Source organism: Ovis canadensis, chromosome 16 (genome assembly GCF_042477335.2).
Source record: "Ovis canadensis isolate MfBH-ARS-UI-01 breed Bighorn chromosome 16, ARS-UI_OviCan_v2, whole genome shotgun sequence".
NCBI classification, from domain to species: domain Eukaryota; kingdom Metazoa; phylum Chordata; class Mammalia; order Artiodactyla; family Bovidae; genus Ovis; species Ovis canadensis.
This window is the reverse complement of record NC_091260.1, coordinates 15,125,281-16,217,378: the sequence shown is the minus strand read 5'-3', so window position 1 is coordinate 16,217,378 and position 1,092,098 is coordinate 15,125,281. Positions and strand designations below refer to the sequence as shown.

Here is a 1,092,098-nt window from a genome sequence, read left to right as displayed (position 1 = left end):
ACATTTCAGGCCAAATTCAAGTCCTTTCCTTGCTTAATGGACACAACATACAAGTAGAGGAAACTTTTGAATGAATAAACAATCCTCAGAACACAACAGCCTGGGGCCGCGTCAATCCGGGTGCATATTGGCCTCTTACTGATCTCTCCAAAAACACTTTAGCTCTCTGTTTTACTCCCTGGGAATCCTTGTGTTTGCTCAGCTTGCTTTTCGGGTCCAGGACATCTGAGTTCCACCTTTGGGGTGAACACCTGAGGCTGACGTAATGAGACACCCCAGGCTCCATGGGGGGGCCTCGCCTCCCACCCAAACAACTCTGAGAGAGGCAGATTCAGGTGGAAACTTGTGACCAGGCAGGAGCAGCTGGTTTCCCTTCCTTGTGGTGCGCACGGATGGCTCCCTGAAGAAACCCGTTTCCCGAACGACAGCAGAGGGCACCAGAGTCTGCCACAAGGCCGAGTCAGACTGTCTCACCATCCTCACATCTGAAGGTCAGAAATCTAGTTTAAAAAAATTTTGTTTTAATTTTTAAGAGATTTTTGTTCCCAAACATTTTGTCTGTGAAAACTGGTGCTATGAGGGAGCCTGGCTGGGGGACAGCTCCCTGCATTCTGATCAGTGTGAAGGGAACTTGGGTTTCCTGACACATTTGTGTACGTGGGTACACATGTATCCTTTTTTAATCAAAACTAGAAGGAAAAATTATTACATAACAGCAATCTCAATTCTACTGAGGTCCCTATCCCCTGATCCTAAGTGGCTTTGTAAACATCTGCTCAGCATCAGTTTCCCACCAAGAAATAACTCTTACGCTCATTCAAAAGACAGGTAAACTAACAGTCAGACTGCCAAGACAACTTACTCCAGATGACAAAAGCAATCTCCATCAGTGAAATAATAAAGCAAGGGAGCACACTTAGAAAAGGCTTTCAGAATCCGACAAGCATTCATTTGTTATTCTGAACAGCATTTAAGGGTAACAAAGGCCAAAAACCGTGGTTAAAAGGCTGCTTCTTTCCTGAAGCACCTGGAAGCTTCCAGGCCATTAACCGTGCTCAGTGGCAGCTCCAGTTCATTCCGAAAGCATTTGTTACAGAGGAAGACATGGGAGGTGAGTCAGATCCCTTCCTGGTCCATCAAAATGTGGGAGATGGATCTCGTCGTGTCCCAAGCATGAAACCTCTATCCTTATCAAAAGGGTCATGCCAGGGCTCCCGGCGGTCTGTCCTGGGGCTCCTCTTACGGAAGGGTCTTGAAAGAATTAACTTTTGGATAAGGTTCTTGACTGCTTTCTTCATTTGTCCCTCCTCTGCATTCCACTGAGGGGCTCGGAGTATGGACATTTTGCTAACTCAGGTTTCAAAGTGAAAGTGAAGTCGCTCAGTTGTGTCTGATTCTTTGCAACCCCATGGACTGTAGCCCACCAGCCTTGTCTGTCCGTGGGATTCTCCAGGCAAGAATACCAGAGTGGGTTGCCATTTCCTTCTCCAGAGGATCTTCCCGACCCAAGGATCGAACCCGGGTCTCCTGCGTTGCAGGCAGACACTACCCTCTGAGCCACCAGGGAAGCCCAACTCAGGTTTATAAGATGTATAACTGTTTCTTTATAAGGCAACTCCGTTTCTTTGGTAAGCAACCCTTTGCCATAAGGCAGAAAGTCCATCTCAGTCAAGTCCAGGTTTCTGTGGGTGGTCTCAATTTGGGGATGCTATGGAGCATCAAGGCAAGGAGGACGCTTGTCCTCAGCCACTGTCCATGCATGCTGGCACCTGCATGATGGCCCTCGCTTGACTTTGGTCCTGGGTCCATGAAGGATGCCACCACAGCATCATTCTCAACCCCAGGCCCCTCGGGATAGCTCTCTGAGCTCTGCCAGACGCGCCCCCTCCTGCCGTGTACGGGAGTCATCGGACATGACTCCTGTGCCCTCTGGGGGCAGCACACTCTGGGAGGTGGTCTCCGGCCCATCTACCTACTACACGGCTGCTGCCGCCACAGGGCTTGCAGTTTCTCTACCCTTTGAACGGGCGGCAGGGCACAAGTTTCCCTGGAAGTTTTCGCCAGCCCTCTGGCTTTTCTGCTGTCCCCGTACTGTTAGTGGCCTCTGGCTCCCTTCTTCTCCAGCCTGAGAACCTTCAGCCAGCTTTGCTCTGTGTGACTGCTCATTGCCTCTCCCAGATCACTATTCAGGCCCACTGTCCCTCGGAGTCTGGGCTCTGAAACTCGGAAACGTCTCTTCATCCCTCTGCTGTGACCTCCCTCCTCTGAGGCGAGGATGCCACCTGGTCCTGTTGACCGAATGAATGAGAGAGTGGGCGGAAGACAGGGCACAAAGAAATCCAGGGGGGAAAGAAAAACCTCAGCTGAAAATTCAAAGTATTCAATATTATCTTAGCTCATGTACCATAGAATCATTAAAATATGAATAGAGAATAAAGGACAGAGAAAATGTAATGGATATAGAAAGTCAAGTCCGGAGGAAAGAAAGAATCTAGCCTGCAGCTCACATGGATAATATACCGTTGAGCTTAGAATTTGTCTCTGAGCTTCCTGGCAGGGGAAGGGGATAAAAAGAAGACATAGTCACTTTATATATTCTTATTTTCAAAACAGGAACAATATGCCAATTCATCAAGAAAATAAAGAGGTTTTCTGGGACTTCCCTGGTAGTCCAGCAGTTAAGAATCCACCTTCCAACACAGGGGACGTGGGTTCGATCTCTGATGGAGGAATTATTCATAAGATCCAGTTGCCAAGGGGCAGCCGAGGCCACACGCTGCCAACCACTGACCTGCTTGGTCTGGAGCCTGCACTCTGCAGCCGGAGGAGCCTGAATGCGCAGTAAAGGGGTCCACGCTCTGCAAGGAAAACTCAGCGTGGCCGAGGCTTTTTAAAAATACATAAGATAATTTTTAAAATTTTTTTTAAAGAAAAGAGGTTTTCTTTTGCTTCGGATTTTAGAAGAATTGTTACTTGGGACCTTGCAATGGTAGCCTGAGGAAAAAGATGAGGAAGCTGACATCTGGGCAATCCAGAGACCAGCTGCAGACTTCTCTGCAGTCCTGGTTGCTCCAGATCTGAAGCTGAAATCAGAGCAGAAGGGCTGCGTGACTGGGTTGGCACAGCGTCAGCTAGCTTGTTCTTCCCTTCCTCGCTCCCTCCCCCCTTTTGTTTGTTTCTTTCTCTTTCTTCTTTTCTTTCTCTCTACTTATTCCCTTTTAAAGAAATATTTTAAAGTATTAAATGTTTGGAATTGACTTTAAAATATATATATACAGGGGAAGAAGAAAAAGTCAAACACCAAAAGAGTGCAGCGGTGAGCAACTGTCGCTCCCCCCATCCTCATCTCGGTTCAGCTCAGTCGCTCAGCGTCTGACTCTTTGCAACCCCATGGACTGCAGCATGCCCGGCCTCCCTGTCCATCACCAACCATCATCCTTGTCTCCCAGCCTCCACCTCCCCTCCCAGCCTCCACCTCCCCTCCCAGCCTCCACCTCCCCTCCCTACAGCAGTCTTGAAGTCAGTTCTTCAGTCCCCCCTTCCAGAGTTGATCTGTGCATAAGTTAAGAGTATTTAGCCCATCTCATTTTTAACAAATTTTATAGAAATGTACCTTGTTTTTCACTTTGCAATCCCTCTGAAGATTGTTACCGATCAGTCTATTTTCACTATTCCATGACATAGTTATTCTCTGCATTATTGAAGGTCCCCTATTGATACTCACTTGGGTTATTTAGAATTGGTTGTTTTAAGTGGTACTGAAATGAACTACCTTGATGGCAACAGCAGATCATTAAGCCAAGGGCAGGGCTCTTTCGAATGTGGGACCCTGTGTCCCACATGTCACACACCCACAAACCTGATCCTACATGTGGACAGAACAGAGCGATGGAGTGTAGGTGATCATTGAAAAGTGACGAGCCTGAGACACCCATCAGGACAGGAAAGCTTACATGAAAAATAAAATGTCCAGCTGTTCCTGCATGTTGCCTGCAGCTTCAGACATGGATATGCTTGAGTTTACATGTAGAGACCAGAGATATGCTGTTTTGGCATCTTAGGAAATAGAGCCGAGGCACCAAGAATTACTAGTTAAACCATATGAACTTGCTCTGGTTATAGATGGAAATTTCATAGGGTTCTGTGTAGCTAAGCCCACCTTGTTCTTTTCAGGTTTCTCCAAACAGCAGACACTGAGACAAGGATTTGGGCAGAATTGGTTATTTGGCAGTGATCCCAGGAGGCAATGGCTTGAGGGTAGGTGAGGGAGACAGGAAGAGAAAGCAGCCAATAAAAGGTGTGTTTCCAAGCTAGTTCCCACTGTGGGCAGCTGGAGTTCATCGTTTAGATGTGAGAACACACCTCCCCACCCAGGACCCGGAGTTGAGTACTGATCCGCCGGCTCCCTGCCGATCATGAGTTGAGGGCAATGAGCAATTCCTCTCTGCTTGGAGGGCAGGGGAAAGCCCATGGGCTGGGAGGAACAGGTGTGGACCACAGAGAAGCCTGCAGTAGCGCCGGTACCCACACCATGTCCAGTCTCCTGGGTACTCACCACCCTGTGCCCACGACCACAGCCACCTGGAAGGATGGGCCACCGTGGGTACAGACCATCTCACACGGGTGACAGCTTCCTCGTCAGCACTAACGCAAGGATCAGAAGCTATCATGCATTGTTAAGCAACTCCGCTTCAATACAAAAGAAAAAGTTCAGTTACAAAAATGAAGAAGCGCAGTGTCGTAAGGCATCAGAGTAAGCATCCTAGACCTCTCTGGCTACAACTACTGAGCCCACGTGCCCTAGAGGCCGTGCTCCAAAACCAGAGAGGCACGCTTGCCGCAACTAGAGAAAGCCCAGTGCAGCAGCGAAGACCCAACACAGCCAAAGAGAAATAAATAAGGAAAAAACTGAAAAAGGAAAGAAACTTACAGAATAAGCATCCTTTGGGTTGACTGCTCCCGAAGCTACGTTTACGGCAAACACAGCTGGCCCTGCTTTATGAAAGGAACACTCAGCATGTGCCTGCTGCTGGCTGAGGCAGTGGAACCCGTGCTGGATGTGACTGTAGACAGGACCAAGGACGGCAGGAGCGTCTTGGGGACCGGGGGCTCTGGGCATCTTCGCCAGATTTCTTGCTGGGTATTTTGCAAGTAGGCCAACACACAACTTGGTAGGTGCAGACAGGAAGGTTTCCCCCTTTCTAAGTGTTAAGTTAAAACAAGGTGCCTTAGTCTCTCACTCAGAGCCCCTGTTTCTCGGAGTGTTAGTCAGCTGACCTCCCAGTGAGTATTCTGCCCATAATAGTGGACTCTCCCACGGTGCCTGCAGGCTCACCCCGGGGTAGTGTATCAGCCCTCCACAAGCCCCCACAACACCCCACTTCTGGCAGAAAGCAAGAAATTCTTTGGCTTTTTTCCTCAAAGGAAGTATTGGATGCTGGAATTTTTCTTTTAATTGGGAAAAAATCTTTCTAAGAACCTTTGAGCATTGAGCTGTGTTTTAAATAAATCAAATGGAGACACATCTTTAAGGTGTCAGCAAGGCTGCTTAAAAAAAATTTTTTTTTAAAGTTTGGATCCGCGTTAGCCCTGTTTGTTCTTGGGAGCTGAGAACTTGCTATATTTCAAGAATGGGCGCCCTTTTCCTGAGTTATCCACTGGCCCCCTGCGCAGTGGCGACCTGCTCCGGGTGTCCTGTGGCCTCTCTGGAGTCAGCTGGCAGTATCCAAGCCAAGCCAGCACGGAGGAGGCCAGAGGGAGGCAGACAAGGGAACAGCGGGGGCAGGCGGGCACACACATCTGTGGTCCTGGGTGTTCCTGCCAGGACCCACACTCTGCCACCTTTTTTTTTTTTTCTTCCTTGACAAGAGTCTGCTTGGAAATGAATGCACCCGCACGGGTCTGTGGCTGTCTTCTCCTTGTTTAAAGGCGTCCTCATTCGGGGGGCTCAGGGATGAACCCCCAGGGCCCCCGCCCACATCAGCTCTTGTGCCCAGGGGTGGGCTCCTCTCGAGAGGACACTTGTGGATGGCCCACTCCACCCCCAGCTAATAGTCAGCCCCGCCATAACAGAGCAGCTAGGATGTGGTGCGCAGATAAACGAGTGAGCCAGGTGCCATTGTGTCCAAACTGCAGGGAAGGGGTCTGTCTCGGAAAGGTTGATAACTGACCCAAGGTCACAGGGCTGCCAGCAGGCACACGGGGACTTGAGCGGGCCAGGTCTCATTCTCCCCTCTGCCCCCCGTCGGGGTTACCTGGCCACTCTGGGTGGCACGGCGGCCTCTTCGGCCCTCCGGTCTCTGTCACCCAGGCCCGCTGCCCCTCCCTTTTCCCTGCCTTTGGAGGAGTTTCCTAGAGCCCAGGCCCAGCCTCTCCCCACCCTTCTGGGAGCCCCCCTTTTATGCCTTGAGTCTTTTCGTGCTTTCTGTTCCACGCCGGGACCCTCTTCCTTCTTGGCCGCCGGAGGCCTCCTGAAAATTCAGCGTCACCCCCACCACCAGCTCGTGTGAAGTCTCTCAGCGCCGGGCCTCATCACAGCATGGCAGCTGAGCTCCTAGACGAGGACTGAGCCCTCAGGAAGCGGGCCCTCCTGCACGTGGCTGCTCTGCCATCTGCTGAGCCTCTCACGCGCTGTGCTCCTGCCCCGCGCCGTGCCTCTCCCCACGCTCCACGACCGCCCCTCCCAGCCCTGACCCAGCCCCGTCCACAGTCAGTACAGGCTCCCGGCCCCCAGTGCCCGGGCCCTGCCCCTGCCTCCATGCTAGTAGGTGCCCAAACCGCTCTGTGAGCTCCTCCAGGACGGGCGGCCTTTTACTGCGGTGCCCACAGCGCCAGCCCTAGAGCAGGGCCCATGGTAGGTGGCGAGCACAAGTATGCTGAACCCAAAGGTGAGTGAACTGACTCAGGCTTGTAAGAAGGTCACCCCACCTGGAAGCATTCCAATGACCCCTCTCCCCCGGGCAGGAAAGGTTTCGATAGCCGGTTTTCATCAAGGAAAGAAGCATCCGGGAGACGGTGAAACACTGAGAGGGCATTGGGGCTGGAAGAAAAGACAAAACGCAACAGACCCTAAACGGCACCAAGGACGTCCAGACGTCCAGACCGCCTCCCCACGCCGACCTCTGTGACTGGCTCACCTGTTTGTCTGGGGTCCACCTCGGGGCCAAGCAGGGGCTTTCGTCCAGGTAACCCCCAGGCTCCTGTCCTTCCTGATCTTGCGTCTCCTCCAGTGAGAAAGCCCTGTGTCTCCCACCAGGCCCAGTCACCCCACCCGCACACTCTGCGCTGCAACCTGTCCGGGGGTGGGGTGGGGGGGCGGTAAATACAGCCTGTACTTAAGGTGTATCTAAATTCACGCATTGCTGGAAAAGCTATCAGGATGGACATGTCAGGACATCCATTTTAATTATGGAAAGGGACCTCCTTATCAATTATTTAGAACCCACAGAAAATAATCCACTGAAAATGAGAGAAATTAGCTCTGTCTTCCACCTTGAAAATTTGACACAGAGCCTGTCACAGAACATGCACACTCACACACACACACTCACACACACACACACACACACACTCACAAACACTCAGGGCCACTCATCACTTTGGTTCCATCCTCCCAGTTCTAAGAATGCTCCCTTTTGAAAAGGGATGCAACATCAGGAATTTAAATGTTGGCTGTGATTGAGAAAAACTAACATACAACAAATAAAAATCTCATGGGTTGACATTATGAATTTGAAAGAATATTTAGTTGAAGTAACTGATACCCCTCCTGAACTCAAACCAGTCTGCAGAGCTAGTCAAAACAAAGTGAAAGATTGAGATAATTTCCAGATCATTCAGGCTAAAAATACCTTCCAAAGCATCTCAATAATTGAGATCAAAACGTTTCCCTGAGCATTGGCCCTCCAGAGTCGCTTAGCCAGAAAGGGCCCTGATAGTGTGCACATAAACAGCCATTTTGTCTTGCAAACGTATTAGGTTCAGTGTTTCCACACTGGATACTGAAAACTATAGGAAAATGCAGTAAGTTTTATAATCTGTAAGAAAGTAGGGGTGAAACAGTGTGTGTGCTAAGTTGTTTCACTCCTGCGACCCCGCAGACTGCAGCCTGCCAGGCTCCTCTGTCCATGGGATTCTGCAGGCACGAATACTGGAGTGGGGTGCCATGCCCTCCTCCAGATCTTCCCAACCCAGGGACTGAACTCGCACTTCCTGCATGGGCAGGGAGGCTCTTTATCACTAGCACCAGCTGGGAAACTCTGAAACTTAGTGAACTCCTGTCACTTCCAAGGTATGGTGCTCGGCATCAGAAGAAACAGAAGGCCATCCAAGCAAGGACCCGCTTAGTCTAAAGCATAATCTTTTGATGTCCCTCGGAGTATTTTAGTGTTGTTTCCTTTTAATCTTGCTGTCCCATGTGTTTAAAAATTTTTTTTGAGCCATTCAAACTAAATTGGTGATAGGACTGTGGATCACTACCACTCCCTACCACATCTTAAATGTTATTGTAACTTTTGACTTAATTCAAAACACATTCATTTATTTTCAAAAGATCTTTAATTTTTGCAAATGACCATGTGGCATGGTAAAAAGTGAAAGCCTCCATCCACTCCAGCACTCTCCTCAGTGGTAACCTGAGTAAGCCATTTGGTTGGTGTCTGCTGTTTCCATTCCTTGTCCTATGCCAATACAAGGCACACCTGTGAGTGTGTGTTTAAATGGGATATAATAAATATATATTATTGTGCAAGTAAATTATTTTACTCACTAATGCATCAAGGACATCTTTCCATGTCATTATCTATCAGCTTCCCCCTTTCTTTTTTTTTTCCATACCATGAAGGCAATGGCACCCCACTCCAGTGCTCTTGCCTGGAGAATCCCATGGACAGAGGTGCCTGGTAGGCTGCAGTCCATGGGGTTGCTAAGAGTCTGACGCGACTTCACTTTCACGCATTGGAGAAAGCAATGGCACCTTCCCCCTTTCTTTTTTTTTTCCATACCATGAAGGCAATGGCACCCCACTCCAGTGCTCTTGCCTGGAAAATCCCATAGATGGAGGAGCCTGGTGGGCTGCAGTCCATGGGGTCGCTAAGAGTTGGACATGACTGAGTGACTTCACTTTCACTTTTCACTTTCATGCATTGGAGAAGGAAATGGCAACCCACTCCAGTGTTCTTGCCTGGAGAATCCCAGGGACGGGGGAACCTGGTGGGCTGCTGTCTATGGGGTCGCACAGGGTCGGACACGACTGAAGCAACTTAGCATCAGCAGCAGCAGCAGCTTGCAGAATCTCAGTTCCCCAACCAGGGGTTGAACCTGGGATTCAGCAGTAAAAGTGCTGAGCCGTGCCACTGGACTTCCAGGGAATCCCACCTCCATTCTTTCTATTCCTTTTCACTGGAGTGTAATTGCCTCACAGCATTGTGTTAGTCTCTGCTGTGCAGCAAAGTGAGCCGGCTGCACGTACACTAACCCCTCCCTATTGAGCCTCCCCGGCACTCAGCCCCATCCCACCCCCCAGGTCATCACAGAACACTGAGCTGAGTTCCGTGTGCTACACAGCAACTTCCCACCTTTCTTTTTGATGGTCACCCTTCATTCCATTGTATGAACGGTTTTATTTTATGCGATCAATCTCTAAATGTTGTTTAGATAATTATTTCCAATTTCTCCTTCTTACACCTACTGCTGTGATGAACACCTAGGCATATGTAGGTTTGGACACTTACGCTTGTATTCCTAAAATGCCTTTAAAAAAATTGAGGTGAAATTCACATAACATGTAATTAACTAGCTGTTTGTTTTAATGTGTACACCTCAGCGACATTCAGTGCGTTCATGATGTACAGCCACCAGATCTCTCTAGTTTCAGAACTTTTCCATCACCCGAGAAAAGCATCCCCTACTTATTAACTGATCCCTCCAGATTCCTCCTTTCCCTTTTTCCTTGGGACCATTGATCTCTCTTGGGTCTCTATCGATCTACCTTTCCTGGATGTTTCATATAAATGGAATCAAAACACTATGTGGCCTTTTGGCCTGGCTTCTTTCACTTAGCATAATGTTTCTGAGGCTCATCCAAGTTGTGTATAGGTATGGGTACTTCCTTTTTACGGCTGAGTAATATTCCATGGTATGTATAGACCACAATTTGTTTATCCATTCATCCACTGAAGAACTAAAATTCTTTTGCAGAGGGCATCATAGTCAGGAAGAGCAAGGTTTTCAGGGAGCCTCAAAGGTGACCCTGGTTTCAGGCACTACTTTTCGTTTTCAAGAAGCATCCTTGCCATTTTGTCATATCCTGGAGAACTTTGGTCCATGAACTTTTGTTAGTTTTATTTTCTTTCTTTTATCTTTTAATCAAGGGTAGGATAAAAGAGTCATCAGCCCTCAAGTGCCTCATGATATGGAGTTTCTCAAATTGGAGAGAAATTGAGGAAGTAACTGGCTTGGTCAGTTTTTATTACACATGCCAGAAGAGAATCAACTCATGTTAGGAAGGATTCCTGCTGCTCCTAAGACCTGGCCCTTGGGGGCTAGAGAAGATGGCAACAATAATAACCCTTATACTTCAGCCAGGGTTGCGTAGGCTCGGTGGTGGGGAGGGAGATGACTTCCCACAAACAAAATATACCCACCGAGGGTCAGTATTTCTTGCACACTCTGCAAATGTAAGCTGTATTTGTCTTTCCTTTTCACTTCCTTTTTCCCTGGCTCTTTAAGTCTTTTCGAAAGGGCCTACTATTTGTCAAGTGGGCTTCCCTGGTGGCTCAGGGGTGAAGAATCTGCCTGCAGATGTGATTTGATCTCTGGTCTGGGAAGATTCCTTGGAAAAGGAAATGGCAACCCACTCCAGTGTTCTTGCCTAGAGAATCCCAAGGACAGGGGAGCCTGGCAGACTATAGTCCATGGGATCGCAAAGAGTTAGACATGACTTAGCGACAGGCCACCACCAACAATGTGCCAAGCACATTATTACACTATTATCATTATTATTACACTATTTCTAAAGAAACAGTCCCTGCTCTTGTGAGCTCATGTCACAGAGGAGAAATGGACACATAAAGAGAGAACACTGCCCCTTTGGGGCAAGCAGGACAGGGGGAAGGCACCAACCCATCCAGATGAGAATGGAAGCACCCAAAGGCTTGTCTGGAGGCCTCGTTGGCTGACATCATGGACAAGGGTGCAAGTCAATAACAGGGTTGCTGGCTTTCTCCTCAAAGCGGATGCCACTTTGCAGGAGACAATGCTCTGAGGTTTCCACAGACCTGGGTTCAAATTCTGCTCCTTTCACGAGCTGCATAACCTCAGGGGAGGGCTTCACGCTCCCAAGGGCTTCACTTCCCCACCTGCAAAATGAAGATAGTGCTAGCTCTCAGCTGTGCAAATTAAAATAAGCATGCATAAGCAAAGGGCTTCCCTGGTGGTTCAGTGGTAAAGAATTCGCCTGCTAATGCAGGAGACTCAGGTTCTATCCCTGGGTTGGGAAGTTCCCCTGGAGAGGGAAATGGCAACCTACTCCAGTATTCTTGCCCGGAAAGTTCCATGGATAGAGTAGGCTGGAGGTCTATAGTCCATGGGGTCACAAAGAGTTGGACCTGACTTAGTGACCGAGCACGCACACATGTGTAAGCAAATGGCACATAATAAATGCTCAGTGAATATGCATTCTTTTCCCAGCTCCCTGTCAATTCACTGTCCCCATAGCTTCTGAGCTTATAGCAGTGGAGACTCTCGAAAGTCTTGTTCTCGGCTGGGGCCGAAGACTAGCGTTGCCTCTAGAAACATCTTGAGAAAGAGGGGGCCCGTGTTCCTCTCCTACTTTGCAGAAAACTTGGTATCTTTCGAGTTAGATCTGGCATTCTATATCCATGTTCCAAATTCCTCTTCCCTGTTGTGAACGCTCTATTCCCAAACTTCTAGAGGCGGAGCCTCTGACCTCCAGCCTGTGCTCCTCGAGCCCCAGCAGCTCCTGAGAATCACCTCACTCTGGCCTCCCACAAAAGGCGCAGCCACGGACGTCCTCTCCTAAAAAACCGAGCCTGAAGCTGTTAAGATCTCTTCTGTTAGAACTTTTTAACGGTGTCATAAATCTTTTATTAACATTCAGTATTATACTAATTAAAACTGTTCTCTGTATGTATTATTAATTTCCCTAGCACTTCTTGCTGGGGTGACGTTTTTAGCCAGCTAAGCAGAATGTAGCACAGTAAAAAAGAAGAAACTCATTTCCAGACAATTAGCCTTGCAGAAAAATAAGTTGGCTAATGGAAGGCATGATGATTACAAATTTTACCTAAATAAACAGGGTATCTTAATGGTAACTCTTCAAGCTAAGTAAACAGATTGGGGTGATAATGTCCTAAGCAATACTTAAATGTAACTGTTTAATAAATTGGTAAATTACTCATTTCATCTTAGAACAAAATGGTAATACTGTAGTAATAACCTAGTATATATTCCGTAAATATGAAGCATTATCACTTTAGCTCTGTAGAAATCACCACAGTGATATGTCAGCATTGATCTAAAACTGCAGCATTTTATCTCAAGTTTATTACCCATTTTTGAGAATCGCTGAGATTTTCAGAGCATAATGGCAATAAAAGAAGAATTTAAAAAGCGCTTTAATGTGCATAAGTTAATCAGAGGTATCCTCCGGGGAAAAAGGAAATTTGGTAAAACATGAATTATAAGCATCATTTAAACTTACTTTGGACACTAGAGATAATAAATGGCACCATAATTTAGAAATAGCTTTTAACATCAATGACGGTAAGTACCACTTTACTGTTCATAAGAATTGCAGAGCACTGGTGCTGAGGCCAATTTTATTAGCCATTTTTTTCTTTATAAAAGCAATCCAGCCCTTTCCACAACTGAGGAGACAGGAACAAGAGTTACGTGCTAATATGCAAAATGCATTTAAGTTTTTGAAATAGAGAATAATAAATTGTGCCAAAAGATAGAGTCTGGAGACAAATGAATGATCATTTAAAAAGAATAAGGCGCTCTCAGACTTTACATATTTGGGGAAACTTGATAAAAAAAAAAAAAGGAGCCAACAAATCGTTCATACATCTTCTCATTTGCCAGAGCACGCGGGTGTGCTTTCAGATCCGAGAGAGGAAGCCATAAATCCCTGCGATTGGAAGATGCCGCAACAGAAATACATTTTTGTAAATTGTCGCCATTGACAAATCATTTATAAACTATACAGAGCGCAGGTTCAATCTGCTCTTCAGGGTGTCCAAGCAACCTGCCTACAGAGAAGCCTCAGACTCTGACCTCTACTCACCGAGCACAGCCCGACAGGCTGGGCGGCTGGCAGCTGCCCTGCTCAAGCGGAGCAGCCCGAGCTGTAGGTAGGACCATCGCCAGGACTCACTGAGCCACCTACTAAGCACCCAGCGGGCTGAGCATCACGGGCCCCCGCGGAAGGTTGTCTGGTGCCGCGCATGGCCAGGCTGGCAAAACCTGGCTTCCGTGGAGGAAACAAACCCAAGACGTCATCCCCCACTCTGCCCTTCAGATGCAGTAACTCCAGGTTCAAGGTCTTTTGCTTTTCATCTGATGGATTTGAGGCCAAACCAGACGATCTACCTTACTTCATCTTAATGTCTTAGATGCAGCTGAGTAACACAGAGGTCCACCCTCTTTTATTTTTGAACGTGAATGTATCATAGGCGTAAGGTCTTCATCAAAAGCACTGCCTCTGCTGGTGGGTGGGGACAGACTCACCCAGCCCAGAGGGAGGCAAGGGGAGAAGATGTCTCCTGGGCTCTCCAGAGGAGGAAGGCGAGGCTTCTTCCCGTGTGCTTGCCGGCAGGCCTTCGTACTATCTCAACCCTGGTTTTCTCGTTGTGTTCATCTTACCTCCAGTCCCTAAGTATCACTGATATTCCCTGCCTCAGAGAGACCAGGAGCGATCAATGTTGCCTGGCCTACTTGTGGGCAGGTCACATTCTGTGTGAGAACTCACCTCCCGTAACCTGAATGTCCCACCACCATAGAGCAGGCCCCCAGCCCCACCCTGGCTGAAGAGCTCAGCCCTGGAGACAGATGGGAGCACCCGGGGGCCGGGCAGATTGAGAACTGTTGCCTTCAGGCAGCTATGCCATGTTTGGCGAATGCGCTTTAAAGTGGCCAAGGCTTAGTGTTTTCATCTGTAAAATGGGTTTCAAAACTGTTTTCTAAGGTGGAGAGGACTGAGTGAGAAAGTATACATAGTGTCTCAAGTACAGTGTTCAGCTCCTATCAGGTTTTCCCCTCTCTGGAGTCAGAAACCCAGATTCCAATTCATCCTGTGTTGCTATGCTATTTAACATCCCGAAACCTCAAATTTCTCATTGTCAAAATGAGATCTACTTCCTAGGATTGTTTTAAGGGTTAAATGCAATCACTTGAGTAAAATGCCTGGTCCACGGTCACTGTCTAGCCCACAGCACCTGTTCTAGGAACACTACTTACTATTATTTTTATTTAATAAACAGATACTTAGCAGTTGCAGTGTGCAACCAAGGTAAATGGAAGCCCTAGAAGGCAGCAGAGCATCTGGCTCCTTTGACTTAGAAAAATCTAGGTTTTCCACAACCAGTCAACAACCAGTTCTAGAAGATTCTGTACTGGGGAGACTTTGCAGATTGAGGTAAGTGAGGACTCTAAACTCTGACATAACTGCGTTTGAATTTCTGCTCCACCATTTAATGTCGGACCATGAGCAACTTACTCATATTCTCTGGGTCTGCCTCCTACTCTCTCTGAGGAGAACAAGAACACTCTATCTTGTGAAAATTAATCTACCACTAATAACAGCAGTGCACGTATCACGTGCTTATCTTGCGTCAGGCTCCTGGTGAAGTGCCCGGTGAGTTCTGTCGTTAAATCCTTCAACAATCCTGTAGGAAGATCTATCCCTACTGAGCACAAAAGGGGACACAAAGGCTCAGAGAGGCAAAGTGGCTTTTCCAAGGCTACATAGGTGGTGGGTGGTGCAGCTGGATTTTAACCCAGGCCTCTTTACACTCCATGCATGCTGTGGGCATTTTGGCAAGGAGGCAAGCAGCATTTAGGTACTTTTTTCCTTCCCTGAGCTGAAAATACTCAGGGTCCAGGGGCTGAGGGCTACACTATGGCTCATCAGTATCCACAGGGGTTCACTAACCTACTCGTTAGCTTGGGCTGGGAGAGAGGGCAGTAGAAGACCCCTAAATCCACTAGATATAAGAACACAAGACCGAGTGCCTTCCGATCGCCTTCAGGAGGCTCAGAAGAGAGGTAACAGGGGATGGCAGCGGCAGCAGCTGAGAGCAATGCCGCGGTAAATACAACCCAGGCTGTTCTGGTTCGTGGGTGAGGAGGTTAGAGAATGACGACCTCCAGAGTATTCAGCAAGCATGCAAAGACATTGACTTTAATAATAAGGCAGCTCGAGGAGCCGCAGTGGGTAAAAATCCACGAGGAAGTCAGTGCCCTTGGGTTGATGTCCTGGTCTTTCAAGTTGGATGGCCTTCGGGACGTTGTGTCACTGCTCAGAGCCTCAGTTTCCTCATCTGTAAGATGGGGGGAATGCAATGGTACCTGTCCCGGAGCTGTTGGGAGGGTTACGTAGACTGTGCAGATGCTCTCAACACCCGGTGGCCAGAGCTGTGCTCCAGACCCCCTAGGAGCTGGGGGCTGGGGGTCCAGCCCCATCCCTGCTCATGAGGCTCCTCCAGCAAACGAACTGGAAACTGTAGGTGCTAATAAGCAGGACACCCTCCCAGGGCCTCTCCCTCTGGCTTCCCGGGGTTGGGTTCCCCTCCGCTCCCCTCGCTCCCCTCCTCCACGGTCCCACTACTTCTGAAGAACAAAAGTGTCCCAGCTGTGGCGGCCCAGACAGCAGATGCGCGCGCGCTGTTCAGCTTGCAGGCTATTCACCGGCGCCCCTCTGCGCCCAGCACCACCTTCTCTAGCCCCAGGGTCTCGGTGGGCCTCGCCCACTGGTGCCCCAGAGGGCAGGCCTTCCTGAGAGAGCCAGTCTTTTCCTCCAGCACCGCTCAGCACCTCCTCCAGGAGGCTAAGTTTCCCCGGGGCAGTCTATGCAAGCGGGAGGGAGTGGACTCTTCCTGGATGAGGGATGAAGCAGGCAAAGGGTGTGCTGCCAAGCCAGGTTGCAGGCCTTAGAGTGTTTCAGCACATCCCAGATAAATCCATCCGTCAATAGGGCTTGATAGCAAAGCCAGGACATTCCAGGTAGCCGACCAGCACAGGAGCTGTGAAGGGCCTGCAGGCTTTTAAAGCCAATTTAAGACTCTGCTCCATTTAAAGATTTGGTTTCTTTGAAACTGGGTGAGTCTGGGTCAGCACAAATCTCTCTAATGACCCCGAGGTCGGTGGAGCTTTTCTAGTCTGCACTCTGTGGTCAGGTGGGGACACAGCCCGGCTTGGACCTGACAGCCGCCCGAGCCAGCAGACCAGGAATTTGAGTCGAGCCCTTTTACGGCACGGTTTGAACCTCAGCAGGTCAGCTGCCTTTTCTGCTCCTCAACTTTGTCATTTAGAATGGGAACATGAGATTGTTCCGAGGATTCAGTGGGACGGGGGACCGTGTGAAAGCCTCTGGACAAATACTCAGTTTGAATATGGGTTTTCTCTCCCCTGCCCCTTATCTCCTCTCCACACCAGCTGGGAGCGTATTAAAAGGGTTTGAAAAGCAACTCATTAATTGGCAACCAGTCTGACGCTTCTAAGAACGACTTTGTCCAATCATTTCAACCACGGATCTCAGGGCGACGCCAATATACTGCAGCCTCCGACCAGATCAAGCCAGACCCAGTTTACCAGATGACTTCTCCAGGGTCTCTCCACCTCCGTGAGAGCAGAACTGACCTTAGTGGGGGACACTGCCCCGTTCCTGCCCTTTCCTCCCAAAGAGCAACACCTCTGACTGAGCCTCTATGCAATTAGGCATTTAATTAGATTTCTCGTCCATAAGTACATTTTTAAATGCTTCTATTCTCACAATAAATTAAAGATCAGCTGTACCCTAAGCCGTAATTTATTTTTCACTTTCCCTGGAAGACTCCTTAATGACTATGTAGCCCTAATTGTATAGATGCAGAAACCAAAGCCGCTCTCGCAGGGCCACACAGCAACGGAGTGACAAAACTGAGCAGAGAACTCCCTGCCACCGCAGGCGGGTGGCACGAGGGAAGGCACGGACCACCGTGGCGATTCCGGGAGGATTTTGCGAGCGTCTGAACCACGAAAGTGCGCGACCGGTCTAGGCTTCGCTGAGACGAGACGCTCACAACCTAGCAGGTGCTTGGAAGCCTAGGGAGTCTCGCCGCCGCCGCAAGCCCGGAGATTCCATAAAACGGAGATCGCCTTCGGGGCTGAGAAACCCTCACACCCCAGAAAGCGGGCGCATGCACCACGCCGGCCTTTCCCTGGCCTTGTTCAGTTTGCTTTCCAGTTGCGCTGAGGCTGAGACTGGGTTTTGGCGAAGGTCCCCTTTAGCGCTCTGGAAACCTAGGCTGGGCCCGTGGCTCCTTACCCCGGAGGTCTCGACGCACAGTCCGAGGACACGCTCCTCACCTGGGGCGCCCAGCCTGACGGCGAACAGGAGCGCATCGCTTGCCGCAGCCCGGGCCCGGCCGCTGACACGGCCCAGATGGTGGCCGGATCTTCCTGGGCCAGGCCGCGCGGCCTTGGGCCTCGAGTCCGACAGAAGGGCCGCAAGGCCCCAACTGCTGGACGAACTGCTGAGGCGGGCGGGCTCGGCTGCCCCGCCCAAGGGTGCAGTGTGGCCTCCGAATGAGCTGGAGCGGCGGCTCCTCTTTCCGCTCCCGCACCGATGGCAAACGCGGGGAAACTCTCAAGCCTGAGAAGCGATAGGCGTTGGCGATCTTGGAACCCAGATCCAAGATGGATCTTGGGTGGGCCCGAGTCCACCACCCAAGCTGGAGCAGGAAGGCCCTTCCGCCTCACTCTGACCACCAGCCTGGTGTCAGATGGCTGCAGGTGTCCTCTAGCCTGCTCCCTAGCCTCCCCTAGACAAAGTCCCCCTTTTCTCCCAAGCATTAGAGCGCTTTGCTGGGGCGGTGGGGTGGTGGTGTTAAAGCTGGTCCACTGGTGATGCGCGATTCAGAATTAATTTCTGAATTTTCAACTGCAAAATGAGGAGGGGCATTCAAACCTTGCAGAGACTTGGCGCGAGTCATCGTAAACCGCACGCTGCGTGCAAAGCTCGCGTTCCACGGCCGGTTTGTATGGGAACTGCTAAAGAGGAATCGTTCAAGAGAGCGGCCGGTCCCCTCTCCCCCCGCCCCGAAGTTTGTCTCTCTCTCTCTGGCTCTGATCCTCCTGGGTGCCCCCTGCATCGCCCAACCCCGGACTCCCTGGCCGCGGAGCCTCCCAGAAAGAGCTGAGCTTCGGCCTAACTGCGAGGCCCTGGGCGGGGCGCCTTGCCCCTCTCAGGGTAGCCGGGCGCCCAACCTCCACCGGCGGAGCCCAGAAACCAGCGCTCAGGGAGAGCTCCCCTGACCAGTCCGCCTGGGTCACGAAGCTGCCTCTTGCCTCATTGTCCTGCATCTGTAAAATGGGCGCGGCTTCAGAGAATCTCCAAACGAGATTAGGGAAGGCCGCGCGGAAGGGCGAGGAGGCGAAATGTTCAGCCCTTGCCCAGAGGCCGGCTGCTTCTTGTTCTCAACTCTATCTGGAGACTCGGCCTGCTGAGCGTCCACACTCACCTGCCTGCCTCTAGAGCCTCGGCCGTTTCCTAGGGCCGAGGAGGGGCCTGATGGGAGACGATCCAGAGAGAGGAGCCCAGGCCACTGGAGATTCTCTTTCTCCTAAATTCAGCTTCAGGGGCGCCCGCCTGATCCGGAAATCTCCACGCCCGAGCTCTGCCTCACGGCCCTCCTGGGGTGGGGACTGAGAGTGTGTTCCTTAACCCGGTGCTCTCGGCTCGGCTCTCATCCGGCGCAGCCACCGGACAGGGCGGCAGCCTCCAGGCTTTGCACAGCGGGAGGAGGGCGTCAGGCTCTGAACGCCCAGCCGCGGCTCAGCGATCCCCGCCGCCCGCCGAGGGCGCCCACACTGCCTTGGGTGAGCGAGGCTCCGAGAGAGTCGCCACCCGGCCCCACACAAGTGGTTTCAGACCCCCTAACTTGAAGAGACTTCTAGCAGATTGGTCCCTGGCTAGACAAGGTTTGACTGGGACAAAGCGCTTAGAGAGAGCAAACACCACGGAGTCACTGGTGGGGGGAAAACTGTCCTCTTTCCCCCACCAGTGACTCCGTGGGGTTTGCTCTCTCTAAGCGCTTCTCCCCACCGAGGGTCGCAGCGTGACTAGGCCCCTGTCCCTGGGCCTGCCTAAAAGCCTACCCTGGTGGGCTTCTTCTTCAGAGACCTTTTGCACAAACTGAAACACCAGAAGGGGAAAAAGATGTGTATGCGTCCCTCCAAAAGCCCCAAGAATAGAGGGTCACCCTAACAAAACAACAAAAATCATTTAGAAGAAACAAAAACCATTTAGCCTTGTTATGGAGGAATAGAATAAAAGAGAGAAAATAGAAAGCGACCCCAGTGCCGGAGGGAGGGGCTGCTGGGTCAGCGAAGGCAAAGAGAGTCACTCTGGTTTTTAGATATTCAGGTTCCCAACCGAAGAGCCAGCATTTCCTATCCCGATGAGGACATTCTCTCTGCTTTTGTAGCGGAGAAAATAGAAGCATTTCAGGAAAACACCCAAGGAAGAGACCCAAAGCTCTGAGTCACCCTAGTTCTTCTCTGGGGTGTCTTTAAATCCCCAGGGCTTGGAGGTGGGGGTGAGGGCACAAATGCTGTGAGCTCCAGGTCTTTCTTAGACTCCCTCCCCTTCCTAGAGGTCTGCCGGTGCAGCCAATTCCGCATCCCGCCTACAACGAAGGCACCCGAATACAAGCGCTCGCAGGGTGGCTGGCGGCAGGCGGGGCTGCTACAGGGGCTCTGGGACCGCGCCCAGAAGGGTTAGCCTTAAGGAGCTCTTGGGAGCCCACTTGGAGGAGGGAAGGAGAGAGACAGAGATCGAGATGGAGAGAGATGGAGGCTACGAGAAGACAAGAAAGGGAAAACAATAAGGACAAAACCGGAAGAGGAAAGTAGGAGAGAGGGCGGCCTGGAGAGAGGAGTCGGAAATGGGAGGAGGAGAGAATACTACAAAGGTAAGCGCAACAGAGAACGAAGTACAGAGAGAAGCCCAACGGCACAGGAAGGGATAAAAGGCATATACAGCTGCAGGCAGAGTCTCTACCATCTGAGCTACCTGGGAAGCCCCGAAGACAGAGACCCCGAGTTGCCAATAGAGGAAGAAACAACATTGTATTAGAAAGAAATGGAGAGTTTGGAAAACAAGGTTTTAAAAGACTGAAAAGGAGAATGGATTCAAGGGGGAAAAAATCAACCATCCAGACGAAATGTTCACCGACTCTGCGAGTGTGTGCGTGTCGTTATCCTAAGGGGACACTCACTCCAGAGCTCGTGGTCCCGAAACCTCCAGCTTCTGAGCCGAGGTGCAGCCGGGGGGCTGGGCCACGCCGCTTCCACACCTGGTCTTGGGGTCCGGGGCCTTCCGGGCGCCCCGCCCCCTCCTGCCTGGTGACGACACCTGGGCCGCGGTGAAGTCACGTGACATCACGCTCCATCCGCGGCCCCACGCGACGCGGCAGGGCGAGGGTGTCCCGGGGCTGCGCGCTACACTCGCGCCCCAGACGCCGAGAGTCTGGAGAACCGGGCAGCGCGCGGGCTCTGCGCTCACAGCCCGCGCACACTGCGCACAGACCTCCCGGAGCGAGTTGGCGCGGCCCGCCCGGCCTCTCTGGGGCCTCGCTGGAGGAAGACAGAGGCCTGTGGCTGTGGGCGGAGGTTGAGGGGAGCGAGTTTCGCGGCCCGGGAAGTTCGAGGTCACGGTGCCGCCCGCCCCTGGGTGGCTTAGACTAGGGACAGCCTAAGCGCCCTCCCAGGCGGGCCCTTCCACGCCCCCCCCTCCCCTGCCTGGCGCTGCTCTGCGACCTCTGAGCCTAGGGTGCCCTTCCCGCGTCCACCCATCCCGCCGGCACCCGGGCTGCGGGCGCGCACTGACCTGCACCGCGGATCCTCCGCGGGGCCCCCGGCCAGGCTTCGAGCTGAGGCGAGTGCCGACGAGGCTCGGAGAAGTGCGCGCGCGCCCGCACGCCGCCGCTCGGCCTCTACTGCCGCAGGGGTGGGGCGCAGGGTCGGGGGTCGCCGAGCGTTATTGGAAACGAAAACGAAATAAAAGCGGCGTTAAGTGAAATAGCTAACTTTTTATTAAATAAAACGACTTAAATAAACGGAACGGAAAAGGAGAAGGGTGGACCCAGCCTCCGCTCAGGGTGCCCCAGCCCCTGGCGCTTCCCCCAGCCGCCTGGTCGGCCGCCCCTCCTCCAGTGGCCCCCGCGGGGGAAGCAGGTGGCCGGCTTCTAAAGAAAAAAGCCAAAACTTTTATTATGTACACGTTTGGGCAAAAGTACAAAGTATAATACAGGCGCCCGGCCCGGGGGAGGGGGGGCTGCGGGCGAGGGGCGGAGAAACGTAAGGCGCTTTCTTTGTCAGGCCCCGGCCTGGGGCGGGACTGGGCGCGGGGCGGGGGCTCGGATTGTCCAGCCGCGCGGAGCCCGGGCCCAGCCCCCTCCGCAGACGGCGGGGAGGCGGCCGCGCCCCAGGGCCTGCTTGAGCCTGGCGGGCCCTTCCCCTCTCGGCCACGACTCCCCCCAACCCCCAGCCCGGCTGGGGGCCCGCGGCGCCCCGCCGGGTCGGGGCGGAGATGCTCGGCGACGGTGCGCGCTGGTGGTTCACACCAGAGAGGTGACTGCGGGGACCTTGGAGCTATCCTCCTCCCAGGGCTGCAGATTCTGCAGAGCAAAGAGCGACGAGTTGTGCAGACAGAGCGGGTCGGGCTGGATAGAGTCGTTGAGGCTCTTTTGGAAGGCGTCGTGTTGCAGCTGCAGCATGAGCCGGCTCGCCTGCTGCCGCTCCGCCTCCCGCTCCTCCGCCGTCTGCCGCCTGCACCGGGGGAGGGAGAGGGACAGCACCGTCAGGCGCCCGGCACCGCGGGGCCGCCGGCGGGGCCCTAACCCGCCCTGGAGCCGAGGCCAGCCGAGAGCCTCGAGGCGCGGAGTCAGTCCGCCTCCTGGCCGGCGCTGTGCGCCAGGCACCTGCGGGTTCGCGGAGTGGGTTGGGATCGCTTGTTTTTGTTATGCGCCGGGAGATCGCCGGGAGGGGACTCCGCCGGCCTCCCACTTGCACACCCGGGTATTGTGGCTTCGCCAACAACAAAGATTGTTCTTTGCGGGGTAACAAGGAAAGGGCGTGTATGGAACTGACTAGGCCCTGCAGGCAGCCAGGTCACTGGGGTCCGCGGGTGGGCAGGCTGGCTCTGCACCTCGCGGGGTCCCCCAGGCCGGGTCAGCCTCATCCACTTCTCCCAAATTGTCTCAAACCCTTCTTGCAGGAGGCGATCGCTTCGCAGTTCGCGGGTTAGATGGAAACAGGGATCGGATTAAGACAGGGCTGAAGTCGGGATGGGGAACTAGAGGCGAAACCTGGAGCTCTGCTCGGATTGTTGGGAATCCGAGAGAACAGGGGGCAAGCCAGACGGTTTAGGGGAGCGCGACAGACCCGTGTAGCGTGGGGTGTTGGCGGGGCGGGGGTGGGCAGGTGAAAGGGAACCAAGCAGTGCAGGAGATGGAATAAAACAACGAGAGAGTGGAGAGGCTCAGGAAAGCGACACAGGGATGGAAACGAGAAGTCCAGGAGGCGCGGGAGAGTGAGGACAGGCGGACGCGAGGGCGAGCTGGGAGATAAAACCTGGGAAGAAGGGAGAGGTGCAGCCCTAGGAGAGCGGTAGTGGGTTGCACAGGGTGGGGGGGGACGCGAGGCTGCGGCACGAGGCGGGCAAAGGGCCGGTGCAAGGTGGGCCGGGCCGGGCCTCTCTCACCGCCACTTGGTCCTCCGGTTTTGGAACCAGGTCTTGACCTGCGCGTCCGTCATTTTGAGGGACTTAGCGAGCGCCGCCCTCTCGGCCGAAGCCAGGTACTTCTGGCGGTGGAAGCGCTTTTCCAGCTCGCAAATCTGCACCCGAGAAAAGGACGTGCGCGGCTTCTTACGCTTGGGCGGCGTCCTGTTCTGGTAAGGGTGGCCGATGCGCCGGGTCACGGTGAAGGGCGTGAGCGCCGCCGCCGCTGCGGAGACACACGAGGCCCCCTGAAGCCCAGCCCAGCTTGACTGCCTTTCAGGCCCCATGCGGACCCCGTGCCGCCCGGTGGGGCGCAGAATACTGTGCTATTTTCGTTGGTTCCGCGCGTCCCCAGCAGCACTAAGCCGTTTGGAGGATGCCCCCCTCTTCCCCCGGGCACAGGCTTATTTTCCCCAAACTCCCTGATTTTCCTCCCATCTGTGGTTGCCCGGGGCCCTGGGTACTGAGGCCTCCGCCGCACTTGGGCCTCCGAAATCTTTTCCCGGAGTGGAGCACGCAGGGCGCGGCGCCTCTGGCCCCGAGAGGGCCGAGGCCCGCCGCCTGTTTGGACACCCTGCTCACCTGTGAAACGGTCTTTTACGAAGCGGCGGCTGCTCTCCATCCAGGGGAAATTGAGGCCGCCCAGGCTGGAGACCGTGGGCACGGAGGGCATGGCAGGCAGCGCGCTAGGCAGAGGCGGCGGCACAGCCCCGGGCAGCGGCCTGTGCGCTGGCACCCGGATCACGCCGGCGGGCGCCAGGCTCAGGTTGACACCGTAAGATCCCGCGTCCTCGAAGGGCGCGCCGAGGCCGGCAAAGGAGGTGGGCAGAGACGGGTATGTGGCGCCCGGGCGGCCCCCGGGGGGCCCTCCTAGGTAGCTGGCGCCGTCGGGGCCCCGCGGGGCCGGTGCGCTGTCCTGGTCCGGGCTGTTGAGAATCTGGTCGATGCCGAAGCTGATGGGCTCGTGCGGGTGCGGGGTCTGCGCGCTGGCGGACGCCTCCATCCTGGGCGGGCGGAAGGGCTGGGCTGGGCTGGGCGGGGAGGCGGCTGGGTCCCCGTTACGGCGCGGCCATGGAGCGCCCGGCGCCTCTCGTCGCACTGAAACTTTGCCAAGAGTGCGCGGGCCCGACAGGCTCTGTGTCATCTTTCTTGAACCGAACCTGGAGTTTCCGCTGCTAATTCCTCTCCCGCCGCAGCCATTGGCTGCGATCAACAAGCCTCTCTCCTCCCATTGGTTCCTGGCTTTCAATAAAGGCCTAATTCATGGAAATAGGAGCTTAGGGACTGTTCCAAGGTGACATCATTTTAACAAACGAACAATAGGTCAAATTTATTAGCCGGGATAATGGGCGGTGGATATTAGCGCCCGAACCGCAGCCTCCCAAACCCGAAATCTAACGAAGCTGCAATTAGCAGGCGTTCCCCTCTCCTCTCGGCCGGGGCTGCTTCCCTGCAGCCGACCCGGGCTGTGAGGGCGCGCTGCTGGAGAAACTGTCGTTTGCCGAGGGGGGGGGGGGGGGTTCGTTTTCTTCCAAATTTTCTTCATCTGAACAAAACCCAAACCATGTGAACCCTTTCTATTACAATGGAGTTGCAACCGCGGAACGAACCTGCGGGATCCTGGACACCCCACCGCCGCGGGAGCAACGAAAGGGGTGCACAGCGGGGCGCAAGCTCTGCGCTACCTGCGCACGGGTTGAGGACAGCACCGGAGCGGACCCCGTGCTCCCAAGAACCCCGACCCGCGTGGGGAGAATCCCCCCCCGCCTGGGCTTCGGCCGCGGCGTCGCGGCCACTTTGGAGACACTCCCTGACACCGGCCAGAAGGACCGAGGCGCGTCTCTCAGGTGCCCACGCGTGCCGGGCCGAGCTGAACGGGACCCGAGGTTGCCCGGTGAGGAGCGAGATCCGGTCCCTCGAAATTCGTTGCAGGATGGACTGGACTGTGGACCCGCGGGGGAACCTGCCCGTGGCGCGGCAGGTGTTGGGATCCTTGCGTTCCCGAGGGCCAAGGGGCGAGGGGCGAGGGCAGAGGGCGGGGGGGGGTGCGGGTAGGGGGCGCAGATTCCTATTTAGAGCAAAGGGTAACGCTGGGCGCTGAGGTCACTGCCTGTTCTGCCTGCGCCCTCGTAGGTTGTGTAGGCGGGCCGAGGGACACCGACGACAGGACCACTCGAAGGATGGCCGGCGCCCCTCAAGCCTGCCAGCCGCAGCTGTTTCCCCAGGGGATGCTTACAGATCGCTTTCACCTGCTGATTCTAAAATCGTTAGGTGCGAACTGACTGCTGCCCCCTTGGCTGGGCCTTTTCCTGGGCTCCCGTCTTGCCAGCGCGGTCGGAGCTGGGATGCTCCATTGGTCTGAGGGTGTTTCTGTTTGGGCCGGGTTACATCCTAGCTGGGTGACCTTGAGCAAGGGACTTGGATTTTCAGGCGTTGGTTTCCTCATTTGTAAAGCGGAAGGTGTGAATTGCCGGACGGTTGTGCGCCGTGAGTGACAGGTAGAGAGGGCACAGTGTCAGGGCCTGGTGTGTTGTAGGCAAGGAGAAGCCTTGGCTGCCTCCCACACCTACTCCCCAGCCTGACAGCTGATGTATTATTCTTACGATTCCTGTTTATTTGTTTGCTGTTTTATTTGTAGAGGTTCAGTATCTTGGAGGGAAAGTGTATTTGTCTACTATAGGGTCAGTCCCAGAGGGCCAGGAAGGGCAGGGGCTGGTAAGTAGGAGATTCTTTCTGGGAGTCTGCCCCCCCAAAATGAGAGGCCTCAGGACTTACAGTCTTAAGGCCTGGGTCCCTGGGTTAACACCTGCTCTGTGACCTTGGGCAAGTCTCTTGCCCTGGCAGAATCCCAGTGTTGGCGGGGAGAATGAGGTAGGCAGACAGGGGTGAAGGGAGCAGGATGCCTGGGCCCTGGGCAAGCCCTCCTCCACCACTCTCTGCAGACCAGAACCTTCAGATGGCATATTGCCATTGCTCTGGGCCTGGGGCCTCCTGCTTCTAATTCAGGCTCTGCCATTGGGAGGAGGGGGCTGGGGGTGATAGGGTCTCTCATTGCCTCTCCTGGAACCTCATTTTCCTTATTTGTAGAACAGAAAGGGTAATAGCTACCCTCAGGGTGGCTGTGAGAAGTAAATGAGAGAAGGTCTGTGGAATTGCCTATGAGAAACTCTGGTGGTTATATAATAATAACTTTTAACTGCAACAGTGGAGCAACTGTGAGTTGAGAACTTGGTGTGTGCCAGGCAAGGGTGGGGGCATTTATTTATTCCTCATGACAAGGCTCTGCGGAAAGAGACTCACACGACTCAGAGGCTGGCGAAGGCTCTTACACCAGCAGCTCCACTTCCTTCCTGGTTTCCGGAGCCCTGGATCCAGGCCTGTCTCGCTACTACCTGGCTCTGTTCCACTGAGTAGCAAGGTCCACTCTGCACAGATGTGTGGGCATGGAGTTAGGGAGGTGTGGGTGATGTGGTCAACATTGTTCCCAGGCCATGGCGAGTGGCCTGGTGCCTAAGAATCGGATTCCCACCTCTGTTTATCAGCTGTGGACTCATGGAGCCCTCTTTGTGCCTCAGTTTCCTCATCTGTTCAAGCACCCTTACCAATCTTGTGTGATCGAATGAGGTCGTCTGGGTAAGCATTCAGCACAGTGCCCCACTGCTTAGGGCCCCAGACTTCTCAGGCAGCAGGTGCTTTGGGCCACTGAGCACAAACTCCTTGTCATTCTCAACCCAGACAGAACAGAGCTGTTAGGCAGTTCAAGAAGTGGAGTAAATGGAGTGGGTGGTAGTCCCTGGGACAGCGTTCTCCAAGTCTGTTTCCCCCGACCTGCTGCAGCATCAGCATCACCTGGGAATTTATTAGGAATGTGTATTCTTTGACCCTAGTGCAGACCTGCTGAATTCAAAACCCTGGGGTTGGGTTCAGCATTCTGTGTTTAAGAAGCCGTCCAGGTGATTCAGATGCCAGCTCAAATTCGGAAGCCAGTGTCTGGAGTATTGCCCATCTCATCCAAGTTTTCAAATTCCCTGTTATATTAATGACATTATGGGAAGATTCTCTCCTGTTTTGAAGCTCTCATGTTGGATCTGTGTTAACATCCTCTGCGTTTAGTTCTCAGTGTTACTCAGCTGTGACTTTTTATCATGTTTGCCATGGGTTTGTCTGAAAGAAAAGCCTTTTATTTCACTATCCTTTTTAAAAATGTCATCTCCTTCAGGAATGGTTTGTTTTATTTTTATTAATTCATTTCTGCTTTGATTGTTGAGGTGAAATTTTAGTTCACTTTAGTCAATCTTCCCTGTCTTTTATTAAATACATCTAAGGCCAGACATTTTCCTCTGGGCACTGTTTTGGGGCAAATATTGTTTGATGTGTATTTTGTGTTCCTGAAATTGTAATTTTTTTTTACTGTCCATTCTTACCTGTTATCAATTGAACAGTGACAGATGGACACACACACACACACACACACACGAATCTCTAAGAACTGGGAGCTGGTGACCTGGACTCATGAGGCCAGAAAGACTTCCAGGAAGCAGTATATTTTCTCCTTGTCCTGATGGAGAAGTTGGGAGAAGGCATAGAGCTGCTGGGCCTTGCTGGGTATTATGTAGGAGAGAGAGGGGCTTCAGGGATGAGAGGCAGGATGCTGGCATTTCTAGGGGCCCTTCTATTTCTCATGATGGAAAGCTCTAGACACCTGCCCAAACTTATTCTCATTCATTCATTTATTCAAGTATTTACTGAGCACCTATTCAAATTTTCTGGACCACATCCCGACTTTGGGCTTCCGTTTCCCCAGCTGATAGTGGCAGTAATGCAGTTTGAGCTCTTCATCACCGCCTTCCCCCCAACCCCCACCCTGACCCCCTCCTGCCACCAGTGGGGAGGACTAGGGGAAGAACCGTCCTCAGGAGGCCTGAAAGACCTCTGCCAGCAGGAGGAAGGCAAAAGCCACCTGGTGCTGCTCAGGAACCGTTGAACACCCCCTTGCTTCGGCGTCCCGGGACTTATAAAACATTTGGCTAGGCTATGACATCCCTTGCCCAGGGGCATGTGGGGGGAAGGGCTGGAGCTGGGGTCTGAACCCAGGAGTCTCTTGACTACAAAGCCCATGCTTGTCCCTTTGCTGTATGCCCTGCGTTTCCTCTGGGAGCAGGTAGTCAAGATTCTAAGCCACAGGACAGGAGTGGGCAGTCCAGGGAAGGTCCCAGGAGCAGGGTGAGAGCTGCTGTGGCGGGCTCACTTCTGTCTCTCCCACTGGCCCGGGAGTGCTTCCACAGCAGAATGGTGTTGGCGTTCAAGTTCATGTTGCAGGCCTGGCCCAGGGCCCACTGGAGGGTCATGACGAGTTTGTGGTATTAAACCGAACAGCACACTGCAAGGTCAGATGAGGGGTAAGGACGAAGGGGTCAGAGTGTGTCCAGGAGCTCGCATGGCCTCAGTTCCGCCCCCCTCTCTCCCAGCCCCACCCACGACCTGCCCACCCTTGAGGACCCGGGTCCCCCACTGCCTCTCTGCGCATCCCTAGAGCAGCTCCCTCCCCCAGCCATGGTTTACCCGTGCTTATTCTCACCATTGCCTCCTTGTCTTTGGAGCTGATCTTACCCACCCTGCCTGCTCCCCAGCCTCATTCGCTGCTTTACCTGGGGAAGGTGAACGAGTGAGTGAACCAATGCTCCGGGAGCCTTGCGCTGAGTCAGACCGAGAGCCTGGCCGGGAGCCTGGCAGCGGCGTGAGGCGCAGGGTTAGGAGAGCGGGGGTAAGGCCGAGCCGGGGAGGGGAGGGGAGGGGAGCGTCCCTCCCGCTGCGGGTCGGGGCAGGGTGTGCGGCTGGAGGTGAGGGCAAGCCGAGGCGGGAGCCTTCAGAGGCGCCTCCACACCTGATCTCCTGCCCTTGTTTCCTCCCGGTCCCCTGTCAGCCATTTTTCCCATTTTGTGTTTTACAACTTTCCTTTCTTCCTGACAGATTTCTCTACTAAATTTGACTTCGTTTCAACACTTTTGTTGGGCAAATTACATTAAGATGGATGTTGCAGGTACCCTTTATGGTTTATTTATCGTGATACTGTTTGTATCTCACGCTTATAAATAACTTATGTTATAGCTTTTGTTTGTGGAAATGTAACTTACATATTTTATTACGCTTTCTGTAAACCTCAAAGAGAATCTTGTCAAGGAAGCGCTCTTATCAGCAATCCAAACTATGGGACGTAAGAACCGGCACTAGCATTATTTTTTAATATGCCAAGGAGGCAGGTTACTCTCGCTGTAGTTTGAGAGGTTTGCTGTCATCGTAAACTTACACCTCAATAAAACATTAAAAAGTCTCAAGAATGATTTTATAAAGGAGGGAGGAGGGTGAATTGGTGGCAGAACCCATAGACACAGCACATAGGAGGCCCAGGTATTGGACTGGGCTTTCTTGGGGAGTGACCAGCCCCATCTGGGGGTCCCAGTGGGTCAATATTCACCTCCCCACCCAGCTGTCTCCAAAGCCTGGTGGTGAAGTACCTAGCTTAAGACATTAGTGGAAAGGAGACATGAGCTTTGGAGCAGGCTGACCTGGCTTTGATCCTGGCTCGCCAACTTTATGTGGCTCAGGTTAGTCTTTCAGGCCCAGTTTTGTCACCTCTAAAATGGGAATGATGCTTACTTGACTTTCTTACCGGTAGGCATTACCTTTAAATGAGATCTTGATTTGCAGTGCTTAGTGGCTGCTCATTACATGACAGTGGTTCCCGTTATTTAATGTCCATCTTGAGACCCTTACTCTCTCCCTCTCCACTGTGCCGCTCTGCTCTTCGGCGCTCTTTCCCTCCTCACCCTAAGGTGCCGGGCTCTCTCCAGTGCTGCCGCCTCCACGCTGCTGGACTGCTGTCTTTCGCTTTGCCCAGTGTCTCTCACGGCACCACGCCGCTCTTTGTCCTCACGCTCGGCTCTCCAGTTCACTCAGCCCGAGCGCAGCTTGCAGCTGTGCCAGCTCAGCTGCTCGGATGCTGTTGAAAGGGGCTCCCAGCACCATAACGCAAAGGCACGGCTAGGCTGCAGGGCCAGTGGAATGGGGCCTGAGGAGCAGCCAAGGGGGCTTTTCCGGCTGCTCCCGGCACCGGACAGCGCAGCACCCGCATCCCCTGTTCTAGAGAAGCCTGGTGGGGAAGGACGGAAAAGACAGGAGCACCTAGAACACAAGCGGGACGCAGCTCTCAGGGGCAGGTTCTCAAGGCAGTGCAGAACGCGAAAGCCTTGCAGTCACGATAGTGTCCAACTGGTTCCTGCTTGGCTGTCAGCTGAAGCTGCTGGCTTGACCTAGCACCCCACACTGCACGCACAGGACATATCAGCCCCCTAGGAGCTCATCAGAAGGGTGAGGTGTGCCGCAGTGGCCCATGTCTTCCTCGCCTCCTCTCTGGGTGAGGCTGGTTCCGTGGCAGACCCCGAGGACCTGCTGGATCATGTTTTTTTTCCTGTTGCTGAGTGTGAGTTAGGTACATCTGTGACCTGATTAGAGCAGGTAACATATCCAACTATAATAGTTCTCTTTTGTGTGGGCTCTGCAAGATGGGGTGTGCCCTTGAGTGCTGGCTTCATCCTTGGGGTGGGATGACCCTGGAGGACTCCCACATGGAATTCCAAGTGTCCTCAAGAATCCTCCCTATGATCCCTGACCGAGGCCGACTCTAGCAAGGCTTGGGGAGGGGGAGGGTGGGTGCCGTTCCTGGGGGAGTGTGTAGAAACATCTGGAAACATCCCAGCTTCCCCACTCTCCTTTCCTCCCTCAGAAAGGCAGAGAATGGAACTTAGCCTTCCTAAGAAGATCAGGATTCTGTTCCAGATTTCTGGGGAGAAGCCTTTAGCCAAACTCTACCTTTCCAGTGAAGGCCAGGTAAGAGTTGAGGCTGGAAGATCCCTGCCCATGTATAACTCCTCCCCTTGGGTATGGTCTGGTCCTGGTGACTGGACTTCAGTGAAGAGAATACAGAGGTGACTGGCGCCCCTCTGCGGTTAGGTTATGAGAGGCTGTGGCTTCTGTGGTGCTACGGTCTTCCTTGCTCTCGTAGAGCAAGGTGCCGTGCTGTGAGCCACCCTATGGAGAGGCCATTTGGCTAGGAGCTGAGGCTCAGTCCACCAACCCATGAGGGCAGACTCCTGCCCACAGCTACGAGGGTGTGTGGAGGCAGGCCCTTCCCACGAGCCTCGCGGTGAACAGGGCCTATGAAACCCACCGCAGCCCGGGAGGCCCAGAGGCAGGGCGTGCGCAGCAACTGAGATAAGTGGTGCTGTTCAAGCCACTGTGAAAGCATCAGTTGCTCAGCTGTGTCTGACTCTTTGCCACGGTATGGACTGTCGTCCACCAGGCTCCTCTTTCCATGCAATTCTCCAGGCAGGAGTACTGGAGTGGGTTGCCATTCCCTTCTCCAGGGGCTCTTCCCTACCCAGGGATCGAATGTGGGTCTTCTGCATTGCAGGCAGTTTCTTTACCATTTGAGCCACTGGAGAAGCCACTATGTTTGGGGGTAATTTGTTATCTGGCAATAGAGTTCTGAAAAACACATGGAAATTGATGTAAACATTAACTGGTTTCAACTTACCACTCTCAAATATTGGTCTTGGAAGAGACCTCAAGAACGCCTGTGGGGTGACACAGACCTGGGATCAAATATTGCCTGTGTACGCTGGTACCACCTCTGAGCCTGTTTCCTCATGTGACACGGGGGCTGAGGTGAGGGCTGAGGGCGCGGTCCCCTAGCTGAGTGTGCCTGCCCGGCACAGGTGCTCTGCACAGCCAGCGCTGTGAGCAGGCCCTGCTGCGGTGAGGTGGGCGGGCCTGACAAGTCCTCCTCCCCAGCAGGCCTCCAAGGCTGCCACGGAGCCACAGGCTGCTGAGAAGCCACCAGGCGGCCTCTGGGGGCGTGGTCAAGAAAAGCAAGCGCACACGGTGATTCTCTTGTGAGCGTTTCAATGCAAATAACATGGTGCTTCTAGGTCTTGGAGTATTTTATTATTTATTTACTTAGGCCATACCCCACAGCTTGTGGGATCACAGCTCCCTGACCAGGGACTGAACCAGGGAACTCCCAGGTCTTGAACCTTAAAAAAAAAAAAAGTGCCAGAATGGGATAGGCTTTCTATGCAGGATTTTTTTGGGGATGGGTAGCATGTAGTAATTAGCCCCCGAGAAAGAGAAAATTCTCAAATCAGATTTCTCTAAAAAGTTGAAGTTTTATTAAGTTCAGAATTTGCCTTCTCATGGAAAATTATTATCCTACTGATAATTAAACATAGTGTAAAGCGGAGGCTTACTTCTCCATTAGATACCAGAAATAACTCTACTTAGAACACACTTTCCCCTGACTTCCTGAGTTCACATATGGAAGACAAATCTTTAGATAAACTTGGGTGACTTTGGTTTTATGTGACAAGCCTGTTATAAAACTCAACTATCAAGAAAAATTTCAAGAAATAACTAGTCTGAGAAATGAGATTATAAAAGGAGCCTGTGGACTTACTTCTTCAACAGTAAGGCCAACCTTTCATGTCTTATCAGAAAGAAAGGGGATAATATTTATTATAAGCCTGAACCATGAAGACAGAGCAGTGAGATACCAAAGCCATCTGACAGTGACAATCTCAGATTAACAGCCTGTTACCACCCACCACTAACTGTGAAGGCCTTCGCCTTGTCCTGGGTTTGCGCTGAGTTGCAGTCCCCACAGTAAAAAGAGTTTTTGTGGCAAGATGAAAACCAGCTGATCCTCATCCTCTGAAAATCTATAGCATCTAGAACCATTTTGGGTGGCTCTAGAAGGCAAGTGGCTTTGAATCGACATTTTAACTGGATACCTCTGCTTCTCTTAAAAATTAAATGGAGGCAGGACTGGGTGCTAGCAGTGCCCGGAACTGCTTGCTGGGGCTACCTACTCCTTCTGAAGGAATAGCTCTGCAGGCAGTAATTGCACAGCTTAATTCTTCTAGACTAAACCACTTCCGATTTATGCCAGTGAAAAGCAAACGTTGTTTGTAAGTCATTTAATTGTGTCACTGTCTCTCAACTTTATCAGACGCTGCTGAGGCAGAGAGGGCTGTGTGCAGTCCTGTGGGATGCTTTACAGAGCTCCCAGGCTTGTTTGAAATGCCCACAGCTCAGAGCTCCAACACTGCTTTTCCAGACAAGACTAATAAAAAACTACTAATTTAACAGGTTCAAATGGTATTTGTCTCAATCCGGGATCCACATTGAAGGCTGCATCTCCCACAGATTCACCACCTTGATCGCAGAGCCATTAACAAGAAAACACTGAGCCGCAAACCTGGTTTATTATGTTCTTTGGTTAAATATTGTTTCTACACCCTTTCAGAGCATTAAGAACAAAGATAATAATATTATATAGAAACACTGAAAACACATCTTTTGCTTTTTTTCAGTGAAAAGACTGAATTTACATTGTTTGTGTGCTATTATAAATTCTTATAATTAGGCCAGACTTATAAAAAGGTAGGGTTTTTGTTGTTTGTTTTGAAAAATAGATTCTCCTGGGCTAGCCAACATCACTGTCCTGGGATCCAGACCCACGAGTCTCTGGATGAAGGCCTCTCGGCACACGGGCAGAAGTCCAGTCAGCTCATCATGTCCAGCGGCTCGGGGCTGCCATCACTACGCAGGGCCTCGGCCATGTCTCTTCTGAAGACGGAGAGGTTCTGGGTGAACCTGTGGGAAAAGGAAGAAAGGCTTGAGGGCAGTGGCAAAGCTGAAGCTGTGTGAACCTCTGGTGGCGGAGTTCAGGACCCTGGAGGGGGGCCTGGCTGAGCTCCCTCCTCCCATTTCACGGCCACTATAGCTCCTCCCCGTCCCCTCCCAGAAAATAAGGGTTATCAGCAAAGACACTAATCATTCTGAGGGGTGTGTTCTGTGGTTATACCATTTAAGAATTATTTTTAAAAGTTGAATTACACATAGATAGTAATGAATATAAAGAAAAGAACCAAAACTTGTGTTGTGTTTACATATAAATTCATTTAATCATCACAAGACTTCCCCAGAGCAGGTGGTTAGCATTGTCATTTGCAGATGAGAAAACCAAACTCAGTGCTGCCAAAAGAGGGGGCCCTGGGTAAGACTGCCTGGGTTCAGATCCCGACTCTGCTACTTCTTAACTGGGTGATCTCAGACGGACACTTAACCTCGGTCTCGGTCCCCCACGTGATAGTTACTTTATGGGACTGTGAGAAGTAAGAATTTACTGAGTTAAGAGAGACAGTGCCTGTAAGCGCTCAGCATCCTGCCTGGCATGTGGAGAACAGCCCGTCCTTGCTGGCTAGTAGTCTCACTAAGCAAGGGACTCAGAGAGCCACTCAGGAGGTGGTACTCAAACTCCCAAGCCTCGGGGGAAGCAATTTCCCCCTTGGGGCACCTAGCAAGGCACCTCCCCTTCCTTCACTAAGTCTCTCCTCCTAGCCTGGAGGCTGCCCTATGTGCCTGACAGAGGATCTTGGCGATGGAACAAGCGGTGAAGGGAACATGCCCACAGAGTCCATCTGACTTGGCCTTGTATTATCAAAGCCCAGGTTTTGGCCTGTGGCTATGGGGCAATTAGTAATTAGCATTTCAATGGCATACTATTTGAATGCTACCATGTTTTATAAAAGGATGGGGCAAGTAGTTTTTTTTTTCCCCTGAAAACATTTTTCTCTCTTCATCATTCATTATGTCTGTCTCTGCCACTAGAAGCTCCATGAGGGCAAAAAAACCTGGAACAGTTAGTTCCCCACTGGTATCCCCAATGCCTGGCACATAGCTGATTTTCAACAACATTTTGTGAACTAAATGAATGAAAGTGAATTCAAGCAAAGGTGACAAATTTGTGTTCCTCATCAGGGTCTCACTGGCAGCTCACCTGTCTCTGTTCTTACGAAACCAACCACATTTAAAGGTCAGACAGAGGAAGGAACTACTTACTTACTGTTTAGTCTATGTCCTAGGCACCATGTTGACTATATTCTGTCATTTAAATGTCACAACCAATTATCACCATCTTTCTATTACTGGTGAGAAAACTGAGGATCAGAGAAGTTGACTGCCTTACTCACTGCCACACAGCTTATAAAGGAATAAAATTTAAATTGGAATCTGTCTGACATCAAAGTCCACGTTTGTTCAAATGTCAGGAAGCCTTTCTTTGTCCTTCATAGCAGCTGTAACTTTTTCTTTCTTCTAACCTCTCAATAAGTTGTTTTTCTGTGGGATTATAAAGTGCTTAAGGGCAAAAGTTGCGCTTCATTCCCCAGTGGCTCAGTGGTGAAGAAGCTGCCTGCAGTGCAAGAGACACAGGTGATGCGGTTCAGTCCCTGGGTCGGGAGGATCCCCTGGAGGAGGGCATGGCAACCCACTCCAGTATTCTTGCCTGGAGAGTCCCATGGGCAGAGGAGCCTGGCGGGCTACAGTCCATGGGGTCGCAGAGAGTCGGACACGACTGAAGCAACTCAGCACGGACGCGTGCATGCGCCCTTTACGGTGCCTAGCATGCTGCTCGGAGGAAAGCAAACACCCAGACGGGACGGAACTAAACTGAGCCGCGGATTACAAGGTGGGACAGAAAAGCCACCTCCGTGCCTGAGCTGTGTTAAGTGCAATCCTGGAACATCCGTCTCTGAGACGCTGACTGCTGGGCGCCACTCACCTGTCTCTGTTCTTGACAGACAGGTTCTGCTCCACTCCTTCCATCAGGTTCCGGAAGCACTGGGCAAGGACCTCCTGCTTGGGGAGAGGCTGGCTGTTTATCAGACCTGCCCTCAGTTCCCCGAAATACTGTTGGGAGACAGAACAAGTGTCAGAGGCTTGGCTCCAAACTGGGCCTGAAGAAAGCTGTGGGGGCGGGGCCAGACCAGCTCTGAAGGGCTCAGGGCTCCTAACTCTCAACCGGGCTTTGGTCTGGGTCCACTGTGAACATTAAGGCTCTAGAGGAAACCAGAGCAACAGAGACGTTCCTGAGTATAAACTGTATTATCCCCTCATAAAATCTCTTGCTGTAATTGTTTTACTGTCACAGAACAATTTAGGCTGATAGAGTCCTCCCCTCCTGGGTGGGGGATCAGGCACAGAAAGGCCTTGCTCTCCTCAACACTCAGAAAGGCTCAAAGAGGGGCGGCCTCTTAGGGTGAGGGAAGAACTTAGCCAGGGAGCACCTGGGCAGCGGAGGCCAGGCCGGGCCGCCTCCTGCTTCTCCGCCCCCGGGGCTTTAGGGAGCTGCCTCTCAAACCGCCCCAGGCTCTGCGCACCTGAGCCCCTGTACTCCTGGGTCAGGGCGGGTCTGTTCGGCTGAGGAAGGGCACCTCAGGCGCTCGCTTAGTTCTGGGAGAGCTGTCTGCCACCAAGAAAAACCCCTGTCACGCCTGGTCACAAAGAACCGCACAGCCCTTTTCTCTCTGTTGACGACTGTGGGCTTTTACACACACTTACGCTAACAGCAGCCCCTAATCATCGGAAACAGCCTAATTTCAGCACAAAGACGACATTTTGCTAGTCATGTGTTTATCCTTCCAGGCCCAAACAGCATGGTATTTAATTTTTATCATACATTAAAACAGCTCACATCAAAAACACACATAATTAATATGTAGTCAGCCTAATACTTAAATACTATATATCAGAAGCATTATACTTAAACCACAATGTCTTCCTGAACAAGACTGGGAATGCACAAAACTACTTATTTTTCCCTTTTATAATGATGCAGTGACTCACACCAAATAGAAAATTATTAGTTTTTCATCCCAAACCATGAAATATTGCCTCCATCAGTAAAGTATAATATTGTGATGTCATAAGCTTTTTCTAAACACTGAATTTGCCCTTATTCCCTCTCAATCATTTTAAAAGAACTGCTCTCTTTTATAGAGCTTGGATTTAAATCACAATAACACCGGGGGAAGATGAATGACAGTGCTATTGAATGTGGCTAAAATTGGATACTTCAGCACAGGTGAATGATGAGACAGCTCTTCTCTTTTTGATATATTTTCTTCTTCTATTAGTTTCCTTCCAAGGCTGGGATTTCAGTTTGAATTTTAATGTATGCGGCTGTCTCTAATCTCACTGTCTTTTCCCCAGTACTCTCTTATTGTATAGACAATTCATTCTCCTGAGCAGTAATGCACTGTTCCTACTGACTGCTGGGGAGATAGGGGTGGGTTCCAGGGGAAGCTGGGGAACCTGGGAGGCAGCCCAGAGTGGTGCGTGCACTTGAGGGCTGGAGGCGCGTGTCCTGGATAAAGGGTGCTGCCTCTGTATTCGGGGGACTGCTGCCATTGAGGGCAATGGGCATCCCACATCAGGAAGGAGGCCCAGGAAAGGGCAAACAGGATTGTTGCCCAGCATCTCCTGGAGCAGGGAGGGGAGTGAGGGTGAGCTGGAAGCACTGCTGAGCTAACTACCTGCCCAGTGTGGGGGCTCTGGGCTCTAGAAAAGCTAGCTTGAGGTGTCCACTTAGCTGAAGGAGACGTGAGGCCCCTGGGGAAGGGCCTTCTGCGGGTATACGGCCTTGTCCCGGGCGCTCAAGGTGCCCGCTCACACTCAGCTGGCCCCCGTCTCTCTCACAGCCTGGCCTGGTGTCTGGCTGTGCCCTCCTCCTGCGGTTGCCTCCTGGGGACCTCCCTGCAGCCACACTCACCTTCTCATTGAGCAGGACGAGCCCCAGGAGAGGCCTGGATACTGACCACTGGTTCCGACAGTCTTCAAAGACAATGGTGTTCATGAGGACGGACGTCATCTAGAAGACAGGGTCACAGGATGACACTGGCGCCCAGCTCGAGGTCGCCCCAACCCCAGGCCTGCTATGTGCCCCCCTGCTGCCCACCACATCCGGCCACCAGCCGTGAGGGCACTGGCTGGACAGACAGCTTCGACTCTGGAAGCCTATTCTGCTGCCTATGGGAACACTTGGCAACTCTCAGCTCCCTGAGGAAGAGCTGCCCCTACTGAAACGTGTGGTGAGAACCTTCTGGGTGGGAGAAGTCAGAGGCCACAGGCCCAAGGGGATCAGTTCCTACTTCTCAACCCAGATGTGCTTTCCTCTCTACTGGGTCACCAGGCAAAAAGCTCAGCTCACTGTTGAGGCTCTCATTTCACCAAAGACACGGTCAAGTTATAGAGGGGCCACATCTCTCCATGACCCCCTCAGGCAGGTGGAGAAAGGGAACCCTGCCCATGTCACATTGGAAGTCACGGTTCCTGCTGGCTCAGGCTGTTAAAGTCTTTTCTTTCGTTCCTCATACACTAAACTTTTCCATCTACTCACTTCACTCCTACATTGCTTATTTTTAAAAAATCTTTATTGAATTTGCTACAATATTATTTGTTTCCTGTTTTGGTTTTTAGGCCACGAGGCATGAGGGATTTAGCTCCCCGGCCAGGGACTGAACCTACACCCTCTGTATTGGAAGGTGAAGTCTTAACCACTGAACCAGCAAGAAAGTCCTACTCCTGTATGTCATACTCATCCATTTTCTTAAATTCCAAGTCTGCAAGATGCCTGGGAGGAGGTAAGAGAACACAGACATCTACAACAACCTTTGTCCTTGAGGAGCTAAAAGCTTCCTGGGACAGACTACTTAGCAGAGGTAACAGGAACCAGGGCTGGGCAAAGATGCTGTGGGTAAGCGGCGGGAAGACGGATACTTCTGGGTCCTTGAGAATCAGGGAAGACACCACAGAGAAGGCCACAGTTATGGAGTTCATCATAAATGTGTTCTAAGCAGAGGCAGCAGCAAAAAGGGAGACTGGGCAAGAACACAGAGGGTTTTGCAATGGTAAGGAATGCAGTGTGTAGAGAGAGGAGAGGTGGGCCAGAAGCAAGACCCCAGCGTGGGGTGGGAGACCTCGATGGAGAATCTGGCCATTCGCACCTAGAGAGACATGCTCAGCTCTGTGCTTAGGAAGCTCCCTCTGGGACACATGGACTGTGCAGGGGACAGTACAGGAGGGAGGCCAGAGACGAGGCTGCTGCAACAGTCCTGGCAGAGAGTGACGAAGGAAGCTGTGGTCGCCCACGTGAAGCAGATGCTACGGGTCCTGCTGTTTGGACACTACACCCCTCGTCTGCAGTCCTTCCTGTTTCCCTGCTTCAGAGCTCCTTTCCCTGAAGGAAGGCGGGGGAAACAGCAATTATGTGGCAGTCTACTACACACACCGCCCCTGACTAGGCTGTGGTGACATCTGGCTTTGTCCTCTGGCCTTTTTGCAACCCAGTTTACCCTGTGATCTCGGGCAAGGCACGGAACCTCTCTCTCTGTGTCTTAGTTTCATTGCCCATAAAGAGGGAAATGATAATCCAGTATAAGGAAGCTCAGGGACTCAAATGAGAATCAAATGAGATAGTAGATATGAAAAGTGCTGCAAAGAGTGAAGAGTGTTATAAACATTTAAGAGGGGTGTGTGTGTGTGTGTGTGTGTGTGTGTGTGAGTGAGTGTGTGTGCTTAGTCGCTCAGTCATGTCTGACTCTTTGTGACTCCATGGACTGTAGCCCGCCAGGTTCCTCTGTCCGTGGGGATTCTCCAGGCAAGAATACTGGAGTGGGTTGCCATGCCCTCCTCCAGGGGATCTTCTCAACCCAGGGCTCGAACCCAAGTCTCCCGCATTGCAGGAGGATTCTTTACCGTCTGAGCCACCAGGGAAGCCCACTTAAGGTATATATATATAAACGACACTGATGAGCTCTAAGCAGCTGCCGTTCCACACGTCATCACCATCATCCTCACAGGCCGACTGCAAATGAAAGCTGCCAGTACACATTTACTGTATGTCCAGTGTCTCTGGGGAGAGGCTGCGTCTTATGCTGGCATGTTGACCTTCATTTGCAGACCATGTGTTTCTGTATACAATCTAACAAGCCACCCAAAGTCATAGAGCCACAAATGAAATTGACAAGCAAAACTAACAGATCTGCGGAGACAGCCTAAAATATTATGGGTTTCACAATCTGAAGGCGGAATAGATATTTTAATAGAAAAGATTAAAGTTAGAGGTACCAAAGTCCTCCAGTAACTGACAAAGCATGCTGAAGTGATGTGCCAATTACTTTATACGGTTCTCCCGTGGATTCATTTGTCTGAATGCATGTATTTATGTCTGTAATAAGTAAGGGGATGTTTGAATAAAATACTTTTCTAAAAATAAAGTTGGCTAAAACAGATGACTTTTTTTTTTTTCTTTTTTACTCTTCCGGAAAATGGAAATTAGTGAGCAAATCCACTCAAAGGGTATTGACATGGCAACTCATCTCCACAGTTCTTTTTTTCTAATAATCTGAGAGGATATGGGGAAACAATTCAATCAGTGTAGCAAATCCCTTTGGAGAAAGGTCCCCCACCCCCATATGGAAGAGTGCTGGGTGAAATGCTTAAGCACCTGCTCCAGGTACTGTGGAATCTCTGGCGGTTATGGACGGGACAAGTCAAGACTGAAAGAAAGAGCTCTTGCCTGCTCTGCCGCAGCCCACTCCAGCCTGCGCTGAGTCACAAGGCGCCATCAGCGCTGAGTACATGGAAGGCCGCGGGAGCGGGACCTCCACTCTGCCAGCCTCTGCTCACCGCCTACAGGCATGGCTGGAATGGCCATCTCAAACTGGCCCAGCCCAGGCTGCATTTTCCAGAGCCTGTGTCCGAAAAGCATACACATTATCCATGTATCATCCTAAGCAGCTAGTCTGCCTGACCAGGGAGTGGGCCACTTGGGAAAAGCAGGCAGCACACTGTCTCAGGTGCTGCTCCCTTGTTCCCCTTCTTCCTTCCCAAGAGGCTTGGGCTAAGTCTGTAGAAAATTTCTATCAATGAAGCAAAACCAACATTGGTTTGGTAGGGACAGACTTTGGAGCCAGTCAGAACTAAGGCCAAATCTGGGCCTGCCACTTACGTAACCTGGGATGCTGGGCAAGCTGTTTGTCTTTTCTGAGGCTCTATTTCTTTACATATAAAATGAGAGATTATAGCAACTACTTTGCAGGGCCACGGTGAGGACTGGCTTCTTTCACAGGTTCCCAGTCATTGCTGGTGCTCCTCTGCCCCCACCGCGGCTGCCCACCTGGCCTGACCCAGCGGACTCTCATGGTTCAGGGAAGCACCCAATTTCATGTCTTGATTATGGACAGATAACCCAGATTATATTCTCCTCACAGTTGTCTGACCTCACTGGGAGTTGCAATAAAAGTAAAAACAATACCCTCTGCCTCCTGCAACCAAAAAAAGGCTAAAATAGAAAACAGTGCAGAAATCAGTTCTGTTTGGTCTGGCACATGTATTAGTATGGATTTTGAGTGATAGTGTTTCTGAAAACTTGTAACCTTCTAAATAAAACATGAAGCTACTTGACAAATATCTGATCTGGAAAAATAAAACAAAGCAGTGCTGTGTTCCATGGACCTCTGTTCACTCCTCAGCTCTTATTCTATGTTTCTGCCCTAGAATGGGAAGTATAGCACAAACCCAACGCACAGTGGACTCTTGCCTGTTCAAACGTGCGGGCCCACTCTTCCTCTCCAGCAGGCTCTCACTGCAGACGCTGACGTAGATGTCAGCATGGATGTGGCTTGTGCTGGATGTACTCTTTCTAAGGACACTGGAGGTTCAATGGGTCTAGAAGATGGCAGGAGAAGGATGGCTGAGAGGTGTGGCTTGAGTGGGTACTGGGTGCTGACTGCAATGGGGCGTTAGGGAGATTGGCCTACAGCCTCCTGCCACTCTGGGGCCATGGGGGACATTTCTCTGTGTCCCTCCTGCCTTGTGTGGCCCCAGAAGCTCAAGAAATAGCTACTGGGTGACAGAATAAATGCACAGATGAATAAATTAAAGAATGGGAAAGGATGAGTGAAATATCAACTGAAGTATAAAGAGCTAAAGAGCTGAAAGGGAACTGTACAGAAAACAGAGAAGTTCTGGCCTCAGCCCATGGCTAAAACCTGAAATTGGTAAATATCTACATCAACACACTGCTCATTTCCAAGGATCTTGCTTTTGTGTGCAGAGCCCGAGAATGCTTCTAAGTCACTGTTGCCTCTCTAGCCAGCGGCTGCCTGGAAGAGATCTCTAGGGCCTTTTAGGTCACCAAGGCTAAAGGCTGAGGCACCATGTTTTTTACTGACAGCCATTTCCACCTAAGAGTAAGCTGTGCCTGATGAGTTTCTCTCTGCCCGACAGGAACAGATATGTTTGCAGAAAGCCCCTGGGTGCTCAGCACTCTGTAAGGCACAGGTACACACTGTCTGCAACCCCCAGCTAACCCTGAGGGAGACATTATCCCCATTTCATAGTCTAAGGAGCTGAAGTCCTGAGCAAGTCAGGGACTTGCTCCAGGCATCACAGCTGTCAACTGCCATGTGTGACGTGGAACCAGGGCCTGTGCACAGGTCTGCCCAAATCCGGAGGCTGGTGCCTGACACCCCGGGGATTCCCGTGGGCAGGGCCAGGCCTGCGGCAGTGGTGGTGGCAGTGAGTGGCCAGGGCTCTTTCGCCTGCCCTCAGAGGGCCTCCCAGACGCGCTGCCCACGTGCGTGTCCTGTTTGGCCACTCGACCACTTGCTCAGGAGTCAGGCAGCTACTGAAGTCCCTGTGATTAGAATCCAGGGAAGAGGTTCCTGGTGAGTCGGCAGGAGACCTTCTTGCCTCCCACCTAGAGTTTCTATAAGTCTGGTTACCATATCTTCAGCCTCTGACAATGAACAGCAGTAGACATAATTAATAGATTGTCTCTGGAAAATGGTCCATTGAACCATTGGTTTCACTCTCACCCAGGTATATAGCAATTTAAATAAACATAGGAGAAATGATTAGAAAATTAAACAAATTTTCTTCAATTTAAAATACTCTACAGATTGAACATTTTTCATTGTTAATATTCTTTGGGTATATTGATAAAACTAAAAAATATTCCACAAAATCTAAGGAACAGGTGAAACAAATCCAAACTCCTCTCTCTTGCTCTCCATCCACTTGAGAAAGACAGCACTGAACGTTCCGTGATGATAGGAACTCTGACCGACAGGGGTCACATCCTTAACGTATTCAGGGAGCCTCCGCTTCCCCCCCTCTCCTGGCCTCTTGGTTCAGGGCTGCATGACATTTCAGTTACCCTGCAACTTTGCTGCCTGTTGATCAGGGAAATGGGAACGGGACAAGAGTAATTTGTCTTCTCCAAAAGGTGGTGGAGGGAGGGCCTGAGAAGGCAGCTTTGCCTTAGACAAAAGAAAGTGAAAGTGTTAGTTGCTCAGTCGTGTCTGAGTCTTTGCAACCCCATGGACTGGGAGCCTCCAGGCTCTCTGTCCATGGGGATTTTCCAGGCAAGAATGCTGAAGTGGGTTGCCCTTCCCTTCCCCAAGGAGTCTTCCCTACCCAGGGATGGAACCCGAGTCCCGCACTGCAGGCGGATTCTTTCCCATCTGAGCCACCAGGAAAGGCTAAAGACGAAAGGAGGACAGGCCAAAGGAGAGATGAGAGGGCGAGACGGAGCGCCTCTGCACTCAGACCAGGCAGGGCCAGAGAGAGGAGGGCAAGGCCAGGCTGAGCAGGCTGTGCCCAGGAGGCTGTGTCTCTAGAACAGGGTGCCTTAATCTGCTGGGTGGGGGCAATAAGAAGAAGAGGGGGGTAGGATATAAAATTATGTGTACTACAGGCCAAGCTAGGTTACCTTTGATTTTGAAGTACAAATTGCTGACATTTTGAGGAACAACTGCTAAATGCAGCGAACACTTGAGGGAAGCTCCTGACTCTCAGGAATCCTCTGGCACCTGTAACTGGCCTTCGGGAAGGCCAGGTGGGGAAGGAGGAGGAAGGCTGGCCATAGCAACAGCAATAACCACAGCATAACCACAGAACTAAAACGACAGTGCAGGAGAACCTGAAAAAGCAGAGAAGCCTTCTGCCCCTCTCCCACAGCCCCATGCCCTGGCTGAAGATCCAGGATCTGGAAGAATCTGAATGTTCTGAAGGAGGAAACGCTTCCCGGTTTTCAGGGCTTGTGGAAGTAAGGGAGTTGCCGTCATTACCGAGTGCTGTTCTTGAGGCCATGTGCACAGCAAATATTGAAATGTGATCCTCCTCAAATTAGATACTAGTCATCTTTAGGGGAAAGGAATCAATTGTTTCTTCATTTGCTGTCTACCAATGTGACATTAGTGGAATGTTATGAAAAATGAAAGTAATGGACAAACAAGCAAATGTTCTTCTGCCTGGATTAACGAAGCCCAACCACCCAAGTTACTTTAAATCTTTTAGTATGTGTACACATTAAGCACGTTCCTAAGTTCTCTTAGGGTCTTTGCAGCCTCATAATAAAAACAACTGTTGAGCACTTTAAATGAAAAAAAAAAAAATCAAATGAAATGTATGAGCTGAGCCTCTTTTTCAAAGAAACAAGATTGCAATCAATTACATAGGTGACCTATTCTCCTCTGAAAAATCATTTGGGAGTTCTGCCTCTTGGCCTTTGTACAATGCTAGCTTGCCTTTTTTTTTTTTATAAAAAGGCAAAAGCACTTCTTACTAATAAAGGTACTGCAGGGCTGGTGAGCCCAGCTGGCTTTGGTCACATTAGCACTGCATGGTTCTGAATCCAAATGCAAAGCAACCCCTCCTCCAACCCCTCCTTACACAAAGTTCAGGGATGCATTTTCTCCAAGTGATAAATTGCCTAGAATATTTAAAAACCCCTTCCATCCACAGTAAAATCTAAGGACATACACAACCTAGTTTTGCTGTTGTTTCCATTTTCTCCATTACCAACATCACCCTTGGTTCTCAAAACATTCATTTTAATCATAGTTTATTGGGGAAAGAATTACCTGCCAGTCTCCTAGCTTATAAGAAAGAAGATAAAGTTGGAATCAAACTTCAGGATGAATTAATTGAGAGTACTGCCTGCGATGTGTCTATTCTGAATGTTACAGTGCACATCACAATGAAAACAGTTTTATTTTCCATGGTTGAAATAAATTACAATAAATAATTCAGTTCAATGGCAGAGATGTACTGGAGAGCAAGAGCAACAAAATTGACTACACTACACTGTGAGTCTCATTCTTGAATCTTCATTATCCATTTGAAACTTTTTACTGGTAGTAAATCATATTTCAAGTAGCTGCAGATCTCATAAAGCAGCTTGCTGCATTAAAATAAAGCCAGAAAACCTGGGGCACTGGGAGGCTGCAGGGATTGCCACTCAGCACTATTTGGGAAACTCTTTCTCACTCTTCTCTTGCCAACATCAAACAGAAAATTTTTTGATTTGATGTAAAAATTAAGCATCATTTGTCAAAAACATCCTCTAGGTAGGAATGCTTGGAAAATCTGTATGGAGAGGAACGGTTTTCAACTCCAAAGCCATTTTCCTCTAGTTTTTTTCAAGTGACACTGTCATTTCTAGTTCATGGTATACTGTTTGAATGACTGCCCTACAATCATAGAACCTCAAATGTCCTACACAAGCCTCTGGGGGGTCTCCAAATGAGTGAACATGTGTAAGCTCAGAAGAGACTAGCAAAGGCATATGTGCTCTGTTTTCTGTCTAAAAAGATGAGCCTATCTTCACTGGAGAGCTAATTATTTAACTGGAATCTTAAAAGATACATATAGCATCACTGGGAAAGAAGGATACCTCAGGAAGAGAAAATAAAACAAGAGGCAGAGGAGACAGGGCTTGGTATATCTGAGGAATAGTCAGGCTCTGTAAGGCAGGCTTTTGAGAGAGACCTTCTTTCGAGCGGAAAGGAACAGAACTGAGGGTGAGGAGAAGACTGAGCTGAGCCTAGGCTGCGAAAGGCCTTCTGCGTCATGCTGCATGAAGAAATGAGTTTGGGCCAGTACGAACAGGGTAGCCTTCAAAGGACTTCTGAATAATGCTTAAGTCTGTGATTTAGAACAAAACTGATGGGAACCTGCGGGACAGCAATGATGGGGAGCTGCTGGAGGCAGGGCAACCTGTTTAGACACTACTGCGCAAGCCCAGAGGATAAAAGAGGAGGGCCTCGGAGATGGGGAGAAGCGGTCAGAATCCTTGACTGCTCATCCCATTTTCTGCCCAGCTAAAGAAATCTTTCCAAGAAATACAACCTGATACTGAAGCCACAGGTTGATTCAGAGCTTTGAGAACATGGCCTCGGATCCAGACTGCCCGTGGGAGAAGGGGCTGCACACTAGAGTGCCCCAGCAGGGCTGTGTGCGGTGCAGGGCGGCAGACCCACGGTCCCACAGGGAGCTCGTGGGGTCAGGAGCGGTGACACGAACTCCACCCAGTGCACACACACCACACGGCAGAGGTGACGACAAGCACGTTTATATTAAATATTCAGTGGTAAAGTAAACTGTAACTGAGGCCATGCAAAATCAAAAAAAGGGAGTGGGAAACAGCATGCTGCTTTATTGAACAGTCATCATAACATTTCCCAATGAATATCATATTTCACAACAGAACAGCATAAGGCATAATGGCATGAGGGCATCTCATGCAGTCCTCCAAGCGGAGTGCAGTGAATATTGTGTTTCATAATAAACATATTATCCTTACAGGAGGAGGTTCAAAGTTTCATTGCCTTTCATCTGTCACTATACCCTCCCTGACTTCCTGAAGGGATCTGGTTAGATGGGCCTGAACATCTTCATAACCAACTGGGGAGGGTTATTTTACTTAACATGTTCAAATGGTTTTGTGTGAGGAGAAAAAAGTCTTTTTTGGGAAAATTCCCTTGGCCCGCAGAAGCATTTTCCATTAAAGATTAGAGTTTAGTGTTTAAACCATAGAGGATGGCATGCTGCCTTTCAGATTTGAAGTTTTTACTTATAGCTGTTGAACTGGCATAGGCACTGCTGGCCAAGCGTTTGGAGAGATGATTTAGAGACGTTACTGAAAGTTGGAAGCTCTTTCACCCTAATAATTACACAGGGAGGCTAAAGGACGACAGTGACTGAGTGCTGGGAAGAGAACTTTGTTCCTTGACGTAGTCAGACTTCGCTGCCAGCGGCTCCATGCTGGGCTCTGTCAGACCCTGAGGACATACAGGTGAGCGAGGCACAGTCCTAGCCTCCAAAGGCCCGGGGGGGGGGGGGCAGGCAACACGCTGTTTGTGAGAGTGCGGTACAGCAACTGCCACAGACAGACGCCTGCACAGGAGGCTCTCAGAGGCCAGAAGCGGGGGCGAACCCTGCCGAGGCAGGGAAGGCTTCCCCAACGACATTTCAACCTGCTGTAGAGAATAGGCAGTCAAGCGGGAAGAAGGGCGAGCAGGTGCAAAGGCTTGCAGAAGTGTCTGGGGAATGACGAGCAGCTCTGTGGGAGGGTCACTGAGAGGGTGCGTGCGGAGTGGTGGCGGCAGAGGAGGCTGGTAAGGTAGGCAGGGGTCTGATGTTGTCAAGGGCCTGGTCCTGTGTGCTGGAGAATGTGGGCTTTAGCTTGCAGGAAATGGGGTACTCTTTAAGTTGAATGACCCTTCCACGCACCCATGTGGAAGGGAAAATGGCTGGTACACCTATTCTCCACGTGGTCCGGCCCTTCAGGAGGCTGAGCCACCTGAGTCGTCCCAAGAAGATGCAGTTCTTCCCTCTTCTAGGATCGGGAGGCCACAGACACAGAAGGCTGCCTGCTTGGCCCCAGTCAGGACACCTCTCGGCCCCAGTCCTGTTGGCTCTGCGGCCAGGATTCTGCGAAATGGCACTGCCATTACTTCCCTTGGCCCACAGCACGTAACTTAATAGTGTCCCCTGTCAGGAATGGTTCTCTTTGTCAGGAAGCTTTTTATTGATGTTCAACCTTCATTTTCTCTTTCTTAATATTATCCCATTATGCCAATACTCCGTTGTGCCATGCTAAGTAATTCCCTTTCCTCTTTGGCATTCACATCTTCCGAGTATTTATAGACTTATCAAATGCCCCATTTCGTTGTCACTTAGGCAGGCTATACATATTTAGCTTCTTTAATCTGGCCCCATAAGCCAGCCTTTCCATTCTCCTAAATCACTTGAGTTACTTTCCTTCAGGTTTCTGTCAATTTGCTTCCAGCCTCTTGGGAATGCAGGGGGCTCGGGAGGAAGACGGGGTTTGGGAGGGAGGGCTTGCTCCCTTGGTGGGGTAAGAAGAGTTCCCCATCTGCTGAGGGTGGAACTTCTCCCTTAAAGTATAAACTCCAAAACAAGCCAGGCCTCTAGAGAAGCTCTGAATGCCCCTTGTTATCTACTTGTTTCACCTGCATACATTTCAAGTCAGGAACATTCTATTATTGACACTTACGTGCTAGGTGCCCACAGGCAACAATCTGTGAGGGGTCTTATTATGTGTCAGGCACTGTGCTGGAGGCCTCTCCTTCCTTCTTGTTTCCCTTCCTCTTCATTTCTTAGACTTGCTCATTGCTCAAAGAATCACTGAACTCCTGCTGTGCGTCAGGCACTGTGGCACAGAGCTGAATGAAATGCGGTCCCTGTGGCTGCAGAGAGCTCCTGCAGCCTAAGCGTTTATTCCTCTCGTACTGCCCGCCCCTCAGGCTGTTTCCTTCCCATCTTAAGGGTCACAGAGAAACCACCCCTCAGTGCACTTAGCTCTCACTGGCGCTCTTGGTTGCCTGAGAGGAGCCCCCTTGTCTCGTCTGAGCGAGCTGCCACACTAAGCACAGGTGTCAACACGGAGCTCCTGCTTAGTGTTCTTCTGCGCTGGGTCTCTCTGGGGCCTAAGAGATTCCTCTTCAGGCCTGGTGCTTCTACCGCTCCTCCTTCTTGGCATTCGATTTTCACGTGACCGCAACTAAATATGTGCTTGAATGTTTTGCTTTTCCTTTCCATGATACCGGTGTTCCAGGTTATGGAGTAACAGGTGGCTGAAGGAGCGATGCAGTGGGACACATCTGAGTCCTGGCTCGTCTGGGGAGTCTGGGCATGAGGCCACAGCAAGGAGCACTTCAGCCACTTGATCCCAGGGGCTACTCCACACAAGGAAGAGAATCCCCCTGGCTGCGGTGCTGCTATCCTCAAAGAGGTGAGGTAGCTATTCCAAGGACACAGTTAGGAAGCAGCAAAACTGATATTCAAAACCAGGTCTATTGACTACAAAATCTTTCTGCTCTGATTGTTGTGAAGTAGAAAGTCCTCAACAAATACAGAATTTACAATTAAACAGCTCTGGAAGGAGGATGGAATTTCATCAGTCTGAAAGCAGTTACATCTGTATTCTCCTAAGCATGGCAAGGGACACAGAATTAACATGCAAGAGTTCTTCTGGGTTGCAAAGCACACAAAGCCACATTAACTCACGAAGGGCCAGAGAAGCAGGTAACCTTTACCTTGTTCTTCAAGTCAACCAAATAAGTCTTCCTTGACATACCATATGAACTCACTGCCGCTCAAATGGCCACTGCTAGTTAAAAGTTTCCAAGAGTTAAAGACAAATGAAGACGAAGGTTGAAGTCACCACTCCAGCACATTAATATACTTTGAGAAAATTTCACATAATTAACCCTGCAAGTGCTATGTGAAAAATCGGCAATAACTGTAAAATGAATAAATTATGCCATCATTAAACCATCTCACATTATACTGTGCCGTTCTTTCAAGAAATTCAAGAGAGTTTCTCATACCATGCACAATGCCACTAAGAGAAATGAAGGTAGGGGAAACTCTGCCACCCTGGAATAAGGCTGAAGGAATAACAAGAAATGCCAGGAATGAGAGGCAGGTTAAGGCCCTGGGAAGCTCTCATGTGGTGAAAGCTGTAAAACCTAGAGACAAAAAAGCCTTAGTTAAGTCCCGTGTGTGCGTGAGTGCTATGTGGCTTTAGTCATGGCCAACCCTTGAGACCCTGTGGACTGTAGCCCTCCAGGCTCCTCTATCCATGGGGATTCTCCAGGCAAGAATACTGGAGTGGGTTGCCATGCCCTCCTTCAGGGGGTCTTCCTGACCCAGGGATCGAACCTGTGTCTCTTACACCCCCTGTATTGGTAGTCGGGTTCTTTACCACTAGAGCCAGTGGGAAGCCCCAAGTCATATTCCAAGCACTGTTATTTAGTGGCTCTGTCTTCTGGCAAGTTATTTTGTTCCTCTGGTTTGTTTTGTTCGTGCTTTTTGTCCACATCCCGTGGCATGCGGGATGTTAGTTCCCTGACTAGGGACCAAACCCGTACTCCCCTGCATTGAAAGGTAGAGTCTTAACCACTAGACTGATGGGGACGTCTCTGTTTCAGCTCTCTGAACCAATGCGTACTTTATCCACACAGGTCCTGTGGGATTGAATTTGTTGATGTATCTATCCCTCTCAAATTAAAAGGTATTCATATTGGCCCTATCTACCCATTAGTCCATCCTAAAGGAAATCAGTCCTGAATATTCACTGGAAGGACTGATGCTGAAGCTGAAACTTTAATACTTTGGCCTCCTGATGCGAAGAGCTGACTCACTGGAAAAGACCCTGATGCTGGGAAAGACTGAAGGCGGGAGAAGAAGGGGACGACAGAGGATGAGATGGTTGGACGGCATCATCGAAGCAATGGACATGAGTTTGAGCAAACTCCGGGAGTTGGTGATGGACAGGGAAGCCTGGCATGCTGCTGTCCATGGTGTTGCAAAGAGCTGGACACAACTGAGTGACTGAACTGAACTGAACCCATTAGGGTTGTTGTGAGAATCAGGAGAGACGTTAGGTATGAAGACAATATAAAAATGGAAAGAGTTATGGAGTTTCTTTTCATTCTTGTCACTGCAAGGTAAGGCTTGGAGATTACAGAAAGAGTAAGTGAGAAACAGTCAGATTGGACCCAGGAGTAAAATCCACATCACACCATGCCCCCATCCAGTCCAGTGAGTCTGTGATATGCAGAACGCTCGTTCACAGAAAGAACCCTGACAAAAGCAGAACACACAGATGGGACTAAGAAGATGCAGGTACTCTGGCTTACTCATGGCCTTAAAATCAAATCATCTTGTGAAATGAAGTCTTGGGCTTGGGATTTCTTGGAAAGGATACTTTTCACATTTATAATTATGAACAGCAGGGAAAAGGACAAGGATGGGAACATTAAAAAGTAGTACCTCTGTATTATTTTTCAAAATGAAGCCACTTTTACACATTTATTGAGTATTCTCTGTGCTAGGTGAGTCTGTACTCATGGGTTCATTCTGCCCTCACAACTTCCGAGTCAAGGATCCTTTCACTATGAAGATAGTGACTATCGCAGATAAAAGGGGTGACTTCCGGACCCTACACTAGGCAGTGCAGGCAGGCCTCTCGAGGGCTTGGGACCGGGACAAGCACTCTGGTGGGTTCTCTCTCAGTCTCTCTGTGGGCCTGCCTGGCTTCTGCAGACCCTTCCGTCATGTTGGCGGCCCTTTTCTCTTGCTGCAGACTGGCTACTTCCCTGAGCACACGGCAGGGAATGGCTGCCCTGTGGCTCTTGAATTTTCAAGTTTTCAATTCAGCTGAGGCTGACCATTATCTTTTAAATGCCAGTTTCTAAATCCAGGGAAGATGAGCCAGTTTGGGTCAAGTGTTCCCCTTCTGTCCAATCAGTATTCAAAGAAAGGAGCCCTTGGCTCAGTTAAGAATTTATGAATGAACGGATGCGTCTGCCTCCCCTGCTTTTCCTACGTGCCTCCCAGGCCTGTTTCTGGACCCTTTAAAGGTACACGGTATAGCGGTTAAGGGCGGAGGTTCTGTCACTTATTTGCTGTGTAGTATTGGGCGAGCTACTAGGGCTGCAATTACAGCATTTCAAACATAAAGTGGAGATGGAAATACACGCCTCACGAGCAATGAGACAAACAGACACACACACACACTCAGGAATGCAGATGTGTATACATACGTGTGTGAGTACATATGTGTGTGTGTATGTACAAATAGATAGATAAAGCATTTAACATAAAAACCGAGCATATAATAATTATTTCTACTTCTTTTTCATCATAATCATTCATCATTGAAATTCTCTTTGAATCTGAGGTTGCCCTTCTATGGCGACCTCTCTGGCTCTAGCAAGCCTGCAGTAAATAAGACTTCTGTTACATGATGGAGGAGAAGTCTAAATCTGTAAGGAGGGGGTGTGAAGACTCTTCTACTTTGGAGTGGAAGGATGTGGAAATAACCCTCACCTGATCTTTTCTGGGCAAGGGAGCCTGCTCCTCTGTGATGCCATGCAAGTTGAGGAGCCTTCTGGTGAGCCCTGGGTTGGCCTGGATGTGACACAGGAAGACGACCTCAGGGGTCACCTTCACATGTCACAGAAACACAGCTCAGAGCAGAAGACTGACCTTGTGTCAAAACTTGGGAGTTGCAAATGAATGCCAAATCCCTTCCATTTGTGAACTATGGGTAAGTGATACTACCTGCGCTGCAGTCGCATAAGAAAGACATGTCATCTGCTACACTTTCTTTTCCTGAGAAGTCTTCAAAATACAAAACAAAACAAAAAATCACTGAGATTTAGAAGAAAAAAAATCATCCTTTTAGAAATAGACTGTTAAACGCTTTTCCAGAGTCGGTGTCAGTATCTAATCTATGAGTTAAGAAATTTTCCTTGGAGAGGCTTTAGAAAAGAATGCATTTCAGTGAACTCTTTTTAGCATTAATTTACAATGAGAGATAATTGTGCCAAGCACTATTAATGATGGGGCTAAAAAACTATCTTGTTTGCCATTTGCCATACCGAGTGAGAGATATTATAAAGCATATCTAATCATCACTGGGCTAAACCTGTGTAAACCTGCTTTTTTTCCTCATGAAATGCTATCTGCTTTACATGGGTGTGAAGGAAAAGGTATGGTGGTTGTTCATTTTTTACTACATTTCTGCTATTCTGAGAACATTTGCTGCAGAATAACAGTAACACTGTGCTAAACAGTAGATAAAAGAACAATGACAGATTGCAGTCACTTTAATTCATAAAGAAAACACTTGGAGCCCCTGGGAATGCCAAATCAAGCCACTGGCACCCAATGACTCAATGCTAAGTCACAAAGTACATCATATTTTTTTTCAGTTTAAACACAAAGGCTAATGGACGTGTAACTTATTTCAAATTCTTCTTTATGAAGCTGGCTCTTCTTTTCTTAGCTCCTTGGAAAACACTGTAATTCCCCTATTCTATAAACACACAAATATAATTGTAAAATGACATCGTTCTGTTTTCATTTAATTACCCCTGAAAATGCTTTCTATTTAATATTCATTACTCAAAAGCTAATTTAAAAGAGAAAGAGATGCGACTTATTCAAAAAGATGTACTGTCATTCACAGCAATAGTTATCTAATATACAGAAGTTAATAAAGCAGATTAATCTGCAAGTCCCCTTAAGCCATTCTTGAGTTTTGGGCAACTGCCTCCTTGACCTTTCACCTTCCCGCTGCGCACCAGCAGCAGGTGCCAGCTGTGCAGCAATCGTGGCCGGCACTGAACGCAAAGTCTTCCCTTACTTTGCTTCTGACCAGCAGCTGACCCTGCAGGAGTGATTGTTTCTGGTGCCGGCCTAAAGGCTACATAAACCAGTAGCAGATAAACAAAAGACTACATATACCAGCTGCCTCGCCTGAGGGTACCATCCTAGGCTGACACCTCCACTCCTTCTCCAGCGTACCAAATTGCTCCTTGTTTGTTTCCATACATGCATTTCACCCTTGTTATTTTGTGCAAGAGGCAGGCATAGGGGAAAACCCCCCAAAACAACAACGACAAAAAAACCCCATCCCTTCCCTCGAACTTGACTTTTGAGTATTCCATGTCAAACTGTGCCATTATGATGCTAATCCAGGCCTGATTTAGCAACTTTAATAAGAGGCTAAACCCTCTTGTAATTAGATAATAAAATTTTATTATGTATTTTAATATTAAAAGTCTTAAAATCAAACTCTTCAAATCATACACTGGTACGGAACTAAGGTACTTAAATATCACAGCCCCAGAAAATGGGAGCTTGAGAAAGCACATTGTGGCTAATTTTTCATTCTCAGAAATGTAAACATGGAATTCCTATGTGGTAGCAGTGAAGCTCCAACACTCTTAATTACGTGCAGGGAAGAATGAATCTATTCAAGTATGAAGCACACTGTACCATTTCCAGCAACAGCATGAGATGGTTTTGACAGTTATTTCTTGGATACAAATTACACAAGTATAAAAACAATCCCCATAATGATTAAATGCGGCCATGTACATAGGAGAATACCAGTGCAAATGGTAACACATTTAAATGGTTTTCCTTCATTAAAAAAATTATCTATGATATTGAGCCATCAACCACTGCTGAAGCACTGGAGTTTAGACGCACTGCCACTGGTTGGAATAAATGGCCTGGAGACAGAATTCTGGCTCACTCAATACGGTGTCTTTGCTGTTGCTTAGTCACCCAGCTCTCTGCTGGTTTGGGCTACATCTGGTGGATTCTATCCTTTTCAATTAATAAGGCAAGTTACGCTATCTATGGATTACATCTCTGAACTGTGCTTAGAGGTAGAAAAACACATGTCCTAGGAAAAAACAAACAAACAAACAAACAAACAAACCCACAAATGCTCTCTGTTCTGTCAGCCATTTAGAACAATACTTGAAGTACCTTTTTTTTTAAACCCATGTTTAAAATTTTCCTATGTAATTTCAGCAGCTATTATATAGTATACAATGATATACTCTTAGCATTACTATTTATTTTGTTAAGTAGTAGTCTACAACCATGTTAGATTTGATGTCTAAAGTCACTGTAGACTGCACTTCTAAAAATATTTTTTTGGGTTTGCTGTGCAGACATTCACTGACCATCACAAGGCTTCAGGCTCTGCCAGGTGCAAGGCCAAGTATCAGGATGGAGGTGATTTGGGGAAAAAAGGTACTGTGTAAAGGCAACAGGATTACAATACTAATTTGATGATTTATCAGAACAGGTTTCTATTTTAAAATACCATTTTTTGTTACAGGTGAAATAGTCATTCAACAAATATTTCTATAACAAAGATGGAACAAAAAAGGCAAAGATATGGCATATAACAAAGGATTTGGACCAGAATTATCCTTTTAAAGATGAACAGAGAAATGAGTTCATAGTATCAAAGATAAAAGCCATTTTAATTAAAAATTAGTGTTCTGTTTTTAAAATCATGAACTTCAACTTTCTAAACTGATCTTTAGGAATAGTGATCACAAATTCATCATTCTTAGAGAGTTTTAGTGCCTTTTGGACTTTTGCTACCTGGCTATTAACTATATACTTCTGTGCAGCCCTGTTCCTCTTTCAGTTCAGTTCAGTTGCTCAGTTATGTCCAGCTCTTTGCAAGCCCATGGACTATAGCACAGCAGGCTTCCCTGACCATCACCAACCCCCAGAGCTTGCTCAAACTCACATCCATCGAGTCGGTGATGCCATCCAACCATCTGATCCTCTGTCGTCCCCTTCTCCTCCTGCCTTCACTCTTTCCCAACATCAGGGTCTTTTCCAAGGAGTCAGTTCTTCATATCAGGCAGTTAAAGTATTGGAGTTTCAGTTTCAGCATTAGTCCTTCCAATGAATATTCAGAACTGATTTCTTTTAGGATGGACTGGCTGGATTTCCCTGCAGTCCAAGGGACTCTCAAGAGTCTTCTCCAACACCACACAGTTCAAAAGCATCAATTCTTCGGCACTCATCTTTATTTATGGTTCAACTCTCACATCCATACACGACTACTGGAAAAATCATAGCTTTGTCTAGATGGACCTTTGTTGGCAAAGTAATATCTCTGTTTTTTAATATACTGTCTAGGTTGGTCATCATTTTTCTTCCAAGGAGCAAGCACCTTTTAATTTCATGGCTGCAGTCACCATCTGCAGTGATTTTGGAGCCCCCCAAAATAGTCTCTTACTGTTTCCATTGTTTCCCCATCTATTTGCCTTGAAGTGATGGGACCAGATGCCATCATCTGTTTTCTGAATGTTGAGTTTTAAGTCAGCTTTTAAACTCTCCTCTTTCACATTCATTGAGAGGCTCTTTAGTTCCTCTTTGCTTTCTGCCATAAGGGTAGCATCAGCCACATATCTGAGGTTACTGATAATTTCCCCTGGCAATCTGGATTTCAGCTTGTGTGTCATCCATCCCAGCGTTTCTCATGATGTACTCTGCACAGAAGTTAAACAAACAGGGTGTCAATATACAGCCTTGACGTACTCCTTCCCCAATTTGAACCAGTCTGTTGTTCCATGTCCAGTTCTAACTGTTGCTTCCTGACCTGCATACAGGTTTCTCAAGAGGCAGGTCAGGTGGTCTGGTATTCTCATCTCTGTAAGAATTTTCCACAGTTTGTTTTGATCCACACAGTCAAAGGATTTAGTATAGTCAATTAAGAAGAAGTAGATGTTTTTCTGGAACACTCTTGCTTTTTCTGTGATCCAATGGATGTTGGCAATTTGATCTCTAGTTCTTCTGCCTTTTCTAAATCCAGCTTGAACATCTGGAAGTTCATGGTTCATGTACTGTTGAAGCCTGGCTCGGAGAATTTCAAGCATTACTTTGCTAGCATGTGAGATGAGCGCAATTGTGCGATAGTTTGAGCATTGCTTGGCATTGCCTTTCTTTGGGATTGAAATGAAAACTGACCTTTTCCAGTCTTGTGGCCACTGCTGAGATTTCCAAATTTGCTGGCACGTTGAATGCAGCACTTTCACAGCATCATCTTTTAGGATTTGAAATAGCTCAACCAGAATTCCATCACCTCCACTAGCTTTGTTTGTAGTGATGCTTCCTAAGGCCCACTTGACTTCACATTCCTGGATGTCTGGCTCTAGGTAAGTGATCATACCATTGTGGTTATCTGGGTCGTGAAGATATTTCTGTACAGTTTTTCTGTGTATTCTTGCCACCTCCTCTTAATGTTCTGCTTCTGTTAGGCCCATACCTTTTCTCTTCTCTATTGAGCCCATCTTTGCATGAACTGTTGCCTTGGTATCTCTCATTTTCTTGAAGAGATCTCTGGTCTTTCCCATTTTATTGTTTTCCTCTATTTCTTTGATCACTGAGGAAGGCTTTCTTATCTCTCCTTGCTATTCTTTGGAACTCTGCATTCAGATGGATATATCTTTCCTTTTCTCCTTTGCCTTTCACTTCTCTTCTTTTCTTAGCTATTTGTAAGGCCTCCTCAGACAACCATTTTGCCTTTTTGCATTTCTTTTTCTTGGTGATGTCTTGATCACCACCTCCTGTACAATGTCATGAACCTCCATCCATAGTTCTTCAGGCATTCTCTCAGATCTAATCTCTTGAATCTATTTGTCACTTCTACCGTATAATCAAAAGGGATTTGATTCAGGTAATACCTGAATGGTCTAGTGTAGTTTTCCCTACTTTCTTCAATTTAAGTCTGAATTTTGCAATAAGGAGTTCATGATCTGAGCTACAGTCAGCTCCCAGTCTGTTCCTCTTAGATACTTTGATTTGATCCTGAGTAATTAGATCACTCACACACACACACACACACACACACACACTTGACCAAAGTTAACTTTATTTTTGCCTCGAACAATCTTGCTATTTTGAAAATTTAAAAAATATATATATATTTTGGGGATGTTAGATGAGTTTAATTGCCCCTTATTGAATGCTTTCTACATGCAAAGATACAACTCAAATGTGATAAAATGTCCTCTTTAAGTTTCAGTAAAGACCTAAGTATAGAGTCATATATAAAAGCAAAATAATGGCGTCTTTTTGAAACAACAAATTTTAAAAGTATGCTTTAAGAATTATTAAAACATCAGAGAGAAACAAAAATGTCACTGTTGCAAGGCTACATAAGAGGGCTGGGAGAAATGTAAGGGGTCATGCATTAAGAAATCTTAGTTCTGAAATTCTCAGATTACAGAATACAGAAGTGAAAAAGTAGAAACCAAACATATAGTGTTGGCCTGCGGAGTAATATTATTTTTCAATCAGTGACCAACATTTTTAAAACTAGATTTCTGGCTTTTCGTTGGGAGGGAATCTCAATACATCTGGCAACACTGGGTCTTACCACCTGACAGGGCAACAATTAGCTAGAAGCTGTTTGGAGACTGCCCCCTTTAAACAGGGATGTACACCCAACATAGCTTTCATTGCTGTCTACCTCCATCAAGTTTCCTACTTGGCTCTATAGACACCTTAGTCTACGGTACCTTATCTTAACACAATGAAAAGTAGGAGAGGGATGCTCAAAAGGGTCAGTTTCAGACGTGCCAGTGTGAGACTTTCAGCAGACCTATCGGTACTCAGTAGAGCCTCCTTTAGAGAACAGAGGCTTCTTACAATCAGAAAGAGGTGAAAAATGACATTTAATACTGATAAAGCTTCTGCACAACAAAGGAAACTATAAGCAAGGTGAAAAGACAGCCTTCTCAATGGGAGAAAACAATAGCAAATGAAGCAACTGACAAACAACTAATCTCAAAAATATACAGGCAACTTATGCAGCTCAAGTCCAGAAAAATAAATGACCCAATCAAAAAATGGGCCAAAGAATTAAATAGACATTTCTCCAAAGAAGACATACGGATGGCTAACAAACACATGAAAAGATGCTCAACATCACTCATTATCAGAGAAATGCAAATCAAGACCACAATGAGGTACCATTTCACACCAGTCAGAATGGCAGCGATCCAAAAGTCTACAAGCAATAAATGCTGGAGAGGATGTGGAGAAAAGGGAACCCTCTTACACTGTTGGTGGGAATGCAAACTAGTACAGCCACTATGGAGAACAGTGTGGAGATTCCTTAAAAAATTGCAAATAGAGCTGCCTTATGACCCAGCAATCCCACTGCTGGGCATACACACCAAGGAAATCAGAATTGAAAGAGACACCTGTACTCCAATGTTCATCGCAGCACTGTTTATAATAGCCAGGACATGGAAACAACCTAGATGTCCATCAGCAGACGAATGGATAAGAAAGCTGTGGTACATATACACAATGGAGTATTACTCAGCCATTAAAAAGAATACATTTGAATCAGTTCTAATGAGGTGGATGAAACTGGAGCCGATTATACAGAGTGAAGTAAGCCAGAAAGAAAAACACCAATACAGTATACTAACACATATATATGGAATTTAGAAAGATGGTAATGATGACCCTGTATGCGAGACAGCAAAAGAGACACAGATGTATAGAACAGACTTTTAGACTCTGTGGGAGAGGGAGAGGGTGGGATGATTTGGGAGAATGGCATTGAAACATGTATACTATCAGGTAAGAAATGAATCACTAGTCTATGTTCGATACAGGATACAGGATGCTTGGGGCTGGTGCACTGGGATGACCCAGAGAGATGATATGGGGAGGGAGGTGGGAGGGGGGTTCAGGACTGGGAACTCATGTACACCCGTGGCTGATTCATGTCAATGTAGGGCAAAACCAATACAGTATTGTAAAGCAAAACAAAACAAAACAAAACAAAAACAACCAGAACTGATGAATCAGTGGTGAGAGTCAGGATAAAGCCCAGAGATGTGCAGGCGATGGGGGTGGATGCGAAGCACTTGCTGCTTCCCAGCTTCATCTCACAGCGGCCATGCTGACTCTACCCTAGAGAAAGCAGGGTGGAGTAAACCTCAAGAGCTGCCCCAGAGGCATTAAAGGAAGTAGCAACGGAACATCACGAGACAGTTATGCTGTTAGACTCTGGCCTTCTCAGGATACACATCCTACTAACTTGTATGCCTCTGCGTCTGGCTGCAGAATTAGTGACTGGGTACGGGCACAGAGTGAAAGATGAAGCTCTGCCAGCCCTGCCTCAATGCAGGTGAAGCGACAGGACTTCTCTACACCAGCTGGCAAAGCAACTTCCCTCTGTCTTGCCCACTGTCTCTTTGAGTCACTGCCCATCTGTTTCATTTCAGCTGCAGCGCAAAGTTGGGGTATAACATGACTGCTCTGAATCACTCTACCTTAAGGAAGGTCCCTGGGACTTACTGGAAGCTTAACTTGCCTCATTGTAAATGCTTAAAACACACATATTACTTCAAGTTAGCAGTCACCAACAAACTATAGCTTTGTGGTTAAGTTATATGTGAACTGTGAATGAAACACAGCAAGGTAAAATTTTAGTTTTTCCATTTGACTACATGATCTTATTGACTGCTAGTAACTTAGGAAACTACTTAATCTTTTTATGCCTTCAGTTCAGTTCAGTCGCTCAGTCGTGTCCAACTCTTTGCGACCCCATGAATCGCAGCACGCCAGGCCTCCCTGTCCATCACCAACTCCTGGAGTTCACTCAGACTTGCATCCATCGAGTCCGTGATGCCATCCAGCCATCTCATCCTCTGTTGTCCCCTTCTCCTCCTGCCCCCAATCCCTCCCAGCATCAGAGTCTTTTCCAATGAGTCAACTCTTCGCATGAGGTGGCCAAAGTACTGGAGTTTCAGCTTTAGCATCATTCCCACCAAAGAAATCCCAGGGCTGATCTCCTTCAGAATGGACTGGTTGGATCTCCTTGCAGTCCAAGGGACTCTCAAGAGTCTTCTCCAACACCACAGTTCAAAACCATCAATTCTTAGGCCCTCAACTTTCTTCACAGTCCAACTCTCACATCCATACAAGACCACTGGAAAAACCATAGCCTTGACTAGACGGACCTTTGTTGGCAAAGTAAGGTCTCTGCTTTTCAATATGCTATCTAGGTTGGTCATAACTTTCCTTCCAAGGAGTAAGTGTCTTAATTTCATGGCTGCAGTCATCATCTGCAGTGATTTTGGAGCCCCCAAAAATAAAGTCTGACACTGTTTCCACTGTTTGCCCATCTATTTCCCATGAAGTGATGGGACCAGATGCCATGATCTTCGTTTTCTGAATGTTGAGCTTTAAGCCAACATTTTCACTCTCCACTTTCACTTTCATCAAGAGGCTTTTTAGCTCCTCTTCACTTTCTGCCATAAGGGTGGTTTCATCTGCGTATCTGAGGTTATTGATATTTCTCCTGGCAATCTGGATTCCAGCTTGTGCTTCTTCCAGCCCAGCGTTTCTCATGATGTACCCTGCATAGAAGTTAAATAAGCAGGGTGACAATATACAGCCTTGATGTACTCCTTTTCCTATTGGGACCAGTCTGTTGTTCCATGTCCAGCTCTAACTGTTGCTTTTATGCCTTAGTTATCTATAAAATGGTGCTCATAATATGACAGCTTCACAGATACTGTGGTGATGAAATCAGACTAACTGCTTATATGTAAAAAGCTTAAGCTTATCTGCAATATTTGCCAGTATTATTATTTTCCTTGAAATAGATACAAAGTACATACATATATTGCTGTGAAGAAGACCATGATTGCAACAGCATGTGCAAAAAACAATTTTATTATTCTGATTTTTTTAACTTGTCAAGCCTAATGACCTATCCCTGGCTTTTCTTTAAATCCATGTTATCCTCTGATCCAGTTGTAAATATTCTTTCTGCATGTTTTTTTGACATCAATCCGCCATTATATTTTTGACAATAGCTGCAAATTAACCAGACTGAGCTAGTGGGCCATGAACATACTTTCTAATTAGGATTCACTACAAATGTCTATAATAACATTAGAAAATTTGGTTAATTTTTTAAGAGCATAAGAGACATGAATATATTTCATCTGCTAAAGTACTTCCCACTGTGAGAGTCTTGCTGAGGTTCTATAGGCCAAAATCTCAACATCAGTTAAATATGTGACTGCACTTTCTCCTACTTAGTATTATGGAATGTAATCTTAAGTATGAAAGATGTCTTGTATAGTATGTCAAAATGTTGAGCAATATTGTTTCAATCTAAACACAGAAATGAAAAAAGAGCAGATGATTTCCCTTTTGCTATAATTCACTTTGGGATGTATGTCACGAAGAGCACTATACAAAAGCAATTTTCATTGATTGACTGACTGACTGAGGAAAAGGGTGACTGTTCTCTTCAGCTTACGTCCCTACTGAAGTATCTGAAGCATGATTCTTATAACTCCTGACAGCTCTTCACAATTTGTAGTTAAATGCTAGGTTAGCACAAAGGGGGAGGAAGGGTGAGGAAGAAAAGATTATAATTAGAACTTTTTCTGGTTTTTAGTACAGCTCACTTGAGTCAGATAGTTAAACAGAAGAGGTTAAGATAAATTCAAACCTAAATGTTCTAATTACTCCATTCAGCATATTTAAATTTTAGAGAACACAATTGCTAAAAATATACTGTTAATAAGTTAATGGTATAATCGAATCAGTAATACTGACCATTATATAATTCTTGTTCTATTTCTACGTAAGTTGCTACTCTTTCTAGAATATTTAGTTTTAATAGAAGTTCTGATTTAGAGAAGCATTCAACATCAGTGTCCTATTCTTATAATCTGAAAGAGAATGAGTCACATCTTTGAAATGCCTCTCTAATTTGTACAAAACATGCTCTTTCATTTACCTAATTTGGATAGATCTTTCTTTCACTTTGTGATATAACTAAATGAACACTGACCTCTGAGTTATATACGCAAATACTTAACATGACCAGGGATAAAACTGAAAACACTTCACACAGAAATCTTACATTCCAAATTATTGTAATAGATCCATGTGTAATCCCTGTTACTACTGACCTTTCTTCAAATTTCAGTTTATCTTTCTAATGACATAAAAGTATGGGGGAACTTTTTTTGCTAATATACATAAACTAGGTTTTTCTCAGTTGTTAAGTTAAAACAATGCTGGTTAGACAATAATTCTTACTTGAAATAGATTCACTTAATTATAATAGATCTTTATTCTAATAATGGACTAAATTTAATGCTTGAAAATTTAGATTTGCTTGCAAAATATGGAAGACGGCTTATTTGGAGAATGTTTTTTGAAAACACTGATGATCTAAAGCCATGTAGAAGGTTATAATAAACACATTTTCAGGTGAGAGGCACTTAAAATGTCTTTCCCAAGCAGCTGCATACAAATGGAAAGGCCTATAAGAATGTCAGAAAATCCTTTATGTAGGTTCATGCTTCACTTGCTGTGGACGCTTGAGGAGATAACTTTTGTAATTTAGAATTGACATTGTTCAAGCAATTATGCTTCTAGCAATATAGGTCCAGGTTGAGGGGGAGGGGAAACAGTTCAAACTAGTAAATAATTGCAGTATCATTGCATCAGTTTAGTTTAAAGAGCTGACAAACTCTCTCTAAACTCTAAGCACAATTAGTCATTAGGGTCTAGTTTTTCAGCACTGTTAAGCAATTTGTAACCCATTCCTTTTAATAGGGTTAGGCATTACTTAACCGACACAGATGCCTTGAAAACCGAAACCTTGAGTTATGAAGCAGCAACCTTGTTCATTACCTTCTCTGATAGGCAAAGCATCTACAAAAACAGCATTTAATGGGCAACCAATGAATAATCAATGGCTCACTTTTCATCTGAGTGTGAAAACGAGAATAATCTAATATAAATTCCCTCTGGTAAGAGGCTGAATCTTGGATTCTGCTGCTCTTCAGGGTTGATTTATAAGGTCTTGGAAAGCTGATGTAAACAGATGATCAATGGGACCCATCCTTGCTCATAATAACCCCCAACTGGCCCACTCCCTCTTTTCCAAGTCTATCCCTTCAGGCTATTAGCTCTGTCCAGCTAATTCTTCCCACTACTTCTGCCTGCTGCTCTTACTCTGGCCATCCGTTCAGTCCAGCCGACTCAGAAGTAATTTTATACGCAGCAGAGAGCGGGTGGAATTGATTTTTCACTCAGTGCTCAGTTCCCATCTGAATAATTATCAATTTTACTGCCTCATAAAGGGAAGAGTCAAAATTTCAAATCAATTCAAAAGAGCTTTTGAGACGACAGAAACTGTGCATAAGAATAGAGGTCAAAGTTGTCAGTGACCTAAGGAGATGATGTCAGATACTACTATACCCAATAGTTGACATCAGAGGCACTCAAGATGATATAACCTAGTGCTAATGCAAATCATATTTATGCTGACTCCCAGAAACCAGTCATTAATATTTAACATGCTATCTGAGAGCCTACATTCCAAATAAATAGAATGCATTCCACTGTTAATAAAGATGTATCACTACTTAGTCAAATGCTATAAAGTAAAGGATTACCAAGTATTATTAACACATAGAAATTACTTAAACCAACAAACACAGGATAATTCAGAGTAAAGACAAACATGATTGTCCTTTGCACAACAACATTACTTGTTCTGCACAGTCTGATGGCATTTGTCCAGGACCATGGCCTATTGATTTTTGCTAAAATCTTCTACTCACTTAAAAGTTCCTGCCAAAGTTTCTGGGCCAATATTACGATCATGGTTGAATACTGGCAGGTGGTAGACTTGTCACTTGCCATGGTGGAGTTGGGGGTGGGCTTGATTTCTGGCCAATCCATGGGTATTTATTTTCTCCCTGGCTGGCTACATGCTTTAATCTGCGGTTCTCAGCCTTCTCATAAAACACCTGAGTGCTATGACACACTCCCAGAAGCAATGGCTACTGCAGACGGATGGATGAGGAGAGGTGTATCTAAATCTTGATAGAATGTATATTTTGAAGAAGCATTCTGGCTGAATCTGAGATCTTATCCCTACCAATTAGTGCCCTGAGAATAAATGGTGTAAGGAAGTTTAAGGATTTCGGTTTTTGAGCCAAACAGACCTTGGCTCACATGCCACTTTCCAGTTGGTCTCTCTGTGCTTCAGTTTATTCAGCTGTAAAATGGGGATGATTATGCCCACATCCCATGGTTGCTGTGGAGGTCTAAAGGAGGAGCCGGCCCTGAAAGCACTCTCCTATTGCTGTCACTAAGCTAATCCAATTAGTGTATAATGAGGTACTGGTCTCCTTCCCACCCGGCAGGAAAAACTTGAGAAATTAATGTCTTTTGGATCTTAACAGCTCTTGCACCTTGTACATAGGAGGTCCTCAATAAATGAGTTACCTTCCTCCTGTTTAATCACCAACATGTTTTGTAACAATTTCAGGATCATACCAAATAGTTGCAGCCCTTTGCTTATTTACATAAAATCTTCATCCACACCTTCTTGCCAGGAAATTAACTGGTTAACTGAAACATCACCACAAATGAAGGTTACATAATTTCATTTAAGTATTAGCAAAAAATGACAGCTAGGAAGAAAACGTCTTCTTTGTCTTTCTTATTCATTTTCATCATTTATTTACTCAGACTGACATTTTCTGCTGATTGCAGGCGACTTATTTGCTGGCTAATGACCATGTTAAAGTATTTACATTTGCAAACCACAGACTATTATGGAGATAGTTTGGCAAAATAAGACAACTGGAAGCAGTATAAAGATATCATTTCCCAAATTTAGTAGAATGGGAATATATCAAAGTGATGCTATCTCCATAGCAAAATGATATTACTCTCTTCGAAATGTTTCTGGCATATATATTATGTTTATCTTTATGCATGCTGTTACTGTGATTTGTAGAAGTGACTTTTTAAAGAACATTAAACTTAGACCTAATTCATATCAGCTAGTCAGAAAACATTTGGAAATTAACAAATCATGGCTTTATCACTTATTATTTAAATGGTTTTGGGGATATGACCCATCTGAACCTTGATTTCTCATCTAAAAATGGGGAAAATGACCCAGCAGGTCACCTGGCACAGACTAGGAGCCCAGCAAATGGTAGTTTCTCAGCACACCAGAGTATTCACAAGGCAAACCTAAGATGATGTTATTAGAGGCTCCAGGGAACGAATCAGAGGTTGACTGTTTCTAGTTCCAGCTCTGACTTTTATTCAGTATTTCTCTTGTCTCTGAAAGTGCTATCCTCTTTCTGAATACTAGCTTCACTGCGTGAGATGCATGAATTAGAGATTTGCTGAGGGCAGGTAATCCTGAGGCCAACTATCCTACTTATAGGGAAAATACTCCTAGAGGAGAACCAGGAAAGAGTCTTGGCAAGACCAGTTGCTCTAAGGTATTCAGAGACCACACTGGCTTCGGGAAAACTCTTATCTCTTAAGGTAGGTGAACAACCACTATTTACCTGCTGCAGGACCTCTGGATTTTGCTGCATAAAATGCAATAGTCTCTGACCAGCCTGGGTGGCCTCTCGGCATCGAAGTGATTTCTTGCCCTCTTTTGCTATGTGCTTGAAGAGGTAGGTGACGATGTAGTCTAAGCTGGTACAGCAGCTGGAGGAGACGACTGTATCTGTGTGAACAGCAAATTAGAGTTCACTTGATGACTAAGGTGTTTGCTTCATCTCACTCTAATGCCTAAATTAAAAAAAACAAAAACAATTTCTGGTTTCAAAGCACTTTTAGCAAACTGTAAACTCTTTGAGGATTTTGCTTTGCTTATCTTTAAACCCAATGTCAACTACAGGACTTCACATAGAGACACATTAGTAAGTAAATGATTCCTGGATTGTATTGGACAGAATTTTCCATATGTGACCTTAATGACCTTCTGTTCAGTTTAAGTGTCTTTATTAAATATCTACATGGTGCAAAGTGCTCTGCTTCAGGGGAAACCGTGAACTTGGCACAAAGTACTTTGCTTCAGGGAAACCCTCGCCCTTGTGTCAAAGAGACCATGATTTAGACATAAGCCACTGGAGCACAGTGCTGTGTAGAAATTACAATCACACTGCTGTGAAAATTTTGAGAGAGATATTGCGTTTGGGTGAGGATCAAGGAGGGTTTGGTGGAGGTAGCACCTGAGATGGGCTGGGAAAAGTTATTTTCAGTTGAACAAAAGGAAGGACATTTTTCAGATGGAGGGATTAGCACAGTATACATAATATGGTGAGAAGGTATGGATTTTGAAGACAGAATTTCAACCTAGTTTCAAATTCCATCTTTTCCAGCTACTTGCTGTGTGTTATTGCGAAGGAGCCAATTAAACTTTCTCATCATTTGTAAAATATGTTGCAGAGCTGAATGAGGAGAAAAATAACTGGAAATTCTCACAGTAAAAATAACTGATATTTATTGAGAGTTTACTATGTTTAATTAACAACACGAGCACCTAGAGGGTATTATGCTAAGTGAAATAAGTCAGATAGAGAAAGCGAAATACCATGCGTTCACTTATATGTGAAACCAAAGGGAAAGAAACCCAGTGAACAAAAGTGACGAAAGAGAAACAGTCCCAGATACAGAGAGCCAACAGGCGGCTGCCAGAGAGGGTGTGGGAGGAACGAGAGAAACAGGTGAGGGAGATCAACAGGCACAAACTTTCAGTAACAGAATGAGGCACGGGTATAAACTGTACAGTGTGGAGAACAAAGCCAATAATACCTTAGTAGATTGACAGATGGTAACTAGACTCCATAGTATTTTACCACCACGTAATGTTTAGAAGTATTGAATGACTATGTTGGGCACCAGACGCTAACATGGTGCTGTAGGGCAGTTATACTTTAAAACAAAAACAAACTCACAGAAGAAGAAATCATATCAGTGGTTATCAGAGGTAGCTGGTTAGCAGGAGGGGGAACTGGATGAAGGTGGTCAAGTGGTATAAATAACACTGCTGTATATTATATATAAAACTTAGAGTATATCCTATGAATACCCATCACAAGGATGAGTATCCTTATATTTTTAACTATATGTGATGATAAATGTGATAAATGATAGAAGATAAATACCAGACTTATGGTGGTGATCATTTGGGGATGTATACAAGTCAGATCATTATGTTATACACCTTAAATGTGTACACTGTCAACTATAACTCAAAAAACCTGGAAGGAGAAACATATGGTAGTTCTTACTAATTTCCCTCATGGCTTGTTTAGGGAGCAGGACCTACGGTTTGAGTAAAAGAATGTGTAGAAGAATCGTAAGAGAGTAGGCCGGCAAAATAGCTTGGGATCTTCCTTGAGGGCATCCAGCAGTGAGCCACACATTCACACACAATCCGAAAGGCAACAGAGGTGTTAGTGAAGGTTTATATTTCTTTGGCAAGTAAGTGTCACTATTTAACTTACATGCAGAGTACATCATGAGAAACACTGGGCTGGAGGAAGCACAAGCTGGAATCAAGATTGCCGGGAGAAATATCAAGAACCTCAGATATGCAGATGACACCACCCTAATGGCAGAAAGTGAAGAGGAACTCAAAAGCCTCTTGATGAAAGTGAAAGAGAAGAGTCAAAAAGTTGGCTTACAGCTCAACATTCAGAAACTAAGATCATGGCATCTGGTCCCATCACTTCATGGGAAATAGATGGGCAAACAGTGGAAACAGTGTCAGACTTTATTTTCGGGGCTCCAAAATCACTGTAGACGGTGACTGCAGCCATGAAATTAAAAGATGCTTGCTCCTTGGAAGGAAAGTTATGACCAACCTAGACAACATATTCAAAAGCAGAGACATTACTTTGCTAACAAAGGTCCGTCTAGTCAAGGCTATAGTTTTTCCAGTGGTCACGTATGGATGTGAGAATTGGACTGTGTAGAAAGCAGAGTGCCGAAGAATTGATGCATTTGAACTGTGGTGTTGGAGAAGGCTCTTGAGAGTCCCTTGGACTGCAAGGAGGTCCAACCTAAAGGAGATCAGTCCTGGGTGTTCATTGGAACGACTGATGCTAAAGCTGAAACTCCAATACTTTGGCCACCTCATGCGAAGAGTTGACTCATTGGAAAAGACTTTGATGCTGGGAGGGATTGGGGGCAGAAGGAGAAGGGGACAACAGAGGATGAGATGGCTGGATGGCATCACCAACTCAATGGACGTGGGTTTGGGTGAACTCCAGGAGTTGGTGATAGACAGGGAGGCCTGGCATGCTGTGATTCATGGGGTTGCAAAGAGTCGGACACGACTGAGCGACTGAACTGAACCGAAGTGTCACTAAATAACACCAAATAACATGTACACCAAATAACATTTCATATACCTCTAACAACCACCTCTGTATATATATATATACATTTTTGGCAAGTGACGCTAAATAACACTAAATAACATGTACACTAAATAACGTTTCATATACCTCTAACAACCACTTCTGTATATAGTAGGTACTCTTATTTACATTTTTCTAATGAGAAAAATGAAGCTCAGAGATAGCTTATCCAAAGGTCATGGTTTTGATTTAGAGCAAGACACTGCCCAGATTGTATGGACACAACTCTGGGGAGTTTATGATTAGTAACAAAAACAGCAAAGACAAACAATTAAAAACATGATGGGCCTCAAAAAAACGGTAAGTATAGTAGATTCAGAATAGAAATAGATTGGGACAGTAGGGCTGGAAGTAGCAGATTATAAACTCCTAAGGCATTAGTTACTTTCTTTTTTTAAATTTATTTTTATTTATTTATTTATTTATCTTTCAGTTACTTTCTTATTCATTTTACTCACCTCTAAAATTCTGAGACACATGTGTGCTTGTCACAGATGAGAGGTGAAACATCAGTTGATTTAACTAAAAAATGGGTAGCAGTAGTACTTAGTCATGTCCGACTCTTTGCAGCTCGCTCCTCAGATCCTAGCCCACCAGGCTCCTCTGTCCATGGAATTCTCCAGGCAAGAATACTGGAGTGGGTTGCTATGCCCTTCTCCAAAGAATGGGTAGACAAAGCTACTCTGAGAAAGCATTTTTTTTTAGGTCTTGAGTTCTGTTCAGTAACAATACTAGAATCAATGGAACACTACAGTGTAAAAATTCTTTCACATACATTGTTTTAAGTGAAATGACAGTAAATAGAGGTAAGTTTGGGGGCAAGTTCTGAAATATAGACAGAAGTACACGTTTCAAATTGAGGACAGTGGTAGCTGATACAGAATCATGAGGGGTTGAATGAAAGTCTAAAAGATGGGCATGGACTACAGTTTTGGGAAGCTGTAGAGCTATAGGCTTTTAAGAAAGGAGCTTTTATTTCCTCCTATAGTTATGGCATTTGATTGATTGTTTTTCTCTCCCCACTAACTGGGTTACTTTGCAGAAAAGGAAGTTTGGTTTTATTAATATAACCCTGAGAAGTAGTACATAATGTAGTAGAAAATTTTTAGGCCTAAAAGTCAGGCACAGACTTGTTGAACCTGTTTGCTTTTCTCTTTTCCTTCATATTTCTGCCTTTGAAGTCCCAATCGTGAACGTAAATGGATTAAGTAACTTAACATCTACAAAAGGAAGCAAGCAGGAAATAGATATGCTTCCCCTCACCAGTGAAGAGCGATAGGCTATCAATCAGACAAAAATTATCAAGACTTCACATAGATTCAGTGACCACATGCCAAGCAGGTTGCATTAAAAGGTTCCAGTCTCCTGAGTCAGCTATGGAAAAGCCAGGTAAACACTTCAGACATGAAGGCTGGAGTACACATCCACGCAATAAAAGCAAGGAGAAGAGCGTCCATTATGGCTGATTTATTGTTGTGGGCTTTGAAAAGGATAAATGATTTCAGGGTAGATTGAAAAGTGTGGAATCATAAAGATCATGGACCATTTTATCAAAGAAAGAATGAATAGTGCTGAGGATTATGTATTATTATTGGTCTCCTTTATTTGCAGCTGAAGCTGCTGTGTGAGATTCAAATAATGAAACTCTTGTGAAATACAAGAATGGGCAGAAGTCATGAGTTTTCATATTCTGTCCTAGCTCTTGGTATTCATAATCCATGATTTAGGCAATTTAGGACAGAATTTTTAAGCCCAACAGGCACTTGGTCCTCTCCAGCAAGCTGCTGTCTAGTGCTGAAACCACCACAGGCCCTTTCTCTGTTGCAACTGGCCGCCACAGGGAGCACAGGCATCAGCAGCAGCCCTCCTGTTCACCAAGGCCTACCGCAGGAAGCTGCTCTGAAAGTTAACTAACTCTACAGGAAAGAGTTGCTTAACTGAGAGTTGGAAGAATGATAATGGGGTTGAACTGAAGTTTGGCTTTGACTCAAAATTTCTCATCATAGCAGAGTGGGGTATGAAGTGAAGTGAAGTGAAGTCACTCAGTAGTCTCTGACTCTTTGCAACCCTGTGGACTGTAGCCCACCAGGCTCCTCCATCCATGGGATTTTCCAGGCAAGAGTACTGGAGTGGGTTGCCATTTCCTTCTCCAGGGGATCTTCCCGACCCAGGGATTGAACCTGGGTCTCCCGCGTTGTAGGCAGATGCCTTACCATCTGAGCCACCAGGGAAAATATGGTGAGAGAGGCAGATTCAGAAACAAAAGGTCTGTTTCGGCGATGTAGCGGTTTAGAGTGGACTCTCTTCTAGACTGACTACTGAAGATTCAGTTTGACTATACGAAGATTCAATTTCACCTCTGTAAAATGTGCTTACTATCACCTACTTCGTTTTGAGAAATTAAAGATTAGAGAGAGAAAGTGTGTAAAGTTTGTAACATAGTACCCAACTCTAGTAGGTTTCTCCCTTTTCACTCCTCACTTATTTTCCTGGCTATTTCAACTCCTGAAACACCAAGCCTGTCATTCGGTTTAGCTAATCCATATCTTTCTTCTCTTTTTAGCATGTTTTTGGTGAGAGAGACTAAAGAACAAGGCCTCTAAGTTTCTAAACATTCCCGGAATGTTTTACTTCTTCATTACATATATAACATTAACTCCAATTCAAGAACATGCTCGTAACAACATGTATTCTTTATTAATAATGAAAATTTTAATAATAATGAACTTGATTAGGGTAATTTCCGATGGTTTCTAGTTGGTTTTCGCTTGCCCCCACCTTTTCCTGTTTTGCCTTCTGTGCCATCTTTTTCTTTCTTGGAATGCAGCTTCATCCCTGTCATGGCTCATCTTCAGAGGCTTTCCCTGATCACTTCTAAATAAGCCATAGAATCTTTCCCTATTCACTATTTTAATTCTTGTTTAGCACTTACAATGATTTGATATTTTATGTGTGTGTGTTTACTGTTCTCTCTTATCCCTAGAATATAAACTTCACGTTAGCAGAGACCTTGCCTATCTTATTCTTTTCAGTACCATCAAGATCTAGGATGGAGCCTGGCACATCGCAGGTGCACAGCTGATATTTATTAAATGAACGAGTTGAGAGCCGTTAGTAAGAGCGGATTTTTGTAAGCCCTGGCCTGGCCTCCGTATGTAAGAGCACGGAGGTAGGTGATAGTGGTGGCTTCCTCCACAGTCAGGCTCTCCCATCAGGAAGCTTCCATAAGCCTCCTATTCTTCTCCATCAGAGGGCAGACAGAATGAAAACCACAGTCACAGGAAACTAACCAAACTGATCACACAGTCCACAGCCCTGTCTAACTCAATGAAACTATGAGCCATGCTGTGTGTAGGGCCACCCAAGACGGACGGGTCATGGTGGAGAGGTCTGACAGAAAGTGGTCCACTGGAGAAGGGAATGGCAAACCACTTCAGTATTCTTGCCTTGAGAACCTAATGAACAGTATGAAAAGGCAAAAAGACAAGACACTGAAAGATGAACCCAGGTTTATAGGTGCCCAAATATGCTACTGGAGAAGAATAGAGAAATAACTCCAGAAAGAATGAAGAGACGGAGCCAAAGAGAGAACAAGACCTAGCTGTGGATGTGACTGATGACGGAAGTAAAGTCTGATGCTGTAAAGAACAATATGGCATAGGAACCTGGAATGTTAGGTCCATGAATCAAGGAAGTGGTCAAACAGGAGATGGCAAGAGTGAACATCGACATTTTAGGAATCAGTGAACTAAAATGGGCTGGAATGGGTGAATTTAACTCATGACCATTATATCTACTACGGTGGGCAAGAATCCCTTAGAAGAAATGGAGTAGCCCTCATAGTCAACAAAAGAGTCTGAAAAGAGTCAACAAAAGAGTACTTGGATGCAATCTCAAAAATGACAGAATGATCTCTGTTCATTCCCAAGGCAAAACATTCAATATCACATTAATCCAAGCCTATGCCCCAAGAATTGATGCTGAAGAAGTTGAAGATGAATGGTTCTATGAAGGCCAACACCAAAATAAGATGTCCTTTTCATCATTAGGGACTGGAATGCGAAAGTAATAAGTCAAGAAATACCTGGAGTAACAGGAGAGTTTGGCCTCGGAGTACAAAATGAAGCAGGGCAAAAGCTAACAGAGTTTTGCCAAGAGAACACCCTGGTCATAGCAAACACCCTCTTTCAACAACACAAGAGACAACTCTACATAAGGACATCACCAGAAGGTCAATACCAAAATCAGACTGATTATATTCTTTGCAGCCAAAGATGGAGAAACTCTATATGGTCAGGAAAAACAAGACTGGGAGCTGATGGTGGCTCAGATCATGAACTCCTTATTGCAAAATTCAGACTTAAATTGAAGAAAGTAGGGAAAAACCACACTAGACCATTCAGGTATTACCTAAATCAAATCCCTTATGATTATACAGTAGAAGTGACAGATAGATTCAAGGGATTAGATCTGATAGAGTGACTAAAGAACTATGGATGGAGGTTTGTGACATTGTACAGGAGGTGGTGATCAAGACATTTCCAAGAAAAAGAAATGCAAAAAGGCAAAATAGTTGTCTGAGGAGGCCTTACAAACAGCTGGAAAAAGAAGAGATGTGAAAGGCAAAAGAGAAAAGGAAAGATATACCCATCTGAATGGAGAGTTCCAAACAATAGCAAGGAAAGATAAGAAAGCCTTCCTAAGTGATTAATGCAAAGAAATAGAGGAAAACAATAAAATGGGAAAGACTAGAGATTTCTTCATGAAAATGAGAGATACCAAGGGTTTCATGCAAAGATGGGCACAATGAAGGACCAAAACGGTATGGACCTAACAGAAGCAGAACATTAAGAGGAGGTGGCAAGAATACACAGAAGAGCTATAGAAAAAAGATCTTCATGATCCAGATAATCATGATGGTATGATCACTCACCTAGAGCCAGACATCCAGGAATGTGAAGTCAAGTGGGCCTTAGGAAGCTCCACTACAAACAAAGCTAATGGAGAGGATGGAATTCCAGTTGAGCTATTTCAAATTCTAATGATGTTGTTAAAGTGTTGCACTCAACATGCCAGCAAATTTGGAAAACTCAGCAGTGGCCACAGGACTGGAAAAGGTCAGTTTTCATTCCAATCCCAAAGAAATGCAATGCTAAAGAATGTTCAAACTACCACTACCAATTACACTCAAGTTACACGACAGCAAAGTAATGCTGAAACTTCTCCAAGTGAGGCTTCAACAATACGTGAACTGTGAACTTCCAGATGTTCAAGCTGGATTTAGAAAAGGCAGAGGAACAAGAGATCAAATTGCCAACATCCCCTGGATCACAGAAAAAGCAAGAGAGTTCTAAAAAAACATCTACTTCTGCTTTATTGACTATACTAAATCCTTTGACTGTGTGGATCACAACAAACTGGAAAATTCAAGAGACAGGAATACCAGAGCACCTTACCTGCTTCCTGAGAAATCTGTATGCAGGTCAAGAAGCAACAGTTAGAACTGGACATGGAACAACAGATTGGTTCCAAATTGGAAAAGGAGTACGTCAAAGCAATATACTGACACCCTGCTTATTTAACTTATATGCAGAGCACATCATGTGAAATGCTGCGCTGGATGAAGCACAAGCTGGAATCAAGACTGCCGGGAGAAATATCAAGAACCTCAGATATGTAGATGACACCACCCTTATGGCAGAAAGCAAAGAGGAACTAAAGAGCCTTTAGATGAAAGTGAAAAAGGAGAGTGAAAACATTGGCTTAAAACTCAACATTCAAAAAACTAAGATCATGGCATCTGGTCCCATCACTTCAAGGCAAATAGATGGGGAAGCAATGGAAACAGTGAGACTTTTTTTTCTTCGGCTCCAAAATCACTGCAGATGGTGACTGCAGCCATGAAATTAAAAGGTGCTTGCTCCTTGGAAGAAAAGCTATGACCAACCTAGACAGCATATTAAAAAGCAGAGACATTACTTTGCCAATGAAGGTCCATCTAGTCAAAGCTATGGTTTCTCCAATAGTCATGTATGAATGTGAGAGTTGGATAATAAATAAAGCTGAGTGCTGAAGAATTGATGCTTCTGAACTATGGTGTTGGAGAAGACTCTTGAGGGTCCCTTGGGCAGCAGGGAGATCCAACCAGTCCATCCTAAAAGAAATCAGTTCTGAATATTCATTGGAAGGACTGATGCTGAAACAGAAATTCCAGTACTTTGGCCATCTGATACAAAGAACTGACTCATTGGAAAAGACCTTGATGCTGGGAAAGATTGAAGGCAGGAGGAGAAGGGGACGACAGAGGAGGAGATGGTTGGATGGCATCACCGACTCAATGGACATGAGTTTGAGTAAGCTCCGGAAGTTGGTGATAAACAGGGAAGCCTGGCGTGCTACAGTCTATGGGGTTGCAAAAAGTCAGACATGACTGAGCAACTGAACTGAACTGAACTGAACTGAATAGGGGTGGTGGATGGGCAATTTAAAACAGGAAAAATATAATCACTTTTGTCATTTATCTTTCTCTCTTCCCATATGATAGCTCGCCTGAAACTAAGAATGCTAGTGAATGATTAAGAAAAGAATTTAATATCATGTCAAGCACATTAGGCAAGTCACAATTCTATCACTGGTTCAACTATTTTGTGCCTCCCTCTCATTTTTCTCACTGAGGCTACAGTGGAACTGAAGTTTGCTTACAACTCAAATAATACCTATAAATGCCTTTTTGAACATTTTTCACCATTGGAAAAGAAGAAACCCAAGTAATTACTTTCAGCAGTCTAATCCTCTTTCTTGCAGACAGAGGGCACAATTCACCTGCCAAACTGTGACCTATATCAGGTGGATCCAGCAGGGTAGTAAGGTGAAGAGGAATGGGTTTTAAAGACTGCTAGAGCAGGCAGTTATTAGTTGTATGACCTTAGGCAAGTTGTTTTACCTCTCTGAGCAGCAGCTTCCTCATCTGTGTAGTGAAAATAATATCACCTAATTAATTCATTCAATATATACTTATTGAGCACTTACTATATGTTAGCAACTGGGAAAAAAGCAGTGATCAACCCAGTCAAGAAGGAAGCTTACAAGTAGGAACTAAGGACAAACAATACTATTAACATCTTTGATCTAGTTTTAGCATGCAGAGTGCTTCTGAGAATGAAATGAATGAAGAACACGTATGAAAATACTTATGACCACATCATGAACAGAGTCCACGTCTATGGTCAATACGTTCGTAAGTGGCGGCACTGGAACTTAAATTCAAGTTCAGTATTCCCTCCATTATGCCACTTTGTCAAGATTCCTTTGAGAGACTTGTTAAAATGCAGATTCCAGGCTAAAGATCACAGTTTGTGAGTACAACATAGCCATCTGCAACTAATTCAAAAGCTTCAAGTACCGCTATGATATGAGACAAAAGAATGTTAAGACAAACTGTAATAAAAAAAGACAAGACTTCAGTTTCTGTCCATGAAGGATTAACTGCTATGAGAATGTTTTCCTTCTGCCATAAACAACTAGAAAACAGGACAAAATATATGAAACAACATTTTTCAATTCCTGCACAAGAAGCAGTACAGGACTATCAAACCAGAGAGGAGGAAAACAGATGAGGTAATACCTACACAACAGCTCAAGCTTATTGCCCAAAGCAGCTTCCAGGCTGCTGGCCAGGAAAGGGGAACCCAGACAAAGCCAACTGGTCTCAGTGAGGTGAATCTGGGGAGGCGGAGGCAGCTGGAACTTCTGGTAAGTATCAGAAGTGGGAACTATGTGAGAAGAGAGCTCTGAAAATCTGTAGAGGAGTTCTCTCCAGTCTTTGAACAATGTAACAGAGACACAGAACACGTGTAATTGGAGTTCCAGAAGGAAGAGAGACAGAGAGAGGTAGACTGTAATTATTTGAATGCAAACTGATTACATCATTTGATGGTATAGATTATAAACCTTAGAGTACCACTAAGAATTAAGAAGTATGGCTAATAAGCTCATAGGGGATATAGAATGGAGCCATAAAAAACATTTAATCCAAACTAAAAGAAGGGAGGAAAAAGAGACAAAGCAAGAAAAAACAAATAGCAATATTGTAGATTTAAACTCAAATATACTGGTAGTTATCTTACATGTTAATGGCTGAAACACTTTATTAATAGAAAGCAGAGATAGTCAGATTTCATATAAAAATATGACCCAACTATATGCTATATTAGGCAAATATGTCCATATCCTAACCCCTAGAACTTGTGAATGTGTTAGGTTACACTGCAGAGAATAAAGTTGCAGATGGGTTAAGGTTGCTAGTCAGTTGAACTAAAAATAGGGGGATTAACCCTGATTATATGAGTGGGCCCAAGGTAATTCCAAGGGTCCTTGAAAGTGAAAGAGAGGCAGAAGACATCAGAATCAACTGGAGATGCACCTGTGGGAGAATGCTCAGCTATTCAGTGCCGCTGGCTTTGCAGACAGAGGACAGGAGCCAGGACAAAGCATGCAAGTGGTCTCTAGAGGCTGAAGAAGGCAGGAGACAGCTCTGCTGACACTGTGATTTTAGTCTGGTGAGACCCACGCCAGATTTATGAAGTAAAGAACTACAGGACAGCAAATTTATGTTGTTTTAAGTCATCAAGTTTGTAAAAAGGTGTTATAACAGCAACAGAAAATACCTGATGTCGATAAGAAACCAACTTTAAATACGGAGACACACAGAAAGATCAAAAGTGAAATGATGGAAAATGAGGCTAACTCTAATCAAAAGAATGCTGGAGAGGCTAGTAATACCAGACAAAGTAGATTTCTGAGGAAAGAATATTGCCAGAAATAAACTGTGTCATTTCATAAGGATAAAGGGGTAAATTAATCAAGGGGACATAACAATCCTAAATATACATACACGCACTTGGTAACAGAGCTTCAAAATACTTCATACAAAAACTGATAGTACTAAAAGGAGAAATGGACAAGTTTATAATTATGGTTAGAGGCTTTAGCACTTATCCGTTGGTAATTCAAAGGACAAGTAGAAAACAGACAAACAGACAAAAAAATAACCAGTAAAAATACAGAAAATGTGAACATTATCAAGCAATTAGATCTGACGCTTAGAGAACATTCTTTCCAACAACAATGGAATACACACTCATTTCAAGTGCTCATGAAACACTCACTGTACTTTGGACTATAAAAAGATCCAATAAGAACAACTGAGTATATTCTATGACTAAAATAAAATTAAACTAGAATTAATAACAGAACTATCAGAAATTAAACAATGTGCTTCTAAGTAATACCTCATTGGTAAAAGAAGAAATCACTAGGGTAATTAGAAAATACTTTTAACTGAATAGAAAAAGTCCCCAAATAAATAAAAATTTTATGAGTTATAGCCACAGCAGTGCTTAAAGCACTAGATTTGTATATGAGAAAAGAAAAAAGGTCTAAGATCAGCGATGTAAGCTTCTACTTGAAAAAACTAGAAAAGGAAAAGCAAAGAAAATGAAGAAAGGAAATTATAAAGATCATACATGAAGTCAATGAAATAAAAAATAGAACAATAGAGAAATCAGTGAAAAATGAAAGCTGGTTCTCTGCACAAAATTAATAAACCTGGAGCCAGTATCCCCAAGAAAAAAACACACAAAAGGGATTACAGAGCGAACATTACTAGAGATCCTACAGAAATCAAACTGTGTAACAAGAGGATGGTGGTGGTAGTTTAGTCACTAGGTCATGTCCTACTCTTGCAACCCCAAGGACTGTAGCCTGACAGACTCCTCTGTCCATGGGATTTCCCAGGCAAGACTACTGGATCGGGTTGCCATTTCCTTCTCTAGGGGGTCTTTCCCACCCAGGGACTGATGCGTCTCCTGCATTGCAGGTGGATTCTTTACCACTGAGCCACCGCGGAAGCCAAAGCAAGAGGGTGACATGAACAATGTTATGTCAATAATGTCAGATAAACTTTAGATGAAATGAATAATTTTCTTTAAAGATACAGCTATCAAATGCTACTCAAGATATAATAGGAGACTGGAATAGTCCTATATCCATTAAAGAAATTTAATTTATAGTTAAAAACCTTCTAACAAAGAAAAATCTAGGCCTAGTCGTTTCACTAGGGAATTCTATTAAACATTTAAGGAAGAACTGCTAACAATTCCACACAAACTCTTTAAGAAAATGAGAGGAGGGAACATTTCTCAATTCATTTATGAGAGCCCTATATCAACACTAAAGCAAGGCAAAGATACGAGAAGAACAGAAAGCTATTAAAGAAGAACTACAGGAGAAGCCATCACAGCTGTCATGAACACAGATGGAAAAACATGTATCTAATTTTAGAAAGTTTTACCTATTAATTTATGAGCAGGACAATACATCGTAACCAAGCATGGAATGCAAGGTTGCTTTAACATTCAAATATCCATCAATATGATGATTAATACCATGCAATGTATTAACAGACAAACAATGAAAACCCTAAGATTATCTTAGTATATGCAGGAAAAAAATGTGATAAAATTCAACACCCATTCATGATAATACTCTCAGAAAACTACAAAAGAAAGAAATTTTCTTAACAAGATAAAGAAGATCTACAATAAAACCTAGTGAATGAAGTGAAAGTCACTCAGTCGTGTCTGACTCTTTGTGACCCCATGGACTGTATACTCCATGGAATTCTCCAGGCCAGAATGCTGGAATGGGTGGCCGTTCTCTTCTCCAGAGGATCTTCCCAACTCAGGAATCGAACCCAGGTCTCCCACACTGCAAGTGAATTCTTTACCAGCTTAGCCACAAGGGAAGCCCAAGAATACTGGAGTGGGTAGCCTATCCCTTCTCCAGCAGATCTGCCTGTCCCAGGAATCAAACCGAGAGCTAGCTAATCTTATACTGAATGGTGAAATAATACCTTTCTCCATAACACTGAAGACAAGGGAAGAATGTTTGCTACCATCATTTCCATTCAACATTTTACTGTAGGCTCTAGCTAGTGTAATAAGGTATGAAAAAAAAAAGCCATACAGATTCGAAGAGGTAAAACTGTCTTTATTTGCAGACATATCTATGTAGAAAGACACATCTATCATGAAGAAATCTATAAAAAGCTACCAGAATTAATAAGTCAGTTTAGCAAGGTTACAGAGTACATGGTCAACACATAAAAGAAATCAATTGCAATTCTACATGGTAGCAAAAACAACATATATTGAAATCAATACCATTTACAAGAGCATAAAAACATAAAGTACTTAGTTGGATAAGACTTAATATTCAAAACTTCAAAAATGCTGTTGAGAAAAGGTAAAGAAGATCTAAATAAATGGAAAGATATGCCATTTTTCAGGAAATGAACACTCAATATTGCTAAGATGTCAGTTCTCCCCAAATTGGGCTATAGATTCAATGTAATCAATAAAAATTCTCCTGCTCATTTTTTAATCTAACAAGAGAAATTGACAAGTTGACTCTAATATTTTTTTAAAAAAAAAAGAGAGGAAAAGGCCAGAATAGTCAAGACAATTTATAATGAAAAAAACAAAATTAGAAGGCCATACTATCTGATTTTAAGACTTACTATAAAATTAGGATAGTACAGAAATGGCACAAAGTAGTCTAACAGATAAAGAATGTTCTTCAACAATGTGCTAGAACAATTGAATATCCATGTTAAAAAAAAAGAATTCTAGGTTTTATCTCATAATAGTGAGTGAAAGTTGCTCAGTCGTGTCCAATTCTTTGTGACCCCAAGAATTAACAGAGTCCATGGAATTCTCCAGGCCAGAATACTGGAGAGGGTAGCCTTTCCCTTCTCCAGGGGATCTTCCCAATCCAGGGATTGAACCCAGGTCTCCCACATTGCAGGTGGATTCTTTATCAGCTGAGCCACAAGGGAAGCCTCTTAAAATACGATGTACAAAAATAAATTGAAAGAAACATAGACCTAAACATAAGAGCTAAAACTATAAAACTTTTAGAAGAAAACACAGGAAAAAAACCTTTATGGCCTCGGGTTAATAAGCAAAGATTTCTTAGGATAGGACACAAAAGACATGATCTCTAACAGAAAAAAATAATTGGACTTCCTCAAAATTGAAAGCTTTTACTCTTCAGAAGATACTGTTAAGAAAATAAAAAAGACAAGACAAAGTTGAAACAATATTTGCAAAACATATATTTGAGAAAAGGTTTGTATCCACAATATATAATGGACACTTTCAAGATAAAATAACTCAGAAAAACTGGGTAGAGGATTGGAACAACCACTTCACCAAGAAGACAGATAAATGGCAAATAAGCATGAAAAGATGCTCAAATTAACATCCATTAGTGAGATGCAAAATTAAAACACAAGGAGAGTCCACTTCATGCCCATTAAAAGGATTAAGATTAAAAAGACTGATAATCAGGACTTCCTTGGCAGTCCACTGGTTAAGAATCTGCCTTGCAATGCAGATTCAACCCCTGCATTCCCTGGGTTCAGTCCCTGGTTGGGGAACTAAGTTCCTACAGGCCATGGAGCAGCTAAGCCCGAGCGCCTCAACTACTTGAGACTGAGCAGGGAAACTACAATTAAAGACCTTGCATGACACAAAAATGATACTTCCTGCATGCCACGTCTAAGATCCAAAGCAGCCTCTGTCTCCTACCCCCCAAAAGACTGAAAACAGCAAGTGTTAGGGAAGATAGAGGGCAACTGGAGCCCTTACACACTGCTGCAGGGAGCAAAACGGTGCCGTCACTTTGGAGTAGTTTGGTAGATTTTAACAATGTTGAATATGCATCCAGCATACAACCCAGAAATTTCACTATGGTATTTACTCAAGAGAAATATTTGTCCATAGAAAGACTTGTACATGAATGTTCATAGTAGCATTATTCAAAACAACCAAATAATGGAAACAACCCAAATGTTATCAGTTGGTGAAAATATATTAACAAATAAACAAATGTGGTAACGTATACAATGGAATAATACTGAGCAACAGAAAGATAAAAACTGATTCACAGAAAAAGGCATTATGCTAAACGGAAGAAGCCAGACGCAAAGGACTGTATGTTACATGATTCCACTTATATGAAATTCTGATAAAGGCAAACTACGGTGAAAGAAAGTAGACAGTAGTCCCTTGGGGCTGGAACTAGGGGAGGGATTGATTAGAAGGGGTCATGAAGGAGCTTTTGTGGTGATGAAAATGTTCCGTATCTTGGCTGTGGTGGTTCATGACTATGTTTATACATTTGTCAAGATGCACTGAACTGTTCACTTGAAATCAATAATTTTTACAGTGTGTAAATTATACTTTAATAAAGCTGATTAAAAATAAACTGTACATCAAAATATGAAAAAGGGTATTTTCTGTCTTTTAAGTAATAGTTACAATCTTCCACTTTGGTTAAACAATCTTTTCCGTTTTGTAGGATGATCATCTCAAAAGCACCTACTCTAAGAGACCACAACCAAGTTCTTCCTCTCAAAACAATGCTCTCTCTGATACTCACCAAGAGCAGTGAGTCCCTCTGAGATGGATGTGAGGACATACAGGAGTACAGGAGGATCTAAGCTGGTGATGAAGCTCATGTGGTCCTGGGTGAGACATTCCAAGAGTGGATAATACGACTGGCTCAGTTTCCGATATTGCTATAATAGAAATACTAGATGTCAAGCCACAGGAAAGCGAAAGACATGCTACAGTTCAGCGAGAGTTGCCATGCATAAGGCTGGAAATTGTGATCTTATTTACACAGAAACATATAAACAAACATAAACACATAAAGATATATAAAATAATTAGGTTGGTGCAAACATAATTGCAATTTCAGACTGCGAATTTTAAATAATTATGAAAATGAAAGTGTGAAGGTGTTAGTCGCCCAATCGTGTCCGACTCTTTGTAACCCCGTTGACTGTAGTCCACCAGGCTCCTCTGTCCATGGGATTCTCGAGGCAAGAATGCTGGAGTGGGTTGACATGCCCTTCTCCAGGGCATCTTCCGGACCCAGGGATCGAACCCAGGTCTCCAGCATTGGTGGTAGATTCTTTACTATTTGAGCTAGCCAGGAAGCCTGGGTATAAATCATTTTAACTAGGCTCAAATGCATCTTTTTAAATCAAAATAGGAACCATTATAATCAACACATTTTTGCCAATGAGAAATAAATTTGTTTATTCCTGTAGCATAAAAATCCACGCTTTGGGATTCAATGAACTCATGAAAAGCATTTTCTGGTTCCTGCCGGTTGTGGAAGCATTTTCCCTGAAAACAGATATGCCTGCAGACGTGGTGGCCGGCTGGCGAGAGGTCAGGTGAGTATGGCAGACGAGGCAAAACTTCACAGGCCAGTTCATTCAGTGCTTGAAGCATCGGTCATGCGAGGTGCAGTCGGGCGTTGTTGTAGAGAAGAACTGGGCCTTTTCTGTTGATCAGTGCCGGCTGCAGGCACCGCAGTTTTTGGAGCATCTCTTCAATTTGCTGAGCATAATTCTCAGATGTAACGGTTTCACCAGGATTCAAAAAGCTGGAGTAAGATCAGACCGGCAGCGGACCATCAAACAGTGGCCATGACCTTTTTTTTTTTGGTTCAAGCTTGGCTTTGGGAAGTGCTTTAGAGCTGCTTCTTGGTCCAACCAGTGAGCTAGCCATCTCCAGTTGTATAAAATCCACTTTTCATCACAAGTCACAATGGGATTGAGAAATGGCTCGTTGTTGTTGCGGAGAATAAGAGAAGACGCCACTTCAAAGCGACAGTGTTTGAAATGTTCAGTCAGCTTACGAAGCACGTATTTATCAACTTTCTCCACCTTTCCAATTCGCTTCAAATGCCGAGTGACTAGAATGGTCGACACTGAGTTCTTCAGCAACTGCTTGTGCAGCTGTAAAAGGACCAGTTTCAATGACGGCTCTCAGTTGGTCGTTGTCAGCTTCCAATGGCCGGCTACTGTGCTCATTTTCAAGGTTCTCATCGTCTCCGCTGCAAAACTTCTTGAACCACTACTGCACTGTACTGTATGCTGTGCCTAGTCACTCAGCTGTGTCTGACTCTGTGCAACTCCATGGATTGTAGCCCATCAGGCTCCTCTGTCCATGGGGATTCTCTAGGCCAGAATACTGGAGTGGGTTGCCATGCCCTCCTCCAGAGGATCTTCCCAATCCAGGGGTTGAACCCAGGTGTCCCACACTGCAGGTGGATTCTTTACTGCCTGAGCCACCAGGGAAGCCTGACTGCAATGTTCATTAGCAGTTTCTGGGCCAAATGTGTTGCTGATGTTATGAGCTGTCTCTGCCGCTTTACAACACATTTAGAACTCAAATAAGAAAACTACTCGAATTTGCTTTTTAATATAATTTCCCTAGTCTAAAATAAATATAAAATAAACAGCAAGTAATAAGTCACTAGCAAAAAATATAAAGTGATAAATGTGTATTAAAATGTTGTATAACATAACCACATTTATTTAAGAATGTATGGCAAATTCAAAGTGCAAATGACAAAGTTCAACAGTGCAAAACCACAATTTCTTTTGCACCAACCTAACATGGAACAAATGATGTAATGATTCTCAATTCAGTATTTAAAGGAATTCTAACAAAAATATCTTGATCTCTAGAAGTCCTGATTTGAAGCTATAGTATAGCACAGCATGTAACAGTTAAGCACAAGCAACACTGTTGTAGTGTGGAATTTAGAAGGCTGAATTATTTTTCTGGGCTGGAATAATATGACACACAACAGTGCTTAACAGGGGCTAGGGAACCTTTTTTTTTTTTAACACAAAGAAATCTGCTGTTATAACAGGATTTGGTATCATCATCTGCTGTATTCACACAATGTCAACCCATCTAACTAAATCGTAACTGGGTAAATGGCCTAATATTTACCATACACAACAGGCAAAAGATAAGTGCATGAGAAATACACCTGGAAAACCTCAAATGAGACTCAAACCAGTATCAAAGAAACACAACACTCATAAGAGAAATAAACCATAGCAATATTTATTACAGTGAGATTAAGACTACCTCCATAAAAATCACATGGGGGTGCTTGTTAAAAACGCAGTTTTCTGATCCCCAGTTCAGACTTAACAGAATGAAAACCTCTGAAATGAGGTCTTGAAAAGGGCATTTAAAAAGTATATTCTAAGGGAGTCCTCTGCATCCTCAATTTTGAGATTACTGAGGTAAAGCTTTGCTTGTCTACTAGAAAAAAAGATCAGAGAAAATCCTGGAGCCATATCAGGTTTCTTTTTTTTTTTTTTTTTGGTGGGCTTCAACTGCTAAATGAAGAGTTCCCTCAAATGAGGAGGCTGTAGCATATGGCTGATCTGACTTAAGTTTCTACTCCACAATTTCCGTCGCACAGGCAGCCTTCAACGAGCATTCCATTCTACTACAAAGAGGCTGGACACCTTTGGCTCGAGACGCATTTTTTTGTTTGGTTTTTGGGTTTTTGGGGCCATACTGCATTGCTTACAGCATCTTAGTTCCTTGACTAGGGACTGAACCTGGGTCCTTGGCAGTGAAACTGCAGAGTCTTAACCACTGAACTGCTAGGGAATTCCGAAGATGTGGTTTTATGAAGACTATCTTAGAAAGGTGGAAGAGGGTACCGCTAGTCCACTAGAATGTCAAGAAGCATTTCTCCTACAGGATGACTAATGCAGGCCCCCGGATCTTACTTGTAGTCTTGGGCAGGTGGGAAAGCCTGAGCATAAGTTTAGCTGTGTTACTGAAGCAATTACTGCAACCAAGCTGGGCATATATTAGCATTTGTGTAATCAAGCAGAGATACTTAAAAAAAAAAAGTCTGATAATGACACAGCTCAGTGGAGGAGCCTGGAAATTTGAATTCCAGCAAGCACCCCAGGTGATTCTGATGGGCTTCAAAGTTTGAAAACTACTGACATAAATCACTAAAACTAGACAGTAGGGTAGAAAAGGGACCTAGAGATCACTTTGTTTAATTTACTCATTTTAGAGGTGAGGAAATTGAAGCCTGGAGAAATAGAGAAGGTGATTTATTCAAGGCAAATGACCAGTGAGTGGCAGAGTTGAGACTATATACCAGGTTGCTCAACTTCTAGTTTAGCACTCTGTCCACCGTATCAGAATGTTAAGGGAAAGGAAAGCCAAACAGCATGGAAGTAGACAGTAGAAGGGAAGGAAGGAGAAGATCCTGTAGTCATCCGGCATTTCTGCCCCAGGAAACACAGACCCTTTCTGAACTGTGAGCACAGCTGTAAGCAGTTAGTTGAAATTGCTAATTACACTTTCTGTAGACACAGAACTCGGAACACTCTAGATGACCAATCTGTCAGAAGATGCAGTTTTCAAAACTACACATTTAATTATATAAAGACAGCCACTAAAGTTGTTCTAACTCTTTAAGCTAAATCAAATGCTGCCCTAAAACATAAAATGATCTAGTGCTGTTCTAACTTCTCGGGCTTCACTGCAACAATTCTATGCCTGTGGTGGTGTGGCTTCACATTTCATACAGAGACTCCCATGATACAGGATTGCTTACTAGCAAGTCACTGTGGGACACTGACAGCAGCATTTTGACAAAGGCTTGGAGTACATTGTCAAAGTGGTTGTCCCCATACAACTTGAAGACGCCAAAGCTGACATAATTTCCACACAAGGCAGATTTGAGAGCTGAATAGCAGATGGAGATGCCCTTGAGTTTCATTGGATAAATCTGATCTTTTGAGAGGCTCCCAAGGGACAGGATCTGATTACCTGTTTCAGGGTGAAAGCAGAACGAGAAAGTGACATAAGTAGATGTCATTCAAAGCAGTTACGAGGCACATATTCAACACTCTCACTCTACCGCTATTGTTCACGCTCCCCGACCGTTGTTCCAAGAGTCACACTGTCCATATGATGAGAAATATAAATACATAAGGCAGTTTATATGGGAAGTACAAACGGCCCAGTGAAAATCAATCAAAGGTACTGGAGAAGTTTGATATTTTGGTCTGGATGGCGATTACATGAATCTATATGTAGATACATAAAAATTCATTGAGTTATGCTAAAGATTAGTTTATACACTTGAATATTTACATTATCTCTTCTTCAATAAGAAGTGGAAAAAGTAGGAATAAATAACCAACTAAGTCAGGAAAAGATAACTTAGAGATGTAAGTTACTCTAAATTCTGGGGTGAGTTTTCAAATTTTCAGCTTTTTCACATGAACTTGATATTGAGCTACTTCACCTTTAGGAGGATCAGGTTTGGGACATGAAGTAAATGAAATAAGACACATAAATTCTTGGCATAGTACACAGTAAATGCTACTTCCCTTTTCTCCTTAGATCCTTTTTCAGAAGACCTAAAGAGATGATCATTTAAAAACTGTACTTAAATTCTATGTTTGACCATCAAAAACAAAGTAATGTTTATATAATTATGTTACAGTTTTTCTGGTTAGCATTTACAACCAACAATTTCTCTTTCTGAAATGTGTGCTAGTAAGGCATATTACTAGACAATATCCAAGAATGCTTTGTGAAAAATTATAAAGTCATATATGTTTCTTAGCTCTGCTTTTTCCTGTTCAAGTAAGTAACACTTCTAAAATTGAAACTAAATTCAATTTACAAAATTTAGAGGCTTACTGTTGTGGTTCTGTACTGTGTCTACTGGGCTAAATAAGAATTAAGTTTCCCAGAACTCATTTCCCTGTACAGTTGTGGGCTAGAATTGAGCAAAAGAGAAATCTATATGAGATTTGGAAGATGAAAGTGAAGTAGCAGCTAGGACTTTCTGAAGGTTGTTGTGATTAGAGGCTGTGAGAAAACGATGTAGAAATACCTTTGGGTTTTAGTTTGTCCTTGCTTTCCCCTGCTCTGTGTGAAGAACTGCAAGCCCTGCTGACCGATGACCCCAAGCCTACCTCCAAGTGCTTGGCAGCAAACGTGCAGAGCGGCAGCTATACAGAGGCAACAGCCTTCCACTGAGTCCAAACCACTACACCGGTCCCCCTCACTCCAGTCTTTCAGGGTCTCACCCTAGCAGCTGGGTGTCTCCAGCTTTTAGATGTCCTTGCCAGCTCCAACTTGTCCACCATGTCATTATTTCAGGAGGCCTGATTAGTGATTTTTCTCCTGGACTTCCAATGCCCCCCTTGGAGGTCCATCTTGCCATCTCTGCCCAAGACAGTACAACGTCTAATTCCTAAAATAAACCTCCTGTCTCATCAGGGTCACAGAGTCTGCTTACCCTGTTTGAATCTCGACTGCCACGAATACTATGAAAACCATATGCTCACTAGGAGGTTAAGGAGGACCACTCATTCTAGCAGAGTAAGAAGCAGGACCAGGCCAAGGTGACGGTTTCCTGCCCTTACCTGCCTTTCTGAAACAGTTTCATACACGTTTTGGTTTTTTTTCTTTCTGTGAATCCTTAGAAGCCCAGTGGCTTTGCCTATATAATTTATACATCTGAATGACACCACCACCGTGTTGGCTGAGGCATATCTTGGAATTTACTCCATACCACATTCTGTACCGTCTCTCATGATCTCATCCTAACTTCTCTTAGAAAGATATGGCAAGTTTCAACTCAATATGATAGTATTTCCTTAATAGCTACTGGTGGGAGAACAGATTTGTAAACAAGTAATTCCATACAATGTGACAAACACTATCAGAGACGTATGTCAAGATTTTATGGGGATAGAAGAGACTGGCTTTGCTTGGGCAGGACAGCAGGGTAGGAAAGGCTTCACAGAACAGGTTGCTTCTCAGTGATCAATCACAACCTCTCAGATGGACTTGAAGGGAGAGAAGAGTATTCCAGAGATTATATGCTCAGGCATGGAGGCCTGAAAGAGCAGGGAGCTGCAGGAGAGGCCAGTTCTCAACCACTGCTTTACCACCTTCGCCTCCCATCTAAATCAAGATACATGTTCCCTGTCCCCTTCCCTTTCCCGGGAAAGAAAAGCACTGCCTGCATGTGATGGAAAAAGCTGGATAATTTGGTGGTAGTGGTGGTGGTTTACACATTTTGAGTTAAGGAGGCTAGGGTCAAACAGAAAAGTAGGTCATCTTCTGGGGACTTCCTATGCTGAGGTCCTTATGGGGAAAGTGAAAGTGAAAGTGAAGTCGCTCAGTCGTGTCCGACTCTTTGCGACCCCATGGACTGTAGCCTACCAGGCTCTTCTGTCCATGGGATTTTCCAGGCAGTAGTACTAGAGTGGATTGCCATTTCCTTCTCTAGGGGATCTTCCCAACCCAGGGATGGAACCTGGGTCTCCTGCATTGTAGACAGATGCTTTACTGTCTGAGCCACCAGGGAAGTCGGGCTTCACTGTAACAATTCTATGCCTGTGGTGGTGTGACTTCACATTTCATACAGAGACTCCCATGATACGGGATTGATAGTCACTGTGGCACACTGACAGCAGCATTTTGACAAAGGCTTGGAGTACCTTGTCAAAGTGGTTGTCCCCATACAACTTGAAGATGCCAAAGCTGACATAATTTCCACACAAGGCAGATTTGAGAGCTGAATAGCAGATGGAGATCCTATATTCTTCAGCACAAGATGTAATAGGTAGACTAAGAACTGTGTTGGGAGAAAATGTTTGATTCTAAAAGACTAGACAACCTATAGTAAAGAAGGATTAATTATTTAGAATCACAACTTTTATCTCGTATTGAAGTTGCAATCTGGCCTACATGTCTTTTGGACTATTTCAGACACACCTGTGTTAATTAAACCAGTAATTAGCATACCATTATGACCTTGAAAAAGTGGAATGAGTAAGACTTTTGAAAGAGGAAACTATATTTCATCATGCTCCAGTGGTTTTGCATTCCATGGTGGCTATAAATGACTACAGAAGAGAAGGCATGTCCACATCATTTATTCACCCCGTCAGCGTTATTCAATTTATGTTATTCAACAATCCTTACTGAAATCGGAGTCCCTGCCCTCAAAAAGCTTAAAATCTAGCAGTTAGACTCACATGGCTCTAAACAAAAGTGATCAAGTTCAGATTTTGTTTTAATGTTCCTCTTTGCCTTCCCTATCCACTCCACTGTATAAAGTCCCATTTCCTTCCTTCCTAAGAGGGAGATCTTTATTACACTGATGGACTGCTGGGTGACAAAGGCAGCCACTGAAGCCAGTAACAGTTGCCACTTGTAAAAAAGAAATGATACACTTTCTGTAATGAAATTAGAGAGTTCCAAAGTTTAGAATCAAAAGGGAAATCTGTCATAACTGGGAGCAATCACAGTAACAGCACTTCTAACTCACGAGGCTCTTATGTGGCGTGAAGGAGACAGCGTATGTAAAATGTGCACCCCAGTAACCGGCACCGCGTTCACGTAAACTACAGCCATACACGGTGGTAAGGGCTCTTTCCTCTCTGCAGTCTATTAGCCAGTTAGGTCAGACATGGGGAGCTATGGCCTGAAAAAGAGGAGGCGGTAAAGCTGAGTGTGTCTGGTGTAGAATAATGTCACTTTCTTCTAATACATAATTCAAAGTAAGTATTTATTTGACCACGTTCCCTCTATTCCTTCAAAAGAGAACTGGCTGTAGAGCTTCACAGTGTGGATCTTTGGCCCACACTCTATCATTTCTCTGTGCCCTCAGAAGAACACTTTGTAAAACACTATTTATTCATTTGGCTGCATCAGGTCTTGGCTGTGGGACACGCACGGCAGCTCTTCATTGTGTCATCACGCTTCTCTCTAGTTAACGGCTTGCAGGAGTCGCGGCGGGGGCTCAGGAGTCGCGGCATGGGCTCAGGAGTTGTGGTGCGTGCTCTCTAGTTGTAGTGCGGGCTCAAGAGTTGCGGTGCTGGCTCGGTAGTAGTGGCACGGGCTCAGGAGTTGCGGTGCGGGCTCAGGAGTTGTGGTGCGGGCTCGGTAGTAGTGGAGCATGGCTCTAGTTGTGGTGTGGGCTCAGGAGTTGCGGTGGGGGCTCAGGAGTTGTGGTGTGGGCTCAGGAGTTGCGGTGCGGGCTCAGGAGTTGTGGCGTGGGCTCAGGAGTAGTGGCACGGGCTCAGGAGTTGCGGTGTGGGCTCGGTAGTAGTGGAGCATGGCTCTAGTTGTGGTGCGGGCTCTCTAGTTGTGGTGTGGGCTCTCTAGTTGTGGTGCGGGCTCTCTAGTTGTGGTGCGGGCTCTGTAGTCGCCTTGCGGGCTCAGTAGTTGCGTTGCGGGCTCAGGAGTTGAGTTGTGGACTCAGTGGTAGTGGCATATGGGCTTAGTTGCCCTGTGGCACATGGGATCTTAGTTCCCCAATCAGAGATCCAATCTGCATCCCCTGTGTTGGAAGGCAGATTCTTAACCCGTGGACTACTAGGGAAGTCCCAATAATAGTTTTTAAAAAAGGTGCAAGGGCTAAGATATATGGTGGTTGTCTCTTATACCAGGAAGAATTAACAGTATGAACAATGTTACTTCCTGGTTTATAAAGCAATCTATTACACTGATTTACTTTTTATTTTTCCCTTTTAATCTCTAAAATTTTAAAGTTAATTTGATATTTAGCTGACAGCTCTATAGGTTGAATGTCTTCATTTAGCATCAGAACAGTTATGGGAGCAAGCTTGCTGACATTATTTCAGGTCACTCAACCTACTCTGTCTCTGCAAACCAGCCAAACCCCCTGGATGTAAGTGGTTTGAGACAGAAACGAAACTGTGGATATGGAAAAGAATATAGTATTTCCCTTTCAGGTTGAAAAAGATTAAAACAATGCAGCATTGATAAGCATGTGGGAAATTAAGAAAATTGTTGGGAATGTGAATTACTATAACCATTCTAGAGGGCAATTTGGTTAAATTTATTAAAACTGTGTAAATCCACTTTTGGGAATACATTCCAAAACCAATGTTCACTACCATCTCTCACCATCTCCTAGCATTTGCACTTAGGCACAGTCTCTGTGAAAGCCAGCCTCTCAATCTGTTGAACTAGCTCCCCTCTCCTTTTATGTGCTTCAGAACAAAGCACAGCAATTCCCCCTTTCTCTCCTACGCAGTCTTTCTCTGTTGAAACAAAACCTTCTCTTGGCCCCACTCCCCTTTGTAACGAAACTCCTTAAAAGAATTGTTATCTTCTTAAAAGAACTGTGTCTTCAGTTTTCCTGATTCTCTTTTACACCTACTCCGCTAAAAGTGCTCTTTTCAAGGTTCCTAATAACCTTCTTTTCCCTAAATGTAACAGTCAACTCTTAGTCCTCACCTTCTTCGATTCACTGGCAGCTTTTGACACAGCTGACTAGACACACTCTCTCTTGATTATTCTCTTACTTCAGTGTTTGCTCATTCTCTCCTTTGCTGGTTCCTCCTCTTCTCCCTTCCCTCCTAACACAGAATACTCTAAAACTTAAACCTAAATCTTTTATATTTAAATCCACACCCCATACCCTGGCGGCCCTCTCTTGTTTTGTAGCTTTAAATATCACCTAAAGAGTTAATGACCCATATTTGTTTTTCTAGACCAGACCTTTTCTGATCCTCAGACTTGTATATCCGACTCTGTATTCAACACTTCCACCTGAATGTCTACAATCAACACTTCAAGCTCAATGAAGTCAAAAGGGAACTTCTGATTTCCCCCTCATACGCAGTTTCAGCCTTTACCCTCTCAGTTAATGGTAACTTCATTTTTCCAGTTGTTTATGACAAAATCCCTGATACATATATCCTATCCATCAAGAAACTGGGTTTTACTTTCAGATGTATGCAGAAGCCAACCACTTTTCACTACCCCCACTGCCATCACTGTGGTCAAAGCTGACATAAAATCATGTCAGCCCTCTGCTCAAACCATTCTAAAGTCCTCTTTTCCTTGGATTTAAAGTCCTGATAATGTATACAGGATATGACATTACATGACGTTGCTTTTGTTATTACTGTCTCTTGTTCACTCTGCTCCAGCTACCGATATTCCTACGGTTATTCCGACATGCCAGATACACTTCTGCCTCAGGACCCTAAAACTTGGTGTTCCTTCAGCCTAGGACACTCTTCCTTGAGATATCTGCATAATTAACCCCTCCACTGACTGCAAGTCTTGGCTCAAATGTCATTTTTTCAAATGATGCCTATTTTGATCACTGTACTTCATACTGCAACATGTTTCCCAATCCCTGGCACTTCTAACACTTTCTTTGCTTTCTTCTTCTTCTTTTTTTTTTTTTTTTCCATAGCACTTACTACTTTCTGACATACTAAATACCTTTTTTTTAAGTTTTACTCACTGATATATCCAGAGTCTGGAACCATATCTGCTACTCTCAATATATATACTTACTGAATAAGTCATGCTCACGAAGCTGAAGGTACACAGTTGCTTGCTGAAACAGTGCATGACAGTGAAAGATTGCATGTTTATAAGAATTACATTTACCAAAAGGTGAGTAGTTACATAAATTATAGTATGACCATAAAATGGAATACTCTGCAGCTATTTTAAAAGATAAGGCAGAAAAAATAATGAAAAACCAAAGGAAAAAAGAGATATGGTAGATTTATATACAAGTTAGTATGAAGTAATGGCCATGATATAGGTAAAAAATAGCAAATTACAGATTAGCAAGCATACTATAATAGCACTTCTGGAATAATACATGTTTGTGCACACATAAAAAATATCAAAGAATGCACACTCAACTGTTAAAAGATTTTGAGTGATGAGATAATCAGGAATTTTCACTTTCTACTTCATACAGCAATTCTGAGATCCTTCAGTTTAGTAACAGACTATTTTAATATTTTATATTTATATGCTTTTATAAAAGCTATCACCTGCTTGAAATGCTCTCCTCAAACTTCTGTGCCCTACTCTTATTTCCTTGTCTGGCCCCTCAGTTTGAGTTAGAAACTTTTGGGCTCCCATAGCACTCAGTATGCTTCTTAAGCATGAAAGTGAGCATAGTACGTTATAATCCTTTATGGACTTGACTGAATCCACTGTTGGACTCAACTAAGAGAAGAATCAGTAAGATTCTTTTTTGGGTATTTCTCTTCCTCTCTAATTCTCACAGTATCAAACATACAGTAAACGCTTGATAAACAGTAGCAGCATGGCTGAAAGATCTATTGAACTCCAAGCACTTGTTTGGAGAGCACCCTTACTTATTTAACAACTTGCTTATCATTTTTTGCTTGTGTGCTGCTGCTGCTGCTGCTAAGTCGCTTCAGTCGTGTCCGACTCTGTGCCACCCCAGAGACGGCAGCCCACCAGGCTCCACCGTCCCTGGGATTCTCCAGGCAAGAACACTGGAGTGGGTTGCCATTTCCTTCTCCAATGCAGGAAAGTGAAAAGTGAAAGTGAAGTTGCTCAGTCATGTTCGACTCCTAGCGACTCCATGGACTGCAGCCTACCAGGCTCCTCCACCCATGGGATTTGCCAGGCAAGAGTACTGGAGTGGGGTGCCATTGCCTTCTCCTTGCTTGTGTGCAGAAGTGGCCAAGTCCAACACACGTGGGTTCACTGTGAAATGTACTCCTCAATGCCTGGAACCCTCACGGTACTGATCATTCCATCTCCTTCATAAAACTTTGGTGAGCTTATTACTCTATTACTCTGTTGTTCTATGTCCTTGACCATGATTCCGAGAGAATATAAGGTTATATCCATGGTTCCTGAATGATCTGTTTTTCAGAACTGTTATCTCCTGGTAACATTTTATCAAGCCTCTAATTATTTCAAGGCCAATACCTCCTTCAGCTAAATTTTTATAATCATTTAAACATAAATATAAGTCATAATCCTTCTAGTAGTACATACCGGTAATTTTCAAGCTCTTTTTATCAAAAAGTGTCTTTAAGCAGGTGACCCCTATTGCAAATAAATCTAGCGTAACAATAAATAGCTGCAGTCCTGGTTGAAGTGGCAGTAGAGTCCTCTCCTCCTCCACCTCTGCAGGGTCTCTGTGGTATTATCACGGATCTCTAGGGCTCCGAAGAACCCAGCTGGAAAACCACCGGTCTGTTTTCTAGGTCACAGCAAATAACAGTGGCTTGTATATCACTTTACAAATTCAATTTAAGCATAGTATTAAGCCATACCTTAAATGTACCTGCAACATATATTGCTCAAAGAACCCTGATGTAAATTCTTATGTATAGCGAACAATTATAGCTGTTCTATCCATTTTTTAAGTTTAGATTTTTTACACCTTGAGGTTTCTTAAATTAGGCATCTAAGGAAGAAATAAAAGCAGTTCCATTCTTGCCAGTCTTATAAAGACAATCACTATTTTTCCCTTCTGTGCACTCTTCAACCAATAGATGTCACTAAAGATACCATTACCCAGAGGCAAAGGGAAGAAAAGATCAGACAAATGGAAATTGAGCATAAAAAACATCCAGTTCTTAAAACTGAGGAGTAGGCTTCCAAAGTAATAACATTTATTACACTGCATGCAACATTTTAACCAAAAATTTAAGAAAGAAATTTCTTTTATTAAGTTGCTCGGGCTGAATGGATCATAGCACTAAATTTTGAAATACATGTTCTTGAAGCAATTTAAAACTCATTAGAAATAATAGGCTTGGGCTAGTAGAAAATGTGGTAAAATCTAATCCTCATCCAAATGTTACCTGGGCTGCACAAACAGGAAATTGTTTTGTGCTACTGTGGCTAACCTCACTGCTGACCCTGAGCTGTAACGGCAAGAGCAGCTGAGAGCTGAAGCAAAATTAAAAACTTACATCAAAGTATATCATGACAGAATGTAGATAAATAAAACAGCATATCGAAAGTATTATTTTTCTGCCAGTCTCACTGAGCAGCGAGGTAGAGGTATTCTACAAAATATGTACCAAATCAGGCGCGTTTGGAAATGAGTCCTTCCCCCACTGCACTGCCTCAATCAACAGCACAAACACTGCCCACGCAGGCGAGCAGAGAAGAAGCCCAGTGAGGATGGAACAGAGGGGATCCCAGTGTTCTGGCCTCTTTCCCACATAGGTTTTCCCCTCCCTCACCTTGGCTTACCCAGAAAATAAGTAATGCTGGCTCTACTGTACCCTTCTAGCCATTTTATTTCCCCTCACCTTCCAGACTCCTGGATGGCAGCCATAGGATCTCTCTTCAATGAGCATATCAGAATCTCCAGAGGTAAAAGCGTGAGTAATAAAACATTACACAAGATAAAGACAGACAAAATCAGCTTGGCTGATCGGGGTCAGCATGTGGGATTAGTGAAAGCTGAAAAAGATTTTTCTGCTACTCTGTGTAATAAAGTGCCTGGGTCAAAGTCACTGGTAACAAAGTTGAAGGTCATTTTTCTATTGAGCCTTCTCTTACTTTAAGTTTTAGGATAAAAATCACCATACTTTAAAGAACAGTGCTTCATCAAAAATACCCTAGGTACAATCTTCATGTGGCAACTCCCAAGTGGCAGAAAGAAATATGGAAAGACTACTGTCTGAAGTTACACAGACTTTGAATGAAATTCCCATCTGACTATTTGCTAACTATGTATTATTTGGCAAATCTTTAACTTCTATGAGCTTCAATTTCCTCATAACGGTAAACACAGTAGTTAACTTATCTAAGGCCTTTCCGTGCACTATGTAACTGAATCCTCATAAGCACCTTCTAGACTTCCCTGGTGGAGCAGACAGTGAAGAATCCACCTGCAACGCAGGAGACCAGCATTTGATCCCTGGAACGGGAAGATCTCCTGGAGAAGGGAATGGGCAACCCAGTCCAGTATTCTTGCCTGGAGAATTCAGTGCACCGAGGAGCCTAGCAAGCCACAGTCCACAGGGTCACAAAGAGTCGAACATGACTGACTAGCACAGCAATCCTAACTAGACAGAGAGGACAGCAGGTATTCATTATTTCTAATTTTATATATGAGAACACTAGGACAAGGAGTGTCTTAGCTGTAGTGTCTTAGCTGAAGGTCATGGAATTGATATGTGTTGGTACTAGAACTGGTACTCAGATCTTTTAATCTCCCCAAACTGTGTTTTTCCTAAGATATCATGCTTTTGGAAAAAGGTCCAGGCACACATCTTTGTATGATAAGACACTAAAAGGAATTAGATATACCCTGAAAACACAACAGAAGCTTTACAAAATTCTGTAGAATCTGTTTCTAGGTATTCAAACAGAAGTATGAGAATCACAGGCAACTTCTGAGGCCAAACATAGAGTTGGCTGTTGATTTGGGAAAGGAAGAACAGACAGGCAAAAAAGAAGAGGACAAAGAAAAGGAGGATCCCGGGAAACATCTCTCAGGGAGAAGAATCCTGCAAGGAGTCTAGCCTGCAATCAGTATTCAGTCAGTGTGTGGAACACCAACTGAAGATTCTTATCTATTGTGCCATTCCCTGGCTACATAAAGTCTCAGAGAGCTGAGAATTCCATTGATGAAGCTGTCAGAGTTGGCAAGCAGAAAAAAAAATTACCAATTTTTTTTTTACTATAATTGAATAGGACAATCATTTCTGTAGAACACTGATTCTAAGGGTATGGTGCCCTCAAATTCCCGATAATAAGACATTTACTACTCTTTACCAGGATGAGATGGCTGGAGGGCATCACTGACTGGATGGACGTGAGTCTGAGTGAACTCCAGGAGTTGGTGATGGACAGGGAGGCCTGGCATGCTGCAATTCATGGGGTCGCAAACAGTCGGACACGACTGAGCGACTGGACTGAACCAGGATATCTCCCCCAGATTCAGTGTCAGTGACACATTGGTTTAAGCATGCTTTGACCCAATACACTAAACTCCCTAATTTAAATTTTAGCAGTTTTCAATATGCTGTAACTTTTCAATATCCTATTTCAATATTGTATCTATAGTGCATTCCCTTTGCTCCTGACACAAAAGTTTTAGCTAAAAGAAAATTCATCAGGTTTGTCAGGCAAGATCTGTAGTCAAAGGCATATTATTTATTTTTCCTGATGTCAGTATGATAGCTACCCAGCTTTCTGCACCCCTGTTATCTACTTCGCAAATTCATACAGATATGAAGTTTCAAAAGAACAAAATAACTAACATCTTTCTTTCCTCCAAAGAGATAAAAGTTATATTGCAGAGACAAATATGGAAAAGGATACTCACCATAAGTGCAAATCATTTTACTAGCTTCTCTGAAGAGAAGAATTCCATTAGGAGATGATACATCAAAATTCAAACGCTGGGATCTGAGAAATACAGCAAAAATTTAGACTGTATGTACAGATAAAGAAACAAAATATAGGATTAAAATACCCAGAATTCTCATTTATTACAAGTAGCAACAGTACAATTATCCTTTTTAAAAAGTATCATTCTATTTAACAAGTGGTGACAAAATGTATGTGCTAATTTTTTACTAAAGATACTAGGACAATACAATTATTTTCATTTATTTGCTCATTCAAATAATTCATCTTTTATCTGTCAAAACGATATCCTGACGTCCTACATTACAGACCTCTTAGCCCCCTTTCCTTTCATGCAAACGTCTGATAGATAATAATAAAAAACCAAGCATGTCAGTTTATATAGATACTTGTATAGAAATTTACACTTGAGATCTCCTGTAGTACCTAATATACATCTTTAAAACAAATGAGAATATAACAGGAAATCTAAGTACCTTTAATACTGCTCATATGCATAATGGATCATCTGATACTTCAAGCATATTTCAAACACATTAAATTACATACGAGGCTACAGTTTCCACTGCACATAGCTCAAGTAAAGAGAAACAAATCCCAGAAGTTCTAAACGAGAACAATTTTATTTCCCTAGTTTCTGATAGGTGGGGGGACAGTCTGAAAAGGGCAAAGGACTGACATGCCATCCTGGCATAATATCTGCTTTTTAAACATCACTTTGACTTTAGTTGGCTCTAATCTGCCTTGCTGCTCTCTGCTTTCAACAAATAACCATATATTTCTAAAAGGATCAGTAAAAATATGAACACATTATAGCAAAGAAACACCAGGAAGCAAAGATACTTTGCTAAGGAATAGAATACATTGCTAGTTCTCTCTGTGTTTTCAAAATGCTTTAGAATTAAGTGCAGTTATAACTTATTAGAAGTGCTATTAGAAACACTTGATGGCTGACATACAATTCCAATTAAAGAAATGTATGTACACAATTCACATTAGGTTTCAGAGAAATATAAACAAGATAACATCTGATATTATAGATTTTTGCCAAGTAGTTCTGAGAACAATTGTGCTAGATATGAATTATCCATCTATGGCAGATATAAAATATACAATGTAATTATTTTTTTCCTTTAGTATTAATGTTTTATCAGTAATTTACTATTAATTATCTTGCTGAAAAATAGTAATTTAATAAAAACTAAATTTCTAATATAAAATATATAGCTACCCTTCCTTTAGTCTTTAAGGCACCTAGAGAACAGTTTTTAAAAAAACCTAACAGCTTTCAAAAGAATAATACTCACATTTATTTATTTGCCAGGTCTTTTTCCACCTCTGGTTGTAAAATTTTTAAATTATTGCTGTGAAACACTCAGCACCAGAGATTAAATTAGAGATGCAATCCATACTCCTTCCCTGTCTGGATATCTCCCTTCCGACACGCAGTTTACAAAGAGGAACTGATGAAACAGGATTGCTACGTGACAGGTAGTCTGGTGCTAAGCCATATTCATAACGACACATTTTAAAGTGCTAAAACCAATTAGCTGATTGCCGTGTTTCTCTTTTAGCTACACCTTTGTTGATATTTATATGCAGAGAACCCGAATCTCTGCTTCTCTGTGCAAATCACAAGGTTAACCAGGCAATTTCTGAGAAGTGTTGTAGTTGCTATTTAAATAAAAACTGTGAGTGTATAAATCAACCACATATATGCATTTTGGCACAAGAAGGATACCTTAAAAGTCAAAGCAGGGACAATCCCCAGGGCTTTTTGAGACAAACTGTATGTCCATGAAATGCCCTTGGTGCCTCATCCACAAAATAAAGCATCTCAACTCAGAGACCTCTCAGCTCCTTTTCTCCTCTACAGAAAGCAGTGAAACAGTTAAAATCACCTTTCCTGCATTTCATGCTTTTGAATCTTTTAAATAATGATGGCTGTGGTCTTCCAACTTTTCCCCCAGTTGCCAGAGTCCCCATATACACCTAATTCTTTCTCCCCAAAGCTTTCAACCTTGTATCTCTAATTCTATTGACCTCGCCGATCATCTTTGGTTCCTGGGTTCTTGCTAAGCCTTAAATATACACACACTAAGCAGGAAAGTCTGGTCTCCGAAGCACGCTACCAAATAGTGATTACTTTTCCACTTGCCTATCACACCTCGTACCTGTTTTGCATCAGTTCTGCCATAAGTTTTAAGATGGGAGTTGTACATGCTGGCTCTCCATACCACTGCTCAATAGCCCTCTGAAGAATAGGAAGATATGTTGGGTACCTGTTATGAAGCTTGTTAAAGAATCTAAGGGTCAAAAGAAGTATTGGTCCTGAAAACTGGTGCCACTGAAAAAGAAAAAAAATAAGGAATCCACACTTCTTCTATGTGTAGCATACTTATGAAGTACCATGTAAGCAACATATGATATTTACAGCAGTATACTTAATATTTGTAGGAAAGGAAAATAAATTTAGTTCATGAAGGTAAAACATCTGAATTGCTATTATCCGAGTTTCTTGCACTTCAAATCACTGAAGAAAAAAATTAGTGTTTATTATATAACTTTTATCAATAAAATACATAAAATTAGAAAGTGAAAGTGTTAGTAGCTCATTCATTCGTTAGTAGCTCATACGACTTTTTGTGACCCCAAGGACTGTAGTCGGCCAGGCTCCTCTGTCCATGGAATTCTCCAGGCAACAATACTGGAGTGGGTTGTCATTCCCTGCTCCAGGGATCTTCCCAACCCAGGGATGGAACCTGGGTCTCCCACATTGCAGGCAGATTCTTTACCACTGTGCCAGAAGGTAAACCCCATGTATTTATCTCTCGGCTTAGAAATTATCTACATACATTCTTTTCCTTTAAAAAAAATTGTTTACTATTTAGTAAACCCCATGTATTTATCTCTTGGCTTAGAAATTATCTACATACATTCTTTTCCTTTAAAAAAAATTGTTAACTTAATCAGCTGTTTAGTTTCACTGTAGCTCCAAGGAACATTCAGGATAATAGCTTGAAGAAAAGCTTTCAGTTCAGTTCAGTCATTCAATCATGTCCAACTCTTTGTGATCCCATGGACTATAGCACGCCAGGCCTCCCTGTCCATCACCAACTCCTGGAGCCTACTCAAACTCATGTCCATTGAGTTGGTGATGCCATCCAACCATCTCATCCTCTGTCAGCCACTTCTCCTCCCGCCTTCAATTTTTCCCAGCATCAGGTTCTTTTCAAATGAGTCATTTCTTTGCATCAGGCGGCCAAAGTATTGGAGTTTCAGCTTCAGCATCAGTCCTTCCAATGAATACTCAGGACTGATTTCCTTTCGGATAGACTGGTTGGATCTCCTTGCAGTCCAAGCGACTCTCAAGAGTCTTCTCCAACACCAGAGTTCAAAAGCATCAATTCTTGGGTGCTCAGCTTTCTTTATAGTCCAACTCTCATATCCATACATAACTATTGGCAAAACCATAGCTTTGACTAGACGTACCTTTGTTGGTAAAGTAATGTCTCTGCTTTTTAATATACTGTCTAGGTTAGTCATAATTTTTCTTTCAAGGAGCAAGCGTCTTTTAATTTCATGGCTGCAGTCACCATCTGCAGTGATTTTGAAGATTAAAAAATAAAGTCTGTCACTGTTTTCATTGTTTTTCCATCTATTTGCCATGAAGTAATGGGACCAGATGCAGCGATATTAAGTTTTCTGAATGTTGAGTTTTAAGTGAACTTTTTCACTCTCCTCTTTCACTTTCATCAAGAGGCTCTTTAGTTCTTCGTTTTCTGCCGTAAGGGTGGTATCATCTGCGTATCTGAGGTTATTGCTATTTCTCCTGGCAATCTTGATTCCAGCTTGTGCTTCATCCAGCCCACCATTTTCTCATGATGTACTCTCCATATAAGTTAAATAAGCAGGGTGACAATATACAGCCTTGATGTACTCCTTTCCCTATTTGAAACCAGTCTGTTGTTCCATGTCCAGTTCTAACTGTTGCTTCTTGACCTTCATACAGATTTCTCAGGAGGCAGGTCAGGTGGTCTGGTATTCCCATCTCTTTAGGAATTTTCCAAAGTTTGTTGTTGGCATAGTCAATAAAGCAGAAGTAGATGTTTTCCCGGAGCTCTCTTGCTTTTTCGATGATCCAGTGGATGTTGGCAATTTGATCTCTGGTTCCTCTGCCTTTTCTAAATTCAGCTTGAACATCTGGAAGTTCTTGGTTCACGTACTGTTGGAAGAAAAGCTTTGGGTAGCTTTAATCTACTCAAGGTCAGTTTGCTAAAAGCAGGCCCATGTATACTAAAGGAGAAATTGTCAAACATCCTCATCAATAGTGAGTGCATGCCTTGCATGCCTCTGATAAGTTCATGGCTGAGACCACCAGATCCTGGAAAACTCTGACTCAGCTCCACTGGTCCTTTACCTACAACTGGCCTCCTCTTTACCAAATGCACACAGGATATAAAATTAAGCCCTAAAACTTCAGCAGAAAATACCCTTCCTATGCTACTACCTTCATTTCTTTTTTCTTTTCCTACTTGATAGCATGTTGAAGAGCAGAGACATTACTTTGCCAACAAAGGTCCATCTAGTCAAGGCTATGGTTTTTCCAGTGGTCATATACAGATGTGAGAGCTGGACTGTAAAGAGAGCTGAACGCCAAAGAATTGATGCTTTTGAACTGTGGTGTTGGAGAAGACTCTTGAGAGTCCCTTGGACTGCAAGGAGATCCAACCAGTCCATTCTGAAGGAGATCAACCCTGGGATTTCTTTGGAAGGACTGATGCTAAAGCTGAAACTCCAGTACTTTGGCCACCTCATGCGAAGAGTTGACTCACTGGAAAAGACTCTGATGCTGGGAGGGATTGGGGGCAGGAGGAGAAGGGGATGACAGAGGATGAGATGGCTGGATGGGATCACAGACTCAATGGACGTGAGTCTGAGTGAACTCCGGGAGTTGGTGATGGACAGGGAGGCCTGGCGTGCTGCGATTCATGGGGTCGCAGAGTCGGACACAACCGAGCGACTGAACTAACTGACTGACTTACTGACTCTGTCTCTTTCCGATGTTTTCTAATATACTTGTCTTTGTTTCAGATGAAAGTGCTGAACTGAATCACTTCATATTGTTCCTTTCCTGTGTGTTACGGGTAGTGACCTCCATGGTGAGGAAGATCATGATTTTCTTCCCTGCTCTTGGAATAAATTTCAAGTTACTTGGCATGGCAAACAAGGTCCTTATCTGGTCCCTGCCTACCTGTGGTCTCATCTCTTAGTGCTCCTGCCCTTATCTATGGTTCAGCCATTCTTAATTCTCAGCAAATCCACTGATGCAGACTCTCCCTTGCCTCCATTCCTCTATAGGCTGTTTTTTTCTGCCTAATACATTCCAAACTGTATTTCAGTATCTAGCTCAAGTTTTACTTCCCCTGGAATGGTGAAATTTTCTTTTTCTTTTTGTCAAAGGGCATCAGTCTCTTCCTCATCTAAGTTCACTTGACCACTTTGACCACCACTCTTATAACAAACTGTATTATGGTTGACTGCTTGTATTACCCATCTGTTCCATTAGACAGTGAGTTTCTAAAGAGCAAAGACCTGTGTCTGCCCAGTATGTTCCTGCTGATTCCTATCTGTCCCTCATATTTCATCAGAGATGCCAATTATTCCAAGAAGCCTCCATGACACCACCCCTAATCCCTCCCACCTAAGAGTGTCTCCTGTGCATGGTGCTGGTGCCCTAGTGCCCTTTGTGCCAGTACTATCACAGCGCCTCATCTCTCCTACCATATGCTTTCTGAGAGCAGTGCATAGGCAGTTACTGCATGCATGGACCTGGCACAAAATCGATTTCAAAAAATATCTGTTGCAGTAAACGTGAGGTATAGCGTACTTGATAAGACCTACCTATTTGATTCTTTTAAGCTGTGCATTTCACTTTGAAGCTTCAGGAAATACTTCACAAAACATTCAATGAAAATAAGCCCTCAAATACCTTAAGAGTGTCATGCGCCCTAAAAATGCAAAAAGCAATACTTTTGACCCCCCTAGATATACCATATTAAGGCTGTATTTGAATATATAGAAACAATTTACTTACGTATTTATTGAAGGCCTAGTCTATAAATGTCTTATGACTGTTAGACTCTCTAGAGACATCAATGAACCAAACATTAAAACAATCCCTGCCCTCATGGAATTTATATTCTAATAAGATAGAAAATTAAACATATATATGACATATTAAAAAGTACTATAAAGAAAATAAGGCAGAGATAAGAGGTAAGAAGTGTGTGTGTGTGTGTGAGATTTCAGTTGGATGAAAATGAAAAATACAAAATCAATAAACTTGACTATTAACTGTATTTTGGCTACTGTCAGATAACTTAAAGTTTTATTTTTTCTATGGATTAGAAATCTGTTGCTTTTTTTTTTAACAGATGGTAAATGCTATGTGCTGTGTACTGTGCGAGGGGCCAGGGATCCAGAGATAAGTGATACATGGCTTTTGTTCCTGGGGATCCACGCTTCAGTGTGGGCGATACACACATGACAGGAACGCTCTGAGGACCGAGATTCTGAAGCAACGCTGGAGGAGTACAAATGAGAAAATACTCCGCCAAGAGAACTGAGCAAAAGCTCAGGGCTCATGAGTGGGAAGGACCTGGAGCCTCATCAGGAGACTGAAAAGACTCAAATCTCAGAACCTAAGAATATCATAAGCACCAGAAGTCCCTTTGCAAAGCATTCTTAAGACATTAGGGCCATCATATTTTTCAGAGCACACTGTATTCACTATGGGATCAGACCTGGGGATATGAGAGGATGTTCCCTTTTCTGTGTGGAATGAGAGTGGGGCCAATTCTAATATGCTTCTGACAGAGGTGACTGCCACAGAGAAAATGAGTGATTACTGGGAGGCGGAGTCGAGGTCTACCAAGCAGGGAGGTTAAAGGGCTTCAGAGCGAGGGTCCCAAACTCAGATTACAGGGTGAGAATCAGAACCCACTTGAGGAGATTAATTTTCCAGTGGCCTTGTGAGAACCACATATATATGGATAGGAGGAAGACAGTGGGGAGCCCTTTGGTAGAAGTGGCACTGATCTAATTGCTTTCACCCAGAAAGATCTGTTCAATGAATTCTGAAGGTCAACACCAGATAAACAAAAAAGATTAATGATTTGTTATTGCCTTATAAGATGTTAAACATGAAAAGCTGGAAAGCATGAGGTTTGCTTATTGACGACACCCATCCATCCATCATCCATCCAACCATTTGATAGTTACTTACTATGTGCTGGACCCCAAGAAAGTAAAAGTTAGTAAGAATGTAATTCTTTTTCTCTGAGATTTCACAGTAGAGAAAGCATTCTAGAATACTAGAAGGCAACAAAAGAGCTTTTGTTAAAACTTTTAGGAGGTAAGAGTGTGAGGATGTGGTTCCAGAACAGAAATAGGCTGCCAGTTCAGAGCCTTTTGTTAAAGTATTCCCTGAATGTGAACCATCTATATCTTTGTTCATGGAGGCAAGTGCTGCTGGGAAGCCTTCTGGCAGATGCCTATCTATCCTTCAACACCTAGCTCAACTTTTTCCTCCCTGGGGAACCTACTTCTTGCCCCAAACACCAACCTCTTCTTCTTCAAAGTTCATATGGTCCTTGGCATGTGTCTGTTACAATACATTGATGGTTTATTAGTTATTTATTACAGCCACTGGATTATGAGCTTCTAGTGAGCAATCAACTTTACTCACTCTTATAAAAAGCAAACATTTTATTAATTTCTCATGCTTAGCACAATGTACTAAAAAAAAAAAACTGCAGAATAGCATATTTTCAGGATTACTTTCTTCCCTATTTCAGTTTGTCCAACACACTGCTAACTATTTTCTTCTTGAAATACAATTCTGATTCTGTTAGTCAATCAAAACTATTAATTACTTTATACTATCAGTGGAGTAAGTTTTTCAGTTCCTTAGCCTGATAGTCAAGGGTCCCAGACAACCTGTGTCCAACCATAAAATAAGTGGTATCTTTGACTAAATATTTTTTCTACTACTCTCCTTCCTAAGTCTGTACTTAGACCAACAAAAACCCTCTTGCTTCACAATTCCAATAGTCCAATCCTACTTATTTGCTAAGATTCAGAGAAATGTCTTCACCTTTACAGAGCCCACTTTATTTATATTTTTTATGGCACTTACCATCTTCTATATTTTATTACAGTCATTTAGGTAGTTACCTAACTGACTACTAAACCATAAGCTCATTTTGGGGTAGGATCTAAGAAAAATCTACATCCCTCATGAATTTTAGCATAGTTAGAGAAATATGCTGGATAGGTGAGCAAATCGGATTCCTCTGTCTCATTCCGTATTAGGGAAAGGAACTCACAACAGTGGTGGAGTGTACTGACTTTGTGCCAGACACTGTACTAAGCCTATATACGCACATATATATATGCATACATATCTGTGTGTGTGTGTGTACATATATTAGTTCACTCACTTCTTATACCTGAGAGATAAATATCATTAGCCCTGTTTTATGGAGCAGGAAACTGTGATTCTGAGACATTAAGTAATTTACCCCAAACCCCACAGGTTGTTAAGTGGTAAAATCAGGCCTGGAACTGTTCTATTTCAAAGTTGTCCCCGCCCCGGCCCCCGCCCCCTTACAAATCTCAAGGTCTTGACTTATCTTTGTATAATACGTTTGTGCATATTAATCAACAGCACTGATTGCATGACTGAAAACAGTGGACTCACAGATCAGAATTATGACAACTTAAAGAATAAGTGTGAGGAAACAGCATCGTACACATTCCTTCTTTTAAATTTTTTTTTCAATTTCCTGCTGGATTTTTGATACTTAGGTCTATGTATGATCTGGGAAAAGCTTAAACAAGGCGACTAAGTTCACTGCAAGGTAAGATGCTTTTCACTGTTACACTCTCAGTATCAGGATAAAGAAGTAGCAATGATTCGTCTTCAGTTCTCTAGTAGTGGCACAATTTATCAACATGGTTGCTGTGTAGTTCCAGGCAATCTAGGCTTGGAAGGACAGAGTGATAAGCAATGTAGTTTGTGTACCAGTTAATGCAGTCAGTGTTTATAGAAATGCTTTTAAATTAAACAGCTAACCACTAAAATAGCATTTTATCAAATAATCACCATAAATAAAATGCATTTTGACTTTAAGATGACATGTGCTCTTATGGGATGTTTCTTCTGCATGCTAAGGACTATACAGAAAATTAAAGAACACACATTTTTTTTGTGGATAAAAGGCAAATAAACTTTCCCCAGCAGTAATGTGAGAACCATCACTGACGGTTTGACATATCAATATTTCAGGAAGAATAAATGACTTTCATATCTATGTTTTTTTTAAATCATATACTTACTCATTTTTATATTACTAGAATACTTTGGAAAGAATCTGTACTTTATCACCTGAAACTGCTTAAAGTATTTCAGAATATTTTAATAAAGCTCTTTGAATTATCAAATAATGTAACTTTTAAACAAATTTTACTATTATTATAAATATTTGCTCTTCATCCCTTGCCCAAAGGAAAACTATAAATCTTGCCTCAACTGAAAGAACACCATTTATCATATTCATTTTGTTGTCAATACAATTATGAAAAGCCTTTGGCCTTTTCCCAAGGAAGCTGATTTGCTACTGAAACTCAATTATTATAAGCAAGGCTGGTACCAAGCCACCTCGTGTGGCAATCTAACATAACTTCCTGCATAACTGACACTTCGCCCTCCGCCCCTGACCCTAATAACATCGATGTCTATGGGCAAAAGGAGGAGACAGTGGTTTCTAGTCCAAAACAAAACAGTAAGTCTCAAGGTTTTCCGGTTTGCTATTTTCTGCCATCTGCTGGACAAAAGTTTCATTTCTGATAGGTGCCCAAAAGAAGGAGCTAAGTGAGGAAATGAAAAGGGCTTAATTAAAAGTTAAATTATAGTATGTTCTATAAATTTTAGGCAGTACCAATTACGACAGATAGTTCTATTATTTGATGGTGAGGGGAACGTTCTTATCTTAACGCTTGGTTAAGATTGTTGATGAGGAAAATGTGAAGCATTACTCGCTGGACATCCTAGAACTGTACTTGGTTTCAAGATAACCATCAATTTCAAAGTGCCAAAATGAAGCTTTAGTAATTTTTAAAATGAACTAGAGGTTTTGCTTTGTGCGCTTCTGTTTGTGTTTAGAGAAATGACAGAGTCATGTGTGATTCGTTTGTTCTCCACAAAAGAGCTATTTGGCTCTCCCTGTGACTCTCCACGTGAGAGTCTACAGTCGGCACGTGTGCTCTGTGTGCTGGAGCAAAGACACGCACGGTTTCTCAACGGGCGGAAAGTCTTATCTCTAACCCTTCTGCGGACACGCAAATCTGATGAGGTAGGTTTTAATAGTGAGTAAAAATATAAGTCACTATTCAAAGTAATGTCCAACAATTTCTTAAACATGTGGAGATCTCCCTAAAATGTACCCCGATCCTGTTATGTTTTTGCCATAAATGTGCCATCAGTTGAAGACTATCTTTAACAAGCTTCTTTTGCAATTTATGAGGGAGGTTTGATAAAAAGGGTTTGAAAAGAGCAACTGAGAAATAATGTAACTTAAAAAGGAAGTTGTTTAAGGTTACAGAATTTCTCTTATGCACTGATGGTTTCCTGTATTGAACACAAAGGCATGAAAACATTACGTTACTTATATAACTTGCCTAAACTATCACTTTCTGTTAAGATCAAACAGGATTCACATAATACTGTTAAAACAATATTAATAGTAACATCTATGCTTACCTGTTATGTTCCAGACATTATATTAATACAAAGTACACTGCCTATTTCTATGGTTACAATAAGCCATGATACTGGATGTCTCTTTTTTTAGATGAGGAAATTCAGAGAGGTGAAAAAAATTGCCAAAGTTCACACAGCAAAAGGAGATCTAGGAATTCAAGCCAGGTCTGCCTAACACCAAATCCATGCTCTTTTTACTCATAATGATGAGGCATTTCTGTGCGGGGATTTTGTTTCCTTAATTTTTCTGCTGTCTGTACTAAGCCTTGGCAGTGGTGAATTTAAATTTTATTTCACATGAAAAATCCTAACCATTTAATTTCCCCTTTTCTTGTCCGTTAATGTTTTCATGATGATGAAACACTATAGCATGATGAATTAATCAGCCTCAAAGAGAAAAAGTGAAATCAGCTCTGCTATTTGAGATAGAGTAAAAATCCAAATCCCTTAGAAAATGCCAAATGGTAGGCTTCATTGATCTTGATTTAAAGATGCTAGCCTAAGAACCCCGCAACCCCCGCATAAACAATCATTTGGGGATGTGATTTTTAAGTTGTCAATATTTAATGGCACCAAAAAAGTGACCTCTCGGAGCTGGGTATCCAAGTGCTGTGCTCAGTTATCTGCACTGCTGCCCCTGTGCTGTAATTTTTAGCTGATTACACATTAGTTCATTTAGCTTTGTTTCCTCTTCCCTACTGTGCCATACTATTAAACGAAAGCCAGGGGCCTGGCATCCCTCTGTGCACAGAGCTGGTATTGTCACAGTGTAATAAGGATACATCCAGTCAAACAGCATGGTGTAGCTGGTCTTTGTGTTCAGTGCGAAGGCAATCCCTCGAAGATCTCTTGCCAGCCCGATCAACATACGCTGTCAGTGGGAAAGAGACACAGTAATTGATTTTCACGTTAGCACAGAGCAGATGGAGTAATAATCAGGCAATAATGACCACATATCTGATTTTGATTCATTAGCTAAAATGTCTCGCTCAGATCTCTTTCTATAGAAAGCCATAGACTTTTTAAGCAAACAGACCATCAGATCTGCTGACCAACTCTGCTTCTTATAAATTGAGCTAAGTCATAATTCCGGTGGCATAGAAACATTTAGATTAACATTTTTTTTCTGAATAATGCCAAATTAGAAAAAAAAGAGGACCGATAATTCCACAAAACAGAAATGTACAGGGTCTAGACATTATAAAAACAAATCCTAACCACATTGGCTTGTAAGGAATCAGTCCCACTAGGCAATACAGAGTCTCACCTGAAAGCGCAGTGGCATTTAAAGATCCCTAAGGAATATTCTCAGCAACTCAGGACAACATAAAGCTAGCCAGATGGCCTACTGGTACTGTGACACACCCAGAATGGCACTCACATTCCCCAAGCAAGGAAAAGAGTTCTTCAATATCAGAAGACTTGCATTTAAACCCAGCTTTACTTCTTAACTGTAAGACTTTAAAGCAAGGCAATTTATCAGTCTCAGTTTTCTCATCTCTAAAAGGGGCTAATAATGTCTTTCTTACAGAAGTAGAGTCAGGAATAAATTTATGTAAAAATGCCTAACAAGAGACTGATACACACATATGTGTTCCATAAATATTTAGCCTTAGAGAAAACAAAACAAAAATTTGACTCTTAAATAAAAGAGATTTGATTTTACTCTGGACTCTTACTTAATTAAGCTGTCCTTAGGATGATGTTTGGGAAGAGAGAAAGAAAACCCATGAATAGATGCTAGAATGTCAGAACAAAGAGTACAAATAAACATAATTGCAAAACAAGGGGGTGTGATAATTAAGATATGCAACTGTGACTTCTGAAGATACTGTTTTCAGTGGAAATACTCTGCTAGAAAATGGTCTCTGAACTTTTTTGTTTAGTCAGATTTTCTTCTCCCTCATACTTTGGTAATAAATGAAAATCTCTACAGGAGGGCATTTAAATTAGCATTAAGGATCTTGGAAGTGAATCCTGACCATCATTTAATGGCTAAAAAATTTCAAAATCGGAAATAGTTTATCTGTCACAAAGATCAGGAATTTTTGATTCCCTGCCCTCCCATGCCCCGTACCTAAAAGGTGACTCAATATAACTGGAAGTATTTTTTTATAGGAATATTAGTTTTTATACTGCATAACAGCTTATAGAATGATGGCAATCTGAATTTCTGAATCTGTACACCCTGAACGTTTGTTTCTGCTTCTTTAAATAACTTATTCCTTTTCCTTTCATAAGCTTACCAGTACTTATTTTTCTATAATTGGCTAGTCTCTCTGTAGTCGTCTCATATGATTGCTACTTTTTTAAAAAAACCAACACATTTTGCCTCTTATGGAACCCATTTTCATCACCTGGAACCTTTCTCCTCTTTCTCAGGAGAGCTTTCCATGTTTCTTGCAGCTTCCAGAACAAAATATGTCTTCTAAGAAGTCTGCTTTGAACAACTCTATTCTAATCCTCTTTGCAGTCTTCCTATCAAAGCGGCCTTTTCCGGCTCTATTTTTATTATGCACACTTACAGGTTACATGCTACTCTTCAAATAACCTTAAGTTTTCACATATACATAAGGTACTCACCATTCAACTCTAAACTGGCCAATAGGAAAAATGAGTTTCAGTTTGTGTCTAGTGTAAAAGGCTCTAAAAATATTTTAGACTATCCTTATTACACAAAAAGGTTAATGTTTATCACAAATTTTTCTTTCTTAAAAGATGCCAAGTTAATAGAAGGGCTAAATTTATGAAATTATATCAATGTTTAATATTAGAAAACGTTACTACAAAGCAAAGAAAGCATATGACAATATAGTAACTATGTTTTCATTAGATTCAATTGAGCAGGAAAATGCAGTGTTAATGTGAGGAACAGATTTATTATGCTCAATTTTTTTTATCTCAAAGCAGCAACAGTACTGAAGTAATCTATACAGATGCTCAAACAACACTAAAGAAGTACTTTCTTGATAGTCAGAACACACCCAGTTTTGGTATGAGACAAGGAAAGCTGCTAATTAGTTCAACCAGGCTACCAAACAGTCTCAGAAAGCAAAGGGTGATGTGACTGAAGTTTAGGGGAGGAAGAGGCACGGTTCACCATCTCACTTAAAACAGTGGGGAGAGGCTTATTTCAAAAGTCGCCTTTCTCCTATAGCTAGCCATACATGACTAGTCTGAAAAATGAGAGGTCCTTATAAAGTGAGGCTGCTTTGGGGAGTGGGCAGGTCTGGGGTGCCTAATCCTCAGGATCCTTTCTGGGATAGTTCAAGGAGAAACTGCTTGGCGTTTCAGCCTTCTGCATGGTGAACGGTTGTCTGTGTGCCAAGTGTGAGATGGATGGGCTGGGAAACAGCTGAAATGCGACTCCTTCCACCCTGACCCCCAAAACAGGGTTTCTAATGGAAAGTCTGACAGACCCTTTACTGTAGTGGCACTACTGGGGGCAGCTATAATATTATCCTCATAATTCTACTATATAATAACAACAAAGAAAAAGAAGGTGAAGGGTCATTGTGCTTTGTCTTTAGAATTAAGATGGCTGTCTTCATCCTTACAGCATACTCTTAATTCTGGAGACACATCTTAATAACCTCTAAATAGTTCCAACAAAAGAGCCGTGTCAGAGGAATGAGCAGGCCCCAAGGTGTTTCAACTGGAGTGTTTTCATCTGCCTTTATTGCTCTATCCCTCTCCAGAATTAAGGCAATAACCTGTGATAAATTATTCAGGAACTGCTACAGGGATCAAAGCAAAATCATTCTGTTAAAGTGCTGTTTGCAACATTTGGCACTTAGTGCGAAAACTTTTAATGTGCGCATGCTGAAAATCTAGGATTTTAAATAATTTAACATTGTGGAGTTTTTACGAAGGGACTAAAGATAGCAGGTTCCTATTTAACTGCTCCTTTTCCTCCTAGAAGTTTTCATTCATTTTCCTAAAACCGATGACGTCATGGCCAAATCAAAAATGATGCATGGGTAGTCAGGGTATCGGACTGCATTTTACTAAGGGCACAATTATAGGGGGAAACATTTACTTGAATGAACTAATGCTTTAGAGCCAGGGTTTGTCATGGCAGTTTCTTCCTTTTCCCCTTTACTCGGAAAAGAAAAACCCAAGACAAAAATTCAAGGTTCTCTTCAATTTTATTAGGACTAAGTAAGAAAACAAAGCTATAAATTTAGGAGTTTTACAGCATTTCCTCCTCTCACAACCATATTTCAATTTGGCAACGTAGGTCCTTAATGTTTGTGCTCATCCTGAAATCTGCATTTGAAAAATATCTATAAACAGGGAGTTACAAAATCCTGGTAAGGGTTGCAAATTAAATGAATTTGGCAGTCCTGCGGCATTTTCATAGAGATATTTTAACAGCATCACCTCCTGTGGATTGGAATACTAAATACTTTATTGAAGAACAAAACAGTACTGTTTTTATCTTTAGTACTTGCAAAATGAAGTACCTGAAAGCACTTTTGCATGTATTATTTATTCATCATGATAGAAAAATAGCCTTAACCTAATAAATTACATTTAAAAGCATTTAGTGCAAAAGTTTTGTTTATGATAAAGCAACAGATTTAGTTCTTTATCGGTAGCTTAAAGCACCAAGTTTTCTTTATACAAATTAGACAGATGGTGCTTACAGTAGAATTTACTAAAGGTCTGTCACAACAAATGCAGCCAAGCTGCATATTTAATCACTGCAGAATCTTGTCTACCTGCAGCTGCCAACTGCTAATCCAATTTCCCTGATAAATGTGGCAAGAGACACGATCAGCAATAAAGAGCGTCTAACTCCATTTTCCTGCAGGGCGTCTTTTGATGAACATTTAGGGCGGAAGCGCGGAGTGCACTGTGTGGCCTTGGTCCGTGGCAGCTGCATGCATTCTGAGGCACAGTGCTCAGGTTACTCACTTAATTCTGCCACTATCATTACGTTGCTATTGATCTCAGTAGCTGTTGCCTACACAGCATTACTCTAGATGAAGCTGAATCAGGCAGTTATCATGCATCAAACTTGCTCAAAAGCCTGGAGATTTCCCCTTAATTACTTGTGATTTTATTTGCAAATACCGTTAAAGTGTAATCAAGCAGTCACTTTCCAGGGTCGTTAAGAACTTGCTGGTTTAGGGATATATCACTGGAACTCCATTAAAAATGACTCTAGGAAGATGGTTTCTATCAAACTAGATGGGATTACATCAAAATGGGCTTGGAGTATAATGAAATCTTCAAATGAGACAAATGTAATTTTTAAAAAGATACTCTTTTTCAATCTTACTGCTTCTTTTCTGATATAAAGGGCAGAGATGGCCACCTTAAAGTTGCAAAGATTTATTTTTGGTCATTAAAAATATTTGGAAGACAACTGAAAAATAAAGCTAACCTGAGTAGAAACTCTGGTGAAGAATTTCAGCAACATTACAAACACACAGAAAATCACTAAGATCTTTTTTTACTTTTAAAATTCTATGACAATTGCATATTGATAAACATTCATTTCAAAAACTCTACTTCAAAATAAAAGGTACAGTGTTTAGTTGATTATTTTTTAGTAGAAGAACTACACTAAACAATCACCAAAGGCCACCATTCTTCTATTTGGCTTCTTAGTGCTAACATTTCCTTTTGGTAGAGAGAAGAGCTGTGCAAAATGATGGTCAGTATTTTCACTGTAGCTCAAATAACAGTAAACATGATTCAGGTATCAGCAGCAAAGGTGCCTACATTATCGGTATATATTCATTAGTCTTTTAAGAATACTAGCCAGTGTCAGTCTATTTAATATAGCCCTGATGCATGAGAATTTTAGAAGACGTTACTCCTATTTAGCAGATCTCGTGTTCCCCATCCCCCATATTAAAACATGGGGCTGTGTTGTCACAAACAGCTTGCTACACACTTAAGGATTTTACTAATAAAACATAATGTTGTCTTAGATATTATGACTGTTGCCACAGCTGAACTGACTTGTCAAATCAATCCTAATATGGCTCCCACAGGCACATAAAAACCTTATTTAGCTATCAGTTATCCTAATCACTTTGTTCAGTTTAAGAACGCAATACTTCAAGACCAGCTCCTATTTATACATATATGCCTAGCCATTTAATAAAGTCTTGATTTATATAAATTCTTGTTCTAAAACTATTTAGAGAGGTGGTGTTTTAGCACGTGTACATTTGCGCATTCCCCCATATAAATATGCTGAACACACAGTGCGGGGTGCATGAGGGAGCAGGGACATCTAGAGTGGCGTACTCACGAGAGATGTGCTTTGAAAAGATGCTGCCATGGGGGACAAATACGTCATCTAATCATAAGCTGACTATCTGCAACCATTTGACAACCTCAAAGTCCATTTGTATAAGAAACTAGAAAAGCACGTATATGAAAAGTACACCTCGAAGACTCGTGTACGTGGTAAATTAAGACCGATGGGGCACGAAGCACACACAAACATGCAGACCTTTTTCAGAATTTAGGCCTGGATTTTGTCCTAGAACGAGCAAAATCACCTTTTCCCATGTTTGGAAACAAACCCACCTTTACATCTTCTTGTTTAAAGTTGTTGTTGAATATCTGTAATACTGTTTCGAAAGAGACTGTAAGAGGCAGCATGAAATTTTCAAATTCATCCTCATCTTCGCCTATCAGAAAAACAAAAGGGTCATCACGGTTTGAAATGCATGCTATTGTCCATTAGCCTTCACACTGAGTGCTTTATTCAGGCTCAGAAATGCTCTCGAGAAGGGGTCAGCCTGCATTCACATCCGTATCACAGTCTGTGCTTTGGCTCATTGAATATTCTGGTGTTTTGCCTTCTCTTTTGCACCAAATGAAATAGCAAAATTACTTACCAGCCATTTTTTTCTCTGGCTCTTTATTGGATCAAACAGACTCATGCCCCAGGCACCTCAGCCTTTCAGCTTTTAGGGCCCCCAGAGCTTCCCTAATGCCTCAAGGAAAGCCCCTGTCAAAGCCTCAGAGAACAAGGTCTGTTTTCCTTTTCTCTTTAGGTGCCAAGGCCCTAAAGGACTCACAGACTCAGGTGCCCAGACAGTGCTAAGTTATTATTCGCTTTTATTTATGTTCTTTTTTATTAATTTGTTAAATAGATGTCAGGGAAACAGGATGGGGTCCTGCCAAAACAGGATGAGGTTCCTCATGGGTCATTATGATTTTAAGTACATTCTCCGTGAGTACACTTCTTTTTGCAATAAGCTTCTTTTTCTTTTTATAAAAGCGGGAAGAGACATTTTCTACTGTTTTTCACTATGAAAGTAGAATCTTCACTTAACATATGGATATGCACAACTGACAATTTGCATTCTATCCTTCACAAGAGTGGGTTCCTTCAAATGAGAAAGTTTACTCATTCATCCTATGCCACAGGGAATTGTGAGCCCCACTTTACAGATGAAGAAACAGAGAAATGTTAAGTGACTTGCTTAACGTAGTATACTTAGCTGGAGGTGGAATTATACTGTCTAGATCTTGTGATTTCTGTGCTATCATTTTTTAAATAGATAGAGAGGAAACAAGATCTCAGAGAAGAACCCAGTGGATCTCAAAGTTTGGTTCCTGCCCTAGCAGCATCAGCATCACCTGGGAATTTGTTAGATATAAAATTTCAGGTTCCGTCCCAGATCCAGCAATTTTTGTTTTAAGCAGCCCTCCAGGTAATTTCCGTTCAGTTCAGTTCAGTCGCTCAGTAGTGTCTGACTCTTTGCAACCCCATGAACCAGAGCACGCCAGACTTCCCTGTCCATCACCAACTCCAGGAGTCCACCCAAACCCATGTCCATCAAGTCGGTGATGCCATCCAACCATCTCATCCACTGTCATCCCCCTCTCCTCCTGCCCTCAATCTTGCCCAGCATCAGGGTCTTTTCAAATGAGTCAGCTCTTTGCACCAGGTGGCCAAAGTATTGGAGTTTCAGCTTCAAAATCAGTCCTACCAACGAACACCCAGGACTGATCTCCTTTAGGATGGGCTGGTTGGATCTCCTTGCAGGTAATTTAGATGCATGCAAATGTTTGAGAAACACTGGCCTACATGTTATTCTACAGATAAGGAGGGTGGACATGAGTTTGAGCAAGCTCCGGGAGACAGTGAAGGACAGGGAAGGCTGGCATGCTTCCTGGCAGTCTACGGAGTTAGAGAGAGCTGGACATGACCGAGTGACGGAACAACAGCAGCAGGAGGGTGTGGTCCAAGGCGACACACACAGAAAATCAGCGGCAGGATCAGGACCTTTTGACTCTTCAGGAGTGGCTGATCCGGCTTGACCCTGACCTTTGGTGACTCCTCTTTCCCCTTTAAATGTATACACTTTGTTTCTGGAGTCCCACAGATTCAGGGACTTTGCTTTGCTGACAAAGAGATGTCAAAAGGCCGATGACTCTTTCCTAGTGTGCTGTTTAACACAAGGATAAGGGTACTAGGTGAAGGGAAACCAAATTATAGTGACCTCGAGGTACAATGGCAGTGCGTCTGACTCCAGATTAAAATCTCCGCTCTGCAAAGTTGACTCTGCAACCAAGTTACTCCTCTTAGACACACCCTCTGTCAACTGGTGCTAACATTAGAGATCTTTACAGGAGCTAGTTTGATTTGTCAAAGCCTAGGGTAAATGATAGCTTTCCCAATGTCTGAATCAAACGCCCCTTCACACACTCTCTAAGATTCTACTGCCAGCTTTCCCACCTTCCTCCGGGTTCCCACAGCATTTTGTTTGATTCTTTATCGGCATCTGTCAGTCTGATGGGAATGGCAGATATTTTGGCAGATAGCTAACCCTAACACTAAAAATACCACCTACAGCATTCCACCACTACCACCATTAGATGAGGATACTGTGGGGGTTAAATGAGAAAAAATTTATAATGTGTATATGCAAATGATCAGATCTATCAGCCCATAAGGACAGTATCTCTGGCTTTGCTCCTGGAGAGCTGAAACTGCATCTTTTTGCTTCTGTGTGAAGGAGCACGATGTAGGTAAGACACGTGATAAACAGACCCAGAGCCTGGCTCCACTACGTACTTTCCAAGTATGGATATTTGCACTTTGGGTCTCAGTTTTCTCATCTATAAAATAAGAAAGAATAGCTATCTTTGCAGATCACTGTGTTTACTGAATGTTTTCGCACACACACAACAGACGATGCACCTGGAACAGAGCCTGGTGTGTATTAGGGAAGTCGTGCATGTGAATGAAGAGAAGCTGCTCAACTAAAGGTCAGTTTTAGAAGCATCTTATTTTCTTAACACCAAAGACAGAAAAAATACTGACCGGAGTAAACATCAATTCCTTACATATATAATACATTATATTTAAACTATGTAATCTCACCCTTCTAAAGATGGGATTAATGAGATCAGTGATAATGATCACTGCAGGCAGATAGGGTGCTAAAAAGAATGGATGCTTTGAAAGTTCTATGCTTGAATCCTGGTTCTGTCAGTATTAGCTGTCTGGTTTTGGATAAATTCTCTTCACTCATCTGTAATTAGAGACATAACATTTACTTCTTAAAGGTAGCTGTGAGGATTAAATGACAAAACACCTGTATGCCCTGTTGCTTAGTGTCTGGCACTCAAAAACGATAGCCAGGGACATTTTTGTTGTTTTGAGCGTAACATGAACTTAAGAGAGGTGATTATGGTGGTCAAATAAAGTGTGACAATGAGGTTGCCAGCCCAATATCCTTCCTCTGGGAGCAAGGTAAGGATGTTTACTCAGAACAAAGATAAACTCAGAACTTGGAACATTTAAACCCTTCATGTAGTATACTGAGTTGCAGATTAAAAAAATTCCTGACTATCTCTTTCCTCATCAAAGTCTGAGGCAGGCAAGGACGTTAGGAGCATAAGAGAAAGCCATGAAGATGTGAAGGGAAAAGTCAAGATGCAAATACTAAAGAAAGCAATGTGAGCAGCAAGTCTACTTACTGTCACTTCCTCAGAAAGGATTTCCCAGACTGCTCTACCCAAACAGCACACAGTGGGTGTCCTCCACCCCCACCCACCTGCCAACCTCCTAAACTACTCCACTTTTCTTGAGAGACTTACTATCACTGGCTATTAATTTGCTTATTTATTCACTGTCTTTCCTACTAGAATGTAAGCTCCTTGGGGAAGGAACCCAGTCTGTTTTCATCATAACTGTATTCCCAGTGCCTAGAAAAGGGTCAAGAATTTGTGTAGTGACTGGATAACAATAGCTATTTCTTGAGTACGTACAATTGCAGCCAATGAATCTGGTACTTAATCTACTTAACAAACACCTATGTAGCCTTTACTATCTTCAAAGCACGGTTACGTCAATAATGGTCACAACAATCCTATAAAGTGGTATGATTATTTCCTTCAATTTAATGTGAACTGAGAGGTTGAAGGAGTTAAGCAGTTTGTCCAACATCTTCTGGCTGGTAAATGTCAGTGAACCATGGTCTCCAATTAGTTCTGCTTTACTCCCCAACTCTACTTCATGTTCTTCCCCTCTATGTCTCCGACAGGGTGGAAGGGGTCGGAGGTAGGGACTGAAGTCAGGATCACAAAATCTTGACTTTGCAGTTGCATGAAATTAGAAGAGGGTGAAGAACAATTAATTTGGTTCTGATGAGAAAAAGGGACTCCTCCACAATCACTTGAGCTTAAGGTGGGCAAATGAGAAACATTGGTGCATTATTCCCACAGAAACATTTATGTGTCAATTAGCACTGTTCCTATTATTGCAATGCTATGTTGCATCATCTCAGCTGGAAAACTGGTCATTTTTGTTTACTCATGTGAAACACTTTATACATCTATTAAAGATTTTTCCCCACTGTGTCACTGACGAAGGTTTCATTTACTGTCTTGCAACTTCAGATTCAAGTATGCAGTCACAGATTCAGTATGCCAAATCGACATGTGAACATTTTATGAATAATAATGGAAGCTGCCAGTTTCTTTTTTCTAACAAGACAAGGGCTCAGACACCAGCATAATCTGCGAGGTTGCCGTGTCAATTTCTAGGCTACTATTTCCACTGGCATCCGGAGAAGTAAATATTAACACAGCACTCTACGTTCTCAGTCATGCATAGATCAAAACACTATTCCTCAGGTTTTAGGGGGACACCTAAAGCTAAATTCCCTCTACTGGATTTCCAACGAACTGATTCAGCAGAAAGTCACTCGTTTTTGAATTTCAATTTTTTTTCCTTCAGCGAAGTCACATTAAAATACAAATAGTAACTATTTTAGTATGTTGGCTCTTAGATATTTTATTTATAGGATACTTCATTTGTTATTTTGTATAATTTAAAATCTAGATTGGTGGGAATGTAAAATGGTGAAGTAAATATAATATGATTTAGTGACTATGGAAACCAGTTTGGTAAGTACTCAAAAAGTTAAAAACAGAGTTGTTATATGACCCAGCAATTTTATTCCTAGGCATATGCCCTATAGAACTGAAAGCATATGTCCATACCAAAACTTAACATACGAATGTTCAGAGCAGCATTATCAAAATAGGCAAAAGGTGGAAACAACCTTACTGCTTATCAACTGATAAATGGATAAACAAAATGTGGTATATCCACACAATGGAATATTAGCCAAAAAAGGAATAAAGTGCTATAGATGCTAAACATAGATGAGCCTCAAAAACATCATGGTGCATGAAAGAAGCCAGATCCAGAGGTCACATATGTGACTCCTCTCATACTAAACGTCTAGGACAGGCAAATCCATAGAGACAGACAGTAGATGAGTGCCTCCCAGGAGCCAGGGATCAGGAGGAGACACTATTATAGGTGCAGGGTTTCTTTCTAGGGTGAGGAACATATTCTGGAATCAGATAATGGTAACAGCTGCACACTAAGTGAGCATTCTAAATACTACTGAACTATGTACTTTCACAGGACGCATTTTGTGGTATGAGAATCTTAACATGCACCACCCCCCAAAAAAACTACCAACACCAAATATCTGGGTCCCTCCTTATGTGTAAACAGTGAAACTTCTCATTTCCTCAAATTCAAATAGCAGATAGATTACTGGGGAGTTGGGGGAGTGACCAAGGAGAAGCAAGTAATATGAATACTTACGGTAATAATAAACGATGGTAGCCAACAGTTACTACCTGTTGTACTACCTGAGGATTTATTCTATAATATGTATTGTGTGAAATACTTTGGTATTAGAGATAAGTAGGAATGGTAGGCTGAATAATGGCCCTCCAGAGATGTCTACATCCTAATCCTTGGAATCTGTGAGTATATGACAAAAGAGAATTAAAAGACTGCTAACCAACTGACTAAAATAGGAGATTATCCTGGGTTATCCAGGCGGGTCTCATGTAGTTGCAAAGGTCCATGAGCGTGTTGGAAGCAGAAGGGGGAAAACCAGAGAGATGGCAGAATGAGAAGAATTTGATGGACCTTGGAAAAGGAGATCATGGACCAAGGAAAGCAGGTAGCCTCTAAGTTGAAAAAGGCAAGGGAACAAAATCTTCCTCAGAGCCCACAGAGAGGGACATTGCCCTGCTAACACTGATGGTAGCCCACTGAGACCCATATTGGACTTCTGATCTTCAGAATTATAAAATAAATTTTTAAAATATTTAAGCCATTAAATTTGTGGTAATTTGTTAAAATAGCCCAGTAGGCTCCTTTTTTCATGGAATTCTCCAGGCCTGAATACTTGAATAGGTAGCCATTCCCTTCTCCAGGGGATCTTCCCAACCCAGGGATTGAACTTGGGTCTCCTGCATTGCAGATGGATTCTTTACCATCTGAGCCACCAGGGAAGCCCCAAAACAGTAACAGGAAACTAACATATCAGTAAAGATCAGGTCTAATGCCATGAAGCTCTTAATAAGGATTAAGAGGAGAGGCACAGAATGAGACACAAAGGCAGTGAGTGAAGAAGAAAACAGCTGAACCTCCACATCCGTAAGTTCCACATCCTCGGATTCAATCTACCAGAGATTAGGAATATTCAGGAAAAAAAAAATTCTATAACGGTCCAAAAAGTAAAACTTGAATCTGCCATGGCTGCCAACTATTTATATATCATTTAGATCATATTAGGTATTACAAGTAATCTAGAGATGACAAAGTATACAGGAGGATGTGTACACATTAATTGCAAAACTATGACAATTTATTTTAGGGACTTTAGCAAATGCAGACTTTGGTACTGGCTGGGGATGGTGGTCCTGGAACCAAGGCCCTGTGTCTACTGAGGGATAACTGCAATCTGTTTAAAACCAAGGACCAGCTTCCCTGGTGGTCCACTGGTTAAGAATCCGCCTTGAAATGTAGGGTACCCCCAGTTGGATCCCTGGCCGGGGAAGATCACACATGCCGTGGGGCAACCAAGTCCGCGTGCTACAGCAGCTGAAGTCAGCGTGCCCAGAGCGGTGCTCCGCAGCAGCAGAAGCCATGCGATGAGCAGCCCCAGTGCAGCAGCCACGATGCATGCGTGTGTGCGCGGTCACGTTTGACTCTCTGCAACCCCATGGACTGCAGCTTAACAAGCTCCTCTGTCCACGGAGAGCGGGTGGCTATTTACTTCTCCAGGGGATCTTCCCAACCCAGGCATCGAACCCACATCTCCTGCATTGGCAGGTGGATTCTTTACCACTGAGCCACCTGGGAAGCCTGGCAATGGAGACCCAGTGCAGCCAAAAAATAAAAAATAAAAAAAATTCAAAACCCCAAGTACCAAGGGTAATATCATAAAAGAGCCAGTGACTTCTACAGATCTAGGTCCACATTATCTGCTGTTCCCCACTACTTTATGAGGATAGCACTTCTAAAGTTACTAGGAAAAGGCTTGAGAGATGTGCATAGCTAGATTTAACTTGGGCCCAAATTTGGTTTGTCAGTTTCCCTCTAAACTACCAAGGAATTTTAGTTGGCTTTAAAATGACTTATGGGTTTGGGCAGGATGTTTTAGTATCAGTCAGGAGAAGTCATCAGCTGCACTGATGTAGAGCAGCTGCATTAAGGGTATTGGATTTGCCTCATTTTGAGGTCCCAGTGTCTGTCAGTGAATGCCCCTAACAGTGCATTCAATAAAATATTTGTCATAATTAATTAATATATACTGAGTGCTTGTTTTGTGAAAGGAATTGTTCCAGGCCCTTTCACACATGCTTAGCTTATTTAAACCACGTGCCAGTTCTCCAAAGTAGGTATCTCCATTTAATAGATGAGAAAATTGAGGCACGCCTTAATTCTTTTCCCTAGGGAACTAGAATGTTTATTTTAGTTCCCAGGAGAAAAATACATTGTCTACAGAAGACTACTTATTTCTTTTCTAAGAAACCTATCCTAAAAATTTCTCCCCTAAAGCATCTCATTTCCTGGGGTGCTCTGGACTCTACCCTCAAAAGCAGGTAAGTTATTAAAACTGGATCTGAATTTAATGGGCTGCTTTCTGCCTACAGGGCCAGCTAATTAGTCTTAATTATCTCATTATAGATTCGAAGTATTTCCAGCTGCTTTTTTACCCATTACTGCCCACTCCCTCCTCAACCCCAACAAATGTCTATTTCCCAGATAGTCTCTGCCAAGTCATGGACACAAGTGATAGACGTTGAGGTATCCTTCCTATCTATCAGAACACTGACAATTTCTGACCAAGCTTCTCACTTACTAAATCCTCCTGGGATATCTATCTACTTCTGTGTCCTTTTCTCCATGAGAAGAAATATGCTTTAGCCAATTATTAGACATATGAAAAAATTTCAAAAACTACATTTGACTTTCACTGACCACAGAACTGTACTATACCAATATAGGACAAATAATAAACATGAATCTTATCTGTTTAGATAGAAGTTTGGAAAGTAATCCCTTCTTCCCTCCAGCCTCAAATCAATCATTTGTCCAAGTAGTTAAAAAAAATGAAGAAGAAAAAGTTACATTCCCTAACTGATTTGAGAAAGTGACAGGCAAAGGAACAGCAAAAGTAAATATATGGTTAGAGGGCTACAAATTATATGACTGACCTTGGGCAAGTCATTTAATGTCTTTGTATCTCATTTTCCTAACAGATAAACAATGCAATGATACCTATTTCATGTAGGCTGTGGTATCACATAGGAAAATGTATGTCAAATGCATAGCAAACTATAAATTTGTAAACAAATGTTAGTTATTATTAATAAAGAAAAGGAGTTTCCTCTGTATTTTCACTTCTTTCTTTAGCAGCTATTTCTAGAATACGCTTCCGATTCCAAAGAAAGGCAATGCCAAAGAATGCTCAAACTACCACACAATTGCACTCAACTCACATGCTCAAAATTCTCCAAGCCAGGCTTCAGCAATACATGAACCGTAAACTTCCTGATGTTCAAGCTGGTTTTAGAAAAGGCAGAGGAACCAGAGATCAAATTGCCAACATCCTCTGGATCATCGAAAAAGCAAGAGAGTTCCAGAAACACATCTATTTCTGCTTTACTGACTATGCCAAAGCCTTTGACTGTGTCGATCACAATGAACTGTGGAAAATTCTGAAAGAGATGGGAATACCAGACCACCTAACCTGCCTCTTGAGAAACCTATATGCAACAGGAAGCAACAGTTAGAACTGGACATGGAACAGACTGGTTCCAAATAGGAAAAGGAGTACGTCAAGGCTGTATATTGTCACCCTGCTTATTTAACTTATATGCAGAGTACCTCATGAGAAATGCTGGGCTGGAAGAAGCACAGCTGGAATCAAGATTGCTGGGAGAAATATCAATCACCTCAGATACGCAGATGACACCACCCTTATGGCAGAAAGTGAAGAGGAACTAAAAAGCCTCTTGATGAAAGTGAAAGTGGAAAGTGAAAAAGTTGGCTTAAAGCTCAACATTCAGAAAACGAAGATCATGGCATCCGGTCCCATCACTTCATGGCAAATAAATGGGGAAACAGTAGGAACAGTGTCAGACTTTATTTTTTGGGGCTCTAAACTCACTGTAGATGGTGATTGCAGCCATGAAATTAAAAGACACTTACTCCTTGGAAGGAGTTATGACCAACCTAGATAGCATATTCAAAAGCAGAGACATTACTTTGCCGACAAAGGTCCGTCTAGTCAAGGCTATGGTTTTTCCAGTGGTCATGTATGGATGTGAGAGTTGGACTGTGAAGAAAGCTGAATGCTGAAGAATTGATGCTTTTGAACTGTGGTGTTGGAGAAGACTCTTGAGAGTCCCTTGGACTGCAAGGAGATCCAACCGGTCCATTCTGAAGGAGATCAGTCCTGGGTGTTCTTTGGAAGGAGTGATGCTAAAGCTGAAACTCCAGTACTTTGGCCACCTCATGCGAAGAGTTGACTCATTTGAAGACTCTGATGCTGGGAGGGATTGGCGGCAGGACGAGAAGGGGATGACAGAGGATGAGATGGCTGGATGGTATCACCAACTCAATGGACATGAGTTTGAGCTAATTCCGGGAGTTGGTGATGGACAGGGAGGCCTGGCGTGCTGCAGTTCATGGGGTCACAAAGAGTCGGACATGATTGAGCGACTGAACGGAACTGAACTTCCCTTTTTATTCAAGTCGTTTACTTGCTATTTCAAATTTTTCAAATTTAAGCTAGAGATATCTTCAGGTGCCAATTACCTATTAGAAGCCACAAAGGTACATGGATATTATGCTACCTTCATCCCTAAAGAGAAAACCCTGTCTTAAAGTCCATAAACACCATTTTAATATTAGTACCCCTGTGATAATGAAAAGTATGACTGCTTGTTAAGAGTCTGAGTATCTGAGGAAAGCACTGCTCACTCAGATCCAATCAACATGCTTCTCATCTGAGTAGTTCAAGACAAAGTACAATCATAAAGTATCCAAGGAAAATCAACTATGACACTGAGCAATTCTAAATTTGTGGTTGGTAAAAAACTTAATCTGCAACTAACAATATTTAGTTCTCTGCAAAACAAAAAAAAAGGTGTATTGTAGCTTGCTCCCACACTTCCCCTCTTTAATATTTGTCAACTGAATTCACCTCCACTCAAATTAAACAAAATAGAAGGTTTTTATTTATTCAAGTATTTTACACTGAACAGCTCCCTTGAGGTTCTCCATTTACTGGCTTGGGTAATATTATCTTTCCTTTAGTTTATTAGATTGACAAAGTTAATTTAAAAATAACCTTGGGAACTTTAAGTGATTCTTGGAAGGGCTAACACGCATGCACATATGGTTGGCGACTATTCTCTTCTGTATGTATGTTACCTCATGAAGGGTTTTTCTTACATTAGTTTTTATAATTTCTTAAAATAAAAAAATATGTTGCCAACATAAAAATGATGAAATGCTTTCAATTCTATTCTTCATACAAGTGAACATTTTGTCTAGTTTAGCCAAAGAGCAATTTGATAAAGTGGTACAACTGTTTATTGTCAACACCCCCACCCCCATCATTTTAATCTGAAATACAACCTGGGGCACATAGCATCTAATTAAATTCATACAAAGTACAAATTACTGAATAGAAACCAAAATGCATTTCAAAGTAAATACCAATTAATGTGACACCCAATTTCTTCCCCCTTTTAAATCACTCCAGTGTGCATGGCTTATACACAAAGAATATTCAATTTCTTTGTAAAATTCAATTAGAATATGCTTTATATTTCAGTCCAAGAATCATGTCCAATGCTCTGCAAGCAGGTTGGCTAGGCATTTTTTCTATGTGATTTTTTTAAAAAATCACTGATATAAAATGTTCCTCTTCAATTTTTTTGTTTAATTTGAGAAGAATTCTCATTATCTAATATTTCCCTCATTCAATACATGGATCTTTGAATTTGACAACATCACTATTTCTTTTTTCCTTGTTTTCATGAAAGTGAGCACCCAACAGAAAACTATAAAGCCATATATATAGGGATTCTGATAGCAACATCTAGTCAATCTAGCTTGTGAGACAGGCTTCAAATAATAAAACTGTGTTTAACAACACTCAACAAATGCTTGTCTATAAAGTAATAACTTGAACAGAGAGCAACAAGTGACTCATCAAACACAAAAGTGGCCAAGTGTAGATAAACACTTGCAAAAGCAATCAGCCACTTGATTTGTTTTGTCTCCGAGAGCCCGATTATCAAACTACTGCCAGAGAGAGATCATGGCAGGCAGAGCTGAGCTCAGGAGCCAGGACAACGGCACGGTGCGTCCCTCACTCACCAAACACTAACTGGGCACCTGCAATGCGCAGACACTGAAACTGGTACTAGGAAAGGTGGAGAAGGCAGAATCTATGCCCTAAAGAAGGCCAACGCATTTGGGGAAGAAAGGGAACTCTGGTTTGTAACAAGGGAAGGAAGCTCTGGCAATATTTACCACAAATCATCACTTGATGCTCATAATATATGTTTATTTTTAAAAGTGAAAAACCACTAGTAAATAAAAAATGTCTTTTCAAGCAATGCACAAGTTCCCAGAGCACAGCTGATATTGTTTTCATCTACTCTCAGATTTAGTTTACTTACACTGAGTATCTGTTTAACTTTGGTCTCCCTGCCTCTTTCAGTCTGTTTGACAGGGCATTAAGAGCATTTTTAAGGCTTAGGAAACAAATTAAGTCTAGACAAGGGTTTCACTATCTCCTTTAATGCTTGGACAATTGTGAAGGCAAGGAGGCTAGCTCTGTGAGGGCAGGGGCCAGTAAGTCTCACTGGTCCTTGTCTTGTCCTCAGAGCTCAGCACAGGGTGCTCTCTAAATGATTATGGAGGACCATGACAAAGAGTCTGGACTGCTCTTCTGCTCTCCAAGGCAGCCGCTGAGAGGTAACACAGGCCAGTGTGCAGTGTGTGAAGCTGTCGCTCAGATCTCCCATTTGCCTAAGGTAGCAGATGATTGGGTTTTGCATGCCTGGTTTACACTCTTCAAATATTTATAGACAGTTTTCTTTGCCTCAAGCCCTACTTGTCACTTAGCCAAGTTATACATACATGGTTCTTTTAATCTTTCTTTAGAAATCAATCCCACTAAGCTCCTTAATCATTCCAGTTGCATTTTCCTCAACTTTTGGCTGTTTGTCTTTCTGGTAATATATTCTGTTGAAATGCATGAAAATAACATAGATGCGGAGCAAAGAAGGATTTAGTTATCTTTGTGTTACAAGGGTCAATGTCTTTTATGTGTAAAATGAAATTATTTATCCCTTTTCTTTACATATGATCATGTTTTAAAAAATTCATATTTAAATAGATGGATCAATCAATACATTGCAAGAGAATGGAAGAAAAAGTATCATCAGTATTCTTTTCTCTAAGGGTGATACTGTCATTGATTTAACTCTCTCATGTGTCTAAAAACTGATTAATTTAACCTGAAGTATCCAAACATGGGGGAAAATGGGATTCCAGATGACATGGTCAACACAGAGAGGCTTAAGTACCCATTCTAAGGTAGCTATCTACTTGTGGATACTTCTAACTTGCAGCTTTTCAAAGCTAATAAACAAAAATAAGTTAATTTTTCCCATTAGGAAAATAATATAGTAAGGAAAATTTCAAATTACCAGAAAAGAGGAAGTCATCTATAGTACCTTACTCAAAGACAATATTTAACATTTTTGAAGAATTTCATTTTAAGACTTTTTTTTTGGATGAATGTTTCTTTTCCCTCCCAATAAGCATGCTCAACATCATTTGCACAGCTTAATACCTTACTTTTTTGCTTATTATAACAAAATTTCACATATTACTTTGTCTTCGAATCAAAATTTCTAATGACTACAACTATTCCATCAAGTAAGTAGATCTGGCTAACTTTATAATTCCCTGTTGTTGGACATTTACATCATTGCCACATTTCTCTAGATTAAATGCCATTACAAAGAAAATCTTTTTGTTGAGCTTTTCTGTATTTAAGATTACATTTTGATTTGTATAGCAGTAAAATTAATGGATCAAAGCGAAAGTCTTAGTCACTCAGTCATGTCTGACTCTGTGTGATCCCATGGACTGTGGCCTGCCATGGTTCCTCTGTCCATGGAATTGTCCAGGCAAGAAAACTGGAGTGGATCGCCATTCCCTTCTCTAGGGGATCTTCTCAACCCAAGGAGAGAATCCAGGTCTCCTGCATTGCAGGCAGATTCTTTACCGTCTGAGCTACTAGCGAAGTCCCAAAGGATCAAAGGATACTCAGAAAATAAATTCTGAAGTAAAGAATTAACACAAGTATTAAGTGAAGTGAAAAATACCACCTTCTATACAAAAATTTGTCTTTTGGTTCTGAAGTTAATGAGTCAATGCTCAAATATTAGAAAGCTGTAGAAAAACTGTCAAAGATGGCAAATTCCAATTAGTTAAATATGGTACCCACAAGTATGACGCTCCTTCATTCACACAAATATACTGTCGATCCCTTATTAATTAAGCTTAAATTCTTAACCTTACCTAGATCTACCATCAGAAGACGAGTGAGGGCTGTGTAGAAGGCTGTTCGGCATCTGAAGTCACTGAGACTGTAACTGCCACTGATGCCAAGAAAGGGGAAGTGTTCACTCTAATGAAAGCAAAAGAGCATCCAAAGTTACTAATGCTTGGCCTAAACTACCCAGAAAACTCTAGTCATTAATTCAAGGAAATAAGACTCACCGTGTGATTTTTTAGCATGAATTTCACGGCATCTATCTTCACAAGTTTTTTTAAAAGGATATAGGTAATAGACGTTAAGGAATCTGGGGAAATATGATTGTCTTTTCAATAAGTAACAGATCACAAAATAACACTGAACTCTAATGGCATCAATTTCTATTTATGATGAATAAATATTATTTCTAAAGAGTTTTATTCCTATAGAAATGCCTTCCACTCTGTTAAGAAGGATAATCCATTATTAACCAGTGCAATTACTTTTCCTATCTTATACATATTCTAGTTATGGAAAGAAAGAATGAATTTTATAATTAAGACAAAAACTTTTTTACTATTAGAGCCTTGATAGTGGAAAATTAAAATTGACCCTTTTTACATTTTGGGTATAACTTGAGAACTTCTTTTCACTTAATATTATTTCATAAAAAATAATTATGAAAGACCCATAATAGGCTATCAAGAAAGAGAAAATTATTCAATTCTAAGAAACATGAGCTTAGTTAGTAGAAACCTAAGGAAATTCTGCTTTAGATGAAGAAAATTGGAATACAATTAGGAGGATGTAGCGACCACAACTGTAGGTCCTTAAATGTTGAAGTACAGGTTTAAAGGACCTAAAATTTCTTATATGCCTACTAGGTGCAAGGCATTATGTATCTGTTAACCCACCAAATTTTCATAATTACATTGTTAAATATTATTTATTATGTTTAGTCTGTAGATAAGAAAACAGAAGCTCTGAGAAATTAAGTTACTTTTCCAAGATTACGTCTCTATGGACTGAGACTGCTGACATTTGACCCGAGGTTTGACTATAAAGGCCACGTACTTTCTACTGTACCACATTATCACCTGAACAGCTCAACTCAGAATGAGAACAGAGTTGAAAAACATCACAAACATGATCCCAAAGCCTAAATAACTTCTGGTTAGTGCCATCATCAAAGAAAGGCTGAAGTGGGTTCTAAGAACACCAATTCAGCACACAAATACCCTCTGCTCTTACTTAGGGTTCATCCTAGTCCTGTGTTTTCTGCTCTAGCTAGGGCACCTGTGGGGCATTCCTTACATACTTACACATACCTTTCTTTAAACCATAATGATCTTATATGCTTCCAAAAAAATATAATAATCATCTTACATGGTTCCATTTATGTCCCAGTGAAAACACTGGCTCTTTTCCTTCACATCATCTCCAAATGCAGATGTCTATTAACTCTATACACTGGCACTGATGAGCCTAATTTTAAATGTTAGTCACTCAAGTGTAGGTGTAAGAATAGAAGACCAAAGTTAGGAAACCTGGGCTTTCAGTTTGACTACACCATTCAATCAGCTGGATGAGCCTGAGTATTACACTCTGCTCTCTTAGCCTTAGTTTTCCTCTTCACCAAATGAGGATACAGCCAAGCTATCCTGGGTTGTGAGGATCAGATGATGCACCTGTCTTTGCCAATCACAAATCATGGAGATGACACAAAGAGGCAGAGCATGAACATTTATAGAATGCTTACTACTTTCAAGGTTAATTCTCTCAATCCCATGAGATAGATTCTCAAATGAGGAAACAAAGTATAAAAACGAAGTTAAACTTTCCAAAAGACAGGCAATTAGTATGATTTAGATTCAAGCTCCTCTGACTCAAGGCAACCCATTGAGGTGCAGGTTAAGCAACTGCGTATTTTGCTTGTCTCCAAACTAGACTGCACACTTTTTAAGGGTAGTGGCCGCATGTACGTGTTTTCCTCAGTGCACTGCTCTCAGTGGGTGCTCGATGCACTGTGGGTTTCCAGCAGGATGAAACGAGATCAAGGTTGATGGGCAGCAAGGCTCTCCTTGCTTACAAAGAGGCACACTTGATTTTTTCCAGTGTAAGTCACTGAGCAGAAGAACTGCCACTCAAACCCCACTCAGTTAAACAGGGGTAGGGATCAATAAGCTAAGAAATATCTTAAGTAATTACCAAATACAATTCTCTTAGAATTGCAAAGTTAAAAGTGACAGGGTCTATGGGTAATAAGAATGCTGCCATTAATAGGAATCTTCCTGTCAGTGCGGCTAATAAACAGCAAGTCATGTTTTGACAATAGAATATTTATGGTAGCAATAAACAGAACATTCACAGGAAGAATCTCATCTGCCAAAGACACATTTTCTGCAGAATTGCATCTGTGCACTTTGTACCCAGGCCAGATTCACTGCCTTTTAATTACATTCTAAAGAAGAGGATTAAGAATGATTTTTAGAAACTTTTTTCATTAAAGAAAAAATGAAAGTTCATCTGAATACTTATATTTCCCTTTAGGAATTCAATTCAAAGCTAGCCATGGCCCTTACAAAAATATATAATTTTTTAAAAAAGATAAATAGATACACCATCTTCATAATTTTCATTCTTCCCTAAGAAACTACAATTCTTGTAAGCTGCACCATTTTGGTTGGGTGGTAGTACCAGATTAGATTTCAGAGGCCTATTGACATCAGTTCATAACAGTACATGTGGTTAATGGTGGTTAACAGTAACAGTAGTAGAAGTCTAGAAGAGTAAGAGAATTTAATAAAAGTCACACATGGAACATATAAATGGCAGAACTTTTGGATTCAAATCCAAACTTCAAAGGTCTGTGTGACTTGAAAGTATAAGCTCTTTTCACTAGGCTAAATCATATCCATTCAATTTGAAATATGCCAAATGATTCTACAGAGATCACTAGCTTTTTGAGGTACAAGTGAAACTGGAACTAGGCCCCAGAAGGTACAGGGAAACTCCTTTTTTAGGAGGCATCAATTCATTAATGAGCCTTTATGACATTCAGGACTGAGCAAACTCCACAGACTGGCTGATATTAACTTACAAACAAAATGCTCAGGAAATCTGTCTGTTTCCATGTGGTTACGAAAACGCTGATGGCAGTGAAGATGGTCTCACTGATAGTTAGCTGGGGCAAGAAAAAGTTGAAAGAATGGTGTATCTTAGAGATGGTCAAAAATTTGAAAAAAATCTGTATCTTCAGAAGAGAAGAATCATCTAACTGAGAATGCCCTGGTTTTTTAAGTTACAGGTACCACACACTTTAGCAGCTAGTGGGCAAAGTAGCACCAAATATTACTTCAATTCATGGCAGCAAGTATTTACTGAGTAATATTGTATTTCATTAATCCTAAAACATCATTGATTATAAAGAATATCATTATTATATGCACTACTAAGAATGTTTTAAGATATAAAATTATAAAACATTTTATTTTCCTAAGTGTTAAAATGTGATGAAATTTCTATTTCAAAATCAAAGTACTGTATTAGATGCATGATATTCACTAAGCACAAGAGGGTGGATAATGGTACTGATCGAGGCAATTATGTAAAAGCCATACATGTTCACAAACATTATAGATAGAATTAGATCCTGATGATAGAAGAGAGTTCACTGATAAAAAATTACCTGATGGAAATTACTGCAGGTATGATAGGTATATAGTATAATCACTGAAATATTAGTGATTTCAAAAGTAGAATTATGCTCATGAACTGTACTCGACTAAAAAAAATCCAAACAGGTATAACCAAAATGAAGCATCTTAAGGGACACTAATAACCGCGTGTGAGGAGTAAGAGCTCAGTCACTTACGGTTTAGTCACAACAGGAGAGGCAACAATATGGTCTAATGTCTGCTATGTGATGAAGTTTTGAAACTATAGAGAAAGGAAACAAAACAGTCCTAATAGCTAATAACTTACAGTTTAATAGGAGAGAGGACTAGCCAATACTAGGCTATATTATATTTATCCCTAGAAATACAGACAAGGACTAGGTGTCTAAGAACACTAAGAAAAAGAAAAGGAACAAAAATGAAGCATTTAGTAGCATCTACCATGTGACTGGGTCAGTAAGACCAGGTACTTTATTACTGTTAGATAACATAGATAAATTATTACATATTTATTATATTATATGAAAGTGAAAGTCGCTCAGTTGTGTCCGACTCTTTGAGACCCCATGTACTATACAGTCCCTGGAATTTTCCAGGCCAGAATACTGGAGTGGGTAGCCTTTCCCTTCTCCAGGGGATCTTCCCAACCCAGGAATCAAACCTGTATTACAGGCGGATTCTTTACCAACTGAGCCACCAGGGAAGCCCTATTATTTAATCTTTACAAAATCTTAAGAGATAGATAACATTCCCTTTCTACAAATGAAGAAACTGAGCCGTAGAGAAATTAAATGACTCCTTCGATTTCTTTCAGTTAACACAGTGACTAAGGATTATAATTAATAATTACTTCAAGATGGCCCTACCAAGTTTTTAGTGAAACCTGAAAATTTAAGAGACCTAAGTGAGTTGTAATGGGTCAAATGAAGAGAATAGCATATGTGGTGATTCAGTGAAAGGATAATGAAGGGTATCAAAAAAGTGAAAATCGCTCTGTTGTGTCCAGACTCTCTGTGGCGCCATGGATCATAGGCTGCCAGGTTCCTCGGTTCATGGGATTTTCCAGGCAAGAATACTGAAGTGGGTAGCCACTTCCCTCTCCAGGGGATCTTCCCAACCCAAGGATCGAACCCATGTCTCCTGCATTACAGGAAGACTCTTTATTGTCTGAGCCACCAGGGAAGCCTCAAGGGTATCTAGGGGAAGGCAAAATAAATTTCTTTGGCCCAAGTATAAAGTACAAATTGGGGTTGAGTTGTGGATCAGGAAATTAGTTTTGGGAACTCAATACGTTCAGTTCAGTTCAGTTCAGTCGCTCAGTCATGTCCGACTCTTTGTGACCCCATGAATCGCAGCACGCCAGGCCTATTAAAGAACTCAAGTTTAAACCAATAATTTTACTTTGACCCAAGAAGCATGTGATTCTGGGCTTTTGGGAAGTGAAATGATCAGATCAAAATAATATTCAAAGAAGGTAACCTTGTAAAGCATGAATCTATAAAGAACTGAGAGAAGGCCTGCATAAGTGGGCTACAGAGGAGGAATAGAAGATTCTCACCGTTGATGCTAGTATAAAAACAAATAGAGCAGATTAATTATGGGATGACTTTTCCAAAGATGATGGAGACAGCAAACAAAGAAATACATCAACATTTCTTTTGATGGGAAATGTTAATAGAAGTATGCCTGAGGGATGTAGCTGAAACTAGTTTTATTTAACATTCTGAAAACCATCTGGAGATGGTGATATTCACAGAAATAAAATGATACATTTTAATACTGTTTCTACAAAAGCAGAATTACGACTGTTTATTACTAAATATTTCCTGTAACAGACATATCCAGTTTTACTTCCATCCTTTCCCCTTACTTGATACTAGACTCTTGTTTCATCTTTCATCTTCTACTCTTTCCCTTTGCCGCACCTTCTACTCTTTCCCTTTGCCGCACCTCATTCAGGATTCACCAGATCCTGGTGTACAGGAACTATGGGAGATAGTCTTAGACAGTTAGTCTGCAGCCAAATGGAAGGAATTCTTTTTGCAGCAGATAACTTGAGCCAGCTTCATGGTTTCTGAGTTTAACAGACTATGCACTTGCACAGAGTCCTGTGGTTATAAAGGCCTCTGCTTGGTTCAGTGTTCTGCTGCTGAGGACTTTAAATTCTTAATCATTTATGGACAATGCACACCACATTTTCATTTTGTACTGGGCCCTGTGGATGAGGTATGTGGTCTTGCAATAACATGAAGAAGTTCTTAATTCTAAGAATTGTTGAAGTTCACATCATCAGTAGGGTAAAGTGAGTTTGGATAAATTCATGAATTAATGTAGAATTCTTAATGAGGTCTGTTTTTAAGAAGCTAAAGACTATCTTTTGGGTTTTCTCAAACCTTTGAGGATGATGTAATAGGGGCAGCTACCAACAGAGGGCCTAACAGAAAATGAAATTTCCTTTCTCATTATTATCTATCTGAAACTCAGAGACATGCATGCAACTGCTATAAATCTGAGTAAACAATGAATTTCAATAGAAATGTTGATCAATTATTTTTCAAAGGAAGAAAAACTTGAAATAATGATTAAAAACAAAACAGAATTATGAATGAAATGTGACTCTTCCCTCTCTCTCAGCATTTAAAAAAAGTAAGTTTATTTGATGGCTCTCTATGACCCTTATTCTCACTCCAGTTTTCCAGGCAGCTTCCTTGTCCTAATCACTTAAACAATCTTACGTCTTTCCCAATTAGACAGAAACCAGAATTTATGACTGGAAAACATATCAAAGCAAGAAAAGGATACCCAAGTATTAAACCTAACTGTGAAGGGTTGCCCCCGGACAGAGTCATTTCAATCCTGTGTCTGTTAGAAAAAGCTATTTAGAACCTGGAATTATTGAAATTTAACCTTAGAAAATTAAAAAGTACATTAAAAAGTTACTAGATACGTTTGCTAGATTTGCCGTATATGCCACATATAATGAATCTGCTGGGAGAACAAACTTTCTCTCAAAAAGGCCAATGGATTTTAAAGTTACAACAGACTTGCTAATTTAGAAAGCTTCAAATTTACCAACAGAAACCTTGGAATAAATGCAACAAGGGCTTTCCAGTTAAAATCTGGGGACTTAACACAATGGTAGCCTCCTCACACACATTATTATTTAGAAAACTAGACTATTTCTAAAAATGTCAAATCTGCCTTTTCTAAGTGAAGACAAATTTCTTCAGAGAAGATTCTGTAGGAGAAATATTCAGATTTTCTGTTGAGGACATTCAGTTCTATTTTCTAATTAACTTAAGGCAGAAGTCTTCAAAATATGGTCCATGAGCCACCAGCATCAGCTGAGAACTAATGAAAATGCAAATTCTTAGGCCTCGGTCTAACACCTGTTAAAACAGAAGCTCTGGGGGTAGTGGGGCCCAGTAATTTGTATTTCAACAAGAACTTCAGAAATTGTGACTATCACTAAAGTTTGAGATGACTGCCTTAGGTAAATAAACATGAGGCTTTTTAGTACTTCCTAAAAATGAGAACCTTTGTGATTTTAATTCCTAAACAAGCAGTCAGATAGAAGAACACCAAAATTCAGAGACTGGCTTTGAGGACCCAAATAATGAGTAAGATTCACCTTGAAGAAGATAAAAATACAAAAAACAAAACAATAATTATTTGAAAACATGCATTATAAAAGTAATAAGGGACATTAAAAAATTTTACAGTAAGATGCTTTTCATTTCTTTGTTACTAGCATTTTCAATACAAATATTTTGAATATTAATATATAAACAGATTTCCATTTATAAAGGTCAGCTGGTGAAGATTTTTATCTTGCATAACTGCTTCTATCGCTGAGCCATCTTATTTTTAACACAGAAATAACATATTGCTTTAAAATCAGGATTTAAAAACACATTACAATAAAGAAATCGATTAGAAACAACAAAACATGCATTAGGTAACCAGCAACTGCACTGAAATAGATACACCACTCACATATTCCATTATGTAAATGAATTCAAAGATGTTTCATGACTGATCAGCTAGAAGGGACATAATGATTTATAATTCAAATAACTGAGCACTGAAATCAAATTGAGTTAATATATATTTCTAAATATGCAAACCTGAAATAATTGTTAAAAAATATAAATCAATGTACCCAAGTTGAAATTATGCCCATCCCTTGGTTTAAAATGTTACAGCTTTTAAACTTTTATCTAATAAGCTTTTAGAAAATATGATTTTTTATTAACTTCAAAAAAGAGTGCTCAAAAGCAATAAGTGACTTGTAAAATAAAAGATTATAGTCAGGATTAAAGAAGATATAAAAGATGTAAATGGCAGGAAAGGATTTTAAATAGCAGATACAAATAAATTAGGCTTTATGTAAATTGAACAAAAAAATACAAATCAAATTAATTTTATATTAGATTTCAATTTCAACCTAAAAAATAGGGTAAATCTAAACACAGATATGTGCTATAAAATAACACAGGCTTCTTTCCAGATAATATGTTCTCAAAGTAATACATTGTGAAAAGGCCAGAGTTTGCAATACTAGGAAGTACTTATAAACCACTTCATATGTTAGAAATAAAGAGTATTTCAGCATTATTATTAAAAAAATACAGGTTGAGTTTTTTTTTTAATAAGAAAAAATACATATCTTAAAAAGCCAAAATGACCACTGGAATTGGGTTGTACATCACTTTCCAGTAAAAAGGAAAAACAGCCTGGACAGGTGTAATTTATCATTTTTCTGATTTAATATCAAAGAAATATATTAAAATAATAAAAAGAATCCTGAAATCCTCAAAATTTGTAGTGATAAATAGCCCTCCCTGTCTTTATTGCATTATACCTACTAACAGAAATATTGCATGGTGGATTTTGCCAGACAAGGACGATTATTTTCCAATAAAAAGTTGCATATTAAATTCCAGCACAAAAGTGGGTGTCTAATACTTTGGAAATCTTTTATGGTTTGCCAAGGAACACAATTTTAAACTTAACTAATACAAACATATTCCTGGAGTGAACCCACGTTAAAGATTTCTATCCAATGCCACCCATTTTCAGAATGCTGTCTTTGTATTAAAATATCAGCTAATCTTAGTGGTTAACTAAACTAACACTTATTTTCCACAACTCCTATATATTTGATAGCTAACATATAAAAGATAATCAACATGCTTCTCTCTCATTGGTAGAAACATTACAATGCTATCAACTATGGTCTAATAAGAAAGGATGATTCTGGTTATAGATTTTAAAAATCTGGTAAAGAGAGACCCAACCATTTAATGTGTAATGGGAAATCTTATTTTAGAGTAAACAAGATGTTGATTTGGTAGAGGAAATAATCAAGGAAGTGGTCAAAAGCCTTATAATTCCCTTTCTGTTACTCCTTTGTGCCTATTAACTAGAGAAAATAATATTCATTTCAACTGAAATGAACACTGAAGAAATACTGACTCTTAGGAATTCAGTTTTTATAAAATAACAGCTTTTAGAATATACTGACCTTCTTAAGATTAGTTATATGTGTTCTTTTAAAACAACACTATCCTGACAGTTATGAAAAATCATGGATTGAAACATAGGTGGTTGCCCACTTTCTTATGTATCCATTTATAAACCTGGGTGGGTATAAACGTAACTTTTGCTAGTTAGAAATCTATATATCCATATAAATTCAATTGTGACTCTGAATAAAATGTTTCATATTATGTAGCTAATATAAATCTTTCAAAATTATGCATTTATAGATAAAGCTAAATGAAATGCTTTTTACTTAAGAAAAACACTTGAAAAATTATAAACAAGGAAAATACCTGGCCAACAGAATGCACTTGTTAGGTTTGTTTATGCACATTATCAGATATAGTAAAAAGGATATCCAACAGAAAGGTCATTTAGGAACTGAAGCGTCCTTGAAATTACAGGCTCACATCTTCCCCAGTATTTAAGGTTTGTAACACTAAATATGAAAAAAAAAAGTTTTAAATTATAATTAAGGTATTTGCTTGTGTAGGGAGAACATGGAAATACACATTATTCATGTAAGTTGACCTACATCACAGATACCTCACGAAGTAAGTTTAAATACCAATGGAACATGTTCTCCTCTTTTTATTTCATGTTCAAAATTATACACAATCGATGAACAAGCAACACTGTTCTCCAAATGGTCTATTATTCTATCATATTTTTGTAAATTAAACTTGCCTAAATGTTTCACAAAAGAAACATTAACTTTGTATCCAAAACAAACACAGTAGGGAGTGACAATAGGAATTTCAAAGGAAGTCAAGTAGAGACTTACACTTACTGCCAAGAAAGGAACCATCAAATCTGGGGTTCCAAAACTTACTTCTTGTGATCATGTCTGTTCATCTTGCTTTGTTCTCTGCAAGTAAGACAGTGCTACCTATCTGTTACGCAGAGGAAGTGAGGAGTCAGGTGGAGGCACAGAACCTTAGGCTAAGTGTACAACATTGTCTCCTGACCAGAAACTAGTTAATTCTACTAATATTACAAGGCTAATTAAGGACAGGTTCCAAGAACATGTCTCTGATAGCCATAGGTTTCTACTGGAATCAATGAATGCCCTGTTTGAAGGCAACCAAATCTCTCTCAATGATTCCAATTTGTAATAATCTCTTGAGTTGGTCCTTAAAATTGAATACTTTGTTTTTAATTTAAAAAAGGCTGCCCATCGAACTGAAGTTCAACAAAGTCTGTAAACTTCTCAAAACTATGTTTTGATACTGCATACCGCAGCTGTATGGATACCCTGACAAATAACAATGCCCGCTGGATGGTGAATTTTAAATTTGTGAAATTAAATTTCAGATAAGAACAATGTTACCATTCTAAAAGCAAAGCATAATTTTAAAAGTCTATTATTAAAAATTAATATTTATGAAGATATTTAAGCACAGTAAAAAGATCAAAGCAATACAACAAAAGAAAAAAATCAAAGAACCAAAGCAGGGACTCACATTTTCGTCATGAATGTTTCTAGAACATGGTTGTCATCTGTTATTCCTAAGACTTCTGACATACGGGCATACACCTGCATGAAGACATTTAATTGTCAAAAACGTTATCATTAATGTATATTTTCTACAGACTATTCAAACTGAATAAATGTAAAGATTTAATACACTGTTGTATCCACAATGATGCAGGGAACAAGTCGGGAGAACAGAGTAAGAAGTTTTAAAAATTTTTTCTAACTCCTCTTTTTCTTCCAGGAAGCACTGCCCTTAGTTGAAATATATACACACCCACAAAAACCCACATTCACCTACTAATTTTAGTCCCAGCATACCACAGGATTTCTTTTTTTTCAAAGTGGTAACAAACTCATCTCAAAGATGGGCTGGAAAGTAGAGTGCCTCAATAAAAGATTCCAACATTTAAAAAATTTCCGTCTATTCCAGGTTTTGGCAAGCCATCAAATAATTCAGGATTATGTTAGGCACTTATAAAAATAAGGATTACAAAAATAAGAGGAAGTTAAAGAATTTATAGAAATTCTCCTCAAATCTCTCTCAACAAGTTTCCCCAAATATAGAGATAGGTCTTACTTTCCATGCTGAGACTGAAATCCCAGACTCAGGGATTCTCTGCTGAATACACCGGGGCCTGAGAATCCACTAAGCTTTCCATTAGGGTGTGCTGGTTGCAGAGTTTGGGGTGTAACATTTCAGTCCCAACCCCAGCCACCCTGAGCTTATAAATACATATCCCACTACAAGTGGGAAAATGCCACTGGCAGCCAATGGAATATTCCCTAATAGCCTGGCAAAGCTGAGAGGTGGGTTGACACCTTCACACTCCCTGATGCTCTGGTGTGATTCCAGGTTATCTCTGCCAGACACCAGCTGTATGGGATTTCTCATCTCTGATTGGATCCCCTGTGATTCTGTTCTCTTACTTTCTCCTGATCTGCCTGTTTCCTATGGTATGGCAACTAAGCTTTCACTTATGCTGCCTTCTGTTTTTCCTATGTGAACACTACCTTGATATAATGTCATTGGTTGTGAAGGTGAGATGGAAATCACAGGATACCACACATCATCCAGAGTTACATGGTAATACAGGGGAGGAAAGCGGTCCAATTGCAGAGATCTCATGTTTGGCTTTTAAATATTATTAAACGAGAAGGTTGTGTTCCAAGCTTTTGACTTAAGTCCTATGACCAGAAGCTCCTCAGGCCAGTAGAGTGAATCAGGGGGAGAAAAAGGGGGAAAGGAGGGGAGCAGGTGAAAGAGGGGGCAGAAAGGTGGAGAGGAGAAGCTGGGGGAGACAGAAAGAAAGGAAGATGAAGTTTCAAACTCCTGTTAACTTCTGCTAACTTCTGAGCCCTAATTAAAAAGCGTTTCAATTATACTATCTGTGACTTTGCTCATGAGAATAGGCCTTCATCTCTTGTACGATCAAAGCTATCACTGTTTTGAAAGATGTCTGCTGGAAAGAGGGAGCTAGGGAGAAAGAACCTACAGAAGTTAGTTCTCATCAAATCCTCAATCATCAGAAAACTTTCAGCACATAGAAGGCTCCAAGGAAGAATGGTTGTAAAAAGGGAAGTGTCCCTTATCTCAATGTGATCTAAAATCTCTCGTGAATGGGAATAAATTGGGTCCCTTGGAAAACCTGATATCGATATGATTATGGTACACAGGGTCCTTCACAACTTGGCCCCAACCTACTTCAACTTCTATCATTTCCGTCAACTTAAAGTCACAATGCAATGCTTATGAAATCCTGAGGCTTGTCATGCAATTACAGAGCTCTATATGTTCACAAGCTGTTTATTTTTTCTGAACCATCCTTCTTTCTCTTCCTCTGAGTCTCACTCAGAAGTCATCTCTGAATCCTCCTTCCATTTCCAGGTTGCACTCCCCTTTATGTTCTTACAGTTTCCGGTCCATTTCTCTAGCATGGTGCTTTTCACACTGTAATTATTTGGGTGTCCGTATCTCCTACTACCCTCTATTTTTGTAAAATAAAATTTTACATTTTCAAGATTTTATAAATGCTATTTTTTACGGCAAAGATCAAATTAATTTGATTTTGCCCCATGCTACACTAAATAATAAAAACAACAAAAATGTGATTTAAAACATTTAAACATATTAAAAATATTTTTAAATTGATAGTTCCTATAAGGAAGTTTTGTTGTGTCTCTGGCATTCAAAAAAGAAAGAATCTAAGCAGGCATGTCTACTGTGCTCTGTTGTCAAAACAGCTTCTCAAAGCATCAGATATGACCCAATAAGATGCTAAAAAAACAGTCAACATTGACACATGGCAGTGCTTTAATCCACAATTATCCTTGTAACTTGCACCATTCCTTTTATCATCCATTAGCTTTGATTCCCATTATCCCATCTAGAACTGTGTCAACGCTTTTGTCCCTAGGGATTTCTCTCCACTACTAGGATCTGACAGTCAAGCTTGAGTACTAAACAGGATCATTACCTCTTAAATCCACTTATCTGATCTACTGAATAGTAAATTGAAAAGCTCATTAAGAGCAACAATCTGATTTGTTTTCACGTGTGACAGGGTCATTTAAAATCAATGTATGATTACTGCATTTCTGTTAAAAGACCATCTCACATTTTCCAGGGTACCTTATCATGAATTCAGAGAGCATGCAGATAATATGAAAATGTCTTTAAACATTTGAAATGCAGTTATACCATTCAGTTCAGTTCAGTTCAGTTCAGTTCAGTCGCTCAGTCGTGTCCGACTCTTTGCGACCCCATGAATCACAGCACGCCAGGCCTCCCTGTCCATCACCAAATCCCGGAGTTCACTCAGACTCACGTCCATTGAGTCAGTGATGCCATCCATACATACACATAATTTGGGAGTGAAGACTAATTTGTCCAGTGAGCAAATATCTATAAAATTGTTTATCATAAAGCACAATTCAGTGAAAGCTTTCTACTGAAAAAGTTCTAACACAGTGTGTGGGGATTTTCAACATTTTCTAAAACTTCTATCACTTCACCCCAAATAATTTTTATAACAGCAAGAAGAAACTATATCACAACACATACTCATTTTAAGGAAAAATACAGGAATTGGCATAGGAATGAAAGAAAAGGAAAAAAGCTCACTTTCAGTTCATAGAGTCCTAATCTTTTCTTTCATAATCAATTAAGATAATTTGATCATAGTGAAAACTAAGCAAATATCTAAGAAATAAAAGACTAATAAGCCCACTTGTGTTGCTCCTCTTTCTCTGAGGGACACAGCGAAGCTGCATAAACCGTTGCGCCTTTGGCTGCACGTTGCGCACAGTCAGAGGTGCACACACTGTCATCTGGTTTTGTCCGTCCATCTGGGCCTTCCTTCCTCGCTTCTTTAATGATGCAAGTTTTCTATTAGACTACAAACTCCCTGAGGACAGAGATGATACTCTTTCATCTTGCATCCCTATTATTCAATACTGTTGATATAACAAAAATGCAAATTTTGGCTGATTCCATTTCATTCATAATTATTTTAACAAAAGGAAAAAACAACCAAAAAAAGTGTCTTTTTATACAAAGAACTTTTTTTCTGTAAAAATAACATATTCCAAATTCTACTCACTCAGGTGACCACTTGCAAAATTTTATTATTTAAAAAGATGTAATTTTTAAAGATTATTATCATTTTTCAATTATTGTCACCCTTCAATCAAGGTATACTTGATTTACAATGCTGTGTTAGTTTCAGGTATACAGCAAAGTGATCCAGTTATACATAGAGATATATATTCTTTTTCAGATTCTTTTATAGATAATTATAAGATATTGAACATGGTTCCCTATGCTATATAGTAGGTCCTTGTTGTTTACTATAGAAAGAAGTAATTTCAATGTCTTAATAACACTTCAGGAAGAAGCTCTCCTTGTAGATTCACTAAGAAGAGCTCTCTTTCTTCCTCTGGATACTCAGAGCATCCATTGTTGCAGGCCGGTTAGTGGCACTTCTCACATAACAAAATATCATCTTGCTGTACTAATAATTTTCCATGTTAATATGTATTTCCTCCATTACTTCATGCTGCCTGAGGCCAAGGAAAATGTCTGTTTCTTTTTACATCTCCAGAAGTACTTAGGTACACTGTCTGGATAAACTTAGCAACACAGAAAAGCATAGGTTTTGGTCCCAAAGATAACTGGATTTGAGTTCTGCCACTAATTAGGTGTTAAAGTCTCTGAACCTTGGTTTCCTATTTGAAAAAACAAGAATGATAATAAGACCTACCTTATGGGCTTTGGGGAAGATTAAATGATGGTACCTAACAGAGCCTGGCATTTAGTACTATCCAACAAATGCTGCTTCCCTCCCCAACCCCTTTCAGGGACCCCTTCTAATGTAGACATGTGCTCAATCGTGTCCGACTCTGTGCAACCCCATGGACTGTAGCCCACCAGGCTCCTCTGTCCATGGAATTTTCCAGGCAAGAATACTGGAGTGGGTGGCCATTTCCTTCTCCAACCCTTTCTAGTATATGCTAGTATTGCCAGCTACTACCTTTCCAAGAGAAAAGCGATTACATAAAAAGTAGCAGAATGGTTAAGTGCTTACCTTGAAGACTTTCACACAGAAAAAAAGTGAAAACAAACAAAAAAACCCCGTAAAATTTGTGTTAACTTTGAAATCTTCCTGTATGTTCAGTCAACTAACACACCCTTGTTTCCCTGTTTGTTTATCTGGCCGCTTCGGGTCTTAGCTGCAGCACAGGGGATCTCTGTTGCGGTACACGGGCTTAGTTGCTTCGCAGCATGCGTAATCTTAGTTCCCAGATCAGGGACTGAACCTGGGTCCTCTGCATTGGAAGGCAGATTATTAACCACTGGACCACCAGGGAAGTCCCAATTAACACATTCTAATCATGGTTAGAAATGGCATTTGTTAAGAGCATAAAGCTTCAAATTTTCATGATACAAAACCAAATTATTTCTACTTCTAGATAGTCATTGTCTTAGAAGCTAGGAATATTACACATTTTAACCAGTCATCCATTTCTCTGGTTCTTGAAATACAGGGAGTCATTAGAAATGTAAGAAATTACCATTATTACAGACATAAAAAGGCATGCTCCTAAAACACTGTCTTAATATGTTTTCTTATCTCTATTCATTTTACTGTAGAGCTTCTTTTAAACTCCAGAAAAAAGCATTTGGATACATGTATAATGCTTCAGTGACCCAATACGTTCTTTAATTTCTAAACTAACCAAGTGACAAATATTGCCTGAGCATATGCAGGTACTTGGAATGATCTTAATCTGGTTTTTAAAAAAGAAGCCAGACAAGATAAGAAAACCAGACAAGGGAATACACACACAAACAGCAATAAGATTTTGAGCTATAAATTTAATAAAGAACAAAAGCATGCGCTGTGATAATTTTTCAAATTGCCTTTTTTTCCAATCCTAATCCTTGGTCTTGGGTATCTGCAGTGTTGTCTCTAACATTCTGGTTATAACTTTGAAGAAACTAATTATGTCAATCCTTAAATTTGAAGTAGATTACAGGACTGGGAAACCCAGAATATTAGTTCCTAAAGGTTGTATGGATATATAATGACAGTCACAGAAATTCAATAACAGCCCTCTATGAAATGTACTCAAAAGCACCACATGAAACAAATTAAACAGAACAATGAATCTCTCATTCTGCACAAATAAGAAAATAAGAGAAAACACTGGTTCTATAGGTTTTCATAAGAGTTGTTATAATGAATTAAGATTCTGGATAATGAATCTTCAGAAAATTACAATAAGTTAATACCCTTGGGCCTTCTATAAATGTTTAAGATGCTATAACTTCGCAAAGAGCTTTTATAAGCAGGCTCAGTGTAGAAAATTAGTAGTGCTGTGGAAATCAACAAAATATTTTGCCACCAGATGATATATTTCCTGAACCAATTCAGTATAAAAGAATTCACATCCAATAATACAAAATTGATACCATAAAATTTTAAAAACTCAACAATTATCAATTTTAAAGTATTGTTTTAATCTACTGAAATGACTTATAAATCAAGATTTTTAACTGAATCTAATTTGGTAAAACAAAATCTGTCACTGGAGAGGATTCAATATAATAAAAACATTAACGTTCCTTAGAAAATAATTTTGGAACTGAGTATGAACTCACTTCTTATGAGTAAGAAACCAATTTCCACATTTTTTCTCAGGCTTCAAAGTGCCCTTGAGGATAATGCAGTGCTCTCTATATGAGACCCATTAAACAGAAGGGGAAGGGAGGGAATAAAAGGAAAGGTATAAGAGGAAACTAATAAGAGTATTTAATGACTTGGATCTTAGCAGTTTGGAACTAAAGATATTGAGCTCTCTTGTTAATGTCTGAAGCAGAATAAAACATAATCATCACAAGTAACTTGTGACCAAGAGAATTAATGGTACAAGAATCATTGCTGTATATTAAATATATACACTTAGTGATACTGAATAGAGCCACGTTAACCTTGGCTAATTTCTCCATATCATTTAAAGCAACAGCACAAAATAAGGACCAACATTAGGTAAAACAATCTTTTGCCAAAAGTTGATTTTAAAACCATAATTTATATTGGAAACCAAGCAGTAAAAGATTAGGAATCTGCTTGCCTCATTCAGTTTGAATACAGAATGACATCTGATAAACAAAAGCTGGTTATGGAAAAATAAAATAAATATGAATGTTAAGAATTTACTTCAGTTAGAATATCTGAACCTACCATCTGTGGTGGCCATCTTGCTAAGGGGACATGTACCTAACAAATCTCTTAAGAGGCGTTCCCAATCTGCTTGAATAAGCTATTGTATAAGAAAACTTGGAGCCATCACTTTGGCCTCACATTTCCTTCGCTCCACATCCTGTAGCACAAAGCATGAACTCAGCAGGCTGGGGTGCAGGGCTGCCTGCTGCCTTGTGATAATCCCCTCTCCCAGTAGGGGCCTCCACTGATGCATGGCTAAGAACATGCTTCCTCTTTTGCTTGCACCCCAGTGGGGTTTCCATTCCTAACTTGGGCCCAAATCCAGACAGCTAAGGAAGGGCTCCAGATGCTGCCAGAGAGAATTTTGGATTAGTTTCTAAACAATCATTTATTATAAGGAAGGGTACAGGTACAGTGCGAAAGCCAGTTAATACTGGTAATTTTGGAGAAATTCTTTTCTTCCCACCCATGACCAGATCTAAGGTCTAACTACCACCTGTTCAACAGAAGCTGGCTGTTTGCCTCACTTTCCTTCAGGGAGCCACTGACTAAGGATCTCCACCAGCATGAACCTAATGTCTCCCGACAGGCCTTCACTAGCCAAGAGGGAGCTGGGTCGAGAGCACCAGCTATTGGTCACAGGACACACAGTCCACAGAAAGACTCCTGTGGTGCAACCAGCTGAAAGCCAACTAGAGAAGATGGGGAGTGTACATTTGTCCTGACACAGCTTTGCTCCTGCTGGCTGCCAACTCACTCCATATCTGGGGCCAAGCTTCTGTTAAACTAGTCTTCTGTGGCTAAAGCCATGGTAAAGTCTAGGGTAAATATATTATCTTTCCAAGTTCATACAATAAGAGGCTAACCATGCCTATGGCACAAGGCTATGAGAAGAAAGCTTGATTAATTTAGGTAGAAAGTTTTGAGATCATAGTTTAAAGGGGGCATTTCAGGTTATTTCATTTATAATTCTTGGCAATAGCAAAATTATAAGATGACATGATTACATTCTGGAGCAAAGAACTGATGCTAGATAAAGTCTGTTAGAAGGTGGGGAATTGGGAAGTAAATGATTTTGTTTAATCCTTTATACCTTTCAAAGGTGGTATTCAGAAACATATTCTGGTACAACAGATACATGTGCTCTAGATACCATTCAATTAAGAGATGCTATTCAGCATAAAGTAATACAACTTTCTCCTTTCAGGTATGAATAGAAAGTGTGTATTAGTTGCTTAGTCGTGTCCGGCTCTCGTGACCCCATGGACTGCAGCTGACCAGGCTCCTCTGTCCATGGATAGCTGGCTAGAATTGGCCACTTCAGAAGTGTCATAATCAAGAAACCTAGGCTGTCTTCACACTATACAATCACACCCACAGAGGTGTCACAGTTAACACTGCTTATCACCTGACTACTGAACGTTTACTTGGTTATAAAACATGCACACTGTAGGATTACACAGTGCCAAAAAAAAAAAAAAAAGGAACCAAGACAGTGTGCCCCTACACTTATCGCTGTGAATGTGCCTATTTTAGTAATAAGAATCTAGGGCTGTGGTGAGATAAGCATAAAGACTGGTGATCCACCACAATAACGAGCAGCTCAACTCACCTTAACTACTTTCCAAGCCTTCTCTGGAACTCTGGACACATCACTCCTCAGGCGCACAACCTAAAAAGCACAGAGTTTAGGGACCTGCCACCTGATTTCAGGGATAAGGGAAGAGCAGAAGGCCTTCCCAACTTTAGATACAAGGAGAGTGTGGCTCAGGATCTTTGTGGCTGTCACTTACAATATTCATGGGACTTTGATTTTATTCTGGAGGCTATGAGCAGAGGCATAGTGAAGTGCTGTTCAAAGCCTGGATGTGGTTATATGGATTGCAATGGATTTGCTTCTATGAAATAATTCAAGAAACCAATTATTAAAGGATAGCCCTAAAGAAGAACAAATTATAAATAATAACTGACAGAACTATTTTTAAGGATCTCTTAGTACTGTTGTTTCCCACAAGGCACTCTCATTATGCAAGTGTGGCAATGGGGCTAATGATGTAAGGAGGCCAAGTCACCTTCTGATGGGTAAGAGTACATGTTTAATAAATAAAACTCATTTCAGTAGTCATTTAAATCATACTGAGTTTTCCACCACTTAATCCAGCTCTTGCACATAGACACTGCTTCCATATTGCCTCTCTGAAACATGTCCCATTTCCTACATTCAAAACAACTTCTGTGCTTTCCTCCCACTCAGCTCTCTATCCCTCTAGGAAGGGCAACTGACACAAAGAGTAACGGAATAACAGCGCAAAGAATAAACAAGGCTACCAATGATTGTATTTTTTATTACTCTTTCAAATCAGCTAGTTTCATCTTTTTATTACATTCTCAAACTTTACTCAAAAACGTTGATCCTATAGTCCTTTGTATCTTTTCCTTTCTGTCTCTCTCACTAGCCTAGGTAGTGAAAACTTTAGCTAAATGCAATGGATCAGAGTTGCCCTTCTGATGGACTTCTGATGTCTTCAAACACTAATATTGGGGTTTCTCTGAAGAGGCAGTACCTGCAGCAACAGGCTAACTACTGCTTCCATCCTAGCCTTCCTACTGAACACTTTCATGTTGAAAATTAGCTACAATGTATGCCGAAGTCTAACTGGTGAACCAAGAACCAACCAACCACGCAGCTGCCCAGGAAGAATATTATCCTCTCAGTAAGAAGCCAGAAATGAACAGGCTAACCCAGCGCATACTTTAGGCAACCTCAACCAGGAGGAGACACGGCATGTATCTGCAGCGCGAGGCATGTGGGATTCTGCCTGAGACTGCCCCTTCCGAGTCTAGCACAGTGCTGGGCAGGGAAAGGCATTCAATACATATTTTGATTTAATGAATCAAGTCTATGATTCTAGTAAAATTAGTTAGTCTCTAAGAGTCTGTTTCTTTATCTATAAATGGAAAGAATATCACAACGAAAATATCACAAATTAGAAAGCAGTCCAATAAAGTGGTTAAAGAGCGATTCTGAAGGCCAAGACTAGTTGGAGTCTACCAATTACTGAATGATTTAAAACAAGTTGCTTACCCTCTACACCTCAGTTTCCTCAAATATAAAAAAAGGATGATACAGTAGGACCTAATTTACAGAATTTTTGAGAGGGTTACAGTAATTAACATATGTAAAGCACTTACAACAGTCTGGGCACATGGTAAAATTCCCATAAAGAAGTGGCTATTATCACTGTCGTCACCAAATGCTACATCATATATAGCACTGGCAGCACACTGGCAGGAGTGCTTGGAAGTTTTAGCACACAGTATGCACCAAATAAACATTAGCTACTAGCCATTGGACTAGGTGGTCAGTAAACGGCCGCCACTATTAAATAAGATACAGTCAGACGTTAGTCTAACATTAAGATTATGAGCCATACACCAAGTGACGGTCCCTTTTATTTGCGCTTTATCTAGACTAGCTGCTGGAAAATGGATATTTGCTCTAAACTAGTACGTGAGCAGCTTTAGCAGTGTATAAAGAAGAGTGATTAGAGGGAAGGGAGTCCCGGTGGAAGACAGCCTAACTCCTACTCCTGGGTCTTCTACCTGTAGCGTCTGCTTTACGGAGAAGGAAAGGGAGGTGCGATGAGAAAGGAGACAGGAGGAAGCAGAATGCTCTGGGGGAGAGGTGATGCTTTGCCCCAGGGGTCCATCTGGGCAACTTAGGCTCCTGATTTTAAAGCCCCTGTCTTCCTTTTCTGAATCATTACAAGTTCCTGTTTTCAGTCTCCAGGGCAAGTTCCCATCTATCGGGCTAAGTGATGATTTACATCCCTGTGCCCAATAAATTATCAAAGTCTTCCCAATTCAGGTAAACAAACTCATCCAATTCTCTGAGTTTTCTTTGTTAAATTAAATGCACACAGAAAAGGGGTTCCAGAACATCATCACTGGTTTTAAATTACCAAAAAATTTTGTGTGATAGGCCCAGTAAGAACAGAAAGCATCTGCCATTCATATATGAATATAATATTGACCTCTCATACTAGACCATGGATTGAATTGCTGATGGACGGCTAGTCAGAACTAGAGGTACAATCTGTGGTTGTCGAGATGAGATTTTTCCTTGGGAAGTAAAACAGCAAATATGGGGATGAAACTTCTGATAATGGTCTCATCAATCATTACCCTTGAATCTGATCATGCCTAGTACATGCATGCTAAGTCACTTCACTCGTGTCTGACTCTCTGCGACCCTATGGACTGTAGCCCACCAGGCTCCTCTGTCCATGGGATTCTCCAGACAAGAATACTGGAGTGGGTTGCTATGCCCTCCTCCAGGGGATCTTCCTAATCCAGGGATCGAACCTGTGTCTCTTACATCTCCTGCACTGGCAGGTGAGCCCTTTACCACTAGTGCCACCTCATGCCTAAAGGCAGGTAATGGGATGTACTAGAAAGCAAACTTAAGTTTAGAGTATGATTTGCTTGAAAACTCAGGATCTGACACTGAACAAGTTTTTAACCTTTCTGAAACCTTTTTTAAATTCTGTAAAATGAAGATAATCCTACCTATTAAAGGGAATTTTGCTGAGAAGACTAAAGGAGAAAATGTAACAAATAATGCTACATAGTGGAGTTAAGCAGAAAGCAGAAACTCAATAAAGGTTAGATTAAGGTTGGAGATAAACATATCTCAAATGCTATTTCCTAGGTATTTCTCAGTCTACTTTACCTGAAAAATACAGAATGTATCACTTACAGCATGGATAATGTTTTAATACCCAGTGTCATGAACTTTAGGAACCTCAGGAATGTAAAGGTTAGAGGGTATTGCGTAAGGATGCAGCTGTATCTGCTGGAGACTGTGGTATTAGAGTGTCTTGTCTGTGTCTCAGAAATGCAAACAACCAGGAAAAAATAGACGGCAGGGAACTGTGACCATCAGGCATGAAAACATTTCTAATGAATCATGAAAGTGGGCTAAGTGGTAGCATGGAAGGAAGCGGTCATGTGGAGACAGGAGAGGACAATAAGTGGTTGAAGGTTTAAAAAAAAAAAGGATTAAAACAAAAATTGAGGATTGTAACTTCTCAGTAAAGACACCAGGCACTACAGTGTTTTTGTTCATTTCAGCACTGTCTACCCTTCTGCAGTTCTTATCAGAAGGTGTGGGAGATTGTCCATAGAAATGCATTTCCAATGTTGTGAAGGGAGTCAGTCAAAAAAATGTAATTCACATTGGAGAAAGTTGTTTCAAAACCAACTTTGCTTAAATGAATCTATTCAGCAAAGCAAGGGATACTGGCACTTGGGAGATACACAGGCCTAAGGGAAAACAAAATCCCAATAAGTAGCCAAATGTGCTTCTGTTACTTCAAGACTCCTTCAACAGAAACATTATGGGAAGATAAAAATTAGGAAAACACTGAGCTGAACTAATTCAAAATGTTAAAAAAATATTTTGCATTTACGTTTTATAACCAAGTGCTTTTCCCACATTTGTCCCAAGGCAGCAGATGAAGCGCTATATTCACCATTTCTAATACTAGCAATTGGAACATGCTCTTTGGCAAGGCAGAAATAAGATAATTGTTCAACACAGGCTGGCTTTTCAGAAATACTGGAAGCATTGCCTGTAATTATAGACATCTGTCACTGCTAGCCACTCAGTACTAACCCTGACATCAATATACAACCATAGCACTAAACTGCCTGCAGGCACAGCAATGCAGACCAGATACGCTAGGCAGGCAATCATCTGCTTCATCCAAACTATCTGTCAAAGGTTCCCAACCACAAATAGCTCTCACATTTTGTATCCTTAGGATAATATGTTGATTTATTCTAGAGTCTCTAACATTCACAGCCTAGGCCACCTACTAAAATAAAGAAACAAGGCTTATGGCTAACGGAGGCAGTTACTGTTCGCAGTCATCATAAAAGGCCATAGCTCAGCCCTCAAATGCTGAGAACTGATGGCAGCTCTGACCACGCGCTGTCATACAGATGTTTCCTTTTGTAGAGGCAATTATTTTCAATAGCAATTCAAAATGGTAACTACAATCTTTCATCAGCAAGTATGTTGCCGCATTGATCTAATAGAAATGCTCATATTTTAAAACCTTTTTTGAGAAGTAAAGTAAGTTTTAGTGATGAGTACTGAAGAATCCAGACTGTCGGTTTGGGTTTAGCTGTACATTTAATACCGTATCTGAAAACACTTGTTTCTACATACACAAATGATGTAATGTCTAAAAACTAGGAAATGATATTGAAGGATAAAATACTTGGTTAATGAATGAGTCGACTGACATATAATTTTGCTGAGAGTAAAGCTTATTGAAACATACATGCATACCTACATTCATATTTTAAAAGCCCAAAGACACACTGTAGCTTTAAAAGTCACTCTCTTTTTTTAAGCAGCCAGAGAGACACAAGCTGAAAATTATTAGACATTTAGACTAATTAGGAATAAACACAATTATCATAATGTATTACTAAAAACTCAGATATTTCTTGGTTTGATCACAACAGCCTATGCTGAAGAAAAACTATTAATTACTGACAGACAGTGAGCTTACAAGTGAGCTGCATCTTAAAAACCTCTTTTAAAATACAATTGCTAAATGCCTTACAGTGCTGTAATGTGAGACAGGTTCAAATCTTATTACTTCACTGAAATTAAAACCTAAGTTTTAATACTGTTCAAGTCGAACAATGATTCCACACTTTATTGCTTTTGAAATCCCTTGATGATCATAGGAAAAAATGCCCCCGAGAAAAAAAGACTGTTTTCGATAAACAGAAAATACAGTTTGCACTCTTAGCCTCTTTGTCATCACAAAAAAAGGATTTAATGCCAATTCTTTAAAAAAAGACTTTTTTTTCCCCACAAAATGTGCACCTTGTGTGCCATTTGTAAAATCAGTTCACTTTCTTTTATTTATTACTGCAGCGCGGCAAGGCAATAAAGAAGCTACCGATAGCTAATAAATTACGTGCCTTTTAAAACAATTCTCTTGCTACAAAAACATGTAACTACAAAGGTTTACATTTACATGGTACATCACATGAAATGTCTATATTTGTGTCCTATTAACCATTTTGGCAAATTGTGGACTTTTACCAAATAGCTGATAGGAAAAAATAGTGATTCACAAATGCTGACTCGATGTAAAATGAAAGCCTATCGGGTAAGCTATTCTTTTGCTATTTATACTTTCTAAAAATCCTCCAAATTTTATTTTAAAATGTTTTGATACACTATTTTATGCATCAAAAAGGTATTCAAAGATGTTCTAATTAAGGTTAACTAAAATCTTACTGACTATGAATAGAGAGACCTATTTAAAGTACCCTCCCCCCACCCCACGAATCTATGTACCCAGTGATAATGCAGTTTTAAAAATCATAGCTCCTACGAGTTACTTAGGACAAGTTATAAAAAGCAAGATCAAGATCACTGGATATAAGGCAAAAATGCCCCCAATCTGTTTGTTTCTTAATATATTTTCTTAACAAAAGATACAGAAACTTGGTTATTTAAGAAATATTCACATCAATCAGGTCTTGCTAAGTAATAATTTTAAATAGAATATTATCTTCGTATACCTACAAGAACTGCCTAAAAACCCTACTTTATGAAAGTAAGCTGTTTTTCTGGTTGGTACAAATGAATTTTGAACTATCTGTACTCTAATTCCAGGATTAAATTGTTAAATTAATCAGGGTATTAGCTTAATGCTCTCATCCTCTAAATCTCATGATGCGCATGTATTTATGAAGTAGTGTACTGTCTTTTATTATTAATTTCCTCCATTTCCTGTAATAGCTATCATAGCTGTGGCTTTTTTTTTTCTGGTTTGTTTCATACCTACAAAATTTCAACTTTGTTTAATTATGTATGATGAACACTGTTTCAATTTTCAAAGCACAAACAACTTTGATCCATTTCATATATACTTCAAGATGATGCTCTACTATACAAATGAAGTAAAATTCTATATTTTCTAGCACTCATTTCTCCATTCAAATCTACTTTTTCTCCCTTTCTTTTGAAATTAGCTTGATAATGATGATTAACAATTACGAATCCATGGAAGATACCTTTTCTGAAAGGTTCAATGAGATAACTGTATCTCATTTCATAGGCTTTATAGAGGGGAATCATTATCACTATAAATAACAGTATTCTCTAAACCATATTATCTTTACAGGGAGAGAACCTAGGTATAACATGGGTATGGACAGAAATGGTATGGACCTAACAGAAACAAAGATATTAAGAAGAGGTGGCAAGAATACACAGAAGAACTATACAAAACAGATCTTCACTACCCAAATAATCATGATGGTGTGATCACTTACCTAGAGCCAGACATCCTGGAATGCAAAGTCAAGTGGGGCTTAGGAAGCAAAACTACGAACAAAGCTAGTGGAGATGATGGAATTCCAGTTGAGCTATTTCAAATCCTGAAAGATGATGCTGTCAAAGTGCTGCACTCAATATGCCAGCAAATTTGGAAAACTCAGCAGTGGCCACAGGACTGGAAAAGGTCAGTTTTCATTCCAATCCCAAAGAAAGGCAATGCTAAAGAATGCTCAAACGATCGCACAATTGCACTCATCTCACACGCTAGTAAAGTAATGCTCAAAATTCTCCAAGCCAGGCTTCAACAACACATGAACCATGAACTTCCAGATGTTCAAGCTGGATTTAGAAAAGGCAGAGGAACCAGAGAGCAAATTGCCAACATCTGTTGGAACATTGAAAAAGCAAGAGAGTTCCAGAAAAACACCTACTTCTACTTTATTGACTACGTCAAAGCCTTTGTGTGGATCACAACAAACTATGGAAAATGCTTAAAGAGATGGGAATACCAGACCTCTTTACCTGCCTCCTGAGAAATCTGTATGCAGGTCAAGAAGCAACAGTTAGAACTGGACTTGGAACAATAGACTGGTTCCAAATCAGGCAAAGAGTACATCAAGGCTGTATGTTATCACCTGCTTATTTAACTTATATGCAGAGTGCTGCTGCTGCTGCTGCTAAGTCGCTTCAGTCGTGTCCGACTCTGTGCGACCCCATAGACGGCAGCCCACCAGGCTCCCCCATCCCTGGGATTCTCCAGGCAAGAACACTGGAGTGGGTTGCCATTTCCTTCTCCAATGCATGAAAGTGAAAAGTGAAAGTGAAGTCGCTCAGTCGCGTCCGACTCTTCCCAACCCCATGGACTCCAGCCCACCAGGCTCCCCCGCCCGTGGGATTTTCCAGGCAAGAGTACTGGATTCATGAGAAATGCTGGGCTGGATGAAGCACAAGCTGGAATCAAGATTGCTGGGAGAAACATCAATAACCTTAGATATGCAGATGGATACCACACTTATGGCAGAAAGTGAAGAACTAAAGAGCCTCTTGATGAAAGTGAAAGAGAAGAGTGAAAAAGTTGGCTTAAAGCTCAACATTCAGAAAACGAAGATCATGGCATCTGGTCCCATCACTTCATGGCAAATAGATGGGGAAACAGTGGAAATAGTGGCAGACTTCATTTTTGGGGGGCTCCAAAATCACTGCAGATGGTGACTGCAGCCATGAAATTAACAGACGCTTACTCCTTGGAAGAAAAGTTATGACCAACCTAGACAGCATATTAAAAAGCAGAGATATTTTTTGCCAACAAAGGTCTGTCTAGTCAAAGCTACGGTTTTTCTACTAGCCATGTATGGATGTGAGAGTTGGACTATAAAGAAAGCTGAGCACTGAGGAAGTGATGCTTTTGAACTGCGGTGTTGGAGAAGACTCTTGAGAGTCCCTTGGACTGCAAGGAGATCCAACGAGTCCATCCTATACAAAATCAGTCCTGAACAGTCATTGGAAGGACTGATGCTGAAGCTGAAACTCCAATATTTTGGCCACCTGATGCAAAGAACTGACTTGCTGGAAAAGACCCTGATGTTGGGAAAGATTGAAGGTGGGAGGAGAAGGGGCCGACAGATGATGAGACGGTTGGAAGGCATCACCGACTCAATGGACATGAGTTTGATTAAACTCCGGGAGGTGGTGATGGACAGGGAGGCCTGGTGTGTTGCAGTCCATGGAGTCGCAAAGAGTTGGACTTGACTGAGTGACTGAACTGAACTGAACCTAGGTATAGTCCCTAATTTATCTTTTGCTTCTTTTTAGTAGTAGTATTCACATTTACTGAAATCATGAGCTTTCTCCACACTGTAGCTGACTTAAAATGATAAAATCCTTAATTAGCAACCAATAAAAATAGCTGACAAAATTGAACTTTATTTCTCTACGGCCCTATTCTCTCTTTCCTATATTTCACTGACAGTATTTTATTTTTAATCTTTAGTTACTTGAATTGTTTCCCTTAGATCACTAAACTTGTGCATTCTAAGCAGGTAGAGCAGGTGTATCATGAATTCCATTTCTTTTAGATGGGGTTTAGAAGACCGCTCAAGATTACGCAGCGAAATGGTTTACCAATCACAGTTTTCACTATTTGACAACACTGCTTCCTAGCCACTAGGAAAAAAGTACATATTCACAGACATTTATTATAGAATATCCAAATTAAGCTTTCTCTTAGGTGCTATTTTATTCAATGCATGGAAAATACCCTTGCCTTATATCTGGCACCTATCTGACAAGCGTAGGGGTGGTCAGTGTTGAATGGTGCCAACTGAGAGGGGTAGAGGAATTCATTTGTCTTACTAGCTACCATCTTATAAAGGATGGAACATTCACAGTGCCACCAATTTGCTAAACAAACTGCAGTGTACTGATACTTAGATTTCTTGGTTTTGTTACGCAGTCTTGAACAGGAAAGTGGGAAATACAAAGTTGGACACTTCCGGCCTCTTTTTGTACCAGGATTTTGAAGCTGAAACTCCAATACTTTGGCCATTTGATGTGAAGAGTTGACGCATTTGAAAAGACCCTGATGCCAGGAAAGATTTGAGGGCAGGAGGAGAAGGGGACGAAGAGGATGAGATGGTTTAATAGCATCACCGCCTCAATGGATATGAGTTTGGGTGAACTCCAGGAGTTGGTGATAGACAGGGAGGCCTGGCGTGCTGCAGTTCACAGGGCCGCAAAGAGTTGGACATGACTGAGCAACTGGACTGGACTGAACTGATGCAACTCCTGGGTCTAGTTTACTGACCTGCTTATGTAATACACAGTACTGAAGGACACTGAAGAAAATCCCAAGTACCCTAAGCCCCCGCCTCAGGAATGCTTCCTGGACTTCCCCAAGACTACATTCGGTGTCTTCCTATATGTTCCCACTGCTGTTCTGCATACCAAACATGGCTTTATCACATCAAACAACGATGTGTGTTTGCCTTCTCTGTGTTATCTGCCTGAGTATGATGGCAGGACTATCTTTCTTTTAGTCAATATAATGTCCCATTGTTTAGCACATAGTAGGCAACTACATGTGTTTCTAATGTCTACATGTTTTTCTCCAATACCACCAAACAGTTTTCAGCTCAGTTCAGTTCAGTTGCTCAGTCGTGTCCGACTCTTGATGACCTCATGGACTGCAGCATGACAGGACTTCCCTGTCCATCACCAACTCCCGGAGTTTACTCAAACTCATGTCCATCCAGTCGATGATGCCAGCCAACCATCTTATCCTCTGTCAGCCCCTTCTCCTGCCTTCCATCTTTCCCAGCATCAGGGTCTTTTTCAATGAGTCAGTTCTTCGCATCAAATAGACAAAGTACTGGAGCTTCAGCTTCAGCATCAGTCCTTCCAATGACTATTCAGGACTGATCTCATTTAGGATGGACTGGTTGGATCTCCTTGTAGTCCAGGGGACTCTCAAGAGTCTTCTCCAACAGTTCAAAGCATCAACTCTTCGGCGCTCAGCTTTCTTTATGGTCCGGCTCTCACATCCATACATGACTACTGGAAAAACTACAGCTTTGACTATACGGCCCTTTGTCGGCAAAGTAATGGCTCTGTTATTTTCTCACGGAACACTAACTGGATGTCTCACATCCAATTAAGGGCCTAGTCACTAAAGACTGCCCCCAATTTCAAACACCAATTGAAAGACCCCCTCAAAAAGCAAGTCAGGGCTGTCACCTGTGCTTCTACCAACCAGCTATAGACGGAAGGTTCCAGTGGCCTTTCTGTTTGGGTTTAATTTGCTAGAGTGGCTCACAGAACCCAGAGAAACATTTTACTTACTAGATTACTGGTATAGTTTAAAGGAAGTAACTCAGGAAAATCCATATGGAAAGTGATGCTTAGAGCAAGGCATGTGGGTAGGGGTGCAGATCCTTTTCTAATTCACAGTCTTTAAAAAGTGGCCATTAGCTAGTTACAGCGCACTATCTCTTAAGAAAACCCTCTCTAATGAGCAATTCTACCTGAAAAAAAATGACTAGAATTAGAATAGAATTGCTCTGTTTTTTTCACCATGAAATCAGACCATCTCACTCTACCTGGCCCGTATTCAATCAATAGCGACAGAGAGATAGTGACTCTGTCCTAAAGAATCTCTAACTTTGTTAAGAAAATAAGTGGACAGAGCAGAACACTTAGGATCAAGACCAGGAATTAAAGTTAGCATTTAGAGAATTTAGACAGATTTAAAGGTCAAATCTTGCACAAGTCACTTCCTACCACTGTGTTCTTAGCCAAGTTACTTCATGGCAGAACAGGTTAAGAACACCTGTATTTTAAGTATTAAGACTATATTGTAAACGCATATTATCATAGTGCATGGCATAAAATAAACAATAAATGAGTGTTAGAACTGCCATTATCCTTATTATTTAACTAGGTTTTAATGAATATGATCCAGGTATTAAGAACTGTAAGAGTGCAAACTGGAATAGAATACTGCAGGATGGAGAGTGCTACTCCCCCTAGGGATAGGGGTGGAGGGGGGACCAGCAGAGGAAACAGAGAACAGCGCAACCTAAGATAAAGGTGGAGAGAGACCGCTTGATAGAGGGGGTCTGTGGAGACTAAAATTGGCTAGTAGGTGGAGCTAGAGCCTAGGGGACCCGAGAAGCTGAGGACTGTGGCTGGATGAAGGCGACAGAGAGGTCCCTGAATGGGCAGGGCCCTATGAAGAAAGGGGTATTGAAGATCCGCCTGACTGCAGTGTGTGTGATGGACCGCAGCCAGGGAAGTCAAGCTTTTACTCTTCTTTAACTTTTTTGTTGTGTTCCCTCTTCTTGATATTTTTACCTTCATGGGCACAGTATTCTTGGGTTTCTCAGTTTTTCAATTCTTTATTCTCAGTCAGAAATTTTTATTTCCAACATCTTTGAGCTGACAGTACCCTTCATCCTTATACAACTAGTTCCTTGGGGGAGGTCCATATGCTTATAAGATTTTAATTAAACATGTATCCCTCAAAACTCTAAATCCATAGTTCCAAAAGTATAGCTATATTACTAAAAAATGTAGCCAGGGTTGGGAATTGAAAAGAAATGCCAAGATGGCAAAATTGTGACAGTTTAGGCTCCATATCCTTGAACAAGATGAAAGTCTGAGGTAGGCCAGAAAGGAGATTACTGCCTTTGTTAATTATATAAGAATACAACATGTCAGCTGAAGGCTCATTTGGTTCCCTATTGATTATGACTCCAATGATCTACCCTCCAACCTTGACCATTAACCTCAAATGGTTAGAGATGTAGCTCAGATATTTCTATCTTTCCTTAAGTAGTTGAGAACCTTTCATTCATGGACTTATCAGTTTATCTGTACTCTCATTCTGTGGCACTCCTTAGAAAAATAAGGCCCGTAAGTTTCATTATCCACCAAAGAAAGCAGAATTTGTTCTTATTTTCCCTGAACTTAATGTGAGGATAAAGGTGCTCCTGAACTTAAATATTTAAGACATTTTCAAGCTCTACCAATATCCTCATTTAAAAACCCTAAAATATGATCTTTTCTCTTAAGTGTTTAACTTTCTTGGCTGAAGAGGCCAAATACTCATACTGATGATTTCTACTGTGTAGATCTGAGCTGTGCTCTAAAAAAATTGAAACATAAATAGAGATTATATCTATTAACTGTGCTTTTAAATCATTTGAACTATTGCATCTTTGGGGTCCGTTATACATAGACCACATTTTTGGGTAGTGACAAAGGCCGAAAAACATGTAAAGACATAGCCATTCAGTTCTGACTGCCTTCTTGAAAGGCTACTAGACGACTTAGTGTTGACAGGCAGAAAGCTCAAGGAAAAAACAAATGAGCTATTGTAAATTTTTAGGAACAGGCTATGCTTGTTCCTTTTCTAAGTAAAAATATTTTTCATTCCAATCCCAAAGAAAGGCAATGCCAAAGAATGCTCAAACTACCTCACAGTTGCACTCATCTCACATGCTAGTAAAGTAATGCTCAAAATTCTCCAAGCCAGGCTTCAGCAATATGTGAACCGTGAACTTCCAGATGTTCAAGCTGGTTTTAGAAAAGGCAGAGGAACCAGAGATCAAATTGCCAACATCCACTGGATCATGGAAAAAGCAAGAGAGTTCCAGAAAAACATCTATTTCTGCTTTATTGACTATGCCAAAGCCTTTGACTGTGTGGATATCAACAAACTGTGGAAAATTCTGAAAGAGATGGGAATACCAGACCACCTGACCTGCCTCTTGAGAAATCTGTATGCAGGTCAGGAAGCAACAGTTAGAACTGGACATGGCACAACAGACTGGTTCCAAATAGAAAAAGGAGTACGTCAAGGCTGTGTATTGTCACCCTGCTTATTTAACTTATACGCAGAGTACATCATGAGAAACGGTGGGCTGGAAGAAGCACAAGCTGGAATCAAGATTGCCAGGAGAAATATCAATAACCTCAGATATGCAGATGGCACCACCCTTATGGCAGAAAGTGAAGAGGAACTAAAGAGCCTCTTGATGAAAGTGAAAGACGAGAGTGAAAAACTTGGCTTAAAGTTCAACATTCAGAAAACGAAGATCATGGCATCTGGTCCCATCACTTCATGGCAAATAGATGGGGAAACAGTGGAAACAGTAGCAGACTTCATTTCTTTGGGCTCCAAAAATCACTGCAGATGGTGATTGCAGTCATGAAATTAAAAGATGCTTGCTCCTTGGAAGAAAAATTATGACCAACCTAGACAGCATGTTAAAAGGCAGAGACATTACTTTACCAACAAAGATACGTCTAGTCAAAGCTATGGTTTTTCCAATAGTTATGTATAGATGTGAGAGTTGGACTATAAAGAAAGCTGAGAGCCAAAGAATTGATGCTTTTGAACTGTGGTGTTGGAGAAGACTCCTGAGAGTCCCTTGGACAGCAAGGAGATCCAACCAGTCCATCCTAAAGGAGATCAGTCCTGAGTATTCATTGGAGGGACTATGTTGAAGCTGAAACTCCAATATTTTGTCTACCTGATGCGAAGAACTGACTCATTGGAAAAGACCCTGATGCTGGGAAAGATTGAGGGCAGGAGGAGAAGGGGTCGACAGAGGATCAGATGGTTGGATGGCATCACTGACTCAACGGACATGAGTTTGAGTAAACTCCGGGAGTTGGTGATGGACAGAGAGGCCTCCTGTGCTGCAGTCCATGGGGTCACAAAGAGTCAGACACAAATGAGGGACTGAACTACCTTGAAAAGCATTTTTAAATGATGTTAAAAAAAGAAAACCAGAAGTGCAGGACCAAGTGCCAACAGTATTTCTTAATAACTAGAGAACAAAATAAAATCCCTACAGACTATCAGAGGCTGGAAGGAGCTTCTAAACTTCACAAACCAAATGCAGCATGCTCACCTGAGGCTAAACAAAACGTACCACCTATGATTCCCTACGCAGAGACCCTGTCACACACTGTGTCGCCTCTCCAACAGGAGAGCATTTTTGAAAAACACTGCAGAAGAGCAGAGAAACTAGAGCTCAAACCCTCAGTCTCAAGTATGACCCTAAAGAATTTTCTCAGCTTCTCTAAGAATCAATTTCTTCATTCACAAAATGAAGGTAATAATATTTATCTTGTAAGGTTGTAGAGAGGATTAGCACTAATTTGAACAAAATGCCTAGGACAGTATCTGGTGCACAATAGGTACTCTATAAGTCCTATTTCTAGTGAGAACATTAGTTGCATATTTGAAAACAGCTAATCTTATAAAGACTTAAGAATTTTCATTAAATTGTATAATACTTTTTTTTAATGAGAAAGGCCAAGTAAGAATCATTTACATTCAGTTACTACGTATCTGTTGTTGATATGATGGTCAACTATCTGTCTACAGCAATTTGAATTCTGATGTCTGAGAATAAGTAATTGGGAAGGGAGAATAACATTTTAATTAGATAACATGATAACACACGTGTACCTAAATTAAAAAGCAACTACTGTCTTCAGAATTAAATAGAAATATCCTAAAAGCACAAGTTTTTAAAAGAGTGGTATGGATTCCCAGCTTGCTGTGAAAAATTCCCAATTACTTTTAAAGCTTTTTAAAAAACTCCAAAATGCCCGACAGTAAGTAAACAGAATATAAAAGCAGATGGTTCGGCTAGTCTGAATACAAGAAAGCAGCCGCTGAGCAAAACAGAGGTGCTTGCCTGTTTGGCAGCACTGCTGGCTCCCGCTCCCACATCCCGCTCGCATTCCTCCCCACATCTGCTCACTGCGATACATTCTATTGACTAAGAGGATAAAGAGCAGCAACTTGTGCATCAAGAGACTACTGAGATCTGTCACATGAAAATGGAATTTCCTTTCCTTTGTAGGCAGGTTCTCTATTTTAAACTTAGGTGGAAAATTTATCTTTCTTCAAATCAAAGACACATAGATTTAGGAAAATTCTTTTAACAGCAGCACAATAAAGAGGTAGTAAAACCTATCTTATGGAGCACATTAATATAGATATATGCAATTTAACTCAAATCTTAAACCATGTTTGCAGACCATACTTTCTGCTGCCCAAGTACACTAAGAGAAGAAACTGCCATAAATTAGCTTCTACAAACAGAAAGAAAGCAATCACAATGTCTCTTTATCACATGCAGACCCAAACTACACATTATTTTTCAGAAAATATCACTTTGTGCTTTGCTTCTAAGCAAACTAGAAACTTCAAAGAAGAATATAATTTAGAAGAAGGCTAAAAACACAGTAAGTTAAAAGAATACAGTCCTTTCCTTTCAGATTTCCTTAATGGTGTGATGTGGGGTTTGGGATTAAAAAAAAAACCTCAAATTAATACTTTGTAACTATCTGGCAGTTTAATAGATACTTGTGAAAAATATTACAATATAAAAAGGAGTAGTGTAAAGGTCCAGAGTATCTCCAAAAGCGGCTAGGGATGCTGAGAACGGAGGTTGGCAAGAATCAGACTAGGAAGGAGACCTCGTTGAGTGGTGAGGGAAATTGAGGGTAATTTTATGGAACTGTTAAAGATAGCATGTCAAGTTAGACGGCTTGTACAGGCTAGTTACGGAAGCCACGGTCACGTTTGCTTTGCTAACAGCCTCCTAGTTGGTCACTCTACTTTTTACCTCACCACTGGTAGGTACTAAAGTTCCAGGGAGAGGGTTAATGTCAGTGATGATGAAGACAGTATGAGCAGCTATCGCTTACTGAGTGCTTATCATTTGTTAGGGACTATGTCAAGTACTTTATATGCTTTATCTCATTTAATCAATAATGATAACTCAGTGAAGCTGGTAGTATTAATATCATAATTTCACCACCAAAGAAACTGAGGCTCAAAGAAGTTAGGTGATATGTCTATTGAGTCACAGTTTGTTTATGACAGGGGTGGGATTTGAATCCAAGTAAGAATCATACCAAGGAGGATACTCTTAACCAGTTACTTTTTATACATGATCATGAAATGTGCTAAAAATAGTTACATCAATACCAAATACTAAACTATAAAACTTTTTACACAGAACACATCAGAGCCTCCTACATGTCTTCATATTCACTTATGTTATCACAAAATCACGTTCTTTACATGGTTTTATCCATATATTACTGAATTTATGGTTGTTAATTGGATAAGATAGTTTATTACCTGATATTAATTTTTTACTTTTCTTTAGCTGCTCAGAAAGGTGAATGGATCATAATTTCACTTGTTCTTCCAAGTTTTTCTTAGATGTTAACACAAAATAAGGGCAAATATTAGTATTTATTGGAATGTATACGTCAGTCACTGTGCTTACCAGGGTTTCTCAGCCTCAGCACTACTGGCATTTTTGTTGTAGGGACTGGCTTGTGCAGGGTAAAATGCTCAGCAGCATCTCTGGCCTCTATTTACTAGGTGCCAGTAGCACCTCTCCCGCAAATCGTGACAACCAAAAATGTCTTTAACACTGCCAAACATCCTCTGGGAGATTTTCTAGAAGAATCGCTGTGCTAACAAGCACTTAATATATTACTTAGTAATTTAATTCTCCCACTTACCGTGAAGTAGGTATACTTGTACTAAATATTCCAGTTTTTCAACGTGAAATTGAGAAATGATAGAGTTAGTTTAAGTTTAAGCAATGTGACTCCAGAACCTGTACTCTTACCCAGTGCACTATACTACTTCTCTAGCAAAATAGGTTTCTCAGCCCTGAAGAACTGTGAAGCTTTTTTCCCTCTGGTTTAACTTACTACTATCACCTGGGAAAATGTTTAAATGGGGAATATATATAAAACAAGGCTCAAACAGCTCCAATTTCCTCAACCTGCTCTTTAAGGTGGCATAATTTAGAATAAGTTCTCAACTTGGCAGGAGGGTTATGAATTCCTTTAGGAATCTGTTAAAGATACTGACCATCTCCCAGGAAAATGTACCTGTACAACATTTTACATACTTTATAGTGTTAGAGGGCTTTACATATGGAACCTGAGTTTAATCCCTGTCCCAAACTTACTAGCTATATGATCTGAATGAAGCTATTTAACCATGCTGCTCCCCAGGTTTCCTTCTGTAAAATGAGGAAAAGATCACTTACCCTACGTGATTGTTGTGAGGCTTAAGCTGACTGTGTGTTTGAAGCAGCTAGCAGAGTACTGTCCCCTAGAAGCTATACAATAAATGGCGTTCCTCCTCTTGATAATTCTCGTTTCTTGTCCTGCTCTATCAAAGAAAGCCTCATCCCTTTTCAATACGCTCTAGATTCTGAGGTCCATATTGCTCATCATCTATGTCTTCCTTCAATTATTTTATATACATCATTCAAATCTAGTCTTTAGTTTTACTTGTTCTGACTACTTTTTCACCTTACCCCAATGCCCAAGATAAAAGGGCTGTGTGTGTGTGTGTTAGTCACTCAGTTGTGTCTGACTCTGTGTGACCCATGGATTGTACCCTGCCAGGCTCCTCCATCCATGGGGTTTTCCAGGCAAGAATACTGGAGTGCATTGCCATTTTCTTCTCCAGGGGATCTTCCCAACCCAGGGATTAAACCTTGATCTCCAGCATTGCAGGCAGACTCTTTACCATCTGAGCCACCAGGGAACAAGGCAAGAAACAGAAGGAAATCTCCTTGGATGCATTTCCTTACCGATGTCAGAGGCAGAATCTCATAAGATTGTTGCAAGAAATAAAGACAATCTTTGTGAAATGTTTGGCACTACACACATGTAGGAACACTACAGGTGACTGATAAATTCTTCCATGTGGGGCCTATTAGACACTATATGAAGGCTCCTCTGAAATGTCCTTTGAGTACCTAAAAATCCACCTTGGTAATTAGAATAATGCTTTCCCCTGCCTTTTTGGTGTTAGTTAGTTTCCGTCTAGAAACACTGTTTCTAGGGAATGAAGTAGAGAGTCCGCCATGTGGCTTTCAGAAGAATAAATATGAAAGGCACTTTGGGCCCATCCCATTTACAACTGCATTACTATCACGGGCTTCGCTGTTGGCTCAGACAGTAAAGAATCTGCCTGCAATGCAGCAGACCCTGGTATTTAATGTCCAGCCATCAAAGTACATGCTAAAGCACTTCTTGATAAAACAACAGCCCCTCTGCATTAATACTATGCAAGCACAACAAATATCATTTAATAGTGTATTTAGTCACAAAAAAGTCAAGTGAAACATGAAATTTCTCCCAACAGGCTGCTTCTCCATCTAAGCCTGGAGCCAAAATCCATCACAAGTGAGAATACTCAAGAGAAGTAACAATATAAAAATCATGTGTGCTTCTCATTCTCAGTCCCTATGAACCAACACAGCACTCCATGGTCTGTGACATCCAAAAAAGAAAATGACAAAGAAAGCTACAAACTATCCTGTCTCACAGTAAGTCATAATATCATTTCGAGGTGAAGCAAAAACATAAAAAGTGATTTCACAGAGAGTCAAACACTTAGAAAAGGTCTTCCAAATCTGATCTGTGCTGTGTTGTGGCAGACAGATACGCTAAAGGATAAAACACCTTTAACAAAACATATAATGAACCCTTGTTGTCACTGGGGAAGGCCAGGGGCACCATTTGCAGACACCAGCAAGTTGAAAGCGTCTGAGAGCTGAAAGCTAACACATAGTTTGTATCTGTTTCTCTAAAGAATTGAGAAACAGCCGCCAGAACAACTGCTTTGAAAAACATAAACGATCAATCACTCCTATTACCTAATTAAAAGTTTTCAATGGGATGTCCTGGTGGCACAGCGGTAAAGAATCCACTTGCCAAAGCAGGAGCTACGGGTTTGACCCCTGATGTGGGAAGATTCCACATGTTGTGGAACAACTAAGCCCCTGCACCATAACCACTGAGCCCACGGGCCCTGGAGCCTAGGAGCCACAACTACCAAGCGCCTGAGTCCACGTGCCCTAGAACCCGTGCGCTGCCACAAAAAGAAACCACCACAGTGAGAAGCCCGTGCACGGCAACAAACAGCGGCCTCTACTCGCCGCAACTGGAAGAGAGCGCACATAGCAACGAAGATCCAGTACAGCCAAAAACAAACAGGTGAATAAAATCATAAAAAGTCTTCAATGGCACCCTTTCCTACAAGCAAAACCTTTCTTTTCTTAACTTGCTGTGGGGCACTCTTCCTCATCTGGCCCTTCCCAGCTACAGTAATAACCCTTCCCCTTACTTCAACTACAGGGCTTCCCTGGGGGCTGAGTGGTAAAGAGCCTGCCTACCAATGCAGGAGATGTGGGTTTGATTCCTGAGTCAGGAAGATTCCCTGGAGAAGGAAATGGCAACCTACTCCAGTATTCATGCAAAGATGGCCACAATCTAGGACAGAAACAGCAAGGACCTAATAGAAACAGAAGAGATTAAGAAGAGGTGGCAAGAAATCACAGAAGAACTATACAAAAAGGGTCTTCATGACCCAGATGGTGTGGTCAATCTCCTACAGCCAGTCAAGTGGCTTAGGAAGCATCACTATGAACAAAGCTAGTGAAGGTGATGGAATTCCAGTTAAGCTATTTAAAATTCTAAAAGATGATGCTTTTAAAGTTCTGCACTCAATATCAGCAAACTTGGAAAACTCGACAGTGGCCACAGTACTGGAAAAGGACCATTTTCACTTCAATCCCAAACTGTGGTGCTGGAGAAGACTCTTGAAGAGTCCCTTGGACAGCAAGGAGATCAAACCAGTCAATTCTAAAGGAAATCAATCCTGAATATTCATTGTAAGGACTGATGCTGTAGCTCCAATACTTTGGCCACCTGATGGGCAGAGTTGACTCACTGGAAAAGACCTTGATGCTGGGCAAGATTGAAGGCAAAAGGAGAAGAGGGCGGCAGAGGATGAGTTGGTTACATAGCATCAAAGACTCAATGAACATGAATTTGAGGACAGAGGAGCCTGGTATTCTGCAGTCCATTTGATCACAAAGAACTGGACATGACTTAGAGGCTGAACAACAACAACAACAACTGGTATTCTTGCCTAGGAAATCCCGTGGACAGAAGAGCCTGGTGATCTTCAATCCATGGGATCGCAAAGTGAAAGTAAAGTGAAGTCGCTCAGTCGTGTCCGACTCATTGCGATCCCATGGACTGTAGCCCACCAGGATCCTCAGTCCATGGAATTTTCCAGGCAAGAGTACTGGAGTGGGTTGCCATTTCCTTCTCCAGGGGATCTTCCCGACCCAGGGACTGAACCTGGGTCTCCTGCACTGCAGGCAGCCGCTTTACCGTCTGAGCCACCAGGGGACTGCAAAAGAGTCAGACATAACTTAGTGACTAAAAACAACAAAAACAGCAAAACAACTTCTACTGTGTAGCACAGTCTTACCCCACCAAGCCTCATGAAGTGAGCTGAGCATGCCATGCTTTTGTACCTCTGTGGCTTTGTATACACTGTTGCCTCCGTGAGGAACAGTCATCTTTCCCTTTTTCAACCTGGCAAAATTGTCTCCACCTTGAAGACCCAGTTCGAATGTAATTTCTCATGGGATGCTTCTCTTGACTTCTTTCATAAACTTCTTTTGCCATACTGTGCTGTCAATTATTTGTCTATCTCTTTCCCCCCCTGTTCTGTGAGTTCTAAGGATAGTGACTGGAATACAGAAGATGTTCAATAAATGATTACTGAAGGAATGAATAAACTAGTCTAGCAAGCAAGGGAGATTACCTTGGAAAGACAATTTGCACCTCTGGGCCTTAAATCGCCATCTGTAAAATTAGGAAATGGCAAAAAAAAAAAAAAAAAAGATTTAAAGACGTGAAATAAGAGTCTACCTGGAAGACTAACATGAGAGACAGATTAAAGCAGAGTACTGTTTCATGGATGGGGAAGATGACTTGCCAAGCTTCCCCTCCCCTTGCTAGAAGAGAAACCACAGAGCGAGCTGGAAAACTTATGGACTATACATTTTACATTTTCTTCCAGTTTTAATATGCTATAATTCGATGATGTTATTCAGTATTTCAAAGCACTGTATACAAAGATTATTAAGTGGAAAAATTTCATTGTTCTACTCTCCTTTAGCAACAAAGCTCAAAATTTGGAACCATATTTTCCCATAGTGAACTATTTTGTAGGTGTATCAAATCTGGACTCACTAGCTGTGCTAAAAAATTGCATTGATTATGGACTCATTTACTTTACTTGGAGAAATAAATGGCAACCAACTCCAGTATTCTTGCCTGGAGAATCCCATGGACAGAAGAGTCTGGTGAACCCCCGACCATGGGGTGCAACGAGTAAGACATGGCTGAGCAACTAACACTTTACTTCACTTACTCTATTAGCTTATCAGCCAGGACATGGAAACAACCTAGATGTCCATCAGCAGATGAATGGATAAGAAAGCTGTGGTACATATACACAATGGAGTATTACTCAGCCGTTAAAAAGAATACATTTGAATCAGTTCTGTTGAGATGGATGAAACTGGAGCCGATTATACAGAGTGAAGTAAGCCAGAAAGAAAAACATCAATACAGTATACTAACACATATATATGGAATTTACAAAGATGGCAATGATGACCCTGTATGCAAGACAGCAAAAAAGACACAGATGTGTATAGCGGACTTTGGGACTCAGAGGGAGAGGGAGAGGGTGGGATGATTTGGGAGAATGGCATTGAAACATATATACTATCATGTAAGAATCGAATCACCAGTCTATGTCCGATGCAGGATACAGCATGCTTGGGGCTGGTGCATGGGGATGACCCAGAGAGATGTTGTGGGGAGGGAGGTGGGAGGGGGGTTCATGTTTGGGATCGCATGTACACCCGTGGTGGATTCATGTCAATGTATGGCAAAACCAACACAGTATTGTAAAGTAAAATAAAGTAAAAATTAAAAAAAAAATCACATTACTTGTGACAATCATCCATTTTAACCCAAAATGTTGTAACTGATCAAACAGACTTTAAAAATAAACTGTATAATAACAACTGGACATGGAACAACAGCCTGGTTCCAAATAGGAAAAGGAGTACGTCAAGGCTGTATACTGTCACCCTGCTTATTTAACTTATATGCAGAGTACATCATGAGAAACGCTGGGCTAGATGAAGCACAAGCTGGAATCAAGATTGCTGGGAGAAATATCAATAATTTCAGATATGCAGATGACACCACCCTTATGGCAGAAAGTGAAGAAGAACTACGGTAGAAGTGAAAGAGGAGAGTGGAAAAGTTGGCTTAAAGCTCAACATTCAGAAAACTAAGATCATGGCATCAGGTCCCATCACTTCATGGCAAATAGATGGGGAAACAGCGGAAACAGTGGCTGACTTTATTTTTCTGGGCTCCAAAATCACTGCAGATGGTGATTGCAGCCATGAAATGAAAAGATGCTTGTTCCTTGGAAGGAAAGTTATGACCAACCTAGACAGCTATTAGAAAGCAGAGGCATTACTTTGCCGACAAAGGTCCATCTAGTCAAGGCTATGGTTTTTCCAATAGTCATGTATGGATGTGAGAGTTGGACTATAAAGAAAGCTGAGTGCTGAAGAATTGATGCTTCTGAACTGTGGTGTTGGAGAAGACTCTTGAGAGTCCCTCGGACTGCAAGGAGATCCAACCAGTCCATCCTAAAGGAAATCAGTCCTGAATATTCATTGGAAGGACTGATGCTGAAGCTGAAACTCCAATACTTTGGCCACTTGATGCAAAGAACTGACTCACTAGAAAAGACCCTGATGCTGGGAAAGACTGAAGGTGGGAGAAGGGACCAACAGAGGATGAGATGATTGGATGGCATCACCAACTCAATGGACATGAGCTTGAGTAAACTCTGAGAGGTGGTAATCGATAGGGAGGCCTGGCGACTGAACTGAACTGAATAACCTTTTAAGAAACCAGGCCTTTATTACTTTGGCATGGAAAGAAAAGGTAAACACCTTTGAAAATTTCAGTCATGGCCCTATTTGTAGTTAAGAGCATTATGCCTGAAACACTGCTGTATGATTCATTAGCTATCAGTCATTTATTCTGAGCCTTAATTTTCTCATCTCTAAAACTGGTACAATACTTGTTTCACCTACTTGTTAGAAGGGCCAAAGTAAATAAAGTATCTAGCACACTGACTGGCACATGGCAGGCCTCTAAAAGCAGTCTATATTTCATTCCTTAATGAATTCTAATAAACTGAAAAAAAGACAAGCTTTTCTAGAGCATTACTAAGAAAAAAAGTCACTTATTTGGTCACACACAGAACCACCCATCTTGTCACTGGCAATTTATTAATATGAAAAGATTATAACTGAATATACCCAAAATTTGCATTATAACTGTAAAAGCAAATTCAAAATAATTCCATATCCATGGTGAGCATAAAACTTTATCCTTTTCTATAAAGGACAGATAGAATATTTGGTTCTGATTCCACCAACAGCAATCATGATTTGGGCTCCAAGCCCTCATCACGTAATAGAAGCATATATTTGCTAGACATTCAGTTAGTGAATGTATGGCTGACCTCTAACGATATTTTTTCTCAATTACAGTTTGAACAATGGAAACTACTTTTTAACAAAGAATTATATGAAAAAAGAGATCAGTCTCAATTTCAAGAATCACCTATTACCTTAAAAGAGAGTCTCTACAAACATTCTAATAGAGATAGAACACAGAAACCCCAAATGGAACTTCTATTATCATTAAAAACCAGAAACAAACTAACGGCCATATCAGGGAGGAATTCATCAACTCTATTTCCAATATCAGTATGTAAGAAAGACTCTGTACTAATAGTAAGACCTTGCATATTTCAAACAATTTATATGCTTTTGATATTTCACTAATAAATTAGAAACTTTTAGTCTTGATTTTACTTCAAAGCAAAATATATTATACATTTTTACACAATGAATACTAGACTGAAAAGAAACTAAAGAATTAGCAAAAAAATGGCAGTATACACATTTGGTTGGCCAAAAAGTTAGTTCAGGTTTTTCTGTAAGATGTAACTTTCGGACCAACCCAATAAAATATGATGAATACACCAACTATTTATGACCAGGTATTATTCAGCATTAGGTCTTCATTCATAGCTAAAACAAATTCTTGAATAAGCAATCTTTAAAAAATTGGGTAACTGGATTCAAGGGTGGCAGTTGCAAAAGTTGAAATAGATATTCCTTGCAAATCAGTTCTGCAAAATAATCATTTTGAGTTTAGTATTCTCTAAATTAATTAAACCAAATCCAAGGTTAGACTTTTTACTAGATCAAAAGCTGTATCTCTGCACTTTTTGCCTTTATCCTTGATAAATCACCTTTAAACACAATCTTTCTTAGTTGAACTGTTTCTGAATATCTCTTTTCACTGGGAAGGGATCTTGTCTTGGCCTTCACTAAGGAAAACATCAATAAAAGGGCCTCTCTGATATGCTCATTTTCAGTAAATAGCTGTTCCAATAGAGAAAATAGGAGGGAAAGAAAAAAAACACCTTTGGGAAACTCTGCAAATATTTCTTACATGAATGATAGAATGAAGAATCAAGTCGAGATGAGCAAAGACAGTCTGTCATGGGAACAGAATGGCATCAGAGCTGCCCTAATACAACCAAGTGAAAGTGAAGTCGCTCAGTTGTGTCCGACTCTTTGCGACCCCGTGAACTATAGCCTACCAGGCTCCTCGGAGTGAGTTGCCATTTCCTTCTCCAGGGGATCTTCCTGACCCAGGGATCGAACCCAGATCTCCTGCATTGCAGGCAGATGCCAAGTAGCCAACAGTAATTTCTGCCTTTCATTCATTCATTCAGTTTTATCAAACTAGACTGGGATAGAAGGCAGGGGGAAGACACAGGCAGTGAGGAACATTCTGGACTTGGGTTTTTGTGTCTTTGTGACACATGAATGCAACTTCCACAGTAAGGTAAAGATATGATGAAGAGGTTCTTTTGTACAGAGCAGATACTTTCCTCAAAACATTCAGGAATTTTTTTCAATGGTGTATAATTTACACACAATAAAATATGTCCTTTTCAAAAACAGAGTTTTATGAGTTTTGACAAATGCAACAAACAGTTGCATAACTGCTATCTCAATTGATATCTGTGTGTGTGTGTATACATACACATATATATCAGTATATCTATGTCAATCATTTCCATCACTCCAAAAAATTCATCTGACCCTCACTGTAATCAACCTCCCTCTAACACCTCTGCTGAGGGAATGTTGAGTCCAATAGGACTTGTATCCAACAGAGGAACAGAGGACTGATCATCAGATGGGATTTGGATTAGAGTTTCTTAACTGAGGACATATGAATCTGCTCTTTATAGCCCACACTCTGCTCACAAAAGAAATAAGTAATATAAAGTTGGGCACATGTATTCAGCTACAGTTCCAGTTCCATTACTTAGCATAGCATACATAGCTTATTCTTTATTCATTTAATAAATGTTCAACTAAATTTGGCAAATATGAGCTTGGTAAATATTCTAGCATGTGTCAGGCACTGTGCTAGATGCTGGCATAAACAAAATCAAACACCCCCATCCTCACTGAGGTTACAGTTCTACTGAAAGAGTCACACAATAATCAAATAATCTTACATGTAAACCTTATTACAAAATGTGAGAGCTGCTTCAATGGAAGTGTAAGATGTTCTGTCAGTATGTAAAAAGGTTAAAGACCTGGTCTCGGAGACAAGGGAGGATTTACATGATGAAGTGATATTTAAGGTGAGAGCCAACGAGTAAGCAAGCATTAACTGGGTGAAAATGAGGTTGGAAGGAACAGAGAAGTGTTTCAGAGAAAAGAAGTGGCGTGTGCAAAGGCCTGGAGCTATATGAGAGTACAGAACTTCTGAGGGTCTAAAGAAGGCCATTAGGCTGTCTAGGAAAGTAGGGATTACATGAAGTTAAAAAGGTAGGGTGAACTTCCATGTTGGCTCAGATGGTAAAGAATCTGTCTGCAATGTGGGAAACCTGGGCTTGATCCCTGGATTGGGAAGATCCTCTGGAGGAGGGCATGGCAATCCACTCCAGTATTCTTGCCTGGAGAATCCCCATGGACAGAGGAGCCTGGCAGACTGCAGTCCATGGGGTCACAGAGTCAGGCATGACTTAGCAACTAAGCACAAGCAAAGGTAGGCTGGGGCTAGACTAATAAAAGCTTGTAGCAATGTGAAGTTGGTTTTTATCCTAAAAACAATGTGTGTGTGCCCTAAGTCGTGTCAGTCATGTCCAACTCTTTGAGACCCTATGGACTATAGCCTGCCAGGCTCCTCCATCCATGGGATTCTCCAGCCAAGAATACTGGAGTGGGCTGCCAAGCCCTTCCTCAGGAGATCGTCCTGACCCAGGGATTGAACCCACGTCTGTTATGTCTCCTGCACTGGCAGGCAGGTTCTTTACCACTAGCACCCAGTATGAAGCTATTTGAATAGATGGAAAGATAGAATTAATTTTTTGGAAAAGATTACTCTGGCTACAATGCATAAAAAGGGCTGAAAGCACTGGGTGGGAGAACAAGAACAGAGTGATGATTCAAGTTAGGAGGGTAACGTAAGAGCCCAAGTAAACAGATAGATAGCAACTTGGACGAAGGCTGCAGGAGACAGAAATGGATGGATTGGCGAGAGATTTGTGAGGTTAAAAAATTCAGAATTTGGTGAGAGGGAGTGAGAAAGAAATGAAATAAAAACAATTCCTAACTTTCTGACTTATGGCAGAATGGTGCCAATCACCAAAAGAAGTCTAACAGTGGAAGAAATCAGGTTTATTTCCATAAATATTATTGGATGTCTACCAGAGACGAAGATTCCAATTCAAGATAAGCATGCAAATCAATCTCATAAAATGGGATGAAACACCACGACATGGGTAAGCACAGACAGAAAGCATGCCCAAGTCAACAGTGGGAAGGGTAGGGAAGAGATGACGGGAGACTTTCTATAGTCAGCAACTACACAAGATTCTTTTAATAATAATTTTATCTTTCATGCTTTAGCGCCCTAGTATTGCAGCGTTTTGGGCTTCCCTGGCAACCCAGCTAGTAAAGAATCTGCCTGCAATGCAGGAGACCCCAGTTTGATCTTGGGGTCGGGACGTTGCCATGGAGAAGGGGTAGGCAACTCACTCCAGTATTCTTGGGCTTCCCTGGTGGCTCAGATGGTAAAGAATCAGCCTGCAATGCAGGAGACCTGGGTTTGATCCCTGGGTTGGGAAGATCCTCTGGAGGAGGGCATGGCAATCCACCCCAGTATTCTTGCCTGGACAGGGGAGACTGATGGGCTGCAAACCATGGGGAAGCAAAGAGATGGACACGACTTGAGTGACTAAGCACTGCAAACTGCAGTTTTTCATATAGTTGAGTTTTAAGACTTCTTTATATATTTTAGATATAAATCATTAGAAATGTAATTTGCAAATTTCTTCCCAATCTGTTACCTGTCTTTGATTTCATTTTGAGTTAATTTTTTGTTTAACTCAAAATTTTTGAGTTAAACATAATTTTTGTTTAAGGTGTGAGGTATGGAGAAAAATTCACATTTGACCTAGAACTGTTTGTTGAAAAAGACAAATCTCTTTCTCCAGTGATCTTCCTTTACATCTTTGTAAAAATCAGTGACATACATGATGTAATATGTGTGGTTCTCTTTCTGATTTTCCATTATGTTCCACTGATCTACAGAAGTCTATATTTTCGCCTGATCATTGCAGTTTTACGGTAAGTCTTGAAATCGGGTGTTCACATCCTCCAATTCTGTTCTTTCCCCAAACTGTTTTCACCATTCTTCCTGAGCATTCCCAGATCTTTAGAGTCACTTTGCTGATATTTACAACAAATTCTGATAGGTTACTGACTGGGAATGTAATAAATCTACAGATTAATCTGGGAGAGAATTAACATCTTAATAATACTGAATCTTATCATGAATGCTGTGTGTTTCCCTTATCAATGCTTCATAGTTTTACCATACAGATCCTACATATATGTTGTTAGTTTTTTGGGGGGTATCTTTTTTACAACACTTTTAAAAAATCAAATTTCAATTGTTCACTGCTAGGATATAAAAATGCAATTGAGTTTTGTACACTAACTTAGCTAAACTCATTTTTCAGTTTCAGGACCTTTTTCATAGATTTCTGGGCATTTTCTCCATAACCATGTCATCTGGGAATAGAAACAGTTGTACTTCTTCCTTTCCAATATACACATTTAAAATTTCCCTGTCTCACTGAACTGGACAATATCTCTGGTATGATTTTGATAAGGAGCAGTGAGAAGGACATCCTTGCTTGTTACTGATCTTAGAGGGAAAGCATTTAGTCTTTCGTTGTTTAGTTACTAAGTCATGTCCGACTCTTTCTGACCCCATGGATTGCAGCATGTCAGACTCCTCTGTCCTCCACTGTCTCCTGGAGCTTGCTCAAACTCATGTCTATTGAGTCGGTGATGCTTTCTAACCATCTCATTCTTTGCCATCTTCTTCTCCTTTTGCCTTCTATCTTTCCCAGCATCAGGGTTTTTTCTGTCAGCTCTTCACATCAGGAGGCCAAAGTATTGGAGCGTCAGCTTCAGCATCAGTCCTTCCAATGAAAATTCAGGATTGATTTCCTTTAGGATTAACTGATTTGATCTTTTTGCAGTCCAAGGGACACTCAAGGTTTTCTCTAGCACCACAGTTTGAAGGTATCAATTCTTGGGCGCTCAGCCCTCTTTATGTTACAGCTCTCACATCTGTACGTGACTACTGGAAAAATTCAGTCTCTCAGTATTGAGCATGATACTGGTTTTTCATAGGCTGCCTTGATCAGATTAAGAAAGGTCTCTTCTATTCCTGGATTACTGAATTTTCACTAAGAATGAGTGTTAAAAACTTCTTCTGCATCTGCTGAGATGATCATATGGTCAATTACCTTGACTGATTTTTAAATATTGAACCAGCAGTGAACTTCTGGGATGATGCCATTTAGATGTGCTGTATTAACTTTTTAATATACTTTATATGTATTATATATACACGTTATATATTGATTTACAAATATTTTGTTGAAATTTTTTGCATTTATGATCATGAAGAATATTGTTTTCTTTTTTTATAATACCATACTTAGTTTGATTTTGGAATTGGGCCTCATAAAATATGTTGGTAAGTACTTCTTTCTCTTCTGTTTTCTGGAAGAGATGCTGTAGAACTAGGATTATTTTTTTCCTTACATGTTTAGGTAGAATTCTCCAGTAAAACAATCTGTGTTTGGAGTGTTCTTTATTAGAAGGTTTTAAGCAATTAGTTTAGTTTAATAGATATAAAACTATTCTGGTTACCTATTTCTCCTTGAATAAATTTCAGTAGCTTACGTGTTTTATAGAAATGATCCATTTAATATAAGTTGTCAAACTGTTTTACTTCATTACTCTTTAAATATCTGTGGAATCTGCATTGATATGCATGCTTTAATTTTTTATTTTTTGCCATGCCTTTCACCTGTGGGATCTCAGTTCCCCAACCAGGGACTGAACCTGGGCCACAGCAGGTAAAGTGTCAAGTCCTGACCGCTGGCCTTCAGGGCATTCCCTTGTGCTTTCATTCTTGATGCTACTTTGTCTTTTTTGCCATCCCCTAAGCCAGCCAGTTTAGACAGATATTTATTAATCTTACCTTTTCAACTAGATTTTGGTTTCAGTGACTTTTCTCTATTGTTCTCAATTTAACTGATTCAGGCTCTTTATTATTTTCTTTCTTCTCCTTCCTTTGAATTTAATTTCCTCATTTTCTAAATCAGGTATGTAATCTATGGTCCAAGGGCCAAATCTAGCCTGTGATCTTTTTTTCTTAATGACCCTCAAACTAAGAATGGCTTTCATATTTTTAAAAAATTGTAAGAACAAAAAAGAACATGTGTCAGAGATCCTATATCAAAGCCTAAAATATTTATGATCTGGATTTCACAGAAACTGTGCTAACCCTTATTCTAGATTACTGAACCCTTTCTCCTCTTTTTAATGTGATCTTTTAGTGCTATGAATTTCAGTCTAAGTACTTTTTCAGCAGTACTGTACAAGTTATGGTATTTTGGACTATATTTTCATTTTCATTCAGTTCAAAGTATTTTTTACACTGAGAGTTCCTCTTTGACCTATGGACTACTTACAAGTGGCTATTTTATTTCTAAACATTTGGTAATCCTCCAGATGCCTTTCTGTTATCAACTTCAAGTTTAGTTTTGTTTTATGGTCTGAAAACATACTTTGAGGATTCCAGTGGTCATGTATGGATGTGAAAGTTGGACTGTGAAGAAAGCTGAACGCCGAAGAATTGATGCTTAGAAGACTCTTGGGAGTCCCTAGGACTGCAAGGAGATCCAACCAGTCCATTCTGAAGGAGATCAGTCCTGGGTGTTCTTTGGAAGGACTGATGCTAAAACTGAAACTCCCAACACTTTGGCCACCTCATGTGAAGAGTTGATTCATTGGAAAAGACTCTGATGCTGGGAAAGATTGAAGGCAGGAGGAGAAGGGGACAACAGAGGATGAGATGGCTGGATGGCATCACCGACTTGATGGACATGAGTTTGGGTGAACTCTGGGATTTGGTGATGGACAGGGAGGCCTGGCACGCTGCAATTCTTGGGGTTGCAAAGAGTCAGACACGACTGAGTGACTGAACTGAACTGAATCCTTTAAAGGTGTTAACATTTGTTTAATGGCCCAAAATACAATCTATCTTGGCAAATGTATCATGTGTAAGTGAAGAGAATGTATAATCAACTGCCATTAGATGAAGTGTTTTATAAATAGCAATTAGGTCAGGTTGGTTGACAGTATTTTTTTTTAATTTATTTAATTGGAGGCTAATTACTTTACAATTTTGTATTGGTTCTGCCACACATCAACATGAATCCACCAAGGGTGTACACGTGTTCCCCATCCTGAACCCCCCTCCCACCTCCCTCCTCATACCATCCCTCTGGGTGATCCCAGTGCACCAGCCCCAAGCATCCTGTATCATGCATCGAGCCTGGAGGGGCGATTCGTTTCACATATGGTATTATACATGTTTCAATGCCATTCTCCCAAATCATCCCACCCTCGCCCTCTCCCATAGAGTCCAAAAGACTGTTCTATACATCTGTGTCTCTTCTGCTGTCTCACATACGGGGTTATTGTTACCATCTTTCTAAATTCCATATATATGTGTTAGTATACTGTATTGGTGTTTTTCTTTCTGGCTTACTTCACTCTGTATAATAGGCTCCAGTTTCATCCACCTCATTAGAACTCATTCAAATGTATTCTTTTTAATGGCTGAGTAATACTCCATTGTGTATATGTAACACAGCTTTCTTATCCATTCATCTGCTGATAGACATTTAGGTCACTTCCATGTCCTGGCTATTATAAACAGTGCTGTGATGAACACTGGGGCACACATGTCTCTTTCAATTCTGATTTCCTTGGTGTGTATGCCCAGCAGTGGGATTGCTGGGTCATAAGGCAGTTCTATCTCCAGTTTTTTAAGGAATCTCCACACTGTTCTCCATAGTGGCTGTACTAGTTTGCATTCCCACCAACAGTGGAAGAGGGTTCCCTTTTCTCCACACCCTCTCCAGCATTTATTGCTTGTAGACTTTTGGATAGCAGCCATTCTGACCGGCGTGAAATGGCACCTCATTGTGGTTTTGATTTGCATTTCTCTGATAATGAGTGATGTTGAGCATCTTTTCATGTGTTTGTTAGCCATCTGTATGTCTTCTTTGGAGAAATGTCTGTTTAGTTCTTTGGCCCATTTTTTGACTGGGTCATTTATTTTTCTGGAATTGAGCTGCAGGAGTTGCTTGTATATTTTTGAAATTAATTCTTTGTCAGTTGCTTCATTTGCTATTATTTTCTCCCATTCTGAAGACTGTCTTTTCACCTTTCTTATAGTTTCCTTTGTTGTGCAGAAGCTTTTAATTTTAATTAGGTCCCATTTGTTTATTTTTGCTTTTATTTCCAATATTCTGGGAGGTAGGTCATAGAGGATCCTGCTGTGATTTATGTTGGAGAGTGTTTTGCCTATGTTCTCCTCTAGGAGTTTTACAGTTTCTGGTCTTATGTTTAGTTATTATTCATGAAAAAAAATTTTAAAACACCCATTCAAAAGCTATGACTTATTATTTTAATTTTTTCCCATTCTTTTTTTCTATTTGTGTTTCAGTTTGGGTAATGTCTCTTGACCAGTCTTCAAGTTCACTGATTCTTTCCTCCATTGTGTCAAGTATGTTGATGAGGCCTTTGAAGACATTCTTTATCTCTGTTAAAGATTTTTTTCCATTTTTAGCATGTATATTTTTAATTCTTTCTTAAAAATTTTGAGCAAACAGAATCATACTCTAATGCTAAATTTTAAAAGAAACTTCTCTTATGTGGTTTCATACAGGAACCACTGAGAAATGTGATCCTTCGTTTCAACAGCACCCCTAAAGCAAATACAGTTATCAACTTTTATACAAATGCTGAAGTTAGACCATAGCTAGCTGCATTCAGTCTTCAAATCTAAATGTTTCTCTTTTTCAGTGAAAGACGAGGCTTGTGGGATCTTAGTTCCCCAATAAGGGATCAAACCCCTGCTGCTGGTAATGAAAGCATGCATGGAGTCTTAACCACTGGACTACTGGGAAATTCACTAAACCTATTTTTACTCTACTATGGAGCTAATTCTATAGGAATTCACTAGCAGAGTGTTATTATACAAACTATTAATGATCACCAGTGACTTAGTTAACATCAAAATAGGTATGTCCTGGGTTACAAAATTCTTTCAAATTAGAAGGGTCCTTGTTACCTTGTCCCATTCTCATTTTAGATATAAAATAGGTCATGATAAATACTTTCTCATAAAAAATCTCAAGTATAGACAAGTTAAATTCCTACTGAGTTTAAAAAGAAGTTTCAGTACTGTTGTATGGCAGAAATCAACACAACATTGTAGAGCAATCATCTTCCAATTAAATTTTTTTGTTTTAAAAAAGTTTTAAGAAACCCCAATAAGCTGACAAGGTTTTTCTCTTTAGGATACTATTGATATAAAAAAGGAAACTTTATAAATATTTAAAAACAGTTCCTAGGAACTGTTCATTGGACACTCTCCGCCAACTGTTCACTCACCGCCAAGAGTTCATTGGACTGAAAAAGAATTGAAATCTAGACAGAAAGACTGGGAGAAACCATAAGGGAAAAAACTGAAGAGTCATATCAGGAATAAGATTTCCTACAACTGCTCAAACGATATAACTTCACAGATTCAAGTTTCAAGTCTATTTTACATTTCTGTTTTATATACATCAAAAGGAAAAGTAATAATTTCTCAATTTCTGATGAGTCACTGAACATACAGTAAGTAGAAAAGACCCAAGGTGGGAAGTGATACTAACATATATCTATTAATATATGCACCAAGCTTTAAAGTGACTCCAATTAAATGTGACTGTAACTTCTAAAATGATACTCTGAGTATCACTTTAAGAAGAGTCCTGACAGCCTCTAAATAAAACACAAGATTGGTTTTGGATACTGTTCAAAATGCGTTTGCTGAAAGTGCTGGGAAGACCACCTCGTTAATACAATCTTACCTAAAACGGATCCTACATTATGGACCCAGGGGATAGAATTAAAGAGAGACTCCAGCTCTTTCTCTCTCTCTTTAAAAAAGAAAAGAAAAGGGTACAGAGATTTGAGCAAAATGAAAATTCTATATAAATAATATATAGATATGTTACATACAGATATCTATTATGAACACTTAACTAATATTCTTAGGCATCTTGATGAGAAGAATATAATTTCACTTCCCATTTGGCATTAGTTAACTCATGTTTGAAAAAAGTAAACATTTATTAATACTCCTCAGGAGAAAATATTTACACAAATTAAACAAAAAGAATGTTATTTTGATCTATAATCCTGTGGCCTTTCAGTTGGAATGCAAGTTGATCTTAATGAGAGAAATTATTTGATGCAAGAGTCAACTAAATAGAAATTAAAATGAACACAAATGCGCAAGAACAAAATTAACTGTTTACGGCAAATGCATGCCTCATAGCACCTGTCCTCACATGTAGAAAAGAACATCAGCCTTTGAGTGATTATTTCTTTTTGACATGATTTATCACCCGGTATTCTTTAAACTTGATAAAGCAAATTAATCTTTGATTGCAGGCGGCACTGGAGGTTGCCATTAGTCATGTAGTTTGGTGAGGTTCCTTGTGTTTCATTTACCAGGCACACAGAAAGAGAGCCCAGAAGCAATTGCCTCAGCTTTGACTCCTTTCCCTATCCACCCAGGAGAAATGATCAAAGAATTCAATATACGGTATTTTAAATTACTTCTATAGAACTGACCAACAAGGGGAGGAAAGCAGTTTTCTCTTTACCCGATTTTTATAATTATTTTTTAACCAAGGACAAAGAAACAGTTACAACTTATGATTTTAACATTAACAACTCAAACAGACTTTTTTGTTGTTTGTCATGGGGACATGGGGTGGGGGTAGGGAGTGATTAAGAATTACAATTTTAAAAACCAGAATTTTAAAGAAAGGACAAACATCAGGGATACAGAAAGAGCAAATAGATATTCAATTTGTATTAGTGAACTGAATATATTCAATTCAATAAAAAGATTCTTATATCAAAACGATTATGCTTTTACTGAAAAAGAAATATATTCTAAATTAGCAAATGATCCACCATAAATATTATTCAATTTATGCTTTAAAAAAAAATAAGTACAAAGTGATGGGAAACCTATCAGGACTTTTAAAGCTCATTCTCCTTGGGCTTATTATTTTATAATTCAACATTTAAATAATATTTCATTGGCCTAATATACTTACCATTATTCATCCTAACACTTCAGTGTGCAGAAGAAAAAAAGATTTATCTGATGAAATAGCTACTAGGGAACATCATCTGAGTTGGAAAGAATTTTGGACTTTTTACTTTTGGTCCTTTACTTAAATGACAATGTCTATCAGAGACATTTTCCACAACTTCAAAAACACAGATTCCTCTATTATATGAACATTAACAAACCATCTAGCGTTGTTCTTAGTATCTTCTGCTTCTGTTAGGTACATACCATTCCTGTCTTTTATTGTGCCCATCTTTGCATGAAATGTTCCCTTGGTATCTCTAATTTTCTTGAAGAGATCTCTAGTCTTTCCCATTCTACTGTTTTCCTCTATTTCTTTGCACTGATCATTTAGGAAGGCTTTCCTATCTCTCCTTGCTATTCTTTGGAACTCTGCATTCAGATAACTTTATCTTTCCTTTCCTCCTTTGCCTTTTGCTTCATAAAATCAAAAATTTGATCTTTAAAGGTGACCATCTCTATTAGGCTAAATATTAAATCTTCTAAAATTGAGGGAAAACCAATATGAATAGATGACTAGAGAATTTAATAAATGCCCAATATTTATGATAGCCTCAATTTCCAATTAGTCTTCACAGAAGCCATTTCTATACCTGAAGGGGAGGAAAGGTTCACTGTTTAGCCAAAATCTACCTTTTAAAAATCATTTATTCTTTTAAAAAGGAATCCAAAGAATACATTACTAATCATTAAAGATATCAAACTCCATTGAAGAATTATGCAATGTCTTTATTTTCAAAAAATAATATTCTATTAAAATTAACTCACTGAAGGAGGCTTAACATCAGTGTTTTAGGAATTTAATTTTAGATGATACCATTTGTTCATAAAATGAAATTCTGCAGATGATCTAAACGTGTAGGCATTAAGTGTATGGATGCTTAAAAGACCTTTTTCTTAAGTGAATTACAAGAATGTTGTTAAAGCACTTCAGGGCATGAGAACACGCTGAAAGCTCAAGAACAACAACGCTCTTTTTTTAAAAAAAGAACTGTTAATGTTCTTTTCCAATGTATGATAAATCACAGTCCAATCAGACTGTGGTCATACATGGAAGCACACACTTGCATATAATAACTAGGTCTCCTCCCATCGGTGTATGAACTGAAGAGTAGGGGCAGCGTGTGCACACAGATATTCGCAGATTAAGCAATTCTACGACGTTTTAAAGCGTTTATGAAAATAGCACCACAAAATATAATCTCCTAAAAACAAATTCTCTTAGCACATTTGAAAGTTTGTTGGAACTATGATTTTGTAAATGAGTTGTAAAGAGTTAGGAATAATTTTTGCAAGTTATTATATTAAAATGCATGAATCTGGCATATACTGTCTCTAATTACAAACAAAATATCAGTTGGCTTGGTATTATCTATAGAAACTTTAAAAAGCTAGTAGGATTAATAACTTATGATAATCAGTGTTATGAACACTATACAGCTCCTTACAGTAAATACTGTCAGATATAAACAATTAATATATAACTGCATATTATCTTTCAAAATATATATGTAACTCCACATTATAGCTTAAATTTATTAAAAGGCAAAATCTGATTAATCCCCTGAGTTATTTAATGAACAATTTAGTTGAGCCATTTTCTTCTAAAATCATTATGGATAATTAGAGTTTAGACAATCACAGTATGACAGAAGAGTTGAAAAACTGTCAGAATTGTGTGATTTAAAGAACTTCCTATATATTACATTAAAACAAACTTCAGTCTTGCCCCTGCATATATCACAAACAAAGGAAAAGTTAGAAACAACTTGCTTTGTAACAAAGATTTAAGCCTGTTTTCTTCCCTCTTCTTTTTTTTGGAATAAAGAAAGAATTTCAGTAAAAGTAAACTCAGTATGACAGTGAAGCTATCTTTTCCTTTTCTAGTTGTATCTTGCATGCTGATTTAAAGCAAGTTCACATGTAACAATTTACTATTTATATATGAATATACACTTACTGCTTGGCTCCACTGAGAAACTATAAATTTCATCTATTGAACATTAGCAAAAAATTACATGTGTTTATCATCTGGGTTATTCTCAGATTAATAGAGATAAATGACAAAACATAATCAGTAGCAGCTCTGCAACTTAATCATTGCATCTGAGCTATAGGAAGCACTTAATTACTCTCATTTACCAGGTTCAATCTAATGAGAAAGCATTAGCCAAATGAAAAGAATGCAGTACAAACAAACAAAATAGTTACACCATCATTAAAAAGAAACTCTGACAGTGCAGGTGACAGCATAGGCAGGATAAATTACCATAATGTTCTAAATGCTGAGCTGTCAGCATGCTAATGCCATGATCAGATACCCTGGGAATCTCAGCACTATAGTTGTCAGAAACAGGTATCATAAATCACCTCTCTCTACTGTACTGCTCATTATCACAGCTATAGTATACATGCTTTTCAGCATACTTCGGTATAAATTTGAAGGCAACACTTACAGGTCTGTTTACTCTTGCAGACACTGTAGACAATTCTTGCCTAATAAATGGATAGTTTATTTTGCAATAATTAGAGAATCTGAGAACATAATAGACCTCTGTTCCTGATTCATAAACCATCTGAATGAACAGACTGCAAAACCAGCACATTTTCCCAAGGTGTACATGTACAATATATTTAATAGTAGCAATGAGCTAGATAAATTAACATCATTCCACTTAAAGGAGTATTGTTTGAAAGCCATTCCTGGATCTAAAACACAAAAGCACGAGAGACAAATTAGAATCACTTCAAATGCCTAGCAACATTTAAGGAAGCCATCTACAAAATGCAAAGGCAACATACAGAATGGGAGAAAATATTTCCAAATCATATATCTGATGAGGGGTTAATACCCAATATACATAAAGAACTTACACAAATCAGTAGAAAATAAAAACAAAAATGAAAAATGGCAGAGGATCCAAATAGACATTTTTCCTAAGAAGACATAAAAGTGCCCAACAGATACAAGAAAAGGTACTCAACATCACTAAACAACAAGCAAGTGCAAATTAAAACTACACTGAGGTATCGCTTCATACTTGTTAGAATTACTATTATCAATAAGACAAGAGACAACAAGCCTTGGTGAGGATGCGGGACAAAGTTGCACTGCCGTGTTTGCTGTGCACTATGTGGGAATGTAAGCTGGTGCAGCCACCATGGAAAACAGTACAGAGGTTCCTCAAAAAATTAGAAACAGCACCACCACATGACCCAGCAATTCAGCTATCTCTGAAGGGAAAAAACTACTATATATGTGTGTACACACACACACACACACACACACACACACACACACCCACACCCACACACACACCCCAATGTTCACTGTAGCATTATTTACAATAGCTAAGACATGGAATGAGGAAGGCAATGGCACCCCACTCCAGTACTCTTGCCTAGAAAATCCCGTGGACGGAGGAGCCTGGTAGGCTGCAGTCTATGGGGTCACTAACAGTCACACAGGATTGAGCAACTTCACTTTCACGCATTGGAGAAGGAAATGGCAACCCACTCCAGTGTTCTTGCCTGGAGAATCCCAGGGACGGGGGAGCCTGGTGGGCTGCCATCTATGGGTTCACACAGAGTCGGACACAACTCAAGCGACTCAGCTGCAGTAGCAGCAGCATTCTAACTTCAGAGCCAAGAAAGCTGAAGGAGGGTCTAAGAGTGTAAGAAATTTGCCAAAGACCACTAAATGGTAGAGCCCAAGACTATGTAGCTGAAAACTGCATGCCTTTATAACCAGAAAAGGAAGAGAAACCACAGATCAAAACTGTCAATGTTCGTTGGATCATACAAAGAGCAAGGGAAGTAGAAAAAATCATATGCTTCATTTACTGTGATAAAGCCTTTGACTGTGGAAAATTCTTCAGCAGATGGGAATACCAGACCACCTTACCTGTCTTCAGAGAAACCTCTATGCAGGACAAGAAGCAACAGTTAGAACCGGACATGGAAAATCAGACTGGTTCAAAATTGAGAAAGGAGTACGTCAAGGCTGTATACTGTCACTCTGCTTATTTAACTTATATACAGAGTCACACTTTCACACTTGGGGAGTGCGAAAGGTTGGACTGGATGAATCACAAACTGAAATCAAGATTGCTGGGAGAAATATCAATAACCTCAGATATACAAATGATACCACCCTACTGACAGAAAGCAGAGAAGAACTGACAAGCTTCTTGAGGGTGAAAGAAGAGAGTGAAAAAGCTTGCTTAAAACTCAACATTCAAAAAACTAAGATCATGGCATCCAGTCCCATCACTTCATGGCAGATAGATGGGAAAAAGTGGAAACAGTGACAGATTTTATTTTCTTGGGCTCCAAGATCACTGTGGATGGTGACTGTAGCCATGAAATTAAAAGACTGCACTCCTTGGAAGAAAAGCTATGACAAACCTGTGCTGTGCTGTGTGCTTAGTCACTAAGTGTACTAAAAAGCAGATATATCACTTTGCTGACAAAGGTTCATATAGTCAAAGCTATGGCTTTTCTGGTAGTCATGCATGAATGTGAGTTGGACCATAAAGAAGGCTGAGTGCCAAAGAATTGATGCTTTCAAACTGTGGTGCTGGAGAAGACTCTTGAGAGTCCACTGGACAGCAAGGTCAAACCAGTCAATCCTAAAGGAAATGAACCCTGAATATTCATTGGAAGGACTGATGCTGAAGCTGAAGCTCCAATACTTTGGCCACCTGATGCGAAGAGCTGACTCACTGGAAAAGACCCTGATGCTGGGAAAGACTGAGGGCAGGAGGAGAAGGGGATGACAGAGGGTGAGACGGTTGGACGGCATCACCGACTCAATGGACGTGAGTTTGAGCAAGCTCCAGGAGATAGCAGAAGACAGAGGAGCCTGGCGTGCTGCAGTGCGTGGAGTCACAAAGAATTGGACATGACTTAGTGACGGAACAATAACTAGTAGAGTTAGCAAAAATATTTTTGAGATAAAAGTCTAAAAACATACGAAACATTATAGATTTCTCAAAAAAGTTGTATGCATAAAGATATGTATACTATATCGCCAGTGTAAATAAAATGGTTGTTGCTGTTGCTGTTTAGTTGCTAAGCCATGTCTGAGTCTTTGCAACCCCATAGCTTGCCAGGCTCCTTCTGTCCATGGGATTTTCCAGGCAAGAATACTAGAGTGGGTTGTCATTTCCTTCCCCAGGGATTCCCAACTCAGGGATGACACCTGCATCTCCTGTACTGGCAGGTGGATTCTTTGCTCCCGAGCCTTATCAAGTTGCAAATTTCCATTCATCAAAAGAAATGACTAGTAGGGAAACTAGGTTTTCAACTTCACAACATCATTGTAATAAAACTGTGTCAAGGTACCAGTTGCTTATGTTAATGTATCTGTACTCCCCAACTGGGAATACACAAGATATGTTTAAGTATAAATAAAATGTTTTTTTTTAATTAAAAAAAAAACAACAAAAAACAGCACTTTAAAGTATTTTGATTGAGCATAAAAATGCAAGGAAAGCAAAAAAAAATTATGGTATATTCAGGAAGAAAAGCACAATTTCTGAAGAAAATGAAAAAGATGAATGACATTTTCCTATAATCTGTTCGCAGGTTCTCTTGTATTTATTCCAAAAAGGGAATGATGTTTCTTATTGGCTTCTTGTGTTTTGGTAAAAGACAGATCAGGAAGGAGTGGAGTATTACAAGAACTGTTGGTTTAATGCTCTTGTGCAAAGGGCAATTTAATTACATATTGAAGCCTCAGTCAGTTTTATTTTGATGAGAATATAGTTCCACTATGTTGTAACCAGAATACTTATTAAGTGATTTGATGATTTAAATACACATCATACACTTTTCCTGATTTAAATATACACCATAACCTGTGATTCTTTTAAAATTAGAACCCTGACACAAAAGACATTTGCTTAATGTTCATTTTCTTTCCTTATGTTGCATAGTTTATTTTTGTAGAGTTTGATCTTTCTTTGTGTCTAAATCTAATTCCATTCATATGATTCTGAAACATATTAATATGACTCATTTTTAGGGACCTACTATATGCCAACCACTTTACACATTCTAATGGAAAAAAGCTCACAAGACCAGATGGTGGATCTGAACTCAAAGTCAGTTTGGAATAAAGCTTGTGTGATACTATTCATGGTATAATACTGTCTTCTGCCATGCGTGTAAACTTTTTTCTTAGATTGCCATGGGGAGAAAATTCTATCAATCTCATCTATTTCAGAGACAATTTTACAGAATTTCTAACCGGAAATGGGGAGAAGACTTCTGAAAGTGCTAAAGCTGTAAGTTTCGGGGAATGCTTCCCGGATGGCTCAGTGGTAAAGCATCTGCCTGCCAATGCAGGAAACGCAGGTTCAATCCCTGGGTCAGGAAGATCCCCTGGTAAAGGAAATGGCAATCCACTCCAGTATTCCTGCCTGGGAAATCCCATAGACAGAGGAGCCTGGGGCAGGCAATAGTCCATGGGGTCGCCAAAGAGGACATAGTGACCAGTGCACAGAAACGCTGCTCTCCATCACCTCCCCTGAGCCCTAGATGGCGCTACGGGTCAACAGCAGTGCCAGGCTGAAGTGACTGGTGGAGACAGGTTTGGGGCAAGAGGAGGTTGAAGTAGAAGGGAGAGAAACTCTCCTTGAGGTTAAAAGTCCAATTATAATCCAGCTATATAACCCAGGCACAAGCAGAGCTATATCTCATTTTTGCCAGAAATGTGTGGCAAGAGAATTATGAATTGATTTCTACTGACTGATAATGTCATTTCAGAGATGAGATAGATTAAACTCCATTTTCACTTTATTTTTCAGAAACAAGGACTGCTAGGCTTGTAGCTTTATGTTTCTCTACCAATTCCACCCTCTTCCCCCTTTCCATCACCATGTGATTAAAAAAACACACACCTCAATAACGCAGGATAGGCTCTGTGCTAGACAGGAGCGATAGAGAGATAGACATATCTGCTTTTGAGACTTCATTCACTTGCGTAAGAATCTAATCTCTTCAAACTAAGTCACTGAAAGCAGGGCCAGGGCTAATTAATACAAAGATCCAATAAATATATGTTAAGAGGCTAAGTCAGCAAATATATTCCCCATTACATTTATGAGTTCAGAATGCAGAGTTCTCATTATTACAGTTCACTTTCAACATTTTTCTTGAAATTCATAGGTTAATGTTTAATGTTATCTTATCAAAACAATACACCCTGAATGATAACTGCCAGGGTTCAGATGGTGTCCTATGTTAGCTGGATATTTTATATCTCAAAAGATGTTTGCTAGTCTTAGCTCTCATTTTACTGGATTTTGTACCTGCGAAAAATAGGAAAGGACTCTACAGGGGCTGGTCCTTTCACGCTTGTCCCCAAATACAGAAAAAAGTCTTCACACACCTGTCGCTGGGCACTAGGAAAGGATCCCATCAGGGCTGACCCATGAGTGCCTGGTGGCCAAATGCTAGGGAAGACCCTTGTTGCGGCTGGTCCATGTGCCTGCCACCAGGCCAAAAAGAAAGGCCATGGCCATGGCTGACCTTTTCTTGAGGGTGGCCAGGAGCTATGAGAAGCTCCCACCAAGGCTGGATCTCTCTCACTCATGGCCACTTATCTGCAGACCTCATCAGCTGACTTCAGTGGATCTACTCTGGTGGCCTGGTGAAAGCAATGTCAAGGAGATAGCAGGGCCAATTGCTGACCTACTCACAGTTGAGGTGGGGCCAAGAGCAGTACCGACATCAGCATAATCTGAAAATTACGCTGATGTGCACCTTTCACTTGCCCAACAGGTGAAAGGTGACACAACGGAGCACATCCACAGGTGCACAGCTCCAAAGAAGGAACACCAGTAGCTTCCCTCCAGCGGGAGTGCCCCAACCCTACCTGCCTCGAATCACAGATCAAGAACACAGCTAAGAAGCAGATCTGGGGGCCCTTAATCCAACAAGATTGGAGAAGGAAATGACAACACACTCCAGTATTCTTGCCTGGAAAATTCCATGGACAGAGGAGCCTGGTTGGCTACAGTCTATGGGGTTGCAAAGAGTTGGACTAATTTAGCAACTGAACAACAAATCCAACAACTAGGGAGCAGACCCTGGCCCTGACAGGGCAGTGACTACCGCAGAGCAAAGGAGAGGCCCCGGTGACTATCCAGGGCAGGCTCTAGTCACTACAATACCAAACACCCGTCACAAGTCTGGTTTTAGCAGCTGTGGGCTCTGTGGGGATGTACACGCAGGGGCAGGGCCAGACCAGAGTTCAAGCTGCCTACATAGTTCCCACAGAGGGTGCAAGTGGACAATCACTGCACTCCTGGGACCTAAGCTCAGTGCACTGGGACTGGTGACCAGATGATAACAATACCTGAGAGTCACCAAGGCCAACTGCTGGCATCTTCACAGTCAAGGCAGAACTGAGAACAGTTCCAACAGCGGTATACATTATGAGCCTACACAATGGGCAAAAGGGGACACAATGGAACACAATCACAGGTGAATAGCCCCAACGGAGGCAAACTCAGTGGCTGGTCTCCAAGTGGGAGTGCTCCAATCTCACTACCTCACAGAACAGACCAGAATCTCAGCTAAGTAACAGATCTGGGGGCCTCAACTGCAACAACTAGGGAGCAGATCCTGCCCCTGACCAGGTAGCAACCAGCAGAGAGCAAAGGTGAGGCCCCACTCAACAGCCAGGGTAAGCTCTGATCAACACAACACAAATCACTGCCTATCAAGGGGGTGACAGCACAAGCCTCTGGACTAGCCTCACCCACCAGTGGGCAGACCCTATAGGCAAGAGGAACTCAGATCTTGCAGCCGGTGGAAAGAAGGCCACAAACTCAAAACCTCTGACAAAACGAGATGACAAAGAAATACGTTTCAGACAAAGGAACAAGACAAAAACCTATAAGAACACCTAAATGAAGAGGAGATAAGCGATCTATCTGAAAAAGAATTCAAAGTAATGATAGAAAAGATGACCTAAGATTTCCAAAACAGAATAAAGGCATGCATTGAGAAGATACAAGAAAAAGTTAGCAAAGACCTAAAAGAACTAAAGAACAAACAGAAAAGAACAACAACTAAAATGAACAAATATACTATAAGGAATCAATAGTAGAATAACTGAGGCAGAAGAATGGATAAATGACCTGGAGGACAGAACGGTGGAAACCTCTGCTGCAGAACAGAATACAGCAAAAAGAATGAAAAGAAGTGAGAATAGTTTCAGAGACACCTGGGACAACATCAAACATGCTAACATTCAAATTACAGGGGTTCCAGAAAAAAGGAAAAAGGAAAGGGACTGAAAAATATTTGAAGAGATCATAGTTGAGAACTTCCCTAACATGGGAAAGGAAATAGCCACCAAGGTCCAGGAAGTGCACAGAGTCCCATAGAGGATAAACCCAAGGAGAAATACACAAAGATACATATTAGTCAAACTAACAAAAATTAAATACAAAGAAAAAATATTAAAAACAACAAGGGGAAAGCAACAAATAACATACAAGGGAAACCTCGTAAAGTTATCTGCTGATTTTTCAGCATAAACTCTGCAGGCCAGAAGGAAGTGGCAGGAAAGTGATTGAAAGGGAAAAATCTACAACCAAGAACACTCTACTCAGCAAGGGTCTCATTCAGATTTGGCAGAGAAATCAAAAGTTTTATAGGTAAGAAAAGCTAAGAGAATTTAGCACAAACCAGCTTTCAGCAATTGCTAAAGGAACTTCTCTAGGCACAAAACACAAGAAAAGAGAACAAAAGACAAAGGGAAGGAAACGAAACAAAACAATACATACAGAAACAAACCTTCCAAAATTAAGAAAATGCCAACAGGAACATATATCGATAATTATCTTAGATGTAAATGGATTGAATGTTCCAACCAGAAGATACAGACTGACTGAATGGATACAAAAACAAGACCTGTATATATATGCTGTCTACAAGAGACCATCTTCAGACCTAAGGATACATACAGATTGCAAGTGAGGGGATGGAAAAATATTCCATGCAAACAGAAATCCAAAGAAAGCTAGAGCAGCTATACTCTTTTCAGACTTTCAAGAGTAGCTATACGCTTTTTATTTTTGTTTTGTTTTTTATTTTATTTTTTAAATTATGAAAGTATGATAACACATTTACAAGAGACTTAGAAAATACAGAACAAGGTTATATATAGTTTCATGATATATTTATAACAGTTATTTTTACAGTAGATAAATTAAGATTTTTATATGAAGTCTCAATATCAAACTCTCAAGAATTAATAGAATGAATATACAGAGAAGCAGACGATCTAGCAGGCCTGAAAACCACTGTGAACCGATTCAATGTAATTAAGATTCATACAATTTTCATTCAGCAGTAGGATACAAATTCTATTCAAGTTCCCACAGACTGTAAACTAGGAGACACTGGAATATATCCAGAGACATAAAACAAGGTGAAAACACTGTATTGTCTAAAAGTATTAAAATCATACAGAGTCTGTTTTATCACTGCAGAATTATGTTAGAAATCAATATCAAAAGATTTCTGAAAACCATCTACATATTTTCAAGTGTAATGTGACATTTACCAAGAGAGATCTTTGATCTGGCCATCAACAGTCTCAGCAAAGTTAGACTAAAAAACAGAGGCTGACTGCAGAGAGGAGAGAATTCAAATGAGAAATTAGTATATCAAAATGAGAAACTGATATTAAAGACATTTTAAAACAAAATTCCATGTATTTGGAAATTAAATGTCCATTTTTAAATGATGAATGTATCTAAGAAGCCATAACAAAGAAAATTTAAAAAGATTTGTAATAGAATAAATATGAAAAGAGAATTTATGAGAATTTGTTGCATGTAGCTCAAGTTGGTCAATGTAAGTAAACAGAATGTGGAGTCTTGAATAAGTTATGAAAACAAATAATGGATGCTAGCATAAAATTTTGTTAAATTTGAACAAAATTTGTACTTTAGTTAATCATACTATATCACTTGTTAATTTCCTTTTTTTAATAACATGGTATTTCTAATTTATATTCACTCAAAACTTTGATATAGTTTCATGTATTTTGGCATCTAGTATTACTGATAAAAATCTAGAAAATTTATTATCTTAGTGATTTTTTAAAAATCTGAATGAGGCTTGAAACTTCTAATCCAATTCTGAGAATATAAATACAAAACAGACTTTAAAATAAAGACTACTAAAAGAGACAGGAAGAACACTACATCAAGGGACCAATCCAAGAAGATTTAACAATTGTAAATATTTATGCACCCAGCATAGGAGTACCTCAATACACAAAGCACATGCTAACAGCCATAAAAGGGAAAATCAAAAGTAACACAGTAATAGTGGGGGATTTAACATCCTACTTATACCAATGGCTAGATTATCAAGACAGAAAACAATAAGGAAATATAAGCTTTAAATGAAACATCAGACCAGACAGACTTAACTGATTTTTATAGGACATTCCCCCTGAAAGCAGCAGAATGGTCTCTAGAATAGATCACATTCTGGGTCACAAATCAAGCCTCAGTAAATTTAAGAAAACTGAAATCATATTAAGCATCTTTCCTTCCACAATGCTATGAGATTTGAAATCAATTACCAGGAAAAACTGTTAAAAACACAAACACATGGAGGCTAAACAATATGCTACTAAATAACCAATGGATCACTGAAAAAATCAAAGAGGAAATCAAAAATACCTAGACACAAATGGCAATGAAACCATGGTGAACCAAACCTAGGGGATGCAGCAAAAACATTTCTAAGAGGGAAATTTATAGCAATACAACCTTACCTCATGAAACAAGAAAAATCCCAAATAAAATCCCCCAAACAATCCCAATTCTAACTTTAGACCTACAGCAACTAGAGAAAGAACAAACAAAACCCAAAGTTAGTAGAAAAAGAGAAATCATAAAAATCATAAGAGCAGAAATAAATGAATACAAACAAAATAACAAAAAAGATCAATGAAATTAAAAGCTGATTCTTTGAGAAGATAAAAAAACTTGATAAACTTTTATCCAGACTCATAAACAAAAAAAGGGAGAGGACTCATTAATAAAATTAGAAATGAAAAAGGAGAAGTTACAACTGACATCACAGAAATAAAAAAGGATCATAAGAGACTACTACAAGCCAACAGTATGCCAATAAAATGGACAACTTGGAAGAAACTGACAAATTCTTAGAAAGGTACAGCCTATCAAGACTGAACCAGGATGAGACAGAAAACATGAACAAACCAATCACAAGTCATGAAATTGAAACTGTGATTAAAAATTTTCCAGAAAATAAAAGTCCAGGACCAAATTGCTTCACAGACAAATTTTATGAAGCATTTAGAGAAGAGCTAACATCTACCCTTCTCAAACTCTTCCAAAATACTGCAAAGAGAGGAAAACGCCTAAGCTATTCTGCGAGGCCACCACCACCTTGACACCAAAACTAGGCAAAGATGTCATAAAAAAAGAAAATTACAAGTTGATAGAAGCAAAAATCCTCAACAAAATAATGGCAAATAGAATCCAACAATACATCAAAAGAATCATACATCATGATCAAGCGGGGTTTACCCCAGGAATGCAAAGATTCTTCAATGCACGCAAATCAATCAATGTGATACACCATATTAACAAACTAAAGAATAAAAACCATATGACCATCTCTATAGATGCAGAAAAAGTTTCTGACAAAATTAAACACTTATTTATGAAAAAAACTTTCCGGAAAGTAGGCCTAGACAGAATGAACCTACCTCAACCTAATAAAGATCACCTGTGACAAACCCACAGCAAACATCATTCTCAGTGGTGAAGAACCAAAACATTTCCCCTAAGATCAGGAACAAAAAAAGGATGTCCTCTCTTATCACTATTATTCAACATAATTTTGGAAGTCCTAGCCATGACAATCATAGAAGAGAAAGAAATAAAAAGAATACAAATTGGAAAAATAAAATTGTCATTGCTTGCAGATGACATGATACAAAAAAACTGAAAGAGGCCACCAGAAAACTACTGGTGCTCATCAGTGAATCTGGTGAAGCTGCAGGATAAAAAATTAATGCATAGGGAAAAAAAATTAATGTGCATAAATCTCTTGCATTCATATACACTAACAACAGCGGAGCAGAAAGAGAAATTAAGGAAACAATCTCATCTACCAGTGCAACAAAAAAATAAAGTACCTGGGAATAAACCTACTTTAAGGAGGCAAAAGATCTGGACTCAGAAAACTATAGGATACTGATGAAAGAAATCAATGGCAATACACACAGATGGAGATACCTATCAAGTTCTTGGACTAGAAGAATCAATATTGTGAAAATTACTATACTACCCAAAGCAATCTACAGATTCAATATAATCCCTATCAAATTACCAATGCATTTTTCACAGAATTGGAATAAAAATTTTTAGTTTGTATGGAAGCACAAAGGACTGAATAGCCAAAGCAATCCGGAGAAAGAAAAACGGAGCTGGAGGAACCAGGTTCCCTGACTCCAGGCTATACTGCAAAGCTACAGGAATCAAGGCAGTACGGTGCTGGCACAAAAACATGAATACAGATCAACAGAATACGAGAGAAAGCCCAGAGATGAACCCAGTCATCTAGGGTAACCTAATCTATGACAAAGGAGGCAAGAATATACAATGGAGAAAAGACAATCTTTTCAATAAGGACTGAGAAAACTGGACAGCTACTTGCAGAAGAATGAAATTAGGACACTTCCTAACAACATAAACAAAATAAACTCAAAATGGATTAAAGACCTAAATGTAAGGCCAGATACTATAAAACTCTTTAGAGGAAAACACAGGCAGAACACACTCTGACATAAATTACAGTAAGATCTTTTTTGACCTCCTAGAGTAATGAAAACGAAAACAGACAAATGGTACCTAAGTAAACTTAAAAGTTTGCCCAACAAACGCATGAAAATATGCTCAACATCACTAATTATTAGAGAAATGCAAATCAAAACTAAAATGAATTAACACCTCACACTGACCAGAATGGCCATCATCAAAAAAATCGACAATAAAAATGCTGGAGAGGATGCAGACAAAAGGGATCTCTCCAACATTGTTGGTGGGAATGTAAACTGATACAGCTACTATGGAGAACACCATGGAGAATCCTTAAAATACTAAGAATAAAATTACCATATGACCCAGCAGTCCCACTACTGGATCTATACCCTGAAAAACCATAAATGAAAAAGACACATGCATCCCATATTCACCACTGTAAATAACAGCCAGGATGAGGAAGCAATTGAAGTGTTGATCAACGGAGGAATGGATAAAGAAGATATGCTACACATGTACAACGGAATATTATTCAGTCATAAAGAGGAATGAAATGGCGCCATTTGTAGAGATGTGGATGGACCTAGAGACTGTCATACAGAGTCAAGGAAGTCAGAAAAAGAAAAACAAATTTTTCATAATATGGCTTATATGTGGAATCTAGAAAAATGGTACAGATGAACATATATGCAAAGCAGAAATTGAGACAGATAAAGAGAACAAACTATGGATACCAAGGAGGGAAGAGGGGGTAGGATGAAATGGGATTGACACATACCTATATGCACTACTATATGTATGTATATATACATAGTAGTAAAGGAGTACATCTAGGCTGTATATTGTCACCCTGCTTATTTAACTTATATGCAGAGCACATCATGAGAAATGCTGGGCTGGACGAAGCACAAGCTGGAATCAAGCTTGCTGGGAGAAATATCAATAACCTCAGATATGCAGATGACACCACCCTTTTGGTAGAATGCAAAGAAGAACTAAAGAGCCTCTTGATGAAAGTAAAAGAGAAGGGTGAAAAGGCTGGCTTAAAACTCAACACTCAGAAAATTAAGATCATGGCATCTGGTCTATCACTTCATGGGAAATAGATGGGGAAACAGTGGCAGACTTTATATTTTGGGGCTCCAAAATCACTGCAGATGGTGACTGCAGCCATGAAATTAAAAGACGCTTGCTCCTTGGAAGAAAAGTTATGACCAACCTAGGCAGCATATTAAAAAGCAGAGATATTACTTTGCCAACAAATGTCTGTCTAGTCAAAGCTATGGTTTTTCCATTAGTCATGTATGGATGTGAGAGTTGGACTATAAAGAAAGCTGAGCGCCAAAGAATTGATGCTTTTGAACTCTGGTTGGAGAAGACTTTTGAGAATCCCTTGGACTGCAAGGAGATTCAACCTATTAATTCTAAAGGAAATCAGTGCTGAATATTCATTGGAAGGACTGATGCTGAAGCTGAAACTCCAATACTTTGGCCACCTGATGCAAAGAACTGACTCATTGGAAAAGACCCTGATGCTGGGAAAGATTGAGGGTGGGAGGAGAAGGGGTTGACAGAGGATGAGATGTTTGGATGGCATCACCAAAGCAATGGACATGAGTTTGGGCAAGCTCTGTGAGTTGGTGATGGACAGGGAAGTCTGGCGTGCTGCAGTCCATGGGGTCGCAAAGAGTTGGACACGACTGAGCAACTGAACTGACTGATGTGTGTACATATATATATATATGCACACATATGTACGTATGTATATACTCTAGAGAGTCCATTGGGCAGTAAGGTGATCAAAGCAGTCAATCTTAAAGGAAATCAACCCTGAATACTCATTGGAAGCACTGATGCTGAAGCTGAAGCTCCAATACTTTGGCTACCTCATGCAAAGAGCCAACTCATTGGAAAAGGCCCTGATGCTGGGAAAGATTGATGACAGAAGGAAAAGAGGACAACAGAGGATGAGATGGTTGGGCTGCATCACCGACTTGATGGACATGAACGTGGGCAAACTCTGGCGAACGGTGAGGGACAGGGAGGCCTGGCATGCTTCAGTTTATGGGGTCGCAAAGAGTTGGACACAACTTGGCAACTGAACAACAACAATGTATAAAACAGAAAACTAAGGAGAACCTAGCGTATAGCACAGGAAACTCGACTCAGTGGTCTGTGGTAATCTGAATGGGAAGGAAATCTAAGAGGAAATATGTGTATGAGTAACTGATTCACTTTGCTGTACAGCAGAAATTAACACAACACTGTGAAGCAACTATATTCTAACAAAAATTAAAAATAAACTTTGTAATTAAAACATTCAGCAATTATAAAAAAGAAAGATATTTGCCTTTTGTGGTTGTATCCACCACCTTCCAGAGGTGGTGACATATTAGCTGCAATATCAGTCATACATTAAAATGAAATGGTTAACATTAAAACACAATCTATTTAATGTAATTATTCTATGTATTTCATACAAGTTAACCCTGTAAATCTGATTCAAATATATCAGAATCATGATATCTTGTTATCTTGTTCTGAAGCTGTTTGAGAAGGCAAACAGGGTCAAAGAATAACAAAAGGTCAAAGAAATATTACTGCTAGCAATGTTGACACCTTGTAAGAAAGCATTATTCTTTAAAAAGTTTCTTTCATTCTTTGATTTCTGGATGTGCTGGGCCTCTGTTGCTCTGTGGGCTTTTCTCTAGCTGTCGAGAGTGGGGGCTACTGTCTATCCTGGTGTGAGGGCTGCTCACTGCAGGGCTCCTCTGGGTGTGGAGCATGGGCACCAGGGCGTGTGGGCTCAGGGGCTGCAGCACGAGGGCTCAGCAGCCGCGGCTCTGGGCTCCAGAGCACAGGCTCAGTAGCTGTGGCGTGTGGGCTTAGTTGCTCCATGGCATGGGAGAACTTCCTGGATCAGGGATCGAACCCATGTACACTGCCCTGGCAGGCAGACTCTTTTCCACTAAGCTACCAGAGAAGTCCCTATTCTTTCTTTTAAATAAATATTTAAAAAAATTTAAATTATGAAGTATGATAACACATTTACAGGAGGGGGCCAGGTGCCATGATGGGGTCACACAGCGGTGGGCACCTGGCACCTCCCATGGGCCCCCGGCGAGGGGTGGTGGGCCAGCCCCTGGTGTGCCCAATGCCCAGCAGGGAGTAGAAGATACAGAACATAGTTGCATATAGTTCTACTATATATTACAATTTTTAAGTAGGTAAATTAAGATTTTTAGTTGGAGTTGCAATATCAAACTCTCAAAAACTGATAGAAGGAGTACACAGAAAAGTCGAAGGATACAGTAGGTCTGAAAGCACTGCGAATGAATTTAACAGTTAAGATTCATACAATTTCCCACAGCAGCAGGGTACAAATTCTATTCAAGTTCCCATAAACTAAGAAATTATTGCTCTTGACCAGAATTGTAGGATTCTCTGAAATTGGAAGATCAACTTAAACAGCTCAAAATATACATTAAAAAGAAGGTCCTGAAAAATGGGGATAACAGGGTAGGATAATAGTTCTCAAACTTTTTTTATAGAAACAACTTCTCAAACATATTAGCATCATGTAACTTTAATAGAAAATTGTTTTAAAAATTATACGATACTGACAACATACAACGCTTGTCTGGTGGCTCAGTGATAAAGAATCTGCCTGCCTATGCAGGAGACAGGTTCTACACCTGATCCTGGAAGACCGCACAAGCCGTGGAGCAACGAAGACCATGGGCCACAACTACTGAGGCTGTGCTCTAGAGGCTGGGAACCGTGACCGCCAAAGCCCGCGTTCCCTAGAGCCCATGCTCCTCAACCAGAGAAGCCGCTGCAGAGCAGTGCTCACGCCGCAACTAGAGAATAGCACCTGCTCTCCACAAGTAGAGAAAAATCCGCACAGCAACAATGACTCAGCACAGCCAAAAACACACACAGAAATAAACGTTTTAAAAGATAAAGCAAAGAAAATATTTTTAAAAAGATAACAACAGAAATGTATCTAAAAAGCAAACAGCTTTTTAATATGAGCAGTTATCTTTAATATGTAATAGAGAATTTGAAAAACATTAAAATAGTAATATTCCCTTGATTTGGATTGGCAAATATTATTTTCAGTTTTATTTGATTAACGAATATTCTGTTTAGTTTTTCCAAAATAAGTGAAACTCTGTCTTTCTGATAATATTATTTGACTTGAGTGAAATATTGAAAAAGTATAAGACATAAAATACTTAACATGATTGCACCTGAAATTTTAATCTTTTAAACTTATGTTAAAGTATGATGATAAGCTACCTGAGTATTTTCTATTACAATTTGACATATCATGTAATTTTAAAAGTCCCCCTCAGCAGTTACACAGTTTATACTTAAGAAACTGAAAACAGTACTGAAAATTGAGACCAAAACACAAATCAAAACCAAGAAAATCCAAACTGTTACTAATATAATTGCTTATTTGGCATAGCATCTGGCTTATAAAAATTCCTCTCTCCAAAATTCAAAAAATGGAATACTCTGTCATGTAAATTTTATTTTTTTGTCAAACAATGGAAAATTGGTAGATTATAATATCCATCACCAGTAAGCCTTCTTTGAGTAAGTATCAATTGACTCTGACCATAATTGATAACCTAAGCCAATAGTACATTCTGTTACAATTCCAGGTTCAAAAGGTTAATTATAGCCTGGCCACAGGCTCATCTGGAAATTTGAAACTGATTGCTATATGTCTTCCTAATGAAGATGTACTGCATATATTATAGCAGTATACTGACAAGTGACTAGAACCTCCAACATCAATGTTGCAAGCAAGCATTAACCTTCATGTCAATTTAGCTACCATTCTCACAGTTTATATCCTGCCAGGTCCTTTTATTCTCTGAGAAAGAAAGTGTCTGATAACTGTATTTCCCTTGCAAAGGCAAGATTTCTCTTTTCATTCTAATGAATACAGTAATCAATAGTGGTAAGTCAATTCAAACTATGTTATGAATTAACAATACCCAGGAAAGTTAAGAAGAGATTAGAGTGATGATGAGAGTTATCATTTGTCACCAAAATCTTTAATTTGCATATAGATTTACTGCCCCAGCACATGGGGCATTAGACAAATATCAGCATCTCTTCTTTGCAAGAGGTACTTACACTGTCCTTGTATTTGCAGGCAAAGAAAATGGCAGGCTGAATTATGAGCACCTGCTCACAAATAAAACCAATTCAGCAACCTCCATTGCTTGCATCCAATATTCACTGCCAGTCTAAGAAGAACTAGTTCTAGTTCTAAAACAGAGTTGAGGGGCTAAGATCTCTCTCTACAGCATAGGTTCTGAACAGATCATATGACAGCTTCTGAGCAAGGGAATCATTCCTTTGATGGGTGATGTAGAAGCAGAGGGCTATAATAAAACAAGCTCTAGAGTATCTGAGGCTGACAATGCAGCTGCTGTATTCTTTACTATCTATGTGGCCTTTTAACAAAACGTTTAGCTTTTCTGGGTCTCCTTTTCTCTTCCTGTAAAATAAGAACAATAATTCCTGCTTAGTTTATCTCATAAAGCAGAGGTTTTCAACCACAGCTATATACTAGAATCATATTGAACTTAAAAAAAACAAAAGAATAAAAGAATGGCATTTGCAGTATCAGGGATGAACTTAAGAGACTTACCATATTAAGGAAGTCAGAGAAAAGCAAACATGGTATCACTTAAAAGTGGAATTAAAAAGAAACAGTACAAATGAACTTACAAAACAGAAACAGACTCATAGACATAGAAAACAAACTTATGCTTACCAAAGGGGAAGGTAGAGAGAGGGATAAATTACGAGTGTGGGATTAACAGACTACACCACCATACATAAAATAGATAAATACGAAGGACTTAATGCATAGCACACAGAACTATATTCAATACTGTGTAATAAATCTATAACAAAAGAATAAAAAGGACATAGATATATAATATATATGCATAACTGAAGCACTTTGCTAAACCTGAAAGTAACACAACATTGTAAATCAACTATATTTCAATTAAAAAAGATATCTTAGTCCTATCCCAATTAATTCTTATTTAATTAGTTTAGGGAGGGGCCCAGGCATGAGTATTTTCTAGTAGTAGTTGTGAGAAAAGCTTCTTCTAAATTCGCTTTTAAAGCCTTTTAGTATGGAAATATTCAAACCAACATAATGAGTACTTTAATGAACCCCAGGTACCCATCACCAAGCTTTAATGATGATCAGTACTTTGCTAGTCTTGTATAATCTATTTTCCCATCCCCCAACATTAAAAAAATTTCTGTTGGAATCTTCTACAACAAATCTATGAGCTATGTGCTAGGTTGCTTCTGTCGTGTCTGACTCTGCAACGCTATGGACTGTAGCCCACCAAGCTCCTCTGTCTATGGGATTCTCCAGGCAAGAATACTGGAGTGAGTTGACATGCCCTCCTCCAGGGGATCTTCCTGACCCAGGGATCACACCATGTCTCTTATATCACCTCCATTGGCAGGTGGGTTCTTTACCATTAGCGCCACCTTGGAAGTCCACAACAAATCTACAAAATTCCACATGTGATTATATTGTACAGCCAGTATTGAGAATCACATGAAAATTCTGAAAATACTTTCCATAATATAAAAGAGTGAACCCCCCTCCCACCTCCCTCCCCATAACATCTTTCTGGGTCATCCCCATGCACCAGCCCCAAGCATGCTGCATCCTGCATCAGACATAGTTTGGGAATGCATGTAAGAATTAAAGATTTTAAAATTTAAAAAAAAAAAAAAAGGAAAAAAAAAATAAAAGAGTGACAATAAAAACAAATCCATGCCCGAATGGATTATATTAGGCTCAAGAATTTTTTACTGAGACTGACTAACTCAACAGTTAGTGAATACCATTTTAATCATTTCCTCTTTTGAACTGACTAGTTCTTTCATAAAACAAACCCTCCAAAGCCACAGTAGAAACATCTCATTTGTCCCTTCATGCCCTATATTTTCATCTTTATTCCACCATGTAATAGTTCCCCAAATGGAAAATTTACCCTCTCCTGGCCTCTCAGCACCTTCTTACCCAGTCACCTCCCATTTGGCCTCAAAGCCCAAATATAACCACCATGAAGTCTTCCAGCTCCTCTCTCCTGTGTCCTGCCCTCCTCAAGCCCAAGAAAGGTGTCCCTCCAGCCCTGTCTTTACCTCAGTCACAGGTTTATCTCCACATACCATTTCTTACCAGTCTCATCACTAAACACGTGATTCTTAAGGGTTATGATGATTTCTTAACAGATCTAGTCCTCGGCAGGAATTCAGTATGTGAATGCTCTAGTATTCAAACTGCTGGTCAGTCATTTTCTTTCTGAGCCCAATCAGATACGCTCAACAGTTCGCTCCCCAGCTACTAATGCACCTCAATCGACTGCCTAGAGGGCAACAAGCAGGGTGACCACTTAGTGGTCAAAATACTGGAAACATAAGAACTTGTGATGAATCCTAATTACATTTTTCCCACAATACCTCCAACCTTGGAATGGCTTGCTGCAGAGAACCTAGTTTCTGAATCATGCTATCATTTAGAGAGAATGACTCTAAAAAGTACATACAAGTTTTTTGCTATTCTAAGATGTAAAACAGAGGGATGTTTTCAAATAAAGAAAATCGTTCTTTCCTCTCTAAATGTTCTAGTTTAAAGATATTCACAACATGCTAAGAAGCAAAGCTTACTAACCTATAAAGCAGAATACCTGGCCACCATTTATATAAACATATATTATTTCCCAATGATTTTTCTTTGACTTAGTAGACCACTAAAAGTGACTAAAAAATAATTGTATTCAACAGTGAAAATAAGAACAGTTGTAAAAATTGTAGCAATAACGACACCAACAATAGAAACATCTAATTGTTAACAAATACTTTCTATGTGTCAGCTATCATGCTAAGAATATTATCTCAATCCTCACATCAACTCTATAAAGTAGGTATTATTATCCACATTTTATGACAAAACTCAAGCTCAGGGAGCTCAGAAACTTGCCTAAAGAAAAAGCGCTAGGAAGTAGTGGTGTAGGAACTTAGTTTCTTAGTAAGTTTGAGAGGAAAGAAATAGAAACTTAAAAAGGAGGTAACATGATTCAGTAGCAACTTGAAGAAGAGGGTAATGAACTCTTTTATAAAACATCAGTTTACAAAATAAGATATGAGGTCAAGAATCATAATCACAATTAATGTTTCAAAAACTTATCCAAAACCATCATAATACCCTTTGTACAGTACTAGGGTATGAACTTCAAAAAGTTCAACCACATATTAGAATTTTTAGTAGCTCTCAGAAATTATTTCTTTTCTCTCTCCTCCATGAGTAACTTTTTTTTGTTGGTAAATTAGCCTTTTAAGATAGACACTGGCCTTCAAAAATTTATTAAGAACTTAGCCTCTTTCTTATAGATCCAGGTCCTATCTTGGTTACATTATTATTTTCCTAAAATTACTCTTTCCCTGTAAGTCGAAACATTTTCTCTAAGCACTCAAGGTGAAATTAATTTATAATTTCTCATCTAATCTATACCTCTTCTTTTTAAGATCTTACCATTTTACAGAAAACATCTCTCCAGATACATAGAATATTACTTCTCTTTTAAAAATCACTCCTACCTGCCAACAATAACAATTCAATTTATATATTTTACTCTATCTCTGAGGATGTGCTTCCTAAATATTTATTGCCTCTGCAGCAAACTAAGTCAACAAATTTATAAAACATTTCCCTCCTCAGATTTCCTTTCACTTCATTCCTCATGCCAATAATAGTATCTTCAATTCAATGACTTCATTAGTGACCTCTGTTTCAAATCCTTTTTGGAAGAAGAGAGGCAAAAACAAGCTAATAAATATATCAACACTTAGTCTATTTCCTCAAAGTATTAAAGGCACTAACACTGTATAGTCATATAGAGTTTACACTTATCATGGATGACCAAACCCTTTCACATGCATTTCATATTAGTTCATCTGATCTTTACACAATGTGCTGAAACAGAAAGGACAGTTAACATGTCCATTTTGGACTGGAGAAAACTAAGGCTTAGAAAGCTTATGACTAGTCAAAAGTAACTGGACTACCAAAACCCTTCTATATTTCTATGTATTTCTTTATAACTGGACTACCAAAACCTGTCTCAATTTCTATGTATTTCTTTATCAGCATCAACAATGCATTTCCTTTGATGGACTATAAACATACTTGATGAAAAAGACTGTACATTTTATTTATAGCTAGCAATGTCTTAAGTAAACTCAGCTGCAAGATGATGAAACAGAAAAGGCTCACACAAGCATATATAATAAGGCCAGCTCCAATCACAATCCTCTCTTTTCCATGAACCATTCTAAACATCATTAAGGTCATCACAACAAGCACATTAAGAGGATATAAAGAACACAAGATGGAGTAAATAACAAACCTCCACAGCATTATAAACTTAGTGAGACTTGGAATTCACACAACTGATATTAATAGGTGTTAATGAATTTTGAAAAAATAAAGGAACATGAAATTAAATGAAATTATTATGAGGAAAGTAGAGGCAGAATACAAAAAAAATCACTAATATGAATAAAATAGAATTGATAATCACATAAAGATTGCACAAACTAAATGTATTTCTCTTTGGTAGATCACAGACAGTACTATATACCAACATCAGCCAGATAGTAAACTTCCATAATTCGTCTACAATCAAGACAGTATAGTTCTGAAAGATCAGAAGAATCACTGTTGGAACACAGGCTTAGGAAGAATGGTATAAAGTTAAGAGTCTACAAAATCTGAAGTATTTTTACTCTCCGATACCTAGACTAATTAAAGGATTAGTTTCTAAGAAAGAGACTGATTAATTAAAGGATTAATTTCTAAGAAAGAGAAATATTGGGAGGATCCACAAAGGTACGAGTCACTTTAAACATATAGATCATTACATAAAGATGACGATGACGTCAACAGCAATGTCTGTGATAATGAGAAAAACGTGGTCATCTTACAGAAAAATTTACACAGTGTCAGACACCTGGACCACTTATAGTTTAGATGTAGTCACTAATCCTCATCGTAACTTTGCAGCATAGTCATTTGGCCTTAGTTTCACTAGAGAAGATTTAGCAGAAGCCGAATTCAAAAGCAAGACCGGGAGCTGACAGTGGCTCAGATCATGAACTCCTTATTGCCAAATTCAGACTTGAATTGAAGAAAGTAGGGAAAACCACTAGACCATTCAGGTATGACCTAGAAGTGACAAACAGATTCAAAGGACTAGATCTCATAGAGTGTCTGAAGGACTATGGATGGCGGTTCCTGACATTGTACTGGAGGCAGTGATCAAGACCATTCTGAAGAAAAAGAAATGAAAAAAGGAAAAATGGTTCTCTGAGGAGGCCTTACAAATACCTGTGAAAAGAAGAGAAGCAAAAGGCAAAGGAGAAAAGGAAAGATATACCCATGTAAATGCAGAGTTACAAAGAAGAGCAAGGAGAGATAAGAAAGCCTTCCTCAGTGATCAGTGCAAAGAAACAGAGGAAAACAATAAAACAGAAAGGACTAGAGAGCTCTGTAAGAAAATTAGAGATACCTAGGGAACATTTCATGCAAAGATGGACACAATAAAGGGCAGAAATGGTATGGACCCAACAGCAGCAAAAGATATTAAGAAGTGGCAAGAATCCACAGAAGAACTATACAAAAAAGATCTTCATGACCCAGATAATCACGATGGTGTGATCACTCACCTAGAGCCAGAATGAGAAGTCAAGTTGGCCGTAGGAAGCATCACTAGGAACAAAGCTAGTGGAGGTGATAGAATTCCAGTTGAGTTGTTTCAAATCCTAAAAGATGATGCTGTGAAAGTGCTGCACTCAATATGCCAGCAAATTTGGAAAACTCAGCAGTGGCCACAGGACTGGAAAAGGCCAGTTTTCATTCCAATCCCAAAGAAAGGCAATGCAAAAGAATGCTCAAACTACCGCACAATTGCACTCATCTCACATGCTAGCAAAGTAATGCTCAAAATTCTCCAAGCCAGGCTTCAACAGTATGTGAACCGTGAACTTCCTGATGTTCAAGATGGATTTAGAAAAGGCAGAGGAACCAGAGATCAAAGTGCCAACATCCGTTGGATCACTGAAAAAGCAAGAGAGTTCCAGAAAAACATTTACTTCTGCTTTATTGACTATGCCAAAGCCTTTGACTGTGTGGATCACAACAAACTGGAAAATTCTTCAAGAGATGAGAATTCTTAAAGAGATGACCACCTGACCTACCTCCTGAGAAATCTGTATGCAGGTCAAGAAGCAACAGTTAGAACCAGACATGGAACAACAGACTGGTTCCAAATAGGAAAAGAAGTACATCAAGGCTGCATACAGTCACCCTGGTTATTTACTTACATGCAGAGTACATCATGAGAAATGCTGGGATGGATGAAGCACAAGCTAGAATCAAGGTTGCTGGGAGAAATATCAATAACCTCAGATATGCAGATGACACCACCCTTATGGCAGAAAGCAAAGAAGAACTAAAGAGCCTCTTGATGAAAGTGAAAGAGGAGGGTGAAAAAGTTGGGTTAAAACTCAAGATTCAGAAAACTAAGATCATGGCATCTGGTCTCATCACTTCTTGGCAAATAGATGGGGAAACAGTGAAAACAGTGACAGACTATAATTTTCGGCTCCCAAATCACTGCAGATGGTGACTGCAGCCATTAAGTTAAAAGATGCTTGCTCCTTGGAAGACAAGTTATGACCAACCTTGACTGCATATTAAAAAGCAGAGATATTACTTTGCCAGCAAAGGTCCGTCTAGTCAAAGCTATGGTTTTTCCAGTGGTCATGTATGGATGTATGAGTTGGACGGTGAAGAAAGCTGAGCACTGAAGAATTGATGCTTTTGAACTGTGGTGTTGGAGAAGACTCTTAAGAGTCCCTTGGACAGCAAGGAGATCCAACCAGTTCATCCTAAAGGAAATCAGTCCTGAATATTCATTGGAAGGACTGATGTTGAAGCTGAAACGCCAATACTCTGGCTACTTGATGCAAAGATCTGACTCACTGGAAAAGACCCTGGTGTTGGGAAACTTTTAACGCAGAAGGACAAGGGGATGACAGAGGAAGAATGGCTGGATGGCATCAACAACTCAATGGACAGGAGTTTGAGCAAACTCCAAGAGTTGGTGATGGACAAGGAGGCCTGGCGTGCTGTAGTCCATAGGGTCAGAAAGAGTCGGACACGACTGAGCTACTGAACTAAACTGAATTCATCTAGTACTCAGTGACTCACCTAAGGCAGAATCTCTCATCACCTAACACGCACAATTAAAAGCTACATACATACTGGTTGCTACCATCTAGATTGGCAACTGTTGATTCTCATCTCCCACTTAATAAAAAAGCATAAGGCCTTGCAATAAAGTTGGTCTCTTTCAGAACCTGCTATGGAACGAACGTATGTCGAGATACGTTGCATCCTGTACTGTGCTTAGTCGCTCAGTGTGACTCTCTGACCACATGACTACAGTCTGTCAGGTTCCTCTGTCCATGGGGAGTCTCCAGGCAAACACTGGAGTAAGTTGCCATGACCTCCGCCAGGGGATCTTGCCAACCTAAGGACTGAACCCAGGCCTCCCACATTGCAAGTAGATTCTTTACCGATTGAGTCTCCAGGGAAACCCAAGAATACTGGAGTGGGCAGCCTGTCCCTTCTCCACGGGATCTTCCTTACCCAGAAATCCAACCAGGGTCTCCTGCTTGCAGGCAGACTCTTCACCAGCAGAGACACCAGGGAAGCCCCGAGATGCATTACAGGCTAGTAATCTGTGCTTTGAAGGCAGTGAACTTCACATCTTTAAAATCGTTTTCACACCTAATGACTATTTTTAACAATATACTTTTTAAACTAAAATAACATTAGCTATCATTTATGGAGCAACTTATTATGATCCAGTACCATGTTTAGTGTTTTATGCATGTTATACCTCAATTAGGGGAGATTCAGGTCTATATAATTTCAAACCGGGAATCATCTTGGCTCAAGCCCAGCTTTGATTTAGTCTGCATTACTTCATTGCCCAAAGCACTAAATTAGACTGATGCAGATAGGTGATTATTGCTACAAGTGAAAAAGAGCATGACACACACACTTAATCTTATTACATTGCTAGACTGGATAAAAACTAAACTGAAAGTAACAAAATAATTTCTATAGTCATATAAAAAATGTAGAACTGTTTAGGCTTCATGAAAAGTATAGCAGCAATTATGATTATAACTGTCGTTTATCCCTGAAATAACATAACAGACAATGACAATCAGCAGATACTTTTCCAGTTCCCCTCTTACACAAGCTATCACACAAAACTGAGTTCTTGGTGTTCCTTTTTGTTGAGAGGGGTCATTACAAAGGCCATGAATTTTTTTCTTCAGTAATAATTCTGAAAATTGTGCATAATTCTGTAATTATGTACAATCATCAAATTAGTAAACATAATTGACCAGTATGTGCTAAATAGTAATAAACTCTAGAAGGAGATAAAAAAATTAATAAAGTAGAGCTTCTGACCTCAAGTAGCTTAATAGTCCTTCATGGACAAGGCCATATATAAATACATACTGACTGTTTATGACATTATTAAAAATGTGTTTACATCACTTATAACAAATTCTGGAGACTAAACCTCAGTGGCAAGGACATGGTGCTTGCAACTAGGGATGGTAGGACGCTGACATTACAATACATTTGCTTTCCCACTAACTTAAAGACAGAAGTTCAGATATTACATATATATGAGTTGCTATTGTTCAGTTGCTCAGTCGTGTCCGACACTTTGCGACCCCAGGGACTGCAGCACACCAGGCTCCTCTGTCCTTCACCATCACCTGGAGCTTGCTCAAACTCATGTCCATTAAGTTGGTGATACCATCCAACCATCTCATCCTTTGTCATCCCCTTCTCCTCCTGCCTTCAATCTTTCCCAGCATCAGAGTCTTTTCTAATGAGTCAGCTCTTCTTCAGCTTTAGTATCATTGTCCTTCCAATGACTAGTCAGGATTGATTTCCTTTAGGATTGACTGGCTGGATCTCCTTGCAGTCCAAGCAACTCTCAAGAGTCTTCTCCAACACCACAGTTCAAAAGTATCAATTCTTCAATGCTCAGCCTTCTTTCTGGTTCAACTCTCACATCCATACAGGACTACTGGAAAAACTGTAGCTTTGACTAAATGGGCCTTTGTTGGCAAAGTAATCTCTCTGCTTTTTAGATGAGTACTTTCCATTATATGGAACCAAACTAAACTAAGCATCAGTAGGCATTCACTGAGTTTAAGGACTGAGATTAAAAGTGAATAATAGTTTTTCTCAGGATCTAAGAAGCATCTGGTAGTACACAGTTCAGGTTCCTCAAGTACTCCTACTGAGAATAAGCTCGGCTTCCTAGGTTTTTTGGGAAGCTGGATGAGTTTCAGAATAATCGTGTCACTATTTTGGTAAAAAATCTCCTAGCAAAAATAAATGTAGGTGACTGTTAATACTGTTAAGCAGCTATGGTTTAGAATTTCTTCAGCTAGTCAGACTTTAGCAATAAACCAGTATAAGCTGTTGTTTTATAAATAAACCTTAACAGGAGAAGGTCACATAGCTAAGAAAAGTAAAACCTTATACATGGTTTATTTTAATGGTTGGGAGAAATTTTTTAAATTTTATTATGGCGACACTAACATGAAAGGTGACTATTTATTTTGGAAGTAAATATGACATCACTCATATTTACCATCAGTCACAAATTTGAAACGTTTTTGCTTTAAGAATCATGGTAACATAACTTTGTTTATGCAGTCAGAGATCAATCTGGATAAGTATTTTTGGATCTTTAACAAAATGTGAAGTATCATTCAATATATTATTATTGGGAGTTCACTAAATATCCAACACACAGATTAATGACTAGAAATCAAATATAAATAAGATTTCACAAGGTAAGAAACTCCTGATGGTGTTTAGGTCAGACATATAAATATGTAATTGTTGCAATAAAAGAATGTACAACGAATCATGAAAAGAGAGAAAAAGTGATACTAATTCTGGGAATAATATCTTTTGTTTTGATGACAGAAATTTATGATTGTTATTAAGTCATTTAATAAAGGCATGAAAACTATTTTTACATAACTTAAGACTGAAATATTAGAAAAGAGGAAACATATATGTTCTTTAAAAGGAACAAATGTATGTAGGCAGGACCAACATAAATGTAATTATGGTTGACCAGTACTAAATATTAAGTAAGACTTTGGAGCAAAAAAATTGGTTTTGCTTTACTTTTTTAGGTATCAAATTATACCTTCCCCACTGACTTCAATAAATTGAAAGCATGTTCTCTTCTTCGGAAAATTTCTGGTCCCCAAAACAAATGTTAAAAAAAATGACCTCATCAAAACAAAATATTTAAACATAAAAGCCTATAGTAACCAACGCAAACTATAAATGACTTTAATAAGACTTTAATGAGTAAATGACTTTAATGAGACTATTAAAAGTTCGAAGACAAACAAGAAAAGGAACTCGATAAACAGAACACCCTATACTGAAAAGCCCTCTCTTCATTTGTTTACTCTGTAATCCTTATCATATTAAGGAAGTTTTAGGCTTTTAAAAAATGGACATGTTTACTTGATAACAGCGGCAAAGATAAAAACCGTCAGACAGTAAAGGAAAAAATAAACTCAGCAGTATTTTTTTTTTTTCTTTTAGAAGTTACATCTATCTGGTCATGCCCCCAAAATTGAAGTATAAGAATTTGAGGTTATATATCAAACCCAGGTAATAAGAACTTGTATTAGCAAGAACTTAAAATAAATGACTGTCCAATAAAGCAGCAACTATTAGGAGTTTAAATGCTCCTGTATATGTTAATTCAAATAATTCCCACATTAATCCTGTGTAGTAGGTCCTTTTATCCCCATTTTGCAGACAAGAAAACTGGAAACTGCAGAATTTATGTGACCAAAAAATTGGGGATAAGAGTCAGACTAAAATGAAGGGTTCCTGATTTCTATTAACAATCTTTTTTGAGATCCCAAGTCAGTGTCAACTTGAGCAAAGGGATACACAACCAAACGTTGATTCTGAGACGTATTTGTTTCATACAGCCTTTTCAATACTGAGACTGCCTGAGAATCATCCTTTCATCACTAATTCCTACAAGCTCAGCAGTCAGTTACCCAATTAATTTGATCTACCAAACACAGAATTAATCACCATGTACCCGAAAACTTTAGGCTCCCAGAGAACACAAGAAAATAGTTGATCAGTTATTTCTTGATTAGCACCTTTAGAATGCCTGGAATAACAACATTTTATGTTTTTTTCATACGAGAAATAAAAGTTTTAAGTCACTCGGCTTGAGGTAAGCACAAGCCAGGTGAGTAACACAGTATACCAATTCAGAGAAGATCACTGGGTATTAGAAAAAGCTCAGTTTCTAAGGGGTGAGAGGTGGAACATTTTAGGATCGTTAAAATCATATATTACTTAAAAATATGTGACAGAATAAAAACTTCAAATCTGTATTTAAACCTAAGGAGTTACAGAACTTTAGAGTTAGATGGATCCTTGAAATTTTTAGTTTATTTCAGCTTCTAAATGAGGAAATGTAAGAGACTGCTGCTCAGAAGTCTAGTGAAAGAGTAGAGAATACGCGCTTCAGATGGCAGTGTTTGCATTTACTATATCTAACACGCAGTACAGTAAACTGGTAAAGAGCTATCTCACCTTTTCTTTTTAAAATTCCAATTAACTAAAGTAGTGTGTCTTTAAGTCTAAATTCAGATCAAATCAGGGAATTTTACGTGAAAATTTTTATTTACCGATATATATTTCATGATGGCTAAGTATTAAAAAACTGAGTTGATATTCTTAGTCTGCATTAGAAAGAATATTTTCAAATTATAAAATAAATACCTTACTCTCTTGAATACCTGGAAAGTTTCCCATGTTTTAAAATATTTAGAATAAAAATATTTAAAAAGTGAAATTCATAATTCTATACCTTAAAACAAAGGCTACTGCATAACACGTTTGGTTTATATTTGAACACTTGCATTGGATTCTGTTCATTGTGAATATACTGCTAAATGCTACATCAATCTAATATCTTATAAATCATTCATGAAAAACAAATCTACAGAGTATATTGGGAAGCAGTTCTCAACCCATATCTCTTTATTCAATGACCATCGTGTAGCTCTTATCCTCTTATTAAATGATGTGGAGATCTGTCACCTATGCCAGTTTTACTGACTGAGGGAAAAGATGAAAGAAAGAAATAAGAGATACCACTGCTAAAGAAACAGAGTCAAAGGTGAGAACACCTACTGAGTGCCTATCCTCAAGATGCACTTCAAAGAGTGGTAAAAGCATAAGCTTCAAACGCTACGGGCCAGGGCTGTCAATACCAGCTATAACACCAGTTAGATGGCCTTAGGCAGAACCTCTGGACCTCAATTTCATCATCTATAAAATGGAATCATATCATCTACCTTAGTACATCACACAGTTAATGCCCAGTAGAATGAAGGCGCTCAATAAGTAAAAACTGTTATTATTGTGTTGAGGAAAAAGTTTGGAGTATAAATTACACATAAGACAAAAACCAAAGCAGTGAGAAATGGCCCTCTTTTTTATACAAAAATGCCCCCAAAGGCTCTATATCACCATGGGCAGTCATATACAATTTCTCCCTTATAATAATGATGAAGAGTATGCTATGCAGGATGTTCTATTTGTAGCAGTGATTCATTGTGGACGTGGAAAAAATTGCTGACATGTTGAGAAGATATTTTCCCGTAAAAGGTTGAAGTCCTTAAGCAGCAAAAAACACCAACGTCTATCATCTTTAAACCCTATTGATTTCTGGTGAAGATTTAAAAGGCTGTTTACTTATTTCCCATCATTTCTGTCAGAGCTGTAACAGTTCTCTTCCCACTGAATAAACCTCTCATGATCCTCCTGGTGATTAAGGTCAGACAAAATGTCAAACTCCTAATGCTAAGTGCTTTTACATTAAAAATTCATGTCAAATCACCAAGTAAAATTCAAACAAGAAGTCAGACATGTAAACAGTTTAAAAAAGGGTTTGCAGTGACCGTTGCAGAATATAGGTGCAATGCAGACAGGGAAAAAAGATCTGGCAACAGGGCAGAATACTCCCTCTTCCTCGTGGCATATTCACTGTCATTTCCTATTTGAGAATTGCGGGCAAGCTGGACATAGCTGTGTGTGTGCGAGCATGTGTGTGTGAGTGTGTGTGAGAGAGACACACAGACACACACAACAGAGACAGAGAAGGTGGGAGGGAGGGAGAAGGGATAGGAAGGAGGGGGAAGAAGGTGGGAGAATGAAGAGAGCAGAAGCGAAATGGGGAGAAGAGAGAGGTGAAGGGTGAGAGAGAGAGAGAGAGGGAAGGGGAGGGAGACGGAAAGAGAGAGAAAGAAAGATTATCAATATCGGATCACTTCAAATCATTAGGAACTAATTGGTTCTACAACTTCAGCACAGTTGGATTCTTGGATTCAGGGGTTAAAAGAGACAGGGTCAGAATCTGGTCTCTCTCCATCTCTCAGTGTTTTTCACTCCTTTCATTCACTCTCAAACTGGTTTTTTGAACACAGCAGCTCTTAACAGCTTAAGACTTACATTTTCCTAGCTATAAATTCAGTGGAAAGTGAATTTCTCTTTCCAAATAGTTTCAAAAGTTCTCAGAAATTAAACCTCATTGATTTTGGATGGGGCTTGATTCAATACGCTCATATTAAACCAATAATTGTGGCCGGGGGAATAGGGTGATCTGACTGGCCAGGACTATGTCAAGTCTGCATTCCTGAGGCCAGGAAATCAGATCAGCTCCCCATGGACTAACAGCAGCAGAGACAGCATGGAATTTACTTGATAAAAGAAGCCAGTGTATAACCTTAAAGTTTCTGATGGCAGCAACAGGAGGCTTTAGTTATCATCCAGCAGTTACTTTGGCAAGATATTTTACTTCTTGGAGCCTCAAGATTCTTCAACTTTAAAGCAGGGGTAAGAGGACCTACTTTCAGAGATTTAAATACTGTCAACTACAAGTTGGCACTTACCAAGTGGAGTACGTCAAGGCTGTATATTGTCACCCTGCTTATTTAACTTATATGCAGAGTACATCATGAGAGACGCTGGGCTGGATGAAGCACAACCTGGAATCAAGACTGTTGGGAGAAATATCAATAACCACAGATCCAACTGGGAGATCCAGCCAGTCCATCCTAAAGGAGATCAGTCCTGAATATTCAGTGGAAGGACTCATGCTGAAGCTGAAACTCCAATATTTTGGCCACCTGATGCGAAGAAGTGACTCATTGGAAAAGACCCTGATGCTGGGAAAGATTGAAGGCAGGAAGAGAAGGGGATGGCAGAGGATGAGATGGTTGGATGGCATCAACGACTCGATGGACATGAGTTTGAGTAAGCTCCAGGAGTTGGTGATGGACAGGGAAGCCTGGCGTGCTGCAGTCCATGGGGTTGGAAAGAGTCAGACACGACTGAGCAACTGAACTGAACTGAACTGAAGAGCACTGTCAAAGACTGAACAACAAAGGCGTTTGCCATCTGCCTCTATGGAGACTGAACTCCACGCTGCTATAGCTGCTATGACTTCAACAACCCCCGAGGGAGTGCAGGGTGGAGTGAGGCAAACAGAAAGTCAGCAGAGGTGAGCGCTGGACTGCACTGTTACAAAATAACCAACCGCACCGTTTCAGAAAGATGTATATGTACTGATATTCACATATAACACATTGTGAAGACAAATTTTACCATCACAGCATAAAAAATGATGGTATATCAAATAACCCCCTTTTGTAGGGTAGGTCTTTGAAGGAAAAGTTCATTTAGAGAGATGAAATTCCCAGATTTCTTTGGTATGTGTTCCACCAACCAAAACTGTTTTCTTACTCAACGGATAGGTTGCCATAAATTTCCCTTAAACAACTATCCTTTTGGGTTAAACAACATTTTACTTTAAAATATAAACATCATCAAGGAAAGAGGATATATTGTTTTAAAAAACCACCATAAACAAAGTCAAGACACAAACTAAGAAAAACTGTAACATACGACAAAGAGCTCTTATAAATCAGTATGAAAAAGAACAAAAATCAGATAAAAAATGGGCAAAGGATACAAACGAGGTAATTTACATAATTTACACACAAAGACAACTACATGGAAAATAAGGATATGAAAGAATATTCACAATTACAGAAGTACAATTAAGTTATCTGTGACGTAATATTTTTCACCTGCTTAAGACTGGCAAGATAAACATGACCTGATATTTGCAAGTTGTTTGGGAACAAAAACTGTTGGTGATCTTCAATAACTGTTACATAAAGAAACTAAACAGATGAAAGTCTCTAGAATCACATATGAAAAACAGTCCTTAAGCGCTATATTAGGGATAGAAAGGCCAATGTTGGTGAGATTTAATACAATATTTTGGAGAGCAATCTGGCAATTTCTATCAAAATTTTAATTGTTCACGCTGTTTGATATAGCAATTCCTCTTAAGTAACAGTTATCTTACAGCATGTATGTAATGAGCAGATAGCATAAATATATAAATATAAAGGTGTTCATGCAGAAATATTTGTAAGCAAAAAGAAATAAAGAAACAACTTGATTATCTATTACCCATTAATTAAATGGATAATTAAATATAACTGGTTAAACAGTTTATCTGTACAATGGGAAATAAGTATAGCATGTATATACTATTTGACAATTAAGCCAGAATTTGATGGCTGAGAGGCACAGGGAAAAGGGAAGTTACTTGCCACCTGAAAACACTATAATAACATATTTAAAATATAGATGCAAACTTTTATTCTGTACTATATGTTAATCAAATCCTCACTCTTCCACCCTTGCCTTGACACCAGAGGGCTCAAGGTAATATGTAGGTTCCCTGAAGGAAAAAAAAGTGGGAGGAAAAACTCAGATATGCTAGAGTGATAGAGGTGGGAAAGAAAAACTACAAACTTGCCCCTTGTATAATTTTGTTTAATGCTAATATGACTTATAATTAAATTTAATCATTTAACAAATACATATTCATTGCCTACTTGGAAATGACAGTATTCTGGGAAATAAACTCTTAGCACACACACACAAAAACACAAAAAAAACCCTGCTCTCCATTGGTTTGCAAGCTTTTAGGGACACAGATGGATGAAAAAGGCAATTCTTAGTCAAAATGATAAGTGCCCAATCCATAGCAAAAGGTTCAAAGAAGGCACATTAAAGGAAAGCTGAACCAACCCGGGCACAGAAAGGAGTAGTCAAGGCAGGTTTAACGTAAAATGTCACAGGCCACTGAAAACCTACTTTGGTCAAAAGCAGAATGGAAAGCAACACTCTGTGATCCTGCATTAGAGGCATATTAGACAAGGAACTCACATACACAACCGGCCTTCATATGCCCATTATGGCATTTAAATCTCTGCCTTTTAAGAGAAACCTGATCATGTAATAACGACATATACACCTCAGAAGTGTCAGACCTGTTTATCAAGTAGTTATATCAACAGATTAATCAATAAACTGCCATCTAAAGCATCCTGGAGAAGGAAACGGCAACCCAGTCCAGTATACTTGCCTAGAGAATTCCATGGACAGAGCAGCCTGGTGGGCTATAGTCCAGGGGGTCACAGATACGACTGAGAGGCTAACACTGTCACTCTCAACTAAGGCATGACGGGTGACACAGGAAGAGCAGGGAGAGGGGGAGTGAATTCACGGCTCGAGCATTTGTGCTCAACTGCTTACTCCTTATTTTGGTTTACTCTTAGCCATATTTCATTTAAGTTGCAATTTCAAAATATGTGGAAAACAGACATGAACTGTTTTTTTTTTTTTTAATCAAAGGAGGGTCATGGATTTTAAAAGGCTAAGAATACTAGTATATAATCCCTTCTCTCCCAGGTTCCCCTGGTAAACTAGGCTTTGAAGATGCAAATTATTTGTTAAAGCTTTCCCCACCAGTCTAGCAGCACTTCCTGAACTCTCGGTATTGAAGTGTTAGAAATTCAATGCCTTGGGTTAGGCCTCACAGACTTTTAAAATAAAATACTACCTAAAGGCTCTTCTCAGATAATACTGTAACCTTTTATGGATTTTCTCTTCCTCACTAGACTGTGAGGTCTGGAGGTTCAGCACTGTGTAACTAAGCCACTATGTAACTACATAGTGTGTAGGTAGTACATGCTGAGTGAATGAACCCTAAATCACAGCAAAGGCTTCATAGTCATGAAGCAGAAAATCATCCACAGGTGAGCTTTATGGACCACATGGGTAATGTTGCTTAGATATATCTCATCAGCCATATTTTCACAGAGACAGCATCACTATCAGTAGGATTACTTTCAAGGAAAGAAGATTGCTACTTACAAAAATAATAAAAATATAATTTTTATACAATTACTACAATTTACAAAACATGAAATGTTATGCTGGATAGTAAAAGACACAGAGTCTCCTGAGGTACACAGCAATAATAATTATTCTAATATTTTCTTACATTATTATTCAGACACTCAGCTCTAAAATAGGCTTGAGTGTTTCCATTAGTGCGATGTTACCTCAGCTGGGTCCTTAGAGCAACCTGCAATTTATTTTTTAATCCACTGCAAAGTTGTAAATATAGTAGAATTCCTAGATATCCTTCACCCAGCTTCAAATGGTAGCATCCGATATAAGCAAGATACATTTGTCAAAATTAAAAACTTATCACTGTTACAGTAACACTATCAACTAAACTACAGACTTGATTTCATGAGTGTTCCCACTAATGAAACAAATAATCTGCTACAGGTACCGGTCCACAGCCCCACTTGTACCGAACTGTCACATTTCCTGGCTCTCTCCAGTGTGTGGCAGTTTCTCAGACTTTGTCGACACTTTTGAAGAGCACTAGTCAGGTATTTTGAATTTCCTTCATTTTGGGTTTATCTGATGTTTTCTTACGATTAGACCGGGGTTATGGACTTTGAAACCAATACCATGAATGTACTATGACTTGACTTATCACTGTTGATTTCAACCTTGATCATCTGAGTAAGGTAGAGTTGACCCAGTTTCTTCACTGTAAATAAAGTTCACTACAAAGTATCCATTCTATTCTGGGATCCTCTGACACCTTGGTTGATGTTTTAAATTTATATCAGTTAAAGTTCAGTGACTTTTAACAAATGCATTGGCACATAACCAACATCTTTAGTACCACGTACAACAGTTTCATCACTTGAAAAATTCCTCTGTGTATCCCTTTTGTAGTCAACCATCCCTCCTTTTCCTTGCCTCTTGGTATTCCTCTGATCTATTTTATATCTTATTAGCTTTACCTTTTTCAGAATGTCATATAAATGGAATTATATTACCCAGTCTCTAAGTTCTGGCTTTGTTCTCAGCGAAATGCATGTAATATTCATCCATGTTGCTGCAAGAATAAGCAGTTCATTCCATTTTATTATTGAGTAAAAAGCAGAGACACTACTTTGCCATCTAGTCAAGCCTGTGGTTTTTCCAGTGGTCATGTATGATTGTGAAAGTTGGACTGTGAAGAAAGCTGAACGCCGAAGAATTGATGCTTTTGAACTGTGGTGTTGGAGAAGACTCTTGAGAGTCCCTTGGACTGCAAGGAGATCCAACCAGTCCATTCTGAAGGAGATCAATCCTGGGTGTTCTCTGGAAGGACTGATGCTAAAGCGGAAACTCCAATACTTTGGCCACCTCATGCGAAGAGTTGACTCACTGGAAAAGACTCTGATGATGGGAGGGGTTGAGGGCAGGAGGAGAAGGGGACAACAGAGGATGAGATGGCTGGATGGCATCACCTGCTCGATGGACATTAAGTTTGGGTGAACTCCGGGAGTTGGTGATGGACAGGGAGGCCTGGCATGCTGCAATTTACGGGGTCACAAAGAGTCAGACACGACTGAGTGACTGAACTGAACTGAAAGTTGAGTACCATTCCATTGTGGGCTTTCCAGGTGGCACTAGTCTAGGTAAAGAAGTGAAAAGTGAAAGTTGCTCAGACGTGTCCGACTCTTTGCGACCCCATGGACTAGTCCGTGGAATTCTCCAAGGCAGAATACTGGAATGGGTAGCCTTTCCCTTTTCCAGGGGATCTTCCCAACCCAGGGGTCGAACCCAGGTCTCCTGCATTGCAGAGGGATTCTTTACCAGTTGAGCCAAAAGGGAAGCCCAGTGGTAAAGAACCTGCCTGCCAATGCAGGAGACATAAGAGACAGGAGTTTAATCCCTGGGTCAGGAAGGTTTCCTGGAGGAGGGCATGGCAACCCACTCTAGTATTCTCGCCTGGAGAATCCCATGGATAGAGGAGCCTGGTGGGCTACAGTCCATGGTGTTGCAGAGTCAGACACCCTGAAGTGACTTGACACGTATGCACGCACCATTCCATCATAAGACATACCACGTACTTGTTTATTCATTCACCTAATGCAGGATGTCTTGGTCATTCTCAGTTTATAGTGATTATGAAAAAAGCTGCTATAAACATAAGCATACTGGTTTCTATACGAACATAAGTTTTCAATCTACTTGGATAAAAACCTGGGAGTGATAAATAAGAAATTGTTGAACTATCTTCCAAAGTGGCTATACCATTTTGCATTTCCACTGGCAATGAATGAGAGTTTCTTTTGCTCCAGATCCTTGCCATTTAGTATTATCTTTGTATTTAGTATTATCAATTTTTGTTTATTTTTAATAATTCTAATAAGTTTGTAGTAGTATCTTATTATGGTTTCAGTCTGCATTCTCTAATGATAAATGATGTTGAGTATCTTTTCATATCCTAATTTGCCATCCATATATCTTCTTTGGTGAATTACCTATTCAGATCTATTGCCCCCTTTTTTTTTTTCTTTAAAAAATTTTATTTAATTTTAAACTGATTTTTTAAAACTGTATTCGTTTTCTACTATTGTATCAAAATATCCACACTTGATGGCTTAAATTTCTGTTAGAAGTCTAATACAGGTCTCACTGGGCTAAAGCCAAGGAATCACGAGTCCTACATTCCTTTCTGGAGATTGCAGAGAAAAAGTGATTTCCTTGCCTTCTGTATATTCTAAGGACTACACGCAGTCCTTGGCTCAAAGGCCTCATCTCTCATTTTCAAAAGCAGCACCAATGAACTGAGTCCTTTATACATCACATCACTATTTCTTCTGCATAATCATTTCACTTTAAAGAACCCAAGGACCCTTATGATCACATTGGGCCCACACAGATAATCTAGGGTCTTCTCCCTATCTTGCAGGAGATGATCAAACTTATTCCCATCTGTAATCTTAACTCTCTGTCATATGAAATAATATATTCAAAGGTTTCAGGGATTAGGAATGTAGACCATAGTGAGCAGTGGCCATTATTCTGTCTCCTACACTTATGGCTGAATTTTTAGAGCTCTATATTCTGCATACAAGTCCTCTGTCTGATGTGCAATTTCCAAATATTTTCTGTCTTGTGGCTCTCTTTGTATCCTTATAACAGTGTCTTTCACAGAGCAAACATTTTAACGTACAATTTATTGACTTTCTCTTCGTCTATGGACTGTGTTTTTGGTGTCAATTTTAAGCATTCATCACCTAATTCAATGTTACAGAAATTTTCTCTGATGTTTTCTTCTAGAAGTTTTATAGTTTAACATTTTACATTTAGGTCCATGATCGATTCTGAATTAATTATTGTGTAAGGTGTGAGGCACGTGTCAAGGTTCTTTTTGCATATGGACGTCCAACTGTTCCAGCACGGTTTATTGAAAAGACCATCCTTCTGCTATTAAGTTTCTTTTTAAACTGACGAAAAATCAGCTGGGAATATTTATGTGGGTCAATCTCTGGATGCTCTGTTCTATCCCACTGAACTATTTGTCCTTTAGCCAAGATAAGCTGGCTTGCCATCTGCAGCTTTACATTAAGTCTTAAAACTGGGTAGCATAAACTCTCAACTTTTTCTCTTTAAAATTTTTTTGAAACTGAAAAGGTTCATTTGCCTTTCCACAAAATTTTAGAAATCAGTTTGTCAATAACTACAAAAAACCCTGGGACGATTTTGACCATGACGGCACTGAATCTAAATGTCACACTGAGGTGTTTGACATATACTGAATTTCAGTGCATTAATAATTAATAAAATATTTAAAAATCAAATATTTTCAATCACTAGATTTGCAAAGATTACAAAGAAGTATAAAAATAGTAGCATTATAGAAAAACAGTCACTGTTTATTTTTTTTGGTGAGGTACAAACTGGTTATATCTTTTTGGAAAGCAAACTGTAGTCCATACAGATTTTTTCATGCTTATTCTTTCATTCAGCAATTTAACATCTAGAAATTGTTAAAGAAATACTTATAGAACAGATAGGCACAAGATTGTTCACTGCAGCACTGAATGCAATATTTAAAAATTTACCTGTCTATATTAGAGACAGTTGTATGATGCATCCATAAACTAGAATACAACATATCCATTAAAAAGGCAGAAGTACATGTATTAATAAGAGTGAAAATCAAGTTTTACTTAGGATGGTGATATTCTGAAAAAGTAACTAACTCTCTAAATAGGTACAATAGTATTTGTATATTCAATTTGTGGGGGGAGATGGGAGACAAAAAGGAAAGAAACTACTACTTCATTAATTTATTACAATTTGAAGAATTTAACTGTGAAAGTGAAGGAAAATCACTCAGTCATGTCCAACTCTCTGTGATCCAATGGACTATACAGTCCATGGAATTCTCCAAGTCAGAATGCTAGAGTAGCCTTTCCATTCTCCAGGGGATCTTCCCAACCCAGGGATCAAACCCAGGTCTCCCATACTGCAGGCAGATTCTTTACAAGCTGAGCCACAAGGGAAGCCCAGGAATATTGGAGTGGGTAGCCTATCCCTCTCTGGTGAATCTTCCTGACCCAGGAATCAAACCGGGGTCTCTAGCATTGCAGGTGGATTCTTTCCCCATTGAGCTATGAGAGAAGCTGATCACTTAACTGTTAGGGGTAATAAATGAGTAGAACATGTGAATTTTATCTGCTACTGGCCACTTCGGGATCTTCAAATAAAATCACCCTCTGTTTCTGAATCTTGGGTTTCTCCATCTACGTTAGGAATCACACATCTAAGTCCAAGGGCAATGAACGGGGCACAAGGGATGAATTTTATCCAATCTTCAAAATGATTTTTGCTTCTCAAAAGTTTAAGAATAGCTGATCTCTATAACTTTTCCCACCTTTAACATTTATTCAGACTACAGATAAAAACAAGCAGTAGAGGTAATCCCAAAGAAGAGACTATATTTGGCCTTAATAGGCTTCTTTTGAAATATCCAAGAGAGAGGGATGGTGAGTACATTGAAAAAAGAGCAAAACTGGCAATCAGATTGGTTTTAATTAATCTTATTGGATCTTGGTTTATCCACCTGCAGAATAAGACTGAACTAGCCAAATTTCATTTAAAGTCATCTACAAATATGAACATTCTATAATAATCTATCTTATTGAAATTTGGTTTTCTAATTAATAGAATTTGCCTGCTTTGGCAAGGGCTAAGAAGGGCTGAGTTTTTTGTTTTTGTAAAGACAAAAAGAAGAAATACCAATATGCTTTAGCTTTTCAAGTGATCTTTTAGAAATTTTACCAAGTTGTAAGATTTTTCCTCTCTTTTATTTAATATCCCTGACAAAAATATTGTCACATCTCTTATAAGGAGGCGCAGATACAAGTTCAGCAGGCCTTTTTTGAAAGCTTAAGCTTCAAGAGCATCATAGTAAATCTGCCTAGTCTTATCTCTAGTCTCTAATCACTGCCTAGTCTCTAATCACTCTATCACCATGATACTTTTTCAAAATTACTTTATATTTGGCTTTATTTCCATTTTCTTCTGTGGCTTTTCAGAATTTAATCCACAAATCCAAATTTCTACAATTTCTATTTTTTAAATTAACGGAACCTCAGTATTTATATAGCCTTCTCCTGATTTCTCTTCATTTTTTTATCCATGCTTTCTTTTAGTTCTTTGAACATATTTAAGACAGTTAATTTAAGTCTTTATCAAATAAGCCCTAAGAATGGGCTTCCCTCAGGGAATGTTTCTGTCAGAGAGAAAGGGTCAGATTTTTCTGTAACATCTTATGGAAAAACCTGAATGAACTTCTTACCCAACCCAATATTTTAAAAATAGGGGGGGGAAAAAAGCTGTCAACCAAGAATTCTATATCCAGCAAAACTGTCTTCCAAAAATTCAGGAAGAATTAAAACATTCCCAGATTAAAATAAAAATTAAAGCTAAGAGGGTCCATCACTAGCAGATCTGCCCTACAATAAAGACTAAAGGAATTCCTCCAGGCTTAAATGAAAGGATACTAGACCACAATTTAAAGAGATTTAAAGAAATAGAGATCTCTGGTAAAGATAATCACACAGGTGTAAATAAAAGCTAGTATTACTTTCTTTTTAGTTTGCAACTCTTCCTTTTGTTGCCGATATAATGGACAAAATCTGAAAAATAATTATACATCTACATGAATGGGCATATTCTATACAGACTTTGTGTGTTTTATGACAATAACAACAAAAAAGGCTGGAAATGATGAACAAGAGAAGAGTTCATGTCCTAAACTGAAGTTAAAACTTGGTATCAGTTCATACTACATTGTTATAAATTCAGGATGTTAACTATAATCCTCATGGCATTCACTAAGAAAATAAAAAACTTACAGAAAAATAATTGAAGAGAAAGTAAAAATTGACAGTAGAAAAAAATCAGTCAAATGTACAAGAAGGCAGTGTGTAAGGACCTGACGAACAACAAGAAAAAATATTTAAGACATGCGGAAAATAAACAGCGAAGTGCCAAACTAACTCTTTCATTATTAGTTATGAAGACCTACAAGACCTGTTAGAACTAACACCCAGAAAAGATGTCCATTTCATTATAGGGGACTGGAATGCAAAAGTAGGAAGTCAAGAAACACCTGGAGTAACAGGCAAATTTGGCCTTGGAATGCGGAATGAAGCAGGGCAAAGACTAATAGAGTTTTGCCAAGAAAATGCACTGGTCAAATACCCTCTTCCAACAACATAAGAGAAGACTCTACATATGGACATCACCAGATGGTCAACACTGAAATCAGACTGATTATATTCTTTGCAGCCAAAGATGGAGAAGCACTATACAGTCAACAAAAACCAGACCAGGAGTTGACTGTGGCTCAGATCATGAACTCCTTATTGCCAAATTCAGACTCAAATTGAAGAAAGTAGGGAAAACTGCTAGACCATTCAGGTATGACCTAAATCAAATCCCTTAGGATTATACAGTGGAAGTGATAAATAGATTTAAGGGCCTAGATCTGATAGACAGAGTGCCTGATGAACTATGGAATGAGGTTTGTGACATTGTACAGGAAACAGGGATCAAGACCATCCCCATGGAAAAGAAATGCAAAAAAGTAAAATGGCTCTCTGGGGAGGCCTTACAAATAGCTGTGAAAAGAAGAGAAGCGAAAAACAAAGGAGAAAAGGAAAGATATAAGCATCTGAATGCAGACTTCCAAAGAATAGCAAGAAGAGATAAAAGCCTTCTTCAGCAATCAATGCAAAGAAATAGAGGAAAACAACAGAATGGGAAAGATTAGAGATCTCTTCAAGAAAATTAGAGACACCAAGGGAACATTTCATGCAAAGATGGGCTCGATAAAGGACAGAAATGGCCTGGACCTAACAGAAGCAGAAGATATTAAGAAGAGGTGGCAAGAATACACAGAAGAACTGTACAAAAAAGATCTTCATGACCCAGATAATCATGATGCTGTGATCACTAACCTAGAGCCAGTCAAGTGGGCCTTAGAAAGCATCACTATGAACAAAGCTAGTGGAGGTGATGGCATTCCAGTTGAGCTATTTCAAATCCTGAAAGATGATGCTGTGAAAGTGCTGCACTCAATATGCCAACAAATTTGGAAAATTCAGCAGTGGCCACAGGACTGGAAAAGGTCAGTTTTCATTCCAATCCCAAAGAAAGGCAATGCCAAAGAACGCTCAAACTACCACACAATTGCACTCATCTCACATGCTAGTAAAGTAATGCTCAAAATTCTCCAAGCCAGGCTTCAGCAATACGTGAACCATGAACTCCCTGACTTTCAAGCTGGTTTTAGAAAAGGCAGAGGAACCAGAGATCAAACCACCAACATCTGCTGGATCATGGAAAAAGCAGGAGAGTTCCAGAAAAACATCTATTTCTGCTTTATTGACTATGCCAAAGCCTTTGACTGTGTGGATCACAATAAACTGTGGAAAATTCTCAAAGAGATGGGAATACCAGACCACCTAACCCGCCTCTTGAGAAATCTGTATGCAGGTCAGGAAGCAACAGTTAGAACTGCAAACGGAACAACAGACTGGTTCCAAATAGGAAAAGGAGTACGTCAAGGCTGTATATTGTCAGCCTGCTTATTTAACTTCTATGCAGAGTACAGCATGAGAAACGCTGGACTGGAAGAAACACAGGCTGGAATCAAGATTTTCAGGAGAAATATCAATAACCTCAGATATGCAGATGACACAACCCTTATGGCAGATAGTGAAGAGAAGCTAAAAAGCCTCTTGATGAAAGTAAAAGAGGAGAGTGAAAAAGTTGGCTTAAAGCTCATCATTCAGAAAATGAAGATCATGGCATCTGGTCCCATCACTTCATGGGAAATAGATGTGGAAACAGTGTCAGACTTTATTTTTGGGGGCTCCAAAATCACTGCAGATGGTGACTGCAGCCGTGAAATTAAAAGATGCTTACTCCTTGGAAGAAAAGTTATGACCAACCTAGATAGTATATTCAAAAGCAGAGACATTAATTTGCCGACTAAGGTCCGTCTAGTCAAGGCTATGGTTTTTCCAGTGGTCATGTATGGATGTGAGAGTTGGACTGTGAAGAAGGCTGAGCGCCAAAGAATTGATGCTTTTGAACTGTGGTGTTGGAGAAGACTCTTAAGAGTCCCTTGGACTACAAGGAGATCCAACCAGTCCATTCTGAAGATCAACCCTGGGATTTCTTTGGAAGGAATGATGCTAAAGCTGAAACTCCAGTCCTTTGGCCACCTCATGCGAAGAGTTGACTCATTGGAAAAGACCCTGATGCTGGGAGGGATTGGAGGCAGGAGGAGAAGGGGACGACCGAGGATGAGATGGCTGGATGGCATCACGGACTCGATGGACGTGAGTCTGATGAACTCCGGGAGTTGGTGATGCAGAGGGAGGCCTGGCGTGCTGCAATTCATGGGGTCGCAAAGAGTCAGACACGACTGAGCGACTAAACTGAACAACTTTAAATGTCAACAGATTAAACTCACCTAAAAGACAGAGACTGCCAGAAGCAGTTTTAAAAACTGATACAACTCCATCCTGCTTACAGGTGATTCACTTCAGACACAAAGACACAAAGTGAAAGTGAAAGTGCAAGGGTGGGAAAAGATATTCCATACCAAGTAACCAAGAGAACACTGGAGTGGCTACACCAATATCCAATCACACAGAGTTTAAATCAAAACACTGTGACAAGAGACAGAGAGCTATTATATACTGATTAAAGAGGTCAAATCAACAGAAAGATATAAAAACCATAAACACATATGTAGCATAACAACAGCTTCAAAATATATAAAGCAAACACTGACAGAATCAAAGGGGAAAATAGGTAACATACTCAATGGTAAAAGGCTAAAAGCTTTTCCCCTAAGATCAGGAAAGACTGAAGGATCACAGTTTTACCACTGCTATTGACCACTATACTAAAAGGTCTACCTAGAGAAATTAGGTGAGAGAAAAAAATATAAAATATACAAATTGCAAAGGAAAAAAATAAAACTATCTGTATAGATGACAGGATTCTGTACAGAGGATATATCAAAAAGTCCAGAAAACATGCAGTAGCTATTAAACAAATTCAGCAACATTGTGGGGTACAGAATCAACACACAAAAATCAGTTAAGTTTCTATACACCAAGAATGAACAATGCAAGGAGGAAATAAAGATAATGAGCCCATTTACAAAACAATACAATGTCTCGGAATAAATTTAACCAAGGAAGTGAAAGATGTGGACACTGAAAATTAGAAGATAATGCTGAAAGAAATTAGGTACTTAATCAAGCATTACCAACTCAATGGACATGAGTCTGGGTGAACTCTGGGAGTTGGTGATGGACAGGGAGGCTTGGCGTGCTGCAGTTCATGGGGTCGCAAAGAGTTGGAGACGACTGAGCGACTGAACTGAACTGAACTGAATTCAATGGAAAGACACTCCATACTAATGGATTAAAAGACTTAATACTATTATGAAGGCAATACTTCCCCAAATGATCTACAGATTCAATAGTTTTCAGTAGCTTTCTTTTGGAGAAATAGAAGATAACTTTTAAATTCACATGATATTGCAAAGGACTCTGAATAGCCAAAACAATATTGAAAAACAAATTTGGAGGACTCACACTTCCTGATTTAAAATTTACCCCAAAGCTACAGTAATCAAAACAATATAGTACTGCCATAGAGACTTATAGACTGTCAAAGCCTGTTTGGGCTTTCACCACAGGTTGGGTAGCTTATAATCAACCGAAATTTATTTTCCACAGTTCTGGAGGCTTCCAGGTAGGACCCTAAGATCAGTGTGAAAGAAAGGGTTGGTGAGGCTTCTCTCCCAGATCCTCATTTAGCAGAAGGGACAAAGGGTCTCTGTGGAGGTTGTTTTAGAATCCCATTCATGATGGCTCTGCTTTCATAACCTCAGTACTTTGCAAAAGTCCCATCCACCAAAACTATCACCTTTGGAGATAAGGATTTCAATATACGAAATTGGGAGAGACAAATATTTGGATCATAGCATAGAGCAATGGAATAGAATTTGGCGTCAGGAATATACCCCTAATTCTAAGGATAGATGATTTTTTGACATGGGTGCTAAGATCATTCAAAGGAGAAAAAATAATATCTGCTCAAATAGTCCTGGGATAAACGATTAACCAACTGCGATTGGATCTCCTACTTCACACCATTAAGTCAAAATGGAGCAACAAGCTAAATGTAAGAGCTAAAACTATAAAATTATTAGAAGAAAATATGGAAATAAATATTCATGACCTCAGAATCTGGCAATGAATTGTTTGATTTCACACAAAAGAAACAGCAACAAAAGAACAAATAAACTGAACATCAACAAAACTAAGAACTTGTGCTTCAAAGGACATCATGAAAAATGGAAGACAATCTACATAAAGAGAAAATATCTGCAAATCATATATTTGATAAGAGTTCAGTATCTAGATTAAAGAATTTTCACAACTCAACAAGAAAAAGATGAATTAAAAAAATAGGCAAAGGCTTGAATATTCTTTTCCAAAGAAAGTATACAAGCACATTATATCCAATGTGATTTGTCACTAAGAAACTGAAAATCAAAACCACAATGAGATGTCACTTCACACACACTAGGATGGCTATAATTGCACACACATATATATCTGTGTGTATATATATATATATATATATGTAATCCAAATATGCATGTCTACAAAAAAAAACCCCAGGAAGTTAAAAGTGTTAATAAGGATAAGTATATGGAGAAATAGAAACTCTTGTACATTGCTATTGGAAATACAAAATGGTGCAGCCATTGCGCAATATGTTTGGTGGTAAATCAACGCTAAACATAAAATTACCATATGACTTAGCAACTCCACACACATATTTATTTTATATTATATATATATATTTACACTTTATTTCTCTGAGATAATCACAAAAATTTGTACATTTTGCTTATACTAGTGCTATTCAGAAGCATCAAAAGGAGGACACAATGCAAATGCTTGTCAACTAATAAAAGATATATAAAACACAGTACATATATGTGTGTGTGTGTATATACATATATATATATACACACACATATCTCTCCACAAAATGGAATATTATTTAGCCATAAAAAGAAACAAAATACTGATACTTCCTACAGCTTGGAAGAACTTTGAAAACATTAAGTGAAAGAAGCCAGCTATAAAAGGTCACATAGTGCATGGTTCTTTTCATATGAAATAATCAGAATAGTCAAATCCAGAGACGGAAACCAGATTAGAGCTATCCCCACAGGACGGGAGAGGCGGGACTGCAGAACGATTACTTAAAGGCTACACAGTATTCTTCCAAAGGAATGAAAAATACCTGAAATTACACAAAGTTGCTATCTGCACAACATGGCTCAGTTGGTAAAACTCTGCCCGCAAAGCAGGAGACCTGGGGTCAGTCCCTGGGTTGGGAAGATCCCATGGAAAGGGGAATGGCAACCCACTCCAGTGTTCTTGCCTGGAGAACTGCATGGACAGAGGAGCCCGGTGGGTTACAATCCATAAAGTTGCAAAGAGTTGGATATGAATGAGCAACTAACACCTTCGACACTTGAGTGCACTAAATGTCACTGAACTGCACACGTTAAAATGCTCAATTCTGAGTCATGTGAATTTTACCTCAGTGAAAAAAACAAAGAAAAAAACAAAATAACAGTTGACAACTTGTCAAATTTGGCAAATAACACAGACCTACAGATTCACAAAGAATAAACATAGACACCCATGCCTATACATTATAACCAAACTGCAAAAACTGAAGGCAAAGAACAAAATCTTGAAAGCAATCAAAGAAAAACAGCACCACAAAATGATGGAAAATGGCAATTTAAATAACTGGAATTTTCCTCAGAAACCATGCAGTCTGATGAAAGTGAAACATTTTTGAAATGCTAAAACCGTCAACCTAGAATTCTATGTCCAGAAAAAAAAGGTCCTTCACGAATAAAGGTGAAAATGATAGAAAACTAAGAGAATTTATTGTCAGTAGGACTACTCTGTGAGAAAAAGCTAATGTAAGTTCCTCAGATTAAAGGGAAATGATATGAAAGAAACGTGGAGCATCAAGGGCGAAAGAAGAGAAACAGAGTAAGTATCTGGGTGACTGTGATTTTCCTCTTCTATTCTACAAAATATATATGATGGTTCAAAGAAAAATTGTACATTTCCTGAGGAGCTTTTCATGTATATAGATGTAATACATAGTGTAACTACAACATAAACAGTGGAGGATAAAAGAATCTATGTTCAACTTTAAACAGTAAAATATTAATTCTAAATAGACTGTGAAGTTAAATATGCATATATTGCAATCCCTAGAGTAATCATGAAAAAATTTGAAAAGATATAGTAGAAAACTCATTTTTAGTAAATGTAGTAAAAAAACTGTTTTCATAACAAAAAAATAAAAGGGAATACTATAAATATTTAAATAATCTGAAAGGAGGTAGGAAAGAAGAAAGAAAGTAAAAGTAGAGGTGTAGACCTAAGTCCAAATATCAATCATAATTAAATGTACATGGTTTAAATATACCTATTTGCCGGGGGCCAGCGTGAGGAATTCCGCCCATGGCAAAGGTCATGAGGAACGAGGCTTGGCATATGCAAAGGCGTGATCAAGCCTCAGGAAACCCTCTGTTCCCGAGCATCTAACCCCAAAGCCAGAGTCTGTTTTATGCTCTCACCTACACCTCTGACTTTACGGGGGGCTCTCCCCCATAACCGTTTCTCTTGGAGAAGGAGTAAACGTGCAGCTCCAAGGCAATAAAAATTCCTGGGTGTGACAAGAGTGTTTCAGCTTACGGACTCCTCTGAAGGTTATCTAGCCCACCTGTATAGGTTCGTCCGGCCACATGTGATTGTTTACAGCCTCCCAACCTGAGAGGCACGAGATGTTTTAGACTTACTAAAGGCAAAATCTTTTGGGGAGTTGGAAATTATTAGTATGATGGGTTGGTTAGGAATTATATTGGTGAAGGGTTCTTCATTTGTTGTGTCAATAATTGCTGCTAATTCCCTGCTCTGGGTGGGACAAGGATGTTTCAGGTCAAACCTCTCTGCTGACAGACTAGCTTGTGTGACAGGATTATCCATACTGCTGCCACTAGGCACATGATTGTTTACTACCTCTCAACCATAAATAGCACAGAGAGTTTTGGAGTATTTTGAGAGTCTTAATTAGCATAGGACTTTTTCTTCTTGTTGAGTCAATGATTGCCACCAGGCCTCTATATCCTTAGGCACCTGGGAATATATTAATCAATGTATTTGGAATATAGCAAAAGAAATATAGTAGTTTCTGATGTTAGCAATACTAGACTTTTTGAGTTAATGGATTTTCTCTTTTGTAATAGATCACTGTACTTTGTTATAAATCACTGTGTCCTTGCTATGTAAGAATGTAACTTTATCACATCTTAAGACTAAATAGATCTTAAGGGGAGCATTGGTGAAAGGATTTTCATTTGTTAGGCTGATGTTTGCTGCTAAATCTCCATGTTCCCTACACTTATAATGAATATAACTAGCATATAGGAAGAAATAAGTATTAACCTTTAAGCATATAGGAGAAATAAGTATTAACCTTTAAGATTAATCATGTTAACCTTGGGTTAAATAAATTCCTTTCTTGATTGTAACTCACTACACCCTCACCCTATAGGAATGTAACTTTATTTGGAGGGTGGTGCCTGGTTTAAGAAAAAACACCCTTGGAAGAAATAAGTGTTTTGGTTATCAGAAAGAAAGGATCATAAAATGTCAGCAGGTCTCATTCATGGCCAGAAGATGATGTAATATTCCTAAGACCTTTTTTTATACATTTATGTGAAGCACCTGATTTTGACAAAGGTCAGGACCGCTGACTCCCGCGAGACTCTGTATTCATCCCTATGTGTAACGAAAGAATATAGAATAAAATAAAGAAATCGGATCAGTTTCCGGAAAGACTGATTCCCCCATGTCGCTTCTTTCTTGCTCCCGTTTTTCTGGCTGAATTCCCATCTGGAGCATGGATGCTATTCCACGTAATCCAAGTTATTCAGCCTCTTTTTCTCCACTGATCTTCCTACCACACTATCCATTTCTAATCTCTCTATATCTGTGATTAAATATGTATTTTTCCAAAGACGCCGACTCCGTCCCCACCTTCGAATCACCCTGGATCCACCGGGGCTGGACCCCGGCACCTATTAGAAGACAGAGCTTCAGAGAATGTGCCAAAAAAAAATCAAGATTCAAAGATGCTATCTACCAGAAACCCATATTAAGGTAAAATATATTTACATATCGGGTAAAGTAAAAGGATGGAAAAAAGATATCCCCAAAGACATACAAAGCTATACAACTTCTGGGAGACTATCTTCATGTCCTGGGATTAGGCAAAGAATTCTTACACAAAGCTTACTTGGCGACGCATGACACCAAAAGCATAATCAGTAAGAAAATGGTAATTTAGATTTCACCAAAATTTAAAATGTTTGCTCTTTAATGGACAGTTAAAAATATGAAAAACAAGCTATATACTAAGACAGAACATTTGTTAATCACATATCCAACAAACGACATGTATCCATAATTTATAAAGTCCCCTCAAAATTTAATAGTATGAAAACAAATAACCCATTTGTTGTAAATGGGCAGAGAGCCTGGACAGACATTTTTCCAAAAGGACATATGGAAGACAATAAAGTACAAGAAGTGATGTTCAGCATCATTACCGACTAAGGAAACACGAACCGAAACTACAAGGAGGCGCCTCCATGATCCTATTAAAGTGGCGAACAGACCCTAAAAACACCACAACCCCAGACAAAAACTACCAAACAAAAACATTTTGCTTTTTAAAATTAGGATCTGACTGGATCAAATACAGGTTAAATTGGATACAACTGACATTTAAACAACATTGAGTTCACATGCACTAATATTTAATGAAATACAATTTAAAATAGATATTATTAATTACAAGACTGGCAAACATTAAAAAGAAAGATAATGACAGAGCAAAATATAAGCATGTACAAATTGGTTCAACATTTTTGGGAAGGCAAATTGTGTTTATTCTTTTACCCAGAAATTTTATATCTAGGAATTATTGGAAGATACTACCACACAATTGCACTCATCTCACATGATAGTAAAGTAATGCTCAAAATTCTCCAAGCCAGGCTTCAGCAATACGTGAACCATGAACTTCCTGATGTTCAAGCTGGTTTTAGAAAAGGCAGAGGAACCAGAGATCAAATTGCCAACATCCGCTGGATCATGGAAAAGGCAAGAGAGTTCTAGAAACACATCTATTTCTGCTTTATTGACTATGCCAAAACCTTTGACTGTGTGGATCACAATACACTGTGGAAAATTCTGAAAGAGATGGGAATACCAGACCACCTAACCTGCCTCTTGAGAAATCTGTATGCAGGTCAGGAAGCAACAGTGAGAACTGGACATGGCACAACAGACTGGTTCCAAATAGGAAAAGGAGTGCGTCAAGGCTGTATATTGTCAGCCTGCTTATTTAACGTCTATGCAGAGTACATCATGAGAAACGCTGGACTGGAAGAAACACAGGCTGGAATCAAGATTGCCGGGAGAAATATCAATCACCTCAGATATGCAGATGACACCACCCTTATGGCAGAAAGTGAAGAGGAATTAAAAAGCCTCTTGATGAAAGTATAAGAGGAGAGTGAAAAAGCCGGCTTAAAGCTCAACATTCAGAAAATGAAGATCATGGCATCTGGTCCCATCACTTCATGGGAAATAGATGGAGAAACAGTGGAAACAGTGTCAGACTTTATTTTTGGGGGCTCCAAAATCACTGCAGATGGTGATTGCAGCCATGAAATTAAAAGACACTTACTCCTTGGAAGAAAAGTTATGACCAACCTAGACAGCATATTCAAAAGCAGAGAGATTACTTTGCCGACTAAGGTCCGTCTAGTCAAGGCTATGGTTTTTCCTGTGGTCATGTATGGATGTGAGAGTTGGACTGTGAAGAAGGCTGAGTGCAGAAGAATTGATGCTTTTGAATTGTGGTGTTGGAGAAGACTCTTGAGAGTCCCTTGGACTGCAAGGAGGTCCAACCAGTCCATTCTGAAGGAGATCAGCCCTGGGATTTCTTTGGAAGGAATGATGCTGAAGCTGAAACTCCAGTACTTTGGCCACCTCATGTGAAGAGCTGACTCATTGGAAAAGACTTTTGATGCTGGGAGGGATGGAGGGCAGAAGAAGGGGACGACCGAGGATAAGATGGCTGGATGGCATCATGGACTCAATGGACGTGAGTCTGAGTGAACTCCGGGAGTTGGTGATGGACAGGGAGGCCTGGCGTGCTGTGATTCATGGGGTCGCAAAGAGTCGGACATGACTGAGCGACTGAACTGAACTGAACACATGCAGAAAAAACAATGCACAGAAATGCTTACTGCAGCTTTGAATATTTTTTAAAATCTATGCATTTATGCTGGAGACAGGTTAAACAAAATATAATGAATCCATAAAATGACAATGCAGACATTAAAAAGACAACTATATATGCATGAATAAGGGCAAAAATCAAGTTCTAGTTATGATGGGGACGTTCTGAAGAAAAAACCAAGCTTCCATATTATAGATAAATCATTTACATTAACTTGACAAACTGATATTAATATTTCTAATTTGGGCAGGGGCAGAAAGGAAGCAAACTATTGATATTACAGAAACATGAATGAATCTCAAAGGCATTACGTTAAGTGAAAGAAACCAGTTTTAAAAGATCAAACACTCTCTCATTTCATTTATATGATATTCTGGGCTTCCCTGATTGCTCAGATGGTATAGAAGCCACCTTCAATGCAGGAGACTGGGGTTCAATCCCTGAGTCATGGAAAGACCCCCTGGAGAAGGGAATGGCTAGGCATTCCAGTAGTCTTGCCTGGAGAATTCCATGGACAGAGGAGCTTGACAGACTACAGTCCATGGCGTCGCAAAGAGTCAGACATGACTGAGCAACTAAACACACACATATGACATTCTGGAAAAAGGTGAAACTAATAGTGAGTGAAAACTTACCAGGAGATGTCAGGGGTCAGGGATGGAGGAGGATGCATCAGCATGAAGAAGGTTTTTCTTAGGTGATGGAACTAAATCTATGTCATGATTAAGACTAAACTGAATGCTACATTTTTCACTACTAAAATCTGTTTAAAAATTCTGACTCACTTCTGATTCAAAAGCAATTAGAATTAGCTTGCTAAGTGGAAATGATTAAGTATATTGTTTTTTTGAAAACAAACTTATGGTCACCAAGGAAAAGGTAGGGGCAGGGATAAATTAGGAATTTGGGACTAACAGACACACTGCTGCTGCTGCTGCTGCTAAGTCGCTTCAGTCGTGTCCGACTCTGTGCAACCCCATAGATGGCAGCCCATAGGCTCTGCCGCCGCTGGGATTCTCCAGGCAAGAACACTGGAGTGGGTTGCCATTTCCTTCTCCAATGCATGAAAATGAAAAGTGAAAGTGAAGTCATTGAGTCGTGTCCAACTCTCAGCGACCCCACGGACTGCAGCCCACCAGGCTCCTCCGTCAATGGGATTTTCCAGGCAAGAGCACTGGAGTGGGGGCCATTGCCTTCTCCAGACAGACACACTACTATATGTAAAATAGATATGATCACAAGGACTTATGCATAGCACAGGGGACTCAACTCAATATTCCACAACTTATATGGGAAAAGAATCTGAAAACAGTGGGTATGTATGACCAAATCATCCTGCTGCACACCTGAAACTAACACAGCATTGTAAATCAATACACTCCAACATAAAATTAAATTAGAAAGCATATTGTCTTTAACATCCGTAATGAGTTATTAGTATAAATCTTTCTGAGAATGTGGATAGAGTTCTTCTATGGTAAGACCACGAAGAACATGCTTTTACTTTATAAAACAATAATCAATCAAATCTCTTATTCTATATCATATCTTCAAGTGCCAAACTAATACCATCTTAAGATAAACTGAGTCACTGGTTTCACTGGTTTTATCTTCTCCTGAATGAAATATGCTACTCTTCTCATACATACAATGATGTCAATCCCTATATTGGACATTGAGGGGTTTTTATTCTCTATTTACACACAAACTGCCATTCTTCAGGTCTACATTCGTGATAAACCTTTATCATCATGTAAACTAGAAATAATGTTTTCTCTTACACAAGAGAAGAGAACATTATAAGCATTACAAAACTGTTCAAATTGTTAAGTTATACATTATAATTAGTTTGGCAGAGCTAATACAAATCACATTTACAGACTAACAATAATAAAATTGAAGTACCAGTTAAATATCCAAAATAATTAAAGGAATCATTTTTAGCCTGGTATAATTAGCTAATTCACTTTACAAGCATTTATTAAAATGAATTCACATGTTATTATTCCATAGGTAGTTACACAATAGTGTTTATACAGGAAAAAATAATGAACCAAACTCTTTGTATCCAGCCCTCCACAATTAAAATGAAGACTCCCCAAGTAATATCAATCTAGGATAGACTAATTAAGTTTGGTTTGATAACCATTCATTTCTTCTATTGCCTCTGAGCAAATTGTTTATTAGAGAAAGTTATTTTACACAAATCAAATCAAACTGGGTAAACCATTATATTTGAAGGAAACTTTAGCCATCAGTCAATTAATCCATCATTTTCTCCAGACACTATTGTTTAACGAGCAGATCATATTATCAACAATTTAGATATCATATGATTCAATTATAACAGTAAATTTATTGACAGTTTCTCTAATACTTTTATTATGAGTAAATTTGGATTTCTCTCTACCTTTGTGAGCAAAGTAAAACCAATTTGGATATTATAGTCAACTATGAAATATAAGAGTCTCTACAAATTTTATGGTTTGGAAATATATTATTATTGCAAGGAAAAGTAAGACTTAATGAATTAAAACTTCTAGTAAAGTAAAATAAAATTTCAACATAAAAATCACTATAATATTTCTTTAGTATGCTGAAATATCTCTATATGATCTTGTAAGAAAAATACATTTTAAGAATGGACTTAAGAAAATACTAATTTGTACTCACAATTAGGAAAAATTTGTCACTCTAATCTTGATGTTCAAGTCAGATGCCAATCGAATTTATATAAGCTACTAACGCTATAGTTTGGACTATACCAGAACTTCCCTGGTGGCTCAGACTGTAAAGTATCTGCCTACCACACAGGAGACCCAGGTTCAATCCCTGGGCCGAGAAGATCTCCTAGAGAAAGAAAGGGCAACCCACAGACAGAGGAGCCTGGGAGGCTACAGTCCATGGGGTCTCAAAGAGACACAACTGAGCAACTTCACTTTCACTTTTGGCTCATTAAAGTCTAAGAATGTGGGTTTCACAAGAGGCATTAAAGTGTCATAATATTCATAGACAGTAATGGAAAAAATAACACCTTTTACACCTGCTTGGAAGAACATATTTAAGATCATAATAGAGAAACAACATTGATTTCTTAGTAGGCAATTTCTAAGTGTATAATTTGCTAGTTTACCTAAATTATATGAAATCTGAATCAAGCAGAACTTTTTTAATCTAAGAATTTTAAAATAGACCTTTTCTATACACATTTGTCTCTATAGTTTTGGCTTTTAAAATCCAAAACAATTTATTAACACTTTGTTAACAGATGTCACTAATTATTTGGATGGCATCACCAGCTCCATGGACATGAGTTTGAGCAAACTCTGGGAGACAGTGAAGGACAGGGAGGCCTGGTGTGCTGCAGTCCATGGGGTCACAAACAGTTGAACATGACTTAGCGACTTAGCAACTGAACAATAACAACAATCATTTTATGTCGCATAGTTTTCTCTCACCAATCTAAGTTTAAACCCCTCAGAGTTGTGGTCTATGGCTAAGATGTATTCCGTACCTCATGTAAGGGGAGCTCTAGACTCTCTATCAAATGATAGAAGGGTAGATGCTTGAAAGGAGCTTCTGATCTGTCCTAATCCAGTTCTCTCTCACTACATACATATGAAGAAACTGAGAATCAGAAATGTCTGATCCCATAGGTCATACCTAATTATTAGTACTAATTAAGACAAACCTGCTAACGATAACTTGTTTATGCAAAATACATATTTCTGTTGAACAACTACAGCTGCTAGTTGCTAGCCTATGTATTCTACTAGGTGACACTGAGGTAGAGTCATTCAGTAACCACAGGGATAACACATGGCCTATGAATTACAAAGTCCTACATATGTCTATAGTTCTCAAAATGTACTCCTTAGAGGCTCAGAATGTCAGAGAGAGTCTTCAGGGTCACCACAGAGAGAGTAAGAACTGAGCCACTGGAACATCTGGCTCCCTGCAGTCACCGTGTTCTCATTTCAGTCAGAGCCATTTGCTTCTATGTAAGATTTAAACAACAGTTGATTATAATGCAGTTTGAAACCATTATCTTATCCTATGTATATTCCTGAAATCTTCAGAATAAAATGTTTTAAGTAAGAAAAGAGCGATTTTAGGATTTCTTTTTTAAGGAAGAGTATTCTTTTTATATATTTGATTCAAAAAGATTTACTTATTCCAAAATAATTAAAGGAATACCTGCATGGAAACACTGCAGTCACTCATGACAGAGGTCAATATCTGCGCGGTACCAACCGGTTAGTGTTGAGTACAGGAAAGTAGCCATCAGCCAAAGCATAGCATCATCTATCTCTCTCTTTTGCAGTCACCCCATATTCATCCACTTGTGTGTCCATTAAGTACTGTCTTATTATTAGTTTACTTTAAGCAAAGTACTATATCCTCTTTTTAAATACTGCAGAAAAGACTTTATGTAACCATTTCTCCAAATAGCTTAATATATACTCCCTTCAAAGCACAAATTTAAGAGTAGGAATCTTTCTGTGACTTTGGTTTCCCTGACAAAATATGATGCCTCCCTCTAGAGTGGATTATTACAATCATTAAATGGTTCTTAGAAAACATTTAGCTCTCTATAATTTTATGTTTGTGATTTATAGTTATAATTAAGAAAAAGCAATGCAAAAAAGGCACTAGTTAGAATCTTTTAATCCAAAGATGACTCAAATGTGAGTGCTACTGAAGTAAAACCATTCTTAATGTTTCTGTTCATCCTCAAAGTATCAGCAATGGGAGAACTCCTTGATCCAAACAACTCACCAGCATTAATTAGTCATCTCTTTTACCATAGATATATCAATAATACTGAAAACAACAAATATTTTTAAGTATAACATCTGTCTATAATGATGTACTTCAAAAATGATTTCAACTGGGATATACAGGACTTCCTTCAACAATTAAAAATATATTCTCATATTTTATCATAATTTTAATTATAAAGGGGAGGTGGTAGTTTGGCCTGTTTTGGGGAAATGCCATACAAAAATATTAATGGTATTAAATTTATTATTAAAAATCTTAAAATTAATAAGATATTATTTTTAATTTCTCAAGATTTGTTCCTTACTTTTCTAAGCCACACTGGCCTTGCTGTTCTGTAAACATAGCAAACACACTTCTATCTTAGAATTTCTGTGCTCACTGTCTTGGAGCATTTTATCACATATACCATTATGGCTAGTTCTGTACTTTCTTGAGATTTTGGCCAAAATGTCACTTCATTAGAAAGAAAGAAAAGAAAGAAAGTGAAGTCACTCATTCACGTCTGACTCTTTGTGACCCCATGGACTGTAGCTTGCCAGGCTCCTCCATTCATGGGACTTCCAGGCAAGAATACTGGAGTGGGTTGCCTTTTCCTTCTCCAGGGGATCTACCTGACACAGGGATCGAACCTGCATCTCCTGCGCTTCAGGCAGACTCTTTACCATCTACCGTCTTATCAGGGAAAGGCGGCCTTCTATAAATATTCCATTTTATTAAAACAATCCCATCTAGCACCCCTATCCTCCATATCTCACTTTTGCTTAACACTTATTGCTTATTTTTATTGTTTATTATTATTTTTGTAATCTTTAATTAGTATCTCACCAACTAGACAACAACAAAAATTTATTTTATTCATGTTCCCCCATATTCCCCAAAATATTCTGAAGCAGGTAACAATTTTAATACAACTTCAAACCTTGTTTGAAATTATATTAAGTGTAAAACGAGTCATGGGTAGATGAGTTTAAAGATTTGAAATACATCTAACATCTCTAAACTTTACCTCTATTATTTCTGGAGTTTTGCTTTTTTTTTGTATTGCTTCTTCTCTTTGTTTTTAACATGGAAAGTGCTCCCAAGAAGTGAAAACATGAATCAATAGAAAGGCACAAAAATATTTATGTAGTTCAAAGTGGCTATGTAATCTGGCAAGCATGGAATAAAGTTGGTTAGTTAGGAGACTTTACAATTTCATACATTTTAAGAATATAGCAGAGTTTAGGTGAGGCATAGATTAGGTGAATGACTCCTTAGCCAATTCTGAACTTTCATGCAGCATCTCTCATTTTGTTAAGACATACTTTTAAGTGGTCTGGTTTTCTACCACTGCAACCACTGTATGTGTCTTAAATAAAAACTATGATTTATGAAGAGGTAGCAATTACAGCATTATAGGCATAAGAGCAGTGTGCCTCAATGGCTAGTGAGAATATTATAACCTGAGTGCAGTTAGCTCTCTTCAAAGAATATGTTTTTATTTCTAACTCTGCAGGTAGTTGTTATTGCTTCAGTTAAGACTTTATATATAGCCCTTTATAATCATGAATATATTTATACCAGCTTCTTTTTTTGTTTTATATTATAATTTGCTATTTAAATTGTCACACTGCCAAATCACAATGAAGCTGAGATCAGAAAGCCACTCTGCATTGAGCAGAGCTTTCAATCCAAGCAATGATCTTAGCTCAAAAGTCAATGCACTGGGCTTTTTATTGTTCTAAATAATGCTCTCAGTGTTATAACTCATAAACAAGATTCAACAGAGAGAGGATGAACATATGCACAATTTAACTAACAAGTTTTAGTGTCGTGGGATTTTTTTCCTTTAATACAGAGGCAATATATTTCTTCCATTTCCCTCTTTGAGACATCAAAAGTCTTTTACAATCAGGCCCCAGGCAATTGTTCCATATTTTACCTCTCTTCATGGCTTAGAATATTGTTGCATTCATACATTTATTATTTCAACTGAAGAGCCAGAAGACTGCTGACCTATTCACACTGTTAATATATAGAGTACTGAAAAATAGCCTGAAGTTTAAAGGTATTACCCACCCACAAAAACGTCAAGCTTAGCAGCAGTAAAGTGCCTAATCACACAAGTGGCAAAATACAGATTCCAAATTCAGCCCTGAGCACTGAAAGTGCATTAGACCACAGACTTCAAAAGGATACATTTGGAAAAAAAAAACTTTACAAAATATTTAGCAACTATGATTCATGTAGCATATAAACAATAACATGAGCATAACAAATATATTTGACCTTTAAAGTAATAAAAAATGCAAAAAGAGTCTCCAGTTTTCTATTACTGCTAAGTTTATTTTCCTCATAAGTTTCATCCATTTATTGTACAATAAGCCCTCATTACTATAGCACAATAATGCATAGTGTATATCCACCTATAGTTGTCTTGTGTCTATTTAGTTTTATAGCAAGCAAGCAATTTGAGAATATGGTAATAAAGCCTCAATCACAGTAATGATGTATGATGGGCTGTAATTTCTCTGTGCTAATGGGTTACAAACAATATTACAGTGATGACGGGAATCTCATTGATTCATTATATGACTGCAATAATATCAAAATGACTTAATATAGATCACTATTAAGTCATGCACATGCTACTAACAACCTCTATATTTCACTGTATAGATATATAGGGAAATAAAATTAATACTAGTCTTTCTATATAAAAGTTCACACAGCACAAAACATTTTGTGTTACATACCCTAAATCAACGTTTAAAGTTGGAATTACTGCATTGAACTGGTTCTTTGAAAAGAAAACCATTGATTTTAATCTGCTTGAAGCAATCAATTACTCCCTGTCCTCTTTATTCCAAACTGTAATGAAAACTAAACTGCGTTGTCTTGAAAACTAAATGTGAAGATGATCATAAACAGAATTTAAACTCCATGGATTATTCATATCTACCCATTTAGATTTGCCATTTCCATTATGAGTACATTTGCCATGAGCATTTAATGGACATCTAAAAGGGAATTCATTAAAGCAGGAGCTGTTGGCAGCACTTATGGGCTTCAGACTGCTTTATGCTTGCCTTTAATAGCTCACTATTATAAAAGTGATATATTGTGTTCATCCCATTAGTAGTTTGCAGAAAGGTCTGCAAGAGATAACAAACCCTTCTGAATATTTTCAGAACTAAAAGTAAATCATAGTTTGTGTTGTTTGAAGTATCATATTTTAACAATATACAAATTTAGAGTCTACTAAATTTAGCTGTTTCAAGCCAAATACGAATTTAGCAACCACTGACACATTTTATGAAGCAGGCACCACCTATCTGAAATATTCTCTGGTTATTATTATGAGATACTAGCAGCTGACAAGCAATCCAATCAATTACTTGAAGGTACAGTAGAAATAATAGTACAATATATATTTCTATGAGTTAATAGCAAGATATCACCAAAAGAAAAGCCAGGTAGAACATTTGTATATATTGCATGCTGCCACTCTTAGGAGGCATGAAAGGACTGTTTTTGGCATCTTGGATGTAGTAAAAGGGTTTCTTAGAAGAAAGACATTCATTGGCTTTGCTTATTTTATTTGTTTTTGTTTTTTGGTCCTACAGGGGACACAGAAAATAGAAACAAAGAAACACAAAACATAATTTTAACATAAAATTTGAGTAATGCAATCAAATCTTGACTGGGAAGGGAGAATAAGGAAAAGAATCCTGATTTCAGTATGTAATCTCTATAATTCCTAGGTCTAAGATATTTTTATTTCAAATTTAACATACTTTACTTAAAAGATAACTTGAAGCTTATGGTGGAGTCTGGCGTGCCTTTTTCTCAGAAACGGCAGAACAATCCTATCAATAATGCATGGAAGAGTTCAAAAGTCACATATATGGTTTTGGAATTCATCAATTATTTTTCATAGCAAGTCTGCCTTTCTGATTTTGTCTTGCTTATAAATGGGAAACTGGCTAACATGTGCCTTATTACACATACCAGGTGTTCCTGAAATACGTTAACTGGTGTAGATACTGGAAACACTATCATAGGTAATCTAAATATATACACTTAATTCTTTAAATCTCTGTGTAGATAATTAAGAGTTGATCCTATTATGATATTTTGAGGACTAAAAAACCTAATCTTTTAAATCTCTAAATTTCAGATCATTTGTTTACTAAAACATGTTATAATGATTTCACTGTTATAAAAATGAAAATGTCTAAAATTTACATATGTATCAACATAAAAAACTACTGGTGACAGAAGTAAGAGAGTATCAGAAGGATAAACATAGGAGATTACTCAAGTTTGCTTCATTCACAGTTTGCTTATTTCTTCAAAATTATAATCCCGTAACAACACAGTTCATTACCCCAGCCCAAGAGCATGATGAGAAATCTGTGCTACTTCCTAAGCCTTTGAAATATGGCCACTGAATTCATTACAATGCAGACTCTAATATTTAATAAATATTTTAATGTACATGACATTCCTGGGTAAGCAATGTAATTCAGACTTCTAAACAGGTAAGTTACTTTACAGATTTGTATCTGTACAGATTTATATGCTCGGGTAAGGATATGTTCACAGACTCATATAGTGTGCATATAGGAACCTAATCATATTAAAATAGTTATGATCTAGTGGGAAATAACTTCCTATTATAATCTGAAGCAGAGTTAAATAAATATCTTTCCTATTCAAGAGAAAGTATCTTTGAAATATTTTTTAGTACTGAATGAACATTTTCAGTTCTTCTACATATGTTACACTAAACATAAGGGAATTAAAAAACAGGATCTATATTCAACAAATTCTGTGTCTAAGTCCATACTAATTTAATTGCACTGATATAGAATCAAGCGAGATGGCTGGACGGCATCACTGACTCGATGGACGTGAATCTGAGTGAACTCCGGGAGTTGGTTTTGGACAGGGAGGCCTGACGTGCTGCGATTCATGGGGCTGCAAAGAGTCGGACATGACTGAGTGACTGAACTGAACTGAAACAACTACTTTATTTTGGTTCTAGTGGTAAAATATCAGGTGATTTCAAATAATAAACACTTGAAAAAGTTGCTTTCCAAGCCAAAACAAGTTCTCTTGCTCAGAACTAATACTGACATTTTTGAATAATAAACACCATAAAAAAATGCATCTCTAAAAGCCAGTACTAAAGTGTAAAATACAACCTTAGCTCCATAGTTGGCAAATTTTCAGAGAGAAAGACAACTGCTTTTTCCCATAAGTAGGAGTCATTCTTTACTACAGCAAACTGAAGTATATTAATTTGACTGAAGTATATTAATTTTAGTCCATAACTTATGAGTCATCTGGAGAATTAGCCAATGGAAGGAAATAAAAGCCCAATTTATTCCTATCTATGTGTTGGCAAATGGCAGAGACAAAGTATATTGGAGCAGAACTACTTTTGTTTTCCTCACAATTAAATGCATACACTGTCATTATCAAGATGAAACAAATTAAAGTTTTATAAGACTGAAAACTAATTTATTATGGTATATAAAGGATCACCTATAAAAAAATTACATGTAATGTACAACTGCATCTTAAAGGATAGATTATCAATGTCAGAATATAGGTAAGATTTTTCTCCAGTTGAAACAAGCTTTCGAAAAATAAGTTATCTTGAAAATAGTCCCATAGCCACAGACCTAATTCACCTAACTTAAAAGGATAGCATCAAGGTATAAAGTGAAAGTGAAGTCGCTCAGTCGTGTCCGACTCTTTGCGACCCCATGGACTGTAGCCTACCAGGCTCCTCCCTCCATGGGATTCTGAAGGCAAGAGTACTGGAGTGGGTTGCCATTTCCTTCTCCAGGGGATCTTCCCGACCCAGGGATCGAACCCAGGTCTCCTGCATTCCAGGCAGATGCTTTAACCTCTGAGCCAAAAGCCAGACTTCAAATAGCTAAGATGACTTGCTTGAGAAGCAATCATAAATTTCCTCTTATAACTAGCTTATGGAAATTGGGTACAGAACAATTTTGTTGTCTAATCTTGTCTAATCATTGTGACATCAGATGAGATCCAGAGCATTCAGAGTGGTATGGCCATAGACTCACTGTGACATTAAATGAATGAATCCATGGCAAACCAACAAGGACCTTCATGATGACCATGCATGTAAATATTATTAGCTCTAATATTCTGAATCCACCTTTGATTTCAAGACATCTACAAACACAGTTAAAACCTATTAAAACTATAAGGAGTATAAGATTATATCTGCTTGATTGATTTTAAGTTGCTCTAAACTCTTACAGGTGCTTTTCTGGTGGCTCAGACGGTAAAGAACCTGCCTGCAATGTGGGAGACCTGGGTTCCATCCGTGGGTTAGGAAGACCTGCTGGACAAGGAAATGGCAACCCACTCCAGTATTCTTATTTGGAAAATTTCATGGACAGAAGAGCCTGGTGGGTGTCCATGAGGTCACAAAGAGTCAGACACAACTGAGCAACTGAACACTTTTACTTTCAAACTCTTACAAGTTTAACAAAAATAAAAACAAGTATCAGTACTAAAATTGTAACTAGAAATACCTATCTATCTGTTTCAATGTCTTTCTCTCTTACCATAGACACGTGCTCCTTTCAAGATTTCTAGATTTAAAATGAATACATATGCTGGAATGATTACATTATTCAGCAAAGAGAATTTTTAAATGATGTGATCAATCATTAATAGTGTATGTGGGTCCTAGAACTAGTGGGTAGAGGAACTGCATCTATCTCTGGGGACTATGAAGCTTTAGAAAATGACGGCTAACTGATGCCGCGTGAGGTCATGCCTGAGTGTGACTTACCTGGGCAGAAAAGAAACTGGCTTAACATTGAGACTGACTTGCCCTCACCGGGGCCCTTAGAGTGAGATCCCTGGTTCAGATGATGACGGATCAGATCGTTCTCAAGGAGGAAGAAACCCGAGTTGGATAGGTTTGCCACAAGCCCTTCACAGGAAGATGTCAGTCTTCTGTGCAAGACAAAAAAGAAAAGAAAAAAAAGGTACAGTGGCAGTGGATGAATTCTCCTTTCTTAGGAGAGGAAAAAAAAGGCAGGTATGCACATCCTCTATTTAGCTACCTCTTTTCTGTAACAAGGCAAAGAAAGTCTCTGCAGAAGCTGGGAGAGACAAATGTATCAAAAGTCTAAATTTTTGGAATGGCTATTAGAGTAAAAGATGCTAGTTACAACTGATCATTTTCATGGTCATGCTGAGTTTGATTTTGGGAAGATTAATGATCAAAAGTTTGTTCTCGTGGGCAAAGTACTTAGTCCTAGAATATTTCTTTTTAAAAATGCTTTTTGTTGTTTGGTTGCTAAGTTGTGTCCAACTCTTTTGTGACCCCATGGGCTGCAGCCACCCAGGCCCCTCTGTCCGTGGACTTCCCAGGCGAGAGTATTGGAATGGGTTACATTTCCTTCTCCAGGGGATCTTCCTGACCCAGGGACTAAACCCACATTTTCTGCGTTGGCAGGTGGGTTCTTAACCACTGAGCCACAAAGGAAGTCCCTAAAAATGCTTAAGACCAGATAAGAAAGATGTCAACAATGCAGTGTTAATCCAAATGATTAAATTACCTTTACATATTATATTATAATGGTGATTTAAAATAAAATAGCTTTCTAGAGTTCAAATTATCTGGCATTCCAAAGACCAGGATCTGATATGTCTCTAACATGTTCCAATTAGGTTTTCCATAGGTATAAAAACCTTTATTGAAGTTTTCAAAAAAGAATTCTAAAAATACTGTTTTTTTCCTCCAAAACTAATGATATACTTCTTTTAAGAATCTACAGTTAGAAATATCATGTTAGTCTTTTTTATAGATATAAAAAATTTTTATTTTAGATAATTAGCAAACTCAGGATTTTACATCTATTTTACCCTACTAAACACAGTAAATTTTTATTTTTTATTTACAAAAGTTTAGTTTTTTTCCATATATGTCTATAATATATGTACCATATATGTATGTACCATATACATAATATATGTACCATATATGTCTAATAATAATTTAACTATCTTTCTTCATGGGCAACTCTAGAATTTCAATGTTCTCCATGTATGGATATCACTTAAAATCAATAAGTAAAACATTTCATTTCACATGAAGGAAATGATATGGTAAGATGATACAGAAGCTAATTAATGCTACCTTAATAAAGTACTCAGAATAAGACTGTTCGTAAAGTTCAATAGCTACTATAAAAATCTAATAGATTAACTAATTACTAGCTGATAAATTTATATGAAATAAAAATCCCTTTCTCAATTCTAGTTCTCACCTCCCATTCTATAAAACAAACAGGAATTACTTACTAGGTCTAGTAGTCTATACTTCTGTATAGTTCAAAAGGTTGATATCTGTAATGAAAATCACTATATGAAGCTACAAAGTTTAGGATTTAAACTTAAGTGTGAAAAGAAATTATTATGAAGCAAGGCTTGATGACCAAAACATTATTATTATTAGTTATAATATGATCTTACTGGGATTAGTCCAAATACTTTAGATTCATTTTTATTTCAGATTCCAAGGGGTTTTTTTGCTGTCTTTTTATTTATTTAAAAAATAGTTTATTGAAGTACAGTTGATTTATAAAGTCATGTCAGTTTCAGGTGTACAGCAGTGATTCAGCTATATATATATATATTTTTAGATTCTTTTCCCTTATAGGTTATTATAAAATATTGAGTATATTTCCCTGTGTAATATAGTAGGTCCTTGTTGGTTATCTATTTAATGAATAATAGTGGTGTATGTACTAATCCCAACCTACTAATTTATCCCTCCCTCCCTTTCCCCTTTGGTAACCATAAATTTGTTTTCTATGTCTGTGGGTCTATTTCTGTTTTGTAAATATGCTGTTTGTATATTGTTTCTTAGATCCAATAAATAACTGATATAATGTGATTTTTGTTTTTCTCTGTTACAGACTCATACTAAATGTACAAATAGATGAGTCTTTTTTATAAAGGGAATTTTTAAAACATAGAAAATTCCAGAAAAGAGGTACAGTATTTTACCCCATGCTTGCTAATCTAAGAAGTACCTATATTTTCACAATCATCATGCAAATATTAACTAATAATGAATATATGAGCTAGTATATATAGATACTAACTTTAATCTCTTAGGAGTAAAAGGGAAAAATTAGTTGGAGGCCTGTGATAAAGTTAGAAACTGCAGTTTTCCCAGTAATAGTCTGGAGAGTACAACACAAAGTGTAAGAATGTAACAGCCTCTAGAGAAAGATTAATTGGGTTTGAATCATGGCTCTTCCACCTACTCCCTTTAAGTGAAGTAGCCCTTATGAGCCTCAGTTTCCCCACATACAATTAGGAGAAGGCTAAAGACATTGTAGGGTTGCTGTGAGGGTTAAAGTAAGACTGTACATGTAGCATAGTGAGTAGCAAGCACATGGAAGCACATTGCTCAATAAACGGTAACTATTATCATTATTATTTACTAAATTTTTCTCAAGGAATTTAATAGCCTCTCAAAGAGAAATTATAAATTTCAGGGGGTTTGTGATAACTGAAATATACTATATACTCATTTATTATTTCATTTCATTCCACAAACACTGACTGTCAGAAAATATGCCTGGTGCTGGGGACACAATGGTGAACAAGACAGATACATAATTACATTAACTATATTGATAGTTGTGAATAATCACAGTGTGATAAGTGCTTTGAAGAGTAAAGACTAAACAATATGACTTCATACAACTGGAAGCCCTAAGATAGGAAGCAAGGCCATCCTCCAAAAACAGTATAGGAATTAGTGAGGCAAAAAAAAGAGGAAGATCATTCCATGTAGAAGAAACAATACTTGCAGAGACCCTGGCAAAGTATTTGAAGAATTTAGGAACTGACATTATACCTAAAGAAAAGAAAAAAAAAGAAAAGGTACAGGATAGGGCTGGAGAGGGAGACAAAAGAGTTTCTTCAGCAGATGCTATACCATGGAAAAGACATGGTCTTTGTCCAGACAACAATGGGAATCACTCATCTTCACTGTAAAACAATCACTTTAGCTGTGATCTGTGATGAACAATTTTGAGAGGGGCAAGAATGGATATGGGCAGACTTCTGGGCCAATTACTCAGCTTTGTCACTGTTGTCCAAAAGGAGCTACAGACAACACATAAAGGAATAGATGTGGCTGTTTCCCAATAAAGCTTTATTTACAAAACATGCAGTGGCCTTCAGACCATACTGTGACAATTCTTTTATCAGTCAAGTCTCACATCAAATATTGATTACCTGAACAAGGCCTTTCATGTCCTTTCAATTTAGACTCTTCTTTTCATCTCTCTATCATACCAGCCTGCATTACTATTTCCACAGCACTTATCCTAAATTACCTTTTGGATTTGCTTAGTTGTTTATTTCTCTCTGCTTCCTCTGGATTGTAAGTTTCATGAAAACAGAGATCAAGACTGTATAGTTCATGTTTTAAAATCTCTAGTATTCAAAGCAGAGATGTTCCCAATAATTCAATGAACATTTATTTTTTTATTTTCTTGGTCTTTCACCTATGATGGATGCACTAACACAAACCCCGCTCGCCTTTCTACCTTAAGCAACAAGAGAACTGGATACAATAGAGTAAGCAACGGTTTTGAGAAAATGGAAAACAGGCAATGCAGGACTGAGAGTCCTGTAAGAAGGAAACAAACAAGGTGAATGTTCTGGACTGTAAAGAAGGCGGGTGCATCCCAAGTATAGAATAGCACTCTCTCTGAGTTTAGGAGGCATACAAGAGTTCAGAATCTGAGGTAACCTGAACTTTCAAGGCAGACTTCCAGAAAGAGTTTCAGAATGTTTACAGACTTTATGTCAGAGACCACAAAAGCCAGAAGACAATGAAACATATCTTTAAAATAATGTCAAACCAGAATTCTATACCCAGTAAAAATATCTTTCAAAGGCAAAAGCGAAAAAGAAGAATCTTTCAGCCGAAAGAGAAGAAGCTGAGAGAATTAGTTTCCACCAGACTGGAGCTATAAGAAATGCTAACCAAAAAAAAAAAAAAAAAAAAAAAGTTTTCACATGGAAAATAAAGAAGATACCATAAAGAAATCTATAACTATACACAAAAAATGAAGTATCAAACAGCATATGTAGGTACACATAAAAACTTTCCCCTTCATTCTTCAATTTCTCTAAAAGACAACTGACAACTAAAAACCAGTAACAATGTATTGAGAGGTTTATAAAATGTAGAAGTTAAATCTATGAAAACAAGGTTTTCAAAAAGAATAAAGATTCAAAATGTAAGAACATTGTTATAAAGTTCTTATATAACACATGAAGGATTATAATATCATTTCAGAGTAGATAAGTTGGAGATGCATTTTATAAACCACAGGAAAAACTGTTAACAAATAAAGAAGTTTAGCTAATACACCAATAGTAAAGATAAAATAGAATAATTAAAAATAATTTAAAACTGTTGGGAAAGGGGGAGAAACAAATAACAGAAGGGACAAACAGAAAACAAACAGCAAGATGGCTGCAATATCAATAAATATATTAAAAAGAAATGGTCTAAACTAGGGTCAGTGATCTATAGACCAGAGGCCAAATCCAGCTTGCCATCTGTTTTTTTATGTGAGCTAGGAATGGCATTTACACTTATAAGTGACTGAAAAATATTTGTATTAATAGTACTTCATGACACATGACACTTTTTTAAAATACAAATTTCAATATTCAGAAACATAGCTTTACTGGAACACAACCATGTCAAATATTTATACACTGCCTATGGCTGCTTTTGCACTAAATAACATAGTGGAGTAGTTGTGACACAAATTCCCTTCAAGGCCTTAAATATTTACTGTCTGGTGCCTTACAGAAAAGATATCTAGTCTAAATGTATCAATTATAATGCAATGATTGTGTGATAGGATACTGTCTGTGAGAAAATCACTTTAAATATAAAGAAATAAGTAGATTAAAAGAAAAAAAAAGCCGAAAAAATAAAACCCAGGGCTTCTGCCAAAACAAAGTCATAGGGATTATATTTACCTTCCTACCTGAAATACCTAAAAATCCAGACAATTCAAACATATGGAACAACAATTTTCAAGATATTAGAGTCAGGCAACAGAAAGCAGGGATCTCTGGGACTGGCCCAGGGAGGTGGAAACTTGGTGAAACCCAGGAGACTCCTCAATTTGGAGGAGAAGATCATAGTCCAGAGCTGAGAGCAGCTATAGTTTGCAGCAAAGAGTACTGAATAAGGGAAAATTATAAAGAGAGAGAATTTCAGAGATATACAGAGGACTGAATCTTCGGCTGAGTGCTTATCACTCCTTACATGCATTTGAGGAAACTATCTAATGTAAAAAGAAAAAAAAAAACACTAAAAGGACGAGAGAGAACAGTACTTTGGGTTCACAGAGGGCCACCAAGTATTTCCTGTACTCAACAGCCAGGGTTGAAAACTTTATAATTCATGGCACATTGAGCAGAATACTCAGAAAGCTTTTGTTTTAGCACTGAGGCAAAATTTGTCCTCGATAACCTTCTTTTCTGACTCCACAGAGCAAAGCTTAAAAGCAATATCTGAAGGAATCACACTGTTTCCAAGAACTTTAATTGCTTCCCAGAACACAACGCAAGAGTATTCATTGAAATACAACAACAACAACAAAAATTGGCCATGCAATTAAAAATTATTAGGAATGCAAACAAGAAAATTCTATAAATGACAGAATCAGCAAAGACAAAAATGTGTTATGATAACATGAACTCCGTATGTTCAAAAAGATAAAGATGTTAAGTAGAGACAAAGAAAATACACAAAGGGCCCAACCCAGACAGAGAAGACGACTGAAATGTCTAAGCTGAAAAATACACTGGCTGTGATTAATAACAGATCAGACATTGTGGAAGGAAATATTAGTAAACTTGAAGACAGTAACAGAAATTATTCAAAATAAAATAGAGGGAAAAAAGATATCACTCAAAGCTGCTGGACAACTCTAAGTTCCCAAAAGAGAGAAAGGAGAGAGACAGAAAAACATACCTGAAGAAATAAAAGCCGAAAGTTTTCCCAATTCTAAGAAATTAAAACTTCACAAGTTTAAGATGCTCAATAAATTCCAAAACACATGAAGAAACAACAGCAAGGCACATGATAATCAAACCAGTGATAAAGATAAAATCTTAAAAGAAGGGAGAGAAAAAGGGCATTGCACACACCAAATAGAGAAAAGGATCACAGATTATTTCTTCTTACAAACACAATTGAGATGGCAGCGGTATAACTTCAATGTATTAAAAATAAAAAACTATCAACCCAGAATGATACCTCCAGTGGAAATATCTTTCAAAACAGAAAACAAATAAATGCTTTTCCAGAAATACAAAGGGCTGAAAGAATTTGTAATCATGATTTCTGTGCTACATAAACTTTTATGAGAAATCTTTCAAACAAAAAGAAAACGATGTTACATGGAAATCTGGATTAACACAAAGAAATCAAAAGCACTGAAAATGGCAACTACATGGAAAAATACAGAAGACTTTTTTCTTATTATTTAAATCTCTTTAAAAGATTAGTGATTGGTTAAAGCAAAGATAATATCAAGGTATTGTGGGGCTTGTAATATAAGCAGAGGTAAAATGTATGACAGGGTTTTCCTGGTGGCTCAGTGGTAAAGAATCGCCTGCTAATGCAGGAAACAGGTTCGATCCCTGGGTTGGAAAGATCCCTGCAGAAGGAAATGGCAACCAACTCCAGTATTCTTGTCTGGGAAATTTCCTGGACAGAGGATCCTGGAGGGCTACAGTCCACAGGGTTGCAGAAGAGTTGAATTGACTTAGCAAGTAAACAACACCAAAACTCTATGACAAACAGCACAAGGCCAAAAGAGGGAAAATGGAAGTACACTGTTGTATGACTTGAAAGGGAACTACAATGAACTAAAGGTGTATACTATGTGTACTATAAAACCCCAATGAGTTACTACTATCAATAAACAGAAGTTATAGCTAACAAGTCAAAAAAGGAGATAACATGGAATAATAAAAAATTACTCAATCCAAAAGAAGGCCAAAAAGGTAAAACCAAGAAAAAACAAAAAGGATGAAAAAAATGAGTTGAAGCAAACAGGAAAAACAGCAAGATAACTCAATAAATTCAAACACATCAACAGTTATATTAAATGCAAATGGTCTTACTATCTGGGATTTAAAAAAAAATTGAACCATATGCTCCCTACAATCCTATTTATATATAAATAAAGACATCATTGTTGTTCTTCAGTTGCTAAGTTGTGTCCCACTCTTTGTGACCCCATGAACTGCAGCATGCCAGGCTTCCCTGTCCTTCACTATCTCCTGGAGTTTGCTCAAACTCATGCCCACTGAGTCAGTGATGGCATTCAACTATCTCATCCTCTGTTGCCCTCTTCTGTTGCCCTCAGTCTTTATCAGCATCAAGGTCTTTCCCACTGACCCGGCTCTTTGCATCAGGTGGCCAAAGTATTGGTAGCTTCAGCTTCAGCATCACTTCTTTCAATGAATATTTAAGCTTAAAGTTCCTCTAGGATTGACTGGTTTGATCTCCTTGCTGTCCAAGGGACTCTCAAGAGTCTTCCCTAACACTACAGTTGGAAGCATCAATTCTTCAGCACTCAGCTTTCTTTATAGTCCAACTTTCACATCCATACATGAACACTGGAAAAACCATAGCTTTGACTATATGGACGTTTGCTGGCAAAGTAATGTCTCTGCTCTTTAATGTTCTTTAGGTTTTTCCCTAGCTTTTCTTCCAAGAAGCAAACGTTTTTTAATTTTGTGGCTGCAGTCACCATCCAGTGATTTTGGAGGCCAAGAAAATAAAATCTGTCACTGTTTCCACTTTTCCCCCATCAATTTGGCATGAGGTGATGGGACTGGATGCCATGATCTTAGTTTTTTTGAATGTTGAATTTCAAGCCAGCTTTTTCACTCTCTTCTTTCAGCTTCATCAAGAGGCTCTTTGGTTCCTCTTCACTTTCTGCCATAAGGGGTGGTGTCATCTGCATTTCTGAGGTTGTTGATTTTTCTCCCAACAATCTTGATTCCAGCTTGTGTTTCATCAAGGCTGGCATTTCACCTAATAGTCTCTGTATGTAAGTTAAATAAGCAGGTTGACATATTCCTTTCCCAATTTTGAACCAATCCTTTATTCCATGTCCAGTTCTAACTGTTGCTTCTTGTCCTGCTACAGATTTCTCAGGAGGCAGGTAAGGTGGTCTCATATTCCCATCTCTTTAAGAATTTTCCACAGTTTGTTGTGATCCATACAGTCAAAGGCATTAGCATAGTCAATGAAGCAAAAGTGGATGCTTTTTCTGGAATTACCTTGCTTTTTCTATGGTCCAGCAGATGTTGGCAATTTGATCTCTGGTTCCTTTGGCTCTTCTAAATCCAGCTTGTACATTGGGAAGTTCTCAGTTCACGTACTACTGAAGCCTAGCTTGAAAGAGCATGAGCCTAATCTTGCTAGCATGTGAAATGAGTATAACTGTATGTTAGTCTGAACATTCTTTGGTATTGCCTTTCTTTCTTCTATTCAAATAAAGACATAGTGAGGTTAAAAGTAAAAGAACAGTATTAGTAATCAAAAGAAAGTGAAAGTAACCATATTAATATCAAACTAATTAGATTTCAAAACAAAGAATATTGCAATGAACAAAGAGGTCAATAATGAAAAAGGGGTAGTCAATTCATTAATACAACATAACAATTCTAAAAGTTTACAGACTAAATAATAGAATTTCAACATACATGAAGCCAAAACAGATAGAACTGTAAGAGGAAACAGATATTATCAGAGATTTCAATACTTCTTTCTCAATAACCAATAAAACCAACGAACCAGGAAACCAGGAAGAATATAGAAAATCTTAATATTATTAAAATGTTAGTTCCCTTTGAAAAGATCTATACATGTTATGCAACTGTAATAGTCTAGTATTTTTTATAGTGATAGATAAGCTGATTGTAAAATTTGTAAAGAGAGACAAAAACCAGAATAGCCAAGTAATTTTTAAAAAAGAGTATCAAATTTAGAGTACTTACACTATGTGATTTTAAGACAATAAAAATAACACTAATCAAAACACTATAATAATGGCATATAATAGCCTTACAGATCACCACAGGACAGAATAGAGATTTCAGAAATAGCTGTTACACATATTTTTAGTTTTCTAAAGGGGACAAGAAAATTAGTTTTTCTACTAAGGGAACAAGATTATTCAATGGAAGAAAAGGACAGTCTTTTCAGCAACTGGTGCTGAAATGATCTAATGTCCACATGGGGGAAACAAATGAACCACTATCTCATATCACAGAAAAACTTAACTTAAAATGGATCAGAGATACAAATGCAAAAAACTAAAAATATAGTACTTCTAAAAGAAGACACAGGAGAAAAGAGCTGTGACCTTGCAAAGGTAAAGATTTCTTAGGACACAAAAAGAAACAAAAAATAAAAAAAAAGAAAGATAAGCTGAACTTCAACAGAGTTGAAAAATTTTATTCTTCAAAGAACACCATTAAGAAAATAAATAGTAAATCACAAACACAAATCACAAATAGGAAGAAAATGCAATAAATACATCCGACAAAGGACTGGAATATAGAATTTATACCAGCTATCAGGGAAGCCACACAGAATTTATAAAGAACCCTGTGAACTTCCAGATGTTCAAGCTGGTTTTAGAAAAGGCAGAGGAACCAGAGATCAAATTGCCGACATCTGCTGGATCATGGAAAAAGCAAGAGAGTTCCAGAAAAACATCTATTTCTGCTTTATTGACTATGCCAAAGCCTTTGACTGTGTGGATCACAATAAACTGTGGAAAATTCTGAAAGAATTGGGAATACCAGATGACCTGACCTGCCTCTTGAGAAATCTGTATGCAGGTCAGGAAGCAACAGTTAGAACTGGACATGGAACAACAGACTGGTTCCAAATAGGAAAAGAAGTACATCAAGGCTGTATACTGTCACCCTGCTTGTTTAACTTTTATGCAGAGTACATCATAAGAAACGCTGGGCTGGGCTGGAGGAAGCACAAGCTGGAATCAAGATTGTCGGGAGAAATATCAATAACCTCAGATATGCAGATGACACTATCCTCATGGCAGAAAGTGAAGAACTCAAGAGTGTCTTGATGAAAGTGAAAGAGGAGAGTGAAAAAGTTGGCTTAAGGCTCAACATTCAGAAAACTAAGATCATGGCATCCGGTCCCATCACTTCATGGCAGCTAGATGGTGAAACAGTAGAAACAGTGACATACTTTATTTTGGGGGGCTCCAAAATCACTGCAGATGGTGACTGCAGCCATGAAATCAGAAGATGCTTACTCCTTGGAAGAAAAGCTATGACCAACCTAGATAGCATATTGAAAAGCAGAGACATTACTTTGCCAACAGAGGTCTGTCTAGTCAAGGCTATGGTTTTTCCTGTGGTCATGTATGGATATGAGAGTTGGACTATAAAGAAAGCTGAGTGCCGAAGAATTGATGCTTTTGAACTGTGGTGTTGGAGAAGACTCTTGAGAGTCCCTTGGACTGCAAGGAGATCCAACCACCTAAAGGAGATCAGTCATGGGTGTTCACTGGAAGGACTGATATTGAAGCTCAAACTCCAGTACTTTGGTCACCTGATGCAAACAGCTGACTCACTGGAAAAGACCCTGATGCAGGAAAGATTGAGGGCAGGAGGAGAAGGGGACGACAGAAGATGAGATGGTTGGATGGCATCACTGACTCGATGGACATGGGTTTGGGTGGACTCCGGGAGTTGGTGATGGACAGGGAGGCCTGGCGTGCTGTGGTTCATGGGGTCGCAGTCAGACACAATTGAGCGACTGAACTGAACTGATAATAAAAAATAAATATCTCAAATAGATATATGCAAAAGAGGTAAACAAATACAAAGTGAGATACATGAAAGGCCAACAAGTCCAAGAAAAGATGCTCCAAATCATTAGTCATTCAGTTCAGTCAGTTCAGCCGCTCAGTCGTGTCCGACTCTTTGTTACCCCATGAATCGCAGCATGCCAGGCCTCCCTGTCCATCACCAACTCCTGGAGTTCACTCAGACTCACATCCATCGAGTCAGTGATGCCATCCAGCCACCTCATCCTCTGTCGTCCCCTTCTCCTCCTGCCCCAATCCCTCCCAGCATCAGAGTCTTTTCCAATGAGTCAACTCTTCGCATTAGTCATTAGGAAAATACAAATTAGTACCATAGTAAAATCTCACCATACATTACAAAGACTAAAATTTAAAAGGTTGACAATACCAGATTGACTATGTTGGCAAAGATGTGGAGTAACTGGGATATTTATAAGGTAAGTGAAGGTAGGCCAAAACACTCTAATGAACAATTGGTATCTGCAGAAAAATCTTGCAAACTTTGCTGTTTCTATCATTTTATCTATTTGCTCCACAATTCACTGTTGGTCTAACATGCTCTTTTTGTAAATATTCTACTAAGAACTATATTTCTTCAGCTATGTAATATTCTTGGCAATATTATTTAAACAAATCTAATACTAAGACAATAACAAGAAATATACAAACTAAAGGACTTTCTAAAAAACAGCTGGCTTGAAGTTCTCAAAAATGTCAATATCATGAAAAAAGGTGGTAGAACGATTTTATGTTAAAAAAAATAAGTAAATTCAATATATGATCATCATTTCTAGCGTTAAAAATTTATTAATATACAGGAAATTATGGGGACAACTGGAAAAACCTAAATATGGACCATATATTAAATAATGTTCTTGTGATATTCAAATATATTTTGACTGTTATAATGATATTTTTATATATAAGAACATTTCTGTTCTTAGGAGATACCCGAAAAGTATTCTTAAGGGTTAATCATCATGATGTGTGTAATATTCAAACGGTTCAGCGAAACATCTGTATGTAATACATACGTGTAAATGTATTATACGGAAAGAATGAGAGATGAAACAAATGTGACAAAGTGTACGGTATAAAGGTACCTGTTACAGTATCCTTAAAACTTTTTTGTAGATTTGAAATTTTTTTTAATGTGCAATTAAAAAATAATTTTCCATAATTATCATGAAAAAAATCTGTTGAAATTAAATTCCTTTTTGATGAATAATATAAAAAGAAAGAGGAGTCTAACTGCCTATTAGAACAGTAGTAAGGGAGACAACAGAGGCCATAATCAGTACTAAGTAGCTATCCTAATTTAACACCCTGGTCATTTCTGATTACAAACTAGATAATAATATCAACCGTTATTCACATTCCTTTGTAGTGGCAAATGAAAGAAACAAACTTAGGCAGTATATCATCTACTATTTGAATTAACTTTAAACTGATTAAACTCTTTTCTTTCAGGTATAGTAATTGGCATAAAGTTTGAAATTACTGGGGGTCTTATATCCATATTCATGATGCATGTTGGCTGTAGGTCTTCTTTTTCTGAAATTTCCTTGTTGGATTTTGAAATTAGGATTCACAGAAGAAATGGGGAATTTATTCTCCTTCTCTCTTTCCTGAAAGTTTTTTTATTTCCTTCCCCAATGTTTGGCAGAGCTCACCATCTGTGCCTGAAATTTCCTTTGTGAATAGATTTTTAACCATAAATTTAATTTTCTTTATTAGATATTAAGCTATTTAAATTCTACATGTCTTTTGTTAGTCTTCTCTCAGCTGTCAGTTTTATTGGTGTAAACTTACTTGTGAGGTTTCCTAATTTTCCTTTTTTAAAAAAAACTAGAGTACAATGCTTTACAAGGTTGTTTTAGTTTTTGCTGTAAAACAGTTCATCTGCTGTGAATCAGTTATATACGTATCCCCTCCCTCCTGACCCTCCCTTCCACTCACCCCTCATTAGCTCCTCTCTGGGTCATCAGAGAGTACCTATTTGTCCTTTTAATGTGTGTAGGTTCTGTGATGATGCTTCTTTTTTCATTTCTGATATTAATATTTTACAGGATGTTTCTCTTTTTTATACCCATCTGTCTTGCATAATTTAATTTACTAATCTTTTCAAATAACCATGTTGTCATGTGAGACTCACACTGATTGTTTTATATTTCAATGATTTCTACTCACATTTTAATAATTTTACTTCTTCTACTTACTTTGGGTATAATTTGCTAACCTATAGGTAAACAAAAATTACTATCTCTGACAACAAAGGTCTTGAGTAAAAAATTTTTTTCAGAAAGAATTTCCCTAACTCTGGCCACACTGAGGTTGAGTGTGTAGCATATAATCAAAATTTTATCACTAGGAAATAATTTGGAACTCACCTACTTTAATATTTATCCTTTTGGGAGATTCATAAACCACTTTAATAACCTGATGAACACTATGAATGTTTTCACAAGAGTATACAAAATGAAAATATTAGCATATTATTTCAAGGATCTTATATCTCAGGACTCATTTCTCTTAATCTAGTTCAAATCCTTTCATTTTACATGGGCTAAGTTTTAGATATAGACTGTAAATAACTTACCCAACTACACCAACATTAATAGGCATGATTTAGGGAACACCTCTGATGGCTCAGTGGTAAAGAATCCACCTGTCAATGGAGGAGATGCAGGTTTGATCCCTGGGTCGGGAAGATTTCCCTGGAAGAGGAAATGGCAACCCACTCCAGTTGATTAGGAAATCTCACGGAGACAGAAGAGCCAGGCAGGCTACAGTCCATGGGGTCACAAAAGAGTAGGACATGACTAGCAACTTAAACAACAAATTCTGTGTGAATCTCTATTCATTATCTCTAACCTTCAAAACAACATCTGTAGAATGCTTTCCAGAGTTTAATTTAGGAAAACTGGTATCCAAAGAAGTTAGTGAATTGCTTAAAGGCCACAGACCTACTAAATGATTAAGACAGGAACAGAAACCAAATTAATCACATTTTAAAACTATTTTTTACCACAAAGTGTGCCATTAATGGTAGAAACAAAACTAGACAGCAAGTCTCTCGACTGTCTTCCACACTGTATGACACGACACGAGACTGACACGAGAACTTAGTAGGGCCGAATGAATTAAGTGATGCTATACTGTGACATAATAATTATGCAGTCGTAAAGGTACATTGTAGGGAATTGTGAAGCATCTATACGTAACAGCTGTCAAAACACTTTTCTATTAATAAATGTGTTGACAGTAAAGAAAAGTGGTACTTATTATTGTAAATACAAGTCCAGGCAGATTTCAACAGTAAACATAAATATTCAAGTTTAAAAGCAATTTTGCAATGATAAGCCCCCAAAGCACTTCTGAGTTAAAAAGCTTGATTATATAAACATTTCAGTTTTACTATGAATAGACTATATAAATTTTTATAAAAGACTTCAATTAAAAAAAAAAAAAACTAATGCTGGCAAAGATATGGAGAAACTGAAGCCCTCGTGCACTGGTGCTAGGACTGTAGAATGGCTAAGTCAGTCTATAGCCATACCACCCTGAATGCACCCAATCTCGTAGAAAATGGTAGAGTCACTGTGAAAAACAGAAGGGCAGTTCCTTCAAAAATTAAAAATAGAATTACCATCTGATCCAGCCATTGGACTTCTGAGTATACACTCAAAAGAATTGAAAGCAGGGTCTAGAAGAGGTATTTGTATACCCATGTGCATAGCAGCAATCTTCAAATAGCTAAAATGTAAAACCAATCCAAGTGTCCATTGATAGATGAATATATAAGGAAAATATGATATATAATAATGCTCAAATGTCATATTCAGTTCAGTTCAGTCGCTCAGTCGTGTCCGACTCTGCAACCCCATGAATCGCACCACGCCAGGCCTCCCTGTCCATCATTGACTCCCAGAGTTCACTCAGACTCATGTCCATCGAGTCCGTGATGCCATCCAGCCATCTCATCCTCGGTTGTCCCCTTCTCCTCCTGACCCCAATCCCTCCCAGCATCAGAGTCTTTTCCAATGAGTCAACTCTGCGCATGAGGTGGCCAAAGTACTGGAGTTTCAGCTTTAGCATCAGTCCTTCCAAAGAAATCCCAGGGCTGATCTCCTTCAGAATGGACTGGTTGGATCTCCTTGCAGTCCAAGGGACTCTCAAGAGTCTTCTCCAACACCACAGTTCAAAAGCATCAATTCTTTGGCACTCAGCCTTCTTCACAGTCCAACTCTCACATCCATACATGACCACAGGAAAAACCATAGCCTATTATTCAGCCTTAAAAAGGAAGGAAATTCTGACACATGCTGTAACATTGATGAACACTGAGGACATTAAGTAAAAATACAGAGGATGAGATGGTTGGATGGCATCACCGAATCAAAGGACATGAATCTGAGCAAACTCCAGGAGATAGTGAAGGACAGAGAAGCCTGGTGTGCTGCAGTCAATGGGGTCACAAAGAATCGAACATGACTTAGCAACTGAAGAACAAGAAGAAGTAAAAACAAGCCAGGTACCAAAAAAAAAAAAAAAAGTGCTGTATGCCTACACTTATTTGAATAATTAGAATAGCTAAAATCAGATGGACAGAAAGTGGAAAAGCTGTTGCCAGGGGTAGGGGTAGAGGATAATGAAAAGTTACTGTTTAATGGGTAGAGAATTTCAGTTTTGCAAGCTGAGAAAAGATCTGGAGATAGACTGTGGTGATGTTTGCACAATAATATAAATGTATTTAATATCACTGTACACTTAAAATGGTTAAAATAGTAATTTTATGTTATGTATATTTACTACAAAACAAAAACTTGGGAAAAAGATGATGTCAGTAAAAAAAATATTTTCAGGTTACTATATTAAAATTCACCTATCTAAAGTCACATATTTCAATCATCTTTAACAATACCCATATTTTCCTAAACACACAAGAAACCAATCAAGCTGAATATATGGTATTCATTTTTATGTTTACAAAAGATGGTATCAATTCTGAATCATTTAAATATTAGTTTACAAATATTGCTTATAGCTTAATAGCATTGTGTAGATGCAGCTTCAGAGATATTGGCTCTAGACAGTAATTATATACTCAGCCTAATGTTTCAGTTAATGGATGTGCATTTCAGCAATAATTGCAATGCCTGAACGTAATGTGCCTTTACTAGCAGCATAAAATAAAGCCAGTTTATTCAACTGAAAAAAATAGGCTATTTATTTTTGTAATTGCTTATTTTTTTATTGAAAAATATTATCAAATGGTAAAAAGTAAACCTACAACAAATACTGCCATTTTATTTACAATTACAGAAGTGTATTTAAAAACTTAATTACAGCGAACAATGACATAAGCTAAAGTCATGAAAATGTACCGCGAGGCTAGTTGTGAGAACTTGGGTAAGTCATGCACTCTCACAGGGCCTCACTATTAAAACAGGGTAAAAAAATTTCACCGCTTCAAGATGACGCTTCAGATGATCCATCAAGAGCCCTTTCAGTTCTAAACTGTACAGTGCTGTTACAGTGCACAGATGTAAAACAAAAACCTCAAAGTGAAGTATTTTAGAACACTGCATTCTATCCAGGTGCATAAACATTTCTATATTTGAAAAAATACAAATGATGAATTTAAAAAAAACCTGGAATGTCCAATCCTAAATAAAAAATATTTTACACAAATTAAAAACCACAGCCCAAAGACCTGTGCCCATCTGACACTATCTTTTCATTGAAACTGTAATAGATGATTTAATTTCCCATCAGCAAAAGTATCTGGAAGGACATCCAAGACACAAGTAAAAGCACAATAAAACAGACCAGTCAGTAGGTCCATTTTTAATTAGCAGCGGGTAAAATGCCTCAAGGACTCAACAAGACTATTAAACTGTTGAACGAGAAGGGCTTAACACTAAATTAATAATGCTATCACATGCCTGAACTACTTTTAGTACTGATGCTATTTTTATGTGAATACACACTTTTTACATTATATGAACACACATACAACATTTAAATACCATGACAATGTAAAGACCAATCGTAATCATTTTGGTAATTTTACAAAGATATGCCTAACATAAAAAGGCAAAAAGCTCATGGTTTATACATGGGCTCCACCCCAAAATGGTCTGAGAGTTCCTAATTATTTGAAATGGCAATTTCTCCAACCTGACAAAGCCTTCGCACCACACCCAGAGAGTAGCCCCCATTCACCATGACTAAAGAAAGACTGCACGCAGCAGTGAAAACCCGGCACAGCCAAAAATAAATAAATTAATTAATTTAAAAAAAAACACTTAAAAAAATCATGCACGGTAGAAACATGTCTGTGAGAAGTAAGCAAGCTAGAAATACTTGTGTGTGAAGAGTCATTCCTCACTCTTTGGTATTATATCCAGTATACGGGCTAGGAGGTAGACCTTTCGGATGAGAGTTGTTTAAAGTGTAGTTCAGGATCACCAACATCAAGATTAGCAGGAGTACTTATTAAAATAGAGATTTCTGGATTCTGCCCCAAGTCTATTGTATCAGAATCCATAAAAGGCACAGGAATCTGCATTTAACAAACTCCTGCAATAGGATTCTTATGTACAGCAGAGTCTGAGGAATCATCTTTCCAGAAACATGTTGAGGATTTGGAATCATCATAAAGCTTTCTGGACTCAAATGAAATTTTTTTTCTTATGCTTAGCAATTCACTTTTCAATATTTTATACACCATTGCATTCCAAATAGGAATGCAGAGAAATCTCACTCTGTTTAGAGAAGGTAGCAAAAGATAAATTCTCCCTTTTCAAGCAGAAAAGTAGTAATAAAGGCAAAGTAATTTGAGATATATCTTTTAGTTCCACAATCAGTATGTTTAGGTGGGAATTAAGACTCCTAAATATGATGCTTTTATAGAGAAAGTAATCTGAAGTGATACCAATCTAGGTCTGAATTCTGTTTCACCACTTTCTATTTGTGAAAATCTCTGACATGTCATAATTATGACATCAAAATCCTCTAGAAATTTTTCTTCATATTCACTTAGTACAGTGATTGAAAGCTGTTTAGCAGAGCATCAATGAAATAAATTCCTGATTTCAAATGGCCAAAATAACCAATGTCATGAAAATCACTGTTTCCTTTTCTGAAGTCAAGTTCAGGTATTATTACAATCACTCCATCAATTCACATTTCCATAAACAATTTTTCCACTTCTCTTTCTTTCATTGTCATCACATCTGCCAGTGATATTCTTTCATTCACTGCCTTGCTTTATAGGAGAAAATAGCTTCAACTAATCAGAAACTCCAATACTTTGGCCACCTCAAGTGAAGAGTTGACTCACTGGAAAAGATCCTGATGCTGGCAGGGACTGGGGGCAGAAGGAGAAGGGGACGACAGAGGATGAGATGGCTGGATGGCGTCACCGACTTGATGGACATGAGTCTGAGTGAACTCCGGGAGTTGGTGATGGACAGGGAGGTCTGGTGTGCTGTGATTCATGGGGTCGCAAAGAATCGGACACGACTGAGCAACTGAACTAAACTGAACAATTAAATTCAGTAAGAATAAGAAAGAGGGTCCTTCAAGCATCCTATCTTTCCAACTTTTAGAGTTCCAGCCATTTGAGATGGAAAGATTATCCTTTTTTAAAAATTTCTTTATTTTAATTGGAGGCTAATTACTTTACAATATTGTGGTGGTTTTGGCCATAGATTGACATGAATCAGCCATGGGTGCACATGTGTCCCCCCATCCCAAACCCCCCTCGCACCTCCCTCCCCACCCCATCCCTCTGGGTTGTCCCAGTGCACCGGCTCTCAGTGCCCTGTTTCATGCATCTCACTTGGACTGGTCATCTATTTCACATATGGGAATACATACAAGATTATCCTTTATCCGTAAGTTTTTAAAAATTACTTGAGGGGCTTTGGAAGGTAATTGAAAATATAAGATAGATCCAGAGATAAGCAATGTTCATTATCATTCTAATGTATCTTTTTTATACTTTTGGATGAATTTTAAAAATATTTCCAATTTGTTGTCTTTTAAAAATGTAACATTTTATCTAAAGCATCATACTATGTCAATAAAATTTTTCAGAAAAGAAAAAAGGACAGAATGATATGCAGCAGCTATGCCTAGGGAGTACAACAGTCTACAAAAACTTTTTACTGTCAGCCTAAATAATTCCATAGTCTGCCCAATAATTTCATCAAATGCCATATCATAACTTATTTAATTAATCTTCAGCTCTTTTAAACATTACTTAGATGAACATCTTGTACACAAAATTCTCCCAGCATTTCAAATATTTCCTCAATTTCTGCAACTCCTTAGTGTAACGACTACTAGAGAGTATTTAAAGGGAAAGAACAAATAAACCAGTAACATTCTTCTCAAACAGACATAATTTTAAGACGTATGTGGGACATGAAATGAGGTTTATGTGCCTTTCTTGTCATAGAATCTGGTCTATTTTTAATCATCTTTCTGCCAATATAGAAAGATAACACTTAGAATCTGAAGATTCTTACAAATCTGTAAATTTTCATGGCTGGAAATCCTAAATCTATCAATACATGACTTAGCAATGATAACCTACCTCATATCTATAAATCAAAATGCCCAGGAGTATGAGAATCTATATTTTAACAACTATCCTGAATTCCCTTAAAATCAGAGACAAATAGAATTATGTCCCATTCTTCTTGCCTTGCCATCCTACATAACAGAATCATCTCCAATTTTCTATTCAAAATATGTTCCTTTCTACATCAAAATCTGGTTAGGGAAACAAGTGAAAACGACTAGAAAGAGCTTTGGATTCCAAACTCAATCTATAGCTGTGTGACCTTAGGTAAGTCACTAATTCCTACGAAATGGGGTTGAGGAGATGCTTCTTTGTAAATGATCTAGAAAGCATTTCCCAGATCGTATTTTGTAAAACCTAACTAAGTATTCTCCATAGAAAAGGGTTCTATGTTTTAGTAACTCTGATAAATGCCGAGGATTATTTAAGACAAGGCCTTTATAAAACTATTAATATGCTAACATGCATTATAAATTTCTAGGAGAGAAATATATAGTACATGAGTTTTTCCAAATTTCTAAATTTATACGGCAAAAATCCTTTGAAGTGCTATTAACTTGTTAAGTTCTATTACCAAGAGCCTTGTGATCTGCAGAAAACATCTTAGATAGTACTCCTTTAAATTTTACCTGTAATCTCTTTCAGTTAACATTTTGTAACTCTAAAAAAGCTGTGTGCTGTCTCAATTGAAGTAGAAAATGAGAGTCATACTGTTGTTATAGTTGTCATCATCACAGCAGTTACTATTTACTGGGCACTGTGTATTAGGCACCATGCACTTTCATTTAATCTCAAAACTTTCCTAAGAGGTAAGTACTACTATCATTTTCTAGATGAAGAAAGAATGACTTAAAATTTATGTATTCAACAAAAATCACAAGAATATTATGAGACAGGACTGGGAATTAAATCCAAACTATGTGATTCTAGAAGCAGAAAAGAGTGTGACTTCTGACCTAATCTTGCTACAGTATCTGAAGAACATTTCTTAAAATTAATGAGCCCATAGATCACCAACAATATAATACATATAAAATGCCAAGAAGAGGGAAGAGTCACGACATTTGAAAGAACTATGTTCAAGCCATTAATTCAGACTGTAGTTTTCTTCTTTTAAAAAAAATAAGTATATTAAGAGAAATTTTATTTAAAAATAACTTCATCTTTAAAAATATATCCTTTAAGAAAAACGTTCATTTTAGCATTAATTATAATATTAAAAGAAAGGCTGAAAATAGGAATAAGATTAGGAATACTCATAGTTTATTACATATGTACCTTGTATAAAAAGTATACACTTTAGTTCTTAGGAGAGGAGAAAGCAGGTCCTATTGACTTACACACTTCCCTAGATTATTTTAGCACAATGTGTAACAGATAATGGACTAGCGGTCATTTTCCCCTTACCCTTCTTTAGAGCTTGGGTTAAAATAAAAGCAAGAAAAGAGTACATATTTAGGATGAAAGGGGCTGGGATGGGGATGAGTCACATAAGGACCTAGATAGGTCCTTATGAAGATAAAAAAAATTAGCATCTGTCTTCAAGCAAAGAAGTCTGAGCGGTTCTCAAACTTCAGTGAATGTCAGAATCACCCGAAGAAACTTTAACAACAAAGATTGCTGGAGTCCACCCCCAGAGCGCCACATTCAGTAGGTCAGGCACAGAAAGACCCCCAAATCTGCATTTCCAACAGGTTTTCAGGTAGACTATTGCTCTTGATTTGTGCTTAATTCCCTATTTTTAACCTCTAAAATCCTTTCCTCTCCTGATGAACATAAAAACCTTACCTCCTTTCTTCCATTCTGACATTCTTTCTCACTCTCTTAAACCCTGCATGAAAACAAAGCCATCTATTTTCCTTCTCATCACAATCACACTTGAATTTTTGTGTGTGTGTGTTAGTTTGAAAGCAGGTAAGCAGGCGAAAAGGAGCCTGCTGGACTCCAATCCATGGGGTTGCAAACAGTCAGACACAACTGAGCAAGTGGAAGGTAGTACTGTCATTTTTCATGCAATATGGTGGTATATACAATGCTTCACAGTTTACAACTTACTTTCACATATAGTCATTTAGTGACCGTTCATAATTCTAACATATAGGCTGACAGTTCTTAGGTTTTAAGGTGGTACTAGAATCCATATCTTGATCAACTGTAAAATGCTCCTCTTGCTCTTTTCTGTTCTGGTGATCCATTCTTTTATTCCTGTTTGAATTATTTCTCTGATTTTTTTTAACAAAAGAGACAACATAATTGATATTGGCATAACATACTGATATAATTCATTACTCAAAAAACCAATGAATAGTAATTTTTCATTTTACTTACAATGAAAACAAAATTGGAATTTAGCATCACAGACCTAGTTAATGGTCAGTATACTGAATGACTACGACCCAAGAAGAGGAAACGCAAAAGAGGGAGGAGGAAACACAAATCCAACACAAGTATCAAAAGCAAGAAGATAGAAAGAAGAGATTTTTGAACAAATTATAGATTTGATTTAGGCCAGAAGTCACTTTTGTCTCCTTCTAGAGGGTTTCAGAATCAGACTGCTTAGTTTTAGTTCCCAGTTCTGCCCAGCATTAGGAAAAAAACATGAACTTAGATTATCTGCCAATATTATAATGACTATAACAATCTGCCCCAAAGCCAAACTATTTCCAAATTCTCCACACATACAAAACCAATCTGTGATAAATCAGTCGAATTCCAAAAAAAGATCAGAAATTATATATTCTAAAGGCTTGATTACATTTAATTCTTTCAAGGAGAATTTTCCCATTATATAGATTTATAGAGATAATTCTTTAAAAATTTAGCCCTATCTTCTTATATATAACAATAGACATTTTTTCTTTCAAGTATCTGCACTGTATTAAATTCTATCCAAATTCTTCTCACGTATCTTACTTCATCCTCGTGATTAGGTGAGGAAACTGATAGGTAGAAAAGTTAATGTGTTTTTCAAGGGTAGTATGAGGGGCACAGATCAGGCTCAAGGTCTATTTGACTAAAGGTCTAAGCTGCTTCCTACTACAGCACTGCATCTGTATTCTAAATAGAGAAATCCGTTCTCAACTGGATTGTTTGATGGCTACCTACCTTGGGTAAGAAAACAAATCATAGGCCAAGTTTCTAAAATACATTTAGCTCTATTTCTCTAACACTGACTACCAGAAATACTGACTACCTTATAATTTCTAATTGAGTTGCTCTTTAAAAATTCAAAATAAATAATCATCTTTATCTTATTACAACATGTGACAGAGGACGTATATAGTTCTCATTATGATGCTTTCTTAAACTCTAACTGCTAAACTTAAATGAGAGGCATTTGGTACAATGTGAAAAATATTCAGTTCAATTAAAAGTAATTGATGCATAGTGAAATAATTCTTCCCAAAGCTGCTGTAAAATCTTCAAAAAAATAAAGCTACTTAATAATTTTCATCTCCTACAGGCTAGAGAGAAGCATTATTGCATATTAAAAATTGGAGTGTAGTTTTCCCAGCGGTAAAAGAAAGTTATTAAAACAACCTATTTATTGTTGATATAACTATCCATTTGTGCCACACAAAAAGTAACAAATTTCAGTACATTAAAAGAAAAGCTAATTAAGGTATAATTAGTATTTTCTGTATTTTGATAATTAGGGGTTAGTTGGCTATTCCTTTTCAAATTTCTATTTGATGCAGCCCGACAATGCCTTTAATGAGCAACTAACGCTATTGAATCCCTCATGGCAGAGGAGTTTAGTGACCACTACTACATTACTTTCATTTATCACTGCCTCTTTACCTATAAATTAATCTAGCCCTGTAGCTATGTTGATCTACTTTATATCAATTTCTTCATCCATATCAGCTGAATATGTATGGCATTAACCTCATTTGCTAGTTGAGAAAAGCAGAATTAAAATGAGATCTAATTTCTTGTGCACAGCACAATTTCAAAACTGCCTGCTAATTTCCACCACCTGTCAGTGTGAAGAGCCTTTACTTTCTTGTAATTAAATAAAACAGTATATTTTTTAGCAGCTCTGAAAAATGCTAATCTTTCAAAAGTGTTCAGTGATCATTAATCATGAGGACAGTAAAGGAGCCTTATTCAGAGTGCTCATTTATCCTTTGTTTAAGCTAAAAAAAATTTTTTTGGCCTTTCCACAGAAAGAAAAAATAAATGTACCAGATGAAATATAAACATTAACTCTTATAATCCATGCTTCTGACATTTCTATTTATCTGTTTTACTGCCACCTAGTAGTAAGAGGCTTAACATTACATAACTTGGAGATAGCTAGTTTGACAGAATTAAGCAGGAATATAAGCACACATATTCTCTAAAATTAGTAGGAATCTAGTAAATGCACACTCCATCCATCTATATGTAGTAGAAACTAAATTTATATGACTTAGAATATATAGAGAGAATAATTTTTGACAACACATTTAAACAAATTCATCCAATAAATTGCCTATAATGCTCTGCATTAAATTGTTGCCTAAAACTATCATTTGAAAAAAGACAGTGTCATTCAGACATAGACAAGCATATTTAAGCATGTTCAACTGAACTTTACAAGATTACCCAAATATATATAATACAGCCAGTAGGAAAAATCTGAAACTATTAAAAAAAAACTTCCTGTTATTTAAATATTAACAGATAGCCATTTTATTATATTTCTTCTATCTTTTCTAATATTTATTTTTCATTGTTTTATATCATTTTAATCACAATATACATGTATAAATTAATAAACAGCCTGCAATTCTGGCTTATCATTCATGTATGTTTTTCCATAAGCCTTCCTTCTAAATTTTCCATCCTGTTTATCATATAAGAACATGAATTAGCAGAAAACAATGTATTTGAGGAAGAAAAATATAAACCACATGTGAATATATTATTAAAAGGCTTAACCACTTAATATTAGGCTCATACTCAGGCTAAACATACCTATTCTTCAAATACTAACATGTCTTCAAAATACCTTCTCAGATTTATGCTACCAAAAAAACATAACATGTCAGTAAATAAATGATTATGATTAAGAAGTTACTATAAAGAACTTAAAAAAAATTATTAAATGATCAAAAATAATTCACAGTATTCCTCATTTAAATTTGTAGAAAACATCTGACAATATAGAATCACCGTCTTAAAGCCTAAGACTCTTTTGGAAATATTTTAAGCCATATTTATTTAGAAACTTGTAGCTAAGATGAGTTTTTTTTATCATTCCAGTTATCAAGTCATTATATAAAAGGTGCTAAGCAAGATGTGGGATGGATGATTTACAAATATTACACAGCTTCAGGATTTATGCATCAGGAATAGGATGGATCCCCTGTCATTCGAATTCCTTTTAAGCAAGCTGCTGCTGCTGCTAAGTCAATTCAGTCATGTCCGACTCTGTGCGACCCTATAGACGGCAGCCCACCAGGCTCCCCCATCCCTGGGACTCTCCAGGCAAGAACACTGGAGTGGGTTGCCATTTCCTTCTCCAATGCATGAAAGTGAAAAGTGAAAGTGAAGTCGCTCAGTCATGTCTGACTCTTCGCGACCCCATGGACTGTAGCCCACCAGGCTCCTCCATCCATGGGATTTTCCAGGCAAGAGTACTGGAGTGGGTTGCCATTGTCTTCTCCATTTAAGCAAGCTACCTGAAGCAATTATCAACAAAAGAAAAGAAGATACTTTCTGGAATGAAGAGAAGACTCCCATTGATAAAGAACATAACCAGCTTCGGCAGTATCATCACAGGCGAACACCTCTCTGATGTGACTGCGGTAGACTGGCACGCCTCACCTTCTGATATGTAGGGAAGATCATCTCATGTATGATTTCCACAAGACCCAATGCCTACTTAGACAAACTGCAGACCAACTGGGGAGACGAGGAGCTTTTGAGTTGCAAAATTTAAAAACTAAAATGTCTTTAAACCGAGTGTTCTTTAGTGCTGAAAACTCTTCAAAGATACATCTTAATCACATCCACATATTTCATTTGTTATTTTTATCACAACAATTTCTTAGAATCACTAGAAGAATTTCAAACATCAAAAGATGAGAGGATGAATGTATCTGAGGCAGAAAAATCAACACCAAAAGAAAGGATTACCTTCTGCCTTACTTGTAAAAAATTAATGAGAACAGCCACAATAATCCAATTCATAATGCAAATGCACATGGAATCGCACTTTGTGCATTTTGTCCACAAATGTTAAATTCTATAAATGCTTCAGAATTTATAACCATTTAAAATAAATGGAAAAAGTAAAGATTTAAGATACTCTGTGTGTAACCACATACTTTTAATACGTTTTTACAAATAATCATTACTTTGTATTACAGGATGTTGCATAATATCCAGCATAAGGAAGACAATAAAGATTTATGGAATGTATGTATAAAGAATTACATGATTACATATGTCAAATAACAGTATATTTGATCAGGTATGAAAAATAATACATGGCGTGCTAAGTTGCTTCAGTCATGTCTGACTCTTTGCGACCCCATGGACTGTAGCCCGCCAGGCGCCTCTGTCCATGGGATTCTCCAGGCAAGAATACTGGAGTGGGTTGCCATTTCCTCCTCCAGGGGATCTTCCTGACCCACCGACTGAACCCACGTCTCTTAAATCTACTGCACTGGCAGGTGGGTTTTTTACCACTAGCACCACCTGGGAAGCCTTAAAATAACACATAGGAGTCAGTATAAAAATAATAAACCAAGCCCATTATTTTTCCAACTTAAATCCTATACTTCTCCAAATTACATCATAATTTCAATTATTAACAGCTGCTAAGATTTTCACTTCAGATTTTCGTGCTGCAAACTTCCTTGTCTAGTACTTAATGCTCTTGAATCAACACTTAAATGCACTTAGGGAGGAGAGTGCCAAGTATAATTTGGCAAACCCATTTATAAAGCAAAAACATTAAAAAAATTATTAGGACGTAGGCTACTTTGCTCAACTTTCTGTTAAGCAGAGACACAGGACGTGTTTTTCAATAGTTAATAAATATTATCATGTAAGTTGAATTAAGTAGGAATGGATGTAGAGAAACCGTATTTTTTTTTAAAAAGTATCCATCTGAATTCTGATATATATGTATTAGATGTACATGACAATCGAAAGAACAAATCCGTGAGCAATAAAACAATCCAGTGGTATAGGCATTAACTATGACTGTAAGTACTAACCATTATCCAAGAAGGAAAATGTAGCTAGCTCTAATAACACTCTATCACAAGGACAAATTATGATATATTTATACAGGAAATGTGAAAGTAGCTCAAAATGAAAGTTCAAAAACTTTCTTAAAAGTCTTTTAAAACACTTAACAGAAAAAAAAGTCCCTTAAGTCAGTGATCATTATTCTCTAACATTCAAACTTCAAAAGACAATCTTAACTTTTGAAGGTACTTTCTCTCCCCTGTAACCTGCATGATGATATACCTGTTACACTAGAGAAACTTTTTAATGTTAAATGCCTACTGTCTAAATGTTTTAAAGCTGCTTCTTATTTTTCCCCAAAGTGAAAATTCTATATACAAAACAGTTTTCTGTGATGTCTTAAATACCTTTCCTTAAAACTGTGTTGTTAAATATAAACACAAACACTGTTTTACAAAAAACTGAAAAATATATCCAAGTTACCAGGAAAAGCAGCAAGTACATTATTTCAACACTGGATTACACTTACAGTAGTCAACTTAAGTTACTATCACGATGTGTTTTTCTGTTTCATTATTCAAGTGCTTTCCTACTCAATTTACCCTTAGCTGTTAGTAACATTCGACACAGAAGGATCTAACAATTGTAGAGAGAGAATGCCATCTGCTGCTTCATGTGGTACTCAACAGGAAAAAAGCTTGATAACAGGTAGAGCAATTACAAAAAATAACTTCAAAATCCGAAAAGAAAGATAATACCTGAAAGTTGAAACGCTCTTACTTCTATTTCAGACACCTTGGAAACGCCTCGATAGGCGCTTACTGCCTCAGTGCAAATTCCAAGTCAGTCCACAGGATTGCAAGGGGGCAGCGTGCGCGTACATCACAGTGGCTATGAAGAAGGCTCTTACTCAGGTATGGAGAGGGGAGGGTCGAAGGAAGAGGGCCACTTGCCTGGCCTTAATGGAGTTATTTCCCATTTAGGAATTACTACAATATCTTTTCTATGAACATATGGCTTATAAACAAAGTGATCACATAAATTATCTAAACAGGGACCCTTTGGGGAATGAAAGGTGGATCAATTAACTATCAGTTATGCCAGTGCAACAAGTGTGAGCGTTTCTCAGATGGCGACAGTGGTAAAGAATCTGCTTGCTAATGTAGTGAGACATAAGAGAGGGGTTCAATACCTGGGTTGGGAAGATCCCCTCGAGAAGGGCATGGCAACTCACTCCAGTATTCTTGCCTGGAGAATTCCACGGACAGAGGAGCCTGGCAGGCCACACTCCATAGGGTCGCAAAGAGTCAGACACAACTAAAGCAACTTAGCACACACACACAAAGTGTGAACTGGGACAATCCTAGGCAAACCCAAATGTATGGTCACCTATTGATAAATTACTATGCTGCCCCCATTCCCTTTAGCTTCGTAACAATGCCCTGAGAACCTTCCTGAAAGCAATTTGAATTTTTTTAGTAAACAGCTAATTCAGGAGGATGAAGGCAAAAAAGGGAGATGGAGGTAGAAATAACAAGAAAGTGTATTCCAGACCATATAATGCCTCAGTCTAAGTAACTACCTCAAACAGCCTGATTTTTCACTTATTTCACTTTGTTATACTACTAGAAATTCTTTAGTACTAATAAATATCTTCTTTAGAAACGGCAAATCCTTTCAAGGATAATTCACCCATACAATTAATTGAGATTCTTCCCTCTTGACACCTAGCAGATGCCAAATATCTGGGGAAAAAGCAAATTTGTGAGGCGTGTGCTTGTTTGTTCCTGTGTGCGGGTATGTTACTGCGTGTAGTGTGGTGATGGAGAAGAGACACAGATCATTTTAGAGAAGAAAATCCCTCTGGTGGTGACTGACTGCATAGGATGTCAAAACTGGGAATAAAAGAAGGGAAAAAAAACCTCTTTAAGTTTAACTTGCCAATTTGAACATTTAAATCCAAAGAGGGAAAGGGAACTTGCTCCCTCCTCAATTTCTGGTGTCTTAGTTTAGCAGGCCAGAATTCAGGAACTTTCTATTAAAAATAGAGCTTATCAGTGTCATTGGTTAAATAATAATTCTTTGTAGATCTATTTTTAAAGGAAAATGCATTTCAAGATTAAATGACCACATTTTAACTAACATTCTGAATTCAACTTTCGGTGCAATTTTGTAACCAACAAAAGTAAAATTGATGTTTATGGGTAGGGATGGCTTGAATAAACTGTTGTTCAGTCACTAAGTCATGTTTGACTCTCTGCAACCTCATGAACCTCAGCATGCCAGGCTTCCCTGCCCTTCATTATCTCATGGAGTTTGCTCAAACTCGTATCTATTGAATCAGTGATGCCATACAACCGTCTCATCCTCTGTCGTCCCCTTCTCTTCCTGCCCTCAATCTTTCCCAGCATCAGGGTCTTTTCCAGTGAGTCGGCTCTTTGCATCACGTGGCCAAAATATTGGAGCTTCAGCCTCACCATCAGTCCCTCCAATGAATATTCAGGGTTCATTTCCTTTAGGATTGACTGCTTTCATCTCCTTGCTGTCTACAGGGCTCTCAAGAGTCTTGTCCAGCACCACAGTTTGAGAGCATCAATTCTTCGGCACTTAGCCTTCTTTATGGTCCAACTCTCAATCCATACAAGATTACTGGAAAAACAACAGCTTTGACTATATGGACCGTTGTCAGCAAAGTGATGTCTTCTCTTTTTAAAACACTGTCTAGGTTTGTCATGGTTTTCTTCCAAGGAGCGTCTCTTACTTTCGTGGATACAATCACTGTCCATAGTGATTCTGGAGCCCAAGAAAATAAAAGACTGCTTCCACGTCTTCTCCCCTCTATTTGCCGTGAAGTGATGGGACCAGATGCCATGATCATAGTTTTCTGAATGTTGAGTTTTAAGCCAGTTTTTTCATTCTCTCATTCACCCTTATCAAGAGGCTCTCTAGTTACTCTTCACTATCTGCACATCTGAGGATGCTGATATTTCTGCTGGCAATCTTGACTCCAGCTTGTGCTTCATCCAGCCCAGCATTTCGCATAATGTACTGTGCATATAAGTTAAACAAGCAGGGTGAGAGTATACAGCCTTGTCATACTTCTTTCCCAATTTGGAAACAGTCCGCTGTTCCACATCTGGTTTTAACTGATGGTTCTTGATCGCATACCGATTTCTCAGGAGGCAGGTACGGAGGTCTGGTATTCCCATCTCTTTTAAGAACTTTCCACAGTTTGTTGTGATCCACACAGTCAAAGGCTTTAACGTAGACAATGAAGCAGAAGTGGGTGTTTTTTTGAACTGCCTTGCAACCCACTCCAGTACTCTTGCCTGGAGAATCCCATGGAGGGAGGAGCCTGGTAGGCTACAGTCCATGGGGTCACAAAGAGTCGCACACGACTGAGCGACTTGACTTGAATTCACTTCACTTCTATGATCCGATGGATTTTGGCAGTTTGATCTTTGGTTCCTCTGCCTATTCTAAACCCAGTTTGTACATGTGGAAGTTCTCGGTTCATGTACTGCTGAAACCTAGCTTGAAAGATTTTGAGCATAATCTTACTAGTATGCAAAATGAGCACAATGTACGGTAGTTTGAACATTCTTTGGCACTGTTCTTCTTTGGGATAGGAATGAAAACTGACATTTTCCAGCCCTGTGGCCACTGCTGAGTTTTCCAAATTTGCTGACATATTGAGTATGGCTCTTTAACAGCATCAGCTTTTAGGACTTTAAATAAATAGCTCAAATGGAATTCCATCATCTCAACTAGCTTTGTTTGCAGTAATGCCTCCTAAGGTCCCCTTGACTTCACACTCTAGAATGTCTGATCTAGTTGAGTGACCACACCAGTCATTAAGACCTCGTTTCTATAGTTCTGTGTATTCTTGCCATAGCTTCTTAATTTTTTCTGTTTCCATTAGGTCTTTACCATTTCTGTCCCTTATTGTGTCCATCCTTGCATGAAATGTTCCCTTGATATCTCCAGTTTTCTTGAAGAGATCTTTTGTCTTTCCCATTTTTTAATTTTCCTCTACTTCTTTGCATTGCTCATTTAAAAAGGCCTTCTTTCTCCTTATTATTCTCTGGAACTCTGCACTCAGTTATTAATATTCATTGGATAATTAAAATACACAAGTGGAAAATATTCAGCAGCACATATGCATCATGCATAGAGGAGAATGCAGTATCAAAAGAAAAAGCTGCAAAGGTAACTGAAGTTAGACCATAGAAGAAATTTATTTTGTAAATAATGGAAAATCGTTCATTCTAAGCAGAGAAATGGCACATGAAGAAATGTATTTTGTAATGACTGGCAAAATTTAAAGACTGACAAGAGCAAGTACTATGACAATATAGAGCAACACACACCTCCTCTGCTGGGGGGGGGGGGGCGGGGGGAACAAACTGCTATGACACCCAGGAGGGCAGCCTGACATCACCTTGTGAAGCTGAAGATAATGGGCATTCCACAACCTAGCAGCTCCACCCCTAGTATCTTTACCTTCGAGAAACTTACATATATGTGTGAGGAAACAGGTATTAACAGTACATACTGCAATTTTTTGGTAAACATTAAAACTGGAAACACCTAACATATAATAACAGAAAAAATGAATATATAATGGCATAGTAATATATTACAGTGCTATATTTAATTATTACAGTAATATATCACAGTACTATATTTATTAATTAAAATAATTAAAACTGTATGTATCATCATAGGTAAATTTCAAAAACAATGTTGAACAAAAAAGGCAAGTTATTACCTAATAATCTTCTATGAAGTTAATAGTATGTTTTATTAACAAATATATAGAAATATGGGTGAGAACGAAATCATGCATGAAAGTAACACTAAGTTTAGGGTAGTGGTTATTTCTGAGCAAGAAGTGAGAAGAACAGAATCAGACCAATATGTTTTAATGTTTAATTTTGAAATATATGGATCTGAAGCAAATGTGACAAAGCATTCATATTTGACAAAACTGGAAGATTCACTACACTATTCTGTCTTTCTACCAAAGAAAAGATTACTCTGGTGGTAGTACAGAAAATGGATTGGAAGGAGGCAAAAAGGAAACTCAGAGTAAAACCAAAAGGCTTCTGAAATCTAGTGAAAAATGACAAGCAGTAATAACAAGGATAAAAAATAAGGGGCTTGAGAAAGGAGTAGAACTGAGAGATATCCAGAAAATAAAATCAATAAGATTAGGAGACAGGACAAACATAGGAAGTAAGAGTAAAGTAGACACTTACAAGTTCAAAGTCATTTTTCCTCAAAATAGAAAAGCAGGTAGAGAGCATTTTAGAAGACAGTTGTTTAGTCGCTAAGTTGTGCCTGACTCTTACGCGACCCCATGGACTGTAGCCCAGCAGGCTCCTCTGTTCATGAGATTCTCCGGGAAAGAGTACTGAGGTGGGCTGCCATTTCCTTCTCCAAGGGATCTACTGGACTCAGGGACTGAACCAGTGTCCCTGCTTGGCAGGCAGATTCTTTCCTACTGAATTACCTAGGACGCCCCACAGTTTAAATAAGTGTAGTTTATTCCAATTATAAACCAGTAAAGCTGTTACGATATAAAATGGTTCTACATAAAAATCTAGATCTCCCATTTCTTTGGGAAAATCAATCAACTGTATATCAACACAGCCATCTCCCACTTTTCATGTCTTGCTAAGGTCAATCCTGCCACAGTAGCAGCAAGCACTGCAGAGCAATCAAGACCATGCCTACCTGAACACTGGCTGGGTCACAGACTCATCCGAGACTACAGAGCATCTCTCTTCTCTGCCCTGGGCTTCCCGGCTGTACAGCGATGGCCACAAAGTCAGCAGCCCAGGGAGGCACGGGAACCCAGGAAGCTTTCCGATTGTTTGTTTCGACACTGACCTTGGTCACAGGAGTAAAGACCAAGGTCACAGGACCTTGGTCTGGAGGTCCTGAGAATCCCTGTATGCCTTTACCCCATAGAGCTAGTCACATGAAATCTGTGTATGCCTTACAGAATCCAGTGAACCAGTGAAGTTGCTCAGTCGTGTCTGACTCTTTGCCATCCCATGGACTGTAGCCATGGAATTTTCCAGACAAGAGTACTGGAGTGGGTTGTCATTTCCTTCTCCAGGGGATCTTTCCCGACCCAGGGATCGAACCCAGGTCTCCTGCACTGCAGGCAGATGCTTTACCATCTGAGCCACCAGGGAAGCCCCACAATAATTTGAAGGCTTTTCCACTCTATATTACACTGTTTTGATTTAAAACCCAGACTAAATGGATATTAGATAAGTAATATTTCCAGTGTATTCACTCCTGCAAAAGCAAAATACAAACTCTCTGGGTACATTTAAAACCGAATAATTTATCATAATTCCATGTGTATAAATTTAATATCATGTAATTTTTGTCTGATTCTCTTTTGTCTTATTAGATATAACCTTTGTTTTAGATATAACCTAAAACAGTTATATCTAGCTACTCATTTTTCTCCCTAGCGGTCTCATTCAGTATTAGCTTAATTCTAAGATAATTTTATTAACATTAATCCTGAATGAAAAAAAATCCTGAAACAGCAATAAAATATCACAGTATATTTGACAAAGAAAGTATCAAGCTACATCACTTTTTTGAAAAACAAAGAAAACTTTACCTGAACTAAAAGGATGATCTTAACAAAATCAAATAATTTTCAAACTACTATACAACTACTATTAAGAGAAAACCATAAATGAACTGAAGGTTTAGCTAAATTTTCCAAGGACAAAAAAGCTCAGTCCAATATAAAAAGCTGCTTCTAGAACTTAATCTCTCTACATTACTAATATAAACTACAAATACAAAGGAGGTAAGCATACTCTTAGGACTTACTACAGAGAAGGATTTGGGGAAGAGAAAGAAAACCCCATGAATCCTACTCAAGTGTCACAGTACTACTAAATATCTGGTTAGCTTCACATAAACGCCTTCAATAACACCTTACTGCCTTAAGATCAATTTATCCAAACATCAAGCTAAAACTTTCAACTAGCAGAGTACAAGTGTTCCCTCCACTAAGGTAGGTTAGTTGTGGCCTCTCAAAGGCTTCTTACTCTTCTTGTCCTCATCATTTATCATGTACAAAGGCTGAGGAATGAGTGGAAAATATGCTAGAAATCACGTAAATAAATATCAAAACAAATACCTCTCAGAACTACTAAAAGAGTAAATCTTATGTTTTAAACCTTGAAATACAATACAATAAGGCAAAATTCAGTATGGTGTTTTAACCTTAACTATTTGATGACTAACTACATAAAAAATATTTACTAACTGCCAATCAATCTTCAAAGACAACGGTAAATCTAAGCATAAGACAAGCAATCTCACATTGCCTTTAATAACAATTAATCGTCTTCAATTGATCAATTAATTTTTTATGTCAAAACTGCTCAAATATATCATTGAGCTTAAAGGTGTTACATGTAAATATCTTTTCTTCAACAATACTAGTTTTAATCTCTAGTAAAAACCTACCTTTGAGGTTCTTTGAAGTTGATCACCAACATATGTTTTACGAAACTGATCCAAGAACCACAGAATTGCAAGTTCTATTTTCTCATTAGAACACTGAGGCAATCCGGTATCCATTAAAGATATAAGCTGAAAAACTCTTTTCATGAAGGAAAAAAAAGGCTTCAGTAAAAATTCTTAGAGAAATAATATTAAAACATTTATCAATTTTATATAATATAAAAATTAAAAAAATACAAATGCTTATAAGGAAAATATTTCAAAAATCATCTGAAATCCTACACTAAGAGATACCACAATCTGGTCAAATTCCTTCTATCCTTTTTTCCTAACACATACATATACATGCCTAGAAACCTACATGGACATAACAATCATTAATTTACTAAATTTTATATATAAATATATGTGATATACACATAAATATATAACATCTATATGGTAAATACCTAGCATTATATATCATATAAACATAGATGTCAACTTAAATATGTATAAAAACATATATATTTATAAAACATTTTAGTAAAAGAGAGTGATATTGAATGTGTAATTTTGTATTTTTTCACTACAACATTTTCATCAAACCATATATTTTGAGTCACATGGTTCAAAGTACCAAAAAAATAAAATAAAATAAAGAGGTACACCCATCAAGCTATATCACTTTCTTAATGAGTAATAAAAATTTTATCTGAAATAAATTACAAGATGATCTTAACAAAATCAAATGTTTTTAATATAAGTATGCAATTATATCAAAAGTCATAAATGAACTAAAGGCTAAGTTAAATTTCCTAAAGAAAAACTTACTAGAATAAAAACCTTAGCCTAGGATTTTCCCCCACCCTTCCCCCTCAAAAAAAAAAAAAAAAAACAACCCTTCTATTATCTATTTTCATTAAAATTTTCCAAAGAACAGCTGCCAAATGGCTGGTGCTAACAAAATCAGCATACCATAATAAAATTTTTAAGAGACAGAAATAGAAGTTCAGGAGGAAATAGTACCTACTTTTTTTCTCACTGTACAAAGGCAAGTGGATCCAGCCCTAACCCGTCCACTTCCATCCATGTGTGCACACAAGAACATACACATCCACACTGTCAACAGTCTGTGTCATTTCAGAGACTTTAAATGTATGTACAGGCAGACATGACTAACTATTCTCCTTCCAACTCTTTACACACATGAAGCATACTATACGTTACACTGCTACACCTAGCTTTCTTCATTGACCTTACAGACTTCTCATGTCAGATATAAAGACCTTCCTTGTTCTCTTGTTACAGCTGTTTAACATTCCATTATATGCCCACGTGTGCTCAGTCACTAAGTCGTGTCTGACTCTTTAGTGACCCCACAGGTTGTAGCCTGCCAGGCTCCTCTGTCCATGGGATTTTCCAGGCAAGAATACTGGAGTGTGCTGCAACTAACCATATTATTTTCAACGTTCCCCTACTGATGGACACTAAGGCTGCTTATGATATTTTGCTGTTACAAAAATGCTGCAATTCACAATCTTTAACACATCATTCCACACATTTACAGTTATAATATAAACCTTATAGTAAAAGTCAACTTATTGGCTTAAAGAGTATGATTTATAATTCTGATAGCTATTCCACTGAAGTTGCCTTCCAATGAAACTGAAATAACTTATACTCCCATCACCAGTAAAAGAGAGTGTCTTTACACATAGATAATTCAGAGTGATACTAAACTTTAGAACTTACTGGAATCTGAAAAAATGGTATCTCTAATATTTATTATATTTTAATCTCATAACAACTAATGTTCTGCATACCAGGAGACCTCCTTGTGTCCATCATCTGTGGTCCTCCTTCAATCCCTTATATTCCTTAAGGTTTCACTAAGGTGTCTTTTGTTAATAATTCATTATAATTTTTAATTACTAAAAGATTACATGCACAAAACTTCTAAAACTCTAGCCATCAACCACCTTGTTTCCTTTCAACTAATAAATGAACAACCTACTGTTCAGACAACTCTTACGGATTTTGCATAAGAACAACGTCTTACCCAAATCTGAGGTCTTTTCATATTTCATCTTTTTATATATACTGCTATGATACACCAATAACCTCAGATATGCAGATGACACCACCCTTATGGCAGAAAGTGAAGAGGAACTAAAAAGCCTCTTGATGAAAGTGAAAAAGGAGAGTGAAAAGTTGGCTTAAAGCTTAACATTCAAAAACGAAGATCATGGCATCTGGTCCCATCACTTCATGGGAAATAGATGGGGAAACAGTGGAAACAGTGTCAGACTTTATTTTTGGGGGCTCCAAAATCAGATGGTGACTGCAGCCATGAAATTAAAAGACCCTTACTCCTTGGAAGAAAAGTTATGACCAACCTAGATAGTATATTCAAAAGCAGAGACGTTACTTTGCCGACTAAGGTCCATCTAGTCAAGGCTATGGTTTTTCCTGTGGTCATGTATGGATGTGAGAGTTGGACTGTGAAGAAGGCTGAGTGCCAAAGAATTGATGCTTTTGAACTGTGGTGTTGGAGAAGACTCTTGAGAGTCCCTTGGACTGCAAGGAGATCCAACCAGTCCATTCTGAAGGAGATCAGCCCTGGGATTTCTTTGGAAGGAATGATGCTAAAGCTGAAACTCCAGTACTTTGGCCCCCTCATGTGAAGAGTTGACTCATTGGAAAAGACTCTGATGCTGGGAGGGATTGGGGGCAGGAGGAGAAGGGGACGACCGAGGATGAGATGGCTGGATGGCGTCACTGACTTGATGGACGTGAATCTGAGTGAACTCTGGGAGTCGGTGATGGACAGGGAGGCCTGGCGTGCTGCGATTCATGGGGTTGCAAAGAGTCAGACACGACTGAGTGACTGAACTGAACTGAACTGAACTGATGATACAGTGGAACTTAATCTTGAACACCTCTTGTGAGATACGGCTCAACATTTTTTGCAGACGACTACCCAGCTGCTCCAACACCCATTCGTTTCTCATATAGTTTATTTTTGCCCACCATTTTGAATTACCCCTTATCATATACATTAGGTCCATTTGTGAATTTGTATTACTTTCTGGATATTTTATTTTATTCCACTGATCTGTCTCACTAAACGTCTTGCCCAATTATTTTTTTCATATTATTAATTTTCTAAAACACAGTATATAATTAAGGCTATGTCAAGTTTTAATAATCTCATTTTGAATATAAACTTATATTTCATTGAAATACAACTACTGTGCTTTTTCCTATCAGCGAAGAGTTCGTGGAAGAAAATATCTTGTTTACATCAAATGAACTTCTTTATAAATCTTGGTATTTGCTGCCAAAGTGTTATGAAATAACATTTTGGCAACCATTTTTATAGTTAAATAGCTAAATTAAGCTACTTATTTAAAATTACCTTCACTCACTATCTTTAATGCTATTAAAATTTATGAAGGAAAGCTTAACAAAGATCAAATTTAAGAATCATATTATCAACCAGGTTTGTTTTTCTAAAGAGTATTTATTCTTTGATTCTGAAAGGAGGAACAAAGCTAGGTTTTGAAGTCTACGTATTGGTCAACGCATAGACTGCTGAAGTAGTTTTAGTTAAATAAATACAGACACCAAGCCTCGTCTCTGGATTCAGGTGATTTTAAGTAACACATATCCTGCTTTTAAATTCTTTATGAGTAGGACCTCCCTTTTCCTACTCTAGTTCTTTGCTGATTCTATGCAATTGCTTGTTTACTTTTATTTCCTTTAAATAGCATACATTCCAAAAATCTGAGGAAGACATGAAACCAAAAGACAAGTTTGCTGGGGGTGCCTTTACAACTCATATTAAGCTGGCGATTTGTATTTGCTTAAGAGGCAACGCTATCCCAAGCAGGAGAGTAGGAAAAAGTTCTCAGGGGGGCACATGATCCTTTTGTCAAATAAGCTTTGATAGTTCATTAATGCAGGAAGTTCAGCTGCAAGTAACTGAAATCCAAAATAACAATTGCTTAAACAATATAGATGTTTATTTCTCTCTCAAGCAAAAGTCCAAGGCAATGCTCTAGGACCACCTGGTGCGCCACGGTGTATCTAGATGCAGGTTCCCTCCGTCTTGTTGTTATGCTTGCCTTCACTCACCCAGTAACTTCATGGTTTAGGATGGATTCTTCAGATAAACCCATGTGCATATATGTTACACACACCACATTTACTTACATTCAACTGCCCAGAATATAATCACTTAACCATACCCAGATGTAAGAGATTATAGGAAATCTAGTCTTTATTCAGGTGGCCAATGCCCAGCAAAACACTTCAGGTATTCTATTACTGCAGAAGAAGGAAAGAAGAGATACAAGACAACCAGCAGTCTCTGCCATAGTACTCTCCAAAGATTTGCGGCCACCCCTAAACAAATGCTTAACACCAAAGTTTGTATTGTATATAGGTTAGGTTAGGTTATTGAATATTCACTTGCAGTTTAAATTTAGTGGCCTACATTTATTTTTACCTTTATCTTAAATTATCTTTGGAGCATGAAGGGAATACAAATACAAAATACATCAAATAACTTTGATTCAAATATATGCACACCATTCCAAGTATAAAGAAATGAATTTTTGGATAATAAACTCTTTTATCTCTTTTACATTCTCCTTACATCCAATTACATAAGTAGTTGTTCAGTCAATAAATACTTCAAGGCCTACTATAATGGCAGGTATATGTTAGGAGTTCAGAAAATAACACTGAGCAAAACATATATATTCCTAGTCCTCCAGAAATCTATAATCTATGCTGGGAAAGACAATAAAACAAATAATTAGAATAAGGAATGACAAGTGCTATAATAAACACTATGAAGAAATTAGCAAGAACTCCTGACATTCTTGGATGGAACAGAGCAAAGAGAGCGTTGAGAGAAAATGGCAAGTGTGTGTAGTTATCTAGACAGCGAAAAACAAAAAAGTGTGACTCATTGAAGAGCTGAAAAAAAGTCCGATATGGCTATAAAGCAGTTAGTGGCAGGAGATAAGGCTAATGAGACAGGTAGGACCCTGATTATGAAGAGCCTGACAAGCCACATTAATTTTAATCCCAATAGCAATGAAAGTCATTGCAGAGTTTAAGCAAAGCATGGATACAATCAGATCTTTGTTTTTGAAAGCCAGAAAGGAAACAGTGTCCATTTCAAACTACAGCATGTCTCTAGGTAAATGATGACAGGAGTTAAAACAGCAGGGCGACAGAAGCAATTGAAACTAGCTAGGATAACTAGAAGGTAGAAGTTGCTAGAATTTGATGACCATATGGACACTGGTGAGAGAAAGAAGAAAAAGTTAAGGAGAACTCCCAGGATTTAAGCCTGGGCAATTGAGTGGACAGTGATGAGACCATGGGGAAAGTCAGGGTTGGGAGCAGATGGAAGAGATGGGTTTAATTTTGGTCACTGAATTAGAGGCACATGTGGGATAAAACTTGCAAGAGAACCAGTTCGGTAAGTGTTTGGTGATCAGAGATACGAATTACTACAGCAACACAGAATCACTGAGCCACGCGGGGGGCTCAGTTAAGGTTAAAAAAAAAAAAGTGTATCTTAGGAAGCTAATACACTCCATGGGGTCACAAAGAGTCAGACATGACTGAGCAACTGAGCACACGCGCACACACACACACACACACACACACACAGCGGTACCTATCTACAGAAGAGTGTAATATTTTTTATACTACTCAAGAGATTAAGAGAAAACTCTGAATTCAGGTTCTGCCACACAGAGGAGATAAAAATACAGGGGCAAACAAAGCAGATAAAGCTTATTCCTCCCCTATTCTACTGAAATAAACAACTAAACATTAAGAGATAGTAAGTACTAAGAAGAAAAACCAGAGTAGGATAAGGATGTTACTTTGGAAAGGGAGGTCAAAGAAGTAGAGACATCTGGATACAGACCTGACCGAAGTGACAAGAGTACTGTATAAAACCTGGGAGAAAGCATTCCGAGCAGAAGGGAAGCACAAAGCCCCTAAAGCGAAAGCATGCTAGCAACACTCAAAGAATACCAAGGAAGCCAGTGTACGTAGTTGAGCTGAATGACAAAGTGCAGGAAGTAAGGTCAGAGAACTAGCACTGCACGCTCTGGGCCATGGCCAAGATTTTGGCATTTCTCTCATGTGGGACAGAAAAAGCCACTGGAAGTTTCTGAGTAGAGAAGAGGAAGCAACACGACCGAATGGGAACTTAGCTATACCACAGCCAAGTTTGGGACAAAGAGCAAAACACAGCTAGTTGCAAAAGTCTTCAGTGAAAAATGAGGAATGAGTGGGAGGCGAATAGGTGAGAACAGCATGGAGAGGGCACAGGGTAAGCCGAATCCTTAGGAAATCTCTCAAAATGTTTACATTCTGTTCACGATGGGTGAAACTGAAATAACTATTAAATTATCTTTATTTAATTAGAATTGTGTGGCATGAGCACAAATATTCTTATTTGCTAAGTCAAATTAGCATATTTTGAAATTTTAAACATGTCTTAAATGTCATTATCATGATATTAAAAGTTTTTATGAATATCAACCTTTTCCTGATAAAATAACATAAACTTTGACAAGAACTTCTAAACTTCTAATTTTGTAGTGTTTTCTCAGGAGTTACAATGGTTATCACCTAACAATAATACACAGAAGGCAAATAGTATTACAGTTCTAGTTAACTTGGAATTTCTTCATATGAAATTGGTATTTTAAATTTTTATATAAAACATAGTTCTTAATTTAAAATCTCAGTATGTTAGAACACATATTTATGTTTTTTTAATAGACAAAATATGTTAGTCCTGGTACATACCCCACCTTGAATCTGCTTGGCTTAAATACCCACCATCCCCCCCACCACCTCATCTCATCCCTGGGCTCAACCACTTGCCCTGTAGCCCCAGGAAAGATTCATACAGTTCCTGAAGTTATAAATCCTCACTCAGGGGAGAGGAAAGGCCTACCATAGCTCTAGCCAGCCCCCACCTCCAACCAATAGAACCAACAGAAGCTCTAGCAGGCCCAGCATCTCCTCAAAGGGGCCAAGGAACAAACCTAAGAAGCATAGAAAAGTTAAACACTCCAGGAGCAGATTTCAGCCACTAAAGAGTGGGCCACAGAAGTAAGTAATGAGAGAAACTGCTTGCCCTTAGTCCCCATCGCCCTGCCACCACCAAGACGGACTGTTTTGAAACATAGCTGTTCCATGTGGTCCCTGGGGAAAACTGTAAAAGTGAGCAACCAGGTGTGGAATGCACCACCTTTTATAATTGATTCTCATTATTTATGGCAGTTATATGCTATAAAATTGCTGTTAAAAACTGAATTAGCAAATATTAAACCACTGCTCCTAGAGGTAATAAAGGAATAGGTTGCTGAGGAACTCTGGTCACAATATTTTCATCAGCTACTCTACACATAAGCTGTTTTATGTGTTTTTGTTTAAAGACACCTTATTTAATATATGTTTTTGATTCATTAACTTTGAGCTCACAGCTAACAGCACTAAAATTTGCTCCTGAAGAAAGTTTGTCTAGCAAATGTACTTTCTCTGTAAGGCACATTACAGCCTTCTTGTGCTTACGGACACTGAGAGCACCTCAGCACTATGCTGGAGGGACGTCTTAAACAGCGAGACCACTGACAGAAAGGACAAGGCGTGAAAAATACGGCACTAAATCCGAAGGCAAAAAGGACATGTTTATGGTATGAGCGCTGAAACAAGAAGACACACCATCTGTTCAACCTCCGCTGTGAAAATGTACACCGGGCAACTCAGATTTTTAGCCACTATGCACAGAACCAGGAGCGACTACAACCTGTTGTTGTTCAGTCATGCTCCTTGCAACCCCATGGACTACAGCACACCAGGCTTCCGCATCCTTCACTGTCTCTTGGGGTTTGCTCAAAATTATGTCCATTGAGTCAGTGATGCCATCCAACAATTTTATCATCTGTCACCCTCTTTTCCTCCTGCCCACACTTTCCCTCTGATGTAAAAACTGTGGGTAGAACACAAAATGCTGTTCCTGTCATTATCAAGCTCAAAGACCTTCACCTATTTCCACATCAAAAGCAGTACCCACTAAAGCCCAAGGTTAAGGAAGGGTTAAAACCCATCATGGAAAATTTAAAGGAACAAGGGCTATTAATTCCCTATAATAATCCTATATAATCCATGAACACTCCTATTTTGGGTATAAAGTCAAATGATAAATGGAGACTTGTTCAAGATATATGAAGAATAAGTGCCTTATCTTTATACTTTACTGTCTGAAATTCCTGAATGAGCCAAATATTTTTCAGTCATTGATTTGAAGGTTGCTTTCTAGAGTTAAACCTATATTAAATCATCCTCTATCTATGGCTTTAAAACAATTGAGAAGACTCTTGGGCATAACAGGCTGTTGCCGTATTTGGATTCCGGGTTATGGGGAACTTGCCCAGTCTTTATATAAACTTATAACTGAGAATCAGCAGGCCCAAACTAACAAGCTGGTTTGGTCCCCACAGACTCAAAAGGCTTTTGAAGGCTCTCCAAGCTGCTCTTCTGCAGGCTCCAACTTTGAGCTTGCCCACAGGATCAGAGTCCTTACTGAAAAAAAGGCTAAGGCCACATGCCTTAAGGGTAACTGCTACTATCGTTTCGCTAATGGCCTAAACCTCATAAGTTTACTAATGGGCAAAATCTTACTGTACAGACTTCTCAACACGTAAGTGGGATCTTAAACTCTAAAGTTCAGAGTGATAATGGCTCCTTCTTTAAAGCTGCTGTAACTCAAGGGGTGTCGAAAGATCTAGGAACAGAATATCACTTACACTGTTCCTGGAGACCCTAATCTTCAGAAAAGGTAGAAAAGGCGAGGCGAATGACATTATTAAGGCACATCTGTGTAAGCTAATTCAGGAAATAAAGACAGCTGGTTTAAAGTTTAACCCATACATTTATGAGGACTCAAACTGCCCCTCCAAAAATGGGATTATCTCCAGTTTCATCTACCTCATTAGAACTGATTCAAATGTATTTGCAGGATGCTTGGGGCTGGTGCACTGGGATGACCTGAGGGATGGTGTGGGGTGGGGGAGGTGGGAGGGGTGTTCGGGATTGGGAACACGTGTACACCCGTGGCGGATTAATGTTGATATGTGGCAAAACCAATACAATATTGCAAAGTAAAAAAATAATAATAATAACCAAAAAAAAGGGATTATCTCAATGACAGACAGTTTTTGTGCAGAGATATCATCACAGATCTTGAAGCCTTAGAACTAACTATGTGACTTAGCTCTCAGCTTTTCAACTTCCTCATCAATTGAAGGCATAACATGGTGGGTTTCTCCACTTCAAGGAAAGAACTTTCTTCAACTTTGCGAATGCCTTGACCAACAACAATTCTATGTGACGTCTCTTCTTTATCTGATGATATCTAACTATCCTAAGATGGACTGATGTAACTATGGACATAATGTAACTTTTAATTTTGATTATGATTTAACTTGGTTTGGGATTGGAATGAAAACTGACCTTTTCCAGTCCTGTGGCCGCTGCTGAGTTTTCTAAATGTGCCTGGCATATTGAGTGCAGCACTCCAACTTCATAATTTTTCAGGATTTGAAATAGCTCAACTGGAATGCCATCACCTCCACTAGCTTTGTTCGTAGTGCTTTCTAAGGCCCACTTGACTTCTTCACATTCCAGGATGTCTGGCTCTAGGTGAGTGATCACATCATCGTGATTATCTGGGTCATGAAGATCTTTTGTACAGTTCTTCTGTGTATTCTTGCCATCTCTTCTTAAAATCTTCCGCTTCTGTTAGGTCCACACCATTTCTGTCCTTTATCGAGCCCATCTTTGCATGAAATATTCCCTTGGTATCTCTAATTTTCTTGAACAGATCTCTAGTCTTTCCCGTTCTGTTCTTTTCCTCTATTTCTTTGCACTGATCTCAGAGGAAGGCTTTCTGATTTCTTGCTATTCTTTGGAACTCTGCATTCAGATGCTTATATCTTTCCTTTTCTCCTTTGCTTTTCACTTCTCTTTTTTTCACAGCTATTTGTAAGGCCTCCCCAGACAGCCATTTTGCTTTTTTGCATTTCTTGTCCATGGAATGGGCTTGATCCCTGTCTCCTGTACAATGTTACGAACCTCAGTCCATAGTTCATCAGGCACTCTATCTATCAGATCTAGGCCCTTAAATCTATTTCTCACTTCCACTGTATAATCATAAGGGATTTGATTTAGGTCATACCTGAATGGTCTAGGCGTTTTACCTACTTTCTTCAATTTAAGTCTGAATTTGGCAATAAGGAGCTCATGATCTGAGCCACAGTCAGCTCCTGGTCTTGTTTTTGTTGACTGTATAGAGCTTCTCTATCTTTGGCTGCAAAGAATATAACCAATCTGATTTCGGTGTTGACCATCTGGTGATGTCCATGTGTAGACTCTTCTCTTGTATTGTTGGAAGAGGTGTTTGCTATGACCAGTGCATTTTCTTGGCAAAACTCTATTAGTCTCTGCCCTGCTTCATTCCATATTCCAAGGCCAAATTTGCCCGTTACTCCAAGTGTTTCTTGACTTCCTACTTTTGCATTCCAGTCCCCTATAATGAAAAGGACATCTTTTTTGAGTGTTAGTTCTAAAAGATCTTGTAGGTCTTCATAAAACCGTTCAACTTCAGCTTCTTCAGCATTACTGGTTGGGGCATAGACTTGGATTACTGTGATATTGAAAGGTTTGCCTTGGAAACAAACAGAGATCATTCCGTCGTTTTTGAGATTACATCCAAGTACTACATTTCAGACTCTCTTGTTGACCATGATGGCTACTCCATTTCTTCTAAGGGATTCCTGCCCACAATAGTAGATATAATGGTCATCTGAGTTAAATTTACCCATTCCAGTCCATTTTAGTTCGCTGATTGCTAGCATGTCAACGTTCACTCTTGCCATCTCTTGTTCGACCCCTTCCAATTTGCCTTGATTCATGGACCTGACATTCCAGGTTCCTATGCAATATTGCTCTTTACAGCATCTGACCTTGCTTTTATCACCAGTCACATCCACAACTGGGTATTGTTTTTGCTTTGGCTCCATCCCTTCATTCTTTCTGGAGTTATTTCTCCACTGATCTCCAGTAGAATATTGGGCACCTACTGACCTGGGGAGTTCATCTTTCGTATCCTACCATTTTGCCTTTTCATACTGTTCATGGGGTTCCCAAGGCAAGAATACTGAAGTGGTTTGCCATTCCCTTCTCCAGTGGACCATATTCTGTCAGACCTCTCCACCATGACCCGCCTGTCTTGGGGTACCCTCTGTTCATTTCCAAGGCAAACCATTCAATATCACAGTAATCCAAGTCTATGCTCCAACTAGTAACACTGAAGAAGCTGAAGTTGAATGGTTCTATGAAGACCTACAAGACCTTTTAGAACTAACACCCAAAAAAGATGTCCTTTTCATTATAGGGGACTGGAATGCAGAAGTAGGAAGTCAAGAAACACCTGGAGTAACGGGCAAATTTGGCCTTGGAATGAGGAATGAAGGAGGGCAAAGACTAATAAAGTTTTGCAAAGGAAATGCACTGGTCATAGCAAACACCCTCATCCAACAACATAAGAGAAGACTCTACACATGGATATCACCAGATGGTCAACACCGAAATCAGACTGATTATATTCTTTGCAGCCAAAGATGGAGAAGCTCTATACAGTCAACAAAAACAAGACCGGGAGCTGACTGTGGCTCAGATCATGAGCTCCTTATTACCAAATTGAGACTCAAATTGAAGAAAGTAGGGAAAACAGCTAGACCATTCAGGTATGACCTAAATCAAATCCCTTATGATTATACAGTGGAAGTGAGAAATAGATTTAAGGGCCTAGATCTGATAGATAGAGTGCCTGATGAACTATGGACTGAGGTTTGTGACATTGTATAGAAGACTGGGATCAAGACCATCCCCATGGACAAGAAATGCAAAAAAGCAAAATGGCTGTCTGGGGAGGCCTTACAAATAGCTGTGAAAAAAAGAGAAGCGAAAAGCAAAGGAGAAAAGGAAAGATATAAGCATCTGAATGCAGACTTCCAAAGAATAGCAAGAAGAGATAAAAAAGCCTTCTTCAGCAATCAATGCAAAGAAATAGAGGTAAACAACAGAATGGGAAAGACTAGAGATCTGTTCAAGAAAATTAGAGATACCAAGGGGACATTTCATGCAAAGATGGGCTCAATAAAGGACAGAAATGGTATGGACCTAACAGAAGCAGAAGATATTAAGAAGAGATGGCAAGAATACACAGAAGAACTGTACAAAAAAGATCTTCATGACCTAGATAATCACGATGGTGTGATCACTCTTCTAGAGCCAGACATCCTGGAATGTGAAGTGAAGCAGGCCTTAGAAAGCATCACTATGAACAAAGCTAGTGGAGGTGATGGCATTCCAGTTGAGCTATTTCAAATCCTGAAAGATGATGCTGTGAAAGTGCTGCACTCAATATGCCAGCAAATTTGGAAAACTCAGCAGGGGCCACAGGACTGGAAAAGGTCAGTTTTCATTCCAATCCCAAAGAAAGGCAATGCCAAATAATGCTCAAACTACCACACAATTGCACTCATCTGACATGCTAGTAAAGTAATGCTCAAAATTCTCCAAGCCAGGCTTCAGCAATACGTGAACCATGAACTTCCAGATGTTCAAGCTGGATTTAGAAAAGGTAGAGGAACCAGAGATCAAATTGCCAACATCCACTGGATCATGGAAAAAGCAAGAGAGTCCCAGAAAAACATCTATTTCTGCTTTATTGACTAAGCCAAAGCCTTTGACTGTGTGGATCACAATAAACTATGGAAAATTCTGACAGAGATGGGAATACCAGACCACCTGACCTGCTTCTTGAGAAACCTATATGCAGGTCAGGAAGCAACAGTTAGAACTGGACATGGAACAACAGACTGGTTCCAAATAGGAAAAGGAGTACATCAAGGCTGTATATTGTCACCCTGCTTATTTAACTTCTATGCAGAGTACATCATGACAGACGCTGGGCTGCAAGAAACACAAGCTGGAATCAAGATTGCCAGGAGAAATATCAATAACCTCAGATATGCAGATGACACCACCCTTATGGCAGAAAGTGAAGAGGAACTAAAAAGCCTCTTGATGAAAGTGAAAGTGGAGAGTGAAAAAGTTGGCTTAAAGCTGAACATTCAGAAACAAAGATCATGGCATCTGGTCCCATCACTTCATGGGAAATAGATGGGGAAACAGTGGAAACAATGTCAGACTTTATTTTTGGGGGCTCCAGAATCACAGCAGATCATGACTGCAGCCATGAAATTAAAAGACGTTTACTCCTTGGAAGAAAAGTTATGATCAACCTAGATAGCATATTCAAAAGCAGAGACATTACTTTGCCAACAAAGGTCCATCTAGTCAAGGCTATGGTTTTTCCAGTGGTCATGTATGGATGTGAGAGTTGGACTGTGAAGAAGGCCCAGTGCTGAAGAATTGATGCTTTTGAACTGTGGTGTTGGAGAAGACTCTTGAGAGTCCCTTGTACTGCAAGGAGATCCAACCAGTCCATTCTGAAGGAGATCAGCCCTGGGTGTTCTTTGGAAGGAATGATGCTAAAGCCGAAGCTCCAGTACTTTGGCCACCTCATGCAAAGAGTTGACTCATCAGAAAATACTCTGATGCTGGGAGGGATTGGGGGCAGGAGGAGAAGGGAACGACCAAGGATGAGATGGCTGGGTGGCATCACGGACTCAATGGACATGAGTCTGAGTGAACTCCGGGAGTTGGTGATGGACAGGGAGGCCTGGCGTGCTGTGATTCATGGGGTCTCAAAGAGTCAGACACGACTGAGCAACTGAACTGAACTGAACTGAATAACCAAATGAAAAAGTATATAGCTCCCTTGCTTAGACTAGCGAGGGAGATAGTCCATGTCCCCCTTCTGATGTCTATGTCAGAAGTTTCCCTTGTCCCTTATCATACTTTAATAAAACCCTGCTACACAAAAGCTCTTGAGTGACCAAGCCTGGTCCCTGGTCCCAAAGCTAAATCTTCTTCTTTGGAGATCACAAATCTGACACCGTTAACTGTAAGCTATTATCAGCATCAGGGTCTTTTCCAATGAGAAAAGTTGGTTCTTTGCATCAGTTGGCCAAAGTACTGGAGTCCTTTCAATGAATATCCAGAGCTGATTTCCTTTAGGATGGACTGGTTTGATGTTCTTGCTGCCCAAGAGACTCTCAAGAGACTTCTCCAGCACCACAATTTGAAAGTATCAATTTTTCGGTGTTTATCCTTCTTTATGGTCCAAGTCTCATATCCACACATGACTACTAGAAAAACCACAGCTTTGACTATATGGATCTTTGTCAGCAAACTGACGTCTCTGCCTTTTAATATGCTGTCCAGGTTTGTCATAGCTTTCCTTCTAAGGAGCAAGTGTCTTAATTTCATGACTGCAGTCACTGGCATGAGTATTGATTTGGTAGTTAACAAACAAATTTTAGCAAGTGTACAAATGTGCAAAAATGGAATCTCTGAAAAATGAGTATTAATTCTATTTGTTTTCTCTCATTTTCTCACTCACTTTTCCTTCCTTACGTCTTCCCTGAAAATGTAGCCTTTTCCCCATTCCCTCCAAAACATTAGCTGATAAACTTCACCTTAGGCTTTGTTTTCTAGAGAATACATGCTAAACACAAAACAACTCTTATTTAAAGCTAAATAAATATGTTTGCTGTCTAAAGAAAAAAATTAAAATTTTCTACTTGACAAATACACACTTTTGTTTATTTCCTGTTATATATATATATATATATATATATATTTAGGGAAATAGTGCCACTGGGTAACTTTCTGTTTGATGATGAAAACTTTAAAAAATAATCAAAATAATTATACCAAAATTATACTTAATTCCCACTTTACTAAATATGTCATGTTAAAAAAATAAATAAATAAATGTCATGTTATAATAAAATATGGTACAGAAGCAAATTATTCACTTGGTTTAAAATTAAATCATTTTGAGAATGTCTCTATTCATATTTTAAAGTAGTTTCATATTAGAAATAATGAATCTTAGGAAAAACTAAAATATTTACTTTCTATTCAGATTCAAATTGAGATAGTTTCAAATGAGACAGCTTAAAGGTTATAAATGGTATGAAATGAGAAATTTCTATTCAAAATGGCAACAAATGTATTAAACACTTAAGAATATATAAAAAAATAATAATTAGGGAGAATATCACACTAAAGACTTCAGTAGGGTAATAATGATATACTAAGAGACTTTTAAGATCAGTGGAAAAGAATGAAACACACAGAAACAGACATAAGAATTCTGAGTAACATTTAAACTTATGCAGCTCAATTCCAGAAAAATAAATGACCCAATCAAAAAATGGGCCAAAGAACTAAATAGACATTTCTCCAAAGAAGACATACGGATGGCTAACAAACACATGAAAAGATGCTCAACATCACTCATTATTAGAGAAATGCAAATCAAAACCACAATGAGGTACCACTTCACACCAGTCAGAATGTCTGCGATCCAAAAATCTGCAAGCAATAAATGCTGGAGAGGGTGTGGAGAAAAGGGAACCCTCTTACACTGTTGGTGGGAATGCAAACTAGTACAGCCACTTTGGAGAACAGTGTGGAGAGTCCTTAAAAAATTGCAAAGAGAACTACCTTATGACCCAGCAATCCCACTGCTGGGCATACACACCGAGGAAACCAGAATGGAAAGAGACACATGTACCCCAATGTTCATCGCAGCACTGTTTATAATAGCCAGGACACGGAAACAACCTAGATGTCTATCAGCAGATGAATGGATAAGAAAGCTGTGGTACGTATACACAATGGAGTATTAATCAGCTGTTAAAAAGAATGCATTTGAATCAGTTCTGATGAGATGGATGAAACTGGAGCCGATTATACAGAGTGAAGTAAGTCAGAAAGAAAAACACCAATACAGTATACTAACACATATATATGGAATTTAGAAAGATGGCAACGACGACCCTGTATGCAAGACAGCAAAAAAGACACAGATGTGTATAACGGACTTTTGGACTCAGAGGGAGAGGGAGAGGGTGGGATGATTTGGGAGAATGGCATTCTAACATGTATACTATCAGGTAAGAATCGAATTGCCAGTCTATGTCTGACGCAGCATACAGCATGCTTGGGGCTGGTGCATGGGGATGACCCAGAGAGATGTTATGGGGAGGGAGTGGGAGGGGGGTTCATGTTTGGGAACACATGTAAGAATTAAAGATTTTAAAATTAAAAAAAAATTATAAAGAATTCTGAGTAACATTTAAATGGCATTTTAAGTTGGTAGAGAGTGGACTTGACACTGACTGGCTAATACCTTGGAAACATTCAAAAAAGCATATAAAACAAAATATATGTTGAATATATTAAAAATTAAATATAAAAAGGTGAAATTGTATAGGAACCAGGAAAAAATATAGGTGAATATTTTTATTATCCAGGCATGGAACAACCTTCCTCAATATGAGCATTAAACCTATATGATAGGGACTTCCTTAGTGGCCCAGTGGCTAAGATTCCATGCTTCCAGTACAGGGTCTGGATTTGGTCCATGGTCAGGGAACTTGACCCCACATGCTACAACTAAGAGTTCGCATGATGCAACTGAAAGTCCTTCATGCCACAACTAAGACCTGACACAGCCAAATTAATGAATTAATGTTTTAAAAATATGAAAGAAAAAAATTCAGATTTGAATATAAATATTTTGTGTGCTTAGCCTCTCAGTCGTGTCCAGCTCTTTGCAATCCGATGGACTGTACCCCGCCAGGCTCTCTCTCCTCTGTCCATGGAATTCTCTAGGTAAGAATACTGGAGTAGGTAGCCACTGCCTTCTCCAGGAATAAAAACATTTTAAAGCCAGTAAAAAATAAATTTCTAAAACATTAAAATATATACAGAAGAGATATTCAAAATGAATAGCAAAATATTATAATCTTTGATATATACTGATATATATTGAGTAATTATAAATAAATTAGGAAAGATAATCTAAAAGAAAACCAAATGAATGGTACAATCTATAATTAAAAAGCACAAAGAAAAATAGAAATGGCAAGAAAAGCAATGGAAAAGAATGTTTGATACCACTTCTAAACAAGGAAATACAAAAAAAATGAGAACTTAGTTGGAAAAGATAATAATCCTACTACCTAGTGTTCAACTGCAGAAAAAAATCATAACCTCTCATAGCCTTTGGGTTCAGAGGAGAGACTGGTACTTTTCCAGAAGGCAATGTGGTGATGTGTACCGAGCCTTTAAAGTGCTATATATATACTATTCAACCAGCTACTCAGCTTTTAGGATATAACTCTAATAAAATTATCTTGATCTACATAAAGATACAGCTAAAAGAATATTCACCTTTGTTATGAGGAAAAACTGAGAAACAAGCTAAAATTCCCAAAGCAAGGGTATTTACAGTATAGCTTAGAATATTGAGCAACTAACAATTTCTACTTCATTTTTTACTTAATGTCCAGGTAAAATGTTCATAATATAATGTTTGATTTTTAAAAAATTGTTCTAGAGTTTCTTTTGGTAACACAGTGCTTACTATTTCCCAGGTACTGTCCTAAGCACTTTAAAATTATTAACTCATTTAACCCTTCCAATGGCCCAAAATGAATTAGATACTATCATTAGTACTCAGTTCAGTTCAGTGTCTGACTCTTTGCTACCCCATAGACTGTAGCACACCAGGCTTTCCTGTCCATCACCAACTCCCAAAGTTTGCTCAAATTCATGTCCATCGAGTCAGTGATGCCATCCAACCATCTCATCCTCTCTCGTCGTCTTCTCCTCCTGCCTTCAATCTTTGAGCGTTACTTTGCTAGCATGTGAGATGAGTGCAATTGTGCAGTAGTTTGAGCATTCGTTGGCATTGTCTTTCTTCGGGAATGGAATGAAAACTGACTTTTGCCAGTCCTGTGGCCACTGCTGTGTTTTCCAGATTTGCTGGCATATTGAGTGCAGCACTTTCACAGCATCATCTTTTAGGATTTGAAATAGCTCAGCTGGAATTCCATTACCTCCACTAGCTTTGTTCCTAGTGATGGTTCCTAAGGCCCAGTTGACTTCACAATCCAGGATATCTGGCTCAAGGTGAGCGATCACACCATCATGGTTATCTGGGTCATGAAGATCATTTTTGTATACTTCTGTGTATTCTTGCCACCTCTTCTTAATATCTTCTGCTTCTGTTAGGTGCATACCATTTCTGTCCTTTATTGTGCCCATCTGTGCATGAAATGTTGCCTTGGTATCTCTTGAAGAGATACCACTTTCTTGAAGAGATCTCTAGTCTTTCCCATTCTATTGTTTTCCTCTATTTCTTTGCATTGATCACTGAGGAAGGCTTTCTTATCTCTCCTTGCTATTCCTCCCAACTCGGCATTCAAATGGGTATATCTTTCCTTTTCTCCTTTGCCTTTAGCTTCTCTTCTTTTCTCAGCTGTTTGTAAGGCCTCCTCAGACAACCATTTTGCCTTTTTGCATTTCTTTTTCTTGGGGATGGTCTTGATCCCTGTCTTCTGTACAATGTCATGAACCTCCATCCATACTTCATCAGACACTCTGTCTATCAGATCTAGTCCCATAAATCTATTTCTCACTTCCACTGTATAGTCATAAGGGATTTGATTTAGGTCATACCTGAATGGTCTAGTGGTTTTCCCCATTTTCTTCAATTTAAGTCTGAATTTGACAATAAGGAGTTCATGATCTGAGCCACAGTCAGCTCCTGGTCTTGTTTTTGCTAACTGTATAGAGCTTCTTTGGCTACAAAGAATATAATCAATCTGATTTCAGTATTGACCATCTGGTGATGTCCATGTGTAGAGTCTTCTCTTGTGTTGTTGGAAGAGGGTGTTTGCTATGACGAGTGCGTTCTCTTGGCAAAACTCATTAGCCTTTGCCCTGCTTAATTTAGTACTCCTAGGCCAAATCTGCCTGTTACTCCAGGTATCTCTTGACTTCCTACTTTTGCACTCCAGTCCTCTATGATAAATAGAATATCTTCTTTGGTTGTTAATTCTAGAAGGTCTCGCAGATTTTCATAGAACCATTTAATTTCAGCTTCTTTAGGATTACTGGTAGGAGCATAGACTTGGGATTACTCTGATACTGAATGGTCTGCCTTGGAAACAAACAGAGATCATTCTGTCATTTCTGAGATTGCACCCAAGTACTGCATTTCGGAGTCTCTTGACTGTGAGGGCTACTCCATTTCTTCTAAGGGATTCTAGCCCACAGTAGTAGATATAATGATCAACTGAATTAAATTCACCCATTCCAGTCCCTTTTAGTTCACTGATTTCCTAAAATGTTGATGTTTACTCTTGCTGTCTCCTGTTTGACCACTTCCAATTTACCTTGATTCATGGACCTAACATTCCAGGTTCCTATGCAGTATTGCTCTTTACAGTATTGGAGTATCAGAGTTTACTTGCATCACCAGTCACATCCACAACTGGGCACTGTTTTCACTTTTGCTCTGTCTGTTCATTTTTTCTGGAATTACTTCTCCACTCAACATCCAGTAGCATATTGGGTACCTACCAACCTGGAGAGTTCACCTTTCAGTGTCATGTCTTTTTGCCTTTTCATGTTGTTCATGGGGTTCTCAAGGCAAGAATACTGAAGTGGTTTCCCATTCCCTTGTCTAGTGGACCACACTGCATCAGAACTCTCCACCATGACCCGTCTGTCCTGGGTGGTCCTATACGGCATGGCTCATAGTTTCACTGAGCGAGACAAGGCTGTGGTCCTTGTGATCAATTTGATTCGTTTCCTGTGACTGTGGTTTTAGAGTGCCTGAAGAACTATGGATGGAGGTTCGTGTGATTATGTGCCCTCTGATGGATAATGCTACTGCTGCTAAGTCGCTTCAGTAGTGTCCAAGTCTATGCAACCCCATGGATGGCAGCCTACCAGGCTCCTCTGTCCATGGGATTTTCCAGGCAAGAGTACTGGAGTGGGTTGCCATTGCCTTCTCCTGTCTGATATATAATGGTAAGAGGCTTATGGAAGCTTCCTGATGGGAGAGATTGACTGAGGGGGAAACTGGGTCTTGTTCTAATGGACGGGGCCATGCTCAGTAAATCTTTAATCCAAATTTCTCTTGATGGGTGGGGCTCTGTTCCCTCCCTTTTCTTTGACCTGAGACCACACTATGGTGGAGGTAATGAAGTCCCTTGAACTGCAAGGAGATCAAACTAGTCCATCCTAAAGGAAATCAGTCCTAAATATTCATTGGAAGGACTGATGCTGAAGCTGAAACTCTAATACTTTGGCCACCTGATGCAAAGAACTGAGTCGCTGGAAAGACCTTGATGCTGGGAAAAGATTGCAGGAAGGAGGAGAAGGGGACGACAGAGGATGAGATGGTTGGATGGCATCACCGACTCGATGGACATGAGTTTGAGCAAGCTCCGGGAGCTAGTGAAGGATAGGGAAGCCTGGTGTCCTACAGTCCATGGGGTCTGCAGAGCTGAACCCAGCTAAGCAACTGAACTGAACTGACCTGAACTGAATGAAGGTAACAGTGACCTCCTTCAAAATGTCCCGTGCACATACTGCAGCACTCAGTGCCCCCACCGCTAGAGCGGGCCACCGCCAACCCACGCCTCTGCCGCAGACTCCCAGACACTCACAGCAGCCTGGCTCAGTCTCTGGTGGGGTCACTACTCCTTTCTCCTGGGTTATTATCAATTATCAGTACTAGTATCCCCATTTTAGTTTACAATATTTAAGTGTAATACAATTTTTGTTAAAAAAAGTTGAAAAATACACATGTAATATATATAACTTTCAAATATCAATTAAAAAGACTCAAAGATCTTTACCAAATGACAGTAGTTATCTTCAAATTAATATGTAACTTTTTATTTGAAACTTTATAAAGCATTCAGAAAAATATGTATTATTTTGTTATACAGAAAGATATTGGGGCTTCCCTGTGGCTCAGTGGTAAAGAATCTGCTTGCCAATGCAGGAGACACAGGTTCAATCCCTGATCCAGGAAGATCCTACATGATGCAGAGCAACAAAGTCTGTGTGCCACAACTACTGAGCCTGCGCTCTAGAGCCAGGGAGCTGCAATTGGCCACGTGCCACAACTACTGAAGCATGTGCCCCCTAGAGCCTGTGCTGTGCAGGGAGAGGGGCCACCACCATGAGAACCCACCCAACACAACTAAAGAGCACCCCCCTTCGCTGCAACTAGAAACAAGTCCATGCAGCGACGAGCCAAAAACACACAAGTACATCAATTCTAAAAGAAATATACTATTAAAGATGAAGTATAATATATGGAAAACCAGCTCACTCATATTCATGTATTCATATAAATTCACTCATATTCATATATTCATATATCTGACTGTACTATTTATCATTGATATGACTCCTGTAAATCACTTAAGCTCTAAGCCCTGGTCTTCTCATCAATAGAAAGGAAAATAATACCTTCCCTAAAAGGCCTAGTCCAAAATGCTTGAGCTCATAGTACTAGCTCAAAAACTAAATTTCTAAGTACTTAGGAAACTTCTGTAAATTATATGGCTACTACTTACCGACAGGATAATTCTCCATCCATAGCATCATGTTCATCTGTACTGGTATATGTTAATCTTCCTCCAACAACTGTTCCAACTAAGTATACCAGCCAGGCAAGACGTCCTAATACATAAAAAGAAGAGTTTAGAAAGAAACAAAGTTTAGATAGAAACAAAGCTTATTTTTCAGAATATTCTAAAATAAGCAAAATTTCTTCCAACCTAGTGATAAACTGTGAACTTAGTTCCTACCTAACACAGAGTGAAGACCTGGTTTTCATAAAGTTCATCAAGGCAGTAGAAGAGTTTACATCATATTTAAGAACCTGAAACAACTATGAACCCCAGCTCTACCAATATGCTATGTGATTTTACATAAGCTACTTACCTCTTTAGGATTTTCATTTGCAAACTGGAGAAAATAATATCTACCATGAAGACTTGATGAACATAAATTTGATAACAAAACACCAAATGTAATGTCAACATTAAGGGCTGTTAGTAAGTATGATACAATGACCAGTGTTTTTTTGAACAGTCCATGTCATGATAGTACCAGTCTCGTCACTTTTAATACTACCCAGGCTTGGAAGATAACAGATGGTAATAAATTTACTCCCTTTGTATTTTAAAAATACAAAACTTTTACTATGCAAATTACATTGTTTGATGACCAAATTAACTTCATGGGGAGTAGCAGCGAAGGGCTAAATGACTTTACAAGAGCGGCGCAAAGGGCAACACCTACAGTTCCCACAGATCTTTGGGGCCGCCAAAACTGACTTTAGAAATGAAGGGAGTTATTGAGTAATTCTTGTTTAGACACATTACATCTTTAGAGTCACTCATCTATGTCTCAAATTCTCCAAGATTTTTGAGATCTTTATGAGCAATTAACAACAAATCAATTATTTTTCAAAAAAGAAATTTAAAAAAAAATCTTACCTGGTAAGCATCCACATCCCCTTAATCTATCACAAAACCATGAATAAATCTTGACTAAGTATGCAGCCTTTATATTAGCAACGTAAAAACAGAACTCTACCCTGATCAAGTAATTTATAAAACAACCTCAAGCTTCAAGAAACGTAAAACTAGTGGGCAAAAAAAGTTAACAGAGAAAAGGCCCATGGAGGAAACTGATAACAAGTTACCAATATGCAGTTGAGATGTGTTTTATGATCAATATTAAAGCCTATTAACAACAGAATGCTCTCCTTTGATGACCTCACTTCTGTGGCAGGTGATTTTTTTTGCACCTCTTGGGCCTCAAACCCAGCTGTTCAGTTGATGTTCCTCGCTTTTACTTCCAGAACATTCTCCCTCTCTACTGTAAAAGCACTCCGCTTTACATCTGACGTCCTCATAGCACCAAATTACCTCTCATATTGCAACTGTCACTCTACTTCGAGTTCCTTCTTATCGTTTGAATATGTTGGCTGCTGGTCCACTGTCACTCTTTCCAGCGTTATTTTTATCATAACTGGTAACAACTTTAATTGTCTACAAAGATGAATCTTCCAACTCCCAACAATCCTTTGTTCTATTAGGAAACTACAATCACTTGAACACCTAAACAACTTCACTGAAATGTAATTCACATACCACTTAAAGCATGTGACTCAATGGTTTTGAAAGAATTCACAGGGTCATACAATCACCACCACATTCTAGCTTTAGAACTTACCCATCCCTCTTGAAATTTATTCTGCACCACTCCGCACCCCCACAGCCCTAAGGAACCAGGCAACCACTAATCTACTTTATGTCTCCTTAGATTTTTCCCATTCTATTTCATATGGATGAACTCACACAGGGTGATCTGTGTGACTATCTTCTTTCACTTAGTGTAACATGTAAGGGTGAACCATGTTATAGCTTCTTGCATTGGGATTTCAATCATTTTTATGTTCAAATAACATTCCATTTTTGGGGTATATCACATTTTGTTTACCCATTCAAAAGTTGATAGACACTTGGGCTGTTTTCACATTTTGGCTTTGTAAATAATGCTTCTATGAACATTTGCATAGAGTTTTTAATGTAGATATGTTTTCATGTCTCTTCATATCAAGAGTTGGGTTTCATATCAAGAATTGGAATTGGTGGGTCTTATGAAACCTGTATTTTAACATTCTGAGGAAAAAAAAAAAACATTCTGAGGAACTACCAAACTACTTTCCAAAGCAGCTGTATCATTTTACCTTCCCACCAGCAAAGTATGAAAGCCCAACTTCTCCAAATCCTTGCCAATACTTGGTATTACCTATCTTTTTATTGTATCTCTCCTAGTGGATATAAAGTGGTATCTTGTAATTCTGACGTGCCTTCCCCTAATGACCAACAATGCTGAGCCTTTTCCATGTGCTTACTGGTCTTTTTTTATGTCTTCTTTGAAGAAATGTCTATTTAAATTCTTTGCTCATTTTAAAATTGGTCTATTTATCTTTTTATTTATTGAGCTGCAAGAGTTCTTTATATATTCTTGATACAAGTTCCTTGTCAGATATGTGATTAGCAAACATGTTCTCCCATTCTGTGGGTTGTTTTCATTTTCTTGATGGCATCCTTTGAAGCACAGAAATGTTTAATTTTCATGTGGTACAAAACTGCTAGTTTTTCTTTTGATATTTCAGCTTTTGATATCAAATCTAACGAACCACTGCCCAATCCAAAGTCATAAAGATTTAGTTCTACATTTTCTTCTAAGAGTTTCATAGCTTTAACTCTTACATTTAGGTCTGTGATTCATTTGATTTGTGTACTGTGGGACATCGGGGTCCAACTTCATTCTTTTGCGTGTGGACATTCAGCTGTCCCTGCATCATTTGTTGAAACGACAATCCGTTTTTCATTGAATTGTCTTCTCATCCCAATCAAAAGTCACCTGATTACAAACTGGAGCATTTATTACCTGAACTCTCAATTATATATCCTTGATTGAGTGTCTACCTTTACACCAATACCACGCTATCTTGATTACTGCTGCTCTGTAGTAAATTTTGAAATAAGTAAGTATGAGTCTTTCAACTTCATTTATTTTTTTCCAAAATTATTTTGGATATACTGGGTCTCCTGGATTTCCACATCAATTTAAGGATCAGCTTGTCAATTCCTACAAAGAAGCCAGCTGGGATTTTGACAGAGATTACACTGACTCTAGGTCAATTTGAGGAATCGTTCTAAACAGCATCGTCCTCTGAACCATGACCATGGATGTCTTCCAACTTATTTAGATCTTTGATTTATTTTAAAAACATTTTACAGTGTATAAGATTTAACACTTTTGCAAAGTTTTTACCTAAGTATTTTATTCTTTTTAGTGGTATTGTAAGTAGGCTTCACTTAATTTTGATTGTTCACTGTTAATAGATAAACCCACTGTTGATTTTTACTTACTGATCTTGTATTCTGCAACTTTGCTACTCTTGTATTAGTTGTAATAGTCTTTTGGGATTTGTTTTTTTTTTTTTTCACTTTCTTATACCCTTCACGTCTTCTCTAACCTGCTTACCTATATTCAGTTCTGTTGTCAGTCATTATAATCTGTCCTGCATAGGTCAATTTCTCTCTTCCTCTACATTCTCATCTTCAGTTCAGTTCAGTTCAGTCGCTCAGTCGTGTCTGACTCTTTGAGACCCCATGAATCGAGGCACGCCAGGCCTCCCTGTCCATCACCATCTTCCGGAGTTCACTCAGACTCACGTCCATCGAGTCCGTGATGCCATCCAGCCATCTCATCCTCGGTCATCCCCTTCTCCTCCTGCCCCCAATCCCTCCCAGCATCAGAGTCTTTTCCAATGAGTCAACTCTTCGCATGAGGTGGCCAAAGTACTGGAGTTTCAGCTTTAGCATCATTCCTTCCAAAGAAATCCCAGGGCTGATCTCCTTCAGAATGGACTGGTTGGATCTCCTTGCAGTACAAGGGACTCTCAAGAGTCTTCTCCAACACCACAGTTTAAAAGTATCAATTCTTCAGCACTCAGCCTTCTTCACAGTCCAACTCTCACATCCATACATGACCACAGGAAAAACCATAGCCTTGACTAGATGGACCTTAGTCGGCAAAGTAACGTCTCTGCTTTGGAATATACTATCTAGGTTGGTCATAACTTTTCTTCCAAGGAGTAAGCGTCTTTTAATTTCATGGCTGCATTCTCATCTTACAAAACCGTAATTGTCTAAATCCAATTCCCTACCTACTCTTTGTCTATCTGCATACAGTTTAATATAACTGGAAAAAGACACAACCATGTTGACTAGTCTAACTTTGGATTCACCTTTTCAGTCAGGCCTTACACAGCGATCCTATCAATTTTCAATACCTAGAGTATGATAGCATGCCTTCAAGATGTTGCTAGTGCTGCTTAGTTGCTCAGTCATGTCCAAATCTTATGTGACCACATCGATTGTAGCCCACCAGGCTCCTCTTCCCATGGGATTTCCCAAGCAAGAATGCTGAAGTGGGTTGCCATTTCCTCCAGGGGATCTTCCAGACCCAGGGATAGAATCCAGGTCTCCTGCTTGGCAGGCAGATTCTTTACTACTGCACTACCTGGGAAGCCCAAGACTTCAAGATACCCATCATCAGTTCCTTCCCTCCATGTATACAATTGCCATTAAGAAGTGGATATATTTTTCCAATCCTTTGTAAGTCTGGGCTAGACTTTAACTAAAAGAATATTGCATAAGTGACACTTATTCCAGTATTAGGCTTAATCTTTAGAGAATTGGCAGCTTCCTCCAGGCTCTCAGGGAATTTTCCCTGAGAGGAAGCCATTTACCATGTAAGAAGACCATATACCCTGAGACTGTCATACTATTAAAAGGCTAGCGATGTAGAGAGACTTCATGGAGACAGAAATGCCCAACTATAGCTCATTCATCAAACATCCCAGCAAAGACAGAAGGCTTTAGAATAAAGAGTCATTTAGGTGAGGCCGGCCATTGCTGTCACCCAGTTACAGAACATAATCTACTGACATTTCATATTCCCCTTTCCTGATTTAATATTTTTTAAAATTTTAGCACTTATCACTTTCTAACAAAATATATTTTATTATTTATTTTGCTTTGTTATCTGTCTATTCCAATAGAACATAAATTGCATGGCAGCCATTACTGTTTCTGTTGGGTTGTCTACTGCATATCCAGGGCCTAAAACAGTACCTGGCATATATAACTTATTAAATAGATATGGGTTATTGAATTAAGACATGACTGAGCATGCATACATGTTGAATTAAGAAATCATTACCTAGAAACTATAGCATGAAACAGGCAAAAAAAAGTTAACAGCTTATTTATCAATTTAAATAAACATTAAAATGTAGAGTCATTATTAAAAATGAATGTTAATGGTAGTTCCATTTCTATTGCTTAGATAAAAGCAACTTTCAACACACATTCAATACAAGGTACGATACATGATCTAGTCTATCATGTTATTTGCAACTTCGTCTTCTTGATAAAATTTACACATTTGTAATTACCCAAATTAATACTTGTGGATCATTCATGGCCAAATGCAGAACAGCAAATAATTTGAGTTGCCCAATGAGCACATTCCAAGATTAGATAAAACAAAGCAACAATCTGCTTTCTTGTTTCATTCCTTCATTTTGAGTATCTGCTATATGTCATGTTCTGCCCACTGGGATATAAATATGAAGCAGGGTGAAAAGGGACAGAGAGACCCTATATCCAGCAGACTGAATTTAGTAAGAGGGAAAAACACAAAAAACTGATTTTTTCAATGCAGTGTGATAAGTGTTGTTGTTGTTCAGTCGCTCAGTCATTTCTGACTCTTCGAGACCCCATGGACTGCAGCATGCCAGGCTTCTCTGTCCTTCATTATCTCCTGGAGTCTGTTCAATCTCATGTCCATTGAACCGGTGGTGCCATCCAACCATCTCATCCTCTATCATTCCCTTCTCCTCATGTGATATTCATGCGATGAGTATTACTGTCTAACAATAAATGCTAAATATAGGACATGAATTTCTCAAATTTAAACTTTTTACTCTTTAATTCATTTATTCTCTGACCTTGAAATTAAGACTTGATATCAAAGAATGGTATGCAAAGATAGCATATGATCAACTGAACACTCTTTTCTAAAATTATGGTAAATTTTGAAAGGAAGTTTGTACAGAGAAAAGTAGAATGTACAGTTATTCTTTCCATGTTTTAGCAGTGATTTTTTATTGTACAAGACAGAAAAGCAGATATTTTTAACCCTAAAAATAGACAACTACTAATCAACTAGCATCAGTGTTAGACATGAACAATGAAATATAAAGGTACTTTTATTAATCTATCAAATAAAATTTTCATGAGGAATGATATTTCTCATACACATTAATCCTTCCCTAAAAGTCTAGAATTTTTAGAGGGATGGTCTTTAAATAGATGTTAAAAATTTACACTGGTTATGTAATTATATCCAGAAAGTTTAAAGAATCAAGTAAAACTATAAATCTAAACTGTATTTAGAAATTTAAATATCCTATATATAAGTTTCATATCCATAATTTTTTTTTGAAAATCTGATCTGAGATTATATTTCCATTATAGCTTTCCATTTTTGTATTTACTCTGAAATGTTCAGGGCACTTGTTTCCACAGCTGTTCAAGAACAGAACATTTTTTCCTCTAACAAAATAATTATTGCTGTAATAATCTGTAATTATGGTTTATAACCTCAATAATCCCAAAGAAATCAGTCATTACCATAGATCACAAGTAATCGTTAACTACTGTTAATGACCTATTTCTCAGGGATTATTGTTTTTCGAAACCATGACCATATCACCACAAATATGGAGGAGCAAGACAATATTATACAAATGAGATCATAATACAATAATAAACTTATTTTGTAACATTAAAAGCCATTAAGCATCCAAATTAAAGCACACATAACAAGAGCATATAATTTTCTTTGTTCAACACTAACTGAAGTCTTTAGTCTATACAAAAGAAATTGAACACTACTACATATAGCAGTACAAACTAGAACTGCATTACACACTTTTCATAATATAAAACGATTATTTTCGAGCAGACTACAGACATTTTTAAAGAGCAGACTTCTCACTAACCTTTCAAATAGAAGGAAAATATAAATACTAAACATCTTCTATGTAACAGGCAGTATATTAGAAACTTTGAAATAATGTTTTAATACTGTAAAAACTCTGAATTATATTTATCAAGAATCACATCTGACTTATGTTACTCAAAAGACATCTATTTAATACCAATAAACTATTACATTTCAGTTAATTTTATTAATGTATCTTAGAACAGCTATACTTTCATTCAATATCCTTTAGTAGGAAAACAAGTCTTTGATTTTACAAATGAATCGTTTTACATTGTAACGTAGTATGATACTTATAAAAGAATATATATAATGTGTACGAAGTACAGTCTTCTCTCTCAGTATCCAAAAGGGATTATTTCTAGAACTCCCCTGGATAACAAAATGTACAGATCCTCAAGTGAAAGTGAAAGAAAGTGAAGTCGCTCAGTCGTGTCTGACTCTTTGTGGCCCCATGGACTGTAGCCTACCAGGCTTCTTTGTCCATCAGGTTTTTCAGGCAAGGGTACTGGAGTGGGCTGCCATTTCCTTCTCCAGGAAATCTCCCTGATCCAGGGATTGAACCCGGGTCTCCCACATTGTAGGCAGACGCTTTACCGTCTGAGCCACCAGGGAAGTCACAGATGCTCAATACCCTTATATAAAATAGCACACACAGTGTTTGCATATAACCTATAACCCCCATAGGCTTTAAATCATCTCCAGATTACTTATAAACCTAATATAATGTAAAGCCTAGGTAAACAGTTGTGAATACAATATAAATGCTAGGTGAATAGTTGTTGCTGCTGCTGCTAAGTCGCTTCAGTCGTGTCCAACTCTGTGCGACCACATAGAAGGCAGCCCACCAGGCACATGGCTAATTCAAATCTGGCTTTTTGGAACGTTTTCGAAGTCTTTTAGAGCAGGGAGGGTATTTTCTGTGGTTGGTTGAATTACTAAGTGTGGTAACCTCAGATATAGGTGGATGACTATAGAATAAAACAAATCCAGTGAACTCCCTGTCCAATTTAACCACAGCTTTACCAATACTGTCCTATCTATCACCACACCCCTCCCCTAGCTTGTCCCTTTACCTTGTACCCTAGCTCCTCTGTCCATGGGATTTTCCAGGCAAGAGGACTGGAGTGGGGTGCCAGTTCCTTCTCCAGGAGAGCTTCCCAACCCAGGGATTGAACCTGCAGGGTCTCCTGCATTGTAGGCAGACGCTTTACCATCTGAGCCAGCAGGGAAGCAATATGTATTTGGTGCTTAATATTTTCTTGACATTTTTTATCACTATTACATATATTCCTACCAATATATTTTTAGCCTGACTTGTTTCAGGGTTAAGTGTTTCACACTATATATATGTGCGTGCTCAGATGCATCTGACTCTTTGCACCCCCACAGACTGTAGCCACCAGACTCCTCTGTCCATGGAATATTTCCAGGCAAGATTACTAGATCAGGTTGCCATTTCTTAATCCAGGGGAAGACCTCATACTATTAATATAAACAAATTTCTGAAACTGCTTATTTTTTCACCAAATATATCTGAAATTAATTTTTAGGTATACTTGAAGTACATTCATTTTTTACTATAATATTCTACTGTATTATGTATTATGCATATTATGATCTGTTTATCCATTTTCATGTTGATGGGCATTTGAACTTTTAACATTTTTTGCCTTAATAACATTTAGGCTACAAACATTCTCAAACATGTCCTCTTGTTTAGAAGAGATTTTCTAAAAGACATACCTAAGAGTAGAAGCTCCAGGTCAGCCGGAATTCAAATGTTTACTTTCCAATCACCAAACTGATTTCCATTCTGTTTTCAACTGACTATACTTCATACTCCTACCAGTAGTATATAAGACTTTCTTTTGATCGACATTCTCCTGTAAGATTTATTTTTGCCAACCTACTGGAAGTAAAATGGTGTCTCGCGTGCCTTAATTCCCATTTCTCTTACAAGCAGTAGCATGCTTGTTTCTGGTTTTCATTTCCCTGAAGAACTGCTTGCTTTACTTCTAGGAAAATTTTCCAGACTCTTCTCAATGATGAACCTTGCCTGGGTTAGTGTGTGTATGAAGTGAAGTCGCTCAGTCACGTCCGACTCTTTGCGACCTCATGGACTGTAGCCTATCAGGCTCCTCCATCCATGGGATTTTCCAGGCAAGAGTGCTGGAGTGGATTGCCATTTCCGTCTCCAGAGGGTCTTCCCGACCCAGGAATCGAACCTGGGTCTCCAGCGCTGCAGGCAGACGCTTTACCATCTGAGCCACGAGGGAAGCGGAAGTGTGTGGATACGTGTTGCAAATATCTTCTCCCACTACTGGTGTATTTTTTTTTGTTTAATCTTGAGTTAACTTTAGGCTATTTTTCTAGGAATTCATTCATCTCAAGTTTTCTAACTTGTTGACCTTAAAAAAAAATACTATGTATAATTTTATCTTTTAAAACTTTGTTATATCTGTATTTCCCTTCTTGATCCTAATGTTATTTGTGAATTCACTTTCCTTCTTATCTCATGAGAGGTCTGTCAATTTTATTAGTATTTTTAGAGAATTAACTTCTCATATTTTTATTTCACTGAATCTTTATCTTTTAGTTAATTTTTGTTGTTTCCTTCTTTCTCCTTTCTCTGGGTTTGATCTGTTGCTTCCTTCTAACATTTAACTTGGAGGCTTAAGTTACATTATGGCCTTTCTTCTTTTTGTGAAATAAATCTTCAACTGAGTTCGAAACATGTTATATTTCTATTTTTCTCTCTCTTTTTAAAAGTTCCCCAAGACGACTTATTTTACTCCATAGTTACTTAGAAGTATGTTTATAAAATTACGAACTACACGTAATTTATATTTTTTGCAGTTCAGTTCAGTCACTCAGTTGTGTCCTACTCTTTGCGACCCCACAAATCGCAGCATGCCAAGCCTCCCTGTCCATAACCAACTCCTAGAGTTTACCCAAACTCATGTACATCAAGTTGGTGATGCCATCTCATCCTCTGTCGTCCCCTTCTCCTCCTGCCCTCAATCCCTCCCAGCATCAGGGTCTTTTCCAATGAGTCAACTCTTCGCATGAGGTGGCCAAAGTACTGGAGTTTCAGCTTCATTATCAGTCCTTCCAAGGAATATCCAGGACTGATCTCCTTCAGAATGGACTGGTTGGATCTCCTTGCAGTCCAAGGGACTCTCGAGAGTCTTCTCCAACACCACAGTTCAAAAGCGGGTTAGTTTAAATTGCAAATTGGAAAGAAAATGTGGGCTCAATGATTACTGAATTTAGTTGAGACTTGTTTTATGAATTTGGTAAATTTTAAAAACTGAGATATAATTGAACTAACATATATATTAGTTTCAGGTGTACAATACAATGATTTGGTATTTGTATACACTGTGAAATGATCACCATAGTAAGTCTAGCTAACACTCAACACCAGAGAGTCACAAATTTTATTTTCCTGTGGTGAGAATTTTTAAACTCTACTCTCTCAGAACTTCTCAAATATGCAATACAGTATTATTAACTATAGCTGGTGTGCTGTATATTACATCTCCATGATTTATTTTATAACTGGAAGTTTATACTTTTTGACTGTCTCTACTCATTTCAACCATTCCCCAAGCCCCACCTCTAACAACTACCAATCTCTGCTCTGTATCTAAGAGTTAGGCTTGTTATCAAGATTTCACATATAATGAGATCATATAGTATTTGTCTTTCTCTGAGTTCATTTAAAATGCCCTAAAGGTCAATACATATTGCTACAAATGGCAAGATGTCATTCTTTACAAATGGTCAAAAAATATTCCTTTTATATATATAAAATGCATAATTTTACATACATATGTGAATACACACACATCACATTTTCCTTATTCACTCCTCTCCACCAAAGGTTGCTTCAATGTCTTGAGTACCACAAACAAGGCTTCAATGAACATGTGGGTGTAGACATTCTTTCAAATTAGTGTTTTTGTTTTCTTCAAATAAAAACTCAGAAATGGAACTGCTAGGTCATATGGTATTGTTACGTTTTTAACTTTTTGAGGATCCTCCATACTGTTGTTGTTCAGTCTCTCAGCCATGTAGGATTCTTCATGAACTCACAGACTACATCACACCAGTGTTTCCTGTCCTTCACTATCTCCTGGAGTTTGCTCAAAGTTATGTCTATTGAGTCAGTGATGCCATCCAACCAGCTCATCCTCTGTCCCCTTTCTCCTGTACTCAATCTTTCCCAGCATCAGGGTCTTTTCCAATGAGTTGGCTCTTCACATCAGGTGGTCAAAGTATTGGAGCTTCAGTTTTAACATCAGTCCTTCCAATGAATAGTCTGGGTTCATTTCCTTTAGGATTAAATGATTTGTCTCTTCGCTGTCCAAGGCACTCTTCAGGCACTTCTCTAGGACCACAGTTTGAGAGCATCAGTTCTTTGGTGCTCAGCCTTCTTTATGTTCCAACTCTGACATCTGTACATGACTCTGGAAAAAACATGGCTTGGACTATATGTTGGAAAAGTGATGTCACTTCATTTGAGTAGAAATAGGTTTGCTGCTGCTTTTCTTCCAAGGAGCAAGCATCTTTTAATTTCATGGTTGCAGTCATCATCCACAGTGATTTAGGAGTCCAAGAAAGAAAACATGTCATTGCTTTCAATTTTTCCCTTTCTATTTTGCCATGAAGTAATAGAACTGGATACTGTGATTTTTGTTTTTTGAATGTTGAGTTTTAAGCCAGCTTTTTCACTCTCCTCTTTTACTTTCTTCAAGAGGCTCTTTAGTTCTTCTTCACTTTCTGCCATAAGGGTGGTGTCATCTGCATATCTGAGGTTATTGATGTTTCTCCTGGCAATCTTGATTCCAGCTTGTGCTTTGGCAATCTTGATTCCAGCTTGTGCTTCTTCCAGTCCAGCGTTTCTCATGATGGACTCTGCATATAAGTTAAATAAGCAGGTGACAGTATACAACCTTGATGTGCTCCTTTCCCGATTTTCAATCAGTCCCTTCTTTCATGACTGGTTCTAACTGCTGCTTCTGCACACAGGTTTCTCAGGAGGGAGGTAAGGTGGTCTGGTATTCCCATCTCTTTAAATGTTTTCAACAGTGTGTCATGATCCACACAGTTTTCCACATAGGCTACAACAATTTACATCCCCACATTTTTGCAAACAAGAATACCTTGTCTTTAAGATAACAGCCATTCTAACAGGTGTGAGGTGATAGCTCATTGTGATTTTCATTTGCATTTTCCTGACAATCAGTGACAGTGAGCACCTTTTCTCCTACCTAATATCCATCAGTATGTCTTCTTTTGAAATATCTATTCAAATCCTCTGCTCGTTTTTAAACTAGGTGTTTTGGTTTTTTTTGCTAATTAGCTCTATGAGTTCTTTACGTATTTTAGATACTAGCTCCTTATCAGACTTGTTTATAAATACCTTCTCCCATTCAGTATGCTGTCTTTTTATTTTGTTGATGGTTTCCTATGCTGTGCAGAAACTTTTTAGTTTGACTCAGTCCCACTTGTTTATTTTTGCTTTTGTTGCCTTTTCCTCTGGTGTCAATCCAAAAATTCACAGCCAAGATCAACGTCAAGGAGCTTATTACCTCTGTTTTCCTCTAGATGTTTTATGGCTTCAGGTCTTATATTCAAGTCTTTAATTTATTTTGAGTCACTTTTTGTGTATTGTGAAAGATAGGGGTCCAGTTTCAGTCTTTTGCATGTGACTATACAATTTTGTCAACACCACTTATTGAAGAGACTGTCCTTTCCCCACTGTATATTCTTAGCCTGACATCATATATTAAATGATTGTGTGAACATGCATTTACTTCCAGCCTTTATATACTATTCCACTGATCTATGTATCTGTTTCTATGCTAAGGCCATACTGCTTTGATCACTATAGCTCTATAATACAGCTCAGGAGCAAGAAGCATGATGCCTCTAGCTTTGTTCTCCTTGGCCAATTTTTTTTAAAACCATGAAATGTGTCTTATTATACTGGAGTAGGTAGTTAGCTGTTCCCTTCTCCAGGGGATCTTCCCAATCCAGGGATCAAACTCAGGTCTCCTGCATTGCAGGTAGATTTTTAAATTTTTGAGTCACCAGGGAAGCCCTAAGTCCTTGCTGCTACTGGTACTGCTGCCAAGTTGCATCAGTCGTGTCAGACTCTGTGCGACCCCACAGACGACAGCCCACCAGGCTCCCCCGTCCCTGGGATTCTCCAGGCAAGAATACTGGAGTGGGTTGCCATTTCCTTCTCCAATCATGAAACTAAAAAGTTAAACTTCGTGACCCCATGGACTGCAGCCTACCAGGCTCCACTGTCTATGGGATTTTCCAGGCAAGAGTACTGCAGTGGGGTGCCATTGCCTTTCCACTAAGTTCTTGAGGAGATCTAAATCAAATAAACAACTCATTGTTTTTGTTAGTAATCAGTCAAGTTACCTTGTTTTCTTATTTGTCTGCTCATTGCTTTTAAAATCATGAACAGTTCTTTGCTCTTAATCTGCAGTATTCTCAAGGCCCTAAATTATGCTATTCTTTAGAGAAATTTTTAATTTACTTTTCAGCTGGAAGCCAAAGGGATCTACCAGTTTCAGAGTACTATATCACTATTCAAGGTTCCAACTTAATATAAGAATCCCAAGTTCAGTACACTGACTTTGTTACTAGCCTAAAGCTTTGTCACCAATTTAACCACTGATTATTTGCTACCCACTAGTTCATTCTGCTTAACGTTCATCTTCTGAGATGGGATAATCAGAGAAGGAGGAACAGAGACATGAAGTGTAGAAGACTGAAGGAGAAAGAAACGCAGATTTTTCCCGAACTTATATCAAGCCAAACAATGCAGGATTTGACTGCAGTTCAAAACAAAGCCCTTTCAGAGCATGCAGTTTACCAAACTGAAGTGAAAGTTACTATCAGTTCTTTACTTTGAAAGAACTAAACACTAATTGTGATATAAAACCAAAACCAAAAATGTGATTTCATACACAGGTGGATAAACATGAACCAAATTATAACATAATCTGAATTAATGTAAAAAACCAAATCTGAAACAATATAAGGCTGCCACTATGACCAGGCCAAAAAAAAAAAAAAAAAAACACAACCACTGTAATACAGGATTACAGGGCAACCATATATCTAAAAAAAGATACCTACCTGAAGGGACAAGCAGGGTCTGAAATCCAACCTGTACTCTATTCACCATATAGGCTGCTAGAGAAGGGAACGGCAAACCACTCAAGTACTCTTGCCTTGAGAATCCCATGAACAGTATGAAAGTCGAAAAGATACGCCACTGAAAGATGAACTCCCCAAGTAGGTAGCTGTACAATATGCTACCAGAGAAGAATAAAAAAATAACTCCAGAAAGAATGAAGAGACGGAGCCAAAGTGAAAACATCTCCCAGTTGTGACTGTGACTGGTGATGGAAGTAAAGCCTGATGCCATAAGACCAATATTTATTGCATGGGAACCTGGAATGTTTGGTTCATGAATAAAGGTAAATTCAAAGTGCTCAAACAGTAGATGGCAAGAATGACCATCAACATTTTAGGAATCAGTGAACTAAAATGGACTGGAACGGGCAAATTTAATTCAGATAACCATTATACCTACTACTGTGGGCAAGAATCCCTTAAAAGAAATGGAGTAGCCCTCATAGTCAATAAAAGAGTCCAAAATGCGGTACATGGGTGCAGTCTCAAAAATGACAGAATGATCTCTGTTTGTTTCCAAGGCAAAGCATTCAGTATCACAGTAATCCAAGTCTATGCCCCAACCACTAATGTCGAAGAAGTTGAAGTTGAATGGTTCTATGATGACCTACAAGACATTCCAGAATACCCAAAAAAGATATTCTTTTCATCATGGGGGACTGGAATCCAAAAGTAGGAAGTGCAGAGATACCTGGAGTAATAGGCAAGCTTGGTCTTTCAGTACAAAACGAAGCACGGCAAAGGTTAACAGAGTTTTACCAAGAAAATGCATTGGTCATAGCAGGCACACTCTTTGAACAATACAAGAGATGACTCTACACATGGACATCACCAGATGGTCAATACCAAAATCAGATTGAGTATATTCTTTGTAGCCAAAGATGAAGAAGCTCTATACAGTCAGTAAAAACAAAACCAGGAGCTGACTGTGGCTCAGATTATGAACTCCTTATTGCCAAATTCAGACGTAAATTGAAGAAAATAGGGAAAACCACTAGACTATTCAGGTATGACCTAAATCAAATCCCTTAAGATTCTACAGTGGAAGTGACAATAGAGTCAAGGGATTAAGTGATATCTATTAAGACAGATAGAGTGCCTGAAGAACCATGAACAGAGGCTTGTGACATTGCACAGGAGCAGTGATCCAAGACCATTACCAAGAAAAAGAAAGGCAAAAAGGCAAAATGGTTGTCGGAGGAGGCCTTACAAATAGTTGAGAAAAGAAGAGAAGCAAAAGGCAAAGGAGAAATTTAACCATCTGAATTCAGAGTTCCAAACTAGCAAGGAAAGATAAGAAAGCCTTCCTTGGTGATCAGTGCAAAGAAACAGAAAACAATAGAATGGGAAAGATTAGAGATCTTTTCAAGAAAATTAGAGGGACGGTCCTAAGATGGTAGAGGAACAGGACACGCAGACCACTTTCTCCCCCACAAATTCATCGAAAGAACATTTGAACGCTGAGCAAATTCCACAAAACAACTTCTGAATGCTGGCAGAGGACATCAGGCACCCAGAAAGACAGCCCACTGTCTTCGAAAGGAGGTAGGACAAAATATAAACGATAAAAAGAGACAAAAGAGGTAGGGACAGAGATCCGTCCTGGGAAGGGAGTCTTTAAAAAGGAAAAAGTTTCCAAACGCTAGGAAACACTCTCACTGGTAGGTCTGTGGCAAGTCTTGGAATCCCAGAGGGCAACATAACCAGAAAAATAAATAAATAAATAATTGAAACCCACAGATTACGTGCCTAAAGGCAACTCCCAGCAGAGAAGCAGCCCAGAGGCTCGCATCCACCACTAGCAAGCTGGGGGGGGGGGGTGCGGGGGAGGGGGGGGGAGATGGGGCTGGACAGGGAGGGGCAGGCTGCATTGCTTAGGGTAAGAACAGGGCCTGAATGTCCTGAGGGCTACCTGAGGGAACTAATGTGAGATACCAACCCAGACTGTGGGATCGCCAGAGAGAGAGAGAGAGAAAAGAAAGAGAGAACTATCCAGCGAAAAGCCCTAACCTAAGACACTGCGAGGCCCGCTCACAGAACGAAGGACTGAGCAGAGTTAGCAGCTGTAGACCAGCCCATCCCCAACTGGAGACAGGCAGGCAGGGGCAGCCAGAGCCCGAAAGGGGCAATCGCGGCCCCAGAGAGGCATCTTCTACCGAACTGCAGGCACGCGTCGTTGCTAACCAACACTTCTTGGGATTCTAGATGGTTGACATCCGCCAGGAGTGTCACAGCCAGGAATCAGGCCCCCAGGAGAGACACACGGCACACCTGAGAAGGCACACCCGATGTACACCCAGAAAACCAAGCGGCTGGGACTGGGGAGGCAATAAGACACACCCCCCGACCTGGGGGTGCCTGCACTCGCCAACCATCTGGTCACCCGAGCTGCTCGGACCTGGGAAGGGCACAAAACGCAGGCCCAACTGAGTCTGCGCCTTTGTGGAGTACCCAAGAACCTGAACCTGAGCGACCTAGACCTGGGAAGTGCATACAGCTCAGGGTCTGCCTCAGACAGTTTCCGGCAGAGCAACCTAGAGACTGAGAAGTGTAGCCCATGAAAGCACACGTCATGAGGGGGGCAAACCCAGTGCGGCTGAAACACTGTGGGCACTCCCCACACACGCCAGTGATACATGTTTGCAGTGTTCTTCCCTCCCCACAGAAGACTGAACAAGTGAGCCCAGAAAAGTGACCACCACCGCCCCCTTGTGTCAGGGCGGAAATTAGACACTGAAGAGGCCAGCAAACAGAAGAAGCTAAAATAAACAGAGGGAACCACTTTGGAAATGACAGATGCAACAATTAAAACTCTGTAGTTAGCACCGACTACATAGGAAGGGGCCTACAGACCCTGAGAAGAAGCGTAAGTCTGATCAAGGAACTATCTGAAAATGAACTGACCCCACACTGTCGGCAGCGGCTCCAGAGAAACTCCGAGATATATTTTTACTATTATCATTTCTCAAATTTTGAAAAATTTTTAAGTCCTCTATTACTCCTCTAATTTTCATTTTTATAACCTACTATTACCCTACAAAAACAAATTCCCTATTTTTAAAGCAAACTTTATATATATTTTTCATAATTTTTGTGACTTTGTTCCTTTTTTTAATATTGTATTTTTGAGAATCTAACATTTACTCTAGATTTTTAATCTTTGCTTTTTGGTATTTGTTATCAATTTTGTACCTTTAAGAACCCAATCTTCAGTACTCATTTTCACTTGGGAGTGAGATTACTGGCCTGACTGCTCTCTCCCCCTGCTCTCTCCTCCTTTTTCTCCACCAGGTCGCCTCTATCTCCTCCCTCCCTCTTCTCTTCTCTACCCAACTCTGTGAATCTCTCTGTGTATTCTGGATGGATGGTGGAGAACACTTAGGGAACTGATTTACTGACTGGATCTGTCTCTCTCCTTTTGATTCCCCCCGTTATCCTAGCCACCTCTGTCTCCTTCCTCCCTCTTCTCTGTATAACTCGGAGAACATCTCTGAGTGGCCCAGACTGTGGAGCGCACATAGGGAAGTGATTACTGGCTACCTTGCTCTCTCCTCTTTTGATTCCCCCTCTTTTCCTCCTGGTCACCTCTATCTCCCTCCTCCCTCTTCTCTTCTCCATTTAACTCTGTGAACCTCTCTGGCTTCCCTCACTGTGGAGAAACTTTTCATCATTAACCTAGATGTTTTATCATGGGTGCTGTATAGATGGAGAAGTCTTGAGGCTACTGTAAGAATAAGACTGAAAACCAGAGGCAGGAGGCTTAAGTCTAAAACCTGAGAACACCAGAGAACTCCTGACTCCAGGGAACATTCATTGATAAGAGCTCATCAAAAGCCTCCATACCTACACTGAAACCAAGCACCACCCAAGAGCCAACAAGTTCCAGAGCAAGACATACCATGCAAATTCTCCAGCAAAGCAGGAACATAGCCCTGAGCTTCAATATACAGGCTGCTCAAAGTCACACCAAACCCACTGACATCTCAATACTCACTACTGGACACTTCATTGCACTCCAGAGAGAAGAAATCCAGCTCCACCCACCAGAACACCAACACAAGCTTCCCTAACCAGGAAACCTTCATAAGCCACCCATCCAACTCCACCCACAGAGAGGAACCTCCACAATAAAGAGGAACCACAAACTGCCAGAATATGGAAAGGCCACCCCAAACACAGCAATACAAACAAGATGAAAAGGCAGAGAAATAATCAGCAGATAAAGGAACAGGATAAATGCCCACCAAACCAAACAAAAGAGGAAGAGATAAAGAATTCAGAATAATGATAGTGAAAATGATCCAAAATCTTGAAAACAAACTGGAGTTACAGATAAATAGCCTGGAGACAAGGATTGAGAAGATGTAAGAAATGTTTAACAAGGACTTAGAAGAATTAAAAAAGAGTCGATATATAATGAATAATGTAATAAATGAGATCAAAAACACTCTGGAGGGAACCAACAATAGAATAACGGAGGCAGAAGATAGGATAAGTGAGGTAGAAGACAGAAGGTTAGAAATAAATGAAGCAGAGAGGAAAAAAAGAAAAAAGAATTAAAAGAAATGAGGACAACCTCAGAGACCTCTGGGACAATGTTAAGTGCCCCAACATTTGAATCATAGGAGTCCCAGAAGAAGAAGACAAAAAGAAAGGCCATGAGAAAATACTTGAGGAGATAATAGGGAAGGAAATAGTCACCCAAGTCCAAGAAACCCAGAGTTCCAAACAGGATAAACCCAAGGCGAAACATGCCAAGATACATATTAATCAAATTAACAAAGATCAAACACAAAGAACAAACATTAAAAGCAGCAAGGGAAAAACAACAAATAACACACAAGGGATTCCCATAACGAACAGCTATCTTTCAATAGAAACTCTTCAGGCCAGAAGAGAATGGCAGGACATACTTAAAGTGATGCAATGGAAAAAGCTACAGCCCAGATTACTGTACCCAGTAAGGATCTCATTCAAATATGAAGGAGAAATCAAAAGCTTTACAGACAAGCAAAAGCTGAGAGAATTCAGCAACACCAAACCAGCTCTCCAACTAATGCTAAAGGATCTTCTCTAGACAGGAAACACAGAAAGGATGTATAAACTTGAACCCAAAACAACAAAGGAATGGCAACAGGATCATCAGTCCGTCATTTCAGTCGCTCAGTCATGTCCGATTCTGCGACCCCATGAATCGCAGCATGCCAGGCCTCCCTGGTCATCACCAACTCCCGGAGTTCACTTAAACTCATGTGCATCAAGTCAGTGATGCCATCCAGCCATCTCATCCTCTGTCGTCCCCTTCTCCTCCTGCCCCCAATCGCTCCCAGCATCAGGGTCTTTTCCAATGAGTCAACTCTTTGCATGAGGTGGCCAAAGTACTGGAGTTTCAGCCTCAGCATCAGTCCTTCCAATGAACATCCAGGACTGATCTCCTTTAGGATGCACTGGTTGGATCTAATAGCAGTCCAAGGGACTTATCAATAATTACCTTAAATGTAAACGGGTTGAATGCCCCAACCAAAAGACAAAGACTGGCTGAATGGACACAAAAACAAGACCCTTATCTATATTATCTACAAGAGACCCACCTCAAAACAAGGGGCACACAGAAACCGAAAGTGACGGGCTGGAGAAAGATGCTCCACACAAAGAGACTAAAGGAAAGAAGGAGTAGCAACACGCATATCAGCTAACATAGACTTTAAATAAAGGCTGTGAAGAGAGACAAAGAAAGACACTACATAATGATCACAGGATAAATCCAAGAAGCAGATATAACAATTATAAATATATATGCACCCAACATAGAAGCTCCGCAATATGTGACGTAAATGCTAACAAGTATGAAAGGGGAAATTAACAATAACACAATAATAGTGGGAGACTTTAATATCCCACTCACACCTATGGATAGACAAAGTAAACAGAAATTTAACAAGGAAACACAAACTTTAAATGATACAATAGACCAGTTAGACCTAATTGATATCTATAGGACATTTCAACCCAAAACAATGAATTTCACCTTTTTCTCAAGTGCACATGGAACCTTCTCCAGGACAGATCACATCCAGGGCCATAAAACTAGCCTCGGTAAATTCAAAGAAAGCTGAAATAATTCCAAGCATCTTTCTGACCACAGTGCAGTAAGATTAGATGTCTACAGGAGAAAATTCCAGATGTTCAAGCTGGTTTTAGAAAAGGCAGAGGAACCAGAGATCAAATTGCCAACAGCTGCTGGAACATCAAAAAAGCAAGAGAGTTCCAGAGAAATATCTATTTCTACTTTATTGACTCTGCCAAAGCCTTTGACTTTGACTGTGTGGATCACAATAAACTATGGCAAACTCTGAAAGAGATGGGAATACCAGACTACCTGACTTGCCTCTTGAGAAACCTATATGGAGGTCAGGAAGCAACAGTTAGAATTGGACATGGAACAACTGGTTCCAAACTGGAAAACAACAACTCAAAACCTATGGGACACTGTAAAAGCAGTGCTAAGGGGGAAGGTTCATAGCAATACAGGCTAACCTCAAGAAACAAGAAAAAAGTCAAATAAATAACCTAACTCTACACCTGAAACAACTAGGAAAAGAAGAAATGAAGAACCCCAGGGTTAGTAGAAGGAAAGAAATCTTAAAAATTAGGGCAGATATAAATGCAAAAGAAACAAAAGAGACACAGCAAAAATCAACAAAGCAAAAAGCTGATTCTTTGTGAAGATAAATAAAATTGACAAACCGTTAGCCAGACTCATCAAGAAACAAAGGGAGAAGAATCAAATCAACAAAATTAGAAATGAAGTGGAGAAATCACAACAGACAACACAGAAATACAAAGGCTCATAAGAGACTACTATCAGCAACTTTATACCAATGAAATGGACAACTTGGAAGAAATGGACAAATTCTTAGAAAAGTACAACTTTCCAAAACTGAACCAGGAAGAAATAGAAAATCTTAACAGACCCATCACAAGCACAGGAATTGATACTGTAATCAGAAATCTTCCAACAAACAAAAGCCCAGGACCAGATGGCTTCACAGCTGAATTCTACCAAAAATTTAGAGAAGAGCTAACACCTATTCTACTCAAACTCCTCCAGAAAACTGCAGAGGAAGGTAAACTTCCAGACTCATTCTATGAGGCCACCATCACCCTAATACCAACACCTGACAAAGATGCCACAATAAAAGAAAACTACAGGCCAATATCACTGATGAACATAGATGCAAAAATCCTTAACAAAATTCTAGCAAACAGAATCCAACAACATATTAAAAAGATCATACATCATGTCCAAGTGGGCTTTATCCTAGGGATGCAAGGATTCTTCAATATTTGCAAATCAATCAACATAATACACCACATTAACAAATCGAAAGATAAAAAAAAATATGATTATCTCAACAGATGCAGAGAAAGCCTTTGACAAAATCCAACATCCACTTATGATAAAAACCTCCAGAAAGTAGGAATAGAAGGAACATACCTCAACATAATAAAAGCTATATATGACAACCCCACAACACACATTATCCTCAATGGTGAAAATTTGAAAGCATTTCCCCTAAGTCAGGAACAAGACAAGAGTGCCCACTCTCACCACTACTATTCAACATAGTTTTGGAAGTTTTGGCCACAGCAATCAGAGCAGAAAAAGAAAGAAAAGAATCCAGATTGGAAAAGAAGAAGTAAAACTCTCACTGTTTGCAGATGACATGATCCTCTACACAGAAAATCCTAAATATTCCACCAGAAAATTATTAGAGCTAATCAATGAATATAGTCAAGTTGCAGGATATAAAATTAACACACAGAAATCTCTTGCATTCCTATACACTAACTGAGAAAACTGAAAGAGAAATTAAGGAAACAATTCTATTCACCATTGCAATGAAAAGAATAAAATACTTAGGAATATATCTACCTAAAGAAACAAAAGACCTATATATAGAAAACTATAAAACACTGATGAAAGAAATCAGAGGACACAAATAGATAGAGAAATATACCATGTTCATGTATTGGAAGAATCAATATAGTGAAAATGAGGATACTACCCAAAGCAATCTATACATTCAATGCAATCCCTATCAGGCTACCAGTGGTATTTTTCACAGAACTAGAACAAATAATTTCACAATTTTTCTGGAAATACAAAAAACCTTGAATGGTCAAAGCAATCTTGAGAAAGAAGAATGGAACTGGAGGAATCAACCTGCCTGACCTCAGGCTCTACTACAAAGCTACAGTCATCAAGACAGTATGGTACTGGCACAAAGATAGAAGTATAGATCAATGGAACAAAGCAGAAAGCCCAGAAATAAATCCACACACACCTATGGACACCTTATCTTTGACAAAGGAGGCAAGAATAGACAATGGAGAAAAGACAATCTCTTTTACAATTGGTGCTGGGAAAACTGGTCACTCATAAAAGAATGAAACTAGAACACTTTCTAACACCATATACAAAAACAAACTCAAAATGGATTAAAGATCTAAATGTAAGATCAGATACTATAAAACTCGTAAAGGAAAGCATAGGCAAAACACTCTCCGACATAAATCACAGCAGGATCCTCTATGACCCACCTCCCAGAGTAACGGAAATAAAAGCAAAAATAAACAAATGGGCCCTAATTAAACTTAAAAGCTTTTGCACAACAAAGGAAACTATAAGCAAGGTGAAAAGACAGCCTCAAGAATGGGAGAAAATAATAGCAAATGAAGCAACTGACAAAGAATTAATCTCAAAAATATACAAGCAACTCCTGCAGCTCAATCCCAGAAAAATAAATGACCCAATCAAAAAATGGGCCAAAGAACTAAATAGATATTTCTCCAAGGAAGACATATAGGTGGCTAACAAAAACATGAAAAGAAAAGATGTTCAACGTCACTCATTATCAGAGAAATGCAAATCAAAACCACAATGAGGTCCCATTTCACACCAGTCAGAATGGCTGCTATCCAAAAGTCTACAAGCAATAAATGCTGAAGAGGGTGTGGAGAAAAGGGAACCCTCTTACAAGGAATGCAAACTAGTACAGCCACTATGGAGAACAGTGTGGAGATTCCTTAAAAAAACTGGAAATAGAACTGCCATATGACCCAGCAATCCCACTGCTGGGCATACACACCGAGGAAACCAGAATTGAAAGAGACACGTGTACCACAATGTTCATCGCAGCACTGTTTATAATAGCCAGGACATGGAAGCTACCCAGATGTCCATCAGCAGACGAATGGAGAAAGCTGTGGTACATACACACAATGGAGTATTAAAGAATACATTTGAATCAGTTCTAATGAGGTGGATGAAACTGGAGTCTATTATACAGAGTGAAGTAAGCCAGAAAGAAAAACACCAATACAGTATACTAACGCATATATATGGAATTTAGAAATGTGGTAACGATAGCCCTACATGCAAGACAGCAAGAGAGACACAGATGTACAGAACAGTCTTTTGGACTCTGTGGGAGAGGGCAAGGATGGAATAATTTGGGAGAATGGCACTGAAACATGTACATTATCATATGTGAAAGAGATCGCCAGTCCAGGTTCGATTCATGAGACAGGGTGCTCGGAATGATTTGGGAGAATGGCACTGAAACATGTACATTATCATATGGAAAGAGATCGCCAGTCCAGGTTCGATTCATGAGACAGGGTGCTCAGGGCTGGTGCACTGGGATGACCCATCCCGGAGGGATGGGATGGGGGAGGGAGAAGGGAGGGGGGTTCAGGATGGGGAACACATGTACACCCATGGCTGATTTATGTCAATGTATGGCAAAATCCACTATAATATTATAAAGGAATTAGCTTCTAATTAAAATAAATAAATTTATATTAAAAAAATAAAGCATTATCACGAAGGAGGACATTTTAAAAAAAAGAAAAGAAAATTAGAGATACCAAGGGAACATTTCATGCAAACATAGGCACAATAAAGGACAGAAATGGTATGGACCTAACAGAAGCAGAAGATATTAAGAAGAGGTGGCAATAAGACACAGAAGAGGGTGTGTTCATGTGGTCACTCACCTAGAGCCAGACATCCTGGAGTGTGAAGTCAAGTGGTCCTTAGAAAGCATCACTACAAACAAAGCTAGTGGAGGTGATGGATTCCAGCTGAGCTATTTCAAATCCTAAAAGATGATGCTGTTAAAGTGCTGCACTCAATATGCCAGCAAATTAGGAAAACTCAGCAGTGGCCAGGACTGGAAAAAGTTAGTATTCATTCCAATTCCAAAGAAAGGGAATGCCAAAGAATGCTCAAACTACTACACAACTGCACTCATCTCACATGCTAGTAAAGTAATGCTCAAAATTCTCCAAACCAGGTTTTAATAGTTCGTGAACTGAGAACTTACAGATATTTAAGCTGGATTTAGAAAGGCAGAGGAACCAGAGATCAAATTGCCAACATCTGTAGGATCATAGAAAAACCAAGATAGTTACAGAAATGCTTCTGCTCCTGCTTTACTGAATACCGCAACGTCTTTGACTGTGTGGATCACAACAGCTGTGGAAAATGCTTAAAAAGATGGGAATACCAGACCACCTTACTTGCCTCCTGAGAAATCTGTATGTAGGTTAAGAAGCAACAGTTAGAACCAGACATGGAACAATGGACTGGTTCCAAATTGAGAAAGAGTACATCAAGGCTGCATATTGTCACACTGCTTATTCAACATCAAGCAAAGTGCAGGGCCAGATGAAGCACAAACTGGAATCAAGACTTCAGGGAGAAATATCAATAACCTCAGATATGCAGATGACACCACCCTTATGGCAGAAAGCAAAGAGGAACTAAACAGCCTCTTGATGAAAGTGAAAGAGTTGAGTGAAAAATGTGGCTTAAAACTCAACACTCAGAAAACTATGATCATGGCACCCAGTCATGCCTTGATACCATCACTTGATCCCTTGATCCATCTGGTCCCATCACTTCATGGCAAAGAGATGGGGAAACAATGGAAACAATGACAGACTTCATTTTCTTGGGCTCCAAAATTACTGGAGCTGGTGAGTGACTGCTGGCATGAAATTAAAAGATGCTTGCTCCTTGAAGAAATGCTGTGACCAACCAAGATAGCATATTAAACAGCAGAAACATTCGTTTGTTGACAAAGGTCCGTCTAGTCAAAGCTATGGTTTTTCCAGGAGTCATGTATGGATGCGAGAGTTGGACCATAAAGAATGCTGAGCTCCAAAGAACTGGTCCTTTTGAACTGTGGTGTTGGAGAAGACTCTTGAGAGTCCCCAGGACTGCAAGGAATTCCAACCAGTCCATTCTAAAGGAGATCAGCCCTCAATATTCATTGGAAGGACTGATGCTGATGCAGAAACTCCAATACTTTGGCCACCTGATGCAAAGAACTGACTCACTAGAAAAGACCCTGATGCTGGGAAAGATTGAAGCCAGGAGGAGTAGAGGACAACAAAGGATGAGCTGGTTGGGTGGCATCACCAACTCAATGGACATGAGTTTGAGCAAGTTCCAGCAGTACGAACAGGGAAGCCTGGCTACATGCAGTCCATGGGGTCGCAAGAGTCAGACATGACTCTGTGACTGAACTCAACTAAACTGAGGGTCCTACACTTGCATAGAAGAAAAGCTGTTTTTTTTCTACTTTGCACAAAGGCACCAAATATATTACTGAATTGGTAAGAGAGAAACATAAATCCACAAAGGTCAAAAAAGACATCTAGGCCAAAACTGAAAGACATTCAGACTGACAACTACAGAACCTGAGCTTATTTGAAGGACCATGCCTATGATATGCCCAATATGAGGACTCCAGTAAGAAACTCTTAAACTCTTAGAGATAAAGGGAACTGGAGGGGTTAAAAAAAAAAAAAACCCTCCTCTAGAAAAAGAAAGACAAAACAGGAAGTTGTCTAACTTGACTTCCACATTAGTCACAGGATAGGGGGAAAACCCTCAAGTCAGACCTCCCATGGTTTGTGGCCTAAATACAGACTACCAGTGTGGTATGAAAAACTTTATTCTAAAGAAGCAGTTTAAATGGTACTGAGGTGACAGTCCTCTTCCACTTCATTCTGTAAATGAACTAAACATTCAAATCAAAAGACAGAGATTGTCAGAAGTGATTCTTTTTTTTTTAAGGGAATAACTATACTGTAATGGCAGAAAGCAAAGAGGAACTAAAGAGCCTCTTGATGAAGGTGAAACAGGAGAGTGAAAAAGCTGGCTTAAAACTCAACATTCAAAAAACTAAGATCATGGTATCTGGTTCTACCACTTCATGGCAAATAGATGGAATCTGGTTCTACCACTTCATGGCAAAAAAATGGAAATGGTGACAGAATTTATTTACTTGGGCTCCAAAATCACTGGAGATGGTGAGTGACTGCAGCCATGAAATTACAAGATGCTTGCTCCTTGGAAGAAAAGCTATGACAAACCTAGACAGCATATTAAAAAGCAGAGACATCATTTTGCCAACAAAGGTCCGTCTGGTCAAGGCTATGGTTTTTCCTATGGTCACGTATGGATGTGAGAGTTGGACTGTGAAGAAAGCTGAGTGCCAAAGAATTGATGCTTTTGAACTGTGGTATTGGAGAAGACTCTTGAGAGTCCCTTGGACTGCAAGGAGATCCAACCAGTCCATTCTGAAGGAGATCAGCCCTGGGATTTCTTTGGAGGGAATGATGCTGAAGCTGAAACTCCAGTACTTTGGCCAGCTCATACGAAGAGTTGACTCACTGGAAAAGACTCTGATGCTGGGAGGGATTGGGGGCAGGAGGAGAAGGGGTCGACAGAGGATGAGGTGGTTGGATGGCACCATTGACTCAATGGACATGAGTTTGAACAAAGTCTGGGAGACAGTGAAGGACCAGGAAGCCTGCAGTCCATGGGGTCACAGTCAGACATGGCTGACCAACTGAACAAAGAACAACAAATACACCATCTACAAGAGACGCGCTCTAAAAATAAAGACACAGACAGACTGAAAGTAAATGGATGGTGAAGGATAGCCCATGTAAACAGAAACCATGAGACAGTACTGGATAAAAGGATCAATTAGTAAAGAAGATAATAAAAGTCTAAATGAAGCAAAAATTGAAAGTTAAAAGTAATATGGACTATTCCTGGAGAAAGAAATAGCAACCCACTTCAGTATTCCTGCCTGGGAAATCTCATGGACAGAGGAGCCTGCCAGGCTATATTTCCTGGCACAAAGAGTCAGACATGACTTAGTGATTGAAAACAATTGACTATTCCACAATTGTATTTGGAGATTTAGTACTTCTTTCTCTGTAAATAAAAGACATAGACAAAAAGAAAAATGAAAACAAAGAATACCTGCATAATACTATTAATCATCTTGACTTAATTTCTATTTACTGCTACTGTACCCATTTATGGTAAAGTGTATATGCTTTTCAAGTGTACATGGTATGTTTGCCATGATAGACCATATGCTTTGTCATAAAACAAGTCTTAATAAACAATATCTGAAATCATACAAAATTATTTTGCCCAAGATAGAATTAAATTTGAAATCAGGAACAGTAAGATAACTAGGAAAACCCAAATATTTTATTTAGAATATAAAAGCATACTTCTAATAATCCATAAAGTAACAAAGAAATAAGAGACTAGAAAATATCTTAACTAAATGATAATGAAAATAAAAGATCAAAATTCATGATATACAGCTAAAGCAATGCTTAAGCCAGAATTTATAGCTTTAAATGTTTTTAATTAGAAAACCACAAAAAGTCTAAAAATTAAAGATGTGACACTTCCATCCAAAATTTGAAAAGATGAAGTAAAATCAAAAGTATAGGGTAGAAAATAAGAAATCTTCCTCCCATAAAACTCAAGAAATAAAAAATAAACAAAATTTTTTTAATCAGTGAAACTAACAGCTGATTTCTGGAAATAATTAAGAAAATTGATAAATGTCCAGTCAGTCTATCAGGGAAAAAGAGAAAAAGCAAAAATTATCACATGGATGAAGTTGGGGAAAAGGTACAAACTTTCAGTTATAAAAATAAATGTCATGAGGACGTAATGTATATCATGGTAACACTGTATTGCATATTCAAAAGCTGCTGAAACAGTAGATCTTGCCAAAAGTTCTCATCACATACAAAAAAATGTGTAATCATGTACAGTGAGGCATGTTAACTAGACTTTTTCTGGTGATTATTTCCCAATATATACAAACACCGAACGTATACAGATGTACATGGAACATCTGAAACTAGTATGTGGCAAGTGTACCTCAATTTTTAAAATAAGAAGAATGGAAGAAAGTACATCACTTCAGATCCCATGGACATCAAAATAATAATAATGGAGTATTAGAAGTAACTTTATTCCAGTAAATTTAAAACTAGAGTCATCCTTGAAAGACATAAAGAATTAAATTTGATCCCAAGTGCAAGAGGAAATAGGAACAGTTCCATATCAATTAACAAAATCTCATTCATAATTATAAATCTTCACTGATGAATTCTATCAAACTCTAAAGAAATAATACCAATATTACACAGATTCTTCCAGAAAATAAAGGAGGCAAAAACACTTCTTGACTCATTTTCTATTTTATGAGGCCAGTATTACCCTATTACCAAAACCAAAGTCATCATAAAAAAAAAAAAAGAAAACTAAAGACAAATATCCTTCATGAACATCAACATAAAATAAAATTTTTGCAAATTGAATCTAACATTATATAAGAGAACAATATCATAACCAAGTAGGATTTATCCTAGGAATGTAAAGCCTGTTTAACAGGAAAATCAATTAATGTACTAATTACATTAGTAAAATGAAAAAGAAAACAAAGGTCATTTGAGTAGGTTCAAAAAAAGCATTCAAAGAAATTTATGCCCCATTCATTATAAATAATCTAAGAAACAGAAGGGAACTTCACGAAATTTATTATCAATGTTAAAGGATTAATGCTGTCTTTATGTACAAACAGAAACAAGGCCAGAATATCCATTCTTACCACTTTTGTTCAATACTCTACTAAAGGTCCTACCAGTGGAATAAGGAAAGAAACAGAAATAAATGGCATGAAGATAAGACATAAAACTGTCTTTACCTTAAGTGACATTATCATATAAAATAATCCTAACAAGTCTACCAAAAACAGCTATTTAAACTATTAAGTAAATTTAGCAGTCACAGGATACAAAGACAAAAATCAATTCTGGACTTATATAGAATAGTAAAGAATTATCAAAATTTATAATAGCATCAAAAATATACAGGAATAAATTCAGTAAAAGATTTTTAATAGTTGTGAACTGAATACAGTAAAACAAAAATTTAAAATACCTACATAAGTGTAGCAAGATTCCATGTCCATGAACTGGATATTAAGATGGCCCAAACTGATACACAGATTGAGGCAACCTCAATCAAACTGATGAGTTTTTTAAAGAAATTGATAAGTTGATGCTAAAATTAAGACAATAGCAAAAAATGTAGAACACAAAACTATTCTGAGAAAGAAGAATAAGACTGAGACTTAAATTACCTGATTTGAGGACTTGTAAAGTTATAGTAAGCAAGATAGCATGATATTGGCATAAGGATAGACATTTAGTCCTAAGGTACCGAATAGTCCAGTAACAGACCCTAGACTTCTGTGGTCAACTGATTTTTGACAAAGGTACGGAACAATACAAAAGGAAAAAAAGTCTTATCAGCAAATGTTGCTAGAATTTGATAGCTATATGAGTTGGGGAGGAGGCCTGTCTTCTTACCTCACATCATTCACAGAAATTAATTCAGTGGATCACAGACCTGAACGTATTAGCTAAAATTATTAAACTTTTAGAAGAAAAATATAAAACCTATTTGTAACTTCAGTTACACAGATTTCTTCAATACAAAAACCATAAAGCCATAAATAAAAAACTGAAAATGCAGATTATCAAAATTCACAACTTCTGCTCTCTGAAAGAGTTAAAAAGTTTTAACAGTTAAAACGTAACTCATTGAAAGTTTAACTCTTAAGAGTTAAAAAGACAAATGATAGATAGGAAGAAAATATTTGTAAACATGTATGTGAAAAATAGACTGTATACAGAATATAAAAACACTTAGAATTTCAATAAGACTACGTACAAAAGAACAAACAACCCAATATAAAAAGGGGAAAAAATGTGAACAGACATTTCACAAAGGAAGATATAAGAATGGCCTAAAAAAGCACAACTTCATTAATTATCAAGGAAATTCAAAATACAACCACAGTGAGATACTATTACTATATACCCAGTAGAATAGCGAAAGTAAGAAGACAATATCAAATGATGACAAAGATGTGAAGCACTCTTAATGGAACTGAAAAATGGTACACTTCATAAAATAGCATAGCAGCATTTCTCACATGACCCCACAATTTGTCTCAGGTATTTACCCAAGAGAAAGGAAAATTTAGGTACAAAGACTTGTCTGCAAGTGGTCATAGCACCATTATTCATTAGTCAAAGAAACTGGAAGTGCAACTTCTTAAGTAAACAGCTAAACAAAGTAAAAAGAAAACCATACTATACAATACTACACAGCAACAGAAAGGAACAAAATATTTACATATACAATATATTTGAACCTCAAAAGCATTATCCTAAGGAAACAAAGTCAAACACAAAAGACCTCCTACCGCATAATTTCATTTATATAGAAATCTAAAAGAAATGGACCATAGTGACAAAAACCAGTGGTTATCTGGACCAAGCATTACGGAATGGAATTGAGGGGCATATGAAAATTATTTACAGAGTGAAAGAAGTGTTTTCTATCTTGAATGTGGTGTTAGTTACATGCCTATGTATCTGCTAAATTCATCAAACTGTACACTCAAGAAAAAAAAAGGAAAAAGATATTAAAAACTCTTAATACAGACAAGCCAGGGGTTCATTTTTCTAAAATATAAAGAGCTATGAAAAATCAATTTAAAAAAACAACCTAACAAAACAAATGAGCCAAAAAATGAGTAATTCTTTTTACAGAAAAAGACCAAACAGTTCTTAAACAATGTTTAACATCACTAATATGAAAATGCTAAATTAGACTGAGAAATCATTTTTCACCTATAAGACCACCAGAAATTCAAAAGTTTGTAATAACGGTCCTGTGAAGACAATAAAATGGAACTCTCATAGACTGTTGGTGGACAAGTAAGTTGGTATAGTCCTTACAGAGAATAATTTGGAAATATTTATAAAAATTACAAATAGATTATTCCTATCTCCCAGAAGTAGTTTTGCTTTTGGAAATTATCCTACAGACACACTTGCATAAATATAAACTGACAAGTACAAAGTTAATCTGTATAGCATTAGTTTTAATAGCAGAAGATGGCAAACAATTCAAATGAGTCTCAGCAGTGGAGAGAACAGTTAATTAAATTATGATACATTAAAAAAATAAAGTATTATTCATCTTTTTATTCTCCATTTGAGAGTAACTATAAAATACATTGTTAAATGAGAAAAAGCAAGCAGTAGAACATGAGTGTGGTATGCCACATTCTATGTAAGTAAGACTGGATAAGAACTCACATATTCATTAACTGTATATGCAAACAGAAAAGTTTGAAAGATGCAAAACTAGCAAGAATCATAATTTGTTACAGTAAAGAATAGGAAGACAGATTACAAGACTGGAACAGAACACATTTTAATTTCTTTTTTTCTGGACAATGTAAATATAACATCTCTTCAAAAGATTAGGTGAGTTAATCAAAATTTGATATGAAAACTAAGAGAACAGACACATTAGTCATATGTAAAGACAGGTTACAAACTTGAGGCAATACTCACAATTTAAACAACTAAAAGATTCGTGTTAAAACATTGTAAAATGCTCCATCAGCAAGAGAAAGACCAATAAACCAAATGACGAGGAGAATGAAAAGTCATGAACATATATATCACTGATGACGACAGCAAACAGTCAATAAACATAAAACACCAAACATCGTTAATAATCATAGGAGTGAAAAGTAAAATATGTGTGAAGTATACTATCTCAACTAGCCTGACAAGAAGTTTAACATTATGAGCTGTTGGTGAGGAACCGGATCAAAATGGATGGGATATACAGTAGTATAATCACTGTTTATAAAATATAGTTTGGCATGATCTACTGAAGCTATATAATGATTACATATAACAAGATTTACAGCAGCATTCATTATATTAGCAGAAAGCAGGGAAAACACAAATACCCATTGACAAGAAGTGCAGCAATAAACTGCAGTACTGCAGCAGTGCAAACGAAGGAACTGCATCTGCAGCACCCATATACACTCTCACGCAACACAGGGAAACGAAGCAAGCTGCAAAAGAATGGTGCATTCTGATTCTGTCCATATGAAGTTCAAAAATATGCACAACTATGCATTATTTTCAGACTATATATGCGTGTGTGTGTGTGTGTGTGTGTGTGACTTAGCAGCAGCAGGAGCAGAAAAACTATGAAGAAAAGGAATCAACTGATAAACAAACAGCAAGCATTTTCTGCTGGCAGAAAAAAGGCAACAGCACAGGTTGGTACTGACCTGCTCCTTAAGTTATGTGAAGGTGTTGTTACTGCTACTATATATCAATACTTAGATGTATTTGATATTTAATAATTTTCAAAACTCTTACTAAAAAAAGAAATCAGTCATGAAGACGAAATGCTATGAGACAACATGCCAGTTCTCCCTCGTTTAATTCATAACAAGAGGCATGGAAGAGAACATTTAAAGAAGGTTAACTATTTCTCTATCCAGACCCTCAGCAGTACTGGATGATTTGAAAAGCAAAACAGAAAATGAACAAAAGGCATTTTAAGAAGACATCTTGTAAACATATAGGATAATTTTCAAAGAATTTTTTAAAAGAGTTTAGATGGAAAATCACTGAAAGTTTGATTATCATCACTTACCACTCATTTTCCAAACAAGATAAAATCAACAAACATGAAAGAAAAAGAAAAACATCCTGGAACTATGATTAAACTGCCTTCTATTAGAAATATATACAGCCAGTTCCATCCTCATAAGCCATCTCATCTAAAAATCTGAAAAGTGTGTTTAATTTCCTATCTTCCAGAAAGGATTTAAGGAAATACACAGAAATAAAAACTTTCTTCAGTAAAGAATGAAAAATAAAGAGGAAATTGTGAAACTAAAATATAATAATAAAATAAAGCCATGATGAAGGCTAATAAACAAATATAAAACCATGATGTGGTCTCATGTAACTTTTAACTGGCTAACATTGGGCTCAAAATTTTTAGTCAGCTATAGCTAAGAAGGAAACATAATTACTTAAAAGACAGTTATAAGTTAATAAACTCTACTCAGAGATCATCATCAGCTTTTTTAAATACTAATTCCAGAGAGAAATATTCCCTGCAAATCTTATAAGAATTAAAATCATCAAGCCACCAAAATACCCAGAAGGTTAATAAAATTGATTGATTACTAGAACAGAAATTGGGGAAATAAATAAAAATAAATTACAATAAAATTATTAAATAAATTGATTAATGAAGCTACTTAAAATTCAACATAATATGCTACAATAGTCATATAAAATGTACTGACCTTCCTGAATTGCCATGTCCACAGTTATTCTGGAAGCTGAATGCAGAAGTTTTTGGTAATTCTGTGCATTTTGATCAAACAGTTGTACAAGAAGAGTGCATGTCTTTTCATATTCGCATCTGCTAACTGTGCACAACTGCTCCAACTGCTGAAACACAGTGGTGGTATCCTCCAGTGGATCATCTAAATTATCTCTGTAAATATATAAGAATAGGGTGACAGACATGAGAATGAGACATACTTTTACTCACCACAAATAAACTCTATTTAAGTTAAATCAAAATTCTATCATGGATCAAGAAATAAAAGACACTGAAGGTAAGATGTAAAATGTCTATAATTGAAAAGTTGATTATGTCTATAAAAGTACCTAAGAAACTATATGAAAGCTACTCGTATTAACAGGTGAGTTTACAAAGTTGCTAGCATACAGATCAATATATAGAATTCATTACTATATACTAACATAAACTACAAATGTAAATCTGAAAAATATTACCTTCAAAAGGCATCAGAAAACATAAAATACTAATTAAATCTTAATTAAATATATGTAAAGATTTAAAGACTGAATACTATAAAATCCTGACGAAAGAAAGAAGAGCTAAATAAAAGATAAACACACTCATTGCCTGAAAGACTCAATATTGCTGAGATGTCAATTCTTCCACTAAATTAATAAATTCATATACAAATCCAGTGAAATCATAGTTAAAATTCCAGAAGGACATTTTTGCAGATACTGACAAGATGATCCTAAAATTTAAACAAAAGAAGAGCCAAAGTAATTTTTAAAAGGGAAAAGCAAGGTGGAAGACTCACACTACCTGATCTCAAAGCTTATTATAAGGCTACAGTACTCAAGGCAGGGTATTAGCAGGAGAAACACATAGATTAAAGAATAGAGTCCAGACATAGAACCATACATATGTGGTCAATTAATTTTTGGAAACAACGTAAAGACCATTCAGTGGAGAAAGGAGAGTCTTTTCCACAAATGGTGTTAGGGATAACCAGTTTTCAATATACATAAAGGAAAAAAAAAGAACATGGAGACTTATCATATACAAAAATTAACTCAAAATGGATTATGGACCTGAATTTAAATTCTAAAACTATAAAACTTCTAGAAGAAAAAAATTAAGGATAATCTGGACTTCATGAAACTTTAAAACTCCTGCTCCTCGAAAGGCTCTCTCTGTTAAGGAAATGAAGAGGCAAGCAATGTACTGGAAAAAATATTTGCAAAACACGTATGATAAAAAAAATTGTGACCTAAGTGTACCAACCTCTCACATCTCAATATAAGAAAATAAACTACCCAATCAAAAAATGGGCAACAGATTTGACAGGTATTTTACCAAAGAGTATATAGAAATGGTAAATAAGCACAAAAAGATGCTCAGCATTGCGGGCAGACACTTTACCATCTGAGCCACCAGGGAAGCTCTATCAGTCATTAAGGGAATGCAATTTAAACCAACAACGAGGCATCACATCTGTTAAAATCACTAAAAGTTTTCAAAACTGACAATATCAAGTGCTGATAAGGATGCAAAGCAATTGGATCTTTCATAAACTGCTGGCAGGAATGCAGAACGAGATGGGCACTTTGGAAAATGGTTTGGCAATTTCTTTTAAAGTGAAATACACATTTACCTAGCAACCCAGATCTCACACCTAGGTATTTACCCAGGAGAAATAAAAACTTACATTCATACAAAAATCTGTATAGGAACACTTACACAGAAAGAATTCAAATGGTGAATGGATTAATAAGCTATGATATATTCATAAAATGAAATACTATTCAGAATAAAAAGTAAAGAACTACAAACATAAAATGGAAAAATTTCAAATGCATTATGCCAAGGGACAGAAGCCAGACTAAAGGGCTACACACTATATGATTTCATTTACGCAGCATTCAAAAGGGGCAAAAATTTTAGGAAAACAAAACAGATTAATAATTGCTAGAGTCTAAGGATCGGGAAAGGTCTGACTACAAAGGAACCTAAAAAAACTTTCTGGGGTGATGGAACTGTTTTATATTTTGATTGTACTGTTAGTTAAACTCAAATGTATACATTTGTCAGAACTCATAAAACTGAAAAAGGTCAAATTTTACCACAAGTAAATTATACTTCCATTTAAAAAAAATTCCAAGATGCAGAAGATGAAAATTCAACAAAAACACTTAGCTTTCAATACCTCACAACTACGGCAACAGATTCCAAGCGAGAAGTGATAAAGGCCTTCGTGATTTCTGGTGCGTAAGTGTCTAATAAGTGGGGTTCAGTTGATTTCACAAAAGGAACTGACGCTACCATCCTTTGCCACAGAGTTAATAAATAATGAACACTGTTGGGAGCAAATTCCCAATGCTACAAAAAAATAAAGCAAATGTTATTTAAACTGATATCATATCTTCCTAGAATAAGAACTGCAGAGGCAAAATAACTAAACATACATTTAAAACTAAACTTATTCTAACATTAATGAACATTTACCATAGCAAACTTTAAATCTCTGTGAACATCCTTCTAATCTTCTTTCCATGAATATTTTTTAACAGAGCTGATATCATGTGGAAAATATGGTTTTAAAACTTCTCCCCAAACTTATAAAAAGAATTTTTCCAAAAACTAATCTGTAAAACTTTATTTCTCCACATAGATTTTGCCACAGTTCTCAATTCACTCTTTAATTATTAGATTAGATGGCCTCTAAATTATTATTATAAAATTTGTTACAAAGAACTTTTTCCTAAAATCTTGCAATGAATACTTTTAGCAAAGCACTTTAATCGATGTTTTTTTTAAAATCTCTACCAAATCTTATCAAGAAAGTATTCTCTCAATTCTGGTTTCCTCAGTGTATATGCCCAGCAGTGGGATTGCTGGGTCATATGGCAGTTCCATTTTCGATTGTTCACTGCAGCACTGTTTATAATAGCCAGGACATGGAAACAACCTAGATGTCCATCAGCAGATGAATGGATAAGAAAGCTGTGGTACATATACACAATGGAGTATTACTCAGCCATTAAAAAGAATACATTTGAATCAGTTCTAATGAGATGGATGAAACTGGAGCCGATTATACAGGGTGAAGTAAGCCAGAAAGAAAAACACCAATACAGTATACTAACACATATATATGGAATTTAGAAAGATGGTCATGATAACCCTGTATGTGAGACAGCAAAAGAGACATAGATGTATAGAACGGACTTTTGGACTCTGAGGGAGAGGGAGAGGGTAGGATGATTTGGGAGAATGGCACTGAAACATGTCTATGTTCGATGCAGGATACAGGATGCTTGGGGCTGGTGCACAGGGATGATCCAGAGAGATGGGGTGGGAGGTGGGAGGGGGGTTCAGGATTGGGAACTCATGTACACCCGTGGCGGATTCATGTCAATGTATGGCAAAACCAATACAGTATTGTAAAGTAAAATAAAGTAAAAATAAAAATTAAAAAAAAAAGAAAGTATTCTATTTACAGTTTAGCATCAACTATGTATTTTTACTCACCTGTAGACTAGTAATGGTAAAATTGGCAATCAATCTGATAACTTCAGGATATTCTTTCACCATAACTAGTTCTCCCAGCTGATAATTTGTCTTTAAACGAGCCAAAAATCGACAAAATTCATGATAATTACCTGGATCAGACAAACCCTAAATTATGAGATAAAAAGAAAGGCTATTTAAAAAATTTTAAAATAAACCAAACTAATCACCATCAATAAAAGTCCAAAAGTATTTTACTAAGTCTCAGTGTTTTCATGGGTACTTACTGCACTTTGCATCAACTGGGTAGGTATCAATTTTAAAAAAATGATTCCCACTGGGCTTAATGTTGTCATAAATAATTAATAATAAGGAATTCATAGTAGAGGCTTCGGATGATGACTAAGTCATAATGTTTGGTAACCATTATATTACCCAAAATATTTGCATGAGAGAGAAGTGAGAGACCGAGAGAGAAAGTGTGTATGTATGTATTGTGGGTTAAACAGAAGTCAGTACAAGAACTGAAAAATATGTAAGATGGAAAATAAGAATGGCTCTTGAAATCCTAACAAAGAGCAATACCACTACACTTAGATTGAATGTGTACACACAAATAACAGAAATACATTTTAATTCAACAAGTATTTCTTGAGTATCCACAGGTATGATGTCCTCAAGCAACTCCCTGTCCCTAAATCATTCATATAAACTGCTGCAATGTACAGCAGAAAGTTTAACAAAAGTACTGTAATATATAGAAGTAACTCTGGGAGAAGGACAGATTAAAACGAAAGGCCAAGAAAGGTGTCCCCAGGGAGCCCCTTGAAGACAGGATGTGTATTACTATCTTTATAGTTTGAGAAGTTTGTCTCTCTCAAAAGTTATTAACAGCCAAAACACTTAGATAAACCGCCTTAAATCATCATTTAATCTTTTAATTTCTATACTTTCACTACAGATATTTTAAACCAAAAGCTAAAGTGAAACAAATTTTATCCAGACAGCCAAAATCACTAATTAATAATGGCTTTGCAATTCTCTGAAATGAATATTGCCATTGAAGATTTGCAGTTAACATAGAGAGTAGATTTAAAAATCTACAAACTCTTACTGCCCACAAGAGGACAAAAAGATATTATTTCATAATTTAAAGCCACTTATTTCAATATTAACATCCAGATTTATACTGCCTTCTAGTTTAGAATACAGATATAACTCTAATCACTTCAGTAATTTAAGAAGCACAAGCAAAACACAATGGTAAAAAGCAGAAGCATAATAAAATATGCAACTTCTATTCCTATGGGAAAAATAAAAACAACACAGACATCAGTCAGGAAAACATGCTCTTTTAAAAAACGCCCATTTATACTACAGGTGAGAGCTAAGAAAGAAGACTATGATATGCATCTTCTTCCAGAATCATAACCATGTCTTAAGTTTATTATGCACCTTTCAGCAGAAAATCTGTATTTATATATGCTGTTAATTAAATTATTTCATAAATACCTGAGGGTTTTCAAGTATCCTTTTTACTCCCTTAATTAAATTACCAAGGTACTTGGCACGTTCAGGACTGCTAAATAAGGACCTTCTTGTAGAAGCAAATTGAACTAAACAGGAAAGTGCCTAAAAAAAGGAGCAACAATTCATCTCAACTTTAAAAGTAACTATGGCCACACGAAAGGAACACTAGTTTTTACATTAAAATTTTAAAAATTTTAATGATGAAAAAGCATTATAGAATCCCCAAAACAATGTAAACTAAATATCATCAATCATTACCACCATCCATAAATCTTCAATCCCACCACTAGAATTTCTATTTGTATATAAAATTCCTCTAATATTTTTGTATATATTAGATACACCAGAGCAGAGCCAGGATCTAAATACAGTCAAAAGGCTCCCAATGCTGTTGCTGCCTAAACCTTTGTAAACTGATGAACCAGGTGCTTCACCAAAATGAAAAAATGAAAACATCATGTTGTTACAGAATATGTTTAGGAAATACTACACAAAATGCTCTGCAGTATCCTGTAAGTAGGAAAAAATCTGGAACTTTATTTAATCTAGCATGTCCCAAATATATCTGGTGACAGACCATCTTGCCCACACCATTTATTAATATCTTGAGAACAATTTGGAACATGTTCCTGAGAGAGTTAGATAGCCTATAAAAATTCCCACAGACTATCTACCAGTGGCCTAGTTATCTTCTTTAAGTTAATACTTTATCAGACAATTTCACTACTCAGGTTCTTAATTCTCCTACTGGAATTCACTGAAGCCTTTCATTTATTAATTGAGCGGCCCCAAACTGGCCCACATATGTTTTGTTTTGGTCCACATATGTATATCTGCCAACTTATTAAAAAAACCAGAATTATCTGTCAACATTTAAATATTTCAGCTAGGCGATTTCACATAAAATGTCTGGCTCTCAAGGCAAGGATGAGAATAGGGACAAAAAAATCAGTTTAGATGTTGCTCAGTTTGTCACAGTCCTTAATGTTAAAAACAAAAAACACAAGCAAACAGACATCCCAAAAAACAAAACTTCTTTCTGATACTAACACAATTAAAAATACGTAGAGGTTTAGGGCCAAAACCACGGAGTTTGAACCTCAGCTCTAAAATTTAGTTCACTCTCCTTAAGAAAGTCATTATGCCATTCTGGGTCTGTTGACTGTTTACATAATGAAGATAACAATACCCACCTTGCAGGGCCACTGTGAGAATGAAGCGAGATAAGAATCATATGATAGGGCATGCACAATAAGTGTTAGCAACATTCTCTTAAAGCAGTTTTCCATTCTACTTTTTAGGCACCAACAGCTTGTTTGTTTTATCCCTAAACATAACTGTAAGCATAACATGGAACCATAGTTTTTTTAAACAACTACAGAAGGCTGAAGCTCTGTGGTACCATATAGAAACATGAGTGTCCTGTGAAAACCAGTTTAAAAAACCACTCCCTTAATAAAACCCTCGTTTTGAGAGCAAGCATGTTTTTAAGAAGGAGAGGGGGCAGTGTTTTTGCCAACCTATTCCTCCCTTCCAGGCAATGACATATCTAAACAAACATACTGCTCATATGTACTTTAAATCCAACCTTTTTTTTTTTTTTTTAGGAAATGACAATATAAGAATCCTCCAATTTTACTTCTACAAGCTTAGATATTAAAGTGACAACTTTTTCTTTTTTTTTTTTCAATTTTGCCTGGTCTCTATTTTAGATTCCACAAAGATGGAATCCAGAATCTCAAATTTCTGTGTAACCAAAGAGTCTGATTTTTTTAGCACACAATAGAACTTGATTCAAAAAAGAAAATGAACAACTGGAGTGATGAACATAAAACCAAGTGAGCAGATCCCCCTGGTTTCTCATTTGGAGACATCTGATGGGGCTGCATGGCAAGCCTGACATGAAGTCATGCAGTGAAGAAAGAGCTGGAAAGAAGTTAAGAGAAGGGAAAGTACCAGGTGGTGTGGCAAACTGCTGGACTGAGTACCAGAAGAAGAGCTGGGGACTGAGTAGGAAAAAAGATCTTTAGAGGTTGATAGGTTGTCTTGGCTATGGGCACGAACTACATCAACAGTTACGGGTTTTGGGCTCACCAGTGAAATGGCAGGAACTATAGACTATAAGTAGAAATTGACAAATAGGTTAAGCAATACAAATCCCAGATAGGTGATGTTAAGAATTTCTTATGAGAGGTAAACTCAATCAAGAATATAAATAAAGTAAATATGTACCACCCTGAGATAAATATCACAGGTACTTTTAAATGAAATAATGAATGAGTTTTACTTACTAACTGAGATAGGAGTGGTGGAAGTGAATGATACAAATTAAAGAAAAGATCCAATGTTTCTGGTTCCAGGAAAACTGAAAAAAAAAATCTAACACCATTACTTTTCATTCAGTGATATTTAGCACAGTAAGACATTATCATACAAACCAAGACCTCTAAGACCTCAGCATGTGGCCAATCTTTATTTCTAGTTAGGCTAATTCCTTTTAAATTCCTAGCTATTTCTCTTTGAAAGATGGAAATAATACAAAGATAGAATTAGATCAGATGCTCCTTATTTCTATGTAGCATTTACAGTTCTCACTGAGAGAACCATCTCACTATTTTCATTTATATTAAAATAACATAAATATTTAAAAATTCAAACATCAAAAAGTACACAGTACTAAAAAGCATACAATAAAAAACAGCTGTCCCCTACTCCATTCTACCTTTCAACTCTTAGCCATATTTAACTACGTTTCCAAAGGCCATGCTATGTGTACTATGTTTTAATTTGACTGTTTTTAGATATCAACTGAGCTTGTCACAGTGTATGTCCAATCACTCACCCCTCTACTCCCACCACTCCTCCTACAAACCATCCTCTCTCAAAAATGCATCTACTATTATAACAATTTGAGATTAAATCGATTCTACATGTTTGTTATGACTACGTAAATAATTCTAACAGCTGAGCCAAGTAAACTATGATTCTATCACATTTCTAACACTCCCTGGATTTAGTCATACCATCTTTTCTGTACTTAGTTGTACAGACAGACACCTGTCACGAATTCTTTCCAAACACTCTGACAGAAGGGTAAAATGTTCTTCATGCTATTTTCCACATGGTCAATAACAGTGAAACACTTCCGTTTCCATTTTCCCACCCTTCCTCCCAGAGCCTTCTTCAGCTTAGACTGACTGTTCCCAAATGTGTTACATAATTATCTTATGTCTGCTGCCTGTTATCTTGTATTAAAGCTTTCCAAAACCCCATAGCCTCTATTTTCTTGGCTTGTGTATCAAGTAGATTCCTAAGAGCAAGCACATAAGGGATAAATTTCAGAACAATTTACATGTCTGAAAATATTTTTAAAAATTCTCTTATACTTGATAATTTCAGTCTAGTTTGAAAATTATTTTCCCTCAGAAATCTGGGGATATTACTCCATTGCCCTCTAGCTTCCAGTGCTACTGTTGAGAAGTCTAATACTATTCTTGATCCCAGTCCTTTATAGGTGACTTTGTTTCTGGTAGATTGTAGGATCTTCTTTATCACTTTTATTCTGAAATGTCATGATTATGGAGTTTAGTATATTTTTTTCCATTCATTATGGCGGGTACTTATTGGCTCTTTCAATCTGAATATTTATGTGTCTCAGTGCTGGGAAATTTTGGTATTGTTTGCAAATTTCCTTCTGCTTTTTCCTTGTCCTTTCCTGAACTCCTAATAGATGCCAAGCCTCCTAGTTTCATACTGTAGTATTCTTATATTTTTTTCCTCCTATAAATCTCTTCCTGCTTTTTTTCATTCTGTTTTCTAGGATATTTCCTTAACTTTATCTTCCAACTCTTCTACTGAATGTTTTATTTTGGCAACTTTTACATTTGGAACAGTCTCTGAACTTCTGTTTTTGAAACAATATTCTGTTCCATGTTTCAGGAATGCATTACCTTTTCTTAATCTCTCTGAGGATATTAATTAACCCTCTTGGAAATTTATTTCTACTCTTCACTTTGTTTCTATTAACTCTCCCCTTTAAAAATGTTTCTTGAGATAATCAGATTCATATGCAATTACAAGAAATAATACAAAGAGATCTTATGTTTTATTCACCCAGTTTCCCCAAATGGTAAGTTGCTACAAAACTAAAGCACAATATTACAATCAAGAAAGCACATTGATCAAATCCACCAGTCTTATTTGGCTTTCCCAATATTACACGTATTTGTGTGGGTGTTTGTGTGTGTTGGTGTGTGTGTATTTAGTCTGCGCAATTTTTACAACATATGTTGGTCCATGCATTTATCACCACTATCAAGATACTAAGTTCCTTTTAATTGTCTTAGTCTCTAATTTCCGTATTAGAAGTTTTTACCAAATGTATGGTCCTTCTCTACTGTATCTGATACCCTGGAATATGAAACCTCTCCAGTTTAATTTCTCAAGGAAAAAGGCTCTGGTCTTGGGAACTGAGAGGGAAGTGTACTTAGAGAAGGGAAAAGGGCAGTCACAGAGCAGCACAGATGGCAGAGAAGGTCCCAGGGGCTGTCTGTCCAGAACACAGACTCTTCACCAGGCCCTATCAGCCCCATTCCCCACCTCCGACTTCAACAGGAAGACCCTACTGTCATCATCTTTCTGGGATGAGTAAGAGCATATGCATTTGCTCTTTTTTGGTATCTCTCTCTGTAAAAAAGTAAATTGCAATTCTGCTTTGCTAAGTTAGCTACTCTAATTCACTCTCTTCATAACTTTGAAAAATATGATGATATCTCTTGCCAAGTGTTATACCCTCTCCTACTCTGTTTATCTGCAAATTTGAAAACAGAACTCTTCATTTCCCTACCTAAACTTATTTTCCTCCAACAATAGAGCTGCATTTTTTCCAAAATCAAAATATGAGGTTACTATGAATTAAACTGAGGAAAACAGATTTCAACACTGGTATCAGCAGCTACTTTGGGTTACAATTTTTTAAACTTTTTGATTGCCAAGTAAAAAACAGATAACTGCACATAAGGCAACAATATTGCTTAATCCTATGTCTTTTATGTTGACCATTCCTTACACTAAACTTTCTTCTTACTTGCTCTCCAAGTTGTTGGAATCTGTACTGTGCAAAGATCATCTGCAGATTCATCTGCTGAACTGCCAATGAAGTCAAAGTTAAGGCAGTTGAGAACCAGTTTCAAGACTTGCATTACTAGATTTTGTTGATCCTGATCCTGAAGGTTTAAAGGCTTGGCCAATATCTGAAAAAAATTCAAAGTCAAATAAAATATTATGAAATATATCAATTAATAATTTTTACTCAACCTAATTTAAATAACTTCAAATTAAAATTAGTTTAAAAAAAAGAAAGAAAGAAAAAAGAAAAGAAATTGCAAAGGGATGTTGCGGTAATAGACTATTCTCAAACTTACTATTGTAAAATGGGGACAACCACCTTTCATATTTTAATGCAAAATGGAGGTCACCTTTTACAGTTGTGAGAAGCAACTTTAGGACAAATACTTTACACAGCACAAATGTATAAATGTACAGGATTCATTAGCTCAAAGGAGCAATTGGAAGAAACTGAAAATACAATATTCTTCAAGAAAAAGTAGGGGGACTTCATGAATAAACGATACACGTTCAGCTAACAAAGGTTCTCAGAGGCTGTTTGAATGTGGGGGGACAGTCGTAAGTTTCTGGAGAACAATCCCGACCCCTCTCAAAAGTCTCAATTAGTTTCTGCAATAATGTACAGTAAGAAAACAAAGAAACTACTATCCAAAGACAAGTTACCAAACTACCTTTGGATCCTACTTTATTATATCTCTATTAAATAAAAGTGAATTTTTTGGAACTGTTTAGGTTCGTGCATGCCTACTGTTCTTCATGGGGTTGCAGAGTCAGACACAACCTAGCAACTGAACAGCAACTGTACTTAAAAGTACCCACAATAACTCCTCAAAAGGCAGAGTGGGGTACTGGGGCATTCATCTGAAACTCTTCTGAAACAGGATGCTCCATTATTAACTTACCTCTTTTAGAAGAGAGCATGCCAGCACTAAAATGTCTTTGAGAGAAGTATCACGAAATGAGGTAGCTATTTTCCTGTGTTTTGCTGAAGGTCTAGAATAATCAACCTAAAAAGTTCAAGATGAATGTATTTAACCAGACTTACCAAACAGCAAAGAAAAAATTCACTATGTAAGAAAAAGAATGAAATTAATGATCAAATAATCATAAAGTATAGGGCTAAAAGAGCTTTCAAAAATCTGCAAGGGTACGTTATTTGTTCCAGGTTACTCAAAGAGCTTGAGTTAGGAGAAGGCAATGACAACCCACTCCAGTAGTCTGGTCTGGAAAATCCCATGGACGGAGGAGCCTGGTAGGCTGCAGTCCATGGGGTCGCGAAGAGTCAGACATGACTGAGTGACTTCACTTTCACTCAAAGAGCTAATAATGGCAGAGCTGCAATTAGCACCCCATGTTTCTGGAGTGTTTTAATTCAGTGCTTTTTCTGCAAACTCTACAGATCCTAAAATTAAAAACAAGAATAAATCATATTTCAGAGGCATTATAAACACACATTATAAAATAATAGATACTATCAACTCCTGAGACATCCATATTTTGCACTGGGCAAGAAACAACCTCCCTGATCCTCAGACTTCATCTATAAGAAGAAAAATCTCTAAGATAATCTTAAAATTCTTATTTTCTGTGAATCAGTAAACTGAATCAGCTACAGAAAATTCTTGCATATGAAAGTGATATTTCTATATATACCAGATGCGTATGTCACTGATTCATATATTTTGATATTCTTTAAAAAAAATCCCAAGGCAGAAATTATAAATAGTCAGAAATTTGATTTATTACATAAGCCACAGTATATTCCTTCTGAATATTTTACTAGTTAATAATAAGTAATTTTTAAGAATAAGTTTACCAAGAATAGCTGTTGAGCCTCTAATCTAAAATATAATATGGCAAAAAGTATGATATTAATACCATTAATAGTGAGACACGACTGAGCGACTGAACTGAACTGAACTGAATATTTTCATTTATCACCAGGAAACAGCAAACAAAACTGAAGTCTGATACTTTAATGATTTGTTAATACCACAGGCAACAGTTGCTATAGCGTTCCTTTTGCTACCTGAAAAATGAAAATAAACCATTTTCCTTACTGACGTTTATATCTGAAAAAAGCAGTGGGATCAGAATTGATTATCTGATACTTCCTAAGCTCCATCACACTATACTTAGATGCCACACTTACTCACAGGAACGTGAAACATAACAGAAGTTCAAAGTGATTACAGAAAGCAGTTACTGGGTTCTCTATCCACTATGCAATACTCAAATTAGCATTTGCAGCATTTTTCCCTTTTTTAAAATCAAACGTCCATCTATCTTTTAATAGGTATGTTTCTTCAGTTTCCCTCAATATATAAAAACATTTCTCAATACAAATTAGTAATAACATATACCATTATTTGGAGAAGACAATGGCACCCCACTCCAGTACTCTTGCCTGGAAAATACCATAGACGGAGGAGGCTGGTAGGCTGCAGTCCATGGGGTTGCGAAGAGTCAGACACGACTGCGCAACTTCACTTTCACTTTTTACTTTCATGCACTGGAGAAGGCAATGGTACCCCACTCCGGTACTCTTGCCTGGAGAATCCCAGGGACGGGGGAGCCTGGTGGGCTGCCGTCTAGGGTCGCACAGAGTCGGACACACTGAGTGACTTCACTTTCACTTTTCGCTTTCATGCACTGGAGAAGGCAATGGCACCCCACTCCAGTACTCTTGCCTGGAGAATCCCAGGGATGGGGGAGCCTGGTGGGCTGCCGTCTAGGGTCGCACAAAGTCGGACACAACTGAGTGACTTCACTTTTACTTTTCACTTTCATGCATTGGAGAAGGCAATGGCACCCCACTCCAGTACTCTTGCCTGGAGAATCCCAGGGACGGGAGAGGCTGGTGGGCTGCTGTCTAGGGTCGCACAGAGTCAGACATGACTGAAGCAACTTAGCAGCAGCAGCAGCATACCATTCATTATACAATCTCAATTTATGTACCCTTCACATATCATTTCACTAAATCCTCAAAACTAACCTATATTCACATATGAGAAAACTAAAGTTCACAGCACACCATATCTGTAAATGGGCTTTTCGGTGGCCCAGTGGTCAAGAATACACCTTGCAACGCAGGAGACGCAGGAGACCCAGGTTCAATCCCTGGGTTGGGAAGAGCCCCACTCCAGTATTCTTGCCTGGAGAGTCCCATGGACAGAGGAGCCTGAAGGACCACAGTCAATAAGTCGCAAAGAGTCAGGCATCACTTGAAGCGACTTAGCGCAGCATGCACATCTATAATGCAGAGGGAAGAACCCTGGGTTTACTGAGCACCTGTACATACTAGGACTTGTGCTAGTAATTTACCTGACTAATCATAGTGAGACCTTCAGAGAGTGTCATTCTCACTTTACAGATAGTGATACGTAAGTTTAAACACACTGAACAAAGTAGTAGGCAATAAAGCTAAACTACAAATCCAGGTCTTATTTCAGAGTTACCTTCTAGGCACATGACTTAGCAACTACAACAACTATAGCAACAACAACAAATACATTCTACTTGAGTTACTCATTTAGATGTCCAATGTTTTTGAGAAGAGGGATTATGTATCCATTTTCTACTGTAATACTATGCCTTAAGAATACTGGAGTGGGTTGCCACGCCCTCCTCCAGGGGCTCTTCCCAACCCAGGGATCAAACCTGGGTCTCCTGCGTCTCCTGCATTGCAGGCAGATTCTTTACCACTGAGCCACCGGGAAGCCCATTTAGAGATATGGTGTGCCTAAAAACTTTAATTTTCTCATATGTGAATATAGGTTAGTTTTGAGAATTTAGTGAAATAAGCAGTCTCAGCTGTTACAAAAGCAAGACAACATATAATTCTAAATTTTTTGGAAGTCTCAAGTTTAGATCTTTTTCTTAAAAGACACATCCTGTTACTGATCCTGCATGAATTTACGTGGCTCACATTTGACAACTATAATATTTTATTTTCATTATGGATTGTAGATTTCCCTATTGCCTGGTTCAGCAGTACTTAAGAAATGATAGTTGAAATTGTTAATGCTCTAAAATTAGGCTGAGCAAAATGTCTCTGCAGAAGCCATGTATTTTTTATCATAAAGCCATAGAAGCTTCAGAACTTGAAGCTTTTTCTGAAAAGGTATGTACTTGGTTCTACACAAGATAAGCCTGGAACACCCTGCAACAGGAAGTAAGGAAATGTCCAAAGGATGGTGCTGCTGCTGCTGCTGCTGCTGCTAAGTCATTTCAGTTGTGTCTGACTCTGTGTGACCTCATAGACGGCAGCCCACCAGGCTCCCCCGTCCCTGGGATTCTCCAGGCAAGAACACTGGAGTGGGTTGCATTTCCTTCTCCAATGCGCGAAAGTGAAAAGTGCAAGCGAAGTCGCTCAGTTGTGTCCAACTCTTAGTGACCCCCATGGACTGCAGCCCACCAGGCTCCTCTGTCCATGGGATTTTCCAGACAAGAGTACTGGGGTGGGGTGCCACTGCCTTCTCCTAAAGGATGGTGAGTAAATGTCAAATGAACAGAAATGTCAGTTTGAAAGGGTTTCTAATGGCCAAATTTGGGAAAATTTGAGCATCAAAATATAATGTTATTAACAAACTATAACATATTAAATAAAGTTGGAAACCAGGAATCTGTGCTGATAGAAACAACAAATGAAAAAGTTAAAAATTTAATGAGGTATTAATAAGGTATTTTCACAGTTTAAAGTATCTCCCCACATAATATTTATTACTTACAAAGGAGAAAAGAATAAATTTACAATTGAAGAAGCCTGGTAGAGGCCACCTTGTCAAGTGACCAAATGTAAATCAGATCATGTGCTCCCTGAGAGGAAACAATGAGAAAACCACAGTATCAGCACATCGGCCTACCTACAGCATTCACAGGCAGCCCTCTCAGCCAGCTGGGTCAGGACCAGCCCCCAAAGCCAGCACCCCCGCAGCAATCCCGGCTCAGCCACAACAGGAGGGCACATGTAGCCCACAAAGGGGAGATAGAGCGCCCAGAGCAACTGACTCCAGTGACCAGGGAGACTGAGCCAGAGGGCCCCACAAAACACCTTTTATCTAAGACCACTGTCTCAAGACCAGGAGATGTAGCTGATACACCTACTACATAGAAACAAACACAGTTAGACAGAATGAAGAGATGAGGGGTTACCTTCCAAATGAAAGAATCAGACAAAACCCCAGAAAAGGAACTAAACAAAATGGAGACAAGCACTTACCAGATAAAGAGTTCAAAGTAACAATCAAAAAGATGCTCACCAAAATTGGGAGACAAATGGATGAACTCAGTGAGAACTTCAACAAAGAAATAGAAAATATAAAAAAAGAACCAATCAGAACTGAAGAATACCATATCTGAAAAGAAAAATACACTAGAGTGAATCAACAGCAGATTAGAGGAAGCAAAAGAATGGATGAGCAATCTGGAAGCCAGAGGAGTGGAAACAACCCAACTGGGACAGGTAAAAGAAAAAAGAATTTTTAAAAGATGAGATAGTTTAAGGGACTTCTAAGATAACCACAAGTGTATTAACATCTGCATTATTATAGGGGCCCCAGATGGAGAAGAGAGAAAGAAAAGAGCACATAACATACTTAAAGCCATAACTGCTAAAAACGTCCCTACCTTCAGTACCAAAAACAATCTGAATAAAAAACAGGGCTAGTACATGAAAAGATATTTTTCCAAGGAAGACATACAGATAGACAACAGACATACAAGAAGATGTTCAGCATCACTAATCTTCAGGGAAATGCAAGTCAAAACCAGAATGAGATATCACTTCACATTTCTCAGAATGGCTATTATAAAATAGACAACAGATAACAAGCATTGGCAAGGACGTGAAAAAAGGGGAACCCTTGTGCTATTGGTGGGAATGTTAACTAATACACCCATTATGGAAAACAATATGGAGGGTCCTCAAAAAATTAAAAATGGAACTACCATATGATCCAGCAATTCCACTTCTGGGTATTTAGCCAAAGAAAACATGAGTTACAATAGCCAAGATACGGAAGTGTTTATCAACAGATCAATGAATAAAGAGTATGTGGCATACATACACACAATGGAATATTACTCAGCCATTTAAAAAGAATGAAATCATGCTGTGTGCAGTAACATGGGTAGACCTAGAGGGTATCATGCTGAGCGAAATAAGTCAGACAGAGAAAGACAAATATTGTATGATTTCACTTACATGTGGAATTTAAAAAACAAAGCAGAAAGACTCACAGACACAGAGAACAAACTGGTGGTTGCCAGAGACGGGGTATGGGAGTTGGATAAATAGGTGAAGAGGATTAAGAGGTACAAACTTCGAGTAATTAATAAGTCTCAGGGATATAATGTACAGCATGAGGAATAGTCAAAAATATTTTAATAGCTTTGTATGGCAACCGATGCTTACTAGACTTAAGTGGTGATCATCAATTCATATATATATATATACACACACACACACACACACACATCAAATCACTGTATTTTACACCTGAAACTAACATAATATTGTATGCCAGCTGTACTTCTTAAATATAAACACTACATTTTCCTCTATTATAACATTATTCCATATAAAACAACTCCTCCTTTTGTTCTGTTTGGAACCATGTTAAAAACAAAAGCAGGTGAGGATGTGCTCAACTGCTGAGTTCATAAAGGCACTGGTCGGGGGAAGTGTAACTTCTGCAAATTCTGCTTTTACAGGGTGAAAACTCAAGCTAGCAAGTGAAAGCCAAGTAGCTTGTTTTTTGATGAGTCCTGCTGTGTATTCCGGAGAAGGCAATGGCACCCCACTCCAGTACTCTTGCCTGGAAAATCCCATGGACGGAGGAGTCTGGTAGGCTGCAGTCCATGGCGTCACAAAGAGTCGGACATGACTGAGCGACTTCACTTTCACTTTTCACTTTCATGATTGGAGAAGGAAATGGCAACCCACTCCAGTGTTCTTGCCTGGAGAATCCCAGGGACAGGGGAGCCTGGTGGGTGCCGTCTATGGAGGCACACAGAGTTGGACACAACTGAAATGCCTTAGCAGCAGCAGCTATGTATCGATTATTGAGAAATCAATTCACCAAAAAGCTTGTCTTTTATTTGTGAGGGAATAAAGGCTTGTTTCACTTTTGCATATAATTTATTTGTATGAATAGTATATTACTATATACATGGAATATAAAAGAACAATTATTCAACTGCCATAGAGGACCATGTCTAATTTCCTGTTCTTTGTAGTACTTTACTTGTTGTTACTATTTTCTGTAACAGTAAAAGTGTTCCAACACTTAATTATCCCAACAATAAAATACACCCCCCCAAAAAAAAGACTTGCTTATTCAGAGTTTTATACAATACAAAGTTTTACATCAAAGAAACAGCATTACTTAGCAAACTTCATGTCACCATTAGATGGAAAGGCTTACCAGGTTCATTTCCTGAGTCAATTCTGAAAGGATTATTACTCCTATTATGCAGTGTTCCATAGCACCCTTTGGAAAAAATAACAAGTTTAGCCTAAATGGAGACACATGATTGGTTCTTAATGCATAAACCAGTTAATATTTACAAATAATTAAATTATGAAACATCACATTTTCTTAAAATATTTATTAAAATATATAGAAAAATCAATATGAAGTCCACAAATAAAAATAGTTTCATGTTCATTTTTTGAAGGATACACGTAGATATATAACTGAGTGGGAAAAAACTTAGAATTGCATACACTCTATAAAATATCTTCAGCATGCGTGACTTACAATAAACTAAACCTCAAAATATCAATACGAGAGTTTCATTTTCATAAGACTACAAATAAGGAACAAAAAACAATTTTTAGCTCTATAAATCTGCTTGAAAGTTACTGAGATAGATGCATTCAATAGATAATTAATAAATAGCTTAGAAATGAATTTAAATCCCTTGACCTAATATCAGGTAAGGTCACTTAGGCCCTTTTAATTTTGTTTAATAGTGTACCTGCATTCATTTACCTATGGGTCTATAATGAAGGCACGTGAACTGTCCAGTGCACTGGGTAAACAAATACATGACTATCAATATAGTATGACGTTTTAATATAATCAGCTTCCAAGTTAATCTCAATAACTTCCTTCAAATCAAAATTCAGATTTTATATGCATATTATTAACAAATTACCCAACTGCAAAATCATACTAGAGTATGAAAATAGAAATGTAACATCCAATTACTGTGTAATAATTTTAAAAAGCAATACAGATCCTTTTCAAGTCTTAATTTTATAGCTGGTCATTCCTTCTAACTATTACAGAATTTCACTAACACTGGGTAGGTGTAATTAAATTCAAATTATCTCAGAATAAAAAAATAAAGGAAACACCCTTAATTTTTGCATTAATTCTTCATGGCCCTTTAGGACAATCTGAACTCTATGAACTAAACTACAGATCTCATTACTGAAGCATCCATCTCCTGTGTAAACCAGGCCACTGCTCCTTACAGTGTCATTCCCTAACCAACTGTTGGCCCATGAATCTGCTGGTAGTCTGCAAACTAGATTCTGATCTGAGAATGGCTTGATACTGGCTCATGACAAAAGAGTTTGCACCAGAATATAAAACAGATAGTCACTAAGTACACTCTTTAGTTCAGCTGGCACTTTTTTCAAAGCAAGTCTCTCTCAATGAGGTAAGGACCATGTTGATTTACTGACATATTTATTTTGACATAAACTCCTTATCTCGTTGTGAACCAGCAATCTGAATAGCACTGTCCTAGGTGACAGTATTATCTCCTGGATATGTATGTAGAAAGGAGGGACATAAGTGTTAAAAGTATGGCAGCAAGAAGGTTACAATAACAGAGAAAAAAGACATACAAAATTTCAGGTCATTAAAAATTTCAGAAACCTAAAATAATTTTTAGTACAAAACTCAAAGAAGCTGTTAATACCCAAAGGAACCATGGGGTATCATTCTGGAGTACTAAAACATTAAGTCAATTGTCTTTTTCATGACTCCAGGTTAAGTTAGGTCATAATACCCAGAAAGCAAGTGTATTTTTTGTGATACTGTAATAAACTTTGAAGATAAAACATTTTCTGCTTCTTCTGGCCTTCCAAAACTGATAAAAGCAGACTAAAGCCCAATTCAATAAGCTCAACTTACCAGCCACTGAAAAGGGAGCTTAAAAACTGCTAGCCAACAAGAATGATTTAATTTCATTCAGTTCATTCTTTATTTTAAAAGAAATGTAAAGTCTATTCTTGTTTACACTAACGATTGCTGAAGAACGGTGTACAATCTTAGTAAATGACAAGAGAGGGGTGCTACTGCATTAGTCAAAATTATATGTACAACTATAAAGTGAGAAACACATGTGTTACGGAATAAACTATTGCTCTGTCCTAGAGCAGATCTCCTCAGGGCTAAAAATACACTTACTCCGCTGATGTTTTAGATAATCAGATCTTTGTTAACCAGGATTTCAACAACATGAATAAAAGAGAAGCAGTATAGTCCAGAGTTTCATATTCTGGGGTGCCTAGCACTGCAATGTATGATGGAACTACATCTTACACAGTGATTAAATTCGACAGTTACTGTGTAGGCAACAACGTCTCACAAAGTCCACATTGCCTCTAATTGCCAATAAGCCAACACCAAACATCTCCCAATTAATCCAAACTGCCAGTTTTTCCTTGAGATTTGTAACAGACCACTTCTTTAGTAGCACCAGCTAAAGTACTTTTTCTTGTATCAGGGATAAAATTTACATGAAAAAGTGTGTGTGTCTCTTTGCAACCTTACAGACTGCAGCACACCAGGTACCTCTGTCCATGGGATTCTCCAGGCAAGAACACTGGAGTGGGTCACTATGCCCTTTTCCAGGCAATTTTACTGACCCAGGGATCAAACCCATGTCTCCTGAACTGGCAGGCAGAATCTTTACCACTAGTGCCACCTAGGAAACCCACACATTTAAAAGTACATTATCTTTAAATCACAACAAACACCGGGAAATTCTTAAAGAGATGGGAATACCAGACCACCTGACCTGCCTCTTGAGAAATCTGTATGCAGGTCAGGAAGCAACAGTTAGAAATGGACATGGAATAACACACTGGTTCCAAATAGGAAAAGGAGTACATCACGGCTGTATATTGTCACCCTGCTTATTTAACTTCTATGCAAAGTACATCATGAGAAACGCTGGACTGGAAGAAACACAAGCTGGAATAAAGATTGCCGGGAGAAATACCAATAACCTCAGATATGCAGATGATACCACCCTTATGGCAGAAAGTGAAGAGGAGCTAAAAAGCCTCTTGATGAAAGTGAAAGTGGAGAGAAAAAAAGTTGGCTTAAAGCTCAACATTCAGAAAACAAAGAGCTCCGGTCGCATCACTTCATGGGAAATAGATGGGGAAACAGTAGAAACAGTGTCAGACTTTATTTTGGGGGGCTCCAAAATCACTGCAGATGGTGACTGCAGCCATGAAATTAAAAGACGTTTACTCCTTGGAAGAAAAGTTATGACCAACCTAGATAGCATATTGAAAAGCAGAGACATTACTTTGCCAACAAAGGTCCATCTAGTCAAGGCTATGGTTTTTCCTGTGGTCATGTATGGATGTGAGAGTTGGACTGTGAAGAAGGCTGAGTGCCGAAGAATTGATGCTTTTGAACTATGGTGTTGGAGAAGACTCTTGAGAGTCCCTAGGACTGCAAGGAGATCCAACCAATCCATAATGAAGGAGATCAGCCCTGGGATTTCTTTGGAGGGAATGATACTAAAGCTGAAGCTCCAGTACTCTGGCCACCTCACGTGAAGAGTTGACTCATTGGAAAAGACTCTGATGCTGGGAGGGATTGGGGGTAGGAGGAGAAGGGGACAACCGAGGATGAGATGGCTGGATGGCATCATGGACTCGATGGACATGAGTCTGAGTGAACTCCGGGAGTCGGTGATGGACAGGGAGGCCTGGAGTGCTGCGATTCATGGGGTCGCAAAGAGTCAGACACGACTGAGTAATTGAACTGAACTGAACTGAAGAGCACATCATGAGAAATGCTGGGCTGGATGAAGCACAAGCTGGAATCAAGATTGCCGGGAGAAATCCCAATAACCTCAGATATGCAGATGACACCACCCTCATGGCAGAAAGCAAAGAACTAAAGAGCCCCTTGACGAAAGTCAAAGAGGACAGTGAAGGAGGTGGCTTAAAACTCAACATTCAGAAAACTAAGATCATGGCATCTGGTCCCATCACTTCATGGCAAATAGATGGGGAAACAATGGAAACAGTGGCAGACTTTATTTTCTTGGGCTCCAAAATCACTGCAGATGGTGATTGCAGCCATGAAATTAAAAGATGCTTACTCCTTGGAAGAAAAGTTATGACCAACCTAGACAGCATATTCAAAAGCAGAGACATTACTTTGCCAACAAAGGTCTGTCTAGTCAAGGCTATGGTTTTTCCAGTGGTCATGTATGGATGTGAGAGTGGGACTATAAAGAAAGCTGAGCACTGTAGAATTGATGCTTTTGAACTGTGGTGTTGGAGAAGACTCTTGAGAGTCCCTTGGACAGCAAGGAAATCAAACCAGTCAATCCTAAAGGAAATCAGTCCTGAATATTCATTGGAAGGACTGATGTTGAAGCTGAAACTCCAATACTTTGGCCACCTGATGCAAAGAATTGACTCATTAGAAAAGGCCCTGATGCCAGCAAAGATTGAAGGCGAGAGGAGAAGGGGACAACAGAGGATGATATGGTTGGATGGCATTACCTACTCAAAGGACATGAGTTTGAGTAAACTCTGAGACTGATGATGGACAGGGAGGCCTGGTGTGCTGCAGTCCATGTGGTTGCAGAGTCGGACTGAGCAACTGGATTGAACTAAACAATCTAAGTATCTGAATCATACCGAGCAGGGCTTGACGGTCATCCTAATAGGCACAGAGGAACACAAAAGAGCAGATTTAAGTTCCCCATATCAAACCCTGGAACATACTGTGTGGAATGGCAAGTGGAATCACTGGAACAATTTAAATTAGTGTTCCCTAGCTTTTATTTGGGTTTCCCTGATAGCTCAGCTGGTAAAGAATCCACCTGCAATGCAGGAAACCCTGGTTCAATTCCTGGGTCGGGAAGATCCTCTGCAGAAGGGATAGGGTACCCACTCCAGTATTCTTGCCTGGAGAATCCCCGTGGACAGAGGAGCCTAGTGGGCTACAGTCCACAGGGTCGAAATCAGACACGACTGAGCCGCTAAGTACAAAACAGCACAGCTTTTCTTTCCTTCTTTTTCCAGCCCAAATACCTGAACTTGTGTATAAGTTTAATCATTTAGGTTAAAAACATTCTTGAGAACCTAGTATGACTCAACATGGTATAAGGTAAAAAAATTTTTAATATGTGTCTTAAGTTAGAAAACCTGCTGCAGTACTATCACCATGCTTTACAAGGTCACTAGGCAACCCTATACAAATTAACTAACTTTTCTAAGCCTCAGTTTCTCATTTATAAAATGTAATTCCCTTCAAAGAGATGTAATAAGCATTGAATTAGATAAAATACATGAAAATATACATGTTTCCATATATGTAATACACAGACACACACAGTTAGAAATGACAAAATGTATTTTTGAAACTACAAAACATTATAATTTGCATTCTTCAGGTTTGGAAATTAATACAACATGATCCTCTTTTCCTGGCAATAAAAAATACAGGCTCCAGAGGATAAATAATTAATCATAATTAATATCATTCTAGTAGCCACTAAACAAACTATACAGCTTTAAGAAAAGCAGTTTTCCAAACAAACAAACAAAAATTACTTATGTTCTTATAATGTAATAAGGCCTTCTTACCTGAAGAAACGTCTTCACATCAGCAATAATTTCTCTGAAGACAAACCGGTCTTTCTGAACTTCAAACCACCCTGATTTAGTGATTTTAGCTATGACTTGAATTAAAGCTTGGATAACAAAGGGAGCCAGCTTGGGTTGTGATGCCACATAATTAAGAATGTAGTTTCCTGTAAAATATATATATATATATATTCTATCATAATTTGGACTTTTCAGTAACATACTATGAATCATCTAAAAACAGGCAGTGATGACCCATTCTTTGAAAAAAAGTTAATCCCTTCCTCCAAGATACGTACTTACTCACATAGTCAGTTTTCCTGTAAGGCTTATCTGTATAAAGCAAGTTTGTTCCAATTCAACTGACATATTAGGGGACAGTATGAGTGTAATGCAGATGTCACTTTTGTTTTTGCACAATTTCATTTAGGAAAAAAAAACCACACCAGGTGAATATAGAAGATTGCAACTAAGTCAAATAGACCAAGCCACACTCAAAACGCATGCACCTACTAGCTATCTCAGTTCATCTCCGTGTTACCAGACTCACTCATCCCTCTCGGTTTTATAATTTTCCATCCTATTTTCCATCCTATTTCAGATCACCTTCCTTCTACCACTTTGTAATAACTCACAAATTGCAACCCTTTGGAAGCGCACTTCCACAAACTTCAGTCTTCTTCAAGATAAAACCCCATCTTTAGTGCACTATTTAGTATTTCTCAGTCATTTAACATGTGTAAGCTCTACTATGCCTTTTGACTTCTACCCTTTTTTATGTGTCACTGACCAAATGTTTCAATTTTATTTCTATAACCCCATTTCTCTAATAAGCTCAGTGGTTTTTACTATGTAACACTGCACCGCAGTCACTTTTAGGAATTCATATGTCATGTTATAGCAAAACTGACTACACACTATCTGGCTGTTTAAGGGGCAGAAAAAGTACAAATAAAACAATGCAATAAAATAAGTATATAAGTTAAAGAATGTATGAACAGAATAAAGCCTAGAATAAAGTTTATACACCAAAATAATTAACAGTGGGTAGCAAATTCCAGCTACGATGGAGGAGTAACTTAGGCAAAAATAGGCCATAAAGTCTAACACAAAAACAGAAGAAAAAAATGTTATAAAAGGAAAGGATTCCACTTCTTCTTTGGCCTCAAAGGCCAGCATACAATTTGGGAAAAGAGTGAAGAAAAAGTAAATACTTCACTATTTAACTAAAAATAGCTTTAATGGAAACAACTCCAAAATTCAAGAACACTTTCAACAGCTGTTCTTGACAATTATGATGAGAATCGTGACATAAAAAAGAAAAGTTCTCACAACTGGCACATTTCAACCTTAATTTTTATTAACATTAAAATTACACACTTACACAAATTAGATTAAAAGATTTTCCTAGCATTAAGCGGTTTCTCCTATGGATTAAAATAATATGGTTCTTTTAAACTTCATTATATATTATTTTTTATTTCCACGATGAAACTTGAGAAAATGATACTGTCACCTGAATATAAAAGAAAATCAATTTATTTACTTATATTATTTTTATTTTTAATATCCTGAAAAATTTTTAACCTAGAAGGGACATAAGGAATCCATATGTTAGTAGCAGTAACCACTGGGAAGGTAATTTCAAAAATAAAAACAACCAAATGGGAGACAAAGCAAGTTTCACATTTAAGGTAGATATCAACAAGCACCACTCCCAAACACCTTGAGAAAAGATACTAGCTAATACGTTTACCATCTAAGGCAAAAAAAAAAAGAAAAATTTTAATAGACTCTATTTCTGTTATGTTAGTTGAATGTTTCACATATTCTCATGTTATGCTTATTATTGGGTCGGCCAGAAGTGTGTTTGATTTTAAGTAAAAATAAAAGATACATTTTTCATTATCACCAAGAACTATATTGAATAACTAACTGAATGAACTTTTTGGCCAACCCAATACATGATTTATAATAGTATTCCAGTTTCATAAGCAAGTGCCAGTGATGACAATCAAGCAAAACAACAGCAATCTCATCAGCAGCAGCCGAAGATAATAAGGAAAAGTCATACCAAGAAGAAAATGAAATGTTCAGAAATACACATGGGAGAACAAAATAAACAGCTGGAAAAATTCCCAGACAAAAGTTAATAGAAAGTTGGAAAGCTATGCACTAGAGGCTCTTTGCATGTCAAATGCCCATATGATAATAACAACAGTACTTAGCATTTATGAAACAAGTTAGAAATTAAAAGTGCTGAAAAAAGCTTTATGTAGCTCTCATAACAACATGAAAATATTGCTATTATTATTGTTTCTTAGCAAAAAATATGAAAGTCAAAGAGGTGAAAACTTGTCACAGAGGCCAGTTTGTTTTGGTTTGAGTGTCTGTTTCTTGTTTTCAAATACCAGCCAAATCATATACACATGTACACCCGTGGCTGGTTCACATCAATGTATGGCAAAACCACCACAAAACTGTAAAGTAATTAGACTCCAATTAAAATAAATAAATAATTTTTTTTAAAAAACCTCTACTAAGTCCAAACTTGTAGTCCACACTTTATGATCATTCGGCTGATACTTTCAGTATTACACATTACAGAAACTTAATATGAAATATTTTTTGACTGATTAAATGAAGTCAAGTAAAAAATATGCCACAAAGTCTATTAGAAGACACACAAAAAGACTATAAAAGAAAAGGGGAAAGACTCAATCTCTTGATACTTTGGACTTGAGACTCAGAATCTCTTTGGACTTTGGTCCAAAAGGCTAGCATGTTATTTAAGGGAAAAGGTGAGGTATAAATACCTCAATATTAACTCCAAATGCCTTAAGAGAAACAATTCCAGATGCTATGAACACAAAAATTTGAGCTCAAGAGCTAGCTTAAGAAATATTCTGAGAGAGAATACATACAGAAAGAAACTACCAAGAGAGGATCAAGATAAGATTTAGGAGGTGAAGATGTGGGAAACCCGCACTCTTCACACACTGCTGGTAAAAACACAAAATGGAACAGGTACTTTGAAACACAGTAGTGCAGTTTCTTTAAATGTTAAGAATAAACTTACCTATGACCCAGCAATTTCACTCCCAGGTATCTATTCAAGAGAAATGAAAACATATGTCCACACAAAAACTTGTGTGTCAATGTTCATAGTAGCATTACTCACTGGGGTAGAAAAAGCAAAAACTACCCAAATGTCTGTCAAATGGCGAAATGATAACAAGACATCACATACCTATACAAGGGAATATTATTCTATAATTAAAAAAGAAATATCAACACATGCTACAACATGGATGAAACTCAAAAACATTTTGTTAAGTGAAAGAAGTCAGATATAAAAAAACTACACATGGTAAGATTTTATTTACATGAAATATCCACAAAAGGTGAACGTTATACAGGCAGAAACAGCTTAGAGGTTGGTGGTATGAGAGCAGGACTAACTGTCAATGAGCATGGGCATTTTGGGGGTACGGTGGAAATGTTTACACAAATCTGTAAATTTACCAAAAATAAAAAATTGTACACTTAAAACAAGTCAACTTTATGATACGTAAATTATGCTTCAACAAAGCTGTCTGAAGGGAAGTTAGCAAGGAAGAGAAGAGGGAGGGAGGGATTGAATGAAGGAGGAAGAAAGAGAAGGAGAGTGGACTGATTTATACAGGCAATTAAACTAAGCTGCACTTTTATTTAAGGGTCGCACTGGTGGCTCAGATGGTAAAGAACATGTCTGCCAGGCAGGAGACCCAGATTCTATCCCCAGGTTGGGAAGATCCTCTGGAGAAGGGAATGGTCACCCACTCCAGTATTACTGCCTGGAGAAATCCACTGACAGAGACATCTATGGGGTTGCAAAGAGTCAGACACGAATGAGCAACTAACACTTTTGGGGGAGGCTTCCCTGGTGGCTTAGATGGTAAAGAATCTGCCTGCAATGCACGAAACCTGAGTTCAATCCCTGGGTCAGGAAGATCCCCTGAGGAAGCAATCGCAAAGAGTCAGACATGACTGAAGGACTAATACTTTTATTCGAATAGAAGATTAAAAGGATAACATTCCAGGCTAGAGAAAACGTAAGAAAGGGCACCAAGGCAGAAATAACATGGTTCAGGAAAAATACCTCTGGTACAACTAACAGGCTAATAACAATGAAGATACAAGACCATGAGGATGGTCTAACAGTGTCAAGCTCATGAAAGGACTTTGTTGCCAAGCTGAGTGGGAACAGTACCTTAATTGATGAGCAATAGAAAGACATTGTAAATTATACTAATAAAGGCAGAAAATAGCGTCTTGAACACAGAGAACAGGCAACAGAGTTAAACAATGAAATATGTCGTCTGGGACCATATCATGAAATACTGAAAATTTTGGAGCTGATGTAAGAAAGGCAACATGGCTCTGAGGCAACCTTCACATTTTCCATTTTAACTGACATGCCAATTATTCTACTATACATGTCAGACAGCTCATAACATTCTAATCTACTTGAGGAAGCAGGAGTAGTTAAGTCAAACTTAACCCAAGAAACTCATAAAGGAAACACATCATTTGTTGCTTGAAACTGTGTTATAGGTTTCTACTTTTCTCTTTTTTCCAAATTTCTTTTAAGTACATTCATTCTTAATGAGTACACTTTTAAGTATCCACTTAAAAAATATAAGTGAAAGAAACAATTTGAATAGGCCCATATCTATTAAATTGAGTCAGTAATTAATAACCTTCCAAAACAGAAAACACCAGGCCTGGATGGGTTCACTGATGAATTCTACCAAATATTTAAGAAAGAAATTCTACTAATTCTCTACAATCTCTTCCAGGAAAAAAAGAAGCAGAGGGAATTCCTCCTAACTCATTCTATAAGGCCAACATTACCTTAATACAAAAGCAGACAAAAACAAGACAAGAAAACTTATAGTTGAGCAAAATATCTCTTATCAATATAGAAACAAAAATCCTCAACAAATTACTGGCAGAGCAATTCAACAATGTATAAAAAGACTTTTATATAACATCCACGTGGCATGTATCCTAGGTATGCAAGCATTGTTCAACATCTGAAAATCAATTAATGTAATGTAATCCATCACATCAATGGGCTAAAGAAGAAAAATCACATGATCATAATAGATATAAAAAAAGATTTTAAAAAAATCCAACAGCCATTCATGATAAAAAAAAATTTTTTTTAAGCAAACAGGGAAAACAGGCGGGGAACCTTCTCAACTCCATAAAGAACATCTATGAAAAAAAAACACAGCTGATGAATAAAATCAAAGAACTACATAAATGAAGAGATATCCCACGTTCATGAACAGGAAGACTCGATGCTGTCAAGATGTCAGTTCTTCCCAAACTGATTTATAGATTCAATTGCAATTCCAATAAAAATCCAACCAATCTGGATACTGACAAATTGATTCTAACATTTATATAGAGAGGCAAAAGATCCAGAAGACCCAACACAATACTAAAGGAGAAAAACAAAGTTGGAGGTCTGACACTATCTAACTTTAAGACTTATTTTTATAAAGCTACAGTAATCAAGACTGTGTGGTACTTGTGAAAGAACAGACAAACAGATCAATAGAGCAGAAGAGAGAACCCAGAAATAGAGCCACATAAATACATTCAACTGATCTTTGACAAAGGAGCAAAGGTGATAAAATGGAGTAAAGAGATTCTTTCCAACAAATGGTGGCAGAAATGGACCTCCACATGCAAAATAAAAGAAATCTAAACACAGAATGTTCCCTTTTCACAAAAACTAATTAAAAATGGATCACAACTCTAAACATAAAATGCAAAACTATGAAAACCCCTAAAAGATAAAAGGAATAAAATATAGGTGACCTTAGGTTTAGTGATGACATTTTACAAATAACATTAAAAAATAATTGATAATGTGGACTTCATTAAAATTAAAAGCTTCTGACCAAAGGAATGAGAAGACAACCCACAAACTGGGGGGAAATTTTTGCAAAAGACCTGATAAAGGACTATTTACAAAAATATACAAGGAACTCTTAAAACTCAACAATAAGAAAGCAACCTGACTTAAAAATAGGCAAAAGATTTAGACACCTCACCAAAGAAAATATACAGATGACAAATAAGCATATGAAAAGACATTCAACATGACATGTATTAGGAAGCCATATAAGAACGGTCAAAATCCACAACACTGAACACACCAGATGTTGGCAAGTCTGTGGGAGGATGGGATTCTCACTGCTAATAAGAATGTAAAACTGGTGCAGCCCCTTTGGAAGGCAGTTTGGTGATTCCTTATAAATCTAAACGTACTCTTTTCATACATACATACAGCACTCTCCTTAGTATTTACCCAAACGAGGTGAGAACTTATATACACACAGAAGCCTGCTTTATAACAGCTTTATTCATAATTGCCAAAACTTGGAAGAAATCACGGTGTGCTTCAACAGGTGAAATGATAAACTGTAGTAGGTGAACAGATAAACCAGGGTGCATTCAGACAATGACAGGCCAGTCAGTGTTAAAAAGAAACGATCTACTAAGCCATGAGAAAACATGGAGAACCTTAAATGCATGTTACTAAGTAAAAGAAGCCAATCTGAAAAGGTTACACACATAATCTCAACTATATGACATTCTAAAAAGGCAAAACTACGGAAAGAATAAAAAGATCAGTGGTTGCCAGGAGTCAGAGGGAAGGGAGAGATGAACAGTTGGAACACAGGTGTTTTAGAGCAGTAAAGTACTGTATATAATACAGTAAAGGAGGATATGTGTCATTTACACATTTATCCAACCTCACAGACTATACAACACCAACAACACCAACACTGAACTCTAACGTAAACTACGGAGTTTGGGCGATAATGATGTATCAATGCAGGCTAATCAGCTGTAACAAAGGTACCCACTCTGGTGCAGGATGCTGATAATGGTGGATGCTAATACTGAGGGAGGCTATACATGTACAGGACCAGAGGGGTATACAAAAATTCTTTGTGTTTTTTGCTCAATTTTTCTGTGAAGCTAAAAGTGCTCCAAAAAAAAGAGTCTGCCTAAAATATGTTTGTGTATAAAGTTAAACAAAATCACATTATGACAGGTTTATAACATTTGACCTATTTTTTAAACTGCAGATTTCTCTTTTGCTTTCTTAAGCACACAAGTCCATGAGAGAATGGATAAATTCTCCTCTAGACAGTCTTCAGCCCATAGGTTTTTTGGTAGATGTTCTTTATCAAGTTGAAGAAGTTTCCCTCTGTTCTTAGGTACTTAAAGAGAAATATCAAACATACAAGACAAATGATGAATCATTGTGGGATTTGATCATTCAAAAACTGAGCTTAAAAGAACCATCATATGTAATATTATACTTTAATTTTTCTGTTACACAAACATGAACCATGTGAACCTTGAGGCTAGAGAGTAGAATGAGTCAACAGTCTACTTCCAATAAAAAAAGATAACCAAAAAAAGCCCCCATACCTCAACTATTAGAGCTTGGTCCATACGAAAAACACACACACACTTAAAATCTTATTAATATCTTACCTTTGAAAAACATATTGGTGTATCACAGAAACAATTTTCCAACTACACTGTTTCAAGCACTGTTCATCCCTAAACACATTATTTTCCTAGTAAGAAGGAAATGTCTTTCAATTTTATATGCATTCCACATAATTATGTTACAGCATTCTGAGAATAGAGAGTAGACTTTTCCCATCATCTAGTTGTATATGAAGTTAAGACAATCGCTAGGAGCGTGGACTCCACACAAACTGTGTAAGTTTGAATCAGCTCTATTTCTTCTAGCTGTGTGACCTTGGGTACATTATAGAGCCTATCAAATGAAATTTCCTCATTTATAAAATGAGGGTAACAATAGTGCCCATCTCAGAAGTCTGGGAAATAAAATGAGATAGTGCAAATACTAGTATATGGTATTGACGACTGGTCCCCACCTTTCGTCACCAGGGACCAGTTTCATGGAAGACAATTTTCCCATGGTGTGTTGGTGGTGAGAGGGATGGTTCAGGCAGTAATTCAAGTGGGGAGCAGCAGATGAATCTTTCCTTGCTTGTCTGCCATTCACCTCCTGCTGTGTGACTGGGTTCCTAACAGGTTGAGAATCTGCAGTCCAGGGATTTGGGGACCCTGGTATAGACAATAAAATGCTAGTTCTTATTATTTATTATCAAACTAAACAGATGCTTTTTTGATGACACATTTTTGTATTACACATCATCATTCATCACCACATGTGTAAAGGAGACTTGACTACTCATCTTTAAAAATGACAGAATAACTTGCAAGTCTGTTAACAGTTGAGTATATTTAAAAGAAAAGTTATTTTTAAAGTGCAATATGATTTAAAAAAGCATAATAAACCACTTACTGATATCTATTCTCTGTTCAACTGGCAAAGGACTGACTCGGCTAACAAGTTTTGAAAGACAAGTTGCTGCAAGGAGTTGAGCATAGGATGTCTGTAAAGAAATATATTTTATTTATTATTATCATATTCTATGATAGAAACTTTTCCTATGCAATATTGGTTATTTTTCTGGTTTTCCAAATTGGCAGATCTACAAGGGATAAAATATACACAGACAAACATACACATACGAACAGAAAAATCCCTCATAAGGGCGCATGAGGAAGCCTCTGCAAACAGCAAGCAGTTTAGAGGGAAAAAAATGATAATGAGCAAGTTCAAACAAAATACACTTATCATGTCTACACAGTACTGCATGATCTGGCCTCTGATTATCTCTTCATATTCATCTGGTTCTTCTCTTCACTATCCTCCATCCAGAACAGCCCTCTTACCGTTCCTTTCAATGTCTTTCCTACCCTGACCTCTCCTCTCCTTCAGATCCATACTGGCTGTATTCACTCTGGCCACTAACTGTCTTAATGAAGCGTGCTCAAGCCTTCAAAATCCTGTTCAGTTATTCACTATATCCCCAGCAATCTCTTGTAAAGACAGTGCTTTCTTTTTTATTCTTTAGACCAGAGGTCAGCAAACTAAGACCTGTGGATCAAATCCTGTCTGTTCTTGCAAGGCCCATGAGCTATGAATGGTTTTTACCATTTTAAACAGTTGGCAAAAAATATAATAATAATATTAGTACTATTTCATGATATGTTAAAATTACATGAAATTTAAATTTCAATCCACAAACAAAATTCAATAGAACATAGGCACACTCACTCATTTACACACTGTCTATGTCTGCATTCAGACTACGCCAACAGAGGCAAACAGTTAGAACCGTATACGGCACTCGGTGCCTCCTGTTGCTGCTCAATGCACTATAAACTTCTAGATGTACTTACTAACTCTCACAGCATATAAAGTACCATGAGTGTCGCCATGACATGACATGTACCTTTTATTATTACCAGCACATATCTGTCATGTCAAAACAAGAAAAGATAGGAGTAGACTTCAAATGTCTAACTTTTAAGGCACAGTGAAATGTGGATTATTTTGTTATTGAATTAGAGAGCAAAGCAATGTGCTTTTTATGCAATGGCACTATAGCTGTCCTAAAAGAATACAATATATGCTGACAATATCAGACTAGGTACTCCTGCCAATATGCCTAACTCACAGGGAATCAAGTCAGAAAAAGAAGAAAAATTTAAACAGAATATATGTAACACGGAAATTTCTCTACAAAATAATAAAGACTACAACCAAAGTTAGGTTTTGAAATGGCTTACTTGTTAGCCAAGTGAGAAAGGCCACTTACCAACAAAGAGTTAATTAAATCACCATTATTTTCAGTAGCCAAAGTAACACATGCAGAAAAAATGAATTTCAGACTACTTGCCTTTCAATGAGAATAAGGCCAGGACAGTTGAAAACAACAGAGCAACATCAAAATTCAATTTCAAACCAGGTGAAAGATTTGGAGACTCTCCTTAGTTCTTTATGAGTTGACAGATGTTATCAACACGTACAGCTCATACTGTTACCAATATGATATGCTTATTCGAGAACCCAATGCTAAATTTGAAGCAACTAAAGAATTAATCTTCATGAAGAGTCTGCATGAAACTACTGGGCAGAATATTTTCAAAGAAGCTGAGAAAATACTAATTTGTACAACCTAAAGTGGTTGCTAAAACGTGTCACAAGCAATGGTAAAAATATATGGAACAGAAAAGGCTTAGCTGGACAAATTTACAAAGCTTGTGAAGAAAGCTTACAAACGTAAGAGTCTAGAGTCTGGTTATTCATCTTATTATTCATCAGTAGTCACTTTGTAGTAAATATTTGAATCTATCATGTGTTAATGAATCAATGGTATTAACGGTGGATTTTAATTCACTTTCATGAACTCATCTTCAGTTCTGACAATTTCTATCGGAAACAGAAGCTTAGCCTGGCAGTGGTAAAGTCTTACCGTAATTTTCTTTTTTTTTTGGCTCAGGACTAAGACTGAAAATTTTCTGAATGAGAAGAACCATCTTAATCCACTATTGTTAAACATTAAATGGCTTTTGAAATTAGTTTTCGCTGCACACTTGATAAAAGTCTCTTAATGAATTCAACCTAACGTTACAAAATTGTATAAAAGGCAAACAGTGCTTAGTACTAATATGAAACTTAAAAATGTAATAAAGTCATTCCAATAACAACTAACACTGATTAAATCACAAATAATATCAAGCTGTTTTATACACTTTCCACACTGTCAAATGTTAAAACAAGTAGCCAAATCTCTATTCCTGAGTATATTTTTGGAGTTCAAACTATGTTTGAAACAGCACATTTTCTAGGCCTTGATGTAAGTGCAAAGGAAATTTCAAAATCCATTTAACTGAGCAATTCAGGCACCTTCACCTAACCTTCAACTGGAAGTGATTAATCTACAATATAATCACATCCTAAAAGGCAAATATCAAGAGAAATTTTAATGTAGTTTTATACATGCCATCTAAGTGATGAATATGCTTAATTAAAATCATATGCTCATAAACTGATATCAATACTTGGCAGTACCCATCTGTTGAAAAGACATTTTTAAAGATGAAATTTGTAAAATCTCTTTACAAATAAGTATTAACATATGGACATTTGCAATCAATGCTAATGACAGGAAATACCAACTCTGAACCTTAATTAAGCAAAATGTTATCCCTAAAAGAATAATTCAATTCTTTTCATCAGTAGACTTACACTACAGAAAACTGTACTCAATTATAATTATTTTAAATTTCATCAATAAAACTTCATGGAAATTTTTTTCTCTCTTCTGATAGGCATATTTACAAAATTCCTTGATTTTTCATCTTGGTCCACAAAGACTAAAATATTTACAATCTGGCCCTTTACAGAAAAAGGCTGCTTTTTTCCAACCTCTGCTCTACAACCTCTGACTGCAGTGCCTACCACATCGTTCCACAGCTCTTTATTTAAACGTCTACGCCTTCTCAGATAAACCATGAGTTACTTTAATGCATGTAGATAAAGCAAGTAGGTAGTACAGTGCCTGCTTTTACAATAAAATATCTGCTAAGTGATGCTGAATGAATGGCTATGAAACTCGATAAGACAGGAAGGCAAGAAGTAATCAGCATTCCTCTGAATCATTCCTTTACATTTCAGAGTTAATTACAATCTGCTTCTTCCACCTAGACTTTTTTAATTCCAACTTTTTAAAATATAACTTTTACCACTGATAGAAGGGGACCAAGAGGAATCAAGAAAGTATTTTGATTCATGCTATTTCTACCTCCTGGGATCTTTCCTAAATATTCTTTCTAGGCATTCCAATTCTTTGCAGTCAAATAAACCACAGTAAAAAGACACGTGGTAATACGTATCAGTTAACCGACACTGCTAACCTACAGGCATTGATTAACACTGACACAACTGAGCGACTGAACTGAACTGATACCTACCGATCTTTCATTGTTAATTGCTATTATCAAATACTTACTGTTCCTTGTTCTAATAAAAGTTGACACTTGCTGAGACATTCTGGGCTGTCAATAAGTTCCAGGAGTGCTTTCTCAGCCTCTATTCTTTGCGTAAGATCAGTCCCTATGTAGAGATGAGTACACAATGCTTCCAATTCAGCCAAACTCTTGAGAAGAAAAAAAATTAGCATTTTACTTAGTGGAAAAAAAAAAAGATAAATATGTTAATCACAGGAAATAAGAGATGCAAATATCATGCATGTACTCATCAAGTCAATAAATGCTTATTGAGTTACTTCCACTTACTAGGGGTTAGCATTGAACAAAAAAAAGCTCTCAATTATTTAAATTTAAATTGATAGTTCTGTGATGGAAAAGAAGTACAGAAAGAGGGGGACTTGCCTAATTAAAGGAGTTTAAAAAGGCATGCCTAAAGTGGTAACATCTACAGTGACCAGAAAGGACCAGTCATGTGAAACAGAAAACAGTCCAGACAAAGAACAGGATTTCCTGGGGTCCAGAATAGAGCACAATCATCTCAAGGCACTAAACGATCAGTATGACTGGTAAACGGACAGCAAGGAGGAGATGCCAAATGAAGGTAAAGAGATGAGTGAGGGGAACTACCAGGTGCAAGTTGCAGGCATTATGTCAATTTACATTCTTTTTCAGACTAACAATTTCAACAGCTCCATCTATATAAAAAGATACAAATAAACCCTGGTGTAGGTCTTCTGAACTAGTGACTCATTGTGCTGCAGGTGAACTCTGGCATGATTCTCAGGAACTACGACTTAACCCCATGTTACTTATAGCCAGCGATCATACTGCAGATTCTATGTTATAGATACAAGGAATAATTCATTGCGCTTAGCATTAGAAAGAACACAAATAACAAATACTGGCAAAAACGTGGAGAAAAGGGAGCCCTCATACATTGTTGGTGGGAATGTAAAGTAGTGTAGCCACTTTGGTCACAGTAGGGAGGTTCCTCAAAAAACTAAAATAGAACCATACGACCCAGCAAAAACCAGGATATATATCCAAAAAACCTAAAAACACTAAATTGAAAAGCTACATGAACCACAACGTTCACAGCACGATTTACAACTGCCAAGATATGGAATAAACCCAAGTGTTCAAGAGCAGATGAATGAATCAAGAAGATGCGGTACACACACAAACACACCATCAGCTCAGTCACTCACTCACGCCTGACGCCTTGCGACCCCATGGACTGCAGCGCTTCACGATTCCCTGTCCATCACCAAATCCTGGAGCTTGCTCAAACTCATGTCCATTGAGTTGGTAATGCCACGCAACCATCTCATCCTCTGTCATCCCCTTCTCCTCCCGCCTTCAACCTTTCCCAGCATCAGGGTCTTTTCCAATGAGTCAGTTCTTTGCATGAGGTGGCCAAAGTATTGGAGTTTCAGCTTCAACAGCAGTCCTTCCAATGAATATTCAGGATTGATTTCCTTTAGGATGGACTGATTGGATTTCCTTGAAGTTCAAGGAACTCTCAAGAGTCTTCTCCAACACCACAGTTCAAAAGCATCAATTCTTCAGCACTCAGCTTTCTTTATAGTCCAACTCTTACATCCATACATGACCACTGGAAGAGCCATAGCTTTGACTAGATGGACCTTTGTTGGCAAAGTAATGTCTCTGCTTTTCAATGTGCTGTCTAGGTTGGTCATAACTTTCCTTCCAAGGAGTAAGTGTCTTTTAATTTCACAGCTGAAGTTACCATCTGCAGTGATTTTGGAGCCCCAAAATAAACACTGTCACTGTTTCCACTGTTTCCCCATCTATTTGCCATAAAGTGATGAGACTGGAAGCCATAATCTTAGTTGTCTGAATGCTGAGTTTTAAGTCAGATTTCTCACTCTCCTTTTTCACCTTCATCAAGAGGCTCTTTAGTTCTTCTTCGCTTTCTGCCATAAGGGTGGTGTCATCTGCATATCTGAGGTTACTGATACTTCTCCTGGCAAACTGATTCCAGCTTGTGCTTCATCCAGCCCAGCATTCTGCATGATGCACTCTGCATAGAAGTTAAATAAGCAGGGTGACAGTACAGCCTTGACGTATCCTTTCCTGATTTGGAACCAGTCTGTTGTTCCATGTCCAGTTCTGTTGCTTCTTGACCTGCATACAGATTTCTCAGGAGGCAGGTCAGGTGGTCTGGTGTTCCCATCTCTTTAAGAATTTTCCAGTTTGTTGTGATCCACAGAGTCAAAGGCGTTGGCGCAGTCAATAAAGCAGATGTTTTTTTGGAACTCTTACTTTTTTGATGATCCAAAGTACATTGGCAATTTGATCTATGGTTCCTCTGCCTTTTCTAAATCCAGTTTGAACATCTGGAAGTTTACGGTTCACGTACTGCTGGAGCCTGGCTTGGAGAATTTTGAGCATTACTTTCCTAGCGTGTGAGATGAGTGCAATGATGCGGTAGTTTGAGCATTCTTTGGCATTACCTTTCTTTGAGATTGGAATGAAAACTGACCTTTTCCAGTCCTGGCCACTGCTGAGTTTTCCAAATTTGCTGGCAAATTGAGGGCAGCATTTTCACAGCATCATCTTTTAGGATTTGAAATAGCTCAGCTGGAATTCCATCACCTACACTAGTTTTGATCATAGTGATGCTTCCTAAGGCCCACTTGACTTCACATTCCAAAATGTCTGGCTCCTGATGAGTGAACACACCATTGTAATTATCTGGGTCATAAAGATCTTTTTAATATAGTTCTTCTATGTATTCTTGCCACCTCTTTACTATCTTCTGCTTCTGTTAGGTCCATACCGTTTTGGTCCTTTATTGTACATATCTTTCCATGAAATATTCCCTTGGTATCTCTAATTTTCTTGAAGAGACCTCTACTCTTTCCCATTCTATTGTTTTCCTCTACTTCTTTGCACTGATCACCAAAGAAGGCTTTCTTATCTCTCCTTGCTAATCTCTGGAACTCTGCTTTCAAATGGATATATCGTTCCTTTTCTCCTTTGCCTTTAGCTTCTCTTTCTTTCTCAGCTATTTGTAAGGCCTCCTCAGACAACCAGTTTGCCTTTTTGCATTTCTTTTTCTTGGGGATGGTCTTGATCACTGCCTCCTGTACAATGTCACGAACCTCTGTCCATAGTTCTTCAGGCACTCTATCAGATCTAATCCCTGGAATTTTTCACTTCCACTGTATAATCGTATGGGATTTGATTTAGATCATACCTGAATGGTCTAGTGGTTTTCCCTACTTTCTTCAATTCAAGTCTGAATTTTGCAATAAGGAGTTCATGATCTGAGCCACAGTCAGCTCCTGGTCTTGTTTTTGCTGACTGTATAGAGCTTCTCCATCTTTGGCTACAAAGAATATAATCAGTCTGATTTTGGTACTGACCATCTGGTGATGTCCATGTGTAGAGTCTTGGTGTTGGTGGAAGAGGGTGTTTGCTATGACCAGTGCATTCTCTTGGCAAAACTCTATTAGCCTTTGCCCTGCTTCACTTTGTATTCCAAAGCCAAACTTGCCTGTTATTCCAGGTATCTGTATCTTTTGCATTCCAGTCCCCTATAACTAAGAAGACAACCTTTTTGGGTGTGTTAGTTCTAGGTCTTGTAAGTCTTCATAGAACCATTCAACTTCAGCTTCTTCAGCATTACTGATTGGGGTACAGACTTGGATTACTGTGATACTGAATGGGTTGCCTTGGAAACAAACAGCTCATTCTGTCATTTTTGAGACTGCATCCAAGTACTGCATTTTGGACTCTTTTGTTGACTATGAGGGCTACTCCATTTCTCCTAAGGGACTCTTGCCCACAGTAGCAGATATAAAGATCATCTGAGATAAATTTGCCCATACCAGTCCACTTTAGTTCACTCATTCCTAAAATGTCGATGTTTACTCTCGCCATCATCTTCTGTTTGACTTCCAATTAACCATGATTCATGGACCTAACATTCCAGGTTCCTATGCAATACTGCTCTTTACAGCATCAGACTTTACTTCCGTCACCAGTCACATCCACAACTGGGTGCTGCTTTTGCTTTGGCTCCATCTCTCCATTCTTTCTGGAATTATTTTTCCACTCTTCTCCAGGAGCATACTGGGCACCTGCTGACCTGGGGACCATCTTTCAGTGGTATATCTTTTTGCCTTTTCATACTGTTCATGGGATTCTCAAGGCAAGAATACTGAAGTGGTTTGCCACACCAACAGAATATCTCAACCATAAAAAATAATGAAATTTTGCCATTTACAGCAACATGGATGGACTTGGGAGGCATTGAAAGTCACTCAGTTGTGTTCGACTCTTGGCGACCCCATGGACTATACAGTCCCTGGAATTCCCAGGCCAGAATACTGGAGTGGGTAGCCTTTCCCTTCTCCATGGGATCTTTCTAACCCAGGTATCGAACCCAAGTCTCCCATATTGCAGGCAGATTCTTTACCAGCTAAGCTACAAGGGAAGCCCAAGAACACTGGAGTCAGTAGCCTATTCCCTCTCCAGCAGATCTTCCTGACCCAGAAATCAAACTGGGTCTCCTGCATTACAGGATTCTTTTACCAAATTGGGGGGCATCATGCTAAGTGAAATTAGTCAGAGGAGAGGAAGAAAAATAGTGAATGATATCACTTATATATGCAGAATCTAAAAAACACAACAAACTAGTTAATATAACAAAAAAGAAACAGATTCACAGATACAGAAAACAAACTTGTGGTTACCTGTGGAGGGAAGGTAGAAAGAGGCACTACAGGGCTTGGGGAGTGGGAGGTACAAACTACTGGGTGTAAGACAGGCTACGATCTACTATAAAACAATATACTGTAATAACAAAGTTATTTTGTAATAACTTTAACATTTAAAAATTGTATAAAAATATAGATGAGGATAAACAAGTAAATTTTAAAAATAAAAAAGAACAATTCATTCTGTAATCATTCATTCATTTATAAATATAATCTCATCAGAAGATACAGGATATATGGATAAAATCTGAAAGAAAATTTTTTAAATGAGTTCAGTATTCCTCTCAGCTTTAGAGAATTTTTGCTAAAGGCATCTTACTAAAACTACTTCAGTTTGAACTTAGAGAATTATTCTTTGAAGGTCAAAAAAATTTGGCACAGATTTAAATATCAGGTAGGCATATGAAAGTAATGGGATAGTCAAAAGTAATGCCATTTTTTTATCCTTTCTGGCTTGAATTTTTATGTAGCAGTCTTACAGCTACACTAGTCTAAGCATTCCCTCAGATGCATATCCCTTTGCCAAATAAGAACAGAAGAGGGCTACAGAGGATGAGAAAGTGGAATAGCGTCACCAACTCAGTGAACATGAGTTTGAGCAAATTCCAAGAGATGGTGAAGGCTAGAGAAGCCTGGCGCACTGCAGTCCGTGGGGTCACGGAGTCAGACACAACTTAGTGACTAAACAACAACAAATAGGAATACGTAAGAAACACTGAAATGGAACCTCCTCTAACTCCCTTTATTCTTTATAGTTCTCGCTCCTTGTTTCTTTACAGAATTTTCCACTTCTTTATCCAGGCTAGAGCGCAACATCCCAGACTAGATAATTTTTTGCTATAGTGAAAATAAAAGCACAAAAGAAAGGTTTCCAAAGGATAATTAAGATAAAGGACCTCAAATGAACCACATTTTAAACATTTCCTCTACCTGGATTGTCCCAACAAGCCCTAATAGTGCTACTACATACTGTTTATAACATTAAAATGTATAGAAAACGTATGGTTCATGAATACATATGAATTCTCATGTTTCCTCCAAGGGTAAGAAACATAAAATGAAAAGATCTACCATTTTCCCTCTTGTGACTCATGATCAACCTCAGAAGTATTTTCCTTCATCTAATAAATTTAAAGGGCTGAATTTTTGAGCTGATAATACCCAGAATAATTTAATTATAAACTGATCCTGCTATCATACATTCAACTATATATCAATAGGTCTAGACTCTGAAGTAGACTCTGAGTGTAAAAAAAAATGAAGCCAGAAATAGTGACAAAATCTAACTACTGAAAAACAAAAGCCAGCAATTACTGAGACTAATAACAGCATATACCTCATAGGTTTGCTGGGAGGATTAAATGAGCTAGGGCCACGTAACTTCTAGCACACTTTACACCCTATAAAGATTAATTGTTTATTACTAGTATTACCTAATAATAGTATTCCAATGGATGGAACTGTATCCTCCTAAAAGATATATCCAAGTCCTAACCCCCAATACTTTTGAAATATTTGTAAATGAAGTCTTTGTAAATCCTTAAATTAAGGATGGAGGGATGAGATCAAACCGAGGGATTTAGGGCAGGCTCTAAATCCAGTCATTCATAAAAGAGAGAGGGACATTTCAGGTGCAGAGACACAAGTAAATAGGCCTTAGGAAAGATGTGGCAACGACTGGGATGATATAGCTACAAACCAAGGACCACCAAGAACCGCAAGCAGCTATCAGAACTTAGGGGCAAAGTATGGCACAGTTTCTCCCTCAAGGGCTCCAAGAGGAGACCAATCCTGTCAACACATTAATTTTCGATTTCTGGCTTCCATACCTATAAAAGAATGAATTTTCATTTTTTTAACTCACCCAGTTTGTGGTAATTTGTCACAACAGCCCCAGGAAGCACAAACATTAATATTAATCAATTCAAGGATATCTAAGTAATATAGAAAAGTTCTGGAATTTTGTCCTTTTTGCTATATTGATTTAGAGAACTCCAACACAGACTTGTTTACATCAACAATGTTATCAATGACCCTTTTTTCCCCAAATGTCTTTCAAATTATTAACCATTGAAGGGCACTGTAAGATAAAAAGGTAAAGATTTGAACTTTCTCCTAAGACTGAAACAAAGGGAAAAAAAAAACCAAGTTATTCTTTCTCTGTAATGATAACAATTAAATAAATGCCTGGCATATGAAATCATTTTTAGAGAAAGGGATGTTGCTGCTGCTGCTAACTTGCTTCAGTCGTGTCCAACTCTGTGCGACCCCATAGACGGCAGCCCACCAGGCTCCCCTGTCCCTAGGATTCTCCAGGCAAGAACACTGGAGTGGGTTGCCATTTCCTTCTCCAATGCAGGAAAGTGAAAAGTGAACATACACAAAAATCCTTACCCTGTTGGAAAAGCATTATGTGAACATTTCATAGAGTTAAACTCATAATGTGATGATTGCTGAGCAACTAACCAATCTTCTGAATAGCATTTGATTTCACAGGGATTCTGTCTATAAAGAGAGACTTGACTTCTCACGGTGAACTGATAAACTGCATCTCAGTTTTACAGTGATGTCTGAGAATAGGGTTAACATAAGCATGCCTCAGAGAAATGGATCGCTTCTCAATGTGTTGACAAACTGGGTTTGAGTTATTAAATTTTCTTCTGGGCTTCTTATCAACATTAGAAGCCCATATAAATAAATAACAAGTAGCACTGGACATCACCTAACTCCCATAGATTTATTTACTATCAAACATTCAAGGACAGTACCCAATTTCCATAGCCTAGGAGACAATATAATCCTGCCTACAGTCTAAACAAGGATCTTCCAAGTTATTCTGGACTCATTTCTGCCCTTTGTACCTGACATACTTCTTTCTATACAGTAACTCTCATCGTGTATCTATCAATAGGTAAAAAAAGCAAGACCAAAAAAAGAGTATATATTACACGATTCTATAATAAAAGAAAGCAGATCAGTGGTTTCAGGCTGGGGATGGAGGAGAGAATGGGAAGATAGGGAAGGATAGGGAAGCAGCAAGGGAGGATTAAGCAAGGGGGGATTAAGCAAGGGGGCATAAGGAAACTTGGGGGGTGATAGATATGTTCATTATCTTAATTTCAGTGATGGTTTCACAGTTATACACTATGTCAAAATTCATCCAATATGTGTGGTTTATTATTTGTCAATTAAACTTCAGGAAGGAGAAGGAAACGGTACTCTTGCCTGGGAAATCCCATGGACAGAGAAGCCTATGAGTTACAGTCCACGGAGTCACAAAAGAGCTGGACACAGCTTAGCCACTAAACAATAACAAGAGAACCTCAAGAGAGCTGAAAAAAATGAAGGGTTTTTTCTTTTGTTCTAGAGAAAAATGTTCCCTCATAATAAAACAATAAATTGATGAACTACAAAAATCCCACCTCAATTAAATTTAAATTCTTTTCAATTACTTCCCTGTATCTTTCCTGCCTTCTGGAATTAAACCTCTTAACTGCCATTAATAAAGTGCCTTTATCTCACAATTACTCATTTCCCACAAACTCTTTGTTTTTCCCTCCCTTTATTAACTTTTCCTGAGCACCCAAAGGCTTATTTCTGGGCCTCTTAGAACTTCTCCTTCTAAATGAATTGGATCATATTTGTTTTAGTGATTTATAGTTTACAGAAGTATTTCCATCTTCTACTTTCTAGAAGTAGAAAAGTAGACTCCTGTAAATTACATATTTTAGCATATCCATTTTACAGACCAAAAAAAAGAACTCTGAGGCTGAGCAATCAAATACATATGTGTGTGTGTGTGTGTGTGTTTGCATGTGTGTATATACACACACATAGCTCAAATAGAGCAAATGGTCAATTCTGAGTCACATACAAATCTATAGACCCCAACCACATGTTGTCTCAACACCCTGCCACCTTACCACCTTTTACAGTTCGGTTTAGTTGTTTAGTCGTGTCCAACTCTTCACAACCCCATGGACCACAAGATTCCAGCCCTCCCTGTCCATCACCAACTCCCGGAGTTTACCCAAACTCACGTCTATTGAGTCAGTGATGCCATCCAACCATCTCATCCTCTGTCATCCCCTTCTCCTCCTGCCTTCAATCTTTCCCAGCATCAGGGTCTTTTCAAAGGAGTCTGCTCTTCGCATCAGGTGGCCAAAGTATTGGAGTTTCAGCTTCAACAGCAGTCCTTCCAATGAACACTCAGGACTGATCTCCTTTAGGCTGGACTGGCTGGATCTCCTTGCAGTCCAAGGGACTCTCAAGAGTCTTCTCCAATACCACAGTTCAAAAGCATCAGTTCTTCGGCACTCAGCTTTCTTTATAGTCCAACTCTCATATCCATACATGACCACTGGAAAAACCATAGCCTTGATGAGATGAACCTTTGTTGGCAAAGTAATGTCTCTGCTTTTTAATATGCTGTCTAGGTTGGTCATAACTTTCCTTCCAAGGAGTAAGCGTCTTTTAATTTCACGGCTGCAGCCACCATCTGCAGTGGCCACAGGACTGGAAAAGGTCAATTTTCATTCCAATCCCAAAGAAAGGCAATGCCAAAGAATGCTCAAACTACCCCACAATTGCACTCATCTCACACGCTAGTAAAGTAATGCTCAAAATTCTCCAAGCCAGGCTTCAGCAATACGTGAACCGTGAACTTCCAGATGTTCAAGCTGGTTTCAGAAAAGGCAGAGGAACCAGAGATCAAATTGCCAACATCTGCTGGATCATCGAAAAAGTAAAAACAGAAAAACATCTACTTCTGCTTTACTGACTGTGCCAAAGCCTTTGTCTGTGTCAATCACAACAAACTGTGGAAAATTCTGAAAGAGATGGGAATACCAGACCACCTGACCTGCCTCTTGAGAAATCTGTATGCAAGTCAGGAAGCAACAGTTAGAACTGGACATGGAATAACAGACTGGTTCCAAATAGGAAAAGGAGTACCTCAAGGCTGTATATTGTCACCCTGCTTATTTAACTTATATGCAGAGTACATCATGAGAAACGCTGAGCTGGAATCAAGATTGCTGGAAGAAATCCCAATAACCTCAGATATGCAGATGACACCACCCTTATGGCAGCAAGTGAAGAAGAACTAAAGAGCCTCTTGATGACAGTGAAAGAGGAAAGTGAAAAAGTTGGCTTAAAGCTCAACATTCAGAAAACTAAGATCATGGCATCTGGTCCCATACTTCATGGCAAATAGATGGGGAAACAGTGGCTGACCTTTTACCTTAGTCATCATCAACCTGCAGATGATATCCTAGTCCATACTTGCAACCTTGTCTGTTCACCATCTTTATATTTACCTATAAATTTCTTCTTCTTGGAAATCCAGGAAGATGTTGAAAACAGCCCCAACATGTCAGAAACTGAATTGAACATATTTCCCACAGATTTTCACATTAAGAGTCCCTTTGTTTCAGAGGTGTAGAACAGAATTTAGATTTACAATTTTAATGTTATCTTTTGCTTTTCCTTCTCCTTAGTCCCTCCTATATAGTTAAGAGTTTGGTCTTGCCCAGAGAAAAGTCTTGCCTTTGCCCTCAGATTCTGGGAGGTAATCTATGTTTAGGATAGGAATGTTTTTGTTAAGACTGGGGGGCGGGGGCAGTAGGCCACACCCCACAGTCTTAAATTGGCGACTTACCACACCAAAAATACCAAAAGTGTTTTAGGGTGGGGACTTTTTTTCCCTTTTTATTTATCTTTGGCTATGCTGTGTTTTCATTGATGTGTGGGCTTCCTCTAGCTGCAGAGAGCAGGGGTTACTTTGTTGCAGCATGCAGGCTTCTCACTGCAGCGGCTTCTCTTGTTGCAAACACAGGCTCTAGGAGGAGGCAGCTTCAGTAGGTATAGCGCCTGGCCTTCAGCAGTTGTGGCACATGGCCTTAGTAGTTGCAGTTCCCGGGCTCTTGTGTACCAGCTCAATAGCTGTGGCACACTGGCTTAGCTGATCCATCACTTAGCAGGGATCCAACCTGCATCTCCTGCACTGGCAGGCAGGTTCTTTACCACTCAGCCACCAGCCCCAGGCTGGGGACTTTAGATAGCATGGTCCCATTTGACCTAAACGCTCAGGTCAATCATGTGGCACCCAACCAATCACAACTACAAAAAGAAGCCCCAACAAAAATTCCAGAACTCAAAGCTCAGGCCATGCTTCCCTGGTCTGCAATACTCGGTGCTTACTGCCACACCTATATGATGGGAGAGTAACATGCCCTGAGGACCAAACAGCTTTGCTTCAGAATGCTCCCAGATTCTGCCCTATGCACCTCTCTTCCAATCAATTTAGTACGTGTACTTTCCCAATAATAAACTTGGGTATGATAGCTTTCAGTGAATGATGTGAGTCCTTCTGTTAAACCTGAGAATGGCACTGACTCCCAAACACGCGAGTGGCGTCAGTAGTGAGGGTAGTCTTGCAAACTGTGCCCTCAAACATTGCAGTTTAGCTAATGCCAAGTGTATAACAACTCATCATAAAGTCCTACCAATTCCTTTAAAATAAAGACTCATACTCAACACCTCTGCATAATATTCACAGACAGTAGACCAACAGAGCAGTATTTTACAACTGTGGCCTACAGTGCCCTGGATTTCTTTAGGGGTTTCTTCTGGAATCATTGTGGAAGCCTGGAATTTGTCCAACTATTTAAAAAGTCACTATTATTAAAGTGACCTCAAGCAAATTATCTAGCCTTTCTAAACCTCACTTTTGAAACTGCAGGTTTCAAAACCACCTTTCAAAACAATTGTGAAGATTAAGAGAGAAAGGACAAGAGAAAGCTTGATCTAGCTCCTGGCAAATAGCAGGTCAACACAAACTGTAAATAGTTTCTTCAGTTAACTATAAAACACCACACTGGTCTTTTGTCTCTAGTTTCACCCATTCAACTCCACAACCCCAGGACCATCTTTGCCAAACCCCTTTCTCCTCATGATTCTAACTGTTAATAATCATATCTAGATCAAATCAGGTACAGTATCCTGGCTGGGTATTAAGAAGCATGACTATAGTCCCAGGTTCTGGGAAGCTAAAAAGATCAACTAACTGCATCTCCTAAAGTTTTCCTAATGTTACCTCTTAATTCTTTCCAAGATTCCTCTGTGAAATCTAAAGTGCCGACCTCTTCCTTGATCCCAGAAACCTCTTTCCTCTCTTCCTTGCCCACTAACCTGGACTGTCTCCTCTAAGACAATCCAGATTCATTTCTTCCTTTGGGACAGAGTATCCTAACTCACAACTTCCTAATCAGAATGCACATGCCTTGAATAGATTATAGGAATGTCTAAGATATTGATCCCCTTGCCCTTCAGGCAGCCAGGCTTTTAGTTATGAGTAGTTTATGTCAATGGACCACCCAATTACCATTCTTTATGTATGCCATAATTTGAAAAAGATTGTGAAGTAGTAACCTAATCTCACCTTACACAAATCCACTTGCGCCAAAATGGCATGTTTTACCAACTACCTGTTTGTGTAGATGACTGCAAGATATTGGCATGAAAGAATATGGAATTATTAATTACTAGTGTTACTCTAGTTCTGTAGCCTTGGGCAAGTCACAATTGTTCTAAGACTCAGTGTCTTCAGGAATAAAATGTACGCATGCACATACAGTAGGGGGACTGGTTCCAGGCCACCCTGCAGATAACCAACCCCAAAGATGCTCATTCCTTATATAAAATGGCACAGTATTTGCATATAACCTCTGTCAATTTAAATCATCTCATAATACATTTAATACCAGACAGACATTTAATACCTAATACACACAGACATGTGTGTGTGCTCAGCTGCTCAGTCACGTCCCACTCTTTCCAACCCTACAGACTATAGCCCGCCAGGCACCTCTATCCATGGGATTTTCTTTTTTTTTTTTTTTTTGAATTTTGAATTTTTATTTTTACTTTATTTTGCTTTACAATACTGTATTGGTTTTGCCATACACTGACATGAATCCACCACGGGTCATGAGTTCCCAATCCTGAACCCGCTTCCCACCTCCTACCCCGTATCATCTCTCTGGATCATCCCCATGCACCAGCCCCAAGCATCCTGTATCCTGTATCGAACATAGACTGGCGATTCATTTCTTACATGGTAGTACACATGTTTCAATGCCATTCTCCCAAATCATCCCACCCTCTCCCTCTCCCACAGAGTATCCATGGGATTTTCCAAGAACGACTACTAGAGTAGGTTGCCATTTCCTCCTCCATGGTACCTTCCCCACCAAGGGACTGAACCCAGTGTCTCCTGCAGCTCCTGGGTTGGCAGGCAGATTCTTTACCACTGCGCCACCTGGGAGCCCATACCTAATACAATATAAATGCTATATAAATAGCTGTAAATTCAATATAAATGATATGTAAATAGTTGCCAGGGTGTAGCAAATTCAAGTTTTTTTAAACTTTCTGGAATTTTTTCTTTAATATGTTTAATCCACAGTTGGCTGAATCCACTGATGCAAAACTCACAGATACAACAAGCCAACTGTATACATACACCTCTCAAGCTAGTACGATTCAAAATCTAGAAGCGTGGAAAAATTCCAAATGCTAGGTACCAGTTATCATTAGTAATAAATGTTCCTTGAGTTAACTGGGTAACAATATGATCCACAGACTGAAAACAATTCAAACTGAAAAGGTTCAGAGCTTTTTTCAGGCCCCTCAGACCATCAGGTCTTTCATTTGTCCAACTTCACTTTTAAGCTGCCCAGAGCTGCTGTGAGATAGAGTCCAAAGAAACCAATTTGGGTAGTTCTGGCATTAGGAGCTCATTTTCCCACCACTCCCCAAAGTATGAAGAAATCTTCCAGACTGGGTGATTTACTATTATGCATATCTTTCCAATTCTGAAACTGTTCCAAACTTCCACCGTAGTTTTTAATTGCCCTCAAGATTTACACCTGAACTATGAACAACTGTTTATCTATTTACAATCCCAAAGCCCTCCCTGTGAGATTCTGCCAGTGAAGATTTCCCGAAGGGCATTTTTACTAAAGTGCTAATAAATAACATTATTTTGACCTGGAGACCCTTAGCAATGGCGAGGAATCAAAACAATGCGTCAGGCTTACTATCTCCTGAGCTGTCAATTACCTGATAGGAGAGTGGATGGTGAAAAGAAAGGACCCTTTGGAAGAATCAATAATTAGGTAATGAATCATTGTAGTCTCAGGGGGCCCAAAGAAGTCTACAAAGGGTTGGGACACTTAGATACACTTATCACCATGTTATGAAATTGCCTATCTCTCCAAGGTCATCTCCTGCCTCCACAGCCTCCCCTCCTCCCTTCCCTTTCATATGAACCTAAGCTCCAGTCCACTGAACTATCCCAGTGTGCCATGTTCTTCCACAATTCTTTGACTTGACTCACATTGTCCTTTTGCCTCTATCCTTCCCTTTCTCTTTGCTCGGCGAAACTCCTACAGTTCTTTCAAGATCCACTAGACTGCAAGTTCCCTGACTATACAAATCATAAAGTTTTGAGAGAGTTTTATCTTAAGTACCTAGCAAAGTAGGAATTCAATTAATAAGTGGATGAACGGAAGCTCAAAAAAGCTTGCCCGACAAGCACAGCACCTCTGCCTCACTGCTTCCCGACACACAGAGTTGACTGCCCCTTTCAATATTCCCATGATATCCTGTGATTAATTCTATCAAATCATTTTTCACATTTACTGTAATTATCTGTGAATTTCATGAGGGCAAGGATGCTAATAAGATGATGTAATTCTTTATCCCAGAACTCTACACAGTGCTTGAGACCCGGGGGCAGGGGGGGAGACGGGGTGGATGCCGAGGAGGCTCTACAATGTTTGTTGAATAAATGACTGGATACATACGCCAAACCGCCCGAGAAGATCTGAATATTTGAGCCTTCCTCCAGCCCGCATCCCATCCTGACCGTTTCTGCGCTCCCAGTGCGCGTCCTGCCCCGGTTTCCTCCTCCAATGAGGCTGCTGCAGAGCCCTCCTTCGCCACTCCCCACAAACAGAGCCCCTGCCGGCTCTGGCCAATTCAAGTCCAACTGCAGAGCCGCTCCTGCGGCGGACGCAGGCCCCTCTCGAGCTCCCTCCGAACTGTGTGGAGGCTGACGATGGAGCCGCGGCCGGAGACGCGGCGGGAAAGCTGGCCCGGTACTGCCGGGCTCCCACCTGCTCTGGCGCCGCCGAACCTCGGTGCGCCCGGGCGGCGGCACCCGGGAGGGCGGGCACCCGGGAGGGCGGGCTCCCGCGCGGCCGGTCCTCAGCATCCGCACTTCTCTCGAGGGGCGACCTCCAGCCTAGCCCCTGCCCCTCCAGCCTCCATCCCCGAGCTCGGGCCGCCCCTTCCTCGGGCCCGGGCCTGGGGTGGGCAGCCCAGACCAGCGCCTGATCCCTGGCCAGGAACCGGGACTAGGGCTCCGACGCACCGGCCGGCGGCTCCGCGGCCTCCGTCGCCGGACTCGGCCCTCAGTCTCCAGACCCCAGCGTCCCGCCGGCTTCCCGGGGCGGCGGGGCGGGGATCCACGGCGCAGAGCGCACTGACCTGGAAGTGCAGCGCCATCTTCCCGGGAGGCGGCGCCGGTCAGCGCCCCGAGCGCCCGAGGGCGGGGAGCGTAGGCGGGCGCCACCGGAGCCCCAGCCGGCCGCGGGGTCCCTGCGCCGCTCGCTCGTCGCTTCAGCCTCGCGAGTGCGGCGCTCGAAGCTCCGGACGGGGCGGGGCCGGCGGGGCGGGGCGGGGCGAGCGCGGGCGGGCGGGCCCGACGGGGCGGGGACCGGGGGCCCGGAATCTAAACGCCCCCTCCCCCACCGCGCTCACGTTCCAACGGCCGCTGCCTCAGGTGGGTGGTGATGTCAGACCTCTGCCTCTGGACGCAGCGCCCCCCAGCGCAACTGCCGGCCGAGGGTCCCGACTACATCTCCCACAGACTCTCTTTGAGCCGTATCTCCTGGAGCGCATCTATTACCTACGGCTTCGGACTCCCCCATTTCCACAAGCTGTAGAAAGACAAGACATTTTCTTGTCTCCTAACACTCACTTATTAATTGACTCCTACAGGTCAACTGCTGTCCTTGGTTCCTGACTCCCAGAACCCAGGTTTCAGGGTTTTTTAACTTTTGGTTAAAATTAAACTGACAGTATCTATATGTTGTCAAGTTGTAAAATTCTAGTTCACTCACTTGTGGTCTATATTTCGTTTAACATGAACTTGCATTTTACACTAAATGCTGCTGCCGCTAAGTCGCTTCAGTCGTGTCCGACTCTGTGCGACCCCACAGACGGCAGCCCACCAGGCTCCCCTGTCCCTGGGATTCTCCAGGCAAGAACACTGGAGTGGGCTGCCATTTCCTTCTCCAATGCATGAAAGTGAAAAGTGAAAGTGAAGTCGCTCAGTTGTGGCCGACTCTTAGTGACCCCATGGACTGCAGCCCACCAGGCTCCTCCGTCCATGGGATTTCCAGGCAAGAGCACTGGAGTGGGTGCCATTGCCTTCTCCAATTATTTACACTAAATAATTCCACTTAAATGAAAATTTATTTGAAAAGTAGGTCAAAGTCACTCGTTTCCAGTGCTTTTCATTTCCTCTTGAAGTTTGATACTTCCAGTTAGGGCCATTGTACTTTAGAGTGAAAAATTCCTATAATCCCTTATATAGTTCAGGTTTACTAGTGGCAAATTCTCTCAGCTTTTATTAACATGAAAATGTCTTTATTTCACATACAGTTTTTTAAAGGATAGTTTTGCTAGGTATAGAATTCTATTTTGACATTAGAATTTTTTCCTGTACTTATAAAATGCCTTTCTCTTGATTATTGATTACCATTATTTCTATTCAGAAATTAGCTGTCAGTCTGATTTTTGCTTCTTTGAAGGTAATATGTCTCCTCCCACCCCTGGCTGCTTTAAAATTTTTCCTCTTTCTTTTTGGTCTTCAGCATTTTGAGTGTGATGTAACTGTGAGTGTGGGGTGTGTTGTGTGTGTGTGTGTGTGTGTGTGTTCCTGCGTGGGACTCATAAAGCTTCTTAAATATGATATCTGATTTTTTCTAATTTCTTAAAATTCTTGGTCAGCATGTCTTCAAATAACTGCTTCTGTCCCATTCTTCTCTTTCTGGCACTCCAATTACATGTATGTTAAACCTTTTAGCTTCCCTGGTGGCTCAGACAGTAAAGCATCTGCCTGCAATGCAGGAGACCTGGGTTCGATCCCTGGGTCAGGAAGATCCCCTGGAGAAGGAAATGGCAATCCACTCCAGCACTCTTGCCTGGAAAATCCCATAGATGGGAGAGCCTGATAGGCTACAGTCCATGTGGTCGCAAAGAGTCGGACACAACCGAGCGACTTCACTTTCACTTCAAACCTTCTATAGAGTTTTCCATGTCTCTTACACTCCTTTTTGTATTTTTGTCTTCTTTTATTGTCATGGTTTCATCTGCATATTTTTTACTGACCTTTCACCCAAGTCAATAGAAACTCTATTCTGCTGTGTCTGAGCTGGTATACAAGCACTCTATTGAATTCTTAATTTTAGTTATAATATTTTCAGTTCCAGAATTTTCATTAGACACTTCCCCTTCCATTCTTTGAATAGATTCAAAGGTTCTGGTGAAATATATCATTCCTTTATTTTCTTGAACATTTTAATGATATTATTTAAAGCCCTTATCTGATATCTACAGTATCTGAGTCAATATGTGGGTCCTTCTGTCTTCTATAATTTGGTCCTATTTTTTCAAGCTTGTCTCATGATTTCTTATTGAATGTTAGTGTGGAAGAAAAACTGTAGAAGTTCTGGACGATATGAACTTTCTCCATAGAAGGTTTTTTATTTTTATTGTAGTAGGTAGATGGCACCCCACTCCAGTACTCTTGCCTGGAAAATCCCATGGACGCTGGAGCCTGGGAGGCTGCAGTCCATGGGGTCGCAAAGAGTCAGACACGACTGAGCAACTTTACTTTGACGTTTCACTTTCATGCATTGGAGAAGGAAATGGCAACCTACTCCAGTGTTCTTGCCTGGAGAATCCCAGGGACGGGGGAGCCTGGTGGGCTGCCATCTATGGGGTCACACAGAGTCGGACACGACTGAAGCAACTTAGCAGCAGCAGCGGCAGGCAGATAAAATACCAGAGGATCACTTCAATCCTATTGAGACTTGGCTTTAGGCTTTTAAATTCAGATTTATTTCAGTTTTACCCTTATTCCTAGGTCATGGTACTCAATTGATCTTATAGCTAAAATCCTGGGATATTTACTAAGACACTTTCATCCTATGGGCTTGAACTCCTAATTCCTGTCTCCCCAGTTCTGTGCAACTGCTAAAATCTGTCTTCAACTCTTTAGATGCTGCTGTTCTGCTAAGCTTCTTAAAGTCTCTCCCAACAGGTATACATCTTAAGAACTGACTGATGATTTGAGGGAAATCTGTACACAGGTTTTGGGGCTCACATCTCTGTACTTTGCTCCTCTCTAGAAATTTGTCCCTCAAATCTCAGCCCCTTTTGTTCTCAGACTCCCATGTCTGCTCCTAACCTGCTGAGATTGCTGCTGTCCATTTAGCTCTGTTAATCCTTGTGCATTTTGAGTGTGATGTAACTGAAAAATTGTTTGGAGGGGGAGGAAGGGATGAAAAGAGCTGAGTTAAATCTGGATCTTGTCCTTAGTACTTTAATGCTCTCAAAGATTGAACCAAGTCCTGCCTTTGCTGGTTGTTCTCTAGTATCTTCAAACTATATATTGGTGTATAGTTGTTAGTATATGTCAAATTATTGTTCAGTTCAGTCATTCAGTCGTGTCTGACTCTTTGCGACCCCATGAATCGCAGCACACCAGGCCTCCCTGTTCATCACCATCTCCCGGAGTTATTGTTAAATATTGTTAAATAACTTAAATATATATTTGTATCTTTATAGTTGTTGTATATATAATATGAGTGTTTAATATATATGTATATTTCTGTATATTTGTCCTATTTTTTAAATTGTTTTCTATGGGAGGTCTAATCCAGCACAAGCTAATTCATTATGACTAGGCTATTTGCATCTCCCATACTTCACACTTGATTTTCATAGCTCATCCAGAACCCACACATCCTCATCCCCACAGCTCAACTCATAAATGTTAAAATCTTTGATACCTTCACCATGCCATTTTGTGCTAATTCCTAAAGGTTTTGATTCCTATATTTTAACTTTTACTTCCATGTCCCAAGACTTTTGACATCAAATCATATCTGTGATTCTCACATTTCAACATTTCGGACTGTCACAACCCAAGCACCAATGATGATTTCTGACCTTCCTGTTGCACATGCCACACAATAAATACCCCATTATTTTAACTGCTTATAGCCTTTGCCTAACTTCTAGATCTCAACCACACTTTAAAGCTATTTTTTAAAGTAACAGTTCTGTTACTTCAATTTTCAGCTCATTAAGAGAGGGAAAATTAGATTTGATCATTTGTCTTTTTTCTCACTCCAAAATATCCTTGGCACAAGTATAAGGTTGTGGTAAAAACAGCACCTGACTGTTCTGTGGATTCACCAGGTAATTCTGGAAATAAGAAATCAATTATTTTTTTTCCTTTTAAATTTGAGTGACCACAGAAGATTTCTGGTTAATTATTACTCTCTTCCATGATTTTCTATCAACAAAATATGCACACAACTCCATATCTTTTCATCAATTAACAAAATTTAAGATAGGATTGTGTCACTACAGCTATTAAAATTAGCACAGAAGATGCTCTAGGATGTCAAATAATTCATTTCTATCACAAAACTCAATTAAAGGAGGGACATTTAGAGCCCTTAGGAATTACAAAATTATCTTCCTTTATGGCAACTAGCCTTCTAAAAAAGACAGATCTTTAATCTTTGTATCTTTTTAGAGGATTCAATTAGCATACATAATTCTGGTGCTTTAGGAAATTCACCTAACTCGTAGTTTTGACTTCTTATTTCTAAGGTCAGGATAACAATAAGTCTATAATTCAAAAATTTTGCAGAAAGTAATATTGAGATGAGACAGTCAAACACAGTGTTTAGGAAAACAACACGGAGCCAAACAGCTCGGATTAGGACACCAGCTCCACCACTTACTAGTTGGTAAGCTTGTAGAAGTTACTTAACCTCTCTAGATCTTCATTTCCTCAACTATAAAATGGAGACTACTAGTACATATCTCATAGGTTACTGTGATGATTCATGAGTTTATATATATTAAGTGCTACCTTTTCAGGCTTCCTTGGTGGCTCAGCAGTAATGAATCCAGTTGCCAATGCAAGAAAATGCGAGATGTGGGTTTGATCCCATGATCAGGAAGAACTCCTGGAGGAAGAAATGGCAACCCACGCCATTGTTCTTGCCTGGAAAATCCCATGGAGAGAGGAGCCCAGCAAGCTGCAGCCCATAGGGACACAACTAAGCACGCACACACAAATACTAATTTTATTATCAAGTGAATCCATATTCTTTGAGTATCATATTTAAGTCAGTATTTTAATGGAATGGTATTATGAATTTAATCAGACTTAATTATCCTATCCTTTTTTACTTTGTAAATTTACTATCCAATTGGATATTACCTCATTGTCCCTCCTACCCCACCCACCTTCTCAATCCTGAAAATTTTTGAAAGGCTGTGACATTACCTACATTAACATTTCTTTTTCTCATGTTTTCATATGTGGTAGGACTGAAACTTCAAAATGATTCAACTAAAATTCTCACTTTATGAATACTTAAAGTGTAAAACCTATAATCAATCATTTACTTTAGTAACACACATAAGTAAAATATAGAAAGAATTAGTACACATTTCCCTTAAATGTATTCTGCAAATATAATTTTATTAAATACACTTAGTAATATTGCTTAATACATCAGTAAGATTGGGGAATCCAGCAGAGGGCAGGCAGGTAAGAGAAATAGAAGGAGAATACATCCAATAAATTCAAATTTACATAAAATCCCTCCAAAACACAAAAGTCCTGTGAAATATTGACCTGTGAGAATTGCATGTTAGTTGATTTCAACTATATTTTTGTTTTGTCAAGTCATTAAACTCCATTTATTTAAATATCTAGTGTGAAACCAGAGTAAAAAAATATTTTTTTTCACTAATGATATGGGCTTCACCCATGGCTCAGCAGTAGAGAATCCACCTACAATACAGGAGATGGAGACATGAGTTTGATCCCTGCATCAGGTAAATCTAGAGAAAGGAAATAGCAACTCACTCCAGTATTCTTGCCTGGAAAATCCCAATCCATGGGTTGCAGAAGAGTCAGACATGACTGGGTGATTAAACAACAACAAAATGATATGGATATGGATAAGAATTATTTCACAATCTTGATTAGTGCATATATACTAAAAACTATATATACTTTTTCTTTGAATGACTTATTTTAACTCAGTGGTAATAATAAGGGTATACTGCTATGTATTAATAATGCCATTTTGACAAATAAAAATTAATATTTATCATTCTGTACATTGATTTCTGTACTGACAAACCTAGACAGCATTCTGGACATTGCTTTATATTACTTGCATATCACAAGCTGGAATCAAGATTGCTGGGAGAAATATCAATAACCTTAGATATGTAGATGATACCACTCTATCAGCAGAAAGTGAAGAGAAACTAAAGAGCCTTTTGATGAGGGTGAAAGATGAGAGTGAAAAAGCTGGCTTGAAACTCAACACTAAAAAAAACTTAAGATCATGGCACCCAGTCCCATTGCTTCATGGCGAATAGAAGGGGGAAAAGTGGAAGCAGTGACAGATTTTATTTTCTTGGGCTCCAGAATCACTACAGATGGTGACTGCAGCCCTGAAATTAAAAGACGCTTGCTCATGGGAAGGAAAGCTATGACAAACCTAGACAGCATATTAAAAACCAGAGGCATCACTTTGCCAACAAAGGTCTATTTAGTCAAAGCTATGGTTTTTCCAGTAGTCATGTAACGGATGTGAGAGTTGGATCATATAGAAGGCTGAGAGCCAAAGAATTGATACTTTTGAATTGTGGTGCTAGAAAAGGCTCTTGAGAGTCCCTTGGACAGCAAGGGGATCAAACCAGTCAATTTTAGAGGAAATCAACCCTGAATATACATTGGAAGGACTAATGCTGAAGCTGAAACTCTAATATTTGGCCACGTGAGGCAAAGATTCTTTGGAAAAGACCCTGATGCTGGGAAAGATTGAAGGCAGGAGGAGAAGGGGACAACAGAGGACCAGATGGATGGACGGCATCACTGACTCAATGGACATGATTTGAGCAAACTCCAGATGTTGGAGGACAGAGGAGCCTAATATGCTGCAGTCCATGCGGTGGCAAAAAGTCGAACATGACTTAGTAATAGCAACTTGCATATTAGTTCCACCACGTAATAAGAGTTTAAGGCACTGATTACATAAACATTATGTCAATATGCATCTTAAATTACTGCTAAGAAAGGTCATGATAATATGTGACCTGATATACAGTGCTATTCTGAAAAGCTATTTTGCAATTTATACAAAGAAGCTTAAAAACGTTCATCATCTTCACCCAACTTCTAGAAAGTGATTCTAACAAAATAGCCTAATTTTTAAAAAGTTTTATATGCAAAGATATTTATTACAGCATGATTTGCAATTGGAATAAGCAGAAGTGCTTAAGTAAATTATGGTACAACATATGGCAGAATCCTCTATAGTCATTAAGAATTATATTTATGAAGAGTTTTATAAAAAATATGGAAATGTTGTGTTATAAGGTTAAGTGTAAAAGGAAAAATGGAACAATATATCATTTCAATCAAATGAAAAAAGCATAGAAAACATGAGTGGAACAGAATACAAACAAATATTAACAAGGCTGTCTTATGAATGGTGGAATCAAGATTTTTTTTCTCTTCATTATGTTTCTGTGTTTTCAAGATTTTCTAAAATATACATTATTCACTTTTATGAGAGAAAAACTTGTAGCAAAAAGTGATCCTGAAATAGATTACCATTAATCTTATTAATGTACTTAATATTAACAAAGTGCTAATGGCAGGTGTATATATTTGAGGGAAAGACCAATTAGAAAAACTGAACTTGACCATTCAGGCACTACTGCCACAAATCTCTTGGAACAAAGCAAAATGTGGATATGATGTGTGTGTATGTAAAATTTTTCAACAATATAATCTTAAACTGAAACAGAAAATATAAAATGCATAAACTCCAGGGGAACAGGGCAGAAGAGATCTATTGATAGTTATATCCCATTTTATGCACAGAGCTACTTACCAGAAATAGGCATGTCCCCATTTCAATTGCTTTCTTTTAAAAGATTTCTATAAAATACATTTAAAGCCTTATCAATGATAGCAATACTGTTTAACTGTTTTTAGAGTAAAATTAATTTGAACTAAAATATAAAATTAGGTCCTTCACATACTAATATTGCTTTGCACAGGCAAAATCTATACTATTTCTTAGAACCCTGGAGAAGGAAATGGCAGCCCACTCCAGTACTCTTGCCTGGAAAATCCCATGGACAGAGAAGCCTGGTAGGCTACTGTCCATGGGGTCGCAAAGAGTCAGACATGATTGAGCGACTTCGCTTTCACTTTCTTAGAACCCAAGTCCCTTCCTTAGAGGTCAACATTTTCTTTTTGCTAAGAGTTATGTTTTAAATTTACTATGAGGATACCCAGCTAACTAAGCAACTCTCTTACTATAAGGAAAAATGAGAGCATCTAAGAATATCTTAAGGAAAACCAAGTTTGAACTCTCTTCTATCTCTTTTCGTTTCCTGTCTCCCATCTCCCCTGCCCCAACACACATTAACACCATTCCCACAATTAGGTTACATCGTACTCAGGAGCTTAGGAGAGATGATACCCACATTGCTGCTGCTGCTGCTGCTAAGTCACTTCAGTCGTGTCCGACTCTGTGCAACCCCATAGACGGCAGCCCACCAGGCTCCCCCGTCCCTGGGATTCTCCAGGCAAGAATACTGGAGTAGGTTGCCATTTCCTTCTCCAATGCATGAAAGCGAAGAGTGAAAGTGAAGTCGCTCAGTCATGTCTGACTCTTAGCGACCCCATGGACTGCAGCCCACCAGGCTCCTGTGTCCATGGGATTTTCCAGGCAAGAGTACTGGAGTGGGGTGCCATTGCCTTCTCCGGATACCCACATTAAATCCATTCAAATTGCAGCAATTTATTTTAAAAGAGTATTTCTATCACTTTCTCCTGATTATAGAAGAAATTCATAATTTTTATATAAAATTGCATGATACAGAATTGTATAAAATCAAAAGTAAAAATTACCAAGAATGGCAGCCTCTCAAAAATAACCTATTTTAATATAGCAGCATGTCTTGCCATTCCTCTGTCTCTGCACATACATATTCTGGCAAAAAATATTTTTTGATAGGAATGAGATAATTCTATAAAACTGTTTTGTACCTTGATTTTTCTGTTTAACAGAATATGCATTTTAGATGTATTTCAATGTCAGAATTATAAATCTACCTCATTTCTTTTTTAGTAACTCCATATTCCTCCATGTGTGTATACTATGATTTATTTAATCAATCCTGTACTGTGAGAAATTTACTTCTTTTTACTTCATAACTAAAGCTTACAGTAGCAATGTTCAGTGAACTAACATATTCTCTATAACTAGGAGAGGCAGACAAGACAAAATTTTGCCCCAGGGCATCTACAAACACTGCTCCAAAAAAGCATTCCCAAGTTAACTGGTACATAAGTTGACTATACATATACTCTTATGTTGTATGTTGACTTATACATACAGTTTATTGTTCTCCAAGAACAATTCATTTTGTATGTTGTCACCCTGTATATTTAAATTATATCCAGAGCACATCATGACAAACACTGGGCTGGATGAGGCACAAGCTGGAATCAAGATTGTTGGGAGAAATATCAATAACCTCAGAAATGCAGATGACACCAACCTTATGGCAGAACAAGAAGAAGAACTAAAGAGTCTCTTGATGAAAGTGAAAGTAGAGAGTGAAAAAGTTGGCTTAAAGCTCAACATTCAGAAAACAAAGATCATAGCATCTGGTCCCATCACTTCATGGCAAATAGATGGGGAAACAGTGGCAGACATTTTTTTTTTTTGGACTCCAAAATCACTGCAGATGGTGACTGCAGCCATGAAATTAAAAGACGCTTATTCCTTGGAAGGAAAGTTATGACCAACTTAAACAGCATATTAAAAAGCAGAGACATTACTTTGCCAACAAAGGTCTGTCTTGTCAAAGCTATGATTTTTCTGGTGGTCATGTATGGATATGAGAGTTGGACTATGAAGAAAGCTGAGCACCAAAGAATCGATGCTTTTGAACTGTGGTGTTGGAGAAGACTCTTGAGAGTCCCTTGGACTGCAAGGAGATCCAACCAGTCCATCCTAAAGGAGCTCAGTCCTGGGTATTCATTGGAAGGACTGATGTTGAAGCTGAAACTCCAATACTTTGTCCACCTGATGCAAAGGTTCTTTGGAAAAGACCTTGATGCTTGGAAAGATCGAAGGTGGGAGGAGAAGGGGACAACAGAGGATGAGATGGTTGGATGGCATCACTGACTCAATGGACATGAGTTTGAGTAAGCTCCGGGAGCTGGTGATAGATAGGGAAGCCTGGCGTGCTGCAGTCCATGGGGTTGCAAAGAGTCGGACACGACTGAGCGACTGAACTGAACTGAAGAACACTCCTGAGAATTGAGGGGGGAGATATTAATGCATACTCTGGACTAATCATGAAGCCATCCTGTAGGGTGGAGCTAGGGTTTATACCAGCTGTGAGAAAAGAAGTTGGGGGAATCACTGTGGGCAAGCATGGTGAAGGGGACCTCTGTGTAGAGGGCTGGTTGGCAAGCCTGTCAGATTCTAAATGGGGTAAGGAGAACATTCCATCATGAGAGTGGTCCTTGGAGGGTCAGAAACTAGCAGAGGAGGAGAGTATCCACACCAGAGTTTTGGCCAATTGTGGGATTTTGGAGCCCAGGTGATATGAAGAGAGTATGTGTGCATTGAGGGCATGTTGGGGGCACAGTACAGGATTTTGATGTTCAATAGGCCTGATAAATGCATCTGTGCAGGTGTGTGGTAGTGGCTAGCTAGGCATGGGGAATCAGAGGAGCCTGGGAAGGGTGAGGAGAGTGTTTATGTGGAGTGGTGTCCTATAAGAGGTGTCAAAGCCTAAGCAGAGGAAGAAGATATCAATGCAGGGGAGAAATTGACAATGGAGTTGGAAAACTGATTGGGAAATTGGTGAAATAAATGCGTAGCAATAATGGAAGTCAGATTTTTCACTGTGGGGAAAGGAAATTACAAATATGGCAAGGGGGAAAACTAGGATCAACCTTGTGATGTTGGATTTGGATTAGAAATTTCAGTGAAAATTCATGGTTTTCAATATGTAGAGATAAATATAGAAATAAATTTAGGTGCATATATATACCTACATGTATGCCTACTGAGAGTTCCTGAGGTCAGCAATACACCAACACTACTGAGCACACCTAACATCCAGAACTTGGCCTCTAAAAATTATTTTCTACTTACAGGAACCAGTCCCATGGAGAAATAGCAGATTCTAAGTTGGGGCACGTAAGTACAAAATGTGTTTAAAATGTTTTTTGGATGTCAAAAACTAAGGAAATCTTCAAAGAATGAAGGGGGCCTATCAAAAGTCCATAAGAGCCAGCTTAAAGGGGCTCCCACCGGCCAAATCTAGGAAAAAACAGGCATCAAAATAAATTATAGTGTTAGATTATAACATTTGATGAAGAATGGATTATTTACATACTCTCATTGCAGTTCCTCACAAAATACATACTAAAGAAAGCAGAAAAGGGTAACTTTTCAGTGCAGAAATCTCATTCACCACCTTAATTGAGTGATTAACGTAGATCATATTAGTAATGGGACAAATGTAAGTCATGTGCCTCTTGACAGGATGCAGTAATAACACAGCATTATCTCTGAGATAGTCTCACAAAAGATGAATGTTCTGAACCTAATCTTGAAACACTGTGATTAACATCAAGCTCAAATTGAGAGATATTCTACAAAATAACTGGCCTATAATCTTCACAAATTCCAGGGTAATGAGCATCAGTGAAAAGCTGATCCACTGAGAAAACTAAAAGAGAAACAATTTAAATGCAATGCAGGACTTCCCTGGCAGTCCAGTGGTTAAAACTCCATGCTTGCAATGCAGGGGGCACAGGTTTGATCTTTGGCCAGGGAACTAAGATTCCACATGCCTCAACATGGTCAAAGATTTTTTTTTTAATGCAATGCATGATTTGAACTGGATAATTTTATACTAAAGGACACACTGAGAATACTTAGCAAACTTGAGTGAGATCTAAGAATTAGAAGGCAATAATGTATCAGTGTTAATTTCCTGATTTCATGATTGTATTGCAGTTATGTAAAAGAATGTCCTAGTTTACAGAAAATAAACACTGACATATTAGGGGACAAGATAATTGTACTTCTTAAAATTGGTATGTATCTTAGGTTTGAAGAAATTCAGTCAATGACAATTTTTATTATCCTTTTGAAACAACATCACTTAAATAGTTGGGTGTTCTGTCCATACAGACAATAATCTAAAATATTCCGAGATCCCTAGGACTGTTTCTTTGTAATGGCAGAATTCATTTTAAGAAAATAAGTCCTCTGAGAGATGGTCTTTACCTAGAAGGCCTAAAGCAGAGACCAACATGTCTGCTTTAGGAATATACTTGGATTACTGTTTTACAAAGGAAAAAATGAAGATACATTCCAGGTACAGGCAAGTAACACTTGCCATTAATTCACTGATAAGATCTCATTGGGTGATAATCTGAGAAGTCAAAATGTTGGCCTCAGGAGTCCAGGGGAACCTGTCTGAATGATGAATGTACAACCAAATTTTAGAGTGTTAAAAGGAGACAATGGTTGGGTAAAGCATCTGTCACCCTGCCTAAGAAGAGAGGCCATGTAATCATATTGCTTAAAGCAACACTGAGCCACTTTCAGAGTGACACTAAAAACCATCTCTGGAGACACTCACTTACAGAATGACCACAGTATATGTTTGATTGGTGGTTTCTCTTTCAAGATGATTTTCAAGAATTAGCATACTTGAAAATGGAAAATAGTATATGGCATTTCCAAAGGCCCAACTTGAAACCAGATCATTTGAACATGGGTTGTACCAGAGACACTTCACTAAAGGACTGCCACAGGCTTAGCACCTTCAGCAACGGCCTAGCATTGGCCATTTGTAAACAAGCCCTTCGTGTGTTCCTAGTGTTGGACATTTCATACACAGACCTCACCTGCAGATAGCCTGGTGATGACCATTTTCAAGAGACTCCAGAATTTTGACCGGAGGAGAGTTTGGGAGGGACTGAATATATATATACGTATGTATGTATGTCTGAGTCCCTTTGCTTGAAACTATCACAACATCATTAATGGGCTATACTCCAATATAAAATAAAAAGTTTTTTTTCTAAAAAAGACACCAGAATTTTAAGAATGGACCAAGCCAAGGTATTTCTTAAATGAGCTATCCTAATCAAGCTTTCTTCCTCCATCTTTCTACTGCTCTACGTTCATCCTCAAACATACACTTGGACAATCTGTTTAAAACTGGGATGATGTATGTCATTTTATAACTGTGTCTACTGCAATGCGATTGTAGATGGATCAGCCTTAGTCATTTCTCAAGCTGGTTCACCAACTCCAGACTTTTTGCTTATCTGTATGGCAAATAACAGATTGCCTGGATGATTACCTATCAGCAATTTTTTTGCAAGTAGTATCCAGTTGCACCTGCAATGTGAGAGACCTGGGTTCGATCCCTGGGTTGGGAAGATCAGTGAGAGGAGGGCATGGCAATCCACTCCAGTATTCTTACCTGAGAATCCCCATGGACAGAGGAGCAGGGAGGGCTACAGTCCACGGGGTAACACAGAGTTGGACATGACTGAGCTACAAAACACAGCGCAATATCCAATTGCAAATGATTTTATTGATTCTTAGAATACATAAGGAATGTTACGCTAAGTTACCTCTTTGTGAAATAGAAGGTTACATTCATTTAAAACATTAATCTTCTTCATTCAGCCTTTTTCACTTCCTCCATGATGCCTATCAAAAAATTTAGCGCAGAGAAACTCTTACTTTATCATTGGACTATTCTTTCTTATCAACTGAGATGACATTTTGGTCATCGTATGAATAAAATAGGCTCTTAAATGAGGAGAATACTGTCTTAAAGAACTAGATCCTAACTTGCCTAGTTTTTGAAAATTTGGAAAGAGTGATTCGTTCTATCTTAAATTTTTACAGAAAATTTGACTTTCAAAAATGCACTGTTATTATATAAGTGAATATAGGTGGCATTTTATGTGGAATGTCTATTTTCTCATACAAATGTGTTTCCTTTCTCATAGTCACTGGCTTCATATTTTTTCTCTTCTTCAGTGAAGTCTCCATAATTTGTATTTTTCTTTGTGATTTGGTTCCTTGCAGGAATTTGATATGTAAGTGAAGAATCTATACAGACAACAAATTAGAGATTATATAAGTGAAAAATTCACTATATTTAAATAACTGTTGGCCAGAGAGTAGACCTTTCCAGAGCTGTAGTTACCCACACCCACCGTATCTCTTTACCTCTTGTTATAGACTGAGTGTTTGGGTTCCACCAAAATTGATACACTGAAACACTAATCTCCAACATAACTAGGTTTGGAACAGGGCCTGTGAGGAGGTGATAAAGGTTAAATGAAGTCATAAGGGTAGGGCCCTAATGTAATAGGGCAAGTATCCTCCTGAGAAAAGGACCAGACCCCATAACTCTCTCTCTTCTCAACCATGTGAGGACACAGTGAGAAAAGGGCCATTTGCAAACCAGAAAGAGAGTGCTAATTCAGAAACTGTACCCTGCCAGACCTTCATCTTGGACTTTCCAGCCTCCAGAGCTGTGAGAAAGCAAATTTCTGTTACTTAAGCCACATTATCTGTGGTGTTTTGTTATGGCAGCCCCAGCAAACTTAGACTCCCCAGTTCTTCCTCCCAGTGCACGCACCTCTCTCCATACGTACTGGTACTCAGCTAGCCCCAGAATTCAACTGTGTGCATATTTGGATTACTTTATTTTATTACCGTATCTCACAGAGTATTTGAATTGAATATGCACCACACATAGTCATGTTATTTATTTTTATTTGATGTACTAAGAACTGTGTTCTTAAGTGGCCAAGTTCTACTCTGCCTTTTCGGCTTTAGAATCTATTAAGGGCACTATTCATCTTGCAGCTCTGAAAGCTTGTATCCTTTTACCAGCTGCTTCCTATTTCTTCCACTCCACAAGCCCCTAGAAACCTCTCTGTTTCTGTCAGTTTGATTTTTTAAAAGATTCCACAGATAAGTAATATCATGCAGTACTTGTCTCTATCTGGCTTATGTAACTTAACAAAATGCCCTCAAGGTCCACCCATGTCACAAATGACAGATTTTCTTCTTTCTCATGGTTGAATAATATTCATATATATTATATTCATGTATATATATATATATATATATATCTTATTTATCCATTGATGGATACTGAAGTTGTTTCCATATCTCAGTGAACATAGGAAGGCAGATATATCTTCAAGAAAGTAATTTTCTTTCCTTTGGATATGTATCCAGAAGTGGGATTACTAGATCACATAATAGTTCTCTCTCTCTTTTTTCTTTTTTTTTGAGGACTCTCCATACCGTTTTCCAAGGGGATGGCATCAACTTCCATTCCCACCAACAGTGCCCTTTTCTCCACATTCTTCCCAGCATTTACCTCTTGTCTTTTTAGTGACAGCCCTTGTAACCGTTGTAAGGTGATATCTCATTGTGCTTTTGATTTGCATTGACCTGATTATTAGTAGTGCTGAGCATCTTTAATATACTAGTTGTCCATCTGTATGCCTTCTTTGGAAAGATACCCATACAGATCTTCTGACCATTAATTGGATTGTTTGGGGGTTTTGCTACTGAGTTGTATGAATTCCTTATATATTTTGTATATTAACTGCCTTATCACATATGTGATTTGCAAATATTTTCTCTCATTCTGTAGGTTGCCTTTTCGTTTTGTTGATGGTTTCTTTTGCTGTGTGGAAGCCTTTTAGCTTCTATAGTACAGTATAGTATAGTTCCATTTGTTTATTTTTGCTTTTGTTATCTTTACTTTTGGTGTCAAATTTAAAACAACCTTTTTAAGACTGAAGTCAAGGAACTTACTCCATATGTTTTCTAGGAATTTTACAGTTTCAGGTCTTAAATTTGAGTCTGTATACTGTTTTGAATTGATTTTTGTATACGCAGAAAATGAGTGTTCGGTTTCATTTGTTTGTTTGTGGATATCCATTTTCCCTGGCATCATTTCTTGAAGAAACTATCCTTTCTCCACTGAATATTCTTGGTTTTTTAAAAATTAATTGATCATAAATGTGTCACTTTATTTCCAGGCTCTCTGTTCTGTTCCACTGATCTATGTGTCTAGGTTTATGTCAATACTATATTGTTTTGATTATATTTTTATAATATAGTTTGAATCAGGATGTGTGATGCTTCCAGCTTTGTTCTCATTTCTCAAAATTTCTTTGGTTAATTTGGGATCTTTTGTGGCTCCATACAAGTTTTAGGATTTTTTTTCTATTTCTGTGAAAAATTCCATTGAAATTTTGGTAAGGATTGTATTGCATCTATAGATTACTTTGGTTAGTTTGGATATATAAACAATTTAAGTCTTCCAATCCATTAATATGGAATATTTTCCTTCTTTAAGTCTTAAGTTTCTTTCATAAGTATTTTAGAGTTGTCAATGTATAGATCTTTCACCTCCTTGGTTATTTATTTCTAACTATTTTATTCTTTTTGATGCTATTGTTAGTGGGATTGTTTCTGTAACATTTTTTATAGTTTGTTGTTAATTACAGAAATAAAACATTTTTGTATATGGACTTTGAAATTCTGCAATTTTGTTGAATTTATTGATTAGTTCTAACAGAAAGCCTTTGACTGTGTGGGTCACAATAAACTGTGGAAAATTCTGAAAGAGATGGGAATACCAGACCACCTGACCTGCCTCTTGAAAAACCTATATGTAGGTCAGGAAGCAACAGTTAGAACTGGACATGGAACAGACTGGTTCCAAATAGGAAAAGGAGTACATCAAGGCTGTATATTGTCACCCTGCTTATTTAACTTATATGCAGAGTACATCATGAGAAACACTGGGCTGGAAGAAGCACAAGCTGGAATCAAGATTGCCGGGAGAAATATTAATAATTTCAGATATGCAGATGACACCACCCTTATGGCAGAAAGTGAAGAGGAACTCAAAAGCCTCTTGATGAAAGTGAAAGAGGAGTGAAAAAGTTGGCTTAAAGCTCAACATTCAGAAAACGAAGATCATGGCATCTGGTCCCATCACTTCATGGCAAATAGATGGGGAAACATTGGAAACAATGTCAGACTTTATTTTGGGGGGCTCCAAAATCACTGCAGATGGTGATTGCAGCCATGAAATTAAAAGACACTTACTCCTTGGAAGGAAAGTTATGACCAACCTAGATAGCATATGAAAAAGCAGAGATATTACTTGCCCAACAATGGTCCATCTAGTCAAGGCTATGGTTTTTTCAGTAGTCATGTATGGATTTGAGAGTTGGACTGTGAAGAAAGCTGAGTGCCAAAGAATTGATGCTTTTGAACTGTGGTGTTGGAGAAGACTCTTGAGAGTCCCTTGGATTGAAAGGAGATTCAACCAGTCCATCCTAAAGGAGACCAGTCCTGGGTTTCATTGGAAGGACTGATGCTGAGGCTGAAACTCCAATACTTTGGCCACCTCATGCGAAGAGCTGACTCACTGGAAAAGAACCTGGTGCTGCTAGGGACTGGGGGCAGGAGGAGAAGGGGATGACAGAGGATGAGATGGCTGGATGGCATCACCAACTCGATGGACATGAGTCTGAGTGAACTCCGGGAGTTGGTGATGGACAGGGAGGTCTGGTGTGCTGTGATTCATGGGGTCCCAAAGAGTCAGACACAACTGAGTGACTGAACTGAACTGAACTGAACAGTTTCTTGGTAGGGTCTTTAGGGTTTTCTGTATAAATTATCATGTCATCTACAAATAAAGAAAGTTTTACTTCTTCCTTTCCAATTTGGATGTCTTTTATTTCTCTTCTTGCCTAATTGTCTGACTAGGACTTATAGTACTATGTTGAATAAAAGTGGTGAGAATGGACATTTTTTTAAATTCCTGATCTTATGGGAAAAGCTTTCAACTTTTCACCATTAGGTATAATGTTAGCTGTGGGTTTGTCATCTATAACTTTTATTATGTTGATGTACATTCCTTCTATATCTAGTACATTATTTTTCTCTATCACCATGTTCAAGCCTCTGAGTTATATTGATGAGATCGTACACATGAAGTAGTCCTGCAGATCTTCTAGCACCTTAAATATGTAAAGTGTAATATTATTGTATTGCCTGACATGATTATAATGGAAATGTTTTAATATTTCAAACCTGCACTTTAAAATGCAATCTGGAGGAGAGAATTCATTAACATTGTCAACAGATATATTGACTGTGTGAGCTGTACAAATAATTCACATGCCTGCATTGACATAAACCTATTATCACCAGAAAGGAACGTTTTGTCTGCCTTTTTCTTCCACTCCAGATGTGCTATTGGATGGACTGAAACTGCACAAGCAAAAGTGACATCATTTCAAGTGAAGTTCTTTGTATTTTAAGGAGCAAAGAAATAACAGGACCTACAAGAAAAAAATGACTAAGTTAAAAATGGCTCTGGTGTCTAAAGAAATATTTTTATAAATAATTTGTGCATGTGTAAATTCAATTGGCACAAATAATTGAGGGCTTTTAAAATTCATATAACTAGTGGAGATTTTCAGCCAGAATTGCTACAACATGTGGTGTACTTATGGTCAATTAATCCATGACAGGGAGTCAAAACTACACAATGGAGAAAAGACAGTCTCTTCAAATAAATGGTGCTGGGAAAACTGGATAGCTACATGTAAAAAAAATGAAATTAGAACATTCTCTAACGCCATATATAAAAATAAACTCAAAATGGATTAAAGACCTAAATGTACACTGAATACTCTAAACTCCCTAGAGGAAATCATAAGCAGAACAGCGTTTGACATAAATCAAAGCAATATTTTTTTAGATCTATCTCCTAGAGAAATGGAAATAAAACCAAAAATTAGCAGTGGGGCCTAATTAAACTCAGAGGTTTGCATGGCAAAATAAACAAAACAAAAAGACAACCTATGGAATGGGAAAAAATATTTGCAAATGATGTGACTGACATGGACTTAGTTTCCAAAATATAGAAACAACTCATACAGCTCAATGTCAAAAAGACAAACAACCCAATCAAAGATGGGCAGTAGATCTAAATAGACATTTCTCCAAAAAAGACATGCAGATAGCAAACAGGCACATGATAAGATGTTCAGCCTCACTAATTCTTAGAGAAATGCAAGTCAAAATTACAATGAGGTATCATCTGACACCAGTCAGAACGGCCATCATCAAAAAGTCTACAAATAAGACATGCGGGAGAAGGTGTGGAAATAAAGGAACCTTCCTACACTGCTGGTGGGATTGTAAATCGGTGCAGCCACTATGGAGAATGGTGTGGAGGTCCTTAAAAAACTAAAAATAGAGTTACTGTATGATCCAGCAATCCCATTCTGGGGCATATATCCAGAGAAAACTCTAATTCAAATTCATTATATTCATTATATTTAAACTCTAATTCTAATTCTAATTCATGAAATACTACTCAGCTATAAAAAAAATAATGGAATAGTACCATTTGCAGCAACATGGATGAACCTAGGGGCTTCCCAGGTAGTGCCAGTGGTAAAGAATCTACCTGCCAATGCAGGAGACATAAGAGGCTTGAGTTCGATCCCTGGGTCAGGAAGATCCCCTGGCAAAGAGCATGAGAGCCCACTCCAATATTCTTGCCTGGAGAATCCCCACGGACAGAGGAGCCTGGCGGACTGCAGTCCATGGGGCCACAGAGTCGGACACGACTGAGCAACCAAGCGCAGCACAGAATAAGAAAGCCTACAGAGATAGAAAGGAGGTTAGCAATCGCCTATGTCTGGACAGGATGGCTAGAGGGATGACTACGAGGAGTGGGGTTTCCTTACTGGGGTAATGAAAGTTAAACATTGAATGTGGTGGATGAAATTTTGGTGCTGGATGCATAGCTCTGTGAAAGTGCTAAAAACCATTACATTGTACACTTTAGATGGGTGGATTTTATGGTTTGGGAATTATATCTCAATTAAAACTATTTTAAGAAAAGGAACATATGAAAAAATACAAAAGATGTTTTCTATAATATAAGGGATAAAAATAGTCATTACTCCAGGATCTCATTTTCAGTTTGTGCTTGGGAGAAGAAAAAAATATATATATTTGAACACTTACATACCAAGATTTGTATAATTCTTATTTAACACAACCTATTGGCAAATAGGTATTTTTTCAGTCTATACATAACTTCAAGGATGTTAAGCATCTTGCCCAGGTCAGTCACATAGTTAAGTGGTAGAGCCCAGAGTTAAATAAGCTTTGTCTGTCTGCAAAGTACATATTTTTGCCATTGTACTGTTTTCCCCCTTACCCCAAAACTAGCTTTATAATTTTATTTCAGTAATGAAGAAAAATCTAAAAAGACTCTTTATTCATAAATGAAATACAGTAACTAAGAATATAATAAATTCTATTGTGGTTGTTATTTTTTAAAAATCACATTAAAGTATCTTAAACTTCTATGAGTTGCCTCAGAGGACACTTTTATCCATTTAGAGAATAAAATTAAAAATATATGCACATGTTTAATTAATATTTGTATTACTAAATTATATATACTAAGAATTCTCTCTGAAACATAATTAAATATCATTGTTGTGTGAGTGATACAACATCTTGGAAACTGACTTACAGCCCAGAATACAAAACTTGAGTCATCTTTAATCCAGCTATGTGAATTTTCTTGTCCCTTTAACTATTTGTTGCAATCTGTGTATCACTTGATACAAGCCAACATTGTATGATTATTTAATGGCTGATATGATTCTATTAAGGCAGATAGCTTTTATAAATTTTATATTTTATAGTTTCTATCTCTTAATATGAAGTATTTTTTCATTAGCAGTAATCTCAAGGAAACAGAATGGTCTATCAGTCAATTTAACATTAAAGCAGTTTTTCTTTTTTGTTCTGAGAAAGCAAGAATGTTGATGCCAAGAGCACTAAATGGAAAAAGCAGAAATCACGTAAGTTCCCCTTTACACAGGCGAAACTACTCTACATGGCCCTTGGAAGTATTAGCTTGTGAACATCCAATCAAAAATAAATGGGGTAAGAAATAAAACACAAAGTTAACTTGTGTTAAATTGTTGCTTCTCAACGTTAGGGAATATGTTTTATATCAAAAAATTCATGAAGAACAGATGATTTAACTTAGCTCTCCTAAGCACCAAAATTTCTGTCCTAGCTTGTGCTGAAAGCTTCCAATGTTCGGTAATATTTTCTTTTCTATTTTTTCTCTTTTGGGAGTATTTTATGATTGATTATAATAGTAACCTTTTCTTGGACTTAAAATGAATCAATCCTATCTAGATTTAGTCCTGAATTGTCCACAAATCACTTACTCTATTATTGGTTAAAGGAAACTGATATGACTTCACTCTTCCTGCTAAGGCTGCATATTAATCTGCGAAGTTGGCCCTTTAGTTTTCCTGTATGTTACAAAGCTTAATCTACTAAATATAACCTGTGCAAATACCATACATGATAAATGTACCTGTCTTGTCTGCAAAAGGTCTCACAGGCTTTCCATTGCTTAAGCATGATCAAAGTCTAGTATCGTATTATCTGCCAAAACCCTAAAGAAAAGCGTATCCAGTACAGTGTGAAACCGTATCGTGTGTGTGTGTGTGTGTGTGTGTGTGTGTGTGTTAATCACTCAGTCACGTCCAACTCTTTGGGATCTCATGGACTGTACCCCGCCAGGCTCTGATTGTCTATGGGATTCTCCAGGCAAGAATACGGGAGGGGGTTGCCATTTCCTTCTCCAGGGGGTCTTCCTGACCCAGGGATCAAACCCAGTTCTCTTGCATTGGCAGTCAGATTCCTTATCATCTGAGCCACCAGGGAAACCTGTTAAAACATATTCAGCTCGGTTCAGTCACTCAGTCGAGTCCGACTCTTGTGACCCCATGAATCGCAGCACGCCAGGCCTCCCTGTCTATCAGCAACTCCCGGAGTTCACCCAAACTCATGTGCATCGAGTCGGTGATGCCATCCAGCCATCTCATCCTCTGTCGTCCCCTTCTCCTCCTGCCCACAATCCCTCCCATCATCAGAGTCTTTTCCAATGAGTCAACTCTTCACATGAGGTAGTTAAACCATATTAGGTTTGTATTATTTAGCTCAAGAACACTAAAGAGTTAAGTAAAATGCAGCTTTGAAAGTATTTTAAATGAGTTAAGCTTGTTTGTAGTTAAGTGTATATGTGTGTCAATATTTTAAAATAAGAGCAAATGATTTCTTCTGACTGTAGAAAAATCATAATTATGTTGGCAAATTGGTCATTTTGCAATGCATGTGAAGTCAGACCATTCCAGGAAGGTATTGACATAAATTAACAGAGTAACGGTTAACTCTATTTTTGTAAATGTGGTGGATTTTTAAAGGCTTGTCACAAAATTCTGAAAGAATCCTGCTTGTTGAATGAATTTTCTTATACTTTAACTTCAAATGGTGCTATTATTCATGTAAAATTAGAATGGGGAGGGACTAACCAAATCAAGAATGGTAAGATTTTATTTGCCCAAACCACTGACATTACCAGTCTTTTTAGACTCATCTTCTCAGCCTTGGGAACTCACAGATTACACTGAAAAATTGTGAGTCAATGATTAGAAATGATGTAGATTTCTAAAAACTAGCTTTGATGATCTGAAAAATGATACTAGAAGAGCTAGTAAAAAAAATTTTTTTAAGTGGACTCCGGAAAACTAGTCTTAAGAATACCCATTAATAAACACACTAATGATATCAGGATCAGAGTTGCTGTGGTTCTCTGAAGAAAAAAACTATTGTCTCTGATTTACGACAGAATATTTTCACAATAATTTATTAAAGCTAATTGGAGATATTATTTTGAACATGTGGATCTGAGGCAAAAATATTCTCTTTGCTAAGCCATGTATTTCTCAGCAGTTCTGAGTTTCCGCACATTTGGTGCTCTGCAAACTGCATTGTGTCTGTAGTCTTATACTCCGTTAGAATGGGTTGATATTATTATAGTGGGGACATTGCTTTTGAAGTTTTATCTCATTCTAGGAATCTGCTTCTTGAGATCTCAAGGTTTTATTTGTTAGAAACAAATGTATTAAAGAAAACTGTACCTATGGATTTTTGAAAACTAAGTGGAATGACCATATTCTGAAATGCAAATGTTTATACAATGAGCATATGATAACACAGTGGATTCTAGGTGCTGAACTTTCCCTATTTCATTAAAAGTTATTTCTAGGACTATATTTCGAAGTGCTTGGTGAGCAATTTAGAGCTCTGGAGAACATACATTACGACATTTGAAAATCTATAAGAATGGCTCGTTTTCGAAGAATCTGCAATAATAGCTCATATCTGAAGAATGAATTATATTAATATGGGCTGCAAAACCATCTCTGTGAAAGTTGTTGTAATTGCTTTATTTTTCTTTATCTTTTCCTATGAACATAGTTGTTTTAGGTTTACACTTGCTTCTTTATCCTATCAAGGAAAATGCAGCCTCAGAGAAATTCATTTTGTCTTGTTTTGGCTCTTAAGAGCACTGAAGTAAATGCAAACGATTTCCCATTGACATAGGAAGTCTTTTCTACTACTTATCAAGTAACATAGATTTGCAGTCTAAATACATGTGGTTCTTTCAAATGACATGTTTTGACTTTCACACCAAAATGAAATTTTATCTGACTGAATATATGCCATGTCCATACTTTTAAAAAGTGTTGAATCCAGAACAGATATAATTTGTATTTATCAAGGCATTTACCTTTTTGCATCTTATTATTTTTAATTCTATCTGCTGCTGCTGCTGCTGCTGTGTCTCTTCAGTCGTGTCTGTCCCTGGGATTCTCCAGGCAAGAACACTGGAGTGGGTTGCCATTTCCTTCTCCAATGCATGAAAGTGAAAAGTGAAAATGAAGTCGCTCAGTCTTGTCTGACTCTTAGCGACCCCATGGACTGTAGCCTACCAGGCTCCTCCGCCCATGGGATTTTCCAGGCAAGAGTACTGGAGTGGGTTGCCATTGCCTTCTCCTTTAATTCTATCTAGGCCTCACCAAGTTAAAATTTAGTTGATTTTGCATAACTGTAGAAGAAATAAAATTCTGTTATTATTGTTATGAAGTATATTAGTATAAAGAGAAATATTTGCTATTACTTGGTGAAGTCACATAGTTGAACTCTATTATAGTTAATTTTTTGACTCATGTATAATTTTACCTATGGAGCACCATTAATGAAGCACTGGACAGCTAACTCCACATACCTGAGATTTTTAGATCTGCTGGAGGTCAAACTACCCAGAAATTAGGTCAGATTATGACCACAAATAGATACAGACTCTTACATCATTTCTGTACATATAGTCAATGTTAGAAACAGAAAAACAACGTGCAGAGTCCTATATCGTCTATTGTTTGAAAATACTACTGAATAGTGTGTGTGCGTGCTAAGTCGCTTTAGTCATGTCTGACTCTGCAACTCTATGGACTGCAGCCCTCCAGGCTCCTCGGTCCATGGGATTCTCCAGACAGGAATACTGGAGTGGGTTGCCATGCCCTCCTCCAGGGGATCTTCCCGACTCAGATACTGAACCTGTGTCTTCTGAGACTCCTGCATTGCAGGTGAATACTTTACTGCTGAGCCACCAGGGAAGCCCCACTGCTTGGTATGGGGGTCCTATATTACCTGATTCGTGAAATCCTCTGTGTTTTGTGCTAATATTGGTGTTCTGCTGAGAGTTTTTCTCCTTGATCTGGCGGACATTCTCGTAGGTCTTTCCTTTTGGCCCATCAGTGCTTTCCTGGGTCACATAGATGCACTGTGGCTTGGGGATTTCTCCATCTACCAGCACCTCTTCATCCAAGCCATATGCCAGTTAGTGTCTACACTGACCATAGAGGTTATTACTTCTGTCCAAGTCACAGAGCTGACCTCCCATAGTCTCACTTTCTAAGCAGCAGCCACATCGATCTAACACAGTCCCAAACAAGCATATTGCAAGCTGGGAGCACAGTTCTAAATCATATTTTCCTTAGTCACCATCTACCCTGAATAATCTCAGCCAGCTCTTGTGATGCAAAGTGGGGAGACTTTACAAAACATGTAGTCATGCTGCAGAGACCACTGTGCTTACTGGAGGCCTCATTCCAAGCAGCGAACAGGAGCCTTGAATGTTTAGTTTTAAGCCAAGAGGGGGTAAAGTCTCCATTTCTTCTTTTTCCTCTTTCCCCTCCAAAAAAAAAAAAAAAATCACAAAATTTGCCACCAATGATTTCAAGCCAATATTGACATCAGAGTCCAAGTCTAGAGAAGATAAATAGGATATTTAAACATCCACAAATGCTCTTCTGGGATGCAGTTTTTATAAGGACGGCTTTTGGGGTTAAGACAAACTACACCCTTGGCAATGGAAATATAGTTTTGCTTCCTGTTGGTTCTGGGAGCCAAATCCTGAGACAGTTATTATATGAGAATAGAATTGTTTTATACCACTTAATAGTGAAGCCCAAGAAGTATTAATGTAGAAAAATTATGTAAAGTATAAAGTTGATTATCATATGTGATTTGTTAAAAAAGCTTAGGGACTTTTAAGAGTGCTTCAGAGTGATGAGTAATGCAGGCAAGGGAAAAGTGTCTGATAGTGAAAGATGAGAAACAAATAAGCAAATAGAAAACAATACTTGTACGAAACAGACAATTTAGGGAATAGAAGAAAACATAAAAAAAGAAACTATATATTTAGAGAGAGAAAAGAAAAATTTTCATCTCTGGAATAAGCACAAAATGCCATGATAAACATTCAGAGAAGAAGGAATAGAACTTGGAAATGAAAAATAAAATATCAAAAATAAAAAGCTCACTAGTTTGAGGGAAAAGTTGAAGAAATCATCCAAAATAAAAAGGCAAAAAAATAAGCAAGAAGAGATGAGATAGAGGGTCTTAATTCTGGAGTTCCAGTATCTAATTAGTAAAAGTTAAAGAAATAAATGCTGTTAAAGTGCTGCACTCAATATGCCAGCAAATTTGGAAAACTCAGCAATGGCCACAGGACTGGAAAAGGTCAGTTTTCATTCCAGTCCCAAAGAAAGGCAATGCCAAAGAATGTTCAAACTACTGCACAATTGTACTCATCTCACATGCTAGCAAAGTAATGCTCAAAATTCTTCAAGCAAGGCTTCAACAGTATGTGAACCGACAACTTCCAGATGTTCAAGGTGGATTTAGGAAAGGCAGAGGAACCAGAGATCAAATAACCAATATCCACTGGACCATAGAAAAGGCAAAAGAGTTTCATAAAAACATCTACTTCTGCTTTATTGACTATGCCAAAGCCTCTGACTGTGTGGATCACAACAAACTGTGGGAAATTCTTGAAGAGATGGAATACCAGACCACCTTACCTGAATCCTGAGAAATCTGTATGCAGGTCAAGAAGCAACAGTTAGAACCAAACATGGAAAAATGGACTGGTTCCAAATTGGGAAAGGGTACATTAAGGATATATATTGTCACCCTGCTTATTTATATGCAGAGTACATCATGAGAAATGCTGGGCTGGATGAAGCACAAGCTGGAATCAAGATTGCTGGGAGAAATATCAATAACCTCTAGATATGCAGATGACACCACCCTTATGACAGAAAGCAAAGAGGAACTAAAGAGCCTCTTGATGAAAGAGGAGAGTGAAAAAGCTGGCTTAAAACTCAACATTCAGGAAACTAAGGTTATGGCATCCAGTCCCATCACTTCATGACAAATAGGTGGGGAAGCAATGGAAACAGTGAGAAACTTTTATTTTCTTGGGCTCCAAAATTAGTGCAGATGGTGACTGCAGCCATGAAATTAAGATGCTTGCTCCCTGGAAGAAAAGCTATGACCAACCTAGACAGCATGTTGAAAAGCAGAGACATTACTTGGCTGACAAAGGTCCATCTAGTCAAAGCTATAGTTTTTCCAGTAGTCATGTATGGACATGAGAGTTGGACTATAAAGAAAGCTGAATGCCGAAAATTTTATGCTTTTGAACTGTGGTTTTAGGGAAGACTCTTGAGAATCCCTTAGACTGCAAGGAGATCCAACCAGTCAATCCTGCTGAAGCCAAAGCTACACTACTTTGGCCACCTGATGGAAGAACTGACTCACTGGAAAAGACCCTGATGCTGGGAAACATTGAAGGCAGCAGGAGAAGGGGACACAGAGGATGAGATGGTTGGATGGCATCACTGACTCAGCTCCGGGAGTTGGTGATGGACTGCAGAGTGCATGGTGCGCTGCAATCCATGTGGTTGCAAAGCATCGAATGTGACTGAGGGACCGAAGTGAAGTGAAAGAGAAACAGAGAAATTATCACAGGGAAGGAAATTAACAAAGAAATCATACAGGAAAACTTTTCAGAACTGAATGCCTTGTGTCTCTAGGTTGAATGCTCTTCAAAGAGCCCAACACAAATGAGGTCAGCTTCAAGAGTGATCAGTGTGGTTTGGGGCAGTTTTAGGCTTCAGGGTGAATGTTGGAAAAAAAAAAAACCAACAAAGCATGCACACCCAGAAAAATGATAAATCCCTTGATGCATTTGATCATACTGAATGTTTTATGGTATTGTGCAGAGAGCTAAGGATTAATTAGTAACAGGAACATAAAATACTGAAGAAATGGAAGGGCAATGCAATTATTTAATTCCAGGGAAAGCTATTATACAAGAAAAGAAAAAATATCAAGATATAACATTATTGTTGTTCATCTGTGAATAATATTCATATGTCTAACCCAATGAAAATATTGACTATCAGTTCAGTCAACAATTCTTATATTTTTATATTAGAAGGAAAGAAGAGGAGTGCTGTGGGGGAGGATACGGTGATTGAGAGTTAAACCTCAACTTTTATAGTGGTCAATTATAATCCAAAAATTTAAAAATAAAGAAAGAGCAATTAAGCATATTTTAAAAGATAACATGGTAGACAGTATGGGACTTCCTGGGTGGTCTAGTGGTTATGAGTCTGCCTTCCAATGCAGGGCACATGGGTTTGATCCCTGGTCAGGGATCTAAGACCCCACATGCCTTGGGGCAGCTAAAGAAAGCCTGTGCGCCATGAAGAAGACCCAGTGCTGCTGGTGGCCAGCGTGAGGAACTCCGCCCATGGCAAAGGTCATGAGGAAGGAGGCTTGGCATACGCAAAGGCGTGATCAAGCCTCAGGAAACCCCCTGTTCCCGAGCATCTACCCCAAAACCAGAGTCTGTTTTATGCTCTCACCTCCACCTCTGACTTTACGGGGGGCTCTCCCCCATAACCGTTTCTCTTGGAGAAGGAGTAAATGCGCAGCTCCAAGGCAATAAAAATTCCTGGGCGTGACAAGAGTGTTTCAGCTTACGGACTCCTCTGAAGGTTATCTAGCCCACCTGTATAGGTTCGTCCGGCCACATGTGATTGTTTACAGCCTCCCAATCTGAGAGGCATGAGATGTTTTAGACTTACTAAAGGCAAATTCTTTTGGGGAGTTAGAAATTATTAGTATAGTGGGTTGGTTAGGAATTATATTGGTGAAGGGTTCTTCATTTGTTGTGTCAATAATTGCTGCTAATTCCCTGCTCTGGGCGGGACAAGGATGTCTCAGGTCAAACCTCTCTGCTGACAGACTAGCTTGTGTGACAGGATTATCCATACTCCTGCCACATGATTGTTTACTACCTCTCAACCATAAACAGCACAGAGAGTTTTGGATTATTTTGAGAGTCTTAATTAGCATAGGGCTTTTTCTCATTGTTGAGCCAATGATTGCCACCAGGCCTCCATATCCTTAGGCACCTGGGAATATATTAATCAATGTATTTGGACTATAGAAAAGGAAATATAGTAGTTTTTAAGGTTAGCAATACTAGACTTTTTGAGTTAATGGATTTTCTCTTTTGTAATAGATCACAGTACTTTGTTATAAATCACTGTGTCCTTGTTATGTAAAAACGTAACTTTATCACTATCTTAAGACCAAATAGATCTTAAGGGGAATATTGGTGAAAGGATTTTCGCTTGTTGGGCTGATGTTTGCTGCTAAATCTCCATGTTCCCTACCCTTATAATGAATATAACTAACATATAGGAGAAATAAGTATTAACCTTTAAGACTAATCATGTTAACCTTGGGTTAAATAAATTCCTTTCTTGATTGTAACTCACTACACCCTCACCCTATAGGAATGCAACTTTATTTGGAGGGTGGTGCCTGGTTTAAGAAAAAACACCCTTGGAAGAAATAAGTTTTTTTGTTATCAGAAAGAAAGGATCATAAATGTCAGCAGGTCTCACTCATGGCCAGAAGATGATGTACCTTTTTTATACATTTATGTGAAGCACCTGATTTTGATAAAGGTCAGGACTGCTGACTCCCGTGTGACTCTGTATTCATCCCTAAGTGTAACAAAAGGTATATAAGCAAACCCAAAAATAAAGAGATCGGATCAGTTTCCGGAAAGACTGATTCCCCATGTCGCTTCTTTCTTGCTCCTGTTTTTCTGGCTGAATTCCCATCTGGAGCATGGATGCTATTCCACGTAATCCAAGTTATTCAGCCTCTTTTTCTCCACTAATCTTCCTACTGCACTATCCATTTCCAATCTCTCTGTATCTGTGATTAAATATGTATTTTTCCAAAGACGCCGACTCCGTCCCCACCTTCGAATCACCCTGGATCCACCAGGGCTGGACCCTGGCACAGTGCAGCCAAAATAACCAGTAATAATAATAAAGAAAATACAATAGGAGGTAGAGAGCAGAAAAAGCAGTCAAAAGTTGTTTGCTCTGGGGAATGAGAATTAAAGGTGGGAAGGGACGGGGCAAGGAATTGTTGCTATTTATTTCAAGTCCTGTAGAACTTTTTAATATTCTGTGCACATATTTCTTGCTGCTAAGCTGCTAAGTCACTTCAGTCATGTCCAACTCTGTGCAACCCCATAGATGGCAGCCCGCCAGGCTCCGCCGTCCCTGGGATTCTCCAGGCGAGAACACTGGAGTGGGTTGCCATTTCCTTCTCCAATGCATGAAAGTGAAAAGTGAAAGTGAAGTCACTCAGTTGTGTCTGACTCTTAGTGACCCCATGGACTGCAGCCCACCAGGCTCCTCTGCCCATGGGATTCTCCAGGCAAGAGTACTGGAGTGGGGTGCCATTGCCCTCTCCGGCACATATTTCTTGGCTAAACATAAATTTTAAATTAAAAGTAGTAATAACTTGGTTTAAATCTTGACTCTGCCTATCACCACCTCATGACCTTGGGCAAGGATATTCACCAACTTGAACTTGAAATTTTCTTAAAATTGGAAAACATTTTGCAGAGTTGTGATGAAGATGTAATAAGATACCTCTGTAAAAGCTTCTAGGGGATACAGAAGCACTTAATAAATAGCAGCTTTTCTTTTTTCATTAGTTCATGGCAATCAATAATTATAGTAAAAGTAAGTCTTCTTAGAATAATTAACCTACTCTGGCCAGTAACCTTTGGCTGAATATCACTTTGGGCCGAATATTATATTGGCTTGCTTTAGACTCTTGCTAAGTGGCCTGGCTGTTGCCTGAGAAACAACCATTTAAACTAGACATATGGATTTCTGTCTAAGTATGATAGATGAGGCAGGATAACAGCTGGGAAGGGGGGAATCTCAAGGAAGGTGGGTAGGAAGGGAATTGATTTTGGTTTTCTTCAAAGGGCTGGTGTCATTTTTCTTAGATTTGTCATCATGTCTTGTTTGATCACTTGAAATCTAGGTGTCAGATACCAGCTGCATGCTTTACAAAAGCAGAAGGTTTTATAGAAGAATCTGAAAGGTTTGGGAAATACAGAGGAAAGGAGGAGAGAGTGTCTGATGACAGTTGCCATCCTGGTGAAGGACAGCTGTCACAGGACAGGGCGCTTTGAGGGGTCCTTAAACTGGGAGGTAAGATGAGAGGGGCAGCAGGATGTGAGTGTGGAGGGGACACGTATGAAGCATCCTTGTGTTCCAAGTCTTGGCTAGCCAGTTTCCTTTGAAACCTCACAGCCTCAACCTTAACCCAAGTAACTAGCTCAAGATATGGCTATTTATACTCCCCTTCCCCACTTTGACAAATGAGCAAATTTAAGCAAAGAGGTTAAATAATTTGCCTGACACTGAATATTTAGCAGGGCCATGAATTGTACCCAGGTGAATCTCACTTCAAAGTCCATCAATATTTTTCATTCTATCATTCTCTCTCTCTCCAGACATGAATTTATTTTTATGAAATAATTGCATGTAAGTCTTTTGTATGGCATAAAGCATTATACAAATCCAATATACTTTAGATATTATTTAACATATGAAAGGCAAAGATAGCTGAAAATCAGAGAAGTGGTTATGCTCATGTAACACTCAGTGTATTTTAGTTTGTGGAGCAGGTTGAAAAAAGAGATGGGAATATGAGGCCAAAATGGAGACAGAGATGAAAGGTGGTGAATTTCAGTTTTTCAAGAGAGAAAGAATAATAACTATTTCTGAGTAGTAGAAATTGCTCAATTGAAACACTCATTTCTTGCATGAAAAATTATATAATACGAATTTCCTAGGGTATACAATTAAAAAGGGATTTTTTGAGGCTAATCCACGAAAGAATTAGGTCCTTGCTACTTAAAGTGTGGCTTGGACAAGTAGGTCCTTGCTACTTAAAGTGTGGCTTGACCTGCCTCACCTGGGTCAGTCATATCCGACTCTTTGCAACCCCATGGACTGTAGCCTACCAGGCTCCTCCCTCCATGGGATTCTCTAGGCAAGAGTACTGGAGTGGGTTGCCATTTCCTTCTCCAGGGGATCTTCCTGACCCAGGGATCGAACCCAGGTCTCCTGCATTCCAGGCAGACGCTTTAACCTCTGAACCACCAAGGAAGCCCACCTCACCTGGGAGTTTGTTGCAAATGCAGAATCTAGGCCCCATCTGAGTCAGAGTGAGCCTTTAACAAGATCCCCGAGCGGTCTGTGTGCGCATTTCATTCTCAGAAGCATTGCATTAGGCCAAAAGCCAAAGACTGTGGATGAAGAGAAAAGGGCATAAATTTGGGTGAGGAGTTTTCAGGGCTACATTTTATGAGAAAAATGAATTTCAAGGAGTACCCTGAGTATTTTTTATGAGTAATCAGTATAAACAAATCACTCCAGTTGCCACAAAGGTGACTAGACAGTGGCCGGGAAGTGGAAATATGAAGGGAAGTTATAAATAAAGCTCATTAGACAAACAAAATGTCTACATATTAAAAGAGATCAGAACATTTAATTCAACCTACCATTTATCAGCTACATTTTAATGAACAGAGGACTTAAATGAAATCTTGAAAATTTAGCTTAAAAATTTCCCTCTAGTAATGTTATATATGTTATGAATAAAATCAAAGCAAAATTTTGTGGATTTCTTGCTTGTCAAAGCAATACAGTATTTCATAAAGAAGTTTAGTTTACTCTACACTACACTGTAGTGTGCTAAGGAGGAGGAAAGAAGGATCTAGCACTTTGTGAAGAACCCAGCAGTGGAGCAGGAAATGGTACCCTTAGATCTCCTGAGTTCCCACTAGGGGATAGGTCACATTTCCTGGCAGCTTGTCATCACCATTTATAACTCTGCACTCTCAACAGAGCATTATGCTGGAAGAGACTGGTGGAGACATGAGGCAGGAGGACAGAGAGTCAAGGATTCACAGTTATAGCTTAGAGTCTCTGACCTAAAGGAAATTACAACTCCTGAAGGGCTCAGGGAGTGGATTAAGCACTTACACTCTTTCAGTCAATTCATTAACAGGCTTTTAGCAAACACATACTTTGTGAACAGCTCTGTGCAGTATACCAAAGTGTAAGCCATAGTTCTTCCAGAATATTTACATTTCCATGACAGAATTGGAAAGATATGGGGGAGTCGAGGAGGGGGATGCACATTTGGTTAGGAAGGGAACCATAATAATTCACTGCTGTATTTAGGACTTGACAGTAGACAAAACACATTCCGACTTAGTAGCAGTCAGTTTTCTCCTATTTGGAGCTGTGCAGACACATTTGAAGAGGTTTAATGACCCACCCAAGGTCAACTCCACTGGTAAGCTGGCAGATCTGGAAATAAAATCCAGATCTTCCATTGCTTAATTCCACGAGAAAGAATAGCCCAGAGGTTGATGATGGTGATGGTGGTGATGGTAGTGGTGGTGGTGGTGGTGCTGCTGCTGCTGCTGATGGTAGTGGTGGTGATGGTGGTGGTGGTGGTGGTGGTGATGGTGGTGATGGTGGTGGTGGTGATGGTGGTGGTGGTGGTGGTGGTGGTGGTGATGGTGGTGGTGGTGGTGGTGGTGATGGTGGTGATGGTGGTGGTGGTGGTGGTGGTGATGGTGGTGATGGTGGTGGTGGTGGTGATGGTGGTGATGGTGGTGGTGGTGGTGATGGTGGTGGTGGTAATGGTGGTGATGGTGGTGGTGGTGATGGTGGTGGTGGTAATGGTGGTGATGGTAGTGGTGGTGATGGTGGTGGTGGTGGTGATGGTGGTGATGGTGATCGTGGTGATGGTGGTGGTGATGGCGGTGGTGGTGGTGGTGATGGTGGTAGTGGTGTTGATGAATGTGGTAGTGGTGGTGGTGATGGTGGTGGTGGTGATGGCGGTGGTGGTGGTGGTAATGGTGGTGATGGCGGTGGTGGTGGTGGTGATGGTGGTGGTGGTGTTGATGAATGTGGTAGTGGTGGTGGTGATGGTGGTGGTGATGGTGGTGGTGGTGATGGTGGTGGTGGTGGTGATGGCGGTGGTGGTGGTGGTGGTGATGGTGGTGGTGGTGTTGATGAATGTGGTGGTGGTGATGGTGATGGTGGTGGTGGTGATGGTGGTGGTGGTGTTGAATGTGGTAGTGGTGGTGGTGATGGTGGTGGTGGTGATGGCAGTGGTGGTGGTGGTGGTGATGGTGGTGGTGGTGGTGGTGATGGTGGTAGTGGTGTTGATGAATGTGGTAGTGGTGGTGGTGATGGTGGTGGTGGTGATGGCGGTGGTGGTGGTGGTGGTGGTGGTGGTGGTGGTGGTGATGGTGGTAGTGGTGTTGATGAATGTGGTAGTGGTGGTGGTGATGGTGGTGGTGGTGATGGCGGTGGTGGTGGTGATGGTGGTGATGGTGATGGTGGTGGTGGTGGTGGTGGTAGTGGTGTTGATGAATGTGGTAGTGGTGGTGGTGATGGTGGTGGTGGTGATGGCGGTGGTGGTGGTGGTGATGGTGGTAGTGGTGTTGATGAATGTGGTAGTGGTGGTGGTGATGGCGGTGGTGGTGATGGTGGTGGTGGTAATGATGATGGTAGCAGTGATAGTAATGATGGAAGTGTGGGTGATGATGAGGATGGTGATGATTGTGATGGTAGTGTTACCAAGTCCAAGTCTGTGCTGCTCACAGCTTGCCAGGCCAATAAGTTGAGAGACAAGGTGTTGGGGAAAGGAACAGTGACTTTATCCAAAAAGCCAGGAAACCAAGAAGATGGCAGATTAATGTCTTAAAGAGCCACTTTAATTCACAATAGAATTCCGGCTTCTTTTATACTAATGGAAAAGGGGAAGCAGGAGGGTTCAAGGTCAAAGAATAAAGGTGGACCACAGACTTCTTGGAGCCACCTGGCCTTCAAGGAAAGCATAACATTTCATTTCTCCATTTGGTCATGTAGGCTAGATCACAGGGTTCCTGCAAAACCTCGAGTTGTTAGCAGTTTACTATTTCTATCTCCACTTATTTGCAAGGTTTCTGGGCTGGAAGTAAATCTATCTTTATCTACCGCAAGTATCAGCCATAACTAACCTGGCACTGTGGCATGAGAGCTTTATTCAGGGAACCTAATGAGCTATTTGGGCACAAGCAATATTCCTCTAAGATTTAACTCTTGATGTGCAGGGCTAAAATAATAGAATACATAGGCTAAAGAATGAGAGAGGCAGTTTCAAACATGGTGTTAGTTCTGTTCTTCCTTTCTTACAGTGGTAAGGAAGGATAAAAGTTGAGAAAAGCAGTGCTAAGGACTCTCCATCTTAAACATAAAGGCATTCCTGGTACTTCTTCCACCAATATTGTTTGTTCTATCTGAAGGAGAAAAATGAGTGGCTTCAAGGAACTAAAACTGAGGAAGGAAAGAGGGATCCCAATGTGATCTTAGCATATATGGGGCTTCCCAGAGCTCTATGAAGTGGATGTAAGTGAATAATCCTTATTGTAACCCACAACAGAGGTTAAAAAATCAGGAGCTTCACTAAATGCATCTGGCAAGCATTTCGTCTTCCCTTAAATAAAATAAATACCCTTAATAAAGCCAATGGAGGCAGGGTTGGTGGGAGGGGTGGGGGGTGGAGAGGGTGTGTATGATTTATTGTGGAGCAAGAAGAGGGCCTTGATGGCTCTGAACTATCTATTTAGAACTGCTGATCCTAAAACGAAGTTGTACATTGGTTTCTTTTTTTGTGCCAATCTTACATTTTTTAAAAAATATAACTTTTATGAATATCATCATTAGTGCTATAAGCACAGGGAAGTATAAGTTAATTTTACAGTAAAGTGATTATTAAATCCATTAGTCATATACAGGGAATCCATAATTAACTTATTCTCCAGCATCAAGTAAATGATTCTACTGTGTGCTTTAAGAAAGCAATTGTTCACTAATATGCAAAATACAGCAGAACTATTAGATCATAAAGCTATGCAATCTTATAATTAAATTATAAATTTTACATATTTTAATAATGTGCTTTATATACTTTAATTGTTTTCTACGCAAGATTAAAAGGAGGTGCCACGGTTTTTCTCAGACATATTATATCTTGACCTGAACCGTGCAATACTTAATAATAATTGATGAGTATCTACCAGGGATGGCAGCAGTCTTTCAGCAGCATCAGATATTTCTTTGGATTATTGCCGAGGACGAAAATGAAGATATGCATTAGTCCTAAGTGGAGTCGCAACCATACCCTTGGGCTTTTCTTTTGTTTCCCCGCCCCCTTTGCTGTTATAACAACCACAGGCATCCATGTTCCCTCTTCCCAAAACGGGCAGGCCTCCATTCTCACTGCCTTGGCCGACAGTGTGGGCAAGGCAACACACACATTAAATTCTCTGCAGGGGACTTATGTGCCTGCATGAGCAATCTATTGTTGTTATTATATTTTGGATTAAATAATGATGCCATTCTTTTCCATGTGCACAATTAAATGTGTTTGAAAGGCTTGGGAAATAGCACAGATCTGTGCCTCGGGGGGTGCCTCCGTAACCTTTTGTTTTTCCAAACCCCAATTGCTGCAGTGGGGACCGTAGCGCTGCTTTCCTTTATGCTCCCTCAGAGGGAGCCAACCTTTCCCAGATGGTTCCCTGTTCTAACCGGCTTTCCGGTTTTCAGGAGTAACATTGCATTGAAGATGCCCTCCACACAGGAAGAATAAGAAGTTCATTCATTCTGTGAACACTTATTGAGAGTTTACGACAGACATGCCCAGCCCTGAGCTTAACGCTCAGATTTAAGTTCTTAAAAGATGAGGCTTTTTGACTTAGATCTGTGAATCAGGTTTATTGCTAAGGCTTACACAGTTTATGTTTGTTAGGGCTTTCACAAGATGTCATAGACTGGGTTACTTAACAACAGAAATTTATTTTTTGAAGTTCTGGAGGCTGAAAGATCAAGGTGAGCACAGGGTTGATTTTTTTCTGAGACCTTACTCCTTGGCTTGCTAATGGCCCCCTTCTTGCTGTGTCTTCGAATGGTCTTTCTTCTGTGTGTGTCTGTGCCCTAATCTCTTCCTAGAAGAACGCCAGTCATAGCGGATAGGGCACACCAGAATGACGTCATTTTAACTTAATTACCTCTTTAAAGTAATTTAAACAGCTTTTCTGATAGCTCAGTTGGTAAAGAATCCACCTGCAATGTAGGAGACCCTGGTTCGACCCCTAGGTTGGGAAGATGTCCTGGAGAAGGGAAAGGCTATCCACTCCAGTATTTTGGCCTGTAGAATTCCATGGACTTCATAGTCCATGGTGTTGCAAAGAGTCAGACATGACTGAGTGACTTTCACTTCTTTCATCTCTTTAAAGACCCCTATCCCCAAATACCATCCCAATCTAACATACTGAGAGCTAAGACTTCAACACATGAATCTGTGGGAGAGCACGGCCTCACTGACCCAATGGACATGAGTTTGAGTAAACTTAGGGAGTTGGTGATGGACAGGGAGCCCTAGCGTGCTTCAGTCCATGGGGTCGCAAAGAGTTGGACAAGACTGAGTGACTGAACTGAACTGAACTCTTCAGTCAATAACACTAAGGGATCCCCATTACCAAGCCCTGGCTAGGGAAGGCTTTTTGAAGGGTAACTCTAGACCAAATTTCAAAAGATAAATAGAAGTTACTCAGATGACTTATGGGGAAGGAGCATAGGCAATCTACATGGACAGGGCAAGATGTGATGATTAGTCTTGAGTATGGTCAGAGCTGAGTGTGAAATGGGTGGGGAAATGGATTGACACAATGTTGAGTCTGGAAGGTGGGCAAAAGGACAACACTGGAGTGCCAAATCTAAGGGATTTGGATTTTATCCTGAAGGCTCGAAGGAACCACTGAAGGATTCTAAGCTGGCGAGCGGTGAAATTTGTTTTATTTTTTTACAAAAAAGATGGTACGTTCAGGAGCCCAATGTCCCAAAGGTCACTAATATCCCAAAATATTTTCCCTATGTGATTTGCTTCAGTACCTGAAATTCTCAATAACAAAGAAGCTCTCCTTTGGGTCACTGTCCTATAGGTGCAATCCTATTTATTTTCTTGACGGCACTAATCAGGATCTGTAATGACTGAATTTGTTTTGCGTAGTTATTTCTTTGATGGTCTGGTCACTGTATTTCCCCTGGCATATAGTGGTTGCTCAATACACATTTGCCAAAAGAGAGGATGAGTCATCTTGGCCAAACAGCACGTTAAGCCATTAAAACCAACAATTGACCCAGAACCCTTGAAATAAGGTGAAGATCAGACAAATTTTGGCAACAGGGAAGTGTTGCCTGACCTAAATGAAGTTGGGCAGAACAGGCCAGTGGGAGGAGCCACAGCACACTGGCCACTACCCTATTTAGGCCTGTCACTCGGCGGCTATGAGGGGTGGGAGATGACGACTAATTGAGGTAATACACATAGAAGTGATTTGCACACTGGATCGGGAAGCTAGATGGCCAGTGGGAATCACATTTCTGCCACTCACTACCCATGTGACCCTGAAAGAGTGGCTTGCACTCTCAATTTCCATTTTCTTATCCTGAAATAGGATAATGATAGTTCCTACCTTTTAGGTTGTAATGAGGATTAAACGAGTTAATACAAGGAAAACTTTTACAATAGGTTCTGGCACATCATAAGTGTTCTGTCAGTCTTGGCTATTATAATGTGTTTTTCAGTTTTAAATAGAGGAGGTACACTCAGTCCCCTTGATTCTGATCTCTGCTCCTTTTCTTCCAGTTTCTAAGCTACTCCTATTCAGTTTCTAAAACCTAAATCATGTTACTTCCTTACTTGAAAATCTTAGGCATGAAAAAAATTCTTGGCTCGAGTTCAGATCGTGACACAGATATCACGTGAGTGTTATGTTCCAGGCCCTGGAACAGAAGCTGTGAAAAGATAAATGCAGAAGTGCCTTCTATTAATGGCCTCACATGGTTTCTAGCAGCATTTCTCAAAGCTTGGGCCACAGATTTCCCACTAACATTTCTAGGGCTGAACAAAATGACAGTAAACCAAATCTGTAAGTGCTCAGAATAGACTGAGACCAGAAGTCTAGGGCTTGACACTATCACCAGGATATGGAGAGTGTGCTAGAAAAGAGTGGTAGTAAGTGGGACACTGGGAGCTGCAGTGTTCTTTCTAGAGAACTGGTCACACACTTTATACCGCCCAGGAGAGAGCAACTGAGGCTGAGGGAGGTCTCAGCTCTGAGAAAAAAAAAAAAGGAATAGAATGAAAATTCAGATGCTCTCAGGCCATCACTGTAGCTACACTGTGGCTACCCAGACCAAACTTGGCTTCCTAGAATCAGCTGATAGAGCAAGATCCTGTTTCATTTGTGAGCTCTGGACACAAAATCATTCTCTGTGGCAGCTCTGATATTGGTGGATGGGCGGTTTAGCTCTGTCCTGTTTATATAGCAGCAGTTGATAGATAGTGACTTCATAGTTGGATATTTATGAGAGGTTTCATTTCAAATAATATAGTTTTGGCCTGTGGCAATGCGAAGGCTCTTACCCATTATTACTGAGAAGCTAAATCTTTAGGATATTGTAACTATAACTGCAGGGTCTCTTTGATCTACCCGGAAGAACTGGAAAAGTTAATATTTTTCAAAGCAATGAAAGCTTTATTATAAAAAGTCTCATTAGGAAGTTATCTGTCCCTAAAACATATAGGCTAACAGAAGGTCAGGTATTAAAAAAAGCAACTTTTCATACTTTTCTTATACCTTATGACTTCTATCACATAACAAGGTAATTAAAAAGAAAAAAAATTTTCTTGCTTTCCATTACAGAAACCAAACACCTTGCCATGCCCTCCAGCCAGGTCCCAGCTCTGAGAGGAGCTGGCAAGGTCCATTCCTCACCCTTTCGGGACAATGGTCTTGGCTGTGTTAGGAACCGGGACTTCTACTGATGCAGAGTTGTTCCCAGACCTAGAAACCGTCAGTGCATTGTGAGTGTCCCCTGTTTCCTCGGTTGGAAAAGAACGCCACCCCCATTTACACCGCCTGGGCATATCTTCCAATGTCTATGGGGTTTAAATCCTTGTAATGTGATGGGAGATCCTTGGCAGTTGGGTCTGGAAAAGATGGGTGAGTAGGGTGGTATCAAAGTTCTTTAAGGTGGGTGCTGGGAATCAGGGCTTCCCTGGTGGCTCAGATGGTAAAGAATCCGCCTGCAATGCAGGAGACCTGGGTCCAATCCCTGGGTCAGGGATTGATCCATCAGCCGGGAAATGTTCATGTCACTGCTGCTCTTCTCAAAGCGACACTGGATGGCGCACAGGCGGTCTCTTGGTTTGGGGGAAGCAGATTAAGAGCTAAGTGGTTGGAGAAAAATTGGGCAAGTAATGCGGGTGATAGATTTAGCAGAGGGCTTAAACAATTTTCCCTTTTTACCTTTGTAGTCCAGGAAATTGACCAGGACACACACAGTAACCCGTTATGTTTTTAGAGGGCCAGTGAGGGGAGCTGTGCTGGTGTTACGGATGAACTGGCTCATCCTCTCCAGCCCAGCACCAGGTTCATTTGTTGAAGTCCTAACCCCTAGTACCTCTGAGTAGGATTGTGTTTGGAGATAGGCTCTTTCGAGAGATGATTTATTTAAAATGAGGTCCTTTGGGTAGTGCCCTAACCCAATGCGATAGTAGTCCGTATGAGGAGAGGGGATTAGGACACAGATGTGCCCAGAGGGAAGACCACGTGCAGACAGAGGCAGAAGACAGCACCAATAAGACAGGGGCCAGACCAACCCTGTGGGCACCCCGATCCTGGACTTCCAACCTCCACAATGTGGGGATGTACATTTTTATTGTTGGAATTCCCCTGGCAGCGCAGTGGTTAAGGCCTTGTGCTTCCACTGTGGGGGGCATGGGTTCAGCCCCTGGTTGGAGAAAGATCCTGCATGCTGTGGCATGGCCAAAAAAAATTAAAAATGATAATAATAGTAACTTAAAAAATAACAGCAGACAATACATTTTAAAAAATAATAATAAATAAGGTTTTGTTTTAGCCACCCAGTCTGTGGCACTTTTTTATGACAGCCCCATCAAACTAATACAGGTGTGGCTAAGTCATTAGCCAGCGAACTAATTCAGGTGTGGTTAAGGGGCGGGTGGGGTGAGGGAAGGAGGAGGGCAGGGTCTATAACCATGCATCACCATGCACAACGTGCTTCTCTCCAAAGTGTGAACCACTCGGAGGAGCACTCTACCTTTCCGTGTGCCTGGACTCTTACCAGGCTGCACTGGGCTTCCACCACAGATTTTGCTCTCAAGGGCTACAGGGATTTCTTACCTTGGCCCAGGGGAAGTGTTAGACTCTAAAAGTTTGAGGCTAGATTTTTTTTCATATATTTTATGTCTCACTAATCAGATTTTAAGGAAAAGTTACTTTCTTGATATAGTCAGGATTTCCTCAGTACCTACAATATTAAAAACTATTTGGTCCCCAATTCTGTTTCTTGCTATGTTGCTACTATAGAATCTAATTCAGCATTTCCCAAAGTGTATTCTATAGAATATCCATAAGATACTCTAATATATTTTATTCACAAAAGGGATTTTATTGTCAAAAACGCTTGGGAAACACTGAGTATTATACTTCCCTTTTAGATATTCATCATGTACGTTACATGTTAGACGCTCTGAGAATTCCTGCATCAAAGGAAGCCCTTTAACTTTATTTAATCCCCTATCTTTCAAAATTATTTGGCTAAAAATACCTTTTATTCCCAGATCATCTAGCCAAAGTGATATTTCAAGAACTACAACAATAGGTTACATTCGCTCTGGCATTATTGTGTATAGGGCATTGCTTTAAGCAGTGCATTTATTTTAATTCATTTTCTACTGATAACAGCCCAGGAAAGTAAGGACTATTACCACCCCCAGTTGACAGATGAGGCACACAGAGAGGACTAATTTGACTAAGACGACACAGCTAATACATCTCAGCCAAGTCTCAAAATCAGGCATTCTGACTCCAAGGAGGGGTGCTTGGAGAAACAGCTCGGATCTCTAGGGACAGAGTTTGGTTCAGTTTTCTTGGATTCAATGAATGTATTCATTCATTCAGTAAGTGTTAACTGGATACTTTCTATGTGAGAGTCGCTCTCCTAGGCACTGCGGATGTCCAGTGAATAAAGGCAGACAGAGTTCTTTCTTGAAGGAAGTACCTATCTCATGGAATGACAGTCACCAACCAATGCTTCAAAGAGGTGTAAAATTACAGCTGTGATCAAGTTACAGAGCTTTTTAATAAAAGGCATATACTACTACAAAATATGGGGCTTGAGTTGTTCAGAGAGAGAGGGAGGTGAAAACTAAGCTTAAAAGCAACTCTATGAAGACCCAGCCCTGTGGGCGATATTTGGCGAAAACTCCCGCAAAGACTTGTCTTAGTTTTGCTGATCTGAAACTGTGGATTTTAGTGTTAGTCGCCCGGTCGTGTCTGACTCTCTGCGACCCCACGGACCGTAGCCCACCAGGCTCCTCTGTCCATGGGATTCTCCAGGCAAGAATTCTGGAGGGGGTTGCCATTCCCTTCTCCAGGGGATCTTCCTGACCCAGGAGCAGAATTCAGGTCTCCTGCATTGCAGCTGGATTCCTTACTGTCTGAGCTACCTAGGGGACACTAACCTTGAAATGAAGCTATGTGGTGCCAGCCCTTGGTCAAATTGTCACTTCCAAAGCCTGGGGTTCCTGGCAGCTTCTTGCTCCTTCCACTTCTTTGTTCAAATGTTTCCCATTGTTCATTCATCCTGAGGTAGATGTTTTGAGGATTAGCTTTCCAAGAGGACAGCTACATTTTCTCTGGGATTAAGCCATAAGCAAAAAGACTGAGAGTCAGTAGAGAGAGCTTCCTTGGGCAGAATCCCTGTTGAGAGGTGGTCTCCATTTCAGCTTGGCATGTAGCCAGGCTACTACTTCATTTTCAGTACATAAGCCTATTTAGGAGAGGTTGTTTTTTTTTTTTTTTTTTTTTAATGTGGGAATGGTGGCAATGAGAGCTAAAACTTTATTATGTAAAAATAAAAAAGGATGAGATGTGCATTTTAGGGTCTGACATATTAATTAGAAATTTTAGAGGCTTTATCTTAGCTAACACTCTTAGCAGCACCTGTTTCCTACTCAAACCAGAAAGAGAAATCAAGTGGGTTCTATTTTGAGCTGTTCAACTAAACTTCAGTGTTAGCTGAGTCTAAACAAGAGCATCTGTTCTTGAAAATAAAAACCCAGTGCTTGAAGGCCACTGTTTGTTTTTAAGTCTCTCTTACATCAATAAGTCTAGAGCCATTAGGTGCCAACAAAAACCAGTTAAACCAGAAACTGTCATTTTTTAAAAAATCAGTAACATGTCCTTTATTTTTTATTCAACAACCTATTAGCTAAAGTTCTAATAAAATATAGATAGCATTTATTAAGCATGCAACAATATATGCCAGGTATGGTGTTAAGTATACTGTACATTTTGTATCATAGAAGCCTACAAGGATATTTTCCTTTCTTACAGAGAAGGGAATAAGTTGAAAGAGGTTAAGTGGGGTCACATAACTGACTAACAACAGGCAGAGCCAGGGCTCAAACCCAAGTTGACTCAGTACAAAGCCGTATTGTCTAACCTCTCCAGTGCACTGCTTGGATTCCTCACAGGGTCAGTTTGCTTTTTCTCATCACCCATAAGTGACTGGCTTTGGAGATGGAAATTTCAGTGAATATACAGTGATTGAAGGAGTCATGTTCTCACTGTTTGAATTTGTTTCATTCCATAGCATCATCTAATTTGGATCCAGATTCTGAATATTTCTAACAGCTCATTGTAATGGGGAGACAGTATGATATAATGGATAAATCATGGGTCTTGAGACCAAATAGACCTTGGATTCAAACCTCAGCTCTGCTGTTCACCAACTGTGTAACACTGAGCTAGGCAGTCAGTCTCATTGAATCACTGTTTTTCTTATCTGCAAGATGGGTTAGCAGCATTTACCTTATAGGAGTATTGTCAGGGTGAGAGACAGTGTAGGCTAGGCGCTTAGTATATGATTGACACTTAATAAGTTGTATCTATTGGCTCTGATTTACATACATGGGCTCCTGTCCTTTTGTGTGACTCATAATATCAAGTCTATCTAAAATATCTGGGAAGAAGAGAAATGACTAAAATGAGAAATGAGAAAACCACTGATGGACTGCATTGTGGTAATTATTCTTAATAATTTCCCCCAGTAGAAGTTTGAATAAAAGTTATTTTATGCCTCTGTTCTACTTGGAAAACATTATAAAACTTTGAGTAGACAACAGTGGTGATAACGCAGTGAGCTTTTCTGATAAAGATATAACTTTATTGCCCTTTATGTACTCTCTTGATTAATAAAGTAAGCAAATGGAAGGTAATTTGAAATACCTTTTCTACCATTTATAGTGTCAGAATACACAACTTACCTTTAAAAATGCAGAAGATTCATTGCAATGAAAGGTATGGCTTATACATACAAATGCATTTTTAAAACAATTCGCCTGTGTAGTGCTGAGAGGATTCATGATCCGAGATCTTTCACCATTGCAGAAATGAAATAGGATTTTCTTGCTAACTGTGTTTGAGGAGCAGCTAGCCGGGTCAGAGACATGTTGTGTGGGCAGGGGCTTTTAGAAGGAACGGCTGAAAAGCTGGATCCTATGTGCTAAAAAAATGGCTGCAGAAAGTCCTTTCTAGGGAAGAATGATCTTATTTGGTTGCAAAGATTCCAGAGATATACTCTGCCAAAAATTTCTGGGGGTAGCACAGTCCTGGCAGCTTGAGAGAGACCTTTGAGACATAAGCCACAGATGATAACTTTAAATCTGAATAGGGTTGTGACTTTTCATAACAGTGCTGGGGATGTGGTGAGCTTGCCATGCCGAGTGTGCACAGACAGCGCACAGAGCCATCTGAGGAGGTAATCGAATCAGAGAAGAGAGTGCTGGGCTTAGACGACATGCCTTCTAGTCCTGCTCTATACTGTGTTTGCTCTGATGCCTCTGACCATTAGGTACTAAAATGTCATATAAGCTGGTTGACTGTCATGATGTCCCAGCCATATCCCAATTCTGATTTTCTAGGGGCATGTAATACGTGCATAACCATCTGTCAAATTAATTAGGACCCGCTCTATTACACATTTCCAAAACACTTCCATGTTTATAATCTCCTTTTTAACTCTATCACAAACCTGATGGCTCAGCAGGTAAAGAATCCGCCTGTCAATGAAGGAGACACAGGAAACACAGGTTTGACCCCTAGGTTGGGAAGATCCCCTGGAAGAAGCAATGGTGACCTACTCCAGTATTCTTTCCTGGAAAATTCCATGGACAGAGGAGCCTGGCAGGCCACAGTCCATGGAGTCACAGAGAGTCAGACCTGACTGAGCACGGGGCACACACACACAAACCTGTGGGATAGGAAGGGCAAATATTTTTGTTTCATTTGACAAATTAGTGAACTTAGGCAAATAGAGATTTAGGTAATGGCAGAGCCCAGATCTCTCGACTTTCTTTCCTGGGCTCCTACACTAAATGAAACTGGATTAATCTTTCATGCTATGTTAAAAGAGTATGGAATTGGATCCTTTGTGGAAAAAAGATAACTAGGTAAGTTATGTTCAGTTATTATAGGAGTAGATAAAACAAAGACCTATTTCCATTGTTGAGAATTTACCTGTGATTCCCTCTATAAAATGGATAAGAATGTTCTGTTAGGATGTAAAAAACAAACAAACACAGAAAAGGCACATCTCATATTCTTTTAAATGGATACTTTCTCTTGAGACTCCTTTACATTCTGAAAATTCACTTTATTATTACTTTCTAAGGTTCATAGCTTTAAATGCCACAGCATCTAGCTTTTATTGGTGATATTTGTGGTTATCACTTTCCCCTGTCATCCTTTCCCATTTCCTTTGCTTTGTTCCACAATACGATTTGATTTATGAATGGGGACTTTTGATGCTTCAAGATATATTTTGGTGAATTAGTTCAATAACTTGTTATTGAAAAGCAAAATCCATCAGGGACATATTTGCCTACTTCCCCTAAAAAGAAATCTCTCATCAAACCAACTGGTATTCATCAGTCATGCCATGCTTCTGTACGTTATGAGGACATATCCACATGTTTGGTTAAATATGTCATAAACGTTTGCAACCTGAGAAGCCAGCTTCAAGACTACTGTTTAATTTGGGAATTAAACAACTGTTGTAATCCAGAAGATAGTAAGTGTTAGTCGCTCAGTCATATCCGACTCTTTGCGACCCTATTGACTGTAGCCAGCCAGGCTCCTCTGTTCAAGGAATTCTCAAGGCAAGAATACTTATGAGTAACCATTCCCTTCTCCAGGAGATCTTCCAGACAGAGATCAGACCTGGATTTCCCACATTACCAGCAGATTCTTTACCGTCTGAGCCGCCAGGGAAGTCTAACTGTGATTTGGATTCTGGCTAAACTTGCAAGACCTGCTTCTGGTGCAGAGGCAGAGGAAGCTGGTGAGCCAGCAAAAGAGGCCCTAAGAATGGAAAAGAAGTCCGGATTCGGAGATGACCTTTTACGTCACAGCTTTGATAATCTCATACTTCTCAACTGAATCTTCTTCTTTAGTCACTCTGAGAGTTCTTATTTTAAAAAACTTTTTATTTTTTACTGGGGTATGGCCAATTAACAATGTTGTGACAGATTCAAACAAACAGTGAAGAGACTTAGCCATGCATATACGTGTATCCTTTCTCCCTCAAACTTCCTTCCCATCCAGGCTGCCACATAACATTGAGCAGAGTTCCATGTGCTCTGAAAGTTCTTGACGAAACTTCGGGGTCATACTCCTAGGCTCCCTGAGAGCTACCTTCAAACCTAATTCAAGCCTACTGCTCCTCCAACCCATTGCAGAAACCAAAGTCTTTGGTTCCATGGAGTCTAATTCTTTGCTTCCCTGTGAAGGTTTTTAGTTCATTTCTGTGCCTGTTAAGATTTAGTGTTTCACAAACCAGGAACTGCAATGAAGAATTGCTGTATCCTCCATATGCCTTCCTAACTCCTCAACCACGTTTTTCATTAGGCATCTTTTTATCATGTTGCGGCCTATCAGAAATAATAGGTGTCCTGTTCCTTCTTGGGGCTAATATAGAAGATTCCATGAGACAAAAGAAAATTTTGCTTTCCATCTGCTGTATACATTATTCATGTTCAATAATCAAGTTGAGTTGGACTCCTCTTCCATGTGGCAAACACACTGTATTTTTTTTCCTAAGCTTAAGTGCAGCTGTTTTCTTTTCCACCAAGGCATTTGGCATCTGTCTTCCCACTTGACTTGACATCAGAAACATCTGGAGAGCTCTGAAAAACATAGATCTTGAGTCCATAGGTCTAGGGTGAGACTCTGAAATCTATTGTTTACAAAGCTCCCCCGGTGAATTTGATGATCAGCCAGATTTGGGATCCACTCTTCCAAAGCATGCGCTTCCCTGGTAGTTCAGCTGGTAAAGAATCCGTCTGCAATACAGGAGATACTGGTTCAATTGCTGGGTCAGGAAGATCCCCTGGAGAAGGGACAGGCTACCCACTTCAGTATTCTTGGACTTCCCTGGTAGCTCAGCTGGTAAAGAATCCACCTGCAGTGCGGGAGACCTGGGTTCAATCCCTGGGTCGGGAAGATCCCCTGGAGGAGGGCATGGCCACCCACTCCAGTATTCTTGCCTGGAGAATCCCCATGGACAGAGGAGCCTGGCGGGCTACAGTCCACGGGTTCACGAAGAGTCGGACACAACTGAGTGACTAAGCACGGAACAGCACAGCACTTCCAGAGCATGTGTGCTGGGAGTCCCTAGGACCACCCACAGGTTCAGTGATTGTCTATGGGAACTCACAGGACTCAGCGTCCAGTGGCACCCCTGGCTACGATATAGCAAAAGGACACAAAACACAATCAACTGAGGGAAACGGAAAGCACATGGCGTGAAGGAGAGAAAGCCAGACACGCACTTCCAAGAGTCTTTCCCCTGTGTCCTCCCTAGGACATGCTCGTTTCCAGCACCCAAGTGTGACAGGCATGGAATGCTGTCTACCAAGAAGCTCATCAGAGACTCAGTATCCCAGATTTCACCTGGGGCTGCTCACACAGTCGCCCCTTTGCTTGGCATGATCCCAAACTCCACACTCCCAGAAGAGAAGCAGGCGTTCAGCATAAACCGTATTGTTTGTACAAACAGGTTAGGCCCAATGAGCCACTCTAACCAATTAGGGAATAATGAGAACTCTCCCTGAATCCAATTTCCCAGATGCCAACTAAGGATCACCTTTCAAAGAGAGCATCTTTAAGGATAGCAGTCTCAGGCTTGTTATGGTAATGATTTTCTACACAGTAAGTGAACTAAGTTTCTGTATTGGGTAGGAGGAGAAATTTACAGATGAAGATAGAGATTTAGGTGATGAAGTGTGAAATCCTGTTCCTTGAGGATCTGAATAAAATTCATGCCTTGACTTGAACAGGAAGCAGGCCCATCATGAATGCAGAGTATGAACCACTTCTTTGCTCTTGAGATTGGCTAGCCCATGGCTCTAGTCTGGCTTATTAAAGAAGAGATAGCTGGTTTGTAGAGGCAGATGTTCTCGAAGATCACAGAGACATTGGATCAATATACAGCTAATCACTCACTTTTTGCCCTATTCCCCTTTCTAGTTTTCCGAATGGGATTGTTTCTTCCCCAATTTCTGAAAAGGCGCAATTTTAAGTAGTTAGATTGAGTGGTCAAAGCCTATCTCACATCCAAGTCACTGAAAGCTGTGGGTCACGTGACTCCCTTTCAAATCCCCCCAAAGAAAGCATAATTTTGGAACTCAACCTTGTGGGCCACCAGGAATATTCTTAGGCACACATTCGTTGTTAGCAATAGTTGTTATGACACTTTAATTCTTTGAAGCCAGAGGCATCTCCTTGTATCTACAATCTCCTAAGATTACCTAGCAGACTCTTCTGCTTTCAAACAGGTGGATGGCAAAATCAAAGAAGAGAAAAAATTCTCATGGAATAAATAATTTCCAGATGGAGACTAGATGTTTATCTGAGCATTTCATTATTCAACTGCATTTCATTATCCAAACTGCACATTTTCTTTCTTCAAAACAATTAGATTTTCTTTTAAGTTTGCTTCTATTTACTTTTATCCAGTTCACTTACTCAGGTGAATAGTGGAACAGTATGTCTCATGTACAAAGCCTTCTTGAACCTCATGACAGTCATTATCATTTAGTCTTGCTTTTCAAAGTGCAAAAAGGCCTTCTTACTGGATCTGTTTTCCAAAATTTTAATCACTTCTGCACCTTTTCTTTGACTCTTTTTCCTTTTCTGTACATCCTTCTTAAAAGCGTAGTGGCTAAACTTAGACTCAAAGTTTTTCAACCCAAATATACTACAGTCTGATATATTCATATATAAATTCTCTACAAAAATTCAAAAAAGATGTATATTATATATTTTTAAAATTATTTTTAAGACATGAGATATGTAGTCAAATGTTCTTTCCTTCTTCTTTAAATTCACTAGTAAAACACACAAATTATGTTGACTGTATAATGGGGTGCAATTCCTATTAAGACTCAATTTTTAAACTGTGTATTAAGAAGCGAGGATCTTTGGCAGTAAACACCTTACTAACTGATCGGAATTAACTAAGAGCACGTAGCTGAGAAGAGCTGTGTGCCTTAGAGTAATGCATGGTACTGAGGGAAGACCACACCTGGTCCTGGCGGCCCAGCTTCCCCTAACTACAGATTATCACTATACTCTCCTGTGACGGGAAACCCAAACTGTATTTTTTTCTCCTAATGGCACTCCTCTGCGTTGCCCACTTATTTTCAGCTTGTGGTCTACTGTAGTATCTAGCTCTTTTTTGCTATGCTCATTTCTCCATTTCTTCCTTTCATTTGAAATTAACCTGCCGTCATCTGCTTGTTATTGAATATATCTACATCTATGTATACATACCTTCCTCCCTGTATTGAGAATATCAATATTAAATATCAATATCATCAATATTAAATATCGATATTCTCCATATCAAAATAGTTGATGAGATTAGTCTTGCTATTTTTACCCAAGAAATAAATGCTTTGGGTAAAGCAAGTTGGGGACTGATCTGGGTAGGTACGATACACGGAACAGACTTGGAATATTTGCAGTGTTTTTACTGAGAGCTCTAATATTGCAACCTACATAAGTTTCATTGTGACACAGAAAATCCAAGAATTTTTTCCCCAAAGTATATTCTCAAACTATAAAAATATCATTCAACAAAAAAAAACAAAAGAGAATTTAAAATTAATGAAGACGATTTGGAAGGGAATCGAGGACATTTTTTGAGAAGTAGGTCTTTCAATACCACCAGGCCTAGCTGTTTAACTGCAAAGCAAGTTAAACAGTGTCAAAGAATGACACTATTTCATGAGTGTTTACCTTCCTCAGTAGGAAATAGTAGAGGGGTGTGTGTGTGTGTATGTGTGTGTGTGTGTGTGTGTGTGTGCGTGTGTGAATATATATGTGTATGGTTTAGGGTGAAGGGAATATGAGGATGGAAGAGTGTGAGTCCACTGAGTTTGTGTTATGATAAACAACTTTTCCAAATGGGATTTTAAACATATTCTATAGATGACCACTTGACTTGGTATGTAGCTAACATGATATATTTATTTCAGTTTCACATCTTTATACCTTTTTCAAAAATTAATGCTTGACTAGAGTTTCAAAACAGATATTTCCTTTCAATCTTTATTAAAAAGAATCACAAATATTATTGACCCATACAGTGGCATCCACCTCTTTAATTCTTCCATTCCCATCAGAAACATTTCGTTTAAAAAGCTCAGTTGATCAAACCCATAGAAATTGAATTGTTAGCAGTATCATAAAGGGGGAAAGAATAAGAGCCTATGGTACAGGGATAGGAGAGAGATGATCTTCCAAAGCCACAGTTTATTTCTGAAAGGAAAAGTAAAAGGATACATTTATTAGAAAAGGAAGCTAAAGAATTAAAGATGGCAAGATTCTTTTAAAAGATTGGGCCTTTATCACAGCACACCCACAAATTACCATTTATGGTACTGTCGGCTGAGCTAGGCCAGGAGGCAGGGATGCACCTAAGATGCTTCTTTGGTTAGGGTGAGAGTGGCTGGGCTTGGAAAAGATAGCTCACCTGCAGCACCTTGCTCTGTAACAAGCTACTGACTTAGAAAGCTCTGGACCTAGGATCAGAATTCTCCTACTGAGGCAGGATAAGCCACTCAAAGTAGTCCAGCTGGAAAGATCAGGTGTCTGAGCAAGCCACTTGTGATAAGCCACTTGTTTCTGAGTGATGCAGCTCATCATCTATTATAATAAGCATCCTTCCTTGTCATTAGAGCATAGGGATAAAAGCTCCTCATGGAAGGATGCAGGGGATCCGCTGCTGCCAAATTGTTGCTCAGCGTCGAAGCAGCAGATAGAATTGGACTTGATTCTGCAAGGCTTCATGACAATAGTCTGTATAAAGACTCTTAGAATAAGTTTTTTAAAAGTTCTTCCGTTTTCCCCATGATGTGGGGAAACGGCTTCAGCATTGTTTAGGACAGGCTTGCATATAATAGTAAAATGATAAGACATGTCAAATGGGGGAATGAAGTCCAGGAGCTCTCCCAGTTTGGGGAATCCATTGTATCTTATAAAAGAAGAGATTTATGTTTGAGATTATTGGTCCACTAAATTTTTCTTCACTTATATTTGATTTTCAATGGTAGGACTTATTGGAATATGCGGACAGTTCTGCTGTGGCAATAGATACTATATTAACAACTCATCTTGGTATTTACTGCACTGACTTTCAGTTAATTTACTTAAGCCCAGATTTAATTTTAATCAAAACCAAAAACTAGAAAATGTTACTCCCCAACCAAGCAACAATGTATTTTTTTAAGCACTGTAGAGATTTAGTAAATAGCATGTGTGATTAATTTAAAAACAACCTCTGCCACTTGACTCAATACATGTAATAGCTTCCTTTTCCTTTTTTGTATGAGTTAAATGAAGACCAGGGAGCCACTGGACAGTCAGTCCTGAGTAAGCTTGTAATCTTGGGCTCCATAGGGATGTCTTTCATAAAAATAAAAAATAAATGGGTGGATACTTCTATTAAAAGACATAGTGCTAGGACTTCTACACAGCTTAAATAATGGTTGGGTGAGCCATTCTTTGAGGAGAAATGCTCAAATGTTATTTTAGTCACTTGTGGCACCATTAGTTTAGGATGCACACTTGGCTTAGAATATCATTTACCTTAGCATGTTGCTTTATTGATGATCTTTGGCTTGCAAACAGTTCAACATCTTCTCAAAAATACATATAGTATGCCCAGTAAAATACATTGGCTAGCATAAAAATCAAAGGAAATAGTAGTTTGGAATATCGATCAACATTACTAGGGTTTTGAATTGTGAAATAATCAACAATCCTGCCCAGCTTATCTCGGAAGACAAACTTGAACTTGTCACTGGTTTTCATTGTCAAGTCGCTGTAGTCAACGTTATCTCCGGAAATTTCAATGCTGGCAAAACTGATCTTCCGTTTAAAGCTGGAGATGGAGCTGTTGATGATGTTAGTAATATTGACTTCTTCCACTTCCTTTGCTTTCCCCTAGTTCATAAACACGGTGGTTAGTTTGACAGATGACTTAGCAAAAGCCTGATGGCTTAACGGTAAAGATTACACCTGCCGATGCAGGAGAGGTGGGTTCGATCCCTGGGTCAGGAAGGTCTCCTAGAGATGGAAATGGCAACCCATTCCAGTATTCTTGCCTGGGAAATCCCATGCACAGAGTAACCTGGAGGGCTATAGTCCATGTGGTCGCAAAGAATCAGGCACGACTGAGTGACTAAGCAACAACAATTCATATACTTAGAGGTCTTAATATTGAATAATTAGGTTGAGGAGAGAGCAGTACTGAGCGCCTTATATACTGGCTGGTAAGCAAGACTTGGCAGTCTGATATCCTGCTTACAGGCACCTGTCTTTAAGCCATCAGCTCGTATAATGGGGAGAATAACCACTGCCCATTTTAGATGTGCAGAGCTGAGTGTGTGTGTGTGTGCATGTGTGTGCTCAGGTGCGTCCAACTCTGTGACCCCAAGGACTGTACCCCACCAGACTCCTTTGTCCACAGAATTTCCCAGTCAAGAATACTGGAGTGGGTTGCCATTTCTTTCTCTAGGGTGCTAAATGTTAATTGCTCAGGCTTTGAAGATAACTGACCGGGGTTCAGATCCCATTCTGTCTTTCACTATTGTGACATTTTAGTCACCCCAATTCCTTTAGAACTCAATTTCCTTGCCTGCAAAATGTTGATGACATTAATACCTACCTCTTGAGAGTGATGGGAAGATTAAGTGGTATAAATTATGTAAAGCATTTAGTAGGTGTTTGACAGTTTCATTCTATTCCAGGGAGAAGGGAGTAACTGATTATGGAAGTTAATAGATATCAGCAGTGTCTTAAGGTTTTTGCCACACAAATAGAAATAATGATGGTTCTTGCAACCCCATGGAGTTGCCATTCTCCACCAGAGCTGGAACAGCATGGCACGTGGACTGGAAAGAAAGCTCAGCTGTGGAACGCAGAGGCAGCTTGAGCCCAGGGCAGAGCCTGGGTGGGGTGGTGGCCGCCGTTGTTGATTCTTCTCCAGCAGCACGTCAAAAGCAGCCCAGGCCTCTGACGATGGCTGGTACACCGTAGCTCACTACCCCCAATCCAAACAGAGAGTCTACCCGGGTCCTCGCTTGCCCTCGCTTGCCCTCGCTTGTCCAGCAGGGCTCGGGGGGCAGAGGCTGGAGGAGTGATCACCCTCGAAGGGAAAGGGGACCTGGACCCGAGGTTGCACCCGAGCAGAGCAAGGGCAACAGTTGCTGGTACCGCCCAAATAGCACATCAGAGAGAACGCGGACCTCTCACTGCAGCCTGCCCAGCCTATAGGCCTCCCTTCCTTCAGCACCTCCCTGGGGCTGGGAGAGGGAAAAGCATACATTTAAAAGGGATAGAGCCAGCATGGGCCCAATCCTCAGGGCTTCTGCTCCAGCAGCTTGGGATCAGAGCCCACCCTAATAGGGTGAGGAGGGTCACCGGGCAGAAGGAAGCCACACCTCACACCGGGCTCTAGCTCTAGGCCCTCTGCAGTCCCACCTTCCACCAAGGGGACAGCTGCCAGCACGTGCTGAGAAAAGACACAGCTAGCTTCCACCCCAAGGTCAGCTTTCCCGGCAAAAGCACTCTGTGCAGGGGCATATCCACATAAGGCCTATGCAAGACTGCAGTCGGCAGCTGTCTCACCTGAACTCGCAGGGGCAGAGACATTTAAGCAAAATGAAAAGTCAAAGGAACGGATCTCAGTTGAAAGAGCAAAAGAAATCCCCTGAAAAAATAAATAATGAAACAGAAATAAACAATATCTGATAAAGAATTCAAAACATTATTATTAATAATGCTAACTGAGGTAGGGAAAAGAATAGATGAACATGGTGAGAATTTTAACAAGGAACTAAAAAATATTTTTAAAAGGACCCAATCTTAGGAATTCCCTGATGTCCAGTGGTGAGGACTCCATACTTTCACTGTCGAGAGCCTGAGTTCAACTCCTGGTCAGGGAATAAGATCCCACAAACTGCACAGTGTGGCCAAAAGAAAAGAAATGAAGAATTTAATCCTGAAGGAAAACACACTGGAAGGAATGAAGCAGACTAAATGATACAGAAGAACAGATAAGTGACCTAGAAGGTAGAGTAGAAACCACCTAACAGAGCAGCAAAAAGGAAAACAAATTTTAAAAATGAGAGCAGCTCTGGGATAATATCAAGTGTATCAGTGTTCACATTATAGGGGTCCCAGAAAGGGAAGAGGATAGAAAATGTATGTGATGAAATTGTGACCAAAAACTTCCCAAACCCAAACAAGGACCAAATATCCAGGTACAGGAAACACAGAGGGTCCCAAGCAAGATGAACTCAAACAAATTCATACCAAAACATAATTAAAATGCCAAGTGTTAACGATAAAGAGAGAATTCTAAAGGCAACAAGAGAAAAATACAGAATCATATACAAGGGATCCCACATAAATCTGATTTTTCTGCAGAAACTTTGCAGGCCAGAAGAGTGTGACATTCAATGCTCTAAAGGGTAAGACCTGCAACCCAGGTTATCCTAGATTATCATCTAGAATTGAAGAAGAGATAAAGAACTTCTCAGACAAGGGAAAACTAAGACAATTCATCAATAGTAGACTTACTCTAGAAGAAATGTTATAGGATTTTCTCTAAGTGGAAAAGAAGAAAGAATCTATAGGAAAGGGATAATCCTAATCCCTTTACTAGGAAAGGCAAACAGTACAGTAAGAACTGAGGCTCAATCACTTAATTAAGCCAGTGTGAAGATTAAAAGACAAAAAAATTGTAAAAACAACTATAACTGCAAAAGCCAGTTGAAGGACACATGAGATGTAAAATATGACATCAAAAACACAAAGCGTAGGAGTCCATGAGGTCGCTAAGAGTCGGGCACGAATGAGCGAATTCACTTTCGCTTTTCACTTTCACGCATTGGAGAAGGAAATGGCAACCCACTGCAGTGTTCTTGCCTGGAGAATCCCAGGGACAGAGGAGCCTGGTGGGCTGCCGTCTATGGGGTCGCACAGAGTCGGACATGACTGAAGCGACTTAGCAGCAGCAGCAGCAGCAGCAGCAGCAGCAGCAGCAGCAGCAGCAGCAGCAGCAGCAGCAGGAGAAGGGAGTGAAAAATGTAGCTCCTTTACAATGTGCTTGAGCTTAAATTACTACCAGTTTAAAACAAGTAGATACCACAAGTCAAAACCTAGAACAGATACACAGAAACGAACAAGAAAGGAATGTAAGAATGTTGTTAAAGAAAATCATCAACCATAAGAGAAGAAACAAAAAAAGGAAATGAACTGAGAAAACCAAAAAAAAAGACAAAAAACAACTAGAAAATGAGTAAGAACATGGCAGTAGGTACATAACTGTTAGTAGTTATTTTATTTTTTATTAAACTTTTTATTCTGTATTGGAGTATAGCCAATTAACAATGTTGTGATAGTTTTGGGTACAGTAAAGGGACTCAGCCATACATATACATGTATCCATTCTTCCCAATTCATTGAGCTCCCTCCTAGACGCACTGCTATATTTAAAACGGATAACCACCAAAAGTCTACTGTAGAGCACAGGGAACTCTGCTCAACGTTATGTGGAAGCCCGGATGGAGGGAATAGTTACTTTAAATGTTAATAGACTAAATGCTTCAAACAAAAGACGGGTGAGTGATAGAATTAAAAAACAAGACCCACCTGTATGCTGCCTACAAAAAAGTTAAATGCACACAAAGACTGAAAGTGAGGGGATGAAGAAGATATTTCATGCAGACAGAAATGATAAAAAGTCAGGGTAGCAATACTCATATCAAACAAAACCAACATCAAACAGTCTGTAACACAAAACAAAGATGGAAACATACAGTAATCAAAACAGCATGGTACTGGCACAAAACAGACATATGTCTCAGCAGAACAGAGTAGAGAGCCCAAGAATAAATCCACTTCATAGTCAGTTAATCTATGACAAAGGAGCTGAGAACATATAATGGAGAAGAGAGTTACTTCAGTAAGCACTGCTGGGAAGACTGGACAGCTACATTTACAAGAGTCAAATTAGAAAACTTTTATTTAACTTAAAATTTAAAATTAAATTAAATTTTAAATATTGTATAAAATTTAATTTTATACAAAAATAAACTCAAAATGGATTAAAGATCTAAATGTAAGACCTGAAACCCTAAGACCCCTAGAAGAGAACATAGGGAAAATACTCTGACATAAATCATAGCGATATTTTTTTGGATCAGTCTCACAAGACAAAAAGAAACAAAAGCAAAAATTAAACAAATGGGGCCTAATTAAACTTAAAAGTTTTGCACAGCTAAGGAAACCATTAATAAAATGAAGTGACAGCTTACTGCATGGGACATAATATTTGCAAATGACATGAACAGCAAGAGGTTAATATCCAAAATACATAAACAGGTCATATAGCTGAATATAAAAAAAAAAAAACAGCCCTATCAAAATAATGGTCAGAGGACCTGAAGAAACTTTTTTCCAAAGAAGACATACAGAATGACTAAGAGGCAAATGATACTTGACATATCTAATTACTAGAAAAATGAAGATCAAAACAACAATAAGATATCACCTTGCATCTGTCAGAACCACTACCATCAAAGAGTCTACAAATGAATATTGGTTTGGACATGGAGAAAAGGAGATCCTTGTACACTGTTGGGAATGTAAGTTGGTGCAGTCACTATGGAAGACAATATGGAGGTTCATCAAAACACTGAAAATAGAATTACCATAAGATCTAGCAATTGCACTCCTGGGTATATATCCAGATAAAAGTGCTAATTCAAAAAGATACATGCACTCCAATGTTCAGAGATGCACCGCTTACAATAGCCAAGATATGGAAGCAGTCCAAGCAATCCAAGCAATCCAACCTCAACTGACCAATGGATAAAGAATATGTGAGATACATATATATGTATATATATATATAATGAAATACTAGCCAACCATAAATAGGAATGAAATTTTGCCATTTGCAGTAATGTGGACGGATCTAGAGAATATTATGCTCAGTGAAATAAGCCAGAGAGATAAAGACTGTGTGACATCACTTATATGCGAAATAAAAAAAAATAAAACAAATGAAAACAGCCAGCAAAACAGAAACAGACTCGCAGATACAGAAGCAAACTGGCGATGATGAGAGGGGAAAGAGAGAGCAGAAGGGGCAAGACAGGGGTGTGGGGCTGAATGATTTCAACTACTATGAATAAAACACATAAGCAGCAAGGGCAAATTGTGTAGAACAGGCAATAGTGGCCATTATTTTGTCATAACTCTTAACAGAGTATTATGTAGAAAAATAATCATTGTACTGTACACCTGAAACTCATATAACATTGTAAATCAACTCTACTTCAATTTAAAAAATAAATTTAATTAAAAAAATAGATTAACTTAAAAAAAAAGAAAGCCTACAGGGAGTGAAATAAATGAAATACATATTCTTCGGCTGGCACATATGATCATTTGCCTTTAGTACTTGAGTAATATGACTGTGTGAAACATTGTTTATGATAGTCGAGCACAAGAGAAAAGTCAGCTGGATCTCTGGGCTATTCTGAATCCTCCTTTTCTCCCCATTAAACCTTGTACAGTCCTGGCCCTTTGCTAAAGGTGGGCAGCTCTTCTGCACTGGATCCCTATCTTTTTTTTTTTTTTTTTAGCAGGAGCTTTAGTATGCCCATGTCTATCAAACTGGGCTTCCAAAAAATCCCACGGTTCCATGAGCCTGCAGAGAATAATAGTTAAGGGCATGGTCCATTGCCCACTGCAAGTGGGAATAACAGATGTGTCAGACTTTGGAGGCAAGCAGATTTAGGTTCGAATCTCAGCTCTGCCTTTTCCTGTCTTTGTCCTCTTGCATAAATTACTTGTCTTCCCATACTCAGAACCCACAACTGTAAACATAGGGGTAGCCTCACTGAGTTGTTATGAGCATTTTTAACAGGTCTCTACAGATGGTAAAGAATCCGCCTGCCAATGCGGGAGATGTGGGCTCGACCCCTGGGTTGGGAAGAGCCCCTGGAGTAGAAAATGGCACCCCACACCAGTGTCCTCGTCTAGAGAACCCCATGGGCAGAGGAGCCTGGGGGCTACAGTCCATGGGGCCACAAAGACTCGAACATGACTGAGCACATGACCACGAGCATTTTAAATGACATAATATTTGCAAAGAGCTTGTGACTGTGTCTGGCCCATACATGCTCAATTGATAATAGTCATTATTATTATTATTCTGAGCGATGAGCCATGGTGTTTCACTGCTAAGCCAGATAATGAGTCCCTCCCTGTTAGCAGAAAAATATGCTAATCATGAAATTTGCCAGTTTAATTTTTCCATACATTTTTCTGGAAACCATTACTTGTATAATTTGAGAAAACAAAAAGGCAACAAAAGAATAAATAGTAAATACATATTAATCTGGAACTTATAAGCAGCTGGTCGTGTTTGGTTTGATCCTAGGTTTTTCATGGATGCTTGTTCTCGTGGTTGGGATTTTATGTTGCATACAGATAACACAGTTATTTTCTGCTAGAAAATTAAGCATATTAATATCTCATTGGCAAAAAGAGTAGTCTTTTTAAAAAGGTGTCCTGACTGTCAGATTCCCCTCATGGAACAAGGATGAGAATCACTGGTGCAAAGTGAATCCCTGGGGGTCAGGAACCAGGTCCTGGTCTCGACAAACCAGTATATGGCACAGGTGATGAATTACATAGAGCCCTCAAATTCTTACCCGATCTTTGGCTGCCATCTGCTGTAAGGAGCTGTAGTGGGCAACTGCATATTCCAGGAGGGCCCCAAACACGAAGCTAAAGCATATTCCCAGGTACACATCGATGGCCTTTATGAAGCAGTTGGTGTTCGGGAGAGAAGTACGGGACCCAATCATCAGTGTGGTCATTGACAATACAGTGGTCACTCCTAGGGAAAAAGTGAGCAATGTACCCACGACAGCGGTCAGTGCAGCTGCCTTCACCACCTGGCAAACTGTCTCCATTCAAGAGCTGGCAACATGGGGACAGGACTCAGAAACGGGACAGAGCTCATTCTGAAAAGTCTGTGGGCTTCTGGGAAAGAGTTGATTTGCCCTTTTGTTCAGGTATGAGTGATATGACTTTCTAAATATTTCCGTCTTCTCACTGGAGGGAGGTGTTCAGTAAACAAAATAACCATTCTTCCTTATCTGTCACTGTGAAACAAAGTTTAAAAATACACTATTCCTAGTGTGGTCTCTCTTTCTCTCTCTCAAGAAACCAGCTCCTAGAACTATCCTGCGAATATCAAATAAAAGAATGGCAGAAGGTTAAAAAAAAAAAAAAGACCTAATAACCCAGTTCTTAGAAATCTCCCATTGGAACTACTTACCAATGCAGGTTCTTGCAGGAACTGAATCAAGGGAGATCCAAAACGAGACCCAGGATAACACCACCAGGAAAGTGGAAGGAACGTAGGTTTCCAAAATGAAATACAGGACATTCCTCTGAAGCTCAAATTGCAAGACCAGTCGTGTATAATTTCCTGATAGAATGAACAAGGGATAAGAGATCAACCCTCCTCAACTGGCATTCCCTGTGGGAAGTTTAACTTAGCTGTATTTGCCTTAAACCATCCATTGTTCACCAAAACATAGTTAATAATGAACTGCCATTATAGTTTCAGTGAAAGAAATTGTGGTTGTATATGGGAGTGCTGATGCCCCCAGCCATGAGCCACTTCTTGTGCCCTTCTCTGTCACAATATTCCTGCAGCATCACCGCTGGTTTCCAGGATACCTGCTTCACTAGACTGCGAGCCCCTGGGGGACCGTCTCAGTAGTGGGTGTAAAGCAGGCAAAAGTGCCAAGCCAAAATGCTTGGCATATTACAGAGGGTTCTTGGGCCCAGAAGGGGCCAAGTGAAAAAGAGGTGATATTTTGGACTCAGAATACAACTAGGCTATATTGCTCTTGTGCAAACTGTCCTATGAGTTACCTGTTTCTTGCTGTGACCTGGTAACTGAGGTGAAATATTGTTGTATGGTGTACTGAGCAAGTCGCAGGTTCTCCAATCCCCGCACAGAGTCGTTCCCTCTCAGCCAGCTGAACTCTACGTCATTCCCATCGTAGCCCCCTGCCGAGTGAAAGGGTACCCTGATCAGTGCAAGAAGGTGGCAGACTGAACTGGTCTGGAAAACACTGAGGCAGAGACGACAGAAGCTCGGTCCTGATGGTGCAAGTCCAAGGATGATCCCATATGCAAAACCTGGCGTGATTTCTCGAGTGTGATTACAGTGTGTGCCCAGAATGAGACGGCCTGCTAGGGCTTACCACCGTCAGTGAGAGCCAGTTCTGTGCTAAGCATTCTATACACCTAGCAGATGGTAAGTAACTAGAAATGGCCTCGATCATTATTCAGATGATATTTTTTGAACACATATCTGTGAACTCACAAAGATCTATAGTAGCTATTGCCTTTCAGGACAGTCTAACATTTTGGAGGGGATTCTCAGGGACATTTGGTCTATTCATATTTTCATATTGGCATAATATAACAAAAAAAGAACCCCCCAAAACTTTCAGTCATCTACTTTATTGATGTCTGCAAGCATAAGTATTTGATAAACCTCAAAGCAGTTTTACTACTATAGTTGGTGATAGTAATAATAGCTAACTTTTATTAAACATTTACATTAAGTCCTTTACATATCATGTCTCTAAGATTCTCACAAGCTTGCAAAGTAGAGCTATATATTTCTTCATTATTTAAAGCTTTTTTTTTTACATTTTATGAAATTGAAATGGATCTCACAGTTGTTATATATTAAGTAGAGCTTAGAGCTTTTTTTTTTCTGCAGTGTTACTATTCGATAAATGCTGTGCCTTAGAATTGAGGAACTGTAATGTTCTGCCCCTTTTATACATGAGAATTATCAGATTCAGAGAGACTGGATAACTTTCTCAGGATAGCAAAGCAAATGAGAAACAAACCAGTATTGGACCTCAAGAAAGTTTAATACCAAAGCCCATGGATGATGATGATAATATCTATCACTTAGTAAGCAATTACCTTTCTAAGTGCTTTACAACATTATCATCTCATTTAATCCTCAGATGATACCTTTGAGAAGATAGATGAGTGGTTAATAAGCACATAAAAAGATTCTCAAAATCATTAGTCACAAGGGAAACACAAATCAAAACCACAGTAAGATACCACTTCACATCCACTAGAATGGCTGTAATTACAAAGATAGACAATAATAGATGGTGAGAGTGTGGAGAAGCTGAATGTTGCTGGTGGAAATGTAAAATGGTGCAACCACTTTGGAAAACGGTTTGACAGTTTCTTGAAAAATTAAACATAAATTTGACCCGGCATTTTAGTCCTAAGTAACTATCCAAGAGAAATCAAATCATGTCCATAAAAGGACTTGTACAGAAATGTTCACAGCACTGTCATTCATAACAGCTGAAAGGTGGAGACAAGTCAGAGCAACTTGTACTGCTTGTATCATTTTGTCTGGCATCCCAAAGGGAAAAAGTATCTAAAAAAGTAAGTTGTACAAGCCTCTACTCAGGTACTTTGCTTTCATAACTGATGGTGGGGTTGTTTGTTGTCCAGTCACTAAGTTATGTTCTAGTCTTTCTGACCCCATGGACTGCAGCACACCAGGCTTCCCTGCCCACCATCTCCTGGAGTTTGCTCAAACTCATGTTCATTGAGTTGGAGATGCCATCCAACCATCTCATCCTCTGTTGCCCCTTCTCCTCCTGCCCTCACCCCAGCATCAGGGTCTTTTCCAGGGGGCCGGCTTGTCGCATCAGGTGGCCAAAATATTGAAGCTTCAGCTTCAGTATCAGTCCTTCTGACGAATATTCAGGGCTGATTTCCTTTAGGATTGACTGGTTTGATTTCCTTGATGTCCAAGGGACTCTTAAGAGTCTTCTCCAACACCGCAATTTGAAAGCATCAATTTTTCAGCACTCAGCCTTTTTATAGTCCAACTCTCACATCTGTACATGACTACTGGAAAAACCATAGCTGTGACTATATGGACCTTTGTGGGCAAAGTGACTGGTAAATGCTCACAATCATTACGTTCTCATTGCTCTTTCCCTGAGTGGATATGGGCACTTGTGGCATGGTATCAATTATTTTCTAGGGGTATCATTCAGGAAAAAGCCCTTGGTGAGGTTTCTGAACCCAGATTCAGTGAAAGCTTCCTCTGCTCAGTGGGGACAATATTTGTGTAAGCAGAGTGCTGGAGTTTCCAGGAGAATCTCACTCCTGAGATTTGAGATGAGCACTGCTACCCGCGGAGGGCAATTGCTCTCTGTACATGGGGCTGGAAATGAACTCTCTTTTTGTTAACCTCAAGTTTTCGTCTGCCTCCAAACAGCTGCATTGCTTCAAGAAGGCTTTTCATGCATTTAGTCAATAAGGTAATTAATCTGCCTGCCCTAGTCTTTAATTAAATGTCTACCTCTGAAAAATGGCTGCTGTCTCATAACGGTTCTGTTTCTTGGATGTTGGCCACTAGTGTCCTCAAGAAGCACCCAGTGGTTCCCAGAGCTTGAATACACTTTTTCTTCCTTGTGCAAGCCATGCCTTGACGCCTTAATAATTGCTGTCTGTGGCATTTTCTTCCTAGGACTTGTATCACAGGTGCCACCTCCCCGTGGTGGGTATTTTGGAGTGGTTTACTAAGGAACCGCAAAATCACTCACAGGGCCAGGAATTCATCTGACACCCATCAGCTCAGAGTAAATGCTCATTCTTCATCATAAGCAAATCCCCAGGACGCAGTTGAGATGTCCACTTACTGGCACTATGCTATCAAGCTTTATGTATATCAAATAATTTATTCTAGAAGTTTAAAGCAGTCTTGCAATAAAGGTCAATGATTGTTTTGTATATCTGCCATTTCTTACTTCTGCTGTGCTCTTCCTGGCTTCCATGACTTAGTAGTTCCTGAGAATTCTTCCTAGGCCTATTGGCTCCTGTTTGCTTTGCTGTCCTGCCTAGTTTTAGGTGGAAATACTTGGCGCCAATGCACAGTGGTCCTCTCCCAAAGACATAGTGTTGAAAGGTTTATTTTTGAAAGTCTCTAAATCTCTCTGGACATACACCCAGAAGGGATGAACCCATTGTCATCAACATCAAGGAGAGAAAGCCTACTATGAATAGGATACTCCTCACACATACACAGATCTAAGTCACCCCAGAAACTCATCTAAGGGGCCCGCATGACGTATACTCACAGCTCTCTAGTTGCAACTTGCATGTCTGTGTGTCCATGGGGTATTTAGACAGGTCCATGTTACATGCAACAGTTGTTGTGATTCTAAGAAAGGAAAAATGGATTTGTAGAGAGTGTTATAAGGATGCTATAGAAAGTATACACTCCCTCTTAAGGGCTACTCCAAGAGAACTTTCACCTTGACTCTTAGAGTGAATGTGTGACTTGGTGCCTACATTCAAAGCAGTCCTGAGTTTTTCTGCACTAAGCAATACCGGAGAGACTTGGTTAAAGCCAGAGTCCAGAGTGCAGAAAGTTAGAATGTTGGCAATTCAGAGACAAACTTGCAACAATATCACAAAACAGAATCATTCATTGGCTTTTTTGAGATGCTTCTGCATCCAGTTTTTTCTGGGCTCTGAGAGTCAATAACTTGCCTAAGGTCAGAGAGCAGGGACTTGCCCTAAATCTGTCTGACTCTAGAGCCAGGCTATTAACCATCATCCATTGTTTGTTATCCTTGTACAGCACACTCACACGTGCTGTGGGAATGCAAGGGAGGGGCACCTTAGTATTAACTGGAGTTAGGGTCAAGGGAGAGGTCTATTGGACTTCTTGAAAGAGGTATTGAGGTTTAGGCTGACCTTTGTGACTCAGCTGGTAAAGAATCTGCCTGCAATGCGGGAGACCTGAGTTTGATCCCTGGGCTGGGAAGATCCCCTCGAGAAGGGAAAAGCTACACATTCCAGTATTCTGGCCTGGAGAATTCCATAGACTGTATAGTCCGTGGGGTTGGACACAACTGAGCGATTTTCACTTTCAGGAATATTTGGTCCGTGTGTGTGTGTGTGTGTGTGTGTGTGTGTGTGAAGTCGCTCAGTCGTGTCCGACTCTTTGCGACCCCGTGGACTGTAGCCTGCCAGGCTCCTCTGTCCATGGTCCCTAGCCTTCTACTGAAGGCCTCCAGCAGGGTTAGGTTTGCAGTCATTGTTTAGCCCTGGCAGAGGCAGTGGTGAGTCCTCTGCCTGTAGGCTGCCCCAGGGAGCACCTTAGGGGCATCTTTCCTGTTGCCGCCAAACAACAACTTGATGAAGCTGTGAAGGGTGGAAGGAAGTTTTGGCCTCGGGGATTTGAAGAAGGGGCAAAGCAGAACCCATGACTACAGGTGGTGAGGCTTTGGAGGACTGTACTTTGATTTTCTATCTGTACGAGTACAGCTCACCTAAGTAGAGATGTATTCTGTAGCCACCAACCTAAGTAGAGATGTATTCTGTAGCCACCAACTGCCCCGTTGCGCCCAGGAAACGGAAGTTTTTTGAATCACCTCTCTGTCTGTGCTTGCTGTTCCCCTTCCCTCTTCCTAGCTAACTTCCTTTTACTCTTTAAGACTCAGCTTAGAGTCCTGCGAAAACCTCCTCTAACATCACCCCGAACTACTGTCCCACTCCCGCCGCGGGCCCCCAGTGCCCTGACTTCCTTTGCTTATGCGTCTGTGTCAGGACAACATCTGATTCAGCCCCATGGCCTCAGCATCCAGCACAGGCCTGGCACGGAGCACGCATTCTCAGTAGAGACTTGTTGAGCCAAACTGGACTGAGAAAGGGCCCTTCTGCTCTGGGGACAAGGACCTAAGAAGGCAGGCCTACGGGAAGGGGAGGTGGTTGCCTGAAGACTGGTCAGAGCATCCTTTGCCTCTCCTCCCTGCTCTTTTGCCCCCTACCCTGAGGCCACAGGCGCCCGGTCACCTGAGGGCATACAGGACTGTGCCGTTGGAGAAGAGGCGGATGAGTCGGTTCCCCACAGTGACTTCGTGGAGGAAGGACTTCTTGGACTCCACGATGTAAGTGTCTGGCACCCAGAGGAACTCCACTAGGCGTGCGTCCAGAGTGAAGCTCTTGTTGCCTTCGAACACCAGCCTCTGGTCTGTCCAGCGCTGTCTGAGGTATATGGTGGCTGTGTAGTCCTGAAGGGCAGCCGGGGAGAGGAAGTGGACGGAAGAGAAAGCTCAGAAAATGCAAGGAAAAGGGTCATGTCTTACTTTCCTCCCCACCTCCACTGAGGTCAAGAGCACATGCCACAGCAGACCTGGGTGAATGAAGCTTGCCTTGGGGTGGTGGCCTGCAGCAACATGAGAACAAAGCACCTTATTTATTCCAGATAACACCCACTGCCCAGAGGGAGCCGCACCGGATGTGTTCAGGGCCTTAACTTACTTTCCCTTGATCACAAAGGCCATGCTAAGGTTTTCAAGGCTTTGGTGTGCGAAGGGCTCAGGTTGCCCAGTTTACCTGCAGTCTACAGCGGACTCTCATGGCAAACTGCCTGCAGCGTCCCCCTGTCTAAGACATGTTCTCTTAAGAGAGAGGGTGGTTGGAAGAAGGTATGTGACTGTTGGCTTTCATCAGCTTGTCTCCTGCTCTGTGAGGAGCCACGTGATATTTAGGCTTCCTCCCTGCCTTTCATTTCCCCCATTCTTACCCCTCGCCCAGCACACCCACTCCCTCATTTTCCCCCTCCTAGCCTTTGAATCCACTTTCCCTCTGATACTCAGAAGAGTTGTTTTACAAGCATCTTCCACTGTCTTGAGTTTCGGGATAGGTCTCCAGTTCCCGCCATTCCAATAAGTCTCTGTTCTGTTTTGCGTAGCTAGAACGGGTTTCCTTATAAACACAGGAAAGGGGCTCAATGGGTGGAAGGCGAGGGAAGCACACATACCATATTACTCTCTGAAATACTGGAAATACTTGCAATGTCCAGAGTCAGTGCTATCTGAACAGGTTCTCCTAAGAATGGAGAAAAAACAGAAAGCCTTACATAGAAATATAAACCGATTTGCTAACATTAGCACAGCTAAGAAATATATAGTTATACACATTAATAATTAATAATATACATAGAAGAAGTATATGGGCTTCCCTGGTGGTGCTAGTGGAACAAATCTGCAGTGCAGGAGATGCAAGAGACACAGGTTCGATCCCTGGGTCAGGAAGATCCCCTGGAGAGGGGAAAGGCAACCCGTTCCAGTATTCTTGCCTGGAAAATCCCATCGACAGGGGAGCCTGGTGGGCTACAGTCCAAAGGGGTTGCAAACAGTCAGATAAGGTCTCGAAGAGTCAGACACGATTGAAGCAACTAGGCAAGCACGCACATGAGAAATATATATATATTAGAAAATTTAAAAAGTAACAGTGACCTATTGCAAAATTTTAAACAATTTAGAAGCTTATAAATACAAGGTTAATTTTCTATCCTCCCCCTTGCAGGAGAAATGACTATACAGGGTGTGCCTCCTTTTTGTATGAAAAAGCAATGCACACAGATACACTTAGCTAAACACACAGAGGCGAGACCACACTATAGTCATTAGTGTTGATTTGAAGGAATGGAATGGTATCTGCTACTTCTTACTTGGAGGACTTTTTCCTATGGTGCTTGTGAGGGACTCATTTATTTAGAAATGTAATAGAGATTTGGGAACTTGTACACAAATATATTTCCCCCCCTCAACCAAGTAAATTTACCACCAGATGGCATTCAAGGCTACTCATGGTTGAGCTTCCACTCACCTCCTGACATCCTTCTCCTCTTCCTTTGCTCTCCAGGAACCTTAAACTATTTAGAGTTGCAGAACCATCCCCATTTGGTCTGGTGTGCAGATGCTGGGCCTCGATCCTGGAGTCTGGGCAGGTGGGCCTGACTTCTGAGGGTGCCTGTCTTACCTCTCGAGTGAAGTAGGAAGTGAAGAAGAATGGGAGCCACCATTGTCAGTGGCCAGGCCAGGAATGTTTACTCTCCCTGAGACTAGAGATGTGGAACGAGAGCCCAGGGGTCAGGAAGATGTGAGTTTTGATCTGGAAAGTTAGCAGATCTTTCAGAACTGCAGCTTTCTCACCTGCAGGTTTGAATAATGCTAATGACATCAGAGGGCCATGGAGAAGGTTAAATGAGAGAAGATGTGTGGCAGCTTCTTTGCAGGGTGGTGACGAGCCAGAATATACGCGAAGTGGCTGCCTAGCTAGACATACAGAAGGTGCTCAGAAATAATTATGTGTACAAAGCCCCCAGCATGGTTTCTATCATGCAATACCATGCACTCGGTAAATATTATTTCACTTCCCTTATCCCTCTCTTCCATGATCTTAGCTAATTCTGGAAAAGAAACAACTTTCCTCACCAGGTTAATAGGTGGAAAGCGTTTACTTGGGATAATACCTGGGGGTACTTCAGGGAACTGTGACAACACGTTAACTAGGGAAAGGAGAGGTGGAATTCAAAATGCTTCACCACATCAAACTGGGAAGAATCAGAGAGCAGCTTAATTATTAATTGAAGGAAATCAAGCTGCAGGATATAGGTAAGAACTTGGAATTGGAGTTTTAAAGCCAGTGTGATTAAAAATGATTAACTGAATACTTGGTGGGAAAGGGGTAGATCTTTCAGGGCGGACCCTGGAAGGTGCTGAAGGAGTTAAGGTGCTAAGTGGCTCTCTGCCCCTCATGGCAGCAAGGTGTTGCATCAAGAAGAGAAGCTTAGGGTCAGCGTGGCCACATCACAGCTGTGTGACCTTGAACAAACTGCTAAACCTCTCTGTTCTACAGTTTCTCATCTTTAAAATAGAGCTGCTAACGTCGGTCATCAGGGTGGGGTTGGGAAGGTCACGGGATCTGTTGTAAGAGCTTGGCACACAGCAGGTATGGCTCAGCACTGGTTGCCACCCCCGAGGAACATGGAGAGCCGAAGATGTACAAGCGCTTCAGGCTCACTGTGGGTTTTGTATGTTTAGTTTGTTTCTAGGTAGTCTAGTCCCGGCTTTTTCTCAGTTGGCTGCTTTATGGACCAGTTTGTTCTTTCTTCCCTGTGAGTTAGAAAAGTGAGCAGTGCCACCAGAGGGCAGCTTTCTCCTAGGAAACAGGTCAAGGCCAGGTCCTGGGCAGAGGCTTGCAGACCCGTGCTGCCAAGCTCAGTCCCTGAAAAGCCCTACGGAGGTCTGGTCACTCAGGGACCTCAGGGTCCTAGACCTGGGTGGACAGACGTTACTCCAGAGAACTACAGCCCCTCCGTGGGCCTGGAGGCTGCCTCATACATGTAGGTTCTGTTAGGAGGCAGAGTGCCAAAGGCTCATGACAAGGGGTGGAGGTGTGCCTTCCCTTCCTTTTGACTGAGGACCCCTTGCCCCATTTCCACCCCAGGTGGGTCTGCGCCTCATGTCCCTGAGGGCCACCTCAGGCTCAGAATGGGTATGTCATCCAGGGACTCTGCACCCTGTTGGCCCACGAGCCAGCAACAAGAAGGGCAGTGTTCTGGCCCAGTTGTTTGGCATTTGGGAGGCAGAGACGTTGTTCAGCAAATCTAACCAGATGTGCACACTCCCAGGCTCATCATTAGCATTCAGTTGGTCCTGGGAAAACCAGGGCAGGTGGAAGCCCCCAAGGTCCCTTAACTTAAGGACCTCAAATCCTAAATGTGTGGCCGTGAGGTTGGGTCTCTCAGATCTCCATCTGAAGGAGTGTGGGTGGCCCCAGCTGCTGTGCTCTGAAACCTTTCACCACACTTGTTCAGAGGCCACACTTCCCATGGTCTGCATCCCACTGGGGCCTGAACGTGTTAGGAATACTAAGGCAGGCCTGCTCCTGGGAGGCACAGAGATAGGAGACTCCCGTGATGGGAGCTTCCGCTCAAGGACTCCATGGTGGACTTTCCAAACATGCTTAGAACTGCACTGTGGTCTAAGGCACCTCCACAAGCCTTTCTTCCCTCCCTCCCTTCTTCCCTTCAACTTTCCAGCTTCTTCCTTTTCCTGCCCCATATTTTGTCATAGATATGGCCCCAATAAATATCTTGCAAGGATAATCCCCTCTCATCGTCTGCTCCTCAGAGGACCTGGACTAACCCACTAATCCAAATCTGACCCGAGAATTTTATTAATATCAACCGAAGAGAGGAGCAGGAAGGCAAAGGGATTAAAATAGATGGCATCTTAATGATATATTTAAACACTTCATCCAGTCCTCCCTGTGAGGTAGATGATATGCCCCCTAGCTACAGAAAGCTAAGATGCTTGCCCAGCAGTTGAGCCAGGAGCCACAACTCAGCTTTATTCAACGCCAAGGCTCTTTCTACTACTCAAGGTAACAAGACATTAGTAACCACATTGTTCATTCTTGCATTTTACAAACAGAGAGGCTGAGACCCTGTGAGAAGGAGGTAGGTGGTGGCCTCATTCTTTCCATCCTTGCCTCATTTTTCAAGATATATTAATTGACAACTTGCTACCTGTTGAGCACTGAGATACCACTGGGGCTAGTGAAGTAAATAAAGCAGGATTTCTGCAAGGGATTTCAGCCTAGAGCCAAGACGGACATAAAGCCAGTGACAGCATCACCCGGTAACAGCTGTGATTTAGATGTATGTTCAAAATAAAGTGTGAAGAAAGGGCATGAGGCCTGGAGGAATCTGTGTGGGCTGCTCCTAAGAGGAAGCCTTTGATCTGAGACATGAAGGAAAACTGGCATTTTACCAGGAGTCAGATTGGAACAAGCTCTTATTGGCAGATGAACAGTCTGAGCAAAAACCATGGAGACAAGAGAGGCCAAGGAGGTCTGGGGGCACATTTGTATAAGGGCGTAGTGGGCAGATGCTGGGGAGATGAGGTTGCCAGGTAGAGAGAGGTGGGGCTGGGAAGTGCTGCATGTGCCACGCGACGGGCTCTGGACTCTAGGCTGGAGATACTGGGGAGCAGGAAGTATTCTGAGCAGCAAAGGGTCCAGGTGGGTCATCCGAATGGCAGAGTAGAGGGTTAGTCTCGAGGTGGCAGGCTGAGGCCAAGGTGAAGAACAGGTGGAACAGTCCTGGTGAGACATAGTAATGATACCAGAAGGGCGGGTAGAAGGCAGACAGTGGGTGTGGGGTAGTGAGGAAGCTCTAGTAACCTCCCTGGGGAGGAGGATTTCTGCATCCTGCAGGCGGAGAGACCAGAGAAAGTGCTTTCTCCCAAGCAGCATGAAAAATACTTGGCAGCTGCCAATCTGTTAGATCAGAAAAAGCAGTCAACTACAGTCTCCTGAAACCCTCGTCTGCATATTATCTCTGGTCCTGTTCCTTTCGAACTGATGTCCTGGGCAAAAAGAAAGACCTACCGCCAAAATTGGGCCTGAGAAACTTGTTATATCCTGCTGTGAGATTCTCAAAGCCAGGCAGGGACAGCTTGTCGCTTCTGCTGACCTCAGTGTTGAACTGATTCCCCTGGACGCACACCCTGCAGAAGAAAACAGGTTTCAGTGTACATGTGTGCTGATGTGTGGACCAACATGCAGACGTACAAACTTGAAGCTTGAGCTTGTGTTTGCGTGTATGTGTGTGGTTTTACGGGCTTCCAGGTGGTTCGGTGGTAAAGAATCTGTCTGCCAGTGCAGAAGACTCAGGAGACACAGGTTTGATCCCCGGGTCAGGAAGATCCTCTGGAGGAGGAAATGGCGACCCACTCCAGCATTCTTGCCTGGAAAATTCCATGGACAGAGGAGCCTGGAGGGCTGCATGCAGTCCATGGGTTGCAAAGAGCCAGGCACAGATGAGCACGCGAGCCCGCACACGCGTGTGCTTGTACTCGTGTACCATCAGCGACTCTTCCAAAGAGAACCCTCCAGCTTTCAGCTGCTGAATTACACGTGTCTCTATCCCACCCCACTTTGTTATGCATTTGCCATGTGTCATAATGTCATGGTAATGTGGAAACACTCAAAACCTTCCCCCCAAAACAAAAGGGATTTACCCATCTCTGACCATTTTGGAAGCTTGACTTCTCCAGATAGGAAAAAAAAAAAAAATGGCATGAAACTGTATGTCCTGGTGCGTCAGCGGGGTGAAGGCACTAGGTTTTGTCTTGTCGTTGGCAAGTAGAAAGGACTGCCACCCCCACCCCTCACCGTGTGCAAAACACAAAGCAATTCGGACCAAGGCCACTGAGGGGTGGCAGAGCTCACCGTGCAGAGAAGAGACTCAGACACACGAAGGTCAGGTGGAGACTGCGCCTCATGTTGGGGAGCTGCAAGCGCAGTTCGAGGCCGAAGTAGAAGCCACCTGGGGAAGCAGACGGGGCAGGTGGGAGCAGCCAGCCCCCGGAGCGCGCCTCCTCCCAGCCCAGCTTTTCCCTCCTGGAGGGTCAGGCACAGCATTTTCTCCGCCTCTGTGGGGAGCAGCCTCTTCCCACACCCACATGCAGCTCCTCCCTGATGTCACCCAAGAATGCCTTCATTTTGGAAGATCACTTTTTCTTTTTCACTTTTTAAAACTGGAATATAATTCCTTCACAGCGTTGTGTCAGTTTCTGCTGTACAACATCATGAATCAGCCACACGTATTCATATGTCCCCTCCTTCCCGAGTCTCCCTGCCACCACACCCCCACCCCAACCCTTGAGGTCGTCACAGAGCGCCACACTGAGCTCCCTGCGCCACCCAGCAGCTTCCCACCAGCTCTCTGCCTTACACACGCTAGTGTATATACGCCAGGGCCACTCTCTCAGCTCATCCCCTCTCCTCCCCGACCACTGTGTTCTCTACATCTGCTCCTCTATTCCTGCCCTGCAAATAGCTTCATCAGTACCATTCTTCTAGATCCCATATAGATGCGTTAATATATGATATTTGTTTTCCTCTGACTTAATTCACTCCGTATGACAGGCTCTAGATTCAGGCATATCACTTCAACTCACTCAATTTCATTGGAGGATCACATTTCAAATAAAGGCTGAGGACTTGTTTAGAGAGCGGTTCTCTGGAGCAGAAGTGTAGCTGGTGCGTCCTGAGGTGCATGTGTGGAAAGCCCCAGGATAGTGCTCACCCTGTCCTTGTCCTGATTTTCCAGGAAGGATATCCCAACCACATACTCCCCTCTGACCATGCTGTATATAGAAGGGTCCAGGCCTGTTAAGCAGGTAATGAGAACTTCCCGAGGACTTCCATAGGCCAAGGAACATGTTAGGTACTTTGCCAAAGATTCTCCTCATCTGTGCTCACAATGGCCTTGTGAGATGGGCAGGTTTCTCCCCGTATTGCAATGAGAATACAGCGCTCCCAGAAATGTCTCTGTGCTGGTGAATGTCAGAGGAGGCTTCACAGATAGGGCTGGCAGCCTCACGACCCAGTCACGGGCTGCTCTCCACCCCCGGACCTGCTCCCTGGTGCTTTGAAGCTGCTTAGCCGGTGCGAGTGAGCATCGTGTGCCTGCAGAATGTCAGGGGAGGCACGGCCTAGGGGCTGGCCTCCTCGGTTTGGGGACTGCTGTCAGATGTCTCTGGGAGGAGCAGGCACCCAGGCGGGCGAGCCTGTGAACTGTCACTCTGGGGACAGCAGTGGAGGTCCTCAGGGCAGAGGTGAGGCTCAGGTCCCAAATTTGACCTCTTTGGTAGGTTCTGCGAAGAGGTCACTTTCTAGAGTCTTGCCATGCTGGGGCTCAGGGTGCAAATCAGCCATTAATTAACATCACTTACAAAACAAGCACGTGTGTATTCTAGGAATGGAAATGAACTAGAGATGTATACAGTCAAACGTGAAAATCTCAGTGATGTGTTGAAGTAGGTGTATCAGTTTGACACACGTACCACTAGGGTGGGAGATGTGGATGGTGGAAGAGGCTGTGTATGTGTATGGAGCTCAGTTTTGCTGTGAACTTGAAAGTTCTGAAAAAATTAACTCTTAAAAAAACAGTGTAAATCCTTTCCTCACTTCTCTAGTCTCATACATCCAAGATAACAATTGTTAATGGTTGCTTTACCCACACATCCACTATATTTTAATGTAGACATACATCTTTACATGAAGAAAAAGATTTGAAAGCAAAACTGGAATGATGGCATACAGTTTTTGCTACATACATTTTCACTAAATAATAAAAGCAAATCTTTATTAAATATTGAATGCAAGCTTGTACTATGCCAAGAACCTCTTCAATCCTCACAACTTTTTGAGGTAGTTACAACCATTGTCATTTTACAAATGAAGAAACTGAGGCTTAGAGATGATAGGAAAATACCCAGGTTATATAGCACGTGAAGGACAGAACTGAATCTAGGCAAGCACTTCTTTTCTTTTTTTTAGCATTTTATGGGTTTTTTTTGTGCGTGTGTGTGTGGTTATTTCACTTTCATATTTCTTAAAAACGTTGAAGTATATTTGACCTACAAGTACTTTTAATCACTGTACCATGGCACATACTCTTTCCCAATGTCAGTGGGACTTTCCATCTCATTCCTGTAGATCTGCTCATTCTTTGTGATGGCAACAAGATATTTCATAAGACTAGTGTACTAACATTTATATAACACATGTCCTATATGGTTACTAAGCTATTCCTGAATCTTCTACTGTTACAAAGCCAGTAATGAGCATCTCTGCGCATGTGTAAACTCCTATAAATCTGCGCTCCTTCATATTTCCCTGCCTCAGTCTTTTCCTGCTCCTGCGCCAACAATACCAGCCATAAAATCACCATTATCGATCCACCAATGTTTGTAATCACACTTTCCCCCTTTAGTGCATCTCCCCGACCCTTGTCCTTCCTCTTAATCCCAGCGTCATGTTTAATAAGGTCCAGGGAGCACTCCCATGCCTTCTATCCCTTCATTCAACTTTCCAAAGGCTTAACGGGATCCTCCTATGAATCAGACTCATGTGAGGCCCCCCAAGAGCTGCGGTCTGCTGGGGAGAGAGGAGTGTGAGCAGTGAAAGAGACCGGAGTTCCCGGCGACTGCCCTGTGGCAGGGGCCGAGGTAAAGGGATTCAAAGGCACACAAAGGAAGTGCGTGGCCAGCTCCACGGGGGACGGTGCACAGCGCTGGGATGGAAGTCACAGAGAGGGTCACGGGCCCTTGAAGGATGTGTGTGCACTTGCCAGGTGAATGAAGGAGGCCGGGGCCCTCCAGATGGTGCGGACAGATGTGGACGCTCGTCCATGGACACCCTGCCACTTACTGCACTTAGTCTCTCCCTGCAGCCCATGGCCTCTGGCAACTTCTTTCTAGTCTGGCCTGAGTTAGCTCCGTTCTCATCTGGGATACATCTCAACTCTTTCTTCTCTCATAAGGTACCACCCTCAGTCAAGTCAGTTAGAAACACCCAGTCTTCAGCTCCAGGACTCCAGGTGAATCATGTGCTTCCTGTGGTCAGCCCTAAGTTAGGAAGAGAGAGTGTCTGGGCCCTGGGCCTTTGAATCTGCTCCAAAGAGTCCATGCTCTGAGAAGCTTTACCCAGGCTAGACTTAGATGTGTGACCCCATCTCACTCTGCTTGCTCTGGCTACAGTGCTGAAAATGTGTCATTTTATAAGGGAAGAAAGGAGAAAAGGAGAAAGCCCTCTAAATGCCTGCTAGGTGCCACTCTTGGTAATTAATCTCATTTAATCCTCACCAACTGACCCAGTAGGTGTTAATTTAGAGAGTTGACTCTCAGGTCAGTGAAAGGTTTTGACTGAGGTCGCATGGCCATTAAGTGCCTGTGATTTGAACCCAGGTCTTCCAAGCCCCTCTTTTATGTGCCATATCTGGGCCTCAGGTCCTGGAGCTGAACTGGGTTCCACCAAACCCATCTCTGGGATAGAGTACCACATCCACAGCACGGCCTAAGTGGCAAGTGCGGCTGGTGCCCTTGTCCCGTGTGGCAGAGGCACCAACCCTTAGGTGACAGTTCACGAACCCGCCTACCTGAATGGAGGTTTGGGCTACCAGCTGTGATACAGACTCTGGGAATGGTGTTTGGCAGAGCTGTGCACTGAACCTCCAGGGGGTGGTGCCCAAAGGGTTGTCTTGCAGCCACAAGACTCGCCAGGCTGGCTGGAACCGCCAGCCTCCTGCAGCTGTAGGGAGCATGGCACTCAGGCACTCATACCCGCTCCTGAGGAGGGGCAGCCCATGCACTCTCACCCTCCTCTGAGGGGACCTCTGCCAAGACCCAGCTTCCACTGGTAGAGCCTGAACTTTGGATTCAGGCACCCCTGAGTGGCTTAACCTCTCAGAGCACTGGTTTTCTCATCTAACAAAAGGGAGTAGAAAGCACTCAGCGAACACTTGCTTCCATCCTCCTCTACCTTCTCCATCTTCCACAGGGACTTTGGTGCCTCCACGTGACTACAGGAATCCAAAGCTCAGGCTCTTTCTAACACACCCAGGGTGTGAGCTGACCGGAGTGTCGCTCCGAGGGCACTCAAGTTGGCATCACCTCAGGGAGGACAGTGTCAGACACAGGACTTCAGGGTCACCTAGGTGACTGATGCCCCCCTTTTTCTAGGTGGGCTCTGAGAAGCAGCTGTTGTTTAGTTGCTAAGCCATGTTCGACTCTCTGCAACCCCGTGGAGCAGAAGTAATTCCAGTACGTGCTGGTTTCCACTCCCATTCCCAGAACTGCCATCACACAGATACTGTGAACTTGAACTTGTCATGTGAGCCTCCTTCCTCCATGGGCACGGCGCCCCTGTCATCGGTCCCTTCTGCATAGACAGAACCGTTTGTTGGAAAGCAGGTGTGGCACCTGAATTAGGCTGAGGTGAGGAGAGACATTATCACCACAGGCCCACCTTGAGAAATCACAGAAGCTGGACTTGTCCAGCGTGTGTCCTGGGCGGCAACACAGAGAGGAAGTCCTGTGGCCCCAGGATCAGACCAAAGGTGCTCTAGTCTTGATTCTGCGCTTTCTCTGAGATTGTTTAACTTCTCCCTGAAGCTTAGTTCCCTCCACTATATTAATAAAAGGAAAAGTTTTTAAGGCAACGGTGAGGCCTCGTGCAAAGGAGGTGCTCCACAAATTCCAGACCCAGCCCTTCCCCGGGTCCCTGCCGGGCTTAGATTTGGCTCGCCTGCCCTTTTCTCGCTCCATGCACGGAGAGGGGCCAGCAGCTTCCTTACCAGTTTCCTTCCTCTGTTAGTACAGGGCCTTCAGGTCTTCAGGCTGGGCTTTCAAGTAGGGCATAGTCTTCCGGGTCCCTGAGATTCTTCCCATCGTCAGCCCTGACCCCTGGGATCACACAACCACTCTCTGATGGAGTGGCTCTCTCTGCGGGAAAGAAGAAGCTGCAGGACCAGACCGGCAGACGGCTGGGTGGAGCCTCTCACAGCTCCTCCCCCGGGTGGGGCTCTGAGGAAGTTCCAGGTGTCTGTGGGAATTCTCAGCTCTGGCTAGAGCTGCTGGCTGCCAGGGACTTGATTCTGAGCTGTGTCTCAGCCATGCTTCTGGACCAGAGAAGATTCTTAAGATGCAAGACCCACGAAAGTCAAATAAAATGGGTCACCCACCCATCATGTCTGGAAGATGAGTCTCTGGTTCTGGATTTGGGGGACTCCCCTCTACCTTGGTATGATGGATGAAATGAGAATTTGCAGTGTGTATGACCTTGGGCAAGCCACTTCACCCCTCTACTCCTCAACTTCCCATCCATAAAATAGAACTCGACCATCTCTAAAAGTATGATTCCTGGTTATGTATTTTAAATGCCTCTTTGGGATCAACAGAGAGCCTTATCTGTGTGTAAGATTTGCAGAGCCCAGCACCTCATGCTTTCCACTCTGTGAAGTTTCAAAAAGAGACACAGAAGTCAAGAGAATAGAGGATAGAGGCTGAGCAGACCCACCCAGGAAGAGATCGGAAGGACTCTGGGACAAATCTGGAGAGATTTCTAGACTGCTCCAACTTTCCTGTCCCTACCCCCGACTCAGGTAATTTTCCGTTCCCCACAGAGTCCACTGCTGTCGGAGCCTCCTTCTCCCCTGACCAGTTGAACCTCCTAACAGAAGTGCTTCACAGCATTCTCTGAAAACTGAAGTGCCCTCCTTGTCACTGTAGCCAGTGGCCTCGAAACTCAATCCTGGCTTCCTGTGGGAAGGCACAAGGAATTCCCCGGAGGGTTGGCCTCACACCCTGAGAGCTGGGGACCAGGGAGGGAGTCGGATGGAGAGGCCCAGGGGCGAGCTGGCAAGATGCCCCCTCAGCACCTCCTACCCTCCTGACATCACTGCAGGGCTCCTGCCCAGGTCCCTGCCTGTCCGGGAGATGGGGCGGTGGGGAGAGAGCGAGACAGTTGAAGACGGAGTAAATGAAAATTCAGGAAGCTAAAGGAGGTAGGAAGGATAGAGGGGGCCTCCATGGGCAATGACCCATAGATGTGTTTGGCTTCAAACAAGTTTCCTTAATGTGCCCCGAGAGCCTGGCCAGCATCAGAAGCATTTCTGTGCTAGCTGGCAAGGAGTAGGTACCTGAAAAGAAAGCTCTTTGATTTCTCTTGAGAGGACTCACTTTGACCTGAGGAACGTGAAGGTGGCTAGGAAACAAATGCAGGAGGATCCAGTTTCAGGTTCTCAATGAATGGAAAGTAGTTTGGGGGTTTTCTCAGAATTGCCAGATGTTCTCACATAAAACGAAGGCTCAAAAGTGACAAAGACAGTTCGGAGATGGGAGGTGGGGATGGGAGGAGTGGGTGTCCTCTGACTCAGGAGCAGTGAGATGAAAGACCGGGCGGCAGCTGGCTGGGTGGCTTTGCCAAGGTACTCAGTTTCTTTATCTGACAAATGAGGATGATGGTTTCTCACAGTGTTGCTGCAAGAATTCAGCAATGACAGGTTTAAAACTAGCTTGCGTATTGTGCCTGGCACATTGTGGATACTTGATAAATTGTTCTTTTTATCTGATGTCATTGGTATCTGCTCGTTTGTACTTACCTATTTAAATCTCCATCTAAGTATCTACCTACCTACCTATTTAGCTTTCTATTTATCTATTTAGCTGTCTATCTATCTATCACTCTAATCATCTACCCAACCAGCCAGTGTTTAGACTTCCCAATCAGACTGTGGTAAATTGACGGCATCAGGATCAGGGCAAGCCAGCCCTCAAGTTAATAAAGTAGGTATGATGAGGCTTCTCACCTCCCAACTTCAAATGATGCTTCAGTTTAGTGCCAGCTTCTCTGATGTCTTTCAGATCAACTGAAGAAATGCTCAGAGTGGGGAGTTTGCAGGAGAGGCATGTTCTTATCCAGAAGACCCAGCATCCCTGCACCATCCAGGTCTCCTCATTTCCAAGAGTGACCTCTTGTCTCCAGATGCCTGAGGTCAGTGGCATGTCAGGATGTTCAGCTATGTAGGCACACTGCCCATGGGTTATTCATCATGGTGTCCACCTCTTAAGTCACCTGGCCACACACCCTCCTAGAATGTGTCCCAGAAAAACAAAGGCCAGGGCGAGTGCCTTGCCGGGGCCCTTGATCACTCTGCACATAGGACACTCATAAGTCATAATAATGCTGTGCACTTATATAATGCTTTGCTGTTTTCAGAGCCTTTTCGCATGCCTGTGCCTTAGCTTAGTTGAGCCACATTATAATTCTGTGAAGCAAACAGGATTTGTTCCCTGATTTTCAATTTGCAGATGAGAAAGCCCAAGAGCCACACAAACTACTAAGCAGCAGGCCGCCACAGATGAGAGCCCAGGCCCTGGGACTCGAGTCGGCTGCTCGCCCCACACCTCTGTTCAGGGACGACAGGGAGCGCAGAAGGACAGGGTGCAAGTGAGCAGGGGATGCAGACAGCCCTTGCATCTTCTCCTGGCCTAGAAGGCCCTGGTGGGGGCAGCCACCGACACCTGCTTGTCAGACTGATGCCCCACCCACCTGCAGCCCCCGCTGGAAGCTCTAGGCGATCGTTGCCCCTTTAGTTTCTGTCTCCCCTCCCCCTTGTCAACACCCAAGTGACCCCTACCCCAGACACCTTTCCATTTTGTCTCATCTGCCAGTGCCTGACTCAGGATTGTCTTGCCTTGGAGTCTGTGGTCTCCAAAAAGAGGCTTGCATGCACCAGGTCCTATGAAAGACGAGTCTCTGAGGTGTAGGGAGAAAACAGTGGAACTTCTATGGCTTCAGACAATAGGAAAAACATCGCACTCTAGTAATATTTACTGTGTAGGTGGACACTGGCCTCCCATTCCTCTGCTGGTCAGACTGGCCAAGGCCACATGCCAAGGGCCACGTACCATGAACAAGCCTAAGGATGGAGCAAGGGCTTCAAACGTGGAGGGCTTGCAGCCTCCACGCCTTTTCTGTCAGTGTGACTGGACCTTCTGCAGTGCATGTTGGCCAGGTTAAATGGATTTCTGATTTGTTTTCACCAAATTAACCCTAAAGCAATGGAAACTTGGCTTAAAAATGAGTCCTGTAAAGAGAAACTACCGAGAGAAGATAGCGTTAATAATGCAAACAGAAGCAAACAGCAAGAAAATGGTAGTCTCAGTATTGACACTTTGCCTACCTAATGCCTACCTCAACTAAACGTCTTCCAAATGAAGCGTTCTAGTGCTTTTCAAAGCTTTGGGTCAAAATATAAAAAATGCAATAAATAGCTAGCAAGAACAATTGATAGACATCAGAGAAGACAGAAAGTCACAAGCTGAATTTAAACAAAAGCCGTTACAGTAGTATTTTACATTACTGGGACACATTATCAGATTTCCATTTGGATCTCTGAACCTTAGTGAAGTATCTTTTTTTTTTTCAATTCTGAAAACTATCAGAACCAAGGATCCAAATAATTTGAACTTAAAACCAGATGGCATAAATGTTGAATGCAGAAAGTTAATATGGAGGGAAAACAAGCAGAGTGAAACGCACCCACCGTGCGTGCGCCGTGTGCAGGCCCCGTTGCTGAGTCGTGTCTGACTCTTTGTGCGGAAAATATTAGCATTCAAAACGATTCCTTTCAGTGAAAAGTTTTTTTTGTTTCTTTTTTTTGGTATGGTTAACAAAGTAAGAGCTTAAAAGGTAATGTAATTTCATCTTTAGCTCATCTATTTAAATACCTCTTTCTGTCTATGTCTTCCTGTAGGAATGAAAGCTATAGTGGTATCTTCTGTGACTTTTGGACTGACCCTAGGTTACTCAAGGATGAGGGCTGGTTGCCAGAGGAGCCAACTGTGTGATTAGAGGTCTGGAAATTTCTGGACCTCCAGGAGGTTAAAGAAGTTGGAAGTTGAATCAGTCACCAGTAGCTAAAGATTTAATCAGTCATGTTTAAGTAATGGGGCCTCCATAAAACCCCATAGGGATAGTGTTCAGACAGGTGGGCTGGTGAACAAGTGAAGAATCGGGAGAGTGAATTGCTCAGAGATGACAGGAAGCTTCCCATCCTATCCTCACATCTTGCTGTATACATCTCATCCATCTGGCTGTTACTGAGTTATATTCTCTTAGAGTAAACCAGTAGTCTACTAAATAAAACATTTCTCTGAGTTTTGTGAGCCATTCTAGCAAATTGACTGAATGCAAGGAGGGGGCCCATTGAAACCTGTTGGTCAGCAGCGCACGTGGCAGCCTGGACTTGAGATTGGCACCTGAAGGCAGGGGAGGGCAGGCAGTCTTTGGGTTGAGTGCTTAGCCTGTGAGATCTGGATCCTGTCTCTGAGACACTGAGTCAGGCTGGGCGCCAGTGTGTTCTGGGGCCAGACACCCACTTCTGGCCTCAGCCGCACTGTCTCCTGCCTGGTTAATGCCAACGTCTTCCCCACTGCTTCTGCTCTGACAGCTGTATCTCATATTCACCTCCCTAGCCTTTCCAGCTGCCTACCCTGCTCTTTCCTTTTTCTCCACATCTTATCCTCTTCTACCCCCTCCATAATTCAGTCATTTACTGAGTCTATTGTTTACCATCCGCTGGGCTCCTCCCTACAGAATGCAAGCTCTGCGGGGCCCTTCGTCTGTTTTGTTCCAGTGCCCGGCACATAAAGAAAGAAAGTTTAGTCGCTCAGTCGTGTCCTTCTCTTTGCAACCCCATGGACTCTAGTCTACCAGGCTCCTCTGTCCATGGGATTTTCCAGGCAAGAATACTGGAGTAGGTCGCCATTTCCTTCTCCAGAGGATCTTCCCGACCCAGGGATCGAACCCAGGTCTCCCACGTTGTAGGCAGACGCTTTACCATCTGAGCCACCAGGGAAGTCTGGCCCATAGGAGGTCTACAAATGTGTTGAGTGAACCGTAGCGACTAACTGCTGTTGGCATTTCAGGACTCCTGTTCTAAGAAACAGCTGGGGAGGTGGATGTCCTGCCCAGAGACACACAGCCAGGGAGGGGCTGACTGCCGAGTCCGCACCTCCGCCCCTGGGCCTGGCTGAGGCTGAGCTGATGCAAGCTGAGTGAGGTGGTCTCAGCCTCACGGGTCCCACTGCCCTTCCCCTTGACTGAACTCCCCATGGGGTTACTAAGCATCCTTACTCAGCACCCCCTCTTTTGTATTGAATAGGGAGAACCCCTAGGCTAAGGAGCTCTGCCCTAGTTGGAGCCGGGGGAAGAGGCTGTACTTGGCTGTGGCGGGCTTGTGCTGAACTTTCTCATGCTCCAGAATATAGAAGTCAGAGGCACTTGGGGCAGGGGCAGTGGAGTGGCTGGCAGACAGGGAGGGCCTGGCAGAGAGATGAGGCCCGCACAAAGCAGCTAATTCTGACAGTGCCTTGAAGACCCACCTTCTGAGGCTAGGGAAATCAACCCCACCCATTTTACCACAGGTTCCTGGCTTGCTCCCATCCCCTCTTTCCCTGAATCTGATAGCCAAGCTCAGCTTTAGAATGTGGCTTTCTAATCCTTGTAGTATGCATTTGCTTTGTAAACACTCATGCAGCCAGTTCAGGTGTGGCCGTGGCCCTGGCCTTGCCCGACCTTCTCCTGGGTTGCTGCTGGCATCTCTCCAAAAGGCTGGGGCACCTGCGTAGACCCAACGCGGTGCTGAGGTCTCCAGGAAGGTCCCGCTGGTGTGACCCCAAATGGACTCATCCTCTCCCCTTCTCCTGTCTCTGCTCTGCTGCTGCCACACCCCAAGCATGCCACGTTTGGTCACGCCCCTGGCCTTTGCACACCCTGTTCCCACTTCCTGGAACGGCCGCTCTGCTCTCCCCCACCCACTGAACGGCTCCTCATTCTTCAGGAGCCAGACACAGTGCTGGTCTCTCCAGGAGGTCGTCCCGCTCCCTGCCCCTTCCCGTGTGGGTGTGTGTGTGCACACGTGCACACTCTCACACACAGACATTCTGAACACAGACATGTGCGTTTATCTTCCATACGCACACACACAACACGCACACACGAATTACATAGACACCCATAATTCCCATCCCCTCCACAGCTACACACACCATCAGTCAGCTGTCCTGTCCGACTCTTTGCAGCCTCATGAATCACAGCACGCCAGGCCTCCCTGTGCATCACCAACTCCCGGAGTTCACTCAGACTCACGTCCATCGAGTCAGTGATGCCATCCAGCCATCTCATCCTCTGTCGTCCCCTTCTCCTCCTGCCCCCAATCCCTCCCAGCATCAGAGTCTTTTCCAATGAGTCAACTCTTCGTATGAGGTGGCCAAAGTACTGGAGTTTATCATTCCTTCCAAAGAAGTCCCAGGACTGATCTCCTTCAGAACAGACTAGTTGGATCTCCTTGCAGTCCAAGGGACTCTCAAGAGTCTTCTCCAACACCACAGTTCAAAAACATCAATTCTTCAGTGTTCAGCCTTCTTCACAGTCCAACTCTCACATCCATACATGACCACTGGAAAAACCATAGCCTTGACTAGATGGACCTTAGTTGGCAAAGTAATGTCTCTGCTTTTGAATATGTTATCTAAGTTGATCATAACTTTTCTTCCAAAGAGTAAGCGTCTTTTAATTTCATGGCTGCAGTCACCATCTGCAGTGATTTTGGAGCCCCAAAAAACACACACCATAGTCCCTTCCAAATAGACCCACTCGCACGTATACAGACATATTCCACGTCCCACACATGTTCACACACCCTCCTGCCCTCTGTACCCACTCTGCAGACACAGCCCCCAGCCACCGCCTTCTTTATGCCTCAGATCACTGGGCACAGGTGTCTTTTCGCAGGTCCTCCACTGGACCATGGTGGGTCATTCCAAGTTCCTCAACCTGGACCAGAAGTCCTGCCTGAGTCCCACTTCCTAACAAGGTGGCTGGCACACAAGAGGACTGAAAAGCAGTTGGGAGGTGGGGACTGAATCAAAGTGAACTCATGAAGAAAGGGCGGGGTGGAGATGAACCTTAAAAAGGATTCCAAGAGCATTCAGCCCGGGGCCTCAGTAGAGCTGAGGCAGACAAGGGTATCTTTACTTTGAAAATCAAAAATAAACAAGCACAAAAGACACAAAGCGGCGCAGCACCTCCCCAGGTGAGTCTCACGTGCACCTCTGGGCAAGAAGCCCTGGGCAAGGCCACCAGCCCTCTCGTTCTGAGCTGGGTCGTGGAGGCCATAGTTCACACAGCTGGGTCGGGACCCATGCCCTGGTTCCTAAACATCCTGTAATACATAGGCAGCGCCCCTCCATCATGCCAAGAAAGAACTGTTCACCCTAAAATGTCAGCTGTGCCCCCTTGAGAAATACTGGTGGAGAGAAAGAAAAGAACATGGGTTTTTGGAAGCAGTGTGAATCCCAGCGTGCTCCTTCCTGCCCACGTGATCTGGGACGAGTCATCTCCCTGCTGCCTCTGAACCTCAGTTTTCTCACTTGCAAAAGGAGGTATTTACGCCTATGTCACATGGTTACCGTGAGGGCCAGATATACACAAAGCGGGGATCCCTGGTGGGTCAGAGACTGGCGCTGTGCTCTCACTGCTGAGAACCTGTGTCTGATCCCCGGTCAGGGAACTGAGATCCTACAAGCCACCGGGCGCAGCCAAAACAAAACCTTTTTTTCACACAAAGCATCTACCTAGCTGAGTCACAAGGCACACGGAAGGTGCATGATTAACAACGGCTTCACTTTAGCCCTGAAGCCTTCCAGAGCTAGACTTCTGAAGCCAGGCATTTTCCTCTGCCACGCCTTTAGCAGGTCTTCCTCCCAGTACCTCCATGCTCTCTTGGTTTCAGAAGTGTCTTTGTTCTATTACTGGCCTTCTTCTCTTATCTTTGAACTGTGTCCATGTAAGCTGGAGTTCTGAGCCCTTCATCTTCAGTCCCCCACCTTGAATATATATATATGTATCTCTGCTTGAGTGCCTGTGTTAGCTGTGGATGGGTAAAGCATTCCTTGAACGCAGGGCATGGAGTGTGTGTGTGTGTGTGTGTGTGTTTGTGTGCCCATGCCTACATCTTCACGTGCATCTGTACACTTTTCTAACTTCTCTGATATGACTTTCAGAAAGGAGATGGTAGGGGAATCCCTGATTTGGAGGTGTGGCATTTTCATTTCTAAAAGCGTGAAAGTTCACATCCTTCCATGGTAGCTCAGCTGGTAAAGAATCTGCCTGCAATGCTGGAGACCCCGGTTCGATTCCTGGGACCAGAAGATCCCCTGGAGAAGGGATAGGCTCCCCACTCCAGCATTCTTGGGCTCCTGGTGGCTCAGATGGTAAAGAATCCACCTGCATGCAGGAGACCTGGGTTGGGAAGATCATCTGGAGAAGGAAATGGCAACCCACTCCAGTGTTCTGGCCTGGAGAATTCCACGGACAGAGAAGCCTGGCAGGCTACAGTCCATGGGGTCGCAAAGAGTCGGGCAAGACTGAGTGACTTTCACTTTCAAGTATACTCATGACATAAAAATAAGAAGACCCAATAATAAAATAGTGCCCACAGCAGAAAGTGATGTTCCCCATCTTCTCCCAGTCTTGCTATAACCAACTTTTAGAGGAAACTGTCATCCTTGTTTGGACAGAAGAGTGTCAAAGAGCTCACGAAGGGGACTGGGAGGGCCCCTACCCTTCCTGACCTTCTCTGGATGTTGAGATGCCCCATCTCAAATATTTTGTCTAAAAAATATTTGTTTAAAAATAATAAACTTGCCTTTTGGTATTACAGAGGAGCAGAATTTGACACCTTAAAATGTGTCTGTTAGTCATATTAATTTAAGCTAATTATTTTCTGAGGGGAAGGACTTGGAAAACAAAGTGGGCCCTTTTGTAACTAACAGTTACTTTTGCAAGAGAAATCCCCACTTTTAAGTGTGTCTCCCTCTCTTACTCTCAAAGGTCACCTTTATAAGATCACCAAAATACTGATTCAAAACACTGGGAAGGCTCTTGCCAGTGGAGCCTCTCGGGAGCTTCAGCCTTGATGCTGTTGCCTGCGTTTACGTCCATCTGCCATCCACCGCCTCAGGCAGGTTTTGTTCCAAAATGCAGTTCAGATTATGTCACTCCCTTCCTCAAAAGCTTCCCTGGTGGCTCGGACAGTGAAGAATCTGCCTGCAACGCAGGAGACCCTAGTTTGATCCCTGGACTGGGAAGATGCCATGGAGAAGAGAATGGCCACCCACTCCAGTGTTCTTGCCTGGAGAATTCCACAGACAGAGGAGCCTGCTGGGTTACAGTCCATAGGGTCGACAAGTGTCAGACACGACTGAATGACTAACACTTTTCCTCAAGAGCTACCAGCAACTTCCCATCATCTCCAGCAGAGAGTTTGAAAGTCTATGTTATGCCCTTCCAGGCCCTCCGCCAACTTCCCTGGCCTTGACTCCCACCGCAAGCTCACGCTCAACATGCTTCACCCTATGTCCCAGCCACTCCAGTGTGTTCTGTCTTTCCTTTTTTTTTTTGCTTTTGCTGCTTCTTTCACCTGGATTACCTTTTTTGTTTTTGCTATTTTCTTCATCTGGACTACCCTTTCTTTCCCATTTCCCCCTCTCTAAAAGTTACTCAGGGCCTTCGTTGGTGGTTCAGATGATAAAGAATCTGCCTACAATGCAGGCCTGGGTTTGATCCCGAGTCAGGAAGATCCCCTGGAGAAGGGAATGGCAACCCACTCCAGTATTCTTGCCTCGAGACTTCCACAGACAGAGCAGCCTGGCAGGCTATAGTCCATGGGGTCGCAAAGACTCAGACATGACTGAGCAATTAACACTGGGCTTCCCTGGTGGTGCTAGTGGTAAAGAACCTTCCCACCAATACAAGAGACGTAAGAGATGCAGATTTGATTCCTGGGTCAGGAAGATCCCCTGGAGAAGAAAATGGCAACCCACTCCAGTATTCCTGCCTGGAGAATCCCATGGACAGAGGAGCCTGGTGGGCAACAGTCCATGGGGTTGCTGAGTTGTGCACAACTGAAGCGACTTAACACACAAAATTTACTCATCCTTTAAGACACCCCTCAGACACTTCTCCCCTCCCAGAACCTCCTATTTGAAGTTCTCCCCTCCCTATAACATGGCCAAGTGCTGGAGATGACTGGATACACATTTTTCTTCTCCAGGACTGGAAGCGTCTGAAATTCAGGGACTGTGCCATTAATCATTGTAGTCAATCTCCTTCCCCCTTTCCTGCATCCAAGTGCTTGGCACAGATTAGGGATTAAATAAATCATGGAATAGAAGGGTTTTCTACAAGCTCTTGTAGGGATCGCTGACACTGACAGATGGGGAGTGGGGCTTGATGACTGCTGGAAAACCTCCCCAGCCAGGCAAATAGCGGGAGAAAATCCAGGAAAGACTCTCAGAATTGTTGAGAGTGTATTCCAGTGGTTGGAAACCCACTCCAGATGCTGCCGCATTATTTTCCCTTCTGTAAGAGCCAAGCAGCCTCTCCCCTTTCCAGCCCCCTCCCACTTCTCTCCAGCTCCCATCTCTGCTGCTCTCTGGGGGAAATTTATGTCTGTAATGGTGGAATGATTAGCTCCCAATCCTGGTATGCATTAACCTCGAATTGATGGTGTCAGCTAATGAGAGAGAGGGAGCAGGAGGGCTCAGGCATTATGGCGCCTCTAACTGCAATCCTTCCTCTAGAGCCTGGCTTGAACTGAGCCACAGCTAATCGACTCCCAAGCCCTTGCACGGTTCTTCACTCCCAACTAGGAAAGAGCATTATAGCTTTTTTCATACTCTATGACATCAGTAATCTCCATTTTAGTCAAATCTTTCTCCTTCATCCCAAATAAAGTTAACAATATATTTCTTCCCACAAAGATTTCTTTACCTGTGGACTTATTTTTGCCCTGGCAAATGGGAGGCACAAGGTGTAACCATCAGTTACCGACTGTGACTCTGGATGAATTGCCTAGCTTAGTATGTTTTCTTATCTGTAAAATGGAGATAGTTATAATATCTACCTCGTAGGGTTGTTGTATGGATCCAATGGTTTGACATATGTAGATACTCAAGCAGAGGGCTGTGCTTAACTGCTGCTAAGTAGTCATGATTATTGCTTGGTCCACATGAGCTGCCTGGCAGCCTGTGCCCTCTCTGGGCCTCAGCATCCTTTTCTCTGAAATCAGGGCTGAGCCTAGAGGGGTGGGATGGGGGAGTGGTGGGAGGTAGGCTCAAGAGAGTGGGGGTATATGTATACATATAGCTGACTCACGTTGCTATACAGCAGAATCTAACTCAGCATTATGAGGCAATTATACTCGAACTTAGAAATAAAGAAGTAAAATAAAGAATCTAAAGAGAATTATAATAAGACAAGAGTTAAGAAAAAAATAAAGCAGGGGCTCAGACTTGGCCATCTGTAACTCTCAAGTGAAATACTAAGATGGGATAGTTTTTTTTTTTTAACTTTTTGTTTTGTATTGGGGTAAAGCCAATTAACAAATAATGTTGTGATAGTTTCAGGTGAACAGCAAAGGGTCTCAGCCATACATATACATATATCTATTCTCCCCCAAACTCCCCTCCCATCCAGGCTGCCATGTAACCTTGAGCAGAGTTCCCAGTAGGTCCTTGTTGGTTATCCATTTTAAACACAGAAGTGTGTACATGTAGATCCGAAACTCCCCAACTATCCCTTCCCCTCATCCTTCTCCTAACAACCATAAGTTCATTCTCCGAGTCTGTGAGTCTGTTTCTGTTCTGCATGAGCTCATGTGCATCATTTCTTTTCAGATTACACATGCAAGCACGTCATACATGCCAAGCATTCTTCTCTGTCTGACCTACTTCACTCAGTGTGACAGTCTCTAGGTTGAGATGGGATAATTCTTTGGTCTCCTCATCACTCTATTTATATATCAGTCTGGCTGCTGATTCTTATTACTTAAAGTCTCGCTTGACTTGCTCCACTCACCAGTGCGCCAGATCCTCTAATAGTGGTCATCATCCTCCGAGCACTCACCAGTGCGCCAGATCCTCTAATAGTGGTCATGATCGTCCGAGCACTCACCAGTGCACCAGATCCTCTAACAGTGGTCATCATCCTCCGAGCACTCACCAGTGCGCCAGATCCTCTAATAGTGGTCATCATCCTCCGAGCACTCACCAGTGCGCCAGATCCCTCTAACAGTGGTCATCATCCTCCGAGCACTCACCAGTGCGCCAGATCCTCTAACAGTGGTCATCATCCTCCGAGCACTCACCAGTGCGCCAGATCCCCTAATAGTGGTCATCATCCTCCGAGCACTCACCAGTGCGCCAGATCCTCTAATAGTGGTCATGATCGTCCGAGCACTCACCAGTGCACCAGATCCTCTAACAGTGGTCATCATCCTCCGAGCACTCACCAGTGCGCCAGATCCTCTAATAGTGGTCATCATCCTCCGAGCACTCACCAGTGCGCCAGATCCCTCTAACAGTGGTCATCATCCTCCGAGCACTCACCAGTGCGCCAGATCCTCTAACAGTGGTCATCATCCTCCGAGCACTCACCAGTGCGCCAGATCCTCTAATAGTGGTCATCATCGTCCGAGCAGCACGACTGCAGAGGAGGGACTCCCTCGATTAGAGCTGCTCCCTGCCATCCGGAGAAGTCGCTGCACTTCATCAGTTGCTTCCTCAGATGGTCTTCATCCCTGGCAACCAACGATATCAGTTCACTTAGTGATTCTTGTATCCGCCTAGTGTTTTAGAGAGTTTTCCATCTCAGGGGTCTCAATTCGTCCTCTCAAGTAATCCCACGGGTAGCTGGAGTAAATATCTATCAATCCCATTTTACAGATGGCAGTACTTATTCGTTTGTGAATATTTGTGGAACATTTGTGCAGCTGCCCCGGCTCAGATGACTGGTGTGCGTGGCTGAGGTGTTGTGGCTCTCAGTGGCGTCGGGGTCCCAGGCCTCCCCGTGCTGGGTCCAGTGTGCCCTGCCCTGCCACACCCTTCCCCTGGAGGTGGCCCCAGTCACGACCCTGGGTCCTGGTCCTGAGGTCCTCACTCGATGGTCACCTCCAAGAGAGGCCATCAGCCCAGGCAGCCCCCTTGGTGTCGTTTGCTGAGCCCTCCGTTCCCTGGTGAATTGCTGCTCTCTCTCTAGGCTCCAGCCCCTCCCCTGTGGACCCTCCCTCACCGCCTTTCTTTGCTCCTCCCAGCAAGGTACTTTAGATTCATCTCCATGACCACACTTATCACTAGTGTGATGACGTATGTACACTCCGGCATGTCTGTACCTGCACACCGCCACCCCTGCATACATCCCCATCCATATGCAATGCTACCAACTGGAAAATTCAGGAGGTTGACGGCCCATTCTCTCATTCCTGAGTCTCGAGAGTCAAGCCCAGCATCAGCAAAGGCTCAGCAAATGTTTGTTGAATGGATGGAGTAATTCTGAACGGGTCATTCCCTCTCTGAGTAATGCTGGTACCTTACATCCTCTGGGTGTAGTTGGGTAAGGAAGGGGAGAAGATGGGGAGATGGTGAGGGGACAGAGTTATTAAAGATGGAAGCAGAATACCAGGCCTGGCACCTCTGTGCTTCCTGGGGTAGATTGTTTTAATATGAGATGCGTCTCGTTTATAGATGTCCAGTAGCCATTGTGGATAAATACCCCTCCCAATTTGCTGCCATGTCCTTTCCTCCCAGTAGATCCTGGGTCAGGAAATTAGAAAGACACAAAGCAATGAGACAACTTGCTTAGCAGAAAGGAAAGGGAATTTCTGGTGGTCTCTCAAGTGCTAGGCTTCCTTGTTACTAGGTAATAGTATCACCGTTTTACAGGTACAGCCAACAGTACACAGTAGATCCTGGGCCAAGGTGAGATCTGACCTAAGACCTCCCAGGACCAGGAACACTAAATGTCTCCAGCCTTCACTGGGGACCAGAGAGAAGGGTCTTAGATTGAAACCTAACAGGCTGGGAGGTGGGAAAGAGAAAGATCTGGAGAAAGTGATGTCAACTCTGAGAAGTGATTGATGTCGCCACAGGTGGACTCTGCCTCATGTCTATCTGGTGTTATCTGGTATTATCTGTCTATCTGGTATTATCTATCTGGTGTTATCTGGTATTATCTGTCTATCTGGTGTTGCTAAGTCACTTCAGTCGTGTCTGACTCTGTGTGACCCCATAGACAGCAGCCCACCGGGCTCCCCCGTCCCGGGGATTCTCCAGGCAAGAACACTGGAGTGGGTTCCATTTCTTCTCCAATGCATGAAAGTGAAAAGTGAAAGTGAAGTTGCTCAGTCATGTCCGACTGTTCGTGACCCCATGGACTGCAGCCCACCAGGCTCCCCCGTCCATGGGACTTTCCAGGCAAGAGTACTGGAGTGGGGTGCCATTGCCTTCTCCACTATCTGGTATTATCTGTCTATCCGGTGTTATCTGGTATTATCTGTCTATCCATCTGGTGTTATCTTACTTGTAAAGAGTTACTGAACTCAAGAAGGTGGCCAGGAGTAGGGGGACAGTAAGGGTCACGTATCTCTCCTGAAGGGACCCCCGCAGAGGGGCAGATGGAAAGCGGTAGCATCGTTTGAAGGGACCCTGAAGTAAGAGCTCCAAAGCTCCGTGAGGGAGAGGGCTGTGTCTGCGTGTCTGCCCTCGTGTGTGTGAACTGTGACTGTATGAACTGTGCGTGTGTGTGTACCACACGTGTGGACTCTCAGGAGCATAGACTGAGCCTAGTTCAGTGCGGTTCTCTGGGCTCCTGGCATCACCGACTGTGCCATCAGCAGTGACTCTTCCTCTGCCTCAGTTGGCTCCTGCTCCAAACGACCGTCTGGGCCACGTCCCCCTCACGCTGCAAGAGCCCCTGTGTGACTAGCTCTTGAGCGAGTGTAGAAAGTGTAGATTAATTCTATTTCTCAAGAGTCACATTGTCTGGAGAACCCTCTCCGGCTTTCAGGCAAGTGCCTGGACTATGGGCTGGCGAAGTGCCACGGGGCGGAGACAGCTGGCTGAGCACACAGAGTGCCAGCTCCTCCCTTCATCTCCTTTGTGTTCAGCACCCAGGTGGGGCTCAGGCTGAGCTTTGGGGCAATCAAATGACCCGCCTGTCCAGTCCCCTTTCCCCAGCCTCCCCCAGGGCTCTGGTACTGAGCCTGGAGTCTGAGTGGTTTCCTGCCTGCGTATTGGCCCACTGAGGAAGTACTGGCATCATCCCTTACACCCCACCGTGACTTCCCTGTCCCTTCTACCTAATGGAATAATGGTGTGTGTGGGACTCTTCATAGACTATGAACTCTTCATAGATTGTGAACCGTTTCATTCAGCAGCTAATTTACAGGCCAGGGAAAATACTATTTGAATTATCTGTGGTTTATTCATTCACTGACTCAGTGAACATTTATTATACCAACTCTGGGCTAAGCGCTGGGGAAATAAAGATGTATAAGACATAGCCTGTCCCTTGAAGGGTTCATGGTCAGCTGGAGGAAAGCTGTAAACAAGCAACCCATTATGCAGTACAGGGAGCAAGGAGAGTGGCGTTTCAGAGAAAGGAGCCAATGGGTGGTGGGGGGAGAGAGGATGGGACCACTTGTGGGCTGAAAACTTCGCCAGGGAGGTGACGACTGAAATGGTTCTTGAAGGATGGGTGTCTGTTAGTTACCCAGGTGAAAAAATAAGGACAGGGTCCTTCTGGGCAGAAGAAACAGTGTGTATGAAAGGCTAGACCGGGAGAGCGTGTCCCAGGAAGACACCAGGAGAGGGGAGTGTCACATGATGGGCCTGGCACCCATCTGGAGAAGCCAAGAAGTTTGATTTTATCAGACAATGAGGAGCCAGCAGAGGACTAGCCAGAGAGCTGCCTGCTTGCCATGCACAGTGTGAGAATATGGTAAGTAGGTCAGAGAAGCTCCCCAGCGCTGAGGTCGTGTGGTTGGTGGCAAGATTTGAGTGGGGAAAACCTCTCTGCTGGGAATGGCTTCCCACCTCATTAACTCTGCAGATCTGGCAGGAAGGTGAGGTGAGGTGAAGTCGCTCAGTTGTGTCCGACTCTTTGCGACCCCGTGGACTGTAACCTACTAGGCTTCTCCTTCCATGGGATTCTCCAGGCAAGAATACTGGAGTGGATTGCCATTTCCTTCTCCTGGCAGGAAAGTGTAGACAAACTCCAGCCCCTACAGCTGGAACATGCAGCTATGCTGAAAATACATCTTGTGCTATGAAGCACAGTGTGTAATAATTAACAGGAATAGATCCTTCATTCTCCAGCCAACATGGAAATGCAGATGTTTACTCATACAAATTTAGAGTGGAAAAGTCCTAATACCTTTCCATTGGATTTTGTTTTTCCAGTGAGTTTGGGGACTAAAGATCCTCCTCCTTTTCCTTTTCCTTTTCTAATGAACAAAAACCTTCCTTTGTTTTAAAGGTTGGAAAGCCAAGACCCTGAAAATGTAAGTGAATCCCTCCAGATTCCACTGTGTTCAATGGCAGTGTTTACACTCATGAAGATGGGGGTGGGGCTTGTGATTCCTGAGTATGAAACGGCCCATCTATGAAGTCCTTAGAAGGAGGCACTGATGCAATTGCCCAGGAATTTTTTTTTTTTTGAAACAAACAAAGAAACAACCACCCTTTATCTTCCACTTGAATTATCTGGATCTCAATGCCAGAGGTTATTGCCACCCATATTTTCCCTAGCTTCTGCAAGATTGGTCTTTACATCCCAGGTGGAGATAACCAGACAGTGGGAGAAGTGAGGAACTCATCTCCTCTCCTGACTACTGCCTTCACTCCAAAGAGTCAGAGGAGGCAATCTTTTATTTTCATTTAATTAATTAATTAATTTGAAGTAGACCATTTTAAAGTCTTTACTGAATTTGTTACTATACTGCTTCCGTTTTTTTATGCATTCGTTTTTTTGGCCGCGTGGAACTTTCCAGGTGGCACAGTGGTAAAGGGTCTGCTTGCCAACACAGCAGACACTAGAAATGCAGGTTTGATCCTTGGATGGGAAGATCCCCTGGAGGAGGGCAGGGCAGCCGACTCCGGTATTCTTTCCTGGGAAATGCCATGGACAGAGGAGCCTGGCTGGCCACAGTGCATGGGGTCTCAGATAGTGGGACACGACAGAGTGACTAACACATGCTTGGCCACGAAGCATGGGGATCTCAGTTTCCTGACCAGGGATCGCGCCCACAGTCCATGCATTGGAAGGCAGGCTTCATCACTGGACCCCCAGGGAAGTCCTGGGGCAGGGCTTTCAGCTCGGAGCATCTTTGCAAGGCTGTCAGTGGAGGGCAACATTATGAATAGTATAGCCCTCTCAGCTGCCCTTCATGCCGGAGAAGTTCGCAATGCAGGGAAGCAGCCCCCTTGCCCCTCACTCCTATGATGCCTTCCTCGGGTTTGAGCCTGCTCTCAGTGTGAATCTTTTGCTACTGTTGTGGGGGCATTTCTGCAGCTGTGTTTTATATTTTAAAACATTAAGAAGTGTGAGTTAAAATTTTTCTCTTTCATTCCTATATAGGGTAACTGGATTTGGCAAATAAAAATAAAAATATAGGACATCCAGTTAAATTTGAATTCCAGGTAAACCAAGAATACTTTAAAAAATATGTGTGTTCCAAATATTGCATTATTTGGTGCTGATCTGAAATTTTAATTTAACTGGGCATCCTGAATTTTATGTGGCAGCTCTACTCTCTCCACAAGGAAAATGGCTCAATATCTGTTTTCTCTGACCAGAGCAATTGTTTACACTTGTTTTTGCCATGATGATTTGCTTTGAGCCTGTTAAAATAATTGGTCAAAATATACATGTGCCTGGGGAGTTCAGGTGTCTGCATTTCCAGAAGAGTGTAGGAAATTGAATCCAAATATTGATATTTCTGATGATTAATCATTAGCAGTGTTTGTGGCTGATGCAAGCTCTTCCTTTTGACTGAACTGGCAGATTAGTGAAAAAGATAGCCAGTCACTTGCTTCTACCTAAGCCCGTATCATTAAGAGTCTTCACATTTCAATGGGTTGCTTTAATGTGTACGACTATTGTAGTTAGTGTGTAATTAAGACATGGAAAATATCTCCTTGAGGCTAGAGGCCGTCTGGCTCTGTAAATAGTACTTGTACTGACCAAGCCAATAAACTGTGCACACCTGAGGGACAAGCTGTGCACCAACCCCCTACCCCCACCCTGCCACTGACGCCAATAATTTAGAACTAAGGTAGTCCTTTAAGAGTTACAAAATAACATTCACAGAATATGAATGAAAGAAATCATCTCTAGACATTCTAGGGGTTTTTGCCAGTATTTTCCCAGAGCCTTTTAACTTTATTGTGTAAATTCCCATAGATGGGCAGGCACAGATCTGGAGTTAAGGGAGGCTGGGCATCTAAAGGTGGATAATCTCCTGTTAAATACTTTTTAGAGAAAAAAGGGGCTTCCCTGATGGCTCAGCGGGTAAACAATCCACCTGCAGTGCAGGAGACACAGGAGACATGGGTTTGATCCCTGGGCTGGGAAGATCCCCTGGGGGAGGAAGGGGCAACCCACTCCAGTATGCTTGCCTGGAAAATTTTGTGGACAGAGGGGCCTGGTGGGCTACAGTCCACGGGGTTGCAAAGAGTCAGCCACGAGTGAGCATCTAAGCACTCACATGCAGAGGAAAGAAGAGGAGTCTCCCTAGGGTGAACCACAGCGAGTGGAAACTATGTGGCGTGGTGCTGTATAGAATGTAGTGTTCTTGTGTCCCCTGAGCTGTGGAGTTAGCACTTCAGTCTGTCTGCTGACTATGTGAGGAACAGGACCCAAAGCCTCTGTAAGTCAGCAGCAATTCACTGCTGGCTTCCCTTGGCAAAATGCCGCCTGGCTAACCTCTCTGCACTGCTATAGAAAAGGTGAGTGCGTGCTCAGCTGCTCAGTCATGTCCGGCTCTTCATGACCCTTGGACTTAGCCCTCCAGGTTCCTCTGTCCGTAAGATTCTCCAGGCAAGAATACTGGAGTGGGCTGCCATTTCCTCCTCCAGGGGATCTTCCCGACTCAGGGATTGAACCCACATCTCCTGTGTCTCCTGCACTGACAGGCAGATTCTTTACTGCTGAGTCATCAGGAAAGCCCACAGCAAAGGTAAGGAGCTGTTCAACACTGCAAGTGCATGCAGAGGAGACCCACTTCTGCCATCATCCTCTACGTTTCGTACAGTGTGTGCGATGAAACTGCACACAGAGGCAGGGGTTCTGTTAGCAGGAGAAGGCTGGCTGTGCATTGAATTCCACTGCTGCCCATTCTGGAGACTGTGTTTGCCATGAAGATACTGAGCCAAAAGAAATGATTAGAGTGGCATTTCAGGTTTCTCTCCTTTTGGGTTCTATTTTGTGTCCCATTGTTCAGGAGATTAACTTAATATAAGAAGGAGGCAATTTAGTTTAAGGGAAGCCTATTCACTCATTAAATAAACATTAGCAGAACACCTGCTCTGTGATGCCCTTTTGGCCTAACAAGAACAAACAGGAGAAACAGACATCTTGTTTGCTGGTTCGCTGGTGCCAGCGATGTGTGGTTTGGTGGCCTAGACCTATGTCTTTTTGTGCATATTCAAACTATAGGTCACCACTAGGTCATGAAGACGTGGACGGAGCTGAGTACTATAGGCATAGGACAAAGTAGGGAGGACAGGGCAAGAATGGTCTGGGAGCTGTCCAGACCCGGGCAAGGGTATGAGATCCCTCCAACATTCCAATCCAAAGCCCTCAGACAGAGTACCTGGCTCTAATTATCTATGTCGAATGGCTTTAGCCAGGCAAATAGCTGGCAAGGTAAGTGGTTAAAATACTGGATATGATGGCAGGAGCTCAGAAAGCCACAGGACTGGAAGGGAGAGGGTTGAGTAAGGCTGCCAGGGTGCCATTTTTCTGTTCATCTGTTCATTCACTCATTAATTCACTCAGCAAACATTTATGAATATCTGTTCTGCAAAACTCAAAGATAAATAAAGCTGACTATGTACCCTCAAGGAGCTTAGCACCTTGTGGGAAAGAAAGGCAAGTGACAAGGATTAGAAATACTAACTGAAAAAAAAGAGAGATACTAGCTAAACCTCGCTATGTACAGTCTTTTTGTGCCAATCCCCAACTTCCTCAGGGTGCCAGAAAGAGAGCCGGGTATCACTTGCGCATGCTGTGGATGGCAGTACAGGAGAGGAACTCTGGGCTTAGAGAGCCCATTGCTTTTATAGTGGATAGTAAGCCTACCTACCCTTTACTTTGAAGGGGGATGCTATCTACCTTCTGAGTCCACTTGCTATATAAACTTTCTTGGAAAGATAACCTATAGTCAAGATAGTGTCTCTATTCACAAGATGTGCAGAAACACGAGAGACTCCGGAAAACTGTTTTCTCAAAATAAACAGAGTCACCAGCAGGAGTGGGAAGGGGCTGTGGTAGACACTCTCCTATTGGCCAGTGGTAAAGGCTTTTCTTTATGAGGAACATGTGGCTTCTTCCTATGAGCATCTCAGAGCAGATATCTGAAGAGAAAGGCAGCCTCTGAAGGAAGGAAGGAAATTAGAATTTGCTGAGGACCTCCTGTATCTCAGGCTCTGCAATCAATATTTCTACAGCTTCCATTTCACTTTGTCTCATAATAAACTTTCTTTTTTATTGTGGTAAAATTCACATCACATAAAATTTACCACTGTAATCATTTAGAAGCGTACAACTCAGTGTCATCAAGTTGTTCACCAGGTCGTGGCAACCACCACCACTATCTAATCCCAGACATTAGCATCAACCCAACAGAAACCCCAGACCCAGGAAGCAGTCACGCCCATTCCTCCCTGCTGCTCAGCCTCTGGCAGCCACTAATCAGCTTTCTGCCTCGATAGGTCTGCCCACTCTCTATATTCATAACAACTTTTTTTTTTTAAAGACTTTCTTTGGATGTGGACCATTTTTTTAAAGTCTTTATTGAATTTTTTACAACATTGCTTCTGTTTTCTGTTTAGGTTTTTTGGCTTCAAGGCATGTGGGAATCTTAGCTCCCCAACCTGGGGTCAAACCCACGTCCCTGCACTGGAAGGCAAAGTCTTAACCGCTGGACCACCAGGGAAATCCCCATATCAACCTTTTGATATAAGTATTGTCATTCCCATTTTACAGATGAGGAAGCCATAGCTCAGAGAGAGAGGTTCACGTCCTGCCCAAGGTCGCAGAGCTGGTCGGTGAGGAATGTGACGGACTCTGCGCTGAGCCCTCCAGGTCGAAGAGCATGGTCAGTCACTTACATGGCCTTTCAACTTGGCTTAGAAAGGCTCTCAGGAGCGTGCCCCCAGATAGTGCGTCCAGCGTGTGGAGCAGAGCAGAGGAAGGGGAGCAGCAATCCTGTGCACCCGGCCTGGATCAGGAGGCAGACAGGAAGGAGAGGAGCTCCAGGCGGAGGAAGCGTCCAAGGTCCAAGCGTCGGCCAGTGGAGCCAGAACCCCTGCGGAGGGAGGCTCTCTCTCGGTTAGGTAGCATCTGGCGGTGGGGGCAGGACCCTGGCTCTGGAAGCGCTTGCAGCACAGAAGGCTGTGGCTCCCTTAGTCCAGCTCTAACATCTCCGTTCATTTGAGTGAGCCTGACAAGAAAGCGCCGGAGAAAGCCAGTTGACTCAGGTTTCGTTTTCTGCAGGGAAACCCAGACCTGTCTTTAGCTGAGAGTCTCTCTCGGCAGCTGCCAGCACCCTGCACTGCCCCGGGGGTGCTGAGTGACTGAAGGGGCGTTCACGAGCAGCCTCTGGTCAGAGCAGCCGCCGCGTGAGGTCCCCCTGGCTGTGTGGGCCTTTTGTCTGTCTCGTGGGAACCCGTGAGAAGCTGGGTCAGGGCCCCACACGCCTCCGGCACCCGTCTCCCTCAGCCTCGTGGGGCCACTTTCTGGGCCTTCCCCCAAGCCTCTGGGACTCAGGGAGCCCCTTTCCTTGCTTGGAGGAGTATGGTAGGTGTTGGGAGTATGGTACGTTCCTTCTCAGATTCCCGAAACTCAATAAGCTCATGGTCTCTGCCTCTGGGGAATGTTGGCTTCCTGCCTCCCCAGCGCAGGCGGCAGCATCGGGTGGGGGAAGCGGGGGTTCTTTGGGCGGTCCCGGCTCACCCTCTCCTCTTGAGGATCTCTCTCAGAAGGATATGCATCACTCAGCTCTGACCCGAGGGTCTTCAGAAGGGTTATGTATTCAGCAAAACGAGCCTTTCCAGATGGGCTGAGCTGCAGCAGCTGTCACACAGGGCCTCCGCCAGCCCCTGCGGGCCTGCGGGATGCAACCGCCACTGCATCTGGCTATGTCTGACTCCAGTCAGATGAGCTGGGACGTGAAGTGGGTGCCTTCCTCCTGGCAGGGAGCTGGGCGAGCCTGTTCTTTGGGTTAGGGTGACGACCCTACGGGTGAGTGGGAAGAAAGAGGGGATGCCTAGAAGATGTCTGAGTGCCCTCAAAGATGGATTCAAAGAATAGCGCAAATGTCCTATTCTCACTCGGCAGAGCACACACGGAAGCAGGAATCACTGGGCTTCATCCAGCTTTGCCACACGTGGCCAGGTGGACTTGGGTGAATCCCTTTGCATCAGTGAGGCTTTGCTCCCTCCTTTTACAAAGTAGGTAATACCCACCTCACTGAGGTGTTGTGAGGCTTAAATGAAAATGCGTGTGAGATACCCGATAGATGGGTAATAAATGTAAGTCTATTCAAGTCTGGTTATTGGAGACTTTGACTTTCCATGTAGCATTCAAATACCCTAAAAGAATGAGTGGATTTGCTCATGGCCCCTTATCTCTTGGCTTCAAAGCCTGCCTTAGCCATTTCTGGGACATTTTTCTGGCCAGTCGCCCTGGCTCCAGCCTCTGTCTGACTCAGGAAGGGACTCCAGCTCCTTCCAGCCCCTTCCACTTTCTGTGCAACTCTGTGAACCAAAGGCTGCAAGCTGCGTCTCTAGCTGCTGAGTGAGGGAGTCCCCGGAGACCCCCGCTCTCTCTGCTTAGCCCCTTTTGGTTTAGAGTGATCAAGGCTGCGTGTGTGATATCTGCTGTCCTCTGGCGTGGGAGGCGGAGAGAAAGACGGCTGTACATGCTTTGGAGCCAGACGGCTTGGGGTGAAATGCCGGCTCCATCGCCAATTGTCTAGGTGAACTTGGGCCAGTGTCTTCATCTCTTTCTGCCTTAATCTCACCTTTTCAAAGAGATAGACATGACTGTCTTATTTTCAGTTGTTATCGAGACCTTAAGTTCTGTGCGTTTGCCTAGGAACCCCATGGGCTATGAGCCAAGCATCAGCGAGGGCCTCGGCAGCACATTCTGTTTTCTAGATCCAAGAGATGGGGTGATGGGCGGAGCGGGAGGCAGAAAATGAACATTTCTTGGTGCCAGCTGGGCGTCAGCCTGCATCCCACTACCTGTCCTACACATATTCATTTACCGTGATGAGAATCCTATCAGGCAGGTGTCTGTTTTTACTCATACTTCACAGAGAAGGCAGCAGGTTCAGGGAGGTTAAACACCTCGCCCAGATGTTAGTGGTGAGTCAAGGTTCAACCCTGGGTCTGTCTGAATAGCACATTATTCGCCCATTCTCCCTCACCCTTTCCTGTTGGCTGAAATGGAAAGTTCCTAAACAGAGACGGGACTGTTCTTTAAGACCTATTGTGCTCTTGTTGGTTGTATTTTAAGAGCTGCCCTAAGTGACTGTGAGGCAGTCTATAAAGATTAAATACAAGCTCCTCATCCCAAACTGTCCTGGGAGCTTTCAGGTCAAATTGTTAACAAGCCGATGTTGGTTCTACCATCAATCTGTTCCTCTGCTGACCTGGGGATTTGACTGCCCATGGTTATCATTTACAGCCACAGCAAAGTCAGAAAGATCATGGCTGGTCCTGACATTTGTCACTGAATGTTAACTCCCTTCCATTAAATAGTGTTAATTTCACCAGAGTAAAAGGAGGCTGCTTTCCTTCACATTACAAGCCATCTAGAACCTTCTTAAGTTTTCTAGAAACTAAAATCTTTAGAAACAGTTAACGCTGGTTTTCATGAAGGGCAGACAGAGCCTCCAGGGGATAAGACTGTAGAAATGGGAGCTTGGGAGGCCAAGAGGCAGTCCAGGCTTTAAGTGGGAGAGGCTGTTGGGGTGGGTGCTTCTAGCTGTCGGTGATGGTGGGAAGTCTGGGGAATGCACAGACAGCCCAGGAGAGGGCCGGGTGGTGTCCCCCCCGGGGGGACAGTATGGGAGGTGATTCCCAGGCAGGCCTCCGTCAGCTTTGAAAAGAGGAGTGTTGAGTTAAACACTCAGCACAGCTGCCTGCAGCAAGCCACTCTTGTGAATGAAGAGTCCACATTTTGGGAGCAGGGGATACAATGGAAGGCTCCCCTCTCTTGGGGAACCCCATGGGGAAGGGCTGAGCTGACATCAAAAGACTGCCACTGGAAAGGGAAGTCCTGTGCCGGGTCCCACCCTGATGTCCCCTAGGTCAGGAATGCTTTCTGGATGATAAGAGTGGAGCAGGGAAGATAACCCTCCTTTAAAACGCGGACACTCTCCCAAAGCCCATCGTGTGAGTCAGAAGGCCGAAGCAGGTGGAAATGCCTTACCTTAGCCTCCCTCCGCAAACTGGCATTTGAGCCCATCTCAGTCTGTGGACCATTCAACCCAGACGACAGAAAGGGTGACTGGGCCCAACCCGACTGACCTTTGTGGCCTTCACATGCCCAGGAGCCACCTCTCTCAGAACAGAGTGGGTGACGAGGAAAGACACAGCTGCGGGTTGGGGAGCTGTGTCTGAGGCAAACAGATGCCTCCACACCAGAATGCTACAGCGTGAGGGACTGAAGAGGCCAGCTACACCACCCACTACTGCCCAAATCCAGAGAGGGGCATAGTCAGATTTGGGTTGTCCAGTTTGTTGACTTAGCAGTGCAGCCAATGTCTCTTTGACTGAAGGTGTGAGCTAGTCCTTGAAGAAATTCTCTCTGACTTCCTGCAAATAAATATTTGCATCAGAGTGTGGCGGTTCTGGTGGCCCAGCAGAAACAGGCTTAAGAGGAATGAGAATGGCTATAAGGGAACATCACACAAAACTCTGCTATCAGACAAAGCTGTGAGTGAAGCTGATGCTGTTTGCAGCAAAGGCGAGAGCTAACACAAATGTGCTCTCCTGTGCGGTTACAAAGAGTAACTCGCTAACCCTTGGCCACAACCCCGATCAAGAAGGTACAGTGACTACTTTTTATTATTGTATTATTATTAGTTATTACAAGTTAGGGTCCTTCAAGAAGCAGAGGTCAAGAGGAGATGAGATGTGCCAGAGATCCGGGACTAAACGGCTATGAAGGGTTAAGGCCGGGACACTGATGTAGGGCTGACAGCCGTAAAAAGGAGAGAGGGCAGGAAGACTGGGTAGAAAGAGCTTCAGACAGCAGTGCAGTTCTGAGAAACCCCCAGCCAGGCTGATGGCAGTCTCCAGGCAGAAGTCACTTTCTAGACCACCTGTCCTGCAGGAACGGGCTGAGACTAACACCCCCGCCCCCATGCCGTTCAGTCACTGTCTGGCACGGCCTGCAGGGTCACATGGCCCCAGGCCCAGCAGCGGTCAGCCCTGGGCTCCTTCTCTTCTGGGGCAGAGGGGGACGATCACACCCACATCACGGCCCCTACTCTGAACCCATAAGCAGAAGGTAAGTTCTCTTGAAGGAGGTCTGGGCAGCACATCTCCACGGCCACCACACCCCCATTTTACAGGTGGGGAAACTGAGACACAGAGAGGTTATGTCACTTGTCCACAGGCTCCGGCCAATAAGTGGAAGAGCTGGCACCAGAAGTGGCCTGGTGCCAAAGTTCACCCTCTCAACCTCTGGTCATACTGTGGGCTGTGAGGCTATCTGTTGGGTGTTAGGGGAAGGTGCAGCTTTGGAACCAGGCAGACCGGCATGCCCCTTCTTGCTCTGGCACATACTGGCTGCGGCAGATTGCTCCTGGGGTACACAGAGTGCCTGGAAGTGTGGCCAACAGAGAGTCGGTGCCTCGGCTCCAAGGGGCGGCCCCGGGCCACACAATACAGAGTGACAGGGAGGAGAGACGCGTTCCAAAACAGGAGGATGTTCGCAACAGCTCTTGGGACTCTCCAGAGGGCCTGAGAAACGGCTCCCCAGGCAGTCCCCTCCTTTTGAGCAGCGCCTTCAGGTCAGACTCACGTGCAGAGCATGGAGCCCTCCTCTCCTCATCTCTGGTCTGATCTCAGCCTAGGGCTCTGTCTTCATGCAGAGTGTGGGGGTGTTAAGATCCAGCTTTCCGGATTATTTCCAGGAGTCCCATAAAGAATCCAGTTTGGGTCTCCAGATCATGACCAGTAGGATATGGAAGCTCTTCTCGTTGATTTCAAGGACCTGCTTCCTATTGTCCTTCCTGTCCATGCACTGAAGCCTGTGGGGAGCCTGGCGCTAGGGAAGGCCCAGCCATCAACCTGGAGAGGGGAAAGGTGCCAAGTACTGGCTCTCAGGTCAGCTCCTTACTGATGGGCATGTTGTTACAGGGCTTTGCCTGAGTTACTGTGTTAACCCTCAGATTTAAACTAATACTGTGAAAGGTGTTACTAGCTCCAAACGTGTTGTCAAACGTGATGCTGGCGAGGGATGTGTTCACTCAGCAAACGATTCCCAAATGTCTGATATGTGCAGGCGCTGTGTGAAGTGCCAGTGCTTGTGGGGAGAAGAATGTGATGTGGGCCTTTCCCTTAAGAAGCTTGAAATTCTGGGGGACTTGAACATAGCAGCAGAGGAGCAGGCGCTCAGCTGCGAAATGCGCAGAGGTGGGCGGGCCAGCCACACTCGAGGTTGAGAAGATGTCTCAGAAGTGGCGACAAGGACTTCCCTGTTGGCGCAGTGGATAAGAATCCGCCTGCCAATGCAGAGCGCACAGATTTGATCCCGAGTCTGAGAAGATTCCACACACCAAGGAGCAACTGTGGGATTGCCCGTGTGCCACCGCTACTGAGCCTGCGCGCTGCAGCTTCCGAAGCGTGCACGCCGAAAGCCTGCGCTCGGCAACTGCAGCGAGGCGCCCACGAACTGAAACCAGAGAGTCGCCCGCCTTCGCCACAACTGAAGAAAGTCCACGCAAAGCAATGAAGAACCAGGGCAGCCAAAAAAAGTGGCAGCAATTATATGAGGTCTCAAGGGTGAGCTGAGGTTTGCCCAGGGGCTAGGGAGAGAGAGCGCATTCTACAAAGAGGGACAATGCATACAATGGCATGGACGTACCCAATACTACAGGAGAGCAGGCTCTAGTTTGGTTTAGTTGCATGTAGACTCCTGGGGAAGCAGTGTCAGCGGACAGAAGTGGGCAGTAGGTGCGGAGTAGGCCATGAGCCATGCTGTAGGCCTTGCTAAGTAGGTGAGATTTTATCATATACATTATGGGAGAGTCTTCAGTATACAACAGAATAGAATCAACAACGACAGTAGTTGCTATTATATGGATATAATAATTATCGTAATTTTATTCTCTTTTTTATAAGTGAGTATACCAGACCTTTTTCTAAGGGCTTTGCGTGGACTCTTTGCAACCCCATGGACTGTGGCCTGCCAGGCTCCTCTGTCCAAGTGATTCTCCAGGCAAGAACACTGGAGTGGGTTGTCGTTTCCTCCTCCAGGGGATCTTCCTGACCCAGAGATCGAACCTGCGTCTCTTATGCATTGGCAGACGGGTTTTTTACCATTAGCGTTACCTGGGCTTTACCTGAGTTAATGTGCTAATCCTTAAATTGAACACTTATTAAGTGTTAAAGTATTACTTTAAGTGTTAAAGTAATTTACTGCAAAAGGTGTTATTAGCTCGACTTGACAGATAAGGAAACTGAGGCACAGGAAGAGAGTGAGTGAGTCTAAAGGCAGGCTGCCTGAGTCCAGGGCACACATCTGCCCTGCTCCTTGCCTAGTGAAAGAAGCAATGATGCAGAGCCCCAGAGTGTGATAAGGACGCTGTTCCTTTCTGTGATCTCCAAGTCCTGTCCTAGCCTTGTCCCTGAGGGTTGGTTTTTACTTAGTGTTTCAGTGTCAGGCAGCCCTGAGGTGGTTCTGAGGTCTTGGGATGAAAGACCCAGATTTCAGATAATTCACAGTCTTTCCATTGTTGATAGTGCCTGGTTAATATCCCGCTCTCTCTGAATGTCAACTCTCACTCCCGAGAGGCGGCCTGCTGACAGCAGGAATGCTCCTGAGCTGACTGCCCCGTGAGCAGGCGCCAGGCCTGGGCCTGGGGTACCTCTGGAGTGAAGTGCAGCAGCATTTCCCCTCCTTCTCACCAGGGGAGACCAGGCGAGGTGTCTGTATGGACATGTGTGCTAAGTTGGTTCAGTTGTGTCTGACTCCTTGCGACCCTGTGGACTGCATCCTGCCAGGCTCCTCTGTCCTTGGAATTGTCCAGGCAAGAATACTGAAATGGGTTGTCATTTTCTCCTGCAGGGGATCTTCGCAACTCAGGGATCGAACCTGCGTCTCTTGTGTCCCCTGCATTGGCAGGTGGCTTCTTTACCACTAGCACCACCTGGGAAGCCCATAAGCTGTCTACTAATTTCTAGCTAATATTTCATCTCTACTACCTTTAGGCAGGAGTTCTTAACATCCCCATTCTTCAGATGAGAAAGCTGAGGCTTATGGAGGTGAAGACTTCTTGCTCAAGATCATATAGCTCATAAATGGCAGAGCTGGAATCTGAACCCAGCCTGTAAAACCCACTCACTTTCCCCCACAACATTCTAATCTTGTGAGGTAAGTATTACCATCCCTGCTTTATAAATAATGAAATAGAGGCTCAGAGAGGTGTAGTCACTTATCTGAGGTCACGTAGCAAGTACATCACAGCAGTGGGGTTGGAGCCCAAGCCTGTCTTTCTCCAAGGACTCTGGGACAGCCTTTCATCCTGGTTCAGCCTAGACTCTAAGGAGGCCAAAATCCCTGGAATTCGGAGAATCTTCTGTTCTTCAGTCCCCAATCCCCAAGCCCAGCGCCCACTCTTAGCTCTGTGCATCTGGAAAAGCGAAGAGGCTTATTCTGCCTTTTCTGTCTCTCCATCCTGTGACCTGATTCTGCAGCACTAGGGTGAACCCTGAACCAAAATTCAGAAGACTGAGTCAAGCCCTTGTGTCGCCTCTTGACCTTGGGCAGACCACTCATTTGTAAACGGGTGGTGAGTGCCCAGCTGGCTTCCTAGAGGAGCTGCAGGGAGAAGCAAGCAAGCAAAGTGAATCAGAAAAGGCTTTGAGAGCAGCCCAGGGTGGTGTAGGAGTACTATCATCATTTGGCTGTTTTCTTCCCTTCTCCCCTCTTGCTTCTCTGCAGCCTCTCCCAGCAGGAAGGCGCTCTGCAGGCCTCTCTCCAGACCCACAGTTAGTGGCACCCCTCTGGTCTGGCTTGTTGGACCACATTTCTCAGAGTTTTCCCATCCTCAGCCCTCCCAGCTGTCTCTGAGGCCTCTGCCTCCTAAGGGGAAGATGACAGGGCAGATAACCCAGTTGCTGTCATGATCAAACCCGAAAGTAAACAGAGGAAAATTTAGAGAGGGCCTGCAGCTTGCCAGGCGCATGAAGGGTTTAATTGTCACTGCCACCCCGCGAATTCTTCTGGTTTACTTTTGATGGACATGAGGCTAAGAGGTCACCTGCTTAGGGCATTCTGGAAGGAGAAGTCCACCTCTGGGCTGGTGCACTCACTGGGAGGCCAGACCCTTGACTCCCTTCTACTCACCCTGCCAATGGGCAGGTCTTTCAGTACCCACGTCTGTGGCTGTCTGTCCTGGAGGCCTAACAAGCCAGGACTAACAAGTCCTGGGCTGGGAAGATGAACTTTTCCTTCTGGCTGCCCAGGATCTTTCAATCACCCAAAGAAATGGAGACTCTGGGGACGTCTCTACTCCTGGCCCCTTCATCCCAGCCCCACTTCAGCTTCAGAGCACCAGGTGGGCCTGAAGGAGGCAGGGGCAGAAGCCTTTGTCTGCATTCTGGCAGGGCCAGTGCCTTCAGAGGGCAGCCTCTGATGTGGACAGGAAAGAACCGCTGTCCTTGGGGATCAAAGATGCTGCTTCCGGTGGGCAACCCCATCAACCAGCATGTGATCTTGGACAAGTCTCATCCCTTCCCTGAGCCTTGGTTTCTTGGTCTGTGAAATGGGACCATATCCTTACCTCTCGGGGCTTCCCTGATAGCTCAGCTGGTAAGGAATCCGCCTGCAATGCAGGAGTCCTGGGTTCGATCCCTGGGTTGGGAAGATCCCCTGGAGAAGGGAATCGCTACCCACTCCAGTATTCTGGCCTGGAGAATTCCATGGACTGTATAAGTCCATGGAGTCGCAAAGAGTCGGGCACGACTGAGCGACTTTCACTCACTCACTCACTCACTCACTCACTCACTCACCTTACCTCTCCTTGGTGTGGGCGGGATAAATGAGTCACCACGTTAAAGTGAAGGGAAAGCAGCGTCGGACCTGCTGCATGACGCGCAGGCCTCGGAGCAGACGTAAATGTGGGTTCCCTTCCAAGGCGATGGCAGCGGAGCGTAACCCGGCGCCCAGCCCTTGGAGGCAGGAGGCCCTCTGCATGCCCAGGCGCTGAGGTTTGGGGTGGTGGGGCGCATCCCCCCGTTCCCTCTCGGGCAGCAGCTTCGCGCCGCCTGGCTCCCGGGCCCTGCGGGGAGGCCCAGGCAGGGGTTCCCGCGGCGCGTTCAGCGGGGCGCCTGCTCCATCTAGCGGCGTCTGGCGAGCAGCACCGCCGCGCGCGCCAGCGGGCCACAGCCTCCCGGTTCCGCTCCTGTGTGCGAAGAGGGTGCTGCTGAGTGCGCTGCGGCCCCGTCTTCATTCTGCGTCTCCCATCGGTCACCACGGCCTCTGCGTGGTCCTGCAGGCTCTCACGCTGGTCCTACCGGGTTTTTAGTTCTTTGGTCCACTCACCCGCCAGCCACTCCCCATGCTTTTGGTCGAATTCTTGAGGTCCCCGCCGATCCGTGTGGGTTTCCCGGGTGGTGCTAGTGGTAAAGAACCCGCCTGCCAATGCCTGAGAGACATGGGTTCAGTCCCTGAATCGGGAAGGTCTCCTGGAGAAGGCCATAGCAAGCCACTCCAGTGTTCTTGCCTGGAGAATCCCATGGACACAGGAGCTTGGAGGACCGTGGCTCAAAGAGTCGTAAAGAGTCAGACACAACTGAATTCACTTAGCACGCACACAGGCACGCACCACCATCCTTCCCAGAGCTGGTCCCCCTTTGGCCTCTGGAGACACCTCTCTTCAGCTCCATTTCAGCCTGCGGCTCCATCTTCCCCAGAACCCTGTGACTCCCTGCCCGCTCCAGAGCAAGCCCCTTCTGTTGGCCTGGCATCTGAGGCTGTCCATCTGGTGGCCCAGCCTGACCCCTCACCACCCCCATCTTGGCTGCTCATGATCCTTTAAGCGTCACTGGCTTCCTGACACCTCTCCCTGATTTGGGGTCCCCTCCTCCTGCCTGTGGTCTCTTCAGGTCCCACCTCTGCTGGGAAACCTTCCAGGATTACTGGAATCCTCTGGCATTTCCTTCGGACAGCAGTGTGGAGGTGTTACTGGAGTGAGAGGTGGCCAGGTCAGGGGTGTGCGTGGAATGAATTGTTGTTGTGAGGATTACGTGAAATGACTTTAGGCACTTAGAATGGCATCTGGCTCGTTGTAAGCACTGAGTTAATGTTGTTATGGCCATTATTATAATTATTAAGTCCTGTGTCCATTAATTACCAGCAGTGACTTTGGGCCCCTGATTTCATTTCACTGAGTTCTTCCCATCTGGAAAATGGGTACTTTTAAAATTATTTATATTCCTATCCCAGAAAGTTGCCAGGGTTGCAGCCATGAAATTAAAAGACGCTTACTCCTTGGAAGGAAAGTTGTGACCAACCTAGACAGCATATTAGAAAGCAGAGACATTACTTCGCCAACTAAGGTCCGTCTAATCAAGGCTATGGTTTTTCCAGTGGTCATGTTTGGATGTGAAAGTTGGACTGTGAAGAAGGCTGAGCGCCGAAGAATTGATGCTTTTGAACTGTGGTGTTGGAGAAGACTCTTGAGAGTCCCTTGGACTGCAAGGAGATCCAACCAGTCCATTCTGAAGGAGATCAGTCCTGGGATTTCTTAGGAAGAAATGATGCTAAAGCTGAAATTCCAATACTTTGGCCACTTCATGCAAGGAGTTGACTCATTGGAAAAGACTCCGATGCTGGGAGGGATTGGGGGCAGGAGGAGAAGGGGACGACCGAGGATGAGATGGCTGGATGGTATCACAGACTCGATGGACATGAGTCTGAGTGAACTCCGGAAGTTGGTGATGGACAGGGAGGCCTGGCGTGCTGTGATTCATGGGGTCACAAAGAGTCAGACACGACTGAGCAACTGAACTGAACTGATCACAGAAAGTTGCCGCGGTTCTAAATGAGGTGCTGTACAGAGATGCTCGGCACGTAGCAGGTGTCCAAGAAGGACTAGTCCTCTCCGTTTAGTCCACTCTCTGGCTGCTCATCAGCTTTCCATAGATCCTTCTCAGTTATCCAGAAGTTCTTCTGCCTCTCTGGAGGCAGAATGCCTTCTTCGCAGCGGACTTTAATCTTTTCTCTTGAGGCCTTCAGTTGATGTGAGGAAGCCCAGTACCTTTTAGAGGATAGTCTTTTATTCAGATTTAAATGTCAATCACATCTATGAATGCAAAATTTAAGCATTGCTTCAGCCGTATCCAACTCTTTGAAACCCCATGAACTGTAGCCACCCAGGCTCCTCTGTCCATAAGATTTCCCAGGCAAGAATACTGGAGTGGGTTGCCATTCCCTTCTCCAGGGGACCTTCCCGACCCGTGGATGGAACCTTCATTTCCTGCATGTCCGGCCTGGCAGGCAGATTCTTTACCCACTGGACCACCCGGGAAAAGCAACATTTGGAATGGCATTCGACGAAAAAATGGGTACAGTGGCTTAGCCAAGTTAACACAAAAAATTAACCGTCACAGTGGGCTAACGTTTATCTTGTAAGGAGTTTGTGAGCACATTCATTTTCCCTCATTCATTCTTTCTAAGTTCCTTCTCTGCCTCCCCAGACTCCTCTCTGCTTCCTTTTCTCCATCTTTCACTTACTTTCCAGCAGGCAGTTTGGTGTCTCTGTCGCTTTCCCCGCTAGAATCCACAGCGACCCATCTTTCCCCGCCTCTCCCCAGGCACTCACTATTCTGTGTCAGCACGGAGACTTTGGCTCCTTGGACTGGGCAGGGAGTGGGGGTCTAAGAGATGGGAGGGCTGGGTACTCTTAGTTCCTGGTCACCTGCCACCAGGTTCTGGCCATGCTTCAGGAGTTCTCGTCTGGAGAAGGGGCCTGGCTTGGACTCCGGGAGCGGGGAGGCGAGGTAGGATTCACTTGGCAGGCTTCCTGGTGGGGGTAGAGAGCGGAGTGATACAGCCGGAGAAACTTGGCTGGAATAAACTGGCCAAAAGACTGACCAGGGAAGGTAAAATGATGAGGCTTGTTCACGTAAAGTGTAAAGTGCTTCTTGAAGAACAGAGGTCCCAGAATGGCAGGCAAACCACGAAAGCAGGTGGTGGTGTGCTCTGGGATCCCAGACCAATTTTAAAAACATCTATATGATATAATTTGACATATAATACAAAAAATAAACTACACATACTTAAAATGTATAATTTAATGTTTTTGATAGATGTGTATACTCATGAAATCATCACACAATCAAAATAACAAATACACCCACCACTCCCGAAAGTCTCCTCTTGCCCCTTGGTGATATCCTTCGCTCCTTCTCTCTGTGCTGACCCGCCCCAGCCCCCGATAACCATTGACCTGCTTCTTGTCACTATAGATTAGTTCGTGTTTTCTAGATTTCGTATTATGGATACATACAGTATGTATTCTTTTTGTCTGGTTTCTTTCATCAGTATAATTGTTTTGCGATTGGCCCATGTTGTATCTGTCAACAATTCATTTTTCTTTATTGCTGAGTTGTATTCCATTGTATGATAACTGCACTGGCTTAGGTCGTAAGCCTACCCCTGAACCAATCACTGTGGCCGGAGGCATGGGAGGGAATGATTAGCCTAGACTACGTCACGTGCTCCATGCCTAGACCTGTGAGTAGTTAGCTCTCAAAATCTCATGCACCATCAAAAGTCCACTCAGAGGGGCTGGTGACTCGTGAGATTTTCCTCTTCTCTTCAAGATCTGAGGTTTTTGGTCTCCGATCAGTCCCTAGACGGGGGTGCAGAGGTTTTTTGAGGTCTGCAAATTAAATTGGGCCTTATTCTGATGTGAAGAGACTTCTTTCAGCTCCTATAAGAAACCCATATGGGCATCTTTGCACATGTTTTTGGCATCATTCCCTCTAGAGGAACTGTAATTTGGCTTGAATTTGTGGACTTGTTTTCACTGCTTTGGTTTTCATGACTGCTGCTTTCTAACACCTTCTGGTGTTTATACATCATTACAGCTAGTTTTAGGAATAGGTGGAGACAGTTTTCATGTTCTCTGGGAAGTGGAGCTGGGCTTGGATTTTGGAGCTGGTAGGCTTTTAAGCACATTTCCAGCTGTTGTGAGCGCTTCCCTCTGTGTCTCTGGGCATCTTTTTCTCATCTGAAGCACAGGTGCCTAAGTGCCTGCCTCACAGGGCGGTTGTGAGGTTCAGGTAGGGTCTCATCCATGGAGAGCCTGGCGCCGAGCAGCGGCCCCCACACCACCTGGATCTCCTCCCGGCAGCTTCTCCAGTGGGCCTTCCTGGCCTTGCTCAGGATTTATTCAGAGAGGGGATGTTAGCGAACCAACGGATTGGTCATGATGGGATTTTTCATTTCCACATCAGATCGGATTTCCTTATTGGAATAAGAGAATCTCAGAAGCCTGAGCAAGAAGTCACAGCAAGCTTAGACCCAGGTTTTCTGAAAGTGCTTGATGACCCCCCAACCTCTGAGATCACGTCAGCTTCAACACAAAGGAGCCTTCCCACTCCACCCTGTCTGGAGCAGCCACCCCAGTCATTCTTCCCACGTTACACTTCTGTTCTCTTCATACCGCTTTACCCCAAATCATTTTATCGTCGTCTGTTTGCGTTCAATAGAATATAAGATTCACAAGAGCAGGACACATACCGGTCCTATTCATTGCTTGTTTTAGGTTAGGTTCCTCCAGAAGCCAGTCCTGGGACAAGGATGTGGAACTGAGTAGTTTACCTGGGAGGTGATTCCAGGAAGTAATGGCAAGGGGGTGCAGGAAAGGAGACAGGGAAGAGAAAGAGGTCAATAAGGGGTGCACTTTTGAGTAGGTTACTACTGTGGGTGATTGGGGCTCAATTTCAGTGGAGAAAGTAGTCTGGGAAAAGGCAAGGGTTCTTCCTTATGGGACCTAGGGTATTGATTTGCCAACTTGGCATTAGTCATTGGCTAAGGGCTGCTCCTAGGAAGTGTTAACAACCTGATTCTTCCTGCCTGCCCTGCCTGCAAACAGAGTGGGGCTATCTTGGCCACAGTCTGTCTGTGCCAGTCAGAGTCATAGGCAAAAAGTTACATGCATTTGCAGTCGGCAGCCGTTGAGTCCGCAGGAGTGAATGCCAAGGGTGTCTGGCAAGACGTCTACTACACAGCTGAATCCCCATCAGCAGGCATGACGACTGGCAAATAGTGATAAGCTGATGGATGATTCAGGAGGAGGAGGATCCCTCCAGGATGCCAAGGGGATGGATGTTCCAAGCTGAGAACCTTGTTTCTCAAATACCTCAGTTGCTGAGGGATGCATGGATTCACAAGCGCCCAGGCCTCTTTTTGTTTCTATGCCTCTGTGGAAACCGCAGAGTTTATTTTTATCTCATTCCTTTATTAAAAGCTTTGACTAATGCTGGCCCATTTCCTTGCAATTGCTCCAACAGGGTGTCCTTATCTCTCTACCCACCAGGACGACCAACGTCCTTTCTGTTGCTTATTCATCTGAGGACAAGTTTTGAATCTTCCTTCCATTCGGATTTCTCTCTGATATCTCCAGATGCTGATTTTCCTGTCAGTATTAGGTTCTGAGGACTGAATTGGGTTTCTTACTTGTGGTCTGGCCAGGACAGGGAAAAGGGTAGCAGCCCTTCCATTCTTCTAGAGCAAGGGCTCTCAGCCCTAGCTGTACACTGGAATCACCTGGAGAGTTTTTTAACACATGCTGATGCTCAGGGCCCCGCCTCTGGAAATTCTGATTCAGAACCTGGGATAAGACTCAGGCATTAGGTACTTCAAAAAATTTCTGTGATTCTGATAGGTAGCCATGGGGGAGAAACGCTGGGCTAAACTAACATAGGCATTAAACAAAGGCATCTGGAAAGGTCATAGGTATGTGTAGGTTCAGGTGCAGCTTGATCCAGCAGCTCAATGATCTCATCAATTTCTGGTTTATTTTTACATTGTTTATTTTTTAAAAAGCCAAACCTCTCTGCTTATCTCCTGTGATTCTGGTTTATCTGTCCTTTGGTTATCAGATAAGCTCTCAGAATTCCCAAATCACTGCAAGCTGTCCTAGGACTGTCTCTTATTCATGTCCAATAGGAGGCAGAACATCTTTGACCCACCGTTCCTAGCACAAGTCTTGAGATTCATGCTATGTGGACTGGCATATGTACGAAGCCCAGCTCTGAGTCAATGATTGTAGCCAGTGGGATGCTTCAGATCCTGGGCTCACTCATAGCCCTGGGTATGGTCAGTTCCCCACTGTAGCTCTGTGTGCATTTTACTATCACTGGGCAGCTTCTAAGGAATTCTGATATCTGGGTTCTACCCTCAGAGATTCTGCTTCAATTGGTCAGGGGTGGGGTCCAGGTGTTGGCATTCTTCAAAGCTCCCCAGTTGATTATGAACGTGTAGCCAGGGTGGAGAACCATGGCCTAGACATTGTACAACCTCAGGAGGCAGGTGTGTACCCAGTGTGGGGAGGGTCACAAGTAGAGATCCTCTGCTTGGGCCTAACTGTATGCCTTGTTAGGGGCCAGCCACATGTCCAGCAGCCTTAGATGACTGCATGGCTGCACTCAGGAAGCTCAAACAGAGAGGCAGAGCAGTGGCCTCTGTATTCCTAGCCATAAGAAGCAGTAGCCAATGGCAACCAGATTGGGAGTATTTCATGCATGCAGAGGTGTGGTGACCTGCTCTTGCACAGATACCTAAGATACCTGAGGTATCCACTGATACCTAAGTCTTACCCTTCTCTGTATCTGTTTCCTCATCTGCTATTTGGGTTCAAAAAATGCCTTTGCCTCTCGGAGCTGACCAGAGATGAGTGAGATTTGTGTGAGGGACCCTTGGCTCCTCGAGGGGAGACAGAATCCCCTAGCAGGAGGCTGTAGGACACTGTGGGAAGAGTGCACTCTTTCTAGGGAGCTGTGCTACCTTAGTCAGTGTCCCTTACCTCTTTGAGCGTCAGGGTCCAAATCAGCGACATGAAGACTCTACCTTCCAGAGCATTCTACCATAAAATAAGGTCATGTATATCAGCCCTTAGTGCAGCCCTTGGCAGTAATAGGGGTTCAGTACATGGCTTTCTTTCCAAGAATGCCACTGTTAACTCTTAATCTTTTTAATGTCAAACGAGGAAACCAAGACTCCCAGTGTTTAATATAAGCAATTATTTGCTGTTTATAGGCTGGAGTCTCTTGATCAACTCCTGGATTCCAAGTCCCCCAGCAGAAGGTCCTACGCACCACTTCATCTCTGTATCCCCAACCATGCAATGTGAGGCTCCAGACTTTCTACACCAGAGGGTCTTGGGAGTGGCAGTTGTGCTGGAAGGGACAATGTGAAGAGTCTCATCTTTAAGCTGCCTTTGCTTATGGTCACAGTCTTTGCATTTGAATCAGATATTTGCCTGGGGGAGGGTGATGCTCTGCTTAGCACAGTGCCTGGCACAATGGAAGTACTAACAACTGGATGCCAAAGGAATGGACTAGCCTTCCCTTTTCATAACTTACCTTTTCTGCCCAATGTAGTCATGGATGAAATGAAGATTAAGAGTGTAAGAAATAGTTCTGTTTATTGATTAGAAGATGGTATAAAATCACAGCGATTTGCAGGCATCCTGGGCTTTCTGGGGGGGGGGGGTCATGCAGTGCTGGACTCAGGCAGGAGATGGAGTGGGGCATGGGTCACTGGGCACCGGCTCCCTTCCTGCGCCAGTAGTGTGGATGCTAGCATGAGAGGGCACTACTGTCCTTGCCTCTGGAAACGGAGCGCATGGGCAGTTTGGGTCATCAGACAATGCCGTGCTTAATAGTTCAGTCCTATCCTACATATGTTAGGTGCTGGCTCTCCCGATCTAGTCATGGTAGATTCTGACTGTGCTGTATAACGCTCATTCTTCCCACCAAAGAAAGGGAAACAGGCACATTGGTTTGGGAGGCCGGACGATGGTGTGTGTTTGGCTCAGGTCATCTTGCTTCCAGATACATCAAGGTCTGCTGGACTTGGAAGCAGTGGCCTGGGACACGCAAGCAGAAAAGTGTGCACTACTGTTTAAGCTCAAGCAGAGGGACCTTCCACAGGGCAGCAGTGTGAAGAGATGAGCATGCTTCCAAAAGAAACCCGACTTCATCTTGTCTCTCTCGAGAAGAGGGAGGAGGAAGAGCTGGCAATCAGAGACTGAGCCACGTGGTCCTGGGTTCCATAGCGTGTCTACATAGAGAATTCTTCCAAAGTGTAAAAGGTGTTTCCGTCCCAAGAGTTAGTGTGTAAAATCAGCAGGAGGGCCGATCAAGGTGCTCAGTTGGCTGTTCAGTACGTCTCTGAGAGCCAGATGGCTGCGTTCACAGTTACATGACATTTTGGAACAGCTGGAGGGACCTCATGATGTTGTCATCCTGGGAAGGGAGTGGGAAGGGAAGAGGATGGTTAGAATTCTCTGAGGCTTCTCCCTGAGAAGCTCTATAACTGGTGAGCACATCTCCCAGAATGAGGGACTTCCCTGGGGGTCCAGTGGTTAAGAATCTGGCTTGCAATGCAGGGGATGTGAGTTTGATCCCTGCATAGGGAACTAAGATCCCCCATGGCAAGGAGCAACTAAGCCTGTGCAAACACTACTGAGCCTAGAGAGATTCAAAGCGAGAAGCACCTTCTCTGGCCTTAAACAGAAAGTCAGAAGAAACAGATTATCCAGCAAACCAGTGAAGGCTGCTTCTTTTAAGAAGCTGTGGGGAAGCGCACTTTATCAAATGCGTTTTCTGTACTTACAGAGATGATCACATGTTTTTTGTTTTATTCTATGATGTCATTAATCACAGTGATTAGTTGTTGAAGGTTAAACCATTCTAGCAGTCCTGTAATAAACCCTATTTGTTCATGATGTATTATGCTTTTTACATATTGCTGGACTTGTGTTTTCATGCCTGTGTCCAGAAAGGATACATTAGCTCCTCAAACTTTGTATCTTGTAGTGGCCTTGCCAAGTTTCCATAATAGGGTTATGACAGCTTCATGAATCAAACTGAGAAGTTCTCTCTTTTTCTCTGTGTCCTTGAGTTTGCGTATGATTAGCATCATTTTTTTTGTTAAGTGTTTGGAAGAATTTACCAGTGAAGGCATCTGAGCCTGACATTTTCTCTGTGGGGAAATTTGAAATACAGATACAATTTCTGTAACAGGCATAGGACAATTCAAATTTTCTGTTTCTTTTTGTGCTGGTTTTGATAAGCTGTATTTTGTAGGGGGTTTGTAGACTTCATATATTATCAAATTTATTGGAAAATTGAACTGTTAACTTTTTAGTGCCTGTAAAGCTTCTGGTGATGTCACCCTTTTAATTCTGGATATTGATAATTTGAGTATTCTCTCTCTTTTTTGTTTAAATTGGTCTTGTTAAACACTTATCAATTTAATTAATTTTTTCAAAGTGGCAATTTTTGGATTTACTGATTTTCTTATTGCATGTCTCTATTTTATGTCCTCTATTTTATATTTTTCTGCTGTATATTCTCTAAGGAGTAAGTATGAGATGTAGAAAATCCTCAAATGTTTGGATCTTAACACGTTTCAAATTCCATGTGTCAGAGAAAAAAGTATCTTAAATTAAATATGACATCAATAATCTAGGAATTTAAAGCAGTACTCAGCTAAAGCAGTACTCAAGAAAATTTATCCCTTTAACTGCTTATATTAGAGAAGAATGGTTGAAAACCAACGATCTAAACCTCTGTCTCAAAAATGTAGACGAGCACCTAGAAAACGGAATTAAAATTAAAAAGCAGAAGGAAGAGAGTAATCTGGAGCACGTGCATGCACGCTGAGTTGCTTCAGTGGCGGCTGCGTTGCCGTGCCCTCCTCCAGGGGACCCTCCTCATCGAACTCACGTCTCGTCAGCTTTCCTGCCTTGGCAGGCGGGTTCTTTACCACTAGCGCCACCTAGGAAGCCCCGTTTAGAGGACACACGAATAAAACAGAAAGCAGACCAAAGCAGAGAAAGTCAACAAAGCTGATTACGGGCATTTGAAATCTTTTAAAAGCACATGCATTCGGAAGCCGGGCTGCCTAGGTTCTAATTCTGGCTCCGTTACTAGTGGAGTGACCTTAAAGCACCTCTCTGTGCCTCAGTCTTTTTGTGAGTGCAATGGTATGGATCATAGTACCTACTTACAGGGTGGTTTGTGAAAAAACCAGCGAGTTAATGAATAGCTATAGAGGCTGCTAATGTGAGAAACTAAACTGATTAAAAACCTGTCAAAAACCATAGTACAATCAAAGCATAGTCAAAAAGCATAGTACAATAGGGCATAGTATTCAAAATTAAAATGATATAGTTCAAGTTCCATCTCAATCATAATATCTGAACTTTGCAATACCTCAGTTTTCCCTTCTTTAAAATGGGTATGATGAGCACTGGTGGTTAGCCAGCTCATAATGATTAAAATGTGGAAATTTTTCTAACCGTGTTGGTAAATAACTGCTGACCTGAGCCTCTCTTTCAGCAACTTCCGCTCTGGCTGCCTGATAACTGGTTCAGAACCCCTAGACTACCCAAAGATCCGCCAGCTAACAGGTTAGTAGCAAGCTTAGCAGGGCTTCTCCAAGCCATTGGTCAAAGTCAGTTAAGAAAGATCAATTCTCAGTCTATTCTAGCTTTTAAATATATTGGCTATGTGAAGTTTATGTAATGTGCCTAAAACCTGGCTGGTGCTCACTTCCTGTTAATAACTTCTCCCCTCTCCCACTTTCTTGCACCTGCAGTTCTTACTAAGAGGAGATCAGAGTAACTGTATATCTTTCTGAAACAAAGTAGGAGTATAGCTGCATTTTTCTATTTCCAGTTCAGTCTCTGGCTGACTCTGGGGCCAGTGTGTCCTTTAGAACACAAGCATCAGTGGAGACCCACTGAATTAGGATCTGCATTTTAATAAGAACTTCAAGGAGGCTGGTTTGCACATTAAAGTTTTAAAAGCATTGGCCAGGGCAATTGTGCTAAAATGAAGCTTTCTAGATCCACACCCAAGATCTAGAGTCTCTGGGACTGAGACCTGGAAATGTTCATTTTCACTATCATCTGAGGCAATTCTTATGCACACTGTGGCTTAAGAATCTCAGCTTTAGACTTTTTCCAGAAACTCCCTTATAATCTAGGGCAGTGGTCCCCAATCTTTTTGGCAGCAGGGACTGGTTTGGGGAAGACAATTCTCCCACAGATGATGGGGGGCGGGGAGGGCCGGATAGTTTGGGGATGATTCAAGTGCATTACATTTACTGTGAACTGTATTTCTATCAGGTTTTCCTGGGGGCTCAGCTGGTAAAGAGTCCACCTGCAGTGTAGGAGGCCTGGGTTCGATCCTTGGGTTGGGAAGATCCCCTGGAGGAGGGTATGGCAACCCATCCTAGTGTCCTGGCCTGGAGAATCCCGTGGACTACAGTCCATGGGGTCGCAAAGTGACTTTCACTTCATTATTGCATCAGCTGCACTTCAGATCATCAGGCATTAGATCCTGGAGGCTGGGGACCCCTGGTCTAGGGAGTGGGCCATCAGGCGGAGGAAGATTGAGAAATGACAGTGCTGCCCACTTGGAAGTCTGCAGTTCCACGGAGACCCGCTCTGGGCTCTCACAGCCCCCTGCTCCCCTGCTTAGTCTGTGTGGCTCAACCCGTGTGTGGCCAAAACCGCAGGCCAGTCTAAGGAGTGGAGGTTGCTGAAATCCTGAGCTGTATTGCCGAGGCTGCGGTGGCTCTGAGTCGGAAGACTGCAGGTTTCCCGTGTTCTCCCTTCTTCAGGTCTCCGAGCCCCAGATTTAGAGGTTTTGTGCCCTGGGATCTCTCCTTACCTCCTGACAGGATTCAAGAAATTCATCTAAAGTCACGATGCCATCTTTATTTTTGTCCATTTTCTGAAAGACACAGGAAGCAGTTTAAAGAAACTGGTAATCTGCATTCCCAAACTTGCTTTTTGCTCACCAACATTCCCCTGACAATTAGGATGGTCTTTCATTGATCAGACAACTCCAGGCCCTGGTTACAGCACTTTGACCCCCATGAGCATCTTTCAAATGGAAACGTTGGCTCTGGATGCTCGTCTTCCCGTCACCCGATTATTCTGCTGACCCCTGGCGTGTCTTGCCCAGTCTCACCCCCAGCCTGTCCATTTGGCAGTGAGCCCCACGAGCATCCTTCAGATGGAAACATAGGCTCTGGATGCTCGTCCTTTCCTCGCCGGGTTCTTCTGCTGGCCCCTAACATGTCTCGCCCAGCCTCAGTCCCAGCCTGTCCATGTGGCAGTGGGCACACTGGGCATGGGCAGTTCTGCTCCTTCCGTGGCACCTACTGTGTGGCCTGGAGTCTCCCTGAGCCTCCGCTTTTCCCATCTGCAAAGTGGGAGGATTAGGCTAGAATGAGCTCTCGTGTTTGCTGATACTCTCCTGCCAGGCGAATTCTTTTCTTTTTACTAGGGTACCACTAAGATCTTGCCACTCTTCTAAGTCACAGACTAACAGCATCCACCTACTTTTTACCAGAGCAAGGCTAAACTCTTCCATTTAAAGATCTCGCTCTAGTTTCCAGCCTGTCCTAGTTTCCACCTGATTTCCCCTTGCTCCTCAAGCACAAATGCTCAACACCAACGACACAATGTGCTTAATGACATCTTCCGTATCTGCTCTGAGGGCTTCCCAGGTGGCGCCAGTGGTAAAGAACCCTCCTGCCGAGGCAGGAGACATAAGAGACACAGGTTCGAACCCTGGGTTGGGAAGATCCCCTGAAAGAGGGTGTGGCAACCCACACCGCTATTCTTTCCTGGAGTATCCCATGGACAGCAGAGCCTGGCAAGTTACAGTCCATAGGTTAGCACAGAGTAGGGCACAACCGAAGCAACTTAGCACAAGGAATACACTTAACAATATCTTTGATGTATGCACATGTGCGATTTACTCTGATCTCCCAGCCATTTTTATGAAATTTAGAGTCCACATGCTACCACTTATACTTAATGATATTCATCCTTGTTCTCTTCTGTAGTGTATACTTGTCTATTTAATAAAATAATCTGCTCCCAGGGGATGGTACATCTTGTAATTCTCTGTTTCTTACCACATGTAGTGGAGGCTTGGATACAGAACACTGCTCAGATACTTGTGGGCTGATTGGTTTAAGGTGAGCTTAAAGCTTACACACAGGGTGTGCGCTCTTACCTGGAAGAAGATGTCCACGTGCTGCCTTGGAGTGTCTTCTTTAAGCACAGGATATGTGTATTTCCCCATCATGTCATAAATGGCTTTGACAATGTCCATCATCTCCTGGAGAGGGGACACGGAAGCACACAGAGTGGGAAGCAGGAAGTTAAGCTCTTCTCGGTGACAGTCTGGGGCTCTCTGTCTCCCTTGAGAATGAAAGGGATTAAAAGGAACCTCAGCTAATGAGAGGGAGTTAGAAAGGAAGCTGAAGGGTATATATCCTGGGAGCCTCTTCCCAGGACAATTCTCTTTGTTGTCAGAAGTTCTTGGGTGGCTCACCTCTTCCTGAGCTTTCCCAAGTGATGTGTTATAAGTGGGATTTGAGTGGATTTGTTCACATACTGAGAGACCCACACCGCATTTTTGGAATACCTTCTCTCTGCTCTGTAATTCCTTTGCGTGACTGGCCTGTGTGGCTTTGTTTGAACCAGCTGATTGGAACAAATGTGGACATCTGACTACGGAACTGAGTCAGTATGTCGTCATCTCTTGAGAAGTCGGGGTGAAAAGCTGGAGTTTGGGTCAGAGTTGGTAGCGTGGGCAAATCATTTCCAGGTTTTAGTTGAGATCAGGGGAGAGCAGACGCTGCAAATAAATATAGAGATGAACTTCTGTAAAGCGTAGGCTGGAGCAGATGGAGTGGAGGAGATGAGAGAAATGCTGGAGGACGGGAGCGCAAGCAGAGGAGTGGCGAGGGTGGAGGAATAGAGAGGGGAGAAGCGCGGTGGCGGACGGAGGAGGACACGGATTCTCCCATGAGGGATTCCTCCTGAGCCTACGCACATATACACGCACCCACACACACATGTGCTTTCTGAGAAGAGTGGTTGAATTAGACACAGACAGGGATCGAGAGAAACCCTGGAGAGGCAGGGTCTGAGAATGGCTACCCTATTCACTAAAGCATCTTCTGGGGTCTCCCCACTGCCAACCGTTCTTGCAAAGGGCAGTGTGGCCGTCCTAAGACAGTGCTGCAGGAGGGAGATGAGAGAGGAAGAGATGGGCGTAGCGTAGGGGGAGACCAATGGCTTTCTACTTTTACTGGGGATTAAAATGTGCTACATTAAACTACCTGTAACATTTTTCACTTTAACAAGAATTATTTATTTCTTAAAAGACTTTTTAGAGAAGTTACCTATATCTTTACAAGGAAGGTCTCAACTTAAGCCCATTGATGTTGATGGTTTTCTATCTTTGTTACCAAAAAATCCCTTTCTACAAAGACAAAAATTACCCTAGGGCCAGATAGATGTTACGAATCCTTTCATATTTTCTTTCCGACCTTTTAGTAACATGGAACAGTGATCAGCACATACTCATTAAAATAAGTAAGTCGTTCTTATTGCTCTGTGGATCTGTTTCCCCAAAACTGTGAGCTCTGAGGACACACGCTTGATCCTTCATTGCTAAATTCTCTGCGCCTGGTGCCGTGTCTGCAGGAGCTGGGAGCCCCGTATCCGTTAAGTGGCCCTGTGGCGTTTTCCTGGTTACCCTGGCCAGGCATGGTGTTCCATGGGCTTCCTCGATCCCTACTCAGAATGAGGAGAAGGGATGTAGGAACGCAGCCTTGTCTTCAGGATATTTGATGGAGTGTCTACAGACACCCGGAATTTCCAGGTGGCACTAGTGGTAAAGAACCCCCTGTCAATGCAGGAGATGTAAGAGACACGGGCTCTATGTCTGGTTGCAAAGATCTCCTGGAAGAGGGCATGGCAACCCAGTGAAGTACTCTTGTCTGGAGAATCCCGTGGACAGAAGAGCCCGGCGGTCTGCAGTCAATGGGGTTGCAAAGAGTCGGACACGACTAAGCGACTGAACGACATGGGTATTTATTTTGCAGATTATAATCCCAAACTATAAATTCGCATTTTGTTGCTCATATTATAATATTAATAGCTTTGGCTATTGTGAACTCCTTCAGGCTGACTTCTATGACCTCCAGATACGCTCTTCACCACCCTTTTTTCTTTAATAGCACTCCCTCCCCTTTTTTTTTTGACACTGTAAGATGCTCTAAGATCATCTTGTATTTTCTCTTTCCCAGGCCTGGAATCAACCAAGTCCAAGGAGACCGGTTGCTTTTCTTGGAGAATGGTGTTTAGAGCCCAGGGTCTAGGTGCCAGCACTCATTGCTGCGGGGTGTCACTGCTCTCGGGAAGAACTAGGGGACGTACACCTGCCCACGAGCCTGTTCAAAAAGACGTGCTTTAATGCGTCCTTAGCGTCTGTATGGCTATCGGTTTCTTTCCCGGAGAAGGAAATGGCAATCCACCCTAGTGCTATTGCCTGGAAAATCCCATGGACAGGGGAGCCTGATAGGTTACAGGCCATGGGGTCGCAAAGAGTCGGACGCGACTGAACGACTTCACTTTCACTTTCACTTTTCTTTCCTGAATAACTTTTATAACAGAAAGGACTTAAAGATAAATTTTGATTGTGCTCTCAGGATTTCCTTTGCTACGATTTTGATGAAACTGTTTCCAAATGACTGCCAGGGGAAGGTCCAGCTATCTTCTCCAGGAAGCTGCTTATCCGCACTTTATTTTCTTTTAAGGAGAATTTTATTAATCCTGCCTCCAGAAAGGTCTGATGGATATTTAATGGGAACAATTTTGTCTAGTGTGTAAATTACAGAAGGGGAGCAGGAGTTAGTAAGATTATTCAGAGATGGAATAATGGTTGAACCAAAGCTGAAGATCTTGTTATACATCTGAATTTAGGGTCCTTTTTAAAATATATATTTTGTAAAGTAGTATTTGAATATTTTAGACTGTCTTTTGTTGTTGTTTCATTGCTAAGTCATGTCCGACTCGTTTGTGACCACATGTACTATAGCCCATCAGGTTCCTCTGTTCATGGGATTTCCCAGGCAAGCATAGTGGAGTAGGTTGCCATTTCCTTCTCCATAGAGTATCATATATTTGAGTATATATAGAAGCATTTAATTATTTACAACAGTGAGATAATATACATCCCATTGTAAAAAATAATGTTTAAATGGGATGTATAATGCTAATTTAAATTTATATCTAACTGCTTTTGCATGGTTTTACATGGCCACTTGTTATTCCATTATATATTGGAGTTCTTACCATATCTGCTGTTAGTGGACATTAGAATTTTTCACATTCTAGGGATTGTTCACCACTTTATCTTCAGCACCTAGAACACCTAACAAGCCCTCAAATATATGTTGAGCAAATCCATGACTGAATGAATGAGGAATGGAAATTGGAGGGTTGAGGTGAGGATTAGAGATATTTGTAACTCTGGACACTGTACCTGGCACATAGGAACTCAGGAAGTGGGATACTACGAGATGCTAAGCCCAAGCTTTGGCTGAGATTCCAGGATACAGTAGATACCAAAGTGAGTTTTGAGATAGGCCTGTGGGCGTCTCACCATCTAGGTACCACACCTACTCTGAGGCTCTAAAGGTGTCCAGCAGTGAAGCTTCAGAAATTATCTGTGATGAGTTATTTAGAGATGGCTGCACTTGATGCCCTGCTGAGGTTTTATTTGTTGTTAAAATAGGTTGTGGCTAATAGGAAAAGGGGACGACAGGATGAGATGGTTGGATGGCATCATGACAGAGGATAAGACAGTTGAATGGACGTGAGTCTGAGTAAGCTCCAGGAGTTGGTGATGGACAGGGAAGCCTGGTGTGCTACAGTCCATGGGGTCGCAAAGAGTAGGACACGACTGAGCGACTGAACTGAACTGCACTGAATATGATTCAGTTGTAATCTCCTTTTCTGAAAGATCTCCTTTTTTCTCTTCTTGGCGATGCCTGCAATGTTACGATTCCAGTTTTTACTTTTAACTTATGGCCGTTGACCTGTTAAAATGCAAATCACACTGGGAAGAGTTATTCTACACTGAAATAAATCATTTATACCCCCTTTGGAATGTGCATTGAATAACTGAGATTGAATAAATGAATCTGCTTAATCCTGAGTGTCCATGAATGGGACAGGGTAGGACAATGGGGGAGGTCAAAGGTGACCTTCATTTTGTCAGGAACCAACTCTGCCCCAAAGCAGATCCTCCCTGGTTCGGCCCATTTCATCAGCACGACTGGGGCTATTTTCTCTCTAATTAGCTCTCTCATGCTCTTAGCCTCAGCTCACTTACCTCTTTGTTTATGTATCCATCTTTATTGATGTCATACAAATTAAAAGTCCATCTTAGTTTCTCATGGACGGTTCCTCTCAGTAAAATTGACAGAGCGGTTACAAAGTCCTGAGAAGTGGAAGAGGCATGAGACATTAAGCAGCAAGCCACTGGGTGGGGCGGTGCTCTGTCTGTGGGTCAGACTCCGTGACTGTCTTTACAAAATGGTGTCGCCCAGGTCCTCTGTCTCCTGAAGGATGTGGCCAAGCTCAGCAAAGTACACCACCCACCTTCCACTGCCTACCTTGCCCCATACTGGGGAAGGAGCTTCTTGAGGAAGAAGGGAAGTCAGTGTGTGCTGACATCAGCTGTCGCCTTACCCACTGGCAGCAATTACCGTGCAAGTGGTGGCATCATCTGGCAGCTGAGAGTGTAGACTCTGGAAACATACCACCTGAGTTCAAAGCCCTCCTTTACCTCTTACTGTCTGACCTTGGGAAAACCACTCTGTCTCTCATTATCTTACTTTCCTCTTCTGTAGACTGGTAATATACAGTAGAACCCTACCTTGTTAGGGCTATTGTAAGGGTTAAATGAGTTAATACGTGTAGAGCGCTAAGTGCACCTGTGAGCCGTTAGACTGTTAGTCCCCGAGGCCCTGAGTTCTTGGAGGACAGTTGTTTCTTCTGTCTTCAGAAAATCCTTCTTAAATGATAAAGAACTGAAGCATTGAATGATCCGATCCTCCCAACATGCCTGTCATTTAAAGGAAGAGTTGATGGGGCCCTGGGGCCTCTGAGAGACAAACATACCTCAAACTTCACGGAGCCTGCCTGCGTGGTGTCGAAGGCATGGAAGAGGTAATGGGCATACATGCTGGCATCTGCAAGGCACAGAAGGAGAGGCAGGTGATGGGAACAGGGACGCAGCACAGGGGAGGGAGATCACTTAAAAGCAATAAGAAGGAGGAGAAGGTGATGCTGGGGTGATAGAAAGGAAAAGATTGCTGAGTGGGAAAAGCCACTGCTGTGAACTGAGGCCTGTCTGGTTTTCCTGGGGTTTAGGGGGGAGGTTCTAGCAAAAGCTAAGACAGGTTTGCCCTAAGTCTAGCCATCCCTGGAGAGACACTCCTGTCTCCGTGTACAGTTCTTGTTGGTTGAATGAGTTGGTCCTGTGTGTAGAAGATGTTCTTCTGGATGGCAGCACAATGCCACGGAGTGCGCACCCACTAAGGGTCAGATGACCTGGACTCCGAGAGCAGCTCTGTCACTACCTAGCTGTGTGACTGCAGGGACGTAACACAGCCTCTCTGAGCTTCACCTTCCCATCTCGGCACACGGTTTAACTTTTCACGTAGTCATATCATTAGAACCATCGTTGTTTGCCACATAGTCAAAACTCAATAAAGAGTGGCTCAACAGGACTCAACAAACAGTGGGTCTGGGGCCTGCGTGGGGCAAAAGTGTCCCCAGCTGGGGGAGGAGTCCTGTACTGGAACTCACACCTGAGAAGGCGCCTGTCTGCTGCTGAGGGAGGTGTATGAGAAATAGAGCCCCCAAAGTGTCTGGGACACTTGGATCTCTGTTTCATCGGCACCCAAGGAATGGGTCCTGCAGGAGATGGCTCCTGGGCAGGAAGTAAGTTGACATGTGACACACGGAAGCCATGGGAAGCCTCTGATGCCCCAGACCCCGGGGCCAGAGCGGGTACCCGCAGGAGTCAGGCAGGGTGGCAGAGCGGCTGTGAGCCTGGCACACAGGCTAACCTTATTTATAAGCACGATTTTATTCACCCTGCATCTTTTAGGATTCCTTTATTTTTATAGCTTCTGGTATTTACTAAAGTTCTTTTTCAAAATTCCACCTTGCCTCAGCCCTTTAAAGGAAAAGATGGAGCATGGCGCAGTGGCAGGTGGGCCTAACACAGCAGAGCTTTGGACAAACACTCTGGGGCCCAATCCTGGTCTGCCGCTCTCTAGCTGTGTGATCTGCAGCGAGCTGCTTAGCCTCTCTGAGACTCAGAGGCCCCATTCTCCCATAACCACACTGGCTTTCAAGACACTTTATGATACTGCTTTATCACTACCATCTCTGGGAGAAGGCCCATTTTCAGAGCTCTTTTCAGCTAAAGCTTTAGTGGATTCCACATCTTGCAGTAGAGGAGGAACGCAGCTCCGAGCTCACCCCAACCCTGAGGAGGAGGCAGACAAGGCCCCATGGCCCTGGAGGAAGGAAGCCTGCCGGAGAGAGCAGGGAGGGAGCCAGAGGGAGCAGAAAGGGAGCCAGAGGTTGCAGAGAGGGAGCCGCAAGGGGTCTCTTTCAAGACAGAACTCACCTCCGTGAGGGAAAAACTGAGCATAGATCTGCTTGAACGTCTCTTCATTGACCACACCGCTGGGGCACTCCTGTGTGAGGGAGACGGAGTCAGTGGGCGAGGCTGAGAGCTTTGGGGGTCCTCATGAGCCCTGGTGGACGGGGACCGGGTAACCACCTGTGCACTTCCGTGACTCCAAGGAGAGTGGCTGGAAGTTCTACTTTAGGACTAGGACTGGAGCTGCTTTGCAAAATGGTGAGATATTATCAGAGAACGGGCACTGTGAGGTGGGAGTCTGGGCTGTGGGATTTTTAATAGAAAGATCTGGGTTTGGATCCTGGCTCAGCCCCTTCTATTCTTTGTGACTTTGAGTGAGTCAGCCCTGATTCTCAACATCCTTACCATGAGAATGTAAAACAGGGCTACCAGTATCTTCCCAGCCAGGCTCTCAGGAAGTTAAATGTATGAAATCATGAGATAAAGTAACACGTTGGCTTTCAGGCTGCTACTTCAGTCTGTGAGCTGGGTCAGCAGCAGACCTAAATCCCCACATTTCCAGGATAATGACACTGATGGTGTGATGGGCTGTCCTGAGGTGAGTATCCAGGCCAAAGCCGTGCCACCCTGCCAGGTCTGGGCCACCGGCTGGCTTCCCATCCACCGAGACTGCCTCTTTCTTGCTTGGCACCTTTCTCTCTAGCTGGTGAGCGACTGCGCTCTCCTGACTCCTTTATAGAATGGCCTTCCTTACGTATATGCAAAAATCTCTTGGAGGGGTCCCTTTGGCATTTGGGAGAGTGAAGTCCCAGGTGGGAAATCCTGCCTGGGCCTTCAGAGGCCATGTGGGGCTTACATTTTTGAAACCTCGATAAAGGACTTGCAGCTCCCTCTTGGTGAAGTTAGTCTGTGCCTCCAGCTGCTCCAGCCCCTCAGGCCGATGGCAAACCATGGTCATCTCCAGCTCATCTTCAATCTTATCTGGAACCAGAAGAGATGGCATTGAGGTGGCTCACCTTGGTGGGCACTTGTCAGACTGTAGCCTGGGTTGTCAGAAGGGGGGTGTGGTGACCAGGACATAGGGTCATGGGCTGGGGGGTCACACTGCAGATGACCTTCTTGCCTTGAGCCCCACCTCTCTATTCAGTCACTTTCTATCTCACCATCAGTCCATCACTCCAGGTGTGTTGGACACCACCTATGGAGGGAACTTCAGCCTAGGAGATACATGTGTTCCAAGTGCTAGAAATAAGTCCATACAAAAACATTTCCTTGTCTTTCAAAATATCTGTTTTGTATATTCAATTTGCTCCCCACTGAATATTCCACTGCCCATTTGAATATTCCAGAGACACAGGTAAGTGAGCAGATGGATTAACATCCTCCAAACAGAAAAGGGAGACAAATCTACTAAAAAACCATAGAGTAAACTCTCACCATCTGGGAAACTAGAGGTAGGCTAGCTCGATTTGGCAAAAAGTACAGGTTATAGCATGTTAAATATGAATTAAAAAATATGAAACCATTTCCCAGTATTGTAATATCTAACAGACATCCTTAAATAGTAGGAAAGTAACTTAAATGGGAGCTACTTTACATACATGAAAACTTTGGAAGCATTTGAAGGGCTCTACAAACAACTGTTTTAAGTACTCTGCAAACAACTGTTTACATGTACTACAGCGCAATAGTTTTTCACATTATTTAGGAAGCTGTAGTCATTTAAAGCATCCTATTGCTCTGTCCATCTCCTGTTGAAGGATCACAAAATCCAAATAAGCGGAACTTTCAACGTTTCACCATCATCACTGGGCTTCCCTGGTGGCTCAGCTGGTAAAGAATCCACCTGCAATGTGGGAGACCTGGGTTCAATCCCTGGATTGGGGAGATCCCCTGGAGAAGGGAAGGCTACCCACTCCAGTATTCTGGCCTGGAGAATTCCATAGTCCATAGGGTCACAAAGAGTCGGGACACGACTGAGCGACTTTCACTTCACTTTACTTTACCACCATAGAAGAGTTTTCCTTTGGGACCTACCAGAATGCTTTCTACAAATTTACTTCAATCAAGAATCAATTGCCATCTAACCTTCCTGGACCGTTGTTGTCAGACAGGCATCACCAAATCCACGTATTGGATAACTGTAAATCTGAACTGGCAAGAGTAGTGATGAGATGGGCAAGCTTCTGGAAATGTACACACACCATCATATCCCATGATGGTGGAGAGTGAGGATAGGCTGAGTTTCTGTCTGAGAGGATAGGGTGGGCACATCTTACCCTGTGCATTTCCCTAGCTAGCGTCAGTCTCTTTGCATCAGATTCTTCCCGCAATTGTCACTTTTCCTTTTGAGACAATGACTCCAATGAAAAAGGAATCCATCAAAGTCAGTTTATATCTTGTACCTCTTCTCTGAAGTAATGGACATTGGGGTAGAGTTCCAAGGGAGAGGCAGAAGAGCTTGGTGACAATTTCCAATTGTTTTTTTTTATGTGCTAGGGAACACAGGCCATCTTATCCTACAGGGATCAGAGCATATTGCTCAATATAAATGACACTTTGTTTACACAAAATAGCTGCCAGTGGCCAATTTCCTTATAATTTAAATAGAGCCTTTAATTATTGTTATGTTTCCAGCTAACAAGTTAAGTAGCAATTGTGAAACACTATTGCATTCTCAAACAAACAAACAATCCCACAGAAGTATAATTCAGAATTCTCCCATATATTTTTAGCTCATTTAAAAATAGAAAACAAGTTGTTGGTTTAAATATTCTAACATTAGATTTTAGTAGCAACTTTATTTTTAAAATGCACAGAAATTTAACAGTGAAAAGAGGTGAAAGTTACATTAAAAGGTAAACAAGGAAGACATTAAAGTATTTTTAGAAGAACTAATGTATTTTTGAAGGCATCTAGTATACCTGTTCAAGTCTGTCTTATCCAGAAGCTTAAAAGATTTCTCTTTTCAGTATTGACTATGATCAGATTCTTCACAAGCTCAGGGAAATTTCTTTGCAGAAGTTTGAGAGACTCTGACTCAGAAACTGCACTTGCTTACCATCTCTCTCATTAAAAATGCACTAAGTAATTATAGATATATCAAATATTAAACTCACTTCATTAAGACAGAACTGGTTTGTTTGCTGGCTGACCAGCAGGGTCAATTTCCCATATCAAAGAGATTCTATAATATCTGAATATTTGGATGTTGACTGCCAAGCTTTTGTTTGGCTTTTTCATCACCCTCTAATTGTCAGACTGTGATCATATCAGTTACTGAAGAAAATTTACATATTTGGGATTCAAGATGCTAGTGCTGGGAAATCACTGGTGTGGTGAGTGTTAGGGGCTTAGACCAGTGGTTCTTAATTTTTTTCATTGTAAGAATTACAATTTACATCACAATCCATATACATAAAGGAAAAATTTTGTAAAATGTTTTGAAGCAAAGGTTTCATGAAATAATACTTTTTCTCACTAATGGGAACTGTCCTCTGTCCTCAATTTTAATCTATTCCTTTTTAAAAATGTGCTGATTATGACCCTCATGGTCATGATTTGGAACGGACAACATTAATTTGTTTAAACCTAGAGCAATCTTATGGGAATCCTGGAGAAGGAAATGGCAACCCACTCCAGTGTTGTTGCCTGGAGAATCCCAGGGATGGGGAAGCCTGGTCGGCTGCCATCTATGGGGTTCCACAGTCAGACACAACTGAAGTGACGCAGCAATCTTATGGGGGTGCCCATAATCTAAGCATTCTTTCCTTCACACCAGCTGCCCCTTCTTTTTCTTTGTAAGGTTCACGGTTCTGGCCATGCTAGCTATATTCCAAAGCAACCTTGGAAGGAGCTGTGGAGCTTTTCACATCCCTGTTTTCCCCTGGGGAGCCTCTGAGTGCTGTCCAAGTGGTCCTACTAAAGGAAAGAGGATGGTCCAGCATCCTGGTTGGAGGAAAAGGATACAGAGTTAATAGATGGGAGCCTCCTTGACAGTTTCTTCTGAGGTTTGTTAAAAGTTTCTGAAGCTAAGTGCTGCTTGTTATTACTATTTTTGTTATTAAAAATAATGATGAGCCAGTTGCAAAGTCAGGTTGAACTTGAATGAAAAAGATAAAAATTAACCCAGAGGGTGAATACAATGGGGATAACCACAAAGCAAGAATAAATCAGAATATCTTTTGTTTGTAAATTGCCTTTATCCTGTAGAATGTTTTCATGCCCATTGTCCCATTACAACCTGTGTGTGGTGGGGAGTGGGGAACATTACCCTCTCCATCAGAATATTAGGAAGATGGGTGTCCTAAAAGAGCAAGAGTTTTTCTAACTATAAGAACCTTAAAAAGTGATGAACAATCCAATGCTGGGGGTAGTTAAAGCAAGATACAGTACCAGAATAACATCTCATGACTGTAGATGTTATACAGGTAGTTCTCAGACTGAAGGCAAGTTTGGAGAAGATGATTACGTGGCTTTAATGTTTCTGGGCCACAGGCTCTTCTGAGTTTGGATGAAAGCTATAGGCCCTCTCAGAGAAAGAAAATGCACCTAACTCACATTCCCTGAGCTCCTGTCTCTTTCAAACTCTCGGAGCCCACGTTAAGGACGTCTAGCGCAGGAGAAGTTCTCCACCCTCTGTCGCCTCTGCCTTTGCCTGAGTCCTGGCTCACAGAGTCAGTTGGAGACAGAACCGGACCTCAAATCCGGCCAGTCCAGGCAGACCTGGCTTCCACGTGCCTCTCCAGTGGCTTCTGCTTCCCTCCAGCACAAGCTGCACAGTGGTTTGTAACCAGCCTCGAGGTAGTTCTGCTTTTGGCAAGCTCTCTGCCCGTGTAAGAGTGAGGCGCTTACACTATGAGCAGTCTGTGGTCTCCTCCCTGGTAAGGGGTCTCCTCTGTTAGGTTCACAACCATGGTAGGATGAAAGACCATGGCCATTTCCATCTCCTTCTCCTTGGACTGGAAAATATTTTCTGGATTGGATTTTGTACCAACCACCTAGCTTTGAGGTTGCAAAATGAGTTGGTCCTTGGCTTGAACAGAGTTCAAAGACAGGTCTTGTTTGGCCTAGAAAATGTATTTTGTTGGGAATTTCCAATATTTAAAGATGAGCAATTCATGCACGAGTTTGGATTTCTAGTTTCTCTTGGAAACTGAGATTCTCTGACCACTTTGGCAGCAGTTTATCAGAGCTGAGCAGGGGCCGGCCCCTCGGGCAATGAAAACCTCCAGTGTGCCCCTCTATCTTCCTCTGCGTGACTTCATTTCTTCTCTCTGCCTAGTCCTGCAGGCATCTGAGGTTTTGGTTCCTGATCTCTACCCACTTACCCTGCCACCCACCTACCTTTCACCTATCTCATAACACCCAGACTACCACCTTCTCTCTTCCTCACTATTTGTTTAGTTAAACACGTTTTGCTTTGTTTCGAAAAGGATTTGAAGTTGATTATATGAAACACATATAATAAAATAAAAAGAGATAAAGTAATAAGAAAAACTGCCTTGGAAAATATTAATTAGATTAGGAGGTTGAGACCACAGGGAAAAAGAGAACACAGAAATTCAGGTCATTTGTTCCAAGCAGTTACTATACTTGAGCCACAAATTGGCTCTGAGCTTTTACATGTATCTTATAGTCTGTGAGAGGAAAACATATCAGTTTCTTTAGGGGAAGCAAATTTTCCTATAACTTGTCTCTAAAAGAATGGTTTCAACTGTTTCTATTTAAAAGAAGTTTGCTGACGGGGCACAGAAATTTGGTCTGTGTGAGAAGACTAATGACAAAATACATCCTTAAGAAGCTCTCCCACTGAAAGTAATGTAACCAAAGCAGTCAAGTTAGTTTAAACTTTTTTTACCTCTCTGATACTGGTAATACCACCAGGCGATGTCTAGGAAAAAGTAAGAAAACACTTTAACCAAAACCGTTCATCACACAAGCAAAACACACTTTTATTTTCCATGGAAAGTCTGCTCTGAGGGTGTCCAGGTCACCATCCAGCGCAACGTATGTGACGAGGTCTCTTGCTAGCAGAGCTGGAACTGACCTCCCACGGCCAGAACAGCCAAGAGCAACGGGTTACCTTGCAGTGCCCACGGCTTCCAGCAGGGGGCTCATTGAGCATGCCCGCAGCCATGCAGCCATGCAGCCCGAAGAAAGGTGGGTGGCGAGGGGCAGGGGATGCACGGATGTGGATGGTCCTGGAACTGTCTGCATGTTTGATTGAAGAATGCCTTATAAGATAACCCTCCACAATAGAGGCCCCATTGCTGCAATCTGCCATTTTGTGATTTGAAGCTGCATTCTTGAAGGATTCTTCACTCACTCACTCAACAACAATCAGTGAAATATATACTGTGTGTAATTCATGAATGAACAACTGTGTTCCCTGCTCTTGGAGCTTACAGTCTACGAGTCTTTGCTTCTCTCTTCCCCTCTCAGTCGTGATAAGTAACACAGATGCAGAAAAGGATAGAGGGTTACTGAAAAAATGACTTAGTACTTTGGGATGACTGGACAGATTGGTTGCAGGCAAAATCCCCTATTACACTGAATATAAAACATGAAACCTGGAAAATCCTCCATTTATTTCATGGTGGAGTTGGGTGGAACTAGGTCCCAGAGAGTGGGAAACAGGTTCTAATTGCCGTTCTTCTGTTGGCCTTTTTGGGGCTATTTTGGGATCATCCTAGCTTTCTCTGTATCCCTGACCAACAGTGCATAAAGCAGACCAGCCACCACCTTGTGTGTCTGAGTCATTCCTTACCCACAACCCTAGACAGGAAAGGCTTCTTCCCCTGCTGCTCCTGAAAGTGGTGGGACAGGTGAGTGTCCTATGGTATTTCTGCTCTTGTTGCCTGACCTGAATCCTGCGGGAGAAACTTATTTTACTGGATGTATCACTCTCATAGGTAGCATTTGTATTTATTTTTCTAATAGAGGCTAATTTTAGAACAGTCAAGGTTATGGAAAACTTGTACAGGAAATAGAGTTCCTATGCACTCCACCCTTACAATGTCACCTATTTTAACATCTTGACTTGGTATGGTACATTTGTTACAATGGACAAACCAGGGTTGATATATTATTTTAAACTAAAACCCGTAGTTTGCATTAGAGTTCACTCTGTGTGGTACAGTCTTGTAGGTTTTTATAAATGTATAATGCCTTGTATCCACCATTACAGTATTCTACAGAATAATTTTACAGTTCTAAAAGTATAGCATTCTTGTAGAGATACGTCTACAAATATGGTCTGAATTCTCTGGCATTCCAGGAATGTGACAGGTATTGGGAGAGAGATGAAAAGATACAATGTCTATTCATAAAGAGTTCTTAGACTGATGGGTAGGGCACACACATAGACCAAGATTACAAACTCAAATGCCAATCGTTGTTGTTGCTCAGTCGCTAAGTTATGTCCAGCTCTTTGTGACCCCATGGACTGTAGCACGCCAACCTCTTCTGTCCTCCACTATCTCCCAGAGTTTGCTCAAATTCATGTCCATTGAGTTGGTGATGCTGTAATTCAGGTGAGTTTGGTAATGTAAGTACAACCATAGAGAATGCTGGGGACTGAGAACTGGAGAGCCATTGCCCCATGAAAGAGAAATAGCTGTTATGCAGCCAGTTGTTGTCATGTAGAATTTAAGCCTGGTGAATCCACATCTTCAGGTTTTTCAAGAGATGCTACAATTGAAAGATGATTTGTGTCCTGATTCTTAGTTGTTATTGATGCATTTAACATTTTATATATAGCATTGGACAAGTATAATATTACTGTTGGTAGAATATTGTGGATTTCTGGAATGGCATTCTTCTTTGGCAAATCATTCCAAGCTCTGTGTATATGTGTGTGTGTGTGTGTGTGTGTGTGTACTCAGTCACTTAGTTGTGTCCAACTCTTTGTGATCCCACGGACTGTAGCCTACCAGGTTCCTCTGTCCATAGGATTTCCCAGTCAAGAATACAGAAATGGGTTGCCATTTCCTTCTCCAGGGGATCATCCCGACCCAGGGATCAAAATCATGTCTCTTATGTCTCCTGTGTCGGCATTAGGAGGATGGTAGTGTCATTTGGATGGCATGGGAACAGAAGAAGTCACAGGGAAGATTTCAAGGGAAAGTGATCATTTATTGAGTCTTGAAGGAAGAAGGACAATGGAACAGCATATGAAAAGTCACAGAAGCTGAAAGAGCCCTAGAATTGCAACTCTCTTGAAGCAGAGCTGACTTCTCACTGAGAAAAACAAGAAAAGGGGGATTTAAAAAAATCACAACTGTTTGGAGAGCTACCAGGATACGTATTAAAAAGATCACACATCATGACAAAGTGGGCTTTATCCCAAGGATGCAAGGATTCTTCAATATCTACAAATCAAACAATGTGATACACCACATTAACAAATTGAAAGATAAAAACCATATGATTATCTCAATAGATGCAGAGAAAGCTTTGACAAAATTCAGCATCCATTTATGATAAAAATCCTCCAGAATGCAGGCATAGAAATAACATACCTCAACATAATAAAAGCCATATACGATAAACCCATAGCAAACATTATCCTCAATGGTGAAAAATTGAAAGCATTTCCCCTAAAGTCAGGAACAAGACAAAGGTACTTACTGTCACCACTACTATTCAATATAGTTTTGGAAGTTTTAGCCACAGCAATCAGAGAAGAAAAAGGATTCTGCTTTTCCAGATTGGAAAAGAAGAAGTAAAACTCTCACTGTTTGCAGATGACATGATCCTCTACATAGAAAACCCTAAAGACTCCACCAGAAAATTACTAGAGCTAATCAATGAATATAGTAAAGTTGTGGGAAATAAAATCAACACACAGAAATCCCTTGCATTCCTACACCCTAACAATGAGAAAACAGAAAGAGAAATTAAGGAAACAATTCCATTCACCATTGCAATGAAAAGAATAAAATGCATAGGGATAAATCTACCTAAAGAAACAAAAGACCTATATATAGAAAACTATAAAACACTGATGAAAGAAATCAAAGAGGACACAAATAGATAGAGAAATATTCCATGTTCATGGATAGGAAGAATCAATATAGTGAAAATGAGTATACTACCCAAAGCAATCTATAGATTCAATCCAATCCCTATAAAGCTACCAATGGTATTTTTCACAGAACTAGATCAAATAATTTCACAATTTGTATGGAAATACAAAAAACTTTGAAAAGCCAAACCAATCTTGAGAAAGAAGAATGGAACTGGAGGAATCAACCTGCCTGACCTCAGGCTCTACTACAAAGCTATAGCGATCAAGACAGTATGGTACTGGCACAAAGACAGAAATATAGATCAATGGAACAAAATAGAAAGCCCAGAGATAAATCCACACACCTATGGACACCTTATCTTTGACAAAGGAGGCAAGAATATACAATGGTGAAAAGACAATCTCTTTAACAGGTGGTGCTAGGAAAACTGGTCAACCACTTGTAAAAGAATGAAACTAGAACACTTTCCAACACCATATACAAAAATAAACTAAAAATGGATTAAAGATCTAAATGTAAGACCAGAAACTATAAAACTCCTTGAGGAAAACATAGGCAAAACATTCTCCGACATAAATCACAGTAGGATCCTCTATGATCCACCTACAAGAGTAATGGAAATAAAAGCAAAAATAAACAAATGGGACCTAATTAAACTTAAAAGCTTTTGCACAACTAAGGAAACTATAAGCAAGGCAAAAATACAGCCTTCAGAATGGGAGAAAATAATAGCAAATGAAGCAACTGATAAAGAATTAATCTCAAAAATATACAAGCAACTCCTGCAGCTCAATTCCAGAAAGATAAACGACCCAATCAAAATATGGGCCAAAGAACTAAACAGAGATTTCTCCAAATAAGACATACAGATGGCTAAAAACACATGAAAAGATGCTCAATATCACTCATTATCAGAGGAATGCAAATCAAAACCACAGTGAAGTACCATCTCATGCCAGTCAGAATGGTTGTTATCACAAAGTCTACAAACAAAAAAACTGGACAGAGTGCAGAGAAAAAGGAACCCTCTTACACTGTTGATGGGAATGCAAACTAGTACAGCCACTATGGAGAACAGTGTGGAGATTCCTTAAAAAACGGGAAATAGAACTGCCATATGACCCAGCAGTCCCACTGCTGGGCGTACACACTGAGGAAACCAGAATTGAAAGAGACACGTGTACCCCAATGTTCATCACAGCACTGTTTATAATAGCCAGGACATGGAAGCAATCTAGATGTCCACTGGCAGACGAATGGATAAGAAAACTGTGGTACATATACACAACGGAATATTACTCATCTATTTAAAAGAATGCATTTGAATCAGTTCTAATAAGGTAGATGAAACTGGAGCCTATTATACAGAGTGAAGTAAGTCAGAATGAAAAATACCAATACAGTATATTAACACATATATATGTATTTTAGAAAGATGGTAATGATAACCCTCTATGTGAGACAGCAAAAGAGACACAGATGTAAAGAACAGACTTTTGGACTCTGTGGTAGAAGGCAAGGGTGGGGTGATTTGAGAGATAGCATTGAAACAAGTATATTACCATATGTGAAAATAGATCACCAGTCCAGGTTTGATGCATGAGACAGGGTGCTCAGGGCTGGTGCACTGGGATGACCCTGAGGGATGGGATGGGGAGGGAGGTGGGAGGGGGTTCAGGATGGGGAACACATGTGCACCCGTGGCTGATCCATGTCAATCTATGGCAAAACCCACCACAATATTGTAAAGTAATTAGCCTCCATTAAAATAAATAAATTAATTTACAAAAATATGGCATGGGTAATGAATTTGAGAAATTGAGCAAAAATGGTGTGCTAAGCAAAGAATGTGAGCAGGACTTTCAGCAATCTGGAAAGACAAAAACTGAATCAGTGCCACAAAGACATTGAGAACTTGAGGGCCCAGACTAGAGGGAGCACAGAGACATGAGCCTGGTAACGCGAGCTGCTTATTTCCTCAAGGCTTTTGCTAATTCCTAAGTGACAGAAGTCAAGAGACACTGAGAGGTCAAGACATACTACCACAAAATTTTGTAGAGCTAAACAGAGCTTTTGCAGGCTCATGGTGTTAAGAGATAACTGTTAGAGTTCTGGGTCTTCCTAAGAAGAGTTCAGTTCAGTTCAGTCGCTCAGTCGTGTCCGACTCTTTGCAACCCCATGAATTGCAGCACGCCAGGCTTCCCTGTCCATCACCAACTCCCAGAGTTCACCCAGACTCATGTGCACCGAGTTGGTGATGCCATCCAGCCATCTCATCCTCTGTCGTCCCCTTCTCCTCATGCCCCCAATCCCTCCCAGCATCAGAGTCTTTTCCAATGAGTTAGCTCTTCACGTGAGGTGGCCAAAGTATTGGAGTTTTAGTTTTAGCATCAGTCCTTCCAAAGAACACCCAGGACTAATCTCCTTTAGAATGGACTGGTTGGATCTCCTTGCAGTCCAAGGAACTCTCAAGAGTCTTCTCCAACACCACAGTTCAAAAGTATCAATTCTTTGGCACTCAGCTTTCTTCACAGTCCAATTCTCACATCCATACATGACCACTGGAAAAACCATAGCCTTGACTAGACGGACCTTTGTCGGCAAAGTAATGTCTCTGCTTTTGAATATGCTATCTAGGTTGGTCATAACTTTCCTTCCAAGGAGTAAGTGTCTTTTAATTTCATGGCTGCAGTCACCATCTGCAGTGATTTTGGAACCCCCCCCCCCCAAAAAAAAATAAAGTTTGACACTGTTTCCACTGTTTCCCCATCTATTTCCCATGAAGTGATGGGACCAGATGCCATGATCTTCGTTTTCTGAATGTTGAGCTTTAAGCCAACTTTTTCACTCTCCTCTTTCACTTTCATCAAGAGGCTCTTTAGTTCCTCTTCACTTGTTGCCATAAGGGTGGTGTCATCTGCATATCTGAGGTTATTGATATTTCTCCCAGCAATCTTGATTCTAGCTTGTGCTTCTTGCAGCCCAGCGTTTCTCATGATGTACTCTGCATAAAAGTTAAATAAGCAGGCTGACAATGTACAGCCTTGACGCACTCCTTTTCCTATTTGGAACCAGTCTGTTGTTCCATGTCCAGTTCTAACTGTTGCTTTCTGACCTGCATACAGGTTTCACAAGAGGCAGGTTAGGTGGTCTGGTATTCCCATCTCTTTCAGAATTTTCCAGTTTATTGTGATCCACATAGTCAAAGGCTTTGGCATAGTCAGTAAAGCAGAAATAGATGTTTTTCTGGAACTCTCTTGCTTTTTCCATGATCCAGAGGATGTTGGCAATTTGATCTCTGGTTCCTCTGCCTTTTCTAAAACCAGCTTGAACATCAGGGAGTTCACGGTTCATGTATTGCTGAAACCTGGCTTGGAGAATTTTGAGCATTACTTTACTAGCATGTGAGATGAGTGCAATTGTGTGGTAGTTTGAGCATTCTTTGGCATGGCCTTTCTTTGGGATTGGAATGAAAACTGACCTTTTCCAGTCCTGTGGCCACTGCTGAGTTTTCCAAATTTGCTGGCATATTGAGTGCAGCCCTTTCACAGCATCATCTTTCAGGATTTGAAATAGCTCAACTGGAATTCCATCACCTCCACTAGCTTTGTTCGTAGTGATGCTTTCTAAGGCCCACTTGACTTCACATTCCAGGATGTCTGGCTCTAGGTGAGTGATCACACCATTGTGATTATCTTGGTCATGAACTGTCTTTGTACAGTTCTTCTGTGTATTCTTGCCACCTCTTCTTAATATCTTCTGCTTCTGTTAGGTCCATACCATTTCTGTCCTTTATCGAGCCCATCTTTGCATGAAATGTTCCCTTGGTATCTCTAATTTTCTTGAAGAGATCTCTAGTCTTTCCCTTTCTGTTGTTTTCCTCTATTTCTTTGCACTGATTGTTGAAGAAGGCTTTCTTATCTCTTCTTGCTATTCTTTGGAACTCTGCATTCAGATGCTTATATCTTTCCTTTCCTCCTTTGCTTTTCACTTCTCTTCTTTTCACAGCTATTTGTAAGGCCTCCTCAGACAGCCATTTTGCTTTTTTTTGCATTTCTTTTCCATGGGGACGGTCTTGATCCCTGTCTCCTGTACAATGTCATGAACCTCCGTTCATAGTTCATCAGGCACTCTATCTATCAGATCTAGGCCCTTAAATCTATTTCTCACTTCCACTGTATAATCATAAAGAATTTGATTTAGGTCATACCTGAATGGTCTAGTGGTTTTCCCTACTTTGTTCAATTTAAGTCTGAATTTGGCCCTAAGAAGAGGGTTCCTGGTAAATACCCAGGCTTTCAGCTTGACCTTTAAAGGATTACATTTTAGGAGCAAAACCAAGTTAGAAATAGATCCAGCCTTTCAGAGACTGAAATCCAGCCTCAACACAACTCAGCCCATATTTGGGTTCAGTTTACTGCCCCTATTCTAATACTTTCTAGAAGTGGAAGTTCAGCTAGGTAGTTTACAAATTTTTAATTCTAATGCCCATCTTTCATTAAAAATGCCAGTCATATTATGAGACAGGATCAAAAGTAAAAGAAATAACACGGTAATAGAAATTTATGAGACCTAGATATTGAACCTCTCAAACATGGTCTTTAAAACAATAATGAAATATACTCTAGAAAACAGATAAAAGATGGAGAATGCCATCAGAAAACCAGAATATATACAAGAAAGTAAGTTTAAAATTCTTGAATTATAAAGTATATTACCTAAAATTTATAACTAAATAGATTGATTTAACAGAAGTTTATGCACAGATGAGGAGAAAATTAATGATTTGTTAGATAGGTCAAGGGAAAAATATACTCACTGATGCACAGAGAGAAAAAATGGAGACTAGAGATACAATCACAAGACACGATGGAAAATTCTAACATTTGTAATTGGAGTCCATTTGTAAAAGGAGATAAAGAATGATTCTGAGGCAATGTTTGAAAGATAAATAAATGAGGATTTAAAAAATGGATGTAATAAATCAAGCCACAGATTCAAGAAGTACTACAAACCTCAAGCAGATAAACACAAAGAAAACCACACCTAGAAGCATCGCAGTGAAACTGCTGAAGTGTAACACAAAGACAAATAAAGACTCTTCAGTATAAGAGAGCAACCTTCAGGTTATAGCCAAGCCCTAACTAAATGCTGCTCACAAGCATAAGGACAACAAAGGCAAAAGGAAAAGTATGTGAAAGAATACAGCATGCAAACAGGAATCGAGAAATTCTGGCACGGCTATTTTAACATCAGATAAACTAAACTTTAAGGCAAGAGGCTTTGCTGGAGAGAAAGAGTTTTCAAAATGAAAGAGGCCATTCACTGGGAAGACATAGCAATCCTGAATTAATATGCAATAATAATATAGCTTCAAAATACATATAAAGCAAAGGCTGACAGACATAGAAGGAGAAATAGCAAGCTCACAATCAGAATTGGAGATTTAAAAACACCTTGGAAAGATCCCCTGGAGGAGGGCACAGCAACCTACTCCAGTATTCTTGTCTGGAGAATCCCATGGACAGAGGAGCCTGGCGGGCTGTAGTTCATAGGTCACAAAGAGTCAGACATACTGAAACGACTTAGCATGTATGCACACACAGTTTGTAATTGATAAAACAAAAGACCAAAAAGGGCATAGAGTATATGAGCAATGCAATTAGCAGACTTGGTCTCATTGACATACGTAGGTCTCTTTACCCAACAGTCATAGAATATTACACAGCCTTTCCAAGCGCACACAGAAGACTTACCAAGACGGACTGCTTCTTGGCTCTTTTTAGAGCCAGTCTCCAAGAATTCAAAGAACTGAAATTTTCAGAATGTTTTCTGTCTAAGGTGAAATTAAGAATCAAGAGCAAAAAGAAAACAAAGAAATCTCCAAATGTTTGGACATCAAGCAACATGGTTCTAATTCCTAAGTGTCCCCATGTATCAAAAGAAGAGATGTCATGGAAATTAGAAAGTATTTTGAACTAAGTGATAATGAAAACATGACATATCAAAACTTGTGGGATGCCATTAAAACTGTTCCCAGAGGGAAACTTAAGAGAGCATAACATACTCGAGCTGCAAATAATTTATGTGACAGGGTGCATAAAACTGAATGATGTGCCATCTCTTGTTATCATATTTTTAGTGTTTCCAATGATTCAATTTTAATGTTGCCTAAGCTATGTTGTTTACTTTAGAGACTATATTTGTGATGGCATGCTGGTATCTGAAAATGTAATTTTTTCTCTCCCCTAAACATGGTTTGTTGGTCTATTCTGGATAAGTTTAATAACCTCTTTCGATTGACAGATTACCCCAAGGTAATCAGGGGTGAAGATCCTCTTTGGTGCCTCTGTGTAGCCAAGGGGGAAACAAGCTCTATTAGACCCTTAAGTGTAATCCTGGAGGCTGAAATCCCTACAGCCAAGACTTAGAGGTGAGTCATAAGCTCAAGCAGACACTCACAGCACACAGCTCATCAGCTCTGAATTTTATAAACCTAAGGATGAGTCCCTGGAGTGCTGAGTTGAGACTTGATAAAGATTTTCTGAGTGTTCTAGACATTTTTTTCAGTCTTCTTGGTTCAATAAAACTCAAATCATGTTTTGCTCCAAGCATCTGTTCTCTTAATCTTGAAATCCTCTTGCCCCTTTTAAGCAAAATTGAATTTATACATATCTCATTTCATTTATACCTCAGTCCTAAAAATGTTCTGGCAAAGGAGAGACCTACCAAAAAAATACTTGAGTATTTGAGTACTGCTACTTTCATTAGACGGGGGTTTTCTGGATTAAATGTCTCAAAAATATATATAGTGTACTTGAATTTTCTGACCTTTCTTCTCAAATGGGGATGTTTTTGAGGGTGACCTTTAGATCTGCATACTAGGTGGGGTGTATGGAAGGGGCATGTCAGCTGTATACTGCAATTTCTTGAAGATGGTGTTGGTGGTAGAAATGAATTTTCAGGAATGTAATGCAATTATTTAAACTCCACGAAGTCACTACATAGATTGTGATATAAGTCACAATTCTTTTCTCTGTGTGGTGGTGTAACATTCACACATTTTCCACCAAGACTGAAAAAACAAAGAAACTCCTGGGGAAGGAGTGCGTCACGTAGACGCCAGGGTTGACAGCAAGAAGGAGCCCTAACTGGTGTTTCAGGACAAGGAGCAAGGCCACTGACATTAGGGACTCTTGTGTCCTCTCATCTCCAAAGCAAACGTTTCTGTCCAACTAGCCCCCCAGCCCCCACCCCAGGTTGCAGAGTAGAAATATATGTCAGCTTCACTGCAGTGTCTCAGCCACAGGCGAAAATCTCTAGATAATGTTTTAAGTGGACTTCTTTGTCTAGAAAAAGTGTCCCAGGATGAAACTTTGGATGATTTACCTAGGGAACTCCCACAGTTCCTACAGCTCTAGGGGGGAATTAGTTACATCCTGCCACCAGCTGGTAGTCAGGAAGGGTGGGGAAACCTCCCACTGTTTCTCCTTTAGTCTCAGCGGGACCTTGCTCTGAAGCTCCAGCACGTGGAGACGGCCAGGTAATGAGCAGTGGCTGCCCTGCTTTGGGGAAAGAGGGCAAACTACCGAGGATGACTGGGTCTAGAATATTTCTGCAGGAAATCAGAGGATTACATGGGTGGGATTTTGTTACTTGACTGAGAGGCTAAAATGATTTATTGCAAATGATGAGAGAAAAATAGTGTCTAGGGAGAAAAGATGCTCTTAGTATTAAGATGGACAAATGAAGGTACAGAGAGAAGCTGAAGGAATGACTCAAAGGAAAAGTAAAATTGCCACCTGAGCAAGACTTATCTCAGGTTGGCAAAGAATTTTCTCATCCATGGAAACTCATTGGATTGAGGTCAGGCTAAGGAGTCAATGGCCTGTCTTTCAGTCTGCGTTTTGAGGAGTAGTTCACTGCCATCCAGATAACATGCCAACTTGCTGAGTGATGGTTTCCAAGCAGGGAACTTGAGGGAGTGGGGAGAAGCCTGCTTGATACCATTTTCCAATTTCTTGGTGTACATATCCCCATCATAGCCTAGTTCAGGCTACTAACATGAACTCACTGAATCTGGATTTGGGAAGCAAAGCGCACAATCCACAGTATGACCTGACTCCATCACTTTGTTACTGCTATTTTAGAAGGGCTGGCATACGCTTAACTATTCAAAATCAGTGTACTAAAGACCTGAAAATCAATTTAATACTGGTGAAATACTCAGTTTCATAGTCAGTGTAGTCCTTGTAACCCAACTAAATAAACCCTTTCTTTTTTTTAATTAGAGTATAATTGCTTTACAATGTTATGTTAGTTTCTGCTATACAAACAAAGTGAATCAGCTATATAAGTGTACATATAACCCTTTCTTTGTTAGTGGGAAAATAAACTCTTGTATACCATACAGAATAATCACAAGCAGGAAAATAATGGAGACTGTCCAAGTGAGCTTTTTCTGGAATTCAGTTTTAATGTATCCTCATATTAAGTGCCTCTCTCAGTGAGCTTAGAGAGCATGGTAATAGTTTTAGAATTGATCTAATAATTTCACTATCCCTAGGAGGTATGTGGTCATTAGACTAATTTGATACTCATCTTGTAGCTGTAAATTTAAAGAGATAAGATATATAATGCTCTCTCTGCATACAGTAGGTGCACAAAAATGTTACTCCCACCTTCTAGTGTATTAAGATTGTGATCTTAAGGGTCATTCTCAAGCGCAGAATCCAAAATCATATCTGCTAGACTTTCCAGGTCATGATTACATCGTCTCTGATGGATCTAGTCAATTACGTGGGCTTCTCTTCACAATACAGGAAGATTTCTTGTTTTGTGATTTACCCTGTCAGAGTTGCCAGTTCAAGTTGGATATTAACTAGCTAAAGTGAATATTAACATTCTGTATTAACTGCAATGGACATAAGCAAATGCAAGACACTGAGAGAGCTGCTAAGCACCTCAGTCCGCAGATTGCCATGGAACAGGGCAGGGTTTCTATGGGTGTGGACGCCAGAAACGTGAGCAAACAGACATAGTGACTGGCGGTCACAGAAAATTCCCTGCCTCTCCTCCCCTAGAGTTATTACACGGCTCCATGTCCTCTGCCCTTAATAATCCAGATAGTCACAGGGTGCATTGCGGTGGTCCAGTTCTCAGCTGGAGGAGAGAATTGGATGCTACCCTCTACTGGAACACGAGCTGCCGAACGCAAGGACCACAGCCAGGTTGTCTGCCTGCCTGCCCAGAGGCAGGGAGAAGGTGGCAATGTGTCATCTCCAGGACTCAGCTAAGAAGCATCTTAACTGTGCACTTAATAAATGAAGCCTTGGCAGACACACCTTGAATTATTAATGACGTTATTCGGCTTTGATTGTTTTCTTCTTTGGGGGAAAGGTTATTCACTCAAACGCCTTTGATTAGACTATATAATACATCACAATTGGACCTATTTTATGTGCAACTTTATGGTGATAATAGTTCTGTCTCATTTAGAAGCAAATCAGACATTATGAACTTCGTGATTTATTAATGTATTGATTTCTGTAAATGTCAGTGCATCTCACATCCCATCAGAGAGCCTGAGAACAGTCAGTGCAGGACCAATAAAAATGTAAAATGAAATCATCATTAAAAAAAGGGAAAGACCGCATGTCAAAAAGCCCTGCTGCCTCTCTGAAATGTTTCAGATTCCAGATCGTTACCACGAAGGGACCCCTCCCTCGGAAGCACAGCTTGCATGAGACTGCCTGGGGCAGCTCTGTCCCATTTGTCTACTCTGTATGGACTGCAATGAGACACAGGAGGTGAACAGTCAGACCTGGAGGGGCCCCCAGGAGCTTGTGCCCTGACTTCTTTTCCTGGAGAGGAAAGTCGGATAAGGGGGTCCCTCTCCATCAGATTGGCTCCACTACAATCCAGCACCCCCTTGCTGAGTCTTCAGGACAAAGCCCAGAAGCTGGCATTGAAGGATCTATCTTAAAGGCCCAGTTTACCTTTCCAGAACAATTTCCCCACAACTACATGACATGGGTCTTTTGCAATAGCTGCAGAGTCTACTGATATGTGGACCTTTGTCTCTGCCAAAGCATGTGATCAGCTGACTCCAATCCCAGCCACCTTTGAAACCTGACTAAGAGCCATCTCCTCTTGCTACCTCCTCCTGGCAGCTCTCAAAGACCACCACATGGAAAGCTCTGTCTCTGTCCAAACTCCAAAAGCACTTATTACCTATTAACAATCACCCAGTGGGTATCAGACTCTACCTCTGGGTGTTTCATTGTGGGGTGAGATGGAGTGGGGAAGGGAGACTGTGTCTTGTCTTTTTTTTCCTACCCCACTCCCTCCATGATGTCTAGTATCTACTTTGCACATAGTAGGTGCATAGTGAGGGCTCATGAGTGTATGCATGCATGCTAAGTTGCTTCAGTGGTGTTCGATTCTTTGCGCCCGCATGGACTGCAGCCCTCCAGGCTCCTCTGTCCATGGGATTCTCCAGGCAAGAATACTGGAGTGGGTTGCTGTGTTCTCCTCCAAGGGATCTTCCCAACTCAGGGATCAAACCCATGTCTCTTATGTCTTCTGCATTGGCAGGAGGGTTCTTTACCACTAGCACCACCTGGGAAACCTCTAGCAAGTGCTCATTGTTTGCTAAAAGTGTGTAGAACTATTAGCAGCTGAATGGGAAGTACATCAGGAGTCCTAAGACAGCAGCCAAGAGACTGTCTGGAAAGCAGTTGGCTAATTTGGTGACTAATTCCATCATTTAACAGTTTTGTTCAGTAATCACAATCTGGCAGTCCACAGGGTATAGTTGCTATCTCACTTCTTTCAGATGTGAATTTTGCCAACATTGTTTTCACCTAAAACATGGATTTGGTTTCATATTTTATGTGAAAACACACAGCACGTTTGGCTGGAGCAGAGAAGCTGCTTGCTCCTGAGCAAGCACACTCTAGTGAACCGCAGATGCTACCGCTCCCTATTGCCTCTCCAACACTAAGGTCACGGGGGCTTGTTGTCCAGCATCACTCATTTATATTACCTGCCTGTGTCTGTGAGCCCTGTTTAACAGCCAGTCTTCTGCCACATGCCATGTTTTTCCAAGTGACTTTTGTGTGTTTAGTGATATTCTACAAATGACTGAATTTCATTTTTGGGAGTTCTAAGCAACATGGAAAAAAAAACAAGTGTCGTGTGATTAGAGAATCTGTGTCTTTATACAGATTTGGGCTGTGTACTACACGATGCTTCTGTGCTGCTAACATCACATGTATCAAGCATGGGGTTGAGGGAGTTCCCTGATGGCCTAGTGGTTAGGATTTGGCACTTTCACTGCAGAGGCTGGGGTTCAATTCCTTGTTGGGGAACCATCTTGCATGCCGCACAGCATGGTTGTTAATACAAAAATAAATAAATAAGTATTTTTTAAAAAGAATGGATTTGACTTACAGGTTCTATTTCAGTACTTTTCAGGCCTCTATTCTACAGAACACTCTTCAAATCACTTAGTTCCTGTGAGATATGTTGTTATATTATTCCCATTTTACAGAGGAAAACCTGTGGTTGAGAGAGGCACGAGAAAATATTAATATTACCTTTTTCTTAAGAGGAATGGAATCAGAGATCCTATAAGACAACCCTGAGGTCACCAAGATGGTGAGCAGAAGAGCAAAGGCTAATCTCATCATCTGACTGACAGGCACTTCCTGGCATAAGGGACCATCCTCTGTGTCCCCCCTGGGCCCACTCCCGTGTCCTTGTGGTTGCTCCTCCGTCTCAGCGAATGAGGGGCTACATTCTTCTATTCAGGCTTCTCACGCTCTCTGCGCTTGCGCCCCGTCTGTGGCAGGAGGGGAGAAACCGAGTAGCTTCAGGGTCTTCCTCCGCACCTTCTCCCCTGCCTCAGGCTCGCTGCCGTTGATTCAGCATTTCCAGTTCTGTTTCCCTTTTCTCAGCAGGACAGTGGCCTTCACGCTGGGTGACAAGTTGCAGAAGCCACAGAGCATGAGTTAGAGAAGGGTATTTTGGCCTGCCCTCTGACTTCACAAATGAGGCTCCTGGGCCCTGAGATGGAACCAGACTGGTCCAAGGTCACAGCCTGGATTCCTGTTAAGCTCAGGTCAGTCCTGCTGGCAATTCAGTATTCTTTACAAAGCACTGTTTACTCCTTCAACAAATAATTACTGAGTGCCTACTGGATGCCAGCCACTCTTTTAGGCACTGGGGATAAAGGTGGTGATGTGTCCTGTGATTGATAATATAGTAGGGCTACAGAACTAGAGAGAAATGGATTATGGGAGGCACTATTTAGACAGTGGTCAGGGAAGGCATTCTCTTGGCAAAACTATTAGCCTTTGTCCTTTTTCATTCCGCACTCCAAGGCCAAATTTGCCTGTTACTCCAGGTGTTTCTTGACTTCCTATTTTTGCATTCCAGTCCCCTATAATGAAAAAGACATCTTTTTTGGGTGTTAGTTCTAAAAGGTCTTGTAGGTCTTCATAGAACCATTCAACTGCAGCTTATTCAGCATTAATGGTTGGGGCATAGGCTTGGATTACCGTGATACTGAATGGTTTGCCTTGGAAACAAACAGAGATCATTCTGTCATTTTTCAGACTGCATCCAAGTCCTGCATTTTGGACTCTTTTGTTGACCATGATGGCTACTCCATTTCTTCTAAGGGATTCCTGCCTACAGTAGTAGATATAATGGTCATCTGAGTTAAACTCACCCATTCCAGTCCATTTTAGTTCACTGATTTCTAGAATGTCAACATTCACTCTTGCCGTCTCCTGTTTGACCACTTCCAGTTTGCCTTGATTCATGGACCTAACATTCCAGGTTCCTATGTAATAGATTGCTCTTTACAGCCATCTGACCTTGCTTCTATAACCAGTCACATCCACAACTGGGTATTGTTTTTGCTTTGGATCCATCCTGTGATTCTTTCTGGAGTTATTTCTCCACTGATCTCCAGTAGCATATTGGGCACCTACCGACCTGGGGGGTTCCTCTTTCAGTATCCTATCATTTTGCCTTTTCATAATGTTCATGGGGTTCTCAAGGCAATAATACTGAAGTGGTTTGCCATTTCCTTCTCAAGTGGACCACATTCTGTCAGACCTCTCCACCATGACCTGTCCATCTTGTGTGGCCCCACAGGGCATGGCTTAGTTTCATTGAGTTAGACAAGGCTGTGGTCCTAGTGTGATTAGATTGACTAGTTTTCTGTGAGTATGGTTTCAGTGTGTCTGCCCTCTGATGCCCTCTCTCAATACCTCCTGTTTTATGTGGATTTCTCTTACCTTGGACATGGGGTAAGAGAAAGACTCTACACATGGGCATCACCAGATGGTCAACATTGAAATCAGATTGATTATATTCTTTGCAGCCAAAGATGGAGAAGCTCTATACAGTCAGCAAAAACAAGACCAGGAGCTGACTGTGGCTCAGATCATGAACTCCTTATTGCCAAATTCAGACTTAAATTGAAGAAAGTAGGGAAAACCGCTAGACCATTCAGGTATGACCTAAATCAAATCCCTTATGATTAAACAGTGGAAGTGAGAAATGGATTTAAGGGACTAGATCTGATAGATAGAGTTCCTGATGAACTATGGACGGATGTTCGTGACATTCTACAGGAGACGGGAACCAAGACTGTCCCCATGGAAAAGAAATGCAAAAAAAGCAAAATGGCTGTCTGAGGAGGCCTTACAAATAGCTGTGAAAAGAAGAGAATTGAAAAGCAATGGAGAAAAGGAAAGATATAAGCATCTGAATGCAGAGTTCCAAAGAATAGCAAGGAAAGATAAGAAAGCCTTCCTCAGTGATCAATGCAAAGAAATAGAGGAAAACAACAGAACGGGAAAGACCAGAGATCTCTTCAAGAAAATTAGAGATACCAAGGGAACATTTCATGCAAAGATGGGCTTGATAAAGGACAGAAATGGTATGGACCTAACAGAAACAGAAGATGTTAAGAAGAGGTGGCAAGAATACATGGAAGAACTGTACAAAAAAGATCTTCACGACCCAGATAATCATGATGGTGTGATCACTCACCTAGAACCAGACATCCTGGAATGTGAAGTCAAGTGGGCCTTAGAAAGCATCACTACAAACAAAGCTAGTGGAGGTGATGGCATTCCAGTTGAGCTATTTCAAATCCTGAAGGATGATGCTGTGAAAGTGCTGCACTCAATATGCGAGCACATTTGGAAAACTCAGCAGTGGCCACAGAACTGGAAAAGGTCAGTTTTCATTCCAATACCAAAGAAAGGCCATGCCAAAGAATGTTCAAACTACCACACAATTGCACTCATCTCACATGCTAGTAAAGTAATGCTCAAAATTCTCCAAGCCAGGTTTCAGCAATACATGAACCATGAACTCCCTGATGTTCAAGCTGGTTTTAGAAAAGGCAGAGGAACCAGAGATCAAATTGCCAACATCCGCTGAATCATGGAAAAAGCAAGAGAGTTCCAGAAAAACATCTATTTCTGCTTTATTGACTATGCCAAAGCCTTTGACTATGTGGATCACAATAAACTGTGGAAAATTCTGAAAGAGATGGGAATACCAGACCACCTAACCTGCCTCTTGAGGAATCTGTATGCAGGTCAGGAAGCAACAGTTAGAACTGGACATGGAATAACAGACTGGTTCCAAATAGGAAAAGGAGTATGTCAAGGCTGTATATTGTCACCCTGCTTATTTAACTTCTATGCAGAGTACATCATGAGAAACGCTGGACTGGAAGAAACATAAGCTAGAATCAAGATTGCTGGGAGAAATATCAATAACCTCAGATATGCAGAGGACACCACCCTATGGCAACAAGTGAAGAAGAACTAAAGAGCCTCTTGATGAAAGTGAAAGAGGAGAGTGAATACATTGGCTTAAAGCTCAACATTCAGAAAACTAAGATCATGGCATCTGGTCCCATCACTTCATGAGAAGTAGATGGGGAAACAGTGGAAGCAGTGTCAGACTTTTTTGGGGGAAGCTCCAAAATCACTGCAGATGGTGACTGCAGCCATGAAATTAAAAGACGCTGACTCCTTGGAAGAAAAGTTATGACCAACCTAGATAGCATATTGAAAAGCAGAGACATTACTTTGCCGACTAAGGTCCGTCTAGTCAAGGCTATGGTTTCCCAGTGGTCATGTATGGATGTGAGAGTTGGACTGTGAAGAAAGCTGAGTGCCGAAGAATTGATGCTTTTGAACTGTGGTGTTGGAGAAGACTCTTGAGAGTCCCTTGGACTGTAAAGAGATCCAACCTGTCCATTCTGAAGGAGATCACTCCTTGGTGTTCATTGGAAGGAATGATGCTAAAGCTGAAACTCCAATACTTTGGCCACCTCATGTGAAGAGTTGACTCATTGGAAAAGACTCTGATGCTGGGAGGGATTGGGAGCAGGAGGAGAAGGGGACGGCAGAGGATGAGATGGCTGGATGGCATCACTGACTCGATGGATATGAGTTTGAGTAAACTCTGGGAGTTGGTGATGGACAGGGAGGCCTGGCGTGCTGCGATTCATGGGGTCACAAAGTTGGACACGACTGAGTGACTGAACTGAACTGAACAGGGAAGGCAGTAGCCAATTAGGCATCAGTAAGTGGTGAATGATGGTGAGCTTTGCTGTCAAAATAGTCAAGCTTGAATCCCAGTGCTGCAGCTTAATAGCTGATCAGCCTAAGAATGTTACCTCCATTCTCTGAGACTCATGGTAAAACGGACACAGTAACACCCATCTCCCAGTCCATTGGGACCATTGCAAGGACTGCAGAGAAAGTGCCTGGCTTCACAAAGACAGAAATATAGATCAATGGAACAAAATAGAAAGCCCAGAGATAAATCCACACACCTATGGACACCTTATCTTCAACAAAGGAGGGAAGAATATACAATGGTGAAAAGACAATGTCTTTAACAAGTGGTGCTGGGAAAACTGGTCAACCACTTGTAAAACAATGAAACTAGAACGCTTTCTAACACCGCACACAAAAATAAACTCAAAATGTATTAAAGATCTAAACGTAAGACCAGAAACTATAAAACTCCTAGAGGAGAACATAGGCAAAACACTCTCTGACATAAATCACAGCAGGATCCTCTACGACCCACCTCCCAGAATACTGGAAATAAAAGCAAAAATAAACAAATGGGATCTAATTAAAATTAAAAGCTTTTGCACAACAAAGGAAACTATAAGCAAGGTGAAAAGACAGCCTTCGGAATGGGAGAAAATAATAGCAAATGAAGCAACTGACAAACAACTAATTTCAAAAATATACAAGCAACTTATGCAGCTCAATTCCAGAAAAACAAATGACCCAATCAAAAAATGGGCCAAAGAACTAAATAGACATTTCTCCAAAGAAGACATACGGATGGCTAACAAACACATGAAAAGATGTTCAACATCACACATCATCAGAGAAATGCAAATCAAAACCACAATGAGGTACCATTTCACACCAGTCAGAATGGCTGCTATCCAAAAATCTACAAGCAATAAATGCTGGAGAGGGTGTGGAGAAAAGGGAACCTTCTTACATTGTTGGTGGGAATGCAAACTAGTATAGCCACTATGGAGAACAGTGTGGAGATTCCTTTAAAAATTGGAAACAGAACTGCCTTATGACCCAGCAATCCCACTGCTGGGCATACACACCAAGGATACCAGAATTGAAAGAGACACATGTACCCCAATGTTCATCACAGCACTGTTTATGATAGCCAGGACATGGAAGCAACCTGGATATCCATCAGCAGATGAATGGATAAGAAAGCTGTGGTACATATACACAATGGAGTATTACTCAGCCATTAAAAAGAATACATTTGAATGAGTTCTAATGAGGTGGATGAAACTGGAGCCGATTATACAGAGTGAAGTAAGCCAGAAAGAAAAACACCAATATAGTATACTAACACATATATATGGAATTTAGAAAGATGGTAATGATAACCCTGTATGTGAGACAGCAAAAGAGACACAGATGTGTAGAATAGACTTTTGGACTCTGTGGGAGAGGGAGAGGGTGGGATGATTTGGGAGAATGGCATTGAAACATGTATAATATCATGTAGGAAACGAATTGCCAGTCTAGGTTTGATGCAGGATACAGGATGCTTGGGGCTGGTGCACTGGGATGACCCAGAGAGATGGTATGGGGAGGGAGGTGGGAGGGGGGTTCAGGATTGGGAACTCATGTACACCCATGGTGGATTCATGTTGATGTATGGCAAAACCAATACAGTATTGTAAAGCAAAATAAAATTAATAAATTAAGAAAAAAAAGAAGAAAGTGCCTGGCTTGTTGAAGGCACTCAGTGAAGTCCCCTCCCCACTTAGTGTGGTGGGGCAGGGAGCTTAGCTTAATAGCAGGTGTTTTGCTCAGTTATGAATGGAGTGCAACCTACACAGAGTCCACATAACACTCCATTAACCAGGGTGGCCAACTGGAAGACTCTTGCAGTTTAAGATGAACAAGCAGGATTAATTAGTCTGTGAATGCCTTAGTGGGTCACAGGACTCTGAAGCTATTTAATCCGAGGAGTGGTGGGTGGCAACTGCTAAGCTTGGAGGGATTCTTTGATAAAACTTTCTAGACTGGACATCTGGCTTGGAAATCCCAGCGTTTCTGAGAGAGATCTTATTTCTCATCATTAGACATAAATCTCAAAGTGGCTTACTGAAAAGCTTTAAGTTGAATCATAGGAGTCTTTATAAAATCTCAAATACAAGCAACCCAAATAGCTTCCACTCATGCCTTCTCTGTGAAGTCTTCCCAGACCTCCCCATCTGATCTCAAGACCTGAAATGTTTTGTCTATAATGATCTCTTCTATGGGATTATGGGGTGGGGATACTGGAAGAGAAGGCACACTTTTTCACTTTGTAGTCTGTGGTACTGTTTGAAATGTTTTTTAAGCTATATATATGTGCTGCTTTTATAATTTTAATGCTTTGGTTGAAAACACGACATTTTGTGTAGATAATGGTAAATAGACGCCATTAGTTTCATTGGGAAACTGCCTGGTTAAGTCTGGTCTAGCGCAGTTTTTCTAGTTGTATTTGTTGTGATGTTGGTTTTGTGTAATCAAACTTTTTTTGAACAAAGCATGATATTCTGATGGTCATTAGTGCTTGTCACGAACTATTTCTGGTTCTTCTTCTAATCACTTACTGCTCCTTTCAGTTCAGTTCAGTTCAGTTCAGTTGCTCAGTCATGTACCCTGTTTGTGACCCCATGGACTGCAGCACGCCAGGCTTCCCTATCCATCACCAACTCCCAGAGCTTACTCAAACTCATGTCCACTGAGTTCGTGATGCCATCCAACCATCTCTTCCTCTGTCATCCCCTTCTCCTGCCTTCAATCTTTCCCAGCATCAGAGTCTTTTCTAATGAGTAAGTTCTTCACATCAGTTGGCCAAAGTATTGGAGTTTCAGCTTCAGCATCAGTCCTTCCAATGAATATTTAGGACTCATTTCCTTTAGGATGGGCTTCCTTAGTGGGTCAGAAGGTAAAGCGTCTGTCTGCAATGCAGGAGACCCGGGTTCGATCCCTGGGTTGCGAAGATCCCCTGGAGAAGGAAATGGCAGCCTACTCCAGTATTCTTGCCTGGACAATCCCATGGACTGCTGAGCTAGGTAGGTCCATGAGTTTGCAAAGAGTCGGACATGATTGAGCGACTTCACTTCCTTTAGGATGGACTGGTTGGATCTCCTTGCAGTCCAAGGGACTTTCAAGAGTCTTCTCCAACACCACAGTTCAAAAGCATTGATTCTTCGGCTCTCAGCTTTCCTGCTCCTTTTGAGAGAGCTAAATTCTTAGGTAGGTTGATAAGAAGTCCAGGGTCCCTGATGAGAAGGAGGAGGAGGAAGAGGAGGAGGAGGAGGGTGGCAGAGGGAAGGGAGAGGAGGAGAAAGGGGCCTGGAGCTCTCGAGGGGAGAAAAGGACGAAAGTTTTTCTCTACGTTGCTTTGTCTTAGTATAACAATGTATCTTGCTCCAGGACCTGCTTCTCCTTAACAAGAACCTTCTGCCTAATCTTATTAAGACTTATTTTGTGGGAGTAGGTCTGGTACGACCTTTCTATTGTTAGCTCTAATCTTGTTAATTTAAGATGTATGTTGGGGGAGTGGGTCCTATAAAAGTATATAAGGCCTTGATAAGACTAACAAGGAGGTTACTCTTCGGGCCCCTTCTGATGTCTATGACAGAAGCTTTGTCTGTCTTCATTTATACTTTAATAAAATTGACTATGCCAAAGCCTTTGACTGTGTGGATCACAATATACTGTGGAAAATTCTGAAAGAGATGGGAATACCAGACCACCTAACCTGCCTCTTGAGGAATCTGTATGCAGGTCAGGAAGCAACAGTTAGAACTGGACATGGAACAACAGACTGGTTCCAAATAGGAAAAGGAGTACGTCAAGGCTGTATATTGTCACCCCGCTTATTTAACTTCTATGCAGAGTATATCATGAGAAACACTGGACTGGAAGAAACACAAGCTGGAATCAAGATTGCCGGGAGAAATATCAATCACCTCAGATATGCAGATGACACCACCCTTATGGCAGAAAGTGAAGAGGAGCTAAAAAGCTTCTCGATGAAAGTGAAAGAGGAGAGCAAAAAAGTTGGCTTAAAGCTCAACATTCAGAAAATGAAGATCATGGCATCTGGTCCCATCACTTCATGGCAAATAGATGGGGAAACAGTAGAAACAGTGTCAGACTTTATTTTGGGGGGCTCCAAAATCACTGCAGATGATGACTGCAGCCATGAAATTAAAAGACACTTACTCCTTGGAAGAAAAGTTATGACCAACCTAGATAGTATATTTAAAAGCAGAGACATTACTTTGCCAACTACGGTCCATCTAGTCAAGGCTATGGTTTTTCCTGTGGTCATGTATGGATGTGAGAGTTGGACTGTGAAGAAGGCTGAGCGTTGAAGAATTGATGCTTTTGAACTGTGGTGTTGGAGAAGACTCTTGAGAGTCCCTTGGACTGCAAGGAGATCCAACCAGTCCATTCTGAAGGAGATCAACCCTGAGATTTCTTTGGAGGGAATGATGCTAAAGCTGAAACTCCTGTACTTTGGCCACCTCATGTGAAGAGTTGACTCATTGGAAAAGACTCCGATGCTGGGAGGGATTGGGGGCAGAAGGAGAAGGGGATGACCGAGGATGAGATGGCTGGATGGCATCACGGACGTGATGGACATGAGTCTGAGTGAACTCCGGGAGATGGTGATGGACAGGGAGGCCTGGCGTGCTGTGATTCATGGGGTCACAAAGAGTTGGACACGACTGAGCGACTGAACTGAACTGAAAACTCTGATACTCTAAAGCTCTTGAGGGATCAAGCCTGGTCCCTGGTCCTGAAGCTAAATCTTCTTTGCTACTGCTGCTGCTAAGTCACTTCAGTCGTTTCCGACTCTGTGTGACCCCATAGATGGCAGCCCACCCGGCTTCCCCATCCCTGGGTTTCTCCAGGCAAGAATGCTAGAGTGGGTTGCCATTTCCTTCTCCAATGCATGAAAGTGAAAAGTCAAAGTGAAGTCACTCAGTCATGTCTGACTCTTAGCGACCCTACGGACTGCAGCCTACCAGGCTTCTCTGTCCATGGGATTTTCCAGGCAAGAGTACTGGAGTGGGGTGCCAGATCAGGAATCTAGCTATCACTTTGAAATTAGGTGTGATCATGTGACCCGTGCTGGCCAATCATGTGGGAACAGGAGTGACACTGCTTTCCAAGGTGGAAAGAAAGTGAAAGTGAAGTTGCTCAGTCGTGTCCAGCTATTCACGATTCTGTGGACTGTAGCCTACCAGGCTCCTCTATCCATGGGATTCTCTCAGCAAGAATACTGGAGTGGGTTGCCATTTCCTTCTCCAGGGGATATTCCCAACCCAGGGATCGAACCCGAGTCTCATGCATTGCAGGCAGATGCTTTAACCTCTGAGCGACCAGGGAAGCCCCCAGGGTGGAGGTAGAGATTAAGCGAATAATCTCTGAATTGTAACTGAGCAGAGTGCCATGGAGGAAAGGCAGGGGATGCCATGGGAACTTAAACTGTAACACTGAGCCGTGACCACATGGCTTCTCTGTGGCAGTCCAGAGGGGCAAGGAGGGAATGGCCAAGTGGAGAGTGAGGACGGAGGGAACAGTCTCTCTCCAGGACTCTGCAGTGAGAAGAAGGGAGGCGTCCTCCAGAAGATGGAAGAAAGCCCATCATTGTGTCTGGAGGCTGTGACATGGTGAATAAGGGACAGAGAAGTGTGAGGAAGGCATGGACCATATTGTGCCGGGTTTGGGGCCTGTGTTAACAGTTTTAGAAGTGAGAAACAGCAAGTAAAGCACAGTACAAAGAGTTTTATTTTCTTGAGAAGCCAGTGAAGAGTTACAATATAACATTTATCACCCAATGAGGGCTGATGTTAATCATAAGAGAACCAGGAGATCCTTAGCTCCTCCCCAACTTGCTGGGACTTGGTGGAGAATGGCTTTGCAGAGCAGTTCTCTGTCTGATGGCTTTGCATCCTTCCTGTCCTTACTGGCTCTTTGCAACAGATAGCCTCTGTTAACCAATCAGGCCTGAGATTTTAGACTTGGTCTCAGCTCTCTATAAGTGAAAGAAAAGGAAGAAAGTCTGTTTCTCCCTATTAGTTAATAGTACCTACCATTTGAGATACTGGAGTTTCAGCTGGAATGCCCAGGGGTCTGGTTGTCTCTGTTTAGAATTCCAAAGACTGAGTCATGCTTGGCTAGAGACCTGACTCCATGGCATCAAGAATATTATAGGAGCCTATTATACAGAGTGAAGTAAGCCAGAAAGAAAAACACCAATACAGTATACTAATGCATATATATGGAATTTAGAAAGATGGTAATGATAACCCTCTATATGAGACAGCAAAAGAGACACAGATGTATAGAACAGTCTTTTGGACTCTGTGGGAGAGGGAAAGGGTGGGATGATTTGGGAGAATGGCATTGAAACATGTATAATATCATATGTGAAACGAATCGCCAGTCCGGGTTCAATGCATGGTACTGGATGCTTGGGGCTGGTGCACTGGGACAACCCAGAGGGATAGTATGGGGAGGGAGGAAGGGGGGGGTTCAGGATGGGGAACACATGTATATCTGTGGCGGATTCATGTTGATGTATGGCAAAACCAATACAATATTCTAAAGTAAATAACCTCCAATTAAAATAAATAAATTTATATTAAAAAAAAAAGAATATTATAAAGCTGGGGAAAGTCTCTTAGGACTAAGACTTTTTGTAGCTAACCAGAAACTTCCTTCTTTATTCTTATTTTATCTAGCTCATAACACTGAAGGGGGAAACAGGTCCTGATAACTGTAATTAAAAGGAGGAGATTAAATAACGCAAAGAGCTTCCCTGGTGGCTTAGTCAGTAAAGAATCCGCCTGCAATCCGGGAGACATGGGTTCAATCCCTGGATTGGGAAGATCCCCTGAGGAGGGCATGGCAGCCCACTGCAGTATTCTTGCCTGGAGAATTCCATGGACAGAGGAGCCTGGTGGGTTACAGTCCATGGGATGGCAAAGAGTCAGACATGACTGAGTGACTAACACTAGGAAGCTAAGAAGCAATGAGACCAGGATTGAGGATGCAGGTAACCTTGTACATCCTTCAGATAATTTCTCAGAAATATTCCTAGAAGTGGATAAAAGTAGGCTTCATGAAATAGGGAATTTCTGTCTATCTATCTATATATTTATTCCTAAGATAGCATACATAAAAATTTTAGCAGTGGTTATCTGAGAAGGTTGGGGTTGGATGGCTGTTAAATGTGTATGTTTTAAACTTTCTGTAATGAGTAAGTACAAATTGCTAGAAAGAAGAAATCCATGAAGGTTATTTTTAAGTCGACTTAAAGAACAAATGTGGAACACCTTGGAAGCCTTGGTAGGGAGTGGGCAGGTGAGGATGGAGCACCTCCGGCTTGGGGATGTTTGTGTAGCCTTGGTGACCTGTTATATCCATCAACCTCAGTTTCAACACTGGGCGACAGTAGGAGCAATCTCTACTTGTTAGGGCTCCTGTGAGATTTCAACAAGTTAATGAACGAAGATGCAACTGGCATGGAGTTACAGGTTCAATAGGTGATAAACAGTTCCTGATAACTATTCCCTGACTTATAAAGAAAAAAGACACAGTCTGGCTAGAGGCAAACCCTGTAAGTTCTACATTGCTACCCTTTTAAAGACAAAGAACCCGAGACTCAGAGATGTAAGGTCATCAGCCCAAGACCACACAGTTAGTAAATGACAGATCTGAGGCTCAGGCCGAGGTCTGCGTGAATGCCGACACCTATGTTCTTCGCTGCTACATTGCATTGCATGAGCCTTCTAACCACATTGAGCTGGACTGAAATTCAAGCTCTGTCCCCTGAATGTGATCTAACTCGTGTGTCATGGTCCTCGTGGGGATTAAATGTGACAAGGCATGTGAAAGCCCTGTGCCTGGTACCCAGCGGCACTTGTCAGGCAGTGGCTCCCTTGGTCCCACATCTGGGCCCCCAAGAGGACATTCCCACAGCCTTTTTGGTCTTCTGAGGAAGTTTCTCAAAGCTATGCTGCTGAAAAAGCAATTTTTTTTTTTTGCTGTAGCTATGTGGATAGATTTTTAATATTTAATTAGAGAGACCTTCAGCTTGGAGAGAGGGCAGGACTTGTTATTAAATCCCCGCTGCTTCGTCTCCTTCACTTGCCCGTGGGATTATTCATTCATTTCCAGTCACACAATTTAATATTGCAACAGCTAATGGGGAGATGTTGATAATTTGTAAAACTGGTTGGTCCCGAGGCCACTAGAGAAGCTCCACGCCTGGGCCTGATGTGGGGGCTGGAGCCGATTCTCTGGAGAGAGGGCTTCCAAGAGCTTCCTGTTTATTATCTGCAAGCATTCAGGAGTGCCTTCTGAGATGCCCTGTTGGAGATAAGTGAAGATTAGAATGTTCACTCTACAGTTGCATCCTCAAGGAGTTAGGACTCTGGGACACCTGAATGCATTAAGGGTTTTTGTGGTAAAATTTGTATTCAGGGTTTGTTTTAATCAGGTACCTTAATACACTGGAGAAGGAAATGACAACCCACTCCAGTATAAATCCCATGAACAGAGGAGCTTGGCAGGCTACAGTCCATGGGGTTTCAAGAGTCGGACATGACTTAGTGACTAAACCATCACCACCACCACCTTAAGGGGCTTCCCTTGTGGCTCAGCTGGTAAAGAATCCACCTGCAATGCGGGAGATCTGGGTTTGATCCCTGGGTTGGGAAGATCCCCTGGAGAAGCGAAAGGCTACTCACTCCAGTATTCTGGCCTGGAGAATTCCACGGACTGTATAGACCATGGGAAAGCAAAGACTCAGACACAACTGAGTGACTCAGTCATCACCTTAAAAAGGACACACAGATGTGAAAATGACTGTCATGAGGAAGAAGCTTATACTCACAGATCCCTAGACACAGGAGACACAGTACACCAATGCAGGGCCACTCAGGGAAGCACCAAGGTTGGCAGGAGGCAGAGACAGATGAGAGGGGAGGTGTGGCCCAGAGCCTTTTTTGGGGATTTTGTGGGAAAGAGTGGGCAAGACAGGATGGATATGATGAGCAAGCTTAGGACTGGAGAGTTTGAATAATGCGGCAGCTCTGGGCTACAGGGGTGGTCCCTAGTCACCTGGTACCTGGCCCTGGGATGATTTAGGGCAGAGTCAATATTGGCATGGTGTGTGAGAGTTAGATAAGGGAGATGATTGCATCTGGGCTCTGGGTTGGTTGACTTGCACACAAAGGCGCACTTGCAGGGTAGTCATTTGTTATCCCTAGGAATCAATTGGCTAGATTGGGGAGGGGGGCAGTTTCTCCAGCATAAGGGCCCTAAATACCAGAGCATCAAGAATATAGGAAATAGGGACTTCCCTGGTGGCCTGGTGGTTAAGAATCTACCTTGAGAAGCAGGGGATGCAGGTTTGATCCCTGGTTGGGGAACTAAGATCCTGCATCCCATGGAGCACCTAAGCCCGAGCACTGCAGCCTAAGCCTGCATGTTCTAAAGCCTAAACACCTAGGAGTCAGTGCTCTGTGACGAACACCTCACATGCCACAATGAAGGCCCAACACATCCAAATAAACAAATATTCTTTGAAAGAATAATCAAATATAATCAATGGAGTTTGGTTCTATAATCAGACAAACACAGGTTAAAAAATGCCTACTTCAACACTTCCTAGGTGGGGCATCAGTAACAAACCTCCCTGGGACTCATTTCACACACTCAGTATCTCCTCTGAGGACAAGTGCAAGGACTACTGTGCCTCCTGTTTCTAGGAGTCTGTGAGTATAAACTTCTTTCTTCATGATAGTCATTTTCACATCTGTGTGGATTAAAGCCCCTAATGACAACAAACCCTGGGAATGAATTTTACCACATCAGTCATTCTAGAGTGCATAATTATGGAGTATCTTTGATGGGCAGTATGATTACATGGGTGGACAAAAGCAGATATGGTTCTTATTCCCAGTGAAGATACAGTTTGTGCATGGGAGACGTAACTTCAGAATCACAGAAGACACACGTATAAAATTGTCACTGAGAAGTTCTGGAAGGGGGAGCTGCTATTTGATGCTGTGGGAGGAAGTGCCCGGGGCTGTGGTGGCGTGTAGGCAGTCAGGGAAGGTTTCCCTGAAGGAGTGATCAGTTCAGTTCAGTTCAGTTCGGTTGCTCAGTTGTATCCGACTCTTTGTGACCCCACAGACTGCAGCATGCCAGGCTTCCCTGTCCATCACCATCTCCCAGAGCTAACTCAAGCTCATGTCCATTGAGTCCATGGTGCCATCCAGGCATCTCATCCTCTGTCAGCCTCTTCTCTTCCTGCCTTAAATTTTTCCCAGCATCAGGGTCTTTTCCAATGACTCAGTTCTTCACATCAGGTGGCCGAAGTATTGGAGTTTCATCTTCAGCATCAGTCCTTCCAATGACTATTCAGGACTGATTTCCTTTAGGATGGACTGGTTCGATCTCCTTGCAGTCCAAGAGACTCTCAAGAGTCTTCTCCAACACCACAGTTCAAAAGCATCAGTTTCTCGGCGCTCAGCTTTCTATATAGTCCAACTCTCACATCCATATATGACCTCTGGAAAAACCATAACTTTGACAATATGGACCTTTGTTGGCAAAGTAATGTCTGCTTTTTAATATGCTATCTAGGTTGCTCATAGCTTTTCTTCCAAGGGGCAAGTGTCTTTAATTTCATGGCTGCAGTCACCATCTGCAGTGATTTTGGAAGTGGAGTGATAGGGGACATGAAATCTAAAGAGACGGGAGCTCACTCAGTGGGAAGGAATGTGTGTGTGTATGTGTGATTCTAAGAAGGGAGGGAAGATGGGGTGGAGCTTTTCAGGAGCCTCTTGTGTACAGGCTCTGGGGAAGGAGAAAACAAGGTGTTCAGAGGGAATACATCTGAATACATCCTTCAGTGGCTCTCCTTTGCCCCAAGGAGAAGGGCCACACTCTGGCATGAAGCAGTCACAGTCCTTTCTGATCTGCTCCCTGCTTAGTGCTCAGATTTCTTCTGTTGCTTCACTCGTACCCACTGACACCCTATTACACATATACTCGCTCTCTAGAAGTTCTTGCTGTTCCCCCAGCGTGATTTCCTGGGTGACATTTTCATAGCTTTGCATGTGCTCCTGCCCCAGCTGGTGCCTGATTTCCTTCTCTCTCGGCTGGGTTATTTCCTGGGTCTCCTTCAAACCTGTCCCATTGCACTGCACACCTGCGAGGACACGATCTAGACTACAGTGTGAATGGTGCTTGCTGGGGTTGTGCAGCTCTTCAAAAGATGTCTCCGCAAGAGCTACTTCCTCTGAAATGGAAGTTGTTCTGTCTTCCCCAGACAGCATCAGTATAAGATCTCACTCTTTGCAGCATCTATCATACGGCATGGTAAATACAGAAAGGCCTTTCTGTCTCTCGATCACGGGCTCCTTGAGGGTACGGCAAGTTCAGGCACTCACCTACCAAATACGCAATATGTTGAGCTCCTATTTTGAGTCAATCCCTGTCCCAGGCACCAGCCACATGGTCACACATGCTTTGTTCAGCAGGACTGACACATTAAACAAATTATCACTCAAATGAATGCATAGTTACACAATTAATTCTGTGAAGGAAAAGAGCGGGGATAACATGAGTCAGAAAAACCAGAAGGAGTCAGTTTAGGTCAGAGGGAAGGAGAGTCTGCAGACATGTAAGCTGAAGTGTGAAGGTGAGAAAGAATGGTAGAAGAGTTTCAGGGAGAGGGAGCAGCGTGGGCCAGGATTATGAGATGGGAAAGAGCTCGGCCTTCTGAGGACGTAAGTGGGAGTCAAGTGCTGGAGCAGAATGGTGAAAGGAGGAAGTGGCATCAAATAAGAAGGCAATTGGTCAAATCAGCCAACGTCAGGATTCTATCTTTAAAGCAGGGAAAGCAGAGGTATCAAGTTTATAACTGCCCCCAGACTGACCTAATTAAACTTCAAAGCTTTTGCACAGCAAAGGAAATGATCAACAAAACAAAAATTAAACCTACTGAATGGGAAAAATATTTGCAAATGATATGACTGATAAGAGATAAATATCCAACATATATAAACAGCTCATACAAGTCAACATCAAAAAAATGGACAACTTGATTAAAAAATGGGCAAAAGAACTGAGTAGACCATTTTCCAAAGAGGAAACACAGATGACCAACAGACACATGAAGAGAGGTTCAACACTGCTAATCATCAGGGAAATGCAAACCAAAACCACAATGAGATATCACCTCACACTGTCAGAAGGGCTATTGTCAAAAGAAACAAAGAATACATTGTTGGCAAGGAGGTGGAGAAAAGGGAATCCTTGTATACTGTTGATGGGACTGTAAATTGGTACAGTTATCATGGAAAACAATATGGAAGTTACTAAAAAGACTACAAGCAGAACTAACTATGACCCAGTAATTCCACTTCTGGACATATATCCAAAATAAAAATAAAAAAGCAACCTCAAAGCAAAAATACTAATTCAAAAAGATACATGGACCCTAATGTTCGTAGCAGCATTATTTACAGTTGCCAAGATATGGAAGAAACGTGTCCATCGACAGATGAATGGATCAAGAAAATGCGGTACACACACACACACACACACACACACACTACTTAGCCATAAAAAATAGCAAAAACTTTCCATTTGCACCAATATGGGTGGACTTGGAGGGCGTTATACTAAATGAAATGTCAGACAGACAAATACAAATGCTATGTGACATCACTTATATGCGGACTCTAAAAGGGGCAGCAAACTGGGTGAATATAACAACAATGAAGTAGCTTCATGGATGCGAAGAACAAACTAGTGCTTACAGTGAGGAGGGAGGAGGGACAGTATAAGCAGGGGAGCGGGAGATACAAATTATTAGGTGGAAGATAAGCTACAAGGATGCACTGTACATCATGGAAAATAGAGTCAATATTTTATATTTACTGTACATGGAGTAGAGCCTTTAAAAATCATATAAAAATTGCCCCAAACCAGAAATTCACCTAAATATTCATCAACAATAAACAGCAAATTGTTAGTATCGTCACACAATACATTGCTACACAGTGATGCAAATAAGTTAACCGCAGCAGCATCCAACAATATGAATGGAGTGCAAAGCCAAGTAAAATTAACCTGTGCTTTTAGAAGTCAGGATAGTAGTTCTCCTTGGGGAGTAGGGACTGAAGTGGAGCAAATAAGGGGCTTCTGGGATGCTGAAATGGCCTTTCCCTTGTTTTTTGGAAAAAATTATGGGTGTTGGTTGCATGGGTTTCTGGTGCATATGTCAATGCAAGTTTTTTTTTTTTTTAAATCTGGTTTTTTTTTTTCTTTAATTGCAGAAGAAAGACCTGCTAGGAGAGTGTTGTAAATGGATGAGAGATGATATAGACTTTGAAGGAGACCCATGAGAAAGTGATTGTAAATCTCTCTGTCTGAGGAAACCACCAGACTTGCTGATGTAGTGGACAGGGTATGAGGGAAAAGGATGGGGAGGTGACAGGGAAGATTTTCCAGGCCTGAGTAATTGGACAGGTGATGGGACCATGTTGTGCAGTGGGGAAAGGCTGGGAGAGAGTTGTCACATTTCTCTCTGTACCCCTCGCCCCAGAAAGGGTCTCTTACAGAGTGTGATAAATGCACACTTTGGTAAATGCACACTTACCTTTGATTCGTAACCTAATGATCAGGGGTTTCCCAGCTGGCTCAGTGGTAAAGAGTCCACCTGCCAATGTAGGAGACGTAGGTTCAATCTCTGGGTTGAGAAGATCCCCTGGAGAAGTGAATGGCAACCCACTCCAGTGTTCTTGAAAATACTGGAAAACCCCACATCCTGGGAAACCCCATAAACAGTGGAGCCTGGTGGGCTACAGTCTACGGGGTTGCAAAGAGGTCATTAGGGCTTGGTTATTTGAGCAAACTTCAGGAGACAGTGAAGCACAGGGGAGCCTGGCTTCAGTCCAAGGGGTCACAAAGAGTCAAACTCGACTTAGTGACTGAACAACACTTAGTAATTAAGTGACAAGGATGGGATTTGAACTACGTTTTTTAATGTTGCCACTTTACTTCTGTCTGATCTGGGGATCTTGTGTCTTAGTGGGAGATGGGGGATGTTTCCCCATTTCAGCCTCTATGATGACAGGAGGGAGTCCTGATGCTCAGAAAGTGCTTGGAGATCTCCAAAAGAGAACAGCTCTCAGGTTGTGTTTTGCCCTTCTTAAAAAAACATTTACCCATAATGTCTCTATAGGATAATAAAAATAAGCCACATGTCTCAGGCTTATTAAAGTATACAACTTTTTACTTTAAGACAGCATGGCTGTCTTAAATCTGAATCATATTATTCAACATTGCCAAAATGTATCATATATTATTAATTTATTTTTAAATAGACATCTTTCTTATAGATTAGCATTCTAATTACTTCTGAAAAAGTGAGCAGCAGGAAGGCGAGGGTTCCAATTAGAATCATCTTGAAGATAAATTGAGGTCGCTGGCTGAGAACACTTCAGCCTTTTCCCCATCTGGGAACAGGACCATCTGTCATCCTGGAGGGGCCAGGCTGGGACTGTTTTTTGTGCTAGCTCTTCCCCAAGTTTTGGAGGTTCTCCTCAGGAGTGAACTGGGGTGCTTCCAGCCACAGATCCTGCAAAAGCACCATCCAAGGTTGCATGCTACTTCTAAGTCACTTCAGTCGTGCCCAACTCTGTGCAACCCCATAGACGGCAGCCCACCAGGCTCCCCCATCCCTGGGATTCTCCATGCAAGAACACTGGAGTGGGTTGCCATTTCCTTCTCCAATGCATGAAAGTGAAAATTGAAAGTGAAGTTGTTCAGTCGTGTCTGACCCTCAGCAACCCCATGGACTGCAGCCTTCCAGGCTTCTCCATCCATGGGGTTTTCCAGGCAAGAGTACTGGAGTGGGGTGCCATTGCCTTCTCCAAAGGTTGCATGATGAAGGTGAAAACCATCAGGACAGAGCTGCCTCCCATCTGCCTCTTGCTGCGTCTCTCCTGGTCAGTGGCCCTTTCTAAGGACTGCCCCCCGCCCCTCCCCAGGCACACACAGAGTTCCTGTACTGATTCCTTCCCCAAGCAAAAACCAAAACTCCCCTGTGGCAGCCAGGAGGGCAGCTCATGCTATGTGATGACAGGAGGATTTATGGGTCTTTCAAATGTTTCATGTAATTGTAAAATCTCAGCATTTACAATTTGAATGAAACCCAGTCATGTCCATTCATATCAGGACATGTTGATTGAGAGTCTGCTGAGGTCAGTTCAGTTCAGCCACTCAGTCGTGTCCGACTCTTTGTGACCCCATGGACCACAGCATGCCAGGCTTCCCTGTCCATCACAAACTCCTGGACCGTGCTCAAACTCATGTCCATCTGAGGTCAGATGTTCACATCTGTATAGTTGGAGAAGTGGAAAAAGGTGGCTACTGCCCCCAGGGAGTGCGGCTTGAATTCCGTATCTGTCATATACTAGTTGTGTTACTTCGGCAATTAGGTCACCAGCCCAGTGGCATTTCTTTGTATGTGAAGGACTCTCACTTTTTAGGTTCTTCCCAAGGATTAGGTAGGCACCCAGGACACAGCACATAGTAGGTGTGCAGCACCTGTGGCTCCTTTCCTTTCCCCTCCTGCCTATTCCTGTGTGAGGAGGTGGCATGACAAACTGAGCTCTGGGTCACCATGCCTGGGAGTTAATCTGCCACCATCTTTAATGGACACTGTGTGGGAGGGCTGGTCTGACCCCTGGGAGCCAGCACAGGGCAAAGAACACTAAAACACATCCCTTGACCCCTGGTTCAGTGTCCTCTGCAGGGCTGGACATTTCCATTCTCTGGGCTTCAATTCCTCCACAGTGCAAAGAGGGGGTGGGGAAACAGAGGAGCTGGATTTCCACTTGCTAGCCTTGGGCAGTTCTCTATTTTTAGTTATTATGGATCTAGTCTCCAGAAACTTCTCTAAAGTCACCTTGAACCTATGCTATCTTTAATTTATATTAAATTTCCTCTTGAGATACCAAGTTTTATTAAGTTTATTGGCTTTGGGTAAGTCAAATTCCTTCTAATCAGTCCTAGTTTACTTCTTTTAATCTAATTTTAGTATGTTTAGGATTTGCTCAACATTTATTTTTTTAATGTATAAGTATGTCCATGCTCTCCATATTCAGATTTTAGGGAAGAGAAGATTTACATGAAAGAGCTTAATGAATTCATGAAATTAGAAGTTGCTCGCTTCTTGGAAGAAAAGCTATGACCAATGTAGACAGCATATTAAAAAGCAGAGACATTACTTTGTCAACAAAGGTCTGTTTAGTCAAAGCTATGGTTTTTCCAGTAGTCATGTATGGATGTGAGAGTTGGACTATCAAGAAAGCTGAGAGCTGAAGAATTGATGCTTTTGAACTATGGTGTTGGAGAAGACTCTTGAGAGTCCCTTGGACTGCAAGGAGATCCAACCAGTCCATTCTAAAGGAAACCAGTCCTGAATATTCATTGGAAGGACTGATGCTGAAGCTGAAACTCCAATACTTTGGCCACCTGATGTGAAAAACTGACTCATTGGAAAAGACCCTGATGCTGGGAAAGACTGAAGGCAGGAGGAGAAGGGGACAACAGAGGATGAGATGGTTGGATGGCATCACCGACTCGATGGACACGACTTTGAGCAAGCTCCAAGACTTGGTGATGGACAGGGAGGCCTGGTGTGCTGCAGTCCATGGAGTTATAAAGAGTCAGACATGACTGAGCGACGGAACTGAACTGAACTGCTTCCACAATGTTGCAGTGTTGTAATGTTGCCCTCCAGCTTCTTTCTGCCTTCCTTTTCCTTCTCCCTCTTTATACATTGAGAGATGGAAGTGATTATTCCTGGAGTTGCTCAGCATTGACTCTTGCTTCTCCAGACATGGAGGGCATTTTTTTTTCTTGAAGCCTTACTGTCTTGTCTGAAAAGGACTGGAAACTTGAAAGCAGGGGTCCTCTAGGGCTCCCATCTAGCAGCCTGCTTCATTTCTGTTGCGCTTGGCTTCTGTGGTATCTTAGGATAAAGCTGTCATTGCTACAGCTTAATGCAGACCTGGCTGAACAGCAGCACATGCATTTAATAGCATGCATGTTTAATTGCATCTGGCCAATGAATGCATTCCATGTTTGTGGATCTTTACTTAGGTGGTTCTTGGGGAAAATTGAGGGCATGTATATCAAGCAATTTTTGAATTATGTCTCTATTAGAATCTGTGAATGTCTCCCCAGGGGAGCCAGGAAAACTCTATTAGCTGAGCAGTTTAAAACAGGATTGGAGGAAGCAGTGGGGGAATACCCCATAGGGAACAATAATTACAAACAGCATTTCCATGTAAACAGGTCTTAATGTGCTTTCTATATTAAATTCCTGAGAGTGAGACTCTGGGGTGGTATCTCAGCGCCCCGTCCAGGACCACACCCCTGGAGTGCTGGAAACTGAGGCAGAAGGCTCAGAGGGCCCTGCTGGCTTCCCCATCACTGGGAGCCTCTCAGACCTTAACAACGCTGAGCTGTAGACAACAGGACAATACTGGCATTGTGTGACCTTGAGGAAGTGACCTTGGGCAAGTCACTTCCTCCCCTTGGGCCCTTAACGTTTTAGCACTGAGTCAAATGCTTTCATACGATTCATTTCAATTAATTCTTACAACAGCCTTCAAGGTGAGTTATATTACCCCATTTTACAGACTGGGGGCTAAGGACCCTGCCCAAAGTCATTAGTCAGCAGATGGCAGAACTGGGGTTTAAACTCTGGCCTCTGACTCCAACTTGAAGGTTATTTTCACAACACCAGATTGTTCCTATGCTCTTTAGGGTGTTGTCCAGCTGAACATTTTATGAAATAAATCTTTTTGATACCAGAAGCTTGGTGATCTCACCTTGGCTTTTGCAAAACTCTCTCCAAATAAAACTCATTTACAGTCTAGCAGCCACGGAAGCAGATATATCACTCATTAGTTCTGCATTTTATTTATGACTGCTGCTGGTCCCAGTGTTTCAGGGGTTATGGCTGGGGCCAGGGCACCTGTAGGGCATCCGGACTGCCGGTTGGTTGTCATAGTGATGGTACGTAGGGAAATGCTATGGTCCTGGCGTAACCGGGAAGGGTTAAATTGGAATTTACACTGGATCTGCTTCTGTGACTTGAACCCCCATCTTGCCACTTTTGTAAGCATACATAATGGCCTGCCGTGGGGAGATAACTTGAGTCTCCCACCTGTGAAGGACTGTAAGGAAATGAAACTAACAAGTTCCCCTGCCTGAGGCTCGCCATTCTAGGGGACATTTGCAGGGACTGAATGCTCTTTTTACTTTGTTTCCTCACACCCACCCCTCATCTTTGATCCATGAAAGAACCTGGCCTTGACAAGATGGTTCTTTTGAGGCGCTATCCTGTCATCTTCTCTGTCAGCCAGTTCACAAATAAAGTCTCTTCTTAGTCCCAACACCTTTTCTCAGATTCACTGACATCGAGTCAGTGTGATACTTGGACTCGGTCACACTGGCTGGATTGCACCTCTTCTGTCTACCTTGAAAGCAAGTACATGGGTCTTCTTGCATAAAGTGGAATCATGGGATCATTAAAACTTCCAGGTTGGACAGACCTTAGTTAGATCATCCAGTAGATTTCAAACTCCTAGATAGGCAAATAATTCTTTAATCAAAGGAAATTTGCTTGGCAGTTAAGTGTGTAAATGAGATGAAAGCATCAGATGTTGAAATTAAAGTGAGAGATCATAAGAATGTTGCTTTCCTTCTTCAAATCCTATAAGGTGGTCCTTCAGGAGATTTTATAATTCATCATTGGAAACTAGTGATCTAATCCAACCTGTACTTTTTATAGTTGGCTAGCGTGAGCTCAGTGAGGGACGTTGGTGTGCCCCAGGGATTGGAACTGAGGCTGGAGTCCAAGTCTATTGACTTGCCGCCCAGGGCTCTTTTCTTAACCTCATAAACATTGGCAATGAGTGTGTCCCAGGATTGGGCTAAAAAGGATTCTAGTCCTTTTGCTATGAATAATTTGTACATTAACCCATTCATTCATCAGCATTTACTATGTGTCAAGTAGTAGAACTTAACCCCATTCTTAGAATACTCTCTGAAATATCAGAATATTACCCTAGGGCAGGCCAGAGGGAGAATAGCATACTTCTGTCAATATTTAGAATGTACATTAGGAAGATAATAGAGAGGTTTAGAGAAGGAGCCAGGCTTTGACCCACAAGAGAAGAGCAATAAGTAACTGTGCTTGGTGTGGGATGTGGAGTTTTGCTGGTGAACATGGAAGCCTTTGTCTTGGGCTGCCGAATGCATTGCAAGATGTGAGAAAGTTGTGTGGATAAATCACTGGGTCTGTCATCTGTCATCCATTAGTTGTTTGTCCATTCATTCAACATTTCTGGAGCATCCTATGTATTGGGCACTGTGTTGGGCAGAAGGAGTTGAGGTGAATAGGAAAGACATAATCACTGTCTTTATGAGTTGGCCTCTTCCCAAGTTTCCTCTTTGTGGGATAAAGATATTTATTCATTTGGTTCACGCACTTAACAAATACTTGTTCTTGTTGCTAGAACCACCTATCCTCTTAAAGTTGATTCCCTTAGGAGACACAGCTTAGAATGACTCTTGAGGGGACAGATCACTCCAACCATATTCTCTCTAATTTTTAAAGTAAGTATATGTGAAACAGCTAACAGTCTAAAGCCAATTTATCATTGTTCCTCAATGTCCATGGGGAGACTGACTCTAGGCCACCTCTCCCCTAGCAGATACCAAAATCCACAGATGCCCAAGTCCCTATAATGTAAAATGAAATGTTATTTGCGTATAAGTGAAGTTGCTCAGTCATGTCCATCTCTTTGCGACCCCGTGGACTGTAGCCCACCATGCTCCTCTGTCTATGGGATTTTCCAGGCAAGAGTACTGGAGTGGGGTGCCATCTCCTTCTCCAGAGGATCTTCCCTACCCATGAACCCAGGCCTCCTGCATTGTAAGCAAGACGCGTTACCGTCTGAGCCACCAGGGAAGTCCTACCTACTCCAGCATACTTTAAATCACCTCTAGATTACGAATACAATGCAAATTTTATGTAAATACAATGCAAATTTTATGCAAGTACTTGCTCAGATGCAGCAAATTCGAGTTCTGTTTTTTAGAACTTTCTGGAATTTTTTTTCAAATATTTTCCATGTGCAGTTGTTTGAATCTTCACATGTGGAATCCACCAATGTGGAGGGCCAATTGTATTGGATGTGAGTCTGAATGAACTCCCGGAGATGGTGATGGACAGGGAGGCCTGGCGTGCTGCAATTCATGGGGTGGCAAAGAGTCGGACATGACTGAGTGACTGAACTGAACTGAAGTACCATAATTTAATAAACAAAAGGTTGTACTTGGGCTGTTCTCATGCAGATTCATTGATAAAACAATTGTCTAAGCAGTGATCTGTGTTTCAAGAGTGATTTGAGAGCAGCAGGAGTGCAGAAGTAATGGAACATAGCCTAGATAAATTTCAATAGAAATTGATTAAAAGCAGGGAAGTCAGGGAGAGAAAGAATGGAAAGACCAGCCCAAGTGGATATCACAGGAGGAGGCTCTGAGCAGCATGAGAGAGATTTGGACTCCTGGGGCTAGACAGAGAGCAGACCGGGAACATGGGGAGGGAAGGCAGGGAGGAAGACTCTATGGATTTGCCTTTTTAATCCTTGAACGTTGCCTTGAGGGAAATAGAGGAACAATACTGCTGCTTACTTCAGTTCAGTTCAGTTCAGTTGCTCAGTTGTGTCCGACTGCGACCCCATGAATCGCAGCACGCCAGGCCTCCCTGTCCATCACCATCTCCCGGAGTTCACTCAGACTCACGTCCTTCGAGTCCATGATGCCATCCAGCCATCTCATCGTGGGTTGTCCCCTTCTCCTCCTGACCCCAATCCCTCCCAGCATCAGAGTCTTTTCCAATGAGTCAACTCTTCGCATGAGGTGGCCAAGGTACAGGAGCTTCAGCTTTAGCATCATTCCTTCCAAAGAAATCCCAGGGTTGATCTCCTTCAGAATGGACTGGTTGGATCTCCTTGCAGTCCAAGGGACTCTCAAGAGTCTTCTCCAACACCACAGTTCAAAAGCATCAATTCTTCAACGCTCAGCCTTCTTCACAGTCCAACTCTCACATCCATACATGACCACAAGAAAAACCATAGCCTTGACTAGATGGACCTTAGTCGGCAAAGTAATGTCTCTGCTTTTGAATATACTATCTAGGTTGGTCATAGCTTTTCTTCCAAGGAGTAAGCGTCTTTTAATTTCATGGCTGCAGTCACCATCTGCAGTGATTTTGGAGCCCCCAAAAATAAAGTCTGACACTGTTTCTACTGTTTCCCCATCTATTTGCCATGAAGTGATGGGACCAGATGCCATGATCTTCTTTTTCTGAATGTTGAGCTTTAAGCCAACTTTTTCACTCTCCTCTTTCACTTTCATCAAGAGGCTTTTTAGCGCCTCTTCACTTTCTGCCATAAGGGTGGTGTCATCTGCATATCTGAGGTTATTGATATTTCTCCTGGCAATCTTGATTCCAGCTTGAGTTTCTTTCAGTCCAGCATTTCTCATGATGGACTCTGCACAGAAGTTAAATAAGCAGGGTGACAATATACAGCCTTGACGTACTCTTTTTCCTATTTGGAACCAGTCTGTTGTTCCATGTCCACTTCTAACTGTTGCTTCCTGACCTGCATACAGATTTCGCAAGAGGCATATCAGGTGGTCTGGTATTCCCATCTCTTTCAGAATTTTCCACAGTTTATTGTGATCCACACAGTCAAAGGCTTTGGCATAGTCAATAAAGCAGAAATAGATGTTTTTCTGGAACTCTCTTGCTTTTTCCATGATCCAGCGGATGTTGGCAATTTGATCTCTGGTTCCTCTGCCTTTTCTAAAACCAGCTTGAACGTCAGGGAGTTCATGGTTCACGTATTGCTGAAGCCTGGCTTGGAGAATTTTGAGCATTATTTTACTAGCATGTGAGATGAGTGCAATTGTGTGGTAGTTTGAGCATTCTTTGGCATGGCCTTTCTTTGGGATTGGAATGAAAACTGACCTTTTCCAGTCCTGTGGCCACTGCTGAGTTTTCCAAATTTGTTGGCATATTGAGTGCAGCACTTTCACAGCATCATCTTTCAGGATTTGAAATAGCTCAACTGGAATTCCATCACCTCCACTAGCTTTGTTTGTAGTGATGCTTTCTTAGGCCCACTTGACTTCACATTCCAAGATGTCTGGCTCTAGATTAGTGATCACATCATCATGATTATCTTGGTCGTGAAGATCTTTTTTGTACAGTTCTTCCGTGTATTCTTGCCACCTCTTCTTAACATCTTCTGCTTCTGTTAGGTCCAGACCATTTCTGTCCTTTATTGAGCCCTTCTTTGCATGAAACGTTCCCTTGATATCTCTAATTTTCTTGAACAGATCTCTAGTCTTCCCCATTCTGTTGTTTTCCTCTATTTCTTTGCATTGATTGCTGAAGAAGTGTTTCTCATCTCTTCTTGCTATTCTTTGAAACTCTGCATTCAGATGCTTATATCTTTCCTTTTCTCCTTTGCTTTTCACCTCCCTTCTTTTCACAGCTATTTGTAAGGCCTCCCCAGACAGCCATTTTGCTTTTTTTTGTATTTCTTTTCCATGGGGATGGTCTTGATCCCTGTCCCCTGTACAATGTCACAAACCTCATTCCATAGTTCATCAGGAACTCTATCTATCAGATCTAGACCCTTAAATCTATTTCTCACTTCCACTGTATAATCATAAGGGATTAGATTTAGGTCATACCTGAATGGTCTAGTGGTTTTCCCTACTTTCTTCAATTTAAGTCTGAATTTGGCAATAAGGAGTTCATGATCTGAGCCACAGTCAGCTCCTGGTCTTGTTTTTGTTAACTGTATAGAGCTTCTCCATCTTTGGCTGCAAAGAATATAATCAATCTGATTTCGGTGTTGACCGTCTGGTGATGTCCATGTGTAGAGTCTTCTCTTGTGTTGTTGGAAGAGGGTGTTTGCTATGACCAGTGCATTTTCTTGGCAAAACTCTATTAGTCTTTGCCCTGCTTCATTCCACATTCCAAGGCTAAATTTGCCTGTTACTCCAGGTGTTTCTTGACTTCCTACTTTTGCATTCCAGTTCCCTATAATGAAAAGGACATCTTTTTTGGGTTTAGTTCTAAAAGATCTTGTAGGTCTTCATAAAACTGTTTAACTTCAGTTTCTTCAGTGTTATTGGTTGGGACATAGACTTGGATAACTGTGATATTGAATGGTTTGCCTTGGAGATGAACGGAGATCATTCTGTCGTTTTTGATATTGCATCCAAGGACTGCATTTTGGACTTTTTTGTTGACCATGGCTACTCCATTTTTTCTGAGGCATTCCTGCCTGCAGTAGTAGATATAATGGTCATCTGAGTTAAATTCACCCATTCCAGTCCATTTTAGTTTGCTGACTCCTAGAATGTCGACGTTCACCCTTGCCATCTCTTGTTTGACCACTTCCAATTTGCCTTGATTCATGGACCTGACATTCCAGGTTCCTATGCAATATTGCTCTTTACAGCATCGGATCTTACTTCAAGGGTATTGGGTCAATGAAGTGTTATGTTGAATACACCAAACAAGTGACTATGTGGGTGACACTGAACTCTTTATTTTGGAAAACCTCAAATGCCTGGCCTGCAAGATGTCAAAGTAGGTAACTAGGCAGACTGCTTTTTATAGTCAGGTTTATGGATGCTGGAGACAAAGGCTGGGTTCATCTCTGGGGCTGATTTTGTCTAGGGGCAATGGTGTTCTGGCCACAGCTCAAGTGCAAGGTTGAGTTGCTGTGACTTTCTTGTGCAGAGTAGAGTCTCTAGAGATTGAAGCACAAAGAGCAGTTGGTAAAGTATTAACTAGCTAAGCAGACTCCTCAAGGCTTGCGATGATAGGCTGTAAGTTACTGGACACCCAGGTGAATCTTGGAGTGCTGGTCTCAAAGCTGGCTGAATCTCCTTCCTGTTATTGCCTCCCCTTCCCCCATCCTTTCTCACTCACTCGCCTCCTCACTGCTTTTTCTAACCATTTCTCACTCCTCTTCCCTCTTTTCTTCTACCTCTCAACCTTCCTGTCTTATTTCACCTCCTTTCTCTCCATAGTTGAATATATTATGAACTTTTTAAGAAAGATCATTATATTCCTTAAATAGAACTTACAGTAATTTAATGTAAAAATCAGGTTGTGATCCTTCTCTGTCAGTAGCCAGGAATCTGCATCGTTATCTTTAGCTTCTGAGCAGTGGCATCACAATAGTGAAAGTGAAAGTGAAGTCACTCAGTTGTGTCTGACTCTTTGAGACCCCATGGACTGTAGCCTACCAGGCTCCTCCCTCCATGGGATTTTCCAGGCAAGAGTACTGGAGTGGGTTGCCATTTCTTTCTCCAGGGGATCTTCCAACCCAGGGATCAAACCCAAGTCTCCTGCATTCCAGACGCTTTAACCTCCGAGCAACCAAGGACTCCATACAATAGTGCTTGGGGATAAAAGTGGAACCGGGATGTCAGGGAAAGCTACAGGCACTTTCACTTTATCTGTATTGTAAGAAATTGTTTTTATTTTATAATTTTTTCTTAATATATTCTATTAAAAATTTAATATAAATTTATTTATTTTAATTGGAGGCTAATTACCTTACAATATTGTATTGGTTTTGCCATGATTCAACATGAATCCACCATGGGTGTACACGTGTTCCCCATCCTGAACTCCCCTCCCACCTCCCTCCCCATACTATCCCTCTGGGTCATGCCAGTGCACCAGCCCTGAGCATCCTGTATCATGCATCGAACCTGGACTGGTGATTTGTTTCACATACGATATTATACATGTTTCAATGCCATTTTCCCAAATCATCCCACCCTCACCCTCTCCCACAGAGTCCAAAAGACTGTTCTGGAAGAAATAGAAAATCTTAACAGACCCATCACAAGCACAGAAATTGAAACTGTAATCAGAAATCTTCCAGCAAACAAAAGCCCAAGTCCAGACGGCTTCACAGCTGAATTCTACCCAAAATTTAGAGAAGAGCTAACACTTATCTTACTCAAACTCTTCCAGAAAATTGCAGAGGAAGGTAAACTTCCAAACTCATTCTATGAGGCCACCATCATCCTAATACCAAAACCTAACAAAGATGCCACAAAAAAAGAAAACTACAGGCCAATATCACTGATGAACATAGATGCAAAAATCCTTAACAAAATTCTAGCAATCAGAATCCAACAACACATTAAAAAGATCATACATCATGACCAAGTGGGCTTTATCCCAGGGATGCAAGGATTCTTCAATATCCACAAATCAATCGGTGTAATTCACCACATTAACAAATTGAAAAATAAAAGACATATGATTATCTCAATAGATGCAGAGAAAGCCTTTGACAAAATCCATTTATGATAAAAACTCTCCAGAAAGCAGGAATAGAAGGAACATACATCAACATAATAAAAGCTATATATGACAAACCCACAGCAAACATTATCCTCAATGGTGAAAAATTGAAAGCATTTCCCCTAAAGTCAGGAACAAGACAAGGGTGCCCACTTTCACCACTACTATTCAACATGGTTTTGGAAGTCTTGGCCACAGCAATCAGAGCAGAAAAAGAAATAAAAGGAATCCAAATTGGAAAAGAAGAAGTAAAACTCCCACTGTTTGCAGATGACATGATCCTCTACATAGAAAATCCTAAAGACTCCTCCAGAAAATTATTAGAGCTAATCAATGAATATAGTAAAGTTGCAGGATATAAAATCAACACACAGAAATCCCTTGCATTCTTACACACTAACAATGAGAAAACAGCAAGAGAAATTTAGGAAACAATTCCATTCACCATTGCAATGAAAAAAATAAAATACGTAGGAATATATCTACCTAAAGAAACAAAAGACCCATATATAGAAAACTGCAAAACACTGGTGAAAGAAATCAAAGAGGACACTAACAGATGGAGAAATATACCGTATTCATGGATTGGAAGAATCAATATAGTGAAAATGAGTATACTACCCAAAGCAATCTATAGATTCAATCCAATCCTTATCAAGCTACCAATGGTATTTTTCACAGAACTAGATCAAATCATTTCACAATTTGTATGGAAATACAAAAAACTTCGAATAGCCAAAGCAATCTTGAGAAAGAAGAATGGAACTGGAAGAATCAGCCTGCCTGACTTCAGGCTCTACTACAAAGCCACACTCATCAAGACAGTATGGTACTGGCACAAAGACAGAAATATAGATCAATGGAACAAAAATAGCCCAGAGATAAATCCACACACCTATGGACACCTTATCTTTGACAAAGGAGGCAAGAATATACAATGGAGAAGAGACAATCTCTTTAACAAGTGGTGCTGGGAAAACTGGTCAACCACTTGTAAAAGAATGAAACTAGAACACTTTCTAACACCATACACACAAATAAGCTCAAAATGGATTAAAGATCTAAATGTAAGACCAGAAACTATAAAACTCCCAGAGGAGAACATAGGCAAAACACTCTTCAAGATAAATCACAACAGGATCCTCTATGACCCACCTCCAAGAAATTGTTTTTAAAAAGTGAGAATTCACTCATCAGTTGCTTGTGTAATTACTATGTAAACAAATAGGTAAACCTCTTTTTACCAGTCAGGTGAGTTGAACATTTTATATTTCTTTTTTTCTGAAGAATCTCAGCTGAATCACATGCAGCTGCTTTGGCTAGTATGTGGCCCTCACTTTTCTCAGAATCTATGACTTTGGATAGAAAAGCGAGCTCTAAAACATTCATTGTGCTTGTATGGTAGACTGTGAAATACCAGCCATGCTATGCCAGCAAATCCTGTGTGTCTTTGTGCTGGGTTTCAGATTTTCTCAACTGCAGGATGGGGCTGGGAGAAGTGGGCAGGGAGCAGAGTGGGGCCTGGAGTCAGTCTCGTTTTTTCAGTCAGGTTAGGGTTTTTCAGGCTGTGGCTGAATGAAAAAGCGGCGGCTTGGGTCTGAGTGTCTCTGGGGAGCTCTTTAAGATCCAAACACTAGAAAGGCTTCTGACCTCAGAATGCATTCTCCTGATTAGAGGAGAGGAGGTACTGGTTGCCCTCCTGCTTGTCATACAAGTGGAAAAGTTTTAGATAAAGAAGTGGGGGGGGGGATTTCCCCGGAGCAGAAGAGGAGGTTGTCCATATGGGGAATTAGAGGTCTGAGGAGACCTCTCCCATATACCTTGAAAGGGAACAGCATAAGTTTTGAAAAATAATAAATAATGAACAGACTTGGTTGGGAGAGAAAAAAGAGAAGCAGAGAAAATAAGTGTCCTTTTCTCCCAATATTTCAGAGAAGGTGGATAATAGACTTAAAGCCAACATTTAAGTAGTCAAGGATTAAGTGTGCCATTTAAAGCATAATTATACATATAGAAGAATTAAACAAAGCAAATCTGGAGGTAGAAAGAAGGAAAAGAAACAATGAGGATATAATACAGCATGGGGAATTACAGCCATTATCTTGTAATAACATTTAATGGAGTACAACCTGTAAAAAACACTAAATCACTATATTGTACACCTGAAACTAACATAATACTGTAAATCAACTATACTTCAATTTAAAAAAATGAAAGAAGGAGAAAAAAAGAGAGAGGGTGAGGTTAAGATTGTAGATGAGTAGTCCACTTGAACTGTTTCTGTTCATTCAGTGGTAGGATGGTATTTGGACACACATACAAGCACACAGAGGCACAAAGACACATTTATCAGCAGGATCATGCTCCTCTTAAAGGCTCTAGGGGAGAACTCATTCCTTTGCCTCTTCTAGCTTCTGGGGGCTGCTTATGGCTGCATCACTAAGTCTCTGCCTCCATCTTCACATGCCTTCTCCTCTTCTGTCTGTGTCTAATCTCTGCCTGAATCTCTTTTATGATACTTATGATGGCATGTAGGACCCAACAAGACGATTCAGGATAATCTCAAGATCTTTAATCATACTTGCTAATAACTTTTTTGCTTAATAAAGTGATTAGGACCTTTGGGTGCACCTTTGGGTGCCCATGTTTCAACCCAGTACAACACAATTTATTAGGTTACAAACATTTTACCAAAAGGAATACTACAGATATTTGATAAGTAGAAATGGTGATACCCCCAATGCTCTAGGCACAGTTTTAAGAGCAACTTTGCTGCACTTGGACAATGAAAAGTGCTCTGGAACTCAGAAGGCATGAATTGAGTCCTAAAATTTTTATTTTCTAGCCATGTAACTTTGAAGTCAAAGCCCCAGAACCTGAGTTTTTTTTTTTTAACACTATAAAGGTGGTTCAATGATGATGTAAGATTTTTATCTCTCACAGGATTTTTCTGTTGTCCAAGTCAAACATGAGATGGGCAATGTTTTTTCAACTATAAAATATATGCACACACTAAGTCCATAAGAAATGGTTAAAATCAGATATATGTAGGTAGTTGGCTTCATATGAACCATACTTCAAATCTTTGCCATCAAGTGGATCCAGAAAATTTTCTGAGTAATACTATATGTTTATCACAATTTAGAATGTGTAGAAAATGGACTTTCTAAAGACCCCCAATAAACACACATAGATTCTCAGGGTTTCCCAAAGAGCTTTGCCAAGTTATTATTTCTATATTTTTGTCTGCTGTTCTTGTGTAGCTTGTGACATTCCTAGTCAGAGACAGCAAAATAACCCTATATTTAGACAGATATAAGATACAGCAGCAGGTGAACCCACTTTGAGGAACACTGTCATGTGCCTCTTGGAGTTAGAATCCCCAGAAAAGTCCCCAAGAAAAAGAAATGCAAAAAGGCAAAATGGTTGTCTGAGGAGGCCTTATAAATAGCTGTGAAAAGAGAAAGGCAAAGAAGAAAAGGAAAGACATACCCATTTGAATGCAGAGTTCCAAAGAATAGCAAGGAGAGATAAGAAAGCCTTCCTCAGTGATCAATGCCAAGAAATAGAGGAAAATAACAGAATGGGAAAGACTAGAGATCTCTTCAAGAAAAGGAGAGATACTAAGGAAACATTTCATGCAAAGATGGGCTCAATAAAGGACAGAAATGGTATGGACCTAACAGAAGCAGAAGATATTAAGAAGAGGTGGCATGAATACACAGAACTATACAAAAAAGATGTTCACGACCCAGATAATCACAATGGTGTGATCACTCACCTAGAGCCAGACATCCTGGAATGTGAAGTCAAGTGGGCCTTAGGAAGCATCACTACGAATAAAGCTAGTGGAGGTGATGGCATTCCAGTTGAGCTATTTCAAATCCTGAAAGATGATGCTGTGAAAGTGCTGCTCTCAATATGCCAGCAAATTTGGAAAACTCAGCAGTGGCACAGAACTGGAAAAGGTCAGTTTTCATTCCAATCCCAAAGAAAGCTCAAACTACCACACAATTGCACTCATCTCACATGCTAGTAAAGTCATGCTCAAAATTCTCCAAGCCAGGCTTCAGAAATACGTGAACCATGAACTTCTATATGTTCAAGCTGGTTTTAGAAAAGGCGGAGGAACCAGAGATCAAATTGCCAACATCCGCTGGATCATGGAAAAAGCAAAAGAGTTCCAGAAAAACATCTATTTCTACTTTATGGCCTACACCAAAGCCTTTGACTGTGTGGATCACAATAAACTTTGGAAAATTCTTAAAGAGATGGGAATACCAGATCATCTGACCTGTCTCTTGAGAAACTTGTATGCAAGTCAGAAAGCAACAGTTAGAACTGGACATGGAACAACAGACTGGGTACGTCACGGTTGTATATTGTCACCCTGCTTATTTAACTTATATGTAGAGTACATCATGAGAAATGCTGGGCTGGAAGAAGCACAAGCTGGAATCAAGATTGCCAGGATAAATATCAATAACCTCAGATATGCAGATGACACCACCCTTAAGGCAGAAAGTGAAGAGAAGCTAAAAACTTCTTGATGAAAGTGAAAGAGGAAAGTGAAAAAGTTGGCTTAAAGCTCAACATTCAGAAAACGAAGATCATGGCATCTGGTCCCATCACTTCATGGCAAATAGATGGGGAAACAGTGGAAACAGTCAGACTTTATTATTTTGGGGTTCCAAAATCACTGCAGATGGTCATTTTGCCATGAAATTAAAAGACGCTTACTCCTTGGAAGGAAAGTTATGACCAACTTAGATAGCATATTTAAAAGCAGAGAAATTACTTTGCCAACAAAGGTCCATCTAGTCAAGGTTATAGTTTTTCCAGTAGTCATGCATGGAAGTGAGAGTTGGACAGTAAAGAAGGCTGAGTGCCGAAGAATCGATGCTTTTGAACTGTGGTGTTGGAGAAGACTTGAGAGTCCCTTGGACTGCAAGAAGATCCAACCAGTCCATCCTAAAGGAGATCAGTCCTGTGTGTTCATTGGAAAGACTGCTGTTGAAGCTGAAACTCCAATACTTTGGCCACCTCATGCAAAGAGTTGATTCATTGTAACAGACCCTGATGCTGGGAGGGATTTAGGGCAGGAGGAGAAGGGGACAACAGAGGATGAGATAGCTGGATGGGATCACTGACTCAATGGACATGGGTTTGGGTAGACTCTGGGAGTTGGTGGTGGACAGGGAGGCCTGGCGTGCTGTGATTCATGGAGTTGCAAAGAGTCAGACATGACTGAGAGACTGAACTGAACTGAACTGAACTGAATAGTCATTGGAAGGATTGAAGCTGAAGCTGGAACTCCAATACTTTGGCCACCTGATGAGAAGAACTGACTCTTTTGAAAAGACCCTGATGGTGGGAAAGATTCAAAGCAGGAGGAGAAGGGGACAACAGAGGATGAGATGGTTGGATGGTATCACTGACTCAATGGACATGAGTTTGAGTAAGCTTCGGGAGTTGGTGATGGACAGGGAAGCCTGGCATGGTGCAGTCCGTGGGGTCGCAAAGAGTCAGACATAACTGAGAGACGTAACTGAACTGAACTGGAGCTAGGATAGTGAATCACTTCTGAGGGTACCATTGCAGAGTCGGTGCACATGATGCTTCGGGGAAAGGCTCTCATCTGGTGAGGGCAGAGTTTCATAAAGCTGGCCCAGCAAGAGTAAGAAGAGAGGCAAAGAATTAACTGGTATTGGTCTCTGAACCTTCTGGGAGGCATTACTTGCCTGTCACCTCCACATTCCTGTCTTGATCTTCTCTCCGCAACCCCTGCTGTCTTCACTTTGGTGGAAGTGAAGATGAGCTTGATTGATTAGCAGGCCCTGGCAATGAAAGTTGGGTATGCATGGTGACATTAGCATATCAGGGACAAATCATCCTAGTGTTCCTACTCTGGACATTTCACTGGCAACTTTCAAACCCAGGAGGATTTGATGAACTTTAAATCAAAGACATAAAGCATGGATTTTATCTTTTTCCCCTGTTGAGTGGTATATTCATTTGATTGGCAGGATCTAAGGCTGAAAAGAATTATTTATGAAGTACCTGCTATGAAATAGATAATAAGCTTGGTACCTTCTTCCCATATGCCACTTGATTTAATCCTTACATTATGTATCATAACTACTGATGTTTTGGGTTTAATTGTGTCATCAAAAAAGATATATTGAAGTCACAATCCCTGATAAATGCAAAGGTGAATTTATTTGGAAATAGAGCCTTTGCATATGTAATCAAGTTAAGATGAGGCCATTAAGGTCAGTTCTAACACAATATGACTGGTGTTCTTTTTTTTTTTGACTGGTGTTCTTATATGAAGAGTCAATGTTATGTGGAAACAGAGACACAGAGAGAAGCTGGGCATGTGAAAATGGAGGCAGAGATTGGAGTGATGCTACCACAAACCAAAGAAGACCTGGAGCTACCAGAAGAAACTGGGAGAGGAAAGGATTGTCGTCTAGAGGCCCGGGGGTAGTATGACCCTGCCAACACCTTGTTTTTGGAATTCTAGCCTCCAGAACTGTGACAGAAGACATTGATATTGTTTTGAGCCACCCAATTTGAAATAATCTATTACAGGAAATTAATACAACCATCATTCTCATTTCTCTATTTTTTACAAATGAGGAAAGTAAAACCTGGAGAAAAAGAGACTTGCTCAGGGTCACACAACTGATAAATAGCACACAAGGATCAAAACCCAAATCTTTTGACTCTGGTCCAATACATACATTATTTCAAAACTACTACTGGAAAATTAAATAAGAACAAGACCAAGGGCCTAAGAAAGATTACAGATGAGTTCTTTAGAGATGTCCCACTGTTCTCCTTAAATTTACTGCATCATATTGGTCCCTCCAGTAGGAGATAGTCTTCTCAATATTAAGTAGGTGAATAGAGTTTCTCATACACACAAACATTAAAAATGGTATTTCAGACTATATGGCAAAGGTCGTAGCATGGGAGCCTATGTGTGGTATAGGCTTAATGACAGACCACAGGCTCTATCTGGAGCTGACTTACTTGTTGAGGTGCTAGTTGTCCAGGATGGAGAATGAAATTTTAGAGACAAATACCTGCTTATTGCTATTGCTGTATCTCTAGAAATTTTATGTAACTTCTCTAAAACTGTATTTTTCCTTACATAAAAGGAATAACAACATCTACCTTCCACAGTTATTAATTTTTTCCTTTAGAGTGTTATTTTGAGGGCTACATTAGCTCACGTATATTAAAGCACCTGGCACCTCGGATATTGTAGGTGCTGAATAAATGTTAATCCCTTCCTTCATCTGGGTTCCTGGAGGCAATCTTAAACATATGTTCTCTACATTTTACCTTAATCCCCTCATTATTATAACATAAGATGAATAACTGATATCTTCTGTGGTAATAAAATAAAAACCTTTAACCTTGAAATGTTAGAGCAGAGAAAGGGAGATGATTACCTCTGGATATGGAAAGGAAGAACAGGGTAGTATTTCCACTGCACCTTATAAGGAAGTAGGCAGCTCTTACATTAATCTGTAGTCTCAGTGGGTATCTACTCTGAAGGTCTGAAAGGGGACAGAATACGTTGTCTTGGGATCTGGTGGAAAAGAGAGGTTTTTCTCAATTTTTATGACAAATTCTTTGGCAAGGTAAGTTTGGAATTTTAGAAGGGCACAAATAAGGGACTGAGGGACAGGAGGAATCTCTATGTGCACACAGAGCTATTCTTCCAGATTGTTAGGTTTCCAGTGGGTTTTAAGAAAGAAAAAGTTTTCTGAATGTGCTTCAGCTTTTAAAATCTCAGGCAAACACAGCCATAGAGTTTAGGATCATGTTGAAATTCACTAAATTTTAGCTAAAGATTAAAAATGTCTTACATAGAGATAACATACAAAATAGATAGAATGGAGCCGGTTTTCTGGAAGCAGGAATGAATGGCTCACGGTCTGCTTTACCAACCCAACCACAAAACCAAATACAAAGCAATCTCAGGCTTACTCAAGAATTCCATGAAGCAGAGACTGAAAGTCACCAATAGCCTCACAGGACATTGAGATCCAAAAAAACAGTGATATTACCAAGGTTAAAAAGAGACAGATTTTTGGTAGAAACCAGGTCTCTTGGCTCCTAGTCCAGAGCTCATCCAACCACATCATTCTGTCCTTCAGTCTCTGGTCTCCCTTATTTCTGGTTCATAATTTAGCTGACTCTTTGTCTGAAAATGTATTTCATTATTATGTGTTACCTCTTGGAAGAGGAATTCTATCTACTATCAAGTCCACTATGCAGTTATGAAAGAATATACATCAAATATGCATCAAACATGCATTTAATATACATTGTTGGAAGCTGGCCTTGTTTAATGCAGGCTTATCAAAATTAGAATCTAGAAAGTTTCTCGGAGCCTAATTTTATGTATATGAATACTAGAAAAACTATGTTCTACTTGGAACAAAATCTCATGAGAAGGAAGAAAATACTTTTCATTTTTTGAGCTCCTTTAACTTTGGGAACCAAGTCACTAGCTTTACAGTAATAAACAGCCTGGTCAACCTGAATTTTAAACTACATTTTCAGTAAGGAATGGCAGATGAGGCGGATTTAGAGTAAGGGTTCTTTTCAATATTAAGGGTTAAGGGTTGGGGAAAGAAATTGATATCTTTGTTTAATGTCTTTTCATTGTTGGGCACTGTGATTGGCATTTTGCAAAATCTTTTACTACCATAATTTTCCCAACTACTTCTTAAACAAAGTTAATCAACACAATGACTTTTGAAAGTTATTGACTTCTACCAACCTTATCAGACAATTCAAGAGAGAATTGTGATGTATTCTGCTAGTCTCACACAGCTAGTAATCCACCAAGACTCACATGCATATAGGGTGGGAAGAGAAGACCCTAATCCCCTCCTGCTTTCCCACCACTCTCCAGGAGCCACGTTTCAGCACCACGGATAGTGCATCACTCCCCGGGGCTGGGAGTAAGGTTGGGATCAATACAGCTCTGATTCAGCCGGGCTTTTTCAAATCTCTTGGGTCTACGCGCTACTTTCTGTGCATTTTCTAAACTACTCTCACAACAACCTAAGCCAGAAAACACATTCATATGAATCGAGGGAGCTCGAGGATTCGCTTACCGTCTGACAAGTCAATCAGCCCGAGGTAGTGCAAAAGTTTCAGAGAGGAGCACACGACCACCACTATTCCCAGTGTATGAAGCCCCTCAGACTCTCCCTCCGCCCACATCCTCGCGGAACACTGGCTCACCAGCACGAAGCCAAGCGGGCATCTAAAGCCGGAAAGTCACGCTTCCAAGCCTCCTTTCCCGCTGTTCTAAGCGCACGGTTTATTTCCACCAGTCTCTCCTCACAGTCTCTCCCTCCCTCCCTCCCTTCGTCTCCTCCCAGCTCCCTCCACCTTTCTCCCCCTCCTAGCAGGCAACCTCTATGTTGTTTCATAGTAATCTTTGCTTTTATTTCATTTTCTCTTAAGGCAATCCCCCTAAAGATTTATCCAGCCCCTAACCATCAGCTACCCATTTGTTGTTGCTGTTGTTTAGTTGCTAAATCATGCCCAGCTCTTTTGTGACCCCATGGACTGTAACCCATCTGGCTTTCCTGTCCATGGGATTTCCCAGGCAAGAATACTGGAGTGGGCTGCCATTTCTTTCAGCAGGGGATCTTCCAGACCCAAGGATCAAACTCATGTCTCCTGTGTGTCCCCTACATTGCAGGTGGACTCCTTACTGCTGAGCCACCAGGGAAGCCCAAGTGTGACTGTAACTGGCAAAGTCTTATCGCATACTCTGTCTGATACTCAGAGGGAATGCATGTACGTGTGGACGTAAAGGAAGACAGGAAAGGAAGGGGTTTATGCTTTTCATCTGAGATGGAGTGGAAGGTTATTTTTTAAAAGGACAACAATTCGTCTTTACTTCTTCAGTTGCAAAGAGTCAAGCTTATTCTGGAATACAGGTGGCCCCTGCTTTGACAACATTTTGACAACACAAAATGTCCCTGAAAACTGAGTCACCAAAGAAGTAACCATACCCTGGGCCAAGTCCAAAGCTACATTTGTGCTTGGGCAGGCTTTGTATCAGTATTAGAAATTATTAAGAGGGTAGTCAGGCTGAGTAAATGATCACTTGGGAGCACTGAACAAGCAAAACTTCTGGAAATAAAGCAAAAATCAAACAAGCAAAAAAAAAAAAAAACAGTGAAGAAAAAGATATGTGGTATATCCTAAACTTTGGGGCTCTATGGGGAACTCTGCAACTTTCTTACACTGATTGTCAGCAATAAGCCTGGCGGGAAACAGTAGTCAAAGTGAAGAGGGAAGATTGGAGACCAATGTCACAGGCCTATCCTTGGGAAAGTCATTTGATCTCCATGAGGTCCAGTTTCTTCTTCTGTGAATAGACCTACCTCAAATAAGAGAACCCATGCCACATATGAGAACAGAGTATGCACTTAACAAATGCTGGTCTCAGATTTCGAGACTACACTATGTTGGCAACCATGTGGGAAAAAGACTCTCATGAATTGTGGGTGGGGATGTACATTCAAGAAATCTCTTGAGAGGGTAAAAACTCATCAGAAATAAATAGAGTATACACCCTTGGGTTCTGAAATTTCACATAGAGGAATGCATACATGTCTGTACAAGTATATATATATGTGTGTGTGTGTGTGTGTAGGATATTTATCTCCTCATTTATTCATAACAGCAAAAGACTGAAAAATACATATGCTTATCAGTGAGGAAACTGGTTAAGTAAATTACAGTGCATACATAAAAGGAATACTATACAGCTGTTATAAGAATGGGGTATAAGGAATATCATTGTTGTTTAGTTGCTAAGTCATATCTGATTCTTTTATGACCCCATGCATTATAGCCTGCCAGGCTCCTCTGTCCATGGGATTTTTCAAGCAAGAATACTGGAGTGGGTTGCCATTTCCTTCTCCAGGAGATCTTCCTGACCCAGGGATCAAACCTGTGTCTCCTGCTTGGCAGGTACATTCTTTAACACTGAGCCACCTGGAAGCCCATAAAGAATATTATACAGTCATTAAAACTATACATATTGTAAATTTAATTATAAGTTAAAATTTGTCTTTTGGGGGAAGAATATAAAAAAAAAAATTAAATGAAAATAGTTGCTCAGTACAGTAGTTTAATTTTGAAAAGGGACATTTTAATTTTACCTTTCATTTTAATTTTGAAAAGGGACACACACATACACAGGCTGGCATATACCTATTTCCAGAAGGATAACTGATAACTGAGAATTTTAGCTGCTTTTAGAGGGTCTGGGGCTAGAGGAAGACCGATTATTGAAATGTTCTCCCCTGTGTGTAACTGATTTTACGCAGAAAGAGTAACTAAATGTGAACACTGGTCTCTCCCTTCTTTCCTTCTCTGTGATAGGGGGAGACATATTCTACATATCTGAGCGAGACTCAGGGAACTCTTGTCCTCTCTGCTCTGCGACTCCCGATGGCCTCTATGCACCAGTCTCCATTTCACTGGTGCCCGGGCAGTGCCTGGAGTCAATCCATTCCAGCTTGTGAAAGCTTATTGTTAAAATTTCAGGAAGCCAACAAGGCAGCTGTTAAACCTTTGGGGACTTAAAATCAACCACAGCAGGAGTATTTACACCATGGAAACTGTCAAACACTATAAACGAGTGCTTCCTCCCCCTCCTCACTATCACAGGTTTACCAGGACTCTCACCCTGCCATTCCAGACCCCACTCTGCCATCCCAGACTCCATTTGTCCCAAAGGAAGCCTGACACATACACCTGACCAGAGATTTTCCTCCCTTCCTGTGTTTTTCCCCCTCTGAGCCCTAGCCAGTACAGTGCTTGACTCAGGGAGCTTAGTGGCATTTTAGGCCGCAGCACAGCCAGACATGAGGAGCTAAATCAGGAGTACAGCTATTTCCAAGCTTCTCGTAAGTCAGTTCTTGTTCTCCTGCCTTCCCTACAGACTCTCCTGGTTTGTACCAGCTCCTGCCTGTCTCTATCGCACTTCCTTTCCAACAAATCTACCTTTTAAGACTGTTGCTGTCCCTGACTTTCTCCTGCCTCTGCACTTTCACTCTTTGCAAGATTATGCATGCTTCCTGCTCTAGATGTCAGCCCTGGGTCGATGGCTCTGGTCTCAGCCATATTTCTGTCCTGCATTTTTGCCCTTTATATGATTTCACCTGGCACACAACTTTCTCAGTTCAGTTCCACTAACATACGTATTACTCAGCATTTGTTAGACGCAAGGCCAGATGCCAGCAACTAGACTTAATCCTTGGTCACTTTCTAGAATTTCTGGAAATAAAAGACATGACAAGGAGGAACTGTGGTTCCCTTTTTATGCTTTGCTGTCACCATGCAAACACATTCTTTCAAGAATTCTGGCCTCAAAGACAAGCCCCTTCTGATTGTCTCCTAACCCTGATCTTTAGGAACATCTGTTTTTCATGTGAATTACCTCAAAGATAACTGCACAGACTTAACTACAATTTTCTAGAAATTGTGGGGTGCTTTATACAAGCTACTTCTCTGTCTGAGGGAATGTCTGAGCCACTGTGGAAGCCCACACACAGCTCTGCCTGCCTTCAAAGGCCACGCTCTCCCACATATCCAGCCAATAAGTGGGGCATCTGTGGTGTGGCACTTGTGAGAAGCCCGTGAATTATTTATTAAAGAACCTGCTTTTCTCCTCACATCACATTTTCAGCCAGCATCACGTGGCATCTGCACAAATCTTCCCTCCACGTGTAATCTCCCTTTAAATTTTTACTGAAGTTCTATCTTTCACTTGATGGGAAATTCTTACCCTAACGGGAACACTTCACAAATTGCTTTTTCCAATTTCCATATAGATTGTAAGGTGAATATGTTTGCATTGTAGATATCAGCCTGCATAGAGCTGGACATTTTTCTCACTTTGTCCCAAATTATTTTTTGGCCAAGAATCTTTGCTGGCCTTCTTCAATTCTTTATCAGCACTAACAGGCTTTTTTTTCCTTTTCCTCTCTGGGCTATTTGCCATAAAGAAACAAAGGACTGGGTCATTCAAGAGATGTTCCCTCTGAGTGAGGATGGTGGGGGTGGGGGTGGTGTGCCAACCTCTTGATCTCTCTTGTGTCAGATATCTGACTTTTGCTCCGACCCAGACACCACAAAACACAGGATTCCAATTCAGAATTGTCACAGTCTGACAAATGAATATTGGCTGTGGCTTTCAAGGTCCCTTAGAACTCTTGAGAACCAAGACTGTCACACTCAAAATGCCTAGCGTCTTAGTCAGCTTAGAATTGTTGTTGTTTAGTTGCTAAGTTGTGTCTGATGCTTTTCGATCCCATGGACTGGAACCCGCCAGGCTCTTCTGTCCATGGGATTTCCCATGCAAGAATACTGGAGTGGGTCGCATTTCCTTCTCCAGGGGATCTTCTTTACCCAGGGACTGGACCCATGTCTCCTGCTTGGCAGGCAGATTCTTTATCACTGAGCCACCAGGGAAGCCCCAGCTTAGGATACTATGACAGAGTTCTGTAGACTGGGTGACTTAAACAACAGATATTTATTGTTCACAGTTTCAGAGGCTGGAAAGACTGAAATCAGGGAACCAGCATGGTTGGGTTCTGGTAAGATCTCTCTTTGTAAATGGTTGCCTTCTTGTTGTATCCTTACATGGTGGAAAGAGAGAGCAGCTCTAATCTTTCCCTTTCTATAAGGACACTAATCTAATCATGAGAAAGGCCCCACCCCCAAGTATCATCACATTTCGAATTAGGGCTTCAGCATATGAATTTTGGCAGAGACACAAGCATTCAGTCCATAGCATGTGGTTTTCAGCAAACAACTTGCAGGTACACGGAATCTCTGGGTGTGAATTTTAGCTCTGCCACCTCTATGACCTGGGACAAGTCATTGAAGTGTTTGAAGCCAGCTTCCTCACCTGTAAAATGGGAATACTCCTGGTACCCATATTATAAGATTGTTGCAATGATGATGTGTGATATTACCATAAACTGCTTTACACAGTCCTGCACATCCAGTGAATAGCAGTGTGGCATAGAGGTTGGGAGCAAGCCTCTGGGGCCAGACCACCTGCTCTGACTCTTAACTTTGCCTCTTATTTAGCTCTGTGACTGTCGGTGCGTTACTTAACCTCTTGGGGCCTGAGTTTTCTCACAGTAAAATAGATACGATCATAGTACATATTACAGACAGTTGTTGTGATGGAAATGAGTTAGCAATTATTCATAGAAAGAACTATATTAGTATCACTATCGTTATTATTATCCACATGCTCCAAGAGATCATAATCAGTTGGGTCCCATGGAGAAGTCACAGATTGAGTATGTACACACAGTTTGGATCAGGGAAGAAAAAAGTATTATTTCAGGTATGGGAATAAGGCATTCTCTGGAAATTTCTAGGTGCTTGAACATCTCTTCTCTAGCTACAAATTCTCCTTCCAGACAAATGGTTTCAGCTGAGTCTGATTTGCTGCCGGTTCATCTTCGTTTGTGTCATCTCCCATCGGACAGAAAATAAAATTCGATTTTAATTAGTTACTTCCATGGCTCACAGCTTGCTTTTTGCTGTGAAACCTGACGTAAACAGAGGTGTCCTTTGGTACAGGGCCCACAATCGTGGAGAAGGTCACTTAGTTGACCGAAAACACACGGGCAATGTTGTGTTTACATTTGCTTGACTCCTCAGGGCTTGCCGCTTGTATGTGGGCAAGGTTCTCTGCATGGTTCTCCTGGTAAAGTCAAGTCTAAATCTCATCTGGATAAGCTAATTTGGTAGAAGCCTCATCTTCTGAAATGTTCTGCTGCAGCTGGTATAAAAATAATGCCAATAATTGCATTTGGAGATTTCTTTTCTTTAAAAGATGGGAAAGAAATGAAAGAATTCCTCAGCGTGCCATCTCAGAGCTCTCAATTCTACCAGAAAGCAAACTATTTAACTGCAAGGTGGTTATAGTTCAGAGAGAAAATCATTACTACTCTCATCACTGGTCAAAATATGAAAATTATTATTATTGTGTTCATTATCATAGCCTTTATCTAGGTGCCCTTTGGGGGGCACTGATTGGCTTTGTTTAATTTTATAACGATAAGTGTACAATACTAATGTGATGATATCTTCCTTCTTTCTTTCATTCCCCCCTCCCTCCCTTTCCCCCCTCCCTCTCTTTCCTCCCCGCCTCCTTTCTTCTTTTCCTTTCTCTCTCTCCTTTCTCAGATATTTGCTGGGCCTCTGTCAGACACTGGGAACAAATGGGGAGAAAAAGTCTTTTCCATTAGGAAGTTCACAATGTCTTAAAAGTCCTCTAGGATTTCTATTAATAATTTGCAAAATTCAGCTTCACCTTTTAAATTACTTTGCATAATGAGGTAATTTAATACTTGCTGAACAGTACTTCAGAGCAACTGAACAACAACAATACTTGTTGAAAAAATAATGTGCCCCTCTGCTTAATAAACTTTTAAATTATGACGCAGCACTACTTTCATTTTACAGGTAAGAAAACAGGGGAGAAGAGAGGGAAACGAAAGGCTCTCAGCATTTTCCACCGGTCGGGCCCTGCGTGGGGCTTTCACACAGGGCTTTTCGTACTTTAATTGTCTGAGCTGTGTGTTAGTCACTCGGTTGTGTTCAACCCTTTATGATCCCATGGGCTGTAGTCTGCCAGGCTCCTCTGGCCGTGGAATTTTCCAGGCAAGAATACTGGGGTGGGTTTCCATTCCTTTCTGCAGGGAATCTTCCTGACCCAGTGAGCGAACCCAGGTCCCTCCGGTCTCCTGCATCGGCAGGTGGGTTCTTTACCATTGTGCCATAATTATCACAAGACAGCTTTTCCCAGGAGGTGATAAAACTAGTCGGCGGCAGAGGCGGGCCTGGGGCTCAGCTGTTCTGTGCGTTCTGTCCCTGAGAGGCTCATGGGCTCCCCGAGACTCCGACTCCCCGAGACTCCGACTCCCCGAGACTCCGACTCCCGGTGGCTAGCGGCGGGGGGCTGTGAGAGGCAGGGCTCAGAGCTGGTCATGGGCCACGATTTTCCTGTGTCTGCTCAGTCCTTTCTCTCAGGCCCTTTGCTTCTCCTCCCAATAGCTACAGTAACAACACAGAGTTAGAGATTTTATATCCTTTGTTAACTCACTTGGTCTCAACAATGATTCCACTTCTTCACTAGCCATTATTGCTCCTGATAGTGCATTTATGGGAAGGGGCAGATGCTGAAAGGTAAAAGCCTCCGTATATAGAGCTGCAAGCCCTTCTGTCATACACACAGCACTGGGGAGAGCTGACCGCTTCAGCCAACTTCCCATGGAATCCAAGGAGGGAGAGTCTCCACCCCTTGGGTCCCAGTCTCTCCTTGGGCAATTCCCAAAGGCAGATCTGTTTATCTGATTTTATCATCAGCTCCATGGAGACAGGGGCAGTGTGGAGGGTAGGGAGGAGAGACAATGGGATAGCAACTTCCTGGGTTTTCTTCTTGGAGTTTAGAAAATCCTCAGGAAAGATTATCCCAAGCACTTCACAAGATTCGTTTGGGGAGGATTCTGAATGCTCTTTCAAGAATTCGGTGTCCTTTGGGATGAACTTCAAGACCTCTCCTCTTTCCATCTCCCTACACATCAAGCCTGCAGAGCTCATTCTTCATTTTGTATCTCCCTGTAGTCCCCTCCCCTGTCACAGACAGAGGTCTCTCTGCTAAAAGCAGGCTAGAACACAGGAGTGGATGCTTCCCAGCAGGGAAGAGTAATGAGCACATTAATTAACAAGTGCGCAAGATTTGCATTGTTAGCCTGAATCATTTTTAGGTTTGAGCACAAGTTGACTGCTGTGGATGTTCATTTGTAAATAAAGCCAGTGAGTAATGGCATTTAAATACCCACCAATGTGTTTCAGTTTTTACCTGTTTTGCTTGTTCAGGAGGGATCCAGGCTCTGTTGGAATTTCAACACACATTCTTTCCTCCCTTCCTTCCTCTTCTTCATTGCTTTCTTCCTCTCTCCAATATCATGTTCTCTAGGCACCAGCAATCCAACTGTGACTAAGATTAATCTCAGTCATCACGGAGTCTCCAGTCCAGTGACTGACATTCCAGACAGAACCACAGACGGGCACTGGTTCCAGCCAGTTTTGTTTCAGAGCGAATGCATTTAACATTGCCTTTCTAGCACACAGAACTTGACTTGCACTGCCCTGCTCATTCCCGTGTCTGTCTGTTTCCCATAGAATCCTCTTTCTTTCCTCTGCCTGGCTAAAGTCAACTCAGTCGCCTTTCAGTTCAGTTCAGTTCAGTTGCTCAGTCATGTCTGACTCTTTGCAACCCCATGGACTGCAGCATGCCAGGCCTCCCTGTCCATCACAACTCCCAGAGTTTAACCAAACTCATGTCAGTGATGCCATCCAACCATCTCATCCTCTGTCATCCCCTTCTCCTCCTGCCTTCAATCTTTCCCAGCATCAGGGTGTTTTCCAAGGAGTCAGCTCTTCGCATCAGGTAGCCAAAGTATTGGAGTTTCAGCTTCAGCGTCAGTCCTTCCAATGAACACTCAGGACTGATCTCCTTTAGGATAGACTGGTTGGATCTCCTTGCAGTCCAAGGGACTCTCAGGAGTCTTCTCCAACACCACAGTTCAAAAGTATCAATTCTTCAGCACTCAGCTTTCTTTATAGTCCAACTCTCACATCCATACATGACTACTGGAAAAACCATAGCTTTGACTAGACGGACGTTTGTTGGCAAAGTAATATTCTGCTTTTTAATATACTATCTAGGTTGGTCATAACTTTCCTTCCAAGGAGTAAGTGTCTTTTAATTTCATGGCTGCAGTCACCATCTGCAGTGATTTTGGAGCCCCAAAAAATAGTCTGACCATTTTCATGGTTTCCCCATCTATTTGCCATGAAGTGATGGGACCAGATGCCATGGTCTTAGTTTTCTGAATGTTGAGTTTTAAGCCAACTTTTCCTCTCCTCTTTCACTTTCATCAAGAGGCTCTTTAGTTCTTCTTCACTTTCTGCCATAAGTGTGGTGTCATCTACATATCTGAGGTTATTGATATTTCTCCTGGCAATCTTGATTCCAGCTTGTGCTTCTTCCAGCCCAGTGTTTCTCATGCTGTACTCTGCATATAAGTCAAACAAGCACGGTGACAATATACAGCCTTGACGTACTCCTTTCCCTATTTGGAACCAGTCTGTTGTTCCATGTGCAGTTCTAACTGTTGCTTCTTGACCTGCATACAGATTTCTCAGGAGGCAGGTCAGGTCGTCTGGTAGTCCCATCTCTGAGCTGAGTTAAAGTTATGACTCTCCACACTCTTCTAATTTGTTCTTTGTTCTCTGAATGTAGAGCACGTATTTGTTAATCATGAGCTTTGGGGCTGGGGGGAATCTCTGCTTTAATTTCTTGCATTGCTAGCTAACTCTCAGCTACAATGTGAGAATCATTATTAATCAAGGAAGGCAGCATGGCACAGACACACGGACAGGTGGTTTGAAGTCCCTGGGTCCATGCATGTCTCTGACACTTACTAGCTGGATGACCTTCAAATGACTTGACCTTGCTGAGGCTCGCCTATGAAATGAAGCCAGTCGTGCTTCCTGAGTCCCAGGACACCTCTGTTGACCAGGAATACACAGAGTGGTTTCAAATACTTTGGCAAGAGCATCCACCTTCCTTCTAGGAGTATCCCTTTCTACCCTGCCAGAGATACACTTGTCTAACGCCTGACATGGGACAGTCCATGGGTTGAGCTTTGGACACTGGAGGCAGAGATGTTTGCTTATGTGTTTACCTGCCTAATGGCCATCCACTCCAGTACTATTGCCTGGGAAATCCCATGGACAGAGGAGCCTGGTAGGCTACAGTCTATGAGGTCGCAAAGAGTCGGAAACGACTGAGCGACTTCACTTTCACTTTCACTTTACCTACCTAATAGAACCCCAAATCCATTTTTAATGAGATTGTAGAATATTAAAGGCAAAGAATAAACCAGAGGAAGCATCCTGAAGAATTCTCCAGCAATCACTGATTCTAAGTCCTATAACACCTGAGAGATGACACATTCCTCCTGGGAACAGTGGTCAAGGCAGTGACTCTTGCTTCATGATATGGGGAGTGAACTGGTGAGAAGATTTTAAAATCTCTAAGAGGCAGATGTACATAATCAGGAAAAGTTCCCCAAGTGGTTTTTCTATGTGTTCTTCCCTCTTTAGAACTCAAGTACTCTAACTCCTTTAAAAAGCATTATAAAATATGTCAGACATAGAAAGAGGTATGAAAAAGAATCTGATGAATACTCATATACCTGTCTTAGGAAATAAAGCTATACCAATAGAGTTGAAGCCCATGTACCCTGCTTGGATTGCAGCCCCCTCCCCTCCTTTTGGTTGTTTTTAACCGTATCCTAAACTCAGTGACTTTCATTTCCATGCACTTCTTTTTAGTTTTACTACATACAAGTATATATGTATATTCCTTAAATCATATATAGCATCATTTTCAGTTCAGTTCATTTCAGTCGCTCAGTCATGTCCAACTCTTTGCGACCCCATGAATCGCAGCATGCCAGGCCTCCCTGTTCATCACCATCTCCCGGAGTTCACTCAGACTCACATCCATCGAGTCTGTGATGCCATTCAGCCATCTCATCCTCTGTCGTCCCCTTCTCCTCCTGCCCCCAATCCCTCCCAGCATCAGAGTCTTTTCCAATGAGTCAACTCTTCACATGAGGTGGCCAAAGTACTGGAGTTTCAGCTTTAGCATCATTCCTTCCAAAGAAATCCCAGGGTTGATCTCCTTCAGAACGGACTGGTTGGATCTCCTTGCAGTCCAAGGGACTCTCAAGAGTCTTCTCCAACACCACAGTTCAAAAGCATCAATTCTTCAGCTCTCAGCCTTCTTCACAGTCCAACTCTCACACCCATACATGACCACAGGAAAAACCATGGCCTTGACTAGACGGACCTTAGTCGGCAAAGTAATGTCAATGCTTTTGAATATGCTGTCTAGGTTGGTCATAACTTTCATAGAATCATATCACATGTAGGCTTCTGTAATTTGCTCTTATTTTTTGCTCAAATCTATGTTCATGAAATTCATCCATGTTGACATATGAAACTGTAGTTTCTCCATTTTACTGTTGTGTTATATTCCATTCAGTGGCTATACCATGATAAACACAGCATTCAACTGTTACCAGACAGTTTGTTACCTCTGTTCTGCTATTGCAAACCTTGTGACTCTCATCAATATTGAACATGCTTCTGATGTACATTTGCAAGACTTCCTTTTGGGTACTGGTTCTCAATGGCAATTTTGCCCCTAGGGGACACTTGGCCAATGTCTGGAGACAGACATTCTGTGTGGTTTCAACTGGGAATCGTAGTGGAATCTAGTGGATAGAAGCCAGGGATGCTGCTAAATATCCTACAATTCACAAAACAGCCCTAAAACAACAAAGAAATATCTGTCCCAATATATCAAGAGTGCGGAGGTGGAGACATTCTGTTTTGAGGGAGTAGAATTGCTACATCACAGAGTCTGTGCATCTTCAACTTAAATATTGCTAAATTGTTGTCTAAAGTGGTTGTATTAATTCACACCCAAACCAGAGGTGCACTCACCCCCACTTTATTGTTAAAACCTGAGGTTGGCAAAGGTATGGAGTGGCTTGGACAAGGGTACGGAATGACAAGTGAAAGGCACTCAGTCGTGTCCGACTCTTTGCAACCCCAAGGACTATATAGACCATGGGATTCTCCAGTTCAGAATACTAGAGTGAGTAGCCTTTCCCTTCTCCAGGCGATTTTCCCAACCCAGTGATCAAACCCAGGTCTCCCGCATTGCAGGCAGATTCTTTACCAGCTGAGCTACCAGGGAAGTCCCATGGAATAATAAGGGCATTAATAAAACTCTGACAAAGACATGGTACTCTATTTTCCCAGAAATAACACGTCAAAGGAAGATGAATCTAGTCCTTCAATACAAGAGACATTATAAAGTGTCTATTATGTCGCCAGGAATTATTCTTTACACTCATGGCCTCTCATGTTGCAAGGCTGGAGAAGTTAGTATCAGAGACTAGTGCAGTACACTTAATAGCATCAGCTTGGAAGTGAGACAGACCTGGATTTGGGTCCTAGAATAGTTATTTCCTAGCCCCGTGCTTTGGGAAAGTTACTTGACTGCTCCAAGCTTCAGTTTTCCTCATCTGTGAAATAGGGATCATTATCATAGTATTCTACCTATGCCGCACTACCACTGGGGTAGAATTAATGCAATCGATGGTCCATAAACATGAGCCGTCGTCACCATCACATCATCACTGTCATTTCATAGATGAGGAATGCAGCCTCTGAGTTTAAGTAAGTTGATAAAAGGTCACAACTTGTAAGTGGTAGATATGGAACTTGAACTTATCTGACTCCAAAGTCCATCTTATTTTAACTGTGTTATGATGCCTCCCTCAGAGGGGAGGACTCCTGTCCCAAACCATTAATTTGGATTTTGTATGTGTGTGTTGGGGGGGAGCGGGGGGGGAGGGTGCAATCCATATGAATTATTAAAAGTCATACTCTGTCAGAAACTTTTAAATAACACATTTCAATGGTCTCATGAATATTTAGTGACTCAACTAAGTAAAACAAATGCTGCCAAGACCTCAGTCCCCTGGGGACTTGCTGTAATAGACAGACAAGGATGATCTGTAATTAGAATATGGACTGCATGCAAATGGTGGGTCTACAGAGTACAAAAATAACGTAGTCTCTTACAGATTATGAGTCTCTCCTTTACCATATTATTGCTATTAACCTGCCCGTCCCTGCAGACACACCAACTGAAACCTATCACCTCTGCAAACGATCACAAATTTAAAATTAATGGTGTCAGAATGAATGATGCTTGCCTTCCTACACCCAGTTTGCAAATCATGTCCTCCACTTTCCCGCCCCCTCTTCTCCTCCTGGGAAAACATTTGTCTTCAGAGGCCAGCAATGAGGCATTTGCCATTACATACATCATGACATGTTTTACATACGCTCCAAGAAGCCAGGGCTAAATTACACTGGTGAGTTATTAAAAACAGCTCTCAATGCTATTATTATTTATTGCATTTCCAACTCTCTGCAGCAGCTGATTACACTGCTTAATCTTGTATTTAAAAAAAAAATGCTCCATCCTGAAATTAATTCTCCCTGCAATGAATAAGCAAGGTCAGCCACACCAAGCACCCATTGAAAAAGAAAGTTTGGATTCTGGAAAGCAGTTTTATTGACAGCCCTGGGATTGAGCCTCTGTTTCCCCAGGCTCAATGCTTTGTATCTGGGGAAACAGGCTCAATATTTCCCATGAAATAAGAATCTGCCTACAATGCAGGAGTGAGTGAGTGAAGTCGCTCAGTCGTGTCCGACTCTTTGCGACCCCATGGACTGTAGCCTACCAGGCTCCTCTGTCCGTGGGATTTTCTAGGCAATAGTACTGGAGTGGATTGCCATTTCCTTCTCCAGAGGATCTTTCCGACCCAGGGATTGAACCCAGGTCTCCCGCATTGTAGACAGACGCTTTACTGTCTGAGCCACCAGGGAAGGTTCCCAGGGTTCAGTTCCTGAGTTGGGAAGATCCCCTGGAGAAGGAAATGGCAACCCACTCCAGTATTCTTGCCCTGAGAATCCCATGGACAGAGGAGCCTGACAGACTACAGTCCATGGGGTCACAAGGGCTGGACACGACTTAGTGACTAAACCACCACCATGAACATTTCTTTTCCAAAGTGTTTCCTGAAGGAGTTCTCCAAGTCACAGGTCTCACAGGCCAGTCCCTTCTTTGACTCATTGAGAGTCTTCAGTGATCTGGTCCCTGCCTACCTCCCAACCTCATCTCTCACAGTACTGTCTTTTCAGCCAGGGCACAGTCATCACAGGGGCTCATGTTTCCTCCAGGACCAGGCTCTGCTTTCTGACCTTTCCTGCCTGCTGGTCCTTGTACCTAAAATTTTACCTCCACCCTTATTTCTTTTCTCAACATCTTTTCCTTTCAGATTCATCTTAGGAAATAATCTCCTTTGGGGAGCCTCCTGAATGAAAGCATTTCTTACCTGCTTCCAAGAAACCCTGCACTCACATCCACTGTGGCACTTGGCACTCTGTATCATCATTGTCTACTTATGCATCTGTTTCTTGTCACACTGAACTGCTTGAGAGCGAGGGCAGATAGCATGTAAGATCCCAGCATAAGGCCTAGTCCAGGTGCCCAGAAATCAAGAAATCCCCAAATGAAAGCCGTGTAGTGGAGTGAAAAGAGCTAAATCTCTTGTATTAGGCATTTATTCATCCAATCATTCAACAAGTATTTACTGAGTATCTATTACGAGCCAGGCACTGTACTGAGCAATAGAAACACAGTGATTAGAAATCAGTTGTTATGATGCAAATGGCCTAATGAGGCAGAGGTACCTGCCTCAAATAATAGCACAAGCATATAATTACAATTCATGGTAAGTGGTGAGTTCCTATAGGAACAAACACTCAGGGCTATGACAACATAAACATAGGATACAAGCCAGGCCGGAATCAGTACAGGGAGTTTCACCAGGGATGCCTTCCTTGGGGAAGTGATGCTTAAGCTTAGACCGGAAGGATCATTAGGCCTTAACTAGATGATTGGTAGGACAAGAGTATTTGAGAAAAAGGGACAGCCTGTGCAAAGGTCCTGAGGTGGGCAAGTGCCTGATTGCTGAAGAAGTTTTTGGGAGCTGAGTGAGTCTAGTGTTAGAGCCAGGCAATGAGCAGGGGTAGATAGTATGGTGTCAGAAAAGGTTGAGAGGCACTCTAGGGTTAGGCCATGCAGTCTTGTAGACCATGTTAAGGTTGTTCATTCTGGGCACAATGGATTTTGAGCAAAGGAACAACATCATGAGTGTGAATGTGTGTGTGTTACGTTTTATAATGTTTGCAATGCAGAGAACAGAACAGAAAGTGACAAAGTCCGTAGAGATTATGGCATATGTGTCTGCAGGTTGCCTCAGATAACACAATGCTGGTAACATGGAGTTAATGACTAAAGGACCACATGGAGGTGGGCAGCCTTCTAGAGGTGCCCTTGGAGATAGCTTGACCTTGTTTTAGGGTCGCAGGCCTGCTCTGGGATATCCCCCTTCACTGACCAAGGCTCAGCCTTTCTGGGGTTAGCTGGTTTGGGGCCTCTGTTTCAGAGGCCTTGGGGCTGGCATACTTAAGCACAGGTGAGCTCTATATTTGTACTTATGCCTCTGGGATAAAGAGATCAGAGTTATAGAACTTAAGTTATAAGTTCTGCCTCTAAGAACCTCTAGGTTCTTGGAAGGGTTAGGTCAGCTTCACAGTAGACTTAATTTGCTACCATGAGAAGAATGGGACCTTGGGATGTGTGGTCTGCTTCATCTTTTCCTTCCATCCATCCATTCATCCATATCTATCCATCCAACAAAGACTCACTGAGAAAATATTGGAGGCGAGTCTGGAGCCTGGTCTCTTGACCAGGGGCCCTACTGCAGCCCTTGTTCTGCCCTGGTCCACATCTGTCCTTATGTGTTAGTGTCTCTCAGCTACTGCCAAGAGATGAGACTGTCACAGAATTTTGTTCTTCTGGTTCTTTGGCTGCTGAATTGGAGCTCCAGGAAAATCCTGCTTTCTTCTCTCCTGATTTAATTGGCCCATTATTTTAAACTTTTGTAGATAAGGGAATAAAAAAGTCAGTGGAATATTGTATTCATCACATTCAAATTAATATGCTTCATTACCATAAAGACAGTGAGTGTGGTTGCAATATTTTCTCAAAACTTTTAATTGAACAGAACACAGGAGGCGGGGGGGTGGGGGGGGAGCGAAAGCTGAAACAACCAAGCTCAGATGTTGTTTTTCACTTTCTCAGAATGTGTGCTGTTTGTGATCTACTCAACTCATTAGTGTTAATTATGAACTAAAATAAAATGGCATTTAACACTGTGCTGAGACTTTAATTAAAGCCAAGGAACTCTGTGAAGTCCAAGGTATCCAAGGTAGTTTTTCTACAAGCGTTTAAGCTTCTGTTGGGTCAATGGTACACCTATACATGCTCATTCCCCTCCTGTGTGAAGGCTTCTGGAAGCCATCCATCCATCTGTCCATCCATATATACATACATATATGTATCCCTTCACCAAATAACATTTTACTTCAACATTTAAACTTTAAAGTAGCCTTGGGGGAAGAAAACAAATATTTGTTAAGGTCCATTATATTTATCATTTCAAATACATTATCTGAAGCCTAATACAGCACCAGTAATATATAAGGAACAGTCAAGTAAGGGTAGTTAGTAGTATTGTGTACATCATCTCTTTAATCATCAAAGTAGTCCCATAAGATAGGGACAGATTATTATTATATCTGTGTTACAGGAAGTAAAATTGAGGTCCAGAAAGACTGTGTGACTTGCTCAAAGTCATATTCACTCCATCTTTTCCTGCTTTGCAATGCTGAGCCAGAGAGAGTATTCTGGATTATCTAAATTAATTCATTCAGCAGATGTAGATCACTTGCTCTGTGCCAGGATCAGCACTAGCGGCAGCTCAGTCCCGCTGCTTAGAGTCAGTGGGATCGGCAGACATTGGCTGGAGATGGCAAGTCAGTGCTGTAGGTGCCGAGAGAGAAGCAGAGCTGGAGGAGCGTCAACAGGGGCACCGAGTCCAGCCTGAGAATCCAGGAAGTGGAACAGTTCCATCCAGGAGTCCTGCAGAGACACCCATTCGGAAGGGTGGGCTCATGGTTCTTCTCTCAGGGGCTCTGGCAACCCCAAGCCCAGCTGCCCGGGAGCAAATACAGCACAGTGCTCAACCAGCCAGGCCCTAACACCCTCCGTGAAATGCCGGAAACTATTCCCGCATAGCATGCCAACGACTGACCACAGTCATCGGGGCTGCTTGGCACCAGACACCGGAGACAATGTTGAAACGTCAGATCCTGGCATGGACTAGGCACTAGCGCATACTTGTATTCCCTTCCTCCCTTGTTACGATCCCCCAACTCTGTGTGGTTCCTGGGTTCTGATATCTGAACTGGGCTCCTCTCCTGTATGCCACAGTTTCTTTATTTGGAAGAAAAATCAACACAGGAGAGCAATTGCTGGTATGGTCAGGGATTCAGGGATCTCTAGGGCTGACTCATTGCTTAACGACAAGGGACAAGGTAGGGGCCGGGACTAGAGCCAGTCACCTGCCCCACGCCAAACGATGGAACCAGGACTTGGACCCAGGACTCTCAACTTCAGTCTGATGGCATTTCCCTTTTCCTAACCGCGCCCAGTGGGGAGCCTTTTAGGAGATTCTCCTGTACTTAGTGGGAGGTCAGGATGCTGTGGACAGTGATCCTTGCCCATAGGTTTGCTTCCTGTTTGCCCAACTTGGCTTGACTTATTCCTCTCCCCTCCCTAGGAGCCTTGCTATGTAGGGACTCTGTCTGTCTCTGACTTGCCCCATTAGCTCAATGCTTAGCCCCTCAGAAGTTTCTCCTTTTAAGCTGTGTCTTCAGGGAAAAGGGAAGTGATTTCAAGGAAGGCATATATTGCTTTTTGCATTCCCACATCTCTCCCCTGTGATTATTTTAGGGGTGAAAACTGTGACTCAAAGTGGCCAGTTGCATGCTAGGTCCCCTCGGTCACAGTGACTGTTCTGGGAAGCGCACAGGACCTGAGCACTATGAACATTTGGGATTTGGTTACAGGAGCTAAAAACTTTCATTTTTAAAAATTAATTTTTATTACATTTTATTGTAGTGTAGTTACTTAGGGCTTCCCTTGTGGTTCAGCAGTAAAGAATCCCCCTACCAATGTAGGGTTCAATCCCTGGGTCAGGAAGATCCCCTGAAGGGGAAAATGGCAACCCACTCCAGTACTTTTGCTTGGAGAATCCCATGGACAGAGGAGCCTTAAGGGCTGTGGTCCATGGAGTCGCAAAAGAGTCGCGGCTTAATGACTAAACAGCAACAGCAACGAATAGTTGCTTTACGATCTTGTGTCAGTTCCTACTGTACAGCAAAGTCAATCAGCTATCAGTCCATGGGGTCCCAAAGAGTCAGCCACAACTGAGAGACTAAGCACAGCGTGCACGCACACACACACACACACACACGTATCCCCTCTCCATTTAGGTCACTAGACACACACACACACACACACACACTCATATATCCCCTCCCCATTTAGGTCACCAGACATACACACACACACACACTCTCATATATCCCCTCCCCAATTAGGTCACCAAACACACACACACACACACACACACACACATATCCCCTCCCCATTTAGGTCATCAGGCACACACACACACACACACACACACTCATATATCCCCTCCCCATTTAGGTCACCAGACACACACACACATACACACACATATATCCCCTCCTTATTTAGGTCACCAGAAAGTCACTTTGGTTTAAGCAATTTTAAGGTAATTTTTCAATTATTTGCAATCCAAAGAGTTCTGAATGATGGAATAATAAAAATAGTAAATAATGTGAATTGAGTGCTTACTTTGTGCCAGGTACGGTTTTGAGTTCTTACTTTTGTGAACTTATTTAGTATTCACCGCAACCTTATAGAATATGTAATATTGTTCTTCTTATACTGGCCCTGGTGAGGTTAAACAGCTGACAGAATAAAGGGGACCTGGGAGGTAGGTGATGGATCTGGGATTTGAACCTGGGCAGCCCAGCTCCAGAGCCCATGTTCTCAACAGCAATGCAATCCTCTTCCTAGGTATGAATTCTTTTCAGTTGAACCCTAAGGGCTCTCTTTTCATTTGCTGATCTTGTAGAGAGACACTTCCTCATCCAGTCTGCGCAAATTCTTGGGAAAATGAAAGTGAAAGTTGCTCAATTGTGTCTGACTTTTTGCAACCCCATGGACTGTAGTCCGTGGAATTCTCCAGGCCAGAATATGGAGTGGGTAGCTGTTCCCTTCTCCAGGGGATCTTCCTGAGCCAGGAATTGAACCGGGGTCTCCTGCATTGCAGGCAGATGCTTAACCAGCTGAGCTACCAGGGAATCCAACAGACGAATTTCATGAGGTTCCCATGGGGAGGTAATTTGCTTGTGCAAATACATCCTAGAGGCCTGCCCACCACACCAAACCTGCCCTTCTGTCATTATATGATGTGTTTCTTCAGATTATTAACAATAATTATACGGGGTCACAAAGAGTCGGACACGACTGAAGCGACTGAAGACATACACACAAATAATAATAGCTTTTACATATTGAATACCTGCTATATTCCAGAACTTCTTTTAAGCATACTATACACATCTCATTTAATCCTTAGAAAACAGGGAAGTGCAGTCAACTATGGGGCTCAGGTTCACTGAACTAGGAAGTATTCTTGTCCTCAGAGTCACACTCTTGACTCCTGGGCCTCTTGGACCTGCGGTCACCCAGAGGGAGACAAGCACAGAGGCCAGTGACTAGGCAACCCAAGAAAGGCCAGAGGGACTTCCCTGCTGATGCAGTGGTTACGATGCCACCCTTCAACGAAGGGTTGTGTGTTAGATCCCTGGTCGGGGAGCTAAGATTCCATGTACCTTGGGCCAAAAGACTAAAACAGAAAAAATGGAAGCAATATTGTAACAAATTTAATAAACACAAAATAGCCCACAACAAAAAAAGAAAAACCTTAAAAAAAAAAAAAAGCCAGAATGACTCATGGGCTCCAACCAACCACAGCTGTGGGGCAGGGAGGAAAACCAGTTCCCTACTCCCTGGGGATATCCCTTGGTCTGATGGAGAAGACCAAGATTGAAAGTACAGAACAGACTCCTCAACTAGCAAGCAACTAGCAAAAGAGACCAGGTGAAAATACCCCAAAATGTTAGTTATGGCTTTCTCCGCTGTTGGCTTATTAGGATTAATTATCTTCATCTGTATTCTTTCATATAGTTGCTAACTTGTCCATAACGAACATGACTTATTTTTTTTACTCATGAATAAAATGAAGCAAAACAACAACCTATTATGAAAATTAATACAGAATTCTCCAGTAAAAGGAATCTAGGATCCGTGGAGAAATGGTTGATTCTAGGGATGGGGTCAGTTCAGTTCAGTTCAGTCGCTCAGTCATGTCCAACTCTTTGCGATCCCGTGAATTGCAGCACGCCAGGCCTCCCTGTCCATCACCAACTCCCAGAGTTCGCTCAGACTCACATCCATCGAGTCGGTGATGCCATCCAGCCATCTCATCCTCGGTCGTCCCCTTCTCCTCCTGCTCCCAATCCCTCCCAGCATCAGAGTCTTTTACAATGAGTCAACTCTTCACATGAGGTGGCCAAAGTACTGGAGTTTCAGCTTTAGCATCATTCCTTCCAAAGAAATCCCAGGGTTGATCTCCTTCAGAATGGACTGGTTGGATCTCCTTGCAGTCCAAGGGACTCTCAAGAGTCTTCTCCAACACCACAGTTCAAAAGCATCAACTCTTCAGCGCTCAGCCTTCTTCACAGTCCAACTCTCACATCCATACATGACCACAAGAAAAACCATGGCCTTGACTAGACGGACCTTAGTCGGCAAAGTAATGTCTCTACTTTTGAATATACTATCTAGGTTGGTCATAACTTTTCTTCCAAGGAGTAAGCGTCTTTTAATTTCATGGCTGCAGTCACCATCTGCAGTGATTTTGGAGCCCCAAAAATAAAGTCTGACACTGTTTCCCGTTTCCCCATCTATTTCCCATGAAGTGATGGGACCAGATGCCATGATCTTCATTTTCTGAATGTTGAGCTTTAAGCCAACTTTTTTTCTCTCCACTTTCACTTTCATCAAGAGGCTTTTTAGTTCCTCTTCACTTTCTGCCATAAGGGTGGTGTCATCTGCATATCTGAGGTGATTGATATTTCTCCCGGCAATCTTGATTCCAGCTTGTGTTTCTTGCAGCCCAGCGTTTCTCATGATGTACTCTGCATATAAGTTAAATAAGCAGGGTGACAATATACAGCCTTGACATAGTCCTTTTCCTATTTGGAACCAGTCTGTTGTTCCATGTCCAGTTCTAACTGTTGCTTCCTGACCTGCATACAGATTCCTCAAGAGGCAGGTTAGGTGGTCTGGTATTCCCATCTCTTTCAGAATTTTCCACAGTTTATTGTGATCCACACAGTCAAAGGCTTTGGCATAGTCAATAAAGCAGAAATAGATGTTTTTCTGGAACTCTCTTGCTTTTTCCATGATCCAGAGGATGTTGGCAATTTGATCTCTGGTTCCTCTGCCTTTTCGAAAACCAGTTTGAACATCAAGAAGTTCACAGTTCATGTATTGCTGAAGCCTGGCTTGGAGAATTTTGAGCATTACTTTACTAGCATGTGAGATGAGTGCAATTGTGCGGTAGATTGAGGATTCTTTTGCATTGCCTTTCTTTGGAATTGGAATAAACACTGACCTTTTCCAGTCCTGTGGCCACTGCTGAGTTTTCCAAGTTTGCTGGCATATTGAGTGCAGCACTTTCACAGCATCATCCTTCAGGATTTGAAATAGCTCAACTGGAATGCCATCACCTCCACTAGCTTTGTTTGTAGTGATGCTTTCTAAGGCCCACTTGACTTCACATTCCAGGATGTCTGGTTCTAGGTGAGTGATCACACCATCATGATTATCTGGGTTGTGAAGATCTTTTTTGTACAGTTCTTCCATGTATTCTTGCCACCTCTTCTTAATATCTTCTGCTTCTGTTAGGTCCAGACCATTTCTGTCCTTTATCAAGCCCATCTTTGCATGAAATGTTCCCTTGGTATCTTTAATTTTCTTGAAGAGATCTCTAGTCTTCCCCATTCTGTTTTTTTTTTTTTTTTCCTCTATTTCTTTGCATTGATCGCTGAAGAAGGCTTTCTTATCTCTCCTTGCTATTCTCTGGAACTCTGCATTCAGATGCTTATATCTTTCCTTTTCTCCTTTGCTTTTCGCCTCTCTTCTTTTCACAGCTATTTGTAAGGCTTCCCCAGACAGCCATTTTGCTTTTTTGCATTTCTTTTCCATGGGAATGGTCTTGATCCCTGTCTCCTGTACAATGTCATGAACCTCCATCCATAGTTCATCAGGAACTCTATCTATCAGATCTAGGCCCCTAAGTCTATTTCTCACTTCCACTGTATAATCATAAGGGATTTGATTTAGGTCATACCTCAATGGTCTAGCTGTTTCCCCTACTTTCTTCAATTTGAGTCTGAATTTGGCAAGAAGGAGTTCATGATCTGAGCCACAGTCAGCTCCCAGTCTTGTTTTTGTTGACTGTATAGAGCTTCTCCATCTTTGGCTGCAAAGAATATAATCAATCTGATTTCGGTGTTGACCATCTGGTGATGTCCATGTGTAGAATCTTCTCTTGTGTTGTTGGAAGAGGGTGTTTGCTATGACCAGTGCATTTTCTTTGCAAAACTCTTTGCCCTGCTTCATTCTGCATTCCAAGGCCAAATTTGCCTGTAACTCTAGGTGTTTCTTGACTTCCTACTTTTGCATTCCAGTCCCCTATAATGAAAAGGACATCTTTTTTGGGTGTTAGTTCTAAAAGGTCTTGTAGGTCTTCCTAAAACCATTCAACTTCAGCTTCTTCAGTGTTACTAGTTGGGACATAGACTTGGATTACCATGATATTGAATGGTTTGCCTTGGACACGAACAGAGATCATTCTGTCATTTTTGAGATTGCATCCAAGTACTGCATTTCAGACTCTTCTGTTGACCATGATGGCTACTCCATTTCTTCTGAGGGATTCCTGCCCACAGTAGTAGATATAATGGTCATCTGAGTTAAACTCACCCATTCCAGTCCATTTTAGTTTGCTGATTCCTAGAATGTCAACGTTCACTCTTGCCATCTCTTGTTTGACCACTTCCAATTTGCCTTGATTCGTGGACCTGACATTCCAGGTTCCTATGAAATATTGCTTTTTACAGCTTCGGATCTTGCTTCTATTACCAGTCACATCCACAACTGGGTATTGTTTTTGCTTTGGCTTCATCCCTTCATTCTTTCTGGAGTTATTTCTCCACTGATCTCCAGTAGCATATTGGGCACCTAATGACCTGGGGAGTTCCTCTTTCAGTATCCTATCATTTTGCCTTTTCATAATGTTCATGGGGTTCTCAAGGCAAGAATACTGAAGTGGTTTGCCATTCCCTTCTCCAGTGGACCACATTCTGTCAGACCTCTCCTGCATGACACGCCCATCTTGGGTTGCCCCGCGGGCATGGCTTGGTTTCATTGAATTAGACAAGGCTGTGGTCCTAGTGTGATTAGATTGACTAGTTTTCTGTGAGTATGGTTTCAGTGTGTCTGCCCTCTGATGCCCTCTTGCAACACCCACCATCTTATTTGGGTTTCTCTTACCTTGGGCGTGGGGTATCTCTTCACGGCTGCTCCAGCTAAGCACAGCCGCTGTGGTTGGGGTAGGAAATATATAAATGAGCTGGGGACTTTGCTGGTGGTCCAGTGGTTAAGAATTTGCATTGCAAGGCAGGGGATGCAGGTTTGATCTGGTTGGGGAATTAAGATTCCACATGTCATTGCTGTTCAGTCTCTAAGTAGTGCCTGACTATTTGCTACCCCATGGTCTGCAGCACACCAGGCTTCCCTGTCCTTCACCATCTCCTGGAGCTTGCTCAAACTCATTCACTGAGTCACTGATGCCATCCAAACATCTCATCCTCTGTCACCCCCTTCTTTTTCTGCTTTCAATCTTTCCCAGCATCACGGTCTTTTCCAATGAGTGAGTTCTCTGCATCAGGTGGCCAAAGTATTGGAGCTTCAGCATCAGCATCAGTCCTTCCAATATTCAGGGTTGATTTCCCTTAGGATTGACTAGTTTGATCTCCCTGCTGTTCAAGGGACTCTCAAGAGTTTTCTCCAGTACCACAGTTTGAAAGCATCAGTTCTTTGGTGCTCAGCCTTCCTTATGGTCCAACTGTCGCATCCATACATGACTACTGGATGAACCATAGCCTTGACTAGACAGACCTTCCACATGCCTTGGGGCAACAAAGCCCGCAGGCTGCAGCTAAAACCTGATGCAGCCAAACAAACACATAAAATTTTTAAAAAGGTCATAAAATGAGCCTAGAGCATTTTGTATTGCCAAAAAAGTAAGGAAGTGCTCAAAACACAAACAAAAACTATACAGTGATGAGGGTGTGTCAAAGACACACAGGAGCCAACTGAGAGAGCTCCCAATGGCCAAAGGTGGAACGATTTGAACAACAAAAATGTAAACTAATACTGAATCATAGCCCAAAGTATAAACACAAATATCCATGATAATATAAGTACGCCTCCTGTGCAGGAGAATTCCAAATAATTGATGTAGATACTCCACCCTCAAGGAGGTGGAGCATAAACCCTCAACCCTTAGGTACGGGCTATGCATAGTGGCTTCCTTCCAAAGAGGACAGTATGAGAAAGGGGAGGTTAAGAAGCTTCACAGAGGAGAAACCTGACGTACGCTACTCTGCCAGGTGATCAAGGTCAACATCATAGTGACGAACCATGCTGACTGCACGTACCCTTGACATGAATGTGATATGAACAGCACTTTCCCTCTGCGGTCTTCCTCATCCAGACTATAACCCAGTCTACACACAAGAAAAACTTCAAGATAATAAGTTTTTACCAAGAAAAGACCCAACTGAGGAACATTCTACAGAACTGCACAGTAACTCCTCAAAACAGCCAAGAGGAGGAGCCTTGGTAATTGAACAGGTGATTGAATGGAAACTGTGGTGGCCCAGACGGGATCCTGGAGCAGAAAGGGACGTTAAGGATCGATAAAAACTAAGCATATCTGAATTAAGTATGGACTTTAGTTAATAATAATGTAGCAATATTGATTTATTAATTGTGATAATGCAAAGGTAAGGTGTTAAGAATAGGGGCAGGTGGGCGTGGGGTGTACCAGAACTCTCTACTACTTTTGCAATTTTTCTCTAAATTGAAAACTTCTAAAATGAAAAGGTTATTTTAAAAAGTCAGGAAAAGGGAGGGGCAGTGGTAGCAGATGTGTGCTATAGTCTTCGGATGATCACTCAGCCCCAACAGCAATGCAGCTGGAAGGAGAAACGGTTTAACTCCCACTGACTTCTACTTTGCCTCTTTTTCCCTAGAAAAATCTAGACATCTGTCTCTTAGCTGGACTGGAAGGGAACAAGGTTATTTTATCTAGCTGGCCTCCCCGCAGGTCCCACAGAGATCTCCTGGCAGTTAAATTCATTAACTTGGTATTTTCTAATGATTAATACTGATCAATAATCTGCTGGGTCTGGTCCTTAAATCAATTCCCCCATTAATAAGAATGAAAGCACCATTTTATTATCAAGCCCTGGACCTTTTGTAGAAAAGGCTTCTGGGGTTTGGGCCTTCCGTTCCTGCTGCTGCGTATCAACTTAATTAAAACTCCCACTCAGGTCTCCCAAGCCTCATGCTTGTGACTTGGAACAATATTAGCTCGAGGGAAAGACCTCTAGAAAAATGAGTTGAGTCTTTCATTCAGTGAGACATTCCGTTATTTAGTCAACTAATTTTTACTCAGAACCTACTAAGTGCTCCCGTCTCTGCTCAAATGCCCCCACCTTAGAGAGACCGCCTCCCCTTCATCGTGTTATCTGAAAGGTCACTGCTAACGTGCTTTCTCGTCACTGTTTTAGCGTTCTTCACTGTTATTGCTGTTGTACTTTTCATCACCACTTGCTAATATATTTAATGTACTTGCTCACTCTTGTCTTTTTGGTGTTTGTTTTGTTTCCCCACTAAATCTAAAGCCCCAGGAAAGATTAATTCTAAACATGAAGGAGAGCCAGGGAAAGAAGTGGTAGGGGGACTTCCCTGGTGCACCAGCGGCTGAGACTCTGCACTCCCAATGGGTTTGACCCCACATACTGTAACTGAGACCTGCTGCCCCCAGATAAATAAGCACCAAACAAATAAATATCTTAAAAAAGAAGTAACAAGGTAGGATTTGTGTTTTGGAAAGATGACTCTGCCTGGAGTGTTTGGACAGAGTTGGAGGAGGGTATGGACAGAGAAGGCAATGGCAACCCACTCCAGTACTCTTGCCTGGAAAATCCCAAGGGCAGAGGAGCCTGGTGGGCTGCAGTCCATGGGGTCGCTGGGAGTCAGACATGACTGAGCGACTTCCCTTTCACTTTTCACTTTCATGCGTTGGAGAAGAAATGGCAACCCACTCCAGTGCTCTTGCCCAGAGAATCCCAGGGACGGGGGAGCCTGGTGGGCTGCCTGTCTATGGGGCCGCACAGAGCCAGACACGACTGAAGCAACTTAGCAGCAGCAGCAGCATGGACAGGACTGGAGCAGTGAACACGCAGGGCCAGTGGAGGCAGTTTGCAGAGCTGGTGAGACTGCGTGGTGTTGATGGGATAGAGGAGAGGAAGGCTGCTGCAGGTCCCAGGAGCTGTCCAGCACTGTCCAGAACTTGTGGAATGGTTGGGTCTGGGTGGAGAAGAGGGGGGTTTCGAGGCTGATTCTCAGGTTTCTGGCTTTGGCCCCAGTCCACTGGGGAAGCACACATGGGGAGATGAGCTGAGATTGGATGGGGTCATATTTCCTGAAAAGGGGGCATGTGATGAGGAATCAGAAAGTTATCTTTCTATTCTTCTAACTCTGATAGTACCCCAGTTCCCTGTCTTCTATAGGAGAAACTCTGGAGACTGGGGCTGAAATCCCCATTAGCTGCCCTCATGTACGTTCTGGGTGGAGAGAGAAGGTTGGTGGGAGACAGGGGAGCTGGGGTGGGAAATGATGCTCAGGCCATCTCCTTTCTGGTTCCTTCTCAAGTGTGATGAGGCACAGCTTCATCTGCAGCCCCTTGAGTTGGCAAATGAGCAAGTGGGTCGGCACGTGGTACATTTATGTTGACTTGCGAAGAGATGAGGAGAGTGTAATATAGGGCGGCCGAGCCGTAACCCGTGTGCCTTTCCAGCCTCAGCCCCTTTCTTATACCAGTGCTCAGGGACCTCTGCTAGGTCAGGGAATGCAGCTGCGGAAGGCTCCAGGCGTAGGCGCACAGCCCGCCTCTAACCACTCTGCTTACCGTCTCAAGACTTCCTCACTCCTGCTCACCGAAAGCAAGCGTGCTGGCTCTGCCACTGTGACTCACTGACTCCTAGAGCCTTGGGGTTAGCAGGGGTCTTAAGTGCCAGTTAGCCTTATCCCGCATCTGTAGGCCGGGAGAAAGCAGACGTGCCTTGGCCAAGGCCAGACAGGGAGTTGTAATGAACGTGACCTTCCAAGTCGTGGATGTTACTGTGCACACCTGAACCAGTACTCAAGTGTCCCCATATCCACAGACACACAGTCTCAGAGGAACACAGGATCCTTTCCTGGACTCCCTCTGTGGGCTCCAGGCGGTGGACCACCCCCAAATGTTAACTCCAGGCTTGTGCGGCCTCTCCTCTGAGCTCCAGCAGTCAGGGAGCTCAACCACAACAGGTCCAAAACCATCCCCTTGATTTCCGTCCCATTATACCTGCTCCTGAGTAAATCTTCCAGAAAGCGACACTGACGCCATGTCCAAAACCTAGGTGTCATCTGAGTCTTCTCTCTCCTTTAACTTTCCAGTCCCCACGCAAAAGCTCAGAGGGACCTGTCGGCTCAATTTCTGAATAGATTGCAAATCTGTATTTGTTAATCTTACTTGGTTCTCAAGTGAAATGAGCTTCCTGTGTGAGCAGTTAACCTGTGCTGGTTCCATGTGTAAGACACACCATAAAGAAGGAACAAGGGGCAGCTAAGCACGGAGGTCCTGGAACCTTGCCGGTGGTAGTAGGCAGTGGAAGGGCCAGGCATAGCCAAGGGCTCCACCTTGGTGGGTCCCTGGGGCCCTCGTGGGGAAAAAGCAGGAGACAGCCTGGCCGGCTCTCACCCCGTTCAGATTCTCTAGCGTAGAGGCAGATGCCAAGCACAGGGCAGAAATCTACACAAAGGTAGAACAGGGAAGTTGGGGCAGAGGCCCTAGGCCTGGAGTCCTACTCTGTTTTGTTTTTTAAATTTTTATTTGTTTTGGCTGCACATGGGCTTTCTCTAGTTGCGGTGAGCAGGAGGTGCTCTCAAGTTGCGGTGTGTGAGCTCTAGGCCCTTGGGCTTTGGTTGTTGCAGCACGTGGACTCAGTAACTGTGGCATGCAGGCTTAGTTGCTCTGTGGCATCTGGGATCTTTCTGGATCAGGGATCAAATCTGTGTCTCCTGCACTGGCAAGTGGATCATTAACCACTGGATCACCAGGAATGCCCCTGATCTCCTCTTATCCTGGGTCTTTAGCTGCCACCCAGCTACCTGGGGAGAAACATAAAGACAAATATCCACTAACTGGGCTTCTCATTACAGAAACTACACATCCAAAACTCCCTGTGATTACTCTAAGCAGACAAATGACTTCTTTGTATAAAAATCATTCTCCTTTAAATATTAAGGGGAAAAAGTGTTCCCGTTCTCTTTGGCATGGCTTTCTTATTATTTCTTGAGGGCAAAGACTTCCCATTTCAAAATGGAAATCAATGAGAAACATGATTGAATTTGGGAAATGCGGTTTTACAGTCGACGGTTCCAGACTGTGTCACAAGTTCTGAAAGCTATAAATAGATTTGTAACTCATACGAACATTCTGGAGAGGGGAAAAGTGGCTGGGTCGCACTTTGTCATACGACTGAGTTAGACTGCCCTGTCCCTTCAGGTCTGTGATGTTCTCTGTTCTTTTGGGACAAAGAACAACTTGAGATATTATTTCCTTGTACCTTTCTCCACACTCCTCCCACCTCAGTGGGTCATGGGAAGAATTAAATGGGCAGGTGTGCATTAAGAAATAGGCCAGAGTGGGCAGAAAATAGTAGGTCTTATCTTTCTAATCTTGGGACTCTGAAAGGGCCAAGAAAAGAAACTCTCAGAGGTTATTAGGGGATGAGTCATGATGAAATGGAGTGATTCTAATAGTAAAAGCTCTTCTCTCAAGGTTAAAGTTCTAAAAGAAGATTAAAACATGAACCACGAAAGCAAAGCGTCTGGTCCAGAGTCTGGTTTAAGACAAAAAGTGGAGGAACTTCCCTGGTGGTTCAGTGATTAAGAATCTGCCTTCCAATGCATGGGACTTGGGTTCAATCCCTGGTCAGGAAACTAAGATCCCATATGTCAAGGAGCAACTAAGCCTGTGCGCCGCATCAGGAGTCCTGGCACTACAATGAGGGTCTCATATGATGCAGTGAAGATCCTCTGGGCAGCAACTAAGAGCTGCCGCAGCAAAAAAAAAAAAAAAAAAAAAAAATCCCTCTGCTGTGTGTATTAGTTCTTCACTCCACTCTGCATACTTTGGAACATGTGAGGTATTTTCAGGGTATTTTCAGGTAAGTCCCAGGTAAGACTCTGGGAGAGCCCTCAGGGAAGAATTCTCTAGAAAAACAAGGAAAAAGGAAGAAGGGAATTCTCCTTAAAGTGTCAACAGTGACTCTGTCTGGGTGGCAGGAATTCAGGTGGCTTGTTTTTTCTTCTTTCTAATCCTGTGTGTTTTCCAGGTTCTCCTTAATAAACATAGATCACATTCATAATAAAGCACTAGGTTTCTTGCTCTTTGTCTTGTGTTTCCCCAGCAGCTTCCCACACCTATGTCACGAGTCCCTTTGAAATATCCTTGGGGATTCTGGGATACACTTGCCTACCCAGAAGGTAACTGTAACCATGAAGAAAGCTTCGTGGAAAGCAAGACTGTCAGCTTGCAAAGAAAGAAAAACACTGTCAGAAATTCTAGTGACAGGTGGCTGTTTGCCAAAGGCTTTTAAAGGCCTACCTATCTTATTTTGCTTATTAAAAAAAAAGTGGATGGAGAAGACTAGCTTATATTTGAGAAGTGTTAGGGGCATGCCAGCAAGAAATAAAACTTCTTTGAAGTCCCAGAATGGAAAGAGAATGTGGCCCATGTGTCTCAGTGTTTTGGGTGCTAGGCCTATATACCACCTAAAAGATCTGAAGTACCACAGACCTCATGCTTCCGAAAACACCAGCTTAGCAGGCTGCTCATATTCTGTCTATCGTATGACTGTCAGAGTTTGTAGGCTCCCAGGGCCCAGGCAAGAGATTTTTGCAGAGTGTTATACATTCAGACTCATAATGGAAGACACTGTTGTGTTTGAAATGTGGGACTCACAGAGGCCTTGGTGTGATGCTTCTTAGTGCAAATCTGCTCAAGTCACTGGCTCCTTTCATTTCTTCCTACATTCACTCCATCACCAAACACTTCCCACACTCCTGCTGCAGCTGGCAGGTGTCATCCTAGATGCTATGGCCTCAGCAGGACACAAGACAGACCCTATTTTGACTCCTCACCACCAGCAAGAAGAGATTGAGGTTCCCTATAATCTGCCCCTGCCCCTCTGCTTCTAAAACTCATCTCCTGCCACTTCTAAGAAAAGCGATGGCTGGAATGATACCCAACAGTCTTTGGGCCCCATATTATTACTATTTTTTCTCTGTGTGTGCATGCCTGCTCAGTTGCTTCAGTCGTTTCTGACTCTTTGCGACCCCATGAACCGTAGCTCCCCAGGCTCTTCTGCCCATGGCGATTCTCCAGGCAAGAATATTGGATTGGGAGAAGCCATTCCCTTCTCCAGGGGATCTTCCCCACCCAGGGATTAAGCCTGTGTCTGCTGCATTGTAGGTAGATTCTTTACTGACTGAGCCACTGGGGCTTGACGGCCCTGCAGGGGCACTTGTTCCAGAAGTTACCACATTCAAGGCCTCGTCTGTTTCATTCCTGAGGTGTGAATCTTAGTGAAGGAGGTGAGAAGCCAGGGAAATACAGGCTGCAGGGTCAGGTGTCACAAGGACTGGAAATTGAAGTTAATTCTAGGACATTTTTCGCATATCTGAATCTGTGCACTGAGATTCATTCCCGGAAAACTGGAAGGAAGCTTTTCATAGAACCTGGCTCATACACATGGCCGGCAATTGAAGGAAAGTGAAAGTGAAGTCGCTCAGTCGTGTCTGACTCTTTGCGACCCCATGGACTGTACCCTACCAGGCTCTTCTGTCCATGGGCTTTTCCAGGCAGTAGTACTAGAGTGGATTGCCATTTCCTTCTCTAGGGGATCTTCCGAAGAACCAGGGATCGAACCCGGGTCTCCTGCCTTGTAGACAGACACTTCACAGTCTGAGCCACCAGGGAAGTCAAATGAAGGAAGCAGCTGCCTAATATTAGGACAGAGTTCTTAGAGGTTGGGAGAGGCTGAAAGGGCAGGTCCTCCTTGGCCACGCCCCCTCAGAGCCACGCCCCCAGAGCCACGCCCCTCAGAGCCTTGGTCCTCTGGCTTCAGGAAGGTAGTGTGGCCAGAGACCAGAGCTCAGAGCCTTGCAACGGGAGGAAATGGTACACAGAGTCCGTGCCAGCCTGTCCTGCCCTCGCTCTTTCCCTTACTCCAGCCCCAACCACTCCAGCCCTTCGGGGCCACGAGGCCTTTCCAAGCCCAGCCTTTGTTCCCACATCCACAAGCTTACTCTGAAGTGCAGATCTTTTCTAATTCCCTGCCCTGTGGCAGAGCCATCAGGCAATGAGCAAGATGACTGACTGGTCTGAGAGGGACTCGCTTCCAGGATAGGACTTACCCCCACAGCAGGCAGATGGTAATTAAACTGTACTGTGGCTGAGAGGACAATGTTTCTCCAAGAAGACTGTCAATTTTTAGAAGACAATGGGAATCAGAAGCGGAGTGGAAATAAGGGTTGAGATCTCAGCCATAGAAGGTGCCTGTGCTTATCGTTGAAAGCCAAGCTCTCCCACAACTCTGACATACCATTGATGTGCAAAAGCAGCCCAGGCCACCTGAAAATGGAGAAGTCAGCTCTGGAGACCTCGCTCCATTCCAAAGGCCATCAGCACATCTAAGACCTATAGATTGGGGCTTAGCGATGGTGGGAGCCGGGACTGGGGTTGGCCTGTCTGGGTGGAGCCATCTGAGACTGATTTGGGTTGTGGGTGCTGTGTTAAGTCACTTCCGTCGTGTCCTACTCTTTACGATCCCATGGACTGTAGCCTACCAGGCTCCTCTGCCCATGGGATTTCCCAGGCAATAGTACTGGAGTGGGTTGCCATTTCCTTCTCCTGGGGATATTCCCAACCCAGAGATTGAACCCAGGTCTCCCACTTTGCAGGCAGACTCTTTACCATCTAAGCCTCCAGAGAAGCCCGCTAGCACCACTTAATTTGGGTTAGATGTAAGCAAATGTACTCAGATGAGGTAAAGGTATTTTTATGTGTGAGAGAGAAAGAGGAGGAGGAAAGGAGAGAGAGAATAAATATGAGAAAACAATGGGATGGGAGCTGAGGAGAAATTCAGTCTTGCATCTAAAGCAGTGCTCCACAGTTAGTTACAATCTCTCTGGGTCTTGGTTTCCAAGTGAGGTCTCCTGTAGCATGCATCTCACTGGGCTGAGTGTGACCTGTATGGTAATATCAACATTCCCATCAGACATATGTAGTCCTCAGACAGCCCGGTCCCAATACATGCCAACTTCATCAAATGCACAACCAAAGAGAGAGTTCCCCTAATGTTGGAGGGAAAATTGACTTTTGTTGGTTGCATTTTGAGTTGGTGTTTTCCATGTATTATTTTGTAAGGATGATTTAGGGAATCTCAAGAGTAATTCTGACTATGCCCAGTTATTATCTTTTGTGCTGATTCCAGAGACACTGAAGTCATTATTTTATAATCTTCTTTATGCAGTTAACTTACCAGTCTTTGTTTTTATAAGTGGTAATGATGCAAACTTGATCCCTGTTTATTCTTGAATTGTTCCAAATTTCAGATTAGCACATTCAAAAATAATGGTTTTATGATACATGTTATAAATAGATTTCAGAATCAAATTGTGTGACCATCATCTTACTACATTCCAAAATGCCATAAAGAAAAATTCGCATGATAAACCAGATAATGTTAATGCAAGTCATGCACCTAATGTGAAACTACTGGCTCCAATAATACTCTGAAAATGAGAATAACATTGCAATTTTCACCAACAAATAGCTAACCTAATTTAACTACAGGTAGACTTGAGCTCTATCCAGATGCTTGATACACAGGTAAATCATACATAATATGTGCATAGGAAAGAGTAATGAGCAAATTCAACAGCTGGAATGAGCACTTTGTTTTAAATATGTTTTACCTTCATTAAATGCATTAATATTCATGAGTAAATGATTATATATATGAATTTTCTATGGCAATCACTGAGATTCAGCCAATCTCCCTACTTTTTAAATGGATGTATGTATATGTGCTGTGCTTAGTCACTCAGTCCTGTCCGACTCTTTGACCCCATGGACTGTAGCCCACCAGGCTCCTCTGTCCATGGTGATTCTCCAGGCAAGAACACTGGAGTGGGTTGCCATGCCCTCCTCCAAGGGATCCTCCCCACCTAGAGATCAAACCCAGGTCTCCCGTGTTGCAGGCAGATTCTTTACCGTTTGAGCTACCAGGGAAACCTAAATGGATATCCAGCATCAAAGTACAGCATAATTTTATGGTACAGCATGATTTTATGGTGACTGGAGCAGTATATACAGTTTTACAAATTTGTTATCGACTTGTGGACATGACTGGAAGGTGAGTTCACTCAAGCTTTCAGGTGCAATTCGCCCTGTGGGATATCCCCAAGGCCCTGAGGCACAGAGCCTGGCTCATGGCAGGGGAAAGGCAAGGCAAGATTTGACAAATGGAGAAACTGGTGCCCGGGGGAATGGCACGGACACTCCAGAGTAGAAGAGTACAGAGAAAAGCAGGTCCCAGAGGGCAGCCTTCTTGGAGGAATTAGGACAGAGCCAAACCCCAGAGACGGGAAGGGCTTAGGACTGATGGAAAGCTGTGCAAAGAAGATTTCAGAATGAGAGGAGGGAGACACAGAGGGAGGCACTGGTGTGGGAAGAGTGAAATGCACAAGAAAGGGATGAGGCTGGGGGACTTTTGTAGAAGAGGAATTCCTGGGTGAAGAATGCCACCTGTGCACTGGTCAGAGCAGCACCCTTTACCTTAGGAAATATCCTCCTCCAGTTTAACTGTTTTTAGTGAAAATCGTGATGTTCCTCAAAAGCAGCTGGCTCCCTGGCTACCAGCTGCTTGATGTGGAGGAGTTGGGGGGAATCCATCAGTCTTCTTCATGGAATGCTGGAGGGTATCAATGCACTCTCTCTCTCTCTGCGAGGGCAAGCTTTCCAAACAGACCTGGAGCTGTGGAGGGTGGCCATCCTCTGCTATATTCATCAGAAAATGACAGCATGTCTGCAGGTAAAGGGGGGTGGGGATGAGAGAGCTGCCTGGGGCTACGTTCCAGGCCCCAGTTCCACCGGGGCTGCCGGCCTCCATCGGCATGCCTCTGAGAAGTGCTTGGCTTAAAAGTGGTTTGTGGTAACTGGCACCAAATTAGAGTTTTGTTTTTGCTTGTTTTCTTTTTCAGCCTAGTCACACAGCCTGTGGGATCCTAGTTCCCCCACCGGGGATGGAACCCAAGCCCTGGGCGTTGGAAGCTCGGAGTCTTAACCACTGGACCACCAGGGAAGTCCCAAATTAGAGATGTTTATGTGCCTCCACAACAGGAGCCTGGATTGGGCAGAGAGGGTCTCACAAACTGTGACACAAAAACCCAACTCGAACCCAGAGGGAGTCTCCCAGATCTGTACTCGCTGACAGAGATGAAGAGTGAGGAGGGGGAAGCAAAGGAGAGCCGCGCTCATGTCTTCTTGCTCTTTGCCAAGGTCACACCTGGCAGCAGACTTCTCCCCCTCCTCAGGTGCACACGACAAGACGCAGAACCCTGGGTCCAGAAAGCTCCAGCGGCGCCACCCCTCCTGACCTGCATGACAGAAAAGGGATCCGGAGCCGGGCTGTCTTTCCTCCCCTTGCTAAGTGGTCAGTTCGGTCTGCCTCCCAGCGCTGCCCGGCTGGAACTCCGCTCGGACGCCAGCACTCTCGCCCCCCACCCCTCCCCTCAGGGATGCGAGGGCCGCTGTGTCCCCCGAACCCGGGCGCAGGCCTTCACTCCTCTCCCCACAGCCCCATTCCATCCCAGCCCCACAGCAAGGTCTGCTTATTTGGGTGTGTGTTCTCTCGTTCCGGATAAGCAAATGAAGAATGAAAATCTGAGCGTATCAACATCTAGAACCAACCTAAACAGCAGGAAGGCAGGGATACGCCTTAGTTTTTCTAACTTTTTATTTTATATTTGAGTATAGCTGATTAGCAGTGTCGTGACAGCTGCAGGTGCCCAGCACAGGGACTCAGCCATACACGTACATGCATCCATTCTCCCCCACTCCCCTCCCATCCAGGCTGCCACGCAGCACTGAGCCTGGTTCCCTGTGCTATACAGCAGGGCCTTGTTGGTTATCCATTTTAAATAGAGTAGTGTATACCTGTGGATGGTTTTTGGTTTTTGTGGGTATTTGGGGGGATAGGGTAGTTGGAGAAGGGAATGGCCACGCACTGTAGTATTCTTGCTTGGAAAATCCCAAGGACAGAGGAGCCTGGTGGGCTACACGTCAGACACAACTGAGCAACTCGTCCCTACCAGGCTCCTCAGTCCATGCAATTTTCCAGGCAAGAGTGCTGGAGTGGATTGCCATTTCCTTCTCCAGGGGATCTTCCCGACCGAGGAATTGAACCCGGGTCTCCCGCATTGCAGGCAGACGCGTTACCATCTGAGCCACAGGATTCAGGGTGGTGTCAGGAAAAGTGCTCAGGCTTTGCTTACCCGACTCCAGCTTCTCCATCTGTAAAATGGGAAAGCAGCAAGTCCCTTTCCACAGGGATGTTTTAATGATAAAAAGAGAGAAGATACATGTAAAGGCACTGGTACACACCTGCCATGTCACAGGTATAAAACAAATGTCAGGCCCTCTCTGCCCCAGCGGCTATCTTCAGAGAGCTCAGTTGGTAAAGAATCTGCCTGCAATGCAGGAGACCCTGATTCGATTCCTGAGTCAGGAAAATCCACTGGAGAAGGGAAAGGCTCCTTCTGGCCTGGAGAATTCCATGCACTATATAGCACATGGGGTCACAAAGAGTAGGACATGACTGAGTGACTTTCACCTTCACTCTGCCCCAGCACGTCCCCTCGAGTCTGACAGCTAATGTCACCGAGACAAGCAAATGTGGACACCTGCTGGCTTCTGCAGCCCAGCCCCCCGGTTCCATCCTGAGTGGGCAATGCCCCCTTTCCTCTGCACCTGGCCACTTCAGTGGCTCCAGGGCCTCTCCTCCTGAGCCCTGGGAACGCCCGTCCCCCAGCACACTCCCAGGGACGGCAGCTCTACCTTTCACTTGTCTCCCGCCCTCTCTCCTCCTCCCCCACAGCCAGCCCGCTTCCCCATCGCTCACCCTGGCAGCCACAAACGCCTATTTATTTGCCGGCTAACTTCCTGGTGGTTTAATATCCCCTTGAATTACTGTACAATCTCTTTCAAGTTATATTTGATTATTTTTCACATTTAAAAACATGAACACAGTTACCCAACAATGGCACGTGCCATTACAGTCAGAAATAAAATAGTATTGCAATACTATCTATGCATCTTAGACAAGGACTCAGTCCCTGGAAATTATGTCTCTAGCAAGGAGCGAAATCTGCCGTGATAGGTACCATATAAATGCATATGAGACAATAAATAGTTACAAAGGGGGAGGATGCTGAATAATTAATCCACCCACCTCTCCAGGAACGCTCTTTATAAATCTGTCCCAGGCGTTCATTTTTTTTTTTTTAACAGAAGCAAATATTTAAAAGTAAAAAATAAATTATGTTCAGGAAGAAGAGATAAAAAGAAAAAATCAGTGGGAGGGAGATAGAAGATTATAGATGGTGAGAGTTCCAAGATTTCTGTAACATCAGCTGGCTGGCACTTGTTAAGGAGATGGATGGGGATATTCTGAGGGAGACAGGATTGGCCTAAAATCGGATCTAAGCACTAGGTGTTCATGCTGGATTAACGCTATGGGCTTGTTTGTTGCTATTGTTCAGTCTAAGCCATGTCAGGCTCTTTGTGACCGTATGGACTGCAGCACGCCAGGCTTCCCTGTCCTTCACTAACTCCCAGAGTTTGCTCAAACTCATGTCCATCGAGTCGGTGATGCCATCCAACCATCTCATCCTCTGTCGTCCCCTTCTCCTCCTGCCTTCAGTCTTTCCCAGCATCAGGGTCTTCTCCAGTGAGGCAGTTCTTCCATCAGGCGGCCAAAGTATTGGAGCTTCCGCTTCAGCATCAGTCCTTCCAATGAACATTCAGGGTTGATTTCCTTTAGGATTGAATTGTTTGATCTCCTTACAGTCCAAAGGACTCTCAAGAGTCTTCTCTAGCACCACAATTAAAAAGCATCAGTTCTTCAGCGCTCAGCCTTCTTTATGGTCCAACTCTCACATCCATATATGACAATGGAAAAACCATACCTTTGACTAGACGGAGTTTTGTCAGCAAAATGATGTCTCTACTCTTGAAGATGCTGTCTAGGTTTGTCGTAGCTTTCCTTCTAAGGAGCAAGTGTCTTAATTTCATGACTGCAGTCGCCATCTGCAGTGATTTTGGAGCCCAAGAAAATAAAATCTTTTACTGCTTCCATTTCGTCACCTTCTATTTGTCATAAAGTGATGTGGACAGATGCCATGATTTTTGTTTTTTGAATGTTGAATTTTAAACCAGGTTTTTCACTCTTTTCTTAACCTTCATCAAGAAGCTCTTTAGTTCCTCTTCACTTCTACCATTAGAGTGGTATCATCTGCATATCTGAGATTATTGATGTTTGTCTTAGCAATCTTGATTCCAGCTTGTGATTCATCCAGCCCAGCATTTTGCATACTGTACTCTGCATATAAATAAAATAATCAGGGTGTCACAAAACAGCCTTGTCTACTCTCTTCCCAGTTTTGAACCAGTCTGTTGTTCCATGTCTGGTCCTAACTATTGCTCCTTGACCTGAATACAGGTTTCTCAGGAGACAAGTAAGGTGGTTTGGTATTCCCATCTCTTTAAGAATTTTCCAGAGTTTCTTGTGATCTACACAGTCAAAGGCTTTAGTGTAGTCAATAAAGCAGATGTTTTTCTGGAATTCCTTTGCTTTTTCCATGATTCAATGAACGTTGGCAATTTGAGCTCTGGTTCCTCTGCCTTTTCTAAACCCAGCTTGTACATCTGAAAGTTCTTGGGTCACATACTGCTGAAGCCTAGCTTGAAGGATTTTGAACATAAACTTACTAGCATGTGAAATGAGTGCAATTATACAGTAGTGTGAACATTCTTTGGCCTGCACTCAGGTCTGTAGGTAGCTGGAGAAGAAAAAACTCACAAGGACACGTTTAGAAAAACTCTAGAAATCTCCTCCCTTCCCTTGACACTACTGGATTTCCAAGAAATCTCAGGGTAAGTACAAGATTTTATGTGATCCAATCCAAACTTGTCTTTGAATTGCACCCTTCCCACCTTTTCCTAGTTATACCCTCCAAACCTTTTTGGTATGGAGCCAAAAAGACCCCAAACCCTTCTGCCCTTCAGATATATTCACTCACTGGCTTCAGTTATGTCCAGCTCTTTGAGACCTCATGGACTGTGGCCTGCCAGTCACCTCTGTCAATGGAATTCTCCAGGCAAGAATACCGGAGTGGGTTGCCATCTCCTCCTCCAGGGGATCTTCCCGACCCAGAGACTGAACCCGCGTCTCTTGGGTCTTCTGCACTGGCAGGTGGACTCTTTACCACTGTGCCACTTGGGAAGCCCAATTCCCACTCACCCTTCTCCTGGTTGCTGGGTCTAAAATTCCCCAGATCTGAAATTCCTTTGGATTCAGAAGGTTTCTTTTAAAATATGCTCCTTGTGCCAGTCAGTCATAACTTAGTGGGAAATATGGTGGGCTATAGTCCATGGAGCCTCGAGTGGACACGACTAAGCATGTGTAAACTTTTTATGTTGGAGTATAACTGATTAACAGCATTGTGTCAGTTTCAGGTGTACGGTAAAGTGAGTCAGTTCTATGTATACATGTGTCTATATTTTTTCAAATTATTTTTGAAAAGTAATTAAATTATTATTATATCCCCAACTAGTTTGATGCATAATATTGAGCAGCGTTCCCTGTGCAATATAGTAGGTCCCTGTTAGATGCCCATTTTTAAATAGAGTAATGTGTGCATGTCAACCCCAAATTCTTTAACTATCCCTCCCCCTTCCCCTCTGTTAACCACAATTTTGTTCTCTAAACCTCTCACTGTGTTTTCATATGAAATTTTTCTGATTACTAATGAGGTTAAGCAACTTTGCATAGAATTGTGAGCCTTAAAATTCTTCTGTGAAATTAGTTTTTTTATCTTCTGCCCATTTTTTATGTTAGAGTGTTTGCTTTCTTCAACTTAATCCTGGATACTAGTCTTCTATTGGTTATATTAATATGTGCTGCAAATAACTTCTCCCACTCCATGGCTCATATTTTAACCCTCTTTAAAGTGACTTTTGCTTCCCTGGTGGCTTACGTGGTAAAGAATCTGCCTGTCATGTGGGAGACCCAGGTTCAATCCCTGGGTCAGGAAGATCACCTGGAAAAGGGAATGACAACCCACTTCAGTATTCTTGCCTGGAGAACTCCATAGCTGGAGGAGCCTGGCGGGCTACTGGCTACAGTCCATGGGGTCACAAAGAGTAGGACATGATTGAGTGACTAATACTTTCACTTTCAAAGAATCTTCTGATGGGCAAAGTTCTTAATTTGAATGAAATCAAACTTATTCATCTTTTCCTTATGGTCTATACTTTTTGTATCTTGTTAAAGAAATTCTTTCCTAACCTGAGGCCATACATATATTCTCCTGTATTGTCTTCTGAAAGTTTTATCATTTTTCTTTTTCACGTTTAGATTTTTAATTCACCTGGTACTAACTTTTTTTTTTTTTTCCCATGATATGTAGCATGTTAGTTCCCTGACCCAGGATTGAACCCGTACCCCCTGAAGTGAAAGCTCGGAGTCCTAACCACCCTACCACTAGGCAAGCCCAGTATTGATTTTTTTCCCAAACATTTAAGCTTTTTATTTTGCATATCCAATCAACAATGTTGTGGTAATTTCAAGTGAGCAGGGAACGGACTCAGGCATACATATACGTGTATCCATTCTTCCCCAAACCCCTCTCCCATCTTGGTACTGATTTTTATACAGGGTGGCTGATTTTTCCCTGGTGGCTCGGCAGTAAAGAATCTGGCTGTAAAGCAGGAGACCTGGGGTTCGATCCCTGGGTTGGAAGACCCCTTGGAGGAGGGCATGGCAACCAACTCTGGTACCCTTGCCTGGAGAATCCCATGGACTGAGGAGCCTAGCAGGCTATGGCCCATAAGGTCGCAGAGTCGGACATGACTGAAGTGACAGCGCGTGAAGTAGGAATTCAATTCAATTTTTTTCCACAATAGACTACCAATTGTCCCCAGCATGGCTATTTAAAAGTCTATTGTTTGCTCCACAGATTTGCATGTCACGTATCAGCTCTCTATCTGTGGGAGTGACCTTTTGAACGATTGTTTTCCATTGGTCTATTTGTTTATCTCTGTAACTAAACTCTCCTCACCATTCTTGCTTCATCCTAAGTCTTGCTGGTTGGTTGAGTCAGTCCTCTCATTATGTTCTTTCAAAAGTATTGCTGTCATTCTTGATTATTTGCATTTCCATAAGCATTTTGGGAGTAGTTCTTAAAGTTCCCCAAATATTCTGATCAGATCTTCATCAGAATCCTAGGCCACTTTGGGGTGAACTGACATCTTTACTGTGTTACGTCTTCTAATCCAAAGTCATGGCTCATTCTCCCCATCTACGTCTGTGTGTCTGTAAGTCGCTCAGTTGTGTCCGACTCTGCGACCTCACGCACTGTAGCCTGCCAGGCTCCTCTGTCCATGGAATTCTCCAGGCAAGAATACTGGAGTGGATTGCCATTCCCTTCTCCAGAGGATCTCCCCGATCCAGGAATCGAACCCTGGTCTCCTGCATCAGAGGCAGATTCTTTACCATTTGAGCTACAGGGAAGGGCCCCCCATCTATGTAGATCTTCCTTAATGTCATCAATAAAATTCTATTAATTCCCCTCACAAATGTCTTGTGCAACTTTTGTGAGATTATTCCTAGATGTTTTAGATATTTAATATTATTTTAAGTGATATTTTTAAAAGGGCAAGTTTCTATCTTTTTGCTCTGAGTGTTTGTTTTTCATTGATTTTTGCCTAAAAATCTCATTGAATATAAGAATTTTGATAATGTATCTTAGATTATTTGAATCTATGCAAATGTATCACCCATAAATAAGTTTTTTTCTGATTCTTACACATTTTATTGATTTCTTTCGCCTTCCTGTGCCAGCTAGGGTTTCTAAAACCATTTTTTAAAAAAAGTGATGTTGATGCCTTCAAAGGGTACATTTTCAACAATTCTTTCTTAGGTATAGCGTTTGCCACATGCCTTTTGCAAGTACCCTTTACCAGGCTAAGAGAGTTCTTTCTAATCCTGGTTTGCTATGCTTAAAAAGATAATGGACAGGGCTTCTTCCCTGGTGACTCAGTGGTAAAGAATCCGCCTGTCAACGCAGGAGACACGGGTTTGCTTCCTGATCCGAGAAGATCCCACATGCTGCAGAGCAGCTAAGTCTGCATGCCACAGCTACTGAGCGTACTCTGCAGCAAGAGAAGCCCCCACAATGCAAAACCCGAGAGCCACAGGTAGAGACAGCCCCCGCTGCAACGAAGACCCAGTGTAGCCATAAATAAATAAATAAACCCCATTAGCTCTTTAAAAAAGATAATCGATGGGAGATTTTATCACTTTTGCCTCATCCGCATGTGTTGATGAGCACATGGTTTTTGTCCTTTACTCTATTAATGTCCATTGCTTGAAGTGACCTTAAGCCAATCCTGCATTCCTGAGTAACCTCAGCTTCTTTATGTTGTAGGAATCAGCTTGCTAGTATTTTGTTGAGGATTTACAAAAATTATTATTAATATATCTACATGAGCAATATTTAATTTTAATTACCCTTTCTTTGGCAGGATTTGATGTCAAGCTTATGTGTGCTAGATAATGAGTTGGGAAGTCTTCCTTCTTAAAATATTCCTTGAATATTCATTACAATCCACTGGTAAAAGTGTCTGGGTCTGAAGTCTTTGTTGAGAAAAGGTGTTTATTAACTGATCATTTCTCGGAGCTATATGTTTTCAATATCATCTTGAGTCAGTTTTGGTAAGTCTATATATTTATAAAATTGTTTCTGTGTTGTGCAGATTTTCTAATTACTGCAAGAAGGTCGCTCAGAATGTCCTCTTCAGTCTCTAAAGGTCTTATGCTTCCTTTTTCCCCCTAAAATTTGTTTATGCTTTCTGGTTTTTTTTTTTTTTTGCGGGGGGTGGGGGATCAATCTTCCAAAAACAAAACTTTATCTAGCATTTTACTTACATTTAAATTTGCTTCCCTGGTAGCTCAGCTGGCAAAGAATCCACCTGCAATGCAGGAGACCCCAGTTTGATTCCTAGATGGGGAAGATCCCCTGGAGAAGGGATAGGCTACCCACTCCAGCATTCTTGGGCTTCCCTTGTGGTTCAGCTGGTAAAGAATCTGCCTGCAATGTGGGAGATCTGGGTTTGATCCCTGGCTTGGAAAGATACCCTGGAGAAGGGAAAGGCTACCCACTCCAATTTTTTAGCCTGGAGAATTCCAGGGACTGTACAGTCCACGAGATCACAAAGAGTCGGACACGACTGAGCAACTTTCAGTTACTTATTTTCAAAAGTTAATTTCTGCTGTTACTTTTATTAGTTCCTTTTTTTCCCCTACTTTCTTGAGATTTATTCTGTTTTTTTTTTTTCCTCTTCTAATATGTTGTCAACTTTGTTCATTAATTTTCAACCTCCCTCCTCTTCTTTTATAACTATTTACATCCTCTAGGCCAAGCTGCACAGGGTTGGGGGTTCCCCTGAAGCCTGAGGGTCACCCTGCCTCAGCTCTGGGCCCCTGTTTCACTGTGATCATTGCAGCAGAGTCCTTTGCTGAACTGGTTGTGACCTGGAGGCAAGGGCAGGCCAGGACCTAAAAAAGCCAACAGGACCTTGGGCTGCCAGCCAGCGCCCTCTGCTGGTGCCCCCAAGCCTTCCCCAAACCCTTCAGTTTCCGGCAGCTGCAAACCTCAGCGGTCCTGAATTCTTCTCTCCCTCCCCTGTCCCCCGAGCACTCACTCTGTGACCTGCCTGGCTGCTGGGGACACGGGCAGAAATCCGCAGTGGTCTGGGATGAGAACCAGGCGCTCGTGCTGCTGCTGTTGCTCAGCTCAGCCCCTTCTCCCCTCAGCCCTGAACAGATGCAAGTCTTGACTTGGCCTCTGGACTCCTCCACTCTGGTGCACTCTCCCAGGGAAGCCAGACAGATGCGCACAGATGTCAACACATTCCACCCCTGCTCAAAAGTCTGCTGTGGTTTTTTTGGATTTGGTTCCCCGCGTTACACAGTAAGACCACCTTGTTTATCTACTTTAAGTGTAATTGTTTGCATCTACTTACCCCAAACTCCCTCCCCTCTTCTCCTTCCCCTCGGCAACCACAGGTCTCTTCTCTATGTCTGTGAACATATGTCTATAACTGAGTCACTTTGCTGGCCCCGACCAGGGATCGAACCTATCCCCCTCCCCCTCCCCCTTCAGTGGAAGAAACACATGTTAACCACTGAACCACCGGGGAAGTCCCTGCCTCCCTCTTAAAAGGGCCCTGTGATGACATTTAAGGCCCACCTGGATAATCCAGGAAAATCTCCCCATCTCAAGGTCCCAAACTTAATTATAGCGGCAAAGTCCCTTTTGTCCCATCAGGCAACAGCTACAGCTCCTGTTTGGAAAGCGTGACTCAGACTCCCACACCTGGATTTATCACTTCTTCACGGGCTGATCCTGAGTAACTCGCTTGGTCTCTCAGAACCTCCATTTCCTCCAATAAAGTGGAGATAGTAATCCCAGTTACAAGAAGCCTGTGGGTTTAAAGATGAAGTGGGATGATGTGAGCTATGGTTGAATATTGATTTGATTAAAATCTGCATCTGAATTTGCTTCTCTCAGACCCACCCTCAGTCCTCAGCTCTCCTGGGCTTGAAGCAAACACAGTAGATGAGGTTAAAAGAAAAATGAGGGGGCTGGGACTTGAAGGAAACTTCCTACGGAGCTCCCCCACACCTGTCCTTTATACGCGGCTGTGGGTCTCAGCCGTCACTCTGATGAAGATACTGGGAAAGCAGTATTGGAGTCCGATGGAGGCCCCCTGCGGCCCCCAGGTTTATCAGTGAGCTGGGACCCTTTAACGACAGTGCCCTTTGGGAGACAGGCAAGTGGAGGGGCTTGGTATTCCACGTGCTCCCATAGGCTTTGGAGGTCTATGACACTAGCTACAGTGAGTCGCGTGCCTAGCACTGTGAGCACACAGTCGGTGCTCAATACATGTGGCCCCTCCCCTTTTTCCCCTTGCTCATCTGCTTCTTGAGAGATGCCCCTGGGCTCTTGACGCCCTTCCCTTCTTAGGTCTAGAAAGAAGCTGTGAGGAGCGGCGGAGGCATCAGCCGGGATCCCCTGCAGCTCTGCCGGCCTGTGATTTGGCCAACGGCTTCATGCCCTGCCCTCACGCATCTGACCAAGAGGGGCTGGAGATGCCTCCAGGGGGCGCTGTGAGGACCGAGCTGCACCAGAGGCTCACACCCGGCCGGGAGGAGAGGAGGGCTGGGGGCCGACTCAGCGGCACGCTCAGAGGACCTGAGTCACCCCTCATCCTTGTTTGACAAGATTGGGGATACACATTGACCCCAACTTCACAGACAACTTCCCTGGTGGCTCAGTGAGTAGAGAATCCGCCTGCAGTGCAGGAGACCTGGGTTCAATCCCTGGGTTGGGGAGATCCCGGGGAGAAGGAAATGGCAACCCACTCCAGCATTCTGGCCTGGAGAATCCCATGGACAGAAGAGCCTGGCGGGCTATAGTCCATAGGGTGGCAAAGAACTGGACTCGACAGAGTGACCTTCACTTTCACTTTCACGGACAGGAGGGATCTGGGCAGGCTGCAGGGAGCAGGGGTGGAGGGAGAGGCGTGGCGGGGGGCGGGTCTGTGCACCGGGCTAGGGCTGGTCCTGAAGGAAGCGACACCTGCGGGCGCCTCCCTTTGCTGGCGTTGTTCACTTCCTCAAGGGCTTTTCACTTAGTCTTGACAGTCACCGCGTCAACCAATCACCTTACATTATTTTCAAAGAGACTTTCAAAGTGTTTAAAAATGAGCTTGAGACTTCTCTGGTGGTCCAGCAGTTAAGAATCCACCTTCCAGGGATGTGGATTCATCTTTGGTCAGGAAACTAAGATCCCACCGCTTCAGGGCAACTACTGAGGCCGAGCACCACCAGGAAGACCCGGTGCAGCCCCCAACTCCAGAAGAGAAGCATACTTAACACTCAGGGCCTTCGTGGGCCTCGGACTAGGAAAAGTACGGGAGGGCATCAAAGGCTATAAGGCCCTTGCTCTGAGACACTGGATGTTTCCGTTACCCCAGCACCCCCTCCTCCCAACCCTGAAGGCTTCTGAGCTCTTTTCCCAAAGGCCTCCTTTATGCCAGAAAAGACTCCATCTTGGGGAGGATGGAGTTCATGAACAGAAACATTCCATAAATTTGATTTTGAGAGGACAAAGCCGACTGAAAGGCCGGAAACATCGCCAAGAGGATGGTGTTGCTCTTGAGTCTTGGCTGAGACCCAGGGGAGCAGGCCTCTGCAACACACCAGCGGACGCGAGGATTCGGAGTCTGGGCAAAGCGCTGAGGGTGTGGGGTGTACCCTGGGGAGGTGCCCATGCCAGCTAGGGAGGCTCGCGACTGAGGCTCAGGCTGTGTACGGGCGGCCGAATACCTGCCTGGTCTGAGGGACATTTTATTTACTTCTCAGAGAGAGGAACCTAGTCCAAATCCTGGGTTTCCCACCTCAGAATGACTTTCTTCAAGTGGAAGTTTGAAGACATCTGTCTCTCCCTTTGGGCTTTCCAGGTGGCGCTTGTGGTAAAGAAAGAACTGGACTACCAGTACAGGAGATACAAGAGACATGGGTTTGATCCCTGGGTCGGGAAGATCCCCTAGATGAGGAGGGCATTGCAGCCCACTCCAGTATTCTTGTCTGGAGAACCCCATGGACAGAGGAGCCTGGTGGGCTACGGTCCATAGGGTTGCAAAGAGTCAGACACGACTGAAGCGACTGAGCATGGATGCAGGCACATCTTTCCCTTCATCTCGTCTTCCCAGTGGACACAGAGCCCAGGATGCAGCCGCCCCAGAGCACCCTGGGAGAAACCATCCTTGAGCCTTGGTGGGGGGCACCTCTTTCTAAAGCATCCTGAGAACAGTGATTCTCACAACCCCGGCATGTCCTATTCCCTTAAAACCCAGAGAAAATGAATTCCTCTCACATTTGGAAGAAACTGTCCCCAACTCCCTTTTAGGCAAGAGATAGCCCTGTGCACACGACCCGTCCACAACAGGACCCCGAGGCCCGGAACCAAGGAGAAGGTACAGGGGGTTGGAGGGGGAGGGTGTTACCCACCACGTCCTGAGGCTGCACACACAGGTCCCTCTGGAGTCTGACATTTTAGTGCCACAAATCAAATGTCACCAGAAACCTGGCCTTTCCTCCACGTCACAGTCCCCTCTCCTACACGCGCAGTGACTGGAGTCTAAAAACCATTCCCATTGGCTGCAACTTTGACATGAGGCGATCGATGAGTGGGAGACGCAAAGCCAGGGATGGGAGACATGGCTAGTGGGATGCCCATGAGTTTGGAAACGGCTGAGGCTGCATGCCACCGAGGTCGAGGGTCTTTTGGAGCGTCCAGGTGGGACTGAAGAGGTTCCCTCAATGTTCCCTGCACCTTTCCAAACCGTGACGGTAGGTCTCAGCCATCTGAAGCCACCAGATGAAGCTCTTAAAAGCCAGTGTCACAGATCATGGGGAGATACTCCCTGGAGCAGGCAGCCCAGTGCAAGCCACATGCACAGGCCTTACGGTACCTATGGTACCCAGAAGCCACTGTCCCCTCCAACCAAAAGCCACGCCTCCCCCAGCCAAAGCTAGGGGCCCTCAGTGTGACCCCGAGTTTTGGGGTCCCTTTTCCAGACCCAGAGAAGTCTCCTTTGGGACAGGAGAATCCTGCACATTGAAATCACCCTATCTGAGAATTGAGAAGCAATGAAAGACTCGTGTCTTACTGTGGCCGCTTTTGCTCCCAAACTGCCAGTGTGCCATCACACAGCCCTCCCGCTGGTCCAGCCTGACTTACCTGCAAGAGAGAACACAGATAGGATGACAGACACCTTCCCTGGGGACCAGCACAGCCTCCTGGAGGGGTCCAGAGCAGCTTCTCCCATTGAGCGAGGGTCGGCCCTGAAAAGGCCTTCCTCACAGCAGGGCAGAAACAGGGAAGCCCACATTTTCTCTTGATGCCTTAACTTTGACCAGGTCAACAGCCCCAGAGAAATGTGATGAGGCTCAGAAATGGAGTCTGGAAAGACGCTCTTGGCAGGGACGCAGGGCGATGGAGAGGCCACACCCTCAGGCCTTCGTGGGTGCATGTTGGGAGGCAATAAGAGAGAGCTGCCTTCTGAGCTGGGAGGTGGGGACTAGCCTCTGCTTGAATCAGTTCCTTGGGGAAGGGAACAGTGGACACCAAGATATATTCTCTTTTTGCACCCAGGGGCTTTGTGATTCAGCAAATGTTGAATCCTCTGCACAGCTGCAAGCCAAAAGGAAGTAGCAATTCCAGGGTGGAGTTTGCATTCTCCCTGAAAGACGATGCTCCCCACCTCCCCCACCCCCAGTTTCCATGCATCCAAAGGAAGCAAGAGTCCATTCTGTTCATCCCATGCCAAGCCGCCTTTTACTGTTTCCCCTGCAGGATATTCCCAAGGTTTATAGTTCTCTAGACTACCAAGTCTGTTGGCATCTCAGGCAATGGCAAGTAAGGGCTGAGAGTTTTAAACAACCAGGCTTCTCCTCAAATATATCCGCACATGCCTAGCACACACTAAGATTTTATTAATAGTAAACACTGTTAATCCTCCCTGATGTTATGCTCCACTTCTCCCTCAGTCTATATGCTTGGTGTGTGTGTAGAAAAATAGATAAGTCTCTGTTGTCCAAAGCCTGAGGCACCAGTCAGACTTTCACGGCCAGTTTTTCCTTTGGCATGATTAATTTTAACTCAGCTCTGGGTATTGACCTGCAGTTTGGGAGCAGCATCATCCAGTACACAGCCTAAACCATAAGACAAATAAGTGCTCACCTGAAATTCAGCCATGGGCTCAAGCTCACCTAGACTTAGCTGACTTTTCCATTCCCTGCTAATGTCGAGCACCAGGCTGGGTAGGTTTCTGCCCTGCAAGCTTTCTCACAGTGTTGATAAGCTAATATCCATTGTGAAACTCTCGTGCCCACCACTTCCTGGCCTTCAGATCACTGTCCATGTCTCAGGAGGTGGGAAAGTGAAGTCACTCAGTCGTGTCCGACTCTTTGCGACCCCGTGGACTGTAGCCTAGCAAGCTCCTCTGTCCATGGGATTCTCCAGGCAAGAATACTGGAGTGGGTTGCCATTTCCTCCTCCAGGGGATCTTCCCGACCCAGGGATCGAACTGGGGTTTCCCGCATTGGAGGCAGACGCTTTAACCTCTGAGCCACCAGGGAAGCCCCAGGAGGTGGGAAAAATCTCTGATTCTCCTATCAGCCACTCAGGAGTCACCCTTGGCATTTCCCTGGTCCCCATTTCCTTCTGCATTCGTCACAAAGTTCTGTTGATTCTACTTTTTAGATCTCTCCAGGGTCCACTGTCATCTGTAGAACTGATGGCTGGTGCTCGTGCAGCCATCTGGGGCCATGAAGTAACAGCCATAGATTGATACTGGCAGAACAGAAAGATAGAAGGAGCCTGAGTTCTTCATGATTCCTTGAGGCTGCCATCCCGACCATGTACCGACTTGCTCCTGCCTTCTTTAACGTGTAAGAGAGAAAAACTTCATGCTCTAGCGTTATGTTATTTTGGAACTTGAACACATGCAGTCGAACCTCATCCAACTGGATCAGTGAGGTGGAGAAAGGAGATCTGACTTGTGAACAACTGTATACCGGGCTTCCCTGGTGGCTCAGATGGTAAAGAACCCGCCTGCAATGCAAGAGGCCTGGGTTTGATCTGTGGGTTGGGAAGATCCCCCGGAGAAGGGAATGGCTACCCGCTCCAGGATTCCTGCCTGGAGAATGTCATGGACATGGACAGTCCGTGGGCTATAGCAGGTGGAACACACGTGACTGTTAAATTAGCGTCAGGGAGATGGGAGGACAGGAGGGCTCCACAGGTAACAGTGGGCCATGGAGACATGGGGCGGAAGCTGTCACAACCACAGACAGCTGGGGAGTCACTGAGCTTGGGTGTTATATGTGCACCTGTATTACCGCAGCTGTGTTACTTCTCACAATGGTCTTATGAGTCTGATTTGTTTTATTAATGAGAAAAGTGATCTTAGAGACATGATGCAATCTGTCAAGGTCACATAGTTAATAGTGGCTGCAAGATTCAACCCCCAAGAAGCCTGGCTCCAAGGTCTATCCCTGAAATACTGACTTCTGGAGGAGTATTTGTTTTTCTTAAATATCCAACAGAGATGAGTGTTTATGTTTGTTTGTTTGTTTGTATTTTACAAGTTGCTGAAGTACAAACAGAATTGACTGTTAGTCCAGAAGAAAATCTAAAGATCATCTAACTAGAGCCTTATCATTATTATCATTCTACAATATTCATCATTATCATTATTAAAATAATTAAGCAGTAACAGTAGGAGTATAATAGCAGCTGGACAGCCTTTAGCCAAATACAGTTACGGTTTCCTGTGGAAACTTGTGAAGGAGTAAAAGGTGGGTTGCGCCAGGCGAAGCAAGTTGTGGGGCCCCAGGGAATCTAACTTGCTCTCCAGTCTAAACAACTCCCAAGGTAAGGGCGCCAGCGCTCTTGTTGCGGCAGCCGGCCCCTGGGCCTTCCTCGGGCTGCTGCTGCCCTCTCCTGGTCACATCTGGAACTAATGAAAGTCTCCTCCCAGCAATGGTCGAGAGGGTGCCTCGGAGTCTTCTTCAGTATCCACTGCTCCCACCGTCCTGTCGTCGTGTTGGGAAGGGCCGCACGACTTGTTAGGAGCAAAAGGAAGAGACCGCTTTATGTGGGGCTTGGTGCTCCCAAGAACTGCCCACGGGGCTGCTTGGGACCAGGAGAGGAGGAAGAACCAGACAGACTGGAGAGGGGTGGGGGGCTCAGAGACGGAGGGGGCGAGGGAGGGGGAGAGGGAGAGCGAGGGGGAGGCAAGGGGGAGGGCGAGAGGAGTCTACTGGGGACCCGGACAGGGTCACTATAGCCTTTAAGTGACAGACCTAGATCCCAAATCCAGCAAATACAATTTCCATTTCATAGCTGTTAAGACCTTAGACACTAGATGTGTGACCTTAGCAAGTTACTTGGCATTCTAAGGCCCACTTTTCTCATCGGGAACTGGGGGTGCTCCAGGCCATAGAGAGGTGCCTGACGGGAGTCCATGGGCCCGCAGAGCTGGAGCGCTATGTCTGACGGGAGTCCATGGGCCCACAGAGCTGGAGCGCTATGCCTGACGGGAGTCCATGGGCCCACAGAGCTGGAGCGCTAGCACAAGCCTGGCACAGGCGGTAACTGTCCACAGCACGTCGGCAAATGGCTGCAGGAATCTGAAGCTGGTTGGGCTCCCCAAGGGCAGGAGCTGTGAGTGAGGACGCTGGAGCCTGGGTTAAGGAAACAGACGCCGTCCTCTGAAACGCAGACTAGAAACGTGCATCTGTAAGCCATCTCAACTCCTGCCTAAAAGCTGGGTCTTGGAGGTTTCTGAGCACTCCCTGACCCCAGGGGCCACTTTCCTTCATTCCCTTGGCACCTCTCGCTTGCCCCTGGTTTGAGCCGAACAGAGACAGGAGAGAATAGACACATCTTTCTCCTGGCGGCCTGGTCCATTTTATTTGACATTCGTTTATTCAACAAATATTTTCTGAATACCTTTTCTGGGCCTATCACCATTCTAGGGGTGGGGGAATCAGCAGTGAACAGAACAGATGATCAACCTGTCCTCACGGAGCTTACGCTTAAGTAGGGATAAAGGGAGATTGGAGACCAGCATGCTGTGGTTCATCTCTCAGTCGTGTCTGACTCTGCGACCCCACGGACTGCAACACGCCAGGCTTCCCTGTCCTTCACCACGGCCCCGAATTTGCTCAAAGTCATGTTGACTGAGTTGGTGATGCTACCCAACCATCTCATCCTCTGCTGCCTTCTTCTCCCTTTGCTTTCAGTCTTTCGCAGCATCAGAGTCTTTTCCAATGAGACGGCTTTCCGCATCAGGTGGTCAAAGTATTATAACATGTCAACAACTACAATATGTTACGTGATAGAGTGAAAATATCAAGGAGAAACCGGAAGGCACGGAAGCGGAGGGGAGGGGCGCTGGGTGCTGGGGGCGGGGAAGGCCAGCGACAGTCTCCTTAAGGGGACGTCTGAGCAGAAGGCGGTGGGAGCCTGAGCCTGCGGATGGGTGGGGACTGCTGCAGGCAGAGTGTACAGCAGGAGCAAAGGCCTGAGGCAGGAGCGCAGGCACCCGTCTGTGGACCAGCCAGGAGGCTGGCGTGCTGGAGCAGAGGGAGGGAGGTGGGGCAGAGGCCCTAACGGAGGCAGGCGGCGATCAGGAGCCTGCCGGGCCTGTGCTCTTGGAGTGAGATGGAAAGCACCGGAGGAGTTCCGAGCACAGGAAGGACGTAGTCTGGTTTCTTGTTCAGAGTACCTCTTTGTCTGTTGGCAAAGAATGGACGAAGAGAACAACGAGGAGGCAGGGCAGAAGCGGAGAGACCGCTGGGGAGGTTCCTGCAATAATTTAGGGCAGAGAGGGGAGTGGCAGCTTCCTATGAGAAAGCCTTGCCAGGCTGTTAGGGTCTGAGGACAAGCGGGAATGGGGTGGCAAAGTGATGTCTGAGCCAGTGGATCCTGGCCTATAGGACTCTCAGGGGCCAGGGAGGAGCTGGAAAGGACGAAGAATCCATATTCCCACTGGGTACCCATAGACGGGATATACCTAACATGTGTATATATCTTTATTTTAATCTATTGTAGATGCTGGGGTCCTAGAAATAATAATTTAAAAATGTTGCTGATACGTTGTCTGTTTTGAATGCATTCTGTAGTGGATCCTACCCGTTGTTCTGTTGGTGGTGTGGATGGATTGGGGGTGGGAGCCAACCCACTGCAGACACAGAGGTGGATTTTGCATGCAGACAGCCTGGTTTGCAGGTGGCTCTGCCACTACAAGCCATGACCTTGAGCAGGGTATTTCACATCTCTGAACCTCCATGTATCCATCTGTGCAGTGGAGATGACAGGACCTGCCCCGGGGCGGGGACTATTGTCTGTGGGGGGGGGGGGGAGCACCGGGAATGCAGGAGGTGTTTACAGGAGGTGCTTGCTTTCTTTCCCTCCTCCTGTCTCCTAAAAGCCTTCCTCTGGGGATTTCCCTGGTGGTCCAGTGGTTAAGACTACACTTCCAGAGAGCTCAAATCTGGTGCTCTATGACAGCTTACAGGGGTGGGACAGAGTAGGAGGGGGGAGGGAGGTTCAGGAGGGAGGTTCAATATGTATACCTCCAGCTGATTTATTTTGATATATGGCAGAAACCAACACTGTAAAGCAATTATCTTCCAATTAAAAAGAAGAAGACTGTGTACTTCCAATGCAGGAGCCTCAGGTCCATCCCTGGTTGGGAAAGTAAGATGTCACCGGCCAAAAACAAAACAAAGCAAAACAATGGCCTCTGTTCTTGCATTACCATGGGCTTGCTAGGTGACTGTGGGGGGCTGTCCACCTCCTTGGTCCCTCATCTCGTCCTGTGTCAAACAGGGATAGCACTGGACGGGAAGCACCTTCAAAGGCCTGGGATCAGGAGGTGTGATACTGGCTGAGCCACGGATGTGGTCTCTGCATGCAGAAGGCCATCAGTCAGTACTCGCCTTGTGCACGAGTCAGAGGCACTGGCCCAGAAAGCTTGCCCCGGCTCCATGGCCTCAGGCCTCTGCAGGCAACGCACTGTGGTCGGAGCTCTGCCCCTTGGAGCAGGTGGCCCGTTCTCTGCTTTCTGCCTCCCTTGTCCCTGTGTGTCCTTCCTGCCTCCGCAGGGTGACAGGCTTCCAGGGCCCAGGTCACTTCCTGGGTGGCCTCCTCCAGCTCCATACCTCTACACACCATCTCTACGCACAGTGATCCACAATTTCCATTTCCTGCCTGGCTCCCTCCTGAACACCAGACTCCTGTTTCTGGTTGCTTTCTTCACATTTCCACTTCAATGTCTAACAGAACCCTCAGACTTTAAAGAAGACCCCTGAAATTTCCCTCCAAACCCGCCCTATGTGTCCCCGTGGCATTTAATGAAACTATTCTCCTAGGCACTTGGACACTTTTGGGGACTTGCTTGACCCTGGTCTCTCTGACACCCACATCCCGTCCAGCAGCGTCTCCTGGCGGCTCCACCTTCCGAACATACCAGCGATGGTCCCTTCTCGTCCCTCCACGTGCCCCCACCACCTGCGCCTGGGGCTCCATCTCCCGCGGCCTGGGGAACCCCGTGGCCTCCGAGCCGGCCTCTCTGCCTCCGTCATCCAGTCTCCTCACCGCACCCCGGTGGTCCTTGCTTCATAAATCCAAGTCAGATTGTTTTATAAGTTATATAAGTTTAAGCCTGGAAAATGTCTGCTCAAAATCCTTCAGTCCCTCCCACTTCCACCTCAGAACTGAACAAAGATCTTTGAGCAGATCCTTGTCTTGAATGGGGACGGAAACTGGAACAAAGTGGAAACCATACCTGCCGCCTTGAGGCTGAGAGTGTGGGAAACACAGCCAGCCAGGACGCAAACAAAGACCCTGACGACAGAGGTTGGGGGGGGGGGTGGTGCGCGGTGGAAGGTCTTTGAGGAGGTGATATTTAAGACATCAAAGAGACTGAGAACTTAAAGGGAGTCTTGCGACATCTCTCTCAATAATTCCTCCTAGCCCGTTTAGAAATGGAGGGAGAATGAGCCCAGAGAAGTAAGGGGACCTGCCCACGGCCACTCGGCATATTACCTACAGAACTGGGGTTTCAAGACAAGTATCCTGACAGTCTGGTTTGTGGCTGATGACAGCTGGCCTGAAGCTGCAGTTCTTAACAGTGATGTCTGGGAATACTATGAGACGTCAATCTTCTCTTATTAAATATATATACACATAACACAAAATAAAAGGTGTATGCATCTCATGCTTAACATGCCCACGCCTGATGCGTCCTCTGATGGGCCACAGTGCGGATGTTGCCCACTGGATTAATGGTGCCTCCGTCCTTCCACGTGCCTTCACCCAGCGACTCAGACCGCTCAGCCACGCTACCTGCTCCTGCCGTTTGCTTAGACCAAAAAACTCCGTGCAGTCAGTCTGGATTTCTCTGTCTCACCCGCACATCTGGTTTCTCAGCAAATCTGACTCCAAACTCACAGTACATCCAGGATCTGGCCCCTCTCTTAACTGCTGCCTTCACGGTGGGCACAGCTGTCGCCTCCCGTGAGGTCCCTGCAGAAGCCTCCGGTGCTTCCTTGCGTCTCCCTGTGAGCCCTCAGCCCCACGCCAGCCCGTCAGTCCACGCGCAGCACAGCCGTTAACCTGCTGTCCGGGTTCCACTCCACACTCTCTGCTGGCTCCCTTACCGCCCTGCCCCCGCCCTGCAGGCCACACGCCTTCATTCTCCTGTCGCCTCCCTGGCCACTGTGCCTCTGCCCTCGCCTGGGCTCCCCAGCCCTACATTCCTGGCTGGGCACTGGCTGTTTATTCTGCCAGGAAAGTCCTCCCCCCAGGGACCAGCACGTCCCCCAAGCTGCTTCAGGTTGTGCTACACAGGCAGTGCTGATCACTCTAGCTGAGATTCCAGTTTCTTCCCTGCTTGATTCTTTCTTTGCTCTTACAGTAGGATGGCCTCCTTACTTTCCTTATCTTGTTGGCCGTCTGCGTGTTAAATAACAGGCCTGCTCCCCGCGATGTTGCCCCCCAGTACCCGAGTACCCGCCTTCCCTAGGTTGCTCCGGCTCCCGGCACCGCGCGGCACAGATCTCCGCTCAGCCCGTGTCGTCCCCTTTGGACACCAGGTGGCGCCACACGCCAACCCCCAGCTCCTGGCTGACGGGCCCTTGAAGGAATGAGAGACGCTGAGAATCAGCCCAGGAGAGGCCAGTGGCCTGACCCCGCAATGAGAATGATCCTCTCAGACCTGGGGATTCACAAAATTCTTCCCCGTGGAGGAAAAGGCCTCTCCTGGAGGCCTCTGCCTGGTTCGGTCTGGACTCAAGTTCCCTACACCAACAACCCTGTGGTTGGCCTACTGTGTGCTAGGTGCTGTGCTGAGTGCTTTTCTCCAGATGTCCCATTAAATCCTCCCCACAGCTCTGGTCCCATCTGTAGACTTTGCAGAGCTTCCCTGGTGGCTCAGATAGTAAAGAATCTGCCTGCAGTATAGGAGACCTGGGTTTGATCCCTGGGTTGGGAAGATCCCCTGCAGAAAGGAATGGCAACCCACTCCAGTACCCTTGCCTGGAGAATTCAATGGACAGAGGAACCTGGTGGGCCGCAAAACCATGGGGCCGCAAAGAGTCAGACACAACTGAGCGACTTTCACTCACTTGGACGTGGAAATGGGGGTTCAGAGAGGCCAGGTTGCCTGCCTGAGGTCACACAGCTGATAAGTACAGAGCTAGGACTCCAACCCAGGCTCTTTTGGCTCAAAGTCAGGCTTCTTCCACTGCATCAAGTGTCTCCCCTCACTGGCAAAGTCAGAAGTTGGTCCATCCTGAAGTTAATACGTTTCAGAAATCAAGGAGGGGAAATGACACTGATTGGTGAGGCTATTTTCTTTCATGTACTTACTGCCGACGTCCCTGACATTAAGGATGTGTAAACTGAGCCCAGAGAGGAGGTGGTGCCTGCCCAAGCTCACACAGCACAGCTGTGTCCTTTCTCCTCACTTCCCAGGGCCTGTGCAGAGATGCTCCTGGTGGGATGGCAGAGCTGTTAGCAAGCTGTGCCAAAGGAGGCCACATGCACACAGAGACGGGCAGGTGCCTTTCAAAGCCTTGCAAGGAAGCCCCACGGGCAGGGTGAAACCTGGGAAGGGACCTCCTTGGGTTGAAAGAGATAGGATTTGAAGAGAGGATGATAAAGAAGAATGAATGATCCGGGAGGCCTTGGGCACAGTTGGATCTCAGGGCTCTTCTAAGGCTTTCTGAGTCTCTTTCCTGTCCTGCCGCCCTGGGCATTCCTTTCCGTCCCTACTTTAAACTTTGATCAGATGCTTGTTCTCTTGTCCCCCAGACCCAGATGAGTCTGGGCAGAGAAATGGGCAGGGGACAGAAGGACAGGAAGGGAAAGCCTCTGGTGCAGGCTGGGCTGTGCCCACAGACGGCTGCCGGACCATCCTCGCCCCCAGGGAGGCACAGCCCCGCTGTTCTGGGGGCGTCTCTGGGAGGCGGCAGGCACTGCGTGGCCCGTCCTCGCCATCACTAAGTGAGCTGTGCACCGCCGTCCCTTCCCTGGTGAGGACTGTGAGCTGGCAGGCCTGGCCCATCACCAGGCGGTCAGCAGCTGAGCAGGAATACCCCCAGGGCCTCACGGTGGGGAAGGGAGGAGCCAGAGCCCCGGAGGAGGGGCTGGGCACACAGGGCAGTCCCAGCTCCTGCCCAGAGTCTGAGCGAGATGCAAGAAGCGCTGTCACCACTGAAAGTGAAAGTGAAAGGCGCTCAGTCATGTCCAACTCTTTGCGACCCCATGGACTAGTCCATGGAATTCTCCAGGCTAGAATATTAGAGAGCCTTTTCCTCGGCTCCTAATAAAGAAGGAAAAATAAGTAAATCAGCAGTTTGGGGCCTGGCGGCTCCCTGTGGGGAAGACTGCTCTCCTTCTGTGCAGGCAGGTAAATCTGTAGGTTTTTTTTCTTAAATAAATTCCATCCAGGACAGCTTTTTTTTGGATCTCCAGCTGCTTCTGGAAAGTCTTTGAAATGGAGAAGAGCAGAGCCAAGTCGCTAAGGCTCAGACTTGCCCTGGAGTGCTGAAGCCGTTCCTGGCCCCCCGGGGGCCATGTGTGTGGACCCCCTCAGTGCTTCCTGAACGTCTACTGGGGCCAGGCTCAGCGAGGCTCGCCTCCACCCTCAGAGATGCCCTGGGGGGCAGGAAGCAGATGAGGAAGCTGCCTCCCGGCGTGCTCCAGACAGGAGCTGCTCTCTCAGGATCAGGCAGCCTTGAAGACATGATTTCACAGGGCTGCCTGTTCCTGGAAGAGGGAACAGACACTCAGAGAGGGGATCACCTGGGCAAGGCCACACAGCAGGCCACCGACAATCTGACTCCAAATTGCGAAGGCGATGTCCCCTGCACTGTCCACACGCAAGCTGTTCTCAGTTGCCTATATTTGGTATGAGTGTGGGAAGGAGGGAGCCATGGAGAGGTGATTATCTGGACCCAACACCAATCAGAATGGCTCTCTCTGAGCCTCAGTTTCTGGACCTGTGAAATGGGAGTGATGCTGAGTTCTGGAATTACATCTTTAAGACATAGTCTCACAGTCTGTGTCTTTCCTTCCGTCCCTCCTCCCCAGACAGCTCCTTCTGGGTCACAAGGCCATGCCTGTCCCCTTGAGGTATAATCATGTCTCAGGAGATTTCCCCCCCCAACATCGGTCTCACTGTTTTGTGAATATGTTGGACCCATTCACACCCCATCCAGTGCCTCTGCCTAGAGAGTCCCCTTCTTTTTGGAATTTTAAAATATTTATTTATTTTTCTGCTTTATGAGAAAATATTTACCGCGTTTGATTAGAGTGCCCTTTTTTCTTGCTTTACATCCCTCCCTTGCTTTAAAATTTGCAGTGGCTCCCCCAAATCCCAGTGCACCCCTCCACACTCCAGTCATATAACCACACTCCGGACTCCCCAGACGCTCCAGGCTCTTTCTCGCCTCTCTGCCTTGGCACCTGCTGCCCCTCTTCTGGGATGATTTCCTCCCCTTGTGCACTGGGTGAAATCCTATCCATCCGTAAGACTCAGCCCAAATGTCCCTTCCTTTGCAAAGTCTTCCCGGGTCCTCTGGCTCACCTTGAGTAAAGGCAAATTGAGACCATACGCCTGGTTCATTTCTTGCATTCATTCACCAGCACATTGTAGGAACAATAATCTTATGTTGATTGAGTCGTAGCGCTCAGCACACTGAACTATCAGCATCTTCTCATCCACCCACGCGGCACCAAGTAAATGCTTGCTGAGCCTTACTATGCGGCAGGGTCTAGCTTTAGTCTCATTTCCTGATGGCATGCTGAGTTTCCTGAGGGCGGGTCTGTGCCTGGATCACCTCTGGGTCCCCAGAGTTGGCATCTGCCCTCAAAATGGCCAGAGACTGTTTGCCTACTGATCACATCACACTTACTCCTGCTCTTCACTAGAAGAGCTGGCTTGCCCGACTCTGCCTCCCTACCCACCTTCTGCAGGCCCAGACTGGCCCAGGAAGTGGGTCAAGTGCCCCCAGAACGCTTATCAGCCTGGAGAGGGTCTGCTCAGCCCATGCCTGCCTCCTCTTCCTCAGCACCAGCCCCACTCAGACAGGCAGACAGACAGGCTGATGGGTCCAAGTCCTCACCTTGGAACCAGTGGGGCAGGGGATCATTTCCTTTCATCACACTTACTGTTCATGGGGAATCCGGCCTGTCTAGCTTCCCTTTCTTAGGTTCAGGTTTAATTCACTTCACAGATGTCTTTGGGGGTGCATCTGGTGTCCCCACGAGGTGCGCCCATGCTGGGGGGTGGCAGTGGAGGGCGCTGACGCAGCCCCACGGGGAAGAGGCCCGCTGTCCAGGGGAGCACGGGCCAGGACGCCCACTGGGTGGGCCTGACATCCTGAGTGCCGGGAGAGGCAGGGCTGCTGGGCGGACGGAGGGAGAGAGCAGCGGAATCGAGGCATCTGGCTGCCTCCTCTGGGCCGCAGGGGCTTCACAGCCGCAGGGCCTCCTCCGGCTGCCCGAGGCCCTTCCTCACTCCTGCCAACAACAGGCAGAAAGGTCTCTGACTGACTGGGGGGGGGGGCTTGGCTGTCCAGGCCTCAGCTCAGGGTGGGGCAGGTTCCCCCTGGGCCCCTGAGTTTCGCCCTTATCCTTCTGGCCCTGACCTAGAACCTTAGTCAGGAGGTCTCTGTGTGGACAAGCCCCCCTTACCCTCACCCCATGACTCCCCTTGTCAGAACTCCGAGGCCTGCCTCAGACCTGAGCTGGCCCAGGAAGGAGTGTCTGTTTCCCAGGGCAGCGGGTTTAAGCAGCTGGGCCAGCAGGAGATCGATGCTTATGTCAGGGGTGAAGGAGGGAACAGATGTTTTCTGAACAGCAAATCCATAGATGCGGGAGGCGGGAGGGGACGGGAAGGAGGGACACAGTGCTTTTGCATTCTGGAGTGAGCCTGGGGCCTGAAGGATGGACAGCAGTTCTCAGCGGGGGCCGGGGGCATGGGCGAGCCTGTGAGCTCCAGTCCAGAGAGGTAAACATCTTAAAAATTGCACAGTAGGTATTGGAGCTAGAATTTCCGGTCCAGAGCTGCCCTTGGTGCCACAGGCTGTAGGCTGCAGGGAGGCGAGAAGGCCACGGGCAGGTTTTCCGTCTCACCCCTCAGTGCATGGTCAGAGCTCCCCGCCGGGGGGCTGGGGCCAAACCTGCGCTACTCAGGAACCCCAGACATGAATGCTGCCAATTAACCTTGAGCTCCCTCCAAGAAACACTCCATTACCACAAACATATGCACTGCAGCACTGTGTGTGTGTAAATATTCACATGTTGACGGGTGTCTTAGCAGGACCACCAGACCTGGAGTGAGAGCATTAAATCATGGCTTTAGAGCCCAGATCCTGGGCATGTTGCTTTTCATGACAGTAATGAAGAAATAAGTGCCTTTTTCTTTATTACTTGTGTTGTTGATCTTTTCCCCCCAAACGGTGTTCCTGGCAGTTTCCTCACAGGGTCTTGTGGGGAGAAAGCAAATCCAAAACCTTCAGACTCAGAGAGACTGAAGGTGAAATTCTCGCTCTAACGCCTACTGTGCAATTTTTAGGATGTTTACCTCTCTAAGCCTCAGTTTCCCTGCTTGCAATAATTGGGCTTCTGATAGGCATGTGCTGCTATGAGGATGAGAGGCCCTGGCTTGAACAAAGGTTCAGTGGAGCCTGGGGTGGTTCGTCTGACCTCTAGATCAGCGGTCCCCAGTCCAGACCTGGTCTGTGGACTGTTAGGGACTGGGCTGCACAGGAGGTGAGTGGCGGCTGAGCAGAGCTTCCTCTGTGTTCACAGCCGCTCCCCACCCCTCCCACTGCAGCCTGAGCTCCGGCTGCTGTGGGGTCAACAAACGTAATGCACTTGAGTTACCCTGAAACCGTCCCTGCCCTGGGCCACGGAAAAACTGTCTTCCACGAAACTGGTCCCTGGTGCCCAAAAGGTTGGGGACCGCTGCTCTAGGGGATGCGGGGATCTCAGTGTGTGGGTCTGAGGGGAGGGTGAGAGGGCTGGCTGCCTGGGCCATGATCTGTGGGCTGCCTGGGGAGTCGCTGGGCTGACAGTTCACTGTCCAGGCCAAAAGCCGTGGGAGACCCTTTAGGCTGCAGTCTCATTTTCGAATGCCATCTGTGTGTGTGTGTGTGTGTGTGTGTGTGTGTGTGTGTGTGTATAGTGGGGTGGGGAGTGATTCCAAAGACAGAAGGTCCCCACATGCTTCTCCACAAAGTGGGGGAGGAAGGAAGGGCCAGGCCGGGATCCGAGACACCTGTCAGGTGAGACCGGTCCTGGCTTCCAGGATGAAGACGTTTCATTAAAAGCTCTGATATTTACTGGAGAGAGAGGACCCTCGCCATCCTCATGATGCTGAGCCGTTGCCTTGGGATCTCTGGCTCTAGAATCCAGGGGAGCCCCCAGCCCCTCTCCTCTGCAGCCCATCCCTCCAGGCAGAGCCTGTCCCCATCTGAGCCTCGGTGCTGGGTGGGGCTGAGGGCAGGGGCAGGGGGCTCCCTCCTCAGCCCGAACAAGCCTCAGCTTTTCTTGGGCCTCACTCAGGGAGGGCTAAATACCACAGACTGGTTCAAAACAGATCCTCCAAGCACTGTCTTCAAGTCAAATCAAAGTGCCCCACACTTTGTGGGCTATCTGAGGGCCGGGAGCTGCCCCCAAGCTTGGGCACTGGGCCCACGCGGTCCGCCAGGCTCTTGCACAGCGGCAGGAGGACCTGGAGTTTTGTGAGTTTTCTGGGACTTGCAGGGATCTCAGTCCTTGCCCAGCACCACTTGGCATCATGAGAAGCAGTAGCGAGCTCCCTGGGGGTGGAGAGGGGCAGGGAATGGGTTGGAGGGGCTCAGCTCAAACCTTGGGCTGCTAAAGTGGGAAGGGATTAATGACCAGCCCTGGGAGCCAGACAGCTGGACCTGGAGAGAGATGTTCTCCATTATATAATATCTTTTTTTCTCATATTGTTCAGGGCCATTGCTAGCTTTGTCACAGGAGCGTTGAGAGCCACTTACAAACACGGTGTGGGCTATGCTGGAGTCTGGAGTCCTGTTCCTGCCTTCCCCAGGAGTACACACACACACATACTCACACTCACACACACTCGCACACACTCACACTCACATACACAGTCACACACACACTCACACATACACACACTCGCACACACTCACACTCACATACACAGTCACACACACACACTCACACATACACACACTCGCACACACTCACACTCACATACACAGTCACACACACACTCACACATACACACACTCGCACACACTCACACTCACATACACAGTCACACACACACACTCACACACACACACACACACACATACACACATGCTCACACACACACACACCCCACAGAGGAGTGGGGACAGCCAGGCTCACAGCCCACACTGGCCGCCTGGGAGGACACGGGCCACAGCCAGCAGGTCACCTTCTCCTCAGAAGGCTGCCTGTCTGTCTTGGGCTCCCAGCCCACTGAGCTGAGGACACGTGCTCACAGCTTCGCTGCAAGGGAGGCTGGGAAAGTAAGTGTCTGTTCTCCAAGCTTCTCGATAGGGAGGTGGACCCTGCCTCCTCTCATTAGATAGTGGAATTTCTCAAACCTAGGAGGGGTTTTCACAGGGCAAGGTCCAGCATCCTCCCCGGCCTTATCCCATGCCACTCATCCCACCGCTTGCCGCACCTAGGGCCTCTTCCGTTTGGCTACGCCCAGTGATGTGGTCCCCAGCTTGGGGCTCTGCCTAAGCTCCCCCAGGTCTGTGATGCTTGCACCCCCCTCGCGGCCCTGTGGCTCCTCAGTGAGGCCGGAGCACTGCTCCTTAGCTCCCATCTCGGCTATGCTTTAACACTTTATATTGTTTTCCTGCCTTTCAAGCACTTTGCCCCTCCTGTAATCATTGTAACAGAAGGCGGATAGAGGCATCCCACTGCCAAGGATTTTGGCTAGAGCTTACAATCTGGGGCAACGGCTGGGAAGTAACCCTAGCTGAATAAACAGAACAAATAAATACAGTTGTTAGATGCATGTTAGACTTGCCGAGAAAGCGGGATGGCCTTCATGACCATTATCCCAACCCAGTAATTCAGTGTACAAGAGGAGGGCAGACATTGTCAAGGAGACGGGGAAGGGAATTTGCAGGAGGAAGTGCGCTTTTGATTGCTCTCTTCCCCTTGATGAAGGGGTGCTCCCTTGGGTCACAGCCCAGTGCTAGGGAGCCAGGAGAACTTCCCCCAGAGATGAGGGTGCCCATGTCCTGCCCTTCCTTCTCCAGGGGCTCCTGAGCGGCACACACATGCTGTAGCCATTGGCCTGAAGCTTGGGTATAGAGCCCTTGAGAGAGCTTCCTGAGCTCCTGGAGACGGGGGTATCTGTGAACGTGCGACTGGAGTCTGCACTCCCCTAGGGCATTCAGGGCTGGGGACCGCACTGAGGCAGCCTCAGGTGGCCGAGTACAGAGACAGGGCAGCTGGGCACTGCCATTTGGTGAGGCGAGGATGTGCCAGTTTCCCACAGCGGGGGGCTGAGGGAGGTAAGCACGCTGGAGACGTTTGCATGAGACACTCTCGCCCCTGCCAGGAGGACTGCTGGTTGGAAGAGAGCACCCAGGCAGAGAGAGGCTGTGCCTGGTGGGGGGCAGGGGGCCAGGAGCTGAGGGCATAAGGATGGTTACAGAAGTTCAGCGGACAAGGGCATCTACCAACAATATACTGGGGAAAAGCCCTTCACCAAGAAGTCCCACGCAAGGGCCATCATTTGGAGGCCAGAAGCAGGCATCTCCAGTTTTGGAATTGGTTTGATTATTTCAGATGAACAGTCATGCAAAATGATTCAGACAGTCATAGAAACTTGGGATGGAATCTGCCTTGAAAATCCCCTAGGATACGGTACAAAGCCAGTGGTCTTCCTTAGTCTGCAACTGCATTAATGTTTGAATTTAGCATTTTGATGTTCTAAGAGGTGGCATTTCTTCAACTTCCCCATATAATTTCTTATAACTTAATAAATATATCTTCCTGACATCTAGCCTTGTCTCTAGTGAATCAACTCTTGACTATTTAGAAAACAGACTTAATTAGCCTTTTTCCCTTCTCCTGGCTCCACGATTCCTGTTGAGATGTTAGACGACTTCTTAGCACGCATTAAAGATGCAGCTCAAACTCCGCGTTCCAATATCCAGTTTGGGTTAGTCCACTCTTTATTGCGCTTCCCTGGTGGCTCAGCTGTAAAGAATCTACCTGCCAGTGCAGGAGATGCGGGCTCAATCTCTGGGTCAAGAAGAAGCCCTGGAGAAGGGAACGGCAACCCACTCCAGTATTCCTGCCGGGAGAATCCCATGGACAGAGGAGCCTGGCGAGACCGGGTCCGTGGGGTCACAGAGAGTCAGACATGACTCAGCGACTGAGAAAGAGCAACCACAGCACACGATGTGACAGAAGCGCCCTCTCGGCTGGGAGAAAACCGCCAAGAGCCCCGAGACCCTGTCTCTCCCCAGCCACGCCTCCCTCCCGCCCTGCACCGGAAGCGGAAGCGGAAGCGGAGGGCCAGGAAGGGAGGAGAGTTTGGGCGTGCAGGCGGCACCTCCCCCTGCCCCCCGCTACCGCATCCCCGTCTGAGCTGAGGCAGTGAGAAATTTAAAATTACATGTGAGACCGAAGTTCTAATTGTATGGGACTTTCAGCCACTTGAAGACTGAAATTATTCCTGAGATGAGAGCCGAAGTGATTGCAAAGCTGAGAGAACAGCCAAAGGCGCTGTAAAAGTACAGAGGGCGGGATATGAGAGACTAGAGTGTTGGAGACAGTTTGGAGAAAACGAAACTCTTTGTTATTTGTAGCCCACTTGTGTTTAGACCAATCCACAGGTCTGTTACCTTCTGGGTCACTTATTTATTAATTCGTTTCCTGCCTCCCCAATCCCACTTCACCCTGTGTTCTACGAGACCAGGAATCTTCTCAGCCAAGATCAAGGTCACTGCTGTGTCCTTAATGCCTAGAACAGTGGCTGGCACATAGTAGATGCTCAATAAATCTATTTTAAATAAGGGAAAGAACAAATGTCCAAATACATTTATCAACATTGCTGTGACCTATTTTATTAAATTGGTTGAAAATGTTATTTTATTTGAGGACCGAGTTTCCCCCCAGTTAAACTGGCTTGGACTCCTCAACCCCAGGAGCTACTCAGTGGGCTGAGCCACTGATCACCCAGCTCAGTGCTTTAGGCAGGGCTCTGTCCCCCAGAGACCAGCCACCAGGGGTGGGAGGCAGAGCCCAGGAGAGTCTGGGGTGACGCGAAGGCCAGGCCAGGCCTGGCCTCCCCCCAGGACACAGCTGTCACTGAACTCCAGTTAAAAGTGGATGTGAGGGCCGGTGGCTCAGAGTCCCTGATAGGAGCCCTCCTGATGCCACATTAAGGACTTTTCCCAAGGACTTCCCTGATGGATCAGTGGCTAAGACCACATACTCCCAATGCAGGGGGCCTGGGCTTGATCCCGGATCCAGGAACTAGATTCCACAGCCCGCAACTAAAGATCCCCCACGTGGCAACAAGATCCCACTCCTGCTACTAAAGCCCTGTGCAGCCAAATAAATACATCAAAAAACAAAAAGGGGACTTTCCCCAGAGCGCTTCCGTGGGCCGGGCGTTGGCCCTTCTGCTCGTCTGCAAGCCACCAGCAGAGGGCGGTGCCACCTCCCCATATCCAGGGTCACCCCTCCTGCCCATCCTTAGAGCTGCTTGCACCCCTCACTTCCTTACCTGGAGCTTTAGGAAGCAGCTTGCACATCTGCTTTGTTTAGGGAAGAGGGTTGGAGGAAACAGGGTCTTTAGCGTCTTAGGCCTGCTGTACCAAAGTACCACAAACTGGGGCTTAAAACGACAGAAGTTTATTCTCCCTGGAGGCCAGCAGTCTGAAATCACGGTGCCAGGTGGGCTGTGTTCCTTTGAAGGATATAGGGAGGAGCCCGTCTTTGCTTCTTCTAGCTTCTGGTGGTCCTGGCACTCCTCAGCTCCTCAGATAGTGGCAGCAGAACTTTCTCTGCCTCCGTCTCCACAGGGTCATCTTTTTATAAGGACGCCTGACACTGGATTTAGGGACCACCCCTAAACTCAGGACGATTTCATCTCGAAGTCCTTAACGGATTACATTTCCAAAGACTCTACTTCCAAATAAGGTCACCTTTTGAGGTTTTGAGTGGATGCGAATTTTGACGGGACACTACACCCTGACCCCAAAGGACTGTTGATTGACAACCTACTTTGCCCTAGGGCCTGTGCAAGTCACCTGCATCCTCCAGTCTTCATTATGTTCCAACAAACTGGGAGACATGTGTTATTGTTTCCTTTTTTCCCCTCAGAGGAGAAATCTGAGGCTCAGAGAGGTTCCCTGACTTCCGTAAGTTGCATGTGAACCGGGGTTGAGCTCAGGGCTGTCATCCTCCAAAGCCATCTATACTGGTTTATGAGAAGCTTGAGGACAGGAGTTTTGGCCTTATTCATCTTTTCATCTCTCTTCTCCCATCATTTCTGGAGCCAGCACTCCGCACACTGATAGTTCTGAAAACTGATAAATAAGAAAGGGACCATTGACCTTGAGAAAGACCTGGAACAGGTGTATCACTGACGTGGTTGCAGAACCTTATGGTTGCTGGGTGTGTGGACCATCCCCCAAAAGCCTCCTTCAAAACTTCTGTGCTGACAAGTGACGCCTTCTCTCACTGACTAGATGCCCCTGCTCACCCGAGAAATCTTGCAGCCCCTACAATCTCAGATCTGTGCCAGCCCTGGAAAACAGGAAGGGCAACCATAATAATGACGAAATGACAAAATCTAAACAACAGTTACCATTTGTGAAATGCTTTCTACCCCACAGGCCAGGCGTTTTACATAGGCGATATCTTGAAATCTTCATAACAGCCCATATAGGTAAGTAGTAGTATCCCTGTTTTTGCATAGAGGTTGCATTCTGATCTGAGTCTCCCTGACTTCGAAGTTGGTATTTCTGCACCTTTTTTTTTTTTTTGCTTCTTTCCAACTTCCCTGCCAGAAGGACACCTTTGCACCACAGATTTCCTGAGCAAAGGGTGGAGGGACGTGGGAAGATGCTGGAAGCAGAATGTCTAGGCTGAGTCAAGAGGATTCCTAGGTCCATGGGGAGGGCGCCCATACTGCTCTGAGTTGAAAGACTTCAGAGAGAAAAAACATCATTCCCTGAAGAGCCAATTAATGAAAGTTAATTTGCATATCTAAATTGGTTCATGAAAATTGTAACGCGCTCCTGTGGACTTGGGGGTGAAGTTCAGGAGTGGTGAACATTTGAAGGAGAGTTTTGTTAAGGGTTTTCATTTGCTCGCTTTATTTCTTCTCGAATGTGACTTCGCCTGGCTTGAAAATGGAGAGTTCACTAGCTTGTGGATCAGGTGTAGTCCCCTTCAGGCACGGCCTGATCACGACTTCAGCACCATATTCTGTGCTGCTTGCCTCGTCCTCAGTTTTGTTCTTATAGCCAATTCCTTCATAGCAGCCAAGTGACTATAGCAGCTGCAGTTCCCACCCTTGTACCAAACTCCTTCTAGAGATAGCTTTTCTCTTCTAATCAATAAACCAGATTTCTGAGCTTCGATCTTATTGAAGGTCATGTGCCTTCCCTGAACCAATGATTAAGGCCAAGGGAACTTACGGGATTACACTACTGTGTTGAAGCCCATCAGAGACCATTCCTCAAGCTACAGGTGAGACAATCACACCTCAGCTGCTGCAGGACAGGGAAACGGTGGGACGGGTGTTGGGAAGACATCCCAACCTCCTCTACAAAGATCTCCATGGGGAAGGAAAGCGGAACTGACGTCCTTTGAGCATCTGCTGCGAATCAGACTCTTTAAATTTTGACAGCACATTGTATGGCAGGTGTTTTTATTTCCACTTTCAAGATGAGTAAATAGATTGAGATTCAGAGGTTTGTGTCTCATAACACTCTTGCATCAGTATGTATCGGACTTTGGGTCTGAATCCTGGCCACGTGGCCCTGCTCCTCCCATCTTGCTGAGGGGGTTCCAGCTTCATTTTCCCCCCTTCCTCTATCTCCTTCTTCATTCCCCTCATGCTTCCTAACACTTGGAACTCTGTGACTGAGGGATGTTGGCACAGAGATCTGAAGATTCTTAACTAAAAGGTGGACAGAATCCAGCGTTGAGTGTGCCAGGGACTTGCAGGATCATCTCATTTTCCCTAGTGCCATGAATCAACATTTCTGTTACCAGGTTGTTAGATAAAGGCACAGAGAGGGCAAGGCATTTTATTAAGGCCACACAGCAAGCAATGAAGGATCAAGATCAGCAGGCGCTGGAAGGCCTGTGTTCTAACCAACTCTTCTCTCAACTTTTAAAATTAAGTTTTACCAGCGTATAGTTGCTTTACAGGGCTGTGTTAGTTTCTACTGTACAGCAAAGTGAGTCAGCTATATGTATACACAGAGCCCCTCTTTTTTGGGTTTTCTTCCCATTTTGACTGCCGCAGAGCACTGAGAAGGGTTCCTGAGCTTTAGGGCAGGTTCTCATGAGTTATCTGTTTCGTGCATAGTGTCAACAGTGTGCGTGTGCGTATGTCAGTCCCAAGCTCCTAATGCTCTCTTTCAGTTGCTTTTAAAGCAGCACATGTAGCATTTCTGCACTTGGAACTGGTGGACATTGCTGGCACCCTCGCCAGGCTTCACAGGTGGGAATCACCTTGGCCAAGGCCCCTTTCAACCCAGGCCTGATTTCTGAGCTCCTCGGGGCCTGCTAGAAACTCACTCTAATCCAACAGACCTTCTTACATGCCTCCAACCTATACATTCCCAAGAAGTTGTTTGCAGCCATCATCTCTTTAAACGTCACAACTGCTCTGTGAGAGGTGGGGCTCACTCTCCAGGGACCCAGAGGGGTAAGCTGGAACTCAGAGTTTAGCCACTTGCCCAAGATTACGAGCCAGGCTATGAACTGGTTCCATCAGATACCAGTGCCCGACTGTACCACTTCTAACGGAGGTGCTGGGAAAGGATTTGAAGGGGAGGTGGTATAACGTCTGTGTTTTGCAGGATGAGGGAAGAGTTAAGCTATAATAGAGTCCCCTCATTGGTCCAGTGCTGCTCAGGTTCAAGCGATCTTGCCTGTAGAATCACCAACTCACTCACTCACTAACTCAATCGTCCATTCGACCCTTCAGTAACTATTTATGTTTATGATTTTAAAATAGTTATTATTTATTTTGGTCTGCACTGGCCTTCGCTACTGCATGTGAGCTTAACTCCAGCTGTGGCGAGTGGGGCTGCTCCTGTGGTGTGCAGGCTTCTCAGGCTTCTCACTGCAGTGGCTCCTCTCATGGAAAGCGGGCGTGCGGGCTCAGTCGTCGTGGCTTACCAGCTCAGCTGCCTCGAGGCCTGTGGGCTCTTAGTTCCTGGACCAGGAATCGAACCCAAGTCCCCTGCACTGGCAGGTGATTTCTTAACCACTAGACCACTAGGGAAGTCTCGGGAGATGGTTACTGAGCACTCTTTGGGTTCTGAGGATTCAGTGATGAACAAGACAGGGTCTCTGTCCTGAGGCAGCTTCTGGTTATCTCACAACAGCATGAGGCAGGCCAGATGTCAAACTGTCATTCCCATTTGGCAGACTAGGAAACTGTCGCTTAACCAAGTGACGTACTGGTCCAAGATCATCCCATTATGCGAATGATATTACTAGGATCGGAACTTTGGTTTTCCAACCCCCTCAGTTACACTGCCCTGGACACCAGTGGTATCTCAAAGGGGAAAACGTCAGCTTGCTTTCTTTTTTAATTTTTCTTTCTTCCTTCCTTCCTTCTTTCCTCCCTTTGCTTTCTTGACATAAAAATGTAGAGAAGACAGTGCATTCTTGCAAGACTCTATGTGGAGAGCTGCAGTTAGGAGGGACCCTAGGCCTGGGGACCCTTCCTGAGCCCCCAGAACTTTGGAACCAAGGTCCTTGCAGAGAAACTGTTAGCATGCAGGCAAGTTATTGCAACCAACCCAGGCTTTTAATCAGGCAGCATTTAAACAGTCCCATTTTGTCTGCGATTTCGCCGGATGTTGACATCATTTGTAATGAGACAAATTGGGACAAATTGCCAAGGACACTTATGTAAATGAGACCAACAGACATGCTCCCATCTCCAGTGGTCGATGGAGGGCCTCTTTTTCTCCTCCCTTTCTTTCTAGGGATGTTGTAGGGAAGACATGGTACTTTAAATTCTGCAAACCTTCTCCCTGGGCAAACAGAATATTCCTCGGAAGACAACAGCTTTGTATTTCTGGTTGTGCCTCTCTCCTTCATCTCATTTACTCTCTCACCCACCGGGAAGGAAGAGTCGCGTGCAATGAGCACAGTTGTTTTAGCTGTTTCTGTGTGTCCCGGCACAGGAAAGAGTTGGATCAGCATTTCCTGGAGTAGGTCTGCGGAACCTTTGGAGAACTTTTCATTCAGGTGAGTTTGGGAAACAGGGCTACTAAAGTTAGCCCAGAGTCTCCCGTGCAGGACATTTCAGAGCCTTTGATAAGCTAATGAGCAATGAGAATCTCCTAGAGCAGGTATGGCTTCTAGGAGATCTTTCATGAGTTGTTCATGAGCAGAACCAGCTTTGTAAAAAGTCCTGTGAACACTGTCTCCAAGAGACTTGCCAGAAACAGCCTCTCTGGCAGCAGCCGGACCCCCTCCTATTATACCTTGCAAGTCTGGCTGATGACAAACCCAGATGCTGGAGGGCGAGGTCCTCATCTCAGTGGACAGCATGACTGGATGTGCAGGAGCCAGAGGACTGTGGCGTGTGGGCCCGGAGGGGCCAGAATCTGACCTCAGCCAAGCAGTCCACGCGTCATACCCTGCTGGCCTTATCAAAGGTGTGTCCTTACTGGCCCCCTGCCTTGGCTTCGGCTGGATCCTCAGCCTCTGGGCCTTTCTACTCCCATGCTTTGCAGCGCAGGCACTCTGCCCTGGCCCCTCATCACGTCTTCCCGTCCAGGCCTGAGGTCTGCAGGGCAGAGAGCCTGTGTTCCAGTCTTGAGATCCTTCATCCCCAGCTCAGCTCAGCTCCAGCTCAGGGCCTAGTGTGTTCACTAGGTATCAGATCTTAGGCCTAGAGATGCCGAGACAAATAAGACATGGACCCTACCCAGAAAGAGCATGCTGCTTAGGGGAGGCACAGACAGAAAACCAGTTACAACCAGGGTGATCACCAGGGTGATGGGGACAATGAAAGGGCAGAGCGGCCTTGCCCAGCCTGGGACTGTCTGGAAGGCTGGATTCCAGAGGGCAGGCAGTGACATGAGGGTAAGCAGGAATTCCCTGGGTGAAGACGGGTGTATGGACCTGTGCTCCAGGCAGACAAAGCCTGAGCTAAGGCCATAGGCAAGAGACGGCATGCTGGTTTAGGAAACTGGATGAAGGCTGGGGTGGCTCTGGGGGAGCACAAGGGATGCAGAGACTGCTGAGTGCTGGATGGGGTGTCTGAGAAGGAAGGAGACCCGAATCCCGCCTCCTTCACATGTAGAGGGGAGCTTGGGGCAGAGGGATTTGTGGCTTTCACAACGCATGAAAACCACAGACATGAAAATGAAGACCTCGGCCCCTTACCCAGCCCTGGTCTGAGTACCTGGGCCCTGCAAGGTCCTGCCCGCACCCCTGCCTGAGCAAGAAGCTATCTGAAATTTACCACAAGAAAAAAAAAAAGAAGAAGACAGAAGGAAAGAGGAAAGAAAAGAAGTTGGTGGCAGAAACACTCCATGCTCCAGCCTTTGTTCCCGCTGGTCTCTCCCCCTAAAACTCTTCCCTGTGATGATCACATAGCTTCCTCTCTGCTTATTAAAACCTCTCCTCAGATGCTCAGATGTCACCTCTGGTAAGAGGCCCTTTCTGAACATCCTTTGAGAAGCAGCTCCAGTGTGGGCTTCCCAGGTGGCGCTAACGGTAAAGAACTCGCCTGCCGGTGCGGGAGACATAGGAAGCAGCCCCAGCCTTCTCTGCTTCCTCACCCTGCTTCATTTTCCCCCCATTTTTCTTCCTTCCTCCTGACGTTCATTACACACTGATTTGTCCACACGGCCACCGTCCATCTCAGTGCAGTGGAAAGATCCGTGGAGATGGGACCATCTTGCTGATTCGCAGTGCCTAGCTCAGCGCCTGGCCCACAGTAGATGCTTACTAAAAGCTTTTGATTGACAAACAAAAGACCAGTTATAAGCATCAGGTGCTTCCACATGTATCGGCTCATTAGATTCTCAAAATTACCCGTGTTTCTGGGGAAGGCTCAGCAGGAGAAGGCACTTGTGTCAGGCCCCCTCATCAGCCACAGGTAGAGATAGGATGTTCATTCAAATGGAAAGATTCCACTTCTCTGAGCTTTGTTGTTCCGTCGCTCAGTCCTGTCCGACCTTTTTCCACCCCCTGGACTGTAGCCCGCCAGGCTCCTCTGTCCATGGGATTTCAGCCCTATAGGTAGACATTATAGTTCTCCAAAGGCTGCTCCCCTGCTGAAGTAACCCTGCTCTCACAGTTTTGCCTCTTTCCAGGTGATGCAGCTCCCTGAGCTCTCAGGAAAAATAATAGAATAACTGCCAAAGTGAAAATCAACAACAGGCGCTCTTTATTGCATGATTACTATGTTCTGGTTGCTGTGCTAAGGACATTCCTCATATTAACTCAATGAATCCTCAGAGCCACCTACAAGATAGAGATTATTATTATTATCCCCATTTGGCAGATAGAGACTGAGGCAACTTAAGTAACTCAAGGCTCCGGCAGTAAGTAGTGAGGTCTAGATCCAAGCACGAGCAGCTGCATTTGGAGCTGGCATGCCTCTGACCCCATGGTCTCTGTTTCCACGCCTAGCGGGCAGTGAAGGATCCTCCCTTTGACCTTCGCCAACTTCTGTCTTTGCCAACAAAGGTTGTCCTTTGCTTTTTCCATTAGTCATATATGGATGTGAGAGTTAGATCGTAAAGAAAGATGAGTGCCGAAGAACTGATGCTTTTGAATTGTGATGCTGGAGAAGACTCTTGAGAGTCCCTTGGACAGCAAGATCAAACCAGTTAATTTTAAAGGAAATCAATCCTGAATATTCATTGGAAGGACTGATGCTGAAGCGGAAGTTCGAAAACTTTGACTACTTGATGCAAAGCGCTGACTCACTGGAAAAGACCCTGATGCTGGGAAAGATTGAAGGCAGGAGAACGGGATGACAGAGGATGAGATGGTTGGATGGCAAACTCATGTCAATGGACATGAGTTTGAACAAACTTCAGGAGATGGTGAAGGACAGGGAAGCCTGGCGTGCTGCAGTCCATGGGTTTGCAAAGAATCGGACAGGATTTAGCAACTGAACAATAACAACTTCCATCTGGTGGAAAACCTCAGGCCACTGAGATTCTCTCTGCAAGGAACTTGTGAGATCATGATTGTGATGGAAATGGCTTTTTTTTTTTCTAGGGCAGACAATTAATCAGGGGTATTAATGAAAATGCCAGCTCCATTATTGCAGAAACGTAAGTAATTTATTGGGAATTGGACTGAGGCCATTAAAATGTTATTACAGGCTTGTCAGTCAGCCCTCCATGTGCTTCTGCTAAGAAACCGCTGCCTTAATGAAATTGTTTGGTTATCCCAACTCAAAGTTGACGATGCCTGGGTGTGCTGTGCTAGTGAAAGTGATATCCTGGGGTCCCCAGGCCCACACAAAGCAGCTTTCATGTTCTATCTGGCTTTAATGATCTGTGAAGCTCCTACTATGTGCCAGGCACTAAGACAGAGAAGAAAGCATGGAGACACAGGCTATGCCATCAAGGAGCTTGTAGACTCGGGGCGAGGGGGGGGGGGGAACGTATATAAAGATAGCTATATGAACATGCTGGAAAACAGCACATGCAGTGACTTTAGAGAAGTCAATTCTGGCTCAAGGTGGATGGGAGGCTTCCTGGAGGAGGTGTCACTATGCAAAAAAAAAATGTCTTTCCTGGTAAGTTGCTTCTCTCCCCTAAAATCTGATGGGACTGACAGCAGAAGTTGGTGATCTGAGGATTTAGTTTATGACATGCGTTCTCAATCGGGATGACAGAATTTTCACAGGGGTAAAAACTGGTTCTTTCGGGTGGAGTGTGTGTGAAAAAACTTAACTTTTTTTATGTTTAAAGCACAGATATGCATACAGGACACAGGTAGGTATACAGCATATTTTTGGCATTAAAATTTCATACTGGAGGGGAAGAAGATGAAGGGAAAAAATGCCTAAAAAAGACATGAGTGAAGAAAAATCCAAGGGACTTCCCTGGCGGTCCATTGGTAAAGATTCCACACTTCTGCTGTGGGGGGTGTGGGTTTGATCACTGGTCAGGAAACTTAAGATCCTGTATGCTGCGAGGTGCCGCCAAAAAGAGAATAAAAGAAAAAAAAAGAAAAAAATTAGCAGCTGAGAAGCAACCAGCAGTTGGACCACAGATCCCAGCGCACAGATGGGTGAGTGTGCCCTCTGGGCCATCGGCTGATAGGAAACTGCATGAGTTATAGCCCACAATGAGGAAGGGGGCTGAGGTCTTGGCCAGCCTAGATGCTGGCCAAACAAGCTGACAGCTTTGCTTCACTCCTTGTCTCCACTCATGCCCAGTGAAATCCTGTCGCCAGCCCCCCAGCAGGGTCTCTGGCTCTCCTCTCGGCTGTGGCGATGTTTGGGAATCAGAGGCAGGCAGTTCCTAGGGACTGACTAGCTGTCCCCATCTGCTTTGTGACACGGCCGGAGGGAGCAGGTCTTCCCTGGGAACACATGCTCAGCCATTGCATCCCAGTTGCTCCCTGGGACTTGATGGTTACTTGGGAATCGCCTATTTCAACTCATCACCTCTTGTGGGCACCAGAGCTGGGTGACCTCCTCTTGAACACATTCAGTCTGCTCACTCCATTCAGGCTGCAAGCCCCTGGTGCATCCACGCCGTTTCTTCTCCTGGGCCAGGAAGAACCAGCCACACAGAAACCAGCCACCCCCTGCTGAGGACTAACCAGGCAAGGCCTTGCGATCCTTTACAGAAGTTCTTTACTGTCCTTTCTGATTAAACAAACCTTCTAACGTGTCTACACATTGCTATTTATTCTATCAGTCAGGACAGGCTGAGATCTGCTGCAGTAGCAAACAACCCCCAAATCTCAGTGACTAAAAGTAACAAAGGTTCATTTCTAGCTCCTTCCCTGCCCTCTCTTTTTTTTCTTTTCTCTTATTTCTCCTGTTCCTAACTTCATCCATTTCTGTCCCCCTCTCCTGTGCCTTTGGGTTCAAAATCTTGGCTCTCTCACTAGCTATGTAACTTTGGGCATGTTACTCAGGGCTTTTTTTTAATGCCTCAATTTCCTAATCTTTCAAGCAAGAGGTAATCATATTACCCATTTAATGGACTGTTGAGAAATTAAATGAATTAGTGCATGTAAAGTTCTCAGACCACGCTGAACATAACAGAAATACTCAGTGTTCTGTCTAATTACTAGCTATATTACTATGACTCTGTGCAAAGGAGTCAAAAATGAAGACTGTGTGAAGACTCACAGTCTTGATGGATGGGAGGCAGATGCTGGGTGAGCACAGGGGGTGGCAGTGGTCCACACCCGCTGGTGGGAAGGCAGGTGGGGGCTTAAAGTGAGAGACTGCAGCTAGGGGTTCAGGGAGAGGCAGATGTTTGCCAAGCGGTGACGAGTAGAAGAGCATTGAGGAAGGGAAGATCAGACACTACAGTCACTGGGAGAACCCACACAGCTCGGGGCGTGTGGGGTGGGGATGTTCCATAGGAGGGAGTCATGATCAATGTGAATTCTGGCAAAATCTCTGCTGCGTGAAAAGTGGATAAGACCAGGTCTCAGCCCAGGACCAGGCAAGTGGTCGAGGGGGAGCTGATGCTGCAATTGAGGGAGACGGGAAAGACCTCTGGAAGGAGGACTCAGCAGAACCTACAGCCCGATTGGCCCTTAGAAGTAGAGGAGGCATTAGCCACAGGTTTCTAGCCTGCCCAAGGTGGGCAGGACAGGGCGCACACCTTTAGCAGAAAGGATACACCGTGGGCCTTGAATTATGCTGGCCACATTCACTCAGAGCCAAACCTAACGACGTTAGTCTGGGGCATGGTGATCAGCCTGCCCTCCTGCTGCCGCCGTGATGATGAGGCTCCACTCCATTAAAGCAATCTACTCCATCTCCTTAGACTTGGGGAAATGGGAGCGATCTCTAGGGAGGGCTGTGTGATACCTGACCTCTGGCTCACCCTGGAAAGTGGTGCATTTTCAGCCCTGCAGGCAGAAGGCCTGTTTGCTGTCACTCATCCATGCTGTTATCGAGGTTCCCGGGATGTGTGATTCAGCTGAGGGATCTGCATCCTCCTCCCCTGTCGCCCCATCGGTCTCTGGAAGGGAGAGCAAGTGCTTCCTACCCGTGATGGCTCGGTTTCACTAATTGCACTTAATTCCTCTGCACTGTGCCCAGCAAGGGCCTGCTGAGAGCTCTCCATCGACTCTCTGCAGAGTTGGCTGGCCTGTGGCTGGGAAGGAGGGCTGGCAAAGGGAAGGGAGGGGACACAGGCGCTGAGAGGGAGCGTGCATTGTGCCAAGTGTTTCTGGAGCTCACACACGCTGTTGCCTCCTGCCTCACCTGCGCTGTGACTGGGTGTCAGTGTGTCTGGTTTTCTCGTGGGCCAGGAGCTTGCTGAGGGCAGAGAGGCTGCTGTGGACATCTCTGTCTCCAGCACCTGTCCAAACCGCTCATAAATGCTTGTGGATGCGTCAGGGGGATTACTCACTGGCATGGAAGCTCTAGGAGGGCAGGGACTTGTGTCTCTCGCGTTAACTGCTCCATAACCAGCACCTAGCACAGTGCCCGGCAAGTGTTGAACACACACACATTGACTGAATGAGTGAACAAATCTTCCCTCCCAGCAACCCTGCAAGGTGGGTGGGCTAGGCTGCATCACTGGGCCGTAATCCCCCCTCCCCCTTCCCTGCCCCACCGGCCCTAGGCTTGTCCACAGTGACTCGCTTTGACAATGTAACAATTGGGAACCTGACTCCAAAATTTCTGCTCTTTGCTGTGAAAGCTGGGAGGAAGAGTGGGCTTGGGACCTGGGTGTCCCAGGTTCCAGGAAGGCAGCTGTGGCCAGGAACTCCAGGGGAGAAGGCAGGCTTGACAGACGGCTGTCTCTGTGGCCCTCACCACCCAGCATATGATGCCTCCCACAGGGCTACATGGATGATTCCACATTTTCTAACATTTTCTTACTCTGAGCAGCTGGTTCTAACACTGTTCCCTGCCCCTCAGTCTCATGCTAACTCTGCCATGCTGTGCTTTTCATGGGAATTAGCCTTGCCTTTCAAAGATGCCAGGAGGCGTGGGGTGGAGAACTGAGTACCAGCTGTGGGTAGCGGAGCACGGGCTCTGCTGAGCTCTCACCATGGGACGCCAGGCGAGTCCAGCCACTCTAGAGCCTGGACAGCTGGAAGCCAGGGGCTTGAACCAGATAAGCTTGGATGACCTCTCTTGCTCCAATTCTAAAAGCTGCCTTCCTCCTCGACCCCCAGCTGGGGCTGAGAACCATTTTTTCTCAGAATCAAAGTTAATTAGAATTGTGAGCTGAAAAGGCATCTCAGAGACCCTCAAGACATGATCACTGCATCTGAGTCTCATTGTCAAGCCAGAAGATCTGAAATCAAATCCTACCTTTAGCATTTCTTACCTATGTGACTTCAGAAAAATCAGACCTCCGTTTCCTGATGCAGAATATGGGTGATAATAGCTATTGTGTAGAGCTATTTATGGACTTTCCTGCTAGCTCAGTGGTAAGAAAAAATCCACCTGTCAACACAGAAGACACAGGATCGATCCCTGGGTTGGGAAGATCCCTCAGAGAAGGAAGTGGCAACCCACTCTAGTGTTCTTGCCTGGGAAGTCCCACGGACAGAAAAGCCTGACAGGGTAGAGTCCATGGGCTTGCAAGAAGAGCTGGACATGACTAGCAACGAAACAGCAGCAGCAGAGCTACTCACAAGATGAAAGGGTGAGTACACGTGAAAGGACCCTGACTGTATCAGGTGCCCATTAAGACTGGAACATACATCTCCAGAATAATCTTCCAGCAGCAGGGGAAGGATACACGTATTGTTGTTGATGGTGGCTGGCGGACACAGGCTGACGGTTTGTCTATTGTTGTTTAGTTCCTAAGTCGGGTCCTACTCTTTTGTGACCCCAGGGACTATAGCCTGCCAGGCTTCTCTGTCCACGGGATTCTCCAGGGAGGAATACTGGAGTGGGTTGCCATCTCCTTCTCCAGGGGATCTTCCCAACCTATAGGAAGTAGATCCTAGAAGTTTATAATCATTGGAGCATTTATTAAGGACTTAATAGTATATCGGTGGTCACACTCAGCACATTACTTATGAGCTTGTTGAATTTTTAGAACAACTCCATGAAATAGGTAGAATACTCTAATTTTACATATTGATGAAACTAAGGCATCGAGAGGGGGTTCATAGAATTGGCCAAGCTCACTCAGTTACTGGGAGGCACAGCCAGTGTTCAAATCTGGATCAGCCTGGCTCCAGAGTCCCGGCCCCTAATAGCTATGCAAGGACACTCTCCAGGCTTCTTACTACTTGGAGCTGTGTGAGAACAGGAAGCCCGCCTGGCATGCTGTGTCTGACAACACTGCTTGACTGCCTAGAACTGCTTTTATTAAACCGTGCCTTGAAAAGGTTCCATGTATCTATGCAGAGGAGAAACTTAAGAAGCATCCCTACAAAACTCTGATGGTGTTTACAATAAGGATTTGGTTAAAACACTAGCTCACCCACATCACACAGGCTCAGAGGAGAAATTACTCTCACATATCCATGTTAACGACCAGTATGTTCTCATTCGAAGGTAAGTGGTTCTCAAATTTAAATGTGCGTCACCATTACCTGGAGGCTTGTTTAAGACACTGATGGCTGAGCCTCACTCTCAAATTCTAGGCTGGGGCTTGAGAATCTGTTTATCTCACAGATTTCCAGGTGAAGCTGAGGCCTCTGGTCTGGGGACCATATACTGAGAAACAGTGCTGTGGAATTTTGCATAACAGATCATGTTTCCTTCTTTGCAGGGGCTGCTAGGAAGCTCAGGGACAAATTAGGAGCCATCCTAGCAAGAGTTGATGCACTTTTCCATTGTAGCTTTATATCCAGCCACTGTTTACTTTTTTTGCACTTGCATTTTCCTAATTGTCACAAGATCCTGACTGAGATAAATGAGTAAGTTAGCATTTAAAAAATTTTGTTCAACTGTCTCTTTATAAGTCACCAAAAAATCCCTTTTGAAATGTACACACACAAAAGTAAAAGATTCTTTTGTGAAAAAATCTTTTCACAAAAGATGAAATGGCTAAGTGCTTAGATTACAGCATTAGGGTGCCAAGGGATTCACGTTCACCTTCTCCATGCATCAGTTTCCTCAGATGTAACACAATACTTCCGCTTCCTAAGCCCCTTGGGAAGATTTTGCATGTGATAAGGTATGCAATGAAGTGCTTATTAGCATGGCGCCTCTCATCACCAGCTAGATAAATGCTGGTGATCATGGTAATTATCGCCTGCCAGAAGCATAAATAAATAGCCTTGTGGCCACCATTGCTCTCTGTTGACTCTCCCACTGGAAGGAAGGGAGGAAAAGCTTTCTCATTCTGTGTGATAGGAAGCCATCGTGGGGAGGACAACTTTCTCTTTTCTGGTCTTTGCTATGTACGATTCTGCAGGAGACCGAGTGAACTCCACACACCGTGGTGAACAACTTTTCCTGCCCAGAGCACGACGTTGTGGTGAGCACCGGGAGGCCCCATTATATCGCTGTCACACCGGGGGAAACAGACGTCTCCCTGTTGGAGAGTGATGACAAGTAATATTAAGGCACCAAACCCTAGGGTTCAAGCCTGACTCAGAGCCAGAGAAACCTTCCCCGCCTCCATCTAGAATCATGCTTCCAACTAGGACCTCAATCCTGAGTTTTTAACCCTTCCTCCGGCAGAGACGACCTTACAGAGCACGAAAGGAGCAGTGTGGCTTTGGCATTTCTCTCAATGCAGAAGTTTCACCACCTTCGTGCTAGTTTCGTCTCCGTTCTGAGTCAGCTGCGTAGACACACTTCTCCCCGTTGTCAACATTTTCGTTTATCTACCTTTGGCTGCGCTGGGTCTTCGCTGCGTGTGGGCTTTCCTCTGGTTGCAATGCGGGGGCTGCTCTCTAGCCGCCAAGCAGGGGTTCCTCCGCGCCGTGGCTTCTGGCTGCGCAGCGCGGCCTCTGGGTGCCCAGGCTTCAGCAGCTGGGGCGCGTGGGCTCGGTCGGGGCAGCTCTTGGCTCTAGAGCACAGGCCTGACAGTCGTGGTGCGCGGGCTTCATCGCCCCGCAGCACGTGGGGCCGTCCCGGATCAGGAATTGATCTCGTACCTCCTGCACTGGCAGGTGGACTCTTCAGCACTGAGAGCCACGAGGGAAGCCCTAATTCTCCCCATTTTATGGGTGAGTAAACTGAGGCTCAGGAAAGCAGAGTAAATTGCTGAGGTTACATCACTGAAGCTGGCTTTCCAGGCGGCACAGTGGTAAAGAATCCACCTGCCAATACAGAGACAGGAGACGCAGGTTCGATCTCTGGGTCAGGAAGATCCCCGGAGGAGGAAATGGCAACCCACTCCAGTACTCCTGCCTGTAGAATTCCATGGACAAAGGAGCCTGGCGGGCTCCAGGGAGTTGCAAAGACCTGGACATGACTGAGCGCGCACGCACCATCAGTGTTACCTGACCTCAGCAGCCATTCTCAAGCGACGGCAGCGTGAAGCCCAGCGAGTCGGCTGCCTCGGGCTTTAAGCTTCTTTCACCCTCCTCCATCTGCTCTGGTGTCTGCTTACCAACCCCGATGACAGCTGGACGAAATCACGTCTTATCTGGAAAGAACTTAATGATGTTCTCTTTCCCAGGAGAGCCTGGGGCCTGAACAGCAGCATGAAAGACTGGGGAAGAGGGCAGGATTCAAGGCGTGTGCCAAACAGGCTTCTGTGTCAAGCTTTGGTGCCCACTCTTTTCCAGCGCTCACTCCCCTGAACCTGGTACAGTTTTGAGGTGAAGCCTTCCAGATGATATCTGGGTGACCCGCAGAGGCCCCAATTAGGAGCCGTTACCAACAGAAGACCCGGCAGAACAAGAGGCAGAAGGTTAGGTTGCAGGGAAGGGAAGCTTGCCCCCAGGCTCGGCAGACCCGGCTCTGGCCCTCGCTCTCGTTGACAGAGGTGGTGTGGCCTTGTGTGGGACTCAGGGTGACGCGGCCCCTCTGAACAGCCTGGCCTGCAGCTTCATGCTCATCCTGAGGCCGGTCCTCATTCCATCCTCCTTCCCAGAGTACACTGACTGACGGCCCCCAAGACGGCCACATCCTGATCCCTGGGGCCTTTGTTTTTAGCCTGGCAAAGAATTTGAGATGTGGTTGGGCTGAAGATCTTGAGACGGGGCCATCATGCAGGAGCATCCAGGTGGAGCCTGAATAAAATCCCAGGTGTCCTTCTAATAGGAAGGCAGAAGGAGGCAGACACTGGAGGGATGCGGCTGGAAGCCAAGGAGTGCTGGCGGCCACCAGAATCTGGAAGGAGGGATTGCCCTGGCAGTGTAGTGCTTGAATGTCTGCCTTCCAACGCAGGGGATGTGGGTTCTATCTCTGGTCAGGGGACTAGGATCCCAGAAGCCTGCACATCACAACTTCAGAGCCCACACAGCCAGAGAGACGCCCGAGCCCTGCAGCCGGGACCAGACTCAGCCAGACAAGCACATAAATACATAAAATACACATTAAAGATCTGCGAGAAGCCAGGAACTCCCTTCTTCTGACAAGGAGCGTGACCGTGGAAACACTTTCACTTCGGCCCAGTGGTGCTGATTTTGGAATTCTGAGCTTCAGAATGGTGAGAGAATAAATTTCTGTTGTTCCCAGCCCATCTAATATGTGGTAACTTGTTACAGCAGCCACAGAAGCTAATACACTCCCAAACAAATTCAATTCTAAAAGTACTGGCAAGGCGCGTAGAGCTCACTGAAGGTTTCAAGGGGAGGTGAGAAAGGAATTCACATTGAACACGATGTATTAATAGCTGGAGATGAACCAGGCTCTGCATTAGAGCTCGGCTCTCCAGGAATCCTCCCCTCACTGTGTCGCCATACGATCCTGACACCCCAGAGTGTCAGGGGCACTTTATTTGCCACTCTCAGAAAAACAAAAGGAGCCTCTTTGAAACAGAGCAGTCAGCAGGTGGGGACTGACCATGTATAAGAAGACACTGTTTTCTTTTCCATGAGTGGGCCGAGCTGGTATTTAAGGGTCAGACAGACCCAAAGTCCCCTTTGAGGCACTCACTGAGAGCTGGGAGACAGTGAGCTCTTGGCAGGAGCCTCATGATCTCATCTGTAAAGTGGGGGTTTGAATACCTACCTCTTGTGGTCGTTGTAAACATAGGAAAGGCACCTTGGCCTGGGTTTGGCACATAGTCATCACTCAATGATCATTTATATTAGAAAATAATGCTTAGATTAACTGAGCACTTACTGTGGGTCGCAGAAGGCAGTGGCGCCCCACTCCAGTGCTCCCGCCTGCAAAATCCCACGGACGGAGGAGCCTGGTGGGCTGTCCATGGGGTCGCTGAGGGTTGGACGCGACTGAGCGACTTCACTTTCACTTTTCACTTTCATGCATTGGAGAAGGAAATGGCAACCCACTCCAGTGTTCTTGCGTGGAGAATCCCGGGGACGGGGGAGCCTGGTGGGCTGCTGTCTATGGGGTCGCACAGAGTCAGACACGACTGAAGCGACTCAGCAGCAGCAGCAGGGCTGTGGGCCAGGCACCAGTCTACACTTGTGACAGGGACGAGCTCATTCATTCCTCTCTTCTGCTCTATGAAACATGCACGAGAAAGTGGAGGCACAGAGGCTAAATACAGAGAACCGCGGTGACTGTGAGTGACACGCGGATCCAAACCGGGATGTCCCACTGCAGAGCCATATCTTTAGACTTCAAAATGAGACGGGAACCTAAGCGGGGGTGCGGCTGTGTCTGGGCGTGCTGGCAAGCCTGAGGGGGCCTGAGCAGCTGGGCAGTGAGAGGGCACCTTGGTGGCTGACAGCGGCATCTGGCCCCAGCCTAGGGCACTGTGTGGTGGGAGAGAGAAGTTTTCTGGATGAAGCGGCGCTTCAGGGGAGAAGCAGGGCAGCAGGAGACAGAAGCAGCGGATGCCGCGTCTTCAGCGGAGTTTCTGCAGCTACAGTGGGGATACGGGCCAAGGACTTTTGAGTTATGACTGTACACGTGGCCTCATGGAACAGCCTGTCTGCAAGGTAACAGTTATTAATTTTAATAAGTGTTGTAATGAGGACTCAGTGAGGTCACACGCATGTTCTGGACACGTCACACGGGCTGCCAGGCTCAGGCTCCTACACTCCCCAACCCACAGCCCAGAAGGAAGGAAAAACCTGAGATGATCCAGGCTCAGGCTCCTACACTCCCCAGGCCACAGCCCAGAAGGAAGGGAAAAGCTCCTCCCACCCTCCTGTTCTCCAGAAATTTGACTGGCCACAAACAGCTGTCAGTCATTCCATAGGCTGTCCAGACTGCTTGCTGCCTGCCAAGGATTAAAAACAGATGGTCTTCACACCACTGAGAGTTGCTCAGTCGTGTCCGACTCTGTGCAACCCCATAGACAGCAGCCCACCAGGCTCCTCCGTCCCTGGGATTCTCCAGGCAAGAATACCGGAGTGGGTTGCCATTTCCTTCCCCAAGGCATGCATACATGCTAAGTCGCTTCAATCACGTCCGACGCTGTGTGACCCCATGGACAGCAGCCCACCAGGCTCCTCTGTCCACGGAAGTCTCTAGGCAAGATTACTGGAGTGGGTTGCCATTTCCTTCTCCAAGTCTGTGACACTAGATGGCCATAATTTTATTTTTTTAAAAAGGAAAACAAGTGTTAGCAAGGGTGTGGTGACACTGAAACCCGCATGTGACTGGTGAAAGTGTGTTAGTCACTCAGTCGTGTCCGATTCTTTGCAGTTCCATGGCTTGCAGCTGCCAGACTCCTCTGTCCATGGGATTGTCCAGGCAAGAATATTGGAGTGGGTTGCCATGCCCTTCTCCACAGGTACAAATAAAATGGTGTAGCTACTGTGGAAAGCAGTTTTTCAGCTACCCAACAAGTTAAACATAAAATTATCCCAAGACTGGCAATTCCACTCCTGGTGTGTGCTCAAAAGAACTGAAGACACGTGTTCAAAAGAAAAAAAAAACAAACCCATAAATGAAAGGTCATAGCAGCACTATTCACAGTAGCCAAAAGATGGAAAACTCTTAAATGTTCATCAAATGGTGAACTTATAAACAAGACGTGGCATATCCATACACTGGGATACCATTCAGCCATAGGAAGGAATGGGACACTGCCATGTGCTACAGGAATGCCCCCTGAGAACATGATACTGAGTCAGACATGACAGGCGACATGTCGTTCCACTTCTGTGAACGATCCAGAGGAGGTGAACGAGAGAGGCAGAAAGCAGGCGAGTGGGGGACAGGGGCTGGCGGGGGAGAGTGGGCGCTGGGCTTGCATCTGGGTTGATGACGAGTTTGGGGTTTAGACGGTGGTGATGGTGCATGATGCTGTGAACGTATTTAATGCACTGAGTCGAACACTTTAAAACGATTAAAATAAGGATACAAATGGACCTGTCTGCAACACGGAAGTGTACTCACAGACCTGGAGATCAAACTTGTGGTTGCCAGAGGGGAGGAGAGGAAGGAGGGACAGCTTGGGGGTTTGGACTGACAGGTATGCACTGCTAGGTTTAGAGTTGATAACCAAAGGGGAACCTGCTGTTTGTATAGCACAGGCAACTCTGCCCGCTACTCTGTAGTAATCTAAATGGGGGAAAAATTTTTTGAAAAAGAAATTGTTGCTGTTGTTCAGTCACCAAGTTGTGTCTGACTCTTTGTGACCCCATAGACTAAAGCATGCTGGGCCTCCCTGTCCCTCACCATCTCCCGGAGTTTGCCCAAGTTCATGTTCATTGAGTTGGTGATGCCATCCAGCCATCTCTTCCTGTGTCACACCATCCTCCTCATGCCTTCAATCTTTTGCAGCATCAAAGACTTTTCCAATGAGTCGGCTCTTCCCACCAGGTGGCTAAAGTATTGGAGCTTCAACATTAGTCCTTCCAATGAGTATTTAGGGTTGATTTCCTTTAAGTTCAACTGGATGGATCTCCTTGCAGTCCAAGGGACTCTCAAGAGTCTTCTCCCACACCACAGCTTAACAGCATCAATTCTTCGGCACTCTGCCTTCTTTATGGTCCAGCTCTCACACCTGCACGTGACTACTGCAAAAACCATAGCCTTGACTAGATGGACCTTGGCAAAGTGACGTCTTTGCTTTTTAATACACTGTCTGGGTTTGTCATAGCTTCCTGCCAAGAAGCAATCGTCTTCTGATTTCATGGCTGCAGCCACCATCTGCAGTGATTTCAGAGCCCAGGAAGAGGAAATCTGTCACTGGCTTCACCTTTCCCCCTTCTATTTGCCATGAAGTGATGGGACCAGATGCCATGATCTTAGTTATTTTACACTGAGTTTTAAGCCAGCTTTTTCACTTCTGGCAAGTATTCAAAAGAACTAAAAACATGTGTTCAAAACAAAAACAAAAACCCCTGTAGAGGAAAGTTCATAGCAGTGCCATTCATAGTAGAAAAAGATGGAAAAATCAGAGAATCAGACACATCAGCCCATCTTCATGTATTTATTGCGATAAAATACCCGTCACAGAAACTTGACTATATTTTAACCACTTTTTGGACACGTGGTGCTTGCTCTTCTCCTTCAGTTTTTATCCTGTGCTGGCACGTGGCTGACCGCCAGTGTGAGCTTCACGTGTACAGCAGAGTGGTTCAGTTACGCATGGACATGCCCTTGGGGGAACCAAAGCTCAGAAAGGCATGCCCACTCAAGGGTCAAGCGCAGGCCTCTAACCACTGCTCCATACCGCCCAAGCCGTTTCCTGAGCTGCAGGACGGAGAGAGGGAGGCCCACTGGCTTAGAGAAGCAGACCTGCTTGGGAAAGGGGCGCTGCATGCAGCCCAGTGCAAGTGGATTCTCTCTGTGCCAAGAAGTTGTTTGCAGAGAACTTCCTGGCCTGCGTGGGGTATGTCTATGCCCCAGCCCATCGCCTCCTGGGGGCTGAACCTGTCTCGCTGGCATTCATAGTCCGTTTGGCCAAATGGGGCCACTGACTCCATTCCCAGGAAAGGGCAGGTCTGGGAAAGGCCTGAGCAGCCCTGCTGGGAGGTTCCCATGATCAGCCCCGCAGGCGGGCCTGCTGACCTCCATGAGGCACCAGGAATGAGCACAGAGCAGGGATTTTTCTTTCCGTGGCTTGCTCGCCTCCATCCACCATCTGGCTGACCTTCACCGCCTCCCCCAGACTTCTTGGAGACCAAACAGCCGGCACGCACACACAGCCTCGCACTCCCAGCTGCTGCTCGGCTTCTCCCTACAAGTATGGCACAGGCTGCAGTGAAGGGCAAGAGGGGCTCTGGGGGGCTAGCTTGGTGTTCCAGTGGCTAAGACTGTGTGTTCCCCGTACAGGGGGCATAGGTTCAGTCCCTAGGGCCAGGGAACTAGCTCCAGCATGCTGCAACCAGGGGTTCATATATTGCAACTAAAGACCCCACACGTTGCACCGAGGGTCAAAGATCTCAGGTGCTGCAACGAAGACCAGGCGCAGACAAATAAATCAAATAAATAAATATTTAAAAAACAGACAGGCTCTGGGCCAAGGACCCTACATATCCTGGCTGGCCTCGAGGTGGCTCTGACGTTTCCTTCCTCTGCTACTCCAGGTCCCCTCCACTGAACCTGCCGTGTCCAACATAAACTGCTGTCCCCACAGGCTGCGGCACTAGAGAGGGCTAGTCAGGCTCCGCCGCACCCCTGCCCCACCCGCCCCCTGTGGCATGACTGAGTATGCGCTCTAAGTTACTCCCGTTGACTTTCTGTCACTGGCAACCAAGAGAATCCTGACGGACAGAACCCGAGGGAGTTCCTCGAAAACCAGACCTACGCTTCATCCCATCTTCCCCATTTCAGTGAGTGGCGCCACCTGTTGGTCAAGTCAGACACCTGCAGGGCTCCTACTGCCCCTCCCACCCACGGTGGATCAGCCTCCATTCCCCGCTGACTTTACTTCCTACCTCTTGAACTTGGCCCTTTCTCTCTACCTTAGTTCAGGCCTCATCATCTCTTGTCCTTATCAGTCTTCCTTAACAGTTTCTCAATTAACTTCTGCACCCCCAGTGTCTTTCCTTCTAACTTCTGCTTCTCCCCCCGTTCACCCTCCGGTAGTGAGTGGAACAAGAGGGATTTCCACAAACCCCAGGTTTCATGCTCCGCCCCCATAGGAATAACATCTAGGTCCGTGTGACAAAGTCCAGACAATTCTGCCTGGCATTAAAGGCTCTGCCCAGCCTGGGCTCCACTTACCCTCCGCCCCTGACCACACAGGATTTGAAAATGTGCTGTGCTCTCTCACCTCACCCCGGCTCACGCTGGCCCTTTGCGAAGGCAACCTCTATCCCTCTCTGTCTGGCTGGCCACCTCCATGCCCTCTGCCCTCACATGCCCCCAGCCGTGTCATCTGTCCTCCCTGGGGCTCTTTGCCCAGACGCCCTAACACGCTGTCACATGTCCACGGCCCTGTGTTTGCGTGTCTGTTTCTGTCTGTCTCACCCATCGCTGTGTGCCCGGCTCCCAGCACAGGGCCTGCCACATAGTAGGGGCTCATGAAGGAGTCAGTAAATAGGCGAATAAAAAATGATCAGTGAGTCTGAGCTCAAGGCTCTTGACTCTCAGGTGAGGAAAGCGGAAGCTTTTCCTTCCCCTCCTCCTTCCCTCCGAAGGTGTGATCCGGACCACTGCGGCTCCTCTCTGCACCAATTCGGCTCAGCTGAACCTCCAGCGACACTTTGAATTCCTGTAAATTACTTCCCTGCTATGACTTGTAAGCGGGGTTGCCAAGCAACGAGAGGGGATTTGGTCCTTATCAAAGGGCCTCGTCCGCACATTTTGCACTAGAGGCTGCCCTAGTTCACACCGGGGGTGGGCAGAACCCCACTCTTTCAGCCCTTCTGCTCTGCTGGGCACCCCAGCCAGTCTCATCCTTGGCCCTGAAAGGAGCTGGTCACGCTGGGGGGCCCTGAGACAGTCTCTTTCTGAGCTGTGATGCTGACTGGCTCACTCCGGGGGTCAGGAGAGGAGAGAGTGCTCACGAGCTATGAGCTGGCCCATACCCAGAGACCACACACTTGGAAATCAGGAAGCTTGGGGTCTGCAACCCTCAACTGGCACTTAGCCACATGCCCTTGGGAGTGCACTTCTCCATGCGGGGTCTGGTTTGCTCACCCGGTCAGTGTAGGTGGTAAGACCACTCGCCAGGGCTGGCGAGGTGGGGGGATTAGATGCGGTGATATGAACCCCTCTGTGGCACCTGGCACCGAGCCCTGGCACATGAATGGCTGTGGTTATTTGTGATCTAGGAGGTCTGTCACCAACCACCCTGGACAGTGGAGACGCCAGCACTGGGCTGTCAGGCCTTGAATGAGAGCCCCTGCTTGTGCCTATCAAGTCACCAGAGGGAAACACAAGGAGTCCAAGCTACACTGTGGCCCTTTGGGAGAGTCCTTCCCCTGCCCTAGGTGGCACAGCCCACGGGACAGAGGAGTGGATGCCTGCCTCGTCTACAAGCTCCTATGGCCCGGGAGCAGAGGGGGAGGTGGAGAGTGGTGGAGAGGTGTGGGCCCGGAGAGAAGCCGCTTCTGTGGACTAGACGGCGGCTGGGGTGCAGAGTCCCCAGCAAGTATTTGCTGATGACTGGTCTTAAAAACAAAGCGAATCCGTGCTTGGTGCAGGAACTAGCCTTAACCTTTCAGAGTCCTGCAAATTAAAGACATCAGAGGACGGTCTGAGTGTGGTGCAGGGTGGGGCCCTTGGGCTTCCAGGGTCTCCGAATCAGACCCAGAGGGAGCTGCCTGCCCCGCCCAAGCGGGGAGAAGCCAGGGCGAGGTCCTTTGAAGCTGACCTCAGCTTGGTCCCTCTGGTACCGTCCCCATCTCAGGGGCAGCTCCGTCCCCTGCTGCCTGCTTCACTGCCCTCTGGCAGGGTCAAGGCCCAGGCTAGACTCCAGACAGCCTGTGCCTCTTCAAGGACACCATTCCAGATGCCCGAAGGCTGCAGGATGGTCCCTGACTGTGCTCTGATGCCTCCACTGTAGTGGGAATCACACGTCCCAGCCTCCTTGTGACCTGTGCACACGAGCCAGGTCTGATCCGCGTAGGGTCTGTAGCCCCCACACAGGGAAACAGATTAGGTGTCTACTAGAACAGATGAGAGGGGTAATGAACGCAATCTCTTTTTCTACTTTCTCCACTGCGAATGCATTTATTGCTTCTGCCCCTACCTGCCCTCAGGTTTCATTCCATTTCCTTCTTCCATCTTGCACAGCTTTCAAATACCTTGTGTCCTATTGGTATTAAAGCCTGAAAGAAGCCCTGAACAGCCAACCTGCCTCATGCTAGAGACGGGGATGAAGCCAGAGCCCAGGGTTTTCAGGGTAGAACTAAAGCCCGGCTGAAGTTTCAAGGGATGCTCTAGTCTGACTCCCAGGAAAGGCTCTACCTTCTGCCTCCATCTCTTGCTCCGTCTCTGGGGATGGCTGGCAGCTGATGGTGGTTCTGACCCATTGCTCCCATAATTGCCTCCAAATGTTATTTTCTTGAAGCCATATTCTCCTCCACACCGCTGTGACTCCCAGAAGTCCCTACCACGTGCCCCATTAGTTTCAAATCTGGAGCTGGTGAATTTAAAGGGCACTGCGGCCCAGCTCATGGCCCTGGTGTGGGGAGAGAGCGGAGGAACAGAAGCTCACTGAATCCCTCAAGGTGTCTTGAACTCGCCAATGGCAGGTGTGCTCTTTGCGATGACCCTGGGGAGTTGGTACTGCAGTTATATTCCTCGCTTTAAAGACTGAGGAAGCTGGGGCTCCAAGAAGGGGGCAGCTTGCCCAAGGCCACGCAGGCAGTCCATGCCAGAACGTGGGCTCACACCACGGCTGTCTGTTCCCAAGTCTGTGCTCCATTCCCTGCCCACACCTCCCACATTCTGTTCAGAAATGCCACAGGTGATCCAGGGGCACCTCTTGGGAAAGGTGCCTGTGTAAAGTTCACAGTCCTGGGGGCCAGAGGCCCTTTCTCACCCAGGAAACTCTGATCCCGCTCTCTGTCTCCACAGAGCCTGGAGCTGGGAGTCTGACCCCAGTCCCACTCTGGGCTGGCCTCACTTCACTTCAGCTTTCCTGGTGAAATTTCATGTCACTGAAGACAGAGGTGTGCACCCATTACTGAGTCCCTGGCAGGCTCCATTCAGCAAATACGCACTCGCTTCTTTATTGGGACAGTAAGTAGGGAAGGGTGACTGACTGCTCACTGTGTGCCAGCCACCATGCTCAGCATCAGGGTTCACAGCAGTCTTCTGATTTAAACCCCGATGTTCAGCCCATTTTCTACATGGGCACACAAGCTCAAGGAAGCTGGCTGACTTGCCTAAGGTCACAGAGATGGTAAGTGGTAGAGCTGGGAGTCGAAACTAAGCCTGTCTAATTCCAGCCCAGTTCTGAAGTACAGTATTTCCAAACGTTAACTGGCCATCTTCTAGCTGCTAGGCACGCTGTTACCCAGTTTGTAAGAGCTCTCTCTTTGAATCAGCACAGTGGCAATGGATTGTCTGTTACTAAATTGAATAGGGAAACTGAGACCCCAGGTATCTAACTGATTTGCCCAGGGTTGCGCAGCTTGAGTGCTGGAATGGAGACTTGGATCAAGTCCTTTCGATTCCTCAGCTTAAACTCTAATCACTCGCTGTCCTACCCCCACGTGCCTACTGAACACAGGGCGTGAAGCTAGGCTTTTGGGAGGCAGCCATCAACGAGACACCCTTCAGGGGTGGATGACAAAGAGGTCCTCAGTCGCACTGAAGTGTGGGAAGGGCAGTCTGAGATGCCTGTCGGGGAGGGCAGGTGGGGAATGTGGTGGGTATGGGTGTACCGGAGCCAAAGATGGCTTCCAAGAGGGGAGGAAGCTTAGTTTGGATCTTCAAGGACAAGCAGGATTTGCATGGGGAAAGAAATGAGGAAGGAAATTCCAGGCAGAGGAAATAGCCTGAGCTAAGGCCCAGAAGCAGAATACAGCATGATTCTCTCAGGGAAATGCAGGTCGTTTCATGTGGTACTGACTAAGGAAGAGTTCCAGGCACTGAGCAATTTAAGGTGGAGCTGGAGAGGCAGGCCAAGGCCAGGCTGAGTAAAATATGAGGTTACAAGCAGCAGTGCGATCAATGGTCAATTGATCTAAGATCAATCCATCTATGCCAAAGGAGGCAAGGATATACAACAGAGAAATGATAATCTTTAGCATAAGTGGTGCTGAGAAAACTGGACAGCTCTATGTGTAAGATTGAAATTAGGACATTTCCTCATACCATATAAAAAAATAAACTCAAAATGGATTAAAGACCTAAATGGAAGGAGTTCTTTCTATGGTTTCAGGACAGAATTTCATTCTTCTTTATGGCTGAATAATATGGTATTCCACTGTATGCGTGTATCACATCTTTATCTACTCATCTCCTGAGGGACGCTTAGGGTGCTGTCCTTACTTAAATACCTCCTTTCAGTCAGTGCTGAAGGAAGGAGGAAGTGGAGAGGATATTCAGGTGAGATTTACACGCGTGGCCTTGGCTTCTGCAGCCTCTTCTCCTCCCCACCACACTGTTCTAACTTCTCACTCTCTGCTCCCAGACCCATCACCTGTTTCTGCCCACCCCACAGTCCTGAGCACCACAAAATCTTAGGGGGGGAAAGCACCTTTGATTCCTCCGGTCTATTGCCTCCTCTTCCACTTGTGACCAGAAATATTCTACTGGATCACTTCCAATGATGGGGGGCTCATTCTACAAGATAAAGGACAAGCTGGGCAGTGGCGGGACCTCACTTGCTCTGATCTCATTTGCGATGTGAGAAGACTAAGCAGGTGCCACCATTAGATTGCACGCAGTGTTCCTGGGGGAGAAAAGGGCCTTCTTAGCTGTTTCTGGGTGAGAGGTCACCATCAAAGATGAATGCATTGTATGTTACAACGACTTCGTTCGCCAGTAATATCATAATAGCCTTTATTGAGCACTGGCTGTATGGCTGGTATTGTGTACTAGATCATTTTATTTTATTTAATATTTATTGATAGGCTTTCCTGGTGGCTCAGATGGTAAAGAATCCACCTGCAAGGCAGGAGACCTGGGTTTGATCCCTGGGCTGGGACGATCCCTTGGAGGAGGGCATGGCAACCCATTCCAGTATTCTTGCCTGGAGAATCCCCATGGACAGAGGAGTCTGATGGGCTATTTATTTATTTGTCTGTGCTGGGTCTTAGTTGTGGTTTGTGAACCCTTAGTCGTGGCACATGGGATTTAGTTCCCTGACCAGGGATCAAACCCAGGCCCCCTGCATTTGGGAGTGTGGAGCCTTAGCCTCTGGACCACCAGGGGAGTCCCTGTACTAGCTCGTTTTAATTGCTGCTTCTGTTCTTACCTATAGACCAATGCCAGATTTTTAAAGGCAAAATTCGCTAGAGGAAAGTGGAGTGAGTTGGCTCTGTCTGGCTCCTGTTCCAGCGCTTCTTCCAGCCTCCCGTTCTGGCTGAGGCAGTGTTAGTGGGCCTGGACTCCAGGGCAGCCTGTGGGTCCAGGCAGGCCAATGGGATCTGGAAACAGACCTACAGGACCTTATTGTGGTCTGGGGCCTCAGCCTCTGCCCTCTCTTCCCTCCCACCCTACCGCCCACACGCATGCGGGACATTGTGTACCAGGCAGGGCACAGGAGGCAGCACTTCAGACGTGGTTTGGGGACTGCCTGCATCCTCAACATCCCGTTTCTGCTTTGGCCCCTGGGACGGCAGGAAGCCTCTTACCCTCTGGGCCTCAGCTGACTTCTGACCCCTGGTCCCAGACAGAGTAGGACAGTGCCCTGTTCCTGCACGGGGTCCTGCAGAAGTGTGAAAGGACCCCCATGGACACCTCCCTCACCTCCCCTCTGCACAAGACCAAGATCTGCTCTTCTATCACCCCGGAGCCTCTGATGTGCCTGTATCCTTGGGAACGGGCGGGGCTTGGGCAGGCAGCAGGCAGGAGCCCTGCCCTGCGCTGAGTGTGCGCAGCTGTAGGCAGACAAGTGCTCCTGCTCCCAGGGTGCAAGTGTTCCTGCCAGGCTCCTAACGCTGAGGTGACACCTCTGCTTTCCACTTGTAGAATCTCAAGTGTGTCCATCCATCTCTCTTGCTCCTTCGATTCTTATAAAACCCTGTGAGAGAGGCCAAGTAGGCATTACTGTCTCCGCTTTACGGATAAGTATTACTGTCCCTATTTTACAGATTAAAAAGTGAAGCTTGGAGAAGCGATTTGCTGCCCAAGAGTTGGAGCAAGAAATCAGGGACTTCCCTGGTGGTCCAGTGGTTAAGAATCCATCTTGCAATGCAGGGGACACAGGTTCGATCTCTGGTCTGGGAACTGAGATTCCACATACCGCAGAGCAACTGAGCCCGCGCGTCACAGCAACTGAAGCCTGTGTGCTCGGGGGCCCGTGTGTCACAACTGCTGAGCCCATGTGCCACAACTCGAGAGTGAACGCAGTACCAAAAGATCTCACGTGACGAAGCAAAAGATCCTGGATGCTGTAACTAAGACTGACGCAGCCAAATAGATAAATGTTAAAAAAAAAAATTAAAGTCAGTCCACCTGAGTCCTGGTTCCCTGCTTCTATGCACGGTTTCCATGGGTTTGCATCTATACACACAGGGCTAGGTAACTTGTCTGGGGTCACCTAGCTAGAAGACAGGAGCGACAGAATTGAAACCCAGAGACCATGGCTGAGTGCCCAGTGCAGGACGTGTGGAACCCAGTGACCCTTCTCTGTCCCTTTCGGGCTGGTTTCCTCCTCACCTACAGGCTCCTGCAGTCTGGGATCCCACAGGTGATCTACGGGGCAGGGCGTGGGGGTGGTAAGTCCTTCCTTGTCCCAGCTTCCCTGGCCGCCAGAGAGGCAGGTGGCTTCCCCTCACCTCCCATTTAAAGGGCGTCAAGCTTGCAGAAGGCAGATGGATGAGCTCTTCAGCCAGGGAAGATTTTGTTGCTAAAATACACGGTCTGATTACGAGTGATTGAGGGGCTGGAGAGGGAGGTGCTCGTTGGCTGTGATTTGTTCTGGTTTGAAGTAGCTCTAAACAAGTCACTGGGAGGCAGGATCCGGGCCTGCAGGGTTCAGCGTCGCAGGCCTTTGGCATTGACACATTCCCAGTGGACGCCAGGGCTGTTTCTGACAGTGCTGGACAGGGGGTTCAAACAGGTTTGAAATCAGATTCAGTACATTATCTTGACTCCCTTCCATCTGGCATGAAAGCTGCCCCATTGTTTTTTCTTTCTCACTCCCTTTTCTTTCTTCCTTCTGACATATATGTCTTATTTTATTATGTTTTGTCCTCTCCAGCATCAGAAGTGAGCTCCAAATTAAGGGAAGGTGGCCTGGGAACCTGCAACCAGCCTGCTGCAGGTAACGATGCTGCTGGTGCCCGAGCTCCATGGTGGTACTGCCTCCGGATCTGCCTGACAAGGAGAATCTGCTTGAGGGAATTCATCCTGCCAGGACTGAAGGCAGCGATTTGGGCCAGTGATTCATGACCCCTTGATGGGCCCATGAATACATTCATCTTCCAGATTTATCTCATTTCCGAAATCCATGATCGTCCATTCTGGCAGGAGGTGGCGATGGGCGGGGGACAAGCCTCTCTGCAAACGAAGACGGAGGGGGAGCCCGGCGGCTCCTCCACATGCTGGGAAACGCGGCTCTGGGAAGAGGTTTCAGTGACAGTCTGCAAGATGACCCACTCAGCCCTGTGAGAAGGCTGGACGGCTTCTCCCTCAAGGATAGGATGACAGTCAGACTCCCATCTGTCACTATGCCTTGGTTTGAGTCATGGGACTGCCGCAGCTGCAAGTGACTGTCCCATTCCTGTCCCTTAAACCGGACTGAGCCAGCCACCCACCATCGGTGGACTCCCTGGGTTTTTCAGGGATGACGGCCCCGACCAAGACCAACAGAGGCAGAACGCCCGGTGGCGAGGAGCATGGACACTGGGCCAGGTCAGCTGGGCTCAAACCCTGGCTTTTCCATTTTGGTGGCTGCTGCGTGAAAAGTGAGCATGTCACTTAAATGCTCCGTGCCTCAGTTTCCCCAGAAAACTCACTCATACAGCCTGACTGTGTGACTGGAAGGAGTGAATACACACTAAACGTTGAGCCTGGTACAGCAAGCGCTCAGTGCTGGCTCACCCCACACAGACTCCCTGCTCTGCCGGCCAGCTTCCCAGATGCTCTGTCCTTGACTCTGATGTCTGCTTCCAGTCCCGTTGCTTGGAGAACCCCCTGGGCAATGCCCTTTGGTTTCCAGCATCTTCACTTCCTGTGGGGTTTCCCAGGTGGCTCAGTTGTAAAGAATCCAGCTGCCAGTGTAGGAGATGCGGGAGATGTGGGTTCAACCCCTGGGTCGGGAAGGTTCCCTAAGAAGGAAATGGCAACCCACTCCAGTATTCTTGCTTGGAGAATTCCATGGACAGAGGAGCCTGGCAGGCTACAGTCCATGGGGTCACAGAGAGCTGGACACGACTGAGCGGCTAGGCACGCATGCAAGTATCCTCATTTTGGCCTTGGTCACAGCTCCAGCTCCGGTGCACCGGAATCCCACGGCTAATCAGGCCCCAAACCGGAGTGTGGTTCAGAGAGGATGAGAGCTTTGGAGCTGTGACCCAATGCTTGCAGAGCTGAGACCAGAGAAAGGAAGGCACTTGCCAGGGGCGTTCACCAGACTCCCAGCGCCGGTGCCCCCGGCTCCAAGTCCAGCCACCTCTCCACTGTCCCTTAACCCTTTGAATGATGTTTCCTTATGGATGCCATTTCTCTTTTTGTTGACTGTGCCTCAGGCTGGAGTCCCGGTTCCTAGACAGCGCTCTGGAACATACCTCTGAGCCCCTCGATGGCATGGGTCTCAAATGTAGAGCCCCTCAGGTTTTGATCAAGAGGCAGCTGCACAGGTACAAGCTCTCCAAGTAGCAGCCATGGCCTCAGATCCAGCGCGGAGGGCGGATGTGGTGCAGGCGTGCCAGCATTTGCAGAGAAATGTGTTTTGCTTTGTTCTTTTTAACAAATGGACAGATGAGCTTGCCTCTGTGGGGTGGGGGCTGGGGGATTCTAATCTAGAGCAAATTGTTTGACTTTTTCCTGAGTACAAAGGGATAAACAAACCCTTTGCATGTGCTTCTTTGCTCTGTTTTCAAAGCCATGTTCTCAAAACCTTGGTGTTTCAGTAACAACTTCCGCATCTTAATGCCGGAAGAAGCCTCAGTTCACTTGCCTGTGCACACGGGCAGCCCTGCTGCGCAGGCCGGCATGAAAGGAGCCTGGGTGAGGCCCAGCACTCTCCTCTCCACGCCCCCGTTCCTCCCACACATGCTTTCCTTAAGGCTATGAGGCAGCACTGCCTGTCCGCTGCACTGTCTATACCACAGTGTAAGGGGATGATGGACAGGCTGTAAAAAGCCTGGCTCTCTGGAGTCAGAGCCTTGAGTTCAGATCCAACCACGTGCTAGCGGTGTGATCTCAGCAACATTAGCCTTCCTCTCTAAGTCTCAGCTTCCCCTTCTGTAAAGTGGAATAAGAGATTTCTCCTGCAGAGTTCTCAGGAAGATGGAGTGAGCTAACACAGAGGCTAGCCCACCTCTCCTCTGACTCGTAGGTTTTAGAACCTGAGCACTCTGGCCCATCACAGGGTGGACCCCCTAGAGTGAGTCCCGGAGGCGGGCGAGGGGTCGGCCCTGAGGGGCCTGGAGGGGAGAGACGAGCCCCTTCCTTCCATCATCTTAGGATCTCCACCAGAGCCTTTCCAGGCTGAGTGCTGCAGCACCCCTCGTCAGTTGACCTCAGCCTTGCCCTCTGGGGAGGGCTCATCTTCTGAAATGCCTCGGGATAGAGCCTGGGGACCTGGGTCGAATGCAGCACTTCTCTGGCCAGCGACACACGCTGGGAGTTACTTTCACATATTCCCTCACTGATGACACAAAACATGGTCTTCTCAAGCACAGCTCCCTGACCCAGGGGCCGTCCTCGGGGCTGCGATTCAGAGCAGACGCACAGCCGGGGTCCACCATTGCTTCCCCTTTGCCTGTAAGTGGAGGTGGTGCAGGGGTGTCAGCGTTTGCAGAGAAATATGCTTTTTTACTTTCACTTTTCACTTTCATGCATTGGAAAAGGAAATGGCAACTCACTCCAGTGTTCTTGCCTGGTGGAGAATCCCAGGGACGGGGGAGCCTGGTAGGCTGCAGTCCATGGAGTCGCACAGAGTCGGACATGACTGAAGCAACTTAGCAGCAGCAGCAGCAGCATGCTTTTTTAAGGAAATGGCACCTCACTACAGTATCCTTGCCTGGGAAATTCCATGGACGGGGAACCTGGTGAGCTACAGTCCATGGGGTCGCAAAGAGCTGGACATGACTGAGCGGCTGAGCACACAGGCCAGGATCTTCATTTTGGCCTGCACTTCATCCCCTACCCCTATACTCCACCCCCGGGACTGCAGCGCTGCAGGGCAGGACTCTGGTGGACTTGGACTGGGGACCTGTCTGAAGAAGAGCAGACCTGGTTGGGCTGACTTGCTGCTCCACCCATCCAGTTGTGCACACAGCCCTTCAAACTACATGGCCAAGTGGTGCGTGCTGCCCCCTTCATGAAACCCAGTGGGAACAGCAGCTAGTATTTACCACACGTGCACCTTGCGGCACTGCCTTTCACAATTCACGAGGAGATGTTACAGTTGCTATTTACAATTTATTAATATAGACAGGGAAACTGTAGTTAGAGTCAGCAACACCTGGCCCCATGGTGGGAGAGGCCACCCTTGAACCCTGGCTTTCTGACTACAAAGTACTGCGCTGTTAGTCATGAAACTACACTCCTCTCTGGGAGGGGGAAAACCCAAATGCCATCTCTTTGCGAAACCCAAGACAAGGCTTTGTTGAGGAAGCTCCCCAAGGTGTCCAGCAGCCAGTGGCTGACTCTGTGCATTCTATGTAATCCCAATGGATGGGATTTAGGAAAGAGGAGGCACCAACAAAAATAAGGACAGATGGGAACATATGCAGCTGCTGCTGCTGCTAAGTCACTTCAGTCGTGTCCGACTCTGTGCGACCCCATAGACAGCAGCCCACCAGGCTCCTCCATCCCTGGGATTCTCTAGGCAAGAATACTGGAGTGGGTTGTCATGTCTTTCTCCAATGCATGAAAGTGAAAAGTGAAAGTGAAGTCGCTCAGTCGTGTCTGACTCTTCGCGAGGTATTCAGCCTACCAGGCTCCTCCGTCCATGGGATTTTCCAGGCAAGAGTACTGGAGAGGGTGCCAGCACCTTCTCCGAACATATGTAGAGCTCCTACTATATGCTTTGTATATGCTGAATCTGGTTAAGTGTTCAGAGATCCTGGCCCTGCCCATCTCTAGCTTGTCATGTAGAAGTTGCCCTTCAGGAGCCTTGAACCCTTCATCTGTAAAATGAGAAGGCCCACAAGCAAGGTCAAATGACCCCTCACTGAGCAAGAGTTATATCTGACTCAGTCTCTTAAGGGTAACCTGGTATTCTGTTATACAACAGAGGTCTGGAAAGGTTAACTGACTTTTCTAAGTGCACACCCCCCTGAAGCCACAGCCTACTCTCTCTTACAGTAATGAATGGGGAGGGAGGCCCCCCCGACACATGTTCCCAAGCTCCAGCCCTCTGTGAGGGCCACCCCCATGTAGTGACAGCTCCTCCATCTCCCTCTACTTTGGAAAAGTGACTGAGCACAGTGGGCAGAGGGACCCCCAGTAGGGGATGATATCTCTCTGTTTAATGAGGGACCGTGGGAGGGTGGAAAACACACCCGATTCATCTTTGTTGCCTAAATACCTCTTAAATTCTCCCTCGAATACTTCTAATTCAGCAGAATGTGAACAATTATAGCAGGAAGCTATTCATAGGTGGAAGGGGGCTGATGGAATTATTTATCAAAGTGACATTTTAATTATAGTGAAGAATGAGTTTGTTGTCACCGAGACGGAAGGTGGTGGTACCAGGCCTCCATACACCCCTCTAGAGTAAATTAAAAATGCTCGCCTCTTCATGATAACTCCATTAGGTGCTGGACATGCAGGGAGGAAATGGCAGGTTCTTCCAGCACTCACTTCTGGGTGCTGGTAAGATGTGAGGGGTTCTGTTTCATGCTGGGAGGTGGGTGATCTCTGAGATGCATGGGGTCTGCAGGCAGAAGCCAGATGGATTCAGAAGGCTCCTGCTCTTAGGGGTCTTTCCTCCTTCCCACTTCTTTGTGGACCAGCCCACTTGTCCACACTACCTTGGTGCCCCACTCTCTTCTAAAACAAGAGATATCTGCAGAGTAAATTCCAACCATGCAGAAGTGTACACAGCCAAAGGTAAGCCGCTTAAAGTAAATGGGCCAACTTCTTCAACCTCCCTGGTTCCTGGCTCCCCGTCTCCCCAGGAGGCATCAGAGAGTTCGGACTCTCCTGAATCGGTCCTAAGACTCTCTACACATACACAAGCACTTCTGTAGTCTGAGCTGGCTCCAGTTCCCTTCTGAGTTATCGCTGGGCTGCTCACCTCCCCAGCCAGGAGGGAAGCAGGGATTATGTCATGGGTCTCTCTGGTAGACGCCGACTCCCCGGGAGCATGGCCGTGTTTGTTAGTTTCTACCACTGAGTCAGCACCTGAGGCACACCAGATCCCACGCTTAGCACCTGGCAGAAGTGTTAATTCTGATCTTCCAACTGGCCACAGAGGGTTGGGTTTCCATGCCCATTTTGAAGATAAACCTAGATTTGGGGCTACTAAGTCATGCCTTCCAAGCCACGCCATGCAGAACTTTAGGGTGGAGCCCAGGACCTGTGTCTACTTGTTCAGTATCTAGTAGACTCTTACCTGTGCCCACCACTGTGTCAAAGATCATTAAGAGGCCGCCTCTGATCTCCAGGCGCACAGCGTACACGTGGGTGGGACGGGGGGAGGGCAGACCAGCCAACACACTGTCAATGACGTCACGAGAGTCGGCTTTGCAGAACGTGCTTAGTGTTTGGAAAGGGGAAGACGGGTGCTTAAATGCAAGCCCTGTCACTCTCTAGGTCATACGTGATCTCAGATAAGTCACCTTAGTTTTTTCAGGGCTTAGTTTGCTTAAGAGTAAAATGGGCATGATGATATCCAGTTCCCTGGGCTAGCATAAGCATTGGGGACTATATTCATAAGGCACCGAAGGAATCTGAATAGACACTTCTCCAAAAAAGTACACGGATGGCCAAGAAGCACATGAAAAGATGCTCAGCATCACTAATCACTGCGTGCCTGCGCAGTTGCTTCAGTCATGTCTGACTCTTTGCGCCCCTATGGACTGTAGCCCAGCAGGCTCCTCTGTCCATGGGATTCTCCAGGCAAGAATAGTGGAGTGGGGTGCCATGCCCTCCTCCAGGGGATCTTCTGACCCAGGGATGGAACCTGCATCTCCTGCGCCTTCTGCATTGCAGGCAGATTCTTTACTGCTGGGCCACCCAGGAAGTCCTCACTAATTATCAGGGGAATGCAAAGTCAAAATCACAATGAGATACTACCTCACACCCATCAGGATGCTTATTCTCAAAAAACATTAACTCGTGTTGGTGAGGATGTGGTTAAATAGGAACCCTCATGCACCACACTTTTGGGAACATTAAACAGTACAGCTGCTATGGAAAACAGTATGATAGTTTCTCAAAAAAATTAAAAATAGAATTATATGCTCCAGCAATTCTTACTTATGGGTATGCTGCTGCTGCTGCTGCTGCTAAGTCGCTTCAGTCGTGTCTGACTCTGTGCAATCCCATAGACGGCAGCCCACCAGGCTCCACCATCTCTGGGATTTTCTGGGCAAGAACACTGGAGAACACTGGTTGCCATTTCCTTCTCCAATGCACAAAAAATTTGAAAGCAGGGACTTCAACGGATATTTGTACACCTGTGTTTAAAGCAGCATTACTCACAATACCCAAAAGGAAGAAGCTACCCAGTGTCCATTGAAGGTGAGTGAATAAACAAAGTGTGCTATATACATTCAATGGAATATTAATCAGCCTGAGAAAATAGGAAATTTTGGTGCGTATTGTACCACAGATGAACCTGGAGGACATTGTGTTGGGCGAATAAACCAGTTACAGAAAGATCAGTACTGTGATTCCACTTACAAGAGGTCCCTAGAGCAGTGGGGCTTACAGAGACAGAGTAGGAAGGTGGTTCCCTGGGGCTGGGGAAGGGGCATGGGGAGTTAGTGTTTAATGGGTTTAGTTTCAAAGGTGAAAGTGTCTGGAGATGGCGGGCGGCGATGACTGTACACCAGCGTCAGTGTACTTAGTGGTACCAAACTGTAGTCTTAACGATGGTTAAGAGGGTAAATTTCGTAAGGCCATTCACAGAACCATGGATGGACTGAGAGAGTGTCACATTGAGTGAGGCAAGTCAGGCAGAGGAGAAGTATTGTATGACATCCCTTATACATGGAGTCTAAAACGGGAGGAAGGGATAGTTAGGGAGTTTGGGAAGGTCATGTACATACCGCTATATTCAAAATGGACAACCTGCAAGAACCTACTGTGTGGCACAGGGAACTCTGCTCAGTGTTATGTGCTAGCCTGAATGGGAGGGGGGTTTGCCGGAGAATGAATACATGTCCATGAATGGCTGAGTCCCTTTGCTGTTCACCTGAAAGCACCACAACATTGTTAATGGCTATACCCCAACACAAAATAAAAAGTTTAAAGTCTGGGGAAAGAAAAGAGTGAAAACAAAAGATGGCAAATTTCAAGTGATATATATTCTATCACAACTTAAGAAAAAGAATTGAGCAATCTCAACAAGTGCTAACTTTTTCTCTTCTTTTCTTTCTATTTTTCTTTTTTTTCCTCTCTCTCTCTCTCTCTCTCTTTTTTTTTTTCCTATTTTTCTTAAACAAATGAAGTGTCCTGGTTCTGGGAACAAGGCTCCTTCCTCCCTGTGGCTCAGACGTTAATGAGAAGATGGACAGATGGGTGGGCAGTGATCACTCCCTGTGATACGTGCTTTGCTGGAGGCCAGCCGAGGGCGTGGGAAAGTGTGCCTGGGATGTATGTGTGCGGTGGGTGTGGCTGTGGGTGTGTGCGCACACACCCCTCAGGTGGCCTTGGAACGGTGGAGGGGTCAGAGAATGCTGCCTGCAGGGTGCAGCTCAGCACATGCTCTATGAACAACGGTCAGATGACAAAGCCCAGCAGAGCTCCTCCGACCCCTGCTGCCCTCCCCTCCCAGACCCACCCCAGACAAGCCTCTCAGGCTCGTCCGGCCTCCCTCTCCCCACGGCAGCATCAGGAAGAGGACTTTGGAAACACAGAAGAGGGAGGAGCTGCTCTGGGAGGAATGGCGTGGAGCAGACGGTCAGAGGCACTGCCCACTCTGCTCTGAGCTGCCCTGCTGAAATCTTACTATCTTAAGCCACTGAAACTCTGGGGCTATTTGTTACCACATCTGTACGGTCCATTACAATCCAGCAGGGGACTCAATTATTTAAAATAGACACAGTCTTAGGAGTGGTAATGACAATAGCAAATCCAGCCCCATCAGGCTGGTGATGAGCTAGCCGGGCGTGCAGGCAATTTGGAGTGAGGCTGGAGCCTTACCTGCCCCTCCCATAACTCTCAAGTTCAGTGTCCCCAACACTAATCATCACCAAACCATAATCCAGAGCCCAGCTGCTAAGCCTTGGGAGCTGGATACGAACATTTCAGCCACTGTCAGCCATCCCCTCACTGGGGATCTCAGCTCTGATTGGACTTGCTTTCCATGCTCCTTCTGCCTGCCTTCTCAGCGTTCAGTTTAATCTGCAGGACGAGGCTCCCTGGTCCCCAGGTTTCCCTCAGAGGAGTTGTGTCTGGCAGCTAGTCATCGTGGCTGATGAGGGCCTGGGAGGGAGTAACCAGTCAAAATCAGGATCAAGGTGCTCTGGGATGACAGCTCCCCTGGTCTCTCCCAGGCTGTCCCAGCGAAGGTAAAGGTTTCCAACTGCCTCCGATCCACACTCAGGGTCATCCCGACTTGCTCCAACTTGCCAAACTTGGATCCCACGATATGAATGCCAGCACTCACCGACTATAGTGCAGGTACTCCACGACAAGGCCTCTGCTCAGGATTTATACGTCAGCTCCTCTAATTCCCATTCTGTCCCTGGGAGTTTCCACATCTCTGACCCTTTGCTGTTGAGGAGGAAAGGGGCGCTCAGAGAGCTGAAGCCACAACTCAGAGCCAAGTGTCTTGACAGCAGTGGAGCTGAGATTTGAGCCTTCAACTGTCTGACTGCAGAACCCGCTGCTCTGGGCCAGGCCTCAGGACTTACCTAGAAGGTCAATGGACTCCCAGGCCATCTCAGCCCACGAAAAAGAGCAATTTAACTGCAATCATCAAGCACCTGCGCACACTTCTCTCATTCTCATCTGTGTTCCCACGTCACCTCCTCTGAGGGGCCTTCCACGACTCTTGTCTGAAACAGACAACCCCTGACCCTCCTCAGCCACTTTCCACCCCTTACCCTCACTGTCTAAATTTCTTTTGGAGAATTTATATAATATTTCTGAGCTTATATATTTACTTGTGTATTAAGTGTCTCTGCCACATTAGAATGTAAACTCCATGAGGACGGGGTGTTGTTTGTTCCCCTACTATACTCCTTGTGGTCCAAGGGACTCTCAAGAGTTTTCTCCAGAACCACAGCTCAAAAGCATCAACGCTTCAGTGCTCAGCCTTCTTTATAGTCCAACTCTCACATCCATACATGACCATTGGGAAAACCAGAGCCTTGACTAGATGGATCTTTGTTGACAATGTAATGTCTCTGCTTTTTTTTTTTTAATGTATTGTTTTTATTTATTTATTTATTTTTTATTTTTACTTTATTTTACATTACAATACTGTATTGGTTTTGCCATACATTGACATGAATCTACCACGGGTGTACATGCGATCCCAAACATGATCCTCCCTCCCACCTCCCTCCCCACAACATCCCTCTGGGTCATCCCCGTGCACCAGCCCCAAGCATGCTGTATCCTGCATTGGACATAGACTGGTGATTCGATTCTTACATGGTAGTATACATGTTTCAATGCCTTTCTCCCAAATCATCCCACCCTCTCCCTCTCCCTCTGAGTCCAAAAGTCCGCTATACACATCTGTGTCTTTTTTGCTGTCTTGCATACAGGGTCATCATTGCCATCTTTCTAAATTCCATATATATGTGTTAGTATACTGTATTGGTGTTTTTCTTTCTGGCTTACTTCACTCTGAATAATCGGCTCCAGTTTCATCCATCTCATCAGAACTGATTCAAATGTATTCTTTTTAATGGCTGAGTAATACTCCATTGTGTATATGTACCACAGCTTTCTTATCCATTCATCTGCTGATGGACATCTAGGTTGTTTCCATGTCCTGGCTATTATAAACAGTGCTGTGATGAACATTGGGGTGCATGTGTCTCTTTCAATTCTGGTTTCCTTGGTGTGTATGCCCAGCAGTGGGATTGCTGGGTCATATGACAGTTCTATTTGCAATTTTTAAATTTAATATGCTGTCTAGGTTGGTCATAACTTTCCTTCCAAGGAGTAAGTGTCTTTTAATTTCATGGCTGCAATCACCATCTGCAGTGATTTTGGAGCCCAAAAAGATAAAGTCTGTCACTGTTTCCACTGTTTCCCCATCTATTTGCCATGAAGTGAAGGGACTGGATGCCATGATCTTAGTTTTCTAAATATTGAGCTTTAAACCAACTTTTTCACTCTCCTCTTTCACTTTCATCAAGAGGCTCTTTAGTTCTTCTTCACTTTCTGCCATAAGGGTGGTGTCACCTGCATATCTGAGTCCCTTGGACTACAAGGAGATCCAACCAGTCCATCCTAAAGGAGATCAGTCCTGGAAGGACTGATGTTGAAGCTGCAACTCCAATACTTTGGCTACCTGATGCAAAGAGCTGACTCATTTGAAAAGACCCTGATGCTGGGAAAGATTGAAGGCAGGAGGAGAAGGGGATGACAGAGGATGAGTTGGTTGGATGGTATCACTGACTCAAAGGACACAAGTTTGAGTAAATTCCAGGAGTTGGTGATGGACAGGGAGGCCTGGCGTGCTGCATTCCATGGAGCTGCAGAGAGCCTGACCCGACTGAGCGGCTGGACTGGCAGCTGGACTGCTCTAGCCCTAGTGCTCAACAGCGCCTGGCATAGAGCAGGGTCAGTAAATATGTGAACTGATTAATCTGAGACTCTGAATACTTAATTAAGTCAAGTTATAACAAATACTCCTTATTTGGTAACTTTTATGTTTTAGGAGGGTCTCCCTGGTGGCTCAGACGGTAAAGCGTCTGCCTGCAATGCGGGAGACCCGGGTTCAATTCCTGGGTCAGGAAGATCCCCTGGAGAAGGAAATGGCAATCCACTCCAGCACTCCTGCCTGGAAAATCCCATGGACGGAGAAGCCTGATAGGCTACAGTCCATGGGATCGCAAAGAGTCGGACACGACTGAACAACTTCGCTTTCACTTTATGTTTTAGGAGCTGTACTAATGCTGATAGGAAAGTATTATCTCACTTTTATCGAGGAGGTAGACACCATTATTATACCCATTATATCAGGTGAGGAAACATAAGCCCAAAACCGTTAGCAAGATGCAGAAGCAGGTGAAGAGCTCTCAGCTGTGTAACTCCCAGGCCTGGACACTGAGCCTCTGTTCTACACATCTTCTCTTGGCTGACCTTGGCCCTTGACCTGTGGCCATTTGTAGTCAGACTGAGTCACAGGAAGCAGCCTAGAAATGGACATGAAACAGGGAGTGATTTGCTCTGCAAGGCTACTGAGCTCTCTTGGCACCTCCTGGATTTCCTTCCCGAGAGGAGCCATGTGGAGTAGCCTCATTCAGGGAACTACCTTCAGGGAGCCTCATTCAAGGATTTTCGGAGGAGGGTGTGTGTGTGTGTGTGTGTGTGTGAGCCTCATTCAAGGATTTTCGGAGGAGGGTGTGTGTGTGTGTGTGTGTGTGTGTGTGTGTGTCCCTTGGTCCTACTCTGGGGCTGCCTCCCTCCTGATCCCATCTAATAAGACAGTACAGGGCATGGCCATTGGTGCAAGTGACAGGCGCAATCACAAGCTGATACTTGTTTTTTAAAATCTTGCAAGACTACAAATCACACATAGAATCCAGCAAGCAAATAGGAAGGCCCCTTAAGGAGAATGCTGGGTGGCCCCAGGAGTGGGTTTATTAAATGCGTGGGCTGGAAACAAGCAGGGGCCCTGCAGCCTGGCAGCTGGCACTAAGTCTTGGTGGGTCAAGTCTGAGCAGACCCCACTCGCTGGCTGTGTGGCTTCAGGGGAGTGGCTGCACCTCTCTGCGCCTCCGCCCCTCATCTTGGAAATGGAGACGGCAGTGGCTGTTGAAACAGAGGGCTGTAAACCAGATGAAGCACCCTGCATGGGAACTCAGTACACTGAGGGTTTCTTAGGTCCCTCGCTGAATTTCAGCTTCAGGGCACTGAGTTCCATATATTACGAGCTGGAAAGGTTTAACTCCCTAGCAAGTTTTCCCCGATGCCACAGTGCACATCTGTGAGCAAAGCAGCAGGTTCTCAGGGAAGCCACGAGAGCTCATTTCAGGCCTGGACTGCTTGCAACAGGCTGGCCTCGTCTCTCCCTTTCTGTGAGCTCATTCATTCATCTGCTCACTCACTACCTCATTCATCCACTCCTGGTCTCTGCTCTGTGCTGAGCTTGGTGATGTCCAGAATAGGACATATATAAAGCAGATGCCCCTGTGCTAGGCTGAATCGTGTCCCCTAAGGCTGTCATCCTAATTCCTGGAACCTGTGAATATGTTACCTTACATGTCCAAAGGGACCTTGCAATGTGATTAAATTAAGGATTCTGAGATTATTAAGGGCGATCTCCTGGAATTATCCAGGTGGACCCAATGTACTCCAAGTGGTCTTTAACAGAGGCAAGAGAATGAGCGTCAAAGAACAGCAATGTGATGACAAAGAGAGGCTGGAGTGATGCCCTTCGAAGGCAGAGAAAGGAGCCAAGAGATGAGGCATGGGGGCGGCATCTAGGTGATGGAAAAGTGAGCAAATGTCTTCTCCCCCAGAGCCTCCAGGAGGAACACAGCCCTGCAGCACCTTGATTTTAGCCCCTTCAGGCTCTTTTCTGATTCCAGACCTCAGAACTGTAAAATAATAAATGTGTGTTGTTTTAAGGTACTAAAATTGTGATAATTTGTTATAGCAATGATAGGAAACTAATAGCCCTCAGCCATCCTACATTATTCTGTATCATGCAACTTGCTGATTTCCTTCAGAGCGTCCATTTGTAATACCAAACTTGTCATTCATCTGTCTTCTCCACTGTGGTTGTTGACTCCACGAAGGCAAAGATCCCTCTGTTCTCTTTCCCACCGTGTGGCCAGAGCTCGACTTACGTGTAGGCACCCAGACGCTGCTCCATGAATAGCTGTTGGATAAATGTTCTGTCCCCACCCTCAGGGACCCTGTACAACATAGTGTAAAACCTGCTTTCAAGGGGGAGTGCTGCTCCATGGGTAGGGGAGACAAGAAATGTACTTACAAGAATAAAAGCAATGCCTACTAGAAATTGGCCAGGTACTCTTTAGAAGCATGGAGTCATTCCCTCCTACCAACAGTCCTACAGAAGATGAGGGATGGAAGCCCGACCAAGAGAGATGAAGTAACTTCCCCCGGTCACATGGCTGGGTAATAAAGCACAGCTGCCTGGCTGCAGTTTTCACCCAATTTCCATTGTGACAGACTGCCCTGTGCCTTCTAAAGCCCACGTGAAAGGGCTTCACACTCTCACCTATCCTCTGCCTCCACCCAACCATCATTATCAGCAGCAGCATCTTAATCCCAGCACCTTACTACAGCACCTAATATATGCAAAGGTGCTGTGAAGGTTATAAAGAAGTAACTATTACCACTGTTATTATTATTATCATTGCAACTCATCCTGGAATGTGAAGTCAAGTGGGCCTTAGAAAGCATCACTACGACCAAAGCTAGTGGAGGTGATGGAATTCCAGTTGAGCTATTTCAAATCCTGAAAGATGATGCTGTGAAAGTGCTGCACTCAATATGCCAACAAATTTGGAAAACTCAGCAGTGGCCACAGGACTGGAAAAGGTCAGGTTTCATTCCAATCCCAAAGAAAGGCAATGCAAAAGAATGTTCAAACTACCACACAATTGCACTCATCTCACACGCTAGTAAAGTAATGCTCAAAATTCTCCAAGCCAGGCTTCAGCAATACATGAACCGTGAACTCCCTGATGTTCAAGCTGGTTTTAGAAAAGGCAGAGGAACCAGAGATCAAATTGCCAACATCCGCTGGATCATGGAAAAAGCAAGAGAGTTCCAGAAAAACATCTATTTCTGCTTTATTGACTATGCCAAAGCCTTTGACTGTGTGGATCACAATAAACTGTGGAAAATTCTGAAAGAGATGGGAATACCAGACCACCTGACCTGCCTCTTGAGAAATCTGTATGCAGGTCAGGAAGCAACAGTTAGAACTGGACATAGAACAACAGACTGGTTCCAAATAGGAAAAGGAGTACGTCAAGGCTGTATATTGTCACCCTGCTGATTTAACTTATATGCAGAGTATATCATGAGAAACGTTGGACTGGAAGAAACACAAGCTGGAATCAAGATTGCCGGGAGAAATATCAATAACCTCAGATATGCAGATGACACCACCCTTATGGCAGAAAGTGAAGAGGAACTAAAAAGCCTCTTGATGAAAGTCAAAGAGGAGAGCAAAAAAGTTGGCTTAAAGCTCAACATTCAGAAAACGAAGATCATGGCATCTGGTCCCATCACTTCATGGGAAATAGATGGGGAAACAGTGGAAACAGTGTCAGACTTTATTTTTGGGGCTCCAAAATCACTGCAGATGGTGACTGCAGCCATGAAATTAAAAGACACTGACTCCTTGGAAGAAAAGTTATGACCAACCTAGATAGTATATTCAAAAGCAGAGACATTATTTTGCCGACTAAGGTCAGTCTAGTCAAGGCTATGGTTTTTCCCGTGGTCATGTATGGATGTGAGAGTTCGACTGTGAAGAAGGCTGAGTGCTGAAGAATTGATGCTTTTGAACTGTGGTGTTGGAGAAGACTCTTGAGAGTCCCTTGGACTGCAAGGAGATCCAACCAGTCCATTCTGGAGATCAGTCCTGGGATTTCTTTGGAAGGAATGATGCTAAAGCTGAAACTCCAGTACTTTGGCCACCTCATGCGAAGAGTTGACTCATTGGAAAAGACTCTGATGCTGGGAGGGATTGGGGGCAGGAGGAGAAAGGGATGACCGAGGATGAGATGGCTGGATGGCATCACGGACTTGATGGACGTGAGTCTGAGTGAACTCCGGGAGATGGTGATGGACAGGGAGGCCTGGCGTGCTGCGATTCATGGGGTTGCAAAGAGTTGGACACGACTGAGCGACTGAACTGAACTGAACTGAACTGATACTTATTTTATACTATGAGCGACTGAACTGAAGTCTTGCCTAGAGAACCCCATGGACAGAGGAGCCTGGTGGGTTACAGTCCATAGGGTCACAAAGAGTCAGAGATGACCAGTGACTTAATACACACACACAAGGACACTTCTACTTGTGAAAGTTTATGGCTTGAGTAGGCCATAGGCATATTGTTGAGAGATCTAGCTTTGAACTCCAGACTTTATTTTAGAAAATGATTTCTGCCTCTGGATTTACTACTTATTAGCCATGTGACCTCAGGCAAATTATTCTGCCTTTCTGAATCAGTTTTCTCACCTGTAAACTATCGATAGAAGTTCCTACTTCCTTGGGCTGCTGAGGGTTCAAGGGGATGATGCCTGCCTGTGAAGGGATGACCCTGTGCTGGACACGGAGGGCACTCAGTGAACAGGGGCCACCGTGAGGGCAGCCATAAAGCCACAGGCTGCTCTGCTCCGGGTTGTCACCGTCTTCTGTGTGGGAGGATGGGCATTGTTAGGCTCCGGGAGCCTGTAGAGGGAAATGGGGAGCGCGGGAGAGAAAGCACCTGGATATCTCTATTACCACTGATTGGAGCCGAAAATAAAGCTGAAATTCAGCTGGAAAGAAGGAGCATGTGAGTCACTGGGGCGAAGAGCCCTCCACCAGCCGCCGAATCCTGGGCGCCGTCCCTCTACGTCTTCCTGTCCTCGTCCCCATGACCTTCCTCTCCGCAGGCTGGGCACCTCCCCACTCCTCACACAGACGGCGGAGCTCTCCAAGCGGCTCCTTCAGCCTCCGCTGCTCGCGGCCAGACCCTTCTGTTAAGTGCGGCTTTTCCTCCACGATTCCACTGAGCTCACACCTTGCACAGCTCACAAGCTTCTGTGTTTGGCATTCTGAGCTTTTCCAAGTCCAAGTCCCAAGTGCCCTGCCATTCTTCTCTCTAGTGGTCCAGCCTGGCCTCCCGAGACCACTGTGAATCCCCTGTGTGCAGCCTCTCTCACTTGCTGCATCCAGTCCCTTCTCTAAACGTGGCATTAATGAAGTAGGTCGTGCATTCATTATTTCACCTAGCCAGCAGATGAGAACAGAATTTCTAAGCACCACGGGGTCTAGGGAGTGGCTTGGCACTGGCAGTCCACGGGGGGCGGCTGCCAGTCCAGTGCCCATGACAGGCACGACTAATGGGTCACACAGCACTTTTCTACTCACTGAGTTCAGACACAGCCTCAAAATTCTCAAAGCAATTTCTTAGGCAGCCTCTACTTGTCTTCTGAGCTGGTACAACTCAGATTTCACCTTCAGGTAAGATGGTCAGATAGATTGGCTCCGTCCCTGTACCAGCATTTACCCTGGGTGACCCCAGACAGGGCGAATGTCCCTTCTGAGCTTCCGTATCCTCAACACTAAATGGCACTCATTTTGACCTCACAGGGCTACTGGAGGATCTGAGCTCATGAATACCACGAAATAACATTTTCAGGTGTTTTCATTGCTTTCCCTCCATTTGCTTAACAGCATTCACTGCCCGAGGGGTTGGGGTGCAACTGGAAAGGTAAGAAAGATTTTCAGTTTATTAAGCCTCAGGTGCTGAGCCCGGAAGATAATTTTGTGCCCCAAACAGAAGATTTTGAAGCATGAAGGAAGAGGCAGGCTCTCCTGCCCAGCAGTTCAATAAGGCTTCTCTAAACCAGCACAAGGAAGCGTGTGAAGAAGAGGACTGAGATGCTGGCGGTCACTGAGAAGGATGGGAGGAGAAGGAACCTCTAAATCAGTCTGCACTGAAGAATGAAACTGGAAAACAGGCTGGGCACTGGGGCTTCTGCGTACAGCCTGGCACAGGTGCAGCAGAGTTCTAGGAAGAAGGACCGAGACAGCCTCCCAGCGTGCCCAGGCCCTGCACAGTGTCCATAAATGGACCGTTCTCGAGCGTTGCTTGGAGGTGCCTGCAGACCTGCCGAGCCCGCCTTTGCAGCGGGATGGGGAGGAGGCAGCGGTAGCTGCCCAGGACTGGACGGGACTGGGGAAGTCTGTGCGTTCACTGAATGAGGTGGATAAGGACAATCGAGATGGGTGTCCTGAACCCCCGGTGATGCACTGACCCGGAATAAGTGCTCCCATCCCCGCTCCCAGCTCCCGCCCCAAACTTAGATGCAGCTGTTGGAAAAGAAGCTGAGAGAGAAACTGAAAACACTGAAGTTAAGGTCCTGCTACCCAAAGGGCCAGGGACTCAAAATCGGTATGAAATTCAGTGATATAAAAACAAATTTACACTTTTTCCTCCTCCAAATTTGAGGGCTGCTGTTAACTCACCACACATACATGGTGAAGTGAAGTGAGTTCGCTCAGTCGTGTCCGACTCTTTGCTACCCCATGGACTGTAGCCCACCAGGCTCTTCCATCCATGGGATTCTCCAGGCAAGGATACTGGAGTGGGTTGCCATTTCCTTCTCCAGGGGAACTTCCTGACCCAGGGATCGAACCCAGGTCTCCCACATTGCATGCAGGCTCTTTACCCTCTGAGCCACCGGGGAAGGCCCCATATACCTGGTAGCTAGGGTCTATTAGTATTGCGAATGTCGGCTACTTCACTGCTAATTTTTTGTTAATTCTTAAATCATTTGCGTTTATTTATTTATTTTTGGCTGTGCTGAGTCCTTGTTGCTGCGCTGGCTTTTCTCCAGGTATGGTGAGCGGGGCTGCTCTCTAGCTGCAGGGTGCGGGTTCCTCCTCGCGGTGGCTTCTCTTGTTGCAGGGCACAAGCTCTAGGGTGTGGGGCCTCAGTAGCCGCAGAAGTTGGGCTCAGTAGTCGCAGCTCCCGAGCTCTACAGCACAAGCTCAGTGGTTGTGGCGCGCAGGCTTAGCTGTTCCGCCGCATGTGGGATTTTCCCTGACCAGGGATCAAACCCACCTCTCCTGCACTGGCGGGCAGATTCTTTACCACTGAGCCACCAGGGAGGCTCCATTGCTGCTTATTATTGCTAAATGGAAGAGTATCAAGTGTTCTTATAGTGAGGATTAGATGAAACAATGTTCTCGAAGCCCTCTAACACATAGTAGGCACTAGGTGAATATTTATTAGCGTCCTTGTTTTCCCTCCCCCTTCATGGAGTGAAATCCCTCCCACCCGCAGATTCTGAGAACTGTCATTTCCATTGTGCAGGCAACTTCTCAGGGGTTCTGAAGATGATCTGACTGGCCTGCTGGCTCTCTTGTCAAGTACATTTGATCAGCTCATGAAGTGGTCTTTAAAAATGCTCTGTGCTTTGACAAAATCCAGAACAGCAGACTTGGGAGGCAGATTGTTTCCTTGTAATTCAAGGAAACGTGTAATTCTTCAGCATTGAGCCTTCAGTAAACTTCACATTCCTCCTCTCTGGTTCTTCCCCCACATTTAGGACCAGGGGTATAGACTTCAAGAATCTCCAAGGAGAACTGAAGGGTGGAAGGCGTTATGGGACTAAGACGTCTACCGCTGGATTTTCGAGTCTTCCCTCCTGGCTTCTCCCTTCTCAGTCAGCTAGGAAGCCAACTCCTGTCTCTTTGGGAATAAAGGGCTCCAAAAACATGCCCCAGACCAATAATCCAGAGTTAATGATCTATGTGTCCCCTGGAATCTGCTTTTGGGTGGCCATTGCTGCTAACCCTTTAACAATCTGGGAAGATGATAACACAGAGAGAGGGGGCAGATGCAGTACTATGTTGCAAGCACTTGCGCCTATTAATATTTCCTGCTGCTGCTGCTAAGTCGCTTCAGTCATGTCTGTGCGACCCCACAGAGGGCAGTCCTGTCCCTGGATTCCCAGGCTGCGCTGTCCCTGGGATTCTCCGGGCAAGAACACTGGAGTGGGATGCCATTTCCTTCTCCAATGAATGAAATTGAAAAGTGAAAGTGAAGTCGCTCAGTCGTTTCGGACTCTTCTCGACCCCATGGACTGCAGCCTACCAGGCTCCTCCGTCCATGGGATTTTCCAGGCAAGAGTACTGGAGTGTAATATTTACTGAGCAACTGCTAAGTGTTAGGCTGTGTTGGGTCTTTCTTTCTCTTTTTTTCCTGCTTATCATGGAAACCCTGTGAGAATAACCTTATCCCTCATTTTACCAACCAGCAAAAGGACCTGGGAGAAGTAACTGCTTAGGACTTCCCAGCAAGTAAGGGGTGGAGCCACCTGCTACCCAGGGCAAAGCACCTTAGTCAAGATGAACTAGAGATTGTTATTCAAACCATCCACATATCACCCGTCATCTGCTTTATATTCTCGGGGCTTAAGGCATCTGCGTATCTTTTTCATTCCATAGGTGAGTTCAACCATCATGCAAGAATCTTTGAATCATTTTCATAAATGAGGTGGCTAAGGCCTTCTCTTGCCTCATAATCTCGTCTGCAATATTCATGTCACTTTTAGAGAGCTCAGCTTGCATACCCAAAAAGTCACTGAGATGGATGAGCTCAAGGAGCCTGGGCACACAGGACGTTGCTTTCCCACCTATGCCCCAGGCAACCATCATAAATGATTCACAGATCTCATTTCCACCGAACCCATATGTGGCCCCAGATCCTGAAACAGCTCTTCAGGAAATCACAACCAATGAATTACAAGTTGGCATGGGGAAGCGAATCCTATTTGCCACTGTCGAATGAGGAGAATAGCTTCCCAGGTGGCTCCATGGTAAAGAATCTGCCTGCCAAGCAGGAAATGCAGGCTCGATCCCTAGGCTAGGAGGATCCCCTGGAGGAGGACACAGCAATCCACTCCAGTGTTCTTGCCTGGAGAATCCCCATGGATAGAGGAGCCTGGTGGGCTACAGTCCATGGGGTCACAAAGAGTCAGACGTGACTTAGCAACTAAACAACAACAACAGGAAACAGAAGACTGCAAAGGGCCCTTCATCTCTGACTTTCCATGAGGCTCTGTGGCGTGGAGACTGCAGCTCACGCCACGAGAGCCCAGCCCGGCCCGGCCCGGCCCGGCTGCTGGGACCAGTCAGCTGCTGGCCCCAGGCCTCAGCCTCTTCCTCTGTCTCGTGAGCTCTGTGGTCTCATGTCGCTCCAAGAACCTGTGATTCATGACGCATCACCTGATAAGGATTGGATACACAGTGACTCCTCACAATTTGCATCCCAGGCCAAGAAGACATCGTCTAGGAGTGATGATGATGCCTCCCTTTAGGCTTATTAAAAGGAGTCTGTGCTAGGCATTTTAACCACAACATGAAATGCTATTTGAGATGAGGCTCCAGGGAATAACGATACAATTGCACAGACTCAGGATCGAAAGTGCCTCAAAAGTTATTTGTGTCATCTTACACTGAGACCCCTCTATACCAGGCCAAATGGAATATTTTCCAAGTCTCTGTTGTATTCCTCCTGTGATAGGGAGATTCTCAAGGCAGCCTGACCCTCTTTTGGACACTTGAGTATTTGAAAGCTTTTCTTATATTCTGGTATGACTTCACCTCACTGGACCTTGAAACTTGGGCTCATACAGGGCCATCTAGTCCTTTTTCCTGCTTGATACATCAGCAGGTATCTGAAGCTACTTTTCAGGTCTTCTGTCTCTATAAGGCTTTCCTGGTGGCTCAGAATTGTAAAGAAACTGCCAGCAATGCAGGAGACCCAGGTTCAATCCCTGGTTTGGGAATGTCCCCTAGAGTAGGAAATGCAACCCACTCCATTATTCTTTCCTGGAGAATCCCACGGACAGAGGAGTCTGCTGGGCTACAGTCCATGGGATTGCAAAGAGCTGGACACGACTGAGCAACTAACACTTCATGCCTCTATATCCCTGTTCAGCCTCTGCCATGACACTTCCTTGTCTTTAAGCTAAAACATCTTCAGGTCCTACCTCCTGCCACTATTTCTCAGGTGACATGGTTCTGAGTATCCACGCCCTGGATATGCCTGGGGCCCTCTACGTCAACATCCAGCTTGAACAGAGCCACGCAGGCATGATCTGCTCAAGGCAACATGAAACGGAGCTGGTAGGTGGCGGAGGGCCTGGGTCCCACGGTCCAGGGACTTGGATTTGGACCTCAGCTCTGTGTGACCTCACGTGAGGGACTTTTCAGGACCTCAAATGCTGGGTCTGGAAGCGAGAGTGAAAACAGTACTTGCCTCATAGGGTTATTACAAGGATTAAGTTGGCTCCTGCATGAAAAGCACACACAGGAAATGCTCAAGTAATATTAGCTATTACCACCCCATCTTCCTAGAAACAGTATTTCTGTTAACACAGACTAAAGAATAATTTCCCAGTTCCTAAGAAAGTGCAGGTCCCCTGGAGCAGTTCTGTCACTTCTGGAATGGGACATGGACTAGCGTGTGGTGGTGGAGAGATTTGGACGGGGTCAGCACACCCAGGCAATTGGTGGCCAGGGGCCCAGTAGCCAACTCTCCTTAGAGACTCAGAAAATAAAATTCAGAGCAGAGAAAGCTACACCCTGGCCTGACGGAAAGCACCAGGGATATCTATGAACTTGTAAGACGCTCATTATTTTATTTTTTTCTTTCCCATTTAGGGCTGTTCATCCCAGGGTGTTCAAGAGCTGATTTAGGGCAAAGAATATGAGCTGGTAATGAGCTTTGGGATGCCCCCCTTCCACCCTTCTCCTCTGGCAGGGATCAGAGAAGAAGCATGCAGGGCTGTCAGAGGAAGGCGGGGAAGGCTGGCTTTGATTCCCTGTGAGCCACGCTAAGTCCTGGCCCAGCATGTCTTCCCACCTCCAAGTTAGGAGCCAAATCCGGCTCTGAGCAGGGGATGAGGAGCCTTGGAATTCCAAGAAATCTCTCTGAGCTGTTTGAAGAACTTCTGACTTCACTATAAAATGGCAAAGGATCCAGCGGAGCTCAGCGGGGACGAGAGCCTTAGAGGAGCTTTATTATACCCAGGAGATGCCATTAACTCACGGCTCTCCCCGCTGGGCCCATCATAGCGGAGATGAGCTCTCTAAGAACGCCCAGGGGCATTTCGTGGCAGTGGCAGCCACCGGGGTCTGGGCCCACTTCTGCCTAACCCTGAAGGCAGACAGGCAGGGTGGTTGTCCTGGCCTGCCTGGGACTGACTTTGGGGACTTTTGCATTGTTGATTCTCCAAATGTGGTCCATGGACCACCGTCACCATCACAAGAACAGTTACTTCTGAAAATGCAGATTCCTGAGGCTTCTCCAGTCCTGCCAAGTCACACTCTCTGGGGTCGAGAGCTAGGATGTTACACGTGTAACCAGCTCAGTGGGTATTTTTCATGCTCCTTAGGGTTTGAGAGTCACTGCATCTAAATGCAGGATCACTTCTTACGTACTTATACGTTCTGAGGCTGCTGCGGTTTTCAGAGCAGACAGGTTTACATAGGGAGGAGGTGAATGTGGATGGAAGGAGGACAGAGGCTGTAGAGATTCACACCTAGGTTGTACGCTGCTGAGTACTGGGGTGGCTTGTCACACAGCCTTCCAGTGACTGCCAGACTTAAGCCATTTCCAGACTAGCTCACCAGGCTTCACTCAGGGCCATCTTTCAGTTCCTCAAACATACCAAGGTTATTCCCAGCCTTTGCTCTTGCTGGTCCTTCTGCCTGGAATCTCATTCTCCCAGTCTGTTCGTGACCAACCCTCTCTCAATATTTGTGTTTCAGTTCAGAAGGCTCCCTCTTTGTCCTGTCTGTCTAAGCAGAACTGTGTCCTCCCCAGATCTCTTTAGCCTCTCCATGGCATTAATCATTTTTGAAATTTGGTTATCACCCACCTCTTTCTGCTTATTGGACAGAGTCGTTGCTGGGTTCTCAGTGCCTAGAACATAGCCTGGCATCAGTAGGCATTCGACAAATATTTGGTGATGGAGGGAAGGCACTACGTTTCCCAGCACCACATCTTAAGGAACCGCTGCTGAGTGAGTCTTTAAACGCTCTCCGATCTGTGGCACTCAGAGACCCCTGTCTAGCTTTCCCACTCTTCTCAGCCCCCTCCTTGGCATTCGCTGCCATCTGCGAGATCCCTCTGGTTTTCCTTCCTCCCTTCTCACTCTGTTGGCACCATGAAGGTGGGGGTCTTTTCTCTGCCGTCAGGCCAGGGCAGAGCGCTGCTGTCTAGCACACAGTGGCCACTCAAGACACATCTGTTGACTGAGCAAATTAACAACATAATGTGCACTTTGCCCTAACAAATTGCACACCTAGTGACCTATCCTTAAGAGGTAATTACAGCTGCACCAAGTTGTTCATAGAAACACCTTTTAGTATAGCATAAAGCTATAAACAGTGTAAAGTTCATCATTAGTTCATCAACTAATCAGCTGCAGTCTGGAAGAACATGGAGTTTGCTGCCAATATAAATGAAGCTCTTTACATACATGCCTTTAGGTGACTTTTAACATGTTTTTTCTTTTATAAGTAACACTGCATCGAACATCCTTGGCCTTAAATACATGCTCATCTCTCCTACGTCCTGAGGATAGACCCCTAGAATTTGAATTATTGGGTTACTTGGTATGAATTCTTTTTAAAAACGTCTACTTTTTCTGAATACACCATGCCATCTCCAAAAATTAATCAACAAAATTGCTTAGAGCACCTGAGGGAATACAGTTTCTTTGTTTCTTTAACCCTTTTTAATCAAACGAAAACAGTATTGGCCCAGAGTCAGAATTAACAAGCAAGACATTCCATATTAAAAGATTCAGTTAGAATGAAGACAAAGGCATCATATGAGCTCTGACATTCACACGCAACAGACACACAAATGAATTTCTCATAGACTCCAGCTTTTGATTCAATGTATCCAGGCAACAGAAGTCTGGATTTAATAACAGATGTTCACTGCATAGCAATCACCATATAATGCCAGGGTAGACTAAAACAGCATTTTATCAACCAATAAATGTGCTGTTTGCTTTATTTTACCATGTTGTTCTTCAGGTCCCTTCAAAACCGAGAGGACAGATTGAGTCACTCGGCATCTGCTGGGAGCAATATGCTTGGCTTCGTTTAAAATGAAAAATCAGGCCTGTGTTTACATTCTTCACCAAAGCATGGGATCTGATGTGCTAACACGCCCAACTGGGCTAGCTGGAAGGGTTTTCAGGAGACTCTCAGGGGAACCGGGACCATAGCGGGAGTCAGTCACCCTTCTGGCAAAGACATACGGCGGTCCTGCCACTTCAATCAGCGCCGCCGGAGGGAGGAGCAGGTCTCCCAGACCCACAGACCGAGGGGGCAAAGGACCCTGCCGGCGCCTTCCCACAGCCGACGCGCAGCTTTGAGGACAGGAGTCTACTTTGAAAAGGCCCATCACTCAACCACGTTTGAGTAACAACCTTTGTGTAACTTGTGAATCTGTGAATACACGGACGTCCTTTTCTGAGGGAAAATGGTTCCAAAGTGGTAGCCAAGAAGAATGCCATTTTGAGTCAGGGCAGGTTGGCTGAGATGGAGTCGGGAAACACAGAAAGAAGCTAACCTTTGTCAGGCAGGTACTCTGTGCTGGCTACCAGGCTAACTTTTTATCATTATCTTATTCAATAATCATAGCTTCCCAGGTGGCACTACTGGTAAAGGATCTGCCTGCCAATGCAGGAGACGAAAAGGACGCAGGTTCGATTCCTGGGTCAGGAAGATCCCCTGAAGTAGGAAATGGCAACCCACTCCAGTATCCTTGCCTGGATAATCCCATGGACAGAGGAACCCAGTGGGCTACAGTCCATGGCTGCAAAGAGTTAGACCTGACTGAGCAACCGAGCACAGCAATAACCACAGCATGACTCTGGGGCAGTACTCACCGACTTCTCTTTAGTGCAGGAGACAACGGCTTAGAGTGCGGGAGTCATTTGCCCAAGCAGCTAACACAGGAATTGTGTCAGGGTAGAAGCTCAGCTTGATGCTAAGTTGGACATGACTGTTTTCCAAAGATGCTTGCAACAAGAGCTTTCAACTCACATGTTCGTTTAGAACTTGGCCACTTCTCCATCAAGAGATGGACTCTAAGCCTCTGTCCTTGAATCGGAGTGGGGTTTTGCTACAACACCAGCCGATAGGTACAGTGGATTTCTGAGGCTAAATCATAAAAGGCACTATGGTTTCTACTTTGTTTGCTGGAACACTTGTTCTTGAAATCTTTAGCTATCATGTAAGCAGTCTGGTTGCCCTGAGGTCACCATCTACTGTCAGGCCCAAACGAGAAACCTATGGAGAAGGCTATTTAGAGAGGAAAAAGGCCCCTGACTGTAGCTCTCAGATAACAGCCAGCACCATCTTGTCAGCCACAAGTTGAAAGTGGATCCTCCACTTCCCTACAGAGTTACCCCAGCTGACTCCACATGGAACAGAGACAAAACACCCCCTGCCAAGCCCTGCACAAACTGCAGACTTGTGAACAAAATAAACAATTTGTATTGCTTTAAGGTAGTACGTTTGGAGTGATTTGTTATGCAGCAATAGCTAACTGATACACTGGGGGAATGCAGAAGAGGGCTAAAAGAGCTCCATTCATTCTCTAATCTTCAGTGCCTGGGTATAACTTTTCAGTAAAAAAAAAAAAAAAACACTATGTTTTTTATATAACAGGTGTAATAAAGTAGACTTTTAGAAGGAAAGGCCATTGTTAGCAGGCTTCTCCAATTCCTTTGCCTATCTCCACACAGGAAAGTCAAGCTAGCATAAAGGCTTATTGAGAAAAACTGCGCTTCCTTTGTCCAGAAGGAGAGAGAATAAAGGAGAGGGAGCTAAGCAGGTGAAAAGGAAGCAAGTGGGAGGACTAGTGAGGGGCAATTCTGAGCTACTCAGCAGCAGAGCCTAAAGGATGAATGGTGGTGATCAGCACACACAAATGCAGTGTAGACACAGGGGCAATAGAAAAAAATGGTCACCACCCTAAAGTTGGTCTCAACTTAAGCTTAGGGCTGTTATTTGACCCTCCCTTCTCCTCTCAAACTGAGACGAGGACCTCCCAAAATAACTAAGACTGAATTTTCTGCCAGGGTGGCAGGTAGCAATTTATACTAGATTACACTGACTCAAAGATCTAACGTAACTGATACTTCTTACATTCATTTTTCCTGCTCTATTAAAGGGGAAAACATTTCAGTTAGTGTTAACTCAAATTATTTTTATCATAATGTTACTTAATATGGGCAAACATAGAGCTAGGTATAAAATCCTTATAGCTCTCATTGAGCTATAAAACAGAAACAAATTTCCAAATTAAGCACAAATAAGACTGCAAAATCAGTTAACTTCGAATTAGCAACCTTAGTTTAATGTAAGGTGGTTTGGTTGGAAGTGAGTTGCCGCTTGCAGAGTGTCTATGGTGTGGAGTTGACTTTTTAAATTCCATGTTTAATTGGAGGATAACTGCTTTACAATGTTGTGATGGTTCCTGCAATACATCAGCTCGAATCAGCCACGGGCGTACACATGGCACCTCCCTCTTAAACCTCCCTCCCACCTTCCTCCCCATCCCACCCCCATTTGTCTTCATCTTACTACGGACATTTCACTTCAGCCTGCTGGTCCACCTCATGCTATGCTGGTCCAAGGCTCTCCCGGCTTCTCTCGGAACTATCAGAAAATTGCATTCGATCACATGAGGACACTCGGGGTACCTAAGTCCTTCTCTATTTTTCCTTATTAGCTCATAACAAGAAAAACGAAAACACAACAAAACAACCCCCCAAATAAACAGATGCCTGACTCAGCTGGACGCATCAGTGGCCACTAAAATCACATTGCATAAATCAGGGGTCAGTGAACTTTTCCTGTCAAGGGCCAAATAGTGAATATTTTTGGCCTTTTGGGCCAGATGGTCTCTGTTGAGACTACTCCACTCTGCTCACTATCGCTAAAGCAGCTCACATTAATGCAAACTAATGAGCATGGCTGTGTTTCAATAAAACTCTAGGCAGAGACATAGAAACTGGGATCTTACAAAATTTTCAAATATCATGAAATATTCTTCTTCTTTTGGTTTTCTCCCCCCAGTGATTTTAAACTGTAGAAATAATTCTTGGCTCATAGGACATACATGGGATGTATGGAGAGAGTAACACAGAAACTTACATTACCATATGTAAAATAGATGGCCAATGGCAATTTGCTGTGTGACTCAGGGAACTCACAGGAGCTCTGTAACAACCTAGAGGGGTGGGATGGGGAGGGAGATGGGAGGGAGGTTCAACGGGGAGGGGACATATGTGTACCTATGGCTGATTCATGTTGATGTTTGGCAGAAACCAACACAATTCTGTAAAGCAATGATCTATTAAAAAAATAAATGAATTTAAAACAAACCAAAAAAAGAAAACCCCAAACAAGTTGAGCATTAATTCAATTCATGAACTGCAGTTTGAGGATTTCTGGCATAGACTGTGACAAGGTGGTTAAAGCTGATAATCTAGAATATTATACCATTGTTCAAATAATTTACTATTGAAATTTTTAAAAATTTAAAAGGATATTACCCTTGAAAATTCATAAGCCTTGGAGAATATTTCTGAGGAATTGAGTTAAGAGGCAGGACCCTGGAGCATCCCCAGAGAGCAAGCTCGCCATGTTCAATAGGAAAAGGAAGGTGCTGGGCGCCGGGACGGACGTGTCCAGTCCTCTGCAGCATCTCTCCCCTACCCCCAAGCACAGGCAACACAGTAGGGGCATAAGTACCAGCAGTACTCCCAAGACCACCACGGAAGCAGCGCAGCAACAGCAGCTTTTGCAAAAAAGTTCTTTACCCAAGGAGCTTGGAAAAGACTCTGTGGGTCTGTGTCTGGGTTCAGGTAAGAGAACAGTGCCTGAGCTCAGGTAGGGGCCTCTCTGCTTTACTGCTTATTAGCTGGGAGACCTTGGACTAAACCTCTCTCGGCTTCATTTCCTCCGTGTGTAAAACAGTCACACTGCCACCAAGGATCCTTGCCCTCTTCCTCCCCAAATATAGGAGGGGTGTTGCGAGGCTTAAATGAGACGGTGTATGCAATGTGCTGGCCTGGAACACAGTAAACACTCAGCGGATAGTAAAGTCGTGGCGGGGTAGTTGTTTGAGTTTCCCTGAGCCCCGTCTGTAAGTGGTGGCCCTGGCTAGTCTCACTTAATCTGAGGTGGATTGAATCAGCCCACATAGAAGGGCCGTGTGGCACACAGGTGCCCCAGGGGGCAGCAGCCCTCCCCGCCCGCGCCCCCGGGGCTCACACTTGTTCCTCTACTCGAGTCAATAGCACTGTGCAAGTCGTGGTGAATCTGAGAGGCGATCCATCAGTGGGGCTGGAAGCATTTGACCCTACCGGGGAGAGGGAACGGGGACTTCAGCATCCACAGACGCCTTGATCTTTTAAGGGCTGCCTGGCTGGGTTATGAATATTTTCCCTTTGATGTGGGGGTTTTGGAGGATCTTCAAGAAAGCCTGTGAACGTAAGAAGGGAGTGTTCGGGATGGATCTGAGTTGGGTGGTACCACTTAACCCTAGGTGTTTGGTGGATTGCGGGTGTCGGGGGGCACTTGGGTCCATCTCCAGGGAGCTTTTGTCTACCCAGCAGGAAAACAGATGCAGAAGTTCCGATCTACGACCCAAAACTCTTGGCAGATGCTTTATTGGGCTTGTTTTGTTTTGGTGTGTGTGTGCGTGTGTGCGTGGCAGTTTAATTGAGACAACTCTTCCAAACTGGGACATTATGCATATAGTCTATTATTTCCAGCTTCTTTGGAAAAGTCAGGAAATCTGGCCACGTTTCCCTGGAAAACAACAAAGTGGGTGGAGAACGGCAATCTGTTTAGACATGGTCACGCGCCTCAGTTCACCACCGTCCCTCCCCCTGATCCCTTTCATCTTCCCGACAAGTAGACCACTTGGGTTGTCATTTATTACTGTGCGTGGGATGCTATTTGTCTTATTGTAGAGACACTGTTCTCTGTATTCACATCTCTATTAAATGTGGGGAAATGAAAGATAGATCAAGAGGGATGCATTTTTCAAGGAAAATGATGGAAAACATACTTTCTTATGATATTGAAGAATATTCTTAGGTACTTTGTATGCAAATCGCCATCCCTGCTCACTTGCATGCCTCATCTGGCCCAGAGCTACAACTCTGCCCTACTTCCTAAGCCTCCGGAAATCCCCACCTTTAAGCGCAGTCCCCTTATTCGGGTGATGCACTCAGCCAATGTCTACCTGACGCAGGGACTGTCAAGCGGTGAGTCAGGCAGATGTGTCCTTGTCTTCTCAGTCTGGCCAGCTAAAGGAGTTGCAGCAAGGCAAACAAAGCACCCTGCAGTGCTCCCCACACCCCCCGCCTCTCCTCCCCCAAATCCTGGTTGCCTTCATAGGGAGAAAGCCATAGCAATATCACCAAGGTGGGAAATGCCTAGTGAGGAGTCAGCCATCTTTCCAGGAAGACCTGATGCTTAGGCTGAGACCTGGATGGGACTGTGGAGTGTGTTGCTCCAGGCAGGGGAAGAGCATATGCAAAGGCAAGAAGGCCAGAGCGAAGGGTGTTTGAGAACTGCAGGAAGCTAGGTCCTGTTGGAGCATGGAGGTGGATGATTGCCCAGAAATGAGTCCAGGGAGGTGAGCAGCTGGGTTGTGATGCGTGTAAGCTGTTGGAAAGGGTTCACGGCTCACTGGGGGCCTGAAATGCATGGATAAAATCCCAGTAGCTAGAGGACAGCAAGAGTAAGCCAGAGCCCATATGAGGACAGTGGGGGAGGGGGGGGGGAGCAAAGCCGGACAGATAGCGAGGCTGCTGAAGGGGGCAGGGCGTCAGGGCACAGCCCCTGCGATGGCTCTGCAGCAGGACTCCCCCTGCCCCAATCCAAGGCTGATGGGGGCCCAAAGGACACGGTGCAGGCCTGGAGCTGCACAGATCTAACTGTGCCAGTTTCTAACAGGCCTTGGGACACTACTTTATATTTTTCAGTCTCAGTCATCTCACTTATAAATTGGATAATGATAAATACCTTCCTGACTTGCTTGGCGGGTTAAATGAGGCTAAAAACATCTGGCACTTAAAGAGATGGTAATAAGAGTAAGTTGATTTTTTTCAATTGATTTTGGTGTACATTTGGAAACCTGATGCCTAACCTGGGATGACTTAGCTTCATTTCCTCCCACGAGGCATCTCCTGTTCGGGGGCCCGCACACGGGAGGAACCCTCCCCGGTGCCTGCCATCTGTCGCTGGCACTGGCCCCAGTGCTGACCTGGAGTCTGGCACAGGGCCGCAAGGATAATTACCACTTCTGAATCGATTCCTTCGAGCCCTTTTGAGCAGGCTGAGGAATGCCGTGATTAAAATGATTAAAAACCTGCCTCCTATTTCACAGCTTTTAATATTTGATAAGATTTTGGAGAGAGGGATGAGAGCAGGGTATGAAATCTGGTAGTTTACAATCCCAGCTTCCAGCCCTCTCAGGAACTTATCAGGGCACTGGAAAAGGCAAGAGCCAGAGAGAAAGAGAGAGAGAGAGTGCATATGAGGGAGGGTACGCTGGCATGTATCCTCCAAAGAGGGAAACCACGGAAAGAAAAGGGGAGGAGATCCTCCTTCTTTCAGGTTCTTCGTGGTTTTGAAAGCCAGTAATACTTAAGATTATTATCACAAAAATGATGCTAAGACAATAGCAGCGATCGTTTATCAGGCCCCCAATATAGGCCAGGCATGTGTGTAAGGAACAGACATTTAGTTTTCCCCAACGATCTTAGAAGGGAATAGATTTCTTCTTAATTTTATAGAAAACAGAGGCTCAGAGAGGTGCTGTGAGTTTCTCCTGGTATCACTCAGTCAGTTACTGGGAGAACTGAAACCCACACTGGGTCGATTGGGCCCTGTGCCCCACCCAGCACAGCACTGTGGAGCATCAGAGCAGGAGCAGGAAAATGCCACAGGAAAGCAGGGGCCCTCGGCTTTCTCTCCTGCCCCCATCCATAGTCACGACAGGCAGCTATCTTTGAAGAGGACACCGCCAGTGGCCAGATATCAATGCCCGAATGTTTTGCTCTTCTTGTTCTTCCAGCCCATAGCCTCCCTCCACGCTCATTTTCTTCCTTCCATCCGGATCTTGATGACGCTGCTGGAATGTCAGTTCACCTAGGACAGCTTCTGTCTATTCAAATAACCTGACAATGCTCAGCACGGCTGAGCACTTACTGAGTCCTGAGCAATTTCTGCCTCTTTTCCCACCTGTCGTCCTGTGATACAGCACAGCCTGACGAGTTAAACACTTATCATCTTTACTTGACAGATGAGGAAACTGAGGCTCACAGGTGTTGGGAAGTTCATTCAAACAACCCCTACAGGGATCTGGACTGCCCTCCAGGGTGGAAAAGACAGCTTGAGGCTTCTGAAAGCCAGGTCTGGGAGGGCCCCAAATGTCCACCAATAGTGTCAAAGAGTTCATGGTTCTACAAAACCCTGCGCATTTGGGGTCGGTCGTGGGGAGCTCTGCCACAACGCGGTCCACTGGAGAAGGGACTGGCAAACCACTGCAGCATTCTCGCCTCTGATGGAAACAGGCTGTATCAGAATGGGCTCCCTAGAGAAGGTTTGAGAAGTCGCTCTGTTCTCTTCATCTTGGGAAGGTAAGAGACTGTTCCAGATTACAGTGAAGGAGCTCTGTCTCTCTTCTGGAGGTCATCCTGCCACCTCCCCGCCTCCGCACACAAGACCATGACTGTTGGGGGAAGGGTCCAAGGGTTGCAGCCACTGGCTGCTTTCCACTTAGAGAGGGAAGAGATACACCTGAGCCCATTCTGGGGCGAGTCACTCAGTGAGTGGGGTCTAAAATCCATCCTGTCCAACAGAGGAGGCTGAATGGGAGTACGTTAGCCATTGAGAATCCCGAATGGGGTGCAAAGTGGGAGAGGAAGTGAACAAGCCTGGGAAGCTTCAGAGAAAGAGCCAGGACTCAGTACAGGTACGAACGTTCTCATAGTCAGAGGGGTCTGTGAAAGAGGATCACCTCAGAGGGGTCTATGAAAGAGGTCATCACTAGGATCATTCACAGTCACGACTAGGAGAGTGTGGGCCAGGGTCACGCACCTATGTGGGATGTTGTAGAGGGTCCTTAAGCCTAAGGAGAGAGTTTGCGAACTTTAAGATCTCTTTCAACCTCAGCAGGGCAGCAGACACGGAACCAAACTCAGTCTCTCTTCCTCCATGTCATTTGAGCAGCCAGCACATGTTTGGGACAAGTCAGAGATCCAGGAAATGTTTGTTGAATGAACGAATGATCTGCTGCCATAGATACACACCAAAGTGTTCAGAGACACCAAAGAGGGAAACACCAATTATTATTATTCTGTTAATAATAAAAGTCACATGAAGTCCTCAACAGTTCAGATAGTCCATACGGATAAACTCCTTTATGGTTCCCATGTTATAGATCAGGAAACTGAGGTTCAGAGTCAAAGGTCACACACGTAGAAGGTGGCAGAGCAGGGATTCAGACCCGCAGGGGTCTGACTTCCTAGCCATGCTCTGTGTACTAGGGCCGCCCTGACTATGGCTACAAAACTCACCCTTTGCCAAGGATGTAGCCTGTGTCCAGGGCAGCTCTTCACAGACTCTGCCTGTAGTGGGCAATGTTTTAGAGCCAGAACAGGAGGTGTTGCGGTGAGCAGCTGCCTCCAGAGTCAGGCTTGCTAGTGGGTTCCCATTTTTCTGCTTGGAGATTCTTGGTCAGGTCTCTGCTCTCCTGAGAGTCCTACCAATACTCCCAGCATTGGTGGTCTCTTTGTCCCCCTGGGGTTTTCCCTGCTACCCCTCCTCTCAGCTACTGCAGGTCACCTCCAGCCAGTGACCTGCCCCGACCCTTGTTTAGATCTCACAGTTCACTGCTGGGCCCTTGGCTTTGTTCAAGCTTCCATCCATCACCTTGACTCACGTACACCACGCTCACCCCCATTCGAACTCTGACCAGCATGGCCCAACTGACCCTCTTTCTTCCTGTCTCTGGTCTCAACTGTCTTCCTCATAGCTTCCTAATCTTTGCTTCTTCAATGATTAGATTCTGACTTTCCGTCTGAGCTCTGAAGCCCATTTCCATCTCCTGCCCTGCTGCCTGGTCCATATGAAACCCTAAACTGACTCATCACTGAACCTCCTTTTGTCCTCTTAGCTCTTCGCCCCTGGGCTGACCTCTCTTCCTCCTGACTTCCCATCTGATGTCTGGTCTCATCTCTGACTCCTTTACCTCCCATCCCCCACGCTGACTCATCCCTTAGACCAGGGTGTCTCCACGGTGACCCTTCAGGCACTTGGGATTGGACAGCTCTCTGTGGTGAGGGACTTCCCTGTGCATTGTTGGGTATTTAGCAGCACATCTGCTCTCCACTCTCTAGAGACCAGGAGCACCTTCCACACTTGTGCCAATCAAGCACGCCTCCAGAGATTCTCGGACATTCTCAGGGGCAAATCCCTTCATGGTGAGAATCACTGTCTCCCGCCTCTGCGCCTCTGTATTCCATTCTCTGAACGCTGACACTGTCTTCCACTCTCTTCCACAACTCGACCTGTGCACTGCTGTCTCCAGTTCTCCTGTGTGCGTGCTAAGTCACTTCAGTCGTGTCCAGCTCTTTGTGACCCTATGGACTGTAGCCCGCCAGGCTCCTCTGTCCATGGGATTCTCCAGGCAGCAATACAGGAGTGGGCTGCCCTGCTCTCCTCCAGGGGCTCTTCCTGATCAAACCCAGCTCTCTGGTGTCTCTGAAGTCTCCTGCATTGGCAGGCAGGTTCTTTGCCACTAGCGCCACCTGGGAATCCCCCGGCTCCCCAGGTAACAAGTATTCCCACCTCCCAAGCTACATACTCCTGCCCTCGAGAATCCTGAACCAGATTCTTTTTCTGAGTATCTGACTGCTTGCCACAGACTTTCTGTTCTCCATACTCTTGCCACAGCTTCCTTCTTCCTGCTTCTTTGTTTCCCTCCTTCTCCTGCATTGTGATTTTGCATTTTAATGGCCAGTTCAATCTCTCAGGTGCTTTGGGTGGGTCGTTAATTTCACAGCGCGCTACTCCCATTAACAGCATCACCCCTGACAACCAGGGGACTGTTTCACTTCCATCCTCCCTCTCCTCTGCCTTGTGTTTTGCTTTGGTCCAAGGCCCTGGTTCGATTCCTGGGTTGGAAAGATCTGCTGGAGAAGGGATAGGCTACTCACTCCAGTATTCGGGCCTGGAGAATTCCATGGACTGTGTAGTCCATGGGGTCACAGAGTCAGAAACGAATGAGTGACTTTCACTCACTCACTCACTCACTCACTCAAGGCTTCTTCACTAGTCCAATCTCCAGGAGAGACGTCCGCCCTGGTGCATGTATCATTGTGATTGTATGGTCTCTGATCTGTTTCCCGAGGGGAGGGGGGCAGCTTGGTGGGTGGGGAGACCTTGGGTGTCTTGGTCCATCCTGTCATTGTGTGAACTTGGGCCAGTAATTGAATTGCTTGGAGGCTCAGTTTCATGCAGTCTTTCCCTTTTCCCTTAAAAGCGTAAACGAAAATACACACTAGTACAGATAACTCAGAATTAGGAGACAAGTTTCCTCTCGCGACTGTCCTCTTTCGGACGCTATACATATATTACTTTTGCATTGTTGCTAACGTATATGCAGCATTTGACTCATTTTTCTCATTTTCTTACATTTTAGGCTTCTTAACACTTTGCTGTGTCATATGGAGACGAGGCATGTGACTTAAATATACTGCCTAACTGGGCTTCTCTGGTGATGCAGATGATAAAGAATCTGCCTGTATTTACTCCTCCCAACAATCCTAGGAGACAGATACTATGTCCTCCCATTTTATGGATGAAGAATTTGAGGTCGCGAAGCCTCCTGGAGAGAAAGTGACAGGGCCGAGATTGCGATCCTAGTTTTCTCAACTTAAAGCACACGTTTTGAAAAACAAGCACATTGTTTCTCATGTAAAAATTAATAGATTTGAATAAGCTGGTGCATATAAAGTGCCCAACAAGTGTCTGTGAACACGGTGGGCACTTATCAACTGTTCATGCTTTTCTTTACCTGTTTGGGGAATGGATAATAAATAGAAACAGTTAGTGTTTCAAAAAGAGCAAAGGGCTTTTAAGTTGTTCCCTCTGCCTGACCACACTCTCTGTGGAGCCCTAGGTTCTTTTAGGCAGAGGTAGTATGTGTCCCCCATGCTTCTTCAGCACCTTGGACAAGGTTTAATGAATAGTTATTGATTGACCCATTGATTGCAGCGGCACTGGGGGTGCCAAGTCACCTCCATGAATGTCTCTGTGGGGAGAGATGGGGCTGGGGTGCTGGCCCACGGCTGCTCCCAGACAAGGGCGTTAGCATAACTGGAACGTGTTGTCCCCAGCTCTAATAAAGATCCGAACGTTACTAATTGGCAGGCAGAGGCTGTGTTCTCTCTATGGGATCAGAAAGGAGCAGAGCGTGCCCTGAATGTTAATTTCCTCTGCAGCCTGCACGCAGGGGCGGGGGACGAGAGGGGGAGGAAAGAGGGCCGAGGGGCACAACACACCCCGCACACAGAGCTCTGGTCTCATGGCCGTCTCATCAAAACGTACCGAAGCAAAAATGGAAAGGGCACAGGATCTGGGGCCAGGTAGCTTGGATTGGGTCTCTGAATCTATGCCTTACAAGCTAAGGAAGAAACAAACCCCTTGGTCTCTCTGGGTCTTAATTTCTGTATCTGTCAAGTGGAAACAAATGTAACCGGCAAAACATTTGTTGACTGAATGGATGAAACCTGATAGGCTTTTCAAAGGGTGTGACATCAGCGGTGCAAATAGTCTGTAAGAGCACAAACAGGCAAAACATGTCATAAAAATAGAAAATACTGACATTAAGCTTCTGGGTGAGGTTGGCCAAGAGTCCCACATCTCCTGTGGTGAAGAGTAACACCATGTCCTAGCCCAGTGGTATCCATGTCTGGTTGGGTAATTATTTGAGGAGCTTTTAAAGATACAAATTCATAGGGCACATCTCTGAAGACAGTATGGTTCAGCAGGTCTTGGGAGGCTAGGGAGAATGCAGGAATCTGAATTTCTATTGGTGCCCCTGAGGAACTCACCAGAGGGGCAATCCTAGTCTGTGTTCAGTCACTTCAGCCGTGTCCGGCTCTTTGTGACCCCGTGGACTGTAGCCCGCCAGGCTCCTCTGTCCATGGAATTCTCCAGGCAAGAGTACTGGAGTGGCTTTGCCATGCTCTTCTCCAGGGGATCTTTCTGACCCAGGGATCAAACCCCGTCTCATGTCTCTTGTATTGTCAACTGGGTTCTTCAGCACTAGCGCCACCTGGGCAGCTCCACCCCACAGCCTTTTCCCCCCGCAATCAGCACCTCTGACCACTGGAAAGACGGAATGAGGCATCACAGGAAAGATGTCGTTCCAGTAAGAGTTGTTCTCATTTTACCCTCCAGGACCTTTAGGGAAATTTGAAGGACATATATGAGCAAGACTGAAAGAATATGATTATAAGAAAAATACGGAGCTCTAATTTTTGAACTCCTCCAGAACTTGAGTATAGTTTTTTATTTCTACTTTAATTATTTTCATATTTCCAAAATATCAGTATTTTATTTTTTCAATTTGTGAAGAAGTTGCAAAACTTTTTATTTTATATTGGAGTATATCCAAGTAATAATGTTGTGATAGTTTGAAGTGGACAGCAAAGGGACTCAGCCATACATATCCATGAATTCATTCTCCCCCAAACTCCTCTATTATTAGCACTGGCTGATGCTGAAGCTGAAGCTCCAGTATTTTTGTCATCTGATGCCAACAGCCGACTCATTGGAAAAGTCCCTGATGCTGGGAAAGACTGAGAGCAGAAAGGGAAGAGGGTCAGAGGATGAGATGGTTGGATGGTGTCACCGATGCGATGGACATGAACTTGGGCAAACTTCAAGAGATGGTGAGGGAGAGGGAGGCCTGGCATGCTACAGTCCAGGGGGTCGCAAAGAGTCGGGTACAACTGGGCAGCTGAACAACAACGCCAACAGTGCTAACATGCAATGAACTTATCAAACATGCATAATGATAGGAATTAGGAATTATAAAATAAAAGCTATCAGTAGAGGGCCAATGACTTCTTTTTTTTGTTCGTTTGTTTCAATCGTTTATTAACCAGAACACAAAAATAATCCTGGTAGACACCTTAGTTCATCCTTCTAATAAGCCTGTTGATCTGGTCTTCCCTGTTGCCAGCATCTCCACCTCTACAAAACGGGTGGTCTTTTTCTTCATTCCACCTCGTGGAGAAGACAATTTAAAGGGCCACAGGAAGTTGTTTGCTTCTTTGAGATGTTTTCCAACGGTATAGATCTCATGAATCAGATCCTCCATGCAGATGATTCCATATTTCCCAAGAGATCGAGCAATCCATGCATTGACTGTCAGGGCAATTCGCTTTTTGTTGATTTTGCCATAACCACTCTTGTAGATCAATTCATTTGCAGACTTCAGATTTGGGTACCCCCATTCAATGTATGGCTCCACAGTTCTCAGCATGTTGATTGATGCCTTGTTGAGCTTCACAAAGGATCCGTTGAAGATCTGCCGGAGGCGAGGGAGCTGCAGCACCTTTCGAACCTTTGGGCTCACACCGTTGATGCCTCTGATCCTGATGACAAACGCCAATTTGGGTTCCGCGGGTACATAGAAGTTGCCGGCTTTTCGTGCCATCCTAGCCATTCGAATTTCAGTTCTGTACATCTGCCTGTATTCCTTGTGGTACTGCTTAGCTTTTTCATAGATAAGCTTCCTCCTTGCCTTTCGAAGCATCTTTTGGGCAAACTTCTTTCTCAGTCGCTTGATCTTAAGCTCTGCGAAATTCTTCCGCTTTTTCTTAAGGGTTTCTGGCACAGCAGGAACCTTCTTTTTCTTCTCTTCTGCAACCTCCATGGTTCCAGCCGGGAAAGAGGCCAATGACTTCTTTCCGAATTTCTGATGAACATTTGTGTACCTCTGGGGTGTGGGCTCTTCTATTTGACGATGACTCCTGCCAAGGATTCAGAAGACCTTTCTTGATGTGTTCACAGTGTGTTGTGACATTGCAACAGAGGAAGGGGGATGAAGGGTCTTCGGGAAATCTGTGTGTGTGTGTGTACCTCTGTGTGTGTGTGTCTGTTCCTGTGTGTGTGTGTAGGGACAATGTTTGAAAGCAGGGATGTGTTGGGATAGAAACCTTCCTGAAAAAAAAAACACAAACCTTCCTGAACATGTTCAGCATCGTAAAACCTCCACTTCTAAACTGTATAGCATACCTTCCCATTCCTCTACAGGTAAGATATAAGAAACAGGGAGACAAAGGAAGACTTCTGCTGCATCTCTCATGCCAAATATTTAGCACAGATCTCCTTGCTCAGAAAACTCAGGCCAGAATGTGAGGTGTTGGGGGAAGGGCAGGTGGTATCATCAAACTGAATTTAGGACTGTGAATGTATGTCCAGCAGGCTCTGGGTACCAATCCATGCAGTTCCATCAATAGCAACCACTGGGGTGAAATTCCAAGAAAGTGAGCAACTGATTGATCCAAAGTCAGCACAATCACTACCTCATTCCTTTCGCCACTGGGCCTTCACAGCTGGGAGTGTAAAGTGTGCCCTGGCCAAAGCAGAGAGAAGCAGCACCTGCTGAGTCAAGAGGCAAGACAGCCCCCTGCAGCCTGGGGGGCTTCTGACCCACAGTGGGGATGAGTAAATGTCAGGTTGGTGGACGGAGGATGGGGAAGCTCTGGGTTTCGTCAGCTCCCCCAGGAAGTTTCCTGTGCATCCAAGACTGAAAGGGCAGATTATGGGGGGAGCTAGATCTGGGTGTGGAAGGCTGTGAATGGGGTTGAGAAATGCCTCTGGATACCAACCCGACAGTCTAGAAACTTGGTATCCCAACCCTGGGTTTCCTTTCTAGAATGGAGGGGAAATGAACACTCATCTTGGTGCCAGGGACTGCCAGAGGCCACGTGACTATACCTGGCCCCATGAGTCATTCCAGGGCTTGCAGCCCATTCTGGGCAGATGTTCCACTTGCTGTGTTTCTTTCTTCAGCTGAAGATTTGATCCCTGGGCTTAGGAAGATAGATTTCTCTGGACTGCAATTCCAGGAAACTTTAGATGAAAATGTGCCTCTTGTTGAAGAGGCTTTCTTGAGAAAATAGAGCATGTCTTTCTCTGACACGGCAGCTCAGAGGCTGGGAGATGACAAGCAGGGGATGGGGGGAGGGGGCCCCACAGGACACCAGGCTCTGAGAAGGACTCTGGAGAAATAAACGCACTTGCAGGGACCCACTGGGCTTTGGGAATGGACGAGAGAGGTGCTCCTCCTGCCTCTTGTGAACAGCGGTGAACACGGCAGCCAGGGCCCCTGCCTCACGGAGTTCTTGTACAGTCGTGTGTCCCCTGGGCATGGGTCTCACACGTCCTGTTGATGCCCACTCCTTCATCCTTGTCACTGATCCCTCCAGGGCTCATCCCTGCCTCCACACATAGGCTGGGTCTGCTGCCTAGAATCCCCTCTGCCTCCTGTCTGCCTTGAAAATGTGTATTTGCTCTTTGGGTCTCAGCTTCATTTGGGCTCCCCCAGGAAGCCCTCTGTCATCCTCGCTGGGCCAGCTGCCTCTCCTCTTTGTTTCCATTTATCTCAGCATTGGCCTTTTCTGTTTGTCTTTGAAAATATAATACAGTCCTTGGGGTCAAGTCTCAGTCCTAATCATTTCGTAGCTTCAGTTCCAAGGATAAGTCCTGCCATATAGTGGGAAACTCAAGAAATAAGTATTGCATCAAACTGAATGGACCACTGTTGTGTACCTGCTGTGTGCACTAAGCAACCTGGGCAATGGAGAGGTGAGTGAGAGGCTTTAAGACGCTTCCAGTCTGGTGGAAGGCAACCAGAGGCAGAGACTTTGCACCTAAGTGATAAGTGATAGATGAGCTTTAGGCGATGCCTTCAGGGACAGGGGCAAGAAGTTGCTCAGTCATGTCCGACTCTTTGTGACCCCATGGACTGCAGCACGCCAGGCTCCTCTGTCCTCCACTATCTCGTAGAGTTTGCTCACACTCATGTCCATTGAGTCAGTGAGGCTATCTAACCATCTCACCCTCTGCCACCCCTTTCTCCTTTTGCCTTCAATCTTTCCCAGCATTAGGGTCTTTTCCAATGAGTTGAAGGGACAAGAAGGGAAGTGGGTAAATGCTGCCTCTAGTCTAGCTTCCCAGGTGTCCCCTTTAGACACCCACTCCAGCCAACCTCCTGTGCATCCCTTCCATAGCCCGGGACCAGCTCCCTCCCTGCCTCTCCACACGCTGGCCTCCATGCCTGAAACGGTCTCAGCCCATTCAGACCTGCCCACCGCTTCTGTCTTGGTGGCTGTGTCTGCTGTGCCACCCACATGCCAGTAGCCCTCAGTGGGGCTGGCGAGGCAGGCGGGAGGGCAATGTTCATCTGAGGATCCAGGGGCTGGCCAAGCAGAACGGGGACTTTTTAATTGACATTTAAATGTCAATGCGCCACGTTAAATGTTACGGGTGTTTCATCACAGCTCGCAAGGAGCATAAACACATCTCCAGCTCCTTAAGAACTGCCCACATTAATCACAGATGCCCTTTGTAAGTGGAAACAAACCCAGGGCAGATGCCACAGTCCAGCCAGAAGCTGGGCAGCAAGGAAGTCCATCACAGATAAGAAGCCTGGCCTGGCCACTGGGCCTCTTAGTATGAGAAGGATGGACAGTTAGAGAAACAGAGATTTGCACGGAGGGAGAATCAGAGGAAGAGGAGCGGGAGAGGCGGGGGGAGACGCAGGGAGAGGAAGGGAGAAAGATGAGACGTAGGAGACGGAGAGGAGGAAACACACAGCCAAGAACCCAGAGAGAAAGACACTAGGGGCCAGGAGGGGGTGGGGAACAGGAGGAAGAGAGTGCTTAGGACAGAAAGAGACAGACAGAGAGAAAGGCAGGCTAAGACCGAAAGAGACACATTCACAGAGAGGGACACAGGGAACTAACAGAGAGGGCAAAGAAGAGACAGCGACTGGCTGTTTACAGGAGCCGAGACACGGAGACAGCCCCAAAGCCCATCAGCAGGTGACTCATTTAAGAAGCCGTGGCATATGTGGTGTCCAATGCACGCGTGTATATGCAGTATATGAAATGGAATATTACTCGGCCACAGAGATGAGCAAAACACTGCCGTTTCCATAGATGGACCTAGAGAATATCACTCTAAATGAAGTCAGAGAGAAACGAATGTTATATGATGTAACATGTGAAATATAAAGATAATATAAATGGGTCTACTTATAAAACCGAAGCAGACTCACAGACAGAGAAACCAAACTCATGGTTACCAAAGCAGAAAGTGGGGGGGCGGGATGGATTAGAAGAATGAGATTAACAGATAAAAACTGCTATACATAAAATGGATCAGCAACAAGGATTTACTGTTTTTAACACAGGGAGCAATTTTCAAAGTCTTATAATAATCTATAATGGAAAATAATCTGAAATATATATATATAACTCAAGTGCTTTGCTATACACCTGAAACTCACACAGTATTGTAAATCAACTCTACTTCAGTCTAAAAAAAGATAGTGGCTGAGACGCACCAACCTGCAAATGGAAATGATTCTTACTAGACAGTCTCGGAAATTTGACTCTGGGATACCCTCAGCTGTCTGTCCCCTTCATATGACCCCCAGGGGAAGGGTTGAGGGAGACGGAAACACTGGCTAACACGAGGTGGTTCCAAGCAGTTCCTAGCGGTTCAGCGGTTCAGACTCCACACTTCCACTGCAGGGGCATGGGTTCGAGCCCTGGTGGAGAACTGAGATCCCACATGCCACAGCCGCAGCAAAAACCCAAATCAAAACACCACAAAACAAAACACATGAGGTGGCCCTGGGAGGGAGAGGGTCAGGGAATTCACAACACTGTTGTGCAACACGGAAGTCCTACCACACCCATGGGGCAGCTGAAAACTGAGGTCCAAGGTCACAAGGTGAGATGCTCAAGGTCACAGGCAGAATCAAGCCTCAGACTCAGGTCTTGTCTTTCCCAGGGCTTTTGCCATGAGCCAGCTCACCTGTCCAGACACTCTAGCTCTCTGCCTGCTCAGATCTGAAGCCTGACCCAGGCTTTTAGCCCGGATCTAGACTGGGAATGATAAGTACTGGGGCACTCACAGCTTGTCACGTCAGGTTGTGGGGAAGAGCACGGAGAATTCCCTCGTGAGGCTTCCTGCTGGAAGCCCAGGGAAGAGAGGACTGGAGGGCAGGCGGCTGATCTGACAGCTCTGTCTGCCCCGCAGCGAGCTTGGCTCTTCCTGCTGGAAGCCCAGGGAAGAGAGGACTGGAGGGCAGGCGGCTCACTGACAGCTCTGTCTGCCCCGCAGTGAGCTTGGCTCTTCCCGTTGCTGCCCAGTGCTGGGTCCACAGGAAGAATTCAGGAACCTGCTTTGTGCTGACCACTGACTTTACTAAAATTGTTGTCGCATAAACTTTCTCGTGACAAAGTAGTTGATTTACACAAAATAGACACGGTTCACACTGTAAGCCTGGAGAAGGCAATGGCACCCCACTCCAGTACTCTTGCCTGGAAAATCCCACGGACGGAGGAGCCTGGCAGGCTACAGTCCATGGGGTCACAGAGAGTCAGACATGACTGCGCAGCTTCACTCACTCATAGTGTAAGCCTATGGTTGAACTATCTATGGACACCCAACTCTCCCAACTTCAGAAACACAGCAGTGAGCAAGTAGCTGGACGTTCCCTGGGAAATACTGTCAGCCTTATTTACATGGACGAGGGGAAAGCAGGAGAGAGCTGGGAGAGTAGAAATTTGGCTGGGACTGGAATGACAATCTGGATGCTCTCTAGGGCTTAGGCTGAGGGGTCTACAGCTTTGGGAGCTTGCTGACTTGTGGGCATCTGTCCATGTTATCTGTCAGAGCTCAGACACATCTGTTTAAAGCCCCATCATTGTCTGGCAATTAAGTCCAGTTTCCCTAACTTGGACCAACTCCCTCACAGATTCGGGCCAAGAACACTGGGGATGGATGCAGAAGAGAAATGTCCAAAGCACCTTCTTCAAGGACCCCACCTAGAGGGGGTATTGACAATAAATAGACCCTGACAGCATGCAATATCCTCGACAATGGAAGGTGGATAGACATGAAGGATTCGAAAGATGGTTGGATAGCATCACCCATTCAATGGACATGAACTTGGGCAAACTCTGGGAGATAGTGATGGACAGGGAGGCCTGGAGTACTGCAGTCCATGGGGTCACAAAAGAGACGACACAACTTAGCAACTGGAAAACAACAACAAGAAAAGTAAGACTCACTTAGCCAGAAGAGGGAACGTTTAACAGAGAAGGGGACTTGGAGGCTGGACTTTGAAGGATGAATAGGAGCCTACCTCAAGGCCAAGGGGACGGGAGGGCCATCCTAATCGGCACACAGAGTAAGCGTAATTATAGTTTGGGGAGCTAGGGTATGCTGTAGACAGTACTAGAGAGGAAGCCAAAAATGGCTAATATATGTTGCTGCTTTGTAGGGAACTGGACATATATGCAAATAACTAATCGTGGGTTTATTGTGATAGCTTGAATAAGAGTAATATAAACAGCACTTTGGAGCTATAGAAGTATAATTTTGAAGACAATGAATTTATTCTTTGTGGTGGTTGCTGTTTAGTTGCTAAGTTGCATTTGACTCTTTTGCTGTCCCATGGACTGGGGCCCACCAGGCTCCTCCATCCATGGGATTTCCCAGGCAAGAATACTGGAACTGGTTGCCATTTCCTTCTCCAGGGGATCTTCCCAACCCAGGGATCGAACTCACGTCTCCCACAGTGGCAGGCGGATTTTTTTTTTTTTTTTTTTTACCACTGAGCCACCTGGGACTTCTATCAAATTTGCAAAGGGAATGTAGGTGGTAATAGAGAGAAGGTGATTATGTTTAGGGTGATGGTGGATGCTGCCTTGAGGAGTGATGTTTAAGCTGGGATTGGGAAGAAGCTTCTCAAGAGCAGATCAGACAAGATGCCTAAAGATGCTGCATGGCTCAGGGTAGACTTGCCTTAAGAAATACTTTGAATCAAAGCCTGTATGCGATGGAAGAGGACACAGGGATCCTTTCTTTCAGTCCTTTTATTTCACAGATGGAGGAACTGAGGTCCTGGGAAGAAAAGGGACTTATTCAAGGTCACTCAGCTTGTTTAGGGGCTAGCAAGATACAGCTCCATACGTCAATCTGCAATTTCTGGATTTTAAACAACTCTTGGATTTATAAGCACTTTGTTTTCTTTTATTAGATTTCTGTGTCATGGCTGATGCCTTTAAGGTTTCTGTTTGTGCTTTTCCAGCTCATTAAAACATAATAACAGACTAGGGACCATCAGAGTTTCAATTCCCTGAGTCAGCACTTGGCTGCCTCGTTCAGCGAAAGGCACAGGTGGGTTAGACGGCAGTACCCAGGGTCACTCCCAGCTGGCCCCAGGGGCCGCACAAGCTGACAGCTGCGCTGACGGCTGCGCTGACAGCTGTCGGGGTCACTCTGAGAGTCCTCCTGTCACCTTGAGTGGAGTCACTCTGTCCAACCCCAGGCCGCTGTGACCTTTCTCTGTAGGTGAACTTGGCATCCCACCTGTCCAGTGATGCAGCTCGAAGAGACATTTCCCCCAACGTCCCACCCAGTTTTAGTCTTCCGATCTTAAATGGCAAGAGCAGCTTAAATAATTAGCATCTTGGATGGTGGCACTTTACTTTCAAGTTCATCGTCCCAAGCAGTTCCCTTTGTCTAGAAATGCTCTTCCTAACAACGGTCATATGGCTCAAGCATTGAGCGTCCCCGATGGCTCAGTGGTAAAGAATCACCTGCAGTGCTGGAGTCACAGAAAGACACAGGTTCAGTCCCTGGGTCAGGAAGATCCCCGGGAGGAGAGCATGGCAACCCAAGTATTCTTGCCTGGAGAATCCCACGGACAGAGGAGCCTGGCAGGCTATAGTCTCTGTGACCCTAGTTGATGAGCACGCACGTGACTCCAACATTAGCTTCTTAAAGAGGTCCTCCCTGATCCCCATCAGCACTGCACCACAGTCCTGTGACTGTTTGTCCCTGAGAGGACAGGGCCCACAATGTTCACTGCCGGGGACCTAACCCCAGGGGCAAAGCCTGGCACACAGGCCCTGAGGAAACGCTTACGGCACGAGCTGCTGCGTGAAGAGCGCCAGGGAGAGTCAGGAGAGAGGAGGCGGGGAAGACGGCAGCAGGGGGCGGAACCGCCTGCCCACGTCACTCCTCCAGACTGCGCCCGTTTGCTGGGCTTCACAATGGACAGTTTTCAGGAGAGAAAACTGTTGACTGCAGTTTATCCATATTCACTCCAGAAAATATCCGCCTGCCCTGACAGCGGCTAACACACTCGAGTGCTTCCTATGTGCCGCGTCCTTTCAGCGCACGAAGATGCCCCTCCTTTGGTGGATACCGGTGGAATCCTAGTTTACAGCTCAGGAGAGGCGCCCAGGGGTGTCAAGTCACTGGGCCAAGGTTGCACAGCCAGCAAGGGGCTGGCACAGAGGGTGGGGACTGGAGCCTTGGGAGGCAGTCTGGGCTCTGGAGTCCACGTGCTTCAGTGCACTGCCTCTCCGGAAAGGGAAACCAGTGGACCTGTTCACGTCATGACAGCTGGAATATGGAAATGCTTAGATACAAGCCCCCGTCTGTCCAAATCCGAAGGCAGGACAGCCTAGGGAATCTTTAGCAGGCAGCGTCGGCGATTAGAATCCAGGCTACAGACCAGCCAAAATCCCCCCATGTGGCAGCTGGAGCCGACCGCAAGATGAGGGCATAGAAATCTTCTGGGGCATTAAGGGGTGTCTCTCCCCGTCCCAACCAAGTGCTCCTGCCTGTCCTCATCACAGCTCAGGTTCTAGAACAAATGCCCAGGGCCTCCCTCACGAAATGAGCCATCTGCAGATGGGGCTGAAAAGAGATAATCGGAAGAGACACTTCAGATTTTCAGAGCGGGCCAGCTGGCTCCAGCCTGCTTCTGGGCCCATCTGCGGCGGGCCGCCCGCAGCCCTCTGTCTCTCTCCCTGCTGACACCATGCCCTCCCCTGGCTCTGCTCTGGCCTGGGGAGCGGGGGACTCCAACCACAGGGAGCGAATCTCTGAGCAGCGAGGGCAAGGGAAGGGTTGACGGTACTGCACGAGGGTGGGGCCGCCTGAAGCACCGGAAGCGGGACACAGAGCAGGACCAGGAATCTCACGAGACCGGCACCTCAGAGACATTCTTCCCCGTCCTCACCCCCAACTGTCTCTTGCAGCTCCTCCAAGAGAACTCTGGAGGGACCCTGGGACACAGCAGCATGGAGGGAGGTTTACAGCACGGTGGTTTAGACAGACTTTCAGGCCAATCACTTGCTGTGTGACCTGCAAGTGGTCTTGATGGGCCTCACTTTGCTCCTCTGTCATATGGGGATAATAGCACCTGCTTAATGGAGTCTTGAGAATTGAGTCTTGAGATGTGTTTCATGTGGACAATGCTGTGTCTAGGATGTATTCTACGTTCAATCAACAGGCAAGTATTAATAGTTGCTATTGTCCTGGAAAGTTCCTTGTTGGAGCAGGTCATGGAAAGTTCCTGGCAGGCTGGTCTACACTGGCCCAGCCTTGCCCTGTGCTGAGGCAAGAGCCTGGATCACAGGTACCTAGAAACCGGGCTGGGTCTGATCAGTGTTTCCATCCCGTTAGCCTTTCCTCAGCGACTTTCCACCCCTGCTTTGTACCCCTATTGTCCCCAAATTATAGGACAGCCTCAATAACTTGATGTTGCAGCTCATGGGCTTAGCTGCCCTGAGGCATGTGGGAGCTTAGTTTCCTGACCGGGGATCAAACCCCTGTCCCTGCATTAGAAGGATTCTTAACCAGTGGACCAAGAGAAGTCCTTCCCAGGGCTTTCGAAGACGCCATCCAAGTTCATTTCATGAGGACTCCATGAGGAGTCCAACAGGAACACCCCTGCTGACAGCCTCCCTGCAAATTGGGCAGCGTGGACAGCAGGACTCTGGAGGAGTGTTTGCTCCTGACATGCTGGCATTTCCATCATCTGCCCAAGAACTGCTTGGGGCAGAGTCTTGGGGTGGAGGAACCTGGGACACAGTGCCATAATGTAGAAGGAGCAGAAGCTGTGGGGCCAGACAGCCCTTGGGGGAGAGTCCTGAGGCCGCTGCAGTTGACAGTGTGACTTTACCTCTCGGAGTCTCAGTTTCCTCATCTGTAAAATGGGATAATGATACCAACCTGGCAGGTGACAGAGAAGATCAAACATCAGACAGGCATGGAAGATGCTCCACACACGTTGGCTCCTGAAGTAACCTCTGTCCCTTTGGAGGGCATGGTTCCCACTTCAATCGCTCTGCCCCCACATGGTTAGATAGCATCACCAATTCAGTGGATTTGAGCAATGAATTTGAGCAAACTCTGGGAGATAGTTGAGGACAGAGGAGCCTGGCATGCTGCAGTCCATGGGGTCACAGAGAGTCAGACAGGACTGGGCGACTGAACAACAATCCCGAGCGGGGGGACTGGGTGCTCGGAAGCCGGCCCCGCAGATGCTGTTGACAACCCTGAGTGGCACACCTGCATTAGCTTGAGTAACGGCGAAGCTCAGTCTCAGCCTGATTGGTGAACCTAGGTCTGCAGACTGTTGATTGGTGGGGCAAAGAGGAGCCTGAGTACTCTTGTTCTAAGGAGATGGGGCTGGAAGGAAAGAGATCCTGCTTTGCCTGCCAGCAACGAAGGATAATTACAGCGCTTGTCAAAATAAGATGTGGAGATAGAGCCCATTCCCTGCCAGCCAGCTTCTCAAATCCCCTGGGAATCCCTGGTTTAATTAAATACCTGGTGCAAATGCTAGGCACCGGGTGTCGGCAACATGTCTGGATTAAAAATCCACCCCAGACAGGGCCCGGACGAGCACTTCCCCCTCCCCTCCCCACAAGCTCTGAGTGGTGCTGGGGAAGAGGGTGGGGACAAGAAAAAGGAGAGGAGTGTGTTGGGGGGGGGGGTGTAGGGGGGGGGTGGGGTGTGGGGGGTGGGGTGGGGTGGGGGGGGTGGGGTGTGGGGGGTGGGGTGGGGTGGGGTGGGGTGGGGTGGGGGGAGAGGATGACAAACAGGAACGAAACAACCGAAGGAGGCTCCGGCTGCTGCAGAAGGGATTAAATGGCACATAGAAAGAATTTCCCAACTGGGAATCGTGCCTGCAAAGATATTTTCTCTCTTGATTAAGAAAATAAAACTCACATCCTGAGTCTGGCCACGGGTGGTGAATCTCCATTTGGGGAGGACGGCGGAGCTGCTCAGCTCTGGTTTCTAAGATGCAGCGCTTCATGGGGCTCATGCATCAGGCCACCTTCCCCCTTCCTCGGGCCTCAAAAGCCTCTGCTCTGTCTTTGCCACCCTGGCCCCATTTTGTAGGCAAGAGCCATTCTAATCCCTCTACAGAGTGACTGAGCTTGGCTGCGATATTAGACAAGACTTAACTGAAATCCTGAGATGACAGCTGGAAAATTAACACTGATCGTATCCTGAGTCTGGATAAGCCGGCGTGCAAAATGCAACTTCCTCTCAGAGGCTCCCGGGACCTTCCCATCTTTCTTAGTGATCAACAATCCAGACCCCATTCTGGCTCACCTCCTCCTGATTCTAGATTGGGTGTCTCAACATAGTGGCCAAGGGACTTCATCTAGATAGCGCTTAGATATATTTTCTTGGGGACACACAGTCTTCTAAGAATCAGATAATTTTGTATGACATCTGTGTAATGAAAAATGATGACCTGGCCGCACAGGGTCACATCCCCACAGGCCTCAGTGGTCAACTGGAACCAAGGACAGGCCATGCCCTTGCAAGCATGTGACATTAGCATACGGGACTAGAGCCTGGACTGTGTGGGCCAGAGTCATAACGGGGCGCTCCTGCACTGCCTGTCTGCACTGCACCAGGTACTGGATCAGCCGTACGATCTCACAGGAGGCTGAGCCTGTGTTCACCCTCTCACCCGTCCATCCACTCACTCAGCACCTGTTACTGAGCACTCTCTCTGCTTCACATATTCTGCTAAACCTAGAGACAGAAGGTTAAGTAAGACAGATGTCCCAGGTCCACCTCCTTCTCACTCTGAGTTTCCAGTCTGAGACCCTCTCACTGCTTGTAAGGAATTGTAGCTGGAAATGCTCCATTATGCTTTTTCTTTCTGTATTTTTTTTCTACGCTGCACAGCTTGCAAGATCTTAGTTTCCCGACTACGGATGGAACCCTCAGCAGTGAAAGCACGGAGTCCTAACTACCGGGCCACCAGGGAATTCCCTGTAACTGGAAATGAACGCCCTTTCAAGACAGCCCAGCCTTCCTAGGAGGTGTCCTTATTCTCCCATGATGATCACTTTGCCACTGAACAACTCAATCACTATGTGTACAAGAGATGCATTAGCCTGCTGAAGGGCACAGGTCGGGTGGAGATCTCTCCATTACTCTAGCTCACAGACAAGAGAGGGGAGAGGGCATCAGGTGGAGTTAAAAAGAATGTGGACACCACAGACCTGTATTTAAATCCTGGCTCAGTGCTACCTTGGGCAAGTTACTTAGCATCTCTGGGCCTTAGTTTTCATCACCTGTTAAATGGGGATAATGATAATTCCTACTTAATGAATTAGTTATGAGAAATAATATTTGCAAAGTGGTTAAGACACAGTAAGAGTTCTACTTAAGGATGTGTGTGTTAGTTGCTCAGTCGTGTCCGACTCTCTGTGACCTCATGGATTGTAGCCCGTTGGGCTCCTTTGTCTGCAGAATTCTCTGGGCAAGAATCTTGGAGTGGGTAGCCATGCTCTTCTCCAGGGGATCTTCCCAACCCAGGGATCGAACCCAGGTCTCCTGCATTGCAGGCAGACTCTTTACCGCCTGAGCCAAAAGGATATGATTAACAAATGCACACAAATTCTGAGACAGGGGTGCAGATCATGTGAGTTCCAAGCATCCTTCCCTGATCAGGGTTATAGGAATCATCTGCAAAACAGAGCTGTCCCTCACAGGGCTGCTGTATTATACAGGACGCGCTGGACAAGGGTGTTGGACCCGGTACTGGGCCACACGACGGACTCATCCAGGTTTTCTTTCTTCATCTCTCCCTCTGGCACACACCGGCAGCTTCATGCTTCGGTGTGTGGCCTCAGCACACCCTTGGGACGAGTTCCCTGCATATCAAACAGCCCGGAGCTGAAGATGATGTCATTCGCTGGGAGCTCTCCAGGGCCAGCTGGTTTTCCGAGGAGGGAGGGAGGTAGGAGGGAGGGAAAGAGTGCATCTCACCACTCTGAGCTGCTGGCTAACCCTGCTCCTTGTTAGCACCAGCCCTGGCCTGGATAGCTCCTGACTGCCTCCCTGGTCCACTTGGTCCCTTCTGCAGTTCCTTCCCCACACAGCTGAGCTTTGAAAAGCATCAATGGGAACTTGTTATTCCTGCTTAAAACCATCCAGCAGCCTCCCCGCTGCCCTTAGAATAAAACTCCTTGGTACGGCCCAGAAGGCCCTGCGTGACCTGGCCATTGCTCTCCTTTTGACTTCTGCTTCCAGCATGCCCCCTCTCATTTACTGTGGTCCAACCACGACTGTCTTCCTTCTCTTCTCTCTGCCTGGCCTGGAGTGGCCTTCCGTCTTCTCTCAGATGTTTACACATCTGAGCCCTTTCTGTTCAGGTAGCCTGAGCACAAATGCCGCCTCTACAAGGAGTCCTCCCGGATTTTGCCATCAAAGAGCTCTCCGGTCTCCCAGCACCACCTGCCCGCGTCCCGCGTGTTGTTTCCTTTGTAGCACGAATCACTGCTCCCACTCATCTCACGGCTTCGTTGCCTTGACTGCCATCCGCCCCCACCCTCTACTAGTACAGCAACTGACCGCAAGACCGTGAGAACAGAGCTTGGTTTTGCTCCTTTTGGCTCAGCTGTGCACCCTCAGCCCCTAGCACAGTGCACGGTGCTCAGATGACTCAATAAATATTCGTGAAATCAATGTGTGGATGAATGGGTTCACTCCTTTCAGAGGTCAAGAGATGTGTCCTGGTCCCTCCCAGGGACTGATAGCGCACTGAGATCTCCTGTGACAAACGGCTCTCATTCTAACACCTTCCTAAAGGCTAGGAGAAGGCAGAGTCCTCGATCTATAGCACCGAGAACCGAGTCTCCCTCCAGCCCGCCCAGACCTCACCATGAGCAGGCACACAAAACCACCTACATGCACACGTATGTGCACACGCATATGCACACACACACACACCTTTGTGCAAATAAGTGAAACTGTGCGGATGGAGGGAAAGACAATGGATTACCAACCCGGTGAAAAGCAAATCTGGGCAACACAGATCACAGAAGAAGCCGTGTGAGCTTCTGCATCGCGGCCGCCCCGTGGTGCCTGTACCCACTCCCTGGTGTTTTACGCTGCGTGGGGTCGAGAATGGACTGCAAGTCCAGGCACGGTATGTGCCTCCAAGCAGTGCCTCCCACCCCGCATGGACAGACAGCAGCATGACCTTGCATGTGGCGAAGGCCACACAGACACAGGCAGAGAGCGCTACAGGAGGTCAGGCAAAGGAACATTCCCGTCTATTCCAGGGCCAAGGACGACGCAAAGCCCCAGAGAGGCTCTGATATTCCAGGGCCAAGGACGACGCAAAGCCCCAGAGAGGCTCTGACTGTGGAGCTGAAGGACAAGTGTGTGTTTTGTCTCTGTTTTGCTAAAAGACAAGAAAGAGAACAGACAAGTAAGGAGAGGATAGTGAGAAAGGCAAGGATGTGTCCATGTCCGTGGAGTGACTGGGTGTGGTGGGCTGAGTGTGGTTGAGCTGAGGATACACAATGAGAGGGGAAGAGATACGGCTGGGGAGGGAAGCTGTGGAGAGTCTTTAATCCCTGCTAAGGCACCCAGATGTCTGGAGGAGAGACCTTCGGGAAACTCCAGAGCCTGCTTGACAAAGGAGAACTGGGGTCAGTATTAAACTTTAGAAAGATCACATTAGCACAGTGCGGGGTAGGGATGGGAAGAATGTGAGTTAGAGGCAGCGAAATGAGATAAGGTGGTCACTAGGAGAGGACTAGGGCCTGTTCCAGGGAAATGGAATTTTAGAGAGAAATGAGAGGACGGATTTAAGTGCAACTTAATAAGTAGACTCACAGTTCTTGGTGACCAACTAAATGCAGTACTGAGTGAAAGGAAGGAGGTGACGATTCCTACTGCTGTTATCATTATCACCACCACCATCACCATCGTCACCATCACCACCGTCACTACCGTCTTCATTACCGTCATCAGAATCACCATTGCTACCACCATTATCACCCAGCATCGCCACCACCATCGGCACCACTGTCATCACCGGCTTTCTCATCATCATAACCATCACCACAGTCATCACCACCATTGCCATGACAACCATCCCCATCATCGTCACCACCACCACCACCATCACGATATGGGTCACCATCACCACCACTGCCATTCCAGTTAACATTTACGGGACTTGGCTGGACTTCAGACACTGTTACAGAGCTTACCTTAGGAGGGATCTTCAGATCCACCAGAGATTCCAAAAGCCTTAAAATGACCTACTTCTTACCTGTCTTTCCTGAACTTTCTTTCCTAGGTAAATTCTGCTATTCCAGAAATAAATGTATTTGGATTTACTTTTTCTTATGGTTCTCTCGAGTAGTGCAGTTACATCAGTAGGTTTCATAGCCTCCAGACAGGGTGCAAATAGCTGGACTAACTGCCTGGCTCACGGGCCTGTTCCATAACTTGAGGAGTATTTAGGTTTCTAACCACTCGCTTTTCCTTTCTTAATGCCTCCCATGACAGCCCAGTGCTACCAGAAGCTCCACAAGACAGAAACCATGTCTGTTTTGCTCATCACTGTATACTCACAGTGGAAGGTACAGTGGGCATTCAACAAGACTTTGCTGAATAAGTGTTATTTATCTCTATAAACCACTTCTCAGTGTTCATTGAGGGTTAGCAAATTTCTGTGACAGAAGTGAATTCTATCTTAAAAAATGAATTATCACTGTTCCAAATTTCTTATATTTCTGTGGTTAAATGTGACTTGAAAACATAGCAGGACTTCTCTGAGTCGTGACTATTCTATTGTATGCTGTGAATCTCTAGGAGAAAGCTCATTATATAACATTCCTTCAGTTCATTTCAGTTCAGTCGCTCAGTCATGTCCGACTCTTTGCGACCCCATGGACTGCAGCACGCCAGGGTTCCCTGTCCATCACCAACTCCTGGAGCTTGCTCAGACTCATGTCCATCGAGTCGATGATGCCATCCAACCATCTCATCCTCTGTCGTCCCCTTTTCCTCCCTCATTCAATCTTTCCCAGAATCCAGTGAGTCAGTCGCATCAGGTGGCCAGAGTATTGGAGTTTCAGCTTCGGCATCAGTCCTTCCAGTGAATATTCAGGACTGATCTCCTTTAGGATGGACTGGTTGGATCTCCTTGCAGTCCAAGGCACTCTCAAGAGTCTTCTCCAACACCACAGTTCAAAACCATCAATTCTTTGGTGCTCAGCTGTCTTTATAGCCCACCTCTCACATCCATACGTGACCACAGGAAAAACCATAGCTTTGACTAGATGGACCTTTGCTGGTAAAATAATGTCTCTGTTTTTTAATATGCTGTCTAGGTTGGTCCTAGCTTTTCTTCCAAGGAGTAAGGGTCTTTTAATTTCTTGGCTGCAGTCACCGTCTGCAGTGATTTTGGAGTCCAAGAAAAGAAAGTTTCTCACTGTTTCCATTGTCTCCCCATCTATTTGCCATGAAGTGATGGGACTAGATGCCATGATCTTAGTTTTCTGAATGTTGAGTTTTAAGCCAACTTTTTCGCTCTCACTTTCATCAAGAGGTTCTTTAGGTCTTCTTTGCTTTCTGCCATAAGAGTGGTGTCATCTGCACATCTGAGGTTGACATTTCTCCCAACAATCTTAATTCCAGCTTGTGTTTCATCCAGCCAGGCATTTTGCATGATGTATTTGGCATATAAGTTAAATAAGCAGGCTGACAATATACAGCCTTGACATATTCCTTTCCTGATCTGGAACCAGTCTGTTGTTCCATGTCCAGTTCTAACTGTTGATTCTTGACCTGCATACAGATTTCTCAGGAGGTAGGTCAGGTGGTCTGGTATTTCCATCTCTTTCAGAATTTTCCACTGTTTGTTGTGATCCACACAGTCAAAGGGTTTGGTGTAGTCAATAAAGCAGAAGTAGATGTTTTTCTGGGACTCTCTTGCTTTTTTGATGATCCAGTGGATGTAGGCAATTTGATCTCTGGTTCCTCTGCCCTTTCTAAATCCAGCTTGATAATCTGGAATTCCACGGTTCATGTACTGTTGAAGCCTGGCTTGGAGAGTTTTGAGCATTACTTAGCTAGCATGTGAGATGAGGGCCATTGTGTGGTAGTTTGAGCATTCTCTGGCATTGCCTTTCTTTGGGATTGGAATGAACAGTGACCTTTTCCAGTCCTGTGGCCACTGCTGAGTTTTCCAAATTTACTGGCATATTGAATGCAGCACTTTCACAGCATCATCTTTTAGGATTTGAAATAGCTCAACTGGAATTCCATCACCTCCGCTAGCTTTGTTCAAAGTGATGTTTCCTAAGGCCCACTTGACTTCGCATTCCCGGATGTCTGGCTCTAGGTGAGTGATCACACCATCGTGATTATCTGGGTCGTGAAGATCTTTTTTGTACAGTTCTTCTGTGTATTCTTGCCGCCTCTCCTTAATATCTTCTGCTTCTGTTAGGTCCTTACCATTTCTGTCCTTATTTAAAGACATGCATGACCTAATGTTTCAAGGAACACACTTTTGGAAATACTGGATTTAAATGAAGTGTTCAGTGATTTCATCAGCAGTAAAGCAGCTATCATTGCGGTTTTCCTTCATAACATTCTTAACATAGTTGAGAGGTGATCCATTTTATCAGTTAGTTGCAGTTTATCAATTAATGTCAGTTCCTCATATCAGAGCAGGTTCTTTTAGCCAAGAACATCATTATGGTCTAAGGTTGGAACTAAAATCTTTTTGTATTAAAAAGAACTCAGGGAATCAAAAGATCTGAGTTATGGCAAATACTTTTTCAGGTCATGTGAGAATTTGTTTCATTAGCTTCCGACAACATATCTCTGACTTGGAGTAGAGACAGCAGGGCTTACTCTCGTGTGTGCGGAAGGCAAGCAGGAACACCAGCACTCACACTGACCATGAGTTCCCTAGCGTGCTGCCTGGCTTCGCTAGTCCAGCTCCTTCCGGAGGTCCCAGCATCAGGATTCTCTCGTCTAAAGAGGGACGGGATGATATAGCCTGGGGCAACCACGAACTTAGTGACTCTGAAAGCAGATTCACGGCCTTTAAATAATGATTCATAAAGAATTAGTTACACATTCAGAGGTCACTCCTAGCCATGGCAAAGCTTGCTTGGAAGCCAGTAGGTAAAGGAAGCCAAGTGGGTAAAGCCTCCCCACTTAAATCTGGGATCTCAAAGGGTGACACCTTTAATGTAAAGGTGAATGAGAAATAAATTCACACAGAAAATCTGCCTGACCTGACATTGATGCTAGGGGCGAAGTGGAGAAGGGAGGCGACTCGTGTTTCTAGAGAATTTGTAACCATATGCTTTCAATCACTTGGGTTTGTGGTCTGAGAAACCTTAAGTAGAAATTTTAATTTGAAATGGTTTAGGGTTGGTATTTCTCCCAGGTGACTATAAGAAACAAGGCTGTATACTGTCACCCTGCTTATTTAACTTATATGCAGAGTACATCATGAGAAACACTGGGCTGGATGAAACACAAGCTGGAATCAAGATTGCCGGGAGAAATATCAATAACCTCAGATATGCAGATGACACCACCCTTATGGCAGAAAGTGAAGAGGAACTAAAAAGCCTCTTGATGAAAGTGAAAGAGGAGAGCAAAAAAGTTGGCTTAAAGCTCAACTTTCAGAAAACGAAGATCATGGCATCTGGTCCCATCACTTCATGGGAAATAGATGGGGAAACAGTAGAAACAGTGTCAGACTTTATTTTTGGGGGGACTCCAAAATCACTGCAGATGGTGACTGCAGCCATGAAATTAAAAGACACTTACTCCTTGGAAGAAAAGTTATGACCAACCTAGATAGTATATTCAAAAGCAGAGACATTACTTTGCCAACTAAGGTCCATCTAGTCAAGGCTATGGTTTTTCCTGTGGTCATGTATGGATGTGAGAGTTGGACTGTGAAGAAGGCTGAGCGCCGAAGAATTGATGCGTTTGAACTGTGGTGTTGGAGAAGACTCTTGAGAGTCCCTTGGACTGCAAGGAGATCCAACCAGTCCATTCTGAAGGAGATCAACCCTGGGATTTCTTTGGAAGGAATGATGCTAAAGCTGAAGCTCCAGTACTTTGGCCACCTGATGCGAAGAGTTGACTCATTTGAAAAGACTCTGATGCTGGGAGAGATTGGGGGCAGGAGGAGAAAGGGATGACCGAGGATGAGATGGCTGGTTGGCATCACTGACTCGATGGACGTGAGTCTGAGTGAACTCCGGGAGTTGGTGATGAACAGGGAGGCCTAGCGTGCTGCGATTCATGGGGTCGCTAAGAGTCGGACACGACTAAGTGACTGTACTGAACTGAACTGAAATTTTAACTCATTCCTCAAAAAATTCTCAAAGATAAATTCCAAGGGAAATTCACTGTCAAAAACTGCAAAACACAGAAGAATATAAGACACTATAATAGAGAACAACCAGGAACAACAGATATCAAAATCAGATCCGCAAAGTTTCAGATATTAGAATTTTCATCAGACACAGAATATGAGACGGTAATGTTCACATGTGTAAAAAAATAAGAGAGGCTTGAAAATATGAGTAAATATTAAGATGCTATAAAATGTCTTAGGAGATTTGAGAAAGACTAATATAGAACATCTAGAAATTAAAAACATATTTTAAATTAAAATGTAATAAACTCAATGGATGGTTATGGATAAATTAAAGAGCAAATTAGAAACAACTAAAGAGAGAATTGGTAAACAATTAGGTAGATATAAATAAAGGTATCTAGAATGTAGGCTAGAAAGACGATGGAAAAAATGAAAGATGTTAAAAGATGTGGGGGATAGAGTGAGAAGATCTAACACAGAGTAGTTGCTTATGACTATCTGGAGAGTAAACAGTTCAGTTAGAAAGTTCAGTTCTAAAACTGTAGGACACATCACAGTCTATGACACAGAAATACTAAAAGCAATCCGAGAGAAAAGTTAGACCACCTACAAATGAGTAATTAGACTAACAGCTATCTTCTCAACAATGGAAGCCAAAATGTAATGAAGTAGTATTTCTGGTGAGCCAAGAGAAAAATAATTGGCCACATGCATGCACAGCAGAGAAATTACATTTCAAGAATGAAAGAAAAAGAAGAAAAAAAAAAGAACAAGCAAACAAGAGATATTTTTGGACAAATAAAAACTGAAGGTTTAACCATCAACAGATTCTCACCAAAGCACATTCTTAAAGATGTTTGCATAGTCAGAAAAAAATTAACCCAGACAGGTGGTCTGAGGAATACTAAGCAAATATTTGACCAATATGAGGGTAAATCTAAACTAATATTTACTATGTAAATTAATAATAATAGTGTTTAATTTGTTGACTTAAAAAGATAAATTACGTCTTTTAAGTAGGAAGTAGTATATCATGGCAGGCCAACTTTCCCAGGGCAAGAACTAGAAAGGGAAAAAAAAAGCTGCGAAAGTAGAAAATGTGAAGATATCAAAGAGCTGTGGAAAAGAGAAGTGGACCTAAACTGCAGAAAAGGAAGAGCTCTTCCTACATAAGCTGATAATTACTGATAGCTTTCTTCCCTGGGGGCATTTGTGATTCTGGACGTTAACTGAAGCTTAGCGTTGGTCCAAGCAGAGGTTGAATGCTATGGGAAACGGAATCCAGCAGAGTTGTAATGATGGCCTGGCATGACAGACTAGGAACAGCAGAAGTCAGAGATGTAAGGCTGATTTTCTCTATGGGACCTTGCTCAGTGCTGAGTCAGCACAGGTAACATGGAAGCTGGGGAGGAGAACTGGGATGAAAATCTCTTACGACCTCATGGCGCTTAAGAGACAGAGTCCCACGAGGCGGAGAGGACGTGACATGAAGGCCTGACTGTTTTCCCCCTTTGTGGAATGAGAACACAGAATCCGCGGGGCTCTTACTCGACAGTCACACTCAAGGTACGAGGACAAACCAGAGATGGTGGATTTAGTCTGTCAAAAACTGCAACCCACCACCGTTGCGGTTCAGTCACTAAATCGCGCCCAACTCTTTCACAGCCTCATGGACTAGCCCACCAGGCTTTTCTGTCCATGGGATTTTCCAGGCAAGAACACTGGAGTGGGTTGCCATTTGCTCCTCCAGGGGGTCTTCCTGATCCAGGGATCAAACACGTGTCTCCTGCATTGGCAGGCGGATTCTCTGCCACGGGGTCACCAGGGAAGCCTGGGTAAGCCATCAATGACCCATCTCAGTTTCTGACTGGGCTGAGAGACTCAGCCTTTTACCCTGTTCCCTGACAGAGGAAAGGAAGAAGCTTCTGTGATAGAATAAATCATCCAGAGCCTCCACAATGTCCAGCATACAGTCACTATTGTAAGATGTGAGAAGAGGCAGGAAGCGGAAGAGAAAGGGAAGCAAACAACAGAAACAGATTCACAGGTGATCTGGATACTGCAGTCAGATAAACCATTAACTATGACCACAGTGTTAGAGACGGTGACTATGACCACAGTGTTAGAGATGGTAAAGGAAGGGATGGACGCAATGGAGGAAAATAGGAGCCTTCTAAAGTCTACTGTCTCTCAGCAGTTACCTGGAATCAACAAGCGCTAACTCACTAGATGGGCTTAACAGCAGACACAACGCAGCAGACGACGCGATCAGTTGCTGAAAGGCAGAAACGATGGGAACTAAACAGGTGCTTCTCTCAGAGCATAAGCACCGTGCGGGTCATGTTGAAGATCAATATACACATTTTTGGAGTCCCAAAATTATCTTCGGAAAGATAATAAGCAAGGGTTTCCAAGCTTATGAAACACACTGACTCACTGATTCGAGAAGCCCAGTGAACGCCTCCCAAAGAATTAACACACACACAAAATCACACCTACACACTTCACAGTCAGACTGTTAAAAACCAAAGACAAAGAGAAATTTTCCAAAGCAGTCAGTCACGGAGAAAAAAAACAGATTATCTGCAACGAAACATGAATGAGTCTGTTAGCTACCTTTTCAATAAAAATGGCTGAACTTCAGAAAACGTTCTTAAAATGCTGAAATTTTAAAAATAACAAAGTACTCCTAGTATTATACGAACAACAACAAAAAAAATCCTGAAAAAAAAAAGGAACAAAATAAAGATATTTTCAGGCAAATGGAAATTAAAAATCAACAAACATGTAATTTCATCAGACAAGCACTAGGGCATATACCAAAGAAATGAAAGGAAAATGATTCCTGCCAGAGACACAAAATTGTATTAAGGAATGAAAAACACTACAAAGGAAATATTTAGGTTACTTTAAAAATCACAATATAAAAATCACAACATGGAGACTTCCCCAGTGGTCCAGTGGTTAAAAGACTCCACGCTCTCAATGCAGGATGCCCGGTTTGATTCCTAGTCAGGAATCTGGATCCCACATGATGCAGCTAAGACTGGCAGAGGCAAATAAATGTTTTTAAAAGTCACAACATATATCATATGCAGAGGTAAAAATTTTAACAACAATAGCACAACAAGCAAGAAGGGAATAATGGAACTTTGGCTGTAAAGTTGTTGCATTGTTCAGGAAGCAGCAAAAGTCCTAACCTAAACGGGAGCTGACTGTGGCTTGGACCATGAACTCCTTATTGCCAAATTCACACTGAAATTGAAGAAACTAGAGAAAACCACTAGACCATTCAGGTATGACCTAAATAAAATCCCTTATGACTATACAGTGGAAGTGAGAAATGGATTTAAGGGACTAGATCTGATAGACAGAGTGCCTGATGAACTATGGATGGAGGTTCATGACATTGTACAGGAGACAGGGATCAAGACCATCCCCAAGAAAAAGAAATGCAAAAAAAAAAAAAATGGCTGTCTGAGGAGGCCTTACAAACAGCTGTGAAAAGAAGAGATGAGAAAAGCAAAGAAGAAAAGGGAAGATACACCCATTTGAATGCAGAGTTTCAAAGAATAGCAAGGAGAGATAAGAAAGCCTTCCTCAGTGATGAGTGCAAAGAAATAGAGCAAAACAACAGAATGGGAAAGACTAGAGATCTCTTTGTTAGGGCCAGCGCCAGGACAGGCTCAGCAGGCCGCACTAGGCCTAAAACCTGGGTCATGATTCCAGGAACTACACCCCTGAGCCAATCAAGAGGGCCCCGTCTGAGCCAAAGTTGAGCCAATCCGGATAGAGATGCAGGATTCAAAATTTGCGTGTACGCATACAGCTTAGCCAATCACCACACGCCAACCACACTATTGCTGAAACAAAGGACCACCTGTATATAAGCAGCTGTGATTCAGAGCTCGGGGCTCTCGTCAAGACGCCACTGCGCTGGATGAGACTAGAGCCCTAGCTCGAGCTAGCAATAAACCCCTTTATGTTTTTGCATTGCTGTGGATGTCTTATTCTCTCAGTTTTGGGGACTCAGACACTGGGCATAACATCTTCAAGAAAATTAGAGATACCAAGGGAATATTTCATGCAAAGATGGGCTCCATAAAGGACAGAAATGGTAGGGACCTAACAGAAGCAGAAGATATTAAGAAGAGGTGGCAAGAATACATAGAAGAATTATACAAAAAAGATCTTCATGACCCAGGTAATCACGATGGTTTGATCACTCACGTAGAGCCAGACATCCTGGAATGTGAAGTCAAGTGGGCCTTAGGAAACATCACTTTGAACAAAGCTAGTGGAGGTGATAGAATACCAGTTGAGCTATTTCAAATCCTGAAAGATGATGCTGTGAAAGTGCTGCACTCAATATGCCAGCAAAGTTGGAAAACTCAGCAGTGGCCACAGGACTGGAAAAGGTCAGTTTTCATTCCAATCCTAAAGAAAGGCAATGCCAGAGAATGCTCAAACTACTGCACAATTGCACTCATCTCACCTGCTAGTCAAGTAATGCTCAAAATTCTGCAAGCCAGGCTTCAGCAATACATGAACCGTGAACTCCCTGATGTTCAAGCTGTTTTAGAAAAGTCAGAAGAACCAGAGATCAAATTGCCAACATCCACTGGATCACTGAAAAAGCAAGAGAGTTCCAGAAAAACATCTATTTCTGCTTTATTGACTATGTCAAAGCCTCTGACTGTGTGGATCACAATAAACAGTGGAAAATTCTGAAAGAGATGGGAATATCAGACCACCTGACATGCCTCTTGAGAAACCTATATGCAGGTCAGGAAGCAACAGTTAGAACTGGACATGGAACAACAGACTGGTTCCAAATAGGGAAAGGAGTACATCAAGGCTGTATACTGTCACCCTGCTTATTTAACTTATATGCAGAGTATACCACGAAAAATGCTGGGCTGGAGGAAGCGCAAGCTGAAATCAAGACTGCTTGGAGAAATATCAATAACCTCAGATATGCAGATGACACCACCCTAATGGCAGAAAGTGAAGAGGAACTAAAGAACCTCTTGATGAAAGTGCAAGAGGAGAGTGAAAAAGTTGGCTTAAAGCTCAACATTCAGAAAACTAAGATCATGGCATCCAGTCCCATCACTTCATGGGAAATAGATGGGGAAACAGTGGAAACAGTGGCTGACTTTACTTTTCTGGGCTCCAAAATCACTGCAGATGGTGATTGCAGCAATGAAATTAAAAGACGCTTACTCCTTGGAAGGAAAGTTATGACCAACCTAGACAGCATATTAAAAAGCAGAGACATTACTTTGCCAACAAAGGTCTGTCTAGTCAAGGCTATTGGTTTTCCAGTGGTCATGTATGGACGTGAGAGTTGGACTATAAAGAAAGCTGAGCGCCAAAGAATTAATGCTTTTGAACTGTGGTGTTGGAGAAGACTCTTGAGAGTCCCTTGGACTGCAAGGAGATCCAACCAGTCCATCCTAAAGGAGATCAGTCCTGGGTGTTCATTGGAAGGACTAATGTTGAAGCTGAAACTCTAATATTTTGGCCACCTGATGCGAAGAGTTGACTCATTTGAAAAGACTCTGATGCTGGAAAAGATTGAGGGCAAGAGGAGAAGGGGACGACAGAGGATGAGATGGTTGGATGGCATCACCGACTTGATGGACATGGATTTGGGTGAACTCCGGGAGTTGGTGATGGACAGGGAGGCCTGGTGCGCTGCGGTTCATGGGGTCGCTAAGAGTTGGACATGACTGAGCGCCTGAACTGAACTGAAACTGTTACAGGCTAAGGATGTACAGTAAAACTTCTAGAATAACCACTGAAAAATAATTATAGAATGTAAAACAAAAGTCATTGCAAAAAATATATAAAATAATAAAAATATTTGTTTAATTTTCAAAAAAGACAGGATGAAATGACAAATATAAAACAAATAGCAAGGTGGCAGAATTAAACCCACCTATATCAGTAGTGTATTAAATATCAGTTCAGTTCAGTTCAGCTCAGTCGCTCAGTCGTGTCTGACTCTTCACAACCCCGTGAATCGCAGCATGCCAGGCCTCCCTGTCTATCACCCCAAATGGACTCAAAATCATACGATAGAACTAAAATAATGAATAAAAGCATTTAAGTCTGAAAGAAGGTGTTGGAAGGGTGACATTTTCTCTCTATCCTGCTTGAGTTATTCAGTGCTGTGTGCTTAGTCACTCCGTCGTGTCCGACTCTTTGCGGCCCCATGGACTGCAGTCCGCCAGGCTCCTGTGTCCATGGGGATTCTCCAGGCAAGAATATTGCAGTGCGTTGCCACTCTTCCCAACCCAGGGATCGAACTCAGGTCTCCCGCATTGCAAGTGGATTCTTTACCTGCTGAACCACCAGGGAAGCCCTTGAGTTATTTTAGCTGATCTGTTAATGAAATTGACAAAAGACAGATTGACAGGGAAAAAAACAAATCTCACATGCATGGCAATCCCCTAGAAATGAGACCCCCAAAGTGACAAGGTAGGCTGGTTTACAGATCAGTTTTAGACTAAAAACAATTATTTTCAAAGATTTAGCAGAGCAAAGGTGTCTGTGCATAAGGTAACAGACTAACGAAGAAGTAATGAGACTGGTTTATACAGCTTTCTTAGCCTTGAATTCCCCAATTCTGGTGATGAGAATGTTTTCCAACCTCCTAATATGGGGAGGATACATTCAAATGCGAGATTTATTTCTTGCTTTCATGGGGAAAGAGGTGGGTCAAAGTGTTGGGGTTATTTTTTAATATCTTTATTTTTCAGCAGCCGTTTCCCAAATAACTTTAATGCAGAAAAATTAACGGCACATTTGGGGGGAGCCTGCTCTGAGTCCCAACAGAGGTAATTAGAGTCCAAACATTACAGAAGTATAATGTCATTATTCCTAAGAGTAAAGATATTAATATCAGTGAGATTCAGACCTTGTTAAGTGTGCATGTTTAAATATCTAGAATACCCACTCAAAAAAAGCAATCTAGTGAGCTCTCTATTCTGAGTTCCTTTAGAAATCTTTGTCAGTTTCTCTGATTTTGACAATTATTATTGTACAGTTACAAGATTTAGGAGAAACGTAAACCTCCTCCTAACCCAAAAATATTGACTAATGAGCTAGCTGCTTTCCAATCAAGTATTACTCTCCACAGACACCATTTTCTACCTTTACTCATCGCATCCATGCCTTGGTTGGTTTTCATCAGCTTGTTGCTTATAGTATCAAAAAATGCAATGGAGAAACAGGACAAATCTCTGAACAGAGCCAGATTTCAGAAAGTTAGCCAGAGTGGCTGGATGACTGCTCCAATCACATTTAAACTAAAAATGAAGAAGCGGCAGAACTGAACTAGTTAACGATCAAATAGAGAAAACGGACAAAGACGCCAGATGTTTCAGAAGAAAATTTCATCGTCTAATGATTGGAAGATACTCTTGGGAAAACTGATAAATCTCTAAAATATCTTCACAGATGCCTCTATTGTCACGCTGTGAAAATCAAACACAAAATGAAGAATGTTTTGTGCTCAGACATGATTTTCTCTAAAAATTTCATCCCCCCCTAAAAAAAATCAACACTTGAGAATTTCTATTTTTAATGAAAAAACATTAGCACATTTGACAGTATAACCTACACTTTGCTAACAGGAGATAAGAAAGGCTTGTTTTCAAGTTCTCAGTTTCAGTTTTTTAAAGTATGGCCCCCATTCAAACCTTTTTCTCTTACCATTTATAATGGCTATTTTGACCCTTGTTTTAAGAAGACTCTCTTAAGAGGTATTTTACTGGTATCAATTATCCTTCGAGAACTGAAGCATGCTTCTGTCCGCTTTCTTTGACCTGAGAAGCATCTTTCTGTGTGTTTATATTCGCGTGGACGTCTTAGTTTCTTCTCCACACCAGATTGAGTCCTGACACCTTTCTGCATTTTGATAGCTTCCATGAGTCAGACACGTACTAAGTACCTCTCACGTAATCCTTCCAGCAACTCCGAGACACCTTAGATTTAGGAGCTGAGGTCTGGAGAGTTTAAGTGATGGACTCGCCCAGCGCCACACAGGGAGTTTACGACTCAGTCCAATCCTCCAGGGTGTCTGACTTGCAAACCAAGCTTTTCATTTCAATGCTACACTTCCTTATCCATCTTTCTCTTCCCAGGGGTCATCACAGAGCCTGCCGCATAGTGAATGCTAGCATGTCTGAGTTGTGACTTAACTCGAGTCCCTGGTTCAGTGTGATATGGATGAGTAACTATTATGACCATTGTTCAGTTTGACTTTTGGGTGTATGGCTAGGAGCCCAGGTGCTACAAATCTGTAGATGGGGATGCCTCTTTGGAACAGGCGCTGGCAGTGGAGCATCTTTTCCCCATCTGGCTTTATAGATGATACTATATTATGGGGATGGGAGAGCTGAAAGGGAGCCAGCAGGTCCTGAGCTTCTACAATGTGCCAGGTGTTGTCTGAGGTGTTTCCGATGTGTTCTCTGAATCTCCTAAGAAGACTGCAAGAGGTCTCACAATCTCACTTTGGGAGATGCACAGACTGACCCTCAGAGAGGGGAGGGCCCTCGCCGAGGCAGAATGGACTACAGGCGGCGGAGCCAAGGTTCACGCTGCCCCACCGCAGACCTCTCTGCCTCTTTACGACGCTACTTCACCATCATTGTCTGGAGCATCCAAACGAGGCCAGAAAGAGGAAGAGAGAGGGGAGCTTTGCTGGGTGGTTCTGCCATTGCTGTCAAGAAGGACGACAAGGTGCTCAGTCACCTGGGTGGCCAGAGGCAGAGGTTTCAGGAAGAGAGCTTGCTGGGGACGAGTATTAAATAGTCCAGCCCACTTTTCTGGGGCAACACTCAAAGCATCATTCATTCAGTCAAGAAAGGGGAATCCCTCCCACTGGGGTGAATGGAGACGGCACTTGCCGTCCAGAACTGACTCAAAGCTGGTTTGAGCTCAGAGAAAAGGCTCATAGTCACAGGAACTGAGGAGCAATTGCAACAGGCTCCAGAGGGCCAGGATGAGAACTGACCAGCCCAAAAGGCCTGCGTCGGGCCTGGCACACAGCCGGAGAGGCCATGCGGTCCTGTGAGCGTTCGGGCACGTGCAGTGTAGAGTCGAGTGCAGAAGCGGGCCTCAGCAGTCAGCCTTCTCCCACCGCCCCCATCCAGCCCATGTTAGAGACGGGAAACAAATCCCCAGAGAGGGCAGGGACTAGTCCCAAGTCACACAGCCAAGGTGATCAAGCTTATGGGTTTTTTAGCTGTGCGATTCCATTTATTTCAATCTCAAATTTAATGCAATATTTTAAAAATGTGTTATCTAGGGCTATGTCCATAAATGGGAAAATTAACAAGAATAAAAAGAGGAAAACAGATGGGCAAGGGAGTGGAAAGACGATTGATATTAGTATATTCTAGTTTTCAGCAAGGTGGGATGTACATACTTTGTTTTTATAGCTCTTCCCACCAATATTTCACAGCTGGGGAACCTGGGGTTCATTAAGAAGTCGCTCACCTAAGGTCACCCTATGAGATTATCTACCCCTAAATCCCCATTCTACAGATGGGGTCACTGAAGCAGAGATGAAACACCCCAGCGCAGAATAACAGGGTGAACAGAATCAGATCTGTTGTCCTCTGCTCACCTTTGGGTGTGGCCACCAGGGACAGCAAGTGCTTGGGGCTCTTATCCTGCTGGCGGCACGCTTCAGCCCTGTTGCCTGCCCATTGAGCTGGGGTCTTGTTTGCTCATTTGCTTGTTTTTTGGCCATGCTGTATGGCACGTGGGATCTGAGTTCCCGAACCAGGGACCAAACCCACATCCCAGCAATGGAAGCGCAGAGTCTTAACCACTGGACCACCTGAGAATTCCCAGTAGGGTTCTTTTTTTACCCCAGCTTCTGCAGTTGGAGGAGGGTTAGCTTGAATAAAGGGCGCTCCTTCAGGCAGGCGAGGGAACGTGGTAAATTTGCCAGTGTTTCTGATCTTTCAGAAGCTTCAGGGCCCTGCCAGGATGGGGTGGGGGGTCACTATTGAGATCTCGCGACTGAGCAAGGGACACTGCTCAGTGTTCTCAACCTCTCTCCGACTCTGCTCTGCCAAGGGAGGGGGAGTCCTCCTCACGTGGGGGGCTCTGTGAGCTCTCCACTGTCATGTGGGAAGGCCCGTGGTTGCTGTGTAATTCTGGATAGTCCACCGTCCCTGTGATCCACGCAGCAGTCCTGGGCTGTCGCTGCAGTAACTCACGACCTGGAAGCTGTGTGAGGAATGGGGATTCATTTTTTGTTTGCCAATCCCAGGGCGGCCCGGCTTGAGCAGCCTCTTCCTGCTACGTCTACATAAACCCTTAGAGACTTTTGCAGAGTGGAGTGGGTGTGGCTTCTGGACAGGCGTACCCTCCGGGAAACCCATCTGGTCTCTTTGCAGGACGGGGGCTAAAGCCATGCTCCAGTAAGGCTCTTAGGCTCATTTCCTTGCCTAAAAATCTTAGTTTTCTCACATCGGTTTATCACTCCCCAGCATAGAGCCTTTTCATGGCTTCCCTTTGTACCTGGAGTGGAGTCCACACTCTTGGCTATGCTCCCAAAGACCTCCCTGAAGCCTTCCTCCACACCCTGCTCTCTGTGGCTTCTGCCAACACAGGGTCTTCCTGTGGCTGGCGGCTCCTTCTCAGCTTTCTGGGCTCAGCAGAACTGCCCCACTCATATTTCTGACCGTTCTAGCCAAAGCGGCCCCTGCCTCCACCAGGTGTCTCATCTCATCGGTCCACTTTATTTTTCCAATAGTGCTTTCAAGCGTGCTAAATCCCTTCAACCGTGTCCAGCTTTTTGCGATCCTGTGGACTGTAGCCCACCAGGCTCCTCTGTCCATGGGATTCTCCAGGCAAGAATACAGGAGTGGGCTGCCATGCCCTCCTCCAGGGCATCTTCCTGGCCCAGGGATTGAACCCGTGTCTCTTAAGTCTCCTGCACTGGCAGGCAGGTTCTTCACCACTAGTGCCTCCTGGAAAGCCCCTGTGGTCTTACCCCAACTTAAAGGCATCTTGTGAATGTGTCTGTTCACCTGCCTGCTGCCTTGTCACTCCCACTGGACTTCAAGGCCCAGGACAGCAAGGGCCTGGTTGGCCTGCTCGCCACTGTCCTAGCACCTGGCATAGCACAGGCGCCCAGCAATTAATTTGTTAAGGAGCAGGTGCCAAGTGTGCAGCCCAGCCATCTCTGCAAGTGCATCTTCTGAACCCAGATCTCTCCGTTCTCAGGGCAGTTAAGCTGCATATCAAGAACATAGGGTGAGTAAAAATTTATCCTCCCCAGTGACTTCATGCCTGAGCTGAAATAAGAAGAGATCGACTTTAAATAGCAATATCAGTGATTGTCTCTCAGTCTGGATTGTGGCTTCAGTCGCCCCACCAGCCAGCTGTTTGCACATGCCCTGTTCACTTTCCCTCTCTGGGCCTGTGACCTCTCGCTACAGTGAGGCTCCCAATACATGCTGCTTCCCTTTTTAGATCCCGGGGGAATCTCTCGCCACTCCCCACCCAGGAAAACTCAACGTTATGTGTGAACTGACTGTGACTCGCAGCCGGCAGTCTGAAAGCTATGGCAACAGTCCAGGAGAGGCAGGAGGCTAGCCTGGGCCCGGGAGGCTGTGGAGGAGGCGAAAGGCAGTGAGAGAGCCGAGGGTTATTCTGGAGGTCATGATCACAGATCCTGCAAATTGTATACAGATGCCGTTCAAGGCTGAGGGGAGAATGTGTGAGACCAGGGACGGAGGGATGGGAAGGCAGCCCAGAGCCCTGGGGCCAGTCACTGCTTAGTGGGCCCCCCTAGAGGGTAACCCAACGAAGGAAGCCAAAATTGGATTCACTGAGCAATACTGGTTCACTGAGTGACTGTGTGAGCGCCAGGTGCTTGCTTGCCTTAGAGGACCACGTGGTGAGGAGGGGTCCTCTCTCTGGGCGTGTGGAAAGACAGGTGCCCTCTGCTGGAGCACCAAGCACACTGGTTGCTGCTTCAAGCTGTCTCCTCTGTGGATGGAGAGCTTCTGAGCAGGGCCTGGGCAGCATTTACGTACCTTCTATGCCAAGGACACGGCTTGGTGCAGAGGAGACTTCTGGGATGAGGACTGGAGGACACACCATCTATGTCACGGGACATGAGCAGTGCTTGGGGGCCGCCTAGTGTCCCCCCTCACCTCCTCAACTCCCCTCACTCAGCAGCAAAATTCCACCTTGACTCACTGCAAGCCTGAACCTTTCACTCTGAGCTGAAGCCTTGACTCTAATTATATTTCACATCCTCAAAGTAACAGTGAGTTTCCTCCCGGCTGCCTAGGCTCCAGGCAGAGGAGAGAAGTGGGAAGTGACAGAGGGCCCTGGAGGCAGGCTTGGGATGGGGAGGGCCTGAGGAGTGAAGGAGGAGGAGCTGCCTGGGTGCAGAGACCCTTCCTGTGGGCCTGACCTGGCAGGGTCCAAAGTCAAGGTGATCAGGAGAACAGGGGCGTCAGGCTGTGAGGAAGGAACTGCCTTAGGGGGACTGTCAGTTCAGGCGCTCAGTCCTGTCCGACTCTGCGACCCCATGAACCGCAGCACGCCAGGCCTCCCTGTCCATCACCAACTCCCGGAGTTCACTCAGGCTCACGTCCATCGAGTCGGTGATGCCATCCAGCCGTCTCATCCTCTGCCGTCCCCTTCTAATGACAATCAGAACAGGACAGAATGGTTCAGCATCTCGTGCATCTGCTGTCAGGCTCTGCGGGCTTCATCAAGTCACCCTGCTTGATTATCAGCCCGACTGCAGACTGATGTGTTCCCAGAGTGGCTGAGGAGGACCGTCCCCCAGAGAGCAAGCCCCGGGAGTCTGCACCGCGTGTGCTCAGAGGCTCCCCTGCCCACGCTGGGGTGGGGGGTGCAGAAGAGTTAGAGCCCTGGCTGAGAACAGTTCCTGGAGCCTCGGCTTCCTCATCTGCGAGACAGGAAGAACCATAGTCGCTTCCTCCCAGGGCTATCTGAGAGCTTAGGTGAGGTTGTGAGGTTCCAGGGTGTAGCACACAGCTGCACTCAGCTGTGGGGAGTCTTCTTGCTTGAAATGCCTAAAGGCAATGGAGCTGGGTCTGTGGCCGCAGAGATAGCCGCTTCAGTCAGGGTCTCAGCAGGACACAAAGGCCCACTCAGATTGGGTAAACTGAGGCAGTGTAACAAAAGGACTGTTGGCAGTGGTGATTCAGGGTGTGGGGATTCTGTGGATGGTGCCAACCTCTGGGCCGGGAACAGTGGGTGCCTTTAGCACGCCAATCCCAAGAATAAAGCAAGCTGTCAAAACCTAGAGACAGAAAGATCTGGGTGCAGAGGGCGGTCCGAGGGGTCGAGCGCCTCACTACAGTCCCATGGGACAGAGCCCAGGGGTGGGTCCCTTGAAGTCACTCCTCCCATCCCGCATCTCCTGCTGGTGACTCTGCCTACAACAGCCAGGACTTCCCTGGGGGTCCACTGGTTAAGAATTCGCCTGCCAATGCAGGGGCACAGGTGTGATCCCTGGTCCAGGAAGACCCTACATGCCACAGGGCAGCTAAGTCCACATGCTACAGCTACTGAGCCCGCACGCCTACAGCCCATGCTCTGAAGCAAGAGAAGCCCCGCAAGCCCAGGCACCGTAACAGAGTAGCCCAGTTCCCTGCAACCAGAGAAAGTCCACACGCAGCAGTGAAGACTCAGAACATCCCCCAAAACACATAAATAAAAATGAGAACAGTCAAGCCAGAGGCAGGGCCTCGTTGATGGGGCCTCCCAGGTCAGCCTCCTGGCACACGGGAAGGAGGAGGCAGAAACGGAGACTGTCCAGCTCAAGGGCGAGTGCAAGCAGGAAAAGGGGAAGCAGACAGCTGCGCAGGCCCATGTTACAGACGGAGAAACTGAGGCTCAGTGGGGAGACTAGATCACGGGCCCAGAATCACAGAAGATGGACTACCTGACTCCCTCATTCATGCTCTTACCCGTTATTCCCTGTGGTTCCGCCCATCACTACCCTGAGCTGGGTGTTAGTTTCCTTATTTACACATCTCCAGTCAGGTAAACTGGCTACCCAAGGTCACACAGCAGAGTCCAGATGGTAGAAGCCAGGCCTGGGGGCCCCAGTGCCAGGCTGCTTTCATCATTCAGCATGATCCGGCCTTGGCAGGAGAGAAGGTTCTAGAAGCTCTGTTTAGACCAGGGCCGCAACCTCTCTGAGCCACCAGCCTGAAGGGCCAAAGGATGGCGGTGAGGGTGTGTGTCTGGGGAGAGCTGGCTGTTGCCCCGTGTCTCTCTGTGAAGCCCCATCCTAGTGAAGCTCCAGGGTGCAATCTCTCCACAGAGATGATTCTTCCAGCGCAGAGCTTCACAGGCATGACTCTTCTTAATTCATCTCCCCTAACACCTGGGGGACATGTCTTGCCACCCTGCCTCCCTCCTTTCCTGTCCTTCCCCCACCCAGCCCCCCATCAGCAGCTTCTCTAGACTTCTGAGCGGGTTTTCTTTGACTCTGCTCTCTGCACCAGGCAGATAATACATAAGGCCGTTTGCCAAGGTCATCTTTAACTCTGCGGCACTGCGGGTGAGGGAGTGAGGGAGACTTAAATCACAGGGTAGCCCCGCTTTCCTTACGGTCTCAGCAGGGGTGCGGGTGGGAGAGGCGGGGCTCTGATCCCTCTGCTCCCCTCACGCTAGCTTGACTGGTGGGACTGGCCTGGCAGCTGGGAAATGTTTGCATTCCACTATTTCACCCTTGGGGAGGACAGAGAGAGAAAGGAAGGTCAGAGGAGGAGAGGGTGATTTTGATGATAGTAGGGAAAAGGTTGTGGGCCACAGTCTGGACAGAAAATGGTCAGCTTCTGGAGAAGATGGGACAGGGTTTGGACTGATTACTAAGGTCGAGATATGGCCTGGTTGCTAATAATACACCCATTCTACTGGTAGGAAAACTGAGGTCTAGGGAAAGAAAGGTGGTGTCCAAGGTCACAGACAGTAGCGATCAGTGGAATGAGGCAGCAAACCATATATGCCCAGGGCTAATGGAAGCAGCTCCCAGGACCAGGTGTCCTCAGTTCCGAGCTCTGCTCTGACTTGCTGTGTGAGCCTGAGCAAGTTGCTGCCGCTCTCTGGGTTTCAAAGTCTGATGATTTTATTTTTATTCAGCACCTTCCAGAGCTTCCCAGGTGGTGCTAATGGTAAAGAACCTGCCTGCCAATGCAGGAGATGTGAAAGAGGGTTTGATCCTGGGTGTGGAAAAGCCCCTGGAGGAGGGCATGGCAACCCACTCCAGTATGCTTGCCTGGAGAGTCCCGTGGACAGAGAAGCCTGGAGGGCTACAGTCCATAGGGTTGCACAGTGCGAGACACAAAGTGACTTAGCAGGCAGCACCTACCACGTGGAAAGCCCTGGGGTGCTGCAAGAACAAACACAGTCCTGCCTTTACGGAGCTAACATTCAGGAGGAGGCTCAGCGGAGACAGTCCTCGAGACAGCCATCAAAGATGGATATTCCGAATGCCGTTTCACAGATGAGGACACTGAGCTTCATCTCTGCACTGATGGGACTGCAGGAGATGATTCCTCCGAGGACTCTTTCCGCCTCCATGTTCTTCTGGCAGAGAGAAGCAGAGCTCAGGCCCCAGGCTGCACATCGCCCATATTTAAAAGTTTATTTATTTGGTCTGGAGATGACTGATCAGATTTCTTTTTTTTCAAAAGTAGATTTACCCTCTTAATTATGTTTGAGGTAGATTTACAATGATATTAATTTTCACTCCCTGAATAAACACAGGAGGCGAATGTTTGCTTTAGGAAAGGCCTCAAGAAGCAAGAGAGGCAAGGGGTGGGGGTGGACAGGCTGGGACTTTAGCATTTCCTGCAGGTTTTCAGAGGCTGAGCATTCACCCAAGGAGAACAACTGGGGTAGGAGGTGCCAGATTTACGAAATTTGGGGACAAAGTGGGAGGGGGCCTCTGGAGGTGGTCCCCTCCCCTCTTTTCTCTGGTCCTTTATCAACAGGAGCTGAGAGCTCATTGCACACCTACCAAGTGTTGCTGAGGAAGCAGAGAGATATATAGTCCTGTTTCCTGGCGCCACGGTCTGAATGATTGTGTCCCCTGAAAATTCATATGTAGAAACCTAACCCCCAATGTGACGGTATTAGGAGATGGGGCATTTGGTGGGAGATTAGGTCATGAGGTTGTGATCTTAATGAATGGGATTAGTGCCCTGATAAAAGAGGCCAAAGAATTGATGCTTTTGAACTGTGGTGCAGGAAAATTATCTTGAGAGTCTCTGGGACAGCAAGGAGATCAAACAGGTCAATCCTAAAGGAAATCAACCCTGAATATTCATTGGAAGGACTGAAGCTGAAGTTCCAATACTTTGGCCACCTGATGCAAAGAGCCAACTCATTAGAAAAGACACTAATGCTGGGAAAGATTGAGGGCAGGAGAAGGAGACGACAAAGGATGAGATGGTTGGATGGCATCACCAACTCAATGGACATGAGTTTAAGCAAATTCTGGGAGACCGTGAGGACAGGGAAGTGTGGCATGCTGCAACCCATGGGGTCACAAAGAGTCGGACACGACTGAGTCACTGAACAGTGGTAAAAATTCACCTGCCAGCACAGAAGATGCAGGCTCGACCCCTGGATCAGGAAGATCCCTTGGAGAAGGAAATGGGAACCCACTCCAGTATTCTTGTCTGGGGAATCCCATGGACAGAGGAGCCTGGTGGGCTACATACAGTCCATGGGGGCACCAACAGTCAGACACAACTGAGCAGCTGAGCACACACACAGGAGAGACCCCAGAGGGCTCTCGTGCCCCTTCCCCGCCTTGAGGACACAGCAAGAAGACAGATGTTTATAAGCTTGTGAAGCAGGAAGTGGGCTGTCACCAATCACTGAATCTGCCAGAACCTTGATCGTGGACTTGCCAGCCTCCAGAACTGTAAGAAGTGAATGTTTGTTGTTTATAAACATTTGTTAGCGTAGCCAGAATGAAGACACCTACCTTCTGGCTTTTTCTAGTCCATGAAAGCTGCCAGCCTTTCGTGGCGGCCTCTAGCAGAGTAACAACACTGAAGAAAGCTCATATCTTCCTTCCTCTTCCCCCACCCAAGGGCACCCTACCGTGTTCCACTGAGTTATAAGGCCAGTGATCAAGGAGAACTTTCTGTTCCTGCCTCCCCTCCAGAAGTGTCCAAGGACAGGTGTTGTTGTTTAGTTGCTAAGCTCTGTCCGACCCTTTGCAACCCCATGGACTATAGCCCACCAGGCTCCTTTGTCCATGGGGTTTCCCAGGCAAGAATACTGGAGTGGGTTGCCATTTCCTTCTCCAGGGGATCTTCCTGACTCAGGGATCCGGCCCAGGGATCCAACCCATGTCTCCTGCATTGACAGGTGGATTCTTTATCACTGAGCCACCAGGGAAGCCCAAGAACAGGAGCTAATCTAATAGGCATCCTCCGAGACAGAGCCTGGCAGGGTCCCCCGCTCCAGACCTCCCCCAGGCGGCTGGCATGGTGCGGGGACCGCAACCTCTGCTGACCGGGTCAGAGACAGCAGAGTCTGCAGTCACGGGATGATTTAGCAGCTAATGAGAAAAAAACAAACAATGGAAGCAGTCCCCGCTGTGGGGGAAACACGCTCATCAGATTCTCTCTAAGAAACCGAGGCAGCCAGCACAGACCACTGCGCGCAGGAGGGGCCCTGGCTGCTAATGACCCTGGGCCTGGAGGCGGGCGCCACAGCTGAGACCTGTGAGGTCCCACCTGTCACCCTGCAGGTTCGTGTCCCCCAGGCCTCACCTCTGGGCAGGGCAGCCAGAGCTGTCTGGAGCTTCCACAGGGCAGAGTCTGACTGCAGAGTGAGGCCGGGGTGACCTTGAACCAATGAATAAACAACTGCCTAGGAAAACCACAGCCAGCCTGCCCTGCCCATGCTCCCGGCTGGAACCAAGGCATGTTCGTCAGGGGTGTTACTTATCAGAGGTGTTGGCTGTACCCATTCTGTAGATCAGGAGACTTGCACTGGCAGAGGGGATGTGGCTTCCCAAGGGCTGCAATCTAAAAGATGAAATCTGAACTTTGTGCAGGCAGGTCTTGGGACTCAAAGCTCTGTCCGTCAAACGTGAGCCCGAGTCCCTCCTTGTTCATGTCTTCCCCACGTGTACTGCCCCCATTCTAGAGATGAGGAAACTGAGGCTCAGAGGTGTTGAGTGGCTCATCTGATACCACTCAGCTAGGAAATTACAGAGCCAAATTCCAGGCTCTGTGCAAGTGTTGGGCATATGAGGAAGTGGAGCCAGTGGTTACAGCTCTCCGCTTACACTGCCTAGTGGGACTGCAAACGCTGGCAGTGCGGCCTTGGGCAAGCTACCCGACCCTCTCTGCGTTGGTTTCTTTGGCTAAAGAACACAAATAGTACCTCCTGTGCAGGATTATGAAATAGTGTAGGTAGGACTGTGCCGAGCTCACCAGAAACTCTCCATAAATGTTGGCTGGTTTTAACCCTTGTTCTACTATGCCTGGGGCTTCCCTGGTGGCTCAGACGGTAAAGAATCTGCCTGCTATGCCAGAGACCTGGGTTTGACCCCTGGGTCAGGAAGATCCCCTGGAGAAGGGAATGGCTACCCAGGCCAGCATTCCTGCCTGGAGAATCTCATGGACAGAGGAACCTGGTGGGCTACAGTCCGTGGGACGGCAGAGTCAGATGCGACTGAGCAGCTAACACGCACGTCCACTGTGCCTGGTTCTGGAAATGCAGAGATGAGGCAGCTGCTCCCTTACCCTCTGTGAGCTCTCTGAGTCTGTTGTGTTCATTCTCTTCTTATTCCCAACACCCAGAGACCCCTCCCCAGGTCGGGGTGCAGGCAGAGTGATCCACGCTGATGCCTCCTAGAAAGCAGGCAACAAAGAAGACCCTGCTTGACTTCTGAGTCCCTAAACAGACTCTGGCGACTGCAGGCAAAGGCCTAACTGTGCTCAGAGGAAAGGCTTTGATTCTGTGGACTCTCTGAATTCCAGAAACCCAGAGCTGTGAAGGACACCTGAAAAAAAATGGCAGATCTGGAAGGCTACCTGCTCGGGCCTGACCGCCCTCTCCCCTGCCCTGTATCTAAAATTTGCCTGAACTGGGGTGAAGAGGAGGAGAACACCAAGGGAAAGAAGACTAGGCATTCGCTGGTGGTCACCTGCAAGGGACTATGACCACCCCTTCAGCTGAGTCCCTAAGGTGGGCTTGAGAGCAGAGGGCAGCCACACAGCCTTGGGGCCTGTGATCTGGACACCGAGATGGTCTCACGGGGCATCCTGGATAATGAGTCTGGGAGTGGGGGTCAGAGGACCTTATCCTAGAAAGCTCACCATCTCCTTGTGACCGAGAAAGAGAGAGAGCATGAACTGGACTCAAAGAGGCTTTGAGGCTCAGATACAGAGAAGACCTCAGGGATACACATGGACCTGTGACCTGAAGTGAGGCAAGTCAAGGACGTCAAGTGGATGCCAGCACAGACAGACGACTAAAGACCAAATGCCCCCGCTCTGCCCCATGCCTCTGCACTCCTGCCTGCCAGCAATGGCAAAAACTTTCTGACATGAAAATGCAATTCCAGAGAAGGCAGAGGAGAACCTAAATTGTTCAGAATTTTGTTTCTTTCACTTGGCAGAATGAAGGCTTGAAGCTGAAATTAAGCTTAGTTACTGAATAATAATGAAAGCAACATATTTTGCATATCCAAATTTGTGGTCTGAACTGACTGCAAGCTATAAGCCAAGAAAAAGTTTTAAAATGAAGTACTGATCTCTAAAGATTTAGGTCAGTGTAAGGACTATAAGGGATGAGGGTCAAGGAAGGCTTCCTAGAGGAGGTAACCCAGGAACTGGGTTTTGAAGATCATAAAGGAGTTGACCAGATGGGTAAGGATGACAGTGGGGAGGTTGTTCCAGGCTTGGGCATTGCCTGTGCACAGGCTTGGCAGAGAGTGAGGGCTGCCCTGTTGAGGGAGTTGAGAGTGGCCTGCAGCCAGATGACCATGGGAAATAATGTAAGCTGGGTCTGGAAAGATGTGGGGCCAGGACGTGATGATTTCAGAGGCCGTGCTGGCTGCTTCAACGGCCTGTATCCCTCAGGTTGGGGGACTGGGGTTTCTGCAGTGCCTCACACATTTCAGCCTGCCTGGGCTGAGTCGGATATAAAAACAGCAAACTACATTCCTTTCATGCTGCACTGTGGGCTAAAGGAACCAATGCTGTTTCTTCAACAAAGCAAATTATTAAAATGTCCTCATTAGGAACAGGAGCGGCATAACAAAGCTTGCTAATTATGAGATGTGAAGCTCCCGGTGCCACAGAACTGATAATACCAAAGATAGGAGTAATAGTTAGTCGTGGACTTGCCAGGAGAGGACTGATCTCATTACTTCATGAAGTCAAAGTCGACATTTATGTAGCATTCACAGTTTCGCCTGAGGACACATGAACACCATCTCACTGGCAATCCTCAGGCTGCCAGCTTCGACGAAACCTGTGGAAGCTAGGCGTCAGGAACACGGGATCCTAGGTCCTGGCCCAGACCTCCGGGATTAGAGTCTGCATTTTAACAACACTCTTGGGTGATCTGTGAGCACAAAAGTGTGGATGTACTAAAGTAGAAGGAGAAAGCTTCCAAAGATCCATCAGCATAACAGTTCTCCTCCTTAATTTTCTACAGATGCCGCCTTGTTCTCGCCTGATCCCACTGACAGTCCAGAGCCCACGCTGCCTTCAGAAGAGGGTTAAGTCTTAAACCCACATACTCTGTCCTACGGAAATGCATCTATCAGGCAAAGCTCTAGGTAGCAAACTACTAGTATCCACTCTAGTTGGTTAACACAGAGAAAGAAGTTATTAGAAGATATTTGGGAATTCAGAGAATCTCCAAGAGGTCAAGGTGTTAGGTTTGGGAGCCATTCTACCTGGACAACGTTCCAGGCCTCTTTAGGAGAAACCCTGCCCATGTTCCCATTGCTCAACACAGGTACCATGGCCACACGAGGGAGATGACCCCAGAATCACTGCCTCCACAAAGGCTTCTCTCTGCTGCCACTCTTGCCAAAAATGGATTCCATACTCCTAGGGGGACCTCTTCCAAATACAGCTTCATGGGGGTCCCTCTGCTGTCTCAGCCCTAGATGCAAGGGCAGCAGGAAGTCTGAGTGTGAGTTCCCACTGAGGGTGGGGAGAATTTCTAACGCCAAGAATTAAATGGAGGAAAAGTGCTCAGTAGACACTGGGAAGCCACAGACTGCTGAACCAATCCTGTGGGCAGCTCTCTGGACATGAGAGGCAGAGGCTGTGAGCGAGGCAGGCAGCCCCACCCTTGTCCTGGAAACCCAGTTACATAACACTCTAGCCTTTGGCCAAGTCATTTCCTCAGCTTGAGGCCCAGTTTCCTCACCTACAAAATGAGAAAAGTGCAGGAATTCCCTGGCCGTCCAGTGGTTAGGACTCTGAGCTTCAACTTCAGGGGGCATGGGTTCAATCGCTGGTCAGATCCTGCATGCCATGTGGGTGGCCCATAAAGGGAGACATGAGAAGAGCAGCATCAGTAGCGTCATTAGGAGGACTGAAAGGAGCCCCCAGTGTAGTACCTGACACACGTGCTCTTATTAACATAATACTCATTGCCACCAAACACAGTCCTATCCCAGAGTCCTGGTGACCTTCTGTGCTTCGATTTCATTTGCATTGCCACCTAAACAATCAACAAATATCTCATGAGCAATGAGCGCCTCTATGTGACAGGCGCTGTACTGGGTGCTGGAATGGTAAATGAGAGAGACGGTCTCTGCTCTCCAAAAGCTGGCCATCCAGCAGAAATAAATATGCCTACAGCATTATGCAAGGGGCTGCTGACTATGGCAGTGTAAAAAGGAGAGTCAGCATTAATCCCCAAGAAAACCATTCAGAGGAGACAACACTCAAGGATAGCTTTGCCAAGGGAGAAAAGATGGGAAGGAGGGTATTTAAAGTCTATAGACCAACAAGAACCAAGGCATAGAAGGGGAGAGTTACGAGGCACTTCTGGGGAAGACTTTAAGACCTGGTGACTAAGGGTCTACACTCTGGAGTCAGGCTGTCTAATGTGAGTTCAGATCTCAGCGCAGCCATTCGTAAGCTCTACCCCTGGACAACTTTGTTATTCTACCTTGTAAATCTATGGTTTGTGAGTGTGTGTACTCAGTTGCTCAGTCATGTCCAGCTCTTTTCGACCCTATCAGGGTTCTTTGTAGCCCACTAGGCTCCTTTATCTGTGAGATTTCCCAGGCAAGAAGACTAGAGTGGGTTGCCATTTTCTCTTTCAGGGAATGTTCCCAACCCAGGAACCAAACCCATGTCTCCTGCATTGCAGGCAGATTCTTTACTGATGAGCCACCAGGGAAGCTCCACACTCTTGGACATTTGTTTCCAATTTTCTTCCAGACGCCTGAGGCAGATGGGCTAGGTTTTCTGCAACTCCTGCTATGCCCTGGCACTGGACAGAACACTTCTTGTGAATTCCTCATGCCGGCTGTGCAGAGTGGTCCGTTCTATAGATAAGGAAGGCCACCCACCTAGCAAATACCCCAGCAGAACCGAATTCTGGCGTACAGCTCTTTGCATGGGCCCACAGGGTGTTGGGAGGGTCTAACGGGCCTTTGAAACAGCTGTCCTGATGCTCAGAGGCTGCCTGCAGCTCCCTCCTGAGAAAAGGGCCTGCTGACTGGGGCAGGGTGCTGAGAGAGCAGCCTCTGGTTCCTGAACAGCTGGGAGGCAGGCTGAGCCCCAGCAGCCTGGGTGGGACGGCTACTGAGATGCAGACTCCCCCTAGGGCAGGCCCCGGGCAGAACTGCTATTGCAGTCAATCCCTGAAGCTCCAAGGTGAGCTCTGGGAGCCTTCCCAAATCCTCCAGCTCACAGATACCACTGCGGTGTGACACCTCCCCGATGTGCAGTGAAAGATACAAATAAAATGCCCCCTTTGGAACCACCGCATCTATACATACAGGACGATAATTGTTTTTGAAACTATTAAGATGAAATTTGCCACTCGAACCAATGCTGTATGGCATTAGATGACATCGTCATTCTCAAAACAAAGGTGTTTTATTTATTTACTTACTTGATGTTCTTGCTGTTACTAAGAGCCCAAGGACGGGCAGAGAAAGCTGCAGCTGTCTTAAGATGTGCGTGCTGGGGACGGGGGTGTGAGTGTGTAAGCACGTGTGCAAACCTCCAGCTCAGTGATCCTCCCACATCTCTAGGCCTCCAAGGAGAGCCCTTCAAGTCTGCACTTTCGCAAAATAGCTAGTGACCACCTGCCGTGGGTCTTTGGACCATCCCTGAACAGCCTGAAAGGCCAATGTCAGACTCATCTCCAGGTTCTGCCTCGTCTCTGACCTCGGCAGGGATCTCATACGGGGTCCCTCAGGTCATTCATAGCCTTATTTTATGAGTTATGGGCTCATTGAGATTCCAGCAGGAAAATGACTTCCCCAGAGGACTACAGAAGCCACAGGGCTAGGATCAGAATTCCGCCCCCAGGTCTTTCTGATGCCATGATCACGTGCTCTCCCGGCCTAGCACCCCTGCCCCCTCAGTGTAATTCAGCCCAGCAAACAGGTACACATTCAGTTGCCTCAACTCTCCTTTGTAATATGGCAGAATGTTAGCAGGTAAGGAACTGAACACTAGCTTTATTTACCTCCTGCCCAGCATCAACCCACTCCAGTACTCTTGTCTGGAGAATGCCATGCGCGGAGGAACCTGGCGGGCTACATACAGTCCATGGGGTCGCAAAGAGTCGGACACGACTGAGCGGCTAACGCTTTCACTTTCTTTCAGTGTCAAGCACTTTAGGTTGAAGATGCTTTGACTCAGACCTTGAAGCCTCATGGTCTGGAGTTTCATGCTGGGCTCCTGGTAATGGTGACCTGAAAGCTGGAGAAGGGTCATCTCATCCAGCTCTGGGATGTACGAGAGGTACCGGAGGGCTTCCTGGAGGAGATGTTGTGCATGCCAGGTGCCAGAGGACAGGAAGGGAGTGGGTGCAAGGCTGCACCGAAGTGTTCTGAACAGTGAGGATGGGATGAAAGCCGCTGACACTGTCTTGTCTTCCCCTCCTACAGGCCACCTCCTGGGTTTCATTTGTGATTCTCCAATTCCAACGAATCTGCAAGGCCCAGAAGGACAGATCCTCAACTGGAGGGGCATGTTCTGGGCTCAGCAGACGCTTGATATGCAGGAGGAGGAAGGAGCCTCTCCACCCTCAGCCCCGTGCCCGGTCCTTGACCATGTGCCTTGCTTGCACGGACCACCTCCTCTTCACCATGTGCTGCCACACGGGGGCTGCAGACTAAGCGTGCAAACGTCACAGTCACCACGACTGACCTTTGCAAGTGAGGAGACTGAGTCCCAGCAAGGTGACAGGAGCTCAGCAAGTCCACACAGCTGGAAGGTGAAAGAGCCGGATTTGGAACCCAGTGGTAGGTGAGAAGGCTTCCAAGTGGGGGTGCCAGAGAAGAGCTTTGAGAGTCCCTCGGACAGCAGGGAGAACAAACCAGCTAATTCGAAAAGAAATCAACCCTGAACATTCATTGGAAGGACTGATGCTGAAGCTGAAGTTCCAATACTTTGGCCACCTGATGGAAGAACTGACTCATTGGAAAAGACCCTGATGCTGGGAAAGATGGAAAGCAAACGAGAGGAGGGCAGCAGAGAATGAGATGGTTAGATAGCAGCAGCAACTCAATGGACATGAGTTTAAGCAAACTCTGGGAGATAATGAAGGACAGGGAAGCCTGGAGTGCTGCAGTCCATGGGGTCACAGGGTCAGACACAACTGAGCGACTGAAAAACTGCAGTAGGGGAAAGTGCCTGATGAGCCAGGGCAGACAGTGGGAGCCAGCACTGGGAGACTCGGCAGGACTGAGCTGGGGCCTGGCGCTGGGAAGAAATTCCAAGGATGGTTGTGAGATGGAACTGCACGGAGTCTGGAGACGAGTCCGCCCCAGGAGAGCAGCCTGGCTGGCTCTAGAGTTCTGGACTGTCTCCCTGGCGACTGTCAGAAGTGAGGCTTCTGAGCATGGGACAGGAACTAACCATCACCCCTTGCCAAGGGCAACGCCAGAGACATGATCACTGGAATTAATGCCTTCACCCAGGCAGACCCTGGGGAATCAGATGGCTCACCCCTCCCCCTCCTGCCCCAGGAGAAGCTTCCAGAGCACTTCTGCCTCTGCTCAGTTGCCCAGGAAAGGGGCCCGTCACCACATCTGGCTGGCACTGCAAAACTGCAGTCTGAGTCAGAGACACATGGCAGCAAAAGTTAAGGCTCCTGAATTAACTCAAAGAACTGCCAATCGGCAAAACTCTATCTAGGGTTTTCATGGAAGTCTTCCTTTCTCTGTCATCCAGAAAGGGAATGCACGTTGATGACAGGCAGAGATGGGTGAGCTGCAGACAGCGCTGGTCATTCCCCTGTTAGACTGTGTTAAGTCTCGGGCACTACGTGGGTGCGTTTACGCCTTCATCCTCACAACACCCCCTGGGGGATTTTGATCCCTCATATTACAGAAGAGCAAACTGAGGCACAGGAAGGTTGAGTCACTTGCCCAAGGTTATTTATTCAACTGGTAAGTGCTGGACGCTCAGTCCTGTCCAACTCTGCAATTCCGTGGACTGTAGTCCTCAAGGCTCCTCTGTCCACGGAACTCTCCAGGCAAGAATACTGAAGTGGGTTGCCATTCCCTTCTCCACGGGATCTTCCCCACTCAGGGATCAAACCCAAGTCTCTTGCAGGCCGATTCTTTACCATCTGAGCCACCAGGCAAGCCAAAGTTCCCCAAGCCCTGGATAGAAGCCCCACTTGCCCCCACCCCACCACTAACTGCACCAGCCATCAGACCTTCATTCATTTCATCTGGAACAAAACCAAGTTGCAACTTTCTTCTCCCCAACCCCCACGCACTTCTCAGGGGACTGTGTAGGGAAGAGATTCCTCTGGCGAGCCCTTGGAGAGCTCAGAGCATGTGACTGTCCAGAGGGGGCTGTCCAACTCCAAGCTTGGTGGGCTGGGCCTCGGAATACAGAGCTCCAGGCTCGGTTCAGGAGTCAGGCGCCTCAGGTGGCAAGGCGTCGGCCCCTTGGCCTCTCAGGACCCCAGTTTCCCCCTCTGGAAAACGAAGATGTGGACCAGTTTAAATCTTTTTTTCGGGGCGGGGGAGAGTATCCACCTTGGGACACGCAGCAAACATTCAATAAAAGAGCTACTGTGTACAAACTCAGTCCTGAGGGCTCCACAGGAGTTATCCCACTGACCCCTCCCGATGACCCCAAGGGATAGGTTCTTTCGGTACTATTATTTCTATGTTGTAGATGGGAAGAAAGAACACTCGGGACAAGTGACTTGCCCAAGGCTGCCGGGTCACCCGGTGATGGAGTCAGGATTCAAACCTTAGTCCAGCTTCAGAGCCCAGGGTGCTCGTCCTTCCACTCCACACACACTTTCAGGCACAGCCAGGCCACACTGAGGAACTAGGGGAAGAGCACTGTGGCATCCAATAGTGCTGACTGGCGTGAGTGTGGCAGGAGACACAGTGCGGGTGTGTGGCCGGACGGGAGAGGCCCTGAGCAGAGTCTGAAGGAGTAAGACTGGCTCTCAGGGTGCTGGGAAACCACTGAAGGGTGCTAAGGATGGGAAGGTGGGTCAGATTCACATTGAGAGAGATGGATTTGGAAGCGGTGGGGAGGATGGTTTCAAGGGAGTGAGGATGGAGGCAGGGAGGCGAGTGAGAGGCCCTGAGAAGGAAGCCAGAGATGACCCTGGGTGGGGGCAGGAGGACAGGAAGAGTGAAGGAGCCACGTCTGCTCTAAAAATGGCACGACCTGGCCTCAGATGACCTGCAGGTGAGGGGAAGAAGGAGAAGGTTAGAGGATTTTTTGCGTTTCTGGTTGGGAGAAGAGAATAGGGCTGAGCTGCCGATTAGGGTAAGGTGGAGGGGAGCTCAGTTTGGAGCGTGATGAGCGCAGTAGACATCCAAAGGAGATGCCCAACATGACTTGGAGATGCACGGCTGAAGCTCAGCAGGGGACGTGAGTGCTGGAGTACTCGGCACTGGCAGTGTTTGTAGGGGCGATGGGCTCTCAGGTAGGGAGAGCACAAAAGAGCTTAGGGTAGAAGCTTGGGAGCCCTCCTGGAAGGCGGTGGGCAGAGAAGAGTGAAGTCATCGGCTCCCAAGCTCTGTCGGCTTTGCACTTGCCAAGTCCCGGCCCTGCCAGCTAGGATTCTCAGGAGGCCAAGTGATTACCCTTTTCTTTCAAACTCAGCCCTGAGAAGCAGGAACCGGTCACAGTCCCAAAACCCTGCCTCTCTGCTCTGGCACCAGCCCAGGATTCTCCAGCAGGCTCTGAATCGTGTAATTACCCATGCAGTAATTATGCCTGGCAGAAGGCTTCAGCTTTCCTGGGGGAGGGTGTCCCAGAGCATCACCTAGCAATCCAGTCAGCATCAGTCTGCTCCACGGATGCTCACCACGGCCGCTGCACTCCTCGCCCTGCAGTCCCTGGCCCAGGGGAGTCCTCTTGGGCAGGAGCAGGTGAGCGCCTGCTGGTCTGGTGGGGCCCCTGTCTGCATCAGTCGGTTTGGCTTCCTGGAGGCACATAGCCCCGTCCTCGAGTACTGAGGCCCAGCACTCTTCCGCCATCTCCCATGGCCCTGTTTATGACCTGGGGGTGGGGAAAACCTATCAACTCAGAGCAAGCAGCTAATCGGTTTACTCAGTAGCCTCAGGTCTTCTGATGTAATTATAATTCCTACTAAGGCACTGGTGAGTGTCAGACTTATTTCAACAGCCACTGCAGACATGATAATCAAAGCACCGAGATTCCTTTGTTCCAAATCCTGAACAGATGAGGCTCACAAGGTTTGCTTTGGAGGGAAAACTAGGCACAGGCTTGTTTTTTTTTTTTTTTCCTCTTCTCTCTCTCTCTCTCTCACTTCCTCTCCTTCCTGTTTCTTTCCATACTGAGATCAGGAAGAAGCTGCCAGAATGTCACGGCTGGAAACAGCCCCAGGCCTATGGGTTTGCAAATGTGGTTCTCATATGCTCATGGGCCAGCCAAAGATGCCTCGTGATGAGGCAGGAGTGGTGCCCAGGGGAGGCTGCTGGCTGCCTCCCAGAGACCTCACAAGGTGGCATTTACCTTGGCGAATTCCCCAGCCTCTGGCCCCCAGCCTTGGAGGTTCAGAAATCTGCTTTTGCTGGCACGCCCAGAAGGGACCCATCTGTCAGAACACTCCCATTAACCCAGATCATGAGACCAAAATGTAAAGCACCCTGAGAAAAGGAACTGCCTGGCAAAACAGGACTGCAGAAGCTGCTGTGACCAGTACTGTCTCTCCCTAGAAGCAGAGCTGCCTGGGGAGGGACGTTATAGTAATAAAGCTTCCTGATGGATCTAGCATCATCTGGAATGTTGGCTGAACCACTAGAAGGCTTAATGATGTCAGACGCTGACTGTTTGCTGCATCCTTTCCCCAGGAGAGAGAGAGATAACAGCAGGACCACACAGGCCATGTCCCTGGGCAGGTTTGCTTTGGACCCTGCCAACTGACCTCTGGTTGGTGAGCTGCCTTTCTCAATGCCTAAGATGACCAAATAGGATCTGGACTCAGACTTGCTCCCCAGGCAGGACCCTGCCCAGCTGATTGGGTACTCACCCCTAAACTCCTGTCTGTGGCAGGCCTGTCTGTAGTCTTCACGCTGCCTCCATCTCGTTCTTCCCTAAGAGTAAAAAGTTGCTGCTGGGCCAGCCAAGGACCACATCTTCTGCCTCTCTGCCCAACCCCACCTCCCTGCCACATCTGGGTGGGATTAAGAGCAAGCTCTCCCCGGTGAAATCAGTGTGTAAGCGATGCTAGCCGTGGCTGGGTCCCAGTGGTTAAGAAGCAGTGTGCTGTCTCTACCCCTACACCTAGAGGTAAAGGAGCCCCTAGGGTTAGTGGAGTGACAAGACGGAAGGAAGTTGAATCCCTAAGTGACCTCATGGAAGAAAGCTACTGGCCCACCAGGAACACCCGCACTAAACAATTTCATGAAGGGTAAACTTCTACACGTGAAGCCATTGAAATATTGGGGCCTATTTGTTACAGCAGCAAGCATCACACTCCAGAATAAATTTTCTATTCTAATCCTGCCTCCTAGAGATTACAGTCATCAGGCAATGGAATTTTAAATCTTCTGAAACTGCAAATTCATATCTAAACACCATCTCTTATATCATTTCTAAAGGTGGCTGATGGTATGTGCTGTGAGTGTGTGAGTGGATAAGCTTTCCCAAGTTTTAACTTGATTCTCACCCGCCCTCCTTCCCAGATATGAGCTGATGTTACTTGCAGATCCCAAGCTACAGGCGTGACATGGTAAACGAGACTCTGAAAGTATAGAAATCTGTACAAATAAACCAACACACAAATGACTGGAATGGTCTTTCAGCCTAAATGAAGGGTTTAAACACACACAGCACAGAGATGCACTCACAGAAACAGAAGGAGACAGAGTAGAAAGGCAACCGGGACTGCATAAAGGGAGCAGAAACTGTGAACCGCATCAGAACCAGGATGCAGATAAATCTCACGCCCCTTCATGTCGACGGTAACCAACTGGTAGTGACTGCCTGGGATGCTGTGTTAAGAAGGATTCTGAATCACATTCCGGCTCAGAAGAAAAAGTGCTATAACGGATGAGCAAGGTCTGCCATAACAATAGATGGGGGAATGACAGCCCACGCCAGGAACTGTCGCACTCGTGCCAGGGACTAGGACCGTGGTTGCAGAGGTGGTTCCGACTCTTTGTGACCCCATGGACTACACAGTCCATGACATTCTCCAGGCCAGCGATACTGGAGTGGGTAGCCTTTCCCTTCTCCAGGGGATCTTCCCAACCCAGGGACTGAACCCAGATCTCCCACATTGCAGATAGATTCTTTACCAGCTGAGACAAAAAGGAAGCCCAAGAATACTGGAGTGGGTAGTCTATCCCTTCTCCAGGGGATCTTCCCAACCCAGGAACTGAACCAGGGTCTCCTGCATTGCAGACAGATTCTTTACCAACTGAGCTATCAGGGAAGCCTGCAGTTGCAGAGGAGCCCATTTTTATCAAGACTACGGCCTGGAACTCACTGGGTCAAAACATAACAACCAAAACTACTGTTAACCCTCAAGTGAGTGCCCATTATGGCGTAGGTATTTAACATACACCTTTTCTGTGAATCCTTACAACAACCTTGGAGGGAGCTATCAGCCCTATTTTACAGAAGACAGATCTGAGGTTCAGAGAGATTACCCAAGATGACACAGTTCAAGAAAGGCAGAGCCAGGTTCTGGACAAGACCTGCCCAGCTCCTAAGTGTGCACGTGGCCGCTGCATGGAGTGCCTTCTGCATCAGTATTCAGAGGGGTCTGGATTAAGAGGAGCAAAGTATGCCGGTCTTTTCAGCGCTTCCCCAGCCTTTCTGGCATGAGGGACTGGCTTCATGGAAGACAGTTTTCCCACAGACTGGGGTGGGGGTGGGATGCTTTCAGGACGATTCAAGCGCATTACGTTCATTGTGCGCTTTACTATTCCATCAGCTCCACCCGAGACCATCAGGCGCGAGATCCCGGAGGCTGGGGGCCCCTGAGCCATTCAGTCTGGCTGCTGCCCCACTGACATAAACGCAACAGCGGCGGGGGTTGGGGGTGGGGCTTGTCTCTCAGGCAGCTCAGATGGAGGCTGTATGAAGACTAACTTGACTTCAGGTTTGAGCTTCCTATAGCCTTTCTCCGTCTCTTGAGTTGGTTTATTGCTCTTCCAAAGTTTTGGAAGAAGGCCAAGAAAGGCAGGAGGAGAAGGCGAGAAGGGATGGGAGCCTCTTACGTTGTCAGGTCCAATGATGAGTGAGCCGCCAGGGAGAGATCGCAGAGCTGGCAGCCAGGAGAAGTGGGAGTAGTCTTGCATTGCATTGAGTTCCCACAGAAGCAGCTTTCCTGAGCCTCAGCCTCCTCAAGTGTCAATGGAGCTAATGCCAGGCAGCAAATGGAAAGTCTGGCTTCCCGGGTGGCAGTAGTCATAAAGAACCTGCCTGCCAATGCAGGAGACATCAGTGATTGGGGTTTGATACCTGGGTCAGGAAGATCCCTTGGAGGAGGGCAGGGCAACCTGCTCCAGTAGTCTTGCCTGGAGAATCCCATGGACAGAAGAGCCTGGCAGGCTACAGTCCATGGGGTCGAAAAGAGTCAGACCCGACTGAGCGACTAAACCACCAGCACCAGCAGCGGACATGCCCAGCCCAGTATCTGATGCTCCATTCAGGGCAGCAAGCTCTATCTTTTTCTATACAAATGCACAGATACCAAACACCATTCAAAGAGCTCTTGACCTGCGTGTAGAGTCACTGGGTGAAACCAGAAGTCTGAGGTCAGGGAGGGGCAGCCTACCTCAGTTTCCATCCTTTACAGATCACACTCGGTGCTTTGTAACCTTGAACAGATTCAGCCCAGTTTCCATCCACCCCTCCATCCCCACACTCACCTGGTGTCTTTGCATGAGTTCTTCTTTCTACCTGGCTTCCCCAATACACCTCTAAACAACAATAAGAGTCACAACAATAAAAGCGTCACCAGGGAATGACTTCTCCCTGTATTGAGTGCTTGCTGTGGGCAGGCAGCCTGCTGCCTGCACTCCATATGTTTACATCTTCTTTCAAGCTCTCCTTTCCTTCATTCCTTTCTTGATTCTGTTTCAGGGTTTTGGGGGAACAATATATTAACTCCAGGACAGTTAAAGGCTGTAAGCAGCTCTAACCCCCAAACCACTTTGGTCTTTCCATGACCTCCTGTCCTGAGCTGCCTCTGAGACAAATCCCCGTTCCCAGGTCCACTTATGCTTGACTTTTCTTACTCTTCCAAGGAGCTGATGTGTTCAGTATCATCAACTTCACTGGACACCAGAAGAAACCACGATTCACCTAGCAACTTATCTAGAGTCAGAGCCAGTAAAAGGCAAGCCCGGGATTTACATCTAAGAGTATTTGGTCTTCAAGTTGAATTCTTTGTCAAAATAGTAGTGGGCCCAAATGCCGAAAGGTTATCCTCATTTTTCTGAGCAATCCCACCAACACTGTGCGATCCACTCAGAGGATCCCCTCAGGCTCAGAGTTCCAGGACCAGGGCGTTCCAGGTGAAGCCATGCCCCCAGGTGGACAAGTGGTAAAGAACCCGCCTGCCAATGCGGAAATGTAAGAGACTGGGGTTCGATCCCTGGGTCGGGAAGATTCCCTGGAGGAGGGCATGGCAACCCACTCCAGTATTTCTTGCCTGGAAAATTCCATGGACACAGGAGCCTGGTGGACTACAGTCCATGAGGTCTCAAAGAGTTGGATACAACTGAGCATGCACGTGTCAAAGACGGACACACAAATCTCTGGTCTGTCATTACTCATCACCTATTGCGTTAATCTCTCCACTAGTGATAGCTGGAGGAGGAAACGGCACCCCACTCCAGCACTCTTGCCTGGAGAATCCCATGGACGGAGAAGCCTGGTGGGCTACAGTCCACGGGGTCACAAAGAGTCGGACATGTCGTTAATCTCTCCATTAGTGACAGAAGCAATAAATGCTACCAACGTGAAGAACCGCTACCATTGGTTAAGCCCTTGCTCTGGGCCACACACCTGAAAGGCCTAAGAACGCTGCAGTGGCGGCATGCGCCTACCCCTTTTCCAAGAAGAACAGAGGCCCGACAGGCGCCGCTGACTTGCCCAGGGTAGAAGCCGGGCTATGGAGGTGCTAGACCTGAAGCCACTCCTGTAGTCTCTCTCGGGATCTGGGCATAGGGATTGCTGCCACGAGGAACTTTTCTAAAGGCAGGACGTGCCTCTCATTCTTGCTGCACACACAGAAAAACGGGTGCCGCGGAGGAAGCACGGGCACCCCAGAAGCCGCTGGTGGGGTTTGCCGTTTTCTCCACCCTTGCTCGTAGTCAGTCAGAATAGAAATAGGGCAAGAGTGAGTTTGGGCCAGGCGCACCTCCGGGAAGTCTTCCCAGCTCGCCGGATAGGAAGGGCTGCGGCACACCCACCCTGGTCCTGGCCTGAGGGCAGGCACATTCTGATGTGCTGGGGAGCTGCCCGACCGACCTATGGAGATGAGACGTTTAACCAGGGAGTCCACCTAAGAGCATGGCCTGTGCCCTTCTGCAGTGTTATTCTTCCCTTCCACAGATGTTTACTGAAGACTGACTACGCACCGGGCCTAGCACTGTAGTGGGACGCAAGTGTTGAGAAGGCTTACACGAAAAGGATTCTGCAAGTACCAACCACGAATAAAAGTAAAAGTCTAGAGGCACGGGCTGGATTTCTTACTCTTTTCTATTGCTGACAAGTACAGTGGGGGGAATTCAAATTCTGGGTGCTGGAAATCTTTCTGTGCAGCCTAGTTAAAGAAGATAGATTGGACGAGAGGCATGAGAGCCTTAAACCCACCTGTGCCACCCCCATCGCCACCGCCGCCACAGCCACCATCGCCCTGCAGCCAGCGCCGCTGCTCACCCCACTCCATCACCACCGCCACCATCGCCACCACCATCGCCACCACCACTGCCACCATCGCCCTGCAGCCACCGCCACTGCTCACCCCACTCCATCACCACCGCCACCATCGCCACCACCACCGCCGCCGCCACAGCCACCATCGCCCTGCAGCCAGCGCCGCTGCTCACCCCACTCCATCACCACCGCCACCATCGCCACCACCACTGCCACCATCGCCCTGCAGCCACCGCCACTGCTCACCCCACTCCATCACCACCGCCACCGCCACCCCTGCTGTGAGCACCACCACAGGAGCACACCCACCACTGCACGACCACCACACACTCCCGTCACCACCCCTGCTGTGACCACCACCACCACGAACACACGCTTCGCTGCATGACTACCACAGCGCTCCCATCAGCAACACCGCTACAGAAAGCCCCCGGCACACGAACCGTCAAGCTGCACACTTTCAAAGATGCAAACGTGCATTCGCACGTCCAATCACATAAATTAGTTCACATGCCGGGGAACATTGTCAGGCGCACCCGCTGCGTGCACAGGCAGTCACTACAGGTAGCTGTGCTTCTCTGAACTTGACTGTACTTCAACTTCCGGAGTCCACTCAAACTCACGTCCATCGAGTCGGTGATGCCATCCAACCATCTCATCCTCTGTCGTCCCTTCTCCTCCTGCCCTCAGTCTTTCCCAAACACGTACATGCACATTATCTCATTTAATCCCGATGACAATCCAATGAGTTGATATCATGATTGTTATTACTTCATAGATGAAGAAGCTGGCATGCAGAGAAGACTTAAACAATTTTCTTAAACCATACAGCTCATAAGGGGCAAGTTAGGAGTGGCCTTTGGTTCTGTGTTACCCAACACCCCACGTGTTTGTTTGTTTGTTTTTCTGCGTCAACTCTTAGTAAATGGTTATGGAACAGTCCCCAGCGCGCTCATCTTTCTGCACTAAACCACGATCTCTGACATTCAGATCCTGTGAGGGGCCGTGTCAGAGTGGTGCCCAAGCTTCTTTGTCACATTCATCCTAATTAGGGAATCCCAAGTTCTCCTGCATCTCTGTGAAATGTCAAGTCAAGTCACCAGGTACCTGTTGTGGGCTCAAAACTGTGTTGAGCTTCTTGCAGGAGCTCAGAAGGGCAGAGAGAAAAGTCCTTGTCATTGAGGACAGCATACTCTTAACTGAGAGTCAAACATGCTTGCAGGGAGTGATTATAGAGCAATTCAAGGCAGTCAATTGCTAGATCACGCAGGACAAACGCGAGTGCGCTGGGAGGGTAGGGGAGCAATGTGGGTGGAAGTAAGACTTTGGGCGAGACAGGCTGGGGTTAGAGGGGACAGTCCCAGTCTCCACTTACTTTGCCCTTTGTTCATCCCTGCTGTCTGCTATCTTCCAGAACCCCTTCCCCCACCTCCTGGAGCATGGACAGCCTGACCACCTGTCTCCGCCTCCATCTCTTCCCTCCCATTCCTGATGATACTCTTCTGCTGACATCCTCCGCGTCACAAGCGTCATTGTCATTTCATCCCGTGCCCTCTCTCGTCCTCTTCCCAGGTGTCCTCATGCTGCTCCTCCTGCTGAGAACGTCCCACCTGCATTCCTGCTCGGCCCAAGCCCAAGCTCTGCCACCCACCTCGAGCACCACCTCTCTCAGCCTTCCTCTCTAATTCTCTCACCCTGTCCCTCGGGAAGAGATGCCGTGCTCTCTCTTTCTCTCCTCGGAAGCTCCGCAGTGTAACACAATCTGCAGTTGAGGACAGTTAGATACCCGGATACAGACTACCCTGGTGATCAAGGATGCAGACGCTGGAGTCAAACCCCCTGAGTTCAAACCCTGGCCTGTCCACTTCTGAGAGAAGAGATGCTGGACATGTCCCTCCTTAGCCCTCAGGTCTTCAGTCATCTGTAAAGGGGCAAGTAATAGTGCTGACTGCCTTGAGGTGCCATAAGGTTTATATAAAAACCAAGCTGCTAAAGTGTCCGGCTCGCGGTCGAAGATCGATAGATTTGTGTTACTATTATTATTGTCACTAGCATGAAGCTCCTTGAGGACAAAGATACTGTCCTACATTACTCTCATCTCTTTCTGGCAGTTCCTCCTTCAGGGGAAAGCAGATGGGAGCCTGACTTTGAAATCACTGGGTGGCATTTGGGAGGCTCCGAAGAGCTCTGGTACCATGGTCCTTGATGTCTCAGCGCAGAAAAGAATTTAGCGAGAAGCAAAGTGATAGATAAGAAGTGAAAAGAAGCATCTTATTTTAATAAAATAGGATGCTTGGGAGGCTCACAAGGAGGGCAGGTGAAGGGGTGATGCACCCTGAAAACTTACTGGGCCACAGTTTTGTATACAAAGCAAAAGTGGGGAGGAGGAGAACTTCTTTCTCTTGAGTAGACATTACGCTTCTGTCATCAGCTCCTCCTTCAGGGTGAGCAGGGGAGTTTTCTTGTCCCTACATGATCAAGCTAGGGCCACAAATCACTGTTTTTTATGTGTGCAGAGAGCATGTCCCCGGATCATTAACTACTGAGCTCACTGGACAGGAGGTGGGTCTCATGTCCCATTGTTTCATTGTCTGGGACGCACTTCTGCTGCTGGTTTTGTTGCTAACCAAGTCTGCTCTTCATTTCATGGTTAAGTAAACCTACTTTCTTGAGTGATCACTAACTTACAGATAATTGTATTGTTATCTTCATTTCGCAAATTGGGAAATTGAGGCTCCAGTGATTAGACAGCAAGGATCTGAAGCATGTCCAATTTAAAGGCACCTCCTGCTTGTCAGAAGACAAGCAGGCCTTTGACCCCCAAGAAGAGGCTGAACAACTGTGGCTGCTTCTGAGTCAATCTGCAAAATGAAGATAACAATACAACTATCACAGGACTACCACAGAAATGAAGATTAGGTGTGCTCAAGGCTCTGGGACATGGCAGGCTTCAAAATTCAGAATTCTTCCTCCTGAAGCAGTGCTTTGCCCTCTCCCTAATTTCTACCCTAACAAATCTATTTACCCTGGATAAGTCTTGATTAAGGCTCATCAGGTCTTAATAACGTGATAGGAAGTTCAGGTTATTAAGAAGGGATAACTTGAACTTCCTATCAAGGAAGCCTCCTTCAATAACTCAGACTGTTCATTCTCTTTCCGACAGAGGCATTCTACCAGGCCCCCCAGAAAAGGCATTTGACTGTCAAGCTTCAGGCCCTTCCTTTGTCCATTAGATTCCTACTAACTTGGGTCAAATCTTCTGGCTTCAAATCCCACACTAAGGCTTTTGCACAACACCCAGGTGGCCAGCCTGCTGCCACACTGAGCGCTGTCACGACAGCCCTTGTGGAGAGAGGTCACTGGTTCCCGTGGCTCTGCTGGCACCTGTCCTGGCCCGTGGTCCTGGAGGCAAAGCAGACGAGGATGAACCGTGCCCCTTCATCGACCTTCAGAGGGCACAGATCTTGGGGGTACCGCTAGGGTGACGACTTGTGGAATCAAGACTCAGGATCTCTCTTGGCTGGAATAACATGTTAAATTAGCAAATTAAAAATTAATGGGAGTATATAATCCTACTTTTCTGTTTCATTTAAGGAAGAAAAAAGATTAAAAAAAAGATCAATTGCAGAAACGCTCATCTGGGGACATCTGACTTCTTGGCAATTCATATAAAAACAAGCAATAGCAAATGCCACGTAGTATATTAATGCATATATATGGAATCTAGAAAAATGGCACTGATGGACCTATTTGTAGGGCGGGAATAGAAGCTCAGATGTAGACTCGTGGACAAAGGTGGCGGGGGAAGGAGTGGGGTACAGACAGAGACAGCATGGACGCATACACGCCATCACAGGGGGAACAGCCAGCCAGCGGGGAGCCACTGTCTCACACAGGGAGCTCAGCTCGGGGCTCTGCGACAACCTAAAGGGGTAGGATGGGGCGGTGCGGGAGGCCAAGGAGGAAGAGGAATCTATGTATGCTTACGGCTGACTCACATTGCTGTACAGCAGAAACTAACACAGCATTGTAAAACAATTACGTTGCCAAAAACAGAAAAAACAGTGAAGGGGAAGCCTGGGGTTCAAATGCCAGGGCTGACGCGCGAGCTGTGTGACTGTAGGCAGATTGCTTGTCTTCTCGGGACTTGTTTGGTTATCCTAAAATGACACTTCAACCAGAAAGTTTCAAAAGTCCCTACGAGTTTGATATATAATCCTATAGTTACATATATACATATATGATACACACACACACACATTATAATCTGTGCTCTAAGTCAATGCTTCTCCAACTTCAGGGGCCTCCAAGCCACCAGGAGACCCTGTTAAGATGCAGGATTCAGCAGGGGCCTGAGACTCTGCTTTCCTAGTGAGCTCCCAGCTGATGCAGAAGCTACTGGTATGAGGACCACGCTTTGAGTGGCATGGTTCCAAGACAGCAGTCATTTTCCTCTCACGCACCTTTGCTATATTCAGACCACTGTATCTTACATGCCTGGTTGTGTTTAATCCCCATAATGACTTTGGAGGTAATTACTACTGATATCTTAATTCTCTGGATGTGCATACGAATGTTCACAGAGGCAAAGGGACCTGCCTGGTCTGTCTAACCAAAACCATGTGTCCATATCTGCCATTCCACATGCATGCGTGTGATACAGATTTAGGCCAACGTTTGGCTAAGAACGGGAAGGAAATTAATGAGAGAGCAGAAGGCAAACACGCCAGCAAGTTCTTGCATTTGTTTATTTTACAAAGATGACCGCTCATCCACCCACTGACCCCTCCCTGCCTCTCGGGACCCCCTGAAAACACAGACCGATTCTAACAGCCTTGGAGGAATTTAAGCGTTCCATCCTTCTCTGACAGGCAACGACGGCTATAACAAAGGAAGAATTTAGTTCACAGAAATGATGGGAGCAGAGGAGAGATGTTTAATCCTGTTAATGAATCTGCTAGTTGGCCTTCTGCCCCCAATCCTTTCATATTCGGGCATCAGATTAAATGAAGACGGATCCAGGGTGGTCGGGGATGGGGTGAAAAGCATTTTTTTCAAGGCCTGCAGATGGTTTGGTGGTTCCATATGGCAAAATGAGGTCCTTAGTCTATCCCTGGATGCCTTCTCCCCACCTCCACACACACCCCGTTTTGGCTTGAGGCGAGGTCAGGAGGGAGGAGGCTGGTGAGGTTAAGAGCTCAGGCTCTGGGGTCAGCCAGAATCAGGCTTTGCCCTCCAGATGCTGTGAGACATACGGACAAGGCACTTCCCTTCCTGGAATCTCAGTTTCCTCGTCAACAACATGGAAACTGTACTAGGGTCTGTTCTCCAGGGTTGGGTTGTTGTTGAGTCATTAAGTTGTGTCCAACTTTTTGCAACTCCATGGACTGCAGCACTCCAGGCTCCTCTGTCCTTCACTGTAGCCCCGAGTTTGCTCAAACTCATGTCCATTGAGTCGGTGATGCCATCCAACCATCTCGTCCTCTGTCATCCCCTTCTCCTCCTGCCCTCAATCTTTCCCAGAACCAGGGTCATTCCCAATGAGCTGGCTCTTTGCATCAGGTGGCCAAAGTATTGGGAGCATGTTAATAAAATAACCCACAAAAGGGTAGAGCAAGGTGCCCAGCAAAGAGCAAGGCCAGGTCAACGTTTGCCATCACTATTATTATTAACCCTGGTAGGTGATCCACGTTCTCCTGTCTCATCACTGGGAATTTCTTCCATCATCTAAAACGCACAGCTTCCCATAGGAATCACCAGAGAAACTGCCCGGGATTCTGGTGGCCATAGTTGTGATGGCTCTGGGGCCCAGAGAGGTGGACTCAGAGGTCACAGGTCCAAGGCACAGAGCTCACCAAGGAAGGCCCAGTCACAGTACAGATGGAGCAACAGCGGAGGAAGGGGCCTGCCCTGAGATGGGACAAAAGGCAACGGCAAAGCCAGTACTGCCTCGGGTTGTTAAATCACCTCACCTCCCATGAAGCACAGTGCGTACTGTCTCCCGGGGCCCCTCTGCAGCCCCATAAGGGAGACGAGGGGGACGCTGTCTGGTCCTCATTTCAGAGAGGAGGAAACAGGCTCAGAGAGGTTCACCTAAGAAGTCACCGAGCCAGAGTTGGAGCCCAAGTCTTACTTCAACCAGAGATCCTAACCACTGCACACCCTCTTCCTGACTCCCTGATCTGAGTTGAGTGCACCTTCCACTGCCCCTCACTGCCCCAGTGAAGCTTTCAGTTTCACCTGGAATAACAAGGATTAATCCAGTGTTCTCTTCCCTGGGGTATGGGACGTGATGGCCCAGCTGACGACAGCTACTCCCTAAAGATGACCCATTTAAATCACTACCTGGAGGATGGAGAAGCACTTAAAGTCAGGTTGTCTGCAGGTCCCAGGGCTCTCTCGGTCAGTCTTTCAGACACACAGACACACACACAGACGCCTTCTCTCTCCCCCAGTACTGTTCGTCCTCTGCCTGATGAACGGGAACATCACCGCCAGGGCCATTATGCAGAACTTTGCAGCCCTCCTCCCCATGAGTAGCCCCGAATTCCTCATCTGTGCTGCCGCATTCCTGTACTACTTGGAGCCGTCAAGGACTCGTATCCTGGTCTATCCATCCTTACCTCTGGGCAGACAACATCCATCAGCATCAGGCCCTGACAGGGGCCCTAGAATAAGACTCATTCCCTGAGAGTAGTCAGAGAGATAAATGTGCACGTCCGTACTCACATAATGCTTGAAACTGTAGCCGAGGGAAGGAGTGGTAACTGGGGGAGCAGGGCAGAGAGGAAGGTACTTTGCTTGCAAGAGCTTGGGAGCAGGTGATATTGAGTGAGGCCTTAACGGGTGTATAGGAGTTTGCAATAAACCGGGAGGAGGAAGAAGAGTGGGGAGGCCAAAGGGGATCTTGGGTAGAGACATCAGGGAAGCAATGTTCAAGGACACATGGGATTGCTCAGTGAACAAATAACTAAGTGCAAAGATACACAGATTTTTTTAATCCCACTCAGACAAAATAAAGGGCAATGTGAAATACAAGGGAGGCCACGGTGGGTCAGTCTTCACTTGAGGTTTTCGAATCAATCAACAAAAGAGTGAAAGCTGAGAGATATTTTCCCACCTTCCCCAAAGACACCACACTCCTACTGATAAAAAAAAAAAAAAGTGACCAGGACTCTTCTTAACTGAGTTTATAATTTTCATCTCTCCAAGAAGCGGCACCTCTTATATGTCTACTGTTAACTAACTGAACTAAGGTTTCCTGTACCACTGACTCCTCCCAAGTTTCACAGTAGGGGGCTTAGATCCGGGATCCGGGGCGCAGGACTATCAGTGCTTTTCATGCAAAGGCAGTCTGCTATCACAGCCTTTCTGGGACTTCATTGACCGCTCACTAGTTTGTAGATCCATTCATGCACGCAAGCACTCATTTCTTCAGTCACTCCTTCCGTCATTCATCTGACCCTTCATTTGCTTCGTCACTCATCCGTTCATTTCTCTATCTCTTCATTCAGTCACTCATCCATTCATTTCTTCATCTCTTCATTCAGTCACTCATTCATTCTTCCACTCACTCATAATGTACGCACTCCTTTGCACCTTTACAAAGCAAAACCTTTTCAGATATACAAAGAGGTCCTTTTCTGGGGGCCAGACAAAAACTCCCACTGAGGTTAGGCAGCAGCAGTCCATCCTTCAGCCTTTCCCGTCTCCTGACCCTTGTTTGCCTCGAGCTCCAGTGACTCTCTTCTGGGATGGAGGGACCAGAGCTGTGCCTGACCCTGCGTGTGGTCTCCCATACTTATGTGACTCTCAGGGGGCTGGCAAACAGGAACACTGCTCTCAGCCTTTCCCTGCTAAACGGTAAACAGGCTTAGTACAGTCCCTGGACAAAGCTAATTCAAAGCCAGCAGACCAAATAACAGATTCACTTCAGGGAAAGGGCTCGTAACTGAAATTCCAGAGGGAAGCTAACTTTTCCACCAGGGCCTGCAATTCTAGGAAATAACAGAGAATGGCCAAGCATCCCATTACTTATAAATTGTAAGATTTATGGGGTGCCCACTATGTGCAAGGAATGAAGATGGGGGCTGTGAAGAATGATTCAGAGTAACACAAAGTTGACATTCTGAGGGTGGGGGGAGGGGTTAAACCTCCATCAGTTGCCTTATTTAAAGCATGACTTGAGAGTCAGGAGAACGTCCATCTAAAGGATTAAGGAATTTAGATGGGATAAGTTGCTTCTTTCTGGGGCTTGGGGAAGCCTTCCTGAATGTAGAAATAGCTGAGAGGGGACTTGGAATGTGAGTTGAATTTTAACTGTTAGACAAGGAAGTGGGGGAAAGGGTAACACAGAGCTAAAAGGACAGACAAAGATGCAGAAACAGGTAATACTCAAGACATGAACACCCCTGCACAGCAGCATTCCTCTTTCAGACATAAGAAAGCTGGCATCTCCAAGGTGAGATGACTTGCAAAGGCCCTGAGCCCAGGGCTGTGTGAGGGCGGCACTGCCGCTCTCCATCTCGTCGCCTCCCGCCGGCCTCGCGGACTGTGCCTCGCTGAGCGTGCTGCTCTGAGAACAAACCAAACCTGACCTCAGCAGGAGCGTGCTCCCACAGGGTCTTTAAAATTCCAAGATGCTCACTGATCTAGGAGTGAGGGGAACAGTCCCGTATTTGTCTCTAATTTGCCACGTGGCCTCAGAAAAGCATCTAAAAGCCACGAGATTTTGTTGGCTCATCTGTTCGACGAACACCCTGGAGACCCCAGGCTCGGCCCTCGCCGAAGGCTCTGAATGCTTTCCCTCGACCACGGAGGACTGACAGCCCGACCACCCCTGCAGTGGGATGTCCCCCTCAATTCTCTGGCCCCTCCCTCCACAGGTCCAGCTGCTGCCCCTGTGCAGTTCTCCTCTAATCACCCCTGACCTGCCAACCCTTTAAGCCCAGAGCTGTGTCTTTTGTATGACAAGCACATACAAAACTATTAGAACCAGAAACCCTATCTGGAATGCAGAGTCTGAATCTCTAAAGCAGGACTTCTCCCATTCTTAATTAAAACAAAGATTCCAAACAGAGAGGAGGACAGGAAATTAATGTGAAAGTTTTTCATTCAGTGACATAGCTCTTAAATTATTTCAGATTTCTATTGCCTTCTGGAAGCTCTCCCTGAACACCTAGGTTGGGCTAGGCACATCCCTGCCCTCGGCACTAAATCTTGTGGAGCTTTACATGTATGTGATTCCAAATTATATTTTCAAAACACGCAGGGTATTTGTTGACTAAGATACAACGCTTTCAGGAATAGCCACAAAGCAGAGGTCAGCGGCGGCTGCGGCAATAGGACCCGCATCTGAGCACGTGGGATTTAGGTCCTAGTTTCCTGGACATGGCAGGAAGAAGGCTCCAGAAATGAGTGGTGGGGATTCCCACAGGCACAGACTACTTCCAGGATGGCTTACTCTAGGCATTTGGAAGCTCCAAACAGTAGAGCCATAAATTGAATAGTGGTTAAAATTTGCTGACTACGTATCATGTAGCAGAGCTTGTGCTAAGCATTTGATTTGCATTATCCTGAAATCCACACAACACAACAGCTATTTTAAGATTATAACTACTACTGTCCCTGTTTTCTAGTTGAGAAAAATAAGGCTTAGTCATACAGTCAGTAAGTGGTAGCGCCTGGATTTGAACCCAGCAGGAAGATGGATCCGTGAGTTGGAAAATCTCCACCACTCTCTTCTGACTGTTTCTGATTAGATCTGAGCCTGAGGTCTCAGAGATCATAGTGGCAGCTCTGCGAAGAACATCAGCAACAGAAATCTTCAAAGTTGAGAGCCGGGTGGAAGCTGAGAAAATGTCTCATGTAATTTTCCCCTTTAACAAAGGTGAAACTGAGGTTGCCATGGGGCAGAGATCTGACCAGGAAGTGATCTCTGATCACTAGCCTTTCCAGTCAGTTTCCAAGTCCCCCTTCTCTGCAGAAAGGGTCTTCTGCTGATCAGCCTTCCGCCGAGCAACACAGGAAGATAAGTCACTGCTCCAGGGAGAATGCTTGGGGGAATGCATGGAGCTGTGTATGCGGTGTGCTAAGTCACTTCAGTCTTGTCTAACTCTTTGTGACCTTATGGACTGTAGCTCACCAGGCTCCTCTGTCCACGGGATTCTCCTGGCAAGAGTACTGGAGTTTGCTGTCCCGCCCTCCTTCAGGGAGTCTTCCCCACCTGCATCTCTTACGTCTCCTGCATTGGGAGGCAGGTTCTTTACTATTAGCCCCACCAGGAAAGCCTGTGTGGAGCTGGAGACCCAGACAATTCCAGCCAGCGTGCAGGGGCTTTGTGCAAGTGGGGCCGAGTGGACACCCCGGGCTCAGACAGCTTGTCAATAGCCCTGGACCTGCAATGAGCTTCAAACAAGCATTATTCTGAGAGTTAAGTGACAATGGGTGGATAAAGCACCTACCACTGTGTCAGGCACACAGCGGGGGCTCGCTGAGTGCTGGTGCCCCTCTTTCCTTCCTTAGACTCCTAGGAGAGAGAAGCAAAGAGCTCTGGCCTCTGGGAATCTTGCAGGAATTTGTCTGGGATGACCTGGAGTTTTGAGTAAAAGGGAATGGTGGATGGCAATGTCTGAGTGATGCCTGAGCTCTTCATCTCTGCCCGGTCCTTCATGAGGACTGTATCCTCTGTATCCTCCATATCCATCATTCAACTGACCTTGGCATCTTTCAACAGTCTCCTCCGGGTCCCTGGTGGGTGCAGCGAACACAGTAATCCACGCATGGTCCTCCCTCTCCTTACTCCCTCCACAACCTGTTTTCTGCCTGGAGACAGTATGCCTGTCCCTTTTATGGATAAGAAAACTGAGGCTTAGACAGGTGAAGGGATTTTCCTGAAGTCACATAAGAAGGGAGTGATGGGCCTGAGGTTTGCACCCAGACTGTTGGGCTCTAGGGTCCAAGATCTTTCTGTGACACCTAGCTGCCTCCCAGGATGCAAATCCTTGAGTTTCTTGTCCCCACAGTACTCTGGCCTCTGGGACCTCATGGTGGTCGGATGGTGGTTGAGGGGCGGGAGTCCAGGATTTGGCACTGAGCTTTGTCCCCAGTCATCCTAGAGGAGTGGGGCTCAATGTCAAGGTTGTAGGCCAAGGCTTGCAGACCTCTCCTGCCTAGGAATGGTAAGAAGGCAACCAGTCCCTTTCCTGCCAGAAGGACATATAACTCAGCTGGACATATGGGTGGAGGCCTCTTTCCCATGTTCGAGGCTCAGAATGCCAACCAACCCAGCTTCATCACCTAAGATCTTCACGCAGAGATCTTATTCCTCAGTATTCAGCCAGCCTGAGGTCTCTGTGGACTGGGCCAGATGCCAAGGCCCCTCGTCGAGAAGTTATTCTTCAAGAGGTAGCTCTGTGATGCAGACTTCCCCAAGGAACCAGGAAGACCAACCAAGTCCTGACAGTGCACCCTGGGGTCCACCATTATCCTGACGCTGATCTAATCACCAGCCAGCATAAGGGATAGCTCTAACCCTACCTGAAGCCAGAACCTGGGCTCCAACAGCAGAACTTGGAGGTTTAATGGTCAGGTTACTTAAAATCTTTCTACCACTCACAAGAGTATTTGAGCATAAAGTCCAAACAAACCAAACCCACATGTTCTTTTTCCTAACTGCATCCAGTGTCTTTATTCCAACAACCAACTTTCAAGCAGGTGGATAGGAGGTCTACATAGACCCCCGCGGTGCAACACGTCTTCCCCGATTTCCCATGGACCGCGGGGCAACTGTGCCACTGGCCAGACTGGGCTTATCTCAGCTGGCACCCAGGCAGAGAAGGGACTCCAGGATATTATGCTTTCTAATCCCTGATGTTAGCACACCTCTCCGCCAGACCTTGACAGTGCCCTCAGCTCCTCAGCGGTGCCCAGAGCATGGCAGCATCTAGAATGATGCCCTGGCTCCTGACGCCCTGAGCCACCACCACACAGCCTTGGAAGTTTTACCACCTGATGGCAGCTGACTCCTTTTGGCTTGCAGAGGCTTATTGGGGTGGGCAGACAGCACTCTCTCCTTGATGACCAGCCCCCAGGTCTGCATGGCATCGCTGCCCAGGAGGGAGTTCAGTGTCAACGTGCCGGCACCCTCCCCAGATGCCCACAGCCGTCTATGGGAATGGGGAGAGCTTCCCAACATTTACACCCAGATAATTCAGCCCCGCCCCCGCCCTCCCCCCTCTCCCCGCGTGAATTTGCCTCTGCCTTCTGCGCTGAGAGAGTCCCCTGGGGGTAGGGTCGTGGTACCTGGTGTCCCAGAGAGGTCCCGTGGTCCCTGAGGTCAGAATCCACTCTGGCCCTCTCCTCTGCGAGCTCACCTACGTTCACACGAATCCTCCCGCCTGATTCTTACTCCTGTGGATACAGGAACCTAAACCTGCTCTTCATGGACAGGAGGCTCCGGGCCACGGGGAACAAGTAGCACACCCCTGCCCAGCCCCGAGCACCCCCCAAACCAGCCAGGGGAACAAAAGGAAGCAGGAAGTGGCTTACCTTTCGAGGGTCGTCTTTGTTTGGTTTGCAGAGAGGAGAAGGTGCCCATGACGGCCCCCATGGCAGCGAAGACTTGTGTGCGACTTGGGACCTCGGGCCCTGCCCCTCCCCTCCCCTGGAAGGAAAGCAGTGTGGATCTTCCACTCCGAATCGGAGGAGATTTTAAAAAAAGCACCCGGCAGCTTGCTGCAGCCTGGTATTCAGCGAGTGTGGGGCTGGGGCGCTGGGAGCCTTTCCTTTCCTTCTTCAGCCCCGCACAGGCACTGACTCACAGGGCCAGCGGCTCCTCGCGAGCCTCCGGACCCGAGCCCGGCCGCTCCCCTCGCCGAGGGTGGAGGACGACGAAGCCTGTCTGGCGCTGGACACCCGGCCGGCGCTCCCGCGCGGCCGAAGCTCCCGAGCCGGCGCCGCGTGCGGTGCGGGAGCCGCGCTCGCCCGCCCCTCCTGCCGCACGCTCCGCTCCCCTCCCGGCGCTCGGGCTGGGTCTCGGGGGGCCGAGTACCAATCATGAATGAACAGAGCAGGGACGGCGTGGAGCGGAGCCGCGCGCCCGCCCGCCTGCCTGCCGCGCTCCAGGCGAGTCTGAGCCGCGCTCGCGGAGAGCGGCAGGCGGGCAGCCCCGGAGGGGCGGGGCGGGGCCGGAGCGCACGGGGGCCCCGGGGGCTGAGGGCTGGCGCGTGGGTGGGGTTCAGGGGGAGGCAGATTGCCCCTCCGGAGAACGTGTGTGGCCCGTGTCGGGTGCCTTGTTTCATTTGTCTTCATGGAAAATCTTATTTAATCCACTTCCTGAATTCACGGGGTGAGAAAAAAGTCTGCTCCACCCAGGGAGGGGTGAATAAGGGTAAGAGCAACTGGGATGTCTTGTTTTCCCAGTAGTCATGTATTGAGGTGAGAGTTGGACCATAAAGAAAGCTGAGCGCCGAAAAATTGATGTTTTTGAACTGTGGTGTTGGAGAAGACTCTTGAGAGGCCCTTGGACTGCAAGGAGATCAAACCTGTCAATCCTAAAGAAAATCAATCCTGAATATTCATCGAAAGGACTGGTGCTGAAGCTGAAGCTCCAATACTTCGGCCACCTGGTATGAAGGGCCAACTCTTTGGAAAAGACCCTGATGCTGGGAAAGATTGAAGGCAGGAGGAGAAGGGGATGACAGAGGATGAGATGGTTGGATGGCATCATCGGCTCGATGGACATGAGTTTGAGCAAGCTCTGAGGGTTGGTGATGGACAAGGAAGCCTGGGGTGCTGCAGTCCATGGGGTCACAAAGAGTCAGACATGACTGAGCAACTGTACAACAAAGGGCAAGAAATTTCCCTGAAGTTACCCATCCAGGATGTGGGACTAGAACTTGGAGCCTGGGGCTCTGTCCTGGGAACCTCCCGGGAACACTTCTGTTGGCACATGAGGACAGCTGTGGGCCACTGAGCTGGGGATCTCACCTCTGGGTCCCACCAGATTTTAAGCCTCAGGTCTCCTGACTAGCAAGCAGTGCAGGGCTTCTCTGTGTCCCTGAGTTCCAGAATCCTGGATAATGGAGCAGAACAGGTAGGAGCCTGGCCCTGCCTCCTTCCTGCCCTCCCTGTTGGGGAAGAAGGGTGGGGGTGGGGCTCAAGGCAGGGATACAGCAGGACCTAGGATGGCCAGGACTTAAGGAGCAGAGGGGTCATTGCTGGGGAAGGGGTGATGGAGCCTCACTGCAGCCTCCAGGTCTCTCAGACGTCTCTTGACGGAGCACCAAGCCACTTCACCTGCAGCCTCTGCTCATCTCCGCACTACCTGAGTGACCAGGATCGGCCCTTGAGAGTTTACTAAAGGCTAGGAGGCCATTATCTCATTTCCTCCACCCCCAAGGCTTTTTAAAGAAGCAATGAAAGTCGCTCAGTCTTGTCTGACTCTTTGTGACCCCATGTACTATACCCTGCCAGGATCCTCTATCCATGGAATTCTCCAGGCAAGAATACTGGAATGGGTAGCTGTTCCCTTCTCAAAGGGATCTTCCCAACCCAGGGATTGAACCCAGGTCCGCTGCATTGCAGACGAATTCTTTACTGTTTGAGCCACCGGGAAAACCCTTGAAGAAGCAGAGTACAGATAAATTGCAGGCTAGAACTCCATGGAGACAGCGGGAGCCTCCCGTCACTCACTTGGCTGTAGGGGCCATTTATCCTGCTGTTCTGAATGGTGCACTCACTAAGGTGATCTTGGCCAGCCCCAACCAACCTTGGTTTCCATGGCTGTGGCTCCATCTACGCTGGAAGGTGAGCCAGCTCACACACCATCTCCAGCTCTGACCCTCCCTTATCCATCCTGTTATGGACTAAATGTTTGTGTCCTCCCCGAGTTCATATGTTGGAACCCTAATCTCCAGAATGGCAGTGTATGGAGATGCAACCTCTAAGGAAGTGATGAAGATTTAACTGAGGTCATAAGGGTGGGGCCCTGACCCTGTGGAATTAGTGTCCTTACTGTCCATAGAAGAACAGACATCAGATCCCCACCACCACCACATGATCAAGGAAAGACCACGTGCACACACAGCAAGAAGGCAGCCATCTGCAACCCATGGGGAGAGCGCTCACTGGACAGTCTGCCGGCACCCCACCTGAATCTTGGACTTCTGGTCTCCAAAACTGTGAGAAAATAAACTTCTGTTGTTTAAGCCATCTAGTCTGTGACATCTTGCTATAGCAGCCTGAGCAGACAAACACACACGCACAGCCTGCCCACACCCTCAGAAGTCTCTGGAGCCAAGGTCTTGCCTTCCCTCTGACATGAGCACCCACATAGGGCTCCTTAGGCCACCCCCAGGAGGCTGTTCAGGGGGAAAGGATACGATCCTTAGGCCACCCCCAGGAGGCTGTTCAGGGGGAAAGGATACGATCCTTAGGCCACCCTCAGGAGGCTGTTCAGGGGGAAAGGATAAGATCCTTAGGCCACCCCCAGGAGGCTGTTCAGGGGGAAAGGATACGATGGTCAGAGACCCGCAGAGGTCCTGCGGCAGCACAGTGCACTTGTCTGTTTACATGACACACAAGCTGTGTTCCTTGCTTCCCTCTCTCATCACTGCTGCTCCAGTCATGTCTCTTCCCGTCCCTGTGGACAAGGGCAGGTCACTGAGTTCCCACCACACACAGAGGCAGCAGTGTCAGATTAAGAGCATGAATCGGCGGGGGTGGGGGGTTCTGCTAGATGTGGGTTCAATTCCCAGCTTTGCCCCTTATTAGCTGTGTGACTTTGGGCCTGATAAGCCCTTTCTCTGAACCCTATGTCCCCCTCTGTGGTCGGCATTAGTGCCTACCTTGTAGTATTGTGTGGGCTTCCCTGACGGCTCAGGGGGTAAAGAATCCGCCTGCAATGCAAGAGGCCCAGGAGACGCAGTTTCCATCCCTGGGTTGGGAAGATCCCCTGCAGTAGGAAATGGCAATCCACTCCAGTATGCTTGCCTGGCAAATCCCATGGACAGGGGAACCCGGCAGGATACAGTCCATGGGGTCACAAAGAGACGTGACTGAGCACAGGGCACGCACAGTATTGCCACTAAGGGCGGTGCAGTTGTGTGTGTGAGGCCCTCAGTGTGTGCCCAGCACAGACCAGGACGGCCGGGGAGAGTGCACCGCCGCTGCCTGGCTGCCTGGGGCCAGGCGCGAGCCTTGCGAAAAGCGAGGAAGCCACCACCTTCCCCTCGGCTTCCATCTTTGCTCTTCATCTGTTTCAGAGGAAATCTATTCTCAGGATCCCCATCTGGTATTAAAAGACTCAGATTAGTTAAGGAAGGGAATGTGGTTGGCACCTGATTATGTGCAATTCAGCACTCTGCTAGCTGCTGTCTTGTACCATTTCCCAAATGTTCCACATGCTTAAGCCTGGCCTCCTTGAATAGATTGTGAGCTGTTAGAAAGCAAAGCATACACCCCCTTCCCCTGTCCTCCTCCCAGCATGGCTCAGCCTGGCCCAGGACATCTTGAGTGTCCCACAGATACTCTCACTGAGGTCACTCAGGGAGGGGAAAGGGGCCCACCCCACTTCTCTTTCTGCACGTGAATTTAGACTGGACTGCTTCATCAGTAAAATGTGAGCAGGCCTCCTTCAAGTTTTGGTATGAGGGATGGGTTGGATAAGGTAAAGGAAAAATGTTTTATCTCTGTAAATCACTCTGCAAATACCCTTTATTATTTGTTCTGGGGTTAATTTAGGTATTCATTTATTCATTCATTCAACGTATATTTATTGGGACTTCCCTGGTGATCCAGTGATTAAGACTTCGGCTTTCCATGCAGGGAGTGTGAGTTTAATCCCTGGTCAGAGAGCTAAGATCCCACTGCCTTGTGGCCAAAACATAAAACGGAAGCAATATTGTAATAAATTAAATAGAGACTTTAAAAATAGTCCACATTAAAAAAAAAACTACTTAAATAGGCACTTTGAAAAAAAAGTGTATATTTATTAAGCAACATCTACTTGCTAGGCGTTATTCTAAATACATGGATCAGTACTGAATAAGAAGAAGCAAGAGTCCCTGCCCTTTTGGAGCTGATCTAGGGCTGAGGGCAGTCAGATGCTCGCATCTTTACACACAGCAATCAGGAGGGAGGGAGTGAATATGGAATAAGGTGGTGGCGGATGCTCAGAAGCCAGGTAAATTAAGTTTTTGCAAACTACAGGTGATGTCACAAGTACTGATAGATCTCCAGAGGGCAGCGAAGCAGATAGAGCTTTCAACTCAGGGACATCAGGCTTCAAATGTGGGGTTTGTTTTGTGACCTTGAGCATGTTTTTTTGATCTTTGAAAGCCTCACTCTGCACATTTGCGAGAGGAATAATCCCACCAATGTCATTGGCAGGATGAGATTAAAATCGATTGTGATAGCAAAAGCACTCGGCACAGGGTTTCCCTGCTTGGAGCACAGTCCTGGCTCAGAACATGCTATCTTTATTCCTCAGCCTCCTCTTGGGTCTCCTTTGCAAGCACTTTCTTCCCCACCTTCCTAGAAGCTAGAAAAGACCTTAGTGTAGGACCTGAGCTTGGGAAGTGACTCTCCTGGGCCATGTCCTCAAGCAGCAAGCGTGGCCTCATCTGTCGAGGCTGATTATGCCCCGTGAGGGAGAATGGCTGATGTGGACTGCGAGGGGGATGCGAAGGAAACCAGCACCCAGGCTCTGCCCTTCACGTCCTGACAGCTGCACTGCCTCAAGGGTTCCCCCTTCATGCTCCAGTGCTGGAACAGTCTCCACCAGGGGCTGAGATGAGTTCAGACAGAGTGCAGCCACCCACGCAGCCTAGACACTGGCAGCAAAGCCCTTCTGAGTTTCCCAGATCCAGGGAGGGGGAAATGACGTGCCAGAGCACCTCAGCTTGCATTATCTGAACAGTATTACACGTTGCGGAGGTCAGGGAAGTCATGGGTGCCACACTAGGCTAGCATAATGCAGGTGCTTCATGAACTTGATCGAACGGCTCTCAGGGGCTGGATGGAAGGACGGCTGGAAGGAGGAAGGGTGAAGAGGTGGAGTAAAATGTTCACACACATTGAAATACCGGATGAAAACTGTGACACCTCTTTCCCAAAAGAACAGGGCATGCTTGCACTCACAATTGGCATTAAGTTTTGTGGTGTTCACGACTCTCTGTATTGAAGCACATTTATGGACCCCTGGTTAAGAAAATCTTTCCTCAGGAGGAGAGACTGTATGAAGGGATTTGATCCAGCCACTTCTTAGCTGAGCTTAACTTCTCTAAGACGCAGTTTCAACTTCTGTAAAATGGAGGTAATAATTATGCCAGTTGCTTAGGGTTGTTGTGAGGGTTGAATGAGAAGCATTCAAGGGCTTTAGCATAGTGACTGGCAGGTTGCAAGGCTCCAGGAAGGATGCTCGTCATCATTAACATCATTATTAAACTTTGCTCACTCACTCATCCATCCAGTCACAATTTGATGAGTGCATTATTGAGCACTTCCTGTTTATCACACTCTAAGTGGGTCTCTGGGTTGCAGAAGTTGATGCTCACTGACTTGGAGAACTCACGGTCCAAGGGACAAAGGACAGATACACACTGCCTATAACATCCCAGGCTTTGCCAGGAAACAATGGGAATGACCGCTCCAGCTCTGCCAGTGAAGAAAGCGGGAAAGTGCAAGCGCTGGTCGCTCAGCCGTCTCTGACTTTTTTGCAGTCGCATGGACTGTAGCCTGCCAGGCTCCTCTGTCCATGGGATTCTCCAGGCAAGAGTACTATAGTGGGTTGCCATTCCCTTCTCCAGGGGATCTTCCCAACCTAGGGATCAAATCCAGGTTTCCCACATTGCAGGCAGATTATTTATCATCTGAGGCACCAGGGAAGCCCACCAGTGAAGAAACAGGCCCTTAAACCTGGTCAGGCTGGCCTGCCCCACTCTAAGTCCCACCCCAAAGTCTGGACTCTGCAAGGTTAGGGGCCTAGGGCAGGAGGTCAAAGGTCAGAGTGGAGGTGGGGTGGAGACAACCAGTGTGGAACTGGGTAACAAGGGATGGGGCGGGAGGTCGAGGTGAGGGTTAGGGGCAGAGCGAGGCTGAGGTGGGGTAGAGGTGGCCCTGATAATTGTCATAGTGGCAGGGTGGACAGGTGATGCTGAAATGATTGGGGCAATGGGGACAGAAATCACTGGCAGGATTTCTTATCTGCACAAAATATGGATTCATCAGTTCAGTTCAGTCGCTCAGTCGTGTCTGACTCTGCGACCCCATGGACTGCAGGACACCAGGCTTCCCTGTCCATCACCAACTCCTGGAGCCTACTCAAACTCATGGACTGCAGGACAGCAGGCTTCCCTGTCCATCACCAACTCCTGGAGCCTACTCAAACTCATGTCAATTGCGTCGGTGATGCCATCCAACCATCTCATCCTCTGTCGTCCCCTTCTCCTCCCACCTTCAATTGTTCCCAGCCTCAGGGTCTTTTCCAGTGAGTTGGTTCTTTGCATCAGGTGGCCAAAGTATTGGAGTTTCAGCTTCAGCATCAGATTATTCACCCATAATCTTGGGTAAATGTCCAGGAGTCAACTGTATTCATGCCCCTTCTTTATTCTCCTTAAGTTATGTAACAGTTACGTTAGCAATGATAGCCACCATCTATGGAATCCTTACTGTGTGCCAGTCACATACCCAGTCCTTCTTATTCGTTTCAGTACCCCATAAGGTAGGTACTCTCATTATGCCCCATTTTATAAACGAGGCAAACAAAGCACAGTCAGGTTAAGCCACCTGCCCAGCGTCACACAGCAAATAAGTGGTGGAACTAGTCTCGAACTTAGATGATCTGACCTCAGAGCCCACACTGCCTGTGTAGCCCCAAGTCCTCCAGCTGCTGCTGCAACTGATTTCTTCTAGCGCTGTTTCTCTGGGGATTCACAGCGATGGTCTGGCATCTTAGAGCTGAGGCACAGATAAGGAGAGGAGTCTGGCCCTAAGGGCTGCCCTCACCCATTCCCTTAGTGCCTGGGGGCTGCAGCTATGGCCACCCGCCTGCAGCGCCACCAGCCTAGAGGCACACTGGGTCTGTTCTCACTCCAGGGCTTCTACAGGCTAGAGGCCCCCGGAAAAAGTGAGCAGGGAGGGAAGGCGGGAGCAGCAGCCGTGCCGTGCGATGATTAGGAATGATGCCAGCAATGAGCGCCCCTGGCCCTGCATGGCCGGCTGATCCCGTCAGCGCGGGCTCCCAGCTCGCCAGCTCTGCTGCAGCAGCTGGAACCTGAAGAGGGAGGAAGGAGCGTGGAGCAGAGTCATGGCTGCTGTCGCCCTGAGGGCTGCCTCTGGGACAGGGCTGCAGAACTGAGGCCACTTAAAGCTACCAGCTATCCGTCGACGTTTCCTGTGCTTTGTCCTTTGACCACACACCCTGCACCACAGTAGAAACTTGTGCCATTTACTGCCTGGGTAGAGATGACATAGAATCAGTGCAGTCACCTTTTAGGATTTTGACTTATGAAGACTCTGGTTTAAGATGAAAGGCCAGTTGGGGAGCAGAAAGAGACATGTGTCCTTGGCCCACCACAGGCACAGCATGCAGCCCTGAAACCCCAGACTGTGGAGAAATCGAGGAACGGGGGCCGCCTCACCCATTTCCTAAGTAGAACAGGTCAGTGGACACAGCCCTGAGTCCCTCCTCCAGTCCCACCAGCCCTCTATGTGGGCAGTGCCTCTTTTTCACTGGCCTGTGCATCCTTTCTGCTGAGTCTGGCAAGGAGAAGACTCTTTCCCCTGCCCCCAGGAGGGGCATGGCCCAGAAAACCCCAGAGGACCAGCAAACCTTGGCTCTAGCATGGGGGGCCCAGCTGTGACCTGGGTGGCTCTGTGACCACAGAACGTACAGGGGCCGGGATTCCCAGGGACTCTCTGCCTGCAGAGGTTATAGGCTGCACATTGATGATAGAGTCCACCCCACAACTCGGTTCTTCATGATAAGCCACCAGAACAATGTTCAGGCAAATCTGAGGGGTTGGGGCATCCTAAGTTTTTTGAGATTTCATTTATGCCCCCAATTCCCTAAAATGGAAACTTGGAATAGAAATTAAGTTCAGCAATTTAAGAAATAAGCAAAGTAGTAGTCATGTATAGATGTGAAAGTTGGGCCATAAAGAAGGCAGAGTGCTATAAAATTGATGCTTTCAAACTCTGGTGTTGGAGAAGACCCTTGAGAGTCCCTAGGACTTCAAGGAAATCAAACCAGTCCTCAAGGAGATCAAACCAGTCCATCCTAAAGGAAATCAACCCTGAATATTCATTGGAAGGACTGATGCTGAAGCTGAAACTCCAATACTTTGGCCACCTGATGTGAAGAGCTGACTTATTGGAAAAGACCCTGATGCTGGAAAGATTGAAGGCAGGAGGAGAAGGGGATGACAGAGGATGAGATGGTTGGAGGGCATCACTGGCTCAATGGACATGAGTTTGAACAAGCTCCGGGATGTTGAAGGACAGGGAAGCCTGGGGTGCTGCAGTCCATGGGGTCACAAAGAGTCGGACACAACTGAGCAACTGAAAAACAACAAACACTTCTGGCATAACTGAAGAAGTTGGCTGAAATTCTTAGCTACTCAAAAAGCAATTCTCACTCTACCACAGTGGCTCTGCTCTTGTGTCCATTTTACAGATTAGCAAACCGAGGGGCAGAGAGGTGATGTGATTTGCCCCGGGCCACAAAGCTGGACTGGGCTGTAGCATCAGGATTTGAACCCAGTTCTATCTGTTCTCAAAGCTCATGCTGTTAACGCAACAAGGGAAAACAGCAGTGGATGGGGGAAGGGAAGAGAAGGAAGTCAGAGGACACAGAGCAGCAGCAGAAGAACCAGGGGGAGAGTGGGGGCTCTCCACTCACCCTCCCTCCTGGGGTGGCTGCCCTGGGTCACAGGAGGATGGCTGCGAAGAGCCGCTGTGTTGGCTCAGAGGCCACCAGGGACGTGGGCACGGCAGCTGGCCCCTGGTCACCTGGCCTGCGGGTGGCGGGTGGTGGGGAAGGCAGATCAGCCCCTCCAGGAGCAGGGGCATCACCCGTGCTCCCCAGGCACTCCCGGTAACCCCTTTCTGAGCGGTCAGGCTGGCCCTCTCCCCACCCTTCCCCCTGGGTTGAGGCCGCCTTCCCAGGCTGCCCCAGACACTGGCTTGACAGCAGCAGCGTTTCCAGATGACCTCTCCTTCTGTCGCCTCTTCCTGCGCTGGGCTGGCCCCTAGGGACCGAGAGGGCTGGGCTCCAGCCGGTGCTGACCGACAGTCCAGGGCTCTCCTTCTCTGGACTGCCATTTGCATGGAGCATTAGTATTCGTGCCCGCAGCTCAGGGCTGTTCCGGATGGCAGATGCTGTGCGCATGAGTGGCGTGCCATAAGGACTTGAAGCGGTTTGCTGGAATCCAGGCCACTGAATAAAAGGACATGGAGGAAGGCTGCAGACCACACCAGGCTCCTTGCCTACTTCCTACTTCCCGTGCTGTCAGACCTGGAATCTGCCGTTTCTACCGTATATGCATGAGATCCCAGCCAACCCCTCCAGCGGTCTGACCGGTATCCGCTGAGCCCCTGCTCCGCTCCACCTGCCCCAGCTTGGTGCCAGAGGTGCAGAGAGAGGTGAAGTGTCTTGCTCCCGGCCCTCAGAAAGCTCACAGTCCTGTGAGGACAGTGGCATATTAGCTGTTTGAAGATGGGCATGAGCCCCAGGTAATCAGCTCAGAGCTCTATAGCAGCTCAGAAAAGGGACATCTAATTCAACCCAAAGAAGAACAGTGGGGTAAGGGAGGGCAGTCAGGCATAGCCTCTCAAAAGCAGAGATGCTGGGTCTTCAAAAATGAGTTGGAATTTGCCAGCCAAACCCCACTGTGAACACGTGGCTGTGCTTTTTAACTGGACCCACAAGAGCCACGTTCCAGCTCACTCTCGTGGTGGTGCCCCATGGGCAGAGCATCCCCGACTCCACCTATGGATTTCCAGAACATATAGCTGGATCGACTTGGGGGAAAGCCGGTCCAGCCACCATGGGTGACGACGTGATAAAACCCATGAGGGATGATTGAAGTGAGCGATGGAGTCATCCCCAAAGAGTCAGAGATGCAGAGGGTTGGCACTGGTAAGTATCTCCAGGGTTGGGGACTTTGTGGTTTCAGAATGCAACCCGATCTAGTATTTTACCATTTACCCAGAACCAGACTCACCCCTGTCTCACCAATGTCTGCTAAGCTGAAGAACTTTTACTCACAATACTCCTGGAAGCAGAGAATTGGGGCGAAAGAAGCTGAGATGAAGGAAACAGCAAGGCCCAGGCCCCACAGAAGGTATGCGCTGGGGGCTCCAGACACAGAGAGGAGTCAGGGACAGGGTCCAGAGGAGGCCAGGGGGCCACGCTGTGCAAGGCCTGTGGTCCTTGGTGCAGGATTTGTTTTATGCTGAGAGCAGTGAAGGGGCATGGGTGACTTTTTTTTTTCACTTTTTATTTTGAAAAGATGATAGACTCACAAGAAGTTGCAAAAATAGTACAGACAAGTCCTGTGTGCCCTTTATCCGGTGTCCCCCAGAGGTAATATCTGTAGCTATACAGTTGACGGGTACGGTTGTCACTATGGATTGACACTGGTGAAATCCACAGACCGTGTTCAGACATCACCAGTTTTACGCGCACTCATTTGTCTGTGTGTGTGTATATGTGCGCACGTGTGCGTGCCTAGTTGTGTGCTATTCTACCACATGTGCGTACTGATGTAACTGCCAGCAAAGTCAAGACGCCCAACGGTGTAATGTTCCACCATTACAGAGGAACCAACTCTCCATGCTCCCCCTTTGCGGTTGCCCACCCGCCTGCATCCTGCCTCCAGGAAAGAATAGCAAGACAGGGAGGATCTGAGCGCTGTCTGCTGGGCCAAGGGCACGACCTATCCCCTTTGATGCCCTAGGAGCCTCTCAGCAGAGCAGGTTCACCATGAATACAGATTGCTTTGAACGTCCCCACTTTGCAGTTGAGGAGCAAGAACAGACAAGTCAAGCAACTTGAGGTCCCGCTGCCTTCTCATGAGGCACTAGCTGCTGCTGCTGCTGCTGCTGCTAAGCCGCTCCAGTCCAGGCTGTCTCTATTTAGATGATCCCAACAGCTTTGTGCAGAGCGTGGTGTGTTGACCATGTGTCCCGGAGCAGAGGCCAGGGAGCTGTGCAAAACCCACTCTCTCACTTCAAGGTCTCATCCCTTAATCTCTTTGTACTTCTCTGTCCCCAGGGGTGAAACAGTCTATCAACTTCAAATAGTCACGGTGAAGAATTGATTACAAAATACTCGCACAGTGCCAAGCATAAGAGAAAAAACATCTTTGTTCCCCAAATGCCAGCAATGACCCAAAAGTACTGAAGAGAAATTGCTGCTCCTCTTCCCCCTCCCACTCCCGTCTCCGTGGGGAAGGTGGGGGTGATCTCAGAGGGTGAGTGGCCCTCCACTCGGTAGCTCAGGCCCTTCTCACAGCTGCCTCAGCTCACGGCCCCACACATGGCACACACTCCAGGGCCTGTCCTCTTGGCTCTGGGGTGAAGGGAACAGGCAGGGCACCCCCAGCTCTCAGTTGTTCTTGGGACCCTATGGCTAAGTTCTCTTCCTGAGACTGGAAGCTCTGGCTTCAGCCTGCCTCCTCCAATGTGGCTTTCGACAGAGATAAAGCCCATACCTTCATCCACATTGAACATCTCTATTTCTCACATGGTCCACAAGAAACGAATGGGATTGATGGTGACCGTTAAACTCAAAAGCCAAGCACTGTTCTGGGCACAGAATCTCTGCCTTAAATAACGCCACAGTTTTGTTTAGAGTGATTTGCTCAGAATTACTGAGAGACGTGTGTGTAGGGGGGAGCTGTTTGGGAGTGGGAAGGGCAGAGGATGAAGGGAGGGTCAAGGAAGATGGAGAGAAAAAGAGAGAAGCTAGGGGTCGGATAGCTCTGGGGTCTTCAAAGGGCACCGAGGGGGATCGGATGGGTCAGCCGCTGCCCTGGGGTCCCCCTGCCTGAGGCCATCAGCTCAAGCCATCACCCCCACCAAGTCTGCCCTGGCCCCGCGTCTGGCAGCCAGCAGACAGTCTCATTCCCTTTCTGCCCACAGGAACGGACTCTTGGTTTCCGGCAGCGTGGCTCCTCCTTCCTCAAGAGGGATTCCTGCCTGCGTCTGGTGGCCACCTTCCATCTTTTGGGGTTAAACACCCAGGTGAGCTATGGGGTCTTGCTCTCCCTCCCCCTCTCTTTAGCGCCAGGACCCCCCTGGCTGCTCAGTCACCACCAGGGGGCCATGGGGTCAGCCTCCGCGCCTGGCTCGCCACCTGCCCTCCAGCCTCCAGGCAGCGGGCACATCCTTCCCCTCCAACAGTAATGAAATCTCCCCTCTGCTAGGTGCCCTGCCGCATTTGGGGGTCAGCATTTTCACTCACTCAGCTCAGCCCTGTGCTCCAGCTTGGTAATTACACCCCACACCTCATCGCAGACAGGCCTGACTCAGCCCACAGGGCTGGCTTCCCTGAGCCATCACCTCCTGGAAGCTTAAACAGGCCTCTCTGGTCCACAGGGACTGTCGGTGTGTGACTTTGTTCCCTTTTCTGGGTCCTCACCTGTCATCCGCTCACATTGTTGCCCCTCCCCCAACACACAGATTCAGGACAACCCACCCAGGCCTCCCTCTGCTCCACCTGGCTGAATCCTGTCCCTCACTCCTGGCTTCACTCATGTCGCATCTCCCCCAGGAAGCCCTCCTGGGTTTCCCCACACCACCCCCCTCTATGTTCAGGCTCTTGCAGTGACTGCTTGCTTCTCAGCCTGAACAGCTAGCACTGGGCGTGGTTCCTTGTTGTTCAGTTACTCAGTCGTGTCTGACTCTTTTGCGGCATCATGGACTGTAGCCCACCAGGCTCCTCTGTCCATGGGATTTCCCAGGCAAGAACAATGGAGGGAGTTGCTATTTCCCACTCCAGGGGATCCTCCTGACCCAGGGATTAAACTCACGTCTCCTGCATGACCAGGTGGATTCTTTACCACTGAACCACCTGAGAAGCCCCTATGGTTTTTTATAGGTACATAAAATGCATTGTGACTAGGTGAACTGGTGGGTGGGTGAATGAGTGTACCCACATACATCTGACTTCTCCCTCTGACTCTTAACCGCCTGTTCTTTGGCTTTGCTTTTTAACTGCTTCACATAGAAAGATGACCCTGAAAGGAAGGGACCTAAGTGTCATTTACTCATTCCCCGGGCACACTCAGTAAAGCCTTGTAGTCTGCACCAGGCATGAGGCGTGAGACTATGGAAGAGCTAATAAAGTATGTCTCCGCCCTTGAGGAGCTCTGTCTAATGCCATGGCCCCTGTCTTGTAGGGACCCTCTTGAAAATAGGATGGAATCTGTGGACCCTCTCTTGAGAAACATACACACACACACACATGAAACGTGAGTCAATTTCAAGACCTCCTGAAATCCCTGGCCACAGTTTAAAAGCCCCTGGCCTGGTGAGAAACACATTAATAGACGATTTTAATGTCTTTTTCTAAGGGCTGTGCCAGGAGGCCTGGCCAGCTCATAACTGAGGGTCAGAAAAGATGAAGTGATTAGCTCACTTGGAGTGGGATGATGTGTCTCAGGGAGACTGGAATCAAGGAAGAGATTTCAGAAGGGCTGGATCTCGAGCGGTGAGTAGAAATTTACCAGACAGGGAAAGGGAGAGGAGAAGGAAGATGAGCAGGAGCGAGCCCACGCGAAATAGTGACTGCTAGGGGCGGGGGGGAGAAGGATTGGGAGTGACTGCTTTTTCCAGTGGTCAGGTATGGAGGCGAGAGTTGGCCTGTGAAGAAGGCTGAGCGCCAAAGAACTGATGCTTTTGAACTGTGGTGTTGGAGAAGACTCTTGAGAGTCCCTTGGACTGCAAGGAGATCCAACCAGTCCATTCTGAAGGAGATCAGCCCTGGGTGTTCTTTGGAAAGAATGATGCTAAAGCTGAAAGTCCAGCACTTTGGCCATCTCATGCGAAGAGTTGACTCATTGGAAAAGACTCTGATGCTGGGAGGGATTGGGGGCAGGAGGAGAAGGGGATGACCGAGGATGAGATGGCTGGATGGCATCACTGACTCGATGGATGTGAGTGAGTGAACTCCGGGAGTTGGTGATAGACAGGGAGGCCTGGCGTGCTGCGATTCACGGGGTCGCAAAGAGTCTGGACATGACTGAGTGACGGAACTGCTAAAGCACTGGGGTTTCTTTCCCGGGTGATGAAAATGCTCTGTGATTAGATAGTGTTGAGGGCTGTGCAGTTTCGTGACTATGCTAAAACTCTGAATTAATTTTATGGCATGTGAATTGTGATTCTTAGTTCTATGTGCCAATCTGGCAAAGCCATGGTGCCCAGTTGTTTGGTCAGACACTAATCTAGATGTTGCTGTGAAGGCATTTTTTAGATAAGATTAGCATTTAAAGTAATAAACTCTGAGTAAAACAGATTACCTCCTGTAGTGTGGGTGGGCCTCATCCAATCAGTTGAACATCCTAAGAGAAAAAGGCTGAAGTCCCTTGGGGAAAAGGGTTTCTGCCTCCAGACTGTCAAGCTGCAACATCCATGCTTCCTCAGGTCTCCAGCCTGTCAACTTACCCTGCAGATAGATTCCAGACTTACCAGCTTCCACAGACATGTCAATCTCTCTTTCTCTCTCTCTCTCTCAGTATAAACATAGCCTATTGGCTCCATTTCTTTGGAGACCTCTGATTAATACCTTAATTACATCTCAAGTCTAAAATTTTATTAGTAGAGGACTGATTAAATAAATAATGGTAAAACCATAAAACACAAGTACACAAGCATGAGCCAGGATGGAACCCTCAGGGTGTATGTAATAAGGTGGCTCAGCATGACAGGCAGAGACAGGAGGGAGCTGGTTGGGGCAGGCAGGAGCAGGCACAGCCATGCAAAGCCTTGATTATCATGCCAGGCTTCTAGTGCCTGCAGGACAGTGAGCTATTAGTTAGGGTTATTTTTGGTTGCAAGCAACAGAAACTGATGCTAATTAACTTCAACAGAAGAAAGAAGCCATGAGTAGACTATGGAGATGCTCACATCCAGAAAAGACTTAATCAAATCCAGAACCTACCAGGAACCAGGGCCATTCCAGGAGAAAGGCACCAGGAATTCATGGATAGGGTTTCTTTAGGATAAATCAATCACCACTACTTTTGGTTCTAGGATACTGTGGTCAGTCTTAGAAAAGAGAATCTGATTGGCCACATTTTAGTCCCTGTGCCCAACTCTTAAATGGCGAGGGCAAGGCAGGACCCCATGTACAACTTTTCTGCCAGTTGGGTATTATCTGGGAAGCCGTCAGTGTGTTACTGCTGGGGAAATGAGGACGGGGGCTGGCAGACAGATCCGCAGGAATGCATGGTGCAGACGACACTGGGATCCTGGCGCAGCCAATGGACGCGAGCAGGGGCTTGGTGTTCACTGAACCGTATTGTGGAGTCTTCATTCCAACCACGACAGTGTCCCTGTACTGGGCTGTGTCAGGACCACAGACACCCTGTTGTCAGGGAACAGACTATTTAGTGGGAGGACTGGAGATGCTTCGGGCTTCTAGCTGTGTGCCGTTTGATCAAGTCACTTAGCCTCTCTGAAACTCAGCATCCTCATCTGTCTAGGGCAGGCCATTGTGTGCACCTCCTTGGCTTCCTAGGAGATTAAACGTGGAGACACGTGCAACAGAACCTGATTCAGGGTCTGACAGGTTCCAAGGGCTCTGTTCTCCTTCGGGGACCATCTCCAGTCTTGACAATGATGCTAAGTCAAGCAGAATGGCATAGGGGCCTTGTCAAGTCAATTTCCAATTAAACGGAGACTAGTCATGATCTAGGCTGGGCCTGGGGCCAAGGATGTGGGTCTTGGTACAGGAATCAGGTCTTTTATCTTTGGGCGCCCTGATTTCTCTTGTCATGTGCCCTACCCCGCCTGAAGGCTGTCTGCCTCCATCTGAGTCTGTGTCTTCAGCAGCCCCCTCTCCCTTGCCTCTGAGAGGTGGAGGGTGGGGCCCATGGAGACTCAGACCTGCCCAGCTCCTTTGCAGATTCCTGGAGGTGGCTTCCAAAACAGTCCCTCCAAATTCGCATGACTCTGAAGGTGGGGTGTCAGTGGGGGCTGCTGTTGCCCCCTAGGGCTCAGCTCTGGGCCATCAGACACCCTCTTTGTCCAGGGCTGGGCTCTGTGTGTTTGAGTTTGGAATATGGAGGAAGAGTGTGTCAAGGAGGGACAATGCCACCGCTGGAAGGAAGTTGGGTTCCTTTACTAGACCCAAGACAAAGGCCCCACCCAGGCCAGGATTTCTGTGAAGGTGTGAAGAATCAACTCTAACTCCCACTGGCTATGGCTGGAGAGGAAGGGTAAATGGGAAAGAAGCAGGAAAGAGGGAGAGAGCCAGAAAGCTGGGCAGAAAACGGGATTGAGAGAAAGGGAGGGGATCAGAAGGTGAAGAGATCAAGGAGCCAGACAGAGCAAGGAGCCCAGCTGAGTGATACCAGCGAGGGAGAGGAAGAGAGGAGGGGAGGAGCACAGAGAGGGAGAAGGAGGAGGGAGAGCAACGGGAGAGGAGGGGAGGAGCACAGAGAGGGAAAGGAGGAGGGAGAGGAAGAGAGGAGGGGAGGAGCACAGAGAGGGAAAGGAGGAGGGAGAGCAACAGGAGAGGAGGGGAGGAGCACAGAGAGGGAAAGGAGGAGGGAGAGGAAGAGAGGAGGGGAGGAGCACAGAGAGGGAAAGGAGGAGGGAGAGCAACGGGAGAGGAGGGGAGGAGCAGAGAGGGAGGAGGAGGAGGGAGAGCAACGGGAGAGGAGGGGAGGAGCACAGAGAGGGAAAGGAGGAGGGACAGGAAGAGAGGAGGGGAGGAGCACAGAGAGGGAAAGGAGGAGGGAGAGCAACGGGAGAGGAGGGGAGGAGCGCAGAGAGGGAGAAGGAGGGGGGAGAGCAACGGGCAGACAGAGCTGGGAGCCGGGATGAAGAGAGCAGAGAAGCGGGCGAGCAGGGAAGAGGGCGAGTGAGCCGGAGGGAGGGGGCCAGGGCGAGGGGGTACCCTGCCTCCGTAACCTCCCTCCCTAACCTCCCTCCCGTTCTTGCCAGCCTCCTGCAAACACTCACGGTGGAGGCGGCCCGCCAAGGCTCGGGGAGGGGCAGCGTGCCCGCCTCGCTTGTTTTCGCTCTCTGATAAATGACAAGCTCTAAATGGTCTATTAGAGCAGAGTGAGTTCCACAAGTGCCTCCGCCCACCACCCCCCCTGGGGAAACGCACTATATTTATAAGGTGACTCATGTGGCTGCCACACCCCCTGGGGATCCAAGGCCGAACGCTCGGCATGACTTCACCTTCAGAACACCGCGGGGGCCGTGGGCACAGGCCTAAGGAGCTCTTCGTGGAAGGAGACATTCGGGTGAGTGAGTTTGTCGGGCCTGTCGGGGGTGCCCCTCCCAGTGGCCGCAGGGCAGTGGGGGGAGGCAGCTTAGCGCCGACTGGTCTGTGGCCGTGGCCGGCTTGGAGTCAGCGCTTCCCTGTTGCCTCTTCCAGGATCCTTTTCCCCGACGCCCAGAAACTTGTCTAAGAGCTTTTGTTTCTCTTGCAAGCAAAGTGATGAGGTGGAAAATGGTTGCCCTTCCTTCGGGTCGTAACTCAACCCCTATTGCAAGCTGTCTTAGTGCCACCAACCTCTACTTCACTGCATTCCCAGAGTCAGAGTATTTCATTTATTGGTGAGGTGTTCTCTTTATCGGTAACATCTCTCATGTCCAATAGACTGAAGGATGGTGAAGGATGGTTGTATTTTTAGCATCACGGTACCTTCTTAACAAGCATTTACAGAATGGTGGTGGTGGTTTAGTCACTAAGTTGTGTCCGACACTTGCAACCCTGTGTACTGGAGCCCACCATGCTCCTCTGTCCATGGGATTCTCCAGGCAAGAATACTGGAATGGGTTGCCGTTTCCTTATCCAGGAGATCTTCCCCACCCAGGAACTGAACCCAGGTCTCCTACATTGCAGGCAGACTCTTTACCCACTGAGCTACCAGGGAAGCCTAACTAACACTCTGTGAACCAAATTGTGACTTTTTGGTGTCTAGTGATGCTGAAGCTATTATTGTAACAGTCATTTTGCAAATAAGGAAAGTGAAGCTCAGAGACATTTAGGAACTGATCTGAGGGACCAAACTAGAAAGAGAAGGTTGGTGCTTTAACTCAAGTCTGTCTGATTCCAGAGTCATTCTAACCATCACCCTGGAAACTTACAGCCCCACACAAATCATCATTGACAGACACTTGCCCGAGTTATACAGTGATTTGCACTCTCCCCTTGCACGCTAACTCCATAAAACAAGCTTGATGTTTCTAAATAGAGAGAAGCAAGAAGGACTGGCAGATAAAAGACGTAAAAGGGAGTGTGGCAGATAAAAGACATGATCTTAAATGAGGAGGCAGGTTCAGTCGGTTTTGAGGGGGCTCAGAAGCTGACCTTAGGTAGATCTGAGCAATATTCCAGTGATGGTCACAAGAGAGCCCAATGGTTGCATTTCCTGCTGGGTGGGGATTTTGGCTTTCATCCTTTTAGTCTGAAGGTCCCCTGGCATGGGTCACCCTAGATTATTCCCATCACAACCCAGGTAGCTCCAACCCCACTGTCACCTTAATTTCAGGGCCTGGATAGGTGTACCCGATAAACAACCATCTCAAAAGCCTAGAGATAAGATCTCTTAGCTCAAACCGTCCAGATTTTCAGGCAGAAGGGCCACTTTTGACCCCATTCATGCTTGGAAAGACTAGAGTAGATACAAGTGAAAAAAGGCTATTTCTCCCATATGATAGTTTAAATTTAGAATTTAGGCTTAGGACTTCTAGGAGACACAAGGAATCTAGTTATGAACTATTTGAAATACCATTAGACTACAGGTAAAATCTCTCAGGACAAAGGAGCTGGGGACAGCAGTAGCAAAATGCTTCTCCTGACAAGTACTCTGCCTGTATGGCTGTGAATGTCGCCAGGGCCGTACTGGTGGAGAAAGTAGCTGGTGGAAAAGAGCTTCGGAAGGAATAATGTTAGAGTTAAATCTCTCCCTCTCTCTCTCCCTCTCTCTGACAGACTTGGCCTTGTACATTCTTCACTCTCATAGCATACTAGATCAAATCTTTCATAATTCTGCCAGAATTCTTTGGGCTTTTAAGACATCAATGCTCAAGCACCAGCAAAAACAAATTCCATCAGAATCTCTGGGGGCTATGGCTTTTGACAGGGGTGTGATGCCTCAAAATATCAGCGTCTCATATACCTGCTTCTGGGCCCTGCCATCCATCAACCATGAGTCCTGGAGAAATTACTTTAGTTACCTGATGCTTGGTTTCTTCAAAGGTAAAGTAAAACAAATAATTGTATAGATTTCCTGTGACACTTATGAGGATAGACTGGCTGGAGACACAGGTTCAGTCCCTGGGATGGGAAGATCCCCTGGAGAAGGCAATGACAACCCACTCCCGTATCCTTGCCTGGACAGTTCTATGGACAGAGAAGTCTAGTGGGCTACAGTCCAACGGGTCACACAAAGGGTCAGACACGACTAAGCAACTGAGCCCGCATGCATGCATGATATAATAGCTGGAAAGAACCTTACATAGTGCGTGACATGCAATAGGGATTTAAAAGTCGGCCATTGGGACCTCCCTGGTGGTCCAGGGGCTGAGACTCTGAGTTCCCAAAGCAGGGAGCCCAGGTTCAATCCCTGACTGGGGAACTAGGTCCCACATGTGGCAACTAAGAGTTTACACATTGCAGCTAAAAATCCCACATGTTGCAATGAAGAGCTAAGATTCCCCAGGCTGCAGCTAAGACTTGGCACAGCCAGATAAATAAATTAATTTTTAAAAAGACTTTAAAGTAATTTGGTCATTTCTATAATTATTGTTGCTATTTCTACTGGTAAGTATTGAATAATCCCTGGCAAAAAGTCTACCCCTCCTTAAACTTGTGAAAAAAAAAGTGAACTTGACCTGAAATATCTGGGTTTACATTGGGTGGGGCACCACCATAGGAGGATGGATGGTGTTACATGAAGTGTCTTGTGCTAAGTGGCAGATCCTTCTCAGAGTGGATTCCAAACAGTGCTTCCTGCTAACAACTCCTTTAAAGGTATTAATACCTCCTATATTCTCAACTGGCCTACTACACTGCTATCAGAGAGAATGCCAATACATCACACTTGGTGGAAGATATGGATTGCAAAGCATCCCATAACCACAACCAACATTCTGCTAACCAAGTTGGAGGGGAGCTAAATGCTCTAGCAGATGATAAAGGATCAGGATTCCAGAAGTCACTTCACTATACACAGGAACAAAGAATAAGATTTAGAAATACAGGCTCAGAAGCAAGAAATGTCAGTCGCAGTTCAGATATGATCATGTGGACTGCTCAGAAAACAACCCATCACACACGAGGCCTTTCTTTCCACGAGAAAATAAGCTACAAATTGGTATCATTGTAGAAGGTGGGTGGGGTTATTCTCAACATCTCTCTGTGTTGTGGTAATAAATCTGAAATGAATAAGCTTCTTTAAAAGTGATTAGATATAGATTTTTCACTAAGGTACATTTGGTCTGACTTCTACATTCTTCAATGAACTGGCTACAGATGAATGAGAAATACAAAGTGTTTTTTAATATATTTACTTAATAAATGTAAAACAAAACAAAGATGAAGTGAAGTTTACAGCTTGGATGAGAGGTTAAGCTGTTGTGTAAGTGTGTCATTGAGAAAATATGTTTGAAATTTTGTATCAGAAAAACACAATTAAGCAAAGATAAAATTAAATTGGAATCTTTCTTTAAAGTCCGGTGCTTAAAACCGTCTTTCCATGAAGGACGTGCAGGTTTGGTCCCCAGTTGGAGAGCTAAGTTCCCATAGGCCTTGTGGCCAAAGAGCTAAAACAGAAAATAGCAGATATGTTGTAAGAAATTCCGTAAAAACTTTAAAAATGCTCCACGCCAAAGAGAAAAAGAAAGGAAAGAAGAAGTTAAATTGGAAGCCCTGCTGTGAACTTGACTTTAAACATTTCCCTACCTCTGTCACCAACAGTGACCAGAGCAGCAGCACCAGCTCTCACGTGGCCCCCAATGCCCAGCTGCTGTCTGCAGACTCTTCTCCACTGAAGGAAACCCTGGCTCTTTGGAGGGAGGCCTTAGGCAGGCAGGGAGGAGACAGCAAGAGTGCCCTCCCCAGTATCACAGGGCAGTTCTGAAGGAACCCAGGAGCTGGGTGAGAGAGGCTCCCAGCTGTCCAGCTCTGACACTTTGAGTATGAGATGAGACTGATAACTGTCACAAATGGAAACGTGCGGGATCTGTGACGGGCCATAAGTGCCTAATGAAGCTCCAAAGGGAAAGGCTGACCTAAATTGCACAGAAAGGGTGAGCATGATAGTCTCATTTTACATTATTTTTAATAGCTGCCTTGGATTATATATGAATGATACTATTTCCTCTATTAAGTATATCCTGGCACTTCTCTCTTTCCTTGTAAGGAAGAAAGAGTGGATCTTGAATACCTTTAATAGTCTTAGTGAAAAAAAAAATAGAAATTAGTAGTCGTGCCCAATAAAAAGAGGAACCCAATAACCTGTAGGAGATGCTGAATTGGGTGAATGTCTTTATGAAGAAACCAAACTGCTCATATTCATCCCTGGTTTCCTAAGAAATAAGACATTTTAGGAAAACCCTCTGGGTTCAGAAAAGATCTATGAGAAATGGGCTTTTATATTCTTAAGTACAGTAATCTTAGAAGACTCTGTTGAGGTCCCAAATAAGAATCAGTAACCTCAAAACTGCTGGCCTGAGATGATGCTCTTTTTCTTTTGGTTCTGGAGGAAATCTGTAATCCTAGAAGAAACTGGATTTTTTAAAAACCTAGTCCTAGGAATCTATCATATTAATTCTGAGAAAGTAACTCTGGAAAGTATAAAACTAATGAAAAATATGATATGTGGTCTGTATACTTTTGTAATTAGTTTCAGGGTAAGTGTAAGCATGTATTTTTCAATCACTGTGATGTTTTCTCTGCATCTTAGCTGACTTTTTAGGTGTTTGAAGCTTTTAGGAGAGTCTGAACATTAAACTTACAGTTTTAATTAAAACTTTTGGAGAGTGTGGTTAAATAATTTTGTAACCGATGTTTATAAGTAAGAGAAATTGTAATTGGTTTAATTTTTAATAAGTTTTGATTTACCAATTATGTAAATAGTGTTTGACCATCAAGAGAAAAACTATTTAGTAGGTTCACAGGGTTGAATGTTAAACAAAGAACAAGGAGGTGTGTGTGTTCCTGCTGGTAACAAATGTCCCACAGGCATGAAAGGAGCCGAAAAACAAGATGCTACCCTTATGTAAGCATACTAAGAACAGGAGAGACTGACAGTTATTTTTGCCTTGGAGTATGCGGTACTCTGGGCTTCCGTGGTAGCTCAGCTGTTAAAGAATCTGCTTGCAACGCAGGAGACCCCAGTTCAATTCTTGGGCTGGGAAGATCCCCTGGAGAAGGGACAGGCTACTCACTCCAGTATTCTTGGGCTTTCCTGGTGGCTCAGATGGTAAAGAATCCACCTGCAATGTGGGAGACCTGGGTTTGATCCCTGGGTTGGGAAGATCCCCTGGAGGAGGGCATGGCAGCCCACTTCAGTATTCTTGCCTGGAGAATCCCCACGGACAGCGAAGCCCGGCGGGCTGCAGTCCATGGGGTCCCAAAGAGTCGGGCGTGACTGAGTGACTAACCACAGCACAGCACATGCTGTGCTATGCGTGCATTTTCATACGGGGACTTTTAGAAATGGAGAAATCTTCAAGTCCGACAAGAATTGATCCAATGGAGCTTTTCCAAGTCTTACGTGGAAGATGAAAGAGGTCTCTGAGGCAAGGGTCCTGTCTCACCCAACTGCCTCCAGTGCTCTCTGCCAGTGCCCCACTCTCAAAACCTGAAATTCACTTCTTTTTTTTCCCAGCACTGTGCTATTACTGGCTTCCCCGGTGGCTCAGGAGACGTGGGTTTGATTCCTGGGTTGGGAAGATCCTCTGGAGAAGGAAATGGCAAGTATGCCAATAGTCTTGCCTGGGAAATCCCGTGGACAGAGGATCCTGGTAGGCTACAGCCCATTGGGTTGTGAAGAGCCCAACATGATTTAGCAGCTGAACAACAGCAACAACTGTTATTATTATTATTGTTAATTTTAACCCAAAGGAGCAGTATTTTATCTTATAGGAAGCAATAGGCCATTTCTTTCTCAGTGCCTCCAGCTAGTAACCTCTTCAAAATGCCTGCAGGCAACAAGCCCCCAGTTCTCTTAGCAACCAGAAGTCCCCCCGGAAGTCCTGCCTCCTGTATGACAACACCACACATTTTTGGAATCCTCTGATTTGATGCCTCCTTGACAGGTTACTTGCAATCTCCATTTCAAAATCCAAAGAAAAGAGGATTAAACATTCGAGGGCAAATGCCCTGAAAAATCTGCCTACTCCTTGCTTTCATTTCTTTTTCATTAATTGCCTCAAAAGTCGTGCGTGGAACTCCGATCCATATTACCATTTCATCTGTAGAAAGTGTTCAGTTTTCAGTGTCATTTTATTCACCTTGAAAGTCCCACTGAATGGTTATCTTGAAAGCGAACACCTTGCAAGAACCTCTTCTTTTTCACTTTAGAGCTCACAGGGTGTTCTTTTTAAAAGGAACCCAAGACGCCAAAATTCTCACATAGAAACTTAGACATGCAGCTGACTGTTCTGACGATAGAAGACTGGGCTCGATGGCGAGATGGTTCCCCTGGGAAACTGAGCATGAAGATTGAACTTGGAGCTGCAAGATCTTGCAGTAAACCCTGAGACAGGGGCTGGAATGGGAGTTTCTGGAGTCATTGTGAGTGCCCAGGAGGTAAGACACCCTCAGAGAATGTACAGGGGAGCATCCCAGAGGCTGGAGGGACCCACACCAGCCTCTCACTGGGACCTCACTGGGACCGTCATCAGCAGCAGGGGCTCTCATGGGACTTGATGCCCAGGAAAGTTTCTCCTTCCCCCATGAGTGGGGCTGATTTCCTTGTCCACTGAAGGAATCAGATTAAAGGATCTCATATCCTCTGTCTGTATCTGTGATATCTCTCTGGCCGTCACACTGCCAAACTTTGTGACAATTATCTAAAAACTAAGAAAAACTTATAGAAAGTATCGAACAAGTGTGACTACCATAAAGTATATTTGAATAAGACCCCGAGCATAACCTGGCCCATCAGACCTTGATGTAGGCGTCTTGGATTCAACCTGCTACTCCAAGCTTCCTGGAGGCATGAAGATCCAAGATCCGCCTCAGTGACCCTTCTCTTCTGAAGCTCTCTCTGGCACCTCCTCACCACAAGCTGACATTTTCTCGTCCTCCATGGATGCATGTCTATTGGAGTTTCGGAGATAACTCTTGTAAAAATTAATAAACAGAAATTTCAGTTAATTAATTGAGATACCAGAAGCTCTCATGCCCTGTGGTGTTAGCTGGCTCTAACGAGAGAAAGAAAGGCTCCTCTTTTTTGGCAGGGATTCAGCCAATGAAAAGCAATAGACTTTCGATTTTTATAACCCTCCCAACTTCCCTTTCCCCTTCCATAAAAGTACTCTCCTTCTCTTGACAGGTGGGAACTTGCCCTTGGCTCAGCATGGTTCCAGACCCCAGATTGCAGTTCTCTGCTGATCCTGAATAAACCCATCTTTGCTGGAGAACTGTCTGACAGTCTATTTGTTTTAGGTCAGCACTCTATTGCAAATATTAATTCACAGTTCTCTGAAGATGTGAGCTCTGAGGGTGGAGTCTGTGTTGGATTCATCACTATCTCCCCAGGGCCTGCAGGGGGCTGCGCATGACAGCGCTGAAAGCAGATCTGTTCAGTGAACGAACGGAGACTAATAGCCACTGATGGTGCTAAACCAGGCTACTAGGTAAACAGTTAAGAGCCAGTCCATGAGACAAAGAGTTTTCAAAGGTGGTTATACCTTAGACCTATGAGAAGAAATGTTTGCTTTCTGGTAGGCATGAAATCCCTGAGTGTATTTACAAGGCCCTAGTAACATACAGAAAATACCTTCATCTCTGAACCCAAGGGAATGCCATTTATGATAAAATACTTTGCAATTCAAAACTGTCTCTGAGCTTCATAATTTATGTCAAGCATTACTGCTAGGACGTGACGAGAATATTTTCGTTTTTCCTGAATCTGAGGAACTTGAGACTCTTTGTTGTATAGTAGGGAGGGATGTGTTAATTTGTGGGATAACAATGGTTTTCCCTGAGAATAGATTTCTGAAGGCAGAAGTCAGCAGAAACAGGTTGTTTTATTTACCAAAATTGCCTCTGCAGGCAAAATTTCAGGCTGGGAACCATTTCAATGAGTCACACCACTATCCCAAAACAATAACTTAGAAGCCATGGATGAAAGGTCAAATTACAACATGTCTATTTCTTAAAGCTAAGCGAGAATCTTTTCTATTCATTGGTTATCAACAGTATGCCTTTAACTAGCCATGAAACCGGGGTTAAAAACCCAGATTGAAACAAAAAAGCAGCTGCCTATAATGGATGACACTAAGACAACTAAATCAGAGCTTAGAGAAACAGAATCTGTTCATTCTCACGGGGCCTGGGAGGGTGGACCTAGTGTGATACTTCTTCATCTGTTAATGTAATTAATCAGAAATATGATCATCCAAAAACTTGGAACTGCAAATTAAAAGCAAGCTTAAACCAAAACCAGCCCGATAATCATGACATCATCCCCTTGACCCCAGAAAGCATGGGCCCCATGCAACCCCTAAACTTATCATTGAAGTTGAGGGCTATTGAACCATTCAGGTTTTGATCCTGAGCTGAGAGGAGAGTCAGCTTTCCTGGGGGGTGAATTCCTAAATGAATTTGGATCCCTTAGCAAGGGAGCAGCGGGAAAGGGAGGGAGGAAGAGGAAGCAGGGTAAATTATCAAGTGTGCGCACACGCCGGCATTTTTTCAGGGCCCTTGAAACTCTGTGGATAAGAACTTTTGCAAAGGGGCCCTTGCGCCAGTTGTGTGAGGAGAAGTATCCGGAACAGAAAGATATTTTGAGACTTCTTGGAACTTTGCGACTTTCTCCTTTTGTTTTGTTATTTTTATCTCCCCTATTTCCTTGTCTTACCAGCCATGAGGACTCTTAACTTAGAAAGACCTAAGAAAAGCTGCCAGCTTGTTCCTGGGACAGCATGTGGGAGGCCGCCTCTCTGGGTCTCAGATGGGAGTCTGGGAAGATCACCCCGACAGAGACTCTCCTCTTCCCAGACAGAAGGAAGCAGACCAGCATGTACAGAAAGCACTTAGGCCGGTGGCTGGCACCCAGCAGGTGGTCAGTGTGAGTCTGGGGTGAATGTCTGGAAATGGATTTGATACAGAGAGAAGCAGAGCGGTGGAGGAAAAAGGCTTTGAGGTGGTCAGAGCTGGCTCATCTCCCAGTACTGCTGTTAACTGGCTGTGTGGCTTTGTGCTCTCTGAGCCCGTCTCTTCATCAGCAAAATAGAAATGCTAACACTGAGCCCAGCGGAGTCTTGTGAGAATCAGACATGATGCATGTAAAGCATGAAGCAAGATGGGGCACTTAGTAAGTGTTCCATGAATGGAAGCTGACTTCCCTCCTTCTGGTCCCATGCACTATAATTATATTTTAAAGTTAATATGCCTTATCCTAGCCTTGTGTCTTGTGAGTCCCTTGGACTGCAAGATCAAACCAGTCAATCCTAAAGGAAATCAACTCCGAATATTTATTGGAAGGACTGATGCCGAAGCTGAAGTTCCAATATTTGGCCACCTGATGCAAAGAGCCAGCTCGTTGGAAAAGACCCTGATGCTGGGAAAGATTGAAGGCAGGAGAAGCAGGGGCTGACAGAGGATAAGATGGTTGCATGGCATCACTGACTCAATGGACATGAGTTTGGGTAACCTCTGGGAAATAGTGAAGGACAGGGAAGCCTGGCGTGTTGCAGTCCCTGGGGGTCACAAAGAGTCAGACATGACTGAGAGACTCAACAGCAACAAGCCCTGTGTCAGCCAAACCAGCATGACTCTATCTCGTTGCTTACCCCCTGATATGGGGCGGGAGGCAGCGAATCAACAAAGGTGCCAGACCGTGTGGCCGTCATGGGCTTTGTGGATGAGGGACAAGAGTGCAGCCCATCTCACTTGAGAGCACCACAGACGTGCCCTCATCCGCCACACCGTTGCCAGGGACCTCGGTGCTCAGCTGAATCTCCGTGTTTCCCTCGACTTCTGGGTGAGGTCACTGCTTATTCAAAGTACCTGGTCTCTCCCTGTTTTCCCCAGGACGCTGACCTTATCTATAGGAAGCTGAACTCTGTAGAGTCAGCCAGAACTTAAATATGGCTCCACCGCTAACTAACTTAGTAACTCTGGGCGCGGTGCTTTTGCTTCCTTATTTCTGTTTTCTCATCTGTAAAATAGGGATACTACTAGTATCAGCTGTATAATGCTAGGAGCATCTGTTGTGAAAAGTCAGTGAACTTGTACCCATAAGGGCTTTGGAATATACAAAGCACTGAATAGATGTCAGTTGTCACTATGACTATGGGGACCTACAATTTCACCCCGTTCCTTACCCGAGTTGGCTGACTCACAGGCCAGTGGGGTAGACGGCTCCATGGCCTGTTTCCCCGCTGTGTTCTGTCCCCATCAGCCTGCTGGGGGCCTCCCCTTCTATGAGCTCGCCTCTCCCTCTCACAGTGACTCTTTCAGGTCTGGGCTGAAACCATTCCCATTTTGCAGGTGAGAAGACTGAGGCCCAGAGGGACTGTATGCCTTCCTGGAGATCTGCCTGGCAGTCTGAAGCAGAGGCAGGGCTTCGTCTAGGTCTTCCTGACCCGACGTTTGCGGCTCGTTCAGCCCCGCCCCCGGATGTGAAGGGTCAAGGCCGAGCGGGTGGAGAGAGGGTCAGGAACCCACGCCCACACCCCAGCTCCCCTGGGGGCCTGGACAGGCGCTGATACTTCCCGCCGCACAGCCTCCTCTCCTCCCACCTGGCTGCCAGGAGGCCTCCAACAAAGAGTGAAAAATGAGCCACTAAATGTATTATGACTTGTGAGGCTGTCTTAATAATTAAGTTTTATTAAAGCGAACACCAAGAAATTTCCTGACATGGCCTGCCTGGCGGAGCTCATCAAAAGGTGATAAACGAGTGGGTTCTGGGGAAGCGGTATCTGGCCGGGAAGCAAGGGTGCAGAGAAGCCGCGGGTGGAGGAGCGGGAGGAGGCCGGAGCGCCCCCGCCCGGCGGCGCAGGGCCAGGCCGCCCGCCTTCCCGCTCCGGCCTCCGGCCAGGCCCTGGGGGCGGCGGGCTGGTGTGCCGAGAGGCGCCTGTCAGGACAGACTTCAGAGCCCAGCCGGGCCGCTGCTAACGGGGTAGCTTACCTCTCTGAGCCTCTCCCCGTCCCTCATGCACCTATAAAAGAGGGGTATGAGTACATACGCTAGCAGGTGTGAAACTGCGGGGAAGCGCAGGGAGCTCAGCTTGGCGCTCAGTGATGACCCTGGGGGTGGCTGGGAGGGAGACGCAAGAGGGAGGGGATGCACGTGCTCATAAAGCTGGCTCGCGTTCTTATGCACCAAAACAAGCACACTCGGAAAGCAATGCGTTGGTTTGCGTCCATGAACCAACCCAGACATTTTCCTCTTCCTCTCCGCCTCCTCCTTCCCTTGCTTCCTTCTCTGTATTAGTTCCTTGGAAGTAGCAGGGCTTCTTCAAGCTTTTATTTGTCAAAGAAATTTCTCCATCTAGGGACGCTGGGGGACGTGAACATTAGGCTCCATAGCATTGCTATTCAATAGCTACTTTTTGAGCACCTGCTGTGTACCTAGCACTATGCTAGGTTCTGGGGACAATGAAATAACAAGGAATACGTAGCTTTGACCTTGAAGGGCTTTACAGTTCCCTGGAGAGACAGGGTGATCAAACCACCACACTAATACGTGTATAGTTAGAAATGGAACTACTGCTCCGAATTTTGCCTGGACTTGAAGGGTCAGGAAGGTTTTCTGAATTGGAATCTGAGAAATGATAGGAATTTTCTATTCAACAGGTATGAAAGCACAGTGAGAGAATATTCTAGAACACGTGCAAGGTCCCAAGAGGGAGAGAGATGGCCTATGCCTGCCATTGAAAGAATACCACTGTCTGGGGCATGAGGAATAGGAGAAAGCAGCAGGAGAATCAGGCAGGGCTCATTATGAATTTCAGGAAAGTCACATGATGAATTTTGGATTTTTTTACCTTAAAGTTCACATTTAACCACTGAAGGGTCTCAGAAGGGATGGACAGAGTGATGAGCCTTGAGTTTTGTGAACTGTGTTTTGGAGGACAAGCCGTGGGGTTTGCAGGACAGGTGTGGGAGACCAGTGAGATGGCCCTTGCAGCAGTCCAGACAAGAGTGGCAGCTGTGACTGAGGTGGTTCGAATGGAGATGGAGACAAGTAGGAAAGGTTAAGAGATATTCATGAGTCAGAAATGAACAGGACATAGTGACAGATGAGATGTGGGTCAGAAGAAGGAAGGCAGTGTCAACCCTGGCTTGCGCAGCACAGTGACTAGAGGGGTTACTCTCTGGGGGGCACCAAGAGGAAATGCAGTCATAGAGGACACGGCCTGAGTTCAAGCTGGCATACGCATGTGAGATGGGAAAATGCATTTCAGAAAATGCTAAAAATAAGGGGAAATTAAGATCGTAGAGCATCAGTTGTAGAAGTGGGACAGGAAGGATGAGGGAGATGGGGAGGGATGGGAGACATCGAGGTCAGATGCAGTGATGGGTTTCCTGAAGTGATGAAAGTTAGCAGTATCATCTTCAGACACAACTCAGTGAGTGCTGCTGCGTCAGCATTCAGATGGCGATATATTTTAAAGTTACATAGTTTTTCCTGTATAGACGTAATTCATGCTCATACTTAAAACTTACTTAAAAGAATAGTTCAGAAAGGTGTAAAGTGCAAGATGAAAGTCACTGGGACCAAGAGAGATCATCCAAAATGGGCTAGTATGGGCTTTACCTTTCAGAATTAAAAAACGGGGAGTCAGGTTCTCTAGGAAAATGTGTGTGACTTCACTGATTTACAATGCTGTGTTAATTTCTGCTGTACAGCAAAGTGATCATATATATATACATATGTTACATATATACACCAGCTACATACATAGGCACATTCTCTCTCTCTCTCAGGGTGTTTACTTGTTTATTTGGCTGACCTGGTCTTTGCTGCCGCACGTGGGCTTTCTCTAGTTGCCGAGCGCGGGGGCTGCTCTCCAGCTGCGGCGCACAGGCTTCTCACCGCAGCTGCCCCTCTCACGGTGGCGCACAGGCTCTCGGGTGTCCAGGCTTCCCTAGCTGCTGCATCCGGGCTCACCCGTTGCTGCTCCTGGGCTCCAGCTCTCAGGCTCAGCAGCTGTGTCACCTGGGCTTAGTTGCTCCGAGGCATTTGAGATCTTTCCCACAGGGATCCAGCCCTTGTCCCCTGCATTGCAAGGGAGATTCTTAACCGCTATACCACCAGGGAAGCCCCTACATTCTCTTTTCTATATTATTTTCCATATGATTTATCGCAGATTATTGAAAATAGTTTTCTGTGCTATCCAGTAGGATCTTGTTGTCTAACCATTCTCTATATACTAGTTTTCATCTACTAACCCTAAACTCCCAATCCGTCCCCCACACCCCCCACCCCCAGCAAACACAAGTCTGTTCTCTACGTCCGTGAGTCTGTCTCTGGATCACAGATAGCTCATATGTGTCATATTTTATTTTTTCCCTCTTTCAAATTATGAAAGTATGATAAAACATTTACCGCAGACTTGGAAAATACGAAACAAAGTCACATATAGTTCTACTATATATTATAATTATCATTTGTGCCATATTTTAGATTCCACATATCAGTGATATCATATGTATATGCCTTGCTGTTCACTTAGTTTAATAATGTCTAGGTCCATCAGTCACCAAAAACTAACCAATCTAATCACATGGACCACAGCCTTGTCTAACTCAATGAAACTATGAGCCATGCCATGTAGGGCCACCCAAGACAGATGGGTCATGGTGGAGAGTTCTGACAAAAAGTGGTCCACTGGAGAAAGGAATGGCAAACCACTTCAGTATTCTTGCCTTGAGAACCCCATGAACAGTATGAAAAGGCAAAAAGATAAGACACTGAAAGATGAATTCAGATGACCATTATATCTACTACTGTGGGCAAGAAGCCCTTAGAAGAAATGGAGTAGCCATCATACTCAACAAAGGAGCCTGAAATGCAGTACTTGGATGCAGTCTCAAAAACGACAAATGATCTCTGTTCATTTCCAAGACAAACCATTCAATATCATGGTAATCCGAGTCTATGCCCTGACCAGTAATGCTGAAGAAGCTGAAGTTGAACGGTTCCATGAAGACCTAAGACCTTCTAGAATTAACACCCCCAAAAGATGTTCTTTTCATTATAGGGGAATGGAATGCAAAAGTAGCAAGTCAAGAAACACCTGGAGTAACAGGCAAATTTGGCCTTGGAATACAGAATGAAGCAGGGCAAAGGCTAATAGAGTTCTGCCAAGAGAATGCACTGGTCATAGCAAACACCCTCTTCCAACAACACAAGAGAAGACTCTACACATGGACATCACCAGATGGCCAACATTGAAATCAGATTGATTATATTCTTTGCAGCCAAAGATGGAGAAGCTCTATACAACCAGCAAAATCAAGACTGGGAGCTGACTGTGGCTCAGATCATGAACTCCTTATTGCCAAATTCAGACTTAAATTGAACAAAGTAGGGAAAACCACTAGACCATTCAGGTATGACCTAAATAAAATCCCTTATGACTATACAGTGGAAGTGAGAAATAGATTTAAGGGACTAGATCTGATAGACAGAGTGCTTGATGAACTGTGGACAGAGGTTCATGACATTGTACAGCAGACAGGGATCAAGACCATCTCCAAGGAAAGGAAACGCAAAAAAGCCAAATGGCTGTCTGAGGAGGGCTTACAAATAGCTGTGAAAAGAAAAGAAGTGAAAAGCAAAGGAGAAAAGGGAAGATATACCCATTTGAATGCAGAGTTCCAAAGAATAGCAAGGAGAGATAAGAAGGCCTTCCTCAGTGATCAGTGGAAAGAAATAGAGGAAGACAATAGAATGGGAAAGACTAGAGATCTCTTCAAGAAAATTAGAGATACCAAGGGAACATTTCATGCAAAGATGGGCTCAATAAAGGACAGAAATGGTAGGAACCTAACAGAAGCAGAAAATATTAAGAAGAGGTGGCAAGAATACACAGAAGAACTGTACAAAAAAGATCTTCACGACCCAGATAATTATGATGTTGTGATCACTCACCTAGAGCTGGACATCCTGGAATGTGAAGTCAAGTGGGCCTTAGGAAGCATAACTATGAAAAAGCTAGTGGAGGTGCTGTAATTCCAGTTGAGCTATTTCAAATCCTGAAAGGTGATGCTGTGAAAGTGCTGCACTCAATATGCCAGCAAATTTGTAAAACTCAGCAGTGGCCACAGGACTAGAAAAGATCAGTTTTCATTCCAATTCCTAAGAAAGGCAATGCCAAAGAATGCTCAAGCTTCCTCGCAATTGCACTCATCTCACACGCTAGTAAAGTAATGCTTAAAATTCTCCAAACCAGGCTTCAGCAATATGTCAACCATAAACTTCCAGATGTTCAAGCTGAATTTAGAAAAGGAAAGGAACCAGAGATCAAATTGCCAACATCCGCTGGATCATGGAAAAAGCAAGAGAGTTCCAGAAAAACATCTATTTCTGCTTTATTGACTATGACAAAGCCTTTGACTGTGGATCACAACAAACCGTGGAAAATTCTTCAAGAGATGGGAATACCAGACCACCTGACCTGCCTCTTGAGAAATTTGTATGCAGGTCAGGAAGCAACAGTTAGAACTACACATGGAACAGCAGACTGGTTCCAAATAGGAAAAGGAGTGTGTCAAGGCTGTATATTGTCACCCTGCTTATTTAACTTCTATGCAGAGTACATCATGAGAAATGCTGGACTGGAAGAAACACAAGCTGGAATCAAGATTGCTGGGAGAAATATCAATCACCTCAGATATGGCAGAAAGTGAAGAAGAATTAAAGAGCGTCTTGATAAAAGTGAAAGAGGGGAGTGAAAAAGTTGGCTTAAAGCTCAACATTCAGAAAACGAAGATCATGGCATCTGGTCCCATCATGTCATGGCAAATAGATGGAGAAACAGTGGAAAGAGTGACTGACTTTATTTTGGGGGGCTCCAAAATCACTGCAGATGGTGACTGCAGCCATGAAATTAAAAGACGCTTACTCCTTGGAAGGAAAGTTATGACCAACCTAGACATCATATTAAAAAGCAGAGACATTACTTTGCCAACAAAGGTCCGTCTAGTCAAGGCTACGGTTTTTCCAGTAGTCATATGTGGATGTGAGAGTTAGACTATAAAGAAAGCTGAGCGCCAAAGAATTGATGCTTTTAAACTGTGGTGTTGGAGAAGACTCTTGAGAGTCCCTTGGACTGCAAGGAGATCCAACCAGTCCAGCCTAAAGGAAATCAGTCCTGAATGTTCATTGGAAGGACTGATGTTGAAGCTGAAGTTCCAACACTTTGGCCACCTGATGCAAAGAACTGACTTATTAGAAAAGACCCTGATGCTGGGAAAGATTGAAGGCGAGAGGAGAAGGGGACGACAGAGGATGAGATGATTGGATGGCATCACCGACTCAAGACATGAGTTTGAGTGAACTCCGGGAGTTGGTGATGGACAGGGAGGCCTGGCGTGCTGCAATCCATGGGGTCACAAAGAATTGGACACGACTGAGCAACTGAACTGACTGACTGAGGTCCATCAGATGAATTGATCTTGAGCATAAGTTTAAGTTTTCATAGTCTTATTAACAAGGGAACCAGAAAAGATGAAAAGAATGAGCTGATTTGCACTTCTTAGGGCAATGTGTCTACAGGGACAAGGATACACAGGGAGGTTTTTATGGGCCAGACTTAGAAGGTCCTTAGCTGACTTTCTCTTACATTCAAATTGGTTAGAATTCAGTCTCACGACCATCCCTAAACTCAAGGGAGCTGGGAAATTCAGTCCAGCTGTACACCCTAGAAAAAGAGTTTTATGGTCTGTTAGAAGCTACAGGCCCAGGAAGAGCTGAATCTTAATACTCAGAAAATTCAGCATTAAGTACAGAAATATAGAAAGGATCAAACCCTTTGTATTAAAATGTTTGTGCTTTGAAATAAGTTGTATCTATATACTTGTGATGTTTAAGAAAATATGGCTTTGTGGAATCCTGAATGAACTTTTCCATTATGATGTAAAATGCTTAATTGAGCAATTGATTTAGAATTCCGATTTTAAGTTGAAAGCTTACTCAGTTTAAATAAGTACTGGAACCTATAAAAGAAAATAGTCTTTACCATATTTATAAGTTTAATGAATTGGATTAATAGCTGTTACTTGAATATTTGAAAAGGTTTGGTAGACAATTGAAGTACTTAAAAGATTCAAATATATTAAATCTATAAATGCAGTTTACAATGTTTAAAGCAATTTAATTAAACACATTTGTAAATGAGAAGAAACATTTCTCAAAGGTCCTCTTAAAAAGTGATTGTTAAAATTTGCTAGACTTATAAATAAATAATAAAATTGGTAAACTGAACTTTAAAGCTTATGGAAGAACCTGAATCCATATGAATTTGTAACTTTATTAAATTGAATATTAATTTTAAAAACCAGCCTTTGAGTACTATATTCAATGCCCCAAAGCTTCCCTTGAGGGGGTCAAATTAATAGATTTTTATTATTAAAAATACGGTTATGATTAAAAACTCAATCTATATAGAAAGAAGAGGTGAAGTCCCTAGGCTCATCCCCCAGGTAACCATCTTTACTGGTTTCTTGTGTATCCTCCCAGAAGCGTCCTTTGCATACTCATATAATCTCCCCTTCTCCACCACTGTTTTTACGCAGGTTTTTCTGCCGATATCTTGCATTGCTTTTTCACTTAATGATATATCTTCGAAACATGTTTGTGCCTCTTATAAAGACAAAGATAACAACTTTTCCTTTTCATCTCTCTCCTCCAGGTCATGGACAAATTCCTCTCCAGAGTCAGTTGCCTAATTGTCTCCACTCCTCTCCTACTCACTCCACAAAGCCCCTCGTCGCACAAAAATGGTACTTCGCCAGAATATGGATGGCTTCTGTGCTACCAAACCCACTCAGCTCTGCTTTGTCCTGATCTGCAGGTTTTGAGGGTTTTCTCTCTTTCTTTTCCCTTCCTGGGCTTTCCAAATTCTCCCACCTTCTCCTGATGCTCCATCACCTTCTATCCTTATATCCTCTCCTGCCTAGACAGTATATCTAAGAGAACCTTAAAAACCTGGACCTTACATATCCTCCTGTTACCCTAGATCTTTTCATGAAGTGACCATGTCTCTGCCCAGGGCTTCCTTTTCCACCTATATGCAAATGATCCATACATTTATAAGTCTAGCCCAGAAGCCTCCTTCAAGTTCTCAATGTCCTCAACAGAGAGGCAACTGTTTAAACAGCACCTGGTCCTAGACGGTTCAAAGGCAGGTCTGGCTACATAATTTGTTGGACCAGTGAAAAATGAAAATTCAGGTGCCCTGATTAAAAAAAAAATTCTTAAAGATTTCAAGATGGTCATTATTTAGGAGGGGAGGGTGCTACACAGTTTGTGGGATCTTAGTTCCCAGACCAGGAATTCAAGCTGGCCGTGGCGGGGAAAGCATGAGTCCTAACCAGTCGACTGCCAGGGCATTCTGTCAGGGTGGTGACGGAAGGGCAGTAAAGCAAGGGGTCCCTATGCGACTGCACAAGTCATGCAGCCATGAAGCCGCCCCTGCTCAGAGGCATCTCAGACTCAGGTCTAAAAAATCACATCCCACCCCACCCCCACCAAATTCACCTTTTCTTGTCTTTGCTATGTTAATAGATGGCACCACTGCCACCATCCAGCTATGTGAGCCCAGAAACCAACAGTTACCTTTGACCCTCCCTCTCCTGCACAACCACATTATCCAGGGCACCACCAACCCCTCACATAGGTCTCCACACTTCTTACGCTAGCCCAAGGGCCATCGCCTCTTAGCTGGCCTAACACAATGGGTTTCTCTCTGATCCCCCCACCACCTTCCTCTCCACATCATTCTATGGTCTCCAATATGACCAGAGAGATTTTTTTTTTTTTCCAAAATATAAAGCTAAGCCGACTCATTGGAAAAGACCCAGATGCTGGGGAAGATTGAGGGCAGGAGGAGAAGGAGGTGACAGAGAATGAGATGGTTGGATGGCATCACGGAATTAATGAACATGAATTTGAGCAAACTCTGGGAGACAGTGAAAGACAGGAAAGCCTGGCGTGCTGCAGTCCATGGGGTCACAGAGTCAGACATGACTTAGCGACTCAACAGCCACAACACAGCTAACCATCACAACTCATGCTTCATTCCATAACAATCCTTTGCTTCAACAATCCTTTGCTTTAACTGCTGTCCGTTAAACTCTCCCTCAGAATGTTTTTTCCTTTGACTCTTTGCATGTTGCTTTTGACACATAAAAGCTTTTATATTTTTGTAGTCAAGCTGGTCAGTCTTTTCCTTTGTGGCATTGGAGACTGGTGTTCTTCTCAGAATGATTCTATAAAAATACTGTCCATGTTTCTTTTGCTTATTTTATTGTCTCACCTTTTTATATGTAAGTGCGTGATCATTGTTTGGGTGTGAGACGTGAGGCTCCAGCTTTGTTTTATTCCAAACCCCTTGTTAGCAACCCCTGGCTGAGGCATCTTCTCCTCTGAATCACAAACTGACCTTGATCTGGCTCTGAATTCCCATTTGTGTCGAGTTTATTTCTGGCCTTTCCATTTTGTTCCATTGATCTCTCTCGCCTTGGGTACAAGTTTTCTGACTTGATTCAAGGATAAAACCTGGACTCTTTTCAGGGTTTGAATGTCTTTCCCTCAACCCCCCATAAATAACAATTCCTTCCACAGAGCTTTTCTCTTTAGTTCTTAATAAGAGATGAGGACAACAGAAGTTCAAGACTCTATTTTCTGATGAAGTCTGGAGTGCCATTACTCTGGGCTATTGATTGAGGGCAGAGTTTTCAGCCAAGATGCTGGTGGATTTGATATCCTTGTATGGAAACTGAAGAGCCCAGCAGAGATGAATTCCCCCCTTCACAGAACGAGCTGGAAGTCTTTGGATTCCTGGTGCTCTGCACACCCCTGGGATTTCATTTGGGCCTGTCTCCTTTCTTCTTCTAAATAGTCCAAGCCCTCACAACTCAACTCAGTTGTGCCTTTACCCAGAGAACCTCTGGTGAGTCTCCTCTCTGTGCTGCTCGCCTGGGTTCAGCTCTGCCTTAGCTCCCAGCACGTGCACACAGTAAATAAAACCCCATTTTGCCTCTAAACCAGCCCCAGAGACCACTGTGGGCTTCCCCAGGGCAGGATCCAGGCCTGGGTTGTCTTGTGCCATTTACTTTGCACTGACCTTCAGCCTGGCACTCTGGGATGTATGTGGGTTGGAGGTGTGTATTGATTTTTTACATAAAACAATATATGCTCATTGTAGAAGATCCAGATAACAGAATTGCTCTAAACAACCCCACCCCCAGGCCCAGTGCCTTTCCCATAAGAAACCACACAGTGTGGCATCTTGGTAAACATCTACGGAAGAGCTGACCTTCTTTCCCACACTGGCTAGCTGTTTACCCCCGTTTAGAGATGAAAGTAGTTCACTCATATCCTGGTTTTATCTTATCCCATGGTGTCACTTCTGCTGAACTCTACTGGTCAAACGCTCAAGTGCTGCCCAGATTTCAGGAGAGAATGCGCAAACCCCAGGTAACTGTCGGCCTTAGTTTGGAAGAGTTTTGTATGAAGAAGGGAGAGAGTAACACAGAAGTCAGCCTGAAAAAATGAAGAGAGGAGACGATGCAGACGGCTCTGCACACCCTCGGTGGTGGTGGGGGTAGTCAGGTTGATGAGGACGGAGTGATATACAGGGCATGGCAGCCTGGTCTTCAAGAGGAGGCAACTTCCATTAACGCGATAGACACTGAGCTGAGCGCCTCAAAACCTCAAAAAGACACAGCCAAATCCAATCGCTGTCTTGGTATGTCAGGAGCAGAACCCAGACTCAAAGAACTTTGGGGAGTCGTCCAAGGTCAGGGAGCTGGGAAACTACAAATGGGAGGACACACTGGTGTCTGCCCTGAATGTAAAGCCCTAACACACTCTTAGGCACCACCCACACCTCTCCTGAGTTTCTGTAACATAGGACCTACAGACAGGAAACCTGCAAAGCTTGGGAGTCTTGGAATCCTGATGCCCAGAGGCACCCTGGAATGGTCTCCATCTCAGCCTTACCTCCCTGTGGGGCCTCCTTCAGTCCCCAAAAGGATGTGTCCTCCTTGTCCCCCATTCCTGGAAGCATCACCCAGTGGGCTGTCTCCATTCTGTCCCTGTCCCACTGGCATGGTGGGCTTTCCCAGGTGGTCAGGAGGCAAGTGCCAGGGCTCCTGTCTTTGGATCACCTCTGCTGCCACCTGTGTGCCCATGAGTGCTCCATACACATGCTCCATCCACACTGGTGATTCTTGTGGCAGACTTTATTTTCTTGGGCTCTGCAGATGGTGACTACAGTCATGAAATTAAAAGACTCTTGCTCCTTGGAAGAAAAGATATGGGAAACCTAGACAGCATATTAAAAAGCAGAGACATTACTTTGCCAACAAAGATCTGCATAGTCAAAGCTATGGTTTTTCCAGTGGTCATGGATGGATGTGAGAGGTGGACCATAAAGAAAGCTGAGTGCCGAAGAACTGATGCTTTGAAATTGCGGTGTTAGAGAAGACTCTTGAGAGTCCCTTAGGCAGCAAGGAAATCAAACCAGTCAGTTGTAAAGGAAATCAGTCCTGACTATTCATTGGAAGGACTGATGCTGAAGCTGAAGCTCCAATCCTTTGGCCACCTGATGCAAAGAGCCAACTCATTAGAAAAGATCCTGATGCTGGGAAAGATTGAAGGCAAAAGGACAAGGGGATGAAAGAGGATGAGACGGTTGGATGACATCACTGACTCAATGGACGTGAGTCTGAGCAAGCTCAGGGAGATAGTGAAGGACAGGGAAGCCTGGCGTGCTGCAGTCCATGGGGTTGCAGAGGCGGACACGACTGAGTGAACAGCAACAACAGTCTATCGGCTGATGAGCATCAGGGGAGAAAATTCATTGATATGATTGTCTTGGTGAAAGAGATAGACCTTCTGTGAGATCCAGACAGTGCTAGACCGTGGTTGCAGAGGGTGAGGACAGGGGCAGAAGACGTTTATTGGACGTCATGGGTGCGCAGGCACATAGTCGTGCCCCACAGGTGCACATCTCACGTCACCGTCCCCTAGCAGTCCAGGGGGCAGGTAGTATGAACTGGGAGAAATACGGACACAGGGTCTCAGGGAGGTGAAGTAATAGGCCCCAGGTCACACAGTTGATAGGAGGCTGAGACCGGACTGAAAAGAAATTCTTCCAACTTCTATTAGAGCACTCTTCAAGAGCTATGACCCGGAGTTACTTTTAGAGCTTTTAAAAAGCAAACCGGAACGAGGAGGAACGTGGCTCCCCTCCTATCTAACGTCCGGAAGTGTACCTGCTGTGGGTGAGGGGAAGTTACTTTTAGAGCTTTTAAAAAGCAAACCGGAACCAGGGATGTGGCTCCCTTCCTGTCTAACGTCCGGAAGTGTACCTGCTGTGGGTGAGGGGAGGGGAGCCCGGATATCCGCAAACCGCCTTCTGCAATCGTTTAACTCGAGTCTAGGATCTTGAAAGACATAACAAAGACCATTAGATTGAAATAGGGGCCGTTTCCACTAATACAGTAACTTTCCTTTAAACTTAAATTGAGAAACTAAGTGACTGGGCGATATCCTTTTAATAGCTGCTCAGTGTAAATGCATTTTGAGAGCGAATGTTCCTTCAGAAAAGATCATTTCTAATGTTCTTTCAAATTGTCAATTTGGAGGATGAAGGGGAATGTGATTAGAAGACCAAAATAACAAAGAATTTTGAGACCAGCAAAAACGTTGCCTGCACGAATGTATAATTTAAACTGCCGAAGTGCTCTCACAGATTTGATGCCAAATATACTTAATCAGTAATAATCCTGTCCCTCAAGAAGGCTCCGAATTTGCTTTATTGCCTTTTTAGATTTGTCCCCTTTAATTTTCTAAAATATAATCATAGTTCAGTGACTCCATCTGTGAGCGATTCGGCGATGAATTCTGGGTGGTAATGATGTACAACCAGCGTATAACAATTCCTTAATCACGCTGTTTCCTCTATTGTCGCCTCATTTGAATTCATGGTTTCCAGAAAATTCAATTATATTTGCAATTTCATCAAGAAATTACTCAGATAAATAACTGACAGAGTAACAGCTCACTTATTTGTCAGGAATGAAGCAAAAGGAAGGGGATGCAGAGAGAAGAAATGAGAGAAGACAGATTTGGTAAAAAGCAGCATCAAGAAGTTGAGTTTTCCTGAGAGGCAGACAGGAAGGGTGGCGATATGACAGCTGTGGACGCCAGCTTGGCCAGCGACAGGGGTGTGACAGGAAATCCCTAAATGAAGGGGCTTCTCTCGTGGTTCAGACAATAGAGAATCTCCCTGCAATGCAGGAGACCCAGATTAGATCCCTGAGTCAGGAAGATCCCCTGGAGAAGGGAATGTCTACCCATTTCAGTATTCTTATCTGGAGAATTCCATGGACAGAGAAGCCTGGCAGACTACAGTCAATGGGGTTGCAAAGAGTTGGACATAACTAAGTGATTAATACATTCACTTTCAACACTTCCTAATTGAAATCTCCTCCCAGATCAGGCCTGGCTTAACTTCCCTCTCTGGAGCCATCACCTGCTTTTGCTGCGTTTGTGACACCCTGGCCTTCATTCCAGGTAGAAATTGATGATGGGACATTTGTGACCCCATTGCCACCTCTGTCATCTGAGTTTCATATTGGATTTCTGCTGCCACACATCCCAGCTGCTTTCTGGTTGCTGTGGAAAGCCTTCCCTCAACCTTAATCTTACCCATCAAGAGTCTCTGAGTTTCCAAGAAGAAAATTAGTCATTGTGCATAAAGCCAACCAGCATCTGTTGGCCTCCTGCCTGTTGGGGCACCTGGCCCATTACCCATCCACTGTTGGAAGGTCCAGTCATCACACAATATGTATTTCATCTGCACTCAAAGTCCACATCTGTCCTAGTCTCAGTCCTAGGTGCTACCAAACATGCATCCCTCTAGATGCTCCAACGGGAAGTAGGACCGGGGGACAGAGAGCCACCGTTGTGTCCTCTGTAGTGATAGCACCAGGGGTCTTCACTGTGGTACATGGATTTTCTAGTTGTGGTACACAGGGGCTTCTACAGGTGTGTTGCACGGGCTCTAGAGTGTGCAGGCTCAGTAGTTGCGGTACATGGACTGACTCTGTTGTGACTTGCAGGCTTAGCTGCCCTGGGGCATGTGGGATCTTAGTTCCCTGACCAGGGATCAAACCCTCATCCCTGCATTGGAAGGCAGATTCTTAACCACTGGGACACCAGGGAAGTCCCCAGCACTAGGTATTTTGGAGGCTGCTCTTGCAGACAGTTACCACTAAGCCATGACAACAGCCACCAGCTCAGGTCCTACTCAGGGCAGCTGCTGGGACAGACAACGTGTGCTCTGCGCTCTCCCAGAAGCAGATATAATCACCAATGATAGCCTTCTTTTTCTTCAGTAAATGTTAGCTGATGTTCTTCCAGGTCACAGACGCCCAGGACAATAAAGCTTCCTTCCTTCTCCCCTCCACATACACAGGGGAGGGGAAGCTGAAGCACCTCTATAGAAAACAATACTCTATTCAAGGTTCTCTACCCTGGCATGCACCTCTTATCAGAGATATATTTCTCACTATCAATTAGCTTGCATACCTTTTAAAATTAAGTTTTGAGAAATAAATTGGTGGTGACGGAAAGCGGACGACATCGACACTCTTTACCTAAAGATGTTCAGGGACCCACCCTGGTTGAACAGTGTTGGGTTGGTTGACACATTGCACTGAGGGGGAATGCCCACCAGGGGCAGCAGTGAGCTGCCTGGGTAACAAGGTGCTCAGGAAAGACTTAGAAAAGGATTGAGGCTGTGCGTGGTGAGTTTAGGGAGAGTTCAGGCAAGAGGGACTTTGCTCTGGATTGGATGTTCTCAGGTAGCAAGGGATCTTTGTACATCTTATCTGTAAGGCGGAAGTAATGGAGAAGCAAATGGCAACCCACTCCAGTATTCTTGCCTAGGAAATCCCAGGGACAGAGGAGCCTGGCAGGACATGACTGAGCAGTCGGCCGGCCACAACAACAGCAACACATGATGCTGTTACTGGCAAACAAGCAACAAGCAGTCATTCAGATCAGCCAGAAAAGGGAGACGCTGGTCATTTCTGTGGTTTAGACTAGGTTCTTGCTTTTGTCTGTGTTCATGATTGTGTTTATGGAACATGATTTTGAAGTGGTCGAATCTGTATCTTGCTCCATTCTGGTCAATGTATCTTTGCCTGATGTCCATGTTCTGGGAAATCATTTACGCTTAACAGGTAAACACCAGGACCCGGCCAAGAGTGCCAGGACAACTCCTGCCTATAAGGGTGTTTATCTCTTTCTGAATAATATGCTTCTCCAAGGTCGCTCAGTTGGTAAAGAATCTGCCTGCAATGCAGGAGACCTGGGTTCGATTCCTGGGTTAGGAAGATGCTCTGGAGAAGGAAATGGCAACCCACTCCAGTATTCTCACCTGGAGAATCCCATGGACAGAGGAGCCTGGCAGGCTGCAGTCCAAGGGGGTCACAAGAGTCAGACATGACTTAGCGAGTAATCACCACCAAGGCCATGGATACTTTCTTCATACCTGTGTTCTCAGTTATTCCACACATTCCTCTAAATATTATCAAAGGGTGCCAGGACCGTAGGAACACACAAGTCAGCCATAGCTGAGCCCTCCCTGGTCCTGCAGAGGTGACAGTGATAGTGGGGTAGGCTGAGTAACCTGCTTGAGGTTCACAAGGATGTTGAGTGAATGCTAAGTCGCTTCACTCGTGTCCGACTCTTTGCAACCCTAAGGACCGTAGCCCACCAGGCTTCTCTGTCCATGGGATTCTCCAGGCGAGAACACTGGAGTGGATTGCCTTGCCCTCCTCCAGGGGATCTTCCCGACCCAGGGATCGAACCTGGGTCCCTCATGTCTCCTGTATTGGCAGGCAGGTTCTTTACCACCAGCACCACCTGGGAAGCCCCTCACAAGGATGTTATTAGCTACAAAATGGGAGGCACACTGCATGGCCAGAGATACTTCATGCTAGAGCCAAGACTTAGAGGAGCCTTAAAAACAAATAGGAGTTGATCAGAGAAAGAGAAGGGAGAAAGTGTTCCCTATGGGGGGAACAGCTATGTCAAAGCTGTTGAATTTAGTGGAAGAGGAAAAAGCCTGGATGATAGGCAGGCAGTAGGCCAGACACAAAAGCCTTTCAGAGGAGTCCGGGTAGAAATTAGCCTATGGTGAGTGATGGGGAGTCATGGAAGGGTTGTCAACTGGGAGAGACCTGGTCTGTCATGCTTTGCATGAGATGCTCAGAGTGCCCAGGAGAAAGGAAGACAGGCTTCAGTGCCCTAACTGGGCCTTTGTGAGAGGAGGCCTCCGGTTCCATACAACTGTTTCTTGCTATCAGAGCAAAAGAGGCCACATGAGGAGGTGAAGCTGAGGGAAGCATTAGGAGAACTGACCCATGGCTGAGCACGTGGCCCCTCGGCTGGTTCTGATCCTGGCTGGTGCATGCTTGGCACTTACTAACCCCCAGCACTGCTCCAAGCCCCTTCTATGGATTGTTGTGTTTATCCTCACGGTGACCTGATGGCGATTCTCAATTGTTTTAGTGCTAAGTCATAGGTGATGAAACTGAAGCACCGAGAGGCAGAGCAGTTTGCTCAAGGTCATGCAGCTATTAAGCGCCAGAGAGGAAGTTCCACCCTGAGCAGCGATGTGTTCAGGGTGTGTGTTCCTTTCCTGCGGGCTCCACTGAGCCTCCTGAGTGCTGGGCTCTGCTCTGGGCTCTTCGCCTGTGGCAGCTCATCTGGACCTCACGAAACTGTGAGCCACAGGTGTGTGCTGCTCTCCAAGGCCAGTCGGGGCCCAGAGTACAATTTGGAAAGGGAAGCCCATTTTCAGGAGTGGAGGAAAGGGCTGGAAGTTTACTAGTTACAGAGAAGCCTTTTGGTTAACAAGTGTGCCAGCTTCAAGTCCTAAGCAGCCAGTACAAGGCATGCTGGTTTGACACTAACTCTTGGAAATTGTTATGTATATTTAAATGTATGTGGAAGTGAAGTGAAGTGAAAGTCACTCAGTCGTGTCTGACTCTTTGTGACCCCATGGACTATAGTCCATGGAATTCTTCAAGCCAGAATACTGGAGTGGGTAGCCCTTCCTTTCTTCAGGGGATCTTCCCAACCCAGGGATTGAACTCAGGTCTCCCACATTGCAGGTGGATTCTTTACCATCTGAGCCACTAAGGAAGCCCAAGAATACTGGAGTGGGTAGGCTATCCCTTCTCCAGGGGATCTTCCCAACCCAGGAATCAAACCAGGGTCTCCTACATTGCAGGTGGATTCTTTACCAACTGCTGCTGCTAAGTCGCTTCAGTTGTGTCTGACTCTGTATGATCCCATAGACGGCACCAGGCTCCTCTGTCTGAAGCATGCACAAAACGACTGACTACCTATCTTTGTCTTTTGTTTGTTTAAAGTTTTTTTTTTTCTTTTTGATGTGGACCATTTTTTAGAGTCTTTATTGAATTTGTTACAATATTGCTTTTTCCATGTTTTGATGTTTCGACCTTGAGGCGTTCAGGATCTTAGCTCCTAGATCAGGGACAGAACCTCCACTGCCTACTTTGGAAGATGAAATCTTAACTTCTGGACCACTGGGGAAAGCCCCTGTTAACCTTTGTACTAGATGGCAATAGATTTTGGTGGAGAGAAGGCACGAGAGGGCTGGATTCTCATTTTTGAGGAAGCCTTCTCATGGAGATGCTGTGATAACATTAACAGTCCAGGCCAGGGAGAATTTTCTGCTTTGAATAAAGGATAAAATGCTGCCTCTGCCCTTCCTGCCTGTGCAACCCTCCACAGGTCACTTAAACTCTATGAGCCTCATAGAGTTTCCTCATCTGTAAATCGGGAATAATGATGCTCACTTGGTGGGTTGTTTCCAAGATTTGAAAGCACTCTTGAAATGTCTGTTAGGGTATGTGGCACCTAATGGATGCTGGGTAAATGACAGGAAGTATTAAAACCAGTCATTTCAAACAGCGCTCTAGATCACAAAGAAGTACAGCTTTATTTCTCTGTGATGAGAGCAGAGGAGGAGTGAGGAACAGGCTTTGAATGGGCCCGGACGAGCTCACGTGCTATTATTTGTTTGCAGTATCTTTTCACTTGTGGCTTTATATCTTGTCCATTCTTAAAAACTGTTAAATAGAAACGGATGCTTCATTGGTAATTGTTCCCTTTGGTGGTCAGTGTTCCTCAAGCAGCTCTCTCTATTAATGAATCACCATGACAACCTGCCCACTTAAGAGGCTTGCAGCTGGCCCACGCTTCTCCCAGGGAGTATGTGGTCACTCCTCCAAGGGCCTGGAGGCTTCCGTAACTGGACAGAGGAGGGGGGAGTGCATCTACCTGTAGGACCTAAAATGTGGGCATGAGCGGGCACAGGGTCTGGCACACAGTAGATACAAAAGAAATGCTGGTGGAAGTAAAATGAGATAATGTGATTTGGGGGAGGGGGTTCTGAAGCAGCGCAATTGCCCTGAGTCCAAAAATGTAAGGTGCCTCATGATGCTAGGAAGTGATGGTGAGGACTCTAGTAAGAATTATCCTGGCCTGGGATAGTTCTATTCATTCATTCATTCACCATTCAACATTATTAATAAGCTAGGCACTTACGTAATGACATATGGTTTCTATCCTTATTATAGCTCACAGAGTACTTAGGGAAACACCAAAATAGACAAAATCCAGGGGGGCAAGCACTTCTGAGAGGAACATATGGGGTGCTGTGGGAGCCCAGACTTGGGGTGATCTGGGGGGGCTTTTCAGAGGAAGAGCTGTCAAGACTAGGCATGTGGATGGGGTCACGAGTCATGCAGAAGGAGAGAGGGCAGGGATGTAGGTGCCTGCTCCCAGCGGAAGAGAGGACATACGCACAAAGAGAGGGAGCGTGATGGCTCCAGAGACTGAAGACCTTCTGTGTCAGCAGGGTCTCATTTGTAAGCAACAAGAATTAAGCCTGGATGACCTAAGCATTAGTTGGTTCATTGAGAAATACCAGGGGGTGTTAGTGATCAAGAACCCACCTGTTAGTGTAGGAGACTCGAGATGTAGATTTGATCCCGGGGTTGGGAAGATCCCTTGGAGTAGGCAATGGCAATCCGCTCCAGTATTCTTGCCTGGAAAATACTATGGATGGAGGAGTTTCACAGGCTACAGTCCATGGGGTCACGAAGAGTTGGACATGACCGAGACACTGAACACACACACACACACACACACACACACAGCCACTTCAGAGGCTATGTCTCAGAGGTAGCTCCCGATATAGCACTGATGAACTGGTCCTGGGAAGATATCCACTGCCAGCTGGCATCAGTGTGGTGACTGTTTGGCCAGCATCACTGAGGATCAGTTCTGAATGCTGCTCCTGAAAGCTAGATATGGTGGATCCCTCGCCACCTCTTTCACAAACAGGTTCTATGTGGTTCCAGATTCTTCAGGTCATAGCTTCCAGCTCTAACCTTGGGCCATGAGGGTCTGGTTAACCGGGTAGGACATCTGTGTTCACCATAGTTACCAAAGAGGCTGGAGCAGAGGGTATTCGGCGTTCCCAGCTTTATGGAGGTAGTCTCCGCTTTGCATGAGGGTTTTCCAAACACAACGTGGAGGGAAGAGCAACGCTGGGGAACTAACAAGGGAAGCTTTATCATGGGAGTCTCTGGGCTCACAAAGGTGAGTAAGACATGATAATTGCCTTCAACCTAATGGAAGTGATAGTCTTCTCCATGAATAACTCAAGAGACTGGAGAAAGTGCAGGGAGAGAGCAGAGTGGAAATTGGGTAAGGCACAGAATGAGCCAACTTCAGGGTTCCAATTTGTAACCTTGGGACTGTGGTAGGAACCCCTGTGATGCCCCGTGTGAGTAGTGCTGACCGTGAACCATTCTGCCCCCAAGGTCTGTCTGAGTCAGTGGGACAGGACTGGGTAGGACTGTCCTGTTAGGTTCAACAGTCCTTCAAAGACAGGGCTGTCCTCCAAACCCCTGGAGGACATTAACTGAACCCTTGATTAATTCACCATTAATTGAACCCCACAGAAGTAATTTCCATTTTATATTTGTAATGACACGTTGGACACTGGAACCTGCAGGGCTGCAGCTTCCACCCGAAACAACCACTCAAATCTGGGTGAGTACCTAGTGAGGGCAGAATAGCTCCCCCAAAGTTCTGGTGAATTGGGGAGGCCCTACGCCCTCTGAGGATGGGAAAAGTGCTGGGAGAGGCTGAGAAGGCAAACCTTAGCACCTCAGTAGAACTGGAGCCCCACTTATGAAAGGATGAAGTGTCTTTATTCCAGTCTCTCTGGACAGGATTGTTCTGCCCTAGCTCTGTTCTCCAGCACTGGATAAACAAAGTCCCTTTGAGTTCTTCATATCTTCACTGGGACCACTGAGCACGTCTGTATTTCTTTTTGTCCAAGAAAGTTTTTGTTTCATCTGACTTTTCTCATTTTAGATTTAATTTGTGTTATTATGTGTTTCTGTGTTTCTGCTGTTCTTCTGACTTGCTGATGCTTAACAGATGTCGATGAGAAAGTCCATATTCAACTAGAATTCTTTCAGTGCTAGTAGTCAGTGGAATAATGGTCATCCCCAGTATATTCAGGGTTGACTCATTGGAAAAGACTATGATGCTGGGAGGGATTGGGGGCAGGAGGAGAAGGGGATGACCCAGGATGAGATGGCTGGATGGCATCACGGACTCGATGGACGTGAGTCTGAGTGAACTCCGGGAGATGGTGATGGACAGGGAGGCCTGGCATGCTGCGATTCATGGGGTCGCAAAGAGTCAGACACGACTGAGCAACTGAACTGAGCTGAACTGATGGCTCAGTGGTCAAGAATCCACCTGCCAATGCGAGAGATGCAAGTTTGATCCCCGGATCAGGACGATCCCCTGGAGAAGGAAATGGAAACCCACTCCGGTAGTCTTGCCTGGGAAATCGCATGGACAGAGGAGCCTGGCCGGCTGCAGTGCTCGGGCTGGCAAAGACACGATGAGTGCCTCAGCACACACACACACTTGTGAGCACACACTAGGGCACACGGGCTTCAGTGGTTGCAGCTCCCGAACTCTAGCATGTAGATCCACTATAACAGCCGGGTGCACAGGCTTAGTTGCTCCTTGGCAGGTGGGGTCCTCTTGGCTCGGGGACTGAACTTGTGTCTCCTGCACTGGCAGGTGGATTCTTGACCACTGAGCCACCCGGGAAGCCCCGCATTTGTGTTGTTTCGAGCCGCTGAGTGTTAATTTGTTAGAGAAGCATTAGGCAACAGGTATAGGGCTTATTCTCAGGGCTTCACTATCAGGCAAGGAGCCACCAGGAAGATGTTAGAACCAAGACTCTTGAAGGTCATAGAGTTCCGAATAGGGAACAAAAGCTTTCTTTGTAGACTTGCTCCTCCTGCTAAACAATGACGGAACTATCTGCAGGGCAGCAGACGCAGAGAACGGACGTGTGGACACGGTGAGGGGAGGGGAGGATGGGATGAACTGGGAGGCTGGAACTGAGAGTGTCATATATACACCACCACGTGTGAAATAGATGGCTAGTGGGAAGCTGCTGTGCGGCACGAAGAGCTCAGCGTGGTACCCTGGGATGACCTAGGGGGTGGGGTGGGGAGTGGGCGGGGAGACATATATAATGTAGTTATGACTGGTTTGCATTGTTGTGAGGCAAAAACCAACATGATAAGAAAAATACTGATCCCAATTTTGTGTTATGGGATATTCGATTGTTATGGTGATCAGGAGAAGTTAGTATGAGCTGAAAGGAGCTAATTTCATTGTGAAAGGAGATTAATCTTAAAAAGTATACTCCTTTGAATCAGTCCTGAGATTCTGTATCCATTAGCCATCATGAAATCAAAACACCCCTGAGGTTGTCAGCCATCCGGGCTTCTGTTTTCTGTTCTCAAGGGGTCATGTGCCCTGGTGGTGGTAACAGAACAGAGGGGCACTGGAAGACAGCAGTGAGTTAAGGGGGTGCCAGGACTTCTCTGCAGCCTGACGGAATGCTGGAGGTGATCAGCAGCCTGGAGGGAGTGCTGAGGCTCCTGATATTAGGGGGCCCCCTCTCAGCTTTAGTCCTATAGTCAGATCAGGACAGAGTGAGACTCAAAAGGTTAAAATAGACCCAATGGGAAAATGCAGAAAACCTTGGCGTAAAGAGCCCATTCCTAGGCATTTGACGTCAACTGAATTGGTGGGAAGTGCGGCTGCTCTAACTGAAACCACAAGACTGGAGAAGACAGTGCCCTTGCGTGTCAAAGAGTCCACTATTTTCCTTCCTGCTAAGAAATATTTTTCCCGTTTCCCTCTGAGAAACTATCCCTCTCCTGCCTAATCCTTTTGGTTAAGACGGGGTTAAACACACCCCTTACTCCAGGAGCCTGGAGAAGGGAATGGCAATCCACTCCATTGTTCTTGCCTGGAGAATCCTATGGACAGAGCAGCCTGGGGGGCTGCAGTCCATGGGGTCACACAGAGTCGGACATGACTGAGCGACTGACTCACTCAGGTGGACATCAAATAGGAGATACATCTAAAGAATAAAACGAAATCTGAATCACACCCTTGGTTAATGCGGGAGCACATGTTATGCCTTGGGCACCTGGAGAAAGGAGGCTAAATTCTGTCAGGACCTGGAGGGGGCTCACATGGCTTGTCGTAGGATCCCAGGGGAGGGGTGTGAGGACCCAGCCAGGCCAGCTGGTAGAGTGCCAAGGGTGGGAAACAGAGATCAAGGTGTGCCACAGGCCCTGCCTCACCTGGAGCCTGGGCTAAGCCAGAAGGGAGAGAGGCGGGGTGTGGGGCGCCATGACCTGGCAGTCAGGTCAAAGACTAGAGCACTGGAAACTCACAGCAAGACTTGAGCTCAGAGAGGACACACTGTCCATTTACACAGCCAGTGGGGGAGCCAGCTAACTCCAAACCTGGCGCCCTGCACCGCCCCGCAGCTGCGGGCCTCAGAGTCAGGCCATCCCAGCCAGTTTTCCAAGGGTCATCAAATGAAGCAGAAGGGGAGGAAACCCCGGTTCCCACCCCTGCACTGCCAGGGCAGGCGTCTACTGATGGCCTTCGCTAGGGGCACTTGCTGGGCTGGCTGTGACAGCTGCTTCTGACTCAGAGCGCGCTCAGGGTAACGAAGGAAGAAGCAGGAGCTCTCAGCCCACTTTAAACTGCCAGCCTCTCTAGGTCATGCCGCTTGCTTGCGGAAGACTGAGTGGGGCAGATGGTGGGTGGCGGTTTCCCTGGTCTTGACGCAAACTTCCTGGGAACCGCACAAATCAAGCCCTTCTATCATTGTTCAAGGGAGGCCGCCACCAGTGACTGAGGGGCTGGGTTAGGAGTGAAGGACCTCAGTCGCCTCACCTCAGCTCCGCCCTGTCGTTTCCTTTAGTCCCCACCAGCACAGCCCGGCCTTGGGGCCTGGGTAATTCAGATGTGAGGAGACGGCTGGAGAAGGGAAGGGAGCAGAGGGCCGTGGAAAGGGAGGGGTTGATAGCTGCTGGTTGGGCCCTGGGGGGCCGCACGCCCTGTGAGAGGAGGAGGCCAGCTGCTCTCCTTAGGAGAGTTCAAGTTCAATCCTAGCTCCGACCCCTACTAGTGGTGTGGCCCTCAGTAAGCTTCTTCCTAGAACCTCAGCCTCTTCATTTGTAAAGTGGGAATAATAGCTGTCAACTCATAAGGTGGTTGTGCGGATGAATACGTTCTAGCAGCGGGAACCCACTCCAGGACCCCCTCCCATGTTCCCTTCTGATTCATCTGAGGCTGTCCATCAGCTGTCAGATGAGGAAGGGCCATCCATCTGACAGCTACTGAGCATTTTCTTCGTGTTCAAGGCTTTGGGAGAGACCACAGTTAGAGAGGGGCGAGCGTGCTGCTCTCATAGTGGGGCTCTTTCCTGGCCATCTAGGTGCTCATGAAATTGATAAGAAGACTGAGGCCCAGAGGGAGGAAGGCTTCTGCCCACAGTGACAGAGCTATGAGGATGGGACCCGTGTATGCACCATGCCTGGGTCTCCAACTCCAAGGGCTAGGCCTGGCAAGACTAGACGATACATCAATATTTGCTGAACTGGTGAGTCCATAAATCAATAACTCCCAGTCTAATGCCCTTCCTATGGCCTGCCCCCGAATAACTGGATGGTGGGTACCTGTATGGAGGGAAAAGCATGAGTACTTTCCCCTATGTGGCCCCTATTCCCTTCTCCCTCTGTAAAGGCTGGGCTGAGAGAGCTGGAGGGGCTTTGATCTCTATCTTGGGACACTGAATCAGGAGCCAAAGAAACAGAATAATGGCGTTCAGAAATGTGGAGCTCATGGCCAGGCCTGCACAGCAAGTCAGGTGTGTAGAACTGAGGTGAAAGGGAGATCAGATGCCAAGGAGACAGGCTTTTTTTTTTTTTTTTTTTTTAAGGAAAAGCAATTCTCAGGTACTAATACTATTCTTTCAGGATTCAACAAATCATGCCCCTAACTTGTGTGGGGCTTGTGACAAGAATACAAACACAGGACTAGCCCTCCTTCCAAAAATGTCCACATCCTGATCCCTGGAACCTGTATGTGTGGGTGCCTGACAGCAGGGTATCAAGTTGCAGATGAAATTAAGGTTGCTAAGAAGCTGGCTTCAAGTGGGGAGCTTACCCTGGATTATCTGAGTGGGCCCAAGTATCCCAAGGGGTCTTGTAAATGGGATACGGAGGCAGGGAGAGAGCCAGAGAGACAGCAGGAAGACCTGGTGACGGTAGCTAGCGTGGAAGGTGGAGGAAGAGCCCACAGGCTGTGGAAAGCAGGCTGGGAGAGTCAAGGCATCACATTCTCCCTCAGGCCTTCCAGAAAGAATGCAGTCCTACTGAAGCCTTGTTTTTAGCCCAGTGAGATCCATTCTGGGTTTCTCACCTCTAGAACCGTGAAACAAGAAATTCCCGCTGTTTTAAGTCACTACTATTTCAAGCTCCGGAAGTAGCCTCAGGGCTATTTGGAGAGGGAATTTGAGGTCCTAGTAGCCAGAGTGTGGTCCTGGTGGGCAAAAGCCCCATGGCCCTTTCTCTCTCCTCCTCTCCTCACTCTGTGGGGAGGGGCATGGCTGGAGGAGGATCAGAGCGGGTCCTCTAAAGCAGGGGGAAATATCAGAAATCTGATTGAGTCCCGGCCTCCACCCACTCCCGTGGTCTGGGTTCTCCTCTGTCACGTCTGGGCTGATGGCATCATTCTATTTACGTCTCTCTGCCACAGCCAAAAAGACGTCCACTCAGAAGGCAATGAGGAAGGCAACCAACGCCGGTGTCAGGTTCGTTTGGCAGAAAGGGGACACCATCCTGAGTTCAGGATGATGCATCCTGGAAGTTGCCTGTGGTCCCTGCAGTCAGAGTGCCCAGGGCCAGCGAGATGGGTTTTTCCTGGAGACACTCATCCTGCATAGAGAGCAAAGACCCATGTCTAGTTATCCAGGGCAGAGGCCCACGGTCAGGCTGGATGGACCCAGGAAGGGCAGGTCCCGGGCACTTGCGGAAGAGCCAAGTGCAGCTGAGACTAGAGGAGGGGCTTGATCACAGGTACGCATTGAACTAATGCTGAGTCCTTACCACGGCTACAGGGCCCCTGAGGATCCTGCCAACCAGTCTCTCTGGCTTCACAGAGGTCCTCAACCACACGGCCTCCCTTCCCGTCCCTGAAAAGACCTCAGAGTCTTTGCAATGCTGTCTCCTCCACAAGGAGCTGCCAGAAGGGGAAAGGGACTAACCGAGAGTCACGGAGCCCCTCAGGGGCCATCGGGGATGCGACTCCAGCATCCAGCCCACTGGACGAGCCCGCAGGGGACAAGGCTTAACAAAGGCTCAGGGAATGGAAGGCACTTGAGAGCCAACCACAGTCCCAGCTCCGCTCACTTACTTCCTCTTTAGAGCAGCAGCTGTGCTTATGATAGAAAATGGTGTCAGGCTTCATTCATTAAAGATCTCATTTTCACCCAAGAGCCGAGCACTGTAATGGGTCCCAGGGATACAGCCCAAGGGCAGGACCAGAGATGACTTCGTGGCTGCAGATGCCCCTTCCCTCCTCTGCTTCTCCATCTCTGACCCGAGTTTGTGGCTGGACAGAAACAGAAGTGCAGAGTGCATGCACAGATACACACACATTCGTACACAGGGGCACACCTGCACCCGTCCGTCACAGGCTGGGAGCCCCGCCCAGCATGCTCCCTGGCAGCTGCAGCCTCAGAGGGGCTCTCCCCTCAGGGGGCTCTTTGTTCTAAGCTCCCTGGAGCTGGCCCTGTTATCTGAATCACAAAGCCTCGCTACAAAGGTGCCCTGTTCTCTCTGCTTCTTACCAGAGAGATTTCAGGCAAGGCTGCTGCACATAATTGGCCTCAGATGAAAAACAGTGGCTTCAAGGTCTGCTCCCGCCACTGCAAGTGTCCTGCAGCCATCCAGTCCTGCAGAGACCCTGGGACGGCACCCGGAGAGACGTGCAAACTGAAAATACAGTTTACTTACAGGATGTTCAAGAAGCCCCATTTCCTGCACACCTGAGGCTATAGGCTGAAAGCCACACTGGTCACTCATGCTCAGACTGATTACTGAAGTGGGCAGAGAGGGGCAGGGGAGAGCAAAGGCCCAGGAAGGGGGTGCCCGGACAGGGTGCTGGGCCGGGGCAGATTCTGGGTGAGAGGGAGGGAACGTTTGCAGGTCTAGCCGAAGTGGGGGGAGAGTGTCCTCAGCCTCGGGTATCACTTGATCTTGCTGTCTCCGTGACTGCCTCGCCTTAACACCAGATGTTCTGTTAAAGTTCCAGGCACATTTCTAAGCGGTCGAATCTCTGCCCCAACTCGCAGCAAAGCTGTTGCCGCCACCCACTCCCACCCCCTGAGTCCCCACTGAGCCCTGATACAGAAAGAAAGATTTATAGGAGGTCTCGAGTCCTGGCTGGAGGTGGATGGGGAGAGGACCAGGATGTCTGCTAAGCCGGGTCACCTGAGCCTTGGATGTTCTGTGCCGCCCGGGGCCGGGGCTTTGCCAGGGACATGCTCTTCTCCTGTCCTCTGTCTTAGAGTTCACATTCAGTCCTGCCAACTCTCCTTTGAGGCAGGTACTGCTAATTTCTCCACCTTGGAGGTGAGGCCCAAGGTCAGCACAGATTTGTGGTTGTGACGTGGTTTGAACTCCAACCTCTGTCTTCTTCCTATAATACCACGTTAAGAGGGATCATGGATCAGATTCTGGCCAGGCTTCTACTTCCCTTGCTCAATGAGGTGAACTCTCTCTAAGGCCAGGGATGGCCTCTGTGCCCTAAGTACAGCAGGCTAATGTGGCCCTTGTTCTGTTGACCTCTCAGCTCTTGGCCACTTCCTCTTCCTCCACCCACTCTCCTCTTTCCTCGACACCACCCTTGGGCTGACTTTTCTCCATTCTCCACTCTTCTCTCCCAGATCCTTCTCTGCCATTTCCTGCCCTGCTCTGTCCCATGGTCTGTGCCCCCAGGCAGGGGTTCTTACTGCGCCTCCCTCCCTGTCCAGCTGCCGTGCCAGAGGTGGCTGCACCCCTGAGGTCTCAGCTCCACCCACATTGGGCTCCAGCATCACTGGGCCCCCCTCTCCTTGCTCCATCAGGCCCCGGGATGCTAACGACTTCCTCTGTTGCTGGCCCCGGGCACATACATACGGGGGTTTCCCCCAACACCGCCCAACCCCCCTCAGACTCTCTTTCCATAGTCTCACTGACTGTGCCGTCTCTTTCCTGCAGGCCCCCTGACCTGGCACAGCACTCTTCCAGCTCCCTTCTACTTCTCAGTCTCCTGCCCTGCCTTCTCTTCGGGCTCACATCCTTTATCTATGAAACACTGATGAGCCTCAAAGGCTGGCTCAAGCTGCTCTTCTTTCGTCGATCCATGCCTTCAACCTGGTGATCTCATCTACCCCCTGAGCAGCAACCACCACCCACCCAGATGACTCATCGAGGCCTCTCTCTAGCCTAGGTTTTCCTGAGCTCCAGCCTGGATAATCCAACCCCCTCCTTGATGTTTCCCCTTGACTTTCCCCAAGGCATCTTAAACCCAACACCCCCTAACCTAGCCTTCTTTCTTAATGACGGAGACCACCATTGATGTAGTTGTGCAAGCTGGCGACTCGGAAGTCATCCTTGACCTCGCCTCCCACTCCTCTCCCCCACCCAATCCATCACCAAGGTCTGTCCACCTCTCTCCACTCCCGCAGACGCCTGGTCCAGGCTATCGTCACCTTTTATGTTTTCACTTGATCTACCAGCACTCCTGTTGCTTCTCCTCACTCTCTGAGCTGCTCTCTGCAATGTAGCCAAGGAGATCTTTTCACAATGCAAATCGTGTCATGCCATCCACCGCCTAGAGTCTTCAGCATGGTTTGTCCCTGCCAGCCTCTCCCGTGTCCCACCCCTCACTTGCCCTTGATGTCTCCCCCTCCAGGAAGCGTGGCTTGCCGCCCTCCTACTCTCAGGCACCCTCCCTCCACAGCCGCGTCTGCCTGTGTCTGTCCTCGCCCTCGCCCTCTTCAATCTGACCTCTGCACCCCTGGCCCTGCCCTTGACTCCCACTCGCCCTAAAGTTCTCAGCAAGCTCTGATCTCCCTGACCCACGACACTGTACCACTCATTACAGGTTTAGCTTAACACTTGCTTGTATGTTCCATGAATACGTTCCCCCACCTACGATGTCACCCGAGAGGGTTAAGGGCCCATGTGTCTCGGATCCAGCAGTGCCTGCTGTCTGGATCCAGCAGTGCCTGAATTCCTCCTATCTTTGAACTTGCTAATTATGTGAACCATTAAGTTTCTGCATTACTTATGCCAGTGCAGATCTGGAGTTTACATCACTTGAACAAAACAGAATCCTCATTGAAATGACGTCTGTGTCCTCTTTGTACCCCCTTGTCCCCAGAAGCTTCCCAAGGTCTCCTGGGAAGATGTCAGGAAAGAGCCTCACCTGGAATCGCTTCGCTTTGGTTCCACTTTGCCTCTGGTTTGCTGTGTGACCTCAGCACACCCTCTGTTTTCTTATCTGTGAAATAACTGAGCCTCTGCTCTGGGATTCGTGATGTCCTGTGCTTTTTCCGCCAGGGCCTTATGATGGTTTTTTACTTAACTATCTGAGCCCATCTGGCCTCCTCTGGACAGCCAGGCAGAGCCCTGGTTTTAAGAAGGAAGGGAGGGACCACTCCTTCAGGCTCTCAGATCTGCAGGCCGATCTGCTCTCAGGAGCTCCTAAGCTCCTTGCCCGCTGCCTGCCCCTCCCCCCAATTCCCACCTTCCCCGGGGAATAAAACGTGCCACCCCATGATTGAATAGGGCCGGGGCCTGCAAAGTCTGGGGAGGGGCGATGTTGCCCCAAGTCTTAAGGCTTCACCAGGCCTGGTCCTGTTGTCTCCTGAAAACGCTGCAGCTGAGGCCCGGTCAGGGTAAACCAGGCCCGCCAAGGCTAGCTCCGAGGGCCCAGCAAAGAGCTGGGACGCCACTCCCACCTTCCCTCTGCAGCATCAGGCAGGCCTCCTTATGGAGAGGCAGCGGAGAGTGACAGGGGACAGATGCCAAGCTCAGCCCCTCCCGCTGCCTCTCATCATTCGGGCTCTTCTGACCCATTTCGGGAATGAGCTGTAATGGCAGGTGGTGAGGGGACTTCCTGGAAGGCAGCCTGGGGCCCTGGCCCTCAGCCGAGCCTGCACGCTTGTTCCTCACCTGCGTCTGCCTGCCAGTTGGCCTGCTGAGCTTTATAAATGCTGCTATTTGTGGAATTAAAATTCCTTCTTATTTGCACCTGGCAGCTGGGGGCAGGGGGCAGGGGAAGGGGTGATGGGGGCTAAAGGCTCCTGGTTGGGCCCCAGGCCTAAGGTAGAGACGCTAAGTGCCGTGGACCACTGCTGACCATCTGACTCCAGGGACCGGGAGCGTCCACCAAGGCACGCAGGCAGGGGGATGGACTTAGGTGAGGGGAGGAGGCCCAGCACAACCACCCCCTGCAGCCGCCTCAACGGACCTGCGAGTTCTCTGCCTTCCCTCTGTCCTGGACTGCCAGAGACCAAATCACCCCCTCCTTTATCTGAGACCAAGTTTCTAGAAGCAAGACCCTCTGTACTGGAGCTTTATCAAGTAAGCGCTTCCAGGAGAAACCAGCAAACAGCGGGAGACGAGGGCGAGATGCCGAGCGAGGCTGCTGTCTCAGACTCAACCCTGCAGGGACACGGGGGACCACAGGTGCCCAGGCAGGTGCGGGGGTGGCGCTTCTCATCTCACCACCAGACTGGGTGCTGGGAAAGACGGGAGAGAGCCGTGATGCCAAGCAGGGCCCTGTAGGACTCCTGAGCACCGAGGCCTTTTTGTCCCCTGTTGTTATAGCCAAGACTCCAGCCTCCATGACCTTGCAGTTTCAAATGGCAGAACAGTTGCTAATCAAAGAAGGAACAGCAATGAAACTACCTCTTATTGTTGTTCAATCGTTCAGTTACGTCCGACTCTTTGCAACCCCATGGACTGCAGCATGCCAGGCCTCCCCGAGCTTGCTCAAACTCGTGGGCGCTGAGTCAGTGATGCCATCCAACCAGCTCATCTTCTGTCGTGCCCTTCTCCTCCTGCCTTCAATCCTTCCCAGCATCAGGGTCCTTTCCAGGGAGTCGGCTCTTCACACACATCAGGTGACCAAAGTAAGGCAAGGCCAAATGACCAGAGAGGCTCTTCAGGATTAGGAGAGGGACCTCCTGAGACCCTGCACACACTCTCATCTTGTCAGGAGCCCCAACCTTTTGAGCTTTGCAGAAGGAAGAATACAAGACTGTTACTGCCTCCGTCCTTGTCACATACCCTGCCTAACTCCACTGCCTTTCCCGCCTCACCGGGGAGACGAGCACAGTCCTTGAGGTGCTAGTTGCCTCTCTGCCTGGCAAAGCAATAAAGTCACTCTTTCCTTCTCCTCCATAACTCCAGTAGGTGCACAGAGAGGCAAGATTTTGGCAGCAACAGGACACAGACTTCAGGCTGCACTTCAGGTTCCAGGCGAGTGAGAAAGCAGCGCCAGCAGCCTGGGGACACGTCTCGGAAGGCTGTGACAGCGCTGGGCTTGATGGACTCACGAATGCCGGGGTTGGGGGGGGGGTGGACAGCCTTGGTCTGTTGCCAAAAAGCAGACCCAGAATTTGAACACACGAATCTCATCTCCTGTGACCAAAGAGGCTGGAAGGAAAAGCCTGGAAATACACAGGCTGGTGACGGAAAGGACAGCAGAGGCTTCGTGGAGGCACTGAGGCCAGGAGTGCCAGTGGTGTGAAGCTGGACCTCAGAAGGGGCTTCTTCTACTGGCAAGAGGGCGGCTCACTCACTAACTGAGCAGGCGGGCTCCAAAGACTTTGTGCAAAGGCCAGCAATGAGGGAAAATCCAGATGTTTTTAGCTCTGCATGTGACTCCAGCTGGAGGGGCCATCTCCCTGCCTGCTCGCCGTGGATATGTCCAGAGTGGTTGTGGGGCTGGGACAGAGCCCAGCTTGGCGGGCAGGTTCATTCTGCTCCTCCCCCCACACCTCTGCGCTGCACTTTCTGAGGACACCTGGCCTGTGCTGGGCTCCCAGGGACTGGAGTGCCAGGTGCCAGGCTCACTGTGCTTCCTCGGGCAGTTACTTCATCTCTGATCGCTCAGTTAGAGGCCAGCACAGGTTTACAGATGGGTTTTGAGGACAGTGGCTTGCAGACAGAAAACACATAGCCGAGCTCCTTCCTACCTTGAGGACTGTGACTTGGCAGTCCCCTCTGCCTAGAATAGGCAGGCAGCTCAGTGATGAAAGAATCCACCTGCCAGCGCAGGAGACACAGGAGTCGTGGGTTTGATCCTGAGTCAGGAAGATCCCCTGGAGGAGGAAGTGGCAACCCACTCCAGTATTCTTGTCTGGAGAGGAGCCTGGTGGGCTCTAGTCCATGGGGTCGCCAAGAGTCAGATAGGACTGAACACGCACATTTTTTAACCAGCCTAGTGGGCTTGCTGTCAGACGGCAGCCTTAGAGGATCCTAAGGAGCTGGGTCTCCCACTGATATTCCTTTTGGTCTAGTCTTGGTCTCTGAGGGTGGGAATGAGGCTGATGGGCAGGTTCCCCGTCAGGAAGTCTGAGCTGAGACTGCAGGAAACGGGAACACACACACACACACACACACACACACACACACACACACACACGGGAACTTGTCAGAAATGCACATTCTCGGGCCCCACCCCGACCTCCTGAATCAGAAGCCGTGGGGTGGACCCTGCCATCTGGGGTCCAGTGGGCTTTCCCCGGGGGTGCTGAGGCTTCCTCATGACTGGGAACCGCTGAGGAGGACCGGGCCCTTCCCAGACCTAGCAGCTGTCCTTATCTCCCCGCCTGAGGCCAGTCACCCTCCAAGGGGCTGCGCAGACGCCTTTGATCATCAGGCGGAGCAGGAAGCAGCCCTGTGGGAGCAGCCCTCCCACTCTGCCTGTATTGCCGGCATTCTTTACCTGACTCCACATTCTCTCCTAGAAATGAATAGCCTTGGATGGCCGCATATTTGCATAGTGGCTCTCCTGTCCCTTTCACCAGCCTGAATTAATTGTTTTGGAATACCATTTCCGCAGTCTGCTTGCTTAGAGCTTTGATTCTTCACTGCAGGTCTCAGAATCACTGGGGCAGCTCGTGAAAATGCAGATGCCCGCCACACCCTCTCCTAGCTCCAGAATCCCGTAGTGTAGCTGGACTGACGCACTTCACCTACAACTGAGACAAGTCCAAAGTCCTGGTTGACGAAGGTGTGCGGGGGTGGGGGCTGTGGGGGAGGGTGGCACGGGGTGTGTCTAATTAGATAAAGGGGAGCATGGAGGTGGAAATGGAAGAGAGAGGAATCACGGAACTGGTCCCTGAAGGAGCGTCCTGGGATGGTCTCTGCAGGATGCTGCCTGAAGAATAGCCATGCTGTTTCCTAAGCACTGTGGGAGGATCATCTAACTCTCTGGTAGCCTGCAGGATAGGGCGGGGAGGGGATTTTATGTCCCATTTCACAGACACTGTGGCTCACCAGTATCACATCACTCATCTAAGTGTTAGTCGCTCAGTCATGTCTGACTCTTTGCAACCCCATGGACTGTAGCCCACCAGGTTTCCCTGTCCATGGGATTCCAAGGCAAGACTGCTAGAGTGGATAGCTGTTTCCTCTCCAGGGGATCTTCTCGACCCAGAGATCGAACCCAGGTCTCCTGCACTGCAGGCAGACCCTTCACTGACTGAGCCTATCAGGGGAGCCCCACACGACTGATCAGGATTAAGCCAAGCCCTGTCCTGTGCCCTGGTCACAGCAAACACCCTTTCCCAACAGCACAAGAGAAGACTACATATGGACGTCACCAGATGGCCAACATTGAAATCAGATTGATTATATTCTTTGCAGCCAAAGATGGAGAAGCTCTATACAGTCAGCAAAAACAAGACCGGGAGCTGACTGCGGCTCAGATCATGAACTCCTTATTGCCAAATTCAGACTTAAATTGAACAAAGTAGGGAAAACCACTAGACCATTCAGGTATGACCTAAATAAAATCCCTTATGACTATACAGTGGAAGTGAGAAATAGATTTAAGGGACTAGATCTGATAGACAGAGTGCTTGATGAACTGTGGACAGAGGTTCATGACATTGTGTAGGAGACAGGGATCAAGACCATCCCCAAGGAAAAGAAATGCAAAAAAAGCCAAATGGCTGTCTGAGGAGGCCTTACAAATACCTGTGAAAAGAAGAGACGAGAAAAGCAAAGAAGAAAAGGGAAGATATACCCATTTGAATGCAGAGTTTCAAAGAATAGCAAGGAGAGATAAGAAAGCCTTCCTCAGTGTTCAGTGGAAAGAAATAGAGGAAAACAATAGAATGGGAAAGACTAGAGATCTCTTCAAGAAAATTAGAGATACCAAGGGAACATTTCATGCAAAGATGGGCTCAATAAAGGACAGAAATTGTATGGACCTAACAGAAGTAGAAGATATTAAGAAGAGGTGGCAAGAATACACAGAACTGTACAAAAAAGATCTTCATGACCCAGATATTCATGATGGTGTGATCACTCACCTAGGGCCAGACATCCTGGAATGTGAAGTCAAGTGGGCCTTAGAAAGCATCTCTATGAACAAAGCTAGTGGAGGTGATGGAATTCCAGTTGAGCTATTTCAAATCCTGAAAGATGGTGCTGTGAAAGTGCTGCACTCAATATGCCAGCAAATTTGGAAAACTAAGCAGTGCCCACAGGACTGGAAAAGGTCAGTTTCATTCTAATCCCTAAGAAAGGCAATGCCAAAGAATGCTCAAACTCCCGCACAATTGCACTCATCTCACATGCTAGTAAGGTAATGCTCAAAATTCTGCAAGCCAGGCTTCAGCAATACGTGAACCGTGAACTTCCTGATGTTCAAGCTGAATTTAGAAAAGGAGAGGAACCAGAAATCAAACTGCCAACATTCGCTGGATCATCGAAAAAGCAAGAGAGTTCCAGAAAAACATCTATTTCTGCTTTATTGACTATGCCAAAGCCTTTGACTGTGTGGATCACAATAAACTGTGGAAAATTCTGAAAGAGATGGGAATACCCGACCACCTGACCGGTCTCTTGAGAAACCTATATGCAGGTCAGGAAGCAACAGTTAGAACTGGACATGGAACAACAGACTGGTTCCAAATAGGAAAAGGAGTATGTCAAGGCTGTATATTTTTACCCTGCTTATTTAACTTATATGCAGAATACATCATGAGAAACGCTGGACTGGAAGAAACACAAGCTGGAATCAAGATTGCCGGGAGAAATATCAATAACCTCAGGTATGCAGATGACACCATCATGATGGCTGAACTAAAGAGCCTCTTGATGAAAGTGAAAGAGGAGAGTGAAAAAGCTGGCTTAAAACTCAGCATTCAGAAAACTAAGATCATGGCATCTGGTCCCATCACTCCATGGCAAATAAATGGGGAAACAGTGGAAACAGTGTCAGACTTTATTTTTTGGGGCTCCAAATCACTGCAGATGGTGCCTGCAGCCATGAACTTAAAGGATGCTTACTCCTTGGAAAGAAAGTTATTACTAGATATATACTAGAAATATACTAGACAGTATATTAAAAAGCAGAGACATTATTTTGCCAACAAAGGTCCATCTAGTCAAGGCTATGGTTTTTCCAGTGGTCATGTGTGGATGTGAGAGTTGGACTGTGAAGAAAGCTGAGCACCGAAGCATTGATGCTTTTGAACTGTGGTGTTGGAGAAGACTCTTGAGAGTCCCTTGGACTGCAAGGAGATCCAACCAGTCCATCCGAAAGGAAATTGGTTCTGAGTGTTCATTGGAAGGACTGATGTTGAAGCTGAAACTCCAACACTTTGGCCACCTGATGCAAAGAACTGACTCATTGGAAAAGACCCTGATGCTGGGAAAGTTTGCAGGTGGGAGGAGAAGGGGATGACAGAGGATGAGATGGTTGGATGGCATCACTGACTCGATGGAAGCGAGTCTGAGTGAACTCCGGGGGTTGGTGATGGACAGGGAGGCCTGGCGTGCTGCGGTTCATGGGGTCGCAAAGAGTCGGACACGACTGAGCGACTGAACTGGCTGAACTGTCCTGTGCCCAGCCTGTGCCTTCAGCATCCTCTCACACTTCCTCCTCCTGAGAATGTCAAGGATGTAGGTCAGTGAGCTCGCAAAAAATAAAAAAATCAGCCCCCTCTACAGACTGAAACAGCTGAAACTCTGAGGGATGGGCTGTCTGACATACAGGCTCCAGGACGCCCTGCCCTGGAAGAAGAGTCCAAAGACTCATTCCCCAGCTTATAAGTTTGCTGTGAAATTTCTAAGCAGGCTAACAGAGATTCTGGGGCATTCGGACGAGGGAAACGGGATATGCCTGGCTTGTGAGGAATGTTTAGGACTTCTCTAGCTTATGGCAACCCACTCCAGTACTCTTTCCTGGAAAATCCCATGGATGAAGGAGCCTGGTGGGCTGCAGTCCATGGGGTCGCTGAGAGTCGGACACGACTGAGCGACATCACTTTCACTTTTCACTTTCAAGTATTGGAGAAGGAAATGGCAACCCACTCGTGTTCCTGCCTGGGGAATCCCAGGGACAGGAGAGCCTGGTGGGCTGCCGTCTATGGGGTCGCACAGAGTCAACTGAAATGGCTTAGCAGCAGCTTGCAGGGAAAATCAGAGAGACGTTGGACTTCATAGTTAAACATTGCTGGGAAAAAGCTGGGCTGGTGGGCAGAAACTGCCAGCCTGTGGCCTCTGCTGCCCTCTGGTGGACGTCAGTGGTACTAATCACAGCTGGCCAGGGCCACTTTGCCAGGCTGACCGCCTCAGGCCTGAGCACCAGGGGAGATTGTCTGAGAGCTGACCATGGCCAGGTCTATCTCAACACAGGCCCCCAGCAGCGGTGTTCAAAGTCCTGAGTCCCAGGTCCTGGGCTGCTGCACCTCCTCTCCGCAGGATCTGGCAAAGAACCTCTATGGTGCCCAACCTTCCTGAGCTAGACTTCCTAGGCCCTCCTAAATTTATCCATCCTGGTTTCCTGGGGAGGGGCTTGATAGCACCCTACCCAGGATGCCCTCTGATTTGGCGGTGGGGTAGGGAGCAAAAGCCCCAGGAGCCCTCTCGTTCTAGCCCTTGGGTGATATTAAAAGCACCTGACATTAACTGAGCACTGGCTATATTCTAGACACTTTTCTAAACAGAACAATATCTATATATTTCTCTACCTCTTTCTATATCTGTCTATCATCTATTGAGAGAGGCTGGCAAATGATTGTCGAGACAAGCAGGACACACCTCTGGATGAATGGAGATACAGAGATCTCAGGCAAAAGTGTGGTGTCTACAGCCAGAAGCCCACAGTCTCAGCACTGCCCTTGATGAACTGAGTCCCTGGTCAAACCGGCACCCTGCTCTGGGCCTCGAGTTCCTTATCTGTAAAATAATAATAGCATTTCTTTCTCTGAGGATCCTGGAAAATGCTAAATGGAATAATGGGAAGCATTTAGTACATGGTGCACAATAAGCCTTCAGCAAAGGCAGGTTTCTCTCCAGCCTTTGAAATTGGACTTAGGCTACCCAGATCTCTGGAGGAGGCAGAGGTGATGATTATGATGGGAAGGCTGTAGATCACACCTGCTCACAATTCCTGAGTGCCTCCTATGCTTACCCAATAGCTATGAATGGCTATTGCCAGTGAGTGTACAACTTTTGGCTGCATCTCAACAGCACATACATGAAGCTTTTAAAGACACTGGCACCCAGGTCCTGCTGATGTAACTGGACTGGCACAGGATCAGGTATGTCTCCCAAGTGGTTCAAATTGTGCATCTGGTTTTGAGAGTCGGAGAATGTTTCCCTCCCGCCTGCTCTCCCATTTAACAGCGTTCAGATCTCAGCTAGGATTGTTGCTGTCATTGTTTAGTCACTCAGGCCTGTTTGATTCTTTGCGACCCCACGCCAGGCTTCCCTGTCCTTCACTATCTCCCGGAGTTTGCTCAAATTCATCTGCATTGGGTCAATGATGTCATTCAAGCATCTCATCCTCTGCTGCCCTCTTCTCTTCCTGCCCTCAAACTTTCTCAGCATCAGGGTCTTTTCCAGTTAGTTGGCTCTTCGCATTAGATGGCCAAAGTATTTAAGTTTCAGCTTCAGCATCAGTCCTTCCAGTGAATATTTAGTGTTGATCCCCTTTACAATTGACTGTTTTGATCTCTTTGCAGTCCAAGGGACTCTCAAGAGTCTTCTCCAGCACCACAGTTCAAAAACATCAGTTCTTTGGTGCTCAGCCTTGTTTATGGTCCAACTCTCACATATGTACATGCTTACTGGAAAAATCACAGCTTTCACTAGATGGACCTTTGTTAGCAAAGTAATGTCTCAGCTTTTTAACATGCTGTTTAGGTTCGTTGCATCTTTCTTTCCAAGAAGCAAGTGTCTTTTAATTTCATGGCTGCAGTCACCATCTGCAGTGATTTTGGAGCCCAAAAAGAAAACGGCTGTCACTGTTTCCACTGTTTTCCCATCTATTTGCCATGAAGTGATGGGACCAGATGCCATGATCTTAGTTTTTTGAATGTTGAGTTTTAAGCCAGCCTTTTCACTCTCCTCTTTCACTTTCATCAAGAGGCTCTTCAGTACCTCTTTGCTTTCTGCCATAAGGGCGGTGTCATCTGCATACCTGAGGTTATTGATATTTCTCCCAGCAATCTTGATTCCAGCTTGTGCTTCATCTAACCCGACATTTCACAGCCTGGATATCACCTCTTTGAAGAACTATCCCCTGACCGCCAAGACCAGGCCCATTTTTTGTGGGGGGTGGTTCTATACCATTGTAAACCCCTATTCCTTTCCTTCAGAGAGAATTTACCTCATTTGTACTTATTAATGTGGCCATTTCAATATCTATCTCCTTCCCTAGGTAGTTTTCCCATCTGTAAAATGGAGAGATTAATGTCTGCCTCACAGGATTCTTGCAAAGAAGCAGGTAAAGAGCTTGGTGGTCTTCCAGGTAGTCCCTGTGAATCCCAGGAGTCCCTTGGGGGCAACACATTGTCATCTTCAAATGTCCTAAAATGAACACTTGCCAGCTTCCAAGCATGGACCTGGCACAGTCTCTCTGGATTTGGCCGCAAAGGGGTCCTCATGTCATCCGAACTTCCCTGATGATACATCCTCATAATCAGAGCTGCTACGTTGTGAAATTCCACAAATGACTGAGCCCTCCACTGCCAGTTCTGAGCTAGTATTCTTATTTTATGTTCCCAGTTGGTCTGTCTTTTTAATTATCAGATGATTTGCTCAACAAATATTTAAATAAGGCCCAGTTAGGTGGCAGGCACCATTCCAATGCTTTACACATATCTCATATAAGCAGTTTTGCTAGTTAAACAAAGCCAATCCTCCTGTTGCTGGTTAAAACCTAAAAAAAATGTCTGCTGGGACAGATGTTGATATAAACGAATACAGGGAGGGTATTTTGGGGGGAGGTTAGAGAGAAAGGGGTAGGGAGATGGTCCTTTGACTGCTGGGAGCTCAGGCCTTACTGAAGGGCCCTGCTCGTCAGTCCCACCTAATCGTTTCTACTACACAAGTCCAGAACTGCCAGACTGTCCTACTTTTAAAGAGAATGTATTGATAGCAGACTGCATTTTTTCTATGAAGATCTCAGCTTTTAGAAAATGGCGCAATTTGAAAAAAATAAAACAAAACACTTGAGATGGAACAAAACTCAGCTATGAGATGTGATCTGGCCTGGAGCAGCCTGGAGCCCCTGAGAAGGGAGTGTGGGATGTTCTGGACTGCAGCCTGGTGCCGGAGCGGGAGGAAGCTTGGGGGAAAGGGAGAGAAAACATGAGAATCCGTCCTCACATCCGGAAAGGTATGGGGTCTGTGGCTCCTGCCGGGCCTTGGTGGATGTGATGGTTAGTTACAAGTGTGGCCTTGACTGAGATGAGAGATGCCCAGGAAACCGGGAAAGCATCATCTTTGGGTATGTCCGTGAGGGTGTCCCCAGAGGAGGCTGGACTGGGGATTTCACCTGTGTGCGTGGGTGTCATCCCATCCCCTAAGTGCCTGAACAGGCAAAAAGGTGAAAGCAGGGTGAATTGCTGTCTCTGCTTCCCCTCCCCACAGCCACGCGTCAGTGCGTGTGTATCTTAGTTCCCCAACCAGGGATCACGAGGTCCTAATCCCTGGACCACCAGGGAAATCCCTTGCTCTCTTTGCTTAAGCTGGAATATCTGTCTATCTTTTCCTGCCTTTGGACATTAGCACTCTTGGTTCTTGGGCTTTCAGAGTCAGACTGAAACTAAGCCCACTGACCCCTTGATTCTAGGACCTTAGGACTCAGGTTGAATCACACCGCCAGCTTCCCTGGCTCTCCAGCTTAAGGACGGCAGATCGGGGCTTCTTGGCCCCCATAATCACGTGAGCCAATTTCTAGGATGAATCTCTTGTATCTCTCTCTATATATCCTATTGGTGCTTTGTCTCTGGAGAATCCTGACCAACCTAGCGGGAGGGCCTGGCTCCCTATGGACCAGGTTCGGGGAGCCCAGTTTCAGCAAACACTCGGTGCCTCGTGGACCCCAAATACCAGCGCCTCAGACTTTCAGGGCCCCTGGGGGTTTGGAGTGGAGCCCTGTTTTTGCTTTTCCAGCCCCATCTAAACTCTCCCAGATTCTTTCCAGAGAAAGGCGAGCGCAAATAAAGAGAGAGGAGGTTCCACACCTGCTCAGAAGCTGGGACTTTCAAGAACAAATAACAAACAAATGCAGAAATGGATGATAAGCAGATGGGCTATCCTTTCCCCCACTGTGGACTGTGAGGACCAGATTCAATTTGAGTACGCGCCTCAATCCAGAGAAAGGGGAGCGCAAATAAAGAGAGAGGAGGTTCCACACCTGCCCAGAAGCTGGGACTTTCAAGAACAAATAACAAACAAATGCAGAAATGGATGATAAGCAGATGGGCTATCCTTTCCCCCACTGTGGACTGTGAGGACCAGATTTAATCTGAGTACGTGCCTCACTCGCTCAGCAAACAGTCAAGGAGTGAATGGAGAGGCAGCAGTGAGCAGCAAGGCCGGCTGGTCTCTGTCGAGCTTGTAAACTTTAATGCTCGCTTCGATACACAACCCAATTGTCTGTAAAACGAGGCCGCCTTCAGTGGCTCCCTTAATTGGAATCAGTTTCTCTAACTCAGAGGCAAGAGGCTGAAGGCACTTGGTCAGCATCTACTGACGGAGCAGATGACAGGGAAGCTGTGCAGTAGGAGCGGGCTGTGGGACCCTTTTCCTCCCCTCCACCCAGGGGTCAGGATCCTACCTGGATGTTCTCAGCTGCAGGAGGAAGATGGTCAGGGAGCAGATCCTGGGAACCAGGGGGCAGCTGGCCCCCTTCCTGTGGGGACTAGTGAAGGGGTCGGTTAAAGCAAGGGCTGTGAAGCAATAATAACCGCTACAACAGCGACATCTGCACCATCAACAGCTACAGCTACTATTTCTGGGTCACTTTTCATTAACCAGGAAAGTGCGCTTCATGTCACAAATTCCCCGCAACAGCTCTTTTCAAGCTCCATCATTCACTGGTTCCCGACAGGAGGATGGTGCTCCCAGGGTGAGCTCTTGCTCTTGGCTGAGCACATGACTTAGGCACAGGACTACAAAGGGGCTTCCCTTATAGGACTTTATAGTCCTGGGGTGAAAGTGTTTGGAAAGCCATGAAGCACCAAATAATGCTGTGTTGTGTTTGCTGCACAGGATACGATAGATGCCGAGAAGGCAACAATGTAATGATCTTCAGGAGGAATAGTGCCAGAGAGAGGTCAAATGAACTGGGCTTCGAGGGGTGTGTAGGAGTTTGCCAACTGGAAGGAGAGGGAAAGGGATGTTGGGCAAATAGAACAACTTGAACAAAAATCATAGAAGCATTGGGGGACTAATAATTGCTTCCATGTGCTCTCACCTATGCTATAAGAACATATGTATTGGAGGGAGAAGAATAAGGAAGAGACATTAGTCAAGTCGGGCTGTGACCAACCTCTGTCCAGCTCTGTGTTTTAAAATGTTCCTCCTGGTGGCTGGTGTGGAGTATGGGCTGCTGAAGAAAGATGCACGAGGCAGGACCCGAAAAGGAGGGAAGTTGCTAGGAAACCACCCTGGGATCAACGGACGGCACTTCCTAAAGCTTCAAGCTGCCACAAACACCAAGCTCCTCCTCAGTGGAGGGGCCCAGGCAGAGGGCACACCTGAGATGCCATAACTGAGTGGATGATGTGAGAAGGACCTCTGCAGCTCAGGGACAGCAGAAAGGATCCCTCATGCATCCTTCCCCACCGCTCTTGCCTTGTTGCCTGAGCCCCTCGGGCCAGTCCCTGCCCCCTTGATGGCACAGTCTAGCTCCCACGGTGGTGCCAGCAATCCCCTTCCCCCAAATCACTTTCCCACACCCTTAGCAGGGGCATAGGACCAAAGTCTGATGAAGCAGAAACTAAGAAGAGGAAATATTGGGTTGGTCAAAAAGGTGGTTCCATAAGATAGTATGGAAAAACCCAAATGAACTTTTTGGCCAACCCGATCCTTTCCTCCCCATATTTAGGGGGCGAAGTTGAGGGTGGCGAGGTGGAGACCCGGGGGGCTGGCAAAGAGGGACCCTCTTGCATCCCTGTCTGCCCTGGCCAGGAACTCAGGTGGCTTGCGTCCATGGTCTTGAGCCGGGCAGGCCTTCCCTTCCAGACGCCATGGGGTATGTCATGCTAGATTGGGGCCAGGCCTCACCAGGTACAGGCTGTGTGAGCCTGAGAAGTCCCTGCCCCTCGGCGCCTTTCTTGAAACTGGGGAAATAAGAATGCCCACTGACCTCATGAGGCAGTGGAGAGGATTCACTGAGGAGGTTGCTGCTAATAGTCCTCATGTCCAGGCTCAGGAAGGGGGTGGCATGAGCTCCTAGCGCCTGGCCTGGGGGCTCTCCAGGCTTGGAAGGCTGCAGAAGGGGTTCAGAGTGCAGGGGTCCTGGCTTACAGTCCTAATGGCCCAGAAATATGTGTCCTAGAGTGACTCTCAGCCCCTCAGTAAGGACATAGCCTTGGGGAGAAAGGCGTTTTGCTTCCTCTTTGCAGGTAAACCCAGGGAAACTGTGGGGAGCCACTGCCCGCCGCCACCCACCTCTGCAGCAGGAGGCTTGGGACCCGCTGACCGCAGTCAGCTGTCACCTTCCTCCTCTCCCCGTGGAGGTGGCCCCACCGTCCCTACAAGGCTGCAGATGGGATGGCTTCTTTCCAGGTTCCTCCTCCCAGGGTCAAATCATTGCTTTCTTTTATGCAAGGCTGGCTGCTGGGAGAGACCAGCTCTCAGCTCTGTCCTCCTCCCACCCTCCTGGGAGTCCGAGAGAAGATGCCTCCCACAAGTTCTCTCTTGGCTCCTGCAGCGGAAATGCAGACCATGTGTGAAATGTTTGTTTGGATAAGTCAGGCGGTGCTAACCTGAACTGCCATTTATTGAGGGTATGTGTGTGCAGATGGTGTGTTAAAAACCATATGTGTACATTTCCCTCCGTGCACAGGACGCCTCCAGGGCTAGATGCAATTCATAGCTCCGTTTTACAGATTAGTGAAACTGAGCCTCAGTGGGGTAACTGACTTCGCTGTGTTCCAGCGTCAACTCCCCACAGCAGGCAAAACAACAGAAGATGAGACTCTCTAACTAAACTGGAAAATCAAACAAATAGGACACGTGTGTTATCAACAGAGTTTTTCAGGGCAGAACAGCCCCCTCACTGGCTGGTGTGTGTGCTGGGGTGGGTGGTGGGGATAGTGCTTTTTCATTCACAACAGACCCCTGGTCAAGCACGCTAGGCCCTGAGGATGAAGAGACCAGAAATGAACAGAACAGTCTTGACTCTGGGAGAGTTCTGCGTCAGAGTCAGTGTGAGAAAGAGCAACCCCCTGGATGCTTTATGGTGGAAAGGACTTACTGAAAGGAAACAAGGTACCATGAAGTTACCCAAATTCGATCCCTGGGTTGGGAAATCCCCTGGAGAAGGGAATGTTTACCCACTCCAGTATTCTTGCCTGGTGAATTCCATGGATGGAGGAGGCTGGCGAGCTACACAGTCCAAGGGGTCGCAAAGAGTCAGACACGGCTGAGCGACTAACACACTTGAAATTACTAGAGGGGCTGGAGAAGTGACCTCCGGGGTTGACCTGCAGAACACTGCAGAACTGAGCAGCCAGGGGCCGCACTGGGACTGCCACTGCCAGTAAGAGCATGCTGCTGGCGCTGCGACTCAGGCACCAGGACGCTGCCGCTGCTGCAGACAGCAGAGCCACTTCCCCGGGTCACCAAGAAGCTCCAGGACGGACAGCAGAACAGAGCCACGGCGCACCTGTGTCTCCAGGACCTCGTCTGTTGGCAGAAGGCTGACAAAAGGAGTGGGAAGACGGCTTCTACCTTCCAAATCTTGCTTGAGGATATCAGACTAACATCCAGAGCTCCAGTTCCAAGAGGTGTGGGGTCGTTGTCCAGCCTCCCCTGTAGAGGACAGGACACTTGCGGGAGGGAGGATAGAGTTTAAACTGATTGGGGGGCCATGGCTGAGTTTTTCTCCAGCCAGAATGGGGTGTCGGAAGCCTTACCAGCACCAGCAAGCCCTCCTGTTCTATTTTCTCTTTAGACTCAGCCTACAGACAAGGAAAAAAAAAAGGCAAAATGGTTGTCTGAGGAGGCCTTACAAATAGCTGAGGAAAGAAGAGAAGTGAAAAGCAAAGGAGAAAAGGAAAGATATACCTATTTGAATGCAGAGTTCCAAAGAATAGCAAGGAGAGATAAGAAAGCCTTCCTCAGCAAAATACAGGAAAACCATAGAATGGGAAAGACTAGAGATGTCTTAAACAAAATTAGAGATACAAAGGGAACATTTCATGCAAAGATGGGCTCAATAAAGGACAGAAATGGTATGGACCTAACAGAGGTAGAAGATATTAAGAAGAGGTGGCAAAAACACACAGAAGAACTGTACAAAAAAGATCTTCATGACCCAGATAATCACGATGTTGTGATCACTCTCCTAGAGCTAGACATCCTGGAATGTGAAGTTAAGTGGGCCTTAGGAAGCATCACTGCGAACAAAACTAGTGGAGGTGATGGAATTCCAATTGAGATATTTCAAACCCTGAAAGATGATGCTGTGAAAGTGCTGCACTCAGTATGCCAGCAAAGTTGTAAAACTAGTGGCCACAGGACTGGAAAAGGTCAGTTTCATTCCAATCCCTAAGAAAGGCAACGCCAAAGAATGCTCAAACTACCGCACAATTGCACTCGTCTCACACGCTAGTCAAGTAATGCTCAAAATTCTCCAAGCCAGGCTTCAACAGTACATGAACCGTGAACTTCCAGATGTTCAAGCTGAATTTAGAAAAGGCAGAGCAACCAGAGATCAAATTGCCAACATCCATTGGATCATCAAGAAAGCAAGAGAATTCCAGAAAAACATCTGCTTTATTGACTATGCCAAAGCCTTTGACTGTGTGGATCACAACAAACCATGGAAAATTCTTCAAGAGAGGGGCATACCAGACCACCTGACCTGCCTCTTGAGAAACCTATATGCAGGTCAGGAAGCAACAATTAGAACTGGACATGGAACAACAGACTAGTTCCAAATCGGGAAAGGAGTACTTCAAGGCTGTATATTGTCAGCCTGCTTGTTTAGCTTATATGCAGAATACATCATGAGAAATGCTGGACTGGATGAAGCACAAGCTGGAATCAAGATTGCTGGAAGAAATATCAATAACCTCAGATATGCAGATGACACCACCCTTATGGCAGAAAGCAAAGAAGAATTGAAGAGCCTCTTGATGAAAGTGAAAGAGGAGAGTGAAAAAGCTGGCTTAAAACTCAACATTCAAAAAATTAAGATCATGGCATCTGGTCCCATCACTCCATGGCTAATAAACGGGGAAACAGTATAAACAGTGTCAGACTTTATCTTTTGGGGCTCCAAAATCACTGCAGATGGTGACTACAGCCATGAAATTAAAAGACACTTGCTCCTTGGAAGAAAAGCTGCAATGAACCTAAACAACATGTTAAAAAGCTGAGATGGAGGGGTGGTCCTAAGATGGCGGAGGAATAGGACGGGGAGACCACTTTCTCCCTCACAAATTCATCAAAAGAACATTTCAACACTGAGTAAAGTTCACAAAACAACTTCTGAATGCTGGCAGAGGACATCAGACACCCAGAAAAGCAGATCATTGCCTTCAAAGACAGGTAGGAAAAAATATAAAAGACGGAAAAAAGAGACAAAAGAGGTAGGGAGGGAGCTCCGTCCTGGAAGGGAGTCTTAAAAAGAGAGAAGTTTCCAAACACCAGGAAACACTCTCACTGCCGAGTCTGTGGTGAGCCTTGGAAGCACAGAGGGCAACATAACAGGGAGGAAAAATAAATAAATAATTAAAAGCAACAGATTACGAGCCCAGCGGTAACTCCCCCAGGGGAGAAGCAGCGCAGACGCCTGTATCCTCCACTAGCAAGCGGAGGCTGGGCAGGGAGGCGGGGGCTGGGCAGGGAGGCGCGGGCTGCAGTGCTTTTTAAGAATCCGGCTGGAACGCCCCGAGCGTAACCAGAGCGAACTAACTTGGGCTAGCAAACCAGACTGTGGGATAGCTACCACGCGAAAAGCTCTAACATAAGACACCTCCAGGACCGCACACAGAACAAAGGACGGAACAGAACTAGCCGGCTGCAGACCATCCCCCTCCGGTGACAGGCAGCCAGAGCCGGAAGGGCCAGAAGGGGGCAATCGCAGCCCCAGAGAAACTTTCAAACTGCAAGCAACCTTCTTTGCTAACTAAGACTTCTTGGGGTTCTAGACAGTCACCATCTGCCTAAGAAGGGGTGCCAGTTGTACACCCAGAAAACTGAGCAGCAGGGACGGGAAAGGTGATAAGTCGCAGCGACCATGCTTGCCAAACACCTGACCTGGGAAGGGCACAAAACGCAGGCCCAGCTGAGCCTGTACCTCTGAGGACTACGTGGGTGCCTGAGCCTGAGTGGCTTAGACGGGGGAGGTGCATGCAGCCCAGGGCCGGCCTCAGACGGTTCCCGGCGGAGAAGCCTAGAGCCTGAGCAGGGTGCGCCGTGAGCGGGGGCAGGCCCAGTGGGGCTGAGACACTGCGAGCACACACCAGTGTTATTTGTTTGCAGCATCCCACCCTCCCCACAGCGCGACTGAACAAGTGAGCCTAAAAAAAAAAAGAAAAAAAAGTATCCACCACCATCCCCCTTGCGTCAGGGCAGAAAACAGACACTGAAGAGACCAGCAAACAGAAGAAGCTAAAACGGAGGGAACCGCCTTGGAAGTATAGATCTTAAGAAATATAAGCCAGACCAAGGAACTATCCGAGAATGAACTGACCCCACACTGCCCACAACACCACCAGATTTACCTTTGTTATTTTTATGATCATTCTTTTTTTTTGTTTAGTTTTTTCTTCTTTTCTTTTTATTTTAACATTTTTTTTTAATTTTTAAGTTCTTAAAGCAAACACCATATATATTTTTTGTGTGTGGTTGTTTTTTTAAAATAATTCTTGTGACTTTTTTTTCTTTCTTCTTCTTCTTTTGTTAAATATCATATTTTCGAAAATCCAACCTCTACTCTAGATTTTTAATCTTTGCTTTTTGGTGTTTGTTATCAATTTTGTACCTTTAAAACCCCAATCTTCAGTACCCATTTTTACTTGAGAGCGAGATTACTAGCTTGAACACTCCTCCTTTGGACTCTCCTTTTTCTCCACCAGGTTGCCTCTGTCTCCTCCTTCCCCCTTCTCTTCTCTACCCAACTCCGTGAATCTCTGTGTGTTCCAGATGGTGGAGAACACTTAGGGTACTGTTTACTGGCTGGATCTGTTTCTCTCCTTTACATTTCCCTCTTTTACCCTCCCGGCCACCTCTGTCTCCTTCCTCCCTCTCCTCTTCTCTGTATAACTCCATGAACATCTCTGAGCGGTCCAGACAGTGGAGTGCACATAAGGAAGTAATTACTGCCTTGCTTGCTCTCTCCTCTTCTAATCCCACCTCATCTCATTCCAGTCACCTCTAACTCCCCCCTCCCTCTTCTCTTCTCCATGTAACTCAGTGAACCTCTCTGGGTGTTCCTCAATGTGGAGAAACTTTTCATCTCTAACCTAGATGTTTTATCATTGGTGCTGTATAGATGGAGAAGTCTTGAGGCTACTGTAAAAATAAAACTGAAACCCAGAAGCAGGAGGCTAAAGTCCAAATCCTGAGAACATCAGAGAACTTCTGACTCCAGGGAATATTAATTGATAGGAGCTCATCAAACGCCTCCGTACCTACACTGAAACCAAGCACCACCCAAGGGCCAACAAGTCAGAGCAAGGCATACAACACAAATTCTTCAGCAACACAGGAACACACGCCTAAGCTTCAATATACAGGCAGCTCAAGTTACTCCAAAACCAATGACATCTCATAACTCATTACCAGACACTTCATTGCACTCCAGAGAGAAGAAATCCAGCTCCAGCCACCAGAGCTCCAACACAAGCTTCCCTAACCAAGAAACCTTGACAAGCCCCTGATACAACCCCGCCCACAGCAAGGAAACTGCATAATAAAGAGAACTCCACAAATTCCTAGAATACAGAAAGGCCACCCCAAACGCAGCAATATAGACAAGATGAAGAGACAGAGGAATACCCAGCAGGTAAAGGAACAGGAGAAAAGCCCACCAAACCAAACAAAAGAGGAAGAGATAGGGAATCTACCTGATAAAAAATTCCAAATAATGATAGTGAAAATGATCCAAAATCTTGAAATCAAAATGGAATCACAGATAAATAGTCTGGAGACAAGGATTGAGAAGATGCAAGAAAGGTTTAACAAGGACCTAGAAGAAATAAAAAAGAGTCAATATATAATGAATAATGCAATAAATGAGATCAGAAACACTCTGGAGGCAACAAATAATAGAATAATGGAGGCAGAAGATAGGATTAGTGAAATAGAAGTTAGAATGGTAGAAATAAATGAATCAGAGAGGAAAAAAGAAAAATGAATTAAAAGAAATGAAGACAATCTCAGAGACCTCCAGGACAATATGAAATGCTCCAACATTTGAATTATAGGAGTCCCAGAAGAAGAAGACAAAAAGAAGGACCATGAGAAAATCCTTGAGGAGATAATAGTTGAAAAATTCCCTAAAATGGGGAAGGAAATAATCACCCAAGTCCAAGAAACCCAGAGAGTCCCAAACAGGATAAACCCAAGGCAAAACACCCCAAGACACACATTAATCAAATTAACAAAGATCAAACATAAAGAACACATATTAAAAGCAGCAAGGGAAAAACAACAAATAACACACAAGGGGATTCCCATAAGGATACCAGCTGATTTTTCAATAGAAACTCTTCAGGCCAGGAGGGAATGGCAAGACATACTTAAAGTGATAAAAGAAAATAACCTACAGCCCAGATTACTGTATCCAGCAAGGATCTCATTCAAATATGAAGGAGAAATCAAAAGCTTTACAGACAAGCAAAAGCTGAGAGAATTCAGCACCACCAAACCAGCTCTCCAACAAATGCTAAAGGATATTCTCTAGACCAGAAACACAAAAAGGGTGTATAAACCCGAACCCAAAACAATAAAGTAAATGGCAACGGGATCATACTTATCAATAATTACCTTTAACGTAAATGGGTTGAATGCCCCAACCAAAAGACAAAGGCTGGCTGAATGGATACAAAAACAAGACCCCTATATATGTTGTCTACAAGAGACCCACCTCAAAACAAGGGACACATACAGACTGAAAGTGAAGGGCTGGAAAAAGGTATTCCATGCAAATAGAGACCAAAAGAAAGCAGGAGTAGCTATATTCATATCAGATAAAATAGACTTTAAAACAAAGGCTGTGAAAAGAGACAAAGAAGGCCACTACATAATGATCAAAGGATCAATCCAAGAAGAAGATATAACAATTATATATGCACCCAACATAGGAGCACCGCAATATGTAAGACAAATGCTAACAAGTATGAAAGGGGAAATCAACAATAACACAATAATAGTGGGAGACTTTAATACCCCACTCACACCTATGGACAGATCAACTAAACAGAAAATTAACAAAGAAACACAAACTTTAAATGATACAATAGACCAGTTGGACCTAATTGATATCTATAGGACATTTCACCCTAAAACAATGAATTTCACCTTTTTCTCAAGTGCTTACGGAACCTTCTCCAGGATAGATCACATCCTGGGCCATAAATCTAGCCTTGATAAATTCAAAAAAATCGAAATCATTCCAAGCATCTTTTCTGACCATAATGCATTAAGATTAGATCTCAATTACAGGAGAAAAACAATTAAAAATTCCAACATATGGAGGCTGAACAACATGCTTCTGAATACCCAACAAATCACAGAAGAAATAAAAAAAGAAATCAAAATATGCATAGAAATGAATGAAAATGAAAACACAACAATCCCAAACCTGGGGGACACTATAAAAGCAGTGCTAAGGGAAAAGTTCATAGCAATACAGGAATACCTCAAGAAAGAAGAAAAAAGTCAAGTAACCTAACTCTACACCTAAAGCAACTAGAAAAGGAAGAAATGGATAACCCCAGGGTTAGTAGACAGAAAGAAATCTTAAAAATTAGGGCAGAAATAAATGCAAAAGAAACAAAAGAGACCATAGCAAAAATCAACAAAGCAAAAAGCTGGTTCTTTGAAAGGTTAAATAAAATTGACAAACCATTAGCCAGACTCATCAAGAAACAAAGGGAGAAAAATCAAATCAATAAAATTAGAAATGAAAATGGAGAGATCACAACAGACAACACTGAAATGCAAAGGATCATAAGAGACTACTATCAGCAGTTATATGCCAATAAAATGGACAACGTGGAAGAAATGGACAAATTATTAGAAAAGTACAACTTTACAAAACTGAATCAGGAAGAAATAGAAAATCTTAACAGACCCATCACAAGCACGGAAATTGAAACTGTAATCAGAAATCTTCCAGCAAACAAAAGCCCATGTCCAGATGGCTTCACAGCTGAATTCTATCAAAAATTTTGAGAAGAGCTAACACCTATCCTACTCAAACTCTTCCAGAAAATTGCAGAGGAAGGTAAACTTCCAAACTCATTCTATGAGGCCACCATCACCCTAATACCAAAACCTGACAAAGATGCCACAAGGAAAGAAAACTACAGGCCGATATCACTGATGAACATAGATGCAAAAATCCTTAACAAAATTCTAGCAATCAGAATCCAGCAACACATTAAAAAGATCATACACCATGACCAAGTGGGCTTTATCCCAGGGATGCAAGGATTCTTCAATATCCACAAATCAATCAATGTAATTCACCACATTAACAAATTGAAAAATAAAAGCCATATGACTATCTCAATAGGTGCAGAGAAAGCCTTTGACAAAATTCAACATCCATTTATGATAAAAACTCTCCAGAAAGCAGGAATAGAAGGAACATACCTCAACATAATAAAAGCTATATATGACAAACCCACAGCAAACATTATCCTCAATGGTGAAAAATTGAAAGCATTTCCCCTAAAGTCAGGAACAAGATGAGGGTGCCCACTTTCACTGCTACTATTCAATACAGTTCTGGAAGTTTTGGCCACAGCAATCAGAGCAGAAAAAAAAAATAAATAAAAGGAATCCAAATTGGAAAAGAAGAAGTAAAACTCTCACTGTTTGCAGATGACATGATCCTCTACATAGAAAACCCTAAAGACTCCACCAGAAAATTATTAGAGTTAATCAAGGAATATAGTAAAGTTGCAGGATATAAAATCAACACACAGAAACCCCTTGCATTCCTATACACTAATAACGAGAAAGTAGAAAAAGAAATTAAGGAAACAATTCCATTTACCATTGCAATGAAAAGTATAAAATATTTGGGAATATATCTACCTAAAGAAACTAAAAACCTATATATAGAAAACTATAAAACACTGGTGAAAGAAATCAAAGGACACAAATAGATGGAGAAATATACCATGTTCATGGATTGGAAGAATCAATATAGTGAAAATGAGTATACTACACAAAGCAATCTACAGATTCAATGCAATCCCTATCAAGCTACCAGCGGTATTTTTCACAGAGCTAGAACAAATAATTTCACAATTTGTATGGAAATACAAAAAACCTCGAATAGCCAAAGCAATCTTGAGAAAGAAGAATGGAACTGGAGGAATCAACCTGCCCGACTTCAGGCTCTACTACAAAGCCACAGTCATCAAGACAGTATGGTACTGGCACAAAGACAGAAATATAGATCAATGGAACAAAATAGAAAGCCCAGAGATACATCCACCCACCTATGTACACCTTATCTTTGACAAAGAAGGCAAGAATATACAATGGATTAAAGACAATCTCTTTAACAAGTGGTACTGGGAAAACTGGTCAACCACTTGTAAAAGAATGAAACTAGAACACTTTCTAACACCATACACAAAAATAAACTCAAAATGGATTAAAGATCTAAATGTAAGACCAGAAACTATAAAACTCCTAGAGGAGAACATAGGCAAAACACTCTCTGACATAAATCACAGCAGGATCCTCTATGATCCACCTCCCAGAATTCTGGAAATAAAAGCAAAAATAAACAAATGGGATCTAATTAAAATTAAAAGCTTCTGCACAACAAAGGAAACTATAAGCAAGGTGAAAAGACAGCCTTCTGAATGGGAGAAAATAATAGCAAATGAAGCAACTGATAAACAACTAATTTCAAAAATATACAAGCAACTTATGCAGCTCAATTCCAGAAAAATAAACGACCCAATCAAAAAATGGGCCAAAGAACTAAATAGACATTTCTCCAAAGAAGACATACGGATGGCTAACAAACACATGAAAAGATGCTCAGCATCACTCATTATCAGAGAAATGCAAATCAAGACCACAATAAGGTACCATTTCACACCAGTCAGAATGGCTGCAATCCAAAAGTCTACAAGCAATAACTGCTGGAGAGGGTGTGGAGAAAAGGGAACCCTCTTACACTGTTGGTGGGAATGCAAACTAGTACAGCCACTATGGAGAACAGTGTGGAGATTCCTTAAAAAACTGGAAATAGAACTGCCTTATGACCCAAGCAATCCCACTGCTGGGCATACACACCGAGGAAACCAGAATTGAAAGAGACACATGTACCCCAATGTTTATCACTGCACTGTTTATAATAGCCAGGACATGGAAACAACCTAGATGTCCATCAGCAGACGAATGGATAAGAAAGCTGTGTTACATATACACAATGGAGTATTACTCAGCCATTAAAAAGAATACATTTGAATCAGTTCTAATGAGGTGGATGAAACTGGAGCTGATTATATAGAGTGAAGTAAGCCAGAAAGAAAAACACCAATACAGTATACTAACACATATATATGGAATTTAGAAAGATGGTAATGATAACCCTGTATGTGAGACAGCAAAAGAGACACAGATGTATAGAACAGTCTTTTGGACTCTGTGGGAGAGGGAGAGGGTGGGATGATTTGGGAGAATGTCATTGAAACATGTATACTATCATGTAAGAAATGAATCGCTAGTCTAGGTTCAATACAGGATACAGGATGCTTGGGGCTGGTGCACTGAGATGACCCAGAGAGATGATATGGGGAGGGTGGTGAGAGGGGGGTTCAGGGTTGGGAACTCATGTACACCTGTGGTGGATTCATGTCAATGTATGGCAAAACCAATACAGTATTGTAAAGTAAAAAAATTAAAAAAAAAAAAATAAAGATTGCTGTATGGGAAGAAAAAAATATTATTTTTTTTACTTTATTGCCATGATTAAAATAAAAATCATTCATATAGTCAAAAAAAAAAAGAAAAGCTGAGACATTACTTTGCTGACAAAGGTCTATCTAGTCAAAGGTATAGTTTTTCCAGTAGGCATGTACATATGTGAGAGTTGGACCATAAACAAGGCTGAGCACCAAAGAACTGATGTTTTTGAACTGTGGTGTTGGAGAAGACTTTGAGAGTCCCTTGGACTGCAAGGAGATCCAATCAGTCCATTCTAAAGGAGATCAGTTCTGGGTGTTCTTTGGAAGGAATGATACTAAAGCTGAAACTCCAGTACTTTGGCCACCTCATGTGAAGAGTTGACTCATTGGAAAAGACTCTGATGCTGGGAGGGATTGGGGGCAGGAGGAGAAGGGGATGACTGAGGATGAGATGGCTGGATGGCATCACGGACTCGATGGACATGAGTTTGAGTGAACTCTGGGAGTTGGTGATGGACAGGGAGGCCTGGCGTGCTGCGATTCATGGGGTTGCAAAGAGTCAGACATGACTGAGCGACTGAACTGACCTGCCCTGAACAGACTGAAGAGACATGGATTTAGGGGTCACTGGTTGTCTCTCCTCCCTTGGAATGCACGTGTGTGTGTGCTCAGTTGCTTCAGCTATGTCTGACTCTTTGCAACTCCATGGACTGTATAGCCAACCGGGCTCCTCTGTCTATGGGATGCTCTTGGCAAGAATATTGGAGTGGGTTGCCATTTTCTTCTCCAGGGGATCTTCCCAATCCAGGGATCAAATCTGGGTCTCCTTCATTGCAGGCAGATTCTTTACTGTCTGAGCCACAAGGGAGGCTTTTAAATGGGAGAATAGCAGGACTTGACTTACAATTTTATTTTGCCTTTTTAAACTATTTATTTACTTGGCTGTGCAGGCCTTAGTGCAGCAAGCAGGGTCTCCGATCTCCATTATGGCATGACGGATCTCTAGTTGCATCATGTGGGATCTAGTTCCCTGCTCAGGGACCAAACCCAGGTGCCCTGCATTGGCAGTGTGGAGTCTTAGCCACTGGACCACTGGGAAAGCCCCTGATTTACACTTTTAAACGATGCCTCAGGCTACTGGGTGAATGATGGATTGTGGTGGGCAAGAATGAAGGCAGGGAGGCCCGAAGGAGGCTGGAAGAGTGAACGGGGGAAGGTGATGGAGAAGTGGGGTAGGGTACTGGCCCAGGATGTGGAGCTCAGATCAGACTCTTTCTTCTCCCATCCCCCAGCCTCAGCCCAAAGAACTCCCCACTCTCTGAGTCCTGCTCTGGTCTTTGTGGGTCTCATCATTGCCAAAAACCAAGGGCTGTGTGGAGACGAGGGGGGACGTGATGTGTCCTGTGTTTTCAGACAGCCTGGTGTGATGAGCCAAGGTTCAGATAGATCTGGGCTCAAAGACAGGCTCTGTTACTGACTATGGAACCTTGTCGGATTATTTCCATTGGCCTCAGTATTCACATCTGTAAAATGGGAATAGTAATGCCTTCTTATGAAAATGCCAGCCCAACACTATACTTGCAATGCAAGCCCTCTGTTACTGCCTGCCTCTCATTCCATATTCTGCCATTCATGCTCCTGCTACCCCCAAACGTGAGTAGAAAGGAGGGGACCCAAAGAACCTTCCTGAAAAGTACCGCGGTAATAAAAATGTCAGCAATAGAAGAAAAGGAGCCGGTGCCGCTCTGATGGCGGTGACGGCAATGAATGATTTATGTCCAGCGTAATGGTTACACAGGCAGCTGTTACATTTTAAAAGCATCATGCAAACAATATGAAACATTTATTTAAGTGGCTCCACACTATGGGGAATTTGATTTAATCAGCTTTTATTTCTGTTCTCATTAGAATGAAGTCTGGAAACTCTAGTAGACAGCCCTACCTCCGTGCGGTAGCTTCCAGCTACTGAAGGCAAATATTTTTACTGTGCCACAATCAAACATTTATACAGCACCCGGCTCCCCATCTGGCCTGCAGACAGGAGGGAGGTGTAGTGAATTCATGCCACGGAAGCCTCACACAGAGTGAAGCAAGGAGCGCCCCCACATCTAACAGAATTAATAAACCGTTTGAAGAGCCCTTTGGAGAATAAAAATGTGCTCCGATTCCTAACATTTGTCTGAAGCGCTGGGAGCTGTAGGCAAGTGATCTGAGGATTCTCAAGGTGGATTTTTAATCTTTGCTATTCCAGGATGAGGGGAATATTTTATTTTTATTTTTAATTCTAAAATCATCACAACTCACAAACCATGAAAGATGTAAGAGGATCCTCTGAATATGATGTGATTTACCTGAAACTCTACCACGATTTCTTAGAATGATGTAACCAAATTTAGGGTAGAGGTTCCCCTGGGGAGAGCTTAGGGAATGGTATATAAGGGTTTTTGTTGTTGTTGTTATTTTTACTGCACTGACAATATTTTATTTCTTAGGGTGGTGAATATCGTGAATATTTTGTATAATTCTGTAGATCTTTTTGTGTGTCTTAAATAGTGCATAATACAAATGGAAAAAGGAAAAGTCACTGGATATTAGAGTCAAAAGACCAAAATCCCATTGCTGGCTCTGCCATTGCCTTTGTGAACCTTGAACTTGCCCCTTGCTTTTTCTGGACCCCAATTTTCCCTGTCTATATGACAGTAGAATTGGACTAGAGTCGTGTTTCTGAAATCATTTTCCCTGGAAAACTTCCCAAATAATGTCTCTTCAAAATAAAGCGTTCCATAGTTAAATAAGTCTAAATGCTCTCTGTCCTCTGGGAAAATCATAGAACGTTAAAGGTTCTGAAAAGTCCTGTGGCAAGGAAATCTGCTTTGTTAAATATCTATTAACATCACAAGGTACTAGCATTCTGTAAACGAATCTCTGGGACTTGTTACTCTGAATTATCTCAAAGATTCCTTTTAATTCTAGACTCTTTAAGTAAAAAATTTAGACCAAGTTTTTGCCTCTGAACAGGACAATCTCTAGCCATCCCCAAGACAAAGAAACCAGACGTCCCAGCCCATCGTTTTCCTCTAGATTTTCCAGGTAGCATCCTTCCTTCCTGCTCCAAGTCCTTCTTTTTCTGTACCTGGGTTCATGAGTGAGTGAATTCGCTCAGTCGTGTCTGACTCATTGCGACCCCATGGACTATAGCCTACCAGGCTCTTCCATCCATGGGATTTTCCAGGCAAGAATACTGGAGTGGGTTGCCATCTCCTTCTCCAGAAGATCTTCCCAACCCAGGGATTGAACCCAGGTCTCCCGCATTGTAGGCAGACGCTTTACCGTCTGAGCCACCAGGGAAGTCCTGGGTTCATACCCTCCCATTTTTGGGAAACTCTTCCTGAGTCAATCATTGTAATTCTTAGGTGCCTGTCTCTCTTTTCTCTTTGACTCCCCACCCCAGAAGTTTCAATTATCCAAACTGTTCGTTGATTAGTGTGAGATAATGAACCTGAGGATCAGAGAGGTTGTGTGGCTGAGATGAGGTCACACAGCCACAGAGCTGGTGAAGGATGAGAGTCGAATCGACTTCTCTCATTGTTCTTACTCTTCTTTGCTTTATACCCAGTTTATCAACACATTCTGTCCCATGCTGCAATTTAAGCAATATGTTCTTGTATATTATCAAGATGCTGTTTGTTTTTCTTGCTATTGTTTATCTAGAATGGTTTGCACATCTCTCCTGTGAAGATTGTCTCTTCTTAAAGGTGGAAGCAACATCTCTGCACAAAATCCAGCACTGTCCTGAGGACAGCACAGTGCTGAAAACACTGGCATTGCTGAGTCAGAGAAAGTGCCACTGGCTTCTTACTCTCCTTGCCAAGTAGCCCCATCTCCAGACACTCCTCCTGCGTGATACAGTCACATCATTCTGTTCATATAAAGCCGTGTTTAAAATTCCCCTTCAATTGTGGGGTAAGGCAGGAGTCTAGAATCATGTCAACCCACCTCACAGATTCTTGATCAATTATTCACATTGGAAAAAAAAAAATCTTGGTTAACGGGAATCCTCAAATAACCATACCCAATTTGAGCGAGAACGGTAACATTCTGAAGAAACCAAGTTTTCACAGATGATTAAAAGAGAAACTAGGGGGATGCCTGGCACATAATCACCATACAGTGAAACTGGATGTGAAAGAAGGGAATCTGACTTTGTAGAGGGTTATTTTAAACAGTCATTATGAAAAACTCATTTTCTATTAAATCCTATGTGACTAGAAAACAAGAGCAAACTATGGCCAAGATTACTGATAGCACGGTGACTTGAGTTTCCTCTGCGGCTGTGTATCTTTCCTGGGACCAACATAACAACAATCTCCACCTCAATAAGTTTTCCTTTCTGGGAAGCTAACCCCAAGGCAAATTGTGCGGTTCCACTGGATGCCCGCGGTTTTGTTGTAGGTGGTTTCCAGCAGAGATCCATATGTCCACTAGGTGGCAGTGTGTCTGCGCCCTGCTCTCACCTGACCTATCCCTCAGACCCAGCTGCTCCGTCCAAGTGGCACCTACCAGCCACTGTGGTTGAGACATGCTGTAAGGCTAATGCCTTTGATTTCAAGGTCCTAATGGCAAAAAGTAATATATCTTATGAATAACTGTTTTCTATTGATTGCAGTTGAATGAGACAATTGGGGCTATATTTGGTTAAATAAATATACTGTTAAACCATTTCACTTGTTACTGTTTACTTTCTAATGTGGCTACTAGAAAGTTTAAGATGATATATATAGTCTCATTAAATTTCTGTTGCCAGAGAAGAGAGAAAAAAGTAGAGGGGAGGGTGGCAATAGGCTAGTTGGGTAGAACCAGCATGATTCATGGTCCTCGGCAAACTAAGGACTCTGGAAAATGACCGCTTGGCTTGAACTGGTGCTCCCTCATTAAATCTGGATACATTTAAGCTTCGCGAATGGGCATATGAATGTTACCTATTCATGTGGATGCTGAGACGGTTTGCTGAAGTATAATAGAAAGTCATGGTTTGCTCGGGCCTGCATCCCAATGCAGTTATTAATAGCATCCCTTCTATTTCAGAACTGTCCCAATTAAAGAAGTAAATTATACGGTCTCTCTAATTAAAAGAGGTCATGTGTAATTGCTCCCTCACATGGTATAAGTGCATAATTTTATATATAAAAGAATCAAGTAACTCACATATGCAAGATGACGGCTTTCTTTTCTGGGTGACATGATGTGAAAGTTGCTCAGACGTGTCTGGCTCTTTGCAACCCCGTGGACCATAGTCCATGGAATTCTCCAGGCCAGAAAACTGGAGCAAATTATAGTGATGGAGACCAGATCAGTAGTTGCTAGAGCGAGTAGTTGCTAGAGGAGAGTGTCTGTGAAGCAATTACATGAGGGACTTTACTGGGGTTCCCTTCTCCAGGGCATCTTCCCAACCCAGGGATCGAGCCCAGCTCTCCCTCACGGCAGGCAGATTCTTTGCCAGCTAAGCCACCATAGTTTCATGCAGTTTCTGACTCTGAGCCAAACTTTTGCTTGAAGAAAAAAAATTCAGGTAAATTCAGTCATTTCAGAATTATGTTCAAATCCGTCTACTTCCTTGTCCCAAGGGTAACATGTAAGCTGGGAGGTCATGCAGATGATGGCAATGGGCTGGGGGAGAGAGTGGGGATGCTGGTCATTTAATTGCTCTCTCCAGCCAACTTTGTTCCTTCACCTCTCTGGTCACTGTTTAAATAGCCTGCAGTATCATGGCCCTGCCTTGGTCCGTAGCTCCTCATCTGATGTGGAACCTCCACGTCTCTCCAAGACCTCTGTGTCCAGTCTCCTGAGGACTGGCCATGATTTACCTTTGCAGAGGTTGGCTCTAGGGGCTACCTCTGCTGTCCTGTCCTGATGACATCTCCCTTCCTTCCTTTTACACTGTAGAATGGGAAGATCCATTTATTCGGCAACCACACAGATTTTGAACAGGCTCTGACCAAGACCTTTAGCTGAGCTCGTGGGATACAAAGACACGTGAAAATGGCCGCCGGTCTCAAGGAGAGCACAGCCTCAATCAAGACATTCATCCTAATGACTGCTGGAAGATGATCTCTTCCGAGAGACATCTACACAGGACTATGGGATGAGGAAGGAGGAACTGATTCTTTGTAGGAAAGAACACCAGGGTTGGGGGCCATGTGTGGACAAACTGGTGTGGAACAGTGTTTGAGGGACACCTGGGAGGGCGGAGGGCAGTGACCCAGTGGAGCATCCAGTGTGAGCAAAGCCTTCCCTTCTTACGTGGACTCTGATTCAGCAAAGATTAGTCCATCCACACAATGGAATGCCAGTCCAAAATAAAAAAAGGAATGCACTTTATACATGCAACAACTTGGATAAATCTCAAAGGCTTTATGCAGAGTGAAAGCCAGTTTCAAAGCATTCTATATAATTTCCTTCATATGACATTATTGAACAGACAAAACTATAGTAATGGAGAACAGTTCAGTAGTTGCTAGAGGTTTGGTCTGAGGAGAGGGTGTGTCTGTGAAGCAATTACATGAGAGACTTTACTGGGGTTATGGAATCTTTTTGAATCCTGACAGGGCATTCAGTTCAGTTCAGTTGCTCAGTCGTGTCCGACTCTTTGCGATCCTATGAATCGCAGCACACCAGGCCTCCCTGTCCATCACCAACTCCCAGAGTTCACTCAGACTCATGTCCATTGAGTCCGTGATGCCATCCAGCCATCTCATCCTTGGTTGTTCCCTTCTCCTCCTGCCCTCAATCCCTCCCAGCATCAGAGTCTTTTCCAATGAGTCAACTCTTCGCATGAGGTGGCCAAAGTACTGGAGTTTCAGCTTTAGCATCATTCCTTCCAAAGAAATGGGTTGATCTCCTTCAGAATGGACTGGTTGGATCTCCTTGCAGTCCAAGAGATTCTCAAGAGTCTTCTCCAACACCACAGTTCAAAAGCATCAATTCTTCGACGCTCAGCCTTCTTCACAGTCCAACTCTCGCATCCATACATGACCACAGGAGAAACCATAGCCTTGACTAGACGGACCTTAGTCGGCAAAATAATGTCTCTGCTTTTGAATATGCTGTCTAGGTTGGTCATAACTTTTCTTCCAAGGAGTAAATGTCTTTTAATTTCATGGCTGCAATCACCATCTGCAGTGATTTTGGAGCCCAAAAAAATAAAGTCTGACACCGTTTCCACTGTTTCTCCATCTATTTCCCATGAAGTGATGGGACTGGATGCCATGATCTTCGTTTTCTGAATGTTGAGCTTTAAGCCAACTTTTTCACTCTCCACTTTCACTTTCATCAAGAGGCTTTTGAGCTCCTCTTCACTTTCTGCCATAAGGGTGGTGTCATCAGCATATCTGAGGTTATTGATATTTCTCCAAATTAATAAGTGCGTTAGAATTCATAGAACCGAATGCCCAAAAGTAAATTTTACTGTAGAATATAAAATAAACATTGCATACGATTTTTTAAAAAAGACTCTGTGGTTCCGTTTGATGGGAAGGGAGACTGTGAATGAGGGTGTGTGCACGTGTGACAGAAGTCTAGCTCTGGATGGCAGGCTGAGGTGTCTGGTTTTGGTCTCACTGGACTGGTTTTTGAGTAGGGAAGTAGATGGGATCTGGGCTGTATTTCAAGTACCCTTTGCCAGAAGTCACACGTAACACAGGTCAAAGGCTGAGACAGGAAGCGAGAGAGGCAGCAGGCGAGGCGACCCAGAGGGAGGCCTGGAGGGACGAGGGGGCTGGGGCACTGGTGTGAAGGGGTTGTTTGGAAAAGACAATGGCTGAAGTTGATTTCCTAAGCTTTAGACTTCAGGATGTCAAAAACAAAAGTTAGAAAGGCAAACAGAGATACTTTTGAGGTTTCCAGTGGGTCGAGAGTAAAGGGATGCTGCCTGTGGAAAGGAAGAGAGGACTTGGTTTGAGAATAGGTTAAGAAGTTGGATGGCAGGATGAATTCTCTGAGTTCCCTGGTTGTCCAGATGAAGTCTGGTGGGCGAGAGCAGATCTCAGGAGGCAAGGTCAAGCTGGAGAGAGAGAATCAGGAGTCATTTATTGAGGGGAATCGGGATGAAGGAAGGGCGGCGTTAGTGGTGAAGAATCTCCCTGCCAGTGCCGGAGACGCAAGACACACGGGCCTGATCCCTGGGCCAGGGAGACCCCCTGGAGGAAGGCGCAGCAACCCACTCTAGTATTCTTGCCTGGAGAGTCCCATGGTGGGCTACGGTCCACAGCGTCCCAAAGAGTTGGACGCAACTGAAGCGACTTAGCAAGCACGCAAGCGCAGGATGGTTGAAAGGGAGAAAGAGTGAAATAAGGTAAGAATATCAGCCAGATTCTCAACAGGAAACAGATGCTTCACTAAATTTGAGTACTTTGGGGAGGGTTTATTCATGGAAGGACTAACGACAAGGGTGTCAGTTGGGTGTGGCTAAAACACAAGGGAGGCTTCAGGGTTTTACTGCCTGCACGTGACAGGGAGGTCACCAGAACCCAGAACACGAGAGGGTGTGTGGAGCCAGACTCCCTGAAAGTGACCTCCTGTCTGGGTGACCTCATGCTCTCCCCGACTCTGATCACCTGAGTCGTCTTCCCACTGGCTGAGAGCGGACCCTGGAAGACAAACGGCGGTTCTGGCAGAGCACCTACAGCCCTTCTTGTCAGGGATGAGGTTCACTAATTCCACAGGAGCGCATGACTTCTGTCTGTTTATTCTTTCATTCAATAACTTGTATTGGGTTTCTTTCTCATTACAAACGTAGCACATGTTCACTGTTGGAAAATCAGAAACTATAGACCAGCAAAAAGAAGAAATTAAAAATCATTAGGAGCCTGCTGCACAGCCAAAATAGCTGCTAACAAAAATGCAAATTTTTCTGGACTTTTCTGTTAAAATATAGAGGTCTTTCCAGGTTGGTGCATATGAATAGATGTCATTTTGAGCAGTTTCTTTTACATGGAGATACCGCAATTTACTTAAATAATCCCTCTTAACGGAGATATGGGTTGTGTTCTACATTCTAAAGAATACTGCATCTCTGTAGCTAAATATTTATATCTCTTTAAGCTCAGTTCCTAGAAGCAGAACTGCTGAGGCAAAAAGTATATTCATTTGAAAAGATGTTGTGACATATTTTGACATTAAATTTAGAAAAGAGAATATATTATAAGGGTTAGAATGTGGATGTTTTTGGCCAAACCTGGTTTAGCATCCTTAATGAATCTGGGCAAATGACTTAACCTCTTTGGGCCTCAGTTTCCTCATCTCTAAAGTGGGGATGATGATATTAGTGTGATCCTTATGTGTTTGCTGTGAGGATTCAGTGAGTTATTCAGAGTGACGTGTTTAGAATAGAGCTTAAGGGCCTGGTAAGTATTCCAAACAAAGTTAGTTGTTGTTATTATTTTTAGAAGCTATTAAGTGGTTCATTAAATGCATAAATGTAGCTGTTTTATTTTTTTAATATTTAGTTTAATTAATTAATTTATTTGGCTGCAGTTGGTCTTATCTGTGGCATGAGAACTCTTAGTTGCAGCATGTGGGATCTAGTTCCTTGACCAAGAATTGAACACCAGGCCTCCTGCATTGGGAGCACGGAGTCTCAGCCTTTGGACCACCAGGGAAGTTCTAAATGCTGTTCCTTTTCCTTAAAAACCTTCAATACCAGACCAGCCATAGTGTTGAGGTACAAAGTTGGGCAGGCAGCTCTGACAAGATGGCACTGACATAACCCAAGAGCTCTAGGGGCTTCCCAGGTAGTTTAGTGATTTAAAAAAAAAAAAAAGTCCGCCTGCAGTGTAGGAGACGCAGGAGATGTGGGTTTGAATCCCTGGGTGGGGAAGATCCCCTGGAGGAGGAAACTCTGCCTCAGTAGTCTTGCCTGGGAAATCCTATGGACAGAGGAGCCTGGCGGGCTACAGTCCACGGGGCATAGGACTGCAAATGGGTGGACCCAACTGACAGGGCGTGCTCACACACACATCACACACACACACGTGTAGATGACTAAGGAAGGGCAGGTCCAAGCAAGTCCAAAGAGGGGCCAGCTTTGACTGAGAGCAGAGTGGCCTGAGCATCTTTGCCACCCAGACAGAAGGACTCTCCCGCTGTGAGATGTGACTCAGGCACCATGCCGGCTTTTGCTTCAGCCTCAAGGGTTCAGAGCAGATTTAAGAATCCTCCCCAACCTGCTCATAGTGAGGCTGGAGAAGTTGCTACAAGGAGAGGGGAGAAGTTGCTACAAAGCCAGGGACTTTGGGGGCATGCAGGGGGTCTCTGAGGGCTTGCTGTCCCTTTAAAAATGAAGTCTTCACTTCTCATCCTGGTCTCCAGGGCCTCTTAATCAGGCTACATTTGGCTCATGGCCCCTCTCCTCTTACCCGCTTCTTCTTCTCCTTTCTATCAACCTTCCCCATGCCAAACCCATTCCTGCCTACCAGCTTGGTAATGTCTATTCCCTCTGCCTGGAATTCTCCTCCTCTAACTTCCCATGCCTGGCAACCTCATGTCATGGAGATGTCACCTCCAAAGACAATCTTCCCTGATCACTTCCTCCTTGCCTTCATCCATTCACCACAATTTATCAAGAGCCCACTAAGTGTTGGGCACTCCCGACACTCCTTAGTGGGATGGAGAGAAAGGCAATAGGACAGGCTTCTAATGGAGCTCACATTCCAGTGGGGACAGGCAGACAGCAAACAGACATCTGTGCCAGGAAATTAGAGAGAGACAAGGGTTCTGCAGAGAAATGAGGCCTGGCGGTGAGAAATGAGCCCTGCAGCTGGGGTTGGACCAGGTGGTCAGAGGCCCCTGAGAAGGTGACATTAACCCTGAAATTGCTCAAAAGGAAGAAACCAGTCACGTTCCTGAGGAGACAAAAGCAGCAGTCTCTGATCTGGGAAATGTTGTCCCCCAGATGCTGGGAAAGATTTAGGGCAGGAGGAGAAGGGGGCCACAGAGGATGAGATGGTTGAATGGCATCACAGACTCAATGGGCATGCATTTGAACAAACCCAGGAGATAGGAAGGATAGGAAAGCCTGGTGTGCTGTAGTCCATAAGGTTGCAAAGAGTCAGACACGACTTAGTGACTGAACAATAATGGGATCACTTGGCAATGTCTGGGAATATTTTTGGTTGTCACAATTTGGTATTATTGCTACGGGTAGCTACCTAGTAGGTGCGCATGGGTGAGAGGCTAAATATCACACAAGGCACAGGATAGGCCCTCATAAGAAAGAATGATCTCAACCCAAATATCACAGAGCTGGGGTTGAGAATCCTGGGCTATAAGATTAGGGATCCAAGGATGAGGAGCATGTGAGGGGAAATATGAGGGAGACACAGATAATGAATGACCAAGCAAATGCAGAAGTGGAATAATTCCCTCCATTCAGCCCATCCCCTCACTCAGAAAACCAATTAACAGCTAACGTGTCTACTTGCAGAGAAAAAGACGTTATGACAGTATCTACACATTACACCAAAACTGTGCTGAAGTGACAGAACTTACGAATCATGGGAAAACACACAGAGACACTCAGAGACTGAGTTCATCATTCCAAATTGATTGTACAAGTATTTGTTGAGCACCTACTATGTGTCAGGCGTTACACGTGGGAGCAGCTCCTCCCCACTTCCGTCGCTTCTCTTTTTTGCTGTGCACAGAAGCAAGGAGCAGCCAGAGTGAGAAAGCCTGGGGGGATTCAAAATATTCACCTATATTCCAAAGAATACTCGTCAAATTTCTGGCTGAAATGCTTGAGCCAATTTTAGTACGGAAAGAATAGTGATTAAGAATATTTTTTCTTTCAAAACCATGCACACATTCTATTTACACTTTATTGCTTTTATTTTAAATTTACCTTTTGTTTATTGCTGTGCGGGGTCTCTGCTGTGGTGCACACACTGCCCACCGTGGTGTTCTCTCCCGTGCCGAGCACAGGTTCTGGGTATGTGGGTTCATAGTTGCTGGTGGCACATGAACTTAGTTGCTCCGAGGCAAGTGGAATCTTCCCAGACCAGAGACCAAACCTGTGTCCCCCGCATGAGCCGGCAGATTCTTAACCACGGGACCACCATGGGACCACAACCATGGGAAGTCCCACATTTTATATTTGTAAGTTTGAAACCTGGATCCATCCAATAATCAACATTTATATTTAATATTTAATATGGGATTATGGAGGAAAAACTGTCATTAAGTTGACTGCAGGTCTCACAATAAATTCAGAGATATGAGAAGGGTCTGTTATATGTGAAATATATACCTCAGTTCCCACACCCTTGCCTGGGGCAGGCATTGCTAATCACCATCAGCAATCTTGATTGGATGTACAGAATTCTGGACCCAGCCTCACAGTTCAGTTCAGTTCAGTCGCTCAGTTGTGTCCGACTCTTTGCAACCCCATGAATCGCAGCACGCCAGGCCTCCCTGTCCATCACCAGCTCCCGGAGTTCACTCAAACTCACGTCCATGGAGTCAGTGATGCCATCCAACCATCTCATCCTCTGTTGTCCCCTTCTCCTCCTGCCCCCAATCCCTCCCAGCATCAGAGTCTTTTCCAATGAGTCAGCTCTTCACATGAGGTGGTCAAAGTATTGGAGCTTCAGCTTTAGCATCATTCCTTCCAAAGAAATCCCAGGGCTGATCTCCTTCAGAATGGACTGGTTGGATCTCATTGCAGTCCAAGGGTCTCTCAAGAGTCTTCTCCAACATCACAGTTCAAAAGCATCAATTCTTTGGCTCTCAGCCTTCTTCACAGTCCAACTCTCACATCCATACATGACCACAGGAAAAACCATAGCCTTGACTAGACAGACCTTAGTCAACAAAGTAATGTCTCTGCTTTTGATTATGCTATCTAAGTTGGTCATAACTTTTCTTCCAAAGAGTAAGCGTCTTTTAATTTCATGGCTACAGTCACCATCTGCGGTGATTTTGGAGCCCCCAAAAATAAAGTCTGACACTGTTTCCCCATCTATTTCTCATGAAGTGATGGGACCGGAGGCCATGATCTTTGTTTTCTGAATGCTGAGCTTTAGGCCAACTTCACTCTCCACTTTCACTTTCATCAAGAAGCTTTTTAGTTCCTCTTCACTTTCTGCCATAAGGGTGGTGTCATCTGCAGATCTGAGGTTATTGGTATTTCTCCCAGCAATCTTGATTCCAGCTTGTGTTTCTTCCAGTCCAGCGTTTCTCATGATGTACTCTGCATATAAGTTAAATAAACAGGGTGACAATATACAGCCTTGACATACTCCTTTTCCTATTTGGAAGCAGTCTGTTGTTCCATGTCCAGTTCTAACTGTTGCTTCCTGACCTGCATACAGATTTCTCAAGAGGCATATCAGGTGGTCTGGTATTCCCATCTCTTTCAGAATTTTCCACAGTTTATTGTGATCTACACAGTCAAAGGCTTTGACATAGTCAATAAAGCAGAAATAGACGTTTTTCTGGAACTCTCTTGTTTTTTCCATGATCCAGCAGATGTTGGCAATTTGATCTCCGGTTCCTCTGCCTTTTCTAAAACCAGCTTGAACATTAGGGAGTTCACGGTTCACGTATTGCTGAAGCCTGGCTTGGAGAATTTTGAGCATTACTTTACTAGCATGTGAGATGAGTGCAATTGTGTGGTAGTTTGAGCATTCTTTGGCATTGCCTTTCTTAGGGATTGGAATGAAACTGACCTTTTCCAGTCCTGTGGCCACTGCTTAGTTTTCCAAGTTTGCTGGCATATTGAGTGCAGCACTTTCACAACATCATCTTTCAGGATTTGAAATAGCTCAACTGGAATTCCATCACCTCCACTAGCTTTGTTCATAGTGATGCTTTCCAAGGCCCACTTGACTTCATATTCCAGAATGTCTGGCTCTAGATTAGTGATCACACCATCGTGATTATCTTGGTCGTGAAGATCTTTTTTGTACAGTTCTTCTGTGTATTCTTGCCACCTCTCCTTAATATCTTCTGCTTCTGTTAGGTCCAGACCATTTCTGTCCTTTATCGAGCCCATCTGTGCATGAAATGTTCCCTTAGTATCTTTAATTTTCTTGAAGAGATCTCTCGTCTTTCCCATTCTGTTGTTTTCCTCTATTTCTTTGCATCGATTGCTGAAGAAGGTTTTCTTATCTCTTCTTGTTATTCTTTGGAACTCGGCATTCAGATGCTTATATCTTTCCTTTTCTCCTTTGCTTTTTGCCTCTCTTCTTTTCACAGCTATTTGTAAGGCTTCCTCAGACAGCCATTTTGCTTTTTTGCATTTCTTTTCCATGGGGATGGTCTTGATCCCTGTCTCCTGTACAATGTCACAAACCTCCATCCATAGTTCATCAGGCACTCTATCTAACAGATCTAGGCCCTTAAATCTATTTCTCACTTCCACTGTATAATCATAAGGGATTTGATTTAGGTCATACCTGAATGGTCTAGTGGTTTTCCCTACTTTCTTCAATTTAAGTCTGAATTTGGTAATAAGGAGTTCATGATCTGAGCCACAGTCAGCTCCTGGTCTTGTTTTTGTTGACTGTATAGAGCTTCTCCATCTTTGGCTGCAAAGAATATAATCAGTCTGATTTTGGTGTTGACCATCTGGTGATGTCCATGTGTAGAGTCTTCTCTTGTGTTGTTGGAAGAGGGTGTTTGCTATGACCTGTGCATTTTCTTGGCAAAACTCTATTAGTCTTTGCCCTGCTTCATTCTGCATTCCAAGGCCAAATTTGCCTGTTAATCCAGGTGTTTCTTGACTTCCTACTTTTGCATTCTAGTCCCCTATAATGAAAAGGACATCTTTTTTGGGTGTTAGTTCTAAAAGGTCTTGTATGTCTTCATAGAACCGTTCAACTTCAGCTTCTTCAGCATTACTGGTTGGGGCACAGACTTGGATTACTGTGATATTGAATGGTTTGCCTTGGAAACGAACAGAGATCATTCTGTCGTTTTTGAGATTGCATCCAAGTACTGCATTTCAGACTCTTTCGTTGACCATGATGGCTACTCTCTTTCTTCTGAGGGATTCCTGCCCTCAGTAGTAGATATAATGGTCATCTGAGTTAAATTCACCCATTCCAGTACATTTTAGTTTGCTGCCTCACAGTTCTTCCCAATGCAGAGCTCTAGGCACTTGGAGTCAGCAGATCTTTGTTACCATGAGGATGGTAACATTTTTGCTTTCTGGCTCTCTTTTGCATTAGATCATTTATTCCCCATTTTCAACTTGTGCAACTGTTTATATAAAACCTCAATTCAGGAATAGTTGAGGATATGTTAGACAAGATTAGGAGTACATTCTGGATGCATAAATGGCTGCGGTCTATTGATTTTCCCACAGGAGAGAGAGGCAATTGACTCTGAGTCAGTTGGTGGTTTTTGACTCCTTTGGGTGAGGGCAGGTCCCAGGGGCAGGCTGGGCCAAGGAGCCCCGGGGCACAGCCAGACCATTTTTACATATTTTTATTTACAAGTCACATTCAAAGAGCTGGGCAAGGCAAAACTGGGCAGGACAAGGAGCCCTGGAGCTGAAGGCAGACCAGATGAGGAGCGAGTTGGGCTCTAGGAATAACACTGAGTGCTTCCCAGATGGTGCTAATGGTAAAGAATCTGCCTGCCAAGGCAGGAGTTGCAAGAGACTCAGGTTCAGTCCCTGGGTCAGGGAGATGCCCTGGAGTAGGAAATGGCAACCCTCTCTAGTACTTGCCTGGAGAATTCCATGGACAGAGGAGCCTAGCAGGCAGCAGTCCAAGGGGCTGTTGAGTCAGACAACTGAGCATGCAACATTAGACACTGAAGGGCATGGAGACTCCCCACTCCCAGTCTCCCCACCCTTTTCAGGACCAGTTCCAGGCTCCTGCACAGTATGGTTCTCATGGCCCAAAGGCACCAAAGGAGGGCTAGAAACTCCCTTCTGCTGACCACTGCCCTGCCCCTTCCCCATCCTTTGCCCACCTCAAACTGTCACTGTCTTTGTGCTTTAAATAAGTTACTTTCTTTGAAGGGCTCAGTCCCTGTAGACAGGCCTGGGACCTTCGCCACAGTGCTTGCATCTGGACAAACCTCTCCTTGAGCAACAAAATACAAAGAAACTATATGGGACTAAAAATACCTGCATGCATGCACGGCTAAGGCAAATTCTGGACAAAAGACACAAAGAGACCAAAAACCCCAACTGCCACTTCCAAAGAGGCTGGAGCAAAAGCAGCGTGTCAATACCACCTAAGGGGTGGGCAAAGCACCTAAGCCACCTCTCTTGCCAGACCTCTGGACAGTCCCCTACCCTCACCCCATATAAGAAACAAGCTCACCCTGCCTCAGGGAGTGAGTAAGCAAAGAAACCTGTTGAATTTCTTGCCTGGCCTCTAGTCAATTTCTGTTGACTTTAAGGAGGTCAAGAACTCTAGTGGGTAACACGTGGGCCCATCTCCTTCCTTCTGTTTCTCAGGGTTTCCCAAACATAAGCACAAAACAAAGTAAGTGAAAACAAATCTGTTAGGACCAAACTGGAGCCAGGACAGGCTCTAAGGGGCTGGCTAGGCCTGAGGTTTCATCTCTAGGAAAGCTGAGGCACTGGGAACTCCCGCAGGCAGTGTAGCTCGACCAATCAGAAAAATCCCCGTAGCCCCCCGCCCACGCCAGACCTGAGCCAATCCAGATAGGGATGTAAGGTTTAAAAGTCCCCCGCGCGCGTACGGTTTAACCAATCAGCTATGCTGTTACAGGAACAAAGAACCGTCTGTATAAAAGTATGTGTGATTCAGAACTCGGGGCTCTTGTCGGATTCCACTGTGCTGGATGAGACGTGGGCCCTAACTCGAGCTAGCAATAAACCCCTTTATGCTTTTGCATTGCTGTGGACGTCTTATTCTCTCAGTTTTGGGGACTCAGACTCTGGGCATAACAAAAACATTGAGAAGGTTTTAGTCCACCAGGAAATTCTGAAACAGTTCTGATCAGTGTTTGCACTCAGAACCTGAAGACAAAGAAAATAGTTACAGAAAGACCACTTGCATTGGTCATTGTGGACTGAGATTAAAAGGTAAAGTCCAGGAAGCGTCCCCTCTGTCTGTTCCACATACCACTCTCCCTTCATCCTCATTGGTATCAGACACACCCTCACTCATAAACTAGTTATGGTACAACCTGGCCTCATTCATATAATAATCACATACTGTTTGGTTATATTTGTGTGATGTTCTCAAATCTATATCTCATTTCCGTTTACTCCTTGATCTTCACAACACCCTGCAACATAGCTCCTAGTATTGAAAGGTTGTTGCTGAACCAACCAAAGACGCTGGGATTCTTGGCCTCCAGAGGAGAAGAATTCAATCCGGGGCCAGAGACGAGGCTTGATAGCTCAGAACTTTTGTGTAATGAAGTTTTATTAAAGTATGAAAGAAATAGAGAAAGCTTCTGACATAGACATCAGAAGGGGGCAGAAATGGTACCCCTGCTAGTCTTTAGCTGTATGTTATATAGCTACTGCTGCTGCTGCTAAGTCACTTCAGTCGTGCCCGACTCTGTGCGACTCCATAGACGGCAGCCCACCAGGCTCCCCTGTCCCTGGGATTCTCCAGGCAAGAATATTGGAGTGGGTTGCCATTTCCTTCTCCAGTGCATGAAAGGGAAAAGTCAAAGTGAAGTCGCTCAGTCGTGTCCGACTCTTTGCGACCCATGGACTGCAGCCTACCAGGCTCCTCTGACCATGGGATTTACCAGGCAAAATCTGCTAATTAAAGAAAGGAGATGTCTCAAAACTCAGAGAATGGCACCAGGCCCCTCACCCACAAGATGCGTTTTGAGATAAACTTGGCACCAGGTGAGTCTTCCTGGGGCCATAAAACCATAAAACGATTGATAAGAATCTTGAAGAAAGGCAGATTTCCATACAAACATATTGTTTCATTAGCATAGATTAGGAGAACAATCTGAGTATAACGTACTGGCTTGTCAAGTCAGTTCTGATCCTTTAGGCTAAATGACTTGAAGACAGAGTAGGGTAAATACATAGCACATTAACATAGCTTAAGACAAACATTTCTGTAAGAAAACTCCATTGGCTAGCTCAAGGTTTGAGAAAAGTTAAGTTCAGGTGGAACCAGGTGTCATTAAGGCAACACAGAATTTTAAGAGAAACCTCTTTTTAAATTTGTATGAAAGTGAAGTCGCTCAGTGGTGTCCAACTCTTTGTGACCCCATGGAATGTAGCCTACCAGGCTCCTCCCTCCATGGGATTCTCCAGGCAAGAGTACTGGAGTGGGTTGCTGTTTCCTTCTCCAGGGGATCTTCCTGATCCAGGGATTGAACCTGGGTCTCCCACATTCCAGGCAGATGCTTTAACCTCTGAGCCACTAGTTTGTTTGCTCCTGCCGCTTAAGAGAGAGAGAAAAAATGTCTGAAGCTTGCAGCCCATTTCCTCCATTTGGAGACCCCTGGCCTTCCTGACTGTTACCTGTCAGTATTATTCCGCTTTCACAGATGAGAAGACTGAGGCTCAGAGAAGTGAAGGGCTTTGCCCAAGAGAGACACGGGCAGATATTTGGCTTAAGGTCTGGAAGCCTCCTTCTGTGTTCTGGCCACTTGCTGGAGTGCAGGGTCACAGCATGGGGAGGCTGGCCTGGGTACCTCAAGCCCTGCTGGCCGGGGGTCAGGAGGCAGAGCTGCAGTTGCTCTTACTTAACACAGCTGCAGTGTAAGCGCTGGGACATCTTAATTGCAAGTGGCTATGTTTTCAGTTCAGTCGCTCAGTCGCTCTTTGTGACCCCATGAATCATAGAACGCCAAGCCTCCCTGCCCATCACCAACTCCCGGAGTTCACCCAAACTCACGTCCATTGAGTCGGTGATGCCATCCAGCCATCTCATCCTTTGTTGTCCCCTTCTCCTCCTGCCCCCAATCCCGCCCAGCATCAGAGTCTTTTTCAGTGAGTCAACTCTTTGCATTAAGTGGCCAAAGTATTGGGGTTTCAGCTTTAGCATTGTTAGGGGAAGTACACTGATTGAAACCCTGGCTAGGTACCATAGTAACCATTTGCATGAGTTGTTTTATGACAGGAGATCCTGATAAGGAATATGGAACTAATAAGCCACCACCAACTGGAAGAGTTCGGGAAAGGTTGAAAGGAGACACCGCGTGTCTGTCCACTTCCCAGAATCTCTCTCACTAGCATCCATCTTGGCTGAGCGATGTGTGCACTACCAGGAAAGACTCTGAATTAGAATGATTGGCCAAAGACCACCCGGAAACTAATCCCATCACCATAAAACCCGAGATGCGAGCCACGCAGCAGAGCAGTTCTCCTGGGTGCCCTTACTCTACTGCTTTCCACCCGGGTACCCTTTCCCAATAAAATCTCTTGCTTTGTCAGCATATGTGTCTCCTCGGACAATTCATTTCCGAGTGTTAGACAAGAGAGGGCCCTGGAAGGGGTACCCCTTCCTGCAACAGCATCGTTCCTTCCAATGAACACCCAGGACTGATCTCCTTCAGAATGGACTGGTTGGATCTCATTGCAGTCCAAGGGACTCTCAAGAGTCTTCTCCAACACCACAGTTCAAAAGCATCAATTCTTCGGCACTCAGCTTTCTTCACAGTCCAACTCTCACATCCATACATGACAACTGGAAAAACCATAGCCTTGACTAGACGGACCTTTGTTGGCAAAGTAATGTCTCTGCTTTTCAATATGCTATCTAGATTGGTCATAACTTTCCTTCCAAGGAGTAAGCGTCTTTTAATTTCATGGCTACAATTACCATCCGCAGTGATTTTGGAGCCCCCCAAAATAAAGTCTGACACTTTTCCCTGTTTCTCATCTATTTCCCATGTTCAGAAAGGCTCCTTATGACAGGGGATGACCCCCGACTGCCCACGTCAGGCCTGATTCACTGAAAGTGTCCGTGGCAGCTCTGGGCTTCCCTGGTGGCTCAGTGGGAAACAGTCCGCCTGCCAGTGCACGAGTGGCGAGTTGATCCCTGGGTGGGGAAGATCCCCTGGAGAAGGAATATGGCAATTGACTCCAGTATTCTTGCCTGGAAAATCCCATGGACAGCGGAGCCTGGAGGGCTACAGTTCATGGGATTGTGAAAGAGTCGGACATGACTTAGTGACTGAACGACAGCAACTGCAGCTCTGCCTCCTGACCCCCAGCCAGCAGGGCCTTGAGGTACCCAGGCCAGCCTCCCCATGCTGTGACCCTGCACTCCGGCAAGTGGCCAGGTGCCGCCCTGGCCCACTCCCTGGTGCCCAAGTTGCACTCCTCGGCAAGCTGCACACTCACAGATCCACTCACCCATCACTCACTCATTCACTCATTCACAAATCTTTATTGAACACTTATCCTGTGTGCCTGGCCGAGCGACTAACACTGCACGCTGCTCTGTGCCGGGTACTGCTCTGCACTGGGGGCGGGGGGCAGTGGGCAAAACAGCAATTCCACTTGGTCCATTTTACATGCTAGTGGGCACGCGAGTAGGGGGTGGTACAAGCAGAGAAATAAGCAAGATGCAGCGTATGTCGGATGGTTATATGTGATGGGAGGAACATAAAGCGGCAGGCTAGGAAGATAGAGTAGGGTAGTTAGGGAGGTGTCACTGAGAAGGGGGCATTTGGGCAGAGATGGGAAAGCAGGGGTTACGTCCCCAGGTGAGGGAAAGTATCTCAGGCAGAGTGAACAGCTGGTGTGCGGCTCAGAGGCTAGAGGGGAAGAGAAAAAGCAAGGATCTTTTGTGGGGGCTGGCTTGCCCGCTGCACCCGTAGAGCTTGCCAGTGTGGTCTATCCTCCACAGCAAGGTCCTCCAGAAAGTGTTTTGGGACAAATGTCCAAATGTCCTGAAATAAAATTTCTGGATCAAAGGATCTGCACATATTAAATGGTAGGAGTCGCTTCCTGAAGCCCTCTCTCACAGCATTTTCCTCTTTCCTTTCTCCCACTCAGTGTGTTTTGCTTAGAGCCAGATGAATCTTCCCTGATTTTTCTTACCTTCCACTACTTGAATGCTCGGAGATCTTGGTGGCTCCTGCTTGCACACGGGAAAGCCCCGGCTTCCTCCCTCCGACCCCACGGACTTCCTCCATCAAACCCCGCCTTTTCTCCTGCTGCGCCCCAGCACAGAGCCGACTCATCAGCACACAGCATGAGTGTCTGGCTCTGCCGCTGCTGCTGAGTCGCTTCAGTTGTGTCCGACTCTGTGCGACCCCATAGATGGCAGCCCACCAGGCTCCCCCGTCCGTGGGATTCTCCAGGCAAGAACACTGGAGTGGGTTGCCATTTCCTTCTCCAATGCATGGAAGTGAAAAGTGAAAGGGAAGTCGCTCAGTCGTGTCTGACTCCGCGACCCCATGGACTGCAGCCCACCAGGCTCCCCCGTCCGTGGGATTCTCCAGGCAAGGGTACTGGAGTGGGGTGCCATCGCCTTCTCCCGTGTCTGGCTCTGGAAAACCTCAAAAGCTGAAAACTGATGGGTGGGGTCGCAGGTTAACTGAACTGCACGTCGTGGGTGGCTAGAGGCTCAGTGGCCACCATCCCTAAGAGACCCTAGACACTCAGTCACATCTTACCTCTTAGCCACATCTCCTTTATTTTCACTGGACACAACCTTGACCCATTCAACAGGCACACAGCAGCACTTGCTAGAGGCAGACTGTCTGCTAAACACTGGAGATCCCGAAATGGAAAAACCTGGGTCCCAGCTCTTTCTGGGTCCCAGGTGTCTTTCCCGTTCACCTTCATGCGGAGTCTCCTTAATCAGCCCAGAGTGTAGTTCACTCCGCCCTCTTACCTCCCACAGCACCTGGTCTCTGCTTGATACTTGGCATAAATTTATTAACACTATCACTAATTCTTTTTAAAAATATTTCCTTGTCTCATCTTTCAAGCTAGACTGAAGCTAGAAGGCAGGGACTTCATCTTATATTAGATCTTTGCAATTCTCTCTGCCTAATAGATTATCTGGCATATAACTCTTGCTAGTTAAATATCTGTTTGTTGAGAATATGATCATGCCTCACCTCTGCTCTAAAAACACTTGATAAAATCCCCCAGCCTGGCTCTCAAGCCCTTTCCTTTAGGACTACACTAGACATCACCTCCTCCAGGAAGTCTTCCAGGAGTGCTTATTTAAGGTAGACTCAGATCCATTGCCACACACACAAGCACATATGTGCATAGATACAGACACAGACACAGAGACACACACACACACACACACATTGCTCCTTTGCCCTCTTCCATCAGAACAGCTGTCTGCAAGATGGGTGAGGACTTAGTCTTCAAAGTCACAACACCCCTCGGTTCTAACCCTGGCTCTACCACATACTGGCTGTGCGGTGGTTCCTGTACCTCTTTGTGCCTCAGCTTCCTCATCTGTAAAATAGGTATTGTAATCACATGGCTGCTGGCAGGGGTGGAGGGAGATGCTAGGAGGAGAAGTGAGCAAATGCTGCCAAGAGCTCCAGCACCAGCACCCATGCGGAGCACAGGAAATCAGCCTCATCCTTTCACTGGCCGCACGGTGGGTCTGCGTGTTCCCCGAGGGTGGCCCAGCGCCAGCTTTGCTCCCCTGAATCACCGGCGCCTGTTGGGGTCGGGGACAGAGAAGACACTTCATTAACACTTGTTGGAGACTTCCCTGGCAGGCCAGTGGTGAAGACTCCAAATGCAGGGTCCACGATCCCTGGTCTGGGAACTAAGAGCCACATGTCAAGTGGTATGGCCTATATATATATATATACACATTTTTTGGGTGGGTGGCCATATACATTTGCCTTGAGAGAAAGCCTGATAAATGCAATTATCTGTCATCCCCGAACAGCAGCACTATAGCCCATGGATAGGACTTTGGGAAGAGGAATGAGGCCACCTGGGAAGCTGAACACGATTGCATTCGGGGCCCCAGTTCACCAGCCACCAGGCACCTTTGTGGAGCTGTGCTGAGCCAACCTCAATATCCTGCCAACGGAATTTCTCAGACTCCTTTAGACTCCATTAGGCTCTTCCTTTCTATCTTCATTTGAACAACATATATTTTCCCATTTTAATTCTTCTCCCTTCCTCTCAAATCAGAGCACTTTGCCCACAGAGATACGGGCTACTGCTTGCATTCATAGCATGCTTATTAATCCCGTCTGACCTCTGGGCTGAGCGAGCAGCCTGGGGAAACAACACCAGTTCCCCTTCCACAGGGCTATTAATGTGCCTTTCTTTTCATTGGTCCAACACGGAAGATGAGCTAAAAAAAGAGAGCCAGATTCCCTTTTCCGTCTCAGGGTGTGGGAAGGACACGCAGGCGCACCTTCACTTTGGACAGTGCCCTATGTGAAGGACTCGGGGGACCTGCTTGGGGCGGCTGGCAGGCAGGGCTCTTGGACCTGCTTGTGGTCTTTCTGGATTTCTGGTGGGTACACTGGGACTTAGAACAAAAATTGTAAAATTGGATAATGCCACGGAGTCTTGGCCTTCAGCAAAACTGTCTTTCAAAAATGCTGGTCAGGTACTGCGGCTAATCCTTCGATACTCCCCGCATGTCTTTGAACATTTCCTGTGCGTTAGACACTATTCCAAATGCTCTGCAGGTATCCGCCGCTTGAACTGTCACAACAACCTGCTTACCTCTGAGAAGTGTGTTATTTTTTCCATGTTTCAGATGAAGATGTTGAGGCACAACGAGGGAATGAAGCTCAGTCAAATAACCTAGCTCCTGGCAGCAGACAGCCACAGCTGGCACATGTGGGTCATTTCTAGAAATGATGTGAGACCTCCTGTTCTCTGGGTAGGGGCCCAGTGGCCACAGGTCAGTGACAGGAGCACTGAGTGCCAGCCCCCGAGTCCCCCGGGCTGGGTTATGCCTCGCTCAGGGCATAACCCGCCCGCCTCTGCCCCCCGGTGGCTCTGGTGGCAGAGGCGGGTCTGGCATCTGTGTGCATAACAGCTGCCTGTCTGCGCCCTGCCCAGCTCAGCCCCGGGGCTCTTTTATCCCCGAGTCACCGGAGCTGAGAAAAAAGTGGGTGGGGATTTAAGAGGATGGAGACTGGCTTAATGTTGCAGGTTTGCTAAGAACAGTGGGGCAGGGAAATTGATGTATGCCTTGAGGACCTAGATTCTAAATCCTAACGATGACCCACTGGGGTCTCAAGACCCTGAAGGCAGGTCCTCAGAGAGTCTCCATAATGATTTGTATGGGCTAGGAACCTGCTCCCTATCAAGGGGGTCACTGAATAATGCCATCCGGTTTGAGATGTCAGCTCCAGGAGATGACATGGTGGGAAAGGAATGGCATGGTCTTGAGCAGCAGATGGACTAGGGTGTATGACCTGCCTCTCACCTGACCTGGGCGACCTGGGTGTGTTAGCGACAGCGCTGAGTCTAAAGATGAGCAGAGTCGTGATTGCTGGCTGCCTAGAGCACAGGCTCGCCCCGCTCTGCGCCTCTATCTCTTTGGCTGTGCGGGTAGCTCATGCCTCAAAACCTTCTTGCCTCACCAGCCACCCCCTGGGTCCCCTCTGCCAACCCTTTCCTGTGCGTCCTGGGCAGGGTGCACTGTTAGAGATTAGGCTCACTCGCCTTCCGGAGCCCAGATGTTCCGGGAGTGAACGTTTCAGAGCAGCCAGACTCTCCCCATATCACCTTCATCTTTATTTAAAATTCTCACACAGAGCCCCACAGGCTGAGCAAAGCTTTAGTCTGCTTCTTTCTCTCAGTGGAGCCTTTTGACAAGAGCTGTGGTGAGAGCGGTGAATGCATTCTTCAAGAAGCCGGGGGCAGTGGCAATACAATATTTCTGGTACAGATGGACCTATTTGCAGGCAGAAATAGAGGCACAGATGTAGGGAAAAGACCTGTGGACAGAGTGAGGGAAGGAGAGGCTGGGACGAATCGAGAGTGTAGCATGGATATATAGATACACCACCAAGTGTGGAGCAACTAGCTAGCGGGAGCTGCTGTACCACACAGGGAGCTCAGCTCAGTGCTCTCTGAAGACCTAGAGGGGCGGGATGGGGGCGGTGAACGGGAGGCTCAGGAGGGAGGGATCGTATGTACACAAAAGCTGATCCCCATTATGGCACAGCAGAAATTATCACACCGTTGTGAAGCAATTATACTCCAATTCAAAAGAGAGAGAAAATACAAATTTTCCTTTGCCTCAATAATAAGCAGCAAACCAAACCAAAACATTTGGGATTTTACTGCTTTTTCCTTGGCGGGTCCCCATGGCAGGCCTGGGGTCATCACTTGGGGACAAAGGTGGTTTTGCCAGGGCCTCCTGTACTCTTGGAGTTTGGGCACAAAATAATTCTGCTCACACACTTGATCCTATTGTGTTACATGACAAAGAGCTCATTCTTTCAGCTTTGGGCGAGAGCAGGTTATAGATGAGGGTCTGGCTGAGCCCTGCAGATGCCTGGAAGAATAACAAGTGAGCTCACAGCAATTGACTCATGCCTCTCCACAGTGACCGCCTATTCCACGGAAGCCCCACCAGCTGGTGACTCTTCCATAAGCTGCTGTGTGCCGGCTAATAATTCTAATCTCCTTCCGTCACCCAGTAACCATCTTTCATCTAACAATTTCCTCCTCCAATTAATACCTCCAATTAATGCTGGGGGATTTCAAGATGAGGATAACAACCAAATGACGGCAGCAGCTAGCATCTGAGCTCTTATCTCTTGAGTGGTTGCAAGAGCTTTCCCTGTATTTTCTCCCCTAATCTACCCTAGAAGCTAGACACTGTTCTTCCAGTTTACAGATGGGAAAACCAAGGGTCAGAATGATTAAGGAACTTGCCTTAAGTTATGCAGCCAAACAAGTGGTGATTCAACAAAGCCCTTGCCTTTGAAGGGGCACCTCCCTCCTGCTGATGGTCGCTCTTCACTGCCTTGCTGAGGATGAGGCAGTATGCTGAGCAACAGTGTAATTTTGGGTCATCACTATTCTTATGAGTGATTTCTATGAAGATTGTGTGTGATCTAGGCAAGAAGGCAAGATTAGCAAATGTGAAATGATCGAGGAAACAACACAAGGTAAATCCTAAAATTTCCATAAACGAAAAATATTTGGGGAAATTCTTTCCAAAATGCATTTTATAGAAGTGTAGTTTGTTAAAGTGTTACCATATCTTTTAAAAAATATCCAAGAGTCAGTTTCCATTTGTGAAGCATGGGACCCAGTGATGCTAATTTGTTCCTTGGCTGCAGGACTTGTCAGGAACTTTACTCTCCTAACCCGCATGACACGCTCTACACCACGTTTCCTTCATTACGAGATGTCATCAGTAGTAAGATGCCCCATTTATTCCATAATAACTTTCCCAGAGAATAAAATTTTTCACATTTGTAAGGCAGGTGCTCATTTCCAAAGCATTAGTAGGTGGAAATCAAAGAAATAGGTTATTAGACAGTGTTTCCCAAAACTTCCAACCAACGAACCATTTTATGCAGGACTGTTGCTCTTCAGAAAAGTCTCTGTGAATCACTGGTTGGAGGAGAAAGCTGCTTCAGATTGAGGGAAGCCAAAGAGACCTGGGAGGAGGCAGCCTGGAAGTGGGTCTCACAATCCGGGCAGGAGAGGCTGAGTGGAAGACAGAGGCAGAAAGGGGTGGGTCCTGGAGCCCATTAAAGGGCTGTGTCTCACCCCCAGGACTGGGTCCCACCTGGCACCCCATCATAACAGGAGGAGAATTGGATGTCTTAGAACAGGCTTTCCCTATAGCATCCGACAGTGCAGGGAGCAAGACTCCACATGTCACAGTCTGTAATGGAGACAACGCAGCCAGCAGTTTCAGCCCAGGCTGGGGTCTGTGGAAGAGGGAATGTGGGCTCTGTGAGAGCCCAGAGGAGGGCTCCCCTCCTTTCTGGGGAGCGGTAGGAGAAGTCTTCCTGGAGGAGGTGGTTTTTAAGTTGGTGCTTGAAGGGATGTGAGGAGGTGAGCATGACTAGCAATAGTTACTAGATGCTGGGTTCACGAGCAGGGCTCTGGAGGACTTGAGCAGACTTCAGTTAGTGGGAGTGGGGGCCTGGTGGGGAGTGGGGAGCAACATGGGAAAGACTGAACTAGGGCCAGCGCGTGCTGGACCCGGGAGGCCATGAGAAGACACGGGGCTCGCACAGCGCCAGCAGGCAGTGGCGACGCGGCTGCTCAGCTGTGATGCCTCTGCGACCCCACGGACTGCTGCCTACCAGGCTCCTCTGTCTGTGGAATTCCTCCTTGAATCTGGGCTGGTTTTTTATAAGCTTGGACTAATAGAATATGGAATAAATGAGATAGCACAAGCACTCACCCTGGGCCTTGAGAATGTTTGCAGCTTCTGCTTTTCCCATTGCTCTTGGAACCAGCACCATAAGAAAAGGCTCATTGAATCCACTAAGAAACGCAGTCACCCCCTGTCACCGCAGCTGATAGCCAGCCAGCTATGGGGAGAGCCAACTAAGTGGGCTATAGAGAGGCCTTCCAGGGGGGCACTGACATCAGGTAACACGAGTGATGTTAGCATCAGCCAAGCCCGGACTCGACCAGAAGAACCACCATATAAACTCTCTTCTTATTTGCAGCCTCCTCCATTGTTCTTCAGCACACCTAGGGAAGAGCCATGCAATCAGAAGCACGCATGTTGGACTTTCCAAAGATAAAAAATGCACTGTTATCGGTAAAAGCCGTTAAGATCTTGAGGTTGCTGCAGCAGCTAATTTATCCTGGCTGCTTCACCTCTGTCTTGGGGTTGTTCAATAGATTAAATAAAATGAATGTAATGGCTTCAATATTACTCCTGCCCTGCATGGATATATCTATGTCCGAACCCTAGGATACTGGGAATGTGGCCTTATGAGGTAAAAGGGTCTCTGTAGTTGTCCTTAAGGATCTTGAGGTCATCCTGGATTACCTGTTACATGTGTGGGCCCTAAATCCATTGATGACTGTCTTTATTTTTTTTAATAATATTTGTTTATTATTTATTAGACTGCTTTGGATCCATCTTAAGCCCCGTTGTGGTGCGGGGGCTTAGCTACTCCACGGCATGTGAGATCTTGGTTCTCCAACCCGAGTCCTCTGCGTTGCAAGGCGAATTCTTAACCATTGGGCCACCGGGGAAGTCCTGATGACTGTCTTTATAAAGCAGGAGAGTTTTATAAGCCACAGATAGACCAGGAGATGGTCATGTGAAGATAAGAGGCAGAGATTGGAGTGAGATAGCCACAAACCAAGGAAAGCCTGGAGCAGCTGGAAGAGGCAAAGAACAGATTCCTCCACGCGGCCTTCCTGTTATGGCCAAACGCTCCAGGAAACACTCATTCAGAAGGACAGCGTGGATAGTGGAGAGCAGTTTATGACACCGCGGGTCCGAGGCGGTTTCCTCCTTAGCCAGGGCCCCTGACCGACTTCCTTGAAAACCTTATATACCTTAAGTGTACGGCTCAAGCCCACATCCCCAGATTCCTTAAACCTAGCCTGGAAAGTGTTAAAGGGAGATACGATCGGGTTACAGCCGTGATTCATGATCAGAAGGGTCAGCTGGTTATACACTGTAGCCTACACCAGTGGGTGCCACACAGATTACAAGGGTGACTGACTACATAGGGGATTATCACATTCTTTTTGGTGACAGGAAATCTTGGTATGGAATCTGGTGTTCATCAGTCTGGGAGGCCAGTTTGGCTGTGGGTATGTTATCGCCATGGCTACCAGGCACACAGCCCAAAGCTCACTGAAAGTGCAAGATGAGTTTCCTTCTTTTTCAAGATGGAGTCAGCTCGGCCTGTCCCTTTCCTCCCTCGTTCCTAGGGAATAGGGCCCTGCTGACCCTTTGATTTTGGATTTCTAGCCTCCAGAACTGTGAGAGAATAAATTTCTGCGGCTTTAAGCCACCCACCCAGTTTGTGGTCATGAGTTATAACAACCCAAGGAAACGAATATGGTGAGATATGCCCAGGGCTTAGCACAAGGCCCAGCATGAAGAAGCACCCAGAAAATGGTGACGGGAAGAGAATCAGCCCATAACGCCTCCACAGTTCCCTCCTTAGAGACAGGGTCTTCTGGAAGCTTGTGTCCTCTGAGAGCAGGCAGAGTTCACATCTGTATTGTTAATGCTGGGAGAAGCTTCTCGGTCATAACGGTATTGGTACTGAGATTAAATGCAGACCTGGGAGCAGGCGTTTTCATTAATGTGTAACCAAAACATGAAAAAGCCTTTCTCTGCAGTGTCTCTTTTTAAATGCCTGTGGAAGCAACTCCTGGGACCATCTGCCTGGGGCAACCTGAAAACCAGCCTCAGGCAGAAGGGGTGTGATCCCTGGGCCTTCAGGAAGGCCACCCTGAATCCCTCCCCAGGCCGAGGTCCAGAGGATTTCAGGAGACCTCTCGTAGGATCAGTGTGAGGCAGCAAAATAGGTAACGCAGACTGAGAGGGGAGGCCAGAAGCTCCCTGCTGCTGCTGTTGCTGCTGCTAAGTCGCTTCAGTCGTGTCCGACTCTGTGCGACCCCATAGACGGCAGCCCACCAGGCTTCTCCGTCCCTGGGATTCTCCAGGCAAGGACACTGGAGTGGGTTGCCATTTCCTTCTCCATTGCATGAAAGTGAAAAGTGAAAGTGAAGTCGCTCAGTCGTGTCTGACTCTTAGTGACCCCATGGACTGCAGCCCACCAGGCTCCTCCGTCCATGGATTATCCAGGCAACAGTACTGGAGTGGGGTGCCATTGCCTTCTCCGGGCCAGAAGCTTACTGTCTGTCCAGTAAGGTAGCATCCGTCAGGTGTAGCTATTTAAATTTAAATTCTTTACAATGAAATAAAATTTTAAAAACTTAGTCCCACAACTCAACTGCATCGGATGACTGCAATTTACGGAACATTTCCGTCATCACAGAAAGTTCGATCGGGCCGTGCTGCTCAGACAGGAGGTTCTGTCGATTGCCAGCACTGTGACCTCCGACATGTAGGTCTCCACTTGTTTCAGACACCGTCTCTGCCTCAGTGTCCCCATCTATAAAAGGAGGGTAATGACAATACTTACTTTGTAGGGTCAGGATCAAATGAGATACTAGATTTCAGGTACTCAGCTCAGTGTCTGACATGTGTTAGTGCTCTTTATGGGTAGAGAAATAATGTTTGGTAGAGGAGTGAGGTAAGCTCACAGCTTGGGAGTGAGGAGGCCTGGGCTCCAGGCTAGGTTTTCTGATATTTACCAGAGGCTGTAGAGAAAGTTCCAGTTCCTACTCCATCAAAGTTGTGTGGCTTTGGGTAAGTCACTTCACCTCTCTGAGTCCATATATCTTAGCAATAGAAGGGAAGTTCGAATTTTATTGGATCCTACGCTTCCAGAAAAAGAGAGGATTTTAAAAGCCTAATATTCTTTGACCCTGATCCCTGCTTTTAGAAATCTTTCAGAAGAATCAGAGAAATAAGCAAAGATTAAAGTTCAAAGATCATCTTTGGAGAATTAGTAAATAGTGACAAAATCTTGAAATTAGTTTAAATTTCTCCTAATAAGAAAATAAACACTTTATGGCATATTTGCATGATGAACAATTATACACATGCAACATCATTTTGTAAAATATTACATAAAAGGGAAAATGTTTCTATTTAAAACAAGCAGAACTTATTTAAAGTTATACAGTGTGTTCGTAAATTTATTTTTTGGGAGCATTTGCATCTATCTATAGGCTAGAATACACCAATATTTTGAACAGTGACTTTTTTTCTAGGATGCTGGACCTTGATTGCCTCTATTTTCATCTTTCTGTATTTATCAGATTCTCTAAAATCTAGTTTGCCTCCACTAGTTTGCAAATGGAAAGCCTTATACACACAGAAAGCTGATGACCTAGATGGTCTCTAAGGGCCCTTGGAGGCTCTGACAATCTATAACTCAGCAAAGAGGTGGGGATAATCTGTTTACAGCCTCGAAACCTCTGCCATGCAGGGGGCAGAAGACTGGGTGAGAGAATGTCATTCAGTCTTTGGGCTCCGTCCTGACAGGTGTCACTGAGAACAGCTGATGCAGAGTGAGGCCCTGAATCTTGCCAGGAGAAAAGTCCAGACATCCCGTTCACCCCGACCACACTCAGGGGAAAAGCCGTGGATGCACCATCGGTGACTGGGAAGGTGTGAACTGTAAACAGACAGTGACAGGAGCTCGTTACGTGCTGGGTGCTGTGCTAACTGCTTTCACGGGTTCTTTTCTTTCAAGTCTTTAGAAAAGGAAATTTGGGACAAATAAACTTTTCATTTCCAATAAGCATGCAAAGAACAGTTCAACCTTGCTGGTCATTTAAGCAAAGCAAATTAAAACTGGGACTAAAGATTTTTCACCTAGCCGAGAGGCGACTATTGCTAAATTTAATAGTGCCAAGTACTGGTGAAAACGCGTGCAATCAGTCATGCTGATGTATACACATTTATCAATTGGCAAAAATGTTCTGGAAAAAAGAATACCATAAATATCAAAATCTTTGAAAATGTAGAAACCCTTTGCTCTAGAATTTTTGCTTGGAGGCCTGGTCTTTATCCTAGGGAAATGGAAGCGGGAAAGAAATCATACACAAAGAGTATTAAGTGAGATCTCATCAACCAGAGGGTGCAAATGAGTAGCACTCACTGTGAGATACTGAAGTTTCAGCTCAGAGGCCCCACAGGCATTTCTGGGGTTTTCAGCGGGCCCCGCATGTGCTCAAGTACTCTGCTTCAACCTGCTTGCTCTTCTTCTGCCCAAAAGCCACCTAAGGGAGACGGCCTCGAACCCTCCCATGTGAGCCCCAGACCGACTCCCACTCTTCTCCAGACTGTTCCGCACCCTGGAGGCTGACCAAAGGGCTGTATCTCCTCTACCAACTGGATTCAGCCAGCGGGGCTGTGAAGCTCAGAAGACCGGTCTCTGGACAGTGAGGTCAGCTCTTCATTCCCCAGCTGCCCCCTTAAGGGTCTCTGGTTGGAGGCAGCCCCTCTCAAGGGAACTCTATTTCTGATGCTGGCACAGCCCCCCTTTCCCTGCCCCAGCCCACCTTGGCCCCAGGGTACTGCACCCCCTGTGTTTCCCTAGTCCCTAAAACCTCCTCAAATCTCCCAACCTCCTCTGAAGTGGTGTGCTGGGAAACCAGCTCTCCAAAAAGCAAAAGCCCTTATTTGCAGTGTTTGTAGCCCTCCATGGGAGAAATACCCGCACCGGGGCTGTGACCAGCTTCCTGTAGTTTAACAACTGGCTGACAGAGGCTCAGCACTCCAGGGCCCTGCCTTGCCGGGGGGACTCTGGCTGGACCTGGAGTCTTGGGCCCTGCCTCTGCTGCAGCTGCTGTCAGCGATGATGTAGATTCCCTTTCCAGAGGGCCACTGAGTCACTCCGAGCCCTCTGTTCTTATCACTCCTGAGCCTGAGTCACACAGTTATGGCATACAAAGAGCTCCATCCGCCTACATCCACCTCTCTCTCTTCCCCTCCCCCTCGCAGTCTTGAATCAGGCTGAGGCAGGGCTAGGAAACTTACAGCCGGCTGCCATCTTCCACTTCTACGGCTCTCTCTTCTCTCTCCCCAAGTTCTGATTCCTAAACTGTGTCCTTATAGATCCAGCCTCCTCTGTACCTATCAGTTTAGGAAAAATGACGTTGCCACTTTGGGTGAGGGTCAAGGTGAAATACATCTGTGGACCAGCAGAGGGCGACTCTGAGTTCCATCAAACAGGCAAACGCGCACCATTTCTAAACATCCAGCAAAGGCATAGTTAAATATATTACGGTTTACTCATTCAATGGAATACTGTACAACCTTTTTTAAAAAGTCTTATGGTATGGTAAAATGATTATAATATTGTGCCATAGTGAAAAGCAAGATTTTTTTTTTCTCATCGATGCTACAATATAAATGAACCTTGAGGACATTATTCTAAATGAAATAAGCCAGACACAAGAGGACAATTACTGCATGATTCTGTTTAGACGAACTATCTAAAGGAATCACACTCATAGAAACAGAAAGTAGAATGGTGGTTGCCCTGATCTGGGGGAGCCAGAGAACCGGGGTTCTTTAATGGGTATCACGTTTCAATTGACGCAAGGAGAGGACTCACTGGAAAAGACCCTGATTCTGGGAAAGACTGAGGGCAGGAGAAGGAGGGTCAGAGAGTGAGATGGTTGCATGGCGTCGCTGACTCAGTGGACATGAGTTTGAGCAAATTCCGGGAGATGGGGAAGGACAGGGAAGCCTGGTGTGCTGTAGTCCATAGGGTTGCAAAGAGTCGGACACAGCTGAGCGACTGAAAAACAACATTTCAATTTTCCAAGATGAAAAAGTTATAGAGGTCTGTTTTATGGCCATAACAATCTAGTTAACTCTACTGACTGTACACTAAAAAAATGGCTAAGATGGTAAAACCAACTTTTTAAAGTAAGGGGTTTTTTTTTGAAGCCAAATAACAGAAACCCCCCAAGATTCTGTATTTACTTGAGTGTTAGAGATGTGACAGTGAGTAGGAAGCATTCTTGCCCTGGGTCTCAGAAAGCTTACATCCCCATGGGGAGGCCTGTCAAAGGAGAAGGCGCATGAATACATGCGAAGTTCAGAGAGAGGAAGTGCTGTGGCGGCGGGGCCGGCAGCGCTCTGCAGGAGGTGCAGACAGCTCTCTGCCTGTGCTGAATCAGAGCGCTGACCTGGCCCCAGAGGGGAGGGGCATGGCTAAGGGCGCGGGAGGTGAGGTGAGGACATCGCACTGGGAGCCTCGGAAAGGAAGAGCTCAGCAGCAGGTGGGGCGGGGCGCCGCGCCCCCGGAGGGAGAGCGCCGGCGCCCCTCTATGAGTGTCTGAAAGCAGGCGCGCTGCCTCCCTGCACCAGCAGTTCCCTCCTCGTGGCGAGTGGTGTGGCAGGCTTATCTCTATGCCTTATCTTCCTCCCGCCCCTCTGTGTTGTCCATCTTGTCCCTGGTGAGCTTAGGTGATTTCACAGAAAGAAAGCGGCATAACCCCTCCCCAACCTGACTGCTCAGACAGACGGCAGGGCTCTTCAAGGAAGCTCCTCCTTGTTTCACGGAGCTTCGCAAACTGCTTACAATGATGCAGGCTAGAACACCTTGTCTCTAAACAAGAACAGTGAGGCGAGGGGGAAACGTCGCTGGAAGACTCAGAGGAAAAAGGAGCGCGGTGTATTGTCACTCACCCATCCTGTTCCCCTCGGGACTCGCCTTGTCAGTTGCTTTGAATTCTAGCCCTTAATCGTCCCGGGTTTGTACTTCGTCTTCTCAACTCCGTAGAAAAATCTTTTGTTGTGATTTCTTCTGCTCCTCATTATTCTCTCTCCCTTAAAATATATCATTTTTTCTTTTCTGTGGTGATTTTTCGCAGTGCTAAAACCCTCCCTTGCTCCCCCACCGGGGAGGGGCTCAGTCTGACCACCTCAGCACAGTGTCAGATCCAGAACCTCTGCGCAGCAGGTCCTCAAATATTTGTGAGCCAGAGGCTCAGCCAGGGCTGAGAGTCACTCACACCCTCCTCCGTAGCACTCAGCCAGTGACACACCCTCAGCAGGGGCTCAGGACACGGGTTGCCAGTTTGATTTATGGGGCTTATTATTCCAAGTGGCGGCAGAGAACAGACATTGATCCACAAGGGTTTGAATACGTGAGCGGATGCACAATCCAGAAAGGGCTACAGATGGAGGAGAAGGGGTCTGTAAAGCCCTGAAGCAGACGTCATGAAAAACGCTGGTCCTCGAGGGAGCCTGGGGGAGCTGTGGGGCCAAGGCCGGGTTGTGGAGCCAGGTGCACATCCGGGGGAGCTGTGGGGTCAAGGCCGGGTTGTGGAGCCAGGCGTACATCCCACGGCATCACCTCACGTGCTGGGGGAGTGACCTTGGGCAAGCGAGATGAGAAGGCCTCCTGTGAGCATTGCCCAGAGGAGTGTGTGCGCGCGCGCGTATGTATATGCGTACAGGTGTAAACGTATACGCATGCGCGCGTGTGCCTGTCTGTATGCATATGTGTGTTCGTGTATGCCTGTGTATGCGTGTGTGTGCATACGGATATGTGCGTATGTGCACACGTATGAGCACACAGTTGCACGTGTGCATCCTAGTCGCTCAGTTGTATCCAGCTTCTTGTGACGCGCCAGGCTCCTCTGTCCCTGGGATTTCTCAGGCAGGAATACTGGAATGGGTTGCCACTTCCTTCTCCAGGGGCTCTTCCTGACCCAGGAATCAAACCGAGGTCTCCTACACTGCAGGCAGATTCTTTGCTGTCTGAGCCACCAGGGAAGGCCCTGCACACGTGCATATATACGTATGTATGTTTATGTGTGTATATATACAGGAATGTGTTTGCACATGGGGCTTCCCAGGTGGATCAGACTGGAGAATCCGCCTGCAGTGTGGGAGGCCTGGGTTCGACCCCTGGGTTGGGAAGGTCCCCTGCAGGAGGGAAAGGCCGCCCTCTCCAGCATTCCTGCCTGAATGTGAATGTGTGCACATGTGTGTTTGTGCATGTATGTGTGTGTATATGCGTGTGTGTGCGTATATTTGCATACGAATGTGGCTCTGTCCTGGCACATAGTGGATGCCTGATGAGTGGAAATGCTCTCCTATGCTGCTGCCCTTCTGCTCTTTTTGTGCGGCAGTGAGTAACTTCATAGAAGAGTTCACAGAGGAACGCCACGCAACAGTCTCAGGCTGCTTAATTCTCGGTTCTGCAATACCACCATCACCAGCAACAATAACAGTTCCCTTTCTAAGTCACTCCCAGCTTGTTCCAGTTATTATGGCTGCATTATAAATCTTCTCAAAACACAGGGGCATAAAGCAACCATTTAATGTGTTCATGTATTTTGTGGATGGAGAATTCCTAGAGGGTACAGGAGGGGTGGGTGATGTCCGAGGCCTCAGCTGGGGGACTTGAAGTCTGGGGCCTGGAGTCGTCTGCAGGCTCCTGCACACACACATTTGGGAGGTGCTGTCCGTTGGCCGAGAAATGAGTTGCGCTGTCAGCTGGAACTCCTAAGCATGGCCGCTTGGCTTCTTCACCGAGAAGAGTGTCGAGAGAGAGCGTCCAGTGAAACCCGCCCCCCTATTTACCACTTAATCTTGGGAATCACAGTGCCACTTCCAGCACACTCTGTTGGCAAGGCAGTTACAATCTCTGCCAGACTGAAGAGGGGAGGACAAAGAAGCACCCTCTTGATGGAGGTGTGTTCGTGGCACGCTCAGAGCAGAGTGCACAGGACGGGATGTGTGTTGGTGTACCGTCCTGGGAAAACGCAATCTGCCACGTTGCACGTCAGGCAGCTTAGATGATCTCTTATTCCTCAAAAACCCCTGAGGGACTCACCATACATATCTCCATTCTAGAGGTGGACCAACTGAGGCTCAGAGAGGCCAACCACTTGCCTTGGGCAGTATATTTAACGTCTCTAAACCTCAACAACCACCCTCCCCTCTATAAAAGGGGGAGGACGAGCTCTACCTGAATATGACTGTGAGCCTGCAGTGCTTATTACCTTATGGGGTTTTTGGAAGTTTGAAGTCAGGCAAGCAGTTTTGTGATCTCTAACCCTCTGTGCCAACGCAGAGCACCAGTCTTTATCAGTGTAACATCGTTGTTTCCTTCCTTCCTCCTACAATCATCTGCCCCACACGAACCCCACAGCCAGCCAGGGAGCAGGGTTTCCACCCGCATACCCTCAAGAGACAGGCATGTCAAAGCATTTTGGCAAGAGTTTGCTTCGATGCAGCAGAAAGATATACCAGCCCCGTCTGTTCCCATTTTCCAAGGGGAGAATACTTGGGAAGAAGGCTTGTTTGCTTATAAAGTCTGAATGTGTAACTCTTAATACCTTTAGTCAGTTACAAGCATGTAGCCCTTTAGCCATACTTTAAAAAGACTGTCTGTTGTACTGAGGGTCTCTCCCCCAAAGGAGAAAGAAGGATTTTTGCACTAGATCACAGGCAGGAATCTTCTGGCTCCTGCGTGGGCCAGGACCATCTTGGAAAATCACCCCTCTGGGATTCATTCTGGGCCATGTCCTTCACCGCCAATGCTGCATCTGCAAGGTCTAAGGCCTTTAGACACCCCCTTGGCTATGGTGCCCGTTAAACAGACGATTTACTCTCCTGTTAATAGGATTCAATTACGAAAAGGGGTGGGGGAAGGGAGCTCACTGCTGGGGAGAGTTTAGGGGCCTGAGCACTGCTCTCGTTTTATGGCCCGATAAGCTGGTTGCCTCATAGCAACAGAGGCAGAAGTGAGGAGGGTCCAGAACTCTTACAGTTGGCAGGGCTGAGCTGTGCCCACCTCCCCAGGAGCTCTAAAATATCAAGTGGCGAGTGTCTGCACAACAGAGGTGAGCTTTCAGGTCTTAAAGCAGCACCAGGCTCAGGAGAGAGAGCCAGGCTCAGCAGAGAGAGCCCCGGCTCTGTAATCTGGCAGGACCAGCTTTGACGCTGGCTCCTGCACTTGGGGAACCCCCAGGTGGCTCAGTGGTGAAGAGTCCGCCTGCCAGTGCAAGAGACCTGGGTTCTGTCCCTGAGTCGGGGAGGTCCTCTGGAATAGGAAATGGCAGCCCACTGCAGTGTTCTTGCCTGGAGAATCCCATGGACAGAGGCGCCTGGCGGGCTGCAGCCCACGGGGTTGCAGAGAGTCGGATGCGACTGAGCGCGCACGCGCATGCATGCATCCATGCAGCCCGCACTTAGAGCAGCCAACTGTGGAAGAGCAATTTAAGGCTTCTGAGCTTCAGATTCAGTTTCTTCAACTGACCGTTGAGTAAACTGAGGAGCAGAGACGCTAGGATCATTCCTGATACTTAGGGAAGGCCCTATGCTCGTGTTTATTTTTGTCACTGCTTTTTAATCCTTCCAACAACCACTTTAAGGATGAAAGAGTAGAGAGAAGTTATGTTTTTGCCTTCAAATGTTATTTCTCACTTGTCTCTTCTATTGATGGGAACAAATCTCTGCCCATGCGCCCAAACTGTACAGTTTGACCACCGGGAGGTCACTGGGCCAAGCAGGCTCTTCTTAGATCTGGCCAGCTGGAAACAGCCGTGAAGCTCTCACTGCTGCCCGCTTCTCCTTGGTTGGTCTTTAAAAGGTGAGTTTCTCTTTTCCTGCCCCAAATCTCCACCATTTCTAACTCTTATCACTACTCTGTACAAAGTAAGGTTTAAAAACCCCAAGAGGCTCAGAGAGGCATCGTGACCTGCCTGGGGTCACACAGTACACAGTTGTCAAAGGCTGAGGGTTTTGGCTGCTGGGCGGGTTGGAAATGCCAGCCCCTCCAGCTGCTGACGAGCCCCACCCCTTAGAGCTTCCACTCCTCCTCCCTCCCCTCCGTCAGCAAAAAGAAACTCATTTCCCATCCCAGACTTCTCTGCCAGCCCAGAGAGATTAAGTGAAGAAGAAATGTCTCCAAACATACCGAGATGGTCTTTCCTGGCTTCTCAGATTTGCTGTCTGTGGTTTGAAACCTTTTGCCCAGTAGATTCTGGGAATTGCAGGGCAGGGGCCTGGGTAACAGCTGCCAGCCCCTGGGCTGGGTACCTGCCCTCTCGAGTTTGTGTCCTGGGGCTGTGTGCTCAGACTTGACCATGTTTGGGCATGGAGGCTCGTCTCAGACGAGAACCAAAGGCCGCTTCCCCAGAGACGGGCTGGGAGCCCAAACTTCCTGCTGCAGCTCGGGCAGCTTCTTTTGGGTGGGGGCTGGGGACCAGGCAGAAAAGGGTCTGCCGAAGACTCGCAGGGCACCCAGGAGACTGTGAGTACTGAGGTCAAGGACGCTGGGGAAGTGGTTTCTCCAGAGACTGGGGCTGGGGCTGGACCTTCGCTGCGGGGGCCGGCAGTGGGAACTCCCTGCCTTGGGGGCTGGCCATCAGGACTCTGGGCTCCAGAGGAGCTGGTGTTAAGTCACACAGGGCTAGAACTGCCGTACCCATGGTCTGGTGGCCTGCGGGGGGCTGGAGGTGGGAAGGGGGGTCCTTGGCCCCGTCAGTGGGGTGGCTCAGTGCCCTGGCCCTTGTCTCAGCCTGCAGAGCAGCCAGAGGGCAGCAGATCAGGACCAGCCCTGGCCCTTGTCACCAGGGGAGGGGTGGGGCAGAAGCAGGCCCAGCAAGAGCACTGGGGACTTCTGATCCAAACCTCAGGGCTTCTTTCTTAATAGTAGCAGTTAATATTTATCAAGGGCTTGCACTGGGCCAGGCAACGTGATGTTTGGTACATCATTTGATCTTTATCAGAATTCTCAAAAGTGGGCACTATCATGCTTTACAGTCACAGGTTGCTAGGTGACAAAGCCAGGATTTGATCCCATGCCTGATGATCTCAGAACACCCCCTGTCCCTCACTCCATTAGACCCTTAAACACTGTCTTCTATGCCCTGAAAAGGATGTCAACCCAAACATCGGATTACTGAGGACCCCCCCAAATCCCACCTTGCTTGGCCTTTCTTCACCTTTCCTCAATCTACCCCAGACCTCCAGTGACATTTCCAAATGGAGAGCTATACCTCAAAAGTCCAGAGATATTTAGCAGTTCTCAACTGAGGAGTTCTTCTTCGAGTCTAACTGAAATCCCCCATTTTACAGCTGCAACCCATTTCTTCCTGTGCAGACCTCAGGGGTCTCAGCGGTTCCCACCCTTCCTGCTGCCTAAAGTTTCTCACTATGGATGTTGAAACTTAGGACTATATCTGTATTCATATCCTCACCCTACGCTTTTATCCTGTGCGGTCTTAGTAGGATTTATCAAAACTCTGCTAGCCCCCTCCCTTGGGCTGGGTGACAGTTTCACTAGAGCTTTGCAGACAGGAGGGATCTGAACAAGCGGCCGGGTCCAGACTGCTTCATTTGCTTTTCTCCTGAGTGCCCAGACCTGGTACACTGGGAGTGCCGGGGGAGGGGATGTTATGATGGGGCAGACTGGCCTCCCCGGTCTCAAGGATGCTCTGACTCTCCCAGGGAAGGACTGGTTCTGTTGTGGGCACTCAGCCTAGGTCCTCCCTCCGAGGCGTGATTCCGAGTTGACCCTAGAACCTCGTGTTCCACAGGGCTAGGGCCAGGCACCAACGACCTCAGACAGTCCTGGGAAGGAAGGCTGTGTATGATTTTTGCCCATCCCTGGGTGGCTGTATTCTTTAGCCTGCAAAAACATTTGTGGGCTTGTTAGACTGGCCCTAGGTAAATCATGATGTGGGCTGCCCTATTTCCCACAAGATGGAAGGACAGGACAAAAGTAATAGGAAAAAGAGTTGAATAGCATGTCTCTCATTGTCAAGAGATGATTTTTTCCTTTGTGACTTTGTAGTGTGTCTGTTGGAATGTAGGGAAACCACACTTCTCAGTGCCCCAAATGTGGGAGAAAAAGTCATCATTGGGTATCATCCCTATTAATCACCTTGGAGGGCATGACAGGGCTGTAACCTTGGTATCTGACCCTGGAGTCTCCTTTTTAGGATAGTGGGGGGCTGGGGACACCTGGAGTGGGGAAGAAACAAGGTGGAGATCTCTGACTGGACACTTGAAGCAACTTAACAGAAGAGAAGTTGAGTAGAAAATAAGACACTTTGTTGAAAATCCCTTTGAATTAATAACACCTATCTCGGGAATACTCACTCATTCAAAAAAATAATGTTTATTACCTTGGGGACCTGGCAGGGAAAATAAAGTCCCTCCTGATAGCTCACTAACATTTCCCCTAATTCAGGGGTTACAGAGAAAGGCCCCACAGCCCTGTTATCCTTGGTAGAAATGTTACCTTAAGCAACAAACAAAAAGCAACAACAAAGGAATTTACTGAAGGCTGTGGGGCAACTCTGGAGAAGGCAATGGCCCCCCACTCCACTACTCTTGCCCAGAAAATCCCATGGATGGAGGAGCCTGGTGGGCCGCAGTCCATGGGGTCGCAAAGAGTCGGACACGACTGAGCAACTTCCCTTTCACTTTTCACTTTCATGCATTGGAGAAGGAAATGGCAACCCACTCCAGTGTTCTTGCCTGGAGAATCCCAGGGACAGGGGAGCCTGGTGGGGTGCCGTCTATGGGGTCGCACAAAGTTGAATAGGACTGAAGCGACTTAGCAGCAGCAGCATCACGGGGCAACTCACTGACTGCACGGGAAATCCATACCAGGACCGAAGCCGGGACGCTCTGGCTCCAGGAGGTGCCTGGGGGACAAGAGTGACTCTCCTGGTGGGGGTTCAGGGAGGAGGGGCTCTGCTTGCTCTGGGAGAGGCAGGTCCCGGGAGAAGGATGAAGGGCCTCAGGCCCAAGACACAGGGAGGCAGGAAGCCGCCCGTCACTTGCGCCATTCTGCTTGGGCTCAGGCGGGCTCAGGGGGGCTCAGGTCCCCATGTAAGAGAGCAGCTGCTGAGGCCACGTGATGCCACCTGCCCTCGCGGAAAGCAGGGAGGCGGCCGTTTCAGGATCCCCACGGCTGAAACCCTCCTGTTGCCCCGATGTCTTGGCTGCCCTCTGGCGGACCTGCTGCCCCTTCTCTGCATGCTCGCCCTGCCCAACCAGCCCTGCTGTGGGAGTGGTTTTTCATTTAAGTTAATTAAGTTTTGACTGTGCTGGGTCATTATTGCTGTGTGAGGCCTTTCTCTGGCTGTGGCGTGTGGGGCTTACTCTCTGGTTCCAGCGCACAGGCTTCTCATTGCGGCGGCTTCTCTCCTGGAGCGCAGGCTCCAAGCGCGTGCGCTTCCGTAGTTGCAGCGCGCGGGCTGAGTAGTTGTGGCTCACGGGCTTCGCTGCTCCACGGCATGTGGAATCTTCCTGGACCAGGGATCGAACCCACGTCCCCTGCATTGGCAGGCGGATTCTTATCCAGTGCGCCACCAGGGGTGTCCTGTGAGACTGTTACAGCTCCAGGTTTCTCTGAGACAAGTGCCCTCGGAGGACGTGCACGGGTATTCCCCCTCTGCAGCTTACAATGTTAGTTTATCTCCTGTGTTAGTTTCCTATCGCTGCTGTAACGAATTAGCACAAACTCGGTGGCCCCAGTAGACATCTACTCATACACAGTTCTGGAAGGCAGAAGTTCAAAATCAGCAGCACGCTGGCAAGGCTCAGTCAAGGTGTCGGCAGGGCTGCACTCCTCCAGACGCTGCGGAGGACAACGCTGGGTTCCCCGCCTCTTCCAGCTTCCGGGAGCTGCCAAACCTCTGGTACATGACCGCATCACTCCAGCTTCAGCGCCCTGGTCATAGCCCTCTCTCTTTTCTGTCTCATCTCCCTCCGCCTCCTTCTTGCAAAGATCCTTGCGGTTATCTTTAGGTCTGCGTGGATAATCCAGAATAATCTCGCCATCTCAAGAGCCTTAAAGTCTTTGCCATGTAAAGTAACGGTCACAGATCCTGGGGCTGAGAACAAGTGCATCTCGAGGGCCATTACTGAGCCTGTCACACACTGTGTGACCTTGCGCAAGTCACTCTATCTCTCTGAGCCACAAGTCCTTCATCTGTGGCTAGGGGATGATAATATTTGCCTCTCAGAGCTGGCGGAAGGCTTACATGGGGCCCCAAAGCCCTCTGAGTTTTCCAAGCTCTGCGCTGAAAATAGAGACGATGTTGATGGCTGATCACCCTCTCCCCTACCCTGTCACTTGTGCTGATCTCACGTCTGTTTGCCTCTCTGGTCCTAGCAATGTCTGCAGTCCCCAGAGGCCATGGGAAAGAAGCTGGTGATGGCCCAGAAGCGGGGAGAGACTCGGGCCCTCTGCCTGGGAGTAGCCATGGTGGTGGGCGCTGTCATCACCTACTACATCCTGGGCACCACTGTGCTGCCCCTCTATCAGAAAAGGTACTGTGCTCCCAGGCCTGCTCCCTCCCTCCAGGCTAAGGGTCTGGCCTCTGTCGTCGTGTTGTGTATCTCAAGTGACAGGGAGCTCACCACTTCAACTATACACACCGTTTCATTCGAGGGCCTTTCTGATAAGTAGGGGGCTTTCCAGGTGGCACCAGTGAGGGGGCCCGCCTGCCAATGCAGGAGACAGGGGTTCAATCCCTGGGTCAGGAAGATCCCCTGGATGAGGGCATGCAACCCACTCCAGTGTTCTTGCCTGGAGAATCCCGTGGATAGAGGAACCTGGCAAGCTATGGTCTATAGTGTCGCAAAGAGCTGGACAAGACTGAAGCGACTTAGCGTGCACTGGTAAGTAGGAAGTGTCTACACTGAGCTAAACTCTGTTCCCCTGGAGCTCTGCTCTGGAATCTCAGAGAATGTCCCATGCCTTTGCTTTCCAACATGTCAACCACGTGAGCTTTTAAAGGAAAGACTGGGAAGGTCCTGATCCGTGCTCTAATGAGAATGAATACGCTCCGTTTTCTCAGCCTGATCTTAGGACAAATCTCAGACCCTTGCCTCTGGGCATGTTCCAGCGGCCAACAGCTCCCTTCTGTCTGGCAGTGTCTCCTGCCTGATAGATGGAGATGAGTCACGATTGATTTGCTGGTGTGTGGATGAGCCCGTCAGCCTCTCCGGGGTCTGCTCCTGCCCCATTTTTACGGTGCTTGAGCCTTTCCAGGCCGGAATCCTACCGAGTGAGGCACTGCTCAGCGTGGCCATGTGCTTCCAAGACATTTCCTCCGGGTTTAGCGCCATTCCTCCCATCTTCCCCACCTGGGCACAAATCAAGCTCCTCCTCCATCTACTCTTTTTAAGGGGAGGGGCATAGATTCTGAAACCATCCAGACCTGACTTCAGAGACTGTGAGCCCTTAGCAAAGTCACTTGACCTCTCTGAGCTTCTCTTCCACTCTCTGCAAGATGAAGATGGTGTGGACAAGGAGTCTGAGGTCTGGCTGCAGACCAGAGTCACTGCGAAGAATGTTGAAAACACATCAACCCATCTTAGAAATTCTGATTCACTTGTCCTGGGGTGTGGCTTAGATGTGAGGATCTTTAAATCTAACCAGGGTTTGGGGTGAGCAGTGGGGGCCAGTAGTTTATGTAGATATTGGCCAAGAGGCCAAAAAACCGATATTCTGATTTTATGATTGCTCCCAGGGACCCAGGGACTCTGGGGTCACGCTCCTTTAGAGCTGGCTGCTAACAGCAGATGGGTCTCGGTCCTGAGTCTCTCTAAATGGGTTCGTGCTGGGTGCTCTGTGCCACCCGGGTTCTGAGATGTGTTTGTGTGTGCACGATCTCCCCAGCGTGTGGACCCAGGAATCCACGTGTCACCTGATTGAGACCAACATCAGGGACCAGGAGGAGCTGGAGGGCAAGAGGGTGCCCCAGTACCCATGCCTGTGGGTCAACGTGTCGTCCGTGGGCCGCTGGGCTGTGCTGTACCACACGGAGGACACTCGGGACCAGAACCACCAGGTACTGACTGGGTGGGGAATAAGGACGCGTCCTTTTAACCCTGGCGGGTGCGTGCTTGTCCCCAGCTGGCTCCCGAATCCCACTCTGAAGGGGAGCAAAGACTGGAGAAAGATAACCCCAGTTGACCAGGGGCCACAGCTGGTCTGAGGCCCAGCCAGTCTTAGCCCTTCTGTGCTGAGTCTAACAGACCTGCCACTGACTGGCTGTGTGACGGGGGCTTGGCCCCGCCAAGCCTCAGTTTCTGTTAGTTGAAAACTGAAGTGCTGCTATGAAGTCAAGGACTGTGTATAATGTGCCAGTCTTCGTGTTGGCTGGATAGCAGGCACTCAGAGGAAGCAGCTGTAGTGTTCTTATTATTCTATAATGTGGGTCAGATGAGAAGCCAGACCCAGAGCTGACCCCCTGTGACTCCTCGACTCCCCACTCTAGGAGGCCAGAGGCCCAGGTTCAGAGCAATCTTTAGAGGCCAACACTTGGAAAGTTTTCCTATCACTGCCTCTCAGTGCCCCCCTCACACCTCCTAATCCACCACTGCAGCCCTTTCTGTAGGAAACACGAGCTGACCCATTTTCATTCATTCATTCAACCGTCACTTCCTGTGTTAGGGGTTGGGGTCAAGAGAAGAGAGCTCATACACGAACAATACCTAGCAGAGAGGGCCAGTGCCATAGAGAAGAACGGTGAGGTGAAGGTGTCAGAAAGGCACTGGTGTTAAAAATCAGGCAGGGACTGGTTACACAGAAATGCAGAGGTGGGCATACGTGTCAAGAGGACACAGAGAGCAAGGTATGGGGAAGGAAGGCAGGGAGATACAGCATTCCAACCCCCGCAGAGACAATGCTACAGGGCAGGGTATAGCGAGAAAAAGCTTCAGAGGCAGCTTAGGGTCTGTTCCCAGAGGCCCTCCACACCGCCAACGTGTGCAATTAAAATGGGTTTTTTGGGTAGTTTTTCTCTTTTGTTGTTGTTTTTTGAGAGAAGCAAAACTTTAATGAAGAATGCTACATGTTATTGAAGGTAATTAGCTCTCATATTAAAAAAATATTACTGAAAACATTTTACTAAAACTTTTTTTTTTGCTCAAAAGACAGTCTTCAAAGATGTCTGAGAGAAATAGCTTGTACAGCACAGTAGGAGAGAAGGAGAGGAGGTTTGATTCCATCATAAGACACTGACACCACACAGGTAGGGAAGCAACCATTTTAGAGAGGATGGGATTGGATATTTATATTCAATCAGGATTTTTTTTTTTTTTTTGAGCTTTAACAGCTCAACCGAAGGAAGGAGATTGGGAAGAAAAGATGGGGGAAGGGCTAAGCTCATTCACAATCACCATTTTACAAAACATCACACTGATTCAACCACATGAGACATGGAGGTGAGTTGTAGCTGTGCAGCCCAGCAAATATGTAGAGCAAATGCCAAGGACGCAGGGTTGATGTAATAGGCACACGGTTTTAAAGAAACTGGTTCTGTCAGGGTGGCCTCTCATTGACCTGAGCCGGGAAGACATGTAGCCCCTTCACATTTTCATCAAAGGCCAGAGCTTTGCTGGGAACTAAGTTCACTCCAAATAATGCTCCTGGTGCTGGCTTTAACAGGAAGTGAAGTTATTTGCAACTAATAGAATTCACCATTTCCTAGGGGAAGTTCTACTGATTACGAGGGAGTTAAATCCATGCAAACCATAAAGAAAGGGAATACTAATTATATTCTGGCACTGTACGAGCTGTGTGTCTGTTTTCTGCCAAGGACTACCAAACTGTGGAATGAAAATGTGATCAGGGAAGCTGGGGCTCCTCACCTCTGGGTGTTAGGTCCTCCTGGGGGTCCTAACAAAACCAGGGTCCTACACCAGACCCACGGAAGCAGAATCTCTGGGCTTTCCAGGCCATTCTAAGTTTCCTTGGGAACTACTGCTGTGAGCAACTGGAGCCTTTAAAAGGCGAGGAGTGCTGGCAGCATGATCGGAGTGATATGGAGGAGCGTGGGGTCCAGTTACTAGGGAGAGAGGTGGGGGTCACCCCAACGGGGACAGAGCTGGGACAGAGCTGGGACAAGCATGGATGCTGACAGTCAGAACTTGGCAGCTGATGGGGTGGTAACCAGCAGGGTGCCTGGGGGGATGGTGGGATCGTGAACAGGGCTGGGGGCTCCTGGTGAAGTGGGCCTGGGCAGGCAAGGGAGCCTGGCTGTCCTGTCTTCACTAGCATGACTCAGCCACACCAGATGCTGAATCAGCTCCTCCCAGGACCCCTACCTCTTCTTTGCATCCAGGGCCTCCTGATTTATCCCCAGGATCAAGAAGCAAATTTTCAAAGACAAACGGAAGTGGTCACTGGTGCGATGGGAGTTGGGAGCTGCCAGCTCAGAGGAGCTCGAGGTCAGATCCTCCCCCGATTGGGCTCCCAGCAGCCTGAGGCCTGCCTGCTGGGTTCGGAAGGACAGCACAGCCACCACCACATGTTCAGTCTTTTCTCCCAGAGCACCCAGGCACCCCAGGAGTGGTGCTGAGGGCAGGCTGCTGCTCTGGTGTGACGGGGGAGCGGCCTTCATGGCTTTGCCAAGCAGCAGGGTGGTGTACCAGCTGCTCTTCCCGCCTCTGTTCAGCTCTGTGGTGCCAGGAGCTGGTGCTTCAGGATGGCTGGGTGTCTTCTGGAGTGGCATGTGCAAGGCTGTCTCCCTCCACCTCTATTCTGAGGAAGGAGGTCACCAGCTCACTCTTGGTTTATCTCATGAGATTTAGCCTGAGAGGTTCTAAGCTCCTTTTCACTGTCTGCGCTGAAGACGGTGACACCATGGGGCTTGGGAGAGAGGCTGGATCATTTAAGATCCTTTAGACAACTGGCGCTAATGGTAAAGAACCTGCCTGCCAATGCAGAGACATAAGAGACGCAGGTTCGATCCCTGAGTCAGGAAGATCCCCTGGAGGAGGGCATGGCAACCCACTCCATCCTAACTCAATTGGCTAGGTTAACCAAGGTCACAGTCAGTGGCAGTGGGGAGACTCAGGCCAGGCCCTTTCAGCTCAGGATTCAGGATCCACTTGCTACTAGGACCCTGGGCTTCTCTGGTGGCTCAGATGGTAAAGAATCTGCTTGCAATGCAGGAGACCCGGGTTCCATCCCTGGGTTAAGAAGATCCCCTGGGGAAGAAAATGGCTACTCACTCCAATATTCTTGCCTGGAGAATCCTGTGGACAGAGAAGCCTGGTGAGCTACAGTCCATGGGGTGGCAAGGAGTCAGACACGACTGAGCAACTAAGGCAAGGCTAGGACCTTAGAGTCCCCAGCAAATCCGAATGCCGGATTCCTCGGGAGACAGCGGCTCCCCAGCCTCGGCTGCTCCCTGGCTGGCTGGGGATGTGGACCTGACCTGGATGCAGCTCCGCCCTGTCTCCAGGCTGTCGGAGCTGCAGCGTAGCCACCACCTCTGCTGCTGGACTGGCTGTTGGAGCTGCAGCGTAGCCACCACCTCTACTGCTGGACTGCGGGCTGTCAGGGCAGGCAGCCTCGGGGCAGGACCTCACTCAGATCCAGGGGAGAGCCCAGGCCTGGGGAGGAGCTGGCCCGACACCGTCTCTCATTTTGACTCGTGTGACATGATTATATAGGGCAGTGGTCCTCAAACCAGTGCCTGAAGGAGTCCCCAGGTTGCTGGACCCTCTCCTCAGAGATTCAGAGTGAGCAGGGAGCCTGCGCTTGTGGCCAGCCCTCCAGGTGGCTTGCTGTGGGGGCTGCGGGGGGACCACCCTTGCTGAGCATGTGCTGGAAGCTTGCGTAAGCCACGTGCAGACCTCCCAGGATGGGAGAGAGATAAAGCCAGGATTCTCCTTTCTGCCTTCTCTGCAGAGCTTTCCAGCCAGACCTCATCTTTCCAGGCTGTGAGGTTCCTAATCACAGTGATCAGTGTTAGAATTAAACATATACCAGGCTCTGTTTGCACAAAGCTCTTTTGAATGCATTCTCTTTTTCCTTTGAATCCCAGTGTCAAATACCAGCTGGCCATCTTGGGTTTTGCTCACACAGAGTTAGACCTCATAGAATTTTCAATTCAAATTTTCACCAACATTTTAAAATTGTGAGAGTCCACATTAAAATCCAGTATTTTGGCTTCTCTTACTGTTTTGGAGGCCTGGCTACGGTCTGTCTTCTGGATGGCACAGCATCCGTTGTCCAGATGGAGTGATGACTGCCAGGCTCGGTGTGTCTGGCTCTCTCCATCACCCCAGGCCCCACCACGCCCTGACAGTTCTCCCTGGCACCAAGGCAAGTGTGAATTGGCCCCTGTCATCTTATTCCCTCACTACTTCACTTGTGGATGTTACCTGTGTGAGCTTTGTAGGCAATTGAGCGTATGACCTCTGCCCTGGATCCAAATATAGAGCCCACTCAGCCTATGTCTCCCATTGGTCTTCTTAGACAGATAAGTTTGAAGTTCTTCAGCAAACTCCTTTGAAAAAGATACTGCTATTAACCCACTTAAGTGATGAAGACATCAAGGCTCAGTGTGTGTGTTAATATCTTAGTCGTGATGGACTGTAGGCTGCCAGGTTCCTCTGTCCGTGGAATTCACCAGGCAAGGATACTGGAGTGGGTTGCCATTCCCTTCCCCAGGGGATCTTCCTGACCCAGGGATGGAACCCAGGTCTCCTGCATTGCAAGCAGATTCTTTACCATCTGATCCACCATGGAAGCCCTGTTAAGCAGTTAGCCTAAGGTTCCTCAGCGGCTCAGCTGTAGAGAATCTTCCTGCAATGCAGGAGACACGGGTTCGATTCCTGGGGTGGGAAGATCCCCTGGAGGAGCAAATGGCAACCCACTCCAGTATTCTTGCCTGGAAAATCCCACGGACAGAGGAGGCTGGCGGGCTACAGTCCCTGCAGTGACACAGGGGTGGACGTGACTGAGCGACTGAGCTCTGCAGGTGATGGGAGCAGGGCCAGGGCTCCAGCTGGGGTCCCCGCCTCCCAGCGTGCAGTGTGTATCCTGGACAGCTCCAAGGCCACCACCCTCCCAACCAACACTGTGTAGGCATCCCCTCAAACACTGTGTAGGCTGCTGTGTGCAGCCTGCTAAGCTTTGGACAGTCTTGAGCCGACCCAGGCGCTCGAATCCAAAGCTGGTGTTTTCTCTTATTCCACACCACGCCCTGAGAAACAGGGATTTCAACCCCATGCGTGCTCTCGACTCTCCCTACAGTGCTCCTACATCCCAAGCAGCCTGGACAACTACCAAGTGGCCCGGGCCGACGTGGAGAAGGTCAGAGCCAGGTTTCATGAGCACCAGGATTTCTTCTGCTTCTCCACGACTCGGGAGAATGAGACCAGCGTCCTGTACCGGCGCCTCTATGGGCCCCAGAACCTCCTCTTCTCTCTCTTCTGGCCCACCTTTCTGCTGACCGGCGGCCTGCTCATCATCGTCATGGTGAAGATCAACCAGTCCCTGTCCATCCTGGCGGCCCAGAGGTAGATCCACGTGGGCCCATCACCTCTCGGGCTGTTCCCGCTCGTGTCCCGTGCTCCCTCGCCTGCCTTCGCCCCCTCCCCCTCCGGCCTTCTGTCTTCCACTGCTCGGATGGTCTTTGGGAAATCCCTTAGTTAAGTCATTTCCTGCTCAAGACTGTTCAATGGCTCCTCGGGACCCAGGAGAACTGAAGGTCAACCTGTGATGGTTCTCCATCCCTGACCCCACTCAATCCATCCATTTAACTCAAATCTGTTTTCTGCTATTCCGCTGTCCACTGGACTGATGCCAGTGATTCTCACTTCTGTGCCTGCTGGGCCCTCCCAGGAAGTGCTCCCCGACAAGCCTCCATTCCTTCTTGGAATTCCGAAGTGAAAACAGTAGCAGCCCCATAGACAGAGCACGTTCATCAGTGGGACATCGCTTGTTTGCAGCTTTCTCAGATCTGTATACATTCTTATACCAATATTAACAAGTATAGGTACAAACTTCCAGTCTTGAAGTCATGGGGATATAACTGCAACATGGTGACAATAATTAGTAATACTTCGCTGCATATTTGAAAGTTGCTAAGAGAGTAGGTCTTAAAAGCTCTCATCATAAGAAAAAAAACTCACTGTGTGTGGAGATGGGTGTTAACTAGAAACTTTTCTGGTGATGATTTTGTAATACATACAAATATTGAATCATTTTGTTACACACTTGAAAACTAATATAATCTTGTATATTGATTATACCTCATATACCTTATACACTGATTATACCAAATATATACAACATATATAGGCTATACGGAAATGATACTAACATATATAGAAAACATTAACAGTGGGATTTATTAATTGTAATTTTCTTCCTTCCTTTTACTTTTTGTACTTTTCTAAATTTTCAACAATAGGCTTGGTTTCACTGTGTTTATTTTTAAACAGAACAGTAACAACAGATGTAATTTTGGAAAAAAGTTTGAAAGGGTGAGTGCCCCATCACCAAGCAGATGGAAGTGACCTGGTGGACAGGTTGAACTCCAATCAGATACAGGCTTTTTTTAAATATTTATTTTTAATTGGCGGATAATTGCTTTACAGAATTGTGTTGGTTTCTGCCATACATCACCATGAATCAGCCATAGGTATACCTAAGACACAGAGTTTTGAGAACACACAAATTTAAGAATCCTGGACAGAGGGAAAATAAACACAGAGATGGGGATTCATGGTTTTCAGTGCAGATTAAATACAAGGTACCTGGGACTGCCCTGGTGGTTCAGTGGTTACGCTAGTGGTTAAGCAATGTCAAAGCAGGAGACACAGTCCTGATCCCTGGTATGTGAAGATTCCTTATGCGCTGGGCAACTGAACCTGTTCACCACAACCACTGAGGCCGCTTTCCAGAGCCCATAAGCCACGGCCACTGAGCCCAGGCGCCAGAGCCAGTGCTCACAGCCAGAGAAGGCACTGCAACGAGAAGCCCCCGCGCCGCCCCGGAGAGCAGCCTCCACTCGTTACAGCTAAGGACCTCCACCGCAGAGATGAAGAGCCCACACAGCCAGAACAAAGGGGAGATGCAAGGCACTGGCCGTGTGAGGGAAGCCGGCCTCAGGCTTGGGAAGGGATGACTGGGGGAATGGCACCCCACTCCAGTGTTCTTGCCTGGAGAATCCCAGGGATGGGGAGCCCGGCGGGCTACTGTCTATGGGGTCGCACAGAGTCGGACACGACTGAAGCAACTTAGCAGCAGCAGCAGCAGGAACTGGGGGAAGCTGTCATAGATTCACTACCACTCAAAAAACGTCCTAGAGCAGTCCTTCTCAAAGTGTGGTCCCTGGACGGGCATTCCTGGAGGCTTGTGAGAAAGGCACGCTCCAGGCCCTCCGCCCAGCCCCACTGACGCGGAGACCTCGAGGCGGTGGGTGGGGAGAGGTTGGCGGGGTGGCGAGCAGCTGGGCAGTACTCCACGTTTTACCAGTGACTGCAGGGGGGTCTGTCATGTGCTTGAGCATGGCAGCCGCAGGTGTAGAGAACCAGGGTCCTGTCTGGGACTTTGGGGAGGGAGTCAACGCCTTTCTCAGGTCAAGTCCTCAGCTGGGCATGAAGTTAGGCTGGTGTCTCTGAAGGTCCTCCTGCAGCTGATTCCAGGTGCAGCCCTGGGGGTGAATCTGTGTCTGCTTCCACCAGACTGCATCTCTCTCATTCTCAGTTATTTCGTCAGTAAAAGAGAGAATGCCCCTTTGGGGTGGTTGGGAGAGCTGAATGAGGGTTTGACACATACTGGGTGGTGAAAATGGAAGCTGTTCTTAGTAACAATAATAAGGAATGAATATTCAGAAACTTCCAGAGGAAATTATACCAACAATAATGTTAACTAGCATTTTTTGCTGCTTATTTATTCCATGCTGGACACAGAGCTAAGAAGTTTGCCTCATAAAAATTCAGTGAGCATTACTGAACTCACCTCATGGATAAGGAGAAGCAACTTAGGATAGAGGTTATATACACGGACTGGCTTCAAATACCCAACCATATTATTCCCTAGCTGTGTGGCTTTGGACAAATAACCTTTCTGTGCCTCAATTTCCTCACTTGCAACATAGGAACTAATTATAATATTTCCCATTTGGGGGTTGTTAGTATTAAATGAGTTATTGTATAATGTTCCTAGAAGAGTGACTTACACACAATGAGTGTTGTATATTATGAAAAACTGAGGCTCTAAGAGGTCATTGGCCACGGTCAACCAGATAGTAAGTGAGGAACGGGACTTGAGCCCTGGGCTGTGTGATTCCAGAGCCTGATCTGTGATTCTTTAGCTGACTCAGTCACCGGAAGCCCCAGGGTCCAGGTAAGGAACACTGTTGCATCCTGGGATGCCCAAGGTGTTCTCATGCAAGTCAGGGATCTGGGAGGAGGGCCACCTGGAATCTGTACCAACACCTGTAGCTTGCAGCCAGGGATCCCTGATGCAACTTCACACCCTCTGGGTTCTTACTAGAGACAATCCTTCCAAGGGGGAGTAACACCCCACTCCCTGGAGCGTCTTCCTTCTGGGCTTGGGGACATCCTAAGAGTCCCGTGAATCTAGCAAGTCTTGTTGAGATATTGTCTTATAGTTTGGTAAGATATTTTCTTTGGGGAAATTAGGTAAAGGGTACATAGGATCTATCTGTGTGTTTCTTTACAACTGCATAAGAATCTACAATTCCCCCCAGATTTAAGTTTAATTTTTAAAAAAGGAAAAGAGTATCTCCATCATGAATCTCATTTATAGGGGTTTTTTTTGCATATGGTTTTCATGCACCTGCATTTGGGGCTGAAATACACCAAAATGGAGAGTATCCCAACAGCCCCTACAGGGGAAAAAGCCACCACCCTCTAGCAAGAAGTACCTGGGGAGGCCCAGCCCTCACTTCCCCATGCATTATTAACAATGAACTTCCTTTGCTTGAGACAAGTGCCTTCTTCCTGTCAAAGGAGTTCTGTAGCCTCCACAGCTTCCTGTCAATGGAGCCTACTTCTATCAAATCCTGTACCTGCCTACTGTTCATGGAACTTCAAGCCCAAGATGAGCACGAACTAACGGGCATTTAAGCATGATGGAGTTAGACACGGAGGGAAAATGTTTCTGGAACAAGGGCGGCCTGGGAGCAGAGAGCCCTCATTAGTTCTTTAAAAAATCACTCTACTAATAAAGTCTAGTGCTGGCGCTGTTTTTGCCTTTTCTCCCACGGGCCAGTGAGTCTTACCTGGAGAGGTGTGCCTGGATCACTCGCCCAGAACTCGGATGGCAGGGTGGATGGAGATCAGTGGCAAGAGGACAGAGAGGGGCAGAGATGAAGCAGACACAGCGCCTGCCTCACGGAGCTGGTCATCCTGTTGCTCTTTCTCCCTCCTTTCCCACCATTATCAAGGGCTTCCTTCTCCACGGAGAAGAACCTGATTTATGCAAATTCAAACTAATGCAATGAAAAACATTACTGAAACCTCAGTTTTGTGACTTCCTGAAATAAGGCTAGCCTCCCCCACCTCTGTCAACAATTCACCTAAAATTCCTCCTAATTTCAGAACGCCTTGGGTGTGCAGATTGTAGGCTGCGTTCACTCTGTTGCTAACTGGCAGCCCAGGCTGGTGCAGGAGAATAGCCAATGTCTTTTGCATTTAGAGGAATTTGAATTATATGCTTGCAAAGATACTGTTTGATCACAGTGCAGCTATCTTATACCTCATCAGCCACTGCCCTTTCATATGTAGGGAAAAGAGACCAAAGCAAAATCAGAAAGACATGAAGAAATTCACCATGGTCTAGGGTAATGGTTCTTAAAATATATATATATATATACATATATATATATATATATACATACATATATATATATTTTAATGTGGACCATTTGTTAAGTATTTTTCTGTTTTTTTTAAAATATTTTTGGAATTGATAGACTTCAAATGCTGCTTCTAGAGAGGAGGCAAGGTATTTAAAGATGTGCAGCTGTATCCGTAACGTTAATATGAAGCAAATATGACAAAATGCTAACACATTAGTTTTGAGGGGTGCTTTCTGAGGAGCATATGGGTGTTTTATATCATTTGTTCTATTTTTCTGTGTTCAAATGCTTTCTCTAAAATAAAAGAGTGAATGGAAACAAAAATATTTTTGGTTTTTTGGCCATGTGGCATGTGGGATCTTAGCTTCCCAACCAAGGATTGAACCCTCACCCCCTGCATTGGAAGGAGGAGTCTTAACCCCTGGACCACCAGGGAAATCCCTAGGGTAATGGGTCTCAAAGTGGAGGCCTGCAAGGTCAAAATTATTTTCATAATAATATTTACATACTGCCTGCTTTTTTCACTCTCAATCTCACCAACATGTGCAGAATTTTTCAGAGCTTATGTGTGTGATGTGTGGTATCATGAAAGACTGAACACAGACATGAGAAACCTGTTGTCTATTAAGCCGAACACTAAAGCAATTTGCAAAAAAGGAAAACAACGCACCCTTTCTCAATAATGTTTTGAAAATGCAACTGTTTCTCATAAAATATAATCTTTTGTTAACCTGGAATGGGTTTATCATTGTTTTAAAATAAATTCACTTAAATGAAACATTCTGAGTTTTCATTCCTAAAATGGTAAACACTGGTTAATATAACCCATATAAACCCAATCTCTTTTGGAGTTCTAAGTGTGTTTTTAGACTGTAAAAGGACTCTGCGACCAGAAAGCTTTGGCGCTGCTGACCTTGTGCGTCCAGAGACCTTCAGGGTCCTCTTGCTCTTCCTCACCGAGCCCTGCGTGCATTCAGGGCCTCCTCTCAGTTTCATGTGACCCCTGCTTGGAGCCAGGAGGAAAGCTTCACTTTTCCCCATCTCCCCTGGCTCCAGGGTCTCTCTTCCAGCAACGGATTTGTTCATGAATTATCTTCCTGTTCCTTAACCTTCATCATGTCGATTCAGACAGAATTCATCATCTTCCTAGATTTCCACAGCTCTCCCTTCCCACTCATATAAAACACATGCTCATCAGACAACTTCCTTAAATGCTAAGGAGGATGGGGAAGAGATGTATATAATTGCAGAGCAATCAACTCCCGACTGAATGTTGGACAAAGTTTGTGCCTCCCTTCTCAGATACAGAGACTTCAACTTCCCATAATCTCCCTCATCCCACACCAACTGCCCTCCAGCTACACGAACTAAAAACAGGGGCTTCTGTAGCCTCCACAGCTTTAAGACACGTTTTCTGTCTCCAGTCCCAGGGAGATGGTTGCCCTGAGCCTCGTCTGTCAATTCTGGAGCCCTTGCTGCTTGACACTCCTTTGTTTTCTTATATGCAAACATAAACTCATTTTCTCTGAAGGTCAGCAGCTCTTTAAAGACCATCTAACTTTCCCCACATTCCAGTCTGTTGCTTGAGCCCTCCCTATAATGTTTCTCTTGATCAACAACTTATGTCAACATCTTCTTTGACACATAACTCACTGTATGGGGAGGCAGCGCCTTCTATTTCAGGGTGTATTTAGCAAATTACTCCTGGGACTATAATCTATCATCTGCAATAATAAAAGCTAACATTTGTTGAGCACCTAGGCCAGGATCCAGGCTAAGCTTTAATAAGTATGGTTCATTTAACCCTAACAAGATCCTTTAAGGCTGTTATTATCTCGACTTCATAGATGAGGCAATGGCAGTACAGAGATTTAACTTCCTGAAGGTCAAAAGTTAGCTAATAGCAGAGCTGGAATTCAAACCTGAACAGTATTGTTTCAGACTTACGCTCTAACCACTGTGCATCCTTCCCCTTGTTGTTGTTCAATCACTGAGTCGTGTCCAACTCTTTTCAACCCCGTGGACTGTGGCACGCCAGGCTTCTCTGTCCCTCACGATCTCCTGGAGCTTGTTCAAATTCATGTCTGTTGAGTTGATGATGCCACCCAACCGTCTCATCCTCTGTCGTCCCCTTCTCCTCCAGCCTTCAATCTTTCTGAGCATCAGGGTCTTTTCTAATGAGTCAGTTTTTCGCATCAGGTGGCCAAAGTATTGGAGCTACAGCTTCAGCATCAGTCCTTCCAATGAGTATTCAGGTTTTATTTCCTTTAGGATTGACTGGTTTGAATTCCTTGCTGTCCAAGGGACTCTCAAGAGTCTTCTCTAGCACCGCAGTTTGAAAGCATCAATTCTTCAGTGCTCAGCCTCGTTTATGGTCCAACTCTCCCATAGGTACAAGACTACTGGAAAAACCATAGCTTTGACTAAAGGGACCTTTGTCAACAAAGTGATGTCTCTGCTTTTTAAAACACTGTCTAGCTTTGTCATAGCTTTTCTTCCAAGGAGCAAATGCCCTGCCTCTTAGTCTCTGCCCGATGTCAAAACTGGAAAATTCTCGACAGGACTGATAGCTTGTTGGGTGCCTCTGTATACCTTCCCACAGAGCCCAGGCTCTCAAATGGCTCCCTGGAGCCACATCTCTGAAGAGCTCACAGATGTGGAGTGACATGCAAGCATAAGCATCTGGAAGTGAAGTGAAGTGAAGTGAAGTCGCTCAGTTGTGTCCGACTCTTTGCGACCCATGGACTATAGCCTACCAGGGTCCTCAATCCATGGAATTCTCCAGGTAGGAATACTGGAGTGGATTGCCATTTCCTTATCCAGGGGATCTGCCCAACCCAGGGATCGAACCTGGGTCTCCCACATTACAAGCAGACGCTTTACCATCTGAGCCACCAGGCAAGCCCCAAGCATCTGGAAAAGCCCTGCAAAGATTCAGATGGAGAGCTGGCGTTAGCTATGCTCTGCCTGATGCTGTAGTAGCCCAGCCCACAGCCCATCAAACACCCGGCAGCAAGCCAGGCATGCTACAGCCACAGCAATCCGTGAACTGGTCACTGTATTAAAAAGCAGAGAGGAAGAGAGGCTGTGCTGACTTGTCTCATTCTTAGGTCCTCACATTTCTCTTGGTCAACTCTGCTTTCTTCTCCAGGTGTTCCCAAACCACTGGTTCCATACTTCATTCCAGAATTTGTCCAGGAGTGGGTAGCATGCTTATTTATACACAGCTTCAGAATTTTCTTTTGTGATCATCAGTAAACATTGGGCCATGTGCTGCCCTCTTGGTATCTAATTTTTCTGTGACTCTGTCGGCCGCGCACATGGTATTCTTTGAAACATCTTGTGCACATGTGTCTTTAAACACTGTTCTGTATGCTCTCTGTTGGTTCTTTCCAACTCCCGGAACTGAAATAGTCTGAGTCACAAGCCAGGACCTCGTTGGTCTGGAGCAACCTGAGCCTCTGACTTCCTGTGAGCATCTTAGCCACACCAGTCCGTCACGCTGCAGGGAAGATGTGAAAACCAAACAGAAACTGGTGCCATTTGCCCCTCCATCGGATCATGTACCCCAGGCAGACTCAATTATTTTATTCTCTCTCTTTCAGAACATGTTTTAAAGGCTTTTTCTTATTCTTAAATTTTGGGGGAGGTATGTTTCAGCTTAGCGTAACCTTATTCTTCTGGTTCTAAACTATGTGTTTTATTTATTTTTGGAAAGGGGGCCTGCAGGGGGGAATGCTCAGAAAGGTGAGAGTTCGAATCTTGATTGTCTGTGAATCTAGGCAGTTGAGACTCCATTTCCTCAACTGGAAAATGAGGGACTTCCCTGGTGGTCCAATGGTTAGGAATCTGCCTTCCAATGCAGGGGGCATGAGTTCAGTCCCTAGTTGGGGAACTAAGGTTCTACATGCTGCTAAGGTGCAGCCCCCTCAAGAAAGGAAAATGAGCATAGCATCCTTTGTCTGACAATTCAGTGCAATGCTGAATGTGAAGTGCTCAGCACAGCCCTTGGTATACAAAAGATGCTCAGCAAATATTCACTGTCCGTTTGAGCAAAGGTGTCTCCTTCCTCTGATGATATAGATTCTTCTCTGAGCTCGGAGAACTTCTCACTGCCCTCTTTTTCTCATGAGCAACTTCTCACTTTTCTTTCTTGTGAGCATCGAGGACCATTTTGCTTCTCCTTTTCACTCTGTTAACTGTGCTCTGTCTTAAAAATTTCTGCTATGGATAGTCTGTTTTGAACGTTCTTGAATCTACTTGTATAAACTCAGTTCCAGGGGAAAAGCAGTGCCCGGTTGAACCATCCAAGGGCCAAAGGACCAGTTTCCATGACAGTCTACTTCATGGCAGAGCCGCCAACATTGACAACAGATCTGGCTGGAGTAATCCTCCCAGTGTGAGGCAGGCAAATCCCTCGGCCCAGAAATCAGGCTTAATTGGAAATTAAATTGCATCTCCATGCCAACTGCAGGAAGCTTATATCCACAGCTAATTTATCACGGTGATGCCTTATCTCTGAGAAGCACGTGGGAATAGGGTGGCTACATCAGCAAGGTTATAAGCTTGTATCTGATGACATGAGCTTTCTTTAAAGTGCAGATTGAACCCTTCCAATTCTTCATTTTGGGATTCCTGCCCTTACTGGCTGCCTCCTCTGTGCCAGGCTCCGTCCAGGACCTAGAGAGGTTGATGCTGTGGGAACCCGCACTGAACGCTCACTGCTCTGAGCCAGGAGCAGAAAGATCCCCAGGCCACAGCGCTTCACTTAGTTATCCAGAGGTGAGTGTTAAGGAAGGTAGAGAGCATTGCAGATAACTTCATGGTTAAGAATCATTGTTGAACACTGATACTAGTAGTCCACACTGGTCAGGGTGACCAGACTCTTCACTAACACCTTCACACCCATTTATTCCATTTATACAATTCTCCAGGAAATGGTAGTAAGTAAACACATGATTTCATTATCACCACTTTAGTGATGAAGAAACTGGGACCGAGGAAGTACTTAACTTGCCTGAGGTCACTGTCACTCAGTTAACAGGTGGCAGAGCTGGGATTTATTTATTTAGGCTGTGCCACACAGCACATGAGATCTTAGTTCCTTGACCAGGAATTGAACCTGCGCCCCCTCCATTGGAAGCATGGACTCTTAGCCACTGGACCACCAGGGAAGCCCTAGAGCTGGGGTTTAAACTAGGGTCACTTCTGGGTAGAGCCAATGTCTTTAAACACTGTGTGATACTGCCCCTTTGTTTCCCCCGACTATGAGGTTTTTAAAATGTCCAACTATAGAAGAGCTTCCTTGGTGGCTCAGAAGGTAAAGAAACTTCCTGTAATGCAGGAGGCCTGGGTCTGATTCCTGGGTTGGGAAGATCCCCTGGAGAAAGGAATGGCAACTTGCTCTAGTCATGTTGCCTGGAGAAACCATGGACAGAGGAACCTGGCAAACTATAGCCCATAGGGCACAACTGAGGGACTGACCTTATGGAAGAGCTGCAAAATTAGGATCTAAGAGGTGCATTCCCTTCACCTTGGTTCACAAATTATTGTCAGTATTTTGCCATAGTTTCACTCCTTCTCTGTGTGTGGGTTTTTTTTTTTTGACTCATTTGAGGGTAGTTTCAGGGATATAAAACACAAGTCTGGTTTGGAAACCAGGTGGGGATGAGTGTGGCTGGAGGAGAAGGTGTTTGTGTTGGAGGAGATATGAATAGGAAGTGAGGCGAGACCACGGGGTACGGGCTTTGAGCTCCAGGCCCGGAAGCTCGGCCATGCTCTAATATGAAGAGGACAGGCAATGACATAATGCAATGAAGACATAACTTTTATTGAAGCTATTGGGAAGAATTAAAAAATTAAAGATGTGTATTCAGTGAATGACATTTTATGGTCTGATTAAATATACATGCTTATTGAAGACAAAGCAGAGAATATAGTTCTTCTATCAAGAACTTTAAAAAATAACCATGTATCTCAGCTAAAACCCAGGATTTCTGTTTGTGTCTTTTCTGTTTTACTTTTTCTGTCCATTTATCTATTCACAGTTTGGAGTCTCATTGTACATATAGTATTATAATCTGATTTTTCTCCTGATATTATGTCAGTAGCATTTCTGCTTGTTATTAAGTAGTCCTCAAAATAATTTTTCAAAGGTTTAATATTATTGCACCAGATGAATGAATCAAAATTCATTTAGCCCACTATTGTCTGACAAGTTGAGATCGTCTCCAATTTTTCACTATTGTAATGCAGTACCCTGAGGCACACCCCTGAATAAAAGTCTTTGTGTATATCTCTGATGATTTGCTTCGAGTAAATTTCCAGAAGTAGGGCTCCTGGGTTAAATGAACCGTCTCTTTGTCGGCCCTGGTGTGGAGGAGACAGGAGGGGAGAATCGAAAAGAAATCCGGCCTGCCAGCTGCATCAAAGCAGTGAGACATGATGAGAGCTGGGACTCTGGGGACAGTGCTGAGAATGGAGACAGTGGCAGACCAGAGAACCGCAGGGGAAGATAATCAATGGGACTCAGGGAGCAAGATAACTGAAGGTGCAAACTGGAGATGTGAGAGCCGGGCTATAAATAAGGCTGAGTGCAGAAGAATTGATGCTTTTGAACTGTGGTGTTGGAGAAGACTCTTGAGAGTCCCTTGGACTGCAAGGAGATCGAACCAGTCAATCCTAAAGGAAATCAGTCCTGAGTATTCATTGGAAGGACTGATGCCAATACTTTGGCCACCTAATGGGAAGAACTGACTCATTTAAAAGACTGTGATGCTGGGAAAGATTGAGGGCAGGAGGAGAAGGGGATAACAGAGGATGAAGCGGTTGGATGGCATCACTGACTCAATGGACATGAGTTTGAGCTAACTTGGGGAGATGGTGAAGGACAGGGAAGCCTGGCATGCTGCAGTCCATGGGGTCACAGAGAGTCAGACACAGATGCGCTACTGAACAACAACACACTGAGGACATGTGTGGAGAAACAGTGAAGTCAGTAGCGAGACGTTTGCTTGGCTTTCACGAGTGTTGACTAGAGGCCACAGGAAGACACGCAAGCAGAAAGACTTGTGATCTAGCCTCCCTTCCTTTCTTCCTTTCTCCATTCCATTGAATTAGGATCACTGGCACCTTGCTAAGGAGTAAGTGTGGATAGAAAGATGGACGTGAGAAGACAGAATACAGAAGCAAAGGCTTTAATGGGCATGCAGGGCAGAGGCTACCAGGAAAGGAAAGAAGACTCAGAGGCCTAGGTTCCAGAGCCAGCTTTGCTTCCCACTGCGTTGTCCCCTCCAGGCAGAGCATCTCATCTGCCTGGTGGTCTGCTCACTTTCTCTGGCCCAGGTGCTGGGAAAGCAGCTACAGCCCGGACAGCCCCTGCCCTTGAGGAGCTGGACTGTCAGTGAACGAACCAGGGCAGAGACAAAGGAATAAACGTGTGACGGAATTGCAGGAAAAGGAGAAAGCCTCAGAGGGTAGAATGTGCCACTGTGTGTAGAGGGAGGTGAGGACCTTAGGCAGGAAGTGGTTTGAATGGAGTGCGGGAGACAGGCCCAGGAGAGCTGGTAAGCGTGTCCAGATAGAGGGCAGAGTGGCTGCCAGGACCCGGGGGCCTGGACCTGGTGTTCCAACAAGAACAGCATGGCCCGGTGGTGGGAGGAGAATTTCAGCAGAGTTTAGGAGGCCAGAAATGCAGGGACAGATCATGCAAAGGCCATAGGGATTTCCCTCGTGGCCCAGTGGTTGAGAATCTGCCTCGCGATGCAGGGGACGAGGGCTCGATCTCTGGTCAGGCGCAAGCTGCTGGGCAGCTGGGTCTGCATCCCGCAGCTATGGAGCCTGTGAGCCACAACGCAGACCCTGCCTGCTGCAGCTTGTTAGGATCAAACAGACGCCATGACAGGCTTCAGGGGGCCAAGGTAGGCCTAAGTCTCCTTCACAGAGGGGCTGAGTTACTGCCAAGGAGGAGCTGAGATCATCCTCTGCTGGCGCCAGGACTCGACCAATCAGTGTACTCCCTGTAGCCTGGTTCAGGCTTATCAGGACGAGGATGAAAACCCCCTGAGAAAGCCCGCGAGCGCACGAAAATCTAGCCAATTAGTAGATGCTAAAGAACCCTTGCAACCAATCCACCCCTGCCAATTCCCTGTCTTTGTCTTAACCCTATAAATACTGCTGTAATTCAGGGCTCGGGGCCCTTGTTCCACTCCACTGCGTTGGATGAAACTTGGGCCCTGGCTCGAGCTAGCAATAAATTCCCTTTTTGCGTTTGCATTGCTGTGGATGTCTTGTTCTCTCAGTTCTGGGGATTGGAACCTTGGGCATAACACAGCTAAGGTCTGCCGCACTCAAATAAATAAATACAAATAAAGTCAACTCATTATTAAAAAAAAAAAGAAGGCTATAGACCACAGAAGAAAGTCTGCATTTGACTCTGAACCTGGCAAGAAATCACTGGAGGCAGAGTTGCGAGGAAGCGGATTATGTATTCTAAAAATATGGGAATGGATGAAGAACGATGGTTGAATGGATAAAAAAATTATGGTTAATCCCTCCTCTGGAGTATTATTCAGCCTTAAAAAGGAATGGAATTCTGACACATTCTACGTGGATAAACCTTGAAAACATTATGCTAAGTGAAATAAGCCAAGTACAAAAGGGCAAATACTGTGTGACCCCACTTACATGAGGGACCGACAATAACCACATTCATAGAGGAAGTAAAGTGGTGGCCGGGAGCTGGTGGAGGAGGCAATGGGGCGTCATTGTTGAATGGAGACAGAGCTTCAGTGTGGGAAGCTGGAAAGTTCTGTAACTACGTGGTGATGACGGTTGTACAACAATGTGAAATATAATTGATGCCACTGAATTGTACACCTCAAAATGGTAAATTTTATGCTACATATATTTATGACAATTAAAAAAGGTGGGAAAGAATGCTATGTAAAGAATTGTCTGTGGGGCATATTAATTTCCTAGGGCTGCCTTAACAAAATACCGCAGACTAGGCAACTTAAGCAATAGGAATATTTTTCTTCATGGCTCTGGATGCTGGAAGTCCAAGCTCAAGGTGCTGGCGGAGTTGGTTTCCGGTGAGGCTCTCTCCTCTGCTTGCAGATGGCTGCTGTGTTCTTCTCGCCATGTCTCCACGTGGCCTTTTCGCTGTGTGCGTGTCTTGTCTTGTAAGGACACTGGTCTCATCAGATCAGGGCCCCACCTCATTTAATCTGAAATACTTTTTTTAAGTCTTATCTCAAAATATAGTAAGTCCCCTGAGTACTAACGAGTTCCTTGCTGAAAGTGTGTCTGTAAGCCCAATTTGTTTGTAAGTTCAACAAAGTTACCCTAGGTATCCAACTAACACAATTGACTATATAGTACTTTTCCGTAATAGGTTTATAATGCTTTTCACATCAATAATATTTTAAAAACGAACACAAAAAATAAAGCATTTTAAATCTTAAGTCGCTAAGTCGTGTCCAGCTTTTGTGATACCATGGACTGTAGCCCGCCAGACTCCTCTGTCCCTGGGATTTTCCAGGCAAGACTACTGGAGTGGGTGGCCATTTCCTTCTCCAATTTCAGACCTTATAGTACCGTATCTTGAAAAGCAAGCAGTAGAGTGCAAGAGCTGTGCTTCTTAGCAGTAGCAGCTCCATCACCACGGCTTTTACACTTGCATCTGAACGTCCTGGGCTTGAGATAAAGACACTGCATGACTGTACTCTGTACAATATTGTCCAGTAAAGGGCACAAAGGCACAGCCACTTGCATAGGACGCACCCCTGTGCCAGCCGTGACACAGGAACTCAACTTACATGACCGGGCATGCGGACGCACGTTCGCATCTCTGAAAGCTGGCAACTTGAAGGCTGCTATGCAGGGGGCTTACTGTATAGTCTGAACGCTGTTAGGGCCTCAGCACGTGAGCGGGGGTGGGGAGCACGAAAACGTCCATAATGGAGGACGTCAGTGCTGAGGGATTGGGATTTGGTGCAGAGCGTGCTTCTTTAGTACTGCATGGGAGCTTCAGAGTCATAGCTCTGGCTTTGTCATCTTGGGCAAAGTAATCAACCTCTCCCAGCTGCAGGGTGGGAATAACAAAAGTAGGTAACTCATAGTGCCAGGCTGGATTGACTGGAGGGATCCTTGTAAAACCTTAGCAAACAAATGGCATACAGTGACTGGACAGCGGCCATTTTTATCCCTCATATGGGGCCTGTTGGGTTTGGCAGGACAGGCTGCTGCTTTTAGAGTGGTGAGGCCAGGACAGGGTTAATCAGCGCAAAGACGGCAGGGGGGTGCTGCAGTTCAATACGCCTGGTGGCTGTGGTTTAGGAGTATCCCCGCTCCAAGGCACAGCCGGTTCCCAGCTGATGTTTTCCGATAGCGAGCTGCAAGCCTGGGCTTGGCTTTGCCTGCCAAGTACAGATGGTTTGAAAAGTGCCACCCCAACTGGCCCAGGGTTAATCAAAAGATTACAGAAAGAAAATTGGGTAGGCTAAGCCCAGCCTCTCAGACACAAGCCTCTGAATCCAGCTCCCTTTCTGACTCCTGCTCCCTTATCTGCCTCTGCTTCTAAACCACCTCGTTCCAGCAAGAGATGAAAACTGGCTGGGCTGGAATTACAGTGGGAATGCTTGCTGGGTGGTATTTCTTTGCTTCCCCCTCTGTGCAATCTCAGCTATTGGGCTAGTTCTCCCATATGTTTTGTGGTTGGGCTGGGGAAGGGGAATCTGCGCGTGAGGATGTGGGGTGTAGTGGAGGGGAGGGGTGAGTCACAGATCTCAGGGGAATTCTCCAGACTGGTGCTGCTTCGGTCAGAATGGAGGCCTTCAAACCTTTTGTCACCTCTTTGTTAAGCTGGGCAAGAACCAGTTTTGTCTTTGTTACTTTCCTACACCAGATCTGAGTTTCAGAAATGAAGGGAGTGTCATGTAGGGAGTAAAACCGGAACTTGGAGGCAGACAGCCTGATTTCTAAGTCTGGCTGTGTTCCAAGCTGGCTGTGTGACCTGGAGCCAGACACTTCCGCTCCTGAAGCCCAGAACTTCTCGGCCGTAAAGAGGGTTAGTGGGAGCTCTCCACCTCCTAGGGTTCTTGTGTGTATTCAGTGAGACTGTGTGCAGTGCTCACAGCGATGTCAGACATAGAGCAGATGCCATGCACAGGGTTACGAGGGTTGCTATGAAATCTTAAAATTCTAAAACTGGAAGGGACCTTTGAAACCAGCCACTCCCTCATTTTAGGGATGACGACACTGAGGCCCAGAGGAGGGAAGGATCTGGAATCAAACCCAGGCTCCCAATCAGCTGCTCTTTGTAGCTCTAAGACCACAAAATGGAACTCGATGGCTTTAGGAAGACAGCACCACGATTGGCTTTTCATTCATGGCCCTCCTGCCATCGTCCCAACAGGAAGAAGGCTTTCTCGTGGAGCGTACAGGGAGGGCGTTGATGGCAGTGATAGACATCTTCACTGGTGTCTTTTCCTGGAGTCCTGGCTTCCATTGCATCCAGCTGGCCTGGGGAGCCTGTGTGACCTCCCCTCTGTGTGTCTGGCCAGCCTCCATGGACTGGCAGCAAGGGCAATCCCACAGAGCATGCGAGAACTGGGGTGGAAGGGTGGCCAGGCCTTTGGTCTTACTTGCACTGACCCTTCACCTCATCAAGGTCACTGTGGCTGGTGACTTCAATCAACCTCCTGCACAGAAATTCAGAACAGGAAGATGGGGCATGGGAGGCCTCCAAACTAGCCTAATAAAGCCCAGGCCTCAGGAAAGGACTCCAGTCACACTTTTCTGAGTGTTGCTGGGCAGGGAAAGCAGTCGGTCATCATTTATTCAACATCCATCACAGCTCGAGGCATCACCAATAAGGCCCGTGCAGCAACTGTGCCTGCTCTCAGAGGGACAAGGGGATGGTCAATACAAACATAAAACCACCGAATAAAAAGGATAATTTCAGCTGTGGACAAATTCTTGTTTACAAAGATGTAATTGAGAGCGGCTGAGGGTGGAGGTGGCAACTTTGGAGAAGTGTGTCTGAAGAAGAGCCTGCAGAAGCCTTGACTCAGGGCTTGTTTCTTTGGCCTCTGCCTCCTTCCTGCCAGCTCAGAGTCCAGGGTGTAGCCCCAGGAGAGGAAAAGAAAGGTGGGGATGTGACTTCTTATGGGCAGCTGGTCCGTGCTTTGTACTGGGTGTGCACAGGCGCCCTCTCCTCGAAACCCCACGAGGAGGGAGAGACTGGCCCCATTTTTCATGGGAGGACACAGACTCAAGGTGGGACGTGGCTTGCCCTGGGCTGCCCTGCCAGGCAGTGGCAGGACTCGAAGCCGGGGCTGCCTGGCTCCAGAGCTGTGCGTCCCCTGTTTCTTCCTGCCTTCTGTGGCTGCTTCGCCAGACCACATCTGTTCTCACAAATCAACAGTTCTCTGGGACATGGGACTTGAAGTCTGGTGGGAGAGGTAATCCAGGGAAGATTCTGCCGCCTGAGCAGAATGGGGAAAGTGAGGGTCACACTGGCATGGCCAGGGACTGCCGGACCTCCCAACACTAAGACCTGATTTGAGCCACTGTGTCTTTGCGCTGCAGCCTCACACCTGCCAGAGGGGCCCACTTCCAGCTACTTTTAATTTGAAGCAAACTAGGTGCTCCCCCGTGGTCTTCAAGTTAATAGGATGTCTGTGCAGCTGGGCAGGAATAAGCAGCCTTGAACAAATCCGTCCTGCCTGGTATTGGTGTCATCTGGACCAGAGGCCTGGGGCCCCGAGAGGGACAGCCTGGGCAGGGGGAGGAGGTCCCACCCTCCCCTCTCCTCTGCTGTGGGCCTAAGGGGACCCCTGAGTCCCAACCCCTGTGGAGAGCGCCTGGCCAGCAAAATGAATCAGGGAGTGATGTGTCTGCCACAGAGGGACAAGGATAAGAGACCTGGAGGCTAGGATGAGGGCTGCTGCACAGGGGAGAGCCAGAGCAAGCACACTGCCCACCCTGGTAGGCTCTGGCTTGGGACTGAGGAGGCAGGAATGGATCGGAATGATGGGGCTTTCTGCTGATGGCAAGGTACAAATGCTCAGAGGTTGCCAGCTGCAACCAGGAAAGAGGTTGTGCTCACATGGACTCAGTGCTAACCTGCATGGCTGGGACAGCAGGCTAGCTAGGACTGGGGGTGGTGGGGACCTTAATGTTCCCAGCAAAGATGCGTGCACACAAGTTGAGCTTCTCAGGAGGCAGGTGGTGTCCTCCTTTTGACAGAGGGCATTGTCACATCTCACGGGTTCCAAGATCCCCAGAGTCAAGGTCATTGCTTTCCTAGATAATTCTAGTAAAGAGTGGATGTCTCTATTCTGGTCTGCCTGATGACCCAAAAGTTGCGTATTTCTCCGTGACCTGTGCATTTCTCCTGACTTGTGTATTTCAGGCATGACTATGTCTCACACTTGCCCTCTGAGAATGGAGAGTGGTGAGGGAGGGCCCCTCATGGATGCAGAGTTGGCTCACCACTCGGTAGGTGCCCAGACCCCAGAGATGATGATAGCGAGGCCAGGTGGGCACACGTGCATCTGTCTCGCTGACCTTGGCCTGTGGGGGTGTTCCCTTTACCCATCAGTGTTCCTTAATCCAGGCCATGCCACATTATGGAATTTGCCCCAACTCCTTGCAAGACAGGTGGCTGCCCTGAATTGATCCAGCAGGCACAATCATTTCCGACAAACACACCTACAACATTAATGAGAAGCTGGGAGACTGGTCACAAGGTGGGGAGCAATGCCTGCAGGGGCGTCTTCCTCAGCCCTGGGGACAGGGAAGCACCTGGTCTTGACTCCACTAGAACCCAACTTCTAATTCCAGCCCTGCTACTCATTGCCAGCTAGGCCACCTGGCTTAGCTAAAGGTCAGTTTCCTTAAAATTGTAAAAATGGTTTGAAATGATTGCAAGGCCTACTTCCAGGGTCAGGAGGGACTTGCTCTCAACTCCCTACAAGTGCAGAGTCATCCCCTTCCCTGCAAGCTGCCAGCCTGTGACTTGTATTATCCTTGTTAAATGAGAAAACAGCCTTTCGTGGTTGATATCGCTATCATCTCCAATGAACAAGGAGGAACTTTGGTTTGGGGAGGTTTTGCAACTCACCCAAACTCACACAGCTGGTGGACTGCAGGGTTGGGACTCCAGCCCAGCCTGCCCGAGGGCAGAGTCCTCCCCAACTTCAAGGTCAGTTTCTTGAGGCTCATGAACAGCAGCGAAGAGACAGCAAGAGGCACAGCTTGTCTCTCCAGTGGGTCTGAAGCTGAGCTCCTGTGGTGCAGACAGAAGTGACCTGGGCCGGGGCAGGAGGGGGAGTTGGGGCTCCAGGTCAAAGTCCTTGGGATAAATCTGACAAGATCAGCACCGCCCCGCTTTTGACCCCACAGCCACGCGGGTGGTCAGGACAACCGAAGCTCTCCTGGATTGGATTCCTACCTCCTGCTTTGCTTTGCCTTTGCCATCTGCGTCTGGGGTGACAAATGGGTTCCCCAAATGCAGAAGGAAATGGGCTTAAACCTCCCCAGCCAGAGGGGAGCCTGCATGACCTCTAGCTTCTGTCTCCGAGTCCTGGAGTCTCTGAGCCAGACCTGAGGGCCCAGCTGCACGGGAAGAAGAGGACGCAGGTCCCCCGGGGGGCTGGAGCTCTGGGACTCCTGGCAGGGAGCTGGGCTTCTGCTAAGTTCTTCCTTAGAGCAGGGGAGGGCCTGGCTCTGGGAGGCACACTCCTGGCTCCTGATCAGGGAGTCAGGTGTAAGAAATGTCAGTTTCAGCCCTGGGTGGGGCATAGGAGAGAAAGCTCAGGAGAAGGGAAGTAGCAGAAGTTGCTCTCAGAGTCTGTGTCAGGGGCTCAAGAAACAAGCAGGAAGTGAGACATCCCTGCCCTCAGATGCTCGAAGCCCTGAGAGCACCAGTTAGCCCCTGCGGGAGCACCACGGAGCATTTCCGGGAGATCCATTGTGCAGGAAGCTTTAGGCCGACAATCTTGTGTAATCTTATGAGGAGGACACTTATGATTCCGCTTCACAGAGTAGGTAACTGAGGCTAGAGAGAGGGACGAGGCTCCCCAGCAGAAAGCCCAAGATGTACTAGTCTGGCATCAAATTGCCTTTTCCACTGCATAATCGGCTTTCAAACATTTTTTTTAAAGTAAGAAACTCGTGTGTTAAATATCAGTAAAATGCAGTATGTAAAGCAAATCAAAGTAGAGCCGGAGGGGCAGGAGCGAAGGTGCCAAACCCTTTCTCATCCCCACAATTCACACACAACCGCTGCTCTGTTGACAATCGAAACGCCCTTCCCAAGACACAAAGAAGCTCAGGCAAGGTTCTGAATGATTTGTCTGGCTGGAGGCTTACCCTCTGGCCATAGACTGAGCACCTCCGGGACAGATGTGTGTGCGGTGCTTCCTAGAAACTCAAGCTACTCCAAGCATCACCTCAGGGTGCCGTGTAGCCCTGCTTCACTCATTTAGCCCTACAGGTGGTGCACTCACTCTGGGGCCGGGCACTGGATGCCTAACTCTGGCCACAGTGGTGGGTAAAAATGCACCTGGCCCCTGCCCTTATAGAGCTTAAGTGAGGAAGACAGCCTTTAGCTAAGGTGTTCCTAAAAGAAAAGACAGATCACATATTGTGATCAAAGCTATGAAGGAAAAGATCGAAGTCAAGGAGGAGGACCTGATCTGTTCACATCTGGAAAGGGCACCCATGAGAAATCTAGGCCACCAGCCACTGAGACCGCTGGGACAGGGAAGGGCTGGCATCGGAGGGAGGTGACCAGGACATGGGCATTCGTGGGCCCTCCCTGTTCCCCAATTATTCCCAAGGCAGGCAGAAATGGTAAGCTGCTCCCAGGACCAGCTGGAAGTCCCTGGGAGTCTTGACATTCCTCAGTCACCAAAGGAGCAAAGAGAAATTCTTCTAAAGGTTGGATTATCGCAAATCTAGGGCTCAGGGCAACGAACAATGAATGAGTGAAATCACAACGAAAATCAGAAATCATGAAGCAAACGTCACGTGTCCACATGGGCTCGACTCTAAATTCACCGAGGGCTGGTCTGTACGTTAAAAAGACCTTTCTCCACTCCCCTGCTCTAGGCTGGGCCCTGCTTTCTTGGTTGTTTATTTTTAAAATATTTACCGAACACCTGGGGTGGGCAGAACGCTGGTTTCCCAGCATGTGCCTGGCGCAGAGCCAGGGCTGTGTAACCACTCAGGGCTCTCTGCGGAGCCAGGGGCAGTGTGCCGCCCTGGTGCCTGCCACGTCACCTCGCACAGGGGTCTGCACAAACTCAGCACCGAGGCGGGTCCAGGGAAATGCAGGCAGCCACTCGGTCCCCAGCGCAGGTCCCGTGGAGCCCTTTCTGTGCCACATGGATCTCAGTCTCTGGGATTCTGCGTGGAGAGAGGGGGCCGTCCTGACCCCCCGGCTGGCTGCTCTGCAGAGGCTGAGGCTTCAGTGAGCTCCCTCTGCCAGCGCTAACCTCACTCTGCTGCCCAGCCCAGGTGCGCCTTCTGGACTCAGCTGAGATGCCGCCTTTGGAGGAGCTCCCCACCTGCCCGGCATCTCTTCTCTGACGCCTCCCTCCGTCTCAGCACCAGCGTGGCAGCCCTGTGGTGTCTGCCCCTTGTGTCTGTGTCTTTGGTCTGTGTCCCCATCGGCGTGCATGTTTCTTGACAAAGGGCCTGAGTCTTATTCATCCACGTGTCCAATGTCTAATGAGTGTGGCGCAGAACAGGTGCTCAATAAATAAGTGTTAAATGAATGATTGTAGGTGAATATGCAGATGGAAGTATCTTCATGCTCATTTATTCAAATGGCCATCCACCCTCTGTCTTCTATACACACCCTTTTGTACACCCTCTCTCTCCCTGGCTGGCCTCACCTGCTCACACTCGCCCCTGCTTGCTGCGTTAAGTCCTGAGATCTTTCCCCGCTCTGATGCTGCCCGGAGTATACAGATCCGCCTGAAGTCGGATACATGAAAGAATTTGTGAGCCTGGATGGGCAGAGGGGATGGTCTGGGTCCCCTCTGCAGAGCCATGCCCATCTCTGTCCTTGGCGGCTCCTTCATGTGGGGTCACTGCAACATGCCCCATAAAGCAAGCCCATGTCTCAGCTTCCCTGGATCCTCGCAACAAGGTTGGGAGGTAGACGGGTTAGGTTCATTTTATAGATGAGGAAACTGAGGCTCAGAGAGGCTGTGACTTGTGTAAGGAGCAAAGCTGGAGTGGAGACCTAGGCTGCCTAAGTCCAGACCAAAGCTCTTTCCATTGTGTTCTGGGAAGCAGAGTCTGGGATAGGACGCTGCACACCACCCGTTACCCCCGAGAGCCAGAATCGCTGACATGAGAAGAAAGCACTCCATTTGTGTCAGAGGACCGAGTGGGGCCGCACTGCGTGGTCCTCTAAGCCCTCTGCTCTCTCCCCTCACCCCAGTCCATCCTGCTTGGAGCCCCTAGGAATTCTGCTTGGCAGCTGACTCTCAGTTTTGAGTTTTCATTCCACCTGGGGTTCCAGGAGGGGCAGTAAGCTGTTTCACAAGTGCAGTGGGGGACAGAACAGGAGCGATGAAAGGAGCCGAGAAAAGAAATAAGCCGAATCTCACCGTCCCTCCTTCTATTCCCACCTTGCCATGTCACCAGGCTAGACCTGCCGGGCAGCCTTGACCCAGGTCATCAGAGAGACTCATACACAGTCTTTATCGTCTCTCACTGTCGTTTTCAAAACCCCCATCACGGCTTGTGGGCCTCGCTCCTTCTCCAAATACCCTGTCTGCTGCTTCCCCCAAGATGCTTTCCTCCTGAACGAAGGGCATGAATATTTAAAGACATTTTTTCAGCCAGTGCAGTCACATCACGCTGCTGCTCTCTCTTCAAATTTTATCTTCAGAAAGTTTGCCAGAGTCTCTCTGAGTGCCTCACACTCCCTGGTACAGAGTGCAACAAGGGGCCCCAGACACAGGGATGCCCCAGAGAAGTTAGCCGCCCCTCTGTGTCCTGAGGCTGAATGGCACACACGGAGCCCTAATTCTGGTCCACAAGCACCCTTTGTGGGCTACCTGGGCAGTCAGACCTGAAAACTCCCTGCCACCCCAGTTCTTGGGGCATGGGCTTAGGTAGGAGACACAGAAGGACAAGGGATCCCAAACCACAAAGAAATGATGAACAAAACCCCAGAAATGCAAGACCCTGGAACCCAAGAGGAGAAAGGTCTGGGCACATCAGACCCAGAGCTAATATAGATCCTGTATTCACCAGTGCACCGTGGATCCCAGCCTCGCAGCCGCTCCTGCTGGCTCCCTCCAGTGTCTCTGATCTGCAGAATTACTCACAGCCCACCGCATCAAATCTCTCTTTTATCAACAAGACACAACTCTCCTCTGTGGATAACTTCTTGAAACTCTAGTCATTCTAAGTCATTTCCAGTGCTCTGGGAAGGGTTCTGTCCCTCTGCCTGCCTGTAACCAATCAGCCACACACCACCAAATCCATTTCCAAAGTTCCAGGCAATTACAGCTGCTGAGCTCCCTGGCCTGGTGCCCGCCTGCTCAGAGCCAGGACCCAGGTTGTCAGCAACCCCGAAACCCAGCCACCAGTTTCTCCTCCAGCTTCCCTGGAGACCCAGGTGCACCGAAATGCCACGCTTACTGTGCCGAGGCACTCGGACCAGCCAGACCACACCAAGATAGAAAACGCAGGTCAAGGCCAGGCTCCCTACCTTTGCTGAGGGTCCCCGTGATGAGCTTAAAGATGGTCTGGGCAAATTTCACGAACCCAAGCTTGCATCTTTTGGAGCAGCCGCTCATGGTGGCAGAGGAAAGGCAGGTTGTGTTGTCAGCGCCCAGAAGGGAGGCACCCACCTTGCGTGCCCTGGAACTTGGAGCCTGCCTGCTCGGATCCTGAGAGATGGATGCACCCCAGAGGCTCCAGGAACAGCACAGCTGCCTCTGCAGTGAGTCCGGCTTCTGCATCCAGAGAGCCCACAGGGCACGGTGTCTGTTCCCTTCCTTCCTCCCCCTCAAGCCCCTCCCGCTGTTCCCCAAGTCCTCGACACGGGAGGACCTCCAGATGCCAGGCTGGGCCAGCACCGCCAGGGCAGAGGGCGCTGCGAGGGGATGGAGGAGGAGAGGGAGGCTGAGCAGAGAAGGGAGGGAGGAGCTGGAGCTCTCCCAGGCTTTGCTGACTGTCTTTCTTACATGCCAGTGGTAATGTAGCAATTAATACCCAAGTCAGAAGGGAGGGGACTGCGACGCAAAAACGCTCCGCTCCACAGCCTCCCAGCTCACTCTCCCGCTCTTTCCTTCCTGGTTAATCTAATAGATCAATTCTCTGAGCTGTGCCTGACTGGGACCTGGGAAGACTCCCTCAAGAGCGGGAGATCGCTGCTTAGCGCTCAGTGGAAAGTTTGCAAGCAGCCTCTGAGTGGCCTGGTTTGCATCACGGAGAAGTTGCGCCAAGCGGGGAGTCCCGCGGGAGCTGGGCTGCGTGGCTTCATGGCACCAGCAGCGGGGCTGCCAGCCTCCCCAACTCTGAGAGTCATGCCCTTGCTGCCTCCTGGCTCCAGGTGCCTTTTCACCGACACCGCAACACCCCCCACCCCCTCAAAGTCTGCCGTTCAGCCCCAGCTCCCACCCCTGCAGAGCAGGCAAGAGTCTCCTGTCTCATCAGGGCAGCAGAGCAGTGCAAATAGGGCATTTCCGGATGAAGACAGTGTTCCTCAGAGATGCATAGAGGAATGACTGAAATTCAAACAATTTGACTACAGCACAATACTCTTAGAAGTAAAACTGCAAGGTAGTCAGCAAACGTGAACTCCAACTATGGCTTAACAAAAAGTCCACTGCAGTTCAGTACCATAGACTGTGTGGACTGGACGGAACGTAAGGGGACATCTCATCCCATGCTCTAGACGTGGCCTGAGCCTTCCCCATGACACCCCCACTTTATTTTCCTTGGTTATTTAAAGGGTTCCCATGGGCCACCACCATGGGTACCACCCATCAATGCGCTGTGGTTTCATTTGAATAAGTAAATAAGTGAAGTCACTTAGTCCTGTCCGACTCTTTGCGACCCCATGGACTGTAACCCATCAGGCTCTTCTGTTCATGGGATTTTCCAGGCAATAGTACTGGAGTGGATTGCCATTTCCTTCTCCAGCGGATCTTCCCAAACCAGGGATCGAACCCGGGTCTCCCGCATCGTAGACAGATGCTTTACCATCTGAGCCCCCAGGGCAGTCCTTCATTTGAATAGCAGATACGAAATCTACCTAGAGTTGAGCTAAGCCACACCTTGAGAATGTCTTTCTCTTCCTTGCCATCAGCTTGACCATTATCTGCTTCTCTAGGATGTTTGAGAGAACTAGATTGCTTAAGAGCCAGAGAAGGGAGAACACCCATTGATTAAATGCCATATATGCCAGAACTCAAGCTCCATGTCTAGTTTCTTCCCCATCTTCTGTGAGTCATGGGAAAGTGAATCTTGAAATGAACCTCAGCCCTCAGGGAAGTCACCAACAAATTCCAGAGACAGCCCGGTAGCTCAGAGCCTTTCTCCAAATCCAAGTGCCCCACACTCCTGACTTGCTGGGACAGTGTGACTCACACACATTGCAGGAAAGAGCCTTGGTGGAAAATACCCCCTGCATCTGATGTCACAGAGCAGGGGTTCCCAACCCCCAGGCTTAGACAGGACCCAGCCTGCACAGCAGGAGGTGAGCGGCGGGCAAGCAAGCAAAGCTTCATATGCATCTACAGCCACTCCCCATTGCTGGCGTTGCTGCCTAAGCTCCACCCTCTGTCAGATCAGCCATAGCATTAGATTCTCACGGAAACGTGAACCCTCCTACGAACTGTGTGCATGAGGGATCTCGGTTGTATGGTCCTTAGGAGAATCTAATGCCTGATGATCTGGGGTGGAGCTGAGGTGGTGATGCTAGTGCTGGGGAGTGGCTGCCACCGTCTCCCATCACCCCCAGGAAAACAAGCTCAGGGCTCCCAGTGATTCTGCACTATGATGAGTTGCATAATTATTTCATTATATATCACAGAAGATAGTAATTGAAATGAAGTTCACAATAAATATAATGCACGTGAATCATCTGGAAACCATTCCCCCTGACCCTCAGTCTATGGAAAAATTGCTTCCACGAGACTGGTCCCTGGTGCCAAAAATCGGGGGACCGCTTGTCATAGGCCTTGAAATTGCCTCCTTGTTCACTCTGTGTCTTAAAGTGAGGAAGGCCCCAACTAGAAAGCGTATGGTATCTGGAGATGTTAACGGCACTTAGTCTTCTGTTCACTTGCTCACATATCCAGGACTTAGCAACCTCACAGTCTGCAGTGTGGGGCTGAGCAGCCAGGATGCAGAAAACACCAAGCCAGGCACACCACACACACACAGCTGGCTCCGTTCTGGACCTAACGGCAGAGCAGATTCATCATGAGATGCGAAGCCCTTGTCAAGAACCATTTATCCAAAGAATCTGGCTCGTTTTGCAGAGTCTTAGATCAGCTGGAGGTGCAGGGCACATTAGTATGCAAAAGAAGGAGGAAAGAGCCAGTGGGTGGAACAGCACCTGTTAGGCAAGGAGCTGGCCGAGGGCAGCACTACCTGGGCACCAGAGAGGAAAGGTTAGAGAAAGGTGAAAGGAGCACCTGATCTGATTGTTTTGCCAAGGAGAGTGCTGGCCTTTGGATGGAGAATTCAGTTCAGAGGACAGGGAACTCTCAGCTACGCCCAGCTGTTTCTCTCTTCCATCCCACAGAAGGGGAAGACATTGAAAACTGAGAAGACCCCCCCCCAAAAAATCAACCAACCATTAAAAAGTAAAGCCGGTGACTTTACGGACATCAGCTGACCCTGAGCTTGATCTTTCAGCTGGAAACCTGGCCAGGAATCCTGCTGGAGCAGGGACTCCTGGAAGGCCGTCGGCAGCATCTAAGTTGGAATGACATGAGACGACCGGGGAGTCACATGGGGGCTCCAGCTTCAGCTCAGGAATCTGGAACCCCAACCTCTGAACACACAGGAGGAAAGAAGCAACCGTACCTGTTGTTTGACGGATCAGGACAACCTTATCAACAAGTACCTCATGAGTCCTCCAAGAAAGACAGGTAATGGTTAAGTTGGTGGGTCTTTGCACCAGGAATTTAATCACTCACCTGCTCACTCCATACCTGTATATACTGAAAACATACTATTACCATGGCCTCGATCCAGGCACTGAGTATACAGTGCTGGGCAAAACACATCAAGTCCTGGGCCTACCAAGGTCCCATTTACGTGGTGGAAGGACGAACACGGTTAGCCATCGTGTATGTGTGTAAGACAATGCTTCTAAGAAAAAGAAAGCTGACTAAGTGGATGCTCCTATTTTACATCATCATCAAGGAAGCTTTCTCTCTATTAAAATGACATTTAAAAAGAGATTCCAAACCAGATGTAAAGCTCCCTGGGGTAATAAGCAACCATTAGGGCTGAGGAACAGCAAGTGCAAAGGACAAAGACAGATATGAGATTCTAACGTCGGCAATTCAGCAATTATCAAGCAAGCCAATGAGCCTCAGTTTTCCTTTCTGTAAAATGGGAAGAATAAGTCTTACCTCCGAAGGTTTGGGAGAGACTTACATGAAATCAATGTGATTAATTTGGCTTCTGGCATAATAAACCACTTTGTTAGGGGCAAAGGTCATTACCGACACTCCGACTGCTGCCCTTCTTGTTGGTGGGGCCGCCACCCCTGCCCTGCTCCCTAGAACAACTCCTCACTCTGCAGGCGAAGCTTCACGCTCACCGGGAATCATGGAGCCAGCTGCCGATGTTTAATCTCCCCTGGTGGTAGCTCAAACACTAAGCATTTCAGATCCTCCTCTGAACACAGCAAGGCATCAAGTACCTGAATCCTCAATCTTAGATAAATGACTCAGACCCAGAGAAGGTCAGCAGCATCTGAAACGCCACCCAGCAAAATCCCCAGGAATATGGGAAGGTGTTTGGTGCGCCAAGCACATCCCCAGCCAAGGAAGGCAGGCTGTGCCCATATTGGATTCATGATGGGAGAGCATAGAGAGGATCCTTCTCTGCTCAAAAACCACGCTATTCTGCAAACAAGCAACAGCAAAGGCCACATGGAATTCAGATGGCATCAGGGAAATTAAACCATCAGTGGGCTGATAATTAGTCAGCCTCCCTCTACAGATGTGCCTTAGGCGAAGGAACTCAGGAAGATAGTTATCTCTCCACCTGAAATTGTTTATGGGGGTCTTCACAGGCTAGTTCCAGGGGGAAGGAGAGGCAGACGGTGGCTCCAGATGGGGTCTGGGCCGGGGAAGGCGCTCTGACCTCTCTGAGTGCAAGGCTGAGAGGGGACAAACATGCAGGTCTTTAAAGGGAGGAAAGGCTGTCCTCAAAACGATAATGATGACAGCAGGGCTTGTTGAGTGCCTTCTACACGTGGGACGACTACTCTAAACACTCACTTTCCGCATAGCTGATCCTTGGAATTCTATTGCATTTCCTATTCTACAGGTGAGGAAATGGGCCCAGAGAGGGAAAGTAACTTGTGAATAGTCACAAAGACATCCTGAGTCAAGACCATTTGACTTTAAAATTCGTAGAATGTTATTTAGTATCTCACTAGGGTTCAAAATTAAAGCGACTGGCAGTGTGAAGGAGACATGGCTTGCCTGATTATTAAAAGAAAAAAGCAGCTCTCCATTAAAATCATAAAGTCCCCATCCCTGGAGGCATCACAGAGACAGGATGGAGACATTCGCCCTGGAGGGAATTCCTGGCACCACAGTCGGTCGTGGGGGTGGGAGGCAGGTGGAGAGTCGGCACAGATTCAGTCACGGAGCATCTGGAAGACACAAGCCACGCCAGCTATTTTAACAGAAAGCGTTTCCTATAAAGACGTGTTCAGCAGTTGTCGGAGGACGGGACGGGCACACCCCAGAGGTGGTAAATGTAGGAAGCAACTTCTGCTGTAGTGCTGGGTGGGGTAGGGGGCGACCAGGGAAAGCACTGGGGTCCTCGGGACCTGGAAGCCTGGAGGAGGTACTCCGTGACGGTGAGACTCCGACCTTTGAGGAAGGGGCGCCAGCTGACTGGTGCTAGCATCTCTGAGGGGCAGCTATGAGGTTGATTCTGGGAGAGTTTGGAAAAAGCGTACTGGATGCTGGAAGCTGCTACCGCCAGTGGACAGTACTGTTGCCTGGGGACACGGATGGGAGCAGACTAGAAGGAATAAACACCCCCTGCAGCTTGCAGAGCACAGCCCAGAATCATGCAGCAGGGCAGGGCAGGGAGCCTTGAAGCTGGGGGTCAGGAGCCAGTTGACACAGTCTAGGTAACCTCCCTTCTAAAATTCTAGAACCCCACTAAGTGTCAGGCAGCGAGGATGTACCAGGAAGTAAGACAAAATCCCTTCCCTTGTGAAATTGCACTTTCATTGAACAGCTCATAATAGAACAACCACTAAGAGGGAAACAGCTGATTCCACGGGGCTCAGAATCATCAGTAATCACTTGTTTCTCTGCTGGGTGTTGTATTTGTATTAGCTGGGTTTTGTCACAAATTTATGATGTTGGTAGTGTGATTTATTATGCCCATTTTACAGATGAGGAAGTAGAGTCTCAGGCAGACTTGATGGCTCATCCCAGGGGAGGAGGTGGAGCCAATGGAACTAGTGACTGACTGGAGTCTGGGGAATGGGAGGGAGTCAAAAGCCACATGTATTTCTAGAAACAGAAGCAGGAAATGTACAAAAAGGATGAGTTTTGGGAAATGAAATGGTTACAGAGTCTGTTTGTTTTGGGGAGAGAAACGTCAAGCTCGTTGATGGAAATGAAAGTGAGGAACTCAGGAGAGAGGGTAGGAGCTAGAATTCTCATAAATAAATTATTTTTCTTCCTGCTTAGGAAGAAAATAAATGTAGCATCCCAGCAGGCCAAAAATATTAGCATTTAAATACAGGCTTACACAGGTGGGGAAAAGGGGCGATTTCCTTAGAATTAAATCAGACTTTTTCTTTCCTCCAAGGCTCAGAAAAGTCCATTCTGCTCAAGTGTGGTCTTCAGAGTGTTGCTGCACGTTCTCAGTGGGACTCCTGTCCTCTCCCCATTTTCATCATGAGCAAATGATGCCTAAGAGCTGATGGAAATTCCTCAGTGTTGTTGGCTGGAAGTCTCTCAGACTCATTTGTCTCTTGTGTTAGCAGGTCTGCAGGGCCTAGAGGGGGACTGGAGGAACCATGGTTTTGCAACGGAACTGGTGAGAAGGGCAGTGGGCAGCTGCAGGGGCTTCTAGGGAAAAGATGGGAAGAGACCAAGGGCATCCTTGAAGCTGCCCCTTCTCCATCTGTTGCCACTAAATGCTACCCCTTTGCTACCCCGTTGACACATCCTGCCCAGTGCTGTCTTCCCCTGTCTCCTCCACCCTTGCTCACTATGCTCAGCTGGACTTGGGGCCCCTGTCGAGTGTGATCACGGAAACAGAAGAGCTAGCTTCAGTTAGATCCTGAAGATCCCAGGTGTGGCCTGGCTGTCCCAGACTGACCACGGATAGCCACGCAAGTCAGGCTCGTCAGTCTCACGGTTGCTTCCCCTCTGCCTCCCAGAGCCCAGGAAAGCAGGACACAGCTCCACAAAGTGCAGACTTGGGGGCTGGGGTTCCAAGTCCTAGAAGCAGCAGATTCTGGATTATTCTTTACTCTCATTTCCTGGATCCGCTGGATCTTATTTTTTGCAAATAACCCAGATGGCTTTTCCCATATTCTTTAGCTCAGCAAACCACATCACAGCCTCCCAGGACACGGAAGTCACAAGGGTGGGAATCATCGTTGGTTTCTCCCCACCCTCCTTCCCCTCTGTATTATTGGCAGGACTGCTCCTTCCTGAGGCTCCTTGCCTCCTCCCAGCTTCCTGACGGCCACCAGCCCTTGGCTTGTAGACACATCCCCCTCAACTTGGCCTTGATCTGTGTCTGTGTCTCTGCTTTCTCTTCTTATAAGGACAAGTGTCACTGGTCAATAGTCCCAAGGCATATGACTCCAGCGTGAATTAACTAATTACATCTGCAAAGACCCTATTTCCAAATAAGTTCACATCCTGAGGTTCCTGGTGGACACACAGTTTGTGGGGGACACTACTCAAGCTTCCCCTCTTTCCAGGCCAGTTCCAGCTCCATCTAAGCTGTCACCAGTTCATGTCACTTCTGCTTCCTTAGTGTCTCTCCAAGTGGCCCATTTCTCCCAGTGAATCTGCTTAGTCAGCCCCTCATTTACATTCCGCTGATGACTTCCCATTGCCTTCAGAATCACACCCACACTGTTCAGCAGTGCCTTCAAGGCTCTGGGCGATTCCACCACTGTTTATCTCTCCAAGCTCATCTCTCCTAGGACGCACGACTGTATTGATTCGCATATAGATGTGGAGTCGTGTGTCTATTTGTTTAATGACAGCCTCTCTCCCTGCGTGTAAGCGGCTCAGAGAACAGGGAGAGTGGCTCTCTTGTGCGCTTTTCCACCCCATACCCGACATGCACAGTGGATAAACTCCATGCTCCCTCTCGTCCCAGTACAGTTCTGGGCAGTGCTGAGAACTTCAGTGATCTAACAGAAGGACTCCGACCCTGAAGTGACGCTGAGACTTGGGAAGACGGACCCGAGCAGCTGAGCTACCCGGCCAGAGACATGGGGGGAGGGTGGGGGGCTCCCCCACTTCGATGGCCCTGATGAGCCGTCTGGCCAGAGGGGCCACAGTCCCGGGAACTGTGGAGACACTGCTGCTGCGGCTGCGAGGCTGGGGTGGTGGGCGCGGTGATCTCTGTCACCTCTAGCCCCGAGTCGCGTCTTTCTTCCACCCTAAACCCTCCTGCAGCCTCCTTGCAAGGTCCAGGGTGAAGGTCTCAGCAGCCTCTCCCTCTCTCACTCCTTTCCAGCTCCACTGGCTCCTGGCTATTCCTTACACAGGCCAAGTATGTTTCAGACTCAGAGTGCTTGCGCTGTGCTTCTTCGGCCTGGAACACTGTACTCACACAAAATCGTTCTCGCCTGCTTCACGTGTCTTGCTCACATGTCATCTCTGCACAGAGGTCCCTCCAACAACTTTACTGGGAAAGCGCCCCTCCCACCACTGATTCTTTTACTCGGTGGTGGCAGGTTATAGCTTCCTTCAGGGCACTTGCCCTTTCCCACCTCTGTGATATATATGCGTCCCCCTGGTGTCTATCCCACCAGCCTGCAAGCTCTCACACACAGGGCCAGGTCTGTTCTCTCTGCTCCATCCACAGTGCCAAGGAAGAATCCCCACGTCCTCACTGGTCACAGAAACAAGCTCCCTCTCCTTGGGGTTCTCTAGCTGCCACGCTCTTCTGAACATGCTGGAAATTTTGGTCTGGTAGGGATCTTGCCTAGTTTAGAGCACCCACGGATAACACGGGTTTGGAGCCCATGGACTTGAACTCACCATAATCACTCATTAGCTGTGTGCACTTAGCCAATTATTCCAACTCCCTGAGCCTCTGTTTTCCTTATCTTTAAACTGGACATAATCGGAATTGATTCTGGTGTTAAACAGGAGGGGGCAACTAACTGTCTTGGTTTCAGAGAACTGAGGGACTTTTGGGAACGCAGCTACTTTCAGTGCTGAAATCACAATAGTCTTGGTCACTCCTGGGTCCTGCACAGACAGACAAAAACAATGGCTCAGATGGTGAAGAAACTGCCTGCAACGAAGGAGACCCGGATTCAATCCCTGGGTCAGGAAGATCCCCTGGGGAAGAGAATGGCAACACACCACTATTCTTGCCTGCAGAATTCCATGGACCAAGGAGCCCTGGGGGCTACAGTCCGTAGGGTGGCAGAGAGTCAGACAGGACTAAGTGACTAACACTTTCTCTTCCTTCAGTGAGAGTGCAGAGCCTGTGTCTTTAACCCAAATTCTACACTGTCAGATTTTGGGTCACTTGATATATTTTACTCCATATATTGTCACAAATGACCCAAATCTTCTACGGCACCGAGGAGGGCGTCAGAAATAGTAAAGAGGTAATGAGTCGTGGGTGGCCAGTGCCCTTTGCCTCTGTGACTGCTCCCTCTCCTGCACCACTCACAGTCCTGTCCCCTCAGATCCACTCATGGAGAGTAGAGGGGTTGACCCTGGCAAGACCACAGCCAGGCCAGGCACCCAGGCTCCTTCTAACTTCAGGCCACCCACCAAGGAAACAGGCAGAAAGGCCACGTGGCCGGAGCCAAGCAGCAAGTCAGAACCGTCCTTCTAGAGCCCATCCAGAGGCAGTGATGGGGGGAACGGAGAAGGGAGGCATTTACCAGTAAATGAGTCTCTTGAAAGATTCATCTTCATATTGGCAATTACGTCTGTGCCCAGTGGGGCTGGCAGGATCCCGGGGAGCGGCAGGCAGTGGGGCGTGCGCATCGGTGGGGTGCTGAGTAGGGGCTGTTTCCCAAACTCTGGTGACGCTCACTGCAGATCCCAGAAAACCACCCTTGTCCCTGTGCCCAGTGCCTCAAATGGTGAAAGCAACTCAACTCCTAGAGGAATTCAAGCTCAGTGCCAAGCTGGCATGTTCCCGGAAAGGCAGGAAGCAATGGCATGCCAAAGGGGTTGTGAAGTCTTCTGGGCGAGGTTCGTGTTGTTTCTTCCCACCTAGCACACACGCTTGCCCAAAGCGGGGAGGGAGAGGCTCGCTCCGTTAGCACACCCCACCCCGCTCCCCCAGGGGGCCTTTCCACTGCAGAATGCCCACACCTTCTAGTGTGGCATCGCCCTCGCCTCCTAGTGAGCAAAGCAGAGGGGGGCGTGTCGCTTGTCTCAGCCCCCTCCCTTGTCTGCGACACGGCTGTAAAGTAGCTTCCAGACTGGCAACATCCAGGTGAGGAGTAAATAAAACACCTGAGCGGTTCATTTCTAAATTGAGAATACGGAGTAGGAAGGGAAGCTCTTAAGCCTCAGTTCTTCCATTCCTCACTCTGTAAAATGAGGCTCCCTATAGCCTATGATTACCGTATTCAGTGGAAAAGTGTGTATAAGGACCTGGCACATAATAAGCACTCAAATAAGGGCAGTTATTAGTATTCACAGGTGCCGTTGCTGTTGTTTTGATGTTGGCCACTGTACAGGTGAAAATCCCAGAAGCTGTGGCTGCTCTTCCAGGATGTTCTGATTCCTCGGGGAGTGCTCTGGAATCTGGAATGACGGTGAGTCCCATTGCCTAACTTACAAGCTCCATTCACATCCCTTGACTCTGGCCAAGCGTCTGAGAGCTGGGCGTCCCTGGGCTTCAGAGATTCCAGAGCAGGAGGACAAAGGCCCAGACACAATGGGTCTGGAGGCATTTCTAGGGCCCTTTTACTTCTGTGGCTTCGGCCTGAGTTGGAAAGTGTACAGGTCCTGCCTCCCCTAACGTGTCAATAAGCTAGGTCATCTCAGGACAAACCTTTATTAGATGAGAAAAAGCCTAATTAAGTTGGATTTCCTGACTTGAGGAGCTGAGACCCCTCCGCTTATGGGGATGGAGCTCTGTGCCGCCTAGGAGCCCCTCTCTGTGGCCGCCAAACACCCCTCCCTGTGGCCTCCACACACCCCTCCCTGAAGTAGTATCGGCCCTCACTCTTTCCTGTCCCTTACACACGGACAGGAAGTGCAGAGACAGACACAAGAAGAGGAGAGAAGGAAGCTATTATGCTCTCAGCTGGCACCCACGTTCCTCTCAGGGAAGGGATTGCCTTTGTGGAGGTTCAGGTCCCTGAAGAGATCTAAACTGGGGGTGGGAGAGAGCTGAAGAAGGCTTAGGAGAGGGGGGGATGGAGGCTGGCCCCGGGGATTGGGAACAGCCGAGGGATGTTCGGGGAGACATCTGAACTCACCTTTCAGTCGCCTGTGGCCACGAGGCACACTTCCCCTGTCTCCCTAAGCTTCCCGTGCACGCCTTGGCTACACACCCGGGACTTGTCAGAATTTTTAAAAGTGAAAATTAGGAGAAAAGATTGAGTTGCAAATTCTGATAGATTTGATGTGGAACAGGATCAGGGCACCCATGAAACCAAGCAGGCCCTAAGCCGGCCTAGCTGAGGGTCCACAGGCGCTCAGAGGCCCAGGTGTCTGGGAACACCCCGCCCTCCCTCTCCCCATCCCCCACCTCTTCTCCTCCCTCCAACATCTCCGTAATGGTGAGAGCTTGAGAGTGGAAGAGACCCCCTAGGTGGTGGCAGTGAAGGGGAACATCCAGAAAAAGCCAGTGGAATCTTAAAGGATAAGCCATCTCAGCTGATTTCCTGGCTTCAAACATAGAAACACTAATATCAGCTTGTGCATTTATTATCCTTTCCAAAGTGCTTTCCCTTATTTTGTCCCTTTTAACCTCAGCGTTTTGTTCAGTTTTCAGACAAGGAGACTGCAGCCCCAAGAGGTCACATGACCCGTGGAAGTGGCATTGCCCAGGGCCTGCTCCCTACTGCTGTTGGGACCTGTGCTGACTCAGCCGAGCCCAAGCCTCTGGTTGCAAGTTTGCTAATCGTTAGGATGTTAAGTGACTCCAAAAATACTATGGGGGTGGCTTCCAGGAGACAAAGCTGAGCCTGGAAAAGGGGTTCAGGACCAACCTCTGTTATGACCCACCCCCAGCAGGTAGGGAGCAGGAGGGTGAGCAGGAAGGGGCCAGGGGCAAGCCCAGCTCAGCTGCCCAGCAGGGGAAGAAGTGCTTGTTTGGTGTAGCAAAGAGGATGGTGAAGAGCCTGAGGAGGGCTACAATGGGGCTGGAACCCAGAGATTTGTGTGCGCACAGCTAGGGGAAGCCTGGGTGCAGAGACAAGAACCTCAGAAGAGAGAGCAGTTGCTGCTGTGTTGGTTGGCACTAGAGGGGCTGTTTTGACCAAGACTCACTCAACCTCACTGTTTTCTTGATGGGGAAAGTGAAGGTGAAAGTTGCTCAGTCGTGTCTGACTCTTTGCAACCCCATTGACTGGTCCATAGAATTCTCCGGGGTGAATACTGGAGAAGGTAGCCTTTCCCTTCTCCAGGGGATCTCCCCCACCCAGGGATTGAACCCAGGTCTCCCGTATTGCAGGTAGATTCAGGCAGATTCTTAACCAGCTGAGCCCCCAGGGAAGCCCAAGAATACCGCAGTGGGAGTGGGTAGCCTATCCCTTTTCCAGTGGATCTGCCCGACCCAGGAATTGAACTGGGGTCTCTTGCATTGCAGGCAGACTCTTTACCAACCGGGCTGTCAGGGAAGCTCCTGCTTGAGGAAGTCACACAGAGGCTGCTCTGTGCCTAGAGTGGATTTCCCCCTGTTTCGCTAGAGGGAGCCCAAGTTCCTACTCCTTGCTTGCAGCCCATCTGGCCAGAGGTGACCTTCCCTGGTGCTCCAGGTAAGATGCGAGTCAGGGGCTCAGGGGAGGAGCAGCTCTGCCCCCTAGTAATGGGGAGATGTCAATGGACATTGGAGAATGTTTTCAGGAAGTAGCAAAGGCTAGATTTGACTGGAAAATGAGTGCTGTTTCTACTCAGAATTTGTGAGATCCTACACCGCTTCCCTGAACCTGGTGGTGTGTATTCTACCCTCGGTCGGCTTTCGCCCCCCCAGGATCGGTGCTCTTCTCAGCAAGTCCCTCCAAGTACAGAGTTCCAGGACCCAGACACAGTGACAGGGGAAGGGAGAGGCTTAGCTGTGTGCTTAATGAGGATCATAAGACCCACCACCTATCAAGAAGGCAGTATGAGTGGTGGTCAGACTTGTGGGCTCTGTAGTCAGGCGATTTTGTCTCCAAATCTCCCCTAAATAGACGTGTCCGCCAAGGTACCAGGAACCTCTTCTATCTTGTTTACCGCAAAACCCCCAGTGCCTGGAATAGAGCCTGGCACACACAGAGGAGTCAATATTTTATGAAGAAACCAGCAGCTCCAACCTTACTGCTTCTTTAGCCTCGCACCAGCGACTTCGTCCCTTTGAGTGTCAGTCCCCTCCTCTGTAAAACGGGGTGAAAACTTGCTTACCAGATGCACGTGTGTGCACGCTCAGTTGCTCGGTCGTGTCCGACTCTTTGCAACCCCATGGGCTGCAGCCCTTCAGGCTCCTCTGTCCTGGGATTCTCCAGGCAGGAATACTGGAGTGGGCTACTATTTCCTCCTCCAGGGATCCTCCCTGGCCCAGGGATCGAACCTGAGTCTTCGGCATCTGCTGCACTGCAGGGGTATTCCTCACTGGTGAGCCCCCTGGGAAGCCCCGTGGTGAGGATTAAAAGAGAGAACCCAGCCGTGGCACTCAGCACTGCGCTTAGTGCGTCTCCACTAAGCCTTCAGCAACAGCAGCTAGTTCATAAGTCAATGCACCCGACACTTTGCGAGGTGCTGTGCATGCGGGCACACGCTTTTCTGCACGCATGTGAGTGTGCACTGGTGGGCACGCATACACAGTCTCAAGTTATCCTCCCAGGAGATCATTCTATTATTATCTTATTTTTACAGCTGAGGAGGCTGAAGCCTGGAGAGGTGCCTCAAGAGACAAGTTGCTTTGCTGGTAAGTGGTGGTGGAACCAGAATTTTAAGGCCCGGCATCTTTGTTCTCACACTCAAAAATGTTTGCCTAGACTCCTGGATCGGATACTCTGCAAACAGCAATGTACTGGTTTGGGTCACTCAGTGCAGAAGACAAAGCAAGTCTTCACCAATCCTTTTCTGCATATATGACACTTACTTCCAAAGCTGGTGACTAAAAGTACCCAAGAAGTGATGAGCTGAATTGCCCAAGGAGCAATGACGGGTCATCAGGTATCAGACATGGGGCGCAGCCTTGCATCTTGCTGCCTTGGGGAAACAGGATGCTCTCAAGGAGTTTACAGCCCACGCTGGCAGGGCGGAGAGCGGATCTTAGTTTTCAGCGTCTCTGAGCATCTCTCGGGTCACTAACCACGAGCAGATGCCAGTGTCAACCCACAGGCAACAGAGGCTGATATTGTAGGTCTGCGGTGAGATTTTGGGGCCTGACTCTTTGACAAGCACTCTGGATAATTCTATGCAAGTGTGCTTTCTGCTTTTGGAAATTTGGAAAAAAAAAAATAAAGATCTATCAAATAGGTTTGTTCCCTAGAGTTATCTGTTAAGCAGGAAGGGAGAGCAGACTCTGGAAGCTTTTCAAGAAAGGAGGATGTCAAAGAGATGTCAGTTTACGGGGAACTCCCCACCTACTGCAAGTTCCCCTCCCCCCACCATCCCCAAACACTATTCTGGTGGCCGCCCTCCAAAGAAGCACTGAGTTGGCTCCCAGGCAGCCACCCAGCCTTGCCAACGGGGCAGAGAACATTAAGCCCAGAGAAAGGGGAGGAATAAGGAATCAGCTCCTCCTGTGTCCTGCTCCTCTACCTCCCCTTGCTTCCACTGGAAAAGAGAAAATTGCCAAGTAATTGGTCTTCGACAACCCCTGCTGGTCTAGGTCCTTTCATTCTTGCTGAGATTATAATTAGGGACTCGGTAAATTTAAATTGAAAATCCATGAGCAGAGCAGAGCCTTCATTTCTCAAATGTTTTTTCATGGTACATGTCTGCACGCTCAGTCGTGTCTGACTCTTTGCAACCCCATGGGCTGTGTTCCTCCAGGCTCCTCTGTCGGTGGGATTCTCCAGGCAAGAACACTGGAGTGGCTGCCATTTCCTACTCCAGGGGGTCTTCATGACTTAGGGATCGAACTTGCGTGTTTTTTGTATCTCCTGCATTGGCAGGCGGATTCTTTACCACTGAGGCACCCAGGAAGCCCAAATGGTGCTCCCAGCCAGTATGGGCAGCAGTGGCTGGTGAGTCCAGCGGGGACTGGAAGCTGGGGAGCACAGCCCCTCAGCTCTTGGCAAAAGCACAGGAGCAGCAGCATGGATGAGCATTCGCTATGCCCTGGAGGTTCAGTCTGGCGTGCTTTCTAAGCCTTGTTTTAGTACATCCACCCTTGGAGGTAGCACTATTCTATTCCCATGTTATAGACAGGGAAACTAAGGCTCAGAGAGACAGTGATTTGCCCAGGGTCACATAGCTAGCAAGGGACAAGACAGACCTGAAGCCCCATATGTCTGAACTTGCAACCTAGGTGTTGGTTTGTCTTCTCAGCAATGGACCAGGGGCCTAAATCCCAGATCCGAGTACATTTCAGGTTCTGTGGTCCTTGTTTCCCCCCTACTAAAGTCTGGGTGCAGCCGTAGCCTGCCCTGCGCCCTGAGGGTCTATAGGTCTGAGTGAGGTTCGTGGTGGGGCTAAGAAAGAGGAGAATTCTCCGTCCTGTGAGCTATGGGTTCTCTCTGCACTGATCACTCGGCCTGCTACCCCTGGGTCCTTGAAACAGTGTGTCTGGGCAGGAGCACCCATCACATCACCTCCACCTCCGTTCCTCTGAGGAGGAATCAGAGACCTCAGAGAGGTAAAAGGGCTTTGTCCAGGACGCCTCCGCCAGCTCTTGGCTGATGGAGTTGGGACTGGGAGCTTCCCGGCGTCCACCAAGCTGCTGCTCTGCAGCTCTGTAGAGCTGGGCTCCTCTTCCAGGGAATGAGCCTGTCCAAACAGAAAGCCAAGCCAAACAGAAAGCAGGTGGGGAAGGAAAGGAAGCGCCCGTGTCTTGGTTGCCTATGATACGTGGGCTGTGAAAGAGAAGGGTGTCGGGGCCACCCTGTCAGCGGGAACTTTTGGCTTTGCCTGTCTCACTGTTGTGCAAACAGAACACAACAACTGTGGTAAGGACAACTGTGGTCCTTACCTGGTAGAGGTGATGTGAGGGTCAGCTGGGGTCACTGATGTACAACATGCCCCCAGTGCAATGCTTAGTAAAGACTGGTTCAAAGCAAAACCATTACTTGTTTCCTTGTTCAAAAGTGTACTAATATTATTAATAATTCTTATAATAACATTAAGAAATATTAATGCCTCTGTTCTCCAGATGGGAAAACCAAGGCTGATGGAGATTAGGGGACTTAGACAAGCATCTTGTGAGAGGCAGGTCCTGGGTCCAGCAGGAGGCTGTGCGATCCCTTGCCTGTTCCCCCCACCCCACAGTCAGCACGTCACTCTAATCTGAGGGGGTGTCAGTAGGACAGGGATATCAGTGGTTGGGGTCTCTGATCTCCCCAGGCAGACCAACCCGTGACTCAGCTCTCCAGGACAAGCCTCTGCGGGGCCTACAGTACAGTTCAACCATCCAGCACCCCAGAGCAGTGAGGGTGCGAGTTGCCTTGTAGGCCAGGAACAAAGGCTTGGAGACCTTGCCCAAGGTCCTAGTCCTTTTTTTTTTTATTTTAAATTTTTATTTTTACTTTATTTTACTTTACAATACTGTATTGGTTTTGCCATACACTGACATGAATCCACCACGGGCGCACATGCGATCCCAAACATGAACCCCCCTCCCACCTCCCTCCCCACAACATCCCTCTGGGTCATCCCTGTGTACCAGCCCCAAGCATGCTGTATCCTGCATCAGACATAGACTGGTGATTCGATTCTTACGTGATAGTATACATGTTTCAATGCCATTCTCCCAAATCATCCCACCCTCTCCCTCTCCCATAGAGTCCAAAAGTCCGCTATACACATCTGTGTCTTTTTTGCTGTCTTGCATACAGGGTCATCATTGCCATCTTTCTAAATTCCATATATATGTGTTAGTATACTGTACTGGTGTTTTTCTTTCTGGCTTACTTCACTCTGTATAATCGGCTCCAGTTTCATCCATCTCATCAGAACTGATTCAAATGTATTCTTTTTAATGGCTGAGTAATACTCCACTGTGTATATGTACCACAGCTTTCTTATCCATTCATCTGCTGATGGACATCTAGGTTGTTTCCATGTCCTGGCTATTATAAACAGTGCTGCAATGAACACTGGGGTACATGTGTCTCTTTCAATTCTGGTTTCCTCGGTATGTACGCCCAGCAGTGGGATTGCTGAGTCATAAGGTAGTTCTATTTGCAGTTTTTTAAGGAATCTCCACACTGTTTTCCATAGTGGCTGTACTAGTTTGCATTCCCACCAACAGTGTAGGAGGGTTCCCTTTTCTCCACACCCTCTCCAGCATTTATTGCTTGCAGATTTTTGGATGGCAGCCATTCTGACTGGTGTGAAGTGGTACCTTATTGTGGTTTTGATTTGCATTTCTCTAATAATGAGTGATGTTGAGCATCTTTTCATGTGTTTGTTAGCCATCCATATGTCTTCTTTGGAGAAATGTCTATTTAGTTCTTTGGCCCATTTTTTGATTGGGTCGTTTATTTTTCTGGAGTTGAGCTGCATAAGTTGCTTGTATATTTTGGAGATTAGTTGTTTGTCAGTTGCTTCATTTGCTATTATTTTCTCCCATTCAGAAGGCTGACTTTTCACCTTGCTTATAGTTTCCTTTGTTGTGCAGAAGCTTTTAATTTTAATTAGATCCCATTTGCTTATTTTTGCTTTTATTTCCAGAATTCTGGGAGGTGGATCATAGAGGATCCTGCTGTGATTTATGTCAGAGAGTGTTTTGCCTATGTTCTCCTCTAGGAGTTTTATAGTTTCTGGTCTTACATTTAGATCTTTAATCCATTTTGAGTTTATTTTTGTGTGCGGTGTTAGAAAGTGATCTAGTTTCATTCTTTTACAAGTGGTTGACCAGTTTTCCCAGCACCACTTGTTAAAGAGATTGTCTTTACTCCATTGTATATTCTTGCCTCCTTTGTCAAAGATAAGGTGTCCATATGTGTGTGGATTTATCTCTGGGTTTTTATTTTGTTCCATTGATCTGTATTTCTGTCTTTGTGCCAGTACCATACTGTCTTGATGACTGTGGCTTTGTAGTAGAGCCTGAAGTCAGGCAAGTTGATTCCTCCAGTTCCATTCTTCTTTCTCAAGATTGCTTTGGCTATTCGAGGTTTTTTGTATTTCCATACAAATCTTGAAATTACTTGTTCTAGTTCTGTGAAAAATATTGCTGGTAGCTTGATAGGGATTGCATCCTAGTCCTTTTTTAATTTTTAAAAATTTTATTGGAGTATATTTGCTTTACAATGTTGTGTTAGCTTCTGCTGTACGGCAGAATCAGCTAGACATCTCTCCCTTCTGTTTTGAATTTCCTTTCCATTTAGGTCACCACAGAGCACGGAATGAAGTTCCCTGTGCTTTACAGTCGGTTCAGTCCTGGTTCTTACGGAGTCTTCCCTGGTGGCCAGTCACCTGCTGTGGGGGCTCTTTCATTTAGTAAATAAGGAAATATCCCCTTTACACTCTCTTCCTTGTCCAGGAAGGAAGGAAGGAATGGAGGGAGGGAGGGAAGGAGGGAAGATGAAAGAGCCTGTGTGCTAAAGTAACAGTTGGGACATTTGTATGATGGGAATATGAGAATACAGAGATTTTTTGTTTTGTTTTTCTTTTAATATTATTGCAACTTTAATGTAAGTTTGAAAAGATTTCAAAATAAATTATGAAAAAACTAAAACATTTCCCCTGTCTTCAAATATTATTAGTGATTTTTGAACATATTCAAGAACGGTCGTGCTTCTTTCTTGCCCTTTGCCCTTTGGTGTTTTGGCCTCCCTGGCTGTCTCTGTCTTACTCTGCCTCCTTCTTTCCCTCTGCGTCTGTCACTTGGCTTGGGGACATCGCGAAAGTTAACCCTGACATCAAGGGATAGCTTAGCCCTCTTCCTTTCCAACACGCCCCTCCAGAAGCCCCTCTACTCAGTTTAGTGGCCGGCTGAATCAAACAGCAGCTCAGCACCTTGACAACGGTATCGCTTTTTAAAAAATACTTTTTTAAGCCATGCCGTGAAGTTTGTGGGGTCTTGGTTCCTTGACCAGGGACCAAACCTGCTCCCTTGCACTGGAAGCTCAGACTCTTAACCGCTGGACCACCAGGGAAGTCCCCAAGGGCATCACTTTTAAGTATCATTGTAATTTTCTCTGGTTTTAGAAACTCCCAGCTGAGCCTCTCTCCTCACTTTCCTAAATGTAAATAAACACGTCCCCAGCTGGGAAGGGCAGCAGCATAAACTGGCTGTGTTTGTGCAAAACACAAAATTGGCATGCTCTTCTTCCTGCCTGGGGCGGGCACAGAGAGGACAGAGGGCAGAGGAGAATGGAAGGGGAAGGGAGAGAGCAAGCAGAAGGCAGGGGAGAAAGAGAGCGGGTGCTGGAGGCGGAGGAGAGGCTGCAGAAAGGCCCCAGGGAGTCACACCTAGCTCTCTCACACCATCAGGGAAAAGCGGAAAATGACAGAGAAACTGGCTGCGGAAAACCATGTCATTACAGGGAGAGGGCAGAGTTTCCTGCACCATTAAGAGTGGCGCAGTGAGGGCCGAGAGAGAAGGAGTTTCTGAGCTCCCTAAAGCCCAGGAACACCACATTCTGCATCCTCTCTCTATCCACGGCAGAGCTGAACTGGCCTCTGAGTCCAAACCCCTGTTCTGCTGATCTAGCTTTGTCTGCAGCAAATGCATCTGGGGCTTCTGCAGTTTTCCTGAGAAACAGCACATTTCCTAGGGAGTGAACACCATCACTGATACTTGTTCTTTTCAGCTCGAGGGACCATCCCAGGAACAACACTTGGACCCCGCTCTCCGAAGGAGGAAAGGTCATGCAGTGATGTCATAACCTCAGCAGGAAGCATCCACCAGACAGGACCTAAAGGGCTCAGAGAAGCCTCACACTGTTTTTTCCAGCCTCACCATAAAAGGGGCAGAGGTGAGCCCAGGGTGACAGAGACTTTAGCCCTGTGCACACGCCGTGCACCCAGAGCGCTGATGCCCGGAGAAGTAACATCAAGATCTCCGTGATTCCTGGGCCAGTCGGGGTCTCAGAAGGAAATCAGGCTTTCGGCCTTTCCACCCCTGGAGAAAAGCCACATTTTCGCTACTGCTCACCTTCTCTAGTTTGGATCTGGAGGTGGGGAGGGGAGAGAGGAGAGCGATGTTGCCCTGCCCTCTGCTGGGGGAAGCACAGCAAAACCGCACTAAATTCAGGGGCCGAGGAGCTTGGGTTTCGGGTTAGCTGAGCGGAAACCCTCCTTCGCCCCCCTTCCTGAGACTGCATCCGGGCTGGCAGAGCAGAGTGGACGGCGGCCTCTTGGTGCTGAACTTGGGGAAACCAGGGCCCAGGACTCTGGACTCAGAACGGCCCTTCCCAGGATTGCATGCTGTAAAACGTTTCCTCTCCGATGAATCGTCGCTAAGAACACGCTTGACACGTTCCCCTTTCACCTAAGACTCAGACGTGGGCATTTGCGTCATCTGAGTTCAGTGAGGTGTCTTCTGTTTACTGAATTTCTCCTCTTCCTGTGGTTTGGCTGGGCAGTGCCATTTTGTATCAACTTGTTGTCTGGGATTTGTACCCTCGCACCTGCCCACGGGGCGTCAAGGGTCAACAGAAGCCCTCTGTGTCCTGAGACAGGCGCAGGCCCCTGTGGTCACCAGAATGTCCCACAGCAGCCTTCAGAGGACTGGGATGAAAGGGCCTCAGGCAGGGCTGACCCTTGGGCAGAGTTGCCAATCAGACCTATGGCTGCTTTCTCTTTTGTAGCTTTGATGATAATTTTTGTTAATTTTCAGTTATGCAGATGATACGCTCATACATTCATCCTTAAAAACCACAACACAGAACGTTAGCAACAAAAGACCCACACCCCAAATCATTTTGCTTCTTTTTTAAAAAAAAATTTTTGCATAATATTTCATCATTGCCAGTGAGATTTAAGGCTTACTGGCTTCGCTTGGTTTGTCTCTCTCCTCCCGGTCCCTATCAAGGATGGGGCAGCCTGCGGGTGGGTGACAAGAAGCGGGATGCATCGTTTCCACCTGAGAAAGGGCAGGAAACAGACGATGCCTGAGCTGAGTCTTCCTGAAGACTCGTCTTCCCCACCCCCAAGGAGCCGTGGAACCACCCTCACGGATGCAGGGAGAGTCTGGGCCCCCTAGCAGGGCTCTTCCCCTCCTGCCGCCGTGATGCTCCCTGGGGGAGGGCCGCTGCCCTTCTCTCTGCTTGGTCTGAGATGATTTGAGGAAAGAAGGAACACCGTGTGAGCAATGGACCTGGCCATCCCTCCTCATGGATCAACCGAGGTGCAGGGAGGAGCGGGTGGGACTTCTTCTTTATTCCCTCCCCATAAGCAGCAGCAGCTAAAGGAAAGTTCGAAAGCCCCAGAAGCCAGCCGTGGTGCCAGACAGTAAGGACCTCTGCTTCCTCTCCTGTTTTTCCTTTGCACGTAGTGTGAGTATGCGCAGGGCTTCGCTGGGGGCTCAGTGTAAAGCGTCTGCTTGCAGCACAGGGGATGCAGGTTCGATCCCTGGGTTGGGAAGATCCTCTGGAGAAGGAAATGGCATCCCACTCCAGTACTCTGCCTGGGAAACCCCATGGATGGAAGAGCCTGGCGGCTACAGTTCATGGGGTCACAGTAGTTGGGCACAACATAGAGACTAACCCCCCATGCACCCCACGAGTCATACACACTGCTCCCTCATCATCATGTGACCGTGGGCAGACCCCCTGAGGAGCCTATGGTTCACATAAGCCTTCCTTCCCCGCACTGTTCCCCCACCATCTGCACGTCCCCCAGACCGCAGCCCTCGACCAGGAACACAGGCCTTTACCAGGAACAAGGGCCTCCGTGACTCTCAGACGGTTGAGCAGAGAGACTGTGCCTTTCCCCTGCCGCGGTACAGATGTGGGAATTTCCCTCGAGATAAGGACCACACCTCCTTCTCAGCAACTGCTTGTGGCCCCAAGAGCAAGAGGGAGGTCTTATGCCCCCAAAGAAAACGGAATTGCCCGTGACTCATACTAGGCCCTGCTGGTTGAGAAATCTGCTTCCTGGGGTTGGGGGTAGGGGAGTGGAGCAGAACTGGTGCCAGGGGTGTGTGTGTGTGTGTGTGTGTGTGTGTGTGTGTGTGTGCATCTGCAGTTGGCCTAGCAAACTATGGCAACGTTGAACTTTCCTGGGACCAGGGCTTTCAGAAAACCAGCTTCCAAACCATCGAACCATCCCTTCCTAGATGATCATGGGGCCCAAAGTCTGTTTGGACTTTGTTTTAAAGAGCAAGACAAAAAGGACTAAATGAGAAGGAAAAATAATTCAGCCATGTGAATGATTCCTCCCACAATAACTAATTAAGAAGTTGAACAATCTGCTCCCATGCGAGGTGGGGACAGGGGAGGTGTTGTATGAGGTGGGCTCTCGGAGGCCCTTGGAGGCTGGGTCTGACGCCTGCTTCCTGCGGTCCCAGCTCTCGTCCTGTTTCCAAGCCTTGAAAAGACACCTTCTTGCCTTCTGAAGACTCTGCTGCTTGTTTGATGTGCAGTAGGTCTCTGGAGGGCAATTGGGATTGTCATGTTGGGTCTCAAGGGAAGAGGAAGTGAAGCAGTTTCGATTTTTCTTTCTTTCTTTCTTTTTTGTGCTATTGTGGCAAACGGGAAATATCAGCTTGGATAAACAAAATGGGGAACCGAGACTCACCACGTGATTCTGATCATTTTCTCACTTTGGCAGAACAGGAGCAGAGAACAAAGGCGCTTTCTGAAGCCACAGCTTAACTTTTAGGCAGTGACGTCTTTGTTTGTCTAGAGAAAGGAAGAGAGAAAATAATGTCTGTTGAAACCTTATTATTTTATTAAGCTGTCTTATTTACTCTTTCTCCAAACCCAATGACATGATACTTGTGTCCCCAGGTCACGCTGGGGAAACTGAGGCAGTTTCTGAGGCAGAAACTGAAGAGGCTTGCCCAAGGTCATTCATGTAGCGATGAATGCTTGAGAAAGGATCCAAAATCTTGAAAAAATTTTTTTTATTGAGGTATAGCTGATTTACAGTGTTTCAGGTATACAGCAATGGAGAAGGAAATGGCAACCCACTCCAGTGTTCTTGCCTGGAGAATCCCAGGGATGGGGGAGCCTGGTGGGCTTCCGTCTGTGGGGTTGCAGAGTCAGACACGACTGAAGCGACTTAGCAGCAGCAGCAGCAGCAGGTATACAGCAAAGTGATTAAGCTACACACACACACACACACACACACACACACGCACCCACACACACACACACGCACACACACACACGCACACACACACACACAAACGTTGTTACTTAGTTGTCTCAGTCATGTCCCCTTCTTTTGCTGCCTCATGGACTGTTGCCCTTAAGCCTCCTCTGACTATGAGATATTCCGGGCAAGAATATTGGAGAGGGTTGCCATTTCCTACTCCAGGGGATCTTCCCGATTCAGGGATCAAACCCCAGTCTCTTGAGTCTCCTGCATTGGCAGGAGGGTTCTTTACTGTCTGAGCCTCCAGGGAGCCCATATGCAGGAGCCCTGGGTTCGATATCCCTGGGTCGGGAAGGTCTCCTGGAGTAGGAAGTGGCAGCCCTCTCCAGTGTTCTCGCCTGGAGAATGCCATGGTCAGAGGAACCTGGTGGGAACCAATGTCCATGACATTGCAAAGAGTCAGACACGGCGGAGCAACTAGCTTTTCTTTCATATATATTCTGTTTCCATATAGGTCATTACAAAACGCCGAGTGGAGTTCCCTGTGCTACTCAGTAGGTCCAAAGGATCCCCAAGGGGCTGTGACTGTTGCTAAATTTCCTGTTTCCTGGCTCTTGCACGGTCTCTGGCCCTTCCCTCCTCACTCATCTATTACTTCGCTCTTCACTCAGGAGCCCTGAGGCACGGTGATCAAACCAGTCGGGGACCAGGTGTAACATCTAGCCCTGGGCTGCCCTGGGCTGTTTCTGGGCAAGGCTGTTCACTGTCCTCCTGCCTTGATTCGAAGGTGGGACGTGGCGCCAAGGTGGCCACCTCAGCTTGTCCAACAGCAATGTGCCCAGGGCTCAGGACAAAGCTTGTCTTACCTGATACGAACCAGGTGGTCAGAGGAGGCTCTCTGCCTTGAGCCAGACAAACTACATCTGAGACAATGCATATGTGTCCTATTTGTGTGTTTACTCACCCCTTCACCCCTCAGTTACACATGCCTCTAACTCATTTCCAGACACCACTTCATGGCCTGCGAGAAGCTGCAGGATCTTATCCCTGTGGATGTCCCCAGCCTCACCTCCTGGCCTCCTTCCTGTTCGCGCTGCTCTTTCTACCCTTTTCTGTTCCTCAAATACCCAAGCTTGCTCACATCAGGACTTTTTCCTCCTCTTTGCTTGGCTGTTCCTTTCTCACCATTTGGGTTTCACACAAATACCACCTTCTTGTAAGGGAACCTGACTATTCCTTCTAAAGTAGCACCTTAGTGACATCACTTTGGTTAACTGACTTCACAGTACTTCTCAGTTACCTATCTTGCTTAGTTCTTCCTTCCATCTAGCTGTTCCTAGTATATCTTTTTCATGATAAACTGATGATCCAGGAAGTGAAATGTTTCTGTAAGTCCTATGAGCCACTCCAGCAAGCTGCTGGAACCTAAGGAGGGGGCTGCTGATCTACAGCCAGACAGTCAGAAGCACAGGTGAGAACCTGAACTTGAGGTTGGCCACTGAAGTTGGGGGCGTGGGGTGGGAAGTCTCTTGCAACTGAGCCCTTCACCTATGGGCTCTGAGGCTGTCTTCAGGCAGACTGTCAGAGTTTGAACTGGGATTCCCCGGTGGAGCTTGTAGTAAAGAACCTGCCTGCCGATGTAGGAGTCACGGGTTGGGTCCCTGGGCTGGGAAGATCCCCTGGAGAAGGACATGGCAGCCCACTCCAGGAGTTTTGCCTGGAGAATCCCACGGACAGAGGAGCCTGGTGGGGTCGCAGAGAGTTGGACATGACTGAGTGACTAAACAGGCACACACATCATACATCCTGATGGCACCCTAGTGTTGCTTGGTGTTATGGGAAAACCCCCTCACACCACACACACACACGCATTGGAATTGGGTCCATTCTCAGTATTCAAGAATTATTTCTTGAAAAAAGGAACAAAAGGAGAACAGAGTGAGAAGTAAGCTTGGCAATGTCAAGCAGAGTTGGGAAATGCTAAACTGAGGGATTTAGACATCAGTCCCTGGTGACTCAGCTGGTAAAGAATCCGCCTGCAATGCTGGAGACCTGGGTTCAATCCCTGGGTCGGGAAGATCCCCTGGAAAGGGAAAGGCTGCCCACTCCAACATCCTGGCCTGGAGAGTTCCACGGACTGTACAGTCCATGGGGTCACAGAGTTGGACACGACTGAGCGACTTGCACGCACAGAGGATGAGAAGCCATGAAGAGCTGACGAGACGCGTGTGTCTGAGTCACCCTGCTGCAGCACCAGGAACGTGCCGTGGAAAACCCAGGCTGAGTTTCCAAGGCTCTGAACCTCAGTTTGTAATCACTATTCTCATTTGCTTTTCTTTTTTTTTTTTTTTTTAAAGAGTTCCTCTCTGCCCAATTGTAAAAGCAAGTCTGGAGCTTCCTCTAAAAGTGCAAGGTGGGGAAAGAGTATGATTTCCATTTGGACATGTTGACTTTGGGGCAAATGAAGGCTCTAGGAGGAGGTGTTCTGAAGAAGAGTAGTGCGGTGGTTGCGGCATAGGTGGGGTTCAAGGCTGTGTGAGCTTGGGCAAGCTGTTGGATCTCTCTGTGTTCCATAAAGTGGAATGATGAGTACAGCACCACCCTCCTACGCTTGTTGAAAAGATCCGATGAGACAAGGTATGGAAAGTGCTTAAGCAGTGCTGGCATATGGTAGGTCCTCAGAAGAAGCTGCACGTCAGCCCCCGTATCATGTGGGGAAGTGCAGATGGGTGTCATCAGAGAGATGGAGACCTTCAGAGGAGTTGGATCATGCAGGAAGAGTGTGTTAAGGCATGATAAGAAGGTCAAGACGGAGCTCTGATATTTATCAGGGTGATCAGAGAAAGAGGAACCAGCTAGAGATGCTGAGAAGGATTAGCCACAAAGGAGGTGCTGGAGAACACCGTCTGGGCACTAAGTCCCAAGGGTCACCTGCAGGCTGCTTGGGTGGACCTTGGGGAAACCACCAGTGAGCTGGGCGGAAGGCTTCGTGAGAGTTGGGCACTGGGGATGAACGTGTGTGCAGATGGCAAGTGTGGACAGCGTCCTCCTGAGAGCCCCGACTATGAGAAAAATAGAGGAACGGACGCAGGGGAAAGATTTTTTTGTGTTTGATTCATTTTGCCTCTGGAGAACTCAGTTCATTGTTTAAAGATGAAATTCACAGACTTGGAGGGAGGTCTGTGAAGAAGAGTCGATGGAGAGGATATGAAGATTTAGGAAAACAATAAAATCATGGATGGAAAATGTGACTGTTGTGGAAGAATTAGGAAGGGGAGGGTGGAGGGCAGAGGGAGGAGTCAACCCTAACCAGCTCTCAAGACTGGAAGGAAGGGGCGAGGGTGGGAAGGTTATAAATAAGTTTGTAGGTAGGAGGACAGGAAGTGGGGAGCTATACCTGATACCTGTTTTTGTCTGTGAAGTAGGATACTAGGTCATCTGCGGAAATATGTTAATATAGAGCATCTCTCCAACTGTGGGGCATGTAGGAGAAGCTGCAGTTAAGAATCTTAAAATCTCAAGGCTAGGAGGTCCAGGGTTGGAGGAACCAAAGTTGATGGGGACATTATCAATATCTTTATAAATCACTTTACATCGAGTCATATAAAGCAATGAACACAGCACACCAAATGAGGATGAGACCTCAGAGGTAATTTGCACATCTTATTAGTGCTAAAACAGTCCATTTTAACTTACGACGCTTTGCTTACTAGCTGCTTGAAGCAGTTCAAGATCTTCTTATCCTGCAGTTTAAATGAAATGCTCACACATTACCTTGTAAAATTAGGAGTAGTTTCAAACACACAACAAAGTTGGAAGAATTTCACCCTGCACACCAATATTATTCACCACCTAGCTTCTACCATGAACATTTTTCTAAGTTGTTTATTTAAACAAACTTCAAATTTTAGAGCGTCCTAGATTTGGAGAAAGCTTGTGATGACAATTCAGGGGCCCCTTGCACTGCCTGCTCTGTGTATGAGCATTGTGTATTAGCAGAGCGCAGCTGCCACAGCAAATGAGCTAATACTGATACAGCATTACTAGCTGAAGCCGCGCACTGTTTCAGGTTTCCTTAGTTTTGGGCTGGCATCCTTTTTTTTCTGCTCTATGACTTCATTCAGGATATCACACTACGTTTTTGAAATCATGTGCTTGCTTGTTTATTTTTGGCTGTGCTGGGTTGGGTTTGCAGGTACTCGCATCTGGTCTTGTTTGGTGAGCTGCTGCATACGGCTTTTCTGCAGCTGTGGGGAGTGGGGGCTGCTCTCCAGCTGCAGCGCCTCTGCCTCTCACTGCAGCGGCTGCTCATGTTGTGCGGCACAGCTCTAGGGCGCGGGGGCTTCAGCAGTTGGGGCTCACGGGCTGAGTTGCTCCGCAGCATGTGAAATCTTCCCAGATCAGGGATCAAATATGTGTCCCCTGCATTGCCAGGTGGATTCTTACCCACTGGATCACAAAGGAAGACCCACATTACATTTTGTTGTCCTCTCTCCTTAAGTTTGTGCAAGGTCCGTCTAGTCAAGGCTATGGTTTTTCCAGTGGTCATGTATGAATGTGAGAGTTGGACTATGAAGAAAGCTAAGCACAGAAGAATTGATGCTTTTGAACTGCAGTGTTCGAAAAGATGTCTGAGAGTCCCTTGGACTGCAAGGAGATCCAACCAGTCCATTCTGAAGGAAATCAACCCTGAATATTCATTAGAAGCACTGATGCTGAGGCTGAAGCTCCAATACTTTGGCCACCTGATGGGAAGAACTGACTCATTGGAAAAGACCCTGATGCTGGGAAAGATTGAAGACAGAAGGCGAAGGGGACGACAGAGGTGGAGATGGTTGGATGGCATCATGGACTCAGTGGACATGAATCTGAGCAAAATCCAGGAGATGGTGAAGGACAGGGGAGCCTGGTGTGCTGCAGTCCATGGGGTCGCAGAGTTGGACGTGACTGAGTGACTGAACAACGACAATCCCTTCAGTCCCTCTTGGCTGTGCCAGTCTCTCAGGCTTTCCTTGTATTTGATCACCTTGACAGTTTGAGGAATAATGATCAGGTACTTGGCAGACTGTCCCTCAGTTGGGAATTGCCTGATGATTTTCTTTCTAAAAAATTATTTATAGTTTATTTTTTCCAGTTTTATTGAGATACTAAAGTGTGTAAGTTTAACAGAAACACAGACTCACAGACTTAGAGAACAAACATGGTTCCTGGGGGGACGGATGGGGGAAGGGATAGTTAGGGAGTTTGGGAAGGACATTTACACACTGCTGTATTAAAATGGGTAACCAACAAACCTGCAGCATAGCACAGGCAGTCCTGCCCAGTGTCGTGTGCAGCCTGGATGGGAGGAGTGTTTAGGGGAGAATGGATACATGTATATGTCTGAGTCCTTTTACTGTCCACCTGAAACTATCACAACATTGTCAATAAGCTATGAAAGTGAAGTTGCTCAGTCATGTTTGACTCTTTGCGACCCTGTGGACTGTAGGCCACCAGGCTCCTCCGTCCATGGGATTTCCCAGGCAAGAATACTGGAGTGAGTTGCCATTTCCTTCTCCAGGGGATCTTCCCGACCCAGGGATCGAACCCATATCTCCTACATTACAAGCAGACACTTAAACCTCTGAGCCACCAAAGTTTAATAAGCTGTGTAAGTTTAAGATGTACACTGTGACGATTTGATACATTCAAATGTTGTGAAATGATCACCACGGAGGGTTACGGAGGGTTAGTTAGCACCTCTGTCTCCTTACTTATCATTTCTTTTTTGTGGTGAGAATATTTAAAATCTACTCTGTTAGCAGTTTTCAAGTATGGAAATACAGTATTACTGACCATTATTGCCATGCTTTATATTAGATCTCCAGAATGTATTCATCTTATAACTGAGAGCTGGTGACCTTTGACCAACATCTCCCATTTCCCTGTCTTTCACCATTCTACTTTCTATTTTTATGAGTTCAGCCTTCTTAGATTCCACATATAAAGGATATCATACCACCTGTATCTTTCTCTGCTTGACTTATTTTTTAGCGTCATGCCCTCAAGATTCATCCCTATTGTTGCAAAATAGCAGGATTTCCTTCTTTCTCGTGTTTAAAGTAGTATTCCACTATATATTCTCTGTCTCTTTATCCATCCATTTGTAGAGGAATACTTAGATCGTTTCCATATCTTGCCCATTGTGAATATGAAGATTTTCTCGTGACTAGCCTGAGGTTTTAAGGTTTTGGTAGGAAGACTGCAGAGGTAATGTGCCATTCACATCACATCACATCAAAGGGATAAACTGTCCTATCCCCCTGCTTTGCCACTGTTGAAGTTGGTCCAGATCACTGGCTGAGGCAGCGATTATTAGGATTTTTACTCCAAAGAGGGAAGTTGCTCTTTCCCCCACATTTCTACATACTCTTATTAGAAGGAAGTCATTATGCATAGCCAACACATACAGACTGGAGACTTATGCTCCATCTTCTTGAGGACCTAAGTTTGTTTTTATCCTGTATCTGTCCAGCAATTAGCTACCCTTCTATCCATCCATCCATTCATATATTTTATACATCTAAAAATTAATTTGCAAATTTGTTTTCTTTAGTTGCAAGTGACACACGTGGGGAGGGTCATTTCTTCTATGCCCCATCTAGTCCATATTCCAAGTTTTGATTGTGTTCTATTTCTGACTGCTCTCCATCCCCCTGGGATGCCCAAAGCATGGAAAACTCTCAGGTGCAGAAAGGAAATAAGCCTGGGGTGATTAATGCATTTGTCCGCCTGCTGGGCAGACATTTCTCAAAGCCCCTGCAGGTCTCCAAGGTGACCGTCTCCGTTCAGCAGCGGTAACACCTTGCTCGGCTCGTGTGGGCAGTGCCCCTGCCCCCCACTGTCTGAACCAGCCTCTCTGGCCTGTTTGTCCACCTCTTCTAGGGCTTCAAGGCAACAAATAATAAGTAAATAGAAAGAGAACATAATCCACTTCTGCCTCTGCTGGCCTTGTCTCCATGCTCAGCCCCCAGTTCCCGCTTTTCTCATTACCCCCTTCAAGAGGGACACAAAGTTTACGCACTGAAGGGAAACTCTCCATTTCCCAATACATATGCGTACATTGGACTTGCATTTCGCATAAAATGAACTTGGAGTTGAAGACAAATATGGTGTATTTTGGAAGATATATACAAAACAACTGCTTCACATTTTGCAAAGATGACAAATTCGACATTTTGTGCCAATGTTAGGCCTTCCCAGGTGGATTCCCAATGTTAGGGTTCCCAGTGGCAGAAAACCTGCCTGCCGCGCAGGAGACGCGGGTTCCATCCCTGGGTCAGGAAGACCCCTGGAGGAGGAAATGGCAACCCGCTCCAGGACTCTTACCTGGAAAATCCCAAGGACAGAGGCGCCTGGCGGGCTACAGTCCAAGGGGTCGCAAAAGAGAGTCAGACATGACTGAGCAACTGAACAAAAAAAGCAATCTTTGACGGCTGACCACCTGCAAAGTATACTGCTACTTCCAGCATTTAAACAGTTTTGTTTTTTAAATTAAGAGATAGTAAGATATAGCAAAATTGGTGTGCAGGATCCTATGAGTTTTAATGTCGAGGTTTGTTTGTATAACCAACCGACCACCACAATCAGGATACAGAACAGATTCCAACACAAAAAAACATCTTCTACCAAAACAACCTTGGCAGTCGTCCTCTCCCGAGTCCCTAGGCCCTGGCAATCACTGTTGCATTCTCTGCCACCGTGGTTTTGTCTTCTGCAGAATGTTATATGTAAGGCGTCTCACGGTATGTCGTCTGCTGAGACTGACTTCTTTCACTCCAAGTGATACCTTTGAGATGCATCCAAATGGCTGCATGGATCAAGAGTTCATTGTTCTTTATTGCTGAGTGGCTTTCCATGGTATCAACGTGCCACCATTCTTGCACCCATTTGCCAGTTGGAAGATATTTGGGTTATTTTCATTTCTTGACAATTATGAATAGAGCTGCTGTAAACGTTCGTGTACATTTCACTTCTATAGGGCAAATACCTCAGAATGGTAATGCTAGTTCACAGGGTAAGTGAATATTTAACTTTATTACAAATGACCAAACTGGTTTCCAAAGTAGCTGTACCACTTTGCATGGTTACAGACAACAGAGGACAGAGTTCCAGCTGCCTTGCTGTACAGTCCCTGATAATGGAGGGCTCAGGGGTGGAGCTGGGACTTCATTTCTCTCCATGCTAAACCTGCGGGGCAGGTCCCCAGGGCTGGAGCTGGCCTTCAGTGTTAGAGAGCTCTTGTGCTGCGGCCCCACCTCCCTCCCCCAGCTTCAAGAAAGCCTGAGTTCTTCTAGAAGCGCTTTTGGACTTCTGGATCTCCTCACAGGCTTTGCGTTCCCCTTTGTTATTTCGCTGCCACTCTTTGAGCTCTTCTCTGTGGCAAGCACTTTGCTGAGCCCAGTCTTATTTTTAATTATTATTATTAAATATTTTAAGCATAATATAAGCACTTTCTTTTTCTTAATTATTATTGTTAACTATTTCAAACACCATGAGTGAGTGAAGTCGCTCAGTTGTGTCCGACTCTTTGCAACCCCATGGACTGTAACCTACCAGGCTCCTCCGTCCATGGGATTTTCCAGGCAAGAATACTGGAGTGGGTTGCCATTTCCTTTTCCAGGGAATCTTCCCGACCCAGGGATTGAACCCGGGTCTCCCGCCTTGAAGGCAAGGGCTTTTAACCTCTGAGCCACCAGGGAATCCCAATGCACCCCTTACCCCAAATTGATAAATTCATATTTTGCCCTCTTGGCTTCAGATCCTCTTGTTTTAAGAATTAAGACTTTACAAATATATTGAAGTCCTCCCCTCCCCAATCTCATTCCTCTCCCTCCCTTCCTAGAAACAATTGCTTTCAGAAGATTGGTAGATGGCATCCTTCCATGTTTTTATACACTTACTACCAATGTAAATATTCATAAAAAATATATAGTTTTTTTTGCTTAGACCTTTTACCTTTTCTTTATTGTGATGAAAAACTTAAGATGAAATCTAGCCTAACAAATTTTTAGAAGTACAATACATTCATGTTTGGGCTTTTCAGGAGGCACAGTGATAAAGAATATGCCTGCCAATGCAGGAGACACAAAGACGCGGGTTTGATCCTTGGGTTGGGAAGATCCCCTGGAGTATGAAATGGCAACCCACTCCAGGATTCTTGCCTGGAAATTTCCGTGCACAGAGAAGCCTGGAGGGCTACAGTCCACGGGGTGGCGAAGAGTGGGACAGGGCTAAGTGACTGAGCACAGCCCAGCGCAGCAGGCTCAGCTGTGTGTGTGCTTGGCTGGACAGCGGCTCTCTGGAACTGTTTCAGCTTGCGTAACAGAAACTCTAGAACCCTGGAACAGTAACTCCAGATTTTCCCTTCTCAGCTGCTGGAAACCACCATCCTACTTTCTGTTGTACTAAGAAGTTCCTGACTACTTTACATCACGACTTTACATATCAGGGGATCAGGCAGCATCTATCCTTCTGTGACTGGATTATTTTATTTAGCATAAGGTCCTCAAGGTTCATTCCTGTTGCAGCATGTAGCATGTGACAAGATTTTCTTCTTCATTAAGGCTGAATAATTTGCATCCCCACATCTACTACTTAGAACAGCCACAAGTGGAAACGACCTAACTATCTATCATGGGTAAACTGATGAAAAGTGGGCTATATGCATACTAGTGAATGCTATTAAGCCTTTCCCCTTTTGACGCGTTTTCTGTGTGCATACTACTATCCCATTTTACAGATGAGGAGACTAACGTCCCGGTGAATTATTAGATGAGAGAGGCTTGCAAATACCTGGTTGGCTTGCACAGTGTCTCCCACACTCTCCCGAAACACACAGAGATCAGTGCTCTCCCGCTCCTTTGGTCTTACGCAAACCAGGACCTCTTTACCAACACCAATAAGCCTTGGGGGACAGAGGAAGCCTAGTCTCACTCAGGAGGACAGGCCCTGGGGGATAGTTGACTGTGGAATGCCAGCTAACAGTACAGTGTCCAGCATCTGAGAAATGGGTAATAAATTTGCACTGAATGCCAGAAGAAAGCAATGAACAAGTGGAAGGTGCCTCAGATCTGAACTTCTCCAGTGCCAGGAGGACATGCTTTGCCCATGCCCTTGGCTTAACATGAATTTCCAGTCCACGGGCTTCCCAGAACTTCCCTTTGTACAGACAGAAAACTTGCCTCTATCATTTGCTCGTTAGACACTGGATAAAGAAAGCCTATCTCTCTCACCCAGGCTTGGTTTTGCTGATACTTGCAGATAAAAAAATGGATGGCCAACAATAAGCAGAAGTTTGAAGATCATCCATCTTAACGTAAAAAGTGGTACCAAGAAGCTGTCCCCCTCGGGCTGACACGTCACGGTCCAGAATCCAGCCTAAGACTCTCCCCGAGAGGTGTGTCCCCCTCCACTAGAGCCTCAGATTTCAGAACTTCGTGTCTCAACATCATGTCTTCTTGCTGTTGCTATTTTGTGTAAGATTAAACACAATTACTTCTTCACTATTTACCATTTTATTTTAATTCAATTAATGCTTAAAAATGTTCTTATTGTGGTAAAAGTCATATAATGTAAAACCTCCTGCATTAACCATGTTTAGCTCTACAGCTCAGGGGCACTAAGCACATTCACACTGTTGTGGAACTCTCTCCACCGTTCGTCTCCTGAAGTTTTCACCTTCCTGAACTGAAACTCTGTCCCCGTCAAACACTAATTCCACATTCTCCCTCCCCATCGTCACCCACAGCCTCTGGCCTCTACCATCTATACCCTGCTATGTTTAAAATAGATAACTGATGAGAACCTACTGTGTATCATAGAGAGGGGAAGAAAGAAGACACATCTGTTTGTAGGGCACGTATTAAGTTAGCCCTAAAAATGCATTCCAGTATGACGGTGCTGTGCTGCGCTCAAGTCGCTTCAGCCGTGTCTGACTCTTTGCGACCCCATGGACTGTAGACCCCAGGCTCCTCTGTCTATAGGATTCTCCAGGCAAGAACACTGGAATGGGTTGGATGCCCTCCTCCAGGGGGTCTTCCCAACTCAAAGCTCGAACCTGCATCTCTTATGTCTCCTGCATTGGCAAGTGGGTTCTTTACCAGCAGCGTAGCATCAACTGGGGAGCCCCCGGTATGCATTAGCAGTAGCACTGTTAGTTGCTCAGTTGTGTCCGACTCTGCGACCCCACGAACTCTAGCCCGCCAGGCTCCTCTGTCCATGGGATTCTCCAGGCAAGAACACTGGAGTGGATTGCCGTTCCCTTCTCCAGCCAATATGCGATAGATGTAGACAAATACTGCTTGATTCCACTTATATGAGATACTTAGAATAATTTGAATTCATAGAGTCAGGAAGTACATTGGTAATTCATTTAATTTTTTAACTCCAAAAAATCTTTTCCTCTTTCTGGGCAACATCGCACGAAATTGTGACTTAGATGAGCTAACTGCATTTTTCCAACATGCAATAATGTGTGCATGTGCACAAAACCTAATCTCTTTCAAATGTGTGTTTCCATCTGTGTGTGCGTGTGTACGAAGTCGCTTTAGTCGTGTCTGACTCTTTGAGACCCTATGGACCGTAACCTGCCAGGCTCCTCCGTCCATGGGACTCTCCAGGCAAGAACACTGGAGGGAGCTGCCATACCCTCCTCCAGGGGATCTTCCCGACCCAGGGATCCAACCAGCGTCTCTTGCGTCTCCTGCATGGCAGGCAGAGTCGTATTGCTGAGCCACCAGGGAGGCCCGTATTCATCTATACTGTAACTCAAATCGCTTTGTGTGCCGCGCCAGTGGAACACTGTCTCTGTCTGTAGACCTGGAGTTGACCACACTGAACGCACAGCTCAGGAAATACACTGGTGTGTAGGCCTCAGTGAGGAAACCAAACCAAACCATACTCTTTTTTTGATACTGTAACTCTAGATCCAGCCTGGCATGGACTAGACTGGATGTTTCTTGATACCTGTGTGTGTTCAAGGACGGGAGCTTTTTGCTTATGAGTTACAACCCAGAACTGGACTTCCTGATCTGTAAACTGGGGTCCAAAATCCCTAGCGGTCAGACTATGTTTTTGGTTACAGGCAGCACAAACTGACTCTACATTAAAAAACAAACGGCATGCATTGAACAACTGTGGAGGCTGGGAGCTCAAAAAATGGAAGGCATAGGAACAGTCTCGGAAAGCGGGCAGCAGCCATGGGACCTCGAAGGGTCAGGCTGCAGGACCCACACTGCAGGGCCACCCTTGGGAGCCAGGTAAGGCGTAGATAGTGCTCCAGATGAATACATGTCTCTGCATCACCAGCTCAGACCTCAAAATCCTGGCGCTGAGTGTCTGATGGGCTGCATCAAGAGAGGAGAGGGATGGGGAAAGTTAACCCCCTTGGTTCTGCTGTGTAATGCACACTCCGCAATGACAGGCGCACCCCCCCGCCAAGGATGTGCTGCGGCTGCTGTTTAGCTGCTCATTCATGTCTGACTCTCTGCGACCCCAGGGACTGTAGCCCGCCAGGCTCCTCTGTCCATGGGGTTTCCCAGGCAAGAATACTGGAGTGGGTTGCCATTTTCTACTCCACCCAAGGGATGTGCTCGGTGCTAATTGGAGTAAGGCTGCTGATGCTGGACCCCTGAAAGGGGAACAATCCTTATGCTGACCTTTCCAAGGTCAATCCCAATTATTTGAAATTAATTTGTACAGAGTGCCTGGTACCTGATTAAATAATTTCATGGATGGCCTGGGCAGATATATGAAAACCTTTAAAGAGAGAGAGAGAGAAAGAGGAACTCTAACTTAAAATGAAATACCAGTAATCTTCCTGGGAGAACTCGAAAGGGGTGGTGTAGAATTGTTCTTTAAAAGCTCTCTCTTTTCTAGACCAAGCCACCAATTATGAACAAAACAGTTTTTAACACCTGGCTTCTGCACATAGAGCCAGCGCTGAGGCTAGCTGTTGGAGGCAGCACTTATATTGCCAAATGACATTTAGATGGAAAGCAGCACACGTTCCAGAATGACTGTGTCCTCCAGGAAGGACATGAAACTCTGGACTCTACCACCCAGCCAACGGTGTGAACCAGAAGGTCCACCACCTGGGTCCCCTGAGAGTTTGATCTAAGATGGAAAGAAAACTAAAATGTCACAGCAGAAGGTTTAAAACTGAGGGCTAACCTTGTTAAAAGACCCTAGACCATGCTTCCTTCTGGACAGAGTAGAAATGATGTTTCAGTTAGAGTGTTTAGTAGAACAAAACAAAAATGGCATTCTTTCCTCTGGAAGTCCCCCAGTATCCAATTTATGGTTACCTTTTAGGATTCTTACTGCCAACTTGCAGTCTGGGGCCCAGTCAGCTTTAAGAATTATCTGGGAGTTTGCTAATGGGACAGACCCCTGGAACCTACCCAAAGATCTTAGTCCAGAGGACTCAGAGAGATCCAAAGATCTGCATTTACCCCTAGCTCCTCATTCAAGGAGTCTCTGACCTGGTGGCCTAGTCTGAGTTTACTTTTTCTTGCCATGGAGAAAGCTTGCTAGAACAAGTTTAGTAAAAATGGGGCCTGCTAGGTTAAATAAAATTTCACAGGGAGTGTTAAGAAAGTCTGAATCACAAAACACAGAATGTAGTGAATGCTTAAGGAAATTAACTCATGCAGGTATCTTTTCCCATGAGGATAGTTGTTATGCTAGTTGAAAATCATTCTAACAGGCCTCTTAAAGGCCTCAACTAGGTAAACAAGTCGTTGTATTGGCTCAAATTATTGCGCTTATTTAATGACAGTTCTAGCTACTGTGTGCTCACTTCGTACTCTGTGCTCTGGGTTTTACATACCTGATTACATTTAATTCCCAAGAAACCCCATCAGATGTGATATTATGGTTCCATTTCACAGCTGAGAAAATGGAATCTTATTAAGATCTCGCCCAAGTCAAGATCAGGATTCAGATCAAGTCCGTGTGACCCTAGAGTCTGTTAACCTCTGTGATGTGCTTGACCATCAGGGCATTTTAAAATTCATTGTTCCAAGTGTGATGCTGATATTCTCACCCGCCATCCTTGGTATGCATCAGATTACTGAGGGTCTTCTAGGACTTTTCCCATATAGGTTAAAGTGAAAGTGAAAGTTAGTCACTCAGTCGTGGCGGACTCTTATGCGACCTCATGGACTGTAGCCCCCCAGGCTCCTCTGTCCATGGAATTTTCCAGGCAAGAGTACTGGCGTGGGTTGCCTTTTCCTTCTCCAGGGGATCTCCCCAATCCAAGGACTGAACCCAGGTCTTGGGCATTGCAGGCAGACTCTTTACCGACTTAGCCACCAGGGAAATCAGTCTAAACTGCTGAAGTTGACTTCAGTTATATAGGTTAAGGGAACACCAAAGGCAGCCTTGGCAGGAGCGAATGTCACAAAACGACGGGTGCTCCCTTGCGCCCTGCTAACTGGAGCCGGAACGGAAGCTTTCTTGGGAGAGAGAAGTGTGAGATGCAGCCAAGCTATGGGAGTCCACAGCCTTGGCCCAGCGAGCCTGCTTCTGGCAGTTCACCCTAGAGGCACGTGCACGTGTGTGCTCCGTCGCTTCAGTCATGTCCAGCTCTGTAAGACCCCGGGGACCATGGCCCACCACGCTCCTCTGTCCACGGGATTATTCTGGCAAGAATACTGGAGTGGGTTGCCAGTTCCTCCTCCAGGGCATTTTCCCAGCCCTGGGCTGGAACCCGCATCTCCTGTGGCTCCCACGTTGGCAGGTGGATTCTTTACCACTGAGCCACCTGGGAAAGTCTACTTCTAGTAATTTATCCTGCAGACATAATCATGGATAAAAGAAGATTCATTTCTGAGTTGTTTATAATAGTGAAATCAACATAAATATTCAACTGTAGGGAGTTACTGAAATAAATTCTAGTACCTGCAGATACCAGCACATGCTACAGCCATTTAAAAAGCTGCTCCAGACATTCAACCATAGGAAAGATGTTCACAATATGTGGCACACATTTTTTAAAAGGGATTATACAGAATTGTCCAATAAAGGACAGAAATGGTATGGACCTAACAGAAACAGAAGATATTAAGAAGATGTGCCAAGAATACACATAAGAGCTATATAGAAAAGATCTTCATGACCCAGATAATCACGATGGTGTGATCACTCACCTAGAGACAGATATCCTGGAATGCGAAGTCAAGTGAGCCTTAAGAAGCGTCACTATGAACGGAGCTAGAGGTGATGGAATTCCAGTTGTGCTATTTCAAATCCTAAAAGATGATGCTGTGAAAGTGCTGCACTCAATATGCCAGCAAATTTGGAAAACTCAGCAGTGGCCACAGGGCTGGAAAAGGTCAGTTTTCATTCCAATCCCAAAGAAAGGCAATGCCAAAGAATATTCAAACTATCGCACAATTGCTCTCATCTCACATGCTAGTAAAGTAATGCTCAAAATTCTCCAAGCCAGGCTTCAACAGTACATGAACTGTGAACTTCCAGATATTCAAGCTGGATTTAGAAAAAGCAGAAGAACTAGAGATTAAATTGCGAACACCCATGGGATCATCGAAAAAAGAGCAAGAGAGTTCCAAAAAAACATCTATTTCTGCTTTACTGACTATGCCAAAGCCTTTGGCTGTGTGGATCACAATAAACTGTGGAATATTCTGAAAGAAATGGGAATACCAGACCACCTGACTTGCCTCCTGAGAAATCTGTATGCAGGTCAAGAACAGTTAGAACTGGATATGGAACAACAGACTGGTTCCAAATCAGGAAAGGAGTACATCAAGGCTGTATATTGTCACCCTGCTTGTTTAACTTACATGCAGAATGCATCATGAGAAATGCTGGACTGGATGAAGCACAAGCTGGAATCAAGATTGCCAGGAGAAATATCAATTACCTCAGATATGCAGATGACACCATCTTTATGGCAGAAAGTGAAGAAGAACTAAAGAGCCTCTTGATAAAAGTGAAAGAGGAGAGTGAAAAATTTGGCTTAAAGCTCAACATTCAGAAAACTAAGATCATGCCATCCGGTTCCATCACTCCATGGGAAATAGATGGGGAAACATTGGAAACAGTGTCAGACTTTATTTTGGGGGGCTCCAAAATCACTGCAGATGGTGACTGCAGCCATGAAATTAAAAGACACTTGCTCCTTGGAAGAAAAGTCATGACCAATCTAGACAGCATATTAGAAAGTAGAGACATTACTTTGCTGACAAAAGTCTGTCTAGTCAAAGCTATGGTTCTTCCAGTAGTCATGTATGGATGTGAGAGTTGGACTATAAAGAAAGCTGAGCACTGAAGAATTGATGCTTTTGAACTGTGATGCTGGAGAAGACTCTTGATGTCTGAACTTGATGTCTGTTAGAGTCCCTTGGACAGCAAGGAGATCCAACCAGTCCATCCTAAAGAAAATCAGTCCTGAATATTCATTGAAAGGACTGATGCTGAAGCTAAAACTCTTAATACTTTGGCCACCTGATGTGAAGAACTGACTCATTGGAAAAGACCTTGATGCTGGGAAAGATTGAAGGCAGGAAGAGAATGGGACAACAGGGGATGGGATGGTTGGGTGGCATCACCAACTCAATGGACATGAGTTTAAGTGAACTTCGGGAGTTGGTGAAGGAAAGGGAACCCTGGTATGCTGTTCATGGGGTCGCAAGGAGTCAGACAAGACTGAGTGACTGAACTGAAGTGAACTGATAAAGAACTGTAAGAACGATGTGATCCCATTTTGACACTGCAAAAGAATTTTTAAAAAAGAAAATAATTTTTGTGTTCAATTTTTACTATTCTTTTTTCTTGCTCGTGTTTCATTAACGTTTCCATAATGACTGTTTTACCTTTATAGAAAGAGAAAAATCATAACTTTATTCAAACCATATAAACTATGAAGGTAATAACCACCTTGAAGGCATTTGGGTGTTGCAAGTCTATGACACCATCATGCCTGCTCCCCGCCCCCTTGCCCCCGCTATCTTTGCCGTCTGACCAACTGAGCACTCCAGGCAGTGCCAAGGATTTACTGCATTCTAAACAGAGGTGCCTCAGAGTCTTCCTGGAGATACGAAAACCCCCATGTGCTGTTTCAGTTACGTCCTGAGAAGTCTGATTTCCCTGTTTGCAATTAGAGGGTGCTCTTGACTCATGTGCTTCCAGCCCTCCAGCCCTGGCTGAGTCTTACAGATCCCCCAGTTGCGCTTTTTAGGAGAAACCAAAAAGCAAGCTGAAGAGGCACCAGGTCTGGAAGGATTCCCGCATGCTGGATGGTGAGAAAGGGAAACGAACCTGTATTCTGGTTTCCCAGGGTCCTGCCAGCCAGGCTGCCGCAGAGCCTTAATCTGGGCCGGTTAGGCCTCATAAAGCCCCTCTGTGCCAGCAAGCCTGTCTCTCCTGAGATACTGTGTTGACCTGCCCTCAAGGAGACCCTCATCCAGTGGGAGAGGTGAGTGGTCAGATGGCCCCTCCTGGTTGGCAGTACGTGAAGAGTGGGTGCAGCCCCCTGGGGAGCACCCGTGTTGGGAGGCTCAGGGAATCTCCCAAGGAGGTAATGCTTAACACTGACATTCCCTTAGCATTGAAGTGGAGAGCAGGCGCTTTACTCTTTCTCATGGAAGGGGCAGGGTAATGTTCTCAACCTCCGCTGAATCATCTGAAGTGATTCTGAAGTCTGTTTTTGGGGAAGTGGGGGGCTGGGGTTCTAGAACCCTTGTCAGATAATCAGACAAGAGCTAAGAAAAGTCAGGAAGGGAGATAAGCCTGGGGATGTGAGGTACAGCAACCAGACTCAAAGCCAGGCTTCGAGTCTGACCCAGTCTCTGATTACGGGGGCCGGACCAAGAGGGAGAGTAGGAGCCAGCGTGGCTGGGGGCAGGGGCAGGGCGGAGGCGGAGAGACGGAAGCGCAGGGAGCCGTGGACGGTGAGCGCGGTGCAGCTCGGGGAAGGCCACCAGGGGGAGCTCGAGGTAGCTATTGCTACTGCAGTTTGCTCTCTAGCGACTGTGGCTTTCTTTTTTTTCTTTTCTTTTTTAATTGGAAGAAAATCACTTTACAATGTAGTGTTGGTTTTTGCCATACAACAACGTGAACCAGTCATTATATATATATACACATGTATATGTCCACCCTTCCTCTTGAGCCTCCCCCCTCCCCCCACTCCACCCGTCTAGGTCATCGCAGAGCAGCCCCAGGCTGGGCTCCCTGTGTTACACAGCAACCTCCCACTAGCTTTCTGTTTTACACATGTTAGTTGCTCAATCATGTCCAACTCTTTGTGGCCCCGTGGACTGTAGCCCACTGGGCTCTCTGTCCATGGCATTCTGCAAGCAAGAACCCTAGAGTGGGTAGCCATTCCCTTCTCCAGGGGATCTTCCTGGATCTTCCAGGAATCAAACCTGGGTCTTCTGTGTTGCAGGCAGATTCTTTACGGTCTGAGCCACCAGGGAAACCCATTTTACACAGGATAGTGTATATATACATGAGAGCTGAGTGTATGTCAATGATACTTTCTCAGTTTGTTCCGTACTCGCCTTCTCCTGCTGTGCCCACAAATCCAGTGCTCATTGCAACACTAATTACAATAGCTGTGATTATGGTTTTAAGGTTCTTCAGCCTTTCGGGTCAGGAGGAGTAAAACCCTTTACAAGACCCAACCAGGCACTGAGAGAAGAGGGGGGCCGGGATAGAGGAAATGCTGTTCGACATTAAACCTAACAGGGTATACGTGACTTAACAAGGCTGGCGAGGAAGAACAGAGATGCCTTCACATGGTTAGTGGTTAAAGAGAGACACACCAGTCTGAATTTCCCCAAGGTCAGCCATGCACCCTGCTCTCCCAACAGCTTGCCTCTATCCATGGCCCTCCTGAACTATTTACTTCACGTCTTTGGTATCCATCAGCGTGCAGGAACCTTCCCCAACCGCCCAGCCAGGAAGTCCTGTCGCTCTCTCTCTCTCAAACAGGCTTGTGCGTCCACAACCGCTGTGTCTATTGATAGTGACCTCTGGGTCCACTGTTTGCTTCTTGCTCGTTGGTTTCCTCACCCCTTTTTGAAAAGGTGAATTTTGAGTCATAGACCTGAGGAGGTGAGGGAGCGAGGCAGGAGGACACTGGGGCAGAGTTCCCGACAGAGGGGCCAGCAGCATGGAGGGGGCTCTGACCACAGAAGCTTCTCGTCTCCACTCCTTGTCATGCCACGAGCTCCCTGCCTCTATGCCGGCTCCCCGCCAGTCCTCTCTCTGCGGTTCCAGTGTCAGTTGCTCAGCTGTGTCCAACTCTTTGCAACCCCAGGGACTGCAGCCCACCAGGCTCCTCTGTCCTTGGGATTCTCCAGGCAAGAATACCAGAGTGGTTGTCATTTCTTTCCCCAGGGGATCTTCCCACCCAGGGGTCAAACCTGAGTCTCCTACATTGCAGGCGGATTCCTTACCACGCGAGCTGAGAGGGAAGCCCTACGTATGGCTGGGGTGACTCCACAAAATATAATTCAGAACCCTTCACTTCCCTGCCCCAAACCCACCGGGAGCCTCTACCACACTCAGAACAAATACCAAAGTCCTGCCCAGGGGCCGGCAGTGTCTCTGGAGTCACGTCCTCTCTCCTGCCTCCCTGGCTCACTGCTTCCCCGCTTCTCTGCTGGGATGCTGTTTCTGGAACACACCAAGCAGGCTGCAGCCTCACAAGCTTCACCCACAGCTTCTGCTCAGGTGTCCTTCCTGGCTGCCTCGGTCTGGCTTCCTGACTTCTTACAGATGCTACCGCCTCAGGAGGACCTCCTTGACTGACTTGTCCAAGCCGGCACTCCTCACCCTCTGTCCCTTCACTCTGCTTTGTTTGTCTTCATGATACTTATCACTCCCTCCCATCATTTTATATATTTATAATATAGCTTATAATTGATCAAATGTTTACTATGTGCTGAACGCTGTTCTAAATGTCCAAGAATTAATTTGTATTCCCCTAAACGCAATGAGGATGATGTTCTTATTAACTATATTTTACAGGTTAATAACCTGAGATTCAGAGAGCTCAAGACATTTGTTTAAACTGGTGAGTGTCAGAGAGGATTCAAACCCTGGAGCGTCGGTTATTGACTACAACCCTCTAGACCAGCACTGCCCTAAAGAGCTTGGTGATGATGGAAATGTTCTGTGTCCAAAATGGCAGCTGCTGGCTATGTGTGACTGCTGACTGCTTGAAATGCTTGTAGCTGAGGAAATGAAATTTTATTTCATTTCACTTTGCTTTCAATTTAAACAGCCACATGTGGCTAGTGGCTGCCGTGTTGCACAGTAGAATCCCAGAGACCCTTATTTGTTCCGTTGCTAATGCTTTTCTCCTGCACACAGATGGAGTTTCTCTGTGCCTCAGTTTCCCTGTCTTCAGTTCAGTCGCTCAGTCGTGTCCAACTCTTTGTGACCCCATGGACTGCAGCATGCCAGGCCTCCCTGTCCATCACCATTCCTTATCTTACAGTAAAAGGCAAAAGACTTTCATGACCTGAGAGAAACCAGAGTATATCCTTATCTAACAGTGAGGAAAATAGCTTATAAGGCTCTTATGAGGATGAAATAAACATGTATATATGGCTTAGAACATAGCCTGGCACAAAGTAAATATTCAATGACTGTTAATTATTATCATCACTACTATCTTGTCATTATTTTTATCATTATAAGACCCCATAAAACTAAAGGCTTTGTTTTCTCTTGAATCTCCGTTATCTAGAATGTTTTGGCACATAGCAGGCACTCGATACATGTTTCTTGAAAGAATAAATAAGTGGATTGAATTGAATACAAGACTTGGATAAAGATCAGCAGTCACAGGCTCAACCTCTTTGGGGAGCTTGACAGGGAAAGCGAATGAGTGAAGGGTGATGGTGTAAGAGGGAAGGAGACTGAGGACTGGAAACCTGAAGAGAACATGCCCCAGGAGAGGCGTTCAAAGTCATTTCCTGGGAGCAGGGGGCAGTGCAAGGAGCGCTGTGGTCCAAGCAGAACTCCCGTAACTAAAGGACACCCACCGGTGGTGACTCTGGGGGGCTTCCTTGCTCTATAATGACGAGTCTCTGGCTCCACTTTCCAGAGGTTCAACTCTAGGCATCCTCTGAACGTGAAGCATCTAGGATCCAGCGCTCAGAAAACCAGCACCGTAGATGCTGCTGCTGCATGAAGGCATAGTCATTCAGGTTCTCACCCAGTACAGATCTTCCTGAGGGAACAGAATGGTGCCTCAGAACTTACATGTGCCAAAAAAAAAAAAAAAAAGAAAGGAAAGAATGAAATGCCACTGGCTTGGGAAACAGGAACGGCAGTCTGGGAGTCGCAGCTGAGTCGGCACCAATGGCAGGGAAAGGGCATGTCCAGAAGGAAGTCTTCTCTTGGACAGGGTTTGTGTTCCGAACACGGCGCCTGGAGTCAGATGCCATGAGCTCACCCTGGGCCATTCACTGGTTTTCTTGAAGAGACCAGCAGGTAGAGTGACCCACACCATGGAAACTGCTATTTCTTGCTCTCCTCCCAGCCGTGCATCTCCTCCCAGGTGCGTTTATGTGGGCACTGCGCAGGTGAACGTTGCCCCGGCAGGGGCTTCTCCGACGTCGGCTCGCCTCGTTTGCCTTTCACCAGTGCCCTGGGTGGTGCCGGGAATCCTGCTCTGAGAGTCAGCATCCTTCGTGAGAGTCGAGCTGCGTGATCTGTGTCACCTCTGGGCAGTAATTAGGTCAATGAGTTCTTCCAACTGAAAGAGTCTATGTCATTCATTGATTCTAAAGCAGAAGTGGCTCACTGGGACAGACCTCAGATGTGACTTCTTGGGCCCACTTGTTTGTTTCTTTTCTTTTCTTTTTTTTAAGTTAGTTAATGTATTAGTTGTAACAAATCACCACAAATGCAGTGGTTTAAAACAACATAAATTCATTATCTTACAGCTCTGGAGGGTGAAAGTCTGACTTAGGTCTCACTGGGCTAAACTAAGGGGATGTGTTCCTTCCTGAAGAGTCTAGGAGAGAATCCTTTTCCTTGCCTTTCTCAGTTGCTAGAGGCCACTCATAATTCCTTGGCCTCCTTCCTACATTTTTCAAAACCAGAAATGTTTCATCTCTCTGTGTCTTTTTTCTACAGTCACTGATCACGTTTCCCATTGACTCTTCCCTCTTCTGCCTACCTCTTCCACTTCTAAGGACCCTTGTGATTACATTGGGTCCATCCAAGTTTTCAAGATAATCTCAGTATTTTAAGGGTACTTGACTATATTCTGCCTAGCACAGTAGACTGCATTTCATTGTTTTGCAACATAAAAATCTTGCTTTTTATTTTTTATAAAAGGTCTAGCAACACTGGACCCCAACCTTACACTTCCAGGCTCCCATTACAGTATGGCTGTGATGAGCTTAGACTGAGCTGCTTCTAGCTTGCCTTAGTTCCCACCCCTCCTTATAAGCTACCTGCCTAATGTCCAGAATAAAGTACCATTTACCCTCGCCTTGGGTTACTGTTTTTCCTACCAAGCTCGCTTATCTCATCTGCATTTTTCTGCTGGCCTCTTCAGCCTTTGAGCCTGCAGCATCTCTTCTTAATTCTTAAGGGATGTCAACTTTAACGTTCTTGTTATCTGTCCATATCAGAAAAATTACATAGCTCTGTATGCAACTGACCCTACGCCACATGTGACATGGGAAAGGGGAGCTCAGTGTTGTATGCAACTCAGGAACTCACCAGCTCATTGCTGGTCTTTGAAGAGGGAGGAATGAGTCAGACACGCTCACAACAGTGAACAATGCTAACAAGAAACACCATCTCCGGTGTGCCAGGGACTGCACTTTGTGCTTACCATTTTATTTCACTGAGTCTTCACAATCACTTAATGAGGTTGATGCCATTATTCGCTTCCCCCACATCCCCCTGAAAATTGTGGCACAGAAAAGTTAAGTCGCCCAAGTTCACACAGCTGGCGTGTAACAAAGTTGGGATTCAAAACTGTTATTTTGATTTCAGAGTCTGAGTCTTGATTCCTATAAATTCTGCCTTTAGAGTGAAAGAACTATCTGCGGTTGCAAGCTTTTGAGGGATTAAACTTAGGAAGACGAGCTGGTCCAGAACGATCATTCTACCAGGACTCCAGAATAGATTTGAGTCCCTCTGAGTTTCTAGGTTCACACAGGAAGCCACGGAAAGAGGAACAAAGGCTTTCTGTCAGAGGGTCCTGCCCTCGGGAGAATTCTGGCTGTGAAGTTGTCTAGGTTGCCTGGGAGTACAAGCTGCTGGCAAGAGGGCCTGAAACTCTATAATAGATAACAAGAACAGTGGTGGAGGTTGGGGAGGAGGGAGGGAAGTTTATTTTGCACACTTCTGTTGGCTTTTCACACTTTCAATTTAGAACTGTGAACCTGTGTAACCTCCCTGGTTTAAAGATAAAGCAGACCCTCTAGTTCTAGATGGGGGCTGGAAGGACACGGGTCTGCAGAGGCCTATCAGAGAGCTGGCCACATGCTCCAGCATGTTCCCACCCGAGTTTAATTTGGGGCTTCTTCCTGGGGCAAACAGGAGACCGATTTCTTGCTAAGTGTAAACAGAGTCACATTTGCCAGAACAAAGCAAGCATAGACAATTCTTCTTAATGGGGGCAGATGAGACCTCATAGGAGAAAGCTGACCGAAGCATCCCTGTAACCTGGTGAGCACTCTGCACCTCTGTGCCCCCATTTTCCAGGGACGGCCCTGGAGTTTGCCTGCTGTGCCAGTGTATTGTTAATTGTGCCCCTTCCACTTCCAGAAGCTTCCAGCTTCCATACCGCGAATGACCACCCTCCAGCGAACAAGCAGCACCGACACACGTGCACTGCCTCGCGTGAAGCCGATAGCGAGCGGGAGGCTGCCGCGTAGCACCGGGGCTGCAGCTCGGCGCTCTGTGATGGCCTAGGGGGTGGCATAGGGCTCGGGGTGCAGTGCAGTTCAGTTCAGTCGCTCAGTCGTGTCTGACTCTTTGCGACCCCATGAATCGCAGCACGCCAGGCCTCCCTGTCCATCACCAACTCCCGGAGTTCAATCAGACTCACGTCCGTTGAGTCAGTGATGCCATCCAGCCGTCTCATCCTCTGTCGTCCCCTTTTCCTCCTGCCCCCAATCCCTCCCAGCATCAGAGTCTTTTCCAATGAGTCAACTCTTCACATGAGGGGGCCAAAGTACTGGAGCTTCAGCTTTAGCATCATTCCTTCCAAAGAAATCCCAGGGCTGATCTCCTTCAGAATGGACTGGTTGGATCTCCTTGCAGTCCAAGGGACCCTCAAGAGTCTTCTCCAACACCACAGTTCAAACGCATCAATTCTTCGGCACTCAGCCTTCTTCATAGTCCAACTCTCACATCCATACATGACCACAGGAAAAACCATAGCCTTGACTAGACGGACCTTAGTCGGCAAAGTAATGTCTCTGCTTTTGAATACACTATCTAGGTTGGTCATAACTTTTCTTCCAAGGAGTAAGCGTCTTTCAATTTCATGGCTGCAATCACCATCTGCAGTGATTTTGGAGCCCCAAAAATAAAGTCTGACACTATTTCCACTGTTTTCCCATCTATTTCCCATGAAGTGATGGGACTGGATGCCATGATCTTTGTTTTCTGATGTTGAGCTTTAAGCCAACTTTTTCACTCTCCTCTTTCACTTTCATCAAGAGGCTTTTTAGTTCTTCTTCACTTTCTGCCATAAGGGTGGTGTCATCTGCATGTCTGAGGTTATTGATATTTCTCCTGGCAATCTTGATTCCAGCTTGTGGTTCTTCCAGCCCAGCATTTCGCATGACATACTCTGCATATAAGTTAAATAAGCAGAGTAACAATATATAGCCTTGACATGCTCCTTTTCCTATTTGGAACCAGTCTGTTGTTCCATGTCCATTTCTAACTGTTGCTTCCTGACCTGCATACAGATTTCTCAAGAGGCAGGTCAGGTGGTCTTTGGGGTGCAAAGGAGATTCAAAAGGATGGGATATAAGTATACACATAGCCAATTCATGTTGCTGTACAACAGGAACCAACACAACATCGTAAAGCAATTATCCTCCAGTTAAAAATAAATTTAAAATAATCTCTGTGAATAAATAAGTTTCGGAATAAATACTTGATATCATGTTATAGGCATATCTCATTTTATTGTGCTTTGTAGATATTGCATTTTTTAAATTGAAGGTTTGTGGCAACCCTGTGCTGAGCAAATCTAATGGTACCATCTTCCAAAAGCATTTGTTCACTTCATGTCTCTGTATCATATTTTGGGAGTTCTCATAATATTTCAAAGCCCGATTCTATTTGTTATGGTGATCTGGGCTCTTACAATGACACACTGCAGTCTCAGGTTAGCATTTTTAGCAGTAAAACTGTTAAAAATTAAGGTATGTACATTCTTTCTTTTTAAACATAAGGTTATTGCACACTTGATAGGCTACAGGTTAAATGTAAACATAACTTTTATGTGCACCAGGAAACCAAAAAATTCATGCGACTTGCTTTATTGTGAAATTTAATGTACTGTGGTGGTCTGAAACCAACCCTGCTGTACCTCTGAGGTCTGCCTGCATCTGTCTTTTTTGTTTTGATTCCAAGAGAAACTGACAAAATTAATCAGTGACTGAGAGCATCATAGAAAGTTAGAGCTGAAAGGAAGCTCCAGAAATTTTCTGGAGAAAGGGAACAAACCCGTGACAGCTGTACTTTATGCCAGACACGGTTCAGGCACAAGACACGTGCAATTTCATTTGCCACACGATTGTCCAGAGAGACGCTGAGCATTACCAGTTTCTGTCAAAGATGAGGGAACTCCATACAGGGCTCAAGGCCAGACACCCAGTTGATGGTATGCCTCTGATTAGAATCTAAGCCAGGAATTCTCCATCTCTGGACCCCACAATCTCTTCCTTACCCCCAGGCCTCCTCTTTTTCTTCCCCTTGACATTCTGGGGACAAATGGAAGAGGAATGCATATGTACCTTGGAAGAGTTACGGATGTTTTGCTGTTGTTGTGCTATGATCTGAATGTTTTGTCCCCCAAAGCTGACATACTGAAATCCTAACCCCCAGCGTGCTGGCACTGGGAGGTGGGGCTGTTAGGAAAGGCTTAGATCAAAGCCTCTTGCAAATAGGATTAATGCCCTAATAAAAGATACCCTAGAGAGTTCCCTCTCCCCTTCTACCACACGAGGACACAGTGAGCATGTGTTATGAGCTGGGAAGTGGGCTCTCATCAGAACACAACCATGCTGGCGCCTTGATCTTGAACTTCCAGGCCCCAGAACTGTGAGAGAAAATTTCTGTTGTTTTAAGCCGCTGAGTCTGCAGTGTTTTGTTTCAGCAGCCTGAACTAAGACAGGTTGCAAGCAATAGAACCCAACTTCGTGCTATCTGAGCAACAGAGTAGTTTATTAGAAGGATACAGGGTAGCTCATGTTATTCAAAAGGATGGTTTAAGAACCAGACTTGAGTACAAAGATGCTGGACAACTCCAGGGGTCTCCACAGCAAAGGGACATAGATTTCTTCAGGGTCTCAGGATAAAATGAATGAGGGCTGGTCACTCTCTCCCCTACTTTACTCCTCTCCTGGGCCCCCATCCCATCCCCACTCAGCCTGAGCCTGTCATCCCAGGTCAGTGTCCCCTTACCTGTGGCCACTGTCAGGAGAGTCAGTGAGCGTCAGCTACTAACCCCGCATTAGCATTGCTAACCTTTTTTTTTTTTTTTAATTAGAGAAAAATGTAGGTACACCAAGAATCATTTATTTATTTTTAAAGATCTAATGAAATGAGATGGGCTTCCCTGGGGGCTCAGACGGTAAAGCGTCTGTCTGCAATGCGGGAGACCCGGGTTCAATTCCTGGGTCGGGAAGATCCCCTGGAGAAGGAAATGCCGAGCCACTCCAGCACTCTTGCCTGGAAAATTCCATGGACTGAGGAACCTGGTAGGCTACAGTCCATGGGGTCGCAAAGAGTCGGACGTGACTAAGCGACTTCACTTTCACTTTCAATGAAATGAGAGCTTATCATAAAAATAATAAAACTGAGAAGGAAATTTGGTTGTTTCCGTGGCTTGTAACTTTTTAAAATAACAAGTGGAATTATGGCTGATAAATTATATTATCGCCTATTATCAGGAAAAGCAACAGCAGGACATTTCATGGACAGTGGGGGCATTAACATATTTCAAGGAGCTATATACTTAAATTATATAGATATGTCAAACATACCTTAATAAAACTGGAAGATATAAAGAAAAATAAAAAACACTCCCTAAAATATCTTACCTATGTCAACACAACCTATGCAAGGTTAAACATTTCCTCCCATTTAACAATGTTTCTCCAAAATCAGGTTGATTATATTCTTTGCAGCCAAAGATGGAGAAGCTCTATACAGTTGGCAAAAACAAGCCTGGGAGCTGACTGTGGCTCAGATCATGAGCTCCATATTGCCAAATTCAGACTGAAATTGAAGAAAGTGGAGAAAACCACTAGACCATTCAGGTATGACCTAAATCAAATCCCTTATGACTATACAGTGGAACTGAGAAATAGATTTAAAGGCCTAGATCTGATAGACAGAGTGCCTGATGAACTATGGATGGAGGTTCGTGACATTGTACAGGAGACAGGGATCAAGACCATCTCCAAGAAAAAGAAACACAAAAAAGCAAAATGGCTGTCTGAGAAGCCCTTACAAATAGCTGTGAGAAGAAGGGAAGCGAAAAGCAAAGGAGAAAAGGAAAGATATATCAATTTGAATGCAGAGTTCCAAAGAATAGCAAGGAGAGAAGCCTTCTTCAGTGATCAGTGCAAATAAATTGAGGAAAACAATAGAATGGGAAAGACTAGAGATCTCTTCAAGAAAATTAGAGATACCAAGGGAACATTTCATGCAAAGATGGGCTCAATACAGGACAGAAATGGTATGGACCTAACAGAAGCAGAAGATATTAAGAAGAGGTGGCAAGAATACACAGAAGAACTGTACAAAAAAGATCTTCACGACCCAGATAATCATGATGGTGTGATCACTCATCTAGAGCCAGACATCCTGGAATGTGAAGTCAAGTGGGCCTTAGGAAGCATCACTATGAACAAAGCTAGTGGAGGTGATGGAATTCCAGTTGAGCTGTTTCAAATTCTGAAAGATGATGCTGTGAGAGTGCTGCACTCAATATGCCAGCACATTTGGAAAACTCAGCAGAGGCCACAGGACTGGAAAAGGTCAGCTTTCATTCCAGTCCCAAAGAAAGGCAATGCCAAAGAATGCTCAAACTACCTCACAGTTGCACTCATCTCACACTCTAGTAAAGTAATGCTCAAAATTCTCCAAGCCAGGCTTCAGCAATATGTGAACTGTGAACTTCCAGATGTTCAAGCTGGTTTTAGAAGAGGCAGAGGAACCAGAGATCCAATTGCCAACATCCGCTGGATCATGGAAAAAGCAAGAGAGTTCCAGAAAAACATCTATTTCTGCTTTATAGACTATGCCAAAGCCTTTGACTGTGTGGATCACAATAAACTGTGGAAAATTCTGAAAGAGATGGGAATACCAGACCACCTGACCTGCCTCTTGAGAAATCTGTATGCAGGTCAGGAAGCAACAGTTAGAAATGGACATGGAACAACAGACTGGTTCCAAATAGGAAAAGGAGTACGTCAAGGCTGTATATTGTCACCCCGCTTATTTAACTTATATGCAGAGTATGTCATGCGAAATGCTGGGCTGGAGGAAGCACAAGCCAGAATCAAGATTGCTGGGAGCAATATCAATAACCTCAGATATGCAGATGACACCACCCTTATGGCAGAAAGTGAAGAAGAACTAAAAAGCCTCTTGATGAAAGTGAAAGAGGAGAGTGAAAATCTTGACTTAAAGCTCAACATTCAGAAAACTATGATCATGGCATCTGGTCCCATCACTTCATGGTAAATAGATGGGGAAACAGTGGAAACAGTGGTTGACTTTATTTTTCTGGACTCCAAAATCACTGCAGATGGTGATTGCAGCCATGAAATTAAAAGACGCTTACTCCTTGGAAGGAAAGTTATGACCAACCTAAACAGCGTATTAAAAAGCAGAGCCATTACTTTGCTGACAAAGGTCTGTCTAGTCAAGGCTATGGTTTTTCCAGTAGTCATGTATGGATGTGAGAGTTGGACTATAAAGAAAGATAAGCACAGAAGAATTGATGCTTTTGAACTGTGGTGTTGGAAAAGACTTCTGAGAGTCCCTTGGACTTCAAGGAGATCCAACCAGTCCATCCTAAAGGAGATCAGTCCTGGGTGTTCATTGGAAGGACTGATGTTGAAGCTGAAACTCCAATACTTTGGCCACCTGATGCAAAGTGCTGACTCATTTGAAAAGACTCTGATGCTGAGAAAGATTGAGGGCAGGAGGAGAAGAGGATGACAGAGGATGAGATGGTTGGATGGCATCACCAACTCAATGGACATGGGTTTGGGTAGACTCCAGGTGTTGGTGATGAACAGGGAGGCCTGGCGTGCTGTGTGCGGTTCATGGGATTGCAAAGAGTCGGACACAACTGAGCCACTGAACTGAACAATGTTTGTCATGCAATTCAACAGCAAATAATTTTTGATTCAACCCTAATAGTTGTTGGCATCTCTCTCTTTATATTATGAAATAACAAATCCTTCAGGTTAATTTGAGATTGAAATTATATTTTGTATAGGGTTTGTATTGGAGGGTTTGTATCGGAGAAGGCAAAACACCAAAAATTGTCAAAATGACAAAAGATTTGAGAACTCAAAGGCAAAAGATCCTTCTTTCATAGCCTAAAGAATATGGTTGGTACTAATTGTTCTAGGGCTTCCCAGGTGGCTCAGGGGTTAAGAATCCTCCTGCCAATGAAGGAAATGCAGAAGACGCATGTTCCAACCCTGGGTCGAGAAGATCCCCTGGAGGAGGAAATGGTAACCCACTCCAGTATTCTTGCCTGGGGAGTCTCATGGACAGAGAAGCCTGGTGGGCTATAGTTCACAGGGTCGCAAAGAGTCAGACACAACTGAGTGACTGAACAGACGTGCACACACAAACTCTTCTAGATAAATACTGGTTATTCACCAGGTAAAATGTCCATCTTTGGAAACAACATCTCTCAGCGGAAAGAGTCATAGCATCAGACAGGTTTGGTTTCAAATCCTTCTAGCTATCTGTGAGGCCTTGGACAAGCATTCGCTCTTTCTTACAATCTGTAAAATGCGCACATATGCCCCTATCTTTCTTTTGCAAAGAGCAGTCAAATAGATCACATAGTATTATAGAAGAAGATTCTAGAATTTCTTTTCTTCAAACCCGTGAGGTTTCACAGAAGGGCTGGATCGACAAATTACCTGTTTTCTAGATGCATCCTCTTTGCTCCAAAACCCTAATGCACTCCTTCTAAGGGATCCGTTGTCTGTAGGAACAGAGTCGTGGGAAACTCTGACCTTCACCCATAGGAAGGTGTAATGGACTGAAGAGACCAAACAAGGTGCCTCTGCTATTTGGAAGGTGCACTCTGGGTCAAAAATCTGGAAGGTCAGATACAAAACTGATGGTCAGGGCCCTGATATGGTCAAGGAAGCCAACATCAGGGGCTCTAGAAATAGCATGGTGGCCACAAGCACCAGGGCTACACTGAGGCAGGAACATTCAGAGTGAACACCAACAGCTAAGTGACTTGTCAAGACAGGAGAGACAAGTGAGAGAAGAACAGACGGAAATCTGCCTGGCCCTGAGTTGGCACTCGCCCTCCATACTGACTCGCCATGGAAACTTGGGCACGTGAATTCTGGTCTCTCAGGGTCTATAAAATTGCTTATCTACTTACTCATAGGTCTTTTGTGAGGATGAAATGCGCTGAGAGCTATAACAGATTTGATCCATGCCGGGCTGCTGGGCTTGTCGGCTGCAAATCTCTTCATCTCAGGGGCAGGTGGAGCTTCCCAGATGGCACTAGTGGTCAAGAACTCACCTGCCAATGCAAGAGACAGAAGAGTAGCTTCCATTTCTGGGCTGGGAAGATACCCTGGATGAAGACACGGCAACCCACTCCAGTATTCCTGCCTGGAGAATCGCCGTGGACAGAGGAGCCTGGCGGGCTACGGTGCATGGGGTCACAAAGGGTGGGACACAGCTGAAGCAGCTGAGCACACAGGGGTGGGCATGCTCTCCCTGGGAGGGTGGGCTAGAGTGGGCCACAGTCACTTTTGTGGGGCTTCGGGGAACATTGCTTTTCTTGCATGCACTCTACCCCTCCTCCATTGCCTTTCTCCAGCTGGCCTGGGCAGGGGGAGGAGGAGGAGGAGGCAAGGTTTTTTTTCTCCTCTATCAAGCTGAGAAGCCTGCCTTCCCCTCTCTGGCTCCCTGCCCACAGCCTACCCACCCTTGCGGGCACTTGGGGAGTTTCCTTTCACGGCAGAGCTATCTGGGGATAGGCTGCCCACAGTGAAATATAGGGCAAATGAGGAAGACAGGCTTGACAGGAAGTCCAAATAAGCACTTCCTCCCACCCACCTTCCACATTCTGACGCACCTCAGCCAAAACAGCCGAGAAAGAGAGACACAGAGAGAGGATGAAAAATACACATTTTATGCAAAGAATGAAATTGTCAGCTCTGAGGAAGTGGAAACTATTGCCGCTCATTACCTCACAAGCAGCGACTGGTTCATGCTTTCCTGCTGCGTATCCAGGGATGGGTGGGGGGTGGTGACTGTGTCCAGACAGGGGTGGTCGCCAGGACACAAACCGCAGGGCGGCCTGGAGAAGCGCTGCCCTGGGGCTCGCCTGAGCCGCTCCGCGCACTCCCGCTCCAGCCTCCAGGAGCACGGGGAGGAGCGTCCCTGCACACGGGCGGCCGCTGCAGGCCTGGCCTTCCTGGAACGCACGCCCCAGGCAGGGCCCGCTCTGTCTAGTGTACGCGGCGTGGTGCAGAGGACGGCCAGCTCACCGAACGGCCAGGCAGGGCCCGCTCTGTCTAGTGTACGCGGCGTGGTGCAGAGGACGGCCCGCTCACCGAACGGCCAGGACCCCGTCCTGTGCCCCCGTTTGGAACCTCCTGTGTGGGTGGAGCCCTCAGTATCCAGAGGGATTGCACACAGAGAGTGCTTCCAGCGCCGGCCTCGGAGAGCAGAGCAGAGAATGGGCTTCTCCCTGGGAGGTGACAGCTACAGCTCTTCTTCCCACTATAGACAAACATGGACAGGCCCCAAGGAAAACTTCCAGGAGCGATTCGCCTTGGCCCCAGGGGATGTATGGAGCCTTAACAGGTTGGTGGAGGTGAAACTGGAGTGAACCCTTGTGAGGGCACTCTCTCCATGGCCCGCAGTGCCCCAAGGTGCCACTGTCTCTGGGCCACAGGCCACCACCTGGTCTCTTTTCCCCAGCCAATACCCTCTGTCCAAATCACATCAGAATAAGCATGTCCTGCCTTCCACTTTTCAGCTCCGTGGGTCCCTCTCCTAAACGCGTCAACACGGGCTCTCCTTCATGGTCTCTATGTTTCCATTCCCCCCTGGTCCTCAAGCGACAGCTCCCATCCCTGGCCCCCAACCCCGCCCCCCACCCCCACCCCCAGGCTGCAACCCACAAGCCTCTTCTAGCAAATGGCGTTTTTCTCACTTCTAAAATTAGCTGTGAAGAAAGGCAGTTATCTCCTCATCAAATTCTTCTGTGGGTTAGTAGGAAAAAGAGCTGCAAGTCTGGACCGGGCAGGGTGGGGTAGGGGGCACATTAGGAGATCCTCCTCTCACTCTGGGTTGCAGTGCACACTGCTCCCATAGCCACCTTTTGTCTCTAAGCCCTAAAGATCTGACATGTTGCTCCCTGCAAGGTTTGCTTTCTTGTCCACAGGCTCTGTTGGATGTACATTTAAGATCCCTACCCCAAGAGCCCCCATCCCCATGCACTGATATGAATTGCTGTTATTGCGCACAGACCATTGACCATCACCCTAACCTGGAGAAAGAGATTACAAAGCCTTAGAAGGCCTTCACAACCTTTCAGTTTGAGCAAAACCCCTCATGAGTTCTGCTTTTCCCTCTTGCTGGAGGAGAGAGAGATGGGAGAGGGTGTCCACCCCCAAGCCACGGCTCTACCTCACCTAGCCTTACCTGCTCCCTGCTCTCTGCTCTACTTCGTGCTTGAAGTCAAGCCCACTGTGAGCTGGCCCCAGCCTTCCTCGCCGCAGCATCTCCTCTGCTCTCACGACTGCCCATTTTATAGGTGCGGAACTTGAGGCCAGGCCAAGTGAGCTGAGCTGCCCCAGGTTACTCTGGCCTTCCTGGTATCCTGAGCCTCTCTTGGGGTCCAGCTAGCCCCGCCCCTGGAACTTCTGGAATTCTCCAGCCAGGGATAGGAGCTGTGAAACTCGTGAGTGTCGGGAAATCACCGAGGACTGGGGAAGTGGGAAGGCTCCAGCCTGAAGCAGCCCACTTCCCCTTGCGCCACCTGCATTCCTGGCCCAGCTCCCCGTTTTGGGGAGTGGGTCTATGACGCTGTGGGGAAGGGGGCACCGAAGAACTGCCCTGGAGAAAGTACTGCGTCCTCTTCTTAACCAGCCCTGGTCGCCAGCCTTGCCTGCTTTTCGTGGAAGGCAGACTGATAGAGAGGACGCTGCATAGGCTCTGGAGAGCCAGCCGGGTTTGAACCTCTGCTCCACCTTGTGCAATTTATGGAACATCTCAGAGTCCCAAGGTGGCACAGAGGTCAAGGGCAGGGGCTCTGGACTCAGAGACAGTTCCAGACAAGACCTGCTGCACCACCTACCTGCTGGGTGCAAGGGTGGCAAGAAGCTTTACCTCCGGAGCCTGAGTTTTCCCTTCTGTGAGCAGGAGTGATACAGTGCCCACAATCAGTGCAGAGTCCTCGGGCTGCTCCTTTGCACAGTGATCCTTGGTGACTCCCGTTGTCATCACTGTCACGCAGGTTTCTTAACCGCTATGTCTCTCTTTTACGTGGGTCTAGAGATTGTCCATCTTGGCCACATTCATTGGATAATTCTTCCAAAAGAACCTCATGTTTAGCTGTAAGTTAATTCCAACTTCTGATTTTCTGTAGATTTGGATTCTTGTGAGTATGGTAAACGTCATTTAAAAAATTGCTTCTCTTTCTGAGGATGATCTCGAATGTTCCTTTCCACAGGGGTGCACAGGTGTGGAATGTTTTGTTTGCTCATGAAGCATAGCCCAAGACACACTCCAGACCATGCCACGTCACATATCACACACAGGTTCAGAATGCCTTCCCTCAGCTGCCTCTTCCAAGGCCCTGCTTAAATCCCAGCTAATTCCATGATATCTTCTTTGACTTCTTTATGTGGAGCCACTTATCTCTCTTCCTCTCTTTTCAAATGGGCTTTTTATCATTTGCTGCTCTTCTGGGGATTTAAAAAGTGAAGGGGCCTCTCCCATCCGTGGTAGAACTTTTGAGCAGCAGGCCATGCTTCCTAGGGCATGGTCAGTTGCAGAGAGCACTGAGGTTCCAGCCCTGTGAGAAGTGCTCGGCCTGGGCTGCCTCAGCTGATGCCTCTGGCGCCCTTGGAGGTAAAGATGACATTAACTCAGATTCATGGACCACATCCATTAAGATGCTTAGTCCGGGATAAAGGGCAGATATTATTTACATAAAGATGTGGCGAGGTTGGTGCATAACAGTGAGGGTGGGGCTCCTGAGGTTGTGTATAAGATGGAAACTGCATGGCCAAAGCGATCTTTGAAAAAGCTTCAGGAAGCCATCACTTCAGCGGCCAACTCAGTAAATGCAACAGACTCAAACCTCAGGACAGACAGTCGTTTGTGTGTTCCTGGGGAGCACTAGATAGAACGGTGAAATTGGAGCCTGTGGTGTTCCACGGATATGTTTACTTTTGACACTGGGTTCACCCTCAGTCCAGGAGATGCTCAGCTACGAGAAGTGCACAGGGTCTGAGAAACTGTCAGAGAGAACCCAGACTCCCACCTGCTGTCTCCAGGGATGTGCTCTTTAGAAAGAAATGTGGACGAATAAATAGCAGATAGAATGTCTGGGGGAACAAGAGTGACTAGACTATATGGCAACATCAGTAGCAATTGTTATTTCTTTCCTTCCTTAAGTTTGTCTAGCTGAACACATCTATAGTTTTATGCGCATATGAAGCAATTTTTGTGTTCCTGTTTTACACATATGGAAACTGAGCTTCCTAGAGTTTAAGCCTTTGCCTGAGGTTGCCCAGCATGGAAACAAGTATATCTGAAATGAAGCCTGGGGACTGTCCTGCTGGTCCAGTGGTTAAGACTCCATGCTCGCACAGCAGGGGCTCGGGGTCCGTCCCTGGTCACGGAACTCCAGCCCATGTGCTGGACCTAAAGATCCTGTGTGTTGCAGCCAAGACATGGTGCCGCCAAATAAACAGATGAAGATGAAAGAAAGAAAGAAAGAAACGAAGCCCAGGTCTTCCCAGTGGTGCTCCTTTCTCAGTTCTGGATCCCAACTCACTGACTCAGAGGATCCACTTGTAATAACTATAAGGGGCAGCTAAAGAAGCTCAACCTTACGCTTTTGAGAGAAACTGAGCCGTGGTTGGAAAGCATTGAAAGGTCATGTTTCTTCCCCTTCACTGATGTGGGAGATTGTCTATATTTTAGGTGAACCGTCAAATTAGATTTTGCGTCTGTAAAGACCCACCCAAGCAGGAATGTGGTTTAAATATTAAACATATGGATGCCAGGGATTTCAATGGAAACGCACTTGGGTGTCTAAGTTCCCTTCATCGCTCCTCCTACTGGGCTGGGGTAGATGGGGCCCAGCGGGGAATTACCAGCCTGTAGCTCTTTCTGCCTCTTGAGTCCCCAGAGCTGGGCTTCCTTGTTTACTTATTTAGAGCCCAGCAGAGGAAGTGGTAAAGGAAACTTGCTGAGTCGTTTTCTGAGAAGAGACCATATTTGTTCGCAGAGGAAGCTGTTGCTTTCTGGGATCTGGCTGCAACAGAAAGGACATCGGCTCCAACAAGACTTTTCCAGAAGGTACCCGGGAGTTGGAAGAGCTGAAGACACCTCCAGACTCTGGATTTGGGGTTCTCTGTCCATGGGTGCAGCGCCCATGCTCAGCTGGTGAGCTTCCTCCTGAGTGAGCAGACATGGCATTCAAGAACGTGCCCTTTCGCTCTGAGGTCCTGAACTGGGACCCTGACGCCCTTGCAGACTATTTCAAAAAGGTGAGCCTTGCTCTTTAGTGGCCGGGGGGCTGGGCAGAGGCTTGAAGAGGGAGTGCAGGCAGAATGAGAGAGGCATGAAGGACAGCAGCGGAGCTTCCAGCCTTGGGCAGTCTCTCTGGTTGACGGAGCAACACTGAGCTCTCTGGCCATATGTTCTGGGGAGAAGGGAAGCCCTCAAGGGGCGAGTGCCTACTACACACTAGGATTTGAGTTTGTCCCCTTCAGGCACGGACGCATCTAACTCACTCCAGGATTGCTGTCCTACTGGCTCAGCTGCGAAATAAGCCAAGGGAAGCTAACTGGACCCAAACCCCAGGGACTGCATGTGATGGAGGCAGAATTCCGGTCACACCTGTCCAGTATCAGAGTCCGTGCCCTGAGACTCAGAACCGCTATAACTGCTAGTGAGATCAAGGCTTCTTGCTCGAAAGGGAAACATGGAGTCTTGAGGGGTAGGAGAGAGGAAAGGCAGGGTGGAAGACTGTGATGAACGATGCTGGAGATGGCGTCTGAGCAAGTCATTGCTTGTGACTTTGAAAGAGAGCTATTCAACCACTTACCTAGAACAGAGTCTCATGGGAACTTCATGAGGGTCTTATGATGCAGGCTGGGAAATGACATGAGCCTCAGGCCTTCAGATACTGAGGCCTCCGAAAAGGAAAAGATTTGCCAGGAAGGGTCAGGGGCCAAGCTTGTGGCAGAGCTGAGACCAGAGTGTTGCTATCCCACCTTCTCGTCTTGAAGGAGCTCAAGGATCCTTGTGTTTGGTCATCTGCTGGTGGGGCCATGGGTCACAGGCTTGCTAGGGCAGATCCCAAGTCATGTGACCCTCTATAACTGTCCAAGGGATACGTTGTCTTGTGAGGGACCTCTGAGCTCTTAACACTCCCATTTTTGGAGGCTGGCATCCAATTCAGTGGATACTCCAGATTATCACAAGGATATGGTTTTAAGTCATGACCTTAGAGGTTTTCTAAGTTAACTTACTATTTTTCCTGGTATGGGGTAGGCTCCCTGTAACACATACCCAAACCTGGGGTCTACATGGTGCCAAAGTACTTAGTGCCACAACTATTCTGCCCTAAGAAAAATGTGAAAATGTTGAATTGGGTGTGGCATGGTAGAGGCACAACCCACAGATCCTGTTATTTGCTGGCTGCTGTGCATCTCATTTCGGTTATTTTTCCCTCACTGGAAGTCATAATAACCTTAGGTTTCAGCACAGTGGGTGCAAAGATCGTTGAGATAGCTGACTTTTGAAAGAGTTAAAAGTATTTATTCTAAATGCTTTTCTTAAATTTAGACCAAATAACTGAGGGCCACAGTGAAATTTACTAAGATGCTATAAACTGGCATATTAGATCAATACAGAAAGGAGAAAAGAACTGAGAATTATCAAGGGCACTTCTGGGGACAGGCTGATGGGCCAGAGGCCCAGTCTCCAATCTGAGAAAGAGAACTGCACAACCCAGGTCAGCAACGGAGGAATCCAAGTTCTGTTCAGGACAGGGAGATGGCCTGCAGGTCAGGATGACTCACGTAGGTGCTCTCTGCCTCAGTTGGGGGAAGAGAGAATTTTCTTACAGACCCTGGACTCCAGATCATGTCCACAGAAACTGAACAGGTTCCCTTCCCCGCATGAAGGAAGGGACGAGGAGACTGAAGGGTGTTTGTGATCTAGGAAGCTCTGGCCCTTCTACAGACCCAGATAGACACCCTTTAAATGCTAAGCACCTCACTTCCCCCAGAGAGAAAATGCTAAGTGAACTGACCGTGGCGTCCTTTGGGGTTGGATCTTAGCCACCGAAGACCCACTGGCAGATGCGATTTCTCTCTTTTTTTTTTTTAAATTAAGGAATGTGTCATGTCTCTGACTTAGGCATGCCATTTTCTTTTTCTTCCTTTCAATTAATTTTTGTTTCTTTATTTGACTGTGCTGGGTTTTAGTTGTGGTGTTCAGGATCTGATTTGTGCCATGCTGGATCTCTCAGCTGTGGCGTGAACCCAAGCATCCTGTATTTGGAGTCAGCCCCTGGACTGCCAGGGAAATCCCAGAAGGTTTACTTTCTAACGAAGCGCTGGGGTCAGGTCTCCCTTGGAGGCACCTCCCCAACCAGCTCTGGAGTCAGCCACACCTTGGCTTGAATCCCGACTCCGCCACCTGCTAACTTGCTGACCCTCCCTTAGTTACTATACCTCTCTGTGCCTCAGCTTCCTCGTCGGTAAAACAGAGACACTCGTAGTAATTAGCTCATGGGATTGTCGGGATAAATAGAGGAGATACATGTGTGAGGCCTCCAGCAGAGAGGGGTCTGATTCACGTTCGAGCTTCCCTTTCTCCTACTCTATTCACCGGACCCTGCCTGGGGACTCCATGCAGACCAGCAGGCTTTTGTGTCTTACTGTCTCAGACATGTGCAGCTCATCCTCTGTCCAGAACTTAAGCCCTTGAGGATTGAGGTCATGTTTTCTATTTCTTTAAGTCCTCTGATTCCTTTTGACTTAGCAGAAAGGGATCCTTGGACCATGCAACGGAAAAGACTCTGGATCAGAGCCATGAGTTCTAATCCTAGCTGCGTCCCCAACTCACTGTGTGACCTTCAGCCAGTCCCTTCCCCTCTCTGGGCCTTAGTTGTCCTGTCCACAACACCAGGTACCTGCTCAGAGCAGTGCCAACCAGAGCTTGTCACTCATAAGAATTATCTGGGTATATGCTAAAAAGACAGGGCTTCCCTGGGATCTCAGTTGGTAAAGGATCTGCCTGCAACGCAGGAGACATGGGTTCGATCCCTGGGTCAGGAAGATCCCCTGGAGAAGGAAATCCCCTGGATTTCCCAGTATTCTTGCCTGGAAAATCCCATGGACAGAGGAGCCTGGTGAGCTACCGTTCACAGAGTCACAAGGAGCAGGATACTACTGAAGGACTGAGTATGTATGCTGAAAGGACAGAGGTCTTACTCCCAGGCCTGATATTACTGACTCAGAACCAAACTTCCGGGCAGGCCCCAGTCTGCGGGACTGTCTGTCTATCTAGAGTCCAAGTCAGAACTCTGCAAAATCAGAGATTCAGCTCATAACGCTGGTGGTGAAACTGATGAATTAAAGGCAGCTGAACATTCCAAGAACAATTTCACCATTTGCAACATGGATAAAAGGGATGTTTGGGGCTATGCAGAAGCTGGTTTCTTCCCACGGACCACTAAATCATTTTTTCCGAGCTTTCTAATATTCACCCTACTCTGTCATGCCATGAAGTTCACAACAATTGCCCTCACTCTTTTGATTTCTTGGCCATAAGAAAAGGTTGTGATTTTAAGTTACCAAAAAAAGGAGTCCACAAACTGTGAAATCCATACTTCCGAGGAGAAGCTGAGATTCTCAAGGACAAACATTTTGCCTTAAATTCTCTGGCTAGAAACCTCAAATTAAGAGATATTTCAAAGGTAAATGCTTACACTGTTGAGGACTAGGCCAAACAGACACTTGCTTCAATTGTCAATTGGTGTGACTCTAGGAAAGCAGCAGGTTCTAAAAATGATCATTCCTGTTGAGGCGGTAAACCTATTCTGAGACTCTAACTTCAACTATTTAAAACAGAAGAAAAAATTTTATGCAAAAGAATATCTATGATGTTGTTTGATCTTGTAGGTTAAGCTGCACTTAAGTCTGTTCACTTACCGTTTGTAAGTTTTACTGTTAGTAACTAAAAGGAGAATACTCCTGATAGAGACATTAAAGCCTTGCTCTGAAGCCCAGCTGTCACTTCTGCCACCTGCCTATCCATGGAACCTTGTATAAGTTACTTGACTCTTTGTGCCTTTGATTCTCCATTTGAAAAATATGAAGCTTAAATGATTAAAATTGGTTTAAGCACTTAGAATGGTGCCTACCATATGGCAAGTATTCAGGAATTATTAGAAGTTTCAATTATCATTGTTACAGCAGCAATTTGGGGAAATAACGAAATATTCAGCAATAGAGCAAATTAAAATAATGTTCAAAATCACTTTGTAATAACATGAGTCAGTACCTTTATTTTTCAAGAGAAAAAGACAAGATAAGGAGATTGAATATGAATGATAACACTGACTGTGTTTAGAAAGATGCTTTGGAAAAACCACTGAAGGAAACACATTGCCATGTTCACCCAGGTTGTCTTTGGGTGACCAGATGATGCCTACTATTTGTTTTCTTCTTTCAACTCTTTTCCATTTGCCGGCAGAGCGTATGGCCAGCCCTTGGCAGCCCTAGCAGCGTTCTTTCTGTAGGGGTTGGCCTCAAAGCCTTCGACAGGCAATTTCTCCATTTTACAGTCCCAAGGGGTTAGTTAGTGAAAGCAAGGCTGATGTAAGGATAGGGCGCCTCTGACAGACAGCGGGGGAGCGGGGAGCCTGGCTAGCCACAAGCACCACAGATTGCTGAGCTCCTGGGGCAGGCAAGGACGGGGAGCCAGTGGCGTGAACCCGACTGCACTGTTACACCTCCTCTCCTCTGTTTCAGCTAAACTACAAGGACTGTGAAAAGGTCGTGAAGAAGCATCACATCGATGGGCCACGGTTTCTGGTGAGTGCTGGCTGCTAGTTCAACGCATTATGACCAAAACTATTCTGTAACTTTAACCAACGGCTGCAGAGCCAACTTTCTACCCTGTCTCTGAGGCTGTGCAGGGGCATTGCCTGTCTTCAGGATCGCGTACAACCCAAGGCCTTCTTCAGGGTTTTGTATGAGCGCCTCTCTCATCACCTCTCAGGATCCTCCTATTTAGTATACCTCCCAGATCTTTCACTGACACTAAGGTACATTCTGAAGTCAAAGTGTAACTAGGAATCAAATTACAGTTAACACACACACATACCCCTCTTGAAAATCTATTCAAATAGCGCTCATACTCTGAGAAGTTCAAGGGGGAAAACCAGCCACATGGGAGAATGGAAGACTCTCTTTTCCTATTTGTCACTCTAGGGAACATACTCGCTGACTAGAATAAATGGTAGAATCGCCCTCCTTATTTCAGTTATGTCCCTCTTTCTCTTTACAAATTCACACCATTGGTTTTGTGCCAATTAACACACATGTGCTATGGCTTTCTCTGCTCCTTTATATTGCAAGAAGTTTCCAGTGTAATACTAAGAGGCAGCTCTTTACTAAGTACTAAGCCATTACAGAGAAGGGGCTGCTGCTCTAGGTGGAGTTTGAGCCACTGGGCAGTGGCTGGGGAGGTGGTGTGAGCATTTCCCCTGGAATGACACTTTTGCCAGTGGGTAATGGAGACCCTGACTGTACCGACCCAGCTCTTTTGGTTGTGTTTCTTCATTGTTCAAAAACAAAGCAGGAACAAGCCTTCAAAGGTCTCATGGGGTCAATGTTCCCAATTTAGATTTGGACTCGGTGGATAAGTCAAACTGTTTCCTGGCAAGACCTGGTCAGCAGTACTGAGGAAACTGGGCTATGGGGCTTCAGGGATGGAAGGGGCCGTAGAGGGTACACGCTCTAGTTTTCCACCCAGTACATCAATCCGTTTCCTGTATAGCATCTCTGCTACCAATAGCTTCTTGAATTCCTTCACTGATGGTGAGCTCACTACCATGCACAGTCATCTATTCCCTTCTGGGCAGCACTTAAGTCTCACACTGAGACCAAACTTATGCCCCCTTTGCTTTCATGGGCCATATAAGACATCTTCATTCACTGTTCCACGTAAGTCATTCAGTCATTCCCCCTGCCATTCACTTAACCAGGACTTTCCTGGGCTCCTTTTATACACCAGACCATGCCATGTGCTAGGAATGTAGAGATGATTAAGATGAGATTTCTGCCTCCCAGAAGCTTGTTTTATAGTGGAGCGTCATCTCCAGGAAGGCTCTGACCACCACCTCAGTTGCAATTAGAGAAACATGTACACAAATGTGATGCGATTTACTCTGTCACACACCCAGTTACTGGACTAAAGCGTATATTTAATTTAATTTTACACTGCTTGAGTTTTTAACAGCGCTACTTCTTTGCACTAGGCTTTAAGCCACTAGACTTTGAGCATTTAATTGTTATTCTTCTTGCAACTTACCGCTAAATCTGAATATTTCGTTCTTTTAGCTTTTAGCTAAAAGATGCTTTTAGAACTGAGAACTGAGATTTCTCAGGGCTGAATCGAAAGGGAGTAAGACCTCTTTCTTGAAGATGGTCCTGGTCATAGCCCTGGGTGACCTCTAATAAGCACATGCCCTCTCTGAACTTCTTGTTCCTTCCTCTGTAACGGAGCACACTGGACTGAGTGATAGTGGGTGACAGTCCAGCCCAGCTCTGGGGGGGTCCCCCCATCCTCCTTTTGTGAGCTTCAGGCCTGTTGAGACAGGGTTGTTGCCTTGGTTGAGGAGCTTTGCCTTCTCTACCCCGATATCTGGGACATGCCAGGCCCTCAGAGAATGCTGCTCACTCTCATTACTGTGTGAACAGCAAGAAGTGGAAAGAGGGGCTCAAGGAGCCAGGGGAGTAGGGACCAGAGCCCAGCCCTGCCCTGGCAGCTTCTGCTAAAACCGCCTTCCATGCCAGATGCTCTGGGTATGATCTGGGCTTTGATCTGAGCTCTGAGCTCTCAGCTATCACCCTTTTCAGCTTTAAGGTGTCCAGAGCCATTCTGCTTTAAGGGTGAAAATGGAAGACCCAGCCGTCTTTACCCCTCCACCCCTCCGTTTCTCTCCATCCTCTCCCTTCCCCCGTCCTTTCCCCCTCCCTCCCTGCCCTCCTTTCCCTTTCTTCCATTCAGGAGCCAGCAGCCCCCTGGAATCTACACTGCCAGCATTTTGTTTTCCACAGAGAAGTCTGGTGAGGGAACGGGGGTTCTATGCTCCCGAAAGGCTAAGGAAGAGGAGGCCACGTGCTTGGAAGCTCTGTCAGTTAGAAAGGTGTGCGGCTGCATGAAAGAGAAACTGAAGCCCAGTGGCTTAACCAAAGAGGGGCTTACCTTTCTCAAGTGACGAGAAGTCTAGAGGTGGGCACTCTGGACTGGAGAGATGCTAAAGTCGTCGTCGAGAGCTCAGGCCTCACCTAGCCAGCGGGAGCTCTCTGCGGCTTCTGTCCTAATGGCTATGAGATGGCCACTCCATCTCCAGGCATTACATCTGCAATCCAAGCCGGAGGAAGAGGGAGGGCAGAGTGAAACACTCAAAGTGCATGGGGATTGCATTCCCCTGTATTTTCAGGGGTACTTTCCCAAAAGCCTGATTCAGTTAGACTTCAGATCATATCTCACCGGCCACAATGGAGCCCCGTGACCTTGGTCACATGCAAGAGAATTTAGTGTGTTAAATATTTTGAACTGGACACATTTACTGCCTTGAACAAAATCCAGACCCCATCAGTAAGGGAGCAAGAGAGTGGATATTGGGTAGGCAAGCGACAGTGTCGGCTGCAACGCCTCTCCAGGCCGGGCCCAGTTCTCTGCTTTTCTTGCTCTCTTGTCCCTCTTAAGGACACACTCAGCACATAATCATATTCCTGTAAAGCCACTAGACTGACTCCAAGTCACTGTACAAGTAACTCAGAGTTTCCAGACTTTGCTGAAGGTCTTTGAAGAAGGTCTCGGAGGGGGCTTTACACTGTTATGTCACATAGAAGAATTCTCCAAACATCGTGTGTGCTCAGTTGCTCAGTCCTGTCTGACTCTTTGTGACCCCATGGACTGTAGCCTGCTAGGCTCTTCTGTCCGTGGGATTCTCCAAGTAAGAATACTGGAGTTGGTAGCCATTTCTTCCCACAGGGGATCTTCCCGACCCAGGGACCACACCTGCATCTCCTGGACTGCAGGCAGATTCTTGACAGCTTGGACCATCAGGGAAGCCCAGACACGTTCACCACCTTCCATCTTTCCTCCCAGTTCCTATCCCTGCTTCTAAGGCCTTTCTCTGTATTTCCAGCCACACTCACATGCTTACCTTTTCCGTCACCTGCTTCCTGAAATCCCCTCAGCTTACGTCTCTGACTCAGGAGAAGAGAAGGCAGTGGCCCACCACCTAATCCTCAGCATGCATCCCTCTGGTCACTCCCAGGAAGCCCTCCAACCCTCATGCCACACTGCTAGCATGAGTCTTGGTATCTTCCCTAAGAAGGGAGTGGTTCCAGGGGCAGGGATGCCACGGCTCAGTGATGCTAGAGAAAGAAGTTAATAAGTTTGAAGAAAGTCTTGATTGTCTCAGGACTCTTGCCAAAGCCTCCTTCCTGGCCCTGTTGCCAGGTCTGATATGGGGGCTGGATCCGACTCCGTTCCTAAGAGCTGAAGTGGAAGGCCGTAGCACATTTTAAGAGGCCCCAGCCCCAGTGCCAGCTGGGCTTAATGGGAAGTTTGCCCAGCTCGTCTCAGAAGGCAGCCAAAATCCTGCCAGGCAGCTCCCAGCCCAGAGCGGAAGAAGCAAAAACACTAACTAACCTCCAACAACCATCCAGACCCCAGCTGCTCTGCCCTGGGACAGAAATTGCTCACCTAAACCCCATTCATCGCTCTCAAAGGGTCTGTCAGGCACTGTGCCAAGCACAGGACACACTCCATCTCATTCAGTCCTCACAGCCCCTGAAACAGAGCTGTTCATATTATCAAGGTTCCCATTATACAGAGAAGGAAACTGAGGCCTAGAGAGATTAAGTGTCTGTCCCAAGTCAGGGAACTGCTAAGTGAGGGAACCAAGATTCTAAACCAGCCTGTCCGACTCCAGTGCCCCCACCCTGACTGCTGGGGCTCTGGCCTCAATTAGACAGTTAAAGAGGCCCTTCTTGCCTCGGCTTTGGTTCTATGGAGCATGTGCCCACCCTCTTTGCTTCCCTCTTCTCTCTCCCTCCCCTCCTCTTTTCCAACACAGGCCGCTAAGGCTCCAGAGGGCTTAGACGTGGTAGGAGGAAGCTCGCAGGAAGGAAATCGCCCACAAAAGCCACAGAGCAGGGTCCTAGCCCCAGCTCCATCGCCTACAAGCTGAAATCCCTTACACCTTGGGGCCCCACTTTCTCACTAAAATGAGACAACGTGACAGTTTCTCCCTCACAGGGCTGATGCGAGGATTAATCGAGGTGCTGTAAGGAGGCAGTCAGTTCTTTAGAAACACAGGTCTCTTTCTTCTTTCCACTCTCAGTTCCCTCAGGACAGCCTCTTGATTGCTCCCTTGCATCTAGAGAATCCTACCAACACCTCCCGTGAAGGAGGCAGCTGGGCTGTGATGAGGCCGCAGAGCACAGAGTCCCTCTCCAGGCCGGCTGCTCACAGCCGTTCCACGGCAGCTGAGGGCCTGAGGTCTGGGGCGGGAGGCTAGGAAAGCTGTTACAGCCTGGCCAAGTCCACATAAAATCCGAGTTTCGGGCTCCCTGTGACCCGATGTGGCCGTCCAGGGCCCGCAGGCTCCAGTGCCCCATCTAGAAGCTGCCTGCTCGGTCGGGTGGCTGCGGCCTCCTCTCCCGCTGGCCGCAGGCCTGCTGTCCCCTGTCGTTTCGCACCTGACTCTGCTCACCTGGCCTGGAGCCCCTTCTGCGGGTTGTAACTACCACTGTCTCCATTGCAGAACCTGGCAGAGAACGACATTCAGAAGTTCCCTAAGCTCCGCGTGCCGTGAGTACTGGCCCGGTGACTGGGGTGGGGTGGGGAGTAGACCCCGGAAGCTGAGCTACTGTTCTGTCACTGTCAGCTTAAAATAGGAAAGCAATCAGGAAGAGAGCAGGCAAGAGCAGTGTTCGGGGAAGAGAAGTTACATAATGTGTCGAGAAAAAGAAGCAACGGTCCTAGTCCAGCTGGTACTTGGCTGCTCTTGCCAAAGATCAGCCTGATTCTGGCCCATGTTCTCATTTCCTCTCTCCCCAGTGGGGTGGGCTGGCCTTTGAAAACAGCACCAGAATCAAGAGATCTGAGATTTCATCGTGGTTTCATCACCAACTCAGTAACTGCTTCAGTTTTTTGGTCCTTGGTAGAATGAGAGCGTTGGACCAGATGAGTCGGGCAATGGGCTCCGTTTGGTCTGTCAGTAATGACCATTTGGGTGGCTGCGATGGGCATCATGTTGAGAGGAATTCTGAGGAGAAGGGGGCCGATTCTGAGGTCTGACGTGGGTGCTGAAATGCGAAGTTGCAGTGTGCGTATTGGGCCATGTTTCCTGCCCTTCTTGCAGAAGTCTCACACTCTGATGCTTGAGGAGCCAGGGAGAAATGTGTGCAATGGGCCAGGCTGAAAAATACAAAGTCCAGTCATTTACCACCGTTGAATAAAGCTTGAATATGGAGAAATATTTTTCTGCTGTAAGAAAGACGATAGGGCCTTAGTTGTAGCACGTGGGGTCTTGCTTGCACAGTGGGATATTTCGCTGTGGTACATGGATTCTCCAGTTGTGGTGTGTGGACTCCCTAGTTATGGTGCGTGGACTCCCTAGTTGTGGTGCATGGATTCTCTAGTTGAGGTGCGTGGATTTCCTAGTTGTGCTGCGTGGATTCCCTAGCTGTGGTGCATGGATTCCCTTGTTGTTATGGTGTGTGGATTCTCTAGTTGTTGTGGTGTGTGGATTCCCCAGCTGTTGTGGTGCGTGGATTCCCTAGCTCTTATGGTATGTGTGGATTCCCCAGCTGTTATGGTACGTGGATTCCCCAGTTGTGCTGCGTGGATTCCCTAGTTGTTGTGGTGCCTGGATTCCCTAGCTGTGGTGCGTGGATTCCCTTGTTGTTATGGTGGTGGATTCTCTAGTTGTTGTGGTCCGTGTGTTCCCTAGTTGTGGTGTGTGGATTCTCTAGTTGTGGTCCGTGTGTTCCCTAGTTGTGGTGTGTGGATTCCGTAGTTGTGGCGCATGGATTCCCTAGTTGTGGTGCCTGGATTCCCTAGTTGTGGTGCCTGGATTCTCTAGTTGTGGTGCGTGGACTCTCTAGTTGTTATGGTGCCTGGATTCCCTAGTTTTCATGGTGCATGGATTCTCTAGCTGTGGTGTGTGGATTCCGTAGTTGTGGCGCATGGACTCTCTAGTTGTTATGGTGCCTGGATTCCCTAGTTGTGGTGTGTGGACTCTCTAGTTGTTATGGTGCATGGATTCCCTAGTTGTGGTGCCTGGATTCTCTAGTTGTGCTGCGTGGATTCTCTAGTTGTGGTGCCTGGGCTCAGTTGTTGCGGTGTATGGACTTGTTGCCCTGAGGCATGTGGGATCCCCGATCAGGGATCAACCCTGCCTCCCCTGCATTGTAAGACAGATTCTTAACCACCGTACCTCTAGGAAAGTCTCAATGCCCAATCTTTGAATTTATCAAGTAGCTAGAAATACAAGTTTTATGCAATATATCTCGATTTTTAAATGTTGCTCAAATATTTTTTAATATTGTGAATGCCAAAGTTCGCACCCTTATGGGCTAGATTTAGTGTGGGGGCCCCTAGTCTGAGATCTCCCTTCCAGACACCCTCTGGGGTCCTTTTTCTTGCTCTAAACATCTTAGAGCTCACAATGATGAAAGGGCAGTAGGTCAGTGAAGTAGGAGGTGAAAATTTTCGTGAATAGGTAGAGCTGCCGGAGTAGCTCAGATAAGAAAACCATGACTCTCAGGTTCCCTCATGTGGAAGGGTGAAGAAAAAGACGGGAGTAAGGATTTGCCTTTGGTACTGCCTGTCTCCAGGGGCCACTATTGTTGAAGAATAATCGATCTTAGTTTTTTTCCCTAGTCCAAAATGGCTATTTAAATCCAGTTAAATTAAAAATTCAGGGACTTTCCTGGTGGTTCAGTGATCTGATACTCCATGCTCCCAATGCAGGGGGCCTGGGTTCGATGCCTGGTCAGGGGACGAGATCCTGTGTGCTATAGCCAAGGGTTCCCATGCTGCACCTAAAAATCTTACCTGCCACACTAAAAGATCTCACGTGCCATAACTATGAACCAGTGCAGCCAAATAACTAAAAATAAAGACTCAAAAAATAACAAAACATTCAGCCCCTCAGAGGCACTAGCCACATTTCAAGGGCTCAGTAGCTAGATACAGTGGTGACGATTATATTGGACATTATAGATGTGATGCCCTAGAAAAAGGCCACAGTTCTAGGTCAAGGAGAGAACTTAGCATATAGCAGTGAGAACTGGTGGCTGGTGGGCTAGAGTCAGCCTGTAGACACGTTAAGTTGGATCCACATAGTGTTTTAAAATCAGGAAGTGGCATCAGGAAAGACTCTGGGGAAGAAGGGAACCTAACCTGGATCTTGAAATATATCGAGTGGTCAGATAAAAAATGATTGAAAGACATTCTAGAAATGGGGACTATATTGCGAAGGCATGATACCAGTGCGTTTATTGGAACTGCAAGTAGGTCAGAGCAGTTGAGGCGTACGTGGGGGAGTGCGCAGTGAAAAGACCACAGTAGCTGGTTACAGTTGTGAAGGATGCTTCGAGCTGTTATGAGTCTGAGAGTGTTGGTGAAGTGAGTTCACCAGGGGGAACACTGAGGTAAACCCTGCATGTTGACTCTCTCCAGGGTGTGTAAAACATGATGGAGAGGAGGGCTCAGCTGGAGACATGGAGCCTGGTTAGGAATGATAGCTAAGATCCCACTGTGAGGTGGCAGCTTCTCCCAGGGCTATGGCTAGGAAGATGCTGGGAGGAGGGGATTCAATCAGAGCAATAGACGGAAGGGGATGAGGAAGGCACTTTAACTGGGAGGATCCTTTTTTCAATCTTAAGGCCTTAGATCCACCTCCTTAGATTAAGGAGCTGATGTCTGCAGTTCAACGTGAGGTGGAGGTGGGATATTTCTTCAGTTATATAAAAACTAAAACAACGACTTGGCCTGCAGTAAAAATCCCCCCCTTGGGTTTGCCCCCCAAGGCAAGGCACGAGGGCTGTCCACGGAGCATGAAAGGCGAACTGGTCGGGGAGGCATCCAGGGAAGGCCCAGCTGCCCTGATCAGGTGATTCTGAGTGTGAGCATTGGTATAAAAAGTACCAATTTTCAGCACACCTCTGTGAGCTCTGTGCCTGGGATGAGTCCTAGAGTACTCTTGAGTTTCCAAGTGTATAAAATGAAGGAATGGGTTATATGATCTCCATGAGCACATTCTTTTAAAAGATATTATTTCAGATCTGAACAGGCAGACAGGAGAGCTTAGTGAGTAAAATGCAGGCTCTGAGAGCAGGCTAGTTGAGACCCAATTCTCCCATTCATTAGCTATGAGTCTGTGGACAAGTTATTGGAGTTCCCTAAGCCTCAGCTTCCTCATCTGTAAAATGGGGACAATTACAGACCCTGTCTCAAAGAATCAATGAGAGAGTTAGAAGAAACAATGGAGATATAATAAAATGTACTGAAGAGGCATTAACTATTCCAGCCATTTTATGCAAAATCCCAATGAGCACCATTTCAGATTTTTACTAATGATTTTATCCTACCAACTGGGGAGGATGAAAGCATAGAAAGGCATGGGCTTCGGAGCAAGGCAAAGCCAGGTTCTAAAGCAGGCTCTGCCTCCTACTAGCTGTGGGACTCAGGCAAGTCATTTCAAGTCTGAGCCTCAGGTTCCTCATCTAGAGGAGAGGAAAGAAGGAACTCAGAGGGGGCAGTGTATATGGGTATGTGGGTGAGTGGGAGGCAGCCCACATAAGCTGCCTGCGTGTATAGATATTCCGGGCTCATTTGCTCCATTCCTTTGTACACAGGTCCATTTGCCCTAGACCATTTCCCTAAAGAGCTATACAGAAGAAATTGTGTTTATGTACAGTGGACCAAAACAAGATTACACTCCTCTGAATAGCTCAGTCTCCTTAAATTTGCTTTAAAAAGTCAGTACTAAATGGATTTTGTAAGAAGGCAGTTTCTGGTGGGAAAGTGTTCTCTGTCTGCAGACATAGGACTGTCTCAGGCCTAGTTTCTCCCAGAGACCTCACAGACAATGTGATGGAGGAGAGTTTTAAAATGAAACAGTGTAGCGTCCTTTTGGAGAACTGAGCCTAGCGCCTGTGGTAGCACTGAGCATGACCTGGTTAAATCGATAGAGCACATGATAAAATCTTCGATGATCATCTGCAGTTTTTTTTTTTTTTAAATGTTGTAAGTTTTTGTTGCTATTTCTGCACTGGGTCTTTGTTGTCGCTTGAGGGCTTTCTTTAATCATGCTGAGCGGGGTGGTGGGGAGGGGGCATACCCTCTAGTTGCAGTGTGCGGGCCTCACTTTCCGTGGCTTCTCTTGTTGCACAGCACAGGCTCTAGGGTGCAAGGGCTCAGAAGTTAATGGTGCATGAGATTAAGTTGCCCACAGCATGTGGGATCCTCCCAGAGCAGGGATTGAACCCACGTCCCGTGCATTGGCAGGCAGACTCTTATCCAGTGTACCACCAGGGAAGTCCAATTTTATGTTTAAAATAATATAGTGTAACTTTAAAAAAAAATGGAAGAAGAGGGCAAGGATGTGGTGGTAATGTAGGCAACAGATAGGTATTGGATGATTCTCTTTATAACATCAGTGATCACTGTCCCCATCATCCATAGTGGAATTAGGATGGAAAAAGCTAAGATCCAGTTAGAGAGACAAGGCAGTCGTGCCTGTTGATTTGTCTGTCTTCTGAAAAGGCGTCGTCTCCTAACCTCAGAGACAGCTCCCTGTCTCATCTGCTCAGCGCCTACCTAAGATATAAAGACAGCAAAGGATGGCGAGCAGGATGGAGGGAGGGCGCAGAGCTGAACTCAGCGCTGTGTTCATGACACGTGCTCAGCTCCCAGCAGACTGGGGACAGTGCCAGGCCCCTCTCCGACGTGTGGCTCCCCTATCTCGTTCGTTGGCTAAAGCCCTGTCCAGGTGCCCCATCCTCCCTGCACGGAAAGTGCCTCCATCCCACTGACTGCCGCGCTCCTCCTCCTCAGTGGGAGCCCAGAGCACTTAACTTCCGCTCAGCTCCACGTGAAAAACCTACATGGGGCCTTTGACAAACACCTCCCCCAGCACCCTGCTGTCCTTGCTGGTAAACAGGATAGCTCTTCCTGGCTACAACCCAAAATGACTGGAGCATAAGTAACTTGTAAATCTGTCAGGGGGAGGGCATGGCTGAGAAGTGGGAGACCCTCAGATTCTTGCTTCCTGCTCACGTGCCTAGTTGCCCCTGGAGGCCTGAGTCTTGAGAGCGATGTCCTGGCTTCTCCCTGGCTCCTCAGGTGACAGGAGAGAATTTTGGAAGGTTTGACTCTTGGTTCAAGAAGACTTGCCTTTAAGGAGGAATTTTGTTCCTTTAAAGAAAGGTGAAATGCAAGTGAAAGCCAGATTGGGTGTAAGAACATGGGCTGGGAGGTGGGACAGGGGTCAGGGTGGTGTCAGAGCAGGGAGGGGTTGAGGGGTGGAGGAGGGCCTCTGGGCGAGGGGCAGGCCAGTGTGCCTCTGAAACTAAGGTCAAGGAAGCAGCTCCCCGTCCCCCCAAGCCCTCTAGGAGACAGGGAAACTCATCTACAGCTCACACTATGCGACCTTCGGCAAGAAGAACATTTCAGCTGTGCACGAGACATACGACCACACAGGCAGTGGGGCAGAGTGTTCGGAAATAACATTGACGCTTACTTGCACTGTGGGCTCTGACACTTTCCACGCTGCTCTGCCTTCCTCCCTGCCTGCCTTTCTTTCCCAGTTTCCTTCTTACTTCTGTGTGACCAGCAGAGTTGATTTCAAGACGCCCTTGTGAGCCTCCACCCCCATTGGCAGAACACAAGGGCCGTGGGAAGGGAGCCCCACGTGTCCCGGGAGAGCCTTACAGGGGCCACAACACGCAGAGACCCCGAGTCCTGCTTCCTCCGCTTCGATTCTTTCGAAAGCAAGTCCAAGAAGACCAGATCACAGGAGTGATTTCACAAGCTTTCAGCCCATAGGACCCACCCATGTCTCTGGGGCACTTGTTGTGACTGCGTCCAGCGGCTCCTAGCCTCTCCTGGACGTTCTGACGGGTTAAGTCTCCAGTGGGCCTGGCCATCAGTGTTTGTGGCCATGGTCCAGCAGTCAGGGATTCTCCAGCAGGGCCAACCTTCCTGTTTCGCTGATGAGGCAGGGAGGACCAGGAAGGGCAATACCCGGCCTGAGGTCAGGCTGTGGGCACTGTCCGGGGGCAGGAGGCTGCAGTCACACTCAGCAGGACCCCCCTCCCAACCTCTGTACCGTCCAGCATGATCGGAGGAGGCCTCCACCTGAGAAGTCAGAGGCCCACCCCCATCACACAGCGAGCTAGGGGTCTCGGCTGCCACGGCCTGGCTTCCTGCGGAAAGGTCCGCTCCGCTTCTGCGGCTGAAGACAAGCAGAGAGAGTGGTGTCTACCCGAGGGCGTCGGTCTCTCCTGGGGCTGAGTGCGGCCTGGGGTTTGTGGGAAGGAGGGAGAATGAGTCACCTCCGGCCGCTCACTGTCGCTTGGTCCTCTGGGGGCGTGGGAGTGAGTGGGGGACAGCCGCGAGAGTCTGCAGGCAGAGGTGCAAGAACCTCGTGCTCTGATCCCAGCACCGCTGCCCTGTGCACGCGCCGCCACAGCCAGCGGCCCCAGCTGCGGGGAGGCGGTGTTCTGAGGCCTCAAAGCAGGGGGCCCGGGGGCCCCACGTCTGTCACAGGCTGGGCTGCCGGCCCCTCTCCGGCCCTGCTGCTCTCAGCTCGCGCTGCTCCTCTGTGGGGCTGTGGTTTGCCATTTCCTTCCTTCGCCAGTTAGAGCCCCAGCAGCCTCCCGCCCGGCTGCTGAAGATGCCCCTAAGGAGTTGCCAAGAGCAGCAGGTCTTTTCAGGATCAAAGCCGCTGTGCCAGCTGGTCAGGGCCACCCCGCTTCTCCCCGTGCCCTCCCTTACCGCCCTCACTGTGCGGGGACCCGCTCCCCAGCACCCCCTACTTCAGGTCCTGCAGAAATGTCACCTCCTCCCAGAGGCCCGCTGGGTGGTTTTTCAATTGTAACCGCACCCCGCTCCTGCTCCCCTCGCCCAGCCTGCACCTCTGCTGCCTGCGTGTCCACACAGCTCTCACCTTGAATTTCACTTCCTCCAGTGTTCACTATTTGTCATCTGTTTGTCTCCGCTAGCAAGTAAGCTCCTCGAGAGCAGAGATCTTTGTTTTGTTCACCGAGGTGCCCTGAAGCCCAGCAGGGCTCCTGGCGCTTAGGTAGCCTGGAGTGCGCACTGCTGAGTGAAGGTATGACTGGCTGGGGGTGACGGTGCCCTGACTTACGCTCTGTCAGAGGAGGGAGTGGAGGGACGCTCATCAGCCTCTTGAACAGCCGCTTAAAGGAAACAGAGGAACCAGAAACCAGCAATCTGACGGTGTGATCGGAGCTTCCACTGGGAAGCTCCCCACCCCCGCTTTAAAGCATCTCCCTGTGACGTGTGACACCCCAGCAGTGACACCGGAGGAAGGGTTACAGGCTCCTCTCTCTCTCCCCTGACGGCCCCGCTCGTTTATTAAGTTTGTTCATCCTGTCTCTTGGGCTTCCCTGCTGGCTCAGATGGTAAAGAATCTGCCTGCCATGTGGGAGATCTGGGTTCCATCCCTGGGTTGGGAAGATCCCCTGGAGGAGGGCATGGCAATCCACTCCAGTATTCTTGCCTGGAGAATCCCCGTGGACAGAGGAGCCTGGTGGGCTACAGTCCATGGGGTTGCGAAGAGTTGGACACGACTGAGCGACTTAAGCACAGCGCAGCACATCCTCTCACTCAAATGAGCTGAGAGGTTCTGAGCAGGTTCCCGGGGAACGTGGAGAAGTGGGGGGGGTGGGGATTGGGGGCCTGAGGGATGATGAGGGAAGCAAGACGTGGTGGGAGCCAAGACTACTTTGCTAACTTAGCAATTTTGTTTTAGACCAAACTTGTGACCTCGCTGCAGTCACTGCAGCAGAAGGAAGGTACACTCGGCCCCTTCCAGAGGGCAACGGGCTCCATAGAGCTATTCCCAAGGGGCTTCTGGCATCAGGGGTGTTGATTTGGTGTGCTGACAGTGTGCTGCTCTGGAAATGAGGGGGCCTGGCTTCTGAGGCTGCTGTGCATCACTGGGGGAGGGGCCGCTGTGCAGCTGTCTCTTTCTCTCTGGGCCCCTGTGGCCCCACATGTGAAATAATGCAGGGCGAGACCACCTCTGAGCCTCCTCCAGCTGCCCCAGATCTCACGGGAACACGAGCCTGTCAGCTGACAGACCCTGGGTCTCCTCAGTGGTGCTAAGGGAGGCTGGAGTTTACTGCAGAGGGCGTGCCTGCCAGAGCTGCCGTCCCACTCTGCCCTTCCTGCCCTGGGGTTTAGAGATTTGCTAGTTTACAACATCCAAGGAATGAGAGGGTCCTGGCCAAGGCCTCTGGGCATGGGTGAGTCAGGGAGTCTCCCACTTTGCAGGCTGTGCCTAGATGGGGAATACTTCACCAAGTGTTTATAAGAATTCATGTCACCAAGGAGGGAGCGGAGGATGGAAGGAGATTTCAGGCCCAGAAAGCGCACTGAAGCTCTTGTCAAGAGTTCTGCAACGAGCGGCCGATTCCTCCAGGTCTCAGAGGTGGATTGAAGATTCTTGTTAGACATTGCTAGAGGGGTGTCAAACCAAGTCAGGGGAGCTCAGCCCTGCGAATACCAGCACAATAAAATACTCTGCGGTCATGTCCTGATCTGAAGGTTGCTGGATTTCAGAGGAGGAGGAGCCGGTGTGAGCCGGCCAGTCCCCACGGAGGGACTCTGAGCTAGAGCCAGGAGGCTGAGCCTATGCAGAGAGCTTCCTGGGCAGGAGCAAGGGGGTGGAGGTGGCAAGAAAGTGAGGAGAAGAGGGAGAGGGCCAGCTGGAGCCAAAGGAAGAGACCGGCTAGGACTGGCCCAAGTGCCTGAGGTCACACAGACCGGGGGGCTTCAGGACCTAGGGAAGGAAGGCTGAAGGTGGAGGGAGAGAATGCTTTTATCACCTCACCCGTCCCTTTGTCTTATAGGATTCTGAGTAAGTTAAGTCAAGAAATCAACAAGAATGAAGAGAGAAGGAGCATTTTCACACGCAAGTGAGTGGGGCAGCCAAGTGCCCAGGGTCACTTTAATGAGATGCAAAAAATTTTCAAACTCAAGTCTAAATGGGAGTGGTTTTGCCCTCATTTTTGATCTGCAGTAATCCTCCAGTTCAGGGGTTCCCCCTCTCTGTCCTGCATCCTGCCCCTGCATCAGGGGAGCTTCCCTTAGAAAGGCAGGCAGTCATGAGCTCCCAGTTGTACCACCAATGTGATTTCAGTGGTTTCCAGAATTTTCAGGTAGCCTGGCCCGAGTTTCAAAGCAACAAGGACAAGAGTCCTGGGTGGTGAGACATACCCTCCCCTGGGGGCTCCTCTTGCAGGGCTGGACTAAGAGGGATATCTCCCCAAGTCAGTAGGGCTATTAATGCCATGTTGCTTACCTTTGCAGACCCCAAGTCCAGCGGTTTCCGGAGGAGACAGGTAAAGGTCTCTGGGGTTGAGAACGATTGCTTTGGAGATGGGAGGCTCTTCGGTTCTTCCGGCTGCCGGTCCAGGTGTGAGGGGAGGAGAGATAGCACTATGCCATGCACCTGGCCATGATCCCCTTCCAACGGAGGCCCTCTGCACAGACACAGGGAAGGACTCTGCGGGTGGTGCCAGGAACAACCTGGGTTTTGACTGAGCACCCAAGCACAGCCAGTCCTCCTGCTTCTGAGTCTTTAAAGCAATTATTCAGCTGCTAAATTCCACATCTTGTTAAAACGCAGATTCCTGGGTTCCCCCCCCCGCCCCCGGCTAGTTCCTGCAGAATCAGAAGCTCTAAGGATAGGCCCAGGGAATCTGCATATTTTGAAGCTCTCTCAAGTGACTTTCACACACGTGAAAGGTTAAGAACCACCACCTCTGTCTGGTAGAATGAGCCCCTCAGGTAGGAGGTGGAGAGCTGACACTGAGTTGCTGACCCCCAGGTGCGCAGGATGAAGGCAGGGGTGGAGGAGGGCACCGGGCTGGGAAGCGCCGACTTCCCCTCTGTGGCTTCAATCAGCACTAATAACGGTGTTGTCTCCTCCACAGAGAGCCACGAGGAAGACAACGGAGGCTGGTCGTCCTTTGTGAGTATGGGGCGGGTCCTCCCAGCTTAGGGCAGAGTCCGGAGGTCCTTTGTGGTGAGGCACTGGCGTGATGCCGGGGGAGCAAGGCCCTGACGGTGCCCCGCGGGGCTCCGGCGTGCTCTGCAGCGATCAGAGCGTGACTCTCTGGCTTTCCAGTCCTCACGGTTGCTGGTCTCGTCCGGCCCTCTTGCCCTCGGGGCACGGGAGCAGTGGTGGAGGACACCTGCAGGAAAGGCTTGGCGTGAGCCACTTTGTGACGAATGCTGGTGGCGAGCTGGGCTCAGCTGAGGCCTGCGAGGTGCTGACCCGCCGCTGTTCACCAGGAGCCCCCACAGCAGGGCCCGCCCCTAAGGCCCTCCTCACACAGACTACACTAAAGCAGCATTAAAGTAGCTTTTCTCGTGGGCTTAAGTCCCCACTGGTGACACAGAGGGAAAGGGAGCTTAGAATGAACTATCCGCCCTCGAAACACCTCAGGGATGGGATGGCCCAATTGGGTTTTATACTTGAGGGGTCATGATGACCCCTTTGAGAGTCTGATGAATTCTGTACAGCCTCTCCCCAGAAACTGCATCACCACACTTGAAGCCAGACTCAGGCTTAGAACTCTGTTATGGCTTGTAGCCCAGTCTGTTCTTTTCACAGAGGCAGCGGCTGAGCCCACTGCAGCATGTGACTTACGTAAAGCCCCATGACCAGTTAGAGGCAGGCTGAGGGTGCAGCTCGCCCACCCTTAGTCCAGGGGTCCTTCCGGTAAGCGGCTGCCTCTAGTGCCTTTAGGTAACAGACACTAAACGCCCCTGTTCTACTGGGATTCTGGTAAAAGCAAGCATTGAATTTGAAAAAAACAAAACAAAACAAAACAAAACAAAACAAAAAAAACCCTGCTAGTTAAGTCTGTGCTTTTTGCATGAGAACAAAGGAATGTAACAGATTAATTTTGTTCCCAAGGGATAATTGACCAGAGTTTCCTCCCAAATATTTACATTTTCACATAGAAACTGTACCTTAGCCACAGCTTGCCATGCAGTTCCTCCTGTGAGCTCAGTCTAAGGCTGGCCTCCTCCACCTTGTCTTTAAACAGGGAGTCCCCACCAGCTGCTGCTATGACACTCGGGCTTCCATGAAGTGCCCAGCACTGCTCAGGGTACTCGGGGGGCAAGGACAAATGACCCTATGACCATTTTATAGCTTGGAGAACACACACACAGATCAGAATGTGATTTGGAACAAAAACACACACATGGGAATATATGAGCCGAATCCCTGGAGAAACTAGTTGTTCTAGAAGCAAAGAGGAAAAGTCTATTGCTGAGAAAGGCTGATAAGGTAAAGGCCTGGTGGAAAGCCAGGAGCCGTGGGGCTAGGTATGCAGGCTGAGAGATGGCAGGGAGGCCCTGCAGGTCTAAGGGGCAGTCAGCAAGGCCTGGAAAGGTGCTGAGGCTGTGGTTCTCCAGTCCCTCCCACTCATCGTCCTCTGGCCTCAAGTTGCAGTGAAACTGAAGGCAGGACGAAGTCTTTTTTGTGCTCAGGAAGATGAGCCCAACCTCAGCTTGGCTTCCAATGTGTATATGTTTTGGAATATATATATGCATAGGAATATATATATATTATATATACACATATGATATATGTGCTGTGCTGTGCACAGTCACCCAGTCAAGTCCGACTCTTTTCGACCCCATGGACTGTAGCCCACCAGGCTCCTCTGTTCATGGGGATTCTCCAGGCAAGAAGACTGGAGTGGGTTGCAGTGCCCTCCTCCAGGGAATCTTCCCAACCCAGGGATCGAACCCAGGTCTCCCGCATTGCAGGCAGATTCTTTACCATCTGAACCACTAAGGAAGCCCAAGAATACTGGAGTGGGTAGCTTATCCCTTCTCCAGGGGAACTTTCTGACCCAGAAATCAAACTGGGGTCTCCTGCATTGCAGGCGGATTCTTTACCAGCTGAGGTACCAGGGAAGCCCATAGGATATGTATGTCAAAAAAAGGCTGTATTCTCGCCCAGAAAATTCCATGGACAGAGCAGTCTGGGGTGCCACAGTCCATAGCGTCGCAGAGTCGGACATGCCTGAGTGACTGAACACACACATGTTTCAGTTAAGCTCCTTAGACCGTCTTCCTTAAGCCACCCGGCAATGCTATCAGGATTTCTAGGTTCTAGTGCGCACCTTTCCTCACCAAGTTGTAACCTCCTGCTGCTTCTCTCTGCACCCTTTTGACTTTAGAGAAATGCCCAGGGCTCAGTGAGGACCCACGTGACTTTGGCCTGAGTGTGATAAGCCCGTCATTGCTCAGCAGCTGATGGTGTCACCTGTGCCTGGGAAATCACGACTATAACTGTCCACTTTCATGGGCTGCTTCAAAGGCAATCATCCAGGCCCTAGAGCTTACTTTCCCTGAGACCTACAGAGAAACGAATATAAAATACAATAAAAAAACTTAAAGTTTAGAGAGTCTCTTCCAAGAGAGTTAGCTGTTGCAAAAAATAAGCTGTTGTCTCCGTACACTCGACCCCCAGCAGAGACTAGCCCAACCCTGACTACCCCCTCTCAGGCACAACTTAATCTGCCTTCAGTTAAGGGGCTTTGTTTGTCTGATTTTCCCATCAGCATGGCCTTGGAGGCTGTGCCAGGTTATGATGAGAGGAAAGTTTTGAGTATAAGCACCCCGAGAACGGGGCTTCCCAGGTGGCACAGTGATAAAGAACCCGCCTGCCAATGCAGGAGCCTCAGGAGACGTGGCTTCTATCCCTGAGTCTGGAAGATCCCCTGGAGAAGGAGATGGCAACCCACTCCAGTATACTTGCTGGGACAATCCTGTGGCGGGCCCCAGTCCATGGGGTTGCAAAGAGTCGGACACGACTGAGTGACTGAGCGCACACCCTGAGAACAGAACTAGCGGTTAGCCAGGGGCATCATAAACGCTCCTAGGGTTTAGTCTGACTCTTGGTGATGCTGGAAGTGCAAAATGTGTTTATTCAAAACAGCAGGCTCTCCCATCCCTCTGTTGCTGTGCCCACCTCATTTCTTCTGCTTGTGTCTGCTGTGCAAAGACATACAGGGAAAAAACGCACTTGCCTGAGGAGTCTAAGGACCTTGAGTGGGTCCTCAGACGACAGCTTGCTGGCCACATGAATTGTGCTCCCTGAGCTCAGTGTCCTCATCTGGAAAGTGGGAGGAGCCAAGTGAGGACCACTGTGAGGCTTGGCAGAGAGAGAGTAGATGCACGAAGCCCACTGCCAAGGAGCCTCTACACACCACACTGCCCCCGTCACTCCGGCAGGAAGAAGACGACTATGAGAGTCCCACTGACGATGCGGACGTGGAGGACGACGGTGACTATGAGTCCCCCAACGAAGAGGAGGAGGCGCCTGCGGAAGACGATGCCGACTACGAGCCACCGCCCTCCAACGATGAAGAAACTCTGCAGAACTCCATCCTGCCCGCCAAGCCTTTGTCCAACCCCAACTCCATGTACATAGGTAAGGGCCCCGGAGCCCAGCCCCAGCCCCCGTTGATGCACGGAGGCCAACACCCATGCAGCAGAGAGCATTGCATGCTGATGCCAGCTGACTGGCTGTGTGGCTTTGGGCAAGTGACTCCACCTCTCTGGGCCTCAGTTTCCTTATCTGTGAAATAGGACAATAATAATACAGGCCATATAAGTTTGCTGTGAAGTTTAATATTTATGATTTGCAGCCAAACCATTACTGGTGGTAGCTGATGTCAGGACTGAACTGCTGCTTGAGGGCATTTGGACGGAACGGCTTATTTGGCGTGTTCCTTTGTACTCAAGTACTTTCCTGCTCCTCCCCGTCTCGGACCAGTTCATGATCATGTGGCACTGATACCCACAGGTCGTCAGGATAAAAGCAACAACGCTGAATGTGCTTTGACCATAACCCTAAACATTTTCAACAGTGTTTAAGATTTTCATTGTCCGCCTGTTCCTGTCAGCGCATTTCTCCCGTGCTCATTTATTCAGTCATCCATTCAACAAAAATTACTGGTCTCCTGTTATCCAGGAATCATTTTAAATGTTGAAATTCAAAATTATCTGGAAAGAAGACAGGGCTTACGTCCTCCCAGTGGTGGTAACAGAAATAGCCACATACACACGTGCGTACTATCAAGGAGTAAGCCAGACAGTTGATGATCAGCACAAAAATTAATACCACGAATCCTTTAGGCTGTAGAACACTTGGCAATTTTAAAGTCATTTCAAATTTTGTCAGAATTTCGTGTTTTGAAGCACCCTGTATGATACAGATGACAATTACCAAGCCTGTTGCATATTTAGGGAAACCGAGGTCCAGAGAAGAAATAGGTAACTGTCATTGAGTGTCCCATACACGCCAGTTATGAGCACTCAGAATGAATGAGACAGCAGACAGTCCTCACCCTAAAGAAGTCATAGTTCAGTGGGTGAGGCAACAAAATGATGGAATTAAAGCATGATATATACTTAGGAAGACACATGTGGGAGATGAGGCTGAGGCTATTCCTAGTCCGGGCTTGCTTCCCTGAGGACATGATATTCCAGTTTCAATTTAAAGGATGAGCAGGAGTTGTCTGAGTGGGGGTAGAGGTGTAACGGGAAAGCACTCTGAGCCATAGAAATGGCCGTGCAAAGGCACTGAGGCTCGAAGAAGGTCAGAGGGGCTGAGAGATGGCTAGGGTGGGTGAGGTGTGAGGTTAGGCCAGGCTTGCCTAAGCTCTGAGCCCCATTCCCTGTGGAGGAGCGTTGCCTCCCCAGGGCTGAGACTGGCTGAGGCAAAATAGGTCAGGGCACAAAACGCAGGAATTACTCGCAGTCCTGGCCCGGCCTTTCGCCGTCAAAGAGGCGGAACACTGTTAGTCTGCCAGCCTGGCCTGGGGATGCTTCTGTGATGATCAGAGAAATGTGAGTTTCTGTGCAGAGCCTGTGGTTTGGTAACCGGAGCTGCTGACTGACTCCTCCCTTTAAGGAAGGAAGAAGTGGAGGGGGAGGACCACGCAGAGCACGCGTGAGGGAAGGAGCGGGGCCTAGAGCAGGAGCCTCGCGAGCCGCGACGGTGGACTTGACCCTGGGCCGGCAGCCGGGTGTGCCTGTGCGCGTGGCTCTGCATGCCACGTACACGTGTATACACACGTGTGCCCCTACACTTGCCTGCATACGTAGGGGAGTGTCTGTCCACTTTACAGCTGTGTCTGAAAACACTCCCTCATGGTACTGGCTGAGTTCATTATCAAGAGGCTTTTTTTGTTGTTTAAATGCCTTCATCAACAAAACCTCTGATAAATACTCAGTCCCCAGAGGTGAGGGGAGAGTTGCTTCCAAGTATAAGAGTAAGATGAACTGGGCAGGCACAGAGAAGGCAAGGGGCCAAGGATGCCCCACCGTGTACGGCCCAGGTGTGGGCACATCTTGGCCACGCATTGGGTGATGCACCAGGCCGGTGGCCCCACTCACCTGGATGCAGAATTTCTCCTTCCATTTGAATGCCTTTATTTCCACAGACCGCCCCCCAACTGGGAAAGTGCAGCAGCCGCCTGTGCCCCCACAAAGGCCGATGCCCACCCTCCCTCCTTTGCCCACGGGCGGCCGGATTCACCAGGTAGGCGCCATCCTTTCTCTTATGCTACCTCGTGTCCACTCAATGACTTCCTCTGTGGACAGAACAGACTGTAGACATCTCTATCCAACTGAAGTCAGTAAGGAAAAAATTACATGCAGGCTGGGGAATTCATACCCAAGTACAGCGGGCTTTTGTGGGGGATGAAATACTAGTGATTTTTATACACAGCATAATGCTTTTTATCACTGGTATTTTCTCTTTACCATAAACAATATAAGTTGTTTGTATAATAAAAAGTTTCCTTCTAATATTCATTGTGCTATTATTTCCCACTTTTGAAATAAGTGGAAACTGTAAAATAAACTCTAGGGGGAACAAGCAAATGGTGGTCCTAGGCCGTCTCTCTCCTGAGAAGAGACTGGCACCACCTGCTGGCCAACACCTGAAATTCCACGGACAGAAAGCTTGGGACCAAGGAGTGCGATGTGTTGAATCCAGGGAGACAGGGGCAGCAAATCCCTGCTCCTCTTTCTTCAAGCTTACAGCTCCAGATTCCATGGATCAACTAAGCAACAGGCACACCTCATTTTGTTGCATCTGCTTTACTGAACTTCACAGATACTGTGTTTTTAATAAATTGAATATTTGTGACAACCCTGCCTTGTCAGATGATGTTCAGCATTTTTAAGCAATATTTTACAATTAAAATATATATGTTGCTTTCTTACACATAATACTATCACACACTTAATAGATTCCAATATAGTATAAATGTAGCTTTTGTATACAGGGGAAATTTAAAAAAAATGTGTGACTAGTGTTGATGAAAATCCAGTTAGCAATCAAACTAAGAAGATTAAAAGATAATTTTATTCTAACACGGGGGGCAGACTCTCAGAAGCGCTGAGAACTGCTCCTTTAGTCAGGAGCTAGAGATTCAGTTTCATACATTTCTGAAAGACTCATATGTCATACTCTATACAGAAAGTTCACCAGAGCTGTTTTGGTCAGGTGCGCAGAGTAAGCCTTTAGGTCAGTGCAACCCCCTGACAGGATGAGAAAGAAATGCTAAACTTAGAAATCACAGTGGTGGTGTCAGAAGGAAGGGGCCATTTCCCCCCAAGTCTGTTCATGTCCTCTCGTCTTGAGGAGGTCTGGTTAGTGCAGATGTATACTGCACAGTAGGAAAGGCCCGTCACAGATGGGCATGTACTATGTGTGTTTCAGTTCTGAGTTGGTCTGATTATCCTGCCAGAGAGAAATTTATGATTTTCCCATTCACTAGCCTTGCTTCATTGTGGTGGTCTGGAACCAAACCCCCAATATCTCTGAGGTCTGCTTGTATCCAAAGAGACCCAGAGAAGTTCAGGCTCAGGAGTCCACAGCTGGAAATGTGCTCTCTCCACAAGGACTGCAGCGCTCGGACAGCCGTGGTGAATGCCAGACGTCAGAGCTAAGGGCCACAGAGGATGTGTTTTCCCCAAAACTTGAAATCCAGACCACACCACCACTGGGACAGTCTGTCTAAGAACAGATGGCTTCCTCCTGCTTTTGCAGTTTTATTACAAAGGGAGCTCATGGAGCTGAATTTATCTACACATGGGTTTTGCTCTTGAAATCTGCAGCTCACTCTTGGGATGCAGAATTTCAGTCATTCAGTCTACAGATACTTACTGAGCAGCAGCGCCCAGCAGTGTTCTGGGAATTGAGCATGAACAAGACAAATAAGGTCCCTGCTTTCATAAAATTTTCATCTGGGTTGGGGGAGATGAATAATCAGCAAGTGAAAAGACGCATAAACAAGGTAATTTGCGTAGTAATGTGTAGTTAGGGAGACAGGAGACCAGGGAAGGTGACGGTGGGTGGAGAGGTGACATCGAGCTGGACAGTGTGAGCCAGCTGTGGTGAGAGCTGGGAAAAGAATATTGCAGGCAGGGGAAGATACAAGCATGGAGATTCCGAAGATGCACAAGCACGAGATTTTGCACGAACCGAAAGAAGGTACTTAGGGTGAGAGCCCAGTGGGCCCTGGAGAGAGGAGCGCACAAAGGTGGTGGAAGGGTGGACAGGAGTCAGCCTAGGCAGGGCCTTGCAGGCCATGGTGGGTTTAGTTTTGTTCCTAATGTGATAGGAGCCACTAGAAAGCTTGGCGGAGGAGTGACATGCAGAAAATGCTCTCCCAGAGTGTGGAACAGGGAGCTCAGTTCACGTGAGAAATGGACAGGTGTGTACCTGTCCATGGGATGGAGAAAAGTGAACAGATTCAGACCTATTTGGGGGTATAAAGCTCTCAGGGCTTGCTGATGGGTTGGAAATGCTTCCTAACATGTGGATTTCTGTTACAGCAGCCACTACCCCCACCCCAGCCCAACCACGAAGAGCCTAGCAGAAGCAGAACCCACAAAACGGCCAAGCGTGAGTACGGGGCCACCCTCTCTTGCCCACCTGCCCTCCTCCCCCAGCCCATGCTCTTTTCTGTGAATTGACTTCAGTCTCTTTCCCTTCCAGTCCCTGCTCCTTCCATAGACAGAAGCACGAAACCAGCCCTAGATCGTTCGTTAGTTCCGTTTGACAGAGAGCCCTTCACGATAGGTTGGTATCTTTCACATTTGTTGCTCAGTAGTAGCGGCCAAGAAGAGCTGGGCACGGGTTGGCAGCTGAACAGCAGCAACACAACAGTGGCTGACTGGTGGCTCAGCTGGTAAAGAAGCTGCCTGCACCGCAGGAGACCTGGGTGCCATCCCTGGGTCAGGAAGATCCCCTGGAGAAGGGAATGGCCACCCACTCCAGTATTCTTGCCTGGGAAATCGCATGGACAGAGGAGCCTGGCGGGCTATGGTCCATTGGGTCGCAAAGAGTTGGACACGGTGAAGAGACTAACAACACAATCAGCTATAGTGGCCGATATCAATGCATGCTTACTGTGTGCTTTTCGTGGGCACCACCTCGTTTACCTGTCGCCACAGTCCCATGCAGAGGGGACTGTTAGAATCATCCTCGTTGTACAGAGGAGGAAACCGAGACACGAAGAGGTAACTTCCCAAGGTCACTCAGATGCCAGGTGATGGGGGTGGAGACCCAAGCCCAGAGCTCCTGTCCTGCGCCCTGTGCTGGGCCTGCTTCTCCAGGGGCACCCTCTGTGCACACACACCCATCACATGGCCCTCCTGAAGGACGGCGGGCAAGCACTGGGCTAGGAGGCAGAGGCCAGGGAGAGCCGTTGCTGGCTGCCTTCGCTGCTGACTGAGCAGCTCACTGACCACGGGGACGTTGCTTCTTCAGAGCTGTCTCCTTACTTATAAGGCAGATGCTCTATAATGAGAAAAGACTTAGTGAAACCCTAAGGTGCTATTCAGATGTCAGAGTTGTCTTTTGTTGTGTGTATCATTGACCAAGCTGTGGGTATACTACAGTCCGTTCCTCCAGAATGGATTCAGAGTATTCTTGGATGGCAGCTACCTCTACTTAAAGCTATCTTTAATTCATTTCTAAAACTTAGCTACAGGGTACTGAGCACTTATTATGGGGCAAGTGCTTTAGCCACCACAAATAAGTTATAGTCATCTCTGGGTATCTCCAGGGGGACCAGTTCCAGGATCCTTGTGGATATGAAAATCCAGGGATACTCAAGTCCCTTATATAAAATGGTATTTTCATATAACTTCTGTGTATCCTTTCATGAACTTTAAATCATCTCTAGATTACTCATAATACCCAATACAATATAAATTCTATGTATGTAATTGTAAATGCAATATAAATACACATACAAGGTTGCCAGTGCATGGCAAATTCAAGTTGTGCTTTTTAGACCTTTCTGGAGTTATTTTTTCCAAATGTTTTTGATCTAAGGCTGGTAGATCGTGGGTACGGAGCCCATGGACATGGAGGGCTACTTCCACATCGTCTCTAGTCGTCACCCCAGGCCCACAAAGGGGGGTGCATTATCATCCCCACTTAGCAGATGATAAAGCTGAGGTTCAGAGAGGTTGAGTTAATTTCCCCAAATTGCAGAACTAGGTGTAGGATTTGAATTCGACTTGTATCTGAACCCAAGTCTTTCTGACTTCAAAGTGGATGCCCTGTTCTCCCACGTCTTGCTGCAGTTGGAAGCCCTGGATTTTCCTTGCTGGGGAGCTCTGGGGAAGGAGTTCTGAGCCTTGAGGGATAAGGAACCTGGAATCCAGCCCCACCCTAGCCCTTCTTTAGCTACATAGTGAGCAAAGCATTTAGCCCTTGTGGCCTCTGTCCCCTCTTTTGTCAGCAAAATGTCAGTTCTCGGATTTGATGCTATGCTTGCTACAGTTTCCCTGAACTGCGTCATAGCTCTGCTAGTTCATGCCAAGCTATAACTATCCAAGTTTAAAATGGCCTGTGGCAGAGGGCTGGACACATTATATGAACATGAAGAGAGAGACTGCACTTCAGACTCCAGCCCTTCTTACTGCCATGAGCCAAAGGGTCAGAAAATTGTAATACTGATGTCAAATCTTTCAGGGTCACTTCTTGTACAAAAGTTACCCTTTTAAAATATTTTTGTGTTTATTTACTTTTCTTTTGAAAGACACCTTTTCTTGACAGCACTAGCTCTACCCTTGAACCCCTTATCCATGATGCTTTGGGAGAATTAACCTCTTAAAATGCCCAGACTTTTATCAGGAGGCTCCTAACATGCCCTGGGAATATGCATAAACTGGCAGACGTTTTTCAGAAAATCTATTCAGGTCTAATGATATAAATCTGTTTCCTGGGTATCCCTCTAAAGTAGGGTTTCCATATCAAACAAAAATTTTATAAGTAATGAACATTTTTATACCATCCAACCTACTCGTAAGTAGTCAGCTCTTTACAGTGAGACAAGATTCTTAGGACGTATTATGGGCTGGACATGTATTCAGTCTTTGAGGAATAAATTGTGTCTCAAAAACGCAGCTCCACTCTTACAGGGTGTTGACTGAGCTGGGAGGTGGACGGAGAGGAAGAAAGAGGAGCCATCTAACAACTCTCAGCACCCATGGGTCAGTGCTGGGCTTGTGTATAAATTGTCACCTGATCCTTAGAGCAAATCTATGCAGTTTAACACATAATTCCCATTTTACAGGTGTAGAAATTGAGACTCAAAAATTTTAAGTAACTTGCTCAAAATCGTATAAGATTTGCATCTAAGCCTGGCTGAATCCAGTTAACTAATGCTTTTGTTACATTGAAGACATAGGGTATTACTCCGGGGAATTTCAGACAGAAGAAAAAACACATTGTTTTGAATGACTTTGCAATGCACGGTTCTCAGGTACACCTACCATTTCTTCAGGATGCCTACATGTCATCTGTTACAAAAGACAAGTAAAAGAAGAAAAGGAAGGGAGGGCGAGAAGGAGAGAGAGGGAGAGAAGAAAGTAAGAGAGGAAAACAAAAGTCAAAGCGGAATGCTTTGCAGCCCACCGGAGGAGTCTCCTGAAACTCTGAACCCAAATTAAGTTTTTTTCGGGAACTAAATGCAATACCTTATGCAATGGCAAGTGTGCCGCAGGACTGAGGGAGACTGACCCCTCCGTAACAGATGAGTTTATTTCAGACACGCAGATAAACTTAGGCTGTACAAAGCAGCTCTTGGCCAATGAAAGAGGCCCAAAGTTTCAAGGAGGCATTAATCCTTTTCAGCATCGATTATATTAAGACATTTTGGAAAGAAGCTCAGGATTCACAGTACTGCTTGCATGTACACGACGCTGTGTGACCCTTGGGTGAAGTCACTTAATTTGTCTGAGACTGTAAAATTAGGTGCTCTTGTAAGGGACCCTCCAGGTCTAAAGCCTATGATTCCTCAGTGTGTTGTGTGTGTTAAGTCACTTCAGTTGTGCCCAGCTCTTTGTGACCTATGGACTGTAGGATTTCTCTTGATTTCTCTGTCCATGGGATTCTCCAGGCAAGAACACTGGAGTGGGTTGCCATTCCCTGCTCCAGGGGATCTTTCTGACCCAGGGATCGAACCCAAGTCTCTTAGGTCTCCTGCGTTGGCAGGCAGGTTCTTTACCACTGGCACCACCGGGGAAGCCCATGATTCGTCACTGCTTAAACCCAATTATCCCTCTTAGGGGCTGGGATTCAGTTTCATCAAAAGTTTCAAAGCTTAGCTGTTATATGCAAGGCTTATCTGCTGTTTGTAATTTACAGGAAAGAAGCCAGCGATTTCTGACAAGGTGAGTTTTCTCCTTGTTTTGTTTTGTTTGTTTTTGCTCTGTTTTGTATCTTGCCTTCGTTCTGTGGAAAGTGCCGAGAATACTCACCTGTCTTCCCTCCTGCCTTGCAGCCCTCGGTCCTAGGGGGAAGGTGAGTGACTCTGGGTACCTGTGTGTTGCTACAGGGCATGTGCTGAATGACTCTAGCTTGTTTCTCATCCATCCTTTCTCTCAACACTGCAGGCCTCCTGGGGAGCATTTGCCCAAGATACCAAAGCCCCCATTACCGCCAGCCACGGAAAGGCATGACAGAGGCAGCCCCCTGACAGGGAAGAAGCCACCCGTGCCAAGGTAAGTGTCTTCTGTTGCTTGGGTTGTGGCACAGAACTCCTGCCTTGGATCAGTTAGCTCCACACAGGGGCCCAAGACCATGGTGCTCCTGGAGGGGAGGGGGCTCGTTTTGCCACCAGGGCTTGAGGGATGTTCAGGCTTCTCAGGTTGGATGCAGAGTGCCTGGGTCACTTTACAGGACAAGGCGATTCACACAGAGAGGCGTGAAGAGATGGTTCCTCTGGAGCACGGGAGCAACACCGTTTGTGGAGACCTTCTCAGCCAGTCTGATTTCTGGTTGCATTTTCCTTCCACCACAAGGCGCAGCACTGCACCTACCATTTTGTAACCATGCAGGCGGTGGAGAGGATCGCTGTGCCCGGCTTCCTCACTGCTCAACCACATTTTATAGTGGCAGAGCACCCGTCAGCTCTAACATTTCTAACTTTACTATGCAGCCTCCAGGGACCCATTAACCAAATGGCACAAACATCGCTGGGCTAGGCCCAGCTCTGCTCCTTACTAAGGACAAAACCAAGGCTTCCATCAACCTCATCTGTGCAACCAGGATTCAAAATTATGATCCTTGCTTGGCTAATGTGAGGATGAAATCAGGGCCAGGGCCAGAGTGCACTGGTAAAGCCTTAGCAACTGAGTTAATGTTTTAATGGTATATTCAAAAAAATCAAAACGAATGCCAAAAATAGCATAGTGAACAAAAGAGTGAAGTTTTAAATAAACAACAAGATGAGATCATGTGAGTCACTGATCAGGAGGCAAACTGCCAGCAAACTGTCCTCCTCGGGCCCTCTCTGTGAGGACACGACGTGAGCCCATGAAGGCTGCTGCCCACCGCGGGTCTAAGGCCGCCACCACCAAATCTGCTTGGCCAGTTTGTGCATCTGGAAAAAGGGACCAAAGCAGCAGCTTTTTCCCAGCTGTCTTTCCTTCACACCAAGGGTGAGCCCCAAGTCGGCTGTTCTCAAACATCAGCAAAGGAGCATGTTTCCTCAAATGCCTTTATCGGCTTAGAGAAACATCCACTCAGGGAAATTTAATAGCTACTAAAGAGTTTGTTGACAAAACTATTTTTCTTTAATGTAATTATTTGCTGCAGTTGCTAAACAGAATAGAGGCTTGCCTAGCTCAGCTCACAATAACGACAGAACACTGAGTCATCAAGCCTCCGTCTCCCCTGCTTCTCTTCTGTTGTTGTTTTGTTGTTTTTTTTTTTTTGCTTCCCATTTTATTACGGCTCAGTGGGTTTGATTTCTCGATATTAGATTAAGTGAAACTATTTAGATTCTTTGAAACTCTTTATGCTCAGTTCTTTTTCTTTGCCCTGATTCATTTCAGGCATATGCGGGGACCAGAGAGAAGAGACAATGTAAGTACAGAACATCATCTGGGGAATGCTTGGCCCAGGGAAACCAGCATTGACTCTGCAGATGTCGAGGCTCTGTCTCAGCCTTCAGTGAAGTCCAGTGCTGGAAGCCAGGCCTACACACAGTCGGCTCCTGAACACCAGTGTCTGGGGTCTCCATCTTTCCCTCCTGCCCAGAATGCTGCATGGCTTAGCTCCTGTCCCTCTGAAGGTTCCCAGGGAGGTTGGGTTAATTGCAACCCCATTACCGAGTGGTAGTGAGCAAGGGGATTGGCAAGTAGGTAGAAGGGAGGATAAAGTAAGGCATGCTCTAGAGTCTGGCCTCCCAGAAAGTCTCGTAGGCCTCTGTTTTCCCCTTAAATATCTCTATGGCCTAAGAAAGAGAGGAAATGGCATTTATGGAATGTATGTCGTGTACATGTTGCCAGCCTAGCAAACATGCCTAGGACTGCTCAGTCTCAGCGATAAAAGTCTGATGTCCCAAGAACTTCATCAGTGTTAGGCAAATGAGGACCAAGACAGTTAGTCATTCCAACTTCACGTTTTCTTTGCATTGACTGTCCCTAGGAAGAGTCATTGTTTCCCTTTCACTAATAAGAACTCGAAGCTCAGAAGGGTAAGATACTCATTGCAAGCTGCAGAGCTGGGAGATAGCCAGGATTGAAACCCAGGTCTGCCTGACCTCCTCGCACTGTAAACTGCCTGAAGAAGGCCGTCACACCCGTGCCATGCTCAAGGGCTCCGCCCATAGGCGCCTGGCGTGCCATAGCTCTATGCCAAACGGTGTGCTTATTCTGATGAAGTGCTGAGATATAAGATGTAATGGACACGCTCCAGTGTGCTAAGGGGCATCTGATCACAGGATGCGCTACAGAGGGGGAGTAAAGAAAGTGATGTATAAGGACTGAAGAGCTAAGTGTGACTTCTTAGTGCTGTGGTCACTGAATGATGGGAAGACACAGGATAGTCACTCCAAGGCAAAGCTCAGCGCCCTTCAGCCTCAGGAGTGTCCTGACTAAGGCAGGCATGGGCAGTGCCCATGGAGCCTGTGGGAAGAGTGAGGCAGCAGGTTGGTTTCAGAGCCACAGGGGCAAAGAGGAGAGAAGGTTGAAAATGAGGGCAATATCACATTCCCAAGGATCCCTACCTCTGGAAGGATTGACACTGGTTGTCATGAGAATCTAAAAATCTTATGTTTTGGACCAGAGGAGACATGGTTGCAGCAGAGTCAAAGACCAATTTCATTTTGGGGATTCCATAGTCCGTGTGTATTTCTCTGTGCAGCCCTTTGTTAGGATTCCTCCCCAGCTGGCCAACCTGGATGAATGATTCTGGCTGTGATCCACCTTGCCTCATCTCAGTGGTAGGACTAAGGATAACAAACTTTTATTGAGCACTCAAACATACCAGGCACAAGGAGTAACTAACTTAATCCTCACAACAGCACTTGAGGAAGGCGCTTGTTCATCACTACTGCCCTAGCCTAACGAAACAAGTCCGCGTTGACAATTCTGGTCTACTAGTCAATGGCAGCGTTATTTTTGCCTCTCTGAACATCATTTCCTATCTAAGGAGTAGAACATAGAGCCCCTCCCTTACCTATTTCAGAAGGCTGTCCCAAAGACAGATGTGCTGCCCCAAGTGGGCACGCCTTGAAAGCTATTTTCAAACCATAAGGCTGTATGAACTTGGGCAAACTCCAGGAGACGGTGAGGGACAGGGACGCCTGGCGTGCTGCAGTCCACGGTTGTCGTGAGGAGTCAGACACGACTTGGCGACAGAGAAACGGCAAGGCCGCGGTGCTTTGGACCAGAGTAGCCAGTGCAAAGCCGAGACCTGGAGAAGGTTAGGCTTTGGGTCAGAGAGATTCGGTGTGAATCAATTTCTGTAACCCTTGGCAAGGTAGGAGTGCTTCTTGGGCAGCGTGTTTTCATTTGTAAAACGAAAATGTTAAATTCTTGACGAGTTGCTTGAAGAATTGGATGAAATACTGCATATGAGTCTTTGGGAGACATAGTAGATATCATCATTATTAGTATCTCTAGGGCTGTTTAGACACTTCAGAACCTATTTTAAGTATATAAACAGTGTTTCAGATTGGAATGTCTTTAAATGATTATTTGTATTAAGAAATCATACATTATTTAGCAAGTTCTACTGTTCTCCACAGTACCTTTGTTGTGGAGACACACAACCGCTAAAGAAAGAAAACAGAGGTATTCCTATGTTTGAGAAATACATTTTTCTTTGAGAAGTTGTGCTTTGATGATAAATTAATATCTTTTTTTTTCTTCCCCTTACCAGGATGAAGATGATGGTATGTTTAGAAAGACTTTCTTACAACTTGTAACCTTTCCTTTAGTTTTCTGTGTTCAGATGGAATTAATTAGTTAACATAGAAACTCTGTAGAATCCATTATAACTTTACAATTAGTATTGAGCATATGTATGGCAGTTGGTATACTGTATAACTCTAATAAAATGGAATTACTTGGCTGGATTACCAAAAAGAACTGCTAAGTTCATGTATAACAGTGCAAATTATTAATACTTACTAGTACAGCAAAATTGACAATCACACATACAGTATGATAGACAGCATTCCAGTATTGAAGCTCTCTAATGCATTTGGGTAAAGGATTACTAACTATATATGAATGACATGGCATAAAATTTGTCTTTCATTAAAAAAAACTTGTGAATCATTTCTGAAATTCGTATGGTTTCTAACTGACAATTTTCTGACAAGTTAACATTTTAAAAATGAAAAAAAAAAGTGCTATGAAGAATGATGGAGAATGGCAGCGTTTGAAACTGCTCTGAGGTGGTAAACCATCGAGAAACCCCTGTGGGTGGGCGCCCACCCCGCCGCTTCCTGATGACATTTGATCTTTCCAGTCCTTGCGTCTCACTTTACACTGGCTGTTTTTAACCAGGGAGCAGTTTGGGGATGGATGTTCCTGTGCCACTTGGATTCTGACAATCTTTCCTTTTTCTTTTCCTCTGAAGTACATCAAAGACTTCCGCCCCAGCCATCACCTCTCCCCATGAGCTCCAACACCTTCCCTTCAAGATCTACCAAGCCATCGCCCAAGAACTCCCTCCCATTAACTCACTCATCTGGAGCCTTCTCAGAAAGGTGTGTGCTGAATCACTCAGTTCTGACCTAGCATAATGTCTGGGGCCACTGATACTGAGCTAATGTCAGGTGGGTTGAGGAAGAAAGAAAGAAGTCACCAGTCACAGGGTCAGAATATTTTGGGTCTTAGGAAAGAAAACCAAGCTGAGCATAAAGAATGCACAAATGTGCATATTAACTCACTGCTGTCTTCTGAGTGCTGTGCTTGGGGAGAAGAGAGGTACAGAACTGACTGCCCTGCCATGGCCCTGCCATGGCCCCAGACAGAATGGACTCTTTGGCAGGAAATGGGGAATGATTTTTACTCTGTAGGTTAAAAACAAGCAAACAGTCAAGAAGCCCAATTAATTACTTGGAGTTCACCCTCCATCTTGGGTGGGAATGCCCATCCAAGGCACCGTGCACTTGGCAGGCATGGAATGCTCACTGTACGGGCTCTGTCCCCAGCAGGTCTGGTTTCTCAGCAGCAAGAGTGTTTCTCAGGACCCATGAGGAGGCAGGCTTTCCAGGAGAGGCACAGACAGGAGGAAGACTCAGGGCATTCCTCATAGATAAGCCTTCGGGCTGTCTCCTGGCACCCCCGACGGTTCACCCACCTAGGCCTAGTCCCTACCCTAAGGATGGAGGGAAACTCACCCACCAGTAAGGTCCTTCCACTCTGCTATGTATCTGGAAGGGTTCTCAATTTCGTTTTCCCCGGGTGCCTCTTGCTCTGATTTTCTGCTGCTTCTTCTCATTCTTCCACATGTTTTTCTTCTGCCACATCTGCTACTTTCTTGTGCCGCCTCATCCCACCCTGAGCCCAGCCCTTTCCTTCATTCTTTCAAAACACCACTCGCACGAGATTTCTGAACAAAGCAGGCCTCTATTGGAAGCTTGCCCTAGAGGGTGGGGAAACTGCTGCTCAGTGTGGAGCAGACAGACTTTCAGGGCCTCCCACTGGCCCTCCTCCCCCACTGTCCCCGCAGATGCAATTTCTGTCTGCTGTGGCACCAGCGAGCCCTCTGTTTCTCACGCCTTCCCCTCTCCCTGTAGACAACTAGGCTCTGGGCAGTCACCATCCCAAACCACACGCCCATGGAGGATATTTCCCTAACAGAAAGAGAAGCGTTCCCCCAGAGAACTTCTGTCGTGCTGCAGACTCGAGGTCCTCAGAGTGCTGCTGCCTGTTTAAAGCAGCTTTTGAGGCTCTTTCCACTGTTCTGTTCTTGCTTTTGTTCTTCATCTTGAGAAGCTCGTTAGACTCCGGCCTGGTCTTCCTGAGACAGGAGTGAAGTGTGTCCAGCAAGTTCCTTCTTTTTGCCCTGCCCCCGTGGTTTCAGGGAGGGGGTGAGAAGAGTCAGAGAAGCAGCATTTCCCCAATTCAGGTCCCTCTCTGACCCCTTAAGCCCGACCCAACTTCACATCTGTTCTTTTTTGTCTCCACAGCAACCCTACCTTTCCGCAGAGCGCCTCCCTGCCGCCATGCTTCTCTCAAGGTTTGTTCTCTGCGCTCTAGTGACCGACTCTAGCCCATATGCCGTCATCCCAAAGCCTTTTGGCAAAAGTTTTGTTGTTTCCTAAAAGCATCCGACTTCCTTATTCAGCACTTCGGTTTCTGAAGTGTACCAAAGGTTGCTGTAGGGATAGGATACTCCACACAACAACAAAAACAACACACAGACGCACACACTCCTCCGCAGGAAGGCGCCCTTGGCTTTATCTTCCCAGGTGGAACTTTTCTTCCCGGCTGTTTTTATATGATGCTTAGGATGGTGCTAGCTTTCTCTGTAGTTTAGATTTCTATAATGAATCTAACCTGGAGTGCTAGTTGAGGAACATGTTTAAAATACAGATTAAGGGACCCCCAACCCCCAGGATTCTGATACAGTAAGTCTGGCTGAAGACCTGTATTTTCTAATAATATTTCCTTTGGGTGTCGATGGTAAGTATTTCTTGAGAGAGTCCTCAAACTTTAAAAGGCACGCAAATCCCCTGGGAGCTATGTTAAAATGCAGATTCTAATCAGTGGGTCTTGGATGGGACCCAGGGTTCTGCATTTCCAGCAAGTTTCCATGTGATTCCCAAGTTCCAAGTTCCCAGCTGGTATTGCTGGTTCATGGACCACTTCAAGTAGAAACAAAGGCCTACCCAGTAGGACTAGCTGTGTTTATTTTCTATCCTTAAGGACTTGCAAGTGACTAGTACATGGTAAGCACTTTAAAACATTTGTTGAATGACTGTCAAATGACTATGGAGAGTCACCCAACTCTAGTAAACAATTTTTTCTTCTCATGCTAGAAAACACATCTTGTGTTACCAGATTTTCTGATTTATTTTTCAAGAAAACATAGAAATATGGCTTTCAATGTGAAATTACCTAATTTTTAAAGATTGACTTAAGATTTAAAAATTCTGTGAGGAAAAAATAAAACACTTTTTTTTTTTTGTAGTCATGTACACATGCAGGAACATTAGTTTGTGTTATAAACAGAAAACTAATAAGTTTAAATTTTAACTTAAGAGTCGACTCTTTCTTTTAGGGGCATGTCTATTACATTCAGTTGGGTACATCATGCCATATATGTATGAGATTCTACTGCTGACACCAATGAAACCCACTGTATTTTCAATGTTTCCTAAGCATTTTAGGATATAGTGTCCTTATTCACTACATGGCTTCCACAACTCCCCCCACTCCTCAGTGGCCACAACTCATTATTTTGTAAACCTACTTTGTGTCCCTAGCCTGGTCCGTCCAGGCATCTGAGCTTGAGACACTTCACTTATAGCAGTATCTGCCAAAGTAAATTCCATAGACCCCTGCTTCTATGAGTTGGTGACAGAGATTATTAATATAAACAGTTGGCTTTTATTATTTTTTTGAATATAATCATCCCTCTAATACAGGAGGGGGGATTGGTTCCAGGACCCCCCACTGATAACAAAATCCCAGGATGTTCAAGTTCTCTGTATAAAATGATGTCGCACAGTTGGCCCTTCACATCCACAGCTCCACATCCACAGACCTGGCTAACCCATTGGTTGAACCGGTCTGTAGTCGGCTGAATTCACCGATGCGGAAGCCATGAACGCAGAGGGCTCACTCTACTACCTTAATCAAAATCGATCCCTTTTCTCCCAAGAGTGCCAGGACACCTGGTCCTCAGTCTAACCCACTGGTTCCCCAAGGTCAGGAAGATAAAGCATGTGCTTTATATTGGCCAAAAACCTGTCCCAGTTCCCTTGAGGATCTATTTATTAAGGGTGGAGGGTGACTGCAATGAAAAGTAATATGTTGTCTGTCATGAACAGTGACTTTGTGGTGCTGACCTGCAGATGCAGATGGAGAATAATTCCTCAGTTCTAAGACAGCCATGCCCTGTAGACCTTCATTGCATGACTTTCTCACATAGCTAGATTTCACTCACTCAGCAAACATTATACAAGTGTCCGCATGTTGCACTGCAGAGATTGTCATGCGGAAGGTCTGCTCAGGTACTGGGAGCCTTAAGAAGGAAGATCAGCAGCTCAGGCTAGCCCCATCTGCATCTCGAATAATCCTGACTAGGAAGACTTGGACTCTTCAAGTAACTCTCCCCTCTCAGGGGCCCTGGGGCAGGCGATTTACCCTCTGTGGTGTATTAGATGTATTAGATGAAGTAACAGAGCTGGTGCAGAACCACCTGGAGTGCTTGTTAAGGCAGATTCTTGAGCCTGGGTGATTCAGGGTCCCCCTGGAATTCTCTTTTACGCACAGTCATATTTGGGAACCACAAGCTCAAGTTCTGGCCCTGCCACTAAGACACATGATTTGTTTAGACTCTCTGAATCTTTGTTTCATGATATTCAAAAAGAAGACAATACCCACCTTGTGGAGTTGCTGTGAGGATGAAAGGTCATGCACACAGGTGCCTTATTCAGGGCCTGGACACAGCAGTGCTGAAAAAATATCTGTTGAATGAACAAATGAGTGATGCATGAGTTGTTAAGAGAACATTCAACTCACGGAATTTACCAGCCTGAAATAGCTGTTCTGGCATATAGAGACAGGTTTAGCAACTGCGAATCAACACAATCAAACCTTTCCTGAGATTAGGAAACACATTCTCTTGAAAAATTTCATGGAACTGTCTACAAGAAAAAAAAAAAAGCATTAGAGAAGATGAGGCACAAATGCTGGGTAATTTACAGACTCCGACACAGGCTTCCTGATGGATCAGATACTGTCAGGGCCTCCTTCTATGTGAGTCTAACAGTTCTACTTCTGTAAGAAATTTGGGCAAGAACAGCAGGTAGTAAGCTCTGGCTCTGAAAGCTAAGAATATTCAAGGTAATTTCACCTCATCTTGGGTAAGTCACATTTCTTGTTGTGAAAATGAGAACATAATTATCCTGACCTCCACATTTTACCATTTGGTGGTATATACGTAACTTGCTCAGTTAAGCAACCAGTCAATTGTGCGGTGTAGTGTCTCAGAATTTCACTGGCATGGCTGCAGAATAGGGCCCGAAACAGCCTTTGTGGTTTTGAACAAGTGAAAGTTATTTTGGAAGCTGTGGTTTCTTGAAATGTTAATTGCTGGGAACAACGGCAAGGGCATTGTGGAGGGCGGGCAGTGATGGGCTATGACTAGTGAAAAATTGCTTAAAGTAAATTAACGTTCAAAATGCTATACTTTCAAAGGCCCCCTCAACAGACCACTTCCCAGAGTGGAAGGCAGGAACTTCTCGCCAATTCCCAGCAAACCTAGACCACAGTCCCCTGGGGAAGAACAGGTAATAAGGCATATGTTACTATTTTATTTCTACACCAGCAAACAAATCATCAGAATCTTCCACTGAATGGTCTCCTATACTTTTATTTTCTTTTACTCTTAATTTTTTTAGTGAAAAATATTGAGGGGAGAATTCAGTTGAAAAATATTCTTTTTCCTTGATGTTCCTCTTCCAATGGCAAATGTGTGTTTCACATTAAACAGAAAAATAATTCCATTTTTCATCTATTTCTTAGTTTATGACATAGCATAAGTCATTTAACTGCTCATTAACCCAGTGTTTTTCATTAAATATATTATTATTCTAAACTGAAGAAATTATTACATCTAAATCTTTCCTGCTTAGAGACTCGATTATCTATGAATGCTTATTTACCTCTACCTTGCGAATGAGCCTACGATAAAAAGCAGTTCACACAAAATAGCTTCTATTTAGCTTTACCTGAATGATTCTATATTCAAAGTAATAACACAAGTGTTTCAAACTTCATGGAACTGAGGTGGTGATTTATGGAAATGATTACTTGGAGGCTTTTTTTTTTTCCACTTATTTATGTAACTACAAAATTTATTCCATTTTTTAAAATTTGCATTTTCAGAATTCATTAAATGAAGACTGGTATGTTTCTTATATTACCCGAACAGAGGCAGAAGCAGCTCTTAGAAAGATAAACCAGGTACTGTGCTACAAGTTTATTTTTTTTAAGTATAGATTGAAGAAAAGAAATGGGACTGACTTTTCCTGAGTACCAATGATGGGCTTTAGATACTGGCTCCAAGCTTGCTTTTCATAGCTGCTAACAACTAACAACAGATTTTTATTTTTACAACTTCTCTTCCTACAGTTTGTATCATCCAATAAAACAAACCCCAGCGGATGCAGTGGTAAAGAATCTGCCTGCCAATGCAGGAGGCACAGAGACTTGGGTTCTGTCCCTGGGTCAGAAAGATCCCCTGGAGGAGGAAATGGCAACCCACTCCAGGATTCTTGCCTGGAAGCTCCCACAGACAGAGGAGCCTGGTGGGCGACAGGCCACGGGGTCTCAAAGAGTCAGACAGACTGAACATACATTATGGGCTAGGAATTCTGCTGGGTGCCATTCATGCTGCTATACCAAAGGGTACCAATAAGTGCCAGCTTCTCACCTACTAATCTCCATAACGATGACTCCTAGGACCCCGGGAAAAATTTTTAATTAAGGTAGTCTTTGATTGGAAGAATCTTAGGAGATTTTATTAATGAAAATGGTCCATCTTTCACAGGAATCACACAGCATCAAAAGGAAACTCTTTCCCCCAAATTTCCGACATCTTACTAGTTGTGTCTTCCTCCTGACACCCGATTGCCATCCATATCAACGTGGAGGAACCCATACTGAGACAGACAACAGCAACTTTTTGTCCTTTTCCCTCGAAATTTCTAATTGTCCTTTAATATTAAAGGTCTTAAACCAGATTTCCTGTCTTCCGGTATTGAACACTAATCTTAAACCTATATATCAAAGATCCTTCATCTTTCACATTCTTCACATCTCGAGACCACAACAAAAGTCCTCAAGCCTCAAGCTTGGCTGCACTTTTTTTTTTTAATGATATGAAGAGATTAATGTTCATCTCCCCATCTTTTAAAAACATTCTTTATTTTCGGCGGTGCTGGGGCTTTGCTGCTGCTCAGGCTTTCTCTAGTTGCGGTGAGCAGGGGCTCCTCTTCGTTGCGGTGTGCAGGCTTCCCACCGCAGAGGCTTCTCTTGCCGCGGATCGCAGGCTCCAGGCGTAGAGGCTCAGCAGCTGTCGCTCCCCAGCTCTACAGCACAGGCTCAATAACTGGGGCACATGGGCTTAGTTGCTCCAAGGCACGTGGGATCTTCCCAGACCAGGGACTGAACCCATGTGCCCTGCACTGGCAGGCACATTCTTAACCACTGGACCACCAGGGGATTGCACATTTAAATCCCTTGGGGAGCATTAAAAAAAAGTTCTGATTTTACCTGGAGAGATTCTGATTTAATTAGTCAATTAATTAATTTAATTAATTAATTAATTAAATTAGGGATGCTATGTGGGTTCTGGAAATCTTCAAAACTTGAAACTCCAAAGTGAAGCCAGAGCTATGACTCCACAGGTCTATTTGTCTAAGAGAGATGTTCTGACTAGAATTTACTCATTCAATCTAGGATGGAAAAGAACAAAGGAAAGGCATTATTGCACACTGATCATCCTGATTTCAATACACAGAAGAAGAAGCAATTTAAAGGAGTTTTTCTTAATTCATTCTATTTTAATATTAGATCTGTATAGTATTATTATACTATTATGTAGCTAATTTATGAAATGAAATTTTAAAGGATAGGCCAGATCACCACACTATTTTGGTAAATATCAGGAAAAAAGGATGATCCACATTGGTTTTTTTTTCAGGTATTTGATGATGAAACACATTATCTGGGCACCATGAGATTTTAAAATAGGTACATCTCTTAGGTATTTGGTTGTATTCTGATTTTGACTGTGGAAAGAAAGTGCATAGAATTAACTCTCAGGAGCAGGAAGAGATATCTTTAGTTAACCACTAAAGTCCTTATTTTGCTGGCTCTGTATCCACTCAACCATCTATTATTTATTATTGTAAAAAAGATTCCTTTTTCATTGAGAGCCTTCAAAGAGATCTCTTTGAAATTTGGGAATTTCTCTAATATAATCTCTGCTGCTTGCTTCTTGACAACCAAGAAATCCATGAGACATGGGACTACTGCTGTTTGGGGAGCTAATTGCTCATTACATTGTCAGCTGGTAGGTTTCACGATCTCTAGAGGATTGTGCGCTGCTCTTAGAGGCAAGAGAAGTATTGACTTTTGCTACTTCCATAATAACAAGAATCTATCCTTTTAGGACGGCACTTTCCTGGTTCGAGACAGCTCTAAAAAAACAATATCCAATCCATACGTTCTCATGGTGTTGTACAAAGATAAAGTTTACAACATCCAAATCCGTTATCAGGAGGAAAGCCAAGTTTACCTGTTGGGAACTGGACTCCGAGGGAAAGAGGTAAGGGTTGTCAAACTTCCCCCAGTTTTCTGCGTGTGCCTCTCTACACACCTACCTGCACAGAACCTGGCTGTGGGCTTCTTTGGAGGTCAACACTGCCTGGCAACTTTAGAGCTAAATTGCATTAGTGAAACCCTGCATTTACTGGGAGGAAATAAAATGTTAACAGCATCTGCCTCTGCCACAGGGTCTTTTTTACATCTTTTATTCCAGCTAGTCTAAAATCACATGTGTAACAAAAAAATGTGTAAATTAAAAATATCATTAGATGGTGCCAAAGGCAAGTCCTTTCTGACACAGAAGTCAGTTAAGTCACCTCTGTGACATGATTTTGATGTAAGGGTACAGTGTATTTATAAGGCCGTGTCTTAGATAAACATCTGGAAAAATGACTTGGGTCACTTCTCCCTAAAAACAGAGGTTAGCCCAATGAAGCTGTGCAAATTGCCAAAAACATTTCCCTCTGTTTTCCCAAGGTGTTATATTAGTCCCTTTTGGGGGTAGTAATGAGAACTGTGGAAAGAAAACCTTTCAGGGCTGCTTTTTGCAAAGGAAACTGTGGCTAAACCTAATGCTTCAAATGTGTTTTTTTAAGTTCAAAGTTCTAGGAGGAGGATCAGCTATATCAAACATTTCCAGAAGGAAACACAACTCACCCATAACTTCTACTTCACTCCAAATATTTTTAAGTTATGATTATGTGAACCAGTAGAAAAAACACATGATTTTCATCATATGTTTGAATCACTGGTTCGGGGTGGGTAGAGCTGCATCGGAGAAGGCAATGGCATCCCACTCCAGTACCCTTGCCAGGAAAATCCCATGGATGGAGGAGCCTGGTGCACTGCAGTCCATGGGTTCGCTGAGTCAGACACAACTTCCCTTTCACTTTTCACTTTCATGCACTGGAGAAGGAAATGGCAACCCACTCCAGTGTTCTTGCCCGGAGAATCCCAGGGACGGGGGAGCCTGGTGGGCTGCCGTCTATGGGGTCGCACAGAGTTGGACACGACTGAAGCGACTTAGCACCAGCAGCAGCAGAGCCGCATCGGTCCCGTAGAAGCAAAGATGTCTGCTCTCCAGGATCTCTACTGGGCTTGTGTGGAAGCACACAACTGCAAACCTCTCATTGCTGTTGCCCTGGAGGGAGGCACCTGGAAGAGTAGTCTTGGAGGAAGTGCTCAACTCTGTCTGGGGCACCTCGGTAACATCTGACTCATTTCTCAATGGACAGATGGGGGTTTCTCAGTTTGGCCCTCAGGGAAAGGGTAATACAGGTAATGAATGAAAGGACTCGCTACAGAGCTCTTGTGAGTGAGGAGGCAGCAGTGGGAACACAGCAGATTCCATGAGGGAACTGTTATGCCATACTACAGATATCTTCAGACAGCAGAGATGCTGCCTGACCTCCTGATTCCTTGTGTCTCCTAACATTATTAGTGATTTAGAGGAGGGACACAAAAACCAAAACCAAGTCACAAATAGAACAATGCTCCTGAAATCCAATGATCGGTGTCCTTATAAAAAGAGGGAGATAAACGATGAGGCCCCATATTCAGTAGCCTATGATAAACCATAAACCATAATGGAAAACAATATGAAAAAGATATACATATATCTTAATCACTTTGCTATACATCAGAAACTAACACAACATTATAAATCAACTATTCTGGAATAAAAAATAAACAAGAACAATCCTAAGGCAAAGCTATCATAATTAGACTCTCCCTCTATCTCTCACTGTATATAATGTATATAACCCCCTGCTGCTGCTGCTGCTGCTGCTGCTGCTGCTGCTGCTGCTGCTAAGTCGCTTCAGTCGTGTCCGACTCTGTGCAACCCCATAGACGGCAGCCCACCAGGCTCCCCCGTCCCTGGGATTCTCCAAGCAAGAACACTGGAGTGGGTTGCCATTTCCTTCTCCAATGCATGAAAGTGAAAAGTGAAAGTGAAGTCACTCAGTCATGTCTGACTCTTAGTGACTCCATGGACTGCAGCCCACCAGGCTCCTCCATCCATAGGGTTTTCCAGGCTAGAGTACCGGAATGGGGTGCCATAACCCCCTACGTGAAGTTAAATAACATATACATAAATACATACTTGTCTTTTATCCATAGTTTGCTGAATGTTGGTGAGGAATTTTTTTCAAAGTTGCATAGCAGAAATCATTAAAATCTTTGCCAAATTTTATATAGATTGATAATCCCCATAGTACAAGAGGTAGGATGTTATGCAGATTTTAAAAAAAACTGCAAAATTCATGCTACACATTCAAATGCTGATTTTCTTCCTATTTTGAATCTTTCAGGACTTTCTGTCTGTGTCAGATATTATCGACTACTTCAGAAAAATGCCGCTTCTGCTTATTGATGGGAAAAACCGAGGTTCCAGATACCAGTGCACGTTAACGTATGCTGCAAGTTATCCCTAGCAAGTTAGCCAAGCAAACGAATCTTCCTCCTGCCTCTGTCCCAGCATGGGAAGATCAGTCAGCCTTGGTGAACAGTCAAACACTTAGGACTGAATTGAACCCCTTCAACGTGAATATAAGGGTTTTGTCCTTTCACTTATGAAAGTATTTGAAATGAAGACTGTCAAATATCCCATAATTTATTTATTTTTCTTCAATGTTTGTAAAGTGCATGAGTAATAATGTTCACACTTGAAGTCTAACAGTGCACTGTAATGATTCATTTTAAAAACATGTGTATTTTTGAATACCCATGTCCAAGTACATTAGTTTGCACACCTATAGAGACAATTTGGGGCAAGTTTAGAAACACTGAAATGGTAACAGATTTTGGTAACACATGAAACGGATTTTTAAACTAGCCAATCCTTTGTCAGTCAAAAGCAATCATCAATTTTATATGTATAATTTGAAATTACTAAAATTGACTTTCTTGGCAGCAATAATTTAAGAAGCTTCAAAAGCATTTCATCCTTTCTTAGTTCATGTTTTTGCTGGAGAGTAGGGATTTTTTTGTATACTTTTTTTATGGAAAAGATAAATGCATGTTGGAATAACTTCCTGGAATTAAAATTAATTTGACTTCTGCTTCACTTTTTGATTCCTAAAACAATTTATTGACTTAATTTTTTAACTGTTATTTTCCTATTTTAAAGCAAATTTAAGCTACAAATACCAAAAGAAAACATTTTAAATTAGAATAAGGCTTTGGCATCAAATACACCAGATTTAATTTCATCACATCTGACATCCTCATCCTCTCTCTTCCACCTTTACCCAACTCTGAAAGTATCAAGTGATGTGATTTTTACCAACGTCTTCCTGGGAAGATGAAAGAGCAATTTATGTATACATGGAAAAGTTTAATCAGACTTTCCAATTAGATACCTTTCTTCTATTTTTATCCCCCCTGCCATCTGTTATAAAGCCATTATCTTCACCCTTCCCCCAAAGGCTTTATAAATTCTTCAAAGCAATTCAGTTCTTTCCTTCAACTTACATATCCCATTTAATAAAAAATGGTAAGCAATTTCACAAGACGAAAACTTCACATTCACTTAAGTTTTCCCTTTTGAGGCCTTGGTTGTCATTCCACAACTTGTATTAATAACAAATTTTTTTGTCTTCTTGGTTTTATCTATGAGTTTTATAAGCCACAAATAATATCTTATATTTTCATTTTCATGAAATTGTAGAAAGACCACTGGAAGAGATATTGGAAGTCATCTAGTTAAAAGTAATGATTTGCCAAGATAAAGAATCTGTGGAGACTTTTAATCAATGATGATAGACAAGACGCTTAACAAAACTTCATCCTTACAAACTAGAAGTTCTCAAATCAGGACCCAGCACTCAGGAACTCTAAAACTGAAAGACCTGCATCACTTACAGCATGTTTATTCAACAGGATATTCAGTGAGCATTTATTTCATGGTTATTCTGTGCACTGAGCTGGGTGCTAGGTAGTGAGCATAGAAAACTCTGCAGGTTCTGGTACGGAGTGAGCTGACCTTGTGCCTTGCTTCGTGGTATTCTATACTTAATGTTCAAAAATTTCTAAAATCAAGAACACAGTAGATTTCAAGGCAACTATCTTGTAGTGAATAATGTTTACAAGGTAAACAGATGCTTATTATTTTAAGTTGCTGCTGGTGGAAAGGGGTAGAAAACCTATTCCACTGCAATAACTGAAATGAGTTGTGAGGATCTGATGTTTTTATGACAAGCATTCTTCCTCCCCTGCTTCAGGCCATGGCAACTCTATTCTTTTGGTGGGGCCTTTCTTTCTCTAGAGGGTTTCCCAGGTGGCTCAGTGGTCGAGAATCTACCAATGCAGGAGACGCAGGTCCGATCCCTGGGTTGGTAAGGTCCCCTGGAGGAGGAAACGGCCACTCACTTCAGTATTCTTGCCTGGGAAATCCCATGCACAGAGAAGCCTGGTGAGCTACAATCCACGGAGGTCGCAAAGAGTTGGACACCACTGAGTGGCTGAGCAGGCACGCAGTGCTCCTTTTCCACTGGCCTGGCCTGTGTCCCAGCCTTAAACGCAGCTGCTCAGGACCCTTCTTAACTGAAGCTGGCCCAGTCGCGACCCTTCTCTGGGCTGTTAAACACAGAGGCTAAGACAAAGGCCCTCTCTTTTCTCTGGGGCCTCCAGAAGATAATGCTGTACACCCACCACAGCTCTCTTCTCTTCTGCCTGTTACATGGGGCGATGAGTCTCTAATAGGAAAGGGTATAGACCAGTGCACAGGAACAGAACCAGGGCAGAGATATCTGGTGGATTAGTGAAGGCCCTGAAATCTATCTCAACCATGGGCTTTCAAGTCACATGACCTAATAAATGATTTAGCTAGCTTGAGTTGTTTTTGACACTTGCTACCAGGAGACACCTGATTAATATAAACCCATACCATACATTTATAATTTTGGAGAAGGAAATGGCAACCCACTCCAGTATCCTTGCCTGGAAAATCTCATGGACAGAGGAGCCTGGTATGCTGCAGTCCATGGGGTCGCAAAGAGTCAGGCACAACTGAGCGACTAACAATAACGCTAACTCTAACTATACCATACATTTATAATTTAGTAGCTCTCTTTCAATCTAAGCCAAATTCAAGCACAGAGTATAGGATGAGCAGTGCCTCATGACCAACTTCCTATGCAATGCTCTTGCCATTGGTGAAATAAATTAGCCATTTCTTGGAACATTAAAACGAGAGAAGCCTACAAGAGCATGAAATGATTATTTACAATTCAACACATTTTTCTTTTTTTAATTGAATATATTAGTAAACTCAATTCTCCTAGAAACAGGTTGATTCAACAATAAAAAGTCACAAATTTACAACAAATAAATAAAAAATCAGATTAAAAAACTATCAGAAGCAAGGGATACATCTGACACTTTAGACTCTTCAAAGTGGGGGCTGTTTCTTTCTGTTTCCTTTAAGTCATCTGTCTTCACAGGATGACTAAAATGTAGGGTAAGGTCACAAAGCAGTAACTGGGAGAGTTCTGTGTAAAAGAAAAAAAAATTAATAATATAAGACACTATATTGTAACACATATGTCACAGGCAACTATTATTACTTTAAGTTGCTATTTCTAATTATTAATTTAATTTTTAAGTGATTATTGCTTAAACCACAATTTAGATGTGCCAAATTTTGACTTAGAGTCAAATTTATACACCGCAAAATAAACATGACATAGAAGCTTACTAGAAGGGCTCTTTAGCTCAAATTGTCAGATGTTTTACTACACTGCAATTTGATTTATGCAAATGTATGTATTTTTTAAATTACTAGTTTTATCTGCAATACATGCATACAGTATAAAGAATCAAATAAAGCATGTTACCAAAAGAGCAGTTCCTATCTCCCAGAGGCAACCACTTTTGATGTTTTTGGAGCTCATTTTGTTTTTGTGGGGTTTGTGTGTGTGTGTGTGTTGTGTGTTGCATTTTTGTTTATTTTGGGAGGGGTGGTATTTAACCTCCATATCTCTAAATGATATTCATGTTTTTTCTCAATTTTAGGTATTTGCTTTTGCCCACAGAAGAATAAAATATAGCTCTTTCCACTTATCACTATTCATCCAATATATTTGAGTATAATTTTTCTTAGCTCAGTATTTAATGTTTAATTTTTTTATTATACATTCTTTACAGTTGAGTCTTGTAGGACATTTCCCTTCCTGCAAGCTTCCACCTAACCACAGTTAATAATTGTTTCCTTTTTTCATTGCTTAATTACCATGGATGTATTCCAAGTTTCCGCAGTTGGGTAAATCTCCTTCCTGTATAGTCCAGAGCTTTTACTGTTCTACTGTTGAAAGTCTCTCCTCTCCTAGAGCCTTCTCATCAGCTCTAGTTTGGACTGACAGCTCTCTAGAAAGCTGTACAGTTCACATCTTGGGAATTCCCTTCACCACTATCCAATGGACTCTTTTCACCCCTCCCTTGTGTGGAGTATCTTTCTTCCAGAATCTCATGTCTCTCTCTCTCTTTTTTTTTTTTTTTTTTGGTCTATTCCTTTGGTGGAATACAACCAAGGTAACTTTCTAAGGTAGGGAAATGTATATGTCTGAAAGTTTCTCTCTCTACACCAATGCTTAATAGATTGACTGGTTTTAGCAATCTAGGCTGGACATCACTTTTCTTTAGATTTCCAAAGGCAGTGCTGCACTTTCTCTTAGCTTCCAGTGTTTCTATGGGCAAATTTCATATAATTCTAATTCTTAGTCACTGTTTCTCTTTAGAAGATTTAAGAATCATGTTGTTCTTCCAGTGTTCCGAAATTTTGTAGTATTGTATTTTAGTATAAGACTATTTTTATCTACTGTGCTGGGCTCTTTCATTGTAAAAAAAATATCCTTCAGCTCTGGAAAATTTTCTCAGATTATTTCTTTAATGAATTCCTCCTCATTCATTGTCTGTGTTCTTTCTTTCTAACACTCTACTTATAGAATGTTAGACTTCCTTGTCCATCTGTTTTTTTGCTCTACACTCAAGGGAATTTTCTTCATTTAATCTTTCAACCATTCTCTAGAGTTTATTTCTATTGTCACACTTTTAATTTTGTTCTCCAAATATTTTTATAGTATCCTATTCCCTTTTCATAAATGTAGCATCTTCTTTTACTTCTCTGTGGATATTAATGATAGTTTCTTAAGAGTTTTTAATTTTCACTTGTAATCTTTTTCTCCTCACTGATTGAATCTACTTACTGGTTCCGTCTCTGCTTTTCATATTAGATGTTTTCCTCAAACATCTTTTTTTCCATAGTTGTCTGCTCATATTTAAGACTATCGTTCCAAAAAGACAATTAGAATTTCTTTCCCGTGGCAATTATTGTGTGGTGATCTGGCTGGGTGTTTTGTTGAGGAAACTCAGTTCTGAGTATCTTTAGGTCTTTTCTCTTAGGCTTATCAGATTCCCGAAAGGAAAATCTGCCTGAGTGTATAAATCTGGCTGCCAGCGTTTTGTAGCCAAGTGGGGAAAGAAAGTCAATGGGTTATGTAAGAAAGTCTTATGGATTTTGTAAGTCAATATGTAAACTTTGTCTTAAGACCCTTGTTTTTAGTACTACTATTTCCTTCAACTTGTGAGACTTTAAGTCCCAGGTCTACCAGCTGTGTAACTCTGGGAAAGTTAGTTAATCCCTTTATATCTATTTCTATATCTGTAAATGTCAACTGAACTGAAATGTCAATGGTAATATTTCCAACCTCATAAGGTTGTTACAGCAATTCAGTCCATTTATGTAGAGCTCTTGGAAGAGTATCTGAATTATGGTAGATGCTATAAGGGTTAGTTATTGACATTAATACTTCTGGGAGAAAGTGGGGGTAACAGAGTATTTGTTTAATCTTCCATATTTACCAGAAGTCTACCTTCCTAGTCTGGCTCTATTAGTCCTTTGTATCTTCACTGCCTGCCTATCCCACAACTTTTCAGGAAAACATTGATCAAATTTATTCTATTTGACCTCATGAAAGAATAACTGCCAAACTAGAACAGTCAATCTAGTTTGAGAAGAATCTAAAGCTTCTCTAATTGTTTTAAATAAGTGCAAGCATCTCAAAATCAATTATTCATTTAATAAATGTTGGCCAAAAGCATACTATATAAAGGCACTGGGTTAAGTGCTAGGAATAACCTTAAGAGATGGGATAAGTAAGCAACATACAATTACAATATAGTATGATAGGTGATATGAGAAAGTAGAAGAAATGACATACTGGCTTCAAAAAAAGTTTTCCAATGTAAGTAACTGTGACTTATAAGTAGCAGTTAACCTGGTTGACTGTGCCAAAGCCTCTGACTGTGTGGATCACAATAAACTGTGGAAAATTCTGAGAGAGATGGGAATACCAGACCACCTGACCTGCCTCTTGAGAAACCTATATGCAGGTCAGGAAGCAACAGTTAGAACCGGACATGGAACAACAGACTGGTTCCAAATAGGAAAAGGAGTACGCAAAGGATGTATATTGTCACCCTGCTTATTTAACTTATATGCAGAGTACATCATGAGAAACGCTGGGCTGGAAGAAGCACAAGCTGGAATCAAGATTGCCGGGAGAAATATCAATAACCTCAGATATGCAGATGATACCACACTTATGGCAGAAAGTGAAGAGGAACTAAAAAGCCTCTTGATGAAAGTGAAAGAGGAGAGTGAAAAAGTTAGCTTAAAGCTCAAGATTCAGAAAACGAAGACCATAGCATCTGGTCCCATCACTTCATGGGAATTAGATGGGGAAACAGTGGAAACAGTGGCAGACTTTATTTTTCTGGGCTCCAAAAGAACTGCAGATGGTGACTGCAGCCATGAAATTAAAAGACGCTTACTCCTTGGAAGAAAAGTTATAACCAACCTAGATAGCATATTCAAAAGCAGAGACATTACTTTGCTGACAAAGGTCTGTCTAGTCAAGGCTATGGTTTTTCCAGTAGTCATGTATGGATGTGAGAGTTGGACTGTGAAGAGAGCTGAGCACTGAAGAACTGATTCTTTTGAACTGTGGAGTTGGAGAAGACTCTTGAGAGTCCCTTGGACTGCAAGGAGATCCAACGAGTCCGTTCTAAAGGAGATCAGTCCTGGGTATTCTTTGGAAGGACTGATGCTAAAGCTGAAACTCCAGTACTTTGGCCACCTCATGCAAAGAGTTGACTCATTGGAAAAAGACTCTGATGCTGGGTGGGATTGGGGTCAGGAGGAGAAGGGGACGACAGAGGATGAGATGGCTGGATGGCATCACCAACTTGATGGACGTGAGTTTGAGTGAACTCTGGGAGTTGGTGATGGACAGGGAGGCCTGGTGTGCTGCAATTCATGGGGTCGCAAAGAGTCGAACAGGATTGAGTGACTGAACTGAACTGAACCAGGTGAGGTGGAGGTGGGGAGGCAACCTATGGAGGTGGAGTGGGCATTTCAGGAGAAGATGCATGTAATAATTAACACACAGCCACAAAAGAAGAGCAAACATGTAGATATGCAGATAGTTGAATGTGGCTGGAATCTGGAATGTGTAGGGAATGAAGAATGAGGTAACAGAAAGGAGAGGTAGGCAGGGTCTGATCTCAAGGTCTTATAGTCCATTTTAGGAGGTCTGGACTTAGTCCTGAGGACAATGATGAGCCAATGAGCATTTTTAGCAGATTTATATTTCAGAAAGGTAATCCTTGCTGTTGAGATTGCTTTTGAGAGATGATGAATTAAGCAAAGGTAACCCTATTCCTTTACATCGGACTCCTCACAGCCTCTGTTAATATGTACTGTGAATTTGTGACAGAATTATTTAGCATAAAGCCCTTCCCAAAATTATTTGATCATCAGTTCACTGATTCCATTTATAATATCTATTAATATCACCTGAGACAGCAGTATTCTTGGATCAGTCCATGAAATGCTTGGGAAATGCTTCAGTCAGTTCAGTCGCTCAGTAGTGTCTGACTCTTTGTGGCCCCATGGACCACAGCATGCCAGGCTTCCCTGTCCATCACCAATCCCAGATTTACTCAAACACATGTCCATTGAGTCGGTAATGCCATCCAACCATCTCATCCTCTGTCATCTCCTTCTCCTCCACCTTCAATCTTTTCCAGCATCAGGATCTTTTCAAATGAGTCAGTTCTTTGTATCAGGTGGCCAAAATATTGGAGTTTCAGCTTCAGCATCAGTCCTTCCAATGAATATTCAGGACTGATTTCCTTTAGGATGGACTAGTTGGATCTCCTTGTTGTCCAAGGGACTCTCAAGAGTCTTCTCCAACACCACAGTTCAAAAGCGACAATTCTTCAGTGCTCAGCTTTCTTTACAGTCTAACTCTCACATCCATACATGACTACTAGAAAAACCATAGCTTTGACTAGATGGACCTTTGTTGGCAAACTAATGTCTCTGCTTTTTAATATGCTGTCTAGGTTGGTCATAGCTTTTCTTCCGAGGAGCAAGCATCTTTTAATTTCATGGCTGTAGCCACCATCTGCAGTGATTTTGGAGCCCCCCAAATAAAATCTGTCACTGTTTCCATTGTTTCCCCATCTATTTGCCATTAAGTGATGCCATGATCTTAGTTTTCTGAATGTTGAGTTTTAAGCCAACTTTTTCACTCTCCTCTTTCACTTTCATCAAGAGTATCTTTAGTTTTGTTCGCTTTCTGCCATAAATGTGGGAAATGCTTAGGAGAATACATGCAAAAACATAACAGGCACTCCCTACTTGGTGCCCAACTAACAGCCACTTCCCTCTTCTTCCTGGGGCACAACATGACTGCACTTGAGGTGATCCTCTCCCCAGTTTCAGCAGTATGTTCTGACTGGTCTAAACTGGTTGTGGCAGTCCTAGTCTCCTTGGTGGTAACTGCTGTAGGATATACATGTGGTGCAAATCTGGCCAATGAAAGGAAAGGGAAAATGTGCTAGAGGGATCTGGAGAAAGGATTATTTAAGAGACACAGGCAGAGAGAATGTCTGTATATGATCATGTTTGCAGGTAATGACCACGAGAAGTGATAAACGGAGTGAACATAACAGAGCAGAAAATATGAAAACCTAACACCTGATGAGACCTTTAAAACCCTGAATTAACTTTAGGGTTGCCCAACCTTGAATCTTATTATTATTTCTTTGTTGCACAATCAGTGTAATTGGTATTTTGTTACTTGTAGAAAGGTCTTTTAACTGACACAGAGGCTGTCTTCATATATCAAGAGTTGTCATAAGAATAACTACATATTAAGTGCTTTTCATGGTTAGAAAAATGACCAATGGGTGAAAGGAATAGGGAAAATATTTCAGCTAGTCTATGATGAAACACTGTGTAATATAGAATAGACTGGTAACAGAGAGAGTTTTCCAACACAGAGAGAGTTTTTCTCAACACAGGAAATGTTTGGTCAAGAATAGATGAAATATTCAATCATAGAAATTCTACATGCCTGGAATAAAATTACAGAATATGTCTGTAAGGTGAGTGACTAAATATCATGATCTATAAGGTCTAATCCTACTAGAATCATCAATTCACACAAACAAGCAAACTTACAAGTTTTGACTTAGAAGGAACTTTAGAGACTTAGTAATGATTAGTGGATAAAGATACTGAATTTTGCAGACTGTGACATCACTGTGTAATAGTTTGTTGAAGGGAAGGATGAGGAGTAAATTTAAAGGGGTTAGTTAGACATCATAAGGTTTCTATAAGGAGGAGAATGGGACCACTGAGGATGAGATGGTTGGATGGCATCACCGACTCCATGGACATGAGTTTGAGCAAGCTCCAGGAGTTGGTGATGGACAGGGAAGGCTGGCATGCTGCAGTCCATGGAGTTGCAGAGTCGGACATGACTGAGTGACAGAACTGAAGCTTTTTATAAAATGTTGGGGATGAAAATTCAAGTCTGCTATCTTTCAGGTCAATGCTCAAACATAATGCATCTTCAGAGTTCATACTACATTGTAAACATGGCTTAAGAAATAGAGAAATCCTAATGAATAGGCAAAATTCAGTTACACCTGGCAGAAGCACAAATTGACTACTTTTTATAACAATGAGTTGCAAACATTTTAATTCAGTGATTACTACTTACCATTCAGTTTCTTTAGCTCCAAAGAAATTGTGTTAATGTTTTTAATTATGGCTTCCACATTTAGTTTACGGTCAGTAACATTATTCTTAATCATCTGGTTCGAAAAGAGAAACAATGTACAAATCAGAAGTATGTATGTATACTTTAAAAACACATGAAAAGTTGCCCAACATCACTCATTATCAGAGAAATGCAAATCAAAACCACAATGAGGTACCATTTCACACCAGTCAGAATGGCTGCGATCCAAAAGTCTACAAGCAATAAATGCTGGAGAGGGTGTGGAGAAAAGGGAATGCTCTTACACTGTTGGTGGGAATGCAAACTAGTACAGCCACTATGGAGAACAGTGTGGAGATTCCTTTAAAAACTGGAAATAGAACTGCCATATGACCCAGCAATCCCACTGCTGGGCATGCACACCGAGGAAACCAGAATTGAGACACGTGTACTCCAATGTTCATTGCAGCATTGTTTATAATAGCCAGGACATGGAAGCAACCTAGATTTCCATCAGCAGATGAATGGATAAGAAAGTTGTGGTACATATACACAATGGAGTATTACTCAGTCATTAAAAAGAATACATTTGAATCAGTTCTAATGAGGTGGATGAAACTGGAACCGATTATACAGAGTGAAGTAAGCCAGAAAGAAAAACACCAATACAGTATACTAACGCATATATATGGAATTTAGAAAGATGGTAACAATAACCCTGTATACTAGACAGCAAAAGAGACACAGATGTATAGAATAGTCTTTTGGACTCTGTGGGAGAGGGCAAGGGTGGGATGATTTGGGAGAATGGCATTGAAAAATGTATAATACCATATAAGAAACAAATCACCAGTCTAGGTTCGATGCAGCATACAGGATGCTTGGGGCTGGTGCACTGGGATGACCCAGAGAGATGGTTTGGGAAGGGAGGTGGGAGGGGGGTTCAGGATTGGGAACACGTGTACACCCATGGCAGATTCACGTTGATGTGTGGCAAAACCAATACAGTATTGTAAAGTAAAATAAAATAAAAATAAATAAATAAATAAATAAAAATACTCAAATTTTCAGCACTTCTGGAAGAAGAAAATCTGTTATTACTAAAATTTTAGTGAAATTATAGTTTCTTTAAATGGTTAGAATTCTCACACAGGAAGTCATCAACTTGTTACTATTTTTCCAACTGAAAACACCTCGAACCAGAATTCTTAGGATGAGGCTGCTTCTTTAATCAAACCATATCCATACAATGGAGCCCTTACAATAGAAATACAGATGTCCCCATTTCAGAATTCCTCAGAACTTGTAAAACTACCTTGTGTCTGGGTGCTCAGTTGCTTCAGTCCTTTCTGATCTTTGCCCTTCTATGTACTGTATCCTCGGAGAAGGTGATGGCACCCCACCCCCGTACTCTTGCCTGGAAAATCCCATGGACGGAGGAGCCTGGAAGGCTGCAGTCCATGGGGTTGCTAAGAGTTGGACACTACTGAGCGACTTCACTTTCACTTTTTCACTTTCATGCATTGGAGAAGGAAATGGCAACCCACTCCAGTGTTCTTGCCTGGAGAATCCCAGGGATGGGGGAGCCTGGTGGGCTGCTGTCTATGGGGTCGCACAGGGTTCGACACTGACTGAAGCGACTTAGCAGCAGCAGCAGCAGTACTGTATCCTACCAGGCTCCTCTGTCCATCAGATTCTCCAGGTAAGGATACTGGAGTGGGTTGCCATGCCCTCCAGAGATCCAACCTGTGTCTCCAGCATTGCAGAAGGATTCTTTACTGCTGAAACACTGGGGAAGCCCATAAACTTCCTTACAATTTAGCAATCTCATAATATCTTCTCTACTTTTATTTATGTAAGCATCATTTTCTAACTTATGCTTGAATGACAGGGTCCATATATGATTTATTTAAGTACATATTAAAGCATAAAATAAGACACAGTTATAATGCCTTGACTAAGAAGATGGCAACATGGACACTTCTACTTTAGCTTTGGGAGTTAGGGCAATGCATATTTTAATTCAGCTGAGATACATTAATCAACAGATTACTCCTTTATAGTACAAAACATATGTTTAGTCAGTTGTGTCAGATATAAACATATGGAGATGTTTCTAGGTCATTCACTAAAAATTAACCTTAGTCATTCAAGTATCTCAAAATAGCTTGAATAAACCACAATTAGTGCACACAACTTCAGAAATACAGAATATGGGAAGTTATGCCTTATGCTGCTTGTCCAAAAAAAAAAAAAAAGAGAACAAACTAACCTTGGAATCAATTCTTTGACTCTGCCTTTTCCTGAGTCAAGGAAATTTATCCTATTTCACTCACTTCAGAGCCACTGTAAAAGAAATAAATTGTCCGCTCTCCAGACAATGAATAAAATACACTTTGCATCCGCCTACAAGCCCCTAGGTGCTCAAAATCGAATGGCAGCTATCTTACTTGGGTATAGCAAAGCCAGATACACAGGTCTGTGGAGAAAGTAAAGATGATAAAAAGCAAAGGCGGTGGGTTGGGGATGGCAGAGTTTAAGAACTTTAAAGAAATGAATGCAAAAATAGAAGTAAAAACCCTGAGGTAAGTAGAAACTAAATGGAAGGAGAAATGCCCAAGAAAGTTGACCCCACTCTGGGTTCCAGTTATCCAGGACCCTCAGGTGTCCAGAGGTAGGTGGGGTCAAAGGGCAACGTGGCAAGGGGACGGGACCCTTTGGACTAGATCGAGGCCAGAGCTGGCCAACCCTTCTCCAGGAAGCTCCGACAGGCCATCACCCTGAGACTGGAGAGGCCTGCCAAGCGGCGCTTCTCCAGGAGGTGGAAAGTGGAGACCAGGATCGGGGCCCAATAGCACTGGAGCACTCCATACCATAGACTGAAGGCATGAATGCAAGTAAGGCCCTATCCCGGGACCAAAGGCCAGGAGGCCAGGCTGTCCCCGTAAAGGGGGATCATTATCCTCTTCCCGTTCTAAAAGCCATGCCCTAAGAATTAAAGATTTTAAAATTTAAAAAATAAAAAACTAAAAATTAAAAACAAAAAAAAAAAAAAATAAAAGCCATGCCCTCCTTCTAGTCTGACGCCCGGGAGGAGCCTCAGGTCTGGGGCCACAGTCTAGGGTCTGAAGATGGCGCCTGCGGCAGCCTCGAAGATTCCGCAGCCCTCCGCTCCCAAACCAGATCGGAACAAAGCGAAGCAGACTCAACGGACGCGCCCGGACCCACCCAGCCAACCATCCCTTGTTGACTCAACACACGACCGTGCCTGTGAGGAAAGCGGGCTCTTGGGAGCCACAGGCGGAGAGACCTTGCCAACTGCACTGGGTCCGGGCTGAAGATGAAACTTGAGGCAGCCTGGACAGGTCAACAGTCTTCACCTACACCACACAGACCACAGATGGATTAGGATTAGTTAAAACCCAGTAACCCAGGCCAGCCCACAACCCGGACCTTGTGGGGACGCACCAATTTCTCCCTGTTAAGTGGACAGAGCGAGAGTTGGGCCGAGGAAGTGAGATTGGGCTTCCTGATTGGTCAGTGTCTTTTCCTGGTGCATCCTGGGAGTTGTAGTCCCAGGCGAGGCCCCTGCAGAGAAAGTTCTGGTTGCGTGGCAGGAAGTGACTAGCATTACTGTGTGGGCAGAGGAGGACAGTGAGAAGGCATTTTGCCGACTGTTGTGCCAGGCGCTGGGCTAGGTGCTTTACAGCTCTTATTTACCTTTAATTTTCACAGAATAGGAGTGTGGTTAAGGTCAGACTCTGGACTGAAACTTCTTGGGTTTAAATTCTACTCCAGCGCTGGTATAGCTATAGATGTCCTCAGCTATCATATGAAGATAATAATGACTACTGTCCGTCTTCTTTTGAGAGTTAAGTGAGATAATACATCACACTGGGCTTGGCAGATGATGTGCTGCATAAATGTTAGCTATTATCACTCTTATAAATCTGTACAGATGAGCTGAGAGGTATACACTGGTCTCTTGCCAAGTAGAGAAGTTGGGATTCAAGCCATCTCTGCTGGATTCCGAGAGGATTTTCTGACACCATTGCCTTTGAGTGACTCAAAGATTTTTCTTGGTGCCCTCAGGAATTGCCATAGACTTGATGAACTTCAGATTCAGATTCTACACAAGTCCACCGTCTCTAAAGCTTCCTTGTTTGCACTTAGCAGCCTCTTGAATCAGTGGGTTCCCAACAACTTGAAACACACAGTCTGTTTTTATTTTATATCCGACCTGGTGGCTCAGATGGTAAACCATCTGCCTGCAATGCAGGACACCTGGATTTGATTCCTGGGTCAGGCAGGTCCCCTGCAGAAGACGATGGCTACCTATTCCTGTATTCTTGCCTGGATAATTCCATAGACAGAGGATCGTGGTGGGCTACAGTCCTTGGGGGGTCACAAAGAATAGGACAGGACTGTGCAATGAACACTTTAGTTTTTCACCACCTTCATTTTAACACTAGAATTTGTTGTCTGGTGCAGAGTTAGATGAGGAAGGGCATAGAAGGGCTGAGCTTCTGAGCTTCAGTCCTAAGGAGAGGTAGCTATGCGATCTTGGAAACGAGTAACTTATTTTCTCTGAATCTCAGTTTCCTCATCTGTTTCCTTGTGAGAGAGATGGGCTCAATCAGTTTTTCTAAATATCACTCCTTATGGGGCTGCTGTTACAATTGCTTGCCCTAGCTGTGTAACACCTCTTTTATTACTTTAATATTTTAAATTTACTTTCATTGACATTTAAATTACTTAATTTTTTAATATCATGGAGTTTATTATGATAATTTAGTATGGTGTAAAAGTTAAGCAGAGGAAATAGGAAAAATGAAGACCGTGTAAATAAAACAATCATCTAGACATTTTACTTCTTGATGACCTAATCCTGAAACCTGATTTGTTTGTTAAAATATGTTAATATTAGAGAAATATTAAAGTTAGTCTAGCACAAACTGAGACTTTCTTCTTGATGTAGTCAGAACTGAAAGAGTTGGATGGGGAATAACTAACAGTGTGATTACACATTGTTTAATGCCTCTGTACCATGTGAAACAGCTCTCAGATCCTTAGTAGTATATGTCCCACACATTGCTGAACATAATATTAGCTGCTGTCCAACATACCATCCATCCCTGAAGACTTCTCCATTCCGTGGAATCTAAAAAAAGAAAGCAAACAAATGTACGTAACAAGACAGCAACAGACTCAAAGATAGGAAGAACAAACTAGTGGTTACTAGGGGGAAAAGGGAAGAGGGGTGGGGCAAAATAGGGGTATGGGATTAAGAGATACAGACTACTATTCATAAAATAAATAAGCGACAAGAACACAGCACAGAGAAATATAGCCATTACTTTGTAATAATTTTAAGTAGAGTACAATCTGTAACAATACTGAATCCTATGTTGTACATCTGAAACTAATATAATATTGTAAATCAACTACACTTCAACTATATTAAAGAAAAAAAGACTTCATACTCAACTTGCTGTGCTGCTGCTGTTGCTAAGTTGCTTCAGTCATGTCCGACTCTGTGCGACCCCATAGACGACAGCCCACCAGGCTCCCCCGTCCCTGGGATTCTCCAGGCAAGAACACTGGAGTGGGTTGCCAGTTCCTTCTCCAATTCGTGAAAGTGAAAAGTGAAAGTGAAGTCACTCAGTTGTGTCGGACTCTTCAGGACACCATGGACTGTAGCCCACCAGGCTCCTCCATCCATGGGATTTTTCAGGCAAGAGTACTGGAGTGGGGTGCCATTGCCTTCTCCTCAACTTGCTAGGGGTATCTTCAAAGCTTAATCCTGGAAGGCCTTTTCCAGAATTAACCCTACCCAGTTCTGCAATTTCAAACTCTCTGCCAGTGCTTCCCTAACTCACCATTTTAACTGTGGACACTTGCTAGTGTCAGAGTCTTGCATTTTCTTATTTCTGATATGTGTGCTGAGAATTTTTAGATCTATTTCTCCAAGTGGTGAAAAGGGGGACAAAGAGGCAGAGAAGCTCAGAAAATAAACATTCTTTTAGAGGCTCCCCAGGTGGCGCTAGTGGTAAGGAATCCATCTGCCAATGCCAGAGACATAAGAGACTCATTTTGATCCCTGGGTGAGGAAGATCCCCTGGAGGAGGGGCTGGAAACACGCCCCAGTATTCTTGCCTGGAGAATCCCATCGACAGAGGAGCCTGGCAGGCTACAGTCCATGGGGTCTCAAAGAGTCAGACATGACTGAAGCAACTTAGCACATTGTTAGAAGCTTTCATCTTCTGGAACTCTCTCAGGAAGCTGTTATCACCCTGAAGTGAAGTCACTCAGTGGTATCCAACTGTTTGTGACCCTGTGGACTGCAGCCTACCAAGCTCCTTTGTCCATGGGATTCTCCAGGCAAGAATACTGGAGTGGGTTGCCATTTCCTTCCTGATTGTATAGAAAGTGAAGCTTGAGCTTAGTGCATGCTCAGGGGCCATAAGAACCAGATTTAGTCTCAGATCCTGTCTGTGAGATTCCAGAACCTTCTGTGCTTTTCGCTGAACCAAATTGTTTCCCGGACCAGGATACCATCTCTTGATACATGATGTGAACAAATACATCATAGATCCATAATGTCATGGGCTACACAGATCATTGAATGTGAACACACGCACACAAATACACACAGAAACATATAAATATGGAGTGACCTCTGAATGAGGGACATTAATAAAACAAAAATAACTTACACTAATCTATACAAGCAGAGATAATTCAACATCAAAAAGGAAAGAAGAAAAGGAAGGAAGATCATAATAATTTCAGGATAAAACTACCTTAACAAATATCTTCCTGGATGTGTCTTTTTGCCTCTCCTTAATTGATGCAGGTTAATGAAAACTTCACCTCAGACCTGCATGAATTCAGATGTGTGTTTGGAAACTCCACAAAGACAACAGCAAGAGAAAAGAAGGTGTTTACGAGAAGGAGGGTGAAAACATAGGCAGGCTGAGATAGCATTAAGGCTGACAATGATGAAAATCAAGGAGCGATGGGGGCTGGTGCTGAGGAGGATGTGGTGTCTCTGGGGCCCCATTGTCCCAAACACACTGAATCCACTCATTCACAGGGGGCAGTAAGCGTTTGCAGTACCTGCTTCAGCTCAGACACCTGTGGACTAGGATTCTGTTCACAGGACTTTCAGTTAAATTTAAAGACCTTCTACCCACCATAGTGCTGATCACTTCTTATAAGTAGATTCAAACTTGGGGAAAGATCATCATTAAACATTTTATTAAAAAAAAAAGAATTAGCTTTGTGTTTCTTTTAAATTAATGTTAAAAAAGGAGAAAAGATATCTGGACTCAGAAAAAGATAGACTGCAGTAATATATTTTCCTCCACAAAAATGTCTTGGAACAATGATGACTACCTACTGATGTGCTTTTCCTCCTGAAGTAGCTATAGATTCTTCCCCACCCCCCCCACCACCTCCCCCTTATAACAGAAAACTTTAAAAGCATGATCTGCTGCTTACGGCTTGAGACCATTATAGATGAGGCCCTAAAATAAATCTATCTTCCTTAATAAGTTTGTAGATCCAACATTTACTGAAACCCAACACAGCTTGCTGTTGTTTGCTATTGTTAACCAAATAAGAGAGATTAAAAAGCTGGCAAATTCCTCCATCAAGAGAAGCGCTGTTATAGAACAACAAGGTGATTAAGCATTTTATGGAGCCGGGTGTGAGTGCCTCAGTTAGTTTTATTACAAATTCTTGACATAAAGTCTTCATTTCTAGGAAAACAAATTGAGTAAATTATCTCCTGTCTTCCCCTTGCTCTCAGAGCTCCCATTCCCATCCTCCCCCTGTTCACTGTAAATTACAAGTGCTGGTCTCTGTTCTGAGGGCTGACTTCCTGCTGGAGCATCAGCTCCTTTCTGAATATTGTTTTACACAGCTCCAGTGTACGCAGATGTGGCAGGCTCAGATCCATCCCCGAGGAGCGTGGCCAGTGTCCAAAAGATCAAGGACATTCTCGTGCACTAGAAGAGCCAATGCTTTCCTCGAGGCCAATCAGATTAAGGAAGGAAGACAGTGCGTGGCTTCTGCCTCTGGTGGCCTAAAGTGGGGGTAGGCGTTCCTGCCTTCTGTCCTCCATAAGCAGCTGCAGTTACGCTGGACACAGTCATTGTCTTTTCTCTGAAAGAAATACTTCCAAACTTTAGAAAGAAGTTATTGGGATATGTGTGTACATATTGGAGAAGGGCATGGCAACCCACTCCCGTATTCTTGCCCGAAGAATCCCACGGAGAGTCTGATAGGCTATAGTCCATGGGGTTGCAGAGTCGGACACGACTGAAGTGACTTAGCACATGTGTACGTATAGCTGATTCACACTGGTATCACAGAAGCCAACACAACCTTGTAAAGCAATTATATTCCAACAAAGAAATATATATATATATATATATCTGAATCACTTTGCTGCATACCAGGAAGAAGTTATTAACAAAATACACATAGCTCACTGCATTAACTAAAATATTCTGATTTCTAATTAAGAAATTATTTTATGTAAAAATCCTGCTGTCTGTGACAGCAGAAATGGACCTTGAGGATGTTATACTCAGTGAAATGAGCATAATTCATCTTTTAGACAGAGAAAGATGAATACGATATGCTATCGCTTATACATGGAATCTAATGGAATGTAGAATGGTGATTACCAGAGGCTGAGTGGTGGGGAAAATGGGAAGATTTGGTCAAGAGGTACAAGTTTTAAGTTCCAGGGACCCAGTGTACAGCATTGTGACTATAGCTGAGCAATAATACCACGTTGTGTTCTTGAAAGAGAGTGGAGCTTTCATGTTCTCCCCATCACAACAACAAAATGGTCATCATGGGAACTGAAGAATGAGCTAACTAGCCTGATTGTGGTAAACATTTCACAGTATATCAGTTCAGTTCAGTGGTTCAGTCGTGTCTGACTCTTTGCGACCTCATGAATCGCAGCACACCAGGCCTTCTTGTCCATCACCAACTCCTAGAGTTCACTCAAACTCACATCCATCAAGTCGGTGATGCCATCCAGCCATCTCATCCTCTGTCGTCCCCTTCTCCTCCTGCCCCCAATTCACAATATATACATGTGTCAAATATCACACTGTACACTTTGAACTTACATAATGTTATATGCAACTATATTTCAATTAAGCTGGGGAAAAAAGAAATTAAAGTTCTGTGCCAACATTTTCCTCTGAAATAGGCAGTCATCCAAATAGAGTTGCCAATAAAATATGGGACATCCCGTTACATTTGAATTTCAGTTAAACAATTTCAGATAATTTTATTATTGTAAGTATGTCCTGAATATTGTTTGGCAGATAATTATATTAAAAATTTATGTAATAATGAAATTTAACCTTGGAATTATGCACTTTTATTTGCTAAATCTGGCAACGTTATGCCCCAAACACTTCAACCTTGAAAAGCAAAGCAAACAGTCTGCAGGACTATAGATTCAGTAGGTATGGACGCCAAGAAAAAAAATTAAAAAATGCATACACTTACTGTGCCAGAGCTTGGCTGCTTCTTCCCTTCAACATTCTTACAATGCAAGAAAGAGGCTGGGTTTTTGAGAAAGCAGATGGACAAAAGCTGTCAATATTCAACATGGTGCTATTTTTGCAAGCATAACAGTTGCTTGCTATGCCTGTTTGCCTGAAAACTCTTTGCACTCGGCTTTTTAGGAAATGCCTTCATCCAGCAAAGGCATATTCATGGCACACGTTGTATTTATTTTCAGAGATCCGCCAATCAGAGGAAAGCTTCTCTGTCCTTAAATAAGATGTTTCTAATTCTATCATGTCAGCTCTCCATCTCCCAACAATACTTCTGTTGTTTATTAAAAACATAGATCCTGATCAGATGCTTCTCCCTCTAGGCATTGCCCCCAATTCCCACACCTCACCCTCATCAGCCTGCCAAGAAATGACAGATGAGCGCCTTTATGGGAAAAAAAAAAAACAAACAAAAAACAAACCATTATGTTCATGAAGTCAACGACAATAGAATCTAAGTGCATACTCACATTTTAAATGAAAAAATATACATGTGAAATATCAGTAACTTCAGATAGGCAGATGACACCACCCTTACGGCAGAAAGTGAAGAGAAATTAAAGAGCCTCTTGATGAAGGCGAAAGAAGAGAGTTAAAAAGCTTGCTTAAAACTGAATATTCAAAAAACGAAGATCATGGCATCCAGTCCAATGACTTTATGGCAAATAGATGGGACCACAATGGAAACAGTGACAGATTTTATTTTCTTGGGCTCCAAAATCATTGTGGATGTTGACAGCTGCTATGAAATTGAAAGACGCTTGCTCATTGATCTATGGAAGGCGTGGTTACTGATGCTGTCATTTATTTGAAGGCCCTTTCAAGTGAAGCATTTGAGTCTTCCGGTTTTTAACAAGTCCACGTGGCGCCATTACAAGAGCACAGCCGAAGCTGACGATTGGAGCAGTCCCAGCAGTGAGCCCAGGGACGCTTCCAAATACAAGGCCAAGCAGGACAAGATGAAGGCTCACAGAACTTTGTGAAGAGCTGAATGCTGCCGTCCTCTCCGTGAAGAAAAGATGCCCTTCTGCAAGTCACCCAGAAAGAGCGCCTTTCCTCCACCAGCTCTGAATGTGGCGCTATCGATGATCCAGTGCTTGAATGCCTATTTTTCTCCATATAAGCTGGACCTCCTCCGCAGAAGTTTCCTGTAGCTACTTCATATCTGCCACTAAAGTAGTGGCCTGAGTCATTTTTCATAGGACGTTGCTGCAGGTTGGTCGGCGCCTGTCGTAAGGGGACGCAGAGCCTTATTAGCGCCCGCGCCCTCATACTGGCGCCCGCTTTATCACTGACCGTCTGCAGTCTCCCCAGATGTCTCACCTCCCTCCGCATTCCAGACACAGCCGATCTCTCCTGCTGCTCTTCGTGACCAAATACCATGTTGGTCCCAAACCACCAGCTAAGGCCTTGGGGCGTCTGGAAGTTGAAGACGTCCGCTGAGCACACCTTCATATTCCCGTCCCAGGGCGCTTCCTCTCTTACACGTCCCTCCTCACTCTCTGCTTTGGACTCTGGCCTTCTTCCATCTGACCGGTTTCTCATTGTGAGCTGTAGGTACTCTCATGTTAGATATCCCTCTTGGGTGCATTGATTTCATTTTGAAATTCATTTGTATACTTCAATTCTGTTGATTAAAGTGTTTGAAAAGTTGGGGGGAAAAAAGATTTTCTCCTTGGAAGAAAAGCAAAGACAAACCTTGACAGTGTATTAAAAAGCAGAGATACTACTTTGCTACAAAGGTCTGTCTAGTCAAGGCTATGGTTTTTCCAGTAGTCATGTATGGATGTGAGAATTGAACTGTAAAGAAGGCTGAGTGCAGAAGAATCGATGCTTTTGAACTGGTGTTAGAGAAGACTCTTGCGAGTCCCTTGGATGGCAAGGAGATCCAACCAGTCAATTCTAAAGGAAAACAGACCTGATTATTCATTGGAAGGGCTGAAGCTGAAGCTCCAATAATTTGGCCACCTGATGCCAAGAGCCAACTTATTGGAAACACCCTGATGCTGGGAAAGACTGAGGGCAGGAGGAGAAGGGGGTGACAGAGGATGAGATGTTTGGATGGCATCACCGACTTGATGGGCACGAGTTTGAGTAAACGCTCGGAGATGGTGAAGGACAGGGAACTCTGTCGTGCGGCAGTCCATGGGCTCCAAAGAGTCAGACTCGACTGAGTGACTCAACAACAACATCGTATGTGCTTCAGAACAAGTGTGGAAAATAAACACCTAAATGTTAATGATTATCCCTGAATTGTGAGATTTATGGGTGATGTACTTTCTTTGCATTTACTTATTTATTCTAGCTTACTTATTTATTCTTTACCACCTTGCCACCCGGGAATCTATAAATCTGAGGTAGGGCTCCCTATATCTGCATTTTAGATCCCTCCTCTTCCATTTTAATCTAGGTGAACTGTGGACCATATTTCAAGGAATATGACTTATGGCTTCATTGAACATTTTTTACCTGTATCAAATAGGTATACCTTTTACCTATATCAAATGTGTGATCATAGTTGAAACTTATTTTGGTACTGATGACAGAATTCAGTCACTATATATATATATATTCCGGAGAAGGAAGTGGCAACCCACTCCAGTATTCTTGCCTGGGAAACCCTGTGGACAAAGAAGCCTGGAGGGCTACTGTCCATGGGATCGCAAAGAGTCGGACACTACTGAGCTACTAAACAACAGCAACTACATATATACATACGTGTATGTATATAATCTTCAGCCATATATCATGTCCACGTAAGGCCCCCTCGCACACCAAACAGAGACGCACAGTGCTGCTTGACTCTTGGAGGTAGGAAAAAGGGGATGGGTAGTCCAGCTTCAGGCTCTTCCTAATTTAGGTCTTTATTTCTTCTCTTTCCCAGCCTTTTTGTTATCTGCTTCCAGTTTCACTTGCAAACTCCAGTACCAAAGTCTGAGATTTTACATGCTTTTCTTTTCTTTAATATTTACTTTTTTGGGGGGGGTGCACCTTGCACCTTCCTTATTTCAATCGAACCCTTGCACCCTGCAGTGAAGGGATAGAGTTTTAACTATTGGATTTACATTTTTATGTGTAACGGGTTGTGCTAAAAAATAAAAAATAAAAAAACAACTCCCTCCTGCTAGCTCTGCTGCCATCCCCTGGCCTTAGAGACCACCGCCCTCTGCCCGCGCTGCCTACTCTAACAGCTCTACTGGCTTCCCACTGCTGCTCGTGCCCCCAGGCCCTGCGTGCTCTGCGCCTGGCAGCTGGATGTGCCTTTTAAATGTCGATGAGATCATGTCATCTCCTGCTCAAAGCCCTCCCGTGGTTTCCTGTGGTCCACCTCAGGAGAAACACGGAGTTCCTGACCTGGTCTGTAAGCCCACGTGAGCCCCAGTCTCCCTTTGCCTCACTCTTCTTCCATTCCTGGAACACACCCACAGCTGTTTTGCAGTTGTTTCCTTCTGACCCTCCCATAGGGGTTTCTCTTCATACTTTGGGGTTCAGAGACACCATCAGTGTCCTCTAGTATCACCCCATCATCTCTCCCAGGCCCTTATTTGTTTCTATGCAATACTCGATTTCATTTGGAATTTTATGTTTTTAATTTTAATTGTTTAAGTTTCTGCTTACTTTTTAGTTCCATCGGGGTGGGCCTCTTTCGCTACTGCTGTATCTCTTTTAAAAGGGCAAGAAGCTATCATCTTGTTTACTCTTGTCTACTCACCTCTTATCATCATAGCCTGTGCCTAGCACAATTCCTGCAACATAGTGAGGGCACAAATGATCTTTGTCCAGTGACTGAATGGAGGAGTTGGCCTGCTACAGTGGTATCCTTAGACTCAGAGGAACCGGGGTGTGCATTATACCTGCCAGTGTCCTGGGCCCTCAGCAAAGCTCTGGCAGCAGAAGTCACATCCTTGTGGCTTCTAAAGCCCTCGGAATGAGGGGCAGCTCCTGTGGTGGCCAAGGAGACAGGGGATGAGCCACAGAACCTAAACACTGAGTAGCCTCAGTTTTGTGTGCTTTCTGATTCATTCTGGTGCACAGACCAAAGTTCCAAGAGAGCAATGAAAAGCACACTCATGGTGGTTCTAGAAGGAAACAGGCCTGAAAGCTTCACAGCCGCCTCGAGTGGTGTGGGGAGAATTACGAAACTTGTCTCTTATGAAAGAACTCTCTTGGCTGTGGACCATCATTTGAATAAAAATCAAATGACTTCGGATCTGTCCAAAATGAAGGATGTTTTAATACTTTGTGTGTAAAAACACTGATTTTTTTGCTTCTTTTTTATTAAACAGATTTTATTATTTTTCAGAATCTTGTCAGCATAATCATTTTATGGGTGGATGAAATATTCAGCCCTGTTGCTGCAGGAGTTCTTTCACAGCAATTACCTTGTGGCATTTTCGCTGTAATTAGGTTTTCACCGAGGATTTTTCCCTGGGTCTCTGTAATAAATGAAATATGACCAGAATTTAAATTTGTCAATTACAACCAAGCATAGTGCATAAATGCACAACAGAGCCATGAATTCCAAACCGCAGGCTGTTGCTGGGGGGCAGATGCTCTGAAAATTAAAATGGAAATAAAACTACTGACTGGCAAGTGAAAAGCGGCCCCCAAAGAAAGCAGATCTCCCCTAACACTCATGCGTGATTCTGCCCAACAGGGCGAGCTCTTGATTACAAATTCTTCACCGTGAAACTGACAAATCAAGCAGCAAGGAGTGAATCTGTGTTAAAATGATCTACACTGGCCTCCGATCTCTTGCTCTGGGTCTCCCTATATTTCTTGAGTCTAGATCAAAAGGATTTTGGACATGGTTGGCCAGAGTCCCATTGCCTTGTGCAACCTGTTGGTGATCAAGGATAGACAGATTTGGGACAGGGTCTGCTGCCTCCCGCTAGCTCCACTTTCACTGGCCTGCCTTCATTAACTGCTCCTGTGGGGCCCTCTGCTGGCCATCCCTTGTACAGGGGAAAATTCTAGGCGTATGCACTCCTGAGGACTCCTAACAGATCCTTTATTTCATTAAACAAATCACAAAGCAAGAGCTACTTTTTTGAATTGCATGTGTAAGAACTCTTAAGCAAAGAAAAAGAAACACATTTTTTGGAAAACGTACGGAGTATCATGTGTTTGTTCATGCAACAAATCTTTCCTATATATCTCTTCTGTGTCAGTTATATAGCAGTGAGCCCAAACTGACAGGTCTCTCGCTGGTCTGCACGTAGACACGGACAGCTCACAGTCTGGAGGGAGAAACAGACTAGAATTCACAGATGGCACAGTTTAATTAGGCACTGTCATACAGGGCGTGTGATGTGGTTGAGGCAGCTTTCAGGGAGAATGTCCCTGGGGTAGGGACACTGGGCTAAGATCAGAGGGAGAGAAGGATATTCCAGGCAGAGGCAACTGCATGTTCAGGATCAGAAGACAGTCCTAGTACACAAGAGGGTTTGAAGGAATGTCCAGCAAGGCTGGAGTGCTAGGAGCAAGGGGATGCCTAGGGCAAGAGGAGATGGGAGAAGGGGGCAGAGGCCAGATCATGGAGGTTGTGTGGAGGGATGACATCTCTCCTGACACCTGTGGGAAGCTACTAAGGGCTCCCAGGTAGAGGATGGGAATGATGGTGGTTGATAGGATCATATTTGTGGTTTGGAAAGATGACCCTGGCTTCATGATGGGGAGCATGTTGAAAGAGGAGACAAATAGGCTTGGAAGTCCAGGAGTTGGTGGGATAGTCCACGTGACAGGTGGCAATACCTTGTTTAAAGTGGTGGCGTCCAGTGGTTAAGATTCTGCATTTTGACTCCAGCGGCACGAGTTAGACCCGTTGTCGGGGGACTAAGATCTTACATGCTGTGTGTGTGCTGTGTGCGTGCTAAGTCGCTTTAGTCGTGCCCGAACCTTTGCGACCCTACGGCTGTAGCCCACCAGGCTCCTCTGTCCATTGGATTCTTCAAGCAAGAATACTAGAATGGGTTTCCATGCCCTCCTCCAGGGGATCTTCCCAACTCAAGGATCGAACCCACGTCTCTCATGTCTCCGGCATTGGCAGGTGGGTTCTTTACCACTGAGCCACCTGGGAGGCCCATGCTGTATGAGGAATGGCCAAAAAATTAAAAAAATTAAAAAATTTTTTTTCCTAAATGGTTTTAGAGAGATGGTAATGAAATCAAAGAGCATTTAAGGGGTAGAATCCACATGGACTTGGTAATGAGTAAGATATGGTGGGAAGAACGGGGGCAGGGTCTGTATTATATCATTTAATTGTTAGAACTTTGCAAAATAGCATTATCCCCAATTAACACCTGAGGAAAACTGCGGCTCAGAGAGGTTGAGTGTTGGGCCTGAGATCACTCAGCTGGGAAGTGGGCAGGGTCTATGCCTATTAGTCCACTGCAGTGTCTCTGAGATCCCTTGGGGTTATGTACCCCAAATTCATCTCCCCTACGTACTCTCAATGTACCTTCAACTTCTTGAGAACACCCCAAAATGCTTGCTGTATTTGTTTCCTTGTTTTCCTTTCCTAGATTTCCTAGATTGTCAAAGCTTCGGCCTTGTCCTGACTGTCAGTGATGAGTCCAGTGCCTGGCTCACGGTGGGAGCCGGGGAGACTTTGTTGAGGGAATAAGAGACCTTCATCAGCCTCCTGTGGAAGGGAGCCAGGGCAGTGTATTCTCACCAACCTAATTCTCTCTTACCCCGGGACCACAGGTTTGGGATTTTTGTTGGATTTGAGGCAGGGGGTAGATGCCCCACTCCCAGGGTAAAGTGATTGGAGATTCCTGTGGACCAGAACTCTAAGATGAGAACAGCGGGAGAGTTAGGAGAGGAGGCTGGACCCTCCCCAGACCACATATTCCTCATCTTGCAGTCAGGAGACCTCCCTGACCACACACGTGCAGAAAGACTCCTTGGATGTCAAAGGAGAGTGTTGCTAATTAGTCCAGGCTACACACAGGTTTTTGTGGTACAATCCCTCTTGGCTAAGAGACAGGTGTGTGCACATGGGAGGATCCTGAGACACACCAAATATGGACCGTGAACCAGGCAAATCGAAATGATTGGCCAAAGGAAACCCAGAAGAAATGCCCCTTGTGAGTGATTTCAATCGCCACGAGGGGCAACTCGGGAACCCACTCTCTGAGCTGGCTTGTGTGTCTATCCACATATACTATACTCCTTTTCCTCCCAATAAACACGTTCCTAGTTTCACTACTTTTCATTTTTGTGGGGATTCCTGACCAGCCTTTGGTCTAGTGGCTGGGCTTTCCTGCTCACACCTCCATGACCTGGCCTCCATCTCTGGCCAGGGAGCTGAAGTCCCTGAAGTCCCCACTCCAAGTTGTGGAGTGGTCTCGAGGACCTCCAGATATCAGAAAGCTCAAGATGGGTTTTCAAGAAGGATTTAGAAGCTTCTAGTATGGTTAAAAAAGCACAGGCTTCAAAACCATGTGCCTTTGGACTTCTATCTTCGCTCATCAGTTTATATAAGCTGTGCATTCTAGAGTTATCCTTTTTATCCCTTTAGAGTTATGCTCATGTCCTCCTGGGGAAAGTAAGGATAGCTTGAGTATTTACTTCATCGGGTTGTTTGAATATTGCATTTGATCATCTATGCAAAGGGCTTTGGCACATTGGTATATAAATTCCTTATTTTTGTAGGAAAAAAGCGTCAAAGTGACATGGCTAGCCAAGAAGGTGGATAAAGCTGCGAATTTCTCTCCATCTGCCTCAAAGCTCCTGTCACTTACAGATTCCTCTTCCTGCAGTTTATTCTGGAATAAGGAGGGAGGAAGTTGGCTCTCTGGGGGTCCCTGACAGGCTGACAGATGTCCCTTAAGGCAGCTTTCAACAGAGAACTCTTTTTTATTGTTATTATTATTCTTTGTGATTTACAGCATGTGCCTACAAGCCTCTGGGCATGATCGTAGGTTAGGAATTAATAAATCATATCTGGTTCCTGTTTAATTCATGGCTCCCACAAGGTTAAACATGGAGACAAGAAGGAGGACCCAAGAAAACAAAGTGTCCCAAAGTCTGGATTCTGGGACACAGAAGGCTGTGGGAGGAACAACACCTAGCCAGAAGCGCAGTTGGAGCGAGACAGGTAGATTCCAGATGGAGCTGGGGAGCCTGCGCACACACCAGAGAGCAGCAAGCCCTTCCTTTAGACCCAAGGAATCCAGAAGTCTGGGGTCGTACATGAAAGAGCAAGTCACTCAGTCACGTCTGACTCTCGTGTGACCCCATGGACTGTAACCTGCCAGGCTCCTCTGTCCACGGGATTTCCCAGGCGAGAATTCCAGAGTGGGTTGTCGTTTTCTTCCCTAGGAGATTACCCAGAGTGAACCCATGTTCCCTGAATTGGCAGGCAGACTCTTTACAGTCTGAACCACCAGGGAAGCTGGGATCACACATGCATGGATTCAAATCCTGGCCATGCAACTTATTTCTGTTAGCTGAGCCGAGGGCTCAAGGTCTCACAGCCGGTTGTTTGCAGAACTGGATTAAGATGAACCCAAACCTGTGGGTGGTTCTCAGTCATTGTAGGAGAAGAAAAAGAATTTGCCCTCTACTCTTCTAAGTTCTTGGCTAAAACTCCCTGTAATATAAAGACGGGCTTCCCTGGTGGCTCAGACGGTAAAGAATCCATCTGCAGTGCAGAACACCTGGGTTCAGTCCCTGGACTGGGAAGATCCCCTGGAGGAGGGCATGGCAATCCACCCCAGCTCTTACCTGGAGAATTGCCATGGACAGAGGAGCCTGGTGGGCTACAGCCCACAGGGTCGCAAAGAGCATACACGACAGAGCGACTAAGCACAATAATATAAAGACAGATTTTATTACAAGAGAAAAACAGAAGTAAATTTTAAAGCTCCACTGGCTTTATTCAACAATTCATGAACCACGCAGCATCTGAGCCAGCAGATAGAAAGGAGCTCTGCGGAGTTGTACAAGATGAAAGACTTATAGGGAGAAGGGAGCAGGAGCAAGGATGCTATACTAGGTAAAGAAGTGGGTTGATTACTGTACAGTTACTTTCCTTTAGGTGCCGGCAGGGGTCTATCAGGCAGATCACCCCACTAACACCAATCAGGTGATTCCTGATGGTCTAGTTTAAGATTCCTCTTCCGTGGGAATCAAAACTCTGATTGTATTTAGTCTCAGTCTGGGGACTTGGGGCTCAGCATAAGTAATAGCTCCATTTAGAGTCTGCTGCCCTCTTTGTTTTCACACTGCCCTTTTCGGACCTCTCTCCCACCAAATCCCTTCCCCACCACCCTAGAGCACCACAGAGTGTGGAGCTGAGCTCCTTGTGCTTTACAGCAGGTTCCCACTAGCTGTTTACTTCACACATCAATCCCACCCTCCCGACTCGTCTCCCCCACACCCAGCTGTCTGTCCTTATCTCTGTCTCTATTCCTGCCCTGCAAATAGGTTCATCAGTACCATTTTCCTAGACTTCACATATTTGCATTAATATACAATGGCTCAGATCATAAAGAATCTGCCTGCAATGCAGGAGACCCATGTTCGATCCCCAGGTTGGGAAGATTCCCTGGAGAAGGGAATGGTAACTGACTCCAGTGTTCTTGCCTGGTGAATTCCATGGTCAGAGGGGCCTGGTGGGCTACAGTCCATGGGATTGCAAAGAGTCGGATACGACTGAGTGACTAAAACACACACACACACACACACACACACACACACATACACACACACACGGTATTTGCATCTTTCTGACTTACCTCACTCTGTATGACAGACTCTAGGTCCCCTCACATCTCCACAAATAACCCAATATTGCTCCTTTTTATGGCTGAGTAATATTCCATTGACCCTGATGCTGGGGCTTCCCTGGTGGCTCAGAGGGTAAAGCATCTGCCTGTGATGCGGAAGACCCAGGTTCAATGCCCGGGTTGGGAAGATCCCCTGGAGAAGGAAATGGCAACCCACTCCAGTATTCTTGCCTGGAGAATCCCAGGGACAGAGGAGCCTGGTGGCCTACAGTCCATGGGGTCACAAAAAGCTGGACACGACTGAGCAACTACACTTATCACACTTAGCACTTAATATTCCATTGACCCTGATGCGGGAAATATTGAAGGCAAAAGAAGGAGGTGGCAGAGGATGATATGTCTGGATAGCATCACCCACTCAATAGACATGAATTTGAGCAAACCGCGGGAGATAGTGGAGGACAGGGAAGCCTGGTGTGCCACAGCCCATGGGGTTGCAAAGAAACAGACATGACTCAGCCGCTGAACAACAACAGTGTTCCATTGTATATGTATATCACGTCTTCTTTATCCATTCATCTGTCAGTGAGCATTCAGCTGCTTCCAGGTCCCGGCTACTCTAAATAGTGTTGCAATGAACATTGGAGTGCATGTGTCTTTTTGAATTATGGTTTTCTCAGGGTAAATTCCCAGTAGAGGGATTTCTGGATCAAATGGTAAGTAAGCAAGTAAAGTCACTCAGTCGTGTCCGACCCTTTGTGACCCCGTGGACTGCAGACCACCAGGCTCCTCAGTCCATGGGCTTCTCCAGGCAAGAATACTGGAGTGGGTTGCCATTTCCTTCTCCAGGGGATCTTCCCGACCCAGGGATCGAACCCGGGTCTCCCGCAATGGAGGCAGACGCTTTAACCTCTAAGCCACCAGGGAAGCTGGTATCAAATGGCAGTTCTATTTTTAGTTTCTTAAGGAACCTCTATACTGTTCTCCATAGTGACTGTATCAATTTACATTCCCAGCAATTCTTTTGTTTTTAACAACACGTATATGGATGTGAGAGTTGGACTGTGAAGAAGGCTGAGCGCCAAAGAATTGATGCTTTGGAACTGTGGTGTTGGAGAAGACTCTTGAGAGTCCCTTGGACTGCAAGGAGATCCAACCAGTCCATTCTGAAGGAGATCAGCCCTGGGATTTCTTTGGAAGGAATGATGCTAAAGCTGAAACTCCGGTACTTTGGCCACCTCATGCGAAGAGCTGACTCATTGAAAAAGACTCTGATGCTGGGAGGGATTGGGGGCAGGTGGAGAAGGGGATGACAGAGGATGAGATGGCTGGATGGCATCACGGACTCGATGGACGTGAGTCTGAGTGAACTCCGGGAGATGGTGATGGACAGGGAGGCCTGGCGTGCTGCGATTCATGGGGTCGCAAAGAGTCGGACACGACTGAGCGACTGGACTGAACTGAACTGAGCTGATACCTTGTATGTGGGCTTTCCTGGTGACTCAGATGGTAAAAGAATCTGCCTGCAATGCAGGAGAACTGGGTTTGATCCCTGGGTTGGGAAGACGCCCTGGAGGAGGGCATGGCAACCCACGCCAGCCAGTATTCTTTCCCTGAGAATCCCCCTGGACAGAGGAGCCTGGTGGGCTATAGTACACTGTAGCTGAGTAGCTCCCTGAGATGGCCCAAGCCTCCACTCTAAATACCAGCTTACCCTAAAGACAAAAGAAAGACAGGGAGGCTGGTTAAGGGAGGTTCCCAAGAAAGGCACAGTAATAAGAGTGAGATTTGCTATGAAGATTTAAGTCAGTGCCTTCTTCGTTGACCATATTTTTTTCTCATTTAGAGTCATCTTTGGGATTCCCTGGTGGCTCAGATGGTCAAGCATCTGCCTGCAGTGCAGGAGGCCCGAGTTCGATCCCTGGGCCAGGAAGATCCCCTGGAGAAGGAAATGGAAACCCACTTTAGTACTGTTGCCTAAAAAATTCCATGGTGGGAATGTCTGGTGTGTTACAGTCCATGGGGTTGCAAAGAGTCGGACGCAGCTGAGCGACTTCACTTTTTTCCTCTTCCTCGCACAAAGAAGGGGATGTCTACAAATAGAGATATCCTTTATATAAATGTTAATGTCCTTACATAAGGGCATTACTACTCTGTTTAAGAGCTTCTCTTGAGTCTACAGTTTCTCAAAATAATCCTTATGCCAAAAAGGCATAATTTGGGGTGGCATATTCTGCTACCCTTCACCATCATGTTATACTGTTTATGAGCATAATATGGCATATTTATTATTGTTGTTTAGTCGCTAAGTCCTGTATGACCCTCTTGTGACCCTGTGGACTACAGCCCGCCAGGCTCCTCTGTCCGTCCATGGGATCTCCCAGGCAAGAATACTGGAGAGTGTTGCCGTTTCCTCCTCCGGGGGATCTTCCTGACCCAGGGATAGAACTCTCATTCCCTCATTGGCAAACAGATTCTTTACCACTGAGCCACCAGAGAAGCCCCTTTTTGTTGCTTAAATATTTACTGCGTAACTATGAGTTCCTTAAAACAAATGCCTAGTATACAAAAAGAGCTCAATAAATGCATGCGGAACGTTTTATTGCCTTAGACTTTTCACTTCTGAAATTCCCTGCCCCCTCAATACCCCGCTCCCATCCCACAATTACATTGACCACCAGAAAAACCATTTTAGAGAGAAACATCTTAAGATCTTCACAAATTACCAAATTCACAATATAAAAATAAATATCAGCACAGTATGGGGCTGTCTTTCAAACGTTATGTCCCTCTAGTCATGTTTTCCTGGGTAAACTGTCATATCACACATTGATGACTGACTTTTTTCCCTACTCCTTGATGGCCACTTTTTGCAATGAAATAACCATTTTAATCTTGGGAGACTTGCCCCATATGTGCTGCAGAGTCAAGTGGTGATGAAGGGAGAGCTGGGCTCCCTTACTCCATTCCAAGGACAGCAGGATTCAAATTCTCTCCACAGCAAAGCGTTAACCTGTCACACACTCACCCCTCGGATGCTTGCCCAGAGTCAAAGCCAGGGGACTCCACACCAGGGGTCAATGATGTTCTATGTGGGCCATTCCTTCCCCAAGGCCAGGTCAACCCTCTCTGGGGCCACTAGCAAAGTCTCTCATATTAATCCTGGGTTTTCTAATATTTCCAGGCTTTTGTCTCAACCTAGTCAATGTATCATTTTTAATGTAAATTTTCCCCAGTTACAAAACCAAAACCATCCAAGAAGACTCAGAAAAAGTGCCCCCAAAGGAAAACAAGAGATCAGATCACCAGTAGTTTCTCCACATAGGACGATGCTGCTGGTATTTTTGCACAAAGTCTGCTAGCCTTTTCCCTCCTCCTATTCTGTAGCTCTAGGAAAAGAATTTTCCTTCAGATGTCCTCATATTTAAGATCAGGGGAGGAAAAGTTCCTTCTGTTATCCTTTCCAGAAAGAACCCAATAATTCCTATTATGTAAACTCTTTCAAAGAAGCAGTCTGTTCAACACTGTTGCTAAGCCATTTGTTGCTATAGCGATGCTTGGCCCTAGAGTGCAATAAACAAGCTTCCTGACCCAGCCTCTGAACGGAAGCCACCGTTATCGCCCCCAGAGCTTTCCAGAGTGGCTCATTTTGCCAAAGCCATTCATTTAAATTAGCAGCTCCCTTCTTAGTCGCTACTGTCTCTTTTGCTTCATACCATGCCTCGCCAGGGGGCTGAAAAGCAGTGAGGACAATACACTGAGGCTGGAAGGCTGGTGCCCACTGCCCTTTGGTGGGCGGCCTCTGGGGATCTGAGGCACATGCAGAGGCTTTTCTTCTGGGGCTGTCTTTGCTGGGCACACCGTCCACAGTCTTGGATGCATGTCACTCAGGGCAAAGCAAGGCAGGCTTCAGGCTTATGGGTTCAATTTAATTATATCGGAAAGTCTGATGATACCATATTTAACCAACCCCATGTAACTTTGTTTGAACTAGACATATTGAGACAATCTCACACAGAACATATTGGAAAGCTCTTTGGAATGTTATGCAGCTGAAGGGATGTCGACTGGTGATGGGGAAGATATGCAAAGTAGAAAACATACATTATTTCACTTGATTCTGGCAACAATCCTTAAGGGCAGGCAATATCTTTTCTTTCCTCTTTTAAAGGTGTGGAAGCAGAGGCTTAAAAAGATCAAATGATTTGCCCAACATCCCGGAGCAGAAAGTGGCAGAGTTGGTTTCAAACCGATACTGTCTACCTTGGAGTCCGCTCTCTTGGCCCTTGTGACATTGCCTTGACGGAGAGCAAGAGATATGTATGGCGCTCCTATTCTTTGCACAAAACACTGCCGGTTTTATATATTCCATTTAAACGTCATGATTGGCCTGGGTAGATACTGTCACACCTGTTTGCCAGACAGTGAAGCTGAGGCCCAGATATACGGCGTGGCCAAGGTTGTCTAGCCAGGAGTAGAGTGAAACTTGAACTCATACTACCTTGGCTTCAAAGCCTGGGCTGCTTCTTCTGCACAGCCTTGCCTGGTACCTAAAAACCACTAAGACTATGGCCCTCCATGTACAAATGAGGAAACTGAGGCCTGGAAATACAGTGGCCTGCCCAAGGTCATTGTTCAAGGTTTAGAGACCACCTCCCTCTGGCGTGACAAGAGCTCCTTTGCTGGTCTGATATGCAAAAAACTTTTTAAAAAAATTTATTTATTTTAGTTGGAGGCTAATTACTTTACAATATTGTAGTGGTTTTTCCAAGAAACTTTTTAAATTAGCCAAATCCCAGGTGACTCCCACGCAACTGCTCTTGAAGAGTGGTTTATCACAGGATTACAGTGAAGTTGTGAGCTATCTCTGCTCTGCGCTTGGTCATCTCTTCTCCCTAAACTGCCTTCGTCAAGCCTCACATTCGTGGAAATTCATCTTGGAAGTGAAGTTTCTGATATCAGGTCTTGTTTATTATCCCCACTCCCCCCCTGCTGGGCCATCGAAGGTGGTGGTGCCGCTCCCGCTTCCAGAGATCACACCTCCTATTGATCATGCTCTCAAATGATGCCTTGTTCCGGGTTCTGGTAACTGTCTTCTCCCTGTACCACTTCAGAATGTGGACAGAAACGGTGCCAGACTGTTGTTAGCCATGGCGCCAATACCCCACAGCCTGCTTCCTCCAGGCTTGCCCACATCTTGGTAACTGCCTCTCCTTCTTCACCCAGTTTGAGTGCCTCCCACCTGGACTGTGACTGACTCACTCACCCAGGTATCCTCTGACTCATCCCCTCTTTATTTCCTTCCCCAGATTCACCACAATCAGTAATTGTTTCACATATTACGAATTTGCTCTCTTAATGTTTTTCTACCATATCAGCTTCAAGAAGACCAAGACTTTATTGATTTACTGTCAAATATTTTCTCCTAACATGAGGATGGCCATCTTTTCAGCCCAACTGTCAGTTTTTCAGGGAGTTTTCAGGGAGACCTCTGGAATGATTCAATGCAACTGAAGGTAATGTTGGTGGCCACCTCCATTGAAAGGTCCCCTCTGAGAGTCTTTTTTAAGGTGAGAGCAAAGGTGGCGTTTCAGAGCTCTGTCTGACCCTGATGGCTTCTTTGGATTTGTCCTGGATGATTCCCACTGCCATGATGCTGTCAGGAGCATAGATATCATTGTGCCAAGATCAAATTACTCTCAACCAAGTTGAGTATGTGCACCGAACAGGGCTGCAGTGCTGTGGCAATGCCCTCTAGAAAAGGAAATCCATCCGTGCAGAACATGATCTGCCTTCAGCTGCTGAACACTGGATGAGAAGTCACGTGAAAAGAAATGGAAACCGCACCCGCGAGTCTACCCGATGATCTATCCAAGGCCGTTCAGGAGGCGCCATGGGATCTCCATTTATTTGGTGCCAGAAGGAGGACTCCCACTTCAGACACACAGTGACCAGCACTCCCAGCGCCAGGCAATCCAGGGACTTCCCCGGCTTCTTCCCGAGGATAGTCTAGCCTCCACTTCACTGGCCAAGGCTTGCAGCCTCTCATCAGCATGAGAGACAGGCCATGTTGAGTTTGAGAGTTTAGGCCCTGGAGTCTGGTAACCTGGTTCAAATTTGGGATTCTCCATTTACTAGCTCTGGGACTCTGAGCAACTCATTTAACTTTCCTGGACCTCCGTTTTTTCATCTGTATAATGGGAATACCATCAGCCTTCCGAATATGCACATGTGGAACCCGCAGTTATGGAGGGCCGATTGCACTATTCCTTTCTATATAAGAAACTTGAACATCTTTGGATTTCACTATCTGCAGGGGTTTCTGCGACCAATCCTTCCTAGATACCATGGGAAGACTGTACTCAAACCCACCTCCTAGGGTCATGGTGAAGATCAAACCAATCAAGATAAACAGGGTGAGGCATGGGGGCATGCTCAATGAAGTGTTACTCTAGCAATTTTAAGGAAATGTCACATTTTCCTTTGAAAGGTCTGCTGGGTAATTTTTAAACAACCTAGGTTTACAGCCCTTACACCCCTTCTCTATCGTCTTTCCTTTGTATTTCACTGTTTCCCTAAAGCAGGCATTTAGGTTGTTTTCTAGTTCTGCTCCAACCCAACATTTAAAAAGCTTCCTTGTCACCGCTTGTGAACCCCACCCTGTGGCCGCCAGTGGCCCAGCTAAGGGAAATGTGTTAGTGACACAGAATATTTCCCCAGAAGCCTTCCCCGTCCTACCCTGGGGCTCTTGGGCCTGCCCTTGAGCCCACCAGGCCCCTCCTTTCCCACTCCACTGTCCTGGCAGTGCGGGTGAGCCCGGGGCTGTGTGGACGACCGGGAGCAAGGGCAGGCTCTGTGCTGGGATCTTGTATCTGCCATTTATTTAGTTGTGTGAATTCCGGGACTCTAAGGAATTGCCCTGTGCCCCAGTATTCTCATTTGTAAATGAAGTGTGAAAAACATCTGTACCCAGGGCTTGGAAATGGAAATCATTTCTATTAAATTTAGAATTTTCTTTTCTTTTCTGGAGGAACTCTTAATACACCTGGGATGATTAAATGAATATTTCTAATACCTGAGATTGCATCAAATAGTATCAAGTACAGGCCAATCCTGCTGGTTAAAGTGATTGCATTTCTAAGATTGCATTTCTTCTTTTTTATCTAACTGTGGCTCCAAAATCACTGCAGATGGTGACTGCAGCCATGAAATTAAAAGATGCTTACTCCTTGGAAGGAAAGTTATGACCAACCTAGATAGTATATTCAAAAGCAGAGACATTACTTTGCCAACAAAGGTCCGTCTAGTCAAGGCTATGGTTTTTCCAGTGGTCATGTATGGATGTGAAAGTTGGACTGTGAAGAAAGCTGAGCCCCAAAGAATTGATGCTTTTGAATTGTGGTGTTGAAGAAGACTCTTGAGAGTCCCTTGGACTGCAAGGAGATCCAACCAGTCCATCCTAAAGGAGATCAGTCCTGGGTGTTCTTTGGAATGACTGATGCTGAAGCTGAAACTCCAGTACTTTGGCCACCTCATGCGAAGAGCTGACTCATTGGAAAAGACCCTGATGCTGAGAGGGATTGGGGGCAGGAGGAGAAGGGGACAACAGAGGATGAGATGGCTGGATGGCATCACCAACTCGATGGACATGAGTTTGAGTGAACTCTGGGAGTTGGTAATGGACAGGGAGGCCTGGTGTGTTGCAATTCATGGGGTCCCAAAGAGTCAGACATGACTGAGCGACTGAACTGAACTGAACTGAGAGGGCTGCCTTTGACTTTTAAGTATTGATGTAATCAGATGCTTTTTTTTCCCTTCCTTCCTCCCTTCCTTCCTTCTCTACTTCTGGTGGAGGGACGATGCTGAGGTTGGCAATCAGATGGGCACACCATGGCAGTTCTTACACTGAGAGCTGCCCGTGTCTACTTCACTCCACTCAAAGGGCAATGACTGTGGCAACTGCTGCTGCTATTTAGGGTCTGCTCAGCGAAGTTCTTACTGCTCATCTCTTCACCAAAGCTGAGAAAGCCTCCAAGACCTGCGTCTGCTGGCCAGCCTCGCTTCTCAGCGTTTTGGCCCACCTACCCTATACTCGGCCATTCCCCAGACTCGTCAGATTGCTCTCCACGGCACTGTCTCTGCCCTGATGCCCCCTGGAGGAATGTTGCTTGTCTTTCCAGAAACAGATACAGTAGCTCCCTGAGGCTGTAAGTTGTGCTTCTCAAAGAATAGCCTTTGCCTGATGCCAGTTTGCAAACAGTAACTGGTCCACAAGAAGACAAGTACAAAAAATGGCAATACGACAGCAATTTTAAGTCTGTTGAATCCTAAGTTTATGTTGTAATTGTGTCTATCTTTGCTTTTTCAAATTTTTAGTTTACAGAAGTGCTGGTATATGAAGGAGCAGGGGAGCAGATGGTGTTTTTTTTTCCTGCAGCTAGTTTGAGAAGCTCTGGTCCAGACTAACATGCCTAACCCTTAACTTGGCTTGCTTTCCTGTGACCATCCACCTCCACCTTGCCCAGCCTCACCTTCCTCCCCATTTCCCCTTTTCCCAACCTTCCCATTACCAACTGCTTCCCTGCCTTGAGTCTTCCGATGTATTTTATCTTCTGCCTGGTAGCTCTTGCACCCTCTCTCTGTTTGGCCTCTGCTTCAGGACCCCTGGGGCAGCTCAAGCGTGGCTTCCTCAGCCAAGCCTCCCAACACATTGCAGTCTCACTTAGGGCAGCCCTCGTACTTCTGGGACACCTGCTTTTCCTCTTTCTTCCTAGCACCTGATCCCAACTGGAGAGTTGCTGGGAGTTCCATTGCTTAGGAACATGATATCCCATCCCTACAAAGCAAGCGCTATCATACTTGTTGTCTATCATCTACCTGGTTTCCAGTAAAATGCCTGGCACATAGTATATGCTCGGTAAACATTGTCTGGCTCTTTGGATGCTGAGTAAATGAATGCTCAACAAAACTCAAAGATCACTAACTGTTTTAGTGAATTATCTGCTTGCTCTTGGGCAGAGCTGTTCATTTTACCTTCCTACACCCCTCTTATGCCTTAATAAACTTTTTTTAAAAACAGCATTTCTTCAAATATATATGATCAAAAAGTAGGGCTTTAGGATCAGGGAGAAAGGAGTTTAACTCCTATCTCTTCCACCAGTCAGCTGTACAACCATAGGCAAGTCATCGAACTCAGTGCAAACTCAGTTTTTCTCATCTGAAAAATAGGTGCATAAACACTTACCTCACGGGATTGTTAGACGACTAGGTGAGATGGTGCAGTTAAAATCACGGTGCAGAGTGGCCCAAGGTGGATATCCGATCAGCATGCGCTCTTCTCTCCTCTTGTCCCCTCTCCTTACTCGGTCATGACTTCATGAGGGGCACGCGCTGTGCCTTATTGCGCTGCCGCTGGAGCCTGGGGTACAGTAGGCACTAACCACAAATGTACAGAGTGCATAGAGTTTTAAAATTATTAATAAATTGCTAAAAATAAAAGGCTTCCCTGTGGCTCAGACGGTAAAGAATCTGCCTGCAGTGGGAGAGACCCAGGTTCTATCCCTGTTTGGGAATATTCCCTGGAGAAGAGAATGGCAACCCCCTCCAGTATTCTTGCCTGCAGAATCCCATGAACAGGAGCACCTGATGGGCTATAGTCCATGGGGTTGCAAAGAGCCAGACACGACTGAGCAACAGACACTTTCACTTTCACAGACATCAGAGATAATTGTACCGAATGATCAATATTTTCAGTTTCTTAATATGCAAAGTGGAGATAATAACCTTTATTGTTGAGACAATTAAACAAAATAATCCAGGTATGTGTATAACATATAAAGTGTTCGATAACTGGTCATTGATAGTATTATAATTATTAATAGATCAGTTTGTATCCCCAAATTCTCAGCCCAAGTGCATTTGAAATAAAGCAAGAAAGCCAACAAATAAAAGCAGTGGACAGTGGTTTGGCTGGACTTCTTTCCAGAAATGTTGTGAGTGGATAACCTACCTCCACCCCACTATGAGCACAGCTCAGGTCATAAGGTTGAAAGGAAATTGGCTTGTAATCAGGAGTGACGGCAGGGGGTGCTCTTTCCTTAATAAAGAGATGGCCAACTGCGTGCAGCTTTGATGCAGAACTTGTCAGTTTAGGAAGTCAGGAGCAGTAAGCTCCGTGGGGCTGGAATCGTGTAGGCTCTGAAGAAAAATCTGTTGACTGATACTCCCAAACCCAGGGCCCTGAATGTTAGCCCCTTTGGCCGGCTTGGGGACTGGGCTGGTCCCATGCCCTCTCTATCACCAGCTTAAAGCAGAGCGTCAGTGTGCATGGATGGAAGAGAAGCAGAGGGCTCGGGGGCCCTCCCCACCGTTTGGGCTGTGCCTCTCTCACCAGGCCTCACAGGGTGGGTGGAGAGGAAGAGCAGGCCCGAGGCTGCGCGGGCTGCCCTTTCTGAATTCTTGTTTGCACATAGGCCCCACGTGAGCTCACAGCTGCCTTTTAAAGCACACAGTTGTTCATCAGGGTGACGTTCTCTCAGGTGGAAGTGGCTTCCTGGTTGCAACAAGGCTTAGCCTTGGTCCTGTCTCTAAGGTCACTAATAACTTGAAGGAAGATGTAGAAGGCTTACGTATCAGATCCAGTGAGACACAGCATCTGGTTATCCTCTCCAATCTCAAACCATGCTGTCTCTGCCAGAAGCCTTCCCTGGCCCTTTTGTCCAGTCTAATCGCCCCTCTATGCACACAGCAGCACTCTTCTTCTCCACCATCACACTCAGCCCATTGAATTGTCACCAGCTCTTTAACTGCCTGTTTCTTCCTTTCGACTCTGCCAGAGAGTCCCTTGGACTGCAAGCAGATCAAATCAGTCAATCCTAAAGGAAATCAACCCTGAATATTCTTCAGAAGAACTGTTGGTGAAGCTGAAGCTCTAATACTTTGGCCACCTGATGTGAAGAGCTAACTTATTGGAAAAGACGCTGATGCTGGGAAAGGCTGAAGGCAAAAGGAGAAGGTGGTGGCAGAGGATGAGATGGTTAGATAGCATCACAAACTCAGTGGACATGAATCTGAGCAAAGTCCAGGAGATAATGGAGGACAGAGGAGCCTGGCCTGCAGGTCCATGGTGTTGCAAAGAGTTGGACACGACTTAGCAACTGAACAACAGAGATTATCAAGGGCAGAGACAGGTCACTCATTTCTGTGCCCCTAGCACAGGGCTTGGCTCAGAACAGGTGCTCAGGGAATATACGATGAATGAATGAAAACAAGACTTGGGGAAATTCAGCTAACAGACTGGACAATAGACAAGGACCTAAGAAAAGATGATTCTTAACGGAAGGAGCTGCTGAAAGAAACAAGGCTAAGTTATTTCAGACTGAGTGTAAAGGTCTGTTCCTAGTCTTAAGACATAAACCGCAAAGGGCGAGGATGGCCCAGTGCTGGCTTGATAGAACCCATGCAAGTATGTGGGAGGGGATGGAGGGGCAGAGACAGACCTAGGGTGAAGAGGGGAGGTGTTAAGAGCCTAGAGGTGGAATTTTAGAGTTAACAGTATGGTGCGCAGAGCTTGGAAATGGCAACCTTTTCCATAGTGTGCTGTTTGGGTTTGACCACATCTGGAGTTCAGGGATGGGAAAGAGGCAGTTACTTTCTGGGCAGGGGGTAGGATGAGGCAAGAGAGGCACCTAGAGTGCAAAATATTAAGAGGTCCTCACTCCCAGGCTCAGGCTAGCGCAGAACGGGCTCCTGAGAGCTGGGGTTTCTTCAGTGTTGCAACTGGGCATCTCTCATCTTCATGCTGGTCTTTACCCTGGGGGCTAGCAAGAAGGCTCCGGGAAGTAAAGATGGTTGAACATGCAAGGGACGTTTACCCTGGAGAAGAGAAAACTTCATGGAGATCCAGTCTCAATAAATAGTTTCTCCTGAACAGCAGAATGAATCGGCCATACATATGCTACCCCTTCCCTTAACCATAACCCTGCTGCTGCTATCATACCTAGAAATTTAACTATTAGCCCTTAAAGAGAATCCCATTTAAAATCATAGCCCTCGTGCAATTTTCAAGGGACTTCCTCTTAACTTCCACATTCTATTCTCATAATCTAATTTTCATACTTGGTTGTGTGAGGCAATAAACACTAACAATACATACCAGTTGCCGTGCAGTGGACTTCACACGTCTCACTCACCTAAAACTTGCAACACACCACGAAGGGACATTATCCTCACTTTACAGGCAGGAAAACTGAGGCCTAAAAACACAAAATTACTTGCTTATGAATAGAAGCTCATACAGAATCACATAAGTCATTGCTCCTTCTGTGGTTCAGAAAGAATGGGCCATATGTAGAGAGCAGATAAGATATGCAAACATGTTTTGAGATCTTTAAATTGCCCTTTAAATGTATAATACTTGTTGCTGGTTATTATGAGTAGTGCTAACTTATTATATACTGGAACAACTCCTCATAAAATAAATTACCTTTGACTTGGGTGTAACTGGTCTTTAAAAAAAAATTTATTTTAGTTGGAAATAACAAAAATTTACCTCCTAGGTTAGACAAAGGCTTTGTTTATTTTTTGCCTCCTCTATAGACGACTTAAAACTCAAAGACCTTAGTGGAATCAATTTTAGGGATTCACCAGAGAGGGTTGCAAACTGTTTATCAAATTCTCATTGATTTCTCCCCCATAGGAATTGCCAGCTATACAGGCAGAGCAAAAAGGATTCTCTTCCTGCCCTCCTGAGCAGGTATCTTTGAAACAAAAATGCAGAAATAAATACAGGCATCCATAGCCTCCAAGGCTCTGAGGTTACAATCTATAATTTTCTCTCTTGTTTGAGTTGACCACAAAGTACTGGTATTCACTTTATTTAACAAACAGTATGAGGCCCTGTTCAAAGCCCTTTACAAATACCTAGTCATTTAATCCTCTTATGAAACCCTCTGAGCTAGAATCTCTGATTAGCATTCATTTTGCAGATGAAGAAGATGAGGCACAGAAGAAAGATATTTTTTGCCCCAGGTGGTTGTTGTTCAGTTGCTCAGTCCTGTCTGACTCCTTGCGACCCCACGGACTGCAGCCCTCCAGGCCTCCCTGTCCTTCACCACCTCCTGGAGTTGGCTCAGACTCATGCCCATTGAATTGGTGATGCCACCCAGCCATCTCCTCCTCTGTCATCCCCTTCTCCTCCTGCCTTTCCCAGCATCAGGGCCTTTTCCAATTAGTTGGCTTCTCGCATCAAGTGGCCAAATTATTGGAGCTTCAGCTTCAGCATCAGTTTTTCCATTGAATATTCAGGATTGATTTTCTTTAGGACTGACGAGTTTGATCTTGCTTTCCAAGGGACTCATGCCTAACCACGATGCATTGTTGCCTTTTCAACCTCAACCTCTCCAGCTGCAACTTTCATGCTCACAGGACTAAAGTCTCTTGAGCTGGTAGTTTTTCATTTTTTATTACTAAATGTACCTGAAAAAATGTACCGACAACAACCAAGAATTACCTTGCCTGTCTCAAGGTTGCAGACCAGATTTAGCAGAACACATCTGTTTTGGCTGGGGACACCAGAGACCAGGAATTTGAAGCAGTGTATTTTATTTTTCCTAGTTAAGTCTGAGTTTGACAAAGGAAACAGAAATCTTGTTTGAAAATGTAGATCCTGCTTCAGGCAAAGCCCCCAGATGCTGTAGTACCTCCAACATCTGGATTAAGAGTCAATTATAGTTCTGGGTGTTTAGCCTGGTTTCCATGGTAGCAGTCAGCTAAATGGCTTTGTCTGCTTCTTTTATTTTCATAGAGCTTTAACAATAATGATCATGATAATACTTATAACAACATTACAAGCCACAATCATGACCAATACTTACCCAGTGTTTGCTAGGGTCAGGACTGTGATAACAAGCTCTATGGGCTATGGGTCTGATGTTTGACGCTCAGAACAGAACTGCGAGACAGAGGCGATGCTGATGTGCAGCTTACAGATGAGGGAACAGATCTAGAGAAGTTAGTTTCCTCACTTAAAGGCACAAAGAGTTGCAGATTTGAGCTCCCAAACAAGGTCTGCTTGACCAGGGCCTGAGGTAGTTTTCCAAACTGCGTCTCACATTACAGAATCATGTGCGTGAGCTTGGTCACTTCAGTTGTGTCTGACTCTGTGCAACCTATGGGCCATAGCCTGCTGGGTTCCTCTGTCCATGAGGTTCTCCAGGCAAGAATTCTGGAGTGGGTTGCTGTGTCCTCGTCTAGGGGATCTTCCCCAACTCAGGGACTGAACCTGCGTCTCTTATGTTCACCTGCATTGGCAGGTGGGTTCTTTACTCCTAGTGCTACCTGCTGCTGCTGCTGCTGCTGCTGCTGCTGCTGCTAAGTCGCGTCAGTAGTGTCCAACTCTGTGCAACCCCATAGACAGCAGCCCACCAGGCTTCCCCCATGCCTGGGATTCTCCAGGCAAGAACACTGGAGTGGGTTGCCATTTCCTTCTCCAGTGCATGAAAGTAAAAAGTGAAAGTGAAATCGCTCAGTCGTGTCCGACTCCTAGCGACCCCACGGACTGCAGCCCACCAGGCTCCTCTGCCCGTGGGATTTGCTACCTGGGAAGCCCATAGGACCTTGGCCTTAATTCCAAAGCCTCATACTGCACATGGAAGTTCAGTTTAAGAGTATTCTCAGAACTTCCCTGGTGGTTCAGTGGTTAAGAATCCACCAGCCAATGCTGGGGACACAGGTTCGATCCCCAATCCAGGAAGACCTCATATGGTGCAGGGCAACTAAGTCTCTGCACACAGCTACTGAGCCCACCTCCCAGAGCCCGTGAGCTGCAGCTACTGAAGCCTGCTTGCCCTAGAGCCCATGCTCGCAGCAAGGCAAGCCGCTGCAATGAGCCGCCCGCCTACTGCAGCTAGAGAAGGCTCCCATGCCGCGATGAAGGCCCAGCAGTGCCAAAAATGAAAATGTGAGTCAATAGAAGCCAACACATACGGGGGTCAGGCTTTAGCTTCCCTTCCTTTATTTGCGTGTCTTAGTCTCTCAGTTGGGCCTGACTCTTCGTGACACCAGGGACTCTAGCCCACCAGGCTCCTCTTCCATGGCATTTTCCAGGCAAGAATATTGAGGTGGGTTGCCATTTCCTACTCCAGGGGTCTTCCCGGAGTAGAGCAACCCAGGAATCAAACCTGTATCTCTTGCATCTTCCGCATTGACAGGCAGATCCTCTACCATCGTGCCATCTGGAAATTTCATTCATTTACTCAAAGACAAAATATTTCCTGAGTCATTATCCTGCACTAAACTGGGGCAAGAAAGCTTAGCTTTGGCCATGAAGTGGGGGAAGAAAACATCCCCCGCTTCATGGGGGAAGCATATAGTATAAAGAGCTAATAAAGGGTGAGAGATGGGCTTTTACCAAGAGATTAATAGGTAACAAAACAAAGTTAACACCTGGTGTCTGGAGACCCCGAAGGAGGGGCATCTACTCTGGTCTAGAATTCAGGGAAGGCTTCCTGGGGGAAGTGATATCTAGGCTGGGACAGAAACAACAAACCAGAGCTTTTCGGGAAAATTGGAGTTAGGACAAGGGGCATTCTGGGCATGGGAAAGAGCATTTGCCCAACAGTGAACTGGGGTGAAGGAGAGGCAGTCAGACATGGAACTAGAAACTTAAGGATTGATTTTTCAGGAGCCTGTATGCTCTGTAAGAGCTAATGCTTGATTCCTGGGGTGGTGGAGAGTCTCCCAAAGGGGGATTCTCATGAGCCGCCAGTCACAGAGGTCAGCCTTTACCTACTCACTGCAGTCTGACAGTGGGACCGGCTATTTGACAAGGAGACGACTCCCAGATGCTTAGAGACGGAGATGACTGCACATGGTAAGTTGCCAGTAATTTCTAACCCCCCTGTGGTTACTGAGAAGCCAGCTGATATCCTATGGCAGGGAACCACTCATGAGACCTTCCTAGCGATCTTCTCCAGAAAATGAAGATTACAGTCTCAGCACCCAAGAGCAGTGCCTAGGACACTGAGCAGAGATTAGGAAGTCAGCTCTGCCTCTTGAGAAGAATGCAAGCTTGGGTATTAATTGCCATCTGGTTTCTTCTGCTGCTGTTAAAGCAAACTGTTTACTTATTTGAATGATTGCACTTTTATAGATGAGAAGAGTTTTGGCTTTGGATTCCAACATGTCTCAATTCAAACCTCAGTTTTGTTGCTTATTTGCTGAGGGGCTTGGGGCCAGTTGTAACCATCTCTGTTCCCAGGTTTCTGGACCTCTAAAAGGAAGGGAGTAATAGTGCCTACCTTTTATGATGTTTGGGACTAATTGTGCTTATCACCACACCTGGCATGTAACACTCAACAAATGATGGTTCCTATTAACAGTTCCGTGGGCAAACTCTTGGAGACTGTGAGGGTCAGGGAGGCCTGGCACGCTGTAGTCATGGGGTCGCAAAGAGTTGGACACAACTGAGTGACTGAATGTGACAACATTAACATTTCCAGTTCAGTCTCCTTAAGATCTGAACAAGTAACTCCTCCTCCTTCTCCTCCAGTTTAAAAATTTGACATGTAAAGCTGAAGGAATGAATTAGTAATGGTGGCATTTCAGACAGAGGGGAAGAATTAGGACACAGAAAACAGCTGAAAATCCATGGAGGAGGACTCTGGAAAAACTCACATGGTTTTGTGACATCTGGCAATTCTTTTTCTGTTTTTATATTTGGAGATAATTTCACACTTATAGACAAGTAAATACACCTATCAGATTCATCTGTTGTTAACATCGTGCCTCATTTGTCTTTCCTGTCTGTATGCACGCCTGCACACACACACACACACGTGCCTGTACTCACATATACATGCGCTCACATATAATTTTTTTCTGAACCATATAAATAAGCTGCATATGTCATAGCCTGTCATCACTGAGTACTGTGCTGGGTGTTTCCTAAGGATGCGGATATTCTCTTACACGATCATAGCAGTCACCAACGTTGTAAATTCAAGATTGGATTTTTATCTGATCCACCATCCACATTTCAATTTTGTCAGTTAACCACAAAATGGTACTTTTCTCTCAGTACATTTTCCAGCCTTTGCATCTGTTTGTCAGTCTCTTTGGTCTCTTTTAGTATGGAACATTTCCATCTTTCCCTCACTTGGCATAAGCCTCTCTGAAAAAAAAAAAGCAGGGGGAGGATATTTTTGTCAATCAGAGATAACAGGGTTTGAACCCCACCTTTTCATTTAGGAGCTGAGTGACCCAGGTAAGCAATTCTTCCGCCCTGAGATTCAATCTTCTCGTCAACTTACTGTGAACAGTAACTCTATGTGGTGAGAATTCAGTGAAATGGTCTGTGCTCCTGGGCATCTAACAAGGATCCTGGAACCTAGTAAACGATCAGCACGTTAGATTAATGCAATAAACATAATGTAATCAGTAACGCATTAGTAATTAATGTAATACAGTGTGATCATTTCCGGCTCTGACACTTTCTTGCTATGTGACCTTGCAGAATTCGCTCTGCCTCTCAGAGACTGAATATCCTAGGCTGCAAGACTGCGCCGTTTAATATCTTCCTCCTGGGACTGACGGAGACAACACAGGTGGAGTATCCAGCTCAAGGCTGGTGCTCAAGGTGTTCTGTTAATGCCAGTAACTTTCCTCTTTGCAAATGCCAACTAGACTCTATCAGCAAATAGAAACTTCCACCTCCGTTTCCCTTATCAGCACTCGTTTCATGCAGAATCCTCCAAAGGCAGGTATGGAAATTAACTTTGTGGAAGTTGACTCCAGGTCCTTACAGCAGGAGGCATCCGGTGAGATGCTCCGAATCCCCAAAATGCCCACTGTTTGAAGGTGAAACTGGAGGGAGTTCCCTGGTGATCTGGTGGTTAAGGTTCGGCGCTTTCAGTACTGTGACCTGGGTTCAGTTCCTTTGTTGGGAACTAAGACTTTGCTAGCTATGTGGCTCGGCCAAGCTTAAAAAAGAAAAAAAGGTAGGGAGAAAGGGAGGGAGGGAGGGAGGAAGGAAGAGGGAAAGAAAGAGAGCGAAAGAAAGAAGAAGCTGGAGACCTCGCCTCCCAGCAGAGGTTTTCCCTGAGTGTGTTTGGGAGCACTCTTCTCTCCTCCCAGCAGAGGTTTTCCCTGAGTGTGTTTGGGAGCACTCTTCTCTCCTCCCAGCAGAGGTTTTCCCTGAGTGTGTTTGGGAGCACTCTTCTCTCCTCCCAGCAGAGGTTTTCCCTGAGTGTATTTGGGAGCACTCTTCTCTCCTCCCAGCAGAGGTTTTCCCTGAGTGTGTTTGGGAGCACTCTTCTCTCCTCCCAGCAGAGGTTTTCCCTGAGTGTGTTTGGGAGCACTCTTCTCTGTTGTGGGGGTGTTGGGTGCGCTGGGAGTTTGGGGCAGTGGTGCTCCCAGTGCTGAGATTCACTGTCGACTAGAATGAGAGTCCGGGGCACCTTGTGACTTCCCTGTCATCGCGGAAACTGACGGATGGCTGCCCAGAGCCGCTCCCCAGGGCTGGCCCCCTGCCAGCAGGCCCCTGTCAGCGCCAGCTCTGTGGGGAGGCTTTTCTGGCCTCGGCACCTCCTTTTACCCCCACCAAGCTCCCCAGTGTGACACCCCCTGTTTCAGTGTCTTATTCTTCGCGCCATCTGATGGCTGGTCTGGTTTATCTGTTTCCCTGGTAAGATATACGTCCCAGCTATCAGAGAATGTGTCTGTGCTCCCCTCCACCACCGCACCCCCAACTCGCGACACGGTGTCCCCACTTCTGCGGCCGCCAGCGTCTGCTGTTGCCTGACTGGACGCGTCCTCTCCACTCTGACCTCCCGGGATGAGGGGCTCCAGTGACGGCAGACTGACGGAGCTCACCCCACTTCGGGCTCTGTCATGACTTTGGAGAGCGTGGAGGAAGGTCAAGAGGGGATCTGCGGTGGAGGAGACAGGACTGAGTTAAGAGCATGTAATCCCTGGCAGATCAACTTGATCTCTGAGGTGGGGTCTCCTCCCCTCCTTCTTTAACTGGAGTTGACAAATTACACTGCTGTGTATTTTCTTTTGGGGGGCTGTAAATAAAAAATCTTTTATATTGACAATGACCCCTTCAACCCACCCTGGATGCAAAAGCCCTGGGGATGGCCAGGAGTGCTTTACTGAATCGTCTTCTCCAACATGAAGACCTTCCTTGTCCAAATGAGCTGCAAGAAAAAACTAGGAGTTGTTGCATGCAAAATGAGGTCACTGGTTTGATCGCTGAGACTCATGGAACTCACCCAGTGGGTAGAACTGATAAGGAGTGTGATGGGCTGGAAAAGGCATAATCACTACACCTTCAATCTCTCATTTTATCCTACAGGATGTGAAAACAGGGCTTGGAGTCCAAATCCTCCTCAAGCTCCATAATATCCATATGACCTGGACAGACGCTTTTCCCCTCTGGATCCTCACTTTGCTCATCTGTGAGTTGGAACCATAACGCCTACCTCACCCGGGAGGACTGGGCGGTGTGCCATTGTTGGGTGACCCAGAACAGGCTGAAGTGATGGGTGCTCAGGCAGGTTAGGGTGAAGTTCAGGACCGTGGCCTCCGGAGTCAAACCTACGTGTGTGTGTCTCGGGTCTCCATCTTGCAAGTCGGGTGCACTTTACTTCTCTCAAAACTCAGTTTTCTCATCTGTAAAGTGGCCATTGGTGGAATCAGCTAGAATCACCTAACATAATAGGTGATTATTACTATTGAAAGCTTTATAAATGCATATCCTTCCTTCTCAGATGGAAATGAAGCTATCACGGTGATCAGGTCTCACGGGACACCCAAATCCTTAAATAAAATAGTGAATTTATTTTTCAACCAAATCCAAGAAAAAAATTGGTCTCAGAGGCCTGCAACGCGTGCAACAAAAGGGTTGCTGGAAGGATCTTCAGCGTTTGGGAAAGTGAGGATGACGCTTCTAGAGATGCAGTCCAGAGAGAAGATGGAGTGATGCCCCCATCTGCTCTGCGGCATCTCCTCCTTACAGCCTCCCTTGGCCCAGAGCATCAGTCCCATTCACAGCCTCTCTCACATCCCGCTTCCGCTCCTCAGGAAGCCGTATCAGCGACTCTCCAGACACCTTGTCCTGAGATGCACTCTTCAGGTATGGCCTGTTCCTGATGAATAAATCTGCACTTCTTGGCTCGTGTGTGGGCAAGGCAGGTGGCCTGTGGCTCAAAGAGGCTGGAAGTGACCTTCTCCAACTCGACCCCATGGGCTTGTTTGCAAGGACACAGACGCGCGCGGCCACTGACAATAGGTGTTCCGACATCATATACGGGGCGTATTTTGCTCAGAAACATGCCCTGTTAGTTGTTGAAACCTTTTTTGCATTCCCTGAAACAAATGACACTGCTGTGTATTTTCTTTTGGGGGGCTGTAAATAAAAAATCTTTTATGTTGACAATGATAATATTATATTCGACAATCTATTTGCATTTCTTGATTCTGTGGATTTTATTGCTCAGTATAAATCCCCAGGTTGAGGCACATTAAGCTTCACTCGGAGAGAAACACTGCATTTTATCATAGGGCTGGACAGCTACGTGCGTGGAATGTCACCTGCGGGGACGAGTGTTTGCCCAGAGGTGTGTGGGATAAATGTGCATAGAGAGGGAGAGAGGCATACGTGCACACGGGATTTGGCATGTGTACACGAATTCTTTGGATTATCTCTGGATCCTCGGTCAAAATGGATTTCCAAGACAGAGCCGTCCGAGCACAAGCCTCTTCCATGTGCTGCGTGTGGGGCCATCCCATCAGTCAGGCCCTCAGGAAGGTGACCGAGCCTGCTTTGGCCCTGGCTAGCAATCTCTGGCCCATGTGGAGGGCAGAAAATTGAACTGAGGACAGAGAAGTATCTCACAGACTCACAGAGGAGTGGAGTCACTCACTACCTTCCTGCAGGTGTTCTGAATACTTCTGAGCAGAGAAGCATCTTCTCCCACAGGCAAGTCAGTAACTGCTGATAGAAACCTGGACACAAGCTCGAGCCAGGGTTAATACCAGCCATCAGCTGTCCACTGAGCACTGCCTATGTGCCACGCATTGTGCCAAGCACACTGTCATTTAGTCCTTACGACAGTCTGATGGGAGGTAGGTGCTACAATTATCCCTGTTTTATAGATGGGGAAACTGAGACCCCATATCCCTGTTTTGTAGATGGGGAAACTGAGATCCCGTGTTCCACAGCTGGTAACTTGCCGAGCAGAAATCCAACCCTTGTGCGGTGAGGCTCCAGCTGTTGCTATTCATGACAGGAGAGGATATGCTAAGTATGGCTTCAGAAACCATCACTCCAATGCCAGGCATAAAAGTATAAAGAAAGAATGAGCAGTAGCAAGCCACTACTTACGTGTGTTTGGTTCTGTTTGGTTAATTACGTCTGCTTGGTTGTCTGGCATAAGTTAACTTCCATATTGTTTTTCGACTTCTAACAAGACTGCCTTCTTTTCTGGTGAAGTTTTCCAGGTGTAGGAAATGGGAACATATTGGCCAGGTTTACCTAAAAGTCTTTGACTCTGTTAAAGGGTTTGGTTGTAACGTCACCCCAAATCCCTTGGAAAAGAGCAAGGAGTCCTTCAGCTCCATTCAGAAGAAATGGAGAAAACCCTTCTGGTTTTGGGTTTTTGGGTCACTAGACTGGTTACGTTAAGCAAATGGGTCCTCTAAATACCCAAATTTTAAAGGAAAAGTTCTGTGGCTTGAATTATTATAGTGCTTAATTAATTGTGTTTCAAGTCCATCTACCTTTTTTTGAGTCTAAGGAAGATTCACTCAATCAGAAGGATTAGATGAGAGGATTAATAAATAATTTCCTTTTTCTGCCCCCTTTTAATTGGCCTGGGATTCATCTGAATGGCTGTTTTCAAACTGAACCTCTAAGTATGGCATTGGTTAGTGAAATTGCCCCTTTTATTTTCAAGGTAATTGAATCCCATTTTTCACTTACCATTTCCTTCTAGAAAAATCAAAATGTTTTTAGAGTTTAGCTTTTCAGTAAGTGACTTAGTCATGAAAGGCGCTGGGCTGGTGATGACATTCAACAGAGTGGTCAGGCTCATCGGCAGCTGGACCCACCCCACCAGCTGGCCTGGAAAGCGTTTTGATTTCTTTGTGTTTGTATTTGAAACACCAAAGGAATGCCCACACCTCATCCTTGGGTCAGGGCTTGGGGACAGGAGAGCTGAATTCTGGACGGATCTTGTCACCCATGGAGCAGCTGAAGGGCAGCATTACTCGGAGGCAAAGTCTGGAACCATGTGCTAAAGACCTAGATCAGTGTCTTGGAAAGCGCAGGACACACTTTCCCTCTCGCGCTGGGCTCATGAGTCTATCTTGGGCGGCGCTGGCATAGGATTTTCAACAATACTGACTCACAGCACAACATAACGACTTTCTTTCCAGCTCTCTCTCAAGCCTTCTGATGACCTCAAGGACAAAGTCCCAGTTCCATGTTTGCCGTGAACATTTCTCTCAGCTCTCTTTTAGATGGAGACCAAGTCTGAGTCTTAGACTTTTAGAAGGTAACAGTTTCTGGTTTGAGTTTAATAACTTTGTTTCATTTCTTATTATTATATTTTTGTGGTAACTTTTGCTTGATGGCAGTTTCTAGAGTAGGATAGAAAGTTTTGTTTTAAAACAAATGAGTTTGTTTTCCACTGTTAGGGACATGATTGTGTTCGTGGATGTGGCAGAACTCACCTGCATGGCACATGAACCCTAAGTATGGGATACGCTGGTTTACGAGGCCCGATAGGAAATTTAAGGAGGCTGGTTTCTCCTAGACGCATAGACGTTTGCCCTTTAGTGAAAGGATGTGTTCTAACTGGAGGGGGCACAACACTGAGATCAGATCTGATTTCCAGTCTTCCCTTTACTCCCACTAGCCGTGAGTCTTAGCCTTTGAGAACCTTGTTTTCCCGTCTGTAGAGTGGGTATCATACAGTTGGCGAATGGCAAGTGGGCTTTGTTTCCTAAGGTAGAATGGGCAATGCAGGTGGCATTCACCTGGGAGGTGGGTGCTGACCCTTGGGGTGAACCTTCAGAAGTGCACTTTCCCTACTTCCAGGGTAGTTTTGTTCTGTTTCCTTGCTGCCCAGGTTCTGAGTATGTGGCTGGGTGGGAGGGAAGGTGGAAATGTAGTTTATATCCCATGTAATGTGATGAGGAAGCACTTCCCAGGAGGCGCTGGTGGTAAAGATCCCGCCTGCCAATGTAAGAGACGTGGGTTCAACCCCTGGATCAGGAAGATCCCCTGGAGGAGGGCATGGCAGCCCACTCCAGTACTCTTGCTGGAGAATCTCGTGGACAGAGGAGCCTGGTGGGCTACAATTCATAGGGTCGCACAGAGTCAGACACAACTGAAGCAACTTAGCACACACGCATAGTGTGGTGAGGAGGTGTGCTCTTGAGGCCAGAAAATTAAGCAGACCCATCCGGCCAAGACGGATAAGCAGCAGGAAGGTCAAACTTTTGTGCACAGGCAGGTTTTCCCCTTCTCAGGCTGCAAATCTTTAGCAATTGGAGGCAGGCTCTGAATGAAGCTTAATCGAAATTCATTCTTAATCACGGCCATTACTTAACATCAACTCTACGTACTAAAGCTGTGTAATCATAATTAAGAGTTGGATTTAGGAAGCAGCACGGAATGCGAAAGCCAGTTGTGGATGGGCCATGGGCCGGCAGGGACAATGGCGGACTTCTCAGGTGACTAGACTTTTCAAGTTTTCGAGGACCAAGGGCTGCCCTGCTGCACAACTCCGGGGGCACCCTCCACGTGGTTGCACCACACAGAGGCCCTGATGCATACCCCTATCTCAGAGGTCACCCCAGAGGGAGCTAGTACCACATCAGAGGCTTGAACCCTATACTGCAAATGTTTTCACAGACACTGGCTCACGAGCTGGCCACTGCCCCTCTCCCAGCTGTGACCTCTGTGTCCTTTATCTCAAGAGCAGTTGCCTCTATTTACACTAAATAGACCCAGTGCCATTTGCTGGTTCCTGTATTTGGGGTGAGTTGAGCTGGAGGCCCCCGCAGCTGGTCTGAGCAGGCAGCGGGCCTGGCGATGGTCATGCGGAAGGGCCCACTCATCCCACAAAGTTTAGCAAACACCTTATCTCCCGCAGAGCAGGTGAGGTAATGTTTATGAAGGATCACACTGTCCCCTTACACCGGGCGAGGATGCCAGTGTGACCAGCCAGTGCCCAAGGGTGGACTCCCAATACCCTGCTTCCGCGTTCTCCTCTCCGTGCCCTCATTTGGGTGGAAGACCTCTCTGCTGTCCTTCCCGCCTGCGGGTCTTGGGAGAGCAAAACTTTCACTCGCCATCCCACTGACCTGGCCATCTCCATGTCCCAAAGCACATTCACAGCCCCCTTGGGAGGCATTAGGGAGCTCATACATGAGGAAACAGAGGCAGAGAAAAGTAAGGCATCTTGGCTACTGTTACAAAGCCGATGGGTGGCTGGGTTGGGGACCCAGGATTCTTCGCCTTAAAGTCCATTCTAAACTGCTCTATTGTGATAAACATTCATTTAAAGATCCCTGATTTTTTATATGGATGAATGGATAAGTAGTTAGCTATCCAGATACAGAAGGAAAAGAGACAGCTGGATAAATGGATGCACGCTCAGTCGCTCCAGTTGTGCCCTGCTCTCTGTGACCCCATGGACTGCAGCCCACCAGGCTCCTCTGTCCATGGGATTCTCCAGGGAAGAATACTGGAGTGGGTTGCCAGACCCTCCTCCAAGGGATCTTCCTGGCCCAGGGATTGAACCTGTGTCTCCTGCATTGCAGGAGGATTCTTTACCTGTGATCCACAGGGAAGTCCGGACAAGTGAATAGATGGGTGGAAAGACAGAGAAACGATCACGTAAGTACAGTCCGCTCCTGAGGGACACATATGCAGCCGTGGACAATAGCTGCCTCTGGAGCAGGAATGGGGAGTCTGGGTGTGAGAGAGAGACTATTTTTCGTTGTCTTTTTCCTTTGCTTCCTCTGAAGTGTTGGACTGTTTTTCGCATGCACATATTCATTTTTTAAAGTTCCTTTTCTATTTCTGTGCCCTCTCCACCCCTGTGCATCCATCTGCAAGGCCAATTAGAAGCTGCCAGTCTAGAAAAATTGCAGGAGGTTTCTAGGGGAACCTACAAAGCTTCCTTATCAGAAACCTACTCCTCCGGATGGATCAAATTCACTGGCCCTCTCGGATCCATGGGCAGCTCAGGCTTATACCAAAAAGAACAAGAGTGGAACGTGGGTGAAACTCAGCCTTTGAAGTCCAGGAGTTCACATGGCTGCCCCAGTTACCTCCTCATCAGTGACCAGAGAGCCTGCTAGCAGAGGTAACAGTGGAGATGCCCACCTCACTGCCACTTACAATTACGCCTGTAAACCTCCAACATGGCCAGTCACTCAGAACTGGTTAAATGATTTGGGGTTCAGCCATACAATAGAATGTCATATAATTATTAAGAATAAATAAAAAATCTGATACTTTCCACATTCAATGTTAAATTAAAACAATGGAACAAATACTTCTATCTTCTTTAGTCTGGTTTCATGGGTCATAGACAGGTTCTTCAGCTAATCTGAACCTCAGCCAAGGCTGCCCACCCCCTATCCTGCAATTTGGAGTCCTCAGAAGAAAATGGGAAGAAAGAAGTCAGAATATGTCAAAGAGTTAATATTAACTATCTCTTGGTTGTGATCTTTTGAGTAATTTGTATCATTTTTCATGTTTTTTTCCCTCTTGCAATGTGCAAATATACTTTTTTATCATAAAAAACATTTATAAAGAATAGTATCTTTGATAAAGAGCGACAGTAAAAATCTCTGTGCAGGGAGACTGGAAGGAAATAAGATAAAACATCATTTGTCTAAACAGATCTTTGGGTGGTTAGATCAAAATTTATTTTTTCTCCCTATTTTTATAGTTTTCTGAATTGTCTGCATTTGATATGTTTACTTTTATAATGGAACATTCATATTTAAGGTGACCTTGTTTGTTTGTTTTTTTTTAATTTTAATGAGCGGAGAGGAAAAGATAGGCTGTCAGAAAGTTCTCTCCAAAGCCTATCCAAGTGTCTCAGTTGCTATTTCATGAGATCCTCCAATGTGCATAGGGGAGGGGTTGAGGATACAGAGGTGAAGGAGATATAAATCCTTTAATCAAATAGATAGCAGTCCAGTTGAGGAGATAAGACTCTTCCTGATACAAGATGCAAAATAATTTCTTGCAGCCAGGCTATCAGGAGGAATAATCATAATAACACAACAGAGTGGCAGAGGGGCTGGGAGCTCCAGCTTTAACGCCACCTCCTCCTTTGGGGAGGAACTCGCCTTCATCTCTCAGTCACGTGGGGTCTGAACCTGACTTTCCTCTCCTACAGACATACCCTACCTCATGGGGTTGTTGTGAAGATTAAATGAAGCCTCCACAAGAAGGGCTGAGCAAGGTACTTTGCAAACATCCCACCCTCAGCACGACTCATCATCACTTCGGCTCTGGTGTGCCAGGCCAGCTATTTGAAAATCAGGCTCTCATGAAAGTGGCATTTGAAATCACATTTATGTCATCTCAAAGCCAATGGTCTTATTCCAACTAGCCTCTGCATTTCCCTTCTAAGCTCAATCTGAATTTCTTATAAATTTCACCGTATGGTCTTGTCAGAAAGAAAAATCTGAATTTTCATGAGAACATCAAAGGAGAAATGGATCTGTTTGGAAGAACATCAGAGGAAGGTAGACTCCCCTCTTCGTGCTGTATCTTGCAGCTTCAGCCGCCATTGTGCAGCTCGCGTCTCTTGGTACAGGTTCCCCCGAGGGTGACAGAGGACGCTGGTTTGCTCTGGCTGGAGGGAAGAGGGTAAGGACGCATGGCAGGGGGGCGGGGGAGGGTGGGTAGTGGGATCTGGAAGTGTCTCAAGGACCTCTGCAATGAAAGCCAAGAGGTGTAGGCAGACTGCCCTCAAGCCAAGGTCAGAAGTCTGGGGGAGCCCAGAGGAAAGCACTGAAGGTTGAGCAAGAGGCACGAGGGAAATCAAAGTGCAGGGAAATTCTGTCTATGGACTTTGCTTCATTCCAAAACTGGCCAGCTCCTTGCTGGGCTGTGCTGGGCTTAGGCGCTCGGTCGTGCCCGACTCTTGCCACCCCACAGACTGCAGCCCATCAGGCTCCTCTGTCCATGGGATTCTCCAGGCAGGAAGACTGGAGTGGGCTGCCATGCCCTCCTCCAGGGGATCTTCCCAACCCAGGGATCAAACTCAGGTCTCCCGCATTGCAGGTGGATTCTTTACCATCTGAGCCACCATGGAAGCCCAAGAATACTGGAGTGGCTAGCCTATCCTTTCTCCAGGAGATCTTCCTGACCCAGGAATCAAAACGGGGTCTCCTGCATTGCAGGCAGATTCCTTACCAGCTGAGCTGCCAGGGAAGCCCAGTTAGCTCCTTGGGAGAGGCTTAATATTGGTCGTATCTCCCTGCCCCTCTGGCCAACTGTCTTTTAAGAGAGCTATGCGAACCTAATTGTATCTCATCCCACCTCATTCTTCCTATCCCATTCACCCACTCTGCCCAGGTCTCTATGCATTAGTCTTTTCTAGAATTTCATATAAATGGAATCATACAGAATTCTTTTGAACCTGGCTTCATCTACTCAACATACTGTGACTCTCCTCTGAGCGTCTTCCCTGCTGTGTGTGTCAGTAATTTGCTCTTTTTTTATTTATGAAGGATACTCTTTCCAATCGAATTTCCAATCCAATTTCATGGGGATAACCTCCATCTCTTCAGATAAGCCAGAGATGGCATTCTCTGACGCCTCTGATGCTTTGTAGGAGCCTGGGCACACGGACAGCCCTCGAGAGTGGCCCAGTCTATCTTCCCTGATCCAGGGCACGGAAGTGAGCACTCTGTACCCACACTCGCCAGCTGCCCTGATACTCACAGCCCCCCCTCAACCCCCACAGGCTGGGAGAGAGAGCCCCGAGGGTCCCGGCATGTCTGCCTCCCTGCGGAACTGGTCTAACACCTCCCACAGCCATGGCGAGACGTTCTGGTTCAGCCACGGGTGTTAGGAGACGTGGCCGGGTGACCATGGGCAGATCCTTCCAAAACCGTGAACTTTAATTCCCTCATTTGTCAGACAGAGGCACTGGCACTTCCCTGGCTGGTCCAGCGGTTAAGACGTGTGCTCCCAGTGAAGGGGGTCTGGGTTCAGTCTCTGGTCAGTTCAGTTCAGTTCAGTTCAGTCGCTCAGTCATGTCCGACTCTTTGCGACCCCATGAATCGCAGCGCACCAGGCCTCCCTGTCCATCACCAACTCCCGGAGTTCACTCAGACTCACGTCTGTCAAGTCAGTGATGCCATCCAGCCATCTCATCCTCTGTCGTCCCCTCCTCCTCCTGCCCCCAACCCCTCCCAGCATCAGAGTCTTTTCCAGTGAGTCAACTCTTCGCATGAGGTGGCCAAAGTACTGGAGTTTCAGCTTTAGCATCATTCCTTCCAAAGAAATCCCGGGGTTGATCTCCTTCAGAATGGACCGGTTGGATTTCCTTGCAGTCCAAGGGACTCTCAAGAGTCTTCTCCAACACCACAGTTCAAAAGCATCAATTCTTCGGCACTCAGCCTTCTTCACAGTCCAACTCTCACATCCATACATGACCACAGGAAAAACCATAGCCTTGACTAGACGGACCTTAGTCGGCAAAGTAATGTCTCTGCTTTTAAATATGCTATCTAGGTTGGTCATAACTTTTCTTCCAAGGATAAACGTCTTTTAACTTCATGGCTGCAGTCACCATCTGCAGTGATTTGGGAGCCCAAAAAAATAAAGTCTGACACTTTCCACTGTTTCCCCATCTATTTCCCATGAAGTGATGGGACCGGATGCCATGATCTTCGTTTTCTGAATGTTGAGCTTTAAGCCGGCTTTTTCGCTCTCCTCTTTCACTTTCATCAAGAGGCTCTTTAGCTCCTCTTCACTTTCTGCCATAAGGGTGGTGTCATCTGCAGTCTCTGGTCAGGAAACTTAAATCTCACTCACTGCAAAGTGCAGCGTAAAAAAACCAACCAAATGAAAAGCAAAGAAAACCCCCCAAAACGAAAAAACAGAGATACTGATATCCGCCTCACAAGGTCATCGAGGGGGCGCTTGGGCATGAATGCGCTGTTCCAAGCAGGAAACGCGGCCCTGTACAGAGGCAGTCAGTCTGCTCATTCAGTTTCACCCCGTCTCAGATTAACAACTGCCTGCCTTAGCTAGGACTCCCTCTCTCCCCCTGGATCTTCATGTTCTTTGCTCATCAGATGAGGGGTTGAGCTTGAGTTCTCCAAGGTGCCTTCTGTCTTGAACCTTCTTGGATTTGAAGGCGCTAAAATACTAGATTAAGGGCCTACCTTAATGTCCAGCGTTGAAAAAAAAAAATGTGTTTTTTGTTTTTGTTGTTTTGTTTTTTTTAAGAGGACAACTGGCTTCGAAAATCCTCTTCCTGGGTAAAAGATTCAGCTCTACTTTTGGGTACAAACCAGTGTTTTTACATCAATCAATAGGCTGAAATCTTTACCTGTTTCCAAGCCCATCACAGTTCTTCTTCCTCTGGTTCTGCTGGCTGGTGCTATGAAGCGTGTTTCGGTGGATGTTTGATGGGGACAAACGTGCCCCCAACTTGCTGGAGCAGCAGGAGCAGAATTCCGTTTTGTGAGCCAGTATTTCCATTCCAACCAGCTCTACATGGGCCCTGTCATCCAGCAGAAGGCTCCTGAGGGCCTACTATGTGTTGGAAGGTGTGTATGCGCAGCCACTGGCAGAAGCCCTGTGACGGAGGCGTGAGGCCACGTTGTACGGTGGAGAGGCGGGGTCAGTGGCATGCAGCCCGCAGTATTCCCTCGGTTAACTGCCACCTTGGGTCTAGAATGCTAGGTCCTTCCCAGTGTGATGGGCTCTGCATTGGGCAAAGATAATCCAGATATGTTTGAATTCTTTGTGACTAGGAAGATAAGGTAATGGCTTAATAGTTACTGAAAAGAAAGTTGAGAATTCAAGATGCCAGTAACTTACCACCTAGTTCAACGACCTCATTTTACTGATGAAGAGGAGGGGGTCCACAGAGGTGATCTGACTTGCCCAAGGTGGCACAGTTGGCTGGCTACAAGTGGAAACTTTTACTCAGCCCTCCCTATTTCCAGATTAGAGCTTTCACGGATGCAGCCTGCCCATGGCGAGAGTGTTGCAGAAACAAGGAAATAGAGTATTAGGAACAAAGTTGTTTTCAAAGTCACCTGTCCCCAATCTGTGAAATTCAAAGTAAAGAGCAGAATTCTGGGAACCAGTCAGCAGAGATGCTTTT

At 44.4% G+C, this 1,092,098-nt stretch overlaps 7 protein-coding genes, 4 long non-coding RNA genes, 1 other non-coding gene and 1 pseudogene across 26 annotated transcripts in view; 4 read left to right on the top strand and 9 right to left on the bottom strand.

Annotated features, from left to right (window-relative positions):
• Positions 1-21,839: 21,839 nt before the first annotated feature.
• TLX3 (T cell leukemia homeobox 3) lies at positions 21,840-24,005 on the bottom strand. The gene is made up of 3 exons (XM_069556159.1): positions 23,585-24,005; positions 22,985-23,228; positions 21,840-22,050 (listed from the first exon to the last, which is right to left on the bottom strand). The coding sequence occupies exons 1-3, from the start codon at positions 24,003-24,005 to the stop codon at positions 21,840-21,842; spliced, it is 876 nt and encodes a 291-aa protein (XP_069412260.1).
• A 9,297-nt stretch (positions 24,006-33,302) lies between these two features.
• Positions 33,303-388,762, bottom strand: RANBP17 (RAN binding protein 17). Of its 5 annotated transcripts, none has more exons than XM_069556017.1 (29): positions 388,591-388,762; positions 373,309-373,455; positions 369,750-369,840; positions 361,334-361,500; positions 355,896-355,961; positions 349,371-349,475; positions 348,428-348,593; positions 345,633-345,706; positions 343,324-343,443; positions 341,833-341,979; positions 340,508-340,680; positions 338,297-338,490; positions 304,370-304,475; positions 282,696-282,831; positions 148,197-148,256; positions 139,846-139,919; positions 138,741-138,821; positions 129,407-129,470; positions 129,206-129,314; positions 115,339-115,442; positions 109,569-109,657; positions 100,136-100,243; positions 97,918-98,000; positions 86,386-86,600; positions 82,360-82,498; positions 65,986-66,152; positions 37,671-37,769; positions 35,682-35,809; positions 33,303-33,712 (listed from the first exon to the last, which is right to left on the bottom strand). In XM_069556017.1, the coding sequence occupies exons 1-29, from the start codon at positions 388,606-388,608 to the stop codon at positions 33,622-33,624; spliced, it is 3,321 nt and encodes a 1,106-aa protein (XP_069412118.1). In that variant the 5' UTR covers positions 388,609-388,762; the 3' UTR covers positions 33,303-33,621. The 5 variants fall into 5 exon arrangements, with proteins under 5 accessions (XP_069412118.1, XP_069412119.1, XP_069412120.1 ...); XM_069556018.1 differs by lacking the exon at positions 148,197-148,256 and adding an exon at positions 382,077-382,396 and having other exon boundaries at positions 388,591-388,738; XM_069556019.1 differs by lacking the exon at positions 148,197-148,256.
• On the bottom strand, positions 312,614-312,688 carry TRNAC-ACA (transfer RNA cysteine (anticodon ACA)). Its single transcript has one exon. It is a non-coding gene; the product is annotated as a tRNA-Cys (tRNA).
• A 50,245-nt stretch (positions 388,763-439,007) lies between the features above and the next one.
• Positions 439,008-465,249, bottom strand: GABRP (gamma-aminobutyric acid type A receptor subunit pi). 2 transcript variants are annotated; one of them, XR_011249717.1, is made up of 11 exons: positions 465,095-465,244; positions 460,183-460,279; positions 459,340-459,458; positions 454,919-454,986; positions 453,949-454,166; positions 452,226-452,308; positions 448,957-449,094; positions 448,352-448,504; positions 447,720-447,907; positions 440,575-440,931; positions 439,008-439,245 (listed from the first exon to the last, which is right to left on the bottom strand). XR_011249717.1 is itself a non-coding variant. In XM_069556578.1 (10 exons), the coding sequence occupies exons 2-10, from the start codon at positions 460,233-460,235 to the stop codon at positions 440,629-440,631; spliced, it is 1,323 nt and encodes a 440-aa protein (XP_069412679.1). In that variant the 5' UTR covers positions 460,236-460,279; positions 465,095-465,249; the 3' UTR covers positions 439,008-440,628. The 2 variants fall into 2 exon arrangements, 1 of the variants encoding a protein (XP_069412679.1); XM_069556578.1 differs by having other exon boundaries at positions 439,008-440,931; positions 465,095-465,249.
• A 38,055-nt stretch (positions 465,250-503,304) lies between these two features.
• On the bottom strand, positions 503,305-926,866 carry KCNIP1 (potassium voltage-gated channel interacting protein 1). 3 transcript variants are annotated; one of them, XM_069556007.1, is made up of 8 exons: positions 926,397-926,866; positions 516,265-516,389; positions 515,433-515,502; positions 513,911-513,981; positions 513,120-513,227; positions 508,944-509,048; positions 507,585-507,647; positions 503,305-504,146 (listed from the first exon to the last, which is right to left on the bottom strand). In XM_069556007.1, the coding sequence occupies exons 1-8, from the start codon at positions 926,647-926,649 to the stop codon at positions 504,099-504,101; spliced, it is 843 nt and encodes a 280-aa protein (XP_069412108.1). In that variant the 5' UTR covers positions 926,650-926,866; the 3' UTR covers positions 503,305-504,098. The 3 variants fall into 3 exon arrangements, with proteins under 3 accessions (XP_069412108.1, XP_069412109.1, XP_069412110.1); XM_069556008.1 differs by lacking the exon at positions 926,397-926,866 and adding an exon at positions 772,126-772,729; XM_069556009.1 differs by lacking the exon at positions 926,397-926,866 and adding an exon at positions 521,269-521,295.
• On the bottom strand, positions 705,782-707,530 carry LOC138421682 (large ribosomal subunit protein uL30 pseudogene; annotated as a pseudogene).
• On the top strand, positions 789,508-797,415 carry LOC138421655 (uncharacterized). Its single transcript, XR_011249576.1, has 3 exons — positions 789,508-790,058; positions 796,378-796,579; positions 797,328-797,415. It is a non-coding gene; the product is annotated as an uncharacterized lncRNA (long non-coding RNA).
• LOC138421684 (uncharacterized) lies at positions 879,859-892,151 on the bottom strand. The gene is made up of 3 exons (XR_011249594.1): positions 891,973-892,151; positions 880,872-881,167; positions 879,859-880,162 (listed from the first exon to the last, which is right to left on the bottom strand). It is a non-coding gene; the product is annotated as an uncharacterized lncRNA (long non-coding RNA).
• Positions 891,912-905,703, top strand: KCNMB1 (potassium calcium-activated channel subfamily M regulatory beta subunit 1). 5 transcript variants are annotated; one of them, XM_069556015.1, is made up of 5 exons: positions 891,935-892,308; positions 896,188-896,345; positions 897,700-897,871; positions 900,149-900,254; positions 900,981-901,992. In XM_069556015.1, the coding sequence occupies exons 2-5, from the start codon at positions 896,212-896,214 to the stop codon at positions 901,085-901,087; spliced, it is 519 nt and encodes a 172-aa protein (XP_069412116.1). In that variant the 5' UTR covers positions 891,935-892,308; positions 896,188-896,211; the 3' UTR covers positions 901,088-901,992. The 5 variants fall into 5 exon arrangements, with proteins under 5 accessions (XP_069412111.1, XP_069412116.1, XP_069412115.1 ...); XM_069556016.1 differs by lacking the exon at positions 891,935-892,308 and adding an exon at positions 895,501-895,711 and having other exon boundaries at positions 900,981-901,819; XM_069556010.1 differs by lacking the exons at positions 900,149-900,254; positions 900,981-901,992 and adding an exon at positions 903,073-905,703 and having other exon boundaries at positions 891,912-892,308.
• A 4,410-nt stretch (positions 926,867-931,276) lies between the features above and the next one.
• On the bottom strand, positions 931,277-983,182 carry LOC138421679 (uncharacterized). The gene is made up of 4 exons (XR_011249592.1): positions 982,831-983,182; positions 980,549-980,692; positions 949,144-949,247; positions 931,277-931,538 (listed from the first exon to the last, which is right to left on the bottom strand). It is a non-coding gene; the product is annotated as an uncharacterized lncRNA (long non-coding RNA).
• Positions 983,183-985,507: 2,325 nt separating this feature from the next.
• Positions 985,508-1,033,381, top strand: LCP2 (lymphocyte cytosolic protein 2). Of its 2 annotated transcripts, none has more exons than XM_069556003.1 (21): positions 985,508-985,910; positions 990,411-990,473; positions 995,450-995,496; positions 1,004,796-1,004,861; positions 1,005,256-1,005,287; positions 1,005,882-1,005,919; positions 1,009,207-1,009,405; positions 1,011,423-1,011,520; positions 1,013,830-1,013,896; positions 1,013,990-1,014,073; positions 1,017,656-1,017,681; positions 1,017,792-1,017,811; positions 1,017,904-1,018,011; positions 1,019,347-1,019,377; positions 1,021,679-1,021,691; positions 1,022,384-1,022,513; positions 1,023,942-1,023,991; positions 1,027,180-1,027,271; positions 1,027,870-1,027,947; positions 1,030,160-1,030,315; positions 1,032,627-1,033,381. In XM_069556003.1, exons 1-21 carry the CDS (start codon positions 985,833-985,835, stop codon positions 1,032,747-1,032,749), a joined length of 1,599 nt encoding a protein of 532 aa, XP_069412104.1. In that variant the 5' UTR covers positions 985,508-985,832; the 3' UTR covers positions 1,032,750-1,033,381. The 2 variants fall into 2 exon arrangements, with proteins under 2 accessions (XP_069412104.1, XP_069412103.1); XM_069556002.1 differs by having other exon boundaries at positions 1,013,827-1,013,896.
• A 2,172-nt stretch (positions 1,033,382-1,035,553) lies between these two features.
• C16H5orf58 (chromosome 16 C5orf58 homolog) lies at positions 1,035,554-1,044,738 on the bottom strand. Its single transcript, XM_069556004.1, has 3 exons — positions 1,044,661-1,044,738; positions 1,042,389-1,042,482; positions 1,035,554-1,035,806 (listed from the first exon to the last, which is right to left on the bottom strand). Exons 2-3 carry the CDS (start codon positions 1,042,480-1,042,482, stop codon positions 1,035,655-1,035,657), a joined length of 246 nt encoding a protein of 81 aa, XP_069412105.1. The 5' UTR covers positions 1,044,661-1,044,738; the 3' UTR covers positions 1,035,554-1,035,654.
• A 37,451-nt stretch (positions 1,044,739-1,082,189) lies between these two features.
• LOC138421955 (uncharacterized) overlaps positions 1,082,190-1,092,098 on the top strand; it is a 14,639-nt gene continuing 4,730 nt past the window's right edge. Inside the window, exons 1-6 of one of the 3 annotated variants that reach the window (XR_011249688.1) lie at positions 1,082,190-1,082,841; positions 1,084,153-1,084,271; positions 1,086,547-1,086,622; positions 1,088,142-1,088,207; positions 1,088,423-1,088,617; positions 1,091,327-1,091,535. This is a non-coding gene — a long non-coding RNA (uncharacterized lncRNA). Of the gene's footprint in view, positions 1,082,842-1,084,152; positions 1,084,272-1,086,546; positions 1,086,623-1,086,844; positions 1,087,095-1,088,141; positions 1,088,208-1,088,422; positions 1,088,618-1,091,326; positions 1,091,536-1,092,098 lie in introns of all 3 variants that reach the window. The other 2 variants (XR_011249687.1, XR_011249689.1) reach the window with 2 other exon arrangements.

Bases quoted from the DNA above. Each gene is read 5' to 3' on its own strand.
- TLX3 (XM_069556159.1), bottom strand. From the start codon at position 24,005: ATGGAGGCGTCCGCCAGCGCGCAGACCCCGCACCCGCACGAGCCCATC. The intron at 23,229-23,584 runs GTGAGCAGGGTG...GTGTCTCCGCAG, and splicing joins CGTAAAAGACCGTTTCACAG to CGGCGGCGGCGCTCACGCCC. The intron at 22,051-22,984 runs GTGAGAGAGGCC...CCCCCGGTGCAG, and splicing joins AACCGGAGGACCAAGTGGCG to GCGGCAGACGGCGGAGGAGC.
- RANBP17 (XM_069556017.1), bottom strand. The intron at 341,980-343,323 runs GTATTTATGAAA...CTCATAATTTAG, and splicing joins GGATACTTGAAAACCCTCAG to GGTTTGTCTGATCCAGGTAA. The intron at 139,920-148,196 runs GTGAGTTGAGCT...GTCTTCATGCAG, and splicing joins AGGCTTGGAAAGTAGTTAAG to GTGTATGCCCGTATGTCAGA.
- GABRP (XM_069556578.1), bottom strand. From the start codon at position 460,235: ATGAGGCGCAGTCTCCACCTGACCTTCGTGTGTCTGAGTCTCTTCTCT. The intron at 452,309-453,948 runs GTGACCGGGCGC...TTCCTTTCTTAG, and splicing joins ACAGTCCTGTATGCCCTCAG to AATCACAACAACTGTTGCAT. The intron at 448,505-448,956 runs GTAACTCATAGG...TCATTCTATCAG, and splicing joins CAGGTCACAGCAAGAAACAG to GAAATTATACACGACTGGTC.
- KCNMB1 (XM_069556010.1), top strand. From the start codon at position 896,212: ATGGGAAAGAAGCTGGTGATGGCCCAGAAGCGGGGAGAGACTCGGGCC. The intron at 896,346-897,699 runs GTACTGTGCTCC...CGATCTCCCCAG, and splicing joins CTGCCCCTCTATCAGAAAAG to CGTGTGGACCCAGGAATCCA. The intron at 897,872-903,072 runs GTACTGACTGGG...CTCTCCCTACAG, and splicing joins CTCGGGACCAGAACCACCAG to TGCTCCTACATCCCAAGCAG.
- KCNIP1 (XM_069556007.1), bottom strand. From the start codon at position 926,649: ATGCAGAAGCCGGACTCACTGCAGAGGCAGCTGTGCTGTTCCTGGAGC. The intron at 516,390-926,396 runs GTAGGGAGCCTG...TTCTGGTTCCAG, and splicing joins CACGGGGACCCTCAGCAAAG to ATAAGATTGAAGATGAGCTG. The intron at 509,049-513,119 runs GTAAGTGAGCTG...TCCCCTCTCCAG, and splicing joins ATGGATACATAAACAAAGAG to GAGATGATGGACATTGTCAA.
- LCP2 (XM_069556002.1), top strand. From the start codon at position 985,833: ATGGCATTCAAGAACGTGCCCTTTCGCTCTGAGGTCCTGAACTGGGAC. The intron at 1,005,288-1,005,881 runs GTAAAGGTCTCT...TCTCCTCCACAG, and splicing joins GCGGTTTCCGGAGGAGACAG to AGAGCCACGAGGAAGACAAC. The intron at 1,017,812-1,017,903 runs GTGAGTGACTCT...TCAACACTGCAG, and splicing joins CCCTCGGTCCTAGGGGGAAG to GCCTCCTGGGGAGCATTTGC.
- C16H5orf58 (XM_069556004.1), bottom strand. From the start codon at position 1,042,482: ATGATTAAGAATAATGTTACTGACCGTAAACTAAATGTGGAAGCCATA. The intron at 1,035,807-1,042,388 runs GTAAGTAGTAAT...TCTTTTACACAG, and splicing joins GGAGCTAAAGAAACTGAATG to AACTCTCCCAGTTACTGCTT.